The sequence below is a fragment of the Schistocerca americana genome, chromosome 2 (assembly GCF_021461395.2).
Source record: "Schistocerca americana isolate TAMUIC-IGC-003095 chromosome 2, iqSchAmer2.1, whole genome shotgun sequence".
In the NCBI taxonomy this organism is placed as follows: Eukaryota; Metazoa; Arthropoda; class Insecta; order Orthoptera; family Acrididae; genus Schistocerca; species Schistocerca americana.
The window spans coordinates 96,283,319-97,436,751 of record NC_060120.1 but is presented as its reverse complement, the minus strand read 5'-3'; the positions used below and the strand labels follow the sequence as shown (position 1 = coordinate 97,436,751).

The 1,153,433-nt window shown below is 42.3% G+C and overlaps 2 protein-coding genes and 1 non-coding gene across 6 annotated transcripts; 2 read left to right on the top strand and 1 right to left on the bottom strand.

The window, feature by feature from the left end:
- The first annotated feature begins 25,105 nt into the window (after positions 1-25,105).
- LOC124595805 lies at positions 25,106-274,399 on the top strand. 4 transcript variants are annotated; one of them, XM_047134699.1, is made up of 17 exons: positions 25,106-25,229; positions 31,579-33,645; positions 55,808-55,927; positions 56,922-57,050; positions 87,004-87,205; positions 96,070-96,167; positions 96,253-96,418; positions 103,047-103,292; positions 117,143-117,321; positions 149,745-150,181; positions 155,560-155,620; positions 155,953-156,063; positions 200,128-200,375; positions 213,660-215,329; positions 227,725-227,967; positions 273,018-273,344; positions 273,426-274,399. In XM_047134699.1, exons 2-17 carry the CDS (start codon positions 31,637-31,639, stop codon positions 273,582-273,584), a joined length of 6,405 nt encoding a protein of 2,134 aa, XP_046990655.1. In that variant the 5' UTR covers positions 25,106-25,229; positions 31,579-31,636; the 3' UTR covers positions 273,585-274,399. The 4 variants fall into 4 exon arrangements, with proteins under 4 accessions (XP_046990655.1, XP_046990653.1, XP_046990652.1 ...); XM_047134697.1 differs by having other exon boundaries at positions 25,128-25,315; positions 200,131-200,375; XM_047134696.1 differs by having other exon boundaries at positions 25,128-25,315.
- On the bottom strand, positions 179,659-179,732 carry Trnat-ugu. Its single transcript has one exon. It is a non-coding gene; the product is annotated as a tRNA-Thr (tRNA).
- Positions 274,400-435,196: 160,797 nt separating the features above from the next.
- On the top strand, positions 435,197-1,122,850 carry LOC124592796. The gene is made up of 7 exons (XM_047131870.1): positions 435,197-435,865; positions 622,472-622,816; positions 671,549-671,747; positions 708,905-708,983; positions 956,816-956,985; positions 970,003-970,174; positions 1,119,696-1,122,850. Exons 1-7 carry the CDS (start codon positions 435,233-435,235, stop codon positions 1,120,135-1,120,137), a joined length of 2,040 nt encoding a protein of 679 aa, XP_046987826.1. The 5' UTR covers positions 435,197-435,232; the 3' UTR covers positions 1,120,138-1,122,850.
- The last annotated feature ends 30,583 nt before the right edge of the window (positions 1,122,851-1,153,433 follow it).

Here is a 1,153,433-nt window from a genome sequence, read left to right as displayed (position 1 = left end):
TGGTGCAAACAGAAATCCACTGTGCCAACTAAAGAGAACACGCTACACACTATGCACTTGTTGAACTTATACTACCACAACCTCTCCCCCTCCTCCCCTCACCCCCCTTAAACCACCATGGTATAGCTGAGCTACTGGTATGCATGGGAACTGATGTCGAATTCGACATCTGGTCCTTGTATATACTGGTGGTTGCACTTAGTAGTGGGACACACTTCGTACAACACTCTGCATTGTTGCCAAATTTATTCAAGATGGCGGCGATGACGCACATCCAAGATGGCGGCCTCTATACTTGGCAGCAGTGCATGACTTCATCCAAGATGGCGGATTTTGGCTGGAAAATAGGGCAACTGGGCTACCTCCACTAACCTAACCCCCAGAAAAATGTCGGGAAATTTGAATTTTGGTGGAAAATGGGGCTACGTTAACCAACATAACCCTCCAGAAAAAATTGGCGCCAAATTCAAATGCTAACAGGATAATGCCTGCAAAACCGTACTTTTCTTTATTATTATTCATTATTATTATTCATTATCATTTATTGTTATTCATTATCATTTATTATTATTATTATTATTTATACAATGACATGTGTTACTACAAGGTCTGGAGTCCAACTGTGTTAGTTCATACCCCTGCCACCAGGGAACGCCGCTGTGACTTCATTCAAGATGGCGGATTTTGGTGGGAAGGAAGGCAATTGGGCTACCTCCACAAACGTAACCCTCCACAAAAAATTTGCGCCAAATTCAAATTCCAACACGATAATGGCTGCAAAAACTGTACTCGTCTGTATTATTATTCATTACTATTCATTATCATTTCTTATTATTATTATTTACTATTATTATTGGCCTACCTCCACTAGAAAATTGCGCCAAATTCAAATTCCAACACAATAATGTCATTTATTACTTATTCAGGTTGTCCGATTTCGGTGGGAAGAAAGCCATTTGCGTTACATCCATAACAAAAAATCTGTAACAAGTTCAAATTCCAACACCATAATCGATCACATGAATGAAATAGTCAACATCATATGAACTTTGACTGTCACTTATCTTTTTTCACTGCTAACCTATCAAAATCGCGTCAAATAATAAACTGCACTTGTACTAACATAAGTCACATCCTCTGATTTTGCAGGGAAAGGAAAAAGGACTGAAGTGTTTATTTCAAGCAGTACAGTCATCACGTGTTCTCCAACAGACTTAGTACACATCCTAGAGATCGCAGCAACACCCAGTGCGCTCGCCACTAGGTCCAGACTCCAACTGACTTAGTTCAAATCGTCGCAGGAGAGGAGGCTGCCCCTGGCCGGCTGGGGCGACTTGTTTGTGTTCCAGCCGGCGCCCACTCCTGTGGTCCACGTCACAGCTCCCCGGCCCACAGGCGCTGGCCCGTGCTAGCCGCTGGACCCTGTAAACATGTTTTCGCTAGACATGCTGGAACCAGTCGATGCCTATGTCACAACAGGCGGTCCAGCATGTGTGTTCGCCACGAAGTCCATCTCTAAGTTAACAGATCACGCGAGTCTCATTATTCAGTCGACATAGTGCTATTACCTAATCCAAATTCGTCCCGAAAACACACGCGCTTAGGCATGAACCATTGCTCGCTCCAACCTACATACCTCCGCAATTTAACCTAACACAAAGTTCACATCACTACTTAATTAAATTGGTCAATTAATTAACCTCGCTGCTGCGGAAAGCGCCACGCCAACCAGGACTTGGAATGAATTTTCGTGAGTGCCACACCCACCTGGATTTCGAATCAAATAGTTAAAGTCTCTACCACGATCCTCAACCGACCGCTACGTCCCCTTACCAACCCATGTTCATGCACTGAGCTGTATTAACGTTTACTAACGTACATTAACTTATATGACAGATTCTCTATAGAAATAAGTGAACTTTGAATTTTGGCGGTCACTTTGTGTTTCGCTACCAACATAAGAAAATTGTGGCAAACAGAGCTCACCTCCACGACCTGTCACCCGACCGCCACCTCCTCCTAGGGACTGGTCGTAAAAGGACTCAGCCTCCACTACACTGATCGAGAGAAGAAGGACTTTAGTTTATTTGCCAGCACTTTATTTACCGATTAATTATATTTATCACAGAATACACGCTCTGACATGTCCCACAGCACACAGACCTGCAAACTACTGCTACATAACTCATGTATAAGGCTCTACACACACACGCTTGGTAATTATAAACCGTCAAAAAAGTCATTGCACAGCCTACAGACATGTGAAGCACACCTAAATAATTCAAAACATTTATGCCATAGGATAGAACAACTCTCAATTTGTCTAAATAATAATCCATCTAAAATACCCTGCTCACTAATTATCAACTTTTCAAAATCATACACCAGTCTTTATTTAAACAATTACAGATAGACAGCACCACCACGCTCTGTATTCGCCACTCAGTCCATGGTCCAACTGACTTAGTACACAGAACCATCGACACAGGAAACCCCCCTGACATCAAATCATTACCCGAGTACAGTTATCCATGATGTCAGAAAACAGCGTGTTTCAAGGTCTAGCACTCAGTCCGCCACCAGACTACTCTTTCATCCTTTTCTTGAAGTAAAACAAGATCCTCTGCTTTAAAATTGCGCAAAAACCACTGAGACAGCGCTGTGCTGCTCGGAGAAGTAAGGAAGGACTGCACTCTATTTATTTTGAGCCTTTTTATTTTGGTATGATCCCATTTCCAGATCTTTGCGCATCTGATCTCTGCAATTTAAGTCGGAGAAAGACATATCCATTACCTTCTGCAGCCTGTCTCGAAACAGAACGACCTCACTTACTGCAACAGTACCTGGTTTTTACCATTCGCCGGAAATGTGAGCAATGTTGTAAGTCCCAAACTAGATACAAGTGCAACAGATCCTCAACACCCTATCATCTTTATTCTCTACCATCAAACAGTAAAAAATAAATTACCTACTCATCCTATTTACAAGTCATGAAGGCACCAATGCACAGCACAGACAAATGGAATTCATAATACTCTCCCTGAATAACTCAGAGTGCGGCCATCCAAGAATTCCTAACAGCTCACCAAGTCCGACATCTCAAACTGCAGCTGCCTATGTGGACAAGATCATATTAAAGAAACAGACGCTGCAGAGACTACTTTAAAGTTTGATCACCCATACTCTAAGCGAATGAGAAGCTACCTCTGACCCTTGTTCAAGCACTGTTTTCTAACACGCTTTTGCACACTGCTGAACTTCTCGTCTTTCTGCCACGACTTCGCAGTCCGTGTCTGATTGTAAACAGACATTAACACTGACTGATGCACGGCCTCTCACAGGAAACTATACCTTGCAACTTGTAAATCATATTCTTACGCTCGATAGCGTAACACTGAATGATTTTAAATAAAGGACAGCTACAACACAAGGAAATTAGAAGAGAGTGGCAGCGTTTGCATGACTTTCCAAACTACCCCCCAAAAGTGATTGACGGGCTCTACATTTAAACCCATATGTCGCAATGACCAAATAGTTGATAACTCTTGTGTTCCGTTTCTAGTGATCGCTCATTTTGCACACAAGTACCGGATCACCATTTTCGGTGCTAGCAACTCCAGAAGTTGCGGTCCATCAACGAAAATTTGTTCCCCAACTGAAACAAGCATTGTCACTCAATCATTATGTGGTACCCAATGCACAGATGGGATGGAGAAGACACCACCATTCTACTGTAATGTTATCCATCACAGTTGATACAGCGAAAAATTTTCAGTAAGTCCAACACTGGCCAATCATGTGACAGCATGTTTTTCCTAATCAGTATCATAGCTAAACAATACCTCCTCTAATTTGCAAGTATCATTGTGAGCATTGATAGATGACTGCTCAGTACGTCCATTCACACTTAATTCTCGAACACATAAAAACGATCAAAGTATACGAGACAACGCTATACATATTTCTAAGACCTCGCGCATAGTACTCGATCAATCTCTCTGCATATGGCGGTCACAGAGCAATCTCGCCGTCTTACGTTAAAAGACCATCCTCACGTGGGCATTGACCAACCTACCCTGCAACATCGCTACCCAGGTAATCATCAACCGAGCAGACGAATACAGCTACACTCCACCTCTCTTGACTGAATAGAACTTTCCTAGTCCTAACCCCTCCAAATGAACTACATTTCTCGAGATATGACCAAGTCTTGGAGCTTAGCACACCATATCGATCTATAGTAATAGATTTCAAAGTGCCTTAATGTAATAGCATACAGTTAAGAAGAACAAGAACGGATTGATATTTATACACAACGTAGTTTGACACATTTTTTACGTAAATCATCCAATCTATCATGTGTAAAGTATTGTTCTAGAGTCTAGGAACGGTGCCTCGAAGGTTCTGAGAGAGAGAGAGAGAGAGAGAGAGAGAGAGAGAGAGAGAACATAAACACACGCACTCCTAAGACTAGAACGTTCAGCACTTAAAAACGGGCGATAATCTTAGATCGCCTACTTTTCCGTCCTGTCAGACGTACATCCTTCTTCTCGGTTCCCCTACGCTGAGCTATCTTATCCTAACCGCAAAACATTTGTTTTGTATGATATGAGCGCAATATAGCCCTGTGGACATGTGTAGTGCATTGATCACATCCGATCATGAGTCAGAAATTATACTATTACTCCATCAGGTCTATATAAAAATGATAGTTAATAGCGGGCCATACATCCTACAAGGAAACAGGTGCGCATAACAGCAGCGTCCAACATGTGAAAATTACAAGTCATTCCGTCACCAACTCTGTAAATAGCCCATCTGTCGGCTAAATGTGTACACAAGGCTTGCAGCGCCTCACAAGTACCCAGAGCTAACTTAGTTATGACCTTGAAGTCTCGAATTTACACCAAGGATGCGACAGGGTGGGGATCCCGTAAATCAAAGTGCGTTTAGAGGAATGTGTCAAGTTTCATCACACATGAGATGGAAGTCCTCTGATGATCGACGGGTTCCCTGATAACGATCGCAAGTAGACAGTGCTTTAAACCACATATGGAACACGTAGCTGTATACGACTAGAACACAGGCTATATCACGTGACTAATGCATCCAGATAGAACACTGGAAAAAAATTGACCTTCAGCAACTTATCCTTCTCTAGAATAAATCAGTCAACATTGAAATCGTACCTAGTTGCAGTTCTATCTCAATCGATCATCCCGTACACTCTCTTCTGCACATTTGCTGCCTTTATTTAGTTGAGTGAAGATCGATTGTGTTGTGTTGGATACCGCTTGTCTGTTCTCTAGACCTAGGAAGGACCTTAGTTGACCTGTAAATTATAGCAAAGATCTGACATATGTCACATGACTGACAACGGTATTCGAGAGTGGAAATATCACTTCTCGTGTGTTTGTTTATAGTTAATGAGTGGATTACAGCATGCTGCACATGGATAAAGTTCGGGGTTTGTAGAGGATTAATTTGAAGTATATATCTTGGGAATTTTGATGAACAAGCGATCGGTAGGGTATAGCCTAGTGGCTGATATCGAGAAGTACAGCTAAAATGAAGTAATATTATAAAGAAAGTACGTGTATTCTTGTAGTCTATGAGTCTGGGAATGTTTGTAGAAAAGCGAACACACAAGGATGGAGACACAGTAACGCGTTTGTGCTGAGGTGGAAGCGATCCCCAATTTTGTGGAACAGTTCTGAGAGTGTGTTCGATCTGCTTACGTAAAAGGGGATATTAGCGCTGAGTGTCGAGTCTGTTGAGAGAAAGAGCAGGTTGATGTTGTTCCCTAGGAATGGAGAGCATTGGGGCCTATAAATAGTGTAGGAATAGGGTAAATTTTTTACAGGTGCTGTAGAGATATACACGATAAGTGCTTTTTTTTGTCAAATGTGTATATATTCTATTGTAAAGTAATGCGTGTTACAATGTGTTGCCTTTGTATATATTGCATTGTAAAGTTAATTTTGCTTGTGTTATGGGATGAGTAGAGATGATGATTGTGTGTGTCGTATCGTGAGGAAGGTATAGATTGAGGGGACTGTGGGTGCAATTTAGCGATATCTGTAAAATAACAACAGAGAGCGCCAGAAAGACAAGAAAAAGCTGGATAGTACTTCGATACGGAAGTGATCACTAATTCAGCGGTTAAATTAGATAAGAGAAAATAAGAATTATTGATTGACTGTATGGTGGGATAAGGACTGGTCATCTGCATATGTTGAGAGCATGAAGGCTGAAACATTAGAGGGGGGGGGGGGGGGTCGTGACGAGGTGTTACACATGATCACAGGCAGATCAGTGCGGGTGTTTTGTGACTGTGTGAAAAATATACTCCATACCAAAATAAAAGGGCTCAAAATAAATAGAGTGCAGTCCTCCCTTACTTCCCCGAGCAACACAGCGCTGTCTCAGTGGTTTTTGCGCAATTTTAAAGCAGAGGATCTTGTTTTACTTCAAGAAAAGGATGAAAGAGTAGTCTGGTGGCGGACTGAGTGCTAGACCTTGAAACACGCTGTTTTCTGACATCATGGATAACTGTACTCGGGTAATGATTTGATGTCAGGGGGGTTTCCTGTGTCGATGGTTCTGTGTACTAAGTCAGTTGGACCATGGACTGAGTGGCGAATACAGAGCGTGGTGGTGCTGTCTATCTGTAATTGTTTAAATAAAGACTGGTGTATGATTTTGAAAAGTTGATAATTAGCGAGCAGGGTATTTTAGATGAATTATTATTTAGACAAATTAAGAGTTGTTCTGTTCTATGGCATAAATGTTTTGAATTATTTAAGTGTGCTTCACATGTCTGTAGATTGTGCAGTGACTTTTTTGACGGTTTACAATTACCAAGCATGTGTGTAGAGCCTTATACATGAGTTATGTAGGAGTAGTTTGCAGGTCTGTGTGCTGTGGGACATGTCAGAGCGTGTATTCTGTGATAAATATAATTAATCGGTAAATAAAGTGCTGGCAAATAAACTAAAGTCCTTCTTCTCTCGATCAGTGTAGTGGAGGCTGAGTCCTTTTGCCACCAGTCCCTAGGAGGAGGTGGCGGTCGGGTGACAGGTCGTGGAGGTGAGCTCTGTTTGCCACAATTTTCTTATGTTGGTAGCGAAACACAAAGTGACCGCCAAAATTCAAAATTCACTTATTTCTATGGAGAAGCTGTCATATAAGTTAATGTACGTTAGTAAACGTTAATACAGCTCAGTGCATGAACACGGGTTGGTAAGGGGACGTGGCGGTCGGTTGAGGATCGTGGTAGAGACTTTAACTATTTGATTCGAAATCCAGGTGGGTGTGGCACTCACGAAAATTCATTCCAAGTCCTGGTGGACTTGATCAATTTAATTAAGTAGTGATGTGAACTTTGTGTTAGGTTAAATTGCGGAGGTATGTAGGTTGGAGCGAGCGATGGTTCATGCCTAAGCGCGTGTGTTTTTGGGACGAATTTGGATTAGGTAATAGCAATATGTCGACTGAATAATGAGTCTCGCGTGATCTGTTAACTTAGAGATGGACTTCGTGGCAAACACACATGTTGGACCGCCTGTTGTGACATAGGCATCGACTGGTTCCAGCATGTCTAGCGAAAACATGTTTACAGGGTCCAGCGGCTAGCACGGGCCAGCGCCTGTGGGCCGGGGAGCTGTGACGTGGACCACAGGAGTGGGCGCCGGCTGGAACACAAACAAGTCGCCCCAGCCGGCCAGGGGCAGCCTCCTCTCCTGGCGACGATTTGAACTAAGTCAGTTGGAGTCTGGACCTAGTGGCGAGCGCACTGGGTGTTGCTGCGATCTCTAGGATGTGTACTAAGTCTGTTGGAGAACACGTGATGACTGTACTGCTTGAAATAAACACTTCAGTCCTTTTTCCTTTCCCTGCAAAATCAGAGGATGTGACTTACGTTAGTACAAGTGCAGTTTATTATTTGACGCGATTTTGATAGGTTAGCAGTGAAAAAAGATAAGTGACAGTCAAAGTTCGTATGATGTGGACTATTTCATTCATGTGATCGATTATGGTGTTGGAATTTGAACTTGTTACAGATTTTTTGTTATGGATGTAACGCAAATGGCTTTCTTCCCACCGAAATCGGACATCCTGAATAAGTAATAAATGACATTATTGTGTTGGAATTTGAATTTGGCGCAATTTTCTAGTGGAGGTAGGCCAATAATAATAATAAATGATAATGAATAGCAATGAATAATAATACAGACAAGTACAGTGTTTGCAGCCATTATTGTGTTGGAATTTGAATTTGGTGCAAATTTTTTGTGGAGGGTTACGTTAGTGGAGGTAGCCCAGTTGCCTTCCTTCCCACCAAAATCCGCCATCTTGAATGACTTCACAGCGGCGTTCCCTGGTGGCAGGGGTATGAACTAACATAGTTGGACTCCAGACCTTGTAGTAACACATGTCATTGTATAAATAATAATAATAATAAATGATAATGAATGATAATAAATGATAATGAATAATAATAATGAATAATAATAAAGAAAAGTACGGTTATGCAGGCATTATCCTGTTGGAATTTGGATTGGCGCCAATTTTTTTTGGAGGGTTATGTTGGTTAACGTAGCCCCATTTTCCACCAAAATTCAAATTTCCCGACATTTTTCTGGGGGTTAGGTTAGTGGAGGTAGCCCAATTGCCCTATTTTTCCGCCAAAATCCGCCTTCTTGGATGACGTCATGCGCTGTTGTCAAGTCCACATGGCCCCATCTTGAATAAATTTGGCAACAATGCAGAGTGGCGTCGTACGAAGGTTGTCTGACTACTGCGCTTGTCGTTCCTGGGAGTGGCTTTGTGAGGTGTTGCTGGTGTCTTTTGCTGTAGTGTGGGCCTAGGTATCACTGAAATGGACAGTTGATTGATCTCTTATTTGTCGCATTTGGTGATGGAGGACAGGGGCGTCGAGTCGGTAAGGCATCAGTGGGTAACAGGTAAGCTGGCCTGACCCTATTGTGTGACCCTGTCATAGGTTTACTATTTATGAGAGTTGTGTAGAATTTTCGTTACACTTTAAAACTTGGTGAGATCCAGATAAGGCAGCTGTAGTAGCAAGTGGAATACATCTGTACTTAATATAACTAGTGAACACTTCCTCAAATCCTTATGAATGAAATGCTGGCTTTTGCCGTCGTGGGATGCCTGTGTAGTGCGAAGCTTGAAGATTTGAGTCTAACTTTTTGCAGTAGGAACAGCAGTTCAGGTGTGTAGAGGCACAAAAAACTCTGAAAGAAGCCACAGAATCTCTACATGGACCATCTCAACTGCTGATGTGTTGCTTGTCAGCAGTATGAAGACCATGTAGTTCAGTATTGGATGTGAATTTCTCGACTTCCGTTATCAGATGCAGAATTGTAGGGTAACCCTTAGTAAATCAGACTTGCATTACAAGCAGGAAGGTGCTACTAATCTAGCAGTGTACGTGTGATATGCATGTGAAGGTTTTTTAGGATGGAGAAACTCCCCTCCTCCCTTGTAATAAAAGACGAATTCCCCACCAAAATCGAAGTTGCATTATTCACAGTGTTATCAGAGAATACTCATCACCGCAGTTCAGATAAAGAAAAGGATAACATTACATCAGTAAATTGCTGAATCATCCAAGGAAAGGTCCAGAATTCGCATTGCGTATTGAACGTTATACTACCCATATAGTATCAGGAACAGAAAGTTGGTTGAAACCAAAAGTGAACAGTAACAAAATCCTAATTTCAGATTGGAATATTTATATAAGGATAGATTAGTCGCCAGTGATTGTCACATATTTATTGCAGCAAAGAACTCGATAATATCTGGCGAGGTATTCACGTTTCCGAATGTGAATTAATCTGAGTGAAGTGAAACATCAAAGATTGCAGAAAATGGTAACTGGATGCTTTTGCAGACCACCTGGGTCAGGGGCTGTAGCGTAGAGTGCTTCAGAAAGAACTTGCAGAAAAGTGTTAATAACTTTCCTTGCTGCTCTATTGCAGGGTGACTTCAACTTGCCAGGTGTAGATTGGAAGAGTCATGCTATCAAAACTGGTGCCAGACACAGGGATTCATGTGACATTATTCCGAATTTCTTGTCTGAAAACTACTTCGAGCAGATATTTAGAGAACTAATTCTTGAAGGTAACGTCTTAGACGTCCTAGCAACAAATGGATCAGAATTTACCGAATAGGTTAACGTAGATGAAAGTAACAGTGATCAAAAGCTGTGGTAACAACTATGACTACAGGTATTACAAGGAATGTTAAGAAATGTAGGGCCGCTTGGGATTAGCCGAGCGGTCTAGGGCGCTGCAGTCATGGACTGTGCAGCTCGTCCCGGCGGAGGTTCGAGTCCTCCCTTGGGCATGGGAGTGTGTGTTTGTCCTTAATATAATTTAGATTACGTAGTATGTAAGCTTAGGGACTGATGACCTTAGCAGTTAAGTACCATAAGATTTCACACACATCTGACATCAAGGAACGTTGGAAGATATTTTTGCTTAGCGAGAGGGGTAGGATACAAATTACAGAGTATCTGAATAGTCAGCATCAAATATTCAGTGATGGGAACGTAGATGTAGAGAACAAATGGAAAAAAAATCAAAACCACCGTTCAATGTGCCTTAGACAAGTATGTACCGAACAAGATGTCAGAGATGGGAAAGACGCATTATGGTTTAATACCTATGTTAGATAACAGTTACGTAAACAAAGAGAAGTTCATTATAGAATCAAGAGAAGTCAAGCTGACAAACAAGAGCTGAACGAATCGAAAATGAACATAAGGAAAGCGATGAGAGAAGTGTTCCGTGGACCTGAAAGTAAAATTTTCTCAACCGATCTGAGTAAAAATCCTAAGAGGTTCTGCTCTTATGTAAAACCATAATAGCACCGAAAAGGAAAATAACAGAGGTCAAGTCGAAATAATGAATTCGGTCTTCCAAGATTGTTCCACAGCATAAGATCGTAATACGGTCCGTCCTTGCAATTACTATACGAATATCGAATTGGCAATTATTGAGATAACCGATGGCGGAACAGAAAAGCAACTACAATCGCTTAGTAGTGGAAAGGCATCAGAATCAGATGCTATACCTATATGAGTCTACAAAGATTATACGAAAGAACTTGCAGCAGTGTATCGTAAATTGCTGGAGCCACGAAGGATACCTAGCTATTGGAAAAAAAACGTGTGTCATTGCCATTTTCAAGAAGGGCCTTAGGACAAATGTACAAAATTATAGGCATACATAGTTGACATTAGTCTGTTGTAGAATCATAGAACATATTTTATGCCAAATATTATGACGTTTCTGATGAACAAAAATCTTGGCAATAAAGATCAATATGGATTCCGCAAACAGAGATCACGTGGAACTCAGTTCGCTCTGTTTCTCCATGAGATTCATTGCGCTGTATACATTGGCGCTCAGATTGTGCCATGTTATTTCACTTCAGAAGGACGTCTGACACCGTCCCGAACTGCTGGTTCGTGAAAAAAATACGAGCTTATCGAGTATCAGACCAGACTTGCGATTTTATTTAAATCTTCCTTGCTGACGGAACTCAATACGTCGCTCTTAACAAAACAAAATCAATTGATATAAAGGTAATTTCCAGTGCACCCGAACGAAGTGTAAATAGAACCTTTACTGTTTACATTGTATATAAATGATCTAACAGAGAGCGTAGGAAGCTCTTTAAGACTGCTCGCAGAGGATGCGATTGTCTATAAGAAAGTAGCAACATAGAAGACAGTATAAACTTGCAGAATGATCTGCAGATGGCTAATGAATGGTGTAGACTTCGGCACTTGAACCTGAACGTAAATAGATGTAACATATTATGCATACACGTGAAATGAAATCCACTATTATATAATTATTCTACTGATTGCAAATTGCTGGAAACAGTATCTACGATATAATTGTCTAGGAGTAGTATTCAGACCGACCTTAAGTGGAATGACCACATAAAACAAGCAGTATGAAAAGCGGATACCAGACTGAGATTCATCCAGGAAGATGGTAGCTTATAAGCAGCTTTTCGACCGATCCTTGAGTATTGTTCATCAATCTGGGATTTACCAGGTAGAGCTGATAGTAGAGGTGAGAAGATCCAACGAAGAACGTTGCGTTTCTCCACTGGACCGTTTAGCTGGCGTGAGAGAGTTGCAGAGATGTTCAACAAACTCTAGAGGCAGACGTAACAAGGAAACCATTGTGCATCACGGAGAGGTTTAACACTGAAATTCCGAGAGAACACTGAAAGAGTCGGACAACATATTATTTCTTTCCACATACATCTCGCGAGACGACAACGGCGAGAAAATTCGAGAAATTAGAGGTAATGCAAATGGTTACCAACAACCATTCTTCCCATGCGCCATTCGTGCGTGGGACATGGTAGGGCTGATCAGTTAGTGGTACCAGAAATGCCCTCCGCCACACAACGTTAAGTGGATTGCGGATTATGATGTCAATGTAGTATTAGCGGCACTGCAGCTGTCAAGGTTGTGTCGTGGCACATAAGCACTACTTAGAGCGCCCTTTGCTGTAGTCATTAGTTTTCCGATTCTGTTGGAAACTACATAATTTAGGGACTTTGAGAAAAAGGGCAGTCTTATACTTCCATCTTTGGTCTCTTGTGACCAGTACCAGGCTGCCGAACGTAGTGATCTGTGTGGCAAGGAATGTCCTGGCAGCTGTTTCTGCAAAAATATCCATCATTCGAGTACCTTCTGCCCAGTGGGTGTACCAGCCAAATGCTGTGAAGGTTTGTCTGATCCCTTCACATGAAGCCAGAGAGTCCGCCAAGTCGATGCAGAAATGTGAGAAATTCTGTAATTGGACTTTTTGTCTGTTATAGTGTGTGCCGACTTTGTCTGTCTGGCATACTAAACACAATTCCACCAGCAACGGGCTTTTTTTCGTGCTTGATCAAACATACTTGTCCTTAATAAGCTTAATTGTGGTGCTAGCTCTGTGGTGTAGTGTACAAGGCTGTGCATTCATTCAATCATTTCCTTGTGAAAAACAGCAGGTATGAATGTCTTAGGTGAATATCTAGAAGCATTGCAACCCAAAGATATTTTGGATCCTGCTAGGGGCACTTTCTTAAGCTGCATTTCGTTGTCTGCACTCGCAACTATTTCTTGAACCTGCATACCGGTTGCTTGTGTTGCAGTGGATTTATCAAAATCAGTAGTAAGTGAAATTGCATGTAGCCTCTAAAAATAGTCAGCAACTCTGTTATTTTTCCTTTTTATGAGTCTCAGAAACTGTAAAGAACGTACTGACAAATTCCAGTTGTCACAATCACAGAGGGGGGAAAATTTTCCTTAGGTGTTTTGAAAACAAAAATTATGGGTTTGTGACCAGTGTACATTGCAAATGGCCCTGCTTCCACATATGGGTGGAAATGCCATATAGCCTTGTAGTAGCAGTAGTAGTAGTAGTAGTAGTAGTAGTAGTAACTTTATTCCTCTATAGATCTCTTTTTACAAGGATATAGTACACATTTAGACCAATTTAAGTAAGCTAATCCGTATACACATACATTTACAGACTTCTAGTTAGAGACAATCATTAGATTTACTCCTGGTGTACGGTACGTTTTTTTAAAATAACTGATTAAATAATGTAATGCCACACTGTTCACTCATATCTCACTATCAGTCAGTCTGGGCCATTTTCTGTACCGCAACTTCCCATTTGCTACCCTGAAAAACTGAGTCAGCATCCCTCCATAATGAATGAGATGTTGAGCTCAGAAAGAGGAAGAGGTATTAGTATTGTGCTATGCATAGCTTGGGTGTAAGTATTTCTAGAAAGGAAAAAAGAAGGAAAAAAAATAAAGTGAATGTTTTATGTGGAGTGTTGGATGTTGTGTAAACAATATTATTATTTATTTGTTTCATCTAAGTAATCCTTCAATGTATAAAATGTATTGCATAATAGGTACTTTTTAGCTGCCATTTTAAATAAGTGTATTTTTGCAATTTCTTTCATCTCTTTTGGTAATTTATTGTACAGTTTTATTTGTTGGTAGAAAATGCTGTTTTGAGTTTTATGTTTGTGTACATCATGAGAAACTCGCAATCATAAGCAGGCTACCTGGTCTGAGTGTCAGTGAGCTTATGCCAGCCGCGGTTCTAGGCGTATCAGTCCGGAACCGCGCGACTGCTATGGTAGCAGGTTCGACTCCTGCCTCGGGTATGGATGTGTGTGATGTCCTTAGGTTAGTTAGGTTTAAGTAGTTCTAACTTCTAGGGGACTGATGACCTCAGATGTTAAGTCCCATAGTGCTCAGAGTCATTTAAACCATTTGAACCATCAGTGAGCTTACGAGAAAAAAATATCCGGGTGTTGCCACGCTCATTAACCTTTTGCTTGAATGGTGCACCGATTCCCAGTTGACTATCGTCCACAATCCTACCAAAGGGAGCCGCGAGCATTATATGTGCCAAAAGAAGCACTTTGGATTGCTTCTGTAGTCCACATCAGTGGGTGGTGACTAAAGCTTTTGTGGCCTGGCGAAGATGGTGTAGGGATACCCTCATTGCAGCTGCTCCCAGCCAGTGTCGCCGATAAAAATTGACCATTCTTCAGAATCTTCTTAGCTGTTGAAAGATGGTAGTATGGGGCATGTTTTGTGTGGTATCGACCTATTCCTTATGGGGACAGGTGATTTCTGCAGAAACTGTGTGAACTAACAAGGAACCCCTTAAGTACGAGGTCGCAAATTCAATATTTAGTAAGACTAATTTGAAAGTGTTGTGTTAAAAATTATGACAGGAAAATATTAGCTGCTAATGACAACCATGTGCATCAGGAAAGCAACAGAAAATGAGTGTCGAGGAGGTGCAGAGATCAACCTTCTACGGAATGTACATACCAGTCTTCACAAACTGGACATCATCGACATTCAAGAAGCGTTCAAAACAAACCATAAACTTGCACCGTGAACATGGAATGAAAAATGACACGCCACAGTGATTACAAAGGTTCGCACCATCATGATCGAAGGCGAACTCCTTGGGAGTTACAAACTACGCATGTGTTCAGCTAGGTATTCACTCGTAAAGAATGCTTATAGAATCATATTGGTGTAGTGGGGTGATGAGAACTGTTGGAATGTGATGGCATGCAGTCGAATGTGAAGCAGTCTGTCGTGAAGTTTATCGTGAAATTGGTCATCCTTGAAGAAAAAGCTGCAGATAGTGCTATAATATGTTTGTAGGTATGGAAAAACAAACATCTATAGGCTGAAATTGTCCAGTGGTTCCAAGTGGTATGACCTACAATGTCATACACGTTTTAGGATGGATAGTTTGCTCTAAGGGAGTGTGATTTTTATATGCTGACTACGAATCAAGCAAAAGTAAGTTATTTTGACCAGCTATTGGCAAAAAGTAGTGCTCATACGATAGCTGTAGTTCTACTACGCCAATTTTCCCACTCTTGCTTGCTGCGACATAAATATTCCCTACTGTCCTTGCAAGATAACGCACACAATAAAGATCTGTAGGGGATAGAACACCTTCAACTTCTTGCAGCACAATAAACAACTTTCTATCAAATTTATCATCCAGATTAACATTCAGTGTAAATGTTTGCGAATTCATTAAGGCATTTATGTTAGTTGATCTTGATACAGCTGTCTTGCTATCTCTAATTTCCAGAGTTCCTTTCATTTGCATTTCCTCTTCAAATCCCGACTAGTCGGAGTTAAAAACAAGTCTGTTTATCTCATCTATAAATTTTAGGGCCGATTCCATAATTTGCTGTACATCGTCAGGTTGCTGCTTTGTTTTGTCTATCGATTCTGTAGCACTGTTTGAAGTTACGCAACCATCCTCTGCTTCCCTTGTAACCATTGTATTCTATGTTGTGTGCAATTTGATGAGGATAATGTAGTAGATCACTATCATACTTTACCTGTAGCGCGCAAACACTATTTTTTGTAAAAGTGCTCCTTTTCCTCCCTCGAATATTCGTTGCTTTTCTTATGCACTGCACGGCCATATTGCTGTGGACTTATTCGAAATCTGTGCATAATTGTTATTTATTATGCTGTCTATGGTCCTCCACGTATGTAATTAAGTTTAGTACCAGTTTCTTGGACAACAATTATCCTTTACTACTTTTTACTGGAAACGGCATTTGTGACTACCTGTCTGACAAGGATGATGAACTACATGGCTCAACACCTGTTTCAATATTTCACTTGTTAAACATGTATCGTGATCATTATATTTCTCATGTACACTTCTGCACTATCTAGCGTATGCACCATCATAGTCCAGTGACTCATATTGCAGAAAGCTAGGATTTCATCTGCCACTTCTTTTTCACTCTGCGAAATTCCTTGGGTTACTTTCTGACGAAATGTCAACTGCTGCAACTATTGTTGTAGATATAATGCATTGTTTCCTTTGTTTACACTTGTAACTGCTCTGCTTTTGTATCAGCACCAATAGCACTGTAGCACTGTTGTGCGTTAGTCGTCGAGTAAGCATTTCAACTATGCTCCGTAGCGTCATGCTGTGCTCACCATTGGATGCCCCCAGTCCTGACCCCTGTTGCCATTAGCAGCCAATATTGTAGCCACGCCTACCACAGTAATACTAGTGTATATGCCAACTAGTTCCACAGATGATGAAGAGATTGAAGAAATGTATGATGGGATAAAAGTAATTATTCAGATAGTTAAGTGAGACGAAAATTTAATAGTCATGGAGGACTGGAATTCGATAGCAGGAAAAGGAAGAGAAGGAAAAATATTAGGTGGATATGGACTGGGAGGTAAGGAATGAAAGAGGAAGCTGCATGGTAGAATTCTGTACAGTGTGTAACTTAATCATAGCTAGCACTTGGTTTGAGAATAGTGAAAGAAGGTTGCATATGTGGAAGAGACCTGGCGACATTGAAAGGTTTCAGATAGATTATATAATGGTAAGACAGATTTAGGAACCAGGTTTTAAATTGTAAGACACTTCCAAGGGCAGATGTGGACTCTGACCATAATTTATTGGTTATGAACTGTAGATTACAACTGAAGAAACTGCAAAAAGGTAGGAATTTAAGGAGATTGGATCTGGATAAACTTGAAAGAACCAGAGATTGAAGAGAGTTTCAGAGAGGGCATTAGGGAACGATTGACAAGAACGAGGAAAAGGAATACAGTTGAAGAGGAATGGGTAGCTTTGAGAGATGAAATAGGGAAGGCAGCAGAGTATCAAGCAGGTAAAAAGACGAAGGCTTGGGTAAAAGAAGAGACATTAAATTTAATCGATGAAAGGAAAAATTATAAAAATGCACTAAACGAAGCAGGTGAAAAGGGGTACAAACGTCTCAAAAATGAGACTGACAGGAAGCGCAAAATGGCTAATTAGGGATGGCTAGAGGACAAATGTAAGGCTGTAGAGGCTTATCTCACTAGGGGTAAGATAGAAACTGCTACAGGAAAATTAAAGAGACCTTTGGAGAAAAGAGAACCACTTGTATGAATATCAAAAGCTCAGATGGAAACCCAGTTCTAAGCAAAGAAGGGAAAGCAGAAAGGTGGAAGGAGTATATAGAGGGTCTATACAAGGGCGATGTACTTGAGGACAATATTATGGAAATGGAAGAGAATGTAGATGAAGATGAAATGGGAGATACGATACTGCGTGAAGAGTTTGACAGAGCACTGAAAGACCTGAGTCGAAACAAAGCCCCAGGAGTAGACAACATTGCATTGGATATATTGATAACCTTGGGAGAGCCAGCCATGACAAAACTCTACCATCTGGTGAGCAAGATATATGAGACAGACGAAATACCCTCAGACTTCAAGAAGAGTATAATAATTCCAATTCCAAAGTAAGCAGGTGTTGACAGGTGTGAAAATTAACGAACTATTAGTTTAATAAGTCACAGCTGCAAAATACTAACACAGATTCCTTACAGACGAATGGAAAAACTGGTAGAGGCCGATCTCAGGGAAGATCAGTTTCGATTCCATAGAAATGTTGGAACATGCGAGGCAGTACTAACCTTACGACTTATTTTAGAAGATAGATTAAGGAAAGGGAAACTTACGATTGCAGCATTTGTAGACTTAGAGAAAACTTTTGACAATGTTGACTGGAATACTCTCTTTCAAATTCTGAAGGTGGCAGGGGTAAAATACAGGGAGCGAAAGGCTATATACAATTTGTTCAGAAACGAGATGGCAGTTATAAGTGTTGAGGGCCACGAAAGGGAAGCAGTGGTTGAGAAAGGAGTGAGACAGGATTGTAGCCTATCCTAATGTTATTCAGTCTGTATATTGACCAAGCAATAAAGGAAACAAAAGAAAAATTTGAAGTAGGAAGTAAAATCCATGGAGAAGAAGTAAAATCTTTGAGGTTTGCCGACGACATTGTAATTCTGTCAGAGACAGCAAAGCACCTGGTAGACCAGTTGAACGGAAAGGACAGTGTCTTGAAAGGAGGATATAAGATGAACATCAAGAAAAGCAAAATATGGATAATGGAATGTAATCGAATTAAATCAGATAATGCTGAGGGAATTGGATTAGGAAATGAGACACTTAAAGTAGTAGATGAGTTTTGTTATTTGGGAAGCAAAATAAGTGATGATGCTCGAAGTAGGGAGGATTTAAAATGTAGACTGACAATAGCAAGAAAAGCGTTTCTGAAGAAGATAAGTTTGTTAACTTCGAGTATAGTTTTAAATGTCAGGAAGTCTTTTCTGAAAGTATTCATATGGAGTATAGCCATGTATGGAAGCGAAACATGGACTATAAACAGTTTAGACAAGAAGATAATAGAAGCTTTCGAATTGTGGTGCTACAGAAGAATGTTGAGGATTAGATGGGTCGCTCGTGTAACTATTGAGGAAGTACTGAATAGAACTGGGAAGAAGAGGAATTTGTAGCACAACTTGACTAGAAGAAGGGATCGGTTGGTAGGACACATTCTGAGGCATCAAGAGATCACCAATTTAGTATTGGAGGGAAGCATTGTGGGTAAATTGTAGAGGGAGACCAAGAGAAGATTACACTAAGCAGATTCAGAATAGTTACTCGGAGACGAATAAACTGGCACAGAATAGAGTAGCACAGAGATCTGCATCAAACTATTCTCTGGACTGAAGACCGCAACAACAACATTGAGGTTTCATGGTAGACCATGTGTGGAGCGTTGAATGCTGTAACAATCACTGGCCATTTGCGACCTTGCACTCAAGGGGTTTCTTGTAAGAACTGCACTTGTCGTTTCTGAAACACACAGTTGGTGTCATTTACCACTGAACTGTAGCCTGCTAGCCTACTAAATACAATTATTAAATGTTCACCATGTTTCACTCTGTTCGTGAAACAATAGAACATAATTCTGATAGGTGAAACAAAAAGGAGTTAATGCAAGAATTTGTGTAATCTTTGCCAGGACTGTGCAGTATTTCTCATCCCAAAGGGCATCTGTAGATATTTGAACAGTCCAAAAGGTGTTATTATTGCTGCTTTCAGAACATTGTGTATGCCACTGGAATTTGATGGTAAACTTTCTTAAATTCTGTAATACTGAATATACTGCAGCTGCTCCATCCAATGCATTTTTAAAATCTTTAATACTGGGAATCGTATAGCAGTCTGGTATGGAGCAAGCATTTAGTGAACTGCAATTACTTCATGACCTTCATGCTCCATCTTTCTTTTTAATGGATTGCCATGGTGCCGCTGTTTTAACAGGTGGTGGCAGCTGGTTGACCAGATATGACATAATGCTGTGTCTGCCTTTCCTGATTTTTCAACAACAGCGCACATGTGGCGCTAAAAATCGGATGTTTCTAGATCACCAAGTTGCTCATAGTTTAAAAGCTGCTGAATGTTTTGAATCTGTGATTTGCAGACGCTTTTTAATAAAGTCCTTTTGAGATTCTGGTACTTGTTTTGTACTTGCATGTTTTTAATATTGTCTAACACTAAAACTGATGTACAAGAGTCAGGGACGATTCTAGAAGTCAGTCAAGGGGGGGCGGGGGTGGCCAATAGGGGTGGGGGGAGGGGGTTTGGGGGAATGGAATATCGCTTAATAAAAGAAGAGTTGGGGTCCTCCACCGACAAAGTGGTAAAATTTGGCTTTGCTTAAAGTAGTTTTTGGTAACTGTTTTGGAGTTCAGGGTAAAAAATGTGAATTAATAAATAATAAGACTCCCATTTTAAGTTAAATGATATTTATCAGTTTAGATAGTAAGTTATTTGCCGCCCTTATTCTTTTGTTAAAAATGTGTTTGAAATACATTGCAACCTAAATTGCTACACAATTATTAAAAAAGTGATTGAATCTGTTGGAGTAATATATTCGCTGATTTCTGAAGTCATTTTATCCAGTGTAATATGATGCTCCATTGGGGGGGTGGGAGGATATAGCCCCCATAGCCCCCCCCCCATGCCACCGCATCTGATGAGAGTCTTTAAGTCCACGTCCTTTGTAAGCAACAGGAGCGACTGACAACACATGACAGCTTTTGAATTCAAATGTGTTTGTTGCTGCAGCGGATGTGACAGTGGACAGTGGCAGCTATGAGTCTTCTTGGCATAGTGCTGGGGTGGACGTGCTGGCTGCTGTGAAATACCTATCATCTGATTTAAAGAAAACTATTCAGTGGAAAAAAAATTGATTCTTCTGCATCTTAAAGCTTGACATCTTCGCTCGATAAAGGACTGAAATTTTTTTAGTTATTTGTCATAGTTATTGCACTGCACGAAACTAAGCAAACAACTGCACGAAATTTTCATGAGTTTGTGGAGGTAAAAACACATTGCGTAAACTGTGTGTGTATCTCATTTTAGGCGGTATATTATTGTGTATGAAATGTACCCAAAGTGCCGAAAGTGTATTTAAAGTTGATAGCAAAATGATATTTCTTTTCATTTTCGAGGCACTGGTTTTTATATCTGGCAGATGGGGCGCATCAAGTGCACCCCCATTTCTTCCCTGTGCATCGCAAACCATATAGTCGTAAAAGTCGTCATATTTTATAAATGGTTCCCGATATCGAAACGAGATTTTTTGCAAATGACAGCATGCAAAGAAAAAATTTCTTTTCATATGATTAGCAATGGAACGTCTTGGTCAAATGATTCAGTGGAGCGAAAGCAAATCTCAGTACAAAATTACACAAAGGGTTTTTATCCGAATTTTCGTAGGCAAATGAAGAATGAGAAAGGGACAAACAAGGTATCAAACTGATCAGTGTGAAGTTTAATTTTGCAAACAAATGTATAATTACTTTAAAGTAATTGTGGTAATTAAGAAAAACTTTGTGAGTTTAGGGAAAAATGAAATATTTTACGAACAGCTGCTCCTAGCTACACGAATGAAGAGCAGAAAGTTCATCTTTTCAAGGTCTAGCTGTTTTCGCATAAAAGGTTATGTTTTGTGCTATTTAACTGTCAGAAGGGCTTCCTTCGAAACAAGTTCTAAATCGAGTATATTTCAAGAACATAAGATGCTGGGAAGTCAAATGAGATGTCAGTAAGATAATGCTTTCTGGAGAAAACGTGAAAATAAAAAAATGAAAAGGAAATTAAAATGTTTTGTGAAACGATTTGTCTAAAAGAAATAAAACAGATTAGAGAAACATTTGACTTGCCTTTGAATGAATTTTGATTGAACTTGAGGCACATTTAAAAGAACTTCCAGATTTCATAAAAGCAAAGAAAAAAATACTTGGTGAAAATCTGTATGTACATGCATTAATCATTCATTTTTGTGTTATTTCTCACAGACAGTTTATTACAACTGTTTATGTTTCATCTTTGATTTACACTCTTTTCAAACATACACATATTCACATTTACATGTATGCCTATGGGAGCATTTTAAGATTTCAAAATGTGTAACTGTACCAGTGCATGTTTGCGTATCTCTTAACCAAGGTTCAAGGATGCAAAGCACTGAAACTCCTAGATGATGATCAGGTAGGAACACTTGAAATTCCAATATTTTGCTACTTTGAACTTGATACATTTTTCTGAGCTCTTGGAGACAAAATAACGAAGGCACTGAAAAGCTAAACAGATCATGAGTCAATACTGAATGACAAATACTGAAGAAAAGGGAGATTTCTGTAATGAAATAACTGTTTTGCTTGTGGCAGACTAAAGTTGTTTTGGAGTTTGTATCCAATTTTTTATTTATAGATATGTCTATATATTTCAGGTTTCAGAATAATTGTGCCTGCTTGTCTGCATATTTTGCATAAAAATAATGTCTCCATTTTTAGCTACTGTGTCACACTATCACAGCTGGGGACTTAAACTGCAAACACACGCACTATAGCTCAAGGACACAACTAGAAGCGCCGAACGCTCCTCAGAGAACTAGAATGGGTGCACGACCAAGTTCGTGGCCCTGAAGAATCAACAATATATTCCCACAACATAGGCATGTGGATCTCCTAGGCATCAATATTATGAAGGCATCGCAGAATTTGTGTGAATGGAAGTGGTGCCTGCGCTCTCTTCTCAAATCACTGACTGTTGATGCAGTAAATGATGGAAACCCCAATCGACGAATCCACTGGGACAAGGGAACCTATAATTACATCACTATAGCAATTAACAATGGTGTCACGACTACAGCACAAAGCAAGCAGCATGCAGAGGGAAGGAGACATCAATTGCTACCACCAAAGATTCTGCATACGGGCTGCAAGAAGAACTACCTGCTCAGGGACTGGCTCATAGTCAGGCAGCATTAGTACAAGACATGGGCAGTCAGCTGCAGTGGAAAGTTAAGGTAGCTCTGATCATCCATAGAAACACCATGTGAACAGAGAAGGTGCCAACGCTTGATTCCAACACCTCTACTTGCGACACTGTTGGCTTTTCACGAACATACATCCATGAGTCCGCCGCTCACAACACCTGCAGAAGAAACTTTTACATGTGCAGAAAAGGCAAACACCCTTGCAGATGTATTTGTAGCGAATTTTATACTGATGGATGAGCCCATCAACCCAGTGCATGTTCAGTTCAGGGAGAAAAGGCTCAGGATGCATCAAGCAGCTGAAAACATGAATGACACAGACAACGACTTTATCATCTCGGAAGAAGACGTCCACTAAAGCATCACATGTGTGCTGAACAAGAAAGCACTTGGACACGATAAAGTTACTGCGAAGACGTTTAAGGAACTTCCTCAAGAAGCCATTGAGTATGTAAAAATAACCTTTAGTAACATCATACACCAGAAGGGACATCCATATTTCTGGTAGGTTGCAATTACGGTCGCAGTACCCAAACTGGGCAAGAACAATGCTGTCTGCAGAAGCTATAGGCCAGTTAAGTTAAGGAAGGTTTCTGAATGGCTCTACCTGAAGATCCTTCAACTGCCACTGGTCTGAGAAACTGTTCTGCCCAACGAACAATTTGGTTTATGGGCAGGACATTCAACCACACAGCAATTACTATGTGTTGTTGAAGAGGACATATTGACTTTCAACAGTTTTCCACAGTGTCTGGCACACTGGATCATACACAAACTATTTGCGCATGGGCTGCCAGGACTGTTTGTAAGTTGTTGGCTGACTGCTGACTACCAGGCCGGCCACACTTTTGCCCTCAGAGAAGGTGGCGTTGATGCAACCATCATAGAGGTACAATCAGGTGTACCACAAGGATTATTTATAGGCCCTGTTGTATACAGTGCCTACAAAGCAGACCCACCAACATCTCTTAAAGTCAGCTGATATGTCTACGTCGATGACACTGTGCTAACACCAGACGCTGATAGCCACAGGCAATGGAGCGAAGACTTCAGGACCTAGAGCAGTGGGCAACACATTGCTGCAGTCACTAAGAGGTTCTACTACTCACCAGGAAACGTCTTCCAGCCATAGGGAACGTTACTTTCCATGGTATGGCAATTCAGTGGATAAACGCAGACCTATATCTCGGTATCACAGTTGACTGTCAGTTGACATGGAGGCAACACGTCGACAATGTATGCAAGAAGACTACTGCAGTATTGGAGGCACCATACCCATTGCTCAACGAAAAGTTCTCTCTCTCTCTCTCTCTCTCTCTGTTGAATGCGTCCTACATAGATTGCGCATTTACATACGCCCACTACCGGTTTACGTGAAGATGCAGCGAAGTGTCACATTGACAAGAATCAGCGATGGCAACACAGGCCATTCAAAAGAGTTTTCCTTGCGCATTGGAACTTCCCCTCCTACTGTCTACATGAGTGAGTGGAAGAAAAACTTATGCTCGATAGATATATAGAGCACGCCAAGGAACTCTACAACAAGGGGTGAAGCTCGACCAGTGATTCAATTCGCAACCTTGGGTAGCGGAACAGGTTGCAAGGAGCCCGTTTTTCTACTAGACAAGTAGCCCCACTCTTCCGGAGGTTAGGTCAACGAAAAACTACAGCTCTGAGGCGACACTAAAATAAATAAGACGTCAAGACCACCAGGTATAACTCTGGAGCGAAGATACTGGGCTGCATAGCTACTGTGTAACTTCTTTTGGATTAAAACTGTCTAGACGTCAGTACTGAATTACTATTTTGGCCAGTTCGTGGATTATCCCAGTTTTCACAGAAGACTCTTATCTCTTGTCCACAACCCGTAAAAATCCCTATTATATCTGCTAACTTACTTTGTTTTCTGAGGGAGATATTCAGAAATTCCTGTTCGTAAGTTACCATTACTTGCCATTACGTTGCGTAAAATCGCAGTCACTGATAAACTGGGTTTATGCTGTTTGTAAAACATGTTTTGCATCAAGGGCCTACATAGTGAAAACATGAAAATTAAAATGTACATTACCTGATGCAATACAGTTATTTTAAAACTAGATTACTTCTTTGGCAATTTTGTTATTGGTTATTTTGTGACACAGTCCAGAAGTCGAAGTGCTTTAGCCTTAATAGATGCTACACAAAGTTAACAGGCATTCATTCAAGCCTGCTTTATCAATAATTTCGAATTCTGCGCTGTTCTCCTCGTTTCACCTTACTGCCTTATAACATGATATTGCTTGTAGTGTCGGCTTTGAGTTGGCGTCAGGAGGAGGGGTAAAAGGAAAGATACTCCAAAAAAATGGCGTGAGTGATGGCGTCTAGTATGTGTTTTGTGCCGAGTGGAGTAAGCGGTAGTTAATCAGGGACATGAGACTGAATTCAGTGTAAATATTGAAATAATGTAGGCATTTTAGTTAAGGTGAGAACTACTACTAAATGCTCAGGTACTTGGGGTCATAGTATGTCTCCGAAAGCAATAAGTCCTCTTCTGGAAGAACTAAGAAGGTATATTGCCCGTGTTAACGTGGGTTTGAAGTCATAAGCTCATCAGATAGTGTGTAATTCCACTAATTCGACTAACAAAGATAGTTTTGCTATTACTAAGCAGTGTTTTTAACAAACGGCTAAGAGCCTATATGAGTGCGTGGGACAGATTATTTTGGAGAATACTCGGTTCGTATTGATAATGTACATGTAGAAATACTACATGCTTCTTGTTCCACATACTTATTGCAACATCGATTAAGTGCTGTCCGAACTGCACGAGCTATAAATAATAATTTTAGTCCTGTGAAACAAGTAAAATCCGACAGAACGAAGGTACAACGTAGAGCTTTTGCTTGTAGAGTGCGCTTTGTTTTGATAAGGCCTGGTTGACTTAAAAGGTGAATGCATATGGTGAAATACACGCATGTAATAGGGTTGATAGCCGTACCGTACTGTAGCATTTAAATTTAAGGCTTTTTTTAAAGTGAATGTAGTTGATTGATAATTACTTGTCTACGCGCACAAGTGAGCTGGATTTCGAGAAAGTGTAAGATTTGTTGGAGTTTGTTTATTCTTGAAAAATAATGAACATGTATTTAGAATATTTAGACACTTCACACGTGATAGTAAGTACAGTACGTTGACAAAATAGTTGAAGGCTTTAGATATAGGGAAATTACGTCTGATGACCATGTTTTCGCCACGAACTATTTATATTACGCAGAACTTTAGCTTCCGACTCGTTTAGCATGACCACCACTCGTTTGGAACGTGGGTATTTCCTTGTAACAAATTGAAACAGTATTTTCAGTGAATAGAAGAATGATTTATTAATTGCATGTTTGACTGACTGTTTTTAGTGGAAAATTTGTATCCAGAATAAGTTTGTGCATTGTGTGCTCCGTTAAAAAATGCCATTTTGTGTTGCTGTGTTTTATATGGGAAAAGTGTAATAGTGGTTTACTTTGGGGGTGCATAATGGAGCTGTTTTTAACAAAACTCTGGTTTCATTATTGTGTGGCATTGTTTGAAATATAGTGACATGCTATCGCTGTTTGATGACCCACTTCTTACATATCATTGGAACTTTTAGCTGTGGGAGGTTTCGTTTAGGCCTACATACTGTGAGAGGATGAGCCCTTTTTTCCTATGCTGAAAAAAAAAAAAATAAATAAATAATTATCTGCATTAAAGTTAAGTGATTACATAACTCATCTGACTTTGCAAGATGCATAAGAGCCAGTGTTATTATTCTAGATGCTATTCAACAAACATTATTTTGTAATCTTATTGGTGGTTGTTGTTGTTTTTGTTTTGATTATGGCAATTGTTTCCAGCTGTTTCACTTACGTTGCTCACAACACATACACAGTATCACTGAATGTTAACTGAGCAGTTTTGTTTGCAGCATTGGAAAGGATTCATACTTTAATAGCATGTATAGTAAAACTTCCAGAGTGGAGTCGTGATATATAGTGGGATCAGCAGTAAATCCTGTGTCTAATAATATTGTCATCAAATGGATGTAGGCCTAAAACCCAACTCTTCCTCCTTTCTGTTTTAAACCTGTATCTTGTGTCATTACCCAGGAATGCTGTAATGTAATTATTTTAGATTGTCAGTTCGTAGGAATTATCAGTTGGACGAATATTAACCCAGGATAACTTGCAGCTTGGCTTATGTTTACAGTTGGGCAGGGTGAACCTAACAATATTGTGTGCCAATTTTCACTTGGGGTGTAATGGTGGTGGCCTGTGGCATCGTACGTGTGCAAACAGAGACAGAACACAATAGTCACAGTACCTATATTGCCTTGTAGTGCCAGATTGATCTGTAGAGTAACTGAAGATATAGCTTAGCTGAAGGCATAGTTTAGATTGGAAGGTAACAGTTCGGTTGCGAGTTGGCAATGCAAATTAATGTGATATCATGAAATCAGATGTGTATAATTCCTGACAGGCCACTGAAGTGGTTTATGCATGTTATTTTGATAATGTGAGAGTGGACACGAGATATTAAGTTGATTATTTCCTGTTAATCTCTTCTTGGAAACAGTGGATTGGAGAGGTACCTAAGGAAGATGATCCTCTTATTTTACCTGCATATTGCTCACAGTATTGTGTTCTTGCCATAGTCCTAAGTTCTCAAACTTCAAACAGTCATTGTTCTAATCTGTTGGCTGTAGCTCTGTTTTTCAATGAGAGAGGGCTGCACCAGCAGTAACTGTATGAATAGAATGCATTTTGCTGTATAGACCCATTAGCGGTTGGCATCTAATGGCTGTTATCCCATTATATTGCTATTTGGAGGATAGCTGGGTAGTAGAAATGACATTTTGACAACATGTGTGTTTGCAGTTTCAAGCTGAGAGAAAGGCTGAAGATAGGCAGTTCCATAACAAAATGCAACAGTTAGTGAAGAAACCATTCTCCCTCTTGCCAGAGGGCTACTCTGTATAATCCAGTATGGTGTCACTTTGGAAGCAGTTTGTTTGTGCTTGTGCACCAAATTGGTCCAGTTTTCCTTATTAGCATTAATGGCTTCGGAATGACATTCTCTAAGAGAGACTTGCCAAGGGTAGACCAGTGTGGAAACTACTCTCCATTCAGCTTGAATATCTACATCATTTAAATATGAAATTAATCAAATATATGCAAATTAACACACATCTAATCATTTTTATGAAAAATTCAGATTGCCTTATTGCTAGTTACATATCACTCGCTGACTCCACATTTTCAATGCAAGTATGAATTCTTGATTATAGATATTTTGTGAAAGATTGTTTAAATTAAAAAAAATCACAAATTTATTAATACTCTTTTATAAAATATTAATAACTAAGAATAATAAAAACTTTAATTTTGCTTACGGTATTTAGTTAGAAACAAGATGATGTGCATATTTATTAAAAATGATTAGGTATGTATTAATTAGCATATATTTGATAAATTTCATATGTGAATGGCGTGTTGTTATACAAATTGAACAAAAAATAAATAAAACGAATGAAAAAATCTATATATCAGAACGTAAACCAGCGATCCATTGATAACCCTGTGCTACGGAGTGAGCCTCATGGCCAATTGTGAAAGTTGCGTTTACTTTGGTGAATTAACACTCCCTGGAAAATTTAAAAATTGACTTTCTTGAGAAATTTTGAGTTGCATTGAACTGCTTTGGGAAAGTGATATGTGAGTTCTGAAATTCACAAGTTAAATACAAAAAATTACAGAAAGCTGATTGTCGGGTTCTCTCTCTGCCACGAAAACAATAAAAAGGCAATTTAAACACAAAACTTATACACTTTGCAGCTAGTTGGCATAGATAGCTCTTTCCTCTGACTTTAGGATTGCACACACGCATGCGGGCACCTACTTTTGGAGCACAATACAGAATGAATGCTGCAATACTTAACTATAAACTATTGTCAAAATATTTGCTTTACATGTCTGTATTTGTTTCCTGGTTTGTCTAACTTATTTTTGTATTTTACAATTTTTTGAAAGTGGGTAGACCTCTTGATCATGGTAGTATGGTGTGCCTCATATTTGTCAGCTCTGAAGGCTCTTAAAAATCAATCTCCCAGCGAACATGATGTTCAGTTTGTGATGGAATGTAGTATGAATGCTCAATTTCTTAATTACAAAACATTCTTTAAGTAATGGAAAGGAAATCACTTGTATACTACTTTGACTCTACTCCTATTCGGTGCTATTAGGATTTAATCTAGAAAACAATGCAACTATTGTTATGTGTATGTAGCCACATGTAGCACATATCTTTCTGTTGAAGACTGAGCTGTAGCATTGTGATGCTGCGTAGGTTTATGTATCTTGGCTACGGCATGTTACCTTGGATGGGCAGTTGCCAGATGTAAGTAATAACTTCAGGTGTGCCACAGGGAAGTGTGTTGGGACCCTTGCAATACATGTTGTACTTCAATGACTTTGTGGACCAGATTTTTTGCAGATGATGCAGTTAGCTATAATGAACAACTGTTTGAAAGAAGCTGCATGAATATTCAGTCAGGTCTTGATAAGATTTCAAAGTGGTGCAAACAAGACAACTGGCTTTAAATGTTCAGAAATGTAAAATTGTGCACTTCACAAATTGAATAAACATAGTATTGTATGTCTATATCAATAGTTACTTTTGCAAAGAGTTCATACAAATAACTGGGCTAACAGTTAACAGTGATATGAAATGGAATAGTCACATAGGCTCAGTTGTGAGTAAAGCAGGTAGTAGACTTCAGTTTATTCGTAGAATACTAGGGAAATGCAATCAATTTATGAAGGAGATTGCTTACTAATCACTCGTGCGATGCATCATAGATTATTACTGAGGGACCACACCAGATAGGACTGACGAGTGATATTGAACATATACAGATGATGGCAACACAAATGGTCACATATTTGCTTAGCCTGTGTAGCGTAACTTAGAGATACTGGAGAAACTGTACTAGCAGTTTCTTCAAGATAGATGTAAACTGCCCCAAGAAACCTACTTACAAATTTCAAGAACCAGCTTTAAATGATGACTCTATGAATATTGTAAAACTCGCTAGATATCGCTCACATAGGGACCGTGAAGATAAGATCAGATTAATTACAACACACACAGAGACATTTAAACAATCATTCTTCTCATTCTACATACATGAACGGACTGGGAAGAAACTCTAATAACTGGTACAGTGGACAAACCCTGTGCAGTGCACTTCAGTCGTTTGCAGAGTATAGAAGTAGATGTAGAAGACTGGTAGAATACTGTAGTCTGGATAACAAGGTCCAGTAGACACACACAGTAAAGTTTTCTGGTGTTCAAGCAACATTAAATTTTAAAATATTCTTTGAAGAGCAGTATCCTGTTTAGTATTACCCCAAAGTGTAATGAATGACACTGCAGATTTTTTTCCCTCACCAGATGCACATTTTGCTTTCATTTTATTATATTGCGGCTTGTTCATTCCTGAATACTGATCAATGTACCTGGTGCCTAATTGTGATGTAGTTCTTTGTTGTTATAAAGACATCATGTGAGAAGTTGTTCACTCATTTTGACAGCTACTAGACATATGTCCTCCTTGTGGCAGTTTGAAAGAATACAAACTGCATGGTTAAAACTTTGTTGTATTGTTATTCATAATTAGTATTCTACAGAAGAGATTTATTGGTGTTACTGTTTATGTACTTGTTTATCCTTTAGAAGAAAAATGAAATGTTAAATAGCTGTTGTAGTGGATGTATCTCTTGTAAGAGAAAGATAATTAAAAGTAGCTTCAAGAATGCCCAAGGGAAGTGGGTAGGATACTGGGTAAATGCTGTCAGGCTACAAATGAGGGATTGTAAGCAGTCTATTACAAAACACCTGTGCAACACATCCTAGAATACTGACAAAGTTTATGGGACCCCTAACAGATAGGGCTAAGAGGGGGGGGGGGGGTATTGAACATATGCAAAGAAAGACATCACCATTGATTATAACAGGGTATCCAATCCATGGGCCGCATGCATCCCAAAGCAAATAGCAGTGTGGCCCAAGAAGGAAGTATCACATGATCAAAATAAATAAAATAAAAAAAAAAAAAAATCCATACAAATCCATTTATGTAAAGCTATGATAAATTGAATATTTTCAATTTGAATCGCCTGCCACTTGATTCTCTCATTTGCCCAATTTTTTTTCCCCAGTAGTTATTGTTAGTTAGTGTTAAGCTTTTTAGTGCAGCCCAAAATTCTCATCTTCTTCCAGTCTGACCCAAGTAAGCTAAAAGGTTCGACACGTGGATTATATGATTGTTTGACCCATGGGAGAACATGACAGAAATGCCGATGAATCTGAAAATGGTAGATGCTTGCACATAGATACCAATTATTCCACAAAAGCCTACTTACAGAGTTCAAGAATCAGTATTAAGTGAGGAATCTAGGAATATAGTACAGCCCCCTATGTATTGCTCCTCTAGGGGCTGCAGAGTCAAGATTGGACTGATTACAGTGTGTGTGAGTCCTTTAAGCAGTCATTGTTCCCGTGGTCTATATGTGAATAGAATGGAAAGAAACCTTGACAAGTTGTACATTGGGGAATACTGTCTGTGCTTGTCAGTGGCTTGTAGAGTATAAATGTAGATTATCCAAATTTGCTCTCTCTCTGTCAAATTAAATAATACCATTAGTGAGTTCTAGTGTTCCCATTTCCTTTACTTATGGTGTTGGTCGTTATGAAATTTTCAAGTATTCATGAAACTCATCTTTATTTCCTGTTTGTTTCAGGCTGCAGGAGTATGACTTGCTCAGCAATGGAAAGGAGCAGCAGGTAATTCCTGAATGTATGGTGACACAAATGATCCGTGTGATGGCCCGCAGACGAAAAGCGGCAGTGAGAAGGAGAAAAACGAAGTCAGTAAAGTTATCATCAACAAAAAACAAGAAGAAACTAAACGGACTGTCAGAACACAAACTCAATGGTATCTTAAGTCACCGGATTTCAGACACGAGAGAAGATAAAAATACAAACATGTGTTGTGGAGATTTGCAACCTGCTAATGCTACTGACACTCTGCACCAATCTCCACCTGCTGCAATTCATCCTGTTCAGCCTGTTTCATCCATCCACAAGAAATTTGGCAAGTTTCGTTGCCTACAGGAAGTTATTGAAAATGAAATTATGTCTCCTGAGGGTTCAGATGTCTCGAAAGAAGTCATAGAAACTAGTCAGGATTTAGAGCCTCTGAATGAAGTAGTAATTGAACAACAGGAGGAATTGGACATCAGTAATGCTGAGCAAGTTGTGTGGACAGATGAATATGTGGAGGACATGATTGTTTGCGAAGGTGTAGAAATAGAAGTGGGAGATACAAGAAGCCAGGATGATCAAGAATTAGACTATGAAGACAGTAGGGAGTGTGAAGCAGACCAGGTCTCAGTGGTAAAAGGTAGTTACTGCCATGACTGTGGCAGAGGAGCTGAAATAGAGGAGTGTAAGTGTGTTACAGTTGACAAATTAAGTGCCAACTCTAATTATGTTAATACAAGTAATTGTAGAACCAACCAAATAAATTATGTGAGAACAACCAATGAAAATACTAATGTACATAGTGAACAAATTGTGAAGTGTTTTGATGGCTGTGGCGAGGAAAGTGACATTGGAAACCAGAACATTATTGAAGATTGTATTACGTATGAAGTCGGTGACAATTTAGAAACTACAGCAAATGATGAAACAGTTGTTAGTGAAGAGTTTGTTGTAGAACTACCAGTTCCTCAAGATCAAGTGCTTTGTGAAACTGACAGTCAGAGTGATATTTCAACTTTTAAAACTGAAGTACGCAACACTGATACAGATTTAATAAGCAGTGTTATGCCTGTGTCATCGGGGAGTATTGAAGACTTACCAGTTGCAGAAGAGGAGCACCATGCACTAGAAGGCTGTGATAGTGTCCATAAGGAATATTTGAGCTGCCAGAGTCCCAGATCTTCTCTGTTTGGAGAGAGAATCATGGGCGAAGAAACCAAAGATGAGATACACAACTTTTCTATAGAAAATATAGTGCCATGTGTCAATGAAGTGACTGTTATCACTGAGGGTACTGATCAAAGCTGTGAAGATTCTGGAAGCCTTGATATCAATGAAGCTCCTTGCTTCACAGCCAGTGCATGCGCAAATGAAAAAAATTGTCGAACAGAGGAGGTACCTGAAAGAAAACCAAAGTCAGTCAGTTCTAGAAGCCGTAGTGGCAGTACAGACACAACAGGATCTGAAAGCAGTTCAAACTGTAGTATAGGTGTGAGAAGAAGCAATCGCATTCGTTCCATAGGCTTGTCGAGACAAAAATCGCGCTCTAAGAGTGATTTACCAAGCTCTCCTAAGTGTGTTGCAAGGGAAACCTCTGATGGAAAACATGTTGGGGCACCAGAACTTGTGTGTCCACCAGTCAGCAATGATTCCATACAGAAAGACAGTCTCAGTCATCCAGTTTCCATGTGTACTTTCCCAGCTGTTCCACAATCTACAATATCTGCATTTGATCTCGACAGCAGCAAACCGGTGAAAGTGAAATCACGATGGCGACGATCAAGTGAACTTGAAATGGGGGGAAACCGTAGTGGTGACAGTGATGTGGTGGTTGGAGCACAGTCAGTATGTGTTTCAGGAATGACAGATACACCTTGTAATACATCGAACAATGCACCCAGTTTTCCAGCGAATGAGAACATGTTGGATGTAGTGTCAACTAAGAAGGAAGTCCGTAATGAGAGAAAGGAAAGAGAAGAGAGAGAAATGGAGGAGAGACTTCGCAATTACATTACATTGTATGAGAACGAGTATCTTACAGAAAGGTGGGTGTATATGATACAGACTGATTGTTGTAGGATTTAAATAAAATTTGTATTGCATGTGGTTCATGGTTGAATGATCTTTCATTGATGTTTTGGAGCATGCCGGTTTAAGTAAATGTATTGAAGGGTCATATCAGGCCATCTTCATGTTGATCAGGTCTCTGCTTTTGTTTCCAGACATAGAGCGTTCGTTATGTTTTAAATATACTGGATTCAGTATAACAGAAGGTTCCACAGACATTTTGTTTTTGGGTGTTATTCCGTCCTGTAATGTTGTTCACGTATTTATGAATTTTATTAGCCTATTAAATCAATGCTTAAAGCCAGTAGGGGTTCGCCCCCCCCCCCCCCCCCCCCCCCCCTCCCCTCCGTCATGCTTTGCCTATTGGCAAGAGGTTCCATGCCCATATGGTACAGGAATGAAGCATTTTGTATAAATTGTCCTACTGCGTGCATTATTTGTCAAAAATTAATTGAACTTTCAGTTGTTAACAATAGACCTTCAGTTCTTATAAAATATGAGTGTATATATCATTATAAATTAAGTCTGTGTGACATGTGTCGCTGAAACAAGTCCTGCTCTGTGTAGCTTGATAACAAAATAATAGCACTGTGAGCTGATTGGACAGTTTGTAGATCCTGTTTTCATCAGCCATTGTCACTTTCCAATGAAGATCTTTACAGTGTGTCTGCACAGATATCCCTGCACTTACCCGATGAGTATATGTTTGGATTACCAGCAGTGCAGATGCTTGTTGTGCCCATGTATTAGAGTTGTAGGCTTAAGAGGTTTACATTCATTTATATACTTTTGTTTTATAGAACACTGGAGAATCTTTAGAAATGTGGTAAGAGTTACATGTAAACTAGCAACCCGCCCTGGCTTCGCACAGGTAGCACCAAATATCTGTGGTTGGACAACTTGTCTGGCATTGTGGTAATAAATTATGTATGTAAACCTTACCCTTTAAACAGTCTATCTGTTGCTGAAGACCATATCACATTCCTTACAGTAGTTTCTAAGTTTAACCTACATATACGGACAGAAAAACGTTTCGGGTGGACTTTTAACTTCTGGTGTGATGTATTTAGATATACTGAAGGGAGCACTCTGCATAAGTTCTTTCTCTCTTTTTTAGGTAACAGGTTGCTATACTCTTATTTTAGTTCTTACAAGATCTATAAACATAATATAATTAGAAGACAAGCCACCACTGCTTTCCTAGATTTCCTTAGTAATTTCTGTTTTTTGCTACTGCTTGTGTGATGTATAAATAAATGAACACACTATTTGCTGGAGAAGCAGTTGCAGCAATTGGTTGCTATTTATGCTTTCAAATTTGCTTTGTTACGCATAATCAATTTCTTGTGCTTCCACATTGTCTTGGGAAAGTACAAATTTAGGTTTTTAACGTTCATCAAGTGCATAAGAGCCATTATGTTTATTTCTTTATTCATATCTTGTTTCTTCTTGTCAGCATATCTCTGTAATTTGTACCAGAATGCATTGTATTTACAATTTCTGTGTTTGATAGGGCTGCAAATGAAGCTGCAGCACATGCATTGGTGAATAACAACTGATAGATAAAACATATTTTTTAACATTATCATCATATGTGTTATTATTGATGGGCCAAACAATGGAAAATTGAAGTTGAAATATCAGCATTATTATGTAAAGGATAGATTGCTACTCAATACAGTTACACATTGAGCTTTCTGTTGAAGCCTCCTTCAGAAAAGAAAGCGCACACAAATTCACATAACTAAACATGCCTCATGCACACACAAATGGCTTTCTCCGGCTAAATATTAAGCATAGCTGGCTGGAGATCATGATCATGTGTGCATGTGGTGTATTGTCTTTTCTTTTCTGAAGAAGGCTTTGGGCCGAAAGCTCAATGTGTAATGGAGTTTTTATTGTGCCTGTCTGCAACTCAGTGTCACCTCTTTATGGTGAGTAGTGGTCTATTCTTTTCATAATGTTGATAGGTCATGTTTATTTGTGCGTAGTATTTCTGTTATATCCACTAATGCAACAGATATACCTTAAGGTAGAAAGCACATGTGAATACATATTTCGCTTAAAATGCGCTGCAGCCAATTATCTTTTTTAACAGCTATCAAGATAGTAAATACAGTTTGTACATACAGTTAAAAAGAAGAGTTTTGTTTCGTTTGACTGAACAGCATCAGCGAGTGGTGTGTGTGACTGAAACAGGTCTTTGCACCCTTAAATTGTTTAGAAGCTTTTAAGGTAGGGAATAGTTTACATGTGAGTTTGGCAGCAGCATGCAAAAATGGGTCGTCTCTATAGTAAGTACTAATCTTAACTGCTGACACACAGTTCACATTTTTGGGTGGGAGACGGACAAAGTGGTTACTTGGGAGGTACCATTACTGCCTTGCATTTCCATGAACTGACAATCTGTGCCACTTAATGTACTGAATAAGCTTAATGTCCTCAATAAGCTGGTTCATGTTTTGATTCGAATGCACACGGGTAACTTAAATTTCTCAGCTCACTCATCATACTATAAGCAATATAATATTGGCATTACTGATTGTTATAATTTTTCTCTCAAATTATATCTGGCTTAAACCCACCAGAACTGTGATCTGACTGCAAATTTCTCTGTGGATTTGACAGATCTTGGCCAGAGGTAAATCTCATCAACCTTACAATTGGTTTGAACACCACAGTGGTTTACTAGACCTGGTTGTATTGGATGTAGCAGACTATAGGGGGGACCCACAGTTTAACATGGACCTCCACCCATGGTGCAGCTTGGCATTTTTCACATTTACATTAACATTGACAGAGATGAAAAAAGTGATACACGGCAATAAAAAATCCTAGAAATGATGAAGGCTCAAACCCAACACCTTTGCATCTGCAGTTTGCCACTTCACCAGTGAGCTACTGCCTTGTGAATCTTATTTCAAATCCTCAAGAATATCCAAGGCTTGACAAACCTGAATTGATGCTTTCTGTAGTTTCTGACTCATCACTGTTGGCATCCGAGCCTTTGACCGGCATCACAGAGCAGCAATTTTATTCTGAACCTCACTCTTGTATATTGGTCGCAACTTGTGGTCTGGTAAAAGAACACACTTTAAAGCTTTCTTAGTTCTACTGTTCTTACTTTATCAGAATGCTTAAGCCCTTTTTATTGAGATGGTTTCTTTTTTGAAATGCATTGAAACATAGATTTTCCAAGAACCTAAACTGAGTTAGAAGCAAGGCTTCATGACAAAAGCAGATTGTTTAATCTCTCTCAAGCTCATAACCGGAACAGTTTTCAGCCGTCATTGTTGATCAGATTGGAATTTGGTAAGTTCTGTATTACAGTTACTAAAAAAAACCTAGAGGCACTCAAAATTTTCCAAACATCCCATTATGCAAGATGGAAAATCAGGCCTGATATCTGTTCTACACAAAATAATTTAATGAGACACTTTCTATACACCACCTAGTTGGCAACAGTTTACTCACAAGCTTTTGCACTCAGTGGCTTTCTGGGTTGCAACTAGAAAAGAACTGGCTTCCATTCACCTATTGATGATTGCACAAGTGTTATTAAAGTTCAAACAATGGAAAATCCAGGATGAAATAATGAAAATATTATGAAAAGGATGTATTGCTACTTGCCATATAGAGGAGATGTTGAGCTGCAGAAAGGCACACCAGAGAGACCGCTAAACATGTGAACTTTCAGCCAAAAGATTGCTATACACACCAGTACCTCTAATACCCAGTAGCACGTCCTCTTGCATTGATGCATGCCTGTATTTGTTGTGGCATACTATTCACAAGTTCATCAAGGCACTGTTAGTCCAGATTTTCTTACTCCTCAACAGCGATTTGGTGTAGATCCCTCACAGTGGTTGATGGGTCACGTTGTCCATAAACAGCCCATTTTAGCTATGCCAGGCACTGAAACATGTCAATGTTTCAGTCTGGAGAACATGCTGGCCACTCTAGCCGAGCGATGTCATTATCCTGAAGAAAATAATTCTCCAATAGGTTCACGATAGTGGCAAGAGTTGTGCATGAAGATGAATGCCTCATCAATATGATTGCACTATCGCTCTGATGATGGCATTAATGTATCGTACAGCCGTTACGGTGCCTTCCATGACCACCAGTGGCGTACGCCGGCCCCACATAATGCCACCCCAAACAGCAGGGAATGTCCACTGTGCTGCACTCGCTGGACAGTGTGTCTTAAGGCATTCAGCCTGACCGGGTTGCCTCCAAACATATCTCCGACGATTGTTTGGTTGAAGGCACATGCGACACTCATCAGTGAAGAGAATGTGGTGCCAATCTTGAGCAGTCCATTCGGCATGTAGTTGGTGGTCCTATCTGTACCGCACTGCATGGTGTCATGGTTGCAAAGATGGCCCTCGACATGGAAGTCAGGAGTGAAGTTGCGCATCATGCAGCCTATTGTGCACAGTCTGAGTCGTAACACGGCGTCCTGAGGCTGCATGAAAAGCATTATTCAACATGATGGCGTTGCTGTCAGGGTTCCTCCAAGCCATAATCTGTAGGTAGTGGTCATCTGCTGCGGCAGTAGCCCTTGGGCGGCCTGAGCGAGGCATGTCATCGACAGTTCCTGTCTCTCTGTATTTCCTCCATGTCAAAATAACATCGCTTTGGTTCATTCCGAGACGCCTGAACACTTCCCTTGTTGAGAGCCCTTCTTGGCACAAAATAACGATGCGGGCATGATTGAACTGTGCTATTGACCGTCTTGGCATGGTTGAACTGCAGGCAACTTGAGCTGTGTGCCTTCTTCCTGGTGGGATGATTGAAGCTGATCGGCTGTCTGACCCCCTCTGTCTAAAAGACATTGCTCATGCATGGTTGTTCACACCTTTGTTTGGGTTTGGTGACATCTTTGAACAGTCAAAGGGACTGTGTATGTGATACAATATCCACAGTCAATGTTTATCTTCAGGAGTTCTGGGAACCAGGGTGATGCAGAACTTTTTTGATATGTGTGTATAATATTCGTAAATAACAGCTGGAACAAAATTGTTTTATCCAAAAATTATTGCAGTCTCAAACTGACTGAAAAATTGGACTTGTCTCCCATGTAGCACAAAAATGCTCAGTCATGTGGTGTACAAACTAAGCTGCAACCACTGTGCTGCATTCTATGTAGGCATGACAACCAACAAGTTGTCTGTCCGCATGAATGGCCACCGACAAACTGTGGCCAAGAAACAAGTGGACCACCCTGTTGCTGAACACACTGCCAAACATGATATCCTTCATTTCAATGACTGCTTCACAGCGTGTGCCATATGGATCCTTCCCACCAACACCAGGTTTTCTGAATTGCGCAGGTGAGAACTTTCCCTGCAATACATCCAACGTTCCTGTAACCCTCCTGGCCTCAACCTTCGTTATTCACTGTCCTTGCCAGTCCAGCACTATACAGCCATCATTTCACAATCACACCCAGTCTCTTTATTTCTCTCCTTTTCTGCTACTTCCAACCCCCCCCCCCCTTCCCCACCTCTCTCCTGCCGTCTGTCTAACCTGCAGCACTTCTGTCCGCCACCCCCACCATACTATCCCTCGCCTCGCTACAGCCTCCTCCTTACCCCACCCATTCACCACTCCCATCATGCACTGGTGCTGCTGCTAACTGTGTGGTTTGAGTTGGCTGAGACTAATGTCGTGTGTGCGTGTATTGTTGACAAAGGCCAATGGCCCAAAGCTTTAATTGTGTGAGTCTTTTTGTTGTGCCTATCTGTGACTGCATCACCGCCATATGGTGAGTAGCAACTTTTTCTTCTCATAATTTTGTTACATTCCATTGTGGATTATCCATTGTTTGAATACTTTGTTTGTCCTTTTTACAGCTGGTCTTAATTTTGCTAATAATTTTGTACTGTTATCCCAATATGAACTGAAAGTCTGTAATAAGATTGAATGTAGCACATTCAGGATCTTGTTAAACTAAGTGTTGTGTTCCATACAGAAATCGTCTGCATGGTCACTAATACTGAAATCTGAGAGCTTGTTTATTTTGCTTATTTTCAGTCAGTTATGCCCTGTGGTTTTTATTTTGGGACTACTCTGTGTATTAACATGGAAAATTGTGATGAGAACTATATGCAGAGTCAGTTTACAAACTTCATGTACAGGGTGCTGCTAGAATGTTTCAGAAGTGCATAAAAATTGTGTTTGCTAGAGCTTTAGGAGAAATTCCTTTGAATAAGATTCGGTTGATTTCACAGTGGCATTTGAATTGTATTGATCACCATGCCTTGCAGTGCAGCAATCATCAGCAACAATACTCTTGCCAAAAACTGGCTATCCCCGAAAGACATTGTATGTTGGAAACATGTTTACTGTTCATCTGCTTTTAGTGGTTTGAAATGGAGTATCCAGTTAAGGGTTGTTTTGTTGTATTTGATCTGATCACTAGAGGCCATATCATAGTTCTGCATACGTAGCTGGGTTGTCTGATCAGTGCTTTGCTTGACAAGTGGCCTGTGCAGATGTAAACATTGCAAAATATTATGCAAGGAAAGGTGTGTGGAAGACCTCAGCAGACAATGCCTACTCAGAACTGGAGAATTCAGAATGAGATTTTCACTCTGCAGCGGAGTGTGCGCTGATATGAAACTTCCTGGCAGATTAAAACTGTGTGCCGGACCGAGACTCGAACTCGGGACGTTTGCCTTTCACGGGCGAGTGCTCTACCAACGAGCTACCCAAGCACGACTCACGCCCCGTCCTCACAGCTTTACTTCCGCCAGTACCTCGTCTCCTACCTTCCAAACTTTACAGAAGCTCTCCTGCGAACCTTGCAGAACTAGCATTCCTGAAAGAAAGGATATTGCAGAGACATGGCTTAGCCACAGCCTTGGGGATGTTTCCAGAATGAGATTTTCACTCTGCAGCGGAGTGTGCGCCAATATGAAACTTCCTGGCAGATTAAAACTGTGTGTCGGACCGAGACTCGAACTCGGGACCTTTGCCTTTCGGGGGCAAGTGCTCTACCAACTGAAGTTTGGAAGGTAGGAGACGAGGTACTGGCAGAAGTAAAGATGTGAGGACGGGGCGTGAGTCGTGCTTGGGTAGCTCGTTTGTAGAGCACTTGCCCGCAAAAGGCAAAGGTCCCGAGTTCGAGTCTCAGTCCAGCACACAGTTTTAATCTGCCAGGAGGTTTCAACTGGAGAATTACTGGACAGCTTCCAAAGGAACTGTTGCTGTAGTTTTTAAAACCAAAGAGCAATAAGCAGCTTAGTGATAGCAGCTGTCTATATGATAAGGGATTAACCTTTCTCTTATATATGCTATTCTATGGAAATGTTAGCAAATTTTAGAATCATTTTCATGGCATCAGCTGGTAAAGCTTGGAGGGTAAATGTGTGTGTGTGTGTGTGTGTGTGTGTGTGTGCGCCCTATAGGAGGCCTATCTACCATACAGTATTCAGTACGCAAGTAACAGTGTAAGCCACCTGGTGTGATTATCATATTGTGTTAACAGACGTCTGTGACTCCGGATGTACTTACGAATGTGTGGTGTTATGTTATCCACTGATAACAATATGATTGATGCTATTTGTGCAATAGATATTTGTTAATGGCTCTAATAACTTGATTTTCCAGTTCTCCAATTCTCCATGTCAAACTTCACCATTACTTTTTTTTCTAAAGAGTGTAAATAATATAGAGAAAGATGTGAAAGGACAGTTTGTGAATTTGGTGCATTCTCAAAAGATCATTCATGCACACGCCTTCTATACGTATTACTAATTTAAAGTCCCCTGCCGGTTTTTCTGTTCGTATGTGAAGGCTAATCCCAGGAACTACTGCAGGGATTTTGATATTGTTCTTGCAAATGGTTGATTTGCCAGGTAGGTTTGTATATACAGTTTATAATTTTATAGTAATGATGAGAGTGTAATATACGCACTATTATCTGTTATCTGTCCGATATTTAATTGGTATTTGAAGTGACATATTATGGCAATGATAGGAGTTACGAGCTGGTCAGCTACAGAGGAGGTGGTATGTGGCAGGAAAACTGCCACAACTTCTCCAGAGAGCAGAGAAACTGAACTAGAATGTATGCACATGATAAAATAAAGCCATCTTGTCATGTTTTTCCATGTGTATATGAAGGCAAAGTTCAAGAACCATTGTAAGGATTTTAATAACAGTTTTCACCGATTGATGGAGTGATTCACTAGGAATGTTTGTGTATACTGCTATGCCAGACAATTCGTGTGGCTGTAGATACTTAGTGTTACCTATGTGAAGTAAGGGCAGTCTAAATTGATTAAATACCTGTCTAAAAATTGCAACCAACACTGTTCCTGGATTCATTTAATGCAGTGATATCTCATCGTTTGGATGAAACTGTGCTACTAGCGATTAGGTGAGTCCTTTCAAAAGACAGCTGAAGTGAGTCCAGTCATCGCAGGAAATTATCTGTATGCTGCGGTACAGAGGTGGCGTTTTGAAGTGACCCTTAATTTTTTAGTTCAAATTAAGATCCAGAACAATGAAAATTCTGGAATGAAATGTGTAAAATAAAAGAAAGGCAACCACTCATCTATAGTTGACTGACATGTGATGTATAGGAACACAACAGTAAACAGTGTTTATACTAGCTGTTGAATTCTTGCTCTTTCTTTAGTAGAAGTACGTACACACACACACACACACACACACACACACACACACACACACACTAACTAACTAACTGACACCAACACTTGTGGCTGCAACTCATGTCAGTTAGCTATAGGTGTGTGGTTGCCTTTCCTATGCTTTGCATAGGATTCAGTTGGTTATGTGTAGGTATGGAGAGCCTCAAGAAAACTAGCCAAATTTTTAAGAATCTCTTAGAGCATACCGAGACTTGTTGAAATGTGCTACGCTTCATTGACCAGATATGCAAATTGGCATACTGTTAGAGTAAGTACTAGTCCCAATGAGTATAGCAGTTGGGTTAAGCCACACATTGACTTGATGTGTCTCAACCATTAGATATCTTGTCTCAAATGCAGTTGTTATAAATGAAAAAGGAAGAGTTAAGCACAGCAGTTAAGGTTTAGTTTGGAAACAGTGTTACATGAAATACCCTCTTCTATGGACCATATGGTTACTTGCAGAGTATATATGTTGGTGAAAAATTTTGTAATGTTCCAATGGGACAGTGGTACGACTCTTATGACCGCAAATACCATAATGTGGTTCCAGTGCAACACTACAAAACATCTGAATACATTCCAATCTCTTGATTTACAGATGTTGGTAACTTGTGACATGTCTTGGAATCCTGCACTAAAACCAATAATTTTGCAAACAAAAGCTATGATAAAGCCACAACCAGAAGCCTGGGGAAAAATGTCGAGAAAGTTGTCATCAAAACAAATGAAACTAATTAATAAATGATTCAAAGTAGTATTCACACAGAAGAAACAAGACGTATGTTTATGATAGCTCTTAGTATGACAGTGTGCACTATTTAATATAATTGGATAGATGAAAAAAAACCACTTACCAAGCGGTGGCAGGAGCAAGTGCACACAAAAGTCAAGGAAATGTGAAAGCTTCTGAAACCAGTGGCTCCTTCCTCTGGCAGAAGAAGAATTGAAGGGGAAGGAAGGGGTGAAGGAAAAAGACTGGTGAGGTTTAGAAAATTACGGTGAAGTCGTCGAGAACCACATGTCAGGGGAGACTTACTGAAAGGCGTAAGAAGGAAAGATTGACTGTTGGGGCTGCACTGGATGAGGTTTGAAAACCTGACAGATCAAACATGGAAGATAGGGTAATAAGCAAGACATGAATTACTGACCAAACATGGTGCAAGATTTAATAAGAGTGGAGAGCTAAGTACGATATATATGATAGACGTAGGGGATGGGGGAAAATTAGACTGGTCAGAAAATAAATAAAAAAAATGTAGAAAACTAAGAGGGAATGAAGAAAGGAAAAGTTAATGATTAGAAGTACTGTCTCTGAAGAAAAGAAAGTAAAAGTAAATCAAGGTCAAGTGGGTAACGAGAACCAAGGACATGTTGTAATGTCAGTTCCCACCCATGGAGTATTGAGAAACTGGTGTCAAGGGAAAGAATCCAGATGGCACTTACGGTGAAATAGGTAGTGTGGTTATGACTGTCATGTTGGAGTGTGTGCTCTGGAACCGGGTGTTGTGTTTTGCCCATTCATCCTAACGGACAACTTAACTTTTTGCTCTTGCACAATGTTTGGTCAGTAATCTTTGTCTTGCGTATTACCCTATCTTTCATCTTTAAGCTCTGTTTTCAAATCCCATCCGGTGCAGTTCCTTCTCACTCTCTCCGGTGCCTGCACTGACCCAGGGTTCTGGGCTACTTTTCCATAATTATCCCCATTTTCTGAACCTCCCTAATCCTTTTCATTCATCTCTCTCCCTTCTCCTTCAATCCTTCTGCGGGAAGAAGGGAGCCACTGGCTCTGAAAGCTTGCACATTTCGTTAACTTCTGTATGTGTTTGCTTCTGCATTTGCTTGGTGAGTATATTTTTTATCTATCCAGTTATATTTTCAAAAATTATTTTCATTAATATATAAGCTCTAATGTACACTATTTGTAATTTTTTAGGTTTCTCTGTGCGTATTTTTGTACATAAGTCACAATTCAGAATTTTCTGGCCTCTGTTGTTAATACTATTGCAGCAATTCAACCCTACACAAATGTAAACATCAAATCGTCTTCATGCTGGAACACCTTTTTAAGTGTCCAGATAAGTTCAGTTGATATTAACACCAGAATTTGACCACAGGAACTATTCCAAGAAAAAATAAATTAATATGAACTCTTAATATGTGGATACTTGGCACATGTTTAAAATGGATGACTGCTTACAGTTTTATTTTATTTGATATAGTGTTTAATTTTTAAACATATTGTGCAGTTCATGTGTAAAATAAATACCACAGCATCTTGTTGACAAAGTGATTTGTCACCTAAATGAGCTCCAAAGTAGAAAATGTTCATTAAATGTTCAAGAAAACGTTCATTAAATGTTCAAGAAAATTGAGCAGAGGTAGGTAAGTAAAGAAGTAATTGCATATGCCTATTGTATACCATATTTATGTTGACACAATCAAATGGTATTATCCTTAACAACCTTGTATTAAAAAAAGTGCCTAGAAAATGGGCAATACTGTCATTACTCACACATGCACTAGTAATCCACAAAGAAGAGGAGCTACTAAGTTGTGACTGCCTTCGAGTATTTCATGGTTCAGATGGTATATCATGCTTGTTTTATTTCCATCTTCAAAACTATTTTGATCAAATAATATACTGCACTTTATACTCTGTGACATCTGGAAAACATGTCAAGACCCATGATTTCCTCTTCAGTTCTTGCACATCATTTCTTACACTACATTAGATTACACTGCAGTACAAGTATTGTATTAATATAGCTCTCTCCCAGTCGTGCCAAATGAATGATGCACCTGCAATGATATGACAGAGTTTTCCATGTGTTGTTGGCCATTGCAGATCTACCAGATTACATGAATCATATTTATGGATCTACGTATTGGAAAGTCATTATCTGACTCTAAGAAGACTGAATTGATCTCAGCCGCTCAAGCTACTACAAGTTGTGCAATTTCATAAGTACTCTTTCACATAGAAAAATTGAGTGTCTCTTTCTGGACTGCTCTTTAGAAGAAGGCTGCAACTATATGATCAGAATATCTTTAATCAAGTGTGACTTGATTACCAAGAATAATTCCAAGTTACATGAGAAATTGAATCTTTGGTGTGATCTTGCTTCCTACATAAAGTGAAGTAGTGGATAGAATTAAAAATTACAATCTGTGTGACGTAACCCATACATCTAGGTGCTTGATCAGGCCTTATGATCATAGAACCAGAATAGAAATAGTTTTTGTTTATAATAGTGAATTTAATAAAAATAGTGGAACTAGAATGTACTCCTATTAATTTAGAGTATGTCATGTAAAAAATAAATAACCAGTAAACCTGATTCATTTATCTGTAAATCTGGCTTTTGGTTATGCAGCCAATATTAAAGGACAGAAATACAGAATGACTCAATTTCCTTGGTAGAAAATCAAAAACACCCTGTAGTAGGATATTTAATGTGTTATGCCGTACCACTGCACAAATCCTATCACTGAAAAGATGTCATCACAATAGGTTCTCTTGTCAATGTTGAAATGTAGCTTTATGGAGCATAAATTGTGTCAAAGAAAACTTGTCGTGGGACAATAAGAAAATTAACTGTAGACAAATTGTGTCATGTTGACAATTGAGTCCATTGGATACTTCTGAGCTACAGAAGCTATGTCCCACTTTGAGCCAATAAACTATCTCTGAGCAATTCAGAATGTGATGACAACTTCAGAAATTACCAGCACTCACCATTGAGAGAAGCAGAATACACTGTGAGCTCAAAAAATCAGTTTAAACAGTCCGTGCAAGTATGAGTGTCCTTCTTTCCTTGATTGTGCACGTAGAGCTGCTGACTTCAGTGCAGCGGTAAAAACTTTTCATCGGAGGATACAGGAAGCACAGCTGATTGTCACACTGCAGAACAAGAGATCAGTGCTGTGTCACGGTAGCAGCTACCACCATATTAGCTATTGACAAAAATAAAATACTCCATCTATTAAGTTTTCAAACATTGTTATGTTTAAAGTTGTAGATCTTATTAAGTCACTTACTACACTTCCTTTCAAATCCTGCTACGAAGCTTTTGATAGTTTTATGATTAAGATTTGAACACTGAGAAGTGAGAAAGTTGCTTTACTTTACGAATTTTCATTTGTCATATAGGATAAGATCTGGGAGCAGTTACAATGGCCAGATAATCAGTGAGGCTGAACCTTTTTCACATCTTAGGGCTGAATGCCAATGATCTTTCTTGGGCACATCACATTTAGGATCTGCTGGAGAGGCCTAAGGGTTGTCGTTTTTCGCATAAAAATTTTCATGGTCATTAACTTCGTTAGTGGAAATTTTTTGTGCACACTCCTTTATCTCAGTCTGTAATTTCACCTGGTGCTGGCTATTGCAGTTGTGCCATGTGCCTTGTTCATTCACTAAAACATTTCTTTGTTGGTTTCAGATTATGGACCAAAGCTAAAGTAGATCAGAATCACATAGAATGACATTTTTCCTCCCCCCACATAATTACAGGTTGTTCTCCCTGTGAAATATTTTAAAACGTGATGTTGCACACAAAGGACCTTCATATTATGCACACCAAGATGTCTTTTCAAATATGCCCCCTCATGCACGCTCCCCATCTCCTTTTTGGTCTTTTCTGTGTTATGTTTGGCAAACATTCTGGAAAATAAAAATGCCTATCTGTAAGATGGTGTGCTTTGCTGTTGGTATTTGAGTGGAAAGGGGGGGAGGGGGGAGTGTGTGCAATTGCTGATGTTTGTTGCAGAGAGGATTTTGTTTACCGAGACTAATTGTGAATTCCAATCTGCTTTTTTCACTGCAATGTTTTTGTACCAAGCATGTGTATTGCAGCATGCAATGTCCAATAAATAGCGATAATATCTTTTTTCAGTTTGCTCCTGGCCATTTGGTATCCTTGGAGATAGAAATTGCTCATATTCATGCCAGCTCTGTTCTGATTATAGTCCATGACTACACTTGTCTTGGCCTGATGACATTCTTTAAATTTAATTGTTGAAACATATTGTGAAATGTGCTGACAATCGTGTCATCTCTATTGTCCTTCCATTTCATCAGTATCTGCTTGTTTGTTTGTTTCTGTATTCCATTGTGATTTCTTCCTTTTTGTCACATTGTGCCAATGTTGTCGATGTTGTGGAGCATTAGTTTGTCAACCAGATCTGGAGTAACACACCAGTTGTTAATATAATACAATACCCCTTTCTGAGTAAATCTGAGCATACTCAAAACAATTGGAGAATTATTTTCTTTTCAAGATAGTATGTGTCATTGAGGGTGGCCCGTAATTACTAAGGGTGACCCATGCACGCTGTTCTTCTGTAGTTTTATGTTTTCTGCATATGTTAGTTCAACCCTTCAAAAAGGAAGTGGACGTACAAGTGAACCATCGCCAACCCGCACCACCATTTGCGTGAGGTTTCCTCCTGCTTCCACTCTGAAGAAGTAATATCGCCATCTGTCGTTTGACTCAGGTTTTACAGTCAAACTGGTAACACGTACAATGTACTCTAGTGAAGACTACACCACTATGATACTGATCTATGAGGAGATGCACAGCAGTGCAGCTGAGGTCCGAAGACTGTATTCACAATGCTTTGCAACCCGATGTCTATTTTCTGTGCATGTTTTTAGACATACAGAGATGTGCTTAAGAACAAAAGGAGCTTTCCAGATACAATGTGTTGTGGAAAGACCAATCTGTGATGCACCTGAAGTTGCCCAGAAAGTTATTGAGTATTTTGGAGCACATTCCATGTAGGGTAAGCATAGCGAAATGAAAATGGTGCATACATACAAAGTAGTATAAAAAATTGTTATTGTGGTATTGTATTTAGGTTGCAGTGATAATAATAATAATAATAACAATAATGGCCATATTATTATTATTATTATTATTAATATTGTGGAAGTCATAGATATCACCAGTAATACCTATTTCTCATTGTAATTAGGACAAATAAGAGCTGCAGCAGTCCTGGGGATATCATGGTCTTCAGTGTAAAGGTTTCTGGAGGAACGAAAATGACATCCCTTTAAGCTGCACCTACAGCAGCAGCTATGTGGAAACGATTTCCAAAATCAGGTGTCATTCTGCGTGTCTCGTAAATAAAGTAGCCATAAATGCGAATTTCATTAGGTAGATTTCATGGAAATGAATCCTATTTCACCAATGACGCCACTGTCAGTAGACTCAATTTACATTACTGGGATACTGCAAATCCTCATTGGTTACTGGAATACTGCAGATCCTCATTGGTTACTACCACATCATATGTGTCTGCCCCTGGCAGCTGAGTGGTCAGCGTGACGGAATGTCATACCTAACGGCCTGGGTTCGATTCCCGGCTGGGTCGAAGATTTTCTCTTCTCAGGGACTGGGTGTTGTGTTGTCCTTATCATCATTTCATCCCCATCAACATGCAAGTCGCCGAAGTGGTATCAACTGGAAAGACTTGCACGTCGCCGAAGTGGCATCAACTCGAAAGACTTGCACCAGGCGAACGGCTACCTGACGCCCTAGCCACATGGCATTTCCATTTACCACATCATATACAAGTGCACTGGGTTCTTAACATATGGTGCTGCCTTCTAGAAGACTACGTCATTGGACAAGTTTATTTGGCTCCCAGACTAAATGGTTGGCTGTATTTGCAATTACTACATAATGGGCTGAATCTTGGACATCTCCTAGAAGATATTCCACTTCAGTTAGCTGTGAGGCACTGGTTTCAGCACAATGCTGCACCACCCCATTATTGTGGAGGGGTTAGGGAATATCTCGACAGTGTGTATCCCGATCGGTGGAAAGGTTGTGGTTGTTGCATTCGAAGGCCAGTGAGATTGCCTAATTTAATGCCCTTGAATTTTTACTAATGGGGCTATGCCAGGGTTTACTAAATGGAACCAGAAGATCTAGATGTGTTAAAAGAATGAATACATCATGCTTGCTCTTCAGTATTTGCAGAAATGTTAAGAGGTGTCCTTGGTAATATCGAGAGGCGCTTACGTCAATGCGTCCAACAAGAGGGACATGAATTTGAACATTTGTATTACGAATAATGCAATTATAAAGATCTGTCAGTCTATAACACAGGTTCAAAGGAACATCATTTATGATATTCATTACACTCATTATTCATTATTGCAGTTAGATATGGTACTATTTATGTAATACTGCCAACTCTGAAGCAAGAATTGGTGCATTGTGTGTTGCTAATAAATTGGCTGCCGTATGTTGATATGTCTTGAAACATATAATTAATATCCTTTGGCCCTTGTGTGTGTTGTTTTGGTCAGGGAGAATCATCCTTCTAGACAGACACCTTCCTTGAGCCTGGGAATTGAATCTGGTACCCCTCCTATGGCAAGCAAGTTTCCTAGTGACGAGCTCTAGGATACAGAGATTCAACTACAGTGATCTGCCTTCGTGGTGCGTAAACAAATATGTGCACCTCAGATGTTCATAATCAGCTGAACTTCAGATGGTTGTATGCTCTGAGTACCTAAGGTATCGTGTGGTGTATTTTCTACAAAGTAGAGAAATTGCAATAAAAGAGGAAACCATTTTTCATTGATAAGTTTCCTAAAGGAAGGTATGGCAAGTACTTCTTTATGGCTTGTGAAAAATTACTTGAAGAATGAATTTGCCAGTTGCTGTCATCATTTCATCACCTGTTATGTCTTGCCAGAAGCGAACCTCAGATCTTGCTTCTGAATTGGGATGGGAAGTTGTGTACTGTTGGGCAAATATTTTCATTTGATTGCTATTGTTTTGCACAGATTCATCTACAGAACACTGAAAATGCCACCTTTACAAGGAAAGAAAAGGCTCTAGAGAACTGCACTAACATGCGCAAAAGCATCTTGTGCATCTGTTGCAGTGCTTCATTGTTGTATAGTTCTGAATCTATATCACTTTAATTTTCTTCACCACCCGTGTCTACCAATTATAGGAGCTGTCACTGAAGTTATCATTTTTTTAAAAGCAGCCATTCTGTTTCTGAATCCTACAAAAGACTTTTTCTGTCACTTGATGCATGTTAAGACACTCAGACAAATGATATGAGTAGAAATTACGTAATATTGAGTGATGGGTGGTACTACCTTGTGGATAAAGCATTAACTTAGTTGGTTGCTTAGTGTTCCATGGACCATTTTGCACGATAGATCGTAACGATGTGAAACGAGTCATTTAACATTCACATTGCAAATTAATTTGTACATATGGTTACGTTGTCAACATTTCTAAGGGCTTTTTAAATTTTTTTTAAATAACATTGTAACGTATGGGCCTGAAACGTGTCATTTCCATTAGCTACAAGTCCCAGAAAGCTGCAGACAGATATATCTGTTGAACCTGCAAAGAACAAACAGGCTATGGATGGATATAGCTGTCATGTTGTTATCAAAAATTTCTCAAAAGTCATAACTGTGGCAATCCCGAACATACCTTCTGTTGTAGGATAGTCAGTAACATGGATTTTTGCAAAAGGAAGTGCAGTGTTTGTTCAGCTCAGAAAAGATGGAAATACAGTTTGCATTTGGATAATGCCTACATAACCCCAGGGAAAAGTTTTTTTTGTTTTAATTAATAGAAGCCCACCAAAGAAAAGAAAATTTCTAAGAAAACACATGCACCATTTTGCAGGTTTCATTTTCAGTGGACTTATAGTAGAGACGAAGAGCTCTGCATAACAAACAATCCACATATTTTGCAGGAGAATTATTTGGAGTAGCTTATAACCTTCCATTGTGTTTCCTGCTTTCAAATTTGTGTTTGTTTTGATTAAAAAAAAAAAAACACCATTCTGTAAATTCCCACAGAACACACAATAAAATTGACAAAGTTTTCAGACTTTTGTGGATGACTATTGAAGCCACTAGGCAGAAGATCATCATCGGATTCTTAAACCTTAGGACTATCCTCCTTAACAACTGACTGAAATTTGAAAACAATATAATAAGACTTCTTCTGGTGGACTTAGTTGTAGTCAATCATACCATGACACTTGGGAGAAAAACACGTACCATTACAAACATACAGATACCTCCAAAGTTAAAGTTTTCAAAATCAGTATGGCAAGAACTTCACAATTTGAGTGGCTCTTGCCGTGATAGAATGTGGACATCATTCACACACATCCAAATAACTAGCAATTGCAAGTAAGGTTAACATGTCAACAACCCATGAAAACAGGTGCAGCAATGATGACAGTGATAGTAACAACTGAACACAATTATGCACATTTAATGATGACTCAAAGAACATGCTTGCACAGCTATGACTGATGCCTTCGGGACTGTACTTTATTTTTCAGTTCTGCAGCTTTTGTCAAATTAAAAAAGTAGAGTGCAAAAACAATGTGAAGATGTGGAAAGCATTGAAAAGAGAAAAAAAAAAAAAAGTATGTTGAGCACCATGATCACTACCTGATTTTATGTGAATCTGCATTTAATAGAAAGTCTCAATAGAGTATGTACTGCCTGATATGCATAAACACAGTAGAGAGAAGAAAATAGCTATCATATTGCAATAAAAAATGTAAGAAATAGGTTGCTCTAGCTTGAAAGAACAACAATCAGAACATCGATAAATGAAAAATATCAAGAAAACAGACATGGAGACTAGCTTCTAGTGAAGCAGTCTGGAAGGAAATGTAACTGCTAATGAGAATGATCAGGAACAAACACATTTCATTATTTGGATGTCTAATCAGGACACCAGAGAACAGAATCAGGAGAGTAATAGAGATGGATTATGGAAATCAAGATGATTTGAGGATTTAAAATTACAATAAAGATCTAATAAACAAAAAGAGACATAAATCAAGAAACTGAAAGACAAACCAGATAATAAACAAAGAGCCACAGTTATGCAGTGGGAAGCATGATTTCAAACTAAGAATGTGTATAAGCTGAGACCCAGAGAATATTGTGCCGGGAAAACAAACTTTTTTCATCCAAATTCTAAAGTGCAGTAAAAATCATACACAGTATTTTGTAACTAATGGTACTTTTTTCAGCTGATTTTAAATTTAACGTAATCTCGGGGAAACATCATTAATGCCAGTATTCCACCTGACAGTGAGCAGCTGTATATGGTGCTGCTCCATCACGATTCACATATGCCTCGTCAGCTGATGGTCACACATCTGTGTTAGTGACAATGTTGTCATCCTGGCCATCAGTTTCATCTCTCTCGCTTTGAACGATTTCGTTGTAACTGAGAATTTGGAATCCAGGGTCTGAAAATCACAAGTGAGCCCCTTGCCTATATCCTCTGCACTACAATTGGATTGTCCAGGAATTTTTAAAAGCATCTTTCTTATGTCCTCAAGTGATATTTCGTCCTCTGCCATGTCTCGTTCTTGTTCTTCATTTTTATGCTGTTCTTGTCTTCTTCATCTTTCTGCACCTCATATTTATTTGAAATGTCTTTCAATTGGTTCCAAGCTCTTTTTAATGTGGTTGTCTTCACTAAATTCAGTGATTCCACCACCACGTAAGAGCAGTCGTTTTAAATTCAATTTTTGGTGATAAACCGAAGTGCCTACTTCGTTTCCACCGTCTGTCAACAATTTCCTTGACAGTTGTCCTTTGTAATTTCGCTTTGTAGTTCCAATAACCGATTGGTCCATTGGCTTCAGCAAACTTGTTACATTTGGCAGCGGGAAGAGTGTTCTGAAACGCCCACCTTCTCTATAAAAAAAGCTTCTTGTGGGCTGGGCCGGGCGGGTGGTTGCATTGCCCAGAATTAATGTCATGCTATCTCCTTCTTTCCATACGGCCTTTTGTATTTTTTACTTAAGGTATGAAAATTGAATCATACCATTCACAAAGCAAAGTGGCAGTCATACAGAGCTATATTTGAATCTTGTAAAGCCCGAGGATTTTTTGATTTTTCGATCAACTGTAAGGACTATGGTATGAAGATTAGCATCTCCAAAATGAAAGTAATGTCAGTGGGAAAGAGATATAAACGGATTGAGTGCCAAATAGGAGGAACAAAGTTAAAACAGGTGGACAATTTCAAGTACTTAGGATGCATATTCTCACAGGATGGCAACATAGTGAAAGAACTGGAAGCGAGGTGTAGCAAAGCTAATGCAGTGAGTGCTCAGCTACGATCTACTCTCTTCTGCAAGAAGGAAGTCAGTACCAAGACTAAGTTATCTGTGCACCGTTCAATCTTTCGACCAACTTTGTTGTATGGGAGCGAAAGCTGGATGGATTCATGTTACCTTATCAATAAGGTTGAGGTAACGGATATGAAAGTAGCTAGGATGATTGCAGGTACTAGTAGATGGGAACAATGGGAGGAGGGTGTCCACAATGAGGAAATCAAAGAAAAACTGGGAGTGAACTCTATAGTTGTAGCAGTCAGGGCGAACAGGCTTAGATGGTGGGGTCATGTTACACGCATGGGAGAAGAAAGGTTACCCAAGACACTCATGGGTTCAGCAGTAGAGGGTAGGAGGAGTCGGGGCAAACCAAGGAGAAGGTACCTGGATTCGGTTAAGAATGATTTTGAAGTAATAGGCTTAACATCAGAAGAGGCACCAATGTTAGCACGGAATAGGGGATCATGGAGGAATTTTATAAAGGGGACTATGCTCCAGACTGAACGCTGAAAGGCATAATCAGTCTTAGATGATGATGATGATGATGATGATGATGATGATGATGATGATGATCGATGATGATGATCATCATTCAACTGATGAGTTATTTTGAGGTTCGCCGTGGAGTTAGCACATCTCAGCACTGTATTACAATCTTTATTAACCTGATGGCCAGAAGCTAAATCTGTTTCAAACAAAGCCTTGCAAATAAGGGCTGTATAAAAATGCAGGATTAAAAGATTTTGCTTCAGTTTTAAAATTTCTTGCTGTTTTTAAGTTTGCTCATAATTTTTCATCAATTACATCCAACTTGCAAATACTGTTCTGTGCTTTGATATTTCATAGCCAGCCATTGCTTCCTTTAAATGAAGACAAACTCGATTTTCTCAGCTAAAGGTTTTGCTTTTTCTCAAACAGTTTGCCCTGAAAGAGGGTTTCCCAATACTTGCTGCTGTAAAAACCACTTTAATACAATCTCATCAAGGTCTTTGTTTCCTGCTGCTTTCATCGCTTTTCTCATTGAAATCCCATCTTCGTTCTCAAAGACAGACTCAAAAGTTTAAAATTGAGGTTTTTGCTGAAATTGCTGATGTTCCCACACTAAACATCTCAGTTAACTGCTTGCCACTCCAGCCACTCACACATTTGTCTAACTGTTCAAGAACTTTTATTTTGTCTGCTAACCATAAGACAATGCATTGTAAGTTAGAAGACATGTTCCACACAGTAAACTGAAAAACATGCAGAAGGTATAGTGACAAATCAGGATATATGTTAATTTCAAGACACAGGCTGACATGGCTGCACTGAAAGTTAGGCACCACAAACATAACAGTGTGCACATTGCACATACAACAATGCACGAACTGTATTCATTGTTCACAAGATTTTGTGTTTTAATGCATTTGATGTGGACTGATTTTAGAATGATAAAGAAGCACAGCATACTGTTTACTGTAATAACTATTGAAGAAAACCAACACTTTTATTCAAACAGTACAAAGTTCTTTTCCCTCAAAGTGATCTGTATAATTGGTGATCCGAGTATTTGGAGTTCAGATAATTGTAGTTCTGCTGTTGCTGTGAGAGGGGAATCCTACGCTATCTGACAAAATGGTGGATGAGTTTCTTAGTCCCATTGAGGGTTGCCAAAATGTAGTTCATGTAGTCAGTTATTTCAGTTTGAGGCATCACCTGTTTAACTCACACGTAATGGAGTACCAGTGTCATTTAACAGTGCGGGCAGTGAAACAAGTCGGTGGTGGGATGCTGAAAAAAACTTCCATCCATTCTGTTCACTGACATCAGTCATTTGGCATTAACTGCCTGTAAATTGTCATTGTACCTATAGGTACAAAATGCTCTGACATATATCTTAATTGTTTTGGGTGTTGTGGGCCTGATGCCATGTTATGACAAAAAGCTTGCTTCCATGTTCACAATATCAACTTATGAACTAAGTTAAAGAAAAAATTACCATCAATAAAGCAACTTGGTGACCCTTTCCATCTTCCCTCTCCGGTCCTCTTATTCTGCCCAAAATGAATTTAGTGACACACTAATTGTCTGACAATAGAGGCAGTAAATAGTGCTATACATCGAGTAGCAGACACCCATGACGATCACCTCAAGTGAGTAGCAGACGTGCATGACAATCACACAAAGTGAGTAGCAGATGTCCATAAAAATCACCTACAGTAGCTGCTGAAATATTTGAACATTTTTCAACATTGCAGTAACACAGTTATAGGAAGGGCAAATGACATTGAATGATTAGTCTCACATTAATTATTTTATTCATAACAAAAGCTTGTCACTGTTACAGATCAACAAGCAAAGAAACAAAGCGAATGGTATGTGATTGCTTCCTCACCAAGGAAGAACTAGCTCGAGGGGATATGGGCTGTGGAGAGGACTGTCTAAACCGCCTTTTGATGATAGAATGGTAAGCAATATTTTTTATAAGGTATTACATTTGAAATAACGCACGCACACACACCAGGGGGTGGGAGTGGGTGTGGAAGTGAGAGTGGGATAGAGATAGTGTAAACAACAACAACAAAATTAACTGAACCATCTAAAGACTGTACTGTGCAATGTAGCATCTCCATATCTCACTCCCATTCCCACTAATAATAAAAATCTTTTTAATTTGTCATATACTTTTTGATGTTTGTTTTGTCGGCAAACACAGACTGTTGCAACTGAAATGGTCCAGAAGCTGTCCTTTTTTTGTTTCAGAAATAGAAAGAAAAAAAAAGTTCTGTTTGGAATGAGATTTGAAAGTCTAAACACATTTTATTATTCTTGTTATTGATTAGGAACTTGGTCATCCAATGCATGAAAAAAAAAAAGAGAGAAAGTATTCAACACAAAATCGTTGCAAATTTATGATCATTAGGTGGAACAAGATTTTTCAGTTTTAGGATTTGCATTCATGCTTAGTATTGTGTAGTACTTACTTCAGTTTTCTGAGTGAGAAACCCGTTTCTTTAATGAAGAATGTAGATAATTTTTCTCCAGCCTACTTAACGCCATTGCTCTGAAATGAGAATCATATCCAAGTATGTAGTACGCATTCGTTAGTTGCCTTCTTCATGTAGTTGCAATTTTAATAGTCAGCAGTGATTTATAGCTAAAATGATTTAGAATGAATGTAGAGGTTTTGGAACAGGAGCCCTTTGGTCAGTAATCAACAAAAATTGGAGGTATGTATCCAGAGGAGCAGAAAAAACATGTTGTTCAATTTCAGTTATGAAATCACAAGTTTCACCTTTTGCCTTAGTTTATTTATTTTTACTGATGATGGTTTTAAATGTCTAGAGTTGCTGAGTTTTCATACATTACACCCCTCTCCCCCCTCCATCCTCCGTCATTAGTCGTAATATGAACATAATGTCAGACGTTGTTGTTTAGGTGCTAACATAATGTCTTTTCAGTGGTTCTCGCTGTGCAATGGGAGATCGGTGCACCAACAAACGCTTCCAGCGGCATGAATATGCAAGATGTGATGTCTTCAAGACTGAGAAAAAGGGGTTTGGTTTGCGAACATTGGACGATTTGTCTGGGTGAGTAGTACTTCAGATGCTATGTTTTGAACAGTGTACCCTCTCCACTATTCGAATTTCTTCAGTTTATTCATTTTTGTGTGTTTTTTTCATATTTTCAGCTGACATATTATCTGTGTGCATGTTCATAATCTTTCAAAACATTATTGGAGTGAGAAAATTTGTTCTTCTCTAGATCCCATTTAAATATTAATACAACAAATCCCCAGTAATGTGAACCTGCTTAAGCCCGAACTCTCAGTGAACACGAACAGAATGTTGGTTCCAGCAGAAACATAGATGATCTCATAGGAAGTTCCATCGGTTACAAGAATTACATAGTGTTTTAGTGTTGTATCAATAAGATTCCCCCCCCCTCCCCCCTCCTCTGTTTAACCCAGTTGTAATATTTTCATTATCAGTAGCTTTACATACAGTAGCATGTGAATGCTGGCTCTGCCAATGACGACACATTTTGTGAGTTGTTCAAAGCAGTTTCCTGTGCAACAGCCTAGTTCTGCTGCTTATATAGCTGAGCATGACCTTATCAAGACTGCAACTTCCAGAATTGAATAAATCTCCCCTCGGCACCTAGTAAAATTAGAGGCACCTCAGATGAGCGCAGCAGTTACCCACAGTGGTCCTGGTGCCCCTGTGACCTACAACACCAGGAAGAATTGCTTCCCAGCTTTTGGCAAGATCAGTGTGTAGTGTGTTTTAAATGTTTAATGACTCCTCAGTGCATTGGTTGAAGCAAGCTGGTTGTATTCATTGGCAAAAATGCAACTTTCACATGTGGGTCGAAATTAATTGAGTAACAGGAAGACAACCTGGTGCGTTGCCAATTAATAGCATCACTTTAAATGTAATTTGTTTTAATTGACCATAACATTCGACTGCAGGTATGAAGTGGTGACCAAACCAGTCCTCAAAAAAGGAAGCTGCCACTCATTGACTTTCTAATCAACCCAGCTGCATTTTTTACCATGCCTGGATTTTCTGAGTAATAAACAAAGACAGGTTTTTAATTTACTATCACCAACTGCATTCACACCAGAAATCACTGTCAGCCGATCTTTGGTGGCTTTAAAAAGTGGACAACACTTGCCACCTCTCCACTTTCTGTGATGCTATGCCAGTTACACTGACTTTTGAATCTGCTAAACCAACCGTTACTAGCTTTCAACATTTCATTCTTGGCCACCTCCCCAGCTGTTCCTTTCAGCCTCTCAAAAATCAGCTTTGCTTGAAAGCACGCCATGCTGTGATCAACAGGACAATTTTTCACTCTTACTTGATTATCACACCATAATTATAACATTGTTTCCACCTGAGTGATAAGACGATGATGTTTACGAATACTCAAGCTTTGAATTGAAGCCAATTCAAAGCTTGAGTATTTTTCACAGCTTTGAGAACTTTTCTTTGCTGCTCTTTCTTCGTTTGGGTCATCTAAGGACCACGCACCAATTTCAATGCTTCCTTCTTTGTTGTTCTTTCTTTTTCCTCCAGTATTCTTTCATCTTTTCACTATGTATCCTTTTTCTCTCCTCGTACCATTTTGACCTCGTCTTCTTCTCCCTCATGCCTTGGAATCCTTCCATTTTTAACACTTTCCTCTCGAAACTCTCTCTTTCTGTTGCATCTTTTTCACTTATGTTGTTTGTTTCCAAATCTTTCCTAACTTCTTGTATCCAGGCTATTGTTGACTTCTTGTCCCAAATATACCTTTGCTCTTAATAATTGCTCTGAATCTTGATTCTGGTAGATCAAACTTATTTTCCAAATCACAAATTTTAATTTTTGCAATAAAGTCTTTGATAATAGTAACTTTACATTCAATGGTAATTTATTTCCTGTACTTGTTTGATGCAAATGAATCACTTCTGCTTTGTTTGGATACTGTAGTTGGAATCGTCTGAACTTGTCATAAGCCAAACACTATGTGAATGGGTACTTGGAATTGAGGTGCACCGTGCTCAGACAGACGATTTGTGTAACTCCCAATTTTCATAAAATGGTTTAGCGTAAGTCGAGGTATTTTTAAAGTACATCTCATACAATGTCTACAATATGGATGAAACTGGACTTTTTCGTTACAATATTTTCCCAAATTGTATCCTCATAGTAAAAGGTGACAAATGCAAAAAGTGGATCAGGCAGGAAATAATGTTAAACAGTTGTACTCATCTGTAATCCAGCAACAAACATCATTGTTGGGAGTGATCAGTAATTCTGAGAAACCGCATTGTTTTGAGAACATGAATACTGATACTTTACTTTGCATCTAATCTTATAATAAGGAAGCTTGTATTGTCAACTAACTCATCATTCTGTAAGTTGAAAAGTAGCTAGACTAGGCATGTTCTTCTGACACTGGACAGGTGTACAGAACATAACATACACAATCTTAACTTAACCACTTAAAGGTTCACATGTTCCTCCCACAAGAAGTAATTTTCAACCTCTGGATCAAAGCATTATTGCTCTTATGAAGAAAGCGTATTGCAAGCGACTTGCGAGAGCTGGAATTCTTGTTACTGAAAAGGAGATGGAAGTGCCATCTTGGAGTGTGCTATCACTGGACCCTGGGAATCATTGTCATTACAACACATACAGAACTGGTTTAGCAAAGTCTGGAAATGCAAAGACACTAATCTTGCTGATGAGTTAGATGGTGACAACGATACCACTTCACCTGGCAAATGGAATGTGTACAAGACATTGCGAACCCTGGAGTTAGTTTTGAGGGTTCTATTAATGCAGATAATGATGATGTGATGTGTGCTCCAGTGGTCTGGTGCACAGATGTGTCTGAGGTGCAAGAAATGCTATTAGAAGGACATGAGGAGGACATCATCATTAATTCCTATCCACAAGACGTGTTACATGCTGTGGATACCAGAACATTTTGCAAAATCCAAAATGACCACTAGTTCTACAGAAGCCACAAGTACAGCTGGCTATGAATTTACCATTCATTTTTGTTCCTGTCTGCTACAGTGTAATATACATGATTTTTTTCACCATAAGATGATCTGTGAGTACATTTTTTCAAGTTTTAGAACAGTAATTAATTTAAATCTTTTTTCCTTTTTGCATTCATTTTCTGTGTTGTTATTGCAAACTCATGTTGAAAATAGGTGACATACATGATTTGCTATAGTACAAATGTACCTGTATACTGTGAGTGGTTGATGTATTTCAAGATTAGAATTTTGAGTTTCTGATTAACACAAGTTTTTTTTAACACGAACTCTTGATTTTTCTGTTCCATTGGATCTGTTTTAATAAGGTTTTACTGTATTATAATCCCTAATTCAGTACAGAATATAAACAATAGCATGAAATAACACAGCCACACACTGTAGAAATGCAGTTTGGTGGTGTGTTTTTTGTACTTTTGTAAGGTGACTACCTACTCTTCGCCCACCTTTCACACAGCCATGCCATTGTTAGTATTTGACTACTATATGCTAATGCGGATGTTATTATTTATTGTAAAGTAATCAAGTTCCTGTTAAATTGCACATTGCCGTTAGTATTTTTTAGAGACAGCTTAAATATTATGCTTGTGTATGTATAATGCCCTTTGAGACATGTATTTTGTCGCATGGACTTAATAATAAGCAGTTGGTCTTAGCTGAGGGAAAAGGAAATTTAAATGTTATGGGTCAATATGATCATTAGAGGAAAAAAGTACTGGAAGAAGTCATTCCTTATTCACACCTAATAAGCTCAGTTTCAGTAAAACTCAATATGTTCTGTATATTACTACTGTTTTTACTTCCTTACTATGGTGTCTTAGAAAGTGAAGCTATGGGGAACAACTTAGTTCAGGTGTTAATGGTAGTATCAGGCTGAAAGTTGCCCACACTTGGAAAATTTGGTGTTAATTTACAAACCTCAGGTTGGTCCTTATTTAATAAACTGGCAATTCTTATACTGTCATCAAATTACATCGCTCTTGTCTGACAGTGGAAACTCCGGGGTAGAATATCAACAATGTAAGGAAAAGATAGATTGCTGTTTATCATAAAGATGACAGATTAAGTTGCAGACAGGCACAATTAAAAGACACTTACACAGCCTTTGTCAGAAAAATAAAGAGAAACACAACCATTCATTCACATGAGCAACCACACCTCACACACTCATGACTGCGAACTCCTCATATGAAATGTATTGTAACATGGATTGTTACAAATGAGATGCTAGACCTACATTCCTTCAGTAACTCTAAAAAAGAAAACTATCTGGAAGTAGGATGCATAGCATTGTCATCTCTCACTCAGAAACCTTGACATTGCTGTGGAGTATGTGCTTCCCACAGCCTTCTGCAATAATGGAAGACAGTTAGTGACCAAGAGCATACTTGCAAGCTGTAATGGGACATCCTCCTCTAGCATTACTTTTCCTCAACAGTATTTGTCAATACCAGTATTATTTTTCGAATTTTGGATAGTTCAGTATTATCTCAGTTGCTTTTCTGAAAACTTTCATACAATTTTATACACAGTATGTTATATTTCAAGCTAAAATTTTTGAAAAGGAATTACTTTATAAAATATTTTAGTTTTGATGTCATAATCAATAAGCACAAGTTTTGAATGTACAGTTAAAATTATTTTTTTGGAAAGCATTTTAAATTACGAAATATTTGCACACTTCAAATTTCTATTATTAATTACACAATCCTGTACTGTTTACTACGTTTATTTCGGGATTCATTTATGAAATAAACAGATTGTAGATTGTACTCTGGACAAGTATGTACCTAGCAAGTGGATTAAGGATGGAAATGACATACCATGGTTTAATAACGAAAATCAGAAAATGCTGAGGAAGCAAAGGCTGTTGCGCTTTCGGTTCAAAAGAGACTGCACAAATGATGAAAGGCAAAGATTAGTAGAGATTCATATGTCTATGAAAAGATCTATGTGTGAAGCATAAAAACAACTACCACAATCATTCCTTGGGTAAAGATCTGACGGAGAACGCAAAAAAATTCTGCTCCTATGTAAAATTGCTAATCAGATCCAAGGCTCCCATCCAGTCACTCCTTGACCAGTCTGGTTTGGCAGTAGAAGATACCAAAAGGAAGGCCGAAGTTTTAAATTCCACTGTTAAGAAATTGTTTATGCAGGAGAATCGTACAAATATACCGTCAATTGCCCATCACACAGAGGCCCATATAGACGACATGGTATAGAGAAACAACTGAAAGAGCTGAAAACAAATAAGTCACCAGGTTCGAATGGAATCACAAGTCTGTTTTACAAAGAGCACTCTATGATGTTGGCCCCTTACTTAGTTTGCATTTATTGCGAATCTCTTGACCAGCGCAAAGTGCCAAGTGACAAGGAAAAAGTGCACGTGACTCCTGTATGTAAGAAGGGTAAAAGAGTGGACCTACAAAATTACAGACCAGTAGCCTTAACATCAGTTTACTGCAGACTTCTAGAACATATTCTGAGTTCGAATATAATAAATCTCCTAGAGACCAAAAAGCTCATGTCCAAGAATTGGCATGGATTCAGAAAGCATTGCTTATGCGAAACCCACCTTGATGTTTTCTCACATCATATACTGAACTATGGATGAAGGGCAACAGGCAGGTTCCACGTTTCTGGATTTCCGAAAGGCATTGAACACAGTACCCCACTGCAAGCTGTTAAATGTTGTTGTTGTTGTTGCTGTTGTTGTTGTTGTCTTCAGTCCTGAGACTGGTTTGATGCAGCTCTCCATGCTATTCTATCCTGTGCAAGCTGCTTCATCTCCCAGTACTTACTGCAACCTACATCCTTCTGAATCTGCTTCATCTCTTGGTCTCTCTCTACAATTTTTACCCTCCGTGCTGCCCTCCAATGCTAAATTTGTGATCTCTTGATGCCTCAGAACATGTCATACCAACCGGTCCCTTCTTCTTGTCAAGTTGTGCCACAAACTCCTCTTCTCCCCAATTCTATTCAATACCTTCTCATTAGTTATGTGATCTACCCATCTAATCTTCAACATTCTTCTGTAGCACCACATTTCGAAAGCTTCTATTCTCTTCTTGTCCAAACTATTTATCGTCCATGTTTCACTTCCATACATGGCTACACTCCATACAAATACTTTCAGAAACGACTTCCTGACACTTAAATCTATACTCGATGTTAACAAATTTCTCTTCTTCAGAAACGCTTTCCTTGCCATTGCGAGTCTACATTTGATATCCTCTCTACTTCGACCATCATCAGTTATTTTGCTCCCCAAATAGCAAAACTCCTTTACTACTCTAAGTGTCTCATTTCCTAATCTAATTCCCTCAGCATCACCTGCCTTAATTTGACTACATTCCATTATCCTCGTTTTGCTTTTGTTGATGTTCATCTTATATCCTCCTTTCAAGACACTGTCCATTCCGTTCAACTGCTCTTCCAAGTCCTTTGCTGTCTCTGACAGAATTACAATGTCATTGGCGAACCTCAAAGTTTTTATTTCTTCTCCATGGACTTTAATACCTACTCCGAATTTTTCTTTTGTTTCCTTTACTGCTTGCTCAATATACAGATTGAATAACATCGGGGACAGGCTACAACCCTGTCTCACTCCCTTCCCAACCGCTGCTTCCCTTTCATGCCCCTCGACTCTTATAACTGCCATCTGGTTTCTGTACAAATTGTAAATAGCCTTTTGCTCCCTGTATTTTACCCCTGCCACCTTTAGAATTTGAAAGAGAGTATTCCAGTCAACATTGTCAAAAGCTTTCTCTAAATTTACAAATGCTAGAAATGTAGGTTTGCCTTTCCTTAATCTATTTTATAAGATAAGTCGTAGGGTCAGTATTGCCTCACGTGTTCCATCATTTCTGCGGAATCCAAACTGATCTGTGCAGAGGTCGGCTTCTACCAGTTTTTCCATTCACCTGTAAAGAATTCGCACTAGTATTTTGCAGCTGTGACTTATTAAACTGATAGTTCGGTAATTTTCACATCTGTCAACACCTGCTTTCTTTGGGATTGGAATTATTATAATCTTCTTGAAGTCTGAGGGTATTTCGCCTGTCTCATACATCTTGCTCACCAGATTGTAGAGTTTTGTCAGGACTGGGTCTCCCAAGGTCGTCAGTAGTTCCAATGCAATGTTGTCTACTCCCGGGGCCTTTTTTCGACTCAGGTCTTTCAGTGCTCTGTCAAACTCTTCACGCAGTATCGTATCTCCCATTTCATCTTCATCTACATTCTCTTCCATTTCCATAATATTGTCCTCAAGTACATTGCCCTTGTATAGACCCTCTATATACTCCTTCCACCTTTCTGCTTTCCCTTCTTTGCTTAGAACTGGGTTTCCATCTGAGCTCTTGATATTCATACAAGTGGCTCTCTTTTTCTCCAAAGGTCTCTTTAATTTTCCTGTAGGCAGTATCTATCTTACCCCTAGTGAGGTAAGCCTCTACATCCTTACATTTGTCCTCTAGCCATCCCTGCTTAGCCATTTTGCACTTCCTGTCGATCTTGTTTTTGAGACGTTTGTATTCCTTTTTGCCTGCTTCATTTACTGCATTTTTATATTTTCTCCTTTCATCAATTAAATTCAGTATTTCTTGTGTTACCCAAAGATTTCTATTAGCCCTCGTCTTTTTACCTACTTGATCCTCTGCTGCCTTCACTACTTCATCCCTCAGAGCTACCCACTCTTCTACTGTATTTCTTTCACCCATTCCTGTAAATTGTTCCCTTATGCTCTCCCTGAAACTCTGTACAACCTCTGGTTTAGTCAGTTTATCCAGGTCCCATCCCCTTAAATTCCCACCTATTTGCAGTTTCTTTGGTTTTAATCTACAGTTCATAACCAATAGATTGTGATCAGAGTCCACATGTGCCCCTGGAAAAGTCTTACAATTTAAAACCTGGTTCCTAAATCTCTGTCTTACCATTATATAATCTATCTGACACCTTCTAGTATCTCCAGGATTCTTCCATGTATACAACCTTCTTTTATGATTCTTGAACCAAGTGGTAGCTATGATTAATTTGTGCTCTGTGCAAAATTCTATCAGGCGGCTTCCACTTTCATTTCTTAGCCCCAATCCATATTCACCTACTACGTTTCCTTCCCTCCCTTTTCCTACTCTCGAATTCCAGTCACCCATGACTATTAAATTTTTGTCTCCCTTCACTACCTGAATAATTTCTTTTATCTCATCATACATTTCATCAATTTCTTCATCATCTGCAGAGCTAGTTGGCATATAAACTAGTACTACTGTAGTAGGTGTGGGCTTCGTGTCGATCTTGGCCACAATAATGCATTCACTATGCTGTTGGTAGTAGCTTACCTGCACTCCTATTTTTTTTATTCATTATTAAACCTACTCCTGCATTACCTCTATTTGATTTTGTATTTATAACCCTGTATTCACCTGACCAAAAGTCTTGTTCCTCCTGCCACCGAACTTCACTAATTCCCACTATATCTAACTTCAGCCTATCCAATTCCCTTTTTAAACTTTCTAACCTACCTGCCCGATTAAGGGATCTGACATTCCACGCTCCGATCCGTAGAACGCCAGTTTTCTTTCTCCTGATAACGACGTCCTCTTGAGTAGTCCCCGCCTGGAGATCCGATTGGGGGACTATTTTACCTCCGGAATATTTTACCCAAGAGGACGCCATCATCATTTAACCATACAGTAAAGCTGCATGCCCTCGGGAAAAATTATGGCTGTAGTTTCCCCTTGCTTTCAGCCGTCCACAGTACCAGCACAGCAAGAGCGTTTTGGTTAGTGTTGCAAGGCCAGATCAGTCAATCATCCAGACTGTTGCCCCTGCAACTACTGAAAAGGCTGCTGCCCCTCTTCAGGAACCACACGTTTGTCTGGCCTCTCAACAGATACCCCTCCATTGTGGTTGCACCTACGGTAGTGCCATCTGTATCGCTGAGGCACTCAAGCCTCCCCACCAACGGCAAGGCCCATGGTTAATGAGGGTAGGGCTGTTAATGTATGTACGTGCAAACAACTGGCTCAAAGATTTCATAAGTAATAGAACCCAATATGTTGTCCTCGATGGCGAATGTTTGTTGGAGACAGGGGTAACATCAGGAGTGCCTCAGGGAATTGTGACAGGACTATTGCTGTTTTCTATATGCATGAATGATCTGGCAGACAGGATGGGCAGCAATCTGTGGTTGTTTGCTGTTAATGATGTGTTGTATAGGAAGGTGCCAATGATAAGTGACTATAGGTTGATACAAAAAGACCTGGACAAAATTTCTAGTTGGTGTGATGTATGGCAGCTGGCTCTTAATCTAGAAAAATGTAAGTTAATGCAGATGAGTAGGAAAAACAAACCCGTAATGTTCAGATACAGCATTAGTAGTGTCCTGCTTGACAATCACAGCGTTTAAATCTCTGAGCATAATGTTGGAAAGTGAAATGAAATGGAACGAGGATGTGCGGGTTATGGTAGGAAAGGTGAATGGTTGACTTTAGTTTATTGGTAGAATTTTAGGAAAGTGAAGTTCATCTGTAAAGGACCCCTTCCTGAGTACTGCTTGAGTGTTTGGGAAGCATACCAGGTTGGATTGAATCAAAGCAATTCAGAGCCAAGCTGCTAGATTTGTTACCTGTACTTTTGATCAGCGTGCAAGTGTTATTGAAATGCTTCGGGAGCTCAAGTGGGAATCCCTGAAATCTGTAAAGGACCCCTTCCTGAGTACTGCTTGAGTGTTTGGGAAGCATACCAGGTTGGATTGAATCAAAGCAATTCAGAGCCAAGCTGCTAGATTTGTTACCTGTACTTTTGATCAGCGTGCAAGTGTTATTGAAATGCTTCGGGAGCTCAAGTGGGAATCCCTGAAGGGAAGAAGACATTCATTTCGAAGAACGCTACTGAGAAAGTTTAGAGAACCTGCATTTGAAGCTGACTGCAGAACGATCCTGTTGCCATAAACGTACATTTCGCATAGGGACCTTGAAGGTCAGACTCGAGAAATTAATGCTCATAATGATGCATATAAATAGTCGTTTTTCCCCAGATACATACACCTGCATGTGGAACAGGAAAGGAAACGACTAGTTGTGGTACAGGGCACCCTCCGCCATGCACCGTACAGTGTCTTGCGAGTATGTATGGAGATGTAGATATAGATACTTCTTGTTGTAGATACTTCTTGTTCCTTTAACTCCTCATTTCTCCTCAATACCTCATTATAGTCTCCCCACAAAGAGGCAACGCCTGACACTATGTGGCATTAAACACTATTGTTCCATATGATATATCGTCCAATTAGCTAGATAGAGGCTAGGTAACGCATCTATTTTCTTGAAAGTGAAGATTTATAATTGATCCTCATACATTCAAGATAACATCTTGGCAACAACTGTCATGACACCACAGTGAACAAGATTATTGAGAGGTGGTATCGACTGATGTAATGAAGTAATTACCTGTGAGCAATGTACAATAGAAAGCTTACACTGGATCCACTCTTTTATATTCCTCTTAATCTCTGTGTAATAAATTTTCTTTATTAATAAACAAACTTCCCAAAGTTCCTAGAATGCTGTAGGACTTTTTCATAATGGGAGTTTTTGTTTACAAATCCTCCCGAATCATCATACACTGTCTTTTTACAGCCTCTACAAAATCTAGAAAATAGTGGATTATGCATACTTTTCTGTAGCTTCTTTTAAAGTCTATAAAGAGTCCATTATTCATCTGTAAATACCAGGTAACACCTTTGGCTTAATCTTCATTTCTGCAGGATGATTTACATTTCTCAACCAGCATTTTCAAGCAATCACTGCCACAACAGTATTTGTAAATACTCTGATAAAGCCTAACATTATGATCACCTATTTAATAGTGTGTGGGTCTACCTTTGGAATGCAAGAGAGTAACGATTCTGTGTGGCGTGAATTCAGCAAGACCTTGGTAGGTTTTTGAAGGTATGTGACACCAGATGTGCATGCCCAGGTCAGGTAATTACCCTGTTTTGGGCTGGTGATTTGTGGGTCTACACCCGGTGCCTGATAATGTCCCAGATGTGTTCCATTGAGTTCAGCTCATCGTAATTGGTGGCCAAGATAGCAGTGTGAGTTCACTATTGGGCTTCTCAAACTATTGCAGCACAATTCTGGCCTTGTGACTCAGAAACTGCTGGAAAAGCGCCACACCTGTCAGGGAAGACATGAAGCTTGAAGGGATGTAGGTGATCCGGAAGAATGTTCACATGGTTCACAGATATCATGGTGCCTAAATTACTACTGCCGGACCATGGAAGCCCGGTTAAATGTCTCCTTTAACAAAATACTGCCCTCACTGGCTTGTGTCCTTCAGATCATGAATTTTTCAAGCAGCTCTTTGCAGGGATGATGACATATCCATTGACGTAGTGCAGCAAGAACTGTAAATCTCTGACCAAGTGACACATTCCAATTGACTCATGATCCAGTTTTGATGATCGCATGCCCACTGCATTCATAACTGATGATGTCATTGGGTCATCATGGAAATGGATAAGGGTCGTCTGCTGTGGAGCCCTGTGCTGGACAATGTGTGCTGAATGGTGTGCTCCAGAACACGTTAACCATGCACCAGCATTGTACTTTGTAAGATCTGCCCCAGATAGTCACCGTTCATGCTTTACAGAGTAGGAAAGCCTCTGACTTCCACATTGTGTGATGAGATGTGGACATTCAACATCTTGTTGCCTACTCTTGTTTTTAGTGTCTTCCACCCCTCACCGTAGATGCTTACAATAGTAGCAACAAACAGCTGACAGACTTCACTGCTTCAGATGTTCGTTCCCAGACGCCAGGCCATAATAATCTATTATTTGTCAAAGTTGCTTATGTCAGGGGATTTCTCATTTGTGGCTCATATTGTTGCTAAGAGTGATTCTCCACTTGTCTATGCTTCTGACTGTTTACTTTCATCACTGCTTCATGTGCCTGCAGTGCAACAAGCTAGCATTCAATCTTGTGATAGGCAGTGGTCATATGTTTTGCCTTGTCACCATATATCAGTTAAATTAAACTCACTGAAATGAAGTGATTGGAGACAATGTGGATAAAATCAATGAAAATGTGTTACATGAAATGATGTCGGCAACAAATGCTCAGACATTCCCAATCTGCAATGTTATGAATATATTGTGTCAAATGAAAATTTATATCGGACTGCTACTCGAATCTGGATTACCTGGTTTTCATGAGCACTCCTGTAGGCCTGACTCAAATTTTTTATTGGCACTGATGTTTCCTGCTACTACTTCAAAAAATTTTGATTTGTCACAACATTCTCATTATATAACTTCACAATTTCTGACTAGTTTCCATTGATATTATTTCATGATATCTTCATTGATTTCTCCCGTAATGTTTTCATTCATTTCTTTTCTTTTCAGCAAGTTTGATTAAATTGGTGTATATTTGCTTCAGTTGTACTAATGACTTTTGTACTTGGCCGTGTATTATCACAAAGTGCAGCCAGTCAGTGCAAGGGCCCAAGGTCACTGCATCTTAGATGGAACTAGAAGGAAGAGGAGAGGGTCTAATAATCAAATGCACCTAAAGTGTAACATTTGGGCAATAGGAGACAGGAAGAAATAATCAAAACCAAATACTGTACATGCACTGTCTGCCGTTGTGCAGTCGCATGCTATGGATGCCAACAAGAACTGACTGTTGGGCCTCATTGGTTGGGACTGACTGTTCCAAACACTTACAATAGTTCATTTACAAGGATAATAAAATATAAACAAGCACTGGTAGTTCATCAAGCTAGATAACTCACAGACATGTAAAATGTGATGTTTTAAGGCAACAAGACAATGTTACATAGGCATAATGAATAAATAGAGAATAAGAAACAGTAAAAAATAGTGATAAAAAGTAATGGTAACTATTGCGCAAGTGCTAGAAAAAAAAGAAAAATCTAAAATGTAAGTGTTGCAATGTAAGCAGTGAAACAACATTATTAGGTTGAGTGCCCTGTATTGTACAAAACAATAATAATGTCATTTAAAATTTAAGTGTTGCAATGTTAGCAGAAAAACAATATTACCAGGCTGAGGACCCTGTTAAACAAAATAATAATGATATGGAAAAATCCTTAAAAGGCAAAACAAATAAATAACTGGGAATTTAAGAAAATACCCATTATAAAAACCTAAAATGTAAATGTAGCAATTTAAGCATCTAATTAATTAATTAAACAACATGAACTGGAGTGAGCCAGTCTGCATTGTAGAAATAAGTAATGATTTAGAAAGATAATTAGGAGGTGAGATGGGTAAACAAATGGGTGTTTAGATAAATAGGCTTGAACCTGTAACATATTATTTAAGAAACTCATAGTTGTCTAACAGAACCATAAGCTTCAGTGTGATATGTTCATTTGGCATATACAGAGTGATTTACGAAGATAAGCAAATATTTTAATATGTTATTCTACAAGTAACACTAAAGAAAAAAGTTCGTATAAACATAGGTCAGCAAATGTTTAGTTGCGGAGTTACGGCCAATAAAAGATTTTGCCAGAAATTTAGCAACTTCTCTAATATGAAGCCATTGAAAAACTGTATGAGGTTAAAGTAAAGCATGATTTTCATGTATTTTATTGTTATTGCTCTGGTGAATCTAATAAAACATGTCCCAGACATGTATCTACATTAGTTTTCCAGAACATCCAGGGAAGCAAAGATTATTATGCAAGTAAATTTGTTTTGTTTCCATTAAGAATGTAGAAACATGTATTTCATTGTTGGTAACCGTTAGTGAGTTGTTTCAGTCATTCCCTGACCTTGAACTGAGTTAGTTTTCTGTATTGTTCAGTGAAAGAACGTAGTAACAACAGTGTATTTAAGTGAAACCACGTAGCAACTGTTGTAGTGTGTAGATTTTTTATGAAATAGGGATGCATTTCATATTTATGACAGAGGAATACGATGGATGATATGGTGTTTATTTATGGCAAATGTGATGGTAATGCTACAGCTGCAGTTAACGAATATTGCATACATTATCCAACTCAGAGGATTTCGAACGCACGAACCATTAGTTGAGTATTTCGAATGTTATGGGAGACAGATTCTCTACCTAGCGTTCATAATCAGTACATGTGCTTCATACGTGAAGACGATGATGACAGACTAGTTTTATTAGATTCACCAGACCAATAACAACAAAATAAATGGAAATTGTGCTTTACTTTCACCTCTTACAGTTTTGTGATCGCTTCAGATTAGCAAAGCTGCTAAATTTCAGGCAGAATCTTTTATTAGCTGTAACTCCATAACTAAACATGTGCAGACCTATGTTTATATGAATTTTTTTCTTAAGTTTTACTTGTTGAATAACTTATTAAAATATTTGCATATCTTCATGAATCACCCTGTATATTGGGTTCTGATTCAAATTGTATAAAATTTTCATTTCTACAAATAAATCAAGGAGTCGCCCCGTCAGATGTATATGGAGGATACTTATGTTATTTATGTCAGGGATAAAGTGTTTGTGTGCTTGTAGGTGATCAGTTAACACAGATCTTGAATTATTTAAGTCCTGATGTTCTTTGAACCAAATAGTGAATGCGTGCTTGTTTGTACAATGTAAAGGCAGTCATTACAATCTGATAACATCTGCCATTGGGTGCAGTTTGTGGCTGTGGGTTGTGTACTGTGTACACTTATAGGACCAGCTGATTCAGTATGTAAAATCCAGGTGGTATAGAGACCTTTTTTTTTTTTTTTTTTTTATTAACTTTCTCAGAAAACCCACCTGTTTCTTTGGATATGTGGATGATACCTTCGTTATCTGGCCACATGGAAGAGATAAACTGGCAGACTTCCTCACACATCTCAACTCCAGACATGAAAATATTAAGTTCACCATGGAGATTGAAACGGATGGGGTGCTCCCTTTCGTAGATGTTTTGATTACAAAATGAGCTGACGGCACTTTGGGCCACAGCCTGTATAGGAATAAGATGCACTCCGATTTTTACCTACATGTGGATAGCTGCCACCACCCGGCACAAAAGAATGGCGTGCTCAAAACTGTTGTACACAGAGCTCACACCGTCTCCGAAAGGGACAGTCTCCAACAAGAATTGGACCATCTGAAGACCGTGTTTCGGAGGAACGGTGACAAGGAAGGGCAAATTCGGAAAGCTCTACATCCCACACCTGCAGCACTCGCGGAAACTGAGGATGAACCTCAGAGGAGGTGGCCTTGGCTATTATTCCGTTTTGTGGGGCCTTATCCGGAAAAATTAGACGCATTTTACACCAAGTGAAAACGATCTTCCGTCCTCCAAGCAAAACCAAGAGCCTTCTTGGTAGTTTCAAGGACAACCTTGGTCTACGTAAATCAGGGGTTTATCTGATACCTTGCCAATGCGGTAGTGTATACATAGGGCAGACCATTCGTACCATTGAGGACTGATGCCGAGAACATAAATGGCACACTAGACTGCAAGAGCCCAGTAAGTCGACAATCGCTGAGCATTGCCTCTCGGAACTCCACAGCATGGATTATGACCAAACCAAAGTCCTGTCGCAGACTTCCAAATACTGGGACTGTGTCATGAAAGAAGCCATAGAGATCAGAGTAAGGGAGCCACAACTAAATCGTGACAGGGGTTACATCCTTAGCAAGACATGGGAACCCGCGATCACCCCGATTAAGAAGGAAAAGGATATTTCCCAGAGTTTACTGACTTCGGGGGAGGAGGGAAGAATAATGAGAGCGGTGCAGGCAGACCCTCCTGAATGAGAAGACGTAGGACGCAGCGCCCAGACAGCGGGAGAACGGATGCTGTAATTGGACTGTGCGCGGGGCGCGGACTGCACCGACTCATAGGAAGCGCCTGAGGGAGGAGCGGGAGGTGGATTGTCCTATATATACATGGTGGTTGCGCCTGAGGGAGGAGCGGGAGGTGGATTGTCCTATATATACATGGCGCTGGCCCACTGCCGGTCAGTACATCAGCACACCTGATGATGGCAACATGGTCGATTGCCGAAATATTGTGTCCTATGCATGTTCATACCAGGCTGTTCACCCGAGATTTATTTCGTCTATCTGCAGTTGTTCGCTGATGGTGCTGGGGTGCACGGGAAGGTGTTGAAGTTGAGTCACTGTATGAGGATACAATATAACTCAGACAAAATTTCCACATCTACATACATACTTTGCAAGCCATCGTATGGTGGATAGTGGAGGGTACACTGTACTGCTATTATTAATTTCCTTTCCTGTTCCTCTTGCAGATAGACTGAGGGAAAAATGACTGTGAAGTCTGTTCAAAAAATTCCGGAACCTCTGTAATTTCACACCAGTGGTGTGTTGGAGCAATATTCGGTTGCCCTCACTACCGCCTGAGTTTCATATGTATCTGCAGGAAGTTTCATAGTTGTATATCTGTTAGCTATTTTTCAGTGGTGTATTGAGTAGAATTTTGTGTGTATTGAGTAGAATTTTGTGCCATACAGTTTGCAAATTTAGAGATGGAAGAGTTTGAGGAGCAATGCATCTGCATTAAATTTTGTGTGAAATTCAAGAAAACCTTTACAGACACACCAAGTGATGCAGGAACCCCGTGGTGATGAGAGCTTAAGCAATACTCGATGTTATGAATGGTTCACATGGCTTTAAAATGGCTGGACGGAAGTTAAAGATGTCCCTCATTTAAAACATCCGTCTGTGTGTACCAACGATGCTCATGTCAGGGATATCAACGAAATTGTGCGTGCCAATCGAAGACTGGTTGTCTGAGAGATTGCAGAAGAAGGTAATATTTCATTTGGCTCACACCATGAAATCCTGACACAGCATCTTGGAATGCATTGTGTTGCTGCCAAGTTTGTCCCACGGCTCGTGAGTCAAGACCAGAAAGACCTTCGCCTTGCAATCTGTGAGGAGCTTTTGGATTGCACAGATAAGAGTGAGATGTTCCTTAAGAGAATCATAACTAGTAATGAGATGTGGGTCTGCGGTTATGATGTTAAGATAAGGTTCAGTCTACACAATGGGTTGGGAAAGGTTCTCCTAGGCCAGAAAAAGCTTGTCACTTCAGATCAAATGTCAAAGACATGCTAATAGTTTTCTTTGACTATGAAAGATTAATTCATCATGAATTTGTGCCACAGTGACAAACTGTTAATCGATGGTAATATCGGAATGTGTTGGCGATGACTGCGAGAAAATGTGAGAAGGAAGCTGCCTGAAATTTGGCAAGACAATTTGTGGCTCTTGCATCACGATAATGCACTTGCACATTCAACCCTGTTGTTTACCTATTGCACAAAGAACCAAATCACAGTGCTGCCTCATCCTCTGTACTCTCCAGACCTGGCCCCTGTGGACATTTTTTTTATTTCCAAAGTTGAAAACCCGTTTGAAAGGATGGAGATATGCAACGATGTTGTTGTTGTTGTTGTTGTTGTTGTTGTATTCAGTCCTGAGACTGGTTTGATGCAGCTCTCCATGCTACTCTATCCTGTGCACCTACTGCAACCTACATCCTTCTGAATCTGCTTAGTGTATTCATCTCTTGGTCTCCCTCTACAATTTTTACCTTCCACGCTGCCTTCCAATGCTAAATTTGTGATCCCTTGATGCCTCAGAACATAGTCCCTTCTTCTAGTCAAGTTGTCCCACAAACTTCTCTTCTCCCCAATCCTATTCAATACCTCCTCATTAGTTATGTGATCTACCCATCTAATCTTCAGCATTCTTCTGTAGCATCACATTTCGAAAGCTTCTATTCTCTTTTTGTCCGAACTATTTATCGTCCATGTTTCACTTCCATACATGGCTACACTCCATACAAATACTTTCAGAAAAGACTTCCTGACACTAAATCTATACTCGATGTTAACAAATTTCTCTTCTTCAGAAACGCTTTCCTTGCCATTGCCAGTCTACATTTTATATCCTCTCTACTTCGACCATCATCAGCTATTTTGCTCCCCAAATAGCAAAACTCCTTTACTAGTTTAAGTGTCTCATTTCCTAATCTAATTCCCTCAGCATCACCCGACTTATATCGACTACATTCCATTATCCTCGTTTTGCTTCTGTTATGCAACGATAGATGAGATAAAAGAAAATCCACCCGATCCAGCAAGAGCGTACAAAGACTGCTTTCAGAAATGGAAACAGTGTTGGGAGTGGTGAATCAATTGTGGAGGAGAATATTTCGAACGAGACCATGCACAATAAGTAAATGGTAAGCGAGGAAAAGTTTTGTGGACAGAATTCCAGAATTTTTTGAATAGACCTCATATATGCATCTGTGTGACCCTTAATTTCTCATATCTTATCTTCGTGGTGCTTGTGTGAAATGTATGAGGGCGGCAGTGGGATCATTCTGCAGTCAGCTTCAAATGCTGGTTCTCTAAATTTTCTCAATGGTGTTCCTAGAAAAAAGGTTGCCTTCCCTCCAGGGATTCCAGTTTGAATTCCCAAAGCATTTTGTTCATGAAGCATGTTGTTCGAACTTAATGGTAACAAACAAATTTAGCTGTCTGACTTGAATTGCTTCAATATCTTCTTTTAATTCAATTTGATGTGGATTCCAAACACTCGAGCAGTATGCAAGAATGGGTCGCACTAGCCTCTTACATGCTATCTCCTTTACAGATGAACCACACCTTCCTAAAATTCTCCCAATAAACTGAACTCGACCATTTGCCTTGCCTATTGCAGTCCTCACAGGCTTGTTCAGTTTCATATTGCTTTGCAACATTATGTGCAGATATTTAAATGACATGACTTTGTTAAGCAGGACAATACTAATGCTTTATCTGAATGTTGGTTTGTTTTTCCTACTCATCTGCATTAACTTTAGAGATAGCTGCCATTCATCCCACCAGCTACAGATTTTGTCTAAGTCATCTTGTATCATCCTAGACTTGTTCATCTTTGACACCTTCCCATACACCACAGCATCATCAGTAAACAACCACAGATTGCTGCCCTCCCTGTCTGCCACACTGTTTATGCATATAGAAAGTAATAGTGGTCCTATCACACTTCCCTGGCGCACTCCTGATGGTACCCTTGTCTCTGATGAACACTTGCCATCGAGGACAACATACTGGGTTCTATTACTTAAGAAGTCTTTGAGCCACTCACATATCTGGGAACCTATTCCATGACTATGCTTGTAAGTTAGTTAACAGTCTGCAGTGACATACTGTGTCAAACGCTTTTCAGAAATCTAGTTGCCTTGGTGAATGACAGCGAGCTCTGAGTGTGGGAAAATGGAAGTTAGTGGAGTTGAGTAGCAAAAACAAATCCACAGTGTTCAGATGTATAACATTAGTAGTGTCCTAGTATATTGTTTAAATATCTTGGTGTAAGAGCATTTGAGGATTATGGTAGGTATAGCAAATGGTCGACTTCGGTTCATTGGTGGAATTCTGGTAAAGTATGGTTCATCTGTAAAGGAGACAGCACGTAGGACACTAGTGCAACCTATTCTTGAGTACTGATTGAGTGTTTGGGATTTATATGAGGTCTGGTTAAAGGAAAATAGGGAAGCAATTCTAGGTGGACTGCAAAATTTGCTACCGGTTGTTTCAGTCAACACAGGTGTAAAGCGGAAATGCTTCAGGAACACGAATGGGAATCCCTGGAGGGAAGGCGACATTGTTTTTGAGGACCACTATTGAGAAAATTTAGAAAACCTGCAGTTGAAGCTGACTGCAAAATGATTCTCCTGCCACCAACCTACATTTCACTGCAAAATGATTCTCCTGCCACCAACCTACATTTCACATAAGGACCGCAAAACTATTCTCATATGGAGAAATACAGACAATCTTCTTCCTTCAGTGTATTTTCGAGTGGGATAGGAAAGGAAATAACTAGTAGTGGAACAGGGACCCCCTCGCTTGCACCATAGGATGGTGTGTGGATTATGTGTGTAGATGTATATGTATAAATCATTGTAGACACCTTTTACTTATCCTTCAAAGTAGGTGTGAGAGTGATCCCATAATTATTTTCCTTACTCCTATTATGCTGTACCTGTTGGTTGTGTGTGTCTGCTGTTTGCATAGAGTAAACATTAGTATGTGCTATGTATCTGATAACTCCCAGTTCTCTTATAGAGTATTGTGAACTGCACAGAACTTAACTGGCATACTGAAAAATAGCCCATTATGCAGCCAGCTTAGATTGTCATTTTTTGGACAAACCGTGAATGCTACTATCTATAGTTGTTTCTCTTCTATAAATACTATACATAATTTGGTTGTCTTGATCCAAATATGGTAAGGAGAAGTTGTCATGTCCAAGTGTAAATTGTATATTCAGACCCGTGTCATTTAGATCTTGCTAAAATTGCTGGACATGTTCACTGGAACCATTGTACAGAAGTAGTACATTGTCAGCATACTATTGGTAACCCACTGTGTTATGTAAATGATATGGCCGGAACAAAAAGAACTGATGCTCAATGTGGCCAACAAAAACATTGGTGATAATGCTTGCTATGGATGAGTCAACAGCCAGCCACTCAGTTTGCATGTAAACTATATTATTAAACTGGAAATGCCGGGTGATTCAGAAGGAAAGAACAGGTTTCAGTTGTTTATTACAGACAAACTGTTTAAAATAGAAACTCATTCCACACCTCACTGGATAGAAAAAAGTTCAATGTTATGATACAGCTGTGCTGTTTGTTGTAGCAATATGGTGACTACATAATGAGAGAAATCCAATTTGTGTGTTGGAATTTGCACAAAGCCGATCTATTGTTCAAGTGCAACATGCATTGTGCATTGTGCATCAATTCAACAAGAAGCCACCTCTGCACAAGCAGATTTATGACTGGCATAAAACATTCTTGGAATTTGGTTGCATATACAAAGGGAAGGGCACTGGTTGGCCATGCCTGTCTGATGAAGGTTTCAAGTGTACACGAGATGCATTCACACAGAGCCCTTGGAAGTCCATAAAATGGGCAGACCAGGAACTTCAGTTTCCTCAAACAGTGGTGAGGTGTCTTCTGAAGTGAATCCAGCATATAAAGCCTTACAGTTTGCAGTTACAGCAGCAATTGTGTCCCGGTGGCCATAATAGAAGGTATGAATTTTGCATTTCAATTCTCCAGGATATGACAGACGACACTTTTTTTTTCGAATGACTCATCTTTTCAGACGAATTGATGTTTCATGTGTGGGTAAAGTAAACTGTGATAATGTAAGAATTTAGTGGTCACAAAATCCTGGCATTGCCATTGAATTTGAAAGAGAGTCACTGAAACTGAATGTGTTTTGTATCATTTCTATTCACAAAGCTAATGGATCTGTCTTTCTTTACGAAGGAATCTGTCACAGAATGTCATCTGCAGAATTGGTTGTTTCCTCTACTTCATGAAGATTACAATCATTTCATTTTTATACATGATGGTGCACCACTTCATGTGCACTCTTAAGGCACTGTGTTATCTTAGCAACACCATCCTACAACAGTGAATTGGAAGAGGTGGGCAACAAGATCTTGTTCATTGTTTTTGGCCTCCCATGTCACCAGACCTCACACCTTCTGACTTTTTTTCCTGTCAGGGTTCATAAAAAGACAGTCTTTGTCTCACCTATGGCAAGATCTTAGAAATTGAATTGACGAAGATTCTGATTCAGACAACAGGAATCCTTTGATCCACATGTGGAATGAAGTGGAATACAATTTTGGTGTTTCTCAAGCAGCAAGTGGTGCTTGTGTTGAGTGTATTATATAATGTCTGTGTGAACATAAAATTTTGACTTTCTTCTATCCAGTGATGTGTGCAATTTATTTCTATCTGTGTGTAATAAATGACTGAAATCTGTTCTTTCTTTTTCACTAACTCTGCAATTATGATTCAACACCAGATTGAGAAGTGTTCTGAATTCGCCAATAAATTGATGGTCAAGCTTAGCTTTAAGCTATTCTCAATGATGGGTACCAACTCATTAGTTGGTATATGTGTTAGAAATGTCTAAGGTACTTTTTCGAAAATGCCATTTGTTTTTTCCTTTTGCCTTTTAACCATTTTCCCACATCATTATTGTTTTGCATAATGCAGGGCACTCAGCCCAATCATGAACCCATAATCTATCCAACATATACAGGGTGATTCAAAAAGAATACCACAACTTTAGGAATTTAAAACTCTGCAACGACAAAAGGCAGAGCTAAGCACTATCTGTCGGCGAATTAAGGGAGCTATAAAGTTTCATTTAGTTGTACATTTGTTCGCCATTTCAGCCAATAACGTTTTTTGGTCCCTTTTTCTTCGAAGGTGCTACTGTAACTGGACTACAGTATCTGGAGATGTTAGAGAATTGGCTGTTCCCTCAGCTCGAACAAGAAGCACAACAATTCATATTTCAGCAGGATGGAGCGCCACCACATTGGCACTTACCTGTCCGTAACTACCTGAACGTCAACTACCCGAGGCGATGGGATCGGCCGCCAGGCAGCCCGTGACAGAGCACTTCATCATTAGCCTCCAAGAAGCCCTGATCTTACCCCCTGCGATTTTTTCTTATGGGGGTATGTTAAGGATATGGTGTTTCGGCCACCTCTCCCAGCCACCATTGATGATTTGAAACGAGAAATAACAGCAGCTATCCAAACTGTTACGCCTGATATGCTACAGAGAGTGTGGAACGAGTTGGAGTATCGGGTTGATATTGCTCGTGTGTCTGGAGGGGGCCATATTGAACATCTCTGAACTTGTTTTTGAGTGAAAAAAAAAAAAAACCTTTTTAAATACTCTTTGTAATGATGTATAACAGAAGGTTATATTATGTTTCTTTCATTAAATACACATTTTTAAAGTTGTGGTATTCTTTTTGAATCACCCTGTATTATAATGATTTATTTACTATAGTTTGTTACTGTTATGTTTCATCACTGTTTCTTATCCCCTGTTGATTAATTTTGCATATGTACCATTGTGTTTAGCTTTACTGTATGATTAAATGATGATGGCGTCCTCTTGGGTAAAATATTCCGGAGGTAAAATAGTCCCCCATTCGGATCTCCGGGCAGGGACTACTCAAGAGGACGTTGTTATCAGGAGAAAGAAAACTGGCGTTCTACGGATCGGAACGTGGAATGTCAGATCCCTTAATCAGGCAGGTTGGTTAGAAATTTTAAAAAGGGAAATGGATAGGTTAAAGTTAGATATAGTGGGAAATAGTGAAGTTCAGTGGCAGCAGGAACAAGACTTCTGGTCAGGTTAATACGGGGTTATAAATACAATATCAAATAGGGGTAATGCAGGGGTTGGTTTAATAATGAATAAAAAATAGGAGTGCGGGTAAGCTACTACAAACAGCATAGTGAATGCATTATTGTGGCCAAGATCGACACGAAGCCCACACCTACTACAGTAGTACTAGTTTATATGCCAACTAGCTCTGCAGATGACAAAGAAATTGATGAAATGTGTGATGAAATAAAAGAAATTATTCAGATAGTGAAGGGAGACGAAAATTTAATAGCCATGGGTGACTGGAATCCGGTAGTAGGAAAAGGGAGGGAAGGAAACGTAGTAGGTGAATATGGATTGGGGCTAAGAAATGAAAGTGGAAGCCGCCTGATAGAATTTTGCACAGAGCACAAATTAATCATAGCTAACACTTGGTTCAAGAATCATAAAAGAAGGTTGTATACATGGAAGAAGCCAGGAGATACTGACAGGTTTCAGATAGATTATATAATGGTAAAACAGAGATTTAGGAACCAGGTTTTAAATTGTAAAACATTTCCAGGGGCAGATGTAGACTCTGATCACAATCTATTGGTTGTGAACTGTAGATTAAAACTGAAGAAACTGCAAAAAGGTGGGAATTTAAGGAGATGGGACCTGGATAAACTGACTAAACTAGAGGTTGTACAGAGTTTCAGGGAGAGCATAAGGGAACAATTGACAGGCATGGGGGAAAGAAGTACAGTAGAAGAAGAATGGGTAGCATTGAGAGATGAAGTAGTGAAGGCAGCAGAGGACCTAGTAGGTAGAAAGACGAGGGCTAGTAGAAATCCTTGGGTAACAGAAGAAATACTGAATTTAATTGATGAAAGGAGAAAATATAAAAATGCAGTAAATGAAGCAGGCAAAAAGGAATACAAACGTCTCAAAAACAAAATCGACAGGAAGTGCAAAATGGCTAAGCAGGGATGGCTAGAGGAAAAATGTAAGGATGTAGAGGGTTATCTCACTAGGGGTAAGATAGATACTGCCTACAGGAAAATCAAAGAGACCTTTGGAGAACAGAGAACCACTGGTATGAATATCGAGAGCTCAGATGGAAACCCAGTTGTAAGGAAAGAAGGGAAAGCAGAAAGGTGGAGGGAGTATATAGACTGCCTATACAAGGGCAGTGTACTTGAGGACAATATTATGGAAATGGAAGAGGATGTAGATGAAGATGAAATGGGAGATAAGATACTGCGTGAAGAGTTTGACAGAGCACTGAAAGACCTGAGTCGAAAAAAGGCCCCGGGAGTAGACAACATTGCATTAGAACTACTGATGGCCTTGGGAGAGCCAGTCCTGACAAAACTCTACCATCTGGTGAGCAAGATGTATGAGACAGGCGAAATACCCTCAGACTTCAAGAAGATTATAATAATTCCAATCCCAAAGAAAGCAGGTGTTGACAGATGTGAAAATTACCGGACTATCAGTTTAATAAGTCACGGCTGCAAAATACTAACGCGTATTCTCTACAGACAAATGGAAAAAACTGGTAGAAGCTGACCTCGGGGAAGATCAGTTTGGATTCCGTAGAAATATTGGAGCACATGAGGCAATACTGACCTTACGACTTATCTTAGAAGCTAGATTAAGGAAAGGCAAACCTATGTTTCTAGCATTTGTAGACTTACAGAAAGCTTTTGACAATGTTGACTGGAATACTCTCTTTCAAATTCTGAAGGTGGCAGGGGTAAAATACAGGGAGCAAAAGGCTATTTACAATCTGTACAGAAACTAGGTGGCAGTTATAAGAGTCGAGGGGCACGAAAGGGGAGTAGTGGTTGGGAAGGGAGTGAGACAGGGTTGTAGCCTATCCTCGATGTTATTGAATCTGTATATTGAGCAAGCAGTGAAGGAAACAAAAGAAAAATTTGGAGTAGGTATTAAAATCCATGGAGAAGAAGTAAAAACTTTGAGGTTCGCCGATGACATTGTAATTCTGTCAGAGACAGCAAAGGACTTGGAAGAGCAGTTGAACGGAATGGACAGTGTCATGAAAGGAGGGTATAAGATGAACATCAACAAAAGCAAAACGAGGATAATTAAGTCAGGTGATGCTGAGGGAATTAGATTTGGAAATGAGACACTTAAAGTAGTAAAGGAGTTTTGCTATTTGGGGAGCAAAATAACTGATGATGGTCGAAGTAGAGATATAAAATGTAGACTGGCAATGGGAAGGAAAGCGTTTCTGAAGAAGAGAAATTTGTTAACATCGAGTATAGATTTAAGTGTCAGGATGTCGTTTCTGAAAGTGTTTGTATGGAGCGTAGCCATGTATGGAAGTGAAACATGGACAATAACTAGTTTGGACAAGAAGAGAATAGAAGCTTTCAAAATGTGGTGCTACTGAAGAATGCTGAAGATTAGATGGGTAGATCATATAACTAATGAGGAGGTATTGAATAGGATTGGGGAGAAGAGATGTTTGTGGCACAACTTAACTAGAAGAAGGGATCAGTTGGTAGGACATGTTCTGAGGGATCAAGGGATCACCAATTTAGTATTGGAAGTCAGCGTGGAGGGTAAAAATCGTAGAGGGAGACCAGGAGATGAATACACTAAGCAGATTCAGAAGGATGTAGGTTGCAGTAAGTACTGGGAGATGAAGAACCTTGCACGAGGTAGAGTAGCGAGGAGAGCTGCATCAAACCAGTCTCAGGACTGAAGACCACAACAACACCACCATTGTGTTGTTGCCTTAAAACATCACATATTCTCTACATTTTTAGATCTCTGAGTGGCTTGTCATTAAGTTTTTGTTGGAAGCTGTAGCGTGCACCTGCGCAATGGAGGGTAGTGTTAGTACAGTACTTGGTTTTGGTTTCTTTCTCCTTTGTCCTATTGCTCGGACACTACACCTAAGGTATGTTTGATTATTAGGCCCTCTCTTTTTTTTCCACCTAAGATGCAGTGACCTGGAGCCCTAGCACTGATGGGCCCGACCATATTTTATGCATGACCAACTGCAGTAAGTGGATCACCTTGTTTCTTTAGTATGCTTTTCTGGTTTTTCCAATTTTGTTATATTCCCTCCTCTCTTTTTGCACGTTAAAGTTGTTTTTACACCTGAAGATGGGATTTTAACATCCTGCAAGCAGTCGTGATGTGAATAAATTAGTACTACATCTGAAGCAGATATCTTTATATTAATTAATTGTGCCTCTCAGTTGTGGATGTCCTATATGCCATATTTTGTGACTGATATGTATACCTTGTCGCAGGGAGCTTACAGTAATAAACACTCCTAAATTTGCACCACATCATTGCTATTGCAGCATATATATGGATGGCGTGCTTCACTGGGTAGCCAGCATAGCTTTTGAGTATTATTTGTTTGTTTAATTTTTTTACCTGCTGATTATTTGTATGCGCAGTTGGCTGGAAAATTGTTGTTTTTAAACATTCTGGTCAGTCCATATGAAAATAAAAACTGGACTTTAAAAATATTATAGAATTTGTCTTCGGAAACATTTGCATAATTATTGTTGGAGTGTGTTTTTATTAACAACCTGACAAAAAAAGTAAAGCACCCAGAAGATATGGTCAAATGTCAGTCGTCAAATGTCAATGAAACTGTGAACACATAGACACCATTGGTTGGTATGTAAATGATTTGAGTTGAAACTCTTTGTGACATCTGCAACAGCTATCAGAGTGAATCAATGTTGTTCATGTTTAGTATTGTTATCAGGCATGGTAGGATATATGTGGGGCAGGAACAGTACCCGATGTTGAGTCATCACCGTGAAGGACACAAAGATCCCACATACTCATGTGAGACAGTGTTTTAAGCAACTGACAGTGTGAAAGAGGCCCCATCATGGATATCCATTTGGCTGGATGGTCAAATTCTGCAGTATACAGTTTTTTGCGGTGATTTAGATGTGACAATGGCTAGATGTTGGACTGCATGGGAATGTCAGGGCAGGCATACACATAGTCAAGGTTACGATTGACAGTGTCTGACTACCACAAGAGAGGGTCACTGTATTGTGCACCAGTCACATTGTAACCCCTTCACATCTGCACCTGTCATCCAAGAACAAATAATGGACTCCCAACAACATTCTTTGTCATCTGACACTATTGGATAGAGACTGGCATTAATTGGGCTAGGGATTTACTGTCCCAGTTATAGGCTGTTGTAAATGCCACAACACAATTACCTGTATTTGGAACATGCTGTGCCTGAGAAGCATGAACTTGCTGATATATGGCATTGCTTCATGTTCAGTGACAATTTACAGTTCTGCTCTATCCCAGGCGACCATTGTTAGCGAGTATGGTGGTGACCTGGAGAGAGGTCCCATTATTCCAGTATTTAGGGGAGGCACAGCGGTGTTACACCTGGAATCATGGTGTGGGGAGTCATCTTGTTCAGTTCAGTCACAGCTGATGGTGACTGAGGGAACTCTGATGGCGCGTTAGTACGTTACAGACATTCTGCATCCTTGTGTGTTAAGCTCTCATAGGACAGTCTTGTGGTGCCATTTCCAATAAGATACTGCACATGCATACTTGATACATGTTTGCATGAACTGTTTGTGTGATGTTGAGGTACTCTTGTGGCCAGCAAGATCTGCAGATCTGTTTCCGATAGAGCACATGTAGGGCCAGGTTGGACATAAAAGCCTTCCCTGTGCTAGTATCAGGGATATGGTGAAGGACCAGCTACAACAGTTGTGGGCCAGTTTGCCTCGGGGAGAGGACGTAACGGGTTTTGACACCCATGTGTCCAGGCCAGATGGGATGCTACATTATGCTGATAGGTGGTCTTGTACTTTTCAAGTCCTTTGTAAATTTGACTAGATTTTGTAATCACCAAAATAATATCTCGTACCCTTTCAGTCTGTGAGGTTTTATTTTGTTTCCTCCTCCACTGCTAGGTGCTTAGCTTTTTTTTTTTGTCTGGCAGTGCAGTTCAGGTTTTTAAATTATACCTCCATGATGTGAAAAGAAGAAATATCGATAGTGAAAGAGACGTCAATTTCAGCAGCAGTTTATTCAGAAATGAATCTGCAATAATATTTGAAGGTACCTTCCCAAAAAGAATTAATAGTAATGTAGTCAAAGAATCTGTGAAAAGACCATGAATCATTGTGCAGGATAAAGGCATTTTTCAAACATCAGTGAGAACAATATATTTCATCCAAAAAGTTCAGGCAGTGGTGGCCGGTTACACTATTACAGAAGTATGTTAAACTTAGAAATGTAATTTAAAAAATGAATATTTTTAATTTAGTAACATGTCTTACACAATTCACCCTCTCTTCCTGTCCTGCACCCCACAAATTGCTCTAAAAAATGCTATTTCAAGAGTTCCCATTCCCACAAGGATTTTTACGAAATTTCTGACTTCTGTGCCCTCAGTTAATGGTGTTAATAATTCCATAGTATATTAAACCAGTAAACCCCTGATTCTTTAAAGAATTGAACTTCCAAATATAAAACCACTTCAGATGTCTGATTACGTTACAAATGAGTTAATGTGTTCAATAATTGCCCTTTGGCATGTGAGTGAGAAAAAGCTTAGGAAAGATTTGAAATAATGCTTGAACTTTATTGGAAGTCATTAAGCAGTCTCATTATGAAACACTGGATGAATATAACTGGGTAATTTGCACTTCAAGCAAAAGTTAGCAAAAGTTAGTTTTCAAACAATGGAAAATCCAGGCTGGAAAGTAACAATTTTATGAAAAGGCTAGTTGCTACTCACCATATAGCGGAGATGGTGAGTTACAGATAGGCACAACAAAAAGACTACCACCAATAATATTTCGGCCAACATGGCCTTAGTCAAAAATAGACAACACACAACTCGCACAAAGGCCTTGTTGGCCAAAAGCTTATTGTGTGGCCTTCTTTTTGTTGTGCCTATCTGTGACTCAGCATCTCTGCTATATGGTGAGTAGCAACTATACTTTTCATAATATTGTAAAACATCAGTTTTCTCATGCATCTAAATGTTCATATTGTCAAATCTCCTGAACTGTGTGTTGTACAATGATAGAATTTTGCAGGTACATTTAGTGCTACGTGTGGATACTGCCTGTAAACTGTGTTGCAGATAGATTTAGTAGTAAATAAGTAATGGATTAAAATGTCATGCTGGTGCTGAAGTTTGACTGCATGAACAGGGAAAATGTTGGAAGTGATAAACTTTTTTTTTTGTTTATCATTTTGCGGGGAATGTGTCAGTGAAAAAAAGTTTCGCAAAGGTTCGAAACTGTGTGTTAGCTTTGTTGGAAATCGCTGGGAGCTCTCTTTCTCAAACACTGGATGAATGAAATCCATGTATTTGCACACTGCCAGTTACACTGCCTCAAGATAAAACACACAGTTTCCAGCTGTAATATTTGTCTTATCGTATCAGACTTTAACATAAGATTATACCTCTTAAAGAGCTCAAAATTATACCTCTAAAGAGCTTATGGAAGCATTTTAAGTTTCTCAATTTGATAAATAATCATGCAAAATATTTCAAATCAAATTTTCGTTGCCTGTACACTGCAACTGGCACTGGGTTCCGAGATGGTGTTATAATAATATAGATGCAGACTTGAATACTCTTATTGTGTCATCCCAGAATCGAGATTGTGAAGCATTACATGTTTTCACTACATGTTGTCGTTCATAGCTAAATTATAGAAATTTAAAAATTATCTGTCTTATGCTTTTGCTTAATATAACATCTTTTAAAAACAAATAACATGTTACAGTGGTGCTTTCATAATGGAATATGTTGGGGAGGTGTTGGATCCTAAGGAATTTCGCCGTCGAGCTAAGGATTATGCCAAAGAGAAGAATCGCCATTATTATTTCATGGCATTGAAATCTGATTCTATTATTGACGCTACAGTGAAGGGAAATGTTTCGCGATTCATCAATCACAGCTGTGAACCTAATGCTGAAACTCAGAAGGTAACATACAGAGTTTTATTAATCTAACTGTATGTGCAGTATGCTACATTTGGATTTGCATATGTACTTTATAAGCTACAAATACATGAAAATTAATTTATTTATCATTCATTGTACTTCCTTGCTGATTGCTTTTTGCCTTTCGGCAGTCACCAACATTGTGTGGTTGAAATTGGGATTCACTCTGAACAACCAAGGCAGCCTTTCTGTGGGAAAGCAAATGACTAGTTTTCCGTGTGTTATTACAAAAACTCTTCTGTCTATTCAGTCCAAATTATGATTGTGAGGAATTTGTTTTCTGTACGGTCCATATCTACACACTGTGTATGGCAAATGGAAGTGGTTGAATGGGAACATTCACAGCTTCAGTTGTACAGACCAGGTTGCACTATTTTCTAAAACTAAGGGAATATGTAAGTGGAATGGTTATTGATATGGATGTTAGGGTTGAAGAGGCAGTGATAAAAGCCTTGAAAGTGAAGATTGAACACTTGCATGATTTTCTTTGCTTTGTTTATGATAGGCATCAACTGGCTTTTGTTCTGTACCTCTTACTTAATTACCATGTTTAAATGCCACACAACTTGTGGAAGATCAAATTTCAGAAAGCTGTTTTCACTGTCCTGTTCACGTGGAAGGCGAGAACTGAGTTTGCTAACCTAACTTAACTGTTTTACCAGAATGACATCTTTAAATCATCTGTTCCAATCTTGTCATCCTGAGGAATTGTTGTTACTAGTGCCTACATAATATATGTAATAAATAAAGAGTGTTATTTTGTAATGGATTCGGTGAACTCTTAAGAAGATGGAGTGAGAGATTGTTCAAGAAAATATGATTAAAGATATTGAAGTCAACATTTAAGAAGCCCAAAAAATATGTTTAAAACAATTTTGTCAGTAATTTATATTATGAGGCTTCCATAGTTGTGTTATAAACTGCATTTTAAAACAGGTACGAACCAATTACAAGGCTAATTTCCTAAACATTTTGAGGACACTGCCAACTTAACATCTGTTTTTGAGACTGTTTGCCATTTCAGTTGAAAGTGCCCCTATGAATGTGCAGATGTAAGTGATTGAACTGTAAGGAATTCCCATTTTAGTGAAGGATCCTTTTATTTTAAAACTGTCCATGGTGTCTACATTGTTTTCCTCAGATAGAGTTTCCATGTTTCCATAATGAGGCTGCAAAAGTGTTACAATATTTCGATCAACATGCGTGTGTGAAAGATCCCTTTTTTTTTTTTTGTTATGAAACTAAATAAGTCACCATTACGTAGCAGCCTGAATTCAAAAATCTGTGAAATTGAAATCAAACAGTGGAAACTCCAGCTTGTAATATCAACAATATGTGGAAAAGTAAATGAAGCTACTCATCGTTAAGGTGACATATTGAATTACAGACAAGTGCAATGAAAAATCTATTAAACACTTAGCTTTCAGCCAAAGCATTCTTCAGAAAAGGGAAAACAGACACACACACACACACACACACACACACACACACACACACAAAACATTCATTCATTCACAAATGCAAGCACACCACACACACACATGACTGCCATTTCCAGCAGCTTGGACCAGAATGCAATTGTCATATGGAACAAAAGCAGCAACTTGTAACGTGCAGGGAAGAGGAAGGGACAGCAGGGTACAGGTGAGAGGAAAGAAGAGTTAGTAGAGTTATATCTGGTGGAGCATGCAGGAACTAGATGGAGGCATCACTAGACTGTCACCAGGCGCAGTGTCTGGAGGCTGAGTGGCAGGTAGTTGGATGGGGGGGGGGGGGGGGGGCGCTGGTGGTGGTGGTGGGGGCAACGGAAAAGGAGAGGAACAGGGAAGGGGAAAGAGAGGTAGGTGCATAGATACAACTTGCGCATTATGCACGTCTCTGCCGCCGACCAACGTCTCTGGCACATTTGCATCTGTGGTCGCATGCGCAGTCGCGTGGTGCAACAGTATAAAGGGACGAAGCGAGCACTGGAGCGGCAGTCTTGCGGCTCACTCTGAAGATGGCTGAACGTTATACAGCCGAAATATTAGAAGAAGAAGGAGATTTCTTGCGGCTGCACACCCGAAACTTTGTGGAACAGTCTCTGCGACGCCAAAACCTGAGGATTCACATCAAGTACCTCTGTGGGGAGGAGATGGTTTTATGTGTTCGACAATTGGATAAGCTTCGACACTTGAGAGCAAGATTACTAAGCTCTTTAAGTTTTTTACTAAGGTGCCATGACCAGGGCATAATTCCGAAGTTTGCCAGATTAGTACATTTTATAAAAATGACGTCTATGAATAAGATTTTAACGAAAGCTGGTTCTTCTGTTGTTAAGGAGAGGATCCACTTTACTCGCCGAAAATTAGACCTGGTTTCTGAAGAACTTTATCGCCTGCACCTGAAGATGTCTGTGGAGATACCCTATGATTCTTGGAATTGGATAGATGGTACAACTTGGGCCAAATCAGACTGGATTTGTGAGGTGGCCACATCCCGACAGACTGCAAAATTTAGTCGACCGAAGATGACATCGCAGCGAGAAACTGTTACTCGACGCCTTGCTATTAATATGACAGGTAGAGATTTGGACGATGCTACGATGATGGTTTTGAGTAAGGGACTGAATTTTGCGCCCACGCCACAGGTTCTGCCATTGCCTTCATTTATCAGTGCCATTGAAGAAGCTGTTCGACCACTTCCCTCAGATTCAGCAGAGGAAATAAGACGTGAAACATGCCGTGCAATTATGAAGGCTCGCCTACAAAGGAGCAATATATCTGTGGCAGAGAGGGCTGCTCTACGCAAGCTTCGCCTGGATACTCAGACGGTGGTACTCCCAGCACTTTCCGATCTTTCTGTCCCTCCCTCAACATCACTTCCCTGGATACTTACCCAGGTGGGCTCTGAACAGTGCTCACTGGAGTGCTTTCACCTCTGCTGTCACCCTTGGCTCCCTGCCACATGGATACATCAATGAGACAGTCCAGAATATGCCTAGAGCCAATCTTTCAGCAGCTGATTTAATGATCCCCTGTTCCTCAAGTGTGCCCTGATGGAAGACATCTTCTGGTCATCAGAAATCGCAGAGGCCATTGGAGAGTGTAGGCGGGCTCTTCAGTACGTTAAGCAGTACCTATCGATGGAGCGCCTCGTTGCCTTTTAAGTGGCTCTGTGCCCGGGTCTGCCACCTAATAAAATGATGAAAGCAAGAATGCTGGGAATGATACGTTTCAACCATCAGACCATGTACCTCACCTTCGCAGGTTTAGGCAAAGATCATACATTTCTACTACACATACCATACACCTGCAGATGTACCTTGTATTACATTACGGCTCTGTGTATACTGACCCTGAAACCATTGCCTAACATTTTGCTCTGCATTATGCTCGAGCCTCAGTGTCTGAGAATTATCAACCTGCCAACAGCAGATGGAGCAAAAGCAATTATCTTACTACATACCACCTGGAGCCATATAATGCCCCATTCAGTGAGTGGGAATTCATCAGTGTCCTAGTCCACTGCTCGGATACAGCCCCACAGCCAGACTGTATCTACAGCCAAACGATCAAGCACCTAATAGTAGATTGTCAGCATCATATCCTTGCCATCTTTAACCACATCTGGAACGAGATGAGTTCCCATCGCATTGATAAGAAAGCATCATTGTCCTAGTACTGAAACTGGGTAAGCACCCTGTAGAGATGGATGTTGTCGCCCAATTGGCCTTACCAATGTTCTCTTTAAGTTGGTTGAACACATGGAGAGGTGGAGGCTGTGTTGGCACCTTGAGTCTTGAGGTCTTCTGGAACCATCCCAGGGTGGTTTTTGCCAAGATCGTTCCACTACTGATAATCTGATTTACCTGGTGCCTGCCATCAGAACAACTTTTGCCCAACATCAGCACCGTATAGCCGTCTTCTTTGATGTTCAAAAGGCTGGTGACACTACATGGTGACACCACATCCTCGCTGCTTTACACAAGTGGGGTCTCCAGGGTCCACACATGGTTTTTATCCAGAACCTCTTATCGCAACATACTTTCTGGGTTCGAGTTGGTGCTTCCCACACTACCCTCGATATTCAAGAGAATGGGGTCCTCCAGGGCTCTGTACTGAGTGTCCCTCTCTTTCTTGTAGCTGTCAGTGGTATAGCAGCAGCTGTGGGGTCCTCAGCATCACCCTCCTTGTATGCTGACGACTTTTACCTCTACTGTCCGTCGTCTAGTGTGGGTGTAACTGAATGTTGACTGCTAGGCGCCATACGAAAGGCCCAGGCATGGGCCATCACCCTGGCTTTAAATTTTCAGCCACCGAGACTCGCATCTTGCACATCTGTTGATGTCGTACCGTGCACCCACAACCAGAACTTTACCTTGACGACCAGATATTCAATGCCATAGAGACTTATCACTTTTTAGGACCGGTCTTCAATGCTCGGTTGATGTGGATTACCCGTCTTCAGCTTAAGAGAAAGTGCTGCATGCACCTTAATACACTTCGTTGCCTGAGTAACATTAGCTGGTATGCAGATCACAATACCATTCTGTAGCGTTACAAAGCCCTGATACAGTACAGCCTTGATGAAAGAGTCCGGGATATGGTTCAGCATCACCGTGAGCATTGCAGACACTGGATCTGATACACCATTCCAGGCTTCGATTTGAGACAAGAGACTTTCGAACTAGCTCTGTGAACAGTGTCCTCGTGGAGGTTGTGGTCCCTCCACTGTGTATCGGGCAGCAACAACAGCTTGTCAAATACGCTACGTTCGTAGCTCCCTGAGCATCCGAACTACTGTCTCCTCTTTCGAAATGTGGAAATACATCTCCTGCACCAGCAGCCCAGATCAGGGATTATGATCGGATATCCAGCCCCTGAATTCCAGTTGTTTCCTCTACCACCTCTCCTCCGGGCCCACTCAAGTGCGCCTCCATGGTGCATCCCTCAGCCACAGCTTCGTATTGACCTATTACAAGGTCCAAAAGACTCAGTTCAGCCGGGGCCCCTCTGCCACGAATTTTTCTCCATCCTTGGTGCATCTTGGGGTTCAGAAGTAGTCTGTGCTGATGGCTCGATGGGTGCTGATCATGTAGGCTTTGCTTATACTCATGTGGGACATAATGAACTGTGATCCTTGCTGGATGGCTGTAGTATTTTCACTGCAGAGTTGATAGCCATCTCTCGTGTTTTTGAGCTAGGCATTACTGCACCGGTGAGTCCTTTCTCATCTGCAGTGACTCTTTGAACAGTTCACAAAATCTTGACCAATGGTACCCTCGCCTTCCCTTGATCGGGTTATCCAGGATTTTCTATCTGCCATTAAACATTGTGGATGCTCAGTGACCTTTGTCTGGACTCCAGGCCGTGTTGGAATCCCGGGGAATGAACTCACTGGTAGATTAGACAAACTGGCTACCAGGAAGCCGACTCTTGAGATTGGTATTCCGAAAACAGACCTCGGATTGGTATTGTGCCACCAAGTTTTAGGAATCTGGAGTATGGAATGGCTCACTCTGAGTTCACGAAACTACAGGTGATAAAGGAGACTACAAATCTATGGAGATCCTCCATGCAGGCCTCTCGCTGGCTGTCCTTTGCTGGCTCTTCATTGGCCATACTTGGCTGACTCATGGTTATCTCCTCCGACTCGAAGACCCATCCCACTGTCATTGTGATTCTCATTTGACGGTGGTCCACTTTTTGCAGGGCTGTCCCAACTTAGCTGCCCTGTGGTGGACTTGCTACCCCTGGAGATGATGCCTCAGCGGCTAACTTAGTTTCATGTTTTACTCATGAAAGGGAAGGGGGCTTTTACCATTCTCTTTAAGGGATGACCGCTTAACCTTATTGGTCCGTTGAGGGGTTGGCAGAACGCTCTGTTGCCACCTCTGCACAGATTGGGCGGCAGCTGTTTGAGCTTAGTGGTTCACCCCAGCCCTCACCCTGCCTGTTGTTTTACTTTTTCTGCACCGTCGTGCATGGTCTGTTCGACTTGTTCGTCGTATGTCTATCTGTGCTTCTCGTGTCTTGCCCGTGTTGCCAGGCTTTCCTAGGCAATTTCTGAGTGGGCTACCTCTGGAAAGCAGTAACAGTTGGGGATGTCCATCCCGATTGCATTCTGCTTTCGGGGCTTCTGGCTGCTCTCTGGAGAGGCACCCTGCTTGCCTTTCTTCCTATATCCCACATTTTTTTTTCATTTTTGTCCCTTATCCAACGTTTGTTGACCTTTGGTAGACCTTGGGGTTTGCTTCCCCTGGGTTTTACTTGATAGGCCATCTCTGATGTACAGTAATGTAGACCTATTTGTTTAAGGAACAAGAAACTGATGACCTAGTGGTTTGGTCTCTTTAATCATCCAACCAATCAAGAAATGGTAAAAAGGTTCATAAAAGTATCATTGATTGATTTTCTGCAAATAGTCTCATCCTCAATTTTAAAAAGAAACAACATATTCTGTTCTGCACATTTGGGGTACTACACCAAATGCAAGTGTAACACCTAGTGAAGATATAATAAACAAGGTGGGAACCTAAGAATTCTTATGTGTTCTTATTGATGAGAATTTAAATCGGAGAAAGGGCATTTTGGAACTCCTATAACAACTTAATTCAGCCACATTTGCACTTGGGATCATTGCAAATCTTGGGGAGAGAGAAATCCACACAATGACATATTTTGCATATTTTCTTTCAATACTATCATACGAAGTAATGTTCTGGGGTAACTCATCTGTATGAAAGAAAGTCTTAATTGCTCAAAAAGTACTGGAAGAATAATTTGTGGTGCTTATCCGTGATCATCTTGTGGACATCTGTTTAAGGAGCTGGGCATTCTGGCTACTCCTTGCAGTATATTTATTTCCTTGTTACGGTTGTTGTAAACAATCCACTTCTGTTCAAAAGGAAGAATGATATACGTAATTACAATAACAGAAGGAAAAAAAGACATTCATTACTCCACTTTAAGATTGTCTTTAGCACACAAAGGGGTCCACAATGCTGCAAAAAAGATTTTTTATCACTTACCCAGTGATATAAAACGTCTGAGAGACAGTGAAGTAAAATTTGGGGGAGGGGGGGGGGGGGTGGGAGGAGACTGAGAACATTTGTCCTTGACAACTCCTTCTATTCCGTAGTAGAATTTCTGTTATTGTAATGTGTAAAATGTGTGGTGGGTAGGAACATCTAACTTGCATCTTTATATCTTCTGTCTGTATTAGTAAATAAATCAATCAAAATTAAATTAATATGTGATGAATCTGTAAGGACTTTGCCACATCACGATTTATCATGCAAAATGACCCATAGAACATGAAACTACTAACTAACTTTGTACGTTAATTTAATTTTAGTAATTAAAGGTAGTCGGTTTTTTGGCATGTTTTAAAATGGATTAGTCTTTTGTTGGGTTAAATTACAACCACCCTGGTTGAAATGGAAGCAAAATCAGTAGCAAATTCTGTATTGAGTCTCAGAGGGACCCCATTAGGCCTTGGAGCCTAGTTTAATTTTAGCGATTTCAACTGTTTCTCAACACCACTGACACTAATATCACTCATATTTGAATGGTGCAAAAAGCAGTCTGGAGCAGCACATCTGTATCTTCCTTAGGAAAGGAGCATTTTAAAACAGAGTAAACTATTTTTGCTTTTGCTTTGCTACCCTCAAGTTCAGTTCCTTTGTCATCCATGAGTGTCCGTACCCTCAATTTAGTTTGTCACCAGTGAGCTTTTGGACACTGTTTTACAGCTGTTATGCAGAAGTCACTGTTTCTTAGAAGTTTTTTCATAATTACTATGTACCATGAAAGGTTCCTCCCACCATTAACTGTTCTATTAAGTACATACCTATCCTGTTTGTGGTCAACTATTCTTTCGAACTTGAGCCACAGTTTTTACATGCTTCTGCACTGAGGCAAACGTCTTTTTCTGCTTTGAGATGTGTCATGGCTGCCTCTTTATCTAACTTATTTAATGTGTAAATCTTTCTTCTTGTTGTAGCTGCCATTTGTACTTCAGTGATCATTGTTGCTACAATTGCTTCATGGTCACTAATAACAGTTCCATTATTGTCATTGCCAAGAAGTCAGATCTGTTTGCTACCATTAGGTCTAATATATTTCCATTATAAGTGGGCTGCTGTACTATCATTTCCATGTAGCTTTCTGAGAAAGCACATGGTAATGTTTCACAAGATGTCTTGTAAGGCCTACCTTGAAAAACTTAAATATTCAAAATTGATTGTTGGATAGCTAAAGGCTCCACCAATGATGACAGCATGATTAGGGAACATTTGCATTAGCAAACTGAGATTTTCCATCATGTCTGGAGATGAATCTGAGAGTCAGTAGAAAGATCCAGTTACAAGTTTATGCCCACTTGTGATACTGGGTCTTGCCCAAACAGCCTCACAAGCTGCTTCAGTTTCTGTCTCAATGGAATTTAGTTTCTTGTCTATGGACACAAATACACCACCTCCATTTCCCCTTAATCTATCCTTTCTTTATACTCTTAGATTTCCTCCCCAAACATCCTCTAACTGTCAATTTCAAATTTTGTAGCAATGTTCCCTCATTTGATTTAGTGTTAATCAATCTGAATATGTACAGCAGTGCTACAGCATACAGGAAGTTCTTGGCACAACAGTGTACCCATCTGGCCAGCTTCTGTCTGCATGGTGTGTTCCTGTGCTGTCATTGTGCTCATGTGTTTCCTTTCCGTCCCTTCTTTTGTCTTTTTTGAGTTCCACTTTTCAGTGTATTTGTACTAGTAAGCATTTTGAAATCTAATAACATGGAATTTTATGATAGAAAAAATGTTGCCATTTGGAGCTTTTATTTTTTACTGCGATTCTATTGCAGTGGACTGTGAATGGAGAATTGAGGATTGGTTTCTTCAGTAAAAGAAACATTTCTGCTGGAGAAGAAATAACATTTGACTACCAGTTTCAGCGATATGGGTAGGTAATCTTTTATTGCGTGTTCGTCTGCAGAAAAATATGTTGCGTATCTGATAGGATTAATGTAATGAGACATTATTTTTAGGAAAGAAGCTCAGAAGTGTTTGTGTGATGCTGCAAATTGCCGTGGCTGGATTGGGGAGGATCCAGAAAAAGAGAAACGTGAAAGGAAACTCAAAAAGGAAAAAGAAATCAAAAAGAAAAAAGAAGAGAAAAGGAAGGATGTTAAAGACTATATGGATGATATGGATGTAAGTACTACAGCATACCTCAAGAAAATAAGATTTGTTGGGACAGGGGAGAGTACATAAGAATAAATGAAATTTTAAACATTATTATAGGTTGAAGTCCAGCAACTGTGTGTTAACTTAATTACAGAATGTACATATAGCCACCTCGGCTGCATAAAATTGTCAAATTGACCATGGTTTCGACAGCTGTAAGGTAGTCTTCATCAGAATATATATTACATAGGATTACCTAGAAAATATAATGACATTGAAAAGTTTCGTATTGATTTGAAATCAGGCCTAGACAGTGTAAAAATGGCCAGTTCCTGTCAGACTAGAGTAACACATGATGTTTGTAATATTGTCAGCGAAAACCTAACCAATTCTTGTAATATTGTTAATTCAGATAAAAAACTAATTAGAACCATAAATACCAAGCTTGTAGAAAAAGACACTTTTGTAATGAAGGCTGATAAGGGCAATACCATTGTCATTGCTAGCAAACAAGAATATGTTGCAAAAACTCTACAGTTCTTTCAGGAAAACAATATTTCCGAGCTACATGAGGAACCCACGCCAACTTTGCAGAAAGAAGTCAGAACTGCTATTAACGATGCCAAAGCTCTTCTTAAACCTTTCTGCCTAAGTTACGAGCTCAGTTTAAAGTCCATAAAAAGACCATCTGATCCACCCTATTTCCAATAGCATGAACAGTGCTTACCACGACTTAGCCAAATTCTTGCAAGATATATTGGAAAAATCGTTTGTTTTCCATAGCAATTATTCTGTTTCCAATAGTCAAGATGTTCACTGTGATAGAGATACGAAATTAATTTCCTTTTACATTAAAAATCTTTACACAAATGTGCCGGTACTTGAAGCCTTAGACATAGTAGAAAATAATTTATGTTCTTTCAGAAAAGATTTATCTAATGAACAAATCACTGACTTCATGAATTTACTTTGTATTGAAGTAAAATACAATATTTTGAATTTAATGGAAAACTATATCAGCAATTAGATGGCCTTGCAATGGATAACCCCTTATCAGGAATCCTTGGAAATGTTTTCATTAATTCTTTAGAAGTAAAATTTTTCAGTAATTTTTCAGTGTCAGCTGTAGGCATTCTTCCATACGCCAGATACGTTGATGACATTTTGATCATATACTAAGGGCCTAATGACGGTATCGATAAACTTTTAAATATGTTCAGCGAGTTTCATGAAAATATTTCTTTCACTTGTGAACTAGAAAATGAGTTCTGGCGGCAATTGAATTTTCTAGATCTCACTCGTACGATAGTAGATGACAAAGTTAGCTTCAATATCTTCCGCAAAGAAACCAGTTCTAATCAAATTATTCCATTCATGTTGGTACAGCTGCATTTTCATAAGATGGCCTTTTTTCATTCAACTATTCATAGAGCCACCTCCACATCCCTTTCTTCTGAAAATCTCAATTCTGAAATCAGTTTGATTAAAACTGTGGCTGTCAATAATGGTTATGATCCTTCTATAGTAGATAGTATTTTTAGTAGGAAAACCAATAAGAGAGTCACTACCCTAGGCCTTTCTAATAACGAACCTAATAAAAAGAAAAAAAATTTTCTCTATACCATTTCTGGGTCAAATTTCTTACAGAATACAGCGTTTACTTCAAAATAAATATAACTACAGAGTAGGCTTCACCACTAATAATTCTTTAGAAGGTAATATCATACATAACTTGAAACAATTTCCCCTCTGCGTAATTCTGGTGTCTATAAAATTATTCGCAGCAATTGTCCTTCCTATTACATAGGCCACTTAGGCTGAGCTATTTCGACAAGATTTTAGCAATACCTTCTCAGCAAAAAAGGACTGATGTTCACAATTCAACTTTTGCTGATCGTTTGTTAATCACAGGGCATAATCCTAAAGATGTAAAAGATGTACAGATCTTGCAGTCAGAGGAAAAAGCCTTTAGGCTTAACTTCTTAGAAGAGCTAGAGATTTTTAAACACCTATCTCTGAAGGACAGTCTCTTTCTGAACGAACAGTTGCATTTACGCAATAAAACCTTTTTTCGAGGTATAGAGCCACTAATTAAAAATGGTTTGAATGGCGGTACTCTCCTCAATGTAGACTCAACATCGTTTTCCTCTCCAGTTTTACATTTTTATGTATATTTGAACTACATTTCATCTATAAAATAAGACCGTTACGGTATGTTGTAATTTTCATGCACTGATTCCTGTTGTTGCATGTAATGTTAAATTGTCTATACAATGCCTCATTTGCTCTTGTCTGTAATTTGATCACTTCTTGCTAGATGGCACAAATCTGTTTTCATGTCCAACTCAGTCTGCCTTGGCCTGTTAGTCGTCTAGTCTGACGGTAGCGGCTGTTTGATCCAGTTGTTTGGCTCTAAGCGACCTTGTGACTGCCATTGTATTTTGATAGACTATTTTATTCCAATTGACAATCATGTTATATTCATACAGTTTAATTTTTATTCTTGTGATTATTTCATTTTGACAAGAGCATTTTTGCTCTGATTTTTTTCACCTATGGTGTGATTACATGTAAGTACACTGTTTGTACAGTATATGGAAGTAATCCCATTAATTTTATTTTATTTTTGAGCCATGTCATTATATTTTCTAGGTAATCCTAAGTAATTTTTATTCTGATGAAGACCGTCTTAGAGCTGTTGAAACCATGGTCAATTTGACAATAATTTCATGCAGCCAAGGTGGCCATATGTACATTCTGTAATTAAAATAAGAATAAATATTCAGAAGTTATTTAATCAAGATTTTTAGCTGCACAAATAGTCCCATTCTAGAAAGTAAAATTCTCTGCCTGAGTAGTTTTAAATCCTGAACACGAATCTTTCTAGTGACAGCTTTTGAAAGTTTAGTAATTATTACCAGGATGACGTGATATGATTGCTACGAGGATTTTGCCAGACATCATTGAATAAATCTCTTTTATACAACATCTCAAAAAAAAAAAAATAACGTGCGATGAGGTGTTCTGGAAGCCAAGACGAGAAGAAAAGACATTATAAACGTTTGGCCCAAAACCCTTTTATTTGACAGTAAAATGCCTGTGGAAATCAGCATCAGGGCATTGATATGCATTAAAAGTAGATCTTGTGAAGAAATGTATGTCTAGTACTAGCCCAAGGAGTGTCATCAACATGGGCAGTTTAACCTTACTATTGCACCAACTTGGATGAAAATGACCCAGATAGTAGACTGGGAACTCAGTGCGATCAGCCGATAAGGATAGTGTAATTTCTTCGTAACAGTGATACGATTCATCAAAAATAAATAATGTCGTGTACGGTACTCCTCGGCTGATGGCAGTGTAAGAGCATTGCTCAGGATCCGTGAGGAATGATTTCCCTTACAGAGGCTTCCAGAGAAATTTAATGTTTTCTTATGCATCGCATCTCTTGAGTACTCCCAACCTGAAGGTACAACTATCATGTATCATTGAAGAGGTTATTATCAAAAGAAGACATGTAGTCTACATAAGAAGCAACAATCATTTTAGCACTAGCCCATTGCACTCTGTAATGTAGACATATGGCGTCTCCGTGCACTCTTACTTAAATCGCTACCACTTGGGTGGCGAGCATGCCACAGAGAATTACCTGAGTCTCTTTGAGGTAACAATGAGGCTACTGACCAACAATTAGGATACACATTAAAACAGAAAGTACACTTTTATTTAACTATATTTACATACCATAAGCATCACAATAGAAAACTTTTCACTGCGTGATATTTTTTGAAACTTTTCAGCGTAGACTGTTTCCATCATCATTTCACTTAAATTGCTGACAAATGAATTGCTGTTATTATTTAAAACATTGTCATCAAAATCGTTGTCACTCTGGATATCACTTATTTCCTCTAAAAGCTCTACAACCTCTTCCTTAGAAATATCTGTACCTGAAGAACTAGCCATGTTGTGTCTACTCACTTGTTTAATGAATACAACCTTTCTCTCAGCACAACTGCTACAGCTCGGAGTTGAGTTAATACAGGCTCCCCTAGATGGCAGTACTAGTAGAGTCAGATTTGAGGCTGAAGCCTGTGAGAGCTATGAAAAATCGTGTTGTATGAGGCTGGACATGGGAGAGGAAAACAAAATTCACAATTTCAAGTGCCACTCGCCATTGGAGTGGAAAGGGTAAATGAGTGCAGTGTAGATCTGAAAGTGTTTACATTGCCTGGGCACAGTTCCTAAGGGCAACAGTCATCACCCTGTAAACAAAATTCTTTTATTATATATTTCCAGCCTCTCATGAACGGTATTATAACTGCTTTCAGCTTCTTGCAAAGTCATGATAAAATGATCTGTTGAAAGAAAATAAAAGTAAACAAGAGAATTGTAAAATACTAAGAAATTAAATTACAAAATCACTGAGCAGTAGAGGCATTGGTTTGTCAACAGGTGCATAAAAAAGACTGAAAGCATTCCTAGCTTTTGAACGAATTCTTTTTTGATTTAGATTACACACACACACACACACACACACACACACACACACACACACACAAACACGTATAACTACACAAGCAACTGTCCACCTGAGCGATTGATTCCCACCAAACTGTGGCCATGAACAGAGTTGACCAACCATGCCAGAACACACTGTTGAGCACAAGCAGCTTGATTTCAAAAGCAACTTCACAACCCATGCTATCTGCTGCTGCAACTTAAGCAAAAACTTTTTAGCAACCGATGTTATATGTGAAAGCTTAGTCGAAGTGGCATCAAATCGAAAGACTTGCACCCGGCGAACGGTCTACCAGACGGGAGGTCCTAGTCACACGACATTTTATTTACTGTATGTATGTTTATTAATTAACACTGTTAATGTTTCCTATTTGTGTGTTTTAGGTGCTTAAGAATGATGTTATTGGCTGACTAGATCTTATGTCTATGCTCTGAATATCTGCTGTCATTGGCTTGCGAGATCATGTGTCGAGCTGTAATTGTCAAACAAAAGCAATCTCAATTTCAGTGCTTTGGAAGCTGCCATGCTCTATTTGGTTGAATTCATGTTTATACTTTTGTAATATGAAAATATGCAGTGTAAATGTTGCTGTGCATCAAAGCCCTTTCCAAAACACACTGTTTTTTGCTGGCTTTCTTTTCCTAAAGTGCCAGGAAGTTCTATGCTTTTGTATAAAACCTTCACCATTCAAATGTTTCATAAGTTTTACAGCTCTGAGGGAAATAATGTCACTTAACATGAAAAAAAAGTACTTTCACTGGGGGGGGGGGGGGGGGGGGTATAGTGTATTTTTAACCAGAAACTCTAGGAAATATTCAGAAGTTTTTCCTTCTTGTCTGCGTATACACCCAGAGAAACATTGGTTTTAAAAATCAACAGTTGTAGAACAAGCCTTACAATACTATAAGTAAATTGTAAAATAACACTCACGTTACCACTCATTCAAGACTGCCTTTGGGATTAGCATCATCAAAGGAGTCATTACAATGAGTGTGGCAGTTAACTTTATCAGTGAGAATGATAGTATGCATGGATCGTGGCTTTCTTGATTTTAAAGTGGATGTGCTGGATACAGAGTGGATGAATTTAGTCTTGTGTTACCGTTGTTACCATTGCAAAAATTGAGCTTTTAGTATGGGCTAAAAGTTTTAACACATTTGTAATGATGGAGGAGTATTTTTTCAAAAGTTTGTGGTTATAGGACATGCTGTTAGAATCCTGAGAATGGTTTATCTGCAAAACTTTGCAATTGAGACCCATTTGGTTACAAACACAGCTCTGTGTGAACAGAAGATATTAAGCTCTTCAATAAAAGTCAATACAATGTATATGTTATAAACTGGACAAAACTGACTTACAAATTCTAGTAAACAGCATTGTGTATTACTATTATAGTACAGAGTGATGGTGGATATTAAGTTGACAATTGAAGCATATCTTTCAAAAATCTCTCTAATGAAAGAAACACAAGGTTTGAAAGACATTACTTGCATATTGAACTGATTTTTACCTAACTTAGAATGGGAAAAAATACTTCTACTGCATCATGGAGGCTAATATGAAGACTATTCTATTTGTTTTTAATAGAATTGTCTTCAACTTTCCCAGAGCATACTAAGCTACTTACTGTGTTTATGTAGCCTAAAGTGTAATTATGTAAAAGTGCAAGAATTTGTTCCACAACCAGTTTTCCTTCAGATCATTCAAACTTTGTAATTTTTGTTGTGTAATTTTTCTGCCCGTAAAGTATGATACAATGTAATGAAATGTAACATTTTCAGAACATTTTTTCCTCTTTTACTTATTTTGTTTGTGTAAATGGAAAAATTGAAGTATTCTTTTGTATTTTGAGTTACAATAGACTGTGAAAATTGTACAGCTTTTTAGCTGAAAAATATTATTCTTTATGTAAATGCATGCGGGACACCTTGGAACCTACAAATTGTGAATGATCATCAGAGTTTCATGTTGATGGTAACTGTGGAACAAGACAACAACTTACTTTTAAAACAACTGTAATTTTAGTGTATATCAAGGCCTATGATTTAAAATACCATGACCAAACCACGAATATTTTTTGATATGTTGTTTGTTAAAAATGCTTGTAATAATGTGAATTATATGATTTTACAGCTGGAAGAAGAGATAGAAAAACTGAGTGTTTCCGGTCTAAAGAACAGAGCTCACACCTTAACAATGTGTCGCCTGATGGTGCGCGCTGAAGACTGCGACTCACGTATTCAGTTGTTAAAGCTTATACAAGAAGGAGAACCAGCGTGTCGAAGACTATTCCTTGATTACCATGGTCTTCGGCTCATGTGGAGCTGGATGGTAGATGCCACAAGCAATAATGAAAGTGAAATGGATTTGAAAATGGAAGTTAGTATATTATCAATTCTAACATAATTTGTATGCAGCAGTAGAATGATACTTTTAAGCTACTTTTAAATATTACTTGCGGGGAATAAGTTGCCATTAAATAGAATGGAGAGGTCAGTTACATGTCTTGGTCTGCTGTTGTCATACTGAATAGTGTCCATGGTGCTGTTTGATGAGCGAAAGTATTAAGGTATTAGGCAAATAGATAGCAGTCCATTTTAGGTAAATGGACAATAAATGTATTGTGCTGAATAGTGAAGATTGTTTCAAGTTAACTTACTTTCTCATTATGACTTGTTTAATTTTAAGAAAGAGTTGAGGCACTCATAATCTTGTTGTACGTATTTAGTTGGTCATAGTTCTTGTGATCACTCTTCTCGGGCACCAAACTTCTTGAAAATGATGGAAATATTAGCTATTTTCAGTAGTATTATCTGGTTACATTCCTGTTAAAACTTTTCTGCCTTCTATGCTAGGAAAATCGTAAAGTTCACAATCTACACCTTCGTTGAGGCTTGTGTACCAACCTCTGGCCATAAAAACAAATCAAACAACAATCAATATCATCTCCACTTCAACAGCTGTGACCTCCTCCCTTCTTTTTACTCAAGGCATCTGTATTAAATGAGTGCCCTTCAAGACAAAATACCTCCATCCTTTTTCACCTACATCATTAAACTTCTAATGCTATGACGTTTCTTGTTAACCATACCTAACTTTAGATTCCTACCTTTGCATCCGATACACCTGCAAAGTCTGCTGCGTGTATCTACCTATGATTGTCTGCTTCAGCTCCACCACTGGAAAAAGGAATGATATTACAAGCAGAACCACATGCAAGATACTTATTTTATTTACCAGCTGACATTTCCTTACTATTCAGCATTCTACATAGACATTACTACCGCCGTCTGGACACAGTTGAATAGTCTACCTCGGGGAAGTTCAGTATCCAGTTGCTGAGCTAGACTCGAGAGACCTTAGTGTCTGCAGTACAACATAAACCCTATATAAATCTTCTCACAGTGCACCAGTGTCCATGAAATGAATCTTTATTAAGAAAAGGAAAGTTGCCACTCACCATGTAGCAGAGATCCTGAGACGCAGATGGGCACAACAGAAAGACTCCCACAATTAAAGCTTTTGGCCATGGGATCTTTGTCAACAATAGACAAAACACACACACACACACACACACACACACACACACACACACACACACACACACTCGACTGTGGTCTCAGGTAACTGAAACCACACTGTGAGCAGCAGCACCAGTGCATGATTGGAGTGGTGACTGGGTGGTGGGCACTTAATTGTCTGCCATCCCCAACATACTATCCCTCGCCCTCCGTGCCCCAGCCTCCTCCTACCCCCACCCAGTCGCCACTCCCGTCATGCACTGGTGCTTTTGCTCACAGTGTGGTTTCAGTTGCCTGAGACTGCAGTTTGTGTGTGTGTGTGTGTGTGTGTGTGTGTGTCGTCTATTGTTGACGAAGGCCGTATGGCCAAAAGCTTTGAGAGAATGTTTTTGTTGTACCTTTCTGCGGCTCAGCATCTCCGCTGTAAGGTGAGTGGCAACTTTGCTTTTCATAATATTGTTACATTCCATCCTGGATTTTGTATTGAATCTTTGTTATTGACTAAGAAACATGCATGTTTCGAGAACCCATTGCTTGAATGACAGTAAAGCATTAGTTTGATAGAATGTACTTTGAATCAGAGCATTCGGAATAGTCATTTTGTGCCACCGCTTTCCTCTACAAATGACCTGGAATAATCTACACTTATATTCAGTGGTAATTCATTTAGTTTTACAAAACCTTTTCATCACACTTTAAGTTGTATTCATTGTTGTGTCCTCAGACCACAATATGAAGGCTTCATAATGTGTCTCATTGAGATGATTTGTCACTGAGAGACAGAGCCTTATGTAATGTGTTTGCATAATGCACAGTTTTAAAGAAGAGAGATAAATTACTTGGAATGCTCTGTTAACATGTACGTTAGAAGTGGAACAAGGCCACAAGCACATCTACTATTGGCTTCTTCTCGTAAATTCTTCTGAATAATCTAGAGAGAGATACTGGTGCATAATAGTCTTCAGTTAATGTTACACCTTCGTGGTCATTCTGTGCCGAGGTCATCTCATCCACCATCTCACGTTTTGGTTGAAAGCTGTGTTATTTCTTCTCCCTAAGAAAAATAACCATAACAAATTTTAGAATTTTATCTGTCTCCATTTCTGTTTTATGGCAATTAAAAGTTTTGAAGTTTTGTTTTTAAATTGTGATGACACAAATTGATATTTGGTAACATCTTGAAGCTAGAGTTACATTTTTCTAAAATTTATCATCCAAACTCTGAGAAAATTGTTCGTTATATATCCTGTACCAGATAAAAAGAGTATGCTTATAATTTTGTATTTCATTTTGTGAAAAACATGGTTCGCCATCACAGACAGTATTACAAGAAGTTAAAGAGATAATTCCTAATTTTTTCCAAAATAATTCTCATTACAGGACTGTTACTTACGAAAATAAAATTAAGGGATCAAAATATCCACGGGTGTGCTGCCGGTCTATAGTGTCCAACGGGCACAATATTTTGGCGATCATACATATCGCCATCATCAGGTGAACTGACGGACTGAGCTCCTGTGAACGTGCCGGCGTGGAGATCCGTACGCTATGGCTGCTCGAGCAAACGTATAGTTGTGACGACCACGACGGACAGAGCCATCACACCGACGTCATCTCAGACGCCGTTGCAATCTGTTCCACCACGCGGCCGTGGCGCGGGGCGCGGACGGCGGAGGGAGCGCGCCGCGGGCGGAGGGTATTTAAATCGGCCGCCGCCGCGACCGAACCCAGTTCCCTCTGAGCAGCCATAGCGTACGGATCTCCATGCCAGCATGTTCACAGGAGCTCAGTCCGTCAGTTCACCTGATGATGGCGACATGTATGATCGCCAAAATATTGTGCCCGTTGGACACTATAGACCGGCAGCACACCTGTGAATATTTTGACTATCAAATACGCTGGGAGAAACTCAAGAATCACAAAATTAATGGAATTTTTTCTCCTTATTGTATTTTCCCTGCTATATTGGAAATGTTAAATCTTTTTTTATACAGTTACATAAAAATATTATTGTTTAGATGTTTTTGAAAATATTTTTTGTCATTTTTTTGTTGTTTTCAGTGTCATTATTATTTTTGTTAAATAATATTTTATTTGTGAAACATAAGAATTGGGTACAGGCATCATTCACATCTGAGGAAGTGGCCTGTTTTGACTGACATGACACAAGAATTAACTAACTTCTGCAGAATCAATCAATGGAGAATCCAGGATGCAGAGCTACCTGTACAGCAACACTTAACTGTGCTTTTTTTTTTTTTTTTTTTTTTTAACGATAGTTTTTTGGATTGAATAATGAATTATGTGTTATATTTACAGAGTTTACTTTTGAATGTGTCTGTATATCTACAGTGTCATTTATTTCACAATTGTCTGATGTGAAATTCTAAGTATTATAGAAGTTTTATGTTAATATATCTAAAAAGTATACTGATGAAAAAATTATTTATATTTAAACCAGAATACTGATGAAAAACAAATGTCTTTTTAGATCTGTACACAGCAGAGATGAAATTATTTATGTGGGAAGATTGTTTGAACTTACAATGGAATGGTCCAGTAACACGTGTCAAAACCTACCCTGAAATTTTTTGCACACGAAGAAGACAGTTAAAGAAATGCACTGACAAAGGTTTAGCTGCTAAGAGGCACTGCAAGTATTTTGTAAAAAATGTTGAAGTTACACATTTTTGCTGCACAAAGAACTGCTTATAAAAGCTGTTTGAACAGCACTGCCCACCTAGTGCTCAGCTAAGTGAATCACTCACACAGTGCTGCATAGTGGAATTATCCTGAGTTCACAGACACCAATTTTAAACATATATAAAGCCTGGTTTACAATGGAACAAATGGAAACGGACACCTGCGAATGAGCATTTGCAGAAAATTCACTACCATTTGCTTGTAAATGGATAGAATCGTTTATACTAGAGGGAACGGAAGAGAACACGAGGTAGCAAATACTGCCTATGAACACTGTGTTATTAGTTTTTAAACTCTATCTTGTTAGAGCCACAATGTGAAACTTTGCTATTCAGTGAGTATTATTTTGCATGGCGAACGCACTGTTCTTGACGGAGTATGCAAAATGGCACAGGGAAGGGAGAATTTTAAGGCTCTCATTTTGTATGGAAGTGTGACATGCGTGGAGATCGTGCACTTTACATGGAATTGCATCTGCATCTCTCCTTTTCTTGTAAGTTGGCTGTATGTATGAATGTTGTACATTTGACTATCAGAGAAACAATTCTTTGTCTATTTCCTGTAGTTGTCACAAAAATGCGAAGTGTCTACTGAACAACAAAAACAAACATTTTTCTTGTACCAGGCACACCTGCCAAAAGAAAAATTGATGCAGTCAGGCACTTCGCAGTAACCACTAATTTTATTTAGACAGAGCTGGGATGGATTCAGAAATGGTTCCAGCTGTTGTTCTGCATATTGTGCTGCATGCCATGCATACTTGATCAAATTCGTAAAGTGTGGCAAAGAAAATGACTGGAGCTTAAGAATACTGTTTCGCTGTTGTCTGACAATTTCCTGAAAAATGCTTTCCACTTTCGAAAAAATCCTTTATCGAGAGGTTGAATCGCACTAGTAGTTGCAGGCAAAATCCAAATTACATCTACAAATTTTTCGTCATCTGCTGCAAAAACAGAGGCGTTTTTTGAGTCCAGACCATGAGTGGAACAAAAGCAATGAATTAGTTTCTGCAGCTGGTAGGAATACGTTTCAAACAAAATGTTGAAACTTATTCTTTTCCATTTTTCCAGATTTTGATATGTCGATTAAAAGATTTTTGCAACTAAATAGTACATTTTTATTTTTGGTTCTAATTTGCCTTGTGGCTCTTGAAGACAGATATACATCTGCAGAAACAGTAAACCACTCATACTTATCACTGGCATAATAAAGTGTGGTGTGCACACAGTTCTTTCACAAAGCCTGACTGATCAGTGTTGTAAGCAGCAGTTGCAGGGATAACAGCAAGTTTCGTCTTTACATCAGCTATGAATTTCTCTATGGCATTGTCTGTCACTGGCAGCTGCTCTACACATTTACGTGACATAAACTTAGTAATTTTGTGACTTCGTATTCTTTACGATTTCTGGAACCTGCGTAGCAGGTCAACAAAGCCTGGAAATTAGCAATGTTCATGTGAGATGCAATTTGGAGGGCCCTGTACTGCCGACCTCAGCTGTGTTTGTATCTAGTTGCGCCTGCGCAGTTGTCAAAGTGCCAGTAGGGGATATACATTTCTACTGTTGCCTGGCACGCTACAAATTTGACAATTTTCAGCCTTCTTCTTCTTCTTCTTCTCTCTCTCTCTCTCTCTCTCTCTCTCTCTCTCTCTTTAATTCTTGCAGTGTCTCTTTGCAGCTAAAACTTTGACAGTGAATTTCTTTCATTGTGTTCTTCCTGTGTGGAAAAAAAAGGGGGGGGGTTAGGTTTTCACATGTCTTATAGAACCATTCCCTTGTTAGAGTTTGTAAGAAGATATATTAGAATTTTCCATAATGAGAGAGAAGTCCAGTGATAAGTACACAGACTGCATCTCGCCTAACAAGCTGTATTCAAAAGAGAACTACATAAAATTTAAGTAATTTATATGAAGAAGGAATCAGTTGGAATTACAAACAGGAAAAGAGGGTGGTGATGTTGGGATAATTTGTCTTCATCTTAAAAGTTTATTAATAAATAGGAATTTCTACAAAAAGTTGTAATCCCTACCAAAAAAATGTTGTAATCTGTACAAAAACATAAGTGTAGTCACTGTACGTAAAAGCCAAGTCGTAAATCTAAAACCAGCAGAAATGTTAGATGTATCTTGTCATAAAACATTGTATGATAGCAATGATGTTAGTGATACTGATAAATACGTTGAGCAAACTGACAAAGCAGACATGACAGAATTACGAAAAGAAGTAGTATTAAAGACTTCAAATGTTACTTTCGCAGACATAGAGTGCTTACCTGTGAAATGACGTATATATAATGCCTGGGTATGCAAAAGTTAAAACTTCAAAAATTGAGAAAAGTGTAAAAAAGAAAATGGAAAATTGTTTTAGACATTGAAGTTTCAGAAAAGAAACTACGTTGGAAAAGATGGTAGATGAAAAGCTGCTGATATGGGCTTTGTTGTTGATAACATATAGAATTGTTAACATCAAGCTACACACATCAAACAAATTCAGTTGCTAGCTATCCCCCATGTCATGATCTGCTTTCAGAACCAAACCACAGAAGAGAGAAAAAACTGAAATGTAACATAATTGACTCAGTAATAAATTTTTACTAAAATGATGGACATACATGAAAAATGTGGTAAGCACAAGGAAAAAACAGTTGTCAGAAATTTATTGATTTTAGTCCATGTATGCAAAATTTATTCAAATTTTAACAACGAATATCCAGGAACCAAAATAGGTTTTTAAAATTTGCTCATTTTACATGAAATGATGTGTTTTAGCAGGTGATTATGGTACCCACTCAGACGTGTTCATCATTCATCAGCACATAATTTTACTAATGAACTTAGCATCATTTGAAGAAAATTACAAATATTTTGTAAAAATGCTAGTATGTGAAAACCTGCCATCTGCATGCATGTCATGGCATTGCAATGAATACTCTTATTAAGAATCACTGTTATGTTTCCCGGAAGAAAATTTTGAAAACTGCAGTGAAGGTGAATGATTTTCATCAGTAGATTTCAGCTGACTGAACAGATGATCCCATGTGCTGTAAATGTTGTTGACTTTATTGAGGATGTTTCATAAATGTTGCTGGCTTTATCGAGGGTCTTTCATCTAAATGGAAAAAAACTTGTTGCGCATCCTTATTTTGCCAAGCTGATTTAAGATTCATTCTAGAAACATTCCACCATGTTGTGGCTAAGCCATGTCTCCTCAGTGTCCCTTCTTCCTGGAGTGAAGGTCCCGCAAGCTGTGCTGGAGAACCTTTGTGAAGTTTGGAAGGTAGGAGATAACATACTGGCGGAAATAAAGCTGTGAGGGCAGATTGTGGATCGTACTTGAATTGCTCAGTTGGTAGAGTATTTGTCCACAAAAGGCAAAGGTCCCAGGTTTGAGTACCATCCCAGTGCACAGATTTTATTTTCCAGGAAGTCTGAAATCGTCACACGCTCTGCTGCAGAGTGAAATTTCATTCTACTCTCAGTCTTGTTTAAGTACCTGTCGACACCTCAATGTATTAACTATTTGATGAGTTGTTATCTATACTTATTATTTGTTTACAGTTTATGGACATAATTGCTTTGGACTTTTTACAAGTTTGTGTGCATTCATTTTTTTAAGACAAACATTGTGAATAAAATGAGAATTTTCTAAGACATTACATTATATTATTAACAAAGAAACTTTAACTTATAGTTGCTGAAATCAACATGCTCCAAAGCAAGGCTCTTTTCTTTCAGGTCCCTTTTGTTGAATCATGTTTAACTTTGTAATTTACCTGTTACTGAAAAGATTTCTTATTGTGGCTTACAACTCAATGATTTTCTTGTTGATTTCAGGAAATTTTGAATGTAGCAGAACTGTTAAGATTTCACCCTTTCTGTTACAGAGGGAAATATTCGATAATGCAGAAAAACAAACAATAATTCTTAGTTTTGATGTTGTAGCAAACCACTCAGGTGATTAAGGAGAAACCACTCTTTGAAATTGCAGTTATTTAATCTTACTTAGTTTTGCAGCAGTGTGTTATTTTCTTGCAATACTTCCCGCATAGCTGTAGAGTATTGTCCATTTGAATATTGTGATAGGTATTTTAATACATTGTCAGTGACTCCTTTGTCAAGTCACACTGAATTGCTTAGATCATAATCTAGAATCAGGTCATCTTCACTTTTTATAACATTGGATGATCTGTCAGTTACATTGATTTACAGTGAATTTTAATGACAATTTTGAAATCATTGCTCAGTTTATTCTGAAGGTGTTAATGTAGTTTTCAGAAATAGAATGTTGATTTCTGTACTCCAGTCAAAACACCAAAAGGGAAAGATATTTTCCTCATATTACCAGCCAATATTAGCTGACAAATCCAGTTTTTCACCTTGCAAGGAGATTAGGGTGATTGTAAAATACATATGGACCATAAATTCTTGAAAATAAATTTTTGAGGTTATTCACTCTGTCAGAATTAGGCTGAGCAGCATTTTTCACATGTCTGAGGAGCACAGATAATTAATTTATTGATGCAAAGAACCCTTTCTGGTCGAGGAGGAGGCTGGTTTTCTTCCCTACTTGCCCATCCAAACAAATTACAAAGGGCATCTTTCCTGAACTTTGAGTTTTACAGCATACAATGTTAAGAGTGTACTTTCTGACTCAATTATACCTTGCCATTTGTTCTGTGTCAAGAGTTATGGCATGTAGCAAAGCTGCCTTACACAGTAAGCGATTTAAAGACTACACAAGATTGTATAAAATAAAACGATTTGGTACCAGACTACACCACAGGCTATGAGGTACAAATGAACAAGAAAGTGTAGAACACTATCGACGGAAGGGTTGTTTGTAGTAATACTGGTGCAACTGTCTATTAATGGCTCAAGATGCGAGGTTAGGTGACAGATACTCATATAGAAAGCCAGACTACATATTTTGATGAGCTCACTAGTCCTCCTCAAAACTTTCAGGAGTAACCCTGCTAAAAAGAAAATAGAGGGAAGAGATATACAAAAATTGGAAAGGATGAAAGAAAAACATGTTCAGTGCAAAGAAAGAAAGAAAAAGAGAGGTAGAAAGATTAGAAGGTGAGGAAAAATGATTAATTTTAAAAGGTGTTTCAGGTACTGGACCTGTGGGGTGTAAGAGACAAAATTAATAAAGAAATGTAGGACAAATAATAGGAGAGAATTTTAATAAAGCTAGAATGTACGATGTGATCCAAACCAGGAGCAAAATGCGAGAGGGAAATTACCAGCATGTGGTCTGGGTGATGTAACTGTACATGCTGTCTGCCTTTATTCATTTGTTCATATGAAAACTTCTTAACTGTTCCGCAAATTTAAAGGGCTGGATGTTATTTTTATGTTGATTGATATACAGTGTTGCCTAGGTCTCCACAAGTGCTCACATGAATATCATTGTATGAAGCTAAGTTTTACCAGTAATATTTACTACACTACTGGCCATTAAAATTGCTACAACACGAAGATGACGTGCTACAGACGTGAAATTTAACCGACAGGAAGAAGATGCTGTGATATGCAAATGATTAGCTTTTCAGAGCATTCACACAAGGTTGGCGCCTGTGGCGACACCTACAACATGCTGACATGAGGAAAGTTTCCAACCGATTTCTCATACACAAACAGCAGTTGACCGGCGTTTCCTGGTGAGGTGAAACGTTGTTGTGATGTCTCGTGTAAGGAGGAGAAATGCGTACCATAACGTTTCCGACTTTTATAAAGGTCAGATTGTAGGCTATCGCGATTGTGGTTTATCGTATCATGACATTGCTGCTCGCGTTGGTCGAGATCCATTGACTGTTAGCAGAATATGGGATCTGCGGGTTCAGGAGGGTAATACGGAACGCCATGCTGGATCCCAACGGCCTCGTATCACTAGCAGTCGAGATGACAGGCATCTTATCCGCATTGCTGTAATGGATCATGCAGCCATGTCTTGATCCCTGACTCAACAGATGGGGATGTTTGCAAGACAACAACTATCTCCACAAACAGTTCAACGACGTTTGCAGCAGCATGGACTATCAGCTCGGAGACCACGGCTGCGGTTACCCTTGACGCTGCATCACAGACAGGAGCGCCTGCGATGGTGTACTCAACGACAAACCTGGGTGCACGAATGGCAAAACGTCATTTTTTCGGATGAATCCAGGTTCTGTTTACAGCATCATGATGGTCGCAGCCAGGTTTGGCGACATCGCGGTGAATGCACATTGGAAGTGTGTATTCATCATCGCCATACTGGCGTATCACCCAGCGTGATGGTATGGGGTGCCGTTGGTTACGTGTCTCGGTCACCTCTTGTTTGCATTGATGGCACTTTGAACAGTGGACTTTACATTTCAGATGTATTACGACCCGTGGCTCCACCCTTCATTCGATCCCTGCGAAACCCTACATTTCAGCAGGATAATGCACGACCACATGTTGCAGGTCCTGTTCGACTGCTTCCCTGGCCAGCACATTCTCCAGATCTCTCACCAATTGAAAACGTCTGGTCAATAGTGGCCGAGCAACTGGCTCATCACAATACACCAGCCACTACTCTTGATGAACTGTGGTATCGTGTTGAAGCTGCATGGGCAGCTGTACCTGTACACGCCATCCAAGCTCTGTTTGACTCAATGCCCAGGCGTATCAAGGCCGTTATTACGGCCAGAGGTGGTTGTTCTGAGAACTGATTTCTCAGGATCTATGCACCCAAATTGCATGAAAATGTAATCACATGTCAGTTCTAGTATAATATATTTGTCCAATGAGTACCCGTTTATCATCTGCAATTCTTCTTGGTGTAGCAATTTTAATGGCCAATAGTGTAAATATGTAGGGAGTTTTCTAGCACACAGTTCAGATGATGTAACTGCACAGGCTGGCTGTCTGTAATCATTTTCGTATGAAAACTTCTTAACCAATGTTCAGATTTGGAGGTGTGGAAGATATTTGTATATTGTTTGCTACGTAATGTTGCATGGGTTCCGCACTTGCTCATGTGAATAGTCCTACACTTGTACATAGTTAAATTTGACCTGTGATGTTTCCTAAATATGTAGGAAATTTTACAATAGGGTTGAAGACAGACATTTCACAAGGATGTTGCTCTGTGGGAAGCAAAATATCATGGCTTTATATTGGCTGAGAAGTTAGGGATTCTCTGGCAAGACACCATAGGAATACATGAAGAATACTCTATAGAATATGTTTGCTAATACTGGCTACAAAGTTCAATGATTTTTTTCATATTTTAGTGATAGTGCCAATTGTGTGTGTATTTTTGCCTGCTGCATGTAAAAGTTACCATGAAATTCTCAAATTGCTTTGCTTTTTGAAGATATAATTGTAGTTATTAACTAATTATTGGCAAAAATTATTCTACAGTGTATATCCTGCTGTAATGTGTGCAACAAAAATTGTCCAACGTACTGTTTCCAGCACTCTGGTAACATTTATTGAGAGTTCAGATCTGTTGGTGCTACTTTGGCAAGATTTGTAGGATTGATGTTATAATGCTAATGGAGGAAATTAATTTTCAGACATTTTACATTCCATTCTTTGATAAGTTTTCAGCATAGTCTCCAAAAGTTATTATCTATTGCCAAGGAAAGTTTCCAGCCTTGACTAGAAAGAAGCCAATGCTTCTTTTTCTTAACTCTACAAACTTTTTTAAAATTGTGCATGTTTCACCAGATTTCATATATATGAGGGCACAGAAATGTGCGGTACTAGATTTTTATTTCACTGAGTCAGGGGATGTCTGAAAAAGATACATAAATTATTGTCTTCAAAAATATTTCGCGTAAACACATACGTAATTTATAGCAGTGGTAGGCATGTTTTGAATGGCCCTGTTAATGAACCTAATAAATGATTTCTGACACCTAGCACAGATTGTTGTCTCAAAGACCATAGCCACTTGTAATAATGCTACGACTTCATCTAGCTAATGGTCACACAAAGGAAGCGACAGTACTTCGGATAACCTTGTTGGAGACTTAAGTAACACAGCAGCAGCTTTCAAATGAAAATTTATGCAATGAAACAGTTGTTGTAAATTTTGATGTGATGTGTCATCTTAATTTGTGCAGCATTGTACAACCTCTATTTGTCATCACTGTATGCTGTATTTAGAGTCTTCATTAAATATCATCTGCACACAAATTGAAAACACACTCACTCGCAGCAAAGTTTGTCTTTTTTTTTTTTTTGAAGAAAGTCTCCAGTGCTGTTTGTTATGAAACTTGCATGTGGATACTTTCACATCATTATAAGAAGACACCAATGTTGAAGGTGTGAGCCTAGATCAGTAGTTATGTCATTTAGTTCATGTTTGGTGACTATACAGCTCTGTTGAATGTTCACTGGACACACAGGTGTCTTGTGATTTGGTTTATACAGTTTCTTTACATCATCACATTGGAATCAAGGGTGTCTGAGAAGATAGGAAGAACAAGGACAGTTATTTTTTCATTATGGGTACAGGTTGACAGTAGATGGAACACCAGTATTCTCAGCAGTCCATTTCCTCTCATTTCCATAAGCAGGGCAGTAGAATCCTGTAGAATAAACAGTCATTTGTATAGTTAATTTGTTTCCTCCACATTACAGGGGTGTCAGATCCCCTATTGTCCTTGCTTTTCCATTGTACTAGTTATGTAGTTTAGTTGCACGTTGAGAGCAGCATTTTTGTGATGCGCACAGTTTGTGATGTGCACAGTTTGTGCCAGTATCCTAACTTACAATTAAAAGGAGATATATTTTCATGATAGTGAATCCAGAAACCTCTTTTGTGGCTTAGTATTTGTAGCAAAAGCTATTCAGGTCATTAACTCATTCACCTGACATCTTGTTTGCCAAGATCCCGAAAAGCGATCACAATGTAACATTTGAACAGTCATTTTATATACGTGTATTGCATTAACAGCAAGTAGTATAAATTATGAAGAAACATTAGACAAACTTTGCTAGAGTGCAAAATAACATGTCACCGCAATAACAATTACTCTCAAACTGAGATAATGGTATTTGTGACATTGCTGCATGAAGGGCTTACCATGTAGCCACATTTTATACCTGATGGATGTATTCATTTCGTGAGGGAACAATGAAACTATGGTATCATGTCTCTCAAGAACACAATCCAGCCAAGTAAGATGAAGGCCATTTTTGGATTAAACAATAATGAAAAACTTGAGAAATGTTGTTTTTGAAGAAAATTCCTTTTGGGTTTTGACTAGTGAATTCCAAGACTACAGTTACATCATTGAACAGATCAAGAGGCACTAATTCACAATGATTTGCTTTTTACAATTAAGAGCCAGATGTTGGGTTTTTGTTTTATTATTTTTCTTGAGGTCACAGTAAACTGTTGAGTTTGTCAAGAACTATATATCTAAAGTGCTCTTTAGAAACCGTTGTAGTAATAATGAAAGGGAAGGTGCAGAACCCAGTTACTGCATGTCTTCAGACTGATTTTTACAAGTCCCTTATTGCTTTGTAAATGCTTTTACAAAATTTAAAAATCTCTTTGTAGCAACATGTGAGCTTTTTTGAGAAATATTTTCAGTTTGATGACCACCAATTAATGTATTTTTAAGTTTAAATGAATGGCCCAACATCAGAACGATTTCTGTTTGCTTGTTACAAACTAGTGATAATGTAATTTTTTTGATTTCCAAAAATGTGCATAATATTAATTCAGCTGGAATATTTTAGATTCCAGTACACACCTGCTGACATAATATGTAGAACTTTTCTGTATGGTGCATAACAAGTTTTTTACTTCCATCAACCATTCTAGGTTTATATACCATTTACCATATACAAATATTTTAAGCTTAAATAGACGTAAATGAAATAAACCTTTGTTACGTCGATTTGAGTGTGTGTCTGCAGTAATAGATTTCGGGGTGATGAGGATATTAATTTATTTGCATGATCCTTGTCAGTTTATTTGCAGAAATATGTAATATTTTGCCATTGCTTTTTCTCCTCAGATACTTCAAACACTAGTGAAGCTGCCAATTCCAAATAAAACAGTGTTGCAGGACAGTAAAGTCTTGTTCATGGTTCAGAAATGGTTGGAATGTGTGCGACAGTCAGGAAGTGTTAACGATACATCAAATGAAAGTGAAATGGAAGACAGTGTAACATTTGCTGTTACAAAAAAGGAGAGGTAAATATTGTGAGAACTCACATGCTTCAGTTTGTGTACATATTCATAGAGTAATGTTTTATTACGAAATTTACAGTTTTTAATATTTGTGTGTAACTGGATGTGGATACCTGCTTGATGCTTCTTTTCTTGTGTCTAACTCAAATTTTGTGATATAACTGTTAATAAATTATTACAGATCCTTTGGGTATAATGTTTGTGCCATTTCCTAATGGGTTATGTAACTATATAACTAATGGTTGTATAGTAATATTAGTTATTCTCTATTAACAGGCTTGTGAAATAATAGACTGGAGATACAGATAGATACTGTTTTGAATGGTAAATTGTAAGATGCACTCTTCAGTCAAGCTTATGCTTTTATTTAGTTCTTGTTCTATGTAATTCTCAAGATTTGAGAAATTGCTAACCCTTGTGTTGCCTTATCAGTTATGGTAATGTAAACAAATCTGCCAGTGGTTATGTTGCTACAGTTAAGCATTTGGGTAAAATTTATGGTGTAAATTCAGCTGAAAAGGTGTGCATATGCGTTCATGCCCCCCCCCCCCCCCCCCCACACACACACACACACACAAACAGACTCTCTCTCTCTCTCTCTCTCTCTCTTATCATCATCTCAGTGTTCCAGCAGAGGTGGTGAGGTGGTGATGTGAATGACGTGTAAGTCAGAAGGCAGTATAAAGAGTAGTTTGGTGGCACATTACTGCAATCCTCTGCGCCCCATCATTGCCGAAAGAGAACTTCATTTCCTTGGTGCATTTATTGTGGGATCCTTGTTACTAGCACACATGGGCTAGCATTCATCAAGAGCCTATACTTGACATAGTGTTGTCTCCAATACCCATTGGAGACAACACGGTGTCGAGTATAAGCTCCTAATGAAGGCTAGCCCACGTGTGCTAGTAACAAGCATCCCGCTGTAAATGCGGCAAGGAAATCAAATATTCTTTTGGCAGTGGTGGGGCCTGAGGATGGCGGAAATGTGTTGCCGAAACTAATCATGTGATAGAATAAAGACATTCTCAAGGTACAGCTACGGTGGAATTTTTTTATGATATACTTATATTGCTTGTTAATGTAGTACTTACTGATTTTGCGTTAAGTCAGCTAATATGAACTCTACTGTTGTAAAATAGCCAAATCCATACACACATTACCAAGAAGATTATCTTTAAATGTTCTGAATGTACCCTGAAGTGCATGGTGCAGACAGGTGCGCCAGAATGATGTTACTGGGTGGTTTATTTACAAAGGCACTGTTGTCAACCTCTCATTTCCCTTTTCTTTATATGCACAGTACTGTGCATTACAACTGTAAATGATGAGGAATCCACCAATTGTTTCTGCCAGTCTTTTGTTCCAAAAGTCATGGGGAAGGGCAGATATTTGAATGCAGATATTCTGCTATCTGCTCACGTGAAAAACAATTGTTAGAAAGTGAGGAATTTAGAAAATATTTGTTACTGTCCTTTAATCCAGAAAGTTGTGGGTTTCATTAGGTATTGTGGAATATTTGGAGGCTATAATTTTATGAGTAACTTGTTGAAGGATTGATGGGTAGAGACTTTTAGTTGCCTTGCTGGAAGCAGGCCTCACCCAACTATGGAGATATCACAATCCCATACTAGTAAAACTGCAACCATTGCCACTAAATTACAAGATCATCTTTTACTGGAATGGCTAAACCACATCCTCCATCAGAACTTTGGCTAGCTTTTACCATGTCCTGAAATCATTAATAGCTTTCCCAAATTTCTTCCCACCGTTCCCAGTGTGGTACTTCATCACCAACTCAACCTAATGGTTTGTCTGTGCCTCACTCTGTGTATCTGTGTCTGTCTGTCTCTCTGTCTATCTATCTATCTATCTATCTATATCCAGGCCCCCCTCCCTAACCCCTTGTACAGGGTGTTACAAAAAAGTACGGCCAAACTTTCAGGAAACATTCCTCACACACAAATAAAGAAAAGATGTTATGTGGACATGTGTCCGGATACGCTTAATTTCCATGTTAGAGCTCATTTTAGTTTCGTCAGTATGTACTGTACTTCCTCGGTTGACCGCCAGTTGGCCCAATTGAAGGAAGGTAATGTTGACTTCGGTGCTTGTGTTGACATGCGACTCATTGCTCTACATTACTAGCATCAAGCACATCAGTACGTAGCATCAACAGGTTAGTGTTCATCACGAACATGGTTTTTGCAGTCAGTGCAATGTTTACAAATGTGGAATTGGCAGATGCCCATGATGTATGGATTAGCACGGGGCAATAGCCGTGGCGCGGTACATTCGTATCGAGACAGATTTCCAAAACGAAGGTGTCCCGACAGGAAGACGTTCGAAGCAATTGATCGGCGTCTTAGGGAGCACGGAACATTCCAGCCTATGACTCGCGACTGGGGAAGACCTAGAACGACGAGGACACTTGCAATGGACGAGGCAATTCTTCGTGCAGTTGTCGATAACCTTAATGTCAGCATCAGAGAAGTTGCTGCTGTACAAGGTAACATTGACCACGTCACTGTATGGAGAGTGCTACGGGAGAACCAGTTGTTTCCGTACCACGTACAGCGTGTGCAGGCACTATCAGCAACTGATTGGCCTCCACGGGTTTACTTCTGCAAATGGTTCATCCAACAATGAGTCAGTCCTCATTTCAGTGCAAATGTTCTCTTTACGGATGAGGCTTCATTCCAACGTGATCAAATTGCAAATTTTCACAATCAACATGTGTGGGCTGACGAGAATCTGCACGCAATTGTGCAATCACGTCATCAACACAGATTTTCTATGAACGTTTGGGCAGGCATTGTTGGTGATGTCTTGATTGGGCCCCATGTTCTTCCACCTACGGTCAATGGAGCACGTTATCATGATTTCATACAGGATACTCTACCTGTGCTGCTAGAACATGTGCCTTTACAAGTACGACACAACATGTGGTTCATGCACGATGGAGCTCCTGCACATTTCAGTTGAAGTGTTCGTACGCTTCTCAACAACAGATTCGGTGACCGATGGATTGGTAGAGGCGGACCAATTCCATGGCCACCACGCTCTCCTGACCTCAACCCTCTTGACTTTCATTTATGGGAGCATTTGAAAGCTCTTGTCTACGCAACCCTGGTACCAAATGTAGAGACTCTTCGTGCTCATATTGTGGATGGCTGTGATACAATACGCCATTCTCCAGGGCTGCATCAGCGCATTGGGGATTCCATGCGACGGAGGGTGGATGCATGTATCCTCGCTAATGGAGGACATTTTGAACATTTCCTGTAACAAAATGTTTGATTCACACTGGTACGTTCTGTTGCTGTGTGTTTCCATTCCATGATTAATGTGATTTGAAGGGAAGTAATAAAATGAGCTCTAACATGGAAAGTAAGCTTCCGGACACATGTCCACGTAACATATTTTCTTTCTTTGTGTGTGAGGAATGTTTCCTGAAAGTTTGGCCACACCTTTTTGTAACACCCTGTATATCACAGTGCTACCCTTGCATGCATCAGGCTGACCACTCTATTGTACCATATTCGTATTCCCTTCACTTCTGTCTTGGCTCTTGCTTTGTTCTCTTCCTTCTTCATCTTACCTCCTTCACCTGACACATCCATCATACCAATAGTGCCACAGCAGTGGGGCAGTGTAGTTCTGTTATGTATGTTTGCACACCAACTCTGAAGAAAAATTAAAGTTTGTAAGCTGGGGTATCATGTTTCAGTTCCTGTTCCACATTTTCCATCCAGTCTCTATTATACCACCCGCTTGTTTATTTTTTTGAAATTAGTGAGGGTACAGTAGTTGAAGGAAATTAATTTGACTGTCAAAAATTCAATAATACACAAGATGGTTGACCACATGAGACATACGAAAGTATTCTTCAAGAGGGAAAAAGTTATCAAATAAAAAACCTGGAATTGTATCGGACGCTGTACTGTATGGAAATAAAACTTAAGCAGAGTGAGAACTAGTAACAAAGAACCTGGAGGTATTTGAAATGTAGTATTATAAAAGGGTTTCAAAAATGTAGTCTAAGTGAATGTGGTAGAATTGGCAAAGAAAGGAACAATGGGAACGATACCACATGTTTGTTTTCATGTTGTCAACTTCCTCGGTTTTGGATGTATAAAAACTATGTTACAGTTGACAAGGCTCTGAGCACTATGGGACTTAACATCGGAGGTCATCAGTCCCCTAGTTGACAAGGCAAAGTTTCATTAGAACAATATGCTACATATTGTACCACTTATTAGTCATTTTATAGTTTATTTCACTGGGTAATTGTTAAATTGTCATGAAATCCTGGTTCATTAATTACAATAAGTGAAAAAGTATCGGATTTATTGAACAATGACAGTCAAAAAAAGATGACAGTGAGAATGATGATAACAGTAATAATAATAATAATAATAATAACAGACATGGAACACTTCTGGAGCAACATATGGTCAAACCCGGTACAACATAACAGGCATGCACGATGGATACAAGCAGAAACAGACACATACAAGATGATACCACAAATGCCTGAAGTGATAATTTTGCAACATGAAGTCACCCAAGCAATTAATTCTACTCACAATTGGAAAGCCCCTGGAAATGATAAAATAGCAAATTTCTGGATAAAGAAGTTCACCTCAACACATTCACATCTAACTAAATTATTTAACAGCTACATCCAGACCCATACACATTCCCTGATACACTTACACACGGAATAACATATCTGAAACCTAAAGATCAAGCAGACACAGCGAACCCAGCTATATATCGCCCCATAACATGTCTACCAACAATATACAAAATATTAACTTCAGTCATATAACAGAAATTAATGACACATACAACACACAACGAAATTATAAATGAAGAACAAAAAGGCTGTTGCAAAGGAGCACGAGGATGTAAAGAGCAACTGATAATAGATGCAGAGGTGACATATCAAGCTAAAACTAAACAAAGGTCGCTACACTACGCATACATTGATTACCAAAAAGCTTTTGAGAGTGTACCCCACTCATGGTTACTACAAATATTGGAAATATACAAAGTAGATCCTAAATTGATACAGTTCCTAAACATAGTAATGAAAAATTGAAAACCGCACTTAATATCCAAACAAATTCAAATAATATCACATCACAGCCAATACAGATTAAGCGTGGAATATACCAAGGAGACTCATTAAGTCCTTTCTGGTTCTGCCTTGCTCTGAACCCACTATCCAACATGCTAAATAATACAAATTATGGATACAATATTACTGGAACATACCCACACAAAATCACACATTTGCTATACGTGGATGATCTAAAACTACTGGCAGCAACAAATCAACAACTCAACCAATTACTAAAGAAAACAGAAGGATTCAGCAATGATATAAGTATGGCTTTTGGAACAGACAAATGTAAGAAAAATAGCATAGTCAAGGGAAAACACACTAAACAAGAAGATTACATATTGGATAACCACAGTGACTGCATAGAAGCGATGGAAAAAACGGATGCCTATAAATATCTAGGATACAGACAAAAAATAGGAATAGATAATACAAATATTAAAGAAGAACTAAAAGAAAAATATAGACAAAGACTAACAAAAATACTGAAAACAGAATTGACAGCAAGAAACAAGACAAAAGCTATAAATACTTATGCCATACCAATACTGACCTACTCATTTGGAGTAGTGAAATGGAGTAACACAGACCTAGAAGCACTCAATACACTTACACGATCACAATGCCACAAATATAGAATACATCACATACTTTCAGCAACAGAAAGATTCACATTAAGCAGAAAGGAAGGAGGAAGGGGATTTATCGACATAAAAAACCTACATTATGGACAGGTAGACAATTTAAGAAAATTCTTTCTAGAACGAGCAGAAACTAGCAAAATACACAAGGCAATCACTCATATAAATACATCGGCTATATCACTGCAATTTCATAACCACTTCTACAACTCTTTAGATCACATAACATCAACAGATACGAAGAAAGTAAATTGGAAAAAGAAAACACTTCATGGCAGGCACCCGTATCATCTAACACAGCCACACATCGATCAAGACGCATCCAACACATGGCTAAGAAAAGGCAATATATACAGTGAGACAGAAGGATTCATGATTGCAATACATGATCAAACAATAAACACCAGGTATTACAGCAAGCATATTATTAAAGATCCCAATACCACAACGGATAAATGCAGACTTTGTAAACAACAAATAGAAACAGTAGATCACATCACAAGCGGATGTACAATACTAGCAAATACAGAATACCCCAGAAGACATGACAATGTCACAAAAATAATACATCAACAGCTTGCCTTACAACATAAACTTTTAAAACAACACGTTCCTACATACAAGTATACACCACAAAATGTACTGGAGAATGATGAATACAAATTATACTGGAACAGAACCATTATAACAGATAAAACAACGCCACATAACAAACCTGACATCATACTCACCAATAAAAAGAAGAAATTAACACAACTAATCGAAATATCCATACCCAATACAACAAATATACAAAAGAAAACAGGAGAAAAAATTGAAAAATACATCCAACTGGCTGAGGAAGTCAAAGACATGTGGCATCAGGATAAAGTTGACATCATACCAATTATACTATCAACTACAGGAGTCATACCACACAATATCCACCAGTACATCAATGCAATACAGCTACATCCAAACATATATATACAACTACAGAAATCTGTAATTATTGATACATGTTCAATTACCCGAAAGTTTCTAAATGCAATAATAACACATACCGTACAGTTAAAAGGAAGTGACGCTTGATCAAGGTCCACGTCACTCCATTTTTAACCGGACTTAACGTCTGAGAAAGTGAAGGGGGTAATAATAATATTGGAAGACATAAGTTGCTTGGAATTTTATTTAATTTCGTATACTACGATGTTTCGGCTGCATAGCCATCTTCAAGCAAGATGCTTGACCCCATAGCTACATATGTTTCTGGTTTCAGTCATGTAATTTCATAGGTAATCTGGTTCACTGCATTTGAGAGTTGCAGCTGTGATATTCGTTACAATGCAAACAAGGTCAGAACATTATAGGACGCACAATGAAAATGGAAATGAATGACAGCCAATGCAGGCAACTTATTTCTTTCAAGTAATTTATCACAGTTGTTTACTCCGTTGAAACTAAAATAATATTTTTTCTCTTATTTAGAACCGTAATATTTTTTCTCTTATTTAGAACCATTAGAAACCTCATCCAATAACTATAGTAAAACTATGAATTGATGAACCCACATTTAAGGAAATCCCACTTTTAATGAAATTTTTCATCAGTCATGGTGAAACTCCCGTAAGAACAATGTTATTTTCCCCACTTCTAACAAACTGTGCTTTAAGTAAAAGTCCTCTTGTAAGGAATAAACTTGAAATATTTTGTAAACTAAAATCCAGTTTTTATGTGATTCCTAACGTGTTCGAATGAGTTTCTGATTTCTTTCTATTTTAATTCCACACAGATCAAATTTTTTGTTGTGTGATGCAGCGATCAACCAGTTGACACATATGTATATCATAGTCAATTACTCAACTTCCCTAGTAGTGATACCGGCAAGAGAAACATACTGCAAGAGAAGGTTTATGAAATCTCTCGAGATTGACAATGAAAATTTCAGTGTTTCAAACAACTGCTTGAATTATTTTGAAAAACATCATAATCTGTCCTTTCAAAGTGTAAATGGAGAAAGTGAGACTCTGATCGTAGAAATTGTAAACTATTAGATGAAAATTACATTGCCACAGTTGACGCAGGGCTATCAGCCCAAATAACATTTTCAATGCTGATGAAACATAATCTGGCAAAACCCCATTTAAGGAAAAAACACATTCTGTTAAGGAAGAAAAATGCTACAGAGGTAAAGAAAAAAGTAAAGAAAAGGTAATGGCACTATTGTGTGTAAATAGTGATGCAAGTGAAAAGTTGCCTGCACCATTAACTCCCATGTGTTCACGTAACACGAAAATGCTACATTGTAGTTATGAATACAACAGCAAACCCTGGAGACATCATAAATCTTAACAACTTTTTCAGGCATTTGGATGCAGCAGGAAGAAATTGGACTTGTTATTGACCTATGTCCTGTGCTTCCCAAGGAGTAATTTCTGAGGAATGTAAATATTGTGTTCCTTCCTATGAACTGGACAAGTCATCTGCATAATCTGAGCATGTGCATAATACACACAGTTAGAGCTAAATACAGAGCAGCAATTCTGGGGAAGTCAATTTCATTCTTTGAGAGATGGGATTGGTGAGACTCTGCTGTATACAGGTCATGCACGTTTGTTGCTGCCTGGAATTCTATAACACAACAGACTGTGCTTAATTGTTTCACAAAGGGTGGCTGTGGTACACTGATTGCCGCTGAAGACAATCTTGCTCCAGAAGAGGTATAGAGCACCAAAACTGATATTTCTGAAAATGGACATTGTTGTTATGATGATGTCCTGGCTTCCATACTTGAAACTGATGGAAGTGAAATGGTTATGAAGCAACACAGGCAGGAGACGGTGGTGACAATGAGGAGGAGGAGGGGGAGGAGGAGGAGGAGGAGGAACAAGAACAAGAACGAACATCAATTTTTGCTGTTGCTGTGCAAGGAGTTGGTACTGTCAGACATTTCCTTTCCTCTTTTAATGTACATGAAGCAATTCTAGCTTACTTTGACCACCTGGAGGAATTTAAAGATTTAGTTGACAATGGAAGAGCAAAGAATTACAATGTTCGGCAGATGGGATTTGTTGGTCAGTACATCAAGAAGCACTTTGTGCTACATTTGCAGGCATGCCTACATTAAGATATTGGCGGTCAAAATAGTAAAATTTCTGTGCATTTTCAACTTTTGACGGCATAATCAATAATCCATTAAATTTTGGGCATGCAGCCACCCAAATAAAATTTATTCCACTGATATTTCAGCCTCGTATTGTCCGGCCATCCTCAGAGTGAGTCTTGATGGGCAATATGCAGCCGAAATATCAATAGAAGAAATTTTATTTGTGCAGCTGCATGCCCAAAATTTAATGGCCTAGTAAAGTTTCTGATGTTGCACACAGTATTTGACTGTCACATGCAACTGTTTTCGATGGAACTGAATGAAGAGTTGTGGAGACTTTATACATTATTGCAGAGTACATTGAGTAAGTCAAGGGCAAACCTGGAATGGTATTTCAATTTAAAACTTATTACTGTTGAATTAGTGGAGGAAAAAGGAGTGCAGTAACGAAAACTATAACATCAGGAGTGCATTGCAGACCTCACATTATAAGCAGAATTGATGGCACATTGCCCATAGTAAGATTTGTCAGGTGTGGAACTACTTCTTTCTGATTTGATGCGGATGAATTTAGAAAGAAAATCATGTTATGGAAGGGACACAGTCCAGTTCCTTAACGTTATTACCATTGAAGAAAACACTGGGATTGAAGAATTGATTGTGGTCTAGTTAGGGTTACAGAGAGAGTTTCCTGACCGTTTTGAGGACACTGTCAATTGTACATATGTTTTTGAGCTTTTGAAGTTGAAAGTGCTCCTATGCGTATGCAGATGTAACTGATTGGTCTGCAAGGTAATTCCCATTTCAATCACAAATTCTTTTATGTTAAAACTATCCAGGATATTTACATTGATTTCCTCTGATGCAGTTTTCACGTCTCCATAATGCGGCTGCAAAAGTGCTACAATGTTTTGCTTGACATGTTTGTGTGAAATACCTTTTTTTGATTATGAAACTAAATAAATCACGATTACGTGGCACCTTCGGTGCAAAAATCTGTTATTGTCTGCATATGTCTGTATGCTGACAGTTTGTACCGGACAAAAATTGTTTTCACTGTACCAAAAATAATTAAATACGAGGGTAAGTCAATTATTATCCGCAATTTAGTCACATTTTTGTTTAATTTGGCAGTACTGTCGTTTTACGTTGATGATGCATGCTTTGTTTATTTGTTGTTATATCTTTGCAATTTTCAAGCCGATAGGTTAGTTTCGCTATCACTGCAGTGCTGTTAATCATGACTGTTCCACTGTCTATTTGCACCAAAGAAGAGCAACGTTCAGTGATCCGTTTTTTGTGGTCAGAAGGTGTATCAGGGGCCAAAGACTTTCAGTACAGTACGGGAACAGTGTTTTGTTGCAACGGAGTGTCTACGAATGGATTGAAAAATTCTGAAATTGTCGCACAGTGTTACGCATGATGAAGGAGCCGGACGACTGTTTTTCGCCACAAATGTAGAAACCATTGAATGTTCACATGAAATGATTCTCATAGACAGACCAGTAATTATTGATGAAGTGGCACATGCAAATTAGTCACGGTTCTGCGTATAGAATCATCCACAACAGGCTTGGGTTTCATAAAGTTTGTGCAAGATGGATCCCAAAACAACTCACATAGGTGCATGAACAAACACACTTGGAGATCTGCAAAAAACATTTGGATCGCTATGGTAACAAAGGGGACAACTTCTTAGACAGGATCGTTACTGGTGTTAAAAGTTGGATCCATCATTACAAGCTGTAAAGTAAACTGTGGAGTATGGAATGGAAACATCCAAATTTGCTGTGCAAGAAAAAGTTCAAGACCCAACCGTCCGCAGGAAAACTGATGCTTACGGTTCTTTGGAACGCACAAGGTCCAGTATTGGAACATTATGGGGATAGGTGCACAACAATAAACAGTGTTCGCTACAGTGAGGTGCTTACTATGAGGCTAAAGCCTGCAATTGGAAGCAAACGCTGAGGATTGTTGTCAAAAGGTGTTGTGTTGTTGTACAACAATGCCCATCCGCATACTGCTGCCCACACTGCTCAAACGCTCCAGAATCTCAAATTTAAAGTTCTGGATCATCCTCCATATAGTCCTGATCTTGCTCCTTCTGACTCACTTGTTTGGTCCACTCAAAAAAAGGCGTTAAGAGGCCATCGATTTGCCTTGGTTGAAGTACTGAATGAAGCGGTGCATTCTTGGCTTGCAGCTCAACTGAGTACCTTCTTTTATGAGCAGGGTGTATACGGGGACAAGAAAATAAAATTCCCGGATTTCTCCCGGATATCCCGTTTTAAAAAAATGCTTTTTCCTGGGCCAAAATACACTTTTTCTGTGCTAAGTGACAGTAGGTTTTTCCGTAGATTTTCCCTCGTAACTGTAAAACTTATCAATCCTTTGAATGGTTAACGTTTTATACAATCGCATAGAACTTCCCGGAAAAAAAAAAAGAAAAAAAAAAAAAAAAAAAGAAAAGAAAAGACGGGGCAAAGATGTTTTGAAGAGGCTTTAAAAAAAAAAGAGGAGAGAAGTTTTGGAAAGACCTTTGATTTGTAGCAACATATACGCTGCATATTTTCATATTACAAAAGCATAAATTCGAATTGCACCAAACACAGCGCGTATGTTTTCGGAGCATTGAAACCGAGGTTGCGATGTCCTTTTGTAAGCGAGTCATATCTCAAGCCACGAGATCTCGTCAGCCGATTACGGCAGCTATTCAGAGCATAGGTCATGTGTTATAATCAGCCAATAGCAAGATCACTGGTACATAGCGCAAACACGCAAAAGGAAAAGTTAACGGTTTACATTAATGTACACAGTACCGTACATCTACAAGGAAAGCTAAGCTTTCACATATAATGTTAGTCTGTAAGATTACCACGCTACAACAGAAGCTAAGCTTTCACATGTAATATTGATCTTTTTTTGCTTGTGTTATACTTTAAGACACATCACACGAATGTGCCAGTAAATTTAAAATTATGACATAAATGTCTCGGCTCGAAATTCTTGTAAGTGGCTGGTCCTCAAACTGTTCAGTTTCGAACGCTCTGTGATTTAGATATCCATCCCACTTTCTCACACGTAACATAATTGATCTTGTGGAAAAAGAAATTTACTTTGAAAGTAACGCTTTTCTAACCACCGTTGGCAATACTATTCGGAGACTGTTAGAAATAGTTTCGATTTACCAGTTGCCAGAGAGCGCCAGAAAACAGGCATTATTGTGCGTGTGCAACTGCAGTGGTGTAGGAAGCCCGTATGTTCGTGTGTATAAAGCACTAAGAGAGGTTACATTACACCATAAAAGAAACAGTGCATCAGAGGATACTCCAAAGAGCATCGGAATTTCATAAAGCATACTAAAATGCATAATTGAGCTTGAAGTGCAAACTGGCTTTTTCCAGATTCACAATGAAGTAGGTCCCATCTGATATTAAGCTTTTCATTGTGGTTTTTGGGATGTAAATTTTCTTGTAGTACCAGCGCTCTATGATCTCATTTTTGGTTCTTTATTATGGCATAATGCCATATATGGCAGAAGATGATAACGTGCACTTGAAATTGCACTTGAAATTCAGCGAACAGTTGGAACTAGCCAAGACTGTAGAATGAAACACTTCGTTTCAAATAAAATGATTGCCTCAGCGGAAAGATTAATAAAGCCAAATTTCATTAGCAAACTTGCAAAAATAACTACACTGTTCTGCAAGGCGATAAATGCTACTAACTTAGAAATAAAATCAAATCAGAAAACTGAAATTAATAATACACGAAGAGAAGCAGTGAAATCACTTAACGTAAACACGGGTCTCATGGAGGTTAACCCCCTCCCCACGACAACTCTGTGCAAGCGTGAATCTGGTGGCTAGGGCGCGCGAGAAAAATTTTTCTCGTTTGCACCTGGCTGCTTACTGCTACTACCGATGCAGCTAAAAGCCAAACTTCAAGTACCGGGAGAAGGTACTGCTTATACGCGAGTCAAATGCGCATGTGCAACAGACTGCTGGCAATTGGTCAAACGAACCTAATGTGATCAGTTGTGACGTCATGCTTATAGCAAGTAGTTTATTGTTACGAAGAATTACAGTCTGCGCCCCTACGGCCTTTGACATATTTTCGCTATTTGCAGACGCTTGTTCGTGCACGGTTTGTAAATTGCACATTTCCTTTGCCATTAAAGTTTGATTTTTTTCCCCTCTCGTTTATATTTTATTGCTGCAGTATCAGTCTCCAGTAGCAGGATAGAGTAACATCCTTTGGTAGAGAATCAATTCTGCAGTCAAAATTACAAAAATTTAACTGAAATCTAAAACAATGAAAAATTCCCGGAATTCCTAAAAATTCCTGGGTTTTTCCCGATTTTCTCCCGGATGAAAAAATTCCCGGGTTTTTCCCAGATTTCCCGGTTATCCTGGGTCGTATACACTCTGTATGAGGGCACCAGGAAGCTCGTACAATGGTGGACCAAGTGCGTTGAAACGCAAGGAGACTATGTTGAAAAATGATGTTCTTGTAAGTTTCCTATTTGATTACAATAAAATTTTATAACTACTTTGCGGATAGTAATTGACTTACCCTTGTAATACTGAAAATTTGTTTTGTTTGTGATCTGTGTCATTGAGAAATTTGAAATATAAAACCTAGTTATATGCAGTGAGACTGCAATGCCATTTAAATGGATCTAATTTGCAGTTCCTCCTCTCCCTCCTCCTTCTGCTCAGACAGCATGGTGTAGCTTTGGAGGAAAAGTGCAGCGAAGCTGAGAGTTATGGCCAAAATCTTCGCTGCCCATGTTTTACCTTTAGTGAGATTGTAGGAAAAAGCTTTATGATGTCACACGAAGTGCACTGATCATGTAGGACTGTGTGACACTTTTTTTACATGACATCACCCAGAGAAATGAAGCTTTTTTCTTAGATAATACGCGTGGAAGTGCCAAAATAGTTTTCTGAAAATTATCAGTACTAAATTATTACGAATGTTATAAAAAAGTCTAAAACTTTTCAAAAGAAGATAAGCATTTTGTCACTGTTACTGTAAGAGTAGTGACAGACCTTAGTAGTGAGTATCACCTTTCTGTGTTTATAATCCCCCCCCACCCATTTCCCTCCCCTACCCAAGAATCATTGGCCTTGCTGGGGTAGCTTATGTGTGCCTCAACGATACAGATAACCACACTGTAGGTGCAGCTACAACTTAGCGGTTATCTGTGTAGAGGGTAAACAAACCTGTGTTTCCTGAAGAGGGCCAGCAACATTTTCAGTATTTCGAGAATATGACTTTTTGTGGTTCACTGATATAGCGTAACATTTAGATAACATGGCGTTGCTAACAGTTGAAAACAGGAGGAAATTGCACCCATTATTTCCTGAGGGCATGCAAATCTACTGCATGGCTTAATAATGATTACATTCTCTTGTCAAAAGTATTACGGAGGAAATATACTCTCCCTTGCAGATCCGTGAGTGGTGTCTACTCAGAAGGATGTTGTCATCAAGAAGAACAAAATGTGTTTTATGGGTCAGAGTGTGGTATGTTAGATCGCTTAACCAGGTAGTTAGGTTAGAGAATTTAAAAAGAGAGATGGATGGATTGAAGTTTGAGACAGTGGAAATTAGTGAAGTGTGGCGGCTGTTCAGGTTAGTACAGGGTTATAATTACAAAATCAAGAATAATTCAAATAATGAATAAGAAAATAGGAATGGGAGTAAGCTAGTATGAACAACATGTGAACACGTTATCATAGCCAAGGTAGACATGAAGCTAATGCCCATCACAGTGGTTAATTAAGGTCCAAACATATGGAATAATTTTTATGGTGCGTGAGTGGCTCAAAGATTTAATAGTACAAAAGGTAGCATCACAAGTGCTCCAGGAGAGTCTTATAGGACCGTTCTTGTTCTCTATATACACAAACACTCTGGCGGTATTAAGAAAAGTAACAATACTATGAAAAGAATAGTTGCTACTCATCATATAACAGAGATGCTAAGTCACAGATAGGCACAACTAAAAGACTGTCAAACAAGTAAGCTTTCGGCCAAAAAGGCCTTCTTCCGAATTAGACAACACAAACAAACAAACACACACACACACACACACACACACACACACACACACACACACACACACACACGACCACTGTCTCTGGTTGCTGAGGCCAGACACAGTGGTCATATGTGTGAGAGTTGCACACATGAACACGTGTGTGTGTGTGTGTGTGTGTGTGTGTGTGTGTGTGTGTGTGTTGTCTAACTCAGATGAAAGCCTTTTTGGCTGAAAGTATGCTTGTTTGACAGTCTTTTTGTTGTGCCTATCAGCGACTAAACATTCCCGTTATATGGTGAGTAGCAATCTATCCTTCTCATAATATTGTCATTAGTCCATACTGGCACTGTTTGATTTTACATGGACAATCTGACAGTTAAGATAAACAACAATCTGCAATTGTGTTCTGATGATACTGTAGTGTACGGGAAGATGTCATCAGTGAGTAATTGTGAGAGGGTACCAGATGACTTGGGGAGAATTTTTGTTTTATGTGATAAATGGCAGTAGAAAAGTGTAAATGAATGCAAGTGAGAAGGATAAAAAAAACCTCCAATGTATGAATACAGTATTAGTGATGTGTTGCTTGACACAGTGATATTTGTTCAACATCTGCTGGGTGTAACATTGCAGAGCAACATAGAATGGAACAAGCACTTAGGTGCAGTGAAGGCAAATGGTTGATTTCAATTTACTGGGAGAATTCTGGAAAATTTAGCTTATTTATAATGGTAATTGCATGCAGAATACTTACGTGACCCATTGTTGAGTATTTCTCAAGTGTTTCGATTCCCCAACAGAGTGGATTAAATGAAGAAATCGAAGTAATCAAGAGGTGTGCTGCTTTCTTACTGGTAGGATAAGTCAACAAGCGAGTATTATGGAAATGTTCTGTAAACTCAAATGGGACTCCTTGGAGTGAAACAAGTTCTTTTCATGAGAAGCTATTGAGAAAGTTAAGAGAACTGGCATTTACGACAGACTGCAGAATGATTCTATTTCCACCAATGTACATCATGTGTAAGGATCACAAAGACAAGATAATAGAAATCAGTGGTTGTATGTAATTGTGTAGACAGTCATTTTTTGCTCCTTCTATTTGTGAGTATAATGGGAAAGATAATGACTAGCAGTGATTCTAGGTACCTTCCACCATGTAAAATTGGTACATGTAAGGAATGTGTATGTTCTTGTAGATGTGCGAGTTTATATGCCTACTAGTTATACAAGTGATGAAAGGACTGAAACCATGTGTCTACATTTACATCTGTACTCTGAGAGCCACTGTATGATGTATGGCATATACAACTTTGTGTGCAGTCTCACTTCCTGTGTCTCCTGTTCCAGTCATGAATGATTTAGAGATTAGATTAGATTAGATTAGATTAATACTAGTTCCATGGATCATGAATACAATATTTCGTAATGATGTGGAACGAGTCGAATTTTCTAATACATGACATAATTAGGTTAATTTAACAACATACTTAAGTTAATATAACAACTTTATTTTTTTTGTGTTTTTTGTTTTTCTTTATTTTTTATTTTTATTTTTTTTTATATTTTTTAAATATTTTTTTTTCTTATTTTATATCTAAAAATTCCTCTATGGAGTAGAAGGAGTTGTCATTCAGAAATTCTTTTAATTTCTTCTTAAATACTTGTTGGTTATCTGTCAGACTTTTGATACTATTTGGTAAGTGACCAAAGACTTTAGTGCCAGTATAATTCACCCCTTTCTGTGCCAAAGTTAGATTTAATCTTGAATAGTGAAGATCATCCTTTCTCCTAGTATTGTAGTTATGCACACTGCTATTACTTTTGAATTGGGTTTGGTTGTTAATAACAAATTTCATAAGAGAGTATATATACTGAGAAGCTACTGTGAATATCCCTAGATCCTTAAATAAATGTCTGCAGGATGATCTTGGGTGGACTCCAGCTATTATTCTGATTACACGCTTTTGTGCAATAAATACTTTATGCCTCAGTGATGAATTCCCCCAAAATATGATGCCATATGAAAGCAATGAGTGAAAATAGGCGTAGTAAGCTAATTTACTAAGATGTTTATCACTAAAATTTGCAATGACCTTATTGCATAAGTAGCTGAACTCAAACGTTTCAGCAGATCATCAATGTGTTTCTTCCAATTTAATCTCTCATCAATGGACACACCTAAAAATTTGGAATATTCTACCTTAGCTATATGCTTCTGATTAAGGTCTATATTTATTAATGGCGTCATACCATTCCCTGTACGGAACTGTATGTACTGTGTTTTATCAAAATTCAGTGAGAGTCCATTTACAAGGAACCACTTAGTAATTTTCTGAAAGACAGTATTGACAATTTCATCAGTTAATTCTTGTTTGTCAGGTGTGATTACTATACTTGTATCATCAGCAAAGAGAACTAACTTTGCCTCTTCATGAATATAGAATGGCAAGTCATTAATATATAATAAGAACAAAGGACCCAAGACTGACCCTTGTGGAACCCCATTCTTGATAGTTCCCCAGTTTGAGGAATGTTCTGATCTTTGCATGTTACGAGAACTACTTATTTCAACTTTCTGCACTCTTCCAGTTAGGTACGAATTAAACCATTTGTGCACTGTCCCACTCATGCCACAATACTTGAGCTTGTCTAGCAGAATTTCATGATTTACACAATCAAAAGCCTTTGAGAGATCACAAAAAATCCCAATGGGTGGTGTTCGGTTATTCAGATCATTCAAAATTTGACTGGTGAAAGCATATATGGCATTTTCTGTTGAAAAACCTTTCTGGAAACCAAACTGACATTTTGTTAGTACCTCATTTTTACAGATATGTGAAGCTACTCTTGAATACATTACTTTCTCAAAAATTTTGGATAAAGCTGTTAGAAGGGAGATTGGACGGTAATTGTTGACATCAGATCTATCCCCCTTTTTATGCAAAGATATAACAATAGCATATTTCAGTCTATCAGGGAAAATGCCCTGTTCCAGAGAGCTATTACACAGGTGGCTGAGAATCTTACTTATCTGTTGAGAACAAGCTTTTAGTATTTTGCTGGAAATGCCATCAGTTCCATGTGAGTTTTTGCTTTTAAGCAAGTTTATTATTTTCCTAATTTCAGAGGGAGAAGTGGGTGAGATTTCAATTGTATCAAATTGCATAGGTATGGCCTCTTCCATTAACAGCCTAGCATCTTCTAATGAACACCTGGATCCTACTATATCCACAACATTTAGAAAATGATTATTAAAAATATTTTCAACTTCTGACTTTTTGTTCGTAAAGTTTTCATTCAATTTGATGGTAATACTGTCTTCCTCTGCTCTTGGTTGACCTGTTTCTCTTTTAATAATATTCCAAATTGTTTTAATTTTATTATCAGAGTTGCTGATTGCAGACATGATACACATACTCCTGGATTTTTTAATAACTTTTCTTAATATAACACAGTAGTTTTTATAATTTTTGATAGTTTCTGGGTCACTACTCTTTCTTGCTGTCAGATACATTTCCCTTTTCCGGTTACAAGATATTTTTATACCCTTAGTAAGCCATGGTTTGTTACAAGGTTTCTTACGAGTATATTTAACTATTTTCTTGGGGAAGCAGTTTTCAAATGCATTTACAAAAATGTCATGAAATAAATTATATTTTAAATTGGCATCAGGTTCACGGTACACCTCATCCCAGTCTAACTGCTGTAGGCTTTCCCTGAAATTTGCAATTGTTAAATCGTTGACTGAACGTACTACTTTGGAGGACTGTTTAGTATTGCTGAATGGAGCTATGTCATATATTGTAACTAGCTGTGCACCATGATCAGAAAGACCATTCTCAACAGGCTGAGCATTTATCTGGTTAAACTTATCTTGGTCTATAAAGAAGTTATCTATCAGTGAGCTGCTATCCTTTACCACCCGAGTAGGAAAATCAATAACGGGTGTCAAATTGAAAGAACCGAGTAATACTTCAAGGTCATTTTTCCTATTACCCTCTTTCAGAGAATCTACATTGAAGTCCCCACAAATAATAATTTGCTTCCCCCTGTCTGACAGATAGCACAACAAGGAGTCCAATTTTTTCAGAAATAGATGAAAATTTCCTGATGGGGACCTATATACAGTTACAATTATAAATGTGCCTTTATTTAATTTAAGCTCACAGGCACATGCTTCTATATGTTTCTCTACACAAAACTTTTTTGTTTCTATACTTTTTGCACAATGATAACTTTTGACATATATGGCAACTCCTCCTTTCTCCATATTTTCTCTCATTACATGTGCAGAGAGCTTATATCCACTTACATTTACCTTATCCATATCAGTAACAATGTGATGCTCAGACAGGCATAGTATATCTATTTCATTCTCAGCTTCTAAATCTTCTAAACAAACCAGAAGCTCATCTACTTTATTCTTTAAACTCCCAATATTTTGATGAAATATACTTACATTACTTTTAATTATACTTTTATGAGAACCTTTCCTTATTCTAACATTTGCAGTACTCTCCTGTCTGAGTTTCTCATTGTGCTTAGGCCTAGTTCCTATACCAGTGGTCACATGGTGTTCAGAGAGGCAGATTATGTCAACTGGGTTGGGTGACTTTAATTCATCAATGGAATTACCTAGGACTGAGATACAACTTGGAGATAAAATTTCTGGTGATTGGTGAAAATGTATAATTGATAGCTGTGATTGGTGATCAAATGTGCTAGAATTGTGCTGTTTAATTTCTTTCCTAAACTGAAGATTTGTTTCAATCCTGATCTCTCATAGAACTTGACATCTTTCTGTCTTACGATTGTTGGTAATCCTCCTTGTGAGTTTGAATCTCTGTAATTTTCTGTTCCTGGTCTTTTTTCCAAGTTATATTTAGGAGGAAGCAGTATATTGATTAACTCTTCTAGGAACATACCCCCTCGGAAATTTAACAATAAACCACACCACAATGCAGAATGCCTCTCCTGCAGTGTCTGTCTCGAAGTTGGCTGAGTGTCTCCATGAGATGAAAGAAATTTTTCAAATAGTTAAGGGAAACAAAAACTTAATAGTGATGGGATACCATAATTTGATAGTAGGAAATGTAAAAAAAAGTAGAACAACATGACATGGGGGAAAGGAATGTAAGGGGAAGCTGTCTGGTAGATTTCTTAACAGGGCAGAAGTTCATATTCCTAACACTCATGAAAGAAGAGTGTATATGTGTAAGATACCTGGAGATGTGAGAAACTGTCAGATAAATTATATAATGGTAAGACAGAGATGGCAAATCCAGAGTTTAAACTGCAAGACGTTTCCAGGCACACAGGTGGTTTCTGACCATAATTTATTTGCTTATGAACTGCAGATTAAAACTGAACAAACTGCAGAAAAGTAAAGGGATAGGAGATTAAGGGGACATAACATGGTTAAATTGAAAGAAACAGACATTGAGGGTTTCATAGGAAGCATTGGCAACGATTGATGGAAACAAGGGAAACAAATAAAATAGATGATGACTGACAATACTATGTAAAGATAGATTTCTACTCACCATAAAGGTGATACATTGATTTGCAGATAGTCACAATGAAAACACTGGTAACACATTGAGTTTTTGGCCAAAGCCTTATTGAGAGAAGAAATCACACATTCGCAAAAGCAGGCACACATCGTGTATATGACTGCTGTTTGCAGCTGCTCAGGTAACTGTCGCATAGAACAAAAGGAGCAATCCAGAACGGGCCAGGGGACAGTAGGGGGGGCAGGGAAAGGGGGGGGGCAGGATGGTAGAGCAGGGGGGTGGGGGAGGGAGGAAGTGTGCTGTCTCATGGAGCATGCAGGGACTTGAGGATGCCAAGAAAAGGCTGCAAGGCTCAGTGTTGGGAGGCTGTGGGGAAGACTCCCTGCACACCCACCTACTACATGGCCCTCAAAAATCTACAAACCCAACAATCCTGGACGCTCCATTTTTAGCTTGTTATTTTGCCCCTCCTGAAAAAATTTTGGGATTCATTGACCAACACCTCCAACCAGTTGCCCAAAATCTTGCTGCCATATCAAACATACCAACCCCTTCCTTCACTGAATCTTCACCATCCTCACGCCTTTATCCTCAGAATCCCTATTCATCAGTGTTGACCCTACTTCCATATACACCAACTTTCAATATACCCATGGCCTTGCTGCTATTGAACAGTAACTCTTCCAATGTTCTTCAGTCTCCAAACCCACTACCTCATTCACTAACTTTATAGTAACACACAACTACTTCTCCTTTGAAGGGAAGGTGCATAAAAAATCTGTGGCACAGCCGTAGTCACCCACAGGACACTCCCCTATGCCAATCTGTTTATAGGCCATCTAGAGGAAACCATCCTAGTCTCCCAAGACTCCAAACCCCTGGTCGGGTTCCAAGTTCAGGTTCATTCATGATACCTCCATGATCTGGACTTGGGTTCGAGACACCTTTCCTCATTCCTTCACAACCTCAACACTTTCTCTCCCCTCTGCTTCACAAGATCGTTGTCATCCCAGTGCCACCTTTTTGGACATGGACCACCTCCTCTCTTATGACTTCATCCACACCTCTGTCCACATTAAACCTACCAAGTACCAACAGTACCTGCATTTTGACAGCTGCCATCACTTCCACATCAAAAAATCCCTCCCACCACCATTGGCTGATATAATCTGCAGTGACGAGAACTCCCTTGCCCAGTATACTGAAGGTTTCACAAAGGTCTGCACAGACAGGCAGTACTCCCAAAACCTAGTCCACAAGCAGATTTCCCACGTCATATCCTCAAACACACCCAATCCTCCCACAACCCCCAAGATGCAGCCACAAAGGAACACCTCCTTCATCACCCAGTACAACCCCAGAATGGAACAACTGAACCACAACTTTGTTAGGGCTTTGATTATTTGTCATCATGTCCTGAAATGACAGTCATCCTACTCAAGGATCTTTTCACCCCTCTGAAAGTGGTGTTCTGTGACCCACCCAACCTCCACAAGCTCCTAATCCATGCCTATGCCACTCCCAGTCCCAACCCCATGCCACAGGGATCATATCCCTTTGGAAGACCTGGGTGCACATCCTGTTCCAGTCCTATCACAGGCTTATCCCACACCAACAGAGGCCTGGCCACCTATGAAAGCAGCTGCGTCATATACTAGCTCTACTGCAATCATTGCACAGCTATTTATGTTGGTATGACTACCAACTAGCTGTCCACCAGGATGAATGACCACCACCAAACTGTGGCCAAGAGGACAGTGGACTACCTTTGGGCACTAAGTACAGCTGAACATAACATGCTTGATTTCAGTGGCTGCTTCACAACCTGAGCCATTTGAATCCTCCCCCCACCACCAGGTTTTCTGAAATGTGCGGGTGGGAGTCGATACTTCCTCCACTCCCGAAATTATCCCAGTGTCAACTTACAGTGACTTCTGTCTCCACAAATTCCATCCAACCGTTTCCATCCCTTCTGTCCTATCCACCTCCTTCCAGTTCACATCCCCTCCCCTTCATTGTGTACCACCCCTGCCAATGCCACCCCTGCCAATGCAACCACCTGTCTTTTCCCCTTCTCTGTTCCCTCTCCTGTTCTGCTGGCTGAAAGCTCAGTTTGTGCAACAGCCTTTTCATTGTGATTGTCTGCAACTCAGTGTGTCATCTTTACAGTGAGTAGTGGTCTATTCTTTACAAAATGTTGTTGATATTCCAACCTGGATATTCCATTGTTTAAATTAGATGATGATTGGATAGCTTTGAGAGAGGGCATCAGAAGATCAAATATGTGAAAAGACAAGGCCCAGTAGAAATTCTTGAATAATGCACGAAACATTGAATTTGATTGATGGAAGGGGAAAATAAGTGAAAGCAGCAAATGAGGTTGATGAAAGTGAGGACAGATGTATAAAAACTGAAATAGGAAAGGGCAAAATGGCTAAGCAGGTATGGAGGAGAACAGATGCAAGACTGTAGAAAGGTGAATGACTGGGGGAAAGATGGATACTGTCTATAGGAAAATAAAGGAATCTTTGGAGAAAAAAGAAGCAGTGGTATCAATATCAAAAGCTCAGATGGCAATCCAGTACCAAGCAAAGAAGGAAAAACTGAAAGATGGGAGGAGTATACTGAAGGGCTGTACAAGGGAAATGACCATGAAGACAGTGGTGTGGAAATGGAAGAAGTAGTAAATAAAAGTGAGATGAGAGATATAACAACAGTGAGAATAATTTGATAGTAAAAAATGTGTATGCACCAAATGGCTGCAGGAGTAAAAAGTTATAAAAGTTATGGAAATGTGCAAGCTTTTGGAGTGAATGGCTCCTTCTTCTGGCAGAAGGGTTGAAGGAGAAGGAAGAGGGATCAAGGAAAAGGTGCCCAGGTGACTTTCATGTAACTCGTCCCAGTTCATAAACCTCACCAGTCCTTTTCCTTCATCTGTCTTCATTCCCCTTCAATCCTTCTGCCAGAAGAAGGAGCCACTGGCTCCGTAAGCTTGCATATATATTCATAACTTTTATCTATGTTTTTCCAGCTGCTGCTTGGGAAGTAGATTTATTTATCTGCCCAACTATATTACATTTTCAAAAATTAATTATTTTTGTTAATATGTGAGAATAATTTGATAGTGCACTGAAGGACCTAAGTAGAATCAAGATCAGTGAATTGGATGACATTCCCTCATAATTATTGAGGCCCTTGCAAGAGGTAGCCATGACAAAACTATTCTGCCTGATGTGCAGTATATGTGACACAGTTGAAATGCTCTCAGACTTTAAGGAATTCAGGTGCTGGTAGATGTGAGTACTGGGCTGCCAGTTTAATAGTGAAAAATACTGATATGAATTATTAATTTACAGAAAATTCTGGTTGATTATTACGGATTATTTAGAAATAAGAGAGACAACTCACTGAAAGGCAGAAGCGCTGTGTCGTTGATAGGCAGTCATCGATAGGCACACCAACAAAAGGTACAGAGCTTGGCTAGCTTATAATAGCTGTAGGAAACACACACACACACACACACACACACACACACACACACACACACACACGCGCGCGCGCGCCCATGCCTGTCTCCCTACATTGTGCTCAATCGACTGCCAGCTCTCCACGCGCCCATGGTGAGTGTCTTGGGATGAGATGGCGTGTGGGCTGGACTGGACTGGGCTGGGCTGGGCTGGGCTGGGCTGTGGTGGGTGAGGGATGGAGAGAGGTGGGAGGCAGGGAAGGGATTTGTAGATGTAGGAAAAACTGGCGCGCGCGCGCGCACACACACACACACACACACACACACACACACACACACACACACACACACACACGCGCACACACACACACACACCTGTCTCCCTACTTTGTGTTCACTCAGTGAGCATACTGGGGTGAGCTGGGGGTGTGGTGGGGTGAGATGAGGGATGGAGAGAGGCAGGAGGCAGCAAGGCGGGTTCTAGCTGTAGAAAAAAAATCTCTCTCTCTCTCTCTCTCTCTCTCTCTCTCTCTCATGCACACACACACACACACTCACTCACTCACTCACTCACTCATGTGCACACACCTGTCTCCCTACATTGTGCTCAGTTGACTGCCGGTCTCTCTCCACCCCTCACCCCATCCCACTCCCCACCCCAGCTTCACCTCAGTACACTCATTGTGGGCCAATAAAGAGCTGGCAGTTGACTGAGCACGATGTAGGTAGACAGGTGTGTGTGTGTGTGTGTGTGTGTGTGTGTGTGTGTGTGTGTGTGTGCGTCTGTGCGTGCGTGCGTGTGTGCGTGCTTGTGTGCATGTTTTTCTTACAGCTAGAAAAAGGAAGTGCATTCCAAAAGCTAGCCAAGCTCTGTACCTTTTGTTTGTGTGCCTATCGACAACGCAGCACCACTGCCTTTGGGTGAGTCATCGCCTTTATTCCTAAGTAATTCATTACATGAGTAATTATTAGGAAAATGCAGACTGTCAGAAGCAAGCACAGCATTTATGATAAAGGGAAACTCTTTGACACTGAATGTAAATTTAAATGTTACAAAGTCTTTACCGGATGTATTTGTCTGGAGTATAGCTCTTTCAGGGGCAGTGGCTATCACCAGGCATTATCTCTTTCAAGGGTGGTGGTTATCGGTGTTAACCACCTATTTTACAACACCTGGTGACCGATAGGGGCAGCAGTTGTCACTGTGAGCCACACAGTTTGTTGAGGGAGTTCTCCCTAGATGGCATGGCATTGGGTATCACGCATTTTGCTTTCGTATTGTTGGTACAGCACAATTTTTTTTGTTGCCTTGCAGCAGTTTTGTGCCGTTTAGTTGATGTAGGTTTTGAAGAACAAATTTGGCATATATATACTACTTTCATTTCCAAGTAAGTATTTTCATAGGTAAATTTAGTTCATACTAATGACCTTCAGTGCAATAGTTACGTGAAGCAAGTTTGTTTATTTCATATTTTTGTTACTTTAATCTAGGTTACCGCTGCTAACCACCACGCAGTTGGGATACTGCTTTCATTCAGTATGGCTAGGAGGTGACTTAGTGATGACGAAATAAGAAAACTACTTTTCGAGGACCTTCCATCAGACTCAGATAGTGAAATATGTTTGTTTGAAGACTCTGACATTGATCCTACATATGAACCCGACTGTGATGATATTCTGTTATCATGTTCTAAAGAGAGTTGCAATGAAGCAGATGATAATTTACCAGAAAGTAATCATCACTTGTGCTATAATAAACAACCTTGAATGGCTAAAATTCCATCAAATGATGATTCTTCAGCCTCTGAATCACTTTCTCTGTCCGTGCCAAGATGTTTGAAATCACCACTGGCTAAAGCAATAACATCTGTGACAGTTAGTTCTTCACATATACAGCCAAACACCCCAAATTGTTCTGGTACCTCTGGTGAATCTGGAAGTGTACGCATTGTTCAGGATGATTCTCCACAATGGAGCCAAAATTTCAAAGTTGAAGCACTGCCTAATTTTGTGGAAAAAATTGGCCCTACAGCTGTTTTTACAGAGATGTCAAATCCATCACCACATAAAATATTTTGCAAATTTTTTACTGATGAAATGGTGAAACATACTATATTTCACACCAATTTATATGCCACACAAAAAGGAAAGCCTTTCATCCGAACTACTGAAGATGAGATAAGGGTTTTCTTACACATAAATTTATTTATGAGTGTCAAAAAATTACCAAGTTATCGAGATTATTGGTCTTCATCTCCATATTTATTTGAGTCCTATATATGTGACTTGATTACTGTAAAACGATTCAGTTTTCTCCTCAGTCATATCGATTCTCGATGATGCCTAAAAGGGACAGGCCAATTTTGAAAAGCTTTTTAAAATAAGGCCTCTTGTTGAAATGTTGAATAAAAGGTTTGCTCAATGCTATCAGCCTCATCAAAAAGTAGCAATTGATGAGTCAGTGGTGAAATTTAAAGGCAGAAGCTCAATGAAGCAATACATGAGGGACAAGCCTGTGAAAAGAGACTATAAAATGTGGATGCTGTGTGATGAATCTGCATATAATTGAAGCTCCAAATTTATACTGGAAGATTAGCCACAGAGAATTCTGAACTGGATTGGGTGCACGGGTAGTAACAGATTTATGTGAAGAACTTTATGGCAAAAATCATATTGTTTTCATGGATAATTTCTTCACATCTTATAATCTTTTTGTCCTACTAAAAGCCCAGAAAACATTTGCAGTTGGAACTGTGAACTCTACACGTAAATTCCTCCAAAAACTGAAGGAAGATAAAAAGAAGAAACGAGGAGACTTTGACAGCAAAGTCAGCAATCATGGTGTAGCATTTTACGAGTGGATGGACAAACGAGCTGTGAATTTGATCTCTTACTATGCATGATCCTAGTGACACCACAAGTGTAAATAGGAAGGTAAAAGATGGATCAACTACTGTAGTGGCATGTCCCCATGTATTGAGTGACTATAACAGGCATTTTGTTGACAATTTTGATTGTCTAAAAGGAGACTGTGGTTGTGATCGCGAAAGTAAAAAATGGTGGCGTAGGCTTTTTTTCCACTTTATTGATATGTGTGTAGTGAGTGTGTTTATCATACACAAAGAAATTGAAATGGAACAATTCACGAATAAAGCCTTCCGAAGGAAAGCGTACGAAGTACTGCTTGCCGAAGCAATTGTCCATCACAGTAGCTTAGGTCAAAAAGGGAAGAGCGTAACTCTCAGTAAACATAAACCACACGTGGACAAACAAATCAGATTGGAAGGTAGTGCACATCAGTCAAAACAGGCCACATCAAGATGATGGGCAGTATGCAGCACACGTGCTGTCACTGTTATAACAGTGTGGGTGTGTTCTTCATGTAATGTGCCTCTTTGTCTACGAAAAGGCAGAACTTGCTTTCAAACATTTCATTCTCAATAATGATGTACTTTTGAGTTGTTTGTGTAAATAATTTCCTAATAAAACTATTCAAAATTTTGCCTCTCAAAATTTCTCAACAAATAAGTAACTAATGAGTATTATGGGCGGTGGTTAACAGAGTTAACCACAATTTAATTACTGTATTTAAAAAAGTAAGCAAAATGTTGCAAAATTGTATTTAAATAAATTGTTTTGTTTGGTAAGAAGTTTTATAATTTTGACAAATCACTTGTTTTCATTTCCTGCCCCTCAGAGAGTCAAAAATGTGTGGTTAACATTGATAACCACTGCCCCTGAAAGAGATAGCCTTGTAAGGAAGTGAAAAATGTGTAAGAAACATTTCAGACAAGAAGAGAGTTGAAGCTTTTGAAATGTGGTGCTACAGAAGAATGATGAAAAATAAATTGAGTGGATTGAATAACTAATAGGAAGGTACTGAACAGAATTAGTGAAAAAAGATATTCGTGGCCCAACATGTGTTAAAGAAGGCGCTAGAGAGAGATCGAGGTTTGAATAAAGTGAGCTGGTTCAAATGGATTAGGTTGTAGTAGTTATGCAGATATGAAGAGTCTTGCACAGAATAGACAAGGATAGAGGGCTGCATCAAACCACTACTTAAGAGCACAACAACAATAGAAACAGCACTTACAATCATTTGGTTTTTATACAGACTAAATTATGGAGATTAAAGTCTACCTATTAGGAAAGCAACTGTTCTTTCTAATGGCCATATGCAGCTTTGCTGTATGATTAAACGCGAATTCTTTACAGACGAATGGAAAAACTGGTAGAAGCGGACCTTGGGGAAGATCAGTTTGGATTCCATAGAAATGTTGGAACACGTGAGGCAATACTAACCTAACGACTTATGTTAGAAGAAAGATTAAGAAAAGGCAAACCTACGTTTCTAGCATTTGTAGACTTAGAGAAAGCTTTTGACAATGTTAACTGGAATACTCTCTTTCAAATTCTGAAGGTGGCAGGTATAAAATACAGGGAGCGAAAGGCTATTTACAATTTGTACAGAAATCAGATGGCAGTTATAAGAGTCGAGGGGCATGAAAGGGAAGCAGTGGTTGGGAAAGGAGTGAGACAGGGTTGTAGCCTCTCCCCGATGTTATTCAATCTGTATATTGAGCAAGCAGTAAAGGAAACAAAAGAAAAATTCGGAGTAGGTATTAAAACTCATGAGAAGAAGTAAAAACTTTGAGGTTTGCCGATGACATTTTAATTCTGTCACAGACAGCAAAGGACTTGGAAGAGCAGTTGAAAGGAATGGACAGTGTCTTGAAAGGAGGATATAAAATGAACATCAACAAAAGCAAAACGAGGATAATGGAATGTAGTCAAATTAAATCGGGTGATGCTGAGGGAATTAGATTAGGAAATGAGACACTTAAAGTAGTAAAGGAGTTTTGCTATTTAGGGAGTAAAATAACTGATGATGGTCGAAGTAGAGAGGATATAAAATGTAGACTGGCAATGGGAAGGAAATCGTTTCTGAAGAAGAGAAATTTGTTAACATCGAGTATAGATTTAAGTGTCAGGAAGTCATTTCCGAAAGTATTTGTATGGAGTGTAGCCATGTATGGAAGTGAAACATGGACGATAAATAGTTTGGACAAGAAGAGAATAGAAGCTTTCGAAATGTGGTGCTACAGAAGAATGCTGAAGATAAGGTGGGTAGATCATGTAACTAATGAGGAGGTATTGAATAGGATTGGGGAGAAGAGAAGTTTGTGGCACAACTTGACTAGAAGAAGGGATCGGTTGGTAGGACATGTTTTGAGGCATCAAAGGATCACAAATTGAGCATTGGAGGGCAGCATGGAGGGTAAAAATCGTAGAGGGAGACCAAGAGATGAATACACTAAGCAGATTCAGAAGAATGTAGGTTGCAGTAGTTACTGGGAGATGAAGAAGCTTGCACAAGATAGAGTAGCATGGAGAGCTGCATCAAACCAGTCTCAGGACTGAAGACCACAACAACAACAACATATGTTACACCACCTTTGTGCCATCAGTGCATACTTTTATTCAGTTGTATAAAATGCAAACATGTTTTAAGCAAGAACTGTTGCTACCTTATTTTCTAGAATGTTATGTTATAATGTTATATAGCTTTCCATCTGCAACAAAATGATGTTATTGTGAGCTTGGTCGGCGAGTTAACAAATCACTTTATCTATAAATGTAATTTTATTGCATGAAAGAGTTTCATGACTATATTTCGCAATTATGTAGTTATTTTCATAGTATCTGACCTTATCTACAAGCTCATCTATTGTTGTAGTACTCCCACAGCACTCGCACCAGGCATATACCGACTTACATGCAACTTTTGTCAGGCAGTATGCATAGAACAGATATGCAGAAATTTTAAAATAGGACATTCAGAACTTGTTAGAGTACTTGAAAAATTAAAGCTCACATAGCATAACTGCTGCCCACTTTATGAAAAATATTAAAATCCACCCACATATTGTTCCAAAACCTTACCTTAGAAGAAAACTTCCACATATCGAAGACAATACCAGGAGGAAAATAGCTTCAGTTTATGATCTTCGCTATTGGTTCCTGTATAATGAACAAGTTAGCTTTATGTTAAAACAAAACTTGTCAAGGTGTATGAAAATTTGATGTACAGAGGTTTTGCTGTCACATCATTGAAGGCATTTTCATATCTATCTGTACACTTATTTTGACTTCAGTAATTTTCTATTTCTTTGTTAGACCTTCACTTCATTTGAATCTATTCTAAGGCTCTGTCTGTTTTATTTGTAATTTCTTAATGATGCTTTTGAACCATGGCACATATTTCCCATGTTTCAATATTTTATACAACACACATTTATTTAGTGTGTGTCTGACAGTACTGTAAAATTTGGCACACAAATGATCCACGTTTTCTTCCCTGGAGATGTATATATGCTGCAAGCTACTCAGGTAACTTTAGCAAGTTGATTTTAAGTGCAATTGAAGCGTTCCTGATTAAATATTTCTAACTTCTGCCGAGTTTCCTCCACAAGCCAGTAGGAAGTCTTCATTTTCACTGTGAATGGAGAATAATTTTGTCTTCCTTGTTTGAAACAGATTTTTGTTAGCCATCAAGTAACCTACGAACTTGTACATCTACCTACACATTCTTATGAAAAGAATAGTTGCTACTCATCACATAAAGACTGTCAGAAAGTAAGCTCTCAGCCGACAAGGCCTTCATAGGAAAAAAACACACACACACACACACACACACACACACACACACACACACACACACACACACACACAGTCTCTGGCTGCTGAGACCACTTGGCCAATAGCTTACTTTCTGACAGTCGTTTTGTTGTACCTATCTGCGACTCAACATCTCTGCTATATGGTGAGTAGTAACTAGTCTTTTCATAATATTGTCATCTTCCATCATGGATTTTCCATTGTTTGATTCTACAGGGCTATTACAAATGATTGAAGCGATTTCATAAATTCACTGTAGCTTCATTCATTGACATATGGTCACGACATACTACAGATACGTAGAAAAACTCATAAAGTTTTGTTCGGCTGAAGCTGCACTTAAGGTTTCTGCCGCCAGAGCGCTCGAAAGCGCAGTGAGACAAAATGGCGACAGGAGCCGAGAAAGCGTATGTCGTGCTTTAAATGCACTCACATCAGTCAGTCATAACAGTGCAACGACACTTCAGGACGAAGTTCAACAAAGATCCACCAACTGCTAACTCCATTCGGCAATGGTATGTGCAGTTTAAAGCTTCTGGATGCCTCTGTAAGGGGAAATCAACGGGTCGGCCTGCAGTGAGCGAAGAAAAGGTTGAACGCGTGCGGGCAAGTTTCACGCGTAGCCCGCGGAAGTCGACGAATGAAGCAAGCAGGGAGCTAAACGTACCACAGCCGACAGTTTGGAAAATCTTACGGAAAAGGCTAAAGCAGAAGCCTTACCGTTTACAATTGCTACAAGCCCTGACACCCGATGACAAAGTCAAACGCTTTGAATTTTCGGCGCGGTTGCAACAGCTCATGGAAGAGGATGCGTTCAGTGCGAAACTTGTTTTCAGTGATGAAGCAACATTTTTTCTTAATGGTGAAGTGAACAGACACAATGTGCAAATCTGGGTGGTAGAGAATCCTCACGCATTCGTGCAGCAAATTCGCAATTCACCAAAAGTTAACGTATTTTGTGCAATCTCACGGTTTAAAGTTTACGGCCCCTTTTTCTTCTGCGAAAAAAACGTTACAGGACACGTGTATCTGGACATGCTGGAAAATTGGCTCATGCCACAACTGGAGACCAACAGCACCGACTTCATCTTTCAACAGGATGGTGCTCCACCACACTTCCATCATGATGTTTGTCATTACTTAAACAGGAGATTGGAAAACCGATGGATCGGTTGTGGTGGAGATCATGATCAGCAATTCATGTCATGGCCTCCGTGCTCTCCCGACTTAACCCCATGTGATTTCTTTCTGTAGTGTTATGTGAAAGATTCAGTGTTTAAACCGCCTCTACCAAGAAACGTGCCAGAACTGCGAGCTCGCATCAACGATGCTTTCGAACTCATTGATGGGGACATGCTGCGCTGAGTGTGGGAGGAACTTGATTATCGGCTTGATGTCTGCCGAATCACTAGAGGGGCACATATCAAACATTTGTGAATGCCTAAAAAAACTTTTTGAGTTTTTGTATGTGTGTGCAAAGCATTGTGAAAAAATCTGAAATAATAATGTTATCGTAGAGCTGTGAAATCGCTTCAATCATTTGTAATAACCCTGTACATGCACATTCGTTACACATACAGTATTTTGCATGGCACAATGTACCTTATATCAGTGCTACTCATTACCTTTCCTTTTCCACTCGCAAACAGAGGGAACAAAAAATGACTGTCTATATGGTATACGGTTCCGTGCGAGTGCTGATTTCTCTTATCTTGTCTTCACAGTCCTTACACGTGATGTATATTGGTGGCTATAGAATCGTTCTGCAGTCTGTCGTAAACTGAGTGATGTATTATTAATAAACTGAATTATTTTAAAGTTTGTGTTTATTTTTATATTTGGGTGACCTGATGTGTTATTTGAACAGGTTCTCTGCAGATGAAGAATGTGTCACCAATCAGATTTTGAAATTAAATGCCAATGCTAAGTGTCCAAAGAAACTGGGAATGAATGAATGTGATCGCACAAAGCCTAGAACTCGTGGATCACCTCCTAGCATTGATTATGATGAAACAATTCAAGACATTGAGAATGAAAAGCAAGTTGTGGATGCTGTGGCAGAAATTCCAGAGACGGACATTCTGGCAAAGAAGAGTACTGAATCGGACGACGAGGGATTTGGTGAAGCTCCAGAAAAAGGTGGTCAATCAGAAGATTACATAAGAGAGAATAATTTGGATAGGATACAGCCATTCATAAAGTTGGCTTCAGGGCTGTTAAATGAATGGAGCTGCCTTAAAGAAGTTTTTCGCATACCAAAAAGGGAGAGAATAGAACAAATGAAAGAGCATGAACGAGAAGCAGGTGAGCTCTAATTTCTATAACTTTTGTGAATTTATTGTGTGTTTTTTGCATTTAATTATTGGATCCTTTTAACAGCTCAGTTGTCATTAAAGACTTTGAACTGGTAAGAAATTTGTGTCATTTGCAAAGTGATTGTTTGAATTATGAAGCAAGGACATGTTAGACAGTTTACATGCCTTATTTTGTTCATTATTGTACACACTTATGGTATATGATTTGGTGGGTAAATAACAAACTACAAATCCATCGATCTGAGGTTTAACTTCAAATTGGTTGTAGCATTTTTTTCTGTCACTTATTTCTTGCTTCATATCTTAAACTAATTTGTTATTGGGAAAAATGCCAAGTTGTGGAGTACAATAATGCTTTCGGTCCCGTTATAACTATGTGGCTAATGCAATTCGAAGTTTAGAACAAGGTAAGGACATACGGTGTCCAGTAAATCCTTGCCTATTGGAAACACACTGGTGTTCAAAGCGACATTCTGGTTGGCGAAGCCTTTAACATTTTTTTATATAATTGAGAAATGGTCAGCAATAGCAACAGAATGCAGTATGCACTGGACATTTGATAGGGCAATTTCAAAGATGAATCACTGGTTGTCAATTAGAGCTGCAAAAGTGACTAAACATAAACAGCCCTTACACAAAACTATTGAAGAAGCATTTTTACTGGTATGAAGGTCTCAGAATTTGGGTGAAAGAGAATTGCATTGAACAAGTGTTTGTTTTAAAAATTGTAATGATCGAAATTTAGGCAGCACTTATGAAAACAAATGGCTGAAGTGATCCTGAGCTTAACATTAATTCAGCCGCTCAGAAACTGAAGAAGAATGTGAAGTTACAACCTTGGTTTTTATAGATTTGAATTTTTTGCCAAAAAATACCAATAGTTTACTGTAAAACATTTTTTTAACTGTTTGTGTTAGATGGCACTGTAATTGACAAAATTCAATTTTTCCAATTATTGCAATTAAGAACCTACACATTTCATTCTAAATTACATTTGCAATTAAAATGTGAACTTTTTTGTTCTAAGCAGTTGATATTTTTGTTAAAAATGTAGTTTAGTTTTGCAGATTTGATTGTACAGTAAAATTTCTGTGCTTAGACATTTGAACTTAGCACATTTGAAGTAATGGGTGTTTTTCCTTTAGAAGTGAAAATCAAAATAACTTTAACTTATGGCGAGGCTACAAGAAATTTGTATGCTGCTGTATCTCTTTATGCTGAAAGTTTTTTAACAGGCTATGATTTCGTACGACTATTCATCATGTTGTAAAACGTTTTACTACTGAAGGAAGTGTGACACCTAAAAAGAAAAGAACTTGTAGAACAACAGTTACGAGGAACAGCAGTAATGAAATTGCAATACTAGTTGCTCATGATGCACATGCAAGTACCCGAGAAACATCTCACCAGTCATAAATCACGCCCACAAAGTGTTTTAGGAACCCTAAAACATCACGAATACCATCCATACATTGTCTCCATGCGTCAATAACTTCATGGGAATGATTTTCAGGATCAAACAGGGTTTTTGGAAGTAGACAGTCATGCGATTACAAAAAGACCCGCAATTCTTTTGTTGAGTAATTATTCTCTGATTAGTCAACTTTTACGAACTGTGGTAAAGTTAATCATCTTAACATGCATTTTTGGAGTTTAGTAAACCTGCACTGGATGTGTGAAACTGATCATCGGTGTTCTTGGTCTGTTTACATTTGGTGCAGTTGGTAAGTGACAAAATAGTTGACCCCCTAGTTTCTTAAGGCACATTGAACAGAGAAAAGTATCATAAGTTATTGCATGATGAGTTACTGATTCTGTTGGAAAATGTAGCCTTCATAGTGTGACTGAACAAGTGGTTTCAATATAATGGTTGTCTGGCACACAACTCTGCAATAGACCAAGAAGTAGTAAATTGTGTTTTCAGTGGTTGCTGGATCGGTAGTGGTGATCAGGTAATGTGGCCTACCAGATCATTCGACCTTAAATTGCCGGATCTTTTCATGTGAGGTTTTCTTAAATACAAATTACATACAGAAGTACCAACTACTCGATAGAATGTGATAGAATGTATCAAAAATGCTTATGCAAAAATTACAGCAGATATGCTCATAAGTTGTGTGCATGAATTTGAAGCATGAATTAATAAATGTGTCGAAATGGAAGGTTGTCAGTTTGAGGATTCATCGTGAATTACAAAAATGGTGAGAGGCCAGGGGACTCTCCCAAATCAAGCACCTCAGTATTGTGAGAGGCCAGGGGCTCTCCAAAATTGAGCACACCAATGGTGAGAGGCAAGTGGTCTCACCAAAATCAAGCACCCCAATGGGAATGGAAAACTGTTATATCCACTTCATTGTTCCTGTATCACACTAAAAGTAGATTATTAACCAGAGATATAAATGTTTAACCATAAAAGTTTTATTGTTCAATTAAATTTGCAAAATGAAATTACATTTTTCACAAAAATATCAACTGTTCAGAACAAAAAAGTTTACATTCTTGTCGCAAGTGTTAAGTGGAATCAAATGCATTGCTTCCCAATTGCAATAACCCAAAAAATTAAATTTTATCAATTACAGCACCATCTACCTTGAATTGAAAAAAATCTTTTGGGCAAACTCTAGGTGTTTTTTGGTGTAGAATCCGAATCTGAAATAAAAATGGTGGGGTTCCCATTTGAAAATAAAAGGTTGGGGGTAGCCAGTCTTAGCACAAACAGATGTCCCCTTTGAAAATATTAACTTTTCATCTTAAGCATTTTTTTTAGTACAATTCAAATTTTTGGAGTTATTTAGTTGTTACAAGTTAAAACATACTTCCTCTGTACTATAGAAGCTCAATGTCATAAAAATGTTGAAACTAATAAGAACCATTGCAGTCTGAACAAAACTTAATTAGAGCTGAAAGAAGAAAGAAAAGACGTGTAGCGGAAGATTTCTCTGCCAACTTAAATGAGTAGGGGGTGTGAAGTATCACATGAATATCTCCTATTTATAAAAGTGTGTATAGAGATTCATGCAGTCATTGTATTATGTGTTGTGGCACTTTACGTGGGAATGTGATACCTTATGGAGTATTGCAGATGTTCTGTTGGCTCTTAATCAGATGATAGCACAATCCTAGTAACTATTAAATGGTTGCATAAACATCCAAGAGAACGTGAACAGTGCACAAGTTAACTGTGTCTTCCACACATTGTGAGGAAAGAAAGCATACATAGTTTTGGCATATATTTAGTGATTCCTTTTGAGGGAAAGCTTTATCTCAATGACTTTGTTGTTTGATGAACTTTGTTGTGGTCTATCCTGTCAGTCAGTTGAAAGTTTGCTTCTACTCGGCTTAGCCTCTTTCAGTTTATGGCCATAACCACTACTTGTTTCATATTTCTACTATGAATAGATCGGTAACTTGACCAAAGAACTTTCATATACAGTAGCAGATTTATAAATGGTAAACTAAGAAGACTGACACAAAAAGCAGATACAAATCCTTTCTGTTAGTACATTGATATAAATGGCTATCTTTTTATATGGTCTATGGATGGGATAGGTTCAAGGTGTTCATTCTATTCTTGAGTACTTGCCACTATATGTCATGTGGAGAATAACCTTTTTGTTTTTGAAAGTTGCACCAAACCTATTGACATACCTGGGCATTTACACAGAAATGGCAGATCTATTCCTGGAATGAAATTCCTAAGGTAATCATTGTAATGACAGAGAGGGAAGTGTGGTACCTCCACAAAAAAAGGATAATAAGAAACAGTATATAGTGTAGCTTTTAATAGCCACAGTAAACAAAGAAAATTTATCGATTTTGTGCTAGAGCAAGTATTAACAATACAATCAAGATCAGAGTAATTCTGCATTCCATAAATGGCAAATCACGACATGCTGTAAAAATAAAGCAAAGCAGTTGTTAAGCATTTAAAGAATGTCATTGTGGAAATGCCATACGGATCTTCTCCAATCAATCAGTTTGCCCATAACTGAGCATTGGCCAAAAACTGAATACACAGTGCTATTACTTTGGGATGTTGCCTCATTCTGGTACTGGAACTTTAAAGATGATATGAAATTATGTTTGGATGGGAAACTCCGTAATACTGAAAATGTGGTATAATGTGGTGAAGTTTGAAGAAGTTTTGAATTTGGTATAGTGCATTTCAAATCTACATATGGTAGGAGCCAAATTTGATGTTAGCAGCACAAGAGGTGAAGAGTACAGATAAACCCTATAGGCTTTGCTAGCTTTCAATAGTGTAAACCATCACAGTGTTCAATTTGAGTGATGGAAAAAATGGGCAGCATCAGATATATATTACGAAATTTGTGTTATCCAAACATTTATTGATCAGGGTTCACTTGGAATTTCATGGAGATTCAGGAGTCACAATGAAACCTTCAGTTTAGTACATTAATGTCCTCCATCACTGCGGTGGAATTACATATGATTTTTAAAGCTCGTAGGCTATCAAGTCTAGAGAAAATCTGGATTTAATATAACTCTGTTTCAAAAATGTTATTTGTGGTTAAAATGTGTTTTACCATGCAGTGTATGATAAAATTTAAATAGGAAATCTATTTTTTTACACCTGACTGTGGACTCCATTAGCCATTAGGTCATACGGAAATAAGACCACTGAAGTACAGCATTCTTAGGTTAGAGAATGGAGTAGAAATTTTGTGGATTAACTGTTGCAAAGGTTTAAGGCTGACTAATCATAAATAATCATTGCTGTGTGAAGGTATTCCATGAAGAAGTTAAAGTGCTACAAAACTGTGATGATGAATGGCTATGTTCCATACTATGAGGATGGTAATATTAGTGTGGCAATTGTATAAAAGAGTATGAGGATATGAACTGAATCTCTCTGAAAGAAAGGAGAAATAACAAAAAGAATAATGATAGATAACATTTATCATCAAGATTATTGTGAAATAAAATTTTTCTGACATAATTTCTTCATTTAACTGCAAGCATCAAAATTGGTTTTCATAGGTATTTTAGCATACTTGTTTATGGTACCGACTATAATCAGTGTCAGATATTATCTTTTTTATTAATCTGATTTAAATATTTTACAAAATGCATTTCTTACATGTTTTGTAATTACATTATTTGGTAGAGGTCATAATGTAGAACTCAGAAAAAATAGTAATGCAGGGTAAATAAATCTTGCTGTAAAATGTGTAGTCTGTGAGAGTTGAAAGTATTACTTTAGAATAGTAATAGGAAAGTAAGCAAAACTGGTTTTTTTCTTTAATTAATACTTAATCAATCAGATACAAAGCAGCAACAAGAAATTAATGAATATGTTAATACTTCAGCCTAACTGTGTATAATTTACAATTGCTTCCATTTCAGATCGTGGATATAAAGAATATTTGGATAAAGAAGAAATGCCAGATAAACAGTCATATGATCGGTATGTTATGTACTTATTTGTTTCTCATTAATATTATAATACTGTGTAGAACCGAAATTGCATATTTCATTGGGGACATTTCACACATTGATGTCATTATTTTTTGCCACAAGTATCATATTTTTGTATGTGGGTCATATTTGAATTGGACTATAATTTCAGTTATAGAAGTGATTAGGAAACTATTATTTTTCTCTTTTTTGTTTTTGTTAAGTAAAATTAGTTTTTTAAGTTGTTTGTTTTAAGTTGTTTTTGTTTTGTTGACAAGAATTGTGAGACGTACCTGTTGATAAATTTTAATTGGGCATCAAATTATGTATTATGTTCTTCAGGCACTGGCGACAAGAACGTTTCCATAGTGAGTATGAAAAGGGAGTTCGTAAAAGATCGAGAGATTCCCCTGACCCAGAAAGAGTTAAAAAAAACTCAAGATTTGATGATAGGTTTGTATTTTACTTGATATACTGGAATAAGCTCAGAAAATTGTTGTATTTAAGTGTTTTGTATATCACAGCATGTTACCGTTGCTCAGCATAAGGAGCAATTGTAGTATGAGAGGCACAGCACTCTTACAAAACTAAAATGAAGTATATTATGGCTCGAGCATCAAAGACAATAAATAGAATAACTCTATTTGCAGAAAGTGGATGATGTGGTCACCACAACAAATAATGGCATTAAAAGGAAACAGGATCCCCTGTTGTTGGAACCACAAGTTTATATTGGAGTAATCAATCTAGAAAGTGTATAAAACAAAAGTATTAAACAAATGCTTTGACCTGTCAGTTCCATGTTTATACTGTATGACAGTTACATCAGATATTGCGAAGAATTGTCACTGCCTAATATTTGCCGTAGTAACTTACATGACAACCTGTATACTATGTTATAGGACAAATTGCAGATCCTATTGTATTAACTGACACACATCACTGAAATAGAGGTACATAGGAGGCCACTTATAATGGTTTATAAACCTGAAAACTGGTTTTGGCAAATAAACACTTCTAGTGCATCACAAAGTATATAGAAAATGTGATTTAATAAATATCTGAAAGCTGTGGAGCACCAAGCATTCAAGATTTTTAAATGCTAAAGAGATGCTCATATTCATTGATGGAATGAAGCCAGAGTAGTGATATATTTACAGTAGGCAGTTGAACACTGCGAAAGACATTCTCAATGGAATTTAGAGAATTGACTGAATCATAACAGTAAAATTTTGGTCAGTAATGTAAAGAACTCAGAAAACAGAGCACTTGATACCACTAGCTTCACTTGAAGCATATGAATTGACAGTTGCAGCTGATCTTAGTGTATTCAGTTTTGAATACTAACCAGTTAGTTGGTGGTGTTGAACATATTAAATTCTCAGAACTGAAGGGAAGTTAGAATCCACCTCAGAAATTCACTATTAATATTTGTGTAGAAACATATTACTGCTCTCTGTACGATAAGCTCAATGTTAATTATTAATGGAGTTGAAATATAAATGTGTGCTAACATTGCTTTTATTTTTACCTTCTTGCTTTCTTCTATATTCTTTATGTCCACATGTTTTATGCAAAATATCAACTATGCATAATTATTGAAATACCGCAACCAGTCCGAGGTGAATGTCTACTTATGAAAATGTTAATTTTCATTTCAATAAGAATTTATCTATTGAGATACCTTATGCCGCTGTTCATTAATTTTTAGGCCTCGTACTCTGCCTGGAACACCGGTTGCTGCCTTTATCGTTCTGTTTCCTTGTAACTTCTGATCTGAATTTATTATGTAACTCACAGTTGGCTCCCAAAGGTAGCTGAGAAATGTATAAAATAGAAAAGAGAACAGAAGTTCAAATTCCATGATGGAATGACATATGAGTTAGGAACATAGATTTCTGCAAAGCATTCTTTTACAACTGAAGAAATGTACAAAATACAAGAGTGGTCAGAAAGGCTATCAGCTAAAATGAAATTTACACAGTATGTAATCACAGTGTTTGTAAATAATTGTTCACTGCTCAGCGTATTCTACAACCTCTTCAGTGCTTTTTATCTACTTCTAAATAGGGGAATATTTTCCTGTACAAAATCAACCACTTCCTCTGTTCCTCAACTATTGGCACACAGTCTGTGTGTCTTTGAATTGATAATACTGAACCAATTAAATAATTTGAAATGAGACTTTTCCTTACAGAAGTAGGTGACAATTGATGAAATGTGATATAAATGTATAGATAAAAAAATCTACTCACCAAGTTGTGGCAAGAGAACACATACGCAGAAAGGTTTAATTTTTACAAGCTTTCAGAGCCAGTGGCTCCTGTTTCTTGAGGGGAAGAAAGAGGGGTGAAGGAAAAGGAGTGGAGAGGTTCAGGGAAAGGGGCACAGTTCAGAAAAGTCGTGCAGAATCCTGGGTCAGGGAAGACTTACTGGGCGGGATGAGAAGGAAAGACTGTTGAAGTTGGTCCTAGGTTTTATTTTGGAAGAGGCAAGACATACTATCGAAGTTTTGCTGTGTCAGTCTCAGCAGTAGTTTGTATATTGATGTGCTGTGTTGCGTTGCTATGCAAAAGCACCAGAATTCCTGAAGGGTGGTTTCAGTGAAAAATTGCTGTAAGTTTCTGCAGCATGATGGATGTATTCCACAGATTGATTACTACCCTCTTTCTCCCTAAATCTATCAGACTCACACTTTTTTTTAATATTTGCTGCATCCATACAGTAACAAACTTAGTATAACAGGTTAGAAAATCAATGACAAAGCCAATATCTTGCATTATTACAGTATTTTGTGAAATAAAGACCAGGTTCCTTTGTTGTCTGACTACCCCTTGTAATTTTTTGTGACTTTCTCATGGAATGTCATTAAAACAATTAAGGTGTAAAGCAAGATATTTTTTAATTATGATATGGGGAGCATGTGTCTACGCATGGTGTACAACACAACCATTGATTTCATTGGCAAGTAAATATTTGTTACCCCTAGCTGTTGTTACCAGAAATGCAGCTTACAATATGGACATTGTAAGATGACACTTAATACAGTGTGTTGATTTTGTAAATAATATACGTACTTTCATTTAGTGCCTTGATTTATAAGCACACTAGACGAAACAGTTGGCACCCAGAGGAGCGATTATTTTAATACCATGTGACACCACCTGTGGCCTAGATAGTAACCTCAATTTGGCAAGGAAAAGAGTCCACAAGTTCCTTCAGGTATGCCATATCCAGCTGAAGCCAGTCTTTTAATGATTAGATCCTTAGAGCTACCAAATTGCAGAGATGTTGATTTCTGTGTTTCACCACTCTTCCAGATAGTCTCAGACAGTTTCTATGGGATTACGATTGGGTTATTTAGTGGGTTAGTTGAGGTGGTATATGGTGCTTGAGTATTCATGACACAAAGAACATATGCATGCTATCGTGCGAACACACCTGTTGTCATTTTGGTATATGAGGTGTCCACAGCATACTTATAATAAAGATTTAGAAGACAGGAGAAATTATTGAAATAAACTACCTCCTTCATATTCATGTGGTACAAAAAACACTTCCAAAACACCACTGAACTATCTCCAGCCAGAACTGCATCCTCCACACACACTATGACTGAAATGCCTCATTGGGCCGTCAGTACACTTGATGCCTTGCATTGTTTTAAAAGAGACAAAATTGCAGTTTTTATGACAACATAAAATGCTTCCACTTGGGTACTCTCTTGTGTTGGTATTGTTTGGTCAATTGAAGCAGTTCACCTTTAATGTTCTGTTGCAAGCAATGGTCTTTTGCATGGTACTTAACTCTGTATGATCATTGCATGCAGTTGGTTTGCTTGGACACTGGTTGTGATGGACTTGCCTTCACTAACAGATAAGGTTTCTATTGGGTTGGAAACCAATTGTCGTTGACTAGGTGTGACAGTCGTCTCCAGTCCCTGTTGGTTAGGGTATTTTTATGGGATTGTTTTTACGTCTTATTACTTGCCTGTGAGTGATGCACCATCCCTTCGAGACACGTAGGACAGTCTATGTTTTTACGTGTATAAAGCAAGTAGCTTCATTCATGCTATGATCATAGGCACAGGTATGTCCAAACACAAAACCTGCTCCCAGAATGAGATTTTCACTCTGCAGCGGAGTGTGCGCTGATATGAAACTTCCTGGCAGATTAAAACTGTGTGCCCGACCGAGACTCGAACTCGAGATCTTTGCCTTTCGCGGGCAAGTGCTCTACCAACTGAGCTACCGAAGCACGAAGTTTGGAAGGTAGGAGACGAGATACTGGCAGAAGTAAAGCTGTGGGTACCGGGCGTGAGTCGTGCTTCGGTAGCTCAGTTGGTAGAGCACTTGCCCGCGAAAGGCAAAGGTCCCGAGTTCGAGTCTCGGTCGGGCACACAGTTTTAATCTGCCAGGAAGTTACAAAACCTGCTCTCTGCCATTCTGTTGTGACTCCATGTTGTACTGTGTCGATTCTAGACAACTGACTTCATAGACACCACTTGCCATAAATTACTTCAGTGTTCGATGATCATGTGATGCCATGGAACCACTTGTACACCATCCACAGCACTCCAAAATGATCAGTGTGCTTTTTTTTATGCATTTATTAATATTTTGTCCTATGAGCTTACTTATTTATTTTATAATCACTGATGATGTAGAAGTTGATGTGACTTTTAACCCTGGAAAATTTTAAAAATGATCTTAAATTTTGCACTCTGATATTGGAATAAATTTTCTCACAGTAGCTTTCTTTTTACAGAAGTCAAGTTTTCCTATTGAAACATACCACAAACAAAATATGTAAACAGTAAAATGCTCACATAGAAGTAAAATATCCTATGCCGTTTAAAGCCTAATCTTAAGGAGAGAAAAATTTCGTGAAAACAATAATGTGAAAAATAATGGGATTTGATGGATTTTTCCCATTTTTTTTTTTTTTAAAAAAAGCACTGAATCTGAAGATGACAGTTTACTAAAATTCGTAACTGATAGGTATCGAATATTGAAATTGCATTTTGTCTTCATTTTTCCCCAAGGCTGAAATTCATGTGTAGTCTTAAAATGACACATTTTCCACATAACGAAAAAAATGCTGAAAAAAAAAAAAAAAAAAAAAGAATCTGGCAAAAAGTTACACGGAAGTTGGCAGAAAATTTAACACCAAAATTGACAAAAAGATAAGACCAAATTTGGCAAAAAATAACACCAAAATTGGAAGAGAAAGTAGCACTGAATTTGCCAAAAAATAGCACCAAAATTGGAGAAAAATAACAAGACAAATAAACAGAATTTGGCATCAAAATAGCACTGAATTCGGCCAAAAACAGGAGCAAAACTGGCAAAAAAATAACATCGGGAGCTACAAAAAGTATAATTAAATTTGACAAAAAGTACACTAAATTTCACTGTAAAATAAAACAAATTATTTCCTGTCTCTACTAATAATGCATTTGATAGTATCATAAAACTAAAGTGACGATAAGACAAATTTAAAATTTTTAGATGAGCTGCAATACCATAAGATGAGTGGAAAGCCTGAAATATGTTGTGTAATTTGAGGGGGGGGGGGGGGGAACAAAAAAAAAAACACGTAATCAAGAAATTGTATGGTTGAGTAACTGTATTTTTAAAGAACCTCTACAAATTGTGTAACTTAAAGAGGAAAAGAATCAGTATTGAATTAATTTGTGAAAGTTTTGCGATTTTCTGCTTGATAGCTTATACAGGGTGTATATGACCCGGGACAACCAAGAAATCCGGGAAAAACCCGGGAACGTTTTCATCCGGGAGAAAACTGGGAAAAACCTGGGAATTTTTCGGAATCCCGGGAATTTTTCATTGTTTTAGCTTTCAGTTAAATTTTTGTAATTTTGACTTTTAAGAATTGATTCTCTAGCAAAGAATGTTACTGTAGCCTGCTGCCGGCCGGAGTGACCGAGCGGTTCTAGGCGCTACAGTCTGGAACCGCGCGACCGCTATGATCGCAGATTCAAATCCTGCCTCGGGCTTGGATGTGTGTGATGTCCTTAGGTTGGTTAGGTTTTAGTAGTTCTGAGTTCTAGGGGACTGATGACCTCAGATGTTAAGTCCCATAGTGCTCAGAGCCATTTTGGTAGACTGCTACTGGAGAATGATGCTGCAGCAATAAAATATAAACGAGAGGGGGAAAAAACTTTAGTGGCAAAGGAAATGCGCAATTTACAACAACAAAACACCGTGCACGCACAAGCGTTTGCAAATAGCAAAAATATGTCAAAGGCCGTAGGGCGAAGACTAAGTAATTCTTCGAAACAATAAAGTGCTTGCTATGAGCATGACGTCACAACTGTTCACAGCGGGTTGTTGCGCATGCGCAGTACCTTCTCCCGCTTCCCGCTACTTGAAGTTTGGCTGTCAGCTGTATCGGCAGTAGCAGCCAGCAGCCAAATGCAAACGAGAAAAATTTTTCTCGCGCGCTCTAGCTGCCAGATTCGGGCATGCTCAGAGTTGTCCGAGTTGTAGTAGGGAGGGGGTTAGTCTCCACGTGATCCGTGTTTACGTTAAGTGATGTCGCTGCTTCTCTTGGTGTACAGCTCCCACGTCAAATGAAAACAAAACAGATTTCTGTGGCCGGGAGCTATCAAGTGAATTAAAATACATTCACATAATTACGGAGGGCAAAAATATATTATTAGTTTCAATTTTCTGATTTTATTTTATTTCCAAGTTAGTAGCAGTCAAGCATTAATCGCCTTGCAGAACAATGAAGTTATTTTTGCAAGTTTGCTAAAGAAATTTGGCTTTATTGATCTTTACGCTGAGGCAATCATTTTATTTGAAACAAAGTGTTTCGTTCTACAGTAATGGCTAGCTCTAACTGTACGCTGAATTTCAAGTGCACGTTATCATTTTCTGCCATGTATGGCATTATGCCATAATAAAGAACCAAAAATGAGATCGTAGATAGAGTTCCAAGAAAATTTACATCTCAAAAACCACACTGAAAAGCTTAATATCAGATGGGACCTACTTCACTGTGAATCTGGAAAAAGCCAGTTTGCACTTAAAGCCGAATTATGCATTTTAGTATGCTTTATGAAATTCCGATGCTCTTTGTAGTATCCTCTGATGCCCTGTTTCTTTTATGGTGTAACGTAAGCTCTCTCAGTGCTTTATACACACGAATATGCGGGCTTCCTACACCACTGCAGTTGCACATGCACAATAATGCCTGTTTTCTGGCACTCTCTGGCAACTGGTAAATTGAACCTATTTCTAACAGTCCCCGGATAGTATTGCCAACAGTGGTTAGAAAAGCGTTACTTTCAAAATAAATTTCTTTTTGCTCAAGATGAATTATGTCACGTGTGAGGAAGTCGTATGGATTTCTAAATCACAGAGTGTTCGAAACTGAACAGTTCGAGGACCAGCCACTTACAAGAATTTCGAGCTGAGATATTTATGTCATAATTTTAAATTTACTGGCACATTTGTGAGATGTATCTTAAAATATAACACACGCAAAAAAAGATCAATATTACATGTGAAAGCTTAGCTTGTGTTGTAGCGTGTTAATCTTAGAGACCAATATTATATGTGAAAACTTAGCTTTTCTTATAGATATACGGTACTGTGTACATTAATGTAAACCGTTAACTTTTCCTCTTTGTGTGTTCGCGCTACTTAACCAGTGATCTTGCTATTGGCTGACTATAAGACGTGTCCTATGCTCTGAATGTCTGCTGTCATCGACTGGCGAGATCTCGTAACTTGAGATATGACTGGCTTACAAAAGGACATCGCAGCCTCAGTTTCCACGCTCTGGAAACTAACGCACTGTGTTTGGTGCAATTCGAATTTATACTTTCGTAATACGAAAATATGCAGCGTATATGTTGCTGCAAATCGAAGGTCTTTCCAAAACTTATCTCCTTTTTATATTAAAAGTCTTTCCAAAACTTCTCTCCCCCGTCTTTTTTTTTTCCTGGAAGTTCTACGTGATTGTATAAAATGTAAACGATTCAAAGGATTGATAAGTTTTACAGTTAGGAGGGAAAGTCTATGGAAAACCTACTGTCACTTAGCACAGAAAAAGTGTATTTTCGCTCAGGAAAAAGCATATTTTTTAAACGGAATATCCGGGAGAAATCGGGAAGTTTTTTTCCTTGTCCCCGTATACACCCTATTATACATTTAAATGTTTTCAAAATATATGTATTTTGCTAACAATATATTGTTGATATGCTGTCCATGAGAACTTACAACATTCATTCAACATCAATCAAAAAGCAGATAAAATTTACATTTGACTTCTACTTTTAGTTACTGGTTGAATGGCAATTCATTGCCCTGCAGTATTTGAAACTGTGAGTGACTGATATAGTGTATGTATGGAAGCATTGCTGGAAAATTATTGTTCCTTCTTCTAAGTTGTAGTGTACACTTCAGACTCTTGTTTAAAAGAGCATGCCTAGTATGCTTACTTTCTACTGGTAACATAGTGACATATGTTACATTTTCAAGAAGCAAAGTAATTTGAAGTATATATGCACTACTCTAGAGGATGTCGTTATCAGGATAAAGAAAACTGGCGTTCTACGGATCGGAGCGTGGAATGTCAGGTCCCTTAATCGGACAGGTAGGTTAGAAAATTTAAAAGGGAAAGGATAGGTTGAAGTTAGATACAGTGGGAACTGGTGAAGTTCGATGGCAGGAGGAACAATACTTTTGGTCAGGTGAATACAGGGTTATAAATACAAAATCAGATAGGGGTAATGCAGGAGTAGGTTTAACAATGAATAAAACAGTAGGAGTGCGGGTAAGCTACTGCAAACAGCATAGAGAACGCATTATTGTGGCCAAGATAGACACGAAGCCCACGCCTACTACAGTAGTACAAGTTTATATGCCAACTAGCTCTGCAGATAACGAAGAAATTGATGAAATGTATTATGAGGTAAAAGAAATTATTCAAATAGTGAAGGGAGACGAAAATTTAATAGTCATGGGTGACTGGAATTCGATAGTAGGAAAAGGGAGAGAAGGAAATTTAGCTGGTGAATATGGATTAGGGGTAAGAAATGAAAGAGGAAGCTGCCTGGTAGAACTTTGCACAGAGCACAACTTAATCATAGCTAACACTTGGTTCAAGAATCGTGAAAGAAGGTTGTATACATGGAAGAAGCCTGGAGATACTAGAAGGTATCAGATGGATTATATAGTGGTAAGACAGAGATTTAGGAACCAGGTTTTAAATTGTAAGACATTTTCAGGGTCAGATGTGGACTCTGACCACAATCTATTGGTTATGATCTGTAGATTAAAACTGAAGAAACTACAAGATGGTGGGAATTTAAGGAGATGGGACCTGGATAAACTGACTAACCCAGAGGTTGTACAGAGTTTCAGGGAGAGCACAAGGAAACAATTGACAGGAATGGGGGGAAGAAATGCAGTAGAAGAAGAATGGGTAGCTCTGAGGATGAAGTAGTGAAGGCAGCAGAGGGTCAAGTAGGTATAAAGATGAGGGCTAGTAGAAATTCTTGGGTAACAGAAGAAATAATGAATTTAATTGATGAAAGGAGAAAATATAAAAATGCAGTAAATGAAGCAGGCAAAAAGGAATACAAATGTCTCAAAAACAAGATTGACAGGAAGTGCTAAATGACTAAGCAGGAATGGCTAGAGGACAAATGTAAGGATGTAGAGGCTGAGGCTTATCTCACTAGGGGTAAGATAGATACTGCCTACAGGAAAATTAAATAGACCTTTGGAGAACAGAGAACCACTTGTATGAATATCAAGAGCTCAGATGGAAACCCAGTTCTAAGCAAAGAAGGGAAAGGAGAAAGGTGGAAGGAATATATAGAGGGTCTATACAAGGGCGATGTACTTGAGGACAATATTATGGAAATGGAAGAGGATGTAGATGAAGATGATTCAAATGGTTCTGAGCACTATGGGACTTAACTGCTGAGGTCATCAGTCCCCTAGAACTTAGAACTACTTAAACCTAACTTGCCTAAGGACATCACACACACCCATGCCCGAGGCAGAGTTTGAACCTGCGAGCGTAGCGGTCGCGTGGTTCCAGACTAGCACCTAGATCCACTCGGCCACACCGGCCGGCGATGAAGATGAAATGGGAGGTATGATACTGCATGAAGAGTTTGACAGAGCGCTGAAAGACCTGAGTCGAAACAAGACCCTGGGAGTAGACAACATTCCATTAGAACTACTGACAGCCTTGGGAGAGCCAGTCCTTACAAACCTCTACCATCTGGTGAGCAAGATGTATGAGACAGGTGAAATACCCTCAGACTTCAACAAGAATATAATAATTCCAATCCCAAAGAAAGCAGGTGTTGACAGATGTGAAAATTACCGAACAATCAGTTTAATAAGTCACAGCTGCAAAATACTAGCGCGAATTCTTTACAGATGAATGGGAAAACTGGTAGAAGCCGACCTCGGGGAAGATCAGTTCGGAAATATTGGATCACTTGAGGCAATACTGACCCTACGACTTATCTTAAAAAATAGAGTAGGGAAAGGCAAACCTATGTTTCTAGCATTTATTGATTTAGAGAAAGCTTTTGACAATGTTGACTGGAATACTCTCTTTCAAATTCTAAAGGTGTCAGGGGTAAAATACAGGGAACAAAAGGCTATTTACAATTAGTACAGAAACCAGATGGCAGTTATAAGAGTCAAGGGACATGAAAGGGAAGCAGCGGTTGGGAAGGGAGTGAGACAGGGTTGTAGCCTGTCCCCGATGTTATTGAATCTGTGTATTGAGCAAGCAGTAAAGGAAACAAAAGAAAAATTCGGAGTAGGTATTAGTATCCATGGAGAAGAAATAAAAACTTTGAGGTTTGTCAGTGACATTGTAATTGTGTCAGAAACAGCAAAGGGCTTGAAAGAGCAGTTGAACGTAATGCACAGTGTCTTGAAAGGAGGATAGAAGATGAACATCTACAAAAGCAGAACAAGGATAATAGAGTGTAGCCGAATTAAATCAGGTGATGCTTAGGGAATTAGGTTAGGAAACAACACACTTAAAGTAGTGGATGAGTTTTGCTGTTTCGGGAGCAAAATAACTGATAATGGCCGCAGTAGAGAGGATATGTAGACTGGCTATGGCAAGGTAAACATATATTAAGAAGATAAATTTGTTAACATCGAGTAGTGCTTTAAGTGTAAGGAAAACTTTTACTTTTCTCAAAGTATTTGTATTGAGTGTAGCCATGTATGGAAGTGAAACATGCATGATAAATAGTTTGGACAAGAAGAGAATAGAAGCTTTCGAAATGTGGTGCTACAGAAGAATGCTGAAGATTAGATGGGTAGATCACATAACTAATGAGGAGTTATTGAATAGAATTGGGGAGCAGAGGAGTTTGTAGCACAACATGACTAGAAGAAGGGATCGGTTGTTAGGAGATGTTCTGAGGCATCAAGGGATCACCAGTTTAGTATTGGAGGGCAGCGTGGAGGGTAAAAATCGTAGAGGGAGACAAAGAAATGAATACACTAAGCAGATTCAGAAGGATGTAGGTTGCAGTAAGTACTGGGAGATGAAGAAGCTTGCACAGGATAGAGTAGCATGGAGAGCTTAATCAAACCAGTCTCAGGACTGAAGACCATCACAACAACAACAACAACAACAACAGCAACGACGACGACAATGCACTAGATGTTTAAGCATTCATACAGTCCTTCGTTTTCAAATCTCAGTTGAGAACTCCCGTTATGACAAGGTTCTTCTACCTTCTTCACAAGCACCTATAAAAGTTATGTTCCCTTCATTGTAAAGTACTGCATACATATAAACAACTTAAAAGTATTATCTTTCTTAGGATCCGTATGTCATAATAGAGGGGGAGAGTAGTTATTGAGTTGTGGGGTACGTGAAGAAAACTGGTGGAAGGATGGGAAGAGAAATAGGAAGCAAGTAGTTACCAAAATGCACATCAGAACCACAATGGATAACTTAATGTGGATTTGTCATTTGTATATTTCACTGATATTGCATGAGAACATACTGGTAGTGTCATTTTAGTAGAAAATTGAGATTTACTTCAGAACAGCTAGATGTAAGATTGATTTAAATGTTCATAAAGGAAACAATCCTCTAGACCAGATATAACTGTTTAAGCTAGAAAAACCTTCTACCTACCAAGTGACAGCTTAGATGTATATAAAAAAAAAGAAGCCAGCAGTAATACTGACCTTAGGGACCGAGAGCTCCATCATTTGGTAAACTAGAGGGACTGTTGGCATGAAGTAGTAGTTTCCAGTGTCAAGCCCAAAAATTACATTATTAGAAAACAATCTGACACTTTGAAAGAATATGCCAAGTCAGTTTATGGGGATAAAATGCACCCAAATTTAATACTGATATTGTCTGTTACAATGTTGCCTTCTTTTGTTTTTTTTTCTTTATTTATTTTGGGTTTTGTTTGGTATAAATATAAGTACAAGACAGGGTCGATGTAATTTACTTAACACTGATGAACCGAAAACTGTTAAATAGATTTAGCTTGTTTTAAAAATGACACATAATTAACTGTTGCAACACCAAAGGGCAGGTGGCTACTTTGTGGCCAACTTTTGAAAGTGTTGTAATGTAGTCAGGTACTTTAAATTCTAAAATATTGAAAAAAAGACATTTATTATTTTTAATGAAGCCTTCTACCAGTTTCAATAAGTGTTTTTCAATTTTTCAGTTAAACTAAACTCATAAATTTAAGTCACAGTGGTATATGTGATGTTTTCACAATGAATCAAACAATGGAAACTGCCGGTGGTAGCAGTCGTTTGTGCAGTATGTGTGTGTGTGTGTGTGTGTGTGTGTGTGTGTGTGGTGTTGTGTTGTATGCTGAAGAAGGCTTTGACCAAACACTGTAATGTGCAATAGTCTTTTCATTGGGCCTCTCTGCAACTCAGTGGGCTATCTTTACAGTGAGTATCAATTTATCCTTTTCCTAATATTGGTGGTATTCACAATGAGTATCATATTCAATATTTTCAAGTTCATGACCCTGTGTACACATTAATATCTATTAAAAAGTATATTGTGAGTAAAAGAACAATAATTTACCAAATTTATAATTTTCTTTCCTCAAAAAGTACCGCTTCGTGTTAGCACATGTTACTGAAAGTGCATTGGTATTTCTCCAGAATGTATTAAAAGATACTTTCAGGTTTTGGATGCTACTTACACATCACAGTACCTCTTTAAAAAAATCTGTTGTTGGCATAAGTAAGCAACGATTAACAAATTTTTTTTGGGATGGGAAAAAGTATTTCCTTCTACCTCCCCCCTCCTTCCTCCTGTCCCTCACCACACCCCCAGGAATACACATCACATAATGTACGTTGGTATTCCAATGGTTAATTTTCTATTCTTTATTTTGTTTCTTAACACATTAGTTAAAATGAAAAATATTAGTTACAGAAAAATATAGAACAGTAAAAAGAATTATTAATATCTGCTAGTATCAACTAATTTTTAGTTATTATTGGGATAGACTGCTCTGTTGTTAGAGTTAGTTAGTTACATGTCCCATTGATCAATAGCAGGGAAAAACCGTTATGATGTGGAACGTGTCAAATGCACAAGAAATGCGCACAGGAAAGAAGTTTTTTTTTTACATTATAGTGTTATACCTAAATATTTCTATTATCTGTCCCATTCCCTTAAACGGCACAAAATGCATGTATTATATCTCCAGATTTATTTACTCATATTGAAGAATTCATCTATGGCATAGAAGGAGTTGTCAAGGAGATATGATTTCAATTTGTTTTTGAAACTATTACTGCTGTCTGTCAGACATTTTATTTCATCTGGTAATTTACCAAAAAGTTTTATAGCAGCATATTTTACCCCTTTCTGTGCCAAAGATAGGTTAAGTAAAGGATAGTGTAGGTCTTTCTTTTTTCTGGTATTGCAATCATGAATGTCGCTGTTGATTTTAAACTGGTCCATGTTGCTGAGAAAAAATTTCATTACTGAGTAAATGTACTGTGAAGTGGTTGTAAGAATTCCTAACCTTTTAAACAGATGCCTTCAAGATGTGCGACTATGAACCCCACACATTATTCTAACTACTTTCTTTTCAGTGGTGAATACCGTTTGCCTAAGTGTTGAGTTGCCCCAGAATATTATTCCATATGACATCAGAGAGTGGAAGTATGCAAAGTATGTTAGCTTACTAATTTCTACATGCTCAAAATTGGCAATTATTCTGATTGCAAAAGTTGCTGAACCTAGTCGCTTTAGGAGATCCAAAATATGACGTTTCCAATTAAGATTCTCATGTATATGTACACCCAAAAACTTAGTATGCTCTACCCTGGCTACTGACTTCTTTTGTTGTGTTATGTTTATTGGAGGTATTATACTTTTTGCAGCAGAAAATTGGATGTATTGTGTTTTTTCAAAGTTCAGAGCAAGCACATTCGCAGAAAACCAATTAATAACTTTTCCAAATACCTTATTTGTATCATTTTCTCTCGGACTTTCTTTTACTGGATTAATAATTATGCTTGTTTCATCAGCAAACAGTGTCAGTTCAGCATCTTGTTTCACATAAGAAGGGAGGTCATTCACATATATCAAGAACAGGAGGGGACCCATGATCGAACCTTGTGGAACATTTAATGTAATTTCACCCCAGTTAGGTGAAGTGGCAAACTCCTTTGAATCACTTGAAGCACATAAAGAGACTTTTTGCTTCCTGTTCTGTAGATATGACTTAAACCACTCATATGCTGTTCCATTTATACCATAGAATTGTAATTTCTCTAACATAATGCTATGGTTCACACAATCAAATTTTTTGGATAAGTCACAGAATATTCCTACTGGTGACATTTTACTATTTAAAGACTCTATCATGTGGCCAGTGAAATTGTATATTGCTGTCTCAGTGGAACAGCATTTCTGAAATCCGAACTGTGATTTACTAAGTATCCCATTACTGTTGAGATGGCTAACCACTCTCAAGTATATTACTTTCTCAAAGATTTTTGAAAATGCTGTAAGCAAGGATACTGGCCGATAATTATTGATGTCTGTTGTTTCCCCCTTTTTGTAGAGAGGCCTGACAATGGCATATTTTAACCTGTCTGGAAAAATACCCTGAGTCAGTGATGCATTACATGTTGTTGTTGTTGTGGTCTTCAGTCCTGAGACTGGTTTGATGCAGCTCTCCATGCTACTCTATCCTGTGCAAGCTTCTTCATCTCCCAGTACCTACTGCAACCTATATCCTTCTGAATCTACTTAGTGTATTCATCTCTTGGTCTCCCTCTATGATTTTTACCCTCCACGCTGCCCTCCAATACTAAATTGATGATCCCTTGATGCCTCAGAACATGTCCTACCAACTGATCCCTTCTTCTGGTCAAGTTGTGCCACAAACTTCTCTTCTCCCCAATACTATTCAATACTTCCTCATTAGTTATGTGATCTACCCATCTAATCTTCAGCATTCTTCTGTAGCACCACATTTCGAAAGCTTCTATTCTCTTCTTGTCTAAACTATTTATCCTCCATGTTTCACTTCCATACATGGCTACACTCCATACAAATACTTTCAGAAATGACTTCCTGACACTTAAATCTATACTCGATGTTAACAAATTTCTCTTCTTCAGAAACGCTTTCCTTGCCATTGCCAGTCTACATTTTATATCCTCCCTACTTCGACCATCATCAGTTATTTTGCTCCCCAAATAGCAAAACTCCTTTACTACTTTATGTGTCTCATTTCCTAATCTAATTCCTTCAGCATCACCCGACTTAATTCGACTACATTCCATTATCCTCGTTTTGCTTTTGTTGATGTTCATCTTATACCCTCCTTTCAAGACACTGTCCATTCCATTCAACTGCTCTTCCAAGTCCTTTGCTGTCTCTGACAGAATTACAATGTCATCGGCGAACCTCAAAGTTTTTATTTCTTCTCCATGGATTTTAATACCTACTCCGAATTTTTCTTTTGTTTCCTTTACTGCTTGCTCAATATACAGATTGAATAACATCGGGGAGAGGCTACAACATATGTGACTCAAAACATCAACTGTAATTGCTCCACATTGTTTTAATAACTTGTTAGAGATGTCATCTACTTCAACAGAACATTTATTTTTTAAAGATTTAATAATTTTCTTTATTTCGCAATAAGTTGTTAGATGAAACTTAATCTGACTAAAATTTTTCAAACCTGACTCTTCCATGTACTGCCTGGCTTTTTCTTTTGAACTACACTCCTGGAAATTGAAATAAGAACACCGTGAATTCATTGTCCCAGGAAGGGGAAACTTTATTGACACATTCCTGGGGTCAGATACATCACATGATCACACTGACAGAACCACAGGCACATAGACACAGGCAACAGAGCATGCACAATGTCGGCACTAGTACAGTGTATATCCACCTTTCGCAGCAATGCAGGCTACTATTCTCCCATGGAGACGATCGTAGAGATGCTGGATGTAGTCCTGTGGAACGGCTTGCCATGCCATTTCCACCTGGCGCCTCAGTTGGACCAGTGTTCGTGCTGGACGTGCAGACCGCGTGAGACGACGCTTCATCCAGTCCCAAACATGCTCAATGGGGGACAGATCCGGAGATCTTGCTGGCCAGGGTAGTTGACTTACACCTTCTAGAGCACGTTGGGTGGCACGGGATACATACGGACGTGCATTGTCCTGTTGGAACAGCAAGTTCCCTTGCCGGTCTAGGAATGGTAGAACGATGGGTTCGATGACGGTTTGGATGTACCGTGCACTATTCAGTGTCCCCTCGACGATCACCAGTGGTGTACGGCCAGTGTAGGAGATCACTCCCCACACCATGATGCCGGGTGTTGGCCCTGTGTGCCTCGGTCGTATGCAGTCCTGATTGTGGCGCTCACCTGTACGGCGCCAAACACGCATACGGCCATCATTGGCACCAAGGCAGAAGCGACTCTCATCGCTGAAGACGACACGTCTCCATTCGTCCCTCCATTCACGCCTGTCGCGACACCACTGGAGGCGGGCTGGACGATGTTGGGGCGTGAGCGGAAGACGGCCTAACGGTGTGCGGGACCGTAGCCCAGCTTCATGGAGACGGTTGCGAATGGTCCTCGCCGATACCCCAGGAGCAACAGTGTCCCTAATTTGCTGGGAAGTGGCGGTGCGGTCCCCTACGGCACTGCGTAGGATCCTACGGTCTTGGCGTGCATCCGTGCGTCGCTGCGGTCCGGTCCCAGGTCGACGGGCACGTGCACCTTCCGCCGACCACTGGCGACAACATCGATGTACTGTGGAGACCTCACGCCCCACGTGTTGAGCAATTCGGCGGTACGTCCACCCGGCCTCCCGCATGCCCACTATACGCCCTCGCTCAAAGTCCGTCAACTGCACATACGGTTCACGTCCACGCAGTCGCGGCATGCTACCAGTGTTAAAGACTGCGATGGAGCTCCGTATGCCACGGCAAACTGGCTGACACTGACGGCGGCGGTGCACAAATGCTGCGCAGCTAGCGCCATTCGACGGCCAACACCGCGGTTCCTGGTGTGTCCGCTGTGCCGTGCGTGTGATCATTGCTTGTACAGCCCTCTCGCAGTGTCCGGAGCAAGTATGGTGGGTCTGACACACCGGTGTCAATGTGTTCTTTTTTCCATTTCCAGGAGTGTATTCTCACCAATTTTTTTTTCCTACACGTAAGAAGTGATTGTTAAATACATTGGCTACCTGTGTACTGTTGGTTAAGATGGTATCGTTCTCTTTAACAGTAACACTACCTACCCCAGTGGTTACTTTTCCTGTCTTCCTTCTTACAACATTCCATATTGATTTGATTTTATTGCTGGAGTTGTTAATTTCTTCTCTAACAAGTATATTTCTCGATTTCCTTACAACTTTTCTTAGTATTTTACCATAATTTTTATAGTGTAAAACTATTTCTGGATCTTTACTAGTTCGTGCTGTCTCATACAGTTTTCTTTTTCTTTCTTAAGACACTTTAATACCTGTAGTAATCCAAGGTTTCTTTGAAGAGTTTGTGGTGTTACATTTAGTAATTTTCTTTGGAAAAGAATGTTCGAAAAGGGATATAAATTCATCAAGAAATATGCTGCATTTATCATTAACATTTGGCTCATTATATACATCTTCCCAGTTTACATTTCCTAAACTTTCTCTGAAGTGATCTGTAGATATCGGGTTGAGCACCCTCACACTTTTACTTAATGGTTTCTGAAGTGTATTTGCCCTGTTAGGTTTTGTAAGTTAATCAGTTGTGCATCATGGTCAGATAATCCATTTACCACAAGGAGAGCATGTGTTGATAATCCACTTACCACAGGGAAAGCATGTGTTTGTTCTACATCCTCTTGCTGTACAAATACATTATCTATTAGAGTACTACCATCCTGAGCTATACATGTGGGGAAATTGATCACTGATTCTAAGTTATATGTTGTTAACAACACTTCTAGTTCACTTTTCCTATCAGAATTGCTTAGAAAGTTAACATTGAAATCACCAAAGATTAATAACTTCTTCTTTTTGTCTGACAAACAGCATAATAGGGAGTCAAACTCTTTTATGAATAGCTCCCAATCTCCTAGTTGAGACCTGTACACTGTTGCTAATATCAACACAACATTATCTAGCTGAAGTTCACATGCACAAACCTCAAAGTGCTGATCAAAACAAAATTTGCTTACTTCAACAGTTCTGTATTTATACCCTTATTTTATGAAAATGGCAACTCCTCCTTTATCCATACTAGATCTACAAGTGTAAGATGCTAAATTATACGCATTTATACTGACATTTTCTATCCTCACAGTTACATGGTGCTCAGACAGACAAAGTATATCAATCTCATTCTTATTTTTGAGACCATCTAAACACATTATCAGCTCATCTACTTTATTTTTTATTCCCCTGATATTTTTGTGAAGTAAGTTGATACTGCCCTTAGCTTTATCCCTATTTGCTGTGCATGAAGTTTCTTTTCTTCTATTTTCCTTGGTTGTTGTCTGTCTGGAATTTGGCTTTAACCTAAAAAACCAGTCTGCCTGGTCCCAATAACCACAGGGATCACCCCTTGTGTGACTGTGACCCCCCTTACAATATCTGCTAATAGAGAGGCTAACTTATCTTTCCCCTTCCTATTAAAGTGCAGGCCATGTGTAGTGTAACCCCACCTACCAATAGCATCAACTGGAACAACACTCATGTGAGACTTTGCTGGTGTCTGGTGCAACCCGTTCAGCTCAGTGTTAACATGCCTTGCAGCAGTGTTTGCCCAGGACTGATCATGGCACTGAAAGACCTCCACAAACCCCACATTCGTGTGCCCCGTTTCTGCTCCTATTTTTATCCAGGTCGCTCCTAATACTATATCTTGGATTCATAGCAGGCTGTTTCCTGCTCCCCCAACTATAATTACCTGATCTTCCTTCTCAAAGTCGTTGCATAGCTGACCTAAGTTTTCTGTCACCTGGCTAAGGCTAGCACTTGGTTTCACAAAACTTGTGATCTGGTACTCTGTCCCTTATTTCTCCTGAAGCTGTTGACCCACACCCTTCCCATGACTGCTACCTATGAGCAGAATTTTTCTTTTCCTATTCTTATTTGATCCCGACCTGTCTTTTTTCTTTAAGCTAGTATTATGCTTCAACCTACATTCAACGACATCTGAATGAGGCCCTTCCTCCACTACTTCAGATAGCAAGCCAAACTGATTTGCTAACTGAATTTCAGAAGTTTTATCTATTGTTTCCCTTTTTGCCCTTTGCTTGCTACCTTTTCCCAGCGCCTAGAGTCCTTTTCCTCCCTTAGCTTACATTATTCCAAATTCACAATTTCTAATTCAGCTTTAAGGGCACAAATCTTTGCCTCTTGTTCCGCGATTTTTCTGTCCTTTCTACATAACCTACACTGCCATGGAAGAGCCTCATTATCTACCATTGTTTCCTCTCCGCTGCACTCGCCCCAATGAAACCACAACCTACAGTCTATACAGAACACCCCCTCTTTCAAATTTCTACGAAACCACCACACTTGTCACACATTGTTTGATAGTAAAATGTAACACAAAAACAGAACATAACTTCAACAACACAATAGTTTCATAACCTGTACTAATACGTAACTAAACACTAATGTAAACAAACTTATAAACTTGCTTTATAAACTTTTAATGAACCACACAAATTCTGGATGAGAGACACGAATTAATTTAACTTTGAAGCGCTAAGTCTAGTCAAAAACATTGCCGGCCTTTACGAAATACTTCCTTTTTTATGTAATTATGTTTAGAAAAGCGAAACCTTCAATTGATAGATTAGATAAGAAGTAAATGCACTAGTCTAAAATGTAATATTAAGGAAGCTAGCTCTTATTTCAATATTAATCGCTTAACTTAGTGAGAGCTTTGTACACGCGCGTCCGCCTGGATGCACGGCTGCCAACAAAAAAAAAGCTGGTTTAAAATTGTTGGATTACTGGTAAGGTGAATTTCATGAGGTCAGAAATGCAACTTTTTTATGAGATCAACAATGGGCCAGTGTACTTCTGTGCTGGAGAGACTGCCACCTTTCCCTTTCTTCAAAAGTTCAGTCTTAAATGCTTTATCATTACGAAATGCAGTTTTGTAGAATAGTATTCCACATTGATCTTTTATGAAATGTAGCCGCCTGTGGATAGCTACTGTATTCTGTACATGAGATGTTGGTAGACAGTGCTGTAAATCAAATGTTATTGTCCTTGATGTATTGCATTTTGAAAGGTCCAGATCTTTTGTCTTTGTCTGGTAAGCAGTATCAGCAGATCTTTTTGTGCTTGTCAAGTTCTTTCTTTAATTTAGCTTTGTCTTTCTTGGTCAACAGTTTAATTTGCAATGCAATATAATGTTGATATTGTCAACTACGGCTGAGGTAATGAAAACATTTTTCCATGATCTCTTCTGTAGGAATAACTAGCATATGCATTGGTTCTACTTGGAAAATTATGGATATCTATTTTTTTTATATTATCTTATGCTTTTTGAGTAAAATCCTTTACAGTTTTACTGGATTGATATTTCTCACGAACATGTATAAATTGATTATTTTCATTTTCATTTCAAATTCTGGACCATTTCATTTCAATTAATTATAATAAAACAGCAACATAATGTCAGCTTAGAATGGAAACATCATATTTCAAAAATAAAACAAAAAGATTCTTTGTGTTATTAGGTAGAAGATCTTTTATCTCAACTGTTAGTTGATGACCTGTGCTCTGCTTTCCAGTTAGGAGCAAAAGAAACTGTGTGTATTGTAAGCAACCAAATTAAGGGAGAAAACCATGTATAACTTTACTGAGATGTGAGGTTTTCATTCTAAGCCAACAGTAATATGTTCTTCTGTCATAATATGATGAAAAGGAAAGTTGCTACTCACCATATAGCTGAGATGCTGAGTCGCAGATAGGCACAGCAAAAAGACTATCACGTGTGTGTGTGTGTGTGTGTGTGTGTGTGTGTGTGTGTGTGTGTGTGTGTGTGTGTGTGTACGTGCCCATCTGCCACTCAACATCTTCGGTATATGGTGAGTAGCAACTTTCCTTTTCATAATATTGTTACATTCCATCATGGATTTTCCATTGTTTGATTCTTCTGTCATAGTCACTCATCTTCTGTTACATCTCAAATATTCTCTCATGAAATACATTCAAGATGTCTTCCCCTTTTCTTTAGCCAGCAGTATATTCTTCACAGCTAGTACAACAGTCCACTTCCCTGTTGTACATTCTTGATCTGCATTATGTCTAATTTTCTTACTCTCATCCATCAGACTATATTTTCTCATTTTCTTTCTCTGTATAAAAGTATTCTGCAGATCTTGGTCATGACTTTTTCCATCAGTAGCAATGTCTGTGTGAAAATTATTACTGTGTACATTATAATGTAAAGAATTATACATTTACATCACATACATACTCTGCAAGCACTATAAATTCATGGTGGGCAGTTTCTTTTACAACTACTAGTCACTTCCTTTCCTGTTCCACTTGCAAACAGAACAAGGGAAAAATGATTGATTGTGTGCCTCTGTATGAGCCCAAATTTTTCTTCTCTTGTCTTTGTCATCCTTATGGGATATGTACATTGGCAACAGCAGAGTCATTCTGCAGTCGTTTTCAAATGCCAGTTCTCTAAACTTTGTTAATAATGTTTCACAAAAAGATTATCATCTTCCCTCCAGGGACTCCCATTTGAGTCAACAAACTATCTTCATAATGTGAGAGTGTTGATCGAATCTACCAGTGACAGATCTGGCAACATACCACTGAATTGCTTTGATGTCTTCCTTTAATCTGACCTGGTGGGGATCCCAAACAGTAGAGCATTACTCACCGAATGGGTCATACTAGTGTTGTATACAAGTAGATGGTTCGCCTTTCCTACGACTGTCATTAGGCGCATGTTCCATTTCATTTTGCTTTGAAGCATTACATGTAGATATTCAGCTCACATAATTGTGTCAAGCAACACACCACTATTGCTGTATTTGAACATTATGGGATTGTTTTTATTATTCTGCATTAATTACATTTTTCTACATTCAGAGCAAGCTGCCATTCATCATACCAACTAGAAAGTTTGTCCAAGGCTTCCTGTAGCTTCCTTCAATGATGCCTCCCAGAACACCACAGTCTTATTAGCTAACAGCCTCAAATTACTGCTCATCCTGTCCGTTAGATCATTTATGTATTTAGAAAATGAGCAGTCCTATCACACTTCCCTGTGGCATACCTGATGATATCTTTGTCTCTGATGAACACTCGCTGTCTAGAACAGTGTAGTGGATTCTATTATTTAAGAAATCTTTGAGCCATTCATAAATCTGGGAACCTAATCCATGTATGTGCATGCTCAGACCCTCAACAGTCTGCGGTGGAGCACCATGTCAAATAGTTTCTGGAAATCTGGAATTACAGAATCTGCCTGTTGCCCTTTGTTAATGGTTTGCAGGATAGTGTTTGAGAAAAGGGCAATTGAGTTGCATACCAGCGATGCTTATTTTTTAAATCCGTGCCAATTTGTAGGCAGAAGCTTTTCTGTATCAATTAAATTTCTTATATTCGAACTCAGTGTATGTTCAAGAATTCTGCAGCAAACCAATGTTATGGATATTGGTCTGTAATTTTCGAGTTCAGTTCTTTTACCTTTTATATACACAGAAGTGACCTGCACCTTTTTCCAGCCACTTGAGACTTAATGCTGGGCGAGAGATGGGCAATAAATGAAAGCTAAGTATGGGCCAATGCCATAGAATACTCTCTGTAAAACAGAATTGGGATTCCATTTGGATCTTGTGACTTATTTGTTTTCAACTTCGTCATTTGTTTTTTCCTGTTAAAAATGCCTGTTACTATGTCGTCCAAACAGGACATTGTGCATCGGTCAAATGATGGTATGTTTGTACGATCTTCCTTTGTGAATGATTACTTAAATTTGAAATTCAAAACTTCAGTTTTTCTTTTGCGGTCTTTTTGCCACACCTGAATAATCAACAAGTGATTAGATAGAAGCATTTGACCTGCATAACAATTTTACGTAGGTCTAGAATTTTCCCTGATTCTCAGCAAGATCTTATGCTGGGGTATGACAGTGGAAGTTGTTGTGCGCTCCATACGTTGATCTTTTTACAGTTGTACAAATTTCTACTACCTTTTACCTGTCATCATTTGTGCAGTCCCTTTTGAACTGCGAGTGACACAGTTTGCTTCATCAGCGTTTTCCAGATTGGAACTAAAATATGCCCATTCATTGTCTGAATGGGATTCTAACAACTGCTTACATGCTTTTTCCAACAAAAATATTCTCCTAGTGTTCTTGGGGATTTATTAACTTTAGTAACCATTGTCACTATGATGAAATCGTGATCACTAATCCCCATCTTGGGACTGACATTGTCAGTAAGAAATTACAATGAAATGAATACCCTTAGCTGCTTACAGGCATTGACATACGTCAACGGGGACAGATGAAAATGTGTGCCCCGACCGGGACTTGAACCCGGGATCTCCTGCTTACATGGCAGACGCTCTATCCATCTGAGCCACCAAGGACACAGAGGATAGCATGACTGCAGGAATTTATCTCTGGCACGCCACCCGCGAAACCCACATTCTCAACGTATTGTCCTGCACTACATTCGTAGTGCCCCCGCCCATTTTACTCATTACTCGCGGCGCGTTGCCTATATATATTTTAAGATGGTATCTGCCCTTTCGGACATATAGTTAAGGCTCACCGGCCACTTGACCATCTTCTTCTTCTGTGCGAATGCACAAACAGTGCCCGAACTCTTACGGGAATCAGCAACGCGCCGCGAGTAATGAGTAAAATGGGCGGGGGCACTATGAATGTAGTGCGGGACAATACGTTGAGAATGTGGGTTTCGCAGGAGGCGTGCCAGAGATAAATCCCTGCAGTCATGCTATCCTCTGTGTCCTTGGTGGCTCAGATGGATAGAGCGTCTGCCATGTAAGCAGGAGATCCCAGGTTCGAGTCCCGGTCGGGGCACACATTTTCATCTGTCCCCTTTGACGTATGTCAACGCCTGTAAGCAGCTAAGGGTGTTCATTTCATTGTAATTTCATTCTAACAAGCTGCATGGTCACCGATGGTATCTGTTCTTTGGGACATGTCTGAAGGAACAGATACCATCTTAGTATATATATACATATAGTCAATAAGGTTGGGCCTGTTTGTAGCTATAAAATTTAAAATATTTTGTTGCGTGTCAGCTGCCGAACTAGCAGCTCAAGACCGTTTTTGGAAAACGTGTTCAAAACTGCTTCAAAAAGGCTGTGTGTCTATACCATTACAACAGATTTCAGTCCATACTCTGTATGCTAAAGTCACAGTGGAATTGGATGGAATGAGAAAACATCCGATAACTAACTTGTGTTCACCTGTTCCTTGCGTCCATATAACTTCACAGTTAGACTCATTTTCGACCTCGATATACAACAATATTTTTGTTGGCTGCATGAACACTTTGCCTCCTATGGCATCTAATCTTTCTTTTCTTTATATGTTCCTCACTAAATGTTGCTGACCTTTCTACTCTTGGTTTTATCCAACTCTCAGCTCTGAGAATAATTTGAGCGTGACAACTTTTCTGACAATTTACTGTTAAAATTTTTTCAGTTGAATTGTCTATAATTTGTACGTGGTCTGATTTCACTCTCTCCATCAGCTGGTGAGTGTTCATCGGATGATTTACAATTACTGCCTAGCTTAAAAAATCCTCATGTGCACTCCACAAGTACTCTGCTACTCGAGTAGCTGCTTCTTTTGTGTAGTGCGCACCTTATCGGTCAAGAGGAATCCCACAATTCTCCGCCCCGTAAAGTGAGTCCAGAAATCTGCACCCTGCACTGTCACAGAATTGGTGGAGCCTTTGTTTGAGAACCTCCACTTGGCTCCAAACCAAAGAACTGCAATCAATACTGGGTACAATGTTGTAAATTGTGGTGCAGTTGTTGGTCATACTCACTTTGAGTTCACAACACTAGTTCTGTACAGTCCACTTGTTGAGAACATGACTCTGAGGAGGGAGGAAGATTATATGCTGTAGTGCTTGTCTTATTTCTCTTAGAAGAAATTAATTCTTCTTCTTCTTATTCTTATTCTACCTTGGGAGCAAATCCATGATTTATTTGCTCATGATGAAAATAAAAAAAGTGATTAATACACAGAAACAGTGTGTATTTTGCACTGATTGTATTGAACAAGACTAGCACTGATGAAAACTGCTGCTGGTTTGTGCAGGCTGTGTTCCCAGTGTTTTATGCTGGCCATTGTCATGCAATGAAGCATGGTTCCACAACAATCGGTGCTACAGTCCACTTGTGCATTGTTTATTCTCGCTGTGAGACTCTGCTCACACTGCACTATATAATCACAGGATATAGTCTATCAAGTCTAAATAGAAAGGACATTAATGTTCGTAGCTGACTATTCTCATCATGGCGGTGTAAAGTGGACCTAGTGACTAGCACTGGTACGTAACTTTCTATACGCTACACAGAGACCAACTTCTGGAACTTAAATCGTGCTACTGTTGCATATCTCTTAGCAGATTAGGATCTGGACTTCCATCTCTCTACCCTCATATAGTCCTTGTTTTAATCTATATGCATGCATTGCTTACAAATTTTTGTTACTTTCGGACTTATCACACTTATATGCAGCAAACACAGATATATAACAATGACAACAATTTTTGACAAAATAATTTAATTGGGTAGATAAAAAATCTACTCAACAAGTGGCAGCAGAAGACATACGTTAAAGGAGGTTGTAATTAGGCAAGCTTTGGGAGCCAGTGGCTCCTTCTTCAGGTGGAAGGCTTGAAGGGGAAGGAAGATGGGTGAAGAAAAAGAACTGTAGAGGTCTAGGAAAAGGGGTAGAGTTCGAGAAAGTCACCCAGAACTTCAGTTCAGGGGAGAGTAACTACACGGGATGAGAAGGAAAGACTGATTGTTGGGGACTGCATTGGACAAGATTTGAAAACCAGAGAGCTTAAAGGTGGAAGATTGGGTAATATGCGGGACAGATATTACTGCTTAAACATCATGAATGAGTTAATAAGAATGAAAAGCTAAGTGCATTGTACGTAACAGAGATGGAAGGGGAGCGGTGAAAAATAGACAGGTACGACAATGAAAAATGTATAAAACTAAAATGGGGTGAAGAAAAGAGTAGTTACTGTGAAGAATTGCTGAGACAGAAGAAATTAACAGAAATTAAGGCCAGGTGGTTGATGAGAACCATGGACATGTTGTAGCGCTAATTCCCACCTGCAGAGTTCTGGGAAACTGGTGTCTGGGGGAACAATCCAGAGGGTTCGTGTGGTGAAAAGGCGCTGAGGTCACAATTGTCATGTTGTGAGAGCATCTTCTGCAACAGGATATTGTATGTTGCCAGTATACACCCTCTGCCTATGCCCATTCATGCTAATTGATAATTTTGTGGTAGTCGCTGAGGTCACAATTGTCATGTTGTAAAAGCCTGTTCTGCAACAGGATATTGAATGATGCCAGTACACACCCTCTGCCTATGCCCATTCATGCTAATTGATAATTTGGTGGTATGTTCTGCAACAGGATATTGTATGTTGCCAGTATACACCCTCTGCCTATGCCCATTCGTGCTAATTGATAATTTTGTGGTAGTCGTGCCAATGTAAAATGCCAAACAGTCTTTAACTGGTACATGATGTGTTGTTTCACAGGTGGCTCTATCTTTGATAGTATTATGTTTTGCCCGTTACAGGGCTGCTATAGGTGGTGGTAGGAGGGTGTATAGACCAAGTCTTGCGGAGGGGACGGTCACAGGGGTAGTAGCCACACGGTAGGGAGATGGGTGCAGAAGGAGCATAGGGAATGACAAGAATATTGGGGAGATTGGGAGGTCAACAAAAAGCTATTCTGGGCATGGTGGGCAAAATTTCGGACAGAGTGTATCAAATTTCAAGGCATGATTTTAATAAGTCGTGACTCTGTCAAAGTAGCTGATTAGTACATTCAAGACCATGGTAATACTGAGTCACCTATGGTGTGCTCTGAAGTTGTTTTTTGGAGGGATCAGCAGTACTAGTATTGGATGTGATGGCCTGGTAAATTTGCTTTTGAACTAGGCTGGTTGGGTAATTACATGCACGTGACATTAGTGCCTGTTTCACCACATGCACCACCTGAGTTCTTCCCCCCAGACTCCAGTTTCAAAGAAAAGTCCACAGGTGGGAATTAACAATACAACATGTCCATGGTTCTCGCCACCCACCTGGTCATAATTTACGTTAATTTCTCATGTCTCAGCAATTCTTCACAGTAACTGCTCTTTTCTTCACTCCGTTTTAGTTTTCTACATCTTTCATTGTCTTACCTGTCTATTTTTCACCACTGCCCTCCCACCTCTGTTACGTACAATGCACTTAGCTTTTCATTCTTATTAACTCATTCATGATGTCTAAGCAGTAATCTCTGTCCTGCATATTACCCTGTCTTCCACCTTTAAGCTCTCTGGTTTTCAAATCTCGTCCAATGCAGTCCCCAACACTCAGTCTTTCCTTCTCATCCCGTGTAGTAACTCTCCCCTGAACTGAAGTTCTGGATGACTTTCTCGAACTCTACCCCTTTTCCTAGACCTCTACAGTTCTTTTTTTTTTTCACCCATCTTCCTTCCCCTTCAAGCCTTCCTCCTGAAGAAGGAACCATTGGCTCCAAAAGCTTGCCTAATTACAACCTTCTTTTATGTATGTCTTCTGCCGCCACTTGGTGAGTAGATTTTTTATCTACCCAATTAAATGAAACACTGATATAGGTTTAACAGTGTTAGAATGGTAAGTGTTTGCATTAATTTCAAAGTCTGGTTTTAGAATATGAAATGGTAATGTGTTCCTAGTGTCAGTATTGTAAGACTGTACTCAGTATATATTACTGGTTCCTGATGCTAGTCACAGTTGGTTACAACTTTGGTGTACATTCGTGAAGGGTAGAAATTGGTCAACAGAGTTGTCTAACATCAACATTATTTGTGATCTGGATTGAAATTGTTTAGGTAATATGAAGTGATTTTGTTCCTTATGTGTTTTTATCCTGCTACATTGCAAGTAGATATAAGAAATTTTTGTAACTTTTTCTGGTTTGACAAGTTTGTTTACAGAATAAATAAATGTACTGGAGAACAGAAATAAAAGTTTTAGATTTTATGTAGTACAACTATGATCACTGTGTAATAATCAAACCAAAGAGGAATGGTCCTAGCATACAAACAATGCAGTGGAAAAATAACATGAATTTTGAGTGCGACAAACATGTACACTGTATTAGTCATTACTTGCACATTTGATTATATGCACTGGAAGCTAAGCTTTTTTTCCCCTTTTTTTACGTGGTACTGATGGCATTACAGCACCATCTTAAATTTTATAAGTAGAGCAGTTTCTGATATTTTAAATGTTGTTTGAACTTTCAATCTTAACTGTCACGTAATAAGTACATCATAATACCCTTAAGTGCCAGATGTTACATTTCTCTGCGGAACCATTTTTATGTTATTCCTAAGATTTTTGCAACCACTAAGTAAGTCTTTTTTTTTGGTAAAAAGGCAACAAATTAAAAAACTGAGTCCCATAATAATCTTTTTATAACCATGCACATTGTTGGTACGGTATACACACAATCAGGTTCTGTGCGACAGCGTAGTAGCTCTTCTGCAAAGGACTTGCTATCCAACAGATGCTTATCTCTTTGAATAATTATTCACTTCTGATTTGTTGTATCTGCCCACATGCATCCTTGTAAATTGCATCATAATGTATGTCAAAGTCCAAATCTTACGCAGAACACTTACCATTATTTAATTAAGACATTAGCTTTCTGCATTTGTATCATTATCACATGTGGCTCAGATGCAGTTGTGATATCCTTCTACAGAAATTATGTTACGTATATTTGAAAATATAGGTGACTTACTTTTCTTCCTGACTTTTTAATCCATATTTCGTTAAGTGCTGTTCTCAATAAGAGACTGGTATATGCACAAAATGTTAGTTGTAGTGTAGAATATTAACTCCAATTGCTGCACTGTCACAATAGCATCATTAATAATACTTCTGGCCAAATATTCCACTCATAATTGCATTTAGACATTTAATTTTTCTAGTTACCATGTTTTTAATCTACAGTAAATCTTACTTTCCTTAAGAGATTTATGTACTTGGATAATTTTTACCATTTGTAAAAGTTTATATGTGTTATAATATGATATTATGTCACTGGGTGTAAAAACATGTGCTAGTTATTTTTGTTTTAAAGTCTTAGGGATTTTCGTTCTTTGGTTTCATTTGCAGAATAAGAAGAGAAAGTGTGTGTGTGTGTGTGTGTGTGTGTGTGGGGGGGTGGGGGGGGGGGGGGAATCAGTGTTGAGAAAGGTATTTCTGGAAGCTGTTTGACATGAATTTTTGTACATCGTTGCAGGAAGGGAAACTATAGATTTCAATGAAATATTCCCATTGTCATCGAAATGATGTGAGTAATGGGGAAATGTAATAGAAAATGGTTATCTCACATCTATATATTCCAAAATTGTTTGGTGGAGTGGATTTTTGCTTTGCCTAGAGTTTCCTGAAATGTTTGTTATTATTATTATTATTATTACGAGGGTGAGTCAAATGAAAAACTTAAATATTTTTTAAATATTATTTATTGTGCAGAAGTGGTACAAAGCTGTATCACTTTTCAACATAATCCCCCCCACGCTCAATGCAAGTCCTCCAGTGCTTACAAAGTACATAAATTCCTTAAGAAAAAATTCTTTTGGTAGTCTGCGCAACCACTCATGCACCGCGTGGCATACCTCTTCATCAGAATGGAACTTCTTTCCTCCCATTGCGTCTTTGAGTGGTCCAAACATATGGAAATCACTTGGGGCAAGGTCTGGTGAGTATGGTGGATGAGGAAGATGCTCAAAATGCAGGTCTGTGATTGTTACAAATGTTGTATGGGCAGTGTGGGGCCTTGCATTGTCATGTTGCAAAAGGACACCTGCTGACAGCAATTCACGTTGCTTTGATTTGAATGCAGGCCACAGATGATTTTTTAGGAGATCTGTGTATGATGCACTGGTGACAGTGGTCCCTCTAGGCTTGTAATGCTCCAAAATGACACCTTTTTCGTCCCACAAGAGAGTCAGCATAACCTTCCCTGCTGATTGTTCTGTTCGAAACTTCTTTGGTTTTGGTGATGAGGAATGGCGCCATTCCTTGCTCGCTCTCTTCATTTCCGGTTGGTGGAAGTGAACCCAGGTTTTGTCCCCAGAAACGATTCTTGCAAGGAAGCCATCACCTTCTTGTTCAAAGTGCCGAAGAAGTTCTTCACAAGCATCAACACGTCATTCTCTAATTTCAGGAGTCAGCTGTCGTGGCACCCATCCTGCAGACACTTTGTGAAACTGGAGCACATCATGCACAATGTGGTGTGCTGACCCATGACTAATCTGTAAACATGCTGCAATGTCATTCAGTGTCACTTGGTGGTTTTCCTTCACTATGGCGTCAACTGCTGCAATGTTCTATGGAGTCAGAACTCGTGCCTGACCTGGACGAGGAGCATCTTCCACTGAAGTCACACTATCTGTGAACTCCCTACTCCATTCGTAGACTTGCTGCTGTGACAGACATGCATTATCATACTGATTCATCGATGAATTTCAATAGGTTTCACACCTTCACTATGCAAAAACCGAATAACAGAACGCTGTTCTTCTCTGGTGCAAGTTGCAAGTGGGGCGGCCATCTTTATACTGATACTGTGACGGTATGTGTGCATCTGCAGTATGCTGCTACCTACAGGCTATTCTGCACGCTGTTTGTAGCACGCTTACCAACTTGCAGGATAACGGCTCGAAATTTTGATTTGTTATTACAAATTTAAGGTTTTCATTTGACTCACCCTCATATTATTATTATTATTATTATTATTATTATTATTATTATGTTACTATCTTGAAACCAGGGATTCCAACTGCATTTTCTCTGCTCAGATATCATTCACTGTACATTTGTCCTGCGTAGTTACTGTATTTGTGCAAATTTAGGCTGCACCTAAACTTTTGACCCTAGATCATAGTAAAAAGAAAATCTCAAATATGGGTTGCACTATTGAATTTATCACCATTTGCAAAGTACTACTACTACTACTACTACTACTAATAATAATAATAATAATAATAATAATAATAATAAACCCTGTGGAGGCCCGGGAAAAGAATAGGCCTCCGGTATGTTCTGCCAGTCGTAAAAGGTGATGAAAAGAACAAACCACTAATAGGGCTAACCACTAATAGGGCTAACCCCCCTTTTAGTGTGATTAGTTGGTTCGGAACAGAACTAATGAAGCCTCGGACAAACGCTGTCATGGTCGGGGATGACGCTTGAACCCTATGCCCGTCCAAAATGGTAACGACACTGCTAGCCACATGGAAAATGATTTAAATCCAAATAGAGGTGTTTTGCAGGATATGCTTCTTGCAACTATTCTAGAAGGAAAACGAAGACAAAGGATGAGATGGTCAGATGAAGTTAACCAAAAGCTCATGTTCTGTTATTACCAAGCAACAAACTTAGGAACCAACACAACTGGATACAGACCACAAGTATACACAACATTTATTACCAGATACCTAGAATTAAAATTTTTAACAGAACAACGATTAGCTGATCAGATCCATGTAATAATCAAAAATAACAGGATACCCCAGTCGGAATTAGAAAACATCAAACAACAAGTACAACAAATACTGGAACAAAATAATGAGCAATCAGAAGAAGCAGTAATGGACTCAAACATCCCAGGGGGGAAAAAAAACAAAGAACAACAAGCATCAATTAAACAATCAGAGGAAAACGAAATCTTAAGGCAGCCACCAGAACAAGCACAAATAGAACACGAAGTGACACACATGTTAGATATAGAGGAAACATTTCAGCTGACATATATAGAATACAAAGACACAAATACAGACATTAGACCATTTTTGTTGGCATAGACCACCAAATAACCCACAAGTCGAAACAACAATAACAACTATCAACATAATCATACACAACAAAATAAATGAAAAAAAAAAACTATGGAAGAGTTACAACTACTGGTTTATATAGGAGCATTCACTACACTAAATATGCACACTAGGCAGAGATCAGAACCAACCAACACAACAGAAGAAACCCACAAAACCAGCATGGCAACACAGGCTACAGATCAGAATAGAAAACCTGAGAAAAGACATCGTACAGCTAACACAATTTATAAGAAATGAAATATCAGACAAAAAATGAAAAAGGTTAGGTAAAATCTCACAACAAGAAGCGATAGAGCAATTAGATGAAAAGAAGCAGAAATTACAAGCATTGGCCAAATGACTTAGATGATACAAAAAAGGTGAAAATAGAAGGAAACAAAACCAAACATTCAACACAAGCCAAAAGAAATTTTACCAGACAATAGATAACAAACACATTAAAATAGACAATCCACCAAACATAACAGACGTGGAACACTTCTGGAGCAACATATGGTCAAACCCGGTACAACATAACAGACATGCACGGTGGATACAAGCAGAAACAGACACATACAAGATGATACCACAAATGCCTGAAATGATAATTTTGCAACATGAAGTCACCCGAGCAATTAATTCTATGCACAATTGGAAAGCCCCTGGAAAAGATAAAATAGCAAATTTCTGGCTAAAGAAGTTCACCTCAACACATTCACATCTAACTAAATTATTTAACAGTTTACATTGCAGACCCATACACAGTCCCTGATACACTTACACAAGGATTAACTTACCTGAAACCTAAAGATCAAGCAGACGCAGCAAACCCAGCAAAATATCGCCCCATAACATGCCTACCAACAATATACAAAATATTAACTTCAGTCATTACACAGAAATTAATGACACATACAACACACAACAAAATTATAAATGAAGAACAAAAAGGCTGTTGCAAAGGAGCACGAGGATGTAAAGAGCAACTGATAATAGATGCAGAGGTGACATATCAAGTTAAAACTAAACAAAGGTCACTACACTACGCATACATTGATTACCAAAAAGCTTTTGATAGTGTACCCCACTCATGGTTACTACAAATATTGGAAATATACAAAGTAGATCCTAAATTGATACGGTTACTAAACATAGTAATGAAAAATTGAAAACCACACTTAATATCCAAACAAATTCAAATAATATCACATCACAGCCAATACAGACTAAATGTGGAATATACCAAGGAGACTCATTAAGTCCTTTCTGGTTCTGCCTTGCTCTGAACCAACTATCCAACATGCTAAACAATACAAGTTATGGATATAATATCACTGGAACATACCAACACAAAATCACACATTTCATATACATGGATGATCTAAAACTATTGGCAGCAACAAATCAACAACTCAAGCAATTACTAAAGATAACAGAAGTATTCAGCAATGATATAAATATGGCTTTTGGAACAGGCAAATGTTAGAAAAATAGCATAGTCAAGGGAGAACACACTAAACAAGAAGATTACATATTGCATAACCACAGCGACTGCGTAGAAGTGATGGAAAAACAGATGCCTATAAATATCTAGGATACAGACAAAAAATAGGAATAGATAATACAAATATTAAAGAAGAACTAAAAGAAAAATATAGACAAAGACTAACAAAAATACTGAAAACAGAATTGACAGCAAGAAACAAGACAAAAGCTATAAATACTTATGCTATACCAATATTGACCTACTCATTTGGAGTAGTAAAATGGAGTAACACAGACCTAGAAGCACTCAATACACTTACACGATCACAATGCCACAAATGTAGAATACATTACATACATTCAGCAACAGAAAGATTCACATTAAGCGGAAAGGAAGGAGGAAGGGAATTTATTGACATAAAAACCTACATTATGGACAGGTAGACAATTTAAGAAAATTCTTTACAGAACGAGCAGAAACTAGCAAAATACACAAAGCAATCACTCATATAAATACATCGGCTACACCATTGAAATTTCATAACCATTTCTACAACTCTTTAGATCGTATAACATCAACAGATATGAAGAAAGTAATTTGGAAAAAGAAAACACTACATGGCAAGCACCTGTATCATCTAACACAGCCACACATCGATCAAGACGCATCCAACACATGGCTAAGAAAAGGCAATATATACAGTGAGACGGAAGGATTCATGATTGCAATACATGATCAAACAATAAACACCAGATATTACAGCAAGCATATTAATAAAGACCCCAATACCACAACAGATAAATGCAGACTTTGCAAACAACAAATAGAAATAGTAGATCACATCACAAGGGGATGTACAAAACTAGCAAATACAGAATACACCAGAAGACATGACAATGTAGCAAAAATAATACATCAAGAACTTGCCATACAGCATAAACTAATAAAACAACACATTCCCACATACAAGTATGCACCACAAAATGTACTGGAGAATGATGAATACAAATTATACTGGAACAGAACCATTATAACAGATAAAACAACACCACATAACAAACCTGACATCGTACTCACCAATAAAAAGAAGAAATTAACAAAACTAATCCAAATATCCATACCCAATACAACAAATATACGGAAGAAAAGAGGAGAAAAATTGAAAAATACATCCAACCGGCTGAGGAAGTCAGGGAAATGTGCATCAGGACAAAGTTGACATTATACCAATTATACTATCAACTACAGGAGTCATACCACACAATATCCACCAGTACATCAACGCAATACAGCTACATCCAAATGTATATATACAACTACAGAAATCTGTAATTATTGATACATGTTCAATTACCCGAATGTTCCTAAATGCAATGTAACATATACCGTACAGTTAAAAGGAAGTTACGCTTGATCAAGACCCGCATCACTTTCCATTTTTAACCAGACATAACGTCTGAGAAAGGAAAGAAATAATAATAATAATAATAATAATAATCCTGCTTAAGAAATGAGCAACTTAGGGTTATCAGCTATACATCATGTAAAGGGAAACAGAAAGTAAGAAGCTAAATGTAGATTTCATGTGTGTGTGTGGGGGAGACATTTGTTGGTGTGCAAGTGAAGAGAAACTCTTCAAAAATTTGAAAAGTTGGTGTTAATTTTGAGGGTGAAAGTGCAAATATCCAGATGTGGAAAAGGACAGGAAATTTCTCATTTTAACCTCTCATGAGATTTTTCGAATATGTTGAATAGGAAAATGTTAGTAATTTTGTAATTATCATTCTGTAAGTATAAAATAAAATTCTTGCAAAATTCCAAGCACTCTCCTCCATATCTCAGCTTACACTCAGAATTTCAAAATTTACTCTCGAGACACCATTTATTAGGTTCATAGACATAATTGTACAAAATTTCATATTTTTAGCCTTCATAGCTTCTGAGAAACAGATAGATAAACTTTAAAAAGCATAATTTTTGGCAAAAAACTATTTAAAGTTCAGCCTAATGTTTGTCACCCCTTCAGAGTACCCCAGATTCGTACTCATGGTCCTCTTTCCCTTCAAGGCTTCTCTTTTGGTTTCCTGTTTTCTGCCTTCTTTCCTTTACGAGGTCTTCGGTTGAATTTTTAGTTCTGAGATGTGCTTTAACATTTTCGCTGCCATGAGAGTGCTGGTAATCTCAGAAGTGGCTTCCTCACAAGCCAGAAGGGCACCGACTCCCTCAGTTTCAGTCACATTCAGTCGGCTCTGAAACGGAGTGGTCTGGCAGGAAACCCAAATCTGCTTTTTTAATGGCCTTTCGGGTAACATCGTCTGGTATGTTCAGTGACCACTAGATTGCAGATTCATTTACTTGTGAAACACTGCACTCTGTTTGATGTGGTCTTGATACATTGTTTTCAGAGTTAAGTTTTAATTGTTTAGAAATAGTCTTGTGTAGCAGTGCAGCATAGTGATTGTAAGTGTTGGAATAAGAAACTGAAGAATATTTCAGGTAACTATTTGGCACATTACAAATTATTCTATAATCACTTGCTAAACACCAAATGTATTTTGACACTATTACTTTGCTCTCTGTTGCATAGTAAATGGCTCAATCTAATGGTAGGCCAAAGACGAAACGCGATGGAGATACAAGTCCCTGTCCCCCAATTCGTAAAAAGAGACTGAAAGATAAGTCTGATATCTTGACAGAGGAAGAGCTGTTAAAAATTCTCAATGCTCATGATGGTGAGTTATCTGATGTTTGTGATTTGAGTGATGACAATGATAATGACAATATACTCAATGAAACTTCCTCACCCAAGCAACAATTTGTGTCTGAGAATGAAAGTGATGAGGAATTGGAAGAAGGTAATGAGCCATCCATTACACAACCTCTCTCTCCTCAATCTCTAGAAGGAAGTGAAAATGAAAACTGGGCTGAAGTGGACAGTAGCACACTGAGGAACATACAATTCAGAAATATGGAAACCTTTGAATATAATGGCCTACATTGCCCCGAGAATCAGAAGAATCTGAAACCTATACAAGTCTTTAGAACTTTCATTGGGGACGATATTCTACCAAGTTCTTTGGCAGCTAGTTCACTACCCACACATTAGCGACAATTGGAGTAAAAGTGTTGTTTACGGGGACAACCTGGTCGCTTGAACTATGTCCCATAATCTATTTCGACTGCTGTTGAGCTTTGTCCATTTCGAGGACAATGCAACTGCAGATAAAAGTGATCATATATTCAAGATCTGAAAACTCCTTGATATAATCCAGAGTAAATTTTGCTTGCAGTATGAACCGGTAAAGACGCTAGGAGTGGACAAGTCGATGGCGCCCTTTCGTGGACAACTTTTATTTCGCCATTACATCCCCAGCAAGACCCATAGATATCGAATCAAGGTATTTAAACTTTGTAACCAAGCTGGTTATATGCTGTGAGTGATTGTTTACACAGGGCAGCTATACTATGTCATTAAAAATCTTGCAGAAAAAGTAGTTTTAGACTTAATGGAAAATATGCAAATAAGGGACTGACAATTATTACACAAGCGTGTCATTAGCTAGGCATTTGCTGGACAGAAATATCAACATCGTAGGTATCCTGAGAAAAAACAGAAAGATCCCCCCCCCTCCCAAATCATGATGTCGCAAGTAAGAAAAGGCAAATTCATTGGAAGAGTGTATAATGGAATAGTAGTAACAAAATGGCAAGACAAAAGAGATGTGATGTTTCTCACTGCTGTATTTACGCGAATCTAATGCCCCATTGAATGTAATGTGCACCCCAATTTTAAAAATTAAATTGATAAAATAAAGGGACTTTTGGCACATCGCTGGTAGGGTATTTTTGTAATGTTGAAATTTATTTTACATGTATTTTCATTACTAAAAAAGAATGCCTAACTTAATTACCTACAAGACTTACAAAGAAACATACTGTAAATTACAGGTGTTACTCATCATTACTCACTAATATCATCATTACTGGAATCCTCTGAAGAGTCTACATCAGAAATATATTCATTTCCTCCTTCCCTGCCATCCTTGGTGTCGTTCCATAACATGTATTCACTGCCATCTAGAGTATTTGAAACACAACATTTCTTAAATGATTTTACGATCATTGGTGCTTCGATGCATTTACAGGAAGCCGAAACCCAGTGTGCAACAATGTAGCGTGCAGCACTTTTAATTTTTCCTGTCGGAGTCAGTTCATGATTTGGTTCTCAAAACTATTGTTCGTAATGTTCCTGAATGTAACCTTTGAAAGGATTATTTATACAAACGTCCAGTGGTTGTAATACAGAAGTCATTCCTCCAGGACTAATAACAAGGTCACTGGGCAGGCTGAGGATTTTCTTTTTTTATGTTGTCAGTGAGATTACCACGAAATGCATGAAGACAAATCATTGATGGTTGATTGGAAAGTCCATCAGGACGGAGTTCCCACACGTTTCTGAGCCAGTCAAGCGTCAAAGTTTCAGTCATCCACCCCTTTTCTTGATTCTGAACAGTGACATCATCAGGGAATAACTTTCATTTTTTGGAGTCTTGGGGTTGTTTTTTGCTTGAAGATAAAAAAAGGGGGAAAGTTTGTTCCCATCTGCTGTGATTTCCAACATTACTGTTTTGTGCTAATTTTCGCACCCGGATGTTTTGATGGTAACTTCTTTTGTACCCTTCTTGTCAAATAAGTAATTACGTGGCATATCAAACCAAATTGGAGTCTCATCAGCATTACCTAGTTAGCCCATTGAAAAATTCTTCTCTTTCTTAAGTGTCATAACATACCGCTGAAATTCTCGATGTTTCTTCTCAAAATCCTGTTGAGGCTTTTTGCATATTGTTGTACAGCATCACAGAGATAAGCTCCCTCATTTCATAAAGCGATCAACCCATCCCTGGCTAGCCTTAAACTCTTGCTTCAGTATATTAAGAGCTGCAGCCACCCCTGTAGCTTTTTTTAATTATTGTGCCACTGGTCACAGGTTTCCCAGTCTTTCTCTTTTCTTGGACAAATTCCAAAACATTTACTTCAACATCATAGTGTCTTCCTTTGTGAGGTCCAGTGAATTTCTTTCTAATAGCACTAGTTGCAAATAATCCCAATTTCTGTTTCTCCTATAAGCAAATGTTACTCTCAGCTATGTTGAACTCTCTTCCTGCCCTTCTGTTACCGTAATTTTCAGCATAAAGAATTATTTTATGCTTCAAAGTAGCTTCATGCAATATTCTTCTCTGCTTGCTGTCTATTTCGTAACTACCTAATGCAAACACAATGTGAACTACCATAGTAGGCCAACAATAATGAAATAAGGTTGAGAAGTACAGCAATGCATTGTAATGTATGGGACAGTATCTACATTTAACGGAAGAAAAGAAAACGACATCACATTCTATTTGAACTGAGCAACTAAAGAAAATTTCCTCTCATGGCAGTAATGGATTTTGTTCTGACACCTGCTAACAGAATTCAGTACTGGAAATATATGCCAGCTCTTTTAAGGTGAGTAGGAACACCCTGTCCCAACAATGTTAAATTTAGTGGCTTGGCTTCCCTGTGTTTCAGGAACTACTGTAGCCATTGGTGTGAACCTTTTACAGGACATTTAACTGTATGTTAAGAGTCTACTGAACTACAGTAATTGCATTTCAGCCCTGCTTTCGGAAATACAATTTTTTAATTGCACATTTAAAATTTTGTTTACTCTCTTTGTATGTTATCCTAAATAATTTTAATTATACATAACATTATGTTGTTCTTTTAATTCAGTAGACTCAGGATATGTATGTTATTACTCCCAGAAAATTTGAATACTCTACTCGAAGTGGTTTCTGAGATTTAGGGTAAAATGCAACAGAAAATTTGAATTTTCAGGAACAGCTTCTAAAGTTTCAGAAGACTGTAACTCACTTAATATATGCTTAAGTTTTTATTTTTAGTCACTTAGCACCACCCTGGTCTTTTTCCAAGTTTTCTTCTTTCTGGACTCCTTAGTGGCCAACTGTGCTGCATACTCTGCTGTATCAGAGCAAACCTTGTCCATCGGTTGAAGTTGTCTACTGCTTTTTGCTCCAGGATTAAGTCCCATATTCTGTAGCACTTTCACCCTACCAATTTTGCCATCATTGAAAGCAACAACAGCATCACCAACCCCCCACTTTAGTGTCTTCATTCCAACAAAAACATTTTTTAATAAGCGAGTCCGTTTAAGATTATTGAACAACTCATTGGGACTTTGAGTGTGACCATGCAGACACTTTAGTAATTCAGGATTTGCTATGTCTCTGTAAATAGGTTTTATGATATCCATGACTGCTGCTGGGATGGAATGCTTATGGTTGCATGAACTGTTTGAGCACTGGGCATTGCGTTAATTGCACCATGAATTAGGTCCAGGAGGGCAAAGGTGGTGTTGTGGTTTTTCATCAGTTGACAGTTTATGGAAGAAGGTAGCCCATACTGCCTGCTTCATTTTCAACAAATCCTCAATATTATTTCTAATGGCCATCCCATAATACTGCTGTAGTTCATCAATCATTTTGTCTGTCAGCGTGCCTCTTATGGTTTTACCATCAGGAAGTTTCTTGTCTCTCAAACTTTGTTTCAACTTCCTCAATCTGGAGCCCATCCTCTTCTGGACATGACCAACACACTCTAGTTTTGTGATAATCTTCTCACCATAAGGCTGAGTGGCTACTACACTGTTATATGATTTTGAGTCTCCATCACCTAAGAACTTAGTGTGCCACATTCCCCTTTCATTCACAGATCTTCTAAAAATTTCAATAACTGCAGAGGCCTCCATACCACCACTTGTTCCTTCATAATTTCTGTCTCAGATATGCTCATCTTCATTCCCTGATTTACACTTATAACAATGTTTGGTTAAAATCTGGAAATCTGTTACCTTTCCAGTATCCACACTGGTCACTGTAGCAACAGAATTCTTAGAACTGTAGCCACACTTCTGTCAAGTGTCATCAAAAGCTACTGGTATGTCAGTCATACCATAATTTATTTCGACAGCTTTGTTTGCAGTGCCCTTCATTGACTCACATGCGACAGATTCCACAGCAACTCCAATAAATCTTGCATACTTCTCGATTTTGCAAGGTGGGTGTGGCATATTCATCACGGCACACATTGTTTCTGCTGCGGTGTGTCCTTTGCCAATAGCTCTCAATCCATAAAACCACCTAACATTTACTTCAAAATAATTGTCTTTACTCTTATCAGAATTCCAAAATGCGAGAGTATATTTACAACTGGCACAATTAATGATAAGTTTCCTGGCTCGTTAATTTGATACCTTACTGTCTCCATGTAAACTAACTGGCCCTCCACATATTTTACAACACACACTTTCACCTAACACCCTTGTTAAGATGTGTAAATCTATCAGAATATAACCTAACCTTCCATATACATAATTTTAGTTTTGAGAAAACTGTGTGTCACAACGGTATATTTTAATCTTCAAAGCACTCCTGGGTGTTTCTCTAGAGACTTACGAGTTTGCCTGTATTTCATTGTCTGTAACTTTACACGCCACATGTTGAACACAGTGTTTCCCTTTATTTGAAACTCGATTATCATGAAACCCACATTTCTTAAAAACACTTCATTTTGGCATCATACTTTACTTTTTGAGAGATTTACCAGTCTATTCGTCACTTTTCCTCGGAAAAACGTTAGCACTTCGACATTCAAAGCATGTTTATACACTGTTTTTGACAGTGCTACCAATACAAACTGATAATTTAACCTTTATAATACAGCAATATAAAAAAATTACCAATGTTATTAGATCTTGAAATAATGCACATAGAAATTAACATTTTCAACTGGGGTAGATTATATTTAAGAAAATAAAATAAAGTACTTCCCATGTGAGTTCATAAGTGATATACATATATTATTTTATTTGGAAAATTGCAAATTTTATAATGAGATAAAAATCCGAAAATGTGAAAAAAAATTTTTTTTCCATTCTAACTCCCCTTAACTTGATAACATCTTACCCAATTTACATCTTCCTTTCTTTAATTCACCGATACCTTATCTATATTTTCTTGCTGGAGTTTAATAAATGTTTAGCTACTTCAAATCACATAGGGTAAGAAATACTGGTGAACGATTCAAGTTTGTTTTCAGATCTAATGCGCCATCGAGTCTTATGCTAGATTCGTGTAAATATGGTCCTAAGCATGGCATTGAAATGCGAACCACTGGGAAGAAAAGCAAGAAAACGGGCGAGGAAATGTGTAAGGCTGTTGCCATTTTGCATTATAATGCGACAAAGTAAGGAATCAATGTGTCAGACCAGATCTCGAGTTATTTTTCACCACTGAGGAAAACAATAAGATAGTACCGTAAAGTGGCGTTTGAAATTATTCTCAACACAGCAGTAGTAAATGCTCACATTTTGTACAAAATATTTACTGAGACAAATATTACTATAAACAATTTTAGGGGGGAAATAATCATGAGCCTCTTGGAGAACATCATCTATACACCGACTCCCAATCAGTCTTCTAAACTTTTCACGAGCCATGCTCTAGTAGAGAGCATGCAGAGAGACAAGTCAAATAGAAAAATCCAGAACAGGCACAGAAGTTGCTACTTGAAGATTTCAAGAGATAAAAGAACAAATGAAGTGCAGAAACTTGCAGCAAAAACGATCACAATATGTAAGGAATGTCATGAATTTGTTTGCATTTTCTGTTTTTCAAAAACACACAAATTGTAAGAAAAACAGTTTTTGTTCCTATGTTTGTATGCTGTTTATTATATACACCTGATAAATAACAGTCGGTTGGATGCATTTTCATGTAAGTTATACCCTGTTTCTTTATCACATCCTGTAAGAAAGTGAGGTAGCTGGCGCCCTCAAGGCTTACAGTGACAACCTCTTTGAAGCTGATTTCACTTCAGGGCCATGAGGACACTGGCGACCTCACAATTTAAGCCCTCTTTTGAAGCATTTTGAGCTTTCATACATCTGGGGTGCACTTCACAACATTATAACATATTCAATATGTGGCTGGGGAAAAAAAAAAAAAAACTTTTTTTTTTTTTTTTTTTTGCCTGGGGTGAAACAGTCCTGTAAGCCGAATAGCAGCAAAAGTAACTGCGCCATAAGTTGCGATGAAAGTGTGATTTTATGATATTGTTTCCACATGAGTGAATTTAGAGAATGATTTGGATTCAGGGTTTTGCTGTGATCACATTTTTTTTAGAAGTTCAGGATTCACAGCCTTACTGATGTCTCCTGTGTAAGTTTGCTTGAAAGTAATCTGTGGAATCATTTTTCACTGAGCTAGTATTAAAGTGTTGTTTCAAAAAGTGGGAATGGCAGGAAAGTTGCATCACACATTTTGTTATTTTTCAGGCACATTAGATGCTATTTCATAATAGAAACTTTGGAAACTTATTGTCCATGAGTTCTACTTATAAATAAAATATAAATTGAAAATTTAAATTTTTTGGTCAATTTTATGAACGTCACTCCCTTAAAGTTTTGTGTGGGTGGGTTCAGCGATTCATGCAGTGAAATAATCTAGCTATTCATTACAGGATTACAATTGCATAACAACTGCATCAGGCGTACAAAAATAATTTGTTATCTTTCTAGCTTTATGTGATCTAGCTGCAATGCAAATATTTTTGTTTACATTCCCAAATGGGCAATGCAGACCAAATGCTGGACTATTTGGATTGTCCAAACAGCCATATAGTAAATAATATAGGGGAATATAGTGTGCAAATAACATACATGTGGCTGTTGAAAAGGAGCAGTGCAGTGATTTCTCTTTTCAGGAACAGCTGCTGTATTTGTGAACGAGGTATAAGCTTTTCTGCTGGTTTCTTCTGAAGCCATTGACGGTTTACAAAAGTGATTGCGACAACTTGTAATTATATTATTTTCAACTCACTTGTACATGCCATTTTGAAATTGACGATTTATAATCCCGGGGGGGGGGGGGGGGGGGAAATCTCAATTGCAGGCCACATCATGATTTTCAAAACAAAATTTAGGAAAAATTTGCAGCGCATATTTGTGGAAATATGGTAATTAATCATTGACTAATTACTTTTAATAGTTATCACTATTGTGACTATTAAATTTAAAAACATGTGTAAGCATTAGGAAAACAAACATTATCTATTTCCTATATTTATTCTTTATTTAATTATGTTATACCTGATTCAACCACAGAAGTCTCCCCTGCTCCCATTTACTCAATATTGTCACGCAAATTTTGTTTTACCTCTCACCTTCACATTTTTTGCTTGTGTTAGTAATGTAGACCACATACAATCTCTGAAAAGATTTTCGAAAGAGGTTATCACATTTTCATGTATTGAGTTGTTTAATATGATGTACATGCTCACAGCAGCACAAGAACACTGGTGCCTATTCCAAAAATTTCGAAGGAAGAGCGTCGACACTTGTTTGCATTGCGAGTGGCCCAGGAGGAAGAAGAGGAACGTCAGAGACGACAACAACAGGAGCTCTGGCGTCAAAATGATAGCCAGTGTATGTCTTTGAGGCTTGATCCCAATGTTGTTACGCCAACGAATGGAAGTTACCCTTGTTTCTTCGATCCTTCTACTAATACATGGCAGCCACTTCCACCACAAGGTAACTACATCACATTCTTAAAAGAGGATGCAAGACAAAAATAGGAACATTTTAAAAAGTGCACATAAATAACCTGTGAGATGGAGAATATTTGTTGGGATATCAATATCTGAAACAGAACTGATGCACAAAACTGGGAATAAATATTAGATTTTTAGTTTTAGAAACTGGCAAGTTTATATTTGGAAGAAAAAAGTTAACAGAATAACTATGATTGGCAAGGGAAATGGTGGTCACAGCTTCATAATATTAAAAGCAGTCAAGAGAGAGAATATTAGGTTATACCTCTTTCTATATAGGATTATGAGTGGTTTCCTTTCTCCCCATTGGAAAAGGTGCTTTTAAACTTACACTTCCATTTTATCATCAGCAGAGGTATTTTGCATTGTTTTTGTAAATGCTCTCAGGACGATTGGGAGGGGAGGGCGGGGCTGAATGTTAAGTTTGTGAAGCCAGTTACAATTTACCGTTCTCCAGGCATTCTCTCTATATGAGGTAACAAGCCATTGATCATTGTGTAATCTTCATTTTTCTTTCCACTCACTAATTATGAGTTTTCCTGGATTTTGAAGCTAAAAAGTAATAATAATAAATAAAAATCAAGGCTTCAAAATTCCAATGTAGTACAAAAAAGTAAAAACGATTGAAAGTCCAGGATTAAAAAAAAAAAAAATAATAAAATAAATAAAAACAAAAATTAGAAAGTATAGATTGCCACTCTCTGCATAGAGGAAGTGTTGAGTCACAGACAAGCACAATAGAAAAAAATGTAGAAATATTTACCTTTCAGGCTAAGTCCTTCATCAGAAGTAAAAAACTCAAGCGCATGGGTGCTTGCATGCCTAGCTGAGGTGGGCAATAGGGATAAGGAAGAGCCTGATGAGCGGTCGGGGAATATTCTAGTGCTGCACATGGGAATGTGCAGGGATGTGGTGGGGGCGTGACAAGGTTAGAAGATGTAGTGTAAGAAGTTGGTGTTGTAAGTGGTAGGGGAGGAGAGAAGTAGATCACGCAATTCAGAAAAGCCAATGTTGATGGGAAGAATCCAGATGGCACAGGGTGTGGAGTAGTCATTGAATTGAACCACATTGTATTGAGCAGTATGCTTATCAGCTGGGTGATACAGCTGTCTCTTGGCCACAGTTGGGTGATGAGATGTGGACTGACAGCTTGATAGCAGCCGTATCCACATGGAATGTGGCATCATATTTGTAACTACAGGTGACCTTGTCTTTAGTGGGTAGGAGATGTCTGTGGCAAGACTGGAGTAGATGGTAGCGGCAGGAAGTATGGGACAGGTGTTGTATCTAGCACATTGTAGGGATATCAGCCTTGAAGCAATGGATTATGAACGGTGGTAATAGGGAGACTGACAAGGATGTTGTTTAGGTTGGGTGAGTGGTGGAATAACACTGTGGTCAGGGTGGGGAGGATATTTCTCGTTTCAGGGCAGTAGTCAAAACCATGGTGGAGAATTTGATACAGTTATACCAGTCTTGGGCACTTCTGGGTAATGAGAGCAGTGCTCCTTTATGGCTGGGCAGTGTTTACATGGTGGATGACAGGTGTCTAGAGAATAAAGGCATGGAGTATCTGTTTCTGGATAAGGTTGGGAGGGTAATTTTATTTTGTGAAGGTCTGCGTGAGACCTTTGGCATATTTGGAGAGGGGTTGCTCATCACTGCAGTTGCAACAACCAAGGGTGGCTAGGCCTTATGGCACAAACTTCCTGGTGTGGAATTGGTAACAGATATCAGAGTGTAGGTGTTGTTGGTAAGTTTGATGTGGATGAGGGAACTGATGTTGCCATTAATGAGGTGGAGGTTGACATCAAGGCAGGTGGCTGGGCTGAGAAAGACCAAATATATGGCCCACGAATAGGTTAGTACAGTATGGTGCCAAGCGTGTGCCCATTGCTGTACCACTGATTGGTTTGTAGGTGATACCTTCAGAGAAGTAGTAATTATGTGTGAGGATATAGTTGGTCATAGTGACCAGGAAGAAGGTTGTAGGTCTGGAGTCAGTCAGGCATTGAAAAAGATAGTGCTTAATAGTGGCAAGGTTTTGTGCATTGGGGATGTTTGTGTGGAGAGAGTGCTGGGTGGTAAAGGTGTGTGTGGGGGGGGAGATTAGAATCGCTCACCGATAAGGTTATCAGCACCCGTATGAAATTAGTAAAAAAGAATGCAGTTAAAACAGAAAAGATGCAAGAAAATAGATAAAAAGAATCTGAGATAAAATCGCAGTCACTCTCCCCCCAAACTCACCCATGATCATCTGCACAGTCAAACTATTTCACATCATGGAAGGTAGTATCAAAATTGTTCAGATGTTGTAAAACCATTAAGTGCAGTTAGGCAAAACAAGAGGAAAACTTAAATAATTTGCAGGTATATGGACTGGCAGATGTGGTAAAGGAATAGGAACTGTGGAGAGCCACTGGAGGAAAAGTGTGGTGTCTTTCATGTGATAGGGTATGTTGCTGGTTATTGGCTGTAGGTGTTGGTCCACAGTCTTTCATCTACATTTAGAAAATGCTTCACCACATTCTATTAAATGCTGGAACCAAATATTAGCATTTTTGTGTATGCGTATAATAAATATTTAATCTTTAAATAGCATTCTCATGGACCTCAGACTTCATTTAATTTTTCAGGAGTGTTCTCCTTCGAGTTTGGATTAACAACTTATAAATTGTATTAAAATGACATATAAGATTCACAATTACAATTGTCAAATACACCAGTCACTAAAGGATGTTAAAGGTATTCCACCCTCTGTTTTCATTCTAAATGGCTTCTTCCTGATTGATGATGGACAATGGCATGTGAAAGTGCCACACCACTTGCTGTTTCAATTGTGCAAAATATGCTGCCGCAACAGACCACTGGGGATGCTCTGAAAATTCAGATTTGGTCAGTATCTTTTTATAAGTTTGTGACTTGCAGGATCCTAGAAGTTGGTACCAAGGGGTTGTATCCTTAAAAACAATAATCTTATCCTCAACTACTGTATAATCTGGCACTTATCCTTTTATGTCCTTTGCAGTCTCATGTGCTGTGTTTGTTTTCCCATGCCCCTGAGTCCTATGGTGTCTGTGTCTTGAGCCAAGGAAGTGACACCATTACAAAATGGCCCTCAAAGTTCCAAAAGAATTACTTGCTATTCTTCCGGTGTTGACTGTTCTTGCAATGACTTCAAAGTCAAAATTTATATCCTTTGGTTTATTTATGTATATTGTTTCCAGAATTTTCTTCCTCTCTCACTTATGGGAGTATGTTTCAAATACCTGCAAACTATTTTAGTTAAGACAGATTCACACTTGGTTCTTAATGTAAATTATTTTGATCCGTTTCATATAAGATGTACCATTCCTGTACCGCAATACACCAAATTGTTCAGTACTGACTAAAAGTTGGGTATGTGCTTAGACCATCTGTTGTGAGTATTAAGTTCGGCATGCCTGCTTTCCAACTTGCTCATTACTCTCATGTATAGATTTACTTTTTAAGAATGACTAGTTACTCTTTTTTGAGGATATAGGTTTACTCTTTCATTCCTAATCATTCGCATATGATGATTCGCTAATTCCATCATAAGGGAGAGCTTTCAGGCATGTGGAACTAATCAACTTATACCTTAACAACTAGAAGCAGCTACTACAGGCTAGCTACTACAGGCTACTTCTGTAAATTAAATGTCAGGAAATTCTGATTAGAGTTGATTCACTTACACTGATAATTGTGGAAATTACTTCTAGGTTAGGAGGAAAATATCTACAATACAGGGTATAGAGCTACTGCTGCTTCTCTCATGTGTAAACTGTCCTTCCCAAATAACAGCAGCACATGTGAAGCTATGTTGTGCTTCAGGTTAGGGTCCAGTGGTATGTGTGGCCACCAAATTTCATAAAACCTTTGGCACAGTGGATTAAATTGGTAAATTTGGCTTCTAAGCATCCAGTTACAGGGTGACAATTATTGAACTATATGAAATAATACCATCATAACTTTTGAACGGTTCACAGTAGGATGCTCAAACTGCATGGTTGGCTGCAGGGAATGATGGAAATTAGTGTGCGCATGCACGCACGCCTTAGTGACGAAGCTCACTTTCATTTGGATGAGTTCGTCAGTAAGCAAAATTGGTGCAATTGGGGGAGAGACTGAGAATCCGCATTTCGTGATCAAGAAGTCTCTTCACCCTCAGCAAGTGACTGCGTGGTGTGCAACATCCAGTCATGGAATGCTTGGGGCGATATTCCTTGATGGGACAGTGACTACCAAATGGAATGCAATGGTTTCGGAACATGATTTCATCCCCATTATCCAAAGTGACGGTGATTTTGAGATGATGTGGTTCATGCAGATGGAGCTCAACCCCATCGAAGCAGGGGACTGTTTGAAGTCCTGGAGGAGCACTTAGGGGACTGCATTCTGGCTCTAGGGTACTCGGAGGCCACTGGCATGGACCTTGATTGTCTGCCATATTCTGTTGATATGAACACATGCAAATCCTTTATATGGGGCTATATGAAAGACAAGGTGTACAGCAATAACCCAAAAACCGATGCTGAGCTGAAAACAGCCATTCAGGTGGACATAGACAGCATCAATGTTCCGAAACTTCAGGGGGTCATGCAGAATTTCGGGATTCATCTGCGCCACATCATCGCTAATGATTGCAGGCATATCGAACAGTCATAGCCTAAATCCAAATATCTGTAGTGACGTTTATTTGTTGAATAAAGTGTGTGCTTGCCGTAGTTTGTAACTAATTTACTTTTTTTCATATGGTTCAATAATTGTCATCCTGTGTATCTTTTGATGTGTTTCTCTTTAATATTTACTGAATTATTTAGTTTCTGTGGAGTAATAGAAGTATTTAGTGTGGATCGTATGTCTCTTTGAATTGATATGTTCATATCTTAAGTATGGTATGTGTGCTCGCAGAATACATACTTTCCGTTTCTGTCTTTATACCTCTTCTGTTTTTCAGAATTAAAGCACCGTTCTGTATAGTCTGGTACGAGCTCATTTTCCCTTATCTTGGCTCAGATTCATCTCAAACGAAGCTCCTTCCCCCATTATTCCTCTCTTTATCATACAAAACACTGTAGTTGCTTCTTTTTGTAAATTAATTTTTGAAAATTGATCTGAAATTCTCGCACACTCAGATTTCTCTTTACATACTTTTGGATAGGCTGAAAGAGTGTTGGGGCGTAATTCCTATCCTCATAAATTAATCATGTCTCAAAACTGAATTCCTGAAGATATATAGCCCACAGAACTAAATTTATATGTAGCAGTTCACTGATTATTAAAAATTTTAAGAGATGGTAGTTGGTACAGAAGGTCACCTTGTGTCTGGCATGCCCAAGATGTTCATCAGAGTTTTTTCCCCCATCATGGGATATTTCATTGTAAAGCCATTCAACAGTTGATTAATAAGAATAATAGTATTATCACATAACTCGTGTTTCCTTATGCTTTGTCTATAGATGGAAGAGATAATCTTCATCAGGTTACCCTCCATTCAGTGGCTGTTGCACGCAGTGACAGTTATTTTGATTTGTAAATAATAGATTTCAGCTATCAGTCATTCTTATGAATTTTTATTGGCAGATGTAGATTTCAGCTAGAAACTAGCCATTTTCAATGCACTATCATTTTTGGTCAGTGCATGTAATGCCTGTTGGTCGGGCTTTGTCTACAGTTCATTAAATACTCTTACTCTAATCTTTATCATTAGACCCAAAATTGCCAATCTAGATACTATTAAGCATAAACCCATTAGTGTTAAAGACACGACTGCTTGTGACACTAATATTTCTAGCATTGGCCATGTTTATTCTTTTTAATATTTGGTAAATTAATAATTATAATGAAATAACATTTCATCAATTTCATTTTGATACCCACAGACATTCTGAAGCCAAATAGGGTGAATACCTGATACATGAACCATTTCGGGACACACATTTATTTGAACGTTTTCGCTTGTATTTACTCAAGGAACCACTCATAAACTTCTGAAGGTGTGTTCTTTAACACCCAATATAATACTGTACACCCACTTCGTGTATGTGAGTTGCATTTGTGTGTGTGTGTGTGTGTGTGTGTGTGTGTGTGTGTGTGTGTGCGCATATGCATGTCTATTGTTGACAAAGGCCATTGGCCAAAAGCTTTAAGTGTGAAAATCTTTTTGTTGTGCCTATCTGCGGCTCAGAATCTCCACTATATGGTGAGTGACAACTTTCCTTCTCATGATGTTTTTGTATGCTATTTGCCGCACAGCGTTATTTAAGTCTAGAACTTTTGAAATAGGCTAACTACTCATGCTGTTCGTTTAGGAGGTAAAACAGGCAATTTCTTCACTCAGAAACATGCCATGGCCACACATATGGCTCAAAATATGCAGTTTCATGGCTACTTTTATTTAATGTGTGCATGAGTACTGCAAAATATATTACCGAGAAGTGGGTGTACAGACTGTGAAATACGGCACAAATCTGGGTGCAGTGTGGACCCTGAACACACTCTTGAGTACTGTCAGTTCCCCCAACAATCTCATTATAGTTTTTCTTGTCTGAGCAGGTCTCAAGAGATGGAGGTTTTTGTGTCATCATTGCTATTGTAGAGTCTTGTGTCATGGGAAGCAAGGAGATGATGTTGTTTGGCGGCTGGTATCCTCTTTCTACATCATAACTGCACACATGTATCAACTGAGTTTGTTGTTAACAAAAACAAGAAGCTACTTATGTTTAAACTTGACCATGTGCTGTGGTACAAGCTCTTCCATAACAGTCCACTGTAGCCCTACTGCTGGTGAAGTACAGTCCCACTATAAACACTACACTCTTGTAGCCATTGACGTGAACTTGACAGATGCCAACTAGAATAATGACTGAGCTGACTGTGACTGACTCTGCAACTGGGCTGACTGCCTGTGACTGACTGGGCCCTCTGGTCCGTGGTGGTGATCTAAATACTGCTGGTTAAGAGGGTGTTGGTGGCATGTTGCTTGTGAGTCTGTCTTTGACCTCTCTCCTGATATGCATGCTTGATTCAGCACCTATTGTTGATCTTCTTGCAACATCTTTGCAGACTGGTGTGCTGGCAACATCTTATGCCAGCAGATTCCCCCCTCCCAAAATGCCGCACCATTGTTATGTAGGGAGGATGGGGAGGGAGGCAGGATGCTTTACGTGGAGAAGAGCTGGGAGCCGTGACTGTGGAGGATGGTATACTCCTGACTGTGCCACATCACCCATCTTGTGAGGCAACAGGAACGTCCTCCAGAGATCTGCTGCCAGGGCACATATCCAGGCCTGAGGGCATTTCCTGGGGCAATGATGGCAACGGCGATGGCGAAGACAGGTCCAGGCCCTTGGGGTTGGTGGGCGAGGATGGTGGGGGTGGTGAGCGAGGATGGTGGGGGTGAGGGTGCATCGTCCATCCGCTCCTCCTAGGGTGCCTTGGTGGCACCAGCGGGTGGTGGTGAAGGCCGCACAGTCCCATGAGACCATGAATCTGGGGCAAATGACATGCACGAAGTTGGTTCTGGTGGTGGCACTGCAAATCATCGGGATTTGCAATCAAATACATAGAAGAGTCAATGCTTTCTTGGATCACGCCTCTTTTCCAGTGTCCACGGTTGCTGTAAACCCTGAAAAAAACAAGATCGCTGGTGCAAAGCGATACTTGCGGACCATTGGCAATGCCGGATGCTGCGGTGATTGAAGTAAGTGTAGCTATGTCCGATGGTGGTGGCCATGCAGAAGTTCCACTGGTGGTGATCTGTCTCATGGGTGGGAGCCATAGGAGTTGAGAAAGAATTGCAGCACCTTGACCCATGTGTGGGTGGTGCAAAGCTGTGCCATCTGTTGCTTAAAAGTGTGTACGAAGCATTCTGCTTTCCCGTTGGACTGCGGGTGAAATGGAGCACTTGTTAGGTGACGAATGCCATTTCATTCACAAAGTTGTTCAAAATCTCGTGAAGTGAACTGTGGTCCCTTGACTAACACAATTACTTCTGGCAAATCTTATGTACAAAATATGGACAATGCTTGAATGGTGCTACATGATGTGGAGTTCATAGGCACTGCAAATGGGTACTTGCTAAAAGAGTTTACCACTATGAGCCAACGAATGCTCCAAAATGGTTGTGCAAATTCAGTGTTCATTCGTTGCCATGGTGATTGAGTCTTAGGCCAAGCCAAGAATGTCTGTAGTGGAGCTGATTGGTTTTCTGCGCATGCGTGACACTGTGATGTCATCTGTTCAATGTTAGCGTCCATGTCCTGCCAAGTACAGTGCCGTTGCGCTAACTGTTTAGTGCGAACAATTCCCCAACGTCCTTGGTGGAGCAATCACAACACATTCTTTTGCAATATTTTGGGAATAAGCACACACGATTGTCCTCTGTCATTTTGAACAAGAATCTCACCCTGTTGAATTGTATGGTTATGCCGACGAGTAAAGTATTGGTGCACAACTGAGTTCTGGATGCTGTTCAGTGAATGAGGCCAAGACATGAGAATGTAATGTAACAAAATCTTGAGATCTGGGTCTGCTTCCATGGCCTGTGCTGTTTTTCAGTAGTGTGAGGGAAAAGATCCCAGCAATTCAAAGTCCTGCGCATCGATTTGGCAACAAGATGCGGCAGATGCATCAAAATCAGAGTCTGGGCCAATTGGAGGGTGAGTTAGGGTAGTCTGCATTGCCATACTTTGCTCTAGGTCTGTACACAATTTCATACTGATACTGCAAAAGCAACAAGGCCCATTGTTGCATTTTTGAGTGATGCATGTAGGAACTGGCTTTGACGGATGAAACAAGGACTGCAAAGACTTGTGATGATCACTAAATAGAATTTGTGACCTTACAAATAGTGATGGAACTTGGTCACACTGTACACAATAGCGAGAACCTCTGTTACTGTTTGAGAATAATTGCACTGAGTGTGAGTGAGCAAGAGCAACTTTGATGCAAAAGCAATGGGTCTGTCTTACACACCAATCCTGTGCGAAAGCACAGTGTCAATTCCATAGGAAGAAGTGTCGACTTGCAAAATACTGGCTTGGCGGGGTCGAAATGCACTAAACATCTGTCACTAAGCAAGGCATTTTTGAGTTTCTGAAATGAGTCGTGACAGTCTTTAGTCCACACAAAAGGTACATTTTTGCGGCGCAAGCAATGCAATGGGGCCATGATCTGAGCGGCATTCGGTATGAACCAAATGTAATATGTCATCTTGCCTAGTACTGACTACAGTTCAGACACATTGTGAGGAACAGGCAGGTCACGAATTACAGGCAAATGAGATTGTAGGGGGTGCACACCCTGACTGTTTATCACATGACCTAAGTATGGTAGCTCAGTTTGAAAAAAGTCACGTTCTTCGAGACGACACTTGAGTCCTGCTTCTGACGACACTTAAAAAGAGTATGCAAATTAGCAGTGTGTTCCTCTGGTGTATGACCTGAGATGACAGTATTGTCAAGGTAGTTTCAACAAAATGGCACTTTTGCAGTCAGCTGCTCCAAGTAACTTTGAAAAATTGCGGGTGCGGAAGCACTACCGAAAGGCAAACACAAATACTTGAACAGTCCTAAGTGTATATTTTCAACAAACAGTTTCTGTGATTCTTCATCCAATGGAATTTGCAAGTAGGCATCATGCAAACCTATCTTAGAAAAGTAACGTCCTGCACCAAGCCTGTCCGTGAGTTCCTCGGAGCGAGGTAATGGATAAATGTCAACTACTGTCTGTGGGTTAGCGGTGGACTTGAAGTCAACACAAATGCTAATGCAACCAGAAGGCTTAGGCAACAAAACGAGAGGACTTGCCCATTGACTAGCTTGAATAGGAGTAATTATACCATTATCTTGCAGTTCTTTCAATTCACTAACTACTTTGCCTCTTGAAGCAGTTGGAACGGGGCGGGCCCGGTAAAGCTTAGGCTGTGCATTGTCTTTCAATGTAACCTGTGCTATGAAGTTATTTGCTTTTCTCATTCCTTCTGAAAATAGTTCAGGAAATTCTTTAAGCAAGCCAACAACACTGTCTTTTTGTGCAAAAGCCGATATGAAAAGTATGTTCTCGTGGATGCTAAGTCCAAACAAATCAAAGGGATCTAAACCGAAAATGTTGCTATCACTCTCTCTTGATTTCAACACAGTAAAATTCACTGTGGCAGGCAAAATACACTGTCCAAGCAATGGAATTTCCTGCCCTTTGTAAGAAATGAGGGGGTTACTAGATTTAGAAAGGCGTGGTGAGCCTAACTGTTCATACGTAGCATGATTAAGCGGAGTTATTTAGACACCTGCGTCTAACTGAAAGTTCAACAAAGGCCAGCAATTCGTAATTTGACAAATAGTTTGTTAGAACACTGTTACACAGCACTAGGGCGAGACGAAGACATAATCTTAATTTTACTTCCATCAGCGTTTTTGTGCCATTGCAAACAAACTGCTTGGACATGGCCCTTTTTCCACAAGCGTAACACATTGCGTTACTTGATGGGCAGTCCTATCTTTTATGGCAAGCAAAACATCTAGGGCAAGACTTCACTCAGTTCACAGTCCCGTTAACTGTCTATGTGACTGTCCTCACGGCAGTGTACACGGTCTTTGTTGTGGGTGCTTGGGGTGGTCACGAGCAAGGGGTGACTCAACCCAACAAATCAGGGCCTGGTCAAACTTATCGGCCACTGCGGCATCCAAATCATATTGCTCTAAAAAAAAAGGAAAAGGTTTACAGTACTTGGGGAAGTGATGGATCAGAGTACTTTAAGATCTGTTCTTGTGCTCTACTATCTGGATCATTGGATGTTATTGGATCCCTAATTAGCTCTATGTACCCCCAGCAGTATGTCTGTTGCAGCTTTTCCTGCAGGCAAAAGAACTGATATTTTGCTGCAGCTACTTAAACTTGCTGGTCATACCGAGTTATTGGCAGCGATTACTTGGGCATAGCCGAGTTTTTCGGGAGACGCGATATGGGGTAGTTTTGTATTAACCTGCACACTGGGGACCCGGCAATCAAGAAAAAGTATTGTAGCTTTACAGTACCTTGAACTCGATGAACTTCACAATGTGCTTAGAAGTGTGTCATATTCAAGCCATTCTTCTTCTGTGTTGTTAAATTGCCAGAATCGTGGTATGCTGGTCGGTGTCACCTGTTGGGCTGATTTGTTGGCCTGTTGTGTGGCTGGCAGAGCTTGTGCAGCCAGTAGTTGTACCATCATCAGCAAGTTAGCAGTTTGTTGGTTTCTGAAACTGAAAAATTTGTGTTAGATCCATCACATTTTACTAATGACGGCACTGTAAGCTTCTTAATGGAAATGGGGTCAGTTACAAACAACAGGTGAATCACAATACATTTAGAGTGCAAGTAGAATTGAAAATAGCTCAATTTTCCCTTTGCAAGAAGACTCTTGGCATAGTCGCTAAAGTGCGGAAGCTACGGTGTAGCAGGTGGTCGCGAGCTTAAACAAATGAGAACCTTGAATGCCTGGTAAGTGAGAAGTGGTGCAGGGGGGAACAGACCCGGCCTCTCTCGTGCACTTCAGCCAGCGTACACCCATGCTTCGTGTTTCTGCAAAAGCAGAATTGACACATGGATCACTTTTACCTTATGGTGTAGTGAGACCTGAACTCAAACCTTGTGATACTGCCAGATTAGTCTCTGTGCTCATTTGAAAATAAGAAAATAATGAGCTATGCACAACACAAAGCGAAGTGAAAAGCACAATACGTTTAGGGACAGCCATCTCAACAGTTGATTGATGATGTTGGCAGTGACATAAATGAGGTAGTTCAGGCCTGATCTCTACTTGTACCTTGTGCAACAATAGTTAAGATGTCCCATCACAGATTCCTCCTTTGCCATATGTGGTATGTATCTTACACAGGCCATTTAACCTACTCCCTGTTTGATGTGGCACTAGAGTGTAACTTATAAGTGCACTTGTACTTTGTTGAATTCTTTAATAGGTGTGCTCTTTATTTTGCATGCATATTCTTACAGACATTCTCTTCCCAATTTGGTTTTGCCGGATGATGTACAATACGAATAATTGAAAACTGTTACTTTCTGGTATTTCAATGCAGAAAAGAAACTCCCTGTAATAAAATTGTACATCAGGATAGTTTGCTATGAAATAGCATTTATTAAAGAAATTTGCAATTTGAGGCAGAATTTGCACCTATATTTATTGCAAATGCAAATTTTTCAGGCCCCTAATTATTGCAGTTGCCTATTACAGCCAGTATGGATGCATCAGGTACGATGCAAGCATATGACATGTATGTTTTCTCTGACAGATTTCCAACTCGTGTTTGTTAACTACCTACTCAGAGTGGCTGTTGCACTGTGGGTCTAATATGTCATTTAAGAGGTAAATGCACTACTTTTACAATAGCAGTATAGTGTCTCATATGTTTTGGAAGTTGGTAACGTCTTCTCTTCTAAGAAAGAATTGTCTTGGTTGTAACGTGGTTTGCTTCATTTGAGCACACAGTACTTTTCCTCAATAACCTATAAAATTAAATGGAAATACATGAAGCATCAGTTGGGTATAGAGAGTTTTATCTGTGGTAAATAAGTGATCTCTATTCCCTTTTCATTTTCATGTACAAAAAACTGTGTTTATTGCTTTCTTCGTTGGTTACAATTGATTTAGGAGCCATAGTCATCACGTTCAGCCATGTAATGCAGGAATGTGGCTAGACCTCAACTAACTGTTTGACCTGTTTGAGTTTATGCGGACGAGCATCCATTTTTTGTGAAAATGTGTTGTAGTTAAGTTTACTGAAATTCCGTAATTGTGCTCTCATATTATATCATTTTACAGACACTACTTGTTTTTTTTCCTTTTCTGTTGTGTGTTATTACTTTAAATGTATCATAGTAATTAAAAATGAAATGTTAAGAATGCCTGTACAACAGTAGCATTCAAAATAATCATTGTATTTCTAGCAGATGGACACCTCACCTGAAGCATTTTAACTATAGACACCCAGCATCCATTTTATAAGTTTTGATTACTGACTAGCATAATACTAATTAAGTCATTGAGGACAAATTTAAAAGGGTAGCTAAACTAAATTAAAATTCTATTTGTGAAAGAATATGGTAGTTTATGACCACACTTTCTTGTGAAATAAAGTTCTTACCTTAGGCAGCCAGTAATGCAGACCAAATAATTTTGTTGAATAAATACAATATATTTAAATATTGCACTGACAAGTTAAAATTTTTGCATTTTTGTTTTCAGATACCAGCTTATTAACACCAAGTGACATGGGTCCAAATGAAGCCAGCAGTGTATCAATGTCAGTACATCATCTCACTGTTCCACCCCCACATACTAATGTGTCTCCTCTTACTATTCCTCCTCACTGTCCTCCTCCAACACACATACCTCCGCCACACTCTCAGTCTGTTTCCCACACTGCACCTTTGCCTCTTCATAGTGCATCATTGCCCCATGTTTCATTGCAACCAACTGGTAGTATACTCTCACATAGGCCTCCAACACCGATTGGACAGTTGTCGACACACAGACTTTCACCATCTACTGGGCAGCCACAAATACCATCCCTGCCACCGGCACCACTTCTACCTCAAGGCCCACCTCCTCAGCTTGGTACCCTGCCACCCCATGGTCCTCCTCCACCCCTTGGACCTACACATGGCCCCCCTCCTCCCCATATACCTCCTCCACCACATGCTTCCCCTTTGTCTCACTGCTCATTGCAATCACATGGACCACCTCTGCCTCATGCTCCATCTCTTCCACATGGACCAACTCCTCCCTGTGGTCCTCCAATGCCAAAAGGCCCCACTTTTCCTCAAGGTCCTCCTCCAGGTAATGGAGGTCCCGTGCCTCACAGACCACCTCCACCTCATGCACCTCTTCCATCACATGGACCTCCTTTGCCCCACGGCCCCCCACCTGCTCTTGGGCCTGCTGTGCCCCAAGGACCGCCTCCTGTTCATGGACCACATCCACCTCATGGTTCCACAATTAATGTGCTCCCTCCTCCAAATACACCTGTCTCTCATCATTGTCCACCACCTACTCATGTCTCATGTTCTAATTCAATCCACGTGCCCCCTGTACCTTCCAGGGCATCACCACCTCATGGATTACCCCCCTCACACTGTCCACCACCGTCTCCTCACCATGGAAACACCTTCTTACAACCTCCACCTCAAATAACTCCTCCACCACATGTCACAATGAACCATGTCGTACCTAAAATGACACCACGTAGAAATAAAGGCTCACCATTATTGCCAACACCTCCTCTTTCACACGGACCACCTCCATCAGGTTTTATCCCACAACCGGATGCTATTCAACATGGGCCCCCGCCTCTCCCATGCGACCCTTCAGATATGAGGTCTGGAGATAGGCATAATTTACCATTTCATCGTCGTATCTGTGCACTTCCTCCTCCATATGGAGACAGAGATTCATCACCAACTGATTCATCCATACAGCCCCCTTACAGCCAAAAACCATCACACCTTTGTTATAGCCCCATACAGACACCGCCATATCACCATGCTCATCCTGTGTCAGTTCCTATTCAGCAGCCCTTCACCCCAACACCTCCTCCACCCTTACTTCCTCCTCCAATCAGGTTGCCACCAAAATGGAAATCAGCCAAGGATGCTGAAGGCCGTGTTTATTATTACCATGTAAAGACTAGAGTATCACAGTGGGAGCCACCTCAGTGGACTCAAATAGAGCAGCAGCCTGATTCAGATAGCAGCACTACATCAAGTGATGATGAAGAGGATGACGATGATGACGATGATGATACAACAACATCTGATGAAGAGGAGGAAGAGGAAGAAGAAGAGGAAGATGAAGAGGAAGAGGAAGTGGCTGACGAAGAGGAGGAAGAGGCTGATGAAATTGCACAGGAAGATAAGGTAATACATATGTATAAATAAAATAAACCTCTCTTCTCAAATGGTGAGTTAAGGATAAATGGAACCAAGTAGTAATGTAGTAGATACGTATTATAGCAGTAACAATAGATGTGTTATTTATTTATTTTAAAGGCAATCTTTCTTCCAAAATCTGTGAAAGAATGTCAGAAACAGCAATTTGAGTTATGTTGCACATCATCTTTCATTGATGAGAGTGCTCTTAAAACATATAAAAAGCAGAAAAATAAGAAAAAAATGGGAGTAAAAAGGATACTTTTGCTAAAGAAAGGGACTAATATAATATACATATGCTGAGCAAGGAAAATAGGAAAGTTTGTAAAAAGATATTGACCTGAGAAACAGCTTAAAAAACAAGAAGTCAGTCCTTTCCTACCACTTCATTTTGTGCCTTATGTAATGTCTCTCCCCCTCCCTCTATAGTGGGCTGTATCCAACACCTCTGTGCCCACCAAGATGCTCTATTTATCTCTTAATACCATCGTGGCATCTCTAGCACTTACCTAATGTCCTTACCTCTTGTGTGTCATCCTGTCTGTGTTCAGAAGACTGTTCTCACATCCAAGAGAAAGAGGGGAAAGAAAATATTTACTGATAAATGTGAATGGGTTCAGTAATAGCTTGGGGGAGCTTAAAGTTACCAGAAGAAAGGCCTGTATGGTATGCTTATGTTTTAAAAGTGGCTGGTTTAAAAGTTTTACATTCTTCTGTACCACAAGTATACTTCAGAGACTGGAATAAATGTCCCGTGATACCGATGGGTAGTTGGCAATTCCTTAATGCATGTGTCGCTGAAAATTGCAGTGAATGTGGTTTACTTGGCATCTTATTAATGCAGATACTCTCAAAGATCCCATTAATATTAGATGTCCTGCAGTTTTTCCTATTTGTGAAATTTATTCGTTTCCTGTGCTTTGGAGCTTCAATAAAACTTGTCCCTGGGGATGATTTATTGAGAACTTAATATTTTTGAGAGAACTTTGCCATTTGAGTAAAAGTCAGGTGCTACATTTATGCTCAGCCATTTTGTTGTTCTCATCCTCTGACCTTTCCTTTTGTTTGTTTGCTCTCACATAGTGAGAAGTTGATACAATACTTCATTCCATTGACAAATTACCAATTGGGGTACATTTTTCAGACAAAGCAGTCTTTCAAAGGAAGTCCCCAAAATTGGTGATATGGTTTTACCAAGGAAGCCTATCCTCTACTGAAACGATAAATATCATTTTGCAAAAGAGTATTTAATAAATAAGTAAATAGATTAATAAATGTTAATGTCGAGAGTTTCCAAGTTTAATTTACCATTCAAATCCAGTGATATGCAATCTGGCCAGCAGTATGCAAGATGAACCAACAAAAACCTATCTCAGCTGTCTGCAATCTGACGAGCAGGATGTGAGATGAACAAACCAAAACCTACCTCAGCTGTACTTTCCTCTGTCATATAGCATAGAGAAAGGCTAATTACTTCAAAAATTTGACATCCAGTGTCCACAAAGACAGTAAAACAATATATGGAGAACTGCAGCATAGGACGGTTGCTGAAGACAAAGAAATTCGTTTGTTACTTCAAATGTGTTTGCACAAAGTATTATCACAAACTTCACAACAACTTTGGGGCAAACTTCATGGGTTGGAGCATGAAAATCAAATTATGAATTCTAGATTCCATTCTAAATTTTACTTTTATCGGGCATAATTCTACTATACCTCACTTAAGTTTTATGATGTATCGAAGTTACAAAATCTCATACTTGATTAAAAAAACTCATCACACGTACAGAACCTCAAAATGAGAGATATGAAATCACTGAACTTGTTTAAAACCCTCAACAAAAATCCTGTCTTATTACAGTTTCTTAATGATTTTTTTCTGGTCACAATTAGATTATGTGGACTCCATATAAAAGGTCTGCTAGCAGCACACAAAGTGGGGATCCAGTTGCAAAACACAGCTTATAATACTAGGGATTTGCTTAGGTGGCAAGTAAGTTAGAGTTTCTGACAAATGAGATGCCGACCTTCCAACAGTACTAATGTAGGGAATCTTCACAGGAAATGGAGACAGCTGTTATTCGACTGTAGTGTTGCATTTTACTGCCATGTTAATCCAGATATTCTGACTTGCATGCTCTTTCCAGTTACCTGCAGTATCATCGTAGAAGCAGCTGAAAAGGAAAAAAAGTCATGAAAGACAGCTGTCGGACATTGACACAATGTGTTCAAGTATACGTTACAGGTCACACACAGAAGCAGGGGCATTGAAACATATAAGAGATTTGCTAAGTCTAAGTTCAAAAGTGCTTGATCTGATAATATTGTCTATCACATTTGTTATCAGAAAATATATTAATTTTCTGTATGTCTAAACCTCTCTTCTCAGATGGAAAGTTATGGATGCATAGAACAGAGCAACAATGCAGTGTATATATATTATAGCAGTTGTAATAACTGTGTTGTTTATTTTAATGGCAGAAATTTTTCCAAAATCTTTGAAAGAATATCAGAAAAAAGCTGTCTGAGCAATTTTGCACATCAAAACACAAATGAGATGTGTGGTGGTTTTTTGAAAGATGAAAGGATAACAAATGTATGTAATGTGTGCATACAAAACAGACAATAAAAGAATAGAACCTTTTGAATTGTGGTGCTACAGAATAACGCTGAATTTTAGCTGGGTTGGTTGGATTGGGAATGAGGAGCTAGAGGCTGAAAAGGCCATACGCTTAATTTTGAGATAACAGAGAATGTGTAAAAGTAGTGATACATTAGTAGCACATGCACCTGCTAGTCGCATGGAACTGCAATACGACGACATTAGATCACATAGTGGCACACAGTGTAGAAGGGCATCAGCTTTGCAGCTGGTGTCATTTAACAAGGGCCAGATGTCTACAACGGACAGGCTATTGTCCATCATAACAATCCAGTGAGAAAGAAGTTCTGTACAGACAATAGTAATATCAAGGTAACATGCTTAAAAACCTATAAGGCACATAGCAAACTTTACAAGAATGGCACAAAGGTAATATTCAAGCTAATCAGGAGCCAGATGTGGCAAAAACATGTAACAGAATCATCAATATGACCAAACAATAGAGTGGTGTAGAAAATAACAACACTATTTCCCACCTAATACTTAAGATAAAATTTGTTCTTAATCTGTAGACTGTAAATTGTACATAGGGTATGAACATAAATTGTAGCAATGGAAACTTGTCAGTTGCTGTGTAACAGTTTTGGTGCACACTGGCTTTTGTACCAAATGATTATCTCTGAGTTTTGCTGCAAGCTGTTTCTTTTCTTCAAACAAAGTTGCAGATTCGGCTAGAGCAAAGTACAGTACTTCACAGTCTGCTTTGCACAGATATTTATGATTCTTTCCATTTTGTACTTTTAGACACCATGAACCATGGACCTTGCCGTTGGTGGGGAGGCTTGCGTGCCTCATCGATACACGTGGCCGTACCGTAGGTGCAACCACAACGGAGGGGTATCTGTTGAGAGGCCAGACAAACATGTGGTTCCTGAAGAGGGGCAGTAGCCTTTTCAGTAGTTGCAGGGGCAACAGTCTGGATGATTGACTGATCTGGCCTTGTAACATTAACCAAAACGGCCTTGCTGTGCTGGTACTGCGAACGACTGGAAGCAAGGGGAAACTACAGCCGTAATTTTTCCCGAGGACATGCAGCTTTACTGTATGATTAAATGATGGTGTCCTCTTGGGTAAAATATTCCGGAGGTAAAATAGTCCCCCATTCGGATCTCCGGGCGGGGACTACTCAGGAGGACGTCGTTATCAGGAGAAAGAAAACTGGCGTTCTACGGATCGGAGCGTGGAATGTCAGATCCCTTAATCGGGCAGGTAGGTTAGAAAATTTAAAAAGGGAAATGGATAGGTTAAAGTTAGATATAGTGGGAATTAGTGAAGTTCGGCGGCAGGCGGAACAAGACTTTTGGTCTGGTGATTACAGGGTTATAAATACAAAATCAAATAGGGGTAATGCAGGAGTAGGTTTAATAATGAATTAAAAAATAGGAGTGCGGGTTAGCTACTACAAACGGCATAGTGAACACATTATTGTGGCCAAGATAGACACAAAGCCCATGCCTACTACAGTAGTACAAGTTTATATGCCAACTAGCTCTGCAGATGATGAAGAAATAGATGAAATGTATGACGAGATGAAAGAAATTATTCAGGTAGTGAAGGGAGACGAAAATTTAATAGTCATGGGTGACTGGAATTCGTCAGTAGGAAAAGGGAGAGAAGGAAACATAGTAGGTGAATATGGATTGGGGGGAAGAAATGAAAGAGGAAGCCGCCTTGTAGAATTTTGCACAGAGCATAACTTAATCATAACTAACACTTGGTTCAAGAATCATAAAAGAAGGTTGTATACCTGGAAGAATCCTGGAGATACTAAAAGGTATCAGATAGATTATATAATGGTAAGACAGAGATTTAGGAACCAGGTTTTAAATTGTAAGACATTTTCAGCGGCAGATGTGGATTCTAACCACAATCTATTGGTTATGAACTGCAGATTGAAACTGAAGAAACTGCAAAAAGGTGGGAATTTAAGGAGATGGGACCTGGATAAACTGAAAGAGCCAGAGGTTGTAGAGAGTTTCAGGGAGAGCATAAGGGAACAATTGACAGGAATGGAGGAAAGAAATACAGTAGAAGAAGAATGGGTAGCTCTGAGGGATGAAGTAGTGAAGGCAGCAGACGATCAAGTAGGTAAAAAGATGATGGCTAATAGAAATCCTGGGTAACAGAAGAAATATTGAATTTAATTGAAGAAAGGAGAAAATATAAAAATGCAGTAAATGAAGCAGGCAAAAAGGAATACAAACGTCTCAAAAATGAGATCGACAGGAAGTGCAAAATGGCTAAGCAGGGATGGCTAGAGGACAAATGTAAGGATGTAGAGGCTTGTCTCACTAGGGGTAAGATAGATACTGCCTACAGGAAAATTAAAGAGACCTTTGGAGAGAAGAGAACCACTTGTATGAATATCAAGAGCTCAGATGGCAACCCAGTTCTAAGCAAAGAAGGGAAGGCAGAAAGGTGGAAGGAGTATATAGAGGGTTTATACAAGGGCGATGTACTTGAGGACAATATTATGGAAATGGAAGAGGATGTAGATGAAGACGAAATGGGAGATAAGATACTGCGTGAAGAGTTTGACAGAGCACTGAAAGACCTGAGTCGAAACAAGGCCCCGGGAGTAGACAACATTCCATTAGAACTACTGATGGCCTTGGGAGAGCCAGTCATGACAAAACTCTACCATCTGGTGAGCAAGATGTATGAGACAGGCGAAATACCCTCAGACTTCAAGAAGAATATAATAATTCCAATCCCAAAGAAAGCAGGTGTTGACAGATGTGAAAATTACCGAACTATCAGTTTAATAAATCACAGCTGCAAAATACTAACGCGAATTCTTTACGGACGAATGGAAAAACTGGTGGAAGTGGACCTCGGGAAAGATCGGTTTGGATTCCGTAGAAATGTTGGAACACGTGAGGCAATACTAACCTTACGACTTATCTTTGAAGAAAGATTAAGAAAAGGCAAACCTATGTTTCTAGCATTTGTAGACTTAGAGAAAGCTTTTGACAATGTTGACCGGAATACTCTCTTTCAAATTCTGAAGGTGGCAGGGGTAAAATACAGGGAGCGAAAGGCTATTTACAATTTGTACAGAAACCAGATGGCAGTTATAAGGGTCGAGGGACATGAAAGGGAAGCAGTGGTTGGGAAGGGAGTGAGACAGGGTTGTAGCCTCTTCCCGATGTTATTCGATCTGTATATTGAGCAGGCAGTAAAGGAAACAAAAGAAAAATTCGGAGTAGGTATTAAAATTCATGGAGAAGAAGTAAAAACTTTGAGGTTCGCCGATGACATTGTAATTCTGTCAGAGACAGCAAAGGACTTGGAAGAGCAGTTGAACGGAATGGACAGTGTCTTGAAAGGAGGATACAAGATGAACATCAACAAAAGCAAAACGAGGATAATGGAATGTAGTCAAATTAAATCGGGTGATGCTGAGGGAATTAGATTAGGAAATGAGACACTTAAAGTAGTAAAGGAGTTTTGCTATTTAGGGAGTAAAATAACTGATGATGGTCGAAGTAGAGAGGATATAAAATGTAGACTGGCAATGGGAAGGAAAGCGTTTCTGAAGAAGAGAAATTTGTTAACATCGAGTATAGATTTAAGTGTCAGGAAGTCGTTTCTGAAAGTATTTGTATGGAGTGTAGCCATGTATGGAAGTGAAACATGGAGGATAAATAGTTTAGACAAGAAGAGAATAGAAGCTTTCGAAATGTGGTGCTACAGAAGAATACTGAAGGTTGGATGGGTAGATCACGTAACTAATGAGGAGGTATTGAATAGGATTGGGGAGAAGAGAAGTTTGTGGCACAACTTGACTAGAAGAAGGGATCGGTTGGTAGGACATGTTTTGAGGCATCAAGGAATCACAAATTTAGCATTGGAGGGTAAAAATCATAGAGGGAGACCAAGAGATGAATACACTAAGCAGATTCAGAAGGATGTAGGTTGCAGTAAGTACTGGGAGATGAAGAAGCTTGCACAGGATAGAGTAGCATGGAGAGCTGCATCAAACCAGTCTCAGGACTGAAGACCACAACAACAACAGGTGACACCACTGAGATGGAATTTATATAAGTTGTTCTTTCAGGCTGTTCAGTTTCTTTGAATGTTCTTACCTTGTCAGTATTTACTTTGTGCACCCCGAAGAGTGCTTACTGGCAAAAAGGTACCATCTTCTGTCGCACTCATGTTGCACTCATTCAAGGTAAACTGTATTCTGCATATGTCTATTTATTGTCTGCAACTTCATTTTGTGTTAATGGATGTACTGAGAAAATATCTCCTCTTCAAAAAAAATCTATCTTCACCTCCATTCAAACAATTTTGCCAGTATTAAATGATATTTTTTCGTTTTGTTTAGCCTTGGCGGTATGGTACGTATTCAGTGGGTTGTCTGAACTTGATCACTCAGTCTGGACTCCCTGCTCACCTTCTTATGGGGGGGAGGGGAGACTGCCAAAATGGTGGATGTTTCCCTCCAGTTTGGACTTATCTATTTCTGGTGCTTGGAAATCTGGTGCATGAAGCCATTGCATAAAAGGGCACTGAAATTGTGGCAATGCTTCCAAACCACTTCAAATGTGAACTGGTATTTCTTTCCCCCGATTTCCAGTTCCACATTTTTCGAACCTCTTGGATATACTACTTTTTTCCCAATTGACTCAGGCAACAACACAGCAGTAGATTTAATGAATACTGATCAGTGATACAGGTAGTCTTTCTGCCATCGGTTTTACCTTGCTGCATGATGTTTGCCACCCTAGAAATAAGAAGTAAGAATACTGGATGTGCTTTGCAGAAGGGAAACAAGGTGCAGTGGCAGAGCTGCTCCCGTTCCAATTTCCCATATTCCCATTCCTTTGAACACATCAGCAACCTATTTGGTTTGTTCACTGATGCTGTAGAGATGGACAATTTGCTCTCTGATGTCTGAACTTTCAAGAATAGGCACATGCCAGTGCTAGGCACTCAGGAGCCTTGTGATATGGGTATATGCTATGAGTGCAGCACACTTTGACAATGAATGTAAATCTGGTGGTGGGGGGATAAATTGGCAGTCCTTGCATAGAAGCGGAAGTAGTATGGCCTCCCTTAGTGTGTTTGTCAATGCACACTTCACCTTAGCATCTTCCTGTGGGTCAGTCCTGCAAATTAATACATCTACACGGAGGGCATCTGCTTTGCTGTGTAGTACTTCACTCCTTTCGTTATTTTCCCATAGTACATATGTACAATGCAAAACGGATCTTACCCTGTCAGCAAAGTGCTCTAAATCCTCTCTGGAATTTTGGTGTAGGGTGCAAAGTTTGTCCATAGTAGCAAACATTATGCTTATCGCCATTCCTGTCCAGTAGCCATTTTGCAAAAATGTCTAGTTCTATGATATTTCTGAGCCCTTCCACTGAATTTACGTAAGCCTGTTCTTGTAACTTAAGGTTGGCGACTCGTACCGACACTTTGTCACTTCACATGGACAGTTCCCCTACACCTATTAAATTTTGTATGAAAATCTGGACATTGCCACCTGGTTTACCCACAAAGATCGGAACCAGTAGACATACTGCAACATCAGTTACAGGCTGGGACGGAACCAGCTATGCGTACTCTGGAAATGGGGAAGCAAAGTCAGCTGCAGGCACAGTGCCGCCTTGTGGCATCTCATTTACTACTTCTTTAAAGTACATGTGGAGTTGATCCAGACTTGCTTGCATGTCCAGCTGTCCCTGTACGTGGTGGTGTGCATCACTTTAAACTACACACTTCGAAACAAACTGAAAGTCTCTGGCAGCATCTCTTTGCAAAGTCTCTGGCAGGATCGGACCCTGGCGATGTTTTCTCCCTAAAAGCAAAGCTCACAACATACATTTGTTCATTGACTAACAGTGTCGAAGCATTAGGCAGTAATAAAGCGGCGGTGCCTGCCGACGAGGTGGCACTTGGTCATAGTACCTGCAACGTGGACGTATGTGCAGGTGGGAGATGCGATGAGTGATGTTCGACTGATTTGCGCAGCAGCAGCAGCATTGGTGATAGCAGCTCTGGGTAGAATACAATGGGGATCATGGAATAAGCAGCCCAGACTGACTGCGCTAAGCACTTGTCCATTGTGTCACAGCACAGAGCCAGACAGACCTGCACAACGGTTTCATCCATGTGCTCATGGCTTAGTAATTTGTATGTGACACCTTAAAGCCGAAAACAGGGCGAACCCACCATCCTCCTTCTGGCGCCAGTTTGTACACGCCCTCGGGGATCCAGTCCAGATTGGAAAGTGGTGTAGGCTTGTAATTAACATACAGTACTCAAGTTTAGAAAAAGAAACCATATTTGTTTATTTGCTCATGAGGATTATGTGGTGAGGATTGCCAGGGGACAAGAAGAGATAACAAATAGCCCCATACCATCTTAGAGGAGAAGGGAAAATGCCAAATTAAAGGAACTAAGCCATTTAGTGTCTGCTCTAGGTGGCAGTTCAGAATAGGAGAGATAGAGGTTTGTTTTGGTCATGGCTGTGAGAACTCTCTGTCTCATAAGTCAGATGATTCTGACATATTTGACTGTTAAGGTGGCTTTGCTGATAGCAGTTCGGCCTGTTTTGGCATGATCCAGTCGATTGTTGTCACATCAGCTGAAAGGCGACAGGTGGAAAAGGCAGACTCTTTGTAAAATTTAAATAATAAAAGTTATGTTTGGCCCTGGGGGCAGCTTGTACATTTTGCTCCCTTAAGGCTGTATGCCTAATCTGTATAAGAAGGTAGTAGATTCGATTTGGACTTGTGTTGTTCCATGATCAAAGCCACTTGCAACAATCCCTGAAATGTTGGTAGATCATATTACGGCCATGACGGTGTGTGGAACACAGAAGAATTTTATAGAAAAAGAGAAACAGCTCTGAGCATCCAATTACAAGAGTAGTTAATGTTTAGGGCTTCCATGTTATTTTAATAGTGAGACTGAAGTGACATGAATTGAGGTGAACACATGCAGTAATTTTTAGCGAAGGTGAATGGGAGACTTAGATTTTATGTAAATTGAAGGTGGTGGTGGTGGGGGGGGGGGGGGGGGGGGGGAGCGAATGTCAGTAGAATCTGGATATTGGAACACTATGCGGAATCAGCAGCAACAAGTGAAAATGTGTGCTGGGCCAGGATTCGAACCTGGGGTCTCCTGCTTACTAGGCAGATGTGTTTATCCACTGTTCCATACGGGACACAGTGTTATCGCTACTGCGCAGACTATTTTGGCACACCTCATGGCCGATCCGCATTCCCACCGAGCACCACCTATTTACTGTGCCTGTTCATTCCCCCCATGCTCGTTACTCGGAGATTCCAGCAGGAGGTTGGACTTACTGATTTACTTGTGCATCCGCACTGAAGAAGGTGGATCCATTGCCCATCTACGTGATGCATGGTGTCTGTTCCTTTTCAGTGCATATGCACAAGTATGTCCGGCCTCCTGCAGGAATCTCAGAATAGTGAGCATGGAGGAAATGGACAGGAACTGTGGATAGGTGGCGCTCGGTGGGAATTTGGATTGGCCGTGAGATGTGCTGAGATAGTTGGTGCACTTGCGATATTACTGTGTCCCGGATGGTGCAGTGGTTAACGCACTTTCCTAATAAGCAGGAGATCCCGCGTTCAAATCCCAGTCCAGCAAATGTTTTAAATGTTTTCATTCATTGCCATTGATTCCACGTAGCTCGTGGCTTTGCGGTAGCGTTCTCGCTTACCACGCATGGGGTCCAGGTTTGATTCCTGGCGTGGTCAGGGATTTTCCCTGCCTGGAGATGACTGGGTATTGTGTCATCTTCATCATCAATATTCATCCCCATTACTGTCAGCAGTCGGAGGAAGGAAGTGGCAAACTACCTCCACTAGGACCGTGCCTAGTCAGCGGTGCAGGTCTCCTGCATCGTCCCCTAGCTCCTCGAAGTATGGGACCTCATCATCATCATCATCAATGTCCTGATGCAGCTGATATCAGTAATCCCCCCCTCCCCACTGCCCTCCACCTTCAATTTATATATAATGTATCACAGCTGCGGATTCAGCATGGTCTGTTCTTTCAGACGTGTCCAAGGGAACAGACACCGTGCACCATATAAAAGACTTAAACTTGTTGGAAGGATTTTAGGAAAGTGTGGTGCATTTGTAAAGGAAACTGCTAAGATAGTCCTATTTACTCTGGAATACTGTTCCAGTGGTTGTAGTCCATATCAATCACAGTTGGTAGCAGCCATTGAAGGGGCATGTAGAGATGTGCTGCTGAAATCATAACTGCTAAGTATGTACAAATATCTACTCTGGAAATTCAGTGGGAATATTTGGAAGAAAGTTGAGGTTGCTCTCTATTGAATAAATCCAGAGAATTAATGTAAATGTAGGCTTCCGTGACTGTTGTCACAGTCAATAAAATTGCGGCCTCAAACCCATAAGAATTTTATTGACCAGAGAATTAATGTTTGAGGAAACAAACTGCTGCAACAGTTATACTGTCTTCATATCATATATTCGGTGAGGATAATGAGGACAAGATATGATAATTAAGGCACCTTTTGAAGAATATCTTTTCTTGCTCTATGCCCTACTGGAATGAGAGAGAGAGTTGCTAATATTGACATGAAATACCACCCACCCTCTATTGTACAGTAGCTGTGGAGTAGCTGTCAGAGTAGTATTGCCAGTTGTCAACAGATAGCAGAGCACTACAGTTTTATCAGTGAAATGACTAAAGAGAGTACTAATACCCACTTGTGTTGCATGTTAGTTTAGGATGAGCAAATATTTTAAATTTAAGCTTCAATGAAATGTTGAGGAATACACGTAATCATATATGTGTGCTAAAAATTGTAAAATGTTGCTATCGTGTAGCATTAACCAAAGAAACTTTATAAAGACAATGCAGCCCCAATTGTGTACAGGATGATGTGAAAAAACAAGACAAAAGCCTTCACTCTGTTATTTGTTTGATAACAAAAAACATACAAAAGTAGAATTGTTATGATTGTAAATTTTTTTTTAAGTACTTGGTTGTAATTGTGTCATTAACTCATTCATGACACATCAAATGGTATAAGTTCTAGTATGGAGGGATGTGAAATGGATGATTGAATAGTAGTAGTAGCAGCAGCAGCAGCAGTGGTAGTAGTCTACCTGTGCGATATTTATCACTACACTGAAGTGTATATAGGTTACAGTAATTGTAATAGACAGCTCTCACAACACAGAAAAAAAGCCATTGTCTTTACCAGTTACACTAGTTAGCTTTTGTTTAAATAGTATTACTGGTTACTTTATATATACTTACATGTACCACAAACATTTTTCTTTATAGTGTTAATAAGTATTTGCAGCCTCTGAGTCTAGATTTCTCTTATTTGATAGGTGTCGCTAATAAAGTGTTCATTTATATTTTTATAAGTGCCTGTGCAATTCTTTAGTAGATACCTGCAGGCTCTCTGATAAAAATTTTTATATCAGAATAAAGAGATCCACTCTGAACCATACACCAGCAAATGGAAGGGGAGATTCTTGAAAAGTGCTGTACAGGATGTTCCTTTATCTGCTTTATTAAATATTCTTTTTGTTTGTTTTAACATTATGTTATTAGTCCATATTTTATGTTCGTGATCTTCATTTTTATTTTAATTTGGCCTCAGTTTGACAGCTGGAGCTTCTCGTGTTAACAGCATTCTTTTATTTGATATAAATTATACCTCAGGTTTTTGTTTTATTAACAATCTTAGACTGAAGATTGCCAGGATAATGATGATGATAATGAGGATGACGATGTTCCAATGGAGGAAAAAGATGATACACATGAAGAGAAAATAAAACCCACTGCTCCCACAATTGGAGGTGTGGGTGGATCACCTCAAGAATTTTCAGGAGCATTGGAAGAAGAAGAGAGTGACAGTAGACTATGTCTAGATGATGATAAAAGGAAAGAAAAGAGACGTGAGGGCTTGGTGCAAGAAAGGATTATCAGTGTGAGTATGAAATGTTTGTTAGTTATAAACAGCGAATAGCAATAAGGAAAATCGTGTTGCTGAGAAGATGATTTGTTACCATTTGAACTGGATAGCTAGTTGTATACTGCAACTGGTCAGGTAATTCATCATAGTGATTGAAACAGATCAGTGATTTGGCTTTGTCTTTCACTAATTATTGAAAAGAATTGTGGCCTTCTCTGAAGCATGACTAAGATGATGGCTGTGAGGTACATGTGGATTGGACAGGAGGAATGTACATGATTAAAATTGTTGGTGTGTTGGTTCAAACATCTGTAGTTAAATGTGGACACCATCAGTAGGGATAGCATATACAACAGGTAAAAAAGACAGGATTCATGATGGGAGATCTTCAAAGAGCATATAATGTCTACAGGTGTATATTCATTGTCCTTTTCTCGTGGATAACTAAAATGATTACCTGGTGTACCAGCAGCATGAGTGTCCTGTGTCTAAAACATGGATATTATGCATAAAAACACAAGTATTGTCCAATAATATTTAGCTTGGGCACTAATTGTGTCATTTCCTGCTTGAATATTGCAGTGGACGTATGCGACAATGAAAAAATAGCTGCCACAGTACTTTTGTAACATCACCCCACTCTCTGATCAGTTTAGTAACTTATGACTACATGGTAGAGTGCCTTATGATTTGGAAATAAGATGTCCAATGTTTGAAAATATACCATATTGCATTGATAGTGTGTACCACTTGCTGCTATATTGATAGCTCTCGTGCACTTGACAATAATTTTGATTGATTATGCAGATCATAGCACAACTGAAATAATTCGGAGTGCTCACAATTGCATTAAAATTAAAGACAAAAGAATGACATTGTTGATAGTCCAAAATGGACTAGTTCTTAGTAAGTTTATGTAATTAATTTGATAGCGTACAAGTACTATGAAATCAGCAACTGTGCATCATGTGTACTTAGGGGCAAAGCTGCCATCAACAAGAACGCTGAATTGAACACCACAGTACAGCTGTCCGCTCCCGGTAGCTGAGTGCCCACCCCTGGTAGCTGAGTGGACAGCATGACAGAATGTCAGTCCTAAGGGCCTGGGTTCGATTCCTGGCTGGGTCGGAGATTTTCTCTGCTCAGGGACTGGGTCTTGTGTTGTCCTAATCATCATCATTTCATCCCCATTGATGCGCAAGTCGCTGAAGTGGCGTCAAATTGAAAGACTTCCACCCGGCGAATGGTCTACCCGACGGGAGGCCCTAGTCACACAATGGCAAGTACAGCTTACTCACTTGTGACAAAATCAGTGACTCCCTTTCAGAATAGATACTGCCCAGCAGTTTCGGAGAGGGGAAGTATACTGCGATTTATGCTGTTATTCCTAATAAATGAACTGTTACCACATGACAGTGCAACTGAGTTAAGGCATAGAACAGTTAAGGCATAGAACTGTTTACTTACAAAAATGTGCAGATAAATCTATCCTCACCCACAAGATTGATGTGAAAACTGCACTTCTTTGTGAGGTGTGCTCCTATTGGAGGTGATACGTCCTAGTGTTGTTCTGACTTTTGAACTGAGTTAGCCAGTGAATTACAGGAAAACGTTTAACAGTTTAACGAACTTCAAACAATGATGCAACTTTAGCATTTTTCACGTTAACAGCCCAAGAGGTGAAAGAGATAGTGACAAATAAAATCTCTGGACTGACTGAGGTTAGAAACATGATTTTTGGATTTGTAATCAGACACCGTCCAAGCCACACCTTCAGACACACTACCTAAACTGATATAATCATTACAAGCATTGTCAGAATTATTAATGAAACTCTTTCTCTCTTAAAATGATGGAACAGTTCAAGAGCACTGGACAACAAGTCAGCACTGGACAAATAGAATAAAAACCACAAACTTAGTAAAAGTCAAAAAATGGTTAAGTACCAGATTCTTTATCAATAACTGCTTTATGTTCTTTTATAATTCTAAGAATGAAGGTCTCTTTAATCAAACAAATTAGTAGTGAGAACTACGAAAGCATTTCACGAAAATTTGATGATGTGTTGTTTGTTACCATCCATGGAGTGCCTCTCATTTGAACACTGGTTAATCCACGTGCTTCATATCAAAGACCTTAGATCCATTCATGAAAGTGAATTTGTTTTACTTCCACTAGAGTGATTAACAATATGCAGTTGGTTAACCGTTTAATTCCTTCTCTTGCAGTAGTTGTAAACTTTTTCTGTAATGCATTATCTATTCATATACTCTCTTACAATTGTTCCGTGCTTATAATATAGTTTCATTTATAAATTTTCTTATCAGCTTTCTGTAAAATATGTACTGACTTATTTCGTGACCGAGTAGTTGTGGCTGAATGGTCCCATGGAACCTGATTGCTAAATCAATATAAAGGGAATGAGAACCACAGAGTTAGAGCTTCAAGAGTACCTCGAATAATCATTTTGTTTCTTCTCCAAATAGTTCTAAGTATCCTAGTCTTGACTTTCCAGTAATACTAACATGTCCCTAGAAAGTGATTTACAGTACAAATTTTAAATATATGAGCATGAAAAAAAACCATAAGCTGAAATAACATTTTAAATTCGTTTCTTACAAAAAGATGCAGACTTTAATATATAAAGAAATTTTAAAAACGTGTAAAAATAAATGATATCTGGGTTGGAGTATTATGACCCTGAGGCTGCTCAATCCTATTGAAACTTTGACCATTGTTCTAACTTTTTATCATCACGTGGTGGTCCAGTGGTTAGCACATTGTACTCGAGATGGCATAAGATCAGTGGCAGCTTACAGCACTTGTAGCCTACATGTTTTTACCTGCATAATTAGCCTTGGTAGCAGTGCCTTTGTTGAAACTGGTTGAAAAGTTGATGGTGGGAACAAGCTACTATCAACAATGTAGTCCGCACCAAAATTTACAGTTCACACACTTTAATTGCCCTTGGATGTTGAATGAACTATTGTTTATGGCCAGTTTGATTCTCATCTATTTTAATTACAGTACAGATAAATAGTTTGCACACATACTACACTTTATTGATGTCCTACATGATTGTTCCACTGCAGTTACCTAACACTGTCCACATTGTCCACAGAAGTACATATGTGGAAAGCATATGTAATTAACACAGTCACAGAATAAAAGTCTTAAAATACTGTCCTCCAAATCTATCATATCAGCATGAACATGATATCCACAGTAATTATTATTAGGAAACAAACACAGTTCATAGTCTGACCGAATTGTCGCACTTTACAGTAGCTATTATTGAACTTCTAGATGTTAATTCACTTCTCAACTGCCTACTGTCTGCTGTCAATTGTGCTATCTTTTCCATCAAAATCCAAACACTGTCGATGAAAATAATTACAAGTTCACAGTTAGTCATTAAAAACAGCCACTGAATCACTGAGTATACTCCCAGAATGTAAAATTTAGACAACACTTGACACATTTCCAGGCTCGTATTTTGTACATAGGTTTTGCTCATTTCATAACTCACCACAGAATAAACTGAAATGGCTTCCAATATGCCTCTTTTATAAGTTTATGATAATTAAAATTGAAGTTTCTGTTTCTGCTTGCCTGATTTTCACAAACGACAATTAAATATTTACTTTTCTGACTAATCAGAGCAGAAGGAGATTTGTTTGAACATGAATTTTCAAATACAGCAATAGTTTCTGTTGATTTGTGCTGGTTAGTGTGTGCAAATACGCAGTTCTTCATTTTATGTTATTGGCTGACATAGGCCCGAAGAGCTGCTGTGCCAAGCCCACAGCAACTGACAAGAGACACAAGTTACACTGACTCAACTATCATTTGGGAGAAGGGTTGTGCAAATCCCCATCTTGCCACACAGACCTATGTTTTTCATGAGTTGCCTATATTGCTTAACCCTTTCGCTGCTGTGAGCATGTTTACACGCCTTGCTATGCCTTTCCTCAGGTCTTGTGGATGTGTGTATGCCATATGGGTTTTCCTACAGTGCTGTGGAAGTCTGAGTGCATCATCAGCTGCCGACCTCTTACTGCTGCAGATCAGTTACTTCCATGTGATTTGAGACTTTCTCGGCGTATTCCATTCGTGAAATCTTCTCGGGTGATCAGCCGAGTAAAGGCGTCGTCTTCTCGCAATGTTTCGAAGGGTTTCGTACCCATCATCTTCAAGCGAAGATGATGGGTACGAAACCCTTCGAAACGTTGCGAGAAGACGACGCCTTTACTCGGCTGATCACCCGAGAAGATTTCACGAAGGGAGTTACTTCCATATCTTAATAACCAAAAAAGTTTCGAGTATTTATCATATATCACATGTGCCTCACTTTGTGCTACCATTTGAAAGAAATGTCATTTCAGTATCTTGAATCAATGAGATATGACAATTGTTATGACTACATGATTTGTGATGTGCGAGGATGTGAATGGGTGTGCTGCATGCAACCATCATTCAGATATAAAACCAAATAACTCAGGAACAAAATGAGATAACCTTCTGCTCTCAGTTTTAAATAAAATTTCAATATTTTATCTACATTTCAGTGCAATGTATGAGCTAAAATCAACTATATGCAAAACCTGTAAAATTTCGAGCAATGATTTACTTAATTTAATGCAGCGCAGTAACTATGGCATATAGCGAAAAGAAAAATTCAGTTCTTAATCAAGTGAAGATGTCAGATTTAAGATGTACAAAAATCAAGTTTTTTCAACTAGTAGTTTTTTTAAAAGTGGAGGATAAGTATTTCGTAGCAAGCAGCTGGCAAGCTCATGTGGGCGGAACTGGGCATGTCGCACTCGACCATTCCTCAGATATAAAACCTAATAACTTGAGAAAGAAATGAGATATCATTCTATTCTCATATTTAAATAAAATTTTGATACCTGATACAAATTTCTTTCCCTGCAATGTATGAGCTAAAAACAACCATATTGTAGCGGCACCATATTTTAGGATAGGGAGAGTTAGTTTTGTGCAATATTCTGAGCTCACAAGTTAACAGCCAGGCACGGGCCAGTTGACAGTAAGTCACACTGACTAGCGGTTGCATAGTAGAATGGAGGCCACAGGGCTGTCGAACTGCTGAAAAGAGTAAATGCAGTGGTTTGCGTGGCGCAAGTTACAGGCAGAAGGGTCCCCACTGGCGCAACCTAGGTGTTATGAGTATGTGACTCGGGGCGGCATGTTAGCAAAACCGAGGCACACAGCCGCGTATAAATAGGTGCGGGTTTCTAGCAAGATTCATTCAAGTGTGGCAGCTCTACTGCACAGCGGGGCATTTTCACATCACACCACCAGCTACAAGCAGCAGCAGATAGCGCGCCAGTGTTTCAGTCCACGGTGGGTCGCTGGTTCGACCCTCTGAGGCCTACGCGGGGGCAGTAGCCAGCCAGCCAGCGCCAGGCCACTCTTTGGCTTGCTACCGCGAGCAGTCCTCTTGGCACCCAATGCACGCCAGAGGCATCCCGAGGTGAGGGCCACAGATTCGGACGCCAGATCGCGGACGCTTATGGTCGCCACGATCTCAGCTACACCAGCGAGGAAGGACACAGCGAGCCGCCTGCCACTCACACCGAGCGGCACTGAGTCAGCGGGGACACAGACTGCCGAGTCAACTGCTGGCATCTTGATGACTCCGCTGGCGTACAAGGCTCGACACAGCATTGCGTTGCACGGGCCACTTCCTCAGCAGTGCAGAGCCCTGTGACGCAGCCCGAGGTGTACGAGGGCACTGTGGTTGGAAACAATAAATCATTTGGAAAGCTCGGACGAGTCTTAATATGGTGCATTCTACCTCTTCCCGCTGCATTTGGTCATCCTGATACATTCGGTGGCAGAAGTCGCCACTACATTCGGTGTCAGAATAGCAGACGTCATCTGTCCAGTACGATGTTCGAGCCCACCACTTGCATTACGCTCACAAGATGTCGTGAGTTTTGACCAGTTTTCTTTTGAGTGTTGGACGGTTTCTTTTTGTTTGTGTTTTGAGTATTATCTGCCAGGTGCCAGATTGTAGATGTTTTGCATAGGCATAGTATTTTTTGTTGTCAGAGTAAGTGTTAGGGTATTTGGGGCAGTAAGATTTATTATTTTTTTCATGACATTTGATTACTTTTGTATTGGTTTATGATGATACTGAGTTTGATGATACGGAGCTGTAGGAAATCAGGTTGTTCTTGTACTTAAATGTTTTGTTTCGGGGATAACTGGGAATGAAAGCAACACAATGGCAAAGTCAAGGACACAAGGTGTGTCGGAACCAGAAGCGGTGCAGATTTTGATGGAAAAGATAGCACAATTGACAGCGGGCCGTAGGCAGTTGAGAAGTGAATTAACATCTAGAAGTGAATTAACATCTAGAAGTGAGCGGGAAACCGCATCGGATCAGTCGTTGTTGCCTAGGATGCTGCAGCAGGAGATTGATCTAGCTGCTGCGAGTTTGGTTATCCCATTTTCTGGCAAGGCGACTGAGGATTTGCATTCGTTTGTGGAGGACTTGGAAATTTCAGCTGTGATGAATGTTTGGTCTGATGAACAGTTGTTACATGTAGCCAAGATTAGATTAACGGATGAAGTGAAAACATATGTAAGGTGTTCTGAAGCCTTAAGGAAGGCAAGACAGTTTAAGCAGTTAAAGGAAGGGCTTCTACAAAGGTACAAGAAACAGAATAGCGCCGGTACTTTAGGGAGAGGTTGAGTACAATGATGAAGAGACAGAAGGAGATGGTAGGGAAGTTTGTGGGCAGGATAAGGGAAATTAATGTTTATACTTAGGGGTGGGTCAGAGCGATGAGGCGAATGGTGGTGTGTTGCAGGAGGCCGAGCAAAGGGCACTCAATGTATTTTTGAGAGGGTTACCCACGCATATGTCACGGAAAGTGCATGAAGGGACTCCAAAAGATTTTTATTTGGCCATTCAGCTGTCAATTCAATGTGAGGAAATAGACGTGGCAACAGGTGTACACGAGAGGCAAACAGTGTTTACAGTAGGTTTGAAATGTCTTAAGTGTGGTCGTATGGGACATGTGCAGAGGCAATGAACCCAGCCACCGAGAAATAGAGGAAGGGGTGGAAATCAGCAGCGTGGAGGATGGAGAAGTGGAGTTAGTAGGGGTGGACAAGTGTTAAACAGCAGAGGGGACCCAAGACCCATCTAAGGAAGTTCCCCGTTCAATTTCAGTGCTACAAATACATATGCAGAGGCGGAATGTTACATGGTAGGGTCCATAGGAAAGTTTAAGATTTTGTTGGACACAGGGGGGCAAGTGTCAGTGGCTACTAAGAATATAATGGGACGAAGGAAGTTAGACCCGCCACGTTGTAGGTTGCGTGGAGTGGAGAATAAGGAGGTCACACCTTTGGTGTCGGTGACTTTCGAGTAGAGAAGTCCGATTTAATGCATGGATGGAGGTAGTACCATGGGTAAGCAAGGGCTACAACATGATCCTAGGAGTAGATTTCGTGTGTCAGCATCATACCAAAATTGACCTTGGACAACGAACTGTGGAACTTGGTGGAATGTTATTTCAGCTAGGGGAAACTGTTGTCAATGCAGAGCTGTTGCGAGGGGCGTTCAACATAATGAACAAACCAACTGAACCACGTACTTTAGCATTAAGGCTTAATTCACATGAATGTGTGTCTAGTGGCACCGGGAAGTCGCTTTGGGTAATTGTGGAGTACAGTATGTGTTATTGAACCATTGGAGGATAACGAAGTTTTGGGTCTATTGGGTTGTTTTGTGAAACTTAGTGTTGTACGTGTACAGGAGGGGAACGACGGGTGAGTAGTTCCTGTGAACATGGATAACGAAGTTTTAGTAGCAAATTTGGATGTGCCAGATAACAAAAACTGGTGTTGAAGAGGTACGCGAAGTGATCAACCACTAACTGCCGATAGAACTGCATTGTGTGACAAAATTAAGCATTGAAAGGAGAAAGAGTGCATGTGGACGAATTATTGTGGGAATTTAAGGATTTGTTTTTTCCACAAGGGTCATTACCAGCAACTCCATTAGTTCAACATAGGATACCAGCAGAGAATGAAGCACCTGTTTACCGTAAACCATGCAGAATACCGAGGTATTTGCAGCCGATTGTGGTGGATTTCATTGATCAGCAGCTTACGGACAGTATTATAGAGCATAGTAAATAGTTGCTGGGTAGCGGACATTGTTGTTGTGCCTAAAAAAATCTATGGATGGACCTAAGAAATACAGGTGACCACCGATACCTCAATAATAAGACCATAATGGACGCATACCTCATTCCAGACATATTGGAGACTTTGGATCACTTAGGACAGTACCAGTACTTTTCTACGGTGGATTTGACAAGTGGTTATCATCAGTTAGAGGTGGCTCCAGAGGATCGTCCAAAAACAACTTTCTCTACCTACAAGTACACCAGAATGCCATTCGGTTTGAAAAACGCTCCTGCAACATTTCAGAGGTTGTTAGACTGTCTTGAGGGGTTTGAAACCATGGCAGTGTTTGGTCTATTTGGATGAGATTTTAGTGTTTTCAGGTAGTATGGAGCAACATAGACAGCGGTTAAGGGAAGTCTTTATGAGGTTAAGAGCAGCTCGTTTGACGTTGAGCCTGAAGTGCCATTTTGAATTAGAAGTAGTAAAATATTTGGGTCATATTATCAGTAAGGAAGGAGTGCAAACAAACGGACCCGTGGTTGGTACAGGCTGTAAGGGATTTTCGGGAACCGAAAACAGTTAAGTGCAGTCATTCATCGGAATTTGCAATTTCTATCGAAAGTTTGTGAAGGGTTTTGCAGATTTAGCACAGCCGTTGACGTGATTGTTATGGAAGGGTGTGAAATTTGAGTGGACAGAAGAGTGTCAGAAAGCGTTTGACAAACTGAAAGAAGTGTTAACATCAAGTCCGGTTCTTGTGTTTCCAGATTTTGAAAAGGAGTTTATACTAGCATGCGATGCATCGTATCAAGCATTAGGATGTGTTCTTAGTCAGGAAATTGATGGAAAAAAACATCCAGTAGCCTATACATCTAGGTAGTTGAATGCAGCAGAGAGGAATTACTCAACAACTGAGAGGGAGATGCTTAGCATAATGTATGGAGTTGCATATTTTAAATGTTATTTATATGGGAGAAGATTTCGGGTAGTGACAGAACATGCTGCATTGAAGTGGTTGTTGGGGTTGAAGGATCTGTCCACTAGACTTGCTAGGTGGGCTGTCAGGCTTAGTGAATTTGTCTACGAGGTGGTGCACAAGCCTGGGAAGAAGCACGGTGATGTGGATGCACCAAGTAGCAAGGTGGCAAAAGTAGAAGTCGTAGGTTATGACCTAGCAGTCTGGCAAGAATTACAGGGTGCTGACAATGACTGTAAATTGTATCGGACACAGCCACAACTTAATATGTACAATGGTCTTCTGAGCAGGGAAACAAAGTTAGGGCCAGGGTTAGTAGCATCAGCGAAGCTGAGAGATGGGGTTTTAAAGGAAGCACATGATGATGTGTTATCTGGTCATGGAGGGTGTAGAGCAATGAACAGGAGAGTGGCGGAGAGATATTGGTGGAGAGAGGTAGGAAAGGGGATGTTGATCATTATGTCAAGAATTGTATACCATGTGCGCAGAGAGCAGATTTGAGTTGGAAACAGATATAGCTTCAAAGATTACCGAAGCGACATGTCCATTTTCTTTGTTAGGGATCAAAGTCTTAGGACCTTTTAGGCAAACACCAATGGGGAACAGATTCGTTCTCACAATAATAGATCATTTTTTGAGGTATGTGGAGGTAGTGGCTATGCCAAATCAACCAGCAGCAGTAGTCGCGCAAGCATTGGTAAACAACTGGATTTTGAAGTTTGGTGTACCGGAGACAATAATTACTGGTCATGGGACCAACTTCATGTCAGATTTAATGAAGGAGCTGTGTAAATTGTTGAACGTAAAGAAACTGAGGACGAGCGTATTGCATCCACAGGGACAGAACAGGTACACAGAACAGTAGGGAAGATGCTGAGTTTTTATGTGGATTCTCATCACTGTCAGTGGGACAACGAGTATTTGAAGCATATTGTATGTGCATACAATGAAAAAGTGTGTAGGTCAATTCACAAGAACAATTCGGGACGTTTGGAAACAGCTACAAAAGGTGAATACGAAGGCTTTGGAAAGGCAGAAAGATGCAGTGAAGCGGAAAGGAAGTTAACCACAGTATAGAGTAAGGCAATGGGTAATGCTATCCAGCCCCTATACGCCAAAAGGGAAAATGAAGAAGTTCATCAGGAGGTATCAACGGCTATACCAAGTAGTTCAAACCACATCCCCCGTTAATGTTAAGCTTCAGCTGCCAACTAAAACAACAATAGTACACATTGGGCGGTTACGGACATTTAAGGGTTGCCCGGATGTAATTCTAGGCATGTCGCAGGAAGGAAAGAGAAACAAAGAGAGAGTGAAGAGAGGTGCTAAGCACAGAGAAAACCAGGAAGATAACAGTACAGCATGAAGTACCATATCCTTTGCGATCTAGAAAGTAGTAGTAGAGTATTTGTAGTTTTTGTTGTTTTCTGGTTATGTGTCATTGGGGTTGCATAGATTAATTAGGCATTGTATTTTATATGTGTTTTCAAGTATTGTGAGCCTGCTAGGGGCAGCAGTCTTTTTGAAGAGGGAGGAAGAGTGATGGTGATCCCTGTCCTCAAGTCACTGAAAAGGGAAGTGTAGCATCTGACGTGTGGAGTGTTGTTGAAGGAGAAATCAAACACAATTTTGGAGAAATAACTGCATCGGGGGTAAATTTTGCGGCAAAGCTGTAATAAATATGTGTTGAACGATGTCAGAGTCATAGGATTTCCTGTTTAAATTTTTTGTTATCAACAGTGCTGGGTCAGGAAAGTTGAGTTTATTGCTCCAGTTCATATAATGTAATTTAAGCGTGAAAGTAGTCACACTGTCGGTATTGAATTTGAATCAGAAACAGTGAATGTTGGAGAAAAATGTGTGAAGCTATAAATATGGGACACATGCATGGTGCAGTTATTTGTAGCCAGGGGAAAGGAATAAACTGTCCAAGGGACATCGTGGAACCAAAATTGAGCTTGCAACGGGTCGGGATGCATTGGATCTTCGCCACCTACGAGAATTTGGTAGTAGTAGCAAGTTGTTTTGAGCAGGGAGTATTTGCAGAAGTGAAATGTATAAAGCTGAAGGGGAGCGGAATTTTAATCAATGGAACTAACTGTAACATAATAGGAACAACCTTCCACTTGCCAGCGTCAATTTCAGGAGTCACGCAATTGAATGTTACGCAGCCACAGCTGTACTGGCCAGAAGCCACTTTAGAGTTTTTGCCAAGGCAGAATCTGAGCTTGTTAAATCAAGCTCTGGAGCCAGGTCTGTTGAGATCGGTAAACCAGTTCATTTTAGAGCAAGAGGGACGCATATCAGCCGAACAGCTTGTGCAACATGTCACTCAGTATAGGGAAAGGCAACGGTAAATAATGATCATTTTGAGCACCTCTGTGCCAAGTGTCATCGCATCCTTAACTCTGTTATGTGTTGTTTTCTTTCTGATCAGGTGGAGAGCTAATTCCAAGAGGGAACCAAGGGTAGTCCAAGTCCCAGTGGATTGGATACCGAGGACATGAGACGAGTAGGTTGGGGGTTAATTTAACAGTGTTCGTCCAGTAAGGAATTCATACGTTTTGTTTCATGTCATGGGTTTAAGGGGCACTAGACCACATTTAAGTTTTCCAGTAGTAAGAAAATACGCCATAGGTGCCGACCCAAACAAGATAAGAGCTAGTTAAGGGTCGACCTGGGGACCGGGTTTTTCCTAAAGGGGAATAATGTAGCGGCACCACCGTTTAGAATAGGGAAAGTTAGTTTTGTGAAATATTCTGAACGCACAAGTTACACCCAGGTGTGGGCTGGTTGACAGTAAGTTACGCTGACCAGCGGTTGCGAAGTAGAATGGAGGCCACAGGGCCGTCGAACTGCTGAAAAGAGTAAACGCAGCAGTTTGCATGGCGCACTTTACAGGCAGAAGGGGCCCACTGGCATAACCTTGATGTTATGAGTATGTGACTCAGAGCGGCATGTTAGCAAAACAGAGGCACACAGCCGCGTATAAATAAGTGCGGGTTTATAATGAGATTCATTCGAGTGTGGCAGCTCTTCTGGACGGCGGGCGTGTCACACCACCAGCTACACGCAGCAGCAGAGGGAGCACCAAACGCAAGCCGGAGGCATCCCGGGGTCAGGGTCGCAGATTTGGACGCCGGATCGTTGGCGCTTGTGGTCGCCGCGATCTCAGCTACACCAGCGAGGAAGGACGCAGTGGGCAGCCTGCCCCTCACACTGAGCGGCGCTGAGTTGGCAGGGACGCAGACCGCCGAGTCAACTGCTGGCATTCTGACGATGCCACAACTCCACTGGCATACAAGGCTTGACACAGCATTGCATGGCACCGGCCACTAGTGTGCTTCCTCAGCACTGCGGGGCCCTGTAACTCAGACGGAGGTGTACAAGGGCACTGTGGTTGGAAAGCTTGGATGAGCCTTAATACAGCGCCTTCTACCTCGTCCCACTACATTTGGTCATCCTGATACACTCGGTGGCGGAAGTCGCCGCCACAATATGCAAAGTTAATGCATTGCGTTTTTACCTCTGCGAACTTTTTAAAATTTCATAGAATATTTTACTTAATTTGATGTGGTGCAGTAAGTGTAATGGATAATGCAAAGAAATTCAGTTCTTGATTGAGTGAAGATATCAGATTGTAAGATGAGCAAAAATAAATAATTTTTGAAAAATCGGGTGATTAGTGTTTTGTATTGACTGGAGCGCTGTCTGTCATCACAGGCACAAGCGTTTGGCAAGCAGTGCAGCCATGACGAAAGTCGTCAGAGCATGGAATGCAAAGAGCATGTGTTTAACAGCGAAAGGGTTAAGGCAAATGCCAGGATCGTTCCCTTGAAAAGAACATGGCGACTTTCCATCCCCATCCTTCACTCAGCTGGAAGCTTGTGTTCCATCTTTACTTACCTCATCGTTGATAGAACATTGAATTGTAATATTCCTTCCTTCTGACTTTTTATTGTATTCCAGCATTTCTAAGGTCCCACTTTTCCCTTGGCCACGGCAAAATTGTCCAGCTCTATCAGCATATAGTATTATTTATGTTCTCTGAGCTTTGTGTTGATGGAATATCTGGTTGTCCTAACTTCTCCTGACCTCCGTGCCTACTATCTTTACAAAAGCACTCCCATGTTACATTTTAAGTATGAAGTCCAGCGTCTCATGCAGTAGTATGTCATACATTTATAATACGGATTGAATACTACCGTGCTGTGTTGTTCATATCCACTAGAGATTCCCTTACCATAACTTCGCACAACAAAAATATCATAGACTAACCAGTTTCATATTGTTAGTCTGTACTGTTCATTGACCATTGTACCTTTATTTTATTTTTAGTTGTTGCATCAAGGAAATGAAAAAGGCGATTTCGGCATAGATCCCATAGTAATAGCTTTGAGCTATTTCTGAAAGTTGTCATTTCATGTGAAGGGACTTGTTATGCTACCAAAAAGTAACGTCTTGATAATATTATCAAGGAAAAAGGAAATAGCGTGTTTTATGAGTCATTTAATGGCATTTTTGCAAATGAGGAAGCTGCATTGTAATTGAACAAATTATTGTTAAAATAGTGGAAGCATTTCAAACCACACGAGCTTACCCTGAAGGCAGTATTAATTCATTTTGTTTATTATTTGCTAAGCACTCTGTGAACAGTCTTCTCTTGCAATTACTTATTCTACTGCTAGGTGATGCATTATGGATGTTCGTGTCGGTAAATGTCAGACTCCATGTTGGTCATCCAGTGCTTCTTGCCCATAAAATGATAAAAATAATGCCTGTAGTTGTTCCATAGCATTAAGCAGATCTTTCCATATTGAGACACCGATGAGGTGGCACAGTGGTAAGACATCAGACTCTCGTCCTGGTGAACTGTGATTCAAATTCTCGTCTGGTCCTGCACACTTAAGTTTTCTGTGATTTCTCTATGGCACTTCAGAAAAACGTGAAGATAGTTCCTGTGAAAAGAAGATAGCAAGTTTGCATTCCATCTTTGCCCAATTCAAGCTTGTGCTCATTTCCTTAATGACATTGTTATGACCATTCATTGATTATTTTATTAAAATTCCATGAAAGACTCGGATCCATAGAGCCTGAATGTTGTCAGATGAAGAGGCAAATAGGTTTCTGAAGGAGTATGTATGCAGATTAATGAACTGATCTGGCATTGTGTTCAAAATCAACAATACCTGTGGTAGATGTTGAGAATGAGAAAGAAAAATATAAGCCAACTAGCGCTTGTGCGTATTATGGTGGCTCAGTCTCTGGGAAGATTGGTAGACTCTTACTGAAATGTGGCATTTATTGTAGTTCTCTCCCATCTAAAATGGTAAAATGTTTTTCTTTGTAATATTGAAGATCATTTAAGGCTCTGGTAGCCGAGTGTGTACCACATTCCATGGTAATGTGTTGTGTCTTCGGTTAAAACAGTCAGGCAACAATGTGGAAAGTAAATTAGTGACACATCGGACTAAAACAACCAAGCACTGTCTCGATTGTAATAGTGAAATGAAACACAATAAGACCAGCATCAAAGTGCAGATGCCACATTCCTGGGACAGCACAGTTAAGGAGTCAATCAAAATAAAGATGTAAAATCTAATAAACCGGGGTGGAGAAAGGCTAGGTGTCAGGCAATCAATTTATTAAGATTCTGCAGGCCATCTCATTGCCGTCCGCCCCAGTAGCTGAGTGGTCAGCGTGACGGATTGCCGTCCTCTGGGCCCGGGTTCGATTCCCGGCTGGGTCGGAGATTTTCTCCGCTCAGGGACTGGGTGTTGTGTTGTGTTCATCATCATTTCATCCCCATCCGGCGTGCAGGTCGCCCAATGTGGCGCCGAATGTAATAAGACCTGCGATATGGCGGCCGGACCTGCCCCGCGAGGGGCCTCCCGGCCAATGACGCCAAACGCTCATTTCCATTTCCATCTCATTGCCAAAGCTGGTAAAACACTGAGAGAATGTATTTCTTTTATTCCAGTATCTGATCACAAATAAATTTTGTCCTCAGACTATTGATTTCGGTCAGTGGTGACCATCTTCAGATCAATTTGAAACATTTTGAAATAATAAAACCAGAGTGTATTTTATGGAATAACATTGCGGACTCTGAAAAACAAATGGACATCAAAGAGCATAGCTGGTCCCATGAGTTGAACTCAGTTAAATGGCACAATACCAAAAATACTTTGCACTCAGGTTGGAGTACAGGCACCAAGTACACATAATAACACAGCTCTCAGCACTTGAAGAAGATGACTGGGTCAGTTGTTGAAATATTCTGCATGAGGATGGAATAAACAGTTGTACCGAACACCTGAAACCACATCATTAATGTACCTAGTAAATCATTTATGTAAGTCAAGAACAGGTACGGGCCAAGAGCTGAACCTTATGAGACACCATATCTAATTTTTCTGCATCCTGAATTTAGTTTTATTCCTGTAGTATTATTTGTTGATGTGACATTCTGTTTTCTGTCATTAAGACACAATTATCCATACCACGCCAAGGCCTTTAATACCATACCAGTTAGTTTTCCTTGTAGAATTTTATAATGTACACCATCAAAGGTATTAGCCAGATCACAGAAAATGCCAACAGCGCAATTTTTGATAATATTTATGGAATATTTTGTTGGCTCTTGGAGGAACGTAGACATATTAACAATTTGAATATAAGATATTAATGTTCCACTATAATATTGTGGAACATTAATATGTTGTATTCAAGTTATTAAGAGCAATATTTATTGTCTAGTTCCACTGAAACTAAGTTTTTGATATCATACGCTGCTTTCTGTGTTGAGTAGTCTTATTGTATGCCAAACAGAGCTATTGTTAAAAGGTTACCATCAGAAAGGTGGTTCAGCTATTACAAGCTTCCTTGTTAGAACATTTTTGAGAAGATAGGAAGTAGGGAACTGGGCTTCTAACCAGAGATCACTTGCTTGTCTCTGTTTTTATTAATGAGTGTTAAATGTTACATGTTTAAGAAAATTCCTCTTGACTAAACAATATATTACAAAGCAAACATAAGGGGAGTGCTATCAAGAAAGGACAATGTTTTGGTATTTTGGTTGAAATACTAGCAGAACATACAGATTTACTGCTGTTTGTGGTCTCTTTAATAGTTGATTTGGAAAACCAGATGTCTGCTGGACGAGTATTCAATACCAGTTGCTAGTTCAACTAAACTTTCAGGATCTACTTTAGTTATCCATTTGTCTCCTTTGTTTTCTGTTATTGTTAGGAAGGAATAATAGACTTTAATGGACATGATTTAAATTTAACATCTATGTTACTGCTACTGTAATCATGGAGCTGAATCTCATTTGCCTCACTGAGTTAATTCATTTTAGTATTGTTTGCCTCATTGATTTTATTTGTTTGATGCTTAATAGGGCTCCAGATTACCATGCTACGGTGTCAGAAAACTGGAAATACAAATGAAGAAACCTTGTTTGTGAGAGAATTAAATTTGTGTTGTTGTATTTCATTTTCTTTGAGGATAATTAACAGTATTTATATTTCATTTGATCAGAATCTTTATTTGTTTCGATGGAAACGGAAAAATTTTAAATCGAGAAGAATCAAAATTGCATCAGTTATATAGTAATTGAAGTAATTAGTGTAAACGAGCAGATCATGCTTCAAGGCCTGAGAATTCAATGAAATATTGATAAAGAACCAACTATTCACAAGCTGGAGAGAGTATACGAGGTGAAGGATAAACAAAGTTAGCATGCAGACAAAGAGGGAAAGTGTGGGGGAGAAAAACAAATGGAGGAGGATGGGGTTCACAAGTGGGCCATAATAACAATAATGAGAGGTGATAAGGAAAGCACAGTTGAAGCAGACAGTATGTTTTAATACGTTTACTAGAGTATAGTAACGATTGTGAGGTGCAGTAAAGGCTACAGAGAGTTTTGAAATGTTGTCAGAAGTGTCTAGAATTGCAGAGCAGTTCTGCAAAATGTGTGGCTGTTAGCAGTATAAAGTAGCTGTCCGTGATTAATTTTTATAAAATGCCACCTGCTCACCATGCCACCTCAGAAAGCTAACCATTGCATACGAGTTAATTGGTAAATGGTATCAGTTGTTTCAAATGCATCTTGTCGTACATTCGTACAATAAGGCGAGTTTAGGCAGTGACGATCGTGGAGCGGACTATTGCAGCCTGGTATCGTGTAATGCAGTTGTATGTATGGTTGAGCACAAATGAGATTGCACTCATCTGTAGTATCCTCCTATACAATGGTAAGCTTACTGTACTAACTACATGAAATGTCTTAAAGAATCTTAAGATGTCTGAAATGAGAAGGCAGGAAAAAATGTGCATTCTTGATTACATTATGGGCAGAATATTTGTTGGCAATCAACATCTGAAAATTTGAAACTTCCTGGCAAATTAAAGCTGTGTGCTAGACCGTGGCTTGAACTTGGGACCTTCGCCTTTCGCAGACAAGTGCTCTACCATATGAGCTACCCAAGCAAGACTCACTACCCTCCTCACAGCTTCAGTTCTGCCAGTACCTCGTCTTGCTGCAGAGTGAAAATCTCATTCTGAAAACATCCGAAAAGTTTATAACCTACCATTTCGTAGATGTCCTGGTTGTGAGGAATGGTGACAGCCTTGGACACTGTATGTATCAAAAACTGATACTTGCATGAACAGTCAAATTATCACCCAAGCCAGAAAAGAGGAATAATCAATATGCTCCCAACGTGCACAAGACATTATATCACCTCAGGCGCTATGTGCAGTAACTGGAAATTGTTCTGACGAACAGTAGATACTCCACCAGTTAACTAAGGAGTATTACAAAATCCAACTTTTCATGAAGTGAAGTGACGTATCAGAAGAAGAAATATTGTACAAGGCTTTTTTGTCATACATCCTCAGGATGACAGACAGTATCAGTTGTATATTGTGCAAACACAGTGTAAAGGATATTTACAAACTGCCCAAGAAGATCAAAGAGTGCCTCAGATCAGCAAAGGACAGAAGGGACCCACCTGTAATATTGGGAATGTAACGCATACCTTGTAGACACGGAAAAGTCTGTATGTAAATTAGTGGACGATCCATCAAGATCAAGACCACCAAACATAAATAGTATTGCAGGCTGGGGCAGGTGGAGAAATCGGCTGTAGTGGAGCACATAATAATATTTGCCAAAATGGAAGTTCTCACAATGGAGAAGAGCTACCATGCCCATTTGTTTAGGGAAGCTGTAGAAATCCACAAACATATCAGAAGCTTCAACGAGAAAGAGAAAAGTCTCAAGTTAATCAGCTCCTGGATTTCTGTGCTACAGTGAATGACCATTGCGGTTAACAAGGGGAGAACGGCAGCAGTAATGACCAGGGAAAAGCCCTTAGACATTAGTGTGAAACATACATATTGGCGAATCTCTGGCATTGACCTGGTCTCCAGTCCAGGGGCAAAACTTTGGGAATGCCAGCCACTTGAAATGCCAGGGGAAAACACATGTGGTCCAAAGAACTCAAGACAGAAGCCATCAGGCATTATTCACAAAAAATATGATTCATTTTTTAAGGAAAATGCTTGTAGTTTTCTGTGAGGTGTTGAAACTTAGTGACTTCAGAAAAAAATTTCAGTCTTTGGAAGCAGCAGAAGATGAACCTGTGAGACTGGAGTTCCTTTGATCTAATTATTTTGATCCTTATTTGTTTGTTTGGTGTAGTAATTGTAGACCTGTCTATTACTTACTCGTGTATAATTGTTTTATCCTGGCTAAAACTTTATTTGTATTATTCTTTTTATTTCTTCTTGTTCTGTATATTTTTTTACTTTTCTCCTCCTGCTGAATTTTGTAGAGATAATCAAAGAACATAGAGTTTTAAGAAAACTGAAATTGTATGTGTTGTTCGGTGCTTTATACAGTGGCTTATGGAGTACATGTGTCTAGGAGTAGATGCATCTACACATACTATTCCTCAGACTACCACATGTGTGATGGTGGGTACCAAGATAACTAGCCTTCACTTCTGTTCCTTGTGTGAGCAAAAACTTAGCTTAAATGATTCTTTCACACCTGTTACATTATATTTATTGCTGTGATACCTTTGTGCATATGATTCATAGCTATCCAAGTAATTTGTGATATTGTGTGGTAGTTTCTTTCACCGAAGTTTGGTGAACAGTTCCCAATGTTTGTGTACTAATAATCTTTTGTATATTATGGAGCTATTTGAACTTTCAGTCTCTTCAAGCAGTCTGATTTGACGACACTAACTGTCTGGTTCTCATTTCTTAAAGATGTATCTGTACAGTCAACTTAATATACACAGAATTACACGATCATTTTTTCAAAACCTTGTAATTGTCTCCCATTTCAACTCTTAAGTTTGAAATTTGGCTCAAAGGTGCCTACATTCTTCCTCTGTAATGATGCAAAATCACGAAACAGCAAGATGTCAACACATGTGAAAAAAAGGCCAGAGCTCAGAAGTTCATGTGACATGTAAAGAGGATTAATAATGTCACATTAGCACCAAATTTCACCACAATGCTGCCCAGCACCACTAAGGGGCGTGTCACACTATGGGACATCACAGCCCCACTTACCCACATTTCACCATTTCTTTCAATGCCTCTGTGGTGGAGGTTGGAACTGTGATGCCCATCATTGAACTCACATGGTTTTATTATGAGTGGCTGAAGAAAACATTTCAGACCACCACACTCAGAATTGAAACAAAAAGGCCTCAGAGAGTGGCATAAAGGTCATCAGTAAAACTGCACATTTCCTTGGGACGTTTATTCCCACACATTTCTCAGTTGTAGTGTGTTGAGGAACAGGAAGACATTGCTGACAACCTGTGACACTTCCGATACCCTCAGATGTTTCAGCCCTGCTCTATTGTCATTGTAGGTGGTGTACGGGTTGGGCCCACTAGGATCCGTTCAATACCAGTCGATGAAATTTGAAAAAGATCCAAAGCAGCAAAGGGTCCTTAGGCGTTTTCAGTGCTTCTGTTTATGTCTTCCTGTGACATGATTACGGAGTTGTGTGACATTGATACATACATGAATGAAATGAAATGGTAAAGAGTCTCCTTAAGGTGTCCCTTTTTTGACAAAACCCTCAGTGGCACCCACCCATATTTATTGAGGATTTTAAAAATGCACCTTTAAAGACAGAATCTGTGAAGTACCCTGAGACTCCTGCAGGTAGCCAGCCAATTGACACATACAGACTAGTTGCCTGCCTGCAGGCACCCAAGAATATTAAGTGTCTGAAATGTTTCCCTCGGCCACTCACAAGAAACCTTGTGATTTCTATGCTGAGTGTTGCAGTACTAAGCTCCATTGCAGATGCTTCAAAAGAAGATATGGATACAAGGGCCTGTGATGACCTTTCTGTTGTGTAATATGTCCACAGTGACATTGGGCAGAATTGTGATGAAAGTTGGTGCCAATGTGACATCATTAACCCACTTTACATGTCACATGGACTTTTGAGCTCTGGTCATTTGAAACGTCATCTAGCTCAAAGGTGACATCACAGTGCACCACGCTTTTGCACCATTACAGAGGAAGGTTGGTGCAAATGTCAAAGTTATGTGTTGGAATGGGAGAAAATTATTGATTTTCAAAAAAGTGATCCTTTAATTCTGTTGCGTAGTGTACATGTGTATTTTAGGTATTAGTAGCACTCGCATCATATTTACGTGAGGCATATAATATGTTTGCTTCAATTGGAAACACATTCAGAATGGAATTTTGAGCTGCCTATTGAGAACTCTTCAGCCTAGTTCTCTCTGTTACAAAGTAGTCCGCAAAATTGTGATATTTTTCTTATTATTGTATACACATGAGCTTTTTTGTGTCAAAGTTCCTGCATTTTTTCCTTATTGACAACTGGGTTTGTAAGATTTTTGTACTGTTTGGGCACGATAACTTGATAATTTTGCTAGTGCTGCCTGAAGTGGAGAAAATCTTCACTACATGAAAGATATTTATTTGCCTCTGAGTGCTGCCAACATCAAGGTGCCCCTAGATGTGAAGTATTACAAAAGGGTCACATCCACTAGTGAATAACTTCTGTAAGCACTTGCTGAGTTGCTTACATAAGAACAAAAACTTATTCAAGCTTACTTCTTCAAGTCATTGGGGCAAGTTTATTTCAGGAACTCACTGCAAGTACTTGTTACAGAAGTGCTGTTATTCTTAAAAACCAGAGCAGTTACCACTATTGTAGCATTATTATTATTAATGAATAAAAATCACGATGAAACACAAAAATAAAAGAAAATAATAAAAAACAGAAAAAATATTAGAAATATTGATGTTACCTAGAAATGCTATTCAGTTAACTAAAATCAGAGGACTTCACTTAGATCAAAAACTTTGAGGATGTCCTACATTAATTTTGAACATCTCTTGTCTGTTGTACAATCAAGTATTCAATAACAGAAATAAAAAATGGGGCACCGTATCTCCATGAAAGATTGTATTTAATGACTCTTTTGCAAGCAGTATTTACTTACATTAAAAAAGTTTGCTAAAGTTTAAAGACTTCTGTACTGCCATTCTACTTTGTCTTCTGCTGAAACAAATTGATTGGTTAACTCATTTTGCAGTTCCTTCGCTGATGGTAGCAATTGTGTGTGTTTAGGGGTGCCAATGATACATTTGTTTCGGCCCATCTGTCTTTGTGCCATTCTTCTTTTTAACAATGATACTTTTGCACCAGTACTGAATACACACAACTTCTGTAAGTTTGAGAAAAACTTCCATGGAAAGACAAATTCGACAAGTACTTGCAGCAAGATGCAAGAAACGAGAACGAATTTTCACCCCACACTGGAGTGTGTGTGCTGCTTTCAAACTTTCTTATAAATTAAAATTGTGTGCTGGGCCAAGACTTGAACCTGGGAACCCGATCTGTTACACAGTTTTTATTTGTTAGGAATTTCATGCAAGAAACTGCTACCATTAACTTGGTAATTGAATTTCTTGAATTTGACGAAACTAGCGGACGTAAATGGGGGGGGGGGGGGGGTTATGGGTATGGTCGTTCATAATATTCCACCCAGTTATCTGATTGTATGGATAATTTGCTGTACAACAGCAGGAAGTTTGACAGAATGCCTAATAAATATGAGTTCAGGATTATGGTGTTAGAAGGGCAAGTAAACTGTAACAGCTCAATAAATAAATAAATAAATGTCATATGACTAGGGCCTCCCGTTGGGTAGACCATTCATAGGGTGGGAGTCTTTCGATTTGACGCCACTCCAGCAACTTGCGTGTCGATGGGGATGAAATGATGATGTTTAGGACAACACAACACCCAGTCCCTGAGTGAAGAAAATCTCCGACCGAGCCGGGAATTGAACCCGGGCCCTTAGGATTGACATTCTGTCGCACTGACCACCCGGCTACCAGGGGCGGACAACAACTCAGTGAGGAGGGCTGAACTGTTATCTGCAATAAAGGAAAACAAACCAGCCCTGTAAGTTTACTTTGTGGATAAAATCACTGAGAACAGAGGATACAAAATAGTGTTTTTTCTGCCCTAAGGGTTGCGATCTAAATCGGATAGAATTGGCATAGGCCAAAATAAAACAGCAATTTCAGGGAGAACAATGTTGCTGGTGACATATTGCTTCAAGGAGACATATTGAAGGAAAAATAGCAGAGTCTTATTAATGCTGCTTTCTTTTCAGTTACTCCACAGAACTGGCAAGATTACTGCAGAAAGTGCAGCAGCTGGAGCAAGAGTATAGGACACGAATTGGAATAATGGAGATTGCCATTGATGAAGTTATCTTCAATACCATGTGCTCAAGGGATGATGGTGATAATGATCTTGAAACAAACATAAATGACAGTGATCTTTAATGAAAATAATTTTGACAGTTCTTTCAGGCACAATTAATTACAATTTATAGACATTACTGCTGTCAGTATTTGATAATGCTTTGTGCAAACAGATTCCAAACATCAATTTTTACTTTCAATTCATAGTATTGTAAGTCGTACTTCCATCTACATTCTTTTTTCATTGTGTTTGATAACATAAATGATAAATAAGTTATAAGCTCTTGAGCATGAATATATCAACAAATTAGGTGACAATTTCTGATCTGATGGAAGTGTCCCTTAAACAGGCAATAATTCTCTGAGTGCCACCTGTGATTTCATGTTAGTGCAAAGCGTGGGTAATGGTACCAGCACTGCTTGAAGCAACCAACGCTATCTTCCCCTCACCGCTCTTCTCCCTCAACAGCCGTAATGCAGAGGCTTGGCTGTTCCTGATAACCACCACACCAATTGTCAACTTATCGTGGACAAACAGTAGACACATTCAATTTCTGACAGATGAACTGTAATTTAAGTAAGGTCAGGGGGTAGGGTAGTCAAGTAAGAATTGAATATACTGAGCTGTATGATTATGAAACACTCTTAACTCTAATTACTGCTTCAAAATGGATAATGCAACAGTGTAATTATAGTGAAACCCTTCTTTTGCACCATTCAGTGTAATTAATTTTTTTGTAGAAAAATGATCTGTTTATGTTAACATCTGCAGTAGAAATAGTCTGTCTTGTTCACAGTCATTATCGCCACTCATTCCCTGAATTGTCAACTTTTGCTTAATATGGGACTCCATGACATCTTCCATAGACACACTTTCAGTAGTGAAAACATTTGTATTAACACACAGGAAATCTTGCACTAAATGCTCCAACTACAACTTTTTCCACAGTGAAGTGAGCAGACTTTACAGTCATCATTGTCATTGCTCAGATCTCATAGGCCAGATCAAATTCTTTCAGTTATTTTGGAACCATTTGGATGGATTCAGTCCATGTGTTTGCAGTATAATGTAGAACATTAGCTCTGCATATTTTGGGTATCTAGCAGATTTCTTTCCTTACGTGGAGCACTTTGCAAAATAGATTTCTTGTTTTTAACAATCATATTCAGCATTGTTAATGGTATCCCTAAACTCTGTGCAAGCATAACACATTCCATAACTCACATCAGCTTTTTTGAATTATTTAGGAATAAAGGAGATAAATCACCAAAAGGCAGAAGCAATGCATCATCAACAGGTACACAAACAGAAGGTACAGAGTTTTGCTTTGCTAGCTTTCGGAATGAGATTCTTTCTCAAACTGAGAGAGATACATAAGTGTACCTGTCGAAGACACAGCGCTTTTACCTTTCAGTGAGTCATCTCATTTATTCCTAAATAATTTGTTGTTGTCAACCAGAACTTTCTGTACATCATCAGCTTTTTTGAGGCTTTTTGCTTTTGCCCCCATTGCAAGAGTCTTCTTATCTCACTACATAACATTTTCCATCTTGAAACAGCAACAGAGAACACTGTACTTCCACATAAAATAAACAGCACAGCATTATGTTCACCTATGTATTGACTATACAGAGTGATACAGGAGGAATGTCACATAATATGTGAGGTGATTCTGCATGTGAAAAGAAACTGAAAAAATTGCATGAAAATGTACCTGATTTTTGATTGTTACGCAACTGGAGCAAGTTGAAGACTGCACACATCCATTAATGATTATGAAGACAAGTTTGAATATTACTTACCAAAATGATGTGTAGTTGCTGTGGTGGGCAGAATAATGGTGGGAAGGGTGACTAATCAGTCCTACAAGATGTGTTCAGTAAGTCGTCCACACATCTCAATGCATCTGTCAGTGCATTGGAAGGTGTGTTGTGTTGCCCATCAAACATCATCTCAGTGGGCTTCAGTGCAGGCAGCAGCATCACTGATACGAGCGACAAGTTCTTCGTGTGTATCCACCTTTGTAGCATACACAACCCCTTTAACCAGCCTCATAAACACAAGTCTGATGGCTTTAGGTGATGTGATCTGGCAGGTCAGTTAATTGGTCTGTCATGGCCAATCCACCATTGAGGAAATGTTATTCAGATACTGGGATACTTGTCCGGTACAGTGAATTTGTGATCCATTGTGTTACAGGTAGATTTGCCATTGTTGCTCTACCGTCACGCCTTCCGAAAATGCAGATAGGTCCTCTATCAGGAAATGGGTGTATGCTGTGGCTGTCATGCAATTTGACAGGAACACAGGCCCTATCACCAGGGCATTTGCCTTCAATCTCAGTTGTTTGCTCAGTTTCCTTTTTTTATGTAAAATAAGTCAGACAATTAATATTGAGAAAAAGAGCTTAATTTTTTCATAAATGATGTGACATGTACTACTAAACCTCTGATCCTTCAAAGAATTGAACCACGTATAAAACAGGTTCAAACATCTGAGATTACTTTACGAATGAATTAATGTGTTAAATATTTGCCTTTAAGCAAGTGAGTGAGAAAAAGTGTAGGAAATGTTTAAATTATGTTTAAAGTTTGTTGGAAGCTGCTAAGTGCTCTCATAACAAAACACTGGATGAAAATAAACTGGGTAATTTTTACTCCAGTTTAAACAATAGCCAGTTTTTGATGCATGTCAAATGGTTATATATCATCTCTCCTGAACAAACAATCAAAAATCCAGGATGGAATACACAATATTATGAAACTCACCACATAGCTGAGATGTTGACTCACAGGTAGGCACAACAAAAAGACTGTCAAACTAGTAAGCTTTCAGTCAAAAAGGCCTTCATCCAAATTAAAAAAACACACACACACACACACACACACACACACACACACACACACACACACACACAAGCGCGGGTGCTCGCACGCGCATGCGACCGCAGTCTCCAGCTGGCCTCGGCAGCTAGAGACCGTGGTCGTGTGTGTGTGTGTGTGTGTGTGTGTTACATTGGCTTGGATGTGTGGTCATGTGTGAGCGAGCTGCACTTGCTTGAGCGTGTGTGCATATGTTGTCTAGTTTGGATGAAAGCCTTTTTGGTCGAAAGCTTATTTGTTTTACAGTGCTTTTGCGACTTAGCATCTCTGCTATGTGGTGAGTGACAATCTGTTTCATGACATTATTATGAAAAGGGAAGTTGTTACTCACCATATAGTGGAGATGCTGAGTCGCAGATAGGCACAACAAAAAATACTGTCTCAAATAATGCTTTCGGCCCATAAGGCCCTCTTTTCTATGTGTGGCTGGTGTGCTCAGTACCTCTTCATTTGGAAATTTGTACTGTGATTTGGCTTTGTAATTAAGCTGTAAATGTTATGACTCATCAGCTTCTCCCAGTGTAATTCCCAGCATAATATTTTGTCATGTTTCCATCACCACATATGCTGATGAACTTGTTACCTAGCCTCTAGGAGCTGTCACATAATTTTTACCTCTCCCCCCCCCCCCCCCCCCCCCTTTCCAACCTGTCACTCAAACTGCAATCCTTACCCAGAGGAGGGTGCATGGTCAATATCTCCTCCCTCCCTCCCACCAACTCGTCGCTCTGTCCATGGTGCATACCCAGGGACATCCGCTACATCTATATCTACGTGATTACTCTGCTACTCACAATAAAGTGCCTGGCAGAGGGTTCAATGAACCACCTTCATGCTGTCTCTCTACCGTTCCACTCTTGAACTGCACGCGGGAAAAACGAGCACTTAAATTTTTCTCTGTGAGCCCTGATTTCTCTTGTTTTATCATGATGATCATTTTTCCCTATGTAGGTGGGTGCTAACAGAATGTTTTCGCAATCGGAGGAGAAAACTGGTGATTGAAATTTCATGAGAAGATCCCGTCGCAACGAAAAATGCCTTTGTTTTAATGATAGCCACTCCAATTCACGTATCATGTCTGTGACACTATCTCCCCTATTTCGCAATAATAAAAAACCAGCTGCCCTTCTTTGTACTTTTTCGATGTCATCCGTCAGTCCCACCTGATGCGGATCCCACACCGCACAGCAATACTCCAGAATAGGGCGGACAAGTGTGGTGTAAGCAGTCTCTTTAGTAGACCTGTTGCAACTTCTAAGTGTTCTACCAATGGATCATAGTCTTTGGCGTGCTCTACCCACAATATTATCTATGTGATCGTTCCAATTTAGAGTATTTGTGATTGTAATCCCTAAATATTCAGTTGAATTTACAGCCTTCAGATTTGTGTGACTTATTGCGTAATCGAAATTTAGCTCATTTCTTTTAGTACTCATGTGAATAACTTCACGCTTTTCCTTATTCAGGGTCAATTGCCACTTTTCGCACCATACAGATATCTTATCTAAATCATTTTGCAAGTCATTTTGATCATCTGATGACTTTACAAGACGGTAAATGACAGCATCATCTGCAAACAATCTAAGACGGCTACTGAGATTGTCTCCTATGTTGTTAATATAGATCAGGAACCATAGAGGGCCTATAACACTTCATTTGGGAGCGCCAGATATTACTTCTGTTTTACTCTATGACTTTCTGTCTATTACTACGAACTGTGACCTTTCTGACAGGAAATCATGAATCCAGTCGCACAACTGAGGTGATACTCCATAGGCACGCAGTTTGGTTAGAAGACGCTTGTGAGGAACTGTGTCGAAAGCCTTCTGGAAATCTGAAAATATGGAATCAATTTGACATCCCCTGTCGATAGCACTTATTACTTCATGAGTATAAAGAGCTAGTTGTGTTTCACAAGAACGATATTTTCTGAATCTGTGCTGACTATATGTCAATAAATCATTTTCTTCTATGTACTTCATAATGTTCGAATACAGTATATGTTCTAAAACTCTACTGCAAATCAACGTTAGTGATATAGGCATGTAATTCAGCGGATTACTCCTACTTCCCTTTTTGGGTATTGGTGTGACTTGAGCAGTTTTCCAGTCTTTAGGTATGGATCTTTCTGTGAGCGAGTGGTTGTATATAATTGCTAAATATGGAGCTATTTTATCAGCATTCTCTGAGAGGAACCTGACTGGTATACAATCTATACCGGAGGCCTTATCTTTATTCAGTGATTTAAGCTGCTTTGTTAAACCGGGGATATCTACTTCTATGTTTCTCATCTTGGCAGTTGTTCTTGATTGGAATTCAGGAATATTTACTTCGTCTTCTTTGGTGAAGGAGTTTCGGAAAACCATGTTTAATAACTCTGCTTTAGTGGCACTGTCATCAGTGACTTCACCATTGTTATTGCGCAGTGAACGTATTGATTGCGTCTTGCCACTGGTATGCTATATGTATGACCAGAATCTCTTTGGGTTTTCTGCCAGATTTCGAGACAGAATTTCGTTGTGGAAATTATTAAAAGCATCTCGCATTGAAGTACACGCCATATTTTGAACTTCTGTAAAACTTTGCCAATCTTGGGGATTTTGCGTTCTTTTAAATTTGGCATGCATGCTTTTTTCATTGCTTCTGCAACAATGATCTGACCCATTTTGTGTACCATGGGGGATCAGTACCATCACTTATTAATTTATGTGGTATATATCTCTCAATTGCTGTTGATACTCTTTGAAAACATTCCACAACTTTTCTACACTTACGTGATTGGATCGGAAGAAGTGAAGACTGTCTCTTAAAAAGGTGTTAAGAGCATTTTTATCACCTTTTTTAAACAGATATACTTTGCGTTTCTTTTTGACAGTTGTAGGTGTTACGGTATTCAGCCTAGCACCAACTGCCTTGTGGTCGCTAATCCCTGTATTCGTCACAACACTCACTATTTGTCGAGAATTATTTGTTGCTAAAAGGTCAAGTATGCTTTCGCAACCAATTGCACTTTGAGTGGGCTCATGAACTGATTGTTCAAAATAATTTTCTGAGAATACATTCAGTACAATTTCATACGATGTTTTATGCCTGCCGCCGGCTTTAAACGTATAATTTTTCCAGCATATTGAGGGTAGATTGAAGTCACCACCGACTATAATGGTACAAGCGGGGTACTTATTTGAAATAAGACTCAAGTTTTCTTTGAACTGTTCAGCAACTATGTCTTCTGAGTCGGGGGTCGGTAAAATGATCCAATTAATAGTTTAGTCCGATTGTCAGATATAATCTCTACCCATACTATTTCACATGAACTATCTACTTCAATTTCGCTATAAGGCAAACTACCTCTGACAGCGATAAATACTCCACCACCAACTGTATTTAATTTATCCTTTCTGAACACTGTTAAATCGTTTGAAAAAATTTCGGCTGAACTTACTTCCGGCTTTAGCAAGCTCTCTGTACCTACAACTATTTGAGCTTCAGTGCTTTCTATTAGGGATTGGAGTTCTGGTTCTTTCCCAACACAGTTACGACAATTTACAACTACAATACCAATCGTTTCTACAACTACCTTACTGTGTTTTACCTGCTCACTTTTAGACATACGCCCCTTCCGTGGTTCCCTGAGACCCTCTAACGTAAAAAACCACCCAGTCCCTTCAACACAGCCCCCGCTACCTGTGTAGCCACCTCCTGTGTAGCCGCCTCCTGTGTGTAGTGGACTCCTGACCTATTAAGTGGAACCCTGAAACCCACCACCCGATGGCGCAAGTTAAGGAATCTGCAGCCTACGTGGTCACAGAACCGCCTGAGACTCTGATTCAGACCCTTCACTCGGCTTTGCACCAAAGGACCACAGTCGGTTCTATCAATGATGCTGCAGATGGCGTGCTCCACCTTAATCTCGGGAGCAAGACTGGCATACCATTTCCGCTAGCCGCCCGAAGCCAGACAGAATCTGCTCCGATCCAAAGCGACACATGTCATTGGTACCGACATGAGCCACCACCTGCAGTTGGGTGCACCCTGTACTCTTCATGGCATTCGGGAACACCCTCTCCACATCCGAAATGACTCCCTCTCGAATGCACATGGAGTGCTAACTGGCTTCCTTCCCCTCCTTGGCAACCATGTCCCTAAGGGGCCCCATTACGCATGTAACATTGGGGCTCCCAACTACAAGCAAACCCACCCTCTGTGAATGCCCAGACCTTGTGGGCGGAGAAGCTTCCTCTGGAACTGGGTGAACGGCTGCATCCAGCTCAGAGACATCGTCAGCCACAGATAACACCTGAAACCTGTTCGTCAAATGAACTGGGGAGGCCCTGTGATCGGCCCCTCAGAAAGTTTTTTACCGCGTGCCAGACTTTGGAATGATCTCCCACACGACCACGGGTGGGGGTCAACGTCAGTGCAGGCAGTACCCTGGGAGGTCACAGCAGTGGACCGATCGGAGGACACACGGGACATGCTCAGTGGCCCTCGCATCCCCACGTTCGATCCCCCACAGTGACGCCCCTTGGCAGCAGCCTGAAGCTGTGTGACGGAAGTCAACGCAGCCTGAAGCTGTGAGCGAAGGGTCACCAGCTCAGCTCGCATCTGTACACAACAATCACAGTTCCTATCCATTACTGCAGTCGCTCCTGTTTGAAGCTCGTAAAAATATGTAACAAGCAAATGGTGCACTCGCCTTGTTAGTAGCAGGAACTACCGGTGCACTCTCGCTGACGGTCTGACAGACACTGAGCTGTTATAACCAAACAAACAAAAGCCTGCACTATACGGGAGTCGATACAACGGTCGATAGCAATGCGGTACTGTACACTACACTGTTATTGAAATATAAAGTTGTGCCTAGTAAGCACTCGAACATGCAAGAAATTACAAAAATAAACTAGTAACTACACAGATAACTGAAGATAAGTCGCTCCTGTTTGAAGCTCGTAAAAATATGCAGCAAACGAACGGTGTACTCGCATTATTAGTAGCAGGAACTAGCGGTGCTGCTCTCGCTGGCGGTCTAGCTGACGCTGGTGGCATCTCCACTGTTGCTCCAACTGCTCCCAAGTCAGTTCATTGTGGAGCACCTCTTCTTAATCAGAATAAGTGGGGGTTCCCAATCCTTACTAAGGACGTAGCCACTATTATAATTGATCAGCTGTTCCCACACTTGAATCTTGATGGAATCTTTAATGACACAGTTCCAGAAGTTAGACGTCAGTGTAAGAGCTTCAACGTGGTGCAGAAGAACCATAGTCTTCCTCTCCACTCTCTTCGTGGAATCAGTGTCAGTCTTCGGTATGAACCGACTTCTGGCAGGCCTCACTCCTTCTCAGTGTAATACTGGTGAGACAAGACCATGGTCGCATTGCCTTTGTTGGATGGTAAGACCACAGTATTTGGATCTCCTCTTAGTTCCCGTATGGGCAGCCTCTCCCTGCAGAGACATTCAATTTCATAGGTTTGTGTGAGACTATGACAGGTTTTGCAACACACTTCTTCAGCTGCTTCAGGTGGATGTGGTGAAGCTATTCAGTCTACTGTGCTAATAATGTCAATTGAGAGTAGGTACAAAATGGATTCCTCCCTTAAGAACTGTCATGAAGTCCTCGTCCAGTTACTTATCCTTCAGATACCAGAAAGTCTTGCATGGAGCATCAAAGGTAGTCTGTCATATACACTTGAATTTCGATGTTTGACATCCAGTGATCTTTCTGTGTGCTGAGTCTGCTGTGGCCCAGGTGACACTATTAATCCATTTCTATGTCCAGGAACCGATGTGGTAGCTGATGTGGATAGCTGTAGATTGTGGTGTTGTGGGAACTAGATTGATGCCTGTAGCTACATATGTAGTAAGTGTAAGTGCATACACTTTCTCGTCTGGCGTTATGAATGCTCATGATTTCCATAAATAATGTGGTTGTCATTTGCATTATTGGACGGGACCTTCTGCTCGGTTGCAGTCTGCTGTGCTAATTGTTCTGCTTCACCTGGCAATTGTGGGTGGAGCTGCAAGAGAGACTGTTCTCCAACCAACATCACCACATGATTACAATGAAATGAACACCCCTAGCTGCTTACAGGCATTGACATAAGACGTCAACGGGGACAGATGAAGATGTGTGCCCCGACCGGGACTCGAACCCGGGATCTCCTGCTTACATGGCATACGCTCTATCCATCTGAGCCTCCGAGGAAACAGAGGATAGCGTGACTGCAGGGATTTATCTCTGGCACGCCTCCCGCGAAATCCACATTCTCAACGTATATATATCACCGCATCAGTTTAAGTTTATGTTCTATCAACATAATAAATAACATTTCACATTAACATCTTCCAGAACATGAAATTAATATTACATCTGGCAGAGCAGACAATATTCTCTACCTGACATTTTGCCACCCAAGTTCAAAATCAACACCATTTAATATCTCTGCACAGAGAAGTAGCTGGTAGCGCATTGTCATCTGCGGCACTATTCCATGGGCCAAGCTCTTCTCTGGTGCATCATCAACACAGAGTAAGTGGCCCCACATCACAGCAGGTGGCAATGTTTTAGCACCTGTCCAATTCCCAAGACATACAGCTTCCATGGATTATTCTGTCTCTGCACAGAATTTCCCACATTTCTCACACAGTGGGGTGTTCAGTCTTTTTACCTACCTTAGGCATTAAGAAATCTTCCAACATATTTCATCAGTTAAGTTAAACTTGAGTGTGACATGCTGTTTCCTACAAAATAGCTTATGACACTCCATATCCTACCACATAGGTGAAAGATGTCTGAATCATTCGTGTACATTGAACTTGTATTGCTTCTTGCTTAACTTATGCCTTTTTAACATTTTGTTATTGAAACTTAGTGTGATACTTTACACATCTTTCAGTACTACTCATGTCGTTATATTCTTTTGAGAGCAAGATAAAATAAGAACTTCATTATTCCATTTTAGTGTATTTTTACTATCTTTGTATACCTTCGCACATTTTTCAGAATGTCTTTCTTTGAAAATTATTTTTCATCTGCCTGTATGAGGAACCAAATTTCATACAATTTGGATTGTGCATAGTTTTTTCACATATCCCGTTGTGTCATAACCTGTAACTCTTTCATTAGTCTCCTGCAAAAATTATCATTGCGATTAATGCTGCTTTCCCATGTGGAGGGTGCTTCTGAAATACCATGTCTTAATTTCTTATAAGAACCAATAGATTACCTTCATTTAGAGATGAAGATACTCCATCATTATTCATAACACCTTATGGGTCACTGTTGTATATTAAATCTATGTACTCCCTACAATGATAAACGTCACCTAGTCCATGAGTTCACCTTACCTAGGCATTGGTCATCTGGGAGTCCACACAAAGAAAAATGTCAAGGTCGTCCATTCTCTAAGTTTACCTTGACTTACCCCAGCCATCTCAATTATGAGTCCACCTAGTCTATTTACCACCTAATCTAAATATTTTTTGCTGCCATTAATACTCCTTCCTGGAGCATCTAACCTCCTTGCGTATACTGTTTTATTTTGACTCGCATCCTCCTACCTAACACAAACCTTAAATTATTTATATCATCCTTTGATGTTCCATATTCTTTCTCCCAATAGGGTTACATTGTTCCTCTCCTTTTAAGTGTTATGTGTTACAGTGGAGTTGATTTGTAGTAATTTCATACTCCTTTTCTCCTGTTGCCCGATTTACTGTTGTTCGTACATTTAAGATTTTAGCTCTTGTACATTCACTTCCTTCTAAAGTGCTGGATTGCTTTCCTAGTATTCCCCCATGACGTAGCTAACATGGAAAGGAACCTCAGTACAGTAAATGCTTTCTTGTTTGTATCTCTTAGTATACTGTGGTGTGTGTGTGTGTGCGTGCGTGTGCGCGCGCGCGCGCACCTGGGTTTGTATGTATTCACATATTGTGTATATATGTATGTAAATGTATGATCCTTAACTTTTTGGATCCTCCTTTGATAACAGGATTTTTGTCAATTATTGTCATGAAATAAAGGAAGGCTTTCATCAACAGAAATGTATGAAAATTGGCGGGAAGTTGGATAGAAATGGTCCTTATAATAGAGAAGGGGGAAATAAAAGACGAAGAAGAAAATCAGAATGTTACAACTGAAGAAAGGAAAGAAGACAGATCCCAAAGACTGGTAACCCTCATCCCCCCACGCAACCCCAAGGAAACCCCTTCTGCTAAGGTTTTTCACTGTGATACTGGAGGGAGAAGTTGGTCGGCATTCCCCACAGAATAATTTTGCCACAGCTTCACCATTGCAGACTCCAAAAATTAATAGTAACAGCCCTTCCTGTTGATCATCGAAGGGTGGTTAATAGCATATGTTTGTGTTGCACATTTCTGTGTAATGTGTGTGCTTGTGTGTGTGTGTGTGTGTGTGTGTGAGAGAGAGAGAGAGAGAGAGAGAGAGAGTGGGGGGGGGGGGGGGGTGCTAGGTGTGGGTATGGGTATTGGCATGTGCGTGTGCTGCAAATGAGTCCTGTGTTCTCAAACAGTCAGGATTCCAAATCACTAGCCTCAAGAAGTCTTCTATTTCTTCTGTTCACTACCTCCCCTACAAAAAGTATATAAAACCAACACCCCATATGCCCATTGTATAAAAAGAAAATCCCCGTACCAAGCCACCGAAAGTTGGTGTTGTACAACTTTTGAGACATTTTAATGATATTGTACTTTTGTAGATGTGTTTTAAGTAGTAATATAGGACAGTGTAAGTTTAATGATTTGCATATGACAGAATAGTAAGAGAGCCAAGAATCAATGCAGGGAAAAAGGAAAAGTAGTAGTACTGCATTGATTAACTCGATTGCCTTGCATAGCCCTGTTAAGACTAAGGTCCCCCTGAGGTTTCAATGAATTTCTTAATAATTTCCATACTATGCAGGCCTTTTTCCTTGTCAACCACTGGATCCACTAGGAACATTGTTCAGCTAAGCTTCGGCCGATGTTACTGTTAAACCAAGCATGGTGTGTGGAGTGGTAATTTATGTTTTCTAGTTAAATGTTGCTAGAGAGAGCCACACAGCTGGCACAGCACATATGACTATGTAAATGTAGTAGAATGAGCATGAAGCAACGACAATGATACAGTTCACAGCACAGCACATCTACAGTTGATATTGTTTATAGTGACATTGCTTTTAACGACCTGTTGGCAGCAACAGTGAAATCTAACAGACCTGTTTAAATCCTACGTAAAAGCTATATTAAAAAAAAAAAATCATTTGTTATGACTTATCATATAAAATGACATATTTTTGTTACATTTTCAGATAAATATATCGGCTATAACGTCCAACATTCATTTTGGCTGTTACGTATTTGGGGATTACTCCCAACGACGTAATGTTTATTTTCAAACTTTTGTTTTCTGTAGATTTTTGGTTTCAGATCTAGATTGTTGGTTGCAAATCGGGTGTTAAAACAAATGTATCGTCAAATACAAAATGTGTCTGGGCACCTTTAAAGGCGAAAAACAAACAAAGCTAACTGATTACCTTAAGTAGGAAAGTATACTGCAGTATGCATTACTGTATAGCATTTTAAAGTTAAAGCAACTGGTTAAAAAACAGAACAACACTGCTTTTGCTGTGATTGTAGAAAACTAGAAAATTAAATTCCTGTATGTGTTACTTTTTCGAAGTACAGAAGTGGAATAATAGTGTATTCATTATTGATGTTTTGTGATTATGTATGTTACATATTTTGGATGTGTTAGCCACAGTAAATCACATTTTGATAACATTTTAAAGTGCAACGTAGGAGACAGTGTATGCCTTCATGGGCGTTATGTATAAAATCCTGTCTTTTCAGTTTGGTACTGTTGAGCGAAAGGCTATTTACAATTTGTACAGAAACCAGATGGCAGTTATAAGAGTCGAGGGACATGAAAGGGAAGCAGTGGTTGGGAAGGGAGTAAGACAGGGTTGTAGCCTGTCCCCGATGTTGTTCAATCTGTATATTGAGCAAGCAGTAAAGGAAACAAAAGAAAAATTCGGAGTAGGTATTAAAATTCATGGAGAAGAAATAAAAACTTTGAGGTTCGCCGATGACATTGTAATTCTGTCAGAGACAGCAAAGGACTTGCAAGAGCAGTTGAATGGAATGGACAGTGTCTTGAAAGGAGGATATAAGATGAACATCAACAAAAGCAAAACAAGGATAATGGAATGTAGTCTAATAAAGTCGGGTGATGCTGAGGGAATTAGATTAGGAAATGAGACACTTAAAGTAGTAAAGGAGTTTTGCTATTTGGGGAGCAAAATAACTGATGATGGTCGAAGTAGAGAGGATATAAAATGTAGGCTGGCAATGGCAAGGAAAGCGTTTCTGAAGAAGAGAAATTTGTTAACATCGAGTATTGATTTAAGTGTCAGGAAGTCATTTCTGAAAGTATTCGTATGGAGTGTAGCCATGTATGGAAGTGAAACATGGACGATAAATAGTTTAGACAAGAAGAGAATAGAAGCTTTCGAAATGTGGTGCTACAGAAGAATGCTGAAGATTAGATGGGTAGATCACATAACTAATGAGGAGGTATTGAATAGGATTGGGGAGAAGAGAAGTTTGTGGCACAACTTGACCAGAAGAAGGGATCGGTTGGTAGGACATGTTCTGAGGCATCAAGGGATCACCAATTTAGTATTGGAGGGCAGCGTGGAGGGTAAAAATCGTAGAGGGAGACCAAGAGATGAATACACTAAGCAGATTCAGAAGGATGTAGGTTGCAGTAGGTACTGGGAGATGAAAAAGCTTGCACAGGATAGAGTAGCATGGAGAGCTGCATCAAACCAGTCTCAGGACTGAAGACCACAACAACAACAACTGTTGATTGATTTTTGTAATACAGTAAATGGAATGAAGTTGTGTCATTCATGATTGTTATGCTATACAGCAGTTACAGTAACTTTTAAGCAAGCTCAGCTTTTTATCTCATTCATTATTGAACAATTTACATTGCTGCTACTTCTTTCTTCACTTAATTTTGTATATTACTGGCATTTTATTGCTGCATGTACTGCATAAACACAAGGAAAATTCCTCTTCAGTAAACTGAGGTCTGTAGTTCATTAGCAGTTGACATGTTTTCCAATGTCAATGAAGTATTCTCGTAAACTGTGTATTATAGTGGTAGTATTGGATACCTTAATAGGTTACAGGTTTACACACTTCGACCATCAATCTAATAAAACAAAAATACATGTAACACCTCGTCCTCTTGCAAGGGGTCCAAAGAAATCTGTTGGTGTCAAATAGTATAATTACTTGGATATTATTGGGTTCACTTGTATATTATGCTAGAATTATTTTCCTTTTATTTTTGCCAAGCACTATCAAATTATAATTATTACATTCCTACATAAGTTCTTTCAATCGTAAAACTTTTATGATATATTTAATATACTTTCTGATACCAAAATGCCCATATCTGTTGTGTGTATACCATATTAAGTTGGATTATGTCTTGTAGGGAATACAAAATTTCCGGTGATTGGAGTTTGTGTATATACCATATTAAGTTGGATTATGTCTTGTAGGGAATACAAAATTTCCGGTGATTGGAGTTCTCATCATTTCTCCAAAACTAAATGTTGTTGCAAATTTTTCATAAGTTTGTTTATGTACTTGGTAAATCTTGTTGTTCTACTAATGACCATCCTGCCAGCTGTTAGCAGTTTATGAACTGGAGCATTCCTGATGTAATGTTCCATATATCACCAAAATTTCCCTAAGAGCAATTTACTAGAACTTACGGAGAGCTGCCTGACAAGGAGAGGCCAGACCCTGCAGCTGACTAATTTTGACATGCTTCAGCATACGTCAGGGAAGGGGACATTTGAAGATAACTCCTTTGAAGAAGTTGAAGAATATCAAGTTTTCTTTCACTACAATAACCAATAATTTTATTCCTTGTTGTTGTTGTTTTTGTGATCTTCAGTCCAAAGACTGGTTTGATGCTGCACTCCATGCCATTCTATCCTGTGCATGCCTCTCTTCATCTCAGCAAACTTACTGCAACATCCATCCATGTGAACATGGTCACTGTATTCATCTCTTGGTCATTCTCTACAGTTTTAACCCTCCACCCCTCTCTCTCTCTCTCTCTCTCTCTCTCTCTCTCTCCCTCTCTCTCTCTCCCCCTCCCCCCCCCCCCTCCTCCCCCCCCCTCCAATACTAAACTAATGATTCTTTGATGTTTCAATGTGTCCTATCACCTGATCCATACATTTAGTCGTGCAACAATTTTTTCTCCCTCTCACCATTTCTGTTCTTGTACTTCATTGTTTACGTGATCTATGTATTTAATCTACATCATTTTTTGAAGCATCAGTGTTCAAAAGCTTCTCTTCTCTACTCACATTAGCCGCTAATTGTCCTCATTTCACCACCATACAAAGCTATACTGCAGATCATACCCCCAGGAACGACTTCCTAACACTTAAATTACTAATCCTTGTTAACTCTTCTTCAGAAACACTTTTCTTGCCATTGCCAATCTACATGTTATATCCTCTCTACTTCGGCCATTATCAGTTATTTTACTGTCTGAATAACAATATCTGTCTACTGCTTTTAGCGTCTCTTTTCCTTATCTAATTCCCTCAGCAGTGGCTGATTTAATGCAACTGCATTCCATACCCTTGTTCTGCTTTTGTTGAATTCATCTTATAACCTCCTCTCAAGATACTGGCTATTCTGTTCAACTGCTCTTCCAAGTCCTTTGCTGTCTCCTATAGTATTACAATGTCATCAGTAATCCCCAAAGTTTTTATTTCTTCTCCCTGAACTTAAATTCCCTCTCCAATGTTTTTGTTTCTTTTATTGGTTGCTCATGTACAGATTGTATAACATTGGGAATAGGCTACAACCTTGTCTCTCTCTCTTCTCAACCATTGCATCTCTTTCATGCCCTTTGACTCTTATAACTTCTGTCAGGTTTCTGTACAAGCTGTGTATAACTTTTCGCTCTCTGTATTTTACCCTTGCTACTTTCAGAATCTCAAAGCGTGTATTCCAGTCAACGTTGTCAAAAGCTTTCTCTAAGTTTACAGATGCTGTAAATGTAGGTTGCCCGTCTAATATTATAAGTTGTATGGTTAGTATTGCCTCGTGTCTTCCTTCTTTTATTCGGAACACAAATGATCTTCCCCGAGATTGGCTTCTTCCAATTTCACCATTCTTTTGTAAATAACTTGTCAGTGTTTGCAACCATGACCAATTAAACTGATAATTCAGTAATATTCACACCTGTCTGCAAATGCTTTCTTTGGAATTGGAATTATTACATTCTTTTTGAAGTCTGAGGATATTTTGCCAGTCTCATGCATCTTGCACACCAGGTAGTATAGTAGACTGTAGTCTACTTATAGTATTCTATCTCTTTGCCTCAGTCACGTCTAAATGATAGACCTCTGGCTTCAAGACGTAGGTGCAAGACCTGTCCCATACATCCTCCCACCACCACCTACTCCAGTCCGGTCACAAGCATCACCTATCCCATCAGAGGCAGGGCTACCTTTGAAACCAGTCATGTGATATACAAGCTAAGTTACAATCACTGTACTGCATTCTACATGTGCATGACAACTAACTAGCTGTCTGTCTGCATGGATGGCCACGGACAAACTGTGGCCAAGAAACAGCTGGAACACTCCATTGCTGAGCACACAGTCCAATGCATTGTTGTTCATTTGAATGACTACTTCGCAGCCTGTGCCATTTCGATCCTTCCTAACACACCCAGCTTTCCTGAATTGCGCAGGCGGTAACCCTCCCTACAATACATCCTACGTTCTCGTAATCCTCCTGGCCTCAAACTTTGTTATTTCTTTGTTCTGCACTCTGGCCCCTTCTCTGTTCCCAATCTTGCACTACACAGTCTTCTATTCCACCAATGCACCCACTGTCTTTTAACATCTCTCCTTTTCCACTACCTCACCTACCCCCTTCTCTCACTAACTTTCCGACTGCACCTAGCTGCCCTCCCTCCACCTCGTCCCTGTATGCTCCCAGAAGCAGCACTTTACCGTCCCCCATCCCTACCCTGCTATCTGTTCCCCTTCCTGCCCCAGCCTCCTCCTTAACCCCACCATCCGGTTGTGTCTCCCATCATGTGCAGCTGCTAGCAGTGTGGCTTCAGCAGCCAGTGACTGCAGTCATGGTTATGTGAGTTTTGAGCGTGTGTGTGTGTGTGTGTGTGTGTGTGTGTGTGTGTGTGTGTGTGTGTGTGTGTGTGTGTTTTCTATCTCCGACAAAGGCCTTGAAAGCTCATTTTCTGACAGTCTTTTTGTTGTACCTATCTACGCTGCATGGTGAGTAGCAACTGTCCTTTCCATAATATTGTTACATTCCATCCTGGATTTTCCCTTGTTATATGTGTAACAGTTCTCTTTTCATTGCCTACCACTTAGTAGTTTTGTCGTAATAATAATACTATAGATTGTTGCGATTTGCTTCATGGTCAAACAGATGAATCAGACGAAAAGTGGGAATACAGTCTCTTCCAGCACTTTTCACAGTTAACATTACATAAAGCTCTAATATCATTTGGTTAATTGATTTTGCCATCTGCCATCTGAACATAGTCCTTGCCTGAGATTTCAGTGACAGAAAATACATTGAAGCTTATATCCAGTTCATATAACACATTTTTAAGAACTACATTGTACACTGTTTATCAAAAGCCTTTAGTCAAGCACCTCCCACTCACAAACGATGTCTGGTTCAGAAGCCATCATTGGTGCCATCAGGGAGTGGTTCATTTGGTGAGACAGCTAGCCACATCCCTGGGGTGGAAGCCAAGACATCGCTTTGCAGCGTTGTTCCCAGAACCAATCATGTGCCTCTGGTTTGGAGTAAGTGGAAAGCTTAAACGAGGGGCTCAGATGATTCTGTGATGGTCTTGGATGTGCATTTTGTAGGAACCCAGATAGCAGATGTCATTTGTGATCTCAGTCCTTCATCTTGATGTGCAGTGTCCATAAGCAAACCAACTGCCTTGCTTCTTTGAACCTGGTAATGAGGTGTTTAAAGTGGTCGTCTTGAGTATCATCCAGTTGAAAAGAGAACGGTGTATCCTTTGTGTTTCAGTCTCCCGAGCAGAAATGTGGTGCAAAGCCAGTATCTTGCTTTACTGTGTTGTATACAAATTCACAATGGTCAGCAGTGTATCCCAATCTCTGTTCAACGTCAGTGTATATTGAGAGCATATCTGCCTTATGTGAGACCATTCGTCTGCAGGTAGGCAGTTATCATCCTGTTAGTGCTGTTGCTATGGGAAATTGCCTTTTACAATAGTTTGGACTGCAAAACTTTTCCAGAGATCATCAAACAAAATGTCATCATCTACAAAGACATTGCAGTTTTGGGAGCTTTAGCTGTCAGCTCAACTTTGGTGACAGCATAATGAGTGAGGTAGTCAATGCAGGCTATTGTCCATCGATTTCTGTTTGTCGACTTTGGAAACTTCTCAAGGCTGATTCCAGTTCTACGGAATGATACTGCCGCAGGCTGTTTTGGTACCAGATACTCCATAGGTAATTGTGGCACATGCTTCCAATTGCTTTCATTCCTTGCCATAAGTAATTGTGGCACATGCTTTCATATGCTTTCATTCCTTGCAGTAGGTAATTGTGGCACATGCTTCCATTTGCTTTCATTCTTTGCAGTGGCTCACATATTGTAATGACTTGGTAGAGACCTGGCAACTGATACATGTGTCTGATCCTATCTAGACTCTTCACAAATTCCAGGTGATGAGATGCTTTTGTGTTATGGAAAAACAGCAGGATAGCTGGCCGTAGGTGAGCTGGGATAGTAAGCAACCATTTTTGTCCCCTTGGATTATAGTTCGTCTTATATGATATTCCGTATATTAATTGGAATTCTCCTTTTGTCAGTTCCTCCTCCTTCAAGGTTCTATGGTTTTCAGCAGTGCTAGATTATCTCTTTGCTCAGCAGCAGTGTCATTTAATGCTGTGATGATTTAGGTTTCACCCGTGCTCCTTTGTTCTACCAAAGGATTTCTTGAAAGATACTCCTTAAGCCTCAGAGGATCAAGGACTGGAAGTTCAGTGATATCATCTTGTGGCATCTTTCCCACTTCCTAATGGATTATCTGTCATTGAACTGATAACACCCTGTGTGAACACTGGCTGATTGATGGGTGATCCACAGTGTTGATACGGTGTGTTACCATGGGCTGTTTGGTCTTGTCTTTTCTCCACTCCAGATTTTAAAGCATTTGAAAATAGATACAGAATCCCCAACATCTCCGAAATTGTTCCTCTCTTTGGCAGTTTGATAGTACCTACCTCCCTTATGTTGTCTGTAGTGGCAACAGAGCATGATTCTTCAGCATTGGCATCAAGGTGGCCTTTCTGGAGTGGTTTGATTGCCCTTAGGCGTGTACCTTTAAAGGATGAGTTGTGGCTGCTTGTGACTTTAGTGATACAAAATTCTCCTTGACCAACTACAGTGCTTATGATTTGCATCCAGATTTCTTTTGTGAGCCTCAGTAGCTTTCTGCAGTCAACAAAAGCTCCACAGTTTTAAATGAACATCTCAATTAATGACTGGAATGCGTCTCATTGATGAAGGCAGGATAACAGCATCTACAGTGGCAATGAGCTGTGCAGACCAATCTTTGTTATGTGTGGTTGTTGGAGTAGCTTCATCAGTGTAGAGCTCTGATCTTCCACAGTCTTTGACTGCTTGTGATGCCTGCAAGATGTCTCATCTGAAAATTAACATTATGACTGTGTTCTGTTAAAATGACAAATTTGAAGGGCATGCTCTATCATTGGCAGATAATCGTGCAGTACAGTTCCTATTGGCTGCATGTATTTCTGATTTATGACGTACAGCATAATTACTTGTGTATCACCAAACATAAGTGTTCTTTAGCTGTCAATGATAAGCATTTCACATTATAGAAAAGGAAACCCTTGAGTCGACTAGCACTCGGACAGGTTGGCCATTGATGAGTACTTCAGCAAGATTCCTTACCATCTTGGTAATGGTTATCCATGGAGAATTTTCATCTGTGGCAGCAACAGCTTAGTCGGTGTTTGCCTTGCTCAGTTTTTCTGAATTTATTTGCTAGGTGAGTGGCTGTTATCTCTGTATGGCAACAATGAACAGCTAAGGTGTGGGGGGAGCGATGTCATCTAGGGCATGGAGATGGGCATTGTAACACAGTTCGGGTATAATTGTCTATGTTGACTGGTATAAACAGAACTATTGTAATGCTTGACATCTGGTGACATAGCCTTCTTTCTCTGAAGTAGCATACATTGTACCCAGGCTGTACACAGTGGAAACACATTGGCATTTTGTCCTCTATGCTACAGCAGTCTGTTCTTCTGCAGAATGGTATATTTGGCAGAGGAGTGAGTTGTACCTCTATTGGTCAGGTGCAGGGTTGTCATTTGATGGCTGTAGCACAAATCCAAGTTAGCTTTTTTGACAAGAGGTGGAGTCCAACTGTTTTAGTTGCCAGAAAATGCTGTATCTCTTCTTCTCTCACTGCCTAGTGAGATCATGGTGATCTTCCGAAACTGTCATAGGTAGCATATTCGAGAGTCAGTCATACTTCTTTTGTCTGACTCTTTGTCTGTTGTATTTCCACAGCGCACTGGCACCATCTTTTTGTTGTTGTAACATCCATTACCAGATGGGATTGGTACATCCTTTCTGTGGCCTCTTTCTTTAAATCTGAGATATTGTCAGCTTCTGTCATATTCAGATTTACAATGTGGTATAGGATCAAAACATTCTGTGTGTTGGACTGTTATGTTTCCCCATGCCCCATGATGCTGGGCTGTGTTCTTCCATTAAGTGAACTCACCACTGATTGTCACCATATATTTTCTTTAGTTTGGCCAGGAATTTGTTCTAATTGTGAGCTTCTCTTCATTGTCCTTGCACCACTACTAAGCTGTACATTCCACCTATTGTATTTGGAGAGTTTGTAGAACCTTTTCAGCTATTTTGTTTGATCTCAGCTAGCATCTTCAGAAAACACCAATGCATGCCTGGTGTGCATATGACTTGTTTATTTTTTGAATCCAATGGTTTTCTTAATATACATACTGTGGGAATGATGTACTGCTTGTATTTGGTTCTTGTCCATGTAAGTGATGGCTTTTACATTGCCTAATCAAAACTGTGGTTTTGAAGTACCCAGTGTCTCCACTAAACAACTTCTTGTCAGAACCACATTCAAGTCCAAATCTAAAAGCAGGGTCATCAGCGAAGTACAGCACTTAGCACTGAAATCGTGTTTATCTAGCATCAGCTTACAGACTGGAATCGAACTCCTTTATGAAGAGTGTTGCTGTTTAGATAAACATTGAGTGTTGCAGGATATACAATCATCACAAACAAAGGAACCTTGAAAACCTTCTAGAAATAGTAAATAACAAATAATTGCTAGTGATCAGGTTTGAACCGGTGACCTGCAGCACACTAGCCAGAAATGCTATTTGCAACACTACACTGCATGGATGACAACTCGCAGCAATATATTTAAGTATCATATTTAAATCTAAACAGTTGTAATGTATTGTCTGTGAAATCCTTTCAGTATTTTGTGTCTGAAATTGAGACACATGCTATATAAATAACAACTTTATGTGACTTGGCAAGCTCTAAACATAGAATGATGTCCTTTGCAGATGCGCCACTGATCGGTGATGACATGATTTCACTGAGCTGGCTTTGTAAAGGGATATTATTTTCCTCAAACAGTTATTGACCCAAGGTTTATTGGGGACATAATTCTCCTACTCCATTGGCAAATTACATAGCAAAATCAGTTGGTGTATGTATTATTAGCAATTTCACATTGGCTTCGCTACATGGTTACATGTTCCTTATAAAATATGTTCTGTTAAAATGTAGCTGCAGATGCCTAGGAATTACCTTATACCCTTTCAGTATGGGTACATTTAGTTGTGTCTGTGTAGAGGGCGGGGGGGGGGGGGGGGGGGGTGGACTGTGTGTTGGCAAATGGTTTTTGATTGTTATAGATTACAAATGTTCTATACACCTGCAGAAATGTCACTGGTATAGCTGCTGTCATATCACTGATACAAACTGTCTCCCAGTGTGTATCTGAATCTCCAAAAATATGCACACTTCTTTTATTTTCTTAAAAAAAGTACTCATTGCAAAATATAACTCTCTGCTGTTACTTTTTAGCCTCGCCGAGAAGAAGATAAGTCTGATAATAAGAGGTATAGAGAAATAAAGGAAAAACTGAGGAAAAGGAAAGAACTGGCACGTCAGCATGCAGAAAAATCAAAAAGATATCACCGTGAAAGTAAATTTCATTCTAACACAAGGTCATCAGAAAAACCCGTGACTGTTGCTGCTGATACTTCAAGTGATACAGCCAGGAAAATTAAGGATCAGTTCCGACTGCAGATGGCTGGTGTAATTGTGCAATATCTAAATCCATATAGAAAACCAGAATGTCAGAAAGCACGTATAACAAACACAGATGACTTCAAGCATCTTGCTAGAAAGGTAAGCTGATTAGTTGAACATTGATTTTCTGTTTTTGTCTTGTATCACGACATAAATTATCTATTTTACGCTTTATTTCAGCTGACACATTTTGTAATGCTGAAGGAGTTGAAACACTGCCGAAGTGTTGAGGACCTTGAATGCAATGATAATGTGAAACATAAAGCACGAGACTTTATAAAAAAATACATGGCTAAATTTGGTGCTGTGTATCAAAGACCAAAAGAGGAGGACCAGTAGAAGATCAGTTAATTTATCCATGTTGTGATATGTGAGTGGGTGTTTTGTTGATTTTGATGTTTGTAAATAATTTTACATATGAAATTGTTTTGAATTTTGTGAACCATTGGGTTATCTGGAAACAGAATAACAGGCAGATTGATGCCTTAGCCAGCCCCCTCCACCTACTATTGTTCCCTTCTCAGGTGGTACCTACCATTCCTGTTTCATGCTCAATATTATGTTAATTTTAATTGTTATGTAAAGAAAAAACTATTTTTTTATTTATAAAATTCTTATCAAAATTAAGGAATCAAAGAATGCCACAATTTTAATGTTGTCATAATTACAGTACATGTTTCATTATTCACTTTAGAGCTATTAGAAAACTCTTGTGGTACATTTCATCATTATAAATGACAGGATTTGTCTTTGAAGCTAAGCTGTTTTTTTTATGAGTGTTTAATTGGACAATTCACGTAGTTACATTTATTGTATGTGCTGTTATTGCATCAGGTAACAATTCTTCAGCAACCAAGAATGATTTGCAACAAAATTCTATGGGCAATGAGTTTTATGCGTGACTGTGGTGAAAAGTACAATTTGTTATTGTCTCTGTTGAGCAACAATTTGAACAGTAACTAAGTGATGTAAATATTTATTATGTGAATTTGGCACAGGCTTGCTAATAGAAAAGGGCAGCAGTGAAGACTATTGACACCAGTGTAGAAATTAGAGAAACTGTAAAATTGTACATTGATGTGATGTACAACTTGTAATTGTACAATTCAAAGTGTTCGTGAAATATATATAGATATGTACATAACAACATTAAATTAATCACTGGAATATTTATTATTATTTTTTAAAAAAAGTAGTATGTATTAAAATAATAGATTCTTTTTGTGATGACACAATAGCCCTTGATTTTATTTTGACAAAAAGTACAAGAGACTGCCGTCTTGGATGAAGTAGATTGTAAATTCCTATTTCCTTTCCAGGTATACCATATGAAATATTTTGATGCTATATTTTAAGTTCATATTAGTATGTCTCATACTACAAAAGGTATACTGTTAACAAATAGTAGAATTCGCATTGTCTTGTTTTCAACCCAAAATGTTTCATATTGTCACTTGTGATTAAATCTTGTGGATCAAGCACTGTCTGCAAGAATAGGTTTACTTAAACTCTGTTTACATCAAATTTTAAATTTTTTCTCCTATGACAAACGTCTCTTTTGCAACCATTTTCCACATATAACCTCATCTTCAACTCCCCTCTAGCTGCAAATTAATGATGCCTGCCTATGCTAACATCACAGAAAGAATTAATGCAAAATGATTTGAAGTTGCATTTTGTAAGATTTGTTTTTCTTCATGGATTTAACAAGAAATTTTGTTGTCATATTGTTTTCCTTTTTTAAATTATTATAATTTTAAGGAAAAACATGCGGGAAAGTCAGTACAGTGAATGAGTAGGGAAGGCTGGACTATGGTAATTAAAAAGCAGGTGGACTATGATAATTAAAAAGCAGATCACATGCCAGAGATACAGATATTACATTCTCACCTGACTTGCATAAAAAAATCACTTTTAGTAGGCATAATATTTAATTATGTTTGCTTATTTCATTAACAGGAAATTGTGCTGTTTCTTGGTGATGACGATTCTGGGTTGTTTTAGTTGGACCCTGCTTGGTGGTGTCAGTGAATGGCTTTTTAAGTTGTAACCTGTGGTAGTTTCCGCTAGTTATATCTCAAAGAAAATGACCACTCAGTTATGCAGCTAACAGTCAAGTCTTATGAGAAATGAGAAAAAGTTTTATTAAGCACAGTGTCTGATAAAATCAGAGAAAGCCACAAGATAAAAATAAAGATTCCTATAATCATAAAAATTACTTGATGGTTATCAAGAATTAAGTTGTTCCCTTCATTACCATTTAAATTAATTTATGCCTTACCAATATTATAAATAACAAAATATCTTTAGTAAATTAATTTTGGTTATGCAATCTTCTTATAAAAGCAGATCTCATCAAATAAAGAGGAGGATATATAAAAATGGTACTGTGCCAGTGTAGTGGTACTATGTATAATCTCTTGAAAAATTTTCCATAATCTTCCATACGGCACTGAAAGATTTTATAATTTTTTTACAAATTACTTTTGATATCCTGTGTGTTTTGAAGTGTGTATTCAGCATCACAGAAAGAGTAATGTATCACTGATACCATATTGAGACATGATTCACATTATATTGGCTGGGAAAAAAATTCAGAGTTACTGAATATGAAATACTAGCACGTTTTTTTGTGTAGTCTGGATGGAGGGATTGGAGACGAAGATTTTTTCCCCCATTTGAATCTGTTTGTAGCGTTTATGAAAGAGAAGGAAATAGATAACTGACTTGGTTGGGGAGGGGGCGGGGATGATTTCTTTGCACTGCTAGTCTGGATTGGAATTAACTCCGCTCAACAGTTATTATCCTCTGTTGTCAAGTGTTACACTCATTACAGATGACAATCATCCAAAATTCTCCCAGCAGAAGATTGTTCTTATATAATCTGCATAATTTTTATCACATGTACATTCACTTTCTTTGATAAACATTAATCCCTCCCCTGCCCCCTTTCATCATCCTGGTATTATGTGTACTGTTGTACATACAAAATATTTTAAACATATCACTTTAAAAAAAAGTATTATGGATGTGAATGACATGCTAGATGAAACATGGGTAACTGGCAAATTTGAACTAGTAGCTGATGGCCAAAGAACAGATGAATTTCCTGGGGTAATAGTAGTATGCAGGACAAATTACCGGTGTTGATATTTCATATATCTACAGGACAGTGTTGCTGAATGTGGCATATTACACCAAAGGCATTCTTACCACAATATCAAGTGGCAAAAAAGGGTGGGAGAATAACTAGCAGTCCATATCTGGGTGCAGTGTTTAAATTATATTTCCAATTCTAACATTTAAACATGAAAAATGAAAGGAAACTATTCACAATCTAAAATACTGAAATATGTGAAAGATATTTGTTGTTTATTAGCAGTGAAAATGCAAATTGTTTTTGCAACATTTGCTGTTTGTGGTTCAATTGTTAAATATGAAATCATTTAGCCAAGGGTGAAAGAATTAATCAGATTGTTCTATAATCTCCCAAAAAATATTTGCAAATGTCTACCAGTGACAGTATCTCCTCTAAAACTTTTGAGTTCCAGGCCCTTTGCAGCAGGCTTGTCACAGAATCCCAGGCATTTTTGGCATCTGTTTTAAGTGCCTATCATTTCATTCTTACAACCATCTTTACAAATATGGATGAAGGTAGAAAATTTCTTATTTAATGCAGCTACAAAATGAAACACATTCACTACAAATTTAGCATATAAATTTTATTTAAATTTGAACAAAAGTTTAGCGAAAAAAAAATTATGTGAAGATTTTAATGCTGCAGTAGAAGACTGTTGCTATACACATTTTGGGGTGTGGCAGTATGTTGATGTATAGGCCTACTTTCTTTCTTTGCAAACTCATCACCTACTTGAAGAAAATTTGCCAAATGGCAACCCTTTGCCCTGCCACACATCCACTTTCTTCTTTGAATTCAGGGAGTGATGGTTGCTTGTGTAATGTTGTCCGTCCTAATTTTACATCTGAAGGATTTGCAGCAGTAGAAAATCTTTTGCATGGTGGGTCTAAAGACGGAACTACATTGGAAGTACTTCCTTGATTATTTGGAAGTATATTACGCATTGTTGGAGGTGGCATTTTGTCTGAAAACAGAATGGAAATCTAAATCACATAGTAGATTTAGCAAGCAAAATAATGTAGAACAGCAGAATGGTAATATTGTAATAATGTTGTTTTCATGTCTGAGCCTGATTCAGAAGCAGAGTCACTGTATTTGCTTTCAAAAATGTTCCCTTCAGAAACAGTCTTCAAATGATTAATTCAGTAGCTTGTCAATTTCAGTACTGGTCAATAATTCCTACATAGTAATCAGAAAACGTGTCTAGGACAACGAGAAACCCACAAAAAGTATGGTACCACATATCAGTGCACTGTCCTTAAGAATGCCGAAATAGTTTCAGAAACATCTACACAATGGCAGCACGCAGAGACAAGTTCACAGTATGCCAAACCTGAAAAGAAGCTGCGAGAACAATGACTGTAATACAAACGTTGGAAGACGAACAGAGCTTGGGTGTGGGACACTCATTGCAAGGCTGTGATACGAGCTGTGATCAGGCTTGGGACTCAAAAGTGTTAAAATAATGAATTTTTTCAGTTATGTAGTTACAAAACTATTTACATCACTGTCTGCTCCTCATTATGAATTGCTTCGCTTTCTTCTGCACATCTCTAATTCGCTGCCCCCCTCAAAGATACATAATCAGTTCTTCCGAAATGCCTTCATTCTCAGCATCATGCCCTAGAAAACATGCGGTGCTGCTCACTATTTTCCTTCACATATCACTGATCTGATACAAGGTTTTCACAAGAAGTTGATCAATTCTCAGAGGTAGTAATCATTTCGTAGTTGGCGGCATATTATACAGTGCATCCCAGTTCAGTTAGGACTTTTTGTATGAAATTGCAATGCTATCTTGTGGTGAGTTGTAGCATTACAATCCTTGAAGTTTCCAAAACAGCTGTGTAGAAAGTCGAGTCGCTAGCATTGCAGCAGGAGGCATCCTTGGCAGAAAATGGCAGTCGTGCAGTGAGGCAACACTTTGAGTCGCTCGGCATTTGTGCGTGAGAATTCGTTGCATTCGACCCAAATTCTGAGAGTCAGGTTCCTGGTTGCTACTCCATAATGACACCCCAGCCCACAAAACGAATATTGTGCACGAGTTTTTGGCCTGCAAGTAGATCACGGTCCTGGATCACCCAACATATCCGCCAGATTTGTCCACAGCCAGTTTCATTCATGTTGAAATCTGGTGCTCTTTTGTAGTACTGAATATGAAATTAAATGAAGCCCATTGTAAGACATTTACTGTCAAACTGCTAAGATTGGTGGTAGTTGGAATAGGCAAAAAATCTGCTGATGAGAACTATAGTGCCTATAATCAAGAAAAAGACATAATAAAAATAATACTTTCAATATTCTATATGAAGTATTGATTAATCAATAATTCAATAAACCATAATACAGACAATGTATGTTAATATTTTGGTATATCAATATTTTGGGCCCATTTGTAGTTGTAACCCAACATGCTCTACAGAATGGTGACATGTTGCCTTGGCCTGATCGATCACCAGATCTGTCTCCAATCCAGCACATATGAGACATTGTGGGACAACAACTCCACCGATGAAGGTTTCTCGGGTCTCCAGCCGGGTGATAGCATTATCTCGCGATGTTTCGGGAAGTGTCGTACTACCCATCTTCTGGCAAAGTGTCGAGATTCGCAAAGGATGGGGCCCCTCGACGCCCACACCAACGTGGTGACCAAACCAAAAGTTCTACTGTCACCTCCGTATAACATGTTAGTTTTTGAATCAGGAGTCACAGGATGCGGGCTGTGATGTTATCCATGTGTCTGGGTAAGATTACTCATTAACAGGGTCCATCAGGAGATAGAAAGTGGACAAAAGTGATCGAAGGGTAGCGGTTGTAAGGGCAGAGGAAAAGAAGTGCCAAGGGGAAAAAAACCTCTGCGACAGTAGGATGGGTAGTAAGGGCAGTAGCAGCTTGCTATCTACGACAGCACATGCAAGGTGTGGTTATGTTAGTGTGAGGTATCATGCATCGTCACCTTTGTCGTTGCGGGGCTTGCTGCAGTTGCTGCGTCCCTGCAACAGTTCAAGGTCGTTGCACATTAGTGGGCGATCGGTCATAGATCGGCTCACAGACAGTGTAGGGGGTGTGTGTGGTTGGTTTGCGTGCTGTGTACAGTATGGTTTCCCTGCGGTTGCCTGTTTTTCGGCTGGTCGAACATCTGGGGTTACCAGTAGTAGCTGTGTTGCAGGGGCTCGCCAGTACTGTCGTGTTAGCGTGCTATGGACCATAGATGCTTAGTTCCTAGCCAATAGTGTCTTTGGTCTGTTATGCTTCCATCTATGGTTGTGGTCGTAGTTACCCAGAGAAAGGATAAACGGGTTGCGCGGTTGTCTCGTGTTATTGTACAGTCGTGTTGAGAGTTTTTGGAATACCTGCAAGATGGTATTCCCGGTGAAGGTCCACGAAGCGTGTGTAGCGCAGAGCGTTGCTTATGATTTTGAGTACTTTGTTCTGTATTAGCTGCAAACGGCGCAGGCGAGTGGGCGCAGCGTATCCCCAGACGGGCTGCGTACTTCATCAGGGGTCGAAAAATGTCATGTACATGGACCTAGACACTCTCCTATTCAGTGTGCTACGCCTGTTAAGCATAGGGTATAGTTGTTTGAGCCTTGCGTTTTCTTTGTTGGCCACGTGTTGAATGTGGACCCCCCAGAGTAGTATCCTGTCCAGCCAGACACCGAGGTATTTGACCTTCTCACGGAAACGTATTGAGCATGTGTGTAGTGTTATTGGGTTGCAGTGCTGAAGTTTGCACAGTTGCTTCGGTCTTCTAGTGAACAGAACGGCCTCGCACTTGTCGACGTTTACTCTAACACGCCATTTCACCAGCCAAGGCTCCGCCATTCTGAGTGCTGTCTGCAGTCGTGAGTTAATGTTAGACGGCTTCCAATCTTGCGCAAGGATGGTGGTGTCATCTGCATAGATTGTCACCGTCGTGTTGTGTGTAGCTGGGAGGTCGTTAATGTAGAGTTTAAACAGTAAGGGCCCTAGGATGCTTCCTTAGGGTACTCCTGCCATGTCGTGTCGATTGTTTGCCGTGAACGTCGGTGTTGAAACTCTTGTCCGTGAGATATGAGTGTATGAGACGTACGAGCCCGTCGGGGAACCCTGCGTCGCTGAGTTTGCCTTTTCGATGTCCAGAAACACTGCCCCAGTCGCTTTGTTTGTGTTGTATCCGTGTGTTATGTATTCAACGATGCGGAGGAGTTGTGTTGAGCGCGCCCAGCAGACTAATGGGTTGGTAATTTTGTGGGAGGGAGTGGTGTTTCCCCAGCTTCCTGAGCATCAGGACCTTGGCTGTCTTCCAAATGTCTGGGAAGTGTTGGTGCTTGAGTATGGCATTCGTGATGTGTGTTAGGCAGTCTACAGCTTTGTCCGTGAACTCCTGGAGGACACGATTTTGAATGCCATCGTGACCAGGGTCCTTCCTAGCGGTGGTATGCATGATGGCCCATTTGACTTCAGCTGTACTAGCTTGTCAGATGATGTTGCACGCTGGTTGGGCCAGGATGCGTGTGACCTCCTGGTCCGTAGCAAGTGTGAATGCTGGGTCTGAGGGATCCATGTTCAGTGTGAATGACGCTGCGAGTGTGAGGGCCATCAGTTCCGCTTTTTCTTCTGCAGAATATGCTGGTCCGTCGGGCCCTTGTAGCGTGGGGGTGTACAGTTTCTCCCTGGTGAAGTGTCGGGCCAGCTGCCACATGCCAGGTCGCGTGGTGTCCAGCCCTTCGAGTCTCTGGTCCCACTGTTGTGTCTTACATGTTTGTATTTTTTCCCGGATTATACCCTGGAGCCTGTTCATGTGCTGTTTGAAGTGCTGGCGCCTGGTACGCTGCCAATGTCTCCTGAGGCGGTTACTCATTGAGATAAGGTGCAGGATCTCCTGGGGCAGGGCAGCACTGTGTTGTTGTGGTGTGCGGATCGGTATGGTGTCGGTTATTGCGTCTTGGACGGCGCTGGTGAGGGTTTCAACTGCCTCATCAATTTGAGCTGTCTCGTTAATCGCGTGGGTGGGTGAGATGCGACTGTCAAGCGTTTCCTTGAACTGCGTCCAATTCACGCGCCTGTAGTCTAACATCCTGCGTTTTTCCATGTGCTGCAGTGTTTCTTCAATGTACAGTATAACGGGTTGGTGATTTGAGGGCAGATCGTTTTAACGGCAACGTTGAGTGTTGTCGTTATGCCCTTGATGAGGGCCATGTTTAACACGTCTGGCCTGTGTGCCCTCCGGTAGGGAATGTGCGTCGGTTCGGTCGGCGCTAGTGTGATGTAGTTTCGTCCTAGTGCGTGTTCGTATAGTTTCTTGTCGTTGGAGTTTCGTATTTGTGAGTTCCAGTCCGGGTGTTTTGCGTTAAGATCTCCAGCGGCGATTACGCGCGGTGATATGTAGAGTATTGTGCTGATGTCGCGTGTTTTGATGTTTTTAGGGCTGTTGTATACTGACACCAGTGTAGTGTAGGCTCCGTTGAACATGACCCTGACGGCGGTGGCCTCTAGTTTTTCAAGTTCGGGGAGCACTATGTTTGTGTGTTCCATGTCTTTGTGTATGATGATGGCTGCTCCACCATGACCAGAGCCGTCCGGTTGGTCGGTACGATAGACGCAGTAGCCGATAAAGTTTAGTTGGTTGCGTGGTTGAGCTTGGTTTCGCTCAGTAGTGCGATAAGGATACCCTTACGCTCCATGAGCGCGGCAAATTCCGCCCTTTTGTTGTTGATCCCGTCTGCATTCCAGAACAGGATCTGTGTCAGTGTCTGGTTGTTTGCGATGGGGGCCGGGTGTGGCGTGTTATCCACGAATGGGTGTAAACAGTGTGGTGAGCGCTGTTTGTATGGCGGCCCAGTATTGCCCAGGTTGTGCAGTCATGAGCCGTGTGATGAGTGTGGTGACGGCCGCCGCGAACTTGTTAAAGATCTGAGCGGTCGTGTGATGGGGGAATTTTGTTGCCAATAAACCCTCAAGTGTTGTGTTGGTGTTGTGTGTGCCGGCCTGTGGCTCGGTTGTAGTGTTGGCGGCTGCTGGTGCGGGTGTTGGCGTTATATGTGGGCTGGCGCTTGTGTTGTTGTTGTGTGGTACATTTTGAAGTGCCTGTGTTTCAGTTGTGCTGAGGGGTGGAGTAGTGTGTGTGCTGGCATCACTGGCTTGCTGACTGTGTGCCTGCGTTTCAGTGTTCTGTTGTTGTTGGGTACTTTGTTGTCGTGTACGTGTGTTCCCACTCCTGTTACCTCTTGGTCGCCTACACCTTCTCTGGGTTCTTGGCTCTGGGGGTCCTTGTGTAGATGTGTCTTCCTGTGTGTCATGTGTGGATTCGCAGGCTGAGGCTTCAGGGGGTGGGGTAGTGTTGTTTTTGGGGACTGGTGTTGGAACCGGTGTGGTTGTGGTGTTGTATGTTGGCTGAGACGGTTGTGTTGTTGTTGCAGCGGTTGTGTTAGGTGTGTGTGCTGGGCGCAGAGGTTCCGCAGCCTGCTCCGCTCCTCCAGGGCATGTAGCCATGGCGAACGATACTCCGTTCCTAACAGGGTTTGGTGCGGGCCTTGGACGTGTTGTGACGTTGGGTGGCTTCGATTTTTGAGTTTTGCGCCTCTTTGTACACGTCGCAGCCCCTGTAGTTGGCCGCATGGGCTTGACCACAGTTGGCGCAACGGCTTATGTTTTGGTGGATCAGTGTGCAGGCGTTGGATGCGTGTTTGCCAGCGCTTCCGCGGCAACGGGGTGCCAGGCCGCAGCAAAGGGCCGAATCGCTGGCAATTGTTACATTGTTGGGGGACTTGTGGGTTCGTATATCTCTACCCTTACGTCCATCCGCAGAAGGCTCTTTATCTGCAGAAGGCTGCGGGAGGCGGCCGTGTCGGCCATCTCGAACAGGTAGTGTGGCAGATGACTGTGAGAGCGGAAGCTCGTCATCCTGGAAGCACTTTTACAGTCGAATCCCAGGAAGTTGAGCACCGCTTGTACTGTAGTGTTTGGGGTATTGGGGTCCACTCCCTTTACCATGTATTGCTGTGTTCATTCTTCAGCAGTTCTGCACGTATAATGTTCGATCACCTTTTCTTTGAGGGAGATAAGGAGATCTTTGTATTCGTTGTTAGTTGACACGTACAGTGAGGCCCTATCCCCGGAGTACTTCGTGTGGAGCGTGCAAGGTGTGTGCCTTTCCGCGAATGTTGTGTTGAGGACACTAAGGTTCCCGTAGTTTTGTATTACGACTGGGGGAAAACAAGTCCTCTGTTGTGCGGGTGTAGCTGTGGTTGGTGTTTCTGTGGTGTTGCTGACCGCAGGCCGGGCCGTATTTGTTGTTGTGGTAGTGTTCCTAACCGGAAGTGTGGGTTTCGGTGTAGGCAGCAGCGCCTTTCGGCTACCTAGCGAGTGTGGTTGCTGGCTTGTTTGTGTGCTGTTTTTGGGTTTGCGTCGGGGGCCCTCCACCTGCCAGGGCCCAGTGTAGTGGTGTTCTGGGTCCTCATCTGCAGCCGCTGGTTCCGGCGTTGGAGTCAACAGTTGCAGGTAGTACATGAGTCACCAGTTGCAGGTGAATGTAGTGTGATGTGGAGGGTACTTGTCCGCGTGGGGAATTACTTGGGCCACATAGGTCGGTTATTCATCGACGCTGGTTCAGCAGTTCCTGCGCTTGCGCAGCGATCTGCCGATCAGCACCTCCTCAACAGCGGCAAGCAGGATGTTGACATCGACGGGAACAGTCGTCTCACGCGCATCTTTCGCTGCAGCCTTGCTGCGGGTTAGGGCGAGGGAAACACCGGCGGAATCTGCCATCTTGGTGTTGTCAGGAGCTTTATTAGGTGTGGGTGGGCGCGACAATTTTGCTTTTTCTGAAAAGAAAGAGCTAACAAATAGGTCCTACGGAAGAGGGGGAATGCCCTACGGCCTAGGGTGCTGCGTTGGTGCAGTGGCGTGGTACCTAAAGGAGGAGCGGAGGAAGAAAAGTGGCCTACAGTACGCGGGGTGGTCCGACGTGAACGGGCCCCTGGCACTGGTCAACCCTAACTCAGAACGAGATAGTCTCGCTAAGGGAGTTTGTAACCGAAGTTACAGGTTGCTATGAGTCAGTGACTCTTGCGATAATTAAGCTTCTCCGCGAGCTACGCGGCTTTTCGACGAAAGGGAGCAAACCTCAACCTTCCGGCGATCCACCAAGCGCTACTGACGCTTCGAAAGCAGACTCTGTAGAGCAGAGTGGTCAGCTAGGCCTAAACCCCAATAGCTACCGTTGCACCGGCTGAGAGCTCCTTCCGCTGTGACGGCAGGAGCCCGTCTTCGCTTATAAAGGATGGGGCCCCTCCACGCCCACACCAACGTGGTGACCAAACCAAAAGTTCTGCTGTCACCTCTGTAAACATGTTAGTTTTTGAATCAGGCATCACAGGATGCGGGCTGTGATGTTATCCATGCGTCTGGGTAAGACTACTCATTAACATGGTCCATCAGGAGATAGAAGTGGTCGAAAACGATCGAAGGGTAGCGGTTTTAAGGGCAGAGGAAAAAAAGTGCCAAGGCCAGCGCCAAGGGAAAAAAAACCTCTGCGACAGTAGGACGGGTATTAAGGGCAGTAGCGGCTTGCTAGCTGCGACAGAGCATGCAAGGTGAGGTAAGGTTAGCGTGAGGTATCGTGCATCGTTACCTACGTGCGGCATGTTCGTTAGCTGGGTCAGTCCGGTTGCTGCGGCTGGGATTGCTTGTAGTCTCCTGGGCCGGCCGCAGCGGCTTCCTCCCTGTAACATAAGAGTTTGGTGCGGCAACTCATGCGTTGCTTTTAGGCCCTCTGCTTCGCCTTGTCGGCGGCGACTTGGTGCAGCTTCATCAGGCTGGTGCAGAACGGCAGCGATCGGCTACCGTCCAGCGTCCTCCTCTACTGCACGCCGCAGCCCTTCTGTAATGTAGCTTCCATGAGCTCCGCTTGTTCGGAGAGCTGCGCCAGTTCAGCGTCGGAGGAAGTGTTATCGTTCGCTCGCGCTTGTGCGATAAAGGCTGCCCTTTTGGCTTCTCGATCCCTTCCGGGGCCCGCTCCGTCAGCAGTCGGCGTTGCCACCAGTTCAGCTGGGGTGGCGGTTTTCTTCTTTGCACCTTTCACCTGCGGTGCTGCTGGGGCAACCGCTGGGACAGGCGCGCGAACGTCCTTCTGCGAGGTCGCAGGAGTGTTCGCAGGTACTACTGCGCTGGGGCCTTGGGCGAAGACTGCTCGCAGTTGCCTCAAGGCCTCTTCCTTCTCTGCAGCCACGGCGGCTGCGAAGGCAGCCCTCTCTGCCGCAATGACGGCTTTTGAGGGCTGCAGTGGCCTCCATCACGACGGTGCCGAGTTCGAGGTCACATATCTTCTCGGGAGCGCGGGCTGCGTCCTGGCTGCCCATTTCCGAGCGGCCGTCCCAGCCCCTGGCAGGTGGAGCTGCTGCTGCGCCGTCCCTCTGCTGCGCTGGGCTGTTCTGCGCCCTACGCCGTTTCCGACGTCGTCTTCGCTTCTGCCGCTGCGTCGGTGCGACCGCGGCCGCCTCGCCGCCCCCGGCACGGCTGCGGTTTGAGAAAGCTGCACAACCGCGCCAACTGGCGACGTGCGGGCCGCCACACCGGACACAGGTCGGCAGAACGTTGCTGCCGCGGTCGCAGGCGCGGCTGTCGTGCTCCCCTGAGCACTTGACGCACCGCGCCGCGTTGCGGCAATACTTCGCAACATGGCACTCGCCCTGGCACCTGAAGCACTGGGGCTGGGGGTCCATGGCGGTCGGGAGAGCCTCTGTCGTCACCGGGAAGCCCAGCAGCTTCCGCAAGTCGAAGATGTCGCTCCCGCCGTCGACCATTTGCACGGTCACGGCATAGAGCGGCGCCCTCTTCCTGTTGGTCCGGTTGTGCAATCTTGCGGTTGCATTACCAAACCCAGCTTGCAGCAGCCCTTCCCGGACCGCTGCCTCATCACAGCACCAAGGCAGCCCCCTGAGGAGTGCCTTGGTCGTCTTCATCCTTCCTACGGAAGGTGCCTTATCACGCGCCGGCGGCGTGTCGACGATGTGGTCTGCCACTGCGACCTTGATCGCCCTGTGGTCGGCCACGTTTGCAGCACGAACGCAGATCAGCGAGTCTGTATCGACAGACTCGTAGACCACCTTGTTCTGAGCGCAATTCGTCATGGTGTCAAACAGCGCTGTCCACCCGCCTTTGCACTTGGCGTACAAAGGGGGGTCAGGCCGCGACTCGTCTTCTCGGAAGTTCCTTGCATGGTCGGCAGACTCAGTGAGTTGCACAACCGAAGGACCCTTCGTAGTGGCAGGTTTCCTCTGCGCACCCTTCTTTCCCATGCTGCGAGGCACGGAACACAACAATTTGCACGCGTTGTAAGAACAACGCACGACAGTCTGCTCTCCGCGGCGCCCACAGCACAGAAAACCTCTTCATGAGCTCTCAACGGCCGAGTAAGCGAAGCGCGCAACGGCAGCGGTACGCTCGCCTCGCCAGCTCAGGCCGCCCTGCCTGTCTTCGCGGAGAGCGGGCTATTTAAATGCGCGGTCACCCCCTCCACTAGACCTCTTGTGGCTGCGGTGGACCAGTGGCGTGCGCATAGTGGTGGGGATGGCGGTCGCCCCCAGCGGCCGCGTTCGGTTCTCGGTGTAAGCCCACTGTCTGCGTCCGCGGCGGAGGACGTTGACGGACGCGCTCCCGACGGATTGCCGTTATCGCAGGGTTCCATGCTGCGCTGAGTTGGTATTCCTCATCTCTGTTGACCAAATTGTCGTGAATCCTTATTTCTATGGACTCTTTGATAACTCTTTCCCAGAAGCCAGATGCTCAGCACAGTACCTTCGTGTTTTCGAAGTTGAAGGTGTGTTCTTCATTTATGCTGTGTTCTGCTGCGGCTGATTTTTCTGTGTGACCCAGTCACACACATCTGATATGGTCTTCGCAGCGTTTAGATATGCAGCGCTGTGTTTGCCCAATGTATTGTTTTCCACATTCGCATGGTATGCTGTATACTCCTGGTGTGTTAAGGTTCAGTGCATTTTTGGCAGAACCTAGGAGCTCCCTCGTCTTCGGTGATGGTCGGAGAATGGTTTTGATATTGTATTTGCCCAGAAGTCGTGCAGTTTGAAGGTCCACCTCCTTGGGCTCCCCATTGGCCTGCGATTTCAGGATTCAAACCCATCGAGACAGATAATGAAGTTGCATGCGAGATTGTCTGGGCAAGACTCAGTATCAGGGGTGGACGTAAAATGATAATTGGACTCTTATATTGCCCACCAGACTCATCTCATGATCTAACTGAAAACTCCAGACAAACCTCAGTTCACTTGCACTGAAGTTCCCCAGTCATACTGTATTCATCAGTGGAGACTTTAATTACTTGGGAAGATTACAGTTTTGTTAGTGGTGGTTGTGATAAGACATCCTGTGGAATATTACTAAATGCGTTCCCTGAAGATTACTCAGAACAGATTAGTGTCACTCACGATGAAAATGTATTGGATCTAATGGCAACAAATAGACCTGACCTCTTTGAGGATATCCACATTGATATCAGCATCAGTGACCATTACACGGTTGTGGCCACTATGAATACTGAAGTATAGAGGACAACTAAAACAAGCAGAAAGATTTAAATCTTGAGTAAACTAGATAAAAAATAAATAGAGTCATATCTCAATGAGGAACTTGAAACCTTCAGCACAGGGCAGGAGCAAGCAGAAGATCTGTGGCTCAAGTTTAAAGAGTACTTGACCATACACTGGATAGATATATACCCAGTAGAACAAATTGTAATGGAAGGAGCTCTCCATGGTATACAGTCAATGTAAAGGAACTTTTAAAGAAACAGAGATTACTGCATAATAGGTGTAAAGCAAGGTGTAGGGCTATAACTAGAGAGATGATGAATGAAACGCATTTGGCTGTCAAGAGAGCAATATGTGATGCCTTCAACGACTACGTAGCAAAATATTGTCAAATGACATTTCACAAAATCCAAAGATAATCTGGTCATATGTAAAGGCTGCTAGCGGCACCAAAGATAGTGTGCAGTCTCCAGCGAATGAGTCAGGAACTGAAACTGAGGGTAGCAAAGCAAAAAGCTGAAATGTTTTCTAATGTTCCTTTACGAAGGAAAACCCCAATTCAATTCATGTGCGACTGAAAGATGAATGATATAAGTATTAATATCAGTGGTGTTGAGAAACAGCTGAAATTGTCAAAACTGAACAAAGCTACAGGGCCCGATGGAACTACTGTTATATTCTATACCGAATTTGCAGCAGAATTAGCCTTTCTTCAAACCAAAATCTATTGTAGATCGCTCGAACAGGAAACTGTGCCCAGGTCTTGGATAAAAGCACAGGTCACACCCATCTACAAGAAGGGTAGTAGAAGTGATCCACAAAACTACTGTCCTGTATCCTTGACATCGATTTGTTGCAGAATCTTAGAACATATTCTGAGCTTAAACATAATGAGGTATCATGAACAGAATTACCTGCTTAATGCCAACCAACATGCATTCCGAAAACATCGATTATGTGTGTCCCACCATGCAGTTCTCTTACACGATGTCTGAAAGCTTTGGATCAAAGCATTCAGATGCAGTATTTACTCAATTCCAAAAAGCACTTGGCTCAATACCACACCTAAGTTTATTGTCAGAAATACGATAATGTGGGGGGGGGGAGGTGTACCAAGTGAAATTTGTGACTGGATTGAGGACTTTTTGGTAGGGAGGACGCAGCCTGTTATCGCGGATGGAGAATCGTCGTCAGATGTGGAAGTTAATTCAGGTGTGCTCCAGGGAAATGTGTTGGGACCATTGCTGTTCATGTTGTATGTCAGTGACATTGCAAAAAATGGGTCAAATGGCTCTGAGCGCTATGGGACTTACCATCTATGGCCATCAGTCCCCTAGAACTTAGAACTACTTAAACCTAACTAACCTAAGGACAGCACACAACACCCAGTCATCACGAGGCAGAGAAAATCCCTGACCCAGCCGGGAATCGACTCCGGGCGTGGGAAGCGAGAACGCTACCGCACGACCACAAGCTGCGGACAGTGACATTGCAGACAATATTAATAGCAATCAGACATTTTGCAGATGATGCAGTTATCTGTGATGAAAGACTCTGCATAAATATTCTGTCAGATCTTGAAGTTCATAGTGGTGCAAAGATTGGCAACTTCCTTTAAATGTGCAGAAATGTAAAATTGTGCACTTCACCAAACAAAACAACATAGTGTCCTTTGACTGTAACATCAGTGACTTACTGTTGGAATCTGCCATATCATACAAATACCTTGAGTGTAATACTACATTGGAGTATGAAATGGAATGATCACACAGGCTCAGTTGTGGGTAAAGGCAGGTGGTATGCTTTACTTTATTGGTAGAATACTGGAGAGGTACCATCAGTCTACAAAGGAGACTGCTTAATAATCACTCACGTGACCGGTTCTAGAATATTGCTCAAGTGTGTTGGACCCATTCCAAAAAGGACTAACTGGATATTGAACGTATACAGAAAAGGGCAGCACAAAAGGTCACATGTTCGTTTGACCCATGGGAGAGTGTCACAAAGACACCAAAGGAACTGAAAAGGAAGACTCTTGAAGATGGACATAAACTATACCGAGAAAATCAACAACAGTTTCGAGAACTGGCTTTAAATGAAGACTGTCGGAATATACTACAGCTCCCTACGTAGGACTCACGTAAGTTCGTGAGGGATAAGATTAGAATAATTGCTGCACGGCTCTGAGGCATTCAAACAATCATTACGTGATTGGAACAGGAAGAAACCCAAGTAACTGGTACAATGAGACATACTCTGTGCCATGCACCTCAGGGTGGTTTACTGAGGATAGATGTAGTTGTAGAAATGTATCTGCCCCTGCACCCAGCTTCGTCCCTGAAGTGACCGGCCAACTTTTAGTGCACCTGCTATAATTCATTCAATGTATTTTTATTTCAACGAGGGAGTCATGTACAACCAACACTTGTAAATGGTAAGAAGGCCTTGTTTAACCCTTTCATGACCCGCGGGACATACGTGTCCCACTTCACTTTTTCGTGCTTTACGACCAAGTGGACAATAAAAACCTACATCTGCAATGTGCTGCCATCTACTGGAAGCATTCGCTAGTACTTGAAACCATTACACTCATTACAGACTTCTTCCCGCTAAAGAGCTGCATTCTGCTGGAAGTTGTACGATGTAGTTCACTTGTTTAATCGCTTACGTGAAAGTGTAACCTCCCCACAAAAATATAATAATGAACCAAGTATAACCTTCCACAGAAATAAAAATTAAATGAATTTTTAATATTGTAACCTCTGAACAAAATTGGTTCCCATTTATTGTCTCCGTGCAGAAATGCATTCACATTCAATGTACAGAAGCTCTCCTGCGGTTCGCAGGAGAGCTTCTGTAAAGTTTGGAAGGTAGGAGACGAGGTACTGGCAGAAGTAGAGCTGTGAGTACCGGGCGTGAGTCGTGCTTCGGTAGCTCAGTTGGTAGAGCACTTGCCCGCGAAAGGCAAAGGTCCCGAGTTCGAGTCTCGGTCGGACACACAGTTTTAATCTGCCAGGAAGTTTCATATCAGCGCACACTCTGCTGCAGAGTGAAAATCTCATTCTGGAAATTGAATGACAGTTAACATACATTACTAGATATGCACAAGGCTGCTTCTTTACCTTCTACAATAATACTCATCCTCCAGAGTCCCGACCAGAGCAGACTGTCGACTACTGCAGACTACTGTCTACTACAGACTACCCAAGACTAACGCCGACTAGCGACAAGCAACAACTAACTACATACTGCTCTCTGGTCAGAGACTCTCCTATGCCTTGCCTGTTGCAGGCAGTGCATATAGCGCATACCTCTTACAAAAGTTTTGTATATTTTTCAACTGTTCTTTTGTAAATAAGAAAGGTAAGCAATATAACCGTATTTATTGTGTTTCTTATCATTTATTTGTAAATATTATGTGGAATTTCAGTGTAAAAAATGTATTTCAATGACTTGGTAAATAGTTTTTAGTTTTTGACTGCATGAAATATCAATCACATGGCTAGTGGGACATATTTGCCCCACATATTATTTATAATTTCTTTCACTGTGCGATGCTACATCACTTGGCTCAGTAAAGTATTCATACAATATTAATAAAAATAACACCAACAACAATAATAATAATAATACTAATAATTTAACTCACCTGTCTTGATGCATCCAATAGTACATCTATTGATACTACACCGCGTAGGACATTGGCTAAGCCACCTAGCTATTGTCGTCACAACAATGGTGACAGTGCTAGAACGGAGGTGACAGAAAATGATGGTACTGCGTGTGCAGTAAAAGAAAATGTCACCGAAATTACCAGTGACACTGCAAATGAAGTTATTGTGTGTGCAGAACAAGAGAGTGGGGCCGAACATGCCAATAAAACTGAAACAGAGTGGACTGACGACGTAACTTATTTTGAAAACTTATCACCATCTCTTGATGGAAGTGCAGATATAATGTTCGATTTTGGACAAAATGATAAAGAAATAGATTTTTTTTTACAGTTTTTACTGATGGTTGTTGGAGGAAGATCAAAGATGAGACTAACCTCTATGCAACTCAAATACATGACAACATTACTAGAGGTAAAAGGGTAAGACAGGCCAGCTGCAATTGGAAAGCCACTGATGTTGAAGAAATAAAATATTTTATTGCCATTCACATTATAATGGGAATACATAGGCTGCCTCAGCTGAGTCACTATTGGTCCACCTACCCACATTCAGGTGTAAGTGCAATTTCGCAACTAATGAGTAAAACTAAGTTCAAAAAACTGACTGAAAACATTCACTGTAATGACAATGCCACAGCAGTACCAAGAGATGAAGCTGGCTATGATCGACTACACAAATTACGCCCAATAATTGACGCTATCGGTAACAATTTGGAAGAAGTATACACTCGATCAAGTATCATGGCTGTTGATGAAAGTATGGTCCCATTCAAAGGGCGTTCATCTATAAAGCAGTACCTTCCAATGAAGCCTGTAAAACGGGGTTACAAAATTTGGTGTCTTGCCGATTCAAAAACAGGTTTCATAACCCAGTTTGATGTGTATACTGGAAAGAAGGACACCCAAGACTCATTATTCAGTTTGGGAGAAAATATTGTGCTCCAACATGCAGTCTCACCGACTAATTGTGTTCGATAACTTCTTCACGTCGTACAATCTGATGAAGTCACTAAATGAAAGAGGACTTGTTGAAGTTAGAACAGTGAGGACAAACAGGAAGGGACTTCCAGGTATGATGAAGAAACAAGATAAATTACAATGGGGGCAGATTATGTTCAAACAAAGGGATGTGTCTCAGCAATAAAATGGCAAGACTTTGACAGTACCAAGTCCTTATCATAGCCCAAAATATGTAACCTTTGTCAATAGGAAAAACAGAGATGGTACTTCATCAGAGGTCTTCTGTCCTACAGCAGTTGCAGAGTATAATACATTTATGGGAGGTGTGAATCGCTTTGATCAGATGCGTGAGAGATATGCTATTGGAAGGCGATCTCTAAAGTAGTTGCATCGGCTTTTCTTTTTCGTAACTGACCTGGAAATTGTTAAGCAAGGAGGACGACATAATCAGTTATCCCTTTCACTTTTCGCTTACCAGACAACTAACAGCAGGTCATGAAATCAAAAGAAGAGGAAGACTTGCACTTGGCGGCTGAACTTCCCTGGACAGGGCCTCCTGGCCAGCAATGCCATAAGCCCATTCCACTTTTTTCATCACACAAAAGGGCATTTTTACCACTTCCTCCATCATGTAGTCGTCGATTCGCTGATAACAACTGACTTCGAAGATCTTTATTATGTGCTCGTAATTTCATGCACATGTTTCAGATGAATGTTTCTTCTTTGTAATGTCGCTACGGAATTCTGGAAAATGGCTTTATCTGAGTCAATACAAACAGCTTCATCTGTAAACACAGTGCGAACATTAATAAAACCGACAAACTGCAGGGACGGCTTCCTGACTGGAAATTGAGGAAAAAAGGTCCAATGAACATGTGTCCAGGCATCGTTGCCCTGGTAGATGGCACTGATGAATGATAGTTCCTTTGACCACATGCTGTGTTTTCCGTGTGTGTTGCAGGAGGCAGGATAGGTATAGTGCGGTTGTCATTGAGGGTACACACAATCGTATTTTAGCTTACACCATATTGGCCGACCACTCGCCTGAAGCTTGTACACTCACCAGTTAGTTGTACACATAAAAAATAACACCGGTAATTAATGCCCAACAGTTCTGTCCATGACCATGGAACAACAGCTAGACGCAACTTACATTTTTCAAGAAAAAATAAAACATAAAACTCAAAACAGCATTTTCTACCAAGGAATAAAACTGTACAATAAATTACCAAAAGAGATAAAAGAAATTGCAAAAATACACTTATTTAAAAAGGCAGCTAAAATACCTCTTATGCAGTACATTTTATACGTTGAAGGATTACTTAGATAAAACAGAGTAGGGGTTTGGTAAAAAAAGTTATACAAATAAATAATAATAATGATTGTAAAACATCCAACATTCCACATAACACCTTCACACTATGTTTTTCTAGAATAATTTACCCCAAGCTAAGCATTGCACAATACTAACACCTCTTCCTCTTTCTGAGCTCAACATTTCACTCATTATAGAAGAATGCTGACTCAGTTTTTTAGGATAGCAAATGGAAAGTTGTGGCACAGAAAATGGCCCAGAGATCACCAGGGTATGTGTATTTGTGTGTGTAGTGAGTGAAGTGTTATGAAACAATGTTTCTATAGTGTGTGCAGTGACTGATAGTGAGATATGAGTGAACAGTGTGGCATCACATTATTTAATAAGTTATTTGTAAAAAAAATATCGTATACCAGGAGTAAATCTAATGATTGTCTCTAACTAGAAGTTTGTAAATGTATGTGTATACGAATTAGCTGATTTTAAATTGATCTAAACTTGTAAATACTTTGACCTGTCTTATATCCTTGTAAAAAGAGATCTACTGATGAATAAAGCTACTACTACTACTACCAGAACCCGGTCCTCGAAATTGAGTGTACGCATAGTCCGCCACTTCCCTGCACATTCGCTTGTCTGAAAGGACCCAAGAGCACACGAACGCCCAAAAAGGGAAATTCGCCAAGTATTGACTGCACAGTTCGCTGGTAAAACATTATCAAGGAGGCGTGTGTTGGCCTAGCTAAAAAGTTCAAGGAAGGACAAGAACGTGTGGAAAATCAGCAACACGATCGCCGTCCTCGGACGAGCATTGCAGACAAAGACATTCGTGCGGTTAAAGACATTATTGACGACGTTCACGGGCGTGAGTATCAGAAATTGCACAAAAAGTCGTAATCACTTATGGGAGCTGTCAAGAAATCATCACAAACGAACTACAGTTCCATAGTGTGTGTTTCAGATGGGTCCCTAAACTTTTGGCCGAAAATCTGAAGTCGAGACGTTTGGAGGTCTGTCAGAGGCTTACAGCAAGGTTTGCAGAAGAAGGTGATGCATTTTTCAGTCGTATCGTCACCTGCGACGAAACATGGGTTCACCACTATACTCCAGAATCCAAACAAGCCAGTAAGGAGTGACGGAGGAAAGGGGAGGTAGCACCAGTGAAAGTCAAGAGTCGACTGTCAGCTGGTAATGTTCTTTCAACCGTTTTTTTTTTTTTCGATCAGCGAAGCATTTTGCTGATTGTTTTCTTGCACGAGCGACGCAAAATCAACGCCGCTTACTATTGCGAACTGTTAAACAAAGCGAGAGTTGCATATCACCGCTAAAGACGAGACCAATCGATTCGACAGGTCATCCTCCTCCACGACAATGCGCGATCCCATACTGCAGCTCTGTCTCCAAGCTACAGGAAATGCACTGGACTACACTTGATCATTCTCCTTATAGCCCGGACTTATCGCCCTGCGATTTCCATTTATTCAGACCGTTTAAAGAAGCTCTAGGAGGGCGACGATTTGAAGATGTCAAGAGTGTGGAAGACTTCGTGCGCAGCTGGTTGGTGACAAGCTCCAGTTCTTTTTATGATGAGGGCATCAAACAGCTGCCCATACGGTGGGACAAATGCTTTTCCTAAGAAGGAGACTATGTGGAAAATTAAATTATAATTGCCTTGAGTTTTTCAATAAATGAATTTAAATAAAAAATAAAATCCCGTTTATATTTTATCCGCCCTCGCACATAGTTCTCTTACTTCAGAAGCTGTTAAACGCAATACCTGTTACAAATAGGTTTGTATATTCGAAACTGGTAAAGAATTAATACTTACCATTCGCAACTATTAACTGTGCTTGAGTCCTCCGTCGAAATAAATTATTAAAGCAGTTACTGACAATGATCAGCATCTTTGTGATAATAAAATACTCCCGTATAGGGAATAAGGATTTTGAAATGTCGCACGCCGATTTGGCAACACTTACATATTTAGTGAAGTATTTACTGGAGCCGAACGTTGGTGCTGACTGGAATAATCGTTATGGTAGCCTGGGCCAACGACGTGATTTGTTACTGACAGAATTTCAGAGAATTACTGCCATCGTGTTTGCGGGTGTAGAAAATAGCGTAAAGTGCTGCTGATGAGTTTTCAGTAAACTGAAAGAAACAGTACAGTGCGCCTGTCTAATTGAGTTCAATTCGCCTTATCCCTGTGAAAATGAAGTTCATCTGTCGTGCATGGTCTTACAATGTTTTGTCACTCGACCGGTGAATGTGAAGGGTGCAGGAACAGAAGGGACTCATTAGTAATTCGAGCATTTTGAGTCACTATCAGTGTATTTTGCCCCTGAAGTTTATTTCCAAATACTTTTATGCAAGATCGGGCAGTTATATTATTAAAAAATTACGTTACATTATTCAAATGGCCTTATAAATTTTATTCTAATGCCATCAGTCCCGAACTTTCAAAATAGCAAAAAGCCGATCAGCCTCTTTATTTCTGAGACCATTCGTATGCCAAAGGCTATGTAAAAAGTTACAGATTAGTTCTTGAAACTTAAGCACATAAAAAGAAATGTTAATTAGTATGACGTGATGTGCTCTTTTGGCTATGTCGTCTATATTTAGGTCATGTGGACTGCACACAAGCTCATAGCGTTTTCTAAATGACTGGACAACCTTTACGATATTTATTTTTCAGGTAGTTCATTTCTGGAAACGAAGCTTCACAAAGGTAAGTTGGCGGAAACAGTGTTAATTAAAATAAACTGTGCAAAGTCTCGTAAATTTTTGTAATTGCTAGGCACGCTTCTCCGAAATTCAGTGTACTCCTTCTTTGCACTATGTTACAGACGAGCTTTAAGTTCTGCGTCGTGTTGAAATTCGATTACTTCATTTATCAGATAAGTTTTATAAAATCCGAAATGGCAGAATAATTTGCGATCATCGTATTCAACACGCTAAGGATTCTCTACGAAAATGAAACAGCCTCGAATACTTCTAACGTCTGCAAATCTGTTTATATCTTCCAAGTAGGGTGCCATGTCTTGGTGAGTACTTTCGGCGATTGCATTCTTCAAGTAGGGTGCCGTGTCTTGTTACGTCAGATCAAAACACAGTAACAGTTGGAAAAATGGACTAATTGTTTCTTCAAGTTCATATATGTACAATTTCAGTTTGGCTTGCAATACAAATATTTTATTAGTGATTTGCCAAATTATCTTGTTTGATTCTCGCACTTCGAAATTAATTTTGTTGAATTTTTGTTTAACTTAGGACAAAAAGCTGCAAGTGTCCACCATTTATCATTATCAAGTTCAGGATAATTTTTACCACTTTTTTGTAAGAATAAAATAATTTCAAATTGATAAACTGTTCTAGCATTTTCCCTTTGCTTAGGCATTTGACAGCAGTACATAAGACATCATCACCGCAACAAGCTTGCAATCCGTCCAGTAGTTCTTTAAAGTTTCGGTGATTACGTTCATGTGCACGAGTGGTTTTCATAGCATCCTTCAATTTGTCGTTTGAAATTTGGCAATGAAAACTTTCTTGCTGCAGTAAGCAGTGAATGGAGAGTAAATAGGGTATACTCCATTCCCTCGTAATCAGTTCTATCAGACACTGTTTATGCCAGTCACTAACGAACGGCTGTCTGAATACACCGACATTAAATTGCTCTTACGTAAATTATTTCTCTGTACGAAATCTTAAATTGTATCCATAAAATCACAACCTTTTGGTGTAACTTCTCATGGCTATAACTGCTAAGAAGACTCGTCCCGCTTTTCCCTCATTTGTGCAATAACCAGTGGCGGCTCGCGCAAAATTTTACCAATGTGCTACGGTACGGTAGCGTATAGCCATTTGACTTACAAGGATAGTAATCATAACTAAAGTGAATATGTTAATTACATAAATTGGACTGTTTGAATGTATTAAAATTTGTTAATTAATTACTTATCACTGCATGGAGTAAAATGAAAAAAAGGTATCAGCGGAAACTGACCGCGAGCCAACGAAGCGGCAGTCACTGCGCTTAGCCACGGGGCTACGTGAACCACTGCTGAAAACTCTCTTACACTCCACGTAAATCTTTCGTGAGTTTAAAATCTATTCACATGTTTATGCATCCCATCTCGCCGACCCTCTCACTGCTGGATGAGTTACTTCCATATGTCAGCGAATGAAAAAGTTTTGAGTATTTATCAAATAATATTCGTGCCACTTTGCGTGCCATCATTTGCAATAAAATCTTGTTTCAATATCTTGAAACGTTTATAAAACATGACGATTGTTACGACAACATGAATCCCGGTGCTCAGGAATGGAAATGGAAATGTCGCATGCAATTGTCCACCGAATATAAAGACCAATAACTCAAGAATGAAATGAGATATTGTTCTCCTCTCAATTTTAAATAAAATTTCGATATGTTTTCTATCTTTCACACACAGTAGTATACGAGCTAAAATCAATCACTCTCAAACTTATGCAATGCGTTTTTGCTTCTGCAGATTCTTTAAAATTTAGTACAATACTTTTACTAAATATGATACAGCACAGTAACTACGATGAGCAATGAAAAAAATCGGTCCTTTATCGAGCGAAGATAACAGACTTTAAGATGTGCAAAGATCGCTTTTTGTTCTTTAATTGGATAATAAATATTTCATAGCAGCCTGCAAGTCAGCATGGACAGAGCTGCGCACCCACTCGCGACAGTCTAAAGGATATTAAAACAGTATCAGTAATTCGAGAACGAAAAGATATATCGTTTCGTTCTGTTTAAAAAAAAATCGATATATTATCTACATTTCATACACAGCAATATACGGTCTAAATAACAGCTCATGCATACAAGTTGCTAACAAGGATGATATACAGAAGAATGGAAAAGAAAATTAAGGATGTGTCATATGAGCATCAGTTTGGAGTTTAGGAAAGGTAAAGGCATGGAGAGGCAGTTCTGACGTTGCGGTTGATAGTGGAAGCAAGTCTAAAGAAAAATGAAGACATGTTTATAGATTCGACAACGTCAAATGATACAAGAGTTCGAAATTATTAGAAAAAATAGTGGTAAGCTATAGGGAGAAACAGGTACCATATGTATAGTAACCAAAAACTAACAATAAGAGTGGAAGACCAAGAACGAAGTGCTCAGATTAAAAAGGGTGTGAGACACGGATACAATCTTTCGCCCTTACTGGCATTCTGTACATCTAAGAAGCAATGACGGAAATACGAGGGCTATTCGGAAAGTAAGGAACGATAGGTCGCGAAATGGAAACCACAGTGAAAATCAAAACTGTGTTATTTGCAACGGTTGGCTACACCTTCCAGCTACTTCTATACACAGTCACCACTCAGACTTAGACATCGGTCTTAGCGTTGTACCAACTTTTCAATTTCCTCCTTACAGAAGACAGCCGCAAGTGCTTTTCGACAATTTTCTGCTCTGGACTGCAGCTCGTCGCCTGTGTCAAAATATGGTCTTCATAGCCAGCTGTTCATTTGAGCAGAGATGAACCTCAGGTGTAGCCAATTATCAAAAATGTCCCATTGAAAACGCTGCAGGAGCATCTTCACTGCCCCTGCAGAGTGCGGCCGAGAATTGTCGTGTAGAACGTACCGCATGACTGTTATGTTATGTGGATTGCATAGCTTTAGGCGAAATCTTCCGCCAGGCCCTCATACTTGGCTAATTTCTAGCCATCTTTACGTTCTCACTGTGAGCTCAGAACTGGAAAGAGTGACATGACGCAATCGGCGGGCATACTATACACAGTGCCCAACGCATATGTGCAAAGATTCATTAGATTTTCACTGTATTTTCCATTTCGCGACAAATCGCTCCTTACTTTCCGAATAACCCTCGTATAAGTAAGGTTCAAGAGTGGGATTAAAATTCAAGGTAACAGGACAGCAATGATAACATTCGCTGATGACTTTGCTATTCACTGTGAAAGCGAAGAGGAATTACAGTGTTTTCTGACTGGAATGAACAGTCTAATGAGTACAGAATATAGATTGAGAGTAAATCGAAGAAAGACAAAAGTAATAAGTAGCAGAAATGAGAACAACGAGAAACTTAACATCGAGATTGATGGTCACGAAATAGATAAAGTTAAGGAGGATACCAGAAGCGAACTAGCACTCAGAAAAAGGGCATTCGTGGCCAAGAGAAGCCTGCGGAACAAATTTCTGAGAATGTGCGTTTGGTACGCAGCATTATGTGTTAGTGAAACATGGACTGTGGGGAAACTGAAACAGAAGAGAATTGAAGCATTAGGGATGTTGTGCTATAGAAGAACATTGAAAATTAGGTGGACTGGTGAGGTAAGGAATGATGATATTCTCCGCAGAATCGGTGAGGAAAGGAATATATGTGGAAAACACTGACAAGAAGAAGGGACAGGATGGTAGGGCATCTGTTAATACATCACTGAATAACTTCCACGGTACTAGAGGGAGCTGCAGATTATAAAAACTGTAGAGGAAGGTAGAGATTGGAATACATCCAGCAAATAATTGAGGACGTAGGTTGCAAGTGCTACTCTGAGATGAAGAGGATGGCACAGGAAAGGAATTTGTGGCAGGGCGCAATTGACTCTATTGAATGCCTTGGCGAAATCGATAAAGACTAAGGATCATTTAGCGTTACTCGCTGCCGATATTTATGTCTCTATATTCACTGACAGTTTTTAGAATACTGCGTCCAGGCAAGGCTGTTCATGTGCTATCGCCGTTTGTGTTATCCTGATCATTCGGTCTTTTATTGCTCGTGCTGCTGTTCCATAATCAGCGTTCAATAATCATAGGTACCAGCTTCATTATGTCCTTTGTTCCCCTTTCTTTTGGTAGTATCACCATCACACCTTCTTTGGAGTCTGATGGTACTGAGGTAACAGTGATGACTTCGTTGATGACATCAGTCAGCTGTTCTCCAATCACATTCCAGTACCTTTTATAAAATTCCACGGGTATTCCATCTGGACCACATGTTCTTTTCGTTGAGAATGGTTTTATGATGTTTAACAGCGCTTCACTAGAAAAAGTTGTCATTATCTCCTTATTATGATCTTATTATCATCTTCTGCCGATCGCTGCTCATAAGGCGTCACAGCATTTGATTCGGTATAAAAATAAAGCATTTCTTTGACTATATATTTTTGTTCTGTGAGTATTACCTATTTTCAGCGTGCAGTTTATCCATGAAGTTTTTCTTTCTGTTCTTTATCTGTTTCAGTAAGTGGTATAAGGAGAAATGATTTTTTTTTTTTCCCCTACTAGTGAGTGCGATCTGGATTTAACTTTCAGACCCCCGAGCTTGCTCATTTTTAACTTCGTTAAAATTCCTTTTATTTTATTCTCTCTATATATGACTGGGCGTTGTTATGTCGTCTTCATCATCATCATTCATCCCCATTACTGTCGGAGGAAGGCAATGGCAGACCACCTCCGCCAGGACCTTGCCTAGTCGGCGGTGCGGGTCTTCTGCATCGTCCCCTGCGCTCCTCAGAGTATTTCTGAAATGGTCAGCATATAAAACTGGGCTGCTATAGAAGCAGGAATAATAAAATTCCGTTGTATTGATTATTAGTGTAACATTTTCTTTTGCATATGTGATGGGTGCCCATCTGAGTTTCTTCTTCGCATACGACCAGTCAATACCAGGGTGATGTCGTCGCGATGTCACGCACAAGTTCCAAATCTCCTGGATTTTTTTTGTGTATAACGCATCATTTTCGAGGATACTAACATGTAATTTCCGTAATCTACGGCCTCACTATGTTTTTTGCCAAACTATGGTTATATTGCATCTTACGCTGCAGTGATCTGAAAAGCTAGTGGGTATGTTTCTACCGCTGAGATGCTGCGTGTCAGTTCTTCAGACATATAAATCCCGTCTGTTATGCTTGAAATAAGGGTAAGCTTGACATTTGTGGGATATCTTACTTCCATGCATCCTGCAGATATAAGGTTTTGACCAAATCAAACACTTCTTCCCAAAAATTAAAGTTGGGTATCGGATATTTCCTTGCTAAAACACAGTTCCAGTCTCCTGCAATTATAAGGTTTCTGGGACGTTTTAGTAATTCAGCCCATGCAACTGTAAAAATTTCCCTCTGTCTGTCTTCGAACTGTTGCCAGAGAAGGCCTAAACATTTAGTAACGTTATATCAAAAAGTTTACACATGATTTCTCTTCCTGGCTCTAAAAGACACACGTTGTCCCTAGATATACCGTTCTTATCCAGAACTGCAGTGTCACACCGATATTTGACAGCCACATTTAAAACTGCATTAAGACCTAGTATACTAAGATATGGGATCGTTACCTTCTGTAATACAATAATACCCGTTTTAGAATTACACAGGAAATCTTTAAGAGTGGATATTTTATGTGGAATTTGAACACTGTTGATACTTCATGTCATTATGTTACGTGTTTGTTCCATCTCGTCAATTGGCACTACGATACTGCCTTGTATTTCAAGAAATAAGGACCCAGGCAACCGAGTTTCCAATATTTACCACAGAGACTCAGAATTGATTCCATGTAGATTGTCGTCAACATTTCTAGCGATTCAGTGGTTGTCGATGGCTACTTTTCATCCTTAGACTCCTTTGCAGTGACCTAATCTGTTGTATTTAACAAGTAAAACTATCCAGGTGACACACTTTGACTTGATCGGCTTTGAATATGTTGTAGCGTAGAGTTAAATAATAAGACACATATTCTTTTAAACACCAACTTGCAACGCACCCCCACCACTGTCTATCCGCCAGTGCACTTAACTGGAGATTTATTTAGCGCACAGTGTGGAACACCATAGCTCTAATGTTGTACGGATTTATATGCCTTTTGTTTTGGTTTAATGTTATAACATTGAGTATCTGTAAATGTTGTTGGAGTGAATCGATATCATGAGAGTGTTTATCCTTTTCTGTGTAAAAACTTTGATGTCATGGTTTGATTCTATCCAATGTAATGTATCTATCATTTAAATTCTTTGTCTCATTTGGAGGGAAACAAAAGTTACTGTATATAATTGTAATTTCTGTGTGAATAATTTTTTGTAGAAATGTCAATATGTGCAAATGTTCTGTTTTATTTAATATGTTTGGTTGCTGTTATGTAAACTGCTGATCCTCACTTAGGGTTCTTAGTTATCCTGTGTGTAAAAGGTAGTGTGGTTCCCCTCGGGAACGGAATTTGTAGCGCGCGCAATTTGTGGTCGGCCTAGGTAGAAAAGGTGGAACAAGAGTCAGTCGGGGACGAGCTACCAAACTGTGCACTGCCATGTAAAAGTTGTGTATTGTGCTGGTTCCGAGAGAGGCTTTTCCTGCCGCTTTCCAATGCCTTGGATGGATGGGTAAATAGCTGGAACTATTCTGGAATTGGTATCTATCATCGCCACCAAGAAATGACCGAGTCCAGCAATTCTACCTGCAATTCCACCTACCAACATGCAATCGCCACCACATTGTGCAATCACTATAATGGAACACTATAGTAATGAACAGTGAAGGATCAGCTCGTTGGATGTTTTAGTGTGCACAAATATAAGGTAACTTATAACTGAATTCATGTACCTACTTTGATTTTTTCCCTATCACAACACCTCTCAGGTTCCTCTCCATTTGAACTATGATTACCGAGTGTCCTAGTTTGTGGAAAAAATGAAAGACTGAAAGCCAAATAGTTAATTAAATGATGTTGTTTGATCTTTGGTAAGAAGGGAGTATTCAGATTTTCTGTGTATTTAGTGAAATTGTGGGAGGTAGTAAATGTAGTTTTGTGAAAGCCTCCCAGTGATGGAAACAGTCCAATTTAAAGTTTTGTGGAGTTTCAAAGTCACCTATTTAATCATTTACTTGAAAGTAGAAGACTGTGGTAATAAAGACAATTTGCTGTTTCTTTTAAAGATTAAAAGTTCTTGAAACTGAGGCTCATAAAGTTTTGCTTAGTTAATGATCATAATGCTGCCTGTAGTAAATTTTAAAAAGTGAGTCAGTTTCTTGCAAATTTGTCAACATTGTGCCTCACTGTAGTAAAAGTGGAAAACTGCAATAGTGGAATGTTATATACTCATGCTTGCTAAGTACTTGTTTCTTTTGGGTAATGAAAGTGCATATTAATAGTGTAATAGAATCCACAGGTTATCCTTTATGCTCAAGATAAATAACAATTAAATAGAAAGACCACTATTTATGAAAACAATAATTTCTTTATTCAAAAGACAGTGAGAAGTAACCTGTTAGTGAATTCCAATTAAGTTTCATTCTAAATAAAATAGTATTTAGCTAAGAGAGACTTAACCTGTGATCAGTTCATAATTTTGCAGTGAACTACATTTACGATTTTATGTCAGCTAGGAAAATGTGTGATAAGTAATAGTGTGTAATGTTATCTGTTATATTTATGCAAATAGTTTGTTCTGTTCTGTCAGCTTCCAGTCGTAACCATGAACATATGCAGGTGTCAGAGTTCATTGCACTCGCGTGTGGCAAAATATAGGTTGTGTTTGTCCGTTGAAGTTACTCATACCTATTTTCTTAAACAAGAATGCTAATAATCATTCTATTGACTAATTAGGCTGGCGACCGTTTTATTTATTCTTTAAACAGTGTAGCTAGGTAAAATATTATTTGTTACTGTCTGAATATTTACGTAATTCTGACTTTCATTTCCGATAAGCCACCTCCGTTAGGCAGAACATGGTCAACATAACAAAATTCCTCTCAGAGGGTAACACTGCTCTGTTCCGTTATACCATAATTGCTTTAAGAAGATAGTTTTATTTCACGACCTGCCTCCAACTTTAAGGTTATGGTACAGCAGTAACAGATGGGAGTGTTATACGTGGCTTTTACGTGACAGGACTACTTTGTTCTGTTGGGGCATAGTAAGTAATAAGCCAAACTTGGTATTTGATTATATAAGCTACGTAAATGCAATAGCAGTGTTATAAGTGTTGTACATGAGCAAGTCAATGTGGGTCTTTGTTGAATTAGTTTGCATTTGCTACCTCACTGTGGACGGTGTATGATCAAGTAGTGAACAGCTGCTCAGCAAGAACAGTGAGAAACTGAAATGACACATCGGAAATGTAAATTTCAAGGTCGATTTGAGAGTGACTATCCTGGCATAAAGCGAATTAAAGACGACGACTGCAAAGCAAAATGTGTCACTTGCAATGTAATTTTGTCAATTCAGAACAAAGGTAAGCATGTTATTGAACAGCATTTAAATACGCCACTGCACAACTTCAAAGTAAAACAAAGTTCGGCTTCCAAAACTAGGTTAGAAATGTTCTTTCGACCAAAGCAACAGTGTTCAGAGGAGCTGAAACTGCGTGACATGGAACTCGTGTGGCCATATCATTAGGTTGCACATAACCAATCGTGTAGAAGTATGGATTGTACAAGCACTCGTGTCAAAAAGTCATGTGATTAGCTAATTTCAGTTGCAAGAACTAAATCAGAAGCTATTGTTACGAATATTCTACATAACAGGTTTGAAGAAAGATTAAAAGAAGAGAATAAGTCAACAAATTTCGTCGTATGGCAAGTGATGCATCAAATAGGACAGACAACAAGATGTTTCCTGTTCCGATTACATTCTGCAAATTTTCCAGCGTGCTTGACAACATAAAAGTGAGGCTTCTGCCAGTCTGCATTCTTTCAAACGAGACCGCTGAGAGTGTTGCAGAACATGTTCAACCTGTGTTAAAGGTGTTACATGCTGAAAGAAAGAGTTATTGGTTGCATTGCAGATAATGCACCTGTCAATTTTGGCTCTCTGGCAAGTACAGGTCAAGGTAACGATGTACACTCTATACTGGAAGAGACATTTAAGAAGAAGATACTGATGGTAGGATGTGCTGCATAATGCACAGGAATCTGCAATGGCAAAGACGATACCTGTCGACATAAACAATATCTGTTACAAGATATATCATCATTTTGACATTTACACAGTACACGTCAATAAGCTGAAAGAATTCTATGACTTCATTGGAATCCAGTATCAGCAAGTGTTGCAGCACGGGAAGACTTGGTGCGTCTCTCTCTTTCCAGTGGTGGAGCTTATCCTGAAATTGTTTGAACCATTGAAGAGCAATTTTTTAAGTAATACGGACTCCCCGATAACTTTTAAAAAAAAGTTCTTCGAACAGCAATATAGCGCACTGAGGTTTCTCTTTATTCATGCACAACTTAATTTGTTCAGTAAATTTCTTACAAGAATTCAGAGGGAAGATATTACTGCAATTGAAGTAGCAGCAGAATATAACAATTTAATTCAGAAGTTAGAAGACAGGTAGGTGAATACATTTATTCCCTTACAGTAACCACATTGCAGAACACATTACCAGAGAGTGGTGTTCTAACCAAAACTCAATTTCAGGAAACTGCCAGGGCATTTTACTCTGAGTGTAGCCTATACTTAAAAATTGGTCTAAACGATTTATTAAAGATGTGCTTCAACTAAGGAAGTTGCTGTTAAATTCTGTTATGACATACGAAGAATTTAAATCAAGCTTTGAACTGTACGAAAATATAACTGAATACCATGGTGCACTGCGCCGTAAAACGAGTAACTGAAGAATACTTGGAATCCTGGAGAACCAATAATGTTTGTCTTCAGGAAAAATTGGAGGCTGTTCTACAATGCTGTATGAAGGCTGATTGTGATTTAAATGAAGAATTTAAAAGGTTCTTGGAGTTCATTTTTACTATTTCAGGAACCAATGCAGACTGTGAAAGAGAGTTCAGTGTTATCTCAAACTATTGGTCATCTGAAAAAAGGAGAATTTCAGCAGCGACAATGGAAAATGTGATGAAAATAAAAACTATGACTAAACTGCCAGCAGTTTTTGGGATGCCACGAGGAAAAGAGACCCCCCTTCTCAAAAAGTGGGAACCTCAGAAAAATACACATATCAAATAAAGCTTTGCACCATCCCGGTTCCCAGAACTGCTGAAGATAAACGGTGACTATGGATATTGTATCACAGACACAGTCCCTCTGGCTATTCAGATATGTCACTAAACCCGCCCAAAGATGTAAACAACCACGCATGAGCAGCGCCTATTAGACGAAGGGGGTCCGACAGCCGATCAGTTCCAGTCATTCCACCAGGAAGGAGGTACATGGCTCGTGTTGTCTGTAGTTCAACTATGCCTTGACGGTCAATACTGAGGTTCGATCGCCTCCGCAGTGTTCCTTTGTGCCAGGAAGGGCTCTCAACAAGTGAAGTGTCCAGACGTCTCGGAGCGAACCAAATCGATGTTGTTTGGACATGGAGGAGATATAGAGAGGCAGGAACTGTCGATGACATGCCTCGCCCAAGCCGCCCAAGGGCTACTACTGCAGTGGATGACCACTCTTACGCATTATGGCTCGGAGGAACCCTGACAACAACGCCACCATCTTGAATAATGCTTTTCGTGCAGCCATAGGACGTCGTGTTATGACTCAAACTGTGCACAATAGGCTGCATAATGCGCAGCTTCACTCCCAACGTCCATGGCGAGGTCCATCTTTGCAACCACAGCACCATGCAGCGTGGTGCAGATGATCCCAACACATGCCGAATGGATCGCTCAGGATTGGGATCACGTTCTCTTCACCCATGAGTGCCGCATACGCCTTCAACCAGACAATCGTCGGAGACGTGTTTGGAGGCAACCCGGTCAGGCTGTCCAGCGAGTGCAGCAAGGTGGAGGTTCCCTGCCGTTTTCGGTTGGCATTATGTGGGACCGACGTACGCCGCTGGTGGTCATGGAAGGCGCCGTAATGGCTGTACGATACGTGGATGCCATCCTCCGACCGATAGCGCAACCATATCGGCAGCATATTGGCGAGGCATTCGTCTTCATGGACGACAAGTCGCGCCCCCATCGTGCACATCTTGTGAATGAATTTCTACAGGATAACGACATCGCTCGACTAGAGTGGCCAGCATGTTCTCCAGACATCGAACATGTCTGGGATAGACTGAAAAGGACTGTTTATGGACGACGTGATCCACTAACCACTCTGAGGGATCTACGCCGAATCGCCGTTGAGGAGTGGGACAATCTGGACCAACAGTGCCTTGATGAACTTGTGGATAATATGCCACGACGAATGCAGGCATGCATAAATGCAAGAGGACGTGCTGCTGGGAATTAGAGGTACCGGTGTGTACAGCACTCTGGACCACCACCTCTGAAGGTCTCGCTGTATGGTGGTAGATCATGTAATGTGTGGTTTTCATGAGCAATAAAAAGGGCGGAAATGAGGTTTATGCTGATCTCTTTTCCAATCTTCTGTACAGGTTCTGGAACCCTCGCAACCGAGGTGATGCATAACTTTTTTTGAAGTGTATATAATAAGGAGGTATCAAGATGCAGCGCCCAACGACCTTAAGTGTTCATATTATGTTATAATCAGAGAAGACAATGTTAAATATATGTATTTATAAATGAATAAATAAATATTAAATCTTTGGACAATTCAATTGATATGTACTCTTTTCCAGTTGGAAACATATAGTCACCCTGGGTGAAGCTTACTTGTTTGACAGTCTTTTTGTTGAGCCTGTTCCGGCCTGTGTGACCGAGCGGTTCTAGGCGCTTCAGTCTGGAACCGCGCGACCCCTACGATCGCAGGTTCGAATCCTGCCTCGGGCATGGATGTGTGTGACGTCCATAGGTTAGTTAGGTTTAAGTAGTTCTAAGTTCTAGGGGACTGATGTGTGTGACGTCCATAGGTTAGTTAGGTTTAAGTAGTTCTAAGTTCTAGGGGACTGATGACCCATAGTGCTCAGAGTCATTTGAACCACTTGTTGAGCCTGTCTCCGATTCAGCTTCTCCGCTATTTGGTGAGTAGCATTTTATCCTTTTCATAATATTGTTATTATTCCATCCTGGATTTTCCATATATTACATATGAAATTGTTTGTACCTTGTTGTTGTACCATTATTGTGAATCAGCACAATAACGAGTGAGTGCAGAATTGTTCAAGTGAAAAAAATAAATAAAAAAGAAGCGTTGAATGGACTTTGAATTTGCACACCAAAGCCAAGAACTTCGGACAATTGCAATTTCATGACAGTCATTTTTTGGAATACGACTTCATCATATATGACTGAATTCGGTGTTAACGATGCTGTACGTTTTGCTTTTAGTAAAATATCGAAATCAAAAACAATAGTGGGGGAGGGGATTCCGAAAAAAATGAATTTTTTGACAAATCTGGGTGCACCATTGTAATGTACATTAAAAACCATAGGACTTTTATTTGACCTTTTTTATGTCTCTTACCGTTTCAATGGTATTCATTCAGAAACATTAAACACAGTTTATTTCAAGGGGGTGCTCCAACCCCCTTAGCAGCCGTATAGGCAGATGTAAAAAATATGTGTCTCTTACTTTGCTCTACGCTAGAACGTAGTCAAAGCTGTTCAAAATCGAAGTGAGTCCCTTGGACAGGTTTACTTGTAAGTAAATCTATATTTTTTTTCTTGAAATGTTCTTCTTCGTGTAATATGACTGCTGGTTTTTAGGCCTTCTATGCAGCTTGTATTTGTGCTTTGGCTGATAGATGGGTTGCCTCCTCCGTCTTCTTGTTGGGTCTACTGCGATACCTTTCTTGCCATCTAATACGTCGTTAGCTTGTTCTTTGTCCTTAAACTGTAGTTGACGTAATTTGTCTTTTTTTGTGAGCGTCTGTGTCAACTGATGGATGAGCTATTCGTCTCTTCTTGTTTTTACAAGTATTGGTACACGGTCGTAAGATGTATAACTGTCTCTTTCCACGGTGGGTGTGAGATCTGGCAGTGATCTCGGTTGGAGAACTCCACAGATTTCGATGTTCTCTGCATATCCCATCTGCTTTTGACTAGCACGAATATGTCGACGTTCTGTGTGCATTTCAAGATGCTGTCGCTGAGGCAATCTCGCTGTACGCTACCTGGATATTGCTTGGCAGAGGCGTAGATATTTCTTTCTTCTGGGGGGGGGGGGGGGGGCGGCGGCGAGGCGGTTCAGTTCTGTTCAAGTACGATAGGGGTGGCCTAAAATTTGGCTCCTGAGCTATGCACTGGCTCGCATGCCATAGCGTTCAGCCTCGATGCACACTTACCCCAACGCCACGCCAAGCTGTCTTGAATGGGAGGAGGTGGAAGAGAGGGAAATTGTAAACGCGCCTTATTTAAATAGGAATGTAGTCACCCTACATATGACTTGGTTTCCTATTTCATTTTCCTCTACAACATAGATCACAAAAGAAACAAAGTACTATTGGATTATTTTTGGTGCAATGAAGACATAATTTTTATCTAGTAGAATCTATCAGCATACGGACAGACACTGATTTTCGCACTCAGGTTACTATGAAATCGTGACTTATTCAGTTTCGCAATGGAAAAAAAGTATTTTACACACGTATGTTGATCGAAATATTGTAGCACTTCTGCAACCTCATCTTGGAGCGGCTGTTCATAAGCCACACATCACGCTGGTAAATGTAAATGACGCCTCGTTTGGTGTAAGGAGTGTAAACATTGAACGATTGAAGAGTGGAAGAAACGTTGCGTGGAGTGATAAATCACGGTACACAGTGTGGCGATCCGATTGCAGTGTGTGGGTATGGCGAATGCCCACTAAACGTCATCTGCCAGCGTTTGTAGTGCCAACAGTAAAATTCGGTGGTCGTGTTTTTCATGGAGGGGGCTTACATCCTTTGTTGTTTTGTGTGGCACTATCACAGCACAGCCCTACATTGACGTTTTAAGCACCTTCTTGCTTCCCACTGTTGAAGAGCTATTTGGGGATGGCGATTGCATCTTTCAACACGATTGAGCAACTGTTCATAAGGCACGGCCTGTGGTGGAGTGGTTACACGACAGTAACATCCCTGTAATGGACTGGCCTGCACAGAATCCTGACCTGAATCCTATAGAACATCTTTGGGATGTTTTGGAACGCTGACTTGGTGCCAGGCCTCACCGACCGACATCGATACCTCTCCTCAGTGCAGCACTCCGTGAAGAATAGGCTGCCATTCCCAAAGAAACCTTCCATCACCTGAAAGAACGTATGCCTGCGAGAGTGGAAGCTGTCATCAAGGCTAAGGGGGGCCAACACCATACTGAATTCCAGCATTACCGATGGAGGAGGCCACAAACTTGTAAGTCATGTTCAGCCAGGTGTCCGGATACTTGTGATTACGTAGTGTAGCTTACAGTGACCTCAAAACACAGCCATTAAAAGAATATACAGGACCTAATGACTTATACAGTAAACTATGATATTTTATTCTCAATTAACCAGTTGTCAATAACACCATTAAAATACCTGAAAAATCTCACATCTATGGCGCCGTCTACGTTCACCTGTTTAAAACAATTACATAACATGCATCATGATCAAATTCAAAGAGTCATCACCAGAGGTTTTAAGAGACACATTATAGTCCATATAGGGTCATCCATATACAGGGTGAGTCACCTAACGTTACCGCTAAATATATTTCGTAAACCACATCAAATACTGACGAATCGATTCCACAGACCAAACGTGAGGAGAGGGGCTAGTGTAATTGGTTAATACAAACCATAAAAAAATGCACGGAAGTATGTTTTTCAGCACAAACCTACGTTTTTTAAATGGAACCCCGTTAGTTTTGTTAGCACATCTGAACATGTAAACAAATACGCAATCAGTGCCGTTTGTTGCATTTTAAAATGTTAATTACATCCGGAGATATTGTAACCTAAAGTTGACGCTTGAGTACCACTCCTCCGCTGTTCGATTGTGTGTATCGGAGAGCACCGAATTACGTAGGGATCCAAAGGGAACGGTGATGGACCTTAGGTACAGAAGAGACTGGAACAGCACATAACGTCCACATGCTAACACCTTTTTATTGGTCTTTTTCACTGACGCACATGTACATTACCATGAGGGGTGAGGTACACGTACACATGTGGTTTCCGTTTTCAATTACGGAGTGGAATAGAGTGTGTCCCGACATATCAGGCCAATAGATGTTCAATGTGGTGGCCATCATTTGCTGCACACTATTGCAATCTCTGGCGTAATGAATGTCGTACACGCCGCAGTACATCTGGTGTAATGTCGCCACAGGCTGCCACAATACGTTGTTTCATATCCTCTGGGGTTGTAGGCACATCACGGTACACATTCTCCTTTAACGTACCCCACAGAAAGACGTCCAGAGGTGTAAGATCAGGAGAACGGGCTGGCCAATTTATGCGTCCTCCACGTCCTATGAAACGCCCGTCGATCGTGTACCTCACCCCTCATGGTAATGTACATGTGCGTCAGTGAAAAAGACCAATAAACAGGTGTTAGCATGTGGACGTAATGTGCCGTTCCAGTCTCTTCTGTACCTAAGGTCCATCACCGTTCCCTTTGGATCCCTACGTAATTCGGTGCTCTCCGATACACACGATCGAACAGCGGAGGAGTGGTACTCAAGCGTCAACTTTAGGTTACAATATCTCCGGATGTAATTAACATTTTACAATGCAACAAACGGCACTGATTACGTATTTGCTTATATGTTCAGATGTGCTAACAAAACTAACGGGGTTCCATTTAAAAAAAAAAACGTCGGTTTGTGTTAAAAAACATACTTCCGTGCATTTTTTTATGGTTTGTATTAACCAATTACACATAAGCCTCACTTTCGGTCTGTGGAATCGATTCGTCAGCATTTGATGTGGTTTACGAAATATATCCAGCGGTAACGTTAGGTGACTCACCCTGTATATTAGCAGTAACAATGGCTACTACTTACCACAGATGAGCTTCGAAAAAAAAAAAAATACAATTACCGCCATTCAAATGGTGTCGCAAGTTAACATGGAACTTATGACCACTATTAAGAGATAGAGAGAAAAGATTTGTACAGATAAAGAACACGATCACCTTTGAACTAGTCAGCAGCGAAGTTTACAGGAAGTCAGTAACAGAGTGCTCCTACTCCCACCAAGTTCCTAGCGAGGCAGAGAAACAATACACTTGATCTCCGTTTTACACAAGCCAAACTGAGCTGACACAGAGCCAAGGCAATGTGCTGGTGGCAGATCTGGCTGGTCGTCAGTTCGAGGCACATGGTACGCTCATTCCACAGGTCGCGGGTGTGATGACAGGCGGTTTTTCTTTTGCTAATCTCTCCAGAGGGAAGGCCACGCTCGGAGAGCGGCGCCACTGAAGCGCGCCCCGTGGCGCTCACGCTATACTTGAGGCGAGCGTGAGTACTTCTCCGGCGGCGAACGCAGAACGAGACAGCGCCATTCGGCGGGTGTTCAAAGCGGTTAGGTGGCGTGACGGAATTGAATCGTCAGAGACACAAGTGAATGCAGATGTAAACGCTTTAGTAGAAAAATTGCGACGCATATTGATGTTGACGTAAATCGCGAGTATTTAGGGTCTATGAACTGCTTGTTAAGTGACACCACGTCAAATGCTTTCTTTCCCAGCACGGTTAATCTGTGAAGGAAGCACGAAACAAAACACTGCACAAAAGGTGAAATCGTTAATGAACATGAGGATTAGTCTTTCTGAAAGTTTTAGGACTAAATATAAGAAGCTTTTTGCGGATTATTGACGACGTCCATACCAAGTGTACTATCCTACGGATGAATAAATAAATAAATCATGGTTTAAAGAAATTAAAAGTAGGACAAAGGTACCAGGAAGTAAAAGCATATTTCCTGTAAAGACATATCCAGGTTCTGCTTTGTATTGTTGAAATTGTCTATCACCTCCAACGGTGTCTAGATACAAACGGCGAATGGGCAAGAAGTCTTCTCTGAAAGGATAATCAAAATTATAAAATTAATTCAGCTGATACAGCACCATAAGTTATGTATTTTTAGAATCACCAAATATTAATAAATGATAATGTAATAATAGGGACACACTGAGGTGACAAAAGTCGTGGGATGACGATACACAAATATACAGATGGCGATGGTGGAGCTATCATTTGTACTCTCGTGATGCATATGAAGAGGTTTTGGACGTGATTACGGCTGCGCAACGGGAATTAAAAGACTTTGAACTCGAGTAGGTAGATGGAGCTAGACATATGGAACAACCCACTTAGGAAATTGTTAAGGAATTCAATGTTCCGATATCCGCAGTGTCAAGAGTGTGCGGAGAATACCAGATTTCAGGCATTTCCTCTTACTATGGATGATGTAGTGGCCGACGGCCTTCACTTAAAGACCGAGAGCAGTGGACTTTGTGCAGAGTTGTCAGTGCTAACAGACACGAAATAACCGCATAAATCAATGTGGGACGTACGGCGAACATGTCCTATAGGAGTGTCCGGCGAGATCTCGCTATGGCAGGCAGTAAGCGGCCGACGTGAGTGCCTTTGCTAATAGCACGACATCGCCTTCAGCGCCTCTCCTAGGCCCGTCCGTGACCATATCGGTTGAACCCTGGGCGACTGAAAAACCATGGCCTGATCCGATGAGGTCCAGTTTCGATTGGTAAGAGTTGATGGAGGGGTTTCGAGTGTGGCACAGAGTCCGTGAAGCCATGGACCCAAATTGTCAATAAAGCACTGTGAAAGCAGGTGGTGGCTCCATAATGGTGTGGGCTGTGTTTACATGGAGTGGACTGGGTCCTCTGGTCCTACTGAATCGATCAATGTTTGGAAATCTTATTCAACCATTCGGGAACTTAATGTTTCCAAACAACGATGGAACTTTTATGGATGGCAATGCACCATGACACCAGGCCACAATTGTTCGCAGTTGGTTTGATGAATATTCTGGACAATTCGAGAGAATGCTTTGGCCACCCAAATCGCCCAGCATGAGACATAGTCGAGGCATCGATTCGTGCACAATATCCTGCATCGGCAACCCATCGGAAATTATGGATGGTTATAGAGGCAGCGTGGGTCAACATTTCTGCAGGGGACTTCCATGCACGCCGAGCTGCTGCACTAAGGAGGGCAAAAGGAGGTCCGACACGGTGTTAGGAGGTGTCCCATGACTTTTGTCACCTCAGCGTATGACTTAGCGTGAGACAATAAACTTGCAAACTTACCTGTTATGTTGAATTTCGCAGGTATGTCTTGATTATCTTTAAAGTGGATGATGGTCTCTCTGCTGTGGCTGTAGTTACAGGTTGTGTGTCCAGTATCTTCAGAAGGTGGTTGATCTTTGGATACATGTCGTTGTTGCATAACTGCAGTGCTTCCGTGGCAGATATACATCTACATCAATACTCCGCAAGCCACCTGATGCTGTGTAGCTGAGGGTTCTCCTGGTACCACTAATGATTACAGGAAGCCTCTGTATTGTCTCTAATTAAGTCGAATTGACTATTTCTGGTCATTTCGCGAGACGTATGTGAGAGGAAGTAATATGTTATCCGACTCTTCCCGGGAAGAACACCCTCGAAATTTCAGTCGTAAACTCCCCGTGATGCCTCTCTTTCAGCGTCTGCCACTGGAGTTTGTTGAGCAGCCCTGTAACGCTCTCGCGCCGTCTAAAGGAGTCCTGCAACGAAACGCGTCACACTTCATTGGATCTTCTCTGTCTCTTCCATCAGTTCTACCTGGTAAAGGTACCAGATTTATGAACAGGTTCTCAAGAATCGGTGAAACAAGTGCCTTGAAAGCCACTTATTTAGTGGATGAATTACATTTCCTTAATATTCTTCCCACGAATTGTAGTCTGGCATTTGTTTTTCCTGCTGTTTGTTTCATGTGGTCATTCCACTTAAGGTTGCACCGGACAGGTACTACTAGATATTTTACTGTAGTTACTGTTTCCAAAAACTTGTCATCAGTAGCGCAGCTCCACAGTAGTGGACTTCTCTTCCTACATATGACGGGGTTAAAGCCGAAGTGGTGTAAGTCACGTTTTTAAAATTATTGACTTAAGTGCTGCAATACAATTTTGAAATATAGATCTGTTAAATGGAAGAATGGTGTAGCTCGCAGTTTTGTTCGTACCCCCATAGATGGCATTAGCAGTTTCACTTGTGAATGAAACGGCCGCTTTGTTTCCAGGCATTGCGGTGCAAGCCTGACTTACGCCATTAATCCTCTAAGTGCTTCTAAGGTGTGCTTTCGAACTGTGTAGTTTACGTGTTTTGGAGAAGATGGATCCTCAATTTGATGAAGACACAAGTAGTGAACCCAGTATATTGCAAAATGCAGGATCTAGTGATGATTATGATCCTTCAGAGAATGAAACGTTTGGTTCCTCAGGTAAGTTTAACTCACGTAGTCTATCATTTGGCCAATTACGTTAGTAACACATTATCATGTCTTTGAAGTTTAACAATGACTGGCATATAAACGTAATTTCACTGAAAATAATAGCAAACGTGGTGCGCGAGCTAGACGATGTAGCATAATTTCTGCAAAACAATTCGTAAAAATAATAACAGCCTCAAAACGTCGTAGAATAACATTCGGAAAATAATTATGCGTGTTTGTTTGGTTGAAGAGGAAGAAGTGGAAATAACACAACATGAATTACCAAATCGAAGTAGAAAGAGGCAAAAAATGGGGACTACGAAGCAGGAAAGAAAGAAAAAAAGAAATTTGGGTCAGGCATATGAAACTAGGGAAGGGAGAAAGGTTCTTGAAAAGACGTTCTCAAACATAAATTGTAACTGCAGATTAAAATGTATAGATAAGATATCAGAAGTGGCACACAGTTCATTCGAAACATTTTGGAATTTAGGTTCTTTTTCCTGTCAGAATGCTTTTCTATGTGGGTTAATTAAGCAAATAAGTCCTCAACACAGGCGTCCTGGAGATGGGTCAAGATTGCCAAAGTCAACCAGCAATCAATTTTATATTCAAGTTGATGGGACTAGTGTTAAAGTATGCAAAAAATATTTCCTTCAAACATTCCAAATATCAGATGTGCGGATGACCAGAGCTGTACAAAAGTTGAAAATGGCAGAGCAACCAGGATCGGACAAACGAGGAAGTGGGATACCCGTGAACAAAATCTCTGATGAAAGAATGGATATTGTCCGGAAGCATATTTCATCATTCCCCTCATACCAGTCTCATTATACAAGAACTCAAAATCCAAACAGAAAATATTTATCCCCTGACCTTAATGTACGTCTTATGTATAACTTATACAGAGAATACTGCGAATAGAAAAAAATCTTACCTGTTAAAGAGCCCATTTACCGCAGATGTTTCAGTCATGACTTCAACTTGCACTTTCATGCTCCACGTAAAGATACCTGTGTGAAGTGTGACAAGTACAAAATACAGAAGTCCACTTTAGAAGATGCAATAGAAAGAAAGAACGTGGAAGTACAACACGAACTTCATCTTCGAAAGGCGGAGGCTGCTAGAACATCCATGAAATTACACTCCTGGAAATGGAAAAAAGAACACATTGACACCGGTGTGTCAGACCCACCATACTTGCTCCGGACACTGCGAGAGGGCTGTACAAGCAATGATCACACGCACGGGACAGCGGACTCACCAGGAACCGCGGTGTTGGCCGTCGAATGGCGCTAGCTGCGCAGCTTTTGTGCACCGCCGCCGTCAGTGTCAGCCAGTTTGCCGTGGCATACGGAGCTCCATCGCAGTCTTTAACACTGGTAGCATGCCGCGACAGCGTGGACGTGAACCGTATGTGCAGTTGACGGACTTTGAGCGAGGGCGTATAGTGGGCATGCGGGAGGCCGGGTGGACGTACAGCCGAATTGCTCAACACGTGGGGCGTGAGGTCTCCACAGTACATCGATGTTGTCGCCAGTGGTCGGCGGAAGGTGCACGTGCCCGTCGACCGGGGACCGGACCGCAGCGACGCACGGATGCACGCCAAGACCGTAGGATCCTACGCAGTGCCGTAGGGGACCGCACCGCCACTTCCCAGCAAATTAGGGACACTGTTGCTCCTGGGGTACCGCCGAGGACCATTCGCAACCGTCTCCATGAAGCTGGGCTACGGTCCCGCACACCGTTAGGCCGTCTTCCGCTCACGCCCCAACATCGTGCAGCCCGCCTCCAGTGGTGTCGCGACAGGCGTGAATGGAGGGACGAATGGAGACGTGTCGTCTTCAGCGATGAGAGTCGCTTCTGCCTTGGTGCCAATGATGGTCGTATGCGTGTTTGGCGCCGTGCAGGTGAGCGCCACAATCAGGACTGCATACGACCGAGGCACACAGGGCCAACACCCGGCATCATGGTGTGGGGAGCGATCTCCTACACTGGCCGTACACCACTGGTGATCGTCGAGGGGACACTGAATAGTGCACGGTACATCCAAACCGTCATCGAACCGATCGTTCTACCATTCCTAGACCGGCAAGGGAACTTGCTGTTCCAACAGGACAATGCACGTCCGCATGTATCCCGTGCCACCCAACGTGCTCTAGAAGGTGTAAGTCAACTACCCTGGCCAGCAAGATCTCCTGATCTGTCCCCCATTGAGCATGTTTGGGACTGGATGAAGCGTGGTCTCACGCGGTCTGCACGTCCAGCACGAACGCTGGTCCAACTGAGGCGCCAGGTGGAAATGGCATGGCAAGCCGTTCCACAGGACTACATCCAGCATCTCTACGATCGTCTCCATGGGAGAATAGCAGCCTGCATTGCTGCGAAAGGTGGATATACACTGTACTAGTGCCGACATTGTGCATGCTCTGTTGCCTGTGTCTATGTGCCTGTGGTTCTGTCAGTGTGATCATGTGATGTATCTGACCCCAGGAATGTGTCAATAAAGTTTCCCCTTCCTGGGACCATGAATTCACGGTGTTCTTATTTCAGTTTCCAGGAGTGTAGATAAAGAAAAGTCACAGAAAGATAAATTGTATTATGCCTTCACTTTTGACTTGCAGAAAGCTCTATCATTCCCCAAATTGACCACTTCTGTGGCCTATTATAAAAGAAACATGTACTTGTACAATCTTGGCTGTCATGAGCTGTCAACTGATATTGGCTTTATGTACACATGGGATGAGACAATGGCCTCACGTGGGTCACAAGAAATAGGTTCTTGTGTTACAAAACATATTTCTACAAGAGCTTCAGCTTCAAAACATGTTGTCATGTGTAGTGACACATGTACAGGGCAAAATAGGGATTTTAAATTTGCATTGTGTCTCATGAAATTGCTTCTCACCAGTGTTAACATCGGCATTTTGGACCATAAATTTATGGTTAGTGGCCACTCCTATCTCCCTAATGATTCAGATTTTGGATCTATAGAATCCTATGCAAGAGGCAAAACAGTTTATGTTCCTGCTGACTGGTGCTCCATAATCGCAAAATCAAGAAGAAAGAAAGCTTTTATTGTTACGCAAAAATTCACGTGAAGACTTCAAGTCTACGAAAAATCTTGAACAAGCTATTACAAGGAGAAAACAAAATGTCGCTAAAAAACCAGTGTCGTGGCTTAATATGCAGTGGATTCGTTTACTGAAGAACGTACCTTTTATGCTCCATTACAAGGAGACTCTTAATGAGGATTTTCCAATCTCCGCTGTATGTCTACAGCCAGCCAAACCTGGAAGGTCAGTTTCACTTGGACGTATTGCTATGGAAAACCTATACCATGGACCAAGACCTGTAACCAAGGAAAAGAAAAGCGACATGCTAGATCTTCTACCATACATTCCACCCATCAACCATGCTTACTTCCAGGGACTTACAACAGCTGAAGCAACAGTAGATGATGCAGGCCCACTGGATGTTGTTGATACTGAACGTGGCTGAACATCGTCATAGCTAAGAAAGGATATTTCGTTGTACTGCTCTTAGTTATTTCTGAAATATATCATTTGTCATTAAAAATACCTTTTGGTTTTATTTAAATTTACTGCAGATACAAGATTGGTTAAAGGCAAAATGGTGTAAGTCATTTGGGCCCTTCAAAAGATACATAATTTTGTGTTAAACCGTTTTCACTCATGGACACATTGCAACAATGACACCTTCCTGTGATGTAAAACACAAAAAAAGTGGTACTGATTTCTTGTGGAATTTATTATAATGCTTCTCACAAAACCTTCTGTTTCTCAAAATGCATGAAACTTGACTTACACCACTTTGGCTTTAACCCCCTCATATATGCGTGATGTTTACATTCAGGGTCAATTGCCAGTCCCTGCACTATTCCTCAATCCTTTGTAGGTGCTTCTGCAAATCGTTACCGCCTTCTGGTGTGATACCTTCTTATAGATAACCGCATTATCTGCAAGCAGCCTTGAAGAGCTTCCATCGCCGTTTACTAGATCATTTATATGAACTGTTGTTTTTATTTATTTATTTACACGTCTAGTTCCGTAGGACCAAATTGAGGGGAAATTATCCAAGGTCATGGAACGTGTCTGTACATGAAATTACATCATAAAAGTAATAACAGATAAAAATCTAATGCTTATGAAAAAAAAAAACCAAACCATAAGTTTAACCTTCTACAGTCCAAATTATTATTTACTGCAGAAAAAAATATTTATATGCACAGAATGTTAAAGAATAATGTATTTAACATATATAAGGTGAATGTTTGCTTTTAAAATTATGTATATTTCCAAAATAGATCTGTGACTCTGAGGTCACAGTGGGCAGTTGAACTTTTTGTTCTATCTTGTACAAATATTGTAGTATTTCTATTGATGAAGAAGATGATGATGAGGTCCTATACTCAGAGGCGCATAGGGGACGATGTAGGAGACCCGCACCTTCAATTACACAACAAGAATGCAGCTGCATTTTACTATAAAATTGGAAGTAAGGAAAGAATAATGGGATAACAGTTAATTACAGACAAAACACATACAATACAATAATTTAAAAAATACAAAGTTAAAAATTTATTTTAGTGTCATCATTTTTCAGGTTTATTTTTAGCTTCTGAGATGAGCTACTTAGTATGAAAACAAAAAAAAATAGAATTTGGTGTAAAGCAAAGGTGCACTTTACATTTTGTACAAAACACTTTTGGTGTACCTTTACATCCTGACCTTTTGCAACATCTTCTTTTTTCTGAAAACTGATGCCAGTGGCCCATTCCATCCTTCCTCACTTCTTTTTCAGGCAGTGGTGCTGCTGACCCAATTTTCTTCTTCATCTGAATTGCAGTTTCAATTGACGAATTACTAGGTCTTCCCCTTTTTCTCTGTCTATCCTTATTCTGTTAGCAAAGACAAGCAGAAACAGTAGCTCTGTAGTCCAATAGGCTGAGCTGATTCAGTTTTCCCACCTTACACTCTGTACAATCTCTTCGGTATAGTAGCCAAGCATTGACTACAGTCAGAACAAGCAAGTGGAATACAAGTCTCAAATACCACTTCTTCGACCGGATCTTGATGCGATATAATGCTGTCAGTGGGTCCAACAGACCAACACCACCCATGCAATGATTGTAATAGTGAACAATACTGGGGCATTCAACATTTATTTTTTCTTTCTTTGTGCAGTCCCATCTCACCACTGTTGATGTTGGATAAGCACCAGCAAAAGTACTGAATAAATCAACAGGCTTGTTGTCATACCATTTTACTGCACACAATGTAATGCCATCAATTCTATATAAATGTTTCTAATAACTCCCTCGACTGCTCTTTTTCATCTCTTTGTCAGACGTGAACGTACAACCGATTAGGTCTCACACTTCCTAAAGACTGAATACCCATTTTTTCTAGTTCAACTACTAACCGAACTCCTGTGAACCAATTATCAAAATACAGTTTGTGAAACAAATGTCTAGGTATCACAGAAGCCAAGGAAAGAACAACATTTCCACTCACACCTACATTAGGCAAGGAAGGCTCATGCTTCACATTCCCTGTATTTTTTATATCTCCAAATTATGTGCAATTCTATTTGAACAACGCAAGACAAATGATTTATGACCTCATTTTTTAGGTTTAATTTTCACATAATTCTTCAAGCTATGTTTTCCCTCGAAAGGAATCATCTGTTCGTCTACTGACACCTTTTCACTCATAGGGATACTTCGAAAATTTCCAACGAATGACTCCAGGAAGGGCCTGATCTTATACAATTTGTCAGTTGGATCTACATTTTCGTTACTGTTGAAATGGAGTCCTAATTTCAGCTGCTCCCACCTACTGTGGCTCATTATATCAGCAACAGCTGGAATCCGAGTAGCAGTTTCCAATACGTATGAGATGATGGAAGTCCATAAATGGACATGCACATACAACAACCAAAAAATTGTTCAATTTCATTTTTATCAGTGCTTATTGGTTTAGAAATGGCTTACAGTAGTGCGTATAAGTAGATTTGAGAAGCAATTTTTTCATCTAACAACTGCATGAAATAGGTCACATGTTGATGAGGCTCTTCCACTGCTCAAGGAAAAGAACTCTTCCATGGTCCTACAGTATGAATAATAAGATAGGTAGTACGTCTCCAGTCATTATTGACATGAACTTCATCAGTAATGTTTGTCCTCTGCACCATCATTACACTTTCAGTTTTAATTATATTACCTTGACGATTTTCTACTACCTCAATATCGTCTTCACTATCTGAAGCTAAGACAGAATCTTCTGATTCATACCCAGGAATAGGCCTAACTACATATTCTTCAACTTTTTTCCGTTTTCCATAAAAATTTCTAGGATCCATGACTCTGTAAGAAAGTGGGGTTATGATTACATTATTGTCCAACATTACTTCAGAGAAACGGACCTAAATCCCATCATAAACAGGCAACATTTATACTTACATGAATTGCAGTGTTTTAATAATGAAAAATGATACTTACATTTATTAATAAGTTTTTTGTTTCTTTAAAAACGAAAATAGAATCACTGTAAATAATAACTAAACTAGCACTAGCACAGGAAGCCGACAAATGAGTGCAGCTGAACATTCAATGCTACCCACCAAAGATAATATTATATTGGTGTCTGTGCAAAGAACCTAAACATAAAGCAGCCATATTCTAGCACTCAAGTCACACTGGTCAAGAAAGGAAGAACGCTCCTAATGGGAAATATGGTGATGAAATTTGATGTGATTTTAGTCACAGTGGGCAGTAGAGCATTAGCAATGAACCATACTAATGTTGCGTTTGTGTCTGTTTTCAAACGGTGTGGTCAACGCCAGTTGAACAGCTCTGTGAAGAGGATCAATATGGAGTTGGATCAAGTGCTTCGGGCTGGTGCTGGGTCAGGGATTGTTTTGGTTCCTGTTGACACTATTGGCAGGTGCGGCTTTACTTCTCATGGCCTGCATCTCAATAGACTAGGGAAGGATATACTGACTAGGTTGACAGCAAATTCTTTAAAGGGGAACACTGCAACTCATGGAAATAGTTATTTTTTAGGTTAAGTTCATTATCTACACATTCAATATTGAAACAAGATGTATCTGACAATGTTAAGCATAATACTCGTGAAGACAAAGAAAGTAACAGTAAATTTACCACACCAAAATATCTGAGGTTTAAAAAACAAAATTAATGAATTTCAGATCTGTTTAGCAGAGCTACGGTCTACAAATCCTTTTGATATTATTTGTATTTCTGAACATCATTTAGGTAGCGAAATTGAAATGTTAATATGAAGGGTGTAACTTAGCTTAAAAGTATTGCAGGAAAGAGATGAAGAAAGGAGGAGTTGCCACTTACATTAGAAAGGGTCGCAATTATAAAAACATTGACATTATTAAATCAGCATTTTGAAGCTTGTGCTACACAAGTAGAAACACACAAAAGAAAAATAATTGTAGTCACAATATACAGGGCTCCAACTGGTAATTTACAACTATTCACTAAACAACTTGATGCAGTATTAAATTTCTTAACTTCTAAATACAATGAACTCATACGAAGTGGAGATTTTAATTTAAATTTACTGGAGGATTGTCACTCAAGATCCATACTGGAGTTTCTCACCACTTCTTATAATCTCGTTCCCTTACCACAGTTTCCAACCAGGGTTATGGGTGTCAGCAGCACTGCTATTGATAACATTTTTGTAGATACTACCACACTAGCAAATGATAACATAAATCCAATATTTAATGGCTTTTCAGATAATGATGCCCAGTTGGTCACATTCAATATAGTGGGGTCTGATTCAACTAATAACAGGATGTGAGAAACTATACGAATGATAAATGAAACAGGAATTGAAGGTATAAAAAACTGTTTGAGGAATACAGACTGGAAAGATGTATACAATTCACTCAGGATACATGAAAAATATAACTATTTCTCTAATACAGTCATAGGTCATATTGAAAACTGCTGCCTTAAGAAAGTAATCAAAGCAAATAGATTAAATGTTTCAAAAACTTGGATTACAAATGGAATAAAAGTACCTTGCAAAACAAAAAGAAGATGTACTTAATGTCCAGTGAAAACGATGACTACAGAGCTAAATAACATTACAAATTATATTGTAAAAGTCTAAACAAAGTAATCAGAACCTCAAAATGTATTTATTTTCAAGAAAAAATAAATGCCTCTAATAACAAGATAAAAACTATATGGAACATAGTAAAAAGTGAAACAGGAAAACTAATCAGACAAATGAGGAAATTATGTTAAATGTAAATAATGAGTTGATTAGAGATACCTCAAAAATTTCAGACGCTTTCAACAACTTTTTCCTTTCAGTAGCAATCAACTTAGATTTACATAGTTGCTCAGAAGACAACTTAAAATATTTAAAAAATGCATTTCCGCAGAAGTTTGACAAAATTCAACAATATCCTACCTCACCAAAAGAGATTTCTAATGCTATTAGCTCTCTTAAAAACAAATTTCCATTGGTTATGATGAAATCAGCACTACCATAATTAAATGTTGCTCCTCAAAATGTTGTGACATACTGAGTTACTTCTGTGATGAATCCCCCCCACAATGGTACTTTTCCAGATAGGCTTAAATATGCTATTATCAAGACATTACACAAAAAAGGAGACAAATCATCAGGGGAAATCTCCCATCCCATTTCATTGTTGGCAATATTTTCAAAATTGTTTGAAAGGGCTATGTAGAATAGACTTTATAAACACTTAGTACAGAAAAATATTCTCATTCACAATCAGTTTGGATTTCGGAAGCGACTGTAACTGATCAAGGTATAATCACTTTTACAGATGATATATTAGAATCAATAAATCAAAAGTTATTACCACTTGGAATATTCTGTGATCTGGCTAAAGCTTTTGATTGTGTTAAGCATGATATCCTTATACAAAAGTTAAAATACTATGGGATAACAGGAGTAGCAGTCTCATGATTCTCATGCTATCTTTTTAATAGAAAACAGTGTTCGTTTGTATCAGGCTTACCACATAACAATAGTCATTCAAAATTTGAAACCATCAGACAAGGGTGCCCCAGGTCTCTATTTTAGGTCCCTTGTTTTTCCTATTATATATTAATGACCTTCCATATGCAGTGTCACAAAATGCAAATTTTGCCTTATTTGCAGATGATACAAGTATTGGTATAAAAAACAGTACTGGTGATCTCACTGAGCAGTCAGATAATGAAATATTTGTAAGTATCAATGGGTGGTTCACAGCAAATGGATTGTCACTAAATTTTGACAAGACCCAGTACATACAATTTAGTACCTCACAAAGAATACCTGACCCTATAAGTATAATGTATTCAGCCAATGAAATTAGAGCTGTAGACAGTCTCAAATCTTTAGGGCTACAAATTGACCACAACCTAAATTGGAAAACTAACACTCTAGACTTAACGAAACACCTTAGTTCAGCTACATTTGCAGTATGCATGATAGCAGAAATAGGTGATTTAAAAATGAAGAAGTTAGTTTATTTGGTGTACTTTCATCCACTAATGAGTTACAGAATCATCTTTTGGGGAAACTCCTCTAACAAAGAGAACATTTTCAAAATTCAGGAATGGGTCATTAGAATTATATCTGATGTCAGTCCTAGATACTCATGCAGAGACCTCTTTAAGAAACTTGACATACTAACTACCACTTCTTAGTACATATACTCATTGATGCCCTTTGTCATTTCCAAGATAATTACTATAAAAGCTTAACATTAGTACAAAAAGGAATCAAATACATGGGTACTCATATATTCAGTAACTTACCAGAGCATATCGAAGATCTTGTAAGTGATAAAGATCGGTTTCAAAGTAAATTACAGAACTTCCTGTTGGCCAGCTCCTTCTACTCTATCAATGAATATCTTCACAATGATTGTAGCTCATAACCCTGTCTGCATTAGAATATATATGTACTTTGAGTATTTCCACATCCCAGAGACTCCTCCACATGGAAAACGATAAATGTAATGTAGAGGGTTAACCAAATGCAGTCAAGAATATAACATAAGAATAAGCTTAATTTTTCAAGGAACTCCTCAACAGAATAGAAGGAGTGACCCATGAGGAAACTCTTCAGTTTCTATTTGAAAGCGCGTGGATTGCTGCTAAGATGTTTGAATTCTTGCGGTAGCTTATTGAAAATGGATGCAGCAGTATACTGCAGACCTTTCTGCACAAGAGTTAAGGAAGTGCGATCCAAAGGCAGGTTGGATTTCTGCCGAGTATTAACTGAGGGAAAGCTGGTAATTATTGGAAATAAGCTGATATTATTAACAAGAAACGACAGTAGAGGATATATATATATTGAGAGGCCAATGTCAAAATACCCAGACTAGTGAACAGGAGTCGACAATAGGTTCGCGAACTTAACACCACTTATTGCCCGAATTACCCGTTTCTGAGCCAAAAATCTCCTTTTAGAATGGGAAGAGTTACCCCAAAATATAATACCATACGACATAAGCGAATGAAAACAAGCAAAGTAGACTAATTTTCGTGTCGAACGATCACTTACGTCAGAAACCGCTCGAACAGTAAAAATTGCAGCATTAAGTCTCTGAACAAGATCCTGAACGTGGGCTTTCCACGACAGCTTACTATCTATCTGAACACCTAGAACTTTGAACAGTTCAGTTTCACTAATCAAATATGCCCGTTCTGTGAAATTAAAACGTCGGGTTTTGTTGAATTGTGTGTTAGAAACTGTAAAAACTGAGTCTTACTGTGATTTAGCGTTAGTTTATTTTCTACAAGCTAATGTTCCACACAACATCCTTTACTACCAAGCTAGCACACACAGCATACACATGTTCCGTGAAGCTCCATATTGAGCATGCTCTGGGCTGTTAGTCATAGAGAACCAATGAACGTAGCCGGATACAGCTATGAATGATGGGATGTGTTTCAATAAAACAATCATAACTTGCCAAACTCCACTGTTTGAAACCGAGCTAATGTTCCACACAACATCCTTTACTACCAAGCTAGCACACACAGCATACACATGTTCCGTGAAGCTCCATATTGAGCATGCTCTGGGCTGTTAGTCATAGAGAACCAATGAACGTAGCCGGATACAGCTATGAATGATGGGATGTGTTTCAATAAAACAATCATAACTTGCCAAACTCCACTGAGAACAGGCAAGAGTAACCCATTACCCATCTCTCTTCGTAAACAGAAATGATATTTCTGTATTCACTTAGAACTTGACAGACAAGGTCACTAGGAATTTCAGTACGCAACTCTAAGCCAGCATACATTATTTGAACCTCGCTTCCCTTTGCATGTGTTAATTTCATAGGGCCGCCTGTGTCTTCAATAAGACGAGTGTAAATTCTTGAATCTTAAATCTTCAAATGAGCAACAGTAGCCAGCTATTAAAGGTGTACACCAATAATGTCATCTGAAGGGATTCTCACTTTCTCAGCCACAAGACTATGAAACTCAAATGTGCTATGCTTCATCGCGATCAATAGTAAACTTCAAAAATATCACATCATGAAATCAGAGACATCTTCAAATAATAGACATTAACGAAGCAGAATTGACAACCACGACGTTGACCTAACGCCCATAATAATAAAGCAACTAAACGAAAGCGAAATATTGAACAACGACAAACACAGGAAACGGACCTAACTTTCAGCAGCACGCAGCTCAGCGTTAACGTGTACGCTCATGACAAGGTGTGAAGCCAGACTGACCACAGAGCTGTGGCACCAATATCAACTGCCCCTCCAAAATCCCTCGTAGTCTACGCTTGCACAATACTTTACGTGCACTCACACAGTGCTCAAAGAAAAATGCTGACGTTGTGCTGTGATCAACGTAGCACCCTCGGCGCCGGCAGGGATGACGCCGCATGAGAGCATGCTCAGTCGAAAACAGGCTGCTGTGTCCCTTCTCTCAGTTTGTCGTAGTGCAGATGACTGTTATTTCAGCATTCGACACTGATTTCTAGTTGTTGCGATGAGAGTACTACAAAACATGTTTTTGCCCATTTTGTTGCGTTGGCGAGTAAGTTCGTGGGAACGTGTGAATAGCCAGTGATGCGTGCTTCGTTTACTCCATGCATGTGCAGCGGACGTTAGATATAAGTTTCTACTCTTTGGCTGTTAGTTCAGTTTAGTTTTCTTCTCCGAGTTGGAAAAAAGAAAGTATTTTGCGCACAGCTGTATGCGGGTTTAATTTGTTGCCTACAAGATCATAGCATTATTCCATATGTTAAATAAACACAACAGATACACATAACAGAGATTTTAGTTATCACGAATATATTCCCCTTCACTATTTGCAACAGTTCGTGAACGATGGGGTAACTTTCCGATTCCGCGACTGTTGAAATCACATGGTTTTGAGGCGAAGGTTGGGTTGATTTGGGGGAGGAGACCAAACTGCAAGGTCATCGGTCTCATCGGATTACGGAAGGATGGGGAAGGAAATCGGCCGTGCCCTTTCAAAGGAACCATCCCGGCATTTGCCTGAAGCGATTTAGGGAAATCACGGAAAACCTAAATCAGGATGGCCGGCGTGGGATTGAACCGTCGTCCTCCCAAATGCGAGTCCAGTGTGCTAACCACTGCGCCACCTCGCTCGGTGAGGCGAAGGACTCGTCGACGCGTTGTTGTTGTTGTGGTCTTCAGTCCTGAGACTGGTTTGATGCAGCTCTCCATGCTACTCTATCCTGTGCAAGCTTCTTCATCTCCCAGTACCTACTACAACCTACATCCTTCTGAATCTGCTTAGTGTATTCATCTCTTGGTCTCCCTCTACGATTTTTACCCTCCACGCTGCCCTCCAATACTAAATTGGTGATCCCTTGATGCCTCAGAACATGTCCTACCAACCGATCCCTTCTTCTGGTCAAGTTGTGGCACAAACTTCTCTTCTCCCCAATCCTATTCAATACCTCCTCATTAGTTACGTGATCTACCCACCTTATCTTCAGCATTTTTCTGTAGCACCACATTTCGAAAGCTTCTATTCTCTTCTTGTCCAAACTAGTTATCGTCCATGTTTCACTTCCATACATGGCTACACTCCATACAAATACTTTCAGAAACGACTTCCTGACACTTAAATCTATACTCGATGTTAACAAATTTCTCTTCTTCAGAAACGATTTCCTTGCCATTGCCAGTCTACATTTTATATCCTCTCTACTTCGACCATCATCAGTTATTTTACTCCCTAAATAGCAAAACTCCTTTACTACTTTAAGTGTCTCATTTCCTAATCTAATTCCCTCAGCATCACCCGATTTAATCTGACTACGTTCCATTATCCTCGTTTTGCTTTTGTTGATGTTCATCTTATATCCTCCTTTCAAGACTCTGTCCATTCCGTTCAACTGCTCTTCGAAGTCCTTTGCTGTCTCTGACAGAATTACAATGTCATCGGCGAACCTCAAAGTTTTTACTTCTTCTCCATGAATTTTAATACCTACTCCGAATTTTTCTTTTGTTTCCTTCACTGATTGCTCAATATACAGATTGAATAACATCGGGGAGAGGCTACAACCCTGTCTCACTCCCTTCGCAACCACTGCTTCCCTTTAATGTCCCTCGACTCTTATAACTGCCATCTGCTTTGTGTACAAATTGTAAATAGCCTTTCGCTCCCTGTATTCCTCAACGCATTCTCAGGGCGCATTTCCATCCAGAAAGGAAGTTCCTTGGTCGTTGTTCTTGAACTGCGTCTGCAGGACGTCTCAGTTGTCGACAATAAATGTGAGCAGTGATGGTTACACCCCGGAGAAGCAATTTGTATTACATCATACCGTAAATGTTCCACCCGCTGCATAACACCATCTTTTGTGGAAATTGCGCAGATTTTTGTAACGGGAATTGCTGCTTTGTCTGGGCTCAACCACTCCTCTCTTTTCCTTATGTTAGCGTAAAGACACCATTTCTCGACACCAGTAATGGTACAGGATAGGAATGGCCGGTGCTGTTCACCAGCCCATTCATGACGAGCAAGCAGTGATGCCACCCGTTGATTTTTGTTTTTCTGGCTTAGAGCGTGCGGTACCCATACACCCTATTTTTTGAACCTTGCACATTGCATGCAAATGTCGCACGACTGTCGAATGATCACAGTTCATTACATTCGGCAGTTCTCGAGTACACTGACGTATGTGGATTAATGCGTTCAAACGATCTTCATCAAACCCCAAAGGTCTTCCTTTTAATTGGCGTGCTCTGCCCAGTGGCCTTATCCCCATACACGGCGCAAATGTTTCTGGGTGTCTGCTCTGCTGTCACCTCCCTATCGAACTCAAACAGAAGAATATGTCGGAAATGTTCCGATTTCTCCACTTGGCATTCCATTTTCTACGTTCACAGTTCCACTCACTATCTTCAAATAACAAAATGACAATATGTAAACTCCAAACGCAACAGTGAACTACAAATGAAAAAGACAATCGATAAGTAAACCGGAATACCAACACGCAAAACAAAAACGATACGCTCCTATGCGTCAACCTAATATTTCCGTACTGGCATGCATTCGGAGAGAATTGACGTAATTTTAATTCGATTTATTTGAGCCAATATTTGTTTAATGTTTGAGTAACGTTGAAAGAAAGTTTGAGAAGCAGTTATCGTACGTTGCATCAGTGGAAGGTATCAAGGCTTTTGCATGAATGCCTCATATGGCGTTTTCGTGACACCCTCATTTTGTCCAACTGCTACTGACATTACGTTTTTTTGGCAGCAAATTGTTAACGTTAGAACAGCAACTTTTTCCTTTCTTTCACTTGAACCTAAAGGAAAAGCGACTGTAAATGAACTACTCTTATTTGTTTAGTAGTGAAATAAATGATACCTCTTCATTCACAACCGTTTCCCGCCATATTAACCAAATAGCAGAACCTTCTTTGTGTTCACTTATAAAACAAAATTTTTCTCCCCATTTTTCTTGGAAACTCCTGTTACCTCTACTTACGTTCCTCCTATTAATTATTTTTGACGGTACTGTACATCGGACATTATTTATTTTAATACAGATAATCACAACACGAATGATTACAAATACACTTCAACGTGAAGAATGCTTAATAGCACTGAAATTTTGTGTGCGACTGACACTGACAGACATCACAAAACTGAGGAGATGGCAGCGTGGGGCCTACGGACTGTGCGTCCCCTTTCTTGGAATTTTACTCGGAAACTTCTCCTCTAATGTTAACGAGTTTTTGTAACGGAGATTCGAATTCAGGTCCCGTCAGTGTCAGCCGAATTCACCAACATCAATTAAAATTAAGGAGATTTTAAAATATTACTGTTCTGTAAGTATTTTTGTTGTAAGCAGGACAACTGCACTGTTAAGAAACTCCTAATGTTGTTTGACGTTTTTGGATTCAGCTGCTAGTCTCTAGGTCCATATTATTGTAAAATATAGCTGAGAACCGCGGGCACTCGTATACTTGATTCCGGCGGCATTCCAATTCTCCCATCCACTGTCGTTTACATGTTTCGTCATCCTCTCTTTATTTCCAAATCATCTCAACATTCCGTTCTCAGCATTCGACACAACATATTCTTTCGCTCCACAATGCTCCCTTAAAGTTTCAAGTTGTAACTAAACTATAGGGCAGCTGAATAAAACTTGATCATACTAAATAAAGATATTATTTATTGATAAAATTAAACTATAAGATCTTCATAAAATTAAATCACGACAAAGACTGACAAGGAGTAGGTAATGTGAATAAGGGCCTTGCATGTTCTTGGAAAGTTTAGATATGTCAGGTTTGCACGTTGTCATTATTAATATTAGGTAAGCACTGGGGTCTCATCAATAAGTCGACTTCTCAGATAATCTTGATTTCATGGTTGAAAATAATTTTTCGTTTGTTAATGTAGATCCAAATAAGGAGAGAACGACAAACGGTAGTTTTTTCAGCTGATTATTTGACTCAGGAATACTATTCCAGATGTTAAAAATCAACTTACCTTCGTTTCATAGCCCTCGCCTGAAGATAAAGAAATATAAACACTAACTAAATATGTATAAATAGAGATAAGTCAAACAGTCATATCTACAAGTATTTTTATTTATTATTACACAAACTTATGTTTTTGGTCACTATTATCATCTGTTTCACTTATTTCTGACTCAGAACTGAGAGTTATTATTAAATAGCTTTCGAAATGATCCCTTGTTAGTTCATTATTAACATAATTATTTTCTTCCCTTTTCGCCCAATCGCACGCTTCTTTCCACATTTAAAGAGACACAATTCCGCACTCATCAACGGTATAGGTATTCCTTACACTGCTTTGTTTTGTATGAACTGCAGCTCATTGAAAATTATTTTACGTGTCTGATTTCGAGGCATTATCCACCCCTACTTTCGAAGACATTGCCCCAAACAGGAAAAATGGAGCGGGTGGTCTGAGTCACCTACATCCCTGTGTAATGCCACTTCTTCCAAATATACTCATCTTGGCCGGAAACCAATTTATGTGCATGCGCCACGAAGTTTCAGTCACATTGCACGTGCGCATCTGCGCGTGGTGTTTTGTAAGACAGGCACATTTACGGGACCAAAGGGCTGCGTGTGGCTTATGGCAAGCTGAAAAAGAAAGCGAGAGAGAGAGAGAGAGAGAGAGGAAGATATGCAAATACGGGCGTATGATAAATCCCTTCCCTTAAAAATGTTTCTCTCTTTCATGCCTCCTCTTTGTTACCACAGATGACGTGCTAAGATTACAGTACAAGCGAGGTGCCTATTTGCTTCCACAGCCTTGAGTGGAATGCCTACGTTGTAGTAAATGTTCACCAAACTGCAGTCTCCATTAGTTGTTCTCCCCTGCGCAGAAAACAGCACGTAGGTGAATCCGTTATCTTGAGCCTGTAAGAAACTCTTGTCGAGGCACTGTTATTTTGGAAATAATTAAATTTGCAATCAGTTTGTTTTTACGGACGCCACTCGCTTTTTATTGGCAGAATACGAGAAATTGCACAGTTACTTTCCTTTTTAGAGTCACAAATGCTTTTTATTCTTCAACAAATTAATGAACTGCAATTTTCCGTAGTTAGTATCACACTGTTCTCAAGTATATGTTCAAATAATCATACATTGCTATTAAAGTCTTAACACCGACCACAGCAGACTACATGTCTGTCTTCCGACACTGCCCGAACCAGCTCTGGTTTACAAACTTGACATGGATAATTAAGTCTTAACTAATACCGCGGCAGACAACATGTGTGTCCTCCGACACTGCCAAACGAGCTCTGATCTTACAGCCGAACCACTTCGCCCACCATCCAGGTTAGGCGCGATCCGAAGATCACCGAAGTGCTTCGTCTGCCTTTTCGTTTAGCAGTTGTTTATTATTCCGCTGGTTATTAATACTTGTTAAATAATTAAATTATAGAGAGATGCTTTACTTTGAAATTCAAGTAAACACGCTGTTCAATTTTTCAAATATTAGTAATAGAAGGTTACCATTTTGGCTTGCAACTTCCGAAGGCAGCAGCCAATCGCGGACAAGGACCACAATTTAGGCGGTCTTTCTCACGATACCCCTACCGAACAAACCATCTGTCATCGGTATCTCACACCACATTACGTCATCCTGCCACAGCTGCCTTCTCAACTGCTCTAAAAAGAACTTCTTGTAGCCGAATATGATGCCTGCAAAGCCAGAAATATTACAAGCTCGCGACTCTCGGTTTGTCAACCACTGGGCTAGACCATTTTGATCTCTGTTTCTTGCATTGTTTTCATATTTACAACACACGTTGCCAATACAGATCATAATAGTTCTTCCATAGCGAATTTCTGAAAACCGGAAATAAACAATGAGCTTGCGAGGGAGTAGTTGGTTGCTGCTGATACTTCGTTCTCGACGGATATATGGCGGGCGAGCAGTAGATTGGAACTTGGGTGTTGTGAACACACTTGCCGGCCGAAGTGGCCGTGCGGTTAAAGGCGCTGCAGTCGCAGGTTCGAATCCTGCCTCAGGCATGGGTGTTTGTGATGTCCTTAGGTTAGTTAGGTTTAACTAGTTCTAAGTTCTAGGGGACTAATGACCTCAGCAGTTGAGTCCCATAGTGCTCAGAGCCATTTGAACCATTTTTTTTTGTTGTGAACACAACACGTCTGCAGCGATTTGTTGCATGCACGGAAAAATCGTTGTTTGTGGACAGGACCTTAGAATCGATTGGGGACAGAACTTGTGAAGGTACCAGATGTAATAGTATAATTTATCAGCAGTCTGAAGTACTTAGTTTCTTTTCAAATGAAGCTTATGTTTATGTGGGACATATTTGGATTTTGTCTTACCTGGCTGATGGGTCGCAAATTAATCACCCTGGGGAAGTCATTTGCAACCTAGTCCAGGAGACACAAATGAAAGATACAGTACAAAACTGCAAGGCTGTCAGCCTCGTGCTCGTACTTTAACTTGTTGAGAAGCTTTGCTGTATGTTTCTATACACTGGTTGCAACTAAAGTGCGCGTCATTTATGACGGCGGCCGAGTTTAAGTTCGTTCTGCGCATCTGACGTCACAAAACACAGTCAGCCAATGAACAGAGAACGACGTTGCCAGATCTCGACTGCAGTACAGAGTACTGACGAGTGTCTGCAGTTTTAGAAACGTTCAGTCATAAATAAAGTAACTGAAAGAAAAAAAATGGTTCAAATGGCTCTGAGCACTATGGGACTCAACTGCTGTGGTCATAAGTCCCCTAGAACTTAGAACTACTTAAACCTAACTAACCTAAGGACAGCACACAACACCCAGCCATCACGAGGCAGAGAAAATCCCTGACCCCGCCGGGAATCGAACCCGGGAACCCGGGCGTGGGAAGCGAGAATGCTACCGCACGACCACGAGATGCGGGCAACTGAAAGAAAGCAAAGTCTTGATAGCAGAATTTCTTTTATAGAAAGTTTGGAAAAAGCATTCTTTATACCAATTGCTTCATATTCTATTAATTAATTAAACCAAACAAGCAATAAGCCTCCTAATTCAGGCGATAGCAAGGGAAGGTGTTTGTATCATTCTCACTAACCGCTTTTTCGCAATAAAGAACGGCGATAAGTGTTTATTTCCTATTGTACTTCGACGAAACGTGAGTAATTCATAATCATAGCAACACTGTTTGTCGGTATTTTGCGTCCTACTTTAAAGGCCTCCAGGAACCATATTGAATGATGAGCTGCAGTAGTGTAATGGTTAAAGTGTTTGGCTGCTAGGCGAAAGGTTCCAAGTTCAAACCTTGTTCTATGCTTAACAAAAAAATGGTTCAAATGGCTCTGAGCACTATGGGACTCAACTGCTGAGGTCATTAGTCCCCTAGAACTTAGAACTAGTTAAACCTAACTAACCTAAGGACATCACAAACATCCATGCCCGAGGCAGGATTCGAACCTGCGACCGTAGCGGTCTTGCGGTTCCAGACTGCAGCGCCTTTAACCGCACGGCCACTTCGGCCGGCTATGCTTAACATTTTCTTTATTTAATAACAATATCGAAGTGTCTTACCCCATGAATTTTATTCGTTTGAATGGTATGTTTTGAAATTTCTTGTGGCAACTGAAATCAACCATACGGAAAGTATACGCTATTGACTTTTACCTCTGTAAACTCTTCAAAATTTCGTGCAGTGGTTTACCACATTTAATGCTGCACAATAACTGCGTTGAACATCGAAACAAAATTAAGTCATTTATGGGGGGAAGGTATCAGTTAAAGAAGATGTGTAAAGATCAAATTTTTGGGCGAAATAGTTTTTGTGAAATCGAATGATAAGTGTGTCAAAGCAGTCGGAACACCGTGTGTCTGCACAGGCGAGCAGTGCAGTGATGACAAAATCGCGCACAGCGCGGAATGCGGGGAGCACGTCTCTGTAGCAGCGAAAGGGTTAATGCGGCCGTGGTGACTTTACTGCTCGCTCCCCCCTAAACGTAAGTTTGCTTGGCGCGTGCAACTGGCAACGCAGCAATCTCCCGCGTCTGGGCGGGCATGCGCGAACCGCCAAGATAAAAGAATTGAACTATAGTTCCAGATCTGCCAGGGGAAAATCTTCTGCCAAAGAATGGCCTAAAGTTGATTAGCAACATTATTACACATTATGAGAATGACGAAAATGAGACTTTCGCTCAACAGTGAAGGAGACATACGACTTCATTGTAGTCATGTTTAAGGAGTCCATGAATACTTTAGACCTCTGATATGCTGAATTGAGTGGTTTATACAGCAAGGAATAATAATAACAACTCTAGTACAGCACAGGAGTTAGGAACAAAACAGTAGGTAGCATTACTGCAGATTGCATGTATTCACTGGAACTGCTGAAATCCGGTGATTCTAAATGGGTACCTGTTCTGTGGGATGCTGTTTACCACCATCAGCTGCGTGCTGATGCGCCTGTGTCGAATAACAGTGTGTGTGTGTCACTTGGTGAGACAATTCATCCTCTATTACATAATGGCCTATTGTCTGGTCAACAATGCACACATACTAGTCGTGTGCTACAGAATTCAATTTGAAATTACGAGTTTAATAGTACACTAAACCACTTGTGCTATGCATAAAACTGTTTGCGTCAGGTACTGTTTTACAGACCAACCGTGCACAGTCATTCATATATAAGGCGTGGATGTTCCGTTCCCACGATTGAGGTGTTTCTGTGATACTTATTCCCTGTCACCGTTCCAGCACAAACTGCTGTTTGCCTAAATATTTCAATTAAACAGCTTCATCTATTCTTTTTATACTCAGTTGACTGAATAATTCCAATGTATCAACTGGACCTGCTATTTTATTTGTTTATTCATTTATTTAGCTTATGGCTTACGGAATTGTATTTTACAAGTATGGGACACTGTTGTAACTAAACGATAGTGAAGTGTCGGCAGAAGTGCCAACACCGTGTTGTTTGAGGAAGCCGAAATGCACGCTATAAGCTCACGCAGGATGGCGTGAGGTCTGGAACAATGACGGAAATTATAGTAGCCAAAATTAGTACATAGCTTCTGGAATACTTAACTTTAATTCATAATTGTAGAACATCGCTCTTGATGATACAGAAGTATTATAGCAATTGAATACGGCGCCTTGCTAGGTCGTAGCAATTGACTTAGCTGAAGGCCATGCTAACTATCTTCTCGGCAAATGAGAGAGTCTTCGTCAGTGTCTGTTGCTAGCTACGTCGGCTGTACAACTGGGGCGAGTGCCAGTAAGTCTTTCTAGACCTGCCGTGTGGCGGCGCTCGGTCTGCAATCACTGATAGTGGCGACACGCGGGTCCGACGTATACTAGCGGACCCCGGCCGATTTAAAAGCTACCATCTAGCAAGTGTGGTGTCTGGCGGTGACACCACATTCCTCCCCCGCAAATCGGCGGACGGTTGTGGTATAAGGCTTCCGCCCGCCGTGGAGAGGACCCCATGTTGGCGTATGCGACGAGGTGGGGAGCCTAACAACAGGCGAGGCTGTGCCACCCGCACCCGGCCATTCGGTCCGAGGGGAGCTAGGAAACGCCTGAAAACCTAGTCCAGGGTGCACGCCAACATGCGGGGTATGCGCCCGAAGATAGTCAGGAGGGGCCGACGGGTCGACCTCCATCGAGTCGGAGCACCCGACTGGCGAAGACGACATCTGGTCCGGAGCGGGCAAAAGGTCCATGTCGGAGGACAGCTGGTCACGGGAAGTAATCGGCGGCGCGTGACCCAGGGAGGCGCTTGGCGGCGGCAGCGAAGCATCCACTGCGGGCGGCGCCGGCGGGAGAACAGGCGGCGGCGCGTCGCCATGGGGCAAAATGGAAGGCAGCGTCGGTAACACCTGGGGATGAGGCGAGCCAGTAGATGGGTCCCCAGGGCGCTGACCGGACGGCACCGTCGCTGAAAGCAGACGTGGAGCGGCAGAACCCGTGCGACGACAGAGGCGCAGCTGATTGAGATGCCGCCGCACCTCACCAGAGGCCCCCAAAACCGGATACATAGCGCGGCCGAGGCAGCGAAGAATGCGGCCTGTGAGCCAACGCTGTGAACCGCGATAGTTGCGATAGTAGACAACGTCGCCTGGAGCAAAAGCAAGTGTCTGTCGCTGCACAGGAACTTGATGTGGCGGATGCAACAAAGACATCAAGGTTCGATGAGGACGACCGTGAAGCAACTCAGCCAGCGAGCGACCATCGCGGGGCTGAGAGCGACACGAGGACAATAAGAGCAACAACGCGTCCTCCCGAGAATGCGACTCATTCAGCTTCAACATCTGTGACTTGAAAGTCCGGACCAATCGTTCAGCGGCACCGTTTGACTGAGGCGAAAACGGCGCGGATGTCAGATGTTGAATACCATTGGCCTTGCAGAATGACTGAAATTCTGCGGACATGAATTGTGGGCCACTGTCGGAAACAATAGTCTGTGGAAGACCTTCAATGCAAAAGATAGCAGATAACGCTTGGATGGTGGCAGATGACGTCGTGGAAGACATCTGGACAACAAAAGGAAAATTACTGAAAGAATCGACCACAACCAACCATCGATCATTCCAGAATGGACCAGGAAAATCGATGTGTAAGCGTTGCCAAGGGGAAGTGGCTTTCGGCCATGCAAAGAATTTCCGTGGCGGTGCGGATTGTTGTCCGGCACGCGCCATGCAAGAAGGCACATAGTTGTAATCGCAGCATCGATTCCGAACCAAGTACAGTGCTGACGAGCAAGTTGTTTTGTTCACACTATACCCCAATGTCCTTGGTGGAGAAGCCGTAAGACAGAGGACTGTAACGAACGTGGGACCACGACCCTGGACTGATCATTATCAGAACGCAACAGCAAAACACCACGTCGTACAAAAACTCTCTCCTTGTGAGCAAAAAATCGGCGAACCAACGGATCCTCGATCCGTGACTTTGACAAGGGCCATTGCGTAGCAACAAAACGCAAAACGGTAGCAAGGACAGGGTCAGCAGCTGTGGCTGTAGCTACACGACGAAAATCGATCGGAAACGATTCGACCACGTCATCGGTTTCCGAATCAATGAACATGCCAGCAAGTTCGGAAGAATCGAATGCTCTATCCTCAGCAACAGGCAAACGGGACAACGCATCGGCGTTTCCGTGCTTAGCAGTGGACCGATACAAGATATCGTAGCGGTACTGCGAGAGGAAAATAGACCAGCGAATGAATTTCTGCGCTGTATGTGGAGGTACAGGCTTGGTCGGATGAAAAAGCGATGTCAACGGTTTGTGGTCTGCGACGATGGTAAAGTGACGACCATACAAGAAATCGTGAAACTTTGTAACACCAAATACGAGAGCCAAAGCTTCTTTCTCGATCTGGGAATAATGTCTTTGCGCTGACGAGAGCAATTTGGACGCAAAGGCAATAGGGCGATCATGCGAACCATCTTTGTGCGCAAGCACAGCACCGATCCCAAAATCCGATGCATCGACCATCAACAAAAGGGGTTTCTGGGGATCGAATGGCGTAAGGCAAGTATTAGAAAGCAACGCCGATTTCAACTGGCGAAAGGCGCGTTCGCATTCCGTCGTCCAGACGAACGGAACCTCTGTACGGCGTAAGCGATGAAGTGAAGCTGAAATGGAAGAGGCTTGCGGCACATAGTTAGTATAATAATTAAGTTTTCCCAGCACACTCTGTAGCTGCTTCAAATTCTGCGGCGAAGGCAAGTCCTGTATGGCACGGAGGTGCTCTGGACTGGGATGTATGCCTTGGGCATTGATTACATGTCCCAAATATGGTAAGTCACGAGCAAAACACACATTTGTCCTTCCGCAAGCGAAGACCATTTTGTCGCAAGACCTGAAATAATGTTCGGAAATTGGCTAAATGTTCTTCTTCTGTCTTTCCGGAGATCACAATATCGTCCAGATAGTTTGCTGCAGTAGGGACCGAGGCACAAACAGTTTGCAGATATTGCTGGAACAATGCAGGGGCGGATGCACACCTGAATGGCAGTCTTTTGAATCGGTACAAACCAAGATGCGTGTTAACCACCAATACGCGCTGGGATTCTCCATCCACCAGTATTTGCAAGTACGCATCTGCTAGGTCCAACTTAGAAAAATATTTACCCGGGCACAGTTTGTCGAAAAGATCTTCTGGGCGGGGTAAAGGAAAAGTTGCAATCACTAGTTGTGGATTCACTGTTGCCTTGAAGTCCACACAAAGTCTCAATTTTCCGGAAGGTTTTGGCAAAATTGCTAAGGGTGAAGCCCAGAGAGAAGCCTGCACACGTTCAATCACACCTTGTGATTCTAAATCGTGTAATGTTCTTGCGACCTCATCACGCAATGCGTGGGGAACACTGCGCACTCTGAAAAATTTCGGTTGCGTGTTTACTTTCAGTTCCAAATGTGCTTCATAGTTCTTAGCGCAACCAAGGCCCGGTGCAAAAATGTCTGCAAATTCTTCACATAGACGAGAAACACTGTCTGAAGGCACAGTCTGGTTCACTGATAGGACCTGATTGACTATAGACAAGTTAAACAACTGAAATAAATCTAAACCAAACAAGTTCACTGGAGCAGAAGAACGAAGTACGTAAAATGACACAAGTTTTGTTTGTCCCTTGTATGTTGCAAGAAGGCTGCACTGTCCTAACACAGGGATCTTGTGACCTGAATATGTAGTTAGCGTAACATTTGCGGCACGCAACGGGGGTGTGCCCAGTTGTTTGTATGTGTCTTTATTGAGCAATGAAACTGCAGCTCCAGTATCGAGCTGGAATGGGATCACGATGCCATTAATGACCAAATCTACAAAAAGTTTATTGTCCTGCTGACGACAAGAGCGACTGTTTTGTGCAATTTGAACAGACACTGGTACAGAATCACTTGCGACTTGATGTGATTTCCGTCGATGTCGACGCACACTTTTGTGGGACGAACACAGTCACTGTTAGAAGGAGTGGCACTGGGTGGAGTGGAATTAACTACATGAATGTCCATGGGCAAAGGTTCACGAGCCATAGTATTCTTGGTTCGATTCCGGCGCAAAGCAAAGGGCCGGGAATGGGTTTTAGTGTCCGATCTGTGCTTTTTCATTCAAACACTCTGAACATGTCCTTTTTTATTACAGAAAAAGCAAATAGCTTGGCGTGACGGGCAATTCTCACGCGAATGTCTAGTAGCACACCGCGGGCATGATTTCACGGCATTTGCATGCTGGCGCGGGACACGGGGCTGCGTGGACGTGCGCGAGGGCTGTTTACAGTTCCGTGCAGCTCGCCCAGCGGGCCGGTTAATGCGGCACACAGCTGGCGAAGTTGCAAATGATTCCTGAGCAAAGTCAAGTGTGTCTTGCCTATCCAATATGTCTATCACTTGTTGAAGGGAGGGATTGACTAGTTTCAAAATTTGCTCCCGTATACGAACATCAGAAACGTTCTGTGCAATTGGATCACGCACCATAGTATCTGAATAAGGGAGTCCACATTCACACTCAAAAGCACAATCCCTAGTAAGGCCTTGCAAAGTTGCAACCCACTCCCGATTAGTTTGACTGGCCGTATGTTTTGTACAAAAGAAAGTATACCGTTTTGCAACTACATTAACAGAGTCCTTGAAATATGCATCCAATGCCGACAAAATTTCGTCGTAGGACAGAATTGCTACGTCGCGTCGGGGAAATAATTTCACTATCACACGGTACGTTTGCACCCCTACACACGCCAATAAATGAGACTGCCGCTCGTTACCTTGAATTCTGTAGTCGGCGAGATGAAATCCAAATTGGCGTGACCACTCCGTCCAGGTTTCCATCGCTGCACCGAAGTGTCGAAACGGTGGTGCAACTGCATGTTGTGGCTGCGGTAGCGGTGGAGCGGCGGCTGCCGCATCGTTTTGCAGTGTACGTTGACCCTGGACGAGCTGTCCCAGGGCCTCCAACAAGGCCTGCGTCAGCTGATTCTGCAAGCGATAAAATTCGGACAGTACATCTGGAGATTGTGGCGAAGCCATGACACAAGTAATCTAAGCAAGGATAAAGAACAAGACCCTGTTTTGACTCGTCGCCAAAAATGTTGTGGACTGACAAGACAGTCAGTCCACAGTGACGGGTAACCGAAAGGCACGCGTCCAAACTCACGCAGGCTGGCGTGAGGTCTGAAACAGGATACGTACTTTTCTTTATAGCATTCATTACATATCCTGTTTCAGACCTCACACCAGCCTGCGTGAGTTTGGACGCGTGTCTTTCGGTTACCCGTCACTGTGGACTGGCTGTCTTGTCAGTCCACAACAGATAGCGTGCCTGGGAACTTGTAGTTTCTTTGGTCGGCATTTCAATCTAGTGTCTGATTTAGAATCACATGAAGGAAAGTGCATTACAGACCACCATAAACAGTTTTCGCCACTTTCTATAGTTTTGTTTTTGTTAGACATGAGGCTATTTTGTGTAACATTTATAAATATTTCGCGTTCTACACATTTAAGTGCTATATCTTACTATGGGTATTTAGAATATATTGTTAATTATTCAGGTACCGGTTTTTATGGTGAGAAATTCTATATACGAGGGTCGTTCCGAAAGTAATGTCGACTATTTTTATTCATGGAAACTATATGAGATACATAAATCACAACATCACACCTAAATAGAGCAGTATTTCAGCTGCAGACTGTCATTTTTCCACATAGTCACCAGCACTCGTTACGCACTTTTGCCAAAGGTGAACCAGGGCCTGCATGCCGCGGTTGTAAAAATCGAAACCGACTGAGGCTAACCACTTCCTTACAGCTTTGAGAACAGCATCACAGTGTTGAAAATGTCCACCACGTAGTCCATTTTTCAGAGGCCCAAAGAGATGGAAGTCTGAAGTTACTGAATTGGGATTGTACGGTGGATGTGGTAAGACAGTCCAGCCGAATTTCGCAATGAGTTACATGGTCGCAAAGGTGGTGTGGAGCCTGGCGTTATCATGTTGCAGGTGACAATCGCTTCTCTGGCCTTACCCCGGAAATTCGGTTTTCAGTTTAGTCAGTGTTGTCTTGTAGCGTGGTGAAGTGACAGTTTCTCCAGGCTCCAGAACATCCAAAAGAACCACACCCTGGCTATCCCAGAAGACTATGCGCATCACTTTGCCTGCAGACGGCTGTGTCTTGAATTTCTTCTTTTACGGAGAATTCGCATGTCGCTATTGCATGGACTGTCTTTTGGATTCCGGCTCGTAGTGGTGACAACACACCTCATCTCCGGTGACGATGCTGTTCAGAAAATTGTCAACTTCAGCGTCATATTGGTCCAGCAGGTCCCGATAAATTTCCATTCGATGAGTTTTTTGTTTTCCGCATGCATCTGGGGACGCATCTCGCACAGACTTTGCGATAACCAAGATGTTTCAACATTGTTTCGAAGGCATTACAGCCGACATTCGGCTCTATACACAGTTCTCTGGTCGTTATCCGCCGATCACAAGGGTGAGTTGATCAAGACGCTCGTCATTGCGAGGGATGACAGGTGCACAGGGTCGACCAGGCTTTTGCTTGTCATGCACGTCTTTTCACCTCCTTGAAAACGCCATACCAATCGCCTCATATTGCTCACGTCTATTGTATCGTCTCCATACATCTTTAGCAAGTGTCTATGGATTTCAATCGGTGCAATTTCTTCAGCAGTGAGGAATTCAATCGTACATCGCTTTTTTATACGCGCGTCCACATCAGACTCCATTTTGGAACTCTCCTCTGCTGGCGCCAAGTACCACAGAACAACGGAACCATCTGCAAATTAAAGAGGAAGGTTCAAGCATTAGCACTACTCCAGCGAAGTCTGGCGCAGACATCCAAAATCACCACAAAAGAATAAGAAATATTACCTTTGTAACGACCTTGGTGTTTTTAGAACTACACTACTGGCCATTAAAATTGCTACACCAAAAAAGAATGCAGATGATAAACGGGTATTCATTGGACAAATATATTGTACTAGAACTGACATGTGACAACATTGTCAAGCAGTTTGGGTGCATAGATCCTGAGAAATGAATACCCAGAACAACCACCTCTGGCCATAATAACGGCCTTGATACCCCTGGGCACTGAGTCAAACAGAGCTTCGATGGCGTGTACAGGTACAGCTGCCCATGCAGCTTCAACACGATACCACAGTTCATCAAGAGTAGTGACTGGCGTATTGTGACGAGCCAGTTGGTCGGCCACCATTGACCAGACGTTTTCAATTGGTCAGATATGTGGATAATGTCCTGGCCAGGGCAGCAGTAGAACATTTTCTGTATCCAGAAAGGCCCGTACAGGACCTGTAACATGCGGTCGTGGATTATCCTGCTGAAATGTAGGGTTTCACAGGGATCGAATGAAGGGTAGAGCCACGGGTCGTAACACATCTGAAATGTAGCGTCCACTGTTCAAAGTGCCGTCAGTGCGAACAAGAGGTGACCGCGACGTAACCAATGGCACCCCATACCATCACGCTGGGTGAAACGCCAGTATGGCGATGACGAATACACGCTTCCAATGTGCGTTCACCGCGATGTCGCCAAACACGGATGCGACCATCATGATGCTGTAAACAGAACCTGAATTCATCCAAAAAAATGATTTTGCCATTCGTGCACCCAGGTTCGTCGTTGAGTACACCATCGCTGGCGCTCCTGTCTGTGATGCAGCGTCAGGGGTAACCGCAGCCATGGTCTCCGAGCTGATAGTCCATGCTGCTGCAAACGTCGTCGAACTGTTCGTGCAGATGGTTATTGTTTTGCAAACGTCCCCGTCTTTTGACTCAGGGATCGAGACGTGGCTGCACGATCCGTTCCAGCCATGCGGATAAGATGCCTGTCATCTCGACTGCTAGTGATGCGAGGCCGTTGGGATCAAGCACGGCGTTCCGTATTACCCTCCTGAACCCACCGACTCAATATTCTGCTAACAGTCATTGGATCTCGACTAACGCGAGCAGCAATGTCGCGATACGATAAACCGCAATCGCGATAGGCTGCAATCCGACCTTTATCAAAGTCGGAAACGTGATGGTACGCATTTCTCCTCCTTACTCGAGGCATCTCAACAACGTTTCACTAGGCAACGCCGGTCAACTGCTGTTTGTGTATGAGAAATCGGTTGGAAACTTTCCTCATGTCAGCACGTTGTAGGTGTCGCCACCGGCGCCAACCTTGTGTAAATGCTCTGAAAAGCTAATCATTTGCATATCACAGCATCTTCTTCCTGTCGGTTAAATTTCGCGTCTGTAGCACGTCATCTTCGTGGTGTAGCAATTTTAATGGCCAGTGGTGTATGTGTTCGGTCTTTCCACTCGCTATACGATATTGTAATAATAGGGAACTGTGAAGGTGGTTCGATGAACTTTCTGCTAGGCACTTAAATGTAATTTGCAGAGTATCCATGTAGATGTAGATGTTGCAATAAAACTCATTAATACGAGTTGTTTGACTGTTTAGCGAACCGAGTATGCAGATTTCCAGACACAACAAAAAACATAGAAAGAAAAATGACTGACGAGTATAGTCGATTTTACACCAATTAATGTTGGCATGTTAACTCTGTGATGCAATAATTTTACTGCAGACGACAGCTTGTAATGGTCGTTTGTCTGGCGTATTCAGTCAGTCATAAGGCTGCAAATGTATGCAGGGCACAACACCAGCAGGGAGTGCCCACTGCAATGATTTGCGTTTTCACCCTCAGGACTGACTGAAAGCACTAAAGAAGCGATCATTAGCAGCTGCCCACTGCAGTGGATGCTATGTGTTACAGGGTTAAATGGTGTAGCAGCAATAGTGAATATTTACGGGAAGGCAATGCCTCGAGGTCAGAACCGACACTGCAGCCATATACTGAAGCATTCAAGTGAGATGCTGTTGAGGGATGTATCCTAGACATAGAGCTGGACTATCCCGCCCATTTGCATGATGAGCACATAGTTGGGGAACCATTCAATTACAGCAGGATACTTATGAACCATACATATAGAAACTTAACGTATGCTAGTTATGTAATCCAGCAGGCACCAGAGCGTAGACTTAGCTGGCAACCGCCTGTGAACAGAGTCAACGGGAAATTTTGGATTAAATTATTGGTGCTAGTGCAGCAACCACCGTACCCCCACATCAGAGGAAATGGTTGTTCAACTGTACGACACCAGCTGCTTATCAATGGATGCAACTGTATATGATGCAACTGTGAAACATATTGGAATGGAGCTTCTTTTACATTTAAGTACATTTTTATCTAAAGCAATATGTAAGAATTTATAGAAATAAAAAAAAATCAGCAAGTAAATTACCTGTGAGTTATTATGCATTTATAAAAATCCCAGGATACTGATATAAATGTAGAGTCGTCGCCATGGCTGAGTGGACGAAGCACCGCCATCATAAGGAGCTTGTGGTAACAGACTGGTACTGCAGTGGTGCTGGAAACGTGAGGGGGAATAAGAAGAAGGATGGTTTGTTTCTTCTCGATGACATCCATGATTTAATTGTGGGAGCCTCCAATTGTGGGAAGGCTAACCTTTTACGGTTAACATATCCCGAAAGGATTCGATTAGAGCATGTATATACATTTTCAAATACACGTATCAACAGAAATACCAGTTATTACAGGAGATTTTACATATTATCGATGAAGTTACTTATCTGACGTTCAGCAAAAGCAGTGACACTCCACCACCAGAAAAGGTAAAATCCAGTAACATATTTGTATTCGATGACATCACTGTGGGTAATCAGGATCAGATATGCAAACATTTCTGCTGTGGCCGACATGTAAAAGTGGAAAAGTAGATGTTTTTTATTTGAATCAGATGTATTCCTGGATTCCACAGCGGTTAGTTCGTGATAACGCTAACCTCATCATCACTTTCAAATGTAACAATATAAATTTAAAGTATATTTGTCATGCACATTGTAACGTGGCAAATTATTATGAGTTGTCACCTTGCATTGAAAATGTAGCTTGCCGTCACTTCTGTGCCTGCCGCCCAGGGATATGTAATGGACTCCCTGCAACAGTCTGGCTGACCCTGTACCATTAATCGGAAACTAGAAGCAGCTGGATTAGGGATTTACTGTCCTATGTGTAGGCTGCTGTTAACAACGCTACACATATGGTTTCACTTGGAATAATGCCGTGACTGGGAATCATGGACTGCTGAAGAATGGCATCGCATTGTGTTCAGCGATGAATCACGATTCTGCTCTATCCTGGCTAACTATCGTCAGCAGCTATGGCCATGTCCTGGGGAGGGGTCCCAATCATCCAATGTTCTGGAGAGGCGTACCTGTATTACTCCTGGCAAAATGGTGTGGGGGGTACGATTTCAGATATCAGCTGGTTGTGATTGAGGGAAATCTGACGGCACAACGATACGCGTTGGACTTCCTGGGTCCTCACGTGTTACTTCTCCTATAACAGTATCGTGGGGCCATTTCTAAACCGGACGGTATTCGTCCACACACAGCACTAGGCTCCATGAACTGTTTGCATGATATTTAGCTACTCTAGTGAGTAGCAAGATCACAGATCTGTCCTCGATGTAACGTGTTGGACGTCAACTTGGTCCCGGTGCCAGATCCAGGATATCAAGGTCCAATAACTTACAGTTGTGGCCCAGTTTGTCTCATGAGAGGATAAAATGGCTTTACAAACCGCTTCCCAACCGAATCCAGGCCAGAAGGTGTGGAACGTCTTACTGACAGATGGACTCATACTGCAAGGTTCTTTGTAAATTTTGCTCGCTATTCTAATCACTAAAATGACATCACATATCCTCTCAGCCCACGAAATTGCAGTCCGCAGCTCGTGGTCGTGCGGTAGCGTTCTCGCTTCCCGCGCCCGGGTTCCCGGGTTCGATTCCCGGCGGGGTCAGGGATTTTCTCTGCCTCGTGATGACTGGGTGTTGTGTGATGTCCTTAGGTTAGTTAGGTTTAAGTAGTTCTAAGTTCTAGGGGACTGATGACCATATATGTTAAGTCCCATAGTGCTCAGAGCCATTTTTTGAACCACGAAATTGCATTTCATCTCCTTCTCCCCTTCCACATGTTTCACATTTCTTGTCAGGCAGTTTGATTCCGAAGGGTATTACTCGCCATTAGTTATTAGTTCTTTTCTTATTACAAGTTCAACCAACGAAAAAAAAACTTTAAAAACTAGTGCGACAGCGTTTCCAGTAAATTAAATAACGGACAACAGCGTCTGACACCCGTATGAGTGCGATCTACGTAACAAGTTACTTGCTATTTCGTCGATGACGTACCAAACAATAAGATAATTTCACTATGGTCTTCGCTCTTCTATTCAGCTTGACTCCAGCTGCGCCGAAAGTAGTAATTAACTTAATGGCGTAACTGCTTAATTAGTCTCAGGATGGAATTACTTTCTCGCTCTCGTTTTACAACAACGGATCGTTAGTTTCATTCGAGTAAGGCAGCAGAGAAGGTAAGTCAGTTAATTTCCTGCGATTTACCTCTGAAACTGCGTTTTTTGTTGGTAACTATCATATTACAATCCAACAAAAGTAGTAAGTTCAACTAAAATTATTAATATATGTTTTGTAGTTTATTTCTGAGTTAAATCTCCCTGCGAAGGTTAGGATCTTTGAGTCTTCTCGCCGGCCGCTGGTGGCCGAGCGGTTCTAGGCGCTTCAGTCTGGAACCGCGCGACCGCTACGGTCGCAGGTTCGAATCCTGCCTCGGGCGTGGATGTGTGTGATGTCCTTAAGTTAGTTAGGTTTAAGTAGTTTTAAGTTCTAGGGGACTGATGACCTGAGATGTTAAGTCCCATAGTGCTCAGAGCCATTTGAACCATTTTTTGAGTCTTCTCGCATATGACTAGCAGTCTAAGATATTATCTTTAGAGAAAACATTGTAGCTAAAAATGAGTTACACATAACAATAGTACAGGTAATGAAGATATTTATACCAATGAAAAGACTTTTTAAAATAGTGAGGGCTTTCAATAAGTAATGCAACACACTGTTTCTCGACCAGATTTGGTCGAAAAAATGCAGAATTTGTTGTGCGACTTTGTGGGATATTCTCGTTTCAGCCCCAGTAGTTTCATGAAATTCCGATAGGTGGCTGCGCTGTACGTAGCCTTAAACATGGCGTCTATAATTCAGGTGCATTCCGAGCAGAGAGCTGTCACTGAGTTTGTTTTGGCGGAAACCAGAGCATCGGAGATATTCATAGGCGCTTGCAGAATGTCTACGGAGACCTGACAGTGAACAAAGCGCGGTGATGGTCACGGACGATGAAGCATGGGTTCATCACTTGGAACCGGAAACAAAACGACCATCCATGGAGTGGTGCCACACCTCCTCTCCTCCGAAGTAAAAGTTCAAAGCCGCACCCTCAGCCTGTCTTCTGGGACTGTGAAGCGGTTATTCTGTTTGATGTCCTCCCGCTCGAGTGTATTGCTCTTCCCTCAGGAAACTGAAGAAACGACTTCAGCGTGTCATGACAACTCAAGGCCTCACGCAAGGCCGAGAGGAGTCCACAAAACTTCAAGGACTGTCCTTCCTTATTCATTCTACCTCCTGGATCTCGCATCTTCCTACTTCCATCTGTCTGGTCCAATGAAGGATACGCTCAGCGGCAAGCAGTATGTCGATGATAGGGAGGTTATTGACGCAGAAAGACGTTGAATCCAACGTCGACCAGTAGAGTGGTACCATGCGAGCATACTGGCCCTTCCAGAGGTGCATAAGGCCATCTCATTGAAAGGAGATTATATTGAAAAATAGGGTTTTGTAGCCAAAAGAGTGGGAATAATATGTTGCATTGAAATCCTGAATAAACGTAACCAGCTTTCAGAAAAATAAAATGTGTTGCATTACTTATTGAACGCCCCATATAATCTCAGTGTTACTAACATTGTAGTGTCATTTCTCGTAATGTAATTTTCAAACTGAGGCATGACTAACAGAAAGTCATGGGAACGGTAGGAAAGGATCAAATCAGGAGCGTAGATGGGATGGCGAAAATCATAAAATAAAAGCGAGAAGTTAGTGAAAGAGATACTGAACGACGAAATAATCGAGTTAGAAGATAGAAAAAGAAATTGTTAGGAATGGGGAACGCTGGAAGAAGTACTATGAGTTATATCTCTACCTCAAAAGCTTTTATTATGTTGATAGTGTTTACTTTAATGTCCAGCCTTCTACGCCGTACAGAAGTGGCAACCAAATGGAACACCTTAAAAATCCTAATTTTAAGTCGAGGTCAAACTCCAGACATTTAAGCAACTCTTAAGCTTTTCAGAAGGCCAGTCGAGCATTTTCGATACAGCTTTTTCTTGCTTCTCCGATTTACAAAGCCATTTGCCCCAGTGTTTAAATTAAATTTTCTAGCTCTTCCTATGAGCTTTACAATATATGTTGTCTTAGAGTTCGTAGATAAATTCATTTTCCTTGAGATCATCACGAGTCTTGTATTTCTGATACCAAGGTCATATTGACCAGTTGTTGTAGTGTAACTATGTTAGCACCGATTTGCACCGCATCATCAGCGTAACACATGCAGTTGATTCACTTTAAATTTACTTCACCTCTCATTTTTGCATCGTCCACAGCTCTTGAAATGTTGTTTCCAAATAGAGTTTGAATGACAGATCTGACGACATAAATTCAGCGATCGTACCCATGAATGGTGATCAGTCTTCAGTGGCAAGATGGGTGCAAAAGCTACCACTTGAACAAAGTGCGAAAAACTGGAAAACTATTTTATTATCCTACCAGAACTTTATGAATATTGAAATCTTCGATCAATTAGCTCCTACTTTTTTCTTGACGCTGTTCCAATACCATAACAGAATATAATGAAGATCATGACTGTAACTTTGCACGAGCGTCTCAACTGGGAAGAAAATACTGCCGCTACATGTAGGAAGACATCCACTTGACTCTTTTCCTTCAAAACACTTCGGAATATATCTCCACAGGACGTGAAACGTAAACTTGTGCACTCACCCGCTCTACCGCACCTCCAGTGTTGCAATGTAATCGAACATGGTAGGAGTAGCGAGAACACTAGACGATTAGAACAAACCACGAATGTTTGTGTGTATTACATACGTAACATCCGTTTATAAGACTGTATGAGTGCTTCATATGCCTTGTTAGGCTGTTTGCGGCCAGACACATTGCATGACTAAAACATGCTATACAGTGTGTCCAGGCGCTATCCTCAGACACTTGTTGTTGTTGTTGTTGTGGTCTTCAGTCCTGAGACTGGTTTCACGCGGCTCTCCATCCTACTCTATCCTGTGCAAGCAGCTTCATCTCCCAGTACCTACTGCAGCCTACATCCTTCTGAATCTGCTTAGTATATTCATCTCTTTGTCTCCCTCTATGATTTTTACCCTTCACGCTGCCCTCCAATACTAAATTGGTGATCCCTTGATGCCTCATAACATGTCCTACCAACCGATCCCTTCTTCTAGTCAAGTTGTGCCACAAACTCCTCTTCTCCCTAATTCTATCCAATACTTCCTCATTAGTGATGTGATCTACCCATCTAATCTTCAGCATTCTTACGTAGCACCGCATTTCGAAAGCTTCTATTCTTTTCTTGTCCAAACTAGTTATCGTCCATGTTTCACTTCCATACATGGCTATACTCCATACAAATACTTTCAGGAACGACTTCCTGACACTTAAATCTATACTCGATGTTAACAAATTTTTCTTCTTCAGAAACGCTTTCCTTGCCATTGCCAGTCTACATTTTATATTCTCTCTACTTCGACCATCATCAGTTATTTTGCTCCCCAAATAGCAAAACTCCTTTACTACTTTAAGTGTCTCATTTCCTAATCTAGTTCCATCAGCATCACTCGAGTTAACTCGACTACATTCCATTATACTCGTTTTGCTTTTGTTGCTGTTCATCTTATATCCTCCTTTCAAGACACTGTCCATTCCGTTCAACTGCTCTTCCAAGTCCTTTGCTGTCTCTGACAGAATTACAATGTCATCGGCGAACCTCAAAGTTTTTATTACTTCTCCATGGGTTTTAATACCTACTCCGTATCTTTCTTTTCTTTCCTTTACTGCTTGTTCAATATACGGATTGAATAACATCGGGGAGAGGCTACAACCCTGTCTCACTCCCTTCCCAACCACTGCTTCCCTTTCATGTCACTCGACTCTTATAACTGCCATCTGGTTTCTGTACAAATTGTAAATAGCCTTTCGCTCCCTGCATTTTACCCGTGACCCCTTCAGAATTTGAAAGAGAGTATGTCAGTCAACATTGTCAAAAGCTTTCTCTAAGTCTACAAATGCTAGAAACGTAGGTGTGCCTTTTCTTAATCTTTCTTCTAAGATAAGTCGTAGGGTCAGTATTGTCTGAGGGTATTTCGCCTGTCTCATACATCTTGCTCACCAGATGGTAGAGTTTTGTCAGGACTGGCTCTCCCAAGGCTGTCATTAGTTCTAATGGAATGTTGTCTACTCCTGGGGCCTTGTTTCGACTCAGGTCTTTCAGTGCTCTGTCAAACTCTTCACGCAGTATCATATCTCCCATTTCATCTTCATCTACATCCTCTTCCATTTCCATAATATTGTCCTCAAGTACATCGCCCTTGTATATACCCTCTATATACTCCTTCCACCTTTCTGCTTTCCCTTCTTTGCTTGGAACTGGGTTTCCATCTGAGCTTGTAACCTCCCCACCGTAATTTTAAAAGATATTATTTTAATGCTAATGCACATTGAGCTAAGTGTAAGCTCCCCAGAGAAATTTTGAAACACAATAATTGAATGTTAACTAGAATACAACCTAATGTAACCTCCCAGCAAATAAATTTAATGACAATGACAATTAAACAAAAATTAGCAATCTGACTCAAGGTGTAAGCTGTCACGAAAATAATGAAAAACAATTCAATGCTAATGAGACTTCAGTGACAATGTAAACTCAATTAAACCAAAATATCGGTCTTTGGCTCTGTGCAAAAAAATCATAATTAATTTCTTACCTCATTGGAACTGCATGTCAAATTTCTGCTCTTATTGTTTTTGCCATAGCTTGGAGGAAATTGATTGCAAAAATTTTGAGTTTAAGGGAAACTTTTCTTTGAGGAATATCAAGGGAATATTTTTTTTCATTAAAGAATTCTTTGTTAAAAATTGCTTTTAAAACCAAAATTATTATTGGGGGGATTGTTGCACAAATTAGTTACAGTTAATTTACATTATTAGCTGAGCGCATTTAAAAATAATATACCTCATCCTCAATCTTGACCAGAGTGCCATGTCGACGCCCGCCGACTCCTCACACACAACTGTACTCGACTACTACTGCGGACTGACTGCATCACACAACTGCCCTGGGCTACTGCTCGCCACTGTATTGCACGACTACTACTGACAGAGTACCGCTCGCAACTCTCGCGCGGTCAAGCGCAGACTAGCCACGATAAATGGCTCTCTGGTCAGAGACTCTGCAATGCCTCGCCATCGCCGGCACACAACATACGTGTTTCAAGCTCTTGATACTCATACAAGTGGTTCTCTTTTCTGCAAAGGTCTGTTTAATTTTCCTGTAGGCAGTATCTATCTTACCCCTAGTGAGATAAGCCTCTACATCCTTACATTTGTCCTCTAGCCATCCCTGCTTAGCCATTTTGCACTTCCTGTCGATCTCATTTTTGAGACGTTTCTATTCCTTTTTGCCTGCTTCATTAACTGCAATTTTATATTTTCTCCTTTCATCAATTAAATTCAATATTTCTTCTGTTACCCAAGGATTTCTACTAACCCTCGTCTTTTTATCTACTTGATCTTCCCTACTGCCTTCACTACTTCATCCCTCAAAGTTACCCATTCTTCTTCTACTGTATTTCTTTCCCCCATTCCTCTCAATTGTTCCCTTATGCTCTCCCTGAAACTCTGTACAACCTCTGGTTTAGTCAGTTTATCCAGGTCCCATCTCCTTAAATTGCCACATTTTTGCAGTTTCTTCAGTTTTAATCTACAGTTCATAAGCTATAGATTGTGGTCAGAGTCCACATCTGCCCCTGGAAATGTCTTACAATTTAAAACCTGGTTCTTAAATCTCTGTCTTACCATTACCTAATCTATCTGAAACCTGTCAGTATCACCAGGCTTCTTCCATGTATACAACCTTCTTTTATGATTCTTGAACCAAGTGTTAGCTATGATTAGGTTATGCTCTGTGCAAAATTCTACCAGGCGGCTTAGTTTGTTAAAATTTCTCAAGGTGTTTAGGGATTAGTAATGTACAAAGTTCACATTAATTTACGAAACTTGCTTCTTGATAACTTAAAATTTATTGGTTTCATCGAGAAGGCTTTTGATGTACATTCTCGTTTAGTTTTCCCCTTAATTTGATGTACTTGCTTAATCTCCAGTTATACTGGTTTGTCCTTTATTGATTTTCATGTACGTGCAATCAACATTTCAGGGCTTAGTTCCTACCATAGCGGCACTCTCTCAACATGCCCGCCTTGGGTTTTCCCATCAGTAACGCCTCCCGCTATCTGCTGCCCTTCTGCTAGTTGTGCTGTTTCGCGAGTACTTTCTACCGCTAATAGTGGAGTATGATACTATCGTCTGACAGGGCGTAGCCGTAGCCTAGACGCTATCTCTTGGTGAACTATGCGCCTCTCAGCCAAGGTTACCGCCCATGAAACTCGCGCCCTGCGTACGTGGTAAAGTCTCTGCGTATGGCCGGGTCTGCCTTAACCTCTCATACGACGGCAATAGATCCAGTGGTAGTCAGTTCGACTCCTTTGCTAGAATAACTTCCAGCGCAATTTGGCTGCTACGGCCTTGGTATGATTAAGTATTAATTAAAAAGTTTACTTCCAAATCTTGACTTTAAATTTGTGTGTCTCAGATTCCGAGGTCCGTCTAACTGAGAATGATGGTCGGCGGCGGAGGGCATCCCTACACTCCAATAGATAAGCTTCACAAGGCATGCAAAGTGTTGGGGCTGATGCCTTTTGAAGCGAACCCGGAATCAGGCCTAGTGACAAGAGGAGTGGTGAACACGACGTATGCGGTCGCGGTGCTGGTCGTACAAGTCACCGTGCTCGCGACTGCCGTGCTCTTCACAGCCTCACCGGCTGCCAGAGAGTCCTTCGCCAATACAGTCAATGCGGTATGTCACACTGCGCCACCGCTGCTGTCCGTCCTTTCGCTTCTGGCTGACCTGACAGTGAACGTAAGCAAATACCAGAAACTGGTACGTGTCGCTTCAGCCTGTGATGCCTTGCTCGACACGAAACGTGAAAAGTGTCGGTGGAACATAGTGCTATCAGTGCAGGCAGCTATCATCCTGATGTCAGTGCTAGGAAATGTAATGCATGTCTGTGCTACAGCAAGCAGTATTTCCAGTTTCGTGGAAGGAATTGCGTTCCAGTTTTCCGCTGTAATAACCATAGCTGTCACTTTCAGATTCGTTTACATGGTTCTTTATATCAGATGTCGGGCAGTAGCGCTGAATGAGCGCCTTCATAGCATGACATTGAAATGTGATGGTTTCCTCTATCCGTGTCGCCTACGGGGTTCACAGAACCGAATTCGAAACAGGGATGCTATTCGAGAGATTGTCTGTCTCAAGAGAGTGTTTGAAGGACTCTGTGAACAGTGTGAGTTGGTTGTGTCCATCCATCAGGTGTTTATGGTGCCGATGCTCGCTCTGTTGTTGGGGAGGTGCACATACAGCGTGTACTCTGCGACGTGGAGCGGCACCGGCAGCCTGGCCACCGTGGCGGCGCATTACTCGATGGGCGACGCGGAGTTCCTGGTGCTGAGTTGCGTCCTCTGGCTGGGCGTGTTGCTGCCACCTCACACGGTGAAGTGCGAGGCGCGCCGCACACGGCGACTGGTCTGTGCGCTCCAGCAGGTGCACGCGTCCGCCGCTACGCGCCGCCACCTGTCTCGCTTCGCTTCCCAGCTGATGCACGACGGTCTGCACTTCCGCTTTGTGGACTGCCTCGTGCTCGACATGGGTCTCGTAGCGCCTGTCATCTCCAACCTCACCACATTCAGCGTCATACTCATCACGTTTGGATGAATCTCCTTTTTGGGATGGGTTGTTGCTACTACGCCTTGTAGGCAGCCTTTATCGAGACTTTCCACCTCTGGCAAGTTGAGAGCTCACAAGAACAATATCTTTGGGTGTAAGATTGTGGACGGGAAACTTCGACCATAGATACTAGTAGACTGTGCATGGGGGCTTAATTAAATATGGTTGAAAATACTTTTTAGTATTTAGTATGTCCGATTACGCTGTTTCGTAAACGGTTGGCCCTGACTAGTATTATTATGCAATCTGACTGCAAAGAACAACAACAAAGAATGAAATGAAAATTTTCGTTAACACAATTAATTAATTAAGTCCCCAGCAACTATGAAACCTACGAAACCAAAGCATAAGTATAACTGTTCTGTATGTGGAAGTATGACTCAACGCGCATCTGGCACGGTTCTTCTTCAACAAGACAAGAATTTTTTAAATACCAATTTTACTGACGTGATAAAAGAAAATTACAAATACTATAATTGCGTAAGGAAAGCAGAATTAAACTCTAATACAAGAACACACGCCAGATGCTTTGTTGACTGAACCTGTAATGACGCATTATTTAGGACACTGAAATAAAAAGAAACGGAGTTAGTTACCTCATTTATATTGATGAAAATCACTCTAATCCTTACATTATATCTCACACTAGCTCTCTACTATCACATCTCAACCAGAACTCTCCAATATCACATCTCAGCAAGCACTGCCTACTAGCACATCTCAACAAACACTCTCTGCTACAACATCTCAGCACAGACTGCCACGAGACCTCGACAGGCACTGACTACTACGAGCTCTCTCCAAGCACTGACTGCTACGAGTTCTTAACAGGCACTGACTGCTACAAGCTCTCTCCAAGCACTGACTGCTACGAGTTCTTAACAGGCACTGACTTCTACGAGCTCTCGACAAGCACTGTGGAGGCGGCTTAATAATACTCTTTGGCGCAATCTCTGGCGCAGTGGCTCAGTGTAGCCACCTTTCAACTGGCCTTGCTGTGCAGAAGCTATAGGGCTGGTGTGGCTCCAACATAAACCACGTGACTGTTGGCCAAACGTGGTGGGATTTCAAATCAGCATTCTGCCATCCTATGTTTGTATCGTATTTTACCCACATTTCTCAATTGACTGCCAAAGGCTTCCAACAAAAATTACTTTTTTATTTGCGAAAAATTATGTCAGAACTACATTTGACCTGGATTTGTTCACAGTACCATTTATAAAATCTAACAAATACATCGAACGCCCCTCTGGTGGTCAGCGGGACGAAATTACTATAAACTATCAATTAAACTAAAATGTCGTTAAAATTCTTTTAAACAGTAAGAGTGGGCTCGTGTCAAAACTTTAAACATTGGATTCGCCGCGTTTTGAGCTCTAGTCACTTATAAAAGAAAATGGGATATGGGAGTTATGTCAACTATAGGTGCCAAAATTGTCGAGTTTAGGAGCAGGTCCATTTTAGAGTATCAATTTTAGGTGCACTTCAAAGGTTCAGTTCATACTATTTTTACAGAAGTTTAAGCTATCAGTTAAAAAAATGATATTTTAGATGGAAGGTGAGACTTTGAAGTTTCAGAAAATAATTTTGGAATAGTACTGGAAGGTAGAAAAAAAATTCTCTTCATGTGTCGACTATAGGTGATCTTACAATATTATAAGGTAGCAAAAAGGCGCGTATGTGCAGATGGCTTAAAGTTTTTCCGTTTCAGGGCCTGTATCCAAAGCTGCCTTCGGTTTTCATCCTTAGGGAACCTATGAGTAAGAACGAGAAATAGTTATACTTAATTCTGTAACCGAATTATCACAGATACTTTCCAAAATGAGTCGGAGTCTGACTTTACAGGCATCACTTTCAACACTTTAATTTACTTGATACTCTATTTCAAGTGTAAAAAACATAATAGTCACTTCAGCAGATTTCAATAAACGCATCTGCACTATCATAGAAACACTTACACGTGAAATGTAATGCCATTTCCCCCGACAAAACGTTGAGTACAGCCATAAGCGCAACACGAAACAACCATGTTTTGCCAACTTTCACGTGACTTTAGCCCACAGATGTTGGAGTCACGAAAATGACGTCAGGGCCAGTCTCTTGTATTTGTGGTCGAAGACGGGAAAGCAGTGTATGGTGGGATATGGGAGCAGGAGTGAACGTGCATGTGGATGTTTGCGACAATAAGCAAATTAATTTTACTTTATATGTATATTGTATTTAGTCAAATTTACCAACAATGAAACTGTATTAAAGTCATCACAAAGATTCATTCCTTTTTCTTTGTGTAAGCCCTACCAGCTGACAGTGACACTGAGTGGCCAGAATACAAGACAGGAAGTAACTAATTTTGTGAGTGGCGTGACGCAAACCCTACAGGTACTGGGTACTGGTTTGACAGTTACAGGTGAGGAGAAAGGAAGGAGATTAGTGTTTAATGTCTCGTCAACAATGAGGTCGTTGGAGACAGAGAACAAGCTCAGATTAGGGAATGATTGGGAAGGAAATCAGCTGTGCCCTTAGAAAGGAACCATCCCAGCATTTGCCTTAAGCAATTTAGGGAAATCACGGAAAACCTAAATCAGGATGGTCGGATGCGGGTTTGAACCGTCGTCCTCCTGAATGCAAGTCCAGTGTGCTAATCACTGCACCACCTCGCCCTGTGATTATAGATAACATGAGAGCATTACCTGTAGTGAGTGAGGCTGGATAATATTTATATCTGTGTTTGTCACTCACCACTGACATTGAATATCTGTAAGTTGCTCATTGTTGGCTTATAGCCAATGCATCGATTCTTGAAACTGTAATAACTTCAAAATGATTCTACCATATACATTTCAATAGCTTTACATATACTGGTGAATGACTCAAACATTGTCCTGCCAAAACTAAACAACAATAATTACACACAACACTCATGATACCCAGCCCACCAGTCATAAAAATCCCACGTCTCGTATTGACTCACTAAAATATCTTCCACTAACTCTCCTTCAGACTAGTCACCCCAAGAATCCATCTAAACAAGTACAAAACTGAAGCTACTGACCATATTGAACATGGGAGTTGCACCCTTTTCCCTTCCTTCACAGATAACCATGTAAAAGATATGATAACAATTAAACTAAATGACAATTTTGTGAGTAATAATTCACAATTTGCAAGTATTTTTAACAATCACTTTCAAAATGCATCAGAAAAATGGTATTAAATGGTTTAGTTAAAGATGCAAGAGAATATATTAAAAATGTCGTTTCACAAACCGTTAAGCTATTAGAAGTAGCACCAACACCCTTCTGTGAAATTAATAGAATTCTAAAAATTCTAAAAAAACAATATATCGTAGGGTGTTAATGGAATTTCAGACGGAACTCTGAAAAGTTGTTCTGACTTAGTAATAGTGCCCTTAATGACATATGTAATGCATCACAGGCACAAGGAACTTTTCCAGATAGATTAAAGCATTCAACTGTTAAACCTTTCTATGAGAAAGGTGACAAGAAAGACTTCAATAATTATCATCTAGTTTCGTTACTGATGTATTTTTCCAAAATATTCGGAAAAGTAATGTATTCATGACTAATATCACATTTGAACAGAAAAAATTTACTTAGCACATCACAGTTTGGATTCCAGAAAGGTTGATCAGTTGATGATGCTATTCATACATTCACTATCCAAGTGTGCTTTAAATAATAACATATAGCCAGCTTGTATTTCTTGTGGTCATTCCATGGGGTTTGCTGCATATATCATGCTAATATCACAAAAAAACTTAAGTTTTATAGAGTTGTATGCTTTGCAAACAACTGGTTTGAATCATACCTAACAAACAGAATGCAACACCTTGTGATGAATATTCAAACATTGTTGGAAGGAGAGAGCATTTCAGTGACTGTGGATAAAGCGAAAGGGATTCCCACAAGGTTCATTTTTGGTTCCACTCTTATTCCTTCTCTTTGACAATAACCTTCCACTTAACATTCATCAAGCAGAATTGGTAATTTTTTCAGATGATACAAGTGTTATAATTAATCCCATTACAGAGAAAGCAGCAAAAGAGATTGTTAATGGTTTTTTTCTAAAGAGTCAATATGTAGTTCCCTGAATATGGAACACACTATGTTCAGTTTTGTTCAGTACATAAAGTCGTACCAATGACTGATGTAGCACATTGATCAGCAGTCAGTAAGTAGCGTAGAATGCTCTAGATTTTTGGGTGTACATGTTGATGAAAACTTCAGCTGGATGAAGTGTATAACCAAGTTTCTGAAACAGTGAAGTTCAGCTACTTTCGCTCTTCGTAAAATTGCTAGTCTTTGAAACAAATGAATCAATCTCCTGACATATTTGAATATTTGCACTCAATAATGTATTATGGAATAATTTTCAGGAATAAATCACCAGTGGAAAGATAGTATTGACTTCATAAGAATGACCAGTAAGAATAATATGTGTTGTTCCACTGGGGTCACTGTGAAGCTACCTCCTCAAGGAGTTAGCCATTTTCACAGCACCGTCACAATACATACATTTGCTAATGAAATTCGTCATAAATAATCCATCACAATTTCAGAAGAATAGTGATGTCCATACCTACAAAACTATATGAAGAAATTTTCTTTATTTCACATAATTGAAGCTGTCAGTGGCCTAGACAGGAGTTCGGTATGTGGCAACGAAAGTTTTCTTTTTATTTATTTCCCAATAACATAAAGTGTCTGCCAGGCAGCAAAGTAAGTTTTAAATCTAACCTAAAATCAATTCTCCTAGACAACTCTTTCTATCCATGGACGAAAATTTATTTACAACCTTGTAACCTGTAAAAAAACTATTTTTACTTGTAGTTGCATGAGTGCTTGAGTAGGACTAAACTTAATATTCTCATTAATATTAACACTTATATATACATATCCTGTAAACAGACTAGTCCCATATAATTTCGATAAGAGAGTCATTAGATGATCTATTGAATATATAAGTAACTAAATAATTAAATTTCTTAATCTACATATCCTATATCAATACAGCTTAGATCTCAGCACATCTTGAATTATAGTTCTTAAGGGTGTTAAAACCTATCTATTTTTCTTCTCTCATCTGCATCCTTCAGCTGGTAATAATAGTCCATTACATCCTTAAATTCTACAAAGGTCTTAAAAATCTTTTTTATTTCCTACAAGCTTGAACAGCAAAACCTCAGTGTCTTCTTCATCCCTTACAACTATGGAGTAGTGGCACACATATCTACATATACCTCCACCTACGCATACTCTGTTCCATTCCCCAAAGTATCTTTAATCGGCTCTCTTTCCAACTCAGCTTTACGTTCTAACATCACCCCTTCCTAATAACGATAGTCCTGATCCATATCCTCTAGATAGTTCAGACTACAACTTCGTATTCGACATTCTATTATCATCATCAACTTCGCCTCAGACTCTCTTAGCACTTGTGTAGCAACTCCAACAAATTAAAACTGCTCAAAAGCACAATTTGACTTAACTGTCAGGATACGACAACAGTGCTGTCGGGTCATACACTACATTCTTTGCTGCAATATTTTATCCCCTGTAATTTTGTGAAGTCCAAAACTTCTTGTGATCATCACCAGGTCGGTGAACGATCAGGACTTCCGGCAAACTTCTGCGAAAGTTGCATTAATGTCCCTTCTGTCTCTGTGATCTAAGTATATAGTATCGAATGGTGGCTGATTTGTTTAACAAACTTTCGCCACTTCAATTGTATTTGAACGCTCTTAAAAGATTCTTCGTCAAACATGACATTTCAAGTAAAACAAACCAAGAACACCGTTTTCGAAGATGCTGAGTAGATAACTGGAACGCCACTAGTTGGGAGAATTCTATCTAAAGCTACCATTGTGCTAAATGTCATGAGAAAAATGCTGTCCATAATGCACTGAAGTCATAGTCTGTCACCGACGTCGCTGAACAATCAAGATCGTTATCACAGTAGGCTGTACAATGATGTGAGGAAGGTCATTGGGTAGCGATATGCTAAACAGATGGCAACAGTAATGCGTACACAAAGTATAAAAAGGCGGAGCTATCGTTTGTCTCAGGGGATTCATGTCAAAAGGTCGGCGTGATTACTGCCGCATGACGGGACTAAACAGACTCTGGAACATTCATTTCGAAATTATTTAGGGCATTCAATGTTCCGAGATCAATGGTGTCAAAAGTGTGCTGAGAATACAAAATTTCAGGCATTATTTCTGGTCATGGACAACGAAGTGGCCGACGGCCTTCACTTAACTACCGAGAGCAGCGGTGTTTGTATAGAGTTGTCAGTGCTAACAGACAGTCAACACTGCCTGAAATAGCCGCAGTGATCAATGTGGGACGTATGACGAACGTATTTGTTACGATAGTGCACGAAATTTGGCGTTAATGGGCTGTGGCAGTAAACAACTGGCGCGAGTGCCTTTGCACGATATCGCCTGCAGCGCCCCTCCTGGGCTCGTGACCATCTCCGTTGGACCCTAGACGACTGAAAAACCGAGGCCTTGTCAGACGATTCCCGATATTACTTGGTAAGAGCTGATAGTAGGGTTCGAGTGAGATGCAGACTCCACGAAGCCATAGACCCAAGTTGTCAACGAGGCACTGTGCGAGCTGGTGGTGGCTCCATTATGTGTTGGGCTGTGTTCATATGGATTGGACTGGGTCCTCTGGTTCAACTGAACCGATTATTGGCTGGAAATGGCCATGTTCGGCTACTTGGAGACCATTTTCAGTCATGAACTTTATGTTCCCAAACAATGGTGGAATTTTTGTGGATGACAACTCGCTCCGTCACCGAACCACAGTTGTTCGAGACTAGTTTGAAGAAGATTCTGGACAGTTTGAGCGAATGATTTTGCCAACCAGATTACCCATAATGAAACCCATCGAATATTTATGGGACATAATCGAGAGGTGAGTTCGTGTAGGAAATCCTGCACCGGTAATGCTGTGGCCACCCACTTCATATAGCGTAGCGCCTACTGCATCGGCATCCCATTTCACGTCAAACCAACACGGGATGCCTGCACCACATGCCTTATATTCACCAGGAAAACCTGCGTCGTCTGCGTTGTCACACAAATATTTACTGGCGACCACAACACAACACCAGGTCTCCACCAACGGCCGCCACGGACCGCTAACCGTTCGCGAAGCCTGCAGAACAGTTCACCAAAGGTCGCGGCTAACCCAGGAACTACTTTGATACGCCAGGCAAGTGATCGCAAATAGATCCGGCAGATATATCCGCCAGACGGGCTTTATAGGGCGGAGCACTGCCGACAAACGGCAGTTCGACGCACTGCTTCGAAGTCTACAGAACTGCCGCCCCGACAGCCACAACCAGACGCCTCTTCTAGTGGCCGAACTCTTGCAGATGGACTTGGTAGCCGGCCGGTGTGGCCGAAAGGTTCTAGGCGCTTCACTCTGGAACCGCGCGACCGTTACGGTCGCAGGTTCGAATCCTGCCTCGGGCATGGATGTGTGTGATGTCCTTAGGTTAGTTAGGTTTAAGTAGTTCTAAGTTCTAGGGGACTGATGACCTCAGATGTTAAGTCTCTTGGTGCTCAGAGCCATTTTAACCATTTTTTTTTGGACTTGGTGTATTCGACAAACTTCTTGGCATTGTAGAATTGTTTCGTTGTGATCTCTCCCCGTGAAGAGACGGGTCTTTTCTACTGTTATTTGTTATTTTATATTTGTGACGATCCGCAGGTGCCGTACAAGATGACTAAGAATCAATATCCCTCTGGCAGTATAGAACAGTACGCAGCGATTTACGTAGATTCTTCTCACGTACGTTACTTGCGTTAATATTATTAGCAGCAAATAAATACAATGCCCCCTCCGGTGGGCATGACTGCACGCTACGTAGCAGGAATTCATAAGACGCGCTTCTTGTGACGTAGTGCGACAGACAGAGAGGGGAATCTCCTGTTTGGTCTCAGTTTGCAGAATCTAAATCAGATTTTCCCCCCGTCATTCTTCTGACTAGTTTGATCTGGGCCGCAACGACTTTCCCCACTGAGCCGACCTCTTCATCTCAGAGTAACGCTCACATCAAACCGGTTATTTGTTGTGTAGATTCTCTATCTTTCTTTGTAGTCTAAAACCCCTACGACTGATGCTTTAACACATCTTATTGTACCACCTCTTCTTCTATTCAGTATTTTACTTGCGGAGACATTTCCAAACGTAGCCACGTCAACAGGTGCAGGTATTGACAATAGATGAATAACTGCAGGTACGGAAAAGACCCCCAGACACTTAAATTTCTCAGTTCTTTATAAAAGCACTACGCAGACCTGCAGCTCCTAGGTTGCTACCACAGGTTCAAAAATACACGGGAAGATAGTGCTTGCCGTAAAGAATCGCTCAATGTCAAAACAATATACAGGGTGAGTCACCTAACGTTACCGCTGGATATATTTCGTAAACCACATCAAATACTGACGAATCGATTCCACAGACCGAACGTCAGGAGAGGGGCTAGTGTAATTGGTTAATACAAACCATAAAAAAATGCACGGAAGTATGTTTTTTAACACAAACCTACGTTTTTTTTAATGGAACCCCGTTAGTTTTGTTTGCACATCTGAACATATAAACAAATACGTAATCTGTGCCGTTTGTTGCATTGTAAAATGTTAATTACATCCGGAGATATTGTAACCTAAAATTGACGCTTGAGTACCACTCCGCCGCTGTTCGATCGTGTGTATCGGAGAGCACCGAATTACGTAGGGATCCAAAGGGAACGGTGATGGACCTTAAGTACAGAAGAGACTGGAACAGCACATTACGTCCACATGCTAACACCTTTTTATTGGTCTTTTTCACTGATGCACGTGTACATTACCATGAGGGGTGAGGTACACGTACACACGTGGTTTCCGTTTTCAATTACGGAGTGGAATAGAGTGTGTCCCGACATGTCAGGCCAATAGATGTTCAATGTGGTGGCCATCATATGCTGCACACAATTGCAATCTCTGGCGTAATGAATGTCGTACACGCCGCAGTACATCTGGTGTAATGTCGCCGCAGGCTGCCACAATACGTTGTTTCATATCCTCTGGGGTTGTAGGCACATCACGGTACACATTCTCCTTTAACGTACCCCACAGAAATAAGTCCAGAGGTGTAAGATCAGGAGAACGGACTGGCCAATTTATGCGTCCTCCACGTCCTATGAAACGCCCGTCGAACGTGTATCTCACCCCTCATGGTACTGTACATGTGCGTCAGTGAAAAAGACCAATAAAAAGTATTAACTTGTGGACGTAATGTGCTGTTCCAGTCTCTTCTGTACCTAAGGTCCATCACCGTTCCCTTTGGATCCCCACGTGATTCGGTGCTATCCGATACACACGATCGAACAGCGGAGGAGTGGTACTCAAGCGTCAACTTTAGGTTACAATATCTCCGGATGTAATTAACATTTTACAATGCAACAAACGGCACTGATTACGTATTTGTTTATATGTTCAGATGTGCTAACAAAACTAACGGGGTTCCATTTAAAAAAACGTAGGTTTGTGTTAAAGAACATACTTCCGTGCATTTTTTTATGGTTTGTATTAACCAGTTACACTAGCCCATCTCCTCATGTTCGGTCTGTGGAATCGATTCGTCAGTATTTGATGTGGTTTACGAAATATATCCAGCGGTAATGTTAGGTGCCTCACCCTGTATAATGCAGGAAATAAAATATAAGTAGTATTTGCAGTCATGGGACGTGAAACTGGAAAAGGCAGACAAAGGTATGATAAAATACAAATCAAATGTAAGTATAAGTGAAAATACTCAGGAATTGGCCAATTCTGTGAATGTTTATTTCTCTGGTATTGCAAAGAAACTACAACAAAATCTCTCTAACACATATAACACCCACGATGACTTAACACAGCAATCAGACTGCTGTTGTTTCCCACAACACAGCTTGTAATCTGGAAGACAAGACAGGAAGTACAAAAATAAAAAGCCCTCAGGCACGAATGTGCTCCCAGTCTCTGTTCTTAAGATATGCATAGACGACATACTTGTACAAGAAACATTAACAAACAATATTAATGTGTCCTTTAGTTTAGATATTTTTCCTGAGTACGTAAAGCATGCACACGTTCTGCCCTTATTGAAGGAAGATAATGAGGAGAGTATTGAAAACCAAAGGTCAGTTTTACTACTGTCTGCATTCACTAAAAGAATTGAATCAAACACGAAAGATAGATTTAATGAGTTACATAAATAACTACAATCATTTAATGAACCACAAATTGCTTTCCCAAGTGGGAGAACTGCAATATCGGCCTTTACAAAACTCACAAAAGTGAGAAATGAAACTCTTCACAAGGGTAATTGTGTTACAGGCATATTATTAAACTTGTCTAAGGTTTTTCACACTGTGTCCGTCAACGTAACCACTAAATACGCTGGAAGCACTAGTTGTAAGAGAAATAGCAAATGAGTGCTTCCAGTCTTACCCGATAAAGAGAGTGTAAAAGGCAGAGAGAGTCTGGCGCTGAAAAATTTTGGTAAAAAAATTGTCAAACAACAGAAATATGTAAACAGTAGTGTACTTCAGAGTAGTCTATGTCCAAAGGAACAGACACTAGAACATGGAAATTAGGGTCTCGCGGGGGCACGTGCATGGATAGCTGAAGTGGTAGGCAAACGCTCGTGTAAAGTGGGAAGTCCGGGTTCGTCTCCCAGTCAAGCACAAATATTCACATGTTACTAGGAAATCTTATACCAATTGTACATTCTCGATCGCAAATTGCTGATGCATTTCATAATACATTTCCAGACTGTAAGACATAAATTATGACAGCAACATCATAGTCACTGATAAAATACCAGAACTCTTACTCGTATTAGAGAAAGCAAATGAATTCCTCAAGGATGTTTACGAGGGGGCAGTAGGTAATAAATTAACACCGAATATAAAGAAAGCAGATAGTACTCACTTAAGCATAAAGAAGCAAAATAACGCTATTGCATTAAACATAGATGATACATTTATAGATTGTGTAACAGACACAAAGCTTTTAAGGCCTAATATTGACTGTAAATTAATGTGGAACGATCAGAAAAATACACTAGCAAAAAGAATATTAACAGTACGGTATGTTACTAGGGTTGTATCATCAGTTTGCAACAGCTAATGTCTTGTGGTGACATACAGTTCCAACGTACAGTCAGTTCGTAAATAAGTGATTCTTTTCTGGGGCCGAAGGCAGATAGTTCTACACATAATCGTGGAATAAGAACCAGTTTGAACTTACATTTACGAAGGGAAAACAAACGAAAAACTGAAAACATTATTTTCTACCAAGGAATAAAATTGTGTAATAAAATTTCCATGGAGATTAGAAATATTACTAAAATACATCTGCTCGAATAGGAAACTAATGCACACTTCACAATTACAGATTACTTAGAGGACTCAGAGTAATGGTTAATAATGAAAGGGAATAACTATAATACCCAGTCACATTCCAGTTGTTGTTGTGGTCTCCAGTCCTAAGACTGGTTTGATGCAGCTCCCCATGCTACTCTATCCTGTGCAAGCTGCTTCATCTCCCAGTACGTACTGCAGCTTACATCCTTCTGATAAACCTTACAGTATATGATGAAAATGTAATGCTTTTACAAGAAAACATGTGCCAAGATCTATAGTATATTACAGTAATGTCTTGCCATTCTTCTGAGCTCATCATCTCACTCATCGTGGTGGGATGGTAAGACATTTTTTTCCAGCGGACTGAAGAGAGGACGTGAAGATGTGAATGGGACATAGTTGCACGTTACGGCTCTTGAGTCAGTTTTCCGAACAGACTGGAGTTAGCGCAAAGGGCCTAGCCGCAAGTTCGTGGTTCAGCGGTCACTAGCGGATGTCCTTAGTGTGTGCAGCAATAAAATGCAAAATTATGTTGTATGTTGTAAGTTATCTGGAGCAAATCGTGTGTAAATCGAAGAACATTGTACAAAAGGGACGAACTGATTGAGGCATTTCACTTGCTAAGACGATTACAATGCTTCATTTTCGGGAGGACGGATAATGCTCTGGCCAGTCATCTTGAGTTAAGTTTTCCGTGCTTTTCCTGTGTTATGTCAGGCAAATGTAAGGACAGTTTCTTTGTCAAGGCCATGACAGTCCACCTACCACAGTTTCGTAATAGGATACTTACATATTTTGTGTGTATGTATATTTTGAGTTATTTATTTTCATTATATTACGATGACAAACCCTGTATTATTATTAGATGATTCTCGATAAATAAATAAATAAATAAAGTCATTTCGCATAGAATTCATTGATTTACAGGTAGACAGACCGCGCAAACTATGCTTCGAAATATAAAATTCAGCTTAATCTGAGTGGTACTGAAGTTAGGTGTTTCAGATTTTTTGTAAAAACCAAATAAGTAAACATGGAATCCCTATTCTCACGCAACAATAATTCCTCAAACTCATTTTTAAAGAAAGGTTGCAATGTATCAGCCATAAACAATCGGCTTTTCGTTATTTTTTTCCGTCGTTCCTCAGTTGCTTCAAAAATTCATTGAGGTATGTTCCGTCTTTGCAACTCTGGAATATTGGGATTGAATTAACACATCTCCAAGTCCACACACATGGACTAGCGACACTGGAAATCGTAAACAACAGCAAACAATAATTTAACCTCAGGAAATTTGTACTACAAAAGATGTTTCTAATCGGAAACAGAAGAGGACATGAGGCAACGTAACATTGTAACATATCTGTAACTACTACATAATGCATTTATTACACAAATACATATAAAAAGAGACATGTATTACAGGCCACTGAAGGTGCTTCAGAAATAAAAGAAGCGAAACGCGTATGGCAAGAAACAAAATGCCTTTCATTTAGTTGCAAAAACGTAATATACCTCCCCTAATCGGCTTTTCTCTTTTGTTAACGTGTATATGTGCGTGCTTGTGCGTGTGTGTGTGTGTGTGTGTGTGTGTGTGTGTGTGTGTGTGTGTGCGTGTGTGTGTGTGTGTGTTCTCTCTCCTTCGTACGATGAGCACTCCAGTGTGAAAGAAAAAGTAATAAATCGTTGCAGATTCCATGCGAAATTCCTGGTTGGCATCGAGTCTGTTATATGAAAGAGTTAACATGTAAGCAAACATGTCTTAGTATCGACTTAATAATTACAGCGATCAACCGGCGGATAAATGTATAACTTGCAACCGTAACTTTGCCAAATTTACGAATCCAAATAGTGTAAAGTGTGATAGAGATTTTCGAGTCATGATCCTTTTTTCTTAGTTATATAATAAATCTCAACATACGCCTTAGTTATTATCATTGAACTATGAAAAGATAGAGGAGGCAAAGTAATTAAGGCACTGGATTCGGAATTTAGAGAACCTGGATTCAAAACTTCGTCCAGTCCTCCAAATTTCTTTCCATAGTTCCTGCACATCATTCAAGGCAAATTCTGGGATAATTCTTACGGAAAGCATACTCCCGTTTTCCTTCCCAATCCTTGTCCTCTCGGAAGTTGTGCTTTGTTCTGCCGATATCGTTGTCAATGGGATATTACACCCTAATCTTTCAGCCGCTGAAGTATGCTTGTTCGTAGGTCATTATCACTTTCTATAAAATGTTGTTGGACTTTGGACGCAAAATGTGTCAATACTACTTTTATCACTGAGTGTTTCGTTCCGCTCGTCAAACATGGTTGTACCATAATTGATCGTGTTCCACTTTCTTGCTTGATGTAACGAAATACAGATTTTTAATAATGTATCGACCGATTCATTAACGATAGTGCCTTATGGATTAATTACGTATCGCAATAAGACTCCGGGCGCAAGAGTGAAGTCAGAGGCCTCCTCCTAGTTAAATAATCATCTACATCTACATTTGCATCCATACTCCACAAGCCACCTGACGGTGTGTGGCGGAGGGTACCTTGAGTATCTCTATCGGTTCTCCCTTCTATTCCAGGCTCGTATTGTTCGTGGAAAGAAAGATTGTCGGTATGCCTCTGCGTGGGCTCTAATCTCTCTGATTTTATCCTCATGGTCTCTTCGCGAGATATACGTAGGAGGGAGCAATATACTGCTTGACTCTTCGGTGAAGGTATGTTCTCGAAACTTCAACAAAAGCCCGTACCGAGCTACTGAGCGTCTCTCTTGCAGAGTCTTGCACTGGAGTTTATCTATCATCTCCGTAATGCTTTCGCGATTACTAAATGATCCTGCAACGAAGCGTGCTGCTCTCCGTTGGGTCTTCTCTATCTCGTCTATCAACCCTATCTGGTACGGATCCCACACTGGTGAGCAGTATTCAAGCAGTTGGCGAACAAGTGTACTGTAACCTACTTCCTTTGATTTCGGACTGCATTTCCTTAGGATTCTTCCAATGAATCTCAGTCTGGCATCTGCTTTACTGACGATTAATTTTATATGGTCATTCCCATTTTAAATCACTCCTAATGCCTACTCCCAGATAATTTATGGAATTAACTGCTTCCACTTGCTGACCTGCTATATTGTAGCTAAATGATAAAGGTTCTTTCTTTCTATGTATTCGCAGCACATTACACTTGTCTACATTGAGATTCAATTGCCATTCCCGGCACCATGCGTCAATTCGTTGCAGATCCTCCTGCATTTCAGTACAATTTTCCGTTGTTATAACCTCTCAATGCACTACAGCATCACCCGCAAAAAGCCTCAGTGAACTTCCGATGTTATCCACAAGGTCATTTATATATATATTGTGAATAGAAATGGTCCTACGACACTGCCCTGCGGCACACCTGAAATCACTCTTACTTCGGAAGACTTCTCTCCATTGAGAATGACATGCTGCGTTGTGTTATCTAGGAACTCTTCAATCCAATCACACAATTGGTCTGATAGTCCATATGCTCTTACTTTGTTCATTAAACGACTGTGGGGAACTGTATCAAATGCCTTGCGGAAGTCAAGAAACACAGCATCTACCTGGGAACCCGTGTCTATGGCCCCCTGCGTCTCGTGGACGAATAGCGCGAACTGGGTTTCACACGATCGTCTTTTTCGAAACCCATGCTGATCCCTACAGAGTAGATTTCTAGTCTCCAGAAAAGTCATTATACTGGAACATAATACGTGTTCCAAAATTCTACAATTGACCGACGTTAGAGATATAGGTCTATAGTTCTGCACATCTGTTCGACATCCCTTCTTGAAAACGGGGATGACCTGTGCCCTTTTCCAATCTTTTGGAACGCTACGCTCTTCTAGAGACCTACGGTACACCGCTGCGCTCAAGGAAGTACGATAAGTAAGAGCGCGGAACGAGCTCTAGTGAGAGCTTTCCTGATTCCATTGATCCCGTTCGTCTCAATGCTTGGGATAACGCTTGGCGGCCTCTCCTCTGTGTTACGTGGCACAAGTATTTTCATTTGTTCATCTGATAGTTTGCATCGTCGGTTCTAAGCCAGTATTTATATTGTGATGACAGTAACTGTTTGCTGTCTGTGCACGACGTATAATGTTGTCATGAGTTAGACAAACTAATTATAACAATAAATTAAGTATGTGAGTGAAAGTGATGAAACAAAATGAACGTAGAGAACGCTTGAAATAACATAAATAGAACGTGAAACTGAAGAATTTACTTTCGAGCATAGGATATGTTTGAAATCATTAGTGTCCAAAACACACAATGTTTTGGAAGAGGCCTGTTTAGCTAATGCTGCTGAATACGAAACTGACGTTAAAATTCACACAATACTCTACGTGATCAAAAGTATCCACCCCCCCCCCCCCAAAAAATACGTTTTTCATATTAGGTGCATTGTGCTGCCATCTACTGCCAGGTACTCCATATCAGCGACCTCAGTAGTCACTAGACATCGTGAGGGAGCAGAATGGGGCGCTCTGCGGAACTCACGGACTTCGAACTTGGTCAGGTGATTGGGTGTCACTTGTGTCATACGTCTGTAAGCGAGATTTCCACACTCGTAACCATCCCTAGATCCATTGTGATAGTGAATCGGAAACCTAAAGGGACACGTACAGCACAAAAGCGTACAGACCGACCTCATCTGTTGACTGACAGAGACTGCCGACAGTTGAAGAGGGTCGTAATGTGTAATAGGCAGGCGTCTATCCAAACAATCACACAGGAATTCCAAACTGCATCGGGATCCACTGCAATTACTATGACAGGCGGGAAGTGAGAAAACTTTGATTTCATGGTCGAGCTGCTGCTCATAAGCCACATATCACTTCGGTAAATGCCAAACGACGCCTCGCATGGTGTAAGCAATGTAAACATTGGGTAATTGAACACTGGAAAAAGGTTGTGTGGAGTAACGAATCACGGTACACAATGTGGCGATCCGATGACAGGTTGTGGATATGGCGAATGCGCAGTGAACGTCATCTGCCAGCGTCTGTAGTACCAACAGTAAAATTCGGAGGCGGTGGTGTTATGGCTTGGTCGTGATTTTCATGGAGGGGGCTTGCACCCGTTCTTGTTTTGCGTGACACTATCGCAGCACAGGTCTACACTGGTGTTTTAAGCACCTTCTTGCTTCCCACTGTTGAAAAGCAATTCGGGGATGGCGATTGCATCTTTCAATACGATCGAGCATCTGTTCATAATGCACGGCCTGTGACGGAGTGGTTACACCACAATAACATCCATGTAATGGAATGGCCCGCACAGAGTCCTGACCTGAATCCTATGGAACAACTTTGGGATGTTTTGGAACGCCGACTTCGTGCAGGGCCTCACCGACAGACATCGATACCTCTCCTCAGTGCAGCACTCCGTGAAGAATGGGCTACCATTCCCCAAGAAACCTTCCAGCACCTGATTGAACGTATGCCTGCGAGAGTGGAAGCTGTCATCAAGGCTAAGGGTGGGCCAACACCATATTCAATTCCAGCATTAGCGATGGAGGGCGCCACGGACTTTTAAGTCATTTTCAGCCAAGTGTCCGGATACATTTGATCACATAGTGTACCTCTAGTTCTCGAATTACAACCATTACCTCTAATTACACGTTTTCACTAAATGTCATTCCGATGTGTAATAAGATGTTAGCACTGCATGAATATGCCGTCATTCTCACAGCATGTTGTCATCATGTGACGTCTGCATTGGATCTTCAAGTGATAACTAACGTAGTGGGCAGGAAAGGGTTTTAAATTCCTAACACTTTATATAATAGAGTGATCATGTTTTATGCTCCTCGAAATACACACGTAAGCTTGTATTGCCATATAATTCCAACTGAGAACCAACGATTAACAATCAAGTGTAACAGTGCCTGTCGTCTTGAATCCGAGGCCGAGACTTCGAAGGATCTGTGACAAGCTAGGCATCGATGTCCCCTACCGCTGAATGGGTTCGGTGTACACTACATCAGAGACTGTTGCCCAGGTAACTGACGGTCTGCGGGGTGCACACAAATGTTTTTTAGATTAGGCGACTCTCTAGCCAATATCCAAATAACGATAGCTGTAGGAAACACAGAAATATCAGTTTAAGATGGAAATAAATGCCTTCTACAGGTGAGAGTATTACAATCCTAGTGGTTAACTGCCGAAGTATTTGCAACAAAGTTCCAGAGCTCGAAGTCCTCCTGCTAAACAGTGAAGCTCACGCAATACTAGGTACAGACAGGTGGTTGAAACCTGAAATTGATAGTAGTGAGATTTTTAAGGAAGATTTAAGTGTATATCGAAAGGATAGGCTAATGAGAAATGGGTGTGGTGTATTTGTGGTAGTAGACAAGACGCTCAAACCCACCGAGATAGACTTTGGAGCTGCATGGGAGACTGTTTGGACAAGACTCAGTGTTAAGGGTGGGCTTAAAATTGAACACTACTGGCCATTAAAATTGGTACACCACGAAGATGATGTGCTACAGACGCGAAATTTAACCTACAGGAAGAAGATGCTGTGATATGCAAATGATTAGCTTTTCAGAGCATTCACACAAGGTTGGCGCCAGTGGCGACACCTACAACGTGCTGACATGAGGAAAGTTTCCAACCGGTTTCTCATACACAAACAGCAGTTGACCGGTGTTGCCTGGTGAATCGTTGTTGTGACGCCTCGAGTAAGGAGGAGAAATGCGTACCATCACGTTTCCGACTTTGATAAAGGTTGGATTGTAGCCCATCGCGATTGCGCTCTATCGTATCGCGACATTGCTGCTCGCGTTGGTCGAGATCCAATGACTGTTGGCAGAATATGGAATCAGTGGGTTCAGGAGGGTAATACGGAACGCCGTGCTGGATCCCAACGGCCTCGTATCATTAGCAGTCGAGATGACAGGCATCTTATCCGCATGGCTGTAACGGATCGTGCCGACGTGTCTCGATCCTTGAGTTAACAGATGGGGACGTTTGCAAGACAACAACCACCTGCACGAACAGTTCGACGACGTTTGCGGCAGCATGGACTATCAGCTCGGAGACCATCGCTGTGGTTACCCTTGACGCTGCATCACAGACAGGAGCACCTGCGATGGTGTACTCAACGACGAACCTGTGTGCACGAATGGCAAAACGTCATTTTTTCGGATGAATCCAGGTTCTGTTTACAGCATCATTATGGTCGCATCCGTGTTTGGCGACATCGCGATGAACGCATATTGGAAGCGTGTATTCGTCATCGCCATACTGGCGTATCACCAGGCCTGATGGTATGGGGTACTGTTGGTTACACGTCTCCGTCACCTCTTGTTCACATTGACGGCACTTTGAACAGTGGACGTTACATTTCAGATGTGTCACGACCCGTGGCTCTACCCTTCATTCGATCCCTGTGAAACCCTACATTTCAGCAGGATAATGCACGACCACATGTTGCAGGTCCTGTACGGGCCTTTCTGGATACAAAAAATGTTCGACTGCTTCCCTGGCCAGCACATTCTCCAGATCTCTCACCAATTAAAAACGTGTGGTCAATGGTGACCGAGCAACTGGCTCGTCACAATACGCCAGTCACTACTCTTGATGAACTGTGGTGTCTTGTTGAAGCTGCATGGGCAGCTCTACCTGTACACGCCATCCAAGCTCTGTTTGACTCAATGCCCAGACATATCAAGGCCATTATTACGGCCAGAGGTGGTTGTTCTGGGTACTGATTTCTCAGGATCTACGCACCCAAATTGCGTGAAAATGTAATCACATGTCAGTTCTAGTATAATATAATTGTCCAATGAATACCCGTTTATCATCTGCATTTCTTCTTTGTGTAGCAATTTTAATGGCCGGTAGTGTATTGGAGCCTTATATCAACCACTTAACTGGCACCCTAATGTGAAGAAAAACTTAAGAGGAATTATAAAGAATGTAGCATCTAGTCGCGGAAACATTATTTATCTTGTTGCAAATCGATTTCGACTGATATCAGTCATCATCGGTGCTAAAACATACACAAGAGACGGGGCATAAACAACTGCTTGAAAAAACGAAAAAATTGACAATAAAACGGTTACATCAATTACATCATATACAGATGTGTGAAATTAAAATTCAAAGTCCTAACATACCATTTTCCTAACCTATATATGCCATAAGTAGAAGTACTGTCCTTGACAGATTTCTGTCATGAAGTGACACATCATTGGTCAACACTACAACAAGACAACATGAGGCTGCGGCACGTTGCAATAAGCGCCCTCTATGTAAAATACAAATTAATGTAAAATACAATCAATAAGGAATATATCACATTACAAAAAAATTATACAGTGATGGTAATTGATAATACCAATTTAAATAATTACAAGTGAAAAGTACGAACATTGTTTGCAAGATGATAATAACAAATTAAATATATACGTCAAAACTACGACCGTCAAAATTGTAAGAAGAGATAAATTGGTTAAAAATATGATTCCAATCTCACAAATGTAGGAAATGAAACTTATTTGTCATAACGACGTACCCGAATAGTGGTAACAATGGCCACTCCCGCTCTACATACGAACTACAAGTGCATCAAAAGGCATATTTATGTTACTTCCAGTAGATAACACTATGTTACTGAATGCACAAATCCATAGTTGACAAAGTACAGGTAAAAATTACAGTACGAGATAAACAATCGTACCACTTAAATAATGTGATTAACAAAGTATTGCGCATATAAAGAACCACATATGTGGATAACGACTTTAGATCAATTATGCGAACTATAGCCTCATGAACAAATGCACCATGCGCCCTTGTATTTCTCATGAGTATGGTGGTAACCGATACAAGGATTGCCATATCACAGCCAACTACCGGCGATAAAATAGGTGCTCAAAAATCAATCACAAAACAACAAGAGCAGCACGCTCAAAATATGTAAAACTAACTCTGACGATTATTTGGAACCTTACATCAAGTAACGTCTATTTATTCTACATTTTTAACTTTTAGTTTTATAAATGGTTTTGTATCTTCTTGTATGTAATAACTTTTAAAGAAAATATGTATTTTGTGGAATCTGATGGAATTTCCAATTTTCGCACCTAATCTGAGGAATTCTTATTAAAAAAGTGGTTGTTAGATGGTAAATGGTTTTCGGCGTTTAGAGTTTCACAAAACTCAAAAAATTCTGGTCGTTTGCAAATACTGTCAGTGGCACCAAAGTTAGTGTCCAATCCCTAGGGAATGAGACACGAAAGGAAGTTAAGGGTAACAATGCAAAACTCGAAATGCTTAACTCTGTTTTCAAATATTCCATCTCAAAGGAAAACCCAATAGAATTGCCCCAATTAAATCCTTGTACCACTGAAAAGATGAGTGAAATCAGTTTTAGAATCAGTGGTGTTGAGAAACAACTGAAATCGTTAAAATTGAACAAAGCTCCAAGACCCGATGGAGGCCCCATCAGATTGTGTATTGAATTTGCGGGTGAGTTATCCCCTTTTCTATCTATTATTTATCGTAGATCCTTCGAACAGAAAACCATGACCAGCAGTTGGAAGAAAGCATGGACAACAGCCGTCTCCAAAAAGGGTATCACAAGTGATCCGCAAAACTGCCGTCCAATATCTTTGACACTGCTTTGTTCTAGAATCTTAGAACATGTTCTGAACAAACATAATGAGGTATCTTGAACAGAATGACCTCATAAACGCCAACCAGCATGGATTCCAAAAACATCGATCATTCCAGTCAGTACGAAATGGTTTCTTCGCTCATCACACGAGCGTGCGCATGGCCAAATCACAAACTGGATGTTTCAAAAGGTCGTGTGCTGTATCCGAACGAGGAAATACCTACTATGCTCGTGATATTCAGAGGTTCCAGTCATACATATTTCTTTCACTTGGAACTTGTAATTAGACTCAATTCAGTCCACGTTATCTTCCCGTAGCCATTCCGACGTGACCGGTTATTGACATCCTGACATAACGCAAGAGAACAAAAATCGTCACCTCTTAGGTAAACATTAATATTGAGACATGAACATTAATATGAAATGTACAACTTGAGTGACAAAAGTTTTTAATAACATAACAATAACTTGGGAAATGCGTGGTGTAGCCACTGAATCAACACTGCATGACGACCTGATCCCACGGTAGTTAAGTTATGACTCCCATGCTCTCTGCGCTCGCGAGGAAGACGACTATCGATAGGTCAGCGATTCAACAAAATGTTTACATTCCCTTAGAGAATTTTTTTTTCGAACTCTGAAAGAGAGTCACGAAAAACAAGTCAAGGCATACACTACTGGCCACCATTAAAATTGCTACACCACGAAGATGACGTACTACAGGCGCGAAATTTAACCGACAGGAAGAAGACGCTGTATATGTGCAAATGATTAGCTTTTCAGAGCATTCACACAAGGTTGGCGCCGGTGGCGACACCTACAACGTACTGACATGAGGAAAGTTTCCAACCGATTTCTCACACACAAACAGCAGCTGACCGGCGTTGCCTGGTGAAACGTTGTTGTGATGCCTCGTGTAAGGAGGAGAAATGCTTACCATCACGTTTCCGACTTTGATAAAGGTCGGATTGTAGCCTATCGAGATTGCGGTTTATCGTATCGTGACATTGATGCTCGCGTTGGTCGAGATCCAATGACTGTTAGCAGAATATGGAATCAGTGGGTTCAGGAGGGTAATACGGAACGTCGTGCTGGATCCCAACGGCCTCGTATCACTTGCAGTCCAGATGACAGGCATCTTATCCGCATGGCTGTAACAGATCTTGAAGCCACGTCTCGATCCCTTAGTCAACAGATGGGGACGTTTGCAAGACAACAACCATCTGCACGAACAGTTTGACGACGTTTGCAGCAGCATGGACTATCAGCTCGGAGACCATGGCTGCGGTTACCCTAGACGCTGCATCACAGACAGGAGCGCCTGCGATGGTGTACTCAACGACGAACCTGGGTGTACGAATGGCAAAACGTCATTTTTTCGGATGAATCCAGCTTCTGTTTACAGCATCATGATAGTCGCATCCGTGTTTGGCGACATTGCGGTGAACGTACATTGGAAGCGTGTATTCGTCATCGCCATACTGGCGTATCAACCGGCGTGATGGTATGGGGTGCCATTGGTTCACTTCTCGGTCACCTCTTGTTCGCATAGACGGCACTTTGAACAGTAGACGTGACATTTCAGATGTGGCGCGACCCGTGGCTCTACCCTTCATTCTATCCCTGCGAAACCCTACATTTCAGCAGGATAATGCACGACCGCATGTTGCAGGTCCTGTACAGGCCTTTCTGGATACAGAAAATGTTCGACTGCTGACCTGGCCAGCACATTCTCCAGATCTCTCACCAATTGAAAACGTCTGGTCAATGGTGGCCTAGCAACTGGCTCGTCACAATACGCCAGTCACTACTCTTGATGAACTGTGGTATCGTGTTGAAGCTGCATGGGCAGCTGTACCTGTACACGCCATCCAAGCTCTGTTTAACTCAATGCCCAGGCGTATCAAGGCCGTTATTACGGCCAGAGGTGGTTGTTCTGGGTACTGATTTCTCAGGACCTATACACCCAAATTGCGTGAAAATTGTATCCCTTGTCAGTTCTAGTATAATATATTTGTCCAATACCCGTTTCTTCTTGGTGTAGCAATTTTAATGGCCAGTAGTGTAATATCACAATAGATACAAGGAAATGAAATACATGTACAAACCTACCTACATTGCAGCCCACTTCAAAAGGACATAACCACAATTACGAAAACAAAGAAAGCATGAATAGCAGAATACAAAAATATTTAGGTTCCGTGAAAAGAAAATACAGATACATATACGCTACTCAAGACGTAATCGTTTTATACACCTGACACCGGAGAGGAAAAAAATGTTATGCACTTACACAGTAGTGTTTGGCCGTTCACACAAGAAAACTTTCACTACTTACAGCACTGCACCAGTGGGTTGCTCTCTACAGAGAAATGTGAGAGGGATTGGGGCGGCGCGGCACAGCCAGCTCGCAGAGGTAGATCGCGTGGCCACTGTCGCAGCATACAGTACTTACAACGCCAACTATCAGACTGCCACTCTCACTTCTCGGTAATCCGTCCATGGTATACATGAAACAAGTGCTTATCAGTGCTGACCTACTTCTGAACTACTCATTACACATATAGCTTAGCCTACCAGAAGTAACCCTTGCACTATACTCAACTGGTATCAAACACACATGTAGAATTACAAAACTATAAGTGAGACTGTGCACACTGCAGATATTGTGCTCATCAGAAATATGCCTTATTATGCCAAAACAAAATAGTAATTAATTCATGTTTGAGAAAACTTTTCCAATTACCATCATGTTACGAACCTACCATTGAAACGAAAACATCACCCATCTGTCTCTTTCACATCAAAAATACATACTTTGAATGAACCTCATTAAAGACAGAATGCATATACAGAGTGTCACATTACTCAGTCTGCTAAAACTAGTCAGTGTGACCTACAATATCACTCCGGTAGAGCGTCGTCACACTTCTCTGACCACACAAGGAAAATGCCGCTGAACTGTTGGCATAAGAATCAATAAACTTCTACTTACTAATGGGAAGCTGACAATACCTGTAAGTGGCCCACTACATAATTACATACATTCCAGAATTAAACCACTTAATATGAACCAAAAGCATATTTTTCTCTAACACTACTCACAATGATATGTTTTGATAGTCTCCACACGATGTTTACCCTCATGGTTACCGCATTTCGCGGCTTCCACCTCGACAGTATTCGGACACTCAGAGCCTATAATACGACACGGAACCTGGCATTCATGATGTCACTTCCGTATCTCTTCATTCATCTCGCTTGAGCGCATATGAGCTAAAAACGTTTCTGCTGTCTCTCTACTGGCGTGAAGGTAGACTATTAACTACATTCTCCCTGCATTTTTCTGTCTCCAACAGAAGTGCTACATTAAAATATGAGAAACATTTTCCTCACATTATCGACAATGGTACAATCTGTCCGTTGCGATTGGTACTCTGCCACACGCTAATTGCGGAATTACCATTAAATTATCCCATTATGTTTTTATTCGCCGCAAATTTTTTGTCCGAATATGCTGTGACGCCGTTAATTTGTACACAAGGCACGTGGGTTTCACATACTATTCTACCTCGCAATAATGCCCTATAAATCTGCATGAACGGAACCAGCCTGATTCGGTAGCTGTATAAGGGTTTTTTCCAAGTAGAGCATAATGTTCGGTAGGCGACATCTCGCATACACAGCGACACGTATGGTTACACTATACGACAAAACAGCTGAGGTTGACTGTGTGATGTCGGTGACCTCGAATTGTAGAGAAAACTTATATAATATTTCACATATGCCACATCACAAGCCCAGGAGTGGGTAACGTTATTGGTAACCACCCTATGGAATTCATAAAGTGACCAGACATGAGACTACAGGAAACTTTTTTATGTTTTCCTTGTCTAAAGAGCAGGGCACTATCTGGCTAGAGACGGCTGCAAGGTGGATCGTGTGTTTGTTCCCCGTGCAAGACTTTGAGGTACGTACATATGAGTCGTATCTTTTATTTTCAACTACTCTTTTATGGAACATAATGATGTCACATTGGCAATTTCTGGTAATGCCTCACTGCTATTTCTGATGTAATTGCACTATTTTGTCTCTGCTTTCCGTGTATTATGACGTTGATACAATCGTCTTTGCAAACCGCCCCTCACATGCTGTCCCACTGAAAAGTTGAGGTATCATACCTCGTAATACTCATATTTAGAGCCATTTTGTTTACGTTCTGCGTATTGGAGGTCAGAACATAAGAAATTTAGTTAATGGTTTGATATTAAGCGTATGCTTCAGCCTGAGGCAGCATCGTGGGTGGGTAGAATCTGTAACGTAATTTCCGGTTCTGACTCACTATACTTTAGAACACAACTAGTTCCACATGTACATCTACATTTCTTTATTCTGTATATGTTTTTCCTTGCAATACGACGTCTACATCTTCGTCTCTGCACTGTCATGCTGTCACACTGTAATGTTGAGGTACTCTTACCTATTTAAAACCATTTTGTTTAAGCTTTGCTCATGGGAAGTCCGAACATGAACGATGTGGTTGAGGACTTGACATTAAGCATATATTTCAGCTGAGGTAGAGTTATGGATTGGTAGTATCTCTAACGTCATTTGTGGTTATGATTTTTTTATAACACGACGACTTCAATATCTACGTCCAATTATCTGTAGGTTATAGAGAATTACATCACTTTAATAAATGTTTACGGCATTTGTTTATCATTTATGGCAAAGGAGGGTGGTCATACAATGTCTTGCGCTAGGCGTATTACGATGGCCATTGTGCTTGCAAGGCATATGAAATCGAATATTCGTAGCAATGTAGCTTATATTACGATAGACATTTATTTTAATGTGTTATACATAATAATTTATACGTGGCAGTAGTTAATTTGTGCTTGCAAAATGTGGGACTTCTCATGTTATACAATAAGTAGTTTTTTTTTCCGATAAATTGACTCTGACATCATCTGTGGAAGTGACACAGTTCTCACTGTTACAGGCGGTACATGTTCTTTTATAGTCAAATTAATATTTGGTAATAAAACCACATTATTCCTTCCTTTCCTAATCAGAGAATTGTTCATTACGGGTGTGTGTGTGTGAAAAGGCTTTACTTTCGTGAGTTAATGTCTATGTTTCCTGAAGTGCAATTGCACAGACTGAATACACAGTTTACATATTTAGATACTACTGCAACGTAGCCGGCCGGGATGGCCGAGCGGTTCTAGGCGCTACAGTCTGGAACCGCGCGACCGTTACGGTCGCAGGTTCGAATCCTGCCTCGGGCATGGGTGTGTGTGATGTCCTTAGGTTAGCTAGGTTTAAGTAGTTCTAAGTTCTAGGGGACTGATGACCTCAGATGTTAAGTCCCATAGTGCTCAGAACCATTTGAACCACTACTGCAACGTGAACACCGCACTCTCCACGCCACGTTGATGACATATTTTTAGAACGATGTGAGCAATGATTTAGGACAAATACAGTCTATAAAACATTTAGAGACCCTTATGATTGCAAGGTGCTGATATTTACATAGCGACCTGTATGCCTGTATCATTTTAATAACAGTGTTTATTTTCAATCAATTTCATCGATTACACTTTTTAGTGAGTAACAAGATGCACTGTCCGTCCTAAAATGGTGCTCGAGAACAATTTAAATATGGGAAAATATACTTCGAGGGCGTGTTGTGACTTACATCGAGAGCAGACCTCATCACTTACATTAAGCCTGTCTATTTGCCTATTTATTGCGGTATTGTAGGTAACGCGTTTTTTTCTACTGTTATATTTCTGGTCAATTTAGATTGACGACATTGAATTAATCGGCCTGTCTTCTAAAAAGTCAGCCGTTAGCAGACGTGGAAATCAAACACTGGGCTACATACTTTAGAATTTTCGGCACTAATGTGGTGAATACATGCGTATGTGGAAATTAAGTCACATTTTCTTTACATTGCAGGTTTATGTGATTTCACATTAATTGATTTGAGTCTTAAAATGACTTTTTTCCTGCATTAAACTCAACAAGCAATGTAAATATCGTACTTTTTGCACTGCCTGGGTTTTTTCAGGTATTTTAGAATTTTTCAATCTCTTAGATGTGGAAAATTATTACTTTACGACTTTGTCTGACTGCAAACTGTTGTTATCGTCCATAGCCTTCAGTAAGCCTGTGTTATTTGCAATAACAGCAATAACTGGCAATCAGCAGCATTAATTATATTGTTTGTAGTGATGATGCGATGAATTATCTTTGTCTCTCCTAAAATGGTGCCTGAGAACAAGTTATATACATAAATATTTAATTTAAGGTTGTGTTGTGACTTACACCAACAGAAAGCCTCTTTGCCTCTGTAGGGCAGTATTTTTTAAGCTAACAGGTATTTTTCTACAGTTATAAGTCTGATCAGGTCAGTTTTATGACATCGTATTATTAGGCAGACATTTTGTTAGGCGTTGAAATCTAGAATTGAGGGTACATAATATAGAATTTTGGACACTATAAGCCGTATATGCGTATACGTGCAAATTAAATCACACTTTCTTCAGCAATTCAGATGTGTTTTTCGCAATATCTTGACATTGCATTAATTGATTTGTGTCTCAGAGCGGTTTTTCATGTATTAACCTCAACCAACCCTGGATATTTGGTGTAAACATTGGACTGTTGCGCTGTCGATCTATTCTTCATTTTAGAATCTTGCAACACCTTAGCTATGGGAAATAATTAATTTATAACTCTTGTGTTTTTTACTGCAGACTAATCTGTTGGTAACAGTGAGAACTACTTACTCATGGTACAACTAATGAACTATGGACGATTTAACAGAGGCTCGAAGCCATCTATTGGTATGGTACAAACATCGTGTTGTTGTTGTTGTGGTCTTCAGTCCTGAGACTGGTTTGATGCAGCTCTCCATGCTACTCTATCCTGTGCAAGCTTCTTCATCTCCCAGTACCTACTGCAGCCTACATTTTTCTGAATCTGCTTAGTGTATTCATCTCTTGGTCTCCCTCTTCGATTTTTACCCTCCACGCTGCCCTCCAATACTAAATTTGTGATCCCTTGATGCCTCAAAACATGTCCTACCAACCGATCCCTTCTTCTAGTCAAGTTGTGCCACAAACTTCTCTTCTCCCCAATCCTATTCAATACCTCCTCATTACTTATGTGATCTACCCATCTAATCTTCAGCATTCTTCTGTAGCACCACATTTCGAAAGCTTCTATTCTCTTCTTGTCCAAACTGGTTATCGTCCATGTTTCACTTCCATACATGGCTACACTCCATACAAATACTTTCAGAAATGACTTCCTGGCACTTAAATCTATACTCGATGTTAACAAATTTCTCTTCTTCAGAAGCGCTTTCCTTGCCATTGCCAGTCTACATTTTATATCCTCTCTACTTCGACCATCATCAGTTATTTTACTCCCTAAATAACAAAACTCCTTTACTACTTTAAGTGCCTCATTTCCTAATCTAATCCCCTCAGCATCACCCGATTTAATTTGACTACATTCCATTATCCTCGTTTTGCTTTTGTTGATGTTCATCTTATATTCTCCTTTCAAGACACTGTCCATTCCGTTCAACTGCTCTTCCAAGTCCTTTGCTGTCTCTGACAGAATTACAATGTCATCGGCGAACCTCAAAGTTTTTACTTCTTCTCCATGAATTTTAATACCTAATCCGAATTTTTCTTTTGTTTCCTTTACTGCTTGCTCAATATACAGATTGAATAACATCGGGGAGAGACTACAATCCTGTCTCACTCCTTTCCCAACCACTGCTTCCCTTTCATGCCCCTCGACCCTTATAACTGCCATCTGGTTTCTGTACAAATTGTAAATAGCCTTTCGCTCCCTGTATTTTACCCCTGTCAATTTCAGAATTTGAAAGAGAGTATTCCAGTTAACGTTGTCAAAAGCTTTCTCTAAGTCTACAAATGCTAGAAACGTAGGTTTGCCTTTTCTTAATCTTTCTTCTAAGATAAGTCGTAAGGTTAGTATTGCCTCACGTGTTCCAACATTTCTACGGAATCCAAACTGATCTTCCCCTAGGTCCGCTTCTACTAATTTTTCCATTCGCCTGTAATGAATTCGCGTTAGTATTTTGCAGCTTGTGACTTATTAAACTGATAGTTCGGTAATTTTCACATCTGTCAATACCTGCTTTCTTTGGGATTGGAATTATTATATTCTTCTTGAAGTCTGTGGGTATTTCGCCTGTCTCATACATCTTGCTCACCAGATGGTAGAGTTTTGTCATGACTGGCTCTCCCGAGGCCATCAGTAGTTCTAATGGAATGTTGTCTACTCCCGGGGCCTTGTTTCGACTCAGGTCTTTCAGTGCTCTGTCAGACTCTTCACGCAGTATCGTATCTCCCATTTCATCTTCATCTACATCCTCTTCCATTTCCATAATATTGTCTTCAAGTACATCGCCCTTGTATAAACCCTCTATATACTCCTTCCACCTTTCTGCCTTCCCTTCTTTGCTTAGAACTGGGTTTCCATCTGAGCTCTTGATATTCATACAAGTGGTTCTCTTCTCTCCAAAGGTCTCTTTAATTTTCCTGTAGGCAATATCTATCTTACCCCTAGTGAGACAAGCCTCTACATCCTTACATTTGTCCTCTAGCCATCCCTGCTTAGCCATTTTGCACTTCCTGTCAATCTCATTTTTGAGACGTTTGTATTCCTTTTTGCCTGCTTCATTTACTGAATTTTTATATTTTCTCCTTTCATCAATTAAATTCAATATTTCTTCTGTTACCCAAGGATTTCTATTAGCCCTCGTCTTTTTACCTACTTGATCCTCTGCTGCCTTCACTACTTCATCCCTCAGAGCTACCCATTCTTCTTCTACTGTATTTCTTTCCCCCATTCCTGTCAATTGTTCCCTTATGCTCTGCCTGAAACTCTGTACAACCTCTGGTTTAGTCAGTTTATCCAGGTCCCATCTCCTTAAATTCCCACCTTTTTGCAGTTTCTTCAGTTTCAATCTGCAGTTCATAACCAATAGATTGTGGTCAGAATCCACATCCGCCCCTGGAAATGTCTTACAATTTAAAACCTGGTTCCTAAATCTCTGTCTTACCATTATATAATCTATCTGATACCTTTTAGTATCTTCAGGATTCTTCCAGGTATACAACCTTCTTTTATGATTCTTGAACCAAGTGTTAGCTATGATTAAGTCATGCTCTGTGCAAAATTCTACAAGGCTGCTTCCTCTTTCATTTATTCCTCCCAATCCATATTCACCTACTATGTTTCCTTCTCTCCATTTTCCTACTGACGAATTCCAGTCACCCATGACTATTAAATTTTCGTCTCCCTTCACTACCTGAATAATTGCTTTTATCGCGTCATACATTTCATCTATTTCTTCATCTGCAGAGCTAGTTGGCATATAAACTTGTACTACTGTAGTAGGCATGGGCTTTGTGTCTATCTTGGCCACAATAATGCGTTCACTATGCTGTTTGTAGTAGCTAACCCGCACTCCTATTTTTTAATTCAATATTAAACCTACTCCTGCATTACCCCTATTTGATTTTGTATTTATAACCCTTTAATCACCTGACCAAAAGTCTTGTTCCTCCTGCCACCGAACTTCACTAATTCCCACTATACCTAACTTTAACCTATCCGTTTCCCTTTTTAAATTTTCTAACCTACCTGCCCGATTAAGGGATCTGACATTCCACGCTCCGATCCGTAGAACGCCAGTTTTCTTTCTCCTGATAACGACGTCCTCTTGAGTAGTCCCCGCCCGGAGATCCGAATGTGGGACTATTTTACCTCCGGAATATTTTACCCAAGAGGACGCCATCATCATTTAATCATAGAGTAAAGCTGCATGTCCTCGGGAAAAATTACGGCTGTAGTTTCCCCTTGCTTTCAGCCGTTCGCAGTACAAGCACAGCAAGGCCGTTTTGGATAATGTTACAAGGCCAGATCAGTCAATCATCCAGACTGTTGCCCCTGCAACTACTGAAAAGGCTGCTGCCCCTCTTCAGGAACCACACGTTTGTCTTGCCTCTCAACAGATACCCCTCCGTTGTGGTTGCACCAACGGTACGGCCATCTGTATCACGAGGCACGCAAACCTCCCCACCAACGGCAAGGTCCATGGTTCATGGGGGGGACAAACATCGTACAACACCCGATTTTCCAGTGCAGCCATCTGCTGGTGATAGGAGGAACTGGGATGTGAAACAGTACTTGCTTTTATTTCACCTTTTCTAGGTGTGTAGGGTAGTATTTAGGGTAAAAATTATGTTCAACAAATACAAATTCTTAATTTATATGTATATTTTACAATAAAATGTTTATAGAGAAAAACCGATTTTTCACAGCAGCTGGTGATGAGAAGAACTGGGATGTGAAACAGGACTTGATTTTATTTCACGTTTTTAGGGTCTGTGGGATGGTATTTAAGGTAAAACTCATTTTCAACAAATATAAATTCGTATTTCGTTATTTATATTTTTCAACCAAATGTTGGTTTTAAATTATTTATAGAGAAATATGCTGTCTGCACAATCCAATATCCCATGGCGAATGATATACAATGATGAGCTGAAATATTGTAACCACTTGCTTATTAGCCTGTTTGTTCGTCTTTGGAACGAAATACATCACCGATTCTGTGTTCCAGAGATCCGGCAGTTTCACTGTCCTACCTCTTTCCGTAGATCTCATGACAGTATCACGTGAACATACGACCAGCTTCGCCGTTTTCGAGGTACTTGTCCACAGGCTCTGAGTAATAATAACCTGCTTTTTGTCAAAGTCACTTACGTCAATGGATTTCCCCATTTTCAGCCCATACCTTCGCTAGGGTGATCCCCCCGTCCATGTCTGCTTCTCTTACATACATTTTTTTTCCAAGTCACGTGCCGACAGTGCCATCCGGCGGCACCCAACATCGCAGTGGGCAGTCGTCATAATATTTTGGCTGATTAGTGTATAACTTCAAACAGAAGTTACTGTTATTTATTTAATCATATGTCCAGGGCCCCCCGTCGGACAGGCCGTTCGCCTGGCGCTGGTCTTTCAATTTGACGCCATTTCAGCGACCTGCAGTCGATGAGGATGATAGGATGATGATGAGGACAGCACGACACCCAGTCCCTGGGCGGAGAAAATTCCCCGACCTGACCGGGAATCGAACCCGGGCCCAGAGCATTGACAATCCGTCACGCTGACCATTCAGCTACCGGGGGCGGACAAATTTACTGTTGATCCAGTCCTTAAAAGAAATATTGGAAGTCAGTAACAGAAACGTAGCTGACAAGTTTTTAGGCAGTTCACACACCATATTTGCATGCACAGTAACAGAAACGTAGCTGACAAGTTTTTAGGCAGTTCACATACCATATTTGGATGCATATGGCACTTGGGGAGGGTTGTGCTTCATAAAAATTGCAGGAGGACAGGGGGTGGGAGAGCCCTCCCCTCCCCTTCCCACACCTTCCCTGCGCCGGCCGAAGTGGCCGTGCGGTTAAAGGCGCTGCAGTCTGGAACCGCAAGACCGCTACGGTCGCAGGTTCGAATCCTGCCTCGGGCATGGATGTTTGTGATGTCCTTAGGTTAGTTAGGTTTCACTAGTTCTAAGTTCTAGTGGACTAATGACCTCAGAAGTTGAGTCCCATAGTGCTCAGAGCCATTTGAGCCCTTCCCTCCCCTTCTTGACCTTGGCACATGGAAGGATGCCAGGATTCCCGGAAAGGCCTTGGAGACATGGAATTGCTGATGATACCAGCAAAATATGACGTGCACAATTGTCTCAGCTGAACATGATACCAGAAAAAAATGCTGGCAGGTGCTTCATCAGCGTTTTCCGCTAGAATGCGGACTGCCATCCTGCTATCATTGTAGCAAAGCCGTTAAATTCGTTTCCCTATAAGTACGTAGTGCAAGGGTAGTTCAGGTACACAGTCGAATTCATAATCCACATGTGTATCTGATGTGGATCTCTTTTACTCTTCGATTGTCACAAACCTGAGTGAACATATATACAGATCAGGGGAGTGGGGATTACAAACACCGAAAAATAGCCCCAGAAAAGAATTTCTTTGCCGTTATGCATTTCTTCCCGCCAGATTTTGGTGATGTGAGGGATGAACATGGTGAGTGCTTTCACCAGTTTTCTCCACTGATAAAGTTACGAAAGAAAATGGAGCGCTGCCATGATAGTTGAATGTTACTGGATGGTGGAAAGGGGCACTCCTGCAAACAGTGCCAAAGGTAGGCTGTAAAGAGACGCTCTTAAGGTATAGGGATTTGGGAAGAAAAGAAAAGTAAGTGAAGTTGTGATTGGCTCAAGTTCACACGCTCTCCTAAAGGAGACTAATCGAGAATAACAACAACAACAATAATAATAATAATAACAGTGTGGTAAAACATTGCTATATCAGCAGCTTGTTAAAGCTGAACATAACTGGCACTATTATTATCGTTTGATTCTGTGAGTGATAAAACTCTCGAGCTAGAAATGCACCATTCCAAGCAATATTCGATTGGACAAGCACGCGAATCTTAAAGTGGGGGGGGGGGGGGGGGGGGGGGGGGAGGGGGAGGAGGGTGCAGAAGTGAGGTAGCGACCTACCCCGAAAGTTATACAGAAGTGTAGTAACTTTCCTTTGAGATAACCTAAGTACAGGGCTCTCTTATCACCCTGCTCCCTTGTCTCCCGCCCCCCCCCCCCCCATCTCCCCCTCCCCCCAACGATACACAAATAGTCCAGCGCCCATTTTTGAGCGATATCCTTTTGTCTGGACTCAGTTCATAATGGCTCAAAGCTAAGAAACCTAAACAACATCTCTGAGATTATAGACATTTGTTACTTGGCTGCACCGAAAACCGTAGTGGGAGATACATCATGAAAGACAGAGAATCACATGACAGTTTTTTTCCGAAAACGTATCTTCACATTGGATACTAAAATCATATCATCTCAAGACCCACACTCTTTACTATGCACAGAGGTAGAATAATAGGGCAGATATAGGCGCACAAGGTAATTGTTTACAGTGTGAAACATAACCTCGTTGTATAAAAAGAGTGATAAATTAACTGGTACCAGGTGTCATCGGTAATGCACCGAAAGTGGATTGGCTCTACAAACGTAGATGCAGATGAAATGGACTTGAACTTTTAGACGTAAACTCATTTGGATATCCGACCTCATTAAGAAGATAGCGATGCAGGAGTGAGGGCACGTCATGCGTAGGCGAAGAGCAGCGCTAATTTATGGACATTTCAGCAGACACCCGGAGTTGGCGTTAATTTACGTCTGGAATTCATAATAGACTTGTAATTGGTGAAACGGCCACATTTCTTCCCTAAATGTTAGCACCAGGCGGGAAAATCAACTTGTTGGTGAAGCACCAGCATATGTTGAAAAGAATGCAGTTCATTGTACGTAGGGAATAAAATTTGAGGCGAAAGTAAATCATATTTGTGATGCTGATGTCGAAATCGCGGCATCAACAAACAAATTGTGAGGAATGTTTATTCGTTTGCAAATGATAATGTGGTATCCTTCCTGTACCCTAGTTGCCGGCCGCGGTGGCCGAACGGTTCTGGGTGCTTCAGTCCGGAACCGCGCGACTGCTACGGTCGCAGGTTCGAATCCTGCTTCGGGCATGGACGTGTGTGATGTCCTTAGGTTAGTTAGCTTTAAGTAGTTCTAAGTTCTAGGGGACTGATGACCTCAGATGTTAAGTACCATAGTGCTCAGAGCCATTTTTTGATCCTGTACCCTAGTTACACCTTCTGCACACAAGTGAGCGCGTACGCACTCACTCACAAATATTACTCACGTTTGAGACTTGCTGCGTGCACAAGAGGTACGACAAATTGCATTTTAGAATTTTGTTTTGTTCTCTGTTTGTGGCTATATTACCTTCATTCTCTCAGAATAGGGCTTTTTTCCTCTTCTCAGACCAAGTGGTTTCACTAATTTTGGATTCTTTGTGCCTGGAAAATTGTCCAAACGTTAATTTTCTGGCTTAATTCTTTTTGGTGGTGTATTTCCAATAGTGTTACCCCCGTTTCTTTCGGGTTATCATTCACTGCTAGGGCCCATATCATTATCTCAGCTTCGACTTTACTGTAATTTTCAGAAAACTCTGCAACTTGTCTTATTTATCGGATTCAATCGATTCTTTTAACACTTGTAGAATTTTAGCCTACGTTTCGAATACGTTTCGAATACATGTTGATTTAATTCTGAATCTCTTTATTTCCTCTTCGTTTATGTATTCCATCTACAGTATACGAGTGCTTCGGTGGGTCGAAGTTGTGTAGTTAAACAACTGGAGATATCACGATAAGTAAAAGACCATTTATTGGCAGTTGAGCTGGATCAGGAGAGTTTAGCAACTCTGTTGGGAAATCCTTAGTCCTTATTGAGTTCGACTAGTGTATCTACGTTCTTATATTCAATGACTCCACCAGGTAACATATAAGAATGTGATTATTTAGGTTTGGACGTCTTAATCTTTAGCCGCATGAATGTCATTATTTTTACATGTTATCTCCCCTGTTTCTACGCCACCAGTAAGAGCGAAATGTCATCGGGACCGTCATCCATCAGCCAAGGCCATGGTTATGGTATTAATAGCTATCATTTTCGATTAATTTTTACATGACACGCCTCCTAACTTCACACCTGTTAATAAAGGTGTGAGGAATATCTTACCCCCCCCCCCCCCCCCCAATGTATTTCCAGATAGAAATGGAGTTGTGTATCAGATTTAGTCAAAACTGATAAACACATTCGACAATTATCTGTTGTAGAGAGGAGTGTCAACAGCCAAATACTGTAATTCGACACTAATATTCTTCGTTTTCGTTTATTTTTACACCCCCCCTTACCACCCCCCCCCCCCAACCCCATCACAACCCTTGAGGGAAATGTCATTGGCAGTGTCACGAATCAGCGTTTCCCCTCTTACAAACTGTTACACTGAAAAGACATGCAGTTCCCGCCGTGACGCTTTATTGCGTCGGACATACTGACACACTGGTTGCTGTTTGCGGAAGTTTGCGTTTGGGGGGAGGGGGGGGGGGGCTATGTTGAATGAACCGCCAAAGTAAATTCTACCGAACTGAACAGATTTCGTCCATAGATGTCCAAGTGGAGGCCTGGTTACCCAAAGTTTTCATTTCACATCTCTGCTCGGACTCCCAGATGTGAAATGCCATCGGAACTGTCGGAAAGCAGTCTGGCAACACCGAAAACTGTGTATGCTCTACCAAGATCGGCAGTTTTGGACTATTTTTACCCGTTACCTTGTTCCAACACGAAATCCCAGTTCCATATATACTTCCCCAGTATTTTTCCCTAAGCAAGAAGGCAATGTGTATTTAAACTGTAATTTCTACAGACTTTCTGAAGTTACGCCTACATGCCACTCCATTCCTTCCCTGACGCCCACCACTATACCTAGGAGTGCTCAGGTTCTGTAGTTCCTCCCAAGTAATGATGTAAAGAATTTCGACACGGCGTTAAACTTTCAGTCTAATAATTATCATAGGCAGTAGAACTTAGCATGTCGATATTTCGTACAGCAGGAGTGTAGTAGGATTTATCACGTTCCGTTGCAAAGTACGAGAGGCGTTTGAAAAGTCCATGCCAAGTCCGAAAGATGGCATCACCGGCACGTATCGAGGTCATGTTCAGTTAGTAGCATCTTTGGAAAGAACGCACACCAAGTTTCAGACATATTGGTCTATTTTTTGTGTTTGGCATTCGTATGAATCAAGGAAGTCGAGTGATTGTCAAAAAATGTACGAAAAAGAATTTCATGTGGTCATTAAACATTACTCAATAGACTAATGAGAAGCTTGATAAACACTACAGTGACTCTGCACCTTCGAATAAAATAGTTTATAGGTCGTTTCAAAATTTTCGGAGTGGCCATATGGGCACAAGTTAAGCTGAACGTTCTGGACGCCCTGTGGAGGTTACGACTCCAGAAATCATTGATAAAATCCGTGATATGGTGATGGATGACAGAAGAGTTAAGGTGCGTTGAGATTGGTAGTACTGTGGGAATCCCGAATGAGCGGGTACATAATATTTTGCATAAACATTTGGACATGAGAAAGATATCCGCAAGATGGGTTCCGTGATTGCTCACGCTTGACTAAAAACGGAATCCTGTAAAGTGTTGCAAGGATGGTTTGCAGCTGTTCGGGAAGAATACACAGGACTTTAAGCGTAGTTTCGTGACTGTGGATAAAACATGGATAGATTACTATACTCCTGAGACCAAAGAACAATCTAAACAATCAGTTACCAAGGAAGAATCTGCACCAAAATAGGCGAAGACCATACCTTTGGCCGGAAAGGTTATGAGAACTGTCTTCTGGGATTCGCAAGGGCTAATCCTCATCGACTATCTGGAAAAGGGTAAAACTATTACAGGTGCATACTATTCATCGTTATCGGACCGTTTGAAAACCGAGCTCCAAGAATAACGCCGGCCATTGGACCGCAAAAAAGTCCTTCACCATCACGACAATGCACCAGCACACACCTCAGGAGTTGTGGTCGCAAAATTAATGGAAATAGGATTCCAAATTGTTTCACATCCCCCGTATTCTTCAGACTTTGCTCCCTCGGACTACTATTTGTTCCCCAGTTTGAAGAAATGGCTGGCGGGACAAAGATTTTATTCAAACGGGGAGGTGGTTGCAGCAACTAATAGTTATTTTGGAGACTTGGACAATTCCTATTATTCAGAAGGGATCAACAAATTAGAACAGAGTTGGACGAAGTGTATAAGGCTAAAAGGAGACTATGTCGAAAAATAAAAAAGGTTTACCCCAAACACGTAAGTAGTTTTTATTTTTGCACGGACTTTTCAAACGCTCCTCGTACACGTCACGATTGAGATCCGAAAAAATATGCTGCGTAATTGATCCTAGTATACTGAACCGTATACTGAACCACTCACTCGTATTTTCAAGCAAATATTCTTGGAGGTACCACTCTCTGCAAACTAGAGTGCCGGTCGGAGTGGCCGTGCGGTTCTAGGCGCTACAGTCCGGAACCGAGCGACCGCTTAGGTCGCAGGTTCGAATCCTACCTCGGGCATGGATGTGTGTGATGTCCTTAGGTTAGTTAGGTTTAATCAGTTCTAAGTTCTAGGGGACTGATGACCTCAGAAGTTAAGTCGCATAGTGCTCAGAGCCATTTGAACCATTTTTGAACCACACTAGAGTGTGCCTATGTATCATTGCCCTGTACTACAGAGGCATATGACAGGGTCCTGCACAAGGCAGTGGTCACTATGACTTTGGCCTGACATCCATTTACATGCATGTCCGTAGGAACGTTGCATTGTTCTTCTTAACGACACTGACACTGAGCTATCGTATTTATCCGCCGACACCAGGCAGCGACATTCAACTAAAACGTCCTCCCCTGTACGGGAATTACATGTATGTACGAGTACAGGTTGCGAAGCAGGAACGAACATGTGGAAGATTGGATCTGGTCGTGAGTCGTTCACGAATAGCCAGAGGCGACGGCTCGCGCAGAGCTGGATATCCGGGTTCGAGTCCCGATCCGACACAAACTGTCATCGTCGTCATTCCCTTAAACAGCTGATGGTTCTTCGTATTCGCAACTGCGAATACATTTCACGCATTTGATGTAGTTGCCTGACAGTTGCGTCACTAATCGCTCGTACACATCTCCGCAGCCGTTGTTGACGCTTATCATCTGTGGTCCGTGGGGCATCACAGCGGCCTCTTCGCCGGTTCTGGAAAGCACCATTTTGCCACGCGCGGTATACTTTAACCACGGCTGCACGTGAACAAGTTACAAACTTAGCCATTTAGCAAATGGCCAGTAATCACGCCCCCTTTGAACGTCAGACAACTCGCTCGGTTTCCGCATTGTGACAACTTCTGCATTGCTTTCGCTTCCCCCCCCCCCCCCCCCCCCTCTCGGCCCCACGCTTCAAATACCTAAATACCTTCCACTGCTAGTGCTGCGACGTGCGGTCTATGAGTTGTGGTTGTTCGTTGAAGGTGAACGTAGGCGGTGGTCACATTAATGTGTCTCGACTGTATTCACATTAATGTGTCTCGACTGTAGGTAATAAAATAAAAATTTTAAGCTTAACAAAAAAAAAGCCCCTTGACTCATGTGTGCATTTCTTATGCACTTGAGTCGTTCCACATCATAACGGTTACCGTGAGATTGATCAATGGATCACGTAACTAACCAACTAACTAAATGGAAGACTTTCACAGTTGAAAAAGAGTAGAATATCTAAAGATGATAGTAAGAAACTGTGGCCTGGTAAATCCGTTCCGCCGAGATTATAAGGTTTACCCAAAATCCACAAGGAAGGTTTGCCACGACACCCCACTGTAGTAATTTGAGTGCGTCAACGTACAACTTAGAGAAGTATCTAGGATGTGTTCTTCATCCTTTTGTCGGCAAATGTGAAAATCAGATCTCCAGTTCAGTGGAATTAATTCGACGTTTGAGTACATTACCTGGGTCCTGTTTGTAAACTTGCTGTTGTCTCTCTATTTATATGGTTCAAATGGCTCTGAGCACTATGGGACTTAACATCTGAAGTCAACAGTCCACTAGACTTAGAACTACTTAAACCTAACTAACCTAAGGACATCACACACATCCATGCCCGAGGCAGGATTCGAACCTGCGACCGTAGTGGTCGCGCAGTTCCAGACTGAAGCGCCTAGAACCGCTCGGCCACCCTGGCCGACTCTTATTTATATGTTTTCAACTTGCAGAATCTATGAGTTTAATCAGCGAGATGCTGGAAGTGAAAATATTGGAAATTTGTCCTCATGTGCTTACACCAACTTATTTTTATTTAATGAAAAGCCATATGAACTGGTGGTGTGGCTATATGTAGCCCCTTATCACCCACAGTTCTTAACTTGTTTCTGAAAGATTTTGAAGATAGAGGTCTGAAGACAACAGCCTTAAAGTCATCATACTTCTGGAGATACACTCCTGGAAATGGAAAAAAGAACACATTGACACCGGTGTGTCAGACCCACCATACATGCTCCGGACACTGCGAGAGGGCTGTACAAGCAATGATCACACGCACGGCACAGCGGACACACCAGGAACCGCGGTGTTGGCCGTCGAATGGCGCTAGCTGCGCAGCATTTGTGCACCGCCGCCGTCAGTGTCAGCCAGTTTGCCGTGGCATATGGAGCTCCATCGCAGTCTTTAACACTGGTAGCATGCCGCGACAGCGTGGACGTGAACCGTATGTGCAGTTGACGGACTTTGAGCGAGGGCGTATAGTGGGCATGCGGGAGGCCGGGTGGACGTACCGCCGAATTGCTCAACACGTGGGGCGTGAGGTCTCCACAGTACATCGATGTTGTCGCCAGTGGTCAGCGGAAGGTGCACGTGCCCGTCGACCTGGGACCGGACCGCAGCGACGCACGGATGCACGCCAAGACTGTAGGATCCTACGCAGTGCCGTAGGGGACCGCACCGCCACTTCCCAGCAAATTAGGGACACTGTTGCCCCTGGGGTATCGGCGAGGACCATTCGCAACCGTCTCCATGAAGCTGGGCTACGGTCCCGCACACCGTTAGGCCGTCCTCCGCTCACGCCCCAACATCGTGCAGCCCGCCTCCAGTGGTGTCGCGACAGGCGTGAATGGAGGGACGAATGGAGACGTGTCGTCTTCAGCGATGAGAGTCGCTTCTGCCTTAGTGCCAATGATGGTCGTATGCGTGTTTGGCGCCGTGCAGGTGAGCGCCACAATCAGGACTGCATACGACCGAGGCACACAGGGCCAACACCCGGCATCATGGTGTGGGGAGCGATCTCCTACACTGGCCGTACACCACTGGTGATCGTCGAGGGGACACTGAATAGTGTACGGTACATCCAAACCGTCATCGAACCCATCGTTCTACCATTCCTAGACCGGCAAGGGAACTTGCTGTTCCAACAGGACAATGCACGTCCGCACGTATCCCGTGCCACCCAACGTGCTCTAGAAGGTGTAAGTCAACTACCCTGGCCAGCAAGATCTCCGGATCTGTCCCCCATTGAGCATGTTTGGGACTGGATGAAGCGTCGTCTCACGCGGTCTGCACGTCCAGCACGAACGCTGGTCCAACTGAGGCGCCAGGTGGAAATGGCATGGCAAGCCGTTCCACAGGACTACATCCAGCATCTGTACGATCGTCTCCATGGGAGAATAGCAGCCTGCATTGCTGCGAAAGGTGGATATACACTGTACTAGTGCCGACATTGTGCATGCTCTGTTGCCTGTGTCTATGTGCCTGTGGTTCTGTCAGTGTGATCATGTGATGTATCTGACCCCAGGAATGTGTCAATAAAGTTTCCCCTTCCTGGGGCAATGAATTCACGGTGTTCTTATTTCAATTTCCAGGAGTGTATTTTGATGACATCCTTTTAGTTTGGACACATGGACCAGACACCCTTAACCGTTTCTTGGAACTTTTTGATTACCTCCACCTCAGCAATAAGATTAGAAGTGGAGATTGATAGAAAGCTACCAGTTTTGGACGTTCTCGTGTACAAACTGACTGGTGGGACTCTGGGGCACGGCATTTAACATAACCCTACGCATAGTGACCGGTACGTGCATGACTAACAGTCACCCGCAATACAGACGCACGGGGGTCCTTAGAACGTTGGTCTGTTGGAAGTGAATAAATTACCTAAATTCTCTATTCAAACGGAGAAAATCCTCTAACAAGGGGAGGTCGCCAATCGGTACACGCCGATTTCGCCCAAATTGCGTGTGTAGAAGGAGGTGGGTCTCTACATCACGTGGCTTAAGCCGGCACGTAGCTCAGCGTATTCGGTCAGAGGGTTAGCTGCTCTCTCTAATAAAAAAACTGAGTTAATGGATCAACAACGAACTGAAACGGGTGTCTTCCGACGCTCGCTCCGAGCAGATGCAACGACCTAAAACGAACAAAATGAGATTTAAAAAAAAAGAAGAAAAAAAAGGCGTGTTCAGTCAGAGAGCTCGTTGGCCTCTGTAATAAAAAACTGAGTGAATGGATCAACAACGAACTTCAACGGATGGCATGACGTCCGCAACGGACAAAAACCGTATTGGTAAAGCCCATTGCTTACGAAACAGGCGACCTGAGATCAATCCTAGGTACTTCCTAATTTTTTTTCTGTTTTTTCTCGCTGCTATTTTACTTCGTTTCTTCAGATTGTTCAACTATTTACCGTAGAATTTAAATACATTCAAGCTTTCGAATCAAATATAAAACAATCATATCATAAATGACGTACAAAAACGTTAGAAAATAAAACATTATTCTTATTATGTGCCGGCCGTAGGCTGTGCGGTTCTAGGCGCTACAGTCTGGAGCCCAGCGACCGCTACTGTCGCAGGTTGGAATCCTGCCTCGGGCATGGATGTGTGTGATGTCCTTAGGTTAGTTAGGTTTAATTAGTTCTAAGTTCTAGGTGACTGATGACCTCAGAAGTTAAGTCGCATAGTGCTCAGAGCCATTTGAACCATCTTATTGGCTGGCTCTGAGCACTATACGACTTAACTTGTGAGGTCATCAGTCACCTAGAACTTAGAACTAATTAAACCTAACTAACCTAAGGACATCACACACATCCATGCCCGAGGCAGGATTCGAACCTGCGACCGGAGCGGTCCCTCGGCTCCACACTGTAGCGCCTGAACCATCTTATTATGTATGACGCTAACAGACGTTACCCCAGCTGACCGCTGGAATCGCAAGCGGCGCGTCAGCTATCAGACGGTAGGGCCTAATGATTTCTCGCCAGTGAGTGTCACGACTGTATGTATTAGACTGTACTTCTATTGTCAGTTCGCAACGGGTCGTGGAGCTGTGAGTACCGTCGCGCCAAAATCAAACATGGCAACCCAACAAAAAGTGACTGATAATCTCGAAACGTTTGATGATGATTTCAAAGCAAACTTCACCAGTGCTCTTTCCTACGCTTTTTCAATTTATAAACAGAAAGGGATGATCACTGATAATCCTACGTCCTCCAGTCCTACAGTAATATACATGGATTAAGCAACTGCAGAGGCAGTTATCGATGTAATGAATACGCATTTCATAGAGCACGACGAAGATCTGATACTATGCACAGAGCCTGATGAAGAAAATATTTATGAAGACGTAAATGGAACATCTCTCTCTCTCTCTCTCTCTCTCTCTCTCTCTCTCCTCTCTCTCTCTCTCTCTCTCTCTCACACACACACACACACACACACACACACACACACACACACACACACAGCAGAGAGAGAGAGAGAGAGAGAGAGAGAGAGAGAGAGAGAGAGAGAGAGAGAGAGAGACGTTTATCATATGCAGTCTCTTTTTATTTGTGACAGGTGACTTCAAGTACAGATGAAGATTATACTCCTGAAGATTTCCCCACGAGTTCCTCACGTACGTCAGCAACGTCGGCTGACAAGAAGAAGGTCCTGGAATTTGCTGAGGCTCATCCCAAATGGAAATTTTCAACATTGCAGTCTAGATTCCCAATCCTGAAGAAAAGATATTATCTTAAAATTTGGAGAAAAGAAGTACACCAAGGTGGCACCAGACTTGAAAAGTTGTCCTTAATTGGCTCGGACACGCGGGAAAAATTTCAAGATGCGCGACACTGCCATGAACAGATGACGTCTAGAACCCTTTATTTTCTTTAACCCTTTCGCCTAATTATATAAATACACTGCTTGAATGTGTTTAATTTCTACGGTAAATAGTTGAACAATCGGAAGAAATGAAGAAAAACAACATGGGAAATGTTTTGTACATAGTTCCGCGTAGTCAGCGCGTACACAACTTTCCCAATAGAGCGCGCCCCGCTAAGCACAACAGTGCAGGCGCAGCGCTCGTCCGTCTCCGCACTACGAGATGGCGCTGTCTTAGAGACAGACCAAATTCTGCTTCCGCCTATCCGCGTATTAATACGTAACGCAGCCAATGAGATTGCTGCTAACGTAGAACCTTTTCTCCTTGCGGGTCACACTCGCGCAGTGATACATGAACGCTCGAGGTATTATAACGACTGTACAGACCTCCGATTAGTCACTCTGCATTAGTCTGCAGTTGTCTGTAGTCAAGTTTCAGTCTGCGCCAAATAAGATTATCATATTCCTGTACATAGCCATGAAGATAAATGAATAGACACTTTCTCAAGTATCAGAGATATGTGAGAATAAGATTAACGTACCAAGACCAAAGGAACTTCAGATTGTCAATTGTAAACAGCATCCAGAATCAAGTTATTTCTATGATTTTTATTATTTTAATAAGTGTGTGTGAAAATTAATCAAGTTCTGTTTAAAGACATATTGCTGACACTCGCCTACTTCGTTAGAGCGACAAGGCAAATAATCTGATGGTGTGTGTACTGAAGGTCTTACAGTACGCACACCACTGGAAAAAACAGAAAAAAAACCGGGGATCACCTGGGTTTTATCCCAGTTCGCCAATTTCATAAGCAATGCGCCTCACCATTACACTACGCCGTTAACGACAAACAGAGTGCTGAATAGGGTATATGGTGCTATCGGAAAAACTTTCGAGAGCATTTGCTCCTTTCCTAAGGCCCACTCAGCCGAAATATTTAAGGCACGTGATGTTGGAGACCCACCTCCTTTTACACACGCTATTTGGGCGAAATCGGCGTGTCCCGATTGGCGACCTCTCCTTGTAAGAAGCAGATCCGTTGTGCTTTGGGGTTCGGACCATTACAGGAAGTACAAATAATGACTCTGAGCACTATGGGACTTAACATCTGAGGTCATCAGTCCACTAGAACTTAGAACTACTCAAACCCAACTAACCTCAGGATATCACACACATCCATGCCCGAGGCAGGATTCGAACCTGTTATCGGAGCGACAGGAAGTACAGCACGATGAATCTACTCCAGGCTGCTTTCCTTCCATATCCTGGGAGTGTAGCATTTAAGACAAGGAGAATTTTAAAACATTTTAACACCAAAAATATGTTTCGTCCGCCAATGAAGATTAGTGCCTTTTGGGTTCTGCTAAAGATGATCAGGGGCTAGAACGCCTGACGCTTGTAAGATTCCATGCCGATATGATAGAGGATAAACTGGTCAGACTATTCGTAGGAGTAAGAACAGGTGTGCGGAACGCCGTCGCCACACGAGAGAACAGCAACCCGAAAAATACGCGGTGACGAAGCATTGCTTAGCCGAGAGACACGCAATGAAATGCGCTTCTCGTTATCAGAATTGTGTGTTGAAGGAATCCATTGAAATTAGGCTGGCTGATAATCTTACTATTAATGACAAGAGCTATTCTCTGAGCAAGTCGTGTAACCCTGCGCTGACCTGCATTAAAACACGACGTTCTCAGACTGCAGAAGGTATTGTAGATTAGTTACGGCAGTGATACCTCACTTTTGCTTGCTTTCGCCGCCGGGAACTTGCGAACGGATCGAGTACTCTCTGCTGGGCTGTAAAGGACGTTAGTTCGACCAGACTCAGCAACTGCAGCGTCTCACCTGAAGATGACGGCCAGGTGGGCGGTGGAAATATTGTGTCAACTTGACTTGAAGGTCCAGCTGCAAACTCGAGAAGAGTACCATGAAGCAGAGAAGCCAGGAAGACAGGTGAGCAAGATAAAACAACGCATCTCAGAAGACATTTTAAAATATCATTCAGTATACATGAAATGTGCTAGTGGGGTTCAATAAGCAATGCAACACATTTCTTTTCTGAAAGTGGTTTGGTTTTATTCAGTATTCCAATGTTGTTGTTATTGTGGTCTTCAGCCGATCTATTCTTCATTTTAGAATCTTGCAACACCTTAGCTATGGGAAATAATTAATTTATGACTCTTGTGTTTTTTACTGCAGACTAATCTGTTGGTAACAGTGAGAACTACTTACTCATGGTACAACTAATGAACTATGGACGATTTAACAGAGGCTCGAAGCCATCTATTGGTATGGTACAAACATCGTGTTGTTGTTGTTGTGGTCTTCAGTCCTGAGACTGGTTTGATGCAGCTCTCCATGCTACTCTATCCTGTGCAAGCTTCTTCATCTCCCAGTACCTACTGCAACCTACATCCTTCTGAATCTGCTTAGTGTACTCATCTCTTGGTCTCCCTCAACGATTTTTACCCTCCACGCTGCCCTCCAATGCTAAATTTGTGATCCCTTGATGCCTCAAAACATGTCCTACCAACCGATCCCTTCTTCTAGTCAAATTGTGCCACAAACTTCTCTTCTCCCCAATCCTATTCAATACCTCTTCATTAGTTACGTGATCTACCCATCTAATCTTCAGCATTCTTCTGTAGCACCACATTTCGAAAACTTCTATTCTCTTCTTGTCCAAACTGGTTATCGTCCATGTTTCACTTCCATACATGGCTACACTCCATACAAACACTTTCAGAAACAACTTCCTGACATTTAAAACTATACTCGATGTTAACAAATTTCTCTTCTTCAGAAGCGCTTTCCTTGCCATTGCCAGTCTACATTTTATATCCTCTCTACTTCGACCATCATCAGTTATTTTGCTCCCCAAATAGCAAAACTCCTTTACTACTTTAAGTGTCTCATTCCCTAATCTAATTCCCTCAGCATCACCCGACTTAATTCGACTACATTCCATTATCCTCGTTTTCCTTTTGTTGATGTTCATCTTATACTCTCCTTTCAAGACACTGTCCATTCCGTTCATTTAAACCCTCCTTTCAAGGCACTATCCATTCCGTTCAACTGCTCTTCCAAGTCCTTTGCTGTCTCTGACAGAATTACAATGGCATCGGCGAACCTCAAAGTTTTTATTTCTTCTCCATAAATTTTAATACCTACTCCGAACTTTTCTTTTGTTTCCTTTACTGCTTGCTCAATATACAGATTGACTAACATTGGGGATAGGCTACAACCCTGTCTCACTCCCTTCCCAACCACTGCTTCCCTTTCATACACCTCCACTCTTATAACTGCCATCTGCTTTCTGTACAAATTGTAAATAGCCTTCACTCCCTGTATTTTACCCCTGCCACCTACAGAATTTGAAAGAGAGTGTTCCAGTCAGCATTGTCAAAAGCTTTCTCTAAGTCTACAAATGCTAGAAGCGTAGGTTTGCCTTTCCTTAATCTTTCTTCCAAGATAAGTCGTAGGGTCAGCATTGCCTCACGTGTTCCAACATTTCTACGGAATCCAAACTGATCTTTCCCGAGGTTGGCTTCTATCAGTTTTTCCATTCGTCTGTAAAGAATTCGCGTTAGTATTTTGCAGCTGTGACTTATTAAACTGATAGTTCGGTAATTTTCGCATCTGTCAACAGCTGCTTTCTTCGGGATTGGAATTATTATATTTTTATTGAAGTCTGAGGGTATTTCGCCTGCCACATACATCTTGCTCACCAGATAGTAGAGTTTTGTCAGGACTGGCTCTCCCAAGGCTGTCAGTAGTTCTAATGGAATGTTGTCTACTCTGGGACCTTGTTTCGACTCAGGTCTTTCAGTGCTCTGTCAAACTCTTCGCGCAGTATCATATCTCGCATTTCATCTTCATCTGCATCCTCTTCCATTTCCATAATATTGTCTTCAAGTACATCGCCCCTATATAGTCCCTCTATATACTCCTTCCTCCTTTCCGCTTTCCCTTCTTTGCTTAGAACTGGGTTTTCATCTGAGCTCTTGACATTCATGCAAGTGGTTCTCTTTTCTCCAAAGGTCTCTTTAATTTTCCTGTAGGCAGTATCTATCTTACCCCTAGTGAGATAAGCCTCTACATGCTTACATTTGTCCTCTAGCCATCCCTGCTTAGCCATTTTGCACTTCCTGTCGATCTCATTTTTGAGACGTTTCTATTCCTTTTTGCCTGCTTCATTTACTGCATGTTGCCATGTCACCGTAGATAGTACAAATGGCTCTAAGCACTATGGGACTTAACATCTGAGGACATCAGTCCCGCCGGCCGTGGTGGCCGAGCGGTTGTAGGCGCTTCAGTCTGGAACCGGGCGACCGCTACGGTCACAGATTCGAATCCTGCCTCGGGCATGGATGTGTGTGATGTCCTTTGGTTTGTTAAGTTTAAGTAGTTCTAAGTTCTAGGGGACTGATGACCTCGGATGTTAAGTCCCATAGTGCTCAGAGCCATTTAAACCATCATCAGTCCCCTAGACTTAGAACTACTTAAACCTAACTAACCTAAGGTCATCACACACGTCCGCCCGAGGCAGGATTCGATTCTGTGACTGTAGCAGCAGCGCGGTTCCAGACTCAAGCGCCTAGAACCGCTCGGTCACAGCGGCCGGCTGTCACCGTAGACAACAAGCGCCTATCAATATCTGCAATGCTTTGGTTTTCCGCCAAAAGAGTCTCAATCAGAGCTCTCTGATTGGCACACACCTCCGTTACAGACGCCATTTTGAAGGCAACGAGTAGCGCTACCATCTATCGGAACTTCATAAAACTATAGTAGCTGAAGCGGCTATATTTCACGAATTTTTTGAACCGAAATTGCACGAAAAAACGGGTGCATTACGGGTGAACGCCACTCGTATTCTGCACTGGAAAACACTTCAAAAACCGTACGAAATTCTGTGGTTTCATATGACCAATTTTTTCACGTACTGGAATGTACATCTTTTTTGGGACGTTGTGTATTTAGAAAAAAATATCACGTTTCGTCCCAGAGCAATACTTACGCTTTTACATGTGAATCCATTTTGTGAAGCGAATTGAATTTTTTAGTAAAACATTTGGATGGTAGAAATTCCCAGCGCTGACTGAAACAGCTAAAAAAACGTTTCGAGGTTCTTCATTGCATCCACTCTGAGCATTCGTACCAGCTCTTCTAACGCCTTAAGCGGTCTATAAATTCTACTATGGACTTTGTTCAGCATACAAGCAACTCCCTGCATACTGCGTAAGTCCGAATATTTGTGCCCTTATTTAAAAATAAGGAAGTACAGAAGTTCGCAGGCTTGCAAGGCCAGTGTCAACCTGAAAAAAAAATCATTTTGCTTATTAGAGCGTTATCATTACGAATGACTAAAACGACTAAAATGCCAACGTTTCGACTGGCTTTGCAACAGACCTCTTCAGGACGACTAAGAAGCTTATAAATTTAGGGTTCCTCGAGGTCGAAGTCTAAATCAGAGCCGGACCCGTAGCTCACTCGAGTGGCGCTACCAAGCTGAAAACCAAATGAGGCAGTCCTTCGTTATAGTCGCAGTGCGCATAGCATACAGTTATCCAGAACCAGATTTGGCGGAGCAACAATTTATAGCCACAGATTCCGCATTCAGGAGGAGTAGCCAAGGAAGGCCGTAACCTGCGCTGATGATAGATATTTCCTGTTACGTACTCTATTCTACCCCAACTATGGTATCCTTTTGCTGTAGGCGCCGGCGAGGTGATGCCATCCATTGCTGCGTGCAGGAGGCGTAATTAAAGGTGATGTGTATGCGCGGCGATGAGCTTCGTGTATGCCACACACTCGCGATGTGTCACAGGGGAAGCGTTTGCAGCGGATGCACTAACACACTCGTTCAACTGATCAATGGAGGTACTGGTTTAACTTGTTATGTGACATCAGAAGTGTTCCGATTGTGTGAGAAACTGAGCCCGTTTTCATCCGTCAGACATCTAACAAATAGTTGCGTTGAGACGAATCAGTTCAGTGTGTTGGCAGACATGTAAAACTAGCGGAAAAAGTATTAGTCACCGCTTGAAAAGAACGCGCTTGTCGCTTTGGAGCGTTATTGGTGGTGTCCGACTAACAACCACCCACCACTGCCGTAGGTCATGGCAGTGATGTGGTACGTATGCATCAGTCGGTGGTATGAAATCAGCGCAGTAAGATGGATAGACGTAGAAAAGTGACAGAACGAAATAAACGAGCTATCGTGGTTGGATGTGTCCATGACCATAGCGTGAAAGAAGCTGTCGGATTTGTTGGTCTAACGACGCGGCCTGGTCAACGTGTCTACACGGAATGATGTACCATTCGCAGCCATGTAAGACGACGTAAGAGTAACGGTTAAACTATCCTTACCGACAGGGAGCGAAGACGAGTGACACGCCTTATCAGTGAGTATCGGTTTCAAATAAGACAGAAACTGGTACTGTCAATCAAGTCCATTTCAACCGTTTGCCGAGCGAACACTCTGCAGGGATCCGCACGCAATGGACATCTTGAGTCGGATACCTCGAAAAAGTCGTTGCCCACATCGGCACGTGAAGCTGCATGCCTTAGAGGGCAACAAAGTAACAGCACAGCCGCTGATTGGAGGCGTGTAAGGTCGTCTATCAAGTCGCGTTTTTTCCTCTGTTCAAACGACGCAAGGCGTCAAATGTAAGATCAGCCCAATGAGATGTTTAGCACGTAATAAGCGGAGGGTGTATTTCAAACTGGAGGTGATAATGTGATGTCTTGGATGTGTTTTGCACACCACGACTTGGCCCACTCATTCAGCTTATTGTGAACCTGAACTACGATGTTTATTTCAACTCCTCGGAGACCAAATGCTGCCCTTTCTTCTACACCTTCATGATGTGTACTTATTGCCACACATATTCCAAGATGACAACACCCGTGTCCACAGGGCTGCACACATACGTTCCTGGTTTGACTAACACTGGGGCATCATATCGCATCTCGAAGGGCCCGCTAGAACTCCTGATCTGAATCCCACGAAAAAGGTTTTGGACTATTTGGAATAGAGGGTGTAACATGGCAGTCATCTTTGCTCTAATTGGGTAGCTCTAGAAGATGAAATCACTATGACTTGCTTCAAATGGTGTAAGTAGGCTGTTTATGTTTTCTTATTGGCAACGTTACATAGCGCTCTGTATGAAAATCACTGGCTGTGCTGTGTGCAGTCTGTGGCTAGTTTGCATTGTTGTCTGCCATTGTAGTGTTGGGCAGCGGCAGCTGGATGTTAACAGCACGCAGCGTTGCGCAGTTGGAGGTGAGCCGCCAGCAGTGATGGATGTGGGGAGAGAGATGGCGGAGTTTTGAAATTTGTAAGACTGTCATGAACTGCTATATATAATATGGCTATTAAGGTAAATACAGTGTTTGTTCTCTATTAAAATCTTTCATTTGCTAACTATGCCTATCAGTAGTAAGTGCCTTCCGTAGTTTGAATCTTTTATTTAGCTGGCAGTAGTGGCGCTCGCTGTATTGCAGTAGTTCGAGTAACGAAGATTTTTGTGAGGTAAGTGATTTGTGAAACGTATAGGTTAATATTAGACAGGACCATTCTTTTGTAGGGATTATTGAAAGTCAGATTGCGTTGCGCTAAAAAATATTGTGTGTCAGTTAAAGCACAGTCTTGTATAATTCTTCAAAAATGGGACGTTTCATATGTCGACCCTTAGCCGAGGATACCTCACTGGAATCTTCTGATTTTTTCCTTGTAGTTTGTGTAATTAGCGTAGATTTTGTTTATTGCTAGCGCGTAATTGTAGAGAGAATCTCCTTTGTAGTTGCAGTCTTTCATTGTTGTACAGTAAAACAGTTGTGACATGCATGTAGATTTGCACCAAGTATTTAAGTAGACATTATTTCCATTTCTGTGTTAATGTGTTATCTTATTTTGCTCTTCAAATTGTGCTTTTCTGTGTTATCGTGTGAAATATTGTGACAATAATGGCGTGTGAAAAACGTAACACTAGGCTCCAAAGTAAACTGAGAAATAATAGTGACGACGAGCGTAGCTTATCAGCGCCGCCGAGTAATGAATTTATTAATGTTCAAAGTAGTAATTTGGTAACTGTACATAGGGAAATGGAGCGGGCGTCAAATAATGGTGTAGACAGTGAAACAGGTAGTGAACAGGGAAGCATTATCGATCGATCGGTCGGCAACAGCTCGCCTCAGGAATCGGGAATGACAGAACACAATATTGCAAATACTGTAGACTCAGGTTTTGGGTTGTCACCGTTTTCTCAAATGACTCAAGACACATTTTCCGCTTGTCAAAATGTGAATGTTGCCGGTGCAAATTCACTGCCGAAAAGCACTGAGGAACATGTTTCAGACACCAATGCATTGTTATTACAATTAATACAACAAATGGGACAAACACAGCAAAAGCTTCAAAAGTTAGACACGATGGAACAAAATCAGAGACAAACACAGCAACAGCTTCAAAAGTTAGACTCATTGGAACAAACTCTTGAACAAACACGTGAAGATTTAACTACTGAGTTACATAACATTGAATCGAAATGTCAAGAAGTCTGTAATGACGTAAAAACACAAATTTGTGAGCATTTTCAACCTATTTTTTCGTGACATGAAAATGCATTACAGAATCACGAAGCAGCCATAAAAGAACTGCAAACTATTGTTCATGAAAATCATGAGACCTTGAAAGCTAAATTTGACTCAGTTGCATCTACCGATTCGGTTACGGAACTTGCAAAAACTCAGGAAAACTTAAAGGACACAGTAGATACTCTGAAACTTGGTTCAGAAAAACACACTGAGGAAATAAGTACACTATCGGAGAAAGTAGCCGAACTTTCGGATCAGTTCACTAATTTATCTACGAAGGTAGATGATAATCTGAATGACACAAAACCGGTAGTCTTTAATGACACAGAAGAGTGCGAACAAATTAAGAAATTCAATCAAAATCAAATCAATATACAGTACAAAAGAGAAATCCGGGAAGTACAAGATCAGTTGGCACAAGTAATACAAAAATTACAAATTTCAGAGGACACTCGCGCTCCAACACGGGAAGAGGGACTTAGAAATACGGAAAAGCTGCAAAATAATAACACAGGACATTTCGGAAATTATGAAAGAAATTGGCAAGGTGCACCGAATTTTGAAATGGAACCGCCGAAACGACGTAACAATGACCGATATGCGACTCGCCGACATGATGATTTTGACTATAAGCTGTTCATTACTACACGTAAATTCAAAACATTTAAGAATTCTGGCAACGACATTCATCCACAAGCATGGCTCCATCAATTTTCTCATTGTTTTCCTCCCAACTGGTCGTTAGAACACAGATTAGAATTTATGTGTGGCTATTTAGAGAATGAACCAGCCGTAAGAATGGGATCGGTCATTCACGATTGTCACAGTGAAGGAGAATTTTACCATGCCTTCCTCTCAGCATATTGGTCTCAAGCTACACAAGACCGAGTAAAACATAGCATCATGATGATGAAACACTTTGAACAATCTGAATTTTCCAGTCATGTCAAATATTTTGAAGACATATTGCATAAGAATCAGTATCTTTCAAACCCATACAGCCCCTCAGAACTCATCCGCATTTGCTTACTCAAATTGCCTGAACATTTACGACATATTATTTTAGCAGGACGTTGCAAAGACGACATTGAAGCTTTTCAGGGACTGTTACAAGAACTGGAAATTGACACTGACAATTGTGGAACGCGAAAACAGGAACACAACAATTACAGGTCACATCTGACACAATTCCGCGATGAAAGAAATAATAACTGGACACGACAAGGCTATTCTCACAACACATATTGTGACCAAAACAGATACCACCCGTATGACAACCGTTGGCAGAGTAGTAATAATTACAGGGAAAGATCACCTCTCCGCGGTAGTGACTATCACAGAGACAATCAGAGAAACAGACAATTTGGGAACCAAAATAATTATTATCAAGGGAGACAGAATACTTTCAGACGCAACAGTTCAGCGCGCAGTTACGATTCAGGGAGAAATTCTCCACCACACGACCGACAAACAAGAAACTATGTAAACTACCGACAAAACGGCAGACCTGAATTCCATCAGAACTGGCGAGCTTCAAACAGGGCAGGGCCTTCTCGTCAAGGTGAATTTGTAGAAGTTCGGTCTCCTAATCCCAATAACGGCGCGCGCCAACAAAGAGACAGACAATGACTCGCACCGCAGGCAGCCGCGTGCCCCGGCTGGCTCAGAGAAAAATAACATTGACGCTAACCTTGAGAAAAATTTTAGCACTCCTCACCGACGTATACTGCATGATAATTCCGTTCAAGTTTAAACTCTGAGTACTACGAAGAGTAAAGGACTGCACCACGTTTCTCATGTAAAACCGTTTATTGAAAGATAATCTGCTTTTTAACTTTGTCTTTGCCATAAAACTCTTAACTTCACATTTCTAGTATGCATTGTCAGACTTAGAAACTGTTACCATGCAACAATGTTTGAAGTTAAATATCCAATCAAGAACCTAGGGAACATTTTTAAACAGAAATTACGTATGCATTGTTATTGTGAAGAGACGACCCAGTGTTATTGTGTGTGTGCATTCTTGCTTGTTAGTTGCACGATTACGTAACGACTATAAGGCTCACATACTTAGAACATTTACCAGTACTGCTAATGAGATTTTCATGCAACATTTTGGTTTACTTGAAAAGACATTCTTTATTTGAAGTACTTTCTGTGGGATTAAAGATGACTTAGCACTTGGTTTCTTTGACAGCTACACAATTATATCACGACGCTACTAATGTGTGAAACAATTTACATTGTTGCTTTTGTGCTGTATCTGCTTTATATCTGCACAGTTTTTCTGAATTCTTCTGAAAAGTAAAACATGTTTAATAGTGACTTTGTGGTATAGCTACAATAAGACAGCCTTTTTTTTTATTAGCACAACAATACGTTACAGTGTAGTACTTTCTTGATCACGGTACTGTACGTAATAACTACGATATCTATACGCAAAGCATTTCACTTTTGTTTATCATGAGGTAAGTACATTGACTTCTGCAGAACTTAGCTTTCGGAGGACGATAACTACGACACTTCCACAGAGATTATCTTACAACAAGACGCACAGTTTAGCGCTACAGTACACGTATTTGAGTGATTAATTTTGTACTTAAAACATTTATTTTTAAAAATATTTGAGGTACAATGATACAAAGATTTTCCGTGATCATTTCATACCATTGCTGTGATCTGTAACAGCTGAGGGTATAATTACATTAATCCTCAGGGGGGTACACGCTTACTTTGTGTACCATGTGTTTGGCAAGCACAAGGAGCCCTAGCTAATATGGTATTTGCTTATACAACTTTACACATCGGTACCATATTTCTCTAACACATAAATTACACAGCTATCTGATTATTTAACAGAGAAACAAACATTTTTTTACCACGTCATTGACAGATGTTTTTATGTAATTACACAGTTGGGTAACTTCACACTTACGAAATTGTATTTTGTCTGTACTTTGTGAACTGTTCATATTTTTTCGGAACCATTGTGATACTATGAGAGCTTTGAATGATGTATTTGGTATGGGATCATGATTTTTAAAGTACGTTTGAGGTAGATGACACTATTGAAGTGGCAGAGATTTTTTTTTAGGTTTTAAAATTATTGGACGAAGCTACGACGATTTTGAGAATTGACTGAGATGTTATGATATTATTATGACGACGATGTGTATTATGCTGTTGAGATATGTTTATGATCAATAAGATGATGCTACCGTATATGAGGAATCTGATTATGCTACGTATTTCTTATGATGAAGTATTGAAGAAGTGTCGACGAATATGTATATGTATAATATGGTAAGGAATAATGAGTAGTGGTTAGGGACTCTGACTTGTGAAAAAGGATGTTGGAAAGTAAGAATCGTACTTTAAGAGTTATGAAATGTGTGTAAATGCGTGAATGTATCACAATGCCAGCGAAAATTTTTTGGACACTGTTATATTCATAAGATTTTGTATCTACACACTTGCAACGCAAATTCTTGACCTCTAAGATATTTTATATGAGACTGTCACTGTAGCAGAAACTGCTGTCGTAAATATTTTGTAAGAAAACTAAGTGACCTTGATGTAATGCGTTGTGGCGCCCAGCTGGGCCAGCCGCCTGGAGAAAAAGCCATTAGGTGGAGAAAAAAAGAGGCCGTTAACCTCGCTTCTGACATTCCTTTGTAGAAAGCATCGCAAATACGACACGCTCGAACTTGAAAACATATGATTACACTGTGGAGCTCTTAATTTATGATATTTACTAAAATGCCTAATGAAATGATGAGAAACATTTTACATCCATTGTCTTTCTAGTTGAGAGATTGCTCATTTTGTTTAATATCTAGTTTCTAGCGACACTGCAGCATTGGTTAAAATAAAATTTTATAGATGTGCTAATATAAATATTTTCTGTCTACAGATCGAATAAATAATAATTTTTTCAAAAAAATGAGGGAGCACAAAAAGACATTTACCTTCACAGGAACTGCATTCATAATTTTCTTTTCAAGTACTTGGTAATTTCTTTTGTAAAAATAGTTGTGGTGCACCACTTTAATTACTTAGACATTAAGATGTGATTATACATTTCCCTTATCTGCATTGTTATCTTTAGTGTACTATTTTTTCTGCTTGAGCTATGTCATGTTTAGGTATAAGTTATTTCATTTTCTGCTGCTGTTTGCTAGGCATAGTGTTACTAAATTTCACTTTGTATTACTCTTTTAAGCCAGTTTTACTACGAATTAATTTTCTTGTTTGCTGCACAGTGCCTTATATTAGTTGCAATATTGCAATTGCTTTGCCAATTTGAATTTTTTGTCATTGATGTTTGTGTTAATTGTTTTGTGCTGCTGCAGTGCCTCGTCCCTTAGTTTAGCATCTGAGCTCCATAGATTTAAGTTAGCTTAAGAGGGGGTAGACTATATGAGAGAACGAGTTGTGATGAATTGGAAGAAATGCATTGAGAAGCTGTAAGAAAATGGTTTGGCCAAAAAAAAAAAGTGTTTTGAAAGAGGATATGAACAAAAAAGTAGGGTTTAGGGACAACAGGTTTAGGTAGGATTTTCTTGGAAATAAATGATGAGGTAAGATAATGGAAAATAAATAATGAGGTAAGAAATATGAGAACATATAAATACAGAAAGCATGCTTGAATAGGATTTTTTTTGGTGGAAACAAATGTTGAAATAAGACGAAAGATCTATGGAATGAAGTTTTGGGTTGGACTGCAGTACCAAATGTTACACTGAAAACAAACCCTGTCCTTTCCTCCTGTGTTATTCTGGCATGTGTTTGTGCACTCTTGTCTATTTGTGTTTCTCCTGTCTTTATGTGTTTATCTGATAAGAGATATGTTGTAGAATTTTTCAAATACTATGTTATTTTCTTTGTAAAGATGTTTAGACATTATTTATTCTGTTTTGTTTTAATGCTCATGTGTGAAGTTGATGTTTCGAAAGTTATTCTGATCTTTCATGTATGTACTCATGTCATAATTCCTGTAACACTGACGTATATGTTATTTCGATTCTTTCGTAAAGCCTGTACTACAAATGTTCTCTGTATTGTTATGTTCTTTAATGATGTATTTTGTACCTTTGTAATTGTATTCTTATGTTATAAAATTGTAATTGACACCAGGTCATCAAATTAAGTAACTTGTAAGTTCCATTTCACTGCACACGTTTCTGTTGGTCATAGTATATGGACAATATGTGAGAAGTAGGGACTGTTAGTGTTTGGACGTGTGTTAATAATTCAGCAAGGGACTGGATAACAGCATTGCTGGTTCTGAGGACAATTAAAAAACTTAGTGAGTGCACAAGTGGTGGTTTATGGACTTGCTATATTGTCCGCAAGAGTCTTCAATGGTGATTGTGCACCTGCACATTTGCAACAGATGGCTGCTGGCCGTCTCTGCAAGGACTACATTGGGTCTGCGTCTTTGCCGACTCACCAGTACCATTATTTCTACAAGGACTGCAGTGGGTCTGCGCCTCTGGTGGCCCACCAATATCGTAATCTCTACCAGGACTACAGTGGGTCTGCTCTGTGACGACCTACCAATATTCTTCAAAACTTCGACTGACTCTGCTGTGGGCTTGCTCTGTTGTGGCCCATTACCTGTCAGCATGTCAAGAGTCAGCACTGTCTTTCCGTTGGAAGGACAACACTACTTCTTCAAGACTGCATGGAAATCCACTACTTCCGTGTGCATTGTCTTTTACTGCTCAGACTTTGCGAAAAGAAACGGCAATTTCACTGTGATGAATGATCAGGACTGTCTTTATGGACTGTGAAAAAATTTTAGCTTTTGACCAACATTGTATCAATAAGTGTGTGCATTTGATATCTTTGTTATTGTAATTATGAAATATTTTATCAAATCATTATTGGGCACTGCCCAAAACAATTTGTAAATTTTTTTGTGGGGAGCATGGGGGCTATGTAAGTAGGCTGTTTATGTTTTCTTATTGGCAACGTTACATAGCGCTCTGTATGAAAATCACTGGCTGTGCTGTGTGCAGTCTGTGGCTAGTTTGCCATTGTAGTGTTGAGCAGCGGCAGCTGGATGTTAACAGCGCATAGCGTTGCGCAGTTGGAGGTGAGCCTCCAGCAGTGATGGATGTGGGGGGAGAGATGGCGGAGTTTTGAAATTTGTAAGACTGTCATGAACTGCTATATATAATATGACTATTAAGGTAAATACAGTGTTTGTTCTCTATTAAAATCTTTCATTTGCTAACTACGCCTATCAGTAGTCAGCGCCTTCCGTAGTTTGAATCTTTTATTTCAGCTGGCAGTAGTGGCGCTCGCTGTATTGCAGTAGTTCGAGTAACGAAGATTTTTGTGAGGTAATTGATTTGTGAAACGTATAGGTTAATATTAAACAGGGCCATTCTTTTGTAGGGATTATTGAAAGTCAGATTGCGTTGCGCTAAAAAATATTGTGTGTCAGTTAAAGCACAGTCTTGTAAAATTGTTCATAAGGGGACGTTTCAATGGATATGGCGGCATAGCTGAAGAAACGTACACACTTTCTTCGTAGCCGGACTGATTGGAATGTATACCGCAGAGACAGGCTGGACAGCGAAGGGGGAGGCGTGTTTATAGCGATAAGAAGTGCAATAGTATCGAAGGAAATTGACGGAGATCCGAAATGTGATATGATTTGGGTGAAGGTCACGGTTAAAGCAGGCTCAGACATGGTAATTGGATGTCTCTATAGGCCCCCTGGCTCAGCAGCTGTTGTGGCTGAGCACCTGAAGGATAATTTGGAAAATATTTCGCGTAGTAATTTGCCGGATATAGACTGGGAGACTCAAACGTTCATAACGGGTGGCAGGGACAAAGAATCCAGTGAAATTTTTTTAAGTGATTTATCTGAAAACTACCTTGAGCAGTTAAACAGAGAACCGACTCGTGGCGATAACATATTAGACCTTCTGGTGACAAGCAGACCCGAACTATTTGAAACAGTTAACGCAGAACAGGGAATCAGTGATCGTAAAGCGGTTACGGCATCGATGATTTCAGCCGTAAATAGAAATATTAAAAAAGGTAGGAAGATTTTTCTGTTTAGCAAAAGTGATGAAAAGCAGATTACAGAGTACCTGACGGCTCAACACCAAAGTTTTGACTCAAGAACAGATAGTGTTGAGGATCAGTGGACACAGTTCAAAACCATCGTACAATAGGCGTTAGATGAGTATGTGCCAAGCAAGATCGTGAGAGATGGAAAAGAGTCACCGTGGTACAACAACCGAGTTAGAAAACTGCTGCGGAAGCAAATGGAACTTCACAGCCAACATAAACATAGCCAAAGCCTTGCGGACAAACAAAAATTACGCGAAGCGAAATGTAGTGTGAGGAGGGCTATGCGAGAGGCGTTCAATGAATTCGAAAGTAAAGTTCTATGTACTGACTTGGCAGAAAATCCTAAGAAATTTTGATCTTATGTCAAAGCGGTAGGTGGATCAAAACAAAATGTCCAGACACTCTGTGACCAAAATGGTACTAAAACAGAGGATGACAGACTAAAGGTCGAAATACGAAATGTCTTTTTCCAAAGCTGTTTCACAGAGGAAGAGTGCACTGTAGTTCCTTCTCTAGATCGTCGTACAGATGACAAAATGGTAGATATCGAAATAGACGACAGAGGGATAGAGAAACAATTAAAATCGCTCAAAAGAGGAAAGGCCGCTGGACCTGATGAGATACCAGTTCGATTTTACACAGAGTACGCGAAGGAACTTGCCCCCCTTCTTGCAGCGGTGTACTGTAGGTCTCTAGAAGAGCGTAGCGTTCCAAAGGATTGGAAAAGGGCACAGGTCATCCCCGTTTTCAAGAAGGGACGTCGAACAGATGTGCAGAACTATAGACCTATATCTCTAACGCCGATCAGTTGTAGAATTTTGGAACACGTATTATGTTCGAGTATAATGACTTTTCTGGAGACTAGAAATCTACTCTGTAGGAATCAGCATGGGTTTCGAAAAAGACGGTCGTGTGAAACCCAGCTCGCGCTATTCGTCCACGAGACTCAGAGGACCATTGACACGGGTTCACAGGTAGATGCTGTGTTTCTCGACTTCCGCAAGGCTTTCGATACAGTTCCCCACAGTCATTTAATGATCAAAGTAAGAGCATATGGACTATCAGACCAATGGTGTGATTGTATTGAGGGGTTCCTAGATAACAGAACGCAGCATGTTATTCTCAATGGAGAGAAGTCTTCCGAAGTAAGAGTGATTTCAGGTGTGCCGCAGGGGAGTGTCATAGGACCGTTGCTATTCACAATATACATAAATGACCTGGTGGATGACATCGGAAGTTCACTGAGGCTTTTTGCAGATGATGCTGTGGTGTATCGAGAGGTTGTAACAATGGAAAATTGTACTGAAATGCAGGAGGATCTGCAGCGAATTGACGCATGGTGCAGGGAATGGCAATTGAATCTCAATGTAGACAAGTGTAATGTGCTGCGAATACATAGAAAGATAGATCCCTTATCATTTAGCTACAAAATAGCAGGTCAGCAACTGGAAGCAGTTAATTCCATAAATTATCTGGGTGTACGCATTAGGAGTGATTTAAAATGGAATGATCATATAAAGTTGTTCGTCGGTAAAGCAGATGCCAGACTGAGATTCATTGGAAGAATCCTAAGGAAATGCAGTCCGAAAACAAAGGAAGTAGGTTACAGTACGCTTGTTCGCCCACTGCTCGAATACTGCTCAGCAGTGTGGGATCCGTACCAGATAGGGTTGATAGAAGAGATAGAGAAGATCCAACGGAGAGCAGTGCGCTTCGTTACAGGATCATTTAGTAATCGCGAAAGCGTTACGGAGATGATCGATAAACTCCAGTGGAAGACTCTGCAGGAGAGACGCTCAGTAGCTCGGTACGGGCTTTTGTTAAAGTTTCGAGAACATACCTTCACCGAAGAGTCAAGCAGTATCATGCTCCCTCCTACGTGTATCTCGCGAAGAGACCATGAGGATAAAATCAGAGAGATTAGAGCCCACACAGAAGCATACCGACAATCCTTCTTTCCACGAACAATACGAGATAGAGAAGATCCAACGGAGAGCAGTGCGCTTCGTTACAGGATCATTTAGTAATCGCGAAAGCGTTACGGAGATGATCGATAAACTCCAGTGGAAGACTCTGCAGGAGAGACGCTCAGTAGCTCGGTACGGGCTTTTGTTAAAGTTTCGAGAACATACCTTCACCGAAGAGTCAAGCAGTATCATGCTCCCTCCTACGTGTATCTCGCGAAGAGACCATGAGGATAAAATCAGAGAGATTAGAGCCCACACAGAAGCATACCGACAATCCTTCTTTCCACGAACAATACGAGACTGGAATAGAAGGGAGAGCCGATAGAGGTACTCAGGGTACCCTCCGCCACACACCGTCAGGTGGCTTGCGGAGTATGGATGTAGATGTAGATGTAGAAAGCCAGTCACCTTGCATCCTATGTCTCCGACAGATCTGTGACCCTCACGTCGACTACTCGCTGTTCCCCACAGTCGATACTGGAGAGCTCAGGTAACGATGATGAAGGTGGATAGCGATCATGCAGCCTTCTCTCCAAAGTAGGGCACAAACGCCCAATAATACTGAAATCTGGTGATCGTGTGGTCAGGGGAAATGTGACATTTCATTGTCGTGCTCACAAAATTATGCCGGGACGATGTGAGTTATGTGAAGAGGGTCCGAGTTCTCTTGGAACACATCATTGCCATTGGGGAACAAACTTCGTGCCGCGAGATGGACGTGATCAGCCAGAATGGTCACGTAATCATTGGCAGTAATGCGAGCTTGCAGAGTAATCCTGGGACTCATACCACGATATGGCTGTCCAAATCATCGCCGAACTCCCACCCTCTTTCACTCTTGGGACGTAAACTTGGTCAGAATGTGGAAACAGTGTGCAACAAGACTCATTCACCCGAATGACTTTCTCCCATAGCGCCACAGCCTAGGTTTCACGGCTTCGTCACCATGTTTTCCAGTTGTGGGCGTCTGGATTACTGCTTAGTGATTCTGGAATTTCAGATCGCCTTCATGTCCTTGCTCACGAACCTCCCTTCGTGCTATATTGGTGCTGACGGGGTTCGCGAGTGCGACATTAAGTCCTGCTGTGACTTTAGCAGCTATTGGCCATCATTTTTCGTCACTGTCCTCTTCAATCACCACCTGTCACTATTGCTCAACACGTATCTACGTCCGCACCGTAACTTGCCTAACGACACTTTCCCGCTTTCTCAGTTTGCGGCATAAATCTGCGATATGTTGCCCCCAGAAGCACCGGAAACTTCCGCCACCTTCGTTCGGAAGCAGCCACCATAGGAGCACCAACAGTTTGCCCGTGTTCGAATTAGCTCAGGCATAATACGTTTCTCGCCGTGTTCCATATTTTTGTCTAACCCCTGCATTTTCTCTTTGAAAACGTGGCTACATGCTAGTCGTTTATGTAACTAGATTTTTTTTTTAAATCTTAATCTACACATAAATTAAATTAAGTGTAGCCCAGCCGCGTAAAGGTTCAATCCATTCAGAAATACATTTTTGGAGTGGGAGGAGTTGTAAATCAGTAATGATTTCAGTTAATTTTAGAGCTTTATTTCGCAGAATCTTTAATTTACAGAGGAAGTGGTCAAATATTTTTTGTTCATTTCTGTACAAGAGGGAGCTTAATTTGTGGATAGTGGAAGCTATTTTTATACCTAATGTAACATTTGTGAATGACGTTATTATTATTTCGAAATTGGGCCTGATGCTAACACTCGTCTCAGTGAACTGTACCACTCGTCTACCAGTAATCCTGCCAGAAGCTGCCTGTACACCTGCTCCTCCACATGTACCTGATACAGACGGCCAAATAACTTATTGATCCACGTACAGGGTGTCGCAAGAGGAATGGTCAATTTTCAGGGCTATGACAAGAATGGTCATTCGAAGTAGAAATGTGTGGCAAACACGGGCTGTAAAATGCATACCTTAGGAGCTGTTGAGGCCTGGTGGTCAAGAAAGGCAGGATTTGGCTACGATTGGGGACGGGGCCGTAATTAGTTACTACCAGTTGGCTTTTCTTTTAATCACACCCAATTTATTTAAAATCAACAACAAATTAAAATAATGGCAATAATTTAAGAATTGTTTCACGGCTGAAGGCCTTAATGGCAATTAATTAAGAATTGATTAAACTTGCTGCAACTTCCAATTACAGATATTAAAATATAAAGACAAGTGATCACGGTCTTAAAGCTCGCTGCAAAAATACAATAGTCAAATTAAAATTTTAAGACAAGTAACGACACTCAAGGCTGAAGGCCTTAATGGCAATAAATTAAGAATTGTTTCACGGCTGAAGGCCTTAATGGCAATAAATTAAGAATTGTTTAACTTGTTGCAACTTATGAACTACAGTTATTAAAATATTGAAATCAAATCACCAAGGTCTTAAAGGTTAACTGCTAAAATACAATTGCCACATTAGAATTTTAAGACAAATAGCGACAGTCACGGCTGAAGGCCTTTAACGTCAAGAATAGCAATTACTAAAAAAATTAAACAAACATATTGTCAAATTGCAAGACAATAGCAAAAGTTAATTTAAAAGACAGGCAACTAATCACAAAACAGGTGAGACAAAATATGGTAACTTGGTAATACAATAATAAAATAATAACACAATAATAAAACACTAGAGCTAGTCACAGACGGTGCTCCAGGAATCGACCCCTGAGGAGGTCAGGCCAAAAACACTTTCGCGAGTGATGAGAAAGACAGCCAAGAGTTGCAGTCACTTCACAAGATGGTAACTCAGACTAATGGCAGTCTAACGAATGACTAATGATAATCTGCTGAAGCTACCTAACGTCTGATAACCAATGCAACGATGGAACACCACGCCAAAGCCGGAACAGGCGACCATCACTACGTCCTCAGAATGCTGTGTTTAGAGGGTCCGAAAGGAGAAAGGAACCACTACTACCAGAGTAGAAGAAACATCAACCGATCTACAAATCAAGGAAACTGTCAAAACTACACGCCTTACCGGACAGCAGCGGCAAGGTGAAGAAACGTACACTTCTGTTACATACACTAACCTCCAGGGCTGGTCACTGGGGCGTTAGCGGCAGGAAAAATACCGCTGGTTGAACTTAACAAACAGTAACACATAGAATGCAGCAATTAGTAACAAGGGGTCGGGGAAAGCTAATTAGATCCGCCTTCCCCAAGCACTCCACTCTCTGCTCTTCGTCTCAGCGACAATGCGAGCAGCAACACCAACCAAGGTCACTGGAGAATCGCGAGATCTCACAATGGTGGAGGTTTCACTGCTAGGATTAAAATCCACTCAACTTAAAGCTTGTTGGATCCGGTTGACGACTAGGTCGACCTTATGGTGACATCTCTGCCATCCGGCAGTGCATGCGTGCCGCCAGCAGTCCCGGCGTGTTTTCGCACTGCCCTCTTGACTCCTCCAGAGCCCCAAACCGAACTGCTCACTCACACGTCGCAGAAGTACGACGACGTCACCCCAAAGATAGGTCCACAGTTACTATATATCGATAACGCCTCTGCTGCCACTAGCAGACAGGCAACGCTTGCAAAACCAAGTGGCGCCAGTCAACACAAGAAAAATAGAAACAACCGCAACCATGCCAACTAAACGATATAGTCTGGCCTCCAACAGAGGACGGAAACCTACAACAGCACCAACGCGAGCCCATGTTTACTAGTCTCTTTTGCTTCGGATGATCGTTCTTGTCAAATCCTTAAATACTGACCATTCCTCCTGGGCTTCCCTGTATAGAAACTGTCGCAGCTTGTAGAATGATTATTTACTATTAAGGTGACATTTAGATATCCACATCATACTGAAACCTTAGAAGAGTATGCGAAGTGAGGCAGGATGGCTCACTCGGAAGATTGTTCATGTTCAAGTTACGGTACTGCACAATTTTAACGCTCAGAACTTCAATAATTTTGTCAGAAACGAAGAACATTAATCGGTCAGACCAAACATGGTGGCATGGTTGTTCAGTTGGGGTCAGCGGAGCTTCAATTTCCCGTTAAGCCGTAAATCGCTTACGCCAAGTGTAGGGGTGATTCCACTAAGTACACGGCCGATTACCTCCCCCATTCTTCCTCAGTATGAGCTTTTGCGCTGTCTTCGATGACTTCGTTGTCGATAGGATTTTACGACCTTATGGTGACATCTCTTGTCAACCTTTCCTATCTTTCCCTATGAGCAAACGAATGGAAAAGTGTAATGTTATGGAACTTTAGCAGCTCGATCGTGTTCGATGGACAATAGCCACCTAGTGATATAGAGTATTTACAGTGTAGTCACGATTACAGTGATGACGATTTTTGTTCCCTGTCTTATTTGGTCTGAGGAGTCTCAGGTATTATAAAACGTGGCGAAAATGTAGCAAAAGCGACACGGCGTAAATAAACAATAAGTGTAAAACAAATAATTTATGTTAAAAGTGTCAACATCTTTGAAACAAACGAAAGGGGATGAGTATGTTTCGTGCAAGTAATGTCAGAACAGAGTGTAACTAATAATTTTTTCGTAATGCGGGGCGATAGTCATAATATATTTCTTTAAAGTCAGTAACGCCATTAGACTGTTGTTTATTTATTTTAGAGTCAAGATAGTGTACTCAGTAACGAAGCAAAGCAGTAGGCTCTGCCAGAAATATCGACTCTTAGACAATGTGTCGAATAGTGTATTTCAATACGATAGTATGCCATCGTAGGCAATTTATAACACTTAAAACACTTGATAACGGCACTTTGAAGCCGAAATCATGATTGTGTAAGTATAAATGTAACAGTGTAAATAAATAACAGTCTAATGGCGGTACTGACTTTAAAGAGAGTGTAACTACATCGAACAGTGGGACGGCATAGCGAGGTGTAATGCTATGATTTTGCGGTGTCAGTGAGCTCTAAAATGTACTGGTAAAACGAATGAGGCGACCATGAATTCGACCAATTATTGAGGACTTGGTATGTTATCAGATTATGCCTTTATATTTCGGAAATTAAGTACTCAACAAAACATAATTCCATCCGCGGTCGTTTATATGAAAAGAGCAGCAACGTCCGACAGGTGCTGAAAACAAAGTGCAAACAACCGTTCATCCCGTCACCCTGGGTGTTTTTCATTAAACTCTGAGAGCTTCAGAAACATGAATGCCATCCGTTAGCGTTTGCATGACACCTACGTGGCGTGCACCGTATACTCCTACGGAGGTCAACCTGTGGTATCCGCTCCCATTCTTCAATAAGAGCCCGTGCGATATCTTGGAGACTCTGTGGTGTAACCGGACGACCACCAACACAACCTGCACAAATGACAACTGCCATCTGTGTACCTCACTAGCGCCGGCCGCTGTGGCCGAGCGGTTCTAGGCGCTTCAGTCCGGAACCGCACTGCTGCTCCGGTTGCAGGTTCGAATCCTGCCTCCGGCATAGATACGTATGATGTCCTTAGGTTAGTTAGGTTTAAGTTGTTCTAAGTCTAGGGGACTGATGACCTCAGATGTTAAGTCCCATAGTGCTCAGAGCCATTTGAACCATTTTTGAACCTCATTAGAAAACACTGGGACAGCTGTGCTCACTTCGTTCTGAGGGCTCACCTGGCACGTAATGCTTAACACAGCCAACAGATCGCGAACGATTTTAATTGATGACTACACTGAAAGCGAAGATCACAAGCTATGGAATAAGACCACATGTAGCACTTGTATCAAAATATATTTAAACTATCTGACGTTGATCCACACGTTCCCCTTATTCTTTCGAACACAAGGATGGGACCCATCCACGCCCACACCAACGTGGTGACCAAACCAAAAGTTCTACTGTCACCTCCGTATAACATGTTAGTTTTTGAATCAGGAGTCACAGGATGCGGGCTGTGATGTTATCCATGCGTCTGGGTAAGATTACTCATTAACACGGTCCATCAGGAGATAGAAAGTGGACGAAAGCGATCGAAGAGTAGCGGTTGTAAGGGCAGAGGAAAAAAAGTGCCAAGGCAAGCGCCAAGGGGAAAAAACCTCTGCGACAGTAGGACGGGTAGTAAGGGCAGTAACGGCTTGCTAGCTGCGACAGTGCATGCAAGGTGTGGTTATGTTAGTTCGCGGTATCGTGCATCGTTACCTTTGTCGTTGTTGGAGCTCGTTGCGGGGCTTGCTGCAGTTGCTGCGTCCCTGCAGCAGTTCAAGGTCATTGTTCATCAGTAGGCGATCGGTTATAGATCGGCTCACAGACGGTGTAGGGTGTGTGTGTGTGACTGGTTTGCGTGCTGTGTACAGTACGGTTTCCCTGCGGTTGCCTGTTTTTCGGCGGGTCGTGCATATGGGGTTACCAGTAGTAGCTGTGTTGCAGGGGCTCGCCAGTACTGTCGTGTTAGCGTGCTATGGACCATAGATGCTTAGTTCCTAGCCAATAGTGTCTTTGGTCTGTTATGCTTCCATCAATGGTTGTGGTCGTAGTTACCCAGAGAAAGGATAAACGGGTTGTGCGAGTGTCTCGTGTTATTGTACAGTCGTGTGGAGAGTTTTTGGAATACCTGCAAGATGGTATCTAGCCGATATTTCCGGTGAAGGTCCGCGATGCGTGTGTAGCGCGGAGCGTTGCTTATGATTTTGAGTACTTTGTTTTGTATGAGCTGCAGACGGCGCAGGCGAGTGGGCGCAGCGTATCCCCAGTCAGGGGCTGCGTACGTCATCAGGGGTCGAATAAGTGCCATGTACATGGACCTAGACACCCCCTTATTCAGTGTGCTACGCCTGTTAAGCATAGGGTAGAGTAGTGAAATTGCCTTGGGAGGATAATGCGAGCAGCAACACACGTCCCGTTAGTATCCCAGACAAGTGTGCGATATTATGATCGGAACAGCACGCCGGCCACCGCACGCAGGAAATTATTTGCTGTTGAAATTTATACACGAGATGATCCTTGTGTGGCCAAAATGGACGTAATAAAAGCGCACAAAAAACTATTAATCCTCAGATGACATAACGCGTCTCAGGTAGATAATTCCTTCTATCTAAATCTACATCCATACTCTGCAAGCCACCTGACGGTGTGTGGCGGAGGGTACCCTGAGTACCTCTATCAGTTCTCCCTTCCGTTCCAGTCTCGTATTGTTCGTGGAAAGAAGGATTGTCGGTATGCTTCTGTGTGGGCTCTAATCTCTCTGATTTTATCCTCATGGTCTCTTCGCGAGATATACGTAGGAGGGAGCAATATACTGCTTGACTCTTCGGTGAAGGTATGTTCTCGAAACTTTAACAAAATCCCGTACCGAGCTACTGAGCGTCTCTCCTGCAGAGTCTTCCACTGGAGTTTATCGATCATCTCCGTAACGCTTTCGCGATTACTAAATGATCCTGTAACGAAGCGCGCTGCTCTCCGTTGGATCTTCTCTATCTCTTCTATCAACCCTATCTGGTACGGATCCCACACTGCTGAGCAGTATTCGAGCAGTGGGCGAACAAGCGTACTGTAACCTACTTCCTTTGTTTTCGGACTGCATTTCCTTAGGATTCTTCCAATGAATCTCAGTCTGGCATCTGCTTTACCGACGATCAACTTTATATGATCATTCCATTTTAATTCACTCCTAATGCGTACTCCCAGATAATTTATGGAATTAACTGCTTCCAGTTGCTGGCCTGCTATTTTGTAGCTAAAAGATAAGGTATCTATCTTTCTATGTATTCGCAGCACATTACACTTGTCTACATTGAGATTCAATTGCCATTCCCTGCACCATGCGTCAATTCGCTGCAGATCCTCCTGCATTTCAGTACAATTCTCCATTGTTACAAACTCTCGATACACTACAGCATCATCTGCAAAAAGCCTCAGTGAACTTCCGATGTCATCCACCAGGTCATTTATGTATATTGTGAAAAGCAACGGTCCTATGACACTTCCCTGCGGCACACCTGAAATCACTCTTACTTCGGAAGACGTCTCTCCATTGAGAATGACATGCTGCGTTCTGTTATCTAGGAACTCATCAATCCAATCACACAAATGGTCTGATAGTCCATATGCTCTTACTTTGTTCATTAAACGACTGTGGGGAACTGTATCGAACGCCTTGCGGAAGTCAAGAAACACGGCATCTACCTGTGAACCCGTGTCTATGGCCCTCTGTGTCTCGTGGACGAATAGCGCGAGCTAGGTTTCACACGACCGTCTTTTTCGAAACCCATGCTGATTCCTACAGAGTAGATTTCTAGTCTCCAGAAAAGTCGTTATACTCGAACATAATACGTGTTCCAAAATTCTACACCTGATCGACGTTAGAGATATAGGTCTATAGTTCTGCACATCTGTTCGACGTCCCTTCTTGAAAACGGGGATGACCTGTGTCCTTTTCCAATCCTTTGGAACGCTACGCTCTTCTAGAGACCTACGGTACACCGCTGCAAGAAGAGGGGAAAGTTCCTTCGCGTACTCTGTGTAAAATCGAACTGGTATCCCATCAGGTCCAGCGGCCTTTCCTCTTTTGAGCGATTTTAATTGTTTCTCTATCCCTCTGTCGTCTATTTCGATATCTACCATTTTGTCATCTGTACGACGATCTAGAGAAGGAACTACAGTGCACTCTTCCTCTGTGAAACAGCTTTGGAAAAAGACATTTAGTATTTCGGCCTTTAGTCTGTCATCCTCTGTTTTAGTACCATTTTGGTCACAGAGTGTCTGGACATTTTGTTTTGATCCACCTACCGCTTTGACATAAGACCAAAATTTCTTAGGATTTTCTGCCATGTCAGTACATAGAACTTTACTTTCGAATTCATTGAACGCCTCTCGCATAGCCTTCCTCGCACTACATTTCGCTTCGCGTAATTTTTGTTGTCTGCAAGGCTTTGGCTATGTTTATGTTTGCTGTGAAGTTCCCTTTGTTTCCGCAACAGTTTTCTAACTCGGTTGTTGTACCACGGTGGCTCTTTTCCATCTCTTACGATCTTGCTTGACACATACTCATCTAACGCATATTGTACGATGGTTTTGAACTGTGTCCACTGATCCTCAACACTATCTGTACTTGAGACAAAACTTTTGTATTGAGCCGTCAGGTACTCTGTAATCTGCTTTTCATCACTTTTGCTAAACAGAAAAATCTTCCTACCTTTTTTAATATTTCTATTTACGGCTGAAATCATCGATGCCGTAACCTCTTTATGATCACTGATTCCTTGTACTGCGTTAACTGTTTCAAATAGTTCGGGTCTGCTTGTCACCAGAAGGTCTAATATGTTATCGCCACGAGTCGGTTCTCTGTTTAACTGCTCAAGGTAGTTTTCAGATAAATCACTTAAAAAAATTTCACTGGATTCTTTGTCCCTGCCACCCCTTATGAACATTTGAGCCTCCCAGTCTATATCCGGCAAATTATAATCTCCACCCAGAACTATAACATGGTGGGGAAATCTACGCGAAATATTTTCCAAATTATCCTTCAAGTGCTCAGCCACAACAGCTGCTGAGCCAGGGGGCCTATAGAGACATCCAATTACCATGTCTGAGCCTGCTTTAACCGTGACCTTCGCCCAAATCATTTCACATTTCGGATCTCCGTCAATTTCCTTCGATACTATTGCACTTCTTATCGCTATAAACACGCCTCCCCCTTCACTGTCCACCCTGTCTCTGCGGTATACATTCCAATCTGAGTTTACGATTTCATTACTGTTTACATCTGGTTTCAGCCAACTTTCTGTCCCTAGTACTATATGGGCGTTGTGACCGTTTATTAATGAGAGCAGTTCTGGGGCCTTTCTATAGACGCTCCTGTAGTTTACTATCAGCACATTAATATTGTTATTCCCTGTTGCATTTTGCCTACTCCTACCTTGCCACGTCTGAGGAGGCGTCTTGTCGGCCCTAGGGAGGGAATTCTCTAACCTAAAAAACCCCCATGTGCCCTCCTCACGTACTCCGCTACCCTTGTAGCCGCTTCCGGCGTGTAGTGCACGCCTGACCTATTCAGGGGGACCCTACATTTCTCCACCCGATAGCGGAGGTCGAGAAATTTGCACCCCAGATCTCCGCAGAATCGTCTGAGCCTTTGGTTTAAGCCTTCCACTCGGCTCCAAACCAGGAGACCGCGATCGGTTCTGGGAACGATACTACAAATAGTTAGCTCTGATTCCACGTCGCGAGCGAGGATTTCCGCCTTCACCTATTCCGCCAACCGCCTGTACGAACTGAGGATGACCTCTGAACCCAGACGGCAGGAGTCATTGGTGCCAACATGAGCAACAATTTGCAGTCGGGTGCACCCAGTGCTCTCTATCGCCGCCGGTAGGGCCTCCTCCACATCTCGGATGAGACCACCCGGCAAGCAGACAGAGTGAACACTGGCCTTCTTCCCCGACCTTTCCGCTATTTCTCTAAGGGGATCCATCACTCGCCTAACGTTGGAGCTCCCAATAACTGATAAACCCCTCCCCCCGTAAGCCTGCTCGGACCTTGCTGAAGGAGCAGCCACATGTCCACTCACAGGCAGAGCGGGCGATGCCACACGGCCAGCCTCCACATTTACCCTCCGCCTTGTGCGCCGCGAACGCCGCTGAACCTGCCACTCCCCTTGGGGAGAGGGTGGCCCAACCGCGCCCGGTACCCGCGAAGATGTCTCGACAGCAGGGACAATGGGTGAAGCATGTAACACCTGGGGTGTACCTTGCGAAGCACCAGACTCCCCACTGCCGCTACACTCCGAGGCAGCAGCCTGAAGACGGCTGACCGCGGCCATCAACACGTTCAGCTGTTCGCGAACAGTGGCCAGCTCCTCCTGCGTCAGAATGTCAAGCTGGGGTTGACTATTGAGCACTCTATTGAGAAGGAAAGAAACTGCTGCCTGTGAGTCGATGGAAAACTTTACATTACTTGGAGGAGTTAATGGGGAGTATAGAGTTGAGTCTAGCGCATATTGACTGCTAACTCTGGTGTTTTTTGGGGTTGAGTAAGTTTCTGATATGTCTCTGTAATTGCCTGTGGCGTGTATCATAGTCACGAGCCTGCAGGAATGTGTGGTATAAGCGCCAGCACTCAGGTAGCAGGAGTAGAGCTTATGGAGAGAGAGTGGGATGGTTTGTACATATGAGTTTGCACGAAAGAAGCGGAAGGCTGGTTTCCAGTAGGGATGTCTCTGGATCCCAAGTAGGCATTCCAATTAGTGAGAGAGTAATCTTGGATAAATTTTGGACGGTACACGGAGGTGATGCGATGTGATGAGTTGGGGATGGTCAGTAGGATGGGCAGGTGACCACTTCCAGCGGGATCATAAGGCCGTTGCAGAATCCCTGGATATGAAAGTAAATAGGAATATGAAAAAAGCGAGGAAGGTTTATCTGTTTAGCAAGAGTAATAGAAGGCAGATTTCAGACTACCTAACTGATCAAAACGAAAATTTCTGTTCCGACACTGACAATGTTGAGTGTTTATGGAAAAGTTCAAGGCAATCGTGAAATGCGTTTTAGACAGGTACGTGCCGAGCAAAACTCTGAGGGACGGGAATAACCCACCGTAGTTCAACAACAAAGTCAGGAAACTACTGAGAAAGCAAAGAGAGCTTTACTGCAAGTTTAAACGCAGCCAAAACCTCTCAGACAAACAGAAGCTAAACGATGTCAAAGTTAGCGTAAGGAGGGCTATGCGTGAAGCGTTCAGTGAATTCGAAAGTAAAATTCTATGTACCGACTTGACAGAAAATCCTAGGAAGTTCTGGTCTTACGTTAAATCAGTAAGTGGCTCGGAACAGCATATCCAGACACTCTGGGATGATGATGGCATTGAAAGAGAGGATGACACACGTAAAGCTGAAATACTAAACACCTTCTTCCAAAGCTGTTTCACAGAGGAAGACCGCACTGCAGTTCCTTCTCTAAATCCTCGCACAAACGAAAAAATGGCTGACATCGAAATAAGTGGCAAGGAATAGAAAAGCAACTGAAATCACTCAACAGAGGAAAGTCCACTGCACCTGACGGGATACCAATTCGATTCTACACAGAGAACGCGAAAGAACTTGCCCCCCTTCTAACAGCCGTGTACCGCAAGTCTCTAGAGGAACGGAAGGTTCCAAATGATTGGAAAAGAGCACAGGTAGTCCCAGTCTTCAAGAAGGGTCGTCGAGTAGATGCGCAAAACTAAAGGCCTATATCTCTGACATCGATCTGTTGTAGAATTTTAGAACATGTTTTTTGCTCGAGTATCATGTCATTTCTGGAAACCCAGAATCTACTCTGTAGGAATCAACATGGATTCCGGAAACAGCGATCGTGTGAGACCCAACCCGCTTTATTTGTTTATGAGATCCAGAAAATATTAGATACAGGCTCCCAGGTAGATGCCATTTTCCATGACTTCCGGAAGGCGTTCGATACAGTTCCGCACTGTCGCCTGATAAACAAAGTAAGGGCCTACAGAATATCAGACCAGCTGTGTGGCTCGATTGAAGAGTTTTTAGCAAACAGAACACAGCATGTTGTTCTCAATGGAGAGACGTCTACAGACGTTTAAGTAACCTCTGGCGTGCCACAGGGCAGTGTTATGGGACCATTGCTTTTCACAATATATATAAATGACCTAGTAGATAGTGTCGGAAGTTCCATGTGGATTTTAGCGGATGATCCTGTAGTACACAGAGAAGTTGCAGCATTAGAAAATTGCAGCGAAATGCAGGAAGATCTGCAGCGGATAGGCACTTGGTGCAGGGAGTGGCAACTGACCCTTAATATAGACAAATTTAATAAATTGCGAATACATAGAAGGATCCTTTATTGTATGATTGTATGATAGCGGAACAAACACTGGTAGCAGTTACTTCTGTAAAATATCTGGGAGTATGCGTACGGAACGATTTGAAGTGGAATGATCATATTGAGATTCATTGGGAGAGTCCTTAGAAAATGTAGTCTATCAACAAAGGACGTGGCTTACAAAACACTCGCTCGACCAATACTTGAGTATTCCTCATCAGTGTGGGATCCGAACCAGGTCGGGGGATAGAGAAGAGCGGCGCGTTTCGTCACAGGATTATTTGGTAAGCGTGATATCGTTACGAGATTATGGCGGTTTTTGTGTATCATCAACATGGACAAGTGCAGTAAATATGGATGATACGACACTCTATGGTATTCTGCGGTTTGAATTCACTCTGGTATTTTTTTTTTAAGCAGTTGCTTTGATTTGATTTTGTAAATGATACTGACAATATTATACACATGTATAATGCATTATTCAAACTACAACTTCTCCCGGATAATTATTTTGTTCAAATTGCACAAGAATTCCACCTGACGTAGTGTAATAATGTTGACTGTAAGCTGTGTTCAAATCACTAAAATTACAGATCGTACATCAGAGCTTGTATAATTTTTTCGTCTTCGATGGATTTAATTATTCTTAGCAAATTGATCATGAAAAGGAACCACAAAATACAACCCACACACAACACTGACGTATGCTACCAAAAAATATTTTTCTCCATGATTCGTCCGTAGTTTAATTTTGGCCTCATATGTCAGCAATGAAATCTTGTTCAACAATAAATACCATCAGCACTGTTCTTAGAAAATGGAGTCTGATTCGATTAATTTTTTCTTTTATAAATAGAGTTTAGTACCACCGGTGCACATTTGTTTCTTACATATCGGAATATTGTTTGCAGTTTCAAGTAATTTAAATTTGCCGCTGTAATAAAAGTTAAGATGGCGGCCAACAAAAGATAGAGGATTCCTTTTTTAATTAAGGTTTTCCTTTTCCCAATAAATAGTTAATCATTTAAATTGATGCCACCAAAAAAAAATTATTAAATTGTTTTGCAAATTAGTTTAACACAAACCTATGCTATTTTCAGTTAGAAGTACAGACGAAGTTGCTATATAATCGCAACTAACAATGGCTGTGCTTCTTGCAGCTATGATAAAACAATTAATACAAAATTATAATTAAAAGAGGAAGTGAATTTTCAATAATTAACCATAAATAGTTTTAACGCATTTGGCTCTATTTGTTTTTACCTGCAAATGAACATAAAAGTACAATAATTTTGCATTAAATATTTATCATTTAACAGACCTCAAATCGATTCGCGTCTTGCGTCGGCGATGTACATCAGAAGAAGACGACAAAAGGGTAGAAAAGAAAAGAAAAGAATGACATAGATTAACAAAGAATGTGAGACATATATTGTCTCTGTTTTACATAATTATCATCTTTTTTAAGAAATAATTACATAATTGAATGAATATTATCCACACGTTCATATTCCACTCGTAATATATATATATATATATATATATATATATATATATATATATATATATATATATATATATATATATATATAGAGTGAGTCACCTAACGTTGCCGCTGGATATATTTGGTAAACCACATCAAATACTGACGAATCGATTCCACAGGCCGAACGTGAGAAGAGGGGCTAGTGTAATTGGTTAATACAAACCAAAAAAAAATGCACGGAAGTATGTTTTTTAACACAAACCTACGTTTTTTTTAAATGGAACAGCGTTAGTTTTGTTAGCACATCCGAACACATAAACAAATACGTAATCAGTGCCGTTTGTTGCATTGTAATATGTTAATTACATCCGGAGATATTCTAACCTGAAGTTGACGCTTGAGTAGCACTCCTCCGCTGTTCGATCGTGTGTATCGGAGAGCACCGAATTACGTAGGGATCCAAAGGGAATGGTGTTGGACCTTAGGTACAGAAGAGACTGGAACAGCACATTACGTCCACATGCTAACACCTTTTTATTGGTCTTTTTCACTGACGCACATGTACGTTAGCATGAGGGGTGAGGTACACGTACACACGTGGTTTTCAGTTTCAATTACGGAGTGGAATAGAGTGTGTCCCGACATGTCAGGCCAATAGATGTTCAATGTGTTGCCCATCATTTGCTGTACACAACTGCAATCTCTGGCGTAATGAATGTCGTACACGCCGCAGTACATCTGGTGTAATGTCGCCACAGGCTGCCACAATACGTTGTTTCATACCCTCTGGGGTTGTAGGCACATCACGGTACACATTCTCCTTTAACGTACCCCACAGAAAGAAGTCCAGAGGTGTAAGATCAGGAGAACGGGCTGGCCAGTTTATGCGTCCTCCACGTCCTATGAAACGCCCGTCGAACGTGTACCTCACCCCTCATGGTAATTTACATGTGCGTCAGTGTAAAAGACCAATAAAAAGGTGATAGTATGTGGACGTAATGTGCTGTTCCAGTCTCTTCTGTACCTAAGGTCCATCACCGTTCCCTTTGGATCCCTACGTAATTCGGTGCTCTCCGATACACACAATCGAACAGCAGAGGAGTGGTACTCAAGCGTCAACTTTAGGTTACAATATCTCCGGATGTAATTAACATTTTACAATGCAACAAACGGCACTGATTACGTATTTGTTTATATGTTCAGATGTGCTAACAAAACTAACGCTGTTCCATTTAAAAAAAACGTAGGTTTGTGTTACAAAACATACTTCCGTGCATTTTTTTTTGGTTTGTATTAACCAATTACACTAGCCCCTCTCCTCACGTTCGGTCTGTGGAATCGATTCGTCAGTATTTGATGTGGTTTACCAAATATATCCAGCGGTAACGTTAGGTGACTCACCCTGTATATACAGCGTTTTACAAGAAGGTACGGCCAAACCTTCAGAAAACATTCCTCACACACAAATAAAGAAAAGATGTTATGTGGACATGTGTCCGGAAACGCTTAATTTCCATGTTAGAGCTCATTTTAGTTTCGTCATTATGTTCTTCCACCTACACTTAATGGAACACGTTATCATGATTTCATACGGGATACTCTACCTGTGCTGCTAGAACATGTGCCTTTAGAAGTACGACACAACATGTGGTTCATGCACGATGGAGCTTCTGCACATTTCAGTCGAAGTGTTCGTACGCTTCTCAACAACAGATTCGGTGACCGATGGATTGGTAGACGCGGACCAATTCCATGGCCTCCACGCTCTCCTGACCTCAACCCTCTCGACTTTCATTTATGGGGGCATTTGAAAGCTCTTGTGTACCTAACCCCGGTACCTATTGTAGAGACTCTTCGTGCTCGTATTGTGGACGGCTGTGATACAATACGCCATTCTCCAGGGCTGCATCAGCGCATCAGGGATTCCATGCGACGGAGGGTGGATGCATGTATCCTCGCTAACGGAGGACATTTTGAACATTTCCTGTAACAAAGAGTTTGAAGTCTCGCTGGTACGTTCTGTTGCTGTGTGTTTCCATTCCATGATTAATGTGATTTGAAGAGAAGTAATAAAATGAGCTCTAACATGGAAAGTAAGAGTTTCCGGACACATTTCCACGTAGCATATTTTCTTTCTTTGTGTGTGAGGAATGTTTCCTGAAAGTTTGGCCGTACCTTTTTGTAACACCATATATATCGATATCGTGGAAGTTATAAAATGTTTAGCAAACTGCTGAAGTGGCAGACTCTGCAAGAGAGGCGCTCTGCATAGCGGTGTAGCTTGCTGGCTGGCTCTGAGCACTATGGGACTCAACTGCTTTGGTCATCAGTCCCCTAGAACTTAGAACTACTTAAACCTAACTAACCTAAGGACATCACACAGATCCATGCCCGAGGCAGGATTCGAACCTGCGACCGTAGCAGTCGCACGGTTCCGGACTGCGCGCCTAGAACCGCGAGACCACCGCGGCCGGCTGTAGCTTGCTGTCCAGGTTTCGAGAGGGTGCGTTTCTGGGTGAGGTATCGAATACATTGCTTCCCTCTAGTTTTACCTCCCGAGCAGATCACGAGTGTAAAATTAGAGAGATCCGAGCACGCACGGAGGCTTTCCGGCAGTCGTTCTTCCCGCGAACAATACGCGGCTGGAACAGGAAAGGGAGGTAATGACAGTGGCACGTAAAGTGCCCTCCACCATACACCAGCCGGCCGAAGTGGCCGTGCGGTTAAAGGCGCTGCAGTCTGGAACCGCAAGACCGCTACGGTCGCAGGTTCGAATCCTGCCTCGGGCATGGATGTTTGTGATGTCCTTAGGTTAGTTAGGTTTAACTAGTTCTAAGTTCTAGGGGACTAATGACCTCAGCAGTTGAGTCCCATAGTGCTCAGAGCCATTTGAACCATTTGAACCACCATACACCGTTGGGTGGCTTGCGGAGTGTAAATGTAGATGTAGATAGCTATCGTCACCGGGTATTTTGTTCGTCCGAACATTACACGTGACGACGGCTTGTAAAGTACGCAGACGAAGGATTAATGGTCTTTGGAGTTGCTCGATTTCCTTTGGAATGCTGCCAAATCCGGGCGAAAACGATCCGCGTGGAAAGAGCCGCGTCTGGCCGAGAAACAAACCCACCCGGCTGCTGGAAGCTGGCGCCCGAGGGCAGCGCGTCACGCGAGCGTGCAAACGACGCGGGTCGGCGAGAGGGATTCCCGCGGCGGTGCGCATGCGCGACGTGGCACAACCGGAACCCGGAGAGCGGCGCGCGGCAGTGCAGCGCCCGGCGGCCGGTCAGCAGTGAACAGACGGCGGTCTGCGGGCAGCGGAGCATGCGGCTGCCGCTCCTGGTAGCCCTAGCCTTCGCCTTCGCCATCGCCCTCGCAGCACGCGCCGCAGCGCTGCAGCCCGTGGGCAGCTGCTGCGCGCCGAGCTTCAGCTATGACGCCACCATCTGGGCGTGCGTGCCCGACGCCAACCACACGACGGACGCCGGCGATGACTTCCTCAACCTCACCGCGGCGCCTGGCGAATATACCACGGAGCCGCTTCCCACAACCGACGTCACGCTACTGCAGAGTGACCCCTCGTCCGGCAGACGAGAGGAGGAAACTGTGGAGAACTCTTCCAACGGTAGTGTCGGCGCCACTAGTGAAGCCGCCGTGACCTGGGGCTACGCGGAAGACTCTGGACCGGTATCCGGCGTCTTCGAGGACGTCACAACCGACTGGGACGTTATGTTGGCGAACTCGACGGACGAGCGGCTGCCCGACACGAGCACGATGCTGGTGCCGGAGAACTGCGAGAAGGGGGCGCTGGTGGACGTGCCGGAGGACCAGCCGCTGCCGGAGGGCGTGGGTCGCTGCCTCGCCGGTGACGGCCTCGTCAGGGTGTGTGTCGACGCCGAGGAATACTGTGCCAGCCACTACTGCCTGCCCAAGTGCTGCCCGCACGGTCAGAGCTTGGTAAGTGCCACAATCCTTCTTCACATCTTCAGATCACAGTGACTGCAATTCTGGACCATGCGTCGTCTCGCTTGCAATAGACGTCTAACATTCTCCGTGGTGTCTGTTTGTTCTAAGTCGTGTCTCCCTACCACTTTCGCGCAACGACGCTCTGAGCTTGTTTTTTACGGAATTGACTAGTTTGAACCTGGGACCTGTTGCTGGTAAGGAGACGCCAGACCACACATGACATGTAGAGTTCAGAAGAGTTCAGTCAGACTAGCGATGATATAATCAAATACTTAATGATTTCAGCGTCAGCTCCACTGCACTCACTGTAAAAGAATCTTAATACTAATTAAATTTAGTGGAAGGGGTTGAAGGCTTTCCTATTTTTAGTTAGCTGGCAAAATAACGTCGAAAAAGCAGTTAAGTTAACCATTGGAATTTTTATTCTACTCACAAAACATTGTTTATAAATTTCACTATTGATAAAAGGAAATATTTTAATACAGGATGATAAAAACCAACTGCGTTCAACAAAAATGTGAACGAATATTCCCTGAATGGGTTTCCAAGTTCTATAATGGATCGAAGGATGACCTATGCCATATCACATCTATAATCTAGGTTTAAATGAACTTTATAAAAGAGAAAACTATCAAAAATGGTCTACAGTGACCCTCAATTATCTTTAATTACTTATTTAACTTGTCGTAAATTACAGTGGCTGATGTGGTTTCTCAATAACTATATAACCAAAAAATCATCCCGTTTCAGATTTTAACTCCTAATAGCAAATGTGAATACCACGAAGTTCAATTGACGATCGACACTAGTATTATGTAATAAGGGGGTGTAACAGATGAGACTTCTGCAGTTCTGAGTGAAGGCTTATGCGCTCTCATGTGGCATCGCGTGCGTTCATTACCTTGTCGTTGATTAGGCAGTATCAGAGGGCGGCGGGCGGCGCAGCTCCACACACCTCGCCATCTAGGAAGCAACTCCTCTCTAACCTCTCCTTACTACAATTTACCAAAGCTGGTTTAAGAAAAAGGTATGTGGCTGTGTTTTTAACTGACCAATCAGGGTCTCAATGTTAACCTTAAGCTCCGCCTACAAAAATTCTGTCTATCCAATGAGAAACGTTATACTTTTCGTGGTGGGGCAATGTTTTTAACGTTTGCAACGAAACAGACACGCGTATAGTCTCACGCTAAAACTTGCAGCTGGTGTGGCCATTTTAGCGTTATCGTAAGATCTATACTGTTCTTCTGGAGGGCTCTATCTCTTAACATGGGCTGGCAGGTGGTCTTGGCGGTCGGCCGACGATGTGGGTGTCCGTCCCATATCGTAGGGCCTTCTAGCTTAACATGGTTCTGCTCTCGGCGTCTGTTGTCGTTTCTCCCCTCGGAACTGCGTCTGTTTCACGGTGGGAAGGTATGACATGCATTTAGGCGTTCTTGTGTTAGTCTGTGGTATTCCATTTGCTCACTCGTTGATCGTATTACTTTGGTTAATTTAATGTCAGGATTTCTTCGGAACTATGTGACATAATGTCGGATTTGCTATCATGTCAGGGTTTTCATGGAAGGTGTTGGATTTGCCTGACACCTTACAGACGCAGAGAAACCACCCTCGTCATTTATTTTGCCGGTATATTTGTTGATCTTCTTTTTTAAGCAAATCCAGGCATTTGTGCTGAACCGAGACTCGAACCTGGTTTTCCCGCTTATCGCGAACGGTCGTCTTACCATTAGACTGTCCGAGCACGTTTCACAGCCAGACGCAAACTTCCATATGTCGTCAACCATGTGTCTACAAACTGCACCTGTACATCCATTATGTATACATTTTTAGTTGAAAGTTGACTGCCCAGTGTTGGCGCATACATACGATAGTGCAGTACCTGTTGTCAGACGTACGATGCAATATTCCTTCGGATATGCATGAATGTCCGAGGGAACATTGCGTCATATATCAGAACAACTGCCAAGATGAGAAACGTAGAAGTAGATATCCTCGGTGTAACAAAGCAGCTTAAATCACTTAATAAAGGCTAGGCCTTCGGTCCAGATTGTATACCAGTCAGGTTCCTTTCAGAGTATGCTAATAAAATAGCTCCATATTTAGCAATTATATACAACCACTCGCTCACAGAAAGATCCGTACCTAAGGACTGGAAAATTGCTCAAGTCACACCAATACCCAAAAAGGGAAGTAGGAGTAATCCGCTGAATTACAGGCCTATATCACTAACGCCGATTTGCAGTAGGTTCAAATGGTTCAAATGGCTCTGAGCACTATGGGACTCAACTGCTGTGGTTATCAGTCCCCTATAACTTAGAACTGCTTAAACCTAACTAACCTAAGGACATCACACACATCCATGCCCGAGGCAGGATTCGAACCTGCGACCGTAGCAGTCGCACGGCTCCGGACTGCGCGCCTAGAACCGCGATACCACCGCGGCCGGCGATTTGTAGTAGGGTTTTGGAACATATACTGCATTGAAACATCATAAAGTACCTCGAAGAAAACGATTTATTGACACATAGTCAGCACGGATTCAGAAAATATCGTTCTTGTGAAACACAACTAGCTCTTTATACTCGTAAAGTAATAAGTGCTATCGACAGGGGATGTCAAATTGATTCTATATTTTTAGATTTCCAGAAGGCTTTCGACGCCGTCCTCACAAGCGTCTTCTAACCAAACTGCGTGCCTACGGAGTATCGCCTCAGTTGTGCGACTGGATTCGTGACTTCCTGTCACAAAGGTCACAGTTCGTAGTAATAGAAGGAAAGTCATCGAGTAAAAAAGAAGTAATATCCGGCGTTCCCCAAGGAAGTGTTATGGGCCCCCTATTGTTCCTGATCTATATTAACGACATAGGAGACAATCTCAGTAGCCGTCTTAGATTGTTTGCAGATGATGCTGTCATTTACCGTCTTGTAAAGTCATCAGATGATCAAAACGACTTGCAAAATGATTTAGATAAGACATGTGTATGGTGCGAAAAGTGGCAATTGACCCTGAATAAGGAAAAGCGTGAAGTTATTCACATGAGTACTAAAAGAAATCAGCTAAATTTCGATTACGTGATAAGTCACACAAATCTGAAGACTGTAAATTCAACTAAATACTTAAGGATTACAATTACAAATACCCTAAATTGGAACGATCACATAGATAATATTGTGGGTAGAGCACACCAAAGACTACGATTCACTGGCAAAACACTTAGAAGGTGCAACAGGTCTACTAAAGAGACTGCTTACACCACGCTTGTCCGCCCTATTATGGAGTAGTGCTGTGCGGTGTGGGATCCGAATCAGGTGGGACTGACGGATGACATCGATAAAGTACAAAGAAGGGCAGCTCGTTTTGTATTATCGCGAAATAGGGGAGATAGTGTCACAGACATGGTACGTGAATTGGAGTGGCAATCATTAAAACAAAGACGTTTTTCGTTGCGATGGGATCTTCTGATGAAGTTTCAATCGCCAGTTTTCTCCTCCGACTGCGAAAACATTCTGTTGGCACCCACCTACTGTTGTGGATTGGCAGGAGAGCCAACCCAGGAATCTAGAGGAAGCCGAAAGGCACGCGTTTTATCTCATGCAGGCTGGCGTGAGATCTGGAACAGGACAAGGAATTTAGACTTTAGAAAAAAACGGACGTAGCTGGTGGAATACTTAACTTTAATCCATTAATGGTGAACGTCGGTCTGACGGTACGTGATTAACAAGATCAATAGCAACTGATAATGGCGCCTTGCTAGGTCGTAGCAAATGACGTAGCTGAAGGCTATGCTAACTATCGTCTCGGATAATGAGAGCGTATTTTGTCAGTGAACCATCGCTAGCAAAGTCGGCTGTACAACTGGGGCGAGTGCTAGGAAGTCTCTCTAGACCTGCCGTGTGGCGGCGCTCGGTCTGCAATCACTGATAGTGGCGACACGCGGGTCCGACGTATACTAATGGACCGCGGCCGATTTAAAGGCTACCACCTAGCAAGTGTGGTGTCTGGCGGTGACACCACACCTACATAGGGAGAAATGACCATCACGATAAAATAAGAGAAATCAGGGCTCGCACAGAAAAATTTAAGTGCTCGTTTTTCCCGCGTGCTGTTCGAGAGCGCAACGGTAGAGAGACAGCTTGAAGGTGGTTCACTGAACCCTCTGCCAGGCAGTTTATTGTGAATAACAGAGTAATCACGTAGACGTATATGTAGATGTACATGTAGACGTAGACACTGCAGTACCGTACGTTAACGTTTTGGGACCAGGCCAGTTAATATTTGAGGATTCTCATACCTGCTGAGTGAAACTAATCAGTAAATCAAATAACACACGTCATGTGGCGGTTTGTCTGTGCATTATTCAAGCCTGAAGACTTTCGTGGTCACGGTCATTGAAGGTAAAATCTTCTAGGATTTTAGGCCGCGTCTGTTACACTTCAATTTCGTCTACGCAATAGACGTTTTGACCCTTCAGCTGGAGTCTTCTTCAAAATCTTCTAGAGTTCGCAGACACGTGAACACTGCCCGACAGTGAACACCAGAAGACCCTGAGGGATATCACAGCAGATAGGTCGAAACCGTCGATCGCTTAAAAGATATTGAAGACGGACATGACGCGATCTGACACCCTAGTAGTCTTTCATAATTAATGCCAAGTTTTAGGAACCATCGGCTCTTTTGTTATAATAAATAAACAAACACCGGCAGGGTACATTTTTTTATTACCGACTATCGGTTTCTATCTGTGCTGCAGATCACCAGGTCTAAGCTGGAACACGAAAAGAGGCAACAACAATAAAAATTGCGGAATTATGATGTTACAAACACTACGCTCAAAGTATGTACAAATAACAACAAAATATTATGAACCGACAGATACTTGGCACCAAAAATTATTATACCAATGTTGCCGAACTGCACTATGTGGCACAAGGTATGTGTGGTTTGATAATATTTTGTTATCTGTGCAGTCTTTGAGCGTCAAGTTGGTAGTATCAAGAGTAATTTTCGTTGTTGTTGTCCTTGTTCTTGTCCCATCTTTGACATGAAGATGATCTGCAACGCAATTTTAAACTGCTAACTGGTAAGGAAAAGCTGTGATCCAAACGATGTTTTTTCTTTAGAGAAATAGGTTTTATCTTTCTGTACATTAGCAACACTCTTTATGCAAGTGGTACCAAAATTCCCGTTACAAACGTCTAGACTTGTAGAGTGTAATGAGCAGATCATATTCTGAATTGGAACTCATTTGAAAACACGTTGGTGACGCGACCACATTTACAAGTAATTGATTAGGCGTGACCAAGTATATAACATTTTTTTACAGTTCCACTCATTAAAAGCCAAAGCAATTGGTCGTGTACTTGTTGACGGATACTCTTCAACGTGATACTTTGCGGCCTCTTCCAATTCGGGTGTGCGGCGTCAACCTGTTAACGTCACGCCTCTTAACGGCGAAGGTACCCTCTCTCGAAGCCGTTGCGCAATTGTGGCGAAAATGAGGCTCGAACCAGGTCAGAGAGGTAGGATAGACACCAAATGACATCAACCGATCCGTCACCCCACCCCCCACCCCTCTCCCCCCACCATGACCACCCTGTTGCATACCTACCTAGCAAACATATTTTCAGACGGCTATACCGAGGAAACAGTAGGTTTCTGGACATGGCTTCCTATTCAAGCTATTATGTACTCACTCCCTTCTACAAGTCCTTGAAGTTCGTAACCGGAATTTCCGAACGCACTGTGTTGTTAGTAATCAGCTGTAAGAATATATTCTTACCAAGCAAAGCGGCAGCAGCTGTTGAATAATCATTTATTAGAGCAACCGGTTTCGCAGCACTAAAGCTGCATCATCAAGTACAACTGAATAGAAAAAACAGATGGAGGAAAAAATTTTAAAAATTTTTGCAATAGTTACAGTGAAAGCAATATGTAACTTCAATGCTATTTAAACACTAAATATACGAAAGGGACAACAAACCTCAAGAGAATCGGTACACAATAAGCAGAATACTCACATTCAAACCATTTACAGCAAAATGTAGAGATTATTGGAGGCCCTCATTCACGCTCAGTAATGCTGTATTAAAACGTGCTTGAAAGAACGGGAGTCAAAATAAGAGAGGCGGAATGAAGGAGACGGTCATAGTAAATGACTCAAGTTCTAAGGAGAAACACGGAGAGTCATACAATAAAAATTTTATCAGTCAGATCAAGGACTGGATAAAACTCGTAAAAGTCTGTTGTATGAGGAAATAACCAAAATATCGTGTACGACCATGAAATGTACACTAAAACCATATGATACAGAAGACCATAACGAAAATAAACGAGCAGAAGGTAAAATGAGTAGCAAGGTAAACAAACTAAATCGAAGAATAAAAACCCTAGCTGTTACCGTATGCTACAAACGTATCACGGCGAGAATAAGAACGAGGCGATACCAACTGAATACTGAGCAGACGGACAAGTGACGAGTTGACAGGCAAGCGCGAAGCAACCCGGGAATAGGCGGCGCGACAAGATGACAGAAAGAAACTATTTAATAAAACCCGAATGTCGGGACGCGTCCATACATTCATAGCGGTATACTAAAAAAAAGTAACGAAAATATACGAAAGTAATTTGATAATACATAAACACGGCAAGTAAAAATTATTTATTGATATGAAGACTGTCGACATTAGCAAGTACTGTACATTTCGGTGTCTTAATTCCGTTTTGCTGTTTAATGTATATTCCAGTCGGCGGTTACCAACCCGCAGAATGTCAATTTCCTCAAGTATATTCAAAGTATGACCTTCATTCTGGCGATGAAAAATTTATGAAGCTTTGGACCAATTGGTAATTCTGTACCCGTGTCCATTTGTACTTAATGCTGACCTCAAGTGCGTAAAATTCAAATGCTCACGAAACCTGATCTCAAAATTCCTATCGGTTTGACGAACGTATTTCATGGGTCAATTGTGGCACCTGGTGCAATATACTGCAATAGCTGAATATTTCGGATTTGTTGCATTCTCGCTACGCCTACACTCATCTCGAACGTCACGAAGAATGAAGCAAGCTGGTTTTATACTTTTTCTCCTCAGCCTGTAACAAAACTCATAGGAATTTAACTATCCTGCGTTTGTCTCGGAGAAGGAGGGGCCGGCCGGTGTGGCCGTGCGGTTCTAGGCGCTTCAGTCTGGAACCGCGTGGCCGCTACGGTCGCAGGTTCGAATCCTGCCTCGGCCATGGATGTGTGTGATGTCCTTAGGTTAGTTAGGTTTAAGTAGTTCTACGTTCTAGGGGACTGATGACCACAGATGTTACGTCCCATAGTGCTCAGAGCCATTTGAACCATTTTTTTTTTTTTTTTTAGCAGGAGGGTACATTAAAAACGTCTAATTCCCCATCGATGTTCGAAATTAATTTATTTTAATTCTGTAGCTAGATGCGTTCCTGTAGCCGTGAACACAAGCTACCCAAAGCGAGGCAAGTCCTGTACACAGTTGTCTGAGAACTGTATACACAGTTTCAAAGACGATCATAGGATTTCATATCGCTGTATCTACATTAATTAAAAAAGGAATCTCGGGTGGATTTTAACTTACAAATCGAATGAAGAGATTTCTTATTCGCCGGTTGTAAATTGCCGGTTGATGTAGCGCTGGTAGAAGTCTGCGTTGAGTCACTATGTCCAGAGAGCCTTTATAGCTAGTTCATTCTCTCGCTCCTTCAATGTACCAAGTGCGTCGACATGCTAATAACAGGGCAACAAGAGGCTTTTTGCGTTCTCCCTTTTTACAATTGTAACTAATTTAAGCTGCGTGGCTTGGTTGCCATCGAGAATACGTCACTGCAGAAGCGTGCGGATATCTCACTGCGCTACTGGCCCGTAATTTCATGTAAAAATTGTCATTGGCATTATAGAGCATACACTTGCTATGCTGGTGATAAAAAATATGCATTCTCGGGGATATGTTATATTCTATGACTAAACTGTACATGAACATGGTTATACACTGCTGAGCAAAACTTAAGGGCGAAAGTAACGTTCACGTGGTGTGTCACTCCCAAATAACAAAAAAAACTTCGTCCAACGGGTCCGACCTGCCGCCGTGCCATCCTCACCCCACAGGCGTCACTGGATGCGGATATGGAGGTGTATGTATGTGGTCAGCACACCGCTCTCCCGGCCGTATACCTGTTTATGAGACCGGAGCCGCTACTTCTCAAAATGGCTCTGAGTACTACGGGACTTAACTTCTGAGGTCATCAGCTCCCTAGAACTTAGAACTACTTAAACCTAACTAACCTAAGGATATCACATACATCCACGCCCGAGGCAGGATTCGAACCTGCGACCGTAGTGGTCGCGCAGTTCCAGACTGTAGCGCCTAGAACCACTCGGTCACCCCGGCCGGCCGCTTCTTCTCGGTCAAGTAGCTCCTCAGCTTGCCTCCCAAGGGCTGAGTGCACACCGCTCGGCAGCGCTTAACTTCGTGATCTGACGGGAACCGGTGTTACAACTGCAGCAAGGCCGTTGACCTCCCAAATAACATAGCTCAATGAAACCTGCAGCGTACATGGAAAGAACAGCTGCAGTATATTAGAGAAGGTAACTGAAATAAGTATACAGTGAGATAAAGTGAAATGACACGTTTATTCAAAGGCAATAATTACAGTGAAGTCACAGCGATTCATAATGGTTCCTGGACTTTACAAAAGGCGGGAAATGGTTCTTCATAGGGTGTGTGATTACCATGGACGTCAATGCATGCTCTGCACAGTGCTGTCACGCTGGCCAAGAGTTTGCTTAGGAGTTCTTGTAGTAGGGGGTTCCATTTCTGCATCAGTGCGGTTGACAACTGCTGATGGCCGTTGTTGCAGGTGGACGTGCTCGATGGGATGTAAGTTGAAAGACAGTTCAGGCTAGGGCAGTCAACGAATATCCTCTCTTTCAAAGCTCTCCCTTACCTGCGCTGTTCGATACGGCCGCACATTGTCACCCAAAAAAATGAAATGAGGGCTGAATGCACCCCTGCACGTCAAGAAGGAGTACAGTGACACATTAGCATTGACGGGTGAGTGAACCGTGTTCAAAGATTTAGATGTCAGTACGCTCAGTTAACAGTATGCCTCCCGACACCGTAACACCTGGACAACCAAAGCGATCTTGTTCGACAATGTTCCTGGGTGCATTATATGTTCTCACCTCTCGCCATATGAGGGTACGTCCAGAATTGTAGAACACGATGGTTCTTATAGTTGTGTCATTGTGTGAGGAGGTATAATGTTGCGTGGTCGTGTTGACCTTCAAGTCATTGCAAGCGATACACTCAGCGTTCAGCATTCTACATCTACATGTATACTCCGCAAGCCACCCAATGGTCTGTGGCGGAGGGCACTTTACGTGCCACTGTCTACTTCCCTATCCTGTTCCAGTCGCGTATGGTTCGCGGGAAGAACGACTGCCAGAAAGCCTCCGTGCGCGCTCGATCTCTCTAATTTTACATTCGTGATCTCCTCGGGAGGTATAAGTAGAGGGAAGCAATATATTCGATACCTCATCCAGAAACGCACCCTCTCGAAACCTGGACAGCAAGCTACACCGCGATGCAGAGCGCCTCTCTTCCAGAGTCTGCCACTTCAGTTTGCTAAACATCTCCGTAACGCTATCACGCTTACCAAATAACCCTGTGACGAAACGCGCCGCTCTTCTTTGGATCTTCTCTATCTCCGCTCTCAACCCGACCTGGTACGGATCCCACACTGATGAGCAATACTCAAGTATAGGTCGAACGAGTGTTTTGTGAGCCACCTGCTTTGTTGATGGACTACATTTTCTAAGCACTCTCCCAATGAATCTCAACCTGGCACCCGCCTTACCAACAATTAATTTTATATGATCATTCCACTTCAAATCGTTCCGCACGCATACTCCCAGATATTTTACAGAAGTAACTGCCACCAGTGTTTGTTGCGCTATCATATAATCATACAATAAAGGATCCTTCTTTCTATGTATTCGCAATACATTACATTTGTCTATGTTAAGGGTCAGTGGCCACTCCCTGCACCAAGTACCTATCCGCTGCAATTTTCTAATGCTGCAACTTCTCTGTATATTACAGCATCATCCGCGAAAAGCCACATGGAACTTCCGACACTGTCTACTAGGTCATTTATATATATATTGTGAAAAGCAATTTTCCCATAACACTCCCCTGTGGCACGCCAGAGGTTACTTTAACGTCTGTAGACGACCACCCATCAGTCGTCAAAGGCGCTGGCGGAGGAATGGAACGTCGTATCACAAGAACTCCTTATCATCCGTGTGGTCAGCATGCAAGCACGTTGCAGAGCATGAATTGCCGTCCTTGGTGATCATACACCTTATATTCCCCTGTTTGTTATGTCCAGGGGACGAGCAGCTCGTGGTCTCGCGGTCGCGAACTCGCTCTCGAGCACAAGGTCCCGGGTTCGATTCCGTGCGGGGTCAGGGATTTTTTTCCCCTGCCTCGAGATGTCTGGGTGTTTGTGTTGTCCTCATCATTTCATCCTCATTCGTGAAAGTGGCGAGATTGGGCTGAGAAAAGGTTGGGAATTTGTACGGGCGCTGATAACCACGCAGTTGAGCGCCTCATAAACCAAACATCATCATCATCATCCAGGGGACGATAATGAAGCGATGTGACTTCAGTTTGATTATGGTCTAAAACTGACATGGTGAGACCGTGGCTGTGTACAATTAATGTAGGCTAATTCTTACAAAGAAGAAGACAGCACCCAGCCACTATTAATACTGCTATTTATTTAGATAAATAGCGGCGTTACCGGTTTCGAACTGGCAAGTTCAACATCAGACGGCTGTTCTCATGATTTTATAAATCTGCATTCTTTGTGATAACTTCACATGTGGCAAATTCTTTTTGGTGTGTGTGTGTGTGTGTGTGTGTGTGTGTGTGTGTGTGTGTGTGTGTGTGTATGTGTGTGTGGTGCTTCGCACAATGTGGTGATGTACAAATTACATAAGTGTTGGATATATTTTGGAATATTCGAAAAATACAATCCTGCAACTTCGCAACAAAATCGCGCCGAATTTTCGGCGGCAACAACACACCAAAAAATACTTCGCCACAGTGGAAGAATAAAAATCGAAAATGGACGATAATGTAAAGTGTATCTTGAAAATCATGTGAACAGCCGTCTGATGGTGAACTTACCAGTTCGAAACCGGTAACGCAGCTATTTACCTAAATAAATAGCAGACTTAATAGTGGCTGGTTGCTGTCTTCTTCTTTCTAAGAATTAACCTACATTAGTTATTCTCTTTAAACAACGTGTACTTCCTGTTCGTCTCACCAAATATTCTTTTGAGTTACCGTCTATAGCATACTGTAGCAGTTGTTTCTACGTATGGACCAAGTTTCATCGAGCTATTTTACTTGTCAGTGGCACTTCATGTGAAAGTTACTTTCGTCCTCAACCTTCACTCACCAGCGTATTACTGCTATGCTCCAGGAGAATTCGCTGGTCATGTTCTGTAACAGAAGAGAAGAAGCCGTTACGAGAATTGTAGACACCACTGAAAACTATCACACAAATTAACGCACCAAGCGAAGTGTTATAAAGCCAAAAATCCGGAAACTTTGTTCAGAAGGAAAGGAAGGAAACATTTCCAGTCGGCGACAAGCCTGAATTAGAAGGATGGGGAAGAATATCCCGCATTTTTCCCAAGGAACTACAAAAAATGGCTCTGAGCACTACGGGACTTAACATCTGAGGTCATCAGTCCCCTAGAACTTAGAACTACTTAAACCTAACTAACCTAAGGACATCACACACAGCCATGGCCCGAGGCAGGATTCGAAACTGCGACCGTAGCGGTCGCGCGGTTCCAGACTGAAGCGCCTAGAACCGCTCGGCCACAACGGCCGGCCAAGGAACTACATTCACCCTATAAGTGGTCTAAACAAATGGAGAGAAGCCTAAATCTGAATAAGCAGACAGAGATCTGAAGTTCACGCCTTAACCATTGCACCCCTTTAACCAGTGTAAATTTATTAAAGAGACGCTGTAAAAATGACTAAAGAAATCCGTCTACATTTTTAGTCTTATTCCTTCTTTCTAGAAGAAAAAAGCAAACGTTGAATTGCGTAAAGAGTATGTTTACATGGCATTTCATTCAGTGAGATACTGGCCTCACATTCTGGAGTTCCTGGTTCAGATACTGCTCTCCAGTTGTGAAATGCATAGTGATGTAAACCCATACATTCACTGTCGTTTACAACCCGCACTCTGGAACAAAGAGAGTATTTTAGTTGTTAGGTGTAACACATACAGTACAATATTACAGTAACCTCGCAATTTTTGCAGATGATGGAGTTATTTACGATGAAGCACTGTCTTAAAAAAAAGAGGCAAAAAATTCAACAAGATCTTGATGTAATTTCAAAGCGATGCAGAAACTGGCAACTGCTTTGAAGGTTCAGAAATGCAGGATTGCGAACATCGTAGAACGCAAAATGTAGTATCCTATGACTACTATAAGTCACTGATAGAGCTAGTTAACTCACACAAATGCTTCGGTGTAACAGTTTGCAGCGATATGAGATTGAATGAACACATGGGCTGAGTCTTAGGCAAAGCGGACTACACATTTTTAATCTTTTGAGAAATGCATGACACATAGCTGTTGGTATTACTTTATTATTACTAACGGTTTCGGTCATAAACCATCATCTCTATGTGAAAGACTGAACGATACTACTCACGTGTCACAAACTGACATGGAAACACATTTACGGGTATACTCATTACAACTGTGCACATATAGCAAAACGAGATTTTTTTCATAATGAATTTTCGCTTTGCTAGATGTGCACAGTTGTAATGAGTACACCAGTTCGTGTGACATGACAGTAGTATTATTCATTCTTCGGTACCAAAATGATAGTCTATTACCGAAATGGGGGCTAATAATAAATTAATACAACATCGTTACATTATGCATTTTTCAAAACATATTAGTGTTGTTGATAGCTGCATGAAGTAAATGTTTAACATTTTGATTCATTGGTAGAATAAGGAAAAACAACCTGTCTACAAAGGAGATTTCCTTAAAACCTCTTGTGCGATCCATCCTAGAATACTGCTCTACTGCGTGGGACATGCATCAAATAGGACTAACACTGGATTTTGTACCTGTACAAAGAAGGGTGACATAAATGGCCACAAGTTCGTTTGAGTCATGAGAGAGCGTCAGAGATATGCTGCAAAAAACCTAAACTTGACCCTGGACGTCTGTTTCCGCGCAAGCCCACTTACAAAGTTTCAAGTCTGTTTGGCGAGGTATCTAGGAAAATACTACAGCCTCTTGCGTATGGCTCCTGCAGGGACTGAGAAGATACATTTAGTCTAACTGTAGGACCCACAGAGATCCTTAAGCAGTCATTCTTTCCGTGCTCCGTACACGAATGGAACAATGAGAAGTATTCTCTGTCATCCAATTCACAGTTGTTGCCGATAATGTGTGTAGGTGTACAAATGACACAGTTTTAGTATTTTTCTCCTAACGTCTCAACGAGAAGTTTAGGTCTTAACAGTTCGACTGCAGCTAGGATATTAGAAACGGAGCAAAAGATGTGAGTGGGAAGTGACAGAGAAGCAAAAAAGCCACGTTTTGTCCGAACGAACCAACCCGGCCCTAGTGGCATTGAACAAATTAAACCTTAAAAATCGACATTGAAATGAAATACACTACTGTCCATTAAAACTGCTACATCAAGAAGAAAGCAGATGATAAACGGGTATTCATTGGACAAATATATTATACTAGAACTGACATGTGATTACATTTTCACGCAATTTGGGTGCATAGATCCTGAGAAATCAGTACCCAGAACAACACCTCTGACCGTGATAACGGCCTTGATACGCCTGGGCATTGAGTCAAGCAGAGCTTGGATGGCGTGTACAGGTACAGCTGCCCATGCAGCTTCAACACTAATACCGCAGTTCATCAAGAGTAGCGACTGGCGTATTGTGACGAGCCAGTTGCTCGGCCACCATTGACCAGACGTTTTCAATTTGTGAGACATCTGCAGAATGTGCTGCCCAGGGCAGCAGTCGAACATTTTCTGTATGCAGAAAGGCCCGTACAAGACCTGTAACATGCGGTCGTGCATTATCCTGCTGAAATGTAGGGTTTCGTAGGGATCGAATGAAGGGTAGAGCCACGGGTCGTAACACATCTGAAATGTAACGTCCACTGTTGAAAGTGCCGTCAATGCGAACAAGAGGTGAGCGAGACGTCTAACCAATGGCACCCCATACCATCACGCCGGGTGATACGCCAGTATGGCGATGACTAGAACACGCTTCCAATGTGCGTTCACCGCGATGTCACCACACACGGATGCGACCATCATGATGCTGTATACAGAACCCGGATTCATCCGAAAAAATGACGTTTTGCCATTCGTGCACCCAGGTTCGTCGTTGAGTACACCATCGCAGGCGCTCCTGTCTGTGATGCAGCGTCAAGAGTAACCGCAGCCATGGTCTCCGAGCTGATAGTCCATGCTGCTGCAAACGTCGTCGAACTGCTCGTGCAGATGGTTGTTGTCTTGGCAAACGTCCCCATCTGTTGACTCAGGGATCGAAACGTGGCTGCACGATCTGTTACAGCCATGCGGACAAGATGCCTGTCATCTCGACTGCTAGTGATACGAGACCGTTGGCATCAAGCACAGCGTTCCGTATTACCCTCCTGAACCCACCGATTCCATATTCTCCTAACAGTCATTGAATCTCGACCAACGCGAGCAGCAATATCGCGATACGATAAACCGCAATCGCGATAGGCTATAATCCGACCATTATCAAAGTCGGAAACGTGATGGTACGCATTTCTCCTCCTTACACGAGGCATCACAACAACATTTCACGCCGGTCAACTGCTGTTTGTGTATGAGAAATCGGTTGGAAACTTTCCTCATGTCAGCATGTTGTAGGTGTCGCCACCGGTGCCAAACTTGTGTGAATGCTTTGAAAAGCTAATCATGTGCATATCACATCATCTTCTTCCTGTCGGTTAAATTTCGCATCTGTAGCACGTCACCTTCGTGGTGTAGCAATTTTAATGGGCCGTGTATAAAAATATGCTTCAGCACGGATATGAAAAATAATTTTGTTTTTATAAAAATCATGCCAGTCCTTAGTCACTGCCAGAAATTTCTACCAGATGTCCCTATTTAAACGCAAAAGGTGTAGTAGCTAATTTTTTTTTGCTGAGGATCACCAAATCAGACGCAACAGTTGTATAGTTGACAGATGCGTAGTAGCCTTTGTTGGGAGACGATTAGGGTCAGTAACAAGAGGTCTCAAGCTTGCAGAGTCACGAACTTGCATGGTCAAATCTTGTGTCGTTGTCCGGCATTGACTCTGCACGATATCAAAGCGCGTTGCTGCCTCTCCAGTGACCGCAACACGCAGTCGCGCCCTGCTACTCGCGCACCGCAGTGGCCGGTGACTGCACTTCCCCGAACGCTGCCTAACGGCGCTCCTGTAAGACTTGTCGCTGCTACGGGTCACGTGGTACGCTAATGGATGAAAAGCACGTACTCGCTAGTGCCTATACGACAATTCGTGCAGGGAAAGAAAGCTGTTGGATCTATTGTATCGATGTTGCTGAAAGCGTTTCTTACTTCAAGTTACTTCAGAAACGAGATGCTGAGTCACTAACGTACGCGGACAAGGAGAAAATCTCACGGCTTGGCATTGAAGGACAGTACTTTTATGCATTTATTTCCATGTCATACCCTCTTAACTTCATGCCCTTTATTCAATGTTTTTCCACTGAGCAGACTCGACGACTGATACTGAGAAGTCAATAAAATAACCATTTACAACCACTATGGGGCTAAAAAGTGTTCCAGACGCAAATTTCTCTACCGTTTTTTTATTTTGCTGATATTTTTTCTTTTGTTTAAGTGGTTCCTTCTCGTGTAATTTTTTTCATCTGGTTAGTTAAAATGACTTTCGGTGTGTCTGCAAGTTACTGCTTTCTTTTTTAACTGATAAACAGTAAAAAGAGACACTTTGGAATATCAGAAACTACTAGCCATAACCTTTCCGGTAGATATAGACGATTTCAGTGACACGAGATAAAAACTAATCGTAGGGGTGTGGAAAAGAAAACTAAGGTACAGATGTGCGGCAACAAGTGGACATGTTGGATGAGTAAATGTTAAGCCTGGTCAAGAGACAAAAAGATGGTTCAAATGGCTCTGAGCACTATGGGACTTAACATCTGTGGTCATCAGTCCCCTAGAACTTAGAACTACGTAATCCTAACTAACCTAAGGACATCACACACATCCATGCCGAGGCAGGATTCGAACCTGCGACCGTAGCAGTCACGCGGCTCCAGACTGAAGCGCCTAGAAACGCACGGCCACACCGGCCGGCTGGTCAAGAGACACATGAATCCGTGGACAAGTAGAATAGATAAAGAAAGTAGACACATAGCAGGAAAATTGCAGAAGGTAAAAGAACTTTCTATAAAAATATGCAGCCGTTAAAATCCAAGAATATGAATTTCGAGAGCAGAATGGGATTCATGAAAAGCTATGTGTGGGTGCAGTTCTCTAAGAGTGTGGAACATAGACAATGGGGAAGACAGAAATGAAACGTGCAAATGCGTGGTCTCACGGAGACATGAACCAATAAAATTTTCTCGGGGTTCCAGCCGTGTCAAGCCACAAACTTTTGGACGAATGTCTTGCTGACTGTGGTGACGTCATCACTTGACAATTGCCGAAGCCCACTCTTCCGAAAGCTTGTGGATATTTAACTACTTGACACGGCTGGAATTTCGAGAAAATTTTACTAGAGATGAAACAACTAGAAGCACTCAATAAAAAGGTCTTGATCGCTTTCTCTTAGTTTCAAATAAAAGCCTTTAATATTTACGATTGAGTGAAACACGGTTTCACGTGCTTTGGCGAGGCCCACTGGCTTCCGTGCACTTTTTTGATTGCTATTTCGTGAGGAGGCTGGTTTACATCTCATCCACTGTCACAACTCGTTGTCAAAAAAAGTGAACTGGATTTTTAAGAGGTCAAGAAGTTTGCTGTTCCTATTGCGTCACCTATTTCATACATCTTAAATGTCGATCGTCCAAAATCATATGACACTTTTTCGATGTTTTCGTTTGCTGTTTTAGTTTTGGACGTCCTTCATCTAAATGAGAGTGTAAGAAAAGGACAAGGATGCCTTTGTGAATCTTCACCTACCGAAGATGGATTTGCGTTTGCAATTAACCGGCACACCACAGAATGCTATTTTACCGGAACGTAAACGACATGACTACTTCAAAAAAGCCATACAAAGAAATGCATTGCGAATACACCTAACTTATTATTAAACGATTCCCGACGTTATCGTAACAGAAGTTTAATTGATATCAACGCTATCTCTGAGGCAGCCCGAGTAAGTACCCCGTTGTCCTCGTAACTTAGGATATTGACTCACGGATCCGCAATATTCCTGTTCTTTTCTAATGTAGACAGTCCTTATAGTTAGTGTCTCCCAAATTTTGAGCACTCCTAGGAACCACTGTGTATAATACGGCTCATGTGCAATATTCGGTTCACAAATGGTTCAAATCGCTCCAAGCACTATGGGACTTAACATCTGTGGTCATCAGTCCCCTAGACTTAGAACTACTTAAACCTAACTAACCTGAGGACATTACACACATCCATGCCCGAGGCAGGATTCGAACCTGCGACCGTAGCGGCAGGGCGGTTCCGGACTGAAGCGCCTAGAACCGCTCGGCCACAGCGGCCGGCTTCGACAATATTGCTGCGTGGATTTCGTATTCCCTCTTCCCGCTACATGAGGATACACACTGCAACCTAAAAGCGCGTAAAAACAATTTCAAAAACATGTTCAAATGTGTGTGAAATCCTATGGGACTTAAATGCTAAGGTCATCAGTCCCTAAGCTTACACACTACTTAACCAAAATTATCCTAAGGGCAAACAGACACACCCATGCCCAAGGGAGGAGTCGAACCTCCGCCGGGACCAGCCGCACAGCTCATGACTGCAGCGCCTTTGACCGCTCGGCTAATCCCGCGCCCCAAAAACAATTTGGTACAGTTACACCTAAATACGCTATTCCTCACGCGTATTTTTTTCATCCGAAAGAACTTCTGCTACAATGGGTAAAAACAGACGGCAACTAGTGTAAACAACAACGACAAATGCAGCGTAAACCTGAACAGTCGCCTGAAGGTGAACCTGACGTTCAATACCGGTAACAACAATATTTCTGTAAATAAATAGCGTTATTAATAGTGACTGGTTGCTGTTTTCTTATTTCCAGGAATCAACTTGTATTTTGTACATAGCCGAGGCCAAAAAAAGTTTAAAAAGTCGAGCGAGGTAGCGTAGTGGTTAGTACATCGGTTTTCGGGAAGACGACGGTTCAAATCCGCGTCAGGCCATCCCGATTTAGGCTTAACTTGACTTCCATAAATCGATGCAGGAAAATTCCAGGATGGTGCACATGAAAGGATGTGACTGATTTCCTTCCCCTTCCTTGAATCATTCCAAGCTTGTGCTCCGCCTCTTATGACGTCGTTGTGGACGGGATTTAAGCCCTTATCTTTTCAAAAATTCAGTTTTCGACAAAGATAGTGTTAAGAAAGAGGCCCAGTTTTTTCCACTAAACTAAGGAATTCTGATACCTAGGCAGTGAAATAACGAGAGACGGACGGAACAAGGAGGACATCGAAAGCAGACTAGCAATGGCAAAAAGGGCATCCCTGGCCAAGAGAAGTCTACTAATATCGAATATAAGCCTTAATTTGAGGAAGAAATTTCTGAGAATGTACGTCTGGAGTACAACATTGTATGGGAGTGAAACGTGGACTGTGAGAGAACCGGAACAGAAGAGAATAGAAGCATTTGAGAGGTGGACTACAGACGAATGTTGAAAATTAGGTGAACTGATAAGGTAAGGAAAGAGGAGGTTCTGTGCAGAATCGGAGCACAACGACACGAATGTATTTAACAGGATTGACAACGACACACAAATGTGTCAGCTTACATTACGTTGACGTGGCTTAAAGCCATAATATCAGCACTTGATAATGGCCTAAGGCCGAAATTGCAATAGTGTAATAAAACTTATAACAGTCACTGGCGTAAAGATGAAGTCTTTCATTGCTTCTCTGTTTCAGTTGGGGTTGGGTTGGGTTGTTTGGGGGAAGAGACCAAACTGCGAGGTCATCGGTCTCATCGGATTAGGGAAGGGAGTCGGCCGTGCCCTTTCAGAGGAACCATACCAGCATTTGCCTGGAGTGATTTTAGGGAAATCACGGAAAACCTAAATCAGGATGGCCGGACGCGGGATTGAACCGTCGTCCTCCCGAATGCGAGTCCAGTGTGCTACCACTGCGCCACCTCTCTCGGTCTCTCTCTGTTTCAGTGCCTTACCAGTTAGGAACTACATTTTTCTTCACCCAAAACTTCCAGACTGATGGGCCGTGGTCAATGTACGACATGTGACAATAAAGTAATGAGACTGATGTGAAAAAAAATGTTGCTTACCGTTTTAGCCAAGTTTAATGTTGTCACCCTCACAATACTTCTCTTTTGATTGCACACACTTTTTCCAGCGCTTCTGCCACTGATGGTAACATTTCTGGAACTCATCTTCTGTAATATCCTCCAAGACCCTCGTCACAGCTTTTTGGACATCTTGTGTTGTTTGAAAATGGTGTCCCTTGACCGCCGTTTTGACACTTGGAAATAGAAAAAAGTCGCACGGAGCTATATTTTCTGAATAAGGTGGCTGTGGTAGTACTGAAATTTCTTTTGAGGTTAAAAATTGCTGTACTGACAGAGCAGTATGGGATGGCGCATTATCGTGATGCAGAATCCAATTATCAGTAATGTTGGCACGGACACGAATAACTCTTTTACGAAGTCTTTCTAAAATTTCTTTGTAGTGATATTGGTTAACTGTTTGTCCAGGAGGCACCCACTCTATATGAACAATTCCCTTGGAATCAAAGAAGCACACAAGCATGCATGGTCGTTCACTGCGGTCTTCATCTTCAACATTCGTTCTGCCTTCGCTGAACATTTTATGCCAACGAATAACTTGAGCTCTTGACATAACCTCCTCTCCAAAAGCCTTCTGAAGCTTACCGTAAGTTGTCGTCGCGTTTTCACCCAATTTAACGCAAAAAGAAATTCCATACTGTTGCGCAATATTATGCGGTTCCGTTTCCGTGACGAGAGACACAAAGACGTGTTAACTTATTACAGCACAACACACGACTGACAAGGGAACCTCCCCATCGCACCCCCGTCAGATTTAGTTATAAGTAGGCACAGTGGATAGGCCTTGAAAAACTGAACACAGATCAATCGAGAAAACAGGAAGAAGTTGTGTGGAACTATGAAAAAAATAAGCAAAATATACAAACTGAGTAGTCCATGCGCAAGATAGGCAAGGATAATGTGAGCTCAGGAGCGCCGTGGTCCCGTGGTTAGCGTGAGCAGCTGCGGAGCGAGAGGTTCTATGTTCAAGTCTTCCCTCGAGTGAAAAGTTTAATTTTTTTATTTTCAGACAGTTATCAAAGTTCAGGCACTCACACATAATCAACTTCGCTCTCCAAAATTCCAGGACATGTTCAGATTTGCTTCGACATATGCAGGATTTGACACACGGAAAAATTTGAAAACGTTAAAAACATATTTTTGACAGAGCGCAGGGAAAACTGTGCCACTGTGAAACTGTTGCATTCATTTGTTGCAGTTTATGTGACAGACTCTTATGTTTTCATCACTTTTTTGGAGTGATTATCACATCCACAAGAAAACCTAAATCGGGCAAGGTAGAAGAATCTTTTTACCCATTCCCCAAGTGTACAAGTTAGGTGGGTCGACAACATATTCCTGTCATGTGACGCACATGCCGTCACCAGTGTCGTATAGAATATATCAGACGTGTCTTCCTGTGGAAGAATCGGTTGACCTATGATCTTGCGATCAAATGTTTTCGGTTCCCATTGGAGAGGCACGTCCTTTCGTCTACTAATCGCACGGTTTTGCGGTGCGGTCGCAAAATACAGACACTAAACTTATTACAGTGAACAGAGACGTCAATGAACGAAAGGACAGATCATAACTTTGCGAAAATAAAGAGAGTAAACTTTTCACTCAAGGGAAGACTTGAACCAAGGACTTCTCGTTCCGCAGCTGCTCACGGTAACCACGGGACCACGGCGCTCCTGAGCTCACACCCTCCTTGATGTTGCCTATCTTGCGCATGGACTACTCAGTTTGTGTATTTCGCTTATTTTTTTCATAGTTCCACACAACTTCTTCCTGTTTTCTCGATTGATCAGTTTTTCAAGGCCTATCCACTGTGCCAACTTATAACTAAATCTGAGGGGGGGTGCGGTGGGGAGGTTGCCTTGTGAGCAGTTGCATCGATGTGCCACTTGGACTAGAAGCAGCTGATAGACCAAGGTCAAAGATACGCAAGCCTGCAGGGTTGCCACATCTTGCAAAGAAAATCAGTCTCATTACTTTATTGTCGCACCTCGTATGAAACTCTCCCATGACGTTTCGTCTCTGACTGTGGGAGACATCCTCCGAGGTAAAGCGGCAAACTGGAAGAAGATGTCTCCCACAGTCGGAGACGAAATGTCAGGGGAGAGTTTTATACATCGACCACTGCCTTCAGTCCGGAAGTCTTAAGTGAAGATAATACCACTGTATGAGCTACATTTTTGTTTTGTTTTGTTTCGTTTCGTATCGCCTTTAGGAGCGGATCAAGGTTGTCGTTGTTGTTTGATGCAGCTCTCCATGCTACTCTATCCTGTGCAAGCTTCTTCATCTCCCAGTACCTACTGCAACCTACAACCTTTTGAATGTGCTTAGTGTATTCATCTCTTGGTCTCCGATTTTTACCCTCCACGCTGCCCTCCAATACTAAATTGGTGATCTCTCGATGTCTCAGAACATGTCCTACCAACCGATCCCTTTTTCTAGTCAAGTGGTGCCACAAGTTCCTCTTCTCCCCAATTCTACTCAGTACCTCCTCATTATTTATGTGATCTACCCATCTAATCTTCAGCATTCTTCTGTAGCAGCACATTTCGAAAGCTTCTATTCTCTTCATGTCTAAACTATTTGTCGTCCACGTTTCACTTCCATACATGGCTACACTCCATACAAATACTTTCAGAAACGACTTCCTGACATTTAAATCTATACTCGATGTTAACAAATTTTTCTTCTTCAAAAACGCTTTCCTTGCCATTGCCAGTCTAAATTTTATATCCTTTCTAGTTCGACCATCATGAGTTTTTTTGCTCCCCATATAGCAAAACTCCTTTACTACTTTAAGCGTCTCATTTCCTACTCTAATTCCCTCAGCATCACCCGACTTAATTCGACTACATTCCATTATCCTCGTTTTCCTTTTGTTGATGTTCATCTTATACCCTCCTTTCAAGATACTGTCCATGCCGTTTAACTGCTCTTCCAAGTCCTTTGCTGTCTCTGACAGAATTACAATGTCATCGGCGAACCTCAAAGTTTTTATTTCTTCTCCATGGATTTTAATACCTACTCCGAATTTTTCTTTTGTTTCCTTTATTGCTTGCTCAATATACAGATTGGATAAAATAGGGGATAGGCTACAACCCTGTCTCACTCCCTTCCCAACCACTGCTTCCCTTTCATACCCCTCGACTCTTATAACTGCCATCTGCTTTGTGTGCAAATTGTAAATAGCCTTTCGCTCCCCCTTTTTTACCCCTGCCACCTTCAGAATTTGAAAGAGAGTATTGCAATCAAAGGATGAAGGTAGTGGTGCTTACGAAGCCGAGTGAATGTTCCAACAGCACTGATTAATGCGTATTCGTAATATCACTGTGTTGGTCACTCGTGCGTAGCGTGTGCAGTCGAGTCAATCACCCTGCCAGTGCGTCGGCCACAGCAACGTAGTTCCTTCCGACACGGCAGCGCCCTCTGCAGACAGCACGCCTGCTCCAGATTCTGCTTGTCACAGTCGGCGCGACGGCGACTCGCTCCGGCGGCATTGTCCTTGATCTTGTATGCCGCGCCTCCTTGCCCCTACCGCTGCCCCCACGCACTGCCTCGCTCTCTGTATTTTGTGATCGCGCGCTGCGAGAGACGGCGAGGCAGCTGCCGTAGTCTGGAGCGGCGACAGCAACAGCCAGACTGGAAGGCCACTGGCGACCTTGACTCTCGTGGCGCCACATGCCGCCGCTTCCCGTTCCATAGAACCGGCGTCTTTCGAAGAAGGCGTGTCCCACAGCTACTTGCGATCGTTCCGAGAAGGTGTTTATCGTTCTTTGAGTGTACTATATGTTGCAAGGAATATCTGCATCTCAAGCACATCGATGTTGGTGCCAACGCCGACTTGCTGAAGTATCTGTGTTACCACAAGTGTCAACTGTACCATCTCCTTTTTCTCTTTCCTGTATCTCTTTCTTTATCCGCTAATAACTTTGTCTATTTTTTATTTCATCCAGCATACCCCCTCTGCTTCCTTGTTGACTCTTCGGTGCACGCACTATCTTCGCAACACACCTTCCAGCCAAGAAGCTATCCTCATTGTTATCACTGCAACTATTACTTTTTATCCTCTTTTTAAAAACGTTTCTTAATTTATCATTCCGTCAGTCCATTTCACTTTAAGAACTTTTCCCTACAACCGCGTTTCAAAACTATCAAAGCATTTTCCCTCCTTCTTTATAACTGTCCTTATAGCCATATGACACTACGATTCTGACAAAACACTTGTCGATTCTCTTTCTTAATTCTATTGGAATTCTTTTTCTATCCACGAACCTTCCAGTTTTCAAAAGCTCTGTGTTCTGCTTATTATTTCCTCAACACGGCTTCCATTTTATGCTGTATAATGTGCGTGAAAGATTTTACTTGTATCAATGTGATTGCGTCCAGTAATATTTTGAGGCATCGATCATGTTTGCCGATTCTTGTCACTTTGGTCTTTCCTACGTATATCGTCATTCCGTGGCCTTTTTCCCACATTTACGACCTAAACTATCAAAAATTGTAATGCTTACACCAACAGCGAACACTGCTTGATCATCAGCGTGCTCGACTGACTTCATTGTTTCTGTTTCTACTATTATATTTCCTCCTTTTTCTAATGCTTTGTTTGTTTCTGAGCATAAGTGTTGAAATGCATTGGTGACATTACTTGCAATCACTGCAAGCGAATTGGTTTATACACTTAGGTGGAGAAGTCTATCAGGTTCATAGTGTCTGTTCCATTTTACTAAAATTTTTCGCAAAGTACAAAATCTATACAAGAATATCTCTAATGAAATAGCATTTAAATTGAATTTTACGTCTGTATTTGGCAAACTGCTGTAGCGCGCATCACAGAGGATATTTTTTGTTGCACCATATTATGTTTCTTTCTGTTCCATTCGCTCATAGATAGGGAGTACAATAACTCCTTAGTCTAAATATATCTTCTTGGTTTCTGTGAAAGCACTGTTAAGAGAGCTCAAGCTACAAACCGGTTCTCAACAATTTTCTGTGCGCAATTATCGCGATGTAACACGTGTTTTTTACACTACTGGCCATTAAAATTGCTACACCACGAAGAAGACAGGCTACAGACGCGAAATTTAACCGACACGAAGACGATGCTGTGATATGCAAATAATTAGCTTTTCAGAGCATTCACACAAGGTTGGCACCGGTGGCGACACCTACAACGTGCTGACATGAGGAAAGTTTCCAACCGATTTCTCATACACAAACAGCAGTTGACCGGCGTTGCCTGGTGAAATGTCGTTGTGATGCCTCGTGTAAGGAGGAGAAATGCGTACCATCACGTTTCCAACTTTGATAAAGGTCGGATTATAGCCTATCGCGATTGTGGTTTATCGTATCGCGACATTGCTACTCGCGTTGGTCGAGATCCAATGACTGTTAGCAGAATATGGAATCGGTAGGATCAGGAGGTTAATACGGAACGCCGTGCTGGATCCCAACGGCCTCGTATCACTAGCAGTCGACATGACAGGCATCTTATCCGCATGGCTGTAACGGATCGTGCAGCCACGTCTCGATCCCTGAGTAAACAGATGGGGACGTTTGCAAGACAACAACCATCTGCACGAACAGTTAGCCGACGTTTGCACCAGCATGGACTATCAGCTCGGAGACCATGGCTGCGGTTACCCTTGACGCTGCATCACAGACAGGAGTGCCTGCGATGGTGTAATCAACGACGAACCTGGGTGCACGAATGGAAAACGTCAGGTGGTTGTTCTGGGTACTGATTTCTCAGGATCTATGCACCCAAGTTGCGTGAAAATGTAATCACATGTCAGTTCTAGAATAATATATTTGTCCAATGAAGATCCGTTTATCATCTCCATTTCTTCTTGGTGTAGCAATTTTAATGTCCAGTAGTGAATTTATACGCTTCTAGTACCGTTCTTCATCATTTTTGTGACATTTTCTCGGGATTCTCATGACTGTGTGACCATAAGCGCTGCCATCATTTGGATCCGGCCGATGCCCTTTTGGTCCAATCTGATAAAAAATCCACACAGCAGAGCAGTTTTTTCCAGAGGTTGCGCTAGCGTTTAATAAAAAATTTCTTACATGGACTAAGTTCACGGCGCATCCCATTGATAAATCGAATTGTGCCATCCCTCAGTGAAACAATCCGCTAATTCCACGTTATATTTCGAAGTCTTGTAGCTCCTATTATTTATATATGTCTCCATCTGTGGCTGACTGTGACATTTTTATCTTCTGTGAAACGTTGATCTTTTAAATTTACATTCATTTAGATGTAGCTGCCAATATGTGGACTTTATTGGTGTCTTGTGAAAACTTGACTGACTGGCTGTCTGTATGTTTCGTACGCAGATAAGAGCATCGCGAGATATAGGTTTAAAGCTGTAACTAGCAGTACACGTTGAGTTTGCAGCACACCCGTATTTTCTTCCATTACGCTTCCATTCAAAAATTGCCTTCGATAAAGTTTTCAGTTCAGTCTGGGTATACATCGTCCATAAAGCTTCAGTGGGCCACCGACTGCAAATACTTTTGAAAGCAACGAGATACAGTTTACTTGCAGAGTGGTTTTCTATAGTCGCCGAAGATAAAATGACAGGATACTTCTCAGATGGTTGCACGTATATGTGTAACAAGGTGTTTGGCTAAATAAGAGTCGTTCGTGGAGTGCTTCGGAGGATGGAGAGAGAGAGAGAGAGAGAGAGAGAGAGAGAGAGAGAGAGAGAGAGAGATGGGGGGGGGGGGGGGACGACAACGCATTGTGCTACAGCTATTCTAGGGTGGAACTCACTCTATTTGCTGTGACTTTTTAACACAGAAAATGTTTTAAAACTCAGTGAGAATGACAATCCCGGTGAGAAGTTACATGATTAGAAATTGGTGTATTAGCGTACTACCGCACTAAGAAAGCCGCGCTGCCGTGGCGGAATACAACACGATTCTCACACCATAGTTCTGTTTTATCAACTGATCATTACAGAAAATCGAGTTTCTGATCACATCTTGTTGATATTTAAAGAATTTTTTTAAAGAAAGTTTTACGCGGAGTACTGGAGCAAAGCATTGAAAGCTTCGACTTTAGAAATCGATCCTGTCACTCAAGATCTCACTCACTCGGAAGTACTACGATTTTAGGTTTCCTTATACCTACTACGGTGGCAGATAGTTACTAATTTGCACACCTTCCTTGAAAGCAAACACGTAGGATTTCATAATTAAAGTCTTGTGAAACCAAAACGCCGTGAGGAGGAAACCCTGCCAGCACAGCTTCGCGTGCAGTATCACGTGTGACGCAAACACTGTGCACTGTGTCCGGTGATGCACGGGACCAGTACAGGGCAAGCGGAGGCATCGTCAGGCTGCCGTCGCCGGGCACGCACTGGCCCGTGGCTCAGACCCTGGCAGGTGGCCGAACTAGCGGCTCAGATGCGACCTTGAACGGCACTCCCAGGAACTCACTGTACCAGCTAGCGTTTCAGGCTGTTGGGTCAGTAGTATTTGATTGCTCGAGGTCAGCACTGCAGCTGGCTGTTGCAGTGACTGGACACGTTGATCCCGAAATCCTCTTTTTTCTGACGAAGAGAGACTGCATTTACTTGGGTACATATATCCACAGAAGATCTTAAAATCGTCATCAATGACTTCAAGGGCCTGTGCATGATGTGAAGGCAACTAACTTTGCGAAGTAAAATCGACTGTCAGAAGTAATCTTACGAGTGTTACTAGTTACTTCAGAAATATACACTCCTGGAAATTGAAATAAGAACACCGTGAATTCATTGTCCCAGGAAGGGGAAACTTTATTGACACATTCCTGGGGTCAGATACATCACATGATCACACTGACAGAACCACAGGCACATAGACACAGGCAACAGAGCATGCACAATGTCGGCACTAGTACAGTGTATATCCACCTTTCGCAGCAATGCAGGCTGCTATTCTCCCATGGAGACGATCGTAGAGATGCTGGATGTAGTCCTGTGGAACGGCTTGCCATGCCATTTCCACCTGGCGCCTCAGTTGGACCAGCGTTCGTGCTGGACGTGCAGACCGCGTGAGACGACGCTTCATCCAGTCCCAAACATGCTCAATGGGGGACAGATCCGGAGATCTTGCTGGCCAGGGTAGTTGACTTACACCTTCTAGAGCACGTTGGGTGGCACGGGATACATGCGGACGTGCATTGTCCTGTTGGAACAGCAAGTTCCCTTGCCGGTCTAGGAATGGTAGAACGATGGGTTCGATGACGGTTTGGATGTACCGTGCACTATTCAGTGTCCCCTCGACGATCACCAGTGGTGTACAGCCAGTGTAGGAGATCGCTCCCCACACCATGATGCCCGGTGTTGGCCCTGTGTGCCTCGGTCGTATGCAGTCCTGATTGTGGCGCTCACCTGCACGGCGCCAAACACGCATACGACCATCATTGGTACCAAGGCAGAAGCGACTCTCATCGCTGAAGACGACACGTCTCTATTCGTCCCTCCATTCACGCCTGTCGCGACACCACTGGAGGCGGGCTGCACGATGTTGGGGCGTGAGCGGAAGACGGCCTAACGGTGTGCGGGACCGTAGCCCAGCTTCATGGAGACGGTTGCGAATGGTCCTCGCCGATACCCCAGGAACAACAGTGTCCCTAATTTGCTGGGAAGTGGCGGTGCGGTCCCCTACGGCACTGCGTAGGATCCTACGGTCTTGGCGTGCATCCGTGGTTCGCTGCGGTCCGGTCCCAGGTCGACGGGCACGTGCACCTTCCGCCGACCACTGGCGACAACATCAATGTACTGTGGAGACCTCACGCCCCACGTGTTGAGCAATTCGGCGGTACGTCCACCCGGCCTCCCGCATGCCCACTATACGCCCTCGCTCAAAGTCCGTCAACTGCACATACGGTTCACGTCCACGCTGTCGCGGCATGCTACCAGTGTTAAAGACTGCGATGGAGCTCCGTATGCCACGGCAAACTGGCTGACACTGACGGCGGCGGTGCACAAATGCTGCGCAGCTAGCGCCATTCGACGGCCAACACCGCGGTTCCTGGTGTGTCCGCTGTGCCGTGCGTGTGATCATTGCTTGTACAGCCCTCTCGCAGTGTCCGGAGCAAGTATGGTGGGTCTGACACACCGGTGTCAATGTGTTCTTTTTTCCATTTCCAGGAGTGTAGTTGAGCCGTGGCGAGCTCGAGTCACGCTTGTCTTGGGTTAAACCTTGGTTGCAGCCATGTTGTTTTATTTCTCACGATAATGTTGCTGTCCTCTCCGTGAGTATCTAGTATCGATACTAGTACTGCTATACTATCCTTGGTGTGGCGGATATAGTTTCAGGCTGGGCGGTGTGTGACCAGTCGGTCGGTTGGTTTGGGGCAGTAAGGAAGTCTGTTGCGCGTGCACTGGCCAGGGCGGTTGGAGTGTGAGGTGCTGCTTGCGGGTGCTACGAAGTTCGTCGCCCACCGATCTTGGACATGGAAGTTGAGTCCTCACTTAACCTACTATCGAACCTCAACTGTTTACATTTCCTCGTTTGATCCTGGTTGTCGGTTTTGGGACATTCCTGCGAGCAACAATGTGTGTGTATTCAAGTCGGCTAGGATTCCAGCTGTCTTCCTGTGGAGTTTAAATTAATTTATTCCCTGTTACTGAAGTTGACCAGCGGTATCTTCTACCTTGTGGCCGTTGACGGTCTGGTTACCTGCCTTGGTTGTTAACGTAATTTTCGGCGGTGTATTTTCGTCGTCGTGTTGTTGCTGTCCAGCGTGGCATGTAGTTCGACAGCTCAGGTGTTGTTGGTCGTTGTGGGCTCCAATATTCTGTGTGTCGTTGTATTGAAATCTTGTGGACGTTTTGCTGATTGCGTGGAGCGGAACTGATTTTGTTGGTTGGTCGGTCGGCTGTCTGTCGGTTGGGTTGCCTTCAGATTAAGAAGTCGTTGGACAGGCTGCCTGTCTCAGCTAAACGAGCGTTAGTGTTGCAATCCCAGGCCGACCCTTGGAAACTTATGAGCGCTGTTCCTTGTGTGTTACATAGTAATTTCCCTGATTGGATTTTAGTTATATGACTGATGTGTGGCCTTCAGCCGAGTGTCAATATGTCTTACGTTAGTGTTCTCGTCTTGCCCTTAAGGCATGAGATTGTTATTCTTTTATATTTGGCCTTCAGCCGAATTTTACATGAGGTGTTTTAAGGTAAAGCCGCCTGCCTTTTAAATTGAAACTCTTTTTTTATGCTTTAAGCCGTTAAACATATTAAGTTGATATGTGGCCTTCAACCGAGTATTAATATCTCTAAAATTAATGTTCTTGTCTTGTCCTTAAGGCATGAGATTTTTGTTCTTTATAGGGGCCTTCAGCCGAATTTTATATAAAATGTCTTGAGATACGGCGTACTCCCTTTTAAAATTGAAACTCTTCTTTCTAGGGCTTAAGCCGTTAAATTATTTACTGATGTGCAGCCTTCAGCCGAGTTTTAATATCTCTTAAATTAATGTTCTCGTCTTGTCCTTAAAGCATGACATTATTATGCTTCTGTATGGGGCCTCCAGCCGAATTTTCCACGAAATGTCTTAAGACAAGACATTCTGCCTTTTGATTGAAACTCGTCTTATTGCTTAATATGTGGCCTCCATCCAAATTTCATTAAAATTAAATTGCTAAGGCCTTCAGCCTGTTTAGATTCAATATTTAGAAAAGACTCTTGGGTGAAACCTCCAGAAGAACGTTGTATTTCAATTTCTTGCTTAGGCCTTGTGTCTTGGATTTTGAGTGTGGCCTTCAGCCAAGGAGGTCGATTAAAGTTTTGAGTGTTTTGCATCCTTGTTGTAATATTGTGTGTTGATAAATAAACCTGTATGTTGAGTGCAATTGACAGCAACTTATTTTGGCCCCTTTCCACAACCTAATCCGCTCTGTCCTGCTAGCCCAGGCATTTCAATAGTGACAAACGTTGTGGGATACCCCTTAATATCGTGTCGGACCTCCTTTTGCCCCGCGTAGTGTAGCGACTTGACGTGACATCGATTCAACAAGTCGCTGGAAGTCCTCTGCAGAAATACTGAGCCATGCTGCCTCTGTAGCTGTCCATAACTGCGAAAATGATGCCGCTGCAGGATTTTGTGCACGATTATGTCCCAAAAATGACCGATAGGATTCATGTCGGGCAGTTCTTCAAACCTATCGCGAACTATTGGGTCCCGGTGATAGCGCATTACCATCCATAAAAATTCCGACTTTGTTTGGGACTCACATTCGGGAGGACAACAGTTCAAACCCTCGTCTGGCCATCCTGATTTAGGTTTTCCATAATTTCCCTAAACCGCTTCACGCAAATGCTCGGACGGTTCCTTTGAAAGGCCACAGGCGATTTCCTTCCCCATTTTTACCTCATCCGATGGGACTGATGACCTCGCTGTTTGGTCCCATCCCCCAAATCAACCAACCAACTAACGTTGTTTGGGAATGGCTGTAAATAGTCTCCAACTAGCCGAACACAATCACTTTCAATCAATGATTGGCAAAGATCAGTTCTTTTGGACCAGAGGACCCAGTACAGTCCATATAAACATAGCCCACATCTTTATGTGGCCACCATCATCTTGCACAGTGCCTTCTTGGCAGCCTGGATTCATGGCTTCATGGGGTTTGCGCCACACTCGAAGCCTACTATCAGCTCCTACCTACTGAAATAGGGACCTACCTGACCGGGCCATAGTTTTCCAGTCGTCTAGGATCCAAATGATATGTCACGGGGCCAGGAGAGGCGCTGCAGGCGGTGTCGTGCTGTTAACAAAGGCAGTCACAGCAGCCATCTGCCGCCATAGATCATTAACTCTAAATTACGCCGCACTGTCCAAACCAAGACGTTCGTCGTACGTCCCACATTGATTTCTGCGGTCATTTCACGCTGTGTTGCTTGCCAGACAATTCTGCACAAACGCCGCTGCTCTCGCTCCTTAAGTGGAGGCCGTCGCCCACTGCCTTGTCCGTGGTGCACATTCTTGACATTGTGGATCTCGGAATGTGGAAATCTCCTAAGTACAAATGACAGCTCCGCCAACGCACTGCCCTTTTACACCTCGTGTATCGAATGCTTCCGCCGTCTGTATTCAGTATGTGCATATCTCTAACCCACGACTTTTGTCACTTCAGTGTATTGATCCAAAAAAAATTCTTCTTCTACATTAAAAGAACGTTCGTTCATTGCCTCTGAGTTAGTAAGTTATCTACTTCCACTAATTTACTGTACAGGCACCGATCAGAGCTTATCGAAATTGTGTATGTTCAGTTGTTCATATAACAATGTAAACAATATGTCGAAGTTACTTGACTGGTATGTCATATACAACGGAAATCATCGAAGATCGCAAGTACACTACTACCCATTAAAATTGCTACACTACGACGATGACGTGCTACAGACGCGAAATTTAACCGACAGGAAGAAGATGCTCTGATATGCAAATGATTAGCTTTTCAGAGCATTCACACGAGGTTGGAGCCGGTGGCGACATCTACAACGTGCTGACACGAGGAAAGTTTCCAACCGATTTCTCATACACAACCAGCAGTTGACCGGCGTTGCCTGGTGAAACGTTGTTGTGATGCCTCGTGTAAGGAGGAGAAATGCGTACCATCATTTCCGACTTTGATAATGGTCGGATTGTAGCCTATAGCGATTGCGGTTTATCGTATCGCGACACTGCTGCTCGCGTTGGTCGAGATCCAATGACTATTAGCAGAATATGGAATCGGTGGGTTCAGGAGGGTAATACGCAACGCCGTGCTGGATCCCAATGGCCTCGTATCACTAGCAGTCGAGATGACTGGCATCTTGTCCGCATGGCTGTAATGGATCGTGCAGCCACGTCTCGATCCCTGAGTCAACAGATGGGGGCGTTTTCAAGACAACAACCATCTGCACGAACAGTTCGACGACGTTTTGCAGCAGCATGGGCTATCAGCTCGGAGACAATGGCTTCTGTTACCCTTGACGCTGCATCACAGACAGGAGCGCCTGCAATGGTGTACTCAACGACAAACCTGGGTGGACGAATGGCAAAACGTCCTTTTATCGGATGAATCCAGGTTCTGTTTACATCATCATGATGGTCGCATCCGTGTTTGGCGACATCACTGTGAACGCACATTGGAAGCGTCTATTCGTCATCGCCACACTGGCGTATCACCCGGCGTGATGGTATGGGTTGCCATTGGTTACACGTCTCGGTCACCTCTTGTTTGCATTGACGGTGCTTTGAACAGTGGACGTTACATTTCAGATGTGTTGCGACCCGTGGCTCTACCCTTCATTCGATCTCTGCGAAACCCTAGATTTCAGCAGGACAATGCACGACCGCATGTTACAGCCCTGTACGGGCATTTCTGGATACAGAAAATGTGCAACTGCTGCCCTGGCCAGCACATTCTCCAGATCTCTCACAAATTGAAAACGTCTGGTCAATGGTGGCCGACCAACTGGCTCGTCACAATACGCCAGTCACTACTCTTGATGAACTGTGGTATCGTGTTGAAGCTGCATAGGCAGCTGTGCCTGTACATGCCATCCAAGCTTTGTTTGACTCAATTCCCAGGCGTATCAAGGACGTTATTACGGCCAGAGGTGGTTGTTCTGGGTACTGATTTTTGTGCACACAAATTGCGTGAAAATGTAATCACATGTCAATTCTAGTATAATGTATTTGTCCAATGAATACCCGTTGTCATTTGCATTTCTTCTTGATGTAGCAATTTTAGTGGTCAGTAGTGTATAATTTAAGTCGTAACAAAAATCTACATTTATTTGCTTGGAATTCTCAATATTTTCTCCCCACAATTTCGAAAATTGCAATTAAGAACCCACTGTAATTCACACAGGTACGTGTTTCTGGTGTGTTGACATTACAATGATTATTGTTACGTTTCTCAGGAGAAGCAATAAATTAATTCCCCGTGAAGACCTTGATATGAGATTGGGCACCTATTGAGTATTGTGTTTCGTATTTGTGATATGAGCTGCATTAGCTATTGCTGATACTGAGAAAAGGCAGATAACCTAAGCACAGTGTTAAAAGTTGTACTTCAGTTCTGTATTTATAGAGTGGCTTGTGTGTGGAGACGTTTTCCACTCTAATATTTTTGGAAGCATGGTTCATTATTGTTTACACAAGCTCATCACGCATAATATTAGCCACCCCCTCAAAAGAGCACTAATGGCCTTACCGCAGTGGTAACAGCGATTCCCACCGGATGACCGAAGTTAAGCGCTATCGGACTTGGCTAGCACTTGGATGGGTCTGCCGAGCGCTGTTGGCAAGCGGAATGCACTCAGTCCTTGTGAGGCAAACTGAGGAGCTACTTGACTCAGAAGTAGCGGCTCCGGTCACAAAAACTGACATCGTCCGAGAGAGCGGAGTGCTGACCACATGCCGCTCTACATCCGCATCCAGCGACGTCTGTTGGCTGTGGATTACGCAGCGGTCGGTCAGTACCGTTGGACCTTTCGAGGCCTATTCGGACGAAGTTAGTTAGTCAGTACACTTTACAAGAGTGCACTGGTCGCGTTGGAGTGCTGTAGGTGGTTTCAGGCCTGGCGGAAGGCAATTATCTGACCTTCCACCGTGACAGTGAAGCAGTGTTTCCTTTAATTTACGTCTATGGTCACAAACTTGTTTTTAACAGATTACCGTTTTCCGTCTTTAATGACCATCAATCAGATCTACAGAAAAAATGGGAAAAACGTAAATACACTCGCAGATTGGCTACAGCTTAAAAGCAATACATAGAGCACAATGAAAAGTAGCACTGACAATATATACATTTGTGCGCTTTAAGTTTCCCATTTTTGCTGCAGATCTGATGATGGTCATTAAAGACCGAAACCGGTATCTGTTAAAAACAAGTTTGTGACCAGAGACGTAAATTATTGTATTCATGGGTCACTGTTTTTTCGCGACAATGTCGCAGCTTGTGAAAGTGAAGCAGTGTTTACGTGCCAATCGGTTCTATGGAATCAGCACAGTGAGATGGCAAGGTCTAGAGACGTGACAGAATGGTAGAATGGAACTGTCGTCCTTGGATATTCGACCACAAGTTGAATGAAGTTTTGTCCGATAAGATGGTGGGTGTACGTGTCTATAAGAAATGGGGTCTGCATGGAATGTAACTCGGCGTAAGAACATTGTCTGTAACAGCCACTGATACTGTCAATGAATGCAGGACCATCTCAATCAGTTTCCGACCGAACATTGCGAAGGAAACAGCGTACAATCGACAATTTGAATCGAGTACCTCGCAAAAGGCCACTACAGCGACACATAAGGCTGGACGTATTCAGTGGGCCAAACAGTCCCGAAACTGGACAGTAGCTAGCTGGGAGCGTATATTGTGGTCCAACGAATCGCTGTTGTCTCTGTTTTCAAACCATGTAAGACGCCGTCTGCCCTGGTGGCGCAACGCGGCGCTCAACCTGTGTGTAGAAGCTGCAGTTGAGCCAGGAGGTGTTTCTGAGATGCTTTTTTTTTTTTTTTAATATACCGCCACTTGGGTCCACACATTCAAGTTACCTTGTGCATGAACGTGAACTAGCATGTGTGCTCCAACATTCCCAGTGACGAACTGCTGCCCTTCCTTCGACGTATTCACGACGAGTATGCTGTGGACACTCCCTTCTTCTAAGGTGACAACAGTCCTGTTCGCAGCGTCATATTGCACCCTGAACAGAACGCCAAAAACCAGATCTCAACCACATAGACTATTTGGAACTGCGAGTGAAACGTAGCAGTCAACATCCCACACGCTCTACGGGATGTACTCATTAATTAGTGGCTTCAGTTGGACTCTTGAGGACTCTCTTCTTCAGCTAATTGAGACAATTATTGTGCTAGATGCGTTGTTAATGGTATGTGTCCTTCGAGGTGATTAACGAGGAGAACGCAGCAAGTGCCCTAACCTGATTTCCGAGAAACTTTGCTCAGTGGAAGAGGAGTCAAAATAAGCGAATACGTGTCTCGGCTTATCCATAGATACTCCACAGATACTGAAAAAACGACAAAACTTTCGAGATATTTTTCAGGTATCTATTTTCCTTTTACAGTCGATAGGATCAGCTGAAATGGTGATTCTGGGAATAGCGTTGTGAGTTCTTAATTTTGGCCCCATGTTCGGAACCCCCCCCCCCCCCCCATTATTGATTTTATTTTTGTTTTTCATTTTTATACCCGTGTGTGTAAAACATTACTACACGAATGTTTTCCGTGTGTACTGGTATAACATTGTTATTCTTCGTCTACTAATTTCAAGTCAGAGGAATGAATTTTTAAAAAATGAGAAAATTATTTGAAATTGTTTTCGGTGAAATTCGTGTAGTGTATCTTGCTTCATAATCAATTTCAAGCGCCAGTTTTCCAAAAAGTGATGCGTTATGCGTTATGGTTTGCCACGAAATAATTGCCTACCGCCTAAGTCTTCACCAGTGTTAGCGACGCTTCTTTCCCGAGTGAGATTTATCCGAAGAAATGTCGCTGTGGAGAACCTGCCTCCAGGCAATGCCCGTGGTGCTCGGAATATCTGTGTTTCGAATGTTTCTACGGTAGGTACCATCCAAGGCAATGCACCAATGAAGAATAAATATATGACTTAAATATAGGAATTAATATAAGAATTGATATGAAACTGAATTATCAGAATATGAGAGTTTTCAAAGATTGTAACTCCCCAACATACCATACATGTTATAAAATATACAGGGTGGTCCACTGATCGTGACCGGGCCAAATATCTCACGAAATAAGCGTCAAACGAAAAAACTACAAAGAACGAAACTTGTCTAGCTTGAAGGGGGAAACCAGATGACGTTATGGTTGGCCCGCTAGAAGGCGCTGCCATAAGTCAAACGTATATCAACTGCGTTTTTTAAAACAGGAACCCCCGTTTTTTATTACATATTCGTGTAGTACGTAAAGACATATGAATATTTTAGTTGTACCACTTTTTTCGCTTTGTGATAGATGGCGCTGTAATAGTGACAAACATATGGGTCAAAATTTTGGACGAACAGTTGGTAACAGGTGGGTTTTTAAATTAAAATACAGAACGTAGGTACGTTTGAATATTTTATTTCGGTTGTTCCAATGTGATACATGTACTTTTGTGAACTTATCATTTCTGAGAAAGTATGCTGTTACAGCGTGATTACCTGTAAATACCATATTAATGCAACAAATGCTCAAAATGATGTCTGTCAACCTCAATGAATTTGGCAATACGTGTAACGACATTCCTCTCAACAGCGAGTAGTTCACCTTCCGTAATGTTCACACATGCATTGACAATGCGCTGACGCATGTTGTCAGGCGTTGTCGGTGGGTCACGATAGCAAATATCCTTCAACTTCCCCCACAGAAAGAAATCCGGGGACGTCAGATCCGGTGAACGTGCGCGCGATGGTATGATTCTTCGACGACCAATCCACCTGTCATGAAATATGCCATTCAATACCGCTTCAAATGCACGCGAGCTATGTGCCGGACATCCATCATGTTGGAAGTACATCGCCATTCTGTCATGCAGTGAAACATCTTGTAGTAGCATCGGTAGAACGTTACGTCGGAAATCAGCATACATTTCACCATTTAGATTGCACATCGATAAAATGGGGGCCAATTATCCTCCCTCCCATAATGCCGCACCATACATTAACCCGCCAAGGTCGCTGATGTTCCACTTGTCGCAGCCATCGTGGATTTTCCGTTGCCCAATAGTGCATATTATGCCGGTTTACGTTACCGCTGTCGGTGAATGACGCTTCGTCGCTAAATAGAGCGCGTGCAAAATATCTGTCATCATCCCGTAATTTCTCTTGTGCCCAGTGGCAGAAGTGTACACGACGTTGAAAGTCGTCGCCATGCAATTCCTGGTGCATAGAAATATGGTACGGGTGCAATCGATGTTGATGTAGCATTCTCAACACCGACGTTTTCGAGATTCCCGATTCTCGTGCAATTTGTCTGCTACTGACGTGCGGATTAGCCGCGACAGCAGCTAAAACACCTACTTGGGCATCATCATTTGTTGCAGGTCGTGGTTGACGTTTCACATGTGGCTGAACACTTCCTGTTTCCTTAAATAACGTAACTGTCCGCTGAACGGTCCGGACACTTGGATGAAGTCGTCCAGGATACCGAGCAGCATACATAGCACACGCCCGTTGGGCATTTTCATCACAATAGCCATACATCAACACGATATCGATCTTTCCCGCAATTGGTAAACGGTCCATTTTAACACGGGTAATGTATCACGAAGCAGATACCGTCCGCACTGGCGGAATGTTACGTGATACGACGTACTTATACGTTTGTGACTATTACAGCACCATCTATCACGAAGTTAAAAAAGTGGTGCAACTAAAACATTCGTATTTCTTTACGTACTACACGAATATGTAATGGGGGTTCCTATTTAAAAAAAAAAACGCAGTTGATATCTGTTTGACCTATGGCAGCGCCATCTAGCGGGCCAACCATAGCACCATCTGGTTTCCTCGTTCAAACTAGACAAGTTTCGTTCTTTGTAGTTTTTTCGTTTGACGCTTATTTCGTGAGATATTTGCCCCGGTCACGATCAATGAACCACCCTGTATGTATAACACTTATTGTGAAATCCATTTGTAATTTTACAGTTAATATACGCCCTTGTAGCCCACAATATAATAAGAATCATTCATGTAGTAATCTTCTACAGAGGTGGGTAGATAAATGAAAACAATAAAACAACAAAGACCATAATCAGGTTTCGACTACTGGGTGCAAAATTAAAAAGCCGCGGCGCTAACCACTGAACCACAATCCCCTCTGCGGATGTCGCGCGCTAAAAGGCACATTAAGTACCTCGAAAATACCTTGAAAATATTGACCGTTCTTTTTTCAGAAACGGTCAAGTTCTAAGGATAAGCCGAGACACATGTTGGCTTTTTTTTTTGGTACTACTCTTCCACTGAACGTAGTGTCTGGGAAGCCGGGTGATGGTACTTGCCGTGTTCTCTTCGTAAGTCTTCGCGCGGTGCGACTGTAGCAGTCGCAGCTGAACTGTGAAGATCCTGCAGTGCAGCTGGAAAGGACACGGTCGGCCGCTCTGTTCCGGGCAGCGAGGCTGAGGCCAGCCTCGGAGTGTCCTCCGCCGTGCAGGCGACCTCCGTGCGTTACACACCTGTCCGGGCCCTCTGCCAGCAGCCACGCCGCGCTGCTGTCCACAGGAATTACTGCTAAGCCGGGCACTGCACAGGTCAAGACTCTCGACATTCGTCTCGGGAGTTTCTCGGTTGAAATAGACTACTGGGTAATCCGTCGTTTCCCTAAGTCGCATAATGCGAATGACAGACTGTACAACCTCCCTCCAACAATAATTTGCTGATTCTCAACTGAAACGGCTTTTGTTCCGGTGATTGGACACTGCATCTTCAGATCACAACGTCCTCCAGACACGCATGCACGTCTGAACTAACAGACACTGTGCTGACGATTACAGCTGTGGTAAACACAACGAAACTGATTCGCATTATGCGAAGCCAGAGTGACGTCAAGTGTACGCGACAAAACAAAATTTGTGACTGGGCTCGGAATCGGTTATCCAGGGTAGCTGAAATGGTTAAGGTGACCGCTCTAGTAAATGGGAAACACGGGTTCGAGTCCCAATCCGGCACAAATTTTCATTTGCCACAAAAAGCTGACGTCAATCCGGATTCGCAAAATGCGAACCAATTTCGTAGTAAAACGAAAACATGTCGTTTTTATTCATGAATATTAAAATTCCCCAAGTTTAGGTTAAACACGTTGCCTTGAAAGGATAAGTTCATACCATGCACTTAGACTATTGAGTTCCTTAAGGAATCTACTTCCTAAGAATGAAAATACTCACCAGTTAAATTCCACTTTCACACTGAAATTCGCTGTTGCTGTATTGCTTTTCCAAATTAAGCTATCACTCTACACTACTGGCCATTAAAATTGCTACACCAAGATGAAATGAAGATGGTAAAGAGTATTCATTGGACAAATATATTATACTAGAACTGACATGTGATTACATTTTCACGCAGTTTCGGTGCATAGATCCTGAGAAATCAGTACCCAGAACAACCACCTCTGGCCGTATTAATGGCCTTGATACGCCTGGACATTGAGTCAAACAGAGCTTGGATGGAGTGTACAGGTACAGCTGCCCATGCAGCTTCAACACGATACCACAGTTCATCAAGAGTAGTGACTGGCGTATTGTGACGAGCCAGTTGGTCGGCCACCATTGACCAGACGTTTTCAATTGGTGAGAGATCTAGAGAATGTGCTGGCCAGGGCAGCAGTCGAACATTTCCTGTATCCAGAAAGGCCCGTACAGGACCTGCAACACGCGGTCGTCCATTATCCTGCTGAAATGTAGGGTTTCGCAGGGATCGAATGAAGGGTAGCGCCACGGGTCGTAACACATCTGAAATCCAACGTCCACTGTTCAAAGTGCCGTCAATGCGAACAAGAGGTGAGCGAGACGTCTAACCAATGGCACCCCATACCATCACACTGGGTGATACGCCAGTATGACCATGACGAATATACACTTCCAATGTGCGTTCACTGCGATGTCGCCAAACACAGATGCGACCATCATGATGCTGTAAACAGAACTTGGGTTCATCCGAAAAAATGACGTTTTGCAATTCGTGCACCCAGGTTTGTCGTTGAGTACACCATCGCAGGCGCTCCTGTCTGTGGTGCAGCGTCAAGGGTAACCGCACCCATGGTCTCCGAACTGATAGTCCATGCTGCTGCAAACGTCGTCGAACTGTTCGTGCAGATGGTTGTTGTCTTGTAAACGTCCCCATCTGTTGACTCAGGGATCGAGACGTGGCTGCACGATCCTTTACAGCCGTGCGGATAAGATGCCTGTCATCTCGACTGCTAGTGATACGAGGCCGTTGGGATCCTGCGCGGCGTTCCCTATTACCCTCCTAAACCCACCGATTCCATATTCTGCTAACACTCATTGGATCTCGACCAACGCGAGTAGCAATGTCGAGATACGATAAACCGCAATCGCTATAGGCTACAATCCGACCTTTATCAAAGTCGGAAACGTGATGGTACGCATTTCTCCTCCTTACACGAGGCATCACAACAACGTTTCATCAGGCAACGCCGGTTAAATGTTGTTTATGTATGAGAAATCGGTTGGAAACTTTCCTCATGTTAACACGTTGTAGGTGTCGCCTCCGGCGCCAACCTTGTGCGAATGCTCTGAATAGCTGATCATTTGCATATCTCAGCATCTTCTTCCTGTCGGTTAAATTTCGCGTGGGTAGCACGTCATCTTCGTGGTGTAGCAATTTTAATGGCCAGTAGTGTATAACAGTTCAGGGTAGCCTTCATAACTGATCAACTAATAATGTAGCTCGCCAACGGATGCCGCAGACTAAGAATCACGATACTGATTTGTCCGCTGATTTCCTGTGTAATTATGTGCCCCCCCCCCCCTCCCCGCGAATAAACCGATTAATCACTCACTGCGGCCCGGCTATTCGACGGAAAATTTCCAAACATAATTCTACCAACATCTGCAAACTTCTCATATATGCTGTCTGATCACTGGGCAGGCATCGTACTTGAACATAATCCTACTCCCTAATATCTTGGAATAACTCTGGATCGCGCGTTAACATATAAAAAGCATTGCCTAAACACCAAACAGAAAGTGGCAGCCATAATTACATAGTGCGAAAATTGACAGGTACAAAAATGGTTCAAATGGCTCTGAGCACTATGGGACTTAACTTCTGAGGTCATCAGTCAACCTAGAACTAAATAAACCTAACTAACCTAAGGACATCACACACATCCATGCCCGAGGCAGGATTCGAACCTGCGACCGTAGCGGTCGCGAGGTTCCAGACTATAGCTCCTAGAACTGCTCGGCCACCCCGGCCGGCTGACAGGAACATCATGCGGTGCTAATCCATTCACTGTCAGATCAAGCGCGCTTGCTCTATGTTATTCCATTGCTGAATGTGCATGTTCGGTATGGTACAAGTCCAGTCATGCCACGAACGTAGATGTCGCTCTAAATGAGTCTTGCCCATTATCACGTGTTGCTTAAGATCTATTCCTGTGGACAAACTCCACTGCCTCGCTGGCATATCTCCTCCTGAAATCAGACGTGAGGTAGCTGTGAGATATGAGAAAAGTAAGGTCACGACAAAGGAATCCCATCCACTATATGGTCGTCAGCCCGCACGTCCTAGGCTGAAATCAAGAAAGAGCTTCTTGACAACTACTGAGGCTCTCATCAAGAATCCATATGCGGCAGGGATCTCTCGATGGCGGGAGAAATGTCGGTATTTGGGAGAATGGATGGCTCCAAAGGAAGAACATCCCCCTGGAAATTCGGAGAAGCGGTCAATATGGAGGTCTCTCAATAGATTACGATCAAACAAAACGAGATGTAAGACCAATCTGCGGACTTGGGGTTTCTCTGTGGACTCAGTTCTTTGCCAGTGTGGCGTTGAGCACATTAACAGCCATTTCCTTCAGTGTTACTCCCAACCAACCACCTGCACCATGCAGGACCTTATGAGAGCTACACCAAATGCACTTGAAGTGTCCAATTCTTGGTTTCTTTTGCGTAAAATTATGTCAACACTTATATTTTTTTGATCTGTACATTTGACACGATAAATAAATAAATCAAAAGTATCCAGACATCTATTAGAGGACATTAATATGGGGTGTGTCCTTCGACATTAAAACTTGAACTCTGCTGGGGACACTTTAAATAATGGCCGGCCGGTGTGGCCGTGCGGTTCTAGGCGCTTCAGTCTGGAACCGCGAGACCGCTACGGTCGCAGGTTCGAATCCTGCCTCGGGCATGGATGTGTGTGATGTCCTTAAATTAGTTAGGTTTAACTAGTTCTAAGTTCTAGGGGACTAATGACCTCAGAAGTTGAGTCCCATAGTGCTTAGAGCCATTTGACCCATTTTTTTTTTTTTTTTTTTAAATGTGTCTGATCGTCTGTGGAAGAGTAGCAGCTCATTTTTCCTCAAAAGGCGAAACCAGAGAATGTATGTTGGACGCTGGGGTCTGCAGAGAAGTGGACTTTGGGTTCAGGTCGGTCCTCTAGGCAGGCCAGTCCATTTCACGAACGTTATGGTCAACAGACCACTGGCTCAGATAAGCTGCTTTATGAAAGGATGCATTGCTTTGCTGATATACACAGCCATCGTCTCCGAAGTGTTGTTCTAGTTTACGCAGTACACTGTGCTGTAAATTGTGTTAGTATCTTTCCCCACTTAGCTTTTCCTTAAGCACAATAAGTGAGCCATACCGCAATCATGAAAACCACCTCTCCCCCCCCCCCCCCCCCCCCCACCGTAATACCACCTTCTCCGCCGTACTCTGGCATTCGCCAGATGCAAACCCTTGCATCAGATTACAAGGTGTAGCGTGACTCATTGTTTTTAACTCCATACGCACACTATGAGTGCTATCAGAACTGCTGACAGCACTGTCTTTGGAACACATTATACGTCCCCTTAGACCCGGGTTTCCGATTAAACGTCCCCTTAGACCCGGGTTCCCGGATCGATTCCTGGCGGTGTCAGGGATTTTCTCTGCCTCGTGATGACTGGGTGTTGTGTGATGTCTTTAGGTTAGTTAGGTTTAAGTAGCTCTAAGTTCTAGGGGACTGATGACCATAGATGTTAAGTCCCATAGTGCTCAGAGCCATTTGAACCATTTTTCCCCTTAGAAAAATTAGAAATGATTGTGCTTAAACTGACACGCAATATTTTTAGCGCAACGCAATCTGACTTTCAAATGAAGGCACTAACTACTGATAGGCATATTTAGCAAATGAAAGATTTTGGTAGAGAATAGACAATGTATTTACCTTAATAATGTTCCAAAGTCACCATATATCAGTTCATGGCATCCAGTCTTACAAATTTACTGTCTCTGATGGACACAAGTCCAGATCATCAGCTCTCAAAACTCCACCATCTCTCTCCCCACATGCCCCACTGCTGGCGGCTCACTTCCAACTGCGCAACGCTACGCGCTGTTCACATCCAACTCCCCAACCTTACACTAGCGAATATTCGAACAATGAATCCAACCAGCCACAGACTTCACACAGCACAGTCGGTGATTTTCATATAGAGCGCTACGTGGCGTTACCAACATAAAAACCTAAACAGCCTACTTTCAACATGAGTGATTCCTTCCTCTGATTTCATGCGATTTTTTACAATTACTTTCCGTGATGCCCAACTGTCCCCGTCCGACAGTACACGAAGTCTGCCTAGTCATACTTCAGTTGTGGTTGTTCCTTCGCGTCTCCACAGTCACATCACCAACAGTTGGCTTATGTGGATATGGTGTCTGTTCTTTCGGACACGTCCGGAAGAGCAGACACCATTGATGACCTGCAGCTGTCTAGAACGAAATTAGAATTATATATTAATACATTAAGCTGCTGACGGGCGTTGATATATATCAATGGGATGTGCGGATGCACACATATTACCCGAACCCTTGTGTGCAGACATTTTTACCAATGTCTTCCACGAGTAATGAATGTGTTGGGTAGGGTCACTACGATTGTAGTGTGCGGACATATAAGGTGAGAATGTGGGTCTCGCGGGAGGTGTGTGCGAGATAGTCCCTGCAGTCTCACTATCCTCTGTGCCCTTGGTGGCTCAGATGGATGCCAGCGCGGTAGCTCAGCGTGTTCGGTCAGAGGGTTAGCTGTCCTCTGCAATAAAAATACTAAGTTAATCGATCAACGACGAACTTGAACAGGTGTCTTACGACGTTCGCCCCGATCAGATGCAACGAAAGAAAGCGAATAAAAAAAAAAAAATGGATAGAGCGTCTGCCATGTAAGTAAGGGATCCCGGGTTCGAGACCCGGTCGGGGCACACATTTTCACCTGTCCTCGTTGATATATATCAACGCCCGTCAGCAGCTGAAAGTATTAATATATAATTCCAACAGTTGTCTTGGTCAGCTTTAGAAGGTTTGAAATTTGCCAGATGGGTTCGTTACTCGTGATGACACCCAATGACGGGTCCACTCAGTCAGCGACCTCTTGTCACCGATCTGTTGTGCTGTTACTGCTTGTTTAATGACAACACGATACTTCCCTCCTGCTTTTATACTGGGGCTCCGCCTCTAGTGACGTATCTGCGTTACGTCGTGGCGTCTGGATACTTTTTACCAGATTGTGTGTTTCTGGTGCTATTGGACTGTATACGACTCGCTGCTCGCATAAATCCGCGTGAACGAAACAGCAGCGCAGTACCGCCCGTCGGAAAAGGCGCGCTCAACTCCGGGTGTCGCAGAGAACCACCGATGCTTAACGTTCACGACTGACTGCGTCACGTCACTGTCGATAAGTGGTTCAAATAGCTCTAAGAACTATGGGACTTAACATCTGAGGTCATCAGTCCCCTAGACTTAGAACTACTTAACCCTAACTAACCTAGAGACATCACACACATCCATGCCCGAGGCAGGATTCGAACTTGCGACCTAGCAGCAGTGCAGTTCCAGACTGAAGCACCTAGAACTGCTCGGCCACGCCGGCTGGCCCACTGTCGATAACGGCAGCCCTAACAGATGACTCCTTTGGAAAGGAAACAGTCGCTTTCCATTCACATCTTTATCCAGCCTGAGCTTGTGCTCCGTCTTGTCGACGGGACGTTAAATCCGTGCCTTCCTTCTGTTAGGAGTAGCCGCTCCAATATCACACTGTTCAGCGAATCTCAACTGCTGTAACAAATAAACGGGCAACCGTGAATTTGCGATAGTATCATGCATCGACGTAAATCGAGTTACTTGAGACCTGCAGAATAATTTGACGTTCAAATAGGTATTTAAGGTTTAAATATTGTAGCGAAGTTCTCGCAGAATGGCAGAATGTTTGGATTAAACGAGACCACTCACCGAAAAGCAGAAACGTTGAAACGTTGATTTATCGATAGGCACACACAAAAGAAAGGAAATTTGCTAGCTTCCGGAGTAGGGCATAGGCGCGCGTGATTTGTGTGTTTGTGTGTGTGTTTTCTGTATGCAATTATACTCAAGCTCGTCAAACGATGACTCTGAAAGTTAGAAAGTTTTCTTTCTTTTGTGTGTGCCTATCGATAACTGAACACCTCTGCCTTTTGCTGAGTGGCCTTTTTCAATCCAAAAGTATTTTAAAGGTTTAATGTTTTTAAGTGCACCACAATGACTTCAAGCTATGAAATATTATGGTATGAACGCCTTCTTTTTCCTAGCGTACATCCGTCATACCAGGACCAACGCCTTCGCCATTTGACAAATTTATTCCATTTTAAGTCGTTGTCGGTTGTCCTTCCTGTCGCCACAGTCATTACCTCCAGTGTATCGCATTTTCTGAGGCAGAGAGTCTAAAACCAGCTAAAAACCATACTCAAGCTGGCCGGGGTGTACCAGACCAACCGTAGTTCATTTGGCACGAATTACGGTAAGAATGCTAACATGAATTACAATTTTAAATACTGAAAAAAACTTTAATTTCAAATTAGGTTTAGAGTAACTGTAGGATATACGTTATAACTGTCGAAAGAAAATTCTTTAATTTGCTCTTAAACTGCCCTGTGTTTCTCATAATATATTCAAGATGAGCCAAGTTGTTGAAGCCATATGGCCACATTTTTAAGTTCTTTCTGTGCTATATTAAAACTGTGAAGTAAATGTTGAGACTGGCTTTTGTCTCCATTTTAATATAATTCATTGTGCTACTTTGAGTGTCGTTACTACGTGACAGACTTTATCAAAGGCTATCAACGCATTCACACCCGACAAGTAATTTACTTTAGATGAGTCCTTGCCCGCCTCCGAGAAAATTTCGTATAGGAGTAACTTAGCGGAAAAACAAAATTGCTGCTCCAAATGTTCATAGTTGCCAAACACGGTGCTGTAGCGGTAATGCTACATACATCGTTGCATCGTGTAGGAACGTCGAGAGTAAGAGAGGCTAATGCACTTACTCAAACGCACAGAATGTCATTTTTCTCGATATAAAGTACCTAATATCGCTACAAAGTACCTTCTTTCATACAAGTCCGATGGCTTATGAAGTACACATACAGGATGAACAAGCTGATCCTACCGATGTCGTTTTGTGCAGCCTGCATTACGTCTGTACCAGGAATGGTAACAAGTAACAGCCACGTAACCGATACAGGTTCCCTCTCAGAGCCTCTGGCGATTGTTGTCAAACGGAATCACACTGTAAAAATACAAGTGAAGGTTAGCTATGAGATACACGGTATTTTTTGGATCAAGACATACCTTACTTGTTCCATACTTATCCAAGTGTCTCCAGTCTTTCTTTGTGCAATTATTAGTCGTGTAATCATACAAGTTTTAGATTTTTCTTCTGTTTATAGTATTTAATCTTTCGTAAACGGTTGAGGAACGTTGCGATATACCGTGTGTTTCATCACCGGAGACAACGAAATTAACAGGAGATATCAAAATTGAAAGTGTGGAAGTAACAACTTTCCATTACATAACCCAATGAAAAGATTAATGTATGAATAACGTGACGAAGTAGTTTCATAAACAAAATTTGTAAAATAGGTGTAAGATGTCTTCGTATACTTTACCAGTTATTATGCGACACTTTTCGCGTTGTGCTTCACATCTCCAGAGCGAACTGGCCAACAACATTTGTAAGTAGGCTGTTTAGGTTTCTATGTTGGTGACGCCACGTAGCGCTCTGTATGAAAATCACTGACTGTGCTGTGTGCAGTCTGTGGCTGGTTGGATTCATTGTTCGAATATTCGCTAGTGTAGTGTTGGGCAGTTGGATGTGAACAGCCCGTGGCGTTGGGCAGTTGGAGGTGAGCCGCCAGCAGTGGGGAGAGAGATGCCAGAGTTTTGAGATGTTAATATGAGTGGACGATCTGGACGTGTGTCCGTCAGAAAAAGGAAATTTGTCAAAATAGATGTCAAGAATATATATACACATATTTATTATGACTTTTGAACACTATTAAGTTAAATTCATTGTTTGTTCTCTATCAAATCTTTCATTTGCTAACTATATGCCTATCAGTAGTTAGTGCCTTCAGTAGTTAGAATCTTTTATTTAGCTGGCAGTATTGGCGCTCGCTGTATTGCAGTAGTTCGAGTAACTAAGATTTTACAAGTGATTCATGAAGGGTATAGGTTATTGTTAGTGAGGCCTTTTCTTTTGTAGGATTATTAAAAGTCAGATTGGGTTGCACTAAAATATTGTGTGTCAGTTTAAAAATGATTAGAATAAGTAAAGAGAAAACTGTCTGAGTATGTTCAGTTTTACTCAGCTGTTTCTGTATCAAGTAACGTAGAAGTCTACCAGCAGTCTTTCTTTACATTCAAAGGGGAAGTTTCACATTGTTCTGTCATGTGGGTTTGCATAAAAAGACCGGTAGGGGTATCTGAATCACAATTTATAGATGACGATGTACGGAGAAGTTATTAATAAGGGAAATAAATTTAACGAACGACTTTGCGATTACTGTGAATAATCCTTCAATAAAGCCGTCTAGTCCGCTTAATGTATATCTTTATTTACAACGTAGTTTCGGCTACTGCCACAATGAGATTAATACTTAGAGCTTATAAAACGACGTGCAGTGTCAATTTCAATAAAACCTACGTGTGGCGTCAACTCAGTGTTGACAGGTGCTTTTATTGATATTGAAAGTTCTAAGTTTCGCTCTAATTATGGGAACAGCCGGATCGGCATTTTAAATATATTAAGCGATCTAGACGACTTTATTCACAAAGCATCGTAGTGTAGCTACAATGGATGGAACCCATATTCAGGAGCGGATTGGGCCTTGAATACTTCCCCCACCTACATTCAACTTCTCGCAATATTTCGGTAAATCAGTTACGGTGAATTCACGGTAAACACCTCTCCAATATGCTTGTCCAGTCTAACTGTTCCATCCCGCATGTTTTGCTGAGCTGCCTTCCAGATCCACACAGACAGACAGCAGACAGAGCAAAACAAGCATTGTGAGCGTCGAGCTTCTATAGGCGTATCGAGCCCACAGCTCGTGGTCTAGAAGCTAGCGTTGCTGCCTCTGGATCACGGGGTCCCGAGTTTGATTCCCGGCCTGGTTGGGGATTTTCTCTGCCCGCGGACTGGGTGTTAGTGTTGTTCCCATCATTTCATCATCATCCTCATTCGTGAACATTACTAAAATTGGACTGCGTGAAGACTGGGACATTATATGGGCGCTGATGATTGCGCCGTTGAGCGCCCCACAAACCCAACATCATCATCATCAGCGTATGGAATGCAGCCAGGTAGCTTCCTCGACAACCTGCAATTTTTCGACAGGTGTACACCCTGTCACTTTCAACGCACAAATGAAACTAAAAGTTGCTGTGCGTGGCAGTTTTACCTTGAGTGCCTGGGTTGGCCAACCAGGAAACCGAAAGACAGTACATGCAGAAAGACAACAGTCGCCGTAAGTAACGAGCACCGCCACACAACCATATACGACCAACGTCAAACGTTATCGACAGCGAAATGTTTTTGGAAATTTGTGGTGAGGTCTTATTGGACTAAACTGCTGAGGTCATCGGTCCCTAAGCTTACACACTACTTAATCCAACTTAAATTAACTTGTGCTAAGGATGACACATACACCTATGCCCGAGGGAGGACTCGTACCTCCGACGGGGGATGCCACGCCTACCGTGACAAGACGCCCTAGACCGCGTGGCTACCCCGCGCGACGATAGCGAAATATTTGCACGCTCCTTCGTTGTTGCTTGATATTTCACTATCGTTAAACTGTTGAACGAACGGAGTCCAACGTCACGCGTATAATCGCAGCACCGAGGCACTGCAGCGTATCTCTTTGCTGGTGAAGAGAGAGCCCTGTTCTGACAGGTAACAGTGAAATCATTGTGTGAGAGCCAATACTGAAATAGCATTCGATCCCCTGGCGGGAATCGTTGGTATCTTATCGCAACAATTTACGTTGAAATTCCTTTAACTGAGGATAGTGGAATGTCACTGTGTGCATGATATCAAAGAAACAGATTGTTGTTAAGCATCCAACGACTGCAAGGAAAGCGATGTAACTAAAATAAATTTGCGCGGTTCAGAGTCTGCGATTTGTGAATGCATGATTCAACTCTGAACACAGAGATCACGAAAAAAAAAAAAGAATATTCTTACGTACGCGGCGGAATGATACTGGAAGTTGGAAATGGAAATTTGTGGTAGGGTATTAGGGGACCAAACTGCTGAGGTCATCGGTCCCTAAGCCTAAATACTACTTAATCTAACTTAAACTAACTTACGCTGTGAACAACACACACACTCATGCCCGAGGGAGGACTCGAACCTCCGACGGGAGGAGCCGCACGCTACCCCGCGCGGCTTGGAAGTTGGTTTACTACAATCAAGTATTTTCAGTGTATAACCACCTTGCATACGAACACATATCACTGGTTGCTTCCACAGCTCCATACATTTCTGCTCGTTGTTTTCGCTGATGATGTGCAGATGCTCTGCTGCCTTTGCGGACTCAAAATACGTATGCGGCATACGGCTTGTACACTGTCACTGAACTGACAGATTTTGATGAAACCCATCAGAGTTTATTGATTCAGTTCAAGATCGAGAAAACGACGTTACTGTGGTCTTCAGTCCGAAGACAGGCTTGATTCTGCTCTCCGTACAACTTTATCCTGTGCTAGTCTTTTCATTTTTGCATAACTCCACACCCTTTCACCCTCCCTCTCCTCTTAATTGCCGAGTGCATTAATACGCCGCTTCTGGGTGATGGGAAGGCGAACCTGACCTGGTTCGAATCTGCCTCATGGATTAACGACGAAAGCTGTAAGCCTGGATGTAGTTTTCAGACGGTTTTCCATATCCCACAAGGTAAATGCCGGGCTGTCATAAAAGAAAGGTCCTGCAGGATATGGCATCCGATGAACAGTGACGAGTTTTCGACCAAAGTGCTGGGCGAGTTCATTCGTTAGTTCAGAAGGGGAGGCCAACAAGCGTTTGCCAGCTTTCGGCCTGTAGGCGATGACAAAATCGACGCGCACGCCCTGCAATCTTTCTCAAACGATTTTATAGGAGATATTAGGTACAAAAATTTCATTTATGCTTTACTTGTAGCCTTATATGTCAGGTTCACTATGATGTGCCCATCATTTCGTTAATGGTCCAAATGGTTCAAATGGCTCTGAGCACAATGGGACTTAACATCTGAGGTCATCAGTCCCCTAGAACTTAGAACTACTTAAACCTAACTTACTTAAAGACATCACACACATCTATGCCCGAGGCAGGATTCGAACCTGCGACCGTAGCGGTCTGTCAGTTTCAGACCGAAGTGCCTAGAACCGCTCGGCCACACAGGCCGGCACGTTAATGGTCATAGTTATTTTGATATTTACGTAGAAGTAAGACACTGCGCCAAATATGAAAAAGTCTGCAATGAAAAATAGGGATCGCTATGATTTTGCGTTTGTGCATGATGCTGCGTATGAAATTTAGCTAACATATTGAATTTTTCTCTAGACTTGGGTGGAGATCTATCTGTCAGCAATCTCGAGAAAACTGATCTGACGTAACGCACTCATTTGCGATCGCACAGCGCCAGCGATAAAGCCAAAGTGAAATATCCACAACATTCCTCATATTTCGTAAACGGTTTGAGATATCAAAATGAGATTTTGGCAAATGGTAATACACAAAGAAGAGAGTATTTTGTCATATGTTTGGTATGCAAAACTTCATTATATACCTTGTTATTCCACTAACTACAGACTTTTTCGAGGGAAGAATGTAATTTTTAAGGGCCATCGTTGGCTGTTGTAACGAGGAATGCTATGGGGTTTGGGACAACATAAGTGAAGTACTGAGGATGTATTTTTTCATAAGATGCGAACGTCGAGAAGAGGACGACGAGAAAGAAGACTGCAACTGACAGAGAACACGAAGAAGCTGTTGTGGCTACGACGCTAATGAATCCTCACAGTGGTACGAGACATATTGCCAAGGAATGTGGAATCAGCAAGACGAGTGTCATTCTCGTCCTGCATCGACAGAATTTCCCTCCCGATCATCTGGCACTACATCAGGCTCTGGTCGACTGTGATTTCGAACGTCGTACAGAATTTTGTCAGTTTGCCCTTCAGCAACTGAGAGACGACCCTGCGATTTTCCAACGTGTGTTCTTAAGCGGTAAAGCAACGTTCACCAACAACGCTAGCGCAAATTTGCATAACATGCACTACTGGGCAGCCGAAAATCCGCACTGGCTTCGTCAGGCGTGGAGCATAAAAGTGTGGTGCGGCATCACAGGAAATTGCGTTGTCGCATCTTACTTCATCTCAGGCGTTCTAAATGGACATTTTTTACTCACATTTTCCGACGAACAGTCTGCCGGTTCTTTTAGAAGAAGTACCACTGGATATTCGGTATTGTATGCGGCTGCAACACGACGGTTGTCCAGCTCACACGTCCCGTGTTGCAACGCAAATACTGAATGAGAACTTTCCTGGACATTGTATAGGACGTAATTCTGTTGTCAAATGGCCTGCGAGGTCCCCGGATCCGACTCCTCTTGATTCCTTTCTTTGGGGAACACTCTAAAGATGCAGTATATGACGAAGTCTCATCTAGCCAGACAATATGTGTCGTCGAATCGCCAGTGTATGCTTTACTATATCAACCATTATAATACATCTGTTCATCATTCATTCGAACGGCAATTGCAAATGTGCCTTCCAGTCCATAGTCAACAGTTGCAACACATGCTTAAATTAAAGATAAAGATTTTTCTTCGAAGACAAAGTTTATGTTATGTGATTTGGATAGTTACCAAATCATTGTTAGTAATTACTTTATTTCATTCACGTGTGTATGAAATTGCACTGCAATGTCAAAGTCGACAGCGTATATTGCACGTAGCTGGTAACATTGTCATTACGCGCTTACGTTCAGCATGAAACAATTTTTCGTAAAGAACAGTATTCATTTTGGGCTGTACTGGCGGTCACCAAAGTATATTTAATAAAATGTTGAGTTCAAGGAATGCACCCATAAGACATAATTGAGAACAGTATAGGTAGGGACAATTGTCCTACAGCCGGCCGCGGTGACCGATCGGTTCTAAGCGCTTCAGTCCGGAACCGTGCGCCTGCTACGGTCTCAGGTTCGAATCCTGCCTCGGGCATGGATGTATGTGATGTCCTTAGGTTAGTTAGGTTTAAGTAGTTTCTAAGTCTAGGGGACTGATGACCTCAGATGTTGAGTCCCATAGTGCTTAGAGCCATCCGAACCATTTTGAACAATTGTCCGACAGCATGTATTTTACCTCTAAGAAGCATACTGCCACGTACAGGAAAAGATAAACCAAATCCCTCTTCTAACATTAGTTGGTTTTTGCAGCGTATGAGATCTCTTTACTTTTGAAGAATAGACAGTCGATTTCTGTCTTCCAACTCATATAAATTTGGGAGGACACACAAATGTAAAATAGTTTTCTTAAGCCCTAGTTGTGATGCGCTAGATTCTAGCTTATGTCATATTTCCATATACAACATTCGTTGTTGAACCTGCATCTAGGTCGTAAGTTGCCTCAAGGGGCAATCAAGCTTTATTCTCGTACCGCAGGCCTACGTTGCGGTGTAAAACTAAGCAGCCTGGTGCGAGACGCCTGCTTGGCAGTGTTTGCACCGCAAACGTTGTTTTCGACCACCGTGCTCTCACATCTAGGACATTTCTCAGTTTTTTTACAACACGTTTCAATGGCAACATTAACAAATGCTATATCAATGTAACTGTCTTTTCAAGGGGTATCGCGTAAAGCTGAAATACTAAACACCTTTTTCCAAAGCTGTTTCACAGAGGAAGACCGCACTGCAGCTCCTTCTCTAAATCCTCGCACAAACGAAAAAATGGCTGACATCGAAATAAGTGTCCAAGGAATAGAAAAGCAACTGGAATCACTCAATAGAGGAAAGTCCACTGGACCTGACGGGATACCAATTCGATTCTACACAGATTACGCGAAAGAACTTGCCCCCCTTCTAACAGCCGTGTACCGCAAGTCTCTAGAGGAACGGAGGATTCCAAATGATTGGAAAAGAGCACAGGTAGTCCCAGTCTTCAAGAAGGGTCGTCGAGCAGATGCGCAAAACTATAGACCTATATCTCTTACGTCGATCTCTTGTAGAATTTTAGAACATGTTTTTTGCTCGCGTATCATGTCATTTCTGGAAACCCAGAATCTACTATGTAGGAATCAACATGGATTCCGGAAACAGCGATCGTGTGAGACCCAACTCGCCTTATTTGTTCATGAGACCCAGAAAATATTAGATACAGGCTCCCAGGTAGATGCTATTTTTCTTGACTTCCGGAAGGCGTTCGATACAGTTCCGCACTGTCGCCTGATAAACAAAGTAAGAGCCTACGGAATATCAGACCAGCTGTGTGGCTGGATTGAAGAGTTTTTAGCAAACAGAACACAGCATGTTGTTATCAATGGAGAGACGTCTACAGACGTTAAAGTAACCTCTGGCGTGCCACAGGGGAGTGTTATGGGACCATTGCTTTTCACAATATATATAAATGACCTAGTAGATAGTGTCGGAAGTTCCATGCGGCTTTTCGCGGATGATGCTGTAGTATACAGAGAAGTTGCAGCATTAGAAAATTGCAGCGAAATGCAGGAAGATCTGCAGCGGATAGGCACTTGGTGCAGGGAGTGGCAACTGACCCTTAACATAGACAAATGTAATGTATTGCGAATACATAGAAAGAAGGATCCTTTATTGTATGATTATATGATAGCGGAACAAACACTGGTAGCAGTTACGTCTGTAAAATATCTGGGAGTATGCGTGCGGAACGATTTGAAGTGGAATGATCATATAAAATTAATTGTTGGTAAGGCGGGTACCAGGTTGAGATTCATTGGGAGAGTGCTTAGAAAATGTAGTCCATCAACAAAGGAGGTGGCTTACAAAACACTCGTTCGACCTATACTTGAGTATTGCTCATCAGTGTGGGATCCGTACCAGGTCGGGTTGACGGAGGAGATAGAGAAGATCCAAAGAAGAGCGGCGCGTTTCGTCACCGGGTTATTTGGTAAGCGTGATAGCGTTACGGAGATGTTTAATAAACTCAAGTGGCAGACTCTGCAAGAGAGGCGCTCTGCATCGCGGTGTAGCTTGCTCGCCAGGTTTCGAGAGGGTGCGTTTCTGGATGAGATATCGAATATATTGCTTCCCCCTACTTATACCTCCCGAGGAGATCACGAATGTAAAATTAGAGAGATTAGAGCGCGCACGGAGGCTTTCAGACAGTCGTTCTTCCCGCGAACCATACGCGACTGGAACAGGAAAGGGAGGTAATGACAGTGGCACGTAAAGTGCCCTCCGCCACACACCGTTGGGTGGCTTGCGGAGTATCAATGTAGATGTAGATACAGTTATGAAAAGTATACGGTTCTGTTTTTTTTTTTAAACGTACTTACTTCAATATCTCAGTTGATACCAGCGCTAAAAAGAGTAACCAAGCAAAAACATACGTGCCCCTCGACGCTCTAACATTTTGACGAAATCCGCGTTTCGATACATGAAACCGTTGATGAAATAACAGAGGTATTACGTCTTTCGTGAGTCACCCTGTATAATTAAGGCGATGACGGCCAATGGTTCCTTCAGTGCAGATGCACACTAAGCTCAAACTCTTACTGGAATCAGCGAAATGCCGGCCGGAGAAGCCGAGCGGTTCTAGGCGCTACAGTCTGGAACAGCGCGAGCGCTTCTGTCGCAGGTTCGAATCCTGCCTCGGGCATGGATGTGTGTGATGTCCTTAGGTTAGTTAGGTTTAAGTAGTTCTAAGTTCTAGGGGACTGATGACCTCAGAATTTAAGTCCCATAGTGCTCAGAGCCATTTGAACCATTTGAACCATCAGCGAAATGCAGCGAGTAATGAGGTTACTGGGCAGGGGCGCTATATCAGTAGAGTGTGGTGTAAGTTGAGAATTTGGGTCTGACCTGAGGTGTGCTAGGATAGTCCGTGAGGTTGTGGTGACCACTGTTGAAGTGGTCAGCGCATCTGCCTAGGAAGTGAGAGACCCTGGTTCGAATCCTTGTGCGGTACAAATTTCAACTGGCCCCATTGATATAAATCAAAGCCCTCTGACAGCTAATGTCTTTAATTTCTTTGTGTCTTTATTGTCCTTATAGTGTGACCTTGGAAATGATATTCCTGAAACTTGTAATCATACGAGGCCTCTGCTAAGCAGTTTATCAGGTTCCTTCTTGGAACATGTATCTCCGTTTGCTCTAAAATGTCTAATTGTCCTCCATTTTTTTCTTTAGATGCAATATCTTTATCTGCTCTTGAGTACAGCCAATATTGTAATTATCCCCTGCTGAATGTGAGCCTCTTTTCTTCAAGGACATTTTACAGTATTAATTGTGTCAACACATCTTAGTTTAACAATTGTAAGCTGCTTTAAGGGCGTAAATAATGGCACCCCTTTCCTCTGCCATACAAAATACTCTGAAGCGCCAAAGAAACTGGTAATGGCATGCGTATTCAAATACAGAGATATGTAAACAGGCAGATTTCGGCCCTGCGGTCGGCAACGCCTGTATGAGATAACAAGTGTCCGACGCAGTTGCTAGATCTGTTACTGCTGCTACAATGACAGGTTATCAAGATTTGAGTGTGTTTGAAAGTGGTGTTATAGTCGGCACACGAGCAATGGGACACAGCATCTCCGAGATAGCGATGAAGTGGGGATTTTATCGTACGACCATTTCACGAGCGTACCGTGAATATCAGGAATCCGGTAAAACATCAAATCCCCGACATCACTGCGACCGGAAAAAGATTCTGCAATAACGAGACGAACGACGACTAAAGAGAATCGTTCAACGTGACAGAAATGCAGCCCTACAGCAAATTACTGCAGATTTCAATGCTGGGCCGTCAAGAAGTGTCAGCGTGCGAACCATTCAACGAAACATCATCGAAATGGGCTTTCGGATCCGAAGGCCCACTCGTGTACCCTTGATGACTCCACAGCACAAAGCTGGGCGCACGAGTCTCGGTTGAGATTGTATCGAGCGGATGGACGTATACCGGGTATGGAGACAACCTCGTGAATCCATGGACCCTGCTTGTCAGCAGGGGACTGTTGAGGCTTGTGGAAGCTCTGTAATGGTGTGGGGCGTGTGCAGTTGGAGTGATATGGAACCCCTGATACGTCTAGATACGACTCTGACAGTTGACACGTACGTAAGCATCCTGTCTGCTCACCGGCATCCTTTCATGTCCATTGTGCATTCCGAAGGACTTGGGCAATTACAGCAGGACAATACGAGACCCCAGACGTCCAGAATTGCTGCAGAGTGGCTCCAGGAACACTTTTGTGAGTTTAAACACCCGCTGGCCACTAAATTCCCCAGACATGAACATTATTGAGCATATCTGGGATGCCTTGCAACGTGCTGTTCAGTAGAAATCTCCACCCCCTCTTATGGACAGCCCTGCAGATTTATGGAGTCCATGCCACGTCGTGCTGCGGCACGTCTGCGTGGTCGCGGAGGTCCTACACGATATTAGGCAGGTATAGTGAAAGGAGATCGGTAGCGCGAATCTCAAAGAAATCAGACAATTGTGCGCCTTAACCAATTAATGAAGTGAGTAAGGTCTTGCTTCTACAGCAGGATGGAGCTTCGGCACATTTCCACGTGCTACGATCAGTATTAAATCTCCTTAGTGTTGACCGGATTTGGTTACCTTCAGTAGTTTCTGTTCTGTAATCTCGTACGGTTTGTCACCTGCGTGATTTCGTATCTTTTAACAAAGAGGAGCGCATGTTCGTTTTCCTGGTCTATAATGATTAGCGGAACTGATACAAACGATCTCAACTAACCGACTGGTGGACTAAATTCCACGTCCATCGTGCACACCTACAAGACCCTCACCCTTCTTATCCACAGCTACGTAAATGTTGCGCGGATCTCCTCTGCAATCCTGTCATTCCCTTCAAATTGCTGAACTTCATACACTCTGTAAAGGGTACCAGTATCGACAGTAGTACGACGTAGTAAATCGTACATTATTCGAACAGTTTGCTGATGAGATTAAACATGACTCGAAGTTTCCTATCGATTGTTAGGGCAACGGCGAGTAATTATTCTGCTTATTGGTGGAAGGTGGGCACGTGTAATTACACACGATATCAGTAGACAGAATAGTATCGTCAACTTCCGTTAGCGGAACGTATTAATATTTCAACAGTTGTAAAATTGCGGTGGACTGTCATAACATAAAAGGTTAATTTGGAAAAATAATACACAAATGGAAACCTACATTGTGAAAATGGAATAAATTTATCTGTTAATATTTACATGGTTGTGTCTAGGCATTGTTAGGGACTATGGTATTACGAAATCAGTAAACGAAGTAAAATGTTATGCAATTGCAATCCTAAGTGCCTCCTGCCGCCTACACGCTGTTCTTCAAATTTAGGTAGAAAAATGTTTGTTTTAAAGGATATTTCAAACAAAAATTTTCTACCTAAATTTGAGGAATTTTAATAATTCGTGAAGTAAAAACGCATGTTTTCGTTTCAGGCAACACGGTAAGATTTCGCAGCTGTGTTCTCTCTGTTAACCATCCCCTACCCAAGTGCGATCGCTGCAAACTAAACTGTTGAATTTAAAAAAAAGATAGAGGGTGGATTGTTACAACTCCTGCTCGCTTTCTGCATACGACTACTCCCCCCTCCATACCAGCTCATGACGTTCGTACACCTGGAATACCTTCATCAGCCTCAAATCCCCCTCTAATCCAATTCAAACGTCCAGCTGTGTTCCCCATCCTTGAAAACCTTTCGTGCTGCCACACCTCGGTCCCACGCCGCACCTTCCTTACATCTCTACATACTCCATGATATTTCCTGAGGTAACCTGAAATATCTTTTCCTCGCAGACACCACCTTTTCCAGTCCCTTCCCCTGAATAACTGCAATCCTGACTGCCTCCTACCACCTACACGCTATTTCTTGACTTTTTTCGTTGCTTACACCACATCACTTTTTTTATAACGTTCTCTGGAATTCCTTTTGTATCCAAATCCATCAATGTTAAAGCGTTAACAGAGGCTTCGAGCACCATCATCCCCTCAGGAGTCAAGAAAGTTTGGAAATTTGTGGTAAGGTCTTATGGGACCAAACTGCAAAGGTCATCGGTACCTAAGCTTACGCACTACTTAATCTAACTTAAACTAACTTACGCTAAGGACAACACACACACCTATGCCCGAGAGAGGACTCGAACCTCCGACGGAGGGAGCCGCGCGGACCGTGACAAGACCGAACACATCAGAATCAAGATTCACTTCATCATTTCATTAGATTACTATCAATCTATTTTTATGTATTTTGTTTTATTCGAAGAATTAATAAGGGAAACAGGGCGTAAGCAGTCAGACACAGCTGGAGGCATGTAAATAACAAACAAAAGAACAGACCCAAAGTACCTATCATGTATTCAGAGACGTACATGTGTAGCACCTATGAGGCACAGACACCTCTTAAGTTGCATATTTTATACTGAAAAGGCAGTAAAGGAAACCAAAGACAAATTTGGAGAAGGAATTATGGTTTAGAGAGAAGAAATAAAAACATTGAAATTGGCCCATTGCTTTGCAGTTCTGTCAGAGGCAACACAGGGCTCGGAAGAGCAGTTGAAGGGAATGGATACTGCCTTGAAATGAGGATGTAAGATGAGCATCAACAAAAATAAAATAAGGGTAATGGATTGTAGTCGAATTAAATGAGGCGATCCTGAAGAAATTAGATTAGTAAATGAGACACTAAAAGCAGTAGATGGGTTTTGCTATTTGGGCAGTAAAATAACTGATGATGGTCGAAGTAGAGAAGATAAAAAATACACAGAGAAAGCTTTTCTGGAAAAGTGAAATTTATAAACATCGAATACAAATTTAAGTGTTAAGAAGCCTGTTCTGAAGGTACTTGCCTGCAGTATAGTCTTGTGCGGAAGTGAAACGTGGACGGTAAGAAGAGAATAGAAGCGTTTGAACGTTGATGCTAGAGAAGAACGCTGAAAATCAGATGTACGGCGTGACTAATGAGGAGGTACTGAAACGAACTGAGAAGAAAAGAAATTTATGGGACAACTTAACTAAAAGAAGGCTCGGTTGTCAGGACACATTCTCCGACATCAATGAATTGTCTGTTTGGTACAGGAGGAAAGTGTGGGCCTGTGGGAGAATGGGGAGAGATAAAAATTGTAGAGGGAGACCAATGGATGGATACATTAAGCAGGTTCAGACGCATGTAGGTTGCAACAGTTATTCGTAGACGAAGAGCCTTGCACAGTTAGAATAGCGTGTAGTGCTGCATCAAGCTAAACTTTGGTCAGATCACAATAGCCTCTGTGAATGTAATTTGATGTGGTTGCTTACAACGTTTATGATCAGGCACTGGATGCAATCCCAAAAGTTAAATAGTTGCACTTTCCACCCGAAGTATTTCTACTCGTACATTATATGAAAAGATAAATTTCATGGGATAGCAAATGTAGGAATAGGGTTCAAAGGGAGAATTCTAAGTAACCATTTTATGCAAAGAAGAGGAAATCCCAGAATCAGCTCATAGAGCTTTCTGCGCAGCGCTCTACCTTGAGAGAGAGAGAGACAGAGAGAGAGGAAAGAGAGAGGGGGGAAGTAGGGGAAAGGGGGGAAGAGAAACTCTCCTGCTCGATCTGAATTAACAGTGGTCGGTCCGGTACACCAGTCAGCGGGAACTTGTTTCATCCGGTTCCCTGCACCCGTGTAGCCAAATACTGTACTTATAAATTTCTGCCTAACAAACACAAGCACAATACGAACATGGAAGATTACATTTTGATACCAACAACCATTCATAGTCTAAGGCACGTCACAAAATGAGAAGCTTAAGTTAAAATACGGGCGGAGACACACGGAATTTGCACATTTTGCCACGAGATGGCGCACACGATATTCTTCCTACGTCGACAGGAAGTCTGTTCGGTTGCAGGATTACAATGAAACAATTGCTAAAAATGAATGGGTGATTGCCTATCGCTGGTGGTTCTAACGACATAGAAAACCGTTCAGGATGAGGTCATGGCTCGTCAGAACAGGACATTAAGAGACCTGTATAACGGTGGAAGCAGAGAATATTTAGACGACGCTTGAACGACTTGTCTCGGATTTATTTTATGAAAACGAGAGCGCCAATCCCCAGTGGAGGTCTCTAAATGCATCACTTGACTTACCTTTTATTTGGACAACGTGATTTCATATGCTGCACGACAAGCTGTTCCCCTCACCTGACCTCGTTGTTGTTGTTGTGGTCTTCAGTCCTGAGACTGATTTGATGCAGCTCTCCATGCTTCTCTATCCTGTGCAAGCTTCTTCAACTCCCAGTACCTATCGCAACCTACATCCTTCTGAATCTGCTTAGTGTATTCAACTCCTGGTCTCCCTCCACGATTTTTACCCTCCACTCTGCCCTCCAATACTAAATTGGTGAAAGCCGGCCGGGGTGGCCGAGTGGTTCTAGGCACTGCAGTCTGGAACCAGTCTCAGGACTGAAGACCACAACAACAATAGTATTTGGCCACACATCGAAGTAATCTAGAGATCACTTTATGCACAAAATCCTTCACCGTCAACACTTTTGCAGTTATGGACAGCTATAAAGGTAGCATGGTTCAATATTTCAACAGGGAACTTCGAACGACTTATCGAGTCCATGTCACACCGAAATGCTGCGCTGCGGCGGGCAAAAGGGGGTCCGACACGATATTAGGAAGTATCCCATGACTTCTGTCACCTCGGTGTGTGGAGACATGGCAACAGCGGTTAAAGTTGAGCATCTTCTGTGCAGAAGACAAAAAGGGAGAGTGAGTGGGAAGATTGTACCGATACGCATCATTCAGTCCAGGAAAAGTAATAGGGTACTTGGTAGATGTAGATTTACACGTGAACGTTCTTGTCTGCTCCCGGAACGAGGAGAGATTCGTGAATTACACGTGGGGTAATACCCACCTGTGCTGCTGTCTTTATTCCACACGATCATTTCACTTCTCCTTGACAAAAGCGAGGAAGCGTAATCGTGGTAACAAAAGTACCCTGCAAGTACATTAGAAGTTAACGTGGCCTCAGCAGGCAATTCAACTGTTGGAGCAGCGTCAGTTTCAATTTTGTTAAGCGTCTCAATGCAGAAATGGAAAGGGAAAACCGTTTAGTGCGGACTACGTGGAATGTATTTTAGACCGCATCGGATACTATCTTGATATTAACTCGGGCGGAGTCGCTATTACGGTCTCAGATGATCAGAACTCGCCGAATTACCCGTCGTTAGGCAGAAATTCTCGAAGCCAGCGTGAGTGGACGCAGCTTCCGGCGCGGACTTTCCGCAGAAGTGACGACGGCTGGTTGCGTAGCGTCAGAGAGCCGTGTGGCGTGCGGTGCGGCCGCTGCTCGGCGGGGTAAGGTGGCGCGTGTTACGTGCAGATCGAGCAGTGTTTGCTTTCGCTCCGCTGATTTACTCTGGCGGCTGGAGGCCACCGGGGGCTAATTTTAAATTAGCTCGAGCTGCACCAAAAAAGATACGCTTTTAATGGACCTCTTTTGTCCACAATAATATACTGCATTGACGAGACCAGATTCATAAATAAAGCATGCTAGCTGTAAGCCTGGAGACGCTGATGAAGTAAGATTTTCTTTTCTTTATTCAAAAACTACGAAGTTTCTCACGTTAAGTGACCCCCAGTGAGTCCTACAAGCTTGGATGATTTCGCGAAGGAAACAGCAGCAGACTTGTTCTTCATCACGGCACTCGCTTCACTGGTTCAGGTAAACCAAGGAAAACGTATCTCAAGATGGTGGAAGGAATTGTTAGGGCCCTCCGCTCCATAAGGCGAATCGTGTGCCCTATCTCGTGCTGAGGAAATAAATTAAATGATCGTGGCCTTCCGCAACTGGTTGCTGTTGTGGTCTTTAACCCAAAGACTTGTGTGTTGGTGCTCTTGAATAACATGACAACAAAGTTCGACAAAAAGAGGCAACAGACGATACATTTACTGTGAAACTTGTAAGAGTGTTCTACAGAACAGATCGTCCGCTCTCAAAACTCTGCCATCTCTCTCCCCACATCCACCACTGCTGGTGGCTCACCTCCAACTGCCCAACGCTACGCGCTGATCACATCCAACTGCCCAACACTACAATAGCAAATATTCCAACAGTGCAAACCAGCCACAGACTGCACACAGCACAGTCAGTGATTTTCATACAGAGCGCTACTTGGTGTTACCAACATAAAAACCTAAACAGCCTACTTACAATATTCCAAAGCATTAATGTGGAAGCAATTTAGGCTGGAACAAAGCTAGTCCCAATTTTGGCCGCCTAGTGTAAATGTGGGCTGTGAATGCAAGAAAGATGTTTCAATGCGTGACGGGAAGAAAAGGCCAAACAAGTGAGAAAGGCATAATGTCCATTTTATTATTAACCGTCGCTTACACAACTTGTTCAATATGCGCACTGGAGACGTCGACGAGATCTCCATCCGTAAAAGGACGTGATCAACAGTTGCTTGTAGCAGTTACAGAATCTGAGCAATGTGTTCCTGTATACTCGCCTTCAGATCAGGTAGAGACTGAGCGTGTCCCTGGTAAACGTGTTCTTTCAGATATTACCAGAGTCAAGTCACCTGGATTCAGATCAGGTGATCTTCAGAGCCATGTATCTGGAAAACCGCTAGAGACAACACATTCGTGGACGCTTGCATTAATCTTTCACTGGGCGAGCAACGTGAGGTGTTGCTCCATCTTGCATGAAAACAGTGGTTTCCACACAGTTGCGCTCCTCCAAATCACGAATCACGAGCTGTACAAGGAAGTGTCGATAACGTGCATACGTCACAGTACACCTGACAGGCTCTGTGGGTGTATTATGTTCAAAGAAGAATGGACCGAGAATGAAGCTGCTTGTGAATTCACACGACACAATCACTTACGGGGAGGGGAATGACTCTTAGTGCACAACAAGAGGTTTAGCAGTACCCCAAACTTGACAGTTCTGCGTATTCACTACACCCTATAGAGTAAAATGTGCCTCATCACACCATAGAATATTGCCCAGTCACGTGTCGTCATCTTCAGTGCCGGTTGTGGTGGCCGAGCGGCTCTAGGCGCTATAGTATGGACCCGCGCGACCGCTACGGTCGCAGGCTCGAATCCTGCCTCGGGCATGGATGTGTGTGATGTCCTTAGGTTAGTTAGGTTTAAGTAGTTCTAAGTTCTAGGGGACTGATGACCTCAGAAGTTAAGTCCCATAGTGCTCAGAGCCGTTTGAACCATCATCTTCAGTCCGTGCCAGAAACCAAAGAGCAAATTGGTGCGGATCAAGAGGTTTCACTTGCTGCACCTTCTGGGTCCTTTACGGGTACCAGTGAAAACAGACCCCAAAACTTTCAATAATGTGGACAATGGGATGAACAATTCTCGCGACACTGCACAAGCACTACCACAACTCATGGCAGTTGCTGCACGGTGATTTACAGCAACAGCAACCTCGTCAATGACTTCCACCGGTATAGGACGCCTTCCTCTTCCTGGTGTCACACTAGACGCACGAATGTTTTCGTATTTCATGATCATCTTCTTTAAACCATTTAATGACATGGGGCCTCTCCTCAAACCATTCACATAAAACAGTTTTACTAACAGCGAACGGTCTCTTTTCTCGATAGCCATACTGTTGACTTACGTTACGGCTTGTCATATGACAGCACGGGTGTCATACCATCATACAAAATGTGTACAGCGCCAGATCTGGACCTTGTAGCCACAACCGGAACTAATTTTTTCCACTGTAAATCGGTTCCGCATTAATGCATTAGCATATCTACCAAGATTCTCTGCCATACGGAATTACAGCTTACACTGGACCTCTGTGAGTATCTTTACTCTAACTACCACCTCCCGGTAGTACTCCGAAGCCCAGTACCTATTCCTGGATCCTCAGAACATGCCTTCACCTCAGCTGGGCGTTTCCATCTACATGATACTCGTATGGCCAATCTTCGAATGTGCGGCGATTGTCTGAGACAGACAGACAACGAACATTTGCAGAGCTTCAGAGCCGTGTCCTCCGCCTAGCCCTACACATGCCGCAACGCTTTCTCACAGATGAATCTATGTGGAGCAGTGCGGTACCCTCCTTTCGCAGGAAGTACCGCCAAACTCTTCTATCGGAAGACTCCACATTCCGCCAATCCATATTAGCGTGCTCTTGGCACGCGAGTGCAAAGACAACTCTACACATTGGTCGCACCTACTGAGCAACTAAGGCGCTGTCAGTAAGACAGGACTCGCAACAAGTCTGTAGAACTCGTTAAGAACAACCAGATAGCTAGGACATCAACCTCACCCATTAACAGTTCGGAAGCACGTTACAACGAGGTTGAACTCCGCCACCGTTCGGGATATGAAGAAGTCCCGTCATTTGCAGCGCGACCGACAGAGTGATCGGTTTCACCAAAGATACATGTAAGTGGCTTACCCTGTCGAAGGAAGAGGTTAAAAATCATGTATTCCATTGATCAACCTCTGTTTCTGGTACTGGACTATCACAGGTTAGAACACAGTATTACGGTAACAAGGCGCAGCTTTAAGACAGGATTTAGTGTTCCAAAGCGACACGACACCAAAACTGTTCGCAAACTGTTCTCCAAATTCGAACGAATAAGCAGCGTAGGTGATGATCTAGTGGGTACTGTTTCCCCCGGGCTAACTGTCGTTTTCCTGCCCTGGGCTTTGGCGTAATTAAACTCAATAACTCTATCATCGAAGTATTCAAATGGGTCAGAGCACTATTGGACTTAACATCTCAGGTCATCAGTCCCCTAGAAACTTAGAACTACTTAAACCTAACTAACCTAAGGACATCACACACATCCATGCCCCAGGCAGGATTCGAACCTGCAACCGTAGCGGTCGCGTGGTTCCAGACTGAAGCGCTTGGAACCGCTCGACTACCAGCGGCCGGCAATCGAAGTATTCAGCAAGAAAGGAAGACACCTATTCGGTGGGATGTGGTTGGCCCCTCCTTGTGGTGCCCGTTCTACCCTCCAACGTTTGTTGTGTAGCGACAGACTGTTCCAGAATTGTAACGATTGTTCACTAGTTATCGATTTTCGCATAAAAAGGGTCGATAGGGCTTCATCTGCATACCACAGTCCAAATAGTAACTATTGGAAATGTAGTTGTTTCGTTCCACACTAGTGTGGTTTTCGGAACCCCGAAATAAACTGCTTTACTAGTTCACTACACCATTCAGGTGGAAGGGTACTTCATCTGTGAACCAGAGACTTCCAACATCATATCTTTCATCATAAATCACTGTTAGAATCTAATTCGTAGAATCAGTACTTTGTCGCACAGTGGGTACAGGCATGTCATGGTGGCTTTAGAGTTTGAAAAGAAACAAGTGTACACTGTGTCTCAGTATTATATTCTCGTTGGAATGCTTGAAAACAGTCTCTTCTACAATTCTTCGCTGATATTTCGCCGAATGTTGCTGAATAAGTCCACAAACTGTCGCGACATTTTCAGGAGTAACGAGAGTCAGCATGGGGCAAACAGTCCCCACTAGATCATCACTCACATAGACATGAATTGGGAGTCCACCCTCACCCGATATGGTTCTTGTGACTATCTTTGTGGGGCACATTGAACAGCACTGTCTACTTGAATCCATATCCGTTGTGACACTACAAGATGTGATGGCAGATTTCTTTCTGTGTTTCCCCCACTTTGGATACTTTTATGAAGGGCTATGATGCCGCCCCGCGGGATTAGCCGAGCGGTCTTAGGCGCTGCTGGTCCCGGCAGAGGTTCGAGTCCTCCTCGGTCATGGGTGTGTGTGTTGTCCATAGCGTAAGTTAGTTTAAGTTAGATTAAGTAGTGTGTAAGCACAGGGACCGATGACCTAAGCAGTTTGGTCCCATAAGATCTTACCACAAATTTTTAATTTCTATGATGTGATTGCAAAGACTGTTTGCAGAGGACAAGTTTATTTATGCATCCTCATGTATAGCGTACAGCTCCATCTGTTACTACTTTTTACTATTATTTCCTTGTTTTATTTTATGTGTCATGTGCTGTAGGACCAAATTAATAAGCAGGTCTCCATGGTCATGAAACGAGTCAATACATAAAATTATAACGGAAAATAATAAAAGATAAAATGAAATGTATCTGAATCTTACGCAGATGACAAGCCGTAAGTTTAAATAAACATAATCAACAATATAACACACAAATTAGATTAATATCTTAATTTTTCCTGGGGTTCTTCGACAGAAAGAAAGGCGTGAGCCATGAGGAAACTCTTCAGTTTACACCTGAAAGTGTATGGATTACTGCTAAGATTTTTGAATTCTTGTGGCAGCTTATTGAAAATGGATACCGGAGAATACTGCACGCCTTTCTGCCCGAGAGTCGAGGAGGTGCTTTCCAAATACAGACTGGATTTCTGCCTAGTGTTAACTGAGTGAAAACTGCTAATTCTTAGAAATATGCTGATGTTTTAACAACAAACGACATTAAAGAAAATATGTAATTAGAGGTAATTCCCACTTTGGTCTACATGATTTTTTATAATCTTATACAGTCACCCAAGCTGCCTGATAGCGCTATACCCTGTTTTCAACGTTCTAATGGAAAGATACTTTCAAGGAGCATGTGTTGAGGAAAGTATATTTATCGTCTAGGTTATCAGTACTGTAATCGTCCTGACAATCTTGTCCCTTGATGACGGTTAAAAAGGTCTCTATTGCAACTGGTAGCTTTTCTAAATAATTTATAATTATATTTAACATGTGACTGAGCACAAAAATAATTTAGCGTCGAAATTTGTGCATCCCGGTCTAAAAGACCATTCACCATTTTGCTTACAGAATGCTTCTCTAGTAATGAACGATCAACAAAAATATTGTTTATGGTTGTACTACTGATCATCTTCACTCTTGTTGGAAAGAAAAAAGTTGGCGTCAGATGATATGAATTAAGGAGATGTACTAGCATCCCCTTACTTGCGCATTTACTTACACAATTAGTACAGAAGTCTCCACAAAAGTAATTTTTTGTACTTCCTATAAATGAACGAAAAACCCTCTCCATCTTGACCAGAAATGTTCTGAAATCAGAGACAGGGGACCTATAAATAACAACAATTAGAAGTTTAGTTCCCCTCAATTCAACCATACCTGCTCAACATTGAAATAGCTGTTCCGTGCAGTGCTTTGAAACATCAGTGAACTCAAATAGAATACTGTTTTTCACGTACCTGGCCACTCCCCCACATCGCAAAGATCTATTAGAAAAACAACCAGTTAACGTATATCCTGGTAAAGGAAGCCTCTGAAGTATCACATAATGTAAGAAGTGCGTTGATACACCAGTAATGTCAGAGTTACGTCTATCTACATCCACACAGATTACTTTGCGAGTGGCGGAGGGTGTCCTATACCACTACCAGTCTTTTCCTTTGCTGTTCCACTCGCAAATAAAGCGACGGAAAAAAGACTGTCTATATGCCTCCGTATAAGCCCTAACTTATCCTATCTAATATTCGTGGTCCTTACGCGCACTGTATGTTCGCTGCAGTAGAATCTTCTTTTTTTTCCAGTTCCCTAAATTTTCTCAGTAGTGTTTCTCGAAAAGAACGTCAGCTTCCATCCAGGTATTTCCATTTGAACCCACCGGTAACAAATCTAGCAGCCCGCCTCTGAATTGTTTCGATGTCTTCCTTTAATCCGACCTGGTACGGATCCAAGACACTAGAGCAGAACTCAAGAAAACGTCGCATCTGCGTCCTGTATGCGGGCACCTTTACAGATGAATCACACTTACCTAAAATTCTCCTAAGAAATCGAAGTTGACCACTCACCTTCACTACCGCAGTCCTCACACGCTCGTCCCATTTCATATCGCTTTGCAGCGTTGCTTACAGATATTTAAACGAGGTGACATGTCAAGCAGGACACTTCTGCATCCGAACCACAAGGGGTGTGTTTTTCCTACTCATCCGCATTATCTTACAAATTTCCTCACTTAGAGCTAGCTCCCATTCATCGCACTGGCTAGAAATTTAGTCTCTGTTGATCCAATGTGGACACGGGGCAGCTTCTGGCCGAACATTTAACAATGAAATTGGCCAAACAGCCGTGCAATTGAGATGTTATGTTATTTTATCATCGCTACCAGTTTCGACCTGAAGATAGCATAATGAATTGCCGAAACTGGTACCGAAAGCAAAATAACATCTCAGTTGCACGGCTGTTTGGCCAATTTCATTGTTAAAAATTAGAAATTTTGTCTGAGTCATCTTGTATCCTCCTACAGCCACCCAACTTCGACACCTTACCATACACCACAGCATCATCAGCAAACAACCGCGGGCCGCTGCCCAGCCTGTCCGCCAAATTATTTATGTACATGGAGAACAACAGGGATCCACTGTAGCCGGCCGGTGTGGCCGTGCGGTTCTAGGTGCTTCAGTCTGGAACCGCGTGACTGCTACGGTCGCAGGTTCGAACCCTGCCTCGGGCATGGATGTGTGTGACGTCCTTAGGTTAGTTAGGTTTAAGTACTTCTAAGTTCTAGGGGACTGATGACCTCAGATGTTAGGTCCCATAGTGCTCAGAGCCATTTGAACCATTTTTTGGATCCACTTCCCTGGGCCACTCCTGACTATAACCCTGTCTGTGATGAACAGTCACCCTAGAGGACAACGTACTGGTTTCTAAAACTTAAAAAGTCTTTGAGCCACTCACATGTCTGTGAACCTATTCCATATGCTCGTACCTTCATTAACAGCCTACAGTGGGGTATCGTGCCAAATGCTTTCAGGAAATCTAGAAATATTGAATCTGCCTGTTTCCTTTCACCCGTAGTTCGCAGTATAGCATATGAGAAAAGCAGTTCATTAACTTTCTCTCTAATACTTTGTACATTTTGATGAATTTCAAAACTTCTGTATAATGTGCTTACACCTTTGACATTAAACACGCCGTCTTTGCATCTTTCAATCAATCTTTGTTTTCATGTAATTTAATTTTAAAATTAGGGAGTCCGTATTTATAGTGAGGTCTTAGTTTTCCATCTATAATCCTCCTTCCCCCCTTCCCAGTAAACAAAATATATGCTGTAGACTGCGGATCTTTAGTGCACCGTCTTCTAATCCATTTGCAGAACTACAATCTGTTACAATCATCTTGTGATCTTAGGCCTTAAAGGCGCAGGAAGTAATACATCGATGGAGTAACTGCTTGTGTTATTGATCCCGTGCCTGCAAGTCGCCGGAATGACACGATGTCCAATTCTTTTCAGCTGGAATGTGACATTCAGAGTCATTATCATTCCTATGGCACACACATGCAGTACATTTGTAATAAGTAATGTTCGTCATTGTATAAAACGAAAATAAATCGACTAAATATTAATATGTAGGTTTGTAATCCTCTCCACTGCTCTGGTAATGACATTCATAAAATCATTTCATTAGTCCTTGTAGCATCGCAGGAAGCACTCCTCTCTTACATGACAGACTGTTCCAGTGCACCATAGTCGCAACCCGGTGAATCAGATCACCGAGCTTATCCAGTGCGGATTCTCTTTAATTTGATCCACATTTTCCTGTCAGGTTCGACATCCACAGTGTCACAGTTAGGTTTCTCGAACCATTTCCACTCTTGGTCATTTCCGATGTGTTGGCAGATCTTGTTCAAGAGATCTCTTACTTTGGCGTTATTCGTGTAACGTCCCCTTAGAAAAATTATAAATGACTGTGCTTATAAACCTCTTAAATTATTTGATTTTCAAACAGCTGAGCAGAACTGAACGCACTCAGACATTTCGCTCTTTACCTATTCTGATCAACACTAAACTGACACACAATATTTTTTAGCGCAACGCAATCTGACTTCCAATAATCCCTACAAAAGAATGGCCCTGACTAACATTAACCTATACCTTTCACAAATCACTCACAAAAATCTTCGTTACTCGAACTACTGCAATACAGCGAGCGCCACTACTGCCAGCTAAATAAAAGATTCAAACTACGGAAGGCACTAACTACTGATAGGCATAGTTAGCAAATGAAAGATTTTGATAGAGAACAAACAATGTATTTACCTTAATAGTGTTCAAAAGTAATAATATATATAGCAGTTCATGACATCCAGTCTTACAAATTTCAAAACTCCGCCATTTCTCTCCCCACATCCACCACTGCTAGCGGCTCACCTCCAACTGCGCAACGCTACGCGCTGTTAACATCCTGCTGCCCGACACTACAATGGCAGACAACAATGCAAACTAGCCACAGACTGCACACAGCACAGCCAGTGATTTTCATACAGAGCGCTACGTGGCGTTACCAATAAGAAAACCTAAACAGCCTACTTACACTTGTAGTTAGCTGTTCAGCTACAGTAGTGGCGGGTGGGTGCCTCGAGCGAAGTCTGTTTCTTCGTAAGACAGGTGATGAATACGTCGTTACTTATTTTCTTGTATATTATGACCGATATGCGTGACATGAGCCTATAGACTGATGCCATTGACTAAACCATAGCGAAATACCATGTCACTCATTTGACGTGTGCAATAATAACACTTCTAACGTTATTCACACTCCACGGAATCACTAACCTTGTTCTAATGACAGCACAACTTGTGTCCTGTTAAATATTAGAATATGAATTACCTGAGAAAGTAAATCCGAATATGTTCCCATTTGAAAAATGCGTCCTCTCATATACAAAATTTTGACCCATGAATCAGTTTTAGTAACACGATCTGACTGCTTTTGTTGTAGAAAATTACGTAGCCAGTGAACACAAACTTGATTAGTGCAGCGTTTTACGGTGGGCATAGAAAACGAAAATTGAATGTAAGTCAATGTGAGTAATCGTATGAGATACCTTACCAAACGTAAAAGTGTTTAAGCAATCTGGCTTATAGCAAGTTTCTGTGAGAACTTGTATGTGGGCGCAGTTTGTATTATAGCATTCCATTATAAGGCACCAAATAAACACGCTTTCTTTATAATAAGGCACTCTTTCTCTGACACCTTCACTTCTCCTATAACATGCCTTTTTGCTGAGAAACATGAGCAGAAATGTGAGCTATAATATTCATAGTGATTGGTATCGATGTTAATGTAAGTTCCCGTGAGAAAATCGGAAAACGTAAGTTCAGGTAACTGACTTGAGCAAAAGAGTAAGTTTCAATGGTATCCTATTACTTGTGCCCAGAAAACGCTTGTCACCCAGAGTTCCAAAATGTAAGAAAATTGAACAAAGTGTGATTCAGTAAAAATCGCAAAGCATTTAGAAGGATTCACTAGTAAGGAGTGTGACTAAATTGACTGTATTACCATTCGGATGAATTAATAGCAAGCAGATTCCAAAACGAACCTCGAAATGCATTCTCCTCACAAAGACACATATGTGAGATGCGAATCCAGCACGTGAAAGTTACAGCAATTGCATGACGCGGATCAAGAAGAAGTTAAGCATGGAACATACGTATGTCGTGAATGATTAACGAAATATTATTACAGATATGCATTTCCTGCACAGAACCCAGCTACATATAATCATTCCACCGCCAGCAACTCGCAGCATTCGACACCAAGAACCTCTTCCTTCAAAAATGAGGGATACGAGAGCGCCTACTCAAGCTCATGACGCAGCATTCGCCACAAGCGGGCCGTGACCTGGTTGGTCGGTTCACCGGCAATGCAAAGACTTCCTGGATGCCTCACGGACTATCCTCGAAGATAACAAGTTATTCGTAGTCGATTAAGTTATTCGCAGTCGATACTAGTTACAGAACTGCACCTCTGCAGTAACCCTGTGGTAAACTACACTGACTCGCCAAAGAAACTAGTACAGGCGTTCGTATTCAAATGCAGAGATATGAAAACAGGCAGAATACGGCACTGCGATTGGCAACGACTATATAAAGAAGTGTCTGGCGCAGTTGTTAGATGCTATAGTGGCGTGTTATCACGATTTAAGTGAGTTTGAACGTGGTTTTATAGTCCGCCACGAATGATGGGACACACCACCTCCGAGGTAGCGATGAAGTGCGGATTTTTCCTTACGAGCATTTCACGAGTGTACAGTGAATATCAAGAATCCGGTAAAATATCAAATCTCCGACATCGCTGCTGCCGGAAAGAGATCCTGCAAGAACAGGACCAACGAATACTGAAGAGAATCATTTAACGTCACAGAAGAGCAACACTTCCGCAAATTGCTGCAGATTTCAATGATCGGCCATCAACAAGTGTCAGCTTGCTAACCATTCAATGATACATCATCGATATGGACTTTCGGAACCGAAGGCCCACTCGTGTACCCTTGATGACTGCGCGACACAAAACTTTACGCCTCGCCTGGACCCATCAACACCACCGTTGGACTGTTGATGACTGGAAACATGTTGCATGGTCGGACGCGTCTCGTTTCAAATTGTATCGAGCGGATGGACGTGTACAGGTATGGAAACAACCTAATGAATCCATGGAGCCTACATGTCAGCAGGGGACTGTTCGAGCTGGCGGAGGCTCTGGGGCTTGTGCATTTGGAGTGATACGCGTACCTTGATAGGTTTAGGTACGACTCTGTCAGGTGACACCGTACGAAAGCATCCTGTCTGATCACCTGAATCCATTCATGTCCAGTGCGCATTCCGACGGACTTGGGCAATCCCAGGAAGACAAAGCGACACCCCACACGTCCAGAATAGCTACAGAGAGGCTCCAGGGACACTCTTCTGAGTGTCAACACTTCCGCTGGCCACCAAACTCCCCAGACATAAACATTATTGAGCATATCTGGGAAGCCTTGCAGCGTGCTGTCCAGAAGAGATCTCCAACCCCTCCTACTCTTACTCGTTTATGGATAGCCCTGAAGGATTCATGGTGTCATTTCCTTCTAGCACTACTTCAGACATTAGTCGAGTCCATGCCACGTCGTGTTGCAGCACGTCTGTGTGCTCGCGGGGACCCAAACGATATTAGGCACGAGCACCAGTTTTTGTAGCTCCCCAGTGTAGTACGCAAAGATGTTTGAATTTTAAAATAACAAGTTAAATATTGAAAATTGCGATGTAACCGTCATCTTTCAATAATCCAAATCGTTGCATACGGGATGGATGGCGTAGGAGAATGATGTAAGTGCTATATCTGACAACAGCACCACAGTCAGAGGACCAAGTCCGAAGACAAACATATTGAGTAAGACGTGAACATCAGCAGGAAGACAGCTTACATCATTGGGCACTGAGAAGTGGGATGGACAGTCGACAAGCATTTCTTTCTGGACAATTACTTACAGAATGCTACAAAGATTGTTGAGTTTCCCTTCTACGTCACTATTAACACTCAAAAGTGTGAACATTTAGGTGGGGGTGTGATTACCTGGAATCAGCTAGTTGAGTTCCACATTCGCTAAAAGCCTTCCGACCTACGTGTCTCTGTAAATCGTAGAGGGATGTTAGGCTTTAGTCACCCTTTACAGTATTTGCTCTCCTGTATAGAGAAATGTAATACTGAAACAATTGTGGCTCAATTTGATTTGTGGCCCACTGCTGAGAACTAACAGAAGTTTATTTATTATGTGTGATTAGTGCCCGACAGCCTGAAAAAAAAGGTCATGTAGCAGCCTGCATAGCACCGGTCTCACTGTGGTGTCAAATAAAATAAAAACTGTCCTACTAACAGCAGTAATGTAGTAAGAACGTTGCCATAGAGGCTTCTGGCAATAATTTTATGGTACCTGATGATAATCAGATGATCGAAACAAATAAACATTTGTTTCTTCAGCCGCTCTTGACAGTCCTGAAATACGAGGGTCACTCCAAAAGAAATGCGCACTATTTTTTTTAAATCCATCTTTTATTCTACAAGTTTGAAAGTTTTACAGTCTGCAGATACATCCTTTAGGGACAATATTTACATTTCTCCACATAATATCCATCTCTCTCAACTGCCTTACGCCATCTTGGAACCAGCACCTGTATACCCGCACGGTAAAGTTCTGGACCAACCTGTTGGAGCCACTGTTTGGCAGAATGCACAAGGGAGTCCTCATCTTCAAACCTTGTTCCACGAAGAGAGTCTTTCAGTTTCCCAAAGAGATGATAGTCACATGGAGCCAGGTCAGGACTGTAAGGCGGGTGTTTCAGTGTTGTATATCCGAGTTTTGTGATCGCTTCCATGGTTTTTTGACTGACATGTGGCCGTGCATTGTCGCACAACAGCAAAACATCCTGCTTTTGCCGATGTGGTCGAACACGACTCAGTCGAGCTTGAGGTTTCTTCAGTGTCGTCACATATGCATCAGAATTTATGGTGGTTCCACTTGGCATGATGTCCACAAGCAAGAGTCCTTCGGAATCGAAAAGCACCGTAGCCACAACTTTTCCAGCAGAAGGTGTGGTTTTGAATTTTTTTTTCTTGGGTGAATTTGCATGATGCCACTCCATTGATTGCCTCTTCGTCTCTGGTGAAAAATGATGGAGCCATGTTTCATCACCTGTCACAATTCTTCCAAGAAATTCATCTCCACCATTCTCGTACTGTTCCAAAAGTTCGCTGCATACCGTTTTCTTGTTTCAGCCATTGTCAACATCCTGGGAATCCACCTGGCACAAACCTTTTTTGACGCCAACACTTTCAGTATTCTGCAAACACTTCCTTCCCCTATCCCAACGTAGCGTGACAATTCGTTCACTGTGATGCGTCTGTCAGCAGTCACCAATCCGTTAACCCTAGCATTACCAACGGGGGGGCCTCGTAGGCCCACTGACTCAGTTTTTCTATGTTGTATCCACACCCTTTGATATATGAACTTGAAAGCAAAGGTAATTGTTCGTTATTGAATGTACTATTGAGTCATTACAGAATTTCGGAATAAAAATGTAATTAAAATTCATTTACTTGATTTAATTCTCTGTGGGCCTTAGAAGCCCACCCGTTGGTAATAGCAAGGAAAGATTTACGAGGTTGAGTCTCTCGTTTCAAATTCTTACCATGAAACGAATTTTGGCATTGTTGCCTTCAGACATATTATTATGAAGCGGACCATTGTTATTTTCAGTGTTTCTGCTGCTGTTGAACCAGCAACATGAGTAGACATCGTTTACGTGATAGTTCCATTGAAAGAGTGCTAGAAGAAGTTTTGAACGAATCAGATTTAGAGGAAAGTGAAGTGGATGATGATGTGGAAGAAATTAGAACTGATTCATCGTCTGAGAATGAAGATGAGGTTGAAGCCAATCCACCAGATGATACTGATACGGAATGTGATAAATTCATTGCAAAAAGTGGACGAGAGTATATTACGAAGCCATCTCGACAATATCGGCGTTCTGTACAAAATATAGTGCGAGAAAGAATGGGGCTAGGACAACAAGGAAGAATTGCGTCTCCGAAAGAGGCTATAGAGCTCTTTTTTACACCTCAAATTATGAATCTAATAAAACTACACTCAAATGAAGAGGCTTCTCGACTAGGTATTCAGCACACAGATGAAGATGAGTTATTTTGTTATATAGGACTCTTGCTAATCATGGGTTCAAATCATGACAATAAGATACCTGTCCAAGATTTATGGTCTTTGCTTCAGGGCCGACAAGTGTACTATGGATCAATGAGTCGGACCCGATTTTTCGAATTGACTAAAATATTGAGGTTTGGTGATAAGAACACAAGAGAAATTCGTCGCCAGACTGACAAGTTTGCTCCAATGAGGGAAATTTTTGAAAGCTTCAACTCTTCACTTCCATTGTATTTCATTCCTGGTCTACATACAACAGTGGATGAGATGTTGTCTTTGTTCCGTGGTCGCTGTCCATTCAAGGTGTTTCTAAAAGAAAAACCTGGAAAATACGGCATTCTAATTCGAATGCTGTCTGATTCTGAGACTAGATATGTGATCAGCATGGACATCTATACAGGCAAGTCAGGAAATACTCAGCATTCAAATGGACCGATGGAAATTGTAAAGAGACTAATAAAACCTATTGAAAAATCAGGCCGTAATGTTACCACAGATCGGTACTATACTTCAGTGGAGCTTGCTGAGACTCTATGGAATGATTTTCACCTCACACTTGTTGGCACCCTACAGTCTAACAGACGACACATACCTGAAGAGCTGAAGGCTACAACTGGCCGCAGTTTACACTCTTCCATCTTTGCTTATACTGACCCTCAGACACAGAGGCCACCAGTTACTCTTGCATCAACGCTAGTCCGCGAGAAGCCAAAACCACTGCTGTTGATGCTTTCAACTTATCACTCAGAAGGGGTGTTGAATGAAGACTCAAAAAAGACTAACATAAATCTTTTTTATAATTCTACAAAGGGAGGCGTGGACACCATAGACCAGATGGCAAGACACTACAGCACAAAGAGAGGAACAAGAAGATGGCCTTTGTCCCTCTTCTACACACTCATTGACATAACAGCAATAAATGCATATTCACTCTTCCTCCTCAACTTTCCGAATTGGAAAAAGAATTTGCTAAACCGCAGAAGAGTTTTTATCACTAACTTAGGTCTCGAACTAATAAGGTCTCAAGTAGATAAACGGGCACAAAATTTGTATGGACTTCGGAAGCCAGTAATAATGGCAATGGAAAGCATCACACAACGGAAGCTCAGCTGCTCTGTAGAACCATCATCCTCAACAGCAGAACCAGGAACACGTGGACGGTGCCACCTATGCTGCCAAGAAGCTGCATCTAAAAAGATCAAGTACAACAAGCTGGGAAAGTCAACTGTTACCTGCTCTCAGTGCCACAAACACGTCTGTGGGAAACACTGCAGGAAGACAGTGTTGTGTGAAAAATGCGTTGCAGAATGAGACAGTAAATTTTGTTTGCTTCATGTAGTGTATCGAATTAAAAAAGTCGTTTTTATAAGAAAACACTATTTTGAAACATTATTCCAAAAAATATATAAACTGAATCTCGTGATTTGTTCATTTTATTCCTATTATAATAACATCTTTTATTATCCAGTATACAAAAACAATGTCTAAGCATTTTGAATTGTTATTAGAGGTATCAGAAGTAAATAAACTTGATTTATGATAAAATAAATTGTGGTATTCTTTATGGGCCCTTGAGGCCCCCCCGTTGGTATTACATGTAACAAAAAATACGTTGATAATGCTAGGGTTAACTCTCTGCACGTTGTGTGGAGTGTGTGCAGTACGAGGCCTGCCGCTGCGAGGACAATCCTCAATATTGCCGTGCCCGCTTTCATCACGTAACCTGCTTGCCCACCGACTAACTGTACTGCGATCGACAGCAGCATCTCCATACACCTTTTTCAACCTCATGTGGATGTTTCCCACTGTCTCGTTTTCACAGCACAGGAATTCTATGACAGCACGTTGCTTCTGACGAACGTCAAGTGTAACAGCCATTTATGCTGTGACGACGCCACTCACGGGAACAGGTTGAACTAAGTATGAAAACAAGCGGGAAGAATGTATCTACACACTGTAAAACTTTCACACATGCAGAATGAAAACTGTATTTTTACAAAAATAGTGTGCATTTCTTTTGGAGTGACCTTCGTATAACTTACTTTCAAATAATGAATATGTAACTGCTGTTACAGCAATGTTAGCGGAACGAGAATAAAGTAGATCAACGGCGGCTAGTATTATACACCGTTTTTAATTCTATTTAAGTTTAATTGAAAACCATCTTCTGAGCCACATTATATCAAGCAATCACAAGAACGGATTTCTTGAAGGCTTTCCACCCGGTTAATTATTCCAGTGTCTACTGAACTTTTGAAATGAGGGCTTTTGGCCCTTTGCAGGAGACCACTGACTTGGTATCTCCATAAATTGAAGCATTCACAGTATCGATTACGCCTTGATTTATTTCGACAGATACAGGCTTCGGATTTGAAAGGTCACCAGATTTGAAAAAGCGTTGCGTTACTAAGCAGACTTTGTGCAAATTCGCGACGTTGTTCTTTTTCAAATCTGGCGATAGCTGAAAAGCTGAAACCGATAGTATGTTTAAATAAATCAAAATGTAACGAAGATTGTGAATTACACGATGTATTTAATCAGTTATTACTTACGTTTAACACTATGTAAGCTACATAACCGGTACACGAATCTCTGTTACATTCAACATATTGTTCTTCAAAAAAATCATTATGTTCTATCACGACATGAGAAGTGTGACGCAACATTGAAAATGGCTCGTTGTGTCTAAGTTAGCTGACATCAATCAAGGTTGCTGTCACGCTGTAGAGCTTCTATCGCGTCAGACGCATCAGATTTCTCACCAGAGGCGTGACGTCATTCCGAACCGAATGGACGAAATGTAATTAGCTGGCTCATCCATCGTGAATATTAATGGAAGCAAAATTGTGACCTGAAACTCGAGTAAATGGTGGCAATGAAATCATGAAGAAATTGATTCAATGCCTGAGATGTTACTACCACTTTAAAATAATATGAAAGCTGAGGTCATGTTGTAAAAAGTTGACTACTTACCTTAATATCAAAAATGGCTCTGAGCACTATGCGACTTAACTTCTGAGGTCATCAGTCGCCTAGAACTTAGAACTAATTAAACCTAACTAACCTAAGGACATCACACACATCCATGCCCGAGGCAGGATTCGAACCTGCGACTGTTGCGGTCGCTCGGTTCCAGACTGTAGCGCCTAGAACCGCACTGCCACTCCGGCCGGCTTACCTTAATATCCTGCTTAAAGATTCACAATCATAACTTAATTTCCACAAATACGCCTCAACCAGTTGAATGCCGTGGTATTATAGACTTTTCCAGGCTTCTGACGCAACTTTTATTGCTCTTACTTCGCGGTAGATACACGTTTCTAAAATCTCATTCGTCGTAAATGGCAATGACATTATTGGTTGTAAATTAAAATGAAATGAGTAGCTTCAAGACTGGCCACTCTTTCGCCCGGAGTCATCTATCAAGTACATTTCACTAAAGTGTGTCTAGTTCTGAAAAGTACTCCTCGACTTGTTTGACGGTTTCTGCAATTTCATAATCTTATACCTTGGCGTAAATACTGTCAATTTCCCAAGAACCAAATATAAACAAAGTCAGAGAGGAGTCCAAACGGTTTCGCGGTGACAAATAACTCTACATGCATTTAGTTAAAATTAATCGAAACAGGTGTATAGTGTTATTTGCAAGGACGCAATAAATAATTTCAGTTTCTGGTTTAAGTCTTCCTGCAGGCAGTGTGATGACCTTTCTCTTGGTTAGTGTCACGTCTAACACAAAACAAGTGGAATGCCTCTTTGCCTAAGAGCAGTGCAGGAAATGTATTTAGACGTCCAGGGTGCTACAAAACAATATTACAATTGTGGGACAGTTGTCACATACGATCCCCTTAAGAAATGCCGTGTGTCTCTCTACACTTGGCGAAAGTTATGGAAGATGTACTGTTACCGTATTCATGACATGTGACATACACTTAAACGAATATTGTTAACTTTTGACACCATAGCAAAACGCATAAACCTGTTGGAAGAACCTCTAATTATTTTTATATGAATAGAACATTCTGTACTTTGCCCTTACCTTGTTCCCTCCAGGTTACGACGAAAAAACTTCTTAAGAGTTTCAGAATCTGGATGGAAGAAAGGTTCGGGTTTAATGTCTGCACCACTGCCGGCCAGTGGAAGCCGGGCTGAAGTTCAACCGGAAAAGAACGAATGTCGAATTCTATTATTTACCCAGTTATGGCATCCGTCTTACAACGGAGGAAAACCTCCCGAAAACATTGGTCAGAAGCAGGAGATTTTTAATTTATTTCTGGGACAATGTCTCCAATTGCCTCTCATAAAAATAAAAACAATCTTGTGTGTGTCATTTATATAAGTATGTATGCGTTTGAAATTACCGTATTCGACTACAGTAATTTAAGATACCAGCAGAAAAAGTAAATCGTGATGACTGGACGGGTGATAAACCGTTCTCGTCTGGAATACGGCAGTGTGTTACGCTCTGTGTGACCTCACGAGAGGTGAATAAGAACTCCTGCTTCAATCAAGATAAAATTTATTGTGAATAACATATTTTAAAAATAAATGGCAGTCTGCATGAGCAAAGAGCATACGCCTGGACGTTGTTTGAAGATACACATTATTGTTTAGTTGGCTACAGTTTCTAAATTTGAAAATATTACTGTTAAAATCCGAATGACTCAGATGACATGCCCTGTATGGGCAGCACGAGACGCTCGTGAAAGGTGCCATTTACTACTACCGTTTATACTCATTCTTGCGTAGAGGGCCAAAAAAGATTCTCGTTTTTTGGAGTGACTTACCGATCACTGTTAATCGAAGTGAGTAGGTTACAGGAGGGTATTAGTTTCATAATGATACTCATGATGTTGGGTGGCCGTTTGGTTCTGTATCGCTTGCTGAAGAACCCGAGTGCTGAAACTCTTATTAAGAGAGTTAAGAGGCAGACGATTAATCTTATATCGTTTAAAGCCAGAGGACTGTACCGTTAAAATGTGAAACGGTACAAGCCACCTTTGTTTCCTGTAAGATGCACATCTTAGATTGACGGCAGAAAGGCAAGAAGTCTTAATAATCAACATGTCAGTGTTGTAGAAACAGAGTAAAGGGTTTTTAATTATATCCTCCTAGTTACGTTTCGTGTCACGGATGGAGTTTTACTGCGATGTCCAAAGAGTGTGAAGTAGTGGAGGAGGTGAGACATTCATAGGGCAAGAGAAATAAGTCGTTTACAAGTGAAACACGTTTATGTTAGATCAATATTTCCCTGGATTTTTACGATGCGCTAGTAGTAAGTAAGAGCAACGCTGAAAGATACAGCACGGAGCGTGCAAAGCCTTCTTGCGAGTCCGTTCGTTTATCCAAGGCTCTGCAAATGTTGTCAAACTGGTTCTCAGCCACCAGCAGTAAGTCTGATCCGTTTGATATCCGCGCTGACCGTGTGTACCGTATTCTCGTAGCTTGTAGTAAAGAGAAAATTGCGCAGTAAGCCACGCGACATGGTTTCGTACTTTATTCGTTTGAATATTATTTCGTGGCTTCTGGGCTAACAACCAAACCACAGCGCACCATGATATTTAACGACACTATATCTAATTAATAGGTTGTGACTGTTTAAAATTTGGGCCAGACTGTGACTCGAATTTATTGCTTATTGCGAGACCTGGCATGCACCGATATCATTTCATCTCTTTAGAGTTTCATTGCTTTCATCTCCACTAATCCGTCATTCCCTTTAAGTTCATTTGATTCACATCGTAAATAGCATACCTAGTTTACATATTTATAACGGAAGTGCAGTTTTCCCACTCCAGATGAGTACTGGCATACACCTGAGTACGAAAGGAAGAGAGAAAATCATTTTATGTCTTGTGGTTCAAGTGGTTCAAATGGCTCTGAGCACTATGGGATTTAACAGCTGTGGTCATCAGTCCCCTAGAACTTAGAACTACTTAAACCTAACTAACCTAAGGACATCACACAACACCCAGTCGTCACGAGGCAGAGAAAATCCCTGACCCCGCCGGGAATCGAACGCGGGAACTATGTCTTGTGGACTTATATTGGAGGAAACGTGTTACATGGACGAGGATGAGCGAATGACTCGAACGTGACGTTGAAATCCTGCCATTTTCGTGAACTGATTCAAGGAAATCACTGGAAAACTATGCCAGGCCAGAAAGTTGGGAATTTATTACGCTCCTTCCCAGTACGAGAACAATATCTTAACCATTGTTCCATCTTGCTAGGTATTCAACCCCGTTTCATTTACACATTCTGTCAGGTGCCTACACCTAAGTGCAACGTGTGGTATGGAATAAATTTGCATGTGACGACTTTTATGTTGAATGGTTTAAAGATAGAAGCAAAATTCGGCATGTACCGTGTAAATCCACATATGCTTAAAAATGGTCCATTTCGCCTATTCACGTGTATATCTTGAATCAATAACCACATGTGGGAACAGATGCCGTTGGGTTACGTTGCCATTGCTGTGGAACAGTGAGCAGCAATTAGCCTGAGAGAATACGTGAACAGACTAAAATTTTTGGGTTTCTTCTTCGAAGATACCTGTGACCAGAAGGACGTACTGGCCGCCGCATGATCCTTTATTGCCACAACGGTGCTGTTAGATGTACTTGATAAAGCGATATCATTGTAACCGGTTCGAATGATGCTACTGGCGCAAGTCTGATTCGCCTGAATTTAGCCTTTTGATGTTCCTGTTAATACAAGAACGAAAGATCGTCATTATAAACGGCTCATGTAGTCTATGAAACTAAACCTCCCTGATGATGTTCTACAGGATAATGGCTAGTTAATCCTCGCTGCTTCATCTTCGACATTGAGGGCATTATTGGGGAGACATGCGATCATTTCCCTGCCGTTACTTGCCGCCTATCAATTGCGGAGCTGTTGGTTCTCTTTCATGAAGCTTTTCAGTTACCTTGCCCTTTCACGATGGACATATCCTTGGTGCCCTTGTTCCTCTATTCTAAAAAAAATAACTTTCTAAAATTATCATATATATAATTTCTCAAGCCAACATTTCTTTTTCTCAACACATACTAATCGTACAGGGATGAAGGAGTATCGTTAGAAACGTTTTTTAACCAGCTTCTGACACTGAATGTCGATTTTGCGCTAAAACCTACTATCTGTGGAACATTTCAACATAAAAAAGTCTTTTAACTATCATAGCAAATTGCATCATGAATGCCCAGCTTCAGCCTATATTTTACGAAGCCAACTTATTAATCACGAATAAGAAACTTCATTTTCACATTTTCCTCTTACAAATACCACTTTATTTGTCTTAAAGAACTTATTAAATGGATAATTTGCACACAGCATTGTCATAGATGATAACCGTGACCACTGCTGTAGTCCATTACTCCTGCCCTTAGTACAAGTTGACTTTCCTGAACGAATATACTTACCAAATCGACAAACATATTTGTCATTAAAGAATGTCGAATCAAAACATCTTTCAGCCGTCTAAATGTCCAGCTGTTATTTTATGAGCAAATAGTTTCGGATATATATTATGCTGTCTTCAGGCCCTCTGAGCGACGTTAAGGAAGATTCCCACCTCTGGTCCAGTCAAAATAGGTATGACTGGTATCCGTAGATTTTTGACACAGTGATCTCTTCGACCATCATCCATCATTTGCTGTCTCAAAAATCTGCACATACCAGTCATTGAATGCTGGGCCCTATTTTGACTGGATCAGAGGTGGGGATCTTCCTACACGTCGGTCAGGGGGCCTGAAGACGGCATAGCATATAGCAGAAACTAGTTGCTCAGTAAAATAATTGAAAATTTAGGTGGCTGATACGTTTTTTGATTCGACATTCTGTATTGAACAAGGTCTCGCAACCATGTGTATAAAGCTAGACATACAGATATTTGTCCCTGTCGCCTTGAACTGGGATTTATACCTATTGGTACTGCGGCTTCATGTGTTTACAGTAACTGAAAATGTTTATCGAGTTAAAGTCATAGGTTATGTGGCCCTTCTGACAGTGCCTTAGCAGTCAGCTGTGGCCAAGCGGTTCTAGGCGCTTCAGTCCGGAACCGCGCGACTGCTACGGTCGCAGGTTCGAATCCTGCCTCGGGCATGGGTGTGTATGATGTCCTTAGGTTAGTTAGGTTTAAGTAGTTCTGATGACCTCAGAGCCATTTGAACCATTTTTTTTGAACAGTGCCTTATCTCTGGCCGTCGTACAAGCCGGGACAAACATTCAGAATGCAAAACACATTTTTGGCTACATGGAAATGTATACACAAGATTATTATTTCATGTCCAGAATTCATTTTTTAAGATTTTTCTCTTCATTCCAACAGCTATTCATATCCCAACGACTACACTTATTCCAAATGCCGTTATTATTTAAAACTATAAAAATTCGAATGTTTCGCTCCCAATCCGAGTATCGTTCTCTAAATAGGTTATTATTAAGGCAAAAGATAATTTTTTCCCCTTTTGGCTAATGCTACCAAAATGTATCGTCAGAGAACTGTGAACACTAGGTATTTCCTGTGACATAACAAAAGTACTTTATGGTGTATATGATGGAGTGCTGTTGTTTAATCACGCCGTATTGGTATCAGTGAGAAAGCTTATAACTTTTGCCATGCTCTTCCATAAAACAAGCAGTGGGTTTGCAGTATATCTCCGTGCATCTCGTGTGCAGCCCAGTAGCACAGGGTTTGCTCATCTAAGAGTTAAACTCAATTTCGGTATCTGGATTCTAACAAAACGTAATACTTTGCAGCAGCTTACATCTGACACAGAATATATTTCAGCACGAAACTAATTTATCATTGCCCCATAAATCACAAGTCTTATGAACACCTCATTTCAGTGGGCCAGTGTTACTAGAAATTAATTCGCTATTTGCGTTTGCGCATTCATGTCATTTATTGCTGACAATCATCTTGTTAAGATTGCAGTTCTTATTTCCGTGCTTGCTAAGAAAAGTTTATTGCTGATAATATGCGACTGTGCAAAGCTAGTTGTTGCAGCCACCTAATAAATGCAAGCTACTCAGATCATTATTCGAAGGGAACATCTGTTGACTATGACTAAAAAGACTGCAATACTCTAAAACATATCTTAAAGTAAAAAAAAAAATTACGAAATTTCGTGTTCTAGCTGAAGGCTTCCCGTTGATGATGAGGCCTTCCGTCGTGCTTATTTAGCAAACTTGCAGTGACAACTGAAAATCTGTGTCAGCTGAAATTCAAAATGCCAAGCAGATTCTGGGCTTGAGGATCTGAGTTTATTCTCTGCCAGAAACCAGACTGTTCAGTGAGGCAGTAATGAGGAACCATATTGTTATAGTGGACATGTTTCTCTAAACTAGTTAATGCTATAACGCAAAAAGTATTAGTTATTGTAACGTCCCGTACTAGCAATTACCGGCGCACATAGCCGAACGTCCGCAGTTCGTAGTTTAGTGGCTAGCGTTGCCGCCTTGGGGTCACACGGTCCCGGGTTCGATTCCCGACCGGGTTGGGATTTTGTCTGCCCGGAGACTGGGTGTTTGTGTTGTCCTCATCATTCGTGACAGTGGCTATATTGGACTGTGTAAAAACTGGACTGCGTTAAAATTGGGACTTTGTACGGGCGCTTATGACCGCGCAATTGAGCGCCCCACAAACCAAACATCATCATCATCATCATCATCACATAGCCGAAGTCACTAACAGATGCTGGCGGTAGATCTGGAGGCAGGTGATTCTAATCCTGGTGATGGAGGAAATTTTCATCCTCACAGTTTCGTGGCAAAGAAGAGTCTGCCAATGTGCTGCGCTAAATACTAAACATTTTCTCAATGTCTTATCAGTGAAGATGTGTGACATTATGGATCGTAGTACGTCAGGCGCATGAGGACACTAACGTTGTCGTTAGCATTGTTGCTACTGTAGAGAATTAGGCTTCGTGCCAGCATCCAGAATTCCACAGTTATTAATAAACCGAGGGAGCAGCACTGGTGGTTATGGCACTGAACTCGCGTAATCAGAGAGACGAGTTCAAGTCCCGTTTTGGCCATCCAAAAGTACGTTTCCCTAAGTCACTTACGGAAAGCACCGGTGCGATTCCTTTAAAAAGGACACTCACGAAATTCCTATATACAGGGTGATTCAACTGCCCCTACCGATTCGTTGTAAGCAACCTGCACTACGTCTGTACTAGGAACGGTATCCAGACAGGCGATAGCCACATAATCGATGGGAAGTTCTCTCTCTGAACTTTGGGCGACTGTTGGCAAACGCAATCATAGCGTAATTAATACAAGTAAGGATTGGCCATGAGTTACACGGTATTTTTAGAGATCAGATACCTTACTTCTCCCATACTCAAATGGTTCAAATGGCTCTAAGCACTATGGGACTTAACATCTGAGGTCATCAGTTCCCTAGACTTAGAACTACTTAAACCTAACTAACCTAAGGACATCACACAAAACCATGCCCGAGGCAGGATTCGAACCTGCGACCGTAGCAGCAGCGCGTTTCGGGACTGAAGCGCCTAGAGTCGCTCGGCGACAACGGCCGGCTCTCCCATACTCATCCAAGTGTCTCCAATCTTTCTTTGTGTAGTTAACGATGTAGTCAGACAGCTTTTGGATGTCTCTGTAAGTTTATTCCATTTCTAGTATGTAATCTTACGCAAATGGTACAGGACTATTGCCCTATAAAGCGTGATTCACCATCCGAAACAACAAAGTTAACAGGAGATATGGAAATGAGAATTGTGGGAGTAATAGCTTTCCAATATGCAACCTCTGAACCATTTACCAAAGATTAAGTACTGTAAACGGAATAAATTTACGGAGATATCCAAAACCTCTACGACTATACTCATAATTACACAAAGGAAGATTGGAGAGACTTGGATAAGTATTAAATATGGACATTTATGTGACAAATTTTGATACTAGCAAACTTACTCATCAAAACCTACAGTCTACCTCCCGTTGGTCTAGAATTATGAAATTTGTCAAGAAGACAGGTTTCACAGTACAAGTAAAAGAAAAAGATCCGGAAATTATTAATTTGTAATTCTACCATGTTGTCGTGGTCTTCAGTCCAGAGACTGGTTTTATGCAGCTCTCCACGCTATTATATCCTGTGCAAGATTCTTCATCTCCCAGCACCTACTGGAACTTACATCCTTCTGGATCTGTTTAGTGTATTTATCTCTTAGTCTCCCTCTACAATTTTTACCCTCCACGATGCCCTCCAATACTAAATTGGTGATCCCTTGACGCCTCAGAACATGTCCTACCAACCGATCCCTTCTTCTTGTCAAGTTGTGCCACAAATTTCTCTTCTCCCCAATTCTATTCAATACCTCCTCATTAGTTATGTGGTCTACCCATCTAATCTTCAGCATTTTTCTGAAGCACCACATTTCGAAAGCTTCCATTCTCTTCTTGTCCAAACTATTTATCGTTCATGTTTCACTTCCATACATGGCTACACTCAATACAAATACTTTCAGAAAAGACTTCCTGACACTTAAATCTATACTCGATGTTAACAAATTTCTCTTCTTCAGAAACACTTTTCTTGCCATTGCTAGTCTACATTTTATATCCCCTCTAATTCGACCACCATTAGTCATTTTGCTATCCAAATAGCAGAACTCATCTACTACTTTAAGTGACTCATTTTCTAACCTTATTCCTTCAGCATCACCTGATTTAATTCAACTACATTCCATTATCCTCGTTTTGCTTTTGTTGATGTTCATCTTATATCCTCCTTTCAAGACACCGTCCATTCCATTCAACTGCTCTTCCAGGTCCTTTGCTGTCTCTGACATAATTATAATGTCATCGGCGAATCTAAAGGTTTTTATTTCTTCTCCATGGATTTTAATACCTACTGCAAATTTTTCTTTTTTTTTCTTTTACTTCTTGCTCAATATACAGATTGAATAACATCGGGGAGAGGCTACAACCCTGTCTCACTCCCTTCCCAACCATTGCTTCCCTTTCATGTCCCTCGACTCTTATAACTGCCATCTGGTTTCCGTACAAATTGTAAATAGCCTTTCGTTCCCTGTATTTGACCCCTGCCACCTTCAGAATTTGAAAGAGGGTATTCCAGTCAACACTGTCAAACGCTTTCTCTAAGTCTCCAAATGCTAGAAACGTAGGCTTGCCTTTCCTTAATCTGTCTTCGAAGATGATTCGTAAGGTCAGCATTGCCTCACGTGTTCCAACATTTCTACGGAATCCAAACTGATCTTCCACGAGATCGGCTTCTACCAGTTTTTCTATTCGTCTGTAAAGAATTCGTGTTAGTATTTTGCAGCCGTGACTTCTTAAACTGATAGTTCGGTAATTTTCACATCTGTCAACACCTGCTTTCTTTGGGATTAAAATTGTTATTTTCCATCCCAGTTCGAACATGAAATTACAAAACTTCGAAATCCTTGACCTGGGGCTGATATCCTGCCAGTATGAGTTTCAATAACAGACAAAAATCGTTGAAATCCTCGATTCCCTGAATAGACGAAGTACCTATATACATAATTAAGTTTGCACAGAACCATCAGTACGCGACTCATACTCTTATCTGGCCAATTTTCTTTCTTGAAAAAGGCTAAATTTTTGTATCAGGAAAATGTTCCTACTTGATTCCTGACGCAGCGGAAGTGGCAACGCAGAGGAAGCCGAGACTGCCAACAGGGCTCTGATTTGTCTGTTGAAGGCGAGGTCATTCCAGTCAGATGCCGGATTCACTGTCAGATGCCATAGTTTATAGAGTCATTCACGATACACATCCGACTTTCTGCAGCATTCCAGTCTAGCGCATTCTTAAATGTAGTAGCGGAAAATATGAGCTGCATAGTTTGCGTTAGCGCCTTTGCTTACCGTCGGGCACTCACGAAGGTAGTCTCTATTTCTGCACGACAGAGCACAGAGAAGGAAGAGGTTGTAAATACTGATCAAAGTACTTGTGTTTTGCTCCTTTCGCAGAAGCACTACTGCGGCCTAACTCAGAGGCTACAGCTGCATCCTTGTCTGTCAGCCACTCTCCCAGAGAACGGACGCCCCCAAAGACGTATATAATCAACACAGAGAGGCCATCTGTGCGTTACAGCGCACTGGATGACAGCAACGAGCAACACCGGCCGCTGGCCGCCGTGTTTTGTAACTGCAGGCGCACCGAACAGCTCTACTGGACAGATGCAACGGCACTGGAGAATCATATGTTTCTGCTATCGAAATATACAGTACAAGTATTTTGTTGATCATAAAACATGGTAGGTGTGTGTCCAGTGTACAGTTTTAACAATCATCATAATGATGCAAATAGAATGTCGAACTTCAGGTAGTTACAAGCGTGTTCGCGGGAGAGCTTCTGTGAAGTTTGGAAAGTAGGAGACGAGGTACTGGCGGAAGTAGAGCTGTGATGACGGGGCTTGAGTCGTGCTTGGGTAGCTCAGATGGTAGAGCACTTGCCCGCGAAAGGCAAACGTCCCGAGTTCGAGTCTTGGTCCGGCAGACAGTTTTAATCTGCCAGGAAGTGACAATACATTTATAGATCCAGAGTAAAATCATGTGTTAAACAATAAGTACAAATGGGCTATGCATGTATATAAGCTCTTAGTTAGTCTTCATTTTTTGTGTAGAGTTCCTTTGAAAGCCAACGAGCTAACACATCAGTGGGTAACAAACATAAGGCGGGAACAAGTGACAGCCCAATCAGTACAGCCACATACTCTTTTTTCATCATAGGGCTTCTGGTGAATGCTCTGACACAAAAATCCTAACGCAATATGATATGAAACAAGACAGTCCTATCTTCCATTAGAACTGCTGAAAGCCAAACAAAATACATGACGATAGAACAAAAAACTCCACCCCACATATCTGCAATTGTCCTCAGCAGCAATGATAATGAAGCCTTCGAATCGCGTGCTGAGTTGGTTGTTTACCACGACTGTCACCTGATTTCTTTGTAAATACCGACGATCTGTATAAACATATTTCTTTGATAGACACATAAGACAACTTCATAGCGTGAAATACGCTGAACGTCATCGAAGGCAAGGGTGTAATAACTGCAAGTATGAGACATGCCGAAATTCGCCAGTTTCTGTAGGGTAAGATACATCGGTAATTACAGAAACGCGCGTTTTTACATTAAAGTCACCAAAATGACGCAAGAGCTAGCACATCGTGCTGCGTAGTTTGTATTAATGTCTTTGCTTACGCACTGTGTATTTAGGAGTTATTTCCCGACACGCGTCGTGAGGCCAATAAAAAAAGGAAAAATTACGAGTGGTAGAAGCAAATTTTATTGTATGACAAAACCACATGATTTCATGCTAGCAGACGATATGAGGGTGCGAAACATGGCGGATGAGTTTTCAATTGTTTTCAAACGTGGCGGTGCCTTGGTCAGTCTGTGCTGTTTAGGCCGGTATTACGCTATCAAGTTTCTTTCTCAAAGATTTGATCAAAGATGTGATCAAATGTTCGTCAAATGTATTTGACATAGATCTTTGACGTGGCGCTAAAAAGGGGTATTACACTGTCATCATATTTTTCGTCAAAGTTCAAGTCGGCTGACAACAACAACTTGTTATTAACCGCAGCAGTTGCATGTACCACAATTGCACTGTGTGCACATGTGGAAGAAAAGTGGGGAAAAAATGAAACGTACCTAGGTGAAGCTGTGGGTTTTACGACAACAGGATAAAAGCATTGAACAAAACGTGTTACGTGATCTTATAGTGGAGGACGACAAGTCGTACATCAATTACTTAAGAATGGTGGAGCATACATTTCTGTATGTGCTCAGTAAAGTCTATCCTCATATCACATAGCACAATACTCACTTAAGAACTGCTACAATACTCACTTAAGAACTGCTATATTTGCAGAAGACAGGCTCACTGTAAGACTGCGATTCCTTGCTACAGGAGAGAGATAGGTTAGGTTTGGTCAGGTCTCCAATCTTCTTACTCTATTTATGTATTCAGGGTGCCTCACGTTGTAAAGCGCCTCATGAGCTTCATACATCTCTATTAATTTTGAAGTTGTTGGTACACGCCAATTATATTTACTGACAATGTTTATAAAAACACTACAGATGACAGAACGCTGCAGCGATGCTAGCGCTCCACGGGTAACATGTCTCATTGTAGTGATGGGGAGCTCGTGAATGAGTCGTTCAAATGAACGCTTCACTCAAGTGAAGTGTGAACTATCCACTCAATTTCAATGAACAGGTACTTCAAAGTCTTCACAGATACCACACTCCACACTTTTTTCTAGTTCACTCACTCTCTTCCCCTCTCACACTACATCGGCGCTACGTCACTCATCCTCCCTTCACTTCAGTCCTCCCTCTGCTGCCTGTCGACGATTCGCGCGGTGTTTGTGGGGAACGATAGGTTTACGAGGGGTTGGGGAGGGGAGGGGCGAGGGGAAAGTAGCGTCAGTTACTTCCTGCAGTGCTGACATCATTACCCGTGACTGTTTGTGCAGTTAAACTTCGCGTCTACGGGTGGATTAACGTTGGCAGCGCTTGCAGACAAATGAATATTAAAGATACAAACGAAGAGGCTGGCTGTGTGAGCACGCACAGCCAAAATGAAAGTAAAAGGTTTGTTAATAACACTGAAAGAGGGATTTTACCTGAAATCGTACCAATTTTGAATCTGGAGGGTTATTATTCTCAACAAAAATAAAATCTACAGGAAAACTTCTGAATAATTACTTAACGTAGGTATATAGACTTTGTGACAGTGGTAAACATACTTATTCTATTTTGGATTAAATTTTAAAAGGAACATAAAATGGGACTGCAGCCGGCCGGTGTGACCGTGCGGTTCTAGGCGCTTCAGTGTGGAACCGCGTGACCGCTACGGTCGCAGGTTCGAATCCTGCCTCGGGCATGGATGTGTGTGATGTCCTTAGATTGGTTAGGTTTAAGTAGTTCTAAGTTCTAGGGGACTGATGACCACAGATGTTAAGTCCCATAGTGCTCAGAGCCATTTGAACCATTTTTTTGGGACTGCATTTCGTTGGTAGCCCTAGTTTTCAGTCCATGAATACAACAAATAATGTTTCATTTGGCAGATAAAGACTTTTTTGGGCGTTTTATGAGAAAATGCCGAGCAAGATTAAATGTAATACATTCTTTATATGTGACAGCCTTCTCTGTTTGTCTTTTCTTTGTCCACTTCAACCATGCTCTATTTAACACAGACGCTGTAAGAGCGTAAAACGTTGCGTGCAGGTTACTGCATATTTCGGCCATCTGTTGGTAAAATTATGAAGTATTGCGAAGCTTTATGGTACGAGCGAGGCGAAGCGAGCGTAGCCGCGGCTAAGCGGCGAACTGGGCAACTTCGCCAGGCTTCCGTATTTCATGAATGAACTACTTCATTTGAACGCTTCAAGGCAAAGAGTGAAATGAATGAAGCGACTTTTGTGATCAAATCTACAACGAGGCCCGAGATTTGACGACATTTGACAAAGTTCCTTATTACACCATCAAATTTCTTTGACAAAGACATTGGACAAAGAAATTTGATAGTGTAATACAGGCCTTACACAGGTCGCTGGACGCCCCTCTAGTCACATCCAGTCCACCTGTCGTTAGGCGGGGCAGGGCAGTGTTGACCCGGTGCTGCTGCGGCAGAAGCGGACCTGCGCTAACGGGAACGGCTGCAGCCGGTGCGCGTGGCTGGCAGGGAGCCGGCCGGCGTTTACGCGCTCTGTCGTCGCCCCCCCCCCCCCCCCAACCACAAAAACAAATCGCTCCTCGGTTTCATGCCTGCTGGGACGTGTCCAACCGGCCGAATCTCCTCTAGTTACGTGATCTCGCCAATTGCGCCGCAGAGCGAGCTGTTACTTTTTTAATTCAAAAGTGACAAGGTATTTCAGATCGATTCCGTATTTCTGGATTTCCGGAAGGCTTTTGACACTGTACCACACAAGCGGCATGTAGTGAAATTGCGTGCTTGTGGAATATCGTCTCAGTTCTGTGACTGGATTTGTGATTTACTGTCAGAGAGGTCACAGTTCGTAGTAACTGACGGAAAGTCTTTGAGTAAAATAGAAGTGATTTCTGGCGTTCCCCAAGGTAGTGTTCCTTATCTATATAAACGATTTGGGAGACAATCTGAGTAGCCGTCTTAGGTTGTTTGCAGATGACGCTGTCGTTTATCGAATAATAATGTCATCAGAAGATCAAAACAAATTGCAAAACGATTTAGAAAAGGTATCTGAATGGTGCGAAAATTGGCAGTTGACCCCAAGTAACGAGAAGGGTGAGGTCATCCACATGAGCGCTAAATCGTTAAACTTCGGTTACACGATAAATCAGTCTAATCTAAAAGCCGTAAATTCAACTAAATACCTAGGTATTACAATTACGAACAACTTAAACTGGAGGAAACGCATAGAAAATGTTGTGGGGAAGGCTAGTCAAAGAGTGCGTTTTATTGAGAGGACACTTGGAAAATGTAACAGATGTACTAAGGAGACTGCCTACACTACGCTTGTCTGTCCTCTTTTAGAATACTGCTGTTCGGTGTGGGATCCTTACCAGATAGGACTAAAGGAGTACATCGAAAAAGTTCAAAGAAGGGCAGCACGTTTTGTATTATCGCGAAATATGGGAGAGAGTTCTGCTGAAATGATACAGGATTTGGGCTGGACATCATTCAAAGAAAGGCGTTTTCGTTGCGTCGGAATCTTCTCACGAAACTCCAATGACCAACTTTCTCCTTCCAATGCGAAAATATTTTGTTGACACCGACCTACATAGGGAGAAACGATCACCACGATAAAATAAGGGAAATCAGAGCTCGAACGGAAAGATATAGGTGTTCATTCTTTCCGCGCGCTATACGAAATTGGAATAATAGAGAATTGTGAAGGTGGTTCACTTAAATGTGATTTTCAGAGTATCCATGTTGATTTAGATATAGATACATGTGTTCTAGTCTCATATTTGTGATATTCGCTGGGACTAGGCTTAATAATTATGAGTTACAAAACAGTTAATTACGTTCACGTAAACTTGAAATGTCATATGGAATCGTTGGCTGGGATACCCCCAGTGATGGGTTCAGCCGCCTATCGGAAAGGTTGCTTCCCTCCAAGCGCATGGGCCTTTTTCCTTGCTGATACGTCGGACTCAACAGTTTGCCCGTTTCCGTCAAGGAGACAACTTCAGCTGGTTCCCATCTCATGCAGGATGGCGTGTTGTATTGCTAATAGCTATTATTTCAGCAGAAAGCATACGGATTCTCCGCCGCTCATTTTTCTTTCTTTTCCTTGTTTTTCTTTTGCACTATGTGAGAAGGCTCATTCTTCTGTACAGTAATATGATACAAGTTCTGCGATTATAGACCTGAAGATGGCCATTTAACCGGCTGAAACTGGTTATATACGGAAAAATAAACTTGCGATTCGGGCAGTAAAGTCTTCTAAAAGGTAGTAGCCTCTCAAATATAGAAGATCGCCTCCTGCTTCCACTGTCGATGTCAGTTAATAAAAAAAAAATTTTATATTTCTAAAGTGTATGTGACAATAATGGACGCGTGTACAGTGTAGTTTGTGTTGTATGACGATTATGGGGGATGGGAGAGGGAGAAATGCGGTACCGCGCAACGCCTGCTCCTTTCGACGAGCACCATGTGAGAGGCTGAGCTTAAAAAAAAAAATCCCATCCGACGGACAGCTCATCAGTGTTACATGCCGTCACTTCAAAGACGGTAAGGGGAAGCTTCGAGTTAAATCCACCGCTCTGGCGTAAAGACTGGTGACCAGCAACTCTCCTCCCCTCGCCGGCCAAATATTGGCAGTCAAAATTTCATCACCTACCAGGATTCGAACCGGCTTTCCTCCGAGTGGAGCGCAACCGCAAGGGCGTGCGTGAGCAACCTCTGTTACGGAGACGGGTTTATGAACATACAGGGTGTCCCATTTATCTTCACCATCCTAGATAACTGTTTGTCCAGATGCAAATGACAAAACGCTTCTAGCAAATGTTCTTTAGCCGTCAGGACGACAAACAATCAGCGTGATTGCCTTCGTTGTAGCTCTGTTTTTTACAAAGACATGAACAGCGGTATGACTTTTTTAAATGGCACCCTGTATTTTTTATTCGGTAATTCATTTTCTTTCCTAAAGACCTATTCAAAAATGTATCACGGTGTACCATTCACTGAAACACAACGTTATTAATTACATAACAGGAAGCTGACGTTGACGCTCCCAGCGCTTGGTCCAGGTACCCGGGGTAATGGAACACATCCACGTGCTGACGTTGACAGAGGACAGATGTAAACATAAGCAGAATGCACACCCGTCATTCCGTCAACCATCGTCACTTGAAAAGTTGTGTGAGTACAACGTACTCCAACGAGGAGAAGGTAGAAATGCTACTCATTTGTGGGGATTGTAAGTTAGCAGAACAGTAATTGCTACACTGTTTTCTTATGTATGGGTACATTTAGTACTGTAGTTTAGTCCTTTTAAACACTGTTGTGTAGAGTATGCATACAGTAAAGGCTGTCCTTCCTACAAACTGCATCGATAAAACGTTTCTTTTATTGTTGTTGCTGTTGTTATTGAAGGTAGGCGAAATGCTACACAGGCACCTGAACTGTACTGAGAGCGATATCCTGACAAGAATCCACCTTCCCGATGGATATTTTCTCGTCTTGCGACGCTTCAAAAAACGGGAAGTTTCAACCTACGTCCGTGCAATCATCGTAGCACTCGTACAGAGTGTTACTGTTCTCGCTTCCCTTACTATGAATCCACATGTGAGCACACGACAGCTTCAACACGAGATTGGCATTCCTAAAACCAGTGTACATCGTATTCTTACACGTCATGGTTCCATCCTTACCATGTACACCCTCATCAAGAATTTCATGGAAATTATTTCCAGAATCGTGTGCAGTTCTGTCAGTGGGCAGAGTAGCAAATCATCGCCAACCCGACCTTCTTCTCCAATGTTCTATTTACCATCTATCTACATCTACATTGATACTCCGCAAGCCACCCAACGGTGTGTGGCGGAGGGCACTTTACGTGCCACTGTCATTACCTCCCTTTCCTGTTCCAGTCGCGTATGGTTCGCGGGAAGAACGACTGTCTGAAAGCCTCCGTGCGTGCTCTAATCTCTCTAATTTTACATTCGTGATCTCCTCGGGAAGTATAAGTAGGGGGAAGCAATATATTCGATACCTCATCCAGAAACGCACCCTCTCGAAACCTGGCGAGCAAGCTACACCGCGATGCAGAGCGCCTCTCTTGCAGACTCTGCCACTTGAGTTTATTAAACATCTCCGTAACGCTATCACGGTTACCAAATAACCCAGTGACGAAACGCGCCGCTCTTCTTTGGATCTTCTCTATCTCCTCCGTCAACCCGACCTGGTACGGATCCCACACTGATGAGCAATACTCAAGTATAGGTCGAACGAGTGTTTTGTAAGCCACCTCCTTTGTTGATGGACTACATTTTCTAAGCACTCTCCCAATGAATCTCAACCTGGTACCCGCCTTACCAACAATTAATTTTATATGATCATTCCACTTCAAATCGTTTCGTACGCATACTCCCAGATATTTTACAGAAGTAACTGCTACCAGTGTTTGTTCCGCTATCATATAATCATACAATAAAGGATCCTTCTTTCTATGTATTCGCAATACATTACATTTGTCTATGTTAAGGGTCAGTTGCCACTCCCTGCACCAAGTGCCTATCCGCTGCAGATCTTCCTGTATTTCGCTACAATTTCCTAATGCAGCAACTTCTCTGTATACTACAGCATCATCCGCGAAAAGCCGCATGGAACTTCCGACACTATCTACTAAGTCATTTATATATATTGTGAAAAGCAATGGTCCCATAACACTCCCCTGTGGCACGCCAGAGGTTACTTTAACGTCTGTAGACGTCTCTCCATTGATAACAACATGCTGTGTTCTGTTTGCTAAAAACTCTTCAATCCAGCCACACAGCTGGTCTGATATTCCGTAGGCTCTTACTTTGTTTATCAGGCGACAGTGCGGAACTGTATCGAACGCCTTCCGGAAGTCAAGAAAAAAAAAATAGCATCTACCTGGGAGCCTGTATCTAATATTTTCTGGGTCTCATGAACAAATAAGGCGAGTTGGGTCTCACACGATCGCTGTTTCCGGAATCCATGTTGATTCCTACATAGTAGATTCTGGGTTTCCAGAAATGACATGATACGCGAGCAAAAAACATGTTCTAAAATTCTACAAGAGATCGACGTAAGAAAGAAACTTTCCTGGCAGATTAAAACTGTGTGCCGGACCGAGACTCGAACTCGGGACCTTTGCCTTTCGCTGGCAAGTGCTCTACCATCTGAGCTACCCAAGCACGACTCACGCCCTCTCCTCACAGCCTTTACTTCTGCCAGGACCTCGTCTCCTACCTTCCAAACTTTACAGAAGCTCTCCTGCGAACCTTGAGGAACTAGCACTCCTGAAAGAATGTATATTGCGGAGACATGGCTTAGCCACAGCCTGGGCGATGTTTCCAGAATGAGAATTTCACTCTGCAGCGCACACTCCGCTGCAGAGTGAAATTCCCATTCCGAAAATGATGAAATGAAATGTCGTGTGACGAGGGCCTTCCGTCGGGTAGACCGTTCGCCTGGTGCAAGTCTTTCGATTTGACGCCACTTCGCCGACTTGCGCGTCGATGGGGATGATATGATGATGATTAGGACAACACAACACCCAGTCCCTGAGCGGAGAAAATCTCCGACCCAGCCGGGAATCGAACCCGGGCCCTTAGGATTGACAGTCTGTCGCGCTGACCACTCAGCTACCGGGGACGGACTAAATTGGAAATTATGCTTCTTGTGGTTATGTTATGTACCGTGTGCGTGCTATTCTAGTAATTATACACTGAAGCACCAGAGAAACTGGTATGTACATGAGTATTCAAGTACAGAGATATGTAAATAGGCAGAATACGGCGCTGCGATCGACAACGCCTATATAAGATAACAAGTGGCTGGCACAGTTGTTAGATCGGTTACTGCTGCTACAATGACAGGTTATCAAGATTTAAGTGAGTTTGGAAGTATTGTTACAGCAGGCGAACGAACGATGGAGCACAGCATCTTCAAATGGCTCTGAGCACTATGGGACTTAACATCTATGGTCATCAGTCCCCTAGAACTTAGAACTACTTAAACCTAACTAACCTAAGGACAGCACAAAACACCCAGTCATCACGAGGCAGAGAAAATCCCTGACCCCGCCGGGAATCGAACCCGGGAACCCGGGCGTGGGAAGCGAGAACGCTACCGCACGACCACGAGCTGCGGATGTTCCTTCTTAAACAAAGCACAGGTAAAAATGGTTCAAATGGCTCTGAGCGCCATGGGACTTAACATGTGTGGTCATCAGTTCCCTAGACTTAGAACTACTTAAACCTAACTAACCTAACGACATCACACACATCCATGCCCGAGGCAGGATTCGAACCTGCGACCGTAGCAGCAGCGCGGTTCCGGACTGAAGCGCCTAGAACCGCTCGGCCACAGCGGCCGGCAAAGGACAGGTAAATACAAGGAACATACATTATTGGTCCAGCGACAACCCACGATGTCTCTGACAGGTGGAACATCAGCGTCAATGGAGAGTTAAGGTCTGGTGTGGGATGCTTGGTACTACAATTATTGGCCCTTATTTCATCAGTGGTAGTCTAAACGGCACAGCGTATGCCAACTTCCTTAGACGAGTTCTTCCTCCTCTTCTAGATGAAGTGCCTCTAATAACCACAATGCTTATGTCGTATCAACACGATGCATGCACAGCACATAATGCCTTGCGTGCACGTTGTGTTCTGAACCAAAGGTATCCTGCCAGAGGGATTGGTCGAGGAGGAACAGTTACTTGGCCTGCTAGGTCTCCTGATTTAAATCCTCTGGACTTTTTTTCTTTGGGGATGCATTAACGACGTTGTTTACCGCGATATTTCAACAACTCCAGAGTACATGCAGGAACGTATCGTGCTTGCTTGTAATTCTCTTCAGCAGGCAACACTGGAAGCAGTAAATAATTCTTTCAGTCAACGAGTGCACCAGTGTATCGGTGTCCAGGGTCACCACTTCGATCACCTTTGAATGTTGTACTCCTGGGCAATGGTAAAGTGCAGTCAAAGTCAATTTTGTGTTATGTTTCTACTTGGTTTTCATTTTTTCTGACAATTCCAGTAAGGGGACGAGTTTGTGATCCCCGGCTCAAAGTCAATGTTGTGTTAAGTAACTAATAACGTTGTGTCTCAGTGAATGGTAAACTGTGTTACATTTTTGAATCGGTCCTTAGGAGAGGAAATGAATTACCGAATAAAAATACGAGGTCCCATTTAAAAAAAGTCATACCGCTGTTCGTATCTCTGCAAAATAATAAAGCTACAATGAAGACAATCATGTTGATTCATGTCCCCCTGACGGCTAAAGAACATTTGCTTGAAACATTTTGTAATTTGCATTTGGACAAACAGTTATTTAGGGTTGTCAAGATAAATGGGACACCCTGTATATTTACACGAAACGATTTCCACAAGCAGAATTGAAGTGACGGCATTTCAAGACCAATAAGAGGAAAAATTATAGTAAGTGGACAAATAATCGTACAAATTTATGAATTTAAATATCTAGGGTGTAATGTTAAGCAAACAAAACAATACAATGTTGAAATTAAGTTTTAAAGGTTTAGGAATTTTGTGGTACGATGCGGCAAACATAAAACGCAACTTCAAAAGAAATCCTATTCATTCTATACAAGGCTACCTACATCTACGTGATTACCCTGCAATTCATGGCTAAGTACCTGGCAGAGGTTTCATCGAACCACCTTCAAGCTACCTGTATTTCTCTAACGTTCCACTCCCCGAACGGTAATGGGAAAATCGAGCTCTGATTTCTCTCATTTTATTATGAAGATCATTTCTCCCTGCGTAGTTGGGCGCCAAAACAATATTTTCGCAATCAAAGGAGGAAGTTGGTGATTGAAATTTCACGAGAAGATCCTACCGCAACGATAAACGGCTTTGTTTTAATGATTGCTACCCCATTTTATCTATCATGTCTATGCACTCTCCTATTTCACAACCGAGCGAGGTGGCGCAGTGGTTAGACACTGGACTCGCATTCGGGAGGACGACGGTTCAATCCCGCGTCCGGCCATCCTGATTTAGGTTTTCCGTGATTTCCCTAAATCATTCCATGCAAATGCCGGGATGGTTCCTCTGAAAGGGCACGGCCGACATCCTTCCCCATCCTTCCCTAATCCGATGAGACCGATGACCACGCTGTCTGGTCTCCTTCCCCAAACAACCGGCAACAAACCTATTTCAAGATAATACAGAACGAGCTGCCCTTCTTTGAACTTTTTCAGTGTTCTCCGTCAGTCCCATCTGATGCAGATCCCACATTGCACATCAGTACTCCAGAAGAGGGTGGACAAGTGTGGTGCAAGCAGCAGACCTGTTGCACTTTCTAAGCGTTCTGCTAATCGATTGTAGTCTTTGGTTTGCTTTACCCACAGCATTATCTATGTGATCTTTTCAGTTTAACTTATTCGTAATCATCTCATGTTACGTGCACAACTGATAATGCATTTCTCCTTCTGCTATCTTTGCACATGGATTTCTGAAGATATAAGTAATTACGAAACATGTCTTCACCTGCAGTAGGACTTTTCACGCTACCTAGCCAGCTTACCTACGGGTTTATGCATGTTTTCTTTTTTTTTTTTAGGAATAATAACATTAGACAGGAATGAAAACGTGGAGTCGGCTACAGACGTTATTAAAAAAAAAAAAAAAAAAAAAAAAAAAAAAACGAAGTGAAGTGGAGTAATCATGTTTAACGTACGCAACACCACAGAATCACTAAAATTGCTTCTCAATATAAATACCACAGAAAAATAAATATTGATGACCTTTAAAAAGATGGCATCAACAATTCTGCCGCCTTACAGGCCAACAGGTTGAGTCCTTGATAACAATGACGTTATTATCGTTATTGATGATGTGATGACAGTGATGAAGATGATGATACACTGAGTGGCCAAAAAATAATGCGCAGGAACTGGGCATGAGTCGCTCGTCGGCTATTGGAAGCCTGACTCAAAGATGATCAACGATCTCCCTGTATTGGTCTGCGGATACCACGTGACGTCTGTCCGTCAAACGTATATGATTGTTCTGTGCGGCAGTTTATGCATGTTGAAACACTGTCTCTACAAGACTGGAGATCCACAACAAAAACTGTCGAGCTCGGGAACCTGAATTCTTGTGTAATCACCATCATGGTATGACCAACGTGTTTTTTTACCGATCATCATCCCGCGTTTAAAGTATGTTAACTCATGATGTAGTACCATTTTCGCCACACTCGTATCTGCAACAGACTGCTCATGTATCATGTCTAAAATTGCCCCCCCCCCCCCCCCTACCGTGTCTACCAGCAAATTTGAAAATGGGGCAATCCAGTTTAATTGTGTAAATAACAATTTTTTTGTTAGTGAGAACTTTGCGTTTAGCAGCTGCTGTGCCTGTTCTGTTTTCCATGCGTCGATAGAATAATCTTAGAGCCACGTTATCATGACCCTCTAGTACCTAGAGTAACCGCCATGTTCTGGGTACATCGCATAGAACGCAACGGCAACATTAGGGGGAGCTTTTCGGTCATATCTACATCCCTGCTCTCTTCAGTGTTTCCACAGTCGTGGTGTAGACACAATTCAATTAACACAACGCTCTGTGTAGTTTCACATGTGTATAACTGGTATTACCCATTGGGGTGTTAGAGAGATTGGAGGTGCGCGGAGATCTTGATCGTCTTGTTTTAGCCACTGATACCTGATCATGAAACTTCTATCAGGCAGTATAGTGTGAACTGCTGAGTAGTTATGTTTTTATTTTCGATCTTTCAAAATTATTTTTCCTTAGAGATCTGAGTCAATTTAATCAAAAGACACGGCCCTCTGTTGAGATCCTGCTTCTCACTTCGTTGTGTGATTTATATTTCAGAACGTATTTGACAATATCCTACGTAAAGCTGCCAAACATTTATGTCATTAGTCATATATGTAAGAAATTTTTGGGTTTTCAGATCGAGAAGGAGGGAAGACAGACTATGTGAGGGTATTATCATACACTGTTAAATAATTAATGGCTCCATTTTGTGATTTTGTGTATGTTATACTAGCTTGAGTTATCTCCTAGCACAGAAAAATACTCTTTCTGCCATAGTACTCTGTATACCTTCGCTTTTCGTTATTCTTGGAGCTGTTCTTAGGTGTTCCTGGTTGTTTAGCTATTCAGTTATCAGTCCTTTCTCGTCCTGCTGGTGTTTGGCTGTACTCACAGAGGTTTTCTGTGTGTATTGAACAGTTTATCTCAGTATTCGCATGTAATGGTGCCCAATAATCTTACCTTCTGGAGCTGCAGACTACGAAGCCAGTCTGAAAAGAGTCGCATTGTACAAGGTGTAAAGATATTTCTGTTGGTGACTGAGGACGATGTACTGCACAAAATAATATCAATATTTACGTCATTTGCAGACTAATAATTATACCAGTTACAAATCGTATGCTTTTGGATTGGGTAGCATCTGTAAGTACATGTGGCAAGAGCAAGACATTAATGCTAATTTTCCTCTGGGCGCCTAGTCAAGTGCTGAAGTGCTGACACGTTGGAGCAAAGTGGATAGTCTATACTGCCAGGAGTTGTTGAGCCGGATAAAGTCATGCGAAAGACATTAGGTCACAAAGTTTGTGATGTATTTGTGGGAAGACTGATCGACACAGGGAAAAAACAACCACCTCACTGATGTCTTGATATGTTAAGGTACAACGTACAAAAATATTTTCAGTTATTCCCATTACACCCTGTACAGTAGTACTAACACCCTCGAGTTACGTTTCATTACGCATTAACAAATAAGTAGTTACTTTTGTAATGTACTTTTCTGAGTGTTAAATTTTGCTGTGAGCTGTTTCAAATCTGGCTGACAACTGGTGACCACAATTCACACAAGTTCAGTTAATTGTTTATCAGTTATTTCAGATCTATGTTTATATTTCACGGAGTTGAGTGCTGAGAACAATGATTCACGCATATGTAGCCCCAAAAGTTAAGGTCTTTTCGAATTTTTTTTTGTTAAGGGGTATTTTCTTCTGGAAAATTCTTTCAAAATTTAGTAGTTGAATAGCTAATTCGTTTCAGTCCTTTTAGTTTTTTGGCAGTTCCAGTAGCTTCAGCTCCACAGCTGCTGAGTCTTTTACTACCGGCGGTCAGATGCGACAACCACAACATTAACAACAAACTGGCATTCCAGAAATGAACATAACTTTCTAAGGGTCTTCGAATCACTAAGACTGCTATTCATTTCTTCAACGACGTCAGACTTTTACCGTTTTCACTTTTAGTTTACGAAAAGTTTTACTGTTTTCTTCGGACATTTGAAGTGAGCGAATGTTTTCGTATTAAGCTGTTTCCTAAGCAATCTTAATTTGTTGTGGAAGCTAAACCCCATGAGAAATTAGATTTCTACTCCCCTTTGATGATACATTCAGCGTTTGTAAATTCTGTGAAACATTTGTAATAAATCTGTGTCTTACAGCTACTGAGAGAAGATTCTGTCTTACAGCCATTGATTGAAGATATTCCTTCTCCTGGCAAAAATTGTATTATTGTATCCAATAAATGGAGAAATCTGCCTATGACAGTATGTGTCGATAGCCAACTCAATAAAAAATTAAAAATGTACATCAGAAATCTCGTTTTTTTTTTTTTTTTTTTTTTAACATTTATTCTATGAAGGATTTGAACTGTTGGTGTAATTTAAAATATCTACCGTGTAATAATGGTAAGACAGAGATTTCGGAACCAGATTTTAATAGTAAGATATTTCTAGGGCAGATGTGGACTCTGAGCACAATTTATTGGTTATGAACTGCAGATTAAAACTGAAGAAATTGAAAAAAAAGCAGGAAGGTAAGGAGACGGGACCTAGATAAACTGAAAGAACTAGATGTTCTAGAGAGTTTCAGAGGAACATTAGGAAACGATTGACTACTCCAGAGGAAAGTAGAGGTTGAAAATACCGCTTCAGTTAAAAAATTACTTTATTTTCACACGACCGGTTTCGGACTGTCATAAGCCCATCCTCAGGTGTCGTAGCTGTGCTGTGGTCCCCGAGCGCTATGTGTACCAGCCGCGGTGTGCTGGTGCACGCAGCGCTCGGGGACCACAGCACAGCTACGACACCTGAGGATGGGCTTATGACAGTCCGAAACCGGTCGTGTGAAAATAAAGTAATTTTTTAACTGAAGCGGTATTTTCAACCTCTACTTTAATGCTTAGTTGCGGATGTTCTTCAAACAGGATTGTTTGTACAGGGGAAAGAGTGGATGGCTTTCAGAGATGAAATAGAGAAGACAGCAGAGGATCAAGTAAGCAAAAACACGAGAGCTAGTAGAAATTGTTGGGTGACACAAGAGAAATTGAATTTCATTGATGAAAGGAGAAAATATAAAAATGCATTAAATGAAGTAGGCGAAAGGAAATACAAACGTCTCAAAAATGATATCGATAGGAAGTGCAAAATGGCTGAGCAGGAACGGCTAGAGGACAGATGTAAGGATTTAGAAGCATATATCACTAGGGGTAAGATAGATGCCGCCTACAGAAAAATTAAAGAGACCTTTTGAGTAAAGAGAACCACCTACATGAATGTCAGGAACTCGGATGGAAAAACAGTCCTAAGCAAAGAAGGGAAAGCAGAAAGGTGGAAGGACTATGTGGAGGATCTATAGAAGGGAGATGTACTTGAGAGTAATATTATGGAAATGGAAGAGGATGTAGATGAAGATGATATGGGAGATACTGTGTGAAGAATTTGACAGAACACTGGAAGACCTAAGTCTAAACAAGGCCCCAGGAGTAGACAATGTTCCACAGGAATTACTGATGGCCTTGGGAGAGCCAGCCATAACAAAACTCTACCAACTGGTGAGCAAGATGTATGAGACAGGCGAAAGACCCTCATAGTTCAAGAAGAATATAATAATTCCAAGTCCAAAGAAAACAGGTGCTGACACGTGTGAAAATTACAGAACTATCAGTTTAATAAGTCACGATTTCAAAATACTAACACGAATTCTTTACAGGCAAATGGTAAAACTGGTAGAAGCCGACCTCGGGGATGGTCCGTTTGGATTTCGTAGAAATGTAGGAACACGCAAGGCAATACCGACCCTATGACTTATCTTGGAAGATACGTAAAGGGAAGTCAAACCTACGATTATAGCTTTTGTAGATATAGAGCAAGCTTTTGTCAATGTTGACTGGAATGTTCTATTTCAAATTCTTAAGATCGCAGGGCTGAAACACTGGGAGCGAAAGGCTTTTTACAAGAAGTACAGATGCCAGATTGGAGTTATAAGAGTCGAGGTGCATGAAAGGGAAGCAGTGGTTGGGAAGGGAGTGAGACAGGGTTGTAGCCTATCCCCGATGTTATTCAATCTGTATATTGAGCAAGCAGTAAAGGAAACAAAAGAAAAATTCGGAGTAGGAATTAATATCCATGGAGAAGAAATAAAAACTTTGAGGTTCGCCGATGACACTGTAATTCTGTCAGAGACAGCAAAGGACCTGGAAGAGCAGTTGAATGGAATGGACAGTGTCTTGAAAGGAGGATGTAACATAAAGATCAACAAAGCAAAATGAGGATATTGGAATGTACTCGAGTTACATGATGCCGAGGTAATTAGTTTAGGAAATGTGGCACTTAAAGCAGTAGATGAGTTTTGCTATTTGGGGAGCAAAATGACTGATGATGGACGAATTAGAAAGGATATAAAATGTAGACTGAAAATTATGAGAAAGTAGTTTCTGGAGAAGAGAAATTTGTTAACATTTAGTATAGATTTACGTGTCAGGAAGTCTTTTTTGAAAGTATTTATGTGGAGTGTAGCCATGTATGGAAGTGAAACATGGACGACAAGTAGTTTAGACAAGAAGGGAATAGAAGTTTTTGAAGTGTGGTGGTACAGAAGAATGCTGAAGATTAGATGGGAAGATCACGTAACTAATGAGGAGGTACTGAATAGAATTGAGGAGAAAAGAAATTTGTGGCACAACCTGACGAGAAGAAGAGATCAGTTGGTAGGACACAGTCTGAGTCATTAAGGGATCACCTATTCAGTACTGGAGGGCAGTGTGGAGGGTACAAATCGTAGAGAGAGACCAAGATACGAACACAGTAAGCAAATTCAGAACGATGTAGGTTGCAGTAGTTATTCTGAGATGAAGAGGCTTGCTCAGGATACAGTAGTATGGAGAGCTGCATCGAACCAGGCCTCGGACTGAAGACCACAACAGCAACACGCTGCCACAAGGTTGCACGGATACAGCACTGACAAGCCGACAAGAGCAGCCCTAGATCGAGGCAAGCGGCTATAATGCATCGCGTGTTCCTCATACTGAACACTTTCTCTATTCGTGTACTTCAAGGACCAGCCTTATTCAGTAGGAATCAAATAAAAAATTGATAATACCCGACTCCTATATTAAGTGCCCATTATGAAGTACACATAATGAGGAAAAAGTTCTGCTAAAACGAGAAGTGCAGTACCAAAACTTTTAAGAAAAATACGTACTATATCGGATCCTAGTCTGCGCTGTTGTATCAAAGAGAAGCAAAAGAGCGGATAAGACACTGCTGACTACGAAGTCATTTTCGTTCTTAGTCAATTAAACGGACTTTAGGAAAAACGTTTTTGAAGTCAGTGATTCTTTACTTAATAGTTTAAATTATTTTATGTACTATGTGACAACTGAAGTTCATTTCTTGGTAAAATTCGGAAAATTTATACAGAAGAGGTAATTTCGTTATTATATGCAAAATAAAGTTTTCACATAAAAATATTTACTCAAATTGGGAATATATTTCTTGTTTTTGAAATTGTTTTGGATTTTAACTACATATATGATACGTATAGTAAAATTACTGTTTTAATAGCTTGTAATGGTTAAATTAGATCACAAGTGACGGTCACAAATAATGTTGATAGGCTGATGTTCTATTTCGTCGTACGAGTAAAAAAGGAAATATAAATATGTTAACTGGAAGATAAGAATGAGCCGTGGCGCCAGTGAATTAGTAGACTGTTCTGTCTGGCGCCACTGGCTCAGGTGTAGTATCGACTATCCCTCTTGCGGCCCCATTGCCAATGTTTACGAGGAAGAGTTGGTATCTATGGGTTGTGTCCTTAGAAGGTCTTTGCTTGCCGATTTATATATACGGGGTTCGCTGGCCCGAGAGGGAGGCACGAAGTTTGGGGATTGGCTGTAGCGCCGCGATAAGAGGTGGTCAAGAGGACCGAGCGTCCGAAGCCACGAGCGGCGCAAGGAGGGCCTGCGCAGAGCGAAGATACCGGACTACTTCACCGGGGTCAGCGTCGACTACAAGCAGCAGGCCGACATCCCGTCGGTTGGTTGGCAACATTCGTGTCGGACGACCGCTCGTGGCCTGGCTGCCCTCTTCTACCTGGCTTTCATCGGCACCCCTCAGTAACCGCTGCGGCGCACCGTGGATCCATGGAACTGCTTGCTGGTAAATTGGAGTAACATTCTGTAATCCTCGTGGTGATTTGTTTCTTTGTCTACCCGCCCGTCTTATTATTTTCTGGTTTGCATCCGACCCTCAGAATTTTACTCGGTAGGCTCTTTGGTCGTAAATATCGGCAGTAGTATTGTACTAAGACACTAGCTGTCGTTTGAAAATTTGTCCCGCTATTATATTGCATTTCCTATCTGGTTTGTACCCGATCATTAATATTGTAATTCGTCAGCTCTTAGTCGTAAATACAGCCGGAAAGATAATACTAAGGCACAGGTTGCCGTTAAACAAAAGAGGGACCTTGCGGTTAGTTTTAGTTGTTAACCGGTTCATTTCTTTTATTGTAATTGCATTTCTGGGTTATTAGTTATAATATGAACGTGTTGTTCTAAGCTGTTCGTTTCTGTGTTTGAAAAACCGGTTCATTATTGATGTATTTTAGATGGATCTTGTGGTTCCGCCGATTGAGTTCTCTTGTGATAAGTGTTCACAAGTAATGTTTTGAGACGTTCCTTCAGAGCAGTCTTCATAACTGACAATCAGTTTAACTTTGAAAATATTAACAGCTAACTGTCATCGGGGCTTTAGTCAAAATACATTTGTCAGAGGGGACGGGTTGGGATCCAGTCACACCTTGGTAGCCGATTGAAATTAAGAGGTTGGTTGCTTTGAAGTAAGCCTTATAATTGTTTATTATTTGCTAATCTGTTTAATCTTTAAGCACAGGTGCGCATCTTAACCCCGAACATGCAGCTTTCAAATTAAAAGTTAAGTCATCTGTTTTCAGTAACTGAATCACTCTTGTCATCAATGGTGTTTATATAGTTTTCATGTGTTGCAGAAGGGCATTTAATAAGACAATGTCCAGCGCGGTAGTAAACACCGCTGCAGGTCCGGCCGCCTTGTAATCATTGCAATACAGCACTTCAGATATCTTTTGAAGCGATTAAAAGCTTATTCAACTTAAGGTTTAAGGTCAAAAGAATTTTGCAAATTAGTTCATTTTATTAAAGAAAAATTAAATGTTTCGATTATCTGTAAAACACAGTTTACATATTGTTAAATAAACAGGTTGTGTGAAAAGAAAGTTATATTGGTGGGTCCTCCCTTCGACGTTTTCCTTAATTCCAGTAAGTACCACATATCAAAGAAAATACATACACTTCGAAGACGTGAAAAATAAGTTCTTAGACATATAATTTCTTTATTCAGCGCTGTCCTCTGTTAATGAATCGATTGCGCAAAAACAAAATTGTTGTCAAAGTATGATAAGAATGGAATGTTTCATAGAAGTTCTGTGTTAAAAGTGTCGACTTCTTATACTCTACTGAGGCGAGCTAGCTAATACTCTGGCAGAAGAAAGGAAGATTAGAATTTATTATCCTGTAGAGGATGAGGTCTCTGGAGATGAGGCACAATGGGAAGGATGAGTAATGAGATCGGTTGTTGTCCCCCTCGGAATGGAAATTACCTAAAAATTGGCAGCCGCACGGGGATTTGAAACCAACTTTTCCCGAATGCAAATCCATTGCGTTAACCACTCCCTTCGTCTTTCTTATGCCACTGAGCCATCTCGAACTGTTTAATCTCTTGAAATAACTAGTGATTATCTACAATAAATGGAACGGGTAAACTTGCAAACGATAACTGTGCAGTGCGAATGAAAGTGTGTGAGCAATGTGGCGCCTAGAGCTAATTAGCTGCTAACGACGACAGAGCCTCGTGAATAGAAGTGAAGGCTTTGACGTTTCTCACTATGTTTGTAACCGGAGAAAATGGTTCACTTTCAGGAAGAAATGTTACCAAATGAGGCACATTCACTATGTGGCCAACAGTCGCCGGAAACTGCACCGAATGCGCTTCCTGTAACTTAAAGCTACGTTCCAGAGGTTTTAAAGTATAGGCACGATGTGTAATGTCAACACTACAGAAATATTTTCTCCAACGATTCAAAGAGGACGAATGATGTACACTACTTGCCATTAAAATTGCTACACCACGAAGATGACGTGCTACAGACGTGAAATTTAACCGACAGGAAGAAGATGCTGTGATATGCAAATGATAAGCTTTTCAGAGCATACACACAAGGTTGGCGCCAGAGGCGACACCTACAACGTACTGACTTGAGGAAAGTTTCCAACCGATTTCTCATATACAAACAGCAGTTGACCGGCGTTGCCTGGTGAAACGTTGTTGTGATGCCTCGTGTAAGGAGGAGAAATGCGTACCATCACGTTTCCTACTTTGATACAGGTCGGATTGTAGCCTATCGCGATTGCGGTTTATCGTATCGGGACATTGCCAATCGCATTGGTCGAGATCCAATGACTGTTAGCAGAATATGGAATCGGTGGGTTCAGGAGGGTAATACGGAACGCCGTGCTGGATCCCAACGGCCTCGTACCACTAGCAGTCGAGATGACAGGCATCTTATCCGCATGGCTGTAACGGATCGTGCAGCCACGTCTCGATCCCTGAGTCAACAGGTGGGGACGTTTGCAAGACAACAACCATCTGCACGAACAGTTCGACGACGTTTGCAGCAGCGTGGACTATCATCTCGGAGACCTTGGCCGCGGTTACCCTTGACGCTGCATCACAGACAGGAGTGCCTGCGATGGTGTACTCAACAACGAACCTGGGTGCACGAATGGCAAAACGTCATTTTTTCGGATGAATGCAGGTTCTGTTTACAGCATCATTATGGTCGCATCCGTGTTTGGCGACATCGCGGTGAACGCACATTGGAAGCGTGTATTCGTCATCGCCATACTGGCATATCACCCGGCGTGATGGTATAAAGTGCCATTGGTTACACGTCTCGGTCACCTCTTGTTCGCATTGACGGAACTTTGAACAGTGGACGTTACATTTCAGATGTGTTACGACCAGTGGCTCTACCCTTCATTCGATCCCCGTGAAACCCTACATTTCAGCAGGATAATGCACGACCGCATGTTGCAGGTCATGTACGTGTCTTTATGGATACAGGAAATGTTCGACTGCTGCCCTGGCCAGCACATTCTCCAGATCTCTCCCCAATTGAATACGTCTGGTCAATGGTGGCCGAGCAACTGGCTCGTCACAATACGCCAGTCACTACTCTTGATGAACTGTGGTATAGTGTTGAACCTTCATGGTCAGCTGTACCTGTACACGCCATCCAAGCTCTGTTTGACTCAATGCTCAATGTCCAGGCGTATCAAGGCCGTTATTACGGCCAGAGGTGGTTGTTGTCGGTGCTGATTTCTCAGGATCTATGCACCCAAATTACGTGAAATTGTAATCACGTGACAGTTCTGGTACAATATATTTGTCCAATGAATACCCGTTTATCATCTGCATTTCTTCTTGATGTAGCAATTTTAATGGCCAGTAGTGTTTATCGGTGAGTAACTGCAGGGACCTAAATATAATTCCTTAACAGAGGTTTCACGTTAGTTACAGGTTCTCAGTAAGACGCTCTCGTTGATTCTGTGGTAATCCATCGAGGGCAGTGGAAGAGCAGCCGGACCTGAAGTACTTGAATAATGAGAATGGAACCAACAGCTGTATTGTAATCCAACGTCGTTTATTCAAAACATGCTACCACTTTCGAAGGCAAAAAACGTCATCTTTAGGCCGCTGTATATGGAAACATAAATAGCTTGACAGAAAAGAGTGGGAGTACAGACACCAAAAGTCATAGTTTGTGACTAAAAACTGGAATAAATTTCATAGTAAAATTACATAACAAAAGTCTACTGTCGTTATCCATACAAAACAAAATGTAGCATCTAAGTTATATTGCTTACTTTTTTTTTTAAGCCAATAATCACAGACTCCAATGACATAATGTACCCGAGGGAAAACCATACATACAGCGACTTACACTAGCAATGTTTGTTTCGTTATGTTGTTGTTATTTTTGGTATATCCTATTTTCGCAGGTGTTCCGGTTAGGGCTGTATGTGACTTCGATTGCTTTGCTGGTGTAAGTCGCTGTACGCGTGGGTTGCACTCAGATACGTTATGTCATTGGAGACTATGATTACTGTCTGAAAAAAATAAAAAAGTAAGCAATATGAGTTAGATGCTGAATTTTGTTTTGCATGGATAACGATAGTATGTTTTTGTTATGTTATTTTACGATGTGATTTATCCCATTTTTTAGTCACAGACTGTGACGTTTGATATCTGCACTCTCATAATTTTGTGTCATGCTATGTATATAGGGGCCTGAAGATGACACTTTTTGGCGTCGAAGCTGGTAGCGTGTTATAAGTAAACGACGTTAGATTACAATGCAGCTGTTGGTTTCAGTTATCATTATTCAAGTTTTCGTTGATGTCCTGGCTTCCTCAGGTGCCGAAGGGGCCGTGACCAGTTGGCAGTTAGCGATGTCGTTTTGAGATGAGACCCAGAAGAAAGCAGACAGAGGAGCTTAGGTCCATGTGCGTTCCTTGCTTCCAGCAGGCCTTCTATATAGTCTCACACAGTTTTCAAAACGCAACAAATAAATTTTTTTCCAAAGCGCCCCAAAATTTAACTCCATGTCCATTCTTAGTGATGTTTTTGAGGAGCTAAAAGTAAGGAAAGCATTACACTTAATCATTGCTGCTACGGCAGATCTAAAAAAATAACTGATTGGGATCGTTGACCCCTCAAGTTTGATACGCATCGAAATCGTCACCAGTTACTTCACAGGACTTCTGAAGCATCTGCAGCTCAGGTACCGAGGTCAGAATTACGCATCGAGGAGCAATAGTACTTGGTTTAGATGATAGCGCTGATGCTCAGGAAAACACAGGAAGGAATGCTCGAAATCACTAAGAGTGGGGCAAAGAATTCCATTATTGATATGTTCAAATGGTTCATATGGCTCTCAGCACTATGGGACTTAACATCTGAGGTCATCAGTCCCCTAGGCCTTAGAAGTACCTAAACCTAACTAAACTAAGGACATCACACACATCCATGTCCGAGGCATGATTCGAACCTGCGACTGTAGCGGTCGCGCAGTTCCAGACTAAAGCGCATAGAACCGCTCGGTCACAAAGGCCGGCTATCGATTTGTGAAGCAGTGGGACGAGTCGTGGTAAATAACGTCGAAATAAGAAGATCGTGTATGGGCTTGGTGGACGTCTGTTAGCCGGTATTTTCAATAGTGTTTTGTGAAGACAGTGAATTTCGTTGAAAGGAGAACGACAATGTTGGATGATCTGTCATAAATAAAATAGCTGGAGACGGTTTTTTGATCTGAAATGGTGTTTCCTGATTTGAGTTCGGGTCACTGTTTTTAATTGGTGCAAAATGAACACTAGTGCTTAGGACATCGTTTTACACACACGTACTTACACTGGGTTAACATTCTGATATTCGATCTTTAATGTATGAATATGGTGATCCATAAAGCAAAGTCCCTCGTATTGTGGATTGAAGATAAATATGTTTGCTGGAGTGGTCTGCACAAAGCGATGAGCTAATATTAAATTGAACATCTTCGGGATGAGGTATAGAGTCACTTACGTACTACATCAATTCCCGCCAAAATTCATTATCACTCAGAATGGAATAAGTTCCACGTTTCTGGCAAGAACTTACTGGAAAACATTCCCTGAAAATTGTTGGAATAACAACAGAAAGAGTAATTAGGCATTGTTAATTTCATCACTTGCGTCAATGGAATGAACAGATCCGGATTTCTGTTAACATTCAGTCACGCATTGTGTGCTATACTTGTAAAATTTGTGTAAAGATGTGAAGCGCTCGGTGATAAAGTTTCTTAAAAAAATATTGGCAGTCTTCTAAAACAATTAACATTCCGGTTGGAAACGTCGCTATAGTGGAAGTGGATGCCACACTAGATTACAAAAATCGTGGCCCACAGTTAAGCTGTGTCAAAGATCTGCGTCTTAACTGTACTTCTTCGCAAAGGCAATGCAATCTGTTCCTGGAGATTTTACGTTGGAGATCCGTGATTTAACAATTATATGCAAAACTCTTTCGGAACTCGATTGCGTCGATATCTTCCTTGGTTAGGTGGTAAGTGTTTCGATTGTTGGGTCTTCAACAATTTGGTTCCATGCTATACATATATAGAATATGTCTAGATTACACTCGTAATTGAAAATAATGTTCTAAGCATCTTTTACTCCGTGTTGCTTCAGTAAAATAAAATACTGCTACGAGTATACAAAGTCACATACTCAGTTGCTCAGTCAAGGGCTATATGTTGTTGTTGCTTGTCTTCTGTGTTCCATCCGGAGATTGGTTTGATTCAGCTCTCTACGCTAATCTTTATTTCTGTATAACAGCCGTAACCTGCATCCTTTTGTTGTCGCCTACACTATACGAGATTTTTTGTCTTCCTCTACAATTTTTACTCGCCACACTTTTTTCCACTGTAGCAGTAGCGTCGACAGCAATGGAAAGAGATATACCAAGAAAATTAAAAAGAGATGGTACTGATAGCCATGGCACACAGAACAGGTCAGAACACTATTGCAGAAGCAACGAAACAGGCATGCCAAGTTTAAAAGAACGCAAAACCCCAAGACCGGCGAAGTTTTTACAGGAGCTTGAAATTTATCGCAAAGTTCAATGCGAGATGCTTTTAATAGTTTCTACAACGAAACTCTGTCTCGAAAGAGATTCTGGTCGTATGTAAAGTACTCCAGTGGCAAGACGCAAACAATGCCTTCACTGCGTGATAACAATGGTGATGTTACTGATGACAGTGCCACCAAAGCAAAGTTACTAAACACGGTCTTCAGAAATTAGATCATCAAATAAGACGAAGTAAATATTCCGGAATTCGAACCAAGAACAACTGCCAACATGAGAGGTAGATATCCTCGGTGTAGCGAAGCAACTTAAATCACTTGATAAGGCGAGGCCTCCGGTCCGGATTGTATACCACTCACGTTCGTTTCAGAGTATGCTGATACAGTAGTTCCATTCTTAGCAACAATATACAACCGCTCGCTCGTCGAAAGATCCGCACCTAAAGATTGGAAAGTTGCACAAGTCACCCCAATACCCTAGAAGGGAAACATGAATAAATTCGATGAATTACAGAGCCATGTCACTAAAGTCGATTTGCAGTAGGATTTTGGAACATATTCTATGTTTGAACAATATGAATTACCTCGAAGGAAACGGTTTATTGACAAATAGCCAACATGGACTCTACAAAATATCGTTCTTGTAAAAGGCAAACTGTTTTTAATTCTCACTACGTAATGAGTGCTATCGACAGAGGATGTCAAATTGATTTCATGCTTTTAGATTTCCAGAAGGCTTTTGACATCGCTCCTCACAAGCGAATTCTAATCAGATTGCGTGCCTGTGGAGTACCGTCTCAGCTGTGCGATTGGATTCGTGGTTTCCTGTCAGAAAGGTCACAAGTAGCAGTAATTGACGGAAAGTCATCGAGTAATACAGAATATCTGACTTTCCTCATGAAACTGTTATACGCCATCTGTTGTTCCTCCTATAGGTATACGATTTATGAGATAACCTGAGCAGACCTCTTAGATTGTCTACAGATGCTGCTGCCATTTACCGTCCTGTTAAGTCATCAGATGATCAAAACCTATGGCAGATTTAGACACTGTATCTGTATGGTGAGAAAAGTGGCAACTGACTCTAAATAATTAAGTGTGAAGTCATTCACGTGAGTACTAAAAGAAATCTACCGTATTTCTGTTACACGATAAATCACGCAAATCTGAAGGCTGTAAGTTCAACTAAATACTTGCGGACTACAATTACGAATAACTTAAATTGGAACGATCACATAGATAATGTTGTGGGGAAACCAAGCCAATGACTGCGGTTTAATCATGAGAGCTCGCACGGAAATAATTAAGTGTTCGTTTCTCCTAAGGGGTATTCGAGGGTGGAACGATAGAAAAATAGCTTGAAGGTAGTTCGATGAATCCTCTGCAAGACATTTCATTGTGAATTGTAATCATGTAGATGTAGGTGTAAATTTAGATGTATGACTAATCCTTGATTCTCCAGGACGTGTCCTATGAGTGAAGTCCTGTCATCAAGCTCTTTTATCCCTGATTCGCTTTAGTTTACTTTCGTTAATTATCTGATCTACCCATCTAATCTTCAGCATTTTCCTGTCGCACTACGTTTTAAAACCTCTTGTTCTGTTGTGTATAGTGTTTATCGTCGATGTTTCAGTCCAGACAAATACTTTCAGAAAAGACTTCGTAAAACATAAATTTTTACCCGATGTGAACATATTTGCCTTTTTCAGAAAAGCTTTTCTTGCTATTACAAGTCTGCATTTTACACACTCTTTAATCTGACGTCATCAGACATTTTGGTGCAAAATTAATAAATATTTTCCGCTGTTAGCATCTAATTTCCTAATGTAATTTCTCTATCATCACCAGACTAAATTTGAATAAACTTATTTATTGTTTTATGTTTATTGATGTTTAAATTGTAACTTATTCTCAAGACCCTATCCATTCCATTCATTAGATGTTCTAAGCCCTTTGCCGTCTCTGGCACAATAGCAATGTCATCAGAAAACCTTAGTTTCTATTTCTTCTCTCTGAACTTAAATCCGGTTTTTATATTTCTCTTTGGTTTCCTTTACTGCTTGCTCTATGTATAGGTGAATAACATGGGGGTAAATTACAACTCTCTCTCATTCGCTTCGCAGCTACGTATAACAGCTCCATTGTTTGCAACCAAGAAGTCCGGGACAGCATCCACTTAGAACTTCAGCCAGCAAAGGGTCACCGCTGTACGAACACAAGCAAAGCGTGGGTCGGCCATGAGCCTTTGTTTGAGGACCGACACTGACGGAAAACACTCGCTGCACTGTTTTGCGAGAGATAAACTCTCTTGCGGAATGGTGCTAAACACCTTCTCTGACAGCTAGCTTGGACGAGCTACGTGGTACCCCACACGCGCAGAAGTGTGTTAGGAATATTTTCAGTTTCATTAGCACATGGACAGAATATATAAACTTAACAAGCCATTGTAAACTGCATTGCTTAGAACTGTTTGCGTCAATATTAGCGTTACGTTTTCTATTCTATGACGTGAAGGACAAATAATAGTACAATATGTACACCTCTATATGCAAACTAATCTCTCTTTTCTTGTTTCCACTAATCATAGACGAGATTTGTGCAGAATGGAGGAGTAGGCTTGCTGTATAGTTTATCTCGAATAACGTTCTTTTTAAAGCTTTGAACGCTTTCGTGATGTCAGCCTCGCCGTTATTCCAACTAACGAATCGCTCTTCCTTTATTCCAAATTTACACGTTTTCGTGATGTCAACCTCGCCTTTAACAATCGCTCTGCCTCGCCATTTGATTGAGGATGGGATGGGCCGGTACACACATAGCAAGTGCTGTTGACATTGCAAAAATCCGAAAAGTCCCTCGACGTAAATTGTGGACTATTGTCCAATACGACAGTGGCGAAGATCCGATCTAGAATTTTGACAGTAGCAGAGGATGTCACCGACTGCACTGGCACAACAAATGGAAATTTTGAGTATGCATCCACAATTACCAAGCGGTTCCAACATAGAAATGGTCTTGCATAATCAATTTGTACCCTCTGTCATGATCCCTATGGCTTAGCCTATGGGAAGAACTGCTGCCGCAGCGTACACTGAGTCTGTTGACAAAGACGACAGCTCCTTGACATTACCTCAGTCTGACGTTTCATACTCAGCCATTAACAACGCTTTCTTGTGAGCTGCTTAGTGCGTACCAACATCCAGTGTGCGATGAGTGAAGGAGTCCTAAAACTTGGCGTTGCAGCGGGGCAGGGATGAGTTCGTGAGGCGTGTCCTGTGAAGTGAGCTGCAGAAGAACTTCATAGTGAATCGATAAAGATTTTGACGGTGTTGTCAGGAGTGGTGGGTGACTTTTCTGGCTGTTCATCGTGCCAATACACTGCGGCGCTCGTGCCGAAGCTTCTCGTCAGTATGTGTCTCCTGAGCCACCAATGAAACATCCAGCGGAAATTCATCCAACTGATGGCAGACGTGGCTGTCAATTTGAAGACATTCGAGCTCAGTTCCGTCACACTCTTCGTTACGTCCTACTAGTATCCATGATAAGGCATCTGGGTTGGCGTGCTGTGCATAGTTATACTCGTTTAAGATCAAGGACCATCGTTGCAATTTGTGCGCCGTCCTTTCTGATATCGATCGGTCAGTTCTGAACAACGCGATGAGCGGCTCTGTGACAGTAATTAGGCTAAACTAGCGGCCGTAAATACATACACCAGACTGCAGATGGTAAATGGAAATGAGCGTTTGGCGTCATTGGCCGGGAGGCCCCTTGCGGCGCAGGTCCGACCGCCTTGGTGCAGGTCTTATTACATTCGACGCCACATTGGGCGACCTGCGCGCCGGATGGGGATGAAATGATGATGAAGACAACACAACACCCAGTCCCTGAGCAGAGAAAATTTCCGACCCAGCCGGGAATCGAACCCGGGCCCGTACGACGGCAATTCGTCACGCTGACCACTCAGCTGTCGGGGCGGACACTGCAGATGGTTAAAGCACCAGCCTGCAGACACGATGACTAGGGCGTCTTTTTCCACCTGTTTGTATTTGATCTGAGCGGAATTCAGCGTATTTGAGGCGAACGCTGTCGGCCTATCATGATCGGCGACTTTGTGGTATAAGACAGTGCAGACACCGTACTGGGAGGCATCGGTTGCTAGCGCCAGCTGTCTCGCCAGATCAAAGTGAATCAGGCAACGTCGTTGCGAGAGTGTTTCCTTCAGCTTGTATAGACATGGGTGCACTGCTGCGTCCAGAACAACTTGTGCTGCGTTAGGGATAAACTGCATGTAATGGGGATTGGTAAATCTTTATTTGCTTGAAGTTGCTTGTTGAGAGGTCGTATGCAATAACCGTAGATGACATGGCGCAAGTGCTCGATTCTTGGCTGTAAATCTGATACTTAGGTGGTTGGGGCAAAAGCCAAAGTCTTGCAGTAACTCAGTTAATTGAATGAGATTTTCACTCTGCAGCGGAGTGTGCGGTGATATGAAACTTCCTGGCAGATTAAAACTGTGTGCCGGACCGAGTTTGGAAGGTAGGAGACGAGGTACTGGCAGAAGTAAAGCTATGAGGACGGGGCGTGAGTCGTGCTTGGGTAGCTCAGATGGTAGAGCACTTGCCCGCGAAAGGCAAAGGTCCCGAGTTCCAGTCTCGGTCCGGCACACAGTTTTAATCTGCCAGGAAGTTTCAACTCAGTTAATTGCTTAAGTTTGGCGAGGTGGTCCTGTTCGTACTTTCCAGATACAATAATGTCGTCGAAGTAGTTGCAGCATCATTGAACCTTCTTGGTTACCTGTTCAAGAGATCGTTGAAATGTTTCTGGGGCCAAGGAAACTCCTAAAGACAACTTGTTATATCTGTATAACCCTTGTGGTGTGCTAACCATCAGTTTCTGTTCCGTCTCGTCGCACATTTCCATTTGAGGACACGCATCTTTGACGTCAATCGCTGAAAAATATTTTCCCCCACTGAGCCTGACTGCTAATTCTTCGGGCTTCAGTATCGGATAGATATCCATAATAGCTTTGATGTTGACTCGTTCTTGCCAGACACGATAATGTCGTCAACGTAGATGCAGCAGCGTGGAACCTTCTTGTTTACCTGGTCAAGATATCGTTGAAATATTGTTGGGAACGAGGAAAATCCGAAAGGTGACCTGCTATATCTGTATAACGCTTATGGTGTTTTTGATTCGTCTCGCCGTCCACTTCCATTTGAACAAATGCAGCTTCGACGTCGATCAGTGGTAAATATTTTCTCCCACTGAGCCAGGCCGCTAATTCTTCAGGATCAGTGTCGTGTAGATACCCGTAATAAGTTGCATGTTGACTGTGAGTTTTAAGTGTCCACACGCTCGAATATCATCGTTTTTGTTTTGCGTAGAATCACTAGTGAGGTGGACCATTCACTTGACGTCGATGGTCTGATGGCTCCGAAAGCGTGTAATCGATCCAGTTCAGTTTTGCGTGCGTCTTTCAGAGCGAAGGGCACGTTGCGTTCTTTGCAGAACTTAGGCCAAGCGTTTAGTTTCATCGTAGTGTGGATTGAAAATGCTAGATATGGCCTAAAGACTCCGAAAGTAGATCCCCGTACTGACAGACATAAGGTTCACTGCGTCCATAACAGTAAGTCCGAACGTGTGGAAGGCATAAATCCCCAAGATATTCTGCATGACAAGTTGATTGACCACTGTCACATTTAGGCATCGCTGCAACTGATTGTAAGCACCAGAACCCTTTCGTAGGAATGACCATATTGTTCTATCCGACCAATTCAACATGCCCAGATTGCAAATACAGCGCGCCTATGAGCTGGTACGTTTCTAGATTCACGAGGCTTGTAGCAGCTCCCGTGTCTATCTGAAAGACAATGTCCTTGCCATAAATTTGCAACGTGACAAACAATTTCTTCCGATGCGATGATATCGTTTCCTGTGATTTGCGTTGCAGCAACGATTGCGGCCATATGAGCCGAATATGAGTAACAGCGTTGTGACGTGTTGCCATTTGATGGCTACGAGAAGAAGCTACATGTTTGGTTTGTCGCCTAGATGTAACTCGAGCTTTGCGCAAGCCCTTGACAAGCTTGCCATTGCGAGCCTGGTTCAATTTGGCATCGAATTTGTTGGCATCATTTATCGGCCCTTGCGCGGGATTAGCCGAGCGGTCTAAGGCTCTGCAGTCATGGACTATGCGGCTGGTCCCGGCGGAGGTTCGAGTCCTCCCTCGGGCATGGGTGTATGTGTTTGTCCTTAGGATAATTTAGGTTGTGTGTAAGCTTAGGGACTGATGACCTTAGCAGTTAAGTCCCATAAGATTTCTCACACATTTGAACATTTTTTGTCGGCCCTTACTCCTGCACGACAATAGAGCCGGTTTGGCCGAGCGGATCTAGGCGCTTCAGTCTGGAACCGCGCGACCGCTACGGTTGCAGGTTCGAATCCTGCCCCGGGCATGGATGTGTGTGATGTCCTTAGGTTAGTTAGGTTTAAGTAGTTCTAAGTTCTAGGGGACTGATGACCTCAGATATTAAGTCCGATAGTGCTCAGAGCTATTTGAACCATTTTTTTGTGGATCACGAGGTCCCTGGTTCGATTCCCAGCCGAGTCAGGAATTGTCTACGCACATGGAGGGGGTGTTTGTGTTGTCCTTATTATTTCATTATTATTCGTGAAAGTGGCAAGACTGGACTGTGTAAGGATTGGGAATTTTACGGGCGCTGATAACCGCACAGTTGAGGGGCCCACAAACCAAATATCATCGTCATCATCATCATCAAACAAATAGACTTGATATGTCCTTTCATGTTGCAGTAAACACATGTTGGTTAAAGGCGCTGCAGTCTGGAACCGCAAGACCGCTACAGTCGCAGGTTCGAATCCTGCCTCGGGCATGGATGTTTGTGATGTCCTTAGGTTAGTTAGATTTAAGTAGTTCTAAGTTCTAGGGGACTAATGACCTCAGTAGTTGAGTCCCATAGTGCTCAGAGCTATTTGAACCATGTGAAACACATGTTGTTGTTGTTGTTGTTGTGGTCTTCAGTCCTGAGACTGGTTTGATTCAAATGGCTCTGAGCACTATGGGACTTAACATCTGTGGTCATCAGTCCCCTAGACTTAGAACTACTTAAACCTAAGGACATCATACAATTCCATGCCTGAGGCAAGATTCGAACCTGCGACCGTAGTGGTCGCGCGGTTCCGGACTGACGCGCCTAGAACCGCTCGACCACCACGCCCGCCAGACTGGTTTGATGCAGCTCTCCATGCTACTCTATCCTGTGCAAGCTTCTTCATCTCCCAGTACTTACTGCAACCTACATCCTTCTGAATCTGCTTAGTGTATTCATCTCTTGGTCTCCCTCTACGATTTTTACCCTCCACGCTGCCCTCCAATACTAAACTGGTGATCCCTTGATGCCTCGGAACATGTCCTACCAACCGATCCCTTCTTCTAGTCAAGTTGTGCCACAAACATCTCTTCTCTCCAATCCTCAATACTTCCTCATTAGTTATGTGATCTACCCATCTAATCTTCAGCATTCTTCTGCAGCACCACATTTCGAAAGCTTCTATTCTCTTCTTGTCCAAACTATTTATCGTCCATGTTTCACTTCCACACATGACTACACTGCAGACAAATACTTTCAGAAACGACTTCCTGACACTTAAATCTATACTCGATGTTAACAAATTTCTCTTCTTCAGAAATGCTTTCCTTGCAATTGCCAGTCTACATTTTATATCCTCTCTATTTCGGTCATCATCAGTAGCATTCTGAAATGTGCATTCACTACGACGATGTTTCACAAAACAGCCTGGACAAGACTGATTACCGCGAAAAGCGGAAGCACGGCTCTGCACGCTGCGTAGTTGAGTTGTTGTTGACTGCCAGGAGCGCGCGCTGTACTTCCTGGTCCATTGGCAAATGTTTGCTATGACGAGACAGTGCAGATCTGCGCGCGTTCGCACGGTACGGGCGAGGTCCTGCTGTCTGAGAACGGTGGTCGCCGGCTATTCATATCTCACCTGCCGTCACTGGTTGAAATTGCTCTTCAGGAAGCTTCATAAGCATAAACGAGTTTTAGCACAGCGTTCAGCGACAGGTTACTGACGCTGCAGCTTCTGGCCAGGAGGTGCTGTATAACCAAATCCCGAATCATTTCATCCGCTTGCGTAGCCTGACAGGACGATTTGGCACACTGAAATTGGCATTGTCGTGACAATCCATGTAGTTCCGTGGCCACTTGCTTAAATGTTTGGTGAGGGTTCTTGACAGCTCGGAAAAGTCTGAAACGCGTAGTGCTGATAGGCGATGAATGTGCATAGTGATCACAAAATTTCTGGAACAATTCGTAATCAACTGTAGTGTGGTCCTAAAGAGGACACAATTTCAGGGTTAATTTATAAGTAGCGGGGCCAGCCCAAGCAAAAAAGCAGGCGCGGTGTTTCGACTAACGGATTCCGTACGCCCCGAAGTGACATTATACTGAGTGCACTATCCGAAAATTACCTCGAGCAATTAAACAGAGAACCGGTTCGTGGAGATAACATCTTGGACCTACTGATAGCAAACAGACCCGAACTTTTCGACTCTGTATGTACAGAACAGGGAATCAGTGATCATAAGGCCGTTGCAGCATCCCTGAATATGGAAGTTAATAGGAATATAAAAAAAGGGAGGAAGGTTTATCTGTTTAGCAAGAGTAATAGAAGGCAGATTTCAGACTACCTAACAGATCAAAACGAAAATTTCTGTTCCGACACTGACAATATTGAGTGTTTATGGAAAAAGTTCAAGGCAATCGTAACATCTACATCTACATCTACATCTATACTCCGCGAGCCACCTTACGGTGTGTGGCGGAGGGTACTTATTGTACCACTATCTGATCCCCCCTTCCCTGTTCCATTCACGAATTGTGCGTGGGAAGAACGACTGCTTGTAAGTCTCCGTATTTGCTCTAATTTCTCGGATCTTTTCGTTGTGATCATTACGCGAGATATATGTGGGCGGTAGTAATATGTTGCCCATCTCTTCCCGGAATGTGCTCTCTCGTAATTTCGGTAATAAACCTCTCCGTATTGCGTAACGCCTTTCTTGAAGTGTCCGCCACTGGAGCTTGTTCAGCATCTCCGTAACGCTCTCGCGCTGACTAAATGTCCCCATGACGAATCGCGCTGCTTTTCGCTGGATCATGTCTATCTCTTCTATTAATCCAACCTGGTAAGGGTCCCATACTGATGAGCAATACTCAAGAATCGGACGAACAAGCGTTTTGTAAGCTACTTCTTTCGTCGATGAGTCACATTTTCTTAGAATTCTTCCTATGAATCTCAACCTGGCGCCTGCTTTTCCCACTATTTGTAAAACGCGTTTTAGACAGGTACGTGCCAAGTAAAACTGTGAGGGACGGGAAAAACCCACCGTGGTACAACAACAAAGTTAGGAAACTACTGCGAAAGCAAAGAGAGCTCCACTCCAAGTTTAAACGCAGCCAAAGCCTCTCAGACAAACAGAAGCTAAACGATGTCAAAGTTAGCGTAAGGAGGGCTATGCGTGAAGCGTTCATTGAATTCGAAAGTAAAATTCTATGTACCGACTTGACAGAAAATCCTAGGAAGTTCTGGTCTTACGTTAAATCAGTAAGTGGCTCGAAACAGCATATCCAGACACTACGGGATGATGATGGCATTGAAACAGAGGATGACACGCGTAAAGCTGAAATACTAAACACCTTTTTCCAAAGCTGTTTCACAGAGGAAGACCGCACTGCAGTTCCTTCTCTAAATCCTCGCACAAACGAAAAAATTGCTGACATCGAAATAAGTGTCCAAGGAATAGAAAAGCAACTGGAATCACTCAATAGAGGAAAGTCCACTGGACCTGACGGGATACCAATTCGATTCTACACAGAGTACGCGAAAGAACTTGCCCCCCTTCTAACAGCCGTGTACCGCAAGTCTCTAGAGGAACGGAGGGTTCCAAATGATTGGAAAAGAGCACAGATAGTCCCAGTCTTCAAGAAGGGTCGTCGAGCAGATGCGCAAAACTATAGACCTATATCTCTGACGTCGATCTGTTGTAGAATTTTAGAACATGTTTTTTGCTCGAGTATCATGTCGTTTTTGGAAACCCAGAATCTACTATGTAGGAATCAACATGGATTCCGGAAACAGCGATCGTGTGAGACCCAACTCGCTTTATTTGTTCATGAGACCCAGAAAATATTAGATACAGGCTCCCAGGTAGATGCTATTTTTCTTGACTTCCGGAAGGCGTTCGATACAGTTCCGCACTGTCGCCTGATAAACAAAGTAAGAGCCTACGGAATATCAGACCAGCTGTGTGGCTGGATTGAAGAGTTTTTAGCAAACAGAACACAGCATGTTGTTATCAATGGAGAGACGTCTACAGACGTTAAAGTAACCTCTGGCGTGCTACAGGGGAGTGTTATGGGACCATTGCTTTTCACAATATATATAAATGACCTAGTAGATAGTGTCGGAAGTTCCATGCGGCTTTTCGCGGATGATGCTGTAGTATACAAAGAAGTTGCAGCATTAGAAAATTGTAGCGAAATGCAGGAAGATCTGCAGCGGATAGGCACTTGGTGCAGGGAGTGGCAACTGACCCTTAACATAGACAAATGTAATGTATTGCGAATACATAGAAAGAAGGATCCTTTATTGTATGATTATATGATAGCGGAACAAACACTGGTAGCAGTTACTTCTGTAAAATATCTGGGAGTATGCGTGCGGAACGATTTGAAGTGGAATGATCATATAAAATTAATTGTTGGTAAGACGGGTACCAGGTTGAGATTCATTGGGAGAGTGCTTAGAAAGTGTAGTCCATCAACAAAGCAGGTGGCTCACAAAACACTCGTTCGACCTATACTTGAGTATTGCTCATCAGTGTTGGATCCGTACCAGGTCGGGTTGAGAGCGGAGATAGAGAAGATCCAAAGAAGAGCGGCGCGTTTCGTCACAGGGTTATTTGGTAACCGTGATAGCGTTACGGAGATGTTTAATAAACTCAAGTGGCAGACTCTGCAAGAGAGGCGCTCTGCATCGCGGTGTAGCTTGCTCGCCAGGTTTCGAGAGGGTGCGTTTCTGGATGAGGCATCGAATATATTGCTTCCCCCTACTTATACCTCCCGAGGAGATCACGAATGTAAAATTAGAGAGATTAGAGCGCGCACGGAGGCTTTCAGACAGTCGTTCTTCCCGCGAACCATACGCGACTGGAACAGGAAAGGGAGGTAATGACAGTGGCACGTAAAGTGCCCTCCGCCACACACCGTTGGGTGGCTTGCGGAGTATAAATGTAGATGTAGATGTAGAACCTGGATATATTGGTCCCAGTCTTCCAACTCAGAATTGTTGTTCTTGTTGTTACTGTTGTGGTCATCAGTCAGCAGACTTGTTTGATGCAGCTCTCCATGCTACTCTATCCTGTGCAAGCCTCTTCATCTCCAAGTAACTACTGCAAGCTACATCTTTCTGAATCTACTTACTGTATTTGTCTCTTTGTCTCCCTCTACGATTTTTATCCCCCACACTTCTTGAAATACTAAATTCGTTATGCCTTGACGTCTCAGAATGTGTCCTATCAACCGATCCCTTCTTTTGGTCAAGTTGTGCCACAAATCTCTTGTCTCCCCAACTCTATTTAGTACTCCCTCATTAGTTACGTGATCGGCCAAAATAATCTTCAGCATTCCTCTGTAGCACCACATTTCGAAAGCTTCTCTTTTGTTTTTACCTAAAATGTTTATCGTCCATGTTACACTTCCATACATGGCTACACACCACACAAAAACCTTCAGAAAATACTTGCCAACACTTCATTCTGTATTCGATGTTAACAGCTTTCTCTTCTTCAGAATTAATTCTTCTCATTATCAAACGGGGCGAAAGGAGGTGGTGGCAGGCTGCTATGGTGGACCGAGTCTGTTGTTCCCACCAGCTGCACGAACTGATTGTGCAAAGTAAGAAGTTGTTCAAGCTGGTCAGACATTGTAAATCGTCTCACTATAAATACTTTGAATCAGTAGGCACCTGGTGATTAGCAACAAATCATCTTCCTTTCATTCTCGTCGACAGTGAAGTATACCAAACAGATATTACAAAGAATCATTAAATCTGGATCTGTAATCAAGAAGCAGGGCACAGTGAACCAGGTATATTTCAGATACGTAAATACCATACATAGAAATATAAATAACAATCGTGACCCGTAGACAGTCCAGGTCACATAACACTTGAGCACAGACAAGCCAGCCGGCCGGTGTGGCCGAGCGGTTCTAGGCGCTTCAGTCTGGTACCGCGCGACCGCTACGGTCGCAGGTTCGAATCCTGCCTCGGGCATGGATGTGTGTGATGTTCTTAGATTAGTTAGGTTAAGTAGTTCTACGTTCTAGGGGACTGATGACCTCAGATGTTAAGTCCCATAGTGCTCAGAGCCATTTGAACCACAGGCAAGCCAATCGATGAACCAGAGAGGAACCAAATAAAGTTTACAAATGTTCGTCTTAGAATCTGATAATGTGTCGAGAACTTGAGTTATTGGCACTTGATACTCTCACGTAGAAATCGAAAGTCGACGGTTCAAACGTCGGTTAACTAGTGTCCAAGGGCGCGGCTCTTCCGTGGCGCCGTTGCTGGCGGGAGCTGGCGTGCGCTGTGGACGCACAGGAGGAGGTGGAGGAGGAGATTAGTGTTTAACGTCCCGTCGACAACGAGGTCATTAGAGACGAAGCGCAAGCTCGGGGTAGGGAAGGACGGGGAAGGAAATCGGCCGTGCCCGGCATTTGCCTGAAAGGATTTAGGGAAATCACGGAAAACCTAAATCAGGATGGCCGGAGACGGGATTGAACCGTCGTCCTCCCGAATGCGAGTCCAGTGTGCTAACCACTGCGCCACCTCGTTCGGTGTGGAGGCACAGTGGTCTGCATTGAGGCCATTCGTTACCCATGCTGTATCCATGGCAACGGCTGCGCGCGGTATGCGAATGTGCGGACTGAAGTGGAAATAGGAAATTAGGTGTCAGGTGCCGGCACCACATTTAGTATCTTATTTCCTTCAGTCACTTGATTTAATTCGACTACATTCCATTACCCTTGGTTTACTTTTGTTGATACTCTTACAACCTATTTGCAATATACTGTCCGTTCCGTTTAATGGCTCTTACAAATCCTTTGCTGTCGCTCACAGAATTAGTATTTCCTCAGTAAACCGCAAAGTTTTTATTTTTCCTCTCTAAACTTTTATTTCCGCTCCAAATTTCTCATTCTCCTTCGTTTCTTTTACTGCTTGTTTAATGTGCGAGAGGTAACTTACAATCCTCTCTCACTCCTTTCTCAACTACTGCTTGTCTCTCACGTCCTTCAGCACTTGTAACTTCAACTTGGTTTCTGCACAAGTTGTTCGCTCCCTGTATTTTATCCGTGATAACCCCAGAATTTCTAAAAGTGTGTTTCAGTCAACAGTGTCAAAAGTTTTCGCTAAATTAACCTACGATTTATCCATAGGTTTACCTTGTTTCAACCTATCTTCTAAATCGTGGGGCTGACATTACCTCTCGTATTCCCACATTTCTGCAGGACCTAAACTGATCTTCTCCGAGGTCAATTTCTACCAGTATTTCCTTTCTTCTGTAAATACTATGTGTCAGTATTTTGCAAATGTGGCTTATTAAACTGATGGTTCGGTAATGTTCATACATGTCAGTACCTGTCTTGTTTGGGATTGGAATTATTACATTCTTCTTAAAGTCTGAGGGCGTTCTCCTGTTTCATATATCTCGCACACTTACTCGAATAGTTTTACCAAGAATCTGAATAATTCTGAAGGAACGGTGTCTACTCCAGAGGCTTTGTTTCGACTTAGCTCTTTCAGTGCTCCGTCAACTTCATTTCGCAGTGTGATACCTCCAAACTCATTTACTTTCTGTTACCTTTCTATTACATTGTCTTCAAGTTCATTTCTCTTGTACATAGCTTCTATGCGGGGTGTTTCGAAACTTGACTGTAAAATTTCAGGAATGTTCTGAAATGCATACATGAATAGCTATGAGCACCTGTTAATCTTCGCTACTGTGAAACACATCTCTTCTATTGAACAAGTGCTCGTAGCCAATAAGGTACACATTGCTTGCTTGCTAAACCTTTCCTGTTGTGTGGTATTAATTCCTGATGTTTTTCTGCGGAGTTTTGGAACAACCTGTATATTCCTTTCACCTTGGAGTTTTCCGTTCTTTTGTTACAAGTGACTAGCTATCTGAGCTCTTGATATTCATACAACTGCTTCTCCTTACTCCGAAGGTCTCTTTAACTTTCGCGTACGCGGCATCTTAAGTCGGTTTGACGTCGCCGCGGGACGTTCTAGTATTTTGGGTTTCGCCATTCTTTTTAATCTTGTTGTTAACGATCTGTTACGATTTGTTCACTGCATGTGCTGCAGGTTTTTTGAATAAAAAAATGCTTACTGTCTTTTCTCATTTGTGTATTTTTCTCATTGTAAAGATTTTATTGTTTGTAATAAACTGCTGTCAGACGTACTTTCCTACATTTCCACTCTCAACCAGCTCCCTACCGCTTTACATTTCTTCTATGCCTCCTTTATAGCAGTATCGTGATTTCCTGTTCTGGGTATGAAATCACGAACTTCTGGCATAACACAGCAATCAGTTCGATGTTCAAAATAATATAAATCGTAAGTTCAGATATTGTAATTACTCCGAAACTACTAATCAGATTTTGAAGAGCGAATCACCATTGAATTCCTCTGTTTTAGAACTACGATACGAATATCAATATTATTATAATTTGATTTGAGAAAGTTAAGTTGATCCCTACACCTCTGTAATTAAACTAGCTACGAAAAAAGACTAGATATTGTTTAATAAAGACTGACATAAACATCTGTGTGAAAACAGAATTATAATATCTTAAATGTTTCAGGAAATATTTCACGTGACCATCCTAGATGGTGTACCATCTACAATATAAAAAAAAAAAAATTTAAAAAAAGGCGGACACACCATGCAGGAATTGTCGAAGTTAGACGAATTTCATTAATGTGATGGACATGTACAGAGAAACAAATAACTACAATATCAGAAAAATTGGGTGATTTATTCAAGAAAAAAAGCTTCACAAATTGAGCAAGTCAATAACGCGTTGATCCACCTCTGGCCCTTAAGGGAGCAATCATTTGGATTGGGATTTACTGACAGAGTTGTTGGGTATCCTCCTGAGGGATATAGTACCAAATTCTGTCCAACTGACGTGTTAGCTCGTCAACATCCGGAGCTGGTTGAAGGTCTTTGCCCATAATGCTCGAAACGTAGTCAATTGGGGAGATATCCGACCTTGCTACCCCAGGTAAGGTTTGGCATGCACGAAGACAAGTCTTAGATACTCTCGCTGTCTGGAGGCTGGCGTTATCCTGCTGAAATGTAAGCCCAGGATGCCTTTCCATGAACGAAGCGAAGCGTCGACATGTTTCTGTGCTGTAAGGGTGCCGCAGATGACAACCAAGGTGATCCTGCTAGGAAAAGAAACGGCATCCCAGACCATTACTCCTGGTTGTCAGGCCATATGGCGGACGACAGTCAGGTTGGTATCCTACCGCTGTCTGTGGCGTTTCCAGACATGTCTTTAGCCTGAAATTCATTGACTGGAGTAGAATTGATGAGCCCGTTTCGAACTGAGCGCCGATGATCAGCGTAGACGTGCCTGGAGACGCCTTGGACACCAGTGGGATAGTAATCTGTCTGAATCCCGTCATACGTCCCGACAGTCAAGAGTGATGGTCTGGGTACCAACTGTTTTCATAGCAAGACCCTTTGGGTGTCATCCGCCGTACCCTTACAGCACACCGATACGTCGGAGATGTTCCATGACTCGTTTTGTTGCGCTTCGTGGTGAGCCATCCTGGGCTTATATCTGAGCAAGTGATGCCCGATCGCACACGGAGTGAGTTTCTACTGCTTGCCTATGTGCTTGCGAAACCCTATCTCGGCCAGCAAGGTTGCCAGAATTCTCTATCATTGACAGCGTTTGGAGCATTATAGGTAGGGCTCTCCAACCAGTTTAGGATTTGGACGATCTAACGCACAAATTGGACAGAATTTGCCATGATATCCCTCAGGAGGACACCCAATAGCTCTATCAATAAATTTCAAGGCGAATAATTGCTTGTATAAGGGCCAGAGGTGGACCAACGCGTTATTGACTTGCTCAGTTTGTGAAGCTCTTTCTCTTGCATAAATCATCTAGTTTTTCTGAAACTGTAAGCGGGGTCAGGGATTTTTCTCTGCCTCGTGATGACTGGGTGTTGTGTGATGTCCTTAGGTTAGTTAGGTTTAAGTAGTTCTAAGTTCTAGGGGACTGATGAAATGAAATGAAATGTCATGTGGCTAGGGCCTCCCGTCGGGTAGACCGTTCGCCTGGTGCAGGTCTTTCGATTTGACGCCACTTCGGCGACCTGCGCGTCGATGGGGATGAAATGATGATGATTAGGACAACACAACACCCAGTCCCTGAGCGGAGAAAATCTCCGACCCAGCCGGGAATCGAACCCGGGCTCTTTGGATTGACAGTCTGTCACGCTGACCACTCAGCTACCGGGGGCGGACTAGGGGACTGATGACCATAGATGTTAAGTCCCATAGTGCTCAGAGCCATTTGAAACTGTAAGTAGTTGTTTATCTGTACATGTGCATCCCATATGGTCCGGCCCGTGTGGCCGAGCGGTTCTAGGAGCTTCAGTCTGGAACCGCGCGACCGCTACGGTCGCAGGTTCGAATCCTGCCTCGGGCATGGATGTGTGTGGTGTCCTTAGGTTAGTTAGGTTTAAGTAGTTTCTAAATTCTAGGGGACTGATGACCTCAGATGTTAAGTCCCATAGTGCTCAGAGCCATTTGAAGAATTTCAGCCATCCCATGTTGTGATATCCGTCCCATTCGGATAATTAGTTCGTGGTGCTTCTTTCTTTTCTGGAGTGTATACAAGGGGTAATTATAAAATTCCTGAAACATGTCGAAAAATCGGTAGAGATAAATGACCAAGAAAAAAGTAACAAATGATATAGTATGTGAAATATAAACCCTTACAGTTATTTTTGCTATGTTTATAAATGTGAAAGAAACTTTATAAATGTTGCGTGTGTCCATCTTTCGTCACAAGGCACACATATAATTGTCAGTCCAGTTCTGCCCATTCCTGACACAGCATATCTGGAGTGACGGTAATAACAGCTGCTGCGAAATTTTGGGGTGTAGGTGGGACGTAAAAGCTATCCTTGATTAAACTCCACAAGAAAATATCGCAAGACGTCAAGTCAGTGACCAGTGGAGAAGCTGCTGCAGCACTGCCTGTGAAACTTACGAAAGATTTTCCACTCTGTTGCCTTAGGGGTACACAATTCTGCACTAGCTTGATGGGTAGACGTTGTGGGAATTCGTAACATTAAGTCCCTTACTCGGCTCACTGTCTGTTCGGATAGGCTCTATCGGCCCGAAATCTTGCAACGCACGACGTATATCTTGTACGACTTCACTATGCTGCTGTTAACTGCTGGTGTCGTGTGAAATGTACTATGGAACACTCTTTCGCACACTCCGACTTCCCCACACTGTAATTACTGATCCAAATTAATTGTTTAAATTCTGTCTCTGCTGATTTTCAGGACATTACTTCGTTCTTCTTAACATCACACTGAACAAACAGGGTGAAAGTTCAGAAATGTTGACTGACCAAAATAACTGGTACTTAGATGGTAAAATTCTTCTTCGTTGTTTTCGTGGTTCACGTCTAGGGGTCTTCTTCGTTGCATTATTGTAGGATATTGACAAAATGTTTGGATCTGCAGGAATCCACGAGTTTGATCCTTTCGCATCAGTTTTAATCAAAACAATGAACACGCTTCAGTTTTCACTTTGTTGATATACTATGGAAAGAATTTAACAAATTTAAAATAATTGTAGAAAGATACTTTTGACTATTGTTATTTAGACATAATGGTTAACACTCGCCCAACTTTGACCACATGCGGATATACACAATTTCTCTCAGCGAACTTTCCACAGCAACTAACTTGAACCACTGGTAGTCCATAGAATGTTAAATACAAAGATAACAACACACTGGTCAAAGGTTGTTAAATTTCTCCATGCTTACATGCCTAGGTGGCATTTACATTCAACAAAATAATCAAGACAATTTTTATAAGAAATATTTACAAAATTTATGACAGTTAAAAAAAGGGTATCGCAAAATGACCGAAAAAACATCTTGTATCGGAAATTACACTTAGTACATAGAACATGGTGTAGTCAGACCAGTTTCATTACAACTCTCACTGCCCACTGGCAGAGGGCACATACTGCATTTTCTCCTTGGTTCAAAAACGGTTCAAATGGCTCTGAGCACTTTGGCACTTAACATCTGAGGTCGTCAGTCCCCTAGAACTTAGAACTACTTAAACCTAAATAACCTAAGGACATCACACACTTCCATGCCCGAGACAGGATTCGAACCTGCGACCGTAGCGGTCGCGCGGTTCCAGACTGTAGTGCCTAGAACCGCTCGACCACCCAGGCCGGCCTCCTTGGTTCGCCACCATTTTTATCAACTACTGTCGGTGGGCCCTTCTCGACCGCTTTCTAAACTAACTTTCCGGTACCACGTTTAAAAATACCTTGAGAGTCTAATATATATAACTGTGTGTGTTTGTGTGTAGTAATCTGCCGCGGAGCTGCAGGCGTGGGGTGATAATGTACGGAGCAGGCGGCGCGCGTGTCAGAACTAACGACCCGCCGGCAGCGGACTCCATTAGGAAGGGCGGCCTGTAGTTAAAACGTCAGATGTGTGGCCGGGAGGGGGGCGTGCCGTTCAGAGCTTTTCTTAGTTGGCCCAGAATGCACTCCTAATCTGGCTGCGCCCCTTTCATTAATGCAGCACCAGCTGGCTGCAACAGTAATACACGGCGATATAAAGTGTGTGGGCCCGGCACTCGGCACAGTATCACATTCCAGCCGAGAATAGCAGTCCACTGAAACTGCCTGTTGTTTCCAGCTCAGCTTCTGACACAAGAGAAATATCAAAGAACTAATACAGATATGATTCGTCAAGTATCAGGCTCGTGTGAACTACACATGTCTTGATTTACACCTACCATATCATTCTTCACCAACCTTTCCTTACAAATTGGGTTACAGTGCATTAGAAATTTGAAGCCTACAATATAAAAATCTGATAACAGGAATGGCAATAGTAGCATCAAGAATCTGTATCTATATTCTCTATATTTTACTAAGATGTGCAGTATCTATCTATGGAAGTTGAACATCTCCTTCTAAACTGCTGGATCGACTTGAGCTAAACTTGCTGCACGTGTCACTTGCGATGTGTAAAGAAGCACTTTGGGAGTAAGAACTACCTATCTCTCTTAGGGGTGGGGGGTGTAAAAGAAGCCTAACACACCAGGCGCAAGTACCTAGGCTCTGTTCATCCAGTATCTGAAATTGACAGCACTTAGTGACTTGCATATGACATTACCCTTTACGAAACTTTTCTCGCTGACCCCCCCCCCCCCCCCACACACACACACACAAATTATGAAAGGAAAAAAAGTATGTCGTTTACTGCACCTTTACTGTTCATTCAATAAAACTGCCGCAATAGGTTTCTCCTTTGTCATCTTCTTCCTCTTCTTCTTGAGGATTATCTACGTCTGCCACCGCTTCTCCGCTCCCGGTGCCATCTTCTTCCGCCTTGACCCTCTCCAAGCACACTCCTTGCTTCCGTTGCCTCCTCCACACCGTCTAGTCAGCTGCGTCGTGGGCGACCCCTTTTCTTCCGCTGGGGTGGCATCCATCGTAATATCCTATTCGGTATACTGTCTTCATTCAACCTATTCACATGACCAAACCACAGCAGCTGTTTTTGTTGGATGTCGTCACAAATATCCTTACCCATTTTATCCGTTGTCGGACTACGTCATTTTTTCTCCTCTCCATCCTAGTACAACTCGAGCGTCGTCTTAAGTGGTTCATCTCAGTGGCAAGTAGTTTATTCTTATTTCTTTTGCAGAAGTCCAAGTCTGCTGCTCCGTAGAAAACTACACTCCGCTATGGTCTTATACATTCTCTTCTTCGTTGCTCTCAGCTTTTCATTCTACTGAACGGAGCTCATTCCCCTTCTTACAGATTGTTATTTATTAATTCTACTACCTATTTTCATCACTACTTGTGCCCTGTTTATTCAATAATATCTCACGGTATTTTAGCTTTCCCACACTTACAATTACTTCTCCTCCTGTCTCGAAATTATTAACTTTTCCCGTTCCAACAGCCAAGTACTCACTCTACTTCATGTTCATTTTCAGGCCAGCCATATTATATTCCTGTTCATATAATCTTTCGTCAGTTCTTGGTATAACAACATTGTAATAAATAAAAAGCACCAGTTTGCTTTTGTTCTATAATATTACTTTTATTGTTTACTCAGTAAATGTCTGAAGATGGCCTTGTAAGCCGAAAACCGGTTAACAATAAAAGTAATACTGTAGAACAAAAGGAAACTGGTGCTCTTCATTTATTATTATATTCTTCTTTAAGCTTTCTTATCGTGTAGCACAGGTCATCTTCTTCTTCTTCTGCTAGTAGATCTCATGAGCTGCAAAACAGAAGCTAAATATCTTACTGTCGCCTATCGTCACTCCCGTAACATGGCATTTTCTTTGCGAAGTCTGCAGCTCGCTCATAGATACAGACTAAGAGGGTCGATCACAGCCCACATCGCTGCCTCAGACCTTATTCGTATGTCCAACTATTCCCAATCCTTACTCTCCCTGTGGTATTTTCATATAATTTCATAACGGCCTTACTAATCTTTGATCCAACTCCATCTCTTTCAACTTTTCCAGCAGTTTGTTGGCGGTTACATTATCATATTGTTTTCTAGGTCAATCAGTGCTACATGCGTCTCCAATCCAATCTTCGTGCGTTTGTTACATATGTTGTCTATTACCGACCTTACTGCTCGTAATCCTGCTTGCTCTTCTTGCTGTTTATGACTTATTGTTTCTTTCTTTAAGTACTTTCGAGTACACTTCTTCCACCAAAAGGCATCACTGCCCACCCTCTAAAATTATTTCAATCCTTACGTGACGCTCTCTTATGTACCAGTGTTACGTAACATGCCGTCTATTCTGATGGAACACCCACTCCATTTGATACTATTTCAAACAGCTTCCTGAGCATCTCCAACAATTTCGATTGTCTAAATTTCACTAGCTCTGGCTGTAATGAACCAAATCCTGTTGCCTTCTTCATCTTACAGCTCCTCAGTCTGCTGATGAACACTTATATCTAAAGCCCATAACTCCTCCTGTTCCGTTCATATTTCGCGTCTATGCGAAAATTCAGGCCGATTTTCCTGGAACAAATACTTAAATACGTTGTCCATTGACTATGACTAGTATTGTCATGATGCAACTGGCCACGAGGTCACGAGTTCACACTCGTATTGTTTTCCTTGCTTCAGCACTCCGAGTGCCAAAAAATATGGACACCGCAAAAAACATGGTGTTTGAATTCATTACTTCTTTGACAACCTTATTCGCAACACATTTCAAAGACAGTGCCCACATATACTACTGAATGTACCTACTGTGTCGTCCGAACAATGCACAATCGGGGGAAAAGCACCACAGGCGCAAAGATGCGAGCTGGTGCCATAGAGATTGAACGAGTTCCACCAGCACCTCGGGCGGCGCTAAGGATCAAGATATCGACTTTGCCTCGGCCAATTGCCGGACGTGTACTATCCTCCAATTACCGGACGACAACGGACAGAAGCCTACTCGGAAGATGAAGAGTAACTCTCGCCCATTTGGTTATAGACCATCGTCCAGAGCTGACTTAGACAGGGAACGTCGTTTAATGAACTCTTAGAAGTGAACAGATAGTTGTTGTAAATTGTATTTGCTATGTACGGTCAAGTTCACCTACGATTGTTTGCACTTAGCCACTGAGGGCCTATTTTGTGTTATATTACAAACAATGTTTCAGATTTCATTATTGAACAAGTCACGAAGATAAGTAAACCTTTTTAATTCATTTATCTGCCTGTGTTACTAATTTGTTGGAGTGCTTTAGAACCTTCGTTCTCCTATCCTGTGACCTGACCCTGGGGCGTAACTGTGTAACAGTGGCAGGGAGAAATTATCTTAGCGATGTACTGCACCAGAAGCCGTTTCGCAAACTCACAAACTCGGCCTACCGTAACAACAGTGGCAACTCGGCCTCCACAGCAGTTGCGACGAGGCCTTTACAAAACTGGTTCTAGGGTTATATTATTGTACGACTCATAGTTTCGGAAATAGGACGCTATAAACACTTAGATACACGAAAAACTAGGTTTTCCTAAAAGGGAGCACAAATGGTCCAAGCAATTCTCAAACAATGACTGACCCTGAGAGCACATAGCGTCTTCCAACAAACTTTAAAATGTTCTCGCTTACATGTTAAAAATGTTTAACACATTAACTCATACGTAAAGTCATCAGAAGTTGAAGCTGTTTTATACAGGAGAGTTCGATTATTTAAAGGAATTGGGCTTTACTGTTTGCTTATTATCTGGAAAGAAGCAATGTGAAGTTAAGAAACACCTACATTCCATAGGAGTGGGAACTGAAAGGGAGTCGCGTTGGGGCATATCTCATGAACACCTGGAGCAATTTTAATCAAACTTGTTAGATACATGATTTTTTATTTCTGTAAAAATACTGTGGAAGTAAGATAATCCGCTAGCGCTAGGAGCTGGGGTGGGGATGAAAAGGTCTGACGTAAAACTGTTCGAAAAAGATCTGTTGGTACTTTTTCGTGTAATTAGTTGACGTGGAATACTTTTAACAGTGTGAGGTGCAATTTGTCTTTTATTTGTGCTGTTCAGTGTATCAATAATTTCGAGGAAATGAGCACTGCAGTGAGTCAATAATTTTGCCAGCCTGTTTCGGGACCTAAGGTCAAGTCATACGGCTGAATACCACGAATAAATTTAACATCGTCTGTGGAGTCGTATGGCGTAAAGCAGTAGAGAATCAGACATATACAATGCGATGGCTAAAGTCATGAGATAGATATGCTCATATACAAATAGTGGTAGTATCGCATACACGGAGTGTAAAAGGGCAGTACATTGGCGGAGCTGTCATATGTACTCAGGTTATTCATTTGAAAATGTTTCTGACATGATTATGACCGCACGAATTAACAGACTTTGAACGCGGAATGATAGTTGGAGCTAGACGCATTGGACGTTTCATTTCGAAAATCGTTAGGAACTTCAGTATTCCGAGATCCGCAGTGTCAAGAGTGTGCCGAGAATACCAAGTTTCAGGCATTACCGCTCATCACGGACGACGCAGTGGTCGACGGCCTTCACTTAACGACCGACTTGATAAACAAAGTGAGAGCCTACGGAATATCAGACCAGCTGTGTGGCTGGATTGAACAGTTTTTAGCAAACAGAACACAGCATGTTGTTCTCAATGGAGAGACGTCTACAGACGTTAAAGTAACCTCTGGCGTGCCACAGGGGAGTGTTATGGGACCATTGCTTTTCACAATATATATAAATGACCTAGTAGATAGTGTCGGAAGTTCCATGCGACTTTTCGCGGATGATGCTGTAGTATACAGAGAGGTTGCAGCATTAGAAAATTGCAGCGAAATGCAGGAAGATCTGCAGCTGATAGGCACTTGGTGCAGGGAGAGGAAACTGACCCTTAACATAGACAAATGTAATGTATTGCGAATACATAGAAAGAAGGATCCTTTATTGTATCATTATATGATAGCGGAACAAACACTGGTAGCAGTTACTTCTGTAAAATATCTGGGAGTATGCGTGCGGAACGATTTGAAGTGGAATGATCATATAAAATTAATTGTTGATAAGGCGGGTGCCAGGTTGAGATTCATTGGCAGAGTCCTTAGAAAATGTAGTCCATCAACAAAGGAGGTGGCTTACAAAACACTCGTTCGACCTATACTTGAGTATTGCTTGTCAGTGCGGGATCCGTACCAGGTCCGTTTGACGGGGGAGATAGAGAAGATTCGAAGAAGAACGGCGCATTTCGTCGCAGGGTTATTTGGTAAGCGTGATAGCGTTACGGAGATGTTTAGCAAACTCAAGTGGCAGACTCTGCAAGAGAGGCGCTCTGCATCGCGGTGTAGTTTGCTCGCCAGGTTTCGAGAGGGTGCGTTTCTGGGTGACGTATCGAATATATTGCTTCCCCCTACTTATGTCTCCCGAGGAGATCACGAATGTAAAATTAGAGAGATTCGGGCGCGCACGGAGGCTTTCCGGCAGTCGTTCTTCCCGCGAACCACACGCGACTGGAACAGGAAAGGCAGGTAATGACAGTGGCACTTAAAGTGCCCTCCGCCACACACCGTTGAGTGGCTTGCGGAGTATAAGTGTAGATGTAGATGTAGAGAGCGGTGGCGTATACGTACTGTACGTCAGTACTACCAGAGAAGCAGCACTGCGTGACATAACCGCAGAAATCAACGTGGGACGTACGACGAACGTATCCGTTAGGACAGTGGGAGCAATGTGGCAGTAATAGGCTACGGCAGCAGACAGCCGGCGTGAGCGCCTTTGCTAACAGCACGATATCTCCTGCAGCGCCTCTCCTGGGCTCCTGAACATATCGGTTGGACACTAGACGAATGGAAAACCGTGGTCTGGACGGATGAGTCCCGATTTCAATTGGTAAGAGCTATGGTAATGTTCGTGTGTGATACAGACCCCTGGAGGTCATGAACCCAAGTTGTCAACAAGGCCCTGTGAAAGCTGGTGGTCGCTTCATAATGGTGTGGGTTGTTATTTATTTCAAGTTTCTGCTACCAGTCACTTTTTATTTTATGCTTAATCGAACATAATGCAACGCGTTTCGAACATGTTTTGTTCATCTTCAGGCGTTTATACATACATACATACATACGTACATACATACATAGAGAAATGTTACTCAAAAGTAAACAGTCTTAAACTAGATTAATGTAGAACACATTGCCCATTGTTTTTTAAGGTAGCTGCTGGTGTGGCATTTGGGGGGGAAGGAGGGGGGCAGTGTAGTGTCAATCAACAGCTCCGCCATTACACCAGTGATGCAAGTGAACCAGCAGGATGATGAAATTGTAAGTGATCAACTGTCATATAAAAGCCTTTCACAATATTTTCGTAACACATAACTGATGCAAATCTATCTGCATCCTATACAGGCTCTGATAAACATAGTCAACGACAAGGAAGAAAACCAGCAGAAGACCACTGATTTCTAGCCATACACAGCTCCCCCCCTCCTTCCCCCAAATGCCACACCAGCAGCTACCGTAAAAAACAATGGACAAAGTGTTCTAGATTAATCTAGTTTAAGACTGTAAGTAACATTTCTCTATGTATGTATGCACATATGTATAAACGCCTGAAGATAAACAGAACATGTTTGAAAGGCGTTGCATTATGTTAGATTAAGCATAAAATAAAAAGTGACTGGTAGCAGAAACTTGAAATAAATAATTATCCCACACAGTCACGGTTCACAAACATAGCCATTATGGCTGAAAATAATTAGGTGTGGGTTGTGTTTCTATGGAATAAACTGGGGTCCTCTGGTCCAACCAACTGGTGATTGACATCGGCATACCAGAATCTCCTGTAACGCCTGAAGCAATGTCTACGAAACTAGGCGCATGTAATGCTTGCCTTGACAGTACGACTTCCCAATGGGTGACGTTGGGGGCGAAAAGGGGTGATGTAAAAGCATGACTCAGGAACGCCCATAGCATTTTTAACCAATTTTGATGTATACATGACTCATTATTTGCATAAAAAAATTGTGGGAGTAAGATATACATCAATAACCCTACCACCAAGAGAGGTGCGGTGGGAACAAGAAGAGATGACACGTAAAAATGTTCGGAAACGACCCACTGGTATTTCTTTCCTGTACTTAATAGACTGGAGCGCATTCTGGAACTTATTTGTGTTTTTCAGTGCGTCAACCAGGTCGCGAGAATGAGCACTGCAGCAATCTAGTAATTCCGTCAGCGTGCTTTGGGCCAAAGATCACACCACAGGGCACTAAAGTACACACAGAGAGGATGTAATTACAGAAAATAAATGTTTGTCGCATATAGGCATAGATAGGGCAAGGTACTTTTACAGATTTTCATTTGACGTCCAGTGATAAAACGAAATACAGCTCTTTCTTGGACGTAAAACAACATTTCGACTTAGCGTACTATCTGGAGCTACCCTGTACGAACACTTCAGCACATTAGGAAAAATGGAAGTAAATCATTATAACAACCCAAATGTATGAGAGGTATTTTTAAAAATGTGTAATTTTATTGTTACAGGAGTGTCGTTACTAGATCATTGTTCGACTGCCTTATGTGGAATGCACACTGATTTTATTTTATATCTGAAACTCTATACTGCTGTATTCATTCTGGGTTAAGGCGTAAAATAATGTTACTTTGACCAAACAGGCGTCCGCCTGGAGCATCTCTGATTGGGTACCACCATAACTTGTTCTTAGCTTCTGCCGCACAGTTATTTGTCTACGCACCTTCAATAAACTTCTTACTGTTAGGTGATTATGACTTTCTTGTCAACGAGAAGTTTCTTTGAAAGGTACATTACGCGTTGCTATCTTGTGTCTAGTGTTACCTACTGTTTTCTTGAATAGTTCTTCCCTTAATGTGGCTGTGCTGAAAACAATAGGCAGACAATATTCTCGCTTTCTGGCGAGCTGAAATGAATAACTATTGCATGGAGAAATATTATCTACTTAAACATGTAACTTCTGTTTATTTATAACAGTCGTAACATGAGACGGGCTCGATAAGTCGAAAGGTCGTGATGTAAATGAAAAGTGATAAAACATCCTCATTTCGCGTGTTTAGAGGTGGAACTGCTTTATCAGCAAGCGGCAGCTCACTGCTATTCATAGTCAAAGTATCTCTATCAGTCTTCCCTTCTTCTGAAAATGGGACGTCGCTGGCTTTTTTGCTACCGTCACCTTAGTTGACCACTGAACTCTCCTCAAGAAATTACTTACCGCTCCACGCACGCCTTTGCTCGATCTCACGGCGTTTCAGTCTTGCTGTTGCCTTCATCTGTTCCTTGTGACCTGCATTCACTACATGCACCTCCTTCCCTTGACATACTTTACTAATCCGAAGTAAAATATCGTAGTCATATTTATGCTCACTGTTTGAAGCTTGCTGTACGACGCCCCAAAAGTTTATTGCAGTTGCATCACCTCCTTTCTTGATGTCGACGTTGTGGCTAACTAGCGTCTGCACTCTGATACGTTATTACAGAACCTTCTCGCTTAGGACACGTTATCTAACAAGTATACTAAACCGTGCCACGGAATTTACATTCGCATTGGGAAAAGAAATATCACGCTACAACCTTCCACATTTTAGTGCCAACCTGATTCTGACCAAACAGGATTCCGTCTCGCGGCCTCAGTATCAATTCAGGTTACTTAGCTTGTGCTTTGAAGTTACTTTGAAGGTTGTAACAAAGTAGCTCTGTGACCTTAACATGGAGTTACTTACTCAGCTCTATGATTATACACGAACGTGACAAAAGTCACGGGATATGCACATACATACATAGCGATATTATCATGCACACAAGGCATAATAGGGCAGTACACAGGCAGAGCTTACACGGGTGATTCATTTAAAAAAGTTTCCGACGTGATTACAGCTGCACGTCGGGAATTAACAGACTTTGGACGTAGAGTGGTTCGAGCTAGATGCGTGGGACATTCTATTTCGGAAATCATTAGCGAATTCTGTATTCCGAGATCCATAGTGTCAAGAGCGTGTCGAGAATACCAAATTGCAAGCATTACATCACACCACGGACAACGCACTGGACGACGGCCGTCACTTAACGATCGACAGCAGCGGCTTTTGTGTGCGGTTGTCAGTGTTAAGGAAAAGGAACATTGCGCGAAATAACCGCATAAAACGCTGTGGGACATATGACGAAGGTATCCGTTAGGACAGCAGGGCGAAATTCGTCGTTAATGGGCTGTGGCAGCAGACGACCGACATGTGTGCCTTTGCTAACAGGATGACATCGCCTGCAGCGCCTCTCCTGGTCCCCAAGCATATCGCTCGGACCCTAGACGACTGGAAAACGCTGGCCTGTAGCCTGGTCACATGAGTCCAGATTTCAATTGGTAAGTGCCGATGGCAGGATTCGTGTGGGGCGCAGACCCCACGAAGCTACGAACCCAATCTGTCAACAAGGCAGTGTGGCAGCTGGTGGTGGCTCCATAATTCTATGGGTTGTGTTTACGTGGAGTGGAGGAGTTCCTCTGGTCCAACGGGTCCGATCGTGGATTGGAAATAATTATGTTCGGCTACTTGGAGACCACTTTCAGACACTCATGGACTTCATATTTCCAAACAACGATGCAACTGTTTGCATGAAAATGCGCCATGTCTGAACATTCTGGACAATCTGGGGGAAGATTTGGGCACCCAGATCGGCCGACGTGAATCTCGCCGAACGTTTGTGGAGACAAAATCGAGAGGTCAGCTCGTGCACAAAATGCTGCACCGGCAGCACTTACGTAATTATGGGCGGTTGTAGAGGCAGTATGGCTCAATATTTCTGCAGAGGACTTCCAACGACTCGTCGGAGTCTGTTAACGTCGAGATGCTGAACTACACCTGGAAAAAGGAGGTCCGACACGATGTCAGAGGTACCCCATGACTTTTGTTACTTCAGTGCACACTGAGGCTACGTTGATAACATCTCTACTAACACCCTACACAGCTGTTGAGAAGATAGGTAACTTTTGTATTTAGACACTGTCCTAGAACGTACAGAATATCTGTTTTCATTTCAGCCAGCATATTCACAATAAGTTACTAACAAACTTTTCGAAAGGTATGGAACTTCTACAGGGTGTTTCAAAAATGACCGGTATATTTGAAACGGCAATAAAAACTAAACGAGCAGCGATAGAAATACACCGTTTGTTGCAATATGCTTGGGACAACAGTACATTTTCAAGCAGACAAACTTTCGAAATTACAGTAGTTACAATTTTCAACAACAGATGGCGCTGCGGTCTGGGAAACGCTATAGTACGATATTTTCCACAAATCCACCATGCGTAGCAATAATATGGCGTAGTCTCTGAATGAAATTACCCGAAACCTTTGACAACGTGTCTGGCGGAATGGCTTCACATGCAGATGAGATGTACTGCTTCAGCTGTTCAATTGTTTCTGGATTCTGGCGGTACACCTGGTCTTTCAAGTGTCTCCACAGAAAGAAGTCACAGGGGTTCATGTCTGGCGAATAGGGAGGCCAATCCACGCCGCCTCCTGTATGTTTCGGATAGCCCAAAGCAATCACACGATCATCGAAATATTCATTCAGGAAATTAAAGACGTCGGCCGTGCGATGTGGCCGGGCACCATCTTGCATAAACCACGAGGTGTTCGCAGTGTCGTCTAAGGCAGTTTGTACCGCCACAAATTCACGAAGAATGTCCAGATAGCGTGATGCAGTAATCGTTTCGGATCTGAAAAATGGGCCAATGGTTCCTTTGGAAGAAATGGCGGCCCAGACCAGTACTTTTTGAGGATGCAGGGACGATGGGACTGCAACATGGGGCTTTTCGGTTCCCCATATGCGCCAGTTCTGTTTATTGACGAAGCCGTCCAGGTAAAAATAAGCTTCGTCAGTAAACCAAATGCCGCCCACATGCATATCGCCGTCATCAATCCTGTGCACTATATCGTTAGCGAATGTCTCTCGTGCAGCAATGGTAGCGGCGCTGAGGGGTTGCCGCGTTTGAATTTTGTATGGATAGAGGTGTAAACTCTGGCGCATGAGACGATACGTGGACGTTGGCGTCATTTGGACCGCAGCTGCAACACGGCGAACGGAAACCCGAGGCCGCTGTTGGATCACCTGCTGCACTAGCTGCGCGTTGCCCTCTGTGGTTGCCGTACGCGGTAGCCCTACCTTTCCAGCACGTTCATCCGTCACGTTCCCAGTCCGTTGAAATTTTTCAAACAGATCCTTTATTGTATCGCTTTTCGGTCCTTTGGTTACATTAAACCTCCGTTGAAAACTTCGTCTTGTTGCAACAACACTATGTTCTAGGCGGTGGAATTCCAACACCAGAAAAATCCTCTGTTCTAAGGAATAAACCATGTTGTCTACAGCACACTTGCACGTTGTGAACAGCACACGCTTACAGCAGAAAGACGACGTACAGAATGGCGCACCCACAGACTGCGTTGTCTTCTATATGTTTCACATCACTTGCAGCGCCATCTGTTGTTGAAAATTGTAACTACTGTAATTTCGAAAGTTTGTCCGCCGGAAAATGTACTGTTGTCCCAAGCATATTGCAACAAACGGTGTATTTCTATCGCTGCTCGTTTAGTTTTTATTGCCGTTTCAAATATACCGGTCATTTTTGAAACACCCTGTAGGAAAACATGATTCGAACAACAACGTCGCTACCTCTCCCGGGACGCTGAACTCGCGTTCGGGAGGACGACGGTTCAATCCCGCGTCCTGCCGTCCTGATTTGGGTTTTCCGTGATTTCCCTAAATCGCTCCAGGCAGATGCCGGGATGGTTCCTTTGAAAGGGCACGGCCGACTTCCTTCCCCGTCCTTCCCTAATCCAATGAGCCGTGACCTCGCTGTTTGGTCTCTTCCCCCAAACAATTCAATCCAGTCCAATCCACTCCCGGGTTCGATTCCCGGTCGGCTTGGGGATTTTCTCTGCCCGGGGCCTGGGTGTTTGTGTTGTTCTCATCATTCCCTCATCATCCATGGAACTGGCTCGATTGGACTGTATACGGATTAGGAATGTGTAGGAGCGTTGATGACCGCGCACTTGAGGTCCCCACAAACCAAACCTCATCATCGTCGTAATCGAACAACAACATTTGCGTTCGGTCAGTTGTTTTACCAAAAGGGGCCATCAACTATTCACTTGAGTTTTCTAATAGAAAATAAATCGAATTCTGAACAATAGTATCAAAAAGGACAGTTTTGTCACCAGAATTGATACGAATGAGTGGTGACTTATTGTGCAGGGTAGCAGTGTGTAAAGGTGGATGTGTCGAGTTAGAATCATAAAAATCTCAACATGCACTTGATTAAGACAACAACTACCTAAGAAATTGTTTCTCTGTAACAAATAGGATCCACGGTCCGAACACGCACTCCCCCTTCTGCATAAAAAAGTACGGATCGTAGCTGTCTTCATGCTACAGTCCACTCCACACTATCACACTTTGTGACTCAAAGATGATATCATTTTCTAAAAACCACTTGAAGCACCATTTTTACTCACAGATTGAGTGGAATAGAACTGACCCTCGTCACTGAACAACATTTGTCAAAGAGGACTCTCATCTGACTGTTATTTCGTTATTATCTCTGCTCCATTGGTTTAATTTTCTATGACAGTTAGGATTTGTTCCTTTGCATATGCGGGTCTTTCACCAGAATGTGCTACACGGCGGCCATCCAAAGAGCCAGCTATTGCGAACGACCACTCGCAGTAACGAAATTACACAAACATTCGGTACTGATCGTAGTCACGCAAGGCGATCGGTTTTCGCTATTCTACATCTACATTTACATGATTACTCTGCAATTCACATTTAAGTGCTTGGCAGAGGGTTTATCGAACCACAATCATACTATCTCTCTACCATTCCACTCCCGAACAGCGCGCGGGAAATACGAACACCTAAACCTTTCTGTTCGAGATCTGATTTCTCTTATTTTATTTTGATGACCATTCCTACCTATGTAGGTTGGGCTCAACAAAATATTTTCGCATTCGGAAGAGAAAGTTGGTGACTGAAATTTCGTAAATAGATCTCACCGCGACGAAAAACGTCTTTGCTTTAATGACTTCCATCCCAACTCGCGTATCATATCTGCCACACTCTCTCCCCTATTACGTGATAATACAAAACGAGCTGCCCTTTTTTGCACAATTTCGATGTCCTCCTTCAATCCCACCTGGTAAGGATCCCACACTGCGCAGGAATATTCTAACAGAGGACGAACGAGTGTAGTGTAAGCTGTCTCTTTAGTGGACTTGTTGCATCTTCTAAGTGTCCTGCCAATGAAACGTAACCTTTGGCTCGCCTTCCCCACAATATTATCTATGTGGTCTTTCCAACTGAAGTTGTTCGTAATTTTTGCACCCAGGTACTTAGTTGAATTGACAGCCTTGAGAATTGTACTATTTATCGAGTAATCGAATTCCAACTGATTTCTTTTGGAACTCATGTGGATCATAGCATGTAAGCTTTCACGGCCGGTGTCTTCATTAATTAAAACTTCCAAGCTGAATTGCCGTGGTCCATATATAAAACTTCTTCTCCTTCCTGACGTTTCGTTGCCGGCTGGGGGCAACATCTTCTGAGGTGGGTCGCCGACTCACCTCAGAAGATGTTGCCCGCAGCTGGCAACGAAACGTCAGGAAGGAGAAGAAGTTTTATATATGGACCACGGCAATTCAGCCCGGAAGTTTTAATTCATGTGGATCACTTCACACTTTTCGTTATTTACCGTCAACTGCCACCTGCCACACCATACAGCAATCTTTTCTAAATCGCTTTGCAACTGATACTGGTCTTCGGATGACCATACTAGTCGGTAAATTACAGCATCATCTGCGAACAACCTAAGAGAACTGCTCAGATTGTCACCCAGGTCATTTATATAGATCAGGAACAGCAGAGGTCCCAGGACGCTTCCCTTGGGAACACCTGATATCACTTCAGTTTTACTCGATGATTTGCCGTCTATTACTACGAACTGCGACCTTCGTGACAGGAAATCACGAATCCAGTCGCACAACTGAGACGATACCCCATAGGCCCGCAGCTTGATTAGAAGTCGCTTGTGAGGAACGGTGTCAAAAGCTTTCCGGAAATCTAGAAATACGGAATCAACTTGAGATCCCCTGTCGACAGCGGCCATTACTTCGTCCGAATAAAGAGCTAGCTGCGTTGCACAAGAATGATGTTTTCTGAAACCATGCTGATTACGTATCAATGTATCAATAGATCGTTCCCTTCGAGGTGATTCATAATGTTTGAATGCAGTGTATGCTCCAAAACCCTACTGCAAACCGACGTCAATGATATAGGTCTGTAGTTCGATGGATTACTCCTACTTCCCTTCTTAAACACTGGTGCGACCTGCACAATTTTCCAATCTGCAGGTACAGATCTATCGGTGAGCGAGCGGTTGTATATGATTGCTAAGTAGGGAGCTATTGTATCAGCGTAATCTGAAAGGAACCTAATCGGTATAAATCTTGACCTGAAGACTTGCCCGTATCAAGCGATTTGAGTTGCTTCTACTTCTAAGAAACTCATGCTAGCTGGAATATTCCATTCGTCTTCCCTGCTGTTCAACAGCGTTCTTCATGATATTCGACTACTGCAGAAACTTTCATAATTAGTTTCCTCGTCACTGTCAGCATTCTTGTAATTTACACTATCACACGCATTATGCAATTGTATGCCTTACACCGAGCGAGCTGGCATATTAACTTCGCGAAGAATGGGATTTAAATCCCTTTCGAGAAAGCATATTTGCATTTTCCTTCCTTCGTATAAATCGATTAAAGAGAATATCGGGACAATTGCTCACACAGCCAATTTTCTTACTCATCCATGGCCAATCCGTGCTCGTGTCCTATTAATGAGGCCTCTGTGACCGAACGTTGAACTCTATAAAGTTTCTTCCTCTACTTTTGTACAACTCTTCAAATGGTTCAAATGGCTCTGAGCACTATGGGACTTAACATCTGAGGTCATCAGTCCCCTAGAACTTGGAACTACTTAAACCTAACTAAAGACATTACACACATCCATGCCCGAGGCAGGATTCGAACCTGTGACAGCAGCGGTCGCGAGGTTCCAAACTGGAGCGCCTAGAACCGCTCGACCACAGTGGCCGGCTACAACTCCTCAACATAACTGAAGAACATTTATCCACTCAAAACTCATCCAGTGCGCATTTCAGTTACCACAATTATCTGTGGCCCCTACGAGCCTACTATTTTAAAAATGGTGAGCGAATTAAAATTTTGTGTCCTGTGTTAAGCATCTTTACATTTAACTAATGCTCTTGTCGCCCTCCTACATATCTGGGATATTTCACAACGATTCTTCGTACTTATCAATAATATCTTCTACATGAGGGAACACAGAAACTTGGGCCGGTTACAGGGTACTGGCAGGAGCGTTCCTGCTGCAACTAGCTCGCCAGCTCGTTCATTACGAAACGTGCGTCGAGTCGAGATGGTGATAGCACAACAAATGCACGAGAGGGGCTTCCACAGCTTCATATGTTTCGTGTCTTTATCATGGAGGAAATCTGCGGCCCGTTCTTTCTTTTCGAGGAAAAGGCGCTTACAGATTCACGTACCTGGATATGATGGTGACCCGCTTTCTCCCCAATTGTGAGAAACTGCCGAAAATTCCATTTTTCAGTAGCACGGAGCACCAGCTTACTGCCACCTGAATCCAAGAGCATTTCTTAACAGTGACCTATGACAACGACGGATCGTTCTGTAAAGCCGGCGTCAGACGGATAATGGTTCCAAACGTCAACGTTGAGCGTACCGAGTGCAATGTCAACCTGAACGCTCAGAACCGATGCGACTTGTGTATACGGTACGAGTACCTCAACATGGTGTACGCGATCAAATTGCGCCCCAGTGGCTCGCAAATCAAATGGTTCAAATGGCTCTGAGCACTATGGGACTCAACTGCTGCGGTCATAAGTCCCCTAGAACTTAGAACTACTTAAACCTAACTAACCTAAGGACATCACACACATCCCTGCCCGAAGCAAGATTCGAACCTACGACCGTAGCGGTCGTGCGGTTCCAGGCTGTAGCGCCTTTAAATGCTCGGTCACTCCGGCCGGCCGGCTCGCAAATCACACTGTATACAAAATGGACGGGTGTAAAATTCTTACGTTAGCTCTGTTAAAACGCCCATATCCTACCTTCTCCATACGCTAATCGTGTTGTTTTGTCTGTAGTACACATAAATCGAAATTTCAGGAACCGTGAACGTGGTATAAGGCAAGAAGCAAAATACGGTGTTCAGTCAATAAGGACATAGGCTTATAAAAGATCCATTAAATATAGTGCGATGCAAATTTACAACAGCTACCCACGTAAGATAAAAATTATTTCATCATTCTCACTTGTTAGTTAAACCCTAAAGTTATTCTTACTTGACTGCTGTTCCCATTCAGTAGCAGAATCTTTACAACATCTGAAATACAAAACTTGAAACAAGAAAGTGCAAAATATCTTCGTGCAAATAGTGAATGCTGTCATGTAGAATATCACAGGATATTCTTCTATTAAACTAAAATTAAAGTTTAAATAAATTTCGGGCTTGCAGCCGGTCGTCGTCTAATACATTCCGAGATAATTCAATTGGGCACCTTCCAGACATCTTCAGGTCAACCTTCGAAGAATTCCGTGGCTCACCTGTAGCTGACTGGCAGGTGCCCAGTTGATACATCGCAGGATGTATTAAATGATGACCAGCTGAAAATCCGAAATTTGTTTGACTGAAGTAGAATTAACTTCAGTGATGAGTCCTGCTTCGAACTGAGCCAGGATGACCAGCGAAGACGTGTCCAATTCGGATAATTCCTTCATGATGCATCGTTCATTTATTTTTTTATTCTTGGAGTGTATTAAGCTTTGGACGCACGTGATGCTGCTTTCGCTTATATGTATCATTCACCATAGTGTTCAACGTACTGGGCTGTATTAGTGAAATATTTTTCGAGGCAGTCACGTACGTATTTACAAAGACGTTACGTGTGATCTATCTTGGTCATCAGTCGTTAAGGATGTCAAGGAAGACGTACCTACTTGTTCACCTGATCTGTTATTTGCTGGATGTCATGTACAAATTAAGCAATCTGCGTTTATCAAAGGTGTTTCTTTTTTTCTGAATCTTTTCTGATTTTTTTACAGAAGCTTGTTTTCCTTCAGGAATTTCGGCCGAGGTGGCCGAGGTGGCGCTACAGTCTGGAACTGCGCGACCGCTACGGTCGCAGGTTCGAATCCTGCCTCTGGCATGGATGTGTGTGATGTCCTTAGGTTAGTTAGGTTTAAGTAGTTCTAAGTTCTCGGGGACTGATGACCTCAGTAGTTAAGTCCCATAGTGCTCAGAGCCATCTGAACCATTTTGAACCTTCAGGAATGTCGTAATGTATGACCCTTGAATATGCTGCAAGTGTTGTGTACTACTCTGCACATAACGGTAAGGAGCGAAGGGCTACAGTGTTGCAGCAGCTGTCATCGTAGGGAAGCTGGAAAGGAACAGAAATGATTGGCGAGCACGTAAATACAGTAAACAGAAGTTTCACTTAACTTGTAGCTTTCTCCAAGCGTTGCGAAGAAACTTCACAAAAGAACAAACAGCAGTAAAGTCCAGCTGTTACAAGAAGCAAACAAACGAGCGCCGTGCGGTGTGAGGCTCCCATTACAAAAGCACGAGAGAGCTGTCAGAGACCGACTAAAGACTGTCGAAGAGTGTGGTGGAGACTGGCCATATACCTGCTGCCGGCCATCCTATATCGCGGCAGCAGAGGATGCTTGTAGCCGGAGTCACTGAAGGCGTGGCGCAGCGGGCGCACATCACTGGATCCGCCGAGTCCCTGTGCGATCGGTCAACAGTGAGACGCCAGTGAGTGTGGTATCGATCTATGACACCACACCAGGATCCTGCAGCAGACGAACGTTAGCGATACTAGTTGGTAATTCAGAGCATCAGATCTCCTACCCTTTTTGTAAACAGGAGTGACCTGCGCTCTTCCCTAGTCTTATGGAACTACGAGGTTTGTCCAGCAAGTAGTTTCCGATTGGTCTCGAAATGGAAACCATAGTGAAAATAAAAAATGTTTTGTTTGTAACAGTTAGATACACGTTCCATCTACTTCTCTATATAGTCGCCGCTCCGAATTAGACATCTGTCGTAGCGTTGTACGAACTTTCTAATACCCTTGTCATAGGAGGCAGCTGCCTGTACTCTCAACAGATTCTCTACGCTGGTCTGCAGCTCGTTGTCTGTGTCAAAACGTTTGCACAGCCAGCGGTTCGTGTGAGCAGAGATGAAAACAGGGGGAGAATGTCTGGAGTGTATGGTTGGTGATCAGACACTTCCCATAAAAATGCTCGTGGAAGGTCCTCATTGCCCCTGCAGTGTATGTTCGAGGACTGTCATGAAGAAGGAAATGCAGGACAGTTACGTTGTGTCGCATGAGATCAGGGGATATCTCTTGGCAGACACCCATACTTGAAGGGAGACACTATCTTCTAAGCATTTTTACGTGCTCACTGTGCAACATGACGCGATGGACGGGCGTACTAGAGACACCACCCAACACATCTGTGCAAAACTTCACAGGATTTTCACTGTTGTTTACCTTTCACAATCGAACGGAACTGACTTTCCGGACACCTCTTCTATTTGCTTCGCAAGCGATTCTCTATCAATACGAGCTACAAAAGAAGCTAATTCAATTTAAAATCTTATTGAAATTCCACCAGGAGTTGGTGCATTGTTCGCTTTAACTAGTCTTAATAACTTCTCAATGTCGGTGCTACTAATATCGTTATCTCTTCATGTGTGTCTGGACGGCTGTGAAACGAGTGAAAATTAAAATTTCTGCTTACTCTCTGTTGTTATCAGTTTCGACATCGGATGGATCCATTAGAAATTGAATAAAAGGGCTGGATCCGTTCACTGGCTTTACATATGATCAGAGCTTCCTAGGAATTTCTGATAAAATTTACGGGAGGATGTTACTGAAGAAACCATTGCAGGCTTCACGCATGATCCTTTTCATAGATACGAACCTGTTACTAATAATTTTTCTCCATCATTACCCCTACAGTATCTCCTGAGTCTGCCAGTCTCTGTTTTCGGAACGTTTTACGAATGGTATCACTAAATCACGACGGCCCTTTACCGTCTTTTACTGTTGTACATGGAACGTGTCTATCCAGGCCGCCGTTTATGCCGTTTTTCAGCTTAACTATATTGGTTCTGTGTTTGGCAGATCTGAACTAAATGTTAGCATTGCGACTAGATGATGGCTGCATAGGCAAAACTAGTACCTAATAAAGAGTATTATTTTAACGGCAGCTCTTGGTGATTAAGAAAGCAATACAGTTCCTAGAAAATGACGAGCTCTTCACAGAATTAAATTTAATTTCTTGAGTTGGTCACATAGGTTAACTGACTTTCAGTCTGGTCAGTATAATAATAACACTACGACACTCTCACGCTATAAAGTATAACGGTACAGACTTGCAACTGCCGGTCATGCCGCATACATACATGTTGAGGGTGTTACAGAAAGAGTCACCGATTTCATAACATCGCGCTACCATAAGCAACAATGGGCTCTCGTTGAAATGGTATTTGCTATTTATGATTAATTTTTATAATTAATCTTATCGAGCGGAAACAAAATCGATATTTGAAACGCGCTATTCAAAATAGTACCAAAGTCATGCGGGTACACTTTGAAGCGCCTAGAACCGCTCGGCCACCACGGCCTACATCAGAGCCAGGGAGGACGCAGATCTGTCCTGAAATGCCATTTGGATGAGGTGTCGAACTTCTCGGGTGAGACCTGACCCATCTCGTCGTGTCCTACGGCCTTCCGTGAACCATTCTGCACACAACCCGTTGCACCGCCGAAACACTTCGGCCCAGGCGAACAGCAGTTTCCCGGATGGATGCATCAAGTTCTGTCATGCCAGCAATGCACCCTCTTTCAAACTCACTGATGTAACAGTGCGGTTCGCGCATACATCTGCGACGCATCCTGCAAGTCTGCTTAAGTCGCACTGATCCATTACCTTCGGTTTATAGCGAAGACGAGAGTCGCGGCAACATAGATGGTGTTGCGCCGCGATATCGCTGTTGATCTTGAACTCGTGGGCCGACATGGTTCAAATGCTAATCATTTCTGCAGAACATATTAATGTACATGTCCTGTTAATATGAACATCCTTTCTCTAGTCGTTCAAGGTGATTTTTTTTCTATCCAGACGTTCAACGAATAACGCTGTTGATGTCGTGATACTCGTGTTGCATTTGAATTAACACGCAGGGTGTTTCAGAAGTGATGATCAATAATTCACACTTGGAAAGTACAGACCGAAAGTAGTTATAAAGCGCCAATAAATATGCGTCCGCAGGTATCGCATTAATTCGAGTTGGTAACCAACTGTAAACGCCCCTGGATACCGCGGTATCTGCGTTAGCATCTGAAGGTTTGGAATCGACTACGTGTTTGTTTACGCAGGTGCATCTACTTCCCTTTCCCTCCCCGTGTACGGTACTGTACCGGCCTCACAATCAGTTACGAATCGTGAAGGCACCACGGACAGAGGCTACACCATGAAGAGTACGCTAACATGTACTTCGTGTATGGTAAAGCGAATGGCAGTGCCTCTGAGGCTGCACGATTGTATTAAGAAGCTTTTCCTCTCCGCAGGCAGCCCGAGAGGCGTACATTTAACCGCATACATCAGCGTCCTAGAGAAACAGAGTGTTTCGCACACTATGTACGAGAAGGTCGACCCAGGTCCATAACACCCAATGTTGAGGGAAGAGGAAAGGGTGTTACGCACGTACGAGTACTTCAACAACGAGAGCGTGCCATGAGTCATGGCAGTGTGTGGCGGATTTTACATCGGCAAGTATTCTATACATATCATTTCCAGAGAGTGCGAGCCCTCACCAATGCAGATTTCCCTCCTGGAGAGAATTTCTGCCAATGGGTGCAACAATAGTGTCCCTTGAATCCCCTGTTTGTAAGCAGTATTCTGTTCACGGATGAGGTTGCATTTACCCGTGACGGTATTTTTAACTACCGTAACTTCCCATTTGGGCCGATGTAAGTCCTAATGCAACACAGGTGATCACGACGTCCGCGGTGTAATTCGTTGAACGTCTGGGTAGGACTGCTCAGAGACCGCATAACTGGACCACACTTCTTGCCACAGAGAGTTACCGGACAGCAGTACATGATGATGTCCCACTGAACTAACGCCTGAACATGTGGTTCAGGCATGACGGTGTTCCAGCACATTTTCATTTACGAGTGCACCGACTTCTAACTCGGACGTATGGTCAACATTTGATAGGCAGAAGAAGACCGCTACCATGGCGTTCAAGGAGTCCGGATTTAAATCCCATGGATTTCTGTGTGTGGGGTCATTTCAAAAGCCTGGTCTACGCTGGCGAGGTCAACTCTCTTTAGGAATTACGCTTGCGGATTGAAGCAACCTTCCAGCTCTGACACAATTCCTCGAGACTGCCTGAGAAAATACGCAATTCATTTCAGAGACGAGGTCAATGTTGCATTCAGAGGCATAGACAACATTTCGAACACCTACTTTAACGTTTACGGATGCCATGTGTTTCTTGACATTGATGAACCGTAACAGAAAATGTGTTGTATTCCAACAACGGTTGATTTGTGGACCCATGTTTGTTGGAGCTTTTTAGCTACTTTTTGCCTGTACCTTCCACGTGTGAATTATTGATCATCACTTCTGAAACACCCTGCGTGTTAATTCAAATGCAACACGAGTATCACGACATCAACAGCGTTATTCGTTGAACGTCTGGATAGAAAAAAAATCACCTTGAACGACTAGAGAAAGGATGTTCATATTAACAGGACATGTACATTAATATGTTCTGCAGAAATGATTAGCATTTGAACCATGTCGGCCCACGAGTTCAAGATCAACAACGATATCGCGGCGCAACACCATCTATGTCGCCGCGACTCTCGTCTTCGCTATAAACCGAAGGTAATGGATCAGTGCGACTTAAGCAGACTTGCAGGATGCGTCGCAGATGTATGCGCGAACCGCACTGTTACATCAGTGAGTTTGAAAGAGGGTGCATTGCTGGCATGACAGAACTTGATGCATCCATCCGGGAAACTGCTGTTCGCCTGGGCCGAAGTGTTTCGGCAGTGCAACGGGTTGTGTGCAGAATGGTTCACGGAAGGCCGTAGGACACGACGAGATGGGTCAGGTCTCACCCGAGAAGTTCGACACCTCATCCAAATGGCATTTCAGGACAGATCTGCGTCCTCCCTGGCTCTGATGCATGCCGTGGTGGCCGAGCGGTTCTAGGCGCTTCAGTCTGGAACCGCGCGACTGCTGCGGTCGCAGGTTCGAATCCCGCCTCGGGCATGGATGTGTGTGATGTCCTTAGGTTAGTCAGGCTGAAGTAGTTCTAAGTTCTAGGGGACTGATGACCTCAGATGTTAAGTCCCATAGTGCTCAGAGCCATTTGAACATTTGAACCTGGCTCTGACAGTCCGTCGCCGTTTGTTATAGCATAGGTTACGTGCGCGTCTCCACTTCTCCGCCTACCTTTGACGACTGTGTAGAAACATGCTAGATGGCAATGGTGTATGGAACGACGCCACTGAGGACAAAAATGGCATAGATAGTGTTTCCGGACGGATCCAGGTTTTGTTCGTATGAAAATCAACAGCAGATAGAGTATCACAGTGACTACATTCGCACAAGACGTACAGCGCCAATTCAAGGCCTTATGGTGTGGGATGCTTTTGGGTACAACCACAAATCACCACTGGTGCTTGTCCAGGACACTGTGACCAGTGCGACTCATAGCCATACCCTTTTTGCACAACATCCTAGACGCCATTTTTCAGCAATACAATGCATGACCACATGTTGCTGCACGAACAAGTGCCTTCTTGGTATCACAAGATGTCAGCCTTTTGCTCTGTTCTTGTCGCCAATCGAAAATGTGTGGGGTATGGTGAAACGACGGGTGCAGCGCTGTGACACAATGCGAACCACCACAGATGGACTTTGGAAGCAGGTGAATGCAGAAAGGATGCTTATATCACAGGACGCCATTCGCGCCTTATACGCGTCGATGCCTTCATCATGCATGGAGCAAGTTATCAGGGCCCGTGGCGGACCCTGTGCCTATTTGCCAACAGGACACATGCTGAACCGAAGTGACTGAAATGCTAATCATTTCTGCAGAACATACTAATGTACATATCATGTGAATCTGTACGTCCTATCTCTAGTCGTTCTGCCGGCCGGTGTGGCCGTGCGGTTAAAGGCGCTTCAGTCTGGAACCGCGTGATCGCTACGGTCGCAGGTTCGAATCCTGCCTCGGGCATGGATGTGTGTGATGTCCTTAGGTTAGTTAGGTTTAATTAGTTCTAAGTTCTAGGCGACTGATGACCTCAGAAGTCGCATAGTACTCAGAGCCATTTTTTTCTAGTCGTTCTAGCTGTATTGTTTTTTCTTATCTTTTCTGAACATGAGTGTATATATACACACACACACCAAATAAAGAGAGTGTTAGCTGAAAGCATCATGAAACCATTCAGAAAACTCATCGCAGCTGCAGACCCTATCACAACATAAGAAAAGCTCTTCTGATCTTACATTCTGTCATGGGAATAAGAATTACTCTAAGAGATAAATAATCATTAATTTTTCAAATGCTGTTGTCTCTGCAGTAGGTCTGATCCGTTCCGTCCACTGTACTCCGTCCGTAGTAACAGGCACACGAGTCACTTGTTTCACTCACGCCAAGTAATACGCCACACTCAGGAAAACTTTTTCGTGGCATAATATTCCCAGACGGAATGAAAGAAAAATAAAGAACTAATGAAAAGGAAAAAAGAAAATAAAGAAAGGAAAATTAAGGAAAAATGGAAAAAGGAAAACAAAATGCAAATAAATGAAACTTGAAGGGAAAAAATGAAAAGAAAAAGAAAAGTACAAAGACAGGCTTGGATTGGATAATGATTACGAAGGAAATCGATTCTTTGTTTAACGCGGTACCCCGATATTCATTTGGAGGCAATGTACGGAAACCACGAAAAGCGTAAATCAGGATGGAGATATGAACTTAGATTCTCGTTAATACGAGGTCGGCCCCTTCCTCACTGCGCTACTTCGCCCAGTTCAGACAGCAGAAGAGTAAAATGAAAGCCCTACAATGCAGTACAGAAGTTCTTCTTTTATAGAAACTGACACCAGCATAAGTTTATCTTTTTTTTTACACGACTGCATACTAATCGTGTAGGACCCAATGAAACCATAAGACGTTATGGATTAGTAATTGATAGCAAACCTAAAGATTAACAAGTTTAGGTCATTCATTAATACTGGAATAAATAAAAATATCATCGACATTACTCTTTTGTTAGTTCAATTTAACATTAGCGGCAGTTGTGCTTCGGGTGTGGCGCTTCTATACTTTAAACAAACTTTTTGTTTTGAATTACAGTAATTCAAAAGACAAATGCGTTTTGCATACTGCGCAGCCTCGATTCATCTACCGGTAGCAGTTCAGCTGTTTAGGAAAGTGTGCTACGGTTTTTCTGTCTGTCCACACTTCAGACACGCCTCTCAAAAAGCCGTGATCTGTAATAAGGTGCGGATGGATGGGATCCAGATTGTTTCAGGTTACGTTGGTCTGACAGTGAGATCCGGTAGTTCAGATGAGATGGGCGGTTACGTCACGTTGTTTAGCCGACCGTAACCTCACTCTTCGTCTTGACTATCCAGTCATTTCATTATCAACGCTCCACTTAAAAATAAAGAACACGGCACATTTGTAGTGCTTAGGATGCAGGATGTTTATTGGTAGAACATTACACGAAACATGTGCAAACTGATGTTCAAAATTTAAGAACCTTCAACATTGCAGCGCGTCAGCAATTGTTGGTTAATGTATCAAAAAACTAGAAACCAGCCTCGACTGCGAAAGTAGTGAGAACCGGGGCGGGTTTGTAGTTTTTTAAGATGTTCAAAATGGTTCAAGTGGCTCTGAGCACTATGGGACTTAACTTCTGAGGTCATCAGTCCCCTAGAACTTAGAACTACTTAAACCTAACTAACCTACGGACATCACACACAACCATGCCCGAGGCAGGTTTCAAACCTGCGACCGTAACGGTCGAGTGGTTCCAGACTGTAGCTCCTAGAACCGCTCGGTCACAGCGGCCGGCCAAACTGATGTGCTTTCCTTGTTTGATTCATTGTGTTGAACATCTTCGTGTATCAAATAGTGATGATATGCAAAATTTTCCTAATTTCGTGGATATTATGTTATTAGCCCCGACCGTCTGAGTTGGCGAAGGAATCTACACTCCTGGAAATTGAAATAAGAACACCGTGAATTCATTGTCCCAGGAAGGGGAAACTTTATTGACACATTCCTGGGGTCAGATACATCACATGATCACACTGACAGAACCACAGGCACATAGACACAGGCAACAGAGCATGCACAATGTCGGCACTAGTACAGTGTATATCCACCTTTCGCAGCAATGTAGGCTGCTATTCTCCCATGGAGACGATCGTAGAGATGCTGGATGTAGTCCTGTGGAACGGCTTGCCATGCCATTTCCACCTGGCACCTCAGTTGGACCAGCGTTCGTGCTGGACGTGCAGACCGCGTGAGACGACGCTTCATCCAGTCCCAAACATGCTCAATGGGGGACAGATCCGGAGATCTTGCTGGCCAGGGTAGTTGACTTACACCTTCTAGAGCACGTTGGGTGGCACGGGATACATGCGGACGTGCATTGTCCTGTTGGAACAGCAAGTTCCCTTGCCGGTCTAGGAATGGTAGAACGATGGGTTCGATGACGGTTTGGATGTACCGTGCACTATTCAGTGTCCCCTCGACGATCACCAGTGGTGTTCGGCCAGTGTAGGAGATCGCTCCCCACACCATGATGCCGGGTGTCGGCCCTGTGTGCCTCGGTCGTATGCGGTCCTGATTGTGGCGCTCACCTGCACGGCGCCAAACACGCATACGACCATCATTGGCACCAAGGCAGAAGCGACTCTCATCGCTGAAGACGACACGTCTCCATTCGTCCCTCCATTCACGCCTGTCGCGACACCACTGGAGGCGGGCTGCACGATGTTGGGGCGTGAGCGCAAGACGGCCTAACGGTGTGCGGGACCGTAGCCCAGCTTCATGGAGACGGTTGCGATTGGTCCTCGCCGATACCCCAGGAGCAACAGTGTCCCTAATTTGCTGGGAGGTGGCGGTGCGGTCCCCTACGGCACTGCGTAGGATCCTACGGTCTTGGCGTGCATCCGTGCGTCGCTGCGGTCCGGTCCCAGGTCGACGGGCACGTGCACCTTCCGCCGACCACTGGCGACAACATCGATGTACTGTGGAGACCTCACGCCCCACGTGTTGAGCAATTCGGCGGTACGTCCACCCGGCCTCCCGCATGCCCACTATACGCCCTCGCTCAAAGTCCGTCAACTGCACATACGGTTCACGTCCACGCTGTCGCGGCATGCTACCAGTGTTAAAGACTGCGATGGAGCTCCGTATGCCACGGCAAACTGGCTGACACTGACGGCGGCGGTGCACAAATGCTGCGCAGCTAGCGCCATTCGACGGCCAACACCGAGGTTCCTGGTGTGTCCGCTGTGCCGTGCGTGTGATCATTGCTTGTACAGCCCTCTCGCAGTGTCCGGAGCAAGTGTGGTGGGTCTGACACACCGGTGTCAATGTGTTCTTTTTTCCATTTCCAGGAGTGTATATGACAAGTTCAAAGAGTGTACCTCCCTGCACAGGCAATTTTTGCTAGTGTGACTAATCTTCACCCGGCTCATGCGACAGTGAACGTGCACTCTAAAAAGTTTAGGGAGACTATACATTGCTTTCAAAATATTGGACCATAACTCGGCTTGGCACTTAACCACTGTGCTCCATGGTACGCTCTGACGTGATGCGTTGTCAAATTTGTCATCCACAGTGTTCTGCTTGGTAAGGACTGTGACTAATTTTATGAAATACACTGAATGTATATTTTTTAATGTCGTCGACATTGACCTGGTGATGCCGAAACAAATCACAAGAAAATTTGTAAATAATAATAACCGATATTTAGAAAATATTTCTGTTTGTAGGTGTAGTTATTCGTCACGTAATACGCGAGCGCGTTCTCTCGCACCAATATATTTCGTTTGCCTGTAGATTACTCGATGTTGTAACAGATTTATACAGGATGATAGCACATGGTTACCTTAATTATAGTGTGAAGTTTTCCATCCACTGTGGTGACACATTTTTTATGAACTGAAGATCCTTGTGGTTATAGGGATTCCCATGAATAAAGTTGGAACCATTATGAAATTATTGGTCATTGTTTATCCACCCCTCTCAAAAAATGGTTCAAATGGCTCTCAGCACTATGGGACTTAACATCTGAGGTCATCAGTCTCCTAGAACACAGAACTACTTAAACCTAACTAACCTAAGGACATCACATACATCCATGCTCGAGGCAGGATTCGAACCTGCGTCCGTAGCGGTCGCGCGGTTCCAGACTGAAGCGCCTAGAACCGTTCGGCCACACCGGCCGGCCAACTCTCTCAGTCAGTGTGGATTTTCAACTGACCAGTAATGAATTTTATGAAGGTTGATTAGTCCATGGTTTTTAAATGCTGCTTCACCCGTGAAATGAAAGAAAAAGTTTTGGACTAACCAGAAAATCATTAATTTACTTTATTTAATTAGGAAGAAGCACATTTATTTCTTTATGAGATGAAGGGATACGTGAATGATGACGTATTTACTGAGTCTGGAACACCGAACTGCTTGGAAACAACCTTATATGCTGCGCTACGGGCTAATTTGTAAATTGTTACACCTACTCTCCATTTTAGTGGCAAAGGTTCTCGTTCGCAGACAATGGATAGTGACAAAATATTCATTAATTCCACGCTCATGATCAAGAGTTTGTCTTTACGCATTAAATTACAATTCGATTCTCCAAAACGTTGAGGTGTAATAATGTTCGACCAGTTATCGCATTGCACTTTTTTCACACCGCATGTGATTTAGGTAGTTTTAATAAAACAGTTTCGCATTAATTAATGCTGTACGTAGTGAGTTAGTTAATTCTATGTTGCATAGTTCATTTTTATGATTAATCATTATGGTGTGAAACGACTAATTTTACATTCGTTTGTCTTGCCATTTTCGCACGACCTAGTCGTTTTCTTCACGTGCTGCGAATTATGCTGTTATGTGTACTCGCTGCCTGGACTGCAGAAGCACTGTAGGTTGCGAAAATTGTGCGAAAATGGACATACAAATTCGGTTTAACTCACGAAAGTACACCATTAATTAATCAAGCAGAAAAAAACTGAGAGATCACATTTATGATGGTACTTTTTTAATAGAGAAGTGGCTTAGTAATCCCTACCCATCACCTTGTATATATTGCTCATATAGAAATTATTCTAGGAAATAGAAGGAATTGGCAAGGAGGAACTATTTCACTTTGTTTTCAAATTCAGCTTCGCTGTCTCTGTCAGCCGTTTCATATTACTGATCAAGTAACCAAAAATTTATGGCAGTATTTTGCACCCCTTTTGTGCTAAAGACAGTCTTAATGTGAAATAATGAATTTTATTTTTCCATTTGGTAATTATGTACATCATTCTTCCTACTGAATAGCGGTGGCTTATTTACAACAAACTTAATGAGAGTATAGAGCAGTAGCCAAAGTGCCTAAATCCTGAAACAGATATATACGGAATTATCACGAGTGCGCACCTCATATAATTCTTACAGTGCCTTTTATACGATAAAGACTTTATTTGTTAAAGATAAGGTACAGCAGACCATCATTCATACGACATTATTGAATGAAAATATGCAAAATGCGTGAACTTATTGACTTGCCTGTCCCCAAAATTTGCAATGATTTGAAGCGAAAATATGGCAGAACTGTTTCAGGATTTCAACAATAATCTCTTTAAAATTAAATTCTCATTAATATGGGAATGAAGTGTCATGCTTCTTGACAGAGCGTAGGGGACCGATGCAGGAGACCCGCTTCGCCGTTGCCTTCCTCCGACCTTAATGGGAACGAATGATGATGTTGAAGACGACACAACACCAACACCCAGTCATCTCGGGGCAGGTGAAAAATCCCTAACCCCCCCCCCCCCCCCCCCGTAATCGAATACGGGACCCCGTGCTCGGGAAGCGAGTCCGCTACCACGAGACCACGAGCGGCGGACATCAGCAATATGGATCCTTAAAATTTTTGAGGTTTCCATTCCATTTATTATTTTGTTGCCATGTGTTACACTTCTCACTAGTTTAGTACGTCTGGATGTGCAGAGCTGAAAGCGTAGTGCGTTCCTTAATTGAAACAATTCTAAGAAAACCACTTAATAATTCTTTTAAGTACCTTATTGCAATTTCTTCTGTTATTGTGCCTAAGTGTGAATTCATTACAACACTAATAGTGTCTGTAAAAAGAATTAATTCTGCTTGAAAGGTGGTTTACATATATGAGAAACAAAAGTGGGCCTAAGAATTTCTCCTGGTTACACTAACTGAATTATTAAGTATAATTTCAGCATTATTTTCGTTTGATATGCTCTCCATTGGTTGCCTATACCATGAATACTGCAGTTCATACAGTCAGTTGCCTTAGACAGGGGCACAGAAAATGTCAACCGATGCTATTTTGTAATTTAATACTTGTAATGTTTGGCGAATGAATGTGTAAAAGGCATTTTCAGTAGAGCAATTCTTCTAAAGTCCAGACTATGATTTACTAAGGATAACAGTGTTGTTCTGGCGGGATGCTATTCTGGAATACATAACCTTCGCAAAGATTTTGAAAAATGATATCATTAGTACATATTCAAGACTATAAAATGCTGAATAGGACATAAAGAAAAGTGGCACTCTTCTAGACGTCGTATTATTTGCGGAAATTTACTGGAAATCCGAGAACTTTGTATAAGAGCACGTCGTATTTACTTTTTCATTCTCGTAGAAATGTGTTAGTGGCCTGTCCGTAATGGGCTCGATATCTTTGGCTGCATGTGATTATATGCTGGTGTACATTTGTTTGTTGTGTGTTGGGTGTATCTTTCATTTTTGTTTTAATTTTGTGATTACGTTTGCTATCATATTTGTTTCCTATTCTTTACGGTTTTAGGTTTTTCTCCTAACGTATTTGCGAACATGATGACAAATAGCGTCGTTAATTAAATTTCCAGCTGATACTCATGTTCTACTTACCCTTCTGCGAAGGACCATATTTGAAAAATCTATCGTCAGTTAGCCGGCCGGAGTGGCCGAGCGGTTTTAGGCGCTACAGTCTGGAACCGCACGACCGCTGCGGTCGCAGGTTCGAATCCTGCCTTGGGCATGGGTGTTTGTGATGTCCTTAGGTTAGTTAGGTTTAAGTAGTTCTAAGTTCTAGAGGACTGATGACCACAGCAGTTAAGTCCAATAGTGCTCAGAGCCATTTGAGCCATTCTATCGTCAGTTCTCAGTGATATAAGTGTAAACAATATGCATGGTAGCTTGGGCTAAACAAACTAATGATCACTATGAGAAATACAGTACGCACGAAGTGTGCAATTAACTTAGTAGGTTCTCACGTAATTATTTTTTTATTGCTTTGTTAATAGTTCCAAGAAAACCAGCCTTGACGTCATTACTTTTTTGTGTCTCAGAATGTGTTTATGTGTACTTGACTCATTCATCGGACCGTCTTCATAGACGTTAGTCTCAACCACGTCACATACAGCAGTCACACACTTGCGGATCTCAGGAGGCAAAAACAAACCCGCGACGGAAACAAATGCCTGTACTATACAGGAGCCGCGAAACTTTCTTGGAACGAAACCATTACGTCTTAAACTAGTGAGGCGACTCGGTCTTAAGAGATCGGACTGGCAATTTGGGGGAGAGCAATTCAGTTCCACATCCAGCCATCTATTTTAGGTTTCCCGTGGTTTCTATAAATCGGTTTAGATCAGTTTCAAAAGGACAAAGCCGATTTACTTTGAAACGTCTCCTTAGAAAAATTTATGAATTACTGTGCTGATAAACCTCTTACATTATTTGATTTTCAAACAGCTGAGCAGAACTGAACATACTCAGACATTTCGCTCTTTACTTATTCTGATCAACACTAAACTGACACACAATATTTTTAGCGCAACGCAATCTGACTTTCAATAATCTCTACAAAAGAATGGCCCTGACTAACAATAACCTATACCTTTCTGAATCACTTACCTCACAAAAATCTTCGTTAGTCAAACTGATGCAATACAGCGAGCGCCAATACTACCAGCTAAATAAAAGATTCTAACTACTGAAGGCACTAACTACTGATAGGCATAATTACCAAATGAAAGATTTTGATAGAGAATAAACAGCGAAAATGTAGTAAGTGATAAACTTTTTTCCTTTCATCTATTTGTTTGGGTTATCAGCGAGTAAATGTTATATAAAGGCTTAATATTACGTGTAAGATTTGTTCCCCTCATTCTCAAATACTGGGTCCCCCGTCGTGGGCTAACCTTCTTTTTCACCCCCATCCTCAACCCTTTGCTACACAGGGATATATCGGTAGTCTATATATTAATTCATGATGTAAGCTATCTCCGTTTCAAAATTCATCCAAATTCATCCACTCGTTTCATCGTGAAGGCATAACACACACACACACACACACACACACACACACACACACACACATACACACACGCGCGCGCGCTAAATATGCAAGAAAGAAAAATTAAAACTAAATATGTTGCGTGAAGGATTCTGATAATAGCTGAGTTTGTTTATTATTCTAATTTACTAGGCCACCACCCGACGCGGTTAAAGGCGCTTCAGTCTGGAACCGCGCGACCGCTACGGTCGCAGGTTCGAATCCTGCCTCGGGCATGGATGTGTGTGATGTCCTTAGGTTAGTTAGGTTTAAGTAGTTCTAAGTTCTAGGGGACTCATGACCTCAGATGTTAAGTCCTATAGTGCTCAGAGCCTTTTGAACCATTTGAGCCACCACCCGTATGGCCAAATTTAAACAGCAACGAAACTTTTAATATTTTCTATCAGATACAACTACTTCATCACACTGTTTCAAATAACTGACGAGTAGCATTAACGCATGTTGCAAATTCTAATTACAAGACTCTCGGGTCGAACAAGGGCGAAATTTACTAAGCTAAAACACTGATTTAACCAAGTTTTGTTCGCGAGTTAGTTATCTGTCGTCAAATTGTCGGACTTAAATTTTGGCTAAATAAAGTTGCAATACTTCGACTAGTAAATCTCTCTTTGAAATAGCTAGCCAGTTACCTCTAAAACATTTCTTGCAACTTTATAAGTCAATTCTGAGCGTATAACAAATTAATAGCGATACTTACTAGATTAACCAATAGCAATCTTTGTGTCCATTCTGCGACGCTCTGCGACGTTATGCTCTTCATCCGCAATGTTTTCGTTGTTATTTTGATTCGGTGACCAGAGAAGTATTTTACTGTCTCATACCTTGTTGACGTCACCCACAGCTATACTACAGGAAGCTGCGTGAAGTCTGTTCTGTAGCTACACTACTGGCCATCAACATTGCTACACCACGAAGAAATGCAGATGATAAACGGGTATTCATTGGACAAATATATTATACTAGAACTGACATGTTATCACATTTTCACGCAATTTGGATGCATAGATCCTGAGAAATCAGTACCCACAACAACCACCTCTGTCTGTAATAACGGCCTTGATACGCCTGGGCATTGAGTCAAACAGAGCTTGGATGGCGTGTACAGCTGCCCATGCAGCTTCAACACGATACCACAGTTCATCAAGAGTAGTGACTAGCGTATTGTGACGAGCCAGTTGCTCGGCCACCATTGACCACACGTTTTCAATTGGTGACAGATCTGGAGAATGTGCTGGCCAGGGCAGCAGTCGAACATTTTCTGTATCCAGAAAGGCCCGTACAGGACCTGCAACATGCGGTCGTGCATTATCCTGCTGAAATGTAGGGTTTCGCAGGGATCGAATGAAGGGTAGAGCCGCGGGTCGCAACACAACTGAAATGTAACGTCCACTGTTCAAAGTGCCGTCAATGCGAACAAGAGGTGACCGAGACATGTAACCAATGGCACCCCATACCATCACGCCGGGTGATACGCCAGTATGGCGATGACGAATACACGCTTTCAAAGTGCGTTCACCGCGATGTCACCAAACACGGATTCGACCATCATGATGCTGTAAACAGAATCTGGATTCATCCGAAAAAATGACGTTTTGTCATTCGTGCACCCAGGTTCGTCGTTGAGTACACCATCGCAGGCGGTCCTGTCTGTGACGCAGCGTCAAGGGTAACTGCAGCCATGGTCTCCGAACTGATAGTCCGTGCTGCTGCAAAGGTCGTCGAACTGTTCGTGCAGATGGTTGTTTCTCTTGCAAACGTCCCCATCTGTTGACTCAGATATCGAGACGTGGCTGCACGATCCGTTACAGCCATGCGGATAAGATGCCTGTCATCTCGACCGCTAGTGAAACGAGGCCGTTAGTATCCAGCACGGCGTTCCGTATTACCCTCCTGAACCCATCGATTCCATATTCTGCTGACAGTCATTGGCTCTCGACCAAAGCGAGCAGCAATGTCGCGATACGATAAATCGCAATCGCGATGGGCTACAATCCGACCTTCATCAAAGTCGGAAACGTGATGGTACGCATTTCTCCTCCTTACACGAGGCATGACAACAACGTTTCACCAGGAAATGCAAATCTGTTGGAAACTTTCCTCACGTCAGCACGTTGTAGGTGTCGCCACCGACTCCAACCTTGTGTGAATGCTCTGAAAAGCTAATCATTTGCATATCACAGCATTCTCTTCCTGTCGGTTAAATTTCGCGTCTTTAGCACGTCATCTTCGTGGTGTAGCAATTTTAATGGCCAGTAGTGTACTACAAACGGCGGCCCTTGGTATTCACTTAAGAAGAAATTTTGTCGAAAATTATTATCACCAAAATCCAGCTCCTGGATGGCATCGGATGCAAAACGAGAGTTTTAAATAATCTAAAGGACACCCCTGCATGCCACCTGAGGTGTTAATCTACGAAAAGTACAATATTGCTGTAAGAAAGAGTAGACGGTCGCTTGAAATTATTTTATTTGAAGGCGTGCAATTTTATTTGCAAATTCACTTCACTGAAAGTTCGCGCTACGCTCTTACAGTCCTGAGGACCTGGGGAGTGGTCTGTTTCTTCCTTTGTTTTCGAGACGTGCTGCGGTGTTACTCCTAGCGTCACGACATAGAGTGCCATTGGGTATGACTTCAGGTCACGGGCGGTAGTGATTAATTTAACACCAACAACACAACAGTACGTCACGGACGTCCTGTGTCCGTGTGTGTTACCTTTCATGCGACAGTATCGTGTGCCATTTTCCAACAGGACAATACTCCTCCACACATTGCACGTGTTTCCATTAACTGTGCGCGTGATGTTGTGGTACTTCCGTGCCCAGCAACATCTCCAGATCAGTCTGATAGAGCCTTTTTCGCACTAGCCTGGATATCACTCCTGTCTCAGTGCTAGTATCCGGGATATCAAGGACCAGTTACGACAGTTGTCGGCCATCTTGCTTTATGAGAGGATACTCTTACCAACCGAATCAGTGCACGCATCCACGCCAGAGAGAGTGCAGAGTTATACTAAAACATGGGCTCATAAGGTCAAGCTCTTTGTAGATTTGATTCGATTTTGTAATCACTGAAATAACATCACATACTCTCACAACCCGTTAAATTTCACTTCGTTTCCTTCTCCGCTTCCGAAATGGAGTTGATGTATATGAACAGAATTTACACTGAAAGTAAAGGACAATTAATTAACGGTAGGCTTTCGCCTGATTCGAGTAGATAATTGTTGTTGTGGTCTTCAGTCCAGAGACTGGTTTGATGCAGCTCTCCATGCTACTCTATCCTGTGCGAGACTCTTCATCTCCCAGAACCTACTGCATCCTACTTCCTTCTGAATCTGCTTAGTGTATTCATCTCTTGGTCTCCCTCTATGATTTTTACCCTCCACGCTGCCCTCCAATACTAAATTGGTGATCCCTTGATGCCTCAGAACATGTATTACCAACCGATCCCTTCTTCTAGTCAAGTTGTGCCACAAATTTCTCTTCTTCCCAGTTCTATTCAGCACCTCCTCAGCCGGCCGCTGTGGCCGAGCGGTTCTAGGCGCTTCAGTCCGGAACCGCGCTGCTGCTACGATCGCAGTTTCGAATTCTGCCTCGGGCATGGATGTGTGTGGTGTCCTTAGATTAGTTAGGTTTAAGTAGTTCTAAGTCTAGGGGACTGATGACGTCAGATGCTAAGTCCCATAGTGCTTGGAGCCATTTGAATCATTTGAGTACCTCCTCATTAGTTATGTGATCTACCCATCTAATCTTCAGCATTCAGTAGATAATTACACATTAATAAAATTTCCGTCTCTGCTCTAATGCACGGATTGCCCCTTCTCCAGTGTGAGAGTGTTTGAGGTGATGTACGCTATATTTTAACAGAATATTTTTAATATGAGGGTTGCAACTGGCTTATCAGCTGATATGCTCTCTATTTCAGGAGACGATGAATCAACTGTGGTTTGTGTCTTAAGATTCTGTGTAATGTGTGACTTTCCACTTTGTCTCTCAGAAGATTTTAATGTGTTTAAACGGTGAGTGGTCCATCTAGTATCTTCTCACTGATCAATCAGGGACAGTTCTATGTTACATTATTATGGTTGCTGTATAGATGTTTCACAAAATTATTTGAGTCATATGTATTTTTTTCTTCTGCGTGAAAATGTTAGGGCAAGTCAGTTTCAAATGAAATTAAAACCACAGTGAAAATCCAATGAAGCGTTGCGCAGGTGCTTTTCACGGTGTCTCTAGCACGCCTGTCGCTTGCGTAAGGTCACACTTTTCAGCTGTGAGCGCACAGTCAGCAAGTAAAGATGCCTAGAGTAATAGTGTGTCCCGGCAAGTGTGAAGTGTCTGTCGTCATTCGCTGAGGGTTTTCACCTGATTTCATGCAACCCACGTACCGTAACTGTCATACATGACAGTGTAGGGAATTGGCAGAAAGCGCAGGTGGCTGCCTTCTATTACGAGGGTATCGGGAAGGTGGAAGAATGATACAACAAATGTCTAAGGCGGGGCAACGACTATGTGGAGAAGTAACTACAAAGTGTAGCTAAATGTTACAAATAAAACATTTTTGATTGTCATTGTGGTTTCCATTTCGCGACCGATAGAAGCTTGAAAAAAATTCTTCTACTGGTGAAAAAATTAAAAATTTAATCACATTAGTCTTCAGCATTGGCGCTGATGACTTCGTTCTTGAGTGCACAACCATAGACCTCCAGCTTGAATTGCCATCTGTTTAGCTCACTGACGTAAATCTCAGGCGACGACGTTTTCTGTCTTAACGGAGGCCACGTCGGTCATACACAGATGCCAGTATACGCACATGACTGAGTTCTACGAACAGGCCATTTTTAAACTTGTGTCCGTTTAAGAGAAATGTACCGAAACACTTGATGCAACACTTAAAAATACATAAGGAAGTGTACGTTTAGATCTGTGCGTATCTTTGCATTGTCCATTACATTAGAGGTATGCTGAAATAATTTCTGTACAATAATTTTTATCCATTGCGATATTTAGCTGAAAATCATTTATATCAGGATGTGAACAACAGTGCTCACTGAATGTCCTGTTTCCATGTAGTTGGCAAGCGAACGACTTTATTAATCTGTAACAATATGCAGGGTGTTTCACAATTCCTATTTTAGGCTTCTACGCATTGTAGAATGGTCTTAGTAGATAAAGATTTTAAAAGAAACCCATGTCCATAACCGTACCGCTCGGACGTAAAATAAGTCTGAAGAGCGTATCAGTGCTTCAGAGTATTCAGCTCTGACCTGTGTACGCTACAGGAGCTCATGGTGTTGGCAATGTTTCGGGTACACCTCGCCGGTTTGTCTTCTGCGTACCGACGGATGCCCTCTTTTAATCCGAAAGAACTGCATATCCATGGAACACCACAGACAACCCTCCTAGTTTCGAAAGTACACTACTGGCCATTAAAATTGCTACACCACGAAGATGACGTGCTACGGACGCTAAATTTAACCGACAGGAAGAAGATGCTGTGATATGCAAATGATTACCTTTTTCCGATCATTCACAAAAGGTTAGCGCCGGTGGCGACACCTACAACTTGCTGACATGAGGAAAGTTTCCAACCGATTTCTCATACACAAACAGCAGTTCACCGGCGTTGCCTGGTGAAACGTTGTTGGAATGCCTCGTGTAAGGAGGCGAAATGTGTACCATCACGTTTCCGACTTTGATAAAGGTCGGATTGTAGCCTATCGTGATTGCGGTTTATCGTATCGCGACATTGCTGCTCGCGTTGGTCGAGATCCAATGACTGTTAGCAGAATATGGAATCGGTGGGTTCGGGAGGGTAATACGGAACGCCGTGCTGGATCCCAACGGCCTCGAATCACTAGCACTCGAGATGACAGGCATCTTATCCGCATGGCTGTAACGGATCGTGCAGCCACGTCTCGATCCCTGAGCAAACAGATGGGGACGTTCGCAAGACAACAACCATCTGCACGAACAGTTCGACGACGTTTGCAGCAGCATGGACTATCAGCTCGGAGACCATGGCTGCGGTTATCCTTGACGCTGCACCACAGACAGGAGCGCCTGCGACGGTGTACTCAATGACGGACCTGGCTGCTCGAATGGCAAAACGTCATTTTTTCGGATGAATCCAGGTTCTGTTTACAGCATCATGATGGTCGCATCCGTGTTTGGCGACATCGCGGTGAACCCACATTGGAAGCGTGTATTCGTCATCGCCATACTGGGCCTTGCCGGTGTGAGCTTGCGGTTCTAGGCGCTTCAGTCTGGAACCGCGTGACCGCTTCGGTCGCAGGTTCGAATCCTGCCTCGGGCATGGATGTGTGTGATATCCTTAGGTTACTCGGGTTTAAGTAGTTCTAAGTTCTAGGGGACTGATGACCACAGATGTTAAGTCCCATAGTGCTCAGAGCCATTTGAAAATCGCCATACTGGCGTATGATCCGGCGTGATGGTAAGGGGTGCCATTGGTTACACGTCTCGGTCACCTCTTATTCGCATTGACGGCACTTTGAACAGTGGATGTTACATTTGAGATGTGTTACGACCCGTGGCTCTACCCTTCATTCGATCCCTGCGAAATCCTACATTTCAGCAGGATAATGCACGACTGCATGTTGCAGGTCCTGTACTGGCCTTTCTGGATACAGAAAATGTTCGACTGCTGCCCTGGCCAGCACATACTCCAGATCTCTCACCAATTGAAAACGTGTGGTCAACGGTGGCCGAGCAACTGGCTCGTCATAATACGCCAGTGACTACTCTTGATGAACTGTGGTATCGTATTGAAGCTGCATAGGCAGCTGTACCTGTACACGACATCCAAGCTCTGTTTGACTCAATGCCCAGGCGTATCAAGGGCGTTATTACGGCCAGAGGTGGTTGTTCTTGGTACTGATTTCTCAGGATCTATGCACCCAAATTGCGTGAAAATGTATTCACATGTCAGTTCTTGTATAATATATTTGTCCTATGAATACCCATATATCATCTACATTTCTTCTTTTTGTAGCAATTTTAATGGCCAGTAGTGTACGATACTGTCGGAGGTGCTGCTGTAAAAGGAAGATTAGCGTTTAACGTTCCGTCGAGGGAGTACCTAAATCTGCATGGGCGGACTTATGTTTGAACCGTCGCCCTTCCGAATTCGAGTTGCTTTTGTAGCTGGAGGAAAATGGTATATGGTGTCATAATGAGAACAGAGACTGACAATTGTATCCTATTCGTATTTTATTGACGTGCCGTGGAACGCGAGAATTGAAAATGATCCGATGTTCACACACTTATTTCACATCCAGGCGGTACATTTCTGACAGCTGGTTCCTTATCAAATATTTATCTATTAAGTACCCTCTAAAACTGTAGAAGCCTGCAGTAGTAGCTGCGGAACACCCTGCGAAGCGACAATGAAGAGCAGTTGATGCAGGCTGAGAGCGTTCATAATGTTACAGTTGTTCGTATAGTTTTAATATCAAATGCATCCCGTTCCGTAGTTCCCTTCAGTCAAACGATCTATATTTCACTATCATAGCCATACAGTTTCAGATACGTCTTCATCTATTACAGGCTGATGCTCTTTTGTAGAGTTACAAGTCCTGTCTCTACAGTGGGGAGTCCCTGAGCTGTCATGGCAACCTTACAATAGGCAAGGCTACTTGCAAGGCCACTAGAAGAGAACAATGGTGCTGGCTTCCACTCGTCGCGTTTTGCTCGTCCTCGGGAAACTCAGTTTTCGTCTCCTACAGCGCTCGCTTTAGAACAAACAAGCTAAGTATGTTTTTTTAAGCGTCTTGTGTAGCATAAACGGGAAAGCGAAAACCGATGGATGCCGCTTTTGAATCCCTCGTGATTTAAATTCGTACTTTGACTTTTTAGGCGAGATATTCTGGTGCTTTAGAATTAGAGAATAAGTGAATCTGAAAACGTAATCACAGCCCTCTGTCTCGTCGTTTGCATGGATGCGAAGTATTTCGTGGGAAACAAGAGGATGAAGTATTGCTGAATTCTTACTATCAGTTCGTCAGTTGCATTTGTGTAACTTGGGTATTGTTTTTATTTAACGTTGTGTGATCTTTATTCTTCCTACGTCTAATATTCTTATTTTTCAGCATATTTTGTGTTCGCCTGATGTAGTTAGCCTACAGTTTTTCGATCTTCACCATCTAATCGATTTAGTGCTCTGACTAATACGATAAATTATCTGCATCGTAGAATTTATGAACTTTTTAACTAAACTATCTGTAGTGCAGATTATTGATATTTGGTGTAGTCGGTAATTTAGAGTGTTGTACTGTGTCGAATTTTAGTAACAGTTCGTGGCATGTACTGAAGCGGTGACGTTTTTTTTTCCATTTTAGTGTGCCAAGTGCCTGCGCATGTCGTGTAATTGGCAATTGTGTATGCCCGTTTGAATCATTTTAGTTCACTATGAAAATTAAGGGAATTGAGATGGTGGAACCTGTTTCTGACGTGTAGTCTATTTCTCCGAGAATAATACTGAAAAGGTTACCGAGCTCAGTGACTTCATCCGATAAGTAGATCACCTTCAAAAATACTACTCAATGAGATAGACACAAAAACCTGACGCTGGTATTGACGCGATGTATGCTAAGAGGATCTGTACGCTACAACTTTCATTCTCACGTCAGCTAAATAACGGTGAACATTTTTTTGCCCAGTCAGAATCCGATTAACATAATACAACAAAGACATTGCAGCATCGCATAACTGCACAACGGCAAGTTTTGTCCAAAATGTGTATCGATTATTGATATTATACGAGCTGAAAGAGTTGTCACAAAAAGCAGAAAGTTGTGGATATGCTTGCTTTCAGCATGTATTCCAATAATAAATATTATGAAATCAGCCTTCCGTATAAGTGCTGCGACTAATTTTTGTGGAGTAGCAAGGGAAGAATGTGGAATCGGAAACGGGCTAAATGATGATGTAGTTTAAGGTGTCTAGTATCTCACTCTAAAGCCGTTCGCCTTGGTGGGGCTTCATTGAGAAGATAACGTCTTTGAAAACTGATTTACATGCAGTACATCGAAATGACATTGTTTTTCGTTGTGTTAATAAAGGTGGTTGTGTAAGTGCCACGTTTAGAGTTTTTGGCTCAATTCCAGTCCTAGATCAAGGTTGTTTTTTTCCTTTCTTTTTCGTTAGATCCCCCAAAGGTTTCGTCGGTCATCTGATGTATTGTTTTACCAAGTTGAAAAGATAGTTCAGAAATTTCAAAGTTCATCTGAATTGTTACGGAACAAGCGTGCAATTTCTAAACCTGAGGTTGAGGTAAAAATGGAATCAATTGTTAATTGGATTTTAAGTCCACCTGCCTTTTCCGAATTATAAAGTACGAATGGCATGGATCAAAATTAACGGATGAAAAACCACTGTTTCCAAATATTAATGAAAAAGTTTCTCCTTAAATTTTTTGAAAACTAAATACCACTGTGGCAAGATATCCTTCAGACAATGTTCATGATACAATTTCCGTGACAACAATCTTCCCACGAATATCTCGGTTTTAATACAGAATTCATACAAAGAAGAAACGAAATATTTAAGCCACAAGCATTATCCTTGCAATACATACCAGACAACATGACATTAAGACTTTGTAGCATTATAATCCACCCGTTTGAAGCAGAAGTTTATGAACAGCTTCCAGCATTGATTACTAACGAAACTGCATCTCGTATCCTGGTGAGATGAACACACTTTCCTTACTATAATGGATGAGCAACGGTGTTATTGGGAGAATGTGATAATCCTGTAAACAAGGCAGCCCTATGATTAGAGCGCTTTAATAACGAAGCTCATGTTCTGCAATCTTTGTGCTCTCCAGCTAAGTGCCGCCCTACAATGAGTGTCTATAATAAGGCTGAGCGACAACGGCCAACCAGGGGAAACGTGTTTGCTAATCGGCGCCACATCGACCCAAGGCGTGGGAGGCCCGACACAAGATGAATGGCGATGGCTACCCACAGGTTTTACGGCATAAGAGGTGAACTTTGCGTTGGTCTGCGTCTATCACGTCGGTCTGAAATAGATACTCGGAAGTTAGAAACATCTAAAAGCTGTATTAAAATAATGGGGAAGGACTGGTAGCTATTTATGGTGTATAAAATACCCCGGAACAGATGTTACACTTGATGAATCTTGACATTATGTCTTATTCGGCGACATGTTTATGTTGTCATACCTAAATGGCTGAGTACGGCGTTCGTCTTACATAGTAAGAGGTTTCAATACCCAGCAGCACAAGTCAGGTATAAAAACTAGCTCAGCGACTTCAGGGGAGAAACTTAGCGGCTGGCCATCAGTCGAGCACAATGTTAACGATCCACGAACGGATATGACGTGGAGGTGCTCCTGCTACAGCCAATGCTGGCATCACAATGGCAGTTACAATTGTTACCGTATTTGTGAAATCATAGCTCAAACACACTTAAGTCCAGACCCGCATATTGTCGTGGTTTTGACGAATTACAGACAATGAACTAGAGAAGAGAAGTTCTCCACCATTTTCACCAAAAAGTTCTACTATCGGGTTGCTGTTTCCATCGTCTCCTCCCGCATTTTGCCCTTTGTGTCTGTCAAAAGAAACGAAAAACTACGGAAGTGCGAGGCAATTTATAAGCTTTACCTTCAATCACCACACTGAAAGAGGGTAGAAGGTCCCACAAGCTTCCGTGCTAAGGCAGTGGCATTCGACCCAGAGGTAATCTGTTCGAATCACAGCAGAGGGAGAAATTATCATCACATAGAATTTAACCGCAACGAGGACGATAGATCCTGTCACACAAGTCGCGTCTACGAGTTTGCGCACCACTACGTGGGGTATATTCCAGTTCTCTCCGTAATGTTTCATAGACTGACGACATCATGTAATATCACGCTCAAAGTGTTTTTAGTGGTATCCGAAACGTCTTGCTTCCGTCTGCTTTCGTGCAAAAAAAAAAAATGGAACACTAAACTTCAAAAGTTCAAGTTGCATTCATCAGTACCAAATAGACGCAGTCTAAGCTACTAATCAATTGGCACATTGGGAGCTCCTGACATGAGTAAAGCAGCAAATCTTTGAAATGAGGCATCTGAAGAGTCTACTGGTTTCTAGCAGCCAATCGTGTCGTGTGACTCATTCTTTACAGATGGGATAGTTCCGACGACGTCATCACATGCACTATGAGCGATTTGTGGCAGCAGGACCATCAAATACCGTATTCACGAAATCTAGCCCAGTCCCTACTCGTGGTTCAGGTCCACGTACTGCGGCGTCCTACGCGCTTATTCGTTGCTAGCTCATTAACCAAAAAGGCTTCCTGAGATGCGCTGCCTCCAGACCTGCTCAATTTCCCCAGGGATTGATCGTCGCTCGTACATACACTGGAGCTATCCTAATTCTCACCTTCCACTAGCTGCTCGCGCGTATACTACTTTGCACGCCGGTATACTTACTTTGGAGATATTCGATAGATTCGGAAACCCAGTCCGCATAGCCTAAATCTGGAGTTCGAGGTTCACGACAAAATGGGGATTCAGGCCTCACCTTACTGCATTTGTGCCCGTCACAGATAATTACATGAGAATGTGTGTGTTGACACAAAAATTGTCAGACTATGCGGGGTAGTGACGATACTTCATAAACATAATAATGCAAACTTGGAAAGCAAGATGGTTTGACAAGGATTCCTACACTTATGGAAGACATGTGCATCTGGAGAGATACACTATGTGATCAAAAGTATCCGGACACTCTCTAAAACACAGATTTTCCTATTAGGTGCATTGTGCTGCCATCTACTGCCAGGTGCTCCATATCAGCGACTTCAGTAGTCATTAGACATCGTGAGACAGCAGAATTGGGTGCTCTGTGGAACTTACGGACCTCGAACGTGGTCAGGTGATTGGGTGCCTGTTGTGTCACACGTCTGTACGCGAGATTTCCACACTCGTAAACATCCCTAGGTCCACTGTTCCCGATGCGGTAGTGAAGTGGAAATGTGAAGGGACATGTACAGCACAAAACCGTACTGGCCGACCTCATCTGTTGACAGACAGAGACCGCCGACAGTTGAAGAGGGTCGTAATGAGTAAAAGGCGGACATCTATCTAGACCATCACGCAGGAATTCCAAACTGCATCAGGATACACTACAAGTACTATGACACTTAGGCGGGAGGTGAGAAAACTTGGATTTCATGCTCGAGCGGCTGCTCATAAGCCACACATCACGCCGGTAAATGCCAAGGTGTAAGGAGCGTAAACATTGGACGATTGAACAGTGGAATAACGTTCTGTGGAGTGACGAATCACGGTACACAATATGGTGATCCGATGGCAGGGTGTGGGTTGGGCGAATGCCCGGTGAACGTCATCTGCCAGCGTGTGTAGTGCCAACAGTAAAATTCGGAGGAGGTGATGTTATGAAGTGGTCGTGTTTTTCGTGGAGGGGGCTTGCACCTCTTGTTTTGCGTGGCACTATCACAGCACAGGCCTACATTGATGTTGTAAACACCTTCTTGCTTCCTACTGTTGAAGAGCAATTCGGGGATGCAGCTTACATCTTTCAACACGATCGAGCACTTGTTCATGATGCATAGCCTGTGGTGGAGTGGTTACACGACAATAACATCCGTGTAATAGACTGACCTGCACAGAGTTCTGTCCTGAATCCTACAGAATACCTTTGGGATGTTTTGGAACACCGACTTCGTGCCAGGCCTTACCGACCGACATCGATACCCCTCCTCTGTGCAGCACTCCGTGAAGAATGCGCTGCCATTCCCCAAGAAACCTTACAGCACCTGATTGAATGTGTGCCTGCGGGAGTGGAAGCTGTCATCAAGGCTAAGGGTGCGCGAACTCCTCATTGAATTCCAGCATTACCGATGGAGGGCACTATGAACTTGTAAGTCATTTTCAGCCAGGTGTCCGGATACTTTTGACCACATAGTGTATGTAGATTCTGAAGGACTACTAGACAATGATCATGAATACTGCATGAGTGCGCTAATACTGTTAAACTTAGTAAAAGCCACCAGTTCTAAGTACATCCTTTTTTGATAATGCCTCTTTTCTTCATACTGACACAGAGCTCAAGAAGGCTGTCCTCAGATTTCAGGGCCAAATGTCGCTAAATAGCCAGCTGGGGGAACAAAAATATGGTAGCCCCAAAACCGCAACACACTACCATGCCTAGGTCGATATAGGAAAACCGTTGGCATTCAAACCGGCTTTCCTCGTCTCTGAATGGACGAATACAGATCATGTACGGTTTTCAGGGGAATCTTCCACCATTCTTCCTGCAAGATAGTACTAATTTCAGATAACGATGATGAAGGTGGGTAGCGATCACGTCCCTTCTCTCCGAAGTAGATAACGAATGCTTAATAATATTGAGAGCTGGTGATTTGTGGTGGCCGGGGAATATGTGACAATTCATCCGCTAGTTACAAAACCAGACCTGCAGAATGCGAGTTGTATGAGCAGGAGTCTGTCGTCTTGGAGAACAGAATCACCATCAGCTTGCTGATCAGCCAAAACTGTCACGTAATCCTTGGCAACATTGCGACCTTGCAAAGTAACCATGGGGTCCACGGAAAACCACGATGCGTCTTTCCACATCATCACCGAACCCCCCCCCCCCCCCCTATTTTTCACTCTAGGTACGTAAAATCGGCCAGAAGTTGGAAACTGTCCAAGTAGATACATCCGACTTTCTTCCATTGAGCAATAGTCCAGGTTTTATGGCTTTGGCACCACATTTTCCTGTAACGGACATTTACATCACTGATGAGTGGATTTGGAATTCCAGCCGCTGTGCAATTCCCATCTCATCTAGCTGTCTTTTGTGGTTTTGGAGCTGACAGGGTTTGCGAGTGCGCCGTTCAGCTCTGTAGTGACTTTCGCAACTGTTATCCCTTGTCTTCCGTCACAGTTCTCTTCAATGACTGCCTGCCACGATCACTCAACACAAACTTTCGCCCGCTTTGGGACTCAGAAGATGATGACTTTCCGCTTTCCCCGTATGCAGTATAACTGTTCGGTACGGTAAGCCTTGATACAGTAAATACTCCGGATATCTTTGTTACGAAGCATCAACCATACGAACACCGACAATTTGCCCACGTTCGAACACTTATGTCCCACGTAATACACCCACGAGTACACAGAGCACTGCCCTGACAGTTACTGATACAACGTATTGAGACCAAGGCACAGCTACCATTCCTGTTCAAATACAACAACGCAACCTGCAGGCTTGGCGTCCATATTTTTGCGCAATCTTCGTAGATACAATGTCCACGGAGTACATGGCCGAACACCCCAGACGACGGCTCCATCTATACCCAGATCCCACGGCAAGGTGCCCGTTATTCAAGATATTCAAAGAGAGCACCGTATTATGCGGGAGTCCTCACCTATCTGGCACTAGAGATTCGGCTCAGTTGTGCAGTGTGATCTCTCTGTCTCGGCCAGCTACATTGGACATGCTGCGTAAACTTTTTTATGTAATTTATCTGTGTATAGAATACTGAATATTCTTTTTCAAGATCTTTCCCCCCTTCTGACGTGTCGTTGAAATATCCTACTCAATTTCTGAGCAACACTGACTGTTGGTGAGCCCTGTACTGCGCGTATGAAAAGTGCCGTCAAACAAAATGTTAACGTTAGTGAAATGCTGAATTTGAAATAAGGAAAATAAACCGAATTAAATTCCAAAAGAAACTAACAGCGTACTCAGTGGAAACTGGGTATCTGAAACTCACTGCCGGCCGCTGTGGCCGAGAGGTTCTAGACGCGTCAGTCCGGATCCGCGCTGCTGCTACGGTCGAAGGTTCGAATCCTGCGTCGGGATGGATGTGTGTGATGCCCTTAGGTTTAAGTAGTTCCAAGTCTAGGGGGCTGATGACCTCAGATGTTAAGTCCCATAGTACTCAGAGCCATTTGAACCATTTGAAACTCACTACTGAAGTACGTTATGAAAGTTACGCAATATGAAGTGGAATGTCTGACTACAAATATCCACAAAATAAAGTACTGCTCAACGCACGGGAACGTTCACTGTTCGTTGCAAATTAATCTCGTTACTTAGCACAACATTTGAGAATTCTGACTACGTGCTGTTTGCACACAAGAATGCAAACAGATCTGCCCTGAAAGAAAACTAACTTACCTCTTGCTCAGCCTGCTATTTTGTGTCTTGAGTAATGACGTTCTCGAAAGCAAAATGAAACCAGTAAATGCAGCAGCTAAAAAAAGATAATCTACTCACTACTAAATTTTTCTTTGACTTGTCAGAAACAATTTGTGGTTGCGTATGGCGTAAGGTGCAATGCACACACAACAAGGTCTTTGTAACTCTACTAGTAATTATGGAAGAGGGTTTAACTTTAAAGAAAAACGTTCTTGAAAAAATTAAACTCTGATTACTGTTAAAAGAAAGACCCCAAAAGTTACGAAATTCAGTCATTATAAAAATTACAGATATTTAAACCAACTGCATTATTTATGACATAACAAAAACAAAGAGAGCAAATTACCACTAATCATGAATATTATTAGTATCTAAGGGACAAACATATTCTTCAATTAATGATTCTGACAAACAAACACTTCATTACGTTACCTTACATTAGTGAAGTGGAATGCACGCCACGACTGTGATATAATTATCAAAACGGTAAAAAGCAGTAATCAGTTGTCATTTCCGTTCTAGCTTTACTACAGCAGATCCAGATTTCGTCTAGTAACTAGTCATTGTCAGTGCTAACAATACAAGAAGTACATGGTCAGAGCATAGTATACAAAACGTACAACTCGTGACATAGCCCATACCGCTTGTACATTAAATTACACACCAGCATTTCGGAATTGATATACATGCCGTAGTAAGTCTACACCTGCTGTTCAGGTTCTTGTCACAGTTCACTAAAGACTACTGCGTGTGGAGGTAGGCTTTGCAGAGGAAACATCGGTTGGCTGTGTGGCGCCCCATATATGAACTACCGTAATACATTACCTTCATAACAAAGCAATTATGGTCTCTAACGAAATTTACAAGCTGCATAGGAATAAAATAAAATACAAGTAAGATTACTGCCACATTTAACAATTAACATCGGAAGATACAAAAATGCCAGATTTACTCCGTTGAGCCAATTATTTTGTTAATATTTAAAAGCATAGATAAAATGAGATCCTTCAAAAATTAAAAAAAAATTGAGTTTTATTAGAGACTTCAATTGCTTTATTATGAAGGTTATGTATTACGTAGTTCATAAAGAGCAGATAGTTACACAGCCAGCCGATGTGTTCTCTGCATAGCCCACCTCTTTTACACAGTAGTCTTTAACGAACTGCGACAAGAACCTGGACAAGAGGTGTAGACGTACTAGAGTATGTATATCAACTCGAAAAACTGGTGTGTAATTTAATGTACAGGCGGTATGGGCTACGTTACGAGTTGTAATTTTTGTTCGCTGTGCTATGACTACGTATTTCTTGTATTCTTTGCATATATAAGGATAGTTACTAGTCGAAAACTGGATATATTATAATAAAGAGAGAACGTAAACTACAACTAATTGCTGCTTTTTACCATTTTGAAACACTTCATTCTTGCGCGTACATTGGTTACCTTGAAATATTCCTCCAAATAGCTTCCCCATCTATATAGCCAAGAAAATATCTCTAGAAACAAGTTTTCATCCCTGCAGTAAAGTATTCCGGATAATTTCTCCCAGATTCACAAATATCAGATCTCTTTCTGTAAAACACAACAGCTCGATGCAGTGCTTCCAATAAGAATGGCCTAGCGCTGAATGACTGACGAGATCAAGCACACCACAGATTACATTAAACACAAGGGATCTCATCAAAGAAATAGAGTACCATTATCCGCCATACTTTCGGAAGTCATTGTATACGAGTGACTAAAATGAGAAAGTACCGCCGCGTGCAACTGCCTTTCGGAAATCAGTCACGTGGCCTAAATTGCTCGCTGTATGGTGCGATTTTTCTCTTGCCCGCCAAATTTACGAAAGTTTTGTCAACGATTAGATGGTAGCTAAATATTTGTGAGAAACAAGACTATAAATATGATAGCTGCTAGTTTCATTCGCAGAAATTCAAGCTGTGCTCCTTGACCCCTGCCGGCCGTTGTGGCCGAGCGGTTCGAGGTGCTACAGTCTGGAACCGCGCGACCGCTACGGTCGCAGGTTCGAATCCTGCCTCGAGCATGATGTCCTTAGGTTAGTTAGGTTTAAGTAGTTCTAAGTTCTAGGGGACTGATGACCTCAGATGTTAAGTCCCATAGTGCTCAGAGCCATTTGAACCATTTTTTTTTTTTTTTCCTTAGGCTTCTTCCTATTCACACTCTCGGAAATCGGAACATGAAACGGTTCAAATGGCTCTAAGCACTATGGGACTTAACTTCTGAGGTCATCAGTCCCCTAGACTTAGAACTACTTAAACCTAACTAACGTAAGGAAATCACACACATGTTAGTCCGAGGCAGGATTCGAACCTGACTGAAGCGCCTGGAACCGCTCAGTCACAGCGGTCGGCTCGCAACATATTCAGAAACAAACAGCGAAGTATTTGTGACACGCAAGAAAATAAATTTCATTGCTGCTCATTTCTCTTACAGCGATTAGATTAGATTCCTGCCAAACGACAGCCTTTGAAATTGCGAAATATTCTATGTAAATAAATAAAATCGGGCAAATATTTCTGACAAGAAAGAATATGAATGGCATCGCTGGTTGTTTCATTCACAGCAGCAGCATCTTTCGGTTTTTTATTTTGCATTGAACGCTGCAGCATATAATTCTGATATGAATAGGGAAGTCCCAGAGTGTGTTACAAACGTGAAGACGAAAGAAAAGAACATAGCAAGACGCGAACATACTTCCGTCGATTGCCCCTGTTGCACGTCTCTAACCTCATGACCACAGCGATCTTCTGAATCGTGAGTACACCTATCTCTATTTCCTTAGCATCTTACGAATTTCGTTATTAAACCATGGTATGTCCTTTCTATCCCTTATCCACTTACTAGGCACATAACTCTCCAGACCACGATTTGGAGTCGGTTAAACTCTGCCCATAATTCGTCTACGTCCATCTTACCGGAACTAAGTGATCTCACTTCACTGTATAAGTTAGATGCTAACAAGTAAATATCTGCTCTATCTAGCACAAACACTCTTCTAGCTTTCTTGACTGATTTATTAACTTTCGTAACCATAGTTGCTATAATCACATCATGATCACTAATTCTCGTTTCTACGGGGTGGTCCATTGATAGTGGCGGGGCCAAATATCTCACCAAATAAGCATGAAACGAAAAAACTACAAAGTACGAAACTCGAAACTCGTCTAGCTTGAAGGGGGAAACCAGATGGCGCTATGGTTGTCCCGCTAGAGGGCGTTGCCATAGGTCGAACGGATATCAACTGCGTTTTTTTTTTTTTTTTTTTTTTTAAATAGGAACCCCCATTTTTTCGTGTAGTACGTAAAGAAATATGAATGTTTTAGGTGGACCACTTTTTTCGCTTTGTGATAGATGGCGCTGTATAAGTACGTGGTACCACGTAACATTCCGCTAGTGCGGACGGTATCTGCTTCGTGATACATTACCGTGTTAAAATGGACCGTTTAAGGTCGATATCGTGTTGATGTATGGCTATTGTGATCAAAATGCCCAATGGGCGTGTGCTATGTTTGCTGCTCGGTATCCTGGACGACATCATCCAAGTGTCCAGATCGTTCGCTGAATAGTTACGTTATTTAAGGAAACAGGAAGTGTTCAGCCACATGTGGAACGTCAACCACGACCTGCAACAAATGATGATGCCCAAGTAGGTGTTTTACCAGCTGTAGCGGCTAATCCACACATCAATGGCAGACAAATTGCGCGAGAATCGGGAATCTCAAAAACGTCGGTGTTGAGAATGCTACATCAACATCGTTTGTACCCGTACCATATTTCTATGCACCAGGAATTGCATGGCGACGACTTTGAACGTCGAGTACAGTTCTGCCACTGGGCACGAGAGAAATTACGGGACGATGACAGATATTTTGCACGCGCTCTATTTAGCGACGAAGCGCCATTCACCAACAGCGGTAATGTAAACCGGCATAATATGTACTATTGGACAACAGACAATCCACGATGGCTGCGACAAGTGGAACATCAGCGACCTTGGCGGGTTGATGTATGGTACGGCATTATGGGAGGAAGGATAATTGGCCCCCATTTTATCGATGGCAATCTAAATGGTGCAATGTATGCTGATTTACTACGTAATGTTCTACCGATGTTACTACAAGTTGGCCGGCCAGTGTGGCCGTGCGGTTCTAGGCGCTTCAGTCTGGAACCGCGTGACCGCTACGGTCGCAGGTTCCAATCCTGCCTCGGGCATTGATGTGTGTGAGGTCCTTCGGTTGGATAGGTTTAAGTAGTTCTAAGTTCTAGGGGACTGATGACCTCAGATGTTAAGTCCCATAGTGCTCAGAGCCATATGAACCATTACTACAAGATGTTTCACTGCATGACAGAATGGCGATGTACTTCCCACATGATGGATGTCCGGCACATAGCTCGCGTGCGGTTGAAGCGGTATTGAATAACATATTTGATGACGGGTGGATTGGTCGTCGAAGCACCATACCATGGCTCGCACGCTCACCGGGTCTGACGCCCCTGGATTTCTTTCTGTGGGGAAAGTTGACGGATATTTGCTACTGTGATCCACCGACAACGCCTGACAACATGCGTCAGCGCATTGTCTATGCATGTGCGAACATTACGGAAGGCGAACTACTCGCTGTTGAGAGGAATGTTGTTACACGTATTGCCAAATGCATTGAGGTTGACGGACATCATTTTGAGCATTTATTGCATTAATGTAGTATTTACAGGTAATCACGCTGTAACAGCATGTGTTCTCAGAAATGATAAGTTACGAACTGTTCGTCTAAAATTGTGAGCCATATGTTTGTGACTATTACAGCACCATCCATCACAAAGCGAAAAATGTGGTCCAACTAAAACATTCATATTTCTTTATGTACTACACGAATATGTAATAAAAAATGGGGGTTCCCATTTTTTTAAAAACGCAGTTGATATCCGTTTGACCTATGGCAGCGCCATCTGGTTTCCCCTTCAAGCTAGACAAGTTTCGTTCTTTGTAGTTTTTCCGTTTGACCCTTATTTCGTGAGACATTTGGCCCCGTCACGATCAGTGGACCACCCTGTATACTGACACTGTAGATAAGGTTCGACCTATTCGTAGCTACAAGGTCTAAGATATTTCCATTGCGTGTGGGGTGCCGTGCCCCCCACCTTCTCCTTTTCCTCGAACGGATACGGATCCTCTACACCTCCCACAAACTCGATCCTCCTCACCCGCTGGTCTCTCCCATCCTCTCCCGCCTCCGTCCGCTGCCGCGCCTGTACTTCCATGTCCCACCTGCTCTCCACACCCTCTCCCAAGGTGGCTTCCGCCAGCTCCCCCTCCCTGATGATGCCCTCCTCCCCTCCATCTACCCCTCTGACCAACTTTGATCCTCCCTCCCTCTTCCTACGTTTTTTCTTTTGGGCACCTTCTCTCCCTTCTCGCCCCCTTCTGTCCCTCCTCCCTTTCTCCCCACTCCTCCCCCGGGCTTCCCCTACCCCCATACCTCCATTCCTCCTCCCATCTCCTCTGCCACTGGCATCTTTGCTCTCCCCTCTCCCCCTCCCCCTCCCCCTTCCCCTCTTGACAGGTCCCCAGACTCGCACACGTTACATGGACATTCGCGCGCCGGAGATCATCGCCATCCGTTTTCTCGTGAGTGTGCCATCGTGTTCGTGTTTAGTGTTCGCCGTCACACTCCAACGTTCACCTGAGCCGTCGAAATCATCAGTGTTTGTGCTCCGTGCCAACGTGTTTCAGTGTATTTTTCGTCGAGTGTGAACGGCTCTGTGTTTTTTGCCTGCCAATATGTCTATTATGTATCTCCTTTATGTTTTCTCATTGTCTACTCTACGGTTGAAGAGCAGCGTAGGATGCTGCTGCCAGCCTACCTGATGTACAGGTATTAAAATTACAATGAAGGAAAAAAAACTCCCCCCCAAATGAATCCATGGGCGTCCCAGTATAAACCGTCTCCCTCCTCACCACCCACCCTTTTACAAAACGAACCCCGCAAGCCGCAGCAGGTGAGTCTATCTCAGAGGCCGGCAGCAGGTATCAGAGGAGTGGCGCCCGTGTTGCAGATGGCCAACAAGGAGTGCCTGCCGAGCACGCGCGGGCTGCCGCTGGCGGAGAACCTGAGCCTGCCGCAGGGGGCGCAGTCGGGGGGCGTGGCGCTGGTGGCGGCCGGGCTGTCGTGCATCAAGTACCCTCTGCAGCCGGACCGCCTGCCGCACAGCGACGGCCGCCGGCTGGAGCGAGACGACTCGGCGCCGGGCCGCCTCGCGCTCGCCGTGCCCGCCGTCGGAGAGCGACACGTGCTCGGCCGCTACTGCCTCGAGTTCGTCGACATGCCGCCCAAGATGCAGGGCGTCTACGCCTTCGTCTGCTTTCCCGACACCGTCGACGAGGTCACCCTCAAGCACAAGGTAAGCCTTATGAAAGTATTTCCCTGCTATACCAAGATTGAAGATCAAATGAGGCAGAAGCGATGGATAACATTCCCCATCGGAGCTTCGGAAATCATTGGAGGAAGTGGCAACAAAACGACTATTCCCGTTGAACTGTAGAATGTATGGGTCGGGCGACATACCATCTGTCTTTCGGAGAAATACACTACTGGCCATTAAAATTGCTACACCAAGAAGAAATGCAGATAATAAACGGGTATTCATTGGGCAAATATATTATACTAGAACTGAAATGTCATTACATTTTCACGTAATTTGGGTGCATAGGTCCTGTGAAATCAGTACCCAGAACAACCACCTCTGGCCGTAATAACGGCATTGATACGCCTGAGCATTGAGTCAAACAGAGCTTGGATGGTGTGTACAGCTACAGCTGCCCATACAGCTTCAACACGATACCACAGTTCATCAAGAGTAGTGACTGGCGTATTGTGAAGAGCCAGTTGCTCGGCCACCATTGACCAGACGTTTTCAATTGGTGAGAGATCTGGAGAATGTGCTGGCCAGGGCAGCAGTCGAACATTTTCTGTATCCAGAAAGGCCCGTCCAGGACCTGCAACATGCGGTCGTGCATTATCCTGCTGAAATGTAGGGTTTCACAGGGATCGAATGAAGGGTAGAGCTACGGGTCGTAACACATCTGAAATCTAACGTCCACTGTTCAAAAAATGCCGTCAATGCGAACAAGAGGTGACTGAGATGTGTAACCAATGGCACCCCATACCATCACGCCGGGTGATACGCCAGTATGGCGATGACGAATACACGCTTCCAATGTGCGTTCACCACGATGTCGCCTAACACGGATGCGACCATCATGATGCTGTAAACAGAACCTGCATTCATCCGAAACAATGACGTTTCGCTTTTCGTGCACCCACGTTCGTCGTTAAGTACACCATCGCAGGCGCTCCTGTCTGTGATGCAGCGTCAAGGGTAGCCGCAGCCGTGGTCTCCAAGCTGATAGTCCATGCTGTTGCAAACGTCGTCGAACTGTTCGTGCAGATGGTTGTTGTCTTGCAAACGTCCCCATCTGCTGACTCAGGGATCGAGACGTCTCTGCACGATCCGTTAAAGCCATGCGGATAAGATGCCTGTCATCTCGACTGCTAGTGTTTCGAGGCCATTGGGATCCAGCACGGCGTTCCGTATTACCCTCCTGAACCCACCGATTCCATATTCTGCTATCAGTCATTGGATCTGGACCAACGGGAGCAGCAACGTCGCGATACGATAAACCGCAATCGCATAGGCTACAATCCGACCTTTATCAATGTCGGAAACGTGATGGTACGCATTTCTCCTCCTTACACGAGGCATCACAACAACGTTTCACCAGGCAAAGACGGGTCAACTGCTGTTTGTGTATGAGAAATCGATTGGAAACTTTCCTCATGTCAGCACGTTGTAGGTGTCGCCACCGGCGCAAGCCTTGTGTGAATACTATGAAAAGCTAATCATTTGCATATCACAGCATTGTGGGGCGGTGGGTGGAATAATTGTTAAATGTTCCTATTATTTATTTAATGCTGTTGTTTGCTGTTCTCAACACTGGCTCTCTAACTACAATATTGACAACCAGAAAGTGGTTAGCAAAACGTGAAGCCTGTAATTAGAATTACTAGTGCCCACTTCATCTGAGAAATACATTTATAGCTGCAGCTTATAGCTCTGAAGAATTAGGTGATTGTCTGGGATTCGTAATCAAAAACCATTCTCTCTAAAATGTTCACTATATTCTGAAAGTCACAGACCAAAAAGAATCCACACAATCCAACTACCAGAGCAGTTCAGAGTCTAATGCGCTGATGCAACTATAACTGTTCAAATTAAATGTTTAAGTGAATGCTCGCCATAATTTGATGATAATGTTCATCAAACGCCACGTTAATAATGGTAGAATGTCTGTCCTGCGGCGGCACGTGAAAATACGACATACGCAAACTAAAGATAGATCATTAACGTCATCCCAAAATTAACACTTCACTCGAAAACGATTTCATGGTTACGCGTATCCCGAGTAACTTATTACTGCATCCGAAGCTGTTTATATCAACGATACCGACGCGACGCGACTCCCGGCACAGGTGGTGCGCTAATCAGTGTGTGGTGAGAACTGGGGCCTGCCTTCTTCTCGCGCAGCGTTCTTACATATAAAGCCGCGGTGCGGACGGCTAAGGGAACGCCTAATCTAATCTGCTCTCCCGACTAGCCGCTGGGCTAGTAATGCACCACTTTAAGTTATCGAATAAATCATTGCTTCCTCTGAAGCTTCCGATGAAGCTTTCAATTTAATTGTGCAATCAGCACACAAGTAAGTAATCATAATAAAAGTCTGACGTGGCTAAGTCAAATACTTTGGACGAGAGAATTAATTTAATTACACTACACGCAGTAGAGGAGCTCTGAACTTGCTCTTTGGAGATACGCTATAGCTATAGTTTTATAGTTATTCTGTTGAAACTTCTCACATTTTTATGATTATAGCGGATCTCCCTTCTCTCTAAATTTAAACATCCTAGCTTTATTTATTCGCCTACTTAATCTATCTTGCTTCCTTAATTTCTAAAACAAAGACCAGAAAATCATAAATTTCAACTAAAATTTTAATTTGTGAGATTCAGAATACTGTTTCTACTAAATTATTATGCAAAAGGAATTTAAATTTAAATTTTTTTCTAGCTCTTTTCTGTTGCGCCAATGATTTTTACAGAAAAACATCCAAATTTCGAAAATGGTTAAAGTTATTGAACTGATATCCAACACATAATGATTTTGTATTACTCCTGACATGCTAGAAACGTTTCAGGATATTTACTTCATTTTAAAGTATTGCACAATATTTATGACGTCAGAGCTAGGCTGGCACACAATGGAAAAACTGATGTGAATTTTATAAGGCGTGAGTATGCTGCTTCCCTACAGCATCTTCTTCCTGTCGTTTAAATTTCGCGTCTGTAACACGTCATCTTCGTGGTGTAGCAATTTTGATGGTCAGTAGTGTGTCATCCACACTGCTCCGAAGACTGTAACAGCTGACAAGTGCGACAACTAACGCACAATCGTCTTAACAGCTCATCCACCCAAATTGCTTACAAGAACAATAAACAGAAGAATGGAAAAGAAAACTTAGGAGGTGATAGATGACGATCAGTTTGGCTTTAGGAAAGGTAAAGGCACGAAAGAGTAAATTCTGACGTCGCGGTTCATAATGGAAGACAGACTAAAGAAAACTCAAGACACGTTATGGAAAAAGTGTTCGACAGTGTTCAAATGGTTCAAATGGCTCTAAGCTCTATGGGACTTAACATCTGAAGTCATCAGTCCCCTAGACGTAGAATTACTAAAACCTAACCAACCGAAGGACATCACATACATCCATGCCCGAGGCGGGATTCGAACCTGCGACCGTAGCAGCAGCGTGGTTCCGGACTGAACCGCCTAGAACCGCTCGGCCACAGCGGCCGACGTTCGACGGTGTAAAATGGTGCAAAACGTTCGAAAGCTGAGAAAAATAGGGGTAAGCCATAGGGACAGAAGAGTAAAATACAATATGTACAAAAGACAAGAAGGAATAACAAGAGTGGACGACCAGAAACGAAGTGCTCGGATTTAAAAAAAAAAAAAAAAAAAAAAAAAAAAAGGTGTAAGACAGGGATGTAGTCTTTCTCACCCTACATGAAGATGATATCTGTTATTTCGGACAGATACCGTCTTCATATAGTTAAGGCTAACCAGTGATTGGCCTTCTTCTTCTGTGCTGGATGCACACACATTGCGAACCGCGCGACCGCGACGGCTACGGTCGCAGGTTCGAATCCTGCCTCGGGCATGGATGTGTGTGATGTCCATAGGTTAGTTAGGTTTAAGTAATTCTACGTTCTACGGGACTTATGACCTCAGAAGTTTGGTCCCTTAGTGCTCAGAGCTATTTGAACCATTTGAACCACACGCATTGCCCGAACGCTCACGGGACTCGCTAAGATTGTCTGACGCGAGTAATGAGTGTAATGGGCAGGAGCACTAAGAATGTAGCGTGTGGACATTAAATTGGGAATGTTAGTCTCACGGGGAACGCGCAAGGGATTAATACTTGCAGTCGCACTATTCTTTGTGCCCTCGGTGGCTCAGATGGATAGACCGTCTGCCATGTAAGCAAGAGATCCTGGGTTCGAATCCCGGTCGGGGTACACATTTTCAACTGTTCCCGTTGATGTATATCAACGCCTGTCGACAGCTTAGGGTTTTGCCTTAATTATCATTTCATTCCCACCCTACTGTCCAATAGTTGAATGAGTACAGAATATGAATTGAGAGTAAATCGAAGAAAAACGAAAGTAATGAGAAGTAGCAGAAACGAGAACAGCGAGAAACTTAACATCACGATTGATGGTCACGAGGTAGGTGAAGTTAAACAATTCTACTACGTAGGCAGCAAAATAACCAGACGGACGGAGCAAGGAGAACATCATAAGCAAACTTGCACAGGCAAAAGGCATTCCTGCCCAAGAGAAGTCTACTAGTATCAAACATAGGATCCAATTTAAGGAAGAAATTTCTGAGAATCTACCTTTAGACAACACCATTGTATTGTACTGAAACATGGACCGTGGGAAAACCGGAATAGAAGAGAATCGAAGAATTTGAGATGTGGTGCTACAAACGAATGTTGAAAATTAGGTGAACTTAAAAGGTATGTAATGAAAAGATTCTGCGCAGAATCGGAGAGGAAGGTAATATGTGGAAGACACTGACAACGACAAGGGACAGGATGATAGGACATCTGTTAAAACATCAGCGAATGACTTATATGGTACTAGCTGGAGCTGTAGGGGGTAAAAACTGTAGAGGAAGACATAGATTAGAATGTATCCTGCAAATAATCCAGGACATAGGTTACAAGTGATACTCTGAAATGAAGAGTTTGGCAAATTTGGCGGGCCGCATCGAATCAGTCAGAAGTCTGATGACTGAAAGAAAACCAGAGGTTAGAAAACTTGGAAAGGGGAATGGACAGGAGTTAGATACAATGGAAATTAGTGGGGTTCGGTGGCAAGAGGAGCAAGACTTCTGATCAAATGAGTGAATACAGGGTTATAAATACAAAGTCAAATAGGGGTAATCTAGGAGTAGATTAAGAAATGAATGAGAAAATAGGATCTACTATAAACAGCATAGTATTAGTGCCCATATCCACCACAGTAGTACTAGTTTATATGTTAACTAGCGCCTTAGGTCATGAAAAGATTGCAGAAAGTTTTGATGAGATGATGAGATCTCGATAAGTTGAAAGAGCCAGAGATTCTTGAGACAGTCATCGACTGACTAGAACAGGGGAAGGGAACGACATATTAAACACAGTACAAGACGAATGGGTAACTTTGAGAGATGGAATAGCGTAGACAGCAGGAAAAGAGGCAAGGTCTAGTAAAAATCCCTGGACGTCAGAGGAGATCGTTAATTTAAATGCTGAGAGGAGAAAATATAAGAATGCAGCAAATGAAGCAGGTGAAACGGAATGTTGTTGTTGTGGTCTTCAGTCCTGAGACTGGTTTGATGCAGCTCTCCATGCTACTCTACCCTGTCCAAGCTTCTTCATCTCCCAGTACATACTGCAGCCTACATCCTTCTGAATCTGCTTAGTGTATTCATCTCTTGGTCTCCCTCTACGATTTTTACCCTCCACGCTGCCCTCCAATACTAAATTGGTGATCCCTCGATGTCTCAGAACATGTCCTACCAACCGATCCCTTCTTCTAGTCAAGTTGTGCCACAAACTCCTCTTCTCCCCAATTCTATTCAGTACCTCCTCATTAGTTATGTGATGTACCCATCTAATCTTCAGCATTTTTCTGTAGCACCACATTTAGAAAGCTTCTATTCTCTTCTTGTCTAAACTATTTATCGTCCATGTTTCACTTCCATACATGGCTACACTCCATACAAATACTTTCAGAAACAGCTTCCTGACATTTAAATCTATACTTGATGTTAACAAATTTCTCTTCTTCAGAAACTCTTTCCTTGCCATTGCCAGTCTACATTTTATATCCTCTCTACTTCGACCATCATCAGTTATTTTGCTCCCCAAATAGCAAAACTCTTTTACTACTTTAAGTACCTCATTTCCTAATATAATTCCCTCAACATCGCCTGACTTAATTCGACTACATTCCGTTATCCTCGTTTTGCTTTTGTTGATGTTCATCTTTTACCCTCCTTTCAAGACACTGTAAATTCCGTTCAGCTGCTCTTCCAAGTTCTTTGATGTCTCTGACAGAATTACAATGTCATCGGCGAATCTCAAAGTTTTTATTTCTTCTCCATGGATTTTAATACCGACTCCGAACTTTTCTTTTGTTTCCTTTATGGCTTGCTCAGTATACAGATTGAATAACATCGGGGATAGGCTACATCACTGTCTCACTCCCTTCCCAACCACTGCTTCCCTTTCATACCCCTCCACTCTCATAACTGCCATCTGCTTTCTGTACAAATTGTAAATAGCCTTTCGCTCCCTGTGTTTTACCCCTGCCACCTTCAGAATTTGAAAGAGAGCATTTCAATCAACATTGTCAAAAGCTTTCTCTAAGTCTACAAATGCTAGAAACGTAGGTTTGCCTTTCCTTAATCTTTCTTCTGAGATAAGTCGCAGGGTCAGTATTGCCTCACGTGTTCCAACATTTCTACGGAATCCAAACTGATCTTCCCCGAGGTCGGCTTCTATCAGTTTTTCCATTAGTCTGTAAAGAATTCGCGTTAGTATTTTGCAGCTGTGACTTATTAAACTGATAGTTCGGTAATTTTCACATCTGCCAACACCTGCTTTCTTTGGGATAGGAATTATTATATTCTTCTTGCAGTCTGAGTATACTTCGCCTGTCTCATACATCTTGCTCACCAAATAGTAGAGTTTTGTCAGGACTGGCTCTCCCAAGGCTGTCAGTAGTTCTAATGCAATGGTGTCTACTCTGGGGGCCTTGTTTCGACTCAAGTCTTTCAGTCCTCTGTCATACTCTTCACGCAGTATGATATCTCCCATTTCATCTTCATCTACATCCTCTTCCATTTCCATAGTAGTGTCCTCAAGAACATCGCCCTTTTATAGGCTCTCTATATACTCTTCCCACCTTTCTGCTTTCCCTTCTTTGCTTAGAACTGGGTTTCCATCAAAGCTCTTGATATTCATGCAAGTGGTTCTCTTTTCTCCAAAGGTCTCTTTAATTTTCCTGTAGGCAGTATCTACCTTACCCCTGGTGAGATAAGCCTCTACATCCTTACATTTGTCTTCTAGCCATCCCTGCTTAGCCATTTTGCACTTCCTGTCGATCTCATTTTTGAGACGTTTGTATTCCTTATTTCCTGCTTCAGTTACTGCATTTTTATATTTTCTCCTTTCATCAATTAAGTTCAGTATTTCTTCTGTTACCCAAGGGTTTCTACTAGCCCTCGTCTTTGTACCTATTTGATCCTCTGCTGCCTTCACTATTTCATCCCTCAAAGCCAACCATTCTTCTTCTACTGTATTTCTTTCCCCCATTCCTGTAAATTGTTCCCTTATGCTCTCCCTGAAACTCTGTGCAACCTCTGGTTCTTTCAGTTTATCCAGGTCCCATCTCCTTAAATTCCCACCTTTTTGCAGTTTCTTCAGTTTCAATCTATAGTTCATAACCAATAGATTGTGGTCAGAGTCAACATCTTCCCCTGGAAATGTCTTACAATTTAAAACCTGGTTCCTAAATCTCTGTCTTACCATTATATAATCTATCTGATACCTTTTAGTATCTCCAAGGTTCTTCCATGTATACAACCTTCTTTCATGATTCTTGAACCAAGTGTTAGCTATGATTAATTTATGCTCTGCGCAAAATTCTACCAGGTGGCTTCTTCTTTCATTTCTTAGCCCCAATCCATATTCCCTACTACGTTTCCTTCTCTTCCTTTTCCTATTGTCGAATTCCAGTCACCGATGACTATTAAATTTTCGTCTCCCTTCACTACCTAAATAATTTCTTTTATCTCATCATACATATCATCAATTTCTTCATCATCTGCAGAGCTAGTTGGCATATAAACTTGTACTACTGTAGTAGGTGTGGGCTTCGTGTCTACCTTGGCCACAATAATGCGTTCACTATGCTGTTTGTAGTAGCTTACCCGTACTCCTATTTTTTATTCATTACTAAACCTACTCCTGCATTACTCTTACTTGATTTTGTGTTTATAACCCTGTATTCACCTGACCAAAAGTCTTGTTCCTCCTGCCACCGAACTTCACTAATTCCCACTATATCTAACTTTAACCTATCCACTTCCCTTTTTAAATTTTCTAACCTACCTGCCCGATTAAGGGATTTGACCATCCACGCTCCGGTCCGTAGAACGCCAGTATTCTTTCTCATGATAACGACGTCCTCTTGGGTAGTCCCCGCCCGGAGATCCGAATGGGGGACTATTTTACCTCCGGAATATTTTACCCAAGAGGACGCGATCGTCATTCAACAATACAGTAAAGCTGTATGCCCTCCGGAAAAATTATGGCTGTATTTTCCCCTTGCTTTCAGCCGTTCGCAGTACCAGAACAGCAAGGCCATTTTGGTTAGTGTTACAAGGCCAGATCAGTCAATCATCCAGATTGTCGCCCCTGGAACTACTGAAAAGGCTGCTGCCCCTCTTCAGAAACCACACGTTTGTCTGGCCTCTCAACAGATACCCCTCCGTTGTCGTTGCACCTACGGTACGGCTATCTGTATCGTTGAGGCACGCAAGTCTCCCCACCAACGGCAAGGTCCATGGTTCATTGGGGGGGGGGGGGGGGATGAAACCGAATACAAACGTTTAAAAATGAGACTGGCAGAAAGTGAAAAAATACATAAGCAGGAGTGGCTACAGGACGGATGTAGGAATTTAGAAGCATATTTCACTATGGGAAAGATAGATAACCCCGACAGGAAAATTAAAGAGGCCTTTGCAGAAAAGAAAAGCAGCTGTATGAATATCAACATCTTAGATGGAAAACCACGACTAAGCAAAGAAGGCAAAGCTGGAAGTTGGAAGGGGTATATAGATACCCTGTAGATGGGAGATGAACTTGACGACAATGTTATAGAAATTGGGGTAGGACATAGATGAAGACGAGATGGGAGATACGATACTGCAAAGAAGAATCTAACAGTGCACTGTAAGACCTAAGTCGAAACAAGACCCCTGGACTATATGACATTCCGTCAGAACTATCTATCATCCATGACAAAACTATTCCATTTGAAGTGCAGGATGTATGAGGCAGGCGAAATACCCTCAGATTTCAAGAAGAATGTAATAATTCTAATTCTAAAGAAAGCAGGTGCTGATAGGTGTGAAAATTATCGCACTATCACTTTAAAGTCACTGTTGCAAAATTCTAACACGAATTATTTAAAGAGGAATGTAAAAACTGGTAGAGGCCAATCTCAGGAAAGATCAGTTTGGATTTCAGAGAAATGTAGAAACACTTGGGGCAAATACTGAACCTATGACTTCTCTTAGAATATAGGTTAAAGAAAGGCAAATCTTTGTTTATAGAATTTGTGGACTTAGAGAAAATGTTTGACAGTGTTGACTAGGATACTCTCTTTCGAATTCTGAAGGCACAAGTGGTGAAATACAGAGAGCAAAAGGCTATTTACAACTTCTACAGAAACCATACTGCAGTTATAGGAGTCGAGGGGCATGAAAAGGGGCCAGTGGTTGAGAAGGGAGTGAGACCGAATTGTAGCATATCACCGATGTTATTCACTCTGTACATTGAGCAAGCAGTAAAGGAAAACAAAGAAAAATTTTGACTAGGAATTAAAGTTCAGGGAGAAGAAATAAAGACTTTGAAGTTTGCCGATGACACTATAGTTCTGTCAGAGACAGCAAAGGACTTGGAAGAACACTTGAACGGAATGGACAGAGTCTTGAAAGGAGGATATAAGATGAACATCAGCAAAAGCAATGCAGAGGGAATTAGATTAGCAAAAATGGTTCAAATGGTTCTGAGCACTATGGGACTTAACATCTATGGTCATCAGTCCCCTAGAACTTAAAACTACTTAAACCTAACTAACCTAAGGACAGCACACAACACCCAGTCATCACGAGGCAGAGAAAATCCCTGACCCCGCCGGGAATCGAACCCGGGAACCCGGGCGTGGGAAGCGAGAACGCTACCGCACGACCACGAGCTGCGGACTTAGATTAGCAAACGAAATACTTAAAGTATTACATTAGTTCTGCTAGTCGGACAGCAAAGTAACTGATGATGGCCGAAGTAGGATATAAAATGTAGACTGCCAATGCGAAGAAAAGCGTTTCTGAAAAAAAGAGATTTGTTAACATCGAAATAGATTTCAGTGTTAGGAAGTCTTTCCTGAAGGTATTTGTTTGGAATGTATCCTTGCATGAAAGTGAAAAATGTGCGATAAACAGTTTAGACAAGAAGAGAGTAGGAGCTTTTGAAATATGTTGCTAGAGAAGGATGCTGAAGATATTTACTGTATAAAATGCAGAGAAAATAAATTTGTGGCACAACTTGACTAAAAGAAGAGAGAGAGAGGCTTATAGGACACATTCTACCTCAAGAGACCACCAGTGTGGTATTGGAGGGAAATGTGTGTGTTTATGCGTGCGTGTGTGTGTGTGTATGTGTGTCTATGTGTGTGTGTGTGTGTGTGTGTGTGTGTGTGTGTGTGTGTGTGTGTGTGTGCGTGTGCTGGTGGATGGGTGGGTGGTGGGTTGGTGGATTGGTGAATAGTCTGGGTGGATGGGTGGGTTGATGGGGGGAGGGGGGGGGGGGGTAAATATCATAGAGAGAGGGCAAGAGATAAATACAGTAATCAGATTTAGAAAGAAGTGGGTTTCAGTAGTTATTCGGAGATGAAGAGGCTTGCACAGGCTTGAATGGATAGCTGAATATAATCAGTCTTCCGACTGAATACCACAACAAAAATATAAATGCCACGTGTGGGAGCCTGTGTGTGACATTCTCTTGTGGAGAGAGCTGGAGGTGTAGGAGCGGGCGAATGTTGTCAATGGGTACCGACGTTGTAGTTAATCGCATTCTTGTGTAGGGCAACTATGCAGTGCGTGCCTTTGGGTAATTAAAATACGATGTACCTACTTTCCTCTATTCTGTACTCTTTGTACTACAATTAGCGTACGGCATCAGTTAGACATAGCCAAACAACCCTCACAAACAAACAAAAACTAAACGAAACCAAAACTGGAGAAAGCGCGGCTGTACATGAGGAGTTCAACGAGTTCGAAAGCAAAATTCTATCTACCGATTTGATACAAACTCCTAAGAAGTTTTGGCCGGATGTTAAATCAGTAATCTGTCCAGACATTGTGACCATAATGGGAGGGAATAAAAGAATGACACAGGAAAAGCCGAAATACTAAACGTCTTATTCGAAAACTGTTGCGCAGAGAAAGACTGCATTATAGTTCCTCCTTTAAATTGTCGCAGGAACGAAAAACTGAAGGAACTGAAATATCTAAACAGAGGAAAGGACACTGGAGCAGACGGGATACCAATTCGATTCCACACAGAGTGTAGAGTCTTGTACCACGGAAGCAAGGAAGAGGAGGTGGTTACAGGTGGCCAGTACTCTCTTTCTGCAACACAAATGCACACGTGGATTAACACAGTTCTTTATTTGCATGAACAGATAGCTGCTGCTTAACTTTAACAGAGTCCATGTGTTGTGGTACAAGCTCTCCAATAACAATTCGCGTTAGCCTCACTGCTGGTGAAGTACAAGTCCCACTATAAACACTACTCTAGTCGCTATGTACTGTCGTAGCTTAAGCCCGCTCTGCTGGATGAATGACAGACGACAAACTGGAATGCGAGTTGGTGCCTGAGCTAGGGACCGAGCTAGTGACTGAGGTCCTCCGGTCAGCGGAGGCGATCTGAACACTTGCTTTCGAGAGGGCGTTGGCGGCATGTTGCTTGCGAATCTGTCTCTGGCCTCTCTCGTGACAGGCGCCCTTGATCAAGCGCCTACTATCGATCTTCGCGCTACGTCTATGCTGCCCGGCGTGCTGACGACAGCTTACGCCAGCACATTCCTCTCCCTCTAAATGCCTCACTGGTGTCGTGAAGGGAAGATCTGAACGACAACAGGGAGGGAGGGAAGACGCTGGACGTAGAGATGAGCCGGGAGCCGTGACTGTGGAGGACTGCGTACTGCCGACCGTACCCCGTCATCTGGCTTGCGAGGCAACAGGAACATCCTCCGGAAAACTGCCAGAGCACACGTCCAGGTCTGAGGGCGTGTCCTGGGGCAATGACGGCGATGGCGGGTCCACGTACAATTATCGGTGAATATTGGCGGTGGGAGCGAGGGCGCATCGTCCATCCGCTCCACCTGGGGTGCCCTGGTGGTACCACAAGCGGCTGCAAAAGCCGCGCGGTCGCGTGAGGCCGTGAATTTGGGGGAAGACAAGCAACAGAATCACGGGGCAAATGACACGCACGAATTTGCTTCCGGTGGCGGCGCTGCAAACCACCGGGACCTGCAATCAAGTATATAAAAGAGCCAATGCGTTCCTGGATCACGCCTCTTTCCGAGCGCCCACGGTTACCATAAACCCTGAAAAGAACAAGATCGCGCGGCGCAAAGCACCGGCTGCTATGGTGAATGTAGCAAGTGTAGCAACGTTCGATGGCGGCGGCCATGCAGAAGTTCCGCCAGTGATGGACCGTCTCGTGAGTGGGAGCGATAAGAGGCAAGAAAGAGTTGCAGCGCCTATTTCAATGTGTGGCTGGTGCGAAGCTTGGCTATCTGTTGTTTACAAATGCGTACGAAGCGTTCTGCTTTTCCGTTGGACTGCGGGTGAAACGGAGCACTTGTTAGATGACAAATGCCATTGCGTTCACAAAACAGTTGAAAATCACGTGAACTGTGCTCCGTTGTCCGACACAAGTACTTCTATCAAACCTAAGTAAATTATGGAGGACAACGCTTGAATGGTGCTACGTGATGTGATAGAAGTCTTACGCACCGCAAATGGGAACTTGATGAAAGAGTCTACCGCTATGAGCCAACGAGTGTTCCAAAATGGCTTGCAAAGTCAGGGTGCACTCCTTAACATGCCAATTCAGTCTTAGGCCAAGCTGAGATTGCCTGTGGCGGAGCGGACTGGTTTTCCGTACATGCCTGACACTCACATCATTTTTCAATGTGGGCGCCCATGCACTGCCAAGTGCAGTGGCGGACCGCTAACTGTTTAGTACGAACAATTCCTCAAAGTCCTTGGTGGAGCAATCGCAACACATTCTCTTGCAACACTTTGGGAATAAGCACGTGCGATTGTCCACTGTCGTTTTGCACTAAGATCCACACCCTGTTTAATTGAAAGGCTATGCCGACGTGCAAAATATCGGCGCGCGACTTAGTTCTGAATACTGTTCAAAGGGCGAGGCCAACAAAATCTTGAGATCTGTGTCTGCTTCCGTGGCCCGCGCAATTTTTCTGTAGTGCAAGGGAAAAGATTCTATCAATTCAGAATCCTGCGCATCGATTATGCGGCAGATGCATCAAAATCATAGTCTGGGACAATCGGAATAGGGCGTCTGCATTGCCATGCTTTGACGTAGGTCTGTACACAATTTCATATTGATACTGCGAAAGCAACAAAGCCCAACGTTGCTATTTTTCAGCGGTGCGTGTAGGAGCTGGCTTTGATGGATGAGACAAGGACTGCAAAGGCTTGTGACCTGTCACGAAAAAGAACTTGCTACCACACAAATAGTGATGGAATTTGGTCACACCATGCACAATAGCGAGAGAATAATTGCACAGAGTTTGAGTGAGCAACTTTGACGTAAAAAGCAATGGGTTCGTTTTGTGCACCAATTCTGTGCGAAAGCACTGCGCCGATTCCGTAGGAAGAAGCGTCGACTTGCAAAACTACTGTCTTCGTAGGGTCCGAATGCACTGACCATCTGTCACTAAGTAAAGCATTTTGAGTTCCTGAAATGCGTCTTGACAGTCTTTCGTCCACAGAAAAGGTACATTTTTGCGACGCAAGTGACGCAATGAGGCGGCGACCTGAGTGGCAATCGGTATGAATCGAATGTAGTGTCATCTTGCCCAGTACTGACTATAGTTCAGACACATCGTGAGGAACAGGCAGGCCACGGGTTGCAAGCAAATGAGATTGGAGGGGTGCTCACCCTGACTGTTTATCACATGACCTAAGTACGGTAGTCTAGTTTCTGAAAAGTCACACTTTCCTCGACAACGTTTGAGTCCTGCATCTGACAACACTCGAAAGAGAGTGCGCAAATTGGCAATGCGTTCCTTTGGCGTACGACCTGAGACGCCAATACCGTCAAGGTAGTTTGAACAAAACGGCACTTTCTCCGTCAGCTGTTCCAAGTAACGTTGAAAAATGGCGGATGCGGAAGCTCTCCGAAGGGCAAACGCAAATACTTGAACAATCATAAGTGTATATTTACAACAGACACTTTCTGTGATTCTTCATCCAATGGAATTTGCAAGTAGGCATCATGCAAATCTATCTTAGAACAGTAACGTCCTGCACCAGGAGAGACCTGGGCCCCTATCTCGCCCATATTAATTCACCAACGTTAATGACCCATTATCTCAGACACTGTTGAACGTACGGATTTTAAATTTCTGCCATATATTAACTACTCACTCTTTATTCTGCTGATCTACGTTGGAAGGTTTTGCATCAAAACAAAAGGTTTTACAAAATTTTTACTCAATGCCTGTATTTTTGCAAAAAATGTGTTAACATAAATATACATAAAAAAAGCCGAGCTGAACGTATATTCTTGGTTGTAGATCCATGGCTTACTGGATAGTTTTGCTGCACCCTGTTAAAGGTTACAGTGCAATAGGATGAATAGTTTCTGAGAAAACGGGGCATTTGTAGTGAAAAATGTATAAACTGAGAAAAGGACGTTTAAAGTTTTAATATGAAATTTCTTACCTTTATTGTTACATGATGTTATTAAAAACACCCTGCTCCACATTCTAGGTCATCTACACCACCAGTTCTATCAAGTAACAGCTGCCTTCTCCTTTTCCTTGCCTCTTTGGCCACATGTTTTGCTGAAACCTCAGCTTTTTTTCACTCTTCCGATGTCCACTTTGTGAAGACCTTCCACTGTATGCTTCCCCAAAATCACTCCCAGCTTCTCAAGCACTTTCAGTCTGCCACTACATTCATTATTAAATGTGATTACAGTGTCATACGTTCCTAAATGTAGGGTCTTCATCCCAAAAAATACACTTTTTGGTAAGCGAGTCCAGAGAAGATTATTGAAAGATTCGTTGATGTTTTATGTTTTCCCATGCAAACACCTTTTCAACAGATCTGCATGGGCCAGATCTCTAAATATAGGCTTCAGATCCTCCATTACTGCTTGAGGCACACTGTTTCTATGCGTAAAATCTGCCAGAGATCCTTCAGCTTCAGATTCTCTATATTTGCACCATGTCTTAGGAGGAGAAGGACACAAACAATGTTCGGGGTTGTTATCAGTTGAAATTTTATGATCGTAGATAGCCCACACCGCTCTCACCATCTTGTGCAAATCATTGGTGCTGTCCCTGACAGCTTTGCGATAATAATCTTGAAACTGATCAATCACCTTGTCAGTCAGTCTGCCAGGACCTTTTATTGTTTTTCCATCTGACAGCTTTGCGTTTCCAAGTTTAATTTTCAACTGTCGGAGACGTGCACCCATTCTCTTTTTCACATGGCCTGCACACTCTAGTTTAGTTATGGGCACAATGTAAGGTTTGCTGTCCACTACTGCTTTGAAAGAGTTGCTGTCTCCATCTCCCAAGAACTGAATGTACCTAACTCCCCTTTCTTCCTCAGATCGCTGAAAAATATTTAGTGCAGCAGCCACTTCCATCCCAGTTGTTCCCTCACAATTTTTTCCACAGTTTGGCTTATGGGCTTCTACTCCCTCTCTCTATCCACGCCAGCACATGTGCATCCTTGACAGTATTTTGTCAAAATCTCAAGATTCAGGACTTTTCCTGTGTCAACACTTGTTGCCTTTGCAACTCCATTCTTAGATTTGTGTCCTCGTCTCTGCCAGGAACCATAAAAGGCAATACTGATATCAGTGCAACCATCATTTGCTTCCACTGCTTCATTTGTTGCAGATATCATGTAGACACTTTCTTTACACAATTACCAATGACATTTGTGCAGTGTTCATACTCTGTAGGAGGACCTGGCAAATTCAAGAGGCTGCCCGACCCTTCCCAATGTACCTCAGTCCATGTACTAATCTGACGTTATTAGTATACAAGTTGTTTCTTCACTTGCTTAATGTGCAAAACGATTTAGAGAATTCGCAGTTCCGACAGGAAATACGTAAATGACAAACAATTCCTTTCCTATCTGATTCATCTTCACACAGTGTTACTGCACCACCACAAAGAGAACAGCTCACTGCTTCACTTAGAACACGAGCCAAAACACCGAACTCCACAATTATATTCGTATCCACGTCTTTTTCTACACTGAGCTCTTCATAAACTCTAAAGTCAACTTTCCTTTTGAAGCACTGGGGGCAGAGGGTGTAGGCACTGCACTTTTCTTGTCAGTGCTGTCGCTTGTAGTTCCTTGTGATATACTCAAACAAGCTTCATCAGCTACACATTTTCGATAAAGCCTGTTACCTAATGTTTGCTTGCTGCGCGAACTAAAACCTACTAAACAGAAAGTTATTCACGAAACACTTCGCGCCGTTCAATCAAAGAGCTACGGAAACAATACATTGTGTAGAGCGGACTGTCAACTACAAAACAACAAAACCACAGCCTTCTGTAGTAAATAGTTTCGGAAACATGACCGTTCAAATGATTCAATGTAAGTCGCGAGGAGGAAAACTGACAATGCAGATGTACAGTAAAGGACGATAATACCAACAAGATAATATTCCCACCAAATAAATAATATATCAGAATGTTCAGGAGATTCCGTAGATTTTAATGGAACAAAAAAAATAAAAATCAATTTTTTTTCATTTTTTGCCCCAGGTCTCCCCTTAAAGCAATTGGATCGTGGCGGGCCCGGAAAAACTCAGGCTGAGCATTGTCTTTCAATGTAACATGCGGTACAGAGTTATTAGCTTTTCCCATTCCTTCTGAAAATAGTTCTGGCATATGTTTAAGCAAGCTAGCTGCACTGTCGTCTGATTCAAAATCAGACGCTGAAAGTAAATTGTCCAAACAAATCAAAGGCATCTAAACCGAATATGTTGTCACTGTCTCTTGATTTCAACACAGTAAAATTCACTGTATTTATAAGTGGCAGGCATACTACACAGTCCAAGCACTGGGACTTCCTGCCCGTTGTAAGCAGTGAGGTGCTTGCTAGATTTAGAAAGGCTGACTGAGTATTTGTTCGTACGTGGCACGATTAAGCAAAGTTACTGAGGCACCTGTGTCTAACTGAAAGTTCACACGACGCTAGCAATCCGTAATGAGACAAATAGTTTGTTAGAATGCCGTTGCACAGCACTAGGGTGAGAAGGAGGCACAGCCTTAATCTTACTTTTGTCAGAAACTGTTGTAGGATTCGAAAACACAGTGTTCACTGCATGCGCAAGAGCCTTTTTTTCTGGGAGCAAGCAAAATTGGTGTTCTCCTGCCATTGCACTACTTGGACACGACCTTCTTTTCAAGACGTGTTATACGTTGCGTTATGTGATGGGCCATCCTGTCTTTTATGAAGAGCCGGCCGGTGTAGCCGAGCGGTTCTAGGCGCTTCAGTCTGGAACCGCGCGACCGCTACGGTCACAGGTTAGAATCCTGCGTCGGGCATGGATGTGTGTGATGTCCTTAGGTTAGTTAGGTTTAAGTAGTTCTAAGTTCTAGGGGACTTATGACCACATAGTGCTCAGAGGCATTTTTATGGCTAGCTGAACATCTATGGCAAGACTTCACTATATTGGGCCTGCTCAAACTTCTCGGCCGCTATGGCACCCGAATCATATTGCTCTAAGATTTGCAATGGATCAGAGTATTTTAAGATCTGTTCCGATATTCTACGATCTGGGACATTGAATGTTACTGCATCACGTGCCATTAAATCACACTAAAAGTTACCACAACTACACTTAAATTTACACTTCCTAGTCACGCCCATTAATCCTGTGCAGCACAGGCGGTACGTCTGTTCCGGCTTTTTCTGCAAGCGAAAGAAGTGATATCTAGCTGCAGCTACGTGGACTTGCTGGTCACAGTATTTAGTTAATGCAGCGATTACTTGGTCATAGACGACTTCGTCGGTAGACGCGGTTTCGAATAGTTTTTGTATTAACCTGAACACTGGGGACCCCGCAATCGAAAGGAAGTATTGTAACTCTACAGTACCTTGAAAACGCGATGTGCTTGACAATGTGCTTGGAACTGAGTGAGGTATTCAATCCTGATTTTGCTGAATTACTCCAGGCAAAAGTAGGTATCATTTCAGTGTATATAAAACACTGGCAAGAAGACGCGGTAATATCATAGAACATCTGTTAAGACATCACGTAATAATTTCTATGTTACTTGAAGGGCATTGTAGATGTTAAATACTGCAGGGGAAGATAGAGACTGAGGTACTTCAAACATGTAATTGAGGGCTGTGACGTATAATTTTATATGTATATAAATTTTCGGTGCCTGCAGTGTCACGTCTTTCAGTGTCACACAAATTTTTATTTTTAAAGGGGATCACTTAAGACTATTTCCATGGGTTCGCCCCTCAAATTTCTCCCTCATATCACAAAATTGTCATCTGATGTAGTACAAACTGAAAAAATAAATTTCTTTTAAAGCACAGTTTCGTATATAATTTATATTCAAAACCTTACACCTGTGTCACAGAACAAATCCTACATCGAGAATACTTTACACAAGTTTAAGGGAAGAAATGCTTCCGATAATTATTACAGTACTTAAAGAACATCAAAATATGAACAGGCTGAAATGAACAAACAGTAAATGAGTCTATGTTAATCAATTCAACTGTAAAAAGCTAAGGAGCACATTATTAGCAAAATGAGAAATATGCAAATGTGAAATGCCAAAATGAGCACTTCTCAATTGGGAGTAAATCAAAACAATCAGAATGGCTGAAAGAGAGCACAATAACATGAGCCATAAACGAATAAGAGCTAAGCAACTAAGCAAATAAGAGAGTAGGCAAAAATGAAATGCCAACAAAATGAGAGCTGGCCGAACTCCGTCGGCACTTATATACGGTTGCGCTCGTGGCGGCACCTCGCGGCCCGTACACGACACACGCGCCTGCGATTGCAATGCATTCTTAGCGCTCGCGGCGGCGTCTAGCGGCCCGTACTCAAGTTGTGCGATTGCTGTCGCAGGTCGACCCTTAATCTATGATGTTACAGGGCGTAGGATGCAAATGCTACTGTGAAATGAAGAGCTTGGCACAAGAGGAATTCATAGTGGGCCGCATCAAACCAGTCAGAAGAATGACCGCTCAAAGAAAATGGATCTCTGTGGATGAAGTTACAGTATCCCAAAATCTATGAAGTATGACCGTTATAAAGAGAGTTGATAGAAATATTTGAAACAAATATTTTAATTAAATACAACTATACGAACAAGCAATTCACTTGGAACTCTGCATTACACAGAAAAGCACCTACAATTCGCAGTCACGATGTTAAGAGTATTTCCAATACGGGTAAAATTAAATTAATCTGTTCATCAGTCCAGGACTCGAATCTGGGTATCTACCAAATGTACCATCCTAGCATATCTCACGGAAATGCTCAAAGCTTCAACTGAGCACAAACTTCACATCATCCCACACCTTACCCTTAGGATCTTGAGGAGATTAGAACCGACGGGGGGTGGCTGCCCCACGGTGACAGAACTTGCGCGCAGCTTCATTTTGTAGCAGATAATCTTCAAATCGAAAGTACGAAAATGCTGTGAGAAAGACGCTATATCAGTAACATCCCTGGCGCTGTAGAAAAGTCATTCTCCTCGCTTTAGCCATATTCATGGAGGTGCTATGCCCATAAAATCGTGGCAGAACCTCTGCGGAGTTGAAAAAGAACGGGAAGAAACAAATTACAAGTTGAATCTTTGTGTCACTTTGTGGGACATCGGGAAGAGTGAATACATAGCGCACTTCCACCGAAGAGTCACGGTCATAGGGTCTCAGCAACAAATAAATGTTTCAACGTCTCATTTACAGGGTGTTTCATAATTAATGTTACACACTTCTCGAGGCTGTAGAGAGGACTTAATAGGTCAAGTTTTACATGGGAACTCATGTCTGGAAACGTCATCCAACGACGCTACAGAGCGTCAAAAATTTACAGGCGCTGGCGCCTGTAATTGTATGTATATATACAAGGTGTGATTCTTGAGTTTCTCCCGGCGTATTTGATAACCAAAATATCCACGGGTGTACTGCCGGTCTACAGTGTCCAACGGGCACAATATTTCGGGGATCATACATATCGCCATCATCAGCTGAACTGACAGACTGAGCTCCTGTGAACGTGCCGGCACGGAGATCCGTACGCTATGGCTGCTCAGAGGGAATTGGGTTCGGTCGCGGCGGCGGCCGATTTAAATACCCTCCGCCCGCGACGCGCTCCCTCCGCTGTCCGCGCCCCGCGCCACGGTCGCGCGGTGGAACAGATTGCGACGGCGTCTGAGATGACGTCGGTGTGATGGCTCTGTCCACCGTGGTCGTCACAACTATACGTTGCTCGATTTACTCTTGATTAACCCAATCGCTGGTTCCCAAGCCTTGCTGAGATTATAGCCACAGTCACGGTTTATGAGGTCGTCATTGGTGCGAATTTCGATGGCCTCTCTAACAACGCTGTCCCAGTATCTCTACGTCTGTACCAGAATCCTCGTGCGTTCATACTCCACAGCGTGATTTTCCGAGAAACAATGTTCAGCGACCGCCGACTTGCTCGGATACATCAGTCGTGCCTCTGGCGTTCACGGCATCGATCCTCGACGGTACGCATCGTCTGATCAATATACGACTTGCCACATTGACACGGAATCTGGTACATGTCGGCCTTCCTCAAACCGAGGTCATCTTTGGCGCTCCCCACCAGTGCACGAGTTTTATTCGGAGGACAAAACACAGTTCCGACACCCCAACATCAAATTCACCATGGAGACTGAAACGGAGGGTAAATTACCTTTCCTTGACGCCTTGGTCAAGAGAAGGGCTGACGGCACCCTAGGTCATGGGGTGTATCGGAAGACAACGCACACTGATCTGTATTTGCACGCAGACAGCTGCCACCACCCTTCACAGAGGAACAGGGTACTTAAAACTCTAGCACATAGGGCGCGCACTATCTCTGACGCAGAGAGTCTAGCCCAGGAATTGGAACATCTGAGAACTGTATTTCGAAAAAAATGGGTAATCAGAGTGGCAGATTCAACGTGCTCTCCGCCAAACCACTTCAGCACAACCTGTGGAGATGGATGAAATCACGAGGGAGGAGGTAGGTACTGCGTTTATTCCATATACAGGCGCACTCTCGGGGAAAATCGCCCGCATTTTGAAGAAACACCGGGTCGGAACTGTGTTTTGTCCTCCGAATAACACTCGTACACTGGTGGGGAGCGCCGAAGATGACCGCGCTAGCCATACGATTAAATGAAATTTATTCAAAAAAATAGCATCAAAAATTCGGATGTTGGATGCCCCCATGAGAGATATCGTTTCAAATTCTGTCCGATTGGCACATTATATCGGGTCTAGGGGCAGCGTTCTCGGTCCTGGGTTCAATTCCCGCCCCTGCTTAAATTTTGATTAACAATCAGAATTGCTAGGCCGAAGACTCACGCATAAGAAGACACCCTCATTCTGCCAAAGGCTTGTCCAGAGGGCGGAGGAGCGGACAGAGGTTCAGGGCATCTCTTGACCAAGGGGTGGGAAACTGCCCCCAATGCCGGAAGAATCAGCAATAATCAACACCATGAGGAAGCAGAAGGCAATGGAAACCACTGCATTAAAGACACGTAACGTTTATCCACAGGACATGTCGTCTGTAACTGAAAAAGTGGCATAATGATCCCTCTATTGGCAAAAGAGTCCGGAATAGTCCCCCATTCGGATCTCCGGGATGGAACTGCCAAGGGGGATGTGACCATGAGAAAAAGATTGAATAATTAACGAAAGGATAACGCTCTACGAGTCGGGGCACGGATTGTCAGAAGATTGAACATGGTAGGGAAACAAGAAAATCTGAAAAGGCAAATGCAAAGACTTATTCTAGATATAGTAGGTTGCAGTGAAGTGAAATGGAAAGAAGACAAGGATTTTGGTCAAATGAGTATAGGGTAAAATCAACAGCAGCAGAAAATGGTATAGTAGGAGTAGGATTCGTTATGAATAAGAAAGAAGGGTAGAGAGTATGTTACTGTGAACTCTTCGGTGACAGGATTGTTCTTATCAGAATCGCCAGCAAACCAACACCGACAACGATACTTCAGGTATACATGCCGACGTCCTAAGCTGCAGATGAAGAGAGAGAGAAAGTGTATGAGGATATTTAAAGGGTAACACAGTACGTAAAGTCATGGGGTACTGGAATGCAGCTGTAGGTGAAGGAGTAGAAGAAAAGGTTACAGGAGAATATGGGCTTGGATAAGGAGTGAGAGAGGAGAAAGACTAATTGAGTTCTGTAATAAATTTCAGCTAGTAATAGCGAATACTCTGTTCGAGAATCACAAGCGGAGGAAGTATACTTGGAAAAAGCCGGGTGATACGGGAAGATTTCAGGTAGATTACATCATGGCCAGACAGAGATCCCGAAATCAGATAATGGATTGTAAGCCGCACCCAGGAGCAAAATGGTTCAAATGGCTCTGAGCACTATGGGACTCAACTGCTGTGGTCATCAGTCCCCTAGAACTTAGAACTACTTAAACCTAACTAACCTAAGGACATCACACACACCCATGCCCGAGGCAGGATTCGAACCTGCGACCGTAGCAGCAGCGTGGCTCCGAACTGGAGCGCCTAGAACCGCACGGCTACCGCGGCCGGCTACCCAGGAGCAAATATAGATTCAGATCATAATGTATTAGTAATGAAGAGAATTCTGAAGTTTAAGACATTAATCAGGAAGAATCACAAGAATACACAAAGAAGTGGGATACGGAAGTACTACGGAATGTAGAAATACCCTGTAAGTTCTCTAAGGCCATATATACAGCAATAAAGAATAGCTCAGTAGGCAGTACAGTTGAAGAGGAATGGACATATCTAAAAAGAGCCATCACAAAAGTTGGAAAGAAAAACGTGGGTACAAAGAAGGTGACTGCGAAGAAACCAAGGGTAACAGAAGAAATACTTGAGTTGATCGATGAAAGGAGGAAGTACAAAAATATTCCGGGAAACCCAGGAATACAGAAATACTAGTCGCTGAGGAATGAAATAAATAGAAAGTGCAGGGAAGCTAAGACGAAATGGTGAAGAAATTGAAAAGGAATTATGTGATGTTTAAAGCTTTCCCGACGTACTGATTGTTCCATAAAAACACGAGAGAACTGCCGGATATCAGTAACGTCCTGCCACGATATTTCGGCGCAGAGTCTTCTGGCCATCTTCAGGTGAGTGCCACTGTAGTTGCTTAGTGGGTGTGCACTGCCCAAACTCTATCACCTATACGTCCGCACATTACCACAGGCAGTCCTCTTCCAGCACCAACGTAAAAGTGTCCAGAATAGCTCCCTTGAGGTCTTCACTCGAGAAGACCCTGTCTCCAATTGGCTCCTGTAGCGTTCTGCTATTGTCTGCCTTCCCATTGGCTGAAGGCCATCCCCACCAAAAATACATTGGCCTTAAGCTCTACAGACACGATTCGGCTCAATTTGACCACTTCCCAGACTAAACTAATACATTACAACAATGTTTAAGCAAAGAAACGTCATAAACATTCGGTTACACTCAGATAATTTACAATAAATGAATAAACCAGCATTCTTGCGGGAGTGTGCTCACGGTATACAACAATAGAATGTACTTAAGTATGGTTTAAACAGTTACTTATACCTTCTTCACAGAATCGTCTTTTGGTCCTCTTCCCAATCGTGGTGTACACTAACACACTGATCACTTATAAATTAGCACAGTTTTTCAGTAGTACTTGAATTCAACATTAAATATAGCTACTAGCAAAATAGTAAACTGTTCATTAAATAACTGCACAAGTGTGACAATATTAGCTTATTCTGCGTTCATTTACTGTTCAAGTGCGGCAGATACGATGTTCTAACAAACATTGTGATAATGAAACAGATATAAAAGACGTCGTAAATCAGTAAAGATACCAGATACAGATACATGGCTTTCAGGGATGATAACTACAGTGAAATATTTCCTTCAAAGATATCGTTTGTTGAAATCGCACGAATCGATTAAAAGTTGTTATTTCAGAGGTTCATTGTGTAAACGTCTATTCACAGTGAATTATCACCTTTCTTGTTTTAAAGATATTGAAATTACTGTTGTGTCGCTGGATGCGCCTAATTTTTCTGCGATCGCAATTGTACTGACATTCTCATTCATATTTGACTGTGAGTTATTGGCAAATCTCAAAGACCTGTAACTTAGCCATCTTTAAGAATCTCTGATATTCCACTATTTCGTGGAGCATCTCCTGCGAAGAGCCCATGCGAGCGACAGCCATCAAAATTCCCTTTACTGGGAATTTCCCTATTTCCAGCAACGCTACTCGACTTTGTACCTGCACTCGCTCATACCGGTCACGTAGCCGGAAGCCAGAACTGCCACGGCTCGTTCTGAGAACCGGGCCTGCTACCTTCAGCCATACATCATCTCTTACCAGTACAGGGCGGCCGATTAGCGCGCCTAAATACGCGTAATGATACACCATCTCGGGATTTTGACGATTTTTTTTTTGGGTCATCAGTCTTCTGACTGGTTCGATGCGACCGCCACGAATTCCTCTCCTGTGCCGAACACTTGCAACCTACGCCCTCAATTATCTGCTGGATGTATTCCAATCTCTGTCATCCTCTACAGTGTTTGTCCTCTAGAGCTCCCTCTAGTACCATGGAAGTCATTCCCTCATGTCTTAAAAGATGTCCTACCATCCTGTCCCTTATCAGTTTTTTCCCCATACTCCTTTCCTCTCCGATTCTGCATAGAACCTCCTCATTCCTTACCCAGTCCACCTCATATCCAACATTCGTCTATAGCACCACATCTCAAATCCTTCGATTCTCTTCTGTTCTGGTTTTCCCACAGTCCATGTTCCACTACCATATAATGATGTACGCCACACGTATTTTCTCAGAAGTTTCTTCCTCAAATTAAGGCCTGTGTTTGATACTAGTAGACTTCTCTTGGCCAGGAATGCCGTTTTTGCTTTTGCTAGTCTGCTTTTGATGTCCTCCTTACTCCGTCCGTCATTGCTTGTTTTCCTGCCTAGGTAGCAGAATTCCTTTATTTCACCTACCTCATGACCATCAGTCGTGATAAGTTTCTCGCTGTTCTCATTTCTGCTACTTCTCATCATTTTCGTCTTTCTTCGATTTACTCTCAATCCATATTCTGTACTCATTCGATTCCTCACTCCATTTAGCAGATCATGTAACCCTTCTTCACTTTCACTAAGGATAGCAATGTCTTCAGCGAATCGTATCATTGATATCCTTTCACCTTGAATTTTAATTCCGCTCCTAAACCTTACTTTTATTTCCATTATTGCTTCTTCGATGTACATATTGAACAGTAGGGGAGAAAGACTACATCCCTGTCTTACACCCTTTTTAATCTGAGCATTTCATTCTTGGTCGTCCACTCTTTTTATTTCCTTTTAGCGCTTGTACATATTGTACATTACTCGTCTCTGCCCATAGCTTACCCAATTTTGCTCAGATTTTCGAACATATTGCATCATTTTACATTGCAGCACGCTTTTTCCAGGTCTACAAATCCTATGAACGTGTCTCGATTTTTCTTTAGTCTTGCTTACATTATCAACCGCAACGTCAGAATTGCTTCTCTCGTCCCTTTACCTTTTCTGAAGCCAAACTGGTCGCCATCTAGTACACCCTCAACTCTCTTTTCCATTCTTCTGTATATTATTCTTGTCAGCAAATTGTATGCATGAGCTGCTAAGCTGATTGTGCGATAATTCTTGCACTTGTCAGCTCTCGCAGTCTTCGGAACAGTGTGAATCATATTTTTCCGAAAGTCAGATGGTATGTCGCCAGACTCATACATTCTACACACCAACATGAATAGTCGTTTTGTTGCCACTTCCCCCAATGATTTTAGAAATTGATTTGGAATGTTATCTATCCCTTCTGCCTTATTTGATCTTAAGTCCTCTAAAGCTCTTTTAAATTCTGATTCTAATACTGGATCCCCTATCTCTTCTAAATCGGCTCCTGTTTCTTCTTCTATGACATCAGACAAATCTTCCCCGTCATAGAGGCTTTCAATGTATTCTTTCCACCTATCCGCTCTCCCCTCAGCATTTAAGAGTGGAACTCCCGTTGCGCTCTTCATGCTATCACCCTTGCTTCTTACGTCACCGAAAGTTGTTTTGACTTTCCCGTATGCTGAGTCTGTCCCTCCGACACGGGTTCTACACAACGCTGGTGATTACTTCGAAGGACAGTAATAGGTGCAAATATGTAACTCTTTTGTATTGGATGTGAATAAATGATTGCCATTATTTAAGTTCCAACCGTCGTATTTACAGCGAATTAGCTGCGGCACATGAAAGCAGACATGCGCGGCACAACCCTATGACTACATCGGCTGTTCTTTTTTAAACAGAGCCGTCCATAGCCCAAGTACCCAAGTATGAGTAATGGCAGGTAAAGACGGAAATGGTTTGCTCATATGGACTGCTGTTTAGGAGAGCATCTACACTCAGCACAGTCGCAATGGTTAGGTGGCCTTTCCCATAATGGTCCAAACGTTCTCAGTTATGGAGAGAGCTGATAACTAAGCTTCCAAGGATAGGGTTTAGCAAGCTGGAACACAAACAATAGCAACTCTCGCTGTGCACGGGTCGGCGTTATTTTGCTGAAATGTAAGCACAGGATGGTTTGCCATCAAGGGCAACAAAAGGGGCGTACAATATCGTCTATAAACCGCTTTGCTATGAGAGTACCGTGGACGGCAACCAAAGGGGATCTGCTACAAAAAGAAATGGCAGCTCAGAATCACGCCTGGTGTTGGGCCCTGTGGCGGGTGACGGTCCGGTTGGCATCCCACAGCTGCCCAGAGTGTCTTCAGGCACGTCTTAGATCTGGAATCTCATTGACTGGAGTACAATTTTTAGTGATGCGTGAAACATCGAACGGAGTCCCGATGACCAGCAAGGGAGTCAGTGATGTTGTAGAAGGAACCTGCAGGGATGTGGAGCCATGCGCTGCAGTGCCATAGTCAGCTGCGCTAGGTTTCTCGGCTGAGGATCCATGGCGTGAACAGCAACATCGAGGTGGACCCAAAGATTCTGGACTGAGTTTAAATCCAGGGAGTCTGGTGTCCAGGAGAGTATGGTGATCTCATTCTGATCTTCTTCAGACCACTCACGTGCACTAAAACATGTGTGACGTGTTGCATTTCCTGCTGGTCGATGCCATTGTGCCGACAAAAAACAAACTGCAAGTACATCTATATCTACATCGATACTCAGCAATCCACCTTCCGACGCGTGGCGGAGGATACCCCGTAGCAGTACCATCATTTCCCTTCCTGTTCGACTCACAAATAGAACGAGGGAACAACAACTGTCTAATATCCCTTACCTTGTATTCGTGGTCCTTACGCATGATTTATGCTGGAGGCAACAGAATCGTTCTGCAGTCAGCTTCAGATTCTGGTTTTCTGAATTTTCTCAATAGTGTTCTTTGAAAAGAACGTCACCTTCCCTCCAGAAATTCCCATTTGAGTTCCCGAAACATCTTCACAATACTTGGGTGTTGTCCGAACCTAACAGTAACAATTCTAGCAGCCCGCCTCTGAATTTCTTCGATGTCTTCCTTTAAACCGACCTGGTACGGATCCTCCCAGCACTTGATCAGTACTCAAGAATAGGTCGCACTAGTGCCCTACTTGCGGTCTCCTTTGCAGTGAACCACTCTTTCCTGGAATTCTCCCAATAGACCGAAGTCGACCATTCGCCTTTCAAATGGTTCAAATGGCTCTGAGCACTATGGGACTTAACATCTGAGGTCATCAGCCATCAGTCCCCTAGAACTTAGAACTATTTAAACCTAACTAACATCCATGTCCGAGGCAGGATTCGAACCTGCGACCGTAGCGGTCGCGTGGTTCCAGACTGAAGCGCCAAGAACCGCTCGGCCACACCGGCCGGCATTCGCCTTTCCTATTACAATCAATTACATACTCTTTCCGTTCCCCTCGCATTCTTACAGTCTATTAGGACTTTGCGCTGAGCAAGAGATCCGCGATAAATGCAACGTAAGTAAGGGGCCAATGACGTAGAGTGCTATTTAAACCCAAATTGGATTCCATCCGTATATGGTGACGTATTTGTTTTCAAATCCTTCAGTTGTTTTTCTACGCCAGGGATGGTTCAAATGGCTCTGAGTACTACGGGATTACACTGCTGTGGTCATAAGTCCCCTAGAACTTAGAACTACTTAGACCTAACTAACCTAAGGACAGCACACAACGCCAGGGATGCTTATTACTATGTTCGTATGGGAGTCTGTTCGAGGGTCAAACGACGATATATTTGTACGATTCTCCTGCGTGAACTACTTGTTAAACTTGGGCTTTCGTTTTGCTGTCTTCAACTGCGATTTTACATAGGACCAGAATTTTCTCTGGTTCTCTGCCAGATCTTTTGCTGAGGTACAACGGTGATACTTGCAGGCTTCGCGCATAGATCTTTTCACAGACGCACATGTCGCTACTGACATTTACTTGTTGTCATTTGCGCTTTCTCTTTTGAACCGAGAGTGCAGCATGCTCTGTTTTCTCATCAGTTTCCGAATCTCGTTATTAAACCATGGTGGGTCTTTTCTGTCGTTAATCCACTTACTAGGCACATAATTCTCTAGACTACGATTTACAGTCTCGTTAAAGTTTGTCCATTATACCTCGACATCAGTCTTACTGGGACTAAATTATGTCCGTACTTTGTCTTTCCTTCTAGCAGAAATACTCTCCTAGCCCTCTTGACTGATTTACTAACCTTCGTAACCAGAGTTACTATAATGACATCATGACCGCTGATCCCCGTTTTTGTACTGACGTTGTCGATAAGGTCTGGGCTATTTGTAGCAGAACGTAGACTGCTACACAGGAAGGTAAATGTTCCACAGGAACGAAAGCACATCGGGTTTGCCCCAAGAAGGCGTATTAAGACCTGTACTATTTTCGGTACATCTAAGTGACTTATCAGTCGCGTTCAGCAGCACTGTGATATAGTTCGGCGCCGACGATGCTTGCTGTTGTACACAATAAAGCATAATCAATGGACGATTACAGGGAATGCAGAAACCTTTATTGTAATCAATCTTAGCCATCTTTCAATGTAAATAAATGTACGGTAGCGCCTAGAACAAAGAGAAAGACTCCAAAGGCAACTGAAAACAAGATTAGTGGTGAACGCCTTGGCACGTCACATGTGTATATACACTGCGCAACAAAATTAAACGATCACTTTTTCGAAAACCGTAATTGTCTCCCATTGCGACGTACAAGTTTGAAATTTGGCTCAAAGGTGCCTATAACACCCTCTGTAGAGGTGAAAAAGCATACCATCCTACGACGATTCATACAGCAAGGTGTTCACAGATGCTAAAATAGGCCACAGCTCATAAGTTCATTTCAGCTGTAAGATGAATTAGTGAAGTAACATTGGCACCAAATTTCACCACAGCTCTGCCTAACGCAGCCGTGGACGTGTTAAACACTGAGAAGGTGTTAACCACATTTCAACGTTTCTTTTTATGTCCCTGCCACGGAGAACAGCACCGTGACAACCATATTTGAAATCACGCGGTCTTCTTGTGGGTGACCGAGGAAAACGTTTCGGACACACCGCCGCTCAAAACGGACACCAAAAGGGCTCATGGCGTGGCACGAATGACTTCAGTGGAACCATTCCCTTCTCTGGAGCGTTGATCGCTACACATTTCGCGGCTGACAACGACATTTCGCAGAGCGATGAACAACGGGAAGCCGTTGTTGAGAGTGTTTGACACTGCTAACACCCTCTGAAGTTTCAAGCCTTCTCTAAGGTGATTGTAGGGTTGCATCCCAATCGAGCATGATCGCACCCCCCTTGGTGTGTAGCGTGACCACAATTTTTGCTCTCGTGTAGGCACTGGAACCTCTAGGGAACGTTCAAAACCGGTAGACGAAACCTGAATGTAATCCGAAGCAACTTTTTCAGCCCTTCTGTTTTTCGACCTCCTGTGGCATGATCTCGCGGGAGTGTAACATTAACACGTGCGTGAATGAAACGGCAAAGGAACCCTGACTCCCACGTCCTCGTTCTTCGGCATCAACGTTACAAATGTACTTTTCGGTAACTTCGACACCAATTCATTCAGCGTAGCGACTGTTCTAACGCCTGCAGATAGACAAGCCACACCAAACTGGTGCCGAAGTGGATGCCTAACGCTCAGGCGCTAGAGCTTGCGCCAGTCACATTTGGCGTCGATATTTCTGAAGGTAAATTTCTAACGTGCTGAACAGACGTGCCCTGTTGGGTAAATTTAGGGCATCCATGCGCGAAGGAGACTATACGCCAATTCTCCTGCCGCCGTCGTATATCTAGCATAGGGATCATGAAAAGGAGATAAGAGGATTAATGCGCGTACAGCACCATATAAACGGTCGTTTTTACCTCGCTCAATATGCGAATGCAACAGGAAATAATATCGATAAGACACTGCTCTGCAAAACTTAAGGATGAGGTATGTACGAGGGCTATTCAGAAAGTAGGGAACGTTTTCCTCGGACGCCGCTAGGCGCGCACCGATCGCGTCTATTTTGGTATGTGCGTGCTCGGCAGCTCAGTCGGCATCCATCCGTGACAGCGGGAACATCTCTGCGCGTCTGGTTTTTTCGATATTCGAATTTTAAATGTGTGCTGCAATCTAAAATCCCGCCAGTTGTGTGGTGTGGTCTGTGATACGGTTTTTGTTGGCAAAAACCTAAAACCTATAGAAATTTATCTTGAACTGTGTGAAGTGTACGGAAACAACGTAATGAGTGAATGTTCCATCCGGAAATGGTGCATTCGGTTTAAAAATGGCCGAACCAACGTCCATGAAGAAGAGAAGAGTGGACGCCCGAGCACTGTGACTGACGATATTGTCGCCAAAGTTGATGAAGCGATTCGTGAAAACTGTCGCTTCACAATAACGGAGCATTCACTTTCTTTTCCACAAGTTTCACGAACTTTGTTGTTCGAAATTGTCACACAAAAGCTAGGCTACCACAAATTTTGTGCACGATGAGTGCCCAAAATGCTTACAGAGCACCATAAAGAACAGCGAATGGGGGCACTTTGACATTTCTGGAGGCATACCACAAACATGTTGATTCATTACTGGATCGAATCGTAACCGGTGACGAGACTTGGTTGAGAGACAAAATTACAGTCCATGGAGTGGGGGCATACAACGTCCCCCCCCCCCCCCCAAAAAAAACCATGAAAATGTATGAAAACCTTGTCAGCAAGGAAGCTGATGGCGACAGTGTTTTGGAATAGGCAAGGTGTGCTTCTTATTGATTTTCTCGAACGTGGAGGAACCACAAATTCTGCCCGGTACTGTCAAACTTTGCACAGCCTTAGAAGAGCAGTTCAAAACAAACGCCGAGGAAAGCTGACGTCCAAAATTTTGTTTTTGCTAGACAATGCCGAACTCTTTAATTCCTTCAAATGGGAAATTTTCCCTCATCCGCCCTACAGCTCCGATCTTGCACCAAACGACTTCCACTTGTTTCCCAAGATCAAGAACTAGCTTGCAACGCAGCACTTTGATGACGACACGGAACTCCAGGCGGGCGTGACTCACTGGCTGAAGATTCAGGCGGCAGAATTTTACGATGAAGATCTTACAAAGCTTGTCCACCGCTATGAAAAGTGCCTCAATTTGTTTGGTGACTACATGGAAAAGTACACTTCTGGCCATTAAAATTGCTACACAAAGATGAAATGAAGATGATAAATGTGTATTCATTGGACAAATATATTATACTAGAACTGACATGTGATAACATTTTCACGCAATTTGTGTCCATAGATCCTGAGAAATCAGTACCCAGACAAACCTCCTCTGGGGGTAATAATGGCCTTTATACGTCTGGGCATTGAGTCAGAGAGAGTTTGAATGGCGTGTACAGGTACAGCTGCCCATGCAACTTCAACACGATACCACCGTCAATGCGAACAAGAGGTGACCGAGACTTGTAACCAATGGCACCCCGTACCATCACGTTGGGTGATACGCCAGTATGGCGATGACGAATAGACGCTTCCAATGTGCGTTCAGCGCGATGTCGCAAAACACGGATGCGACCATCATGATGCTGTAAACAGTACCTGGATTCATCCGAAAAAAGGACGTTTTGCCATTCGTGCACCCAGGTTCGTCATTGAGTACACCATCGCAGGCGCTCCTTTCTGTGATGCAGCGTCAAGGGTAACCGCAGACATGGTCTCCGAGCTGACAGTCCATGCTGCTGCAAACGGCGTCGAACTGTTCGCGAAGATGGTTGTTGTCTTGCAAACGTCCCCATCTGTTGACTCAGGGATCGAGACGTGGCTGCACGATCCGTTACAGCCATGCGGATAAGACGCCTGTCATCTCGACTGCTAGTGATACGAGGCCGTTGGGATCCAGCACTGCGTTCCGTATTACCCTCCTGAACCCACCGATTCCATATTCCACTAACAGTCATTGGATCTCGACCAACGCGAGGCTACAATCCGACCTTTATCCAAGTCGGAAACGTGATGGTACGCATTTCTCCTCCTTACACGAGGCATCACAACAACGTTTCACCAGGCAAAGCCTGTCAACTGCTGTTTGTGTATGAGAAATCGGTTGGAAACTTTCCTCATGTCAGCACGTTGTAGGTCCCGCCACCGGCGCCAACCTTGTGTGACTGCTCTGAAAAGCTAATCATTTGCATATGACATCATATTCTTCCCGTCGGTTAAATTTCGTGTCTGTAGCACGTCATCTTCCTGGTGTAGCAATTTTAATGGCCAGTAGTGCAGTATGTCAGTCGCTCTTTCAGATGTATATAATAAAATGTATTTTTTTAATGCCAAATCGTTCCCTACTTTCAGAATAGCCCTCCTATAATAACGTATTAACAACTGGGTGGTAATGAATGAAAGTGCGGGAGTATGTTTCCAGAGGTCTCCCTGTCATGCACAGGAAGCTGGACACCAGATGGCCTGAGGCCGGCGTGACTGTAGCGCCAAATGCGGGTGGCTCCGCAAGACGAGGCGGTTCAAGGAACTGGAAGAAGTGTGTGACAACCAGCGAGCAGTTGCTGTGCTCTGTGCTAATGTTATTCATTACAACATGGTCCAGAGACAGCAACTGGATGGCTTCAGAGGACGAAGAATAATGGACACACTGGAAGGACGAAGCTTGACGAGTGTAGACCAGGAGTTTCGTACTGTTCGCAGCAGTTCCTAAATAATGGAACGCACCATGTCATTCTCAATGGAGAGAAATCTTCCGAAGTAAGAGTGATTTCAGGTGTGCCGCAGGGGAGTGTCGTAGGACCGTTGCTATTCGCAATGTATTTAAATGACCTTGTGGATAACATCGGAAGTTCACTGAGGCTTTTTGCGGGTGATGCTGTAGTATATCGAGAGGTTGTAACAATGGAAAATTATACTGAAATGCAGGAGGATCTGCAAGGGATTGACGCATGATGCAGGGAATGGCAATTGAATCTCAATATAGACATGTGTAATGCGCTGCGAATAGACAGAAATAAAGATTCTTTACCATTTGCCTACAATATAGCAGGTCAGCAACTGGAAGCAGCTAATTCCATAAATTATCTGTGAGTAGGCATTAGGAGTGATTTAAAATGGAATGGCCATATAAAATTAATCGTCGGTAAAGCAGATGCCAGACTGAGATTCATTGGAAGAATCCTAAAAAATGCAGTCTGAAAACAAAGGAAGTAGGTTACAGTACGCTTGTTCGCCCACTGCTTGAATACTGCTCACCGATGTGGGATCCATACCAGATAGGGTTGATAGAAGAGATAGAGAGGATCCAAGGGAGACCAGCGCTATTCGTTACAGGATAATTTAGCAATCGCGAAAGCGTTACGGAGATGACAGATAAACTCCAGTGGAAGACTCTGCAAGAGAGACGCTCAGTAGCTCCGTACGGGCTTTTGTTGAAGTTTTGAGAACATACCTTCACCGAGCAGTATATTGCTACCTCCTATTTATATCTCGCGAAGAGACCATGAGGATAAAATCAGAGAGATTAGAGCCCACACAGAGGCATACCGACAATCTTTCTTTCCGCAAACAATACGAGACTGAAATAGAAGGGAGAACCGATAGAGGTACTCAAAGTACCCTCCGCCACACACCGTCAGGTGGCTTGCGGAGTATGGATGTACATGTAGATTGTTTGACGTACATGGTGACAGTTCTGAACCACAGGCATTCCTGGCCGAAGGGAAGGAGGTGGTCGATCACGGTCAACAGGTGACCGCTACGTTGTGCAAAAGGCAACAAAGGACCCACGTGACACAGTGGGTGCAATTGCACCCACATTTAAGAGGACTGCAAGGCGCGCAGTTTCACACTCCCCAATAGCACAACGACTGCACTGGTGTGCGTTGTGTTCCGCTGACACTCGGAAATCGACAGTACCATTTGCGATGGTGTCAGGACTGGAACAACGAGGAGTGGGGTCGCGTGCGCTTCTCGAATTAGAGAAGGTACAGTCCACCGTATGGCGGGAGATGAAAACACGTAATACACCCATGAACCATGGAGCTTGCCGTTGGTGGGGAGGCTTGCGCGCCTGAGCGTTACAGATAGCCGTACCGTAGGCGCAACCACAACGGAGGGGTATCTGTTGAGAGGCCAGACAAACGCGTGGTTCCTGAAGAGAGGCAGCAGCCCTTTCAGTAGTTGCAGGGGCAACAGTCTGGATGATTGACTGATCTGGCCTTGTAACACTAACCGAAACAGCTTTGCTGTGCTGGTACTGCGAACGGTTGAAAGCAAGGGGAAACTACAGCCGTAATTTTTCCCGAGGGCATGCAGCTTTACTGTATGATCAAATGATGATGGCGTCCTCTTGGGTAAAATACTCCGGGCCTAAAATAGTCCCCCATTCGGATCTCCGGGCGGGGACTACTCAAGAGGACGTCGTTTCAGGAGAAAGAAAACTGACGTTCTACTGATCGGAGCGTGGAATGTCAGATCCCTTAATCGGGCAGGTAGGTTAGGAAACTTAAAAAGGGAAATGGATAGGTTAAAGTTAGGTATAGTGGGAATTAGTGAAGTTCGGTGGCAGGAGGAACAAGACTTTTGGTCAGGCGAATACAGGGTTATAAATACAATGTCAATTAGGGGTAATGCAGGAGTAGGTTTAAAAATGAATAAAACAATAGAAGTGCGGGTAACCTACTACAAACAGCATAGTGAACGCCTACTACAGTAGTACAAGTTTATATGCCAATTAGCTCTGCAGATGATGAAGAAATTGATGAAATGTATGATGACATAAAAGAAATTATTCAGGTAGTGAAGGGAGACGAAAATTTAATAGTCATGGATATCTGGAATTCGACAGTAGGAAAATGGAGAGAAGGAAACATAGTAGGTGAATATGGATTGGGAGTAAGAAATGAAAGAGGAAGCCGCCTGGTAGAATTTTGCACAGAGCATAAATTAATCATAGCTAACACTTGGTTCAAGAATCATAAAAGAAGGTTGTATACATGGATGAAGCCTGGAGATACTAGAAGGTATCAGATAGATTATATAATGGTAAGACAGAGATTTAGGAACCAGGTTTTAAATTGTAAGACATTTTCAGGGCAGATGTCGACTCTGACCACAATGTATTGGTTAGAAACTGTAGATTAAAGCTGAAGAAACTGCAAAAAGGTGGTAATTTGAGGAGATGGGACCTGGATAACCTGAAAGAACCAGAGGTTGTAGAGAGATTCAGGGAGAGCATAAGGGAACGATTGACAAGAATGGGGAGAAGAAATACAGTAGAAGAAGAATGGGTAGCTTTGAGGGATGAAATAGTGAAGGCAGCAGAGAATCAAGTAGGTAAAAAGACGAGGGCTAGTGGAAATCCTTGGATAACAGAAGAACTATTGAATTTAATTGATGAAAGGAGAAAATATAAAAATGCAGTAAATGAAGCAGGCAAAAAGGGATACAAACGTCTCAAAAATGAGATCGACAGGAAGTGCAAAATGGCTAAGCAGGGATGGCTAGAGGACCAAAGTAAGGATGTAGAGGTGTATATCACTAGGGGTAAGATAGATACTGCCTACAGGAAAATTAAAGAGACCTTTGAACAAAAGAGAACCACTTGTATCAATATCAAGAGCTCATATGGAAACCCAGTTCTAAGCAAAGAAGGGAAAGCAGAAAGGTGAAAGGAGTATATAGAGGGTCTATACAAGGGCGATGTACTTGAAGACAATATTATGGAAATGGAAGAGGATGTAGATGAAATGAAATTGGAGATATTATACTGCGTGAAGAGTTTGACAGAGCACTGGAAGACATGAGTCGAAACAAGACTCCGGGAGTAGAAAACATTCCATTAGAACTACTGACAGCCTTGGGAGAGCCAATCCTGACAAAACTCTACCATCTGGTGAGCAAGATGTATGAGACAGGCGAAATACCCTCAGACTTCAAGAAGAATATAATAATTCAAATCCCAAAGAAAGCAGGTGTTGACAGATGTGAAAATTACCGCATTATTAGTTTAATAAGTCACAGCTGCAACATATTAACGCGAATTCTTTAAAGAAAGTGGAAAAACTGGTAGAACCGACCTCGGGAAAGATCAGTTTGGATTCCGTAGAAATACTGGAACACGTAAGGCAATACTGAACTTACGACTTATCGTAGAAGAAAGATTAAGGAAAGGCAAACCTACGTTCCTAGCATTTGTAGACATAGAGAAAGCTTTTGACAATGTTGACTGGAATACTCTCTTTCAAATTCTAAAGGTGGCAAGGATAAAATACAGGGAGCGAAAGGCTATTTACAATATGTACAGAAACCAGATGGCAGTTATAAGAGTCGAGGGACATGAAAGGGAAGCAGTGGTTGGGAAGGGAGTGAGGCAGGGTTGTAGCCTCCCCCCGATGTTATTCAATCCGTATATTGAGCAAGCAGTGAAGGAAACAAAAGAAGAATTCGGAGTAGGAATTAAAATCCATGGAGAAGAAATAAAAACTTTGAGGTTCGCCGAAGCCATTGTAATTGTCAGAGACAGCAAAGGACTTCCAACAGCAGTTGAACGGAATGGATAGTGTCTTGAAAGGAGGATATATGATGAACATCAACAAAGGCAAAACGAGGATAATGGAATGTAGTCGAATTAAGTCGGGTGATGCTGAGGAAATTAGGTTAAGAAATGAGACACTTTAAATGTCGTAAAGGAGTTTTGCTATTTGGGGAGCAAAATAACTTATGATGGTCGAACTAGAGAGGATATAAAATGTAGACAGGCAATGGCAAGGAAAGCGTTTCTGAAGAGGAGAAATTTGTTAACTTCGAGTAGATATTTAAGTGTCAGTAAGACGTTTCTGAAAGTATTAGTGTGGAGTGTAGCCATGAATGGAAGTGAAACATGGACGATAAATAGTTTGGACAAGAAGAAAATAGAAGCTTTCGAAATATGGTGCTACAGAAGAATGCTGAGGATTAGATGAGTAGATCACATAACTAATGAGGAGGTATTGAATAGAATTGGGGAGAAGAAGAGTTTGTGGCACAACTTGACTAGAAGAAGCGATCGGTTGGTAGGATATGTTCTGAGGCATCAAGGGATCGCCAATTCAGTACTGGAGGGCAGCGTGGAGGGTAAAAATCGTAGAGGGAGACCAAGAGATGAATACGCTAAGCAGGTTCAGAAGGATGTAGGCTGCAGTAGGTACTGCACAGGATAGAGTAACATGGAGAGCTGCATCAAACCAGTCTCAGGACTGAAGACCACAGCAACAACAACAACATCCAGGAACACTGTTTAACGTGATGAGGTGGTCCAGATGTTATGGTGTGGGAAGATACAACGTTGCGTAGGTGTAGTGACCTCTGAATCTTTGAAAACTGTACCCTCACCGGTCTACGTTATTGTGACGCTGGACTCCTTCCCTATGTGCGTCTTTTCAGATGTGCGTTCGGTCCTGACTTCATTTTTGTGGATGATATTGCATGACCGCGTCCAACAGCGCACGTGGAGGAACTCTTGGGAAGAGATGATATTCGCTGAATGGACTGAAGTCCCTCCGAGTTAAATCTCGTCTAGCACGTGTGGAGTACGCTGGGGAGACTTATCACAGCACGTCCACGAGCACCAACGATCATCCATCAGTTGTCAACCGCACTGGTGGAACACCCTCTGAAAAGAACTTCTTGCCCACCTTGTGGCCAACATCGCAACATGTTGCAGAGCGTGCATTGCCCTCCGTAGTGATCACACCCCCTATTAAGAACCATGTTCCGTCTTTCTTAATGTCCGGCAGACCGTAATGAATAGCGATGATTTCACTGTAATTATTGTCTTTGAATAAAGTCTCACTTCTCTCCATTTTATTGTGGATTTCTTTAATTTACCTTCGTATTATTCTGTAGAAGTTCTTCCCATGTATGGTTCAAGTTTCGTAGAGCTATGTCATTTGGCAATCATACATCACGCGAAAGTTGCTTTCTCCTTAAGTTTTGCACACCAGTGTATTACTACGGTACATGTCTGCCAGTCACTGTACAGTTGCTTGCGGAGTGTATAAACAGGTGTTCAGGCTATATGGCCCCTTGGTAACTGCAGCTACATAATTTTATACACTGGTGCTCCAGATCTTGATTCTCAGAACTGACTATTTGATGTTGACTACTCAGACATTCTTACTAAACAAAAATAGACTAGTGAGCAAAACTTAAGCATGCATATTAAGAACTACACTCCTGGAAATGGAAAAAAGAACACATTGACACCGATGTGTCAGACCCACCATACTTGCTCCGGACACTGCGAGAGGGCTGTACAAGCAATGATCACACGCACGGCACAGCGGACACACCAGGAACCGTGGTGTTGGCCGTCGAATGGAGCTAGCTGCGCAGCATTTGTGCACCGCCGCCGTCAGTGTCAGCCAGTTTGCCGTGGCATACGGAGCTCCATCGCAGTCTTTAACACTGGTAGCATGCCGCGACAGCGTGGACGTGAACCGTATGTGCAGTTGACGGACTTTGAGCGAGGGCGTATAGTGGGCATGCGGGAGGCCGGGTGGACGTACCGCCGAATTGCTCAACACGTGGGGCGTGAGGTCTCCACAGTACATCGATGTTGTCGCCAGTGGTCGGCGGAAGGTGCACGTGCCCGTCGACCTGGGACCGGACCGCAGCGACGCACGGATGCACGCCAAGACCGTAGGATCCTACGCAGTGCCGTAGGGGACCGCACCGCCACTTCCCAGCAAATTAGGGACACTGTTGCTCCTGGGGTATCGGCGAGGACCATTCGCAACCGTCTCCATGAAGCTGGGCTACGGTCCCGCACACCGTTAGGCCGTCTTCCGCTCACGCCCCAACATCGTGCAGCCCGCCTCCAGTTGTGTCGCGACAGGCGTGAATGGAGGGACGAATGGAGACGTGTCGTCTTCAGCGATGAGAGTCGCTTCTGCCTTGGTGCCAATGATGGTCGTATGCGTGTTTGGCGCCGTGCAGGTGAGCGCCACAATCAGGACCGCAAACGACCGAGGCACACAGGGCCAACACCCGGCATCATGGTGTGGGGAGCGATCTCCTACACTGGCCGTACACCACTGGTGATCGTCGAGGCGACACTGAATAGTGCACGGTACATCCAAACCGTCATCGAACCCATCGTTCTACCATTCCTAGACCGGCAAGGGAACTTGCTGTTTCTACAGGACAATGCACGTCCGCATGTATCCCGTGCCACCCAACGTGCTCTAGAAGGTGTAAGTCAACTACCCTGGCCAGCAAGATCTCCGGATCTGTCCCCCATTGAGCATGTTTGGGACTGGATGAAGCGTCGTCTCACGCGGTCTGCACGTCCAGCACGAACGCTGGTCCAACTGAGGCGCCAGGTGGAAATGGCATGGCAAGCCGTTCCACAGGACTACATCCAGCATCTCTACGATCGTCTCCATGGGAGAATAGCAGCCTGCATTGCTGCGAAAGGTGGATATACACTGTACTAGTGCCGACATTGTGCATGCTCTGTTGCCTGTGTCTATGTGCCTGTGTTTCTGCCAGTGTGATCATGTGATGTATCTGACCCCAGGAATGTGTCAATAAAGTTTCCCCTTCCTGGGACAATGAATTCACGGTGTTCTTATTTCAATTTCCAGGAGTGTATTTTGCACCGTTTGTGATGTCCAGGGTACCAACAGGAATCATGGTGACTTTAGAGTAAACATTGTCTTTGAATGAAAGTGTAATTTCTATTCATCTCATTGCGTCTTTATTTCACTTACCTTCTGTACCATATCTTTCCATGTAAGGTCCAAGTTTCATCGAGCTATGTTACTTGGCAGTGATACATCACGCGAAAGTTACTTTTGTTGTTAAATTTTGCATACCAGTGTGTTTTTCTACCTTTCTTAACATCCCTTGTAATACCTGTAGCCATTAACGCTGTGACAGCTTTATGTTCAGTGATGCCCTCTATTACGCTAACCAGTTCGAAAAGTTCAGGTGGCCGGCCGAAGTGGCCGTGCGGTTAAAGGCGCTGCAGTCTGGAACCGCAAGACCGCTACGGTCGCAGGTTCGATTCCTGCCTCGGGCATGGCTGTTTGTGATGTCCTTAGGTTAGTTCGGTTTAACTAGTTCTAAGTTCTAGGGGACTGATGACCTCAGCAGTTGAGTCCCATAGTGCTCAGAGCCAAAAGTTCAGGTCAGTTTGTTGCTATGAGGTCTAAGACTTTATATCTTCGCGAGATCTCTAGCTACATGCTAGAAGTAATTTTCGGATAAGACATTGAGAATAATGCCACACGAATATCGGCGTCTCTGGCATCAGTTTTGATCGCATGACTCTCCCATTTTGTATCTGGCAAACTGAAGTCTCCCCCTATCACAATGGATTGATGAAAACTCCTTAACAGGCCACGAAGGCCTAACGGTACCGACCGGCCGCCGTGTCATCCTCAGCCCATAGGCGTCACTGGATGCGGATATGAGGGCATGTGGCCAGCACACCGCTCTCCAGGCCGTATGTCTGTTTCTGAGACCGGAGCCGCTACTTCTCAATCAAGTTGCTCCTCAGTTTGCCTCGCAAGGACCGAGTGCACCCCGCTTGCCAACAGCGCTCGGCAGACCGGATGGTCACCCATCCAAATACCAGCCCAGCCCGACAGCGCTTGACTGCGTTGATCTGACGGAAACCGGCGTTATCACTGCGGCAAGGCCGCTGGCACACAATGAAGTGATGAGCAAACTTATTCTCTATCTACGGCAAGTTCTCTCTGAAACACTCTTCCACTAATGCTGCTGAACCAGGTGCTCAAGAAAAACATCCGATTACTATCTTTGACCCTCTTTTGATGCTTAACTTCGCCCATATAATTTCACATTAGGAATCCGCAATAACACCACTAGACACGATGGTTCTTCAAAGAAGGAAGTTACCCGTGTTGTCCTACGCTAACAACAGTCGCCAATTGTCTGGGCTTCCCGCAGACACAGTTCTGCTGCGGTACGTATGACAGGTGCATCACAGTGAGGGAGCGAAAGGGCATGGCAACTGCAAGAGAATTCCAAAGATAAAGTGCGTGGAATAGCATGGTTCTTGTGGGCGACATGTCTAAACTCCACACAGACTCCTCCTGAAATTCTGGCGCTATATAGACCAAATGCAGTGTCGCGTCCAGACACAGTGACGGGGTGGCAACATTTTGACAAATGTTGCACACACGTGGGTGATGCTGGTCGGGAAGGGAAGCCATTGACATCGACCACAGACGACAATGTCCAAGTAATCGAGGAAATGATTCGCAGCTAACTCAGATTTTTCGATGAAGAGGACGTTCACACAGCGGTTCCCGAAAGACGCCGTGACCATGGAGCGGATTTCTAACGTCGATGAACTGAACGATTGATAGACCGTTCCGAACATTGTTTACAAAAACTTAGTGACTATGCTAAAAAGCAGTGTCACTTTGAAGTGTAGTTAAGCATTCAATAAAAGTTACATGGCCTGCCATAATGGTTCCTTTGGAAGGGCACGGCCGACTTCCTTCCCCATCCTTCCCTAAACCGATGAGGCAGATGACCTCGCTGTTTGGTCTCTTCCACCAAATCAGCCCAACCCTGCCATAATTATGTGTAACTTACTTTTTATAGCCCCTCATATTATAGAATTATTTACTGTAATAAACACGTTGCCAAAATTGTTGTTTATCCTACCCTTGCGATATACGAGGGTCAGTCAAAAAGTAATGCCTCCTATTTTTTTTTCTACGTTTAATTGTCAGGAAATTTAAATGCAATTACATAGGTTGAAAACCACAACATTGAGGATCATTTTGTCATTTTTCAATGTAATCTCCGCCCATCTCTACAGTTTTGGTCCATCTTTGAACAAGGGCATGTATCCCAGCACGGTAAAAATCACAGCTCTGCTTCCTAAGCCATTGACGCACGGATGTTTTGACGGCCTCCTCATCTTCAAAATGAATCCCACGATGAGCTTCTTTTAGTGGCCCGAACAGATGGAAGTCTGATGGTGCCAGGTCAGGGCTGTATGGGGGATGAGGCAAAACTTCCCATCCAATTTTGACAATCTCGTCAGAGGTGTGACGACTGGTGTGTGGTCTTGCATTGTCATGCAAAAGAAGAACATCTGCCATTGATTTTGTTGGGCGAACTCGCTGAAGACGTGCTTTAAGTTTGTTGAGGGTTGTGACGTATTGAACAGAATTTATTGTGCATCCCTGCTCCAAAAAATCAACCAGAATCACACCCTCTGTATCCCAGAAAACTGTTGCCATAACTTTCCCTGCCGATCGCACAGTTTTGAATTTTTTCTTCCTCGGCGAGCTTGTGTGACGCCACTCCATTGACTGCCTCTTTGATTCGGGTTCAAAAAAATGCACCCATGTTTCGTCCCCGGTCACAATTTTTTTCAGAAACTCATCTCCCTCCAAACGGAAGCGCTGCAAGTGTTGGGAGGCTATTGTTTTCCTTGCCTCTTTATTCTGATCGGTTAACATTCTTGGAACCCACCGTGCACAAACTTTTGAGTACCCCAATTGTTTAATAATCGTGATCACACTGCCTTTACTAAGAGAAATAATGCGACACACTTCATCTGCAGTCACCCGACGGTCACCACGAATGATGTCATCAACTTGCTGAATGTTGTGTGGAGTCACTGCACTCACCGGCCTGCCGCTCCGCTTTTCGTCAGTCAACGGTGTTTGCCCTTCAGCTTCCTTACAACGACGAACCCATCGTCTAACAGTGCTGACATCCAATGTCACAACACCATACACCTTCTTCAGTCTTTCATGAATGCGTATGGGCGTTTCACCTTCTGCATTCAAGAATTCAATCACACAACGCTGTCTCAAACGAACATCGATGTCGGCCATCTTACAAACTTCTGCTGTGCTGCCACCTGTTGACACAGAAAGTTACTACTGCAGTGGATTGCAGAAGAAGGTTTGAGGAATGGCGCCAAATTCAAATTTTTCACTTAACTTAATTTCTTTAAGTAGAAAAAAAAGGGAGGCATTACTTTTTGACCGACCCTCGTATATTCCAATCTGAATTTCGAATTTCGTTGCGAATCATTCCGGATCCAACCACCTCTCCGTCCCTAGTACTGCTTAGGGATTATTGCCCGCAATAGCGGTACCAAATCTAGGACCTTCCCATCGACGCTCCTGCAGTTTACTATCATGCTAACCTTTTATTTTTCCGATATACGAGACAGATCGTCGCTCAGAACAACGTAGCTGGACTTCGATTTCGGCAGATGATTCATCACTGATCCAAAGGAGTGCCTCCTCTAACGTAAAACAACTCGAATGTACACAGCACTTGTACTCCGCGTCCTTTGAGTGGTGCACGTCTGATATACTGAAGGACTCTTCACAATTCTCCGCCCTGTAGCGGAGGTCGAGCATTTCGTATTCAGTATCGTCGTAGAATCACCTGAGCCTTTTGTTTTGACCTCCCACAGTGTTTCAGACCAAAAGACTGAGAAGGACTGTGGGTTCGATGGTGCACACAATTGGTTACAAACAATGAAATACTCGTAAAACGTACTCATCTTCGTTTTACTATTTTATTCAGTCGTTGTATACCACATGATGTTTTCCTGCAAACGTTCACAAGGTTCTTTAGTGTTCACCACCCATTCATAAATAAATCACTATTTCCGCTGCAAACATTTTATTTTAGGTTCTTGATTTTGTCCATCATGTAAGAACAACACAATATTGTCATCCTCGGATAGTTAAGAGTTACACTGGCTACAATGAACCTTCACCTAGAAACTGCACTCGTCATAATTCCAAAATTCAGCTGACTCATTGCATAAGCTCAAGGTGGGACGTTACAAATGGTACTGTATAACATTTATAAGTCTAACAGCACTACAATATCTTGATATAAATGTTTCACAGTGGTTAGTATCCTATTAGCATGGCCTATTTTAGCAGTTATTCATGTACGAATAGTTACCCATTGCTGCACTCACATATCAGTAGTTTTGTTATGATGAGCGAAGGTGAGTAAGCAAGCTGTTGTATGTGCAATAATGTCAGCTCCCTTCAAGCGTCTGTCTGTTCAGGTAAATGCAAGTCGTGATGTGCGCCCTGCCCTCTTTCACTTAACTGTCTGAATGCTTGGTGCGACGACACACGCTGAATCACTGCCGTGTGGCTCGTGCGGAAGGGTGTTGGCAGAACTGTGCATTTACGCATTGTGCTATTGGAGTGCCTGTACGTTATATAGTGTGTATATTATGCAACAAATTTAATGATTTTTAAGGTGATTTATGTTCACTCATGTAAAGAAAGATGTTTCATTCCCTAATTCCCCCTGTTAGGGAACGACTTTTCATTATTTTTTTTATTATTTTTTTACTTTGTAAAATATCGTATGATCTTCCCCAGGGTTCAAGATAACGCCATACTCAATTTCATCGAAATTGGTTTATCAGTTTCGTCATGAAAAGATAACAGACAGGCATAAGTACAGAAGTATGCATTAAACACATTCATAGTATAAGCTCTGGATTCATTAAGTTGAATCGTGTTAATTAGACTGTATCAACCAATGAAAGTATTTTCACAAATATAATGGAGTTCAAAAGTCAAAGAGTAAATAGCAGTTACAAAGAGTAAATATTTTACTAATTCGCTTATTCTACTGCACAGTTTCTAAAGTAGTCTACGTTCTTCCTCAGCATACAAGTTATCTCCGTACCAAATTTCATCAAAATATGTTCAGCAGTTTAGTCGTATGTAAGAGGCAAGTACAAGCAAAATACACTTCTTCGACTTCATAAGGCTTGACATAGTCAACAATGTGGAACAATATTTATGATTTGAAGATGATTGCTAGCACAATCGAACCGGTAATATATAACCTCTCGAATTTTGACTTTAGTTGTACAGGTGCCAAAACTTTTGCATGGAAACTAGGTAATTAATCATATTTTAATTAATTTGTTTTATGGATCATTATTAGTCATAATGGTATGCAAAACGTGCAAAACTAATAGTTGTAATATCATTTTATAGCAAATTTTCGAAATACAGCATACTGAAAACTGTGTTAAATAGGCAATGAAGCGCTAAGATTTGAACAATACATGTCTTCAGATACAAAATATGAAACATATGGTAGTGTGCAAGAATAAAATTACAGATACAATCAGGTTCAAATGGTCTCATAATTTGCAGAAAATGTTATCTCCCTTGCAAAAAGTATGTGTAAAATATTATGATCGTTTCTTATAAGAAAAAACTGTTCATATAGCAATTATTGTTAAAATATTAAACGTTAATTATTATTCTGAAACAGTTTGAGAGTTACATGAATAGTCTGTATGTGAATAAACGACAGTAGCAAAATAACATACGTAAGTTAAGTGTGTCGCAACACTAAGAAAATACAGCAAAAGGCCGTCAGCAGAAGTGACAGTATGACATTGAACATGTATTATGAACTAAAATATTTTCAGGAAGTGCGCGCTACAGCTCTTATGTATTTAAAAGAGTTCATATTACCGTCTTGAGCTGTTACTAAAATAATTTACTTCTACAACCACATTTAGTCATATGACTATCAGCAGTTTCCTAAAAGTATTCACAACAGAGTCGTATGAATCTGTTCACAACATTAACGCCGATTACAGTTTTATCATGAATGAGTACAGTCCCTAACACAGTTTTTACAGACTGACGAGGTAATTTGTGTTGCGATATGAGAAAAGTGTATTATTAACGGTTTTATAGCTTGATCATAAGGATTTTATATTTCGATTAACATGATGGTAGTACAAGGAAAAACCAGTCCAAGTTGCAAAACATTCTTCATTCATTCGATGACTAGTTTCGGGCCGAGACCCATTTTAAATCATCATAACAAAGCCAAAAATGGCGTTTTTGAAGACGTCGAAACTGTGCAGTAAATACACTACTGGCCATGAAAATTGCTACACCACGAAGATGACGTGCTACAGACGCGAAATTTAACCGACAGGAAGAAGATACTGTGATATGGAAATGATTAGATTTTCAGAGCATTCACATAAGGTTGGCGCCGGTGGCGACACCTACAATGTGCTGACATGAGAAAAGTTTCCAACTGATTTCTCATACACAAACAGCAGTTGACCGGCTTTGCGTGGTGAAACGTTGTTGTGATGCCTCGTGTAAGGAGGAGAAATGCGTACCATCACGTTTCCGACTTTCATGAAGGTCGGTTTGTAGCCTATCGCGAATGCAGTTTAGCGTATCGCGATATTGATGCTCGCGTTGGTCGAGATCCAATGACTATTAGCAGAATATGGAATCGGTAGGTTCAGGAGGGTAATACGGAACGCCGTGCTGGACCCCAACGGCCTCGTATCACTAGCAGTCGAGATGACAGGCGTCTTATCCGCATGGCTCTAACGGATCGTGCCGCCACGTCTGGATCCCTGAGTCAACGGATTTGGACGTTTGCAAGACAACAACCATCTGCACGAACAGTTCGACGACGTTTGCAGCAGCATTGACTATCAGCTCGGAGACCATGGCTGCGGTTACCCTTGATGCTGCATCACAGGCAGGAGCGCCTGTGATGGTGTACTCTAACGACGAAACTTGATGTACGAATGGCAAAACGTCATTTTTTCGGATGAATGCAGGTTCTGTTTACAGCATCATGATGGTCGCATCCGTGTTTGGCGATATCGCGGTGAACGCACATTGGAAGCGTGTATTCGTCATCGCCATACGGGCGTATCACCCGGCGCGATGGTATGGGGTGCCATTGGTTACACGTCTCGGTCACCTCTTGTTCACATTGACGGCACTTTGAACAGTGAATGTTACGTTTGAGATGTGTTACGACCCGTGGCTCTACCCTTCAAAATGGTTCAAAAACCTCTGAGCACTATGGGACTTAACTGCTGAGGTCATCAGTCCCTAGAACTTAGAACTACTTAAACCTAACTAACCTAAGGACATCACACACATCCATGCCCGAGGCAGGATTCGAACCTGCGACCGTAGCTGTCGCTCGGTTCAAGACTGTATGTAGCGCCTAGAAACGCTCGGCCGGCCCCGTAAAGGCTCGCTCAGATCAGCTCTACCCTTCATTCGATCCCTGCGAAACCCTACATTTCAGCAGGATAATGCACGACCGCATGTTGCAGGTCCTGTACGGGCCTTTCTGGATACAGAAAATGTTCGACTGCTGCCATGGCCAGCACATTCTCCAGATCTCTCACCAATTGAAAACGTCTGGTCAATGGTGGCCGAGCAACTGGCTCGTCACAATACGCCAGTCACTACTCTTGATGAACTGTGGTATCGTGTTGAAGCTGCATGGGCAGCTGTACCTGTACACGCCATCCAAGCTCTGTTTGACTCAATGCCCAGCAGTATGAAGGCCGTTATTACGGCCAGAGGTGGTTGTTCTGGGTACTGATTTCTCAGGATCTATCCACGCAAACTGCGTGAAAATGCAATCACATGTCAGTTCTAGTGTAATATATTTGTCCAATGAATACCCGTTTATCATCTGCTTTCCTCTTGGTGTAGCAATTTTAATGGCCAGTAGTGTATTTTACTAGCAGCTCAAGGCGGTAGTATGACATTTTTCGTGTATTACGAACTGCGTATGTTTTTTACACGGCTCAGCGGCCAGTCTGACCCGGCCGGCATGTGGTCGTGTTGCAGCTGGAGTCGGCGGGCCTGGTGCTGTCGGTGGCGTGCCTGGGCTTCACGCTGGCCGTGTACGCGTGCCTGCCCACGCTGCAGAACCTGCACGGCCGCACGCTCATGTGCCACATCGCCGCGCTGCTCGCCGCCTACATCGGGCTCGCCGTCCTCAAGATCTTCACCGGCAGCCTGCGCAACGTGCCCTGCACCGTCACCGGTGAGTCCCGACACTGCTTCAGTCCGGAACCACGCGACCGCTACGGTCGCAGATTCCAATCGTGCCTCGGGCATGGATGTGTGTGATGACCTTAGGTTAGTTAGGTTTAAGTAGTTCTAAGTTCTAGGCAACTGATGACCTCAGATGTTTAGGCCCATGGTGCTTAGAGCCATTTGAAATTTGAAACAGGCCGCGTCCATTGGCGTGGAGCGCTGAGACGAAACTGCTGCTACTGCCAAGTGGTACCGCTGGAACTGAAGTGCTGACGCGGCCAGATGGAACTGCCGGTATTGCCAATTTCAAGCGTAGGGCGTAACTGACGTTTTGCAGACAGAGAGAGATGATGCAGTGGTTTCCGCGCTGAACTCGCTTTCGGAAGGACGACGGTTCAAACCCACGTCTGGCCATCCTGATTTAGGTTTTCCGTGATTTCGCTAAATCGCTTCAGGCAAATGCCGGAATGGTTCCTTTCAAAGGACACGGTCGACTTTCTTCCCCATCCTTCCCTAATACGATGGGACCGATGGCCTCGCTGTTTGGTCCCCTCCCCCCACATCGACCAACAAACTACCTAACTTTTTGCAGTCTGGCGGTAGCCTAAATAGTCGAGAGTGGATGGGTATCCGTGTGGCGCTGAGATGGCACATGGCCTGGCACAGGTGAGTAGTGCCCTGTATCCACGGAATCTTTCATGACCCCTTGCTTCAGTAAAATATTCTCGGTTTGTAAGCTACCTGAACTTTGAATAAAATACTCGAGCTTTCAGTATCTGTCTCTACCATAGTGTCAAAAGTTAAAATTACAGACTGTCAGTGCAGGCACGGTGTTCTGCTTATATAGGTGCAACGGCAGTGTCTGGAACCTTCCAGAGAAGGTCAGAGTGACGCATGCACGGATGGCAAATTGGGTAGCTCCTAGCAGTTCTGTCCCGCCGCGGGCAGAGTGAGGTCAGATGGTGCACGGGCCCAGCACTACATTTGAAACCGCCACTCCTGCGTCCCTGGAAGTGTCTGGTTCCTGTGTTTACTTTCGTTCAGTGTCCAAAGCCCTCCCACATGCCCTACTAAATGCGGAAAATAGTGTCCTGCTGATAGCGTTCTCCGCTGCGTCAGGTACGCTGCCTGTCGATGAGTTGGCGCCCCCAGTTTCTGTAGAGGCGCCGTGTAACTCCGCGGCAAACAGCCCGGGCAATACACGGAAAATATCTCTGTTTTGATAAGAGCCATTTAGGTATGTCCTCTTGGCGGGGCAGCTGCCCGCATAGCCTGCATGGTGAGCAGAGGAAGTGGCTACCAGGTCGATATAGCATACACTGTTTGTGAAAAGGTCGTGTTATGCCTACTGGAAGAAGTAGAAACGACTGCCGCCACGTGTCAGAATTCGACAACAGCAGGATCGTGACCTACAGAGAGAGCAGTTTACTGTTCTGCCATATTGCATCTCCCTTAGGTCGGTATCCAATGACTGTTATACAAATATGGAATTAATGGCTTGTTCGCTCAGTCTTGCAAAACCATACAATTATTAGTTGTCTCTAAATCAGTTGAGCTTGTGTGTATGTAGTTCAGAGTCAAAATTTCTCTCTATAGCAGATGCACAAAAGTGATTTAGTAAGTTTGAGAAACAACTCACCTTACTTCTCGATAGAACCTCCTTTGAGGAATATTCCAACGAACCTCCAGCTCTTTGATTCTATTGGAAAAATACGTTCTGTCAAACTCTGCAAAATATTCGTTGACTGCAACTGTCACTTCCTCACTTCATAAAAATTTCTTCCCAGTAAGACAAACTTTCAAGTTAGAGAACAGGAAAAGGTTACTTGTGGCTAAGTCTGGTGAATAGGGTGGATGAGGAGCCAGTTTAAAGAAAGCTCATGCACTCTAACTATTGTTATCGGTGATATTTGGGATGGTGCATTATCCTGGTGAAAGAGCAATTTCTTGCGTGCCAGTCTTGGTTTGCTTTCAGTCAACGCAAGTTCCAAACGTCCAACACTGAAGTGTTTAGGGTTCTGTTTTGGTTCTGTCTTTTTCCATTGTAATCTATGAGGATTATTCCTAGGGAATCCGAAAAAACAGTGGCCATCACCTTACCAGCTGACAAAATGATCTTTACCTTCTTCGGCGCACTTTCATCAGTATTTGTCCATTGTTTTGATTGTCGTTTTGACTCAGGTGTGTAATGATTGATCCAGGTTTCATCAACCGCCACAAATCGGTGCAAAAGTCTTGCGGATTGCAATTAAACATTGCCAGACTTTGTGTTGAAATGTTGTCCTTTTGGTCGATTGAGCAATCGCGGCACCCACTTCGCCCACAGCTTATACATAGCCAATTTTCCGCGGAGCATATTGTACGCTCACTCAGTTGGGATGCCTACAGTCTCAGAAATGTCACGAATTTTTATTCAGCGGCCTCGCATTACTATATCATGGATTTTGTCAGTGGTTTCCTTTATGATTACCTCAAGCGGACGGCCGGGGCGCACTTAGTCTCCCGTGCTTGTCCGACCACGATTGAGTTCATTAATATGAAAGTACATGGTGCTAATTTCACGTAAACTTCATACAACTCTATTTTGATTTGTGTGCCACTCCGACACTTCAAATGAAAAAGTTTGATAACAGCACGAGCCGCGGTTTTCTCCATTTTCAATCGCAGTCTAAACCTTGATCAATTCGGACGCCTGTCAACAATGAACTGTATGCTGTACATTGTTCAAATTCTTTATATAATCCTTGGAATATCAAGCTTACCAACCATGAAAGTGCAACAAAAATATTCCATTTTCTCATGGAAATTTACCAAACTTATCACACCACCATCGTACATCCTAAAACACTTACTGACAGATTAAATGCGTGTTCCGAGCCACAATTCCTTACCTTTTCATTTCACATTTAGCATTCTTGCAATCTAGCACACACCTGTAATGTTTCATTACTGTGGGATCACACTGCGCTATCTTTATCTCTGGATAGCTATTACTGTAACGTAAACCTAAGGCAAAAATTATGTCCCTTCCACTGCGCTCTTACATCTCGATATCTTCGCCTTTTCCAGCTTCCAAGGAGCCTCATGTATCTCATTTCCATTATGAATCTATACTTCTGGTACTTCTGGCAATATGCAACGCCAGAAAGGACAGTAAATATCGAAATTTTGCGTATTGTGCAAATACATGATTTAATTCGTAGGCTAAGTGGGTGCATTTACACTGAGAGCTGTCACCTCTTGCAATAACATTAACGCAGCTCGCCATCAAGTGAACGACAGATAGTGATAAGTCACTGCATTCTACTTCAACTATTAGAGCCAGAGTTCATCAGTAGTAGTTGGTGACATACCAGTCTCATGGAAAACCGTTTTCAGTGGTAAGAGATCTGTAGGATGTGCTGTCGGGGGCAACACTCGAACACCGATTGAATTGAGATAGGCCGGGACAGCACTGACATGTAAAGGTCTTGCGTTATCTTGTTGAAAGGTAGTACGACGGAGATCTAGAAGATAGAGTCCAACCACCAACCGTAACATGTCAAAATTATGCGAACCTGAGGTGATCATGCTGGGTACCCTTCCACAGCATCATTCTAGGTGCCAGACTGACGACCGCGATTCCATTGTGACAACGTTTTTTCTCCTCAGAGTCATCACACACAGATGAGTCCCTCGTGATGGTGTACAGAGAACTTGGACTCGTGTGAAAAGATGACATGATGCAAGGCGTATGTCAGATGCTGTCATTGGGCGTGCCACTGCCGACGGGTCGCACCCTGCTGTCATGTGAAGCAGTCCGTGATGATCCAGAAGCCTTCATACTGTTAGAGTGAATACTTAACTTGCTGCAAAGAAGCCCATTTCCTGACTCCTAGAATGTGGAGCGAACAGTATGCCGGTCTTCTCAGGTGCTAGTCGTGTGATGACACTGAGGTCGTGCATGGCATGCAATATGACCTTCCCAAGCACATCGATTTCATATTCGCATGAGAGTCGTGGGACCATAGCCAAAGTGAACTGCAATATTGGTGAATGATAACCGTAGTCCCGATAGGCAACTGACTTTCCTGTTCCGATATGTAGCCATTTCACCATACACGAGGCTTAACGTAGTCTTCCTGGTAAATAACCAACGTTCAGATACCATTTCTGAATGACAGACTTAACTGCAGTGGTGCTGAAAAGCTAATTATTTGCATATGGTGCGTAGTAAACTGCATGCTAATTTGTTGTTTCTTGCATGTCTCTTTCACGATGTTCCAATTTCACTGGGGAGCAGCGTACAATTGTAGAAATACAGTGTTGGACAAAATTATGGAAACAGTGCGAGAAATGCATGCTTTTACATAAATATAGATGTTGACCAAAACCTGCAGCTTTCGTTGTTGTATTTGACCATGAGCGGAACCTGCGCAATGTCAAGTCGTGGTCAGAACATTGTTCTGTGTAGCTATGAGTGCATTGTCGAAGCTAAATGTATCCGGACGTGGGCAAATTCGTGATGTTCGTACGGTTGGTGTTTCCGTAACCAAGAGAGCTGAGGTGTTTGGAGTTTCAAGAGGCCATCGTATCGAAGGTTTATACAACATACAGGGAAAGCGGAGAAACTCCGTCCGCTAAGTCACAACGTGGCCGAAATTGTGTGTGCTGAGTGATCGTGGCAGACGCTTATTGAAGAGGATTGTGACGAAAAATAAGCGGACGACAGCTGCAGAGGTCACCTCAGAGTCGAATGTAGCACTCGTGAACCCTGTCAGCACCAAAACAACACGAAGGGGGCTCCATTACTGGAGAATTGCATGGAAAATTGGAATTCCAAAACACCTCATCAGTAATGCAAATTTTCTTTACAGCCGGCTGCCGTGGCCGAACGGTTCTAGGTGCTGCAGTCCGGAATCACGCTGCTGCTACGGTCACAGGTTCGAATCCTCCCTCGGGAATGGATGTGTGTGATGTCCATAGGTTAGTTAGGTTTAAGTAGTTTCTAAGTCTAGGGGACCGATGACCTCAGATGTTAAGTCCCATAGTGCTCAGAGCCATTTGAACCATTTGCCCGTTACAGGAATACGTGATGCTGAGGCCATAAAACCTTCGCTATGGAGCAATGGAAGAAAGTCATTTGGTAGGAGGAGTATTGTTTCAAACTGGGCGAGTTTGCGTTCAAATGTGAAACATGGCGGAGGTTCGGTTATGACTTGGACAGCCATATCGTGGTATTCCATTGACCCCATAATTACTGTGGAGGGTCACATTAATGCCAGGCATTATGTCAGCATTTTGGCTGATCCTGACCATCCCACTGTATAATGTTTGTTGACTAAAGGTGATGCTATGTTTCAAGGCGACAGGGCCCCTGCTCACAAAGCTCACATCGCCCAGATCTTAATAGTATTGAGACTTTGTTGTCTACTTTGGAGAAACAGATGCGTTATCACAGTACACCTCTGTCATCGCTACCTGCACTTACCACTACTTTGTGGGATTCCCTTGAGAACCATACAGGATCTGTATTTATACATTCCGAGGCTATTGGAAGCTACACTACTGGCGATTAAAACTGCTACACCAAGAACAAATGCAGATGATAAACGGGTATTCATTGGACAAATATATTATACTAGAACTGACATGTGATTACATTTTCACGCAATTTGGGTGCACAGATCCTGAGAAATCAGTACCCAAAACAACCACCTCTGGCCGTAATAACGGCCTTGATACGCCTAGGCATTGAGTCAAACAGAGCTTGGATGGCGTGTACAGGTACAGCTGCCCATGCAGCTTCAACACGATACCACAGTTCATCAAGAGTAGGGACTGGTTTATTGTGACGAGCCAGTTGCTCGGCCACCATTGACCAGACGTTTTCAGTTGCTGAGAGATCTGGAGAATGTGCTGGCCAGGGCAGCAGTCGAACATTTTCTGTATCCAGAAAAGCCCGTACAGGACCTGCAACATGCGGTTGTGCCATTCCTGTACCCAGGTTCGTCGTTGAGTATACCATTGCAGGCGCTCCTGTCTGTGTTGCAGCGTGAAGGGTAACCGCAGCCAGAGTCTCCGAGCTGATAGTTCATGCTGCTGCAAACGTCGTCGAACTGTTCGTGCAGATGGTTTTTTGTCTTCCAGACGTCCCCATCTGTTGACTCATGGATCGAGACGTGGCTGCACGATCCGTTATAGCAATGCGGATAAGATGCCTGTCATCTCGACCGCTAGTGATACGAGGCCATTGGGATCCAGCACGGCATTCTGTATTACTCTCCTGAACCCAACGATTCCATATTCTCCTAACAGCCATTGGATCTCGACCAACGCGAGCAGCAATGTGGCGATATGATAATCCGCAATGGCGCTGGGCTACAATCCGACCTTTATCAAAGTCGGAAACGTGATGGTAAGCATTTCTCCTCCTTACACGAGGCATCACAACAACGTTTCACCAGACGACCCCGGTCAACGGCTGTTTGTGTATGAGAAATCGGTTGGAAACTTTCCTCATGTCAGCACGTTGTATGTGTCGCCACCGGCGCCAACCTTGTGTGAATGCTCTGGAAAGCTAATCATTTTCATATCACAGCATCTTCTTCCTGTCGGTTAAATTTCGCATCTGTAACATGCCATCTTCGTGGTGTAGCAATTTTAATGGCCAGTACTGTATTTTGAATGCCAACGGTTTTCCTACACCATATTAAGCAAGGTAATGTGTTGTGCATTTGGTGTTTTCACATCGCTGTCCAGAACCTGTAGATTTAGAGGAAATGCTAAGGAAATAATCATAAGAAACAACAACAACAATAGAGCCACATCACAAATTTAGGAATAAATATGGAAAGTTGAGAGACAAATTTATTTTCCCAAAAAATCAATCTGGCATGGCACAAGGAAAAAGCCGTTCGATATCGCGGTGAAGCAATACAAAAGAGCTAATGTGTCTGTCACGTGCTTCACTCAGAACGACATACTGTTTAATGTACGGTGCTTGTGTAACACAGTGTTTTTTGGGAGCGGTGGAAATGGTTAACAGGCAACATTAGTTCGATATATTAGTGCGGCGTAAGACAGTGATTGGAAGCAGGTCAAAGAGAGGTCGATGTCACAAGAGAATTCAAAGTTAGTCCGCCTCTGAAATACAGGCTGTCGAAAAGATTCTTGTTGACGTAAAACTCCTCAAAGATTCACGCTGGAGATAGCCCGCATATCTTGACCGTCGCTGCTTGTGACGCAACCAAACAATCTGTTTGCTCAATTTGTGCGTACCATGGTAGGTATGTAACAAAAATCAAAGGGGAAGCAGAAATGTACAACTGAAAACACCGATAATGGATAACACGATTACTGACGTGAGGGTGTCATAGTCTTCAGCATTCATGGAGTGATGATCGATTAAACACAGAGTCTGTGAAACGTAATGTTTCTTCAAGTCGATCACTCTTCTACACTGCATATTAAGATAATTATATTTGTTATTTCTACCTGATACTTACAAACATTACAAAAAATGTCATAATACTACAAAAAGGAAAACGAATAAAGGGAACCAACTTTACACCAATACCAAATTACACTACTGGCCATTAAAATTGCTACACCGCGAAGATGACGTGCTACAGACGAGAAATTTAACCGACAGGAAGAAGATGCTGTGATATGCAAATGATTAGCTTTTATGAGCATTCACACAAGGTTGGCGACACTGGCGACACCTACAACGTGCTGACATGACGAAACTTCCCAACCGATTTCTCATACACAAACCGCAGTTGACCGACGTTGCCAGGTGAAACGTTGTTGTGATGCCTCGTGTAAGGAGGAGAAATGCGCACCATCAAGTTTCCGACTTTGATAAAGGTCGGATTGTAGCCTGTCGCGATTGCGGTTTATCGTATCGCTCCATTGCTGCTCGCGTTGGTCGAGATCGAATGACTGTTAGCAGAACATGGAATCGGTGGGTTCAGGAGAGTAATACGGAATGCAGTGCTGGATCCGAACGGCCTCGAACCTTAGCAGTCGAGATGACAGGCATCTTATCCGCATGGCTGTAACGGATCGTGTAGCCACGTCTCGATCCCTGAGTCAACAGATGGGGACGTTTGCAAGACAACAACCATCTGCACGAACAGTTCGACGACGTTTGCAGCAGCTCGGAGACCATGGCTGCGGTTACCCTTGACGCTTCATCACAGACAGGAGCGCCTGCGATGGTGTACTCAATGACGAACCTGGGTGCACGAATGGCAAAACGTCATTTTTTCGGATGAATGCAGGTTCTGTTTACAGCATCATGATGGTCCCATCCGTGTTTGGCGACATCGCGTTGAACGCACATTGGAAGCGTGTATTCGTCATCGCCATACTGGCCTATCACCCGGCGTGATGGTATGTGGTGCCATTGGTTACACGTCCCGGTCACCTCTTGTTCGCATTGACGGCACTTTGAACAGTGGACGTTACATTTCAGATGTGTTACGACCCGTGGCTCTACCCTTCATTCGATCTCTGCGAACTGCATGTTGCAGGTCCTGTACGCGCCTTTCTGGATACAGATATCTCAGCAACTGAAAACGTCTGGTCAATGGTGACCGAGCAACTGGCTCGTCACAATACGCCAGTCACTACTCTTGATGAACTGTGGTATCGCATTGAAGCTGTACACGCCATCCAAGCTCTGTTTGATTCAATGCCCAGGCGTATCAAGGCCGTTATTACGACCAGAGGTGGTTGTTGTGGGTACTGATTTCTCAGGATCTATGCACCCAAATTGCGTGAAAATGTAATAACGTTGTCAGTTCTAGTATATTTGTCCAATGAATTCCCGTTTATCATCTGCATTTCTTCTTGGTGTAGCAAATTTCAGTGGTCAGTAGTGTATTATTAACCTCTGATTTATGGACCCAACTACTAATACTACTATTCTTAATGCAGACTCTACCAGTCAAATCGGTACATCCCTGATTTCTTCCGTTCGTTCAGGAAAATCTAAACTTTAGAAGGAAGTTTCCGCTACTAGTTTCGCCCTTAAACTATACCGAGATGAGACGAATTGGTGACATCCGCAGGGCTAACTACACTGACAGAAAAAATAGCAACACAAGAAGGAGTTGTGCGGCATGAACGTAAGTTGGTTGGCGTGATTCTACATCTGAAAGATGATGTCCATTCAAATTTCGCACCAGTCTCATAAGAATGACTCTAGTAGCAAGATTATGAGGATGCATATCAGGTTCGCTTTAAACACACGCTGTAACGGTCGTGAGCCTTGGTTACCTCTGAGTTGGATGTGGAGAGTTGATGTTAGTCAAGAATGCCTTAAAGGCGACAAAGACGCCATTATCATCACCTCCCAGATATCGAACATGGTCGGGTAACAGGGCACGAGAAGCTAGATGTTGCTTCTGTGATATTGCAGGAAGTCTTAGCAGGAAAATGTGGCCACTGAACGTGATTGCTGGAAGCGGTGGTCACGATAATGTACGGTCGCAAGAAGACCAGCTCTGGACGCCACGAGGCACTACCAAGAAGGAAGACCACTGTGGTCGGTGTATGAGTCTGGTGTATCGTACTGGATCTGCAGGAGCAATATGAGCAGCTGTTGACAGCACAGTGGTACAAGGAACTGTTACAAATCGCTTACTTCAAGGACAGCTCCGAGCCATACGCCCTGCATTGCACTGACCCCAAACCACCGCTATTTCCAACTTCAGTAGTGTCAAGCGAGAGCTCCTTGGAGGGCAGTTTGGAGGTCTGTTGTGTATTCTGATCAAATCTGGTTCTGCGTTGGTGTCAGTGATGGCTGTGTGTTGGTCAGAAAGAGGCCAGTTGAGTATGCGTTCTAAACACCCTGGACCTACACCTGGAGTTATGGTCTCGAGATCGGTTTCGTATGGCAACAGTAGCGCTCTCCTGGTTATCCCACACACCCTGACTGCGAATTCAACCTGTTGTGCTGCCATTCGTGAATAGCATTCCAGGGGATGTCTTCCAACAGGATGATGCTCGCCCACATACCGATGTTACAACCCAATATGCTCTACAGAGTGTCGAAATGTTGGCTTGGACTGCTCGATCATCGAACCCATATGGGACATCATAGGAAGACAACTCCAGCGTCATCCACAATCTGCATTAACCCTCCCTGTATCGACCGACCAAATAAAACAGGCATGTAACTCCCACAAACTGACGTCCGGCACATGTACAACACAATGCATGCACATTTTCATGTTTGCCTTCAACATTCTGGCGGTTACATAGGTTATTAATATACCAGAATTTCACATTTGCAATGTTTTATCTCGCGCTTACATTAACCTGCGATCTTGCTGTGTTAATCACTTACATAAGGCAAACGTAATTTCACTAGCGTACTCTAATTACTTTTTGGTGCTGCAGTTTTTTTCCCTATGTGTGTACTGATTGCGCGCAAAATTTTCGGCCGGCCAGAGTGGCCGAGCGGTTCTAGGCGCTACAGTCTGGAACCGAGCGAGAACTACTGTCGCAGGTTCGAATCCTGCCTCGGGCATAGATGTGTGCGATGTCCTCAGGTTAGTTAGGTTTAAGTAGTTCTAAGTTCTAGGGAACTGATGACATTAGAAGTTAAGTCCCATAGTGCTCAGAGCCATTTGAATCGTTAAAATTTTCGAGATGCAACAGCCACATGCAAGAAAAGTCAGACCGCCTGCAATCCGTGTGATCTAAGAATGTAGGAAAGTGATGAGAAGATGTACTGCATAGCTCAGTTTCTGCTTGTGTGCTTGCTCATATGTAGCAGTCTGAAATATCTGCCTAAAAGCGGAATAGTTTTGTGCCACATTGCAGGAGGACATGATTCACTGATAAGAGGTTCTATGGAAAATCTACATGCACGTACATACCCTGCAAATATTGTGAAGGCTTGACAGAGGGTACTTCCGACTGTGCCATACGTTAGCGTTTGGTCCCCATACATTCGCGTGCGAAGCGTAGAAAGCATAGAAAGATTGACTGGATGCACGGCGATTAGTCTAACCTTGTCTTAGCAGTCCCTACGGGGTCGACACGCAAGATGGTCAGATATGTTGCCGGACTCCTCATTTTTCGTAGGGCAGTTAGCGCATATCTTTAGCATCTGACAGCATTTGTGCGACACTCTGCAAAGACATAAACAACTCTGTCACGTTTCCTGCTGTTCTTTGTATAAGTTCAATATTCCCTGTACAGCAATTTGGTATGCATCCGATACACTCTTGCTAGATAGGTTGCACGAGCGTTTCGTATGCAGGAAAAACTGCATTCCCAGTATCGCGCGTGTTAGCTAAAGTGTTAAGTACTGTGGGACCAATCTGCTGAGATCATCGGTCCCTAGGCTTACACTCTACTTAATCTAACTTCAACTAACGTACACTAGGGACAACAGACCCACACACACACACACACACACCCATGCCCAAGGGAGGACTCGAATCTCCGACGGGGGGGGGATCCCCGCGAACCGTGGCTAGGAGCCTCAGACCACACGTCTATCCTGCGTGGCTTAATCAAAGTCTGCCAGCTGGTTTATCTACGAATGAGTCTATCTTATCGTTCCATTTCATATCCCTTCAAATTTTTACACCCAGGATTTTGCAACAGCTGACTTACTTCAGTTGCGACTTATGGCTAATGTAGTCATCGAATATTGTGTTTGTGCGTTTTGTGAACCGCAGCCCTATGAAATGCGGAAATGAGCAGTAGACGTCACTAGAAGCGGACTCGCCCATATAAAATGTGTTTGGGAGTATTGTGTTGTCAGTATAGAAGCGGTAACAGCACAGTGGGTCGCTCAGGAGAGGTCAGTGACTTCGAACGTTGTCTATTCATCGGTTACAATTAAACTGACAGTGTTCCGAGTGCTGCAGTGCGGGATGTATACCTCTCAGGACGCTGAAACATCGTAGGTATGTTCATTAATCCTTGCGCTCATGGAGTTTGCTGAAAATAATAATAGTTTCACTTTCTGCCACCAAGTGAAAACATGGTGCTGTAAGCAGTCAGAATGTGGTGAGGGTGCAAGAAAAGGGGAGGAAGGATCAAACACATGATAGAGGTGGTTCTGGCACGTTAATTAGGATGTGGTCAAAAGTTACACGTGTTTTGTATGGTCTCCCGACTCAGCAACATGCTACCTAAGTAACACGGCATGGTCGGCAGTTGATTGAAGCCTATCCAGTGTAATCAGAGCGATAAGTCGTCGTTCGCTATCCTTCAGATCAGGAAGAATCCGGGTACATCCCAGAAAGGCACTATCTGGGATCTGGAAGGCCACACATCTTGTAATTGCCTAGAGATGCATTCGCTATCGAAACAAATCTTTCCCCTGACGAGTGACATGTGGTGATGTCACATCTTGCATGAAAATATTGGTGTGGACACAGCTGTGTGCTTGCAAATCATGTGTCGCAGAAGGAAGCTCTTGTAACCTGCATATGTCACTGTACACCTAACAGGCCTGCGAGGTGTCATCTCCTTGAGGACAAACGGAACGAGAATGAAGGAGCTTGCGAAATCACACCACACAATCACGCAAGCGGAGTGCAGTGGATGTTCCTGCACAACACGTGGCGGAGTAGAATCCCATACGCGACAGTTTTGTGTTTTACGGCCTCATCCAGAGTAGAATATGCCTCTCCCGTCCAAAGAATATTCCCTGGATACATGTCATCCATTTCCATCAAGGCCAAAGAAGAAGGGCAAAGTCACGGTCTTGTAGCCTATCTTGTTGCTTCATCTGGAGCACATTCTGAATCTTGCAGGGATACCAGTACAAAATGCGCCGCAAAATCTTTGGAACTGTTGTCCACGGGAGAGACAGTTCCCATGACACAGTCGACCAGAATTTGAGGCATGTGCTACGCGGTCGGTTATAGCTACAGCAGCTTCACCAACAATCGTCATGGGAGAATAATTACTGTGTTATTCTCATAGCGTAGACGATAGCACACAAGACTGCTCAGCCTTTACCTCGGGTTCAGTCTTTACTGCCATCCCATGTCCAATTTCTGTATCGCTCTCTTTTTTGGTTTTGGGAAACCAAGCCGCGCGGATTGGCCGCGCGGTTAGAGGCCCCATGTCACGGATTGCGCGGACCCTCCCGCCGTAGGTTCGAGTCCTCCCTCGGGCATGGGTGTGTGTGTTGTTCTTAGCGTAAGTTAGTTTAAGTAGTGTGTAAGCCTAGCGACCGTTGATCTCAGCAGCTTGGACCCTTAGGAGTTTACGCACATTTGAACATTTGGGAAACCAAGTGAAGAACACGTTTGCGACCGCCGCTTGAATTTGCGAGCGCAATGGCCTGAATGGCTAACTTCAATGTCAATTAACTAGTAACGGCGCAACGTATCGAATTTTTTTTTTCAACACATTATTTTTCTTCACCATTTACCCTGCAACACACTTACAAACTTTTCAGACTTTTGCTGTTCACCCTGTAATTGAGAGTACTCAAAAACCAAAAAAGGCCTAGGCAAAGAGAAATAGTACAGATGAGATTAGTGATGAAGTTATCAAAACTGGCGACCACCTAGTTGACGAGGTGAGGGAATAACGCTTGACGGACGAAGTAGCAGACTAGCACAGGCGAAGAGGGCTTTCCTCACTAAAGAAAGTCTGCTTGTACCAAACATAGGGTTTAATTTCAAGATGAAATTTCTGTGAATGTACGTGTGGAGGACAGCATTGTATCCTCGTGAATCGTGGACTGTGGAATAACCGAAAAAAAAAGAATCGAAGCGTTTGAGAAATGGTGTTACAGTAGAATGATGAAAATTAAGTCGACTGACCAGATAAGAATAAAGGAGGTTCTCTGCAGAAACGGCGATGAATGGAACATATTGGAAACACTGAAAAGAAGAGGAGACAGGATCGTAGGACATGTGTTATGACACGTAGAAACAATTTCCATGATATTATTGTAGGGGAAGAGGGACCGGAAAACATCCAACAAATTATGGATGACGTTGGCTGTAATTTCTCGTCTGTGATAAAGAGGAAGTCGTGGCGGGTTGCATCAAACCAATCAGAAGACTGACAGCCATTAAAGAGAAATGTTGGGCAAATAACCGATCACTGTGAGCAATGGCTTTCTTCGAATTGTGCAATGATTTTTTTGTCTGTCGTTGTATCTTTCCAGCTAGTACCAACACCCATTAGCCAGTTTTAAACAGTTGTGCTCACTGACTGGAGCACACAGAACCCGTTGTATCCTGCAAGAGAGATTTCTTCAGCTCTGACTGTCTAATAACAGACTCTGGTCCTCTCCAGAGCAGTGCTCGCTGGAATCTCTGCATAAACAAAATCAGAGCTCAATTGTAGGGAGAATTGATTACCGCTGGTACTGCGTTTTACTCTCATCTGCTGCCGCTACTGTACAGGTATTATTTTTGTGATACTAGGCAGGTCATAAATATATGATTGATTTTCTTGCATACGCATCATCATTATTAATCTGCGAGCAGGACTATTAGGCTATTTTAAGGCTGAAAATCTGTAGACGCATCATATTCAGTAATGAAGCAGAGTCGTAATCGGAAAATAAAAATATTTGTGATAGCGTTATATTTTCAGTGTGATTGGAGAGGATTACCAGTATTTAGTGAACACATCTTTGCACATATTGATACTGCTTTCCTGATATTGCAGCTCTTACTACTCCTTACTACTCCTGTTGGTAGAATCTCAGTAAAAATAACTCAGTAGCGGATAAGTCTAGGTACAGAACGTGAAGACCACGCCATAGCATCCTTGTTAGACAAAAAGTTTCCCAGAAACGTGTCGGATATACTCCTTACTAATTCTGATTCACACACTGTAAGGCCAACGCACAGTCACCATAATTTCGCCTTTTTATGATGTGGACTATTATAACAACACTATAAAATAGCCGTACGTAAACTGTTCCACATTTCTGGTGTCGACTGTTGTAGACCGCAGTTATTTTCAGCCAGAATTCCGAAACTTAAAAACATACACGTTGCACGCGAGCAAAAAACACTTTTTCCTGTCCAGTAAACAAATGTGTGTTTAATACACATTTTCACACTGAAGACATAAAGAATGTGCCGACACATAATTAGATTTACAAAATATCGAGGAAATGTCAGAGTTACGATATATCCATCATTATTATATAAAAATTACTGAAGCAGAAGCCCAGCAACTCACAAAACGCCAGGCTGTAACTTTGGGGCTATGAGGAGGCACTTCGTGTATCAACTATGGATTTCTTCTCTCCTCCTCTTCCCCGCAACACATGACCAATAGTGTTCGGACATCTATTAGAGGACAACATAGGGCGTGTCTGTCCTTCGTCTGTATAATGGCTTGAACTTTGCTGGAGACACGTTCAATAAGATGTCTGAATGTCTGAGGAGGAATGGCAATATAATCTTCCACAGCAGCCGAAACTGGAGGAGGTAGTGATGTTGGACGGTGGGTTTTTGCAGCGAAGTCGACGTTCTAACTTATTCTAAAGGTGTTCTATCGCATTCAGGTCGGGACTCTGGTCGGCCAGTGTTTTTCAGGAATGTTAATGTTCACAAATCATTGCCCCACAGATACTGCATTATGACATCGTCCGTTATTATGCTGATATAAACCTTAATTGTCTTCCAACCGTCCCTCTACTTCATGCAATACACAATGCTGTAAAATGTATTCATATCGTTCCGCATTCAGCGTGTTGTTAGGCGCAATAAGGGTACCACTCCCTTACCTCGAAAAGCACACCCAATCCACAACACCACGTCCTCTCTACTTCGCCGCGCGCGATTAGCCAAGCGGTCTAGGGCGCTGCAGTCAGGGACTGTGCAGCTGGTCCCGGCGGAGGTTCGAGTCCTCCCTCGGGCATGGGTGTTTGTGTTTGATCTTAGGATAATTTAGGTTAAGTAGTGTGTAAGCTTAGGGACTGATGACCTTAGCAGTTAAGTCCCGTAAGATTTCACACACATTTGAACATTTTTTTCTCTGTACTTCAGTGTTGGCACTACAAATGGCAACAGATAAGGTTCTTCGGGCATTCGCCTAACTCAAACCCTTCCGTCAGATTACACCAAGTGACACCTTGATTCGTCGCTCCAAACCACTCGTTTAGTCATCCACTGTAGAGTGGCGTCGCTCTTTACCACATCTCAAGCGTCAAGTGGTACAGTCTACAGAGACGCGTGTGTTTTGAGGTGCTGCTTGGGTATTGTACCCCCCTTCTTTTTGAGTGTATTGTGCCATCTGGACTGCTAGTAGCACTTCGCAACTCAAGATTTCGCGAGATTTTTTTTTTTTTTTTTTTTTTTTTTTTTTTTTTTTTTTTTTTTTTTTTTTTTTTTTTTTTACAGTCGCCCTCTGCTGTGCTCGATGGTTGCTGTCACATCACCAAGAATCGACTTGCCAGCTTTCGAATAGTTGACATGTCCATGATGGATGTACTTGGTGGTTATAATTAAATTGACGGTGTTCAGAGTGCTGGAGTGGGGACTGTATACATCGCAGGACGCTGAAACATCGTAGGTATGTTCATAAACTGGTGCACTCGCTGAGAATGCTGAAAGAAATAATAGTACCGCTTTCTGCCACCAGGTGAAAATGTGGCGCTATAAGCGGCCAGACAGCGAAATGTTTCCTGTTTTGACGTCAGTACACTGTTTGTCGCTTGTCGACGATTGTTTACTTCTTTCGTGAATTGACTATAGATGTCAAGGGTTAACAGGGTTGAAGTTTTCTCACAGGAACAGCTGCAGAGAGGCTCCATGTCAGCAAATGGGCAAAACAATAGTATCAAGAAATTTGAAGAAACAAGTGAATTAGGTGGTGCAGCATTGAAGAGTGAGGCCGCTTGAATTTGCGCGCGCAGCGACCTGATTGGCTAATTTAGATTCTAATGAACTCGGAAACTGCGCACCGTATCGAATTATTTTCTCAACAATTTTTTTCTCAGCGCAAGCTACCCTGCAACCCCTTTAGTAGTCTTTCATACTGCTTCTGACCACACTGTACAATGTGTACTCATTAGCCACTTCATTCCCTTCATCCGGTCCTTTCAAATGGCACTATGCACTATGGGACTTAACATCTGATGTCATCAGTCCCCTAGACTTAGAACTACTTAAACCTAACTAACCTACATACGTGACACACATCCATGCCCGAGGCAGAATTCGAACCTGCGAGCGTAGCAACAGCGCGGTTCCGGACTGAAGCGCCTAGAACCGCTCGGCTACAGCAGCCAACACTTGGTCCTTTAATTCTCCCTCACTTGCACTGTGGATGGCAACTGCATCAGCGAATCTTTTTCCTTCAGGCTTAACTTCAGCCCAAATCCTCAAACTCTGTTTTATTTCCATCATTGTTTTCGCGACGTACAGGTTCATTTGTAGAGGAGTATAACTTCGCGCCAGCCTTACATCTTTTCTAACCTAAGTAGTCCTCTCTTTTGTTGCTTCCTCTTTCTTCTTCTACAAATTGTACACGGGTTTCCCTATAGCCTCTATCATCCGATTATCGGGCCGGAATTATAGTGAAAATATGGACATTCCTCTTATCTGGCTGTTGCTAACCTCCATGAATATTACACGAGTTGCGAAGTATTCTCTTTACTTTTCATTAATACACTGTGTATCCATAACTGTCATTCAACTGTAAATTGTTTTCTTTTGTTTTTGAATGTCTGACTAGAGGAGACACAACATCTTTAGGATGTTAAGTTACTGACTGCAACCGCTTATTTCTTTCCAGTCATTATTTTTATGTTAGTGTTACGTAATCACCCGACTCTTCACGTATACATTTACTCATCTGTACTGTACTTCACTCAGCCTTCTCTATGATCTGCTTAACACACCTCTTCCTTCCTGCTGGCTCTAGTTGCAAACCAAACGTTTCTTCATACCTAGCTTCATGTCTGTCGCACTTATTTCTTGTGACAGTTTTCCAATGACTACTTACCTCTCGTTCATTCCAGCAGCTCTTCATTTCACAATTCGTCCGCCACATTTATTATTAAATCTCTATACAGCGCTTATTATCATTATTCAATTTCTAGACCCCGAAGCACAGAATCAGAAATATATATATATATATATATATATATATATATATATATATATATATATACTCCTGGAAATGGAAAAAAGAACACATTGACACCGGTGTGTCAGACCCACCATACTTGCTCCGGACACTGCGAGAGGGCTGTACAAGCAATGATCACACGCACGGCACAGCGGACACACCAGGAACCGCGATGTTGGCCGTCGAATGGCGCTAGCTGCGCAGCATTTGTGCACCGCCGCCGTCAGTGTCAGCCAGTTTGCCGTGGCATACGGAGCTCCATCGCAGTCTTTAACACTGGTAGCATGCCGCGACAGCGTGGACGTGAACCGTATGTGCAGTTGACGGACTTTGAGCGAGGGCGTATAGTGGGCATGCGGGAGGCCGGGTGGACGTACCGCCGAATTGCTCAACACGTGGGGCGTGAGGTCTCCACAGTACATCGATGTTGTCGCCAGTGGTCGGCGGAAGGTGCACGTGCCAGTCGACCTGGGACCGGACCGCAGCGACGCACGGATGCACGCCAAGACCGTAGGATCCTACGCAGTGCCGTAGGGGACCGCACCGCCACTTCCCAGCAAATTAGGGACACTGTTGCTCCTGGGGTATCGGCGAGGACCATTCGCAACCGTCTCCATGAAGCTGGGATACGGTCCCGCACACCGTTAGGCCGTCTTCCGCTCACGCCCCAACATCGTGCAGCCCGCCTCCAGTGGTGTCGCGACAAGCGTGAATGGAGGGACGAATGGAGACGTGTCGTCTTCAGCGATGAGAGTCGCTTCTGCCTTGGTGCCAATGATGGTCGTATGCGTGTTTGGCGCCGTGCAGGTGAGCGCCACAATCAGGACTGCATACGACCGAGGCACACAGGGCCAACACCCGGCATCATGGTGTGGGGAGCGATCTCCTACACTGGCCGTACACCACTGGTGATCGTCGAGGGGACACTGAATAGTGCACGGTACATCCAAACCGTCATCGAACCCATCGTTCTACCATTCCTAGACCGGCAAGGGAACTTGCTGTTCCAACAGGACAATGCACGTCCGCATGTATCCCGTGCCACCCAACGTGCTCTAGAAGGTGTACGTCAACTACCCTGGCCAGCAAGATCTCCGGATCTGTCCCCCATTGAGCATGTTTGGGACTGGATGAAGCGTCGTCTCACGCGGTCTGCACGTCCAGCACGAACGCTGGTCCAACTGAGGCGCCAGGTGGAAATGGCATGGCAAGCCGTTCCACAGGACTACATCCAGCATCTCTACGATCGCCTCCATGGGAGAATAGCAGCCTGCATTGCTGCGAAAGGTGGATATACACTGTACTAGTGCCGACATTGTGCATGCTCTGTTGCCCGTGTCTATGTGCCTGTGGTTCTGTCAGTGTGATCATGTGATGTATCTGACCCCAGGAATGTGTCAATAAAGTTTCCCCTTCCTGGGACAATGAATTCACGGTGTTCTTATTTCCATTTCCAGGAGTGTATATATATATATATATATATATATATATATATATATATATATATATATATATATATATAAGCAATTGACAATACTTCCACCCTGTAGAGCTCTTTCATGTAAAAAAGCTTGATTCAGGTGCGCCATTCGGCTTGTCCTCTTTCTGCTCCTCTCTAGTGTAATTTTAGTTTCTATGCAGCAGCGTACTATTTCTGTCTCTTCACAAATTTTCTTATTTGGCAGAGCATTGTCCTTTTACTACTACTACTACTCTTCAGCGATTCCAGCTTTTGTTTCTTTCCTTTTCAATCAATATTTTGGAAGATGTACTTGACCATTCTCTTCAGCAATCGTAAGTGTTCCTTACTTTAGGCCAGAAGGCCCACGTCGTCTGTCCTCCTTAGCACTTGTGCCCCTACTCGAATTTCTACGCTTGTTCTGAAATTCCCTATCAACTTTTTCGTTGTTTTTAGACATACTAATTAAAAAACTGGAATAGGAAGCTGTACCGGTAATCCTTCCTCATGCTCTCTAAAATCGCTTAAAGCTAAGACTGGAACGTTCCTTTGAAGGGGACGGCCGATTTTCTTCCCCAGTCCAAACCAGAGGGCGGATATGTGCGTAAGCAAGTTGGGCCTGGGCCTCGGACGCCTAGAGGCATTGCAAGAGCATTCCATTTTAGATATACTTAGTCACATACAACAACAACAACAACAACAACAAAGAACTGCTTGTAATCTAAAAAGATGGAAGACTAGTAAGCAACTTGTAAACATGATTGATTGTGATGAGGTAACTGATGACTATGTCGAAAAGCAGTCTCGATGGGTGTAAATCTCACCTTTTATATTCATGATTTCCTATTAAAATAAATTTACTTCTTTTCTTTCCGTGAATAAACCTCATCGGTCTGATTTGTTTCGTTGTTGTTCTAAGGTGAAAATGGTTACTGTGTTTCCATCGTACATATCCCCTCCAACCCAAACCGAACACCATGACCTTGTTCGTTTCTTCACATCGATATAATTATTCTTTCTCGCAGCAGAAAGCAGCGATATAACTTTTAAGAGCGGAGGATATGATAGTTGGTCTTACGTAATTCCGCTACTAATCATAATTTTAATACGGTATTTCAACTTTGCAAGGCAACAAAATGCCGAAAAGTTACGAGGGTTGTTGGGGTCAGTATGGGTGGGTGGGGACCGCTGACGCCTGTAAATGCGGTCCTGGCTAAATCGTCATCGTCCTAACGCTCTCCATAAGTTATAGTGCAGTTGTAAGCCAAATTAGAAGGAAAGTGCCAAGTTGTTACTCAGCCAAGCTTTATTTCTTATCATTGACAATCGTCAAGGGTAGAAATTTAGACACTGCAGATTTTACGGCAAATATTTCTTAAACTCCCAGAGAATCTTTGCTTGAAGCTCCAATCGTACAACTTCGCTATGTATCAACGTCGCTTTGCCCATTCACGCTGCACGTGCGGTCTTTCTCGTAAGTTAATGCAGTCCATTTGCTTGGCACGTGTCTACAAGCAGAGACCAAAATAATCGGACAGTAAGTGCTGGCAGCGAAAAGCGTTTACAATTTCCACCGGCGTTTATACATTCGCAAGGCATGCTTTCATCCTACTCAGTGGCTGACACAAATTTTGGACCGTTCTACAACCGTGGTTCTCGACAGACATGCTGTCACAGATACAATCTTCATTCTCCTGTGGATGTCTGTCGGTGTTGGTCCTTCGGCGGCCAAGAAAAGAATAACAACACGTTGCTACCGTTTGGACGCATTTAGTAATAAAGTCGCCATAGTTCACGTGTGCATATATACCGCAAGTACGTCCGAAAGCCACGAATGCCACACTAACCACATGTCGGTGCTTGTATTCCTGTATCGTAGCCTCGTTACGTTGTATACAAGCTGAAGGAACGCTCACAGACGGAAACTTTTTGATCGGCCCTTCCACATCTTCTTCATAATGTGTACCACAGTCATAAATACGTTCAATTAAAGGACATTTTCCCATTTAAGCTCTGTATATACTAAGATTATGAGTTACGTGCGCCGAATATCTGTCAAATCGTCCCAAACAGTACAATTCGAGGCTTTTGTGGTCACTCGTTGACTTATTGCCATTTCGTAATCTTCAGGTGACATCTCCTAAGCGATTTTCCTGGCATTTCACCAGCACGAATGGATGGCATTGTCAAAGGTTCATCTTCCACCTGCCATTATCAGTCTATATCACAGAAATATCTGATGGGTGGAAGCGTCACATAAAATTTCTTTATTTTTTATTTTATTTTTTACACTTAGCATAGGGTTGTTCTATTTTATGATTGCCTTGTTCAACGTTGTGATACTCAGTAACTAGCTGTCTAAAGAAAGAAGAAGACATCAGACCTTTTGCACGAGTTTTTGTCAGACATGGTGGGCGTTCGCGATACATCCACCTACCATTCAGTATTAATGAACTCTACCGCGTTCAAATAAACCAGCTGTCCTCGTACATTGTAAATCACAAGAGGAAACTTTCGACTGATATAAAATACGCGAATCAGATACGACATTAATATCTTTAACATTTAATGACGGAAGCACTTCACGTTCCACACCAACTACCGAGGGGTTCTAGGCGCTTCAGTGTGGAACCGCGCGACCGCTACGGTCGCAGGTTAGAATCCTACCTCGGGCATGGATGTGTGTGATGTCCTTAGGTTAGTTAGGTTTAAGTAGTTCTAAGTTCTAGGGGACTGATGACCTCAGATGTTAATTCCCATAGTGCTCAGAGCCATGTGAACCGTTTTTTCGACACCAACTAATGTTATTGAACTTTCAACAACTGTTACTTTACATCTCAGTGGAAAATGTTTTTGATGTGGAAGCCTCATCCACAAAATTTGGGATTCTGGGTGTGTTATACCCGAAGTGTGACATTATTTTATCGTGATCATAGTTGTACAACTTCCGTGTATAGAATATTTCAAGCACAGTAATTTACTGGACCTATGTTACTGTCGTTACAATGACCCACTCCGCCGTTGAGGTGGAAATAGAATTTTCATGACATACAGGCATTTTTAAATCTTAGCCAATATCATTCCTTAGAAGACGTCAGATGATGCTGTAATTTACTGTCTAGTAAAATCATCAGACGATCAATTCCAATTACAAGATGATCTAGAGAGAATTTCTATATGGTGAGAAAAGTGGCAATTGGCACTAAACAAAGAAAAGTGCGAGGTCATCCACATGGGTACTAAAAGAAATCCGATAAGTTTTGGGTGTACGATAAATCGCACAAATCTAAGGGCTCTAAGTTCGACCAAATACCTAGGAATTACAATTACGAGCAACTTAAATTGGAAAGACCACATAGATAATATTGTGGGGAAGGCGAAAGAAAGACTGCGCTTTGTTGGCAGAACACTTAGAAGATGCGACAAACCCACTAAAGAGACAGCCTACATTACACTTGTCCGTCCTCTGCTGGAATATTGCTGCGCGGTGTGGGCTCCTTACCAGGTGGGACTGACGGAGGACATCGAAAAAGCGCAAAGAAGGGCAGCACGTTTCGTGTTATCGCGCGATAGGGGTGAGAGTGTCACTGATATGATACGCGAGTTGGGGTGGCAGTCACTGAAACAAACGCGGTTTTCTTTGCGGCGAGATCTATTAACGAAGTTTTAATCACCAACTTTCTCTTCCGAACGTGAAAATATTTTGATGACACCCACTTACATAGGGAGAAATGATCATCATAATAAAATAAGAGGAATCAGAGTTCGAACGGAACGATGTAGGTGTTCCTTTTTCCCATGCGCCATTCGAGAGTGGAATGGTGGAGAGGTGGTAGGAAGGTGGTTCGATAAGCCCTCTGCCAGGCACTTGGGTGTGAATTGCAGAGTAACCATGTAAATGTAGAGAGATGTAGAAGCCTCCGTCCTCTAGTAGGATCTTTGAGGAGACGCAGAGTCCTACCACTTTGTGAAGCAGCCATCGGTAGGGTGGCGTTTGAGTTGTTGAAACGCCAATAAAAAAATAACTGTGTGAACTGATAACCTTTACAGCCAAACTGGATGAGATCACGTACGCTGTACGTTAACAGTCAGGCAAATATGAACATATAGAGCTGCGGTGTACAAAAGTTGATAACGATGAATTATTACACAACACAGACACAATACGCCACACTTTTATTAACTAAAGGAGCGTACAGGTCATAAGACGGACTCACAGTCAGAGAGTTTAGAGCAAGGTCCCGGTCGACTGCCAGAGATGATGTTTGTCGACGCAGAATTCCCACAGAGACCCCCACCCCCGCCCTTCCCTGTAGTGTGCTGCACTGTGAGGCAGGCCTGTAGTGCAGGGGCGCCTACAGAGAGGTTTTCTGGGCGCGTTGTAGTCTGCAGTAGATTGTCGTCGGGAGGCGATGTACGCTGGATGGCGTAAAGATTGTAGTCGTGTAGGCAGGCCAGTGTGCAGTGGTGGCCGGCCATAGCGTGAGGGTGTGGCATCGTCCAAATTTCGAGGAGTGCTGGATGAGATACCATGGCAGATGGCGTCATCAGAGGCAAGCGTGGCGCCACGATTGTGAGGATACCGTCGGCGGAAAAGTCGGAGGTGAAAGCTGTGGGGTATCGATGTCGCGTGGTAGTTTGACGGTCTTGCGAAAGTGCTGTGCGCTGGAGCCGTTTGTAGTCTGGTGGTCTGCATGCTGACCTTTGACGAAGAGGGCGCGTTGCGTGTGAGCTTGACGTTAAATTCTTCAGGGAAGAAATCGTAGACGTCCAGACACAATTAGAAGGCTGACGGTACAGCGCCTGAAATGGGAGGGTCGACAGGTGTAGCAGAGGGAGAGCTTGGCACGTATTGTCATCCGGTGCTGTGTCTTGTAGTGACCACGCAGGTTTAAGTCTGTTAACAACACTGTTGTACGCTCCCTTTTAATAGTGTGGTTAATGTACGATAGTGTCTTCTTGTGGCGGCCTGAGTACTAGGGTGTAAGGTTCAAATGGTTCAAATGGCTCTGAGCACTATGGGACTTAACTGCTGTGGTCATCAGTCCGCTAGGAACTTAGAACTACTTAAACCTAACTAACCTAAGGACAGCACACAACACCCAGTCATCATGAGGCAGAGAAAATCCCTGACCCCGCCGGGAATCGAACCCGGGAACCCGGGCGTGGGAAGCGAGAACGCTACCGCACGACCACGAGCTGCGGACAGGGTGTAAGGCAGATCGTACTGTTTCACATCATAACATTAGATGGTCCCAATCTTTAAGTGCTTTGTCTAGAGAGAGCTTAGCCACCGAGTGCGGAAGGCACGGAAATGTTTTGAGATGAGTAGTGTATCTCTTGACATGAGAGACGAGCTCGGCTAGGTCTGGAACATAATTTATTGTTCTTGAAGCACCAAGTCCGCTGGCAGGATTTCAGCCAGTGATGTCGTGTTTTTGCCCTGTGCAGACCCCCCAGAAGTACCCGCGACACTGTCTCAGTCTATAGTCTACTGTGTTACATGAAGGACGCCTTTAACGTTCTGTACCACCGCTCGACGAGGCCATTGCTTTGTGGATAGTACTCTGTGATTCAGAATCGCCTAGGGCCTGTCATATTATACAGTTGTACGAAGAGGGCGGATTAGAACTGCCAGCCTTGGTTGGTTGTGATGAACAAGGGGCAGCAGAAGCGTGAGATCCACATTTCAATAAATGCTTTGGCGACAGGTTCAGTTATTAACTCTTTCAGTGGTGTTGCTTCAGTCCATCGTGAGACACTATCAATCGCCGAGAGAATGTATCGATAGCCATCGGAGGCAGGTTGTGAGTCGACGAAGTAGATATGCAGGCCTTGAAAGCACTTGGGACTCCAGAGCGACACAAGGGCAGTTTTGCGTATCGTGAAACTTCGCTCTTTTGACATGTCACAAATTCTTGGGTCCAAACTTTATAGACTTCCTTCACAATAGTCTTACAAACCGGTCCATCAGCAGGTGAGCAGTTGGATTGATGCCAGAGTATGCCAAATTATGGAGTTGATCGGAGACGAGTCAGAGGAATGGCCGATGTAAAAGGGGGAGTCTCTGATTTTCTGAAACGCCACAGAGTATCAGGCGGTCGCAGCCGGCATAGGTATAAATTCGATCCAGAGGTTTGTGGACGGGTCATGAACGAGGACTTGTAACTGTTCACGTTGTTGTTGTGCCTCAACAAACTGTTCATAGTTGAGATGAGATAGCAAGGCACTGAGGCACAAGAAATAGTCTGCCACGATGTTCACCGCATCTTTCAGGTGCAGACACCAGTGGTAAAATGAGCAATGTACTCTAAGTGCCAGACCATTGGTGACAAGGGTCCTCAGGTGGGTTTCAGATAGAGTAGGCGAGTAGACGATGATCAGACCAAATAATCAAGGAAAATCCTTCTACGTTTTGCTTGTGGTAGTACACTGCTTCGTAGAGCGCTAGTAGTTCCCTATTATTCGCAGGCCACTTGCTTTGCGAACGGCGTGAGTTTGAGCGAAAAAAACGAAAACAATGGAATGGCTGACGAACGTCCCCACCTGCTGCTGCAGCACAGCTCCCAATGGATTAATTCACTTGCGTCTGTTGTTATTATTTGCTGCGTGTCTGGACAAGATTTGTTTGAGTCAAAGTTGGCGTTTGCCTTCATTGACCACGACGCCGTTATGAGAGAGGCTTTTGAGAACTTGTTTGAGATGCGTGTTGTCTGAGACATTTCCCAATGAGAACATTAAGATATCATTAAAATAAGTGTAACAAAATAGGAAGCTGAAGAGTAGATCATTGATAAAGCATTGCCATGTTTGTGGCAGAATCATAAAAGTGATTAACCCAAAAGGTGTGGTAAGAATCATTTTGTGAATGTCTTCTGGACATGTAGGTATTTTTAGGTATGCCATCTTAAAGTCAACGACACTAAAAGCCGCGCGGGATTAGCCGAGCGGTCTCAGGCGCTGCAGTCATGAACTGTGCGGCTGGTCCCGGCGGAGGTTCGAGTCCTCCCTCGGGCATGGGTGTGTGTGTTTATCCTTAGGATAATCTAGGTTAAGTAGTGTGTACGCTTAGGGACTGATGACCTTAGCAGTTAAGTCCCATAAGACCTCAAGCACATTTGAACATTTTTTGACACTAAAAACAGAAGCGTTCACTTAATAATAGGTAGCTCCTGGTTGTTTGGAACTGGGTACCTGTGCGTAACAGTGTGAGCATTAAGCCTCTATTGACACCACTGCAAAACATGAGGGAATGGTTTTTTTTTGGGGGGGGGGGGACCAATTTTATAGGTGAATCCCAGTAAGTGTCAGAGGTGCGACTCTCCCAGTATGAGTAAGTACATCCACTTCACGGCCCTCAGTAGATCCGGCGGTAGACCAGGTGGCAGGTGTGCTGATAATCTTATGATCTGTTCTGTTCTTAATGGAAGACTGTATGACTGGGTCTTTTGGGGGAGCATTCAGAGATATAGTACAGAGAGCGCAAGCAAACGGCTCAGTATGGACCTTTGTATTGGTAGATGGCGGCAGTGCTGTGAGCATCACCATGGATGGCGGCAGAAGTGCCGAGTCGGCATGGTGTAGAGATACCATTGAGGTGGTGGCGATGGATGAAGGCAGTCAACGCAGCTGGTCGAAGTTTCGCCATGTTGTATGGAATTCCTATTTGATATCTTGAATTCTGCGTTGGTTGACTTTGTTGTCATATTGCAAGTGAAAGTCCGTTTTTTACTTGTCGAAGTAGAGTTGCTGAACGTTCGTTTCGCCACTGAGGGGATGTGGCCAATGATACTTGTGGCAGAGCAGCCGATACTCATGTGAGTCACCACACTTCCAGACAGGCCCACAACCAGAAGGAAGTGATAGTGAAAGTCTGCACTAATAACTGGTTTGGCTACATTCATCATGATAGACGTCCAATTAAAGCGAGTAATGGGTGAGGTGGTGGAGTAGAGCAGCTTTCATAATCTGATAAGTATTTTGTGCTGTAGGTGGGTTGGGAGGGGGGGGGGGGGCAGGATGATATCACTTATTGTGTTCGCATGTTCCCCCAAACTGGCTAATTAGAGTGATTACATCACTTGAAGCAAAAATGCTGTCCACAGTGACGAACCATGAAGTTGATTGATCTGACCGAAAATGAGGTAGCTTGTGGCCAGTAAGTTGCTAAGGCGATGTTAGTGGTGGAAGAACAGCCGAACTAATATTGTCAGTACCTGGCATGACATGATGTGCAACTAGGATTGCTACATCTAGCTGAGACCTCGTTGGGACACTCTGACATAGGGATGTAGAATAGAAGTAAAAAAATGAATATAATTACTTTTTCCTTACAACACAATTACATGGAACTTGTGGCAGTAGTAGTTGGTACACCATATTTTTCCGAATATTTCACCTCCTTCAGCAAGTCTGTTTTCCGTTTTACCTATTTATAAAACTCTATGCACACCAGCTTGTTGTTAAACTGCCACTGTAGGATAGATTTCACAGTCCTTGCCAGCAGTCGATTTCTTTCATCAGTCCCCCGGTTTTTTTCTTTATTGTAATTTCGTTCCCCTGCCCCATATGGGCAGGGGAGGGCCGGCAGTGGCACAGTCCACTGCTATTCAGCCAGTTGGCTTTGCAAAAATACAGAAGGCTGATTACACAAAAAGGGAGATAAAAAGGGGGGGATAACAAGAGGATTTAAAAAGGGGCGACATGAAAACACAGTAAATGGAGACGATGGGAGTTAAAATACACACTGAGAAGGGGCCATGCACTGGAGGACAGTTAAAAAGTCGACAAAAAGTTAAAAGAACACTGCTGGTAAATCAAAGTGCACTTAAAAAAACACTGGAGGTAAACACAAGTTAAAAGTCGGCCACAGGATAAAAATCGCACAGAGCAAGACACTTTCAAAAACATCTGGAAAAGACAGAGCTCTCATGAAGAACAAAAAACCGCTGGTAGGTACCTGCCGAGGGACTGGAGGCTGATGAGGAGGGAGAAAGAGGGGTGGAAGGTGTGGTGTGGGAGGGGGGGGGAGGAAGAGGGACAAAAGGGGGCAGGAGGCGCACCAAGAGGCAGGAGACGGGCAGGGCAGGAGATGAAGAGGGAAGACAAGGCAGGAGGGAGTGCAGAGACACTGAAGGGGAGCCCAGGAGAGGGAGGGGGTGTAGGATGGGGAAAGCCACTCAGGAGAAGGGAGGGGGAGGAGAGGGAGCCCTGAGGAGGGGGCAGGACAAAGGTGGGGCTAGAGTTGGTAGGAGGGGTAGACGTCAGGGCGAAGCTCATCATCCGGGAGGGGTAGGTGCTAGAAGTTCCACTGGGCCGACATCAGCGATAGTACTCTTTCCGCAGTGGCGTTATGTGCGGGAATAGAAAACAAATACTCAGATAATTTTACCTGGTGGCATTTGCATCAGGAGTTTTGGTTTCCTTGAGAAGGTAAATCCACCTTTTTTTCCACGGTGTGTTTAGACTTCCGTTCTTCCGAGTCACAGTTAGTTTCTAAAGACGTCTTTGGATATATACATTCATGCTTAAATAATTCCAGCCCCGTACTATTAGAGGAGTCTGGTATTTTATCGAATGATGGCGCTAGATCTGGAAGGTGGTGGCATCCTCGATACAGGACACGCAACATGAAACACCATCTATGAGACAACCTTGTTAACGTAAACTTGTTGACATAAACAAGAGTAAGTGAGGCTGCATTTATATGTTACGCTAACAGATGGCGTTTTTCAGTACTGTATTTTGCAAAGTCGGGACAAAATTTAGTCTTACCGGGATGTCAGGACAAGAAGGTCCATAACAGTGACAGTCCCGATGTATCGGGACGGGTGGCAACCCATACGTGGTAAACAACACAGGGGAGAATACAGATGGATGAATGAGATAGCGAGCTTTCGAATTCACACTTAACGCGGTTGATAGCTTTTTGAAGGTAAGCAGGAACGAATCCAAACGGGCAGATTGTTGTAGCTCGGGAGTAGCCCAGTTTGTCAGAGAAATGGGTCCCATCCGAGGTCACATAGTACATTGTCTGTTACAGACGGTTGCTTGGCGGTGTTGCGCACTGTCGCAGCACGTCTAGAAGAGTGTCACCGTCACTTTTTATGACACGAGATGCATGCAGAGTGTTATCATTAGCACCTGATGTCGTGGCACGAGAAACGTTGTCCAGTGGCCTGGACTGTGTGGCACAATGACGGCACGACGGCAGCATTATAGTTGCACCATAATAGGAAATGTTCAAATTATGTACGAACACTGTCACTGGAGTCACAAATGTAGTCTTTAGAAGTTGTGATGACGATGAATAATCACACATCAAAGGTGCGATATAGCTCACTTTTATTAACGAAAGGAAGTGGCACGTCAGAATCATCCGAACTCAACAAAGTCATAATGCAGACTCACAGTCAGAGTTTTGTGTAAAGTCCCGGTCGACCACTAGCGCTGATGTCTTTCGACACAGCGTTCCCACAAACAAAATGGAAAACATAGAATGTAGACGCCCGGCGAGCGTTTACTTCACTAAAAGCTTCCAGGCTGAGAGGCGTAGTTGGTACATAAAACTATTCCAGATGCTTTGTCTCCTACTGTGGGAGACCTCTTCGGAGATGAAGAACTGCACCGTCTTTTCGTTGATATCTATATGTACCAAAAATACCTTCAACGTGGTCTTGTGAATAAATTCGTAACACAATATACAGAATCAGGAACTACTTACCACTGAAACGTCCATCGACCACGTCTCATATGCCGAACTGTAAGTTACACGTTAAACTATAGAGAGCGACATTATTTCTTTACTTTGTATTACGCCTCAAGCGCAGTAACGTACTGTGTGGGCTAATAAGTAAGAAATGGAAAATTCGTACGAAGGAACAACAATTCATACATTTTCTTATGACATCAGTGGGACACCATCCCGGCGCTACTAGTGGGTATCATAGCGTTCACACTAACCACATACGAGTAAATATCTGCGGGGTCCGAAGATTGACTTGATACAGCTCCCCGCGCTAGTCTACCATCATCTCTACATAGCTACTGCAACATACGTCCATTTGAATCTGCTTATGCATTCGAGCCTCGGTTAGGCTCTACAATTTTTACCGCCCTCCCCCTCCTGATTCCATGGAAACAGCTGAGAGGCAGATTAATGAGCTTAACGTACAAGCACACACACCACACATCGCTCAATTAACAAACTGACAATTCCTTGATGCCTCAGCTTTTCTATCAACCTGTCCCTTCTTTTAGTCAATTTGAGTCATAAATTTCTTCACTCCTCAATTCAATTCAGTTCCTCTGCATTAGTCACTCGATATACCCATCCGATCTTCAGCATTCTTATACAGCATCACATTTTACGAGTTTCTAACCCCGTCTCCTCTGAACTTTTTATCGTCCACGTTTCACTTCTGTATGAGGCTGTAATCCGGACCTTCAGAAAAGATTTCCTTACACTTAAATTTATATTCGATTCTAACTAACTTATGTCTTTCACGAGTCGTTTCTTGTCATTACCAGTCTGCACTTTTATTCTCTCTACTTCGGCCATCATCACTTATTTTGCTGCCCAAATAGCAAAACTCCTAATTACCTCAGCATTACCTGATTTAGTTGGACTGCATTCCATTATCATTGCTTTACTTTTGCTGTTCATCTCATAATTTCTTTTCAAGGCACTATTTCTTCGGTTCAACTGCTATTCCTTTGCCATCTCTGACAGATTTACAGTGTCGTCGGCAAATCCCAAACATTTTGTTTATTCTCTCTGAAAATTAATTTTCTTTCCAAAGTTCTGGGAGAATAAATAAATACTGAATTAGAGTATCCCAAAATATACAATAAAAATAGTAATAAACATTCAGCAAAATCTGGAAATCGATTGTCTCGCTTTTGCAGATAATCTTGCAATTTTTTCTGATTCCATGGAAACAGTTGAGGGACAGATTAATGAGCTTAACGTACAAGCACAGAAGACTGGCCTCCAAATTTCATTTGAGAAAACCGAGTTTATAACGAACATATATTCTCCACCTACGCAAAATTAAGCAAGTTGAAAAGTTTAAATATCTCGGGGAATGGATAACAGCCACCTTATCAGAGAAAAAAGCCTTCATATCACACATGAACAAAATGGAAATGCAATTCCATTAAAGCAAAAACATCTACAACAAAAGATCAGTATCGTTTAATGCACAGTTAAGGCATTACTGCAGTGTTACCCGTCCAGAGGTCTTGTACGCTTCTGAATGCCTAGTAATGAACAAAAAAGGCCTAGTCGAAAAACTGGAGGCCATGGAAAGAAAGATTTTGAGAAAGATCTTAGGTCCCATCGAAGAGAATGGGGAATATTGAAGGGGTAATAATTATGAACTCTATTCCCACATACAGAAGATAACCGACACCATCCGGAAAAGAAGGGTTATGCTTTATGGACATATGACCAGAATGAGCCCTGGAAGACTCACCAATCGTATGATCACCTACTTTCAGGAGTTTCAGGAGAAGAAAGCAAAATGGGCCTGGTTCATAGAGGTGGAGAAAGCTCTTAAAGAAATGGAGATCACCCATGATGACATCTTGGAGACATCAAGGAGAAACTTATGGCGTGGCAGGGTTTCCAAGAAAAGCCAAAACTAAAACAGGAAAGGCTTGTACCCAGGAAAGGAAGGAGCAACACCGAGAACGGTTGTGGGAGCACTGGCCAAACAACACAACACGTAAAGCAAGACAGTTGAAATTACGCGTTCCAAAGATGGCCTATATGAAATTAATTAATGAATGAACGAAACATTGAGCAAAAAAAAAATGTCTCGTTTTACAGCGATTAATAGTGGGAAACGAATGTGGTGTAGAGTCTGCCATGGCCCATTAGTATGATTTAGGAAAATGAGAACAACCCTATTCAGAATGGCTGCAGACAAACGCAAATTCTCTTAGCATGAAAATTTCTTCGAAAATATTATCCATGTGAAATAAGGGAATGAAATCATGTGAAGTAAAAACTTATCATCGTACCGGTGGTGTTGACTGTGGCCAAAATGCCAAGCTGCAGGAAGCAAAACTGGAGTTCAACACACTGTCTGCATCGAAATCACTAGAGTCTGAGCACAAAGTCGCACTGTTTCAAGCATGGGGACAGAAATCGGCTGTGCCCTTTCAAAGGAATCGTCGCGGCATTTGCCGAGAGCGGTTTAGGGAAATCATTGAAAACCTAAATCTGGATGGTAGGATGCGGATTCGTCCAGTGTGCTAACCACTGCTCCATCTCGCCCTGTGCAGCTTCAGGATGTCCTACATATGTGCGTTCCATTTAATCCCCCCAGTACCAGGGGAGAAGGAGGGAGGGAGGGACTTTATGTCCACCTTTTGAAAATATTTTATTTTAGTCAGTTAATTTATATTTTAAAATTTTGAAAAAAATATTTGTTATTTTATTTCAGTTTAACTTAAACGCAAAAATTTAAGTGTTAGTAGTACATATCACATTCCCCAATGAGTCTCATATTCAATATTATCACGCTGAGGACCTTATTTGCAACATCAATACCTCTTTAAAAAGTATGCTGTGAGTAAGAACCAACAACAGTTAAAGAAATGGACATAAAGTATCGCCACTTGGCAATACACGTTACTGAAAGTGTGTTGATATTGCTAAGAGTGCGCTAAAAGATATTTCCATGTTCTAGACACTGCTAACGCATCACACCCTCCTAAAAAGGTAATCGTAAATGCAAGACAACAAAAATTAACGAATTCCGTTTCTTTTTTATTTTTTTAGGTTGGGTATTAGGTCCTCGTTCATCCCCCCCCCCCCCCCTCCTCCTGGTAACACTCGTTATGGAAAATGTGTTGGTATTGCTAGGGTTAAAACTTCTCATATGCTGTAAATTCTAGAAATTGCGAGTTGCAAGTTTTCTATTTCACTAATTTTACAACCGTTGCAGAAGAGAAGAATAGCGTTTTATTACCATTGAAAGGCACCTTATTAGCTACGAGCAGGCATCACATTGTCTTCAGCACATCTGCATTACTAAATGACTAACCGAATTCATGGCTCATGGTACACAGTCCCAGTCGCATTCTGCCTATCTAACTGCTTCCATGGGTAATGAATTTCATTATTAATTTACCCATTTCACTGGTTGTTAAGCACTGTGGCTGTGGATTACATTATTTTAAGAAATACAGAAAACAACCACATCTTTATGTACGTTTATTTATGACAATACGCCTTTAGAGCTGTCACCCATCTTCATTTGGCACAATAAGTATTTGGATCTACAGCAAGTACACCGTGAAAACGTCGGTGGAAGCTGGATGCTGCAGCTGAAAGATTAATAATTTTGTTTAGCTACTACACTTCGCTAGTTGCATATTTATCATATATTACTGCTTAAGTGTACTTCTTTTCTACTTTGGTTTTTGTTATTCCGATTATCGCATTTATACAGTAGAGGTGACACAAACACTTTTTCGCATGTATCCAGGACGAAAACAGAGAAGTATCCGGCATGTTTCCGACTGACATCTTTGTTTTGCTTGCACCAGAGAAGTACATCTATTATCAAAGTTTTTTTTTTCTTTGACCATAGATACAATTCTCCGATGTAAACAAAGATATCAGTCGGCAAGATGGCAGATATTACGCTGTTTTTGTCCAAGTGTTTGTGCCACATCTGTAAGCGCGGAATCGGAATAAGAACAAACAGAGTAGAAAGATAGTACACCTAACCAATAATAATTCGGTTAGAACTCGCCAGGTGTTGTTGCTAAACAAAATTGTTAATCTTGCACAGACCAACTGCAACATTCAAGCGGCTGTCGATGTTTTAACGATGTACTTGCCAAAGATGCGGATATTTATTAGTCAATTAATGATGGATGAAAGCTCTAAACACGTATATGCGTAAATTAAAATATATAAAATAGTGGTTGGTGCTGTATTTCTTCAAATAAATAAAACTGTAATTCAATGTTTCACATAATTATTGATAGAATTTAGAAATTGAAAATGCTGTCATAATCTACTCATTAAGAGGTATAATTTTACGTTAATGCTTTAACACAGGAAATACAGGTGGTTATGTTACTGTTAGAAACTGTGTATATGTCTTCAGACGGCATAACTCGCGGCGTTCCTTCACCCATTTGAGAATGACAGCACTTACCGATTTCCAACTTTATACGTATTTTCATATCTTTACAAAACTTTTATCTCTGACACACCCAACAAAATGATGAAAGTAAAAAAGTTTGTCGCTTACTATATTTTCGGTGCCCAAGCGGTAAAATTTCGGCATTGGGCATGACATTTTAATTTGATGCTTCTTTACAACTAACTCTGGTCACGATACATTCTGCAGACAGTATCCATGTACATCTATAAATACATACTTTCTGAATATTTTGGTATAAGGTCTACCCGTAGTCTCCGTGGCTCGTTACACAGTAATTACTTTTCGTTTGATTTCTTATCCCAATTTATCTTTGTACAAGTACTGCAGTTAAACTATGTGCGCAACAGTGCAAATGTCGATGGCATGCGCTGTATGTCTTGTTCCGAAACAAATTTGTTTCACTCACTCATGGTACATGCTGTTGAGAACGACAATGCCAAATTTACACTATGCTTGAAACATCCCCTTAGAAAAATTTATAAATGACAGTGCTGGAAAAGCTCTACGTTATTTGATTTTCAAACAGCTGAGCGAAACTGAACGTACTCAGACATTTCTCTCTCTACTTATTCTGATCAACACTAGACTGATACACAATATTTTTTTTTTTAGCGCAACGCAATCTGACCTTCAATAATCCCTACAAAAGAATGTCCCTGACTAACAATAACCTATACCTTTCATGAATCACTTACCTCACAAAAATCTTCGTTACTCAAACTACTGCAATACAGCGAGCGCCAATACTGCCAGCTAAATAAAAGATTCTAACTACTGAAGGCACTAACTACTGATAGGAAGAGTTAGCAAATGAAAGATTTTGATAGAGAACAAACAATTGATTTACCTTAATAGTGTTCAAAAGTCATCAGTTCATGACATCCAGTCTTACAAATTTCCTTTTTCTGACGGACACACGTCCAGATCGTCCGCTCTCAAAACTCTGCCAGCTCTCTCCCCACTGCTGGCGGCTCACCTGCAACTGCCCAACGCTACGCGCTGTTCACATCCAGCTGCCCAACACTACAATAGTGAATATTCCAACAATGCCAACCAGCCACAGACTGCACACAGCACAGTCAGTGATTTTCATACAGAGCGCTACGTGGCGTTACCAACATAAAAACCTAAACAGCCTGCTTACACGCTGTCAGACTGGCAGTTATTTCTGCTCAGTTCAGTCTCAAAATTCTTTTTCCAGCAGTGTTCATTGTATGTTAAAGCTCGTCAATATGCATCTCGTGTATGGGTTCACGGAATGCAACTGAAGAGAGCGCGATGATGCTATGCCGGGCTGCGTCCTCAGCGATAGTACCCACGTCACAGTACTTTTGCAGCCGAGGGTTATTTCATTACACTTAGTTTTGTGTTGCACGTTTTGGTTGTTGTATATTACAGGTTTTTTTCACATTTGTGAAGGTATTTTCACATAAACAGATGTAATTGGATAACTAAGCGAACAAACCGTATTATACAGGGTGTTACAAAACGCTACGGCCAAACTTTCAGGAAACATTCCTCACACACAAATAAAGAAAAGATGTTATGTGGACATGTGTCCGGAAACGCATGTTAGAACTCATTTTAGCTTCGTCCACCTAAGCTCAATGGAGCATGTTATCATGATTTCATACGGGATACTCTACCTGTGCTGCTAGAACATGTGCCTTTACAAGTACGACACAACATGTGGTTCACGCACATTTCAGTCGAAGTGTTCGTACGCTTCTCAACAACAGATTCGGTGACCGATGGATTGGTAGAGGCGGACCAATTCCATGGCCTCCACGCTCTCCTGACCTCAGCCCTCTTGACTTTCATTTATGGGGGCATTTGAAAGCTCTTGTCTACACAACCCCGGTACCAAATGTAGAGACTCTTCGTGCTCGTATTGTGGACGGCTGTGATACAATACGCCATTCTCCAGGGCTGCATCAGCGCATCAGGGATTACATGCGACGGAGGACATTTTGAACATTTCCTGTAACAAAGTGTTTGAAGTCACGCTGGTACGTTCTGTTGCTGTGTGTTTCCATTCCATGATTAATGTGATTTGAAGAGAAGTAATAAAATGAGCTCTAACATGGAAAGTAAGCGTTTCCGGACACATGTCCACATAACATATTTTCTTTCTTTGTGTGTGAGGAATGTTTCCTGAAAGTTTGGCCGTACCTTTTTGTAACACCCTGTATTATTACCTTGTAACATGTAACCGTAGACCATGGACCCCTTATAACAAAACCCTCAGAAAATATTCCTAAACAATCTCAGAAGACTTTTGCAGAGTTCGGCTGTTTTCTACAGTATTTCTGAGACTGTTCCACTTTTTTGACTTCTGATGATTCTTGACAACTGTGAGTAACTTGAAGAATTTTTTCTGAGTCTCTTTCAGTTCAGAAGAGTCTGACAACAAGACGCCCCACCACTGACCCCTGTGTGTTGCAGGTGTGCTGACGCTGTTCTTCTTCCTGGCGGCCTTCTCGTGGCTCACCATCATGTGCTTCGACATCTGGTGGACCTTTGGGTGAGTAGCACTTCTCTTCCTGGACTCGCCTGGAACATCCTCATATCTCTGAATTATCAGTCATCAGACAGGAAATTTATTTTGCTTCTCAGCCACAAAAGAGTGGTAGCAGTGATTTTTCCAGAAAAATAATAGGTAGAGCTGGTGCAAAATACCGAGGCCCCGGCTCAGGAAGAGCTTCTCGCCATCAGTGCTGGCGAGTTCACCCCGCCCTTCCAAAGGGGTGGCCAACTCAGTTGGACGCCACCAGGTGACCTGCACACCCATAGCCTTCTCATTGCTATCTCTTTATTACACAGCATGGAAATGCAGTCTTCGTGCGCCATAGATTTAGGCAAAGTTCTTCATTATCGGACACATGTTACTGTATGGAATATCACAAAATTTTTGTCGGAAGCGGCAAAAGAGGAAACAAAAATCTCATGAAAAATTGTGATTGGCAGGGTTTCAGGAGATGTTAGCTCTTCCAATCTCTCTCAACGAAGAAGGAGGGGGAGGGGGGATGGGGGAGGGGACATAGCTACAAGTACTTCCCAAGGCTTCATTACTGTGGGGAAATGAGGAAAGAGAACAAAATATTGTCCTTAGGTAACAATGCCAAACTGCTTATCAAGGGACTGGCACGTAATTTCCACATGATACATGTTCTTGATGTTACATCTTCAGTGTTGTACAAGTAGTAAGTGATGTTCACTAAACTATGTTTTTACCCTTTTTATTTTAAGAGATTCCCTTCTAACAGCATTTGGTAGCTAGTTTCGCTTTGTTGATCTTCTGGTTATGTGACTATTTCTTTTTTGGCATTTCAGAGAAAAACTGTTGATTCTGAACATCTACATTCTCGAATTATTTGTTGTACTGCCATAACATGTTAATATGATGATTTTTCAGGCTCATTAACTGTAGTTCACAAGTTATGTGACATAAGTAAGGGTTATGGGTTTTGTGTCCACACCTGAGGACATAGTGAACATTAACCTTCACTACTTTATTTCCATAAGAACCGTTATAGTAACTCACTCACTAGCCGAGCCATCATAACCGTGTCTGATGTCCTAGCATGAATATGTGACTTATAGGGACTCCCTTGTGAGCCGATAAACACATATCTTCTGAGCCAAAACCACACGAGTTGGAAACAGTTCTGGCTGGGCGACTCGATTACTGCGTGTCTGGCGCACTGCTGAAGGTGTATACTGGCACCGTAGTGGTCATATTTCAAGATAGCACCACCCTCTGCACATACTCACATGCGACGGCTCTGCCCAAGCCTGTAACCCTTACCTCACATCCCCCAACGAAGATCAGTTACCAAATGTAGCTCAAAACGACCACCTAGACGTCATGAATCTGTTTCGCCAATTGCGGTATCAGAATGCAGTGCAACGTTTAGCTAATTTGCAGTCACAGTAACGATTGGTACTGACGAGTGGCTTTTAAAACCACAACTTGGTGCATGGCATATGCTATAGTCACAAGAAAAATTAATAAAAGGAAGAAAAATACAATATTAACAACTAGGGACAAGCATTACTGGAAGATACAAAACACTTAATCTTATTTCCTGATGAAATGAAATTAAACTCATTGTTGGTAGTCATGACATTATCTTGTGTATACATAATTAAATCGCTGTCATTGGGGAAACTGGACATGGAAATGTTTGCATATGTTAATAGGTATGATTCTCTGCAGTAAAGTAACATTATTGTTCGTAAAAGCTTTCTGGATGTATGAAAAGTAGCTGGAAATACAGAACGCAAATCAAACAGATCACATGATGAATCACAGTGGATGGAATTTGAAATTTATCTACCACCATTTAATTTGAATATAAAAGATAGTTCAGATGTACCAGAAGCTGTACATATATGTAAAAGTAACATCGATAGTCGAATTGAAAGAGTAAATTATACCTTCAGAACATCGTTTAAGAAGTGGATGATGCTGATGCAATAAATTCCTAGAGTAGTCATCTATCTGAGGATCATTCATAAATAGTTTTTTCCCCACAGCTGTACACCCTACTATCTAAGAAAACTGCTGATTCTGGGAAAATTAACTACGTTTAAATACACGCAGATCTTACTCATTCAGAGATAAAAAATACATTTGACTCTCGCTGATCAGCAAATAATCCTTTAGGTGATACTTAACATCAGTGCCAACTTGTAGCCACATTACACGGTAAGTATAAATCTTATACATTTCAAAATTATGTAGCAGCTGATACAGAAACAATAACACTCATCTTCCATCATTAAACAGCATATGGATTAACTACCAGAACTAGTAAGCATTTAAACTGTAAGGATTAACAGTGTACATCACAGTAGATGTTGTATCTAGGTTTCACTAAATTTACAGTTATATCTGTGAGAACTGGTTTGAATGCAATACCACACTGCTGAAACAGTCATTTTACTACTTTCTAGAACTGTTTTTAGATTTTGTGCAGCAATTCCAGCAGTCGATAGACTGTCAGCAATCCTTAACAACAGATTATTTAATCCTAAGCAATTACTTACAGCGTTTAATCCTCCAAACAAGTCGCAGATCACTACGAATTATGTTGAAATGTGTAATGAATTCCTTTACAATCTGCTCAGTAAAAACTGTGTGATTGGTAATGATTCTCTGCATATTCCTTAATAGAATTATTTCATCAGAGAGATTAAATGAATCCGTACTAGGTTGTTTTTCAAGATCTAAAATTTTGTCTTGAACGTCCAATAGATCCTGACTGGTTGAAGTATCAAATACAGTAGAAGGATACTTCCGCCAAAATTAAACCAGGCACCTTTACACCTAATCAAGGTATTGTGTCGCAAAAGGTTTAAGAAACAGTTAATCTCTTACTCATTATTAGCCAATGTGGACTCTACCGGCATTTTGCGGTGATCCATTTGTTATGCCAGGAAGTTTCCATTTCCAAAACTGTATCATTATCTCTGACTGAACGAATTAAATCAATTTGTCACTTAACTGAATTGAATTATCGTTGATCTCACTTGTATTTAAGCACAAGTTTAGCATTATTTGTTGAAGCTACCACGTCTGATAGTGGTACAGACAACATGCTGGTTGTCTTTGGAACAATTACTATAGCATTAATGTAACATAATTTCATAACAAAAACTGGAATTACAGTAAACATGTTTAACTAGTTCTAAAAACATAATAAAAATGCATATCTTGTTGTAGCCCATGGAATAAGTTTTAGTTACACTTGTGCACTCTAAGTAATAGCCGCAATCTACACTAATGGCCATTAAAATTGCTACACCAAGAAGAAATGCAGATGATAAACGGGTATTCATTGGACAAATATATTCTACTAGAACTGACATGTGATTAAATTTTCACGCAATTTGGGAGCATTGATCTTGAGAAATCGGTACCCAGAACAACCACATCTGGCCGTAATTACGACCTTGATACGCCTGGGCATTGAGTCAAACAGAGCTTGGATGGCGTGTACATGTACAGCTGCCCATGCAGCTTCAACACGATACCACAGTTCATCAAGTCTAGTGACTGGCGTATTGTGACGAGCCAGTTGCTCGGCCACCATTGACCAGACGTTTCCAGTTGGTGAGAGATCTGGAGAATGTGCTGGCCAGGGCAGCAGTCGAACATTTTCTGTATACAGAAAGGTCGGTACAGGACCTGCAACATGCGGTCGTGCATTATCCTACTGAAACATAGGGTTTCACAGGGATCGAATGAAGGCTAGAGCCACGGGTCGTAACACATCTCAAATGTAACGTCCACTGTTCAAAGAGCCGTCAATGCGAACAAGAGGTGACCGAGACGTGTACCCAATGGCACCCCATACCATCACGCCGGGTGATACGCCAGTATGGCGATAACGAATACACGCTTCCAATGTGCATTCACCGCGATGTCGCCAAACACGGATGCGACCATCATGATGCTATAAACAGAACCTGCATTCATCCGAAAAAATGACGTTTTGCCATTCGTGCACCCAGGTTCGCGGATGAGAACACCATCGCAGGCGCTCCTGTCTGTGATGCAGCGTCAAGGGTAACCGCAGCCACAGTCTCCGAGCTGATAGTCCATGCTGCTGCAAACGTCGTCGAACTGTTCGTACACATGGTTGTTGTCTTGCAAACGTCCCCATCTGTTGACTCAGGGATCGAGACGTGGCTGCACGATCCGTTACAGCCATGCGGGTAAGATGCCTGTCATCTCGACTGCTAGTGAGACGAGGCCGTTGGGATACTGCACGGCGTTCCGTATTACCCTCCTGAACACACCGATTCCATATTCTGCTAACAGTTATTGGATCTCGAACAACGCGAGCAGCAATGTTGTGATACGATAAACCGCAATCGCGATAGGCTACAATCCGACTTTTATCAAAGTCGGAAACGTGATGGTACGCATTTCTCCTCCTTACACGAGGCATCACAACAACGTTTCACCAGGCAACGCCGGTCAACTTCTGTTTGTGTATGAGAAATCGGTTGGAAACTTTCCTCATGTCAGCACGTTGTAGGTGTCGCCACCGGCGCCAAGCTTGTATGACTGCTCTGAAAAGCTAATCATTTGCATATCATAGCATCTTCTTCCTGTCGGTTAAATTTCGCGTCTTTTGTTTTCTGCCGATGATCATTATGACCTATTGGTTATGATCATGCTTTTTTTTATGTGGAGTATCAAGTGTAAGTAAAGACTGAATTCCGTGGTATCCGGTAATACAAGATCCTGGCCTTGCGCACTAAAAGACCCACGTGGCAGATGAGTGAATAACAATAAAAACGATCACAATTGGGATTAGCCTAATTGAGACGACAACTAAAGGCAATCGGTATCCGACAGTGGTCATAAACCCACTATCGCAAATTGTTTGTAATAAATTGTATCAAAGGATTGTCAGGCCAACGAGTCTCTAGAATATAATTTCTTCTATCAGAGCTACACTGCATTATTTAGTAGCACCGGAATTCGTGTCCAAAACCTTAGTTCTACGTATTTACACTACTGGCCATTACAAATGCTACACCACGAAGATGACGTGCTACAGACGCGAAATTTAAACGACAGGAAGAATATGCTGTGATATGCAAATGATTAGCTTTTCAGAGCATTCACATGAGGTTGGCGCCGGTGGCGACACCTCAACGTGCTGACACCAGGAAAGTTCCCAATCGATTTCTCATACACAAACAGCAGTTGACCGGAGTTGCCAGGTGAAACGTAGTTGTGGTGCCTCGTGTAAGGAGGAGAAATGCGTACCATCACGTTTCCGACTATGATAAAGGTCGGTTTGTAGCCTATCGCGATTGCGGTTTATCGTATCGCGACATTGCTGCTCGCGTTGGTCGAGATACAATGACTGTTAGCAGAATATGGAATCGGTGGGTTCAAGAGGGTAATACGGAACGCCGTGCTGGATCCCAACGGCCTCGTACCACTAGCAGTCGAGTGACAGGTATCTTATCCACATGGCTGTAACAGATCGTGCAGCCACGTCTCGATCCCTGAGTCAACAGATGGGGACGTTTGCAAGACAACAACCATCTGCACGAACAGTTCGACGACGTTTGCGGCAGCATGGACTATCAGCTCGGAGACCATGGCTGCGGTTATCCTCGACGCTGCATCACAGACAGGAGCGCCTGCGATGGTGTACTCAACGACGAACCTGGGTGCACGAATGGCAAAACGTCACTTTTTCGGATGAATCCAGGTTCTGTTTACAGCATCATGGTGGTCGCATCCGTTTTTGGCGGCATCGCGGTGAACGCACATTGGAAGCGTGTATTCGTTATCGCCATACTGGCGTATCACCCGGCGTGATGGTATGGGGTGTCATTGGTTACACGTCTCGGTCACCTCTTGTTCGCTCTGACGGCTTTTGAGCAGTGGACGTTACATTTCAGATGTGTTACGACCCGTGGCTCTACCCTTCATTCGATCCCTGCGAAACCCTACATTTCACCAGGAAATAAACGACCGCATGTTGTAGGTCCTGTGCGGGCCTTTCTGGATACAGAAAATGTTCGACTGCTGCCCTGGCCAGCACATTCTCCAGATCTCTCACCAATCAATGGTGGGCGAGCAACTGGCTCTTCAGAATACGCCAGTCATTACTCTTGATGAACTGTGGTATCGTGTTGAAGCTGAATGGGCAGTTGTACCTGTACACGCCATCCAAGCTCTGTTTGACTCAATGCCCATGCGTATCAAGGCCGTTCTTACGGCCAGAGGTACTGATTTCTCAGGATCGATGAACCCAAACTGCGTGAAAATGTAATCACATGTCAGTTCTAGTATAATTTATTTGTCCAAATAATACCCGTTTATCATCTGCATTTCTTCTTGGTGTAACAATTTTAATGGCCAGTAGTGCACCAAGTCCAGAATCTACAGCGTGCCGAATAATGTACGAGTGGCTGAACTGCAGGTAAGGGAAGGTAATATTACAGGTCGAGAATGTGCGGAGGCTGGCTACGCTGCCACTGCGCAGGTAACTCACAAAGAGGACCTACCACGCACCTCTGTAAACCTACCGCTTACCGTACCAGACAGTCGAGGGGATCCAGTACGTTATAAGTTAGGGTTTGTCATTCGGCAGAGGAGATGGTACAAAGTGGTGCAACCGACCTAGGGAATGCTACACTGTATTCTTGGCAGCCGGTGTGCGTAAATACGGTCCTTAATGTACTCCCAAAGGAAAAAAATCACAATGCGTCAAGTCAGGTGACCTGAGGCGGAGGGGAGCGGGTAGGCAACAGAGCCACATCATCTTCATCACTACGCCCAATCCAATGTGTCAAGGCACTGCACGTGCATCACCAAGCCAACAGGTGGGCACAATGCAAACTCGCTTAGTTATGGTTCTGTTCATGCATTAATCATATTTTTACATGTAATCCTTTGGAAAATATAGACTTTTCAAAACGAATGTATCATTTATATTAGCCCTTTATGTATCGCGTAGGCAACGGCCTTGCTGCACTGGATACACCGGTTCCCGTGAGATCACCCAAGTTAAGCGCTGTCGGGCGTGGCCGGCACTTGGATGGGTGACCATCCAGCCGCCTTGCGCTGTTACCATTTTTCGCGGTGCACTCAATCTCGTGATGCCAATTGAGGGGCTACTCGACCGAATAGTAGCGACTACGGTCAAAGAAAATCATCAAAACGACCGGCAGAGTGGCGTGCTGACCACACGCCCCTCCTATCCGCATCCTCCCCTGAGGATGACACGGCGGTCGGATGGTCGCGATGGGCCACTTGTGGCCTGAAGACGGAGTGCTTTTTTTTATGTACGGAGTACTCTGATAAGGCTTGTCCAACGCGAGGCCGTTGAACCCCTAAGGAAGGATACGGCCCACTGAGCAGGGTACAACGACAGCTTCGGACTGCAGAGCAGCGTCGGTGTTGCGGCCAATGTCCGTCTCGATGGCTCGCACGTGGCCGGCGAAGGTTCCCGCCGCTTCCGAGGAAAGTAGGCCCCCAGCGGCCTCATTCGACACTCCCTGCGAGGCACGTCAACAAACACGGCTAGTCTGAGTCATCCTGCTAAATACTTGGGGATTTCTTCCGAGAAACTTCCCAGGTGAGGAGTCAGCCAACACGGTTATTCACGTTCGGTAATATACAGGGTGAAAAGTATTTAAACCGACAAACTTTGGGAGGTTGTAGGGGACATCAAAACAAATATTTTTCCCTAGTGTCATTTTTTCCTATGAGGAGTATTTAAACCGGTAGAAGAAGATTTCTCTGGCGGCAAATTAATTAAACCAACAAACACTTTACCATTTTTTATGACCAAGAGACAACAACTAGGTAGCAGATACAGCCCAATTAAACAGTCTCCAACAACACCGACCCACACATTAACGAAGAACCGCACCTGATGAGCGCTAGTAACTGTGGCATGTGGGCTGTCCTCACTCCAAAGATGCAAATTGTGCATGTTCAAGACTCCATCACGCCCGAACGTTGCTTCGTCGGTAAACAGCACATAGGATGGAAATCTAGGATGCATTTCACACTGTTCCAGGTACCACTGCGAAAACTGTGCTCTGGATGGATAATCAACTGGTTCCAGGTTGTGGACACGCTGTAAGTGAAATGGACGTAACAATTGCTCTCGAAGGACTGTTCTTACACTCGTCTGATTCGTTCCCATTATACGTGCAATTGCACGAGTGCTGATTGAAGGATCCCGCTCCACATGCTGCAAGACAAATTCCTCAAATTGCACCGTTCTTACAGTGCGACAGCGTCCCTGTCCAGGTAATCTGCTAAATGATCTGGTTTCACGCAGACATTGGTACACAGCAGCAAAGGTCGTATGATGCGGCATACGGCGATTAGGATATTGTTGTTGATAAACCCGCTGTGCAGCTCGTCCGTTGTGGTGCGCTACGTAGTACGCACCAACCATATCAGTGTACTCACTCCAAGTGTATCGCCCCATTAGTAAACAGAGACAATGCACTACTACACTGGTGGACAACAGTTTCCTACAACTGAAGAGCGTAATACGGCCTCCACCGGTTTAAATGCTCCTCTCAGGAAAAAATGACATTAGGGAAAAAGATTTGTTTTGCTGTCCCCTACAACCCCCCAGAGTTTGTCGGTTTAAATACTTTTCACCCTGTAGAAGAAACATCCGCGACTTGCTGTACCTCGTCCAGCCAGCGACGATTTCGTGGCCTATTATTTCCTGAAGGTGTCTCGCCTCCGTTCTGCAAACTAGGAGGAAACTGCGTTAGCAACATACTGTTGTGGATAACTGACATCGAGTTGGAGAGAACGTATTGTACTATACAATGCGTATCAAATTAATAACGTTAAGTCACACGGATAAATGTACACGATAACAGAAGCAAGAACTTTCCAGTAAATACGACTGCGAATATGTAGTTAAGAGCTGCCACCGACTTCAGTACGAAATCTTGTCCTAGTTAGTACAGACGCATTTGAAATGAAAAATTTTCAAATAAGTTCCTATACAACTGGGCTCAAACTTCGTCCTTGGCCTACCTTAATATGAAACAATACCAGCGCAGCACGACGCACGTTATAATTTACCGCACACTCGTTTCTGCTAAAGGAAAGTGTCGTCCACGGATTTGGATGCAGTGCTGCAATGGTCTCTGCAGCTAGTTATGAATTCTTTCAAACTTCCACACCATCAAGACTATACAGTCTCACTGCTCCAGTTTTTCAATTGTATCAACGAGCTTTCTGTACGCTTCACTTCTGATAGGCAGCGCTTGGGTCTGCTCCTGAAACTTGAAGGGTAGGCCGAATGTAGGAAGCTAGGAGGAGAAGGTGAGGTAGAACACGTGGTACTGCAATTGAAAGTGGTTTTACTATGTTCTTAACTTTGGCTGAGATGAGTACGTAGGTGCGAAGCTGTACATCAAGGTACAAAGTTACATGTAGTGGCTCCCCACTATGAAATAGAAACAACGTTGCTTGGTCGTCTGCTCGGCATCAAATGGGCTGAATCCGCTCGTAGAACTGCACAGCGCCGGCTAGAGAGCGCTGTCGTCGGTGTCGGTGTCGTAGTGCCAATCTAGTAGAGCGCACCTACGTTGTGGCATCGTAGCTATCGATACCACATCTGGGATGGCTGTAGACAGAAAAATCCAGGGGAATGAGTTCAGTGACCTTGGAGATTAATGTGTAGGCCCTGCTCGACCCAATTCATCTTGAGCTGTATTGGGGAGTTACGTGTTGTCTTACGTAAGCAGCAAAATTTCCAACCACCGTGCCCGATTAAAGGAGAACTTGATCGATAAGTTTACATTTCAAATCGTGCATTTGCAGTAACTAGGAAAACATTTCGTACCAAAGTCAGTGGCGGTTCGTAACCATTGTCGTGCAGTTATCTCGCAAACGGATCGTGGGTGGACCCATGTTTACTGGAACATTTTTGCACACAGCGGTGTGAGTTTTCGCTAGTAATTATGACACATATTGTATAGATGCTCCAGTGATAACTGTAAGTCGCTAGATATTGCTATGAAAGAGTTGTATAGAAATTATTAAGCCGCTAAAAGATGAAATGGTCATTTTCAACTGCAGACGTTACTGCACTGGTAATATTAACCTCGGGGGGGGGGGGGGGGGGGGGGACGTGTAATCGAGCATACTTTAAGGAATACTGTGCGAATCTGGAGACGTTTACTGATAAAAACTACATTACAAACTGCCGTACCGAACTACTTAGTGCCACCATGGCTATCGCATGTAACAGCAAAATTACATGACGATTTAAATAATAAAGTACTGTATGAGTTACGTTCTTTCATGCATAGCGGGACGCATTTTTGGAATTTATTCCCATTTTCAAGACGTATGGAAATGTACCTTACCATTGGATGTGAGGTCTGCATGTGTGGTTTTATGCGTCTCTCTCCATGCAACCGTCTTTTTATGATTTCACTGCCATCGGAAAACAGTAAGCATAAATATTGAAATTTTAGGTACTGATGTACAGGTCAGTTTTCTTTTAAAACTATTACACAGTACAGTCATTAACCGCTACACACACAACCAACTGACAAAATCAGCCATACCCACACACATAAAAACAACTCTGCTGACTCCTTTCACAAACGCAGATCTTAAGAAACTCCATCACTTCCAGAAATCACAAGCTATTGATTTAATTAAGGAATTAGAAATTTTTCTAGAACACAAAAAGTCAGAAGAAAGAAGCCTTTGATGATTAGATAGTGATTCGTTTAATTTTTCATATGTTTTTTGTATATAATAACTGTCATAAATTTAAAAAGTATGTCTTTCTTAATTTTAGCAAATATAGCAACAGGGTGAAAAATAGTATGAATGTTAAAATTTGAAGCGTAACTATTACTGAAATTTGTCAACGAGTTACTGATAGTAGCTGCAAGAGGCAGTTTAGTGTCGATACAAATATAGTCCACTAAAGCAGCATGACTTTGACCGTACCCAAACTCTTTGCAAAGCAATTATGTCGCAATATCTGCATGCTACGCGTCATTTAAATTAAACAAACACTATGAATGATGTGTTGCTGCGTGATGAATGCTGCTCAATATCTCTACGTAAATATACAAAAAATATGTGACTGTAGGCTCTCCCGGCGTAAGCTGTTGAAGGTTTCTCGGGTCTCCAGCCGGGTAGTAGCGTTGATATCTCGCGACGTTTCGGGTAGTGTCATACTACCCATCTTCTGGCGCAGTCAGAAGATGGGTGGTATGACACTTCCCGAAATGTCGCGAGATATCAACGCTACCATACGGCTGGAGAGCCGAGAAACCTACATCATACAAAAAATACTGTCATGTAATATCAGCATCGAAAATTCAAAGATTTATGTTTTTAGATTTTCCGACTGTAGTGAAAATATGAAATGGCGTCACAAAGAAGGAGAGGCATAACAACACACATCCGATACCCATATAAACACCCATATCTCTTGACAGTGGGAATGCATTACTAAAACGCATCGTGCTACACACAAGAAAGTAGCAGATTTAGTATTTAATTATTTAAATCATTACTGTAACACTATCAGGCCTTCGAAAACGTCGTTAATAATGATGAAGGAAGGAGAAAAGGATAACCGTCTCGTCAACGACGTGATCCTTGCAAACGGTACTGAAGCAGGGATAGGAGAAGGACGGGGAAGCAAATGGGCTGTGTCCTAGTCAAAGAAACCAACCTGGTATTCGCCTTAATCAGTTTAGAAAAACCACTGAAAATCTAAACATGGATAGTAAATGGTACATTTGAATTACCGTTCTCTGATATGTGAATCGAGTATCTTTACGTTATCCTTCCCTGCTCGGTTTCATGACTCATTACCGTCACTAATAGGTACTGAAACCAAATGTGTGATCCTGCCAATATGAGCGCCGAATAAAAGATCAATACCGCTGGGAAGTAGCACCAATTCTCCAAACAACACCGTAACTCGTTTCCACGCAGATTAAATGTTTGTATGAGTTGAAGATTCTACTGCACAAGATATGTAAAAAACGTATATCGGATTCAGACAAAAAAATAATCATCATAATGCGCAAAGCTCCAGTACCGATCATATAACTGATTGAGCTACGAGGGCAGTTCAATAAGTAATGCAACACATTTTTTTTCTGAAACAGGGGTTGTTTTATTCAGCATTGAAATACACCAGGTTATTCCCCAATATTTTAGCTACACAACACTATTTTTCAACGTAATCTCCATTCAATGCTACGGCCTTACGCCACCTTGAAATGAGGGCCTGTATGCCTGCACGGTACCATTCCACTGGTCGATGTCGGAGCCAACGTCGTACTGCATCAATAACTTCTTCATCATCCGCGTAGTGCCTCCCACGGATTGCGTCCTTCATTGAGCCAAACATATGGAAATCCTACGGTGCGAGATCGGGGATGTAGGGTGCATGAGGAAGAACAGTCCACTGAAGTTTTGTGAGCTCCTCTCGGGTGCGAAGACTTGTGTGAGGTCTTGCGTTGTCATGAAGAAGGAGAAGCTCGTTCAGATTTTTGTGCCTACGAACACGCTGAAGTCGTTTCTTCAATTTCTGAAGAGTAGCACAATATACTTCAGAGTTGATCGTTTGACCATGGGGAAGGACATCGAACAGAATAACCCCTTCAGCGTCCCAGAAGACTGTAACCATGACTTTACCGGCTGAGGTATGGCTTTAAACTTTTTCTTGGTAGGGGAGTGGGTGTGGCGCCACTCCATTGATTGCCGTTTTGTTTCAGGTTCGAAGTGATGAACCCATGTTTCATCGCCTGTAACAATCTTTGACAAGAAATTGTCACTCCCAGCCACATGACGAGCAAGCAATTCCACACAGATGGTTCTCCTTTGCTCTTTATGGTGTTCGGTTAGACAACGAGGGACCCAGCGGGAACAAACCGCCGGCCGAAGTGGCCGTGCGGTTAAAGGCGCTGCAGTCTGGAACCGCAAGACCGCTACGGTCGCAGGTTCGAATCCTGCCTCGGGCATGGATGTTTGTGATGTCCTTAGGTTAGTTAGGTTTAACTAGTTCTAAGTTCTAGGGGACTAATGACCTCAGCAGTTGAGTCCCATAGTGCTCAGAGCCATTTGAACCATTTTGGGAACAAACCTTTGAATATCCCAACTGGTGAACAATTGTGACAGCACTACCAACAGAGATGTCAAGTTGAGCACTTAGTTGTTTGATGGTGATCCGTCGATCATCTCGAACGAGTGTGTTCGCACGCTCCGCCATTGCAGGAGTCACAGCTGTGCACGGCCGGCCCGCACGCGGGAGATCAGACAGTCTTGCTTGACCTTGCGGCGATGATGACACACGCTTTGCCCAACGACTCACCGTGCTTTTGTCCACTGCCAGATCACCGTAGACATTCTGCAAGCGCCTATGAATATCTGAGATGCCCTGGTTTTCCGCCAAAAGAAACTCGATCACTGCCTGTTGTTTGCAACGCACATCCGTTACAGACGCCATTTTATCAGCTCCGTACAGCGCTGCCACGTATCGGAAGTCAATGAAACTATACGAGACGAAGCGGGAATGTTTGAAAATATTCCACAAGAAATTTCCGGTTTTTTCAACCAAAAGTGGCCGAGAAAAAAAAAATGTGTTGCATTACTTATTGAACTGCCCTCGTACAAATGCCAACGAACGTACATTACACTGAGAGTCGCCATAATACGCACAGCTGCAATAGCGATCATACAACTAACTCAGCAACAAAAGCTAACGAACATACATTATACTAAGACTCAGCAAACACGAAACTGTAATTATGTACTTAAAATTGCGTGTTATTCTATATGCTTTGCAAACAAGAAGTCAATAAAAATGCATATGGTTTTATTTTAACGCACGATCCATTTCGAGTCCTGGGGGTTGATCTTGATGTAGTTAGACAGTCTACATCGATTTTTATCAGATTTGCGTTGATTCTGGCCCTGCTCAGTTTATAATAGTATATTACAAAGCGAGCACATTGTGAATATAAGTTCATAAAACTAATACAAATCGAAAAATAACTTACAATACACAGACGTATTTGTGGAAGTACAGCATCTTTAAATTTGAAACTCTTTGACTTGTTTTACTTGTGTTTACAAAATGTGTTCTAGAATGAAAGCTGTATTGTTCACTCATACTGTGCATCAAAACCAAGTATCCACCGCTGGAAACAGGAAATTATTTTTAGATTTGTATCCGTTTTGTAAGCTTATATTCACAATTTGCCCACTTTGCAATACACCATCGTAATCTCATCAGGACTAGAATTAACCTAAATCTGAAAAAAAATCAATGTAGTGTGTCAAAGCACCTGAAGATAAGTCCGCAGGGCTAGAGGTGCATCGTGCGTTGAAATAAAATCACTGAAGGCGGTTGTTCTTTTTTTTTACAAAAGGAATGCGGTCAAGCAAGAAACATTGACAGTAATGGATAAAATTGAAATTCATATGAAATGAAGAAATACGCCGTTCCACCAGGCTGTGCTTTAAAAGCGCGCTTTATTAAGCACTAGTAGTTCCGAGAGTTTCTCATTCGTAAGTGCATCTACTACAGATCGTAGATCATCCTCGTCAAACAGAAATCGCAAACATTTGACAAGGACTTTAGAACGAGCAACGCCAAAAACCACCAGTGCTTCATAAAGCAGAATTTTAAAATACAGCCAGGGGGAACGACGTCTTTCTTCAAATTTGTCGAGGCAGTGGTGCCCACGCACGTACACTAAGTCGACATATGAAATGGTTTACATTATCAGCGTTAACGAAGAAGTACAAGTAGAGCGTAAAAATAACTCCTAGTATAGATGCATAATCTTTGAACTGTTCATTTGTTTTCACAACATTTACGCTCTGTGGACGAGAGTAGACACGGCAGTACAGCCTTGTTTTAACGTTCTGTAAGTAAATCCACACACTCGTACCTGCATAAGTGCATAGACGCATTTTGTTATGGAATTCCACAAAGATAACCATCTCTTACGAGACTCTATAGTGTTAGCAGACTTCTATTGTCATTAAAGTAATTTGGAAGTAGTGACAGGCACGCAGTAAACCATTTCACACAGAAATTTAACGATTGTGCTTCTGTACTTAATTGTTGCTATTGTCTGTGTCCGTTGTTAGCATTTTACGACAATATTAGTCGCAAAACAAATATTTATGTGAAGCTTAATTCGATCTTCAAAAAGTTCGTAAGTTTCTATTTAGTTGGTGATCGCATTCACGATGACCACTTTCAGTTGACAAGAGAATACTAATGGAAGGCAATATATAAAGCCTTCAAAATAATAAAAACTTAAATGAGTAAATAAGAATCACAGTGCTACGAATTAGACAACGAAGAAATCTAGCTTACATGTGATACCCAGATCAATAACAAGCAAGCGAGATACATGCGAACAAAGACAAGACAAATGTAAATTCTAGCCCATAGTTGTAATTTATGTACTCTTAACTTTATTCCGTATACCACACTGTACTCGTTTTCAATGAACTTGGTAGATCGCTGTAGTCTCCAATAACCAAATGAAACATTATTTCTTCTTCCTGCTGGCCATCAGAGTCAAATAACATTTTATTAAGGAGTACAGTTCCGTCTTTTGAGTGTAGCTCTCCTTAAAAATTACCAGGAATGTTTTTCATGCACATATACCATATGAGAACTCTTATTGCAAGAACTTTGTTCAAATGCGAAGTTTGTACTTTGTTCGTCCGTGCTAAAATTTAAAGATATTTCCTCTTGTGTTTTCATTCTAGGCACGGCGATAGCTTATTCTGGTTAGTTTGTAGTTCCACGCGTATTCTTTGTACCCGCGCCGCGCGAGTCATACGTCATGTGATTGTTCGAGCAGCTCTTGATACAACGTCGACTTTTTGCCGGCCGTGGTGGTCTAGCGGTTCTGGCGCTGCAGTCCGGAGCCGCGGGACTGCTACGGTCGCAGGTTCGAATCCTGCCTCGGGCATGGGTGTGTGTGATGTCCTTAGGTTAGTTAGGTTTAAGTAGGTCTAAGTTCTAGGGGACTTATGACCTAAGATGTTGAGTCCCATAGTGCTCAGAGTCAACGTCGACTTCCGTGGCGTATCGGTAAATCTCAGACCGGTTCGAACATGAGTATCGTTTACCCATACCTGCTAATAAGCCGACGATAAACAAATAATAATGAAATAAAAGGCAATTCGTGTGCTTTTCGTTTTTTTTTCATCCTTAAACAAAATACGTACAAAGAAGCGAAAGTAGAATCCCTCAACGTGATATAACATTAACTGATTGATGCCAAGTGAATCCGTCATTAGCGACCGGAGAGAGATGTCAGGGTGGAAAAGATCTCGTATGAACATTGCTAGAGTAATGGCTGCAGGATCCACCACTGTGTTGCATTGCTAGTTTGGACAGGACTAAAAGAGCATTTTATATTCTCGAACGAATGGATTACGGATATCATACGAGAACTATATGACTATGAAAGTTGTTTCATGTGCCTATCTGCTCGACGTAGGGCTTCGTCTAATCATTACAAACCAACCAACCATTTAAACCGTTTATGACGACATTCTGGACGCATCCTGATGTTAGTTCATCCCGTATTACAAAGTTCATTTGCATGATTTTCACGGAAATTATGTGGAACAATGCACTGACGGACAATACGTTGTTTGTTTATATGTACGGCTACATGCTGATCATTTGCAAATTAAGAAATAAAACAGTGGTTTACAACTAATGAAATTGATCAACTTAGTCTTTAACACGATACATGTTAATGGTGAAATATGCTCAAGTTTAATAAGGAAGTAAATACCATTGACTCCTACAATACATACGCTATTGTTTATGTTATTCAAACATTCATCTGTGGAATAGAAAAAGCTGTTCAGGAGAGACAATTTTTGATAGATTTAAAATTTCCCTGCGTCTGTTAGATATTTTACGTTATTGCATGAAGAATCAGAGATTTCAGTGGGGCATAATTTCGCTTTTGCAGTTTGTAACTGTAGTCATACAAACAAATGCTGCTCATCCTGTCTTTCTCGCGACACCCAGTTTCAACAGAAAGCATCGGTTTGTTTCCCGTTACAAACAAAATGATTTTTAAAGAGGAACTGTACGTTCCCGTTCGATAGAGAGGTCCCACATTAGTTTAGTGTGATTTTCGTTTTATCGACATGCATTAACAGGTACAATAAAACACGCTTCTGCGTGGCGGTAGTAGTCATCGCGGACAAGGAAGGTGTTTTCACTGCTGTAGTACTAGTTACTCTTCATGTTTTAACGTCTCTGTTAATGCTTATCCATAAAAGAAATTACACGATACACATATATGCAAGCGCTCTATCTATTGGGCACGTAACATTCCATTTTAAAAATCTTTTTGTTTGTAACAGCCGGCCGCTGTGGCCAGGCGGTTCTAAGCGCTTCAGTCCGGAACCGCACTGCTGCTACGGTCGCAGGTTCGAATCCTGCCTCGGACATGGATGCGTGTCATGTCCTTAGATTAGTTAGGTTTACGTACAGTACTGGTCATTAAAATTGCTACACCAAGAAGAAATGCAGATGATAAACGGGTATTCATTGGACAAATATATTGTACTAAAACTGGCTAGTGATCACATTTTCACGCAATTTGGTTGCATAGATCCTGAGAAATCGGTACCCAGAACAACCACCTCTGGTCGTAATAACGGCCTTGATACGCCTGGGCATTGAGTCAAACAGAGCTTGGGTGGCTTGTACAGGTGCAGCTGCCTATGCAGCTTCAACACGATACCACAGTTCATCATGAGTAGTGACTGGCGTATTGTGAAGACCCAGTTGCTCGGCCACCATTGACCAGACGTTTCCAATTGGTGAGAGATCTGGAGAATGTGCTGGCCAGGGCAGCAGTCGAACGTTTTCTGTATCCAGAAAGGCCCGTACAGAACCTACAACATGCGGTCGTGCATTATCCTGCTGAAATGTAAGGTTTCGCAGGTATCGAATGAAGGGTAGAGCCACGGGTCGTAACACATCTGAAATGTAACGCCCTCTGTTCAAAGTGCCATCAATGCGAACAAGAGGTGACCGAGGCGCGTAACCAGTGGCACCCCATACCATCACGCAGGGTGATACGCCAATATGACGATGACGAATACACGCTTCCAATGTGCGTTAACCGCGATGTCGCCAAACACGGATGCGACCATCATGATGCTGTAAACAGAACCTGCACTCATCCGAAAAAATGACGTTTTGCCATTCGTGCACCCAGGTTCGTCGTTGAGTACACCAGCGGAGGCGCTCCTGTCTGTGATGGAGCGTCAAGGGTAACCGCGGCCACGATCTCCGAGCAGATAGTGAATGCTGTTGCAAACGTCGTCGAACTGTTCGTGCAGATGGTTGTTGTCTTGCAAACGTCCCAATCTGTTGACTCAGGGATCGAGACGTGGCTGCACGATCCGTTACAGCCATGTGGATAAGATGCCTGTCATCTCGACTGCTAGTGATACGAGGCCGTTGGGATCCAGCACGGCGTTCCGTATTTCCCTCCTGAACCCACCGATTCCATATTCTGATAACAGTCGTTGGATCTCGACCAACGCGAGCAGCGATGTCGCGATATGATAAACCGCAATCGCGATAGGCTACAATCCGACCTTTATCAAAGTCGGAAACGTGATGGTACGCATTTCTCCTTCTTACACGAGGCATCACAACAACGTTTCACCAGGCAACGCCGGTCAACTTCTGTTTGTGTATGAGAAATCGGTTGGAAACTTTCCTCGTGTCAGCACATTGTAGGTGTCGCCACCGGCGCCAACCTTGTGTGAATGCTCTGAAAAGGTAATCATTTGCATATCACAGCATCTTCTTCCTGTCGGTTAAATTTCGCGTCTGTAGCACGTCATCTTCGTGGTGGAGCAATTTTAATGGCCAGTCGTGTAGGTCTGAGTCTAGGGGACTGATGACCCCAGATCTTAAGTCCCACAGTGCTTAAAGACATTTGAATCATTTGTTTGTAACAGGAAACACACAGACTCTCATTGTTAACGCTGAGCGTCGCATGAAAGGCATGATGAGCAGTATTCGTTTAGGCAGGCTCAAGTTACACACTGCTTGAAAGAAATTGCAAATAACAACAGAAAAGCAACAGAAAATACACGTGACGACTTTTAGGAGAGACATCCTGTGTATGTGGTCAAAGTGATGAACTTCTAATTCCTTGATGGGCCGCCTACAGTATCATTGTGAGTGAGCTCTTACTATTCCCGCTGCTAATTCTGATGCAATCAATGCTTTCTTTCTTAGTTATGAAATTGTAGCCCGAGAAAATTATAAGTCATCTATGAGTAGAAAACATGGTAAGATTTTGATATGTTTATTTCTGAAAGCAAATTATGCCAAATTCAAAAGATGCAGAAATAAGATTTTAGAGAAGCTGTAAAGTCCCTTTCACCACAAATTTTCTTAAGTTTGTACAGCCAAAAATTTTCTACATTAAGTGTTGACGTTAAACTCTTTATCATTCATCGTTGAATTTACTGTAATTCATAAATTACCGGAACCGTCCATTTTCGGAAAACCACTTAATAATTTATTGTAAAACGTTATTAACAGATTCTCCTGTTGCTGTCTCTCTTGTAGTACTGATGATGCTTGATATTCCCTAGTTGCTGTCTCTCTTATAGGAATGATGATGACATTTTGTTTATCAGCAGAAAGCACAAACGCCATGTGACACTGTTGTAAGTGAATAGTATTTACATTGCAAGGTATAGGACTAAGCCCTTTTGAAATTTCGACCAGATTTCTTCCTCAGTAAAAATTTGTTTTTCATATCCTTTACATTATGTCCAATGAACTCATCGTGAACGGGACGGCAAACCTGTCTTCTTTCCTTTTGGTAGATGATTCATACCAGTTGTTTACAACGACATCAGTTATATGAAACTTGACATTTTAGAATATAATATCATGGTTACACAATTACATGCTTTGCGTAGATCACAAACGGTGATATTTTGGAATTTAAGAATCTTAATATTTGACGAGTAAATGTATAAGCCACACTCTCAGTCGATTAATTGCAAAGTAAATTGCTTCTGCTTAAAGGTAACACTACTCTGAGTACATAACACACTTGAATATTTCAGAAAAAGATATCAGTAAGCAAAGTAGACTATAGTTATTTAAAACTTCCCTGCCACCTCTGTATTAGTGACGCATTACATACAGTCAGTAACTTCAGACTTTTCGACATTGAATCCACTGGGCCTGAAAAAAGCAATCTTCATTGTATGAGAGGACAAATTCGTCATGCACAGATTAAGTATGTTTAGCAAACAGACTGGTTTCTTAAAATTATAGCTCCATTTTCAGTACAGACAATTTATGGAAGAAATAAAAAGACGACATTCTGATAGCCAGTTCCCAACTTCTTGAAGAGAAAAACTCGTTACATGAAGACGTGTAAACTATAGATAACATCTAATAGTGTTAATTATCGCAAATACAAGTGATTCCGTATAACTTATCGAAGCTGCTTACAAATTCTGACACAAATTTATTGTGAAAGGCAGTAAATGACTTGTAAAAGTCTCCTTCCATATTCCTCTGATCCCGTTCTGTCTCTCGTATCTTACTCTAAAACTCTTGCATCCTGGTATCAGCAAAGATCATTGAGTCAGCCTGTTTCCACTAATAATAGGGTCATCCAAAGACTGGGATAATTTTTTTAATAACTGGAGAAAGAGTAATTCTTTTCGTCCCAAATGTTTATTAAGAGCGGGAATTTACGCCTCTATCCGACGGGAGATAACAGAGCTGACATTTTTCTTCTCCGTTCTGTGTTGTCATTACTTTGGAAACAACGAGTTTCTTTTGTCAGTAACTGCACAATATTTTTGCTGCCACTCAAAAAAGAATGGAGTCAAAGCTCCGGATTAATGGAGGACTGCAATGTGTTGCAAGCCCGTGAGCCGAACAGAATCCCCTAAAGAAATAAACAATGACGTTCTGCGTAGGATACAGTTGACAGCAGAGAAATAAGCAGATGAGGGCCGCTAGAGCTGCACGTGCCTAGCAAAGGCCGGAGTACTTACGAGTAACTCAGGATCAGAAAGAGAGGCGGCTAGTCTGTTCCGCCAGATGAAACGGCTAACAAACTCCGCGTGCAGCTTGAGACGCACCTAATGAATTTACACTCTTGTCAGTCCCGATAACTAGAGGACTGTGTGGTCACGCAGTAGCTCTTCTGACGGGACTGGTCTTAATAATGTTGCCACGTCGCTAGCGGGTATAAAGTGTGAGATTACGTTTCTTGTTACCTAATTTCTGCATTATTCAGTAAACTACATCGAATATTTTTAATTTTACCATAATTAGTTAATCGAGAGATTAGATTTAAGAGATTCTGAAACGTTATCAGATTGCGAGTTGTGTAATTTTCCGCGTAACAAGGAACAAAACAACTGAAGCGCTGAGAACCATAAGGACCTAAAGCACTGAAGCACTCTGTCATCCATTTTAAGATTATAGCATGTTGATGCTCCTGATATCTGTTGATGTTATGGTGAACCAGCTTTATCTATTTATGTACCCTCACACGGAATACATGAACATTCACGAAAAGCTATCTCACCGATTTCTAGAATATTCAGTTCCATACGGGCCGAAAGCCAACGCATAATTTTGTTGCTCTGCACTGCTCAATTGTTTTCAAGGTGCACAACATAATTTAGCGTCTACATCATGTACGTAGTAGTAATACTTCATAATCGGAGGTGTATCGGCAGTTCTTTATGTTCTGGTTTAGTTTCACATTAATTATAAACTTCACAAACGTAAAAAGGCAGTATTATAACTAGCCTACACATGGGAATTTTGTGAATTAACATTAATAATAAATATAATCTCAAATATAAATATTTGATAACATGAAGTGGGTACATTATTTTTACATTTTGAAAGTTGGTTTTAAAACAATTCAGATCTATGAAACTGGTAGTTTGTCTATAAATCTGATTTTCTCAAACACTTGTTTTTGTCGAAACTTTGTTTCTGTGCTTTGAGCCCTTATGGTTCTCAGTGCCTCAGTTTCTGTAATTAATACTAAATTATTCTATGTCACATAAATCTGACTGATCAATGATATTTATTTTTTACACTTCATTAACAGAGTATGTGTCGAACAGCACCCATTTAAATGATTGGGCAGAAGATGGCGAACAAAACACTGCGGGTCTGTCTATGCAGCTAAGCAGATTTGCATACTTTCCATCTTAACACAGGGTCTTCTTAAACAGCTGTCCTGGCTTCTGGCAAGTTTAGGAGATTTCCGTATTACATGCAGCACAAGACAGTACAGAAATCCTCTGCTCAGGCGAGAGATGATTGCCACCACCAGTATTGAAATCGCCGTCAAATATTTATGATGACGTGAAAACACTCGTGAGACGTAGTGCAACACACATTGGTATCAATACGCTGTATAATGCAAGATTTGTATTTCATAATGAAGGAATAAGTTTCCTATACTTGCTCTACATAAGTGCTATCGAAATCGTGGGTGCTTCGCTCTTTACACAAGTATCACGCCTGGTAGAAGTATGTTTATGTGTTAAAAGACCTCCCAGAGTGGGCTTAATTCTCGAAACGACTGCGGAATACTAAGAATTTCCAGAGTCAAATACACTCACAGCTTCGACAGGGTAGGGCGATCCACTTTAAATAGTGCAATTTAGCAGTACTCTTTGTCTCCCTAACCGTATTCGGTGCAGCGACTCGTCACGAAAGTATAGAAACCCGATGTGTGGCAGATTTCAGGTCGGAAGTTTGTGCCTTATGGCTCAATACCAAGCCTTGTTAAACGATTGTGGAGAGTCACCATGTAGGGTTTGCAGAGAAAGACTGCAAGTATTTAACCAGTCATTGTTTCATGTCTCCATTTAAACTTATCTCGAGCGTAATTGTCGATCTACGCTCGTTATGAAAATACACATCCGCCCCCAGCCCCTTTCTGCCACTGCTCCATTGTACGCAAGTTCCGCGTGTCAGGACCTCAAGACATTTCATTCATGACACTGGCGAATTCATGAATTACTTAGTCAGATTTTCTCGAAACAGGAAAAAAGAAAGTTTCTGGGTGACCTTCTTCATCTAAAATGAAACCGCTTGAAGGTTTTATAGCGTTTATGTAAAATCTTTTACTTCCGAGTTCCTTGTAAAGAATATACAGAAGCTCCAACATAACTGGATATGATGTCGTCAGAATGACTACAAACACGGCAGACCAAATCAGTTCAGAGTCATGTCTACATCGAAACTTTGGAAGAGATTTTCAGAAACGGCTACGAATTAACCACAACTTAGAAATTACATATTTGGCCATAGATGTCTGAGGTCGAAGGAAAAAATGTATACCTGCATTAACCCTACTGTTGGATTAAAACTGTCTGCTGGATCTGGGTCCAACGCCACACGCAGATCTCTTGACTTACGGTAATTTTTAAGTTTACGGTTTTAATCTGTCAGAAACATTAGGAAGCCTTTAAAGTTTCTTACCACACTTTAATAGCCGTTCAGATAATATTGAGTCTATAAAAATATTGTTCATGTCAAAAAGTAGTGCTTAGAGTATTAGAAGCAGGAAAAGCCGCAGAAAACTGTATCACTTACGGCCAAAGTACTAATACTTCGAAATGGTCTACGCCATGGGCTATTTGAACGCACTTGTCGAACAGTTAGTAATGAACATCTCGTTTGCATACTTCCTAGACGAAGACAAAAATATTTATAAACTGAGTTGGGACAAAAGACTGTTGCCTCTCAGTTTGCTCGCCAAGATTACTTAGCATTGTGGTTCCAAGACCAAATGAGCTTACAGGAAGGTACTTGCCGATAAGAGAAAAATTAGTACGGATATTTCAGTACTTTAGTCAACAGGTAACTACGTTTGTGGGGTACTTTATTATCTCACGCGTCTCTTTTTTGTTTACAATTCCACTCCTATTGCAACGTTGCCACAACGATGCAATGTAATCGTAGTACCGACTGTGCTTTAGAGTTGTGCGGGCGTGTGCTAACCAGTGACCATTATTTCCGTAGGTATGTTCCATTTTGGGTCGAAAAGTACCCAACGAAGATGTTAACGTTACTTTCTTTGTTTGACTTCACAACTGTTTTTAATATATTAAACAGACTGGAGCGACGTGTGAACAGTGAACAAATTTTGGAGTTATTGTCTGCTGGTGAAGACTGCTATTTCATTGGATACACCAGTTTAGTGACAATGAAACAGAAATGTCTGATCATGAAACTGACAGTGAAATAGAGAACGATGAAGAGACAGAAGACGAGAATGTTCGTGAAGACAATCATGAAATAGCACGACAATCTGGCTATTTTTATGGTAAAAAGCCGTTACAAGTAGGAGTAGCGAGATGGTCATCGATAATTTATAAAACGACCCGGTATGGCATTGATCAAAACAAATATCAAGAGAGGAAAATGAATTTCAGAATTTTTTCTAGGGAACTGCAGACTACAATGGACAGATTTTGGGCAAAAATTTTGAAAATGATAGCAGGGTTGACGAATCCGTAGCGCAAGTCCAAGCGATACCGAGTCAGCTAGAGAAGTGAAAGATATCCACGTTTTAAAGACACAAAAACCACAAAAACCTCATATATATGTTAAACGTAAGAGTAAAAAATGCATACCATTGACTATGATGTGTGCCTTGACTGTGATGAACGAAAATTAGTGCTTAATTGATTAGTTTCTGTAGCCACTGTCAAAAAAATGGCTCTGAGCACTATGGGACTTAACTTCTAAGGTCATCAGTACCCTAGAACTTAGAACTACTTAAACCTAACTAACCTAAGAACATCACACACATCCATACTCGAGGCACGATTCGAACCTGCGACTGTAGCGGTCTCGCGGTTCCAGACTGTAGTGCCTAGAACCGCTCGGCCACCCTGGCCGGCAAGCCACTGTCATTTTTTATTGGTATCATTGTTCACTTTTTCTTTATATTTGCTTAACAGAACGTTATTTGATCTCAAAAGACGTTTTTGAAAGTCCTTGAAGTAGATTTTCTTTTTTTTAAGTTACTTGCAAAAACTCTTTTTAAGATGAAAATTTTAATGTAAGAGCCTTAGTTGTTGGTATGATCATGTTTTCTTTTTTTTTTAATAAAAATTTCTTTTTCATAAAAAGAAGCCCTTCTTTTATTGATTGCTTAAAAACAGCTTAGAGAAACATACAAGTAAGTAACTTCTATATCGTATTTCTTTTTGGAGACGAAAACTACCCCACGAAGTTACTAATGTCAGTCTGAATAGCAAGTACAGTTAAGGATTAGTAAATTTATCATGAGGACGATCATTATGTATTGGGTGAAATTGCTTTTACAAAACATTTTGTCCACCAATTCGATTAGCAAAAAGAGATTGTGTGTTAACTAAGGTATGCCTAATTATTTCGAATTGTAAATTACACGTTGTACAGCCTGTCTTAGTACGTAGGAAGGAAGTTTTATATATAAGAAAATCAAATATAATTGTCTTTAAACCTTGACCGACGGGTTCCCGGATATCTGCTATGACACCTATACTTCTTCCTTATACATTATTCCTGAAATTATTAAACGTCTTTATGAAAACACGTTTCATATATATGTTACCGCTGAAATGCAAATGTACAGAAGTAATTCTTTACATGTAATATTTAGAGAGATAAGGCTTACCGTGGCGCGCTAATGAAGTCAATACTCTGCTTTAGAAAAAAATGAAGGTGAGGATTAAGCGTCCCGTCGACAATGAAGTCGTTAGAGACGGATCATTAGCACGGATTCGACACGAATTAGGCTGTAAATAAATCGTAGTCTTTTCGAAGGAGTCGCGCCGATATTCTGCTGAAGTTATTTTGGGAAACAGCGGGAATCTCACATCAGGCTGGCGCGACAGTGATATGAAACCAGCTCCTCCCGAGCGCGAATCCCGTGTGCTGCTCATTCTACTCTGCTTTAAGAAAATACAGTATCACGAAGTGGTAAATCAGTGACAGGTTGTGTAATTAGCTTTTCGGGGTTGCGTACGGTGCAGATATCATATAAATGTGATCTAAAGTTACAGTGGCTCTCCTTGGTCAACAATGTATGGTGCTCTCCGTATCAACGGTTGCATTATCTTGCGGTAACTGTATTAGACGGAAAAAAAGTAACGGAACGCCAATGCTTTCAAGTTATTAATGGCTCTCCGATTGGAACGCAACTGCTCGAGATAGGAACAACAGTGTTCACCTGTTAAAATGTAACCAAAACACAAACTTATATTCCTGAAAGGAAATTTTATTTCCGACACGTCTCTTAAGAGCATTATCGCTTTCATATACTGGGACAACTCCATGTTAGGTCTTAAGTGTAAAAGCTAGAGCCAGTATTTTAGGAAATTACTGGTAACGGATATTTAGTATACTCTTTGTTCCACTAGTTAATCTCGCATTGCGAGCTATCCTAATAATAAAGATTTAGTGACCGTGCGATGTAGCTCACAGGTTAAAACGAAAGAGTCGTATTGAGTAACTATGAGCGAATGACAAGACGCGTCCTCATTCACAGATCTTAATCGTTCATCAACTGAAATAGTATCAAATTTATTTCTAATTGTTGCGATGTGCGCATGTGGTCAACCGCAACACGAGTACTATCATATGAGTTTACCTGCCACGGCAAAAAGGCTTCTCCCACCATTTCTCATCAAAACTTCATGTTTAAGAACGACGAATAATAAAAATATTCGAAGCATCTATTTTCTTATTCACGATTTTCCAGTGACGATCTCTTCGTCTGATACAACCGACGAAAAAAGACCATTTACAGTCTCATGTCGTCCACGCGCCAACCAATGAGCTACCGGTAAATCTGAACCTATACGGAGCTCGTGAAACTGTGTTGTAGACAACACAATCCCACTTGTTTCCGAATTGTCAAACGCATCTCACTATTTCTTCTCTTCTAAGCTTCATCCGATCTTCAAAACTATTTCTAGCCCATCTCGTACTCTACACCAACGATCCATTTTCTAGTTTTGTGTCCATCCAGTGTAAATTTTTAAACGGTGTCCTGGTTTCATCATATGCATGGTTCTTTTGTAGGTAAGTCATAGTCTTGTTTTGTAAACTTGTTATGCTACCAGTAGCTTGACATCAGTAGATAATTCCTTATCGGTAAATGTTTATTTTTTCCACATTCCAGTAAATGTAAATTCTTATCTTACTGTTATGTTTGCTGTATCAAACATAACTCCTGTTTTGTGGGTTTTACGTTACACTCCTGTACTGTGATTTCTTTTTCAAAAGTCACGTGTATCGGAACGTCCTTGATGACGGTGGGATTTTGTAAGTCAGAAACCGATGAAACAAAGATAATAACTGTTCAAATGGTTCAAATGGCTCTGAGCACTATGCGACTTAACTTCTGAGGTCATCAGTCCCCTAGAACTTAGAACTACCTAAACCTAACTAACCTAAGGACATCACACACATCCATGCCCGAGGCAGGATTCGAACCTGTGACCGTAGTGGTCGCGCGGTTCCAGACTGTAGCGCCTAGAACCGCTTGGCCACCCGGCCGGCCAATAACTGTGATAATAATAATATTATATAATGTATAAAGTTTGTATTCTTGATTTCTTCGTATAATATTTTAGTTTATATTATTCAATAAGCTTATAATAAATTACGAAGCAGAAATCAGCTGACAGGTTAGAACAAAATGTGGACTGTGGGGAGTATCAAAGGCGAAAACTGTCGACGCTGGCTGCTTGGAGAAGCAGCTGAAACGGCAGTCGTGACCCCGGTCTCGCATGAGTGACATATGATGCAGCAGAGCAGAAATAACATTTCCACGAAAACTGCAAATATCGGAACATATGTTCTCCATCCCACACCACCTGTGCGGGTTTCAGATGATACACTGAATCTCAGGGATAAATCATTTTATAGCGTGTTCATCTGGCGATTACTTCATGCCTTCTTTTAGTACTTATAAAAGTACTCCCCGTTTTCGTAGTGTTTTTATGCCAATTAAATAACTATAAAAACTTCTTGAAAAACCATGTAAAGCAGAATGGGATATGTGAACGAATATTGATCTAAGTGGAGCTACGTACAGTATCAACATTTAACAAACGGGATTTTACACGAAGTGGCCACACAAAATATTTTTATCCTTTGAGTTTTAGTGCTTCGTTGGTTTTGATGAAAAACCAGTGATCATTATGTCTTCAGTTTGACACGGGTTAGGCTTAGACCTCCCCATCCGTCAATCACAGCAATATACACTCCTGGAAATTGAAATAAGAACACCGTGAATTCATTGTCCCAGGAAGGGGAAACTTTATTGACACATTCCTGGGGTCAGATACATCACATGATCACACTGACAGAACCACAGGCACATAGACACAGGCAACAGAGCATGCACAATGTCGGCACTAGTACAGTGTATATCCACCTTTCGCAGCAATGCAGGCTGCTATTCTCCCATGGAGACGATCGTAGAGATGCTGGATGCAGTCCTGTGGAACGGCTTGCCATGCCATTTCCACCTGGCGCCTCAGTTGGACCAGCGTTCGTGCTGGACGTGCAGACCGCGTGAGACGACGCTTCATCCAGTCCCAAACATGCTCAGTGGAGGACAGATCCGGAGATCTTGCTGGCCAGGGTAGTTGACTTACACCTTCTAGAGCACGTTGGGTGGCACGGGATACATGCGGACGTGCATTGTCCTGTTGGAACAGCAAGTTCCCTTGCCGGTCTAGGAATGGTAGAACGATGGGTTCGATGACGGTTTGGATGTACCGTGCACTATTCAGTGTCCCCTCGACGATCACCAGTGGTGTACGGCCAGTGTAGGAGATCGCTCCCCACACTATGATGCCGGGTGTTGGCCCTGTGTGCCTCGGTCATATGCAGTCCTGATTGTGGCGCTCACCTGCACGGCGCCAAACACGCATACGACCATCATTGGCACCAAGGCAGAAGCGACTCTCATCGCTGAAGACGACACGTCTCCATTCGTCCCTCCATTCACGCCTGTCGCGACACCACTGGAGGCGGGCTGCACGATGTTGGGGCGTGAGCGGAAGACGGCCTAACGGTGTGCGGAACCGTAGCCCAGCTTCATGGAGACGGTTGCGAATGGTCCTCGCCGATACCCCAGGAGCAACAGTGTCCCTAATTTGCTGGGAAGTGGCGGTGCGGTCCCCTACGGCACTGCGTAGCATCCTACGGTCTTGGCGTGCATCCGTGCATCGCTGTGGTCCGGTCCCAGGTCGACGGGCACGTGCACCTTCCACCGACCACTGGCGACAACATCGATGTACTGTGGAGACCTCACGCCCCACGTGTTGAGCAATTCGGCGGTACGTCCACCCGGCCTCCCGCATGCCCACTATACGCCCTCGCTCAAAGTCCGTCAACTGCACATACGGTTCACGTCCACGCTGTCGCGGCATGCTACCAGTGTTAAAGACTGCGATGGAGCTCCATATGCCACGGCAAACTGGCTGACACTGACGGCGGCGGTGCACAAATGCTGCGCAGCTAGCGCCATTCGACGGCCAACACCGCGGTTCCTGGTGTGTCCGCTGTGCCGTGCGTGTGATCATTGCTTGTACAGCCCTCTCGCAGTGTCCGGAGCAAGTATGGTGGGTCTGACACACCGGTGTCAATGTGTTCTTTTTTCCATTTCCAGGAGTGTAGTTTGTTGGGTTAATATCATGTTCGTTTCACTCGTGTAATTACTTTCTTTTTCACGCATGAACAAGAGACACACCGATTCTCAGCGACATATTGACGCAACTGCCTATCCACATGTGTATACTCCTTAGCTGTGGAATAGTTATAAAAACCATACCTCTTCTAGATTAAGTGTAGATGCTCTCATTCATGAATGTTCATTAACTTTCTCAAGTATGCAGACGGGGTTGGAAGCTTATAGCAATCCCGAGATGTGTAGCCATTTCTCCTGAGTGATCTTCAGTGACAAATTCTCGAGTAGCTCAATTTTATGTGTCAAACATATCGCTCTGATCATGAGATTAGAGTTTTATATCAGAAATAAATCAGTCACTCAATCTACGACGACTGAAGTTTCTTTTGTCATCGAAAAGTTAACCAACATTACAAAACCGTTCCATGAGTAACGTAACTTTTGTCAGACAAAATACGTACCTTACGCTGAGATGACAAAAGACATGGGATAGCGATACGCACATATACAGCGTACACGAGGTGCATTGGCGGAACTGTCACTTAACTCAGGTGGTTAATGTGAATAGGTTTCTGAAGTTACTATGGTCGCACGACGGCAATGAACAGACTTTGAACGCGGGGTCGTAGTTCGAGCTCGACGCATGGGACATTCCATTTTGGAAATCGTTAGGAAATTCAGTATTCCTAGGTCCACAGTGTAAAGAGAGGCACACAAAATTTCAGGAATTACCTCTCACCACTGACAGCGGAGTGGCCGACGGCCTTCACTTAACGACCGAGAGCAGCGGCGTTTGTGTGTTAGTTGTCAGTGCTAACAGACAAGCAACGCTGCGCGAAATAACCGCAGAATAAATGTGGGACGTACGACGAACGTATCCGTTAGTACGTTGCGGCGATATTTGGTGTTAATGGGCTATGGCAGCAGACGACCGACGCGAGTGTCTTTGCTAACAGCACGACATCGCCTGCAGCGCCTCTCCTGGGCTCGTGGCCGTATCGGTTGACCCTACTACTGGGAAACCGTGGCCTGGTCAGATGAGTTCAGATTTGAGTTGGTAAGAGCTGATGGTAGGGTTCGAATGTGAGCAGACACCTTGAAGCTATGCACCCAAGTTGTCGTCGTCAACAAGGCACTATGCAAGCTGGTGGTACCTCCATAATGGTGTGGGCTGTGTTTACATGGAATGGGCTATCTCATTGAGTGGAAGTGGATATCTTCATGGACTTCATGTTCCCAACTACGTCACCAGGCCAAAATTGTTTGCGATTGGTTTGAAGAACATTCTGGACAACTCGAACGAATGATTTGATTTGGCCGCCCAAATCGCCCGACATGAAGCCCATCGAACATCTGAGAATCGGGACGTCAGTTGGTGCACAAAATCCTCCACCGGGAACACTTTCGCAATTATGGACTGCTACAGAGGCAGCATGGCTCAATGTTTCTGCAGGGGACTTCCAGTGACTTGTTGAGTCCATGCCACGTCGAGCTGATGCACCAATGTGGGCAAAAGGAAGTCCGACACGGTATTAGCACGCATCCCACGATTTTTGTCACCTCAGTGTGTAGTACTCTTTCTTTAAGGCAGATGCTTAAAATGCAGCCATATTTACGACGGTGGACTGTACAGTGTCCACACGTGTGTCATCTGTCTCTTGAATTAGACTCTTTGCCTGACCTAGAACACTGAAAGGCCTGAGTCGAAACAAGGCCCCTGGAGTAGACAACATTCCATTAGAACTACTGACAGCCTTGGGAGAGCCAGTCCTGACAAAACTATCTGGTGAGCAAAACGTATGAGACAGGCGAAATACCCTCAGACTTCAAGCAGAATATAATAATTCCAATCCCAAAGAAAACAGGTGTTGTCAGATGTGAAAATTACCGAACTATCAGTTTAATGAGTGACAGCTGCAAAATACTAACGCGAATTCTTTACAGACGAATGGAAAAACCGGTAGAAGCCGACCTCGGGGAAGATCAGTTTGGATTCCGTAGAAATACTGGAACACGTGAGGCAATACTGACCTTACGACCTATCTTAGAAGAAAGATTAAGGAAAGGCAAACCTGCGTTCCTAGCATTTGTAGACTTAGAGAAAGCTTTTGACTATGTTGACAAGAATACTCTCTTTCAAATTCTGAAGGTGGCAGGGGTAAAATACAGGGAGCGAAAGGCTATTTACAATTTGTACAGAAACCAGATGGCAGTTATAAGAGTCGAGGGACATGAAAGGGAAGTAGTGGTTGGGAAGGGAGTGAGACAGGATTGTAGCCTCTCCCCGATGTTATTCAATCTGTATATTGACCAAGCAGTAAACGAAAGAAAGGAAAAATTCGGAGTAGGAATTAAAATCCATGGAGAAGAAATAAAATCTTCGAGGTTCGCCGATGACAATGTAATTCTGTCAGAGACAGCAAAGAACTTGGAAGAGCAGTGAACGGAATGGTCAGTGTCTTGAAAGGAGGATATAAGATGAACATCAACAAAAGCAAAACGAGGTTACTGGAATTTAAGTCGGGTGATGCTGAGGGAATTAGATTCAGAAATGAGACACTTAAAGTAGTAAAGGAGTTTTGCTATTTGGGGAGCAAAATAAATCACGATGTTCGAAGTAGAGAGGATATAAAATGTAGACTGGCAATGGCAAGGAAAGCGTTTCTGAAGAAGAGAAATTTGTGAACATCGAGTATAGATTTAAGTGTCAGGAAGTCGTTTCTGAAAGTATTTGTATGGAGTGTAGCCATGTATGGAAGTGAAACGTGGACGATAAATAGTTTAGACAAGAAGAGAATAGAAGCTTTCGAAATGTGGTTATTACAGAAGAATGCTGAAGATTAGTTGGGTAGATCATATAACTAATGAGGAGGTATTGAATACAATTGGGGAGAAGAGGAGTTTGTGGCACAACCTGACAAGAAGAAGGGATCGGTTGGCAGGACATGTTCTGAGGCATCAAGGGATCACCAATTTAGTATTGGAGGGTAGCGCGGAGGGTAAAAATCGTAGAGGGAGACCAAGAGATGAATACACTAAGCAGATTCAGAAGGATGTAAGTTGCAGTAAGTACTGGGAGATGAAGAAGCTTGCACAGGATAGAGTAGCATGGAGAGCTGCATCAAACCAGTCCCTGGACTGAAGACCACAACAACAACGTGACCTAGAAGGTAAAGGCTCTGTACTGTAACAAAACATATCGCTCATGAGTCTATATATATATGTAGGTATTATGCCTAATGGTAATTGTATTATCCTTTTAATTCTGTTGATTTGAGGTATTCGTATCTACCTACTTCTTCCTTTTTCTTGTGTCTTTGTCCTGTATCTGTGCGGTGGTTGACATGGCATGGTTAGTTTAAGGGGTGGCCGGTGCAGCTCCTTTCGCCACTTCATCCACCCCCCCCCCCCGCCCCCTCCCTCCGCCGTCATCCCCTCTTCACCTGGGACGGCACATGTGTATCCCAATTGCCAACATGCAGTGTTATTCATACGAAAGTAATTGAAAGTTTTCTAAATGTTTGCGAATCCTGTAAATCAGGCGGGACTCGGATGTCAGCCCGATATTCACCTAGTGGGATGTGGGAAATCGCCTAAAAACAACATCCAGGCTGGCTCGCACATCAACCCTCATCGTTAATACGCCGGCCCGATTCGATCCGGGGACGGCACATCTTCCCATCTCGGAAGCAGCGCTTTAACACGCACGGCGTATATAAATTCGTCTACGAAGACCTCAGGATCATTTCATGTCTAAAATACCAGCATCAAATTTGTCAGAAAAGAACTAATAAGGCTTCGATGGTTAAGTGGATGGGATACTGAAATTGAATTGGAAGCAGTTTAGTTCCAATTTTCTATCCGGACATACAAATTTAGATTTTGTGTGGTTTTCCTAAATCGCTTAAGGCGAATTCCTGTCCATTTTAAAAGGCTATGGCTGTTTTCCTGCTTCTGTTCAACGGCAATAGTACGTTAAACCTCAAGTTTTCTTCTTTCCTTTCCTTTTTTTTATATCAAACCAATCTGCAAGCATTGACATTGTTGAAACATATACGATAGTTCATCAAAGAATTTATAAGCCCATATGCTCCCCATTCGTGTTGTAACTGCGACATGAAAGTGGCAAATAAATAACAGAACAGGATATTGAGTCACACATGGTGTGCAGAAATAGTAGACGCAACCTTTCGAATAAGTGGGACGGAGGGACCAGCGTTTCTCTTCGCCAAACACTCACCGTCGTTGCTGGTGCCTTCTAAGTGCATACGGTGACTTGGAAAATTTAGAACTAACGGCAGTTTTCACTGAAAACTCTGCGGATGCCATATACTGTAGAGGAAAAAGATAAACTTGTAAAATACTCGTAAAGCGATGCCGCCGCAGTGAGACCTTCCGTTTGGACACGTTTTATACGAGCGTTGATTGCGCCGAGTTTTCACGCCTCGTTAACGCCACTTGGCACTGCTGAGATTCTGACTGCGCGAGAGGTTTCAAGGCTGGGAAATGTGCGTTAAGCATTGCTAGCGGAGACAGACACGTTAATTTCTGTTAGTAAACAACAGTTGTCAGTATCCTACGCTAACACCGCTCGACATCTCAGCCTTGACCGTGCTAGCGTTTCCTACAATCGTGATTCGACCTTTCAATTTAAAGCGTGACTGCCGCCAATTACTGGTTCACTCATCCTGTCGTAGCGTTGCCCCACCAAGTTGCTCGTGTACCCTAGCGGCGCTCCACTTCATTCAGATGGGGCCATCCAATTGTGATAAGGTACCCTTTCCGAGCCAATATTTACATGTTATCAATCATAGAATTATTTAGAATGCTACCTGCTGCTTCTACTGAGATCCGCGTCGAAGTAGTGCAGTGTGATAACGGCAGTTAAGAGGAGGTATGTACGTTGCTTGCCGTTTAAACTACAACACCAGGAAGAATAGCAAATAACGAAATTTTGCATCTTGTGCGTATACAGTGAGCTGACAAAAGTTATAGGATAACGATATAAACGTATACAGATGGCGGTAGTATCGCGTACATAAGGTATAAAACGGTAATGCATTGGCAGAGGTGTCTTTCCTCTCAGGTGATTCATGGAAAAGGTGTCCGACGTGATTACGGTCGCAAGACGGGAATTAACAGACATTGAACGCGGAATGATAGTTGGAGCTAGAGGCTTGGGACATTCCATTTCGGGAATCGTTAGCGAATTCAGTATTCTGTGATCCACAGTGTCAAAAGCGTGGCGGTAGTATCAGATTTCAGGCATTACCTCTCACCACGAATAACGCACTGGGCGCCGGCCATCGCTTAACGACCACGAGCAGCGGCGTTTGCGAAGAATTGTCAGTAAAAACAGACAAGCAACACTACGTGGAATGACGGCAGAAATCAAAGTGGGGCGTACGATGATTGTATCCATTAGTACGCTGCGGCAAAATTTGGTGTTAATGGGCAATGGCGGCAGACGACCAACGCGAGTACCTTTGCTAACAGCACGACATCGTCTACAGCGCCTCTCTTGGGCTCGAGATCATATCGGTTGGACCCTAGACGACAGGAAAACCGTGGCCTGGTCGGATGAGTCCCGATTTCAGTTGGTAAGAGCCGATGGCAGGATTCGAATATGGCGCAGATCCCACGAAGCCATGAACCGAAGTTACCAACAAGGCACTGTTAAATCAGCTGATGGCTCAATAATGGCGTGGGCTGTGTTCACATGGAGTTGACTGACTCGTCTGATCCAACTGAACCGATCATTGACTGAAAATGGTTATGTTCGGCTACTTGGAGACCATCGGCAACCATTCAAGGATTTCATGTTCCGAAACAAAGATTCCAATGGGTCACAGTTGTTCGCAATTGGTTTGAAGGACATTCGGACAATTCGAACGAATGATCTGGCTACTCAGATCACCCAATATGAATCTCATCGAACATTTATGGGACGTAATTGAGAGGTCAGTCCATGGACAAAATCCTGCACCGGAAACACTTCCACAATTATGGACGGCTATAGAGGCGGCACGGCTCAATATTTCTGCAGGCGATTTCCAACGACTTGTTGAGTCCATGACACGTCGGGCTGCTGCACTACACGGGGTAGAAGGAGGTCCGACAAGATATTCAAAAATGGTTCAAATGGCTCTAAGCACTATGGGACTTAACATCTGAGATCATCGGTCCCCTAGGCTTAGAACTACTTAAACCTAACTAACTTAAGGACGTCACACACATCCATTCCCGAGGCAGGATTCGAACCTGCAACCGTAGCAGCAGCGCGGTTCCGGACTGAAGCGCTTAGAACCTCTCGGCAACGACAAGACATTATCCCAAGAGTTACTTCACCACAATGTACAGTATAATGGGAAAAAAAGATGATTAACTTTGTAGGTGTGCAGAGCGCGACATGAGGTAGACAGAGCTTGAATATTCAGTGATAGCACACGCCATGACGCAGTGTGCTGTGGCCCTGTAATGATGACGAAGGTCATCTGTCAACGTTCGTTCTTCTCGGAGCCTCTGCACAAGCATTTTTAGTTCAGGACCTCCGTTTCTCTATGGCATATTTTACAGACTTTTCTCCACGTCCCTGTTTTTAGCTGTCTTCCCTTCCGTCGATTGGGATTAACGTGTAGTCTTTTTTAACTCCTCTCTTTGTCTTAGTGTTTCACACTTATGACACGGGCGCGTATGACCCAAGTTGTTTTTTTGCCCTAAAACAAAACAAAACAAGCACGCGTCCATCGACGCAGCACTATCGGTGCGATTCTCTTCTACCATGTCAAGGGAAGACGTAATATCGGTCGCCGTGCTGATATTCCACGGTGATCCACACATCTTCACACTAAATAGAGTTGCTGTAAGATCGTGAAAGATCGAGCGAACAATTTGCCTGTCCTATCGGCTACTGGTCGCGTAGAGCCGTCGAAATCCTGAAATGCGCTGAGTATGGCCCTTCCGGACCCATCCATTCCTAATTTACGTGACAGTCGTGCGACCCCCGATCAACGCTAGCAGCAGTACCACGGAACGATAAACCACATTCCCGTTAGGAGACGATCCTACCGCTGTCAAATTCCTACAGGAGCCGGTAGACGTTTCTTCTTCTTACACTATTCATAAAAAGTTCTTCACATCAAAAGACATTCAAATGCGTTTTTAAATGAAAAACCCGATGTATAAGCTATTTTCAGACAAAGGAAGTAGCTTACGAAACACTCGTTCGACCAGTGCTTGAATATTGCCCGTCAGTCTGGGATCCACACCAAACAGGATTGACGGAGGAAATAAAGATCCAAAGAAGAGCAGCACGTTGAGTTACAGGTTCATTTAGTAAATACGAAAGCGTTACGGAGATGCTCAGTCAGCACAAGCGGCAGACGCTGCAAGAGAGGTATTCTGAGGTATTCTGCGTCACTATGTGGTCTAGTGTTAAATTTCCGAGGGTGTACGATTCTAGAAGGGTCATCCAATCTATTGCTTCCACCTAGGTATGTCTCGCGAAAAGATCGTGAAGATAAAATTAGAGAAATTCCAGGCCAGGCGGAGACTAACCAGAAGTCGTTGTTCCTGCGAACCAAACGCGGTAAGAGGGAAGTGATAAGTGGTAAGCAAAAACACCTCGTAAGGCGGCATGCGGAGTATAGATGTAGATACAGCATATAGAAGCCGTTAGTCCTACTTAAAATGTGCGGCTGCGCTGAAATGACGATCATCTGAACAGCCAAGCTATATAGAACACTTCATGACAATTTGACGTTTGTTGGATACCGTCTTTATGTTGTTTCAGTTTTAATCGACAACTGCGTAGTTTCATACTTAGAGACGAAAGGACTTTCAACAAACTGAATATGGCCTAAGAATCCACGAGACGCAGAGCCTTTCATTTGTCAATGCATTCAATTAAAAGACTAACAGAGAAAACTAAGGACAACCAACACAAGTACAGACAAACACAACTCATCTGGTATCCAACAACTAACATGTCAGGACTGCAAATCAGTTTATTTAGGGCAAACAACAAGAAACTTTAATACCAGATACACAGAACAGAGAAGAGCATTAAAAAGCAACAGCTGTCATTCCACTTTTACTGAACACCTTATGGACAAGAAGCAGAACTCAACAAACATCAATACTGATTTGAAAATTCGAAAATGCAGCAACAGCCCCCCCACAAAACATAATAATTGAATAACATTATCACATAAAAAAAGTCATAGAGGAAGGAAAACAAGTGAAAAATGAATACACAGCTCTCTGCAATGGAACTCCGTTCTCTTCCCTCAAAGAATTATTAGACAAGACCATCCTATAGAGCTCTCACCCTCCCCCCCCCCCCCCCCCAACACTCTGCAGAAAAGTAATTGTAATAATAATAATAATGAAAAAATACTCAAACCTTCTCTCTCTCTGCCACTCTCTCTCTCTCTCTCTCTCTCTCTCACACACACACACACACACACACACACACACACACACACACACACAAAATGCGCAGACACCTCTGAAAGATTCAGCCTTCAACTGTTCTACCGTCAGCCATCTTGTTTTTACACCTTCAACTATTCTACCGTCCACCATGTTTGTTTTTACAGCTGGTAAATTGTGAAACAGTGACAGTGACAGTGACAGTATATAGAGTTTGACAGTGATGAAGATGAGGAAAAAGAAAACGTAAGTGAAACATAATGTAAATAGACACACACACAGAGAATTAATTAATTTCAGGCATAGAAATAACATTTTTCAAATCGTAATTTTGGCTTAAACAATTTATCTACTGTAATGTGTAAGTGGTTGCAGATGACAAACTGTGGAAAAAAAGCAGTCACTGTAGAAACACAATACATCAGAAAAATTCCCCCATGTGGTAAAAAGGTATGAATTCATAATTTTATGTGTTTTTTCAAATATCTGTAATTACGATTTAAAAACTAATAGTTACATGTATACAAGCATTAAAGAACATTCTTTATCTTTAACAGCCATAAAATAAAAGCCCTCTGAAGATGCTGCAACTGCAGTGAAACATGTTTGGGTTAAAAAATAAAATTGTGTTTTGCTGAAGGCGGACCCTATCCAAAAACATATACAAAATACTAACACTTTCCTTATTTTTTTTAGGAAAGTGTTACTGAACTTGTCAATACGATATTAGAATGTTGGGATGCAGAATGTGCGTTTATCACAAGGCAGCACCCTACCTAAGAATTTTCTTCTTCATCTTCTTCTGCCTTCCACGGATTGGCCTTCATAGCTGTAATTTCTTTGGGAATACAGTATATATCCGAAATAGGGATCATATTGTGATGAAAAATACACTGTGCAGTCACATTAACGTGGCCACCTGTTACAAGGCTGAGTGACCATCTCTTCAATGCAGACCACTACCAGACATGCAGGAAGACAGTCATTGTGGCTCTGGAAGGTACCGACGTTGATTTGGAGCCATGCAGACTCCAGTGCCGTGGCCAGCTTGGCTAGGTTTCGCCTGAGAATCCATGGCGCCAGCTGATTTGACTTGATTTGATTTTTTATTGGTCCAGTTTTATCATATAGAACAAGTTGTACAATTCATATTGGACAGGTCAAAGATAAGTTACAATAATACATAGTATTAGCAAAATAGTAGGCAAATTAAAAATAGGTACGTATTACAATTAATTTTGTTACATATTTAGAAATTCTCTGACAGAACAGAAACAGTGCTTTATTAGAAATGCCTTTAGTTTAGCTTTAAATATGGGATGAGTAGCATTTTTTATTTCCTCTGGTATCTTATTGTGTAGTATTACATCAATGTTAATTATGCTCCTCTGATAGGTGGTTGTTCTATGATATTTTTGATGTATATTTGATTTCCCTCTAGTACTATAGTTGTGAACATTTTTGTTCTGTAGCAGTTTGCCTGTTTTCAGGAGGTAGTCCCTAGTGAACAAGATAGTTTCATAAATGAATAAACTTGGAACATTTAGAACACCAAGCTCCGTAAAATGGAATTTACAGGACTCCCATCTTTTTAAGGCGACAAATTATTCTTAGAGCTCTTCTTTGCATTCTAAAATCCTTTACACTCTGAGTTGAGTAACCCCAGAAAACGATCCCCTATTGGACTAGTGAGTGGAACTGTGCATAGTATGCCTGCAGCAGTGTTGTTTCGCTTGTTGTAGCATTTAAAATTCTTAGGCCATAGCACACACAGATGATAGTTTTGTAGACAAGTTATTTATATGTGTGTGTCCCACATTAAGTCTTGCTAAACAAATAGACGCAAAAATTTTGTGACACTTATATTTTCTAGGGTATAATTTTTTAATTGTGCTTGAATAGACATTTAATTAGTTGGAGGAATTAAATGAAAATCGACACACACAGTTTTTTCAGTATTTATATTGAGTTTGTTTTTTGTGAACCACTCAGAAAGTCTTTTCATAGAACTTTCTGCTGTGGACTGTGAAGTTTCTAGACTGGATCCAGAGAGCAATATGCTGGTGTCTTCGGCAAACAGGGTAGTTTTTGTGGGACTCATATATTCAACTAAGTCGTCCACATAAATCAAGAAGAGTAATGGGCCTAAGATTGAGCCCTGTGGTACACCATATTTTATTGGTAATTCGCTAGAAAGAAATGAATTTTTTCATGTTTTATTCATTTTGTTGAAGTGATACTTTCTGCCTGCAGTTTCTTAGGCATGAACACAACCAGCTATGTGCTACGCCTCTTACTCCTCGTCTTTCTAATTTTTCGACCAGAATGTTATGGTCCAGGACATCAAAGGCTTTTCATAGATCTAGAAAAATACCTGCAGCTAATTCATGTTGATCAAGGGATTTTAAAATGCAGTCTAAGAATTCGAAAATTGCTGTCTGTGTATATCTAGACTTTCTAAAACCATGTTGTTGTACTGTAAGAGGTGCATATTTATTTATGAAACTTAAAAGCCGAGGTGGTTCCACAGATTCTCCGGAGAGTTTGCTGTCATCACCCAGGGAATGTCACGAAAATATTCTCCAGACCATAACGCTCCCTCCTTGTCTGCTTTGAGATGTTTCACGCCGTACATGGCAGATGCCCGTTGGAATATAAAGCTTGATTCATGTGAAAAGGCCACCTGTCACCGCTCAGTGGACTTCCAGCTGCGCTACTGGCGTGTGAAGTCCAACCTTCGTCGTCGATGAACGCAGTCAGTGTGATTGCTTGAATCAGTCGTCTGCTGCGGTGGCCCACACACAGCAACGTTTACTGAAGGGTCGTTGAGGAGACACTGTTGATAGCCCTGTGGTTCATCTGGGCGGTCAGTTGTTCAACAGTTGCACGTCAATTCGCCCATACATTTCTCCACAGTCGTTGTTCACCCCTTTCATCTATGGCCACAGTTACATGGGAGGCGGTTTTGGATAGCGCCATTTTGTTATGCACGGTATACTTTAACCACGGTGGTATGTGAACAGCTTACAAACTTAGCCGTTTCGGAAATGCTTCCACTCGTGGCCCGAAAGCCAATGATCATGCCCTTTTGGACTTCAGATAAACCGCTCCGTTTCCGCATTACAATAATGACTGCAGTGTTTCCCGTGTCCCCACGGGAGGCTTTATATACCCTCACTGCTAGTGGTGGCACCTACCGTCTGTGAGTGGTTACTGCATGTTCACGATGAGCTTAAGTGGTGGTCACATTAATGTGACTGGACTGTGTTTGTTATAACGTACGCTAGAGCTTAGATTATTAGTACTCCACTGTGACGTGCATCCTAGAGACTCGCAAAGCACTCTTCACTTTTAAAAAACAATTCCTGTAGATGTCTTTCACTGAGAAACCAGCTGCACGTAACTATAATCTCTAACTGTAATGCGTTCTGTTGAATCCCGATTATAGCTCCACCACGATTGTTCATCCACTTCCAAGCACACATGATTGAGGCATCTACAAAGAAGGAAATCAGATGCATTGAGATCTGGAGAACCCAGTGGCCCTGATGCATTTGTCAAGTCAAGGTAGAAACATTTGAAGAAACAGACGCAAAATTTCGCTCATTTGCGGTCTAATAACTTTCTTCGCTAAGGTGCACATTACTTTTACGCCATTCTAAAAGGCTCTATCTCTAATAATTGTGGTACTAGCTACAGCTAATCATACTGTAGCTGTGAGAGTACTATATCTTGAGCTAAGCTATCTCAGCAAAGAGCTTTTAAACTCCAAAAACGTTACAGCAAAGGCGATTTTAGCTGAAAGACGGAAACATTAAGCCGGCCGTTGTGGTCGAGCGGTTCTAGGCGCTTCAGGCTGGGACCGCGCGACCGTAATGGTCGCAGGTTCGAATCCTGCCTCGGGCATGGATGTGTGTGATGTCCTTAGGATAGTTAGGTTTAAGTAGTTCTAAGTTCTAGGGGACTGATGACCTCAGATGTTAAGTCCCATAGTGCTCAGTGCCATTTGAACCAATTTTGAACGGAAACATTAAAGGAAAAATAACATAGAAACGAAATTGCTGGAATAGCATGGAATGTGGTCTGGAGAAACATCAGTAGTGATGTCTTTCGTCTGACGTGAGAACAGCGAGGTACAAGGTAGTCAGTAACATCATCAACACTAATGAGTGTCTCTTTGCCATAGGTTTAAGTGACACTAATCTCTGCTGCAAATGCAGCCTCGTTGATAGTGTGCCTCATCATTACACATGTGGAGATCGGATTATCAACTGAAGGTGGACCAGGGAGAAAACTGCTCAGATAACAAGAACTTCAGCAAACAACGTACCGACTAACATTTCGCCGGCCGGAGTGGCCGAGCGGTTAAAGGCGCTACAGTCTGGAACCGCACGACCGCTACGGTCGCAGGTTCGAATCCTGCCTCGGGCATGGATGTGTGTGATGTCCTTAGGTTAGTTAGGTTTAAGTAGTTCTAAGTTCTAGGGGACTTACGACCACAGCAGTTGAGTCCCATAGTGCTCAGAGCCATTTGAACCATTTGACTAACATTTCCTTCAGACCAGAAGAAAGTTATTACCCTCAAGCAAAAAATAACGCAGTGATTTGGTTGATGGGCAAATATACAAGTTACGTTTTTAACAATATTGGGAGCGATGAACATATTGAATACAAGAAGTATATGGAAAATGAATTCGAGAACACACTTAAGTATCAGAATCACAATAAGAAATATGGTAACATGCTCCGAATTGTCTTCAACATTATGGGTATAGGTTAGGGACACGTGGATTCCTCGTGGAGATGGGATGGGTTGGGTCACGTTCCCGACCCTAACCTCACCTGCAAGTCACACATGAATAATAAATCAGTAGTACAGCAGATACAAAAATATGACAGCAAATATCTGGTGTCTGTTATAAAGGAAGATCTTGAACTCCCTAAGGATGCGTTTAGAAGGCTGGAACTGACAAAAAAAATAACAAGGCAGGGAAGGACTTTGCGATGCCGCTGTTCGGGACTGCTCTTCTGTCCACGTAATTTCTCATGGAATGAACACACATCAAGGATTTACTGAACGATTAACTTGGGTCTGAGAAATGATGATGAGGAACCTCAGGCTGCAGAAGAAGAAAATGTGCATGATGAACTGCCACCAGTTGAAGGTGACAGTGAAGGTGCTAAATGTGTGCTACTGCTAGAGACTGAATATCATCCTGCACTCTATGAATTCTGTAATTTATGACTGCAATTATCTGTCACCTTATCTATGTCATTTCATTGTAAGCTAGCCATTTTTGTTACTGTTTTTGTGGAATAAAAAAATAATAAAAATATCGAATTAAACGACTCAGCACAAATTCGGTTCCCGAGTCCCCAACACTACGCGATTTACAACAAATGAGATACCTGAAACGACAGGATCAAAAGTGTACTGATGCATGTTTTCTACTTCTTCCTGTCTGTTGTAAAAACTTGCCTTGAGAAGTGAACCAGAACTCATCTAGCGAAAGAAAAATCGGGGATTAATTCAAGTCTTTTTTTTCCTGCTGCGCTCTGACACACCACACAACAGAAAGTTATTTTGTCACAGAACAGAGAAAAATGCAGATTAAAGCTTTAACCAATGGTAAGAGTGGTGTCCCTTATACTTTTCACAGAAGAGGTTTAGGATGTTGAAAACAATAATATCCGAGTCTTATGTTTCTTTCTTTTCTATCTATTGAAACATTAAATCTTTGTTTTGACGTAGAGCTTCTGGTAATACCGCCTCAGGCAGATTTTCATCTTGCCGACGCCAAAATATTTAGAACAGGCCAAGTGCCTGGCGATGGCAGGTGAGCAGGTTTGCGGCCCATTTATCGTGCAGCTGTATGTCAGCAACAGTGTCACACAAATGACTCGAACGCTCTCCGTACCAAACAAACACAACGGGCCTCACGAACCACTGCGGAATCGCGGTGACCTCCTCACTGTGATATTACCAGTTGGACCAAGTCGCCATTTCACAGAAGCCAGTGTGGGTAACAGAATTATATAAGTCCAATAAAAACATTAGAATATAACTTTTTTCTGCACAATTAAAAAAATAATAGTTCCAATGTAATCGCAATTGAGATCAATGCATTTGATCCAGCGATTTTCCAGTTTTTTTATTTCTTCAGAAAAGAAATTTCTTAATCTATTTTGTCGATAGATATATCGATATTATAGTGGCTATATGATACGTTATGTTGTGAAACACTAATTAACCACTAAATTTATGATCTTTTAATCATGTATTGCTCCATGCCATTACCGGTTGCCCACCAAACTTTCATTGACAGGAGGCTACGGTACAATTAATGAGACGAATTACTGAACATCTGTTGCATGTCTATCGGTGCCATAGTGCCCAACAATAAAAAATCTGCTTTAAATGATGAAGACTGGGAACGTGCACCTTTGCTTTAATGATTGCCATTGCAACTCGCGAATCATTCCACTATTTCGCCGTAATACAAAACGAGCTGCGCTGCTCTGAACTTTTTCGATGTCCTCTGTCAATGCCGTCTGGTAAGGATCCTATACCGTGTAACAATACTTCGGAACAGAAGGATCTTGCACCTTGTAAGTCTTCCGCTAAAAAACGCAGTCTTTGGTCTGCATTATCAATGTGATCGTTCCTACTGAAGTTCTTCGTTATTGTAATCCATAGATATTTAGTAGTCGTGACTATATTTAAATTTGTGCAATTAATCGTGTGTTCGCAATCGGAGGAGAAAATTGGTGATTCAAAATTTCATGAGAAGACCCCGTCGCAACGAAAAACGCCTTTGTTTTAATGATTGCCACTCCGATTCACGTATCATGTCTAAGACACTATCTCCCCCATTTCGCGATAATACAAAACGAGCCGCCTTTCATTGTACTTTTTCGATGTCATCCGTCAGTCCTACCTGATGTGGATCCCACACCGCACAGCAATACTCCAGAATAGGGCGGACAAGCGTGGTATAAGCAGTGTCTTTAGTAGACCTGTTGTACCTTCTAAATGTTCTGCCAATAAATCGCAGTCTTTGGTTTACTCTACCCACAACGTTATCTATGTGGTCGCTGCAATTTAGGTTATTTGTAATTGTAATTGCCGGCCATCGTGGCCTACCGGTTCTAGGCGCTTCAGTCTGGAACCGCGCGACCGTTACGGTCGCAGGTTCGAATCCTGCCTCGGGCATGGATGTGTGTGATGTCCTTAGGTTAGTTAGGTTTAAGTAGTTCTAACTTCTAGGGGACTAATGACCACAGATGTTAAGTCCCATAGTGCTCAGACTAATTTTTTTGTAATTGTAATCCCCAAGTACTTAGTTGAATTTATAGCCTTCTAATTTGTGTGACTTATCGCGTAATCGAAATTTAGTGGATTTCTTTTCGTACTGATGTGAATAGCATCACACTTTTCTTTATTTAGGGTCAATTGTCACTTTTCGCACCATACAGATATCTTATCTAAATCATTTTGCAATTCGTTTTGGTCATCTGATGACTTTACAAGACGGTAAATGACAGCATCATCTGCAAACAATCTAAGACGGCTACTAAGATTGTCTCCTAAATCGTTGATAACACTTCCATGGTGAACGCCAGATATTACTTCTGTTTTACTCGACGGCTTTCCGTCTTTTACTACGAACTGTGACCTTTCTGACAGGAAATCACGAATCCAGTCGCACAACTGAGGCGATACTCCAGTAGGCACGCAGTTTGGTTAGAAGACGCTTGTGAGGAACGGTCTCGAAAGCCTTCTGAAAATCTAAAAATATGGAATCAATTTGATATCCCCTGTCGATAGCACTTATTACTTCATGAGTATAAAGAGCTAGTTATGTTTCGCAAGAACGATATTTTCTGAATCCGTGCTGACTATGTGTCAATAAACCGTTTTCTTCGAGGTACTTCATAATGTTCGAATGCAGTATATGTTTCAAAATCCTACTGCAAACCGACGTTAGCGATATGGGCCTGTAATTCAACGGATTACTCCTACTTCTCTGTTTGGGTATTGTTGTGACTTGAGCAATTTTCCAGTCTTTAGGTACGGATCTTTCAATGAGCGAGCGGTTGTATTTAATTGCTAAATATAGAGCTATTGTATCAGCAAACTCTGAGAGGAACCTCACTGGTATACAATCTGGACCGGAAGCCTTGCCTTTATTAAGTGATTTAAGCTGCTTTGCCACACCGAAGATATCTACTTCTATTTTTCTCATCTTGGTAGTTATTCTTAGTTCGAATTCGGGAATATTTACTTAGTCTTCTTTGATGAAGGAGTTTCGGAAAACCGTGTTTAATAACTCTGCTTTAGTGGCACCATCATCAGTGACTTTACCGTTGTTATTGCGCAGTGAAGGTTTTGATTGTGTCTTGCCATTGGTATGCTTTATGTATGACCAGAATCTCTTTGTGTTTTCTACCATATTTCGAGACAGAATTTTGTTATGAAAATAATTAAAATCATTTCGCATTGAAGTACGCACTGTATTTCTAACTTCTGTAAAACTTTGCCGGTCTTGGAGACTTTGCGTACCATGAGACATCAGTACCATCACTTATTAATTTATGTGGTGTATATCTCTCAATTCATGTCGATACTATCTCTTTGAAATCATTCCACAACTTTTCTACACTTACATGATCAGATCGGAAGGAGTGCAGACTGTCGCGTAAGAGCGTTTTTATGTCTTTTTTTAAATAGATATACTTTGCGTTTCTTTTTTGTGGTTGGAGGTGTTACAGCATTAAGCCTAGCAGCAACTGCCTTGTGGTCGCTAATCCATTTATTCGTCACGATACTCACTATTTGTCCAGGATTATTTGTTGCTAAGAGGTCAAGTATGCTTCCGCAACCATTTACGCTTCGAGTGGGCTCATGAACTAATTGTTCAAAATAATTTTCTGAGAGTGCATTAAGTACAATTTCGAATGACGTTTTATGCCTGCCGTCTGCTTTAAACGTATAATTTTTCCAGCATATCGAGGGTAGATGAAAGTCACCACCGACTATAACTGTATGAGTGGGGTACCTATTTGAAATGAGACTCAAGTTTCCTTTGAACTGTTCAGCAACTATATCTTCTGTATCTGGAGGTCAGTAAAACGATCAAATTAATAGTTTAGTCCGATTGTCAAGTATAACCTCTACCTATACTATTTCGCAGTAACTATCTACTTCGATTTCTCTACAAGGCAGACTACTTCTGACAGCAATAAATACTCGACCACCAACTGTATTTAATCTATCCTTTCTGAACACTGTTAGATCGTTTAAAAAAATTTCGGCTGAACTTATTTCCTGCTTTAACCAGCTTTCTGTATCTATAACTATTTGAGCTTCATTACTCTCTATTAGGGCTTGGAGCTCTGGTTCTTTCCCAACACAGCTACGACAATTTACAGCTACAATACCGATTGTTTCTACAACTAACTTACTGTGTTCTACCTGTCCCCTTTTAGACGGACGCCCTTTCTGTGGTTCCCTGGGACCCTCTAATCTAAAAATCACCCAGTCCTTTCCACACAGCCCCCGCTAACCGTGTAGCCGCGTCCTGTGTGTAGTGGACTCCTGACCTGTTAAACGGAACGCGGAAACCCACCACCCGATGGCGCAAGTCAAGGAATCTGCAACCTTCACGGTCACAGAACCGCCTGAGCCTCTGATTCAGACCCTCCACTCGGCTCTGCACAAAAGGACCACAGTCGGTTCTTTCGACGATGCTGCAGATGGTGAGTTCCGCCTTAATCTCGCAAGCAAGACTGGCAGTCTTTACCATTTCCGTAAGTCGCCCGAAACCAGAGACAATCTCCTCCGATCCAAAGCGACACACGTTATTGGTACCGACATGAACCACCACCTGCAGTTGGCTGCACCCTGCACTCTTCGTGGCATCCGGAAGCGCTCTTTCCACATCCGGAATGACTCCTCCCGAGTTGGACATGGAGTACACACTGGCTTTCTTCCCCTCCTTGGCAGCCATGTTGCTAAGGGGCCCCATTACGCGCCTAACTTTGGAGCTCCCAACTACCAGCAAACCCAACCTCTGTGAACGCCCAGACCTTGCGGACCGACAAGCTTCCTCTGGAACAGGCTGGACGACTGCATCCAGTTCAGAGACATTGTCAGCCACAGATAGCGCCCGAAACCTGTGTGGATGATCTCGCATATTTTATTGTTTAGTCTCGCCATACAGGCATCTTGTGTAACTCTTTTTGCAATTGGTTTTGATCTTCTGATGGCTTACTAGACGGTAAAGAACAGCATCATCTGCAGACAATCTCATATTGCCTTCTTAATCGTTTGTATAGGTTACGAACAATGGAGGGCCTATAATACTTCCTTGGATAGCGCCAGACGTCAGTTCTACTTCACTCGATGACTTTTTGTCAGTTATTACATACCGTGACCTCTGTCAGGAAACCACGAACCCAGCCGCACAACTGAGAAGATACTCTATAGGCACGTAGTTTGATTAGGAGCTACCTGTGAGGAACGGTGCCAAAAGTCTTCCGGAAATCTAGAAATATGGAATCAATTTGAAATCCTCTATCGGCAGTACCCATTACTTCATGTGTTTCGGAAGAACTACACATATCAAAAAAAGTTTTGCATCACCCCGGTTCCCAGAAATCCTGAAGATAGACGTTGACTGTGGATATTGTATTACAGACACAGTTCCTTTGACTGCTCAGAGATGCCACTAAACCCGTCCAAAGATGTAAACAACCATGCATGAGCATCGCCTATTAGACGGAGGGCGTCCGACAGCCGATCAGTTCCAGTCACTTCACCAGGAAGAAGGTACACGGCTTGTGTTGTCTGTAGTTCAACTATGCCTAGACGGTCAATACCGCGGTTCGATCGCGTCCGCATTGTTGCTTTGTGCCAGGAAGGACTCTCAACAAGGGAAGTGTCCAGACATCTCGGAGTGAATCAAAGCGATGTTGTTCGAACATGAAGGAGATACAGAGAGACAGGAACTGTCGATGACTTGCCTCGCTCAGACCGCCCAATGGCTACTACTGCAGTGGATGACCGCAACCTACGGATTATAGCTCGGAGGAACTCTGACAGCAACGCCACCATGTTGAATAATGCTTTTCGTGCAGCCACAGGACAGTGCGCAACGGCCGCTCACTCTGAGGGACCTACGCCGAATCGCCGTTGAGGAGTGGGACAATCTGGACCAACAATGCCTTGATGAACTTGTGGATAGTATGCCACGACGAATACAGGAGTGCATCACTGCAAGAGGACGTGTTTGGAGTCAATCCGGTCAGGCGGAGTAATAAAAAGGGCGAAAATGATGTTTATGTTCATCTCCATTCCAATTTTCTGTACAGGTTCCGGAACCGAGGTGATGCAAAGCTTTTTTGGATGTGCGTATGTTTTCCGAATCCGTGCTCTCTATGTGTCAAAAGGTCGTTTTCTTCGAGGTAATTCATAACGCTGGAACACAGTACACGTTCCTAAATCGTACTACAAATCGACGTCGGTAATATGGATCTGTAATTCATCGAATTACTCCTACTTCCTTTCCTGAGTTTTAATGTGATCTGTGCAATTTTCCAATCTTTAGGAATGAGTCTTTATCGAGCGAGCTGTTGTGTAGATCTTCTGAGTAAGGAGCTACTACATCAGCATATTGAAAGGAATCTAAATGGTATACAATCTGGATTGGATGACTTGCATTTATTAAGTGACTTTAACTGCTTTGCTATATCGAGCGTAACTACTACTAAATTACTGTTGTTGGCAGCTGCCCTTATTTCTAATTTGGAAGATAATAGCTAAACGTAGTGTAAAAATGATGGGATAAGTGTACGGTCCACGTACCTGCAATGAAATATTCTAGTTGCTTTTCTTCGAACGTTTTCCCTTCCCACGTGGCAAAAATTATGGTAGAGGGTCGATTTTCATTGTAACATCAGCATTATTTCTACATGTACACGATAAAACATGGTATCACGGTGTTGCTACATATTTCAACATAAACAGTTGGCATAAAGAAACACTATAAAGCAAAATAATATCAATTTCTGCGTGAGATGTAAGATACTCAGTGATAGAGGTCACAGTAGGATTTATATATGTTGTTGGCAATGACATCAGAAATGTAACTGAGCAGGTTGAACTCCACGTAAACGAATTGGTATGGCTTTACTGGTCGGGCGATCCCGTCTGAAGCTGTTCTATTCAAATGGTTCAAATGGCTCTGAGCACTATGGGACTTAACTTCTGAGGTCATCAGTCCCCTAGAACCTAGAACTACTTAAAGCTAACCAACCAAAGGACATCACACACATCCATTCCCTAGGCAGGATTCGAGCCTGCGACCGTAGCAGCAGCGCGGTTCCGGACTGAAACGCCTAGAACCGCTCGGCCACAGCGGCCGGCCAAGTCTTTCTATTGGACGACACTTCGGCGACTTGCGGGTCCAGTGAAGCTCAGACGAGTGATGAGGGCAGCACACTCACCCAGTCCCGAGCGAAGAAAATCTCCAGTCTGGCTGGGAATGAAACACGAGGCCCGGCGATCTAGAGGCTGCAACGCTAATTAGTAGACCTCCAGCTATTGACGTAACACTCATTTATAACACAGATACCCTCTTTGCTCGACGAAAATGTTTCCCTCACCAGTCTATTTTTTTAATTATTATTAGCAGACAGAAAAAATGGACACATGCGACCAGATTTGGGTGCCACACTACGTTAAAGCTTTGATGAACCAAGCGTCCTCAGCCTTTATAAAACTGCATTTATTTGTTGCGACTGCAGTTCCGACTGTTTGTCACTTTCAAGCATATGTAAGCATAAAATACGTGATAGGTGAGTGAAGTTTACAATGTGAGGCATCGAACATTACAGAGTAAGTAGTGCTTAGCCCCCCCCTCCCCCCCCCCCCCCCCCATGTACCATGGACATTGCCGTTGGTGGGGAGACTTGCATGCCTCAACGATACAGATAGCCGTACCGCAGATGCAACCACAACGGAGGGGTATATGTTGAGAGGCCAGACAAACGTGTGGTTCCTGAAGAGGGGCAGCAGCCTTTTCAGTAGTTGCAGTCAGGATGATTGACTGATCTGGCCTTGTAACACTAACCAAAATGGCCTTGCTGTTCTGGTACTGCGAACGGCTGAAAGCAAGGGGAAACTACAGCCGTCATTTTTCCCGAGGGCATGCAGCTTTACTGTATGGTTAAATGATGATGGCGTCCTCTTGGGTAAAATATTCCGGAGGTAAAATAGTCCCCCATTCGGATCTCCGGGCGGGGACTACTCAAGAAGAAGTCGTTATCAGGAGAAAGAAACTTGGCGTTCTACGGATCGGAGCGTGGAATGTCAGATCCCTTAATCGGGCAGGTAGGTTAGAAAATTTAAAAAGGGAAATGGATAGGTTAAAGTTAGATATAGTGGGAATTAGTGAAGTTCGGTGGCAGGAGGAACAAAACTTTTGGTCAGGTGAATACAGGGTTATAAATACAAGATCAAATAGGGGTAATGCAGGAGTAGGTTTAATAATGAATAAAGAAATGGGAGTACGGGTAAGCTACTACAAACAGCATAGTGAACGCATTATTGTGGCCAAGATAGACACGAAGCCCACACCTACTACAGTAGTACAATTTTGTATGCCAATTAGCTCTGCAGATGATGAAGAAATTGATGAAATGTATGATGAGATAAAAGAAATTATTCAGGTAGTGAAGGGAGACGAAAATTTAATAGTCATGGATATCTAGAATTCGATAGTAGGAAAAGGGAGAGAAGGAAACATAGTAGGTGAATATGGATTGGGAGTAAGAAATGAAAGAGGAACCCGGCTGGTAGAATTTTGCACAGAGCATCAACTAATCATAGCTAACACTTGGTTCACGAATCATAAAATAAGGTTGTATACATGGAAGAAGCCTGGAAATACTAGACGGTATCATATAGATTATATAATGGTAAGACAGAGATTTAGGAACCAGGTTTTAAATTCTAAGACATTTCCAGGGGCAGATGAGGACTCTGACCACAATCTATTGGTTATGAACTGTACACTAAAACTGAAGAAACTGAAAAAAGGTAGGAATTTAAGGAGATGGGACCTGGATAAACTGACTAAACCAGAGGTTGTACAGGGTTTCACGGAGAGCACCAGGGAACAATTGACAGAAATGGGAGAAAGAAATACAGTAGAAGAAGAATGGGTACCTTTGAGGGACATAAAAGTGAAGGCAGCAGAGGATCAAATAGGTAAAAAGACGAGGACTACTAGAAACCCTTGGGTAACAGAAGAAATATTGAATTTAATTGATGAAAGGAGAAAATGAAGCAGGCAAAAAGGAATACAAACGTCTCAAAAATGAGATCGACAGGAAGTGCAAAATGGCTAAGCAGGGATGGCTAGAGGACAAATGTAAGGATATAGAGGCTTATCTCACTAGGGGTAAAATAGATACTGATTACAGGAAAATTAAAGAGACATTTGGAGAAAGGGGAACCACTTGCATGAATATCAAGAGCTTTGATGGAAACCCAGTTCTAAGCAAAGAAGGGACAGCAGAAAGGTGGAAGGAGTATATAGAGGGACTATACAAGGGCGACGTACTTGAGGACAATATTATGGAAATGGAAGAGGATGTAGATGAAGATGAAATGGGAGATATGATACTGCGTGAAGAGTTTGACAGAGCACTGAAAGACCTGAATCGAAACAAGGACCCCGGAGTAGACAACATTCCATTAGAACTACTGACAGCCTTGGGACAGCCAGTCCTGACAAAACTCTACCATCTGGTGAGCAAGATGTATGAGACAGGCGAAATACCCTCAGACTTCAAGAAGAATATAATAATTCCAATCCCAAAGAAAGCAGGTGTTGACAGATGTGAAAATTACCGAACTATCAGTTTAATAAGTCACAGCTGCAAAATACTAACGTGAATTCTTTACAGACGAATGGAGAAACTGATAGAAGCCGACCTCGGGGAAGATCAGTTTGGATTCCGTAGAAATGTTGGAACACGTGAGGCAATACTGACCCTACGACTTTCTTAGAAGAAAGATTAAGGAAAGACAAACCTACGTTTCTAGCATTTGTTGACTTAGAGAAAGCTTTTGACAATGTTGATTGGAATACTCTCTTTCAAATTCTGAACGTGGCAGGGGTAATATACCGGGAGCGAAAGGCTCTTTACAATTTGTACAGAAATCATATGGCAGTTATAAGAGTCGAGAGGTATGAAAGAGAAACAGTGGTTGGGAAGGGAGTGAGACAGGGTTGTAGCCTATCCCCGATGTTATTCAATCTGTATATTGAGCAAGCAGTAAACGAAACAAAAGAAAAGTTCGGAGTAGGTATTAAAATCCATCGAGAAGAAATAAAAACTTTGAGGTTCGCCGATGCCATTGTAATTCTGTCAGAGACAGCAAGGGACTTGGAAGAGCAGTTGAACGGAATGGACAGTGTCTTGAAAGGAGGGTATAAGATGAACACCAACAAAAGCAAAACGAGGATAATGGAATGTAATCGAATCAAGTCGGGTGATGCTGAGGGAATTAGATTAGGAAATGAAACACTTAAAGTAGTAAAGGAGTTTTGCTATTTGGGGAGCAAAATAACTGATGATCGTCGAAGTGGAGAGGATATAAAATGTAGACTGGCAATGGCAAGGAAAACGTTTCTGAAGAAGAAAAATTTGTTAACATCGAGTTTATATTTAAATGTCAGGAAGTAGTTCCTGAAAATATTTGTATGGAGTGTAGCCATGTATGGAAGTGAAACGTGGACGATAAATAGTTTAGACAAGAAGAGAATAGAAGCTTTTGAAATGTGGTGCTACAGAAGAATGCTGAAGATTAGATGAGTAGATCACATAACTAATGAGGAGGTATTGAATAGAATTGGGGAGAAGAGGAGCTTGTGGCACAACTTGACCAGAAGAAGGGATCGGTTGGTAGGACACGTTCTGAGACATCGAGGGATCACCAATTTAGTATTTGATGGCAGCGTGGAGGGTAAAATTCGAAGAGGGAGACCAAGAGATGAATACACTAAGCAGATTCAGAAGGATGTAGGTACTGGGAGATGAAGAAGCTTCCACAGGATAGAGTAACATGGAGAGCTGCATCAAACCAGTCTCAGGACTAAAGATCACAACAACAAGTGCTTAACCATATCGTTTCGTACATTTTCCTAGGTGAATGCCAGCCTGGTACCCTAGTTCCGCCTCAGTTACACGATTCGTAGACTTTTTAAACTGACAGAAAAAATCGCAGCAATAAAAAATATTTTTAACGTAGAGTATTGAAATTTTGGGAATCCATTTGTCTAGGTAATATATTTAAGTGATTGACATATCAAGATCACAGGTTAATGTAAACTCGAAATAATCCATTGCAAATGTGAAATGCTGGTACATTAAGAAACGGTGTAACAGCCACAATGTTAACTTCAAGCATGGAAATGTGCATGCATTGTGTTGTACGGGTGCCGGCCGGGTGATAGTTTTTAGAATTGAGTTCAGGCCTGTTGCACAAGTTCGATCAATACAGGGACGGTTGATGCTGGTTGTGAATGACGCTGGAACTATCGTCCGACGATGTGCCCAATTGGAGACAGACTGGTGATGTAGAGAGCCAAGACAACGTGTCGACACTCTGTAAAGCAAGTTAGGTTACAACAGCGGTATGTGGGCGAGCGTCATCCTCTGGAATGCTGTTCATGAATGGCAACACAACAGGTCGAATAACCAGATGATGTACAATTTTGTAGTCACGGTGCGTGGGACAACCACGAGAGAGTTCCTGCTGTCATACGAAATCATACGACATATCATAATTCCAGATATAGGTCTCGTGTGTCATGCACACAGACAGGTTGGTTGCAGGCCCTCAGCTGGCCTCCTTGTAAGCAACAGACGGCCATCACTGTCACTGAGGCAGAACCAGCTTTCATCAGAATACTCAACAGACCTCCAACGTGCCCTACAATGAACTCTGCCTTGACACGACTGAGGTCGTAAATGGGGGTGTTTGGTGTCAGTGAAATGGACGCTACAGGGCGTCTGGCTCAGTGCTGTCCTTAAAGAAACAGATTTTTAAGAGGTCGTTGTGCTAACGGCTGCTCAAAGTTCTGCTGCAGATGCCGTACGATGCGCCAGAGCCGTACGCCCTCTGCGCAATGGCACATGGCAGTCTGGATACCGGTCTCCTTGCAACCGTAAGTTCTCGTTACCACTCCGCCAGCAACCATGTACAGTGGCTACATTCCTGTCAAGTCTTTCCGCAATATTGCAGAAGGAACGTCCAGCTCCTCGTAACCGTATTACACGACCTCGTTCAAACTCGGTGAGGCAACTTTGTCGCCTCAACAACATTCTTGACTAACCTGAACTCACAACGTCTGATCTCTAAGGTAACTAAAGCTTATGACCATTACAGCGAGTAAAGCAAACCTGATTTGCATCCTAATAGTGGCGCCAATAGCGCCACCCTTACACGACTGACCCGAACCTTGAGCAGACATCACCTATCAGATGCAGAAACACGCATACCAGCTTTCGTTTACGTCGCATAACTGCTTCTTGGTGCTGCAATTTTTTTTCCGTCAGTGTATAACGTTCACACACATCTACATTCGTAACACTAGACGCATGCGAATGGACGTACACAAATTCGGTCGCTGGAGGAAATCAATGCTGACAGGAACATTGCCATATCCACGATAACACGCCGACCCTGTGAATGACACGGGATACGATCGAGAAAAAGGAGTACATAGACGTATCGAATATCGTTGCACAAATGTTTAATTTTATAAATTACGCGAGGCATTATTTCAATGATTCACACAATGTCTCTGTTTATGTTATGCGTTATGTAGTATTGTACTATTAGCAGTCGTAGTGTTTCATTTATCTGGATAGTCCGCCCCGGTAGCTGAGTGGTCAGCGTGACAGACTGTCAATCCTAAGGGCCCGGGTTCGATTCCCGGCTGGGTCGGAGATTTTTCTCCGCTCAGGGACTGGGTGTTGTGTTGTCCTAATCACCATCATTTCATCCCCATCGACGCGCAGGTCGCCGAAGTGGCGTCAAATTGAAAGACCTGCACCAGGCGAACGGTCTACCCGACGGGAGGCCCTAGCCACACGACATTTCCATTTCCATTTATTTATCTGGATGCCGAAGTAACTTTCCAGCGAAACGACGGAACAAACAAAGTTGGGAGTACGAGGGCCCACATATGATAATTGCTGAATCTCACCAACGAAGATTTAAGCTTAACTGATTGGTCATCGCCTTCTAGGACATGTGTGTCTCGCAGTACGTCGGACGGGAGCAGATTAGCACCATTATCTGCATATTAAACATTCGGAACTTCTGGACACAGTACTGAGCACAACTGACAACTATAAGAAATTGTTAAGGCTTTCGCGGCCATTTGTTGACATACTGCCTGTTGGTTTCTGTCTCGGATTCTTTCGGTCGATGTTCGTCTGATGATTGTTCTGTTATGAGACGAACGTCGGCTGAAGAAACCGAGACAGAAGCAAACAGGCAGTTAGTCAACTATAGGAAAACTCGGTTAGTCGGGCAGGATATGCTGCTAGACTTTGTGAAAGACATTACTGTATTTTCGGCCAGAGCAGAGCTGATCACTGAAGTGTTTCACGACATTAACTAGAATGTGCTCGCCGGCCGGTGTGACTGAGCGGTTCTAGGCGCTTCAGTCTGGAACCGCGTGACCGCTGCGGTCGCAGGTTCGAAGCCTGGGGCATGGATGTGTGTGATGTCCTTAGGTCAGTTAGGTTTAAGTAGTTCTAAGTTCTAGGGTACTGATGACCTCAGATGTTAAGTCCCAAGTGCTCAGAGCCATTTTTTAGAATATGCTACTATGATACCTTGAACAAAATGTATGAGTGTGCAATTGTTGTTAGTCATTCTCAAATGGTTCAAATGGCTCTGAACCCTATGGGACTTAACTTCTGAGGTCATCAGTCCCCTAGAACTTAGAACTACTTAAACCTAACTAACCAAAGGACATCACACACATCCATGCCCGAGGCAGGATTCGAACCTGCGACCGTAGCAGTCGCGTGGTTCCAGACTGTAGCCCCTAGAACCGCTCGGCCATTCACAGAGGTCACACAAGCAACTGCAAGCTTGAGAAGCACGCGCAATCAAGGATTCTGTGCAGGCATAAACAAATCCTCTTCCCCTCCAGGCCGTTCAAGCCTGCCTCCTCAGTGTTTGCGTTTCGAATGTGTGCAGCTTGGACGACGACCATTTGCTCGGCTTTGCCTTTGTGGTGCGAAAAAAGGAAGAGGTAAAGTGATACGTGCGGTAAAAACTTGTAAAAAGACTGAAAAGCGTATTCTCACGTTATGTTACACAGTCAGGGTTGCCTGACGCCATGTGCCCGCTGGCGGCCACAACAGTGTCTCACGCCTAACACCGTGACCTCGCCTGCCGATAAAACATCCATCTCTACCCCTGTGGCAATCAGCTTCCTAAAAGTCGGGCTACAATCACGAGGAAAGCTTTAATACCACTCGAAAAACAGTGATATCGAGTTATCTCGAGTGCTAAAGCGTGCTACGAAGATTTCAGATACGCATCTATATGTACACTAGGTGATCAAAAGTATCCAGGCACCTGGCTGAATATGACTTACAAGTTCGTGGCGCCCTCCATCGGTAATGCTGGAATTCAATATGGTGTACGTCCACCCTTAGCCTTGATGACGGCTTCCACTTTCATAGGCATACGTTCAATCAGGTGCTGGTAGGTTTCTTGGGGAATGGCAGCCCATTCTTCACGGAGTGCTGCAATGAGGAGAGGTATCGATATCGGTCGGTGAGGCCTGGCACGAAGTCGGCGTTCCAAAGCATCCCAAATGTGTTCTGTAGGATTCATGTCAGGACTCTGTGCAGGCCACCCAATCTCAGGGATGGCATTGTCGAGTAACCACTCCGCCACAGGCCGTGCATTATGAACAGGTGCTCGATCGTGTGAAAGATGCAATCGCCGTCCCCGAATTTCTCTTCAACAGTGGAAATCAAGAAGGAGCTTAAAACATCAATGTAGGCCTGTGCTGTGATACTGCCACGCAAAACAACAACGGGTGCAAGCCTCCTCCATGAAAAACACTACGAAACCATAACACCACCGCCTACGAATTTTACTGTTGGCACTACACACGCTGCCAGATGACGTTCACCGGGCAATCATCATACCCACACCCTGCCATCGGATCTCCATATTGCGTACCTACCGTGTTTCGTCACTCCACACAACGTTTTCCGACTGTTCCATCGCCCAATGTTTACGCTCCTTACACCAAGGGAGGCGTCGTTTGCCATTTACCGGCGTGATGTGTGGCTTATGGGCAGCCGCTCGACCATGAAATCCAAGTTTTCTCACTTCCTGCCTAACTGTCAAAGTACTTTCAGTCGATCCTGATGAAGTTTGGAGTTCCTATGTGATAGTCTGGATAGAAGTCTGCCTATTACACATTACTACCCTCTTCAACTGTCGGCGGTCTCTGTCAGTCAACAGACGAGTTCGACCTGTACGCTTTTGTGCTGTGCTTGTTCTTTCGTGTTCCCACCTCACCATGACATCAGAAACAGTGGACCTACGGATGGTGTGGAAATCTCGCGTACAGATGTGTGACACAAGTGACACCCAATCACCGGAAGTCCGTGAGTTCCGCGGAGCGCCCCATTCTTCTCTCTCACGATGTCTAATGACCACTGAGGTCGCTGATGTGCAGTACCTAGCAGTAGGTGGCAGCACAATGCATCTAATATGAAAAACGTATCTTTTGGGGGGTGTTCGGATACTTTTGATCACACAGTGAATATCTGTGTTGACTAGCGCACTTCATCTCTTCCAGCCCCGAATTAGTAAACACCTATTTTTTTCCTCCTGTAATTGAGTCTGCAATAAATGATCTTTTCAATAACGACTTTTTTGTCTGATTTAGGGTAAATTTCTTTCTATTTTCATAAAAGTATAACGTAAACAACCTTCCTCTTTCCCTTACGTGATTCTCTTTCGATTTAATGTTCTTCAAACAAGGCTGGTTTTCGTATACTCGAATAAACTTTCCCAACAGTGTGGGACTGGTTTATCTACAACACTCGACATTGTGTCGCTACGAAGAGTGTCTCATGGCTGACGTTTGCCTACACAAGCATATGAACTTTGGTATGCTTGCACGAGTTTGCATGACTGAAAATCGATCAAACCTCAAATACCTGGAACAGCCTTGTGCAAATTTTCCCTTCAGACTTTCTAGCACACTTTCACGAACTGCTTGATAACCCATTCTGTGACCGCTTTTACAGATGTCTCATGCACGTATCTTGCTCGTTGTTGTTGTCTTTGTTGTGGTCTTCAGTTCGAAGACTAGTTTGATGCAGCTCTCCATGTTACTCTATCCTGTACAACCCTCTTCCTCTCTCCATCATTACCACCCAACATTCATTAGAACCTGCTTACTCTATTCAAGCCTTTGCCTCCCTCGACAGTTTTTACCCTCCACAGTTCCTTCCGTTACCAAAATGACAATTCATTGATGTCGCACGATGTGTCCCGCCAACCGAGCCCTTATTTTAGTCAAGTTGAGCCATAAATTTATTTTTTCCTCGATTCGGTTCAGTACCTCCTCACTTGCTATTAGATCTAGCCAGCATTCTTCTACAGCACCACATTTCAAAACCTATTTTTCTCTTATTGTATCAACTGCTTATCGTCGACGTCTCGTTTCCATATAAGACTAAATGTGATGTACATGTACAGACGAAAAAATCATTACAGTTTCAGAAAAAATGGATGATTTATTCAACAGAAAGAACTTCACTAATTGAGCAGTTCAATAATGCACTGGTCCACAACTGGCCATTAAACAAGAAGTTATTCGGTTTGAAATTCATTGACAGAATTGTTAGATGCCCCCATGGGGGACATAGTGCCAAGTTCTGTTCAATTGGCGCGTTAGATTGTCAAACTCCCGTGTTGGTTGGAGGGCCCTGCCCATAATGCTCCATGCTCCAAACGTTTTCAACTTCGGAGAGGGGGGGGGGGGGGGGGGGGGAGATCCAAGGAGCCTGCTGGTCAAGGCAGGGATTGGCAAACGCGAAGACAAGCAGCAGAAACTCTCGCCGTGTGCCAGCGGGCATCATCTTGCTGAAATGTAAGCCCACGATGGCTTGCCTTGATGGGCAACAAAACGGGGCGCAGAATATCGTCGACGACCGCTGTGTTGTTAGGAAGCCTCGGATGACAACGGAAGGGGTCCTCCTGTGAAAAGAAACGGCACCCCAGACCGACACTCCCCGTCGTAGGCCCATATTTCAGGCGAAAACCGTGTTACCATCCCATAGCTGTCTGTGGTGTTTCCAGACATTTCTTCGTCATCGGGACTCCTTTCGAAGCGGAACTTATTCACTGAAGACAATTCTACTTCAATCAGTGAGATTTCAGACCAAAATCGTGTCTGGAGATGCCCCGTACAGCGAATAAATCATCTAATTTTTCTGAAATTGTAATCATTTGTTTGCTTATAGATGTGCAGCACATCTGCCGATTTCCGTTCCATTCGGATAATTCCTTCCTGTTGCGTCGTTTTTTCTGTCTTTGAGAGTACCTTCAGAAAAGAGTTCCTAACACTTAAATTGATATTAGGTGTTAACAAGCTCTTTTTCAGAAATGTTTTTTTTGCAATTATCAGTTTAATTTTTATGTCTTCTGTTCTTCGACCATCATCGTTATTTTGCTGCTCAAGTAGCAAAACTTATTTACTACTTTTGTATTTAACTTCCTAATAAAATCTCCTTAACATTGCTTGATTTCCATTACCCTTATTTTACTTTTCTTGATCTCCATTTTATAATGACTTTTCATAACACTATACATTCCGTTCAACTGCTCTCCCAATTACTTTGCCGTCTCTAACAGAATTACATTGTGATGGACAAACCTCAATTTTTTAATTTCTTCTCTCTGAACTATAATTCCCTTTCCAAATTTGTCCTTGGTTCCCTACACGGAATTCTCAAAGTACAGACTGAATATCATCCGGTATAGGCTACAACCCTCTTTCACTTCTTTCTCAAGTACGGCTTCCCTTTCACGTCCTTTGACGCGTATTACTACAGTCTGGTTTCTGTACGAGTTGTAAATAACCTTTCCCTCATTGTATTTTATCCCTGTTACCTTGAACAATTTTAACGAGTCCAGTCACCTTTGCCAGAAGCTTTTATATGAGTCTATAAATACTAAAACCGTAGTTTTTCCTTAAACCGATCGTCACCGAGGTCGGCTTCAACCATTCTCTAAATAATTCGTATCAGTATTTTGCTACCATGACTTAAAAAAACTGATATTATGGTACTGTTCATACCTGTCAACACCTGCTTTCTTTGGAATTGGAATTATTACTTTGCGTTTCAAGTCTGAAGGCTTTTCGCGTATCTCATGTACGTTGTATATAAGCTAGAATAATGATACCATAGATGGCTCTCCGAAAGATCTCAGTAATTCTGGGTAAATGGTTTCTACTCCAGGGGCCTTGTTTCGTCTTAGGTCCTTCAGTGCCCTGTCAATTTTTTCTTCTCGCATACTTCGGTTTAAAAAGAATATGTTTGTTAACAAACATTGAACCAAAATATGTGTGGACCTTGAAACAGTCTGTATAGATCTGTACACTCACAGTTCGATATGAAAACATATGAAAGGGAAAAGGCAGGGAGGATGGCAGATGTGTCCTACTAAATACGCACGATTGCACACTGCTTCGGCCGAAGGGACTCCTTTCACAAATGTTTGATGGCTGATAACAGGTTCCGGTTTCTCGGCGTATCAAAACACGTCTACTGACGTCTTGCAAGCTAAACCGAGACTCGTCTGCAGAGAGAACAGTCCTCCATTGATCTGCTGCAGTGTGTACACGTAGTGCCACCTGCAAATGCTGTGTTGATGTGACGTTAGTGAGAGGTAGCGCGCAAGTAGCCGACTCTCACACGTGCCACCAAGAAGAGGCCGTGAACAAACACGACTGTAGGGAGTGTAGCCCGTAGGTCGTGCGATCGTGGACTAATTCATTCGAATACTTAATAGCAAACATCGGTATTCAGACGCGTCGAGTGCGGTGGCCAGCCTCGGCTGAATTATTCGGGAATCCCATACATGGGTAGGGACTGGTTGTTTTCACGCTCTATCGTTAACAGACGGACGCACATTATGACCATCTGTTTCACTGCATGTTGGTTCATCATCAGAACGCAATGCGAGGCATGGATTTGACAAGTCCTATGTTCCAAGACCAAATGACACCAAATTTTTACGCGCAAAACACGCAATTACCGAAAATTTCAGAGCACTGGATTGAGACGCTCATTCCCAGTAGTCGAGCTATAACGAGCCTCCTTCGGTCTAAGTTGCTTATATCAGTGGATCTCCCCATTTGCGAGCCCTATCGTCGCTAGAATGATTCCCCATTGCTCTCTGCTACGTTTGTATACCGTAAACCGGATATGCTTTGGCCGCAGACGTTACTTTGACTATTCATACACCAAAAGTCTTACAGCTCTCTGCTGGCTCTCAGTTGGATGTTAGTACATACTGTTTGGTGGTAAAGTTCCATCAATATATGCTATATGGCGCCATGTAGTGCCGATTTTCTTGCGTAACAATTGGTGAACCTGTTGCAGCTTACAATGGTACACGAAGTCCGCCCCTGGAAGCTGAGTGGTCAGCGGGACGAAGTGTCATACCTCAAGTCCCGGGTTCGATTCCCGGCAGGGTCGGAGATTTTTCCGCTCAAGGACTGGGTGTTTTGTTGTCCTTATCATCATCATTTCATCCCCATCGACACGCAAGTCGCCGAAGTGGCGTCAACTCGAAAGACTTGCACCAGGCGATCGGTCTACCCGACGGGAGGCGCTAGCCACACGGCATTTCTATTGCATTGTATACAAAGAAGTGTGTTAAAATCCAGCTGTGCGAAATCCACCGATATCATTTAACTCCAAATCCAGTAGTGTTTTCAACTGTATCATGTATGTTACCTGATTAGGTCCCAAAACGGATAACTTATTAGTGTTTTGTTCATGTGTATATATCTGCCTGTATATAACTATGTCTGTGGTCACCTGCATGTGGTCAGTATTTCAAAAATACAATGTAATTTTGATCACCCAAAAATAAATACATTGATCTAAAGTTTCCTTAAGTGCTTCATTAAGCATCATAAAAGAAAAAAACCTAGTATGGTACATAAATCAAACAGTGTGATCCATAATCAGTATTGTAAATATAATGAACGTTTGTAGGATGAAGTAGCACACACATAGCTCGAAATTTAGTTGAACATAATATCTTCAGTTTCATCTATTTAGAACGTAAATCCTCGTTTCAAAACAGCCAGTGTATTAGAACCAAGGTTTTCTGTTCTTTATTGACTCAATATCTAGCGTTTATGGGCAAAGTTCTGTTGTGGTTGGCAGGAGAGCCAACACCGTGTTACTTGAGGAGGCCGAAATGCACGCGTTTTAGCTCACGCAGGCTGGCGTGATGTCTGGAACAGGGCAAGAAAATTAGATTTTAGAAAAACGGACGTAGCTGGTGGAATACTTAACTTTAATCCATTAATGATGAACGTCGCTCTTGACGGTACATGATTCACAATGTCAATAGTAACTGAATATGGCGCCTTGCTAGGTCCTAGCAAATGACGTAGCTGAAGGCTATGCTAAACTATCGTCTCGGCAAATGAGAGCGTATTTTGTCAGTGAACCATCGCTAGCAAAGTCGGTTGTACTACTGGGACGAGTGCTAGGAAGTCTCTCTAGACCTGCCGTGTGGCGGCGCTCGGTCTGCAATCACTTATAGTGGCGACACGCGGGTCCGACGTATACTAACGGTCCGCGGCCGATTTAAAGGCTACCACCTAGCAAGTGGAGTGTCTGGAGGTGACACCACAAGTTCATTCTTTGTTTCCAGAGATATTCGACATTATATGTTATACCTGAATCAGTGTCTGAACCACAACTTGCAGTTTAGGTAGCATATGACAGACATAGCTATTCTTAATTGTTGTCACATTAACAATTACAAATGAATCTTCGTCTATATACTGCTGATAAATGTTTGTATTTTTTTTAGTTCCACTCTGTCATTGGCATCAACACTGTTTAATAAATTGTGTATCTGTAACCCTGGGGCAACAATTACCAATAGCCAAATTAACTCAAAACAGAGAAGTCATGCACATGACCTCAGACATCATAATATACAGGCAGATACATACGCGTGAACAAAAAACTAATAAGTGCTTCGTTTTGAGACTTGATCGAGTAACATACATGAAACAATTTAAAACACCAACCGCTTTCGAGTTAAATCAGTGAACTTGGCACAACTATATTTTAACACGCTTCTTCGTGCACAACTATAAGTTGCAATAGGTTCACTAATTGGAATGGTACCTGACAGTTGCGGTGACAGAGTAGGGTCAGTCAGTGTATCCCCAAATCAATGCTAACTTTGACCACCTACATTTTTTTCCGTTACTTTTTCTGCATTTTAAAAAATTTACTAATTAGATTGTAATCCTTTCATACAAATCCATGTGTTAACTAACATAAATATAATAGAAGTTATAAAATAGCCATGATAACCACATCTGAATCTGAAAATCGGTCAAAATATACCCAGTTTATGGTACTGTACTTTCACGAGCCCTTAGCGGCAGAAGGCCGCATTCGGTCTTGCAATGGACACTTTATTATGTTTGCATGTTTTGTATCACGTTCTGGGAGTCACATGCGTGGGTAGAGACTGGTTGTTTTCACGCTCTATGAATAACAGACTGGCATACGAAACATTATGACCACCTGCTTAAAGCTGTTTTGGTCCACCTTCGGAACGAAATGCAGCAGTAAAAATGTACATGTCGCATGGCATTGTTGGGTAGCATATGGGTTCAGCTGCCTATCAGAAAGTGTGTTCTTCCTTCACGCACATTGTCCCATTTCCTTGTGAATAAGTAAGCGTTGTGTCGTATGTATGTACACTGCCGGAAAAATCTCAACAGCAAAATACAAATAATGTAGAGCAATGAAATTTCGGGAATACAATTGTCTAGGTAACAATTTTAAGTGATTAACATTAAGGCCACAGATTATGTAAGCGCGAGAAGCTTGCAAACATGTATGCATTGTGCTGTGCGAGATGGAGCACCATGCCTGTTGCACTTGGTCTGCAATACAGGGAAGGTTAATGCTGTTTGTGGATGACGCTGGAATTGTCGTCTGATGATGTGCTCAACACGAGACAGATCTAGTGATCTAGCAGGCCAAGGCAACAGATCGACTCTCTGTAGAGCATGCTGAGTTACAACAGCGGAATGTGGGCGAGCGTTATCCTGTTGGAAAACACTGCGTGGAATGCTGTTCATGAATGACAGCACAACAGGTCGAAACACCAGACTGACGTGCAAAATTCCAGTCAGGATGCCTGGATAATCACGAGAGTGCTCCTGTTGTCATACGAAAACGCACCCCATACCGTAACTCCAGGTGTAGAAACAAAATGGTTCAAATGGCTCTGACCACTATGGGACTTAATATCTGAGGTCATCAGTCCCCTAGAACTTAGAACTACTTAAACCTAACTAACCTAAGGACATCACACACATCCATGCCCGAGGCAGGATTCGAACCTGCGACCGTTGCGGTCGCGCGGTTCCAGACTGTGGCGCCTAGAGCCGCTCGGCCACACAGGCCGGCCCAGATGTAGATCCAGTGTGTCTAGAACGCAGACAGGTTACTTGCAGGCCTCCTTCTAAGCGCCGACCGGAGTGGCCGAGCGGTTCTAGGCGCTACAGTCTGTTACCGCACGACCGCTATGGTCACAGGTTCGAATCCTGCCTCGGGCATGGATGTGTGTGATGAACATAAACCGTCAACTTAAGTCACAGTTGCAGTCCGTCATCCACAATGGTTATATTCAATGGTTACAGTTTTAGTCAATTGTGGGCCCTCTTAAAAATGGTTAATATGCAAGGGTTCCGGATTAGTTTTTGATCGAGTGTTATTACAACATGTTTTAATTTTTTACTTGTGGGTTGCACGGCCGTGGATTTTGAAGATTTTCTTGGTGTTTTCTACAATTGATGGTTTGGTATCACTGGTTACACCAGGAGGTGATATTCTTGAGATACAGTTAGAGGAATTGTCAGGATGAATGGAGGATAGGATGGAGTGCAAGGAAAGCGTTATTACATTGAAGTAGATACACAGGAGCCGGTGGTTTTGCGATGTCGGTCGTGTATAAGAGATAGGAGAGTGGTGATGGTCTTTCGAAGTGGACGTATAACAAAGTATAAGAATATAAAACTGTATGTGAACGGCGTAATTTAGCTCCATTTTCTACAAGTATTGCTCGTCAAAGATATGAAGATTTTGCATCATCACACCAAATAGTCCACTGAATATCACATATCTTTCAAGGGAACCAAGTGCACAGTCAGTTTCTCACCTTTCTTTCTTTCGCTACCGCCTTTATCCCGCTTTGTGCACAGGGTCGGCAGGCTCAAGTGCGGATTTGTCATGGTTAATTGTAAGGGGTGGCCGGATGCCCTTCCTACTGCCGCCCCATACCCCTCGGGACAGAATTAGTGTACCCCTGCTGTCTGCGTCTAGTGTAAATCGTGAAATAGTGTGCATGTGTTTCAAATGCCTGCGAGTCTTGTAACTGAGGCGGGACGTGGGGACCAGCCCGGTATTTACCTAGTAGGATGTGGGAAACCGCCAGAAAACACATCCAGGCTGGCCGGCACACCGGCCGTCGTCGTTAATCCGCCGGGTGTATTCTACATCTACATCTACATACATACTCCGCAATCCACCATACGGTGCGTGGCGGAGGGTACCTCGTACCACAACCAGAATCTTCTCTCCCTGTTCCACTCCCAAACAGAACGAGGGAAAAATGATTGCCTGTATGCCTCTGTACGAGCCCTAATCTATCTTATCTTATCTTTGTGGTCTTTCCGCGAAATATAAGTTGGCGGCAGTAAAATTGTACTGCAGTCAGCCCCAAATGTTGGTTCTCTAAATTTCCTCAGTAGCGATTCACGAAAAGAACGCCTCCTTTCCTCCAGAGACTCCCACCCTAGTTCCTGAAGCATTTCCGTAACACTCGCGTGATGATCAAACCTACCAGTAACAAATCTAGCAGCCCGCCTCTGGATTGCTTCTATGTCCTCCCTCAATCCGACCTGATAGGGATCCCAAACGCTCGAGCAGTACTCAAGAATAGGTCGTATCAGTGTTTTATAAGCGGTCTCCTTTACAGATGACCCATATCTTCCCAAAATTCTACCAATGAACCGAAGACGACTATCCGCCTTCCCCACAACTGCCATAACATGCTTGTCCCACCTCATATGGCTCTGCAATGTTACGCCCAAGTATTTAATCGACGTGACTGTGTCAAGCGCTACACTACTAATGGATTATTCAGACATTACAGGATTCTTTTTCCTATTCATCTGCATTAATTTACATTTATCTATATTTGGAGTTAGCTGCCATTCTTTACACCAATCACAAATCCTGTCCAAGTCATCTTGTATCCTCCTACAGTCACTCAACGACGACACCTTCCCGTACACCACAGCATCATCAGCAAACAGCCGCACATTGCTATCCACCCTATCCAAAAGATCATTTATGTAGATAGAAAACAACAGCGGTCCTACCACACTTCCCTGTGGCACTCCAGATGATACCCTCACCTCCGATGAACACTCACCATCGAGGACAACGTACTGGGTTCTATTACTTAAGAAGTCTTAGAGCCACTCACATACTTGGGAACCAATCCCATGTGCTCGTACCTTACTTAGGAGTCTGCAGTGGGGCACCGAGTCAAACGCTTTCCGGAAGTCAAGGAATATGGCATCCGTCTGATACTCTTCATCCATGGTTCGCAAGATATCATGTGAAAAAAGGGCGAGTTGCGTTTCGCAGGAGCGATGCTTTCTAAAGCCGTGCTGATGCATGGGCAGCAACTTCTCTGTCTCAAGGAAATTCATTATATTCGAACTGAGAATATGTTCGGGAATCCTGCAACAAACCGGCGTGCCTACCCGAGACAAGGAAGCAGTGCGTTCTCGCTCTCGGCTACCCTGGCGGGTAGTCAGTTTCTCACCATTTCAGTTAAATTTAGATTTCCATTTTGATCCCCAATGGTGACGACATGCAGAGAATAAAACATTGCTGACAATTTCGCACGGCGGGTCACGTCCTACCGCGGAGAAATCGCGGCGGCGGGACCGCGATCTAAATGCAGCGTGCTTGCGGAATTCCCGAGTAGGACGCGGCAGACTGGACAAGCAAACAGGGCTCCTCTTTGTGTGGCGTGGAAAGACGTTTCCCTGCGAGGTGAGGCAGACAAGAAGTGGCCGTCACATGACGCAGCCTGGCACCTGCCCTCTGACAATGACTACGTGCAGAGTCACCGCGATGCGCGGTTCCGGGCCGAGCGCTCTGGGATTTCACCTCCACACCGCAGTGGCCAGCAGATGCAAGAAAAGAGATTAAGTATGGTGTCAAATAGTTTCAGGTATGTAGCCCAGGTATCAGTCAGTTCAGTGCTTTGATTCTCTATTCCATAAAACGGTGCTTGAAGCAAACTAGCACACTGGACAAAAAATTAATCACCTCCAGGATACACCGCGTTAATGCTGTGTAATACAGCCCTAGCCTTTAAAGAAAACGGTTTAGACATATATTCAAGTATGCTGTGCCCTGCTGAACCCTCTCTTATTGAAGGTTAGATCCTGTAGAACTACCAAAATTGCGTGGATGTTCGTTGCCACGTTACATCCGCTATTCTAAGTAGTCCCACACATTTTCTGTGGGATGATCAAAGGACAGTCGAGACAGGATAATAAATTTGAGTCCTTGTCAAACCAGGAACTTAGGCATGCAGCCCCCTGAACACGTCTATTGTCATCTTCCAAGATAGGAGTGTACGCAGCATGATCGTCATGAAAATGTAGAAGAAATGGCGATACTTGGTCACCGAAAATGTTCAAATAAACATCAAATTTTAGGGTCACCCACCCGAATGTGTGGGCCCAAGACTTTGTACGAAAAATGCCGGCCGGCCGGAGTGGTCGAGCGGTTCTAGGCGCTACAGTCTGGAACCGCGCGACCGCTACGGCCGCAGGTTCGATTGCTGCCTCGGGCATGGATGTGTGTGATGTCCTTAGATTAGTTAGGTTTAAGTAGTTCTACGTTCTAGGAGACTGATGACCTCAGAAGTTAGGTCCCATAGTGCTCAGAGCCATTTGAACCATTTTTGAAAAATACCGCCGAAACAACAAAGAACAACCTCCAGCCTGAACACTACACACTGCGGATTAAACGCCTCACTGAACTGTCGGTGCTCACTACATCATTTGAAAGTGGGTAAATCCGCGACCCGTCGGACCACACTGTCAGCTAATGTCCAGTATCTGTCTTCCTCGGCCCTTAGAAAACGTGCAGTTTTATGTGCTGCTGTGAGCAATGGTCTTCTGTGAGGTACCCGATCCCAAATGTACATTACATGGAGTTACATTCACTATGTTTGCTCAGAAACTGGTTGAGATGGACCTATATTCATACAGAGAAAAAATTCCCATCAGAGAATTAGTACACAGTACGTTGCTAGACATTCTGTTTTTATTTGTAAGTTTATTTCGCCTTTATTGCATTTATGTACAACATGTGCAGACAATCGTATTTCTTTACATTTTACATAACATATAACTTATGAAGGTTCTTTTACATTAGATGATGTACTCACGTCCTGGCGTTGTAAACGGACATTTGTCAGCTTTCACTGACCTGTTGCTGCTACCCATAGTTGTTGAATGTAATATTTTTTGAGTAACGTTTTCAAGTTGTTTTATGGATCCTTGTGTTTTCTGGTGTTTGGTTACCCCTATATAAAATTTCAATAAATTTTTTTCAAAACTATGTGCTTGAAATCCGTTTGTTCATTTAGTATATCGTGGGGATAGCCCCTAGTGTTTATGTATATTTCAAATTTCTCTAGAATATACATGACTGGACGTTTTGTGGTTTCATGCTGGATTTGTAGTGCGTTTTCAATATTGTCAACTTCGTGTTTCTCATTTTTGAGGTGCAAGAGATGTGTATTGGTTGTTCTTTGTTTCTCTCGCGTGTTCTCTGAATCTGACGATGAAATTTCTTCCCGTCTGACATATATAAAATATTGTGCAGTTATTGCAGTTAACTTTGTAACTTCCAAGGTTTAACTGGCTTTTTGTCAACGTAGTTTTGTACTAATATTATTTGCTGTTATGAAGGCTAATTCCAAGTTTGTATTTTTTAGTAGGGTGTAAATTTTATCGGATAGTCTTCCCATTTAGTGTGTCGCTACGTACACGGTTTTCTTTTTTAATGTAGTTTCTTTCGTTAGAGTTATTTTATGAATTATGAGGGCTTTTTAGCGTGTAGTTTTTGTTGTATAGCTGTAGAACCATATTAAGGCTATAGTTGTTCTTGCATGCGATGTATCGCAGTGCAGTTATTTCTTTATGTATGGCCTCCTGTTGCAGTGGCAGATATAGGATTATGTTACTCATGGAATGAAAGAATGCATATTTGTGAGATTTTGGATATGAAGATGTATGGTTAATTATTCCATCTGTAGTGGCTGGTTTTCTGTACATTTCAAAAGCGTGTTTATAGTTGGCTTTTGTGAGATCCAGAAAGTTTATCGACGCCAAGGAAACGCTAAATGCTGAAGGATATGAACATATTTTAGAACATTGGGTACTGCGTACAACAGAGGTGACTTTGTCTGTTATCAGCATGACAATGGACCCTTCATAACACAGCAACTCTAAGGAGATGGTCTGAGGGCAATAACATTTCTGAAATCGATTGGCTTGCCCAGAACCCCGACCTGAATCCACTGGAACACGTCTTTGGGAAAAGTTAGAACGTCGTCTTCACTCCAGACGCTAGTGTCCAACATAACTACCTTGTCTTGTTTCAGCTTTTGAGGAAGAATGGTTTGCCATTCCTTCACAAGTATTCAGACACATCTCTGAAAGTGCCCTAACAGAGTTCAAGCCATGTTAAAGGCACGTTAACGTCCACTAATAGTTGTTTTGTCCGGTAAGCTTATTACAATGCATGATGCTCTTTAAATAACGAAATGCCCACCTGTAGTCTATTGTTGCTCCTGTTTATCTTTTACCATTAAAAGATAAACAGCAAGTTCATTTTGTAAATAAATCTACAAGGTCTGTGGATAAAGATGATGAGGTCTGCAGATTAAGATTGTAAGATTGTCCTTGGAATTCGATTTTTGGTGGCTGTTTAACCAGCCCACAGCATTCTTCAAGATCTCCTTTCTTCTGACACACTTTTCGGGCCTACTCTGTCAAAATAATGATACGAACCATCAAGTTGTGTTGCTCATAGCAATACATGCGAAATAAAAATAAAAATACCACCATGAGCGATGTGTTGTAAAGAACAATGTGAAACAGGAACAAAGGGATAGATGTTTCGGGAGTCCAAGTAGAACGTGGCACGGAAGACGAAACCGGGTCTTGGGGCCAAACCTCGTTCAGTCAGTAATGATAACTAACTGTTTGATTGTGCTTTTATTGTAATTCACTAGTGATGCAATAATCTCATGTGGATCATCATTATTTCGTTTGACAGCACTTATGCTGTCGTTATGTATCTGTCAAAAACAAACACCGTCCAAACTAGCCTTGAAGACCCAACTGTACCGACCGGCCACACCGAGCGAGGTGGCGCAGTGGTTAGACACTGGACTCGCATTCGGAAGGACGACGGTTCAATCCCGCGTCCGGCCATCCTGATTTAGGTTTTCCGTGATTTCCCTAAATCACTCCAGGCAAATGCCGGGATGGTTCCTCTGAAAGGGCACGGCCGACTTCCTTCCCCATCCTTTCCTATTCCGATGAGACCGATGACCACGCTGTCTGGTCTCCTTCCCCAAACCAACCAACCAACCAACCGACCGGCCGCCATGTCATCCTCACCCATAGCCTTCACCAGAAGCGGATACGGAGGGGCATGTGGTCAACACGCCTCTCTCCTGACCTCTGGCAGTTTTCGTGAACAGTGTCGCCACTTCTCTATCAGGCAGCTCCTCACCTGGCCTCACAAGGGCTGAGTGCAGCCTGACTGCCAACAGCACTCGGCAGACCCGGACAGCGACCCATCCAAGTGCTAGCGAGGTGCGACAACGCTCAACTTCGGTGATCTGACGGGAACCGGTGTTACCACTGCGGCAAGGCTGTTGGGCTTTTGTATCTGTCAGTCCCTCTATTTATGACTCTCCTCTCGTCAGCGAAACATTCTTCAACAGCGTCATTTTACCATAGTAAAGTAATAATTGTGAGTTGGTTTGGTATTTATGCTACGTTTCTTCTTCCTTTCACCATCTTCTATTGGTCTCTCTTTCGTTCAGTTACTCCATTCATTTCTTCTTTTTTCCTCCAGGAGAATTGTTAAGGCCGTTACTGTAGTTTAAAAAGCGCAATACTAGTCATTTTATTACTAGTTTAATGGTATGTTTATTTATTTATTTATTGTTCCGTGGGACCAAATTAAGGAGAAGCCTCCATGGTCATGGAACGAATCAATACATGAAATAATAACACAATAGTAGAAACAGATAAAATGAAATACAAGAAACGTATTCAGGCGACAATTCGTAAGTTTTAATAAAGAAAATCAACAATGTAACACTGGAATTTGCTTAATTTTTCAGCTCTTCCAGGAGTTCCTCGACAGAATAGAAGGAGTGAGCCATGAGGAAACTCTGCAGTTTAGACTTAAAAGCGTTTGGGCTACTGCTAAGATTTTTGAGTTCTTGTGGTAGCTTATTGAAAATGGATGCAGCAGAATAGTGCACTCCTTTCTGCACAAAAGTCAAGGAAGTGCATTCCACATGGAGATTTGATTTCTGCCTAGTATTAACTAAGTGAAAGCTGCTAACTCTTGGGAATAAGCTAATATTGCTAACAACAAACGACACTAAAGAAAATATATACTGTGTGGGCAATGTCAGAATTCCCAGACTATTGAATAGGGGTCGACAAGAGGTTCTCGAACTTACACCACATATAACTCGAACAGCCCGTTTTTGAGCCAAAAATACCCTTTTTGAATCAGAAGAATTACCCCAAAAAATAATGCCATATGACATAAGTGTATGAAAATATGCGAAGTATACTACTTTTCGTGTTGAGCTGTCACTTATTTCAGATACTGTTCTAATGGTAAATAAAGCAGCATTTAGTTTCTGAACAAGATCCTGAACATGGGCTTTCCACAACACCTTACTATCTATCCGAACGCCTAGGAACTTGAACTGTTCCGTCTCGCTTATAATATGTCCATTCTGTCTGATCAAAATATCAATTCTTGTTTAGTTGTGAATTAGAAACTGTAAAAACTGAGTCTTACTGTGATTTAGCATCAAATTATTTTCCACAAGACACGAACTTATTCCATGAACTACATTATTTGATAATGTTTCAATATTATACACAAGATCCTTCACTACCAAGCTGGTGTCATCAGCAAACAGAAATATTTTTGAATCACCTGTAATACTAGAAGGCATATCATTTATATAAATAAGAAACAGCAGTGGCCCCAGCACCGACCCTTGGGGAACGCCCCACTTAACAGTGCCCCATTGGGACTGAACATCACTACCACTCTCAATATTGCGGAGAATTACCTTCTGCTTTCTGTTCTTAAAGTAAGAGGCGAACCAATTGTAAGCTACTCCCTTTACTCCATAATGGTCCAACTTCTGTAGTAATATTTTGTGGTCAACACAGTCAAAAGCCTTCGTTAAATCAAAGAAAACACCTAGCGTTCGCAACCTTTTCTTTAATCCGTCCAAATCCTCACAGAGGAAAGAGAATATAGCATTTTCAGTTGTTAAACCATTTTTAAAACCAAACTGTACATTTGACAGCAAATTATGTGAATTTAAATGCTCCAGTAACCTTGTATATACAACCTTCTCGATAACTTCAGCAAACACCGACGGCATAGAAATAGGTCTATAATTGTCAACATTATCCCTTTCTCCCTTTTTATAAAGTGGCGTCACTACCGAGTATGTGTGTATATGACAACACATTTAGTGTTAAACCTACTCAGTAAATGCTGTGTTGCCTCTAAGCACTTAGCACCATTTCCCAGCACTGAAGTTTAATTACAAGCCTGAAACATGCTGACCGCAGACAGGTTTTGCCCCTGTGCTGCGAGTCTCTCCTAGGATGACAGACAGTTTACGCCCGTCACTATGATGGTGAGTGACGCAGCAGCGCCAGCGAACCAGAAGCTCTTCAGGCAAGAGCCACAGCAGCGCAGGAACAGTGGACCAACAAACCTGCCGCCTACCACATCCATTTCAACTCAATGTCTTTGACGACATGAAACTTCTATACACTACTCTACGAGCTTATCGCACAGAATTTGTGTAGAGTAACACGTTTCCTACACTTCCAAAACTCTAAAGCAACGTTACTCTCCACCTGTCCACAGCTAACCTGAAAACATAAGACACGAACAGCATTCCCTACTTCCCCTAGAGCACCAAATCTCACAAAAGAACAGTTCTGTGTATGTTATTAATCCGTGACAGGAGAGGGAAAATCGAAGAATTTTTTGGTCAAGAGATTATGTATACACTGAGGTGACAAAAGTCATGGGGTAGTAATATGCACATATGCAGATGGCGGCAGCATCTCGTACACAAGGTATAAAAGAGCAGTGCATTCGCGGATCTGTCACTTATCATTATTTCCAGCCATAATGGCTATGTTTGTGAACCGTGACTGTGTGGGATAATTATTTGTTTCAAGTTTATGCTACCAGTCACTATTTATTTTATGCTTAATCTAACATTATGCAACGCGTTTCGAACATTTTCTGTTCATCTTGAAGCGTTTATACATACATAGAGAAATGTTACTTAAAAATAAACAGTCTTAAACCAAATTGATCTAGAACACATTGTTTTTACTGTAGCTGCTGGTGTGGCATTTGGGGGGAAGGAGGGGGGCAGTGTATATCTAGAAATCGAAGTCAGTGATGTCTTCATCTGGTTTTTTTCTTTGTTGTTGACTATGTAGATCACAGCCTATATCGGATGCAGATAGATTTGCATCAGTTATGTGTTATGAAAAATAGTGTGAATGGCAGGCAGGCAGGCACACGTCGCCAAAGTTCTGATGGGTCACCGTGTGGCTTCTAACCCTGTGTCCGTCATGCAGAAGATCATGCACAGTCGTTGTTACATTGATGATTTGGATCTATGAAACTGTTGCAGGGACACGCAGGTCTACTTTGCAGTAAAATGTATGTTAACATCGTTCAAGGGATGCCATGAACTTATTCCTCAGTTTCAATGTTCACTGCAACTCTTTTCAGAGTATGATCACCTTAACATCCTGCTACACAAAACCAAATTATAGCGCTGTATCATATCGTCGGATAAATGACTATCTCGTTTGACCTTCTAAACGGAAAGCATGCAACGGACGTATCAAACTGAATTTAATGTTGAATCACAGCAATGTTTAATAACATTTCATCATCGCAACACCAAGAAATAAATAATTAGAGAAGGAAATTTCAGAACTATGTTTGTCTAGGTAACGTCTTAAAGTAATTAACGTTGCAAGATCATAGGTTAATGTAAGCGCAAGAAAAGCCGTTGCAATTATGAAATGCTGGTAATTAATAAACGATATAACCACCAGACTGTTGAATGCAAGCGTGCAAATATGCTTGCATTGTGTCAGAAGATTCCGGAAGTCAGTTTGTAAGATGGAGTTCCAAGCCTGTTACACTTCGTCGGCCAAGACAGCGACGGTTAAAGATGGTTGTGGATGACTGCAGTTGTCGTCCGATGACTCCGCTAAGTGCTCGATTGAAGACGGGTCTGGCGACCGAGCAGGCAAGGCGACATGTTGATACTCTGTACAGCAAGTTGGGTTACAACAGCGGCATGTGGGCGGGTGTCATCGTGCTGGAAGATGGTTCAAATGGCTCTGAGCACTATGGGACTTAACATCTCAGGTCACCAGTCCCCTAGAACTCATAACTACTTAAACATAACTAACCTAAGGACATCACACTGAGAGGCACCCACATGCCTTGCTCATACTGTGGCATCAAGCAGTCATGCCTGCAAGATGAGTGGTCTGCCAAGCGAGTGGATTCATTCTTATTTATCGACTAACATGAACTCTAGTACTCACACTTAAGTTACAAGTTATCCTCCTATATGATTAATACGCAACGGAAACATGCATCTGACTATCAGTAATTTACAGAACTCTGACTGTACACTACGCACTGGCAATACCACATTTTCTTTTTGCCTTTTATTTAACGGCTTTTGTCAACACGTGGCCACCGCACTGAATATGAATGGCGCACACATTATAAATTCGGGACATTATGACAACATACAATTCGAAGGAAAAATCCACCAATCTTTTTCTTTTCACTATCTTATTTATTCCGATAAATTCTCTAACCTAAACACACAAATTCTATAACCTACAACAATAACACATAAGAAATTCCGCCCAGTGGGCATGGCTTTACATTGGTGAATCTCTATATTATGGTCTCGTAATTATTTAACGCTACAGTGCACTTTCTGGATAGGATGGTGGATCTTTTATTATTTCTCACACTTCGACTCTCACAATCATCATCACGAAACTATCCTCCAGACCGAGCAGTACAGAAGGAACAAGCATAACCCACTAATCTTTTGAAACTACCTTGCTACTCTCCCATGCAAACCACACATACCCGAATTACATGACATACACCACACTACAATATGAAATACTACACAGAGAATAGTCACAACATTATCACTTTCAGCTTTCCCACTTCAATTAATATTTATCCCAGTTTCACACGACACTGCCCCACTTCGTAATTCTACTTTCCTACTATGAACTCTGGAGATATATGCACGTCTTCCTGTGCAATGCAAGCCAAGTGGCGTTGCTGGATAGACGGCCGACTCACCTTGCTTCTCTCTCAGAGTTTGAATCTAGCGTCACACGGAATCATATCACGCAAAGTAATATTAAGAACGTATTCATCACACACGCGAGTCCTCAACTGATACCATGGACGAGTACTTCTCTTTATCTTTTGTCTCATACACAGTTTGAGACTCACACAGTACTCACCACGTGGAAGTACTCGTCTCTAATTTCAAGTCCTGCACACGCCATTTCTTAAATATTTCAACTTATGGTACACACGCGATTTCTTAAATATTTCAACTTATTGTACACACGCTAGTATTTCAGCTTAACTTAAGCACACGGAAGTATTTCAACTTATTGCTACACGTGGTTTCATTGTGACCGTTGGTCACTTCTGAAGATTACTACAATCCCATTAATATTACCTGCCTGACATTTAATTCTCCCCACAAAAGTTCCTGAAATAGAGAAATTATTATTTCAAACTACTCTTAAATATTCCACATGCATACCATGTCTCCACTCTTTTGTCATTACGGAGCACAACTAAAACAGGTCTTAACAGCACAAGATCTAGCGGCAGAGTGCTGAAACATGGCCGTTCTTCAGGTCATCTCGCATCTCTGTCGAGGTGGGGGAAGACCATGCTACCGTATTGGTCAGCCACATTTCAGGCGCTCAAAGCTCCGGTAAGTTTCATCTCTTTGGTTCCACCAAAGGTGGCCAAAGGATCGTCTCAAAGATGATCATATACTCACATTCACTATCTGCGGTTAGCAGACGACCATACATTCATTCATTTCACAGATCTCACCAAACTGGATGTAGGGATTTATTTTGTGGGAGTGCACATGTGATCAATTAAATAAATAAATTGTCATTCTTTCCCACACTGGTATCCGGCCTCGCTGTATTAATTGAAACTGAGTTATTATTAGAAAAAATATGTTGTTCAGACAAGAATAATGAAGTATGTTGTACCTATTTTTAATGTCGGGCGGTACTGTACCCTTTCAACACACATCCATACACGAGGCAGTATTCGAACCTGCGACCTGTGACCGCTCAATGTCATTCAATACGATCACGACGACACCCCTCGATCGACGTTAGCGCTCGTGGTGTCACTCGCCTTCATACATGACAGTGGACATTTGAAAATTGGTGACGCTAACTCAATCGTCGTCAATTGATTTAAATGTTATTCCCGGGTGACTCTTAAATCAATTGCTGCCACGGGGGTGAGGAGAAAGATCACATCCTGGTGATACCAGCATTATGCGTATTTAGATGTTCGATTAATCTGAATGGTTTGCAATGTTCCAGCGATTCTATTCGAACTCTATGCTGATGTACCGACAAGGACCATTTTCGCAGATAAACATGCAAGTACGTATTGGATGTTCAGTTTCTCAATATAGTTCGTCGCACACACACATTATACATCCGCTGTAAGAACAATTTCATGCATTTACATTTTTGGTGTTCCACAATATTGGTTGGCTAAATATTATGACGATACGTTGTACACTTCCACAGATATTGTTTATCATGTAGTCAAGACTACGTAATGAAGCCAAAATCGTGGATAAAATTGAAATGTAGTTTGTTTATTAACACTTTTCGTTTCACCAACTAAATATGAAATATGAATCGGGATTGGAGGTGATGATCCTATCCTTCTTTTCAGTATTAGAATGGTCGATATCGTGTTCTGAATAACGCGTGTCATATAATGTCCAAATATCGACACGACCCAGGCTCTCAATTCGGCACTTAAATGTCTATTCCTCGCTCTCGAAATGTTCGATGTGATTGTCTTTCACACGCAGGGTTCAATTTAACGGTGTACGCACTGTTTTTAGTATTTTAGGTCCCCATTAATTAATATCTGGTAGTTAATAAGCGAACTATTTTTATGCTGGCGCGTTGTTTGTATCAGTTACCCCCGCAACCGTCCAAGGATAAGATTCTCTTATTATTCCGCTCACACGCGTTTCACAATTTTAAAAAATTCTGAATTATGTAAACTATAGCTTTCCGTTGCGTACAACTTTCGTGGGTTCCACAACCATAATAGTTTCCCAAGAGTATTTTTCCCAGCTAACACAAAGTTCGAATTATGTTGTCGGAAACATTTTCACTTCATCCGACAATAAACGTCTCTGATCACTTCATCACACGTAATGCATTTTAAACGTGCTTGAAGAGTCTTTAAATAATCTCCTTAACGAATTTCGCAGTAGCGTACCACTTTTTCATCGACTAGCCCGATCGCGATAACTGAAGGTTATGTGTTACATATTCTTTTATATGTGTTTTATTTATTTATTTATGTATTTATATGTATTATTTTATATGTATATATATATATGTATATGTATATGTGTTACATATTATTTTATATGTATTAAAAGACAAACGCACCCCTATATCTTTCTGTCCCGCTTGGTCTTTGCTACTTTGCTTTTTATTACTTTTCATTATATTGCTTCTTAGCAATACTGTGCAGTTATTAAAGTTTCGTATTACTTTCCCCTTTTTAATTCTTCCAAAATAAAATCTATTTATCCCCGATTTTAATTAATATGATGCGAATTGACACGCCTGTCCGCAAAGTACCGTTATAGACTGTAGCTGTCGCGTGGTTCCAGAATGAAGCACCTAGAACAGCTCGGCCACTGCGGCCAGCTCGTGCTGGAAGACATCCCCTGGAATGCTGTTCGTAAATGGCAGCACAACAAGTCGAATCACCAGACTGACGCACAAATTTGCACTCAGGGTGCGTGGGATAAGCATGAGAGTGCTCCTGCTCTCACACAAAGCCGCACCCCAAACCATAACTCCAAGTGCAGGTCCAGCGTATCTAGGCCGCAGACAAGCTGATAGCAGGCGCTCGCCTGTCCTGCTTCTAACCAACACACGGCCGTCACTGACACCAAGGCAGAACTGGCCTTCATCAGAAAAAACAACAGATCTCGACTACGCCGTCCAATGAGCTCTCGCTTGACACCACTGAAGACGCAGACGCTGGTGGTCTGGGATCAATGGAAAGGGCGCTAGAGTGCGGCTGGCTCGGAGCTGCCCTCGAAGAAGAGACCGATCAGCAGCAGTTCGTTGTGTCACTGAGGTGCCAGCTGCTACTCGAATTGCTGCTGCAGCTGCATTAGGTTGCTCCACAGCCATACGCCGAACCCGACGATCTTTGCTCTCGGTAGTGGCAAGCGACCGTCCACAGCCCTGTCTATTTGCGGCGGTATCTTCCAGTGACCACAGCTGACAGCAGTCATGTAAAGTGACTACATTCCTGCCATGTCTTTCTGGAATACCCCGGAGTGAACATCACGCCCCTCGTAGCCGTATTACATGACCTCGTTCAAACTCAGTGAGCCGTTGGTAAACGCATCTTCGTCGTCTTAAAGGCATTCTCTCCTAACATCAACTAACTACGTAAAATCTCAAAGCTATCTCTCAGCACAGTTACCCGATTTGTTACCTTTGTTACCAATTCTATGTCATTCACCAGCCACAGCTGGACAGACAGCGTCAAGATACAACATTATCAAAATACATGAATATAACTTCACTGTGATAGTAATTTAATACCACAAAAGTTATAAATTAGATTACAATAATATCACAACTATAAAATAGATAAGAGTATATAATGAAATGAAATATAACGGTTGCTGTTGGTGTCATGGAACTGAGCTGCAGCTCAAGTAAACACTATGCTATTACTGGAGAAGAATTCTTCAATATTGTAGAAGGGTTCCACTTTTAGCTTACACAAAATAGTAGTTTTAAACTGCTCCCATGGTAAAGACTGAATGTGATCAGGTAGAGCATTAAACAATTATAGGGCCACCATTGGGAAGCTGTTTTGTGTCTTTGCTAATCGACACCTTGGCATGTCGATACTGTCTTCGTTGCGAGTGCATACTTCATTTCTCATTCTGTAAATATCATGGTTTCTCTTTATATGGAAGAGGCAGTTCAATATATACTGGCTGTAAACAGTCAGAACTCCTAACCTGGTGAAAATTGGTTTACGATGGTCTTTTTTTTTTCTTGAAGTATTGACCCTCATTGCTTTCTTTTGCAGTAAAAGCACATTCTTGCAGCCTGCAGAATGGCCCCAGAACGACAGCCCGTAACTGATGTAGCTGTGAAACATTGCATAGTACACAGTTAGCAGGTACTGTTGTGGTACTATACTTTTCAGTTTCCTCAAGAGCCACAGGACCCGTGAAAGTTTGGAACATACATGTTTGGTGTGCTGTTGGCAGGTTAATTTGGTATCAGTGAGAAAGCCCAGAAGTGTAACATCTGCTGCGTTACCCAGTGCTCCAGTATTGCTGAGGCTGCATATCATCCTCTGAGTCTTTTTTTTTTCATTAATTTTCATTTTGTTCATGATAAACCAAGCCTTAGCTTCATTGAACAAGACTTCTGCTTGTTGGACTGCCTGTTCAACATTCTCTCCTTTTGAGAACAAGGTTGTATCATCCGCAAACTGCAAGGTGTGCCCATTGGAGCCTATGTCTTTTACGAAGATAAGGAACAGCGGGGGCCCTATTACCGCATCTCATAGTGACGCCACTAGCGGCACTGTTATGCGATTGTTGCGAAATTTTAATAGTCGTCATCTTTCAAATGAAGAACCATGCCTACCAATTTTCGCTTATTTCGCACAACTCTTTCTTGGTGATGGGATTTGTTTTTCTTCAGACTACGACGTCCGCTACCATTTCCCTCCCACTCACGACCGCTCTCGGGGTGGACGCCACCAAGCTCGTTGTCAAGCTGCCGTGGAATCTCTGTCTCTTACTTCTGACCAGTCAGTGGCGAAGAAAAGTAACACTGCCACATATGGCCTTGCTACGATCAACTAATGAAACATGGCGACACTGTTCCCGCATAAATAGCTTGTGACCACATCGCAGTATGCGACGCAGTAGTAGGATTTAAGTCATGTTGCACAGCATATCAGACTGCACGAGGCCAATTAATCATAAACGTTGCATTCTCTGCAGGATCCTTTCTTCCAGGAGAACGAGTCCGGTAAGGGATGCAGCGGACGTTCTACACTCCTGGAAATTGAAATAAGAACACCGTGAATTCGTTGTCCCAGGAAGAGGAAACTTTATTTACACATTCCTGGGGTCAGATACATCACATGATCACACTGACAGAACCACAGGCACATAGACAAAGGCAACAGAGCATGCACAATGTCGGCACTAGTACAGTGTATATCCACCTTTCGCAGCAATGCAGGCTGCTATTCTCCCATGGAGACGATCGTAGAGATGCTGGATGTAGTCCTGTGGAACGGCTTGCCATGCCATTTCCACCTGGCGCCTCAGTTGGACCAGCGTTCGTGCTGGACGTGCAGACCGCGTGAGACGACGCTTCATCCAGTCCCAAACATGCTCAATGGGGGACAGATCCGGAGATCTTGCTGGCCAGGGTAGTTGACTTACACCTTCTAGAGCACGTTGGATGGCACGGGATACATGCGGACGTGCATTGTCCTGTTGGAACAGCAAGTTCCCTTGCCGGTCTAGGAATGGTAGAACGATGGGTTCGATGACGGTTTGGATGTACCGTGCACTATTCAGTGTCCCCTCGACGATCACCAGTGGTGTACGGCCAGTGTAGGAGATCGCTCCCCACACCATGATGCCGGGTGTTGGCCCTGTGTGCCTCGGTCGTATGCAGTCCTGATTGTGGCGCTCACCTGCACGGCGCCAAACACGCATACGACCATCATTGGCACCAAGGCATCTCATCGCTGAAGACGACACGTCTCCATTCGTCCCTCCATTCACGCCTGTCGCGACACCACTGGAGGCGGGCTGCACGATGTTGGGGCGTGAGCGGAAGACGGCCTAACGGTGTGCGGGACCGTAGCCCAGCTTCATGGAGACGGTTGCGAATGGTCCTCGCCGATACCCCAGGAGCAACAGTGTCCCTAATTTGCTGGGAAGTGGCGGTGCGGTCCCCTACGGCACTGCGTAGGATCCTACGGTCTTGGCGTGCATCCGTGCGTCGCTGCGGTCCGGTCCCAGGTCGACGGGCACGTGCACCTTCCGCCGACCACTGGCGACAACATCGATGTACTGTGGAGACCTCACGCCCCACGTGTTGAGCAATTCGGCGGTACGTCCACCCGGCCTCCCGCATGCCCACTATACGCCCTCGCTCAAAGTCCGTCAACTGCACATACGGTTCACGTCCACGCTGTCGCGTCATGCTACCAGTGTTAAAGACTGCGATGGAGCTCCGTGTGCCACGGCAAACTGGCTGACACTGACGGCGGCGGTGCACAAATGCTGCGCAGCTAGCGCCATTCGAAGGCCAACACCGCGGTTCCTGGTGTGTCCGCTGTGCCGTGCGTGTGATCATTGCTTGTACAGCCCTCTCGCAGTGTTCGGAGCAAGTATGGTGGGTCTGACACACCGGTGTCAATGTGTTCTTTTTTCCATTTCCAGGAGCGTATAAAGATTGAAAAAGTAGGAGAGAAGTACTGGCATAAGTAAAGCTGTAAGGACAGGTCGTGAGTCGTGCTTGGACAGCTCAAAAGTCAGCTATCTCTGGACGCAAACAGCCAGATATTTTAGCGGAATATCGGGATCCCGTTCACCTGACTTGAGAAACTCAAACATCCCTGGCGGCAGCCTTTTTAGACTTACGAAAAAGCGTATGATAGACTGGAATAAACTAACTAATATCCAAGAGGTATTACTAGTCCATGAAATGAGTTCGGCTTTTCAAAGTATTACTTCTCCATGACAAGAGCTCGGTTTTTCAAATATTTGTCATGGAAATTAATCAGTTTTATCAGTCAATGAAAGAGACACAAACTTAATAAACATTGAGTTACTGAATATGTGTGTAAACTCTAATTCAGTATAATTGTTTGGTGAAAAGGTTTTTTTCCCGACAGTCAGTTTATCATACTTCAGTGAACAAAATGAAAATATAGTCTCTAATAATGAACATAGTTCGGAGGCACGAAATATCGACATAACGAAAGCCGGTACCAAAGGTTTTTCTCTTGAGTGTGTAGAGTGGCGAAAGATTTAACATATTATCGACATTCACAGCTACAGCTAATTTCAAAACATTTCATTTGACGTGTGAGTTTTCAGTATTCCTAAGATTTCAGCCGCTCGAGAAACTGATCTAGCGGAGAATTGTACCCACAGAACGAAATTATTATGGCTGTGTGTCTAATACTGCGTCGGTCCACAACAGTATGCAAAAACGCTGCAACTTGTCACGGCAGGCATTCTAGAGAACTCTCATATACGGTCAGAAGCAGGCAACGCCAAATGTCCATGTCTAGGACAGGAAATTATTGAAAGTTACTAGCATGTGGTTGCTGAGATCTGATCTGGTAGCTTTTTTTTGGAAGTTTGTGGTAAGTGTAGTATCCTGCCCAATCATGTAATATAGGGTGCCTAGGAAGCTGTTTCTCGGATCGCTAGACAAACATTTTTTTTTTCCTTTATTGTATTTCAATACCTCATCGGGGCGGGCTGGCAGCAGCATATGCGCTGCTCTTCAGCCGAAAGACATAGGACAAACAATAGAAGACGTTTAAAAATATACAAAGGAGAAAACATGGTGAACAATAGACAAAAAAGCACTCCGTCTTCAGGCCACAAGGGGCTCACCGGGACCATCCGACCGCCGTGTCATCCTCAGTGGGGACGCGGCTAGGGGGGGCGTGTGGTCAGCACAACGCTCTCCCGGTCGTTATGATGGTTTTCTTTGACCGGAGCCGCTACTATTCGGTCGAGTAGCTCCTCAATTGGCATCACGAGGCTGAGTGAACCCCGAAAAATGGCAACAGCGCATGGCGGCCTGGATGGTCACCCAGCCAAGTGCCGACCACGCTCGACAGCGCTTACCTTCGGTGATCTCACGGGGACCGGTGTATCCACTGCGGCAAGGCCGTTGCTCAATAGACAAAAAAGGGGCGGCTGTAAAATGGATATTAAAAACCGTAAAAAAGTAGCGCACACAAAAAACCACACACTGGGACGATTAAAAGAACACAAGGCACAGTACGACCAGAGCATAAAAGTATGGACGGATGGCGTAGCACATAACAAACACTGACAGTAACACTAAGTACAAGGCCAGCACACAATTAAAATCTAGACAAACAATTCAAGCAAATCATATTAATAGAGTATATTACAGTAAGTTAAATTGACAATATTTAACTTTGCGTATTCAGAAAGGTGTGTCGAAATCAAATGACGACATGCAAATAATCAATGTCCTTCGGTATATCCAATTTCAATGCAAGCAAAACAATTCAGTTCATAAGTCACTGCTGTAACGTTAGTATGACGGCTCGTCTTCCAATCCGCTGCGGCTAGGCGACACGGCGCTTATATTCTCTTCTATACAGGGTGTTACAAAAAGGTACGGCCAAACTTTCAGGAAACATTCCTCACACACAAAGAAAGAAAATATGTTTTGTGGACATGTGTCCGGAAACGTTTACTTTCCATGTTAGAGCCGGCCGCGGTGGTCTAGCGGTTCTAGGCGCGCAGTCCGGAACCGCGCGACTGCTACGGTCGCAGGTTCGAATCCTGCCTCGGGCATGGATGTGTGTGATGTCCTTAGGTTAGTTAGGTTTAAGTAATTCTAAGTTCTAGGGGACTGATGACCACAGTAGTTAAGTCCCATAGTGCTCAGAGCCATTTGAACCATTTTTTCCATGTTAGAGCTCATTTTATTACTTCTCTTCAAATCACATTAATCATGGAATGGAAACACACAGCAACAGAACGTACCAGCGTGACTTCAAACACTTTGTTACAGGAAATGTTCAAAATGTCCACCGTTAGCGAGCATACATGCATCCACCCTCCGTCGCATGGAATCCCCGATGCGCTGATGCAGCCCTGGAGAATGGCGTATTGTATCACAGCCGTCCACAATACGAGCACGAAGAGTCTCTACATTTGGTACCGGGGTTGCTTAGACAAGAGCTTTCAAATCCCTCCATAAATGAAAGTCGAGAGGGTTGAGGTCAGGAGAGCGAGGAGGTCATGGAATTGGTCCGCCTCTACCAATCCATCGGTCACCGAATCTGTTGTTGATAAGCGTACGAACACTTCAACTGAAATGTGCAGGAGCTCCATCGTGCATGAACCACATGTTGTGTCGTACTTGTAAAGGCACATGTTATAGCAGCACAGGTAGAGTATCCCGTATGAAATCATGAAACGTGCTCCATTGAGCGTAGGTGGAAGAACATGGGGCCCAATCAAGACATCACCAACAATGCCTGCACAAACGTTCACAGAAAATCTGTGTTGATGACGTGATTGCGCAATTGCGTGCGGATTCTCGTCAGACCACACATGTTGATTGTGAAAATGTACAATTTGATCACGTTGGAATGAAGCTTCATCCTTGAAGAGAACATTTGCACTGAAATGAGGATTGACACATTGTTGGATGAACCATTCGCAGAAGTGTACCCGTGGAGGCCAATCAGCTGCTGATAGTGCCTGCACACGCTGTACATGGTACGGAAACAACTGGTTCTCCCGTAGCACTCTCCGTACAGTGACGTGGTCAATGTTACCTTGTACAGCAGCAGCTTCTCTGACGCTGACATTAGGGTTATCGTCAACTGCACGAAGAATTGCCTCGTTCGTTGCAGGTGTCCTCGTCGTTCAAGGTCTTCCCCAGTCGCGAGTCATAGGCTGGAATGTTCCGTGCTCCCTAAGAAGCCGATCAATTGCTTCGAACGTCTTCCTGTCGGAACACCTTCGTTCTGGAAATCTGTCTCGATACAAACGTACCGCGCCACGGCTATTGCCCCGTGCTAATCCATACATCAAATGGGCATCTGCCAGTTCCGCATTTGCAAACATTGCACTGACTGCAAAACCACGTTCGTGATGAACGCTAACCTGTTGATGCTACGTATTGATGTGCTTGATGCTAGTACTGTAGAGCAATGAGTCGCATGTCAACACAAGCACCGAAGTCAACATTATATTCCTTCAATTGGGCCAACCGGCGGTGAACCGAGGAAGTACAGTACATACTGACGAAACTAAAATGAGCTCTAACATGGAAATTAAGCGTTTCTGGACACATGTCCACATAACATCTTTTCTTTATTTGTGTGTGAGGAATGTTTCCTGAAAGTTTGGCCGTACGTTTTTGTAACACCCTGTATACGTTGGTATGTACATTCATTCATTCAAACACCTTACAACAATGGATGAAGTTATGGTAGAACTATCTCCGTCCCGCATTGTAACACCCTGTAGATGCCGCTCCAGTCTTGGTGCTGTCCTAGTCAGCGTACTATTTGCTGATGTCGTCTCACAGCCCTCTCTGCTCCTGCTTTCTTGATCTTCGTTGTAACCTCCCCACAAAATATAAATAAAATAATATGAATATGATTCTAATTTAGTGTAACCTCAAAACAAAATTCTTTCACAGTGTAGCCTCCCCACAAAATTCATTTACATTTATAACCTCCCTACAAAATTCTTTTTACATTAACCTCCACACAAAATTTTTTCTGATTTAGTCCAAGCTCAAAATTCATTCACATTTAGCGTAACCTCACAACAGAAAAATTCCTAAACCTCTCAACAGTAAAAATTATAATTATGTCGTTCACATTCAGTGTAACGTCCCAATAAAAAAAGAAATTCAGTAACCTGGTAATAAAACAATGTAACTAACCTCTCAATTAAAATGTCGCTCACTTATTACTTCTCAGTAATTCACTGTGAATTTAACCTGGTAAATTTTGGACGACAGCAGTGCTGCGTCATGGCCCTGAAAGATCATTCTGAATAAAAAAAGGAAAAATTCTTACCTCAATGAAGTCGCCGGATATAGCTGCTCTTACAATAAATTTTTTTCGGCACAGCTCTGTGCAATGCTGGCCGACCTATCTGTCATTCATGAAAGGAAGCAACTGATTCTTCTACTGCAATAATCGGGATGATCATGGATGGGAGAAATTAGTAAATTCTTTAAATTGACATGAATGGTTGTTACAAGTTACTTTTTATGAGCAAGATTATTATTACGAGATTTTTAAAACATTTACATGGGACTTGAGATAACATTACTAGATATGCGCGATTCTGCTTTTTACCTTATACAATAATACTCAGGCTCCGGCATCGCTGCACCGCGACCGGGCCAGCCAACACGATACACCAGACCAGACCAGAGCAGACTCCAGACTAGCAACAACTTACTGCTACAGCTACACAGTTCCTACTGCAGTCAACACTGCTCTCTGGTCAGAGACCTTGCATATCGCAGGCAGCGCATGAGCAATACATTGAAATTATGTCTGCTCGGACATCTTACATCGTGACGGCGCTTTCGTTACGCCGGAACGGTAACAGTAACAGCTGAGGTCATCGGTCCCTAGACGTACACACTACTTAACCTAACTTATACTAACTTATGCTGAGGACAACACACACACCCATGTATGAGGGAGCACTCTAACCTCCGATGGGGGGAGCCGCGTGAACTGTGGAAAGCCGCCTGAGACCGCGAGGCTACACTGCGTGGTGAGCTGGTAGTTGATGACATCGTAGATGTATTGTATGGGGTTAATATTCGGTCGACTTGAAGCTCATTACACCTACTACCGTTCTTCACCGTGCACCATCATCTCCGCAACTTCAGCTAATTATGTCAGCCGGCCGCTGTGACCGAGCGGTTCTAGGCGCTTATTAAGTCCCATAGTGCTCAGAGCCATTAGAATCATTTTTGAATTATGTCATTTGGTGAGTATGGTCACACGTATAAGTCGTGAGAAGTGGAGTGCCGTACGTAATGATATCGTTCGAATCAGATGTGCTCCGTTCGAATTATATGTGCCCTCCTGAACACTTCTTTTCAGTATTGTTCATTCAAGTTTTCCGAGCCGATAAACGTTCGATATCCATTTCGTTCGGTATCGTATGGCAGAAAATTAGCTGTTGCACTGGCATTTGTCCTATTTCGTTGAATTCTAACTACAGTCGCATGCTTCACAATGTAGGGCCGCCTGCCAAGAAAGGGGATATCGTTAACGCATGTTGGTTATAATCCGCGAAAGTGAGTAAATTCTTATGTATTTGACTGGAAAAGGCCTGCTTGTACAGCGTAATGGGCAACTCGGTAGCTTGCGAGACTGGGAGGTTGAGCCAGACCAGGATCAAATCCGCGGGCCGTATTAAAGACCGTGGCTGGTGCACTGGCCACTGAATGTGGTTTTTAGACGGTTTCTCATACTTGGGCAAATGCTGGGCTAGTCCCCAATTTCCGCCTCTTAAAATGCAATACACAACTCATTAAAATACGCACAAAAAGAACACAGTTTACACTATTCAGTGACAGGAGGCGCACACCACATCTCTCTCTTAAATAATTAAAGGCGTCGGTAAGAGCGACGGAATCCGGTCACTAAGCTAAAATAAATTTGTCAAATCTTGAGGAGGTTCGAGTCCTCCCTCGGGAATGGGTGTGTGTGTTTGTCCTTAGGATAATTTAGGTTAACTAGTGTGTACGCTTAGCGACTGATGACCTTAGCAGTTAAGTCCCACAAGATTTCACACACATTCGAACATTTTTTTCAAATCTTGAGTAAAGCTGATCGGGTACTAGTGGCCATTATCACTAAGAAGAAGTAGTATTAGACCGGAAAAGCGAGGAGAAATGAAAATTCTTGACAGACTATAAACTAAATGCTGGATTGTAACTGTAAACCATACCCTTTCCTTACACAGGATTTGCCATTACCAACTGATCTACCCAGGAACGACTCAGATAGCGTCTTCCCAGCTTCAGTTCCACCATTACAGAAGCTCGTATCCCAAACTGTGCTGGACTAGCATTCCTGATAGAAAGGTGATCAGGGAGAAATTATTCCGCCGCAGCGTTAGTTCAGTTTATAAGAACATTCTCCAAAGAAGGGTAAGAGTCGGATTTTAGTCCTGATTCGAAACACAGATTTAGTCTGTCAGGAAGTTTAGAAACAGCACACATTCCGCTGCAGAGTGGAATATTCATTCTAGGAAGGTATGGTTTCGCCATACAGTAAATTGTCACCAGGCCGTGTGTGAAAGCTCTGGATTAAATCTCAAATCTCTTTGCAGTGTCCTATGTGGTGCAGGCTTCCTAATTAATAGCACCCAGTAGCGCAGTACGTAGCTTTAATGGGAAGACATTGTCAGCTGCGAAAGCTGAATCCGGTGTGCTTCAATGAAGTGAGATAGGACCGTTACTGTTTGACATTTGATAGCATGCATAGGGACAAGTAAGTTTGTTTCATGGATAATCACAACTCTTGATCAATCTAGATATTGCAGTAAGTATGGTTTTTAAACGAAACAGTTTATTAATGGCATTCGTAACCTCTTGAAGAGACGGATAGAGTGATATAACGCTTATTAATGTTGGGGGCAAAGATATTTCCCAAAAGTATGTGAGACAGAGGCAAGGCGACCGGAGACTGCTATTGCCCCGAGATGGATGGTTGGTTGGGTGTTTGAGGTTTAAGGGACCAAACAGCAAGGTCATCAGTCCCTTGTTTCAAATATGCTCCATTCCGCTAATGGGACATCTGAGGAAAGTCAGAACAATAAAACGGAAAAAGGTAAAAACGTAAAACGGCAGTCATGTTGTCATTGGTAAAAACAAAATGAGGGAAGTCGGCAAGAGAACGAACCCAACGCTATGCTGAAGCAGCATAGGCAAGACCACCTGTGACTTAAAAGGTGCAACCGCTAGAATGTAGAAATACGTATGGGAAAAGGAGACTAACCAGTCCTTAAAAAAAAGGGTAAAAACAGAGTAAAAGGGGAAGAAAAGAGGAGCTCGGTCAGGGAGGTGAATCGGGAATCTCCAAACACGGCTTACAGTGGGAGACACCCAAACACTCACCGCCCTGCCCCAACACCAGAGAGAGATTAAAAAACTTAAAACTGAGAATAAAAACCACTTTCCCGGAGGAAACCAAGAACCAGAGAGACCATCCGGGTATCGTCAGCCAACCCGAGATGGAAGAGTCAAAATCCCTCAATATCTCCAGCACGTGAGTAATATTACATGGTGGCACTAAACGACGAGGGGCAGGGTGGGGCAGCTAAGAATCATTTGCGCTTAAATCCTGTAATGTGTGTCCCGTCAGTACACACCGAGTGAACACATACATTTTGTGTATGTCAGCCAGGACAACGTTCCTCAGGACAAAATGCATTTTTAATTGGTGAATGACGGAAGTGACATTTTGATGAACATTGTTATCTTGACACATGTCTCGATAGCGGCTAAATCCACGCATTATCCTTATCAGATAGATATATGGAAGGAATAATACCAGTTCTTTGTAGAACGACAAGGGATACGTAGGTTATTAGCCTTCTTTGAACTGAAACCCGGAACAGATGTCTGTAGTTTCTTCACTAGTCTAATTAATAATTATTTCGCGTAGGCCATTGACTGAAATGTGGAATGCTGTGGAACGCTTGGAGCGAGGTAGCAAAAAATATGATGAAAGAAGTTTCATAATAATGAGTTAAAACGGTACTTTTAGTCAACTTGTTTTTCGTATTATCGTTCTGAAGCCGCTCTTTATAGGAAATGCAATTCAACCGCAGGCGATCGATTACGTCTCCTAAACTTAGTATATAACAGCTTCTGAGTAGCACTATAGTATTATTTTTGTAGTAGACGTTTAAATAATGAAACAAACAGAACGCCCTGAGATTTATAGGAAGACTAGCACAGATACTTGCGGGAACGATATGCCGAATATTCGGACGACATAGATATTGCTAGTCGAACTAAATTACTGTTTTGGAAGAGATTAGGTATTACATTTATTTACACTGAAGTTCATTCCTGTTGAGGACTGACATCCCTCAGGATTTTGCCTGATAAGCCTGGTGTTTTAAAGAAAAGAAATAATTCTCGTTTTCTCACTCATTTTTTTGCAAAAATTCTGCTTAGAGAAACCCAATTCGAAACTCAGATCTCCAGGTCTAGGTGCCAAAGCGATAGTTATATATCAATAATCAATACATACGATTTTCGTCATGGTAGGAGTTATGTAATAATAATCAATAGTTGTTAGTGACGTCATGATTTCGCAGCGGAATTGGGGCTTTGCTTTAGTGAGTTTGATGAAATAAGGAGGCACTTCTTATGGTGTATGCAGTATCTAAAATACCTTGTTCGTTTGATAATCTGTGACATTCAGATAAATGTCATTTCTTTCGGCGAAAAATTGTGAAGAAGTGAAAAGGAAATGCAAATTTTCTGGTAAATTACAACTTCAGAAAGATAGGGGTTTTGAGTGTGAACGGAACAAAGCATTAAGATATAAGTAACTTAGAGAGACATATTAGCAACAAAAACAAACTGTAAGAAGTATCTCCTCGCCCATCACTATTTCCACAAGTCTGTGGACTGCACATCGAACTTAAATAAAACTAAGATTGGTTCCAAGGAGAAACACAAAACTTAGAAACGTTTCTAAGTAACATAGTTAATAAGATTTTTTAGCTATTGTCACGCACGATTTAAATAAACGCCTGTGAATTCTATAATAATTATTACATTAAGTGATAATTCCTTAATGCAGATTTATTTAAGTTAAATTACGTTCTTTTTAATCTTTATATATGGTTCAAAACGTAGAACTTTTCAAGAAAGGTAGTACGGTACATTCTCCACGAAAATGTAAAATTGAGCCATCGTCCTTTAAAACAGGCATTTTTTTAAAGCTTTGTCTTATACTTTATTTTAAAGATTGCAACCTCATTCGTATTCGACCTTGCGTCCCCGCAACTAACTGACCATATCTTGATTTCCATTCATTTATTCCACTTTTTAAATTAGAAATTTTATTAATAAAATAGTACTACGTTCTCCTTCGTCCAAAGGTTCCCGATATACAGTTATTGTTCGATCTGTAGGTGAAGGCGTCCAGTGAAAATCGACGAAATAGCACAAGTATTCTAAACGAGGGATCAGTTCTTTGTAATAATATTTTGGCAACGATTATGACGGCTGCTGTGCCCACATACTGCACAGATGTATGTTGGGAATTCTCAGTCGTCGCACTTCACGATTAAGTGTCATGACGGAAAATAAGTACTTCGCTCGGAAATTAATTTATAGATCGTAATTTTGATAGTTCGTTCGCATTAATAGTGTGGCACCGTCCATATCCCAGGATTACGAAAGCTCTGGCCAAAAGTTGCACAGAGTACTACTTTGCCGGCCGCGGTGGTCTAGCGGTTCTAGGCGCTCAGTCCGGAGCCGCGCGACTGCTACGGTCACAGGTTCGAATCCTGCCTCGGGCATGGATGTGTGTGATGTCCTTAGGTTAGTTAGGTTTAAGTAGTTCTAAGTTCTAGGGGACTTATGACCTCAGCAGTTGAGTCCCATAGTGCTCAGAGCCATTTGACCCATTTAGTACTACTTTGCTTGATTACTCAGGATTAAATTTTACGCAGCATTTCCGGGTTAATGTGCTTTAGGTCCAAGTTTTCTTTTGTGACCTAACCAGAGTTCACGCTTCACTTCGAGTAATATATTTACACGTAGCTGTCTTCTATATGATTAAACATTAAATAGTTTATCCCTCACAACAGCCTGGATGAATCAGTATTCGGGTTGGAGGAAGCAAGGTAAGTAATTAAACTTCTTTTGTTTGTTTGAAGATGCATGTCTACTGTCTGCCCTAGGTTAATTCTATAGCTGAGGTGGTTCTCCGTTGCCATCATCCTCCATCGAATAAAGTGACTGGCGTGCAGTCGTAATCTATGGATGACTGCCTACACTATGTAGTATTGCATAGATACTGTTATGCATTAAAAGAAGTGTTCAGATCTGTAGCAGCACAACCTAATCTGCTCGAATAACACCAAGGGAGGTTCCATATTTGATATCGCGATCCTACGGACAGATTACTGACAATGCCAAATGTCTTCACTCGATAAGATAGATCTTCTGCGGAGAGTTCCGGGTTTTAATTCAGGGCATTTGTCCAATACCTGCTATCAGGAACTTTCCGCACCAGTCGACTCCCTCTTGCCGGCCAAACATTGGTGACAAAAATTTATTCCACTGCCAGAATTCGAACCACTTGTTTCAGAGCTATGGGCCACCACACAGGCGAGTGGATACAAAGGAGGATAAAATTGCAGATACGACATATTTACTGCAAAGTAAAAAAATTAACTCTACAATCAGTCATTGCCTGCGGTCGACCTCCTCTTTATTCTTTGCCTACAGTTTCACTAGACAACGGTTTAAAATCAAGCACTACGAGGTGCATCTGAAAAGTAATTATAGTTTGATTATAATTAAATGTTAGCCGCTCTGAACAAATTTGCATGCGTGTAACTCCAGTAATTGATTGTTTTCGAAATCACGAAAGTCATTTTTTGGATTCAGTGGTCGTTCGATTGTCGACGAATGGGAGGAAATATGGCTTGGAAAATCGTTCGCCAGTTGCGACTGCGTGCTGTAATTCTGTTTACGTGTGCAAAATAATATACAAGACATTGGTGTCGAGACTAAAAGTGACCATGGAAATGTGCATGATGAAGACTGCAGTGGCTGACTTTTTCTCGAGATCGATGAAATCATGCGATAGCGGACCAAAAGCTGCGAGCTATACGAATAATACGATTCAGAATTTCCGCTGGGATCGTGTCGACTACCCACCCAACAGTCCCGATCCCGCACACAGAAACTATTATCTGTTATTGCATTTGATCGTCGATGTTTATTGGTTCAGTGCCTTACCGGAGAGGGGTGGAAGAAGCTGCTGCAGCGTTACCAAAAGGGTTAGGAAAGGTAGGTGATCAGGAAAAAAAGATGAAACAGGATTGTAGGAATATAAAATCGCCAGTAAAAGGTTTCCTAACGAATACCCGTTTATACGACCACACTGCCTATACGTTTTATATATGTCCCATAAAAAATTAACTCATGCCAGAAGAGAACGCAAACCTGACCGATAACCGCGTTCCTAGGCCACTAAGGTTCCACGGCTACAATTGCTGCAATCAGTACATCACAGTGTAGCCTTAATCGGAGAGTCCTTGTATATCCATGAGAAATTATACTGCCAAGGAACATCAACATACCGTAGAAAGATAAGTCAGCGTAATTTTATTCAGTCGATGATGGTGAACCAATTTGTTACTGGCTCAGAAGTTTCTTATCGTGCGCAGCACTGGTGAGTGCATAAAGAAGTAAAATTAGTAGGTGTGCATAACGCCTTCAAACAAACGATGTGACGTAAGAGGAAAGCCTTGCCACAGCTTATAAAATGGCTTTTATCTTAATAATATGAATATTTATATATGTGTTTGGAGAGAGAGAGATTGATTTAGACGGAGACTTTACTTTAAGTCGTAACTGGTACATGAATTTTAGTTGCGGCCTCCTTAAATGATCAGCTTCTGCAGCAGTTGGTGACGTATTATAATTTGGAGGAAGTTATTGTTCTTTAAGATTTAAAGTACGACTCTGTTGGTTACTTTGCCGTATTGCGGATAGCTTTGAGCCCAAGTTTTCGTAGCTTTTCACACCTAAGGGACCACTGTTGTAAGTAACTACGATCAAAAAGAAATCTGCTTTACGTGAGAAAAGGAGATTGCTTGGCCCACAAACGTCCTTCAAACTACACGCCCTGCTACATCAAAATTGGTCAGTGCAGTTTAGCACCATACTATTGTACAAGATCATAATCCAATTACTGCAATTAAGAAATTATGAGAGGTTGTTACATATTGAATGAAAACTATAGAGAATGCATTTCCTTTCCTGTATTCTGGTGAACTTTGTACACTTACAATTCTGTCGATTGATAGCCGGCGACGACAATGAAGTTCACCTCCCTTTCCAAAAACAATATACACTCCTGGAAATGGAAAAAAGAACACATTGACACCGGTGTGTCAGACCCACCATACTTGCTCCGGACACTGCGAGAGGGCTGTACAAGCAATGATCACACGCACGGCACAGCGGACACACCAGGAACCGCGGTGTTGGCCGTCGAATGGCGCTAGCTGCGCAGCATTTGTGCACCGCCGCCGTCAGTGTCAGCCAGTTTGCCGTGGCATACGGAGCTCCATCGCAGTCTTTAACATTGGTAGCATGCCGCGACAGCGTGGACGTGAACCGTATGTGCAGTTGACGGACTTTGAGCGAGGGCGTATAGTGGGCATGCGGGAGGCCGGGTGGACGTACCGCCGAATTGCTCAACACGTGGGGCGTGAGGTCTCCACAGTACATCGATGTTGTCGCCAGTGGTCGGCGGAAGGTGCACGTGCCCGTCGACCTGTAACCGGACCGCAGCGACGCACGGATGCACGCCAAGACCGTAGGATCCTACGCAGTGCCGTAGGGGACCGCACCGCCACTTCCCAGCAAATTAGGGACACTGTTGCTCATGGGGTATCGGCGAGGACCATTCGCAACCGTCTCCATGAAGCTGGGCTACGGTCCCGCACACCGTTAGGCCGTCTTCCGCTCACGTCCCAACATCGTGCAGCCCGCCTCCAGTGGTGTCGCGACAGGCGTGAATGGAGGGACGAATGGAGACGTGTCGTCTTCAGCGATGAGAATCGCTTCTGCCTTGGTGCCAATGATGGTCGTATGGGTGTTTGGCGCCGTGCAGGTGAGCGCCACAATCGGGACTGCATACGACCGAGGCACACAGGGCCAACACCCGGCATCATGGTGTGGGGAGCGATCTCCTACACTGGCCTTACACCACTGGTGATCGTCGAGGGGACACTGAATAGTGCACGGTACATCCAAACCGTCATCGAACCCATCGTTCTACCATTCCTAGACCGGCAAGGGAACTTGCTGTTCCAACAGGACAATGCACGTCCGCATGTATCCCGTGCCACCCAACGTGCTCTAGAAGGTGTAAGTCAACTACCCTGGCCAGCAAGATCTCCGGATCTGTCGCCCATTGAGCATGTTTGGGACTGGATGTAGCGTCGTCTCACGCGGTCTGCACGTCCAGCACGAACGCTGGTCCAGCTGAGGCGCCAGGTGGAAATGGCATGGCAAGCCGTTCCACAGGACTACATCCAGCATCTCTACGATCGTCTCCATGGGAGAATAGCAGCCTGCATTGCTGCGAAAGGTGGATATACACTGTACTAGTGCCGACATTGTGCATGCTCTGTTGCCTGTGTCTATGTGCCTGTGGTTCTGTCAGTGTGATCATGTGATGTATCTGACCGCAGGAATGTGTCAATAAAGTTTCCCCTTCCTGGGACAATGAATCCACGGTGTTCTTATTTCAATTTCCAGGAGTGTATTTCTATTCTTCACTTCCAGAACATTTGTACACAGAAATAGCATACATACAATAGCAATTTTCATTACACGTAACAATACGTTCTGAGCGACGGCCTAACAACACGTCCGCTTACCACAAGAAACAGATCAACAGTCCTCTTTCTTTTTAAAAAAAGCAATTGTCCTTTTTTTTAGAGTCCATATTCAAATATTCACAACTACTATCGTTGCGGGGATTGCGCGCTAAAGAGTTTCTTGCTGTCCAACTGCGCTTCACTTCACTTCAAATACTTTTTGAATCACATTTACATTTACGGTATTTACATACCTTATTGAGCTTCTCAGAAGAAAATAAGGCACAAATTAGTTTTAAAAAAAGGCAGTGAGGCTCACGTAACATTACAGGCTGTCAGTAACTGGTGATAAGAGGTTCTTACATCATTTCCTATTTGCAGATAGCGCTTTTTTGTTTCAGAACGAATGGGAGGGCTGATTCTCTGTCCACTCAAAGAACAAATAAAGAGAATGAACAGCAAAAAGACTTGAACGTCACTTAGTTTCTTTAGGCAACGCCCTGAAGCGGAGTTATACGGTACTTTTTGTGCACGATGCGTCAAAACAGGAGCTACCCATTAGGAATAAAATTGCTTTATCGAGCAGAAATGAAATACTGGGCCACGCTGCTGGGGTTTGCAAATTGACGTCGCTTACGATGTTCCTCTGACGAGACTCCAGGGCGACCAGATGCTGTTCTAAACAAGCTATTAACTTCTGTCGTCACTACAAGATTCGAGTTGACCCATAACTACAAGTTGTAGTTACAACCAACATGTAGTTTCTCCGTAGTTCCTCGGTCTTGCAGTCTCAATAATGCTCTCCTCGTAGAAAATAACGAAGGCATCATTTTGCACAGATTTGCGTGATCTGTTGGCCTCAAACCATCGTAATGCTGAGATTTTTAAGTTTCCCTGAATAACGGGAGTGGTGACTCCTCGCCGAATTTTGAATTTCGTTACAAGAACCAAGGTGTAGCAAACTAATTTATTACATATAAACCAAAGATCCTTTGTCTCTCATTATGTAAAATCTCTTAGGTGAACTACGATCTTTAATTTTAAAATATAAGGACCAGTCAAATGACAAACGAACGCAAGCCATAACGGGACCATGGGATGGTTCCCTTCAAAAGTAATCACCACACATTTATCCCACTAAGAGACGAAGGCGAGACGATCAATTCCTGTTTCGTTGAACGCTGTTGGCCGCTGACCGATCCACAGCAGCACCAACTCTTTCGCTTCCTCGCCGACTGAAACCGAAGTCCATGTATCTCTTTCTTCAGGTCGCCAAAGATGCGAAAATCATACAGTGAACGATCCGGGCTATACCATAGAGTAAATATCTCTGGAGTGAGCATTCACATGCGCAGAACAGATTTTGTGTTGTTAACATACATTGCCGGCCTGGTCACGTTTTCTCCGGACGTCGGGTGTTTGTCTGTATAGCGCCCTGTATATTTAGAATGTCACTACATCCCTAATACAGACGGATTCTTTTAGTACGTGTCGTGGATTATTTATATATGTTGCGCAGACATTTTAACAGTATCCATTAGATACCGGGAATAAACCAGCTGCGTAACTTTTAAGGGCAAGTAATATTACATCCTGCTTCTTTGCGATAGGTGGCACAGTTCAGATGCACTCGATTTTTGGTAGTTTTCGGTATGATACGGCACTTTATAGTATTACAGAGCCTGACGTACATTTTTGCAGTGATAGTCTTGCAAAACGACTTGACAGTACGCTAGTACTTTTGCAAGTGTCCGAAAAACACCGAATTTGCCACACATTAGTGATTATATCCCTGCTAATTCGTCCTTCTTTCTGCTATTTCTGCGTATTTATTTTCTCGTTTTTGCGACCTAAAGCACTACTTTTCTTACTGGTGACACTTTGAAGTATTTATCTGCTCTCAGTTTATTAAATAAATAGTAGACTGAGTAATCTATATACATAATCGACAAGTCACTGATAAATGCATGGAGGATAGTATTTGCTGAAACAACTAACGATTCTCTTTCCTGTTCCACCAGCAAATTTACGACAGGAAGCGATTGTTTGTACGAGTCGTAATATCTATTATATAGTCATAAAATCGTAGAAAAATAGGTCTACAGAATCAAGCCTTAATTATAATGCGTCTCAAAATTTTTAAACATATATAGTGTCTCTCACTAATATGATAACTATAATTAGAGCTACATGGTAATTACCCATGAAAAGTTACTATCCCTCCTTTCACATATTTTTCTTTGCATCCATAGCAACAACAGTAATTCACCATCGCTATTACACTATCAACAAATGGTGAAACACAACAAAAAGTCTTGATATTATAAACTTCAAACGCTGCAGAAAGCACATACGCACAGCGAAGTTCCGAAAACACGTGACAATCCGTGTTTAATGTTGACAACATGCGCAGAACGCAGTGCTCACTCCAGAGATATTTACTCTATGGGCTGTACGGAGGATGCTGCAGTGTTGCCTTACCAAATCGTCAAAGCGTAGCCTCTGTCCGATTGGAAGTGCGGGACTGGCGTTTTCGTGCACGTCAAGTTCCTCGAGCGTGGAACCACAATCAATATGTAGCGTTATGAAGACAAATCTCAGATACTGCGGGGGGCCATCAAGTCAAAACGTCCAGGAATGCTGTCGGACGAAACCATCGTGTTACACGGTAACGACCGCTCCCACACTGCCAGTCGAACGAAGGCGATTTAGTTAGGAAACACTGCAACATCTCCGTACAATCCGGATCTTTTACCGTGTGTTTTTTACATGTTAGGCGACCTGAAGACATTCGTGGACGTCGGTTTCTGTAGGATGAGGAAGTGCAAGAGTGGCTGCGGTTGCGGATGCGTCGGCGACCGAACTTGTACTACGAAACAGGAGTTGATAGTTTCATCTTCCAGAGGGATAACTGTCTTAAGCACGTGTGGTGATTACTTTTGAATGGAACCATTCCACGGTCTCATTGACTTCCCCTCATAATGAGGCGCGAATCGCCTTCTAGCTTCTGTCTGCCTTCATCTATCCACCAAAACGTAAGGCCGCTCCTTTTCTGTTACTTATGTTATTTCAAATAATAAACATAATCTTTTAAGTATACTCATATTATTTTATTGTAATCGTTTGAAATCCTGTTGTTGATGAATTGTCCAGAAACTCTTTATATTCCGATTTTAACTACGTTGGGAAGCGATATGTTTGGTGACGTGTTGATTTGCGCGCCAAGCACATGCCGTTGTATGTAGATATGCAAGTTAAAAAAATTGAACCTTGCAGTCTAAATTTCTTTCACGAAGTCCGATTAATGTCTTACTGTATAGTACAATATTTTGGCAGACTGTGTTTCATGGTACCACAGTCCCCCGTCACCAGACCTATATGCTCTCCAATAAAGACTCTGAATCTGATGATTATGAAAGCAGATAACAAATAAGTTTCAATCTACTATTAGTAGGATAGATTTCAACGAAATCAAATTTTTTCACTATTTGCATCCATATTCTGCTGGTGCTGTGGTCGCTGTGATGTTTCACAACTAGCGAACAATTAGTTTTCGGTGAAACGCAACATTAGCATTTCATCTCATTTCATATTCCTTCCCCATTTTTTTAAAAATTTGTTAGGATGCTATACAATGGGTCTGAACTCCAATTTATTGATGGAAATTTACGTTATCCCACCCCCAATACGGTGTTCATAGATGTAAAATACTGGTATTCAAAAATATGATAGAAAAGTTTGAGATGAACCGGAGCAAAGATTTATCCATCGTGGCTTACCTCTGCTGCGAAATTTGATTGAGCAGCGAAGAGAATTTTTAGGCATCCCCACAAGTTTAAGTTCAGGGCAGTTGAGTCCAGCGATCTGATGGGCGTTCTTCCACTATATTTTCATCGTGTAGAGTTTATAGTCTTGTTTTAGGCAAGAATTATGATGAAAATGTAGTTTGTAACGTGGAAATATTTAATTTTGCCGTACAGCAAGTGGTGCAGTGGTTAGCACACTGGACTCGCATTCGGAAGGACGACGGTTCAATCCCGCGTCCAGCCATCCTGATTTAGGGTTTCCGTAATTTCCCTAAATCGCTGCAGTGAAATGCCGGGATGGTTCCTTTGAAAGGGCACAGCCGACTTCCTTCCCCGTCCTTCCCTAATACAATGAGATGGATAACCTCGCTGTTTGGTCTCTTCCCCCAAACAACCCAACCAACCCAAGTGTGGTACTCAAATTGGACTATGGTTGTCCACAGCGTTACTTAAACTGTGGTAAGTTCGGTTCCTTATATAAAAATCGCGCGCGCATGTCTTTCCGTGTGTGTGTGTGTGTGTGTGTGTGTGTGTGTGGAGGGGGGGGGGGGGGGTAGGGGTAGGAGTGTTGCTGATGAGGCAAAATTTTTGCTGACGAGATAGAATTTTTGCTGACATTATTGCATTTAAACTTGCAGCTGACTCAGCGTCTTGTCCCTGCGTCTGGGCATCATGTGCACATGCTGTCACACTTCAAGGTCAATAACCACATGTGCCGCAGTTGGCTCCAAGGTCAGTCAAAGTGTTGAGCAACAGACATAGGTGTACTACTGAGTGTCTGTTTGACTAACAAATAAGTTGTGGGTAACAATGCCAACGCTCGTTCTGAGTGTCTGTCCGCCGTATATAATGTTCCATCAAATATTCTACGTCGCTCATTTCCGGAGATCTTGAAGTTATGTTCATGTTACTTTCAATATTTGCACGTGACAGCTCGGATACACAAAAACCTTATCTGAACGATAAGTTTTACCACTGTCAGACGGATAACTGGCCCTCCTTTTTCCCATGATAAGCTCCCCAGATAAATTACCAGCACCCCTCGCCCAACAAACAGTCTGTTTCCCGGTGCAGCATATGTCGTCATGATAGTAACAGCGATGTTTGACATCTGCCTAAGCCTTGTATAGATATCCGGAAATAAGTACGCCTTAAATGTTTTGAAGCCGCAGACAAACAAGTCGTAATATTTATAGGTTGTGTAATGATAAAAAAGCCCAAAAATATTTTTTTTCTGTGAGTAAATTCTTATTACACAAAGTAAAAAATGCAGCCCATACTTAGCCATTGTAGTGTTTAAAGCTTATGCGTTTGTTAATTACTTGTTCCATAGATCAAATTCACGATAAACGCTATGATGTGGAACATGTCATCGTAACAAACATTGAACTCTTTTATGCAACTAACATAAATCAAGGAATAAAAATAATATTTAAATGGCTACATGTTTTTCCTTTAAAAATGGCTAATTATCTCTACTGAATAATTATACTTGTCAAGAACGGGCCTAATCAGTCAACAATCGGAGACAGTGGTTCAAGAAAGCCGCTCATCCCCAAGCAACTGCCTTATGCATAGCTCAAAAAACTTGTTTTCCGTTATATCTTGTTTTTTCTTAACATCATTTTAATCTGAGTGTTAAAACCGTTCAAAATAACCGGTTTCTGAAATAACCGATTTTCATTGTTTCATTCCTGTTATTTTCTGTAGCAAACGTAGAAATCGTGCAACGACTGAAACTTTTTCACTCTCGCAGTTTCAAGATACACCAAATCAAAATATTAAATTAAATAGACAAAGAAAAGAAAACTTAGTACACCTTTTGTTCGCTGCTTTTCTCGAAAAATGATAAGTGGTTGAATACTTCAAAAAATCACCAGTGCTGTCATTTCGGTTCTAATTTTTTTTAACTCTGCTCAAAAATTATGTTGTAATCGGGGATCATATCACTATTTGGGCATTACAATAGTTTGTACTAAAGGGCGAAACTCCGTATTGAAGAATTCTGTTTTCCACGTTAATTTTTCTATTTTCAAGAGCTGCAAGCAGATAAAGGCATATTATATAGACACAGGTAGCAGATCAAATACTTTCTATTTTTATTTTACACTGTGAATGAACTGTTGTTAACGTTTTAATTTACTACTGTTGCCATTATTTCCTTCCTCTTTCATCATTCAATAGAAATGGCAGGCATATCTTTAATCTTTTAAGCAAATGATGCATCATATTTCACTGCTATGGCACTTCGTAAAAAAATTTCCAGACTTGAGTTAACGCCTTTCTACAACACAGCAAATGTTCGGCAACCACAGCGAGAAACTACCGTGTGACAAGGTTCGGGCAAGCCTTGCACACTGCACGAATACGCGTACCGCAAGCTACGACACACGTTATTGTCCCAACAATGCTGTACCAATTCTTGTGCCATGTCTTTGTTGCTCGATTCTGTCGGCATTGTTATTAAAATAGCACTGGCTTTTCCTTACCTGTAATAACGAAATTTTTCAATACCGAGCAAATTTTACGAATGAAAATTACTCCCTTTTTCAAAAAGTTTATTTAAACACCTAAAGTTTTAGCACTGCTACTACTGGTAATTGATATTTCGGTTTTTGTACTCGGTTATTAGTAAAAAAATAAAAATATAAGTGAGGGCAAACAAAATACCGGTATCGGTTTTAACAAATTGGTTTCTCCCATCCCTACCTATGCACACGTAATAGCTGCATATCAATATCAAACACTGAATTTATTATCTGTTCGGCGAATGGTCTATCTCAGTCACTTTCAGAAAGCACGTTGAGAAAGAGACTGCGTGCGAAGGACGTGTGAAGCGGATCGTCAGAGTTTTACAAATAGTTTGGTTAACGTCAAAACTTTACTTCTGGCTATCCTTTTTATTAATTAAGGTTGTAAGTTTCAATCCCCCCTTCCGTCCAGATGTCAAGGATATTGTCGGTCACAAGTTTACTCATATTTCAGGCAATCGGAATATATTTCGTTGGATGTGTATACAGAATGGATACCGGTTTAGCCGTGTACCTAGTACCTGTTCCGTTGTTTCCATGTAGGTACAGTTCTATGATTATTCATTATTATTTCAAATAGTGACTACTGTGAGAATGGCCATTCCATAACGAGTAAAATAGCTAAGTGACTCACTGTTTATTTGCAAGCATTTCAACCCTAACAGATTAAGTTCGCGCTTGCAGCTGTTGTTAACAATACTTCCCTCACTCCAGTTAGCATAATTCTAGGTAGTTTCTCATTAAACTAAGAAATTGTAGTTGAAACTTTATGTATGGTAACCATTGTTTCTTATTATTATTCACTGAACTCACATTTAGGAGAACGACAGTTCAAATCTGTGTCCGGCCATCCAGATTTTGGTTTTGCGTGGTTCGCCTAGGTCGCTCCATGAAAGCGCTGGGATGCTTCCTTTGAATAGGCACGGCCGAATTCCTTTCCCATCCACGAAACAGTCCGAGCCTGTGTTCAGTTTCTAATGACGACGTTGTCGATGGGACGTTAAACCTCAATTAAAATCACTCCACTCCATGACTACCGCAGTGTCACTGGTACAACAGCCGTGATAGATCTTAAGAACAGAAAAACAGTCGTTGTTGCAAAACAAAGACTGTTTGTTTCTATTTTAAACCTCAGTCTTCCTTTCTCCCTTCTAGCAACTTTCAATCAGTACATTACCTCTTTAGTAAGTCATTCGTATTCTCTTCACCTTTATTACTAAGTAATAATCTTTTTCTCTCTACGTTTCCCCTTACTGTGCTCATCGTCGGCATTAATCTCTTATTTCTTATTGATTACTGCCCACGTAATGCCACTTCTCTGTTTCTGACCATGTAAAAAAATAAAATAAAAAACAGCAATTTGTTCCTACCGTAGCGCAAGATAGGCGATTATGACCTAGGCAGATTTATGGATGTAAAAGAAGAAGACTAGCTTTCCGACTTAGCTGGCAGCTTCAGAGAGAGTTAAATCGAAATATCTTGGCACATGTGCGCTTTTTTACTTGTTAATCTTAGTAACCATTCACGTAATACAACGCACCGTGTCGCAAAAAGTAACATGAGACATGATGTCATGACGTATAACATGATACATACCATCATGTCACCCAATTCTCATGTTGTGCAATATGACCAATACGTCATGAAAGTTAGGGATGCATGCATCCCCGCTCCGGGATACTTCACATTACAGATGCGCCCCACTCTCGGGTACTTCCTTTTGTGGATGCATCCAATTCCCTAGAAGCACATAGCGTTGTGTCTGTTTGTTCTTACACACCACACCATACGTGTAACACGGAGTGGGCCTAAAAGAGTTCACTGAGATGGAGAAGTAGGGTTTAACTCGTAAAAAGGCGCGAATATGTCAAGATGTTTTGATTCAAACATCTTTGGAGCTGTCACATAAGTCGAAAAGCGAGTTTCCTTCTTTTGCATCCCTAACTCTGCCAAGGACATATTCGCCTTATTTTGTGCTACGGTAGGAGCATTTTTCATTCTTGCACTCATCTTTTACTCAACCATTAATTTGACATTAGACAGCCATCCTTGCAACCGATGTAGATTTTTGTTGTCTCGGGCTACGCCTGATCCGATATAGGTTTTTTATTGTCTTTTTAACCATGTTGCTTGTGTCGTGGCAACGGATGAAGCTTTTACAAAACAACAGGACGATCATTAATCACATTTATTTGCCTACCTTCTTAAAAATTCTGAACCGATTCACAAAAGTCTGAAGCGTTGCGCTCAAAACAACTCACAGAAAACGTAAATGCGAATAAAGCTAGATTTCTGAAAGATAGTTGTTAAATTTATTGTAACAACGCATTTTTTATTTGTCTGACTAACTTTAAAAGGTTTTCTTGCATTCAATTCACGTAATAACTAACGTGCTACTCGACTTTAAAACATCGTGTCTTGACAACTGATATAAATTATAAGAAAAAAAAAAGTTTCCATTTGACTTTTATCCACTTATCTACCCTTGCAAAAAGTTTGGACCGATTCGTACAAGCTTAAAGTATAGAAGTGGAGCGCTTCAAAAGCTCCCAGAGAAACGTCTTTCTTGGTCCGGCGTTATTTAAGGGTGACTGTTTTTGCACGTAAAATCCGTATACGGTGTACTTACAAATGGAGCATTATTTGAGCATTAATTTCAGCTAAATTAAAATATTTTGCAACGGTAATTGATAGGTTCGCACAGTTTGCCTGAGCGCCAGCTCCGGTTTGTCGTTAACCCTCCCTCCTAAACCGCAATTCTGCAGCCTTTTCAGCTCGTATTGTTACAGCACTTCCCGCGCTGTAAGGATTGACTGCACTCGACACAAGAAGACGCACTGACTACATAACACCTATAGGACACCCTCGTGCCGTCTACTGACGTAGCCCGAGACAACAAAAATCTACATCGGTTGCAAGGACGGCTGTCTAATGTCAAATTGATGGTTGAGTAAAATATGAGTGCAAGAATGAAAAATGCTCCTACCGTAGCACAAAATAAGGCGAATAAGTCCTTGGCAGAGTTAGGGATGCAAAAGAAGGAAACTCGCTTTTCGACTTATGTGACAGCTTCAAAGATGTTTAAATCAAAACATCTTGACATATGCGCGCCTTTTTACGAGTTAAACCCTACTTCCCCAGCGCAGTGAGCTCTTTTAGGCCCACTCCGTGTTACACGTATGGTGTGGGGTGTAAGAACAAACAGACACAACGCTATGTGCTTCTAGGGAATTGGATGCATCCACAAAAGGAAGTACCCGAGAGTGGGGTTCTGACACCACGGCCCTCCAAACGAGCAGACCTTGCCCTTCAGCCTACGTCACAGGTGCGTCACCACTATCACGACTGCAGAGCGCTACGTATGAATGTAATGACGAACACGCTTAAATGTAACATCATGTGAAATGTCGTTGTCATTCCTCTTTTGAATCCAATAGACGATCGTTGACAATAGTGGGATGTGGAACTGAAAACCACCAAAAAGCATTTACGTATTGTGATAAGTATACGCCACATGAGAGATATTGCAGAGCTAACCTGTTTCTCATCTTCCTGACTGCCTGACGGGTTTTGTACGTTATCACAGTCAGAGACACTATCGCACTAATTCGAGTACGCTCGGCAAGGAACAACTAATTTTTTCTCTGCAGAACTGAATGTACATCAGCACGCAACAAACACAAACTGGGGCGGATCCCCATTAGCAAATTCGTTCGCTTATCTCACAGTCGGTCAGCTGTAAATGAGAACTATCACACGAAAACTAAATGAGAATCATAACGCAATTACTTTACAATGTACGTTGATGGAATGTGGTCTAAGTGAGCTTTTACGTTTCATTTCAGTACACGTATTTCCTATTTTCAGATTAATCCCCCATCGGTTCTCTACTGTGAACAACGAAACAAAACCAGAGACGAGCATATCAGAACGAGAATTGTTTCGTTTCGTGAGATTCCGTTAGTTTCTTTGTCTGGCATTAAACTTACAATAAAATTACAGTAATTAATTGGTACAGCAAGATACCATCTGGTTAAGCGAAAAGCACGAACATAATCGAGACTGTTTGTTGCTGAATCAGCTAACGGGGAGCTGAGACTTTCAAGACCTGCTTGTAAAGGAAGGGAAAAATCTGGCCCGGACAATATTTCATGCATCTTAACATACCCAACCCTATGTACTTGTCTCCAGCGTTGGTCTTCTGTGGTTTTTTCACCAACGACTCCATGAGACACCTTAGGAAAAAACCCAGCCTGTATTTTTTTGCCTAGAGTAGCGCCACGAACGTCGATGCGGAAACATAAGTAGTTTATAAATGCGTGCCTCACACGCATCACTCATTGAATACCTCGTATCGCCAGAGGTATTCATTTACGACTATTCATTCCTCATCTCAAAGTACAGGGTGTTTCAAAATGAATATACTGGTTTTATCGCTTTGTAGCATTTATTATACTCAACGTACAACTATAAATTGTACATCAAATGAAAGAGCAACTTAAACAGGTTTGTTTGTATATCTTTGTGCAAAGGGAAGCGTATGGAATAACCAAGAGCAACTGAAGAACGCGTTGAACGAGTGAGAGGTTCCACACGGAGACCCAAGAAACCCCTTCGGAAGGCCAGTTGTGAATTAGTAATTCCAGTGAGTCTGTGTGGAAACTTCGTTTGCAAAGTTGGCACGTAAACTATAGTCTGTACGCTTTAGAACTTGTAAGATCTGAAAACGATAAGGACGTAGTTTAAGCGTCTCGTTAAAAATGTTGCTGAATGATGATGAAGATCTTCTGGATCGTGTCGTCTTCAGTGATGAATCGACACTTCGCCTGAGTGGAGTTGGGGGAACATACACCATGTGCGCAGCTGGGGGTCATTGCTGGAATTTTATAGTTCCACTCATACAGTTTGATCTTGCATAAGTTTTCTCGTGTCTTCTTTTCTTTTTTCGGCACTATTTATCCGTGAAAAAACATTTTCTTAAATAAAACATACAAAAATATTTACAGATCTAAACTAACTGATGAGCATTTGAAGTCGCTGCTAATGATTTCCATTAATAAACTTGATCCACAAACACAGAAAATTGTTAAGTGCGAAGTTACAGTTAATTACAATGCTTAATTTCATTATGTCAGTTAGGCTAAATTTTCAGGAAATATCCCATAGTTAACTGCAGTTAAAATTTTCAATTACATTAAGTATGTCAGTTAACGTGTATCTTAGTTGGTCATAAAACAAAAACAGCTGATTATTGGTTCAAATGGCTCTGAGCACTATGGGACTTAACTTCTGAGGTCATCAGTCCCCTAGAACTTAGAACTACTTAAACCTAACTAACCTAAGGACATCACACACATCCACGCCGAGGCAGGATTCGAACCTGCGACCATAGCGGGCGCGCAGTTCCAGACTGTAGCTCCTAGAACCATTCGGCCACTACGGCCGGCAGCTGATTATTGTATGCATCTTACATGAGTCATTTGAATTGTAAGTTTTATACTGTAACTTCATGTAATGAGAATGTTACGTTCCTCTATCTTACACGTAATCAACAATCGTTAAGTGAAACACTTCCTTCCGTAGGAGTCCATGGAGAATGGATCAATGCTGTCCATTCCGAAAAAATAGGTCGTGAAACAGATTTATAACGCAGTATTGCAATTTTTTCTTTGTAGTACAATGCATCCTATTTTAGAAGACAGATGTCTAAAGATATTTGCTTATGCCTGCGCTTCAAAATTTGTCGAAGAGAGACGTAGCATATTCGTAGCGTGCATAGCTACTGGCTTATAGGCATCTTTAATGAATTCGTGTTAGCTGACGATTTCAAATCAGAATTTTAATTCATAAATACACTATTGGCCATTAAAATTGCTACACCACGTAGATGACGTGCTACAGACGCGAAATTTAACCGACAGCAAGAAGATGCTGTTATATGCAAACAATCAACTTTTCAGAGCACTCACACAAGGTTGGCGCCGGTGGCGACACCTACAACGTGCTGACATGAGGAAATTTTCCAACCGATTTCCCATACACAAACAGCAGTTAACCGGCGTTGCCTGTTGAAACGTTGTTGAGATGTCTCGTGTAAGGAGGAGAAATGCGTACTATCACATTTCCGACGTTGTTAAAGGTCGGATTGTAGCCTACCGCGATTGCGGTTTATCGTATCGCGACGTTACTGCTCGCGTTGGTCGAGATCCAACGACTGTTACTAGAATATGGAATTGGTGGGTTCAGTTGGGTAATACGGAACGCCGTGCTGGATCCCAACGGCCTCGTATCACTAAGAGTCGAGATGACAGGCATCATATCCGCATGGCTGTAACGGATCGTGCAGCCACGTCTCGATCCCTGAGTCAAAAGATGGGGACGTTTGCAAGACAACAACCATCTGCATGAACAGTTCGACGACGTTTGCAGCAGCATGGCCTATCAGCTCGGAGACTCAACGACGAACCTGGGAGCACGAATGGCAAAACGTCATTTTTTCGGATGAATCCAGGTTCTGTTTACAGCATCATGATGGTCGCATCCGTGTTTGGCGGCATCGCGGTGAACGCACATTGGAAGCGTGTTTCGTCATCGGCACACTGGCGTATCACCCGGCGTGATGGTATGGGGTGCCATTGGTTACTCGTCTCGGTTACCTCTCGTTCGCATTGACGGCACTTTGAACAGTGGACGTTACATTTCAGATGTGTTACAACCCGTGGCTCGACTCTTCATTCTATCCCTGTGAAACCCTACATTTCAGCAGGATAATGCACGACCGCATGTTGCAGGTCCTGTACGGGCCTTTCTGGATACAGAAAATGTTCGACTGCTGCCCTGGCCACCACATTTTCCAGATCTCTCACCAATTGAAAACGTCTGGTCAATGGTGGCCGAGCAACTGGCTCGTCGCAATACGCCAGTCACTACTGTTGATGAACTGTGGTATCGTGTTGAAGCTCTATGGGCAGCTGTGCCTGTACACGTCATCCATGCTCTGTTTGACTCAATGCCCAGGTGTATCAAGGCCGTTATTACGGCCAGAGGTGGTTGTCCTGGGTACTGATGTCTCTGGATCTATGCACCCAAAATGCGTGAAAATGTAATGACATTTCAGTTCTAGTATAATACATTTGTCCAATGAGTACCCGTTTATCATCTGCAATTATTCTTGGTGTAGCGATTTTAATGGCCAGTAGTGTAGATCCTGCAATGAAAAAGGTTACCACACACCAACGAAGAAAAGATGTTGCAAATCTCTGCAGAGAGCTGCAACATCGTCGCGGAAACCCGAGCAGTGGTACGGGCGACAGGTGTCACGGTGCATGGCTCATTACGAGCAGTACACGTAACTGACTGAATACGGCCTTGTGGTAGCTTCTACTTTGCAGAGCGGTATTTTTTAGGAGAACGCGTGAATCAGTGTTCATTTATAGTGGACAAAGATACCGATCCAGGCCAGAGGACGATTTTTGAAACGGTTATTAAAGACTGAAAAAAAACTGAACAGACTTTACGCGAAACATCGTTCGTTAAGCGAATCAGTTTCTTACATTTTCTTCTACTCGTTGTGCGAATTACTCGTTATGCGAGAGGATCGATAAACAAGGTTCTACTGTAATAAAGAAAAAATTACGGCGGGCCGGATGCCATGCATGTCTCAACAGTTTATGAGGGCCGATTTGATGGTGTTCGCGGGCCCGTGTTGTCCCGCGGGCCGTTGTTTGGAGGCTCCTGGTCTAGTCTAGTATTTCATTTCTCAGCAGGACCCATTTGGTTGTCATCCGCGGCACACATACAGCGTAGCGGCACGTCGACGACATTCTACGCCCCGTCTTGTTGTCCTTCACGGCAAGCCATCCTGGGCTTACATTTCAGGAAGATAATGCCCGCCCTCGCTTGTTGAGAGTTTCTATTGCTTGTCTTCGTATTTGCCAAACCCTATAATGAGCAGCAAGGTCGCCGGATCTTTCCACAATTGAGAACATTTGGAGCATTATGGGCGGGACTCTCCAACCAGCTCGGCGTTTTGGCGATCTAACGCGCCAATTGGACTGAATGTGGCACAGTGTCCGTTAGGAAAACGTCCAACGACTCTATGAATCAATGTCAAGTCGAATGAACGCATGCCAAGGGCCAGTGGTGGACCAACGCGTTATTGACTTGCTTAATTTCTGAAGCTCGCTCTCTCTTCAATAAATCATCTAATTTCTTTGTAATGATTTGTCTCTTTATACACGTACATCACATGTATCGATTTCCGTCCCATTCGGATCATTCCGTTGTGGTGCGTCTTTTTTTGTTCTGTTTCTTCTTTTTTCCTCCAGAGTGTAGCTCGTATTTTTAGATGAGAGGAACGCTGGTATGCTACCCGTTATTCGTGCTAACTACAGGGTGCGTCAAAAAAATGTATACACACTTTGAAGTGTCATAGAAAATTTATTTCCCTTTCTACAATCTTAAATTTCTGGAAATGGAAAGCTTAAAGTCCAATTGGAAAAATAAATGTACTTTGCATATGTGATTAATGTTCAAACTGGTGGCCTTCTGCATCACTACATTTCTGAGTACGAGTCACCACTGATTCCGTACATCGTACCAAAGTGTCCAATGAGATTTCTGTGCACACCGCCTGAATCTCATTCCAAAGTGTGTCCAGGTTACGTGGTTTACGTTTGTACACCTCATCTTTTACTGGCCCCATAAGAAGAAATCCAGCGGCGTGAGGTCTGGAGAGCATGCAGGAAACTCGATTGGTCCCCTGTGACCTATCCACTGGCCTGGCACGTTGTGATCCAGGTATGCTCGTACGTCCCTATGATAGTGCGGCGGGGCGCCATCTTGTTGGAAATAAAACTCATCATTACCGTATAATGCACGAATGGCAGGGAATATGGAGTCAGCAAGCTTTGTTAGGTTCGCTTCTCTAGCAACAGTACTTTCAAAGTGAAAAGGCCCAATGAGTCCCCTTGCAGACAGACCACACCACATTCACACCAGGCAAATTCACAGCCGTTTCAACTGTAATGTGAGGATTATCTTCAGCCCGGTACACACAATTGTGCCTATTGACAGTTCCATTGAGTTTGAATTGGGCTTCATCCGACCAAATTATGCTACTCATAAATCCCGGTTCACGACTCACCATCTCCTGAACCCATTCACAAAATTCTAACCTTCGTTCTGGATCGTCGTCTCTTAGCTGTTACACCAGCCTTGGAATGTACACACGAAGCTTGCCTTTCTTCAGAATGCGTAGCACACTACTAGCACTTACATTACTCTCACGTGCCGCTTGCCTTGAAGATTTTTGAGGGGAACGCTGAAACAGTTCCAAGACCACAGTTGTGGAATCATCACTTGCAGCTGTACGTGGTCGCCCTGATCGACCTTTATGCACATCACACACTGTTCCATGAATTTTGAATTTGTCTCGTAGACGTGTAATTGTTAACCTTGAAGGTGGTTCTCTACCATGCTCACTTCTCCACTGTCTTCGAACCGAAGCTACATTCTCAAACTTCCAGTACGACTTAATTATCTGCTTCCGCGCTTCAAAGCTCAAACGCACGTCCGCCATGTTGCAGTTACTTCCTTGCCACTGCTGCCACCTGTTGAAGAAACATAACATTACTTTCTCAAAGATATTTAACCTTGCAGAACGGGAAATAAATTGTCTATGACAGTTCAAAGTGTGTATACATTTTTTGACGCACCCTGTATATGAATAAGAAAAGTGGCGGTTATCGCGGGAGATGTGCGGTTGTTCGATGGGAGGGCACCTGTTGCGAGCACATTTCATCTAATTAGGCAGAGATAGCGACGCGAGGTTGGTAATGGGCGCGCTGCTGTTCTTATTAAGGACTGTGTGCAGTTATTAACGTGAGAGTCTGTAACCTGGCCATTTCATTAGTTAAATCGTGCCCACTAATCTCATACGCGCATAGTTATTAAGCGTCTGCTAACATGGCGCTCTTTTAAGGAGAGTTAGCTAGCACAGACACTGCTTAACGCGTTATGCAGGATCCCATAAAACCGAAATAGGGGCACTTAATCATTTTAAAGCTTCTGTTTATCGCCTATGTGAAGCAGAATCACTCTTAGGCCAGATGTACGTCGATATAAATCTACTCTTTTGCTGTACGCTCATACGGTCAACGAGACATGAAATCTCAAACTGCTAAACTGTTGAAGCAGCTTTTAGCGGAAAGTGAATGGTACTAATTTACAAATCCTTAAGTTACATCTTCGATGACGTTACGCTAACGTGCAACATAACCTTCCGTGAGGTTACTGCTTGCTTTCTTGCCTGCACGTAATCAAGGAAATAAGCACAGAAAGTTAAAAAAAATGCAACAAAAATGCTAATCGGTCTTGGGCGATAACTGTAAAGTAATGGCTGTCCAGCAAATATTAATGTCCATTAACAGCTGTGTACCATTAATTACTTGCGTACGAAAATATAAAGAACTCAGTTTGTAGGTTGAAATATACACCATTCAAATCAGTTAGTAGATCAGTCAAAGCAACCTGACACGTCTTGAGGAGAAAGAAAAACCTTGCACAGTTTGGAGTCACAACCGTTTACTATTAAAACAGGAAGACGTAGATGGATGCTCACGTAGTCGTAATACTGAAGTTATCGGCATCTCTCACGATTGGAGCTTAACGATTCACCTGTGGTCGATGATGTGTTGACTTACATAGATTGAGCCACTAACTATTGCCACCTAGAATAACTCAGAAAGTATGATAGGAGCTGTAAAGTTTGTGGGACAAAAGTCGCATGGAACAACGGAGGCCAAAATATAACCTTGGTTTTTAGTTGCTAGGTGGTGTCGCGTCAGAGATATGAAGGTCAACTTTGTTTTTTTAAAAGGGATGCTATAGTTTGGTACTTATTTTCTGATAGCGACTATCGATACGAATCCAGTGATGTGTAACAGTAAGGTCTTTGAAGGTCAACGATGGTTACAAAGGTGGCATGAACGTCTATTTACAGAAGGTGTTCGAAGTGATCACCACTGGTATCAATGCAGTGCTGCAATCTTATTATTATGGGTTTGGTGGCATTCCTTATCACATAGGCACTTACCGAATTTCGTGCTCTGACAGTTCTCCCTTGCATATTGTGCAAATAACAAATGTTCGCCGAATACGGCGTATCCATCTAATGTGCCATTGACATGTGAACACCATTCGACGGTTTCGCAGTACAACACTAATCGGAACGGTAAGACTAGTATCGTCGAATCAAGCGAATGTGAATGATGTATTCCTTCGAAGAACAAGTCGATACGCTTATCATTTACGGAGAATGTCAACGAAATTCAGTGACAGCTAGGGACTTACTCGTATATGCTGAAAGATATCCTCAACGTACACACCCTACACGTCGTACTTTTAAAAATGTGTATGAAAATTGAGAACAACTATATCTTTAACGCGTCGGAAACATATCCGGCAAAGGAAAGTTACTAACGAGGAAACGGAAACTGGTACTCTTGCCACTGTGGTTCGAGACCCTTATGTTAGTTCGCGTCAAATCGCAAAGGAATCTGGCATGAGCCAGAGTAGTGTTGTTCGTGTTCTGCATCGCCATAAATATCATCCTTACCATATCAGTCTCCACCAAGAATTAACTGGTACAGATTGTATGCGTTGCACTGAATTCTACCGATGGGCTCAACTTCATATTCAGAGGGATAACACATTTATTAATTTGATTTTATTTACTGACGAGGCTACATTCAATACGCATGGAAATGTTAATTTGCATAACATGCATTATTGGGCTGCGGAAAGTTGCACACCAAAAACCGTCGTCGGTGAATTTATGGTGTGGGATTTTGGAGGACAGAATTATAGGCCCCTACTTCATCGAAGGAAATCTTAATGGTAGGAAGTACACCATGTTCCTGCAAGAGACACTAGGTTTGTTACTGGAAGAAATGCCTTTAGGAACAAGGAATAGAATGTGGTATCAACACGATGGGTGTCTGGCACATTTTTCGCTGATGGCTAGAAATGAGTTTCAGAGACAATTCCCAAATCGCTGGATTGGACGCGGAAGAGATGTGTCGTGGCCAGCTCGTTCGCGAGGCTTGACGCCTCTGGATTTTTTCTTGTGGGGATTCGTAAAAGGCATTGTTTATAAAGACGTTCTAACTACACCTGAAGATATGCGAGAGAGAATTGTCAGAGTATGTGCTTCGATAAGTGCCGAATTGATAAGGAACACCACTCTGTCCATGATAAGAAGATAGCAGCACTGCATTGATAACAATGGTCATCACTTCGAACGCCTTCTGTGAATGGACGTTCATGCCACCTTTGTGACCATCGTTGACCTTCAAAGACCTTTATGTTACACATCACTGGATTTGTCTCGATAGCCGCTATCAGAAAATAAGTACCAAACTATAGCATCCCATGTGAAAACATAAAGCGGACATTCATATCTCTGAAACGACCCCACCTAGCAACAAAAAACCAACGTCATATTATGGCTCCCGTTGTCCCATGCAACTTTTGTCCCATAAACCTTTCAGCTCGTGTCATACTTTCGGAGTTAGTCTTGGTGGCAATAGTTAGTGACTCACCCTGTATAAAGGGCGTACAAGCAGCCCACTGGCATCGTACCACTTGACAATGGCCAAGGATTGCTTGGTCGAAAGCGCCTCTAATTTTAATCGCTTTACGTGGCTGGAAACCCTGAACATTTTATTCAATATTACAGCCACGAAACTCTTCATTCTTACATACACATAATTAGTTCACATCATCTGTTTCACAAATGTTTATTTTACATTATTTACGCAATTTAATGTCAAACAAGACATTCCATAGTTCACTATTGCTTTGATGTGTTGCTCGTTTTGTCGTGGACAAGAGCAAAATTGACAAAACTGTGATTCGTGAAAGGGTTCCTATTTTTTGGTTTGTCAGTTATGTTCATTACGGAACAAGCTTTCATAAGTCGAGCCAAAAAAGCTAACCTACTTTAATGCATTAGCTACCAATATCTTATAACTGTTTCCATCGCCAAAACGACAGAAATTCAACACATTAACTTCATAACGAAGGAATAGTAAAAAAAAATTTGCAAGAACGAATAGTGAAGGGCAAACGCCATAAGATCAGTGGCCTGACGCATTCGGTTCGCGGGACGCAGTCTGTGCCTGTCAACACCTCTGCAGTTTTACTGGAAATAATCCTCGGATGGAAATGCTCTACGATGTTTGGATATGGCAGGAAAAATTAATTTAGGGAAATCTGTTAATTTACCCAAGCTTACGTAACACTAGTCAATGTCATCATCATCCCAGCTCAGAGTATCGTCGCGTCCAGCCAATGCACTGTTCCATTAGGTCGGAAAATGGAATGAATCAGTATTTCCTTTGCTGTGGTCTAATACATCTGTGGAGTTCAATTTTCGTGTGTTCCAGGACAGTTACTGACCTTAGTCATGTAACCTGTGCCCGTAAATCCTAAAAGTTATTTGATGATTCTAACTGTAAAATAACTTTTGGATTTTGTTAATAACAATACCTGAAGTGCTAAAAATATGAGTAAAAACACTAGTAAAGTTAAATAAAAGCTGCACATTTGAGACTGCATAATCTGGAGAGAAAATTTGCTTGTCGGAGAAAATAACTAGCATCCTGTCTCATTCTGTTTTGAAGTCATTCTTAAATAAATAATAAATACAAAGGTTGCATATTGTGTAATGCATTCCTGCGTTAAGAATGTTCCAAACAAGTATTGGCATGTGGTATTATAGTGATAGAGGCCTCCTATCCGAGAGGAATGTCTGATCATCTCTTGAGTAGATATCAAAAGAGAAATTTTCTTTCAAAGATAGACGGTTCGGTTGGAAAAGGTTACTGTGCGGCAGAGATATGGAAGTATGTTATTACACAGTACGGTCACATTAATGTGACCACCACCTAAGTTCGACATGAACGTGCAATAACCACTCACAGACGGCAGGTGGCACACTAGCAGAGGAGGGTACGTAAATCGTGATGGGAATGGGGGGCCGCCGAAAGCAGTGCAGTCGTTGTCGTAATGCGGAGACGGGGCGGTTTATCTGATGTCCAAGAGGGACTCGAACGAAGGGTCGAAGCGTTTCTGAAACGGCAAAGTTTGTAAACCGTGTGGCCGCAATTATAGAAGTCCGTGCATGGCCAGATAGGACTATCCAAAACCGGCGCCGAGGCAGCTGTGGTATAGCACGGGCCACAGATGACAGAGGTGAACGACCCCTGCGGAGACGTGTTCAGCAGCTGACCGCCCAGATGAACCAAGGGGCTACCAACAGTGTCTCTTCTACAACCGTTCAGCGAACGTAGCTGCGTATGGGCCGCCGCTGCAGGCGCCTGGTTCGTGCGCCCCTGCTGACTGCTGCTTACCTGCGACGACGGCTGGAATTTGCACGCTAATACCTCAACTGACCTCCACTGAGCGGCGACAGGTGGCCCTTTCAGATGAATCACGTTTTATGCTCCATCGGATCATGGTCAGGCTGCAGCACTTTGAGTATGTTACGATGAAGCACTTTCTGGTTTTATGTGTATGACATAACTAAACGTTATGAGCACGGTATTTAATACATGACATAGCAAATGTACTCGATAATGGCTCACGGCCGAAATTACCTAACAGCACGATTTTATTAAACCACTACACAGCCTACAATGGACAGTGGACAATGTATTCTTTTATTAAATTCTTAGAGGATGTGGATCACCAAGAAAGCAAAATCTTCAGGGCATAAGGACGCTGGATCGTCGGGAGAGGGCAGGACGCAGAAGGAAGGTGAAACGTCCGCTAAATCCGATGGGCAGAACTGGTGATTAGGATTATGGAAAGGGCCAAATAAGGTTGGGGTCTGTTTCACCTTAAAATTGTAATTTATTGTAATTTAATAACACAGCAAACTCCAATCTTACACGGCTGAAGGCCTCCAAACAAGAAATCTTAAAAAATCAATAAGGTAATTTCAAGTGACTAAAAACACGCAGTTACAATTACAAATAAAATGATTAAAATATATACATATACAAACAAGGCTGAAAGTCTCAAGGCAAGAGTGGATAGACAAACATAAACAAGATGCAATACAAACGGCTGAAGGCCCACAATAAAATTTTCAAGATTTTAAAATAAATTACCATAACCTTTCAAAGTCAGAAGGCCGCATTGTTTAAGCTTGAAAGGCAATTTTAAGAATAAGGTTCCAAGGCTGAAGGCTCACAATTAATTTTCCAAAATTTTAAAAAATATAACCATAAGCCTTAAGTTTTAAGTAACTGAAACCAGACTAAAAGAAAAGACAACACAACGGCAATAATCTTTCAGCAAATATCTACTTCCCAGAATTCAAACTTACTTACATAAAACACAGTAAAACCAAGAATTTTTTTATCATTGGCTATGATAGATTATAAACAGACAATTAAGCACCGGTGAGAAAGACACTAAAGACAACAGCACTCAGAAGCCTCTAGGAGGGTCGGTCTGCCCTCGTTCACTTAGGTGAGACAGATGGTGAGCCCAACTACACTTGATCCGTCGCAACCCAAGCAAGGGACAGCCACGGACCGACCGACAAAACGACTTGCTTGCCACCAGTCGGTACAAGAGAACTCAAACACAAAATGTTACGGGCGTGATTATCCACAATCAAATATGTATATGTATTAAGCTGTCAAAACTACACACCGTGTTGGACAGAGAAAACCGGTGAGGAAAGGACACTGCCTGAAATTACTGTAGTAGCCAGGGCAGGTAACCAGAACACTAACGGCCACAAGGCAGAAAATTCCGCTGGTGCACTTTAATTGTAGTCAACCAATGTCGTTAATTCTACCGCATGGCGGCTAAATTTCACCAATACAAACACTCGGTGTTGCTCACAGGAAAACCTCCCCAACAGCGAACCAGAGAAACGAACCACACAACATGAATGGATGTGGCTTGGGTACTTGAAACCACTACTCAACTTTGACGTCCTGGGTCGGTGAACCACGAAACTCGTAGCGATCAGACAGCTCCACACAGTGCGCAGGGACCACCAGCGGATCCAGCCGACTGCACCGCGCGGAGATAACTTCCATGGTCCGCAGCAACCGACCGATTCCTCTCAGAATGCCGACAACATCTAAAATAGTCGTCAGTGGAAATAACGCCAACTACACACACAACCTGACAAACACTTGGACGGAGACGTGAACGATACCCAACAGTAACTAAGCACACATGAAGGCAAATACGGAGTCGATGCACACGCACACAGCAGACTCATGAACGATCGGAGAGCCAAAACGCGTCGTACGGTAGGACGACCGACCGACGATCCACCAAGACCGTGGCCCGGCTCAAGTGATGCGTGACGGCAATGGTCGGGCGAGCCATGTCGACGCAGACCTCACTACTCCAACCCGACTGCACTAGTGCCGCATTGCAACTCCCCGACTGACAGGTCCGGACTGCGCTCCAGACGCTTTCCAGCTGACTGGCAGCCCGAACTCGTGACCCGAACTGGCTTACGACAGACAACGACCCGGAAGTAATAGCAGTCCAGCAAAGATAGTAGCGCTGGTCACGGTCAGTGAAAGCAGCAACTCAGTGACAGTAGTAATTTAAATTAACGTAGTGAGGTGCAAGTAGGTTCAAAACAGGGTGTATAATACATGATGGCGGGAACACGAGCCACCCACCGCTCAGAAGCATTATTGTCTGGGAAATGTTTCGTGGTATTCCCTAGATGGTTTCGTCATTCTTGAAGGTTCAATGGGTCAACACAAGTATGCATCTATCCTTTGAGACCATGTCCACGGCTACATGAAGTTTGTTTTTCCCCACGATGGCATCTGCCAGCAGAACAATGCAACGTGCCGTGCAGCTCTCAGTGTATGCGCGTATTTCGAAGTGCTGGAGTCGGCATGCCTGCACATCCCTGTCGGTGCCTTCCGGAACCTTATCGACTCTTTTCCTGTACGTCTCGCAGCGGTTCAAACTGCAACGGTGACAGATGGTCGCATTAATGTGACTGGACAGTGAATGTTTTGCTTGGTTCCTGTGACTGAAGGCTTCTGCTGAGTCCCTCTTGTATCTGTTCCGCCAGGTGTCCTAGCTCTCCGTTGCAGGTTGGAGAGCCCACGGTCACGGAAGAATAAATGAGGCAGCACGTGGGAAAATAGCGGCCAGCATCAGCTTGCGGAGCGTGTCTCAGGTGATGTCTGACACCTTGCCGACAGCGAGTTCATTACAGCCCAGTTTATCTAGCCTTACCTGATGAAGCATCTAGATAGCGTCGACCGCGATCTGTCAACGACACACGGCAGCTCATGACTTAATTCTACTACCAAAGATGAAAAACAAAGGATATCAGATGAAATTTGCGAAAGGACACAGCATTTTTGCACAGGAGTGTGCACCCAAAATTTCTCGATGAGACTAATGTCACAGTACTGTTACTCATGCAAGTAACAGCACCACAGACCTCCTGCTAGTGCTTACCTACCTTTTATAACACCTATACCCCTTTATGATCATTAAGGCGAACCGTGCTAAGATCGGCACACGTAGATTCAGGGGATTGTTGAAGCAATGTCCATTCGAAACTTCCTGGCAGAATAAAACTGTGTGCCGGACCGAGACTCGAACTCGGGACCTTAGCCTTTCGCGGGCAAGTGCTCAACCACTGAGCTACCCAAGCACGACTCACGCCCCGTCCTCACAGCTTTACTTCTGCCAGTACCTCGTCTCCTACGTTCCAAACTTTACAGAAGCTCTCCTGCGAACCTTGCAGAACTAGCACTCCTGAAAGAAAGGATATAGCGGAGACATGGCTTAGCCACAGCCTGGGGGATGATTGCAGAATGTGATTTTCACTCTGCAGCGGAGTGTGCGCTGATATGAAACTTCCTTGGGTAGCTCCGTGGTAGAGCACATGCCCGCGAAAGGCAAAGGTCCCGAGTTCGAGTCTCGGTCCGGCACACAGTTTTATTCTGCCAGGAAGTTTCATATCAGCGCACACTCCGCTGCAGAGTGAAAATCTCATTCTGGAATGTCCATTCGTTTTATAACTCTTCCAGTCGACTTAAATGCACGTGGGAGAAACGTATCCCATCAGCATTGTATGGTCACCTGTGAGCTGCGTAACTTCATGCAACCGATTTGTCTTGGACATTCGTAACGAAATTAACCATGACACATATGGAGGAAAGTTGCTACTGACATTTATGGAATAAGTGTGTAATAGCGTTTAAAACCAAATGAGACGTGCAAAACTTCATTTACACAGAGTGGTCAGAAACAGTCTGAAAAGCTCGTAAGGGTGTTTCAGGGTAGATTGTGCTGAGAAATAATTGTTCAGAAAAAAACTCGAAACATTGCGCCTTTTCCGAGTTAGTTAGCATTGAAATTAGACAATCAGGCCACTGCGCGCACAAATTCAACAGGCCAGCCGAATACAATTAATATCAGTTGTTCTCAATGCGTAGATGATAGCGCACGAGACTGCTCAGCCTTTGGATCGGGTTAGAACCTTAAAATCGTCCTATGTCCAGTTTTTGTATCGCTCTCTAGTTCGGTTTTAGTAAACCGAAAGAAGAACACGCTTAGCGACACCGTCTCTGGCGGGATGCTTGAATTTGCGCAGGCAACGGCCTGGTTTGCTGACTTCAATGCTAATTAACTCGGAAATGGCGCAAGGTATCGAATTTTTTTCTTAACAGTTATGTCTCAGCAGAACCTACCCTCCAGCACCCTTACCAGCTTTTCAAACTTTTCTGACCACACTATAGATACTACTGATTCTTTTGACGCTATACTTTGACCCCTTCTAATCCTTTCTCATACTTTCAGCCTTTCCGATAATTTTCAATGCTTATCATATTATTTTAATACTACAGATATTTTCCGATACTTCCGAAACTTTTCGATTTTTTCGATACTTTTTGAAATTTTCCAAGAGGTTTAATAACGGCAACAAGCAGCTTGATAACAATATCTAATAACTTCGCCGGCCGGTGTGGCCGAGCGGTTCTAGGCGCTTCAGTCTGGAAACGCGTGACCGCTACGGTCGCAGGTTCGAATCCTCCCTCGGGCATGGATGTGTGTGACGTCCTTAGATTGGTTAGGTTTAAGTAGTTCTAAGTTCTACGGGACTAATGACCTCAGATGTTAAGTCCCATAGTGCTCAGAGCCATTTGAACCATTTTTTTAATAACTTCACGGAAATATCAGTGTGGGCTATGTGTAATAAATTTTGTGCTGCGTGTAAATGTAGTTTAGAATTCCTTTTTTTTTTTTTTTTTTTTTTTTTTCATCGATGCATATGGTACACACTCTGTGGCTGAATGCGAGTTCCTGAGACGCTTCTGTCGTAAAATTAAGTCGTACTCTAATAGGACTAGATGACAGAAAGCAACGTAGCGCACTCAAGAAGACGCAACTCTTGCTGCGTTGGTCGTACCAGATGATTCAGACATAGGTCAGATTTTAGAGGTAGACCTTTAGTACCCTGAATATATCCATGAAAATCACTGCTATCTACAATGAAGCCCAGAAAAAGTGGTAGAACCACCTAGCATCAACAAGCCAGGAGTTCCAAAGAAGCTGATTTCCGCATTATGTGATAAAAAAACATATGTGATTTGATGCATCCTGCCTAATCGTCAAATATAGGGTGCCTAGAAAACCTGATTTCTCGGATCGCTAGACAACAATTCAAGCAAATCGTATTAACGAATTTTATTACAGAAAATAAATGGCAACACTTAACTTTTGAGAAATGCGTAAGTGTCGCGAGCAAAGAGCGACACGTCGCGTTGTCATCCTGGAGAGGGGCCGGTCAGCCTGCAATTGGCTGACTTCGTCTCACAGCCCTCTCTGCTCTAACGTTCCCGCCTGGCTTCCCGGCTCTTGACTTTACGCCTGAACGTGATTCACTACATAAAATTAAAGCAGGGTCTGAACAATAATCGTTCAAATGGTTCAAATGGCTCTGAGCACTATGGGACTCAACTGCTGTGGTCATAAGTCCCCTGGAACTTAGAACTACGTAAACCTAACTAACCTAAGGACAGCACACAACACCCAGCCATCACGAGGCAGAGAAAATCCCTGACCCCGCCGGGAATCGAACCTGGGAACCCGGGCGTGGGAAGCGAGAACGCTACCGCACGACCACGAGATGCGGGCACAATAATCGTGTTGTGAGCGAAGTTCACCGGGTATTATCATTTTGTTCAAGTTCCGTGGCTGAGAAACGTATGAATGCAAAGTATTATTTCGAAAATATATTTTTCAAACCTGTAACAGTGTATTTGGCTCAACTATGCAGAATGTGCATACAACACTATTATCTGCCCCATAGTACTATACGGTTCAGAAAGCTGAACGCCTACAAAGAATGAAAGAGAAAAGCTGAATGTTTTCGAAAGAAAAGTAATGAGAATAATCTGGGGATCTGTGTTGGAGAATGGCGCATGGAGAATTCGAAAGAACAACGAAATTTATCAGTTAATGAAGCAACCCACTATCACCCAGAAATTAGAAAGTAGAAGACTGCAGAGGGCTGGACATGTGGCCAGAATGGGAAACAACAGAATCGTCAAGAAAGCATTTGAAGGAACTCTCCAGGCAACAAGACCATTCGGCCGATCTCGTACAAGGTGGAAAGATGACCTAGAGAAGGACATGGATCATCAGGAACTTCCGCAGGGTGGAGAGAGCTGCGAGGGATAGAAGGCGGTGGAAGCAGATGGTGGATGCAGCGCGTGGTGTACGGGGCCTGTGATCGCTGAGAAGACAGATAGAAGAAGATGCAGAATGTGCGAAAAATACGTGGTGTGAAGCTAGGAACAAGTTGGAGAAGCGAATATGGAGCTACTGCTCTGATTGCTGTGTCGTATTGAATTGAACAGCCTTAACAGAGTTTTTAACAAACCTATATCTGTAGGAATGGCTGTTACAGATATTTCTAAGACACTTTTCGTAGATTTCCATTATGGGAATATGTTGATGGAATTTGAGGCAACAAATGTTAAAATGTGTTACACAGACGCGGATAGATTAATATATCACAAATTACCTTTATGTGCGGGTGAAATTATACAGTGTGTGTGCGGGTGCAATGTGTTAAAAGTGATGTGCGTTGGTTTGGTTGTTTGACACTTCAGGTTATTTCAATAAGTATATTTATAACATCCCATGCATCAATAAAAAGAAAGTGGGTTAAGTGACAGATGAATTATAGGGGGACATTATTACGGAATTAACAGAACCGAGGGCAAAATTGTACGTTCTCTAAACGAAACACAATGCGTAAAGCGTAGAGCAAAAGTTGTGAAACACTTATCAGTTAAGGAATTAAGCATAGACTATTACCGGAAATGCGAGGTAAGTGATGTCAAAAAAATCGACTGTTCAGTATATAATTCGATTCAAACTATATGCATTTTCCACTATAGACCAAAGTAAACTGGCATTATCGCAAAAAATAAAAAATAAAATAAAATAAAAAAAATAAACGATAAAAGCTTCGTACTCGATGATAAAGTGAGGACTATACTGTGGAGTCATATTCGAGAAAGCAGGGTAAATCAATAGCTGTGAGCTCAAGACGGGCCGATTTGAAATTGTTTTAGCAGTAAAATGTACGTACTTGTTTTAGATGTATTTCTGAAACATAATTGTAACCTATCGGTTGTAAACATTATTATGGCTCTGAGCACTATGAGACTTAACATCTGAGGTCATCAGTCCCCTAGAACTTAGAACTACTTAAACCTAACTAACCTAAGGATATCACACACATCCACTCCCGAGGCAGGATTCGAACCGTAGAGGTCGCGCGGTTCCAGACTGTAGCGCCTATAACCGCTCGGACACCCCTTTCGGCTAAACATTATTATGAAAAAGAAAATGTAACCTATTGGCTGCGGAAGTATTATAGCAATGTAACACACTGCAATTGTAACACACGGGTAATACAGTGCAATGTTCAGTCACATTAAAGTAACCGTGTGTCAAAAGCCTGAGCAATCACCATATGAGACCGTACCTCTGCGAGACGTTCAGAAAGAGCGTCAGTGAGTTTCTGGAAGGTACCGAAAGGTATGTGGAGACATGCAGATTCCAGTGCCATTGCCAGCTGCGCTAGATTTCTGGATTGAGGATGCATGAAGCGAACAGCCCTTTAGAGATGATGCAGCAGATATTCGACTGGGTTAAAGCCAGGGAGTTTGGTGGCGAGGGAAGCACGGTAAATTCGTGCTCTTTGATCCACGCACGTGGACATGTTGCGTTATCCTGCTGGTAGATGCCATCGTGCCGAGGAGAAACAGACTGCATGTAGCGGTGGACATGGTCTCCAAGGATAGATGCACATTTGTGTTATGCACTGTGCTTTCTATAACGACAAGATCACCCAGAGAATGTCACGAAAACATTTCCCAGACCATAACGCTCCCTCCTCTGGCCTGGACAGTTTCATCGATTGTTGCAGAGTTTTTGCATCACACTTTTCATGCCATACACGTCAACGGCTATCTGTCCGATGGAGCATAAACCGTAATTCATCTGAAAAGTTCATCCGTCGCCATTCAGTGGACGTGTAGTTGCGGCACTGGAGTGCCAGTTTCAGCGTTCGTCGCCAATGGATAGCGGTCAGCATGGGTGCATAAACCAGGTGCCTGCTACGGAGGCCCATACGCAGCAATATTCGTCGAGGACACACTGTTGGTGCCCCCTGGTTCGCCAGAGCACGTGTGTTCGCCCGTACGCATCTCCACAGCCGTCGTTCACCGCTGTCATCTGCGGCCCGTGGTGCTCCACAACTGCCTCGTCGCCAGTTTTGGCACAAATTTGCCATACAAGGTATGCTTTTGCTATGGCGGGTATTTAGCCTTGTCGGAAATGGATCCACCCGTGGACCAAAAGGCAACTATCACGTATGCGCTTTATACGCAGAAGAGCCAAAGAAACTGGTACACCTGCCTAATACCGTGTAGGGCCCCAGCGAGCACACAGAACTGCTTCGGCACCACGTGGCATAGACTCGGCTAATGTCTGAAGTAGTCCTGGAGGGAACTGACACTATGAATCCTGTCAGGTGTTCATGTCTGTGGAATTTGGTTGCCAGCAGAAGTGTTTAAACTCAGAAGAGTGTTCCTGGATCCACTCTGTACCAATTCTGGACTTGTAGGATGTCGCATTATCCTGTTGGAATTGCCCAAGTCCTTCGGAATGCACATGACCATGAGTGGATGCAGGTGATCAGACAGGATGTTTTCCTACGTGTCACCTGTCAGAGTCGTATCTAGACGCATCAGGGTTCCCATAGCACTTCAACTGCACACGCCCCACACCTTTACAGAGCCTCCACCAGCTTGAACAGTCCCCTGCTGACATGCAGGGTTCATCGATTTATGGGGTTGTCTCCATACCCGTACATGTCCATCCTCTTGATACAATTAGAAACTAGACTCACCCGACCAGGCAACATGTTTCCAGTCATCAACAGTCCAATGTTGGTGTTGACGGGCCCAGGTGAGGCGCAAAACTTTGTGTCGTGCAGTCATCAAGGGCACACGAGTGGGCCTTCGGCTCCAAAAGCCCATAGCGATAATATTTTGGTGAATGTTTCGCACACTGACAATTGTTGATGGTCCAGCACTGAAATCTGCAGCAATTTACGGGAAGGTTGCACTCCTGTCACGTTGAACGATTCTCTTCAGTCGTCGTTGGGCCCGTTCTTGAAGGATCTTTTTCCGGCCGCAGCGATGTCGGAGAGCTGATGTTTTACAGGATTCCTGATATTCACGGTACACTCGAGAAATGGTCGTGCGGGAATATCCCAACTTCATCGCCGCCTCGGAGATGCTGTGTCCCATCACTCGTGCGCCGACTATAACACCACGTTCAAACTCAGTTAAAGCTTGATAACGTGCCATTCTAGAAGCAGTGACCGATCTAACAACTACGCCACACACTTGTTGTCTTATATAGGTTTTACCGTAGCATATTCCAGGTCCTTCGTGCATGTGTTCAATTGCTAGATTATATAACATTACAGCTTACCTGAAATGGGTTACTTTGTAAGAGAGTGCATTCCACAATGAGAAAGCACATGGCTGTGTGCAGACAAGCGAAGTGATTGCCAATTCCAGTCTGTTATTAACCACTTGAAAACACTGCGCAATTGCCTAGTGAGTGCAATCACCACTAGAGGAGAACGATGTCATGCTCCGCCTATTGTTGCTGTAGGAAGCTGCCTGATTGGCTGCTTCTCTTTCTGCACAATAAATACTGAGTTGTGATTGGGAGAGCTAAGTATTGGAGCTTACTGTAGTGCAAGTGGTTAGAAGTCTTCTAATTGGATTATTTCCAAAGAAATAAATAGAAAGGAGAAGGTTAGAGGAAGAGGCACGGTTTAAGAGGGGGACAATCGGAAGGGAGAAGCGAGGGGGGTTGGGAGGAAGGGGGTGAGAGAGAAAAGTGGGAGCGAATGGTAGCGGAGGGGGAGAGACGGGAAGGTCAAAGTCAAATATTATCCAAATAGCAGATCTCTCTTGTCTCAATAAATTACCCCAAAATAAATAAAATTTAGTAATCCACTGAGACCGTTGTCTCGAAACGCATGTAACCGGTCGACAAATAATCCCACTGACATCTGTCTATTATTCTTTCCGTAGGCTGTTAAATCACTGCAAGTAAATTCCATTTATATATGACCAGTTAAAGCGTTAGTCCCCACAATACTGGTACGCACTTCCTCAGTAGCGCGGTTAATCAGTGCCAAATCGAAGCAATTCAATTTCATCAGTATTTCGAAATTTTTCTACCGGAACACTTAATTTCTAAACTAATTTGATTATGTATCGGTTAACATCTGCTTACTTGAGGATAATAGGCCTTCATGCATGTTGACTGAACCCTACGCACATCTCTTAGATCCCAAAGCCAGTAATTCTTTATTCTTTCGAAATTATACTCTTATTTTCCCCAAGTAAAGATATTTTGCTCTCATTAAGAACAAATTCTACATCGTTATGAATTCGCCATAGTGAACACCTGTTTAATCGGCGTCTTGGCGGTTATATCTTCGTCTGCAGACAAAGTAACAAATTGAATTGAATAATTTGTCGAATTGCTTGTTCACTTTCTTCCTTTTTATAAGCTCTCTGTTACCACACTCACTCATAATTGCAGTTAATAGTGCTTCTACAAGTTAAGCTATCCTAAAGTATGTGTTGTTCTAATGTAACTGTCAGATTCTGTCTGTATAACCCTTACAACTTCGTGTGTCTATTATTTAGTTTATTAAAAACTACATGTACTGACTTACCTGTCTTATACAAAGACATTTTCGCCATGTGCTGCTCTATTTATTATAATTTCTACAATTGCAATTTCTACTTCTAAGTTACTTTCTAGTGATTGAGAATACTTTCACCTGTGCTGAAAACACAGCAATCGTCAGTTATCAGTTGTTTTCATCATATGACTAGATTGTCTTATCCATGCATGCATGCCCGAAGAAATATTGCCTCGAACTAAGCAGACACTGTAAAATACAGACACTGCGCTTCTGTATTTAATGCCAAAGGAAGGCAACCTGACAAGAAAGACAATATCACTCCCAACTCGGGAATCACATGAACTGTGTGCGAACACTACGGGACGTTGAAACTACGATATTTGGAAGTTCGGATCGGTCCTGGAGGCATGCTCGGGTAACCATAGGCGTTAAGTCGAGCGCTCACGACAAGCTGGAAAACCGGGTTCCAGTCTGGTCCGGTTCATATTTTCATATGTTTCTGTTAAATCGTATAGCTGTTGTACAGTCGCATTCGCAGTTTGCATGCATGTCCGAAGGGACTTTTCATTGAACCAGACGCTGTAAAATACAGACACTGCGCTACTGTGTTTTGAGAATGTCACACTTCTTAGACACTGTTTTTCATTTAACATATTTTGGGAAAAGGCGTACGTTTCTTTAGTATAGCGTATAGTTGGAACACATGGAAGTCAGTATAAGAGAGTGGATACACATAGCATGAAAATATTTCTCGGTCTGTGATTTCGCTCTGTCGATTCCATAAATTAGCATAATTCAAACGTATGAAAGAAGTTGATAACATCAGTTTTTAGTGACGTTAACGATCAAATCTCCGTAGCACTTATTCACTGTGAAATTACAGAAGAAGAAAATTTGCATTCTCCTAAGCTCCGACCGCAAATGACTTTCTTCACAAAAGAGAGAAAACTCGGAAGTAAGCATAGCCTTCTAAGTCTGAAGATAGACACTGAATAAGAAGCTCATGCATAGTATATTCATGAGGAGAAGTCTCGGCTATGCTGAGAAGGGATTTCTTTGAAAAGCAATAGGAGGGTCACGGTGCAGAGAGCGGCATAGTATGCCGAAAATGTATTTCGGAGAACAGAGCAGTGAAACATCAACTTGCGTCTGCACTGGGTTAACACTCTAGTCTTGGATACCGTTGCATGAAAGAACATTTCGAATTATAATGCGTAAGACCTACTTTTGTGCATTGTGCGGTTTACAAAAACGAGGCTGAAATTACGCTCTCAAGGCCTCATCTTCATCAACTTCAAATTACTTTCCCATTAATGCTAGTACGTAACAGGGCCTGCTGTACTGACACTGGGCAGTTTCTTATTCAGGAGTTGTGACGCACAAATCCTTTGTCAGGCAGTTCAGATTCAGGATTCCTGTCCTTTCTCTAAACTACTTTAGTCGAAAACCAAAATGGTTGCTTCATTGTCATCACCACTCATTCTCTCCCCATTTCTTGTCCAATTCAAACTAATACTCTGTCTCTAATGATTCATTGCTAATTAACCGACGAATGCAATAGTCATACTCGCTGATGTTCCCGATATATGATAGTCTTTAATTTAACTCAGTGAATATTTCTGTACTGTCAGTGCTCTTTTGTCGATGTGCTATGCCCCTGGATAATCTTTGCAAAATTAGGTTTAACTGACCAGCTACATGAGCGCCAATATGATTTATTTCATGAGGGGTTGGATGGTTGGGTGGCGAGGAGGATGGGGGGGGGGGGGGGGGGTAGTAAAATGGTTATCAGATTTGGATACTGCTTTATTTGTAACTAAGTAATTAATACCACATTTTATTATCTGCGAAGTCCATTGAAAATATAAAATCCCGTATATCTGACGTATTTACTCAGGTAAACACAGTGAAGTCCTTAAAGAAAATCAGCACCTCCTATGTTATTCAACCTGTACACTGAGTAAACAGTAAGGGAAACCAGAGAAAAATTTGGAAAGGAAATTAAAGCTCAGGGAGAGAGAAATAAAAGCATTTATGTCTGTCTCAGATGGAAAATGACTTGGAATATCTGTTGAACATAGTGGATAGTGTCGGGAAGAGATATTATTAGGTCAGTATTAACGAAAGTAAAATAAGGGTTAAGTAATGAAGTAGAATTAAATCAGGCGATGCTGTAGAAATTAGATTAGCAAATGAGCTACTAAAAGTAGCAGTAAAGCTTACATATTTCGTCCGCAAAATAACTGATAATTTTCGAAGTACAGAGGTATGAAACGCAAACTAGCATAGAAAGAAAAGCATTTCTGAAACAGAGGAACTTGTTAATTTTGTGGCGGCGTTCGTAACGACAAGCAATTCGCTGTAAAATCGGCTTACGAAGTCACCGCCACACTTTTAATAGCGGGCCGACCGGTCCGCTGGAACAGTGAACAGAAAGATGAAAACCCAAACACTCTGATTAAATAAAAGTCGGTACTTATCTTTATTAACGAAGATACAGCAACACAGTAGTGAACTCCGTGTCTACAGAAATCTGTCTAGTTCGAGTCGGAGCGGCTAGGTCAGCGTCGGCTGACGACAAACAACAACTCTGCTGCGATGAACACACAACTGACTAGCAAGTACATAATTCGGTGGCGAGTATACAACTGAGCGGCGAATACAGAACTGTCCTAGCGCTCGCGACTCCATCGCTTAAGAACCCAGAAGCCAGCGGTGGCGCGCGCAGACTTGCGGCGATTTCCTGTCTCGCTGGCGCTGCTTATGCGGACGGCGTCCGGACTTTGATGCTGCCAACCTTTTGGCAGCGGGCTCGGGTGGCATTACTGATTAGGATATAACAGTTAACATCTAATATCCATTTAAATTTTAGGAGGTATTTTCTGATAGTATTTGTGCTGCCTGTAACCTTAAACAAGAATGAAATGCTGATTACAGGGTTGATTCTGATTTGTTTGATTACGTCCACAAACATTTGAGTGTTTTTAATATGATGTTCACAGGACCAACTATTGATAAATAACGTGGTTAGGTATTTCACTGTCCTGTAAGTTAAAGCAGTGGTCATCAATCTTTTTTCTCAGGAGCCAGTACTGACATTGCGGGGTGGCATCTCATGACGCATACATATCGGTTTTATTAATTGGTAATCTACATAAATTAGATTTTTATGAGCCCCCAACAGCCTAGCTACAGTAAGGGCACAAATAATTGGCTGCCAGCCCCCAAGTGCTGATAGTTAAAATTCGGCACCATTCGCAACACTTCGTGTCGACTCTTCCCCGTTTCAGGTTGCTGCCGCCCTCAGTGACCCCAAAGCTATGACGCTTTCATTGCCTGACGAAGTTTTATGTTGTCTATGTGGGTGGACGATTAATTGATTAACAACAGTAATGGTACTTACACTTCAATGCATTATACGTTATGAGACTCGATCACAAATGTCTACTAAATGTTTTGAATATTATTTTGGTCCTATTCATTGTGTTGTATTACAACAGCCTTAATTTAATTTCACATTTCTTGCTACAAATAAGTGCTGCGTTGAAGATCAACATCTCTGTAACGCACATTCACGAATCCATGTTACGTCCATGTCAAAATTTATACCATAGCAGCTGATCAATATGAGTCGAACACGCCCGTGACTTGTCAATACTGCAACGAAAACAATAAAACAACAGCCCTCTCATAACACCGCAAAGGCCACGCTGCTTATCGATGCGCCACTGAGGTAGCTAACTTTACTTAGCTCCCGTGAAATTCACAAGCGTCAGTTTAAATTAAGTTCATCTTAATATATTACTCTCTCTGTGAGTAGTTTGTTTCTTCCTGACCAGTAAAACTGTACTCTTAAGAATTTGTTAACTTTACTTGACATTTGTGGATTCGTCTGTTAGTTGCTAGATGCATATTATTATAAAATACGGCAGAGAACCGTAGGCCAATCGAATACATTTCGGGCTGTAATCGGCCCGCTGGCCGCAGTTTGACAATCACTGGGTTGTAGCGTATGTAGCATGGAGAATAGGTCACAATGAAACGCCTTGTTTATTGATTTTAGCCCAACCTTTTCGCCTTGGCGGCCTAGTATGCTTAAAACTGAAACTATCTTGATTAGGAACAGTGAATTCCGTCCTTTCTTCAGAGCTACTACAAATAAAATAGATATAAACCTGGCCAAACACAGTATTCATTCCATTTTCCAACCACTCATCAAAATTAAAAGACAGCTTTGGTCTCAGTGTTATTGCAATTTATAAAATACCTTGTGATTGTGGTTGCAATTACATTTGTAAGTCAACACTAGCGATTCCACAACGCTGCACAGAGAACCAGTACCAAATTAAATATCGCAATTATGACAAATCAGCTGTTTCCATACACAGTTTCAGGAACAAACATACGATTATGTTTGATGAAGCGGAAATATTATGCCATGCATCTGTCTACTGGGATTCTGTCATCAGAGAAGGCACTGAGATCAGAATGTGTAACAATAGCTTTAACCGAGACGCTTGTTACATTCGTAGTGGTGTATGGGAACGGGAGCCTGATACTGAACAGCACAGAGAAATCAGCTGAATCTACACAAGTCAGCTTCGCTGCCAATGTCTTTTAGTCACATATACAGACATTATTTCCGGTAGCGTATGGAAGTTCCGTGGGTTCGTGACATCTCCATGAGACAATTCGGTCAAATACATAAAGTAAGTAACGGCCTGCTGAAATTTCCTGATGATGACGACGGAGGAATTCGTTGAAACCTCCAGACTGGACACTAATCTGACGAGACAAGAACTCAGTTAGGCATTAATTCAATAATTTCTGATTTTTTTAAAGCTACATCTACATCTAAATCCATACTCCGCAAGCCACCTGACGGTGTGTGGCGGAGGGTACCCTGAGTACCTTTATCGGTTCTCCCTTCTATTCCAGTCTCGTATTATTCGTGGAAAGCTGTGCGTGATTTCCGTTTCACGATAGACGTAATTGTTATTTAGGTGAATGTCAGGTGTTAACAGTTAGCATATCCACTTCGAAGTTCGTGAACTCTAATCGGGGGCTCACAATGCTGTTAAGAGACCTGCTGCGACCATGTGCCTCTCACATTGTGTAAAAATTGTATCGACATCATTTTTAAAAGTTAGACTTGCGTAAATTATTCGCCAGTTCGTCGCGTGAATAGCGAATGATACATTAGAGACGAATGTTAGCGGGATGAACAATATCTACGTTGTCTCAAATTACTATTGATCAACTATTAACGGCAAGCTAGTATATAAATATTGTTACTTGACTTGAGAGTGAGTTTTGAGATCTGAACCAAGTAAAATACAAGGTATGACTACTGTCTATCCATAGTCGTGCAACATAGGATATTGACGTCAGAATAACAAGGTCCACGAAGTTTATCTATCTTGAAGAACTGAAGTTAGAAAACAATTTCCAATTTATACTGAACCGAGAAAGAAATAGAGACACTTGTGAATATAAGGCAGAACAAAAAGGGTTAAAATGAGTAGTAGAAAGTGAAAATATTTGTTACTCCTCATAAAATGGACGGAATTTTAATAATGACAATGTGTATGTGATGCAAACTAAATGAAGCGGCGATTCAAGAAAATTCATGAGTGCCACACCACATCCGCAATGGGATGCGTTGTGGTTCTGCTGCGCAATGTTAGCTTCAAAAATATTATATTTCAGAGCAAAACCTACTGTCCTGCGTGTCAAATATTTCACTTGTTGTTGATCTACATAGTCATTGAACAAGCAGTACTTTACGTGTCACTTTAATGAGGATGCCGAGGTGAAATGAACAATCGAGTGTGTGTGCCGAGCCATAAATAATAGTTACACTCTAAAAAGAAAGGCATGAGAACCGACTTAGATCATTCGAAAGCGTAAGAAGAACTTTTAAATAGATGAAGTTCGGGTATTGGATCTACAAATTTAATTCATTCTTGGATGTCAAACGCACTTTATCATAAACTTGAACTATTTGACAACAAGTATTCACATTTCTTTTAATAAAATTTAAAAAAGCTTCCACTAAAAATATTTCCAAAAACGTTGCACTTAGAATACGGAATAGTCGGTAAGTGTGGAATAGGATGGTAGAATTGTGGACAATCATGTAAATTTGGAGGAAAGACATATTTAATGTACACAAAATAAAATTCTCAGATTGCTCCTAATTTAAACACTTAAAAGAATTACTTATCGGTAACAGAGAAAAATAATTTGATTCCATAACACATTTGTTAATTTTGTTAACTTGGAAACATTAGTTGTTTATGTAGTAGAGGTGATTCGTTTTACATTCATCTATTTTCATAAGCCGCCAGTGTAACCTTTCTTCTCAACACCTGCTAAGAAAAGGGATACCACGTATTCCACATTGCCCGATACACCATCTTTGACTTAACAACATAAAAATTCAACCAACTGTATCCACAGCCAAAATTCGAGCAATACAAAACGACTTACTACTATTCTACTTAATAAATTAAACAATTTTTAACTCTAAGTGTAAATTTCCAATAATTATTGCATGTTTTTGAAAGATTACCTACAAAATTTTTTCCAAACTAGTGGAACAGGTTTTTTATACCGTAACTGATGTCTGGAGACTAACTGGACTCACTGCAGGGCATCACGGGGCCATTTTGAAGTAGTTCATGCACCTCCCGCTTGTGAACACCACTAGACGGATGAGAAATCACAGTATGCCATGTTGCTCGACTATTCAATAATACCCGAAGTTCATCTAATATCGCACACAGAGTGGTGATCAGTTGAAGATTACGCCTGTTAAAGGACTTGGCGATCTTGTGTCCATCCAAACAGTGCTTACAGTGTGGAAAAGACATAAAAGAGAAAGACAGCGGTGATGATAACAGAAATGATACACTGAGCTGAAAGAATGGCGGGAGTAAACCAGCTGGAGGTGACCGCCACAGTTGCAAGATAATTGCTGTGTTGCTTTTTGCCAAATAAAAACGAATAAGTTCAAGGTTAGAGGATAGTCAGAGTAGTCGCACCCACGTGTAATGATTGGAAATCCCTGTAGCGGTACGGCTGACGCGGAGCAGTTCAGCGTCTGATTCATGCCCGACCCAACTCATGGCACTTAGATAGCAATCTTCGCACTCTTGCTCACGGAGTGGGGGTCTGGCAAGTTACGACTGCAGGCTACGTCGTAATTTATTTCAGTTAAGTGTCGCTATTACTTCTGCATGGACTGTCATTCGTGCTACAGCTCTTAACCTGGAGTGAGTATGATTGTTACCCTTCAAGCTAAATACGTTCATACGTGACCAACACACTAAGCTCCTATTCGGGAGTACCCGCACTCGATCCCGTAAATCTGAAGTTCTGCCTAAAAATCACCGTCTTTTCCCAGTTATTTAAAGCGGAAATACCAAGAAACTTTTTAGTGGAAAAACTCATAACATCAGCACATAACCTAATGATCAGGAATTTCCACGCCTCCATCTCTCTTACCCTCACATATTCCTAGTATTAGTGTCACCGGGACATAAAAGAAAAGGCACAGTCATCGGTCTTAAGGGAGTAGACCGTCGTAGAAATTTGTTTTTGTGCCTAATTTTTTATTGGTTCAAATGTTTCTTTGAGAGTCTGTTTTAAAGATTCATTCAAATAAGGTGTGCCATAAATATTAAAATACGTTAAAGCCGTAATTTATTGCCTGGGAGTCTGGTGCAACCGAGCGCTCAAATGCAACCGACTTTCCAATGGAATACGGGTCGTTTATGATAAACAAGCGCTTGTCTCTTGTCTGCTTAACTTGTCATTTCGCTTTTTTTATGCAGTAAAACGTGAGTGCTTGAAAATGACAAACAAACCTACTTACACGGATAGGAATGGCTAGAAAAATAACCCCAATCGTACAAAAAGCGCTTCGATTGATAAGTGGAAGCCAGTTAATCGGCATTATTTCGTCAAAATGACAGTGTTTCGGCATCGGCGAGATAAAGGCCAAATTTACTATGCTGGAATTGCCAATTAATGGTTTGCTCAATTTCAGTAATAAGAAACACAAGTTGAAACTTTTTATCAGATCATTTTTCAAGTTCGTGGAAGCTGTAACTCATTAAATATACATGCAGTTACATTATACCTTATTGTAACTATTGAGTAGGCGTTTATTCTACTGTTTTACGTAGGATTTTTGCAATGTATTTTCATTTCGTTAATGGTACACGTTGTTATAAAGACTTTTCTGTCAAAAAATTGAATTTTATTTCAGACTGCCGCCATTTCGTTAAAAACTGCGTTTTTAAAAATATTCCTACGTACTACGTTAATCAATATCATCATTTTAAGAGCAATTTTTGAAATTTTGTTCTAGGTTGAAAATTGTGGCGTTCAGAGCTCCGGCCAAACGTTCTCGCACTTGGCGAAGGCCTTTCGTCAATATCGTGTAGTGTCCTCTGGCTCCAAGTATCTTAGTTAAAAAATTACATAATACAATCTTATGGGTATTTAATGAAGGTCTAGTGTCAGTTTTGCAATTCCTTTGTTATTTTATTTTAAAAAGGCAAGAATATTGGATCCAAAATCGAGTGTCTTCTTGCTCTACCCGTCTTAACATGTCTGAAATATGATGCCTTCTGTCCAAATTACTTGTTATGTGCACAAGAAGTGGTCATGTTGTGTACTCACTAGTATAGTACGTCATCTTATGTGGTGCTGTGCGCAGAAGCACGACTCGTGTGGGAAGACGACGTGGTGACACGTTGGAAGTACCGCAGTCGTCTCGACGTTGTCTGTTGCTGCGTCAAGGGAAGCTGCAACAATGGCGGTCATCCGTGGCGGCCCGAATGTCGTCGCACTTTCTGTGTGGATACTTTTTATGCTGCAAACAAATTATTATCCCAGTGCAGCTGTTTGACCCTCCGGTTGTACGACACCCGAGTGCTAGTCGCTTGGGGCCGTTGAGATCCTGCAGGGCGTTAAGTACGTCTCTCCTAAGCTATTCCATTCCATATTCGCATGACAGGCGTGACATCCTGACCAACGCGAGATGTAGTATCGCAGAACGGTAAACCAGTCCCTTATTGAAGAGAAAGAGCTCCACAAATTAAGCAAGTCAATAATGTTAGGTCCACCTCTGGTCGTTACGCAAGCAGTTATTCGGCTTGTCATTGGTTGATAGAGTTGTTGGATGTCCTCGTAAGGGATATAGTTCCAAATATTATCCAGCTGGCACCTTAGATCGTAAAAATCCAGAGATGTTTGGAGCGGGCTGCCCATAATTCTCTAAACGTTCTCAATTGGGCAAAATTACGGCGACCTTGTTGGCCAGGGTAGGGTTTGGCGAGCACGAAGACAAGCTACAGAAACTCTGGCAGTCTGCAGGAGGGTATTATATTGCTGAAATAGAAGCCAGAACGGCTTGCCTACAGTGTTGATATACACTACACGTTCAAAAGTATCCGGACACCCCCAAAAACATATGTTTTTCATATTAGGTGCACTGTACTGCCACCTACTGCCAGGTACTCCATATCAGCGACCTCGGTAGTCATTATACATCGTGAGAGTGCAGAATGGGGCGCTCCGCGGAGCTCCCGGCCTTCGAACGTGGGCAGGTGGTTGGGTGGCACCTGTGTCATACATCTGTAAGCGAGATTTCCACACTCCTAATCATCCCTAGGTCCACTGTTTCCGATGTGATAGTGAAGTGGATACGTGAAGGGGCACACACAGCACAAAAGCGTACTGGCCGACCTCGTCTGTTGACAGACAAAGGCCGCCTACAGTTGAAGAGGGTCGTAATGTGTAATAGGCAGACGTCTATCCAGACCATCACGCAGAGATTCCAAATTGCATCAGGATCCACTGCAAGTACTATGACATTTTGGCGGGAGGTGAGGCTTATGAGCAGCCATTCGACCATGAAATCCAAGTTTTCTCGCTCCGTCAAAGAAAATGCAGTTTTTTTTTTTTATAGCGTGTTGCAGTGAGCTAGAAAAGAGAAAGATCTGGAACTTACACGACATCGTAACTGCTTGCGTAGCTGCCTGCATGAATGAAAGGCTCCGTTAGTTAGGTTTAAGTAGTTTTTTTTAAATAAAAGTAAATAAAACATAAGCGATTGAAGCAGTTGTTATATGAGCGAAAACAATTTTTAGTACCAGAGAAAGTAAGGCATACACTTACAGAAACATACAGCATAACATAAAACGATTCTACCGGCGGAAGCTCTAGAGGATATGAGGTGGGAAATACTGCGGCACGCCGACACAAGTTCTTTCTATCGCGTGCGATACCCAGAAGTAGCGGAAAGGTCGCGATTCTTTTCATGTTGGGCACATCCAGAACGGTCCAATATTACGAGTGGTTATATGAAGCTGCCCTAGTTGTAAAAATGGTGTCTCTCTTATAAGGGCTGAAAAGCAGTCACTTAAAACGTGACACACTAAAAGCAGAAGAAACACGATTGTTTTCTGATTACAAGATGAAACTATGCAACTGTGGTGCCCTGTTTGAGGGTGGATCTCGCTGATTTCATAAATTTCGTCTGACTGCTTAGATGCCATGACTGCTTTGATGGCATTTCGAACAGCAGATTACTTTGAGCCCTGACGTAAGCAAGATCATTTCCTGACGTGGCTGTACGGCTCTGCACGGCCATATGAGCAACAAGAGGAATGGTACAATGAGTAATATGTCGGCTTCGTGCTTTCTACTAAGCGAAATGGCGCAGTAGCTACAGCATGGAATATCGTTGGAAGATGATCTGCTTACTGATTCGATCGTCCTGATTTCAGCTCTATCGTTTTCTTAAACCAGCCCAAACGAACGCTACAATGGTCCCACACGTTCAAGAGAACACTTATGGAACAAAGGGACGAAGATCAGAGTTCAACGCACTGTCGTCATTCAAGTATTACTGATGCAATACTAGTTCTAGTGGGCAAGCGCACGGGAAAATCAGCAGTGATTGTGTTGAGGAAACCACTCTGAATTTCATACAAGTAATTTAGGGAATCTCCACCAAACTTAAGTCAGCGTAACGGTATAGAAATTCGAAACTCGCTTGTCCTAACCGCGAACCCACGCCTTAACTGGTGCGCCATCTTGCTCAGTAAAAAGCGGGAAGCCGACGTGATATTTCTCAGTGTACCGTTCCTCTTGATGTTCTCTTGACCTTGCGGGGCTGTACAGCCGTCTCTGGAAATGATCTTATTTAATCAGAGCCCAAAGTAATCTGCTGTTCGTAATGCCATGAAAATAGTCATGTCATCTAAGTCGCCAGGCGAACTTTATGAAATCAGCGAGATACACCCTCGAACAGGGCACTGCAGTTGCATAGTTTCATCTTGCAATGAGAAAACTAACGTATTTGTTTTGCTTTTACCATGTCAAGTTTTAACTGACTGCTTTTCGTCCATTATAAGAGAGACGTCTTTTTCATAGCTGGGCACTGGTTCTCTGTTTTAGACGTTGATGACCGATGTGAATGCTGAAATTATGTGATACGTTGTCATTCTACTTTAAAATATTAGGTCTTTTTTTTCCTTTCTGTTTACAACACGGATTGTGAAGATATTACGCCAAATGGGTTAACCCCACTATTTGCTACTATTAACAAATTTTATGCTTACGTAGTCCACAGACGTTCGTCATAATGGTAGCCAATGTTTTTTGCGACTTTTCGCACGTTCTGTTCCTGGAGTTTCTAACTTCTCCCGGTTCTTTTGGCTGACAGTCAAGACAGCAGATCAAAGAAAGATTCTTAACCATGAATCCTCCCGCCATTGTTTTGAATTTGTCGGCCACAGTTGGTTCTATAGGAATTGGGAAAAGTTACAGTTTATCAGCGTGTCGACATCTACGTTATTGGAGACAGATTACTTGTTCGTTTGAAGAAGGGAAGCGGAAGAAACCTGTCGGGAGCTATGTATGGAACTTCTCGAATTTTCCACGAATGATTCACCGAAATTGCGGAAGTTCTAAATCAGCATGATCAGACTTGGAACTGAGGTCTGTAGCTCCGTTTTCTGCTGAATGGTACCAGGAAAGCATACGTTTGGTTTGTTGATGTTTTTTTTTGTGGGGTGCTCAACTGCGTGGTCATCAGGGCCCGTAGAAAGTCCCAATTTTTACACAGTCCAATTTCTTTTTTACACAGTCCATTCTAGCCACTGTCACGAATGATGATGATGAGGCAGCAACGCTAGCCACGTGACCACGAGCTGCGGATGAAAGTGTACGTAAATGTGGAATAGTCGTCATGTGGCTTTATCATGAATGTGTTGTAACATCTTGTAGATGTATCTGGCCAACAGTGTCTCATAGTATGGCTGTGCATACGACGGATGATCATAACCTGCAAGTAAATTTTCACCTTACAATATTCAGGAGGAACAGGGTTCGACTTGGCTACTGGATATAGTGCGCCTCATTTCTGCTGGGCTTTCTTTACGCGACTTCTACGCGTTATTCAAAGGCAGTCTTGATATACTTTACAAATATTTCAAAGAGAAGCCGAGAGGCCGCGAAAATAATTCTCACCTATTTAGACTGCATTTTTGCACTATCATCCATTAAACAAGTCAGAAAGAATACGACATATGTTAAAAGTATAAAACGAAATTCTGAGTTCAGTACTCAATCACATACTTTAGAAACTGACATTCTATTCTTTTCATTAGCATTGTCCGTCGACAAAAAATTGACGCTTTTCGCAGTAAATGAGAATGAATGAGCTGGTATTATCACACTCTGGAGTCAACTACCGCCAGATTAACAACAGTACTGTTCATTACGGTAATGCTGTATTGCCTGTTTACTTATGAACCGCGCTGCATTGAAAACGACATGAAATGTTTCGTACCTCATCACTGAATTTTTTTTTCGTTCATCTGCTACGAACGCTTCATTTCTTCGTTGTTTCATAGTAGTTGTTATCGCATTAAACACAACTTTTTCTTCAGTCACGCTTTTAATTCAGAGAGCGACTCCACCTATTCCGCAGCAACTTCGCTCAGCTCCAAAAAGCAGAATAAGAAAAAGAAAGCGCTGGAGGCCCTTTCTTATTCAATGCCAGTCATTCGTCTCACGTCATCAGTCCACGATTGCGATTACAAAAAATACAACAGAAAGATATGAAAAATCATCCTGACGTAAAATAGAAGTGATACCTGGCATTCCCCAGTGAAGTGTTACAGGCCCTCTACTCTTCGTAATCCACGTAAACGATTTAGGAGACAAACTGCGTAACCTTCTTAGAATGTTTGCAGATGATGCTCTCATTACTGTCTAGTAAAGTCACCTGGAGATCAAAAGCAGTTGCAGAATGACTTAAGCATGATGGTGCGAAAAGCGGCAATCGATTCTGACTACGAAATAGTTTGAGATTATTGACATGAGAACTAAAAGAAATCCGTTAAATTTCGTTTACACGATAAACCACACAAACCTAAAGGCACTCACTTCAACTAAATACTAGGAATTAAAATTACTAGCAGCTGAAAATGGAACGACCACAGAGATAATATTGTGGGGAAGACTATCCAAAGACTGCTCTTATTGACACAATACTTAGAAGAAGCAACAAGTCTACTATAGAGACTGCCTACATTACGTTTGTTTGTCCTCTGCTAGAGTATTGTTGTGCCTATGGAATCCTTACCTGACAGGATTGACGGAGAACATCGAAAAAGTCTAAAGAAGGGCAGCTTGTTTTGTATCATCACTAAATATGGGGGAGAGTGTCACGGATATGGTAAGCGAGTTGGAGTGGTTACCATTGAAACAAAGGCGTATCTTGTCACGAATTTCAGTCCCCAATTTTTTCCTCTGAATGTGAAAATATTTGACTGTCGCCAGCTACTTCGTGATAAATAATCATCGTAATAAAAAGAGAGAAATAAGTGCTCGTACGGAAAGAGTTAAGTGTTCACTTTTCCCACGCGCTGTTAGCGAGTGGAACGGTAGAATAGTGGTCTGAAGGTGGTTCGATGAACCCTTTGCCAGGCGCTTAATTCTGAATTGCAGCGCAGCCATATAGATTCTACATGGTTCAAAAACTGAAGAGAAAAGCTCCAAAAATGCCGACAAACACTCTGATAGTTTTCATATTTAAGCGACGTATCCGATGTTACTGGTCCGGTCGTCACTGATATGAGACCCAATCTGTGCTACCGACGGTTGACAATTTAATCATGGCTCATATAAATATGTGCGACGAAAACAATATTTACTAATGCTCTACAGCATTTTTCAGAGCTGCATCCCCGCGTTTAATACATAAAGTAGCATCAGGAAAACACACAATGGACAGAAATGGAACAAGAAATAACATGACGATGGCGAATGGATGCTCGAAGTGTCTCACTCATAATATCGTTATCGTCGAAAAGTTGAATATACTTACACTTAAAATATTCATCAGAATAGAATGACATTTTTGTTCCGTGAGTTGTTAATAATGTGTCAGTTTCCTTTTTTCCAACTGGCCACTTTTCTGTCGCACTGGTACTCTCACCAGTGCAACGGCACGAACGGGATTTATAAACGAGCAAGGGTCGTAGTGTTGGTAATCAATTCACCGATTTTAACACAACACTTGCGACGTGTATGGCATCCCACTAGTGCCGATCAAACATACGACTGGCTGCATGGCTGGACTAATAAAAGTGTAGTTAAAATATGGACTCCACTCACTCTTTGGATAGTGTATGGTTTGCTTTCAGTCTGTGTGTGATTGATTTTGTCGGCTTCAACAAATTGTCCAAGAGCTGCAAAACACTCTCCAGGGACGAAGTAGCAAATACCAGTCGAATATGGAGCGTAAGAAAAAGGGTGTAGACAGGCGTGAATGCTACAGAATTAACTAATATTTGCAAACTACTGACACGAATTATTTGCAAGTGACTGGAAAAACCGATAGAAGCCGATCACTGGGAAGATCAGTTTGGATTCCAGAGAAATGTGGGGGCACCAGAGGCAAAACTGACCATACGACACCACTTACAAGATAGGTCAAGGAAAGATAAACCTATATTTAGAGCATTTGTGGACTTTGAGAAAGCTTTCGTCAGTGTTGATTGGAAATTGTTGATTTGATATTCTGAAGATAGCAGGAGTAGAAATAGGGAGTAAAACGTTATTTACAACTTGTACAGAAACCAGACAGCAGTCATAAGAGTCGACGGGCATGAGAAGGGAGCAATGGTTGAGAAGGAAGTGAGACAGGGTTTTAGCCTATCCCCGCGTTATTTAATCTATACCTTAAGCTAGCTGTAAAGGAAACCACAGAAAAAGACCGAACTAAAATTCAATGAGAGGAAATGAATGATTATGTCTTTGTATAGGGGGCGGTCAAATGAAACCAAATACTTACCACAACGGGACCGTGGCATGGTTCCATTCAAAAGTAATCACCGCAAACGTTAAGACAGTTTTGCCACTGGCGGACGAGACGATCAATTCCTGTTTCGTAAAAAGCCGTCGGTCGCTGAAGATCCACAATCGCACCCACTGTTGCACTTCCTCTGCCGACTGAAACCGTCGTCCACGAGTGTCTTTCTTCAGGTCGCCAAACATCTGAAAATCACGCGGTGAATGATCTGGGCTGTATGGAGGATGTTGCAGTGTTTTCCAATCAAATCACTGAAGCGTAGTCTTCGCCCGATTGCCTGTGTGGGGGCGGGTATTATTGTGCCACAGGATGACTCCGTCCGACAGCATTCCGACAGCGGGACGGCAAACGGCAAAGTCAATAGTAGAAACATCCCACATATCCCCCGCCAAAGAAATCCAAAGCTGTTCACACATGTCATGAGGACCTCCTTCGTCGACTGCAGGGTCTCTCTGTTCGCAGAATTCCTCAAGTGTGAAACCACAATCAACGCGCAGCGTTACAAAGACACCCTGCAGAAAGTGCGATGCGTCATAGAGTCAAAACGCACAGGAATGCTAACGGACGGAATCATTTTGTTGCAGTATAACGCCCGCTCTCATACTGCTACGCTTTAGCGATTTGGTTCGGAAACACTGCAACGTACTCCGTACAGCCCGGATCTTTCACCGTGTGATTTTCACATATTTGGCAACCTGAAGAAACGCATACGTAGACGTCGGTTTCAGTCGGACGAGACTTGACGGCTCAACACAAAAGTTTTGTCTCAAGTACGGATAGTGTTGAGGATCAGTGGACAAAGTTCAAAACCATCGTACAATATGCATTAGATGAGTATGTGCCAAGCAAGGTCGTAACAGATGGAAAAGAGCCACCGTGGTACAACAACCGAGTTAGAAAACAGCTGCGGAAGCAAAGGGAACTTCACAGCAAACATAAACATAGCCAAAGCCTTGCGAGAGGCGTTCAGTGAGTTCGAAAGTGAAAGTTCTATGTACTGACTTGGCAGAAAATCCTAAGAAATTTTGGTCTTATGTCAAAGCGGTAGGCGGATCAAAACAAAACGTCCAGACACTCTGTGACCAAAATGGTACTGAAACAGAGGATGACAGACTAAAGGCCGAAATACTAAATGTCTCTTACCAAAGCTGTTTCACAGAGGAAGACTGCAATGTAGTTCCTTCTCTAGATTGTCGCACAGACGACAAAATGGTAGATATCGAAATAGATGACAGAGGGATAGAAAAAAAATTAAAATCGCTCAAAAGAAGAAAGGCCGCAGTACCTGATGGGATACCAGTTCGATTTTACAGAGAGTACGCGAAGGAACTTGCCCTCCTCCTTGCAGCGGTGTACCGTAGGTCTCTAGAAGAGCGTAGCGTTCCAAAGGATTGGAAAAGCGCACATGTAATCCCCGTTTTCAAGAAGGCACGTCGAACAGATGTGCAGAACTATAGACCTATATCTCTAACGTCCATCAGTTGTAGAATTTTGGAACACGTATTATGTTCGAGTATAATGACCTTTATGGAGACTAGAAACCAGCAAGGGTTTCGAATAGAGGGCCATTGACACGGGTTCCCAGGTAGATGCCGTGTTTCTTGACTTCCGCAAGGCGTTCGATACAGTTCCCCACAGTCGGTTAATGAACAAAGTAAGAGCATATGGACTATCAGACCAATTGTGTGATTGGATTGAAGAGTTCCTTGATAACAGAACGCAGCATGTCATTCTCAATGGAGAGAAGTCTTCCGAAGTAAGTGTGATTTCACATGTGCCGCAGGGGAGTGCCGTAGGACCGTTGCTATTCACAGTGTACATAAATGACCCTGTGGATAACATCGGAAGTTCACTGAGGCTTTTTGCGGATGATGCTGTAGTATATCGAGAGGTTGTAACAATGGAAAATTGTACTGAGATGCAGGAGGATCCGCAACGAATTGACGCATGGTGCAGGGAACGGCAATAGAATCTCAATGTAGACAAGTGTAATGTGCTGCGAATACATAGAAAGAAAGATCCTTTATCATTTAGCTACAATATAGCAGGTCAGCAACTGGAAGCAGTTAATTCCATAAATTATCTGGGAGTAGGCATTAGAAGTGATTTAAAATGGAATGATCATATAAAGTTGATCGTTTGTAAAGCAGATGCCAGACTGAGATTCATTGGAAGAATCCTAAGGAAATGGAATCCCGAAAACAAAGGAAGTAGGTTACAGTACACTTGTTCGCCCACTGCTTGAATACTACTCACCAGTGTGGGATCAGTACCAGATAGGGTTGATAGAGAGATATAGAATATCCAACGGAGAGCAGCGCGCTTCGTTACAGGATCATTTAGTAATCGCGAAAGCGTTGTGGAGATGATAGATAAACTCCAGTGGAATACTCTGCAGGAGAGACGCTCAGTAGCTCGGCACGGGCTTTTGTTGAAGTTCGAGAACATACCTTCACCGAAGAATCAAGCACTATATTGCTCCCTCCTACGTATATCTCGCGAAGAGACCATGGGGATAAAACCAGAGAGATTAGAGCCCACACAGAGGCATACCGACAATCTTTCTTTCCACGAACAATACGAGACTGGAATAGGAGGGAGAACCGACAGAAGTACTCAAAGTACCCTCCGCCACACACCGTCACGTGGCTTGCGGAGTATGGATGTAGATGTAGGTGTAGAATGTGCAATAGTGGGTGTGGTTGAGGTCCGTCAGCGACCGACCGCGTTCTACGAAACAGGAAATGGTCGTCTTGTCCCACAGGGGGAAAAATGTCTTAACGCGTATAATAATGAAACCATTCAATGGTCACGTTGTGGTGGGTTTTCGGTTTTCATTTAACTGCTCCTCATAATTCTGCCAGAGACAGCAAAGCACCTGGAAGACCAGCTGAATGGAGTGGGCACTATCGTGAAACGAGGATATAAGGTGAACATAAACGAAAGCTAAACAAGGTAATGGAATGTTGTCGAATTAAACCAGGCAATGGCCAGGAAATTAGATTAGGAAACGAGATGCTAAAAGTAGTAGGTGAGTTTCGCTGTTTCGGCAGTAAAATAACTGATGATGGTCTAAGTACAGAGGATATAAAATGTAGGCTGGCAACAGCAAGAAAAGCGTCTCTGACGAAGAGAATTTTTTAACATGAATATAACTCCCGTTAAGAAAGTCTTCCCTGAGACCCGCCAGGTTCGCCGAGGGCGCTAATGCGCTGCTTCCTGGACTCGGGTAAGCGCACCGGCCCCGGATCGAATCCGCCCGCCGGATTAACGAAGAGGGCCAGTGTGCCGGCCAGGCTGGATGTGGTTTTTAGGCGGTTTTCCACAACCCTGTAGGTGAATACCGGGATGATCCCCCACGTCCCGCCTCAGTTACACGACTCACAGACATTTGAAACACATCCGCACTTTTCCATGATTTACACTAGACACAGACAGATGGGATACTCTGATTCCGTCCTGGTGGGTACGGGGTGGCGGCAGGAAGGGCATCTGGCCACCCCTTCAATTAACGTTGCTACATCCGATTTAACCACGCCAACCCAGCGCACCGTGCGGGACAAAGGCGTAAGCGATAGATAGATAGAATTAGAAAGTCTTCCCTGAAGACATTTGTCTGGAATGCAGCCTTGCATGGAAGTGAAACGTGGACGAAAAGCACTTCAGAAACGAAGAGTGTAAAAGATTTTGAAATGTGGTGCTACAGAAGGATGCTGAAGATTAGATGGATAGATCGGATAACTAATGAGAATGTACGGAATGGAACCTGGCAAGTAAGAAAACTTGTGGGACAACTTAGCTAAAAAAAGGGACTGGACACATTCTGAAACAGCAAGGAATCAAAAATGTTCAAATGTTTGTGAAATCGTATGGGACTTAACTGCTAAGGTCATCAGTCCCTAAGCTTACACACTAATTAACCTAAATTATCCTAAGGACAAACACACACATCCATGTCCGAGGGAGGACTCGAACCTCCGCCGGGACCATGACTGCAGCGCCTTAGGCCGCTCGGCTAAAATCCAGCGTGGCAGCAAGGAATCATCAGTTTAGTATTGGAGGGAAGTGTGAGGAGTAGAAACTGTAGAGGAAGACCAAGAGATGAATAGGCTCGTACAGGATAGAACAGCATTGACAGCTGCATCAAACCAGTCCTCGAACTGAAGACTTCAGAAAACAACAACAACACAAAATCATTAGTATTCGTCGTGATGATGCAAGATATTTCAAAAATATTTATCCGATTTCCAAGACTATATGTTGGACGTTAATGAAGATAGACTTTTACTGAATTTTAACTTACGCATGGCAATTGGAAGTTTAGCTTGACGCCAATTATAAGTTGCCATGACCTTCGACGATGGAAGCATCAGTTTCATAACACCTATTTTTAAGTAAAGAGGAATCTACAAGTCGCCTTCTAGTGCTCGTTGTAGACATAGAGCGCATTCAACAGTTTTCTGCACGAAGTCCACAGAAGTATAACCGTCGTGCCAGCCGAGCTGTCTGCCTGACACGTTTTCCGTCAATTTTCACGTTTATTACCATATAGGATTCACTTGCTACAGGCTGTTCATTAAAGAGATAAACAAGAACATATAGAGTTTTGTGAATTTATTTCGGGCATGGAAGACCCCAGGGTTGTGTACCCTCGTAAAACTGGATCTTTCTTTTTAAAATAAATGGCTTCATAGTCCAATGCGTAAGTTAAAATTTACACCAAGTTTTTGTCTTCTTTCTTGTAGATGATATAGTCCTGTGGAATCGGAGGAATGTCTTTTTCTTTAACATCGTGTATTTCTTGTCAATGTATGATTCCTCCCTTTCCGTTCAGTTGTACTAATTCTGTGACCGGATTTCATATTGACTAACCCTTGTTTTCTCTGAAAGAGTGCTATTATTAGACTCCATTCTCTTATCAATACAGTGTGAATCGCTGACGACGAGGATGCGTAACAGCGGGGTAGCCAGGCGCGGATAGAAATCGCACGCCGGATTAGAGACAGTTGGCCTGGAGCACCTGCCAGCCACTGCGTTTGTTTTAGATGGTTCCCGACACCTGTCGTGGCAAATACTTAGTTGCTTCCCCTGCACTTGCCTGAGGAACACAAAACTTAATCAGTTAATCAAGAGCACATACAGAACAAAATCACGTGATTACCAGATGTACAAGACTTTCCACCCCATCTTGGTGTGAACGGCCTTCCACCCCATCTTGGTGTGAAAGGTATTCTTGTGACAGGTTTGACATGAGTCCACGGGAAAATAACAACGACCAAATTAAGAAGAGCAGACTCCCTACAATTTTCAAACCTCGAGAACAGTGATAACGTAAGTAGAGATGTACGTTCCGTTATTTCTAGTTCAGCTGTGAGTGTAACACTTCGACCAGACTTCCTCCTGCTCTTCGCTTGCGGCATGCATTTCTCTTCTTCTCTGAATGAGTAACAAAGTGGAGTGCTACGCGAACAGTTTTTTTTTTACTGCTAGCACGTGAGGAGCACTGCTTGGGAGGCGGGCGTCCTTGGTCATTCCCCCTCTGCCGTTTCCTCGTTGCCTGTCGCGCTGGCGGACTTCTCACTCTTCCTTAATGCCATAGTCCGACGCTCTGAAATACGTGATAAGCCTGTGGTCCCTGTGTGAAACTGCCTAATGGCTGCAATTCTACTGCTAATAATTGGCTGAGGAACAAAACTACACTACTGACCATTAAAATTGCTACACCACGAAGATGACGTGCTACAGACGCGAAATTTAACCGACAGGAAGAAGATGCTGTGATATGCAAGCTGCATCACAGACTGGAGCGCCTGCGATGGTGTACTCAACGACGAACCTGGGTGCACGAATGGCAAAAGTCATTTTTTCAGATGAATCCAGGTTCTGTTTACAGCATCATGATGGTCGCATCCGTGTTTGGCGACATCGCGGTGAACGCACACTGGAAGCGTCTATTCGTTATCGCCATATTGGCGTATCACCTGGCGTGGTGGTATGGGGTGTCATTGGTTACACGTCTCGGTCACCTCTTGTTGGCACTGACGGCACTGTGAACAGTGGACGTTACATTTCAGATGTGTTACGACCCGTGGCTCTGGATACAGAAAATGTTCGACTGCTGCCCTGGCCAGCACATTCTCCAGATCTCTCAGCAATTAAAAAAAAATCTGGTCAATGGTTGCCGAGCAACTAGCTCGTCACAATACGCCAATCACTACTCTTGATGAACTGTGGTATTGTGTTGAAGCTGCATGGGCAGCTGTACCTGTGCACGTCATTCAAGCTCTGTTTGACTCAATGCCCAGGCATATCAACGCCGTTATTACGGCCAGGGGTGGTTGTTCTGGGTACTGATTTCTCAGGATCTATGCACCCAAATTGCGTGAAAATGTAACCACATGTCAGTTCTAGTATAATATATTTGTCCAATGATTACCCGTTTATCATCTGCATTTCTTCTTGGTGTAGCAATTTTAATGGCCAGTAGTGTATTACTACTAAAAAAATTCCTGGGCGTGCTTATGAGACAGAAGGGAACAACTCTTAATTACTTACTACAAAGATCGGTAGCGTCTTGAAATATGTCACCTGCAGCAGTAACGGAACATTTCACGTTCGACTCCCATTAATGAAAACTCACAAGGAACCCCTTGAGTGCGAGGTCGCAAAAGGCCATTTACGTTTACGGCACTCGACGCCCCACATATCGTCTATCATGCAATCACAATATTGGGTGCTAATGGCAACAGCTGGCGGGACTGGAGGTATCCAATAGTGAGCACAGCATGAGGCTATGGGGCGTAGTTGAACTGCTAAGTCGACGAGTAACTCACAACACTGCTAAATTGTGTTGATACAAATCAGAACAATGGAAACGATAAACAAAGCAAACATTGCATTATATCTACAACAACAATTGCCGAAGTTGACATTTCGTCGGGAGGAAACCCAAGGCATGACGCAGGGTGAGAAAGAAGTGACAGACGAAATATTAGCGTTTCTGTAAGATGAATCAGTGGACTGTGTTGTGTCGTATATGCTCGACTGTGCGGACAACATGCGTGAGGAGTACAATGATGACGATAAGTGCTTAACAACTGTCGCACACGGAGCCACAAATCCCTTCACCAATGAAACGTAGTAAAGAACAATCGTTGCCCAAGGAGCGGATACTAAACAAAGTTAAGTATGTGGAAGATCATCCGCATGAACAGATTTCGAGTAAGTCCGCAGCTATATGACTGTGTAGTGCATAAGAAAATGTACGGATTTTCAAGGGAGCACAAGCGGCACTTGTTGCAAAAACTGGAGTTTGCACGTTTCAAGAATGCTCGATACAATACAGGGTGTGCTTGACAGCGGCCTGTTACATTATGAACATCACATTGCGCGCGACATCGGTTACAGTGTTTTTAAGGGAAGCAGTGGATGGTTACATAACTACAAAGAGTAATATAGAACTGGAAGGCCTAAGAAAACGGAACTTCAGACAAAGCGTCAACTTAACGATGCACAGCGAACTGCGAAATCGGCCCGAAAATTTGTAGATGAGATAAACAAATTTATTCCATCGCTCAGTAAGAAATTTGTTTTCAACTCCGACCACTCGGGATTTGAAGAGGAAATGCGTATGAAAGGAATCCTGGAAATTTGAGGTACCTAAGAGTTGTATCAAGATAAACTAACATCAATGACTTAACGCATTCCATACAATTATACTGGCTGTTAATCTAAATGATAAATCTGATAGAAAATTATTTATTGTGCTGCGAGAAGTTGGAGGTGCTCTGCCCCTTCAATTCTTTCTTGTATGCGTAATCTCGCAAGGGCAGTAGGGAATACTAGGGCTATTCGGAAAGAAAGTTCCGATTGATCTCGAAGTGGAAACCACTGTGATAAACAGAAATATTTTATCTGCAACAGTTAGCTACAGCTTCCAGCCACTGCTCTACATAGTCACCACTTCAACTTAGACATTCGTCGTAGCGTAGTACCAACTTTCCAATACCCTCGTCATAGACGGCAGTCGCCTGTGCTTCCCGTCAATTCTCTGCGCTCATCTATAGTTCGTTGTCTGTGCGAAAATGTTGTCTTCATAGCCAGTACTTAATGTGAGCCCAGTTACGGGCTGTAGTGAGGGAGATCAAACACTTTCCAGGAGCATTTTCATTGCCCCTGCAGATTACGACTGAGAATTGTCACGAAGTAGGAACCGCGTGACTGTTTTGTAATGTGGGCTGCATAACATCAAGTGAAATCTCTCATCAGGACCTCATACTTGGCGGGAGACACTATTTTCTACGCAGCTTTATGTGCTCACCATGCGCTCAGAACTAAAAAGAGCGGAGTGATGCAACCGACAGGCATACTAGAGACACTGTGGAACACATATGTGCAAAGCTTTATTAGATTTTCACAGTGGTTTCCATTTCTTGACCGATCCTAACTTATTTTCCGAATATCCCTCGTATTTACGTCACAGCAAGCAAGAGTGGGAAAACGGGTGTAAGAGAGCTACAACAATGGTATGAGTACCGCTTTTGGCCAATATCTGGTCAAATTAACTTGCTGTTGCTTGATTCCTGGTGTGTGTAGAAAAATGATACTCCTTTAAAGAAAACTATCCCTCCTGAAACGTGTGTGACATAACAATTCATATCACCTGGAACCACTGGTCAAATTCAGCCTCTGGATGTTTATTTTTCAGCGCCTATAAAACATTATCGCTCTGTTTGCAGCCACACCTTAAACGATAGCCTTTTTTTTCACGACAAGCTACACGACAAACTGTTTCGCATTCGGTTGCATGTCATCACATTCTATCAGTTCTCATCACCCCGTTACAACAATATGACTCTGTATACATTCTTTAAGAGTGGATACTTAGCTGAACTGCTGCACGGTTTGTAACTCCCAACAAGGTGGCCTTCGATCTTGACGGTGCGAACCTTTGTGACCACTGTGGTGCGTCATCTTTCATTCGATTCCCATGGTGCAAGTTAATAATTTGCTTTGAACATTTCTTGATTGTCGACGATGTCCATTTTGTGAACATACATCCCTTAGAAGGCTGATCTCTGTACCTCCCGGACACTTACGTTCTACCGCCCTCCTGGTGGACATGGTGAGTCATTACCAGCTAGTATTTTTCCTGTCATAATTGTTAACACAACACTTTCATATGAGCCTTACTAACGAATGAATTTGCAGTTCCGCACTGAAGGGGTTCCTTGACAGTTGTGGGCGGCGTGGCTCTGTTGTCGGAACATTAGAGAAACTGGAGACCAGAAAAAAACCGATTTATCTCAGTGGAATATGTTTTAATGGATAAACATCCATATAATATACATTGTGACGTTCGGCATAGTGTTAGCGAGTCAGTGTTAACAGTGCAACTAAGTGTGAAACTTAAGTGAAAATATGAGCAAGAATTAAGAAAAATCAAGACACCTTCAGAGGATTTGTGGACATAAAAAAGGCAATCGGCAAAGTAAAAATGGAAGAAGGCCTTAATTCTAAGATTTAAGCTATAGGGAAAGACGGATAATGCACAATATGTACTAAAACCAAGAGGGAACAATGAAAATGAGAGACTAAGAGACGTGTGCTCGCACTGGAAAGAGTGTAAAACAAGTATGCAGTGTTTTCCCTACAGTTCAACCTGTCATCGAAGAAGCAAAGACTGAAATAGAAGAAAAGCTCATGAGCGGCATTAAAATTCAGGGTGAAACGATATCAGTGGTATGCATCGCTGACGCTATTGGTGTCTTCAGTGAATGTGAGGATGAAATACGGGAACTGTTGAATGAACAGTGCTATGGCCACAGAATATGGACTGAGAGTAAAAAAAAGAAAGACACAAATAATGAGGAGTATCAGAAATTGGATTAGTGATAATCCTAAAATCATTGCAGATACCACGAAAGAAACGAAGTGAATGAATTCTGCTAGATTGGAAACAAGATCATGCTTGACTGACGAAACAAGGCAGATATGAGAATCCGACTAATACAGGCAAAGAGATCATTCCTCGTAAAATGAACTAGACTAGTATCAAATATATTCCGTAATCTGAGGAATTGTTTCTGAGAATATTCGTCTAGACACAGCATTTTATGGAAGTAACCAGTGGATAAAACGAAGAAAGAAAAGAATCGAAGCGTTTGAGATGCGGAGTTCCACAAACATGTTAAAAATTAAGTGAGCCGGTAAGATAAGAAATGAGGTTCTCTGCAGAAAGGAATTTGTGAGAGGCAGGAGAATATGGGACATTAGCAGAAAACTTCCGCGGTTCTAGAGGGAGCAGTAGAAGACGGAAGGTGTAGGGGAAGCAGAGATTTGAATGTATCAAGCAAATCATCAAGGAAGTTGAGTAAGTGCTACTCTGAGATGAAAAGGTTGACACAGAAGACGAAGTTGTGGCAGTCCTCATCAAAACACCTGATGATCAAGAAGAGAGTGAAAATCAACTTTCGAGTATTAAAGTACATGATGTAATAATCCTTCCTTAGTAATAAGTTAATGAAACATATATTGCTCACGATATTATCCTAAATATGTTCATCTGTTTTATGGCGACAAATCCGCAAAAATAAATGAATAAATAAAATAAAAAAATAGGCATCGATTAACACAGTAAATATTTTAGTTCCATTACATTCATCAGCATAAATTGTTAGTGTGTCACTTAATAACACATGATAGAACGGTAGAGTACCGTCATGGTAAGCAGCTGCAATGTGGGGGCGGCTGTGCTGTTTCTTTGCCTAGTGTCTTCGTTCCGCGTGAGCGTGCATCTGGTGACAGACTGCCGCTTCTAAACATACCCCGCTCTGCGGACAGTTTACGGTAAGATCATAATATTTCACAGTGTCGTCGCTCTGTTTATGTGTGCAGATGGACGCGAGGTACTTGTTTTAGTTTATGACAACATCACAAAAAACGGGTCTCTCCAATTGACAGCGCCTCTCTTGCAGCGCTGAGTCTTCCTGGTTTCCCTTCAGACGCATCGAAATACATTGCCTTGACACCATACTGATCTCAAATTCACAGTTCAGGAAGCTGCAGCTGAAGTAAAACACCGAAGATGTTCACAGCCCTGTTGTACCCCACTCTCTCACTTTTACTGATGATGTTCGAGTGGGGGTTATGACCCCAGGTTTGTCTTCGTTGTACTCAAAATTGACGATTATCACTGCAATGAATCACGCGACAAACACTGCCGTAATAAATACAGTTTTAGTAATTGAATAATTTACGTAGATTTTATTATACCATGGATTACAAAGCAATTAGCGAACTGAAATGGTGTGACATCCCCGACGGCCACAGAGAATTTGTTTCCACTGCACCGAGCTGGGAAAAATATTGTCAGCCTCAAGACTGCTAACCCAGCACATGTGAGGAATATTAGAAGAAGGGTTAGTGCAAGTGTCTTTCAGGGTAGTTCGTAGCTTCTGTGAAACTTTTCATTATTTCCAAATGCGTTTTTTAGTCATTGTGATCATGTATTCTGACTATCTGCGCGTTCTCTGGCCATGGCGTAGTTGAGTTTATTGTAGTTAATTTTGTTGTATCTTCTTCTGCTTTATCCTGTTACTTTCTTCGGACAGTTGATTGGTGACTTCGTGACTTCCAAATGTTCAAGGATTCTCTTAAGTGTTTTTTGGTGGCGTTCTCTTGATATGGTCCTGGAAGTTCTGTCTTTGTTTTTCAGATGTGTTGTTCTTTCAGTTTTTAGGGCTGCATACCTCATTCAGTAAAAACTGAACGCTTGCAGCATCGCTTTGTTGTCTGTCTGTCCATCTGTTAAGAGCCCTTTTCCTCAGGAACGGTTGTACGTATCAAGTTGAAATTTATCTCACATTCTAAGGCCTGCGATCACTTGGAGGTGTAAAATATTTCAGCTTCTAAGTCAATGCAATCAAAAGATGCAGCCATTTATGTCACATATTTCGATATTCGCAAACTCACCCATCAAAACCTAAAGATGGCCTCTATACATAATAAAGTTAACACACAGCTCTCAGAGCGCGAGTGCTACTCGCACTTGTCTAGTTTCTTAAATTCATTTCTTTGCTTGCTCCCAATTTGATTTTTGTCAGTTCTTTGTGTACATGATTGGCTGTGAGCACTATGGGACTTAACTTCTGAGGTCATCAGTCCCCTAGAACTTAGAACTACTTAAACCTAACTAACCTAAGGACAGCACACACATCCATCCCCGAGGCAGGATTCGAACCTGCGACCGTAGTGGTCGCGCGGTTCCAGTCTGTAGCGCCTAAAACCGCGCGGCCACTCCGGCCGACTGTACATGATTTTCTTAAGATTTTTCTCCAGTTTCTCCATTGGACGCTTTTTCTTTAATGTAACACATTCAGTTGCATTCATATTGTCTGGCTCTATCACATTAGCACAGTACTTGAGCACTACATCTTTTGACATCAGTATTGTGGTATAGGCACTTCGGCGTGGTTACAAGGCGTTCTACTGCTTTCTCGATCTTTCCTCATACACTGTTCATTCTCCTCAAGGTATCCATCGCCTAAAACTAAGCTAAACTCCCACGAAGGCCCAACGGTTACCGACCGGCCGTCGCGGATTCCTCAGCCTACAGGCGCTGTGGATGCGGATATGGAGGGGCATGTGATCAGTACACTGTTCTCCTGGCCGTACGTCAGTTTACGAGACCGGGTATCCATCCCCATCACTTGAGACGAAGCAGAAACTCGGATAATAGAAGGATGGGAAAAAATAATTGGCAGTACCCTTTCAAAGGAATCACCCCGGCATTCGCTTTCAGTGATTCGAGGAACTCACGGGAAATGTAAATCTGTCTGGCAGGACGGGGAACTGAACCTCCGTCCTCCCGAAAACGATTCTATTGCGCGTCTCACCACTGCTTTAGTCACTTCGCTCGGGCTGAGAAATTTAAAGAGCAACGTTCTCAAAAATGACATATACCTATCAATAAAACAAAAACATTGTTGGGGACTGATAGATAACTTCACATCTTGATGACTTCTCACAGAATCCGCTTGAAGTATCTTCCAATTTCTCCGAACACTTTTCTACTTTCTACACTTTTTCTTACAGTTATAGTTTATATATTGGCCTGCTTGTGTTACGGCCTTGTTCAGCGACCCTGTCTGTCTGTAGTTCAGTTTATGCATATTCACTAGTTTTCCCAGAAATCTTTACTTAGCAGTTCTCAACATTGTGTTGACATATATGTACTTTGTTTGCTTCTGTGTTTTATCTTCAGATATTTACATTACCAATATAATTTTAATTGAAATAAATTAATGCCATGCAGGATTACTTCACATCTTGAAGACTTCTCACAGAATCCGCTTGAAGTATCCTCCAATTTCTCCGAACACTTTTCTACTGTCTACACTTTTTCTTACAGTTACAGTTTATGTATTGGCCTGCTTGTGTTACGGCCTTGTTCAGCCATCCTTTCTCTAGCCTGTAGTTCAGTTTATGCTTATCCACTAGTTTTCCTAGACCTCTTTACTTAGCAGTTCTCAACATTATGTTGACATATATGTACTTTGTTTGCATCTGTATTTTATCTTCAGATATTTACATTACCGATATAATTTTAATTCAAATAAATTACTGCCATGCAGGATTGCTGGAAAAATGCAAATGTACCATGACTACAATGTATATTAGGATACAATTACAGCCGGCCACGCTGGCCCAGCGGTTCTAGGCGCTTCAGCCCGGAACCGCGCTACTGCTACGGTCGCAGGTTCGAATCCTGCCTCAGGCATGGATGTGTGTGATGTCCTTAGGTTTGTTAGGTTTAAGTAGTTCTAAGTTCTAGGGGACTGATGACCTCAGATGTTGAGTCCCATAGTGCTCAGAGCCATTCGAACCATTTGATACAATTATAATTTATGCACGGCTTAAATGCATATCACTTGATGACGACACATATAAGGTCGCCCAGGTGATAGGGTAAGGTAAATTACCAACTGCCTAATGTCTGCTCACTCCAGTTCTTTGTTAGTGTATGACTGGTTTCTTACGTTCACCCCTTTCCTCTCTCTCCGTCCGAACAGGTCTCGGAGAGGTACAGACCGACTGCCGTGTCATTCTGAGCCGATAGGCGTCACCGTAATGGAGGGGCATGCGGTCAGCGCACTGCTCTCCCGGTCGTTATCAGTTTTCGTGACCGGAACCGATACTTCTAAATCACGTAGGCTCTCAAGTGGCCACGCAAGGGCTGAATACACCCCACTTGCCAACAGAGCTCGGTAGACCGAGAGTTCACCCATCCAAGTGCAAGCTAAGCCCAACAGCGCTTCACTTCGGTGAACTGAATGGGACTGGTGTTACCACTGCAGCAAGGCCGTTGGCGTCTTACGTTAATTACGGTTTATTAATTGAACTATGTACAGTGTTGACGTCAGTTTCATTAAATAGGTGTTAAACAGCATTTCGAAAAGTTTTGCTCGTCAGTAGGCACTGGCTTACTGCTGACACATACGGGGTGTTACAAAAAGGTACGGCCAAACTTTCAGGAAACATTCCTCACACACAAAGAAAGAAAATATGTTATGTGGACATGTGCCCGGAAACGCTTACTTTCCATGTTAGAGCTCATTTTATTACTTCTCTTCAAATCACATTAATCATGGAATGGAAACACACAGCAACAGAACGTATCAGCGTGACTTCAAACACTTTGTTACAGGAAATGTTCAAAATGTCCTCTGTTAGCGAGGATACATGCATCCACCCTCCGTCGCATGGAATCCCTGATGCGCTGATGCAGCCCTGGAGAATGGCGTATTGTATCGCAGCCGTCCACAATACGAGCACGAAGAGTCTCTACATTTGGTACAGGAGTTGCGTAGACAAGAGCTTTCAAATGCCCCCATAAATGAAAGTCGAGAGGGTTGAGGTCAGGAGAGCGTGGAGGCCATGGAATTAGAGATGGGGGATGCGCTCTTGAACTAATTCATAGAGTTGAATCTTTCAAAGGAGTGAACAATCAGTGATTCAGAAAAAAAGAACGGTAGCTCCAAACGTTTCCCACGGCAGAGAGAGAGAGAGAGAGAGAGAGACGGAGCATATCAGCAGCGCCTCTGCTGGTCAGAGCACAGTGCACGCCACATAACACAGCCAGCGCCGGCCTCTGCCCTGCTTCTACCTTGGCTGCCTGCATTGTGCAGTGCCCCATTGGATTTTGTGTTTCACATATGCCGTGCCGTCCATGTGCGTCGTCTGCCGCGCGCAGTGTCTGGCGCAGCTTAACTTCGCATCGCGCTCTGTCGGCGATCGTTTCAGTCGCACGTCCTGCCCTCTGGGCAGTTGATGCGAGCAACAGGACAGAGAGCCACCTAGCGGATAACATAGGAACTACTTGCAACAACCCGCTCGCAAGGGAACGGACGATTTGTTTCGGAGCGGGTGAGTTCACCGCTCCCCCCACCCTCGGAACTCGCCCGCTCAACGCTCACCCCACCGTCTCGACTCTAGCCAGAGCGTTGAGCAAAGCGACTCAGGTGTCACTCTGGTCTCTGCGGTCTCAGCTCACGCAGTAATACAGCTCGCGGCTCGACCCGCTCGACTCAGCGCCTCTGCATCGGAGTTCGTCCCTACTGGATATTGTTCTTCGTAGTAATACCGCTTTGTATATTACATTATTATGTTATGTATACATCAATTGTTTTTATTTTATTTTTATTTGTTTAAACTGATTAGATTAGGTTCCTGATGACTCCTCTTACTATAGGATTTTTATTATGGACACTCGAATTTACGCTTTAATTACGAGCGAACCGATAAACGTATTGCAAAATGTGATACACCAATATTTTCCTTGTTTTATTCTGCATAAGGTTATATGCAGCACTTTCGTTTTACAGTCAAATTTATATATTTTTTTTCTTATTCTGGTACGGATTTTGCGATTTTAGGCGTCTTCGGAAGGAAACGTTCACTTTAAAAATATATGGCTTGCGATGAATTTGTATGAGGTTAATGAAATTTTAATACATTATAGCCAAATATATTGTTAATGTAAATCTCAAGTTACAACATTTTCCGATCACCCAAAAAACCACGATAGTGCAAAATAAATCAATAATCAAAAACTTTGTCATATCGTGGAAATTTCAATAAACAATACAAAATTCTTACTCATTATCTGTGTTACTTTTTGTAGTACTGAATAAACCAAGTTTAAAGGACAATGTGCCTTCCATTTATTTTCTATTGTAAATGAGTTGTGAGTCATGAAAAAGAGCTAATTGATTTCAGGGAGTGAACAGTTCTGATCCAATCTCTGAAAAGAACAGTTTTGCCCATCTCTACATGGAATTGGTCCGCCTCTACCAATCCATCGGTCACCGAATCTGTTGTTGAGAAGCGTACGAACACTTCGACTGAAATGTGCAGGAGCTCCATCGTGCATGAACCACATGTTGTGTCGTACTTGTAAAGGCACATGTTCTAGCAGCACAGGTAGAGTATCCCGTATTAAATCATGATAACGTGCTCCATTGAGCGTAGGTGGAAGAACATGGGGCACAATCGAGACATCACCAACAATGCCTGCCCAAACGTTCACAGGAAATCTGTGTTGATGACGTGATTGCACAATTGCGAGCGGATTCTCGTCAGACCACACATGTTGATTGTGTAAATTTACAATTTGATCACGTCGGATTGAAGCCTCATCCGTAAAGAGAACATTTGCACTTCAAATGAGAATTGACACATTTTTGGATGAACCATTCGCAGAAGTGTACCCGTGGAGGCCAATCAGCTGTTGATAGTGCCTGCACACGCTGTACACGGTATGGAAACAACTGGTTCTCCCGTAGCACTCTCCATACAGTGACGTGGTCAACGTTACCTTGTACAGCAGCAACTTCTCTGACGCAGACATTAGGGTTATCGTCAACTGCACGGAGAATTGCCTCGTCCATTGCAGGTGTCCTCGTCGTTCTAGGTCTTCCCCAGTCGCGAGTCATAGGCTGGAATGTTCCGTGCTCCCTAAGATGCCGATCAATTGCTTCGAACGTCTTCCTGTCGGGACACCTTCGTTCTGGAAATCTGTCTCGATACAAACGTACCGCGCCACGGCTATTGCCCCGTGGTAATCCATACATCAAATGGGCATCTGCCAACTCCGCATTTGTAAACATTGCACTGACTGCAAAACCACGTTCGTGATGAATACTTACCTGTTGATGCTATGTACTGATGTGCTTGATGGTAGTACTGTAGAGTAATGAGTCGCATGTCAACATAAGCACCGAAGTCAACGCTACCTTCCTTCAATTGCGCCAACTGGCGGTGAATCGAGGAAGTACAGTACGCACTGACGAAACTGAAATGAGCTCTAACATGGAAATTAAGCGTTTCCGGACACATGTCCACATAACATGTTTTTCTTTATTTGTAATGTTTCCTGAAAGTTTGGCCGTATCTTTTTGTAACACCCTGGACAGTCGCTTATCAGATTCATTACCTGTGCCATGTACAAAACAGCAGTGTGTCGCCCAACGTGGGTGAATAGCCGCTACCACAGAGTTAATGAGTGCTGCCTTCCTTGGCACAGTATAAGCAGTTATGGTAAGCCACGCTACAAACTAATACTTCGTGTGGTGAGTAACCGAGTATTCACGGTGGTATTTATTCACAGGAAACCGCGCAACAAAATTAAAGGATCCCATTTTAGAAATCCCGTAATTCGGCTCAAAGCTGCCTACAAACTCCCTCTGTAATGGTGCGAAAGCTTGGCACCTTGCGTCGTCTCCCTCGGGCTTGGTGACGCTTCAGACGGCAAGATATCGACGCATGCGAAAAAAAGCCACAGTTCAGAAGTTCATGTGAGCCGTAGGGTTGTTTAGTGTCAAATTGACCCCAAGTTTCACCACAATTCTGCCGAACGCCACCGGGGACGTGTCACACGATGGGAAGATCGTCATAGCTCTTCTTATCCACACTTCAGCCCATGTTTTGAAACGTCTGCGATGGAGATCAAAATAGCGACGTCCAGTTTTGAAATCAAGTCGTTTTCTCATGAGTGGCCGAGGAAAACATTTCAGACACACCGCCTCTCAAAATCTACATTGAAAGCCTCGGGGTGGTGGCATAAAAAGCGTAAATGAAATCATCCCTTTTCCTGGGGCGTTGATTCTCACAAACATCGCGGTTGGAACCGACAGTTAGCAGCGTGATGAGCAGTAAACCCCATATAAGGGGTATCGAAGGGGTTTCCCAACCCTCAGGCGCTGGCACAGCCGTGAGGCTTAACTGGTATCGAAATTCCTGACTGGTTCATTTGTAACATGCTTAACGAAGTTGCGTGGGTGGCACCGAAGCCGCCGCGCGGGATTAGCCGAGCGGTCTACGGCGCTGTAGTCATGGACTGTGCGGCTCGTCCCGGCGGAGGTTCGAGTCCTCCCTCGGGCATGGGTGTGTGTGTTTATCCTTACGATAATTTAGGTTAAGTAGTGGTAAGCTTAGGGACTGATGACCTTAGCAGTTAAGTCCCATAAGATCTCACACACATTTGAACAATTTTTTTATTTTTTTATTTATTTATTTATTTATTTTATTTATTTATTTATTTATTTTTTTTTTTTTTTTTTTTGCGCCGAAGCCGTTGCCAGACTGGCGGGTCTTAGAGCTACCCTTTGCCGTTTTATTCACGCACTTGTCTATGTGGCATTCCCCTTGAACACGCCACAGGGGAAGTACACTTTGCTGCTTTGGATCATGTTCAAATTTCGTCAAATAGTTTTAAACTGTCCCTAGTGGTTCCATTCTGAACACAAGAGCAAAAATTGCCGATGCGCTCCTCTCCAAAGGGGTCCGACGAATGGTTCCAATAGCTCTGAGCACTATGCGACTTAACATCTATGGTCATCAGTCCCCTAGAACTTAGAACTACTTAAACCTAACTAACCTAAGGACAGCACACAACACCCAGTCATCACGAGGCAGAGAAAATCCCTGACCCCGCCGGGAATCGAACCCGGGAACCGGGGCGCGGGAAGCGAGAACGCTACCGCACGACCACGAGCTGCGGACTCAGCAGTGACAAATGTTTAACATTTTTCTGTTGCACATTGCGCTGCGAACTGTCGTTTTCGACCGCGAAATGTTTGTAAATGAACGCCGCAAGGGAAGGGATGGTTTCATTGACGCTCTTCATGTTGCCTCCAGACGCTTTTTTATGTATATTCCGATCGACGGTGTGTCTGAAATGTTTTCCTCGGCCATTAATAAGAAAATCACGTGATTTCAACAGTAGATATAGTGGTTCTGACCTCCATCGCAGATGCGTCACAAGAAGGGGATAAAGTGCGGGTAGCAGGGGCTATGATGTATTTTCCATTGCGTGACACGTCTACGGCACTGCCGGCCGGTTGTCGCCGAGCGGTTCTAGGCGCTTCAGTCTGGAACCGCGCGACCGCTACGATCGCAGGTTCGAATCCTGCCTCGGGCATGGATGTGTGTGATGTCCTTAGGTGAGTTAGGTTTAAGTAGTTCTAAGTTCTAGGGGACTGATGACCTCAGATGTTAAGACCCATAGTGCTCAGAGCCATTTTTTTCTACGGCAGTTGGCACAATTGTGGTGAAATTTGGTGCCAATATGACATGATTAAGCTACCGCATGTGTCGACACCTTGCCGTTTTAAGCGTCACCCAGCCCGAGGGTGACATTCCAGGGTGCCACGCTTTTACACAATTACAGAGGAAGGTTGTACGCACATTTACATCAAATTTCGCACACGAGTCGCAGTGGAAAGCAGTTCCGGGGTTTCGAGAAAGTGGTCTTTTAATTCTGTTGCGCAATGTATCTTAATTGCACAATTGGTCTGGAACTTAATGAGAGGTAAATAATTAAAGATATATGAATTCAGCGACAAAAATCTATAGAGTCATCTACACGACCTAAAGGAAGTCCTTTTTCCCGCTCTTCGTTCCCCAGCTCAGCAGGAGTATGATGTAGAATGAACTGTGTATATGGCGTCCTCAACTCTTAGAGTTTACGTATATGGAGTCCCACAGTTGTTGAACCTCGGCGTTACGTTCACTCAGAAAAACAGCGCAAGTGCCTATTCTGTGCTATACTTGCATCGTTGCAAGCTGTAAATATTTTCTGTACATTTATTCTTTTCCATACTTCCTTCAGATTTCTGCGTTACTAGGTAAGCGGTACACAGATTTACTCTTCCGATATTTCTTATCGTGCACAGGTGCTGGAAGTCTACTTAGCATGGAGATAGATTTAAGGATAAACAAAGCTAAGATGACGACCATAAAACGTAGTAGAAAGAGAAACAGCCTGTTACTTGTTAACAATGAAAACGAGAAGGCAAGGTAACATGTTGTGAAGGAACTATCATAACTAAGAACAATCCTTGCAGAAGATGATCACAGCAAATGATACATTGGAAGCAGAGCAGTGAATACGGAAAGGTATTCTTTAACGCAAGAGTTTTTCCGGTATCAAATATTTATAGGACATAGAGGAAGATGGTAGTCAAGCTGAACGTCTGAATCAAGTGTAACATAGACCATGAGAATATAACAAAATAAGAAAATGGAAGCGTTTGAGATGTGGACAGTAAGAGAAAGTTGAAAATTAAGTTGGCGGATAAGTTGTGAAATGAAGAGGTACTAGAAGGAATATATAAGTAGGATTCAATGGAAATCCTTACTTTCAGTAAGGGGTGAGTTAGTGATAGACTTGCTAAACTGTGCAAGAGATGCGTGGGAGGCGCAGAAAAGGAGAAAACTTACAGAATCAAACAGAGACTGGCATATGTTACAAAGCTTTTAGAGGATGTTAAGTGTGATGGGTATGCAGAGAGGGAAAGATTACCACAAGAGATAAAAGACGGCATCAGACCAGATGAAAGACTGACGTCAAAGAAAGGGATTCGATGTGCACTTAATTTCAACATTCGCAACAACAACGACAGCAACAATAACAACGAGGAAGAAGACAGGAAAACCGGCTGGAGAAAACGCTTCGAGCTGCTGGGTTTTTGAGATCAATGGAAGGGATCACGTATCAGTGTTAAATGTCCTAATATCATCCCCTCGGCCTGTCTGTTCCCACTATTCATCAGCTGACAGCGTGGGCTTCCCTCCCTCTGTGAGTCAATTTGCCGTGATGAACCGTCTGCTCGCGAACCTCATCTTATCAACGTTACGCTGTTATCAAGCGTCGTAAATCTCTTGAAACCCGGCCTAACTGGATGAACATCTCCACCCAATTAACTGGTTGAGTCATTCACGATATATACGCTGTAACGGTTAGCTCACAGAGTCCACAAAAGGCCGTACTAACAAAAATTCATTCCTAATATCTGTTCAAAAAATGGTTCAAATGGCTCTGAGCACTATGGGACTTAACATCTTAGGTCATCAGTCCCCTATAACTTAGAACTACTTAAACCTAACTAACCTAAGGACATCACACACATCCATGCCCGAGGCAGGAATCGAACCTGCGACCGTAGCAGTCCCGTGGTTCCGGATTGCAGCGCTAGAACCGCACGACCACCGCGGCCGGCCTCCTAATATCTGTGATTTACAAATAAAATTTTGCAGAAGACACTGTCTCAAATTCATGCTTGCATACGAAGTAAGTGCATTTTATATGCGACAACACTTTCAGTAAACCGGCTCACCTTAGCTGATACCTGACATGTTACGAATAAAAACGGTTGTTAGCAGGACACACGAGCAAGACTACAACCTTCTCTTATTGACGTTAATTTGCAGTAGAATTACATAACATAATTTGTGCTAGAGTATGATGCCCATGAAGAAATTTGTCTCTTCCCAAACACTGATCGTGTTCAACTCTGCTTGTCCCGTATGTTCACAGGGTGCAAAAGTCTGTAGACAACGAAACTTACGTTGAAGCTGTATTTTCTTACTTCCGGAAAGTTTACGATACAATTGTCCATGGTCCCCTGAACGTACAGATCTTTTATTTTGCCAGGTTAGTGTTTGAGTGTGACATGCTTGCCTTAAATCAGTTGTCATATGACGAGGGCGATAGCGGTACGCTAGGCCTAGGGTTTTCCTGAAATTTGTCCAAGTGAAGCTGTAGCTCTGAGAGTTTCGACACCCATAACGAACGACTGTACACTGCACTAGCTGATTCCAGTCTCCTGACCACTATTAACACCTCACTTGGTACAACCGAGTAACTTGGCGCAATCTTGCAACGAGGAGAAGGGAGTTCAGATCTCCGTCCGACCATCCATATTTTGGTTTTCGACGGCTTTTCTAACTTTACTTTGAAGAGGACACGGCCGATTTCCTTCCATATCCTTCCTCAATCCGAGCCTCTGCTCCGTATCTAATAACAAGCCTAATGTTCCATTTCTCGGTACAAAAAAATACCAGTTAAAAATACCATTACGAGTATGCTGTCCAGTGTTAGTATACTCGAAATGGTTATACTGAGCTCTTTTCTCTGTCCATCAGATAGACTCCAGTAGACCTTGGTAGTAAACATCAACTGCTGACCCCTTCAGCCTAAATGTCCACTTAATTTTAGTCTGTCTCTATATTGTCTCTATAGCTGATTGATTCGAGACTCTGCCGACCCGCAGATGACAGATCATAACGTAAGTCCATTGTCTTAACTATCCCATGTCCAGCGGCTTTAGCCATTCCTTTTGAAACCCCGTGAGTAAGATCATGTAAGAAACATTCGTCTTTAATTTATTAATGAGATAGTCGAACGTTTCCCTGCTCATCCGTGTATATTCGAAGAATTGTCTGATGATATTCGTAGTTGATAATATATATTATGAAATTTTCCATGAAATTTTCCATGTAGATTCTTCTCTTCGTAAATTTCACGCACAGCGCTCCTTGTCGTCTTATTTTCCGAAGTAAAGCTAATTTCGCTGCCTTATTCTCGAGCTACAATATTCTACGATTTAGGGATGTCGTCTGGTAGGAACAACTGGCTGACTCTAGTAGCCATCTTGTAGCAGCAGATCGTCGCTCGCATGCATTGACGCATGATCGTATCGCCCAATGCTGTCACTTGTGGTGCTGGAGTGTCGCATATCCAGACGTCGCTCGCTGTCGGTCGCTTCTGATGCATAATACGACGCGGCCCAAGGGAACGCAGCGACATTCTGCGAGCAGCCATCCCTCATCAAGACCTGTCCACGTTCCGCAGCCTTGTAGCTTCAATGCGGATTGGCAGCTCTCTGCAGCTGATTACCTTTGCAATACGCATCCTCATGATGACATACAATGGAACGTTCTAGAAAGAAGTGGGCCGCTAAGACACAAAAAGCCAGAAGCTATAATCCAGGAAATAAGCAATGCTGACGGAGACGTTGGTCGATTCATACTTGCACAAATATAGGCGAAAAACACGGTAAAGTCGGCGGTGCTCTCACGGATAATGTCGTCAAGCTCCAGAGTGTAGTGAGTATGCTGTACCTGAACCTGTAAACACGTTCTCCTGAGCTACAAACTGGAGGAAAAGAATATACTGGAGAAAATAAAAAGCTCGTCACCAAGTGAAGAATATTCTCGGAATCTAACCATAAATAAAGTAAAACACCGGGCCATGCACCCCTCATAAGAGCGACGGAATAAATTTCTAATCAACAAATAAATGGCTTGTTTTCCCCAGCATCAAGCGGCAAGCGAACGAATGGTGCTTAAGAGCAACGATTCATATCCACGTAGACCGAGGCTACATTAACGAAAGGACACTTTCCTGAATCAAAAAAAGATAGCTATATCATGCAAATTTCTAGGATATCCTACAGCAATGTAAGGTCTTGATGTAAGGTGTTAATGTTGCCCAGTTATTGTGTTTAGTCACTAGCTTGTGCAGAAAAGTAGTGAAATGTTTTCGCATGTGATTCTCCGTGTTTTCGCGACGAACTGCTTGTTCTATAAAATTACGGAAATGTAAGAGTATACAGCCTCCAGCCCTAGTATTTCGGCTGAGAACCGCCGAGACCTCTGCTGAGCCGTAACAATGACAGTGAAAGCTTTTCGGATGGCTGGACGGGTCTCAGCCAAAATACCAGGAGAAGAACTTACAAATCTGTGCGATACCTGTGTCATACACGTAATTGTGATGTGCGGTTGTACGGCACTGTAGTGTGTTTGCGTTGCTATGAAAGTGTGTGGACAAAAGTTAAAAAGAAGTCATCATTAGTGCACGCATAAAGATGCACGCCAACGACCAGAGAACCGACAGCAGTCGTACATGCCCTCATTTTATGAGATGCTTTACAGCGATATGGGATTTAATGTCTCGTGAACACGAAAGAATACTTAGTTTGTTTATACACTGAAGCGCCGAAGAAACTGGTATAGGCAAGCGTATTAAAATACAGAGATATATAAACAGGCAGAACACGTCGCTGCGATCGGCAACGCCTATATTAGACAAGAAGTGTGGCGCAGTTGTTAGATCGGTTAATGCTGCTATAATGGCCGGTTATTAAGATTTATGTGAGTCTGAACGTGGTGTTATAGTCGGCGCATGAACGATGGGATAGAGCTTCTCCGAGGTAGCAATGAAGTGGGGATTTTACCGTACGACCATTTCACGAGTGTACTGTGAGTGTCAGGAATTCAGTAAAACATCAAATCTCCGACATCGCTGCGGCCAGAAAAAGATCCTGCAAGAACAGGACTAACGACTACTGAAAAGAATCGTTCAACGTGACAGAAGTGCAGCCCTTCTGCAAACTGCTGCAGATTTCAGTGGTGGGCCACCAACAAGTGTCAGCGTGCGAACCATTCAACAGAATGTCATCGATACGGACTTTCGGAGCCAAAGGCCCACTCGTGTATCCTTGATGACTGCACGACACAAAGCTTTGCACCTCTCCTGGGCCCGTCAACACAAACACTGGACTGTTGATGACTGGAAACATGTTGCCTGCTCGGACGAGTCTCGTTTCAAATGGCATTCAACGGTTCAAACGGCTGTAAGCACTAGGGACATAACATCTGAGGTCATCAGCCCCCTAGACTTAGAACTACTTAAACCTAACTAATCTAAGGACATTACACACATCCATGTCCGAAGCAGGATGCGAACCTGCAACCGTAGCAGCAGGGCGGTTCCGGAATGAAGCGCCTCGAACCGCTCGGCCATACCGGCCGGCCAAATGGTATCGAGGGGATGAACGTGTGCGGGTATGAATCCATGGACCCTGCATGTCATCAGGGGACTGTTCAAGCTGGTGGAGGCTCCGTAATGGTGTGGGGCGTGTGCAGTTGAAATGATATGGGACCCCTGATACATCTAGATACGATTCTGACAGGTGACACGTACGTAAGCATCCTGTCTGATCACCTGCATCCATTCATGTCCATTGCGAATTCCGACGGGCTCGGGCAATTCCAGCAGGACAATGCGATACCCCACACGTCCAGAATTGCTACAGAGAGGCTCCAGGAACACTCGCATCCACAACACAACAGATGTCCGAAAGTGGGCTCCATGTAATGCAGTGCACTCGTTCACACGTCGGGATCATGGATTGCCACACCATTTCGCACTCTCTGACCTCTCTCCAAATAGCGTCACGGGCGTCGTGAACACTTCTCAAGGGTCCGCACATCAGAAACTGGTTCAGCAAACACGAAGCTTTGCAGTTGCCCCCAGAGGTAAAACTCCACGGGGTTTAAGTCCGGTGATCTAGCAGGCCACGCTACAGGGCCTCCGCGTCCTATCCAACGTCCAGGGAAGATGATCTTGACATGTCGGTCAACTGTAATGCGATGGTGCTCCGTCAAGCAGAAATCACATAACCTGTCGTATTGCCAAAAGGACATTCTCAAGCAGCCCAAGTAGAGTATTCCGTATGAAGTCCAGGTACGTTCTTGCGCCGAGGCGTTGTGGAATTATGACCAGTCCGAGTATGTGGTCGCCAAGAATCCCTGGCCACTGACGCTAAACCGGTGCTGATGAGACGCCTCAACCACTCCCCGAAGATTGTCTGTAGCACACAGGTGACGATTATGCGCATTGATGATGCCAGTTCTGATAACGTTTGCTTCGTCAATAAAGAAGGCTGACAGAAATTCCATACTTGTGATGGTCTGGCGCAAAAATCATCGAAAAAATCCTTCCCGTAGAGAGAATCCGCTGCTGATAGTCCTTTGCGCACGCTGCAAGGTTGTCATGCAGGATACACATAACTGTACTTTGGCTTACACCATGTTGGTGGACCATTTGCCTGGAGCTTGTACTACAGTTCGTCTCAGTAACCTGTTGAACCTGATTCTCCAAATCTGGTGTACGTACAGTCCGCTGCCTCCCTGCACGTTCGTCTGTCTGAAAGGACCCATGATCACACAAACACCCAGAAAGGACTTGAAATGTTGTGTGATGTGGTTGGTCTCTGTTAGAGTGTTTGTTTTACCATAGCCATGCTGCCTCTCGACCGTTTCCATCTGCTTGGCCGTAGACAAACACTATCTCGGCTTGTTCCCGACACGAATACCGGACCATTCCGCTGCTGACAGCACTCTGCGTCAATCACACAGGCTATAACACACGAGAAACACTCGGCACGTGGTCAGAGGAACTGTCATTCGCCAGCGCAATCTACCGTGGCAACAATGCGTTTCCGGACACACGTTCATAGTACGTTTTTTCCCCCATTTCCAGTCAGGAGTCCGTCCCTACAGTTTTCGGTTTTATACTACTGGCCATTAAAATTGCTTCACCACGAAGATGACGTGCTACAGACGCGAAATTTAATCGGTAGGAAGAAGATGCTGTGATATTCAAATGACTAGCTTTTCACAGCATTCACTCAAGGTTGGCGCCGGTGACGACACCTACAACGTGCTGACACGAGGAAGGCTTCCAACCGATTCCTCATACACAAACCGCAGTTGACCGGCGTTGTGAAACGTTGTTGTGATTCCTCGTGTAAGGAGGAGAATCGCATACCATCACCTTTCCGATTTTGATAAAGGTCGGATTGTAGCCTATTGCGATTGCGGTTTATCGTATCGCGACATTACTGCTGGCGTTGGTCGTGATCCAATGACTGTTAGCAGAATATGGAATCGGTGGGTTCAGGAGGGTAAAACAGAACGCCGTGCTGGATGCCAACGGCCTCGTATCACTAACAGTCGAGATGACAGGCATCTTATCCGCATGGCTGTAACGGACCGTGCAGCCACGTCTCGAGCCCTGAGTCAACAGATGGGGACGTTTGCAAGACAACAACCATCTGCACGAACAGTTCAAATGGCTCTGAGCAATATCTGACTTAACTTCTAAGGTCAGCAGTCCCGTAGAACTTAGAACTACTTAAACCTAACCAACCTAAGAACATCACTCACATCCATGCCCGAGGCAGGATTCGAACCTGCGACCGTAGCGGTCGCGCGGTTCCAGACTGTAGTGCCTAGAACCGCTCGGCCACGGACAGTTCGACGACGTTTGCAGCAGCATGGACTATCAGCTCGGAGACCATGGCTGCGGTTACCCTTGACGCTGCATCACATTCAGGAGCGCCTGCGATGGTGTACTCAACGACGAACCTGGGCGCACGAATGGCAAAACGTCGTTTTTTCGGATGAATCCAGGTTCTGTTTACAGCATCGTGATGGTCGCATCCGTGTTTGGCGACATCGCAGTGAACGCACATTGGAAGCGTGTATTCGTCATTACACGTCTCGGTCACCTCTTGTTCGCATTGACAGCACTTTGAACAGTGGACGTTACATTTCAAAAGTGTTACGACCCGTGGCTCTACCCTCCATTCGATCCCTGCGAAACCCTAAATTTCAGCAGGATAATGGACGACCGCATGTTGCAGGTCCTGTACGGGCCTTTCTGGATACAGAAAATGTTGGCTGCAGCCCTGGCCAGCACATTCTCCAGACCTCTCACCAATTGAAAACGTCTGGTCAATGGTGGCCGAGCAACTGGCTCGTCACAATACGCCAGTGACTACTCTTGATGAACTGTGGAATCGTGTTGAAGCTGAATGGGCACCTGTACACGCCATCCAAGCTCTGTTTGACTCGATGCCCAGGCGTATCAAGGCCGTTATTACGGCCAGAGGTGATTGTTCTGGGTACTGATTTCTCAGGATCTCTGCACCCAAATTGCGTGAAAATGTAATCACATGTCACTCCTAGTATAATATATTTGTCCAATGAATACCCGTTCATCATCTGCATTTCTTCTTGGTGTAGTAATTTTAATGGCCAGTAGTGTATTAATATTCACCCTGTATATACCATACAAAATCACTCACACACACACACACGTATCACCTCAGCCAGGAACACTACCGACAAGGAACACTATCGGTCTCGACTTCCAGCATCAGACTCCTACGCAAAATGCACAGTCCTTGGAGACAAGCTTGGAGTTCGAAAAGAGTGATGACCAGTAAATCTACCTTGTTTACGGTTGCTTTGTTGGGCGCGAACTAAGGAAAATAACGACATTAGTCTTTGCTATCTGTAAACATTTTTCTTGTTGTGAAGTCTGCCATTCCTCTCTTCGGACTGTTTTGAGGACATTTGAAAAGTGGCACTGTAAAGTCATCAAAATGGACGGAGACGGTTCTTTTTTTAAACGTTCTTCACTGCTCTAAAGCACAAACAGGAGGCACTCTAAGGAAATGGGCGTCATTCATTTTGTTACGACAGCGCCCTATATTCCCCGCCTCACTTGCTGGAACGCAGCATGTTCGTATTTTAAGACTCCTCTGTTCCCTGCGACTCACGCAGTAAAAATGTGAAGTCTTCCAAGCTCTTTTTCGTTTCTTTCTCACTTAGTTTCTTTTCATTTCTGTCTTTCACGCGCTAGCCTAGTTGTTGTGACTGGCATAACTATAATGACTGCAATCCTGCGAACTGCTATGCTCTTTAAAGACTATGTGATTGTATATTTATATATTTTTTATTCCAGTTACGGATCGCAAAAAATTTTGTATACCAGATTGTTAATTTCGGTCCGTAGAGACCATCTTCAGCTCTCATGGAAACAGTATATATACAAGAACAGTGGTTTATTGGGATCTGGATTAAGGTTGTCAACTTCATGAAAAGGCTTAGATACGACTATGACATGTGTCCATGTCGAAGGTTGTTTTAAATTTTGACACGTACTGAAGCACTATATTTTCCAATACACCACTTGATAATGGCCTCAAGGCCGAATTAGCAATAGTTAAAATAAATAATTTCTAGTGTGAACGGCAAATTTTACAGTCTATGTCTTTCAAGAAATTTTGCGTATCAAGTTATTAATTTTGGTCCGTATTGACCATCTTCAGACCAGAGCAAACACACGTTACTAATCACATCGAGTCGGCGTATGTAAAAATGGTACAGTCACAATAATGGACCAAACAAGCTTCCTCGCATACGTATGAAATTTCTGTATCAGTCTCATAAGTTTCGTCACAGAGTTAACTTGTCTTTTAAAACTGAGCATGTGATGGTTAAATTTTATACGTATGCGATGAATCTTGTTTGTTTTATTGCGACTCTACCATATTTACATACGCCAACTGCGTATGATTAGCAAAGTGTGTTTACTCAGGTCTGAAGAAGGTCAATCCGGATCGAAATTAACAATTTGGCGTAGAATTTCTTTGTGATCCGTAACTGAAATAAGAACTACTCTGGGTTACTGGGTAAATTTTGCTACGATTATTTCGCAAACTCGTGAAGTCATTGTATATTTGCCTCCTAGGAAACAGAGGTGTCCAAATCTATTAATGGATTTAAGTGCCACTTCCTTGCGACTTTCTCGGCTTAAGTGTGTGTATAGCTCGATTTACGTTTCCCTTATTGCTGGCTATAAGTCTTTTTATACCTCTTAAACAAGTTACACAAATACACTGGTTTCCGAAACAATTGGAAGGCTGCATATACAGAATTAACTCTAGTAAACTTAAGGCAATGGCGTTGAAGTTGAAGATATACTACAGCAGTAACGCATAAAACTACCACACACAAATCAGTGGCTTTGCATTCCACTTGCGTCGTCGTGACGTACTGAACAACTGCATGTTCCGTAGTAGAACGGCATCTGGTGCTTTGCGAATGAGAGTAACGTCAAATGATGTCCAGCTGCCATTAACCAGAAGAATTGCGGTGGTGGGGCAAAGTCACAGGGGAGGCAGGTCAAACTTTGGCAGGTTGTGTTGTATGGTTAGATGTTGATTTTGTGTTTCTCATATTGTGTAGCAACAATTTCTGACCTCAGTTTTAGTACTCAAAAAGTTCAGCTAAGAACCTGTGGTATACTTTTGGTTTTCAACATTTATATGGTGAGGCGTTTATGTACTAGCCGAGATGGGGCACTAAAGGAGTTAATAGCTTTTCATAATAACAAATAATGTAGATAAGTGTTACAAATAGTAATCAGATGAACTAAATAAAGTAATGCACTTGAGAGCAAGATTTGCGACCATGAAAAACAAAATAATCATTTAGGTAAGCAAGCCATAGTAATGCAGTGAGGGTACATTACAATTGCCTTGATTCCCACAAAAACTGTGTTTTGAGCCAGAATTAAATTGACCGGATTGTTGATGGAAAAGTGGGGTCAAGTGTTTTAAGCAGCTCTTGGGCTAGGTTCAAATGGCTCTGAGCACTATGGGACTCAACTGCTGAGGTCATTAGTCCCCTAGAACTTAGAACTAGTTAAACCTAAGTAACCTAAGGACAACACACACATCCATGCCCGAGGCAGGATTCGAAACTGCGACCGCAGCGGTTCCAGACTGCAGCGCCAGAACCGCGCGGCCACTTCGGCCGGCCTTGGGCTAGGGTGCATATGTATACCCCACAGGAGGATTGTCTTATTGTAGCCCTCCAACAGTATAGGGTCAAAGTTTGAATATTACATAGTTCCTTCAGCTTAGCCAAGTGGAGAAAATCGGTTGGTTCTTTTTGTATCAGATGTGGTCTACAGTGCACCCTTAATGGGCTTGTGGACGCACCATGTATTTCATGGGAGGTTCCTGAGAAAACTCGGAAAAAGCGTTTTTCAGCATTTTTTCGCCGTCAAGAAAGGTTATCTAAATAATTAACGGCAGAAAATTGCTCAAATTTCAAGCTTATATTCACTAGGCCTTTATCTAGAAGTTCCATGGGTTTTGGATACCAAAAACGAGCCGCGGATTGCAAGACGGCTACGCACAGAGTTTTTACGATATATTCGTAAGATCCCGATCTCGTAGAGCTTTGGAAGTTTTCTTGATATCTTCATCCGTTTCCGAGACACAGAGATTCGAAGTGACCCGACTTGTACACATAAAATACACACGTAAAATCCGGTTTGAGGAGGAAACGTAGTTTATAAAGTGACTTAGCACGGAGAACTATTCTGTAAAGCACCTCTGTTTCCATCAGAAGGTTTCTGGAAACGCCATGTTGTAGTACTGAAAGTAAATGCAATATTTTTGTGAACGTAAAACACGGTCAGAGGTGAAAAATTTGTTTTTGTTAGTTCAGTTTCACATAAGTAAACTATCAAAATTTTCTAACCAATCAAGTAGTTTTCGTATGAGTGATATTCCCTGCTGTAGCATTGGGAAAGAAGGGAACCGGAGAAAAAATGTTCCTACCAAAGCACAAAAGAGATGAATATGCTGCTGTTTAAAAGACACTGACTGAAAAGTGAGGTATCAGCCCCTCATTCTACGTTCCTCAGCACCTTTAAAAATTTTCCCAAAAATTATAGCATACGAAGATATGCGCTTTTTACGCTGAGAGAGAGGAGAAAGTGGTGATGGAAAAGAGACAGTAAAGTAATAGATACTGGAAAACATTAGACAGTGGTTGTGGTAGACAGGGTGTTACAAAAAGGTACGGCCAAACTTTCAGGAAACATTCCTCACACACAAATAAAGAAAACATGTTATGTGGACATGTGTCCGGAAACGCTTAATTTCCATGTTGGAGCTCATTTTAGTTTCTTCCACCTACGCTCAATGGAGCACGTTATCATGATTTCATACGGAATACTCTACCTGTGCTGCTAGAACATGTGCCTTTACAAGTACGACACAACATGTGGTTCATGCACGATGGAGCCCCTTCACATTTCAGTCGAGGTGTTCGTACGCTTCTCAACAACAGATTCGGTGACCGATGGATTGGTAGAGGCGGACCAATTCCATGGCCTCCACGCTCTCCTGACCTCAACCCTCTTGACTTTCATTTATGGGGGCATTTGAAAGCTCTTGTCTACGCTACCCCGGTACCAAATGTAGAGACTTTTCGTGTTCGTATTGTGGACGGCTGTGATACAATACGCCATTCTCCAGGGCTGCATCAGCGCATCAGGGATTCCACGCGACGGAGGGTGGATCATGTATGCTCGCTAACGGAGGACATTTTGAACATTTCCTGTAACAAAGTGTTTGAAGTCACGCTGGTACGTTCTGTTGCTGTGTGTTTCCATTCCATGATTAATGTGATTTGAAGAGAAGTAATAAAATGAGCTCTAACATGGAAAGTAAGCGTTTCCGGACACATGTCCACATAACATATTTTCTTTCTTTGTGTGTGAGGAATGTTTCCTGAAAGTTTGGCCGTACCTTTTTGTAACATCCTGTAGAACGGTTAAAGGAGACAATGGCAGTGTGAGAAAAAGAGAGGGACACAGTAGTAATGAAATACAATCAACAGTGACAGAACAGTACAAGGAAAAATTCAAGGAGACAGTGCCAGTGTAAGAGGAATAAAGAGAAGAAAGGAACTGGATGAGAAGCAGTGATAGTGAGAGACAGAATCTGTGACAATGACAATGAGAAGATACAGCAGCAATAGGAAGGAATGAATGAGATAGCAGTAGTGTGTGAGGGAAAGAGAAAGACAGTGAAAGTGAGAGGAGACAGTACATTGAAGGACACTGTGGCTGTGAGAAAGGAGACAGTGACAGTTAGAGAGACAAAAAGAGATAATGACAATGAGTTTGGCTGAATGAGTGAATGAGAACAGGCAAGTGGGAGTGTATGGATATGAGCAACTTACCGCGATGGATTAGTGGATGTGAGCGAGTTACAGTTAAGGAAGCTTATGGGAATGGGAGGTGAGTTTCATGTTAAAAAGAGCGAGAATATGTTCCCGTGCCAAAATTTTTGAGAAAAGTTTTTAAGCTTCTGTGGAAGGTAGAATGAGGCCGCTGGTACCCCACTTTTCAGAATCTTTTGAACAGGAGCATGTTCGGCCTTTTTGTGTTCAGATGGGAGCATTTTTACCGCTAGTAACAATATGTTCGTTCTATTAACAATTATCTTAGGGTCACTTTCTTCGCTGTTAATTGTTCATAACTTCGGAACAAATGAAACGTAACAGGTGGTCTTTTACTGGGATGTCTTAGTACTTATCATTACAGGGCGGCAACACTAGTCCCGTGATTTAGTGAAGTGTGGCATTCAGGCTGCACATGGGAAAAGACGGGATCTCAGGCGCTGGGAACTGCTTGTGTGGAGCTGCAGACCAACTAGGTCGGACCAGACCAAGAAACCACTCCGACTTACAAGTCGCTATCCAAAAGTTACCGAAATTTGAATTTTATGCGCAAATGGTTACGAATACACTGAAATACCATTGCGTTTCTCCTTGTACATACTTCATGAACGAGCGTGACAGTGGCTACGAGCTTAGAGGTTTGGTTAGTTGTTGGTGAGCACACTTTCATAGTGTTTCCATGAGTTTGCGGCTGTGCAATGTCTGATGTGAAAAAGCAGTGAGTCCAAGTTGATATGTTTATTTTTTCTGCTAGTTAAACGCTGAGATGGAGTAAAGTTTCAATTTAGATCCTTCAGCAGGTTGTTTACAGGAGGCACGGACTTTCTCTTGAACACAACGCCGGCCTGGGTGGCCGTGTGGTTCTAGGCGCTACAGCCTGGAACCGCGCGACCGCTACGGTCGCAGGTTCGAATCCTGCCTCGGTCATGGATGTGTGTGATGTCCTGACGTTAGTTAGGCTTAAGTAGTTCTAAGTTCTAGGGGACTGGTGACCTCAGAAGTTAAGTCCCATAGTGCTCAGAGCCATTTGAACTTGAACACAACGACTGTAAATACGCTGCTCCTATCCTGAGAAAGAAAACAACAATGATTTTTTAATTGTCGAGATTGTTCATAGAAGCTTCGTTCATTCTTGTCAGACGGCCAATAAAGAGTTCTGTCGCGACGTTGAAAGATGTTCGAGAGAGAGCCTGAGAATAAAACGTCCACAGAAATGGAGAATTAATGACTGTCTACCCCACCATTTCAATTCACTCCAGCGGACGGCCTACATTATTTAGGAACTTTCAATTACAAACAAGCTGCCGGTTGTTCCCCAAGCACCACAGTCACCAGACTTAGGTTCGTGTGACTTCTTTCTTTTCCCCAAGATGGAAATCGATTTGAAGGGGGCGAAGATTTGATACAGAGGAGGAGATTCAAGGGAAATCACAGATGGTAGTAAATGCCCTATCAAAGAAAGACTTGAGGATGCTTTTTGAATGTGGCAAAAACGTTGATATCGGCGAATCAGCTCTCAAGGGGACTACCGTGAAGGTGGCAGTGGAAAACAAAATCTAGTTAATTTTACTTGACGTATTTAGAGAACTTTTGGATATCACCTACATGTAAGTCATCTCTAATGCTCACGACTAAAATCTTGCGCGAGCGTCCAACAAATGTTAATGAGACTCACATCACTTGTAGCATCGATGTGTCCCATAGTAGAGGTATCTCGAAAGCTCTCGTCTTCCCTGGCATTCTGCAAGAATTGACACTGTTTGTATCCTTAGTTTCGAATCTTGCTCATGGCATTATTTGCTACCAGTTTTCGTTGCCTTTGGATAACGACCTCTTTGCGTTGCTAAAAACACACATCATCTAAAACATGTTCCCTCTAAAAGCTGCCCAGAGGACTGTTCTGGTGGCTAACATCTCTCTCGTTGTTGTTGTTGTTGTGGTCTTCAGTCCTGAGACTGGTTTGATGCAGCTCTCCATGCTACTTTATCCTGTGCAAGCTTCTTCATCTCCCAGTACCTACTGCAACCTACATCCTTCTGAATCTGCTTAGTGTATTCATCTCTTGGTCTCCCTCTACGATTTTTACCCTCCACACTGCCCTCCAGTACTAAATTGGTGATCCCTTGATGCCTCAGAACGTGTTCTACCAACCGATCCCTTCTTATAGCCACGTTGTGCCACAAACTCCTCTTCTCCTCAATTCTGTTCAATACCTCCTCATTAGTTATGTGATCTACCCATCTAATCTTCAGCATTCTTCTGCAGCACCACATTTCGAAAGCTTGTATTCTCTTCTTGTCTAAACTATTTATCGTCCATGTCTCACTTCCATACATGGCTACACTCCACACAAATAATTTCAGATACGACTTCCTGCCACTTAAATCTATAATATCGATGTTAACAAATTTCTCTTCTTCAGAAACGCTTTCCTTGCCATTGCCAGTCTACATCAGAAACTGCAAATTTCGTATCTTGTAGGCTGTAAAATTTTGTGGTCTGTATACAGCACTCTAACTCGTCCATTGCAAACTATCGGCCACTTACCGTCCTACAACATACTTAAGGTACGTCACACAATTATAAAGCTACTCATAGGCACGCCTAAGTCTACATGTGTGCTCTTCCTGTCTTCGACGACTCCTATTGAGAAAGTATTAGAAGCTAAGACATGATTTTAATCTATATTTGATGATATGCAATTCGAAGTGTCTGGCCGCCATCCCACCCATCACGGCACAGAAAGGAAGATGTCATCTACCGAGTACTGCTGGCAGAAGACTTCATGAAGCTGACATGCATCCCAAGCCGACAGCATCGCTTGTAACGAGCCCTTAAAATGGACATATCAGTTAGTCTGTAGCAGCCTCTATGCTAGGATGAGTCCTGACGAGAAACTTTTTTTTTTTTTTTAAGTATCCGGTAAGATGTAATCCGTTACCATCCATGTTCGATGGGAGTCATGTCGGATCTGGATGGTCAAATCAGTTGCTCCAATTGTCCAGAAATTTCTTCAAACCAATTGTGAACAACTGTGGTCCAGCGACATGGCATATAATCATCTATAAAAATTCCGTCTTTGTTTGGGAGCATGAAGACCATGAATGCCTGCAGATGGGGACCAAATAGCCGAACATAACTAGTTTCAGTCAATTATCGGTTCAGTTGGACCAGATCAAGCAGTTCATTCCATGTAACTACGGCTCACACCATTATGGAGCCACAAGCAGCTTTCACAATGCCTTATTGACAGCTTGGATCCATACCTTCGTGGGGTCTGCAGCACACTCGAAGCCTACCATCACCTCTTATCAACTGAAACCGGGACTCATCTGACGAGGCCACGCTTTTCCAGTAGTCTAGGGTCCAATCGATTGATCACGAGCCCAGAAGAGGAGCTGCAGGCGACGTCGTGCTGTTAGCAAAGACACTCACATCGGTCGTCTGCTGCCATAGCCCATTAACGCCAAATTTCGCTGCACTGTCCTCACGGATACGCGTGTCGTACGTTCCACATTAGTTTCTATGGGTATTTCACGCAGTCTTTCTTGCCTGTTAGCACTGACAACTCTAAGCAAACGACACTGCTCTCGATCGTTAAGTGAATGCCATCGGCCACTGCGTTGTCCGTGCTGACAGGTAATTCCTGAAATTTGATGTTCTCGGCACACTGTTGAGATTGTAGAAATCAGATTTTTGAATTCCCTAACGATTTCCGAAACTGTATGTCCCATCCGTCTAGCTCCAACTACCATTCCGAGTTAAAAATCTGTTAATTCCTTTCGTGCGGCCATAATCACCTCGGTAACCTTTATACTCGTCCATCAATCACCTGAGTCTTACGGACAACTCTGAAAATGCATTGCCTTTCATAACTTGTGTACGCGATGCTATTGCCATGTGTATATGTCCATATCGTTATCCCATAGCTTTTGTCACCTCAGTGTGTAACCCTTGTTGTGACCCTGCGAAAATAGTTTCTTCACGCCACAACTGTCGGTTCTTTGATTGCTCGTCTGTGGTATCAATTCGCGTTGGCGACTTTGGCATGGCACCGCGATCTATGGACGATACCACAAATCTATATGTCAAAAAACTTTTCTGAAAGTATTTGTATGGACTGCAGCATGCCAGTGAAGTGAAATATGGACGACACACAGTTCAGAAAAGAAGATAATAGAAACTTTTGAAATGTAACTTTACACGAGAATGCTAAAAACTAGATGGGTATTTCTAATATTTTATGATTATTGGGGAAGAAAAGAAATTTATGGCACAACTTGACTAGAACAACAAATCGCTTCATACCACACCCCATGAACTGTCAAGAAATCGTTAGCTGGGAATGGAAGGGGGTGGGTGTAAAAAGTTTAGCGGGAAACCAATAGACGAATACAGTTAGCAGGTACAAATGGACGTGAACATCTTAGCACAGGATGGCCTAGCGTGGAGAGCTGCATAGGCATTTCGAGACAACAACAGCAGCAGCAATTGAACTAGGTGCGAGGGATGAATGTGTAAAAACACTATTACACAGTGCTTTCTTTTTGTGGCTTCAGTGATTAGATTAATGATGTGCCGCAGACCACGAAGAAAATATGATTCGACAATTATCTGATATTCCTTCTTTCGGGTATTGAAAGACTTGTTATAACCTAACAATGACAGAAACTTACAGGTATTGTTTTATTTTCAGTTTTGAAGCATTAACAGTATTCAAGAATCGTTACAGCAAGGACAGCACACAACAGAGATCACAGACTCTTCTCAGTGCAGTCTGTTTGCGTCTGCAATATTTGTTTATGTGTGTAGCTGAAGTAGGGCTGCGCCATAACACGCCAAGAACATTGAAAGCTCGTTCTTGCAGCCATGAGACGCAGGAAATCCATATTTCTCGTAGAACTTCTTGTTTTTATGTGCAGCCTGGTTTTGTGAGTGGTGTCAGTTTCGTTCACTAATAATTCGCCTTTGAGCTGCCTCTCTTGTTTACACTCCTCGTACTGCAGAGGTTTGGAAGCTGTCAGTGTATACGGTGTTCAGTAAATTTGCGTCCCAGAACGAATCTGAGTTGGTTTCTCTCTCTCTCTCTCTCTCTCTCTCTCTCTCCAGGATAAGAGGCAGCGTTTTAATAGCCGCCGTGTGCAAGAGGAAGGCAGCGGTTGCTGTCAACAGCGTGTTGAAGGGTCTACCTTGAAACTCTATTGCACCTTAGCTTCTAATTTGCAGACAAAAACCAGATCAACAGGATCTTAATGTTTCTGTTGATTTATATACTGACGTATACTGCCAGAGACCGAAACTTCTAGAACACAGCGTATTTCCAATTCCGGATCATTGGATATAATTTAAAAACGTTCAGAATTATTCTAAACCATCTGTCTTCGATTCCAGAACGTTCTAGAGCATTGTAGAAATTTCCAAATCCTCTGAGAGAACTCTAAAATATTATTAGAATTTCTAGAACATTAAAAAGGATTCTTGAATTTTACGGAACATTTCCGATGGGAATCATAATTTAATTTTTTTCGCATCTTTCAATCCCAAGTCTTGAAAGCATGGCTAGCTACTGTAGAACTTCGTTCTTTCTCAGCTGAATGTCACAGCAGGCAGAGAGCAGAGTAGAGGATATCCCAACTGGAAATCTTCCTCATAGGAAAAAAAAGTTCTCACATTTTAAATCCTGTAGATACTGAATACATGGCTGCGACTTCAGTCAGTTCTCAGCATCATAACGTTCCACAAGATGCAAACCCACACGAATCAAACTCTCTTACACACAAAACATAATGGCTACACACACACACACACACACACATACACACACACACACACACACACACACAGTTTACGAAGAAACAGCAAAGGTAGCAAAACCAAATATATCCAAAATGAGTAAGTACGTCGACGTGCGGTTATCCTGAGTTATATCGGAAAATATATGCGAATATTCTAACATACTCAACTATTTTTTAACATTTACAGCTACCGAACTATGACACCGATTTTTTTAATGGAGCTTTATTCTTCTTCTGTGGCACTGGAAAGATCTTTCGAATATGAATTCATCGACAGAACATGTGTGGAACTTGGTGAAATATTAACAAGGTAACAGTGCTGTAAACTAACATCCCACAACCGTCTGTAAGCAAACGCATAACTCAGACCCTGTTCGTGTGCCTACCTGTGCGCTTAAAACCCATCAGTCTGTTGTAGCGATCAGACAGCTTGCTCGTGAAGCTAGTCAGACTTTCACAATGTATGCGACAGGAAAGAAATTAAATATGGTTTTCGTTTATGGCGAAAGTCACCACAAAAAACTGCAGTAGCGGTACACTTATATGGTAAAAGACATCACGAACGCGCCAAGCATTCACGACTGCTTGCAAACATCAATTAAAAATATTCAAAAAAATGCATATGGGAAGAATAAAATATGCCAAATGCAAAAGAACACCGATTGATGTGAGAAATGCAACTAATATTTCAGCAATGATAACATAAAACACTACGAGGCAGCCTGAATGTGCGAATAGTATCAACCAAAGGAATGTTCTACAAATACTGCATTCTAACGTATTTCATCCTTTCCACGTTTCGCTCCATCAGCTTCATGGGAATGTCTTTCAAATTCGGCTACAATTCTCCGAATGGTGTCTACGAAAAATGTAAGGTGAGCGGGGTTTCCATGTAATATTTTGTTAACGGATGAATCATAATTTACAAACCATCGGCAAATGAGATCTTCGTAATATTCAGTACCAATACTGATTAGTTGAAAATCGATGCTTGTTGCGAGAAGTGCTTAAGCAACGACTTGGTACGTCAACGTGTGGTGCAGGCTTTTCATGAATGGCATCGTTGGTCCCTGTTTTATCATGGGACTATATAAATGTCTGCAAGTATCTACTGTTCCTAACACATATGCAGGCGCAATTATTGGAAGATATCCTACTGGACGTAACCCATGCAGTATCACCATGACGGATAACCCAACCATTCCGCAGAAATAATTGCGAGCCTTCTTATCAGAACATATACAGATCGTTGGGTCGGTCATTCAGGTAAAAAAATGGCATGCACGCTCACCAGGCATAACTTTTTCGAACTTTTATCGTTGCGAAAAATGAAAATAAGAGGTTTGGAAGGGAACGCCGGCAACTCCTGAAGTCGCAGCCCAGTACTGTGAATATATATATATATATATATATATATATATATATATATATATATGCGAATCGTATTGAGTTACGTGTATGCCAACTTTTGGCACAGCAGAGCTGACGTTATTCGGACCTCTTAACTTGACAGCAGGACAGTGGTCTGGTTCTGATGTTGAAAACTTAAGGACGGAACTAACTTTGGCATTATGTGTCAAATCTAGTAATACAGCTCGATAAAACTTGGACCACACATAGAAAGAACTGCTTCAGTATAGTACAGAACGCAACTGAAATAAATATGCAGGAAATGGCACTTTTATTCAAAGAAAGTAATTGCACTGAAGTCTCCGCGGTTTATGATGATTCCCTGGACATTGCAAACTGGGGGACAAGGCATTTGATGAGATGTGTGACCACCACGGATGGCACTGGATGCTCTGCAAGTGCTCCCACGCTGGACACAAGGTTGGTAAGGAATTCCTGTGGTAGGACGTTCCATCTGTCTACCACAGCGGTTGACAGCTGCTGGATGGACATTGATGCACGCCGACCTGCCGAAATGCGTCTCCCCAAAGCAACCCACACGTACTCGATGACATTTAAGTGGGAGGGAACTGGCCTGCCTGTTCCCCCGTCTTAAATCCCAACTGAGCACATCAGAAAATTCGCTACATTGTCTGCTGTGACTTATCGGAGAAAATTCGCCACATTGTTTGCTGTGACTTGTCGGAATGCACACGTCGAAATATTTATCCGTTCTAGGTATATTTTGGGTAGTATGTCTTAACTGCCTTACCATGCATAAGTTTGCCATTGGGCTATAAAATTGTTTCCCCTAAAATGTCATGTGTTTTTTAATTAGTTTACTCACAGTGAGTGTGGAGGGGCTATCTGTACATACTTTCTTAGGAGAAAAAAGCTTCTTAGCCAAGATCGCAATAAAACTCTGTATTGCGGATCACCGGTTTCGGTAAAACATCTTGTGCCAGATGCACATAAAATCTTTCCATTAAGTCTCCACATGCACAACACATGACATGAATGATGTGTTGCTACGTCAAAAGTAAAAGACTGACTGTCAACAGCCAATGCCTGAGAGGAACTGACAACAAGTACGACAGGTGTCGCTGTAGTGCATAGTTTCTACCTTTAAAATTCAGATACGTAATTGAAAACCAAGCTTGATTCCAAATATTCACTGCTACAAAACTTCTTGATGATTTCTTCCTGCAAAACATAGTTAAGGCACCCTATGCATCATATTTAAAAAGCACTGGCTGTTGACAGTCAGTCTTTTGGCGTCCTAATAGGCATGACGTGTGATCATATGGATGCAATGTTTGTGGCGATTTGTGTGTATAGTAATTTTAACTTTTACTTTTGACGTACCAACACATCATTCATATCATATGTTGTGCATCTGGAGATTTAATGCAAAGATTTTGGGTGCATCTGGCACAAGATGTTTATAATAACCTGTAGGGAGTTATGTTCTATGGGTTAAATTGGCATTACTTATATAACAGGTTGTAACACCTTTTGTAATTTTATTACAGATTTGATGATGGTAACATAGTTTTACCGAAACGGGTCATCCACAATTCAGTGTTTTATTGCGATCGTGGCTACGAAGTTTTTCTTCTCCTAAAGTAGTGTATTTACTGATACCGTGGCTTACGTGGCCTCTACTTTACCTGTGGGAACTGAAAACTTTGAGAAGTTACTGAAACAGACGGCACGATTAGACTGGTGCAGCTGAGCCGCTCGGTCACGTAAGCGCTGCAGGGACAGGGATAGAACGCACGCGGAAAGGTGGGCGCGCTAAAGCAAACGCTGGAGATGACCCGCAGCTGGAACGGAGCCAGGCCTACGCTGGGGAAGGGGGGGGGGGGGCTGGGGGGAGGTGAGTTGCGAGGCGTCTCGACGCGGCGAGTTTACGCGGGAATGCGCTATGATTCCCACTCCGTGCCTAATGCCTGCTAAGAACACTTTGGAGAATCTAGAGCAGGTTAGGAGGGCGGCATCTTAAACCCGAGTCAACTACTGGCCTCATTATTCCCCCTACTCGCCCTTACCACAGGCTTCCCATACTATCAATAAAAAATGAAATACAACTATTAGAAGCTGCGCTCCAACCTTTGAACTGTAGTTTGTGTTAGCACAGTAGTTTGTGTTCCTGAGCACTGGTGTAGAGATACAGAAATCTAACATGTAGTATTATAATCGAATGAAAGGGCAAACTCTTACTGCAGAACTGCTTCAAGGGGTGGAGCATCATGCATTTATATCAGAAAAAGAACACAGTTCAAATCAAGACATGACCTCAGTACAGTAAGTGAAAACAAACACTTTGAAATATCAGCTGTTGAATTAACAGGGCTTGATATCACCAAGAAATTAATCATTTTGTGTGTGTATAGATCTCCCAGTGTTAGTGCGGACACTTTATCCAATAAATTAACAGAGTGAAATTACAATGACATCCAGACCTTTAGCCTCTTACAGGCGTCGGACATCTCCGAAACAACAGATACCATCTTCATATAAATTAACAGAAGTTCTAGATAAAGTCTCTAGTACAAAGACCAACATCATTCTGTGTGGGGACATTAAAATCAACACTAATATCATAAATGAATCCAGCAGCACCCTCATAAATATCCTTCAAAGTTTTGGCATGTCTCTATTAGTCTATAGTGCAACAAGGGTTACCACAATGACTGCATGAGTAATTGACCATGTGGCCACAAATGTGGACAGGGAAAAATGTGATGTAGTTGTAAAAGATATTGGACCGTCTCTGTCAAATAACAACAGTAAAATCAGCCATCGAATCATTCCCTAAAGTACAAGCCTCCAAGCGACATCTATCAGAAATCAGAATAAAAGATTTTTCAAAAGAACTAGCAAAATAAAGCTGGGTGAAGTCATAAGGAAACCAATGTGAATATTAAATTCTCTAAATTCTTCACATTATTCAAATTGAACTTTGAAAAGGCATTTCCAAAAGTATGCAAGTCTGTATCAATATCTCACAAAAATAGATGGATAACAGCAGGTATTAAGAAGTCCTCCCAAACACTTAAATACCTCAGTTCCATGAAAAAGAGTCGCAATGATCCAGAATTCTTAAATTTGTATCATAGATACAAAAAGATTTGTAGGGAGGTGCTTATTGCAGCAAAAAATTCATTTAATGACAAAATAATATATAATACAGAGACTAAGAGAATAAAAGCAAAGCAGTCGGGGATGTCACAAAAAAGGAAACGGGGAGAGGCAAACAAACGCAGAATAGCATACTGCTAAGGGAGGGGGATAAGGTAATAAATGATCCATAACACTTTGCAAACTATGTAAATGAGCATTTCTCAAGTATTACAGAGAAGTTGCAGCAAAAATTCCCCCAAACAAATATAACATCCGTAAATAATATTGCACTAAGAACAATGATGTTACTTCCAACCACAAAAAATGAAGTCAATAAAACCGTTCAAAAACTAAAAAATAAAGTCAGTAGGCTTAGATAAAGTACCAAAATCTGTACTGTGTTTCAGTACATAGGGATTATATAAGGAACCTTAATTAATATAATAGATGAATCCTTCACATCAGGGACATTTCTAGAGCAATTAAAACAGGCAACAGTTGTACCTTCGCTCAAAAAAAGGTAATGCAGAAGACATAGAAAATTACCGGCCCGTTTCCCTGCTGTCACCATTCTCAAAAATAATAGAAGCAATTACGAGTGACAGATTTATGAATTACCTGAATAAATGCAATCTTTTAAGCGAATCACAGTTTGATTTCTGAAGTGGGAAAAATACGGAGTCAGCCATAGCAGAATTCACAGAAGTTGTACGTGATGCTCTCGACAAAGACGAGTGTGTCACAGGCATATTTTTGGATCTTTCTAAGGCCTTTGATACAGTTGACCACAAGATTCTATTAAATAAATTAGAAGCATTAGGAATAAGAGGGGTAGCTAATGACTGGTTTCGATCATACCTAGTAGATAGGGCACAAAGATTAGTGATAACACATACTTCAAATAGATCTAAACATTTAGTAAAAACCTTATCAGAACCAAATGCATTTATATAGGGGTTCCGCAAGGTAGCATATTAGGGTCAATACTATTCCTGATATACATCAATGACTTTCCCAGTAGTGTTACCCATGGTGAAAAAATTCTCTTCGCTGATGACAGCAATATTATAGTCATTAAGAAAACAAGAGAACTCCTTGCAGAGAAAGCAAATGAAACTCTCAAGGAAGTTTACAATTGCTCGATAAGCAATAAAGTGACACTGAACATAAAGAAAACTAATGACATGAATTTCAGTTAGAAGAGGGAAAACGAAAATGTCAAATTAAATGTAGATGGCACCTCTATAGACTGTGTAACAAATGCAATGTAGGAATGAATATTGATTCTCAGCTGAAGTGGTATGAACACACCAAGGTACTTGCTAACAGAATGTCAACTGCATGTTATACCCTTAGAATCCTATCATCACTGTGTAACATGCAGTGTCTTTTATTTAGATACTATTCATATGTATACTCAATTCTTAGCTTTGGCATTCTTTTTTGGGAACAAATGCACAAAATATGAACACAGTTTTCAAACTCAAGAAAAGAGCCACAAGAATCATAACCAAAAATGGTAGTCGAGTTCATTCTGAAGATCTGTTCAAAACACTGGGGATTTTAACTGCTCCGTGTGAATACATTTACCAGTCAGTTGTAAACACCAAAAATAACATGGGTAATTACTGCACAAACCGTGCTGTCCATGACAATGGCACAAGAGTTAGAGTCAACTTACATTTACCAAGAAAAAATAAACATAAAACTCAAAACAGTATTTTCTATCAAGGAATAAAACTGTACAAAAAATTACCAAAAGAGATTAAAGAAATCGAAAAAATATACTTAATTAAAAAAGCAGCTTAAAAGTTCCTCTTATGCAATACGTTTTATACATTGAAGGATTTCTTAGATAAAACAGAGTAGGGGTTTGATACAAAACGTGTTATACAAATAAATAGTAATAATGATTATAAAACATCCAACATTCCACATAACACTTTCTTTTTTCCTTTTCTAGAAAAACTTACCCCCAAGCTAGGCATTGCGCATTACTAAGACCTCTTCCCCTTTCTGAGCTTAACATCTTACTCATTATAAAGGGATGCCGACTCAGTTTTCCAGCACAGAAAGTGGCCCAGAGATCACCAGTGTGTGTGTGTGTGTGTGTGTGTGTGTGTGTGTGTGTGTGTGTGTGTGTGTGTGTAGTGATTGAAGTGTTATGAAACAATGTGTGTATAGTGTGTGCAGTGGCTGATAGTGAGATATAAGTGAACAGTGTGGCATTACATTATTTAATAAGTTATTTGTAAAAAAAAGTATTTATACCAGGAGTAAATCTAATGATTGTCTCTAACTAGAGGTCTGTAAATGTATATGTTTACGAATTAGCTTATTTTAAATTGGTCTAAACTTGTAAATACTTTGACATGTCCTTTATCCTTGTAAAAAGAGATATATGGATGAATACAGCTAGTACTACTATTACACTGCGCTACAAAATTAAAGGATCACTTTTCCGAAACTCCGAAAAAAATTGCATAGCTCAGAAATTAATGTGAGCTGTAACGTGTCAGATTTGCACTAAAGTTCCCCACAATTCTTTCCATCGCCACCGCGGACGTGTCACACGATGAAGAGGTCGTCGCAGACCATCTTACATTTCACATCTTCTTTTGACGCCTCTACGTGGAGATGAGAACCGCGACACCCAGCCTTGAAATCAAGCGGTTTTCTTATGGATGGCTGAGGAAAACATTTAAGACACACAGCCATCAATGAAACCACGTCTTCGATTGGGGCGTTGATTTCCACATACACTCCTGGAAATGGAAAAAAGAACACATTGACACCGGTGTGTCAGACCCACCATACTTGCTCCGGACACTGCGAGAGGGCTGTACAAGCAATGATCACACGCACGGCACAGCGGACACATCCGGAACCGCGGTGTTGGCCGTCGAATGGCGCTAGCTGCGCAGAATTTGTGCAGCGCCGCCGTCAGTGTCAGCCAGTTTGCCGTGGCATACGGAGCTCCATCGCAGTCTTTAACACTGGTAGCATGCCGCGACAGCGTGGACGTGAACCGTATGTGCAGTTGACGGACTTTGAGCGTAGACGTATAGTGGGCATGCGGGAGGCCATGTGGACGTACCGCCGAATTGCTCAACACGTGGGGCGTGAGGTCTCCACAGTACATCGATGTTGTCGCCAGTGGTCGGCGGAAGGTGCACGTGCCCGTCGACCTGGGACTGGACCGCAGCGACGCACGGATGCACGCCAAGACCGTAGGATCCTACACAGTGCCGTAGGGGACCGCACCGCCACTTCCCAGCAAATTAGGGACACTGTTGCTCCTGGGGTATCGGCGAGGACCATTCGCAACCATCTCCATGACGCTGGGATACGGTCCCGCACACCGTTAGGCCGTCTTCCGCTCATGCCCCAACATCGTGCAGCCCGCCTCCAGTGGTGTCGCGACAGGCGTGAATGGAGGGACGAATGGAGACGTGTCGTCTTCAGCGATGAGAGTCGCTTCTGCCTTGGTGCTAGTGATGATCGTATGCGTGTTTGGCGCCGTGCAGGTGAGCGCCACTATCGGGACTGCATACGAACGAGGCACACAGGGCCAACACTCGGCACCATGGTGTGAGGAGCGATCTCCTACACTGGCCGTACACCACTGGTGATCGTCGAGGGGACACTGAATAGTGCACGGTACATCCAAACCGTCATCGAACCCATTGTTATACCATTCCTAGACCGGCAAGGGAACTTGCTGTTCCAACAGGACAATGCACGTCCGCATGTATCCCGTGCCACCCAACGTGCTCTAGAAGGTGTAAGTCAACTACCCTGGCCAGCAAGATCTACGGATCTGTCCTCCAATGAGTATGTTTGGGACTGGATGAAGCGTCGTCTCACGCGGCTGCACGTCCAGCACGAACGCTGGTCCAACTGAGGCGCCAAGTGGAAATGGCATGGCAAGCCGTTCCACAGGACTACATCCAGCATCTCTACGATCGTCTCCATAGGAGAATAGCAGCCAGCATTGCTGCGAAAGGTGGATACATACTGTACTAGTGCCGACATTGTGCATGCTCTGTTGCCTGTGTCTATGTGCCTGTGGTTCTGTCAGAGTGATCATGTGATGTATCTGACCCAAGGAATGTGTCATTAAAGTTTCCCCTTCCTGGGCCAACTAGTTCACGGTGTTCTTATTTCAATTTCCAGGAGTGTATTTTGAGGTCGAAAACGACAGTTCGCAGTGCCATGAACAACACAACGACGTTCTTGACAACGTTCAACATTCCGACCTCCCCCTGGGCGTTTCAACCTTACTCTAACGACGTCAGGGGGCTGAAACCCTATTGAACTTGATCTGATCGGTTTTTACTGTAGTGCGACCGCAATTTTTGCTCTGGTATGCAGGATGAAACCACTAGGGACCCCCTGAGGCCCTTTCTCAGCGGCGACGTGTCTGTAATGTTTTCCTCGGCGACCCATAAGAAAACCGCGCGATTTCAGCGCTGATTGTCGTGGTTCTGACATCCATCACAGAGGCATCAAGGGGTGAAATCTAAGCAAGATGGGGTTTGACAACATTTCCATACGTCCACGGTGGCGATGGGCAGAATCGTGGTGAAATTTGTTGCCAATGTGACATCATTAACCCACAGATCCGCCTGTCATCTAACTGGACAGCTCCTTGTTGAAAGTATCTTGATTCAATAATGTCAGAAGATCTCTCCCCGGATGACGGGATAAATGCACGAATAGGAAAGGCTACCAGCACTATCAGAAAGTCCCGCACACGAGCATGGGACAATAAACATCTTACATTCTCGAAAAAAATACTTGTGGATCAATCATGTGTGCTGAGTACCGTCCTGTGTGGAGATGAGACTTGGACGTCGTATGCCAGACAGGAACGAAAGCTCAAAGCCTTTCACCTGCGGTGCTTACGGAGCATCTTGGAAATATCATGAAAGAATCATGTGACAAATGATATAGTTCTGAAAACTGCAAAACAACAGAGTATCACTGCCAAGCTCAAGCAACGTCGCCTGCGGTGGCTGGACATCTACATCGTATGGACCACACCCGTTTGTCCCGGCGCACATTACTCAGTGAAATAGCAAGAGCAAATAGACCTCGTTGAAGACCTTCAGTACGCTTTAGGGATTGCGTGAAACGTGATATGTGCGCATTTAATACTGACAGTGACAAGTGGGAGCAACTCGCTGACGAACGTAGCAAATGGAGGAAACTGACTGCAAATGGAAGAAGCATGGCTTAACAACTTAGCTGCAAAACGATCGCGCAGACATGAGCTTATGACTAACCTTCCTGCTGGGGTAACTCTTCTTTGCCTCGCTTGAGGGCGTCAAATCGGCTCTCGCGTCAGACTTCTGAGCCACCAGCGAAAATGTCTCCAGGATGCCACTTGAATCTTCCGACAGGAAGCACCAGGCCATTATATAATCCACTTTACAGCTCACATGGACTTCTGAGCTGTGACCTTTTTTCTTCTTTTCTTTTTTTTGCGTATGTCGATACTTTGCTGACTGAGGCGTCGCCGAAGCCCAAGGGGTACCTACAGAGGAAGGTTGTAGACCTGTTTGACTGTGTGGGTTAGAAGTGGTCATGTCAGCAAGATAGACGACACAATTGAGAATCGTCATTGGTGCGCTAAAATGGGCACCAGAAACCAAGCTTCCTGTCTTGTGCAATTTATACCAACCAGATGTGAGACAACAGGCAGTGAACCGAGAACAAATCAGTACCCAGAAACTTTCCCATCAAATAGAAAGCCTTTGCGGGATCCCAACAATCTCACCCCGCTCTTGAAAACTTAGATGAGTTCTGGAGAGCTTGTAACGTTACGAGAGGCCAGATCGTGGAGCGAGACGCAGAGGTGAGTGGTTTGACAATTTGCGGCTGGTTGCCGGTCGGGTGACGAATGGGAGTGAAGCAGGTGGTAGAGAGCCGGATTTGGGTTTTTCCCAAGGTCAGCGCATGCGCACATAGCTGAAGGGGTAGAGATGACTATTGGGCGGTTATTGTGGTTTAAATGAAAGATGAATATCATATTTTCAATGAAATTATGTAACAAGCCCTACAAACATGATACAGGAGAAACCAAATACACCAGAAAAATCATTGTGACGAGTCAAATCATTGCAATAACAAGCGTGATTCTATGATTAATAATGAGAAAGTTGAAACTGTTTTAATTATGATTCATTTTGAAATTAATAATTGAACCACTGGAGAGATATGATCGTATGAAAGCTGTCGATGTCAGTGAACACCGCAAGAAGCTACTTTTCAAATCAGGCACTTGTATAAAGATTACTAATGAGTTTGTTAAAAGTTGATATTCAAACGTTCCAGTACTATAAATCTTGCACAGTTACACGTAATGTGCCTCGGATGTAGGCATTCTCTGTGACCTTTATTCATTATTTCTTCGGTACTGTGTTAGTATTTTAGTAAAAGGTTGCAAAATGATCAATAATTTACTGTTCGCTAATATCTTATACACACAGCGTCTCTCAGAGCCGTCAGGCGCTTTTTCGGCAGATGCGTGCAATCTCGTTTCTGCAATGTGTAGCTGGAGTCAGCCCAAACAAATTCTGCCCAACACGTCTGTCTTGCAACGCCAGTGTCAACGGAAAGCGTCGGATTGTTTCCCCATTAAAAACAACAGTTTTTAAAGTGAAATGCAAAATACTCATTCGCGAGAGCGGTCCCAAGTTAGTCTAGTGTGATATTAGATTTGTCGATATACACTCAGGCGCCAAAGAAACTGGTATAGGCATGAATATTCAAATACAGAGATATGGAAACATGCAGAATACGGCGCTGTGGACGGCAACGCCTATATAAGACAACAAGTGTCTGACGCGGTTGTTTGATCTGTTACTGCTGCTACAATGGCAGGTCATCAAGATTTAAGTGAATTTGAATGTGGTGTTATAGTCGGCACACGAGCGATGGGATACAGCTTCTCCGAGGTAGCAATCAAGTGTGGATATTGCCGTTCGACCATTTCACGTGTGTACAGTGAACATCAGGAATCCGGTAAAACATCAAATATCCGACATCGCTGCGGCCGAAAAAAGATCCCGCAAGAACGAGACCAACGACTACAGAAGCGAGTCGCTCAATGTGACATAAGTGCAACCCTTCCGCAAATTGCTGCAGATTTCAGTGCTGGACTATCAACAAGCGTCAGCGTGCGAACCATTCAACGAACCGTCATCGATATGGGCTTTCGGCGCCGAAGGGCCACTCGCATACCTTTGATGACTGCATGATACTGGACTGTTGATGACTGGAAACACGTTGCCTGGTCGGACGAGCCTCCTTTCAAATTGTATCTAGAGGATGGACGTGTACGGGAATGGAGTCAACCTCATGAATCAATGGAGGCTGCATGTCAGCACGCGCTGTTAAAGCTTGTGGAGGTTCTGTAATGGTGTGGGGTGTGTGCAGCTGAAGTGAATGGGACCACTGATACGTCTGAATACAGCTCTGACAGGTGACACGTACATAAGCACCCTGTCTGATCACCTGCGTCCATTCATGTCCAGTGTGCATTCCAGCAGGACAATACGACACCCCACACGTCCAGAATTGCTATAAAGTGGCTCAAGGAACACTCACCTGAGTTTAAACACTCCCACTGACCACCAAACTCCCCAAGCATGAATATTATTGAGAACATCTGGGTTGCTTTGCAACGTGCTGTTCGGAACAGATGTCCACTCCTTCGTACTCTTACGGATTTACGGACAGCCCTGCAGTACTCATGGTGTCAATTCCCTGCAGCTCTACTTCAGACATTAGTCGAGTCCATGCCCACGTCGTGTTGCGCCACTTCTTCATGATCGCGGTGGCCCTACACGATATCAAGCAGGTGCACCACATTCTTTGGCTCTTCAGTGTATATTAATGGAGACAGCAAGCGCGAAGAATTATCGCCACTTCAACAGCGATAGCACCACCCTGGCTCGCGCAGTCTGTGTGCTATCGCGATGTAGAAGCGCTGCTCACTCGCTTCCGCAGTATTGGTCTTTCTTCGTATTTTACTGTCCATGTTGATACACATCGACAAAACGATTAGCACACAAGACAGATCTGGGACCTCTATCCCGAATGGACATTACGACTGTACTGGGCACTACCTACTGTAGTTGAATAGTTTGGCTCTAGCCCCCACGTGGTGTGGCACGAAAATAATTATATTTGTTACACTCAGCTTGAGTGGGCCAGAGATGTGGCTGGTCTCAATGTTTGGCTACGTTTTTCGTCATAGGTTGCCAGCTCACGCCTGTCGTAAACTCAGTTTTTAAGCTGAAATGAAAAGTAACAAAACAATGCAGGCAGGTACTGCGTTGAAATTTAAAATATTGAGACACTCATGCTGGTTTATAATTTGAACAAGCAGTTTATTTTTCTTCAGTATATTCATTAAACACTTAAAATTCCGTCTGAGGGGCTCTTAAGTAACGGCGGCCGTTAATAACTGGTGCTATAACACTTCACTATAAAATTCTTATGTCGCGATCACGGCACTCGACAGTCTGTTCACAGTTCACAAAGTACACTCTTGTCTGCCGTTCTAAACCACTATATTGCGCTCCACTTGATCGCTTTCGAACGTCGCAACGCACATACTTGCCCCGAACATGGCTACCAACCACTACTACCCCGAGATTCGGGGCACGTCCGGCTCTTAGCGTCGCTCAAACTGTACTGTCCTCAAAGATGGCTCCCCTATAGACCCTCGAAAGGACTGCACAACTCAAAACAATATTTGACAAAAAGAACTACGAATATTCTAAAACTAAATACAAAAACACATACGATACATTGAAAAATATGGAAATTTTCGGGTCAATAACAATTTGAAGTCCAATCTTTTGTATCTGCCACCGTTTTTTTACAAGTAATGTTCTTGCGGCGTGATTTTGCTTTTCCCTGATTTTTGATACTAAACATAAATAAACAAATAAAAATACATAGGTTACTTAATTATTCATCTACCTCTTCAAACTTTAGAATGCTGTCGCTAGTTTCGTCTCTTTAGATTTATTACCAAAAACACAGTTTCTCTCAGTCGAATCCCATATTCCGACGTCTCATTCAAAAATCGTACACACTATGCTAAATCGGCTATGACTGCTCGATGCAGCTCTACTAGCGGCATCCGTAAACACTTTGTTCATATTAATCGGTCAAAGCATTGCCGAGATATTAGCTTTTGAACTTTCATAAATTTACAATTTTTGAGACACCAATAACTCTTAAACTATTATATATTTTTGTGACGGGTCCAGATAATTTAGCTTTACACATTTTTCTGTCCATGTGTGCCAACTCGCACCTCCGTGTCACTCTTACTTCTGTTTTTATCAATTTTTCTATACGCGCCCCCCTACCAACTCCCGCTCGGGTTTTTCCAAGGCAGCGTAAACGCTAGGCCGCTCACCACGGCCACGTAGCAACCGCCAGCCACGTGCTCTGCGGCAGGAAACTGCCGCTCTAAACTCCCGCCACAGCTTGTAGGCTCAAAACATGCAAAATTTAGCTTTTACAAATCTGATAACGGGAAAACAAAGACTAAGTTGCAAATATCTATCGAAACAGCAGACAAAGTGCAGGTGACAACTCCTAGGAGCGACAGTCGATATACATACAGTTAGCTTTAAATTTAAATGATGGTGAGTATGTGAGTGCCTAGCCTGGATTCAGTAGTATGTGATTTCATAGAAAATATTCAAGGGCGAGAGGCGTGACAGGCGTTGTCTTTCGTCGGTGTCCTTGTGCTTTGGTCGGTGTTGGTGTTGGTGAGTGTGCTTTCGTGGAGTGACTGTGTTTCCGAACAGCCCTGTGAGACACATACTCCAGCTTTCCATTGTACTTGGAATAACATTTTGAGCGCGAGTTACAGACTTTAATTTTTCGAAACAGGTTTAGCTTTGTTTATGTGATTTGCGGTAACAGCGAACTCTAATTATTTGCTGCAGTTGATCTAAATCTACATCTGAATCTACATGTAAATCTACATCTACATACAAATTCCGCAAACCGCGTTGCGTGGCGGACACTACTAGTCATATCCTCTTCTGTTCCACTCGCTAACAGAGCGAGGGAAAACGGACAGTCTATATTCCTCCTTACGAGCCCTAAGCTCTCTGATCTTGTCTTCATGGTGCTTAGGTGAATATACGATGGCGGTAGTAGAATCGTTCTGTAGCCAGCCTCACATACCGGTTCTCTTAATTTTCTCAACAGTGCTCCTCGAAAAGAACGTCGCCTTTCCACCAGTTGCCGAAGCATCTCGGTAATACTTGCGTGTTGATATTAATATTCATGTGTGATAGACTTCTTGCATTTTTTCGCAGTGATTATTGAGGATAACAAATCGTTGTCTATCTAATATGTAGTAACGATAACACCTACAGCTGTATTTACTGGTTTGACTCATACGAAAACGGTTTCGATATTACAGTACGTCATCTGCAGGCTAATAGATACAAAAAGATGGCTCTGAACACTATGGGACTTAACATCTGAGGTCATCACTCCCCTAGAACTTAGAACTACTTAAACCTAACTAACCTCAGGACATCACACACGTCCATGCCCGTGGCAGGATTCGAACCTGCGACCGTAGCAGGCGCGCGGTTCCGGACTGAAGCTCCTAGAACCGCTCGGCCACAGCGGACGGCGCCAATAGATACATCAAAGATATCAGTTACTGTACTATATAAGAAACATCATAATACCCGTAGTTAGTTTTTTAAAAATTATGAAATGTTAACTACATTAGACAGAACCAGTTCAGACTATACATGTGTGTGTGACCTGGATTGTTTTAAAAGCTTTAATAAAAGACAACAGCTATAGACAGTGTCTATAGTCTATTGTACTTGTAATTATTGCAAAAAAATCGGATATTACTAGGTGGGGCAAAACATCCAGATGCATACACATCACAAAATGTTCTCTCAAGTACTGGATGTACAAACTGAATTTTTTCAATTATTGTATTCATTGTTATTACACGAGAGAGTGACCTCGTCATTCTGGAAGGCACAATGGATCAGCACAAGGATGGATCTATCCTTGGGGAACATGTCCACCCCTGCATGCAATTTGTTTTTCCTTGGCACGATGGCATCTACCAGCAGGACAATGCAACTTGTCAAACAGCTAGCAGCGTACGTGCATGGTTTGAAGAGCTCCAAGCTGAGTTTACAGTACTCCCCTGGCCACCAGACTCCCCGTATTTAGCCCCAGCCGAGAATCTGTGGGACCACCTCGATCGGGCTGTTCGCGCCAAAGATTCTCAACCGAGAACCTTAGCGCAGCTGGCCACGGCTTCGGAGTCCATTTAGCCCTACTTCCCTGTCGATATCTTCTAGAAACTCGTTGACTCGTCCTCCATGTCTGGCACCAGTCCGCACTGTAAAAGGTGGCTTTTGACAGGTCGTCGCATTAATGTGACTTTTGACAGGTCGTCGCATTAATGTGACAGGGCAGAGTGTGATAAAATAATAACTACCGCTAGCCATTGTAAACTGGAAAAACTAAGTCTCGCTTGTAAACTCTGGTAGTATACTTCAGCTTATATGAGCAGTTCTTAAAAAATGAAAATACTGTTTTTTTTTTTTGTTTTTTTATATATTAGCTGCTCGAGGGAACAAAATGGTAAGCGCCAAAATCATAGTTTCGAGATACAGCGCATCTAAAGTTTCAATTGATCTGCAAATCTGAATTTTTTTTTTGAACAGTCCTTTCATTCTGTAGTGATTCTTACATCTATCTTCTACTATATAGACATAAATGAAACTCAGAACTGACTAAAACAAATGAAATATAAAAAAATTATTACATTACCATACACCATTAACAACACATAGTGATAGAACATTACATATTAAGTTTTACAGTAAGTCTTCAACACTTTACTGAAACTGCAAAATCATTCATCACTCTCATTACTAATGTCTTTTTCATCCGAAACTGTTGGCTTTAGTGACAGGAAAAATACAGGTATGTAATTTAGGAGCAACAGGACGTCAGCAACTTTCTTCTTTTCAATAGGCCCGCATCTCGTGGTCGTGCGGTAGCGTTCTCGCTTCCCACGCCCGGGTTCCCGGGTTCGATTCCCGGCGGGGTCAGGGATTTTCTCTGCCTCGTGATGGCTGGGTGTTGTGTGATGTCCTTAGGTTAGTTAGGTTTAAGTAGTTCTAAGTTCTAGGGGACTGATGACCATAGCTGTTAAGTCCCATAGTGCTCAGAGCCATTTGAACCATTTTTCTTTTCAATAAGCCTTGGCCCATTGTATTTAAGTCGAAGCGTAGGAACTGGTCCTTGCCTTCTACGTTTCCTGAAGCTTATTTCAAGCCAAATGTCATGACAAAATGTCTCGCTGATGAATAAGGATGATGGATATTCGGAGGTCACCTTCCACCTACATACTTTCCTTAGGTTGACATCTCGACCATCAACTGTCTTCTTTCTGTAGACAAACGCTTCTTTAGAGTGTCGTATTTGATAGAAATCCTCTCTTTTCATATTATATACAATCAATGGATTCTTCTTAGCCGACTTCTTGATGATCTCGCACCACTGATCTGGACTGTACACATCTTGTACTTGTCGGCGAACGTAATTTTAAATTGTCGCGAAATCTCTATCAGAGGGCAACACTGTGTGCCCGCTCACGGGGAAGTGGTGTTCAATCACACGAAATCTACCAACTGAAATTAGATATTTCCAAAACAGTACCATGTTCCAGTTCTTATTCTGGCCACAGCAGTTATCAGATATCGCAATGACAGTCTCTCCTTTTATGTCGTTTTGCTCAAAGTTACGTAAAAGGCAGCTCAAAATTTCCTCTGATCCACGGGCTGCAGTAGTCTCATTCCACAAAAAGCAGTGCCCTTTATTCTTGACACAATCATGAACATTGAGATTATACAACCAAGTCTTCCTTTTGTAAAAAGCTGGACCACAACTTAACTTAGGAACTGGGAGAGCCTGCTGCAAGTCAAAAGTCACAACACGTAAATTACTGTCTGCTTCTGCTCATTTCGTCTGGATGGCAGTGTTAGCTTGCCCTGTTTCTGCCCGACGTTGGTGTAATTCCAGCTGATGCTCCAGACTTACTTTCAGTTGGGGGGCATCAGTGCTCTCAATTTGCACTTTGAGCATGTCACAAGTCTTAAACGTACCATTCTTTGGTGACTTTACTCCTATGTTATACTCTTCAGTGAAAATGCGCCTGTACTTGTCTGCAGATACTGGCTCATAGGACATCTTGCAGAAAACATTCTTATAGTGCTCGTGACAGGAGGCGATTGTTGCATCTGTTCAAATGGTTCAAATGGCTCTGAGCACTATGGCACTTAACTTCTGTGGTCATCAGTCCCCTAGAACTTAGAACTACTTAAACCTAACTAACCTAAGGACGTCACACACATCCATGCCCGAGGCAGGATTCGAACCTGCGACCGTAGCAGTCGCGCGGTTCCGGACTGAGCGCCTAGAACCGCGAGACCACCGCGGCCGGTTGCATCTGTGCCCATGTACAATCTGGCACGACTGTTTGAGCGTCTGTAATGACTCTTATATTTCTGTATTTTGTCGATGTGTTCCCTGACATGGTTAACCCTAGTTTCAGAGTAAGCATGCGGACGTACGGGATGCTTGCCCCGTTTGTCCTGGGGTGGCGTGGTCGATCAGGATGCGATTTTCTTCTGTATATTTTCGACACGACCGCGATTATTATGTAGACCATGAGTGGCAAGAAAAGCTTTCTTGCATACTTTTATATCATTGCCACTAACTTTTACGCTGTAGGAAATAGTACAGTTTCTCCGGGAATTTTCTCCAGCTGCTTTTCGGCGACGAGCAACAGTATTATATTTTATTGCACCAAATAAGTATGCATTTTGAATGTTAAAATCACCTATTCCCAAAATGTTTTGAATAGTTTCATCACATTCAAATCTCCTACTTTTTCGAAACATTTACGAGGGCACTGGCAATTAGGTCCCACAGTTGTTTTACTTACAGTTTCTCCTGTTTGAGAAACATACTCTTCGCCCTAATTACGCCTCTTCTGTTTAATTTTGCGTTGAGAGTCGACTCTCAGCCTTTTCCGAGACGACCTCTTTGTCTGTTCGATGGCCCCTTCCTTAATGGTTTCTGCACGAGCGATACACTGTTCGTTGTTTTGGGCAATATGATCTGATTCGCTATTAACCTGTATAACAACAAAAACTGCTATTACCGTTACCATTATTATTATTACATGTAACAATATAAATGAGAAATGCGCCTTCACACACCAATATAACCATTCTAAAATAACCTCAAAATTAACGTACTTCAGGAACATAATGGTATGTACATGCACTTACCATTATATTCGTGAAACGTACTAGAGACAGTATATTTACAAAATAGCATGCCTCTGAGTCATCTGACTAGTTAGGAATGTATTCTGGATCCCTCTCGAAGATATTAGTATCATTGAAAGTATATTCCTCGTCCTCTGCCATGTTCACTGTTGCCATAATCTCGGAGATGCTTTTACTTGGCGCCATTCTCTCTGTCACTTGCCATTATGTTTCCGCAACAGACGGACAGTAGCGCTTACCATTAAGCTCCGCCCTGACATCTGTTGAGTGAGTTTGGAACTACTAGTAAGTTTACTGCATTGTGCATCCCACAGGTGGTGTCATTAGCCATCTACGCAAAATACACGGCGATGGCGCTTACCATTGTGTTCCCCCGAGCAGCTCATATATACAGGGTGTTTCAAAAATGACCGGTATATTTGAAACGGCAATAAAAACTAAACGAGCAGCGATAGAAATACACCGTTTGCTGCAATATGCTTGGGACAACAGTACATTTTCAGGCAGACAAACTTTCGAAATTACAGTAGTTACAATTGTCAACAACAGATGGCGCTGCGGTCTGGGAAACTCTATAGTACGATATTTTCCACATATCCACCATGCGTAGCAATAATATGGCGTAGTCTCTGAATGAAATTACCTGAAACCTTTGACAACGTGTCTGGCGGAATGGCTTCACATGCAGATGAGATGTACTGCTTCAGCTGTTCAATTGTTTCTGGATTCTGGCGGTACACCTGGTCTTTCACGTGTCCCCACAGAAAGAAGTCACAGGGGTTCATGTCTGGCGAATAGGGAGGCCAATCCACGCCACCTCCTGTATGTTTCGGATAGCCCAAAGCAATCACACGATCATCTAAATATTCATTCAGGAAATTAAAGACGTCGGCCGTGCGATGTGGCCGGGCACCATCTTGCATAAACCACGAGGTGTTCGCAGTGTCGTCTAAGGCAGTTTGTACCGCCACAAATTCACGAAGAATAATGTCCAGATAGCGTGATGCAGTAATCGTTTCGGATCTGAAATATGGGCCAATGATTCCTTTGGAAGAAATGGCGGCCCAGACCAGTACTTTTTGAGGATGCAGGGACGATGGGACTGCAACATGGGGCTTTTCGGTTCCCCATATGCGCCAGTTCTGTTTATTGACGAAGCCGTCCAGGTAAAAATAAGCTTCGTCAGTAAACCAAATGCTGCCCACATGCATGTCGCCGTCATCAATCCTGTGCACTATATCGTTAGCAAATGTCTCTCGTGCAGCAATGGTAGCGGCGCTGAGGGGTTGCCGCATTTGAATTTTGTATGGATAGAGGTGTAAACTCTGGCGCATGAGACGATACGTGGACATTGGCGTCATTTGGACCGCAGCTGCAACACGGCGAACGGAAACCCGAGGCCGCTGTTGGATCACCTGCTGCACTAGCTGCGCGTTGCCCTCTGTGGTTGCCGTACGCGGTCGCCCTACCTTTCCAGCACGTTCATCCGTCACGTTCCCAGTCCGTTGAAATTTTTCAAACAGATCCTTTATTGTATCGCTTATCGGTCCTTTGGTTACATTAAACCTCCGTTGAAAACTTCGTCTTGTTGCAACAACACTGTGTTCTAGGCGGTGGAATTCCAACACCAGAAAAATCCTCTGTTCTAAGGAATAAACCATGTTGTCTACAGCACACTTGCACGTTGTGAACAGCACACGCTTACAGCAGAAAGACGACGTACAGAATGGCGCACCCACAGACTGTGTTGTCTTCTATATCGTTCACATCACTTGCAGCGCCATCTGTTGTTGAAAATTATAATTACTGTAATTTCGAAAGTTTGTCCGCCTGAAAATGTACTGTTGTCCCAAGCATATTGCAACAAACGGTGAATTTCTATCGCTGCTCGTTTAGTTTTTATGGCCGTTTCAAATATACCGGTCATTTTTGAAACACCCTGTATATAGAAGTAATGCAGGCAGCAGGTGTTCCGTCGTTCCGTCTGGAAGTCACTGTGCCTACACGAAGTGGACGAGGTGACCAATGCAAGGCTTTCTTTCTTTCTTCTTTCTTTTGATACTGTCGTTATCCCGCATTGTGCGCAGGGTCGGCAGGGTTAAGTACGGAATTGGCATGGTTAATTTTAAGGGGTGGCCGGATGTCACCAAGGTAAGGCTCCGACAAGGGAATTCCCCTTAACCTACGCGACAGTGGCCAGCAGTTAAGCAGCAGCAGCGGGCTGTCAGTACTGAGTGTTGAAGCTGCGTGGGTGTTTGTGGTATGTTGCACTTACATTCGGTAGCGAACGACGAAAATCTATGATACCTAGTCAGTGACATACTCAGTGCCTTTTTTCAATACCGCCAGCATCCGAGTGAATACTTGTAATGTGGATTCACTCCCTTGCCTATAAATGTCCAAGTACCAATTTGCCTCATTTATTTTCAAACGCACTTATAAAACCTTCCACACGGATATTAATTTCATAAATTGTTTTGATTGTGATCTATTTCTCAAGTATGAACATTTTAGTGTGCTTTTTGATCAAATATCAGCCGGCCGCGGTGGTCTCGCGGTTCTAGGCGCTCAGTCCGGAACCGCGCGACTGCTACGGTCGCAGGTTCGAATCCTGCCTCGGGCATGGATGTGTGTGATGTCCTTAGGTTAGTTAGGTTTAAGTAGTTCTAAGTTCTAGGGGACTGATGACCACAGATGTTAAGTCCCATAGTGCTCAGAGCCATCAAATGTCAACTTCCGGGACGCAATTTTGCTGTCTATCAGACGCGCATAGTTGTGGGTGCAAATGCAACTTTTGTAGGCATTGCAGCAGTTTAAGGCAAAATGTATTTAATTCTGATGTTTTTCGTTGCTTAGATATGATTTTAAAGCAGATCCAGTGAATACTTGTTGCCCTATTCCGGTGATCTCCAAATGAAATAGTTGCTACCATCAGAAAAGCTTATGTTATATGTGTGCAACTGTACCTATCTAGATCGTCTTTTATAATTTAACTTTGAATTTTTGCAATTTTAGAGCCTGCCTTTCATTTTATAAGTATGATCTCGAAGGAGAAAGAAAGAAAATTAAAAAAAGACTGAAAGAAAGAAGAAAAAGAAGCACTAGTGCCGCCTCTCGGCTAGCACGCGTATCTTCGAAAGTGTTTTGAGCCAAGTTGACAGCTGATGCCACGTTTATACACAAACTTCCTCTTAGTTAGATCGGTACCAAGAGCTGCATATCAACGGAGTATCAAAGAAAACTCCGATATAGTTTGTGCTGTGTGATGTAATCCAGGAGAACGTTTATAAGCGGTAAGTAGTGAGTAACACTTGACATACGGAGCACATCAAAGCAGAACTGTGAGCGTGCGTCGTGTAGGGCTCCCGCGGGGACATCAGTAGAGCGTTAGTTTGTCATACCAAGGGCCGTGGGTTCGAGCCCTGTTCACGTTAGTTTTTGTACTGTTATACATGTAACTAACAATTATTCATATTTTGTTACCCTTATTATTTTTATTATTATTACTATTAATACTTCCACACGTGTGCTGCAGTTGTTTCTTTAGCCTTATGTTCCCATTGTTTATTTTCATTCTATGAAACTACAAATGCGCTCTATAGTTGCTGCATTCAAATAAACGAAGCGAAAGCGGATTGTCAATAATACATTCCTTTAAACTCCGAACAGTCCTTTTACATGCCACGAACATTTCCTCCTATACAACAGTTTCTCACGTACTGTAGTACTAAAACTAGCATGTCCAGGGTTCGAACCCAGGACCCATCATCAGACAAATTAACGGTCTACCGACTTCCCCACGGAAGCTCTGCGCGAGAGACACTCACAGTTCTCCTTTCCCTGCGCTCCGTAGGCCAGGTGTTACTTTTGCTTACCGCTTAAGTACGTTCTCCTGTCACAACAAATATTGCTAACTATATAGGAGTTTTGGCTGATACTCCATCGATTTACAGTAGTTTACTAGCACCGATCTGCCTGTCCGACATCTGGAGGTTTGGATGTTACACATAGGTTTTATTAACACTGACATTGAATTTTGTTTTAAGAATTCCAGGTTTTGGTGAGTTAACTTTTAAAATGTTTTAACTTTTTAATTTTTCATCTTTTCTAGCCTTATAATGTAAAAACACGTCACATTCAGAAGTTTCTTTGTTCTTGATTACGAATCTGGTGATGGCAGTAATCAAAACAATATTACAAAGAAATATATTAAGTAATCTACATGGCTTTATTCACAAAATAAGTGATCACCTTAGAAAATTGCCCATTTTTAATATGTTTTTATGGGGTCGTTTTCTTGTCTCTCTGTTCGGTACAAATTTTGAGTTTGATTTTAAACAAATTTCCTGATGAACTAGAGACTCGAAAGTTTAAGCATAGCACAGAACTGAATGACAACGCAATGTAACTCACTTTCTTGGTCTGTTCGGTAGGGGTGGGGGTGAAAAAGTTTGGTAATGCCTGACGTCTCCACTGCCCAGCGAGACCAGTGTGTTTTGCAGATAGTATTCCAGGTGACATGCGTGTGGACGGGCACGGCTCAGCAGTGGGGGGGGGGGGGGGGGGCGTGAACAGAGACAGGGGTAGCAGGGGACGGAGGAGATGTGTTCAGTAGAGATGGGTCGAAGTTGTTCATTCCCGTGAACTACTTCATTCATTTCACTCCTTGCCGTGAAGCGTTCAAATGAAGTAGTTCGTTCATGAAGTACGGAAGCCTGGCGAAGTTGCCCAGTTCGCCGCTCAGCTGCGGCTACGCTCGCTTCGCCTCGCTCGTACAATAAAGCTTCGTAATACTTCATAACTTTACCAACAGATGGCCGAACTATGCAGGAACGTGCACGCAAAGTTTTACGCCCTTACAGCGTCTGAGTTAACTTAGATAGAGCATGGTCGAAGGGGACAAAGGAAAGGTAAACAGAGAAGCCTGTCACATATAAAGAAGGTATTACATTTAATCTTGCTCGACATTTTCTCACTAAGCGCCCAAATGAAACATTATTTGTTGTATTCGTGGACTTAAAACTAGGTCTACCAACGAAATGCAGTCCAATTTTATGCTCCTTTAAAAATTTAATCCAAAATGGAATGAGTATGTTTACCACTGTCACAAAGTCTATATACCTAAGTTAAGTAATTATTGAGAAGTTTTCCTGTAGATTTTATTTTTGTTGAGAATAATAACCTTCCAGATTTAAAACGTAAACTGTCACCTGTAGTCATTGGTACGATTTCAGGTAGAATCCCTTTTTCAGTGTTATTAAGAAACCTTTTACTTTCATGTTGGCTGTGCGTGCTCACACAGCCAGCCTCTTCGTTTGTATCTTCAATATTCATTTGTCCGCAAGCGCTGCCAACGGTAGGCTACCCGTAGGCGCGAAGTATAACTGAACTGCACAAATAGTTACGGGTAATGATGTCAGCACTGCAGAAAGCAGCTCCCCAACCCTTCCTAAACCTGTCGTTCCCCACAAACAACCGCGCGATTCGCCGACAGGCAGTAGAGGGAGGACTGAAGTGAAGGGAGGATGAGTGACGTAGCGTCGATGTAGTTGGATAGGGAGAGGGGAAGAGAGTGAGTGAACTAGAAAAAAAGTGTGGAGTGTGCTATCTGTGAAGAGTTTGAAGTACCAGTTCATTGTAATTGAGTGGTTAGTTCACACTTCAATGGAGTGAAGCGTTCATTTGAACGACTCATTCACGAGCTCCCCATCACTAGTGTTCAGTATATGAGGGCGAGCTGAAGAGTAAGGCCGCCGAATTTTTCTATTCTGTTCTCGGTATCGGTTGAGGTATTACATGTCAAGCATATTACTCGGTCTACTATCCCTCTTCACTCACGCAAGTTGCAACCATCTGTCGCTAGACGGCTCCGAACTGTAGCGTGCAACACGGCACTGTGTAACGTAATTATGTCGGTGCGTGAGAAACAACATGCTGTAATCGACATCCTAGCCACTGAAAACTTGATCCACATCTAAAGCACTCTCTGCTTCAGAATATCAATGCCAGTCCACACACAAGTGCTGTGATATCTACAACAGTCCGACACCTTGGCTTCACTGTCATCGATCATCCTCCATACAGTCTCAATTTGGCCCCATCCAATTTCTGTCTGTGTCCAAGACCTAAAGAACACCTTCTAGGTCTTCAGCTGAACAGTGATGAAGCGGTTCAAGGTTTGTTGAGCTTTTGGCTCCGTCAACAAAGTCAGACACTCTAGATTGACGGCATCAACACACTGATTATTCTTTGGGGGTGGGGAATGTGTTCATCACCAGGGTGCCTATGTCGAGAAATAAATTCTGTAGACATGAAGAATAAAGACACAGAATGTTAATAAAGTTTGTTTTATTTTAAAAGCTGTAAGAGTTTTCACATAAAAAATTCAGAGGCATTACTTTTCAGCATGCTTTCATACATGACAAATGTGTAAATGGTTAAAGCCACAGGCAAAAATCCAGTACATATGTAAATAACTACGCAAATAAACAATGTAATCTCCTGAAAATGAGGAGAAGGAAATTAGTGTTTAACGTCCCGTCGACAACGAGTTCATTAGAGGCGGAACACAAGCTCCGATTAGGGAAGGATGGGGAAGGAAATCGACCGTGCCCTTTCAAAGGAACCATCTCGGCATTAGCCTGAAGTGATCTAGATAAAATCACGAAGAACCTAAATCAGGATGGCCGGACGCGGGATTGAAACGTCGTCCTCCCTAATGCGAGTCCAGTGTTCTAACCACTGCGCTACCTCGCTCGGTTCACGAAAATGAGAAATGTCACACACACACAAGACTAAAAGGCAAGAAATAATTATTTAAATAAATATAAAGTTTTAATTTATAATGTTTTCCTATTGGACTAAAAATTATACAGTATTTGGCCATCTAGGGGAGGAGAGTTAGTGGCGTAAAGTTCCTGATTACCAGACTTTCCGCAAATGGGCCGGTTTAAACATCAAACCTCTCTGCAGTATCTCAAGAAGTGGCACTGTTGATGGTGTTCCACCCGTCGGATGGGGACGTTAAGTTTGGGGGCCCCCTTGATGGTATTCACGTGAAGTAGGCTATGTGGCAGCCCAAATATTATAATGGGGCAGGTTGCAAACAAATACCCAAAAACACTAAAAATTATTAAATAATTTATCTTAGTCCCATATATATCCTAAACCCAAACAGATTGCCCTGAAAGTATGTGTGGTTGTAAATTATCGATCGGGCTAAGGCGCTGCAGTCATGGACTGTGCGGCTGGTCCTGAAGGAGGTCCGAGTTCTCCCTCGGGCATGGGTGTGTGTGTGTGTTGTCCTTAGGATAATTTAGGTTAAGTAGTATGTAAGCGTAGGGACTGATGAACTTGGCATTTGAGTCCCATAAGATTTGTAGAAAAATTTAATTGCTGTGACAACACTTGTAAGACTTATAACTAAAATCGTCTAGTGCATGCAGCAGATATAGTTACGAGGATGATGATGTTTGGTTTGTGGGGCTCTCAACTGCGAGGTTATCAGCGCCCGTACAAATTCCCAAACTTTGCTCAATCCAATCTCGCCTTTTCCCTGAATGATGATGAAATGAGGACAACACAAAGACCCAGTCATCTCGAGGGAAGTGAAAATCCCTGACCCCGTCGGGAATCGACTCCGGGACCCTGTGCTCGGGAAGCGAGGACACGACCGCGAGACCACGAGCTGTGGACGATAGAGTTAGGAGGCGAACTATCATGCGTCAGTTATGTATTGCTTCTGCCCTAGTGTTTCGTTGTAAATCTTACAACTCTTGTCATTGCTATTAAGAATTTACAAGCAGAAATTTTCAAGACTACCTGTATGGGGTTGGGAATCGGTATGGGGCTATGAGGAATTATTCTGTACTTTCTAGTCCGATTTGTATTAAAAACTGGTTTTTATTTAAACGGGTATTATCCAGCTGTGATTTTGAAACGCTATGTAAATAACACAGTTTGCATGCAAGGTAATGTCTGGCCGTGCTTAAACTTCTGCAGACAGGGTGTCAGTTCCGCCTGTTTACATCTCGTTTCCAGCTGAGTGTGGAATGAGACTCACGCAGCACAGACGGCGTGTGGCCGACAGCAGGTGCCTGCTTTGCGTGCGCTCGCAGCTCAGCGGCGAGGCGTGTAACTCGTCGGTCAGCGCCAAACAGGCAGCTGGGCGGCTGGCGAGGGCCGTCGTTTAAATACTCCGGCGGCTTAGCGTCACGATCCCCCACTCTTTCAAAATGGCTCGTCCGTCAGAATAGTCTCACTCGTTGCGGTGCTCTGTTACTAGTTTCCTCAAAAGAGTTGCGCTCTTTCGCGTACCTCTGTCGACAGATCTTGACATGCCAGTGACGACAGCCTCCCGCCGTTCGTCATGTTTCCGAAAACCAATTGTACTGCGGTGAGGAAATTGCAACACCGTTGAACCTCGATAATCCGGACTAGATGGGACAGTGTCTCTTGTATGCACCGAAGTAACAAAAGTGATGGTATAGCGATATGCACATATACAGGGTGTTACAAAAAGGTACGGCCAAACATTCAGAAAATATTCCTCACACACAAAGAAAGAAAAGATGTTATGTGGACATGTGTCCGAAAACGCTTACTTTCCATGTTAGAGCTCATTTTATTACTTCTCCTCAAACCACATGAATCATGGAATGGAAACACACAGCAACAGAACGTACCAGCGTGACTTCAAACACTTTGTTACAGGAAATGTTCAAAGTGTCCCCCGTTAGCGAGGATACATGCATCCACCCTCCGTCGCATGGAATCCCTGATGCGCTGATGCAGCCCTGGAGAATGGCGTACTGTATCACAGCCGTCCACAATACGAGCACGAAGAGTCTCTACATTTGGTACAGGAGTTGCGTAGACAAGAGCTTTCAAATGCCTCCATAAATGAAAGTCGAGAGGGTTGAGGTCAGGATAGCGTGGAGGCCATGGAATTGGTCCGCCTCTACCAATTCGTCGGTCACCGAATCTGTTGTTGAGAAGCGTACGAACACTTCGACTGAAATGTGCAGGAGCTCCATCGTGCATGAACCACTTATTGTGTCATACTTGTAAAGGCACATGTTCTAGCAGCACAGGTAGAGTATCCCGTATTAAATCATGATAACGTGCTCCATTGAGCGTAGGTGGAAGAACATGGGGCCCAATCGAGACATCACCAACAATGCCTGCCCAAACGTTCACAGAAAATCTGTGTTGATGACGTGATTGCACAATTGCGTGCGGATCCTCGTCAGCCCACACATGTTGATTGTGAAAATTTACAATTTGATCACGTTGGAATGAAGCCTCATTTGTAAAGAGAAAATTTGCACTGAAATAAGGATTGACACATTGTTGGATGAACCATTCGCAGAAGTGTACCCGTGGAGGCCAATCAGCTGCTGATAGTGCCTGCACACGCTGTACATGGTACGGAAACAACTGGTTCTCCCGTAGCACTCTCCATACAGTGACGTGGTCAACATTACCTTCTACAGCAGCAACTTCTCTAACGCTGACATTAGGGTTATCGTCAACTGCACGAAGAATTGCCTCGTCCATTGCAGGTGTCCTCGTCGTCTAGGTCTTCCCCAGTCGCGAGTCATAGGCTGGAATGTTCCATGCTCCCTAAGAACGTCTTCCTGCCGGGACACCTTCGTTCTGGAAATCTGTCTCGATACAAATGTACCGCGCCACGGCTATTGCCCCGTGCTAATCCATACATCAAATGGGCATCTGCCAACACCGCATTTGTAAACATTGCACATTGCGCGTTTCTTCACAGGGTTACTTGGTAACCGTGATAGCGTTATGGAGATGTTTAACAAACTCTGCAAGAGAGGCAGACTCTGCAAGAGAGGCGCTCTGCATCGCGGTGTAGCTTGCTCGCCAAGTTTCGAGAGCGTGCGTTTCTGGATGAAGTATCGAATATATTGCTTCCCCCTACTTATACCTCCCGAGGAGATCACGAATGTAAAATTAGAGAGATTAGAGCGCGCACGGAGGCTTTCAGACAGTCGTTCTTCCCGCGAACCATACGCGACTGGAACAGGAAAGGGAGGTAATGACAGTGGCACGTAAAGTGCCCTCCGCCACACACCGTTGGGTGGCTTGCGGAGTATAAATGTAGATGTAGATGTAGACTGCAAAACCACGTTCGTGATGAACGCTAACCTGTTGATGCTACGTACTGATGTGCTTCATGCTAGTACTGTAGAGCAATGAGTCGCATGTCAACACAAGCACCGAAGTCAACATTACCTTCCTTCAATTGGGCCAACTGGCGGTGAATCGAGGAAGTACAGTACATACTGACGAAACTAAAATGAGCTCTAACATGGAAATTAAGCGTTTCCGGGCACATGTCCACATAACATATTTTCTTTATTTGTGTGTGAGGAATGTTTCCTGAAAGTTTGGCCGTACCTTTTTGTAACACCCTGTACATATGGCGGTAGTATAGCGTACACTAAAGGGCAGTACACTGGCTGTCATTTGTACTCAGGTGATTCAAGTAAAAAAGTTTTCTACGTGATTATGGCAGCACGACGTCAATTAACAGACTTTGAACACGGGATGTTAGTTGGAGCTAGACGAATGGAACATTCCGTTTCGGAAATCGTTAGTGAAATCAATATTCCGCGATCCACAGTGTCAAGAGTGTGCCGGTAATACCAAATTTCAGGCATTACCCTTCACCACGGAAAACGCAGTGGTCGATGACCTTCACTTAACGACCGAGAGCAGCGGCGTTAGGGTAGAGTTGTCAGTGCTAACAGACATGCAGCGGGAAATAACCGCAGAAATCAATATGGGACGTACGTTGAATGTTAGGACAGTGCGGCGAAATTTGGCGTTAATGGGCTATGGCAGCAGACGACCGACGCGAGTGCCTTTGCTAACATCATGGGTTGGACCCCAGACGACTAGAAAATCGTGGCCTGGTCAGATGAGTCCCAATTTCAGTTGGTATGAGCCGATAATAGGGTTCGAGTGTGACTCAGGCCCCACAAAACCATGACCCCAAGCTGTCAAAAAGGCACTGTGCAAGCTGTGGTGCCGGCCGCTGTGGCCGAGCGGTTCAAGGCGCTTCAGTCTGGAACCGCGCGACCGCTACGGTAGCAGGTTCGAATCCTGCCTCGGGCATGGATGTGTGTGATGTCCTTGGGTTAGTTAGGTTTAAGTAGTTCTAAGTTCTAGGGGACTGATGACCTCAGATGTTAAGTCCCATAGTGCTCAGAGCAATTTGAACCAAGTTGTGGTGGCTCCATAATGATTTGGCCTGTGATTACATCGAATGAACGGGGTCCTTTGGTCCAAGTGAACAGATCATTGACTGGAAATGGTTGTATTCGACTACTTGGAGACCATGTGCAGCCACTTATGGACTTCAAGGATCCAAATATCGGTGGATTTTTTGTGGATAACAATGTGCCATGTCACTTGGCCACAGTTGTTCGTGATTGGTTTGAACAACATTCTGAACAACACGAGTGATTGATTTGGCCACCCTGATCGCCCGATGTGACTTCCATCGGACATTTATGGGACATAATCGAGAGATCACTTGGTACACAAAATCCTGCACCGGAAACACTTCGCCACTATCGACGGCCATAGCGGCAGTTTGTTTCAGTATTTCTATTGGGGGACTTTCAACTACTTGAGTCCATGACACATGCAGTCGCTCCACTATGCCGGCAAAAGGAGTTCTGACACGATGTTAGGAGGTGTTCTATGACTTTCGTCACCTCACTGTATGAGAAGAGTAAAAGAACGATCCCGCAGAATTACAGACCAATATCCTAAACATTGGTTTGCTGCAGACTCCTTGAAGATTATCTCGGTTCAAATATAATAAACTTCCTTGAGATCGAAAGCTTTTGTTCATAAATCAGCACGGATTTAGAAATCATCGCTCGTGCGGAATTCGACTTGCCGTTTCGTCACATGATGTCCTGCTTACCATGGATGAAGGGAAACAGACAGATACCATATCCCTAGATTTGCGAGAAGCGTTAACACCGTGCCCCACTGCAAACTGTTAACGAAGGTAGGTGCAGACGATTCAAATGGTTGAAATGGCTCTGAGCGCTATGGGACATAACATCTGAGGTCGTCAGACCCCTAGACTTAGAACTACTTAAACCTAACCAACCTAAGGACAGCACACACATCCATGCCGGAGGCAGGATTCGAACCTGCGACCGTAGCAGCAGAGCGGTTCCGGGCTAAAGCGCCTAGAACCGCTCGGTCGTAACGGCCGGCGTAGACGGTTCCTAGATATGAGAGTGACCCTAAGACCTCATAAGTAATAGAACCCAGTACATTGTCCTCGAAGGCGAGCGTTCATCACAGACAGGGGTACGTCAGGAGTGGACCAGGGAAGTGTGGTAGGACCGTTGTTATTCCCTATATTATACGTCAATGATCCGACGGACAGGGTGAGCAGCTATCTGCGATTATTCGCTGAAGATGCTGAGGTGTACGGAAGGCGTCGGCGTTGAGTGTTTGTAGGAACATGCAAGACGACTTAAACAAAGTTTTCTAATGGTGTGAAGAATTCCAGCTAGCTCTAAATATAGAAAAATGTAAGTTAATACAGATGAGATGGAAAAAGAGTCCCGGAAATATTCGAATACAGCATTAGTAGTACGCTGCTTGACACAGTCATGCCGATGGAATACCTAGGCGTAACGTTGCAAAATAATATGAAATGGAACGAACATCTGAGGATTGTGGTTTATTGAGAACTTTACGAAAATGTGGTTGGCTCATCTGTAAAGAAGATCACATATAGAACAGTAATGTGACCAATTCTTGAATACTGCTCGAGTGTTTAAAGGAGGACATCGAAGCAATTCAGTGCCGGGCTGCTAGATTTGGTATGAGGAGGGATCGAAGACACGTGTTACGGAAATGTTTCGGGAACTCAAATGGGAAACCCTGGAGGGAAGACGACGCCGTGCGGGATTAGCCGAGCGATCTAGGGCGCTGCAGTCATGGACTGTGCGGCTGGTCCTGGCGGATGTTCGAGTCCTTCCTCGGGCATGGGTGTGTGTGTTTGTCCTTAGGATAATTTAGGTTAAGTAGTGTGTAAGCTTAGGGACTGATGAACTTAGCAGTTAAGTCCCATAAGATTTCACAGACAATTGAACATTTTGGAAGATGACGTTCTTGTCGAGAAACACTATTGAGAAAATTTAGAGAACCAGTATTTGAAGTTGACTGCAAAACGACTCTACAGCCGCCAACAAATATCTCGCGTAACGAGTGTAATACAAATTATGGCTCATACGGAGGCATATAGGCATTCGTTTTTCACTCGCTCTGCTTGCGAGTGGACCAGGAAAGTAAATGGCTAGTAGTGGTACGATGTGCCCTCTACCACGCACCATATGGTGGCTTGCGAATTATGTACGTGGATGTAGATGTAGGTGATCTGGATTGTCGAAAATCCTCATAATCTTCAAAGTCAGAAAAAAATGAGATAAATGACATGAACACACACCTTAAATTTATTTTCACGTAATTACAAAAATTATAAATTATTTTCACACTAAGTTATACCAGATATTGAAAAAACACTTAGTTTTATACACTAAAATAATCCGTAAGTTAATTTTGACCCACACTTGTATTTCGTTTATGTGCAGCACGATCACGCAGGCTTTCCATCAACATTAGTTCTACCGAAGTTGTTTCCACCTGCTGTTCAAATAAACCAAAAGTCCAGCTCTATTGTTCCATCTGTATGTGTCATAATTTATTTAGACTGAGTGTCACGTCGTCAGTCGCTTACAGCTGGCAATTATATGTCAACCTTGTCACATTTCTCACCAACCTTAGCTGGGTGTGAAGTTAGGATCATGATTAGAAAGTTTATTGCTTAAGCTTACCATTTTTTCCGCAGTGTTGGGCCTGAAATTGGAACGTCACTTCTAGCTCTCTTTGCACTACGGCACATGAAAAGTGTGCCATGTAGCAACTCATTTTTTCCTTTTTTGGTTAAGTCGTGACGCTTTAAACTGTTCTTTGTTATAATTTTGCAACAAAAGCCAATAGCACTCCATTGTTGTTCCGGCATCAAATTCTACAGCAGTGTTTTTCAACAGTTCTCCTCCATCCATCAAATGCAGTGCATCTAAAGTTTCTTCGATGTTATTTTACACCCCAGAAGGGGAAGGCTATACATTACTGTACCACTCAATGTTAACTTGTTCAGTGACACTGAACCAGGACCCGCTTGGTTGGATAAAAATTTTATAGTTGCCGTCGTCTACTGTTGTCGTTATTATTTGCGGAATATCAAACGATGTACAACTGCTGTATTGAAAAAAAATGTCCGGATGAACTAAAGATTCGGATTAATGAAGGCCAGATGACCGAGATTACACCATACTTAAAAGTATTTTATTGATCATATCCCTTTTTGAACAATTAGACATCAATAAATACACTGTAATTACGAACAAAACTAGAGGGGCACAGGAATTTAGTTACTTGAAGTGACGCTTTTAGTGATCGTGTTCGTCTTCCAGATGGCGCTTCTCATATCCAGAACGTAAATGGTACAGCCACCTAGATTGTCTAACATCACCAATAAGTTCAGTTAATTCGTTGCTCTATAGATTCCTCGATATGTGCGTCTTTCGCTTTGTGAGGTCCCAATCACAGCCTACGGCCATTAATCGCCCGTGATTAGTTGAGAACCGTAAACGTGGCTCAGGACTTTTGTACTATGGAAGAAAGAGGAATTCGACGGCACGGTGGTTCTATGAAATTGCGTATAGTTATGGAATTGCAAAACGATCAGAGTATCGGGAGTGGCTTTGTGTGGTCATGCTGGAAGTACGTCACTCCATCTCATGCGAGTATCAGATTTTTTGCACTAACTACAGAAAATTTGCTTTGAAATCTTTCTCGTGGAAAGAAAAAATCTATTTGGGTATTAGGTTTTTTATAAATGCTAAAATATGCATACGTTGATTTCCACTGTGGGAAAGAGAACATCGTAAGTGATGAAATTGAACTTACTTACCTGCCAGGTGATGAAAGACTCAACGAAGCGAGGGAAAATCTTTCGTTCCAGAAGTATTACTAGGAGCGCGATGCTTACTTTACGTAACACTGATTACGACAAAACAGTATTTCAACAGTATATTTTTAGTATAGAGTGCATGGGATCCACATCAGCCTTTCTCAAACTAGAAAAGATTTGCTGGAAGAAAGGTCGACTCTTCAGTGCGCTCACGTTCCACTGTTAATCCAGAGATATAACGGCAACAACAATCAGGGATGGCGCTGTCATTCGAACTCGGGCATCGCGTTGCCAGCAATACCTCATTATCTAGTTCGAGTACCAGCAACAACTGACGAACACGATTATATCATTCGACGACAATGTTCGTGAAACTGAAGTCGTCCAGCGGGTTAAACTGTACAGTACGGCGAGAGGGGTTTGGGCGGATGGATTAAGTGGTTGCCAGGGGACACTGGAAGTCATAAATAGTTAAACACTAAGAAATGTTTGCGTTTATTGCAGTTTGTGGTTTCCAACAGAGCCCTGAAAGAAGGCTGTAGTTACAACACTTGTCAGTCGCGTGAGCGACAGGAGTTGGGTGGCAAAAGTTAAAAGATATTCGAAAGGAACAGTGATATTATCAGCGCAAATGTGGATTAACAGAGAGACAGAGGCACTCTTATTTACAAGAAGGCAGACCGGGAGGCATTGACATGGACTCTCTCCCATGCCTCCTGACTGGTCGTTAAAAAAATTCTAGGCTATGGTCCATAAATTCAGTTTTCATGTAGCTGCAGGTGTACTTGCCTATAACGAGGGGGGCAGTTGGGCTGCGCGTTCCTACTGACAATTGGGATTGTACAGAACACAGAGATCATCTTATTTATAGTGGAAGAAATTTCTGAGAAAGTACTTTTGGAGCACAGCATTGTATTGCAGTGAATCAGGAACTGCGCGCAAACCAGAGCAGAAGAGAATCGAAGCACTCGAGATGTGTTGCAACAGAAGAATGTTGAAAATTAGGTGAACTGATAACGAAAGGGACGAGAAGATTCTCCGCAGAATGGGTGAAAGGAACATATGGAAAATACTGACAACAAAAAATGGTTCAGATGGCTCTGAGCACTATGGGACTAAACATCTGTGGTCATCAGTCCCCTAAAACTTAGAACTACATAAACCTAACTAACCTAAGGACATCACACACATCCATGCCCGAGGCAGGATTCGAACCTGTGACCGTAGCAGTCGCGCGGTTCCGGACTGAGCGCCCAGAACCGCTAGACCACCGCGGCCGGCTACTGACAACAAATAGGATCATAGGGCAAGTATTACGACGTCAAGAAGTAACTTTCTCTACATCAGGAAATAACCTCTAAAGTAGAAGATGGAGCTGTAAAAGGTAAAAACTGTATAGGAAGTTAGAGTTTGGAATACATCGAAAATATAATTGAGGGCGTAGGCTGCAAACGCTACTCTGAGAGCAAGAGGCTGACACAGGAAAGAATTCGTGGCGGCCCACGTCAAACCAGTCAGAAGAATGATGACACAAGAACAGTAGTACTCCACTGCTTTTATAAATACCACTGTAATGTATAACCACCACAAAGCTGCTAAAATTTTTACTGTTCTGCTTCTGCTAGATGATGACGTAATGTCGAAACTGGGTGCAGAAAGACACATATTTTAGCAGCTTTGTGGTTCATGTATTACAATGCGACCCAGAATTATACTTCTACTTTTTTTCATACTTCACGTATCGTTGTCGAAGAGGCTGTTAGATACAGGCATTTTCTTTAATGGACGAGGCTGCCAAGAATACAACTACCGGCGTTGATGTAAACGTCCAGGAATTCAACTGATGTGTTTCAGGAAACCTGCGAGGAAGTGAAGACAAGTGAATAAACTAGAATTTAGGACGGTTTTCCCTGGAATGCAAGTTCGACATTTAACCAACACGCCACTACATTCTGTTTGTCGCATAACAAAAGGTGCGTGCGTCTCCCTCACACAGTTTTTTAATGTGGCAATTTCTTTCGAACCTAATTAGCATCAGGGCACGGAAGGCAGGAAATACCAAGAAACTTAATGGTAATCATGTCTCTACCTGAAGTGTGGTGTTCTTGAATGCGGTTAAGGTTATGGTAAACAGTGGTTGGACGTGTCACTGGTATTTACCGCGTGATACTCGCTCCCGTGTGATTCAGCGAAGAACGCAAAATTAGACCGACGGGTTTTGTTTCCACTTCAGAGAACAGTTTTCCCGTGACAACTTTCCAGTACCCAGCACGTTGAAATCAAGACGATTAGGACGAACTGTGAAACACGGTTTCTCACGAAGAACAACCGAAACATAGTGAGGGCAGAAACAAGAAGAGCTTACAACGTAATCTGCCGTATACACTTACAAGTGGAATGACGGCGCGATCTTCTTAACTGTGTGATGCACCTCTCTTTGTCAATGGTGACAGCCTGCCACTAACGTAAGAACACTGGCTTTTATTCATATGTAACACAAATATAGGAATAAAAGAAACTGAACTCCGCCCGAACAGGCCATGAAGGCCCAACGGTACCGACCGCCCGCCGTGTCATCCTCAGCCCCGGCCGTCACTGGATGCGGAACTGGAGGGCCATCTGCATCTACATCTACATTACACTCCGCAAGCCACCTAATGGTGTGTGGCGGAGGGTACTTTCGGTACAACTATATGATCCCTCCAACCATGTTCCACTCGCGAATAATGCGTGGGAAGAATGATTGTCGGTAAGCCTCTGTATTGGCTCTAATTTCTCGTATTTTCTCCACGTGGTCAATACGCGAGATGTATGTGGGGGGAAGTAATATATTGTCTGACTCCTCCTGCAAAGCGCTCTCTTGAAATGTCAATAGCAAATCTCTCCGTGATGCACAACGCCTTTACATCTACATCTACATGGATACTCTGCAAATCACATTTAAGTGCCTGCAGAGGGTTCATTGAACCACCTTCACAATTCTCTATAATTCCAATCTCGTATAGAGCACGGAAAGGACGAACATCTATATCTTTCCGTACTAGCTCTGATTTCCCTTATTCCTCTCTTATAACGTCTGACAGTGGAGTTTGTTTAGCATCTCCGTTTCGCTCTCTCGCCAGCTAAACGATCCCGTGACGAAAGGCGCCGCTCTTCGTTGGATCTTATCAATTTCTTCTATCATTCCTACCTGATAGGGATCCCAGATAGCTGAACAATAAGAATCGGGCGAACAAGCGCCTTATAGGCCACTTCTTTCGTGAGTGAGTTACATTTCCTTAAGATACTTCCGACGAATATGAGTCTGGTGTCTGCTTCTCCCATTATCTGTTTTATGTGGTCATTCCACTTAAAGTCCCTCTGGATAATTACGCCTAGCTGTTTTACAGCAGACGCTGCCTCCACCTGTTTGTGATGTGTATGCCATATGTTACATATATTTACATTCAGGGTCAACTGCCAGAGCCTGCACCATCCATCAGTTCTCTGAAGTTCGCTCTGCAAATTCTTACTGTCTTCAGGCGTTGCGACTTTAGTATAGACAACTGCATGATCTGCAAATAGCCTTAAAGAGCATCCGACGCTTTCTACTAGATCCTATATGTAAACAGCAGCAGTCCTATTACACTCCCCTTTGGTACTCCGAATGTTACCTTTACATCGTCGATTCTGTTCCGTCAAGAGCGACTTCTTGAGTCCTGTCTGCAAGAAAGTCCTGAATTCAATCGCACGTCTGCTCCGATACTCCGTAAGCTCGTATTTTTTCATTAAACAGCAATGCGGGAAGGTGTCAAATGCCTTACTGAAATCATGGAACAAGCCATCAAATTGATCGCCGCTGTCCACTGCGCTGTGGATCTCATGGAGGGACAGAGCGAGCTGAGTTTCGCAGGATCTCTGTTTGCAGAATCCACGTTGATTTTTGTAGAGGACATGTGCATTTTCCAAAAACTTCATAATTCTTTAGCATAAAACATGTTCCATAATTCTACAACGGACTGACGTCAAGGATACGTGGTCAGCACACCGCTCTGCCGGCCGTATGTCAGTTTACGAGAAGAGCCACTACTTCTCGATCAAGTAGCTCGGAAACAACACACACGAAGCATGTGGTGTGATAATTATGGCTGAAATGTCTCTAATCATAACGTCAGAGCCTCGGATTGCTTTTAGCTCTTGTAACATCAACTCTGAAGGATATACTTAACGGTGGAGACAAACGGACCAGTGGCAAGGGGACCACAGTCGGGTGGTGCCTGATGGATTGACACTGTGAGACTCGCATATAAATACTGGCCTTTTGCCCGCGGGTTCGATCGCTTACATATTAGGCACAAATACTGCACATCTCTTCCTCCCCCCTTTGTTTGTCCATCACCTCCTCTCCTTCGCTGCCTATCCATCTTCTCCTCCCTTCTTTCTCCGCACATTTCATCCTGCCCCTCTCCCACTATCCTTCTCCTCCACCACCTCTCTCTGCTCAGCCCTGTCCGTACCCACATACGCACATCTAACAATGGCAAGTCAAGGCCAACACTGTCTGCACAACACGCCTATTGTGCCCTCTCTCTCTCTCTCTCTCTCTCTCTGTCTGTGTGTGTGTGTGTCCATGTTGTCCTCCCCACTTCCTCTGTCCATCTCATATTACCTCTCTCTCTCTCTCTCTCTCTGTCTCTCTGTGCCCATTACACCTTCTCTCTGTCAGCCAATCTCCTCCTTCACCCTCTCTGCTCTCCTCCCCATCCCTTATATCTGTATCATCCTGTCGCCATATCTTTTTCCATCCCCTCCTGCATCCTCGCGCTATCCATCTCTTCCTGTCCCCTGTCCCCATCCACTTTCTCCTCCACGTCTCTCCCTATACATCTCCTCTCCCTGTTCACCTCGTCCTGCCCCTCTCTCCTTATCCTCTTCCTCCTGCCCCCTCTCTCTGCCCATCTCCTCATCTGTACATTTAAACCTTCCCTCATCTGTGCCCATCCTCATGCGTTGCCTCTACAAAACAGGACGACAAGGCAAGCCACCACTATTTCCACACAACATGTCTTTGGTGCAGGGCAGCCTATGTGGCTGTCCTATCTCCACCCTCATTGGAGCTACGAGGCTATAAGCCTCAGAGTTTTGATACTTGTGACGTTTGCCATTTGTGTCAAATTTGGTTGAAATCAATCCTGGGGCTTTGGAGAAGATAATGGGTGTATGTAATACATACATACATACATACCAACATACATTCATACATACTGCTTTATATATATACATATACTAGCCTTTTACCTGCAGCTTTCCCCCCAATTTTTTTTTTTGGGTCATCAGTCTTCTGATTGGTTTGATGCCACATGACACAAATTGAATTCCTCTCCTGTGCCAACTTCTTCATCTCAGAGTAGCACTTACAACCCACGTCCGCAATTATTGGCTGGGTGTATTCCAATCTCTGTCTTCCTCTACAGTTTTTGCCCTCTACAGCTCCCTCTAGTACCATGGAAGTCATTCCATCATGTCTTAACAGATGTCCTATCATCCTGTCCCTTCTCTTTATCAGTGTTTCCCACATACTCCTTCCCTCTCCAGTTCTGCACAGAACCTCCTCATTCCTTACCTTGTAAGTCCACATAAGTTTCAACATCAGTCTGTAGCGCCACATCCCGAATACTTAGATTCTCTTCTGTTCTAGTTTTCCCACAATCCATGTTTCATTCCCAAACAATGCTGTACTCCAGACGTACTTTCTAAGAAATTTCTTCCTCGACCTAAGGCCTATGTTCGATTCTCTTGGCTAGGAATGTTCTTTTTGCAATGGCTAGTCTGGTTTTGATGTTGCTCCGTCCATAATTGGTTATTTTACTGCCTAGGTACCAGAATTCTTTAACTTCATCCACTTCATGACCATCAATCCTGATGTTAAGTTCTCATTACTTTCATCTTTCTTCGATTTACTCTCAAACCGTATTCTGTACTCATTAGAGTGTTCATTCTATTCAGCAGATCATTAATCTTCTTCACTTTCATTCAGCATAGCAATATCATTGGGGATTCGTATCACTGATATCCTTTCAACCTGAATTTTAATTCCACTCTTGAACCTTTCTTTTATTTCCGTTATTGCTTCTTCGATGTACAGATTGAACAGCAGGGGCGAAAGACTACATCCCTGTCTTACACCCTTTTTAATCCAAGCACTTCGTTCTTGGTCGTCCACTCTCATTATTCCCTCCTGTCTCTTATACGTATTGTGTATTATTCCTCTCTCCCTTTATGTTACTCCTATTTCCAACATCTTGTACCATTTTACATTGCTGAGCACTTTTTCCATGTCGACAAATCCTATAAAAGTGTCTTGATTTTTTTTTAGTGTTGCTCTCATTATCAACTGCAACATCAGAAATACCTGTCTTGTGCCTTAACCTTTTCTAAAGCCAAACTGCTGGTCATCTAGCACATTCTCAATTTTCTTTTCCATCCTTCTGTATATTATTCTTGTCAGCAACTTGGATGCTCGTGTACGTAACTTTGATGCATGAGCTGTTAAGCTGATTGTATGATGATTCCCGCAGTTGTCAAGTCTTGCAGTCTTCGGAATTGTGTGGATGATATTTTTCCGCAGCCAGATGGTATGTCGTCAGATTCATACATTCCAGCCATCAATAGTTGTCTTGTTGCCACTTCCTCCAATGATTTTAGAATTTCTGATGGAATGTTGTCTATCTCTCTTCCTCATTTGATCTTAAGTCCTCCAAAGCTCTTTTAAATTCTGACTCTAATACTGGATCCCCCCCTCACTTCTAAATCAACTCTTGTTTCTTATTCTATCGCATCAGTCAAATCTTCCCCCTTATAGACGCTTTCAGTGTATTCTTTCCGCCTATCCACTCTCTCCTCTGCATTTAACAGTGGAATTCCCATTGCACTCTTAATGTTACCACCCTTGCTTTTAATGTCACTGAATGTTGTTTTGACTTTCCTGTATGCTGAGCCAAGTCCTTCTGACAATCATTTCGTTTTCGATTTCCTCACGTTTTTGATACAGCCGTTTCGTCTTAGTTTTCCTGCACTTCCTATATATTCCATTCCTCGGCGACTTATATTTCTGTATTCCTGAGTTTCCCGGAACATTTTTGTACTTCCTCCTTTCATCGATTAGATGAAGCATTTCTTGTACTACCCATGGTTTCTTCGCAGTTACCTTCTTTGTACCTACCTTCTGCTTCCAACTTCTGTGAGGGTCCTTTTCAGAGATGTCCATTCCTATTCAACCGCACTGTCTACTGATCTATTCCTTAATGCTGTATCTATAGCCTTAGAGAACTTCCAGCGTATCTTGTCATTCCTTAGCACTTCCGTATCCCACTTCTTTGCTTATTGATTCTTCCTGACTAATGTCTCAAACTTCAGCCTACTCTTCATCACTGCTTCATTGTGATCTGAGTCTACATCTGCCCCTGGGTAAACCTTACAATCTAGTATCTGATTTCGGAATCTCTGTCTGACCATGATTTAATATAACTGAAATCTTCCCGTATCCCTCATCCTTTTCCAAGAATGTCCCCTTCTCTTGTGAGTATTGAACAGAGTATTCCCTATTACTAGCTGAAGTTTATTAAAGAACTCAATTAGTCCTTCTCCTCTCTCATTCCTTCCCCAGGCCCATATTCTCCTGTAACCTTTTCTTCTGCTCCTTCCCCTACAACTGAATTCCAGTCCCCCATGACTATTAGATTTCCATCTCTCCTCTTATGAGTATTGAACAGAGTATTCCCTATTACTAGCTGAAGTTTATTAAAGAACTCAATTAGTCCTTCTCCTCTCTCATTCCTTCCCCAGGCCCATATTCTCCTGTAACCTTTTCTTCTGCTCCTTCCCCTACAACTGAATTCCAGTCCCCCATGACTATTAGATTTCCATCTCTCCTCTTATGAGTATTGAAAAGAGTATTCCCTATTACTAGCTGAAATTTATTAAAGAACTCAATTAGTCTTTCTCCTCTCTCATTCCTTCCCCAGGCCCATATTCTCCTGTAACCTTTTCTTCTACTCCCTCCCCTACAACTGAATTCCAGTCCCCCATGACTATTAGATTTCCATCTCCCTTTACGTACTGTATTACCCTTTCAGTATCCTCATATACTTTCTCTGTCCCTTCATCTTCAGCTTGCGACGTCGGCATGTATACCTGAACTATCGTTGTTGGGGTTGGTTTGCTGTCGATTCTGATAAGAACAACCCTATCACTGAATTGTTCACAGTAACACACTCTCTGCCCTACCTTCCTATTCATAACTAATCCTACTCCCGTTACACCACTTTCTGCTGCTGTTGATATTACCCTATACTCATCTGACCAGAAATTGTTGTCTTCTTTCCATTTCACTTCACTGACCCCTACTACATCTAGATTGAACATTGCGTTTCCCTTCTAAGAATTTTCTAGTTCCCTACCACGTTCAAGCTTCTGAAATTCCACGCCGCGACACGTAGAACGTTATCCCTTCGTTGATTATTCTATCTTTTTCTCATGGTCATCTCCCCCTTGGTAGTCCCCTTCCAGAAATCCGAATGGGGGACTATACCGGAATCTTTTGTCAATGGAGAGATCATCATGACACTCTATAGCAGGCCACTTGTCCTGTGGATACACGTTACGTGTCTTTAATGCAGTGGTTTCCATTGCATTCTGCATCCTCATGCCGTTGATCATTGCTGATTCTCCCGCCTTTAAGGGCAGTTTCCCACCCCTAGCACAATAGACTGCTCTGAACCTCTGTTGCTGCTCTGTCCTCTTTGACAAGGCCGATGGCAGAATGAGCATAACTTCTTACGCCGCAAGTCTTCGGCCGCCAATGCTGATTGTTGTTGTTGTTGTGGTCTTCAGTCCTGAGACTGGTTTGATGCAGCTCTCCATGCTAATCTATCCTGTGCAAGCTCCTTCATCTCCCAGTACCTACTGCAACCTACATCCTTCTGAATCTGCTTAGTGTATTCATCTCTTGGTCTCCCTCTACGATTTTTACCCTCCATGCTGCCCTCCAATGCTAAATTTGTGATCCCTTGATGCCTCAGGACATGTCCTACCAACCGATCCCTTCTTCTAGTCAAGTTGTGCCACAAACTTTTCTTCTCCCCAATCCCATTCAATACCTCCTCATTAGTTACGTGATCTACCCACCTAATCTTCAACATTCTTCTGTAGCACCACATTTCGAAAGCTTCTATTCTCTTCCTGTCCAAACTATTTATTGTCCATGTTTTACTTCCATACATGGCTACACTCCATACAAACACTTTCAGAAACGACTTCCTGACACTTAAATCTATACTCGATGTTAACAAATTTCTCTTCTTCAGAAACGCTTTCCTTGCCATTGCCAGTCTACATTTTATATCCTCTCTACTTTGACCATCATCAGTTATTTTGCTCCCCAAATAGCAAAACTCCTTTACTACTTTAAGTGTCTCATTTCCCAATCTAATTCCCTCAGCATCACCCGACTAAATTCGACTACATTCCATTATCCTCGTTTTGCTTTTGTTGATGTTCATCTTATATCCTCCTTTCAAGACACTGTCCATTCCGTTCAACTGCTCTTACAAATCCTTTGGTATCTCTGACAGAATCACAATGTCATCGGCGAACCTCAAAGTTTTTATTTCTTCTCCATGGATTTTAATACCTACTCCGAATTTTTCTTTTGTTTCCTTTACTGCTTGCTCAATATACAGATTGAATAACATTGGGGAGAGGCTACAACCCTGACTCACTCCCTTCCCAACCACTGCTTCCCTTTCATGCCCCTCAACTCTTATAACTGCCATCTGGTTTCCGTAAAAATTGTAAATAGCCTTTCGCTCCCTGTATTTTACCCCTGCCACCTTTAGAATTTGAAAGAGAGTATTCCAGTCAACATCGTCAAAAGCTTCCTCTAAGTCTACAAATGCTAGAAACGTAGGTTTGCCTTTCCTTAATCTTTCTTCTAAGATAAGTCGTAAAGTCAGTATTGCCTCGCGTGTTCCAATATTTCTACGGAATCCAAACTGATCTTCCCCAAGGTCGGCTTCTACTAGTTTTTCCATTCGTCTGTAAAGAATTCGCGTTAGTATTTTGCAGCTGTGACTTATTAAACTGATAGTTCGCCTATCTCATACGTCTTGCTCAGCAGATGGTAGAGTTTTGTCAGGACTGACTCTCCCAAGGCCGTCAGTAGTTCTAATGGAATGTTGTCTACTCCCGGGGCCTTGTTTCGACTCAGGTCTTTCAGTGCTCTGTCAAACTCTTCACGCAGTATCGTATCTCCCATTTCATCTTCATCTACATCTTCATCTACATTTCATCTTCATCTTCATCTACAATGCTGATTATTAGTCAAAATTCAACAGTGGAGGGATTCTTAACCCAGGACTGAGGACGTTTTGGTTACTAATCAAAGACGCTATCCCTAGACCCACATATACATTCAAAACACTCTCACTTTTCACCTTTTGCTCCTCTCTCTCTCCGTCCCCCTCTATATTTCCTCCACCCCTTCTCTGTACGAATACTCATCCCCCTCTCTCTGTCTCTCTCTTCCTCTCCTCTCCCCTTGTCCATCTCCTCCAACCTTCTCTCTGTCCATCTGCTAATGCCCTTCTCTCTGCTCATCTCCTCCTCTCCCCTCTCTCTGTCCATCTACTCCTGCCCCCAAACTCTCTTCATCCATTGCCTGCTGCCCCCATCTCTCTTCCAATCTCCTCCTGACTCCTCAACCTTCCCACCTACTCCTTCCTCCCCGTACCCTATGCATCCCATCCTGCCTTCTCTCTCTCTCTCTCTCTCTCTCCCTGGTCCATTCCCTTCTGCCTACTCTCTCTGTACATCCCCTCCTCTATACATCTCAACCTTCCGTCAATTGTATCCAGTGCATCTGTTGCCCCTGCAAAACAAACTTCATTACTTTGGAGCTGGTTGGCGAGAGGTGTGGTGCTGAGGTAACGAAATTTTACAACCTAAACATTAGTTTATTATAAAGAAGTAATTGAACACCACTTACAATTATCAAAATACTCAATTTCATTGTGTTAGCACTGATGACTGGTAAATAATACTGTCAAACCTAAGGCTCAAAACATCAATAAATGTAATTCTTAAAATGCATGGATGTCAAGCGATAATTACGAAAAAAAATAAGTAAATAAATAAAATTCACCACATCTTGGCGGACACAAAGTAAAATCTCCTTTTCTTATCAAAATATTTTAAAATACTATGTAGTTGCAGCAGGAATTATTAATTGGTATACAGCTTTGCTCATTAACATACAATTACAGCTCAAGAACTTCAGCTGATGAAACAAATAACTACACTTAGTAACTGGACAAATAGCTTAAGGTCCAATGATAAATGCTTACCAAGCCGAAGCCCTTTCAAGTAATTAAATTATCCATACAAATTTCATTAAGGAACGAGATGCCTCGCCACTAGGTACCAGCTTACAGGAACAATGATCAATCTTAAGTGAATATTATTTCACTACTAAAAAAACTTTGATAATATTAGGACAGATACAGGACAACAGAATCAATGGCTGGGGGCCATGCGAACAAATTTTACAATGGGCGAAGGTAGTTTAGGATTTACGCAAAATTCGACTAAGAATAGAAGATGCCCATCAGTAATTTTTAAGGGACGATAAGCTTACGTTCAAACACGCCTTCATTGGCAGGCGGGCTGTTAGACTTATAAACACAGTTACCTAAGTGGGATTTGGAAGGAATCAGCTGCAGTAAATCATAAAGGAAACTAATTGTAAATACAAATGCCTCCTGGACAGTGTCATATACAACTTGAATATAGAACGCCAAAGTAAGACAAGCACTTAACCTCATGGGGTTACAGGCAAGCAAACAATGGCAGTAACTGATGAAATATACAGAAAAAATAGGTAATCCCAGCGGTCAGAAACGCCAAACAAACGAACCACAATATGATTCTTACACAGGTGGGTAGTTCGGCGAACGGCTAATGAGAAGTAATGTTCATTTACTAGAATCAGGTGGCCAGCTGTTTAACAAAATAGATACATTTTCCACAGATGTAACAGGAATTTACATTATCAAAAATGATCTCATGAAAGCCACAAGACCAACTGAAGCATAGAGCAAGGCATCTTTCGGAGTTCGATCTTGAATTCAATAAACAGTGTTAAATAATGGCTAATATGTCGTGTACCACACAAACATATATGCAGAGTTGAACACTATTCAAGTAAAATACAAAACACCAATAAAAACAAGCTAGACAAACACTGAATAGGTAATATACCAGGCAAGTAACTTATAGAAAAATTTTAACAGTAAGTGGGGGCTTGCATACACAATCAACCAACCAAGCCATGTGACCCACTAAAGTGGTAAGTAGGAATCAAAATAGAAATTACAATTCACTTTCACCACAAACAGCGAACTCATGTCCAGAAACTTAACTGTATAAAAATACAAACGAGCGCCTTCGCTCACGCAGAATATCGGAGGAACGAACACAGTTACCAGCTAGATCCAGAAGGAACCAGCATGCAGAGGGTTAAACGTCAGTTAAGAACAAAATTACATTCCATTACAGTAAAGAGTTCACTGTAAAGTCCACATGTCGACACACAACGGTTCCCCAGCAGGTTCGCCCTATCCAACGGTCGAGTAGATGACAAACTCCAACTGGCGGTAAGGCGCCAATAACATTTCATGGGCTATGCCAGCATCTCCCAGCTTTTCTCACCATAACAGACACCCACACATCCTAGCTAAAACCAGACCTCTAATTCTCCACATCGCTCCCAGCAAGTCCATTCCTTTCTGTTTGTCATGCAAGGCCTCTATATTTTTGTCTGCCATTCTTCACGTACCCTCTTATGGGTCAGCATCATCCAATTTCCTAACAACGAGACGGAGACATACACGGGGTAGATACTATCGATAACTGAACACCAATTATGGTCCACACACACACACACACACACACACACACACACACACACACACACACACACATCACAAGCACATCGATAAAGCAAGCTGATACTACTACCATAACAAGTCTATCATGCGGGGGCATCCTACATGGCAGAGGCTGAAAAAATCCATTTTTGCCCATATCTCCGCTCTTGTTGCAGCTGCGAGGTTGCAGTGTTGATACTCATGAATTTGGCTGTTTGCATAACAAATTTGATTCAGATAGATCCACTGGTTTTGGAGGAGATTCTGAACATACATGCATGTATACATGTGTGCATACATGTATATGGTCTGCTGCCTTATCCCCAAAGCTTCCCTCCGTGTGTATTCATGAATCTCCTTCCATCCCCCCCCCCCTTTTCTCTGCCCACCTCATCTTCCTACCTCTACTGTCCATCTCTGCCTCCCCCTGTCTCTGTATGTTGTTTCTTCCCCTCTCTCCCTGTTCATCTCCTCATCATCCTTTCTCTCAGTCCAATTCCTCCTCCCTTCCCTCTATGCCTCCTCCTCCCTCCTTTCTCACTGACGGAATATCAGACCAGCTGTGTGGCTGGATTGAAGAGTTTTCAGTAAACAGAAAACAGCATGTTGTTATCAATGGAGAGACGTCTACAGACGTTAAAGTAACCTCTAGCATGCCACAGGGGAGTGTTATGGGACCATTGCTTTTCACAATATATATAAATGACCTAGGAGATAGTGTCGGAAGTGCCATGCGGCTTTTCGCGGATGATGCTGTAGTATACAGAGAAGTTGCAGCATTAGAAGATTGTAGCGAAATGCAGGAAGATCTTCAGCAGATTGGCACTTGGTGCAGGGAGTGGCAACTGACCCTTAACGTAGACAAATGTAATGTACTGCGAATACATAGAAAGAAGGATCCTTTATTGTATGATTATATGATAACGGAGCAAACACTGGTAGCAGTTACTTCTGTAAAATATCTGGGAGTATGCGTACGGAACGATTTGAAGTGGAATGATCATATAAAATTAATTGTTGGTAAGGTGGGTACTAGGTTGAGATTCATTGGCAGAGTCCTTAGAAAATGTAGTCCATCAACAAAGGAGGTGGCTTACAAAACACTCGTTCGACCTATACTTGAGTATTGCTCATCAGTGTGGGATCCGTACCAGATCGGGTTGACGGAGGAGATAGAGAAGATCCAAAGAAAAGCGGAGCGTTTCGTCACAGGGTTATTTGGTAACCGTGATAGCGTTACGGAGATGTTTAGCAAACTCAAGTGGCAGACTCTGCAAGAGAGGGGCTCTGCATCGCGGTATAGCTTGCTCGCCAGGTTTCGAGAGGGTGCGTTTCTGGATGAGGTATCGAATATGTTGCTTCCCCCTACTTATACCTCCCGAGGAGATCACGAATGTAAAATTAGAGAGATTCGAGCGCGCACGGTGGCTTTCCGACAGTCGTTCTTCCCGCGAACCATACGCGACTGGAACAGAAAAGGGAGGTAATGACAGTGGGTGGCACGTAAGGTGCCCTCCGCTTGCGGAGTATAAATGTAGATGTAGATGTAGACCAGCTCCTCCTGTCCATCGTCTTTCTGCTCAGCCATGTTCATCTGCAGGAGTACCCCTTGCAAGGTAGGCTTATACTATCTGTGCAACACACCTCTTATCCTCTATCTCTCTGACCATCTCCTTCTCCCTGTTCTCTCTGTGTGTGTCATTTTCCTTCTCCCCTTTCTGTTAATCCTCTCCTCCCCTCTCTCAGTGTCCATCCCCTCCTACCCCTCTCCTTCTGCCTCTGTCTGTCTGCCTCTGTCTGGCCATTCCCACCTCCTATGCCTGTCCCGTTCATCCTCCCCAACTCATATTAACCACCTCCTTCCCCCATCTCTCTGCATGTGTAGCCCCTGGAAGCACATTGATAAAGCGGACATTACTACTGCCACGACACACATGTTGTGCAGGTGTAACACACCCGGGAGTACGAATGGGTGGGGGTACGCTTAAATTGTTTTCACTTCTTCTTTCCTAGGCCGGGCGCCCTATCCACACCACGTACCTGATAATCCCGCGGCGGTCGTGTTGTTCTGCTCCACACTGCTGTTGGCTTGCCTGAAATTATCTATCGAAATATGCAAGCGGGTTTAGGGGAGCCACTCAACCTAAAACACAACACTGTCCTATGTCTGTGAATGAACATCTATATTCTGAGACGATATGGAAACCACAGGTTGCACTGTTTACACTCTAAATCGTAAATATTTATCCCAATTAACAATCTTGATGATTAACAGTCCAAAAGATCATTCGGACGAGCGTACGGGTAACCGACACGACGCGGGTGATTGTTGGTGATGCGGAAGCCGAATGACCGAACGAAAGTTCTTACGCTCGTCACACATACAGATATCTGGTAATAGTCCTCCTTGTCACTAGTAATGATATAACACTGTTCGTAAAGCTAATTTTTCAGTTCTCAGTTCTCACTTGTACGAGCGTGCGCGTAACCGTCGCGGCGCGGCTGATTGTTGACAATGCGGAAACGCGATGATCGAACGCACGTCCTCACGCTCGCTACAAGACACTGGCTCTTGACTGCACTCTTTTATGGTAACTGATTTCTACTGATTCACATCAGTTCATTCTCGGAGATCGAACACGGCGCGGATGATTGATACAGTGCGACACGCAACGAGAGGATGCACAAATATGTTATCGGCGGCACTGCTCATTTTCAATTACATCTTTGCTCTGAATTACTTCCACAATTAATCACTTTACTGTAATAGCACTTGTAGCAACACTTCAACCTGAATACTAACAATGCTTCTTACATGCAGAGCTACAAACTACACAACATAAAAGTTTAGTGTCCCATGCTCGATTCTCTAGACGCGGCTGCCGGCAAAGATACGCCACAACTAAGCCAGCGATATGGCAATACGCTTACACAGGGCCAACTACACATCAGCTGGTAGTAAACTACGTTTTGTCTCTGACTTATAGGCTGCCCTGCGAAGCAGATCGATAAGGCAGGCCAATGCTATTCCAAAACATCACTCCAAAGCAACACAGCTGGTGTGAAGTGCAGCCAATATGTTGGGAACTGGAAAACAAATTCTTGTCCCTGACACAAAGGTTGCCCAGCAAAGCTACCGATAAGGCAGGCCAATACTATTCCCACACAACACACTTGTTGCACAAGGCAGCCTCTCCAGCAGGGCCTGCTACCTTTTCGCCCATGCCTCTACTCCTATTGGAGATAAACCCCACAGTGCTGGTACTCATGACATTTGCAGTTTGTGTGCCAAGCTTGGTTGAAATTGTTCCTGGCATTTGGGAGGAGATGCCTTACATACATAAATGCTGCTTCACGTATATACTAGCCTTTTTGATGAAGCTTTGCCCATGCACACATTCAGCATGAATATTGTACGTATCTCTCTCTCCTCCTTTCTCTGTTTTCATCTCCTCCTCCCTCTCTTTCAGTTAATCCCCTGCTCCCCTCCCTCTCTCTTTGTCCATCTCCTTCTTCTGCTCTCTCTTTCCACCTCTTTCCCCCCCTCTCTGTCGATCTCCTCCACCATTCTCTCTGTCTCTCTGTCAGTCTTCTCCTCCAACCTCTCCCTTTGTTCATCTCCTTCGTTGACCTCTCTCTCCGTCCATCTCCACCTCCTACAGTTCTTTGTCCATTTAATCCTAACCTCTCTCTCCCTAGCCATCTCCTTACCCTCTCTCTTGTAATCTGCTACCTCTATGTAAAGTTAATCCCTTGGACATTACCGTCTTGACATACAGGCCAGCCGGCCGGAGTGGCCATGCGGTTCCAGGCGCTACAGTCTCGAGCTGAGCGACCGCTACGGTCGCATGTTCGAATCCTGCCTCGGGCATGGATGTGTGTGATGTCCTTAGGTTAGTTAGGTTTAATTAGTTCTAAGTTCTAGGCGACTGATGACCTTAGAAGTTAAGTCACATAGTGCTCAGAACCATTTGAAGCCACACAGACCAAAATAGATTAGGTTCTTTCCGCCCAGACTGATCCACAGGCCAAAATAGATTACGTTGTTTTCAGTTTGTGAAGGGTCGTCCACTGCATCTTTGTCCGACGAGTTGCTTTCTCTCTTTGTCTCTCCCAGCTGCTTGGAGTTCCCTTCTACACAATCTTATTGTCGAATGGGAACATCAGGGAATTGCTAAACCCAGAAATATCGATCTGGTAAGACAAAACTTAAACGATAGGGACTTCCTGACTGTGAAGCACACTATCTGAATCAGTCGTAAAATTCTCTCGACATCTTTTACAGAACGCTTCCACTGCAGCCTCGGAGAGCTGGGACACCACAACCACAGAGCACACAAGACAGCAAGAAACGCATTCGTTCTGTTTATTTGCTCGGTGCAGCGCTTACTTTGCATCACGATAGCCTCGCAGCTCCGTAGAAGCCTTGACCCAGAAGCTGCTATGTTGCCTTAAGTTGCGATGTTACTGGCACGTGCCTCCGGCGGTGACAGAAGGAAAAATTAAGCTCATTTGTAGCCGGCAGTATTTTCAGGCATGACAGTTTATGATTGGTGGTGTACACATACGGCTCACACTGTATTACAAGCAGAGCTATTTCCATCCTGCTCTGTGTAGCATCAAAAACACTGTAAGTTGCCCTCCTATCTCGACTAATTACGAGTGTTGATGCAAAGTAAAGAACGCAGTTTACACTCCGACAATAACCCCTAGAAAGTGAATGTGACCCAGTGATAACGCCATCTGACCAATTTACTGATGATACGAGTGGGCGAGCTCAACCAAAGAGAGACAGTTAACTCTCAAGTAAGAGTTGCGTATTGAACACGAGCATGAAACTCTGAAATGAAATGATCGTATGGCAGTGATGGCCGGGAGTCCCCCAACTGGGGAAGTTGGGCCGCCAAGTTGCAAGTCTTTTCAGTTGACGCCGTATTTGGCAGCTTGTGTGTTGGTGACGATAAAATGATGATAAGTACAACACAACACCCAGTCCCCGAGCGGAGAAAATCTCTAACTCGATTGGGAATCGAAATCGGGACCGCTGCATGGCAGTTACACGCGCTGACCACTCAGCTTTGTGGACACCTGAAACTGTTAATCACATAAACACAACCTCCAAGCGGTATATAAATCGTATCTTACGGGTCCGATTTGTACAGGGACAACTGTCTTTGACGCCCGTTACCTTCTTTGCCTAATAGGCTACAAACATTTAGTCTGTGCACTTAATTGAATGGTCCGTAATCAGAAAGACTCGGTAGCAGTAACTCTCAGAGTAACTGCATAAGTTTCAACTTACCTCGCTTTCCGTAAATCATTTACAAAACAAGACATGATGTACAATGTAACCACGAATTCAAGTCCAAACAAGAGCAAGAAGCACACTATCCCTTGATCTTGCATGAGGATCCTGTCATTGAAGCACACACGCGTGGCTAAAGTTCTTAATACTAGGAAGAAGTGTGAATTAATGCAATAATATTACGAATCTCCCAAAACTTGGCCGTTAGTGGACAAAAACTACTCGGTACTTGAGATTACAGATGCCTAATACTGAGACGGATTCAGGCCAACAAGTGTTCTGAATCACGTAAAATGTGAACAAAGACCTGATATTCTGCATATGAATTCTGCACAAAAAACAGGAAAACTATGTGACTATCAGGCTGATTTCTGTCATAGTACCCAATCATACAGGGTGACAATTATTGAACTATATGAAATAAAATCGTCATAACTTCTGAACGTTTTGCGTTAGGACGTTCAAACTGCACGACTGGCCGCGGGGCATGATGGGAATTAGTATGCATATGCATGGTTTGGCTTAGCGACGAAGCCCACTTTCATTTGGATGGGTTCGGCAACAAGGAAAATGGCCGCATTTGGGGGACTGAGAATCAGCATTTCGCGATCGAGAAGTCTCTTCACCCTGAACGGGTAACTGCTGGTGTGCAATATCCAGTCACGGAATAATCGGTGCGATATTTCTTGATGGGACGGTGACTACTGAGCGGTATGTGAGGGTTTTGGAAGATGATTTCATCCCCATTATCCAAAATGACCCTGATTTCGATCATACGTGATGCAAGACGAAGCGCGATCCCATCAAAGAAGGAGAGTGTTTAATTGTCCTCGAGGAGCACTTTGGGGACCGCAGTCTCGCTCTGGAGTACCCAGAGGCCACTGGTATGGGCCTCGATTGGTCACCATATTCTCCGGATCTGAACACATGCGACACCTTTTTGTGGAGCTATATTAAAGACAAGGTGTACAGCAATAACCCCAAAAACCATTGCTGAGCTGAAAACAGTCGTTCAGGAGGTCATCGACAGCATCGATGTTAAGACACTTCAGTGGGTCATGCAGAATTTCGCTATTCGTCTGCGTCACATCATCGTCAATGATGGCAGACATATCGAACATGTCATATCCTAAAACCGAATATCTGTAGTGACGTTTACATGTCGAATAAAGTGTGTGCACGCCGTAGCTTGTTTTCATGTAGTTCAGTAGTTGTCACCCTGTATGAAGAAAATCGCAGTGCTTGCGGCTGGCTGCAACCTCACATAATATCGATGTTTACTGGTCTAATGCGTTCATATTCACACTAAATAAATGTCTGCAAAATTTATTCATACAGCGTACTGTCCCTAAAAACGAGCAAGGAAGAAAAACGGTGTCTTTGTCTGGTAAAGGGTGGTGGAACAGAACCCAGTTCTATTGTTTCCATTGGCCGAAACCGTTCAAAGCTGTTCTCTCGTTTTGGCAAAGACACCTCGTTGTAACAGAAACAGACGACGCTTGACTAGATGTCTATCATCAAATAAGTGGCTTACACCGACCGTGGAGCAATTTTGCGATGTATGAAAGGCGCGCGCTGCAAAATGACCGATTTCATCGAAAGACTTAATACATTTTTAAAAAATGTTCGAAAGATTCATTGTATCAAAATTATAACAGTACAACGCGTTCTCCCACTGGAGACTTGTAAACTGTTGGAACAGCACCACTGTTGCTTGTATGAAGCGCGACTGACTGGTGACTGATCTGAAACTTAACTGTGAAACTTTGTTCGTCAGGTGAGACTTATTTGTTGCTTATTTACCCATACACTTGTTCCAGTGTAGAAAGGTGGACTTGTCTGTCTGATAACTGCGTAGGAAAGAGAGACTCTGGCACGGAATCGTTTTGTTTTCTAAATGATTTTACAAGGTCGTCACTTGAATGAATCCTATCACTATACTGTACTCTAAATTCAGTGAAAGTGAAGATAAGAGCTGATTAGCAAATAGGCCTCAATTCAAGGAAATAATCATGTCCCCCTAGACACTGAGAACTTCCTAATTAATTATGGGAAAGAATCAGTTCCGGAAATGCTTTTAAAAATAAGGTGACAGCCACACAAGTGATCTAGGTTGGCCTAGAAAAGGCTAGATGGGGATTGGATACATAGCGGCTGAGTTATTAACATCAAGAATAGCTTCCACGATACATTTATTCTTGTATTAAGATTTTAAAAAAATACATGAAGAAGCATATTATTAAGAACCGTAACCGACCAAGGAGTGTTGGTACTGAACGCTACTGGAATAACATAGGAAATAAATACACGACTGATGCGGTTATTTGAAAATTGGAAGTACAGTAGGATACGTGGATTACAGACGCACACTTTCAGACTAGGCATTCATCGCAGAGAAAGAAGTTACTTTTAAGTTCGAGAAAGAACTAAAATCTAAAATGGGTTAGAGAGAAACTAGGCTCGATGGTGGAGTATTCGGACACAAAATTATGCCGAAATTCATAGTAAAAATTACACGGAGTTGCAATGACGAATACAGTGAACAGAGGCTACGTTCTGTGAACAGTTCTAAGGTGGGAGCCACCCTAAATCAGTTACCCACGTGGTTATCCACTAAAGAGGAACATCGATTTACTATGCAAATCACGACAAAGACAGATCACGAAATCAAACTATAATGCACGAGAATTTATTTAAAAAGAAAAATTGGTTGGTTACTAAGTGTTTAGAATACCGCGAGGACAATCTCACGAATAAACACTTGGTACCAGCTATGCAAGTGACGCAAATGAAGCTGAAATCTCCACAAAAAACAGTAGTATTTTAATATGAACGCCGGAATGATAAATAAATATGAAGTTCTCGTAATCAGTTACTTACACGTGGCATCGTTTCCCTATATGGCGAATTTATAGACCACGAAGAACAATAAATTCCGAAACTCGCGAATTACTATCACTTCCTTCATGGATTATGCTTGTCTGTAATACTTGAAAGCTACTAAGGATGAATTAGAAACTCGGTTAATCTGAACTTACACATTCACAAAATTACTGAGGACGAAAACTAGGTGTTATCTTTGCTATGACTGCCAGGGCAGTGAAGGAGCTCGCTCCGTCCTCAGTGTCCTACGACAGACCACAAGTCGACAAAGACATTAAGCACGTTCTACCTGCAGCAATTCAATAAATCGACGGACCTCCTGTCTCCGGTGTCTCTCTGACACAGAACAGTTGCCCGTAGCTTTACACACAAAGGTTGGTTAAGTTGCCCCTACATTCAGAGAAACTTACCACAAGCCCAAAGACCATATAAATATTCAGGTAAACGACAAGCACGCTTCCAAGCAGACAACAAGAGGATGGTGTGTGGTGAAACATAGGGCGATGACACAGACACAAGATGATTGCTTTACCATGTCATTTAAACCCTTAAAAAGTGTATCTTTAATATGGGAAACAACTTATTTATAAAAAAACAATTCAAATGTGGTAATATATTGTTGAAATATCGTTGTGGCAGCCAGATATAGCATTAAGCTGATCATCTTTCCCTCAGTTTGAAATTATAGGAGCATTGACATATAAGCGATACTGTTACTTAAAAGTGAGTATCGACCCTGAAACTGAATGAAGCGACTTATACAGAGACGCTTCAGTGCCTCTGCTGATTACAAGGAGTTTTTTCCTGTACCACCCCTTTAGTTCCCATTGCTATTCCCACTTGACAATGACACTTATCGCTAAGATACACTACTGGCCATTAAAATTCCGACACCACGAAGATGACGTGCTACAGAAGCGAAATTTAACTGACAGGAAGAAGATGCTGCGTTATGCAAATGATTAGCTTTTCAGAGCATTCACACAAGACTGACTCCGGTGGCGACACCTACAACCTGGTGACATGACGAAAGTTTCCAACCGATTTCTCATACACAAACAGCAGTTGACCGGCGTTGCCTGGTGAAACGTTGTTGTGATGCCTCGTGTAAGGAGGAGAAAGGCGTACCATCACGTTTCCTACTTTGATAAAGGTGGGATTGTAGCCCATCGCGATTGCGGTTTATAGAATCGTGACACTGATGCTCGCGTTGGTCGAGATCCAATGACTGTTAGCACAATATGGAATCGATGGGTTCAGAAGGGTAATACGGAACTCCGTGCTGGATCCCAACGGCCTCGTATCACTAGCAATCGAGATGACAGCCATCTTATCCGCATGGCTGTAACGGATCGTGCAGTCACGTCACGATCCCTGAGTCAACAGACGGGAACGTTTGCAAGACAACAACCATCTGCACGAACAGTTCGACGACGTTTCCAGCAGCATGGACTATCAGCTCGGAGACCGTGGCTGCGGTTACCCTTGACGCTGCATCACAGACAGGAGCGCCTACGATGGTGTACTCAACGACGAACCTGGGTGCACGAATGGCAAAACGTCATTTTTTCAGATGAATCCAGGTTCTGTTTACAGCATCATGATGGTCGCATCTGTGTTTGGAAAACATCGCTGTGAACGCACATTGGAAGCGTGTATTCGTCATCGCCTTACTGGCGTATCACCCGGCGTGATGGTATGCGGTGCCATTGGTTACACGTCTCGGTCACCTCTTGTTCGCATTGACGGCACTTTGAACAGTGGACGTTACATTTCAGATGTGTTACGACCCGTGGGTCCACCTTTCATTCGATCCCTGCGAAACCCTACATTTCAGCAGGATAATGCACGACCGCGTGTTGCAGGTCCTGTACGGGCCTTTCTGGATACAGAAAATGTTCGACTGCTGCCCTGGCCAGCACATTCTCCAGATCTCTCACCAAATGAAAACGTCTGGTCAATGGTGACCGAGCAACTGGCTCGTCACAATACGCCAGTCACTACTGTTGATGAACTGGGGAATCGTGTTGAAGCTGCATGGACAGGTGTACCTGTTCACGCCATCCAAGCTCTGTTTGGCTCAATGCCCAGGCGTATCAATGCCGTTATTAAGGCCAGAGGAGGTTGTTCTGGGTACTGATTTGTCAGGATCTATGGACCCAAATTGCGTGAAAATGTGATCAAATGTCAGTTCTAGTATAATATATTTGTCCAATGAATACCCGTTTATCATTGCATTTCTTCTTGGTGTAGCACTTTTAATGGCCAGTAGTGTATTTATCCTATCAAGCGAGGCGGCCTAATGGTATAGTAAATGGATCTGTATTCAAAAGGAAAGGAGTTGTAATTCCCGGCCAGGCATCCGTATTTAGGTTTGGCACAATTTTCCGACATCCATTAATCCGAGTATGGGTAGTTTCCTTTCCATCTTGCCCCATCCAGAGCTTGGAGTCCGTCTCCAACGTCCCCGACTTCGACGAGATGTTAAATCCAGATCTTCTTTCCCTTTTTTTGAACGTGGGCGCCTAGCCGCCCCCACGGCCTGCTGTGCAGCTCTCCCTGGCAACAGAGTTAGGCCAGGTGCGCACTGGGACTCAGTTGAGAACGGCAGGGCAGCGCAGGAAGGCTTTCATGTCTCACGAGTGTAAATACAACAGCGAAAATTGAAGAGCGGGGCAGAGCGGCACACTCCCTCCTTCTGCCTCCGCCGCTTAGTGTTCGGGACACAGTTTGCTGCGCGAGCGCGATACCTGCTCCCGCGAGGTGGTGTTTCAAAGTGACGACCTCGAAGTTGAAGGTATGGGAAATATTGATAGTTACGAGGAAGTTTCATCTCAGATTGAGGGTCCTGCGGAACTGAACATTTCCTCATTAATCAAGCACCCCCGTTTCAAAGAACAACCAAAGAAAGTGAAGAAACTGATCTCTCCAAGCTTGTACAACAGTCCATTGTGCAGAGTGAACAATGAGGCAAAGGAAAGAGAGACTGAACGTAAAAAAGGTTGAAGACTCAAAACACGCCTGTGGCCTACCATATAATTTCTTCGCGTCGATGTACCAAGGAACTAAAAATAAGCCGCCGAAAGATCAACATTTCATCCGAGGTAAAATATTTGATGTGATTTCGCAAACTGAGGCATCTCTCCTAAGAACTCAGTCCTCCATCTCGGAATTAAGACGCAGCAAGTGTTCATACCCGTCGGACTCGTTGTAAGCCAGAGTTACGTCTTTGACACTTCTTTAGACCTCAGTTAACGTGCCTGGATTTTACGCTCAAATCATGAACAGTAACAATAACTTCTCTTGCTGAGTTTCCAAAGTAATCTATGTAACTCTTTCTTATTTCGGTAACACGTCGCTCACGAACACAGCAAGCTTTTCGCCACTTACAATTGATTTTTGGGGATTACATTCATCAGAAAATATAATTTCCGCACAATCTTTTGAACCTCGTGCAACTTACTGGCTTAAACAGAAGCATTTAGTGACCTGTTTATCCGAAAACTTTTCTTGTCAAAGTGAATGCGCCATGAGTATTTCTCCTGTACGAGTATCCGATTCTATATTCTGATTTGTTCCGTTTTGAAGTGTTACATAGCAACATCAGCATGTCATTTTCTTCATCAGAACCCGACTCTGAACTAAGGTTCGTGAGTTCTGCCAGCCCTTTACAAGGAAGGTCTGCGTACTGTATCAACAAGGAAAGACAGCGTGACATTGGCTAAACTGCCTCCCAACATGCGCACACACCGTGACGCGAAGTAAGGGTGGTTATAAGTAAATTTTCCCAATTTAACACGTTATAATACGGAAACTATTTACTGTACGAGTATCAAACTTGATAGCATTAATGTCCAGAGTATGGGGTGCATGATTTCCATGCGTCACAGCGCCACCGTCCAACTCCAACTATGGCCACCAGGTGCCGTGGTCAGTCGTCGTAATTCATGGTCTCACACACTTGATCAGTCGCAGTGCACTTGTTGACGTGTCAACATGAACTTGGACAAAGGGAGCAGGGCATTACTGGTGAGGCTCTGTTATCAAAACAACAGTAATGCTGCAGCTGCACATCGAGAACATCATTGGGTGAAAGGATTACGGAAGGGTCCTCTTTCTCCACCTGCTGTGCGGAGCGCGACGAAGAAGTTCGAATCAGCTGGAAAGTTCGGCGTCTCTCCGGGAAGAGGCCGACGACCTGTTGCACCACACGTGTTTGATGAAATCGCTGTTGCTATGGCAGACAAGGTTGCGCGCAATTCTCGATCGTCAGGCAGTGCGTCTCCTGTGTCGCGACAGTTGAACGTTCCGGGGTCCACTGTACGGAAGGTGCTTCGAACCATTCTCAAATGGGATCCACGCAAGATCCATATCGTACAGCAGCTTGCAGCAGAGGACACACAGCGACGTGTTGACTTCGCTTTCCACTTTCTCGCAAGGACTGAAGTTGACGAGGACTGGCACTGGACCATCCTATGGACAGACGAAGCTCATTTTTCTCTGACGAGTGAGGTGAACGCACAGAACTACTGAGTGTGGATAGCTTCACTTCCAGTTTTTTGTCTTGACAGCTACGTTCATCATCGGCCCATTCTTTTTTGAACAGGCTGGAGCTCAAGGACCGAAGACGTGCAGTGTGACTGGTCACCGTTACTGCAATATGCTTCGCCAGCATGTCATTCCCGCCTCACAGGAGAAAGACGCATTGAACTCAACAGTTTTCATGCAAGACGGGGCTCCACCGCGCATCGCTCGTGAAGTTCACCTATTCTCCGAAACACATTTGGTAAAGATCGAATTATCAGACGATCGCTTCCAAATGCTTGGCCGGCACTATCACCTGATCTCACTCCCTGTGATTTCTGGTTGTGGGGCTACCTGAAGGAGAGGGTTTACCAGGGGAACATCGATATATGTGCTGAACTGAAGTGCAGCATGTGAAGAGAGGTTAGAGCATACCTACAGACATGCTTCTTTCTGCTGTGCAGAATGCAATTCTGCGCATTCAGACTCTTCTGGAGACTGACGGTCGCCATATTGGGCCCCTTTTGTAGCAGTAATGGTACTGGTATGAAATGGTATGATGTACCGTAGCAGCACTGAGACGTGCTCACTCCGAACTATGCGTTTTCTTGAACTTGGCTGTCTATCTGTGTTCGGTTTCCCGCCGTTGTTGTGGTGATGCCATGGTTCTTCCTCCTTCTACGTGTGGCATCTGCGATGTGTATCGATATTTGCACCGTGTACTATCTTTGCTCTTGTGCATATAGTTTCCGGCTAAAGGGTCTGCGGGAGTCGCTCGGTTGGTGCGGACCAGGGAGGATCTCCATGTGGTGCAGTCGGCTGGGTCCGCTGGCGGTCCCTGCGTGGTGTCGGAGCATGTATGGAGCTGTCCGATCGCTACGAGCTTCGTGGCTCACCGACCTAGGACGTCAAAGTTGAGTGGTGTGTTAAGTACCCAAGTCACGTCCGTTCATGTTGTGTCGTTCGTTTCGGTGATTCGTTGTTGAGGAGCTTTCCCTGTGAGTAACACCGAGCGTTTGTAGAGGTGAAATCGAGCCGCCGTGTGGTGGAGTTAACTATATTGGTTCACTACAATTCAAGTTCACCAGAAGAATTTTCTGCCTTGTGGCCGTTGGTGTTCTGGTTACCTGCCATGGCCACTGACGTAAATTCAGGCAGTGTTCCTTTTCGATGAAGTTAACTATATTACCTTACTTCAAATTCAAGTGTACCAGCGGAATGTTCTGCCTTGTGGCCGTTAGTATTCCGGTTACCTGCCCTGGCCACTAACGTAATTTCAGGCAGCGTCCTTTCCTCACCTGTTGTCGCTGTCCAACATGGTGTGTAGTTTTGACAGCTTAATACATATTTCATTGTGGATAATTACGTCCGTAAGAGTTTGGTCTTTGAGTTTTTATGTACCGATTGGGGCGAGCAAGTCGTTTGGTCGGCCGGTCTGTGACTGTCTCTTGGATGGGTTACCGACGGATCAAGTGTAGTTGGTCCCATTACCTCTCTCACCCAAGTGAACGCTAATGTTTGGAGGGCGGGCCCACCCCCACCCCCCTGGAGGCGTGTGAGTGCCGTTTTCTGTACTGTCCTTTTCATGGGTGTTTAATGGTCTGTTAGTAAACTATTATAGCCAATGTTTTAAAAGAAAAAAAATTTATTGTCTTTTATATAAATCAATTTATGTATTTCAATTGTGGGTCTTCTGCCGCTTAAAACATTATTCTTAAATTTAGTTATTGTCGTTTCGTTGCTTTTCATTTAGTGTTCGTTCAGCCATTGAAAATTTAAAGGTTAAGATATTTTTGAATTTTTGAAAAATCAGCTGTGGTCCTTCAGCCGCTTAAAGCCTTATTCTCAAAATTTCCCCTTAAGTGAAGACATTGCGGCCTTCTGCCTTAAAAGATTATGGTAATATATTTTAAAATTTTGAAATTTAATTGTGGCCTTCAGCTGTTCGTATTGCACCTTGATATGTTTGTTCGATCTACTTTTGCCTTGAGGCTTTGCACCTAGCTGTCATATATATATATATATATATATATATATATATATATATATATATATATATATATATATATATATGCTATTTTAACTGCATTTTTATCTTGTTGAGTTTTAAGATATCTTGTTTGGAGGCCTTCAGCCATGAAAGAACTGCATTTTGAAACTCGTAGTTGTAAAGGTTCGGCTATGTGCCGTTTTGATTTAAAGGTGTTATTAAATTATTACAATAAATTACAGCTTTGAGTGAAACTGAACGACATATTATTTGGCCCTCTCCACATTCCTAAACACCTGTTCTGCCCAGCGGGTTTAGCGGGCGTATGAAGCACATTAAAAGTGTTTCAATTGAATTGATTCTGCATTATTTCTCTTCCCCGTGTCCCTAACATTAATGCCACCAAGTTTGGTCCTTGTACGACAGTTAGCTTCCGTGTTATAACGTGTTAAGTAGGGAAAGTTTAATTATAACCACCCGGTATTTTCTTCGCTGCCCTGCCCTCCCCTTCGTCGACTGCGTTGCGATGTTCGCCTGGCCTTCGCGCTCTGTTCCAGTGAGCACATAAACAAAGCGCCATTCGCCACCTGACTCCGTGACTGGGTTCACACGCTGCCACAGGCTCGGAAGTGACGGGCTGCTCGCGGCCGCGGTGTGCTGACCATTTTAGAGGCCACGTCACGGCCGTCCCACATCACGGCGCCAGCCTCCGTCTGCAGGCGAGAAACACCGTGTCACAGCTCGTATTACTGTCGCGGACACGTCACTCTACAATTAGTTAATGTTCATGGGAAGTCGACATACACTCCCAGTTCTCTCGCTACACCGAAATAAAAAGTTCACCACCTGAGGACTCTGATATATTCGCACTGGAGGTAATGCGCAACGTCACGGCACGTGATGGTGCAGTTAGAGGAACGCAACATCACCGCTACGTTTCGTTTGGATTCGACACTGATGAAACTGCACCTTCAAATGATTGCTTGGTTCAGTACATATCACTTCTACACTACTGGCCATTAAAATTGCTACACCACGAAGATGACGTGCTACAGACGCGAAATTTAACCGACAGGAAGAAGATGCTGTGATATGCAAATGATTAGCTTTTCAGACCATTCACACAAGGTTGGCGCCGGTGGCGACACCTACAACGTGCTGACATGAGGAAAGTTTCCAACCGATTTCTCATACACAAACAGCAGTTGACCGGCGTTGCCTGGTGAAACGTTGTTGTGATGCCACGTGTAAGGAGGAGAAATGCGTACCACCACGTTTCCGACTTTGATAAAGGTCGGATTGTAGCCTATAGCGATTGCGGTTTATCGTATCGCGACATTGCTGGTCGCGCCGGTCGAGATCCAATGACTGTTAGCAGAATATGGAATCAGTGGGTTCAGGAGCGTAATACGGAACGCCGTGCTGGATCCTAACGGCCTCGTATCACTAGCAGTCGAGATGACAGCCATCTTATCCACATGGCTGTAACGAATCGTGCAACTACGTCTCGATCCCTGAGCCAACAGATGGGTACGTTCGCAAGACAACAACCATCTGCACGAACAGTTCGACGACGTTTCCAGCAGCATGGACTATCAGCTCGGAAACCATGGCTGCGGTTACCTTTGAGGCTGCACCACAGACAGGAGCGCCTCCGCTGGTGTACTCATCGACGAACCTGGGTGCACGAATGGCAAAACGTCATTTTTTCGGATGAATCTAGGTTCTGTTTACAGCATCATGATGGTCGCACCCGTGTTTGGCGACATCGCGGTGAACGCACATTGGAAGCGTGTATTCGTCCTCGCCATACTGGCGTATCACTCGGGGTGATGGTATTGGGTGCCATTGGTTACACGTCTCGGTCACCTCTTGTTCGTATTGACGGCACTTTGAACCATGGACGTTACATTTCAGATGTGTACGACCCGTGGCTCTACCCTTCATTCGATCCCTGCGAAACCCTTCATTTCAGCAGGATGATGCACGACCGAATGTTGCAGGTCCTGTACGGGCCTTTCTGGATACAGAAAATGTTCGACTGCTGCCCTGGCCAGCACATTCTCCAGATCTCTCACCAACTGATAAACGTCTGGTCAGTGGTGGCCGAGCAACTGGGTCGTCACAATACGCCAGTCTCTACTGTTGGTGAACTGTGGTATTGTGTTGAAGCTGCATGGGCAGCTGTACTTGTACACGCCATCCAAGCTCTGTTTGACTCAATGCCCAGGCGTATTAAGGCCGTTATTACGGCCCGAAGTGGTTGTTCTGGGTACTGATTTGTCAGGATCTATGCTCCCAAATTGCGTGAAAATGTAATCACATGTCAGTTCTAGTACAATATATTTGCCCAATGAATACCCGTTTATCATCTGAATTTCATCTTGGTGTAGCAATTTTAATGGCCAGTAGTGTATATTTACATATCGCTATCCGATGACTTGTCACCTCAGTGTATTTGCTGATTCCGAAATGTCGTCGCCTCACTTGTTGTCTTGCAGTGTCTCAACACTTTACAGAGAATGCCACGAGCACAGTATAGTTCGCTGAAGTGTGAGGTGTTTGTTGTGCAGGGCGGTGCGCAGCTCGCGGGAGAGCTCCCGCCGCAGCAGGACCCGCCGGCTGTTCACGCTGTACTCGCTGTACGCGTGGGGCGTGCCCACCGTCATCACCGGCGTCGCCTACTACCTCAGCGCCACCGGCAGGATGTTCGGCCTCGGCCGCGTCTCCTGCTTCATCCAGCGTAAGTCCTAACTCCACCTACATTCTACTAATGGCTGAAAAATACTGACACGAACAGAAGAATGGTAAAACTGGTAGAAGCCGACCTCGGGGAAGATCTTTTTGGATTCCGGAGAAAAGTAGGAACACGCGAGGCAATACTGACCCTACGACTTCTCTTAGACGATAGGTTAAGTAAAGGCAAACCTATGTTTGTAGCATTTGTAGACTTAGAGAAAGCTTTTGAAAATGTTGACTTGAATACTCTCTTTGAAGATCTGAAAGGAGCGTGAAATACAGCGAACGAAAGGCTACTTACAACTTGTACAGAAACCAGACGGAAGTTATAAGAGTTGAGGGGCATGAAAGGGAAGCAGTGGTTGAGAAAGGAGTTAGACAAGGTCGTAAACTATCCCCCGATGTTATTCAATGTGTACACTGAGCAAGCAGCAAGGGATCCCAAAGATAATTTCGGATTAGGAATTGAAGTTCAAGAGGAAGAAATAAAAACTTTGAGGTTTGCCGATAACATTTCAATTCTGTCAGAGACAGCAAAGGACTTGGAAGAGCAGTTGAACTGAATGGACACTGTCTTGAAAGGAGGGAATAGATCGAATTAAATCAGGTTAAGCCAAGGGAATTAGATTAGGAAACGAGACAAAGTAGTAGATGAGTTTTGCTATTTGGGCAGCAAAATAATTAATTACGGCCGAAGTAGGGAGGACGTAAAATGTAGTCTAGTAATGGTAAAAAATAAGTTTCTGAAGAAGAGAAATTTGTTAATATCGAAAAAAATCACAGTGTCAGGAAGTCTTTTCTGAAAGTATTTGAATGGAGTGTAGCCATTTATGGAACTGAAACATCGACGATAAACATATTAGACAAGAAGACAACAGGAGCTTCTGAAATGTCGTGCTACAGTAAAACGCTGAAGATTGGATGGATAGATTATGTAGGTAATGAGGAATACTGAATACAGGGCAGAAAAGAAATTTGTGGCACAACCTGATTAGAAGAAGGGATCGGTTGATAGAACATATTCTGAGACATCAAGGGATCATCAATTTACATAGGAGTGAATTGAGATGTTGGGGGGGGGGGGGGGGAGGGGGTAAAATCGTAGAGGGAAACCAAGAAATAAATACAGTAATCAGATTCAGAACGATGTAGGCTGTAGTAGTCATTCGCCGATGAAGAGGCTTGTACAGGAGAGAGTAGCATCTAGTGGTCCTTCAAACCAATCTTCGAACTGAAGACAACATCAGCAACATTCTAGTGCTCTCAACAAGTCAACAACTATGCTTCTTTTCGACTCTAAATGTGCATCAAACGGGACGTCAGCTATTGAAAAGTGTAACCCACTCAATTTGTAGAAATGTCGCGTTGGATGGCAGGTACTGTCATTTCCACGCTAACGAGCAATAGAACAAGATTTTTCCAGTCTTTCTCGAGAGAGACCACTTCTATCGCCACAGCGTAACGAATAGCTTTGAGTGTCGCGAGACAGAACGAAGTATCCTCTTAACACTCTGACAGCCTCGTCTAGAATGGGCCAGACACTTGGCACCAGCTTAGCTAGTTGTGTCCAGACTGAGGGTACCCATTGCATTGGACACTCCATCTTTGGCGTTGTGGAGCCAATGGGTGTACCGTGAGCTCCTCTCTCTCCCTTTTTTGGTATGAGTAGTACTTGCAACCTACGCCCTTAATCATTTGCTGAATGTGTTCCAATGTCTGTCTTCCTCTACAGTTTTAACCCTCTGCAGCTCCATCTATTACTATGGAAGTTATTCCCTGATGTCTTATCAGATGTCCTATCATCCTGACCCTTCTTCTCGTCAGTGTTTTCCATATGTTCCTCTCTTCACCGATTTTACGAAGAACCTCCTCGTTCTTGACCGGGTAAGCCCATCTAATCCTCAACATTCTTCTGTAGCACCACAGCTCAAACTCTTCGATTCTCTTCTGCCCTGTCCTCCCACTGTCCACTATTCACTACCACACAATGACGAGTTCCAAGCATACATTCCCACAAATTTCTTTCCAAAATTAAGGTTCAAATGGCTCTGAGCACTATGGGACTTAACGTCTTAGGTCATTAGTCCCCTAGAACTTAGAACTAGTTAAACCTAACTAACCTAAGGACATCACACACATCCGTGCCCGAGGCAGGATTCGAACCTGCGACCGTAGCGGTCTCGCATTTCCAGACTGCAGCGCCTAGAACCGCACGGCCACTTCGGCCGGCCCAAAATTAAGGCCTATGTCTGATACGAGTAGACTTCTTTTAACCATGTGTTAGCCTGCTTTATATATCGTCCTTGCTTCGTCCGTCAAGGGTTATTTTGCAACAAGGTATCAGAATTTCTTATTTATGTATACCTCGTGACCACCAGTTTTGATGTTAAGGTTCTCGCTATTCATATTTCTGCTACTCCTCATTACCTTTGGCTTTTTCCGGTTTACTTTCAATCCGTAAACTCTACTCAGAGCACTGCTCATTCCATTCAGCAGATCCTGTAATTCTCCTTCACATTCTCTGAGGATAGCAATGTCATCAGCGAATCTTATCGCTGATATCCTTTCACTCCGACTTTTAATTTCACTTTCGAACTTTTCTTTTATTTTCTTTATAACAGCAGGAGCGAAAGACTGCATCCCTTTTTAATGCGAACACTTCTTTCTTGGTCTTTCAGGCCTATTATTCTCTCTTGGTTCTTGTGCAGTCATGTTGTATACCACCCATCTTTGCCTTTAGCTTACTCCTATTTTTCTTAGAATTTCGAACATCTTATACGATTTTACAATATCAGATGCTTTTTCTAAGTCGACGGATGCTATGAGTGTGTCTTCCTTTTTCTTCAACCTTGCTTCCACTATCAGGCGTAACGTGACAACTGCCTATCTGACGTCTTTACCTTTCCTAAAGTCAAACTGATCGTCATCTAGCACAACTTCAATTTTCTTTTCCACTTTTCACTATATTATTCTTGTTAGTAACTTGGATGCATGAGCTGTTAAACTGATTGTCCAACAGTTTTCGCACTGACCTAACCTTGCTATCTTAGAGTTGTATCATACTTGCCCCAAAGTCTGATAGTACTTCGCCAGTCTCATACATTCTACAATAGGTTAAATTTCAGTACATAACCTCTAAAATAGCATCCCACCTGTGCAACAATAACATCAATAAATCGCAGTTTGGATTTCAGAAAAGTTGCTCAACTGAGAAAGCCGTTTACACGTTCACGCCCCAAATTTTATAATCGTTAAATAACAAATAACACTAGCTGGTATTTTATTTGACCTGTCTCAGGCATTTCACTGTGTGACTCACAATTTTCTGATAGCTAAACTGAGGTTTTACCAAACTGGTGGTATAGCCAACCCATGAAAGTCACATCTAACCGAAAGAAAGCAGGAAATTGTACTTAACAATACAGAAACCAATGTAAGCAGGGGAGATTCTTATGGTTCGTTTGATACCATTACAAATGAGGGGCTCAAAGTAAAAGTGGTACAAGTGGCATTTCACTAGCAGATGATCTAAATGCACATTTGGTGTGTGTAGATCTCTTCTGAGTAAAAGAACTACAAGCGATTTCCTGCACAGTGACGCACTCTGTGATAAAGTTTTAGCTCGAAGCCAATGGCTGTACTGTAATTAGAATACAACTAGTGGAAGCGGCAAAGGAGAATTCCTGCTATCTTAAAGAAGGTGTAGGTATGTATTCTTCTAAAAGTGCAGTCGTATCCTAAGGTATACGCTTTTAACAGTTCTTATATTAATATTTAATGCATGTTTAAATAGACCAAATTTTGAACTACAGGTTGTACATCTTCAGACAAAATTAGCATACTAACACAATAGATCATAAGGTCCTCAAACTTGGTCATATTTATATGAATTATGATAAAGATTGTAGTGCCCATGAAAAGGCAAAGAAACACTTCAGACGTGTCTTGTTCCCCAAGACAGGACAGAAGTAGTGAAGCATGTCAGCAAAAGTATTTGGTTGTGGAAACGAAAACAGGAAACTTTCTTTCAATTAAAGCCATGGATGGAATAGCAAGAGATAAAGTTGCGAAAGACACAGAAAGAAGTAAAATACAAAGGAGGGTTACCAGGTAGACCTGAATCAACAAAGAAAATCCTTTAACAATGCAGTTGAAGTAGCCACTGAACCGTGGCCTTGACGTTATAGAAGCGGACTGTAGGAGGCCCAATATTGGTCCGCCATCAATATTCTTCTGCAGCTTCTGCATCGAGATGTGTCTGCAGCAATATCTGAGATATGGAAAAAACCTCAGGAGATGAACTCCACTTAACCACGAGTTCTGTAACAATACAGCCCATTCCCAGACCTTAGTTACCAACGGTGTAGGAAGAGGCAGCGGAGAAAGAAAAGGTCAAGGAAGGGGACGAGGAAGACTGAAAAATGCACATCACAGTGGTACAGCATCACGAGTGTTGCCCAGGAAAGACATTCTTCAATAGATCCCACAGAAAGAAATGATTATGATTCTATAGACACTGACTGTGCGAGGATTGTAGAAAGTTACTATGAATAATCTCTCGCTATGTGTTTGAACCACACCAGGATACACTGGTGGATAAAAATCCCAACAGCAAGAAGGAGTTGTGCGACAGAAAAAAAGGTAGTAAGCGAGTTTCTACATGTGAAACATGATGTCCAAATTTCGCACCAACTGCATAAGAGTGGCGCTAGTGGCCCCAGCATGAGGACACAAATAGGTTTGCCATTAATTCACGCTGCAACGGTCGCGAACTTTAGTTACCTTTGTGACTGGATATGGTGAGTTGGTGTTAGCCAAGAATGCCTTTAGGGTGACAAAGACGCCATTATCAACATGTCACTGAGCTTGAATGAGATCGCGTAACAGGGCTACAGGAAGCTGGATGTTTCTTCTCTGATACTGCAGAAAGACTTGGCAGAAATGTAGCCACTGTACACGATTGCTGGCAGCGGTCTTCACGAGGATGTACGGTCGCAAGAGGACCGGATTCTGGGTGGCTACCTGGCACTACCGAGAGGGAACACCATCGTGTTCGGCGTATGGCTCTGGCGCATCGTACTGCAACTGCAGCAGCAATTTGAGCACCAGTTGGCACCACAGTGATACAACGAACTGTTACCAATCGGTTACTTGAAGGACAACTCTGTAGCAAACGCCTGTAGTGTGATTTCAGCGGTGCGAAGCGAGAGCTCATTGGAAGGCAGGGTGGGGGTCTGTTGTGTTTTCTGATGAAAACTGGTTCTGCCTCGGTGCCAGTGATGGCCCTGTGATGATTATGAGGAAGGCAGCTGAGGGCCGCCACCAACCTGTTTGCATGCTAGATGCAGTGGACCAGTACCACTCACCCTGACTGCAAATTTATACATCAGTCTGGTGATTCGACCTGGTGTGCTGCCATTCACGAACAGCATTCCAGGTAATGTTTTCCAACAGGATAACGCTCGCCCACATACCGCTATTGAAACCCAACATGCTCCACAGAGTGTCGACATGTCGCCTTGCCTTGCTCGATTACCAGATCTGTCTCCAGTAGAGCACGTATGTGACATCACCGGATGACAATTCCAGCGTCATCCACAAACAGCGTTAACCGTCCCTGTATTGACCTATAGTACGAAGTGCAGCAGACACGGAATTCCATCCCACCAACTGACATCCGGCTCCTGGACAACACAATGCATGCACGGTTTCATGCTTGCATGCAACATTCTGGCGGTTAGACCTGTTAACTTCCCAGCATATCACATTTGTAATGGCTTATCCCGCGCTTACATTAACCTCTGATCCTGCAACGGTAGCCGGCCGCTGTGGTCGACCCGTTCTAAGCGCTTCAGTCGTGGCTGCTACGGTCGCAGGTTCGAATCCTGCTTCGGGCGTGGATGTGTCTGATGTCCTTTGGTTAGTTAGGTTCAATTAGTTCTAAGTTCTAGGGTTCTGATGACCTCAGATGTTAAGTCCCATACTGCTCAGAGCCATTTCAACCATTTTTTTTCCTGCAAGGTTAATCGCTTACATATGTTGCCTAGACAAATGTATTCCCAAAATTTTATTGCTCTATATTAATTGTCTCTTGGTGTTGCGATTTTTTTCTGTCAGTTTATTTTCGTTTTCGTTTTTCATTTTATTTACTACTTACGTATTGTTTTCGAAGTGTTATTGCTGATTAATTACTCACGTATCGTTGTCTTATAGAGAACATGCATTGCACTATGTACATCATGCGCTATACGAAAAAAGTCTTCAAAATACAGCACGGCAAACAAAATGTTTGTGCACTTGTATGTGTTTTACTCGAAAAAGTTTTAAGATGCAAGGAGTATAAGTATTTTTCATATATTATAAAAAAACAATGCAGTGGCACTACAATATCTAACCACACCTACAACTATGCACAGACTAACACGTCATTAGAAAAAAATATCTGATATTTCGATAATAGCTCACATAATTTATAAATAACCATTTAACTCTGGCAGTCATTTAGTCAGTTTGTTTCAGCAAGCGCACTTACCACTTGTACTCTCAGCCCCCCAATTAATCGTACAAGTGATCCATGGGACGTGAAACTAACTAACTAAGTCTTATTAATCTAATTAATCTCACCACACTTTAGATCAATGCGCATGTAGCTGTAGTGTACCTGCTGATGGATGTATGCTGCCGAAACACGTCGTAATAATAAATATTCTGCGGCATCCGCCTCGTCTTGGCTTTCTCCATGCATTTTTTACTCAAAGTAGAACAATATTACGTGTAAACAATTCAGTCTTGCATTCCAGTTTTAATGGTGACATGAAACATGAGTACGACACTGCAGTGCCTGTGTTAAACTGATGACGATGCGCTGCGGCGACCACAGCCGTTACGAAACATATCAGATGAATTCGCAGTTGCGAAAAATGACACTGCTGAAAATCTGTGCCGGAAGTCTTGGCGTGAGTCGGGCACGGATAGCCAAATGGTAAGGCGACCGCTCGCGATAAGCGGGAAATACGGGTTCGAGTCCCGCTCCGGCACAAATTTTCATTGTCATCATTCCTTTCTACAGCTGATGGTAGTCATTTTTCGCAATTGCGAATTCATCATATTGAAACATGAGTGGTTACGAGAATCGCTGGGTGGTTTAGTTCATATAATCTTGATTACAACGTTCTTTACCTTGTTTTTAGTATTACATTTTTGTCTGTCTAACGTTTCTGCATATGTGTCGGTTCCTGGATCTATTGTGGGGTCCCCAGAAATCGCGGTTCTCACGGGTCCGACGCAGCTGGGGCTTCATTACATCCCTTCAGCAGACGACCTCCGGGCGAGATACGAAGAGTCTGACGCTCACCGGCCCATGGCTAAGTCGGTTATAGCCGAAACAGAAATGGACGTTTTGTTCTAGCTTCGGCGAAATGCAGTTCGCACAATAGTGTACCCGAGCACGGGGGTAGGGCGAAGAGAGCCATCCCCGCTAGGTTAGCTGACCTCGAGAGCAAACAAACATTCTGCCGGGAGGCAGCGGGACACCACTCGCTAGTCAAAATAATCTCGTCTCCAGCGTAGGCTACTCAGGAGAATACAGAGTGTCCCATGGGAATGTAGACCCTTCAAATTTTCCGTTCCTGTCTCCAGAAATCTTACGAGCTGGGGGAACGACCCCCACGCTCTGGGAATCGGGCCAGCCGGCTACTGTTTCGTGCAGAAACTGCTGATTGGTTAGTCCAAAGTTAACACTTGGTGGGAGGCTAAGGTTCATGATAATTTGCGGTAACTGAAGGGCGTTTCGGGGCTGCCCTACGATTGGCCGCGAGGGAGAAACGTGAGCGTTGCCCCAAGTTTAGATAGGAAGCCAGGGACACGAGGACTGGGCTATAGTATTCCGGGGACGGCAAGTGAATTAGCCGTTCGTGTTTTGAGTCTTAAAGTTTTTCTTTCGGAAGGGCGTCCGCCCCGATGGCGCGCGGAGTCTGCAAGCATTGCCACTGTAGCTGGCAGTCCTGTCCACACCTAATGCGACACTCCGGCAGAGCTCAGCGGCGCATCGTCGGCCGCCAAGCACGCAGTCCAACGGTCATAAGACGGCACTACAATGCGAGAGGCTGGCGCAGGAGCGAAGAATAATGTGGAGGGGGATGTTTTTGATAGAACGGTTGAATTCACGGCGATTCCTGGTATCTGTGCAGTGTGCAAATTAAGGGGCGCAGCACGAGCATTCTTATTCTACACTCATGCTCATAAATTAAGAATAATTGCGGAATGTGGTGCCACACAACGTGGCACTACACAAAACTGGCGCTTATAGCATAGGCACATAGGGAACACACATGACACAGATCTGTAAATCCACGGTATTGGTGATAAGTTGAGAAAACTGTCCCGAAACACGTGTGCTACATACCGCCACTGTTTCCTACGCATGTACCCCGACATCACTATGGGATATGATCACCATGCACACGTACACAGGCCGCACAACGGGTTGGCGTTCTCTGGATCAGGTGGTCGAGCAGCTGCTGGGGTATGGCCTCCCGTTCTTGCACCAGTGCCTGTCGGACCTCCTGAAGTGTCGTAGGGGTTTGAAGACGCGCAGAGATACGTCGACAGAGAGCGTCCCAGACGTGCTCGATGGGGTTTAGGTCTGGAGAACAGGCAGGCCACTCCATTCGACCGACATCTTCTGTTTCAAGGTACTCCTCCACGATGGCAGCTCGGTGGGGCCGTGCGTTATCATCCAAAGGAGGACGGTGGGACCCACTGCACCCCTGAAAAAGCGGACATACTGGTGCAAAATGACGTCCCGATACATCTGACCTGTTACAGCTCATCTGTCAAAGACATGCAGGGGTGTACATGCACCAATCATAATCCCACCCCACACCATCAAACCACGACCTCAATACAGCTCCCTTTTAAGGACATTAAAGGGTTAGTATCTGGTTCCTGGTTCACGCCAGATGAAAACCCGTCGATAATCACCGTTCAGACAATACCTGGACTCGTCCGTGAACATAACCTGGGACCACTGTTCCAGTGACAATGTACTGTTTCTCGACACCAGGATTTACGAGCTCTCCTGTGACCAGGGGTCAGTGGAATGCACCTTGTAGGTCTCCGGGCGAATAAATCATGTCTGTTCAGTCGTCTGTAACTGTGTGTCTGGAGACAACTGTTCCAATGGCTGCGGTAAGGTCCCGAGCGAGGATACCTGCAGTAATCCGTGGCCGTCTGCTGGCACTGATGGTGAGATATCGGTCTTCTTATGGTGTTGTACACTGTGAACGTTCCACACTGTAGCTCCTAGACATGTTTCCTATCTGCTGGAATCGTTGCCATGATAGTGAGATCTCACTTTGTGGCACACGGAGGGTCCGTGCTACGAACTGCTGTGTTTGAGCAGCCTCCAGTCGCCCTAGCATTCTACCGCTCATAACGTCATCAATACGTGTTCTTTCAGCTATTTTCAACACACACTCACCATTAGCAAGTCTGGAAACGTATTCACATTTACTCGCTGCACCGTACTCTGACGTTCACCAACACACCCCTGCGTATTTGGACTGCTGCCAGCGCCACCGTGCGACAACCGCAGGTCAAATGCACGGCATGGTCGTACCCCGAGGTGATTTAAATCCGCAAACCGCCCACCAGAGCGTTGTTTCACCATGTATCAGCATTATCCTTAATTTATGAGCATGAGTGGAATTCTTTACTGCTGAGGATAACGGGTCGAATAATCACTGATGTTATTAATTAATAGTGGAGATGATAAACGTCGATGTCCACCTTTTTCATAACATCCCTATTATCAGCATTGCCCTTTTTTCTTGAACTCAGTTGACAATTTATAAACTTTAATGCAGTGCCGCTTGTTTAGTGGCTGACATTCGATATTAATTGTCCAGCGACTTCCGCTGGTGACGGGTCTGTATCATTCCGTATTAATTCATTTTTGTTTCATTGTCAGATCATTAATTTCACTTATTGTCTCATTGAATAAATTACATCTTGCCGCATCTACACTACTGGACATTAAAATTGCTACACCACGAAGATGACGTGCTACAGACGCGAAATTTAATCGACAGCGAGAAGATGCTGTGAGATGCAAATGATTAGCTTTTCAGAGCATTCACACAAGATTGGCGCCGGTGGCGACACCTACAACGTGCTGACATGAGGAAAGTTACCAACCAATTTGTCATACACAAATAGCAGTTGACCGACGTTGCCTGGCGAAACGTTGTTGTGATGCCTCGTGTAAGGAGAAGAAATGTGTATCATCACGCTTCCGACTTTGACAAAGGTCGGATTGTGCCCTATCGCGATTGCGGTTTATGGTATCGCGACATTGCTGCTCGCGTTGGTCGAGATCCAATGACTGTTAAGCAGAATATGGAATCGGTGGGTTCAGGAGGGTAATACGGAACGCCGTGCTGGATCCCAACGGTCTCGTATCACTAGCAGTCCAGATGACAGGCATCTTATCCGCATGGCTGTAACGGATCGTGCAGCCACGTCTCGATCCTTGAGTCAACAGATGGGGACGTTTGCAAGACAACAACCATCTGCACGAACAGTTCGACGACGTTTGCAGCAGCATGGACTATCAGCTCGGAGACCATGGCTGCGGTTACCCTTGACTCTGCATCACAGACAGGAGCGCCTGCAATGGTGTACTCAACGACGAACCTGGGTGCACGAATGGCAAAGCGTCATTTTTTCGGATGAATCCAGGTTCTGTTTACAGCATCATGATGGTCGCATCCGTGTTTGGCGACATCGCGGTGAACGCACATTGGAAGCGTGTATTCGTCATCGCCATACTGGCGTATCACCCGGCATGATGATATGGGGTGCCATTGGTTACACGTCTCGGTCACCTCTTGTTCGCATTGACGGCACTCTGAACAGTGGACATTACATTTCAGATGTGTTACGACCCATGGCTCTACCCTTCATTCGATCCCTGCGAAACCCTACATTTCAGCAGGATAATGCAAGACCGTAAGTTGCAGGTCCGGTACGGCCCTTTCTGGATAAAGAAAATGTTCGACTGCTGCCCTGGCCAGCACATTCTCCAGATCTCTCACAAACCGAAAACGTCTGGTCAATGGTGGCCGAGCAACTGGCTCGTCACAGTACGCCAGTCACTACTCTTGATGAACTGTGGTATCGTGTTGAAGCTGCATGGGCAGCTGTACCTGTACGCACCATCCAAGCTCTGTTTGACTCAATGCCCAGGCGTATCAAGGCCGTTATTACGGCCAGAGGTGGTTGTTCTGGATACTGATTTCTCAGGATCTATGCACCCAGATTGCGTGAAAACGTAATCACATGTCAGTTCTAGTATAATAGACTCCTGGAAATGGAAAAAAGAACACATTGACACCGGTGTGTCAGACCCACCATACTTGCTCCGGACACTGCGAGAGGGCTGTACAAGCAATGATCACACGCACGGCGCAGCGGACACACCAGGAACCGCGGTGTTGGCCGTCGAATGCGCAGCATTTGTGCACCGCCGCCGTCAGTGTCAGCCAGTTTGCCGTGGCATACGGAGCTCCATCGCAGTCTTTAACACTGGTAGCATGCCGCGACAGCGTGGACGTGAACCGTATTTGCAGTTGACGGACTTTGAGCGAGGGCGTATAGTGGGCATGCGGGAGGCCGGGTGGACGTACCGCCGAATTGCTCAACACGTGGGGCGTGAGGTCTCCACAGTACATCGATGTTGTCGCCAGTGGTCGGCGGAAGGTGCACGTGCCCGTCGACCTGGGACCGGACCGCAGCGACGCACGGATGCACGCCAAGACCGTAGGATCCTACGCAGTGTCGTAGGGGACCGCACCGCCACTTCCCAGCAAATTAGGGACACTGTTGCTCCTGGGGTATCGGCGAGGACCATTCGCAACTGTCTCCATGAAGCTGGGCTACGGTCCCGCACACCGTTAGGCCGTCTTCCGCTCACGCCCCAACATCGTGCAGCCCGCCTCCAGTGGTGTCGCGACAGGCGTGAATGGAGGGACGAATGGAGACGTGTCGTCTTCAGCGATGAGAGTCGCTTCTGCCTTGGTGCCAATGATGGTCGTATGCGTGTTTGGCGCCGTGCAGGTGAGCGCCACAATCAGGACTGCATACGGCCGAGGCACACAGGGCCAACACCCGGCATCATGGTGTGGGGAGCGATCTCCTACACTGGCCGTGCACCACTGGTGATCGTCGAGGGGACACTGAGTAGTGCACGGTACATCCAAACCGTCACCGAACCCATCGTTCTACCATTCCTAGACCGGCAAGGGAACTTGCTGTTCCAACAGGACAATGCACGTCCGCATGTATCCCGTGCCACCCAACGTGCTCTAGAAGGTGTAAGTCAACTACCCTGGCCAGCAGGATCTCCGGATCTGTCCCCCATTGAGCATGTTTGGGACTGGATGAAGCGTCGTCTCACGCGGTCTGCACGTCCAGCACGAACGCTGGTCCAACTGAGGCGCCAGGTGGAAATGGCATGGCAAGCCGTTCCACAGGACTACATGCAGCATCTCTACGATCGTCTCCATGGGAGAATAGCAGCCTGCATTGCTGCGAAAGGTGGATATACACTGTACTAGTGCCGACATTGTGCATGCTCTGTTGCCTGTGTCTATGTGCCTGTGGTTCTGTCAGTGTGATCATGTGATGTATCTGACCCCAGGAATGTGTCAATAAAGTTTCCCCTTCCTGGGACAATGAATTCACGGTGTTCTTATTTCAATTTCCAGGAGTGTATATTTGTCCAATGAATACCCGTTTATCATCTGCATTTCTTCTTGGTGTAGCAATTTTAATGGCCAGTAGTGTATGTATTAGCACCGCATGTTTCGGCAGCACGCTGCCCTCATCAGGTGACCTCAACCAATCCCATACAGCGTGGATAAATTTAAGGAACGTAATACTGCCATGTCATACTGTTTGCCATCTGAAGCACGTGTTACCATTTCTGAGCCTACGTGACGGATGGCGTGTGTGTCCGCAGAGGGCAGGACGGAGTACCTGGAGGTGTTCTCGGCGCCGGTGGGCGCGCAGCTGCTGGTGAACGTGGTGCTGTTCGCTCTGACGGCACGCTGCTGCTGGCGCGTCAAGGCCGACCTGGAGCGCATGGCGCCTGCCGCGCCCACCAAGAGGAAGTACCGCGCGGACCTCGCCAAGTACGTATGCAGCCCAAGCGCCCCCATTTCATTCACAAAACCTCAGACCCCAGAAGTTAAATGGTGGCGTTGTGGTCATCGCTCTGAGGACCAATTTCATGAATCACTCCTGAGCAAAGCCCTGCATAACCACTGCATCCCCCATCCTTTTGTACCTGCATTCTGTGATCATGCCCCAGTCTCCTTCAACAGTTTTCACTCCCTACACTGTCTTCCTTTGCCAAATTAGCTACTCCTTAGGGCCTCAGGATGCATCCCACGACTGACCTGTTGCATTCAAGTTGTGGCTTAAACCTCCTTTCTCCCCAATTTGAATCATTTGTTATCTGATCTACCCATCTACTTTACAGCAATCTTATGAACGAGGGGCGTTCAGTATGGAATGCAAAATTTTTTTTTCGGCCAGTTTCGTTTGCGAAATGAGGAATTTATTGTGGGACACGTGGAATATTTCCGCTTCAGCCCCCATAGTTTCATGAAGTTCTGATTGGTGACAGCGCTACACGTAGCCTTCAGAATGCCTGACATTGAGTTTCTTCTGACGGTAAACCAAACCACCGAACAAAAACACGGTGAATCGTCGGATGAGGCGTCTGTCATAATCGCAACAAGGTGACGCAAACCTGTCCGATCTCCCACGAGCCGGCGTGCCTCACACAGCTGTGATTCCCACAACGTTGAAACGTGCGGACACTCTCATTCGAGGTGATCGACGCATCACAAATACCTAGCTGCACAACTGGACGTCTCTGTTGGTGGTGCACCCAAGAGGAGCCCACAAAACTGCACTGAACTTTTCTTCCTCGCCATTCTACAGTCCGGATATCGGACATTCCGACTTCCATCTGTTTGGCCCAATGAAGGATGCACTCCGCGGGAAGCAGTACGTGAATGATGGGGAGGTTGGTTATTGATGCAGCGGGACTTTGGCTCCGACGTCGACCAGTAGATGGTTGGTTGGTTGTTTTGGGGAAGGAGACCAGACAGCGAGGTCATCGGTCTCATCAGATTAGGGAAGGACGGGGAAGGAAGTCGGCCGTGCCCTTTGAAAGGAACCATCCCGGCATTTGCCTGGAGCGATTTTGGGGAAATCACGGAAAACCTAAATCAGGATGGCCGGACGCGGGATTGAACCGTCGTCCTCCCGAATGCGTGTCCAGTGTCTAACCACTGCGCCACCTCGCTCGGTGCGACCAGTAGAGTGATACCATGTAAGGTGGATTGAGGCCGTCGTATTGAAAGGAGATTATGTTGAAAAACAGGGTTTTGAAGCCTAAAGAGTAGGCAATAATATGGTTATAGGAATGAGTGTATTGGAATCCAGAATAAAACTAAACTGCTAAAAAAATGTGTTGCACTGCTTATGGAACGCCCCTCGTAGAACCAAATTTAAAAAGCTTTTCTTCTTATGTGATCTCAGAATAAAGCGTCTATATGAAGCAGGTTTTTATTAAATGACGTACGTTCGTAACGGTATTAATCTGTTCCTTTCCTGTCCACTCGCGAACAGTATTCGAAAAAAACGTTTACACGTTTTGTAAGAATTCTACTCTCTCTTGCTTTATTCTGAGTTATCTTTATGTTTAATCTGTTCTTGTGACAAACCCAAACAGGTTAGCAACATTCACAAGAGGAATCAGAGTGGAATCCTTGTGAACCCGCTGTGTGCACCGACCAGTGAATATAGATAACGGAGAAAAGAACAGCAATCGATCGCGAAATCCATCGTTTTATTACAGCAGCTCTAGATTTTTCCTCCCCCCATGAACCATCGACCTTGCCGTTGGTGGGGAGGCTTGCGTGCCTCAACGATACAGATAGCCGTACCGTAGGTGCAACCACAACGGAGGGGTATCTGTTGAGAGGCCAGACAAACGCGTGGTTCCTGAAGAGGGGCAGCAGCCTTTTCAGTAGTTGCAGGGGCAACAGTCTGGATGATTGACTGATCTGGCCTTGTAACACTAACCAAAATGGCCTTGCTGTTCTGGTACTGCGAACGGCTGAAAGCAAGGGGAAACTACAACCGTAATTTTTCCCGAGGGCATGCAGCTTTACTGTATGATTAAATGATGATGGCGTCCTCTTGTGTAAAATATTCCGGAGGTAAAATAGCCCCCCATTCGGATCTCCTGGAGGGGACTACTCAAGAGGACGTCGTTATCAGGAGAAAGAAAACTGGCGTTCTACGGATCGGAGTGTGGAATGTCAGATCCCTTAATCGGGCAGGTAGGTTAGAAAATTTAAAAAGGGAAATGGATAGGTTAAAGTTATATATAGTGGGAATTACTGAAGTTCGGTGGCAGGAGGAACAAGACTTCTGGTCAGGTGAATACAAGGTTATAAATACAAAAGAAAATAGGGGTAATGCAGGTGTAGGTTTAATAAAGAATAAAAAAATAGGAGTGCGGGTAAGCTACTACAAATAGCATAGTGAACGCATTATTGTGGCCAAGATAGACATGAAGCCCACTCCTACTACAGTAGTACAAGTTTATATGCCAACTAGCTCTGCAGATGATGAAGAAATTGATGAAATGTATGATGAGATAAAAGAAATTATTCAGGTAGTGAAGGGAGACGAAAATTTAATAGTCATGGGTGACTGGAATTCGTCAGTAGGAAAAGGGAGAGAAGGAAACATAGTAGTTGAATATGGATTGGGGCTAAGAAATGAAAGAGGAGGCCGTCTGGTAGAATTTTGCGCAGAGCATAACTTAATCATAGCTAACACTTGGTTCAAGAATCGTGAAAGAAGGTTGTATACATGGAAGAACCCTGGAGATACTGGAAGGTATCAGATAGATTATATAATGGTAAGACAGAGATTTAGGAAACAGGTTTAAAATTGGAAGACATTTCCAGGGGCAGATGTGGACTCTGACCACAATCTATTGGTTATGAACTGTAGATTAAAACTGAAGAAACTGCAAAAAGTTAGGAATTTAAGGAGATGGAACCTGGATAAACTGACTAAACCAGAGGTTGTACAGAGTTTCATGGAGAGCATAAGGGAACAATTGACAGGAATGGGGGAAAGAAATACAATAGAAGAAGAATGGGTAGCTTTGAGGAATGAAATAGTGAAGGCAGCAGAGGATCAAATAGGTAAAAAGACGAGGGCTGGTAGAAATCCTTGGGTAACATAAGAAATATTGAGTTTAATTGATGAAGGGAGAAAATATAAAAATGCAGTAAATGAAGCAGGCAAAAAGGAATACAAACGTCTCAAAAATGAGATCGACAGGAAGTGCAAAATGGCTAAGCAGACATGGCTAGAGGACAAATGTAAGGATATAGAGGCTTATCTCACTAGGGGTAAAATAGATACTGATTACAGGAAAATTAAAGAGACATTTGGAGAAAGGAGAACCACTTGCATGAATATCAAGAGCTTTGATGGAAACCCAGTTCTAAGCAAAGAAGGGACAGCAGAAAGGTGGAAGGAGTATATATAGGGTCTATACAAGGGCAACGTACTTGAGGACAATATTATGGAAATGGAAGAGGATGTAGATGAAGATGAAATGGGAGATATGATACTGCGTGAAGCGTTTGACAGAGCACTGAAAGACCTGAATCGAAACAAGGCCCCCGGAGTAAACAACATTCCATTAGAACTACTGACAGCCTTGGGAGAGTCAGTCCTGACAGAACTCTACCATCTGGTGAGCAAGATGTATGAGACAGGCGAAATACCCTCAGACTTCAAGAAGAATATAATAATTCCAATCCCAAAGAAAGCAGGTGTTGACAGATGTGAAAATTACCGAACTATCAGTTTAATAAGTCACAGCTGCAAAATACTAACGTGAATTCTTTACAGACGAATGGAGAAACTGATAGAAGCCGACCTCGGGGACGATCAGTTTGGATTCCGTACAAATGTTGGAACACGTGAGGCAATAGTGATCCTACGACTTATCTTAGAAGAAAGATTAAGAAAAGGCAAAACTACGTTTCTAGCATTTGTAGACTTAGAGAAAGCTTTTGACAATGTTGATTGGAATACTCGCTTTCAAATTCTGAAGGTGGCAAGGGTAAAATACAGGGAGCGAAAGGCTATTTACAATTTGTACAGAAACCAGATGGCAGTTATAAGAGTCGAGGGACGTGAAAGGGAAGCAGTGGTTGGGAAGGGAGTGAGACAGGGTTGTAGCCTATCCACGATGTTATTCAATCTGTATATTGAGCAAGCAATAAAGGAAACAAAAGAAAAGTTCGGAGTAGGTATTAAAATCCATGGAAAAGAAATAAAAACTTTGAGGTTCACCGATGACATTGTAATTCTGTCAGAGACATCAAAGAACTTGGAAGAGTAGCTGAACGGAATGGAAAGTGTCTTGAAAGGAGGGTATAAGATGAACATCAACAAAAGCAAAACGAGCATAATGGAACGTAGTCGAGTTAAGTCGAGTGATGCTGAGGGAATTAGATTAGGAAATGAACACTTAAAGTAGTAAAGGAGTTTTGCTATTTGGGGAGCAAAATAACTGATGATGGTCGAAGTAGAGGGGATATAAAATGTAGACTGCCAATGGCAAGGAAAGCGTTTCTGAAGAAGAAAAATTCGTCAACATCGAGTATAGATTTAAATGTCAGGAAATCGTTTCTGAAAGTATTTGTATGGAGTGTAGCCATGTATGGAAGTGAAACGTGGACGATAAATAGTTTAGACAAGAAGAGAATAGAAGCTTTCGAAATGTGGTGCTACAGAAGAACGTTGAAGATTAGATGGGTAGATCACATAAGTAATGAGGAGGTATTGAATAGAATTGGGGAGCAGAGGAGCTTGTGGCACAATTTGACTAGAAGGAGGGATCGATTGGTAGGACATGTTCTGAGACATCGAGGGATCACCAATTTAGTATTGGAGGGCAGCGTGGAGGGTAAAAATCGTAGAGGGAGACCAAGAGATGAATACACTAAGCAGATTCAGAAGGATGTAGGATGCAGTAGGTACTGGGAGATGAAGAAGCTTGCACAGGATAGAATAGCATGGAGAATTGCATCAAACCAGTCTCAGGACTGAAGACAACAACAACAACAACTCTAGATTTTGATTACTACACAGTCATCTTCAGCGCATATAAACAGATGACATTAATCCGAAACGCCACGTAGTAAACAACATTGGTTGATGTAGAGCATACAGAAATCTAGCATGCTTTGGGCTAACATCAGCTGTTGTTATATGCACTGAACATGACTAAGTAACATTTTAAATCTAGAGCTGCTGTAATAAAATGACTGATTTCGTGATGGGTTGCTGCTCTTTTCTCCATTGTCGGTTCACCAGACTCTTGTGTCTTTGAATCTGCACTACACTTTTCCATAATTTTCTCATTTGATGTAAGTTGGTCATTTGCTGTTACCAGTGCTGCACTCTAAAGCTGACATTTTGCCTCATCTACTATAGTTAGGACTCTTATAGAGGCATATGTGCACTAATATTTTCGTGAACAAAAAAGAAAGTAAATTAAAACGCTAGCATGTACCGTTGCAGTGGAACGTAAAGCACCCACCAGCACTCCATCGAATTGAAATGTTTATAGAATTCCACGTCGCTGGCAAAATTATCATGGAGGTAGTTCTTGTCTAGGATTTATATTTAGCTGACGCTTATCTGTAATTACCCATAGAAGTAGAATCAAAACTTTTTATATTAATCAATATATTAGACTACCTTTTTATGTGGAAGTACTTCCACAATGTTACAAGAATACTTAGAGTGGCTTATACAGGGACTACCACAGGCTGTGAACATCTAGATGACGTCATGATCGTCACTGGGTCCATCCAGGAGCAACACATCCGAAATTTAAGAAAGCCATGTAATAAACTTAGTGGGTAAAATTAAACGCTGTCCTTTTCATAAGAGCTTTCGATACCTCTGCCATACACTGACAAAAAATGTTCTGAACTCTCATCAGCTCATATTGAAGGATAATATCCTTTGCGAAGGGAGTTATTGAAGCTAAAAAAAGTGTGTGAAGTCTTCTCCGTGACTGGATACATTTACGCCAATAGATGTTCCGCTACTCGGGATAGGCTCTGTGCTGTCACGTAAGGCACCCGACGGCAAAGAACAACTGATTTCATATGTGTCTAACAATGGTACATGTGAATTATAGCCACCGGCTGTTATTTATGGTAACAGCATCAATAAATACCGTGTTTTCTTACACACAACAAAATCCCACCAAACTACAGGTGACAAGCAGTTAATTTCGCTTTTGGCTTCGAAGCGAACGTATTTAATAAGACAGCACAACAGTTTCTACAGTGAGTGGTCTTTCTGAGCAATCACCACTCAATAGGTCAATGTCCACGATCTGACGCACGTACTAATGCGTCCTAATCATGAGTTCAATAAGCAAGAGGCATTCTGTTTTCATCTCGATTAAAACATTAGGGTCAACACAGACCAACAGATATGGCAAGAAAGTGAAGTCCTGTGCTATTATAAATACACATGATCCAGTGTCAATCACAGAAAAAACTTCCTGGCTACGCGGTCATTTAATCTTATAAAATACTTAAAATGCTAAAATACTACGCCCTGAGGAAGCTCACTGCAAGACGACCGAAACGTCGTTTATTTTAGCATTTTAAGTTTTTTTTAAAGATGGCACAGCAATACATAGAGAAGAACTGCAATGAGATCCTGTGTTATTGTTAGCTCAGAAACACGGAGGGGTACAATATATCCAGTCGCCACTTCTTTCTTTTCCTACATTGAGAATTGTTTATCACTAATCTTTCAGCCATGCTCATTAAGTGTACCTGTTTACTGTCCGTGACTGTAATGAGAGTATGTAGAGTGCAGCGTCATGTTTGTGTTGCCGATTGCGAAGATACACAAGAAGAGGGCGAAAGCTGTTGCCGATACAAAGACTAACTCTTCTCAAAGGATTCCGAGAACACCGTTATGCTTAACATCGCCATGTCCTCTATATCCACTCTTGCCAAAATATTTGCAGTTTAACGCAAGTCCTTAATGCAGTGTCTGGAGACCAATAACTCTGGGAATGAGAAACTTTACGTCATCGACCCTTCTCCCCTCGCAGACCAGATATTGGTGACTATCACTGGGTCCAGGCAACAAGACGCAAAGTGACCATTGTCGGATCGAGTGTCAGGGCAAAAGCATGCAATGTGCAGTTATATGTGCTTTATTCCCATGATCTTATAAACAGTGCAACAATGACTGACCTATGTGATTCGTGTTTCAAAAAAATTCCAATAACGCTCAGCAGTTTCGAATGTTCTTACTTCTCGTTTCATAGTTGCATCTAGTCAAATGTCCTTAGCCGTAGGCGTTAACTGTCGTTGGTGATTGACAACTTTGACTTTTGCTTTCAAGAAGTCTGATTCGAGGCTCGTTTCCATAGCCTCTTCCTGAAGCCGTGGTTAAGTCTTAACTTCGTGCTGTGCGATGCATCCTCGAACTGCAGTCTAACAGTGCGATGCCTCAAAGAAATTCGAAAATCATGCAAAGGAAATACTAACAAGTTAAAGTTTTGACTCGATTCGCCAGGTGTGTGGGGATGGCTCAGCCTACAGGAGTACCACTCGCGTAATACAGCCATCCCGCCTTGAGTCTCGGCCTAGCAAGCACGTCTTTACAAATGATTAACCAGTAAACTTGATTTATCGCACGGAAGTGTCGGAATTGTATCGACAGTACTCCATGAGTTATTCCCACAATCCATGCTTGGTTCGAAGAGATTAAAGTCGCCGCATTTTCTTTTTATCCCCAGCATAATGTAAATCAGTCTCTCGCATTGACCTTTTCCCGGGAGGCGGGGAGGGGGGGGGGGGGGGAGAGGATGATGGAGAACCAATGCTCAATTTTTCAGTTAATGGAGAAGTTTTTGCAAATACTTTTTAAAACCTTTTTACGGATTCGTTCGGTGACTTGGGGCGCAATTCATGTTTCCCTTCCGGCTCAAACTTTTCCTGGTAATTTTTTTCTAATTAGAACACACTAGACATTTGCGTGACTGCGCGTTTTACGAAGACACTCATGGCTCTCTCTCGGACGCCATTTGGGATTCGCGTTTAATTAAGAGAGAGCTGGACTAAGAGGAGATAAGCAATAGTGGAACTGGCAGGGGAGCGCTAGCCCCGTCGAGCCTTAATACGACTGCGTCGTCGAATCCAGGGAAATCCCCAGGCAACAGTATCGTACCGTGAACGGGAAGTCCCTCTGCAGTGCTCTACGGTAGCAGAACAAGCGTGCTCAATACTGGAAAGGGTAGATGTCGTTCGTTAGCTAACGATGCTTCACTGTAAGATTGACTGCTCTTCAACTGTCCAAGTACTGTGAACAATGTCTGTACCACGACTTCGAGCTGAGCTTTCCTAGATCATCCCTAACAACAGTCCAGAAACGAGCCTGTTCAGACGCCCCAGACACTGGACAGTGGGTCGCTTGCCTAAAATACATGGTCTGGTTCATGTATAGTAATAAGAGAAAGTACGATACCGAATTTTATTGTGACGATGAGATTACGTCAGTTCCGAGTACACTAGTTACAAAACTTACCTTACACTAACTGAGTACCAGGCGATGACCTGCTATGTATTTATTCCAGTTCTATTAGTCCATTTCCTCCTCTCGCTCTCTCTCTGTCCATCTCCTCTGCCCTCCTCTCTGTCCAATTCCTTCTTTTCCTTTTCTCTCTGTCGACCTGCTCCACCCCCCATACTCTGTCAACCTCTTCCTGCTCCTCTGTCTACCCATCTGCTACTACCCTCCTTCGCTGCCCATTTCTTCCTCTTCCCTTTCTATGTCCATCCCATCTTCACCCTCTCTTTGTCAATCTCCTCCTCTACCCTTTAACTGTCCATCTACTGCTCCTCCTCTCGCTGTCCACCTCCTCCTTCCCCCATACGTCCTGAACCAGTATTAGGTGAATGAAGTTCAGCCGTGTACTGCTTTATACTAAAGATGCATTTTACTGCTTTGTACGTAAGATGTATTTAGCTACAATGTACATTTATGTGGCTGTCATAATGTACCTTATCCAACAGCTTATTGGACGATTTGATAATGAGCTTAGGCTCAAAACTAGTTATAAAGTAACAAAGGAAATTAATATTGTAACTTTGATGGTTTTCTGCAATTTATTACATAACTTGGTTAACCAGAATAGTTGCAGAGGTCATGCCTTACAGAATGCCTTAAATTACTAGCGAAAGAAGATGTTATGCGGGCTCCTGATAATGATTAACGTTTTGTCCAGTATGCTTACGTATCGTCATAATTTCGATATCATTTGTGGTTATGGTAAGTTCTTGTGTGACCAAACTGCTGAGGTCATCGATCCCTAAGCTTTTTTTTTGGGGGGGGGGGGGGTCATCGGTCTTCTGGTTGGTTTGATACGGCCCGCCACAAATTCCTCTAGGCGTACATACTACTTAATCTAACTTAAACAAACTTACGCTAAGGACAACATACGCACCCATGCCCGAGGGAGGACTCGAACCTCCGACGATGCCATTTGTATTCAACCATAGCGAACTACATCTACATCTACATCTGCATACATACTCCGCAATCCACCATACGGTGCGTGGCGGAGGGTACCTCGTACCACAACTAGCATCTTCTCTCCCTGTTCCACTCCCAAACAGAACGAGGGTAAAATGACTGCCTATATGCCTCTGTACGAGCCCTAATCTCTCTTATCTCATCTTTGTGGTCTTTCCGCGAAATGTAAGTTGGCGGCAGTAAATTGTACTGCAGTCAGCCTCAAATGCCGGTTCTCTAAATTTCCTCAGTAGCGATTCACGAAAAGAACGCCTCCTTTCCTCTAGAGACTCCCACCCGAGTTCCTGAAGCATTTCCGTAACACTCGCGTGATGATCAAACCTACCAGTAACAAATCTAGCAGCCCGCCTCTGAATTGCTTCTATGTCCTCCCTCAATTCGACCTGATAGGGATCCCCAACGCTCGAGCAGTACTCAAGAATAGGTCGTATTAGTGTTTTATAAGCGGTCTCCTTTACAGATGAACCACATCTTCCCAAAATTCAACCAATGAACCGAAGACGACTATCCGCCTTCCCCACAACTGCCATTACATGCTTGACCCACTTCATATCGCTCTGCAACGTTACGCCCAAATATTTAATCGACGTGACTGCGTCAAGCGCTACACTACTAATGGAGTAGTCAAACATTACGGGATTCTTTTTCCTATTCATCTGCATTCATTTACATTTATCTATATTTAAAGTTAGTTGCCATTCTTTACACCAATCACAAATCCTGTCCAAGTAATCTTGTATCCTCCTACAGTCACTCAACGGAGACACCTTCCTGTACACCACAGCATCATCAGCAAACAGCCGCACATTGCTATCCACCCTATCCAAAAGATCATTTATGTAGATAGAAAACAACAGCGGACCTACCACACTTCCCTGGGGCACTCCAGATGATACCCTCACCTCCGATGAACACTCACCATCGAGGACAACGTACTGGGTTCTATTACTTAAGAAGTCTTCGAGTCACTCATATACTTGGGAACCAGTCCCATATGCTCGTACCTTAGTTAGGAGTCTGCAGCGGGGCACCGAGTCAAACGCTTTCCGGAAGTCAAGAACTATGGCATCCGTCTGATACTAGGTCTGACACGAGGTCAGCTGTAGGCAAATACAAGATGTAGGAAGGAGGGAAGACGACGGTTCCACGTCCCGTCGACATCGAGGTCATTAGAGACGGCGCACAAGCTCGGAATGTTTCAAGGAAGGGGACGGAAATCCGCCGTGCCCTTTCGAAGGAACCATCTCGGCATTTGCCTGGAGCGATTTAGGAATATCACGGAAAACCTAAACCTGGACGACTGGACGCGGATTTGAACCGTCGTCGTTCCGGATGCGCCACCTCGGTCCGTAATGCAAGAGCTGAAGCATTTAATGTTGGTTTCGCAAATGACCCGCCTTCGCGACAGCTGAATAGCGTACATTACGAATGCTGCAGAAAATGATTAGCGAGTTCTTTGCATCATTCATCTCCAAGTTAGGCAATCTGTCGATGAAGAGTACTGCCATACCCGCAAGATATATCCATGCCTAGTAAAAATCCTAGTATGATACTGGATTAGACCCCCACTTTGTTCTAATTAGTACACTACTGGCCATTAAAATTGCTACACCAAGAAGAAATGCAGATGATAAACGGGTTTTCATTGGGCAAATATATTATACTAGAATTGACATGTGATTACATTTTCACGCAAATTGGGTGCATAGATCCTAAGTAATCAGTACCCAGAACAACCACCTCTGGCCCTAATAACGGCCTTGATACGCCTCGGCATTGAGTCAGAGCTTGGATGATGTGTACAGGTACAGCTGCCCATGCAGCTTCAACACGATACCACAGGTCATCAAAAGTAGTGACTGGCTTATTGTGACGAACCAGTTGCTCGGCGACCATTGACCAGACGTATCCAATTGGTGAGAGATCTGGAGAATGTGCTGGCTAGCGCAGCAGTCGAACATTTTCTGTATCCAGAAAGGCCTGTACAGGACCTGGAAAATGCGGTCGTGCATTATCCTGCTGAAATGTAGGGTTTCGCAGGGATCGAATGAAGGTTAGAGCCACGGGTCGTAACACATCTGAAATGTAACGTCCACTGTTCAAAGTGTCGTCAATGCGAACAAGAGGTGACCGAGACGTGTAACTAATGGGACCCCATATCATCACGCCGGGTGATACGCCAGTATATCGATGACGGATTCCCATCTTTCAATGTGCGTTCACCGCGATGTCGCCAAACACGGGTGCGACCATGACGATGTTGTAAGCAGAACCTGGATTCATCCGAAAAAATGTCGTTTTGCCATCCATGCACCCAGGTTCGTCGTTGAATACACCATCGCAGGCGCTCCTGTCTGTGATGCAGCGTCAAGGGTTGGTTCAAATGGCTCTGAGCACTATGCGACTTAACTTCTGAGGTCATCAGTCGCCTAGAACTTCGAACTAATTAAACCTAACTAACCTAAGGACATCATACACATCCATGCCCGATGCAGGATTCAAACCTGCGACCGTAGCGGTCGCTCGGCTCCAGACTGTAGCGCCTAGAACCGCACGGCCACTCCGGACGGCAGCGTCAAGGGTAACCGCGGTCATGGTCTCCGAGCTGACAGTCCATGCTGCTGCAAACGTCGTCGAACTGTTCGTGCAGATGGTTGTTGTCTTGGAAACGTCCCCATCTGTTGATTCAGGGATCGAGACGTGGCCGCAGGATCCGTTACAGCCGTGCGGATAAGATGCCTGTCATCTCGACTGCTATTGATACGAGGCCGTTGGAATCCAGCACAGCGTTCCGTATTACCCTCCTGAACCCACCGATTCCATATTCTGCTAACAGTCATTGGGTCTCGACCAACGCGAGCAACAATGTCGCGATACGATAAACCGCAATCGCGATAGGCTACAATCCGACATTTATCAAAGTCGGGAACGTGATGGTACGCATTTCTCCTCCTTACACGAGGCATCACAACAACGTTTCACCGGGCAACGCTGGTCAACTGGTGTTTGTGTATAAGAAATCGTTTGGAAACTTTCCTCATGTCAGCACGTCGTAGGTGTCGCCACAGGCGCCAACCTTGTGTGAATGCTCTGGAAAGCTAATCATTTGCATATCACAGCATCTTCTTGCTGTCGGTTAAATTCGCGTCTGTCGCACGTCATCTTCGTGGTGTAGCAATTTTAATGGCCAGTAGTGTAGAAACACGCCCCAGCTAGTGCGTGCATTTACTCAACGCTGGCACTGTCACGAGTTCGCAATGGTACAGAAGTCGCAGTCGCGCTCGCGCCAGAGCGCGGCTGGAAATGGCAGAACACATGCGATGCGAGGGCGTGGCCAGGCAGCCGCGACGGGCAGAGGACAGGTGGCCGTGGCGGTGGGCGTGGCCTCGGGGCAGTCGCGTGCCTCCACCGCGCGCAGTCTGCACGGTCCCCCGCTGCACCAGCGTTATCTCGCTGCCTCGCTGCTGCGTCTGCTTAGCCAAGTATTCCACACGGGCACGTTCTGGCCAAATGCCCAGACAGACTCATCCAGTTCGCATGATGACTGCAGCAGCTCTATCACTATGACACAAATTGGAAATGCCAGCGTGTCAGACCAACTGTCGATAGTGACTCGGTTTTGCTACCGAAACTGTGCACTTCGGAACCGCTGACCGTACTTCAGTGACTCCCTTGGTCTTCCAGTACTCTGGCATTTCTAAAAGCAACTGCTTCTACATTGACATATACAAGTTGTCCCATTTATCTAGAAATAACTTTTTGTCCACAAGCAAAATAAAAATTAGATCAAGCAACTGTTGTACAGCTTGACTGCCTTTCTTGTAACTCTGTTTTTTACGAGGGTATGACATCAGTATGTCTTTTTTAAGTAGCACTTCACGTTTTTTCTTCAATAATCCACTTCCTCGCCGGCCGATGTGGCCGAACGGTTCTAGGTGCTAGAGTCTGGAACCGCGCGACCACTACTGTCGCAGGTTCGGATCCTGCCTCGGGCATGGATGTGTGTGATGTCCTTAGGTTAGTTAGGTTTAAGTAGTTTTAAATTATAGAGGACTGATGACCTCAGAAGTCCCATAGTGCTCAGAGCCATTTGAACCAATCCAATTCGTCCTGTTAAGATCTGTTCAAATACGTATCACAGTGCACTGTTTACGTAAACACGGCTTTATTAGAATCGTAACACGCAACTGACTTTAACTCTCCTATACTAGCAAACGGTGCAGGTACCTGGGGTTGAAAGTGTCTGTGTGTGCAATGCACACCAATGAAGAAAAGCTAGAGATACTACATATCTATCGAAAATGTAAGTTAGCAGAACAGTAATTGTAATAATCAAGATACAGAGGAACTACAGACATTGGCTGCGAGTGAGCACTGATTTAAATCGATGGGCGGGGTTGAAAGTTTGTGCCGGATCAGGATTCGAGCCCGTCTCTCCTGCTTACTAGGAAGATGCGCTGACCACTGCGCCATTTTTTTTTTCTTCTTCTTCTTCTTCTTCTTCTTATTATTATTATAACTTGTCTCCCTCATTTTCCTGACTATAACGTAACTTATAAAAAGATCTCTATTTGCGACCCGCACTTGGACCCTAAAAACAAAAATATGTGCACCATTTCGGGCGTTGGCCCATAACTAAGCCAAGCCCAACAGTTCTGCCTAAACTGTGGAGTAATGCAGCAACTCATATCACTTAATAAAAGCAAGTCTTCAGGTCCAGACTGTATACCAATCAGGTTCCTTTCGGAGTATGCTGATGCATTAGCTCCATACTTAACAATCATATACAACCGTTCGCTCGACGAAAGATGCGTACCCGAAGATGGAAAGTTGCACATGTCATACCAGTATTTAAAACAGACAACGGGAGTAATCCACTAAATTACAGGCCCATATCGTTAACGTCGATATGCAGCAGGATTTTAGAACATATATTGTATTCGAACATTATGAATTACCTCGATGGAAACGGTCTATTGACACACAGTCAACATGGGTTTAGAAAACATCGTTCCTGTGAAACACAACTAGCTCTTTATTCACATGAAGTGCTGAGTGCTATTGACAAGGGTTTTCAGATAGATTCAGTATTTCTGGATTTCCGGAAGGCTTTTGACACTGCACCACACAAGCGGCTCGTAGTGAAATTGCGAGCTTATGGAATATCGTCTCAGTTATGTGACTGGATTTGCTATTTCCTGTCAGAGAGGTCACAAAATGGTTCAAATGGCTCTGAGCACTATGGGACGTAACATCTATGGTCATCAGTCCCCTAGAACTTAGAACTACTTAAACCTAACTAACCTAAGGACATCACACAACACCCAGTCATCACGAGGCAGAGAAAATCCCTGACCCCGCCGGAAATCGAACCCGGGAACCCGGGCGTGGGAAGCGAGAACGCTACCTCACGACCAGAGAGAGGTCACAGTTCATAGTAATTGACGGAAAGTGATCGAGTAAAACAGAAGTGATTTCAGGCATTCCCAAAGGCAGAGTTATAGGCCCTTTGCTGTTCCTTATCTATACAAACGATTTTGGAGACAATCTGAGCAGCCGTCTTCGGTTTTTTGCAGATGACGCTGTCGTTTATCGACTAATAGAGTCATCAGAAGATCAAAACAAACCGGAAAACGATTTAGGAAAAATACCTGAATGGTGCGAAAAGTGGCAGTTGACCCTAAATAACGAAAAGTGTGTGGTCGTCCACATGAGTGCTAAAAGGAACTCGTTAAACTTCGGTTACACGATAAATCAGTCTAATCTAAAAGCTGTAAATTCAACTAAATACCTAGGTATTACAATTACGAACAACTTAAATTGGAAAGAACACTTATAAAATGTTGTGGAGAAGGCTAACCAAAGGCTGCTTTTTATTGGCAGGACACTTAGAAAATGTAAGAGACCTACTAAGGAGACTGCCTGCACTACGCTTGTCCGTCCTCTTTTAGAATACTGCTGCGCAGTGTGGGATCCTTACCAGGTGAGACTGACGGAGTACATCGACAAGGTTCAAAGAAAGGCAGCACGTTTTGTATTATCGTGAAATAAGGGGAAGAGTGTCACAGAAATGATACAGGATTTGGGCTAGGAATCATTAAAAGAAAGGCGTTTTTCGTTGAGACGGAATCTTCTCACGAAATTCCAATCACCAACTTTCTCCTCCGAATGCGAAAATATTTTGTTGACACCGACCTACATAGGACGAAACGATCACCACGATAAAATAAGGGAAATCAGAGCTCGTACGGAAAGATATAGGTGTTCATTCTTTCCGCGCGCTATACGAGATTGGAATAATACAGAATTGTGAAGGTGGTTCGATGAACCCTCTGCCAGGCACTTAATGTGATTTGCAGAGTATCCATGTAGATGTAGATGGAAAGAAGAGGAGCGGGAAGGTAACAAATGTATGCCACAGATAAAATGATCTGTCTTTTTTTGGCCCGAACCTGTGGAGTGAAGTCCATAAAGCTCCCCGTATATAAGTCCGCCCGTAGCCGTGGAGAAATCCATAGATGTCTTCTCCAAATAAAGGGGAATATCGTTGGGGATCGTAGTATCAAAAAATCAGAAATAGTTCATGAGATCAGCTGTTCATTTCATGGCCATTCCAACTGCATGACGGCTCGTAGAAAAAACTCCATAGGAAGTTGGAACAGTATTGCCTATGTTTCGGATTACAGACAATGGCACAATGTCGTTCGTTCGCATAAGTCCAAAAATCGGGAATACGTTTCTCACCAGTGGAAAAAATATGTCGAACTGCAAGGCTGCGGAACCAATTCACAGAGTGAGTCTTCGTCTGCGGGTAGTACAAGTCATCGGAGAACAATATCGTTTGCGTTGTTATTCGGTCAGGAGTAGCACGTGTGAGAAATGCCAGAATTCGCTGGACGAACCGCCAGGCGTCTACTGCCGGGCCACATGCAAAGCGATGATCGTCCGTGTCCGTCACCTCACACGTGACGCAAAGTGGGGAGTCGGCGAGGTGAACTGGGAGGAGATGAGAACGATTCGGTTGTTTCCCAGTAACGGTGGAATTTCACGCGTGGCGTGCAGCTGTGTTAAGGAAACGGACGCTCACCGCCCGCCATATACTGCTCCGCCCAAAGTGCGGGTACTTCTGTTGCATCAGACACTGGTATCCCAAATTAAAGCAACAAACGCAAAGTTGCGTTTATTTTGCCACGAAACAGTATTGCGTTTATTTTGCCACAAAACAGTATAAACAGAAAATAGTAAAGTAGAAACAATGTAAAGTATGAAGAACTGCAGTGTGGATAACGGTAGACAAAAATGTTCTTGTTTTTTTGCCAACTTAACAGATTTGCACACACATTCTGACAACTGATTACTGTACTCACTACGGGGTATGACCACCTCTGGCAGCAGTAAACGCCTGACAACGACGAGGCATGCTGTGAATGATGCACCAATCTCATGTTGAGGCAATAACGCCCACATTCTTCCTGCAGAGCTGCTCGCAAGTCTTGAGGAGTGGTTGGTGGATGCTGATGTGATGCAGTCCGTCTCCGTAGTGCATCCCAGACATGCTCTATGGGATTCAAATAGGAAGAGTAAGCAGGCCACGTCATGAGTGCGGTATCTTCCGTTTCCATGAAAACGACAACCACCCTTTTTCTATGAGGTCGAGCGTTATTGTCCATCAACATGGAGTCTGTGCCTACAGCACCTCGCAACAACTGCACATGAGATCCCAAGATCTCCTCACGGTACTTAAGAGCAGTTAAATCTTGCTGATTCACCTGTATAATTTCATGAAGAGGTGTTCGAGTGGTCAACATAATCCCTCCCCACACCATTAGGGATCCTCCTCGATATCGGTCTCTTTCCACAATGCTTGTTCCTCGTTCACTCCGGATAAAAATTCGTCTAGAATGATTGTGCAGACCAATTCTGGACTCATCAGTGAAAAGAACATTGGCCCACTGTTTGACCATCTAGATGGCCTGTTGACGACTCCACTCTATACTTCCCTTCTGAGAAGACGCGTCAGAGATACACTTACAGCAAGTCCCCAACAATAAAGACCACTCTGCCGAAGCCTTCTGTTTTGTCTCGATCCATAACGTCCAGTGGATGTTGAGAGTCAGATGCCAGTTGTCGTTCAGAACCGAGTCGGTTCCGTAGTGCTCTTACAGTAAAATAACGGTCCTCTCTTACTGATGTGGTCGGCCCTGCTCCAGTCTTTGGGATACAGTTCCGGTCTGTATAAACTGTCGCCACATCCGAGAACCAACAGAACGATTCACATTAAGCCAATCGGGCCACATCAGTTTGCGACCGTCCTGCTTCCATTCCCCCTATACCTACACTGTAGAGAGTCTGGCAGGCGTCTTCTTTGTGCCATACTGCACCGTCTGTGACTGTGTACACAGCGATTGTGAATGTGGGACTACCTGACAAATACTACCCCATTTGATAGGTGCCCTGATGTCATCGCTGGCGTAGTTGTCCGTTTACCGGAATGCCGTCTTCCATGCAGAACACGATGGCACGGGCATCTGTTGACAGTTGATAAGATTATATCGTGACTTAGATACAGGACGGAGTAATAGCGGTTTGTTGCTTTAATTTTGGGCACCAGTGTATTTGGGGCGCGGGCTAGTTGCCTCTGAGTGCAGACACCTTCATCGACAGCAGACGCACAGGCGACAAAGAGGCAGGAAGGTGTCTGTGTTCTAGAAAAAAGATTCCGATGTCACAGAAGAGCGCTGGGATGTCTGACAACGTCACTGGAGGAGCCAACGAGGCTGGGGCATATGCGTCAAGCAATAAGGCACGTCAGGCAACGCCGCCTCATCGTCTACTGCGAACTGACAAAAAAAAAAAAAACGGCTGGAGCTCTGTCTGGAACATGGGAAAGACCCACACTCCCTCGAGCCTGGGGAAGGGTGAGGAACTCACAGCAGACATTGAAGATCACATCCTGGCTAACATGCGGCCAGGAAGGGTGTGCTTGACCAGAAGTGTTTGTGCCACGTGAGGGAACCGCGACGCTACATAGGTGTTGACATAGCACGCATGTTGCAGAAGGTCAAGGGAGTGGAGGCGATATTCAACGAGTCGAGGCCCGATCCGGTGCAGCTGCCGTCTGCATTTTATGTCCACAGAGCACTGCATGTCAGCTGTGAAGTCGATGCTAAGGCAACTTCAGATATCAGAGTCACTGAGCAGGTCAATGCTCGCATTAGACATGTCTGTAATGATACGCATAGCACTGCGAAGGCAGAGAACCGAATCGTCTGCATAGGCAGTGCAGCAAAATCGATGTCCACCTAGCTACATTCAATGGTTCTAGGGCAAAGGCATACAGCAAGAGCAACAGGGGCACCTCTGTTGCACTCAACGACTGATCAGGATAGGTTGTGTAAGCCTACCGTTATACAGCACCTAGGATGTGGCGCCACGCAGGAGATACGTGATCATCTCGACAATGGTTTATGGGTATCCCATATGAGAGAGGACAGCTGTAAGAAAGGAATGATCGATTTGATCAGACGCATGGCTGAACCATAAGGATGTAAAAGCCACATGCAACTGTAGAACTTGAGCAGTCAGATCAGATCCCTGTAGTGGTGGACTATACAAATGTTGCACTCTCCACCTTGCGACGCCTGATCGTAGGCCATAACATGATGGGCCTCTGAAGTCGTGCTGCTAAAAGGCGTGTAAGACCCACTATTTAGCAAGGTCAAAGGGCGATAGTCTCTAATGTGTGGACTCCCATGGGGTTTGTGGCTAGGGTATTGGGCACCCTCACCGCAGTTGACATCAGTTCTTCACCGATAGCAGTCCAGTTTGGCGCTAAGAGTTATCGGAAAGCACGATAAAATTCGAGGAGGATGCAGCACAAGCCAGGTGACTTGTTGTCAGGCACCCTCAGATAGCATCGAGGACTTCAAAAAAATGTTCAAATGTGTGTGAAATCTTGTGGGACTTAAGTGCTAAGGTCATCAGTCCCTAAGCTTACACACTACTTAACCTAAAGTATCCTAAGGACAAACACACACACCCATGCCCGAGCGAGGACTCGAACCTCCGCCGCAACCAGCCGCACAGTCCATGACTGCAGCGCCTCAGACCGCTCGGCTAATCCCGCGCGGCTCGAGGTCTTCGCCTTCTGTTACTGGTGCCTCCAGTGCCAATGCCGCATCCTGGTACCATGTCAAACTTTGGCCAAGAGACTTCTTCTGACTGCTGGTGAACCTGGGTGGTTAGCATAAAACCTAGCATAATGGGCATGAAGAGCGCATCCACTGCTGCATTGGATGTCATGTTGCCTGCCTTCGTCATCAGTGATGATCCATATCAGGGCCTGGTGCCATATGCGTACATGTTAACAATTCAGACACCAGAGAGTGTGAGAGCCATTCCCTTCGCATCTTGGAGATATTGGACGTCGTCAAAAGGTAACTCTTCACAGACAAGGATCGCCAACCGCTACCAGTGTCTGAGCATGGAAGACGAAAGGGATATACTTAAAGGTTTTAAGAAAACCATCGATAAGCACTTCCTTTTAAGAAGTCCACGTATAAGCCTGCCACACCAAGTTTATCATGGAGCATAGCCAGTTTGTTTGGGGCATGGATAGCGTTGGCATTGATCATAGCTGGGCGATATGTCTGTTCCAGCACACCTGATCTACCAGTGGCATCCAGCTGGCGCAGACCACATAAGATGGTCGAAGATGTGGCAGTCTCTGTGATGAGATAGCGGGGAGCACAACAGATGGAATGCGCCCACCTGTGGTATCCACAGACCGTTCCAATTCTTCTTCTATTTATTCTTCCCAGGGAACAGAAGTAGCACAAGTGCGTTGTTCAGGGATAGAACCATCAGGACACCCCTACTTGTAAGCGACCTCCAGAGACGGCGAATCTACAGAGATCTACAGAGGGCGCAGCAGCGGAAAGAAAGGCGTCACAGGCTGTGGGGGACAAACTGATGAGTTAGATGGGGAAGGAGGCACGCTCAGACGCAGATCTTTCGAGATCGATGCGTCTTCCAACGTCGATTCGCCATCCTCTGCTGTCAACCTGAGGAGACAACCGTCAGATGGCGTACGAATAGATTTCTTGCACTTCCTCGGTGCCTTCTGCTTCCGAATGCGTTGTTCCATATCGGAGTGTTGTAGACTGTCATCCGACGCTGCCCCAACCGGAAGGAAGGCAGAGGTTGGTTTGACGCCGGATTCGACGTCCATCGCAACTCTAACGTGTTCTGATGGGTACTCGAGGACGTCATTTCCGCCAGAGGTGATGGGGAGGGAATCTGAAGACTCACCTCCCGGCAGTGTCCAGCATCGATGGCAGATGGGAAGGAATCTGAGCCGGTGCATCTGACACCTTCGCAACAGTGGCGTAGGGAACAGGGAGTGCTGTACGTGCCACGGTTGGTGCGACATCTCCTACCGGCGTCTGAATAAGGCGTCTTCGGAAAAAATCCGACAGAACGTGGCCCTCATGGCCACAGCCGGCACAAATGTGCGGCTGACAGTCGTACACTGTGATCGCCTGCAGGCCGCCAATCATCAAGTAAGAAGGCACGTGTTTCGTCAGTTCAAGTTTGTTCTCACGCACGCCATTTAAGACGTGGATGTTCGCTAAGGTCAGCCGTTTTTCTGCGGCGTGAAAGTCGAAAAATGGATATGATCACATGTTGCGGTACCATAAACAGCTACAACAAGACGATTGAGGTGTTTGAATTTAGTCACTGGGTGAAACATTGCACAAAATCAGCGCACACTTCTTTGGTCTGCAGTCTAATGTACACGACGCTGCACGTGATGGAGAAGTGAATTCCTACAACATCTTCAGGTGCGAGATGAAGTTCACAACATACGAAATGTTCCACTTTGTTTTCTCGAGATCGTGCATGTTCCGCTTGAACTGTGATCTTTATAGTCACATGGAGGTCACTGCAGCTCATAGCGTAAAGGAAGATAGCGACGTAGCACCGCACACTAACATGTAAACAAAAACATGCAATATGGACAAAGTGGTCATCTCAACTGCATGGACTACAGTAGTATGCCTCCCGTCAGACCGAAATTTTCAACCTTTCCACGCACTACTAACGTAGTGCCCCTTTTCCATTATCCTCATTACTCGTGGCATTTCGCCGATTCCCACAAGAGTTAGAGCTTAGTATGTACGTGCACTGAATGGGTCATTAGTCGTTCTCACCTTCATTATATATATGTGGTGTCTGGTGGTGTGGTAGGATAGTTATCCACTTGTGATGACCACTGTGTCTGGATGGCATTGTGGTCAGAGAATCTACCTGGTAAACAGATGACTCAGATTCGAATCCTGGTCTGGCGCAAATTTTCAACTTGCCCCATTGATATAAATCAAAGTCCACTGGCAGATAATATCTTTAATTCCTTTGTGTCTTGATTCATAGTGGCTGCTGGATGAAATTGGTCTCTGTTCTTTCAGACATGTCCAAAAGAGCAGATACCACATATATACGAGGGTTGGAACTTAAATAGTGGCAACTATTTATTCACAACCGTTACAAAATACATGTTTGCACCTGTAACTGTCCTTCAAAGTAGTCACCAGCGTTGTGTTGCACCCGTTGCCAGCGTAGTATACCGTTAGTAGAGCCTGTTCTGTTGATGGTGCGAATGGAGCGGTCTAAAGTTATGGTGATTTTCGTGTACGACTGTGATGGTGTTATCCTAACGCATTATATTCTCCCACGGCAAACCGTCAATGCACAGTATTATTGTTCGTTTCTGGAGCATCACCTGCGACCAGCTTTGCGAAAGAAGCGGCGACACTTTCTGCGCAACCCACCCATCATTTTGCACGACAATGCGCGGGCAAGCTGTGGCTGCTCTGTTCGGTCGATGGGACTGGGAAGTACTGTACCATCCAACATACTACCCTGACTTAAGTCCTTGTGACTTTGATTTGATTCCGAAAATGAAGGAACCAGTTCGTGGTATTCGCTTCAGAACTGTTCCAGAGATTCGACAGGAAGTAGACCTCTCCATCCGCACCATCAACAGAACAGGCTCTGCTAAAGGTATACTACGCCTTCCACATCGCTGGCAATGGGTTCTACACAACGCTGCTGATTACTTTGAAGGACAGTAACAGGTGCAAATATGTAACTCTTTTGTATCGGTTGTGAATAAATAGTTGCCACTATTTAAGTTCCAACCCTCGTATAATTAAGGTGAGAACGGCTAACGATCTCTTCAATGCAGATGCATACCAAGCTCAAACTCTCACGGGAACTGGTGAAATGCTGCTGGTAATCAGGAAGATGGATGAGGAACACTACATTAGTATTGTGTGAATAGGTCGGGAATTTGGATCTGACGGGAGATGTCCTAGGATAGGCCGCGCAGTTGTGATGACCATTGTGTCCCGATGGCGCATTGGTCAGCGCATTTGCCACGTAAGCTGGAGACCTGGGATCGAATCCCAGTCTGGCACAAATTTTCAACCTTTCTCATTCATTTAAATCAATGCTCACTCGCAGCCAATGCCTTAATTCCTTTGTGCCTTGATTCATAGTGGTTGCTGGATCAGTCCGAAATATATATATATATATATATATATATATATATATATATATATATATATATATATATATATATATATATATATTTGAAATCATGTGTTTTTAATTACAATACAGGTACATATAGTACAGTACTGTAGCTGTAGTAATTTTAAACGACACATTGCTTACAGTAAAGGCTGTCCTTAATTAATGACTGCATCCTCATTACGTTTCTTTTACTGCAGTTGATGGTAAGCATAATGCTCGTAGAGAGGGAATGAACAGAGACAGCTCTCCGCGAAGTCAGGATAGCTGTTGACAACCTGTGAAGCATTTCGGCGCTAGTAAAACGTTACTAGAGTTCAATTGTCTTTACAATTCATCGCTCTGGCGCACCAACTTTGGATGTTGCTCATTCAGCTGCATGTTGAATTCTAGCTGCTGCCCAGTCAGCTCATTGTATGGATGCCCAGGAGAAGATGTTAGCGACGATAGCGTTGCAGTGGGTTGCCGACGAGCAGGCGAGGCTGTTGTCCGGCATGAAGTGATCTCTGCTCTGGCTGCTGGGGTGTCCACAGTCCCACTCGGAATTCTACGATGTCCCTTGATGACAAATCAGCAAACTACCTGGCGGCGGTACTCGTGTGGTCTGTTGATCTTCCTCCTATTGACCTGGTAGACGGGGCCGCCTGAGTTGAATACGTACGTGGACCCCAAGGGTCACTACTGCTGGCTACCAAGTTGAAGTTCAGTGCTGACAGCATTCCGGGATGTGGTGTTGTCGGAAGTCAGTCAGTTTCTTCATCAGTACATGGTAGACAGCGAGCAGCATAAAGTTCACCAGGTGAAGACCACCATCTCGAGTACATCATCGGCTAGTTCACAGATTGTGCTGGAGCATCTTGGATATAGGTTCACTAAAGTATTGTAATTAACTCATATGCCCTCCTCATCCTACCACATTCACTTAAAAGGTTGTTAACTGCTCTATCGGGTCCTTGCTACGTGTTCTCGTGTAAGATATTGATTTTCTTGCACCATGGCTTAAGAGGTAATTAATATGCTTGTCTCACTATCCTTGCTTTTTTATCGCAGTCTTCTTCTGCTGAATGCATATTCTCACTCGGTGGATGATGTCGTAATGTGTCCACGTAACGGCACGCTTCCTGCTTTAGGGTCATTTCTGGCTTAACTGGATATTGCCTGCGACATTGCGAATGAGTATAAATAAAAATTTCTAATTTCCTACCTCTTACTATTCTGTGCAGTAACACTACTCAGGCAGAGAAACCCTACAGAGAATGATATCCTGACGATAACCCAACTCCCAGCGGATGTTCCCTCGTCTTGTTGTGATGCTTCAGGAAAATGTAGGTTTCGTCCCAAAGCAATGCAACAGTCACAGAATTCGCACAGAAGGAGTTGTCAAAATTACTCTTCTCGCTTCTGTTGTAATAGATCCAAACGTCAGCACACAAAGCTTGAAGAGGGACTTGAAATTCCTGAACCCAACGTACAGCCCTTTCCAACATGTCACGAGTTCCGTCCTTATCATGTACACTTACACCAGGAATTGCATGGGAATAATTTCCAAATTTGTGTAGAGTTCTTTCAGTGGTCACAGCTGCAAAGCCTCGCTAATCAGAGCTTCTTTTCCGATGTTCTCTTTACCGACGAATGTTCCTTCTTAAACAAACGACCAGTAAACAGAAAGAAAACGTTTTATTGCTCTTGGGCTTCCAGCTAGATTCAGTGGTTTACGAAATATTGGGACAGCATAACATCCCAGCATCTGCAGATGATACCTGTGGAACGAACACCTTCGTTACATCGCGCCTGCTTTAGCCTCTTATCGCTTCCTCAATTATTCACAGTTCTAAGCCAACTGAAGACATAACGTCGGCCGAGAGCAACTACGGCGCCCGACTGGGGCGATAGAAGAACTGAGGGACCGGAGTTCGCGACCAGCATTCCGCGATCGCAAAACCCCGCCATTTCACCTGATGCGACGTGCGGCGAGTAACGAGGGAAGGGGTGGGGAGCGATAAGGATACAAAGAAGCGCGATGTATCATCTGAAGATGAAGGCAAGTTACGTTATCGAAATGTCTTGTTTCGTAAGCAACTACACCCGCTGGACACTCAGGGGTAATACAACGGTTGACTCATCGGGAAAACGTAAGGTCACGCACAAAGAAATAAATAAAAATGTGAAAACTCACAATGGCTTAGGTAGTGTAATATCAGAGTGGGCAGCTTAGTATTACAATTATTGGCCTCATTTCATCAATGGTAAACTAAATAGCTCAGAATGTGATCTTCTGGAAGCGGCTGTACATTGAGAAGAGCTACAATACGACTTGAACGCACAATAACCTCGAGCAGTTCCAAGAATGGAATGTCTTTACGTCCTCGTACGGTCCTTCCTTTCACCAAACGTTTTTAAATATCGAGTCAGTGACGTCCTCTCTGACAACTTTGACCGATAGAACTGTGTCCGTCAACGTAATGTTTTAAGTGTGACTGTCTTTACCGTTGCTGTTAATAGATAACGTCGACAGTTAACGTCGCTGTCCTGTTTTCTTTGTTTGTTGATGACTTCTCCGTTTCTCGTTCTTCCTCCAATCTTGCAACAACCCGACAGCTGCAGCCGACTATCAGGCGAATGGAGAGCTGGGTGGAGAAGAAAGGTTTTACTTTCTCTACTGAGAAGTCTCAGTGTGTCCTTTTTAACTATTCACGTCCTTTTTTAATTTTTCTGAGTGGAGAATGAAAGGCGCTGTTCTTAAAGACACGCTAAAGTTCCGGCCTCACATTTTATTCTAAATTTACGTGGTTGCCACAGCGTATGGACCTGAAAACACTATCTCTATAAGTCCTAAATATATTAAAACGTATTAGCCACAATTCATGATGAGCAGACTGAACAAATTTGCCCCAGTTCCACAAAGTCTTTGTGAGATTTCGGCTTGATCATGCACTATGTATGGGTCTGCAAGACTCTTTTCTTTAAAAATGTTGGACGTGTTGCACCATGAAGGGATTAGACTGGCCATTGGCGCCTTTAGAACATGACCCATATCGAGCTTAGGTTGGTGAGTGTGGCGATACCGGTTTATAGTATTTCGTGACTTTAATTACTTATAGATGATATTTCAGGTAGATAAAAAAAACCAGTTACCTATTGTCAGCGTAACAATTCGTTTGATCTCAAAAATGATTATCCCGGCTAATACAGGGTGTTTTAAAAATGACCGGTATATTTGAAACGGCAATAAAAACTAAACGAGCAGCGATAGAAATACACCGTTTGTTGCAATATGCTTGGGTCAACAGTAAATTTTCAGGCAAACAAACTTTCGAAATTACAGTAGTTACAATTTTCAGCAACAGATGGCGCTGCGGTCTGGGAAACTCTATAGTACGATATTTTCCACATATCTACCATGCGTAGCAATAATATGGCGTAGTCTCTGAATGAAATTACCCGAAACCTTTGACAACGTGTCTGGCGGAATGGCTTCACATGCAGATGAGATGTACTGCTTCAGCTGTTCAATTGTTTCTGGATTCTGGCGGTACACCTGGTCTTTCAAGTGTCCCCACAGAAAGAAGTCACAGGGGTTCATGTCTGGCGAATAGGGAGGCCAATCCACGCCGCCTCCTGTATGTTTCGGATAGCCCAAAGCAATCACACGATCATCGAAATATTCATTCAGGAAATTAAAGACGTCGGCCGTGCGATGTGGCTGGGCACCATCTTGCATAAACCACGAGGTGTTCGCAGTGTCGTCTAAGGCAGTTTGTACCGCCACAAATTCACGAAGAATGTCCAGATAGCGTGATGCAGTAATCGTTTCGGATCTGAAAAATGGGCCAATGATTCCTTTGGAAGAAATGGCGGCCCAGACCAGTACTTTTTGGGGATGCAGGGACGATGGGACTGCAACATGGGGCTTTTCGGTTCCCCATATGCGCCAGTTCTGTTTATTGACGAAGCCGTCCAGGTAAAAATAAGCTTCGTCAGTAAACCAAATGCTGCCCACATGCATATCGCCGTCATCAATCCTGTGCACTATATCGTTAGCGAATGTCTCTCGTGCAGCAATGGTAGCGGCGCTGAGGGGTTGCCGCGTTTGAATTTTGTATGGATAGAGGTGTAAACTCTGGCGCATGAGACGATACGTGGACGTTGGCGTCATTTGGACCGCAGCTGCAACACGGCGAACGGAAACCCGAGGCCGCTGTTGGATCACCTGCTGCACTAGCTGCGCGTTGCCCTCTGTGGTTGCCGTACGCGGTCGCCCTACCTTTCCAGCACGTTCATCCGTCACGTTCCCAGTCCGTTGAAATTTTTCGAACAGATCCTTTATTGTATCGCTTTTCGGTCCTTTGGTTACATTAAACCTCCGTTGAAAACTTCGTCTTGTTGCAACAACACTGTGTTGTAGGCAGTGGAATTCCAACACCAGAAAAATCCTCTGTTCTAAGGAATAAACCATGTTGTCTACAGCACACTTGCACGTTGTGAACAGCACACGCTTATAGCAGAAAGACGACGTACAGAATGGCGCACCCACAGACTGCGTTGTCTTCTATATCTTTCACATCACTTGCAGCGCCATCTGTTGTTGAAAATTGTAACTACTGTAATTTCGAAAGTTTGTCAGCCTGAAAATGTACTGTTGTCCCAAGCATATTGCAACAAACGGTGTATTTCTATCGCTGCTCGTTTAGTTTTTATTGCCATTTCAAATATATCGGTCATTTTTGAAACACCCTGTATTTGTCGCTCTGCTAAGGAAATCTCCATTTGACGTTGTGTAGAAATGTTGTCTGTAAAGTCGTGTGAGTGGCACTAAATTGCATTTCATTTATCAGATTTTACACAACTGTTACTTAAGATGAAAGCACTTTTCTCTAGCAAAGGGAACATTTAGTCATAAAATACTACCCGCGCACAACACTGACGTATGTCTCCTATTAAAATATTTCATGTAAATCGTCCGAAATAATTAGGCTTCATACATCAGCAAATAAGATATTGATATTACGTAACGTGCTGTGAGCACTGTATTTAAGGATTAAATCTGAGTCGAATTCTGTCTTTTAAAGTAGATTCGGAACCACCAGTGCACATTTACTTCCATTCATTTACACCTAACAACATTTATGTTTGTTAAAATTCTCGATTCAAAACTGCCGCGGAGATATTTTTGCTAAGATGGCGGCAGACAGACGATAGTCAGTTTGTCTATTGTTATTCTCGATTATTTTTATATCAAGGTAATATATTTAGATAAAACTCTTTAAGCCTTTTATCTCTATTCTTTAGCATTTAAAATCATTTTCAATGATAAATACCGTCATGTTTTTTTACCAGCTACTAGTAAACTCAGCTGTAAGTTACTAGCGCTAATGGCTGCGCTCCTAATTGCGGAGCTGAAAATTAATACTTAAAAACATTAATTAGATGGGATTACAGTTGAAATAAATACAAATCCACGTCTAGACAATAGGATTCTATTTTTCAAATAATAATAAACAGTATATATAGTTACAGGTTTTCTCTTTACAGACCTCACACGTCTCACGTCCGAACAGTTCACCGGTTAGCACAGGAAGAACAACTGAACTACAATAATCAGAGATAACAAAAAAAGATTATAATTGTCGTTGTCTATGAATGTAGATCTTTGATAATAGTTTTAATTCACACATAAATTAAATTATTACAGAAATAATGAAATAATTATCGTCATTTTCACACGATATAGTCTTTTTATGCATAGTATCGATAATATTGGTTGAAGTTTGTACACTTAGTTCATTTTAACATCTCGTGGCTAGAACATATTGTCGTGGATATTACATGAGCCTCGACTTCACATCTGGCGACGACTCCTCATGGCGTGACAGGCCTATAAAACACTGTCCACTCGATGCACGCCTGCGTCAAGGGTAACCGCAGCCATGGTCTCCGACCTGATAGTCCATGCTGCTGCAAACGTCGTCGAACTGTTCGTGCAGGTGGTTGTTGTCTTGCAAACGTCCCCATGCGTTGACTCAGGGACCGAGACGTGGCTGCACGATCCGTTACAGCCATACGGGTAAGATGCCTGTCATCTCGACTTCTAGTGATATGAGGGCGTTGGGATCCAGCACGGCGTTCCGTATTCCCCTCCTGAACCCACCGATTCCATATTCTGCTAACAGTCATTGGATCTCGACCAACGCGAGCAGCAATGTCGCGATACGATAAACCGCAATCGCGATAGGCTACAATCCGACCTTTATCAAAGTCGGAAACGTGATGGTACGCATTTCTCCTCCTTACACGAGGCATCACAACAACGTCTCACAAGGCAACGCCGGTCAACTACTGTTTGTGTATGAGAAATCTGTTGGAAACTTTCCTCATGTTAGCAAGTTGTAGGTGTCGCCACCGGCGCCAACCTTGTGTGAATGCTCTGAAAAGCTAATCATTTGCATATTCCAGCACCTTCTTCCTGTCGGTAAAATTTCGCGTCTGTAGCACGTCATCTTCGTGGTGTAGCAATTTTAATGGCCAGGAGTGTAAATAACAAAAATTTGAAGTTTTATAAGTCTTCCTAATGTTTTTCCTCTTGTGCTTCTTCTTCTTCTTCTTCATTTCCTACTTCAGCTTCTTTCTAGTCGACATTTGTTTCCACTTCATCATCGGCATTATTTGATTCCTTGAAATTCTCTGCAGCAGGCACCAACAGCGCAACAACTTCCGACGACAAAGTTTTCACTTTCCTCGGAGATGGTTTCCGCAAAGTAGAAATAGAGCGATCGGCTGTTGCCAAAAGTCTCCGGAACACATCCTCCATATTTTTCTTGCGAGAAGACTTTTGGGCAAAACTTACGCCATTTTGCCTTATTAACTGGTTTGTTGGTTCCTGCGCATTTTCCGACAGCTGAACTATTGGTAAAAGTCTGGAATTAATTATGACCGGTCGGTGGATCAACAGTCTATGGACTCTTGATGGCATGTTGTATCCTGAGTCCCCTTTGACATAATTCCTATCTGTTGCACTGCCGTAGCTTAGAAACTTTTCAACGTCAGTTTCTATTTCCTCAATGTAAATCGAGGCATTTTGCAACTGTCGTTTGAAAAATGTCTCAAAGCCGGAGTTGCGACTTGCAGCTGAATTTTAAGGCTCATTCACAAAGATATTAATGCATACTTTAGGACGGAATGAAAAAGGAGGCTGAATGTCTTGGAATCTAAAACTCGTCCCTTTTTCGCTCGCGTTTTCCAATTTTCTTGCTTGCATTCCGGTAAGTAGTTAATTAACAAAAACCAATTGTTAATTAATGATTAAATACTGAAATAACAGTTCGTAATTAAGTATATACCTTCTATAATAGCCTCCATTTCAAAAAAAAATCGGTATGATTGCGCTAAACAAAAACAGTTCATCCGAACGACGCTGTATTTTTCCAGTCCGGCCAGCTTGGGTCGCGGCTGACTTTATGAATGCCGTGTTGTACCTGAAATTCAGCCTCCGGAAGAAACAGCTGGCCACTTCTAAGAATACGATTCAATATCTCCAACATTACTCTAGCCAAACTATTAAACGAAACTTCTTAACTCTGAACTTTATTTTGGCACTTTTTCGGGATTCTGACCCAATGTGCGTCGCCTACGCGGAGCCATACGGAGCGATCGACTGTCTGCCGGGAGTTCGATCGCCAGCGATTTCAGTGTGGTGTGCTTTGAAACCGTTTCTACAAGGACTGTACGATGATAAACGCACCGCATAGCCCTCAGCAGCCGGCGACAGACGCTTTTCACAGCAACTTCCCGTGACTTTCGGTCGCTCAATCTAATACTCACATGTTATTCACGACAACAAAAAATCCTCAGCAGAAACAATATGTATCACACAAAACCTTTTAAGGACAGACGATCGTGAAATTGACCGAAGATGACAATTTTCAATTTACTTTTTTTATTAGTAGAACTCATGGACAATAAGTTTCCAAAGTTTCTATGAAGAAATCGATCCGAAGTGGCTGAAAAATAATTAAATGTGTGACGAAACCTTCCTAACACGCTTACGTTTTGAAGCGACACTTCAATACCAGCTCGGTGAACAACGATTCCGTGGATCACTTTCAAGCAAACTTGGGTGGGATATGTCTAGAAAGCTGTGATATATATTCCTTTATTATTACCTTTATTACCAGTTCTATGTCATTGACCAGCCACAGCTGGACAGACAGCGTCAAGATACAACATTATCAAAAAACATGAATACAACTCTACTATGATAGTAATTAAATACCGCAAGACATAAATACCGCAAGCTATAAATTAGATTACAATAATATCACGACGATAAAATAGATACAAGTATATAATGAAATTAAATATAACGGTTGCTGTTGGAGTCATGGAACTGAGCTGCAGCTCAAGTAAACACTATGCTATTACTAGAGAAGAATTCTTCAATGTTGTAGAAGGGTTGCTCTTTTAGCTTACACAAAATAGTGGTTTTCAACTGCTCCCACGGTAAAAACTGAATTCCATCAGGTAGAGCATTAAACAATTTTAGGGCCACCATTGGGAAGCTGTTTTTTGTCTTCGCTAATCTACACCTTGGCATGTCGATACTGTCTTTGTTACGGGTGCTGTATTTGTGAACTTCCTTTCTCTTTCTGTAGATATCCTGGTTTCTCTTTATGTGGAAGAGGCAGTTCAATATATACTGGCTGTAAGCAGTCAGAACTCCTAACCTGGTGAAAATTCGTTTACAGTGGTCTGTTTTTTTGCTTGAAGTAATGACCCTCATTGCTTTCTTTTGCAGTAAAAGCACGTTCTTGCAGCCTGCAGAACGGCCCCAGAACAACAGCCCGTAACTGATGTAGCTGTGGAACATTGCATAGTACACAGTTAGCAGGTACTGTTCTGGTACTATGCTTTTCAGTTTCCTCAAGAGCCACAGGACCCATGAAAGTTTGGAACATACATGTTTGGTGTGCTGTTGCCAGGTTAATTTGGTATCAGTGAGGAAGCCCAGAAGTTTAACATCTGCTGCGTTACCCAGTGCTCCAGTATTGCTGAGGCTGCATATCATCCTCTGAGTTTTTTCTTCATTAATTTTCATTTTGATCATGATAAACCAGACCTTATCTTCATTGAACAGGACTTCTGCTTGTTGGGCTGCCTGTACAACATTCTCTCCTTTTGAGAACAAGGAAGTATCATCCGCAAACTGCAAGGTGTGCCCATTGGAGCCTATGTCATTTACGAAGATAAGGAACAGCAGGAGCCCTATAACCGATCCCTGTGGCACACCAAGCTGTAGCTTCTTCTCACCTGAATCGTCTCCCTGCACGGAGACAATCTGTCGTCAGTTTCTCAGGTAGGATTCAAGAGTTTACAGGACAGATAACATATGTTTTTAGCTTTCTGAACAGGGCCTTATGTGGGATGCAGTCAAATGCCTTACTAAGGTCACAGAGTACTAGTGCTATAGACTCCTTGTCTTCAAGACCCTGACTTATGTTTGTAACTAAGTCAAGTACAGCTGTTGTTGTTGACCTGCCCTTCCGAAAGCCATGTTGCGCATCATAAAAGAGACTATTCCCTTCAAAATAACTTAATATTCGTTCTTTCATTATCGACTCCATCACCTTCGCTAGTACTGGTATTATACAGTAGATATGGGCCTGTAGCTTGACACTTCATGTGGACTGCCTTTTTTTGTAAACAGGCACTGTGCGTGCTACTTTCAGGAAGTCTGAAAATTCCCCTGCACGGAGGCTTTCATTTATTACTACTGTTAATGGCTGTGCAATTTCACTGATTATAGTTTTTAACACAGTACAGGACATGCCATAAATATCAGGGCTTCCTGAAGATTTGTAGCTTTTTACAATTTTTATTATTTCTTTTGGATACACTCTCTTCCACATTACCATGCTGCATTTATTCTCAAATTTCACAGCAGCTGCAGGATCTATTCCAAAGTCAGGAAATTCATCTATTGCCTTTCCCAATATTTTTATAAAATAGTCATTAAACTCATCTGGACTGCAAGAATTAGAGTAAGAGGTGGGCTTTTTCCTGTGCTCATTAACCAGATCCCATGCTGCTTTACAAGGATTGTGAGCGTCTTCAATAAATCTGGCTTTGCTTTTCCTCTTTGCTTTTTCTACTCCATTTCTGTAGATCCTTTTGGTCTGTAAATGACTAGAGTACTGTCTATCTTCTTTGGTTTGTAGGTCATCTGTGACTCTGTTCCGTATCTTGTAAACAATACCAAACCAGCTGCTTTGTTTATGAAGAAGCAATTTATCTTGTGTTACTGACGCATTTTATCCAGAATTACAACTTATGATGCAGTTCTTGTATTTAGTCATGGGAGCGTAGAGAGGATAAACGTATTAGAGAGAATGGGTTTCAAGATAGGAAACTTCACTGAAGACATGAGAAAAATAGATTTACAGCGCCTCTCTGCAGCTGAAAAGTCAGTTTAAGGCCTGCTAAAAGAAAGAAGGCAAAAAACAAGAAATCAAAAGAGAAGCCTGAGGGGTAAGAGAAGCCTGAGTACAAATCGAGAGCCATCTGAAGATGTGACATAAGAAATAAATGTTAGGTTGAACTTTAAAGTGCGTTTCTTGAAAGTAATGTTGTTTTTTTTAATTTTGTGTACTTCTTTTCCCAGAATCTATGGAGACTAGTTACGAAATTTTGTATACTTATTCCTGCAAACCCAATAAATGTTGTCTCAAGACTAAATTTTGAAATTTTGAGTGTAAGCTGAGATATGCTGAAAATTGCTCAGAATTTTGGATAAATTTTATATTATACTTACAAAATTATAATTAAAAAGTTATTAAAATTCCCCTATTCGATATATTCAAAAAACATAACAAGAGAAGCTTAATATAAGCAAAGAGATTAATTAAACAGAGAAAATTTTTGTAGAAATTTCTTGAATAGTTTCTGAGACAAAGGTACATATATTATATTTAAAATCAAAATTTTTAAATTCCATAAAAATTAAATATTTATAACCCAAGGAACTTAACAGTAAATGTGTTAATTTCATTTCAAGTATAGCACAAAATTTCATTTCTGTAACTTCAAAACTGTGAATTTGGTGGATCTTTTAAATAGTATGTTTCTTCATGAACGTCCTCCCTTAAATGTGTCTTTGCTGCGTCTAATTGCTTCTCTAGGAGCCTACGAAAAATTTATCCTTAGTTATCAATGCATTCACATCTCAACAAGAGCACTCGTAATGTTCTATCGTCTGCCGTTCCTGGAGATATGATGCCAGATTGTCAATATTCCGGGTATGTATCCGTATAATCGATGCTCTTCTAATGGAAGGTAAAAAATTAATAAGCTTCCTTGATGATGGAACCGACAAAGTACTGCGTGCGTTATCACCCCCCCCTCCCCCCCTCCCCACCCCCAAAAAAAAAGTTGGTGCATTGTGCTAATTATTGCCACCTCGTTCGGTAAAGTGTTGTGTGGGTTTACAGTCATGTTCTAATCACTGCCTGCCCAGTACTAATGTAACTAAAGATAGTCGTTCTAAGAGAAGAAACATAAAACGTGTACCAGAAGGAATGGTCAGTATTCAGGGATGTGGTGTCACCGCCAGACACCACACTTGCTAGGTGGTAGCTCTTAAATCGGCCGCGGTCCGGTAGTATACGTCGGACCCGCGTGTCGCCACTGTCAGTGATTGCAGACCGAGCGCCACCACACGGCAGGTCTAGAGAGACTTCCTAGCACTCTTCCCAGTTGTAAAGCCGACTTTGCTAGCGAAGCTACACTGACAAATACGCTCTCATTTGCCGAGACGATAGTTAGGATAGCCTTCAGCTACGTCAATTGCTACGACCTAGCAAGGCGCCATTACCAGGTAATACTGAGATTGTAAAACCTGTACCCTAAAGAGCGATGTACACCAATTATGGATTAAAGTTAAGTATTCCAGAAGCTATGTACTATTTTTGGCTACTATAATTCGTTATCATTTTCCAGACCTCACGCCAGCCTGCGTGAGCTTTAACGCGTGCATTTCGGCCTCCTCTAGCTATACGGTGTTGGCTCTTCTGCCAACACATCAAGGGATATGACAGGCTAAAATGCGTACTTTCATGACTATGTTCACTTCCTCATTTTTGATACTGTGAAACAAATACACCACCGGAAAAAAAATTAATACACTTGGAAATACGATGTAGATTTTGATCCGAAGGCGGCATATGCCACCTGGAGAATATAGATGTACTTATAATGGTTTCATTGTCACCCACCAACACATAGTGTAGTGGCTTAGTTACAAGAGCGCCATCTGCGTCTGCCCTTTAATAGCGAGTGCTCACAGCCAGAAGTCTACATGTCGTGCAGACGTGTGAAGCAAGCAGGCAACCATACCACGGGGATGCACTCGTGCTTCCCACAGCCAACTGACCGAGTTTAAAAGGTGTCAAATAGTGGCCGTCAGTGTGGCGGGATGGTCCTTTCGGAGAACTGTCACACGAAGTGGACATGTTGCGTCAGTTTTGCAACGATATTGGTAACAGTGCTCACGTGAATACTCTCACACCCGTGTACGAGTTTCCGGACGTCCACGCAGCACAGACTCCCGCCAGGGTCATCGCATTGTCAGACCAGCAGTGGCAGATCGTAAAGCTACCCCAGCACAGATAAGAAGCCTCGTAAGTTCAGACGTGTCAACACGAACTATTGGGAACCGGTTTTTAGCAATGGGACTACGCGTACGCACACTTCAAGCCCGTCTTCCATTCACGTCACAACATCGGCGTGCACGACTCGATTGCTGCCGTCAGAGGATCACTTGGAAGATGAAATGGCGTGCCATGACCTTCAGCAATGAAAGCAGATTCTGCCTGCACGCAAATGATGTTAGTTTGCGCGTGCGACATAGACCTGGTGAGCGTTGTCTCGTAGAGTACATTCGTCCAAGACACATCGGTCTCACCCCTGGCCTTACGCGACAAGCTGCAACTCTCATTCATCTTTGGCGTTTCTGAAGGGGACATGAACCAGCACTCTGCATGTGCGGAACTTTGTTAGACCTGTTCTTTTGCCGTTCTTGCAACAGGAAGTGATGTATTGTTGCAATAGGATAAAGCTCGCCCACACACTGCCCGTGAAACTCAATGAGCTCTTTAAGACGTGCAGCAACTACCCCGACCAGCACGACCTCACGACTTGTGCCCAGTCAAGCACGTGTGGAATATGGTGGGACGAGAAGTGTCTCGTGCGACTCTTCAACCAACAACTTTTACAGGAGTACGTGAACAAGTCGAGTAGACGTGGAACAACGTAAGCCAGGACAGTATTCGCCATCAGTTCGATCTACTGGATGCCGCCCGTGAAAGGTACACAACTTTCTAATATGAGTGCTTCAGAAGCGGTTGTGCTATTCATCTGAAAATGTAATCATTTCATGCCCTCCATATGCACTGTTGCAACAGTAACTCTCGAGTGAACTGGAAACGTCTTCATACAACACGCTTTTTGCGTTTCATATTGTGAGAGGTGGTAGTATGGACCAAACACGGCTTCTGAAGTGCATACTTTAAGAGCTATGAAGGCTTTTTCATCTTCGATACTATGGAACACTTTCCTTCTACTGAACTAGTACCCATAGTCTTAAGGCATATATTTTAGAGGCCATATTTACTAGACTTGTAACCTCCCCACAATAAAAATAATATGAATAATATTCACATTCAGTGTAACCTCCCAAAGATAATTATATAATAACCTCCCAACAGTAAAAAATATAAGTATATAATTCACATTCAGCGTAACCTCCCACAGATAAAATCCGTAACCTAGGAACAATAAAATGTGACTAATCTCCTAATAAAAAAAAATGTGACTCATAGATAACCTTTCAATAATTGACTGTGTGTGAATCTAACCTGGTAAATTTTCGACGTCAGCAGTGCTGCGTCATGACCGTGAAAGATCACACTGAATAAATTGAAAATTCTTACCTCAATAAAGTCGCCGGATAACGCGTATATATCTGCTCCTATATGAAACTAAACTTTTCTGGCACAGCCCTGTTCAATGCTGGCCGATAGATTCGTCATGTATAAAAAGAAACAACTGATTTTTCTTTACAATACTCGGGATGACAATGGATTGGAGAAATTTTAAAACATTTACATGGGACTTGATATTACAATAGTACATATGCGCGAGGCTGCTTTTACCTTATATTACGAGTATATCGCTCAGTCTCCGCCATCGCTCCCCACGATCGGCCTAGCCAACTCGATACACACGACTGCTCGCTAGCAACTACTACTACAACTGCTACGCAGTTCCTACTGCTGACAACACTGTTCTCTGGTCTGAGATTCTCTTATACCTTACATATCGCAGGCAGCGCATGAGCAATCTATCGAAATTACATCTGCTCGAGTGCGTTAGCAACAAATTTCTTGAAACTTCCTGGCAGATTAAAACTGTGTGCCCGAACGAGACTCGAACTCGGGACCTTTGCCTTTCGCGGGCAAGTGCTCTACCATCTGAGCTACCGAACCACGACTCACGCCCGGTACTCACAGCTTTACTTCTGCCAGTACCTCGTCTCCTACCTTCCAAACTTTACAGAAGCTCTCCTGCGAACCTGCAGAACTAGCACTCCTGAAAGAAAGGATATTGCGGAGACATGGCTTAGCCACAGCATGGGGGATGTTTCCAGAATGAGATTTTCACTCTGCAGCGGAGTGTGCGCTGATATGAAACTTCCTGGCAGATTAAAACTGTGTGCCTGAACGAGACTCGAACTCGGGACCTTTGCTTTTCGCGGGCAAGTGCTCTACCATCTGAAGGTAGGAGACGAGGTACTGGCAGAAGTACAGCTGTGAGTACCGGCCGTGAGTCGTACTTCGGTAGCTCAGATGGTAGAGCACTTGCCCGCAAAAGGCAAAGGTCCCGAGTTCGAGTCTCGTTCGGGCACACAGTTTTAATCTGCCAGGAAGTTTCATATCTGCGCACACTCCGCTGCAGAGTGAAAATCTCATTCTGGGAACAAATTTCTTAATCATGGACCTCTTAGAAACTTTTTTCTTATTTTAGTCCATACTGTCCACTTCCCCCTCGAAAAATAAGGAAAGGCAAAGAGCTTGTAGAAGAGAAATCTGTTTCACAGTATCGAAGATGGAGAAGTGCTTACAGCTCTTAAGGTGTGCATTTTAGAGCCCATATTTACCTGATTTTTTTTTGTGTCGAATGATCGTTCCTGTCATATTCCTGAATATTGACCATTCCTCCTGTGACATCCTATATAGTTATTAACAATCTTATAAAACTACGTATTCGTAATTTCCAAAGAAAAACAAATTGGAGTAGGTGTGCATTTTCCTCCTGCTGCTTTCATGACCGGATGGCGACGTTGTTTGGAGGACGGATCACGTTAGCAGATCGTAAGGAGGATCACGTAGGTGACCCTTGCAAACTGTCTGACCTGAGCCAATGCTTCTGCCGACAGCCTGCGGTTAATGAGCGTGGGAGCGGTTCTCTCGAAGATGGATGAGCCACTAATGTGCTGTTCTCCAGTACATACCAAAAACAGAAAGTTTTCCGGGTGCCTGTGAGATCTTCATCTAATCATCTGCTATTAACGTTCGCTAGTTTTCTTCCGCCTTCTTATAGAATACAGCCACAAGAGTTTTTCTTCATACAGAGTGTTTCACAATTCCTGTCATAGACTTCTAGGGTTTTCATAATTCCTAACACAGGTCTCTAGGGGTTATAAAGGTGATTTAGTAGATAAAGCCTTGTTAAGGAACCCCCGTCCTGAAGTGAACCATTTGGACGTAAAATAAATTTGAACATTGGATCACTTTCAAATCTGACGTTTCACGGTAACCACACAATGAGCTCTGAACTGTATAATGCCATGAGTTATATATCGATTACCTACATCTGCATCTACACACACACTCCGCAAGACACCAAAGGTGCATGGCACAGGGTACCTTATACCACTACTAGTCATTTCCCTCCCTGTTCCACTCGCAAACAGAGGGAGGGAAAATCGACTGTCTATATGCCTCAGTACGAGCCCTAATATCCCTTATCTTCGTGGTCCTTATGCGAAATTTACGATGGTGGCGGCAAAATCGTTTTTCAGTCAGCTTCAAATGGCAGGTCCCTACATTTCCTCAATATTGTTTCTCGAAAATAATGAGGTCTTTCCTCCAGAGATTCCCATTTGACTTAACTAAACTTCTCCGTAGCACTCGCGTGTTGATCGAACCTACCGGTAACAAATCTAGCGGCCCTCCTCTGAATTGCTTCGATGTCTTCCTTTAATCACAAACACACGAGCAGTACTCAAAAAAGGGTCGCATTAGCGTTCTACACGCGGTCTCCTCTATGATGAACAACACTTCCCTAAAATTCTCCCCAATAAACCGAAATCGACCATTCGCCTTCGCTACTATCGCTTTTACGTACTCGCTCCATTTCATATCGCTTTCCAGTGTTATGGCTGGATATTTAATCGACGTGACTGGCCAAACAGCACATTACCAAGGTTGTGTTTGAACATTAAGGGATTGTTTTCCGAACTCGGCTGCATTAACTTAAGTTTTTCTGCATTTAGAGCAAGCTGTCATTCATCACACCAAGTAAAAATTTTGTCTAAATCGTCTTGTATACTACTGCAACCACTCAACAACCACACCTTTCCGTACACCGCATCATCATCATCAGCAGCAGCAGCAGCAAACAGCAGCAGACTGCCTGCTCACCCTATTCACGTATATAGAGGATAAGATCAGTCCTGGCACCCTTCCTTGTGGTACTCTTGATGATGCACTTATCTCTTATGAACACTCGGCATCGAGGACAACGCACTGGGTCCTGTTGCATAAGAAAAGCCCAAGTCATTCGCGTATCTGGGAACCTAATCCGGATTCTAGGACCTTCGTTAACAGTACGCTGTGGGGCACCATGTCAAACGACTATCTTTAGTTTCATTAGTACTGGATAGGCAGTGATTACAACATGACTGTAAACCCACACAACACTTTACCGAACGAGGGCGCAATGATTAGCACAGTGCACCATTTTTTTTTGGGGGGGGGGGGGTGATAACGTACGCAGTACTGTGTCGGTTCCATCATCAAGGAAGCTTATTAATTTTTTACCTTCCTATTTGAAGAGCATCGATTATACGGATAGATACCCGAAATATTGACAATCTGGCATCATATCTCCAGGAACGGCAGATCTTACGACATTGCGAGTGTTCTTACTGAGATGTGAATGCATTGATAACGAAGGATAAATTTTTCGTAGGCTCCTAGAGAAGCAATTAGACGCAGCAAAGACACATTTAAGGGAGGACGTTCATGAAAAAACCACACTATTTAAAAGATCCACCAAATTCACAATTTTGAAGTTACAGCAATGAAATTTTCTGCCATATTTGAAATGAAATTAACACATTTACTGTTAAGTTCCTTGGCTTATAAATATTTAATTTTTTTATGGAACTGAAAAATTTTATTTATATGTACCTTTGTCTCAGAAACTATACAAGAAATTTCTACAAAAATTTTCTCTGTTTAATTAGTGCAAGCTGAATTTTGCACGAGCGTTGATCTCTAAATCCGTGTCGAGCGGCGGTCAGAAGTTTCTTCCGTCCCAAGAAAATCTGTTACATTCGGACTCAGGACGTGTTCAAGAATTCTGCAGTAAACCTATGTTAAGGGTGATGGCTTGTAATTCTTCGGGTCCGTGTTTTTACCCTTCTTACATATAGGAGTCATCTGCGCTTTTTTCGAGTCGCTTGACACTCTGCGCTGGGCGAGAGATGCGCGATACATGCAAGTTGAGTTAGGGGCCCGTGCCGTACTCCCTGTAAAACCGAATTGGGGTTCCATTCGGATCTGGCGACTTACTCGCTTTCGGCTCTTTCAGTCGTTTTTCTACGCCAGAGATGATTCTTACTATGTCCACCGCACTGGACTCTGTGCGGCGGTCAAACGTCTGTCAGATTCTCTCTTACATAACGAAGGATGTCCCCTTCAAAGTCGAGAGTGCGGCGCGTCCCTGGAGCACCACAGTCAGCACTCCTAGTTGCCAACGATCAGTTTTTCGCAGCCGTTGTTACAGTCGGACGATAATGGTATGTGATGTCCTGATTGCAACACGACTGACGACGGCGCGCGCTTTTCGTTACATGTGCGTACCATGAAGCCTGTAATGGGAATTCTGCGTACTTGTAAGTTGATTTACTCTCCTTAACAGTCTCACTCTCTTCTCTCTGCATCAATACTCCGCAACCCAGTTGACGCTGTGTGGCGGAGGATATTTCTCATACTACTACCTGATCTCCCCCTTCCCTGTCCCATTCGCGAAAGACTCGTGGCAAGAATGACAGTAGGTAAACATCCGTATTAGCTCTAATTTCTCGAATTTCCCCGTCCTTGTTACTTCACGAGACACAATGATAAGCCAAAACATTATGACCACTGGCCACCGCAACGTTGGATGCCCCCTAGTGGCGTTGCGGGCATGTGACGCAGTAACAAAAATACACTACTGGCCGTTAAAATTGCTACACCACGTAGATGACGTGCTACAGACGCAAAATTTAACCGACAGGAAGAAGATGCTGTGATATGCAAATGATTAGCTTTTCAGAGCATTCACAAAAGGTTGGCACCGGTGGCGACACCTACAACGTGCTGACATGAGGAAAGTTTCCAACAGATTTCTCATACACAAACAGCAGTTGACCGGCGTTGCCTGGTGAAACGTTGTTGTGATGCCTCGTGGAAGGAGGTGGAATGCGTGCCATCACGTTTCCAACTTTGATAAAGATCGGATTGTAGCCTATCGCGATTGCGGTTTATCGTATCGCGACATTGCTGCTTGCGTTGGTCGAGATCCAATGACTGGTAGCAGAATATGGAATCGGTGGGTTCAGGAGGGTAATAGGAAACGCCGTGCTGGATCCCAACGGCCTCGTATCACTAGCAGTCGAGATGACAGGCATCTTATCCGCATGGTTGTAACGGATCGTGCAACCACGTCTCCATCTCTGAGTCAACAGATGGGGACGTTTGCAAGACAACAGCCATCTGCACGAACAGTTCGACGACGTTTGCAGCAGCATGGACTATCAGGTAGGAGACCACGGCTGCGGTCACCCTTGACGCTGCATCAAGGACAGGAGCGCCTGCGATGGTGTACTCAACGACGAACCTGGGTGCACGAATGGCAAAACGTCATTTTTTCAGATGAATCCAGATTCTGTTTACAGCTTCATGATGGTCGCATCCGTTTTTGGCGACATCGCGGTGAACGCACATTGGAAGCGCGTATTCGTCATCGCCATACTGGCGTATCACCCGGCGTGATGGTATGGGGCGCTTTGAACAGTGGACGTTACATTTCAGATGTGTTACGACCCGTGACTCTACCCTTCATTCGATCCCTGCGAAACCCTACATTTCAGCAGGATAATGCACCACCGTATGTTGCAGGTCCTATACGGGTCTTTCTGGCTACAGAAAATGTTCGACTGCTGCCCTGGCCAGCACATCCTCCAGATCTCTCATCAGTTGAAAACGCTGGTCAATGGTGGCCGAGCAACTGGCTCGTCACAATATGCCAGTCACTACTCTTGATGAACTGTGGTATCGTGTTGAAGCTGCATGGGCAGCTGTTCCTGTACACGCCATCCAAGCTCTGTTTGACTCAATGCCCAGGCGTATCAAGGCCGTTATTACGGTCAGAGGTGGTTGTTCTGGGTACTGATTTCTCAGGATCTATGCACCCAAATTGCATGTAAATGTAATCTCATGTCAGTTCTAGTATAATATATTTGTCCAATGAATACCCGTTTATCATCTTCATTTCTTCTTGGTGTAGCAATTTTAATGGCCAGTAGTGTATGTGAGCGGAGTAGACACGGATGGGCCATTACCCTAGCGAAGATATGGCCTGCAAATGGTGAAATACATTTAGATAAGGGACTTTGGCAAAGGGCAGATTATTGTTACGCAGAGCCGGTGAACGAGTATCTCGAAAACGGCGAAGTTGGTCGAATGTTCACGTGCTACTGTCGTGAGCGTCTACAGAAAGAGGTAGAAGAGCAGTGAAACTACCACTAGGTACTAAATAGTTGTACCTCCGCGAGTCTACACAGGACGTGAGTTTCGGAGGCTTCCCTGCTCTGGAAAGTAGGATACATGGTGATCTGTGGCATCTCTGACGAAAGAGCACAGTCCTGGTGCACGCAAAAGTGTTTCGCAGCACATCATTCATCGTATATTGTTGAACATGGAGCTCCGCAGCAGATGACCCGTACGTGTTGACATGCTCACCCAATGACACCGTCAGTTACGATTGCAGTGGGTAGGGGACCATCGGGGTTCGACTGATTATCAATGGAAACGTGTCGGTTCTTCGGGTGAATCACATTTCTGCTACACTATGTCGCTAGTCGTCTCCACAAACGCCGTCATCGAGATGGAGAGCGACTCGAAACGTGCAACATACCACGGACACAGGCTGGTGGGAGCAGTGTTATGCTGTGGGAGATATTCTCCTGCTCTTACGTGGGACCTGTGGTAGCTGACAGCTGCGAAACACCTGTATCCCTTCATGCTTGATGTCTTCCCCGACGGCGATGTCTTCCCCGTCTTCAACAGTGCCACGGTGGTTTGAGGAGCATTACAGTGAACTCACGTTGATGTCTCGACGACCAAATTCACCTGATGTAAATCCTATGGAACCCATCTGGGTCAATATCGGGCGCCATCGTACGCAAATCAGTGGTGCGTCATTTACGCGAAATACATTACCTGTGCGTAGACCATAATGCCACATACCTCCACAAACCTACCAACAAACTGGCAGATCTCCGACACGCAGGATCAGTGATGTATTTCGTTCCAAAGATGGACAAACAAGCTATTAAGTAGGTGGTCATAAGGTTTGGTTAATCAGTGTAATCAGGAAGTAAAATGTTATCCCAGTGTTCCCGGAATGAACTCTCTAGAAGTTTCAATACTAAACCACTCCACACATTGCTTGTGGGGTCTGTCACTGGAGTTTATTGACCATCTCTGTAACACCCTTGCACTGCTAAACAAACCTGTGACGAAACACACTCTTCGTTGGACCTTTTCTACTCTTCTATTAGACCTACTAGGTATGGGTCCCGGAGTGATGAACAATACTCAAGAATTGGTCGAGTGAAAGTTTTGTAACCAACTTCTTTCGTGGATGAGTTACATTTCCTCAAGATTCTTCCTATGAATCTTACTGTAGCATCTGCCGTTCCTACTATTTGTTTTATATGGTCACTCCACTGAAGGAACCTCCAGATGGTTCCTCTTTACGGTAGATACGATTTCCAGCTTTCTTCTCTTCCTCTCTCAACTGTGAAAGTATGGGCGTGTCGCAGTTTCAGTTTTCTTAAGGTCCATAAGGAGACGTTCTGAGTCCCGTTCTTTTTACCTCTGCGAAAGCATGCTGTGACCTTTTTTCTAGGGTGAGAGCCGAGGCGGCTGTCATGGCGCATCATTACTTCTGTTGCAGGGCAAACATCGCGTTACCGGAATCGGACTTTCACTCTGCAGCGGAGTGTGTGCTGATATGAAACTTCCTGGCAGATTAAAACTGTGTGCCGGACCGAGACTCGAACTCAGGACCTTTCCCTTTCGCGGGCAAGTGCTCTACCACCTGAGCTACCCAAGCACGACTCACGCCCCGTCCTCACAGCATATCAGCGCACATTCCGCTGCAGAGTGAAAATCTCATTCTGGAAACATCCCCCAGGCTGTGACTAAGCCATGTCTCCGCAATACCCTTTCTTTCAGGAGTGCTAGTTGTGCATAGGTTGGCAGGAGAGCTTCTGCTAAGTTTGGAAGGAAGGAGACGAGGTACTGGCAGAAGTAAAGCTATGAGGATGGGGCGTGAGTCGTGCTTGGGTAGCTCAGATGGTAGAGCACTTGCCCGCGAAAGGCAAAGGTCCCAAGTTCGAGTCTCGGTCCGGCATACAGTTTTAATCTGCCAGGAAGTGTCATCGCGTTGCCGGATTCCGAACAATACGCTGGTCGGTTCACTTAATAGCACATTTCCTGATTGATCACAATCACCAGCCATACGACATCCACTCCTGGATTCTACAGACTTCCCAAACCTTACGGCCTTCAGATGTTCGCATCCATGTTGCAGCTGCGTGTTCCCTAATTCCATTAATCCACCTACCATTAGGTGTCACAGCGGCCTTTTCTTATTTCTTGGCATTAAGCAAAAACTTTTCCAGTCCATCTACCACCCACTTATCCACCAACACTCTATTTTCAACGTGATGGTAGTTACTTCCATTCGAATGTGTTCCCTGATCTATTTGTTTGTTCTGATCTTCTTCTTCTTCTTCCCCCTTCAAGGATTAGGTGATTTCACCTCTTCTGGTCAACGAGGGAGCATATAGGCGATTTCCCCTTAAATGCCGTAACCTATGTTTTGTTAGCAGAGATGTTCATGTTACATTTAGAAGCCAAAAAACTATGTTTTTAAAAGGCTCTTCTATGATTATCTTCATTTTCTTGAATAATAATTTGAACATCGTCGTATAGAAGGGCATTAAAGCTTTTCTCTCTGTTGATCTCAATGCTGTAGGTGATATTTTGTTTCCAAGATCTGACGAGGTTATCTATGTAGATGCTGAAAAGAGTTTAAGTCAGACCATATCCTTTCTTGTCTGATTCCTATTGTTCTTAATTGTTTAGATAAGTTATCTCTATCTTTGATTATAATTTTTGTCTTTTTGTACAGAAATTTTACAGAGGTAGATACATTGGGAAGCATCTTTTTCCTTAATCTGCCACAGTAGATGTCAACTGACTTTGTCAAACGCTGTTGTTTTGTACTAAAAATACCATCGTCATTTTGTGAAACCTATTTGTTCTTCCAACAAAATTGTGTTATTTAAGATAGTATTATAGATTTTTTTAGCCTACGTTAACGAAGCTAATTTCGGTTTAATTGTTTGGGTCGTTGCTGTTGCCTTTCCTGAATATGTAGAAAATTTTAACCAGATTCTACTCCTCAGGTGTCTTATCCGCAGTCCAGCATAGTTTAAAGAGATCTATCATACGCTTCTTCAGTGAAATACCTCCGTATTTAAACAATTCGGCATTTATTCCGTCTGTCCATGTTGCTTTCCTGTTCTTCAATTTTAGCATTCATTTCGATGAGATTGATTGGATCTCACGTACTCCTCCGCAGCTGAATATTCAACGCAGAGAGATTTTTACAATTCTGTTCCCATTGTTCCATGGTTGTTGCATTTCTTCTGCCCGTGTCTTCTTCCTTTGGTTATTAATTTGTACACTATTTACTGTCGTCCAGAAATGCCATATATATATATATATATATATGGTGAGGCTGGGTCAGTCATCAGTAGTGTGTGGTATCACTTGAGAATTTGGGTCTGATGGGAGGCATACTAGGGTAGTCCATGCGATTGTGGTGACCACTGTGTCCAAAAAAAATGGTTCTAAGCACTACGGGACTTAACATAAGTGGTCATCAGTCCCCTAGACTTATAACTACTTAAACCTAACTAACCTAAGGACATCACACACATCCATGCCCAAGGCAGGATTCAAACCTGCGACCGTAGCAGCAGCGCGGTTCCGGACTGAAGCGCCCAGAACCGCCCGGCCTCATCGGCCGGTACACTGTGTCCAGATGACGTAGCAATCAGCACATCTGGCTAGTAACCAGGAGACCAAGGTTCGAATCCCAATCCGGCACAAATTTTTAACTTGCCCCATTGATATTAACAAATGCCCACTGGCAGCTAAAGTCTCTAATTCCTTTGTGTCTCGAGTAATTTAAATGTCCTCTGGCGTCGGTACGGGCGCTAAGCAGGGTAAGGGGGTTTGACGGTACTGCCATCTCTATGCTTCCACTCCAGCTTCTATGTTAACTGACCCCAACACAGAGGGTTGCTGCTTCCTCTCATTAATCCAAGTAGAGTGCGCGTGGTCCCACGTTGCCTCTACGACCATTGCAGTCCTCAACGTAACCCTGGCAAGGGGCCCCTACAAGGTACTATCGTCTGCGCCAGACGAACCTAGGTTTTATAAAAAGAGGTGTTACTCCTTCCCCTCCTTTTTTCGCAACCTGGCTTGGGGCTTGCTACGTCGGGTTGCTTCTTCTTAATGTGCAGGTTCCTGTGTCCTATAAGGGAGCCTCACCTTTTGCTTGGATTTCACTTTAAAAGTCCATGTTTCACAGCGATAAGACACAACTGGGCATGCACATGGAAATTCTCCTGTATAGACTCACTAGAAGATGAGTTTTGAAATTCCTATTTAATTTGCTAAACACACTTTAGGTCATTTTTACTCTTCACCGTATGCATTTTTCTGTTTTTATTTTCCACTGATCCGTATACTATAACTCACCAATTGGATCTATGTCTTCAGTCCTAATATCGTCCCTTTCCTTTTCAATGTATTCATTGCACGTTGATTTAGTATCATCATAGGTGATTTTCAGGCCTACTTTCAAATTTCTGTATTTAGTTCTACCACACTTGTAGAAATTAATTGGCGCTAGAGGCAAACAGTACACAATGTCAGCGCTAAAACTAAGGTATTTTAGGTATGTTACATTAACATGTAATTACTACACTGAACATTTTCATTGGAAATATGAACTGGCATTGAACCAAAGTAATCATTTAATGACCACTCTTACGCCAGTCACGATACCGCATAACTAGTTAAACCATATCTGCTTCTATATTGCTATCGATAAAAAAGCTGTAATATGAAACATATGCCAGACACTCCCCCCTTTCCCACTTTCCTTAACTCGCATCTCGAAAATATTGTTCTATCTCTCAAACTGATAAGATACTAAGGCTTGTTAGAGAGAAAACGCGTTCAAATCCTCGTCTAACCGACCTGATCAGGTTTCCCGTGATTTTTCAAATGATTTAGGTAAAGCCTAGAACGTTTCCTTCAACCACGACAGGATAGTCCTTCTCTAAACGAGATGCAGTTTATCCAACAACATCCACATTGAGAAGACGTTGTAGTAATCTTCCTCTCTTTCTTCGTCTTCTTCTGTTAATTTGCGTGAAATGTTTTCTTTACCGGACAAATAATAGCATAAGGGGCAGTCAGATGAAGATGGGACAGAAGGAAAATAAGTAACTAAACTCTTTACTATTCAAAAGTCATGACCATAAGCCGGCTGGGGTGGCCGAGCGGTTCTAGGCGCTACAGTCTGGAACCGCGCGACCGCTACGGTCACAGGTTCGAATCCTGCCTTGGGCATGGATGTGTGTGATGTCCTTAGACTAGTTAGGTTTAAGCAGTTCTAAGTTCTAGGGGACTGATGAACTCAGAAGTTAAGTCCCATAGTGCTCAGAGCCATTTGAACCATTTTCATGACCATAACTATTAATACATTTATCCTACAGTGAGACAATACGGTCAATGCGTTCATGGAAAAGATGTTTGCGGTTATCTATGGAACCACGATTGCAGGCAGGCGGTTACCTCTTCGTCCGAAGCAAATCGAAGCCCACGATTGCATTTCTTCAGGGTTCCAAAAATATGGAAATCGCTTGGGGAGAGATCGGAACTGTATCGAGGATGTCCAAGAAAAACTTCAGAAGCATAGGCAAAACAACTTTGGCAACATGTGGGCGGCCGTTATCCTGCAACAGAATGATGCGTCCGTCAAGATTCCTGGGCGTTTGGATTTGATGGCGGGCTTCCATTTTTTCCAAAATGTCCACATACCACTGTACTTTTGTTGTGACGCCGTGTTCCAGAAATTCAATGAGCAGCGGGCCCTTATAGTAAAAGAAAAAGGTCATCGTGATCTTCCAGGAGCTGACGTGCCTGTTGTTAAGACTGTACTGCAGAAGTTTCGCTGGGAAACCCTTACACACCCTCCATGCGGTCCCGATCTCCCTCTACGAGATCAACATGTATTTGGAGCCCTGAGGAAAAACACTCGTGGCCGTCGATTTGTTTCGGACGAAGAGGTGCACGTCCGGGTACAGTCACGGTTCCGTAGGCAGTACAAATAATGAACTTCCATGTGCCTCACAACAAATTCGATCTACACAGATTTTGATTCCACCACTCTTTTGCAGCTCCTGCGAAGGATAATAATACAGGCTGCTGAAAGAAAAGTATCGCGTAACAGTACACGTCCAGAAAGCAATACCTGTTCAGATATGGGTCAGTCTGTCCACTCTGTCTGTTACGTAGAAATAGACACTACAGACATGTGGTTTCCACGCATCCTGATACATTCTTCAGGCGTTCTTTGCAGTGAATCACGCACTGTTTCAAATACACCTGGCTTCATTCGGACTGCGCCACGTGCTGTGTAACGTCTGCAAATTGTCGATGGGTTGGGCGTTCACTCAAGCCTATAAATGTCTCCGCTGCCAGAAATCCAACGGATTAAGCTCCTGTGAAACCAACCTATCTGATCTTCTCCACCAAACCATCCCACATGAAACACTGCAGGGAGGCACAGTCGCACGATACGTAGAAAATGGTTTGGTGCTTCGTCGTGCTTAAATCGGAGTCATTGTCTTTCTGCAAGAATAATACTCTCCAATAGCGCTGGCCATTCACTGCGCAAAACTCGGTGCTACACAGCACCTGCTAAACTGTTTTGTAAAGTGTATGGTCCTATGAGTCTGTCACCGACAGCTCCTGGAGATACATTGATACTGAAGCAGTCCTGATGCTTCACATCCACGATTTCTCGAAGATTTGCACCTGCCCACGCGTGCGTGTTGTGGTACGAGGCGTGTTTTTTGAACAAGTACCGTTTGGAAATTTAAAAAAAACGTGCTGAGATATCTCAATAATTTTATTTTTACATGAAAGCCTGTACCTTAATCTACTTTTCTACATAATTTCCGTCAATATTGGGGCACTTGTCATAACGTTGTACCAGTTTTTGAATACCCTCCTCATAGAAGTCTGCCGCCTGACTTGTTAACCACTGCACCACCACTGTTTTGACTTCGTCATCGTCTTGAAGACGCTGACCGCCCAGGTGTTTCTTCAAGTGCAGGAACAGTTAGTAGTCACTGGGCGCAAGATCGGGGCTGTACGGAGGATGATCTAGAGTTTCACATCGAAAAGATGTGATGAGATCTTTGGTCTGATTCGCCACATGCGGACGGGCATTGTCTTGCAGCAAAACGATGCCCTTGCTCAACTTCCGTGGACTGTTGCTTTGATTCTGGTGTGACATAGGCCACCCATGTTTCATCGCCCGTAACAGTTTGGCTTGAAAAATCATCACCGGCGTTGTGGTACCGCTCAAAGAAAGTCAATGCACTGTCTAAACGTTTGGTTTTGTGCACATCTGTCAACATTTTCGGTATCCAACGTGCGCACAATTTTCGGTAATTCAAGTGCTCGGTGACAATGCCATACAAAACACCACGAGAAACGTTAGGAAAGTCATCCCGCAAGGAGGAAATCGTAAAGCCTCTGTTCTCTCTCACCTTATTGTCCACTTCCTGCACCAACTTTCATTAACGACAGAAGGAAGCCCACTCCGTTGTTCATCATGCACATTTGTGCGGCCATCTTTAAATGTTCTCACCCACTTTCTTACCATTCCATCACTCATAATGTTTTATCCGTAAACTGCTCAGCTCTCACGATGAATATCGATCGCTTTTAGGCCTTTAGCACTAAGAAATCTCATAATAGACCGCACTTCAGAGTCGGCGGGACTCACGATTATCGGAGGCATCTTAAACACTCAGTACACAAAGTAAACAAGGAAGAATCAGACTGTAATGGCGTCAGTGCGTAGATTAAGGTACAGCTTTCATGTAAAAATAAAATTATTGAGATATCTTAGCAAGTCTGTTTTAAATTTGAAAACGGTACTTACTTAAAAAACACGCCTCGTAATTCATGATGCCTTTTTTTGTGAATCCTGTCTCATTTGTAAATAAAATGCAGGCTCTAAACTGCAGATCTTCGACGGCCCGTATCTCAGCAGGAATTCGCATCAGTGTAGGAGCTTTTCTACTAGTTTTCATCAACAGTACCTCCTGTACGAATATATGACACTTTTAAACACCCTGTATGAGGACTATTCTGCTAACTTATATGTCCGTTGACATTGGCACAGACTTCCTGGTGTTGCCCATTATACCCACGACAAGAAAACGCAGACACCCTCGGTTAACTTCTGTCTTTACTCCACCGATTCTACACTACTGCCTCATTAAAATTGCTACACCACGAAGATGACGTGCTACAGACGCGAAATTTAACCGACAGGAAGAAGAAGCTGTGATGTCCAAATGATTGGCGACACCTACAACGTGCTGACAAGAGGAAAGTTTCCAACCGATTTCTCATACACAAACAGCAGTTGACCGGCGTTGCCTGGTGGAACGTTGTTGTGATGCCTCGTGTAAGGAGGAGAAATGCGTACCATCACGTTTCCGACTTTGATAAAGATCGGATTGTAGATCGCGTTGGTCGAGATACAATGACTGTTAGCAGAATATGGAATCGGTGGGTTCAGGAGGGTAATACGGAACGCCGTGCCGGATCCCAACGGCCTCGTATCACTAGCAGTCGAGATGACAGGCATCTTATCCGCTTGGCTGTAACTGATCGTGAAGCCACGTCTCAACCCCTGAGCCAACAGATGGGGACGTTTGCAAGACAACAACCATCTGCACGAACAGTTCGACGACGTTTGCAGCAGCATGGACTATCAGCTCGGAGACCATGGCTGCAGTTACCCTTGAGGCTCCATCACAGACAGGAGCGCCTGCGATGGTGTACTTAACGACGAACCTGGGTGCACAAATGGCAAAACGTCATTTTTCGGATGAATCCAGGTTCTCTTTACAGCATAATGATGGTCGCATCCGTTTTTGGCGACATCGCGGTGAACTCACATTGGAAGCGTGTAATCGTCATCGCCATACTGGCGAATCACCCAGCGTGATGGTATGGGGTGCCATTGGTTACACGTCTCAGTTACCTCTTGTTCGCATTGACGGCACTTTGAACAGTCGACGCTACATTTGAGATGTGTTACGACCCGTGGCTCTACCCTTCACTCGATCCCCGTGAAACCTTACATTTCAGCAGGATAGTGCACGACCGCATGTTGCAGGTCCTGTATGGGCCTTTCTGGCTACAGAAAATGTTCGACTGCTGCCCTGGCCAGCACATTCTCCAGACTTCTCACCAATTGGAAACGTCTGGTCAATGGTGGCCGAGCAACTGGCTCGTCCCAATACGCCAGTCACTACTCTTGATGAACTGTGGTATCGTGTTGAAGCTACATGGGCAGCTGTACCTGTACACTCCATCCAAGCTCTGTTTGACTCAATGCCCAGGCGTATCAAGGCCGTTATTACTGCCAGAGGTGGTTGTTCTGGGTCTCAGGATCTATGCACCCAAATTGCGTGAAAATGTAATCACATATCAGTTCTAGTATAATATATTTGGCCAATGAATACCAATTTATCATCTGCATTTCTTCTTGGTGTAGCAATTTTAATGGCCAGTAGTGTAGTTACAGGTGATCTGGTAGTACAGGGTAACCCACACCTCGCTAGCCTGCGAGACAGGAAAGTGAGAATGGCGACCGTTCGCGGTGCAAGGGGGAGGGGGCCGGTGTTCCACCCTCCCCCCCTCCCTCTTAGCCCTTAGGCAAAGGCTGAAGTATAGTGTATAAAAAAAGGCTCAGGCATGTGTTTATTCCAGTCTTCTAGTGGTCAATCCCCTCCTCCCCCCCTGGCTCTGTCTGCCTTCTCCTTCGCCCGTTCTCTGCCCGCCACCCCCTTGCTCTGTCCATCTACTCCTCCCCCTCTCTCTGTCCATCCCCTCCTTCTCCCTCTGTGTTTGTTCATTTCCTCCTCCCCCTTCCTCTCTCCTCGTTATCATCTTCATCGCAGGAAAAAAGGGTGTTATTAGGAAAGAGACATGTAGCAAGCCATCAGGCATCATCCAGCTGGGAGCTAATTACAAGTGGGGTCCCACAAGGTTCCATTTTAGGGCCCTTACTTTTTCTTGTGTATATCAATGACCTTTCATCAGTAACATTACCAGATGCCAAGTTCGTTTTGTTTGCCGATGATGCAAACATTGCAATAAATAGCAAATCAAGTGTAGTCTTAGAAAGATCAGCTAATAAAATATTTGTGGACATTACTCACTGGTTCCTAGCCAGTTCTTTGTCACTAAACTTTCAAAAAAAAAAAAACACTACATGCAGTTCAGAACTTGTAAGGGGTGACCCACGAGTATATGTCTAACATACGATGACAAGCAGATAGAAGAAGGGGACAGTGTTAAATTCTTGGGATTACAGCTTGATAATAAATTCAACTGGGAGGGGTACACCACAGAACTGCTGAAGCGTCTTAACAAATCTCTATTTGCAATGCGAATTGTGTCAGACAAAGGAGATATAAAAATGAAAAAGCTGGCATACTATGCTTGCTTTCATTCCATAATGTCATATGGGATTATTTTTTGGGGTAATTCATCAAGCCAAGCTAAAGTTTTCTGGGCACAAAAACGTGCAGTAAGAGTTATATTGTGAACTCAAGAACATCCTGCAGAAGCCCGTTTAGGGAACTAGGGATACTAACTACTGCTTCCCAATATATTTATTCCTTAATGAAATTTGTCATTAAAAACATATCACTTTTTCAAACCAACAGCTAATTCATGGAATCGATACTAGAAATAAGAATAATCTTCACAAGGATTTAAAGTCACTTAGTATTATACAAAAAGTTGTGCATTATTCAGGAACACACATTTTCAATAACTTGCCAGCAGTCATAAAAAGCTTAACAACCAATGAAATTCAGTTTAAGAGAAGCCTAAAGGATTTATTGGTCAACTCCTTCTACTCGATTGATGAATTTCTCAGTAGAACCAAGTGATTTGTGTGTATATAAGTACAATATAACTTCTGCACAATTTCAGTGCAGTAATGTGTTCATTGTAAATAAGTGTGTGTGTGTGTGTGTGTGTGTGTGTGTGTGTGTGTGTGTGTGTAAGTACAATCCAACTTCTGCACCATTTCAGTGCAGTAATGTGTTCAGGTAAATAAGTATTATTGTAGTTGTATTACACGTTTATTACCTTATAAACAAATAAAAACTTTTTTATCTTAAATTCAGTGCATTAGTATTTGTAAAATGATTCTTTCATATATTTTTCATCAAAAAAAATGACGATCATTCCACGTGGGACCTGTGGAATGGTACATTAGCCTATTTGTTTGCGTTGTAAATATTTGTCATGTATTATTTGTTTTTCTGACATGTTCTACATCCTGGAGGACCTCCTCACTAGGGATCAGTTGGAATGAAAGTAAATCTAATCTAATCTAATCGCAGCGCTGTCGGAGATTGTCGGAGATTTGATGTCTTACCGGATTCCTGATGTTCACGGTACACTCGCGAAATGGTCGCACGGGAAAATTCCCACTTCACCGCTACCTCGAGATGCTGAGCTCGTGCGCCGATTATAACACCACGTTCATATTCATTTAAATTTTGATAACCTGCCATTGTAGCAGCAGTAACCGATCTAACAACTGCGCCAGACACTTGTCTTATATAGGAGGTGACGACCGCAGCGCCATCTTCTGCCTGTTTACGTATCTCTGTATTTGAATGCGCATGCATATACCGGTTTCTTCGGCGCTTCAGTGTAGGATGAGCTTTTTACCCGTGGCTTTGTCCGCGTACGCACAGGTCAAATATATTTCACATGTCTTTAACAGATTTCACACGTATTTGTACACATATTTCACCAGCATCTCTAGAGAATTTCGCCGCGTAGTTTCATTTCCATGCATCTCAATATATGTGACGTCGTACCTCCTTAACTACTCGTCGTATAATAATATGATTCTTCGTCTTTCCAAAGTGTTGCGAACAGAAACCATGGTGTCGCTGGGTATAAATTTTATATCTCTTCCGAACAGAAACCAGACTGTCGCCGTTTTTTTTTTCAATTGTCTGTCTATTCTTTTACCTGTCTGCTTCATATATATTTTATTAGCATCATCAACCCTTTGTTCCCTTTGTTCTATGTTTTAAGTTCCACGATTTTCCGCCATTTTACCATTTAAGTCACCGATTTAATCGCCTGCTTTTATTATCTATTATCTTCATTTTCTTAAAACAAATTCTGTAGGCTGAAGAGCGGCGTATTAAGCTGCTGCCAGCCCACCCCCTTCGGGGGGGTAATCGAAACTCAATAAAAAAAAAACTGATTTTGTAGGTACAACCAGTGGTATACGTGGCTACTGTCTGCGATATCTATTGTGACTAGAGTTAGTTAGTAGTAAAGAAGTAATAAATTAAAACGTAATACATGATGCGGCAATTTTATTGCATGAATAGCGAAAATGTAATACGAAATAATTTTTTTCCTTTATCCATTGTGTGGTCGTTGTCAGAGAGGAAATGTGTCGTAAAGATCTGAAATTATGCGGAAATTTTGTTGCACATTACTAAGTGTTCTCATTCTCAAATACTGGATGAATAAATTACGAGTATTCGCGCGTCGTGGGCTACACTTCTTGGTCACCCCACCCCCACCTCTTTTTGTTAATTTAGGACATAAGCTTATTTTCATTCCAAATTTCATCCTAATCCGCCCAGACGTTTTGGCGCGAAAAATATATAAAAAATTCATGCATCTACACATAGACTTAAAACTCTACAGTAAATGATTCTCGTGGAACATCTCTCTAAGGCATCTTTGCCTGTGCCCAAAAGTGGCCATGTTACGTTACTGGCCTGTTCTGCTATACCATCATGTATACGAACCGTTCTGCCCGATGGCGCAGTACATGAAAAGTCGAATTGATACAAAATCATTAAGCTCTCATTCGATTTTTCCACTAGGTCACAAAACAGTCTACTGTTAACTCAGCATCTTTAATGCTCAAGCTATCTGAAGCATTTTATCTTTCTAAGCGTGTGGCATTACCTTTTTCGATGCGAGCTAATCATCCCGGAACCAACGAGCAGTTTGTAAATGAATCTTGCTATGAAAAGATCTGAATGAAGAATACCATTGCTGTAAACAGCTAACATACGCATTGATCACGTTTTTCATGTATACGCACGCGTTATTCAGCAGCACTGGAGCGAAGAGCCTTTCAGAGAGCGAAATGTGCAGCCACAATGACAAGCCCTCTCATCGACTGTTGTAATCCGCAGTGAAGAATCTGTCACAGTTTCTTTCGCATTATAACTGAGAAGTACAGTACCTGAAGATTCTGTATCGTTTTGTCACTTGAAGCAATGAAAAAAAGTAAATAAAAAATTTGGGAGAGACATGACTAAAAAAAATATTACGTCAGTGCTTCTGTTAGAATTACACCGAACTTGTTGCGTGGTGTAGCCGCGCGGTTAGAGCCGCCATGCCATGGATTGCGCGGCCCCTCACGCAGGAGTTTCGAGTCCTCCCTCGGGCATGGGTGTGTGTGTTGTTCTTAGCATAAGTTAGTTTAAGTAGTGTGTAAGTCTAGGGACCGATGACCTCAGCAGTTTGGTCCCTTAGGAATCCACACACACGCACACACACACACACACACACACTGAACTCCTACTTCAAATTGCGCTGCACAGCGGTCTGTTGCGCTTATCTAGTCTTTGATAGGCCGCCGCCTATTAATTAAGCCACCATGGTTATTACCGCAGCCTCACAGGTAAATATTATCCAAACGATGGCTGTGTGATATCGCTCAGCGACTTTATCGAGTGACCCCTCGCGACATATGGTCCCTCTGGACTACCACAAAAAGTACCACGAAACCACCATTTGCACACTTGTCGTCGTACGATTGATCAGCAATTCGAATCTTCTTCGTAATCACTTAAGCAATTCAGTGAGGAGGCTCGAAATTGATCTTCACAGCGCTCTACTAATTGCCGTCCTTTTGAAGGAAATTTGTTCTTGCTTGGCTTCCAGTGAAGAATTAGCTTAATCAGCCCGTTATGAGAAACTTGGAAAACATACACTAACCTTAAAAGATGACGACCGATAAAGTGCTATCCAAGTATAAAAGATTCATTCGCAAGGATCCCACATGAAAAATCTACAGCCACAAATTGCACGTGATTGTGACCCTAATTATTAGTATTTGTGCAGTTATCCTCTTGAACACATGAATCGGGGCACTGTTGTGTTCTCTTTTTACAAATTTTATTTTTCGGCACGTAAGATTAACTCAGGACGCGCCGAAGGTCGAGGTTTGTGGATTTACTCGGTAAATGATCGTCAGAACCTACGAATGACAACCATTCTAAATATTTCTTTCATACGCTACAGAAATTAAAGTCAGGGGACATAAAAGCTGGTCAGTATTAAAGATTGCTGGTTAGCTTTCTCTCTGCTCGTCGATGTAGATGTACCTTGTAATTTTGCTCGTGTGACACAACCCAGTGATATTATTGCGTAGAGTGGCAACAATATTCCAATTTTTTTTGTATTTGTTGGGATGCACGGCCTCCAGATGCTTAACAAACATAAACATGGTCCTTAGTAGGCTGTAATACAACGTTTATTTATCATGCGATTTTCTAATTTTGACTAAGCGTCATTGTCAAGCTCATTTGTAGCATCTGTATTACATTTCATTTTTAATCACTCTTAATTACGAGTAAACAGTAGCCATATTTCGTCATCTTACGAAAGGGTCCACACTACAGTGACGCCTTTTAAGATCGCATCCTGAACTTTGCTTTGTGTATGTATGTGTGTGTATGAATGTATGTATGTATTAAAATGGGGACCTACAGGGTGTTTCAAAAATGACCGGTATATTTGAAACGGCAATAAAAACTAAACGAGCAGCGATAGAAATACACCGTTTGTTGCAATATGCTTGGGACAACAGTAAATTTTCAGACAGACAAACTTTCGAAATTACAGTAGTTACAATTGTCAACAACAGATGGCGCTGCGGTCTGGGAAACTTTATAGTACGATATTTTCCACATATCCACCATGCGTGTCTGGCGGAATGGCTTCACATGCAGATGAGATGTACTGCTTCAGCTGTTCAATTGTTCCTGGATTCTGGCGGTACACCTGGTCTTTCAAGTGTCCCCACAGAAAGAAGTCACAGGGTTTCATGTCTGGCGAATAGGGAGGCCAATCCACGCCGCCTCCTGTATGTTTCGGATAGCCCAAAGCAATCACACGATCATCGAAATATTCATTCAGGAAATTAAAGACGTCGGCCGTGCGATGTGGCCGGGCACCATCTTGCATAAACCACGAGGTGTTCGCAGTGTCGTCTAAGGCAGTTTGTACCGCCACAAATTCACGAAGAATGTCCAGATAGCGAGATGCAGTAATCGTTTCGGATCTGAAAAATGGGCCAATGATTCCTTTGGAAGAAATGGCGGCCCAGACCAGTACTTTTTGAGGATGCAGGGACGATGGGACTGCAACATGGGGCTTTTCGGTTCCCCATATGCGCCAGTTCTGTTTATTGACGAAGCCGTCCAGGTAAAAATAAGCTTCGTCAGTAAACCAAATGCTGCCCACATGCATATCGCCGTCATCAATCCTGTGCACTATATCGTTAGCGAATGTCTCTTGTGCAGCAATGGTAGCGGCGCTGAGGGGTTGCCGCGTTTGAATTTTGTATGGATAGAGGTGTAAACTCTGGCGCATAGACGATACATGGACGTTGGCGTCATTTGGACCGCAGCTGCAACACGGCGAACGGAAACCCGAGGCCGCTGTTGGATCACCTGCTGCACTAGCTGCGCGTTGCCCTCTGTGGTTGCCGTACGCGGTCGCCCTACCTTTCCAGCACGTTCATCCATCACGTTCCCAGTCCGTTGAAATTTTTCAAACAGATCCTTTATTGTATCGCTTTTCGGTCGTTTGGTTACATTAAACCTCCGTTGAAAACTTCGTCTTGTTGCAACAACACTGTGTTCTAGGCGGTGGAATTCCAACACCAGAAAAATCCTCTGTTCTAAGGAATAAACCATGTTGTCTACAGCACACTTGCACGTTGTGAACAGCACACGCTTACAGCATAAAGACGACGTACGGAATGGCGCACCCACAGACTGCGTTGTCTTCTATATCTTTCACATCACTTGCAGCGCCATCTGTTGTTGAAAATTGTAACTACTGTAATTACGAAAGTTTGTCCGCCTGAAAATGTACTGTTGTCCCAAGCATATTGCCGGCACACCGGACCTAGACACATCTGCCGGGCGGATTCGTGCCGGGGACCGACATGCCTTCCAGCTCGGGAAGCAGCGCGTTAGACTGCACGGCTAGCCGGGCGGGCTTGCTTTGTGTACAACAACATGGCTGCCAAGGAAGGGAATAAAGAGAATGTGCACTCCGTGTGCTGCAGGTGGAGTCATTCCAAATGTGGAATCAGTCCTTCCGGATGCCATGAAGAGTACAAGGTGCAGCGAGCTGCAGGTGCTGGCCCACGTTGGTACCAATGATGTTTGTCGCTTTGGATCGGGAGAGATTCTCTCCGATTTCGAGCTGCTATCAGAAGTGGTAAAGACTACCAGTACTGCTTGCGAGATGAAAGAAGAGCTCACAATTTGCAACCAAGTCGATGGACCGATTGTGGACCTCTAGCTCATATATGAGTAGAGGGTCTGAATCATAGGCTCAGGCGGTTAGCGACCGTGTAGCCTCGCCTTGTGCCATAGGGTGGTGGGGTATCGGGTTCCGCTAAACAGGTCAGGAGCCCAATACACTACTGGGTAGTAGGGGTTGTGTAGAGTGGACTGGGCGGTTTTTTAGGTTAGATGGTCCTGGGAAACACGACAAGGGCTTCAGTCCCAAAGCGTTCAGGTAGAACACAGGAAGAACGTAGATCTAGGAACCATCAGTATAACAGTCCTAAATTGTCGTAGCTGTGTTGGGAGACTACCATAGCTCCAAGCGCTGATAGAAAGCACTGATGCTTAAATCGTTATAGGCACTGAAAACTGGCTAAAGTCAGAGATAAAGCCAGCCGAAATTTTTGCGAAGGACATAACGGTGTTCAGAAAGGGTAGGCTAGACACTATTGGTGGTGGAGTGTTTGTTGCTGTTAGGAGTATTTTATCTTGTAGCGAAATTGAAGTAGATAGTTCCTGAGATTCAGAATGGGTGGAGGTCATTCTTGGCAATCGGAGTAGAATAATAATTGGATCCTTTTACTGACCTCAAAACTCAGATTATACAATTGCTGAACGGCTCAAAGAAAACATGAGTCTAGTTTTAAACACGTATCCCATTCAAACAATTATATTTAGTCGTGGCATCAATTTACCCTCGTAATGTTGGCAAAAATACATGTTTAAATCCGGAGGTACGCATAAAACATCATATAAAATTGTACTGAACGCATTCTTTGAAAATTATTTCGTGCAATTAGTTCATGAGCCCACTCGAATAGTAAACGGTTATGAAAGTGCACTTGATGTCTTAGCAACAAATAATCCTAATAACAATAATAACGAGCATCAGGGATACAGGGATTAGTGAACACAGAGCTGTCGCAGCGAGACTGAATACCGTAACTCTTGAATCCTCCAAAAGTAAACAAAAAATGTATCTTTCAAAAAAAGCAGATAAAAATTCGCTTGACGCCTTCCTGAGAGACAATCTCCACTTTTTCCAAATCAACAACCGGATGTGGCTCGAATTCACAGAAATACTGACGACAGCAGTTGAGAGATTTATACCAAATAAATTAATAAAAGACGGAGCGAATCCCCCACAATACACAAAAACACTGTTGCAGAAACAACGAAAAAAGCATGCCAAATTTAAGCATACGCAAAATCCCCAAGGTTGGTGATCTTTTACAGAAAGTTGTAATATGGCGCGGACTTACAACTTGAGGTGCTCATATAAATTTTCACAACGAAACTTTGTCTCAAAACTGACAGAAAATCGAAAGAGATTCTGGTCGTATGTAAAGCATGCTAGCGGCAAGACACAATCAATGTCTTCTTCGCGCGATAGCAACGGAAATACTATCGATGACACTGTTGCTAAAGCAAGCATACTAAACACAGCCTTCCGAAATTCATTCACCAAAGAAGATGAAGTAAATACTCCAGAATTCGAATCAAGAACATGTGTTAGTAAGAGTAACCTAGAAGAAGATATCGCCGGAGTAGTGAAGCAACTTAAATCATTTAATAAAATCAAGTCTTCCGGTCCAGACTGTATACCAATTAGGTTCCTTTCAGAGAATGCTGATGCAATAGCTCCTTACTTAACAATCATATACGACCGCTCGCGCGACGAAAGATGCGTACCCGAAAATGGAAAGTTGCACAGGTCATACCAGTATTTAAGACAGACAACGGGAGTAATCCACTAAATTACAGGCCCATGTCATTGACGTCGATATGCAGCAGGATTTTGGAACATACATTGTGTTAAACCATTATGAGTTACCTCGAAGAGAACGGTCTATAGACACACAGACAACACTGATTTAGAAAACATCGTTCTTGTGAAACGCAACTAGCTCTTTACTCACACAAAGTGTTGAGTGTTACTGACAAGGGATTTCAAATTGATTCCGTATTTCTAGATCGAACTTAGAAAGACATTGATCGCACACTAAAACAAAGCGACCGCTATGAGGTGAAGCCCAATACTTATACAACACTCATAATGTGCAGGTAATGCCGATACGATCTTAGCTGACCAAGGCTGTAGGCAAAACTACCATTGACTGCCCTTACTTATGTTAGTCTACGGTAGTTTTGCAACTACAGTCACACGTAATACCTCAACCGATATTGAGAACAAAATAAAAATTCTGAGGCATAATTTTTCTGCACATCCCTCAAAAAAGAAGCCAAGCTATGAATATATGACTGAAATGAAATGCGCTTATGACATCCGGGGAAGTTCTGCCGCCAAGTGCAAGTCTTATTTCAGTTGACGCCACATTGGGCGACTTGCGCGCCGGTTATGAGGATGGGCCGGCCGAAGTGGCCGTGCGGTTAAAGGCGCTGCAGTCTGGAACCGCAAGACCGCTACGGTCGCAGGTTCGAATCCTGCCTCGGGCATGGATGTTTGTGATGTCCTTAGGTTAGTTAGGTTTAACTAGTTCTAAGTTCTAGGGGACTAATGACCTCAGCAGTTGAGTCCCATAGTGCTCAGAGCCATTTGAACCATTTTTTATGAGGATGAAATGATCATGAGGATAACACAACACCCCGTCCCCGAGAGGAGAAAATCTCCAACCCGGCCGGGAATCGAACCCGGGCCTGCTTGAATGGGAGGCGAGCACTTTACCACCCAGCAAAGCAGGCGGACGTAAATGACAAACATGACACTACTAGGAAACTACGTATAAAGTAATTCCATGATAAATTAAAAAAGCACATAACGCAATACGAAATGTTGCACAACATGTACACAGTACCTCAAGTTAGGTACCATACATTTAATACAAGTCCACTATTGTGGCTTGGCAGCTAGATTGCAGTCACGTTGAAATGGGAACCTCTCCCTTAACCCATTCTCGGATAAAAGATTTTTGTTGTAGTTTGCATCTGGTGCACGAAAATAGTATATGGTCCACGTTTCCTTCTTAATTCTATTATTTACATTAATGGAGATCCTAACATCCCATTCGGAACAGGTGTGCTGGAAATTTGCTATGTTTAAGGGAATGCGCGTCATCGTTGTTACGGAGTGTCTGCTTCCATTCCAGTTAGTAAAGCGTGGAAATAATGCCATTTTTGGTTACAGCAGGCCATAATACACTTTTATTGAGATCTGGATCTACATCTACACACATACTTCCCAAGCCACTGCAAGGAGCGTAGCCGAGGGTACCCTGCGGTACTGTGTTTCCAATCGTTTCTCGGTTTCCGTCTTCCAGTCGTTTTCACTTTTTCATAGTTTTTGCTGACACTCAGAATATCTTGGTAAGGTAGTCTATCACTTAAGATTTAGCCTAAGTTCGTTGCTCGTTTTGCTACACTATCCACTGTGTTATTATGAAAGGCATTGAATTCGGGAAAAAACCTTACTATTCGCACTTGGTTATTTGTGGCAGCTTCTTCAACAGCGTCTACAATTAAAGGTGGCACATACATTTTTTGTTTCACTTTGTTTGTTTTGAGGCTATTCAGTGCGCTTAGGGAATCGGTTAATGTCACCTACTGCTTAGTAGCAAGAGCTGTCACCCTCTACAGCTTCCCTGACTGCAGTGGCTTCTACATAGAAGACTTTTGCCTACTTAAATAAAGAGTATACGGCGTGATAATTTTCTGCAGGATCAAATCCTGCTTTGTCTTTGTCGACAGTCTTCGATGTATTCGTATAAATCTTCGTCGAATCCAGGGAGACAGTACTAAGCAAAACGTTGATTCACATCTACTTCTGCATCGATACTCTGCAAATCATACTTAATTGCCTGGCAGAATGTTAATCGACACGCCTTCACAATAATTCTCCATTATTCCACTCTCGAACAGCGCACCGAAAAAACGATCACCTATATCTTTCCGTGCTAGCTCCGATTTCCCTTATTTTATAATGATGATCGTTTCTCCTTATGTAGGTCGGTGTCAACAAAGGATTTTCGTGTTCTGAGGAGAACGTAGGTGACTGAAATGTCTTGAGAAGATCCCGCTGCAACGAGAAACGCCTTTGTTTTAATGATGTTCACTCCAAATCTTGTATAAAGTCCATCACACTCTCTCCCCTGTCTCTCGATACTACAAAACGTGCTGCTCTTCTTTGAACTTTCTCGATGCTATCTGGTAAGGATCCCGCACCGCGCAGCAGTACTCCAAAACAGGACGGACAAACGTAGTATAGCCAGTCTCTTTAGCAGATCTGCTGCATCTTCTAACTGTTCTGCCAAAAAACGTAGTCTCTGGTTCGTCTTCCTCACAACATTTTCTGTGTGTTTTTTCCAATTTAAGTTGTTCGTAATTGAAATTCCTAGGTATTTAAACGAATTTCCGGCCGTCAGATTTGGCTGATTTATCGTTTAAGCGAAGTTTAACGGATTTCTTTTAGCTTTCATGTGGATGACCTCAAACTTTTCTTTATTTCGGACCAACTGCCAATTTTCGCATAATATAGACATCATTTATAAATCGTTTTGCAATTTGTTTTAATTTTCTGATGACTTTACTAGACGATAAACGACTGCATCATATGCAAACAACCTAAGACGGCTGCTCAGTTTGTGTCCTAAGTCGTTTATATGGATAAAGAACAGCAGGGAGCCTATAACACTACTCTAGGGAACGGCAGTAATCATTTCTGTTTTACTCGATGACTTTCCGTCGATTACTATGAATCCATTCACATAACTGGGACGATAGTACGCAATCTGATTACAAGTCGGTTGTGAGGTATAGTGCCAAAAGCACAAAGTTTTTGCACTGTTCAATAGCCAATGTTTACGCTCCTTACACCAAGCGAGGCGTCGTTTGGCATTTACCGCTGTGATGTGTGGCTTAATAGCAGTCGCTCGACCATGAAATCCAAGTTTTCTCACCTCCCACCTAATTGTCATAGTACTTCCGGTGGATCCTGATGCAGTTTGGAATTTCTGCCTATTACACATTACGACCCTCTTCAACTGTCGGCAGTTTCTGTCAGTCAACAGACGAGGTCGGCCTGTACGCTTTTGTGCTGTACGTGTCCCTTCACGTTTCTACTTCACTATTGCATCGGAAACAGTGGACCTAGGGATGTTCTGGAGTGTGGAAATCTCGAGTACAGACATATGACAAGTGACACCCAATCACCTGACCACGTTCGAAGTCCATGAGTTCCGAGGTGCGCCCCATTCTGCTCTCCCACCGTGTATAGTGACTATTGAGGTCGCTGATACGGACTACCTGGCAGTAGGTGGTAGCACAATGCACCAAATACCAAAAACGTATTTTTTGGGGGTTTCCAGATACTTTCGATGACATAGTGTATGTAGACGTGAAGAATAAAAATGCAGAATGTTAATAAAATTTGTTTTATTTAAAAAGCCTTAAGAGTTTACACATAAAAAATTTGGAGGCATTATTTTTCAGCACGTCTTCGTAAATGGAATTAATGAAGTGCATAGGAGGATAGCCATGAAGAATGGTACTCTGTAAATATGATGGATGGCTGCATGGCGATTTCCAAATAGCAGTAAAGAAAAGAAAAAAACGTTTCGTTTCACGATGGCTACTCATAGACGTTATTCATAAATTCGGTGGGTGAAAAATACAGATTTAATTTCCTTATTATAGCTATAAATAAAAGGAACAAGTTGTTAAGGCATCAAAATAGTATTAGCCGACTTAAATTTACTCACTTTTATTACAATATAGGTCATCACGTCATGTTTACCGTTGGCAGTAGTGAGTCCCTATTACAGGACACTGCATTCTAATTGTGACCCACCTACATGGCCGAAGTCGCTTACACAAACTTCGACCTGGTGGTAAACCGGTTCGAGTCCTGGGGTGGAAACAGTTTTCACTATCAGTATCTGGCCGCCAAGGGAAGGAGAGGTGGCGATGTAAAGTTCCCAATCAACAGACTTTGCGCCAATATCGTGGTTTAAATACCAAATCTGTCCGAAGTGTCTCATGAAGTGCGGATATGTCACCCTGTTGATGCTGATCCGTCCGTTGGATGGGTACGTTAAGCTTCGCGGTCCCAGCCGACCGTTGTGGCCGAGCGGTTCTAGGCGCTTCAGTCCGGAACCGCGCTGCTGCTATGGTCGCAGGTTAAAATCCTGCCTCTGGCATGGATGTGTGTGATGTCCTTAGGTTAGTTAGGTTAAAGTGGTTCTAAGTCTAGGAGACTGATGAGCTCAGATGTTAAGTCCCATAGTGCTTAGAGCCATCTGGAACCATTTTTGGCGGTCCCCTTGGTGCTATTCGTGAGGAGTAGGATATGTGCAGGCACCGGGTTTCACCCTCTTCCTTCTCTCATCGTAATCATCATCATCGTACAATGCAAACATCACACACACACACACACACACAAACACACACACACACACACAATGCATACCTGCAGTATTACAAATAGTGTGTAATGGAGCATGTTATGCCAGTAAGTTAGGGGCTCTCTGAAATCTTTCTGGTTGAAACTATTGTTATGCATGTTACTTCGATAGCTCTGCAGAACAAAGGAGCAAGGTAGTTGTTTGTCCTCCATAGCGAGAACTTGGGTGTTGGGGAATTTTGTTAAGTGGTCGGCCTCACAGGGCGTGCTCCGCCCAACCTCATATGACGCTTATTTTAAATGATCCTGGTCTTGACGGATCGCCCGATCATCCAACTTTTCCACATGTATGTGGTGTCGGTACACTCGTGAGATTGCGAATTGGCACAGTTTGTCCTTCACCAATCTGATACGTTCTGATCTTCTTGGTCTACTTGTTTGTAGTTACACACGCCGGGTTTGTGCAATATGCATCCCCGGTGTTGGCCGTATACCTTGATCCTTGTCACGTTTCCTACGAGAGGTGCGTAGTAGAAAGTTGTTGTGCCCCATCATTACAGAAGGACGTGGGACACTTCGAAATTAAAAGATTGATAAATTCAGTGAAAGGCACAATGATGACCGTGCAATATGGCTCATTGGCACAACATTTCTGAAGTGCGTCTGATGAAACTGTAAGACTTGATGAATACTTTAAAAATTTTCTATTTATAATTGTCAGTCTTTCGGATACACTTTGAATATTTGGGAGCGTTAGAATCATATGAACGCTCGTTGCAGCACAGACATCATTTAACACCGAGGTAACTCTGACATGATGTCCTTAGCGTTTGCAAAATCTTAATGGTAGCAACTACACCACATTCCTGCCAGAAACATTAGGTATGTTACTTGAAGAAATACCTTTAGGAACAAGGAACAGAATGTGGTATCAACATGATGGGTGTCCGGCACATCTTTCGCTGATGGCTAGAAATGAGTTGCAGAGACAATTCCCAAATCGTTGTATTGGACGCGGAGGAGATGTTTCGTGGCCAGCCCGTTCGCCAGAATTGATGGTTCTGGATTTTTTCTTGTGGGAATTCGTAAAACACATTGTTTATAAAGACGATCCAACTACACCTGAAGATACGGGAGAGAGAATTGTCAGAGCATGTGCTTCGATAAGTGCTGAACGCATAAGGAATACCACTCAATCCATGATAAGAAGATTTCAGCACTGCATTGATACTAATGGTCATCACTTCAAACACCTTCTGTAAATGGACGTTCATGCCATCTTCGTGACCTTCGTTGACCTTCAAAGCCCTTACTTTTACACATCATTGGATTCGTATCGATAGCTGCTATCAGAAAATAAGTACCAAACTATAGCATCCCATTTAAAAAAAAAAAACAAAGTTGACCTTCATATATCTGACGCGACACCACCTAGCAACAAAAAATCAACGTCATGTTATGGCCCCCGTTTTCCCATGCAACATTTGTCCTACAAACTTTCAGGCTACTATCATACTTTCGGAGTTATTCTAGGTGGCAATAGTTAGTGACACACCCTGTATAAAACGTTTTTGTTATTCAAGAACAAGTTCCGCATTTATCAGTAATAACAGTAAATGCTTGCCTTTTATCATGATGGAGAACGCTCTACTTAATACAATGTAACAACAGTAATTGTATGAATTCTTTTTATGTGTCTGCATGTAAACTGCACTTGTATCAAAATAATTACTTCGCTCACATAAAAGCGCAGAAGTTAGGCGATCAGCTAAGACTTGGTGAATACTTTAAAAATTTTCTATTTATAATTGTCAGTCTTTCGGATACACTTTGAATACCGAGCGAGGTGGCGCAGTGGTTAGCACACTGGGCTCGCATTCGGGAGGACGACGGTTCAATCCCGTCTCCGGCCATCCTGATTTAGGTTTTCCGTGATTTCCCTAAATCGTTTCAGGCAAATGCCGGGATGGTTCCTTTGAAAGGGCACGGCCGATTTCCTTCCCAATCCTTCCCTACCCCGAGCTTGCGCTCCGTCTCTAATGACCTCGTTGTCGACGGGACGTTAAACACTAACCACCACCACCACACTTTGAATATCTGGGAGTGTTAGAATCATATGAGCGCTCCTGGCAGCATAGACATCATTTAACACCGAGGTAACTGTGAAAAGATGGCCTTAGCGCTTGCAGACTATTATTAAGTGTTCTTTACATTTATGTGTTTCCGGTGAAAGTATTAACGCAAAAATGGAACAGAATTCGTAGCCCTTTTAAACGCTATAGTCTTCGTTGTTAGACTTTTACCATATGCCACGTGGCCGCTAGTTTGTGGAAACGCGGCTGATGGTTACTCGAGACCGTGTGTTTAAGTGCTCCACATTTGTTCTCCCTTGAAATGAGTATCAGGTGCGCCTATATCAACTTCGCTATTCATCGATCGGCTATCGCGTTGCAGTGAACATGAGCATGCTTCCATGCCGATGTAACCTTAGCCTTGTGAAAGAGCTGTACTACAGTTAGTTTTGAAATTAAAGTATGAAATTATAGACATTACACTCAGTGTTAATTTGGACCGGCAGAGTTAAAAACTTATCTTTACGTAACTTTTACTTCTCGTGTTTTCAATTGTATTGTGTCATCAATTATGTAAAGCCTTCCAACAGACATATTTTCATGTTATATCAGATGTTAAGAAAACTTTTCTGAAAATCTATAGCGCTTAACTTCTAATTGCATTTCATTTAACCCTACAGACGAGAATCCCCTCAATTCCTGCAGCACCGTAATTCTCTCTATATATTAACCTCGATTTTACAACTGAAGAAGAGGACAAACACCTTCCATCCTTGCAACGAAAAGCAGGTGATTCCTTCAGATATCCTGTGTATTACAAACCCACCCAGAACGTCAGACCGAAGAAGATAAAAACAAAACAAAAACCACGGTATACGCTCTGTATATGGATAACATTTTGTTGAAAACTATAGGAATGCGCAGAAAGTAAGAAACACGTTTCATCCACAAATGAAAATGCAGACTGTTTTTGATGCTTTGAAACACCATCTAACAATGGGGCCGTATGTACTTGCCCTCACCGATTTGATTCATGTTGACAACGTGTGTGGAGGATGGCTAGAACTTTAACTAATGTAAAGAGGAAGGTGCACCTCTCAAGAGAGGTCCAATAATAGTGACCGGGCCAAATATCTCACGCAATAAGCATCAAAGGAAAAAACTACAAAGAACGAAACTCGTCTAGCTTGAAGGGGGAAACCAGATGGCGCTATGGTTGGCCCACTAGATGGCGCTGCCATAGGTCAAACGGATATCAACTGCGTTTTTTTAAATAGGAACCCCCATTTTTATTACATATTCGTGTAGTACGTAAAGAAATATGAATGTTTTAGTTGGACCACTTTTTTCGCTTTGTGACAGATGGCGCTGTAATAGTCACAAACGTATAAGTATGTGGTATCACGTAACACTCCGCCAGTGCGGACGGTATTTGCTTCGTGATACATTACCCGTGTTAAAATGGACCGTTTACCAATTGCGGAGAAGGTCGATATCGTGTTGATGTATGGCTATTGTGATCAAAATGCCCAATGGGCGTGTGCTATGTATGCTACAGAGAGAGAGAGGCGGCAGAGAGACAGAAGTACCGAAGGGGGGGGGGGGGGGGTAATTGGGAGTGAATGTGTGTGTGTGTGTTCTGTATTTTGTTTCTGAATGACAGTTTAGTTCTTCAAGTTCAAAGAGTCTTTAAAATTCTGAAAGAATGTGGCAGATCTGGTGAAATACTCCCATGTGTGCTAGCACTGTCAGCTATTGTAGTCCCCTTGGCCAGCCACCAGATTGTTTTTGTTCAGCCTAATGATGATGGGCTGGTCTTTCCCCAACTCTTCTAAACGGGTAGCAGTCGGAGCCAACCAGGCTGATGTTAAGGGTGAGTAATTCCTCCATGACAGTCAGTGATTTCCAACAGCCATTGCAGAAATAGTTCTAAAAGTTCAGCCAGCAAGCAGCACCTTGCGGAAGTTTTACAAACAAGAGCTACAAATGGGCAATGAAAATGCTTTCTTTCTGCTCCCGATTCATATTAGCTGGAAGGCCTGAATGAGAGAGAATTTCTTGGAGCGGTTTGGAGTTCTCGGACACTGAGGAGTTGGGGTTTTCTTAATGTATCTCGGAAGCCAGGAGGAGGCGATCATTCTTGATCAGCCGAGTTATTTCTTGCAGTGCAGCAAATTGAGAAATTCCAAAGATGTGTTACCGTGTGCGATTGTGGATTTCAGGTTGAAAAAGTCTTATTTTCTAGGTGTGTTGCCATCATCACATCTGCTGTCGGTACTCATGTGGTCGGTCGATCTCTTCCCTATCCCTAGTAGGTTTCAGCACCTGGAGGCACCTGAGTGTTGAACAGGAATGTGGACCCGATTGAGCCCCTGTTGCTCAGTTCCACATTTTAGTTCAGTGCTGTCAGCACCTGTGACGTGCCTTTGTCAGAAGACAGTCAGTTCCTTCATCAGTAGATGGTAAATAGCAAGCAACATAAAGTTCATCAGGTGAAGGCCATCATCTTGAGTACATCTCTGGCTAGTTCATAGACTGTGCTGGACCATCTAGGACAGAGATTCACTACAATATTATAATCATGGAATCGAGTGCTATTACTGTGAATGTTATCAATCCCAATGATCGAATCATGATGGGAGCTAGAGAGATAGGATATTTAAAGGGAGCTAGCATGAGGCTATGATGCAAGGCTCAGTTTGTAATGGGTGTATGCATCCTCCTTATTATCACTTAACAGGCTGTTAACTGCTGTGTCGGCTCCTTACTATGTGCTCTTGTGGAAGAGATAGGCCGCGCGGGATTAGCCGAGCGGTCTGGGGCGCTGCAGTCATGTACTGTGCGGCTGGTCCCGGCGGAGGTTCGAGTCCTCCCTCGGGCATGGGTGTGTGTGTTTGTTCTTAAGATGATTTAGGTTAAGTAGTGTGTAAGCTTAGGGACTGATGACCTTAGCAGTTAAGTCCCATAAGATTTCACACACATTTGAACATTTTTTGAAGAGATAGAGTTTTTTTGCAACATGTCTTATGAGCTAACGAATATGCTTTTCTCACTTTCTTTGATTTTATGTCACTGTCTCTTTTCTGCTGGATACGTATCCTCAACCAACACACAGCATCGTAATGTGTCGATGACCTGACCCCTGACTTGCCTGTGGCAATGAGAGTAGGATTTAATAAATGTTTTCTAATTTCTACTTCTTACTATTCTGTGACGTAACAGTTTTGTTATGTGAAAGTTATGATTCGAAGTTGCTATGAGCCAGTTGAAGACATTGTAGCAACTGTTAAGTGGTCTATACATTCCAGTCCAATAGTAATATCTTGAATTCTTTCTGAAGGCTGTTGGAGTGCCAGAGGGCTTTGATTATTGACATTGGGGAATTGAGAGGTTTAGCCCTGTCTTATGAGTCGAATGAGGCCGCAACACCTGTTTAGACTGTATTGATAGTATAACAGATCAGAGAATTAATAGAGGTCTACCAATAAATATTTCCAATTAAATCCATGAATCAGTTCATCGTTTAATTTGTCTCTCATACTTGAGATCACCAGGAATGCGTGCTTTCTGGATGCAGCCGTTACACCATGGAATCTCCAAGGTACATGTTATAGAACGGTTTCATTCTGGCAGAAGAGTACAAGACTGAGCACAAGTGTTGCAAAGCACATTATTCACAGCACATTGTTCAACACGAAGCTCTGCAGAAGATGGCCCCAATGTGTTCCGACGTTAACCTAACTACATCGTCAATTACCACTATGGATGCAGGGTTCATTGATACTTGGCCATGGACCGAGCATCAGCGCATGTCCGGATATGCCGTCCAGGTGAACAGCTGCTTGGAAAGCGCACTTTGTTATGACCAGAGTCTGGTGGGAGAGCATTAAGCTAAAGGGGACATTTATCTATGTTTCCATGGGACCTATGGTGGTAATCGAAGCCACTATGATGCTGTGGACTACGTGAGCATTATTACAGACTACCTGCTTCCCTTCATGCTGACTTCGCCAATGATGATGGCATCTTCCAACATGATAACTGTCCTTGGCACAGGGCCAGAGTTGCGCTTCAGGGGTCTGAAGTGCATGACAGTGAACTCACGTCGACGTCTTTGCCACCAAATTTGCCTGATCTGAACGCAATGGAAAACATCTGGGCCATTACCAGGTGCCAGTTCCATTCCTACAAATTACGTGATCTGTTTGTAGACATTTGATGCCACATACCTCCTGAAACCTACAAAGGACTCTTGGAGCTCCTGCCACGCAGAACCGCTGCTCTACTGAGTTTCAAAGGTGGACTAACACTCCATTAAGCAGGGGATCATGTTTTGACTCATCACTGTGTGAGGGGCAATCAAATGAAAATCCAACACTAGCCACAACGGGGCCATAGAATTTATCTTGCTGTGACACGAGACAATCTATTACTGTTTCGTAGAAAGTCGTCACCCACCAATGGATTGCCCGCATCTCGTGGTCGTGCGGTAGCGTTCTCGCTTCCCACGCCCGGGTTCCCGGGTTCGATTCCCGGCGGGGTCAGGGATTTTCTCTGCCTCGTGATGGCTGGGTGTTGTGTGCTGTCCTTAGGTTAGTTAGGTTTAAGTAATTCTAAGTTCTAAGGGACTGATGACCGTAGATGTTAAGTCCCATAGTGCTCAGAGCCATTTTGAACCACCAATGGATTCACAACCGCACCCACTCTTGCGCTTCCTCGTCCGACTGAAACCGACGTCCGCACATGTCTTTCTTCATGTCGCCAAAGATGTGAAAATCACAAAGTGAAACATCGGGGCTGTAGGGGGGATGTTGCAATGTTTCCTAATCAATTCACTGAAGTGTAGCTTTCATCTGATTGGCAACGTGGGTGCAGGCATTATCGTGCAACACGATGATTCCGTTCAACAGCATTCCGACAGTCCAAGGGCAGATCATAAGGCGAACAGTGTAAATATTACCCATCTTTCCCGCCAAAGAAAACCAGAGCTGTTCTCACAAGTTCCGAAGAGGCCATAATGATCTTCTTCTTCGACTGCAGCGGTCCTCTGCTCGTCGAGTTTCTCGAGTGTTGAACTACAATCATGAAGTCACTTCGCAGAAGCTGCGACGAGCCGTAAAGTCAAAAAGCCCAGGAATGCTGTCCCACGGGATCATCCTGTTGCACGATATCTCCCGAGCCAACACTGCCAGTCGGACAAATATTACACTTCAGGTATCTGGCTGGGAAAAACTGTAACGTCCTCTATACAGCTCAGATATTCCGACGTGTGATTTTTACGTCCTTATCGACCTGAAGAAAGACACGCGAGGACTTCAACTTCAATCGGACAAGGAGATGCAAAAGTGGGTGCGGTTGCGGATCCGTCAGCGGCCGACCACGTTCTATGAAACAGGAACCGCCCGTCTCCTAGTGGGATACCTATCTTAACGCATGTGGTGATTATTTTTCAATAGAGCTATTCAACGGTCCCGTTGCAGTGTGTGTTCAGTTTCATTTGACTGCTCCTTATGGATTCCATACAAACTGCAAATGGAACAAAAAATGCAACGATCCTCTTTAGATCTCATAGCTCAAGAATAACTGTTCCATTGCTATACAGAGTTATTCATAAGTACCTCTAGAATTTCAAAAATCAGCTGCACGAAGACCACAAGACATACCGAAAAGAGTTACTTATCAGTGGATACAACATCAGTCCAAGTTTTATCACATTTTGCAAGTGCTCGATATGGAAACCACCTGTGACGTGGCAAACGTGATTATGTGCATGCAGTTCATTGAAGTTCCTGCTGTTGCTACCCATAAAGGCGCAATGACGGCAACCCACTTTGGAAATTTGTTCATTAGGTTGCCTATCTGCAGGTACAAACTGATCGAACGCGACAGTATGGAACAGGTGTTTCGTTTGTATGTTGTGGCAACCCTGCCGCATAGTGGTGTGCTCTGCAACTACACCATACCACATACAGGGTGATAATACACTACTGGCCATTAAAATTGCTACACCACGTAGATGACGTGCTACAAACTCAAAATTTAACCGACAGGAAGAAGATGCTGTGATATGCAAATCATTAGCTTTTCAGAGCATTCACACAAGGTTGGCGCCGGTGGCGACACCTACAACGTGCTGACATGAGGAAAGTTTCCAACCGATTTCTCATACACAAACAGCAGTTCACCGGCGTTGCCTGGTGAAACGTTGTAGTGATGTCTCGTGTAAGAAGAAGAAATGCGTACCATCGCGTTTCCAACTTTGATAAAGGTCGGATTGCAGCCTTTCACGATTGCGGTTTATCGTATCGCGACATTGCTGCTCGCGTTGGTCGAGATGCAATGACTGTTAGCAGAATATGGAATCAGAGGGTTCAGGAGGGTAATACGGAACGCCGTGCTCGATCCCAACGGCCTCGTATCACTAGCAGTCGAGATGACAGGCATCGTATGCGCATGGCTGTACCGGATCGTGCAGCCATGTCTCGATCCCTGAGTCAACAGATGGGGACGTTTGCAATACAACAACCATCTGCACGAACAGTTCGACGACGTTTGCAGCAGCATGGACTATCAGCTCGGAGACCATGGCTGCGGTTATCCCTGACGCTGCAGGGAGCGTCTGCGATGGTGTACTCAACGACGAACCTGGGTGCACGAATGGCAAAACGTCATTTTTTCGGATGAGTCCAACGTTTACAGCATCAAGATGGTCGCATCCATGTTTGGCGACATCGCGGTGAACGCACATTGGAAGCGTGTATTCGTCATCGCCATACTGGCGTATCACCCGGCGTGATGGTATGGGGTGCCATTGGTTACACGTCTCGGTCACCTCTTGTTCGTATTGACGGCACTTTGAACAGTGGACGTTACATTTCAGATGTGTTACGACCCGTGGCTCTACCCTTCATTCGATCCCTGCGAAACCCTACATTTCAGCAGCATAATGCACGACCACATGTTGCAGGTCCTGTACGGGCCTTTTTGGATACAGAAAATGTTCGAGTGCTGCCTTGGCCAGCACATTCTCCTGATCTCTCACTAATTGAAAACGTCTGGTCAATGGTGGCCGAGCAACTGGTTCGTCACAATACGCCAGTCACTACTCTTGATGAACTGTGGTACCATGTTGAAGCTGCATGGGCAGCTGTACCTATACACGCCATCCAAGCTCTGTTTGACTCAATACCCAGGCGTATCAAGGCCGTTATTACAGCCAGAGGTGGTTGTTCTGGGTACTGATTTCTCAGGATCTATGCACCCAAATTGCGTGAAAATGTAATCACCTGTCCGTTCTAGTATAATATATTTGTCCAATGAATAGCCGTTTATCATCTGCATTTTTTCTTGGTGTAGCAGTTTTAATGGCCAGTAGTGTAATTATAGTGCAGCTACTCACGGAGGTCCGTGTGGGTTGTAATTATCGTACAGCAGCAAAACTTGGTAGATATGCCAATGTGTTAATGCGGAATCGATTTACACTGCAAAAATTAGTTCTAATTTTTCCCTCCAGTTGCAAATCTGGCGCTGTACAGCATCTCCATTGCTCATGTTGAAAAAATTGTGTAAGCGGCAGTTAATAATAAAATCAACATTATTGCCTTCTCATTTGTTTGACCTTTTCTGTCCATGTCCCGTTCCTAGTCCATTAAATGTGGAAACATTTCTATACATATTTCTGACATTCACAGGGCCAGATTTGCAACTGGTGGCCAAAATTTGAATTAATTTTTTTCAGCGTAAATCGACTCCGCATTAAAACATTACAGTATCTACCAAGTTACGCTGCCATACGATAATTACATCCCACAGTGGGCCTCTGTAAGTGTCTGCACTTTAATTTGAACCACCTGGCATTATGAATTTAAACTTGGAGAGATGTTCCGTCAATTGGCATGTGCCATTTTTCTGTAAGTCTTGTAGTTTTCATGCAGTCGTCTTCTGTAACACCTGAGGTACTTAAGATTAACCCTATATTTACTTTCATTTTTTTGTCGCAATTAGTTTCACGTTTTGATGAGTGAATAAATGAAGACAGATAGTGTTGTTGTGGAAGAGTTACTCCCTTAAATATTATCCCCTACAGTCCACAGTATTTTCTCTGGAAAAAGTTATTACAGAATAGGACAAGCACTTTCTGAAGTGAATTATTATGCCTGAGAAACATCCTGGAATTTATGTGAAACACTCAGCAGACATAATATGTGGAAAGTGAAATCCCGGAAAGGCCATAGTGCTATTGAGATAGAAGGTGCAAGCCAAAATAATACGTGTTTTGTACCACTGATATAAGATGTCTGTCTGGTCTATTTTCCCTCACTGGGAGGACTACCACAGTACACACTTACGCTTTCCTAAGTTGTGGTGGAATGCATTGCGTCTGCAGCTGCATTCTTCATTGTACAACAGAGAAATTGTTCACGAAGCAGCAATTAAAATGTATTTACTTGCAAACCGGTTTTGGATTGTTATACTTCCATTTTCAATGCAACAATTCGTTTTATTAGTTCAGGGCTGAAATTTCCCTATGTTGACAGTGACCATCAGTACTGTTTTTCATTGTTGACGTTCAGAATTCGTGTTGTTACAACTCCGAATAAATGAAATAATTGTTCCTCGAAAATGTTTTCTAACCTTCAGAAACCGGATATTAAAATAATTTAAGTAGCTGCATGGTGATAATTACTCTATTACCCCGTACTAAGGTAAAATGATATTTTGACACTCCTAAACTGCTCTTAACGCCAAAACTCCCAACAGAGAAATCTTAAACACCCTCAATACCTAACAAGATGGTGCGCCATCCAGGCCGATGGATTGGTGTAGCATCGGCCCAACAAAATTTCGTCTACACATGGGCACCCGGCGCGTGAGTTCTAATTGCATTTGCTTCCTGTGAGATTTTGTCAAGGACAAAGTTTACGTCTCCTCATTTCCACCGACACAGTCAGAAATGAGAGTGCTCTTTATTACCTTCTGCCCTTATGTAGGTTAGATACCGAGTAGCTACCTTTTGTCGGGCTGGAGATGATACAACGCGATATGAAGCCCCTATCCCATGCGTCTCGCCCTGTCAGCGGAATTTACGACTTGCTGTGGCCATAAAACAAAGTGCTGATTACCGTGGAGGTAACGAGCGCGTCGTTTTATGAGAACGATGTGATATAAATTACTCACATACAGACATCTGGAGATGAATATCGCACTGACACCAGCAAACGTTACCATAAAGTGCTTCAAATGAGTAGCGAAGCACGTTTTAATTGTTTGTAATTTAAAATCAGTCGTAGATTTCAACCGCATCCACATTTCCAACATTAACTCCTCATACTAAAGTACCCACTTTAGGATTGTATAGCATTTGTGAAATTTTTATCCTTAAGGTTTGGGGCGCCCAGTATTTAAAAAAAAAATCACTGTAATCAGTAAAATAACTTCAATTCAGAATGAGTGAGATTTCAGAATTGGCGGGGTGGTTTTTTGGTTGAATAACCATGTGACAAAACTGCACAAAAATTAAAAGGAATCTGTTGTTGTTGTGGTGCTCAGTCCAGATACTGGTTTGATGCAGCTCTCCATGCTATTCTATCCTGTGCAAGCTTCTTCATCTCCAAGTACCTACCGCAAGCCAGCCCGATTGGCCGTGCAGTCTAACGTACTGCTTTCCGAGCGGGAAGGCGTTCCGCTCCATGGCACGAATACGCCCGCAGAATTAGTGTCGAGGTCCATAGTGCCATCCAGTCTGTGGATGGTTTTTAAAGCGGTTTTCCATCTGCCTCGGCGAATGGGGGCTGGTTCCCCTTAATCCGCCTCAGCTACACTATGTCGGCGATTGCTACGCAATCACTTTTTCCACATACGCTCTACCACGCAAACATTGGGGTTATACTCGTCTGGTGTGAGACGTTCCCGGTGGGGGGATGGGGAGGGGAGGGGGTGAGGGGGGTGGGGGGCGGCACTGGGGCCAAACCGCAGAATAACCCTGGGTTCGATGTGGGGCGGCCGTAGGGTGAGTGGACTACTGTGGCCTGTTGTGGGGTTGTGAACCACTGAGGGCTACGGCAGGGACGAAGCCTCTCCGTCGTTTCTAGGTCGCCAGTTCCCTAAAATACAATACAATACCTACCACGACCTACATACTACTGAATCTGCTTAGTGAATTCATCTCTTGGTCTCCCTCTACGATTTTTACCCTCCATGCTGCCCTCCAATGCTAAATTGGTGATCCCTTGATGCCTCAGAACATGTTCCATCAACTGATCCCTTCTTCTAGTCAAGTAGTGCCACAATTTCCTCTTCTCCTCAATTCTATTCAGTACCTCCTCATTAGTTACTGGTCTACCCATCCAAATCTAGACCTGCTGAAATTTCCTATCCTTTGCAGAGCATTAGTGTGTTGTCAGAGAAAGTATAGTTCTATACTTTGGGGAATTCCAAGGATACTTGACGGCTGCAGTTTAAAATGAGGTAGTAGATTAATGAGATGTAGCAGAAAAGTGGCGGTATATTTTGTAGCAGGTTGCTGAGGAATCTAGTGCCGTCAACTTACATGTGCACTACAGTTCTCTCCAAATGAAACTTTGGATATCGTCAAGCACATTAACTTTATTTCCTTGGATAAACACAGTAGATAGTTAGTACATGTTCCACAGTTCATTTGAACGATTCATTTATGGAAATGATATGGAACGAGTGAGTTCAACGGATATGTATGCATGATTAGTGTTAACATTAAAGAAAACACTACTTTTTAGTCCTACACATGCAGTTACACTTAAAAACCAGTTTTTTTGTTGTTTTTTTTTTTCTTACAGGCTACCAGTTTTTAAACAGAAATTCGTCCATGGAATAGCCGGAGTTATCCAGGAGAAATGATTTCAGATTAGATTTAAAACTTGCTTTGCCAACTGTCAGACAGTTTATCTTACTGGGCAAGTGATCAAGAATTATAGTTGCTGCATATTTAACTTCTTTCTGAACCAATGAAAGCTTTAATACTGGGTAATAAATGTCATTTTTCCCTCTAGTGTTGGAGGTATGGACATCACTGTTCTTCTTAAATTGTGATAGATTATTTATGACGAATTTCATTGGCAAAAATATGTATATAACCTCCTGACATATTTTGCACATTTCCACTTAATAATGTGTTATGGAATAATTTTCTGGGGTAACCCATCACTCAGAAAGAAAGTACTGATTGTAGAAAAGTGAGCAGTAAGCATGATATATGTCGTTCAATGACCTTTATTACCCATTATTAAAGCTGTCAGTGGCTCCGACAGGAGTTCCATATGCAGCAACAATAATTTTGGTCATTTGCTCTGTAACATTAAATGCCTGACAGGTAGCAAACCAAGTTTTAAACTTAAACTAAAATAATTTCTCCTGGACAATTCCATCTATTGAATTACCTGTTTAAAAACTTGTAGCTAGAAAAAAATACTAAACATGTATACACATCCTGCAGACTGATTCGTGCACATCGTTTCAATAAAGAATCGTTCAAATGATGTATGGAACATGCAACCAATCAAATAACAATTGTGAAAGCATGTATACACATCCTGCATACTGATTCGTGCACATCGTTTCAATAAAGAATCGTTCAAATGATGTATGGAATATGCAACCAATCAAATAACAATTGTGAAAGCGCAGATAAATTCCGAACTCCTTGAAGAGATATGTACATGAGGTCCTTAGGTGAACATCACATATTATTCCTACTGCTCGCTACTTACTTTCTAAGTGGTAAGTATGCCCAATAAATTATTCCATAAGACGTTACTGAGTGGAAATATGTAACTATACGAAGAGCAGACGTAACTGAACTTAATTGATTGAGAAACTCAGTAATACGCTCCTTCCAGTTCAAGAGGTATGTATACCCAAACCTTTGGAACATTCTACCCTATTTACTGATTCCTGTCCGTGTGCTACATCAATTTATTCTATTTGTTGTACAGAATTAAACATAGTGGTTTTTTTTCTTTAAAAATTTCGGGTGAGTCCATTTTCAGAGAACCACCACACCATTAACAATCTCTTCTGTTTCTTTCTCTCCAATGGAATTTATTACAAGACTAGTACAGTCTGCAAAAGAATGCCAGTTCTGCTTATTGCATGTTACGAGAAAGGTCATTCACATATATAACGAACAGGTATGTCATAGAGCAGTGTATGGTACACTACTGGCCATTAAAATTGCTACACCATGAAGAAATGCAGATGATGGACGGGTATTCATTGGACAAATATATTATACTAGAACTGGCATGCGATTACATTTTCACGCCATTTGGGCGCATAGATCCTGAGAAATCAGTACCCAGAACAACCACCTCTGGCCGTAATAACGGCCTTGTAACGCCTGGGCATTGAGTCAAACAGAGCTTGGATGGTGTGTACAGGTACAGATGCCCATGCAGCTTCAACACGATACCACAGTTCATCAAGAGTAGTGACTGGCGTATTGTGACGAGCCATTGGGATCCAGCACGGCGTTCCGTATTACGCTCCTGAACCCACTGATTCCATATTCTGCTAACAGTCATTGGATCTTGACCAATGCGAGCAGCAATGTGGCGATACGATAAACCGCAATCGCGATAGGCTACAATCCGACCTTTATCACCGTCGGAAACGTGATGGTACGCATTTCGCCTCCTTACACGAGGCATCACAAAAACGTTTCACCAGGCACCGCCGGTCAACTGCTGCTTGTGTATGAGAAATCAGTTGGAAACATTCCTCATGTCAGCACGTTGTAGGTGTCGCCACCGGCGCCAACCTTGTGTGAATGCTCTGAAAAGCTAATGATTTGCATATCACATCATCTTCTTCCCGTCGGTTAAATTTCGCTTCTGTAGCACGTCATCTTCGTGGTGTAGCAATTTTAATGGCCGGTAGTGCAATTCACGAGCAGCATTGGTTTGCTGTCGCTTCGGTCGTGTTAAATAGTGTCGAACTGTGGAGATAGCGCTGGTGATTATCAGGCAGTAGGCATTTTTGTCAGATTCGACCACCGTAGCCATGCGACAAAGCCGAACTTCCAGAGCTGCTTAGCGGACGAACGCCTTCAACAATTCACTGTGTGAAATGACTTGTTCCATCTCACGACTTTAATCCAACAGCGCACGTTTTAGACGCTTGTGTAAGTATAATTTTTGTATTTATAAGTCAGGGTAACAATGGAAGATGGATGTAAGAAGAATGGAACAGCGAGCATACTTGAAAATTGCCTTTCACGCTGGCAGAAATTCTACTCAGGATCATGCGGAACTACGAGAAGCTGTGGGTTGTGCGGTCATACTGCATGCTAGCGCTACAGCCAACACTGCAGACGTCGTCAAGAATTGTGTTCAGCGTTGGGACGGGAAATCCTCCGCCACCCAACCTACTCACCAGAACCCAGTCCATGCGACTTCGAACTCATTCCACAACTGAAGAAACCAAAGTGTGGGAGGCGCTATGCAAATAGGACGGATATCATCATGGCTTTTCGGCGTTAGGTGGCACACATTGATGGCAACGCCAATGGCATTCAACGCCTTCCCCATAGTTGGCAACACTGACTGGATGCATTGGGGGAGTATTTTGAAGGACAGTGGATGATTTTGATTCATTTTTGTTCCATTTGTACTCGTGCACAAGAAATTTACACAGAGTTTCAATGCGCGTGTTTCATTTCACCCTTTGTCGCGACCTCCTGTGCTGGAATCCTATTTTATGTTGGTTTTCGGATACACACTGCCTTACCGGTTCAACGTACTTCATTAAATTACCATATTTCCACATTATCGTAAGATATACTATAGTTGCTATGACTTACAGAATGAAACAGAGTAGCATGGAGAGCTGCATCAAACCAGTCTCTGGACTGAAGACCAGAACAACATCACCTCTGCTGTTTGAAAAATGCTTTAATTTTTACTGCTGGTTGTATTCGTCGAATATCGTCAGGTGACAAGTGCCTGGGGCACTGAACAGCACTTCGACACGAATGAAAACAGTACACGCTTCTGAAACTATTTCGATAATCGCCAATTCACTCCACAAGTTCGCAGACCCTTTCCACTAGATGATGACCAGTGTGCGCAACTGACAGTGCAAATTAAAGCATATTCCCAACAGCGACTTCAGCGGATGATTTACGTGTGCTTTGTAAGGTAAACGAGATGTGTTAAAAAGTACTGAGACTGGTATTTTGGAAGCAAGAATTTCATACTTTTTACGCACCAAGGTTGTTCCTTTCAGAATAGTTCCCTTCGGCAGTTATACAGCGCCGGAGGCGTTGTTTCTTCATGGCAGATCTGGAAGGCTTCTGCTTAAATACTTTTCAGCTCGTCGGCTGCGCCCATCTGGGTACTGCACAAACTGCTAACGTGACGCCCTGCAAAGTGGTTTTTGAGCTGGGGAATAAAAAGAAGTCTTGGTGACTGAGATCCATTGAGTATGGGGACTGTAGAATCACATGTTTGTTATTTCTTGCCAAAAAATTCGTTGATGGAGACTGTACAGTGAAAAGTCACATTGTCATGGTGAAGCATCCAGCTGGGTGCAGCGGGCGGTTGTACATGTGTTATCTTTTTCCTGAGTCTGTCAAAGATTTCCCGATAAAAACTTTGATTGACAGTTTATTCATGAGGCACAGATACCTTGTGGATGATCCCCAAACAACAAAAAAACATGAATGTCGATCTGATTTCGGATTTGCTCATTGGGATGGGGTGAGTTTGCAGTATGACCCCTCCGCCTTTGGTATATTGCTTTGGGATCGTACTCGAAAATCCATGACTCGTCACCTACAATAAGGACACAGAAGAATTTTGGCTCCCTTTGGAGGTGCTCCTGATATCAAGAAAGACCTCGGCCTGTGAGTTCTGCTCAGTCGTGAGATTCTTTAGAACCATCTTTGCACACACTTTAATCATGTCCAAATACTATGTTAAAATTTGTGACACTCAAAATTAACTCACATCAGTCGACGATCTGGCCCCACGAGACATTTCACTCTTCCGACAGCATCGTCCGTTCTTGAGGTTTAAGCCGCGCGGAGTGGCCACGCGGTTTAGGGCGCCGTGCACGGATTGCGCGGCCCCTCCCGTCGAAGGTTCGATTCCCCCCTCGGGCATGGCAGTGTGTGTTGTTCTTAACATAAGTTACTTTAAGTAGTGTGTACGACTAGGGACCGATGACCTCAGCAGTTTGGTCCCTTAGGAATTCACACACATATTTTTTCTTGAGGTTGAATATCTTCTCGCATGAGTTTCTTCTTCCATTTCTCACCATGCTAGAAACGACTTGTGCTGTATTAACATTCGTGCCCTGTGGCAGGAATGGTCTCCATAGCCCCCTTGTAACATTTCGTATCTCACACCAGCGGTTTCGCCAAGCTTCGCAAAAAATATTATGGTGCAGCGTCGCTCATACTTTTCCCGGCCCATGTTCGTAACGTTCTTAAAAAGCACAGTTTCCGATATGAAACTTTCTGGCAGATTAAAACTGTGTGTCGGACCGAGACTCGAACTCTGGACCTTCACCTTTCGCGAGCAAGTGCTCTACCAACTGAGCTACCCAAGCACGATGCACGCCCCGTCCTCACAGCTTTACTTCCGCCAGTACCTCGTCTCCTACCTTCCAAACTTTACAGAAGCTCTTCTGCGAGCCTTGCAGGACTAGCACTCCTGAAAGAAAGGATATTGCGGAAACATGACTTAGCCACAGCCTGGGGCTCCTTTCTTTCAGGAGTGCTAGTCCTGCAAGGTTCGCAGGAGAGCGTCTGTAAAGTTTGGAAGGTAGAAGACGAGGTACTAGCGGAAGGAAAGCTGTGAGGAGGGGGCGTGAGTCGTGCTTGGGTAGCTCAGTTGGTAGAGTACTTGCCCGCGGAAGGCGAAGGTCCCGAGTTCGAGTCTCGGTCCGGCACACAGTTTTAATCTGCCAGGAAGTTTCATATCAGCGCACACTCCGCTGCAGAGTGAAAATCTCATTCGAGCACAGTTTCCTTTCAGACTCTACTCACCTCCGTAGCCTAAGTAGCTAACGTAACTCTGTGCTGTGACACTCGACTTGGAAGTAGCTGTTTTTGTGAATTATTGGATTGTCTTCGAATTTTACAATCTCCCTTACATGACTAATGCTATTGTTTACTCATACAACCACAGTATCACATATTCATGTTACATACATCATTCCATTCACAAATTTGTATGTCGAATTTGCCATAACTTACTTGACCGTCATTGGCTCGGTTCATGATGTGAGTGCTAACACATACAAATTACAAAAATCATAAAACATCATATACACAAAGAAGAAGTTAACAAACTAAAGTTCCTTAAAGGGCTCGTCTCTCTGATGTGGGGATAGCCGGTTCGAATCATAGCGCTGGAAGAAATTTTTACCACCTGTATTTGGCTGACAAGGCGATTATGTGGCGTACAATTTCTAATAATCTGAGCACAAATGTCTTACATTAAATTCCAAACCTCTCCGTAGTGTCTCATGAAGTCTGTGGGACGGAGACGTCAAGGTCGGCTGTCCCCTTGGTGCCGTTCGTTTCATCACAGGTTCTTTTATTAAATACGAAAGCGTCACAGAACGCCCGTTCAACTCAGTGGCAGAAGCTACAAGAGAGTCGTTGTGTATCATGGTGTAACGTAGTGTAACTTACTGCTAAAAGCCGCGCGGGATTAGCCGAGCGGTCTAAGGCGCTGCAGTCCTGGACTGTGCGGCTGGTCCCGGCGGAGGTTCGAGTCCTCCCTCGGGCATGGGTGTGTGTGTGTCGAGCTGGCAACGCTCGTTTACCAATTGCAGCAGCTTCAAAGTGGCTGTGAGTCAAAGGCACGACTTAACCCAACCGCCCTCCGAAGGGAGAGGAAACACGGAAAGATATAGATGTTCGTTTTTTCCGCGCGGTGTTCGAAAGTGGAAACACAGAGAATTATTGTGGAGGTGGTCGATGAACCCTCTGCCACGCGCCTAAGTGCGATTTGCAGAGTAGCCATGTAGATGTAGATGAACAGCGTTGGCGGTGCAATACAGTGTTGCCAATCTCGTTATTTTTTCTAACTTGCCTTGTATTGCCATTCTCAATGTACCATCCGACTGTTACGTCGCGTTAGCAGCTTGACAAGAAGACTGGTGTTCACGTCTGGTGGGATTCTGTTATCGGTACATGTCTTTTATAGCTCGTAGGGACAATTACACTAGGTTTTGACATTACTCGTGCTGTACCAAAGGTGATAGACCACGAATTATTTGTCTGTAGCCGTGTTCATGCCATGTTGTGTGTTCCACAGATTGCTTAAGACTCGTCATATACGAGTCAACAGTTTTTTTTTGTTTTTGTTTTTTGTTTTTTTTTTAAGTTGAAGTCATTTCTGTGATTTCTTTCCTTAATTTATCGAGTCCACTGCAATCTCTACCGGTTTTTATGTTAGTACAGTTGTTTTATAACACTGTTCTGCGTACTGCGGATAAGTTTATCTCGAGCGAGAGAGGAGGGAGTTCCAGTTAACCCGCGCGGTTGGTCGGACTGCGCGCTTGTGTACAAGCTGTGCTAAAGATAGTGGAGCCCGCCCTGGGTCACTGCGATCCGGCTAAACAGCTGCGGTGCCGTCTAAGTTGTTATCCCTCTCTCAAAGAAGGGCGCCATGCCCGTGTCCGTGAATATGCTGCCTTGGCAGTTGTAACTGGGAACTCAAACTGTTCCACAGATAGTATTTTAGACATAAATACGTGGCTTTAGACTTAAACGTTGACCCGTCGGGTTTTAAGTTAAAACCGCGACCGACTTTCTGGCCAAAATCGATTATTCCTTGTGAATGTGCGTGACGGGCTTATGTGCAAATCTGCCACCAACCACGTCGCTAGTGGGACAGTAACGCCGATGATCAATTGACTGTGCCGAGAGTGATGTTCCCAAATCTTGAGAACGTTGCAGATTATGCATACAGAGAAACAGAGGACTGTAGAGTTGTCTGCAACATCGGAATTTAGCCTATTCTTTCCCATCTCACCCCTGTTATAGCAATGGATTTTATGTGTTTGTGTCTTCTTAATCTTTATTTCGTTGTTTGCTTTGCTTTCGTGAAACATTGCAAAAGTTGCAAGAGGGCCCCGTTATTTTTCTGCTAGTGTTCTCGCACAAGAGGGTGACGAAATATCTGAAAGGAAAAAGGTATTTACATTTTACAACACCTGGACCAAGAAAAAGCCTACATTATGCACATATAAGAACGCAAATAGACAAACCATTGTTGATGAAAATCGTTTCAACAGTGAAAAAGTCGGGATTATTTAATAAAAAATAATTTTTTGTATTCTTTGTCACATAGAAAGAAAACAAGAGCCAAACTATAAAGAGCCGCTGCTTACTGCCTTCTAAATATTGTTTGGCGTGTTTGAAAATATACACTTTCTCGAGCAGACAAAATTAGGAGTTTTGAAGCATTTGTACAACTCGTTCCCTGTTCTTTCAATTCTCAGGTCTGTGCACAACCTTCGTCATGAACATCCACTACGAATTTTGCTATGGTCTTTAATAAACTCTATTATCATTGCTTGTTCCTACAGTCTGTTGCTACATTTTGAGCTTTCCGTAAATTGGATGAACTTGATAAACTCACTTCCGTCGTTCATGTGCAAAACCACACAACAGACAGCACAGGCTATTTTGGTGCTGACGTGTAAACGGATACGACTACGAGTAGTCGATTGAGGCAAGAAAACAGCTCGTCTAAAAAGGGTTTTATACGGGCACAAGTTACCAAATTTTAGCTGTTTTGCAAAAAGAGAAGTCCAAAGTAATCACAGTGAAGGAAATACACTGCCCGATCAAAAAGGTGAAGACATTCAGAACGTGTGGAGAAAACAAAATGGAACTTCAACGGTTGACAAGGAAAGTGATGATATTTCAATGATTACAAAATGGAGTCAAATCCACAAAGAAATTGACCGTATGAGCCCACTTGTCAGTGTGATATTGCACTCTCTTTGCCCTGGATGCACCCAATGATGCAGTTGGTGAGGGGATCATAAAGCCGCTGCTTCGTCTCCTGAGACAACGTGGTCCCCAACTGTTGTAACTCGTCCGTGATATCCTCGATTCTGGCACTGTGACCGAGTTGACTTCTGCCTGGTCCAACATAAGTTCTGTCTGCGGTAGATCTGGGGTTTTTACTGGCCGCTGGACTACCTCATGCGCCATGTGCGTAAGAGCATTGTCCTGTTTAAAAAGGCACCACGATACTGTTGCGTGAGAGGTGACACACGACAACACACGACGTCTGTGACATATTGTTGAACAGTCAGGGCTCCCTCAATCACTACCAATCGTGACCTGAAGTCAGAGCCTGTGTAAGGCCCAAGTGAAACAATTTGGAGCATCGAGCTGAGAGGACCGCCGGAAGCGTTACAACTGCGAGATTTCTACACAGGACGTACACATATTAGTAACGGCCGCTTGGGGTGCCAAGCTGAGAGGGGCGACCAGCTGCGCAATTTGTATACAGTGCACATCACAGTTCGTACGGAAAACTGAAATCGGTGAAAGTGCGGGAGGGGGGCGCAAATAATAAGTCGTTTATGTGCAAAAGCGTTCTCGAACCAGCCCAGCCTGAAGTCACATCTGATGGCTCCCCACAGTGTGACGCCAGGAGTAACAGTTGAATGGGGGCTTAATTAAAAGAATTACTGAATAAGTGCAATAATTTTAGTAGCTGTGTGACCGGTTACAAAGTCTCGTAACCGGTTGGCACTGACTATTATTAGCACGCAATCTGACTGCATAAAATAAAAATAAAGAATGACAAGGAAATTCCATTAACGCAATTGATTAATTAAGTCCCCTGCAACTATAAAAGCTACGAAACAACAAAGCACAAGTGTAACTGTTCTGTGTGTGGTAGTGTGACTTAACGTACACGTATCTGGCTCGGTTCTTTCTCAATACGACAAAATATTTTAAACACCATTTACAATGAACTAATTGAAAAACCAGAAATAATATAATTGCACATAGAAACCAGAATTACAAGTCTAATAAATGAACACGAGCCAGATGCCTTATTGACTGTACCTGTGAGCAAGAGGCATTGTCATTACAGAAAACTGTAATGCCTTTTTACCTCATTATATATTGACGAAAATTTTCCATTACACCAGCATCATAAATCAAAAGCCTATCTCCTCAAATACACTCTGACAATTGCAACTTCTTCCATCTATACATTACACCAACCGAACAGCATCTACTCTCTCGCCCAACAGAACAACAACTGCCCTCGACATCCTGTGAACTACTACTGCACCAGTGGAGGGAGCGGAATAATAATCTTTGGCGCCATCTCTGGCGCTGTGACTCAGTGTAGCCACCTTCAGCACTGCTGTGGCTCTCCAAGACAATTACCGCTGTTCTTTATTGCGTAAAAGCGGTTAGTGAGAATGATACAAACACCTTTCCTTGCTATCGCCGGAATTCGGAGGCTTATTGCTTGTTTAGTTTAATTAATTAATAGAATATGAAGCAATTGGTATAAAGAATGCTTTTTTCAAACTTTCTATAAAAGAAAGTCTGCTATCAAGACATTGATTTTGTTCAATTACTTTATTTATTACTGAACGTTTCTAAAACTGAAGACACTCGTTCATGCTCTGCACTGCAGTCGAGCTCTGGCAACGTCGTTCTCTGTTCATTGGCTGACTGTGTTTTGTGACGTCAGATGCGCAGAACGAACCTAAACTTGGCCGACGTCGTAAATGACACGCACTTTAGCAGCGCAGGACACCGGGCCCACTTCCCTTTAGAATCCGGAGAGGAACGGCCTAGTTGCGCGTGTTTACATTTACTTCTCGCTACGAGTCATTTTTCCTTATCGCGTCCTTACATCTGCCGAGCAGCGGACTTGTTTACTCGTTCAGTTCTTCATCATTTGCTGTGTCTCCGCTTTACCATCACGATCGTCGGTATCGGCGAGGTGCTTGGGCTGGCCTTCTGTTAGGGAATGGCTAGCTCCAGGCCCATAGGGGAGCCAGATCCCACATCTGAAGACAGCTAGTCCGTGTTCCTAGCGTCACGCTAAGACTACCAGGACGAATCCACGTACAGCAATCAAAGAGGGGGATGTTCAACCGCTAAAGGTTGTGATCGACTCACCATTTAAGAGGGAGCCGACTGTGACGCCCCGACGGAAACAGAAAGAGGCATTATGATTGATTCTTGCGCAAGTTGCCAGCCCATGGGAAACTGTTGAAGAAGGTGCTATCAGCCTGTCAACACCGCATTTTCGACCTGAAGAAACGGAACGTCTGACCCCAAGTCAACCGATCATTGCGTGTTGCGCAACCTACGACGTCACAGGACACCAGCTCTCACCCTGCCTGACATCGATGCTGTTCCTGACGGTGACAATGAATGTGGATTGACTGAGACCGTGGAACAAGAAGATGTAGATCTCACGACTGACACGCTGGCTCAGGAACCGGCAGACGATGAAGTTTTTGTCACAGTGCAGTCTAAACGTCGCCATCAATCTGGCTCGCTGGCACGTGACTCCAACTCTCGCAAACGGTGGGCGGAGACTGCAGAAACGCTAAATAGTTTCCAAATCCTTGCTCCACTGCACACTCACGTCGACAACTCGTCGGTCTCTCGACAGGATACCAGCTGACATCCCAGGAACCTGCAGTGGATGCTGCTCCGCAACACCTGAAGAAAGTACCGCCTCTTACCGTTTATTCTGCTGAAAAACACCTCGAATTAAATGCAGCGTTGAAAGCACGGTTGGAGAGCCCACTTAAGGCTATCTGTCAAGGCGACAGGGTTAAGTATCATTTTACTACCATTACTGACCAACGGAAAGCCGACTTCATTTCTACACTAGTCAGTCATCTGAGGAAAAGTGGTTAAAGTTTGTCTTGAAGGGTCTCCGCTCCGGTCGGTGTCTTGAAGAGAGAAATCCGAGGAGAAGGTTTTCCTGCAGCTACTGTGCACGAATATAAAAAAAACGGAAGGACCCGTGTAAGGGCTTATAACCTCTTCCTCTTTACGTTATTATCTTGCCGCCAGAGGAGACTGTGACTGAATCTATAATCTGCAATATATACTTGATACTAGGGTGTGTGTCCAAGATTATATACCGAATGAGGGCCTCCCTCAATGTAAACGTTGCCGGCTCTTTGAGTATACGGCGAATTACCGTCACCTTCCACCAAGGTGTGTGAGGTGTGCCGGTTACAATCATTCTCGGGACTGCACTCTTGCAAGAACGGAGAAGGTGAAATGCCGTAATTGTGAACAGGTCCACCACGCTTCGTATAGAGAGTGTCCGGGCTACCAAGACTTACTTAATGCCTACCAAAGACGTGCTATTGCCGGGTCACAGCCCTCTCGGCGCACAAAACTGTCTACAAGCCGTCATCCCAGGGCGTCTACCAGTTTTCCGACGTCAGTTCACAGTCATTCCATTCATCTCAGTAGCCTCCGCAACAATCACCACAACCACAACCTTAACAACACCTCCAGCTACCACGTGCTACGCCCCAGAATCGATGGCAGACTTTTCCACAAGCACAACATCAACATCCTCATTCTCCCGACGCATTCACTTCTTTTATGGGACCTATTACGCTTGCTCTTGCTGACATTAGGAAACTGTTGTACATGCTACACCAAAAACTTATGAGTATACTGATCCTCGTTGAAGGACTTTATAACGTTCTTAGAGGTTGTTTTTACTCATCGTATCTTGCAATCTGCCGCAGCAGAATTCCTTGATTCTCAGTCACTGTAAAAATTCCAACTTCAGAAAAGTTAAAATTAAAAATCAGTTTCGCATTATTACAATCTCAAACTAAATAAAGGCATCTTGACAAAGGTGAAATAAGTTGTAACATACTTACAATAACCAATTAATTACGCACAACCAGCTACATGCTCTCTGTCCAAAATCACACAAAGTACTGACTCCCTTATGCTAATACGACTACCCCTATATATATGTTCTAAACAATCCCCAACAATCCTCGGCATTGTTTAAGATGAATATTTGATTAATTATCAATTAAAACTTATACAAAAATCTGAAAATACATATATAAACGTATGTCTGCTCAGTATAGTAAGTACACTATGATATGTCTGATATTTCTTTCGAGAATAAACTCTCAAATAATAAATTACAATAATACATTTATATTTTTCATTAATTACTAGAGACTCCTGTTGTGGGAAACATTCCCTTCATTTACAGAGCTTCTACACTTTGAACTGTAATAGATTAAACAGTTATTTTTTCAGTTATAAGTTTTTCTAGACGTGTTAAATATTTTGTTTACATGTGCGATCGTGAATTAGACTGGGAAATGTTCGTTTTAAATAGGTCTTAATGGGCTGTTACGTTTCAACTTCTCCAGGCGTTTGTTACGCTGTAATTGGGCCGCTAGACCAGGGCACCACTCACCACCTTTTCCTTTAATTATGTACCCCTTGTAATGTCAATGTTTTATCAATTTACATTTACTAATCCGAAGGTGGAAAGGACGCATTGAGTGTCCAGCTTCCTCTGAAATCGCTATAACAAAGAGACGATTTCCTTTTACTTTTCACCATAGAAGCACAGACCGCTAAAGGCGGAAAGACTTCAGTCTCACATAGGAAAAAAGGGGGGCTCAGACTTCAGTCGTGTTCTGATTGCGGTCTCGAATTATTTATTGTACTCTGGTTGTTTGGTTTCTGATACTGCTACGTCTAGGTTCTCGATTTGGCTCGACTTATCATTCTGTTGTGTTGTCTTCGTCGTCCGTCCGTTACGTGGTTTTCGCCGATTCTCCGTTGACGCCTTCGGCCGGTCAGCCAGTGACTCTTGGTCGTGTCCGAATCCGTTGCTACAGAGGTTTCACTCGAAAAAGCTGCATTTGATTACCTCACCGATCCTTGTACGACTTCACATGTGACTTCATCTCTAATTAACGCACTGTTGTCGAAACGTTAAACCCCTTGCTGTCATCTAAACTAACTGAGGCTGGTCTTTTACTCGAACATTTGTGGCTGAGCGAGACAATCTGTCTTTTATGGAGACTTCACAACATGAATTTTGGCTCCCAAGAAACCTACGATCTAATGAAATATTATTTGAATAAAGCTGCACAAATATTCAGCCAGATCTCGGCAAGATTTTAAAATGATGCAAAGACTGGCAACCTGCATTAAATTTTACACTTCATGAAACGAAAAACATAGTGTCTTAATGGAACGATCACGTAGGCTCTGTCGTACGTAAAGTGAGGGCAGACTTTGATTTGTATGTAGAATACAAGTGAAGTGCTGTCAGCCCAAAAAGGAGATTTCCTACAAAACACTCATGTGACCCACCCTACAATACTGCTGACGTGTGTGTGACTTGAACCAAATAGGACTAATGGGGGAAGTTGAACATATACAGTAAAATGCAGCACGAAAGGGCACAGGTTTGTTTGACCCGTGGAAAAGAGTATGAAGGTGCTAAACAAAGTGAATTGACAGACACCTGAAGGAAGTCGCGAACTGTCACGAGAAACTTCAGTTAAAACTTGCGAACTGAGAGGCCGTGGTTGATGTACAACACCATTCCCTGACGTTTCGTCTACAACCAATTTGTTTTTCGGTTCAGGGCAGTTTAATAAGTCGTCAAAATATTATGTCCAAGCCTGTAGTATATTATTTGATACAGCGGTAATGTTACCCAACGAAGACGTGAAGAGCTGTTTTCCGCGCATGATACTCCATCCTGATCTTATTTATGGTGTTATACAATTTGCGGATGTTGTTTGCTTTCTGGTCATTCTCAATGTTCTCTATGGCATGCTTCAGGTGTAGCCTTTATCCTCTTCATACGGTCTTGCTTGTTTCCTTCCGTGTATTCCTGTAGCCCTTTAGTAGTTCTTTATTTTTCCTGTTCTGTAGCCATTCCTTCCTAGCTATGATGCTAGTTTCTAACGCTGTTTTGCGTATATCATCGAAACCTTTCTTCTCCTTTGGTTCTACTTTTGGTAATGTGTTTTCAGCTGACGTTCGAATCACCTCCTTAAAGTCCATCTAGATCTCATTTATGTCTTTTTGTTCACTGTAATTGACTTCTTCTGTCGTTTCGTCAACTATTTGAACTCAGTATGAATGCAGAGTCTCGCGGCGATAACATTGAATAAAATGTCCTCGGTTTTCCAACCGCGTCAATTGCTTAAAACTACACGAGCTTTCGGCCAAGCTCTCCTTGGCCATTGTCAAGTGTTATGACTGCCATTGAGCTGTTGGTGCGCCCTTATATACATATATACATGCGAGACACTGTGAACATCATATAAAAAACTCAGCAGAATTTATCAGCAGAATCAACCGTCTACGCCTTAGTGAAGATGATATTATGGTCAGTTTTGATGTAGTGGCGCTGTTTACGAATGTGCCTATCAAAGACGCTTTGGACCTAATTTCCCAGTACTTTTTAAGTGACGTGGTCGAGCTATTTAGGCACACTCTTACGTCCTCCTATTTCGTGTACAACGGCCAGTATTACGATCAGACAGACGGCGTAACAATGGGTAGCCCTTTGGCTCCAGCTGTTGCAAACCTCTTCATGGAGAATTTTGAGGATATTGCCATAGATACTGCGCCATTGAAGCCGAAGCGTTTCTTTCGATACGTTGACGACACGTTCGTCATTTGGCCACACGGACGCGAGAAACTAGACGAGTTTTTGGAACACCTCAATGGCATCAACAGTAATATCCAGTTCTCCATGGAGGTGGAAAAAGATAATGCATTGCACTTCTTCGACGTCCTTGTCCACCGTAAACGAAATGGGTGCCTTGGCCACAGCGTCTACAGAAAACCCACCCACACAGATCTGTACCTGCACGCCACCAGCCATCATCATCCAGCACAAAAGCGCACAGTATTACAAACATTGGTGCATCGTGCAAGAGTAATATCAGACGTCGATAACCTGTCCCATGAACTGAGCCACCTACGCAAGGTTTTCAGGAATAACGGTTACAGCGTCCATCAAGTGAAAGAAGTGATTTCTGGGAAATATCAGAATAAGACCACCGACAAAGAGCAGGAAAAGAAACTTGCTTTGCTGCCATTATGTGGCTCTGTGTCGGGCAAGATAAGCCGCCTGTTGAAAAGACACAACATTAAATCAATCTTCTGGCCTCCAACGAAAATCCGTCAATTACTGAGACCAGTTAAAGACGCCGTAGGTCTCAGAACACCTGGAGTCTACGAAATACCTTGTGAGTGTGGCCAGAAGTACATCGGACAAACAGTGCGCACTGTGGAACAACGGAGGAAAGAACATGAGAGGTATTATCGCCTACGCTATCCAGAGAAATCTGCGTTAGTTAAGCATGCGTTAGAAAACGGCCACCACATAAAATTTGACGATACCTCTGTCGTGGCTCGCACTAACGGCTTCTGGGACAGTTTAATAAAGGAAGCTATTGAAATAAAAATTACCGCAAACACCCTCAATAGAGACGATGGCTTGCCGCTCAGCGCTGCGTGGGATCCAGCGATCGCGCGGTTGAAGAGGGCACATCGAACGCCGACTTAAAACATGCCCATATATGGCAATGTCACAGGCACCAGTGACGTCACAGCCGGCAGCTAGCGTATATAAGGGCACACCAACAACCCACTGGCAGTCATAACACTTGACAATGGCCAAGGAGTGCTTGGCTGAAAGCTCGTGTAGTTTTAAGCAATTGACGCGGTTGAAAACATTTTATTCAATATTTGAACTCTGTTGCTCACTTCCTCTTGAGACTGATAAATTTCAGGTTTGTCCCTCAGTGGTTGATCTTCGCGCTGCGCCGTGCATCCTTGCTGTTTTGTATGATTTGTTTTCAAATTGAAATCCACAGATGCAACCATCATGTTATGCTCAGTGCCCATGTCGGCACCTCGGTCAGTGTTATAAACAAGGTAACAGTACACTTATAGAAAACCTGTTTTTCCGTCCCCAGATCTTACGTTTTCCCGCCGTTTAGCCTACTTCATTTTCTGTTGGTCCCGTCGAAAAACCCTATTCTCTAAATTAGTTATTTTCCTCCCATCAAAATCGATTAATGTGGAAACTAAAAAATGGTTCAAATGGCTCTGAGCACTATGGGACTCAACTGCTGAGGTCATTAGTCCCCTAGAACTTAGAACTAGTTAAACCTAACTAACCTAAGGACATCACAAACATCCACACCCGAGGCAGGATTCGAACCTGCGACCGTAGCGGTCTTGCGGTTCCAGACTGCAGCGCCTTTAACCGCACGGCCACTTCGGCCGGCTGTGGAAACTACCTCGTGTTCCCACTCACACACAGTTAATGTGTGACACAAATCTGTACAGTTCGTTTCAGTATCTAAATCATTTTGAGTTCTATGAGAAATATAAGTGGCACTTTTAGGACAGTTTCAAAATGTCTCCGCAATGTTTCGTCACCTCACCGTACTCTTAAACTGCAATAACCTATCAAAAACAGCATCTGAATTTGTTTTTTCTTTTAATGGCATTTCATGTAGTTCACAAAACAATAGGCAAAAAACTGTTCATCGTAGCGCAATGAGTTTGTACTAATTTCTCAAGATTCTCATTGACGAGCTCTTCTACACATTTAGTTTTATTTGTCATAGTATTAACAAAGGAACTTAACTTTTCAACTACATCTTTATACCATTCAGCCGCGCAGTCTTACACGCTGCGGTCATGTACTGTGCGGCTGGTCCCGGCGGAGGTTCGAGTCCTCCCTCGGGCATGGGTGTGTGTGTTTGTCCTTAGGGTAATTTAGGTTCAGTAGTTTGTAAGCTTAGTGCCTGATGACCTTAGCAGTTAAGTCCCATATGATTTCACACACATTTGAACATTTTTTTATACCATTCAAGATTCACAAGAATTTTTTCATATTCATGAAACTTTTTGAAATTGCTGAATTATGATTTCGTCATGTGACCTAAAAAGCATATACAGCTCACTAAGCGAACATTTAATTGCGTTAGAACTTACCACCTATGGCTATAATGAGAGCCAGTTCATTCGAAATGTTCTCTTTATGCCATCTACGTCATTTTTTAAATTACAATTTTTGTCAGGTTGCCACGTATTCAATAAAACCTTTTACGTTAAGAAATCACCAACTTTTTCTTTTTTTTTTTCGAACGTAGTTTCCTATATTGGAAATAGTGACCAGGCGACTACTACCCTTTTCATCAAAACACCTGAAGCCAGCAAAATAACAGCTCGGTCTATATTTTCTCCTTCCGTATAATTACTGGACTTTTTAATAAAGATATTTGAGTTTGACTCATCGTTAGCTTTAGTCTCAGGTAGCATAGTTTTCGGTTTCCTCAATTTTTGTTTTCGGTTTTCATTCGTTTATGAGGTACAAAAAGCTTACGAATATCAGTCATTTTTCCATCATATTCACTATGCTTTTAAGCCTCACAATGCCCAAAATTGTGAGTAAACCACATCAATGCATCACTGCCCATTCGCAGCTCATTTTTGACTACGAAACACCGCCGACAACTTGGAATGGCGGTTGTAGTTGAAACAACTGGTCTTTTCCACCTGTTTTCTTTGTCTCCAGTTTAACCTGACAATTAAAACCGCTCAAAAATAACCGGTTTCTGAAGTAACTGATTTTCGGTTTCGTATTTCTATTGCTTCGATAAATAAACTTAGACTTCGAACAAAGATGGAAAAATTGTAATGAAGGTGAAGGAGTAGGAGATCTCGATCGATATGGGGTTCAAAATGTTCCAGAAATCAGTCTAATTGCCCTCCGGAAAGAATTACGAATGTGAAGGAGACAGGTGCGGTGACTGCAAGAGCGAAAGGTCACATGTTGATAACTTTCCTATCGTCGCTTTTGGATGGTATCAATATTTAACTCTGAAGCAATCACAAAACTATGGGATCATTTATAATCCCAAGTTTATTCCACGTATATAAAATTATATATACATCAGTCAACTTTACCGTCTCTTCCAAGGATTATCGTGCATGTTTTCTCCTTGTATGATGTCGCAGGTTTGTTGTGCCTCCTTCCATTTATAATCTTTTGGAGCAAATGGAGCATTCTACTTCACTGCTTCCGCACTTCATAAAATACTTCCATTCTGCCGTACAACACATGTTCAAGAACGACAGCGAGAAACTACTATACAGACCAGGTGCGGGGAAGCTTGCACATACTGGCAACAGGTACCTTATCGTCTCAGCAGTACTGTACCAATTGCTATCTCATATCTTCGTTTTTCATTTCTGTCAGCGTTGTTCTTAAAAGAGCACTGATCGCTTTTGGCTCTGAGCACTATGGGTCTCAACATCTTAGGTCATAAGTCCCCTAGAATTTAGAACTACTTAAACCTAACTAACCTTAGGACATCACACACACCCATGCCCGAGGCAGGATTCGAACCTGCGACCGTAGCAGTCCCGCGGTTCCGGACTGCAGCGCCAGAACCGCTAGACCACCGCGGCCGGCACTGATCGCTTTTCCCATTTTCTGTAATAATCAATATTTCGAAACAATGGAAATTTGACGTAAAACCAAAAAATTTATCACTGTTGTTGTGGCAAATTTATAGGCTAGTTTTTACCCAGTTATTTCTATGAAATGAAAAAACCTCACACAACCGAGTCCAAACAAATACCGACTGTTCACAACTAAAATATTGGCATCAGTTTTCACCACACAGTTTTTCCCATCCCTACCGACAACACTTTCATGCCGTACCAATCAGCTGAGTTATGTCTCAGTGCTTTGTTGAATTCCAGTATGTAGTGATAGTGAGTGATAGAGTACACAACACACTTCATGCTATAGGAACTCGATATGTACAAGAATACACAACACAACACACTCGAGTCACAGAGAGAGAACCATCAGAGATAAGACTGCCAGTCATTTTCTCTGGCCAGCGATCCTAATATTCCCACAGACCTCCCCCCACCCCCCTCCCCTGATAGTGCAGAGCACAGCGTGGAAGCGACGACTGGGTGGCAGAAGCTTGGGCGAGGGTGGTATGGTGTGTAGATATGATAGTCACGGAAATGGACGGGTGCATGGATGGCATGGCCGATGCGGGTGAGCACGGGATGGGGAGGTGGGGAAATTGTATTCCCCAGTATGTGTGTGTCGGGTGGGTCTGTAAAGAACTCACTTTCTGGAGGGGACAGGCAAGTAGTGGAGATGGCCAGACGGCTGCCATTGTTGAAATATGTGTACAGAGTTGCAGGGTCGACATTATCAGGTAAGGTGAGAACGTCCCAGAAATGTTGTACCAAAGGCTCAGGTGAGATTGTTCAGTCATCGTGGGCCCATGTTACAACCAGCTCCTTGTCTGTAACCATGAAGCTAAGTTCCTCAGGGCGGAAGCAGCAGACATTGAGTAGCATCTGGAAAGGAGGGATGAGGGTTGGGAGTAGGGGGGGAAGCCCCCATGACGTAGAGTCTGTATCAGAGGGCTCATTGATGAAATACCAAGCAGATTTCAGTCAGTTGGTGGAGACAGTGGCAGGCTTGCTGGTACACAAAATGTCATAGGTGTTGGGGCCACATCAGAGAACTATATGTGGGCCCGAGAATGGGGGCTGGAGTGCAGCATAGACAGAATCATCACACAGCATGATGTGGTCACATATGGCTAGGTCTTTGGAGACGAAAATTTTAGGAGGGGAAGGGGGCGAGGAAGGGGAACATGAATGTTAGCAATGTGATGCCAGACGCTGTCAACCAAGACAGGAAACAAGGTTAGCATAGGGGCTGATCGGAGGAGACAAAATCACTGGGAAGGGATGGTGTCTTGCCATATAAAATCTCGTCTAGTGAGGCAATGAGGTCTTGTTTATGCACTGTGTGGACACTCAGCAGCATCCATGGGAGTCTGTCGGACCAGTCACCCCTGTAGCACATAAGAGCTGCCTTTAGGGCGCAATGCCGCCCCATTAGCTTCAGAGTGGTAGGCAGTGGTTCTGTAACAGGTAATGCCACACAGTTTACGCAGTTTGGCAAACAGTGAGGACTCGAACTACCTACCTAGGTCTGTGGTTATGGAATGCATGAACCAGGTAGAAATGATAGCTGTGGAAACTGTTTCATCAGTGATATCTTGGATTGAGGTAGCCTCTACCCAGTGTGTTACCTGGTCAACAATGGACAGGAGGTAGCAGTAGTTGTCAGATGGGGGAAGAGAGCTGACCAGGCCACATGAATGTGTTGGAAGCGTCACTTAGGTATCTGGAATGTGTCTAGTGGGGGCTGAGTGTGCCGGGTGATTTTACATTGCTGACACGGTACGCTGGACCTCGTCCATAACTTGCAGTCTTGCTTAACATGGGGCCAAACGTTTCGCTCTGTTATAAGGCGAGTAGTAGGTTTGACAAGGGGTGGACGAGTTTGCGTATCAGGTTGAAAATAATTCTGCAGAATTGTTGTGGGATGAGCAGGGGTGTGCATCACAGGGACATGTCACAGAGGACAAGACTGGCTGAACCAGGGATAAACTTTATCTCAGTGAAGAGGGTAGAAGAGGTATTGTTTGACTACATTGTCTACACCTTTCACATGATGGACAACCGTAGTGAGTTGTATAATATATTTGAGGTGACAGTAACAGTGGAGGCATTTGTCCGTGGGCGGCCTATGGATGGCATCAGCTAGTTGCCAGTGGACCATGTAAATGACAAGGCGGCATCCATCAATATCTTCTCTGAAATACCACGCGGCCTCGTAAGCAGCAAGTAGCTCACGATCATAAGCCAACCAAGTGTGCTATGCCTTGGCCAACTTATAGGAGAAGAAGCGCAAGAATTGATTGGAGCTATCAATTTATTGCTGAAGGACAGCCCCTATCGCTAAACCGCTAGTGTCAGTGGTGATGGACAGGGGAACTTCTGGAATCGGGTGAGCTAATGTGTCTGCCTGAACCAGATCACCCTTGATTACTTGGAAGATGCACTGCATGTCGGTGGTCCATGTGAGCTTCCTGTGACCAGTTGTATTTTTGCCTTTGAGGGCCTCTGTTAGGGGTTCCTGCAGGGCAGCAGTATGGGGCAAGTGATGGCGATAGAAACTGAGCTTCCTGAGGAAATGGCAGAAATCGTGGTAATGACAGTAGCTTACGGATCAGCTCAGTGTGCTCTGGAGTTTGGCAGATGCTGGAAGCATCAACGATACAGCCCAAAAGGTGACTTGTGCCTGACAGAGCTGACATTTGTCAGTGTTGGTCACTACACCATTGGCCTCAAGAGTGCCAAGAACTTGTTCGAGGTGGTTGGAGCATGAATCCACGTCTGGTGAGAAAATGAGGATGTCGTCCAAGTACATGTAACAAAAAGAAAATTTTAAAAGTAGGCTGTCTATAAAGAATTTCCAGATTTTCGCAGTGTTTTTTAGTCCATAAGGCATTAAAAGAACCTCAAGCAACTCAAAAGGTATGATTATGGCAGCCTTGTGATGTCATCTTTGTACACTGGTATCTGGAGATATGTCTTCTTATAATCAGTTACACGGAACACATCAGCACCAGCAAGATAGTGTGTGAAGTCTTGGATATTAGGAACCAGTTAGTTTTCCATGATTGTGCGAGGATTCAAAGCACAATAGTCCCCACAAAGTCTGACAGAGGTGTCCTCCTTAGGGATGAGGCAGGTGGGAGAGGCCCATCTGTTGTCTGATGGCCGAAAGACTCCAGCTTGAAACAGCTTGTCCACTTCTGCCTTCATCATGTGGAGGTGGTCAGGGGATAAACGTCTGTGGCACTGACTATCTGGCAGGCAGGGTGTAGTGTTAATGCAGTGCACTGTGCTGCTGTTGATGGCTGACAAGATAAAAATATCACTTGTGTGGAGCCACTGGTTGAGAGTTTGTCAGCAGGGCCATGTGTAGGTCGTTGTTCCGGGCAGCAGAAATGACATCAGATATCAGCTGTAGGCTGGAGCCAGGATGCCCGGGCAAGGCAGTATCTGTGCATGCACAGTGGAAGTTCAGATGCAGCATGGTATGCAGCACTGCTTGCAGGCACTGGCTCAACATGGGAGGTGGTGGTGTCAGATGGCAGTTGCAGACTGGAGCTGGTCTGCCCAGGCAAGGCTGATGCATGCACATGTGCGGCATGGTTGATGAGCCATGGAGGTTTGGTTGCAGAGTGGTAGGCAGTGCTGGGTGCATGCACTGGCTCATCAAGGGCAGCGGCGTACTGTGCAGGTGCGGGTGCAGCGCGAGTGAGGCCGTTCTGCGGGTTTGGAGCAGGAGGGAGCATATTGTGCAGGCTCGGTGTGGTGCAGAGGCATCATCTGGCATGGGCATATGTGGTGGAGGTGAGCAGCAGTAGTGTGAGTGTGGTACAGATGATATCAGTTGGCGAAGGAATGGGTACAGAATAATCGGCAGGTGATGTACTGACCTGGGTAAAGAGTGAGGTAAGGCAGCTGTCAGGTGACTTGAGGTGCCAGGTGACAGGTGCAGGTCCATAGCTTTGGCAATAGGTGAAGAATGGAGGCACTCAAGAGTGCAGCCAGCCTGTGCAAATTCTGCCTGCGCTGTTTGGATGTGACTGTATAGGGATGCATTGTCCTGTTGGAGGCTAGTAAGTGTCTCTTGTGTGTCCACACACTGTTGACAGACTTGTAGATCAGTGCAGTCGACACACTGTTATATGTACCATTGTGTGGGCATGCCTGAGGACAGAGGAGCATTGCACTGGGATGGTGAGGTGGCCGAGGAACATGTACTGTCAGCAGTGTAGTCAAGAGGCAATCAGATGAGTTTGTTTGCATGCAGTAACGGCACAAGGTGAGAGGCCCATAGGAAATCAGCTCCCACAACCAGCTCCATAACTTCAGCAACGATGAACAGCCACGTGAAGAGTGTAGCGCAGCTGACGTCTAGAGTCCATGTCTGGATACCTGTAACAGTGACAGAAGAGATGTTAGTAGCTGTCAAGCGAAGACGCAAATCTTCAGACATAGGCAAGGCAGGCATGTGAGGTGCCATGCTGATCTGCAATCTGGTGTCGACCAGGAAATGTACTCCACTGATGTGGCCAAGCCAGCCGGTGTGGCCGTGCGGTTCTAGGCGCTTCAGTCCGGAACCGCGTGACTGCTACGGTCACAGGTTCGAATCCTGCCTCGGGCATGGATGTGTGTGATGTCCTTAGGTTAGTTAGGTTTAAGTAGTTCTAAGTTCTAGGGGACTGATGACCACAGATGTTAAGTCCCATAATGCTCAGAGCCATTTTTTTTATGTGGCCAAGGATGTACAGATTGTTGTTCGAAGCAAAATCAGAAGCCGGCAGGCAAGCAGTGACTTTGTGTGTGTTGAGGCTGCTTATACATTTTTCACAGCTTGGGGCACCTCTGGCAGGCTGTGAGGCCAGTTTGGTAGTCACAAGGTTGATGATAGAAGTGCACAGTGTCACTAGCGCAGGCAGCGTACCAACAGATGCGAGACTGCATGAGCATGGCTGCTGACGTACCAGGAGTGACAGTTGGAGCCGAGTTTGTTTTGGAAGCACATAGGGCGGTATCACTGTGATGTCAGCATCAGGTGGGGCCGGGAACACTTGGCGACTATTGATGGCTGCAGGATCTCGCATATGTAGCAGTGCAGTGCGCATATCCATACAATTGTTGGGAGCTTTGTTGATGCTGTGCCCATATGGAGAAACAGCAAAAATGTTGTCAGCCAGGGACATCCGGGTGTCAAGAGACTGGTTACTAGTGGTGATTTAAGTCATCTGCACCTGGGATGGGAGCTTGACGATCCAGATCGTCCAAGCACCTCAGCGGGCATGATGCACAGGTCTATTTTGCTCCAAAGATGCCACCACAGTTTGGAGGGGGTCCCGTCCTAGCAATGTTCATTGTAAAGTACCTGGTGTAGTTTCTCGTCGGGAGTCCGGAAGAGACATCATAAGAGCATTGTTTTGGCAGTCCCGTTGTCGCCCATAGACGGCGGTGCCAGGATGGCGTCATAGGTAATGTCAGTGTGGGTGCCAAGGTGGCTGAGTAGAGTGCAGTACTTCGTATCATCGGCGACGATGACATTGGAGGCAAACACGCTTCGACGATCACGAACCGCAGGTGCAGGTTGTCCGTACAAAATGATGATAGTGTGAGCCGTGAAGCGGCCAGTTGTTCAGTTCGGTAATGTAACTGGAGCACGGCCGCACAGCATGGAGAAAACTCCAGGTGGACAGTGGCCGGTAATGTAAGCGGATGCACGGACTGTAGGACGGACCGCCCGCAGCACGACGCGGATGAGACGGTATGCATATCGGGCGGACTCGTGTCCGGTACGTACGATAACTATTGTCAGTTGAACTGCACTGTTGTGCCCCTGCGATTTGCGACGAAGCTGCACTGTGCGAAGTGTCACTGTCACTTTTAATCACTTAGGCAACATTTGGAGCATTGTTCATGTCTAGCGTGACCAGATACAATTGATTAAAAAGGAGGATTAACAGCTTCAAAAAGGAGGACAAAGGAAGAAAAAAGAGGACACATCTCACGGGTCAACTGCAGATGAGGATACCATCCGTCAGCTTTGGACAAGTCACGTGACTGCCGGGAATTACCGGTAAAACTAGTAGTTAATTGTTACTGATGGTCAGGTGGTGGTTAAATGAGCAATGTAAAAAAAATTAAAAACATTGATTGTGGTGACAGTGTGGCGTCAATTGTTTTGTTATGTCAAAAAATGGCTCTGAGCACTATGCGACATAACTTCTGAGGTCATCAGTCGCCTAGAACTTAGAACTAATTAAACCTAACTAACGTAAGGACATCACATATGTCCATGCCCGAGGCAGGATTCGAACCTGCGACCGTAGCCGTCGCTCGGTTCCAGACTGTAGCGCCTAGAACCGCACCGCCACTCCGGCCGGCTTGTTATGTCAACAACACGGAATTGTTTACAAAGCGAAAAATGCAAGACCATTTACCTCCCTTCATTCGACGCACCGTTACCAACAGCTACAATTCAAGCAGCAGCTGACGACATGTAAACTGCACTTTAACCTTCCGAATACAAATAAATTAAATGACTATGACACAATGAAATAAAACCATGACAGTTAATCTGTCGAGTTATTTCTTACCTTTACTGGCCACTGAGACGTACGAACCAGCTCTATATATCTTACATTCCGCTTCAAATTCATTTCTCCCTTTCTTAAAGCCGGATATTTGCAGGCAAGGGCATCAGAAAATGTACACTTTCGTTTAGGCATAGCCAAATATTTTACGTAACTCACTCGGTTAAAAATTGCACTCACAAATCACACGTGCACTACAGGAAGCCAAGCCAATACAAAGCGAAGACACGAAACGAAAATTTTAAATAATCGATATAGGTAGATCAACGATAACATCGACAATCCTGGTGCCACCTACTAACACCGCCTTTGTGCGTGTTTATCACGAAGGCGGTGCCAATAGTCAAAGTATTTAAGAAAAGAGCAATAGAACGGGGCGAATTGTAAATTTAATTGTATTACGCTCAACTTTGCGAAAAAGCCGGACACTGTAAAAATCCGCCCGGACCCCGGACAAAGACCTAAAAAGGAGGACATGTCCGGATTAATCCGGACGTCTGGCCACCCTATTCATGTCTGTCGACAGCGAGGGGCGTAAGAGGTCGCCGAAATTCGCAGTCGGCGTAACACATAAGTGGTGTGATGGCCACATTGTCGCGACGAGAATTTGCTTTATTTTTGCTTTCATTCGACGTTCGGGGTCAACAATGCGGAACTCCGGTACGTAGTGATAGCGAATGATAGACGACACAATGGTACAGACCCCACAATACACTTTATTTTATAGAAGCTCGATACATACAAGAATACTCAACATAACACGCTCGAGTTACAGAGCGAATTGCCCTGCTACCGTCAACCGCCAGAGATAAGACTGACAGTTGTTTTTTCTGGCCAGCAGTGCTAACGTTCCCACAACTTGATACAGACGTACACGTTAACAAATGGTTCTTATTTACATTATTGAGTATTAAATTACTTACATGAAGCTTGTTGTACAGCAATCACTTAATGAGAGCCACCCTGTGTGGAATGGCGTAAGTTGTCAGTTGTTCCCACGCGACGACTTCTTACTTATACCGACAAGCACCGATCACCGGCCCCACAAGGTGCAAACGAAATGAAAATAAATATAACACAGTATGCTACTTTAAATTAGCGCCTGACAGTTGCTAGCCATTATCTGGATTTTGAAGGAAGTAAGCTCATATTGAGTGTGTTTTGTTACACCAACAGCCGTCTGAGGCACATGAAGACTTTAAGTACCTAGTGATGCGAAAACTGAGAAGGTGACTTTTCATTTCCTGCTGAAGGCATATATTTCCGAGCTGGAGCTCGCACCGTGGATCTCCTTCTCAATGGGACCACGTACGCATTTAGCAGTCTCGTTTCGCAGTGTTGATCGGCAGCTTCATTTCATTTTATTGTAGCCTGTTAGTAATGCCCGGAGTTTGTTTCTTTCGTTGTGAGACACGTATTGTCAATAGATTCCGAATATTCTGGTTATAGAAGCGTAACATCAATTTTGCATTTTTCGACACTTATGGACCAGACCGTAATTTTCCAAGGACAACGTCATTTTTTTTAAATTTTACTACGTTTTTACATGTTTGTATTTAACGTCCATTTATGATACGGTTCATTCGTTTAATGCTGACAACAACGACCAGAAGCACGTGCTTCTAGGCAAAACGCAACAATGCTTGTTTTTAAGAGCCTCTCGAACCAATATTCTGAACTCTTCTTTTTATAACATGGTTCCACAAACTCTTTCCTACCACTGTTTTTCGCATGCTAATACAAGATGCATAAGTGTGGATAAGGCAGACCTACATGATTGTGACAACTCCTGCCCTTGCTGCAAATGTATTCTCTGGAAATCAGCTACGTTTATATAACATCATAGGCATCCAAAATAAGAAACATGAAGGGCTCTAGCTCTCCTCTCCCCTAGAGTCAATAGTATAGAATTGATTTCCTGCTAATCATCTCATGTAGCCAATTGTAGCAGTATATGGCCGATCGACTGAGGAGATACTCATCTATATCAAAAATGGCAATTTTAAAGCCTTGCCTCCTCCCCCCCCCCCCCCATCCCCCCTCTCGTGGATAAATTTCTGTGGGCACCCATGTAGGCATACACCATACAATGAAATAAGATCCTTGACAGGTTGAGAGGTAATAGCGCTGTGGCCAGCTTCCAAAATTTGGTTAGTGAGTGGAGTGAAAAGAACAAAAAGTATGACAAGATCGAACCTCCTAGGGGACCAAACTGATCTGTGGGTCTGCAGAGAGCCACATCTAACACATGTTCTCCTTCGTCTCTGTGTCTAACAAGATATTTGCCAGAAGAGCTTCATTTCGCCAAAAATAATTTTGTCAATCTGGTAGATTTGTGGACTGAAAAAAAATTTTTGCGTATATCATCGAAACCTTTCTTCTCCTTTGGTTCTACTTTTGGTAATGTGTTTTCAGCTGACGTTCGAATCACCTCCTTAAAGTCCATCTAGATCTCATTTATGTCTTTTTGTTCACTGTAATTGACTTCTTCTGTCGTTTCGTCAACTATTTGAACTCAGTATGAATGCAGAGTCTCGCGGCGATAACATTGAATAAAATGTCCTCGGTTTTCCAACCGCGTCAATTGCTTAAAACTACACGAGCTTTCGGCCAAGCTCTCCTTGGCCATTGTCAAGTGTTATGACTGCCATTGAGCTGTTGGTGCGCCCTTATATACATATATACATGCGAGACACTGTGAACATCATATAAAAAACTCAGCAGAATTTATCAGCAGAATCAACCGTCTACGCCTTAGTGAAGATGATATTATGGTCAGTTTTGATGTAGTGGCGCTGTTTACGAATGTGCCTATCAAAGACGCTTTGGACCTAATTTCCCAGTACTTTTTAAGTGACGTGGTCGAGCTATTTAGGCACACTCTTACGTCCTCCTATTTCGTGTACAACGGCCAGTATTACGATCAGACAGACGGCGTAACAATGGGTAGCCCTTTGGCTCCAGCTGTTGCAAACCTCTTCATGGAGAATTTTGAGGATATTGCCATAGATACTGCGCCATTGAAGCCGAAGCGTTTCTTTCGATACGTTGACGACACGTTCGTCATTTGGCCACACGGACGCGAGAAACTAGACGAGTTTTTGGAACACCTCAATGGCATCAACAGTAATATCCAGTTCTCCATGGAGGTGGAAAAAGATAATGCATTGCACTTCTTCGACGTCCTTGTCCACCGTAAACGAAATGGGTGCCTTGGCCACAGCGTCTACAGAAAACCCACCCACACAGATCTGTACCTGCACGCCACCAGCCATCATCATCCAGCACAAAAGCGCACAGTATTACAAACATTGGTGCATCGTGCAAGAGTAATATCAGACGTCGATAACCTGTCCCATGAACTGAGCCACCTACGCAAGGTTTTCAGGAATAACGGTTACAGCGTCCATCAAGTGAAAGAAGTGATTTCTGGGAAATATCAGAATAAGACCACCGACAAAGAGCAGGAAAAGAAACTTGCTTTGCTGCCATTATGTGGCTCTGTGTCGGGCAAGATAAGCCGCCTGTTGAAAAGACACAACATCAAATCAATCTTCTGGCCTCCAACGAAAATCCGTCAATTACTGAGACCAGTTAAAGACGCCGTAGGTCTCAGAACACCTGGAGTCTACGAAATACCTTGTGAGTGTGGCCAGAAGTACATCGGACAAACAGTGCGCACTGTGGAACAACGGAGGAAAGAACATGAGAGGTATTATCGCCTACGCTATCCAGAGAAATCTGCGTTAGTTAAGCATGCGTTAGAAAACGGCCACCACATAAAATTTGACGATACCTCTGTCGTGGCTCGCACTAACGGCTTCTGGGACAGTTTAATAAAGGAAGCTATTGAAATAAAAATTACCGCAAACATCCTGAATAGAGACGATGGCTTGCAGCTCAGCGCTGCGTGGGATCCAGCGATCGCGCGGTTGAAGAGGGCACATCGAACGCCGACTTAAAACATGCCCATATATGGCAATGTCACAGGCACCAGTGACGTCACAGCCGGCAGCTAGCGTATATAAGGGCACACCAACAACCCACTGGCAGTCATAACACTTGACAATGGCCAAGGAGTGCTTGGCTGAAAGCTCGTGTAGTTTTAAGCAATTGACGCGGTTGAAAACATTTTATTCAATATTTGAACTCTGTTGCTCACTTCCTCTTGACACTGATAAATTTCAGGTTTGTCCCTCAGTGGTTGATCTTCGTGTTGCACTGTGCATCCTTGCTGTTTTGTATGATTTGTTTTCAAATTGAAATCCACAGATGCAACCATCATGTTATGCTCAGTGCCCATGTCGGCACCTCGGTCAGTGTTATAAACAAGGTAACAGTACACTTATAGAAAACCTGTTTTTCCGTCCCCAGATCTTACGTTTTCCCGACGTTTAGCCTACTTCATTTTCTGTTGGTCCCGTCGAAAAACCCTATTCTCTAAATTAGTTATTTTCCTCCCATCAAAATCGATTAATGTGGAAACTACCTCGTGTTCCCACTCACACACAGTTAATGTGTGACACAAATCTGTACAGTTCGTTTCAGTATCTAAATCATTTTGAGTTCTATGAGAAATATAAGTGGCACTTTTAGGACAGTTTCAAAATGTTTCCGCAATGTTTCGTCACCTCACCGTACTCTTAAACTGCAATAACCTATCAAAAACAGCATCTGAATTTGTTTTTTCTTTTAATGGCATTTCATGTAGTTCACAAAACAATAGGCAAAAAACTGTTCATCGTAGAGCAATGAGTTTGTACTAATTTCTCAAGATTCTCATTGACGAGCTCTTCTACACATTTAGTTTTTTTATTTGTCATAGTATTAACAAAGGAACTTAACTTTTCAACTACATCTTTATACCATTCAGCCGCGCAGTCTTACACGCTGCGGTCATGTACTGTGCGGCTGGTCCCGGCGGAGGTTCGAGTCCTCCCTCGGGCATGGGTGTGTGTGTTTGTCCTTAGGGTAATTTAGGTTCAGTAGTTTGTAAGCTTAGTGACTGGTGACCTTAGCAGTTAAGTCCCATATGATTTCACACACATTTGAACATTTTTTTATACCATTCAAGATTCACAAGAATTTTTTCATATTCATGAAACTTTTTGAAATTGCTGAATTATGATTTCGTCATGTGACCTAAAAAGCATATACAGCTCACTAAGCGAACATTTAATTGCGTTAGAACTTACCACCTATGGCTATAATGAGAGCCAGTTCATTCGAAATGTTCTCTTTATGCCATCTACGTCATTTTTTAAATTACAATTTTTGTCAGGTTGCCACGTACTCAATAAAACCTTTTACGTTAAGAAATCACCAACTTTCTTTTTTTTTCGAACGTAGTTTCCTATATTGGAAATAGTGACCAGGCGACTACTACCCTTTTCATCAAAACACCTGAAGCCAGCAAAATAACAGCTCGGTCTATATTTTCTCCTTCCGTATAATTACTGGACTTTTTAATAAAGATATTTGAGTTTGACTCATCGTTAGCTTTAGTCTCAGGTAGCATAGTTTTCGGTTTCCTCAATTTTTGTTTTCGGTTTTCATTCGTTTATGAGGTACAAAAAGCTTACGAATATCAGTCATTTTTCCATCATATTCACTATGCTTTTAAGCCTCACAATGCCCAAAATTGTAAGTAAACCACATCAATGCATCACTGCCCATTCGCAGCTCATTTTTGACTACGAAACACCGCCGACAACTTGGAATGGCGGTTGTAGTTGAAACAACTGGTCTTTTCCACCTGTTTTCTTTGTCTCCAGTTTAACCTGACAATTAAAACCGCTCAAAAATAACCGGTTTCTGAAGTAACTGATTTTCGGTTTCTTATTTCTATTGCTTCGATAAATAAACTTAGACTTCGAACAAAGATGGAAAAATTGTAATGAAGGTGAAGGAGTAGGAGATCTCGATCGATATGGGGTTCAAGATGTTCCAGAAATCAGTCTCATTGCCCTCCGGAAAGAATTACGAATGTGAAGGAGGCGGGTGCGGTGACTGCAAGAGCGAAAGGTCACATGTTGATAACTTTCCTATCGTCGCTTTTGGATGGTATCAATATTTAACTCTGAAGCAATCACAAAACTAAGGGATCATTTATAATCCTAAGTTTATTCCACGTATATAAAATTATATATACATCAGTCAACTTTACCGTCTCTTCCAAGGATTATCGTGCATGTTTTCTCCTTGTATGATGTCGCAATTTTGTTGTGCCTCCTTCCATTTATAATCTTTTGGAGCAAATGGAGCATTCGATTTCACTGCTTCCGCACTTCATAAAATACTTCCATTCTGCAGTACAACTGATGTCCTAGGACGACAGCGAGAAACTACTATACAGACCATGTGTGGGCAAGCTTGCACACTGCACATACACACATATCGTCTAACAGGCCACGCCACGTGGCAACAGGCACATTATCGTCTCTGCAGTGCTGTACCAATTGCTATCTCATATCTTCGTTTTTCATTTCTGTCAGCGTTGTTCTTAAAAGAGCACTGATCGCTTTTCCCATTTTCTATAATAATCAATATTTCGAAACAATGGAAATTTGACGAAAAACCAAAAAATTTATCACTCTTGCTGTGGCAAATTTATAGGCTGGTTTTTACCCAGTTATTTCTATGAAATGAAAAAACCTCACACAACCGAGTCCAAACAAATACCGACTGTTCACAACTAAAATATTGGCATCAGTTTTCACCACACAGTTTTTCCCATCCCTACCGACAACACTTCCATGCCGTACCAATCAGCTGAGTTATGTCTCAGTGCTTTGTGGAATTCCAGTATGTAGTGATAGTGAGTGACAGAGTACACAACACACTTCATGTTATAGGAACTCGATATGTACACAACACAACACACTCGAGTCACAGAGAGCGAACCATCAGAGATAAGACTGCCAGTCATTTTCTCTGGCCAGCGATCCTAATATTCCCACAGACCTTCCCCCACCCCCCCACCCCCAGTAGTGCAGAGCACAGCGTGGAATTGACGACTGGGTGGCAGAAGCTTGGGCGAGGGTGGTATGGTGCAGTGTGTGGATATGATAATCACGGAAATGGACGGGTGCATGGATGGCATGGCCGATGCGGGTGAGCACGGGATGGGAAGGTGGGGAAAGTGTATTCCCCAGTATGTGTGTGTCGGGTGGGTCTGCAAAGAGCTCACTTTCTGGAGGGGACAGGCAAGTAGTGGAGATGGTCAGACGGCTGTCATTGTTGAAATATTTGTACAGAGTTGCAGGGTCGACATTATCAGGTAAGGTGAGAACGTCCCGGAAATGTTGTACCAAAGACTCAGGTGAGATTGTTCAGTCATCGTGGGCCCATGTTACAACCAGCTCCTTGTCTGTAACCACGAGGCTAAGTTCCTCAGGGCGGAAGCGGCAGACATTGAGTAGCATCTGTAAAGGAGGGATGAGGGTTGGGAGTAGGGGGGGAAGCCCCCATGACGTAGAGTCTGTATCAGAGGGCTCATTGATGAAATACCAAGCAGATTTCAGTCAGTTGATGGAGACAGTGGCAGGCTTGCTGGTACACAAAATATCATAGGTGTTGGGGCCACATCAGAGAACTATATGTAGGCCCGAGGATGGGGGCTGGAGTGCAGCATAGACAGAATCATCACACAGCATAATGTGGTCACATATGGCTAGGTCTTTGGAGACGAAAATTTTAGGAGGGGAAGGGGGGGAGGAAGGGGAACATGAATGTTAGCAATGTGATGCCAGACGCTGTCAACCAAGACAGGAAACAAGGTTAGCATAGGGGCTGATCGAAGGAGACAAAATCACTGGGAAGGGATGATGTCTTGCCATATAAAATCTCGTCTAGTGAGGCAATGAGGTCTTGTTTATGCACTGTGTGGACACTCAGCAGCATCCATGGGAGTCTGTCGGACCAGTCACCCCTGTAGCACATAAGAGCTGCCTTTAGGGCGCAATGCCGCCCCATTAGCTTCAGAGTGGTAGGCAGTGGTTCTGTAACAGGTAATGCCACACAGTTTACACAGTTTGGCAAACAGTGAGGACTCGAATTGCCTACCTTGGTCTGTGGCTATGGAAGCAGCACAACCAAAATTCGTGGACCAGGTAGAAATGAGAGCTCTGGCAACTGTTTCAGCAGTGATGTCTTGGATGAGGGTACCTCTACCCAGTGTGTTACCTGGTCAACAATGGACAGGAGGTAGCGTAGTTGTCAGATGCGGGAAGAGAACTGACTAGGTCCACATGAATGTGTTGGATGCGTCACTTAGGTATCTGGAATTCGCCTAGTGGCGGCTGAGTGTGCCGGGTGGTTTTTCATTGCTGACATGGTTCACTGGACCTCATCCATAACTTGCTGTCTTGCTTAACATGGGGCCAACGTATCGTTCTGCTATAAAGCGAGTAGTAGGTGTGACAAGGGGTGGATGAGTTTGTGAATCAGGTCGAAGATAATTCTGCAGAACTGTTGTGGGATGAGCAGGGGTGTGCATCACAGGGACATGTCACAGAGGACAAGACTGGCTGAACCAGGGATAAACTTTATCTCAGTGATGAGGGTAGAAGAGGCATTGTTTAAGAGGTCCTGTAGTTGAGAGTCATCCTGCTGTCTGTCAAAGTCGATTGTGGCAGAGAAGGCGCCAATGAGTGACAAGTAGTCAGTAACTACATTGTCTACACCTTTCACGTGATGGACAACCATAGTGAATTGTATAATGTATTTGAGGTGACAGTAACAGTGGAGGCATTTGTCCTTGGGTGGCCTATGGATGGCGTCAGCTAGTTGCCAGTGGACCATGTAAATGACAAGGGGGCATCCATCAATATCTTCTCTGAAATACCACACGGCCTCGTAAGCAGCAAGTAGCTCACGGTCATAAGCCACCCAAGTGTGCTATGCCTTGGCCAACTTACAGGAGAAGAAGCGTAAGAATTGATTGGAGCTATCAATCTATTGCTGAAGGACAGCCCCTATCGCTAAACGGCTAGTGTCAGTGGTGATGGACAGGGGAGCTTCTGAAATCGGGTGAGCTAATGTGTCTGCCTGAACCAGGTCTCCGTTGATTACTTGGAAGATGCACTGCATGTCTGTGGTCCATGTGAGCTTTCTGTGACCAGTTGTATTTTTGCCTTTAGGGGCCTCTGTTAAGGGTTCCTGCAGGGCAGCAGTGTGGGGCAAGTGAAGGCGATAGAAACTGACCTTCCCGAAGAAATGGCAGAAGCCGTGGTAGTCAGATGATGACAGTAGCTTACAGATCAGATCAGTGTGCCTGGAGTTTGGCGGATGTCGGAAGCATTAACTATACAGCCCAACAAGGTGACTTGTGCCTGTCAGAGTTGGCATTAGTCAGTGTTGGTCACTACACCATTGGCTTCAAGAGTGTCAAGAACTTGTTCGAGGTGGTTGGAGCATGAATCCACGTCTGGTGAGAAAATGAGGATGTCGTCCACGTACATCTAACAAAAAGAAAATTTTAAAAGCAAGCTGTCTACAAAGCATTTTCAGATTTTCGCAGCGTTTTTTAGTCCATAAGACATAAAAAGAACCTCAAACAACTCAAAAGGTATAATTATGGCAGCTTTGTCATGTCATCTTTGTACACTGGTATCTGGAGATATGCCTTCTTTTGATCAGTTACACTGAACGCTTCACCACCAGAAAGATAGCGTGTGAAGTCTTGGATATTAGGGACCGGATAGTTTTCCACGATTGTACGAGGGTTCGAGGCACAATAGTCCCCACAAAGTCTGAAAGAGCTGTCCTCCTTACGGACGAGGCAGATGGGAGAGGCCCAGCTGTTGTCTGATGGGTGAACGACTCCAGCTTGTAACAGCCTGTCCACTTGTGCCTTCATCATGTGGAGGTAGTCAGGGGATAGACGTCTGGGGCACTCACTTCCTGGTGGGCAGGGTGTAGTGTTAATGCAGTACACTGTCCTGCTGTTGATGGCTGACAAGATAAAAATATCACTTGGGGTGGAGCCACTGGTTGAGAGTTTGTCAGCATGGGCCATGTGTAGATCGTTGTTCCGAGCAGCAGGAATGACATCAGATGTCAGCTGTAGGCTGGAACCAGGTTTCCCAAGCAAGTCAGTATCTGCACATGTACAGTGGAAGTTCAGATGCAGCATGGTATTCAGCACTGCATGCAGGCACTGGCTCAACCTGGGAGGTGGTGGCGCCAGATGGCAGTTGCAGACTGGAGCTGGTCTGCCCAGGCAAGGCTGATGCATGCACATGTGCGGCATGGTTGATGAGCTGTGGAGGTTTGGTTGCAGAGTGGTAGGCAGTGCTGGGCGCATGCACTGGCTCATCAAGGGCAGCGGCGTACTGTGCAGGTGCGGGTGCAGCACGAGTGAGGCCGTTCTGCGGGTTTGGAGCAGGAGGGAGCGTATTGTGCAGGCTCGGATGTGGTGCAGAGGCGTCATCTGGCATGGGAATTTGTGGTGGAGGTGAGCAGCAGTAGTGTGAGTGTGGTGCAGATGACATCAGTTGGCTAAGGAATGGGTGCAGAATAATTGGCAGGTGATGTACTGACCTGGCTAAAGAGTGAGGTAGGGCGCTGTCAGGTGACTTGAGGTGCCAGGTGACAGAGGCAGGTCCATAGCCTTGGCAATAGGTGAAGAATGGAGGCACTCAAGAGTGCAGCTGGCCTGTGCAAACTCTGCCTGTGCTGTTTGGATGTGACTGTATAGGGATGCATTGTCCTGTTGGAGGCTAGTAAGTGTCTCGTGTGTGTGTCCACACACTGTTGACAGACATGTGGATCAGTGCAGTCGACACACTGTTGTATGTACCATTGTGTGGGCATGCCTGAGGGCGGAGGAGCATTGGGATGGTGAGGTGGCCGAGGAACATGTACTGTCAGCAGTGTAGTCAAGAGGCAATCAGATGAGTTTGTTTGCATGCAGTAAGGGCACAAGGTGAAAGGCCCATAGGAAATCAGCTCCTACAACCAACTCTATAACTTCAGCTACAATGAACAACCATCTGAAGAGTGTAGCGAAGCTGACGTCTAGAGTCCATGCCTGGATACCTGTAATAGTGATAGAAGAGATGTTAGTAGCTGTCAATCGAAGATGGCATTCTTCAGACATAGAAAAGGCAGGCATGTTAGATGCCATGCTGATCTGCGATCTGGTGTCGACCAGGAAATGTAATCTGCTGATGTGACCAAGGATGAACAGATTGTTGTTCGGAGCGACATCAGAAGCTGGCAGGCAAGCAGTGACTTTGTGTGTGTTGAGGCTGCTTATACATTATTCACGGCTTGGGGCACCTCTGGCAGGCCGTGAGGCAAGTCTGGAAGTCACAAGGTTGATGATAGAAGTGCACAGTGTCGCTAGAGCAGGCGGCGTACCAACAGATGCGAGACTGCATGTGCATGGCTGCTGATGCACCAGGAGTGACAGCTGGAGCCGCGTTTGTTTTGGAAGCACATAGGGCGGTATCACTGTGATGTCAGCATCAGGTGGGGCTGGGAACACTTGGCGACTATAGGAGCTCGCAAACGTGGCAGTGCAGCATGCGTATCCACACAGTTGTTGGGAGCTTTGTTGATGCTGTGCCCATATCGAGAAACAGCAAAAATGTGGTCAGCCAGCGACAGCCGGGTGTCAAGAGACTGGTTACTAGTGGTGATTTAAGTCATCTGCACCTGGGATGGGAGCTTGACGATCCAGATCGTCCAAGCACCTCAGCGGGCATGATGCACAGGTCTATTTTGCTCCAAAGATGCCACCACAGTTTGGAGGGGGTCCCGTCCTAGCAATGTTCATTGTAAAGTACCTGGTGTAGTTTCTCGTCGGGAGTCCGGAAGAGACATCATAAGAGCATTGTTTTGGCAGTCCCGTTGTCGCCCATAGACGGCGGTGCCAGGATGGCGTCATAGGTAATGTCAGTGTGGGTGCCAAGGTGGCTGAGTAGAGTGCAGTACTTCGTATCATCGGCGACGATGACATTGGAGGCAAACACGCTTCGACGATCACGAACCGCAGGTGCAGGTTGTCCGTACAAAATGATGATAGTGTGAGCCGTGAAGCGGCCAGTTGTTCAGTTCGGTAATGTAACTGGAGCACGGCCGCACAGCATGGAGAAAACTTCAGGTGGACAGTGGCCGGTAATCTAAGCGGATGCACGGACTGTAGGACGGACTGCCCACAGCATGACGCGGATGAGACGGTATGCATATCGGGCGGACTCGTGTCCGGTACGTACGATAACTATTGTCAGTTGAACTGCACTGTTGTGCCCCTGCGATTTGCGATGAAGCTGCACTGTGTGAAGTGTCACTGTCGCTTTTAATCACTTGGGCAACATTTGGAGCATTGTTCATGTCTAGGGTGACCAGATACAATTGATTAAAAAGGAGGACCAACAGCTTCAAAAAGGAGGACAAAGGAAGAAAAAAGAGGACATATCTAATGGGTCAACTGCAGATGAGGATACCATCCGTCAGCTTTGGACAAGTCACGTGGCTGCCGGGAATTACCGGTAAAACTAGTAGTTAATTGTTACTGATGGTCAGGTGGTGGTTAAATGAGCAATGTAAAAAAAATTAAAAACATTGATTGTGGTGACAGTGTGGAGTCAATTGTTTTGTTATGTCAAAAAATGGCTCTGAGCACTATGCGACATAACTTCTGAGGTCATCAGTCGCCTAGAACTTAGAACTAATTAAACCTAACTAACGTAAGGACATCACATATGTCCATGCCCGAGGCAGGATTCGAACCTGCGACCGTAGCGGTCGCTCGGTTCCAGACTGTAGCGCCTAGAACCGCACGGCCACTCCGGCCGGCTTGTTATGTCAACAACACGGAATTGTTTACAAAGCGAAAAATGCAAGACCATTTACCTCCCTTCATTCGACGCACCGTTACCAACAGCTACAATTCAAGCAGCAGCTGACGACATGTAAACTGCACTTTAACCTACCGAATACAAATAAATTAAATGACTATGAAATAATGAAATAAAACCATGACAGTTAATCTGTCGAGTTATTTCTTACCTTGACTGGCCACTGAGACGTACGAACCAGCTCTATATATCTTACATTCCGCTTCAAATTCATTTCTCCCTTTCTTAAAGCCGGATATTTGCAGGCAAGGGCATCAGAAAATGTACACTTTCGTTTAGGCATAGCCAAATATTTTACGTAACTCACTCGGTTAAAAATTACACTCACAAATCACACGTGCACTACAGGAAGCCAAGCCAATACAAAGCGAAGACACGAAACGAAAATTTTAAATAATCGATATAAGTAGATCAACGATAACATCGACAATCCTGGTGCCACCTACTAACACCGCCTTTGTGCGTGTTTATCACGAAGGCGGTGCCAATAGTCAAAGTATTTAAGAAAAGAGCAATAGAACGGGACGAATTGTAAATTTAATTGTATTACGCTCAACTTTGCGAAAAAGCCGGACACTGTAAAAATCCGCCCGGACCCCGGACAAAGACCTAAATCCGGACGTCTGGTCACCCTATTCATGTCTGTCGACAGCGAGGGGCGTAAGAGGTCGCCGAAATTCGCGGTCGCCGTAACACATTAAGTGGTGTGATGGCCACTTTGTCGCGACGAGAATTTGCTTTATTTTTGCTTTCATTCGACTTTCGGGGTCAACAATGCGGAACTTCGGTACGTAGTGATAGCGAATGATAGACGACACAATGGTACAGACCCCACAATACACTTTATTTTATAGAAGCTCGATACATACAAGAATACTCAACATAACACGCTCGAGTTACAGAGCGAATTGCCCTGCTACCGTCAACCGCCAGAGATAAGACTGACAGTTGTTTTTTCTGGCCAGCAGTGCTAACGTTCCCACAACTTGATACAGACGTACACGTTAACAAATGGTTCTTATTTACATTATTGAGTATTAAATTACTTACATGAAGCTTGTTGTACAGCAATCACTTAATGAGAGCCACCCTGTGTGGAATGGCGCAAGTTGTCAGTTGTTCCCATGCGACGACTTCTTACTTATACCGACAAGCACCGATCACCGTCCCCACAAGGTGCAAACGAAATGAAAATAAATATAACACAGTATGCTACTTTAAATTAGCGCCTGACAGTTGCTACCCATTATCTGGATTTTGAAGGAAGTAAGCTCATATTGAGTGTGTTTTGTTACACCAACAGCCGTCTGAGGCACATGAAGACTTTAAGTACCTAGTGATGCGAAAACTGAGAAGGTGACTTTTCATTTCCTGCTGAAGGCATATATTTCCGAGCTGGAACTCGCACCGTGGATATCCTTCTCAATGGGACCACGTACGCATTTAGCAGTCTCGTTACTCAGTTGATCGGCAGCTTCATTTCATTTTATTGTAGCCTGTTAGTAATGCCCGGAGTTTGTTTCTTTCGTTGTGAGACACGTATTGTCAACAGATTCCGAATATTCTGGTTGTAGAAGCGTAACATCAATTTTGCATTTTTCGACACTTATGGACCAGACCGTAATCTTCCAAGGACAACGTCATTTTTTTTAAATTTTACTACGTTTTTACATGTTTGTATTTAACGTCCATTTATGATACGGTTCATTCGTTTAATGCTGACAACGACGACCAGAAGCACGTGCTTCTAGGCAAAACGCAACAATGCTTGTTTTTAAGAGCCTCTCTAACAAATATTCTGAACTCTTCTTTTTATAACATGGTTCCACAAACTCTTTCCTACCACTGTTTTTCGCATGCTAATACAAGATGCATAAGTGTGGATAAGGCAGACCTACGTGATTGTGACAACTCCTGCCCTTGCTGCAAATGTGTTCTCTGGAAATCAGCTACGTTTATATAACATCATAGGCATCCAAAATAAGAGACATGAAGGGCTCTAGCTCTCCTCTCCCCTATAGAATTGATTTCCTGCTAAACATCTCATGTAGCCAATTGTAGCAGTACATGGCTGATCGACTGCGGAAATACTCATCTATATCAAAAATGGCAATTTTAAAGCCTTGCCTCCTCCCCCCCCCCCATCCCCCCTCTCTTGGATAAATTTCTGCGGGCACCCATGTAGGCATCATACAATGAAATAAGATCCTTGACAGGTTGAGAGGTAATAGAGCTGTGGCCAGCTTCCAAAATTTGTTTAGTGAGCGGAGTGAAAAGAACAAAAAGTATGACAAGACCGAACCTCCTAGGGGACCAAACTGATCTGTGGGTCTGCAGAGAGCCACATCTAACACATGTTCTCCTTCCTCTCTGTGTCTAACAAGATATTTGCCAGAAGAGCTTCATTTCGCCAAAAATAATTTTGTGAATCTGGCAGATTTATGGACTGAAAAGATTTTATTTTTTTCTCAGAATAATTAATATCTAAATTTTAAACATATATTTACTATTGTTGCTAACCACTTTCTTTACTGGTATCCTGATATTAAGTTATCTGCACAGACATCTGCAGGGAACAAGAGGGAATACTTCCCCCTCCTAGAATCTGGAGTACAGAGTTTTCATCCATTACTGAATTCTCCTACACTTTTCTGGTATACAGGTTGATTTTTCCCACCATGTACAAACTCTAGGGATTGCTCGATGAGAGGATATGTGACAAAAAAGGTCTAATGAACATCCAGAAATGCATGGTTTCCACGTTGCAAGTAATTTATTCAGTCATACAGTGTAACAGAGACTGCAGTCTAATACACACTGTACTATGTAGCCGCAGTTACAGCATGTGTTGAAAATAGTTTTCATGTGCCTCAATGCATGCATGTATGTGCAGTAGCATGTTCTGTCACACATGTTCACATTGGCCGGGCTGCATCCGAACAGTGTCTAAGGAAGCACAAATACACTGCTCCAGTGTCTCCACATCTTGAATCGGCTCAGCATACAGTAAGTACTTTGGAGATGGCCACATAACCAGAAATTGCACGGGTTGAGATCAAGTGAATGAGCAGGCCATGCCATTGGACCCCCTCATCCACTCCATTGATCACGGGAGATATGATTGAGATAAATTCAGGCATTAACAGTGAAATGGGCTGGAGCACCATCATTTAGCAGGCACATAACTGTTCGAATCATCAATGGCACTTCTTCCAACAGAGGTGGCAAAGTCATCTGCAAGAAACGCCTATAGAGCCAGTCTGTTAGACAACATAGAAGAAAGACTAGAATCAATATACGGTCGCCAATTATCCCGGCCCACAAATTTCGGCTGTCCGATGACGATGATTCGCTGTCACTTGCAGATCTGTACACAAACCCGCAGATGAGTGTTATGAAAGTTGAAGATACCACTCCACATAAAGATGGCTTCATCTGAGAAAAAGACGGATGACACAAATCTCAGAATCGTGGTTGCATGCTGAAGAAATCAGTGACAAAACTTCTCCTGATGTGGAAAGTGTGTCGCTAGTAGCCCTGCACACGCTGTAAGTGGTAAGAGTAGTAACAGTTGTCATGGAGAACGTTCCACATCTGGCTTACCCTGTACTGGTGGACCAATTGCCTGGTACTGATATGGCAGTCGCCTTCCACAGTGTCCAAACATTTCTGGTATATCCTTCATGATTTCCTGCTTCCTGAAATGACCCTGTGTCAGACAAATGGCGAAACACAGTTGCAAACATTGAATGCTATGATTGTTGTCAGTAGGGATAGGTGTCCTGATACAACCTTGCTGTTCACCACCCATTGCCATTTTCCTTTCCGTAAGTAAACACCATGGCGGCACAGCTCTCAATTTGAATACGGAACCATTGTGTACAGCACTGTATCACATCCACTACAAGGTGAGTCAGCAAGAGAAATGAATCAGCCACAACATTACCAATTACTATGGCAGTAGAGGGCACTAGAGCATGACATATGAAGAACAATACCACCCTCTAGAAGAAACCATGCATACTGTAACTGTGGATGTATGCTACAGCACTTATTAGACTACAGTTTCTGTAACAAAGTATGATTGAATAAATGGTCTCTAGCAAGGAAACCAAGCATTTCCAGACATAAGTTCATTAGACCTTCTTTTGTTTTTTTTATCGTCTCATTGGTCAATCCGTAGAGTTTGTACATGGCAGCAAAACTCACCCCATATAATAAGTTTTTTGAGTCGACTAAAATTTAATTCTTGTCACTTCATATGTCTCGAAATTGATTACTCATTTCTATCAAAAATTGCAATTTACAGTTCCCCTCCCTTGAGAAATGTTTGGAGTTCCGCCGGATATTCTGGTACAAGTATAATTTAGTATAACTGCAGTCGTTATTGACTTGTGTAGCTATGAAAATGTAATTTGTAGGGGAAAGTGTTTTAAGAGCATGTATGGCAATATTTGCTTGGTAGTGTTATGCTTCATTTAAATTTTACTCTTAGAAAATGTAATTAAATGTTATAATGAAAAAAATTATTTTCAAATCAGATTCTTTCTAAAAAATAAACAAAACAGCACTAAACAAAAAATAAAAAGTATTAAATCAGAGAATACATAATATAGTTTCAAAACGTGTACTAGTTAACATCTTCAAGGTTATGGTATTTCCTTGTGGTTTCTTTGCTGAACCGAAGTGCACTACTTTAGGATGTTCCTGCAGGCTTTCTTTCTGTCAGTTTGCTTTTCTGATGTTTAAGGAAAAGACTAACCCCACTTTTCACCTGCAGTTCTGTCTTTGAAAGAGTGTTTGTTCAATGTTATTTTATTTTGCCGATTCTAAGCCCATTTTCATAAGTCATCACGAGTAAGTCCAATGAAAGAAGCTTCCATGGTAAGGCAATACTTAGCCAGCCAGCTCTTCTTAGAGATATTTACCCACAATTGTAGGTCTGCCAATTTTGTTTTTGTTGCTCCCATTGGTGTACCGTACTACATGTTAGAAGCCTCATAAGTGTTGCTTTTGGAACGTTAAACTGTTTACTGCCCTTCTTCGAACACATCTCTTTCTGAACTGAATCAATAGGTATAGTCATTTTAGAAGGGCTTCACTTTCTTCAATCAACCTTCCTCATTGTCTTCTTCAAATCTGGTATAGAATTCAAAGAGAATAAAAGGGTGTACTAATAAAGGCAGACTTAACATGAAAAAATAAGGGGTCCAATTTAAGCAACTGAAGAGGATAAGATTATGCAGCCACACCCTATATTCTGTTAACCAAATAAATTTTTTACCAAACATCTAAATGAAATTGTTTCATCATAAACGTTAACGTTAAACCTTACTATTGAAGAACACATACATGTTAAAAGACTTATTTTTCCATTGTCAAAACATGTAATGATGAACTGATAAGTAACAAGTGAGGCGGGAGACTTGTGTGCTAGAGATGGCAAAATCGTTCATCCTTGGGTACTAGTTCATTGGTGATCCACTCTTTTTTGGGAACCGTTCATTTTTACTCATTCACCGTTCATTGTGCTTGGTACATGGATCTTATGAAAAATTGAAAATTAGTAGCATAGGTGACTGGAGATGGAAAGCGCTAAGAGGGGGGCGTGCCACGTGCAGTGATTCGGTTGACAATATACACAATGGCTACAATGAGTCAAAGCAAAGCTCTGCACCTATTGTGTGAAAGGAGACATAAACTTCAGTGTAAAGCAAATCGCTTCAAGCTGACTGTATCTGGTTGCAGGTCCTCCCATGTGAAAGTGCCATAAGAGTTTGACACCATTTTCTTCTGAATATAATCGCAACTGCCCAGCACTGCTGGTATAATCACTTTTATAACAAGGTTGGATTAATGCATAGACCTGTTATGTGGCTATCTGTGGACCTATAACGCTGAGAGGAATGGAGATAGCAAGAGACCTTGCATTATTTGTAGTCTTGGTCACATCCTCACACAAAAAGAAAAACAAATGTGTTGTCATTTAAAAACATAGAAGGCTGACCATCAGCACTGTCCCCAGCAAAACTTTTGGTTTATTGTCAGGTTCAGCTGGAGATTATTTAGTGTCATTGGCGGCTCTGTGGTTGTGTTTCGCATTGATTCGAGCACAAGATGACATTGCTATGGTTGTCAGTTGTCACTATTGAGTGCGTTACCTATTAGTCCTTCCTTTTTTTTATCTTGTCCATCCGGTATGGTGAATGAAGTGTAGAAGCTAAGTAAAGCACAAAATAGGAAAGAAAATGTGGAATGAATAAACCAAGATGCCATTCAAGCTCAAAGGTTTGATGCATATTTTTACAAGCTTCAAAATGCAATTTTGAACCACTCAATTGCTAGTACTAACATTTTCTACATTTACATGAGGTACAACTTCCAGAACATGGAAACCGACTGGAAACCATTTTTAGTGTCATGTTTACATGTTAAGCTGGGTTTCCACATGCAACAAAAGTCAGGCCACAGCAAGTGGCTTGATGGGTGACAGGGCACTGGCAGTGGCACTATGTCATGAAATGCTCCTCCCAAAATGCATGTGGCATTGTTTTTCAATACAGTGTCAGCTGGGATTGTTCACCTGGGCACTGGTGTTGTCATTCAGGTTATGGTATTAGAACTAAGCCAAGAATTTTATAAGAGGAAGAGAAAGTGGAAGTTTTGGATTTGGAAGTGGATTTCATGCAGAAATAAAACATTGATTTGGCATCAGACAAACTTGTAATGGACATAGCACTCTTAAATGAAGACTCATTTGTGAAGTACTTTTGAATAACAATAGTCAATTTCGAGTAGTTGTGGAGGTATAACTTGAGCTCTATTAAAAAATCTAGTACTTACATTAGAGATGCAGTCTTAGCTGAAACTAGAAGTGACTCTTCAGTATTTGGCATCTGGCAATTACCCGTCATTTTTCCAGTATTTCTTCCATGCTCTCAAAAGTACAATTTCAAGGTTCTTGTGTGATGTGTTGGATTCTATTTATGATACCCTAAAGAGTGATTTAAAAGCTTACATTTTCATTCTTGGGCCCCACATCAGTTAAATACTGTGAAATATTAAAGTTATTCTACACCAAAATTTGGAGTTACACTTCCGGCACGTGATTAAAAGACACTGTTATATAGTTTATTTCCTTTATTAAAAGCTCCACTCAATCTGAAATCAGGCCTGTACTGCCACAAGAAATCTTGTTAGTTCCTTTTTCAGATCCACTGCGCAAGTTTTTAAGAGCATTGAAGTTTCCAGTACTAGAATCGGAATGTATTGGCAATATTGCATTAATTTTCACCATTTGTTGGATTAAGTGATCTGCTGTGAAACTGCAAATCATATACCACTGATTACTCAGTAAAATAATACTTGCTTACTCACACACATCTTACCCATGCATCATATAATCAACTTTCACCACACAAATTAACCATTATGTGCTCATAAAAGTCAGACTTTCTGGTATTGTAGCACGAAAACTACAGTAAAATGTAAAAAAATAAACTATAGAAAAGATCTTTAATGTCATGTATCATTTAAGCAGAAAATAAAACTTTTAAGTGTAGAGGCCTAGATGTTTCTTTAAGTAATACTATTATTGATAACATTTTTTGTAATATGGAATCTTAATTTTGTAGACCACCAAAAAATACAGTATATGATAAATAAAAACTTCTGAAGTTTAAAACAAATAAGAGTTCAGGACAGAGGTGGCAGATGCTATTGTGTGTAAATATGACCCTATTTGAGAGTACTGCCGAGGTGCTTCCATGGATGGGAGGTTTCCATTTCACGTGCGGATCCAAAGGGTGGAGAGCTGAAGATCATGACTCACCTAAAAAGAAAAAGCAGTGTATGAACCACTGAAGTAAATAAGTTGTTATGATTAAATTTAGACATTTTGTTCTTAGTATTATTGTAATCTTAAGGATCTGTAACACATTAACTGTGGATGATAATGTGCAGTCTTGTGGGGTCAGGAACTGGGAGAGAGTAGAAGAACAAACTGTGCCAACCCCTGCTGCCCCTTCTTCCCCTTTCCCCAGAACCAAACTCTAGATCCGTGTCTGTCACGTTTACACTATGAGACCCAGCTTATATGGCATGACTATCAGATTGCAGCCATTAGCTGTCAGATAGTGACAGAGAGCTAACTTTTGCTGCTGTTTATACAACGTCTAGCACACACAATCACTGTCAGAATAGAAAACCCTGAGGTGCATCCCTGGCCAATACTAGCAGGGACTTTTAATTTGCCACAGGAGTGTGGCAAAGTAAATGACACCAAAAAAAAAAAAAAAAAACTCTCCAGGAAAAAGCACACTTTATCCCTTCTCTTTCTGGGTGTACTCAAAGTGGTCATGACATTGCATTCACAAAGCAATAAGGTGCCTGTGTGGTAAAAATTATGAATTGTTCCACATACAGGATATCTGCTCAAAATAGAGTCATGCACGGTGCAGGTTTCAGCCTGCCTAGCTATAGCCCCTAGCCATAGCCTGTGGGATCATGAAGGCCATGATCCAGCCAATTTCTTGCCTGCTGGCATGTACCGGACACAGGCTAGCCTACATAGCTAACTCACATACCACCTGATTACAAAGCTTCGATTCAGTGTCCTGCTCTATGGACTATGGGCTAGCGGGCCAGGCTACTGAGCCTTCCGTTGTCTGCAACCTCTGAAAACTTACAGAGAGAAAATAGAGTATGACATTGTGCACTGTTTGATGCCTACCATGTGTGAACGGATTCTTACATTGTATTAGTGCTTCTAGTCTACAAGAAAGCAAAGCCTTTAATGTCATCCATGTAAGCTTGATGCGCACTATTTGGAAATTAAGAATATGGTCAGTGTAAAGACATTCTCTAATTGTTGTCTTTTTCACATACATTTCACTTTCTTCCTTATATATATTAATGACTTTGCACAACCCATTAACTGCCATATTGTAAGCTATACAGATTACACATCAATCTTGTTCTATGGGAGTGAATCTAATGGGCTAGAATCTCTTGCTACTAGAAGTGTAACAGAAGTAACAAAATACTTCAATGATCCGGGACTCAAGGTGAATGTCACCAAATCTCAACTACTGACATTTAATATGAATAGTGTGTGTAATATCTCTGCAACAGAAAATGGTACTGTAAAGTCCTGGGTGTGTATGTTGATGAAAATTAATTTAGTATGCGGAAAAGTCAGTAGGGCCATATATCTCCTCAGCCAGCTCGCAAAGGTAGTTCCTAGCCAAGCACCGAAATTAGTATATTATGGAACATTTACCCCTTCCCCAATTATGGAATTGAACTATGGGGCTGTGCAGCTGATGTACACTTAAAACAAATACTGCTACTACAGAAAAAAGCAATAAGACATATACATGGGATGGGACATAGAGATTCATGTCATGAAGTGTTTGTGCAGCACAAATATCTGACAATATATTCTCTGTACATCTTCAAAATAGTTGTATTTTTTATAAGTCAACGAACAGAAGCAATCAAGGGCCGTGATGTACATGATCACAACACTAGAACAATGTTAAAAATGACTGATAGAAGTCCATATATCAGTGGTTTGATTTGGTATAACAAGCTACCAAACTCTCTAAGAACGTACACGGGAAATGTTTTTAAAACAAAATTAAAATCTTTTTTAATAGAAAAATGTTTATATTCCTTCAACAAATTTTAAGATAGTGATTGTAACATGAGGCATTAGCATATCAGTCTAATTTGATAAATGTAAAAAATAGACATAAGAAGCAACAACTACAGAATACAGTGTATTTTATAAGTGTAAATGTAACCATAGTATTAAGTCTGACGTTTTCAAAGAAAATGTAAATAAATAAATGTCACAAATGTCATGCGATACCTCTTAATATCGTATCAGGCCTTCTTTTGCCTGGTGTGCAGAAACTCAGTGTGGCATGGACTCAAAAATTTGTTGGAAGTCCCCTGCAGTAATACTGTGCCTTGCTGCATCTGTAGACACCCATAATTGCAAAAGCATTGCTGGTGTAGGATTTTGAGCTGAACTAGCCTCTCAATTATGTCCCATAAATGTTCAATGGAACTCATGTTAGGTGCTCTGGATGACCAAGTCATTCACTTGAATTATCTAGAATGTTCTTCAAACCAATCATGAACAATTGCAGTCTAGTAACATGGCACATTGTCACCCATAAAAATCCCATCATTGTTTCGGGACATGATGCCGTTGAATGGCTGCAGATGGTCAATGATTGGTTCAGCTGGACCAGAGGACCCAGTTAATTTCATGTAAACACAGACTACACCATTATGGAGCCACATCAGCTTACACAGTGCCTTGTTGACAACCTGGTTCCATGGCTTCATGAAGTTTGTGCCACACTCAAACCCCACTGTCAGCTCTTACCAACTGAAATTGGCACTCATCTGACCAGGCTACAGTTTCCCAGTCATCTAGTGTCCAACTGATATGGTCACAAACCCGAGAGAAGTGTTGCAGGCGATGTGCTGTTAGCAAAGGCACTTGCGTCGGTCATCTGCTGCGATAGCCCAATAATGCCAAATTTCACCACACATACCCTAACAGACTTGTTCATCATATGTCCCACATTGATTTCTGCAGTTATCTGACACAGTGTTGATTGTCTGTTATTAGTGACAACTCTACGCAAATGCTGCTGCTCTCGGTCATTAAATGAAGGCTGTCAGCCACTATTTTTCTGTGGTGAAAGGTCATGCATGAAACTTGGTATTCTTGGCACATTCTTTGCACTACGGACCTCAGAATACTGAATTCTCTAACAATTTCTGTAAGGGAATGTCCATGCATCTAGCTCGAATTACCAGTCTGCACTGAAAGTCTGTATTCCCATTGTGTGTGTATTATCATATCAAAAACTTTTTCACATGGATCACCTGAGTACAGTTGACAGCTCCATCAATGCACTGCCCTTTTATACCTTGTGTACATGATAGTACCATCATATATATGTGGGCATATCGCTATTCTATGACTTTTGCACCTCAGTGTATGTAAGTACTGTAACTTGCAGGAGGCAAAAAAAGTGTAAAATAGCACCACAGTGAAGCATGCGAGCTCCAACATTAATGGAAACCACTGTCAATGATTCCATGCATAGTTATTTGAAACAACAATATAGGAGGATAAATAAAGGCCTTTGCAGATCAGCACAGAAAGTAATCCAGCAGAGATTACAGGCTGGCCTGGCGAGTAGCCACAGTGCACAGCCTGGTTGGATGGGGAAGTGAAGGGCCAAGGTTAGATAGGAAAGATGGTGTTGACCTAGCCCAGCAGGCTGCATTACTGCATAGTCTCACGAACAAGCTAAGCTGATGTGTGTGTTGTATGGCCCAGGGTGTGACACAGGCTAGGTTGGTTGGAGCTGCACTGTGCATGATTCTGCTCACAAACACAATGATACAGAGTGTGAGAGGAGATATTTTAGGATCTGATAGTACTATTAGTAGGGTACCATACCAGATGTGCCACTACCCCTAGAAACAGCTGTTCTGGAGAGGAAGTCTCACTGTCAGCAAAAACATTCTGCCAGTCCATATGCCATTACCAAATAAGCTGGATATGCCCCTCACCTGTTTGGTCATTTGAGGCAGATAATGACTAGCAATGTGACATTAGGTGCAAGACACTTGGGCATCTGTGCTTCTTTTATTCCATACTAAAATCCTATGCCCACATTCCCTGCTCACTCATGCTCTAATTGGTACTCATAAGGCAGTGCTTAAGCATATACCTGCAATCAGTTCACACATATGCTAGATTTAGTATGTGCAGAATTGGATCCTGAAGCCTGCTCTGCAAACTACCAATAGACTACCCTACAAGGCAGAGCCACGAAATTTCCAGCAACATGATAGTCTGGGACAATTCCAGGCTGGCTGCATTCTGTTTTATTGCAAGACATGGCAGTCAGTTATCACCAATCTGGGCAACCAGATTTATTTCTGTACTAGGTGGCTGAATCTGCTGCAATTATAGAACATCCTGCAACAGTAGATGAAGAGCTGAAAAACTGACAACAAGTTAAACAGCTCAAATGATTGCTAAAGATGCGTGCAAACGATTCACAGCTAAAAGTTTAAATCCTGACTCATATTATACCAGTTCAATGAGCAGTAAAGGCCTGTTAGCAGTAGAAATTGACATTAATGGGTATACACCAAATGAAACATGCTGTATAAAATCTCCATAGCTCCATCTTCTGATAGATCATGGGACAACAGCTTTTACCATACCTTTGTGTAGTACAGATGACACCTTGAGCAGTATTTATGGGTCTTATTTTACTTGCTGTTGATTTTGGTGTTACACTATTCCATCTTCAGGCTCCGTGATTTTGTTACACCTGTAAAAATGCAGTATGAAACTATCTACAGATATTTGTAAAACTGATCACAGGTTAACTCCATTAAACTAACACAATTCCAATTTTCATATGTATATCTGACTAACCAAGTGTTAAAACTATAACAAAAGGCAAAAGCTATAGATAACGTCTATGCTATGTCAAAATTATAATTATTGCACTAAAATTAAATAGCCTATGAAGAAGATGTATTAATAGGTAAGAGCAGTGAAGGTACATGAAGGGATTAGATGTAAATGGAATTATTCAATAAAGTGTAAAGCAATATTCAGCTAGATCAGTCAAAGAGGGGAAGGGAGGTGGGAGAGCTGCACTCCTCCTGAGTCAGTGACATAGAATTGTTCAGAGAGTGTAGCACATAACGTGGCACTTACATGGGGTTATATCTGGATGTATTATAAAACAAAAACGTAAATCAAAGCTAATATTGGTAAACCCCTTAGTCATATGCTAAAACTTACCCGTGTAGGGTGAAGTCATGATATGTACAGTAACAGATTATACATGGCTATTTATGATGTTATGCCCACTTTGGCTAAGTATGCTAGTAAATGGTTGTCAGGGCTGGTTCATGAACATTTTCCCACACAAGCAACTTATCATTTGGTGTCCCCCTCACCTACTTGTCCCTCATAATCATTCACTCATTTCAGTTTTTGCTACCAATTGTGATACGCATTGTACACAAATCAATTAACAGTGATACCCAATGTACACAAATCCTGCATTTAGACACCCATATGAGCTTGGTGCCCCAAGTAACAGCAACCAATCATGATATGTCCTGTGTAGAAGTCTTACAACTGTGGCATCTCTGGCTTTCTTCTCAGCTTGGTGCTCCAGGCAGCAGTTGGTGTCATTTGGGCCATAAACTGGCTCTGAAGGGATTTAGGGGAAGGGGGGGGGGGGGGGGCAGTGATTCCTTAGACATGCCAGTCCATATAGAAAGGACATCATTATAATGGAGAACATAGAGAACCTCATGCATCTGTTATCGGAAACACAGTGTAATCCCAAGATGGCGGCTAGTGTAAAAATTCGTTGTGCGTGTCCGAGAAAAAGTGTGAATTTTGCCGTGAAAAAGAAAAATTGTGACAGTTGTAAGGATGAAATTACAAAGCTCAGCGAACGGGTGTCTAGTTTACAATTTATTATCAGTTCCTTGAAGATGGATATCAAGAAACTTAAAGAAGAAAAAAGTGAACGGAACATGAAAAACTCGCGCCATGAAAGTACGAATATGTCGGAGAATTGGACGGAAGTGAAGTACAAAAGACGCAAACAGATAATACAAGATACAGAAAACGGCGAAAGAAACATAAATATAGTGAACGAAAACTACTTTCAAGCTCTTTCGACTACGGATTGTGAAAGTGAAGTTAACAGTGCGAGTGTACCATGTGGAAAACCAAACGACTTTGTGAATAAGGTAAAACATGGAATATTTCAGCAGCAGTTAAGTAAAAGATCATATACGAAAGTGCTCACGAAAAATCTTCCACCGCTAAGCTGCTCTACTGAGACAATATCGACATGTGTTAGCAAAAAAGACACAATAAATAGTGCCAAACAAGACTTTGCTTACTGCAAAGATAGGCAGGAAACAGGCAATCTCGGAACAGCAAGTACCGGTAAAATTGAACTGTATGCCGACAGCCAAGGACGAAATACAGCCGCTGAATTTCGGCGTACAAGTAGTCAGAAGTTTAGTTTTAACTGTACAATAAAACCAGAAGCAAAATTCAGTGCTGCTACGTCAATGAGTCAAGAAAAAATTTCCTCATTGAGCAAAAAGGACATTTTCATCTTCCTGGCGGGATCAAATGATATAGCTAGGAACGAAAAAAACGATCTCTTAATCGCGCTAAAAAGAAAACTGTATGAGCTGAGAGGAACAAATGTTATTGTTTTTTCAGTGCCACACCGTTACGACTTGATAGAATGGTCCTGTGTAAATAAAGAAATTGAAACAGCAAATAAAGAGATGCAAAATATTTGCAAGCAGTTTGAAAATGTAACATTTGTGAACATCAGCAATTTAGGGAAAAGATTTCACACAAGACATGGTTCCCATCTAAATGTACTTGGAAAAAACGTAATAGTAACCAAAATTTTAGAACTTGTAAATAAAATCTCAAATGTGTAGTGTGATGATAGAAAAGTCATACCTCTCATGGACAGGAAGTGTGTGTATCCTGTAGAATCCAATGTGAAATCTGCTATCAGTGAAGCTACACCTCTCCAAGGCAAATGTGAAATTTTATCAATGCAAGTGACCACTCCAAATGTTAATAATTCACAGAAAGGCACAGCAGTTATGGAGCAACAAACACCAGAAATAAGTGAAACAGCAGCAGCACCATCATTATCAGCAGAAGCAGCAGCAGTAACAGAACCAACAACGACTGGAGCAGCAACACAGCAATGCTTAAGGAGGAGCCAAAGGAAAAATACATCTGTGTCACTCAGTGATAATTTTTTATGGTTTCAAGCCAAGAAGAAAATAAAAATGTGAAAAACCAGCCTGCTAACTCACAGATAAGTCACAACAACATCCGATTTTTAAACATTCAGGGTCTTGAAAATAAAGTTGAAATTCTGGATGAGTCATTGCCACAGAATAAGTATTCTTTCTTATGTCTATCAGAACATTGGCTTAAACCAGAACAAATACAATACTATGTACCAGAAGGTTATAAATATGGAAACAGTTTTTGCAGATCTCAGTACCGTAATGGTGGTACTGTTATCTATGTTTCAAATGAAATAGAGTGTAGAGAACTAGATCTTAGTTGGGCATGTGTAGAGAAACACTTTGAAATTACCGGGATCATATGTGATATAATGAAACTTATCATAGTATGTATCTACCATTCCCCTGACTCAGATGATAAAACTTTTTTAGATAATTTAGACAGTGTACTCTGCTACATAATGAAATGGAAACAGTATGTAACTGTAATTGGGGGAGACTTTAATTCAAGCTTTGATGTAACGTGTAACAAACCCAGTGTAAATAAGTTACTGAATATGCTAAGGCAGCACAACTTCCATCATGTAAATTCAGAACCAACAAGACTACAAGCGTGCTTGGATAACGCTTTTGTCAACTGTGCTTGTGATATGTACTCCACCAAGGTAAAGGAGTTTGTTTTCTCAGACCACTCCATGTTAACAGTGAAGTTAAGACATTTTATAAAAGGGGATGAGAGCAAGGCTGGACAAAAGTTAACAAAATCCAATACCTTAATATTAACAAAACACAATCTCATAAAACTAACACACCAGTTGAGCATAACAAACTGGGACAAATTATTTCAAAACTGTGATTCCAGTGCCCAAACAGTTTATGAAACATTCCACAATTACTTAACAGGTATTTTAAAAGCCCATCTTGTTCAAAAGAAATACCATAAAACAAGAAAAGGTAAATTTTGGTACACCAAAGAACTGGAGAATCTAAAAAATAAGCTACTGCTGTTGAAGTGCCTTGCCAAAGTAAACAATTCTAATGAAATTAAGGATCTCGAAAAAATCACTAAGAAACTGTATAAGAAAGAGTTGCAATTAGCGAAACTAAGATACAACACAAATTTCATAAAAAATAGTAAAAACCAATGCAAAACAGCCTGGTCAGTAATTAATACTGTTAAAGGTGAAGTCAGAAACTTCAACAAGACAGTCCCAATACCAGCAGATACATTCAATAAATATTTTGTAAGCTGTGCTGATGATATCAAAAAACTGATCAGTAAACCCAATGTAACATGTATAGATTATCTGAAGAGAGCAAACCTAAATCATAATAGGGCCGGATCATCATTGAAACACTTCAAAGAGGTATGCCAACATGAAGTTCTTAAAATAGTAAAAGAAATGAAAAATTCATACAGTACAGATATTTTTAATATGTCAAACAATCTATTGAAAGAAATCATACATTACATTGCAGCACCATTAACATATTCTATAAACCTGTGTCTCATAGAAGGGTTTTTTCCTGATCCTCTCAAACTATCCAAGGTAACTCCAGTCTTTAAGAAGGGTGTCAAATCAGATCCTGCAAACTACAGACCAATTTCACTAATTCCAGTACTAGGAAAAGTCTTTGAAGGCATAATATATAAGCAGATGTATGAGTACCTAGAACTAAATGGTATGTTAAGTGCATCACAGTTTGGTTACAGAAAAGGAAGGTCAGCTATACATGCCATAGAGCTCTTAGTCAGAGACATTCTAGCAGCATTTGAGGACCATGCGCACGCACAGGTAACCTTATGTGATCTGAGCAAAGCTTTTGACTGTGTTGACCACTCACTTCTGCTCTCTAAACTTGAGTACTATGGAATATGTGATAAAAGTTTAAAACTCATCAAATCATACCTCAATAAAAGGAACCAGGTGGTGAGTTCAGGAAGTCATCTGTCAAACATACTCGAGGTTCAACATGGAATGCCACAGGGATCTAAATTGGTACCACTTCTTTTCCTTGTACACATAAATGACTTACCAGGAAATATAGATGTAAAGACATATATGTATGCAGATGACACGACTTTTCTATCTGTAAACCATGTACTTGATAACCTTGTAAGTGATATGAAATTGGCGAAAGAAAATGCAACATCATGGTTTAATGCCAATGGTCTGCTATTAAATGAGGAAAAGACCCAGAATATGTGGTTCAGTCTATCAAAGACTACAAAAATAGAAAAACAAAAGGCAAAGTTTTTAGGTATTGTACTTGACAACAGTCTAACATGGAACTCTCATATTGATCACATAGTGGTTAGGTCGTCAAGAGTTATATATTTGTTGAAGAGACTGATGTGTTGTGTGACATTTGAGTACGTAAGGACAGTGTACTTTGCCTTTTTTCAATCTGTTTTAAGGTATGGGTTAATACTCTGGGGAAACAGCAGAAAAATAAATGAAATTATGGTGATCCAGAAGAAAGCAATCAGAGTAATGGCTAAGGTAGATAATAGAACACATTGTAAACCATTGTTCACTAAATATAGAATTTTAACAGTAATTAATTTATATATTCTTGACAGTGTTAACTACATACTTGCTGAACTACCTAATTTAAGTGTAACAAATGAAAGACATGGCTACTATACAAGAACGTGTATTTCTCTGCTGTTGCCACAAAATAGATTAGCTAAAACTAACAATAGTCATAAGTATATGGCAATTAAAATATATAACAAATTGTCTAAAAATGGGTCAATCAAGCCTGACAAATTATTTAAAGACAATGTTCATAACTTCTTGTTAACTAATCCATTCTATTCATTAGAAGAATTTTTAGAAATGTCCAATATCAACTTAAATATGTAAAATTTTTTTCTTTTTGTAAAATTAATAGGTTAAGTGAACTGACGAAGTCTATTGCATGTAACAATGCTGAATGACTAATAAAGAATCTGAATCTGAATCTGAATCTGACATTGCTCTTATCTGTTAATACACCTCTGTTGAAGGCTGTATAATCTATGTCATAGGCTTTATAATTATAAATATGATTTATAGACATTTATCCATATCTCTTCTCCTTTGCCAATGTTTTTAACACTTTTCTACTCACATATACGGAGTTAATCTATGATCAGTTTTAAAAGTAGTTATAGCTAGTTTTATACCATATTTCATACATGACAAAAGATATGTTTACTATTTTTAAGAGCCTCAAATTGATTTACAATAAAATTTATTTATTTATTTATTTATTTATTTATTTATTCTTTGCCCATGGACTCCAGCTGAAAATCCAGCTGAGAGTATTGGGTGTGTCATACAATAGCCTAATAACATCAAACTTGATTTCAATATATATATAAATTAAACAAATGATTAAACAGAAATAGTCCATAATCATACAAAGGTTTTACATGTTTCACATTATACGTACACACAAATCAAAAAACATACAGAAATGATAATTTTTACAGGTACATTTCAGTAATGATATATTTAAACACCATCTTAGTATTCACTCAAACTGTATATACATTTCTCTGTGAGATATAGTTTCAAATGATTTTTAAGACATTTTAGATCTGTTTCTTTTTTAATGATTTTGGGGAGTTTATTAAACAACCTTTTGCCTGCTTCTTCTGGGGCAGTCATAGACAGTTTTAGATTTCTGTTTATCATGTAGTAATTTTCATTTCCTCTTGTACCGTGTTTGTGTACAGCTTTATTTAGGAGGTGTTTATCACTTGACCTTACTACCATTATGCTTTGGTATATATACAGTGAATATACTGTCATAATATTATAGTGTACAAAAGCTTGCCTACAGGTCTGTCTTGGTGGTATTTTTGCAATGCATCTCACTGCCCTTTTCTGAATTGTGAATATTCTTTTTAGGTAGCCAGCTTGTGCATTTCCCCATATATGAACTGAATAAGACAAATGTGGGAAGACAAGTCCATAATACATTGATCTGAGGACTTTATCATCCACAGTCTTAGCTGTTTTATGCATGATGAAGATCTGTTTGTTTATCTTTTTACACAGTGCATCTATGTGCTCCCCCCAAGCCAAATGTTTGTCTATTATAGTTCCTAGAAAATTTGTGCTGGTTCCATTTATATTAACATTTATATTATAATTTTCACTATGCTTGGTCTGAAATACTACATTCATTGTTTTAGACTGATTCATAAACAGGTTGTTTTGTGTTAAATATTTATTTGCATTTTCAATAGTCAGGAGTGCTTCCTTCTCAAGCTCCTCCTTTGTGTCAGCTGTGCAAATGATTGTTGTGTCATCAGCATACATTATAAGTTTCTGATTTATATAGCTAGGGAAGTCATTTACATAGAGTATAAATAGTATTGGCCCAAGCACAGATCCTTGCGGCACACCGTGTTTAACTGTTTGTAATTCTGATATGTAGTTTGTTATATTTCCCCCACTAGTATGTCTGATTTCTGTGCATTGTTTCCTATTTGTAATGTATGATTTAAGTATGTCATAGCTTTTTCCTCAAATTCCATACTGATATAATTTCATCATTAATTTTGAGTGGTTCACACAATCAAATGCCTTAGATAGGTCCATAAAAATCCCACAAGTCTTTTGCTGCCTGTCAAGTAAATTAAGAATGTGCTCAATTATATCTGTTGATGCTGTTTTTGTTGACTTCCCTTCTCTGAAACCATGTTGTGATGAATGCAGTATACTGTACTTTGTTATAAAACTTACAATTCTGTTCTTTATTATCATTTCATAGATTTTAGCAAATGTTGAGATCAATGATATTGGCCTGTAATTTCCTAATTCATCCCTGTTCCCTTTCTTAAATATTGGCTTCACTTTACTTACTTTCGGTGAATCTGGAAATATACCTTCTTCTATCGCAGCATTCAGCATGTGTGTCAATGGTTTTAATATACATTCTCTGCATTCCTGTATGAGATGTGATGTAACACCATCCAAGCCAGAAGAGTGTTTAATTTTAAGTTGTTTTATTAGGTTTGACACTTCTGCATCTGTTGTAGGTATGAAAACCATAGTATGATTTGTATGTGGGGGGTTTAACAATTTACTTACTGCATTTGTTTTATTTTGACTTATTAATTCGTCTGCTACAGTAATATAATATCTGTTAAAAGTATTGGCTACTTCTAGAGGGTTTGCGTTGCTTTTCCCACTCATCAGTGGGCAGATGTCCTCTGCCCGATTTGTTACTTTTCCTCTCTCTCCATTAATGAAAGACCATAAACCTTTTGAGTAGTTCTTTCCCTTATCTATAGACATCCTGATGAATGATGCTTTAGTTTCTCTGATAAAACTACAGTACTCTTTCTTTTTTATTTTATACAGTGTGTTGTAGGCCTCATTATTTTTTTGTTTGGAGAGGTCATAATACACTCTCAGATTATTTCTGGCATGGATTACTTCTCCAGTCACCCAGCTTTTCTTTTTTTGTTGCTGTTTGACAAGCCTTTTACTAACAGGACATGTAACATCATAATAATAATTGAATAAAGAATAAAACTGGTTCCATTTGGTGTTTGCATCTTTAGCTGCATATATTGTTTCCCAGTTTTCTGCCTGTAACATCTTTTTTAGCAGATTTATGTTATGTGGGTAGTTTTGTCTTGTCATCTCCCATATCTTCTGCACTGAATCACTAGTCTTTATATTTATGTCTATCATGATTGCAAAATGGTCTGCTAATGTGGAGTTTATTACCTGTGTGTCACAATAGCATGTAGGAATATTTGTTATTACATGATCAATAATAGTTTCCCTATGCTTTGTTACTCTGGTTGGTTTATCTATTTTTATTTTTAGATTGTATATGCACAATAAGTCCAGTAGGGTCTTAGTATTGTCTGTATTTTTACTCGTGTCTATGTTCAGATCTCCTATAATGATCAAATAAGCATATGTTTTTGAGAGGTGTTGGATTATATCTTCCAGCTGTTCAAAGAAGGTTTTAATTATACCATTTGGTGATCGATACAAACCTAATACACAACATAAATTCCCAGCAATTTTAGTTTCCAGTGCTGTAGCTTCAAAGCTCAATTCTATAGCATATTTTGTTATATTTATGGCTTTAGTTGATTTATAGTTAGAAAAATGGCAACCCCACCACCTTTATAGGAAGTTCTGCAAAAACTGGCTACTTTCACATAATTCTTCAAGTTGTAAATTCCTATGTGATTTTCTTTTAGCCCATGTTCTGTAACTACTAGAATGTTTGGCCTATACTCCTGTAATATTACCTCTAGTTCCTCTGTTTTATTGTTTATGTATTGAACATTTTGGTGAAGTATTCTAGCAGTTGGCTTTAAATGTAATAGTTCCCCTTCCTGTAATATACTAAGCACTTCACTTGCTCCCTTTGCTTCTGGTACTATGCAGTGATTTTTTTTCAGTTTGTGTCATTAAACCTGGATCGTATCTTTGTCCGGTGTTTATATTCCTCTCACTATTGTCACACTGGTATTTAAGATGGACAGTTTTACTTACATCTTTTTCCATGTTCTCTTTCTGCTTACTCGGTACCATAAAAAATCCTCACTTAGTGTAGCAGGTCTCCTAGTTCTCAGGCATCTGTCTTGATTGGAAGCTGCTTCTGCTGTTGATCTCCCAGGCCTCAGGCACCTCTTCTGTGTGGTTGTTGTTGCTGGTGGCTTCTGTGCTCCCCGACTTGGTGACTGCCCTTCTTTGTTAGCTGCTGCGGCTAATGACCTTTGTATGTTTTCCTCACATGCATTTTCATTGCCTTGAGGTAGTATTATGGGGTCTGCTGTTCTGGATGCTGTTGCTGATGATGACAGCTCTGCTGATGATTGTGGTGATTCTGCTGCTATTGGTTTATCTGACACTGCTGCTGAGAATATCTGAGTCTTTGCTGCTGCTACTGGTGTTTGTTGTAGCTCTGCTGCAGATAATGATGGTTCCACTGTTACAGACAACTCTTGCTTTGGCGGAATTGGGATTGGAGACACTTCCATTACAGATGACTCATTAATAAATTTAAGTATTTCGGCACTAATAATCTTTTTCCCTTTTACGTTCATGTGGAGACCATGTCTTGTGAAGTGCTCTCTTTGAACACTGTTTATCTCTACGAAAGTCGTATTCTGGAAACCTCTACATATTTTCTCAAATAGCCTGTTTGCTGTAACAATCTCGATGTTTACGCACGAGTTTTCCATCAGATTGTGCCTCCTGGGGATACTAACAATGTAGAAATGCACTCGAGGCATCCTTTTGATTGTTTCCTTTAGGATTCTATAAGTACACATAAGGGGTCATTCCCACTACATAAAGACAATGCATAAAATTCTTTGCTGTCTAGTTGACAGAAAATCCTAGGAAGCTCTGGTCTTACGTTAAATCAGTAAGTGGCTCGAAACAGCATATCCAGACACTCCGGGATGATGATGGCATTGAAACAGAGGATGACACGCGTAAATCTGAAATACTAAACACCTTTTTCCAAAGCTGTTTCACAGAGGAAGACCGCACTGCAGTTCCTTCTCTAAATACTCGCACAAATGAAAAAATGGCTGACATCGAAATAAGTGTCCAAGGAATAGAAAAGCAACTGGAATCACTCAATAGAGGAAACTCCACTGGACCTGACGGGATACCAATTCGATTCTACACAGAATACACGAAAGAACTTGCCCCCTTCTAACAGCCATGTACCGCAAGTCTCTAGAGGAACGGAGGGTTCCAAATGATTGGAAAAGAGCACAGGTAGTCCCAGTCTTCAAGAAGGGTCGTCGAGCAGATGCGCAAAACTATAGACTTATATCTCTGACGTCGATCTGTTGTAGAATTTTAGAACATGTTTTTTGCTCGAGTATCATGTCGTTTTTGGAAACCCAGAATCTACTATGTAGGAATAAACATGGATTCCGGAAACAGCGATCGTGTGAGACCCAACTCGCTTTATTTGTTCATGAGACCCAGAAAATATTAGATACAGGCTCCCAGGTAGATGCTATTTTTCTTGACTTCCGGAAGGCATTCGATACAGTTCCACACTGTCGCCTGATAAACAAAGTAAGAGCCTACGGAATATCAGACCAGCTGTGTGGCTGGATTGAAGAGTTTTTAGCAAACAGAACACAGCATGTTGTTATCAATGGAGAGACGTCTACAGACGTTAAAGTAACCTCTGGCATGCCACAGGGGAGTGTTACGGGACCATTGCTTTTCAGAATATACATAAATGACCTAGTAGATAGTGTTGGAAGTTCCATGCGGCTTTTCGCGGATGATGCTGTAGTATACAGAGAAGTTGCAGCATTAGAAAATTGTAGCGAAATGCAGGAAGATCTGCAGCGGATAGGCACTTGGTGCAGGGAGTGGCAACTGTCCCTTAACATAGACAAATGTAACGTATTGTGAATACATAGAATGAAGGATCCTTTATTGTATGATTATATGATAGCGGAACAAACACTGGTAGCAGTTACTTCTGTAAAATATCTGGGAGTATGCGTGCGGAATGATTTGAAGTGGAATGATCATATAAAATTAATTGTTGGTAAGGCAGGTACCAGGTTGAGATTCATTGGGAGAGTGCTTAGAAAATGTAGTCCATCAACAAAGGAGGTGGCTTACAAAACACTCGTTCGACCTATACTTGAGTATTGCTCATCAGTGTGGGATCCGTACCAGATCGGTTTGATGGAGGAGATAGAGAAGATCCAAAGAAGAGCAGCGCGTTTCGTCACAGGGTTATTTGGTAACCGTGATAGCGTTACGGAGATGTTTAATAAACTCAAGTGGCAGAATCTGCAAGAGAGGCGCTCTGCATCGCGGTGTAGATTGCTCGCCAGGTTTCGAGAGGGTGCATTTCTGGATGAGGTATCGAATATATTGCTTCCCCCTACTTATACCTCCCGAGGAGATCACGAATGTAAAATTAGAGAGATTAGAGCGTGCACGGAGGCTTTCAGACATTCGTTCTTCCCGCGAACCATACGCGACTGGAACAGGAAAGGGAGGTAATGACAGTGGCACGTAAAGTGCCCTCCGCCACACACCGTTGGGTGGCTTGCGGAGTATAAATGTAGATGTAGATGTAGATGTAGATAAACTAATCAGCATATTGTATCCTCAGAAGCATCTACCATTGTGTTCACCTAAAGAAAGTGTTAGCACATTTGAGATATTTTCACTCCATGTCCTCCTATGGAATTATCTTCTGTGGCAATACACTTAAAGTAAACGAACTTTTTTTTCAGAAGAAGTGAGCAGCAAGCACATTATGTAAAGCAGATTACTGTACATCTTGTAGGATCTTTTAAGGATCCTGGAGCCCTTACACTCACTGACCAATACATTTACTCCTTAATGTTTTTTGGTGCTGATCAAAATCAGTTTCAGTTGAACTGTGATTTACACATTCACAAGGCGAAGACAGGCACAGAACTAATTTTCTTGTACACTTTGCCTTCTCATCTAGGATTCCGAACGGAGTTATGTACTCTGGTGAGATGATGTTCAACAAACTACCATCTATCATAAACCAAGAACTCAAGAACCTTACCAATTCAAAAGGAAATTGCAAGCCACTGTTTCTACAAATTATCTGAATATCTACATTCAGGGATTGAAAAGTCCTGTTAACAATGTGGCAAGCAGCAGTATTTGTTTTAAAGCTGCACGATAGAAATGTACTGCAGATAAGACATAGTATTTACAGATTTTGAAAAATATCATCTGAGAAAGTCGCAAATAACAAATTAAGAAAACTTATGAAAACTCACATACATCACCAAAGTGGTGAAAAAATGGGATTTAAAATGGTGTGGTAATGTGACGAGATTAAGGTATGAAATTGGCTGAAAAAGTACTTTGTTGGCAACTTCCATATATGAGAAAAAGAGAAGACCCTGTGCAGAATGGGAAAATCAAGTGGAGCAGGCTATGCAACAAAGAAACTTGAAAGAAGGCTTGGATACAAGGTTGCCAAACAGTAGCTACATAGTAAAACTGATAAGGCACTAGCTTTTTCAAAGTAGCAGCTTTCATATTAATTTGCTCACTTAAATTTAGATGACAAAAGTGTGAATAGTTTTAAGCTGTATAGTGATAGTTTATTGTTAAATCAGTATAAAGATAACATTTTAATGATTTTTTTAAATGCATACCTTGACTTGTTCCACACCCCTGAAACTATGGAACTTGATGAAAAAATTAACAAATGAACAATACCAATGAGAGAAGTCAACTTACATAATTTGGAGTGCAAGGAGAGCACAAAAGTTCTTAAACTGCATGTAAGAAAAACCCTATAAAGTCTTTACATGTTGCTTTTCATGTTGATAAATAAATCACTGCTGGTTGATTTCTATCTGCTCATGCTGTGAACATCAAACATTAGCCCAATAAATCTACTACTTGACAGCACCAATGGACCTTGAGAGGACATTTTCCAAGACTGTTGGTGCACGGTTTCTTTACCTACTTCAAGTCAGCTCAAGGACTTGATGTTGCCCTTCACTGATGGTGATCATCCATTGCACAGAATGATTCTTGTTCCTCTCATCCCATGACTCGTTAAAATTTTCTGAATTTAATAAACATCTGGTCAATCTCAACAGAAAAAAATCTGTGACTCAGGGGCCACAATGATATTTATTTCTAGAGCAGGCACTTAAGGCAAGATAACAGTTCAGCATAGGTTGTAGCACATGTTGACTTGCTCATGATAATAGCATTAGTGTTCAGTCCAGCTTTGATATCTTTCAGCAGCTGTGAAATGAAGTTATAGACAATATTAAACCCGTGGTCCACTCTGTATTGTGTTTGCTGCATTATCATGTTTCTCTATGGCTGGATTACTCTCTATCAAATGCAGAAGACAATGGCTGGAGTTCTTTTTGTAAATTAAATAGAGTTTTAAACACTAAGCTTCCAATTTGCCTGCAATGTGAAGTTTACAATTGGTGCGTGTATTACCAGTTTTGACTTGTGAAATGAGATAGGGTATTTCAATGCAAAAAACATTCAAAAGTGGACATTTCTCAGTGAGAAACAGAGAAATAGGTGTTATTGATCGTGTGAAAACACAGAAAAACAAACCAATAGCTCCAGAGAGGTAGATGCAGTATTTCTCACTTTCCAAAAAGCATTTGACTCAATACCACATCTATTCTTATTATCAAAAGTATGATTGTGTGCAGTCTCAAGCAAAATGTGTGTAATCCAATGAGAATTTTTTGGTAGGAAGAATGCAGTATCTTATCTTGGATGGAGAGTCATCAATATATGTAGAAGAAATGCCCCAAGGGCAGTGCCTAAACAGTTGGTACACTATTTCTTTACCTACTTCAAGTCATCTCAAGGACTTGATGTTGCCTTTCACTGATGGTGATCATCCATTGCATAGAACTATTCTTGTTCCCCTAATCCCATGACTTGTTAAAATTTTCTGAATTTAGTAAACATCTGGTCAATCCCAACAGAAAAAAATGTGTGACTCAGAGACTACGATGATATTTATTTCTAGAGCAGGCGCTTAAGGCAAGATAACAGATCAGCATAGGTTGTAGCACATCTTGACTTGCTCATGATAATATCATTAGTGTTATCATAATCTAAATAAGGTTGGGACCCTTGCTGTTCATGTTCTACATTAGTGACCTTGGAGACAACATTAATAGCAACCTCAGACTTTTCACAGACAATGCAAGTATCTGTGATGAAATAGTGTCTGAAAAAAGCTGCACAAATATTCAGTCTGATCTGAATACGATTTCAAAGTGGTGTTAAGACTGGAAACTTGCTTTAAATGTTCAAAAATGTGAAAGTGTGCATTTCAAAATGAAAACATAAAACATAGGAGCCTATGACTACAGTATCGAGTCACACTTGAAATTGGTCAACTCATACTAACACCTAGGTGAAACACTTTGTAGGGATACAAAGTGGGACAGTCACATAGGCTCACTCTTATGTAAAGCAGGTGGCAGCCTTCTGTTTATTAATATAATACTAGAAAAATGCAACAGTCTATGAAGGAGATTGCTTACAAATCACTCATGTGACTCCTCCTAGAATATTGCTCGTGTGTGTGGAAATTGTACCATATAGTTCTATTAAGGGATATTGTATGTATACAGGGAAGGGCAGCATAAATGGTCATAGGTTCATTTGACAAATGATAGAGTGTCAAAGAGATGCTGACAAAACTGAATAGCACATACTTGAAGACAGACACAAACTGTCTCAAGAAAGTCTCCTTATGAAGTTTCAAGAGCCAACTTGAATGATAACTCTTGGAATATACTACAATCCCTTACAAGTTGCTCATGTAAGGCTCATGTGAACAAAATTAGAGTAATAATCATTCTTCCCAAGTGCTGTAAGTGAATGGAACAGGGAGAAGCCCTGATAAGTGATATAACGGGAAATACACCCATCATACAGTTCACTTAATTGTAGAATATGACTAGAAGTTGTTGCAGAACTGGATCAGAAAACATAATTGACTGAATGATGTAACTAATAAAAACGAAGGGAGGTGGATGGAAAATGTAGCCAGGCAAGTGGCTGGTAAGTTGATCAAAGAAGTTTTTTGCCAAATTCGAAAAGACTGCAGTAGATCAATACAATGATCTAATGGAGGTTGGGCAGATGACAATAGAAAATGGCAGGAGCAGTGTGGATACATATCACTGAAGACCATAATCTATGGATATGTCTTGACTAAGCCGTCATGCACCATTGAATTTCAGATGGCTGATGATGATGATTATTATTATGATGAGACCACTAGGTCCAGTCAATATGATGAGGAATTCTGCCTTATGCAAAACACCTTGAAAAGGTGCATAAGGCATAATTTCATCCTGTTTTTGTAGCAAGCACGAACATAAGAAGAACTGCAACACCACAAGATGATTAGGTCCAGACATTTTTTCTGTGTCAGTTAATTTTCTGTTCTGCAGTCTATCTGATTTTCTGGCATTTAGGAGTTGATGTAATTGTTGAAAGGAATTAGAATACACACCAACACATTGAAATCCTAGGATATAAGATGACAGAACAATATTAACTCTGCTGAACACATGCACACTATCATATTCATCATTTTGTTTGACCACTTGCACATGGGATGCTTCTGTGGGTTGTGTGTGTTGAGACTGTATATGTCTACACAAAATAAAACATGAACTGAAGTTTGTCTGCAGATGTAACAACTGGTAGTGCAACATTTAAAGATCTCAGTTCTGTTGTTATTGATGAAAGCTTGCTCAGTCATAGTGTTCCGTAAAGCTAACATTGAAGCACAGCAGGAAATCATCTGGTTTAATGTCATGAAGGAAGGTCAAGACTGAATGTTCTAAGAGGAACCAACAGTGATAGCCCTCTTCAAGTTGCGTGGAAAGTTTTCTCAGTAAGATGTCTCTGCTTCACAAAACTGTCTTTGAAATTCTGCCATTATAGACAATGTTGAGAATAATATTTGAGCATGCCAAGGAAATAAGTTAATCACAGTAAAATATGGCAAGCAAGAAGAAATGCAAATGACTGTAATAGTTTGGCATTCGTACAAGAGGCCTAGTAAAATATTCCCTCAGCTCAGTAAGATACCTGGAAAGAATGGCCTAAGTAAAGAGAGGGAGAAAGGATACACCAATGAAATCCTGTATTAAACAAATCAGCAAAGACCTGAATGCTCATCACTTAACCACTGAGGCAACTAAACAAGTCACCCACGACTGGATACATGAAAGACTGCTGGAAGTGATGTCCTTGACCTTTGGTATTTTAATAAATCGCAATGTTACATCTTACTACAAACATCAGTATGTATTGCACTTACATAATTTTTATTATTATTCTTTTTCTTGTGTTTTTAATCTACCCCTGTTAATAACATGTTGTCCTTTGTAGATACAATAATACAGGCTCACTGCCATATACTGGTACCTTATATAAATTGTAGACACTCTTCATTTTGTCATATGAACTTTCCATTTTACTGATTCTTTCACCTATTACTAGATCCTTCTAACAAATTTTCTTATGTGTTCCTTACATTAAAACTGATGTTTGGACTCAAAAGTTTTATTATGTTAGGAAACTCTTTAAAGAAATGGAGTGGTTTATGCCCAGATTAGATCAAAGTGTGCAAAAAATCAGTAAATTTCTCAATGGATAAATGAATCACCTAGCAAAAAAAGAAAACTGTGTCTGTCAGTCAGAAGCATCCCTGAAGCAGACGCTACAGCTCATTGCAAGACATAGTGCAAAATGTTAAAGACAGTAGTACAAACTATGAAGAAATGCATTACAAGAAAAGATAATCACATCAAGCAACTCAATACAGACAATCTGTGCTGTAGGGAAGGAGGAAACTGGCAGAACCACGTATGAGAACCAGCAGACGGGTTTAAAAGTAAATGATACTTCCGCACTGTGTGCACTTTTTAACAAGCTTTTCATAACTGTTAGGTACTGAAAAGAAGAGGCTGTCAGGTTCAGTATGTGCTGCTAGGTTAAATCTCAGACCAACCATTACAAATAACTTCAGTAACATGAACCACATCACACTAGAAGAAGTAATTTCCATCACAAAGTTATTAAAATCAAAAAATTCTATTGGTTGTTGTAACACTTCAACAAAGTTAATTAAAGAGAGTTGTTCTGAGTTTATTATCAAATTTAATTATTTGTATCATGGACATTTAACACCAGAAAATTTTCCAGTTGGCTAAAACATGCTGAAGTTAAACCTCTGCATAATAAAGAAAATAAAGAGATACCATCAAATTGCCGGCCAATTTAACTTTTGCCAGCATTCTCAATAAGTTTAGAAAAGGTAAAATACAAGTGGCTTCTTAACGATCTGACTACAAATATTGTACTGTCAAAGTCACAGTTTGGATTTCTAAAGAATTCCAATACTGAGAACGCTATTTATACATACAGAAAGAATGTGCTTAAGCTGTTAGACAATAAATTACAGACTACTGCTATATTCTGTGACTGTATAAATCACGAAACTTGTAAGAGGTTTTCTCACAGCAAATTACGACAGCAAGATGATAAAAAGGGCTGACAATATTTATTCATTTGGCAGGTGAATACCACAGAAATGTTAAAGTGCTTAAACAAATCTTAATTTGTAATGCAGATGTTATCAGACACAACTGATACAAAAATAATTCTTTGTTCTTTCACACCATATCAGATGGGATCTTTATCTGGGGAGAGGTGTGGCGGAGTTTCATTCATCGAACTAAGCTAAAGTTTCCTGAGCCCAAAAGTATGTGATATGAAAGTATGTAATTATTCCAGCTCAATTACACTATGTTGGTAGCTGCTGTGCAAACATTGTCTCCACGTACACGTACACCATAATTACTTTACCACAAAAACATTTGGGTTCACACTGATCTGGTATGAGATGATCCCGGGAGGGGGGGGGGGGGGGGGGCACTGGGGGCCGAACCGCACAATAATTCTGGGTTCGGTGCAGGGTGGCAGCTGGGTGGGCGGACAGCTGTGGCCTGTTGTGGGGTTGTGAACCACTGACCGCTACTGCGGGACAAAGCCTCTAAATCGTTTCTTGGTCCCCAGTTTAAATACACAAGTATGTAATACCAATTACTTGTTCTTTGAACTCAAAAAAATCCTGCAGAGGCCTGTTCAAGGAATTGGGTGTACTAACTACTGCTTTAATGAAATCTGTCATAAATAATACACTATGTGATCAAAAGTATCCAGACACCTGGTTGAAATGACTTACAAGTTCATAGCACCCTCCATCGATAATGCTGGAATTTAATATGGTTTTTGACCACCCTTAGCCTTGATGACAGCTTCCAGTCTTGCAGGAATATCTTCAGTCATGTACTGGAAGGTTTCTTCAGGAATGGCAGTCCATTCGTCATGGAGTGCTGCACTCAGGAGAGGTACCGAAGTAGGTCAGTGAGGCCTGGCACAAAGTTGGCGTTTCAAAACATCCCAGAGGTGTTCTATAGGATTCAGGTCAGGACTCTGTGCAGGCCAGCCCATTACAGGGCTGTTATTGTTGTGTAACCACTCCACCACAGGCCATGCATTATGAACAGGTGCTTGATCATGCTGGAAGATGAAATTGCCATCCCCGAGTTGCTCTTCAACAGAGGGAAGCAAGAAGGTGCTTCAAACATCAATGTAGGCCTGTGCTGTGGTAGTGCCATGCAAAACAACAAGGGGTTCAAGCCCCCTCCATGAAAAACACGGCCACACCATAACACCACCGCCTTCGAATTTTACTGTTGGCACTACACACGCTGACAGATGACGTTCACCGGGCATTTGCCATACCCACACCCTGCCATTGGATTGCCACATTGTGTACCATGATTCATCACTCCAAACAACGTTTTTTCCACCTTTCAGTCATCCCATGTTTATGCTCCTTACACCAAGCAAGGTGGTGTTTGGCATTTACTGGTGTGATGTGTGGCTTATGAGCACCTGCTCGACCATGAAATCCAAGTTTTCTCACCTCCTGCCTAGGTGTCATAGTACTTGCAGTGGATCCTGATGCAGTGTGGAATTCCTTTGTGATGGTTTGGATAGATGTCTGCCTATTACACATTACGACCCTCTTCAACTGTCGGCAGTCTCTGTCAGTCAACAGACGAGTTCGGCCTGTATGCTTCTGTGCTGCACGTGTCCCTTCACATTTCCACCTCACTATCACATTGGAAACAGTGGACCTAGGGATGTTTAGGAGTGTGAAAATTTCATGTACAAGCATATGACATAAGTGACACCCAATCACATGATCACGTTCTAAGTCCATGAGTTCTGCAGAGCACCCCATTCTGCTCTCTCGTGATGTCTAATGACTTCTGAGGTCACTAATATGGAGTACCTGGCAGTAGGTGGCATCACAATGTAGCTAATATAAAAAACGTATGGTTTTGGGGCTGTTTGGATTCTTTTGATCACATAGTGTATATCCATTTTACAAACCAACAGCTGAATTCATAAAATCAATACCAGATATAAAAATATCCTACACAAAGATGTAATGTTTCTTTTTTTGATCAATAAAAGTGTCCATTATTAAGGACAATACATTTTCAATAACTTACATGCTATAAAAAGGCTTAGCTGCTAATAAGATTGAGTTTAAGAGGCACTTAAAGGATTTCTGATTAGCCAGTTATTTCTACTCCATTTGTGAATTTCTTAGTAGAGCCAGCTGATGTGCATATTATTAATAATATCAAATAATGCAAGAGTTAAGTAACATTTGACTTTTTCACATCTTTAGTGCAGTAATGTGATCGTTGTATGTAAGTGCTGTAAATGCTTTCTATTTGATGATGTATGGCTACAATGGCCTAAGAATTACTTTTTCACCTCAGTGTAAGATGGCTACTTTCTGTTGCAGGGTGGTGATGAATGCAAAACTTTTTGTGGTGATGGGCCTGACATTCACATTGGATGTGGTGTCAGGTATGTGGGTGAATTCCCCAGCGTGGGTCTGGTACATTCCTGATACTGTGAACGTGCTGCAAGGAGTGCTCATCTCAGCTATTTTTGTGCTGAAACGGCGTGTGCTGCGTGCATTGGCTCGCCGCCTGGGCCTGCCGTGGGGCAGCTCTGGCTCAGATGGGGGCACAGGGGGTGCCAACACACCGCCCTCTGCCTCTGCTACATCCCGAGCTGTGCGTGCCCGTAGCCTCACCCCAGCTGCTGCTGTTGATACACCCATCCCACTCAAGAGCACACCCTCAAATTCCACACTCCTCACAACCATCAGTATCAACAACCACAACAACAACAACAGCCATCACATCCAGCACAAGTCTTTCATCACCACCAGGACTTGAACACAACAATCACATGTGTAACTATTATTCCTCAGAGCTCAGTCTTATTTCTTTGTGCTATTTACTATATACAGTGTAGGTCATACGTAACTGGAAGTCATATGTGGACTAGAACAAGCTGTGAAAGACTACACATTGAAATGTCATTTCGAATTAGTCACAAAATGCAGACCTGGGAAAGTTAAGTGAAGTTCAGAAATGTTAAGGTACGATTTTCATCACCTAAGGTAAACAAAACACAAACATGAAACAGTACATCAACAAACCACGAGGTGTGGAGAAATGTATTGTATAACAGCTATTTAAACATTTCTTTACTGTCTAAGTGTGACTATGAAAAGATTATATGAAGCAGTCTCATTCTATGCCCTTCCTGATATTCCAGCTAGAAATGATTAAGTTAATTTTTTGAGGATGGTAAAAACCCAATGTTTATTACACAAATTTGCTGTATAAGGGAAAAACACTGCTGATTTATTAAATACATTTTACAAAGGATCTTCAGCACCCCAATTTCTTTCAAGCATCCTGCCAATTTTGCATACGGCTAATTTTTGCTCTTTATTGGCCTAATCTCATAACTACATGTTTCTGAATACATTTTGCAAAACTTTTTACGCTTATCCTAAGGAATGGACTGTGTATGATAACTCGTAAGATGCCCTCCAAGATAGATATTTTCATTCTGTCTTCATCACACTGTACTAGGATATATTTAACACATCTCATTATTAAAGCATGGTCATATGATGGTGCCTGGGTTTGGATTCTGGTGTTCAAAGAAATTTTTGTCACCATTATTTATTCATAGGCCATGGGGAAAGAGTTGGTGGTGTAAGATTCCTGACCACACATGTATGTGCCAGTGTCTTACATGAAAGTACTATAAATAAGTCTCTTGTATGTGGGCATGTGCTATTGTTGACAGACATACATCCACTGGATAATGACATTAAACTCAATGGCATCCTTATTGTTATTCAGGAGAAGTATACTATGAGATGACACTAGCTTTCACACTATGTTACTTCCACATTAACATAAATACCATGATACTTCTAAACACACCAACCACAGTCAACACACTACATAGCTACGCATCTGATACATTGGACAAATGCTGTAGGAAATTTCTGGTAGAATGTAAATACAAAAAATGAATTATTCATTATCCAGACATGTCATGCCATTAGAGCTAATATGACAAAAAACTTATCATACCTCAGAGAATTAATGATTATCCACTAAATATTTGCATAAAAGCCCTGCACTCCAAATCTGGGAGAGGAGGGTGGTCCATGTGTACCCTCTTGCTCCACCTTGCAGATGCCTCTGTTTGGACATACAGTAAGATGAAATGACATCCACCTGCAAAATTTGCACTAGACATTCAGCCAAACACAAAACAAGGATAAGCAAAATTATGTACTCTTCTGTGTCTCTAATCAGTCTCCCTTTAGTAAATTATTACTATTGTAGACTTTAAATAAGGTAGGATCAGTGAAAGAAAATATGATTATACTTATGTATTCCATCCTACAAGGAACAGCTACTTGGTAGAGTTCCCATTGTTTCTGAGTTGTCATGAGCATCATTTCATGTATCTAAAAGAGGAGAACAGAGTTATTGTAGAAGTAAATTTTTTGCCATAATTTATGTTTCCTCATGATAAAAAACAAGTACTTTTGATTTTTTTGTAGTTCCTGTATTAGTCAATTCATTTAATACTTATTTAGCAGTATGGAAATCTTTCCTGAAGTTCATCCTGATATTCTGTAAGTTCCCTACTTGCAGTCAGTTAAGGATGATTTCTAAATTACATTACAAAAAAATTAAATTGTTGACTGTCTTTGAGCACAATAAGTAAAACTGCTATACAGTTTAACGTGTCTTTTTCAGTGCTTGAGCACAATAAGCAAGACTATGAAGTGTAACCTGTCTGTTCTTTTCCAAATTATATTCATCGTTTCCCAATATTTTTCTTGTGTACTGAAGTGAACATTTTAACTTTAATTTTTCTGAGAAAACACAATAGTTTTCCTTCCATGTGTACGTTCAAAATGTATTCTCTCCCCTATCCTGTTCCCCTCAAAAGTGTAGCACGTCTAATATCAAGTCAGTTTTCTAAAAGTAAAAAAATTCCTTCTGCTTTCAGCATTAGTTAATTTTTTACGGTATATATGACTATGAGACATGATAAATACAACACTAAAGAAAACTTAACTTCTTTACTGCAGTGGAAGATTAATTGCCAGAAGTCTTTTTGTACATATTTCTAGAATGTCACAATTTCTTTTATTTGTTAACTTTAGTCCTGTTCTGAATTAGGAGAGTGAGCAGTTACTGCACTTAGTAAACAAGCTGTTTTGTGTTATTGTATATTATGCTTCAAGTGCAGTTGTCGTACAGAGCAACCAACTGAAACTTAATTTGAAAGTACCTGCTTTTGAACCACCAATGATTTATCACAAGTTATTACTGCTTTTATATTGACAACATTTTTTGATGAGGTGGTATTCTTAGTTTTTAATATCAACATTTCTATAAATAAAAGCTTTACAGATATAAGACTGAAATTGATTTGTCAATTATTTACTGATGTCAGTGTTGTATTACATAAAAACACTGAATTTTAGATGAAGTGTTTAATTATTTGCACAATAAATGTTGTGTATTGTTGAAAAACCTGCACAATAAAATACATCAAAGTCTTTGAATGTTTTTGTCTAGTGCACCTTCAGAGACATTCCATTCTGTAATAAAATGTAAAAGACCATAAAACCTTGACTAATGCATTCTGTAACTGCAGTTAGTGCAACATGATTCACTGTTCCACAAGACATCTGCATCTGAATGTTCTGCTTAAACATAATCAATAATTATGTTAATTTGTAAAATATTGAACAAATAAAGTGTCTGGTGTCTGTCTATATCTGGTAGTGTACCTATACAAAATCAAAAAATTTGTCATCAAATAAAGTACACGTATACCACATATACCAGAACTGTTGCATCTCTCTCTCTCTCTCTCTCTCTCACACACACACACACACACACACACACACACACACACACACACACAGTAAGAAAGAGTGAGAGTTTTAGTTTATATCATATATGTCCAGTTCAATAGACTTCTCCTCATAATGCTCTGAATTTCAAAGTAGTTTTGCTATCTGTAAACTGTATACATACTGGAAGCAGCTGTAATATTGCAATGTCCTCTTCAAGGAACTTTGTATTTGACGCTCTCATATCTACATTCATAATTTTTGCAAAATGCAATTAAACACTACTAATAAAGACTCACCCCAATTTATTCACAACAATATGTTTCTCAGAAACTGTGCAAACTATATTCGTATTCCAAAGCAAAGTCCAGTCCACATCATATCAAAGTTCTATGTATGACAAATAGGGTCCACAATGTAGACACCTTAGGCAAACCAATACCATACCAACCACCCACTCCACAGATCACACCATAACTGACTCAGTTCAGTCCTGGTCTGACTTATATGCCACATTCTGGTGTGGTCTCATCAAAGTGTGCTCCTGATGACATGTGCACCATGGGTATTGGCACCACAGCAGTTGACAATAATGTTGTGCCAGCTACTAGATTTCCATAGTGTCATCAGGTGGCACCACTACATTCAATCCTACCCATACACCAACTGCTGGGTTAGAAAATGCAGGTGGTGCGTAGCTCAGAGGGGCAACCATCAGGAAAGTTTTCTGCAGAAGGCAAAGGCAGGGTGAGGCTTTATGGAAGTTGCATGATCACAATAGGACCAGAGTGACCACAGGGGGCAGAGAAGCATGTGGCTGCTGATGAAGATGGTAAAGGTGAAGTTGATTTACATGGTACTGCAGAAATCTGTATGCAGAGGCCATGGTGTACATCTGGGAGCCATAGTGAATGTATATCATCGCATGGGTCTATGTCGGGTGGAGCATGAACTGATGGGCACACAATGGGTGCTTATCCAAAAGGGTAGGCAACATATCCTAGACACTGCAGTGAGGTAGGCCATGCAGCCACTCCCCCCTAAGATGCAGCCCTTGACTGGGTGAGGGGGCACAGCCCTATAGGTTGCTACAAAACTATAGGAGGCATGAGGTACATGTTAGACAGCATTGACTTGTGGATCAGGATGCTGAAGATGTAGATAAATGATTCTGCACAAATGTTGGTGGCTGGGTGAAAGGTGTAGTGACTCACTGATCATTCAAAGCGCCGCCACGCAATTACGCGCGTCCTCTACGTGCGGCGCTGTCTGCCAGCCATGCAGCAGCTGCGCCACCTAAGCGGCCAGCCGAGCAGCAGCTGCTAGACTGGGACTCAGTGCTCATTCGAATGCTAACGTGTACACGTCTTGCTTGTCAACTTACTATGTGACTTATATGTGTTGTGTCGTTCTGAAATATATTTGTTAAACTTGACGTTATAACAATTGGCGACGAGGTAGTGGATTTTTCCTTTTCACCGTTGACCCACAGGGTTCCATGGCTATTGTTGAGCAACTATTGCAAAATCTCCTTGAACAGCAAACGCTTCTAACAGCGGCGATTCACGATTTCGTCGCGGCGTCAAATGCGGGGCGTTTCTCGTCGTTGGCTGTACTCCTTTTCCTCCTTACGAAGAGACGGCGGAAGACTGGTCTGATTATGAAAAACGTCTTCGACAGCACTTCTTGGCATTTCATGTCACGGATGGACAACCATGTAAGTCTCTGTTCCTTTCCTGGATTTCACCTCAAATGTAAGCCTCCATTGTCCCCAACTTTGGGCTGTGTGTCACAATTGCAAAAAGAAAGGTCATGTGTCTTCCGTTTGCAAATCCGACCACATACATGATGTTCATGAACATGACGCTGATTCTGATTCTATGTTGTCTGTCAATTGCACTTCTTCCCTTTCAGGGAAGTTATTCCTCACTGTCCAAATCCTTGGTCGAGATGTTCGCATGCAAGTGGATACCGGTTCTGCTGCCACTATAATTAATTCTCAGACATATCTTCAATTTGGTTCTCCACTCCTGTCACCTGTCACTCGGCAATTACGGACGTACAATAAACAGAAGATTTCTCTCTTGTGACAGTTTAATGCTGAGGTATCTTACAAATCCATCGTTTGCACTGTTCCCATATTTGTCGTCGACCAGAGCAATGCAGAAAATCTTTTTGGTTTCGAAGCCTTTCGCGTTTTTGGGTTCTCCATAGATGACTCTGTCAATATTGTCTCTGATGCTATTCCTTATGCTCAACTGGATTCCTTGTCGACTACATTTTCGTCCCTTTTTTCTCCTGGGTTAGCCCGTGCAAACGACTTTGAAGCTCATATCACGCACAAACCCACTGCTCGGCCTAAGTTTTTTCGGGCTCGGCCAATTCCTGTGGCCCTTCGTGATCGGGTAAAACGGGAGTTGGATCGTCTCACTACTTCAGGGGTCTTGCTTCCTGTCACTTCCAGTGAGTGGTCCTCTCCTGTCGTCGTAGTTGCTAAGCCCAATGGTGATATTCGTCTCTGTGGCGATTTCAAAGCCACTGTAAATGCTCAATGCCTCATCGACACTTACCCTATGCCCCGTCCTGAAGAACTGTTCACTAAACTTGCTGGAGGCCAGTATTTTTCTAAAATTGACCTGTCAGAAGCTTATCATCAACTTCCTCTCGACGCTGCTTCACGGCAGTTTCTGGTCCTTAACACGCCTTTTGGCCTCTATCAATACCAACGCTTGCCATTCGGGGTTGCTAGCGCCCCTGCTCTCTTTCAGCGATTCTTGGAACAATTATTGCTCCCTGTCCCTGAGTGTATCAATTACATGGACGACATTGTTGTCACTGGCTCCACCACTGAAGAACATCTTCAAAATATCCGCACACTTTTTCATGTCTTACAGACTGCCGGTCTTAAGTGTAATCTTCAGAAATCACAATTTTTTCAGGCATCTATCACGTACTTGGGGTTTCAACTCTCTCGGAATGGTTTTCATCCGCTTCAGCAAACTGTCGCTGCGATTGATGCCCTTCCTTGCCCTACATCTGTTAAGAAACTGCAGGCCTTCTTGAGGAAAACAGCATACTATCACAAGTTCTTACCATCTGCAGCTTCGGTGGCTCAGCCGTTGCATCGCCTGTTGCACAAAAACGTGACTTTTCACTGGTCCGCGTCATCCGATGTGGCTTTCCAGAAATTGAAAACTATGCTGAAACAGGCCCCGTGCCTGGCTACTTATCGACCTGGACAACATCTTGTTCTTGCCACAGACGCTTCTCAATACGGGGTCAGTGCAGTCCTTGCGCACCGTTTTTCTGACTGTTCGGAACAACCCATTGCTTATGCCTCCAAAACGCTCACGGATGCCCAACAGAAGTATTCTCAAATTGAAAAAGAAGCTTTGGCCATTATTTATGCTCTTCATAAGTTTGGTGTTTTTCTCTATGGCTCAAAATTTCATCTTGTTATGGATCACAAACCACTTGTTTCCTTGTTTCATCAATCAACGTCACTTCCCGACAAGGCTGCACACCGCCTCCAGTGTTGGGCTCTTTACTTGTCTCGTTTCAATTATGAGATTCATTTCCGGCCAACGGCTCTGTCTCGCCTTCCCATGCGTCCTGATCAGGCATTCAATAGGGACGAACTTTTGTGTTTCCACCTGGATGTTGCCGAGCAGCGGGTTGTGGACGGGTTCCCCATCACTGGGGACAGGCTGGCGGCTGCTATGGGTTCTGACCCTACCCTCTTCCAGGTTTTACTCTGTATTCAGAAGGGTTGGCCAGATCACCCATCCGCTAAGACTTCTGATCCGTTGCGGAACTACTACGCTTTGCGCTACCGCCTCACAGCTAGGGATGGTGTTATCCTTCTCTCCACTGACAATGCTTCGCCACGTGTTGTGGTACCTGCGTCTTTGCGTGCTTCGGTCTTGCGCCTCCTTCACCAAGGGCACTGGGGTGTGTCTCGCACAAAATCTCTGGCGCGCCGTCATGTGTACTGGCCTGGCATCGACTCTGAAATAGCACACATGGTCGCTGCCTGCAGCCCTTGTGCGTCACAGGCCGCTGCCCCGAAGTCATCTTTGTCACCGTGGCCTTCGCCTGAGAAGCCCTGGGAGCGCATTCATGCTGACTTTGCGGGACCCTTTTTAGGTACTTATTGGCTCCTCGTCATTGACGCCTACTCTAACTTTCCTTTCATTGTCCGTTGCACGTCGCCTACCACCGCGTCAACCACCAGTGCTCTCGCCCGCATTTTTTCTGTGGAAGGTCTCCCCTCTACTCTTGTTACTGATAATGGTCCGCAATTTGCCTCTTCCAAATTTGCGGATTTTTGTGCTTGTCACGGCGTTATGCATGTCACGGCCCTGCCGTTCCATCCACAATCCACCGGTGAGGCTGAACGACTGGTCCGCACATTTAAGGCTCAGATGCGGAAACTTCTGACTTCTTCTGCTGCTGCTGATGTGCTTCTCCAGTTTCTGGCGCCTTACCGTTTCACCCCCATGGGCGACCACAGCCCGGCTGAGCTCTTACATGGCCGACAGCCCCGCACGCTACTTCATCTTCCGCGGCCTTCCACCTCACGGGTCGCGGGTGCCTTCACTTGGCCGGTTCACCGCCGACGACCTCGTCTGGGTACGGGGATATGGCAGACGGCCAAAATGGAGCCCGGGCCACATCTTAAGACACCGTGGCAGACACCTGTATGAAATCCAGACGGACACGGGTGTTGCAATGTGTCATTCGGACCAGCTTCGGCCTAGTGTGCAGCAACGCCTGTTCCGAATGCCACTACACCACTTTTGGCCCTACCTGACGCTTGGGATCTTGGCATCTCTCAATACTCACAACACAGCCCTCCCACCGTCATCGCGATGCCAGCGCAAGAACGGACGCCACCAGGAGACGTGCCCATGCAGGAACCGGATGACCGTCCTCTGTCAGAGCAAATCTCCTCGCCTCCTCCTCCAACGGACGCTGACACATCGCCCATGTCTCCTGTTATATCAACCGGACTTGCCGCAACGGGCAGCTTGGTGCAGGGGGTCCCAGCAGATTCGACCCCTACGTCTCCTGTCATCTCGACCCGTTATCATCGGGGACACTTCCGTCCGTACGGGAAGCCTCCTCCTCGAAACTTTACGGCGAGTCAAACAATTCCTATGGACGTTAGCCATCTCCAGGACACCTCCATTAAGACCAGTGCAACAATTTCAAAGGGGGAAAAGTGTTGTGACTCGCCGATCATTCAAAGCGCCGCCGCGCAATTACGCGCGTCCTCTACGTGCGGCGCTGTCTTCCAGCCATGCAGCAGCTGCGCCACCTAAGCGGCCAGCTGAGCAGCGGCCGCTAGACTGGGACTCAGTGCTCATTCGAATGCTAATGTGTACACATGTCTTGCTTGTCAAATTACTCTGTGACTTATAGGTGTTGTGTCGTTTTGAAATATATTTGTTAAACTTGACGTTATAACAAAAGGCATGATGTTAAGGTGTTGAAACATATTATGGGTGCAAAACAGTTTGAAATCGTAGGAGGTTAATCCCACCCTGTTATCAGAAACCAAGGTGTATGGGGTTTCTTAAAGGGCAAAAAATTTTTTCCAGTGCTGTGACAATAGTGACCTGAGACATGTGTAACACGAAAGGAAAGTGAGAAAAAGAGACCAATCACAACCACCCACATGGAGCTAAAAAACGAGCTAGTAAAATCTAGGTGAATATGCTTCCACCTTCAGGCCAGGAAGAGAACAAATTGGGCAGCCCATACATTGATTTGTTTTCCTTGCTTTTTTTCTAATCCTTTCTCTGAAACTTGTACTTTTATTGTGCTTTAATCTGTTGCAGTTGTAACACTTGATAATGGCCTAAGGCCAAAATCTAGATTGTGGAATAAAACCTGTTGTACAGACAAATGTCAGTTATATCTTTCAGAAAGTTCATCTTGGGTTGGTATAGGATCAGTTTCCACTTTAGCTTACTTCAAAATCACCACAAAATCTGAAACTGCCATTGGTTTGCATTCTGTTACCAGAGGAGTGGCCCACTGACAATGGGGAATAGGTGTTAGTACATCTTCATGAGTGAGTATGTCCAATTCGACTTTAAAGGCAACTTTTAGAGCCTACAGCACGTGATGAATTTTGAAAAAATGTGGGGCAGTCGTTGCTTTAGGAGTGACATTATCTTCAAAATCAGTTGCCTTTCCTAATCAAGGTGAGAAGATTTGAGCACATCTATCACAGAGTGTCAGTAAGGTGATGCGAGATCCTTCAGACTGAATAATGTGCTTTGTTTTATGAAATGTAAATCCAAATATGTGGATAGAGTCCATCCCAAATGCATTGTCCAATCTCAGGTCAGCTACTTTGCATGTAAAGGAACATGATGACATCTGTAGGCCCAATGATTTGTCTCTTGCCTGTAAAGGCAGCAATCCTAAGTAGATTGGTTTGTCAAGGACATACATGCACAGTGTCCAACAGTAAACTCATAGAGTGTATGCCGACAAATGCATCTAAGTACATTTTGGGCTGTGTTCTGAGAAGTCTGCACTTCTGTAGGAAGCTCATTCGATTCACTTCCATACATTGGGGCATATTTGTAACTGAACTGCTGAAACATGCCTCTTGCATGTGTCTCTTTCTGCAACACCGAGGCATTTTGAGAGTTAATGGTGGCACCTGTAGCATGCGTGATGAAGGAAACAATATTTACAGCCAGGCAGTAGTGCTGCTGCTGACATGGCTTGTCACCACAGTATAATTATTATTTACAGAGTCATTCAGACTGTGGAGCAGTTGAGGGCCCCAACATGGTGGCATAAAACTCCATACAATTGGTACTGGAGAGCTGACTACTGTGATGTCTTATTTTACTGTAAACAAAATTTGGGCTGTGGAGGAAGTTTTGTGGACATGAGCTATTTGCATTACATCTGTCATGGATCCAGTTTCCTCAGTATGTGCTTTCTCACTTCCAAGTAGGGTATAAGCCACACTATAATATGCCAGATTAAAGAGTCCACATAGTTCTTGCCTGTACCAACATTTGAAATTGCAACTCCTACTTATTCCATCTGAGCCAGTGAGGCAGTCTGCATAAGACTGATTGGGCTCTTTTATTGCTGCCAAAATTCCAACCTGGCTGCAACAATATGTCTTTTTGTCAAAAAATGTGTGAAATGTAAAAAACAGCTTTCTTGTTGTCCTGGTCAAATTGAGATGTATATGCCTTTTGTTGCATAAACTGGCCTCAATAATAGGTCCCATAGTCTCGTGTTTTACTGAAATTTGTGACCCTATGGGATACACAATTTCACAGTCAAATGCCTATTATTGTTTCCTGGTTTTATTGAAATGAGTGACCTCCAGAATACACATTTACAAAATCAAATACTTGTTGTAGCTTTCTGGTTGAATTTTCTGCTTTACAAGAATCAGTATAACTCATTTATTCATTTATGGGTTGTGGACATCTGTGGATTAAGCTGCAAGTGTAATTTTATATGTTGTAAATTTCTGGAATGTAATGCACATCCCAATAGCTACAACACCATGCTATGGCGTGCACCAGACAGGTAAGTAGGCAATAGCAGAAATTGTCAAACTACTAGATACACCATTATACAACTAGCTGCAGATTGTGCAGGCACTGGAGGTGGCACAGGCTGTGTGCTGACAGTTGCAGGTGGAAGCAGAAATTTCAGAGAGCACTGTACACCAAAGCACCACACCCAATTCTTCATCAGACCTGCCAATATGAAACACAGTGCTACTCTTAACTTTTTATACAGTTGTTACAGAATGAGCCTCATATTAAACAAACTATTCAGCTGGAATATAGAGGCCTTATTCCACTACCTATATGAGAATGCTCTTAAATTCTAGGCATAATTTCTCTCCCCAACATTACCCTCAATCTAAATCAAGTAGACCACAGTATCATTCCAATTACCCTTCTCATGCTCAGCATTTTTCATTGTGTGGTTGAATAACATGTTCATTTTGGCAGGCAATTTGCAACTATTGTAATAAGTATGAACATATAACTCCTGTCTGTCTGAGTTGTAATAAAATGAGGGCTAAATTGCAAGAACCCTTACAAATGATTATTAATTCAGTACCAATCCAGTATCTCACTGTCAACATAACTTTTTAACTTTCTGTATGTATTGGAGCAGGGCATTGAATTTGAAGCTGGTACTCTAACCAATGAACATTCATTTTAAACAGCTGAAAGTTTTAACTGTGTTATGAGTTTCCCTCTTGCTGTTTTCCTCTGCAGTGAAACATACATTCTGATCTTAACTCCAGTTGTTCTTCATTTTTTTTGCATACAATACCCTGCATATATTTAATTCTTCTTTCAACTGGACTAAGCTATATTTGGGTACTAAGAGTTTGCACTTTATGGTCATAAGTAGAGATATTAGAAGTCTAAAATAATAACCGCTACCTGTCGTGAGACATGAGTGGTAGCAGTTATTATTCTACCCGCCATAAAGGAACTGTCACGGAATTCAGCTGCATCCAATATCGACATAATTCACTTGATATTAGAAGTAGTTGTATATTATTGTGCATTTAACCAAACTTTATGTAGCAAGATATAGCATTGAAGTAACTAGGTCTCTCTCATGGCCTGTAGTCACTGCCCAGGTTCCTTCTATCCAGTACCATCAATTCTGCTTCATTCAGGCTGGAATGCTATTATCCTAGCATTTTTACATGGCAGTAGAGTGTCCAACAACCAAACCCACAGTACACTAGCCTGTCATGGCCTGAATAGTTAGGCAAGACACATGAATTGTGCTAAACCTTAGTAGAGCTGTGTTCAAGCAGTCTCAGCCCAAGCCTCAGTGGTTCAAAATGTTTGTGGCTGGTATAAATAACACCAGCCCCTGAACTGATCACCAGACAGTAGGGACTGCATGTTAATACTGTCATTTAACCATCAGTCTGTCTTTATACTCCATATGGTGAGAGAAGAGCTCTGACAGTTGACATGGCCTTGGCGCATATGCTTCGTGCATCCACAACAGCCAATCATATTGTGAGCTTTTGTTTACGTGTTAACGTTACCTTGTCAAAGCCCCAGTGTTGCCATAGAACTGGGCAACTGCTGCTTTCAGTCAGTTGCGCCACATGCTATGTTCAGATTTGTGTGTATACATGTACATTTTGCTATTTCTGTGAGTTTCTCACCGTGTGTGTAAGTGGAAAAGTGTGTATAAGTGGAAAATGGCTGCCTGTAGTCCAGAGAAGAGGGCTTTTGGGAAAGGAATGAGAATTTATATACAGATCGCATGTTAACTTTGAAAGGGAAAGGGACAATGGTGGGCCTTTGATATCAGAGTAAAGTGGTTGACAGAGTGGCAGAAGCATTGAACATCTCTACAGCAACAGTGACGAGAGTCACAAATGATAAAGAGACAACCAATTCAGCTGCGAGACCTGTAATTGTGATGCCTGGAAAGTCAAGGAACAGATCGTGTCGTGTGACTGAAGCAGACATCTTTTACAAAAGTGCTATCAGGCAACACATTATGTGTACTGCAGCAGGAAGGAGTATCTGACACTTAAAAAGTTGCTGGCATCACTGTCGGACAGTGGTTTGTTCACGGGTAGAATGACAAGTCTCTCCCTTGTTTTGTAAAAAATGGCTTCTATTGAAAAACGTTCTCAGCACGAAAGGTATTAATGGAACACGGAGACATTGTAGCATGGAGGTGTTGTTTCCTGCATGAGTTGCTAGCAGTGAATCCAGAAAATGTAATATGGATTGACAAAATGTGAGTCAACATGCGTCATGCATGTTCCATCGCATGGACAGATGACGCACGCCACAGAACTATGAGTTTGCCTACTGATAAGAGAGGATGACTAATTATAGTTCATGAATGGTTTTGTGCCCAGTGCTATGATGATGTTTCAGCAAAAACAAAAAAAAACAAAAAAACTGTCGACTACCATGAGGAGATGATGCAGATACATTCAGAGACTATTTCGTTACTCATTTACTACCAAACATCAGTTCTGGTAGTGTTTTTGGATTGGACAATGTGCCGTACCATTCTGCACAATTAAATAATGTACCAACAGCTGCTGCAAGGAGAGATGAAATAGTCAGCTGGTTGAAAGATGATAAAATAGGCTTTGAGCAGAATACACGGAAGGTGGAACTTCTGGAATTAGTGAAACAATACAAGCCACAGAAAATGCATTATGTGATGGCTACATTAGCAGGGAACCACAACCACAAAGTTATATGTCTTTCACCATACCACTGCCATTACAATGCAATTTAATTCATCTGGGCTCAAATAAAAGCAGATGTTGTGGAGCAAAACAAAACCTGTACATTGCGAGACACAGAGAGGTTGGTAAATGAGGGTGTCACATGAATAAAGCCAGAAAATTGGAAGAACGTCATGAACCACATGTGGACAGAGATTACAAGGTCAAACATAGAAGAAGGTGTAAGAGAAGAATTCATTCATAATATTGTAATTTCTTTATCAGACGATGAGGACAGCAGCAGCGAAGATACCAAAGACAATGTGGTCATGACAATAGATGACCAATAAGATGACGATCTTGGGGTTTCCATTCTCCCACACAAAAAATAGAAGTAATGTCCTTATTCAATATTTTACATATAATATTTGTGCAGTTTGCTTTACCTTGTTAATGTTGAAAATCTGATTGTGTGTTATTTTTATTTTGTATGGGACCATATTCATAATAATATTTTTAATGATGTTACCGCCGTTTGATGGTAATAATTTTTATTGTTATACGAACCAGAGTTCGACTTTAGGCCATTTTCAAGAACAGTAATTTATTTATAAGTCAAAAGATATCAGACTGGAATGAAATACAGTGAAATCTGAACCGTATAACAATAAAATAAAAACTGATGCAGTTAAATGGCTGCAACATCATGAAAGAAAATATTTATGTGTGTGTTTGTGCAAGGTGACAAACATTGGTAACGCATGTTAAAAAATATTCCATCAAGGAACACAATCGTCAGCAGAACGCTGCCCCTAGACGAATGCTGTAATAAATGACGTGGCAGTGTCAGTTTCTGAAGGAGCCAAGTGTTGCGTCCAAAGGGTGGGACGGGAATGTCTGTCATCCCGCTCCCCCTGCCACTGGCTCACTGCCCGTCCGTATTGAATACTGGCAACTGCACTGCCAGCTGTCAGAGCTTTTCTCTCAGTGTATGGAATATAGGTGAATTGTAATACCTTTATTCAAGGGATACCAGACTTTAACTCATCACACCACTTGCAGTGTGACTGAATAATCAGCCCATTAATATTTACCAGCTATAAAGTAATCCAATTGCTAACACTAAGTTTAAGTACCATGAAAGAATGTTCTGCATACAGAAAAGACCTGGAGAAATCAGAAGGGGTCAGACATATAATGGTTAAAGAAAGTGTTTGAAACCAAATTATAAACTGCAAAACATTTCTGGGACCAGATGTGGACTCTGCCTTAATTCATTGGCTATAAGGTGCACATTAAATCTGAAGAAATTACAGAAAGGTAGAAAATTAAGGAGATGGGATCTGGATACATTGAAAGAACCAGAATCTGTTGAGAATTTCTAAGTGAGCATTAAGCAATAACTAAATGAAATGTGGGAAAGGAATGCAATGAGATTCGATTGGGTAGCTTCTAGAGATGAAATAGTGAAGACAGCAGAGGATCAAATAGGCAAAAGTACAAGGCCTAGTAGAACTCCTTGCATAACATAAGAGATATTGATTTTGACTGATCAAAGAAGAGAATATAAAAATGCAGCAAAAGAAGCTGGCAAAAAGGGATACACACATCCAAAAAATGAGATTGACAGAAATTGCAAAATGCCTAACCAGGAATGATTAGAGCATAATTGCAAGGTTGTAGAAGCATTCATGACTATAAAAAAGATAGATGCCCCTCATAGAAACAGTAAAGGAACCTTTGGAGGAAACAGAACTAACTTGAGGAATATCGAGAGTTGAAGTAGCAAGTCAGTACTGAGCAAAGAAGGGAAGGCTGAATGGTGAACGGAATATATAACAGACTATACAAGGGAAATGAACTTGAAGATAATGTTGTAGAAAGAGAAGAGGAAGTAGATGAAGATGAGATAGGAACAGGATATTCCCAGAAGAATTTTACAGACTGCCGGCAGACCCAAGTCGAAATGGGGTCCCCAGAGTAGATGACAATCCCTTAGAATTATTGAGAGCCTCAAGAAAGCCAGCCATGACAGAACTATTCCACCTGGATAAGACAGGAAAAATACCTTCACACTTCAAGAAGAGTTTAATAATTCCAATTCCAAAGAAGGTAGGTTCTAACAGGTGTAAACTTTGCCAAACCATCAGTTTAGTAAGTAGTGGTTGCAAAATATTGACGCAAATTAACAGAAGAATCAAAAAATAGATAGAAATCAACCTCAGTGAAGATCACTTTGTGTTCCAGAGAAAATGTTGGAACATGTGAGGTAACTTATCTTAGAAAATGGTTTAAAGAAAAGCAAATGTAAGTTTATAGCGTTTGCACATTTAGATATAACTTTTGGCAATGTTAACATGAATTAACTCTTTGAAATACAATAGGGGCAAAATACAGGAAGTGAAAAGTTATCTACAACTTGTAGAGGAACCAGACTGCACTTACAAGAGTCAAAGGATATGAGAGGGAATAGTAGTTGAGAAGGAAATGAGAGAGGATTGTACCTTATCCTTGATGTTGTTCAAATTGTATCCTTGCCAAGCAGTAAAGGAAACCAAGGTGAAATTCAGAAAGGCTGTTGATATTCAGGGAAAAGAAAAGAAGCTTTGACATTTGCTAACAACACTGTAATTCTGTCAAAGATGGAAATGGACTTGGAAAATAGTTAAACAGAAGGGATAGCTCCCTGAAAAGCACTGTTGAGATGAAAATCAACAAAAGTAAAACAAGGGTAACAGAATGTATTTGCAGTATGTCAGAAGATACTGAGGGAATTAGATTAGGAAATGAGACACTAAAAATAATGGATGAATTTTTCTATGTGGACAGAAAGATAGCTAATGGCAGCAGAAGTAGAAAGGATACAAAATGCAGACTGGTAATATTAGGAACACCACTTCTGAAAATAAAGAAATTGTTAACAACAAAGATAAATTTAGCTGTTAGGAAGTCTTTTCTGAAGGTCTTTGTATGTAGTGTAGCTTTGTACAGAAGTGAAACCTGGATGATAAACAGTTCAGATAAGAGAGAATAGAAGCTTTTTTGGGGGGGGACGGGGGGGGGGGGGGGGGGGGGGGGGGGAGGTGGTGATGTGGCAGCTGTGCTCCAGAAATGCAAGAATGGACTAGAGCTATTCACAGCTGGCACAAGGTAGCTGCAGCAGGTATCTGTCAGTGTGAACAATTACTGATAGGCAAAACTCTGTCAACAGTATGGCACACACAGGTGTGGGTCACCAAAAAGCAATGGCTAGTGTGAGCTGAACCACTGTACAGAGCAGATGCATTTTCCAGTCTATTTCTGCAAGCCACAGATGATGTGAGTCAAACACAATGTGAGCTCTCCAGCAGAGTGTGCAGAAGTTTGCTTGGTGCTCTCCATTTGTTTTCACTTTCATTTTATTGTGTCCACAGAATACACAGGATCCCCTTGATTGCGAAGAAAATTCACTTCATTCTAGATTTGTGTCCACTGTTCTCCCATGGTCACACCATCAGACAACACGTTCATATCACTGAGGAGTGTACACCCTCCTTGTATTAGCATTCAGGTGCAGCTATTGTGCAAACACCATTACCACAGTCACCAGTTATTACACACTGCTATCAGATTTCATTTTTGTTAGTTGTTCTACTCACATGTGGCAACTAAAATGCATTACATGGCAAACATGCTTTTTGTCAATTTCCATAGCCTACATCCTGAACATAGTTTATGAGTAAAGCTGGCTCAGTGCAAGGTTGTCTTATAAGTGGCAAAACCATGCATTCCTGCTTCTGTGTTACAGAAGAATACTGAAGTTTAGAAAGGTAGATCAGATAACTAAAGAAGAGAAACTGAACTGAAATGGGGAGAAAAGAAATTTGTGACACAACTTGACTAAAAGAAAGGATTGATTTACAGGACATATGCTGAGTCCTCAAGGAATCATCTGTTTGTTAATGGAAGGAAGTGTAGGGGGACAAATGTAGAGGAAGAACTAGATTCAGATACAGTAAGCAGGATCAGATGGATGTAGATTGCAGTAGCTATGCAGAGATGAAAAGTCTTGCACAGAACAGACTACAGTAGAGGGCTTCCTCAACAAGTCTTCAGGATGAGGACTGCTACAACAAAGTGATCCTTCAAGATTATTAACATATGTGTACTAACAGTTGCATGGCACAAACATCTGGAGTGGACACTGGCATCCACTGCGGCTGGTTCCTTGCACTAACATGTAATTAAAGCCTCCCTTTTCTGTCCTACTCAGGCACAGGTACAAACGAAGTTCATACTCATCTGCTAATACAGTAACATAGATACCAGTGGAACAAACTTGATGTCCCAAGTGGTCAACAATGACATAGTTAAAGGCTGACCATGTAACATTATTGACCTGAAATTTCTCCTCTAAAGTCTCATTATGTGTCTTTTTCAATAGTGCTGTTACTAATGGAACAGTAACCAAAGTTCATAAAGTTCACTGGTAGCAGATTACTAGATTAACGACAATTACATGATTACAGTTTCACTCCCAGGCACTGATCTTAACTCGATACCACCTTCACCATGTTTACATAGTGAAAGCCATCCTCTGATTGATTTCAGCCAATAATAACATAGACGGTCACTTTTAGATTACTGAAGACAAACTGAAAAGTTCATGATAAGACATAGGTTGTGCATTTTGTAACTACTGGCCATCGACTGACTAATGCTTTGTTCATCACACCTATTTATAAATGCACGTAATGTGAAAAATTACAATTTTTTGAAATACAGAACTGTTATATTTTAGACATTAACACAAAAATCAGGAAAATTAAAAGGAACAAAGACACAATAGACACTGAGCAGTATAATTAGAAGATGACAAAATTATTGGTACTATTTTACAGGGGCACATTTTGTTGTGAAAGGGGACTCCCAAAATTTACTAGAAACTCTCAAAAAAGTCAAATTTTCTACCTGTAATAATTAACTGACTGTCAAGGGAAAGACAGCCACTCACCTATAGTGGATCAGGACACGGAGAACAGAAACACATAACAGAAAACAGCATTGACAATAGTTTTTGAATACTAGTTCTTTTTCTAGCAAAGGTACACATTCACACACACAACCACACAGACATCCAAATGTGCACTCCCACAACCACTGCAAGACTGATTACTGAAACACAGTTATTGACAGCAGTTACCTGAACTGATGGAGGCAGGGAGAGTGTAGTGTAGGGAAGAATGCAAGGAGGAGTATCAGGAAGGAGGCAGATCTTTGGACAGATGACTCCATGGCCCCACAACAAGATGAAAAGAGTACAGAGGGTACAGCAAAAAGAGATGCAGGAAGAGGGATAAGGGGGTGGGGGTACTGAGGAAGAAAAAGGGAGGGTGGATAGGAAGGAAAGGTGGTAAAGAAGAGGGAGAAAGGGAGAGGAGAGTGAAGGGAGAGGGTTTGAAAAGAGAGAGAGAATGTCCAGAAAGGCATTGCAAGATATGAACATATGGATGGAGAAGGAGTGGTTTGGACAGAACAGAGAAGGGAAAAGATAAGGTGAGGTACTGGGAACAGGTTAGCAGAGATTTAGGACTATGAGAGCGCAGGATGTGTTGGAGAGACAATTCACATCTGCTTGGGTCCAGGACAAGTTTCTCTGAACTGCCACTATGAACTGTCACACAAACTCACAGTAAAGGTAGAATTTCAGTGAGAGTGTAACATAGCCTCATGTTTTGGGTGAGAAATCGTTTCCAGCATAAAGGCTCCAGTCATCAGTGCTGCGATGAAGTACTTGAAAAGATGGGTACGCTGATATGTTGACATCTGCGACCACCATAAACTGCAACTTTGTATGATGTGTGGTGACAAAACTTTGATGGCTGACATCAGGGAAGCCACTTACTATCCTCGCTGACTTGAGGGCAATTTTTCCATGTCACATGGTGAACAGCATTGTCGAGCTTCTGAACAAACTCATTTACGGTACCAGCAGGCATTATCTTGTGCCTCTTGCTGAGTGCCAGTGCTGCAACAACCGATTGGAATCTAATGCCTGAAGAGTGGCAACCTGTTGGCAAGCTTCACAATTTCTTCCTTTAATGCGTCCGCTGCATTGTCTGAAAGGAGGAAGGTGACATGTGACACATGATAATGGATACATATCAGTTATATGTTCGGTTATTTGTGCTAAGACATCAAGGTCACACGGTGAGTAGTTTCTGTGTGTTAGGTGATAAATGTGACAGCCAAATACAGTGACAGTCTTCTTAACAGAACTTTACACCAGAGTCCACAGGTGACACAGCAATTGAGAAGGGGATCAATTTCCTAACTCCTCCATATGAGGTAACTTCTGGAAATGTTTGACTTCTCTCTGAGATGAGCAGTGTTTGGTTGTGAGGCCAAGATATCTTGGACTTCATTGACGGCAGTGACAGTGTAACTATATTTGGTTGCTTGTTGCTTCTATAGTGCTAGAAATGGGATTTCAGGTGCTAAATATAATGTTATGGAAAATTAAAGTTATTCTTTTACTATTTTTCTCCCATCATCTGTTTATATTGGTTTTTATTTATTTGCTATTAATTTCAAAGTAACAACACCTTCATCTTCAGGCACTTCAGCACTGTGGTATACCACCAAAAATATAACTGGTTAACTTCCCATCATGCATGACTGATGAAACTGATATACACTGAGATTTTCTATCAGTGATTTGTCAAAAATTGACAGCAATGATGCCTTCTTACTAGCAGCTTCCCTTCTCCAAACCCTTTTCATAGTTGTATGCAGGGATTAGATATGTTACAACCTATATAATTGAGTCAGTGGGCTACTCTCCTGGTTATCATCAGGAAATAATCCAGAAATCTCAGACTTTGTGGGCTTCAAGGTCATGGTGAATGCTCAAGCCAGAGTGGATATGTACCTCCTTCCAAAGCTGAGGAACTATACACAAAGCTGGCAGCTGGACACTTCTTCTCCAAAAGTGACCCTTCCAAGGCATACTTAGAGTTTCAGTTACATGAATGTTCACAGAAGATTTTAGTGATTAACACACTGCACAGCTTACACAAATGTAAGTAGTTGGCTTTTGGGGTCTCCAGTGCCACTGCAAGTCTCCAGAGGCTCCTGTAATAGCTGCTTCAAAATGTGCCTAGTTGCATGAACTATTTGGATGATGTCATCATCAGGGGAAGTACCATTGAGCAGCATTTAGCAAATCTGAAATAACTTTTTTTTGTTTTGCAGCAGGCAGGTTAGAAGTGCAATCTCAGTAAGTGCAAATTTTTTCAGCCTTCAGTGAAGTATTTATTAGATCAGATTAGCACTTGTTCCATAGATCATGAATACAACACTTTGTAATGATGTGGAACGTATCAGGTTAATAAAAGATGTCTATACAAGATATTACATTACACAAAATATTACATGACACTTAATTGTTTTTTTTTTTTTTTTTTTTTTTTGGGGGGGGGGGGGGGGGGTTGGGGAAATTACCCACTTATTTTATCCAAAAATTCATCTAATGATTAGAAGGAGTTGCCATTAAGAAATTCTTTTAATTTCCTTTTAAATGCTATATGGCTATCTGTCAGACTTTTGATGCTATTAGGTAAGTGACCAAAGACTTCAAAGACTTTTGTGGCAGCATAATTTACCCCCTTCTGAGCCAAAGTTAGATTTAACCTTGAGTAATGAAGATCATCCTTTCTCCTAGTGTTGTAGCCATGTACACTGCTATTACTTTTGAATTCGTTCAGATTGTTAATAACAAATTTCATAAGTGAATATATATATTGTGTGGCTACAGTGAAGATCTCTAGCTCTTTAAATAAGTGTCTGCAGGATGATCTTGGATAATGAGCTCCAGCAATTATTCTGATTACATGCTTTTGCGCAATGAACACTCTTTTACTCAATGAGGAGTTATCCCAGAATATGATGTCATAGGAAAGTAGAGAATGAAAATAGGCATGGTAAGCTAATTTACTCAGATGTATATCGCCAAAATTTGCAATGACCCTAATAGCATAAGTAGCTGAACTCAAACGTTTCAGCAGATCCTCAGTGTGTTTTTTCCAGTTCAACCCCTCATCAATGCATACACCTAGAAATTTTGAATATTCTACCTTAGCTACCGATTTCTGATCGAAGTCTATATTTATCAATGGTGTCATTCCATTTACTGTGTGGAACTGTATATACTGTGTATTGTCAAAGTTTAATGAGAGCCCATTTGCAGAGAACCACTTAATGATTTTTTGAAAAACATCGTTTACAATTTCACCAGTTAATTCTTGTCTGTGGGGTGTGAGAGTTATACTGGCATCATCGGCAAAAAGTACCACCTTTGCATCTTCGTGAATATAGAATGGCAAGTCATTAACATATATTAAGAACAGCAGAGGACCCAAGACTGAACCTTGCGGCACCCCATTCTTGATTGTTCCCCAGTTTGAGAAATCACCAGTTTTTTGCATATTATGTGAACTGCTTATTTCAACTTTCTCCACCCTTCCAGTTAGGTGTGATTTAAACCAATGGAGCACTGTTCCATTCATACCACAGTACTTGAGCTTATCTAGAAGTATTCCATGATTTACACAATCAAAAGCCTTTGATAGATCACAAAAAATCCCAGCGGGTGACTTCCGGTTACTCAGAGCATTTAATATTTCATTAGTGAAAGTATATATAGCATATTCCGTTGAAAAACCCTTTTGGAAACCAAACTGACATTTTGTTAAACCTTTATTTTTACAAAGGTGTGAAGCTACTCTACAATACATTACTTTTTCAAAAATTTTGGATAAGGCAGTCAGAAGAGAGATTGGGCGGTAGTTGTTGACATCAAATGTATCCCTTTTTTATGCAGTGGTTTAACAATGGCATACTTCAGTCTTTCTGGGAACATACCCTGCTTCAGAGAGCAAGTACATATGTGGCTAAGAATCCCACTTATTTCTTGGGAACAAGGTTTTATTATCCTGCTGGAAATGCCATCAATTCCATGTGAGCTTTTATTCTTGAGAGAGTTTATTATCGTCCTAATTTCTGCAGGACAGGTGGGTGGAATTTCAATTGTATCAAATGGTGTGGGTAAGGCCTCTTCCATTAACTGCTTTGCTTCTTCTAATGAACATTTAGATCCTATTTTCTCTACAGATGACAGATATCTACAGATGCCAGATCATTTCTCAGAAAGGTATTTTACCAATGCAGAAACATGTCGAAGTGGTTGCATCCATTCCTTGGCTGGCAAACCTCAAGCAGCTCCAGGCTTTTCTGGGAAAAAATTACATATTACAGAAAATTCATTCCAGCTGCATCTTGGATAGCTCAGCTGCTATGCAAATTGTGTAAGAAAGGAGTGGCTTTTGTGTGATCTGCCACATACGAAACAACAATCACAGAGCTCAAACAGTGTCTACTCTCAGCATCTTATTTGGTGGTGTTTAGCAGAAGCAGATTGTGCTAGTGACAGATGCACTGGACAGAGGGTGGGGGCTGTCCTCACTCACTGAGATAATGATGGGTCAGAGTACCCCATCGCTTACACTTCCAAAACCCTCACCTACCACAAATGAAATACTCTCAGTTTGAGAAAGAAGCACCAGTAATTATATTCACTTTCAAACAATTTCATGTCTTCCTCTATGGCACCAAGTTCCACCTGGTAACAAACCACAAGCTGTTGATCTTGTCCTCAATTGTTTATTTTTTTTTATTTGTTTATTTGGTATGTGTATTCCACAGATCCGTACATGTGAGTGATTCGCCTGGATGTGGAACGTGTCAATACAATTGTACAAATGCAATTAATGCTACAGAATAGTAATATAATACAATGATATAGATATTAATAAGTATCAATTTTTCTCATTTACAAGCTGTCATTTAACTAGTATAGCAATTCTCAATATAACATTATAACTATAACATTAACACTATAACATTAACATAATATTGTATCGTCCATCTAATAACTAAGAGACTAAATACATCTATTATTAAGGGAGGGCATTACTTCTGGAAAAGAATTCATCTAACGAGTACAGTGGACGGTCAAGCAGGTATTTTTTTAACATACCTTTGAACAGCGTTTCATTTTCTCTTGTACATTTAATATAATTAGGCAATGCATTAAAAGTCTTTATAGCACCATACTTTACTCCCTTCTGTACAAGTGTTAAATTTTTTAGTTCAACATGTAGATGATCTTTACCTCTAGTATTGTAGTTATGGTATGAACAATTTGTTTCATACTGAGCATAGTCTTCATTAACTACATTCATCAGAGAGTATATGTACTGACATGTTGTGGTCAGAATACCTAACTGTGTAAAAAGTTTTCTACATGAGGTTCGTGGAGGAACCCCACACATGATTCTGACTGCTCTCTTCTGAGCAGTTAAGATTTTTTTTGAGGCTGGTGAATTACCCCAGAATATTATGCCGTAACTCATTAATGAGTGAAAGTATCCAAAGTAAGCTGATTTTAAAATGTTGATGTCCCCAAAATGAGTAATGATTCTTAGAGCAAAAGTTGCTGATGAAAGCCTTTTTAGAGTAAGGGACACATGCTCTTCCCAGTTGAGCCTACTGTCAATGTGAACCCCCAGGAATTTAGTGGAGTGCACCTGTTCTAGTTCCTGATTGTTATGAGCAATTACTATATTTTCTAGAGTTTTATTTTTTGTGTGGAACTGTATAAAATTAGTTTTTTTTTAAATATTAACTGAAAGAGAATTAATTGAAAACCAAGCTGTAACTCCTCTGAGTATATCATTGACATCAGTCTCCAGATCAGCAGTAGACTTACCATCTACGACAATGCTTGTATCATCAGCAAACATTGTGAATTCACAATTTTTACTAATGGACAGGGGTAAATCATTAACATATATTAAAAACAGCAAGGGTCCAAGGACAGATCCCTGGGGAACTCCATGCTGAATTTTGCCCCATTCAGAATCCACTAGATTAGAAGATCCTTTGTTGCAGCCATTTAGAACCACCTTTTGTTTCCTGTCTTCAAGATATGATTTTAGCCATTTACCTATAGGCCCTTTGATTCCGTAATGATAGGCCTTCTCCAAGAGTATCTTGTGGTTTACACAATCAAAGGCCTTGGAAATATCACAGAAGACACCAAATGGTGACTTCTTACTATTAATAGACTCCAAGACATCATTTGTGAGTGAATATATGGCACGTTCTGTGGAAACCCCTTTTTGGAAACCAAGCTGTCTGTGGTTAATAATATTAAGTTTATCTAGATGTGCCACAATCCTGTTATACACTGCCTTTTCAAGAACCTTTGAAAATGTTGTTAAGAGAGAGACAGGACGATAATTTTTGACATCTGTAGCATCGACAGATTTGAAAAGAGGTCTCACAATGGCATATTTCATTCTCTCTGGAACAACTCCCTCATAAAGAGACGTGTTGCAAATGTGAGCAAGTACTACACTTACATCATTACTGCAGGCTTTCAGCAGTTTACTGGAGATGTTATCTATACCTAAAGATCCTTTACTTTTCAATGAGTGAATTATTTTTTTTATTTCATTAACAGTTATGGGTGTTACATTTATATCATTAAAACATTGTTGGGAGGTTAAGTTTCAGAATATCTGCAGCTTCCCTTAGGTCACCACTGCAACCTATTTGAGAGGTGACATTTAGAAAGTGGTTGTTAAATGTGTCTGCTTTCTGTTTTACTATCAGTTATTTCTAAATCGTTAATTTTTAGGACAGCAGTTTTTTCATTGTCAGATGGTGCAGTACCTGTTTCCCTCTTTATTACATTCCAAATCGTTCTAATTTTATTGTTTGAACAGTTAATTTCAGATTTTATGCACATACTTTTAGATTTTATAATGACTTTAGTTAAGTTTTTGCAGTATGTCCTATAATATTTCATCTGGAGGGGATTATTGGATTGTCTGGATATTATATACAGTTCTCTTTTTCTCTGGCATGATATTTTTATGCCCTTGGTGAGCCATGGTTTTTTGCTTGATTGCCTGTTCTGTAGTCTACAGACCTTTTTTGGAAAGACATTTTCAACTATACCTGATAATTCATCAGTAAATAAATTATATTTTGTATTAACATCATTTGCAAGATAAACATACCTCCAGTCAGTCTCCCGAATGCATAACTTGAATTTTTTGATATTTTCCTCATTCATGTTTCTAATGGTTTTCCACTGTGCACTAGCTTTGTTCTGATTTGTATTAAAGTTGTCAATTGTGAGTATTTGTCCATCATGATCAGAGAGACCATTTATGACTTTTTCAACTTTGATGTGATTAGTTTTACTCATATCTACAAAGATATTGTCTATTAGAGTGCTGGAAATGGCAGTAGTTCTTGTGGGAAAACTGACAGTGGAGACAAGGTTGTAGGTATGCATTAAATTTGCTTTCTAGGAAATCTATATTAAAATCTCGAGTCACTATAATGTCCCTATTTTTTCTTGTGAGATACAATAGCAGAGAATCTAATTGTTTCATGAATACTTTAAAATTACCATATGGAGCCCTGTATACTGCTACGATTACCAATTTCTTGTTAGCTTCTACTATTTCTGTGACACATGCCTCGAAGTCTTTCTCTACACAATATTTCTCTACATCTATTATACTAAAGGACAGGCTGTTTTTCACATAAATAACTGCCCCATCTTTGCACATATGCTTTCTACAAAATGAGGTAGCTAAAACATAGTTTGGTATATTGAGCATTTCAATGCCAAAAGTGACATGGTGTTCTGTCAGACAGAGAATATGAGCACAATTTGCGCCTGTTGGTTCATCAATATTTACAATAAATTGGTCTAACTTACAGAGCAGGCTTCGAATATTTTGGTGAAAAATTTTGAGCTTATTTTTAATTACATGATTGGTTGTGGTGCTGCCACTGTTGGGACTGAGTTTTATTTCTTTTGGCATACCAGTATTACAGGAACAGTTTTCTGCAGGGAAGAGGGAGCTGTTGTGCTGGTAACACCCACATTTGTTGTTATTAGCTACATTACTTACATTCTGATTGGAACCTTGAGCAGCTCATGTCCCAGATTGTACTGCTCATTGACTCCAGCACTGAGCATTGTTTCTCTCAAGACATAACTATGAAATCCATTTCAGAAGCACATCCCAGCATGCAAATGTGAACATGCCCTGGATGATGAGGCTCAACAAGCCATGGACAATTTTCTTATAGTGGGAAGTCCACATTACCACCACCATGGAGGTAGTCACCATTCTCAAACAAGTTTGCCCCTTCATCTTGAGAAGGTGGCTGGATCAATTGACCAAACAGCACTCTAATCCTCTTCGACATTATTATGGGTTGCATTTGATTCTACTTGATGGTGCCATCCTCTTAACCACAGACCACACTGCACCACATGTAGTGATTCAAAGAGATTCACGACAACAGACTCTACAGCTGCTGCATCAGGGACATTGGGGCACTTCCAGGACCAGGCAGCTCAGCTGGTGCCACACTTATTGGCCAGGAATTGATGAGGAAATAGAGAGCCTAGTCTGCCAATACAGCAGATGTGGGGAACAGTGGGCAGCCCCACTTCACATTGTTTTGCAATGGTCAGGACCCACTATAGCATGGAAATGAGTGCACCTCAATTTTGCATGCCCATTGCTGAATACCACATGGCTCATCATCACAGACACTTTTCCCAGATTCCTGTACATTGTTAAGTGCCACACAATCACAATGCAATACACAGAGGGGGCAGGGTCAAAGATTTTCACCATCATGAGACTCCTGCAGACATTAGTGACCAACAATGGTCCACAATCTCAGGCAATGGTTTTTGAGAATTTTGGCACTAAGAATGGAGTGAAGCACATATGTTCACCTCCTTTTCATCCTCAATCAAATGGAGAGGCAGAATGGTTTGTTCAGACATTCAGAGAGGGAATGAAGAAGTATGTCCAAGATGCTTCCACAGAAGACGCTCTGGCATTTTCTTTTTCTTTTTTTTAGTTCATACAGGGCAACGCCATTTGGTGAAAGGAGCCTGTCAGAACTACTACATGGACATCAACCCAGTTTTCTTCTGCATTTACTGCTGCCCACACCCAACTCCCCAGTTCACTCTCAAGTCCACTCCTCCCACCCTCCTCCACCCGTCCCACTCTAATTCCACTGTTAGCTGTTCCAGGCCAGTGCAGTAACAGGAGGATAGTCTGGCCTCACCTTCATCTTTCCCACCAAGGGAGAGATCACCACTTCGGGTCAAATTACCACAGCCACGAATGCCACTGGAGGGTGCACAGGAGGAGCAGCTGCTGTTAAGGAAGCCAGATATCAGCATGGTGTTGCCTACACTCTCTGCCGCATTACAGAAGACCCTCAAAAAAAAACTTCAGAATGCACAGAAAAGTAAGATTAGCCTATTTCATCAAATTACTAGAGGATTTAGCAATAAGGTAGAGAGTTTCTTGTCGGTTTGGAAAATTCAGAGAGTTCTTAAAAGACAGACATCCTATGCCCGTCTGAGCACCATATAATGAGAGGGTAAGATAAGTTACATTAAAAGATTACACTATTGCAGCTTACTCGTGCAAAACTAACATGGGAAAAGTAGGATTTGTTAGTTATGTTAAAACAGAACACAAGTTCAAAAACATTGAAGTAGATTTTGTAGTGATTAGCACATAGAAGTGTGTGCTTGTGAATTAATACTGAAAAGCAGTTCACATTTGATTGTAATTGTAAATAGATCCCCACTTGGAAATTTTGAACTACTCAAAATTACTTCCTGACAGAGTGAAAATCTCATTCTAGATACTCAAAATTACTACAAAAGGTAATTAAAAATCAGGGAACATGCACATGTCAGAAATAAGTACTTCCAACAACAGACTTAAGGCTATATGGAATGTACTGAAATGACAGACAGGACAACATCACTATTGAATGGAATTGAAAGATTATAAATGATGAGTCACAGGTAGAAAACACATTTAATAATCATTTCATAACTACATTAGGAACCATAGGAACAATCAGTTCAAGAGCAAAATCACATCAGTATTTTTAAAATGTAACACTCATAAAATTCAGTCATATTAATGTATTACCAGCTTCTCCTTCCAAAATTGAGAAAATTATACATTCCCCCAAAAATAATAGCTCATCTTGTTTTGATGGTGTTTCCAATAGAGTACTAAGGATTTGTTACCATGTGATAAGTCCAGTCTTATCCAAAATATGCAAAGCATGACTAACCCAAGGTGTTTTTCCAAAGAGACTGAAGTATACTGTTGCTAAACCCACCTTTAAGAAAGGTGATAAGAGAGATGTCGATAATTGCTGACCTGTTTCACTGCTGACATCATTCTCCAAAATTTTTGAGAAACTGATGTATTGTGGAATAGTATATCACCTTAGCAACAATAGTATCCTTAGCAAATCACAGTTTGGGTTTCAGAAGGGTTGCTCTACTCAGAATGCCATTTACATCTTCACTCACCAGATTTAACAAGCATTAAATAATAAAATAGCACTACTTGGTACTTTCTGCAACCACTCTATGGCATTTGAGTCACAGCATTCTCCTAGACAAACTAACATTTTATGGAACTGATGGTACGATGGTACAGCCAACCAAGGATAATGCCATATCAACCAAAAGAATGAAGAAAGTTGTAATTATTTATTCAAGCAATATAGTCCAGTGACATAATTCTGAGTGGGGAGAAATCACATATGGGGTTCCCTAAGGTTCAGTCTCAGGTCCTCTACCCTTCCTCATATACGTAAACAATCTTCTATCCAATACACAACAAGCAGAATTAGTTCTTTTCGCAGATGACACTAGTATTGTAATCAATCCAATCATACATACAGAAATAGAAGAAATGGTAAACAAATTTCTTAAGAGTATCATGACTGGCTTTCTGTAAATGGTCTTACCCTCAATTTTAAAACAGACACAATATATTTAGTTCTGCCCATCTAGGAGTACTAAACCAATGATAAGTGTGACACGTGGCAAGGAAATAATAAATAGGGTGGAAACTTCAAGTTTCTTAGGAGTCCATATCGATGCAAATTTATATTGGAAAAAAACACAGTTTCCAACTCCTAAGACAACTTAGTCCAGCCGCATTTGCACTTAGAATCATTGCAAATCTTGGGGAAAAAGAAATCAATAAGTTGGCATATTTTGCATATTTCCATTCAGTAATGTAATATGGAATAATGTTCTGCAGTAACTTTTCTTTAAGAAAGAAAGTCTTCATTGTGCAAAAATGTACTGTGAGAATAATATGTGGTACTCATCCATGATCATCTTGTAGATGTCTGTTTAATGAATTGGGTATTCTGACTACTGCTTCACAATATATTTATTCCCATACAAAGTTTGTTGTAAATAATCCACTGCAGCTCAAAAGGAACAATGATGTACATAATTACAATACCAGAAGGGAAAATGACATTCATTATCTCACATTAAGGTTGTCTTTATCCCAAAATGGGGTGCACCATGCTGCAACAAAAAATTTTTATCACTTATGCAGTGTTATAAAATGTCTGACAGACAGCAAAGTAAAATTTGAAATCAGACTGAGAAAGTCTCTCCTTGATGACTCCTTCTATCTGTAGAAGAATTTCTATTACTGCAATGTGTAAAACGTGGTGCTTAGGAATTGCTAACTGACATCTGTATACCTTTTTTCTCTTCTTGTTGAAAAAAACTTTTGAAATGGTCAGAATGTAATCATACAAATTAATTTTCAATGTGAATGTAAAATAATTTGTTCCACATCATCACAATCTGTCATGCAAAATGATCTGTAGTACATGTAGTCAACTAACTAACTCACATTGTGGCCCAGTGCTTCTTGTGGTGATGAATCAGTCTACTGATGTAATGCAACATTAACATAATTAGTAGTTCCATTAGTTTCATGTGCACTGTTAGTGATTACTTTGTAGATGTCACACATCATTTGTTCTTTATGTCTGGCTTCACAACAACTTGCTTGTTTTCAGACTGCTACTCATCCTTTGTGTCACTCGTTGCGTGTGCAGAACTGCAGTGCACAACATAATATTGCATCTTCCACCACAGTATTTTCTTTCACAAATTTGTAATTAGATTCTTCCGATATCCTTTGAAAATCATTAGATACCGCTTTGTATGTGTCTGAAAATTTTGTTCTCATGTACTCTATGAGTCGTGTCTCTCTGCGATTTACATCAGCCTTCAATGTTCAATACAACTGCATTACCATTTCATTTCCTAATATATCTTTTGTTTGACTTGGTTCCTCACTGTTTACATCTCTACTCTCCCATGTTCTGACTCAGTTTAGTCATATTTCTTTGTGAATAAATAATTTCAACTCTTGCCTCATCTGAACTCTTCTTCATTTACTACCGAATTGAAAATATCAGCTAAATTCACTCTTCAATTCCACTGCTTTATTGAACTAAACAACATGCTCATCTTAATTTCCTCCAAAATAAGACAACAACAAGATCAACACAAAACTGAGATGCAACTGTGATAGAATGCAAATGACACAGAATATGAAATAAAGGAACTCCCAATGGCAACAGTTCTTGAAATGATATCCATGTTAAGAGGCATTCTGCTTATAAGACTACTTCTACCTTTAGAAAAGCAATGTCTCAAAGAAAAAAAAAGGAGAATGAGAATTCAGAAGCAAAATAATGATTAAAACAAGACAAAATGTTAACCAAGCAAAATGAGATGATGTCAAAACTGAAAAATTTGTCAGCCCAGCAGGATGTCTTAATGACTGGGATTACAGAACTAAAAACTGCATACCACAGCATTCCTGATGTGATAAAACAATTAACTGATGAACAAGCCCCATTAAAATAATGTGTTCATAAACCGAATGAAAAGGTAGATGATTTTACATCAGAGTAGGAAGTTAAAATTAGAGAAAAACTTGATGCACAAAGAGAGAGTTTCTCGAAAGATTTTTCTGAGTTGATTTTACATAAGGAAACAAATATTAATGGAAGATCGAATACAGAACTACTGCGGGCTGTACGCAGACATTTACTAAATTTTTATCTGAGGAAGGCACTTTGGGAGAAGTTATTAATACAGAATTAAACCAAACTGAAACTGCACTAAGCAAAGATTTACCAGAATGGCAAGATAGTGTCATGTCACAAGTTGGTAGCATACAACAAGAGCTGTCTGTTGTTAAGCAGATAGTACATGACACACCACATCTGTTGCTAGGATCAAAGTCAAAAAAATTAATTCTATGTCATATGAGGGAATGTACCAAAATGATATAGATTATAGAGATGTGTTACCTAATTATGTATCATATTGGATAGGTCTAGCACTGCTACAGTCATCCGTTCTATTAGACAAAAGCTTTTTAAAGCACAGACAGATTCAGGTTTTACACCTGACAAAAAAGGTATTCATCCTGTCATACTTATCAAATCATTTAGAGGTGTGTTAACAAGGTTGTGGCCAGATCAACAAGAGATCCACTTCACTACAGGCTTTATTCAGGGAGAAGCCATGCTTTGGGCATCTGAGACTGCTGAAAATTGCCAGACTTACAAACAGTTTGAGAAGGCATTCTTATCACAATATTGGTCCAGTTGTGTGCAAGAAAGACTGCACAAGGAGGTATTCAACAGTGGACCATGTAACAATAGACAAGGAAGTCTTTGTGGATATTTCAAGAAATACTTGAATAAGACACTATATTGGGATGAGCCCTTGCACAGTGATGTTCTAAGGAAACTAATAAAATGAGTAGACAATGTAATTGAATTTGAGTCTCAGCAGTGATCTTATGATGATGTCTTTGAATTTTATTGCTCTTTCTCTTCACAATTCAGTATCAATCACACTCTGATTCAACATTCTTGGAGTAACCCACATTCACAGAGCATCTAGAACAGTGATCATCAAACCGCGGCCCGCAGGTCGCATGCAGCCCAGATCATGTTTTCGTGTGGCCCGCAACCCTTCTCGGCTTCGCACAGATAGCATCAGTTATCTACTTGTCTGGCGTAGTGGTGTTTTGTTTATGGAAACTGCATAGAATTGCGATCAAAGTCAGGGAAGTAATTAGGTAACTGAAAACCATCCACCACTTTCATTTAACACGCCACTTGCTAGTGTTCCGCAGTGCTAAAGGCGTGAGTGGCCTGCTAGCCAACAATGTGAGCCATGCATCAAACATGCTGCGTGCCCACAGCTGCTCGTTTGTCGGCAGCGGGCTTGTCCTGCAGCTGCCTCATTGTTAGCTTTGTCGTGTCAGTGTGTCAGTCGTGAACTAAGTTTCAGTGATCCTGAACATTTGTCGCATATTGAGTGTATTTGTGCTCATATTTGGTGATATAATTATTAGTGGAATAAATAATGTCTGATGTACCCTCAAGAACAGTGATGAAGAGGAAAATCTGTGAAGAGAAAAGAAGTTTCCAAGAAATATGGGAAGAAGAGTTTTGCTTTATAAGTGGACACAAAAAAGGTACTGCTACTTGCTTAATATGCCAGGATACGATTGTGGGACTGAAGAGATACCATTTATTTCGCCACTACACAAGTAAGCACAATTCATTTACAGTAGCTTTTCCTTTGAATTCAAATGAAAGAAAGAAAAAATTGCCCATCTAAAATCTACCATTGATTGTCAACAAAATGTTATGTTAGCAACAGTTGGGCAAAGTGAGGCTGTCACAAGAGCATCACACCAAGTATGGAATATTCAATGACGCTATCAGGCACATGAAAGCAACACTCAGTAAGTTGGCTGGCACTAAAGTAATTGTCGTTAATATTCCACAGAGACATGATCTAATGGACCAATCTATTGTGAACTTGGAAGTGCATAAAACAAATGTTAGGCTTCAAACTATATGTAACAAATTTCGCAATGTGTCTTTGGTAAACGTCAGTAACCTAGATAGAAACCTGCACACAACTCATGTATGCATGTGAACAAGAGAGGTAAAAAGATTGTGAGTAAATTAATTATTGATGAAATCAGACAAAGCTATGGAATGGCACA

Excerpts from the sequence above, each read along its gene's own strand:
- LOC124595805 (XM_047134696.1), top strand. The coding sequence starts at position 25,272 with ATGTCTCCGAAAGCAATAAGTCCTCTTCTGGAAGAACTAAGAAG. Across the intron at positions 96,419-103,046 it reads ACTATATGGATGATATGGAT|CTGGAAGAAGAGATAGAAAA; the intron begins GTAAGTACTACA and ends ATGATTTTACAG. Across the intron at positions 155,621-155,952 it reads GATAAACAGTCATATGATCG|GCACTGGCGACAAGAACGTT; the intron begins GTATGTTATGTA and ends TATGTTCTTCAG.
- LOC124592796 (XM_047131870.1), top strand. The coding sequence starts at position 435,233 with ATGCGGCTGCCGCTCCTGGTAGCCCTAGCCTTCGCCTTCGCCATCGCC. Across the intron at positions 708,984-956,815 it reads GACATCTGGTGGACCTTTGG|GGCGGTGCGCAGCTCGCGGG; the intron begins GTGAGTAGCACT and ends TTTGTTGTGCAG. Across the intron at positions 970,175-1,119,695 it reads TACCGCGCGGACCTCGCCAA|GGTGGTGATGAATGCAAAAC; the intron begins GTACGTATGCAG and ends TTTCTGTTGCAG.